This window comes from Aythya ferina (assembly GCF_964211825.1).
Source record: "Aythya ferina genome assembly, chromosome: 3".
Classification (NCBI taxonomy): domain Eukaryota; kingdom Metazoa; phylum Chordata; class Aves; order Anseriformes; family Anatidae; genus Aythya; species Aythya ferina.
In genome coordinates this window covers 93,254,264-94,407,696 of record NC_140298.1, presented here as the reverse complement: position 1 = coordinate 94,407,696, position 1,153,433 = coordinate 93,254,264, and the positions used below count along the sequence as shown (strand labels likewise).

The window sequence follows — 1,153,433 nt, the reverse complement described above, 5'->3', positions numbered from 1 at the left end:
TGTCTGTGAGTACGGAGTAGTGAAGGTCACTGCTGAGAACACAAGGATACACTACAGAAATGTTCAAGGTACAACCACTTTCATAGTTATAATGACATTGCTGAAGTATGTGAAGAGCCATGGGTCAAAGCCTGCCCAGATACCTCTCCTCTTTTGCTTTGTCAAAAATATAGACACAATCACAGAACAAACAACTAAAACTGTGTTCGAGCCATCCATGTTTTGTGAGGTTTGGTACCAATGCGTTGGTTTCATAGTAGTCTTCATATGATAACTGATTATACACAGTGATTGATATATATACATGTATATAACCTCTGTAACATATAGATAATAAATACGTATTTAATATTTATGTACTTGGCCTAGCAAAGTAGCAAAATGCCTCAGAATAAAGGGCACATTAATAAATAGGACTGGTTTTGCAGATGGTACCTCACTGGCCTCCAAAATTAAGAACAGAGCTTTCTTTGAGGTTTGCTTTAGCTAGTAATCAATTATATGAAATTATAGTTAGGAAACGTGTAATTAATTTTCTTTCAGTACGATGATGATGTAAGCATAAAGGGATGATCATCAGAAGAAAGGGTATAGAAAAGAAGAACCTGATGACAGACTTTTTCAAACATCTTTTTGTGTTGGGTTCTTTTTTTTTTTTTTTCATGTACATGATGCATATTCCCTGTATAGATGAGAAAGTAAAGATGATTCATAAAATGAAAGCAGCATGAATGAATGGATACTGCTGGCTGTACAAACCAGTTAATAATGTATTCATTACTTCCAGCTAATACTAGAGCGTACAGCTGCTACATCTAAATAACACTGAGGCAATTTCCATGCTGATTTACACCCAAGAGAGAGCAGTTCCAAGTCCTGATTTTCAGGATGGGCAATATGTTTAAATAAAGGACTGGACGAGTGCTTGCGAGATTAAGGCTCAGCAGTTCTTCCACGGGTTTCTTACATAACCAGTTAGGACTTGATTTCTAAACAGACCATGCAACCACATTTCTGTATCTTTCATTTGGCCTCTCAGCTAAAATAAAGAGGCAGAGCTAGATGCAAAACCCTGACTGAATGCCTTAAGACAACAGGCACCATTTTCTTATCTGGGTTTGCTACCTGATTGCTCAGATTCAGTAGTAATGCTCGACAGGGGAAAAATTCCGGAGGAGCTCCTGGTTCCCCCTCAGCTTGGTGTGAACCTTCTGCATCAACAAGGGATGCACACAGACCATGTGTACATTGACCAGGTACTTCAAGTACAATAAATGGAGGAAAGCCTAGGTGAGAAACTTTAAAAGCACAGATGTAAGAGATATGATGATTTTCTCTCTGCCAGCAAGATCTAAGTATGCCTTAAAGAACATTTTAATGGTCAAAAGAATAAAATGACAACTGACTGGTGTCCATTGTTTTTCCAGATAGGCTGGAACTAGGAAGCAATTTGAGGCTTGAAATCAAAGAATCATAAAATATCCAGAGTTGGAAGGGACCCACAAGCATCATTGAGCCCAACTGCTGGCTCTACACAGGAACACCCAAAAATCAGACCACATGTCTGAGAGTGTTGTCCTAATGCTTCTTGAACTCCTGCAGGCTTAGTGCCATGACCTGGAGTCAGGGAAGTGATCTAATCTAATAGATCAATGTGATCCAGAAAAGTTTGTATCAAGGTGAATAAAATGAGTATTGTGCAGGTGGCTCTTTTGCTGATATAGTTTTTGGTCCATGTTTGCTCTTTCCAGCACATAGTAACCCCAAGGAAATAAAATTAATTAATTAATTAATTTTAAAAAACAAACAAACAAACAAACAAACAGAAAACTCTTCCATTTACTTATCTTCATCTTGGCAGGAACAAGTTACAATATTTTCCCTGTACCCATGGCAACTAGCTACTGCTAGATGGTAAAAATTCCTAAACCACCCCTGGTATCCACCTTTAATTTTCTCAGTTGTATGCATCAGGGAAGTGGTGGAGTCACCATCTCTGGGGGTGTTTAAGGAAAGGTTGGATGTGATGCTTAGAGACATGGTTTAGTGGGTGACATTGGTGGTAGGGGGATGGTTGGACCAGATGATCTTAGACGGCTTTTCCAACCTTAATAATTCTATTAGAACCTTTGAAACAGAGTGGTGAATATGTTCCCTCTGCTTCATCATTTTGCTAAATTACTTCTATAACTTACAACTAGGCTTCTTTGTATAGGCTGGATCTAACTTTTTAGGTTCAAGAAAGAGATGGGAACAACTGTGCTGTGTAAATCTCTTTTAACATTAGTCACCATGATTTACAATACTAGCAGAAGCTAGTCTGCATATCTTTGTCCTTTTGAAATTTTAACTAAGAAGGCTTGCACATGACTCATTCCTCAAGCATTGTACTAGTTTCAATGGTGCTTTTAAATTACTGTTTGAATTTGCTTTAGGAAATCTACCATGGCAATAAAACGCTAATTCTGTTTGTTTTTCAAGAAACATTGCTTAACATTTGTAGAATTAAATGCACTTTGGTATCTGACTTTTTCCGCATGATTTTTTTCCAAGATGGGAAAATGGATGAACAATAAGGATGAATGTGTCTTCTCCTTGTGGGGCTGAGAGTAAAGCAAACACAACACTGCAGGAAGGAGGCAAGCTGCTAGTGAGCAGGATGATGGAGGTTGTCTGGGTTTCAGCTGGGATAATTTATATATAGCTTAATATTTATATATATATTTATATATATATATATTATATTTATATATATATTTATATATATATAAGCTATATTTATATATAGCTTAATATTAATTTATAAATAGCTTAATTTATAAAGATATGCACACCTTCTGCAGAGTCAGGAAAAAAGTTTCACTTTACTCTTTGTCAAAAGTATTGTTTTGCTGGCCACATACAGAAGCAGATGGCTCTACGAAATGGCTCCAAGGTGAGCCCAAATTTAAGGAGCCCTTGTTAACATGAGGAGGCTGAAAGCTGAGCAGTAAGGAGGGCTGAGGTGTGCCTGGATGGAGAACCCACACTGAGGAAATGGCATGGGGTCTGGGGCTGGTAACCTCTTCCCAGGACCTTGGGTTGACCCCTTGGCACATGTGGAAACACTCATCCATTGAAAGCCTCAGCTCATCTCCTCACTGACATTGCACAAAAGACATAAAATCAACCACCAAGACTCTGCCAGCAGTTCCCAAACCTTAAATGCTTTAAGGAGCTTTTTGTTAAGCCCTGCTGAGGGAGTGGCTGCACTAATTGAAGAAATTACTGAAATACCTGCTGTAAGCCAGAGGCTAAGTTTGACTACATAACGATGTGCTACACACCCTTACTGGGCACTGTGCTAGCACAGATAAATCCCACCATCAGTTGGCAGCTTATTTCAAAAATCAGAAACTTCATTTTCTTGTTACATTCTCAGTTTCCTTTTGTTTGTAGACCTGGATTTTGGACTCAACATTCTCTGAAGCCACAAAAGTCTGTGTAAGTATTTTAAGAAAACCAGCAATAAATCCTTTGGAAGAGAGAGATTTTCATGAAGCACTGAGCACCTCTCTGATAGTAATACTCTTTGAAAAGTGCTTTGAACACAGCATCTACATGGGACCAGAAATACTCAAAATCAAACTGTTTTTTGAGTTCTTATAGATTTTCCTATTTGACAATGTTCATCATTTATTATGCCAGCAACCTACTCCCATGCAACTAGTATCTTTAGCAATACATCATTGCATAAGAGGATCATTTAAACTTGTATCTTGGTAATTTAAAAAAATAAAAAATAAAAAAATAATAAAAATAAAATCTAATCGCTCCTTAAAGAAAATGAAAGAGCATAAGTAGACTGAATATAAATTTTGAATATAAATTTCACAGACTGTAGCTGGTGAGGGATTTTTAGCTGAAAGCTTTTTGGAGGGAGATACTAATGCTCTGAAATGAAGGCACTTCCATTTTGATTCTCATTTTCATTTTGCCCCTCTAAGGTAAGCTATTTCAGTGAATTTGATAAGATTTATAAAAGTTTTCCAGAACAAGCTGACCACTTAATTCAGTCATTGTGGAAGCAGAAATTCCAGCCCATCCAGTTCAGAATGAACACCGGCTTTCAAATAAGAGTGTGCATACAAAATTGAAAGGATGAACAGTCAAACATGATTCACTAGAAACTCTTTTTAAATATTATTCTGCAACTTATTTTGCTATAAATATTTCACTTTTATCTTTGATTTTGAACTCTGTTCTCTATTGTTCATCTGTGGGGCAGATTAAACACACATAACACACATAGTTACTAACCTTTCAGATTAGTGAAGATTTGGGGTGAGCATTACTACAAAACCTTCCTCATGTTGCTTTGCAAAGGAGATCAACGTCACTGCTAGTTAATATATAGGAAGGTGTGAACTGAGGAGGATGGACAAGGGAATAAACTGAAACAAAAGATGTTCAGACTAAACCCAAGAAGAAACTTTTCCTTCATGAGTGCAGTCCAGAAGTGGAGGAGGTTGCCCAGAGACGTTGTTCCATCTATGTCCTCAGAGGTTTCCAAGACCCTATTAGATAAAGCCTGGAGCAACCTGGCCTGACATCACAGCTGGCTCAGCTTTCAGTAGGAGGTCGGATGGGGGACATCCTGAGGTCTCTTCCAGCCTGCATTATACTGTGGTCCTAATTAATCTGGAAAGTTGGAGGAGTTGCTTTTCTACTTTCTCGCCGGCACTTGGTCCTGTTTCTCATGATCCCATCTCTCTGCTTTTCCACTGTAATTTTGGGTACTTGCAAAGAAATGGCTGCTGTGTGGCCCTCCAGCATCCATGTAGTCCTTCTGAAGCTTGAGGAGCTGCACTTCTGGACAGCAGCCTGGTGTGGTGTGTGTCCCATTCCTGCACCCGATAGCCACCCTCAGCTTTGGGCATGTCTCCAGCATGTGACACAGGAGGCAGAAAGTCCTGAGAGGGGAAACCCTTAGTTCTCCCATTCCTGCAAGAAGTCTGAAGCCGTACCTGCTGCTGAGCACAGAGACATCTCTATTCTTCTCATATGGCAATCTGCCTTCTCTGAGAAAACATCCTCAAGGGAGGTAGACTATTTATTTATGTTAACCTTTGGGTTTAATATGCAAGTTACACTGTGCATTTTATAACTTTATCTTCTGCAGAATATGCCTATGCAAGGCATCTTTGTGGGCACTAGGTTTGCACTGCATTCTTATTTGGACAGCTTTAATGTTTCCTGATTTAGTTTAATGTTATTCAGCCCATGATCTGTGAACTGCTGTTACTTCACAGAGCATCACTTTCCACAAAATGATTGTGGACTCCCCCCCGCCAAAAAAAAAAAAAAAAAGAAGAAGAACCTCTCATGCAGCCAAGCATAAAATAATGTAAACTATGGAAATCAAATAACAAACGACTATTTAAAATCTGCACTGTTGTTCTGGCTTGAAAATGATTACCATTGTACTGGCACTGCATAAGTAGCCTTTTATTTTTCTCCCTAAATAGTAGATCGGGAGAAATTTTAATTAGTTAAGTTAGTTTACACTTGAGTTAAAATAAGTGTATTTAGATTTATGTTTAGATGCTCTGGAAGTGTTTTTGCACCTTACTGATATTCTAACATCAACAGAGTACCAATTTGGGCAGTTAACATTTCCAGAAGTATAGCTTGCTAATGCCAACTATGCTAATAAAAAGATTTTTCATGAGTTTGTAAAATAATGGATAAAACCTACACAATATTCTTTTAATTGTCTCTGTAATATTTATGTAATTACCAACTGCGATACTGCAGATGCAGTAAACTCTTTTCTGAAAGAGGAGGAAATGATAGCTTGTGTTCCACTCTGTGTTAAGAATATTCTGTAGAAAGTTGTCTGAATAAGCTTAAGAGAATGTGAAGGGTATGTTGTGGACTTATCCACGAGAATATTTTCACTCTCAGGTGGAGTTTTATCAATATCCCCTCAAGACAATACCACAATTAGTCCCAGATGCAGTTCCTGTAGATGGGCAATTTCTCCTAAGCTAGATTCACTCTGCAGCTGCTCCCAAGAGCCTCAGAACCTGTCCTTCACCCCATGGCCTCACAGCAGGTCAAGTGTGAGCATACTGCTTTCATGGGGTGAAGGCCATCAGCAGTAAAGAACATTGTTCTCTATGAAACAAATTAGTGCAGATTGAATACCTGAAAACACTTAATAACAGAGTCCTTGAATAAGGCTGTTGTACTGACCCTCAGCATCAGCTGGAGAGTAGATTGGCTGGCCAGGCTCCTGTCTGCAACCCCCAGAACATCCTTCCATCTCTCCCAGCTTCTCCCATTCCACAGGGTCAGCCTCTCTTTGCTTCCTCAATATGTTTTAATCACCTGGTATCTTCAAAGTCACTTCAGAGATCTGTTGTTAAAAAATAATGTCCAGTAGATAATGTTTCCTATGGTTTTAGGCAGAGAAACTGCCTCAGCTAGTGGTCTTGCTCACGTCTTGATGCTTCATTCAACAGCTGGTACTTTTCCTGCATCTCCTTGCCTTCTAACTGTAAAAAGGTAACTCTTCATAGCCTTATAAAGAGCATGTGGGAAAGAAGACAAATACTGAACAAAAGTATTTTATTATACTTAAATGTACAGCTATTGTGTAAAGTTTGCAAGGCATTGAGAATCTAGGCATACTGCATATTAATGATGATCACAGAATCAGGAGGTATCTGCTTCTTGTCCCACTAGTTTAACATTTAAACAAATATTTCAAGAAGATATTCTTTCACTGAGGTGTTATCACACAGAGATCACACAGAAGAGTTGTGTATTCGTCTGATATATAAGATTTGTTTTACTGTTGGATAAGTTGGGAGGACCTGCACTGAAATCGTTAGTCAAAGTCACAATCTGTACAGATCCTTTCATTGCTGTTAATGTTACTTTGTGTGAAATTGGATGTGTAGTCATTTCATATTTGTAATTAAAATCTTACTCAGTATTTTCTAGGTATAACTGTCAAATGTGCAGTAGTGAGATGGTTTTATAGGTGTAAAGCTGAGAAGCCTTCGATCTGACAGCTGGTGAGTCTGACCAGCACCTCAAAGGACCCTGTATGGCCAAAGGGAAAATTTTAGGCTTCAGATACATCTGTTTTGTCCCAGATAAGTGTCTACAAATGGCCAGACAAAGATTCCCTCAGTATTCCTTTCACTCACAGCAGTACCCACTTCTGTTTCAATGTGAGCACCTTCCAGCATGGATGTCTTAGGAGGGAGCAGAGACTGGAGCTCCACTGACCTAACTTTTAGTTCATAAATTCCTCTTTTAGCTACAGCTAATGTAGTTATTTTCTTGCTTTATTCTCAATTATGCATATCTCAGCCCTATAGAAACATGACTCACTGTGCTGGGAGTCTTCATTTTACTTTTGCTTGGGAACCACATTGCCTTTGAGCTCTATAAGGCGCACCTTCATGTTTCTGAATCCAGATTCAGTAAAAGCTGCTAACGTTTTGGCTTTGATCTTATCTCATAAAGCACTGTGCTGATTTATATTGAATCACAGTATTCCTCTTAAGATAGCCTCATTCAGATCTCAAATGCAAATGTCAGTAAAGTCTAATAAATAGATAATCTGCAATATAGACAGTTAAGAGAAGGAAAACTATCAAAGTAGAATTGACAAATTCTTCTCTAAAATTTCTTCTGTGAATCTACCCTTAAATGACCAGAATGATAGGATATTTCTTTATTCATGTCAGAAAGTGTGACCTGGAGACCTCCTTACTGCAAAATATTTCAATCTAATGGGGATAAAAATTAAGAACAAGTTCATACTAATGACACCAGCATAACTACAGAGGTTTAGCTTTCAGAACAAAAGAATCATTAAAAAGGGCTTTCAATAGAGTTACTTTTTAAAAAAAAAAAAAAAAAAAAATCTACCCTGAAATTTCTTAGACTGCCTTCACAGATGGCACACCCCAAATGGACTATGAAGCCTACAAGTCAAGCCTCTTGTTTATGAGCATGGCTACCCATTTAAGGCTACTCCCTGTTGACTCATCTGAAAGTGCAGCTTACAAAACATCAAGAAAGGCTCGTATTCATTGGAGCAATGTGAACGTGTAGAATTTCTCTGAGGTGGTTGTGTTTCATGCTGCACACCTGCCTAATAACAAAGGAGTGGAAGTCATTCAGGGATGAATGTGTTCAAAACCTGCATCACCATGGAAATAAATGTAAGATTAGGATGGAATGAAGAACAGACCTTCAATTAAGTCATGTGGCATGAAAGTTGACATTAGTTATCTCTTTGCAATGCTTCTCAGGCATGGTTACTACTATAGATGGAGGAAGTGTAATTCATGATCATATGTGCACCTCTTCCCACCTGCAGGCCTGCTCTGCTAAAGAAGAGAGTTTATATTCTGACATCACAGGAAAACACTTAAATTCTTTCAAGAATATGAAAAGTGTTAGTTCCTACTAGAGTTTTTGAACTTAACAGACAGGTTTTTTGAATGTGTTCATCCTGAGTTTTACCTCCAGAAGAAAAGTGTATACATAGATCATCCTTAATCAGCATGAAACAATTTCCAAACTGTATTATTCAGGGAAGCTGTATTTGAAGTAGTGAACAAAATCTGAAACAGGTATGCCCTATATGATGTGATTCAAGCTCTGAATGAGAAGAGAGAGAGAGCATATAGAAGCAACATAGCTAAACATGGAACAGTTCTCCATTTTTATTTATTGTTGCAGCCCTCTTACAACTCAGTGAAAGTCAAGCAAAGGTGTGTCATGAGAACAACACAAAGAGAGCAGCCATAGTATTTATCTCACTGATAACTGAATCACATGCGACTTTTAAAGTAAAATGTCTCAAATGGTGAATGCTGTAGACTAATGAAGACTATTCACCATTACACAACTTGTTTGTTAAGCCATGTGTTAGATAATTTAAACAATGAGCAAGCTAACATGAAAAACTCCTAAATTCAAAAAGCTGACTTTGAAGTGCAGGTGACCTTGCCTGTGCTTGATCCATGTATTTTCTATATCAGGTATGTGTTGGGGTGGGAAATGTTCACAGTTTCTCACTTTCCAGAGACCTCTGGATTTGAGTCAATCTGTCTACCCACGTATAAGCTTGTGTGCAAAAAGCTGTGGGAGATCAAGAAATGCTAACTAGAAAATGTTTGAATCCTGGTTTATCTGTGTGTTTAGTCATATCCTTCATCTCTGTGTCTCTTTGTCTACAGCCTAACTCTGCTTGACTCCCTCGATAGTAACAAAGTCAAAAGAGAAAATTGGAGTCTTTTACAGCAGACTGAAGTCCTAGGGTTCTTTATTTTTTTATGATTATTATACTATATTTGTCTTCGAGAAGCTCCTCTTTTATCTATTCTTGAACGCTTCCTTTCTTCCAGAGAGACAGTTAGAAGATTAATCAAAATATCCTTTCAAAAGAAAATAGCTAGAGTTTAATTTGATTACCACCTCAAACAAGGTCAACTTACTATAAAATAATAAATTAGCAGATATATTCATGTAATATTCCATTAACTTTAGGAAAGTTCTAGGTAAAAGTAAGAGATACTTTAATAACTGTTTTTATTAGATTGCTTAGTCTTTTACAGATAGAATAAAGAAATTGCTAGTCCTGGGAAGTATACTTTAAATCGATATCTAATTTTCAGGCCAGAGTTCTTAATGGAGATTAAGTACACATTTTGCATAGCAAAATCATAAGCAAAATGGTAAACTGTGAAGACTGATGTGAAAAGGATGTTTATGTGATCATAAAATAAAACAAGTGAATAAATTAAGTGCAAAGTCATGCTAATATGGACTAAGAAGGCACTGTAAATTTGGAAAAAGAATTCCTGCAGCATTGGAAGGATCCTTTCTCACAAAGGCTGGAGCCAGAGTAATAGGTAACATGTATCGAACACTTGCCCTTCTATGGGTTTGTGTCCTATGGTACCCTTAAACACATGTTTTGTACAACCAGTATTTTCAGACACATCAGAAATGTTTCCCTTTTCCTCCTCCTGAAGGAGAGGATTTTTTTTTTAAAAGAAAGATTTAGGAAGAGGGTTTTTTTAGAAAAATAAAAAACTAAAATATAATAAGCATCTTACCACTGTAATATTTATACTCACTATAAAGTTTATAATGCTCCAGCATTATAAGGGTAGTGTTTAGAGTCCCAGGTCAATATCCTCAGGAGTCAAATCTTTGCTTATAGCAACAGTATTTAAAAGTTCTTAAGCTGTTATTCTCTTATTCTAAAGAATCTTAATTTCTAAAGAAGTCTTTAAAAATAACAATTAATTGTACAGAACAGCAGAGGAAGCTCTGTTCAGATATGAACTATTAATGACTTCATCTTAATTCTTTTTATTATACTGTTGCCATAATTTTCCTATGAAAAAGCTCCTGCCATGTGACAATTGTATATAATGTTGTAGATTATAATATATGACTTTCTATGGTAGATGAAAATAAATTAACTGAGGTGCCATGTTGTTGTTTTTATTCTGAATTTCTGTTGTCTGAAGTTAAATCAAGATGTATATATATGTATATATATTCATATATATGCATTTATAGAGTGGGTAGGAATAAAGGAAACATTGATTGTTAACAGAAACTCAAAAAAAAAAAAAAAAAAAAAAAAAAGGATACACTGAAGTAACAAGTTGTCTTCTGCTCTACTCTAGGGATCAGTTTTCAGAACCAGGACAATGCATAAATATCTAACAGACTTATGGGTTTCAATTGGTTTCATGCCTTCCTTAGAAAAATTTCATTGCCACAAAAGAAAATGTATGTCAATTCTGTTCAAACCAGTAATTTGAATTTGTCAGTTTCCACTAAAACTGAAGAATCTGAAAATTTGAATTTTGCAAAGGCAGATGCTTGCTGATGTAGAAAAGACATATCCCAATGTGGTGAGTGTCTCTTACATGAATTACTTACCTATTTTCTCTGAATGTCAATGCAGTAATGAGAAAAGCTCTTTAAGCCAATACTCATCAGTGAAATTCATCAAAAGTTATTTGAATTCCTATGATATACCAGAGGAAAATTTTAGGACAGAATACAAAATAATCTGTCTTTAATAGTACCAAGATGTTCAATCTTGATTGTGACTACTTATCTCTCTTTTAGCATCTTGACAATCTGAGTTATGTTGCAACATATGCCATTCGGGTCTGCTGTTGGAATGTGTATCATTTCTATGGCGTAACATTGCCCTGTCCTTCAATTTGCCTAGCGATGAAGGGCTTTTGTTGTTGTTGTTGATTCCTGAAGGTTTTGCTCAATTAGTCTCATGTTAAGTTGGTGTTTTGTGGTCTTGAGATTAGAGATGGCTTGCGAATCCTTTTCTGAGATTGTAATCATTGTGATCACTGTAGTCTACTATTATATTTTCCATTAAATATGTTCCAAAATCTACTGGGTACATTGGGCAATATGTAGCATTCAGACACAGGTTGCTACATTGGGCAATTTATAGGGATCAACATGGGAGAACGACATCAACATTCATGTTAACAGAATATCGTTCTCTTGTGAAAGAAGCATATATTTACTAGGTCACTTGTATATAATTTTTGCAGTGTCCTATGTCACATAGTTATTAGAAATCCTGTCCTGGCAATTCTCAATGGAAAAAAAATACAACTATTTTAAACATGGAAATTTTGTCCTGAACATGATTTAGGAGTCAGCTTGTGTTAGCACAGTGTAGTGTTCAAGTTAGCAATGCCTGAACCAGCTCTAGAACTAGAAGAATGATAGATGCATGAAGGCAATATGCTCCAGCCTTACTGAAACAATATTTATTAGCTTGGGTGCAGTGTGGAGCAAAAGTGACTATAGCAGTTTTGGCGTGTCCCCACTGGCCTACATACGTAATTGACATAGCAACCAGTTAAAGGTAATATGGGATATTTTTGTCTAGCACTCCATTGCATTTAGGCACTTGTGATAACATTATAGGCACTTGTGATAACATTCAATCCGGATCTCCACTTTATATATTGTGTAGCCAGCCATCAGCTTATCTCATATCTGTACCTCTGAAACCATTGTCTTCCATCACAGTGAAGAAGATGAGCTTTTGTCTGCAACCAGTGGGTGTGCACCTGTGACCTATGAGGGTCAGGTCTCAGATCTATATATCCTATTTGGACTTCCTTGTCATTTTTCTCTGTCTGTTTGTGGGTGGTGTGGTTCCTGTTTTGTGTACTACATAGAGAATAATGTTTGAGGAGTCAGTGCTTGTAAAACTAAATTAAGTAAGGTGGTGCAGCTGCAGATAGGTTCCCATCAGCTCTGTCTACATAAATTGGTGTCAGAGTGGCACCTCCAACCTCTTCCTTCCTGCAATCCGATTCCACCAGGATCCAGTATTTCTACATCCTTCCCTTCCTTTATTTGATTGCACTCTCTATCATTTTCTTACTTCCTGGGGTCAAAGTTTACTAGAATTAGTCACACCATAAGAACCTGAGAGTAGGTGATAAGTTTCATACACCTTTCATTATGTTGTTCTAGAGCATGGCTTGGGCTGCTGATGCTGCTAGTGAGACTGCTCCTGCCGCTATTACTAACAGTGCCTCAGGAGGATTAGGCCTTCTGTTTTGCTCATTTGTGCCTCTCTTGTGACCTGCACATTTTGTGTTTTCTTCCTGCCTTGATCTGAACAGTTTGTTAGTATTCTGCAGTTTTCTTCAATTTTGCTTTTGTTGCTATCATCCATCTGTGGTTATAAATCTAATACTATCCTGCAGGTTGACTTGTGCTTACTAGGATTTTGTTTCCAAACTGCTGTGTGCAGAAACCTCAGGTCCTTCACTTTTGCATTGGAGCTTCACCCGGTGTTCTCTCTGACAGACTTTCAGATCAGATAAACCCACACCTGTTCTGATAGGATACTGCAGATTGCCTTTTACATCACAAGGGGGGTTATCTAGTACATTAGTCTCTGCAGTGGACTATTATCTATTTCACTGGATGATGTTTTATAATGTTTCAGCACTGTCAGCATCTTTTCCTGTCTCTTGATATTTGCCATCAGCTTCTGGGATGGAACTAATGCCAATTGTACTTTTCCATTGCTTTATAACTTCCCATGGGAATCATAATTTATTTTTGTATCTTGTTTTGTGCTAACAAGTTTGAATTAATCTGACATGTACTATGGCCATAGTAAACTTAATATGCTATACCTTGTAAAATCTGCCAGCAATACCTTATCACAGTTCTTGCTGGCATGATTTAGCCATTTTTTAGCTAAAAATTTTCAGTCTGATTTCATAGGCAGACAACTGTGACCATGCTGTTCTCGACCTTACAACTATAGAAGCCTGTCCACAAGTTTTCTAAAAAAACTAGGCTGTGATTTCTCAAGCCTAAAGTTTCCTTCTGTGGGTGATCAAAGACACACACCTTCATACACCTTGCAAGTTTCCCTGTGTGCTTTCAGCTAGGTGTCCATGTCAAAATGTAAGGTTGTTCTCTTTTCAGGTATAGTGTTTTCTCTAGGTGTGAAATATGCAGCTATTAAACCTTGTTAGCTCTTAATTCTGTTAATACTACTGCCTGGATCCTCTTAAAGATTCCCTCTTCCACCCACAATGCACCAATTTGCTAATAGAAAAAAGCAACTGTGAGATACATATCTTGGGTTCTGGCCAATGCTGGATTTTGAATTTTTTGCTGTTTGGAGTAACCCATTTTTGCTGAGTTGACTGGAACTGCTCCTCAGCGATGAAAATGCAATCCAGTATATTAATATGTCTTGCATATTAGTGTCCCATATGGGACTCAGTGTCCCATAGTGCCCCGATGTTTTGTTGTGCTCAGAATTTATACTGCTTATAATAACTTTCCTTATTATGGATATTGTAGCAATGCAGCCTTAAAAATAGGCACTACATTAACTTCATTGTCATCAGCAAAGTTTGTCAGAGACTTCTTCTTTTCTTCTTTAGCAGTTTGTGACAAGATTGTCTGCCTTCTCTGTGAACTGGCCGAAATATCCCATTCCAAAAACCACAGACCTGAATGCTTCTTCTGTCAGTATAACTCCATTCTGGGACTGTCACAGTTAGGAAATCCTTTAATTAAAAAAAAAAAAAAAAAAAAAAAAAAAAAAAAAGGTTGGGAAATGTTGGGGGCAAAAAATTCAGGAAATATTTCAGGTTGACTTGAAGCATTTATTTTTCCCCTGTTGTATACAGCATATTTTTTTCTCCTAATCCTGATTTTTGTTTTCACTTTTGACATTATGATTTTGTTTCTGCATTGTATCAGCATCGTAGTTTTAACCATTGCTATGATCTTTCCCTGCCAGTTCCCTTTGATACTTGGAGGCATAGTCCTCTTTCTGTCAACAGCCTCTCCTAGAGGTACTTATTTACCTCACAAATGACCATGCTTCCCATTGTCAAGTTTTTGTCCTTGATTTTCAATGTGGACAGCAGAATGCCAGACTCTGTAGCCTATCTATTCTTTCCTGCTTCTTCACATCAGTTTTAAAAGATAAGACAAAACAACAACACATTTATCTCTTTGTAGTCTCTCTCATTAAACATTTCTAACACTGTTGCAGTGTTCTCCATACCCTTCTTAAGACAGTAAAGCCATTCTTTACTTTTTTAAAACTTTATTGTCTGATCTTTATCCTCCATGGGCATATCTGTGTTACAAAGAGAGTGTTTGCTCTTACAATTGTGCAGCATTTTGATCTTCAATACCAGCATTCCCAGCAGTCTCAGTCCCTGCATGCTGGCTATTTGCTCTGCTTCTCATACTTGTTTTTTTCCCCATGAATCACACCACCTTTCTTCTTTGCAGTTCTTACAAAACTGAGTGGCACCTAACAGCTAGCTTACAGCACAGGATTTAATTTTATTATTATTTTTTTTTTTATAAAATTGGTATTTCATTTAAATGATGATTTGCTACAGCTTTAATTCAAGTAACAGTCATGCAGAAAAAGACTTTGAACACCTTCTTACTTTTCCCTCCATTAGGACTTGTCATGACCTTCACAGATGCAGAGTCCCAGAGCTGGTCAGCTCTATACCCATAGGCCAACTCTGCAATTTGCTTTATGGCTGGATAGTCCTGTGATTCCAGACATCAGTTCAGTGTTTGTTTCCTGCTATGATCAACCGACATGCAAATCTTGTCGTAAAGTAATTGCAGTTTAATTAACGTTTTATTTCAGCTTTGCTTAGCTATAGATGGGCTTGTTTTCATAGCTAAGCCTTCCACCTTCCCTGACACTCCCTCTTCAGAGAGCAAACTGGTTCCATGACAGCACTGCCAAGGCACAGGGGCAAATTCTTTGTTTATTTAAAATACTTGAATTCCAATGAATGCAATGCATTGATGTGATTCATGCATCCTTCAGGTGCATGTTTTTCTCAAAACATATTTAAATTCAATTAAAATTAAAATAACAAAGAAAACATCTGGGCATGCATAAGCATAGACATGTTGAAGGGTAGCTGGTGCAGACATTAGGGTACAGTTTTAGAGGTGTTTTTCTGTGTGTAACCAGGTCTATCAAATGGTATGAACTGCAGTTGCTGTATTTGAAAATCTGTCCAAGACTTCAGCAGTGATTTTGCCAGAGCAAAGATGGTAAGATCACAGAATCACAGAATCACAGAATTTTCTAGGTTGGAAGAGACCTCAGGGTCATCGAGTCCAACCTCCAACCTAACGCTAACAGCCCTCCACTAAACCATATCCCTAAGCTCTACATCTAAGCGTCTTTTGAAGACTTCCAGGGATGGTGACTCCACCACTTCCCTGGGCAGCCTGTTCCAGTGCCTCACAACCCTTTCAGTGAAGAAGTTCTTCCTAACATCTAACCTAAAACTCCCCTGGCTCAACTTAAGCCCATTCCCCCTCGTCCTGTCACCAGGCACGTGGGAGAACAGGCCAACCCCCACCTCGCTACAGCCTCCCTTGAGGTACCTAAAAAGAGCGATAAGGTCACCCCTGAGCCTCCTCTTCTCCAGGCTGAACAAGCCCAGCTCCCTCAGCCGCTCCTCGTAGGACTTGTTCTCCAGGCCCCTCACCAGCTTCGTCGCCCTTCTCTGCACCCGCTCAAGCACCTCGATGTCCTTCTTGTAGCGAGGGGCCCAAAACTGAACACAGTACTCGAGGTGCGGCCTCACCAGAGCTGAGTACAGGGGGACGATCACCTCCCTAGCCCTGCTGGTCACGCTGTTCCTGATACAAGCCAGGATGCCGTTGGCCTTCTTGGCCACCTGAGCACACTGCTGGCTCATATTCGGCCGACTATCCACCATCACTCCCAGGTCCTTCTCTGCCTGGCAGCTTTCCAACCATTCCTCTCCCAGCCTGTAGCTCTGCTTGGGGTTATTGCGCCCCAGGTGCAGGACCCGGCACTTGGCCTTGTTAAACTTCATGCAGTTGACCTCAGCCCATCGGTGCAGCCTATCCAGATCCTCCTGCAGAGCTTTCCTACCCTCAAGCAGATCGACACACGCACCTAACTTGGTGTCATCTGCGAACTTACTGAGGGTGCACTCGATGCCCTCGTCCAGATCATCGATGAAGATATTAAAGAGGACCGGCCCCAGCACCGAGTCCTGGGGGACGCCACTAGTGACTGGCCTCCAACTGGACTTGGCTCCATTCACCACGACTCTTTGGGCCCGGCTATCCAGCCAGTTTCTAACCCAAAATCTGTGTAGATATTCTTTAAAGACTAATTTAATGCTGCTTATTTCAGTATACGGTGCTCCAAAAGGCTTTATACTCTGCCTCATGCCAAAACATACAATACACAATTAAAGATCACTAACATATTTTATAGGGCATGGGGTGTTTTCATGTTTGATTAGTAACTTTTAAGAGGATTGCCCAGTGTATATGCTAGAGATATTTTATAGAATTTGGCTGTTAATCAGGATTGTATATTTGCAGTACTTGGTATGCTTGGAGGAGAAAATATTTTGAAATAGTGAAAGGGAGCCTAAATTTTACTTGCTCTTGTTTTGTGGCATACTCAGCTAGAAGCTTTGGATTTGAGGGAGGACTCATTGTTTGTGGAATCAATTGTTTGTGGCCTCAAGTTCCAGATAATTACCTAGTTTGGATTTAAAACAGATACATTAATTTATAAAATATACTGGTGACCATTGCTCCAAAAGAGCAGGTCAGGATATGTACACCTGTAGAAAAAGCTTTACCATTACAAAACATAATGTCACATAGTCACTCCAACTTCTCACAAGGAAATTCAAAGTAAAATTTTATTCTGAGCTACAAATCTCAGTTTAATACCCATATAAAGGCATGGACCAAATTCTACAGACAGTTAGGGCTCAAAACACATTAAAATAATGTTCTTCACTGGTTTCATATTTATAATTCAGTGTTATGCAGAACAAAAATACAAGGCAGCCCAGAATTTTAGAATTTCACGCCAAGATTGGAAGATTTTCTCTTATGAAATCTTGGTATAGGCATGTACATAGCAAAAAAATGATTATGTCTATCCATTTTTAAAGATGAAACTTGACTTCCAAATACTTCAGTTTCCATAACACATGATCAATGTTGTAATATAAATACCTGATTTTCTTTATCAAGTCATAATTTAAAAGACTTACTTCCTGTCCTGCATATGGCTTCTGTTACAGCTAAAAAAAAAAAAAAAAAAAAAAAAAGAGAGAGAGGAAAAAGGATGGGGCAAAATAAATATCCTTGAATTTAAGTGATTAAAGGATAAGGATTAAAACATATATATATATAAATATATTTCAGTGCAGCATTTTATAGATAATTACTGCTTAATTCAAAGAAGTGGGGAAAGTCCTCATTGTATGTATAGACTATACAGATCCACTGTGGAAAAGAGAATGTCCAATAAGGAAGTCATTGTAGGATCTGTGCCATTGATTACTACATGCAAAAACATATGGGGAAAAAACGTGAACTAAATCATTAAAAACAATTTTAAGGAGCAAATTAAATAATTAAAAATAATTGTAAGACATTATAATAAATTAATTAAATTAAAATCACAAGCAAGGCAGACAGGCCAGATGCCAGACGTAAAGATCCATCAGCGCCTTCTTAGCTGTTAAAATCTGTTTGTTTTGTGAGTCCAAAAACGTAGACAGAAGCACAGTAAACCAGAGGAAAGGATCTGACCTTCTCTTCTGCAGTGAATATGACACTTGGTGTGGCTGTTTCACGTAGGAGGTTATCTTCCAGGTAGCCACCATCTTATCCCACGTGCTAGTTGGCATTGGTGTGCAGCTGGTTCACTGACCACTAGTCACCTCTTGATTCTCTTTTTATTCTTAGACTGTGAAAAAAAATACTTTGAGTATAATGTTATTATGTTATCATTATGTTTCATATTTTTTATAGTGCTATTATTATGGTTTTTATGTTCTTAGACTCTGGTAATATCTGTTTTAAGTCTTTTGTCTTTCTGTTCAGCATAAATTTAGCTTTTGCCTCTTCCTTTCCCACTTTCACCCTGTGGCTTTTTGATAGGTCTCCTCCATTTGTTTGGTCTATTCACCTAAACTGTGGGCATGCAGACGGCACTGAATACCACAAAGGAGGTTGTGAAAATTGCATTAATTAGAATACTGATTGGTAGTAAGTTGTGCAGACAGGTACAGACCTATATACATGCTTGTGACTTAATTTAAATTTCACCAGAGCTCTGAAAGAGGAGTGTGATTTTCCCAATATTTTTAGAGTATCCCAGAAATAGAATATATACATGTATGTGAATGGTACTGTTGAATTTGTTCTTGTGTTTTTTTTGTTTGTTTGTTTTGTGTGTGTGTGTGTATGTGTGCATATTTTTTTTTATTTGTTATTTTATTTATTTATTTATTAGTCTATGTTTATTTAAAAGTAAATAAAACTGCAAGGTTTGCCTTGATTTTGTGTCTACACTCAATATATGATGTCCTCTTGTTGGTTTCTTTTCAGAATCATGACTTTCTAGACTGTGACATTCCTTCCTTTATAAATACCTAAGAGATCTCATCTAGACAATATGTTCAGTCTCTATCCTGAGGCCAGAAATTCTTTATCTATCCTTTATGAGGACTAAGGGAAAGAAGATTGAACATTAATGTTCCAGGAATCCAAACAGGTACCTGGTAGTGCCTGCTGAAGCGTACAGCTAGTGAGCAGCACTGCCTGGCTGCAGAGAAGTAAAAAAAGGCTCTCTAAATTCTGCACTGATTTAAGCTTCATCTCATGAAAGACAGTCCCATGCAGAATGGAGACTCATTTTTCTTTTCTTTTTCTTTCTTTAGAATGCATTCCGAGGAATGTATGAAATTGCAAGTAATACTAATCATGAAATGCAAGCAAAGGTAATGGTGTTTGTTCTATTACTTGCTTTCCTCCATCCCACAAGCCAAAGTACTGCAGACAAGTGCTTTAGCTCCATCTAGGAGGCAAAGAGACTGTTACTGCATCTACCTAAAACCAGATTCCACAGATGTTGTTCTCATTTGTAACCTGCATTTTAAAGGCTCTATTGAATTAGTATTGCTGCATATCCCTGAGTCAGATTGACGTTCCTAACATAATTTCTGTGGATGAAGTTCTGCAAGGCAAAGGGCCTGATTTTGCCCAGTATAGCAGCAGCTAAGTTTAGAGCTAACAGAAAATAAAACATTATTTGGATGGAATGAATTCACCACTGAAAAGCCCGAAAAGCAGAAAATTAATTCTAATTACATTCATGAAGGGGAAAGACACATCTTAATGGAAGAAATAAGAAAGAATAAGAAGTAAATTTGGCCCTGAATGGTTCATTCAAGGTCACACAAAGTTAAAGAGGTCACACAAAGGTAAAGAGATTGGGTCAGTTCCCACTCCCCACTGGACTTCCACCACTTCACCCAGCAGGCAAGCCACTCCTTCCCAGTCAATAGGAGTCTGCCATGCCAAAGGCGGAGATGAAGAAAAACCTAGAGCAAATTCTGTCCTACAAAGAGATGAGATTTTCCATTCTTGATTTTAGCTCTGAACTGCCAGAATTCCAACACACACACACAAAGCCCTTGCACACTTCTCTTTCAACACTTGTACCAGACTGATGTTGAATTGCTATTTTGCAAAGGAGTAGTAGGGCTTTACCCATCTGTTGTAGCAGTTATTTGGGAACATAAACATCTTCTAGGCACCAGTATCCTGTTTTCACTCTTGTCAAGACAGTTTATCAATTTAGTTAGTGAATCATGAAATCCGGGTTGATCTGCTTCTATGGTTTTCCTGCTAGCTTCATTGTATGTATTTTCCTCTTTAGAGATTGTCCATTCCTTACACAACTAACAAATTGTTCATGTTTCATCCTTTCCTCTGCTTAAGAAAGCCTTCATTTTGTACCTTTTTTTCTAAGCCTTAAAAGAGACTGTAGAACATCTCCAACCTCTTTATATATCAGTGGACCGACCCAAATTACAGAATGTTTTTCTGCAAGCCCAGGAGTGTATCTTCAGTTCTCCACTGTCTTAATAAACTGTAATACATGACTTCTGACTTTAAACTCAGACAGAGGCAGAAATAAGAATGTTACCACCTGCTACCTACTGCTTTTCTTGTCGTTCAGTTAAGCTTACCATTTTTTCATACCATTCCTTCTATATACACACGCACCATCAAAATATAATTTCAAAATTAAGAGGGTTTTTAAGGACCTGATGATTTGAAGAACTTTTGCTTTTCCTTTCCTTTTCTTATGCTTACAATTATACTCTAAGCATCTCATTGACCTGAAGCCACAATATTGTGGAAGCCCTGAAGAAACTTTTCTGGTTGGTTGGTTGGTTGGTTGGTCGTTTTTTTTGTTGTTGTTGTTTGTTTGTTTGTTTTATGTCATGCAACACTTTTTTTTTAGATCATGCAACAGCATTATCTACTGCATCTGAGCATTCTTACTCAGTAGCTTCATTCTGCTACCAATTACTTTACTAAATTTTATGGAACCATTTATAACTAGTAAAGATATCAGTGTCACCAGAACTATCTCTCAATTTCTGATCTCTGTTTCATTCCTAGCCTCCCTGTCATTATCACATTCTGATAATGGCTTCTTTTCACCACTGTGTAGAAATAAGAACATGTAAGAAAGTTGAATGTCATACATGACTAAAAGCAACATTTGGATATAAGCAATAAGATCACTAATCTGGAGTAACTGTACTGATTTTCTTGAAGCTCTTCCAAATTTTACAACACAGCTGAGATAACAGTATAAATACCACCCAGGGAGCAAAAGAACATTGGATAATGGAGCTTTAATGACATTCTTATACATAAAATTCAGAAGATAAAATAAGATTAAATAATATGCATTTGGGGAACAATGAGTGCAGTTACAGAAATTTATATTCCAGACACTATGGTTGCTGTGAAAGCAATATACCTAGTACATAGCTGACAGTGCCTCTACACTGCCTAAATAAAATGTAAATGGATTCCTCAGGCCTCAGTGCTATACTTAGCAGCAGCCAAAGTGAGCATGTTTAGAAACATTTCGGAGGACTCTAATGGCTGCATTTATGTGGAGTTTGAAAGTTAAAAGATCCTGTAGGGTTTAGGTCAAAGCTCTGTTCTAACTCTCTGCATGAGACTTATTTAATCTATATATGATGGATGCCTGCAGATTAAACTCTTCATTCTAAAACATGTACAAATAACATTTTATTATCACTGATTTTTAACAAGAACCCTGCCTCTTTGCAGAATGAACGCACCCAGCTAAAATCTATGGTTAAGTTTTGTTTTCAGTCACGAATATGCAAACTCTATATACCCTCATACTGCTTACCACAGTCTTCTCACTGTGACCATTAAAGTTTGCATCATTGTTTGCACAATAAAACCTCTTCACAGCAATTTGTAGCAAAGGTTGGAAGTACTTCTCTAGTACACTATTTATTACAAAATATGCAATTATAAAATGCGTAGGAAGGCTTTAACTAACTCCCTTGCTTTGCACGGCAAATATTTGATTTCTTCATGAAGAAGAGTAAGTAGGGGCCTTTCTTTAAAACTTTCAGCTCACTAGTATTTGGAGAATAAAAGTGGCATGTTATTAAAACTGTGACAATATAAGTTTCTTGTCTATCCCATTCGCTTTTTTTTCCAAGACCAACACAAATATCATTTGTTGTTGTTGTTGTTGTTTTGTCTTACATGCTACAGAGGTTGACATTTTTACAAGTTATATTTTGCACTTTAAGTATCAGTATCCTTACAAATACAGGTACACAAGAGATTAAGATGCTTTTATATCTTGAGTAAATATCTACTTTTTATTTTTTCCCTCTTCAAAACTGCCATTTCATGTGTTTGTTCAGTCAATTAGACCTGCCTATATATAAATACATCTTTTATACTTTTCTATGAAGGGCAGAGTCACAAATGGTCAAACGAAATAGCCATATTAATACCTATATAGCCATATTAAGACTACAGTTAGATATGGGCAGACACAATTAGAGAGTAAAAGACAGAGAACAGTTAATTAGCATTTAGAGATATTTTTTTCTGTCAACTACATAATCTTTCAAACTTTCAGATTTACATTTCTAATGAATAATTTTTTGATTTTTAGTGTTTGCTCTAAAAAAATATATGATGCAGCTAGCAAGAAAACCAAACTGATAAACAGCAATGTTAAGAAAGAACAAATCAGAATAAAGTCAGGACTCATTGCAGGGAAATCACTTTTCCAATGATGTCATGACCTTTAAATTTATGCAGTAGAAGGTCACATCTAATTTTCTATATGCTCCAAATGATCCAGTTTACTAGAACAGAATTACCAAGTATAAAGAATTCTTCAGTGGACTACAGTAATTTTAAAACCATAGTTATATCTGTTCTATTTATGCAAAATCATTTAATTTTGGAACATTTGCATAAATATATATTTTGCCATCTGTGATTTTCTGTATATGTCAAATTTAAATGACTTTGCAGAATACATTTCAATCATTGTTTGACACAGTGTGTCAAACTTTCAGTGTTTTGTAAACACACAGTGTTTAACTTACTCCACCATATGACTGCAAACTTTATTGAAAATGCTCAGCAAAATATTTGAAGAAACAGATTACATGCAAAGAGATTTTGAGGGTGCTTTGCAGATGTTTAAATTTCCCCAAATGCAATTGTTTTCACTTAGTTGTGTGCAGTTATGATATCCATGATGTCTTTGTTTTCCCTATCATATAAGATCCCAGGATACTTTTCACAGGGAAAGGCAGCTGAAACCAATTTCAGGGATCAGCAGTATTCATGCAAGCACTGAATAGGGCTGCTTCCAGGAGAATTTATCTGGTCAAAGTATTCATTTCTTCATTTCCATTTTCTTACTGAAGAAATGTTGAGCCATATTCTCTCTCCTCCGTGGTAGTTATAGTAGATTTTTATTTTTTTTTTTAAAGAATTTTATTTACTCTTCAACTTCTGCTACTTACTAGGGATCAATCTGAGCACAAAAGAAGGAGCCAGAAGCCTGACAGCAATATTCAACATGAAGGGAATACAGACAGGGAGAAGAGAAAGGGTGGCCACACCAGTCCATCTGGCTCTGCATCATGTCCCCCTATGGCCATGGGGAGATGCCCAGTATACAAGTGCAAGTGCATATTTCCTTGGGATGCTCTCCAAAATTTCAGTGCTCTGAAGCTCAAGAGTTTCTTTATCAAGAATTGGATTTATATTTAATAAATCCTTAGTGAAATCCTAGTGAACCTTTCTTCCTTGCAGATATCCAGTTCCATTTTTGATTTATATAAAATTTATCATTCACATTTTTTAATCATGTGCACACAGGGACATTCTCAGTTTACACCTGCATTGACAAGAACTACTTTTTTTTTTCTAATTATTATTTTTTAACCAGCCACCCTTTAGTTTTATTTGATAATCCTTGCTCTTTTGTTGGAAGACACAGTGAATATTTTTTAAAGCTCTCACATGAGTTGGCTTCTTCCATTTCTGTTGGCTGTTAAGACTTGATCAAGATGAGTTAAAGAGCTGTCTGAAGACAAATCAAGGGAAGCAGTGAAGAGGAGGTACACATCACTGGCGTTGTATGAGTGCACAAACTTTTATAATGCCAAAAGAGTTGAAGGGAAAGGAAGTAAACTGCAGTACACCACTGTTCCAGCTGGTAGTTCAGAGTAGATGATAAGAAAAGGGTTGCTGCCCCTTTTGCAAGTGCATTTTCCCATTTTTTACTCATTATAAGTTAATAATAGCTAGCTAATAGTATTTTTCAGTTACTCTTTTAATATAATAACAGTCAACTTTAAAAGATGCCATTTATGACATTATTAGTATCATTAGCTCTTATCTCCATTTTGTCTCTTTACTCTTCCTCTTTTATTTCAGCTAAAAAGCTATCTAGTCAAGAACTAATCTGTAAAATCAATGCTTGCTTGTATCTCAGTTGTATGTTTTCTCTGCTCTGAAAATTGACAGCTTTAAAGAATCTCCAGTGTACTGAATCAGTACTACCTGCAGCAAAGTACTGTATAACTTCATGTAAAAATTAACTTAAAATCTCCTGATCCCAAATGGTAAACAGCAACAATATTCTGCCTGGAGGGAATTTTAGTATGAACGTTAATTACTACTCTAAGAATTAGTAGCTGCCAGTTCCACAATGATCCAAACATACTGTGGCTCACTTTGCAAGTGGCAGCATCCTAGAATCATAGCATAACAGAGTCATAGAATAACCCAAGTTGGAAGGGATCCACAAGGATCACCAAGTCCAATTCCTGGGTTCCCAAAGGACTACCCAAAAAATCTTACCATGTGTTATTTGTGCTAATGAATCTAATTTGTGCTAATGATCTAATGAACTGAAATGGGCACAAACTAAAGCACAGGATGTTCCACCTGAATATGAGGAGGCACTTTGCTGTGAAAGTGACAGAGCACTGGAACATACTGCCCAGAGAGGCTGTGGAGTCTCCTTCTCTGGAGACATTCAAAACATACATGCCATCCTGCACAATGTGCTCTTAGTGATCCTGCTCAGCAGGGGGGCTGGACTTCAGGGGTCCCTCCAACTTCAGCCATTCTGTGATTTTAAGAATTTAAGAAGAAATCTATTTTTTAAGAATGTTATTTTTTTCCACTCTTTATGCAAATGTTTCCCCATCTTTTCAAGAAAAAATGCTTTATCTTTAAGGTGCTGTTGTACAAGAACAAAGAACATGGCCTAGAGGTATTTTTTTTTATATTTAAAATGTTTATATTTAAAATGTGGCACATAGCCATTAGTGAAGCAAAGGTGACAGTGTCTGTGCTTCTGTGTCTACAGCTGAAGTGGGAACAAAAGTTTCCATATTTCACAGACAGAGTGTAATCTGCCCCCATAAAAGAAAGGTTTTATAACAGCCCGAGCTAAATTAGGGTCAGAAAATACAAAGATTTGTCACATTTCATAATTTTTAATTAATTTTTCTATTATATAATAGTGCACTGTGCCAAAAATCAACTTGTTTCTCAATCTGACTGCATTATTTCTAAAGTTCCTGGTTATTCAGTCATGAACCCTTCTCCAAAATACAATATCTGGAAACACTGTAATGATTTCTCTGATGTATCTAGCTATAGTTTCTCATAGTTTCTCAGTACTAGGTACATTTTTCCATATATTTTTCTGAACTTATAAATGAAAAAAAAATTAAACATGACATGTATATGGTGAGATAGGAACTTGGGGATATCTGTTCTTCTAACCAAAAGACCTTAAATACTGGTTAAATGTCATTGTCCTTGAGATGAAGTCACATCTCAAATATCTCTAATAACATCTAGCATAAACAAAAAAAGATCTAACACATCTGCAGATTACTAAATGTTACCATGGAAGTATTAATAAACAAATAAAATATGGAAATATGGAATTCTGGTAGTATTTCTTTCTCAAATTTTAGACTGTTTTCCTTAGTTAAGAATAGAAGGTGACATATAATAGTTTTCCATTATGGACAACTTTATTGTAAGCCCACATATGTTACCCAATTACATTATGGCTTTGCTAAATAGATTAGTTCTAGTCCATAACCTAGTTTGTGTTTGATTTAGTGTGTTTTTGTTTGGTAGGTTGGTTGGTTTGCTTTGGTTCTGAACTGGGACTGGACACATGACAGTCTTGACTGTGAGGCAAGAATGGATTCAGGCCTCATGTACTGCTTGCTATACATAGCTGTTGTGAAGTCTCAACTCCTGTCCTGAAACAGGAACTTAGTATCCAAACTAATCTTATGAATAAAACATTGCAAATCTCCTCAGTTTTGCTATTGTCTACAAGTGTAGATACTTTATGAAATCTTTTCCTTCTTCCTACTCAAACTTTTCTAGACTAGGAGCAATGTCCAAATTTTTCTAAAAATTAAACTCTTAATTGATGTTGTTAAAGTTACATGCAAAGTGTATGATAAGGGTGACACTGAACACAGCAAGTTTTGGACAGTTTTCCAAGCATAAGTCTAGAGAAAAAACTATTGCATTCCTAAGTGTCTGTATCTCTGTGTTTATGCTATTATTAGGTATGTGTTTTTTTTAATCTTAAATATATATGTATATATTGATTAGTTACAATTTTTGCCTCAGTTTTGCTGTTAAAAGGATGCAAAAACATCTTCTATCCAGAGTTTGATCATCTCTTATTTTTTCACTATTTCAGAAACATTTATTGGAAAACCATCACAAGTGTGAGTGCTTGAGTTTTGAGGAGAATTCAGAGTTCCAAGTGAAATTGGAATTGAACTGAAGAATTGGAGTTCCAAATGAAACATTTGGAACAGGTTGCCCAAAGAGGTCATGTAGTCTCTGTCTAGGGAGGTATTCAAGACCTGACTGGAAGAAGTCCTTGAGCAACATGGTCAGATCACACAGCTAACCCTGCAGTGGATTGGAATAGAGACCTCCTGAGAACTCTCCAGACTGAGTTATTCAATTCTGTTCCACTCTGTCTAATCATTCTATAGGCTTCTGAAACTTTCTGTCACCTAAAATAAAATATAAGATAAATCCCAACTAAGACATATTTAGTTGCATCTTATTCTTAACAGCAAATGGTCTGCTGTATAGCATGTGCTTCTTACCAGCTACAGAGTTTTCATAATGTCTTTTGGGGGCAAGATTCTCACTTCAAGATTCAAGACTCTCATTTAGATATCTAGTTATGCCATATGATTTGAAATTCCCATTACTGCTAATGGAGTGAGTTACCTGACCAAGCATTATGGGCAGGATTCATCTGCCTCTGTGCAGTCCCCTAGTGCTGGTCCAGACACACTGGGATGTGCAAGACACTTGCTGAGAGAGACAGAATCTATGGGAGATTTGCATCCTTCTGGAAAGACAACTGAACACCAGACATTAGTTGCAATGGTACTTGACAACAACATCTAGGCAACTGAGTTTCATCATAGGTCTCTAATGAAGGCTGAGATGAACTGCTTACCCAGGGCCAATGACAGCAATAAGTCTATTGACTTAATGGGAAATGGGACACTTTAGGTGCCAATAGATACCTATAAATTTATTTATCTTCATCTAAAACTGAATCCCTGCATACAAAAATTCATCTCAAACTCAATCCCACTTTTAGTATAGCTAATGAAATGTATCCTCATTTGGGATAAATATGTGTAGTGTTATAGGCTGACTAGTCTTTAGGAAGGCAGATAATAATAGTGGCAGAGAAGTGTTAATATGTTCTGGTTTTATTTTGTGATTTCTGATCCACAATAAATTTGTTTCCTGTAACGAGTTTAGAAAGATTAAAAGGGAATTTAAAAGACTGGGAGTTGGAGGATTCTGAAAAAAAATAATAATATTTATTTGTATGAGAAAATGTATTTACATTCATTTATGTTTTAATTCTTTTGCTGCTATGCAAGCTTAACAGGAAAGATGTAGAGCTTAGGGATATGGTTTAGTGGGGACTGTTAGTGTTAGGTCAGAGGTTGGACTCAATGATCTTGAGGTCTCTTCCAACCTAGAAATTCTGTGATTCTGTGATTCTGTGAAATTTCTGTATACTTTCACTATGTTCTGGAGTCATACAATGAGGTTCACTCTTTCTCTACTGAGAGTTTAGGCTAGTTACAGTTGTCAAATCCCTCCCACTACAACCACGCTCCATTTAAGAAAGGTTTCTTTTGTAGAAATTAAAAATAGTGTTGAAGCACAGTACATTTGAATTTGACATCTTTGGTGATTTCTTTAATTAGTGCAGATTGTCAAATAATAAATGGATATGATGTAGTCATCATTTCCTTTGATAACCTCGGGATCAGACTGGGTCAGATGCTTGGCTAGCTTTGTTCCCAGCCATACATCTAAAATCCCCAAGCCCACACCACATATTCCCCTCCTAGTAAACCTGCTCTCCAGAGTAGCACTTTAAGTTTGGGCCCACTCCCTTCAAACAGACAAGTCCAAAAACACAATGGATTTTATTACAGCACTGTAATATAGTAGAGCTCTGTTAATGCTGCTAGTGTGCTGCTGAAATGCTCTGCCTTCCTCTTCTTTGTGTGTATTCAGATCTTTGAAAGGGCTGGTGCATGGGCCCAAACACCAAGCTGTTATAGTGCTATTATCCTCATCTTTATTTTCTTTGCACTGACCCTGGCAGGGCTGGGTATAATAGCAGTGTCCCAGCTTAGGAGTTAACATGTGCTATATGGAGACCACTCCCAGCATAGTTTGGATGTGCACACCTCCTGGTTTTATGGAGAAAAGAACTGAGCTGTATGTATCAGCAGTGGTGTCCCAGCTGGCCTTCGGATGATGCAATGTCAGTCAATCCATCCACATTATTTACTATGATAGGAAAAACTGCAGCATTTGCCAAAACCCCTTCATTAGGATCCTTAACTAACAGACTGCTAATGGTGTTAGCAATTCCCTAGCACAGCCACAGCATACTGGGGGCTAGTGGAAAGCTTAGGTTTAGACAACTAGAAAACATTTACTAGTTCATAAGAGAAGAGAGGATTTTGGAACTATATTTTTTTACAACAGGTTGCTCCTTAAACTAAAAAAAAAAAAAAAAAGAGCTAAATACAAAATAAAAGAACTAATACAACTGTTTTTAATGATGTCACCTCTTAGCAATCACTAATGTGTTAATTCTATGATGAAATTTTCTCATTTTCACAGCCACAATAGGTCTATTTTCAGTTGCCAGCCAACAGTCAGCCATTTCTAACTGAAGAAGTATTTAGTTAGTGTTGGCAAGAAGGGATTGTTTGTTTTCAACGTGTAACCTGAGCAGTTATATTTTGGCCATGTACACAGTGGGACATAAATTGGAACTTCTCAAGCTGAAAAGTCCTCTTGTCCAAAGACTGATGTGGATGGCAGTGACAGGATGAAATGTAAAAGAATCCTACAGTGCCCCAAAATCAAGAATGTTTAACACAAGCTAGAATTAGCCCCCTTTATGTTCACTAGCAGTGTGTGTAGCTCCAAGGATGGGACTTGTCTTGCTGTGGTGGCTCCAGAGAGACTGGCTGGTATTAGGCTCTTGGGCAAGATCTGGGCAAAGGACATGACAGGACACATTCTGAGGACACTGACCCAGGCTAAAGTGCCCTGTCATTGTACTGGGGAAGCTCAGCACAGATGAGCTCAAGTATTGCCATGGGATGACATGATGTTCTGCTCAGGCTCACTTTGTATGCTAGCTACAGAATTGCACCCAGGAGATGGATCAATGACTGGCTTCTAAAATGAAATTCAATATCTTTGTGAGAGCTTAGCATTCCCCCATCTCCTTTGATGAACTGTTCTAATGTTTAATTTTCATCCTCAGGGAAGTGGCCTGGCTTCAACTTCTAGCAGCATGCTCCTGTCTGTTGGATTGAAAAACTTCTCTATTTTCCACTCTGTTTGAGTACCTGCTATCTGTGGCAAGTGACTTCCATAGTTTCTTTCTGACTAGATGGATAGAGTGTGTTTTTCAATCACCACATCACAGATCTCTTTTTTTTCTCTTTATTTTTTTTTCTTGAATCTGTCCTCTTTTAAGATTCTCCTTTGAGCTTCTTGCAAGGGTTGAAGTGTGATTGTATACTATCAGTCACTCTGTGCTGGTCAGATAATGTGCTAATTCCTTGTTGCTAGCCCTGAATTAGCTATTATGTTGCTTAGAAGTGATGCTCTGATTCACCCTTTTTTACCATATCTAAATGTTAGATATGATAACTGTAATAACTATGTGAAATATGTGAGCAGCTGTCTTCTGGATTTCTTGCCATTTTCAAAGATTAATTCCTAATTTATCATTCATTAGACTATATGATGATCCATTGAGCTCTCTTGGCTACTTTCTATAAAACCATTAGTTGTAATTTGTGTGTGTCACATGATGTTATGACCTGAAACTGCTTCTCTGACAGATCTCTTTTGCTATTTGTAAAACATAAATAGATTTAAAAAATGAAAATAAAAATCAACATATAAGTGTGAATTATTTTGCATTTCTGATGTAGCTCTGGGCTACAGACTTTTTATTTATCCTACATTTTAAACTTCTCTTTTGCTGTGTTGCCTGCTGGGATTTGTTTACTTTACTGGACCTTCTCAGACTCCGCATATTCTATATTAGAAAATAAAGTAGCACAGTAAAAGGAGTAGACTTGGTAACTCAACTGTCTAAACTACTTAATTGTTACAACAGCACCTGGCAGTCTTGACCAGCTAGCACTGTCCCAGCCAATTCCGGAGCACAATTCAGAATTTAGTCCAGTCCAGGGAAAGTTCCTGAAAGACAGTCGAATGCAATGGCCCTCTTCAGAGGTGTGAGAGTTTTAATAAATAATATGCATATTATCATTCTTTGTTGGCCTTTGACAAAACTGTTCAGTTTGCTAGTTTACAAGTGAGTTTTATTTTGAAAAATAAATTTGTAAAATAAAAAAAAAAAACTTGTAAATTAAATATTTGTAAATTAATTTGTAAATTAGTTTGTAAATTAAATGTGATTATTCAAGTTGTGTGACATACTTAAGAAATATCACAACTTCAAGCATGATCTGAGCTAATGTTCTCAAGATGCACCAGGTGAGGTTTAAATTGGATATTAGGAAGAATTTCTTCATGGAAGAAGGTTGTCAAGCTTCTTCAAGGTTAGTAAACATGCTGCCCAGGGAAGTGGTAAAGTTGCTGGCCCTGGAGGTATTTAAGAGATGTGGATGTAGCACCAAGAGACATGGTTTACTAATGGGACTCAGTAGGTCAAGTTAATGGTTGGACTTGAAGGTCTTTTCCAGCTTCTAATGTTTATTTTAGCTTCATAACTGTTATATTTAACTGGAGCTATAGAAAGTCTGTTCTTCTGGATTTAGAGGTGTGTGTTTTTTTTGTTTGTGTGTGTGAGCGAATGTCATTAGATAGACAGAGAAAATGAATTTCAAAAAGTATAATGTTCTGTTGTTAGTACCTCTGCAAATTAGTTTGGTGAAAGAAGAACAGCAAGTTCTGCACAAATTAATTTATAGTCAGTGGAAGTGGAATTGCCATCAGTACTTCCACACAAGGCCAACATAATTTTAAGTGCTATGGCAGTCACATACCTTAATGTTGTTCATAAAATATTACAGTTGACCATGGCACTCAACAAACCTTGAATGAAAATCACACATTTGTGTTTGTAGTGTGTTTTGTTGTATGTGTGTGTTTTGTTTTTATTTCATTTTCCCATTCTCTGTGAATTCATCCCAATTTATAGAGAAAAAGCCTCAGTTATAGTTACCTTCACAATGGGCTCTTTGACTCAGCACTCAATTTTATAAAAATGTTTCACATAAGGTCATCAAAATTATTTTCATCTTTTCTTACCAAAACAATACTTCCCGCCTTGTGAAGACCAATAAAAGAAGTCCAGCCCCTGACCCACTTTCAGTGGTCCAATCCCCTGCAGACATTTTCCAGAAAAGCAAACAAAAATAAAGTTAAATCCATGGTGATGGTGATAATACAAGCAGTCTTCCTTTGAACAGCCAAGTAGTTGTTATAGGACTAGTCCAGTATGTGTGACATCTGTATTTCATTCCATCTTCACAATGATGGTGAGCTGAACTCAGATTCTGAGCTCCCATCAGAATAATCTACCAGGATAAGTATTCAGTAGGTTATCCTCAATCATCCCTTGTGGATACTTACTTATGAAAAAAACTTTCCAGAATGGGAAAAGGAACTTGGTTACAGAACTCCACTTTTCTTATGACTATCCTAATGACAAAGTCATTTCAATATTGTTTATAAGTTTAAGCACAACCTGAAAATGAAAGAGTTCCAGCAATAGAATGTCAGAGCAATACATCTCAGAATCAAGCTTAAGATATGAGGACATTTTCATGGGAACATTTTGGTAGGTTTGTTATGGTAGGCTCAAACAAGACCTACGCAGAGGTGGATACTGAACAGAGGCCTCCCTCCTCACAGAAGAATGTTCCAAACACTGAGCTGTTGCATTAAAAAGCCCTTGCTACCTCATCCTCTGATGAGTTTTTCCATGTCTAGAAAAAAAAAAAAAAAAAAAAAAAAAAAAAAAAAAAACACATATAGCACAATCAACCAAACTTTCCAAATGCTCTCAGAATGACAGAAACAACCTTTTTGATGACTTAGACAATCACCAAATTACAGAATCTCTGAGCTGGGAAAAGACCTCTGAAGATCATCTTGTCCAACATCCTTGCTCAAAGCAGAGTCAATTAGAGTAGGTCACCCAGGACCATGTCCAGTCAAGTTTTTGGAATCTCCAAGCATGGTAACTCTCTGAGCAACATGTTTTAGTGTTTCACCACAGACAGTGAAAAAGTTCTCTTCTATATTTAAGTGGAATTTCCTGTTCTTCAATTTGTGTTTGTTGCTTCTTGTCCTTTCATTAAATATCACTGTGAACCTGTCTCTCTCTTCTTTACATTCTCTCATCAGGTATTTATATGCATTGATAAGATTCTTCTCAACCTTCTCTTCTTCAAGCTAAACAGAACCATTTCTCTCAGCCCTTCTTCATATGCCAAGTCCCTTAAAAATCTTCATTCCACTATGGAACTGGCCTGTTCCAGTATGCCCATGTCTATCTTGTTCTGGAAAGCCCAGTGGCTGACACTCCAGATCTCACCAGAACTGACCACAGGGGAAGGATCACTTCCCATAACCTGCTGTCAACACTTCTTATAATGTATCCCAGAATGCTATTGGTCTTTGTCTCAAAAGATCATTGCTGGCTTGTGGTCAATTTGTTGTCCACCAGGACACCCAGCACCTTCTCTACAAAGGTGCTTTCCAGATGGCTGCACTGTAAATCTGGTATCTCTCCTTCTGTAGCAAGCCTCTTTCTCTGGCATCTGTTTTGTATCTCCCAGTGGTCACTGCCTTTTCTTAAATATGTTTTTGCAGAGGCACAATAAAATTATCTGATTTGTTTGATTTTTGGCACACAATGGGTCTACTTTATCTGTTCTTAAGCCAACTGGAACCAGCTGTGACTAGCACAGGATGGTCCTTGACTTCTTCCTACACAGGTCACTCCTGAAGTTCCCACACACTACCTGCCAGTTATGCTCAGTACACTCCCCAAGGGCAGGACTCTGCCTTTAGTCATGTTGAATTTCATAAACTTCTTGTCAGCCTATTTCTGCAGCCTGACCAGGTCCCTCTGAATGGCAGCACTACTCTCCAATGTATCAGCTGTTTCTCCCAGTTTTGTAACATCTGCAAACTTGCTGAGGGCACATTCTGTCTCATCATCCAGATCCTTAATGACAGCATCGAACAGTATTGGTACCCTGGGGGATTCCAGTAGTGACTGGACATAGTGTTGCTGGATCACAACCCTCTGAGCCCAGCAGTTCACCTCACTTATGTAGTCCAAACTGCATCAGTTTGTCAGGAAGAATAGCATGGGAGGTAGCATCAAGAATCTTCTTAAAACCAAAATAAATAAAACCCATTGCTATTTCCTCATATTCTGAGCTAGCCATTTCACTGAAGGCTATCACATTTGTCAGGCATGATCTGCCCTTAGCAAATCCATGCTGACTAGATCCAATCAGCTTCTTGTCCTTTATATGTTTGAAAACACTTGCTCCAATCACTTTCTCATGGAGTCAAGATGGGGCAAACCATTGTGACTGTAGTTCACTAGATCCTCTTTCTTGTCCTCCTTGAAGATAGGACTGATACTTGCTTTCTTCCAGGTTTCAGAATATTCTCCTAATGGCTGTGACCTTTCAAAGATAATCAACAGTGGTCTTGCAGTGACATTGGCCAGCTTCCAAGTACTCATGCCTGCATCACATCAGGTGCTGTAGACTTGTGTATGATTTGTTTGTTTAAATATTCGCTAACATGGCCTTTCTCTTCCAAGGGTAAGTCTTCTCCAGATTTCCAAACTGGTCTTAGGGGCTTGGAATTCTTGATGGCTAGTCTTGCCAATAGAGACAGACACGTTCACTAGCCCCATTTAGATTCAGTAAGCCAGTTTCATAAGCTTCCAGCTTGATTTTCTAGAGCGCTAAGATCTGGCAGCTTCACAAGCTTTAAACCAAATTTTAAATACTTGTATGTTCTCTAATTCAGCAGGTAGGCAGCCAGCATTCAATAACGCTTCCTGCAAGTTTTGGTATTCCTATCATTCTCAATTAAAAAATATCTCAAATGCTTCCAGTATTCTGGTGCTTTGCAACCCACCCATCCTGAAGTGCTAAAGAGCTCTTCTGACAAAACACCAGCCATCAGAGAACATCTTTACACGCACACACATCCTCTCTATTTTGCATGGAACAGCCCTTGCGTATCAAAAAGGTGTATTCTGTACACCTGTACATCTATAATTAATGATACATTATTGAATTTCATTTTAAAAAGAAAAAGCAATGAAAGACAGAGAGGATTAATGTATTTATTCCAAGATAAGTCTTACAGGCCTTTTTCAAGACAGTAGGCTGAATGCGGTCTCGAGGTACTTGCCATATTCTGTACACCTCCTGTCATGTGGGTTGTATTTGAAGATTAGATATCGATAGAGAAAATCTAGAATGTGTTCATAAATACTGTGTTCGGTGTTTGGTAGTATGATCATGGGACTTCCTTTTTTTAAAAAAAAAATTATTGTTTGTTTGTTTGTTTGTTTTAAACACAGTAACATCAGGTACTCTAGGACACTAAGAATAGTAACCATCCCAACGTCTGGATGATATTTTTTCCCTGACTGTTGTGCTGATCTGGACAACTGTAAACTAGTTATCTTAAAGCAAATTAGAATCAAACACTGAAGAGAATAAAGCCTGTGTCCAAGTAATCAAATAATTTATGTAATAACTTATTGCAGCAAAATATTAATAAAACCAGAAACAATAGTGAATGAATCTTAAAGTGTAGAATTGTTCCTTTTCCTAGTCTGTTTAGCTGGTAACTTGTACTATAACTCCCCAATATACACTGAATTGAAGGAATATTTACTTTTTATTAAACAGGCATTTTTTAATTTTAGTCCAACATAATCTTAATTAAAGGTTGACATTTCCATTTTCTATAAAACCTTTTTTATGAATTAGATCTATTGTAAAAATAATTACTTTTTCCTTTTTACTTATATATATGATACTCTATAATTATTTCTAAAAATAAAAGCTATGTAGACTAATGTTTCTTGGAAAGGTTAAGGACTTTATTCCACAAGCAATTCTGAAAACACACGATTTATAGAGTACCTTAATACTCATTTCTCAAACAACTTCCAAAAGGAAGGGCAATTATTTCTCATACATTTACAGAGTATTTAATGATCAAAAATTTGTCTTACCAAATTGACTGTGGTTACAGTGAAGGGATGTTAGGCTTCCTCCAGCAGCCCCAGCACAGGACTCCTCCTGCTCAGCCACAACAGCAGCTGCAGCTTCCTTTTTTGCAGGTTCAGGTTCATCTGTTAGTGAAGCTGAACAGCTACCAAAGACATCCAGAACACCCACAGGACATGGACACAGATGGTCACACAGACAGGGCACTAGCAGCAACAGCACTTACATATAGGATTGACAGAATTCATAAGCCCTTCTCCTCTAGGGCTGACAAAAGCAAAATGTCATTGGTGCAGGGGTACACTCAATACTCTCTAGGTTCACAAGCACACATGCATCTTCACGGATCCCTTGAGTACTGGCATGGCCCCTCTGTCTGTCCAATAGCCCCAGTCAGACCCCAGAGCCTCTTACTCACCGCACAGGTCTCCTCCTTGCCAGATGGTCCAGTTTGGTGCTTACTGCAGACACACAAACACACACTCCTCTCTCAGGCACCCCATGTCCACAGGTCCCCCAGATACCAGTGTGGACACTCCACCCACCTGGCACCCCTGACCAAACACAGACCCAAACACAAAAGACAGAGAGTGAAATAGTTAAGGAAAGGTTTCACACACAAAAAAAAAAAAAACAGACTGTGATGATCAGATGTAGGACTCAGTCAGAGAAGTGTACTGATCTGCTCCATTTTACACATAACTGCCCCTTTTTATACCCCTTTCTCTCCATTCCCTCCTCCTTACTCTCCCTTCCCCTTCATATTTCCTCATCAGCTTGCATATTTCTACCAACCTCCTTCATCACACTCAACCCTCAGGTTTGCAAAGCCCAGATTTGCTTGCAGCTCCTTGATAGCCTACCAATTATGGTGTCTGATGAGGTTTGTTTCTTATCTGTGTCTGTGCTATGTTTGTCTGTCAGATTTGTGCCTCTGTTCTTGTTTACAGCCTCCCTCTTCTCTTATTATCCACTTTTTGCACTGAAAAGGTCCTTGACCGAACACTCTTAGAGGAGCAGAGGCTCTCTCCTTCCACACAGATGGAAAGTTATTGCAATGGGTTGGCTGGACAACATCTTTATTCCTTGTAAACTTCAAAGGGAAAGAGTCCAGAACAGTGAGATGGAGTTTAACTCTACCACAAGGAATGATATTAATTATTAAAGCTAAGTATGTAATTTAATAGTACCAAGTATTTTAGGTGCTTACATACATGAAAGGAAGTCCCTGGCTTGAAGATCTTACTATATTTAAATAAAAAGTAATTAGAATAAAGTCTTACTTCACTAAAGTGGGGTTAATCTTTCTAGGGATGTTCTTTCCTCTATGAATAAAGTACTGCCAGGAGGCTGTTCAGATTTACTCTTAACTCCCCTAGAAGAACATCTCCCTCTTGCTGGAGAAGGAATCTTCTAAACTAATCCCGTTAGGCTACTACCCAATACCAGATCAATGTCAGTCAACTTTGGCAAAAAGAAATACCCTTTTTCTTTTTCCCCATGCTCTCCATTTGTATGTCATACCACATTTGCCAGTGCAGAGGTCTTTGAGTCTGGATATGAAGGGGCAAAATAAGCACTGCAAAGCAGGTGAAAAAGATAAAAATTGTGGGAAGAGATAAAAGGGAAATGAGAAAGTATACCTTTCTGTCTTTTTTCTTAGAGGATTTTTTCCTTTCTCTCTTACCAAAAGAGAGAACTAAACAGTAGCAGGGACCTAACCCTGGTTCTGGAAGTGTCTTTGTACACTGATCTTGTGTTTATCATCACTTAGATCTAGTTGGAGCCTTCATCAGAAGAGACACCATGTCTGTCCATCTGTATGGCATGGTTTCTCTCCTGAGGGAGGCAAGATTAGAGCACACTGGTGCATGTTTCAATTCTGTTCAGCAGAGACAATTTGGAAGTAGTCTCAGGCTTCCCCATTCACTCATACCCTGACTCAATCTCAGAAGAAACCTCCCTCCACTAGGTGGGAAATTAATGTGACTAATCTACTAATGTAGTTTCCTAACCCATGGTCAGTATGAAAGTTACCCTTCATTGTGTAATTAAGAAAGGCTTTCTATTTGCCACCTTTTTAAGCGGGTCCTGTTATTGTGATTATGTGTTCAGATTCAACATGATGATAATTCTGAAGTATTTGCTCTCAGTTAGTCCTGGGGTTTTGAAATAATTCACACCTCTGATGAAATTTCTTGGATTAGACTACAGGTTAAGGTGACCTGCTGGTTGAGCTACAGAAGTTATACTTGACTACTTCTGTTTTCTGCTAAGAAATCCTACTAAGAAAAAAAAAAAAGAAAAAAAAAAAAAAAAAAGTTGTACCTCCCTGCTATATTTCGGAATAAAAGTTCTAATACCAATTCTAATTCAATTCTAATTCCAATTCTAATACTAGTCATTCATTCTCACAAGGTATAACCCATAAACATTTAAACTGAACACCTCTTTTAGAAGAAGCATTTAAATGTATGTCTTTTTCAGTCCAAAACATTGCTTGCTTGGAGTAGCAAAACCTGATAGTGCTTGAACTAACTAGGAGCCTTTCTTACTTTGGCTATGAATTTTTCAGTGTGCATTAATTTTGGTTAGGGGCATGCTGCAATTTTTCTCAATCTCAGAAACTCAGTGCCATCTTTCCATGAGGATCCATCCAGAAATCCAGTACATGAAAGCTTAAATCCAACAAGGGAACCTATATGGCAGGCAAATGAAAAATGCTCTTTTAGCACATGTCCATAGAATCTGGCTCCTTGATGAATACATTTCTTGTAATTTTCTCTTACATTGGGAGAGAAGAAATGTTAGGCACCAAGGAATGGGGACATACTGCCTTCTTCAGCATGAGAATTTTAACATTGAGCTTCTATTTGGCAGGATATTGGAAGGATTTTCCTCTCCCCAGGTAAACCTGGGCTAGTGCAGCAAAATAACTTGTACTGGAGTGTATCAGAGAACAGATGATCAGATGGGCAGTTAAGATGAGCAGAGGAGAATGATGATGTAGCCTACTGCTTCAGGTCACCTAAGAAATGAAAACTGTGCCCTCTAATCTGATAGCAGGCACAATCAGCACCACTTGTACTTTTAAGAATGCTTGTTAGAATTTTCTTTTTAAGAATTATTATAGACTTCTCATCTGAAGAGTTTGGAAAATGGGAAACTACATTGGTGTTTGAGCTTGTATTAAGGATGTATTTTACAAAATGATCCATGAATCTTCCTCACTATATTTTGATTCATATCAGGAACACACAGACTCAATTCATTTTGTGTGAACTAGAAGGTCTGCTACTGATACAATTCAGGCACTAGTAAGCATTCAGCCACAGGGACCAAGTTGGCCTCTTGGCCAGAAAAGCCCTCTGAAACATTTATAGCGTGGATGTCCAATCCTGAGCATTGTTTTGCTTGATGCATTGGCTCTTACTGGACTGCCCTACTTGCTAACAGATACACAGTAATTTCTGGCTTAGTTGTCAAAATTCCAGAATGTACAGATTTTAAGACCATTTCACTTTGATGATTTCCTTCTCAGGTAGCTTTAAGCATCTTCTCAATTTGAATGCAGCTTTTGATTAGCTCTTTTGAGGTATTGGGGTAGAGAAGAAATGTTGAATTTCAGTAATTATGTGATGGGCTTAACTTGTACAGACTTAAGTTGGCAGTTTTGTCTTGGCCAAATAATAGGCTCAAGACCTCTGTTCATAACTCTTTAGAATGTATTTCTTCATTTGTTTAACAGCTAAGGATTTTGGCTTTTTTATTATTGTTATTATTTTCATTATTTATTTTGTTTGTTTGTTTGTTTGTTTGTTTTCCCTTGGTTGAACTCATTAGCACTGGAGGACTCACTTAAATGTTATTCTAAATAAATTCTGAATACAATGCCTGTGTACAAAAACTTGTATATATCATAACCTGTGAGTAAATATGTGAATAGATAAGATGAGAAATCCATTGACCAGAAATGTTAACAACCCCATATGAAATGCAACCTACAAATTTTATTTGTTTGCTTGTTTGTTTGTTTTAATTACCTTATTTATGTTCATACAAACAACTAAAGATTGATGTTTTAATTAAATGTCAGAGTGAGGTCGGTGTATTTTTGTCAGAGCCTCTGCAATGATTCATCCAGCTGCTGGCTTGTTACATTTTTGTCCATCATTTGGTACCAGATGTGTTGTTTCTCCCTTGTATTTATTTTGCTATCAAACCAAAAGCAGTGATAAAAATGCCCATTTGATTTATTTTCCCAAGCACATTTTGTGAATGCAGGATGATTTCAGTAAGTCTAATTCCTAAATATTTTAAATTTGACATAGATTTCTATTTATATTGTTTACAGTGAAAAAAACAAGGGGGGGAGGGGTGAAACACTATGTCAATTTACATTCCTTAGTAATGGACCAGTTTTGAGTCAAAATTTAGATGTTACTTTTTAAACAAGGGGATTGTATTCTGTTCTAATTGCATATATCTGTTCTATAAAACTCACACAAATAAAATGACTGCTTTCCTCTCCTGTCTGCTAGTTGGATTAGTGAACCTTAAGAAAATAGGAATTGTGCCCTAAGAAGTGCTCTTTCAATGAAGTAAATTCTTTCAATATTTTTTATATGTTCCTTCTGTATTTTAATTATAAATTTCTATCTGGGAAATCTATTCCTAGCTATATGTATGTGTGTGCATGTGTGTGAATAAATATGTATAAAATAAATATGTTTGTGCATCATCTGCACATACTGTACAAGCACTTATTCAATCTCCAAGCAACTGGAATTTAAAGCTATTTTACCACTTCAGACACAAGGTCCAATCTCATTAAGACTGTAACTTTCTTAACTTATGTAGATCTTTAGAATTATGCTGGATTTTTTGTAAAAACAATATCTGAAAAGACAGATTTAACCAACAGTTTACAAGATTTGGTAGCTGTAATGGAACACATTTCTCTTGTTCAAGTATTGAAAAAAAAAAAAAAAGGAGCCAGTCATGGGCTGGAAGTAAACTTGCAAAATTTAGAAGTGGATGTTTCTGAGTACTCTATTACATCCTCCCTTAAGCCACTACTAATAACATTCTTGCTGATGTTGCAAACTCTACCTGCAAGTAGTAGCTGTAACTTCAGCTCTTAGAAACTTCAATGTGGTTTCTTTCAGTAAAAATACCTGAAGCCTCTATTAACCAACATTTCTGACTTCTTATTTAAAATTTGAAAAATATAAACATATTTTTACATTTTCATGAGATTTGTCATTTGTGATATTGATTTTTTTTTCCTTTTTCATTATATATATTGTGAAAGTACATCTTTTTCTTTTTCTTTTTCTTTTTCTTTTTCTTTTTCTTTTTCTTTTTCTTTTTCTTTTTCTTTTTCTTTTTCTTTTTCTTTTTCTTTTTCTTTTTCTTTTTCTTTTTCTTTTTCTTTTTCTTTTTTTCTTTTTCTTTCTCTTTTTCTTTCTCTTTCTTTTTTTCTCTTTGTTTTTGTTTTTGTTTTTGTTTTTGTTTTTGTTTTTCTTTTTCTTTTTCTTTTTCTTTTTTTCTTTTTCTTTCTCTTTTTCTTTCTCTTTCTTTTTTTCTCTTTGTTTTTGTTTTTGTTTTTGTTTTTCTTTTTACTTTTATCATTAGGTACTGTTTGTTAATATATAAGCATGTGGTGGTTGTTTTCTACCAAGCAAAATTTTGATGTTACTTGTATTTATGCAACTCCATATGCATTAAACTGAGGTCTGAGCTTTAGTCTCTGAATTAATTAATCTACCTAGTAATTTGAAAAATCTGAATAATAAAATATTTTAAATGGCAAATGTGTTCTTTGATTGCTTAGTATTATAGTATGAGGTGACAGTTCCCTAATTTACATTAAAAATTTGAAAAGAAAAAAAAACACTATATGTTGCTGATAGAATTTCTACATATTAATGCAATTCTCCTTCAACATGTACATAAACAATTTATTTATTTATTTATTTATTTATTTATTTATTTTTAGGAAAAATTGTGGATAACTGATTTGCTAGTATGTAACAGCTACTGTCTAAATTATTAGCCCATAAGGGTAAGAGTTAAAAATAGCTCCATGATGAAAGCAAAAGACCCAGAGCATCAGCCCACAGCAATGGATGAAAAAATTACTATTCAAACACCATAATTATAGAGGTTACTTAGAACATAAATTTCAAAAACATCATACCATTAAGCTATTTGAAGTGATGTATGAAAAGGTACAATTATTAAAGGAAAGAAGACAAATATTATGCAGTTAAACTAAATTTTGAGATCAGACTCATTTTAAAACTCTGATAGATAATACTGGTTGAAAGAAGCAAACAAAGTCTAAACCACAAAATATTGTTTATTAACTTTTACAAGGAAATATCATTTTCAGGTCTTCCTAGAAACTCATCAAAAAATAAAGAAGATAGTGTAAACATTAGTAACATGATAAGCTTTAAAGGAATAAAAATATTAAAATTAAAAATGTAGAATCTGTTTAGATCCAAATCAATCTGGAGATGAAAAGCACAGTTTATGGAGAAACGTTTGGAGTCCAGTGATCAGTTACAAGTGAAAAAAAAATCTACTTTTTTTTTTTTTTTGTAGACAAAGTTCCTGTAGTATTTGGATTCTTTATGGGATTTTCTAATCTGGACAATATGGAGAGCATCAGATCTTCATGATAAAATGAGGTACTCAAGAGAAAAGGTCCTCTTTCATACTTTGTTCTAGAAAGCAGTGAGAGCTTTAGTGACGACTTGATGGACACTAACAAATTGAATAATCACAAGCTGGTTCAACTGAATGGAAAATAAATAAACACTGAAAAACAGTAAGGTAAATCTAAAGTGCTTGTGGTTTTTGTTTTTGTTTTTTTTTTTTCTGTTTTGGTTTGATTTTTTTTTCTGTTTGTTTGTTTTTATAAGCAGGAAACTAGCTAAGGTTTTGTGTTCATGTTATAAAGCTTTAAATACTGAAGATTTACTTTAAGACCAATCCTTCCTTTGTCTACTAGCAATCACAGATTCCTATCCCTCCTCTCTTCACCTTTTCATAGAAGTTGGAGATGCCATTCCTTGTGCCTCATAAGCTGGTAATTTACTTTTTTCTAAATTTGATCTGTAAAATGACATGATTAGGAAAAATAAATAAATAAATAAAGTCAGTTTGTTGTTGTTAGAAGACTCACTGAAGTCAGCTGGGGTCAAATTCCTCAGAGACTTAGCCATAACATATAGAATTTCTTTCAAGTTGAATATAAAACATCATGATTCTTGTAGATCATATGAAAAGGAAAAGACATTAAGGTTCTACTTCTCCATAAATGAAAAGGCACTTCATGCACAATATTAGGAAAAAAAAAAAAAAAAAAAAAGACCCTAAAAGAATTAAGGAGAAAATACAGGTTAATGAAGTAAGATGAAGTAAGATGAGTAGTATCTTGCAAACTGCAAAGAATCGCAAAATGGAAATTCAAAAACCATAAAACAAACAAAAATTGGAAAGAAGTAGAATCAGTGCTGCAATGAGGAAGAAAATTATCTAGGCATAATGCCCAAATAATTTTTTGACAAATCAAGACAATATTTTGTCTTAATTTTCAGTGAAACTTGTAACCATTACAACAGTAATTCCTGTTACCAGGAATAAGGCTACTGAAATAGAAATACTGAACTTAAGGAACATACACAGGTAAAAGTCACCCTGTGCAACACTGATGAAATATGTTCTGAAGTACCATTTGGGAAGAATGGAAATAAAAGCAAAAAATGTAATGTAAAACATTAGTAATGTGATATACTGTAAAGGAATAGAAATGATAAAATGTAAAATGTTGAATACGTTTGGATCCAAATCTATATTTAATCTCTTTAATCTCTGAACCCTGAAAGAAGTAGCAAGTAAAGTTTGTAGTCCAACAGTTACAATTTTCATAAATCTATCAGTTTTGGATCTATGCTCCATAAGGCAGTATAATGCCCATCAGTCTAATGTCAAATATTTACAAGTTATAAAGGAAAAACAGGCTTCAGTGGATATGGTTAGAGATAAGCATTTGTCTGAACCAGAAACCTGAGCACAGACTGCCCAAGACTAACCTAATCAAAAGCCTAATCAGAATTTTATGACACAACCCATCTTTGATTGAAATTGACCTCAACAATGATTTCAGAGGAAGGGAGCAACTAGGACTAGGGCGTCTAATTAAGAAACGTGAATAAGATCAATAAGATCAAATGCTCTCTCACTAAAAACTGTTCAGTAGAGAAAGAAGACAGTGTGACCACAATGAAGATAGAAATAATATTAGGAATAGTCAGAGAAGGAAAGAATAATATTTTAAAGGGACATGAAAAATATTTCAGAACTTATAAAAACGTGTTGACTATGATTAGTGTCCTTCAGGACAATGGTTTAGAGTCCATTACACTGTTTTCATTAGAAATTAAAAGAACAGCTTCTTAAAGCATTCTGAGATGCATCTTTTTTTCCTGCCTGTTTTTTTTTTGGTATTTTATCATTCATGAGAGGTTTCTGTATCTACTAAGGTCCTTTTGTTAACACTCTTCCGCTACATCACAGAATTATGCTAGGTTAAAAATGGAATGAATAGCTAGCTCTCCACACTTCTGAGTGTGCACGATGCCTGATTGAATCCTGTAGGAAAATCTTCGACTGACCAGGAATGCGCCTAGCTAGGAAGTTCTGGATTTCAAGATTTCTAGATTGGTTTTCTGAAGATAAATTTCTACTTTCTGCACTTAAGTTACCCAGCAAGGATACAAAATGTCATCCAAGGATGTCAAATGTCATTAGTAGCATTTTATGTATAGTCTGTTTTTAAAATAGCAAGCATCAAATGCTCACTGTGAGCTGGTCAGGATTTGTAGCAAATCTTAAAACTAACAAAAATATTAAAATATGTAAAATAATGAGTAATATCAATGTCTTCAGAGGTTGCATACATTACTGTATCTTTGTTAAAAATTTAAATTTATCAGAAACTCCTATAATCTCTCAGATTATTCATTCATTGACAAACCCTTGTCAATGGTTTCTCCAGCCTACATAAGGCACTAGAAAGTAACTAATCCTTTATTTATTAAAGGATGCAAATGTATGCATATATATATGTATGTATAATTGATGTTGCTTTTATTCATTTATTTATTTTTAACATGATTCCATACAAGCTACTTCTCAATGTCATCTTTAACTCACTGTGCTGATGACACACTTTTGGGAAGCACACTCAGAAGCAAACACTGTGGTCAACACAGAGTGGATTATTTGTCCCCCTGTACTTCGTCTGAACAGCAGCTCTTTCTTGATATGAAAATGTGTATGGCTAAGCACAGAGCATTGCCTCTAACGATAAGCCAAGAAGGAATCCTGCTATGCTAATGAATAAAAATAATCAAAGTTATGCAGGCATATTGGAAGTATTTCTAATATTTTCCCCACGTTTTATTTTGTTACTATTTTATTTTTAATTCCCTGCCCTTCATTTTTATTAAGAAAGATTTTTTTCAGTGTTTTACCTTCAGGGAACTAACAGATGATAGGTTCTTTCAAATGCATTATCAATCATGGATATGTTTAAATTTATGCAAAACATCCAAATTACTGAATATTTTCTCCACCTGTTTAGATTGAGATGATCCTATAACTCCAGAGTAGAACAAGTTGAGTGCAGCAGTCAAAAAGAATAATGGAAACCTCCCAGACATGACTGCAGTTCTGTTCTTCTGTTCTTATTCTGGGTGTATCTGCACTTATTTCACTCAGCTGTCATATTTTTTCCTAAGAAATTAATTAATTGTCAAGAATATTTCCTAAAAAAAATCTAGGGCAAATATTGAGAAAAGGAGATTGCTAATCATTTCGTGATATTAGAAATATCAGTAAAACGACCAAGAAGTAAGAAAATACATTTATCTGTCAATCAAAACATGTTTTAGCATCCTTAGTTGAGGAATAAATTACCAGCTAGGAATATTCTGTACAGATTATTTTGCATTCTAAAGAATTAATCTATTTTAAATAATCATGGTATTTGGAATCTGTTTATGAGTAATAAGCCATACATTTATCATGATAGTAATTTGTCTTATATGACAATTAAAATTGTCTGAAGTAGTAGACTTCACCCACTTTTAAAAAACAGAATATGCTTACAATGAATAAGTATGCCTAATGTCACATTATCAACTGCAAGTGGCCAATTTCAAAATGTAATTAGTAATAATTAATATATATATTTTAATAATTAGTAAAAATTACATTTTTTTTCTTCCTAAAAAAAAAAGTTAGGAGGGAAAGACACGTACCAGATGTACTTTAGAATCTTAGTTTAAAATATAGAAAAAAATATATTTAATATCAAAGATGAAATTTGTGTTCAGTTACATATGAAGTGCAGTTTGTAGCTCTGACTTAAAGATTTATATTTTACAAGATGCAAAAATAGAGTTATATAAATAGTAAATCTTTTAAACCTAAGTGTAAAGAATTAACAAAAGAAAAAAAAAATATCTCACATTGCTGTCTCTGGATTAATCTGAAAAGAATACAGCTTTCATGCATACAATGAAAAGCAGAAATTTCTAAACTGGATTCTGAGTTCCATTCTCTTCTCTGCTGTAGTCAGAAAATTACTATCTGAACAGAATTTCCTAAACAAAGAACTCGCTTGGTAACAGTAATAAATTCTACCCTTATTTTTGAGAAGGATCTGAGTTACATGTGTCCAATCCAGGCTGGGATCTAGTGACTACAGTTCACAAAGTTAAATATATCAGGAACTTAATAAACCTTTGCATTTATCAGGCACCCATTCATGCCTCATGCTAGGGTAAAACCTTTTCTCTGTACATCTTAAAGCAATAAATAAATACACTTGAGTTCAAAGCACAGGTCCTGTAAGTTAATTCAGTGGTAAGGAAAGGCTTCCAGGCAAGCCTGTCTAAGTTTTTGGTTCTCTGGAAACTTTTCTGATGTGTTCTCTCTCACTTCCAACCCTAGGAAGATGATCATCCTGTATTGGATGTCTCAGTTCAGCATCTAAGGTATTGTAGATAAAAGTGAGCATTATGCCACAGATAATAAAACACATGCTTAAGAGGGGGCATCTACTAAATATGATCTAGCATCACTATTCTATCTTTAGAGGTACATAGGATAAACAATTCTACTACACATCCAAGGCCATTCTGCAGGTATCCTGCTCTCAGTGTGGAGCTGAAGGACTTGCTGACTCACTTGTCCAAAGGTCTTTTACTAATCCTTACAAAGCTGGTACCACCTAAGCAATGAGACAGGGTTTGTGTTGCATTAAATACTTGATTACCGGGGATGTTGGTATTATTAACTTTTGAGATAGACACAAATACACAAATGAGGAGAGTAGTCTTACTAGACACCTAGCATGCTCCATAAATCATTCTTATTCTTATTATCCCACTGACATGTGCCTAAGTGGCCTTCAAGGACAAAGAGGTTTACTATGGTTTGTGTGCTGACACCTTGTGAAGCTGGTTTGTAGTTAGTGTGGCTACCATGTGAATGGTACAGTTAGTATTTTCCTCCTGGCTTAGGCTCTGAGACAGAAGTACAATTCAGAACATGATTTTTCAGTTGATATCCACAAGTGAAATCCTCAAGTTACTGAGGATGCAATCCAAGCTGTCAATAATCACCATCAGGTCTTTTCAAAGTGTTAATTGGCTGATCCACCAGGAAAACAGTGTTCTACAGAAGAATTTCGAATGGTCAGACAGTGAAATTTTGATTGAATTTAGCTAGCCTCAAACTTGCAACAGCTTTCTTGCATCACAGCTAAGGATAGAAAATAATGAGAGGTACATGGATATTTCATGTCCTGGAAGGTATTAGTCATTCCTGTGAAAGGGTCTTTGATCAAGCAACAAGCCCAGTTTAAACAGAACAATGTCTAGTTCAGCCTTCTTCTATCTTAAAGAGATGCAACAACTAAAACTCTTTCATATAATGACATCAAGCTATAAAAATTAAGATGCCAACTCCTAGAGAATGTAGCCAAATACCAGAGCCAGGGTGGAGATGAGCTGTACTGTGTGAGAGGTCTCCCTTTGACAGGTTGTGAATGAGGATACTGTCTGAAAAGAGTGTATATATACAAGGAGAAAAGACAGGATGAAAAGCAGTCATGCACCTCGTCCCAAGAAGGGAACCCTATGGCTAAAAAAAAATGACTGAGAGGATGACTGAAGGAAACTAAAAACCTGTCCTGTTCCTCCTCTGCTCAGGGAAATTGTATTTTGTGTGTAGGATTTAAAAGAATCTAATTTTTATAATTCATTCCTTCTCAAAATGGAGACAGTGATGGGAGTTCCCATCTATGGACTAACAGCTCAAAAGAGAATGAATAATGGAAGACAAAGAACTCTCACTTGCTTGTCTAGAAAATCAGTTCTATAAAAATATGTGATTGTCAGTTGGTGGATAAAGGAAATGGTTTAGCAGACATAGCATACATGCTACTGCTTGATTCTTCTTTCTGAAATATAATTCTGCTGCAGGTGGGAGAATTACAAGGGTTGTTTTTTATCAGACTTAAATGACATTAGTTTAATGATGAAGTTAGATCCCCTGAGATCAGGCAATCTTTTTTCCGCCAGCGCTAGCATCTTAGCTATCAACTGTCTTGGCTATTATTCTCAGATACTGCTTGCATATTCAAAGGGAATCAGAAAGCTAATCTTTCTCTATGCCAGTACAAATGGGAGATAAGGCTGTTTTTAGACAGGATACTTAAAAATAAATCTACATTCATGACATGTTCTAAATGTTGTCAAGTTACATCTATGTTAGTAAAGTAACAATGTCCAGGTTCATTTTCCAGTCCTGAACTGCCTCCAAGACAGGAGGATTCATTATTCTCTTACTCTATTGGGAATATTCCCTTGTCTGTGCTACCACCTGAACTATTCCCAGGAACTGTTTGGCAGAGGAATTATTTAGTATGGTTGAAAACCAGGTCAAGAACAATTTTATCAACTTTGTATTGTGGACATGCAAGTTCCAGTGCCTGGACCAAGAAGGCAAGCAGGGAGAGCAGGAAACTGAGACGGCTGAGCAAGGACCTGCTGATCAAATTGTGGCACAAGAGGGGAATTCAGAGGCAGCAGAAGCAGGGACATGTGGCCTGGGAATAGTGCAGGGATGCTGTCCAGATGTACAGAGAAATGAGCTTGGCAAGGGATGCAAAAAAATAGCAAGGGAGTGGCCAATTTTCTGGCCACATTGGCCAGAAAAGAAAGGCCAAGGAGAATATACACCCTCTGATAAACAAGAATGGAGAACTGGTAACAACAGACAAGGAGGTCTCAATAACCTCTTTGCCTCAATCTTCACTACCAGTCTTACTTCCCATGTCTCTTGTTTCCCTAAACCTCTAAATGAGGGGTGGGGGAGCTAAGGCCCTCCTACTGTAAGCGAAGAGCAAGTTCAAGACCACTTGATGAAACTGAATAAGTACAAATCTATGGGGCCTGATGACATGCATCCTGGCGTCCTGAAGGAACTGGCTGATGGAGTTGCCAAGCGTCTCTACATCATATTTGAAATGTCTTGGCAGTCAGATGAAGTTCCTGGTGACAAGAAAAAGGGAAACGTCACTCTCATTTTCAGAAAGGTTAGAAAGGTGAACTACTGACCAGTGAGCTTCACCTCTGTGACTGGGAAGATCATGGAGCAGATCCCCCTGGAAGCAATGTCAAGTCTCATGCAAGACAAGGAGGTGATCTGAGACAGCCAACATGGCTTCACCAAGGACAACACGTGCCTGACAATCCAGTGGCCTGTATTCGGTTTATGTGGCAAAGGTTAGGTAGCAGGGGGCTGCAGGGGTGGCCTCTGTTAGAAGAGTCCAGAAGCTGCCCCATGTTAGATAAGTGCCAGTTTCGGATGGCTCCAAAGGGACCCAACACTGGCCAAGACAATACGCAATGTTGTTTGCACCTCTGTAAGAGGAGACTTAAGGAAGGGAAAAAACTGCTGTGCAAATGCAGCTGGGAAAGCAAGGAGTGAGAAGCAGCCCTGTAGCCCCCAGTGTCAGTGCAGAAGGAGGGCAGGAGGTGCTCCATGCACACAGCAGAAGCTCCCCTGTGGCCTGTGGAGAGGCCCCTGGTGAAGCAGGCTGTCCCCCTGCAGCCCATGGGTTCCACATGGAGCAGATCTCCACGCTGCTGCAGCTTACAGAGAGGAGCCCCCAGTGGAGCAGGTGGATGTGGCCTGGAGGAGGCTGCAGCCCATGGAGAGCCCCCACAGGAGCAGGCCCAGAGCCAGAGCTGTAGCCTGTGGAGAGGAGCCCACGCAGGAGCGGGGGGTCTGGGGAGAGCTGCCGCCCACCCGTGGGGGATCCGTGCTGGAGCAGTTTGCTCCTGGGGGATGGATCCCGTGGGACGGAACTGTGTGGGAGCAGTTCTTGAAGAGCTGCTGCCTGTGGGCAGTTCAGGAAGGACAGGTTCAGTTCAGGAAGGATGGCATCCCGTGGGAGAGACCCCACATGGAGCAGGGGCAGAGAGTGACCGTGAAGGAGCAGTGGAGACGAAGTAGTAGGGACTGACTACCACCCTCATTCCCTGTTCCTCTGCACTGGTAAGGGGAAGAGGGTGGATGGGGGGAAGGTGTTTTGAGTTTTGTTTTTTTGTTTGTTTGTTTTAGTTTCTCACTTCTGTAGCTTGTTAGTAATAGGTAATAAATTACATTAATCTCTCTATGCTGAGTCTGCTTTGTCTGCAACAATAATAGTTGAGTGATCTTGTCTTTACCCCAACCCTTGATCCCTTTTCATCATATTTTCTCCCCCTTTCCCTTTAAGGAGAGGGAGAGTGAGAGCAGTTGAAATCCCATGGGTTCTAATAAATCCCATGGGTTCTAATTTTTTGCTGTCCACCCACCTAAAATATAGTTCCCTTGGGTTCCTTCTTTTTTTTTTTTTTAATCCTTTGTTCACTTTTATAAATAATCATTCAGAAAATAACAAGAAAGATAGAGGTTTTATTTTCTTATTTAGTTCAGGTACTGTAAGCCTGCCACTTGCACCCATGCAAGCACACTTGTTTTTCAGGTTCTGTAGAATGTTGCTTGAGAGTGAGGTGAGGTGAGGTAGAATAACTCAAAATGTGCTAAATATAGTATGTATACCTTCCAGTGCCTGGAGCCGTCTGTTTTAGGTTGAAAATGTGTCTGTTAACAGAACTTCACCTTTGTTGTCTTTTGGAAATTAAGATATAGAGCAATCTTAATGAAGAATCAAAAAAAAAAAAAAAAAAAAAGTATAAATAGTACTAAAATTGAGCTTTTTTTTTTCTTTTTTTTCTTTTTGCTGGTGTTGTTTCCTCCCTCCCTCCCTCCCTCCCTTCCTTCCTTTCTTCCTTCCTTCCTTCCTTCCTTCCTTCCTTTCTTTCAATTTATTTTTTCCCTTAAGATTTTCCCTAGCAATTTTATCATCTATAGTTTTATAGCCCAGAAGAACATGACTGGAACCAGCACCATCTCCAACTATGCCAGTGCTTGATAAGGTGAGACCTCCCATGACTGGGTTTCTTAGCCCACATCTTCATAAGACATAAACTAGAATCCTTCAACTAATTTAATAACAGTCCTTTGTTTCATGTGAGCAATTTAAATAAAAGAAATAAATGGATTATAACACAGATTACAGTACTCCTTCCTTATAATTGAAACTACTGCCAAACTAATTTTCTCAAGTGGCTCCCTAGAAACTTCATATGTCATCTATTCTGTCACCTAAGAAAATTTTCTGGAATGCTTGGACAGGATCCAAAACCAAGTGTTTTTAAGTCAAGACATTTAAAAGGCTTCCTGATTTTTTTTATTTTTTTTTCTTTTAAGAAGCATTTTATGGGCACTACTGGGAAATAAGGCAATTCCTTGAACTTAACTAGACCCACTGGCATACTTCTGCAATTCTAGCTTCTGGCTTTGAATAGGCCTTGAGGATGTGAACAAGTGGAATAATTTAGAATTGCACTGATCCATCTCTTTCTCCAAGAACATTACTGGGCTGCTCCAAAATAGAAATTCTGTAATGACAGTAGCTGATCTGTCTAATCATGCTCATGCATGCAAGGAAATATTCATATGATGCTGTGTCACATGCCTTACTTCAGTCAAACACAAATAATTAGTGAAGAATATGATCAATAAACTTGAAATACTTATGCTGAAGTGTGACAGTAAATGTATCTAATTATTTGGGATTCATTGAGAATGACATCAGTCTTGTAGGACAGGAGCTGCACTCATTCAGAATATGCCTATGCTTAACACTAGTGAACTGCAATACAGTGTGGACATGGGAGCCCTGATTAGAAGAGTAAAAGAGTTAAATAGTATGGATGCAATTGCTACAGAACTGTGTCTTGAATACTAATTTATTAATATAGACATAGCCTCACTTTCATGATAAATACCACTTATTTACCCAGATGGAAGCTCCTAAGGGGGGCTGTGAGCTGTTGGCAATGGTAGTTGGCTGCCTGCCTTGAAGCACAGTGGTTTTCTGTACCAGTGCTTATGATGTGTTACATTTAAACATCACCCCTGCAAGAACACGACCTGGGCATGGTTAAGTGACTCCCCCATGTTCCAGGGAGGCAAAGTGAGTTTGGGAGAAGCCTTAATAGGTGCTGATTAAAAGCAGTGTTTTTACAAGCTTTTTCAGCAACCTCCCATGTGCATTACCCTCAATAGGTACCCAGTACAGGGGATGCAGGCTTTGATTAACAGCTGAAACAACAGGACACACAGTCACAGCTCTGCTGTTATCCACTGCTTCGAGAGAAGACTAACTTCAGATATAAGGAATATATTAAAGCACTCAGACTTGTGGATGCTTCATGTTTTAACAGGCCACATTGGTCACAGTCCCATAGTTTGAGGTGCAAATGTGTGTTGTATAAGATGCAAGATTTAGAATCAGGAGCCATGAGTTTTATTTCCAGATGTGTGAATGATTTTCTTTGGGTTCTTAGAAAGTTCTGCACATCTATTTTTTTTTTCTTTTTTTCTTTTTTTTTTTTTTTCTTCTGTTTGCCCTCCTATATTTTTCTTTCTTTTCTGCTCCCACAATAAGTCTTCAAGGACAGCCTTTTTTTTTTTTTTTTTTTTTTTTTTTAATCTGTATTCTTATTTTTTCTAGACTATTGTCATTTTCTCTTAAATTCAGACTTTTAGAATAAGAACAAGGCAGTTTGTCCTAACTTTCACAGGGTTTTATTGATTTATAGCTGCTATGATTTATTACTTGTACTGCCTGATTTCATTTAACTAAAAACTCAGCCCAAACATAATGCATATCGCGCTTGTCATAGAAAACATCAAAGACACTTCTCTTCCTAGGAAAATCCATCTTAACTAAGTAAATAAAGTGTGTTTCAAATAGAAAAAAATATCTAAAAGTAGCCTATGCCATGGATTACAGGATCTGTAGCTGGATTCTCCGGGAGAGGTAACCAACTGTTCCTATGTTCAGCTCCATCAGCCAGACATACACAATACTTCAACCACAATCAACCCAAATTCTGGGCACTACTGGGTCACCTGGCAATACCTGCTGCAACCAGATGAAAACTAAGGGCATTAATATAGTTCTGATGCTTCAGAGAGGATTTATGTGTTGTTTATTAAAGATTTATGCTATCTGTGCAGAATCGATGACTCCTGACTCTTCAAAAAATTATGAACACATTTGTACCAGCAGTTTGTAGTGGTTAAGCATTTCACATCAGGTGACTATGACCACTTTTATTTTGTCCAGTCCTAAAAGCAGACTTACCATTGTGTTGAGTCAAATGAAAAGGAAATACAGAGAAGGTGTTGATGAGGATGGGCTACTTGGGGAATGTAGAGACATTGCCTAAGCATGTACGGGCGGAGTTAGGGGAGCCAGAGTTTAGTTGGGGCTGCAATTACCAACATACATGAACATTAACGAAAGTTTCTTAATGGATGTCAGCAAAAGAAGTGAAACTGAGGAAAATGTGGGTTCATTGCCCACTTAGCTAGTGACAACAGTCGCAGGAAAGACAAAATTATTTGGTAGTATTTTCCTCTCCACCTTTACCAGTAAGATTTGATCTCATGCCTCTTGGATCTAGTAACAGAGGGTGTGATAATGAACACTGTTCATAGTAGAGGAAGACGCGGTTAAGGAACTCTTAAGCAAATTCAACATACACAAGACTATGGAATCAAGTGGGATGGGATGAATCCATTGATGCAGGAGCTGGATAATTTCTTTGAGAGGCCTTTCTCTGTCATCTTTAAAATGTCATGATAGGGTTTCTGTAAAATGTCATGATAAGATTTCTGCTGACTGCAAAAACAAAAATGTCGCATCCATCTTCATGAAGGGAAAGAAGGAGGACCCAAGGTACCCTAAAACAAGCCAGGATACTTCTTCTGATGACACTAGTTGTCATGGAATGTCTCATGTCAGCACAGATAAACTCTTTTGTTAGGAAATGGGTGACATTCTGAGACCTGTGTGTTGGAAGTGCTTCCTGCCCTATTTTAACCTCCAAATCATACTCAAATATTGCTTAGGCTTTGTTTAGTGTACTGCATAGAAGTAGCCAGTAGCAGCAGAGTTGTAGTCAAAGAGGCTCAAAGCCAAGCGCAAAGTAATGTAGTTGTAGCTAGCCAGTGGCATGTTGACTCAGGACCAGAGACCATGCCATACATCTTTAGATGTATACACTACACCAAATATCAGTTAAACACATGCACAAGCACCTCAAGTGACAAGCAAGTAGACAAGTGAATACTTTGCTCATCTGAAGTTCACTTCCTCTCTAAATAGTAGATCTTTTCTGAAACTGGTCAATGTTAGCAGAACATGTGGTAGAGCAGAAGTGAGCAACTGAAAGGGTGCTACTGATTGCTTTCTGGTAGCATCTTTAAATGTGTGATACTTTTTCCAGATATCTGTTCAGACAGAAATTTATGCAAGAAACAAAATGATGTGGGGAGTATTGCAGTTTTGAGTACGTTGTTAATCCTCAGTGATTCGTGCTTTTTTATTTATTTATTTATCATTTATTTTATTTACTAAGGTTATATCTATATTTTTGTGTTACAGTAAAAATACACACAGAAGTCAATAGAGATAACTGTTATTTTGAAACAATATTATAAATTCTGATACAAAGTGAAAGTTTCTCAGCATTCAATTTCAACATTGTTACTTAAATGAAAATAATTTAATTTTCTTTCTTCTTTTAATTGCCTATGAATGAAAGCACAGAAAAAAAATATTCACAGAGCAAATCTAAAGCCTAGGTTTAAAACTAGGAGGGTGTTAAAATAATAATATGGTATATAATAATAGGAAATGCTACAGCTCAACAAAGAAGCTGTGTTTCTTTGGGTACATGGGATGACAAGGTTTGAAGAAAGTGAGTGAGCAGCAAAGTATTTATGTAGGATATACCCGTCTTCCACTACAGGATACAACAAAAGAAAAGTTTTGAAAATGACCAGATAATACAGTACAGTATTGCAGCAAAACACTACAACACAGTCCAAGGTATAATCGACACTGTGCTATAATGTTACTTGGAAAAGTATCGATAGCTAAAGGTAGGATTCAGATGCAAGATACAGTGCATTCCCTCTTAACTGTATTCCACCTAAGTGCAAAAACATGATCTAAGTTGTCTCTAGTAGAGGGAGGGCATCATATTTGGATAATTAATTAAATACTAGTTGCCTAGGAGACAGATTGATGCACAGGAGGCAGCATCAGTCCTCTACTCTGGAGCATTGCTTGCTATCCAGTGTGCTCTCAATCTACTGTATTAAGTTCTGTTAATGGATTTGGGAGTATGAAACCTGTATGTGTGTAAATGTCTTGAATTACTCAAGAGTAATTTAGACAGTTTCCTGGTTATTTATGCTAACCTCTTATTTTCTCTATAGCAGCGAGGAACAAGCAAAGCATTTATGAACAACTGTGTTACTAGATCTTGCCTACACACATCACACAGGTACAATTTTTTGTGGCTTGATCTGCATACCTGAGCTATAATTTCTATGTTCTGAGATGTACACCTCTGCAGCTTTTGCACTGATACCTCAACAGAGGGTGAAACCTAATTCTTTTCTTAATTATCCAAGAAGAATGTTACAGTGCTATATTCAAGAAGTGACATAATATTCTTGATTTTTTTTCCTTTAAATAATTTTATTTTGGACTGAATGTAATTTGGAAAACATATTTGGTTCAGCAACAATCATCTATCTTTCCTGTTACTTTGTGACAACAGTAGGCATATCATTTATCTGTGGCTGTTTTGTGCACTACAGTAAGTAGGTTTTGTGGAGATGAGAAATTTAGCTGGTTTTAAGATGCAGCTCAGCACATCTATTGAATAGATTTCACAGTGCATTAACCCATGAGAAAGAGGATCCCAGGTATCTTAATTGTTAATGGGAATCTTCAGAAACTTCACCTAATTTCTAACACAAGAATGTCTGAAAAACTAAAGATTAGGGCTAAGTCAAAGCTTTTCTTATGTATATATATGTACATATATAGTTTTATATATGAATAAAATATATATACTATATATATTTTGGGACTCTCAATACAAGAAGGCCATTGAGGTACTGGAACATATCCAAGAAGGGCAATGAAGTTGGTGAAGGGTCTAGAAAATAAGTCTTATGAGGAGCACCTGAAGGAGATGGGGTTTTTTAGTCTAGGGAAAAGAAAGCTCAGGGGAGGCCTTATCACACTTTACAATTGCCTTAAAGAAGTTGTAGCAAGGTGGTTGTCTCTCAAGTACCAAGTGATAAGACAAGGGGAAATGGCCTCAAGTTGTGCCAGTGGAGGTTTAGGTTGGATATTAAGAGAAATTTCTTTACTTGTTTAGCAGCATTTAGCATTTATCAGGGTTGTGGAGCATTGGAATAGTCTGCCCAGGGAAGTGGTTGAGTCACCATCCCTGGAAGTCTTCAAGAAACACGTAGATGTAAAACTTAATAACATGGTTTAATGGTGGACTTTAGTACTAGATTAAAGGTTGGATTATACGATTTTAGAGGTCTTTTCCAACCTGAATGTTTCTATGATTCTATATGGTAGCAACATTTTTAGCCTTAATGAGTTCTGTGGTATTACCTTATTGAAAGGAAAGGTGTTGGATCTATGCTGTATTTTCTACTACTAATTTAATTCAGTTTTTCCTTCTTCTGCCATGACTTAAAAAGGACAAAAATACACAGTCTGCTTTCCTCTTGCTCTTCATTATTTCTCATGCATTCACTGATATCCTTTCTGATTTTTTTTGTCCTGTGGTAAAGCAGCCCCATTAATCAACATATTTTCAAAGACATTCTCATTGTCTTTATCACTCTCACTACCCTTTTACAAAGATCTTCAAAATCTGCAGTGTGCTATTTGAATGGTAGATTGACTAGCATATCCAACAGTATTACTGATGAGACAACACCACTGGTTTATTTAATGATATCGTATTCTTGTAAAATGCTCTACACTGTCCTTTCTCACTGTGGATGCATACTAATTAAAGACCTTCAGTGAACTGTAACAATGCTACTAATAATTTGGGGCACATACATAAGAGCTCTTTATTCAGTGTAGATTCTCCATCTTATGATCCAGCTCACTCTTATTATCTGTCAAGGGGAATGGAAATAAAAAAGCAATTTATATGTCCTGTAACAGAATACATATATCCTTACAAAGGTTATGAACCAATTCCATTTATGTATTTGTAGATATTCTGAAGCCAGACTCATTTGTGATTATTTTGATGCAAAATTAATTATTTAAGCAACTTACAGAAGAAAAAAAATCTTAAAGGAAGAAACAGTCTTTTAAAATCACAGAATTTAGTTTGTATTTAGTGGACTTAGTCTGAACTTCAGTCAGTGCACTAGTGCCAGGAGTTCTGCAATTCATGCAAATTTAGGTGTTCAGCTTGCCATCCTTCACCTCCTTCACATACAGCACTTTGTTTTTATATTTTCAGAGACATTCATGGTAAGGAAGTTCTGTGAACTCAATTTCCAGATGAAGAACGGGGGTTAGGTGATGACAGTTTTCTATAAGTGGTTGGAACCAACTTACTATGACTTATATAAACATACAGAATCCTCATGAAATTAATTAAATATATAAATATATGTAAATATCTTGTTTGCAGTGAAAATGTGAGGAGCTCAGCTGCATATCCCAATAAATATCTTTTACACCTAGAGCGCACAGAGTTATGAAATCCAGAAGAAAAAGCCACTGAAAGAATTCTGAGGAACATCGGACAAGGGTGAATAATTTTAAAACCAGAAAACTGAAGTGAATAATGCTTTCTTAAATAATACTTTCCCAAGCTCTGCTCATGTTCCACCATGAGTTCTTTAGATCTTTCATTGTAGATCTTGGCTACTCATGATCCAACTGATCTTAAACTGAGACATGGATGCCTTGTTTGCAAGCTGTTCTGTAACAGCAAATGAAAAATAAGCAGCCAACATAATTACATTCTTCAAAGCAAAATGCTCAGTAAATTAAATGTTTACATTGCTAACACTGAAATGCATCTGACTAACTCTCGGTATTTTGTCTAAAATTTGGTTTATTTACAATAAACATGACCTTGATTTTATAAAAACATTGGTATCACTATTGTCTTTGTTATGTGGCTCTTTGACTCCCTAGTATTTATGCTTCTTTGTATGGCTAATTTTACCACCCTTTAAAAGCAACTAGAGAGAAATACCTAAACATACCAAGCTTTTGGAAACAGGTATGCTTGCAATATGTTCTTCAGGGCCCTATATGTATCACTGTACATTTAGATACCAGGTAATAATCTATAAAGACTATGCTTCGTGCACAGATTAGAAGAAAGGTTGCCTGTGAACATGAAATTATGCATACAAGAAATGAATGCCACAAACAAGCAATATCTAATTGCTCCTTTAATTATCTTAAATGAAATGCTTATAGGTCCTAAATGTGAAAATAATTCAAAGGACAATTATACACAACCAACATGTTTATTGATAGTGTGTTGTTTTAGTTCCCAATATAACAAAGCAATCTAGAGGTCATTTTTATAAGACTATATATGTATCTTCAATTACTTTTGAAAACCCTAGTCTGTTTTCTTTAGAAGAGGAAAGAATTAAAACTACCATGAAGTGAAAGTGTTTTCTAGCCAGGAGCCAAAGATCCTAATAATAATAATAATAATAATAATAATAAAGTGGATTATTTGTCTTCAAGAATCACTGGAAGTATTGTACAGATCTGGATATTTCCCCAAAAGTGTTCCTGGAACACTCTTGAGGTTTTAAGTCTGCTATGGGCTCCAGTTTTGTACTGATCACTCAATGCATGCTAAGTGATGCATCTCAGTTTCAACTTCACAAAAAATATGTTTGTCCTTTTCAGTATTGGTGCCCAAAAATGTAACAATGATGTGAGACATTATATTGTTTTTTCTACACAGATTACTCTGACAGCTTGCAGCTTACTTATAAATACAGGAAAAGGCAAGGTTCCTATGCTGAAGAGTTTCCAGTCCCTTGGTCCAAATCAGCAGTCATCTCTGTATTTGCACATAGTTGAGCCCACTCAGGTTCCTGCCAGCCCCACTGGGGCACTGCACAGTAGGTGGGTAAATTTTCATAAGCCAGGTCACAGGACTGATCCTTTCGCAATTTCCTTTGCTGGTTGCAGAGACAGTCGTTAAATGACATCCTCCTCCTCCACTCTCTAATAGGCTCATTCTGCAAAGTACATACATATCTTTCCTTTAAATCATAGATACAAAAAGATTTTAATAATAGAGAGAAATATAATTATCTGAGGCTCAAAAGCTGTCAAGTGGTAAAGGGGAAAGAGAAAAATCTGTCACTAATCATAAGGTCTGGTATTCAGGCATGAGAACTGAAGCTAGATTTGACTCATAAAATGCAAGGTGACTTGACTAATAGAAAAATATGGGTTTAATTCACTAAAAGACACATCTGATATTCAAGCTGGGCTAAATTCTGCAGTACAAGATTAATCTGTATTTAGGCTTTTTAACATTTGGACTTCTTTTCATCAACCTGGCATAGGTGTGTGTTTTTTTCTCTTTTTTATTTTGTTTATGCTTTCTTTTTTTGCAGAGTAACTTCTTAGTTACTCTGTATTTAGCATAATAAATATCTGAGCCAGCAGCTGTCTGATAGGAAATTGGATAATGAATAATAATGACAGTATTCTTTGATGCACAGCCAGGCAAGGTAAAACTTAGTGAAACATGTAACCAACAGTAACAGATGAATACAGAATGACATATTCAATACTTGGGGAGCTGAAGAAGACCACTAAAGTCTCTAGTTTTGATGATTCTATAACAGAAGAAGGGTTGAGGTTTTTTTGTTTTGTTTTTTGTGGTTTTTTTTGGGTGGGGTTGTGTTTTTTTTGAGTCCCTCTTTTCTTTTTGGCCCAGCGTCACCCAGGGCGGAGAGGAGAGGAGAGGAGAGGAGAGGAGAGGAGAGGAGAGGAGAGGAGAGGAGAGGAGAGGAGAGGAGAGGAGAGGAGAGGAGAGGAGAGGAGAGGAGAGGAGAGGAGAGGAGAGGAGAGGAGAGGAGAGGAGAGGAGAGGAGAGGAGAGGAGAGGAGAGGAGAGGAGAGGAGAGGAGAGGAGAGGAGAGGAGAGGAGAGGAGAGGAGAGGAGAGGAGAGGAGAGGAGAGGAGAGGAGAGGAGAGGAGAGGAGAGGAGAGGAGAGGAGAGGAGAGGAGAGGAGAGGAGAGGAGAGGAGGGGAGGGGAGGGGAGGGGAGGGGAGGGGAGGGGAGGGGAGGGGAGGGGAGGGGAGGGGAGGGGAGGGGAGGGGAGGGGAGGGGAGGGGAGGGGAGGGGAGGGGAGGGGAGGGGAGGGGAGGGGAGGGGAGGGGAGGGGAGGGGAGGGGAGGGGAGGGGAGGGGAGGGGAGGGGAGGGGAGGGGAGGGGAGGGGAGGGGAGGGGAGGGGAGGGGAGGGGAGGGGAGGGGAGGGGAGGGGAGGGCAGGGGAGGGGAGGGCAGGGGAGGGGAGGGGAGGGCAGGGGAGGGCAGGGGAGGGGAGGGCAGGGGAGGGGAGGGCAGGGGAGGGGAGGGGAGGGCAGGGGAGGGGAGGGGAGGGGAGGGGAGGGGAGGGGAGGGGAGGGGAGGGGAGGGGAGGGGAGGGGAGGGGAGGGGAGGGGAGGGGAGGGGAGGGGAGGGGAGGGGAGGGGAGGGGAGGGGAGGGGAGAAAGAAATGGAAGGAAGGAAGGAAGGAAGGAAGGAAGGAAGGAAGGAAGGAAGGAAGGAAGGAAGGAAGGAAGGAAGGAAGGAAGGAAGGAAGGAAGGAAGGAAGGAAGGAAGGAAGGAAGGAAGGAAGGAAGGAAGGAAGGAAGGAAGGAAGGAAGGAAGGAAGGAAGGAAGGAAGGAAGGAAGGAAGGAAGGAAGGAAGGAAGGAAGGAAGGAAGGAAGGAAGGAAAACAACTCCTACTGGCCCCACAGTGTACTTTCACCTTTCACCCCATACATTGACATGTTAGCATCCTGTCCAAGAGAGGTCATATCAAAACCTGTAACAAATTCTATTTTTAGTTGGTTTTTTTTTGGTATGACTTGTACTTAATTACATCTTCAATTGTTAATGCAGAAAACACTCTCTTAAATCACAAAAGCCTTAGATCAATGTCGTGGTTTAACCTGGCCGGCAGCTAAACACCACACAGCCGTTCGCTCACCCTCCCCCCTCCCTCTCTGGGAGAGAAACGGAAAGTGAGGCCCGTAAGTTGAGATAAAGACAGTTTGATACGACAGGAAAAATAATAATAACAATAACAATAACAACAACAACAACAATAATAATAATAACAATGATGATAATAGTACTACTACTGATAATGTGCACAAACAAGTGATGCACAATGCAATTGCTCACCACCCGCTGACCAATGCCCAGCCTAACCCCAAGCAGTCCGTCCCCGCTCCCCCGGCTAGCCACCCCTATATATTGTTTAGCATGACATCAGATGGTATGGAATACCCCTTTGGCTAGTTTGGGAACCTGTCCTGGGTCTGTCCCCTCCCAGCTCTTGCTGCACCCCCAGCCTGCCCGTTGCAGGACAGAGCAAGAAGCTGAGACGTTCTTGGCTTGATGTAAGCACTGCTCTGCAACAATTAAAACATCGGGGTGTTATCAGCACTCTTCTCATCCTAAGCCAAAACATAGCATTCTACCAGCTACTAGGAAGAAAATTAACTCTGTTCTAACTGAAACCAGGACAATCAATTACAGAAATTAGTGCAAAGTTCTGCATGTTTCTGTGCTATGTAGTATATAGCCACTTAAAACTCTTGTTAGTATTTTTTTGAATGATTAAGAAAAATATTAATGCAGTGTTTCATTAAAAACAGAAGGAAAATAAGTTTCGTTACATACCTGAAATATTTTATTTAATTTTATTTTATTTTATATAATCACTTCTTAGGAAGCAAAATAGCAAGAACAAAGATATGGATACACATGGTTGTGATGCTTTGTGTACTATTCTAATGCCCAAATACTTCTGTCTTGTTTTCTGATGACTTATTGGATAACTGGAAATCTCAAGAGGTCATATTAGAGTATATTAGCAGCAGATGATATACACAGTTCGGGAAAAGATGTACTGAGAAATGTTCTCAGTACCATGAACAGGGATAGACAAAGTGCAATGTCAATTTATGACTGAGAAGTGGCCTAAAGAAGAGCAGTCAATCAATGAGGAACTGGTGAAATAAAAATAAATAAGTAAATAAATAATAATAATGGAATGTACACATGATGGAGGTAGTCCACCCAAGGCCAGTGGAATCTATTGATGAGACTTGAAACAGAAATAATTATGGGGAAGTGTTTAAACTAATGATCTGAAAACCAATGTACTAAAAAGTACACAGTTTGAGATGATTCATCTGGTAGTGAAGTTACAGAACACTGTACTCAGATGAAGCAGATGGCAAAAGTCAACAAAATTCAAATAAGTGACAACAAATAAAGAGTAAATGTGTATTTTCATTTTAACAGGTCACCAAGAAAAACATGAAAAAAAAAATGAAAATAATAAAATAAAATGAAAAAGGAAGAAGAAAAAGAACAAGATCACATGCATGAAACAGTGCAAAGGCTGGAAAACTAAAATATAAGCTAGATAACCTGAAATAGGTGTTTTAAATGAAGTTATGAACAGACAAACATTCAAAAGGAAGGAGAATATTCAGTAGGGTGCAAAAATGTCTACATTATATGTGACACTGACACAGGATTCAACACTAGCTCAGGTAGTTCACTGGAGCAATTTGGAGCTAGCAGAAGCTGGAGATCACTCCAGATCCAACATGACCAACCAACATGATCGTGATGTTCTGGGGGAAAGAAGGAAAAAGGTTAAAACCAGAGACATAAGCCAGGTCATACCTAGCCTGTCCCATAGACAGTAGTTCCTAAGTAAATATGATATAGGAATGACTATTCCAGTATTTGTCGTCTTAGAAAAAACAAACGGTCCTGAAAGATTTTTTCACTTCTTATGATCCGATGACAATCAGAATGAGTACTAAAGGAATTCAAGCATTAAATTTTTAGCCTGGGAACTATAATAAGTAATGTCTAGTTGAAAACAATATAGGAGCCAGATACATGTATGTAACCAGACTTTTACAAGGACTGCCAAGGATTCTGAAACACTGGATTGGTGAGTCTGATTTCTATATTCTGCAGTTTCATGTTATAGAAGTAGTAGTCATGAATATACATGATAGGAAAGAATCATCATGCTTTTTGAAGAGGGAAAGTATACATTACATATCTTACATTTCCCTTAAAAAGTCATCACTCATGAATTTCATGAAGTATACTTGTGTTGTTTTTTTCAAAAATCTACTTTGGGGATCTTTTAAATGACCTTCATGAAGCTCCATTACCATCTGATTGGTTCCTTTGTTCTCTTGATGTGCTCAAGACTGGAGGAGAAAAAAAAAAAAAAAAAAAAAAAAAAGTCAACAGTAGAAACAAAGAACTATTTATGAAAATGGGAAAATTTGCCTATAGAAATTTGATACTAGATCCATGGACCTACACTGGACCTGTACCGATCACCATGGTCATGCAGTATTCAGGAAAGGACATGAATATAGAAAGTAATAAAATTTTCTGGTAATACTAAGTTGAGTAACAAAAATAAAATGATTGCTGAAAGTGAGATCCATTCAAGGAGTGACTAAACATATTAGAACTCCTTAAGATTTTACTGAGGAAAATAATATTGCAAGTGGTAGGGAAAAAAGTGGAAAGGGAAATATACTCTTTTATATGAACAACCCAAACAGAATTATCCAACAATAGTTTTAAAGGTAGCAAAGAAAGAACACTGCAAAAAAAACTGTGGGAAGCATTGCTTCTAGCTACTGTGGAAGCCAGAGGTTTAGATGGCTTCAGAAGAGAATTAAGCAAAATTATCAGAATAAAAACATGTGAAGACCTATTAACCAGACTGCTAATGGTTTACCTCGGGAATCTGCTAACATGCAGATTGATCAAAGATGGGAAGTAGTAATGGTGGAAAGTATCATTACAAACTTGCCTTATCCTTGTTTTCTCCTTTAAACGCCTGTTACCTGGCCATTGTCAGAGATATGACACTGATTAGAGGGATCTTTGACCCCCTGGAATATGATCTGTTTTTCTGAGGGATCAGAGATCAAAGAAAAAAGCCTAATAATGCTCATAAAAGGATAAGGACAATGTAGTACTTTTGGTCTGATGTTATGTCACTGTGGGCTAGTAGCCCATTGAACCCGAGTACAGAAAATACAGGTCATAGCCTATAATGCTACTGTCAATTAGTCTTCATATGACTGTAAGTGATACATCACTTAAAAAATTCTTTTGTCACTGGTTTGATTCCTGCTGTTAATCTACAATGTCTACTTAAAATTTTCATTCTGAAGAATATTGTCCCTTCCTGCATTTTGTAAAGGGTAGATCCAGGGTTCTAACTGTCATTAAAACCTTTACTATAAGTAATTTTATAAATAAATGGTAGATTCATTTGAAAAGTTATTTCCTTTAAAATCACCAAAATCACCAAACGCTTTATCTCAAAACAGCTTTGAGCCTCTACCTTCTAATTCCTCAAAACACTCAGTATGAATATGTCCATCTTTTCTCAGATCACACTGAAGACACTGTGCTGTATTCAAGTGGGATAGGAGTAGATGTTAGGGAAATGAATTTTAAGAAACAGTTTAAATTTAGAGTTTTGTTTTGTTTTGTGTTTTTTTGTTGTCGGTTTTTTTTTTTTTTTTTTTTGGTTTCAGAGCTCTCAAGTGCAATGTTACATCCAAACTGCTTCATGTAACAGCTTCTGATAGACTTGAAGCAACTTTGCCTTGGCCTCTGCAATGAGTTTCAGTGTTTACATAAACATGAAGTGAAAAAGAGCTTTTTCTTTTTTGCTTATTTAAAGTTGCTGACTGAAATTATAATTGGGCATGTCTTATGAAAAAGGTTAAATAGTCATCCCTCTTCCAGCTTCTGAATACAGTTCAGAGACCTATTTAGGAAAGGTGTATTGTAATTTGCTCTGTCAAGGTTGGATCTGTGCCCTCATCATTAAATGTGTTTGTTTTTAGATATTTGTAGACTTCATGAAGAAGTGAATATTGCAGATGGAACACGTTCATTTTCCTAATCAAAATAAATGTTTTTGTGAACTCTTCTTAGTGCTTAGCTGTAAGAAAGAAGCCCAAGAAAAGCACGGAGGAATAGTGTGCTTGCACTGATTTATTTTTTTTTATATGAATTGCACCAAGTTGGAAAACTAAAATAAGACCTTTTCACTTCAAATGTTCTACATTGGTGAATATTAATAATGATGATGGCATGATTTAACCAACTGCTGAACTTTCTTATCTGATTGTTGCTATAAATAGAGCAAATCACCCTGGCTTTGCTTCATTGTAATGGTGTTAGTGAGCTAATTAATCAATGGAGTTTAGCTGATAGTCTAACTATAGTACATTTAGGTACTATAGTTAGTAAAGGTAACAGTACCTTTGCTCACTGTTGTATTGCTTAAAACAGGATCCTATTCTGCTTTAGAATAAAGATAAAAATGCCTGAGGTTAGCTAAAAAAGGTTAATTGCTGGAGGCTTCTTATATCACCAGTGGTTCCAAAAAATCAGCAGAAGGCAATATCTGTTATGTTATCAGCAATATCTGTTATGTTAAAACTAGTTTTGTTTTTTCAGCCTACAGTTTATGAGTGAATTAATTCTAAGACAAGAGGGGGGGCCTAAAGAAAATGTGGTGCTGCAGAAGTTTTGTGTGATGGAGCATCATTACATTCATTTATAAGGTTTGCTGATTAATTCATTCTTTTCACAAACAATACAGTATTCATTTTCCTTTTGTGGCTCTTTGCACCTCACCACTTCGTAGATATTACCTTTATAATCCAACTAAATTTTATGGCTGTAGAGATATCCAAATCTTGTCTTCTCGATCAGTCTTTCTCTCTTGCTCTCAGCTTCTCTCTACTTACACATTTAACGTCCTCCCTTCTTCACAATCTATTTAGCTGATGATAGCCCAAGTGCTCCTCAGAAACTACTTAGTGCTGCTGCCAGGGAAGCAGCAGTTCCACCTTGAAATACCATTATAGGAGGAAAGATACCAGAGGGGCTTCGCAGACAAAAGCTGGTACATGACTGAGCAGGATTGCTCAAGCAAATAAGCAGTAATGCTGTTTTTCTATTGAACCATCATGTGACATATTTCATAACAGAGAAAGGGAACAGAGAAAAGCTGTTAAATCAAAACAGTGAAAGGAAAATGGGAAAGAAGGACATATTCAAACAATTCATTTCTACTGCCAATACAACAATCTATTTCTCTTTAAAAGCCGTATTTATGCAGTTTGCTTCCCAAGAATGAAAGCACGTGTCAAATGTTCAGCCAAGGCTGAACAGAAACCCTAAGGCTCAGCTACCTCTTACCCCAAGTTTGCAAAAACTTTATAATTCATTCTGCTTTGATAAAAGGTTCTGAATTTAATATACTATTAGACATGTATAGACCTAATCCTCTGAATCAAATAGTTTTTAAAATTAAAGTGCTAGACTCTAACATGAAAAACTGCTGTCTATATGTGTGATTTATAAAAATGTGAGTCTGAATCAAAGAATGGTTTGGGTTGGAAGGGACCTTAAAGATCATCTAATTCCAGTCTGCAATAGAACAATTATTATGGAGGGGGAAAATGTGCTTGACAAAGCAATAAACTTGGATGCTGAAGTAGGGTTGGTTTGTTCCCTATGAATGTCAGTTCCTTTGAGCTATCAGATGCAATAAAGCATAAATTTGTGTTTGATTTATATTCACATGGTTTAATATCATAAAATAAGTGACACTGAAAGCCACAAGGCATATTTTTTATGACTGAAATTTAGTTTCAGTATTTTGGGATTAGTGATAGAAAGTTGCGAATTAGAAAGATATCAATGTATGTGAACTCTTTAGCTAAATAAAGTACTAGGTGGTATTCTTGTGAGATGAAAATGTTAATAGATATAACCCTGAATTTATCCTCCTTTTAAGTGTTGTGTAGCCAGTGTATTCTTTGTAGGAGTTTCTAAAACCACATGTTAAACAGGTTTTAAATTGAAAAATAAAAAAAAAAGGGGGGGGGGGAGAGGGGAGGAAGGTTAATAAAATGAGAATTACATACATTTGAGCATTTACTGTTCACTTGCATATGGAAGAACACATTTAGACTCTTGCACTAGTCTTGATGTAAATTGTATAATTAAGACATAAATCAGCAGTAAAATTCATCAAATTAATCTATTTTTCTAACATGCTTTCACAAATTAGAAAGCAGATGGGGCTCCTGTAATCATCTAGTTTGACCTCTTGCATGCTACAGGTCAGATGACTTTTCTGAATTAATTCCCATTACAGATAGCACTTATCTTTTAAGAAAGCATCTGATCTTGATTTTAAAATATACAGCTAAAATGACTCTATTTGAAAAGTATTTCCTCAATAGCAGATATTTATGCATGATGCCTATTTTAGCTCAGCCAAGTTTCTCATACTTAATGTGTTTTCACAGGTATACTTATTTGTACTGGCAATTATCACATGAAGCTCTCTGGCTACAGATTCATGATGGGAGTTAGTGTGTAGCTGATTATCTCTGATTTTTGGATCACCTGCCAGCTTCTTCAAGGTCATGGAATGATGAGTGCAACAGAACCAAGATCTGACAGTAGAAAGACATGAGCTCAGTGACAAGTCTTTTTTTGTTTGTTTGTTTGTTTTTTTTACCATTTTATTCTGAGATCTGTTAGTTAGACAATTGCTAATCATTATAATGTGTGCCACATTGATTTTCTACTATACAGTCTACCTAATAAGAATGTGCTGTACCAATAAAAGCAAATGTATTACAGCACTCTAGGAATAGAAAAATCATGCATTTTATCAATCTGCATGATCAATCATTTATGCCTTTATCAATCAAATTTATTATCTGTTTGAAAGGAAAAAAAAAAAAAAAAGAAAAAAAGAACAAAAAAAAAAGAGCTCTAAGATCTATTTTTCATAAAACCACATCGTTTCTTAATACTTACATGTATGTCTTTTTAATTCAATTCCTTACTACTGGGGAGGGAGGAAGAAAGGAGTATTCTATGTCAAAAAAAAAAGTGTTACCTGTTTCAGATTTTATGGCAACTTGGAAGCAGATGTGGCATTTATGGATCAACATTTTAACATATGAAACAAACTGGAGAATGATCGTTGTCTGATACTGACCACCAAATGGTCATGCTCTACATCTACACTAGTGAGGACCATGACAAACTCCTTAAACACGTCTCTTTTTGTGTACTAAGTACATCAGTATTCTAAGGTCCTCAGGAGAGCTTAAATCACTTCCCCAAACTCATACCTTTACTAACAGAATCTTAGCTGTTTTCCTTAGTTGAGGAGTATCTAATCTTTATTTATGAGGTTTGTGACGTCTACCTTTCTAATTTATGTAAGGTGCTGACCTTACCTGTATATCCAAGTATATCTCACTCTTTGATGTCTTTATCCTGAAAGGTCTATTCAACTTTCCAGTAGAATATGAATGTTTTTTATTATTATTATTATTTATTTTATTTATTTATTTTTATTTTACAGAAACAAAACTAAAACAAAGAGAGCAGGTCTATAAAAACAGGTGCCTAAAGGCAACACCAGGTTGGGTGGTTAGGTGGAGATGCTGGACCGGACTTTGAAGGCATGAGGGAATGCTCCATGCTTATGAAGAACAATTCAGGAAGCTAAGCACTACAGTGTTCATGAGTATCTGCCTCTCTGCTAAAGTTATGTGTTGGAAGTAGAGTCACATAATAGTTTCTCCACTCTGTGGTGGTGTAGACCTTGCACATAACTGCTTAAATGAGCAAGGTGTACCCTTTCACAATGGAAGTGGTGCTTATAATTCTCATTAAACTCATTAAGTTATTCAGCAAGTAAATGAAGAGATTACCTGAAAAACGGGACTTTTTTTCAGTCAGGGAAGGACAAGTCCAGCCCTGTCCCTTCTCTCTCAGGAACTGAACATTGGGCAGAGTATGAAAACAATTCAGGAAGCAATGACTAGAATCTGGGAATCCTATCACGCTGTTTAACTAGCACTTCTGGGCTTTCTTGAATTGCTTTCTGCCAGCTCAGCTCAATCCAGAGTAGCCAAGGGGCAGCTGAGATCCCAAACTGGAGGTTTGTAACTACACTCAAGCCTACAGTGAGCCTTCATGGTCCTAAAATGCGATGAAACCACTCGCTTGTCTGTTCACTGTGCTTATAGATTTGTTCTGAGGTTTGTTCTGTTTTAGCCAGCGCTGTCTAGAGCTAAGCACCACACTGTTTATGAATATTTGGCTGTGTATTAAGCCCGTGCGTTGGAGGTAGAGCCACACACCAATAACACACAGCCGAACTTTTCAAAGGGGCCCCCGGAAGACACATCGACCGCTCAGTTTTAATTACTCCCTTCATCCTCTGCCTCCTCCGCAAGAGCCATCCGTCGAACCCCCATCCTTCAACCATCGATTCCCCCGACAGATGTCCCCACACACACACCGGGCAGGGCAGGGCGTGCATCCTCCGCTCCCGCGGAGAGGAAAAAGGGTCGGGGGAAGGCTGCCGGGCGGCTGGGGCCGGCTCGAAGCCCCAGCCCGGTCCCGCATTGGCTCCCGAAGTTTCCGCGTCATTTTCTCCCCACACCCAGCTCGGCACCGGCGATCGCAAGTCTCAATGGAGGGGCGTGAGAGAGTGCTGGAGCGCTGAGAGGATTCAGCCAGCCCCCGGACCACCGCCAGGGATGTCCGGGACGCAGCCCGAGGATGCTTCTCATCCGCGCAGGAACTGGACATCCTCCCCGGAGCTGAACGAGACCCGGGAGCCTTTTTTAAGCCCGTCCGCCGACTACGACGACGACGAGTTCCTGCGCTACCTCTGGAAGGAGTATTTGCACCCCAAGGAGTACGAATGGGCGCTGATCGCCGGCTACATCGTCGTCTTCATCGTGGCGCTCGTCGGGAACGTCCTGGGTGAGTGTGGCGCCCCGAAGTTGCTTCCCAGCCCCTTTTTTTTTTGACCCGCGGGTGGGTTTCGCCTCTCCCCCCGGCTGGACACGCTGCATCCCCAGTAGCCGGGCTACGGGAAGGGAAGGGACCGCCGGACACCGGGGGATCGGGGACAGCCGAGCCAGGCTCCCGTCCCCATCCACCGGGCACAGGTGCCGAAACCGCCCGCCCTGCCCTCCACGGGCAGCGGCCCCGCCTCTCCGCCCGCCCGGAGGGATGCTGCTCCCTCCTGCGCCCCGCTGAGCTGGGAACCCCAAAACGGGCGTCTTATCGGGCTGGCAGAGATAACGGGGGACAAGGAGAGAGGGACGGGGCGAGGGGGACAGGGGTGACCTCGCCCCGGCCGTGAGGGCGCCCACCTCTCTTCGCCCCCTCGCCTCATCTCCCCGTCGTCTCCCCATCTCCCCCTTGCCCCCTTTCCCCGTCTCCCCATCTCCCCTTTTCCCTCTCGCCCCATCATCTCCCCGTCTCCTCATCTTCCAATCTCTCCATCTCCCCCTCTCCCCATTATCTCCCCCTCGCCGCCTTTCCCCATCTCTCCCCCGCGCACGCCGCCGTGGAGCAGCCTCTCCCCCGGAGCCCCGGCCATTTGCGTCCCGTATTTACAGCACTGACATTTTCATGAACGGAGCGGCTCACTAGCGCCCAGCCCAGCCATACGGGGCTTCCATTCATGATTTTCTGCAGGATTTATGCACACCAGCGCTGCCATCGGCGAGCGCTCAAGGCTTCCCTAGACGCGTTGCAAATACGACTGCAGCTACAGGCAACGTTTTGCGAGGCTTTTTTTTTTTTTTTCTTTCGACGGACTGATGATGCTGTTTTTGTCTGGAATGGCACGCAAGCTGCCGGTAAACACCGAGTACGCACGTTGGCGAAACCAGTGAGCCTTCAGCCAAAGAGGCTACGAGAGGGCTATTCACAAGCCCGGGTGTGCTTGCTCGGTCCATGGCTCGGCAGCCAGCTTCTCAGGGTAAAGATAGTAGCCTTCCCAAAGAGCCTGTGCTTTAAACCACGACGAAAAGTGTCTTTTCTTCTGATCCTGAGAGAAGACAGCTTCAGGAGAACTGTCTGTGTTTGCCTATTCACCTCCACCCGTTTTGTAAGCAGGCTGTCCTCTCACCTTTAAAGATTCAAGGTCAAACCTTCGGTTACAGCAGCTCTCACCCTGCTTACACTTTTTTTTTTTTTTCCTTTTTCTTTTTTTCCCTCCCTGAAGCCACCAGATGAAAAGGTTTCCTGGCTTTGCACTCGAAGACAGAGACTATATCAGTGCTGATGCGCAGCTGCTCCTCCCTGATGTGCCTGTACCGTATCTTGGGATGGAGGCTGGCATTTAGCTATCCGCCCACCTGTCCTTTTACTGGGCTGCTTCTGCCCGAGCCTTTTGCTTTTTTAAACTGCCTTTGTGCGTTGTACAGACCTCACCCACCCAAACTGCTGCTCCTGTTGATGGGCAAGTTGTTTGTGGGATCGGCAGGTGCAGGTGCTCGTTAGCTGAACACTGTCTCATCTTTATGCAAGAAAGCTCACACTGCACTGATTGCAGGCTCAAGTGATTTTAAGGGGAGAGATTGATGTGGTCTTTCCAAAGACATCTTTTGTGAAACCTTGTTTATTTGGCTGGCAGTGAAAATCTGACACATAAGAGTGTACATTTTGAAATCCCCAGAAAGTTAAGTTTCCTGCTCACAGTCAATCTGTAAAAACCCTTACTCACAGTCAATCTGCAATTTAGTCTTGTACCTTCTCAAAGCAAAGCAGAAGCAGTTCTAAAGAGAGTTTTAGTGGCTCACAGCGCTTTATAGTTTCACCCTTAATGATGCAGTGTGTTCCTCTGCTTACGTTTGAGCAGTGCTGCTGGACTAGTGTGGGAAGTCAATGCTCTAGTTCTGTTTTTTCCATGTCTTATTAAGTTAGCACTTAAGAAACCATGAAATACCTTTCCCTTCCCTATGTTGTCTCAAAAAAAAAAAAAAAAAAAAAAAAAAAAAACTAATTTCTGTCTATTTTCAATTATGCATTCACACGGAATGAGGCAACTCACTGTGTTCCCATAATAACATCTGTGCAAGTGGAGGGCACAGCACATCCCTCACATATTAGTAATAAACGAGATTAAAGCATTCTGACAGTTAATTAACAGCCAAGGGTAGAAAGCTTGAACTTTGATTGACATCTACTGGGCTTTTGGCTGATCTGCACTGCAGGAATTGTCCTGCTAATAGTAGTGTATAACAAGGTCTGCATTGCTATTTAGCTTTTAGTTCAATTAGGAGGGTTGACATACCCTGTCCAAACCGCTGCACAAACCAGCTACAATGAAAACATTTGCAAGCCTCTGCATCTGAATGCAGGTTTGATTATTGCATTCAGGTTCTTCATAGCAACGATTCTCGTGTGTGCCCACACTAGCTGCTCACCAGAGGTTTCATTGCTTCTTCACTGAGAAGAAGCAGGTCTTAAGAAGGTTTTAAGACATAGTTACATGAACATTTAGAGAATCTGAAATTAGGGTGATATCATCAGTATATTTTGTCCTATTTTCTCTTTCGTTTAGTCACTATTTATCGCTAGAGGCAGAATAGATACTGAGGGTAAGGACTTTCTGTTTTTCACACAAGACCAAATCATTCCATTACCACTGCACAGAAGTAGAGCCCCTTCAACTTCATGAAACTAGAGCAAAACTTCTTAACAGGGTATGTACTTTGACTTTGGACTAATTATCTGTTTTTTCTTTATTTAAAAAGTGCTTGAAATAGAAATGAAGAAAAATAAAAGAAGGAAAGATACATTTAGGATGCATGGAGTCCTCTAGTTACTGACACAATGATTGCACACTAATCAGTTTCAGCTGTTAAACCCTAGGTTAAGGTTAAACCCTAAGGTAAGGATAAGACCATAAGGGATTAACAATTCCACACAGTTAACACTTCAGAATGGGGATGGTTCTTGTTTAAGTTATTCATTCGAAGGGGTCAGAACTTTCCTATTGAAATGTTTTCCCTCAGAAAACATGCAGTCTTGAAAATCAAATGGTACAGGGAAGACCTTGATAGGGTCAAAGACTGACCACAGAGCAAGCAGCCTTCTGGTGTCCCATTAGCCAAGATGCTGGGACTCTGGCAGCACTCCACAGAGCTGGCAGGAGCTGGGAGAAGGAGCACACTGATCCTGCCAGTGCCCAGCTTGAAGCTCATGCTGGATGCCATGGTTTGGAGACCATGCAGAATGTCTGCAAGAGATCTCAGAGACTTTTTTTACTCACAGAATTTGGTGATGTTTCTCTTTCCAGCTTAGAATGAAATCAAGCCTAATTGACAGAGAATTAGTCTTCTCTGGATAATTCTATTATTTGCTATCTATTTTATGGTGACCCAGGATGTGAGGCGATGGGCACAATCTGAAGCATAGAAAGTTCTGGCTCAATGTGAGGGGGCACTTCTTTGCTGTGAGGGTGGCAGAGCACTGGAACAGGTGGCCCAGAGAAGTTGTGCAGTCTCCTCTGGAGATATTCAAAACCCACCTGGATGCCATCCTGCTCAACATGCTGTAAGGGTTCCTACTCAGCAGGTGGGTTGGACTGGATGATCTTCAGAGGTCCCTTCCAAGCCCACCCATTCTGTAATTCTGTTAGCACCATGTTATGCTGAGATCTGTACAGCACCCATCTGTAGTCCTTTCTTCAAGGAGTTCACAGTCTCACTCATACAACACAACAGCATTCATCTGATTTTCGCTTCCTATAGCTTGATTTTTAGGGCTTCTTTCTTTATGGGTGTACAATGAAAGTTTTGGGTATAATTCTAACACCAGAGCTCTAGTCAATGATGATCAATAGGCAACTGTAATGTCTCAAATATATCTATGCCATCATTTTAAAAGCAACCGGTGAATATTGAGGTCTATGCATGCATGTATATGTTGGTAGAATTGGATTGTTATCCGCAGGTTAATATAAACACAGAGTTGGAATCTACATGAAGGTCATGTATTCTCTTATATGGGTCTCTTCTCTAATCTACACAAATCCTTCTGATTGCCTTAGATGAGGCATATTTCACCTACCTCTATTTTAAGGTAATGCATTTTATTTTGTCCAGATTATCTGGGGACTCTGGCACTGAATATAGAATCATAGAATCATCTAGGTTGGAAACAACCTCTAAGATTTTCTAGTCCAACCTTTAACCTAGCACTGACAAGTCCACCATTAAACCATGTCACTAAGCTCTAAATCTACATGTTTTTTGAAGACCTACAGGGATGGTGACTCAACTACTTGCCTGAACAATCTGTTTCAATACATTTCAACCCTTGAAGAATTTCAACCCAGTTAAGATTTTTTTCATAATATCCAACCTAAACCTTTCCTTGCACAATTTAAGGTCTTCTTGTCTTATCACTTGGTGTGTGGGAGAAGAGACCAATCCCCACTTCACTATAGCCTCCTTTAAGGTAATTGTAGAGCATGATAAGGTGTCTGCTGAGCTTCCTTTTCTCCAGGCTAAACATCCCCAGCTCCCTCAGCCACTCTTCATACAACTTGTGCTCTAGACCCTTCACCAGCTTCATTATCTATCTTTGGACCTGCTCCAGCACCTTGGTCACAGAATCAAGCACTTTATGTTTGTAGCACCAGCTACATGTAAGTCACCTTTATATCTTGAATTAATATTAACAAGAGTTGCTTAATCATTTTTTGAAAAGATACAATGCAGGATGTGATGTAATATTTATACATTTCATCTACCTAAGGTAGATAATATATGAGCTCAGTTTATAGAAGGGTTAGGGTATCAGCTGCAATACATTGGTATTTGCATAATATAGTGATCACTGGCAAGAAGGAGACATGCACACCCTTGTGAGATACCCAAACAGTAGAAATACATTGAAAGATGAAGCTGAATTGTCATTATGTCTTCTTCTTTATAGGCTGTTACATCCAGAAGCATAACTTGTTCCACTGCATATGCTTTCTGATCAAAGTCCAGAGGGCAGACAACTCTCTTTCCTTTTAGCATTTCTCATGTCAAAAGGCAAGTCTGTCTCCTATGAATAGTGCAGTTGAGCTCTGAAAAAGGGCAATGCCCAGGACTGAAGGAAGACAAGCTGCAAGAGATACCTAATGCCTTGAATGTTAATACAAATTTTGTTGACTTTCATTTGAGTTCTGCTAACAGTTGCATCTGTCTGGAAGATGCCTTTATATTTGGATACAAAGGACTGTCCTTTTTTAGTGTTTTGTTTTGTTTTGTGTTTTTTTTTTTTTTTTCAGTCAGAATGAAAGAATAAGCAGTTTGGCTACTTGTATTCCAACCTCATTCCAAAAGACAACAGTCTTGCTTTAAACTGATTTGGTGACAAAGGAGGACGGCTGGAATCTGAACAAGTGCAAAAATGCCCAATCTCAAGGGTCAAAAACCATTATAAGGTACTGAAAGAGAAACAAGCATATTCCTTTATCATACATTATCATATGGACTCCCATGCCGTGTTTAATTCATAGCTGTTTTTCATAATGTTATTGTTCTTACTTCTGGAACTCCACGCATGTTTTGGAAACAGAAAATTTAGGACTGATCTTCCATCCAGTTTTCTTCCTTTCTGTTCTCCGCAGCACTATTGATGAGATATCTCTTATCTGATGTATCATAAACCATGACTTAAGTGCTAGCTATTCAGCAGTTCTTACAGAAGAACAAACTTTTATGAAGCCTTCTTAAGAAACAAGTGAAACTCTTTTTAAATACTTATCCGATTTAATTTTGTACATTCTCGAAGCTGTTGGAATGATAGTTCTGAAGACTAGCTTGGCTATTTACTCCCAAAACAGGTGCAGCCTTGGGTGTGGTAGTTTGGTGAGGACTCATTTGATTTTGTATTATAAGTGATGTTTTGAAAGAACCATCTTTGTATGGGAGAAGGAAAATAACTCATCCTGACTCTTCAGCTGCTGCCCAAGTCTAGCAAGACCACTGAAAACAGTAAAGACCAGTCTACCCGGAGCTGAACAGGGACTAACATGCCTTTCCCTTAAGTCAGTGAAGTATTCTTCAGACTGATGTGCCTTTGGGGCATTATAAAAGCTGTTGCCACTTTCCACCTTAGCTCATCATCTTTCAAAAAAAAAAAAAAAAAAAAAAAAAAGTTTTGGAATGCTTCTTTTTTTTTGAAACATTTTTTATTGCTTACTTTCTGTGCTACGTATCTGGTAAAACTTTTTTTTTTTTTTTTTTTTTTTTTTTTTTATGTGGGGTGGGTATTAGCTACCATCTGATTTATGCTTTCAGTACAGTACATCTCCCAGCTGAAATTTGTCAGAGAAGAGCTAGAACACACTGGTCCCCAGTGGAAGAAGACAGGAGCTGAGGGCAGCAGCAAGACCAGCAGCCCAGTTCCACTGTGCCCAAGCAAGGGGAGCTGGACAGGTCTGGTGATGGTCAGACAGTTACCAGAAAACCCAGCAGTTACCAAAAAAATTCATAGGGATGAAGCTTGTCCGAGGTTAGGCCAGGAAGTCAAGTCTATAGGTCAGGGCCACAATCAATATTGGACAGACACATGGCCAAGCACATGCACACTTAGAACATTTGTCTTGCCTGAGCTAAATGTGAGAGCCTGGGCTTGAATGCAGCTCCCAAGCAAAGCAGAGACCCCAAGAAGAGGTATATCAGCTCAGAGGTCTTTACTCAGCAGCCTGCTCTCTGCTTACACAGCTGTGCCACGTCAGAGCTTATTTTTTTCATATAGTCTAAAGCAAAAGCATTCATACATCTTCATTAGAAATGGACGTGGAAATAGATGGGTTTTTCCTAATGCAATTCTATTTTATGTTGATATGCATTTTGAAGCATATGGTTTCAGATTTGCCCAGCATTTCAGCTATGAAGCTCACCTTGGTTTTAATGAGTCACACAGGTTTGAATTTGAGTCACAATGAAGTGTGAAATCTTTTTATTGTAGTGGCATGTGCAGTATGACAGCTACATTAAGTGTCCTTCCATCTCTAACATGAAATGTGCATAAGGATTTTGTAGGTTTTTTATTGTTACGATGGATAGACGAATAAGTATATGCAACTCTGTGTATGTAGTGGAATAATTTAAAACTGTCCAGTCTGTGTTAATCAGTATAGAAAGCTCAGAAAAATATGTGATGATATCTTTCACTTCATCCAGAACTGACCAAAACTGGCATTTTTGTTAGGCTGTATACCATAGCCAATCTTTTAGTAATAACTCCCATTCCCATTAGGTTGTTAATTGCCTAAGATTATGTAATGTGACTGAATTAGAAAATGAATCCTGTGCCAATTAGATGATTGTGCTGTTACTCTCAATTGTACTTTGTAGAGATAAGCTTTCAGAAAGCAGAATTTACTTCTTATGTTCTTCTCTAGCATCATAAGATAACACTTGGTAGCTATGAAGCTCCTCAGAAATTATATGGCTGCAAGCAAACTAGATGTTATATGTATGTTTTATTTATGTAGACTCTCATTGTCTTCTGTCGGAAACAGTTCCATAGTACATTTCAGGCTGATGAAAGAAAAAAATGTTTTAGATTTCATTTATTCTGTGTTATTCAGCTATATTTCTTACAGTTTCAGTGTTTCTTCTAGAGTCTTACACGAAAAAAGTGATGGAACCTGCACCATACAGATGTGTCTATGTGTTATACACAGGGAGCACGAACTAATGTCCCATTCCTTTTGTCATGCTTCCATGATTTTTGTTGACGTGTGTTTAGTGTGTCTTGGGAGGAGGAGGTGGCACTTCACTTCCAAGCTATGTAATTCCTTTGTATGTGCAGCCCAGAACATAATCCATCTTTTCAGCTGTTACTTTATATATTGAAGGACAGTTCTTATCTGCTGGGCATTATTACCAGATGTAGGATTTTTTCAATATTTTCATTGCAATAAACATTGTGTCAAAAGTGTCTGTTCTTTGTGTCAGTCTTTCTATTGCCTTTTCAATGTAAACTTGATCAACTGTTAGTTTCTTTTTTTTTTTAGTTAAGAGTAATGATGTAAAAAATGAAGTAATGTTTGAGTTTAGAGCTCAGTAGTGGGTAAAGTGGTAGAGCTCAGATGGACAGCCTAGGAAGCAGATATCATCTTTTTATTCACAGAAGAGATCTCTCTGTTTTAGATCTTTTGTTCTCACTGATGGTTTAAAAATTAAATTAAATTAAATTAAATTAAATTAAATATCCTCTACAATTTAGTTAAAGTGATAAAGATAATCAATAAAGTTATTGAAAACTCATAGAAAGCCTTCCTAAAATAAATAAAATAAGCCCAGGCTTAAACACCTAATTTTTAGATTGCTATGTTAAAGCAGAATTCTTAATCAGGAATAGAACATAAAATAATTTCAGTGATAGCATTTTTCTATCTAACACTATTCATTGCTTCAATGTTTCAACAGGAGATCTAGCAGAATCCCATTTGGTATTTTATCTATTCAGACTTCCTTTCAGCATTACAATGTTGATAGACTCCCCACCACTGAGGCTTTCATTCACAGTAGGCAATGTCAAAAAAGAACAACGGGGAGATTGCCATATAAAGGACCAAATCTTTGCCAGCTGGAAACATTTTTTTTAATTTTTTTTTTTACATTTGAGGGTGAGTGGATGGGCAATAATGTGTAACTCAAGTCTATTAAACAACTTTTTTTTTTTTTATCACTGTAAAACACTGTGAAGGAGGAAAGCTCTTTAGAAGCCTCCTGCCTTATGCATTTGAAGATGTTGATAAGTAGTGCTTATATTCACAGCATTACTTCCATATAATTTGTGTGGTCGTATTTTAGTCATACAATTTTGGTAATGAATTACTAAAGCAAAATAAAGGTATTGAAGCATAGCATAATGGAGAAAAAAATATATATATAATACTTTGTACCTATTTGGGATTTATTACCAAAAAATGAGGTAAGACATAGAGTAATTAATTTATTTAAGGAAATGTCATGTATTGCTTGTTATGGAAATTACATTTTTATTTTGGCCAAGAAGTCCAGTTGGAAGATGACCCATTAAATGAGAGGTTGGCAAGATTTCTGGAGTGTTAGGGAAATAATTTAGGACTGACGTAGGAAACAAATTGACAGCTGAACCAACTGTTCACCAACGGAAGGATTCCAGCACAATGTTTAATATGCTCAAGACAGCATAAATCTTCCAGGAGGCAAGCAGCTGCATTTATACCAGCTGGAGTCTTTGTATTGTTTTCATATTCATCTTTAGGTACAATGAGCTATGCTAATTGGATAGATGGCATTACAGTCTCTAATTAAAATGCCCCAGAACACTAAACCAACAGGGATTAGATTTGTACATGAAAAATACCAATCTAAAACCCTCACTGTATTGTTGTATTTAAGAGGGTTGCTTTCTTCAGGACTGCAATGAGATATATGAAGTTTTCTTGATGGAGTTCAAACAGTATCTTAAACTTGAATTCGGATTTGAATTTGTTCTTTTTAGTCCGGTGAGCTTTTTTGTGTTGGTTTGGCTTGACTTTTTGTTTGTTTGTTTGTTTGTTTTGGTATTTGGAAGGTGGGCGAGTTTCATTATAGCAGAACTGTCTTTGAGAAAAGCCTCCACAAGTTTTCCCAAACACTGTCGGTCTGACAACTCAAGCTAGTTTCCAAGCTTTCACTGACACCGTGTGGCAGAGTTAAGAATAGCAACAGTTTTCGTTAAAGTTCTCCTTTTGATTGTGGTGGAAGGAAACCGAAGCATCGGCAGTGAGAAACTTCAGTATCATGAAGGAATTAGATCAGTCTGATTAAATCATAACCACTACAAATAGCTGTTCTTTGTGTAAACTGGCCTGCATGTTTTTGTTTGCAGAAGTTATTAACTGGAATCATGAGGGTTTTTATAGAATAAAATCTGTAATACAGAACATAGTAAAAAAAAAAAAAAAAAAAAAAAAAAAAAAAAAAAAAGAATTGGCAGGTATTTTGGTTCCAGTACAGAGTTCTCACAGTTTGCCACAGTTTGGGAAGGTTATACACACATTTTTTCTTGAACTGGTGATCCTATCTTCACTGGCTGTGCTAATACAATTTCTCCCACTTTCTTCGTCACTCATGTTCAGCAGAGGTTGCATAAAATATTTGGTTTTGCTCAGAACTCTTTACTAGTTCATAGATCTTCTGAGGTCCGAAGAGCCGAAGAGCTCAGTTTGGGCCACCACAAGGTTCCATAACTAAACAGACATCCTCTTAGTCTGTGGTGTCTCCCTTTATATATATATATATATATATATATACACATATATATATATATACAGGAAGACTGCTGCTGGCCTTATCTCCTGTTTCATGATTTCAGAGTACTTCCAGTTGAGAATCTCTACTACTGTTTGCATCATTGCTTCTCTTCTCCAGGGTGAGCAGAAAGCTGCTGCTGTCTGTCTTTTCCTTTTGGGTAGGCAGACAGCATTTTGCAGTCCAGGGAGCTTCCTCCCTTACACATGTTTCTGGAGAGTTTACATGTGATCTGCATGCCTTCAGTTCTTTATAGAGCTGCCTCAAATGAAAATGCATGTTGAAAAGGGTGAGAGTGGAGAGTATGCAAAATTATTTTGTTAGTTCTAAAGTAGTCAGTGGCATAGTCAGATTGCTTTGCACTTTCATAAAATAGTGTTTGAATACCATAAGGAGAGCTTTTCTCACTGATCTGCTAGATCACTGGTGTGTCAACAAAGCTGATACCCAGGACTACTGAACAAGCTTGTTCTAAGCAGTAGGCAGTAGACTCAGAAAGACATCTGGTCTACATGGAATATATTGAAGTAACTTTCTGTCATTTATACCATTCTACCCTGCTTAAATAACTTGCAGCAAAGCTTCACAGCTCTGTTTATCCTTGCACTGAAATAAATTGTAAATGCGTGTGTTGAATGCAATACTTCAACCAGCAGAGGGCAACGGGGGGAGGAGAGGGGGAGTGGAAACTGACTCATTTTTAAAATAATTTCTTTTCAGAGGCTTTTGCAACAGTCTTTCTTATACATACTCACTTTTTTTGTATATAGTCAGAGAATAAATTTCTGGGAAACATTAATTATTAAGTTAGTATGTAAATATGTTAATTAAGATGCTTTTGTGCTATGTGTCATACAAAAAATGGAAAATGGTCTATGCTTCAAAGAATGCATGAGATCAAAAGGGGAACCACACAAGCATAAAGAAATCTAAAGTAACAAATTATCTTTTATTTCTATGCTTGCAAATAATCATTTTTCTACCTTTCAGGTGCCTCTTGCTCCTTTAGATTAGAATTCAGAGGAATTTAGAACTACTCTCTGTACATTGGCTTTGCCTTTTGCATTTGTCATTCCCTGAGTAGCAAGGGGCACAGTCTTTTTTATTTCTCTGAGGAACAGCAAGTATCAAAGTTCATCTAAATTCCATCCTTGTTAAGCCAGTGTGATCTGGAAGGCTTAGTACAGAGCTGGGAATTAGGAGTCCATGCTTCTTATTCTGAGTCTGATTTACTGTGTGGCCTTTGGCAACTTCTGTTCTGTGCTTCACTTCCCTTGTTTCAGAGATGAAAATGATATTTTCTTAGCTCTCTGAGGTATTGTGAGGTTTCATTTGCTGATACTTATAGAAGCCTTTGAACACAAAATGCAAAATGCTGTGAATTGATTTCTGGCACTCTCTGTTGCCAATGAGATTGAACTCATATTTTATAACTTTGTGGATTTGTTTTACAAGAAATAATGTTTGCATTCAGGTGTTTTTCCCAAACTTGTCAGCACAAGAGACCTCATCAAAGAGCATGTGCTCTTTGACATGTCTGCTTAAATCTGGCATCTTTGGGCACTGACATCCTTTGATGAAAAAGACGCATTTGCCTGAATCAGATAGAATGTAGGACTGATGAACCACAACACAAGAATGAAGTAGTTGAAATCTGAATTTTCAAAACAACTTTTTTTTTTTTTTTTTTTTTTAATCTGTTCATCAAAGAAGTAAACAGTACAGAAAAACATTGCCACTTCAATTAAATATGAATTATACTGAAGACAAAGAACAGGCCACAGCAGCCCAAAGTGTTAACATTACTGTGAATGAAGTGATGTTTGCAACTTTTCTTCCCAGCATTGCATTTCCAGCAGCAAACAGCATTCCAGTGGGGCAGCAATGTAGTATCTCCCCTGTTTTGTCCTGCCTCACATTGTTGTAATTTTAGTTACAACTGTAGTAATCCCATGCAGAAATTTGAAATGATAAAGATCTGGACAGTTATTATCTTGCAGTGCTAGATAAATAATTACTTGAGCATGTAAGTTTTATCACCCAAACAGACTGTAAATATAAATAATATGTTTCCTTTAAGCTTTTGATTTACAAGCCTTGCCTTTCAGATAGTTCACAGCTAAGAAAACGTGAAATTCTGTATTCAGGGTGAAAATAAAAGAAATGAATACCATGGGAGATGTTCTCCAAGGGCAGCAAAGAGCTTTGCAGAGGGAATTTAACTTGCATTTACAAGCTCCTGATAGATATCTACATATATAGAGAGAGGTTTATATGTATATATATATAAAAGATTAAATTTCTACAAGCTATAGTATTTACATTTGTGTCTGCATACATTAGAAGAACATCTATGTTGGTACAGCATGTGTTTTAGAATAAATTTGTAAGCCCATATCCGAAACAAGTTTGTTGATAAAATCACCTTCTCTTAGCGGAATTGAAGGCCACCTCACTCTTCCCTCTCCCTTTGCCCTAAATTGCCCCCAGATGTCTAAACCTAGCCCTCATGAAGCCGTCATGATCCAAACTTAGTTCCTACTAAAGCTTTAGGAAAGTCATGAGTGGGTATTGTGTTAATTTGGATCACTACAGTCTGACAACAAAGGTGTGATCCATTCTGAAGAGCATCCAGAGAACAGAAAGAAGGATGCTTACAGAAGTTCTAAAAATGACAGCAGAAGATACCGACCTGTGAAGTTCTACAGTCTGAAAAGAAAACAGAGTAGAGATGTAATAACAATCTTTACATATTTGAAGTATTTCCACTGGGAAAGCCTATTCTTCATTGTTGCCTGTGTTCCAGGAAAAAATAAATAAATAAATAAATAAATAAATAAATAGAGAGAAAATAGCAAAATGGAAGTAGATCAGACATTCAAATTCCCTTCCCTTCCTATCCCTTCCCTTCCCTTCCAAGATTATTCAACACTGTGGTATATTTAAGAGAAGCATGATGTTTTCACTAACAGATTTTAAAATGTAAACAATGACTTACTTATAGTTTTTCTGTAACTGGGTTGGTATAAAGACAAGCAAGACAAAATTTATGAAGTAATATTCTTTAACCGATGTAGCTGGGAGATGGACACAAACTTTCAAGCACACCATCCTTCTTAGGATCTGAAAAAACATCTGATCTCAAAAACTTATGTGCCAGAAATGTTAGTTTAATAAGAGAATGGCTTAACTCTAGGCAATTCCTTTTTAGATTTGGACAAAATCTTGAGGTCCTTTCTAATTCTTTTCTGCAGCATTTTGTGATCTATTTAATATATCTAAACTAAGCATAGTGCTATATTTTGGCATAGTAAGGAGACTTTGAATCTTCATCCAGATTGGTATCACGAATGAAATATTTTTTACAGCAAAAGAATCTTTGGTGTAAAATGAATTGTAGTGTTTTCTTACAGGAATTACTGTGCTATTTCAGGAAAGTATTGAGCATGATTTTTTAGAGTTTTTGGTGAAAGGCAATTGATTGCTACAATCTCTCTGGGTTTTACTTCCAAAGTTCTTTAAAAAAATGTTTTTAGTCTAGTTTCTCAGACTCAATTTTTGCATTTTTAACTTATGAATTTATTGCATCCATGTTAAAGAAGTAATTTGTCCATGGCAGGAGGGTTGGAACAAGAGGTTCCAACTCTAGGAGCTCTTAGAGGTCCCTTGCAACCCAAGCCATTCTATGATTCTATGATTTGCTTCATTTGTAAAAGCCTGTCAAATAATAAATACATAAATAAAGAGGGGGAAAGAAATTATATAAAAGCTTTAAGGTACATCCTTTAGAGTGCCTGCTACATACTGGTTTTGGTCACAACAATCATGGTCAAAAATACACTACATTTAAAATAGGTTGAGCTTAATACTGCAAAAATTACATTCATTTGCTTCCCTCAAATCACAGATACCTCTTTCCCAGGCAAATGTTACACATTCTCTGCAGATGCAATAGATATAGCATTCCCAGCAACATATTTTATAAAATGGTTGTTTTCTTGACACAGTTTACAAGACTCCACATGGTAGTAATTTGAATTAAGCATCACACTGTCATAATAAATTAATTAATTAATTAATTAATTAATTTAAATAAATAAATAAATAAAGCTTTCACAAATGTAGATGTGTATTTCCATAGAACAGAGCCAATGGGTTAAAATAGCAGAAAGATGTGTGAATAGTTAGTGAAGATAGTACTTGAAGTACTGTAAACTGCATAATATGTCAGATTATTTCCTATGTTGTGGTCTGCGGAAAACTACTCTTTGTTTACTGAGAATCTTTCTATATGTACCATTTTGTTTCCACTCTAAAAGAAAACACATGGTCTCTACAATAAACTGCATATTCAAATACTCTTTATTAAACAAAGGATGCAAACATTTCCTTATTTCTGCAAAGAGAAGTGGTTTTGTGTTGAAGCATCCCCTAAGTCATTTCCAGCTCACTAATTTTTCTTTCCAAATTCAGTTTGCATTGCAGTGTGGAAGAATCATCACATGCGGACAGTCACCAACTATTTCATAGTGAATCTATCTCTGGCTGACATTCTGGTCACAATTACTTGTCTTCCAGCAACCTTAGTAGTGGACATCACAGAAACTTGGTTCTTTGGGCAGCCCCTCTGCAAAGTGATTCCATACCTACAGGTATTATTTTATTGTGTTTGTGTATACACTATCCATGTTATGAAAAACAGAAAGAGCAATATCATCTTCCTAATGGTGATTATGTGACAAAAATTCATCACTGCTATACTTATGTAGATACCTCAGGTTACCTATAGAGGATTGAAGGACTGTTCCACTTATGAATATGCTTGTGCTTAAGAAATGTTATTCTTGTTAGACTTGGGCAATGCACTTTATAAGAAAAATTTGTCTTATGCCGTTCACGTTGTGTGATCTTTTTTAATAATTCAGAAGATACACAAAACAAGAAATATGTCTGGACATAGAATTACATACAGAAGTATTCTCTCTGTATGTGTACCTAAACAGCTACTCAGATGTCCAGGATGGAGAATCTGAACTTTTGAAGAACTCTGAGTGGAGTCCATGCCTTCATATGTGTTTAGTGACTTATTTTGCACTCTTTAAAAATAGTCATCTTGTCCTGGTATAATGGGAGCTGATCAGATTTTCTGCCTTATTATAATTGCCACCACTCCTTACCAGTGGACTTAATTAGTTATGAGATCATTTGCATAAAAAACATTTTACAGATACCTTTTGTAGGTATAGCAGTTCACTTGAACTCACTGGGCATACTATCATGACAATTTGCTTGGTCTTTCAGTCATTATAAATCAAAAGAATTAAGTGGAAAACTCTGAAAGTATGCAGGTGACCATCTTTGTGCACCCAGCACAACCCGTATTTTCAGCAGAGATCTATGCATTCAGGCTGAAAAGCTACATTGTCAAGAGCAACAGTCCTTCAGCACATGTCTTCGGTTGGATAGTATCAAAATCACAAAACTTGTTTCAAAGCCTCCATTCTAGTGCTAGAAATTCTGAAGAGAAATTGAAATGATAACCGAACAATAAAACAAAAGTGATGCTATTTCCTACAATGAATAAGACATTAAAATGACATAGTCTAATTTAAATTGATTGCTTTTTTTTTTTTTCCATGAGATTCTGATTTTCTGTTGTTCCTTTGAAAACTGAAAAGGCAAAATGTTGGTGCTGATATCCAAATATAATAGAGAAAAACTTTTTTTTTTTTTTAACTTGCTCTGCAAAGAAAAAAAAATCTGATTTGTTAACTGTTTTAGAAGTAATCTTTCAGATAAAGTTATGCAAATTCTAAGATGCATAAGTTTGTTCTTTAAGAATCTGATTCTGTTACTCCTACTCACATTCAGTAGCACCCTAGTCTGTGAATTGGTTCAGACTAGATATAAGGAAAAAAATTCTTCACCATGAGGGTGGTCAAACACTGGAAAGCTTTCTATAGAGGTTATTGTCGCCCCATGCCTGTCAATGTTCAAGAGATACTTGAATAATAATTATATACTTTGAATTTTTGTTAGCAAAGTTACCTGAAGTGGTCAGCAAGTCAGACCTGATGATCTTTGTAGGTCCCTTCCAACTGAACTATTTTATTCTATTATTTCATTCAATTCTACAACAGATGATATCTGTTGTAATTCCATAGGAAGCAATTAAAACTGAGACTTTTTCTGAAAATAATTTCTATTTCATAATTTCAAATAATAAACTATGCTGAAAATATAAAGAATTTTTAAATCTCAAAAATTACAAGAAATCACTTTTGAAACAGAAAAATTACATTTACATTGACATAATATTTCCTTCTCTTTAGACAGTTTCAGTCTCTGTGTCTGTACTAACACTTAGCTGCATTGCTTTGGATCGATGGTATGCAATTTGTCACCCTTTGATGTTTAAAAGCACAGCCAAGAGAGCAAGGAACAGCATTATAATTATCTGGATTGTGTCCTGCATCATAATGATTCCTCAGGCTATTGTTATGGAGTGCAGCAGTGTGTTCCCAGGATTAGCCAATAAAACCACCTTGTTCACAGTGTGTGATGAGCACTGGGGAGGTGAGTGTGTCATTGATCATAAAGACTGAATTTTTCCTGCTGTTATGTAATAAAAATATCAGGACATTTTAATATGCAGTCAAGTGTATAAACATATCAAGAATGTTCTTAATTACATAACCTTTCATAGAACTACTGTTTTTCAAACACTACGAATTTATATTTTCTTTTATACAGCTAAGACTAAAAGTGCATTTAAAACCAAGTTTAAAAGAATGAGCCTGACTTATGTCTTGGTCATGTTAATGTTTCCCAGAGGATGAAAATGTTCCCATCCTTAAATGCTTATGGTTATATAATTCTCAGTGATTGATGGATATTGCAGGTTTACAGTATTTAGTCTTCAGAAATAACTACACAGGAACAGAACTTCTATTTACCTGCTACACTGATTTTGCTAATTGGTGGTATTTGATTAGGTCCTTATTTGTATCTCCTGGGACTTCAGTGCAATTTGCATGTCATTACAGAATTTACAGAGGTGTCATGGATACAGGGTAGCAAGTTAGTCTACAATTTGAAATTTGTCATGGACGAGATCATTTAGATAACTTTAAAATTGTAATTGGTTACAAATGATTCTATCCAAGAAGTATAATTCTGCCTTTCCAGATTAACTCTGAATCTAACTTTTTCTGTATTTGAATTCCACTGTAAGAAGTCATAAGGGTTGCCATGAGTAACTGTTTCTATTTTGACTGAGTTCACACAGCAAGTCATGTTAGCCACTCACGTGAATGGTTAAGATTCAACTCTGGTGGGCCTTGGCATAACTCCAGTGCTAATAGAGCATATGAGTTACATGCTGTGACTCTGACACTGGATATAATGACCATCAGTAATACCATTATTCAAACACAGAAAAATAAAGCCAAGTTTGCCAAAACATATAACGAAAAGGTGGTTGTTTAATAGCCTCAAGTCATTCTAAAATACAATCAGATTCTCCATCAGTTCTGTGTCTGTAGAAGATTCTAGTGCTGTGAACAATTAAGATAAAATACAATTGGATCACCTGTACTTAATTATTATGATAAATTAGTTCAAGCAGCTTGAACTGCTGAGGGTTCTTCCATGTGCTGTTCTGGAAGTTCCTCCCTCTGCAGGGCCACTGAGGGATTAATGAGAAGATGTTGGCTATCATATTCCCTCATCCTGCTTAGTCCCCTGGGACAAGGCAATGAATGGGGGTAGAGATGTCCATTAGCTGGCTGGCACTGATTCCAGACAAAGATGTGCTGAAAATTTGTAGGTTTCAGGAACCCCCATTAAGCTGGAAGTATTGTAGTTGCTGTTTTGTTGGAGAGGACACATCTGTTCTTTACTTCTAGTGTTCTCTTTTCATCTGTGAACAATTTTGTATCCCATTCTGCTGCTGGATGCTGCAGTATTTATGTGACTATTTTCTTTCACAGCATTCACTCCGAGTACAATTTGTGTCCATTCACTTTGACTGCAGAGTTAATTATCCACGCCTTCATCACTTCAAGGTTAGATCTGAAGCAAAGATTGTTTTAATCAACCTAGGAAATGAAAATGATGCAAAACACTGCAGTTAATTAATTAGGGGGTCAGGAGAGTATTTCATCAGGGAACACAATCTCAAAACTTCCAGATCTCCATTGGTCATCTTGATCTTGAACAGGAAAATGTCACTTTCAGACTAGAGTCTGTAATAGCTGCAGAACTATTTTAAAGACCAGCTCATTCGATACTGGACTAGAATAGTTCCAGCCCACAGATATGCCTGAGCTGAAGCATCCATTGTATAAAAGAAGAGAAGCTCCCAGATTGTTTGCAAGACTCACATAGAGTGTATTTATCCAAAATGAAGTCTATTGATCTACAGGTTTTTCTGTGAGCCTTTATTCAGATGTTTGGAGAGGCAGAAAGGGGCATAATAAAGGCAAGTACTTGCGCATAAAATTAAGTTATTTTTGTGTTTGTTTTTTGTTGTTGTTGTTGTTTTTTCCAGAAATGGAACACCAACACTCCAAAATGATATATCTGCTTTTGTTTTTGTTTTTTTTTTTTCTATTTCTCTATTTTTAATTGATATTGAACATAAAATGAAAATAATTTTACATTAAATGTCTATGAAAGATTCCTGAAATGGGAAAGCTTTTCATTCTAATTAAAGATAACAATCTTTTTTTTATCTTGCTATCTTTTAAATAAATTATTCTTCTAATGGTAATGCACTATCATTGTTAGTTATTCTGCTAGTATGTTCCATCTGTCAATTAAAAATAATCCTCTCATTGCTTTGTAATAATAGCCTATCAAAGTAACTCAAGAGAGGAACCTTTCTGTGTATTAACATAGGTTAATAGGTTGCTCAAATTTTTGGATGTCTTAGTAAGTGTAGAGCTAACCATACATTATCCATGAGGACAAAATAAAACATATCCCTCTCAGGCCATGGAGAGTGGAGTGTCATTAGCCAGAAATCATGTTGTTTCAATTAGAATTGTCTAAGGACAATGAGTTGGGCTAAAGTATAGAAGATGCAGTTTTTCTACTGAGAACCTGGGTTTAAAATCACAGAGGCTCCCAAACAGAAAAACAAAAGAGTGCAGACAACAGTTTTAAAAGACTGATGAGCTTTAAAGCCAGATGAAGGACTAAAGAGCTAATATTTTCGAGGTTTTTTGTTTGTTTGTTTGTTTTTCTCCTTGTTTAGCTATTGTAATATCTGGTCAAAGAAAACCAACTAGGAGGATTTTGAAGGAGAAAGAAATTTGTTTTCCTGAGGAAAAAAAATGCATTCGCAAAGATAGTGGAGATGTTAGATACTGTACACGTTCAAGAGACGCTGAGCAAATCCTATAGGAGTGTCAATTTGTCTGAAGAGTAAAGGGATTATATTTGAGTGTTTACTGCTTTATTTAGAACTGCATATATTTTATATTGTCTAATGAAATCTTTGCAGAGTATCACATGCACCTTATGTCCCAAGGATGTTAAAGTGAGAATTGTCAAGTTTGGAACTTTAAGAGGGGGTGCTTACTGATATTTTCCAAAGTATTTCAGAAGTCTGTACTAATTCTGGGAACTCAGAGCCATCGAAAAGTGAGGTGCTATGGAGTACTAACAGACAGGAAGATGTCTGGAACAGTTTGGGAAAATGTCAGGGATGCCAAAGCAGGAGAGAGAACTGTACCCTACCCAGACTTAGGTCCAGCTGCTGAAATCCATACAAGTCTGGTGAGTGTCTGGAAGGAAGGTCTGATCAACACTGTGACACTTGGGATCCTAAACGGTGAACAAATAGTGGCCACCCTGACTAATAATAAGATTTCAAGCATGTGGTTGGAGAACTGCCAGGGACTGCAAATGGAGCAATAGTTCAGCCTAAAACAAGACTCAATTTCTTTTTAATTGCTTCTGGCATTACAGAATATAAAATTCATTGCCAATTCTAGGCTGAGGGTTTTTCATTTTGAGTACTGTCTAATAACAATATTTTATTTGGGAATGCAGAAGGATCCAGCATGTGACCTATGCAGACTCACTGAAGGAGCCAGTGTTGGCCACAGTTCTATAATAGTCTGTAATTGCTATGTGCTGAATTTGATGATAAAGTGCCAAAATAAAAGAAACATATATTAAAATGAGTTCACTATGTGTTCAAGCCAGCTAAATACATTCTCTTAGAGCTGTTCATGAAAAGGGTGTTAGCCAAAGTGCATTAGCCAACCCGTTTGCATATGATAAAAAAGAATATGGAGTTAATCCTTTCCCCATACTACATGGCTGAATGGAAACAACAGGAAGACTTTGTGTTCCATTTCCTCCTAGATTACTCATAAAATAGTACAAAAACATATTGTCTTAATTCTGGAAAATAACATAGCTGGAATTTGCATTGTTACATGAAGGTTTATACATCCCTTTTATCGGAGTGTTCAGCACTCAATTCCATAATGTTAATTGCTACCTGGAGTGTAGAAAACAACAGACTCTAAATGTTGATCCATGCTATAAGAGTACTGTACAGCTATTGAACAGACACAACTGTACTGCATAGCGTTAGAAGCTACATGTGTTCAGACATGACCTGGAACAGGCCAATCTTAGTAATAGAAATATATATATATATATATATTCTTATGTCCAAAATAAATGCAAGGAATGAAAATATTTGAACTATATTGTGATTTAAAATTCAGAAGTTAAGGCAAAATGTGTTGGACACTTTAATACAGAAGGAAGTTAAAATATTGTTAATACTAAAATCACACTTTATTATGAATTGATAGCACAAAGCATGATATATCATGTCTGAAAAATGTTATTCTACTATTTAACTAGTTGTAAGTACTCTGACATAGGAAAATATTTTGGAAGGGACTGTCTTGTGTAAAATAATTTTCTCTGCTATGGGCATGCACTATCTAACATCCCTACCTATTAAGGTTTATTCTAAAATATATTTTTTAAGCTGTTTTGCTTCTGCATATCGATAAGTCCAAAACCTCTTTCCCTATTCTTATAGAAGCTGTCAAGAGTACCAGTTTCATTGTGCTTAAGGGGATATCTTGTTTGCTAGACTTATCAAAAACTTCAGAGTCTGGGTTGTTTTCAGTTTGTATATATGTGTATATAAACATATATAGAAAAATTCTGGCAAAATCCAGAAGCTGTAATTTCAAACTTCTGCCTCCTTGTTTCACTGAACGACAGTCTGGGACTGCAACACAGTGCTGAGAAGGAAACTTTACAGCAGACAAAAGAAGGTTTATTTTAGCATACTGATAATTTATCAGGTGGAGTAATCTTACCGTATGGCTGGTACTGAGTTGGAACATCAATCCCACCCCACTCCAATCCTTGTGCCCGCTTGTTTTCTTTACTCACCTCCCCTCTTTTCAGCAAAACAGTAGCCAGTGTTGTGAGAAAATCTAAAAATGATCTTCCCCATCCCACAGCCCATTAAGTCACCCACTGATGGAAAGTACAGTTTTCACCTCTTCTGCTGGAGAGTAAGAGGATCATTGGTCCCAGTCATAGAATTGATATATCACCAAGTCCTATAGACTGACTGATGCTCTCATTCAAGGAGCCTGCAACTTGCCTGCTTGATAAATGAACAGTATCCCAAAACAGCCCTTTCTACTCCTCATTGTTGTGATTGCCAAACAGCTTTAAATCTTTTCTCTGCCTTGAGAAGCTAAACAGAGTCATGCTTCTTAGAGAAAAGTTCTACGAAAGGCTTTACCCTGGGTGGAGGAGGGACAGGTTTCCTTTGATGTTTAGCAGCTGGCACTTTCCAGGTGGCTAAACTTCAAAGGCAAGTCTTAGGATTTTTCTCCAACCTGGTTCATCAGTTCTTTGTAGATAGCTAGACTCATTTAATGTTTCACTTTACTTGGAATGATAAATTGGAAGCCATAAACTCCAGATGGCCTTTTAAACATGTACTGTCCTTCCACCTGAAAGGGGCCTGGCTGCCTGCAGAGCGTTGATGAGGCAGGTGGCACCTCCTTCTGAATAGAAGGAAAGTACTTTCAGCTCTGACCTCCCATGATCCCAGTAAGTTAACATTACGCCACGTGTGAAGCCTGAATGCCACTGTTTCCCTGTCTTACTGGACTGTTGTGATGCTGCGTTTTTGAAGTGTAAAACCAATTTTCAGATCATCAGTAACCATACAAACCCAAATCATTGCCAGTTATTAAAAAAAAAAAAAAAAAAAAAAAAAAAAAAAAAAGGCCTAAATAGCCTGCCTCTCCCAGGGATATTCACATGAGCCACTGGCTATGGTTGTTCAGTTAAGAGTTGATAACCTGATTTGCTACAGAATCTTAGGGCTCAATGCTGCTCATCTAAATTGTTTGAACTCTTATCCATCAAAGCTGTGAAATCAGTGTTTCTATTGCCTTTGCCAGCAGTGAACACGGGCTAGATGTTGCCTATTGTATGTATATGTGATGTACTTGGTAACATCTGTATAGCAAGTGTCTGTTTTCCCGACACTGAAGTTTTCCGACCAGCTCTTTCAGGATCAACATGGTGTGACATTATAGGAGTCAGTGTTTGAGGGTGAGCCTTGAGTTAACATGATGGTACAGTCCTCTCTACTATGAGAGTTATGGGCCAGGTCTGCGTATCTCCTTGATTGTTCAACCTCTTAGGGATTCTCCTGACATGCAATTGGACTTCTTGTTTGATATGGTGAAAAGTCTTACTCACTTTAAGAGGCAGAAAATACATTTTATTCACCAAAGATCTCATTTCATGTAACTCCGTTTTTCTTCCTTTCTTTTTATTAAAAGTACAGTCAGCACAGTGTTTCAGTTGTAGATCTCACCATCCTGAAACACTGAGAAATTTCAGAAATTAATGTAAATATTCCCTCTTTACTGTAGCCCAAAATGCAATGTTTAGATTTACCATGCAGTCTAACTGCTCATGTAGTGCAGTTTCTTTTCTGCTACATTTTGTCACTCTACATAATGTTAATTCCTTTTCTGAGGCTGTCCATGAATGTTAAGTTGTAATTAATACCAACATCTGGTAATACCAAACTACATTTGTTGTTACAAAGCGAAACTAAGTTTTCCAAGCACCAACTGCACATTTGTCCATAATCTAACGATGAAGCTTGTGATACAATATTCTTAAAAACACAGCACATTCACAACACTTATATTAGTCTCTAACATTCATAAATTGTCTTTTGTAAAGAGATACATAGGGCATTAGAGCACAGTAGTAGCAAACTCAATATTGTTAAAGCTGTGTCAAAATAACTTGTGAATATCCTGTTTAGCACATTTGACTGAATTAATTCTGGTTTTGTTCATGCGATCACAGTAATAAATTGAGTATAGCTAGAAGATACTTTTCTTCTGCCACCAAAAAGTGATTAAAAGAGATCCTGCCCTGCGCGCATGGGAGAAGAGTGTAGAGTATTTCTAATATGTAGTCTATATTTCTATGCTTATTCTATATCTATTCTATGTTTATAGATGAGAGACTGTACAAGATACACAGGCATACAATTCTGTCTTTGCAGAATTAAAACTAAAGACTTTTCTACAACCTCTTAAATGTGTCAAAGATGAGGTAGTTTAATTAACTGGTTAGCTACTGTTAGGTAATGCAGTGTTCTATCTTTCACTGATTTAATAAAAACAAAACTTCTTAAGACTTCTTAAGACTTAATACCTTAAAGCAAAAATGTTGTATGAAAGCAATAATGTAATAAAAGAGATAAAAGATGCATGAGATAAGAACATGTTTATAATAGGAACAAAATGTGTATGGAGGTGATTAAAAAATCAGTCCTGGACATGAGGTTACTAGATGCATCTTCCATTATTACTTATGTTTGAAATACTCATGCATATCTATATGAATAATGGCTTAAAGTGATTTTGAAATGTATGTATATTTAAATACTTTTTTTTTTTTAATTCTCTTTCCAGCTGAGGTTTACCCCAAAATGTACCACACGTGTTTTTTCCTGGTGACATACATGGCACCACTGTGTCTTATGGTGTTGGCTTATTTACAAATATTTCGAAAGTTGTGGTGTCGCCAGGTAAGTCACTTATACTAGCTCTCTTTGTTGTTCTGGCTAGGTGTTGATTCCCATATGCACCTTTACCTATATGCTCTATGTGATCACTTAAGATTGGATTTACATGAATTTTTACGTTCAGCCATGTCAACAGGTCTAGTGACACTGATGACTTACCATCACCTTGGATGGGAAGGGAGATGCATTCAGAAATGAAGGCAGCCAAGCTCAATGTAAAACTCCTTGCTCATATCTATGAAAGGCTTCTAACAGGGAGAGAAGGAGAGGAAAAGGCAACAGAAAAATTGATTGTAGAGAGAGGAAAGACATTACGTCTGAAATGCTTACTGAAAGACCTTAGGTGATCATATTTGGTGACTGTGTACTGCTCAAGTCTTCTGCAGCAATCAAAAGTTAAGATTGTCTTTCTCATTTTGTTAGTAGTTTGTACAATTGATTTTTTAAATTTATTTTTCATTCTGTAAAGTCTCTGTTTCATAACAGGTCCAGTCTGAACAAAAGTTGGAATAGAAAGTCCAACTATCAGAACTGAAAGATTGGAATTGTCTGATGGGAACCATGTGAACCTGGCTCTTTTCAGTAATGAGATCCCTTCCAACATCAACCATTCTGTGATTCTGTAATTTATAACATGAACATCTAGTTGTTCAAGTTTGACATTAACAATATATGAAAGAAAATGAAAATAGTAAACAATAGACAATCGAGCAAACACACAACATGAGAACTGAAGTGGCAAAAATGATTTGAAATTTTTTATGAATGTTTTACCCCTCCAACATATGAACTGGTGTCAGCTTGTTTGAGAATCATATTCGGGGTGTTAGCAGTGCCATAATCTACTGTGAATCTATGTCTATGTCTATGGTCCTCTCCGATGTCTTCCACTTTGTCTGGGTTTTATCTATAGCTGTAGGCCTCCACCATCCTGTCCTGTCATTCTATAAAGGACAATAAACTCATCCTGTTGAAGAGATTATGCAACATATTCCTTGTCATCTCAAATTTTATTCCTCTCAAATGGCTCTAACTGTGGCTGACATTTCTTTCAGGATATGGGCATGAATCATTTTTCTTCCGCCATTATGTCTCATATCATCTGAATTTGAGGCTGTCCTGGCCAGTGTATATTATCTGCCACATCAGGAACATGTTCTACATGGTTCAAATTAAACCACTGTGGAAGTCCCAACTATGTTAAAAAATAAAAATCAAACCTTATATTGACAAAAAATATCTCATGAATAATTAAAACACGTGGAAAAATGACTTTATGATATTTTGATATTTGATCTTCAGAGTAGCAATTATTCTCACTTCTAAAGTAAAAATCTATCATTTGAACTTCAAATTATCATTTTTGCTTTTATCTTCTTACATTTATAAGACCAAATAAGAAGACAGTTTCAAGACAAAATTTAACCTTTACAATTTGAGGGGACTCATCATGAGGAAAAAAAAAAAAAAAAAAAAAAAAAGGCTTTGCTGAGTTTCTTTTGAAATTAAGTTCAGTGTAACATAGCTCTAAGATCCTGTGTGTTGCTGAATAATTATCTGTGACTCTGTCCTGTAGTGGCCAATGCTCTTATCACTGTATTCCTTAACTTTCTGTTTTTTACTTTCTTTACAATCCTCCAGTTATCTCAAATTGCCCATTAATTTATTTAATGTGGGTAATTGTTCTTAACCTTTATGTAGCTTGAAAATGCTTGCTAAGGTTCAAAGCAGAAGTTGAGTGGCTAAAAATTAAACAGTTTTGGGTCTGGGTGTTTGTTTTCAGTTGTGTTTTCTGTTTCATCTTCACTATATTTCTTTTCCTTATATATTTTGTACACTAACAAGTTCAGGGTAATTTATTTTTATTTTTATTTTTATTTTTATTTTTATTTTTATTTTTATTTTTATTTTTATTTTTATTTTTTATGGAAAAAAAGACAAATACTTCTTAGTGCTGTCAGTGATATAAAAATACAGATGTCTTGTTTCCTAGCTTAGATGATAGCACTCTGTATAAGGGGCTGTAGTAAGTGAAATTAAAACCACATCTATTACAGAATCACAGAATTGTCTAGGTTGGAAAAGACCTCGAGATCATCGAGTCCAACATCTGACCTAACACTAACAAGTCCTCCACTAAACCATATCACTAAGTTCAACATCCAAACATCTTTTAAAGAACTCCAGGGATGGTGACTCCACCACTTCCCTGGGCAGCCTGTTCCAACGCCTCACAACCCTCTCAGTAAAGAAGTTCTTCCTAATATCCAACCTAAAACACCCCTGGTGTAACTGTAGCCTGTTCCCCCTCATCCTGTCACCAGGCACGTGGGAGAACAGACCAACCCCCACCTCTCTACAGCCTCCTATAATGTATTTATAAAGAGCAATAAGGTCGCCCCTGAGCCTCCTTTTCTTGAGGCTGAACAAACCCAGGTCTCTCAGTTGCTCCTCGTAGGACTTGTTCTCCAGACCCCTCACCAGTTTTGTCGCCCTTCTCTGTGCTCTTTCGAGCACCTCAATGTCCTTCTTGTAGCGAGGAGCCCAAAACTGAACACAGTACTCAAGGTGCAGCCTCATGAGAGCCAAGTACAGGGGGAGAGGGAGTACAGGGGGAGAATCACTTCCCTAGACCTGCTGGCCACACTGTTTCTTATATGAGCCAGGATGCTGCTGGCCTTCTTGGCCACCTGAGCACACTGCTGGCTCATATTCAGCAGACTATCCACCAGTACTCCCAGGTCCTTCTCCGCCTGGCAGCTTTCCAACCACTCATCTCCCAGTCTGTAGCTCTGCTTGGGGTTATTGCGCCCCAGGTGCAGGACCCAGCACTTGGCCTTGTTGAACTTCATGCAGTTGACCTCAGCCCATCGGTGCAGCCTATCCAGATCCTCCTGCAGAGCCTTCCTACCCTCGAGCAGATCAACATATGCACCTAACTTGGTGTCATCTGCGAACTTACTGAGGGTGCACTCAATCCCCTCATTCAGATCATCGATAAAGATATTAAAGAGGACCAGCCCCAGTACCAAGCCCTGGTGAACGCCACTAGTGACCAGCCTCCAACTGGATTTGATTCCATTCACCACAACTCTTTGGGCCTGGCTATCCAGCCAGTTTTTAACCCAACAAAGCGTATGCCAGTCCAAGCCACGAGCAGACAGTTTCTTGAGGAGAATGTTGTGGGAAATGGTGTCCAAAGCCTTGCTGAAGTCAAGGTAGACCACATCCACAGCCTTTCCCTCATCCACCCAGCGCGTCACTTTGTCATAGTAGAAGATCAGGTTCATCAAGCAGGACCTGCCTTTCATAAACCCATGCTGACTGGGCCTGATCACCTGGCTGCCCTGAAAGTGCCACCTGATGACACTCAAGATAATCTGCTCCATGAGTTTCCCTGGCACTGAGGTCAAACTGACAGGCGTATAGTTTCCCAGGTCTGCCCCCCAGCCCTCCTTGTAGATGGGCGTCACATTTGCCAGTTGACTGGGACCTCCCCCAATAGCCAGGACTGTTGATAAATGATGGTAAGAGGCTTGGCCAGCTCCACTGCCAGTTCTCTCAGTACCCTTGGGTGGATCCCATCCGGCCCCATTGACTTGCATACATCCAAGTGCCATAGCAGGTCGCCAAACATTTCCTCATGGATAGTGAGGGCCACATTCTGCTCTCCATCTCCTTCCACCAGTTCAGGGTACTGGGTATCCAGAGAGCAACTGATTTTGCTGCTAAAGACTGAGGCAAAGAAGGCATTAAGCACCTCCACCTTTTCCTCATCTTTTGTAACTAAGTTCCCCCCCTGCATCCAGTAAAGGATGGAAATTCTCCTTAGTCCTCCGTTTTGCACTGATGTATTTGTAAAAACATTTTTTGTTGTCTTTGATGGCAGTCGCCAGATTGAGCTCCAGATGAGCTTTGGCCTTTCTAATTTTGTCCCTGCACTGCCTCACAACATCCTTATAGTCCTCCCGAGTGGCCCGCCCTCTTTTCCAAAGAGTGTAAACCCTCTTTCTCCTGCTAAGCTCAAGCTACAACTCTCTGTTCATCCAGGCTGGTCTTCTTTCACTCTGGCTTGCCTTTGGGCGTGTGGGGACAGACTGCTCCTGCGCCATTAAGATTTCCTTCTTGAAGAGTGCCCAGCCTTCCTGGACTCCTCTGCCCTTCAGAACTGCCTCCCAAGGGACTCTACCAACCAGTGTCCTGAACAGTTCAAAGTTGGCCCTCCAGAAGTCCAATACAGAGGTTTTACTGGTCCCTTTCCTGGCTTCTCCAAGAATGGAGAACTCTACCATTTCATGGTCACTCTGCCCAAGACAGCTTCCGACCACCACATCTCCCACCAGTCCTTCTCTGTTTGTGAAGAGAAGGTCTAGCGTGGCACCTCCCCTGGTAGGCTCACTAACCAGCTGTGACAGGAAGCTGTTTTCCATGCTCTCCAGAAACCTCCTAGACTGCTTTTTCTGGGCTGTGTTGTGCTTCCAGGATATATCTGGGAAGTTGAAATACCCCACAAGAACAAGCGCTGACGATTTCGCAACTTTTGTCAGCTGCCTGTAGAACTCCTCATCCATCTCCTCATCCTGGTTCAGCATTCTATAACAGACCCCCACCAGGGTGCTTCCCTTGTTGGCCTTCCTGCTGATCCTAACCCATAGGGTCTCAACCTTATCATTCCCAGCCTCAAGTTCCACGACATCAAAACTCTCTCTGATATAGAGAGCCACACCACCACCCCCTCCATGCTGCCTGTCCCTTCTGAAGAGCCTATAGCCAGACATTGCAGCACTCCAGTCATGACAGTGGTCCCACCACGTTTCCGTGATAGCAATCAAGCTGTAGCCTGCCTGCCGCACGATGGCTTCCAGCTCCTCCTGTTTGTTACCCATGCTGCATGCATTAGTGTAGATGCACTTCAGTTGGGCCACTGCCTTCTGTCCCAGCCTTGCCATTGTTTCCCCGGCACAGCTCTAACAAGCCTTATTTCAGCCCCATCCCCCTTCTTACCTAGTTTAAAGCCCTCTCAATGAGCCCCGCCAGCTCCTGGCCTAGGATCCATTTTCCCCTTAGAGATAGGGACCCGTTTGCGGCCATCAGGCCGGGTGCCAAGTAAAGCACCCCATGGTAAAAAAAAAAAAAAAAATTCTGTGTTGGCACCAGCCTCTGAGCCATGTGTTTATCAGGTGGGCTTTCCGTGTCCTCTCTGTACCCCTCCCTGCCACTGTAGGCATGGACAAAAACACCACCTGTACTCCCGCTCCATCCACTAACTGTCCCAGTCCCCTAAAGTCCCGTTTGATGGTCTTCAGCTTTCTCTCTTCAACGTCATCACTGCCCACCTGGACTATTAAAAGGGGATAATAGTCAGAGGGGCAAACCAGGTTGGGAAGCTTTCTGGCACTGTCCCTGACCCTGGCCCCAGGGAGGCAGCAGACTTCCCTATGGGTAGGGTCAGGCTGACAAATAGGTCCCTCTGTTCCCCTGAGAAGGGAGTTGCCCACAATAATCACCCTTCTTTCTGTCCTGGTGGAGGCAGTCCTGAGGTGAGGAGTCAACTTCCTTGCCCTAGGCATCATCCTGGGTAGACTTTCTACCTCTTCCTCAGCTACCGGTCTCTCAAGCTCCAGGGCCTCAAACCTGTTGCGTAAGGGCACCTGGGAAACTGGGGCCGGAAGGTGGGGGCATCACTTGCAATGTTGAGCAGGGACCTGTCTCCATTCCTCCTCAACTCCTAGGTCCCCTCCCTCTGCCCCACAGCAACAGGGCAGGGGGTCCACTCCCATCTGGGGTGTCTCACCCCGGTACCTGTCCTTCAGAACCCACAGGGAGTTGTTCCACAAGTCTATCTCCCGCTCATACTCCCTGATACCCCTCAACTTCTCGACCTCCTCCTTGAGTTCTGCCGCAAGATGGACCAGGTCATCCACCTGGTCGCACCTCACGCACACAGTCTCTCTGCCACCCGCAGGTTGTAGCAACAGGCTCAGGCACTCCCTGCACCTGGAGATCTGAACTGCTGCAGTTTTGAGTGGGCAGTCGGTCTGGGTGTGTACAGGCTTCCTGGAGAGCACACCGTGCCTGGTGTACACCATTGCAGCTGAGCTAGTGGTAGACTGCTGTGTGGTGTTTTTACTCAGGTGGGCTGCCGAGCTCCACCACAACCGCTCTCTCACTCCCCCTCTCCTCCAAGAGGAGACCCAACAAACGCTGTTAGAGGAGGTGTTTGTATGGGCGGGGGGGGGGGAACGCTCTGCCCTTCCTGCTCGCCCTGCCTGCGCGAACTGCCGCGCCACTCCCTCCTGACGTGCCACACCCTGTTTGCCCGTCCTGGTCACTGCACTCCCTAGGGGCAGCTTTTGAACGGCCGGGGAGGAGGCGCTGCTGGCTCCACCTACACCTCGTTCTCGCCTCGTTCACCTCCCTCGTGAGGGCTGCCCTAGCTCCCTCGAGTGGGCTTGGTGATGGAAAAATTAACCCTGCCTGTCCGATCTCCCGCTCCACTGCAGAACAGAGCTATTAACAACTCTGACTTGGCTGCAGACATCAGGCATTTGTCTAAGTGCAGCAGGTGTGCCATAATCAGTCATGTAGAGCAAATGAACACAGTGCTGTAAGTATATTATTTGATAATGCCTTCAATTAAGAAACCATGTTGTTTATGAGAACTTCAGTTAAATGTAGTGATCCTATTGCAAGGTGCAAAGAGCCTTCCAGGTGTATGTGACCAAAAAAAAGCTCAAAACCTAAATGTTTTCTGTGTTACAGTTTTCTAAGAATTCTCTTTTTTTTTCTTTTTTTTTTTTTTTTAATGGAGTGTGCTGTGCGTGCTAAGTTTCAGATGACTAAAGAAAAATTTACAAGGTATCCACATGATACTTTGTGCAAGAGCTCTTAATATTACTGATTATGTCTTCAAGCACATCTTTACATACAAGATTTGCAATCTTTGATTTAGTGATTCTTCTGTGCAAAGGCAAACACAATCATGCCACAAACATTAAGATTTTGAGTAATTTAATTATTAGAAAGGAAATAGTGACTTAGAAGACAGCGTTCTCTTGTGGTTTTTGAGTGGATTAAAAATGCCATCTGAACAAATAAATAGGACTGAATGGACTTATGGTAAAAGTGTTGATACATAATTCATATTATCAAGTCTTGTATACTCATTTTTATTGATGTCCAAATGCATTGACACTAAAGTCTATTTATATTAATAACTAGGATCCCTGCCCATTTTTATTTTGGCAGCTGAAATATTCCCTTCTAATCTTTGTAAACAGTTTTTGCATTTGGAAAGATTTTGTCTGCTTATAATAATTGATAATAATAATTGATAATAATAATTGATAATAATTTTAGGAGGTAGAGGAAAGGTGCCTCAGAAAGTAACTCTGCAAATCTTAGTATTTGCTTCAACACAGCTAGAGGCCTCTTACTGAAATTGTGGGATTATACAAATTCTACATAACTATCTCTATAACTGATTCAACAACCAAAACAAATACATTCATTATGTATTATTACATATTTATTACATATTACATAATTATGTACTATGTATTGCATTTGTATACTTGTACATGCATAATGCGTGTTTGTTGGTTTACATAAATGCCTATTCGTAAATGTCTCTCTGTACACAAACACTTACAAAATGTTATGTCCCTTAGAAGGTACTCATTCAGCTATGCATCTGTGAGTATATAGCACTTTTTTTTTTTTTTTCCTGATAAAATTCTTACTGTATTATTGGTTAGTGTACTACCAGTAGCAAAGCCCAGTTATTTGCCAGGTAAAGGCAAAGGAAAAAATGTTCAGTAGAAAGTTTCTCAGAGTCCCTACCTTTGATCACCCGATTGATAAGCTATAGAATACTGCTGAAATAGCAGAAAAGACTCTTCTACCTACACAGACATGTAGAAGACATGTACACTGTCATGTCTAACATTTTTGTAGAAATAGCTGTTTTGAGAAACTTCACTGAAGTTGCATCTAGCTACTAAGCTGGTCACAGTATTCTTCTAGTGAATCTTTGGCATAATCAGGAGGGATAGGTCAGGAGAGATTTGGCTGAGTTTCTCTGCTTCCATTTCCATTATCTGAATGGTAAATCAGATAAATGGTAATCTGGTATCACAGAATCACAGAATTGTCTAGGTTGGAAAAGACCTCGAGATCATCGAGTCCAGCCTCTAAAGTCCTCCACTAAACCATATCACTAAGTTCAACATCCAAACATCTTTTAAAGAACTCCAGGGATGGTGACTCCACCACTTCCCTGGGCAGCCTGTTCCAATGTCTAACAACCCTTTCGGTAAAGAAGTTCTTCCTAATATCCAACCTAAAACACCCCTGGCGCAACTTTAGCTGATTCCCCCTCATCTTGTCACCAGGCACATGGGAGAGCAGACCAACCCCCACCTCGCTACAGCCTCCTTTAATGTACTTATAGAGTGATAAGGTCACCCCTGAGCCTCCTTTTCTTGAGGCTGAACAAACCCAGGTCCCTCAGCCGCTCCTCGTAAGACTTATTCTCCAGACCCCTCACCAGCCTGGTCGCCCTTCTCTGTGCTCTTTCAAGCACCTAAATGTCCTTCCTGTAGCAAGGGGCCCAAAACTGAACACAGTACTCGAGGTATGAGTGAAGAGGAGTAAAAAGTTTCCATTTCTAAGTTAGAACAGGAAAATAAAACACCACTGATAAGACAGAATCAGAATCTTAGCTTATGATCCCTGTAGAGCATGGCAAAGACACATTGCAGTGCTACAGCAAAGTATGTTAAATCCCTTGGAATAGGACAAAACATGTACGGGTATAAAACTGTCTTACTTATTTAGCTGAATGAGTGGGAATCCTCAGAAAACATGCACTTTTTGTTTGTTTGTTTGTTTGTTTTATTTTGTTTGGTTTGGTTTTGTTTTTTTTTCTTTTTTAAAAAATTAAAATTGAAAAGTTAAAATTAAATAAATAATAATAATAATTATAATAAAGTTAATATATCTTCCTGTTCTGCTTCATTGATTTACTGTTCATTATAAAACAACTTTGCCAAAGGATTCCAATAGTTGTAAATCAGATCTGATGGTGCACATAAATGCTAAATTAAGGGCTTGTCTGTGCAAGGAAACTATTCATGAAAAAATGCATAATAGCTATTATAGAACAATTCTGCATGTGCATACTTTAATTTTAGAGTAAATGTGTTTAAAAACAATGTGGTTAGAATAAATGTGTTTAAAAAGTGTTTAAAAACACTTTAACTTGTTTTTGTTTGTTTGCTTGTTTCTGAAAAAATAAAAAATATATCAAAAATCTCATTCTGTTCTGGGCACTTCTTGAGGATTAGCCCTACTTTTTGAAATTCTACAATAGAGGATGTGAATTTTGCAGATAATTTTAAATATGAACATTTTTGCACTCATGGGACTTGTCACCCTGCAGACAATTGCACTACTTATGAATAAAATGAAATTTCTACCCAAAAGGTTTTCACAATGTACAATGTTGAAAACATTATAAATGTCATTGATTTCTCTGAGAAAGTCCTTGCCATTTGTAGTCTTAAGAATGAGTCTGAAGGCAGGAAATAATTTTGATATAATGAAGCAAAATTCTTTATTTGGCCTGTCTTGTATGAGTGCACACAAAGCAAAGACTACGGTATTTATTTTTTTTAATAGCTTGGTGCTACATCTACCCATTGCATGGTGTCTTTGGCTAACTTAACTCTTCCTGTCTTGGAACTCTTTTGTGATGCTCCCATACCTCACTATGTATTCATTCAGTTTTGAAGAGCATTGCATGGAGATCCACATTTTAGCTGTGGCCTCTTTAGCTGTTGCATTGTCTTTCAGGTTGTATATTTGATATTTTTATAGCTCTTAAACTTATGTGGGCATTCAATCCTAGCTTTTCAATGTTGAGAAGTTGTTTAATATCTTAAAGTAGCAACAAAGTAATAGGATAATCCATTGTCATACAGCAAACATAGATAGATGGACTTTCACAGCAACATAACTATAGTAGTAGTAAGTATGTAGTCAAAAGATATTGGTAGGTATGATAGTCTGAAGATATAAGCAAGGCAAATTAAGTGGGAAGTGAGGATAATTTTAATGCAGCAGTTCGTATATTTGGACAAAACAATTTTTTGTGCACTCCTTCAAGTGTGTCTGAAATCTGGTTTGATTCTTCCATCTACATCAGTTAATTTATTTATCAAAAAACAAAAACAACAAACAAACAAACAAACAAAAAAAAACTTTTCCATACAAGCTTACCTTGTATATGTCAACATATGTCAATCATATACATGTCCGTATATACATGTCTATATATACATGTCTATATATACATGTCTATTTTCTTTGTTATAGATACCACAGTGCTATTTTTTCAAAGTGCTGATTTTGAGGATGTCCCTTGTTTTGTCTTTTTTAGATCCCAGGAACTTCTTCAGTAGTTCAGAAAAAATGGAAGTCTCTGCAGCCCTCAGCACAGCAGCGAGGGCTGGGACAGTCAACAAAGTCAAAGATCAGTGCAGTGGCAGCTGAAATAAAACAGATTCGTGCAAGAAGGAAAACAGCACGTATGTTAATGGTTGTCCTCCTGGTTTTTGCACTTTGCTATCTACCAATTAGCATCCTGAATGTCTTGAAAAGGTAAAGTTTATCCCAAAATGTAAACACTTCCTGTCTAAATACAACCCAATGTTATGAGATTCCACTTGTTCTGACAGATACTTTTGAAGAAACCTACCTATTTCATGATAATGAAACTGAAAATAAGCATACAGTTGCAAGAAAAAGATGTATCTAACTTATCTGCAGTATTGAAACTGTAGGCCAGACAGTACAAGCCTTATTAATAAGCTCTTCCTCATGAAAATTATCTAACCTACCTCCTCATTAAAACCTGTCATTTAGATGGGATTACAGCATGTTTGCTGTAAATGAACCCTGGAAGTTCATTTCCCTAAAGCAGAAGCTGAAGGTTATCAAGAAAGAATAGCGTTGTGGTTTGGCCCCAGGGACTGTACCCAAGCTTCATCATACACAGTTTTGAGATCCAATTCTCAGCCTAATTTTAGGCTAATTCTTTAGTTCTCCAGGAATCTCCTTTTCACTTTTTTACCCTTTTCTCTCCAGCTCATTTAAGATGTAATTGTCTACACTCTTCTTTTTGTACAGTGCTTGACAGGTTTTGATATAGTTACATCTCTTGAGACCTCTAACATGCCAATAAGTAATGACATATAGCAGATTTTATCTGGAAGCCATTAGCTGATTTCAAGAGGCAAAGCATCCTAAAAAAAGAAACACTTCTGTTGGTGCTTTAGGAATATTTAATTTTTTAAGGAGTAGTTTCAAGTTGTATACAAAAGCTACAATACATCCCACTCAATTCTGGCACTTTCCTGAGGTCTAATTTAAGTACTTTTCATCCTTGGGTCCCTTGGTAGATAATGCAGAGAGAAATAATTATTTCCATACGGCAGCTCAGGCTACCTCTGATCTGAACTCTATGTAGTTACACAGAGTAACAACAAAGACAGTTTCAACTACAGTAGCAGAGAAGGCCTAAAGTTAGATTTCTGTTTAAATAGCTAAATTAGGTGTAAGGAACCTGTGTAAAGCAGATTTCTCTAGGACAGAAGCTGTTATTGTAGCCTCAATACCTCAGTTCTGGACCAGTTCAGTGCTTTTCTAATTCCAGAGACCCTGTTTGTTGGAGAATGGGCCTAGAGCTGGAAACGTCAATGACATTAACTGGTCAAAAGCGACTTTTCCCATGTTTTTTTTGTTTTATCTAACAGCCACTAACTTTGTCTACTTATCAGACAAGTCCTATATCTGCACTGTTGCAAAGTAACGTACTTATGTGTCTATAGTCTCTCTATTGTGCAAAAACACCAAGAAAAAATTTTGAGGTATAGGGAGAAAAATTTGTTCTCTCAAGAGAACAAGAAGTGTTGAATCAGCTTTTCTGTGACAAATAAGTAATCAGAGAGAATATCAGGCTAGAACTTGTGATGACCTCTTTTTATATGATTTGGCATCTTTCAGATTTGCTTTTCTTTTTCTTTAGGGTTTTTGGGATGTTTAATCATGCTGATGACAGAGAAACTGTATATGCCTGGTTCACATTCTCACACTGGCTTGTATACGCAAACAGTGCAGCCAATCCTATTATTTATAACTTCCTCAGTGGTAAGTTACCTAGAACTCAAGTTTAATGTGTAGTTTATATGTAATGAGCCATAGCAAATAAAATTAATGACTGTGTAACATCAGTAGAGCTCCTCCAGTGGGAGCTAGATCCTCTTCTTGGAACAAGTTGCCTAATGTATCCCATTATCTTCAGACTATCTACCTATAACTAACCTAGTGTCAGGGCCTGAGTCCAAGTGCTTGAATTTGACTGCCCATGCCATTAATTTTTTAGAGAAGTCACTGACATTACTTTGATCTGAAACAATTACTGTTTCCCTAAATCTCTGGATACTCTCTGAGAGTTATCACAGGCCAAGAGCTGTCCCCAGTTGGCATTTTATATGCAGCTATCAGATTTTGGAAGCTGTGAGTGTTTAGTAACACCTGCATGGCCAGACTGTACCAACTAGATTCAAGGCCAAAGAACCAATCAGGATATTACTCACTGAATAGACTATCTTAGTTTGTATTTGCCTTATTTGGCTATGAATGGCAGAAACAGGACCTAAACTGGTAGTATTAGAGCCAAATGCAGGGAGGCAAAAGTTTTTTAATCCTCACTACACATTTGCCCTCTGTGTTTTTTGTGGTGTGTAATGTGAGGATGATTTGAACAATTTACCCTGAGCTCTGAAAGCAGACTAATGGGCTGTTGAACACTGAATTTTCTTTTAAAATGTATTGAAGTTTAAATATGGATTAACTATGCTTCTCATTTCACATGTCAAGCAATGATCCAGTTATTTAAGCCTACTATTGCTCAATTGGTTGTTTTTGTTAAATGGGTTGTGAATCAACAAACTATCAACACCATAATTTCATAAGTCATTCTACTTTGTCCGTCCTGTCTAGCCAAGAATAATTTAGGCTTCATACCACACCTAACATATCTTCTGACAAAGGTTATATTTTTTCTGTCATTCTCTAAGTTGTCGAAGTTGTAATTTCCTACTTTAGTGGCATTAGAAAAACATCTGAATGTTCTGGATTAAATTTGCATTAGATAGCTGTTTCTTTTTAATCTATAAAGTTGGTTGAAAAATGGTTTACAGTAAAAATTTTCATGAATCTTTCTTTTGTGTGTAACAGGGAAATTTAGAGAAGAATTTAAAGCAGCATTTTCTTGTTGCATCTTTGGCATTCACAGTCACCAAGATGAACAGCTTACCAGAGGTCGTGCCAGTACAGAGAGTCGGAAATCCTTGACCACCCAGATCAGCAATTTTGATAATGTTTCAAAACTTTCAGAACACGTTGTATTGACCAACATAAACACAATTCCAGCAAACGGTACTGCACCTATTACCCACTGGTAGTATACTTGTCCCTATGTTTTTTGATGCCGTGAAATTAAAATGTAATTGTCCATAGAACAATCTTTGAATCTAAGCAGAACACGATGAGAGAAAGGTGTTCACAATTAAGAACTGACAGTAAGAAAAGTAACTTATAAAGTATATTTTACGGAGTATGGTACACCTTATATTATTGATTATATTGTGAATCAAATTCTCATATAATTTCTTTAAAAAATTGAGTTGCAGTTGGGGAGAGAGTAGGGTAAAAGTATTTTATTTAAATATTTTCTTTGTATCTTTGCATTCTCTAGTCTCCTAGGTATATAAAGAACAGGTACCTAAAAGAGTGAAAATAATTTTCCACAGGGTTGCAATGTGTTTATGAAGAGGTATATTCTATTCAGAGCTAATTCTCTGAAGTTGTGGAATATTTTATAGCAGATATCTCTTTTAGCCAAAATTGGATGTGCAGACTGTACTACCTGAATATCCTTTACTTTTTCACCAGGCAAATATCTGCTCACCAGACATTCTGATGTGGATTGGGCTGATCCAATAAGAAAGTCACACGAATTTTTGTTCTCAAAGTTTTATTTTTATTTTTTAATCCTTTTCCTGTTGTTTAGATATTGTATGTATTGAGGATCAGCTGGGAGACCAGTCTTGATTTTTCTCTAATACAGATTGATAAACAGATGATTATAGTCTAAAATGAAAGGCAGACATTCTTCAAGTTTTCACAATTCCAGGTAGACATTGAAATTATTGTGCAATTCCGTAGCTTTGTGGAAAAAAAAAAATGGAAAATGACATGTAATTTATTATTTGATATTTCTCAGTACATTATACATTATATCTCGGTTGGACTTTACAAGGAATGGGATTCATCCTTCTTCTCCTAAGGGTGTGAACGTTAGCTGTCTAGAAATTATCTCAGGCTAGGACTATATAGCTATATATATACCAGAGAAAAGAAATTGGTATGTCCAAGGACAGCCAGTCTATTCCTGAAAGTAATATCTAAAAAGGAAGAAATAAATTACCTCTGAAGACATATGTTCCCTCCACTTACTGTAGAATATTCACAAGGTGACTCACTTAGACACTTCTGTTTCAAACTGTTAAGGTTACTTGCCCAAACAGAGGATTCTAGTAGGTACCTTTCTAGAGTAAAAACTGAAGTCTGGATTGGACACTCCACAATGTCTAAAGCAATAGATACTAACATGTTGGAAACCAAACCCAGATACAAATTTCTTCTGTATTAAGAAGAGGAGCTTTTTCCTTTAGGACTTCAGAGTGGGATTTAAATTCAAGATGAAAATACATAAATGTAGGTACAAATAGGTGCTTTATGTGTATAAGCATATATAGAGATATAGTATTGATTAGGTTACATAAACACAGGTATCTGAGACTCCTTATGGTACTCTTTTTACCCTACAGGTTTATGGTACTCTTTTTGTCCTACAGTTGCTGGTCCAGGAGCACATAGATCCTCTGTTACACTTGCCATCTCTAATGGGCAGATGGGCACACTCCTATGCCCAAGTGTTTAAAAAGGACACTAATGCTTTGCTAGCTGTACTGAGCCCCTATAAACACAGTCAACAATGGTAAAAAAGCCTTTTGACACACTCCAGAGTAGGTACCTGGCCATTAACCACTGTCTACTCTCCACGTTGTAACCATGTTGGCCAGCTTTCCACTGAGCACAAATTTAGACACCTAAATTGTCTTATGTGTTGATGCCTAAAATCAGGTTTCTTAATCTTGAACTGAATCTTATGTGCAGTCTTAATGGCAAGCATGGTATTCCTCTTTTTCTGGTGATCATATACTCTCCACTGGGTAGTGGAGAGACCCAGTCCTTTGAAAAACAGATTACAAAAAAAAAAAAAAAAGAAGTCTTGTTTTGGAATCAGGTACAGATTGTCGTCTGCTCCTGATCAGTGAAGACACTCCTGTAACCAGTGGAGCTTTCCTATAAACCTGTTCTTAACTGAAGTCCTTATGAAATGCTCCAACTATCCTAAGACTCTGTGATTGCTTTGATTAAAAGATGCCTTTCCCAGACTGAGAAATAAAGTTGCATATTTAAGAATAAATTTCAAATAAAGGAGACAAGGCTGGCAAGGAAAAGGGTTCTAGGCATGGAACTTCTGGCAGAGTGTTAGGAAGAGGTATACATCTTCTTCACCCTTGAGCTGTGTTTCAGCTATACAAGTATTAGACTTGCAAAGTCACAGTCTGTATGTGCAGTAAAGCTCTTCTAAATCTAGCAAAGACTAACCAACAATAGGATTGCAGTGATCTATACACTAATTCTCCTTTTCCTTCCTGTCCTGTATTGACAACTGAACCTGTAGTACTCCACTGATCACAATAGCACCTGGATAAGGAAGACAGGGCAATTTACCAAGTAGCACATGTTAAATAAGTAGTAGAACACATTTAAAATGTTTAAAAGTTTTTTAAAAATAAAGTTTATGCATCAGAAATGCCCTTAAGCTTCAGTCAAGAAGTATTTGCTCAAAATTTGAAGTGCAATTTAAATGATTTTTTTGGCAGGCCGTTTTGTTAATAGATCACCATCTCTCTATACTGTTCAGAGAAAGTACCAATCACAGGGTGAGCCAGTCAGCTGGTGAACAAGCTACAAGCAGTAAGTTCATCTTAAAATCTTTATCTTACAGGTATCACAGCTACACTCAGCCCGCTGAAGTCAGTGGAACTGCATCTCCACATACCAGGGATGAACATGACTTCAAATTTAGACGAAGCAGTGAGAATTTCTGCAGAATGCACTGGCAACACAGAGAATGCAGAGTGGGATAAATTTGTCCCTAGCATAACTAAATTTACCTCGATGGAATTACAGCAAGGATGACTTTGGCTTAATACATGTACTATCACCTGAGAATGCCACAGTTTTTTAGCTGTGTTACAGACTAGAACAACTGGACAAAGGGATTCCTGCAAAACGACTGCCTCTTCTATTTCTTCTCAGTCTTATGGAAACCTACTTACCTCAGTATGAGCTAAAAGAACATGTCTTTAGAAGTCTTTTTAAAGATTGGATTGTATCATACTTTGTAAATACTGTAGATATTTATTTTTATATATTTTAGATGCTGTGGAATGTTCCAAAACGTATCATATAAAGAACTCTAAGTATTTGAAAGAAGTCTCAAACATCATTTATTTATATCCTCTTTCTATTAATGAATTACTTATTTACAAGGAATGCTTACTTATGCACTGGTGGTATTCTGGAATTACTTTGCACTTTTAGTAAACCCCTTGTAGTAAATTCTATGTTCATTAAGGAATTTTCACTTCAGATTGATTTTGGGAGATTCCAGAGTGCTTTTCTAAGCACAGACATGCTTCTAAGATGTGAATGCAAAGTGCAAGTCACACTCATTTTCATAAAATTACACTAAATAGTCAGTCTTTTTTTTTTCTTTTTTCTTTTTTTTTCTTTTTTTTTTTTTTTTTCCTTCAGATGAGTGCCTAGAAAGCAACTACTTAAATAAAACTTACTTGGTGCTCAAAGGTGCTATAAGCTCAAAATTCCTACTCAGGCCAATAGGAATAACAACTGTCAGCACCCCTGAAGAACTGGACATTTTAACTTTGGTAGCTCATTTTAGTCCATAATGTCTGCAAGTGTTACTCCAGAAGATCTCTGAAGATACTTAAAATAGAAAACATTGGTTATCTTGCTTGTTTTCACAATTGTTTTCTCTCAACTGCTATTTAATACTAATGATACAAACAACAGATTTATGTGCCAAGAAAATGTCAAGTTTTGAAAAAATAAAATAAAGTATTTCTCTCTGGAAATTTAGAGGAGATATGTCATTGGTCTGGTAGATAAAGTATTCACACATCCATTTTCTATTTATGGGAGAAGCTCCCTGGCGTGGGGCTTCCTACCACACATTATATATATATGTATATATATATATATATATTTTTTTTTTTTTTTCCCTTTATGAATGAAGATAATGCATCCCTGGTGACTTAGTTTACGGGGGTTAAAGTTCACTGTCAGTTTTTGACTCCTGCAACTCTCTTTTAACATGCTGGATATGGAGTTTCTGACCTTAATTTTCCCTTTAGTGAGATAATTTTTTCTCTATTGTTTTCTTAGTTCTCTTTTCATTCAGATCTCCCAATTTAAAATATTACAACATTACTAGGGATTTTTGTTAGTCACAACTTAAATGTAACAATACCTTTTTCTTTTTTTTTTTTTAGAATATAAGTAAAAGATGAGACATAGCCACTTAAACATTTATTTATTTATTTATTTATTTCCTGGCCAGAGCAAATAGCAAATCTTCCAGACACAAATGATACGATTAGCGCTTATCTAAGTTTTTAATTATAAGGATGGGTACAAAGTGTTAATTAATTCTTGCCTGAGCATCAAATATGGTTATCCACGTAAAGATTTAGTTATTTTTATGAAAAATAAAATTGGGTTTTCTAAAATAAATGTTTCAAAACAAATATTCTTATTTATTTATTTATTTATGTTATTCATTCCTTTTATTTTACAAAATTTGAGAAAACCTGAGACATTATCTTCTGAAAGTTATCTGTAAAGATAAACCCAATAGTGAAGCTGGAACATACAGGAGAGGAGAGGAGAGGAGAGCAGATATAAATAAAGATAGAAACAACTGCAAGAAGACAGGGAAAGATTTTAAGAGCAATACAGAATTTTATGTCTTTTGTATGTGACTTCTGGGCTTCTTTTGACATATGAAGTAATACTTAAAATTAAGTTTGGGGTGAGTTAGAAGAGTGGTTGGCTGACTGTCATATCTACAAAACTTTACCAACACGGCTATTTTGATGTATAGCTGTTCCTGTCTTCAGTAAGAATAGGATGGCAAAACAGCTCTACTCCATCTTATCCATCAGAAAGATCACTTGAGGAAAGAGCATTTCTTCTCTAGCCTTTAAATATTGAAAAAGATCTGAAAGCCAAGCTTAAATTGGGTTTTGTTACCTCTAGCTGCTTTGGTTTTCCTATATTTTCACTAGCAATTTAGGAGAATAGAAATCGAGTTCTAGTGTTCTAGTGCCATTGTTCCTATTTAGTCATAGCATCATTAGACATGGAGTTTGAATCACAACATATTTGTTCCCGTGTATATAATTGGTGTTTGTGACACCATCTTTCTGGTACATTGTTTCTCAACATATTTCACAGTCTTGGAGAACTGATATCCTGACCTCCTGCTGCTTTTTGTTGTCACTGTACTGCTAAGCTGATGGCCTGCAGTCGCAATGACTGCAAAATAATTTATTTCTCCCTCCTCCTCCAAAAAGGTAATTTTTCCCTCCCTTTTCTTCTGGAGTGCATAGAGGGCACAATGTCGTTGTAGGATACAAGCAAAATTGATGCATGTCATTAAACTGGAGAGTGCATCATGGGAAGGAGCCCACATTAAACTTTACCTTAACTCAGCTCTCACTGTAAGATGCATCACAACCTACTGATGCAATCAGCCAAAGAAAGTTTAGCAAACTAAAATTTGTCTCACAGCTAAATAGCTGTCAGTCTATTCCTTTCACTTGAAAATAAGTCCTCTTTTTTTTTTTTTCTTGCTGTTGGATATGTTGAAGAAAAAGTATTTTATTTTATTGAATGCACTTTAAAAATAATAAATTTACTATGTTAAAATCAGTTATAAAAAAATAATAATAAAAAAAAAATTACATGCAAGATTGTATTTTCCTCAGCTAAACAGAGAAAAAGTAAAATCCAGACTCCTCTCAAGCTCTGGTTCTGCCAATAGAGATAGAATTTCACCTACCATATATATCTGCTTTTTATGCTGGATGTTTTATGGTTCCTTTTTGTTTAAATCTTTCAAAGACCAAATGCAATTAAAAATGTTCTCTATGGTATAAGCAACTTGCAAAAACAAGTCTCATGAGTGGAATGATGAGATCAATAAAGATCTGCTGCTGCTCCTCCTTCCAGTGCAAGAATCAAAGAGCATCCAGTCAAGCTAGAAGGTGATACCACTTAGTGTGTATGCTAAATTTTTGCATGAGCTCATTGCATGAGCTACAGGAGTTGTTTACAGGAGCAAAGGGCGTGGAATGGTCCTCCAGCTGAAAAAGTTCTTTACTGACAAATGATTGTTGTCTGAGTATTCAGCCACCTTATACTGGTTGTAGTCATGCTTTTTTCATTTTGTCTAGTAGGTGGACAGGTAGCTAGGTGAACAAGAGTTCAGATGGAAAGCCCATCTGAACTCTTAGAGCATGGCTAGTGTTATAGTCCATGCTATCTACTCTTGCTTCAGCTGTATCTGGGTTTTTAAGTACATGGCTTTACTCATATTCTGAGTTCTCAGGTTGTCTGAGGGTTGTTTAAGCAAATTATGCATCTATGTATACATCTGTTTCTCTTAGCTTATTCCTTGCAGAAATACATTTAAATTGGAAAAGGGAAAACATTTTTTTTTTTTTTAATAATAATTTCCTGCATCTATCTACAGAGAAACAAATTCAGCTGACATGTCACTGATTGTACAATTTAGGGTTGGCCAGTTTCTGACTCTAGTATGGCAAATTGTTTTTGTTTGTTTTTTGTTGATGGTGGTGGTTTTTTTGTTTGTTTGCTTGTTTGTTTTTTGATGTATCTTAATGAAATGCCTGAAGTTAGATGCCTAAATAAGTACTATGGAACTTGCAAGACTGTTCCTCTGTCTGACTGTTCCTCAAGTCTATACACTAAGTATTGTGGAAAAGTGTAAGGCTGTTCGTCTGGTCTGCTGTCCAACATGCTCCACAGCTATTGTTTCTACTTAATAGACCATGAGCCTGTCCCACATCTGAGATGAAAACAATCAAACTCACTTCTAAAACATTACAAAAAAGCGATCACACACAGCAACATTTAAACAAGACTGAGTGCTTGAAAGCACATTTTCCGGAGACATTATAAGCGTCAGCCAAAGCCTTACTCTGTTAGTTCTTCCTGAAATCAAATGGCAGCTGAAAAAGGAGGGAGTGCCAAATTGCATGAAAAATGAACCCAAGAACCACTTCTCTTCTAGATGTCGTGCAGTTGGAAAAAAAAAAAAAAAAGAAAAAAAGAAAAAAAAAAAAGAGAGAGAGAGAACGTAAGCACAGGGTATAACAACAGCATCAAAGGAAGCTCTGTGGGCGGAGGGATCGAGGGAGGGGCGGGCGGGGGGTCATTCCACCTGCTCCTGCCGAAGGAGGTGGAAGAAGCCCGGCGCTGGCACCGGGAGGGTGCCCGCTCGGGGCCGTCCGGGCGCTGTCCGCTCCGCAGGTGCTGAACGGGCGGCTCCGAGCCCCGGCGCCTAGCTGTAGCCATGGCCGCGCTCCTCCGCCGCGGTAAGTGCTGCTCATCCTCGCCGGGACCCCTCGCTTCCTCCCCACCGGTCCCTCTGACCCTTTTTCATCCAGGCTCGGCCCGGGTGGTGTGTCTGAACATGGGTAGCACAGCCGGCGGAACCAGAATGGATAAGTTGAGCAGGAGAGGAGACATGCAGATGGGATGCCTTGTCTGAATAAACAGCCACGTTTGCTAAGTGGAAAGCGTTCAGTGCTGCACGGAGGGTTATTGACATTTCCCCTTCTGTTTGAATCGAGGGGGAAAAAAATAAAAGTTGGGGGGGGAGGGAATGGAAGACAACAAAGCTGGTACAGAAATAATTAGTAGAAGTGAGCATGAAACAACCCATTCTTTATTTCTTCTCTCCTCTTTTTCCCCTCTCTACATTTTATATACGTGCTGCTTCTCTCTTTACCATCCCACTATTCTAAACTTCTACTCCACTGTTAAAAATATTCTGTAGGTAGTTCTGCTCCAGGTTTTCTTAGAATAAAGCTGTCTTTTATCACAATTGTAACCCCTGATATCAACTACTGTTTGCTTTTCTCCTTTGGAGCTAGCTATCTTGCTGCTCTTGTTGCACAGGAAACCACAGCATGAGAAATCAGAGTTTCCTATTATTCTTTATTATCTGCCAGATAATTTTTTATTCTTAGGTGAGACACTGTAATTCCTCTGTGTCTCAATTCCCAATCTGCAAAATGAAGGTGTTACAATGTCCTTTTTACCCCCTCATCATTTAGATACCAAATTCTTCCAAAAAATGAATTGACATCTGTACAAAAATAGACATATGGAATCTAAATGTATGTGTCCTCACATCAAACTAGATCCCTCTAAAAGTTTTAGTTACAAAGTAACTTTTAGATGCCCTGAACTTTCCTAAGTGCAAACAAGCCTCTGAGTATTCCAAACACTCCAAAATAACTAAAGTGAATGACTAAAATAATGGTTGTCAATTTAAGCAAGTGATTGCTAGATAACTAGATTGCATTTCATTCTAAAATCATATAGGCCAAACTGCTTTGTGTAGTCTTGCCAGAGTATGACCAGTGTACTACTGAGGAAACAAAAGACCTATCCATAATACATCATTAGATCTGGAGAAGCCCTTTCTTATGACTGAATTAGCTTCAATCACAGATTATGCTACTTACCTCTTCATTTTGCAAAAGCATTTCTTTCTTTTTGTGGCACAGTTTCCAGTCAGGTTTAAAATGCACACAGTCTGAAATAATCCTAACAAAGGAGCTGCTAATTGGGTTTTTAATTAGTCCCTAGTTTGACTATTCATTTTCAGCCAAAGGTAATGAAAAGCTTTCTTAAATGCAGGGACTCTTGACAGAGTCTTTGTGCTATGGATCCCAGTTGGAGGTATACATCTTCCACTGCATTAATACCTAAAGCATATTGAAATGGCCATCCAGCAAAATATACTTTAAAAAGTATAAACTTTAAAAGTTTCTGGATATGTAATATTGTACTGCCTTATGTATACAGGTCATTCTCACCTGTAAGGTATAAGCAATTTTTTCTCTGTAATTTAAGTAAATAGTAAGTAACTTTGCAGTTAGAACTTTTACAGGCAGTCCCAGGAATAACATTTTATGATAATGAGCCAAAATTATTCCTTTGGATGGGCCAGCTGGATATTCCTCACTGTTGACTGGCAGGAGTCATGTCTATCAATCAGTCTTCCAGACTGACTGGCAGAAGCAGACTAAAAGAGTGTCACAGGCTCAAGATGATTGCTTTCACAATTTACCCCTCATAGATCTGAGAAATAGAAGAGATATGCACAAATGGGAAAGGATTAGCAGCAACTTCACCCTCTTATGATAAGCACACGTGGCCTCTTATATGTCTCAGAAGCACACTAAATGCTATTGCACCTACCAGTTATAAAGTATTAAATGTTACTGCATCCTTATCAATGTGTCTCCAGAAAGAGTTCCCTACAGCAGCATTATTACATCATGTTAAGCATCATTTCCAGAAGGGATGGTATCTACTCTAAATAGTAGCAGTTCTTTGAGATCATTAAGAGACATATTTGGTATTTCATTTCTTGTTTCTCAAATGTATCATTCCTCTGGATAAGGTTTGGACAAGTACTGAGACAATATTTCACGCCTCGTATTCAGAGATCATATTTAAGGAATTAAATAGAGATGGAAACTCTTCAAATTTTGAATGAAGTTGCCTGAATATCATAAAAAATGAGCACTGGTAGGGAGATGTAGTGTCATTCAATATCCAAAGAAAATGCTCCCAGCAGGTGTTCAGCAGCTAGTTTGATAAAGCCTTAAATCTGTGTCTGAAGCTTGATTTTACAGCAAATTAAAATACATAGTTACATGGTTACAAATTAGAAGTTGTGTTACCGGGGGAATGTTGATGAAAAAGCTAAACCCCAACTGATTTGTCTTCCCTTAGCAAAGCAATCTAATTTTCTACACCTAAGCCAGAGGTGGTGCTGATTAAAAGTTCTTTGTCTTGAAAACTCTGCATCAATCTTCAGGTTTAGAACCTTTTTTTTTTTTTTTTTTTATGCAATTAACATGGCCCTTAGGTTCAGTGCATGCAGGGAAGACAGAGACATAAATGTGAAGATCGCTTTCAAGAAATGCAAAATAAAAATAAAGAGGGTGAATAGTACTGCATTATGAAATAAAATTCTATTTATTATCTAACAGCTGTATAGCTTTCAAATTTCTTTCATGTCTTCTATTCATAGGAACTCCTGTGTAGCCTCTAGCTTCATGAAATTGCAATCCAAATAAAATCATGTTTCCTCTGAATTGTATACTCAGTCTTCCCTCTATAATTTATTGGGGATCTCAGAACTACAGTCATTTCTATTCTATTTCTATTCTATTCTGTATCTATGAATGGACGGTATATGTAGCTATGGCTGATATCACAACTCTGGAGTAAAAACAATATAAAATTTACCACACTGAAACTTTAAAAACTTAAAAGTTTATGTTTTCAGGTGTAAAACAGGAAAAGTTTTATTCTATCAAAAAGTGAGTGGCTATATAGTTTTAATCTAAAAAACTATACTAAACTACACTAAATTATATTGTTATTGTCTAAATGTAAATTTTAAAGGTATCTGTTGTGTTAAATAGTCATTGTATTCCATTTTTACAGTGTTATTAATGTACTTCATAAATACAGCTACTGCCCAAACTACTGACTGTCTGCACTTCAGTAAGCAATGTATAAATATTGCAAATGGATGTGAGAGTGTCTGGAGTATTGTTGAAGATGTCTGCAATATTTCAGGTAATTCTTTTTGGTGTACACCGTGTTTTTGTTTGTTTGTTTGTTTTAATATATATTTTATTTGAACTGCTGAATTGTTGCACGTTCGTGTTATGTCATAATATTACAGTGGTAACTGAATGAAGTCAGTGAGATTTCAAAAAACAAAGGACAGTATTAGAAGCAAATGTCTGAAATCCTTGACTGTGGCCATTTCTATTCTCAGTAACAGTGACACTGTCCCTTAAATAAGGTGGTAAATGAAATTTCTGGACTATAAGCAAGGTCAGAGTTTGAACCAATTCAGCAAGCCTGAATTCAGCAGAAATTATGTTCTTGTGGGTTTATGTTAATCATTTTCCAGAATTTAACTGGAAAAAGGTTCCAACCTTGCTTTCTGTAATTCGGAGTTCATTTAATACAATAGCCCCCCCAAAAAAAAAAAGAAAAAAGAAAAAAGAAAAAAAAAAGAAAAATAGTATTTACTTAGAATTATTTCTTTTAATGCTATATTATGATAAGAAACAGATCAAATAAAGCATTCCTCAAAGAAAGTTGCGTTGTAGGGGGGCATACTGCATTTTTTCAGTGAATAGTACCTACATATCAGAGTCATTTCCAAGGAGTGATGATACAATAAACTGCAGGTTATGAATGTGACTAATCCTCCTTGAATTGTTAAACAGATCCTTAAAAAGAAAACGAAGCAGAAAAATAGTCTCTGTCTCTGTTTGTTGTACTTCCAATGACTGGTGCATCATTTCCAAGTAAAGTATAATTATGTTCTAAGTTGGGGAAGACCAGGTATTATGTTTGACCTGAAACTCATCTTAATCTTTGTTGTACTTCAGATGAAAATGTTCATTTCTCCAAAGGCCTAGAGTCTTCTTGAACAAACCACATAAAAGTCATTGGGTATCAGTCACAATGTCTTCCCTTCTTTAAATTTAGATTTAAATATAAAGTTCCAAAGACCGTGCAATTAAATGTTAAGTATTCATTTGTTAGATAATGTAAATATGGAAGAGAGAAAAAGAGTGGCAGTACAACATGGTAATGTCACTAGGATGACTTCTCTGTTAACTTATAAATGTCAAGGGCCTAGATCTGCCAAGGTTACATCAGTATAAGTAAATAAAATGGGTCAGGGACTATTTTCTGGCCTTAATTCCAACTGCCATGTGACAGCATGTGCACATATAGCTAATTTTCTTACCCCTAGGTTGGCTGCACAAAACTGCACCTTGGTAGCAATTCCAGGCCCATGCTATCTTCACAGACTGGACTTTACCATGCTAAAGTGCAGCAATCTATACACAGTCACTTGCCATTAGCCTAGTCAGTGCCTTGGCCCTATTCATAAATGCAACCAAAGAGATTTAGGTACGTAACTGCTATTTCTATCAACTTAATTCTGTAAGGCACATTCTCAGTCACTGGGAATTACTGAGGTATTTAAATCTCCATGGAAACCCTCCTTCTCCTTATATTGACATTGCTTGAACAAAACCTGCCATGTCCTGACACCATACTCTGTTCTGAATTTCAGCAGGATTCATGAAGTGAATGTCACCCTGTCAGGAGTTAAGAGCGCAGTCTCACATTTGGTCTGTGTGTGAAGCCAGGCAGCAGAAAGCACTGCCTGGCTTCACGCTCAACAGCCCATTGCTGGAATATTCACCTGCAGTAGGAGCTGCCTGAATGGCTCTGGCTGTCTGATATGTTGCAGAGATTTGAACCCAGGTGTCCCAGGTCACAAGGCAATATTTAAAATAATTAGAGCAGAAAATTATCTGAGGTTCCTTCTTAGTGTGTCCTGTTCCAGATATGTATCTGCTTTGCATAGAATGGCTTAATACTTTTAAGAACAGACAGAGTAAATGAAAAATACATGATATCCTAATGGTTACAACAGTTCCCAAAGGAACTGGGTTTCAGCTCATGCTCTATTGAGTTTTTAAATATTTTATATGAAGTGGAGCAGTTTCAAAAATTGGTATTTGAAGAAAAATATTGGAATATGCAGTACTTCCAGGCTCAACACAGTGAGCTAAAGATAAACTGTCTAGCCCCAAACCTCTCCACAAATTAGAAGCTGAATTTTTATCTCTCACATCATGCACAAAAGCATTAGTGCAAAGACTACTTGACATAAAGTTCAGGATTTCTACTGTAGCCTTCATCATACCCTGCCACCAGGTGAAGTGAGCCAGTATAATAAGTTCTGTGGATTCCCCTTTAGATTTGTTGCATTGTCCCATAGTATGCTATTTCTCTCACTAAAGCACATTTCTTATTCACTAATACTAATGACATATAACTGGATCACGGAAACCTTCTGAAAATAAACTCTCCTGTGATTCTTTGTTTGGTTTTGCATCTGTATATTTTGTTATGACAATAGCATTTAGCAAAGACTCTCCAGCATTGCAGAGCACTCAAATAGCCTGTTATGTCTAGGGCAAATTTTTCTAAATGTGGTTATTATGTACCAAAGGGTGTGGACCCACAGTCAGACAGCTGATGGTACCTCTATGAAAGTTCACTGGAACAATAATAGAAAACCTACCAGCAGCATTATTACTAAGAACAACATTATATTATCAGTCAAATGTACTCTACATATGCAAAATAAAAAATTTCATGGAGTGAGTTATGTGTGTGGAAAAGGCCCCGTTAGAGTTGAGCATAAACGTAGTATTTGGAGGTGACAAGATAAAAGTTCTTTTTTGCTAGTTTCTTTATCAAAATCTAACTACAAATGATAATAATGCTCCTGCTCTGTGGTACAAGTTCAATAGTTCAGACTCTCAGGCAGTAAACTCCAAGTTAAATGTGTGCATTATCATGGTCTACATCTTTTGCTCTTCAGAACAGGACAGGGGACACTCTCTAGACAATTGCCTAAGTGACTCCTTACTCAGTCAAACTGTCCATCACTGCTCCTCTACTACAGCAGCCTTTTCAGAATCTCAGTTTATGGCCTTCTGAGATCTGCCCTTCTGCCATTTCCTTTTCTATGCCATGATATACAGTGAAGAAAAAAAAAAAAAAAAAAGATCAAAATGTCTACAAGACAGTAGACATGTCAGATTGAAAAAGGTTAAAATATTTAATTTTTATGGAATCAATATTTTTTGCTTTGAAAATGTCAAAAATATTTCAGCATAGCAGAATGAAGATTTTTAAGGTTTGGAGTTTGTCGTGTTTGTGGTTTTTATTCTTTTATTTCACTGAACAAAAATATAAACTTTTGAGCCCTGATTTAACCAGTAGTTAATGTTTCAGAATTGGAAACATCTGGGTTCAAAAGAAAAAAATCAAGTAAGGTACCACATTTTGAATTAGATATGGAAGTAGGTTTACTGGTTTACTTTTCTTAGAGTAACAGAATTACAGAGGTTGGAAGGGACCACTGGAGATCTAGTCCTATCCCCCCTACTCAAGCAGGGTCAACTACAGGAGATCTTACAGGACTGTTTCCAGATGGATTTTGAATATCTCCAAAGATGTTGCTCCACTATCTTTCTGGGCAGCTTCTATGTACTTGTGTTTGTACCTCTTGTTCTGTCAGAGGACACCACTAAGGAGTCTGGTCCTTCCTTCTTTATTACCCTCCCATCAGGTATTTATACACATGAATATGTGTATCATTTTCTTTCCTTCAGGATGAATAATCCCAGCTCTCTCAGTCTCTGTGCATAAGGCAGGTGTTCCAGTCTCTTCATCATATTTGTGGCACTTCGTAGGGCCCGCTCCAGTATGCCCATGTCTGTCTGGTACTCAGGAGTCCAGTATTCCACACAGCACTCCAGATGCAGTCTCACCAGTGATAGAAGGGAAAACACTGTATTTTCCTTTGCACTCTTCAGATGCAGTTCCTACTGAGATGACTTCAGAGCTGACTGTGCAAGAAGAGACATTATCACTGTGGATGTGTCAGCTTCTACTCTGTGTACGCTTCTCTATGTGGTCACATGTACCTAAATTGTGTACATATAAATAAATCAAATAATGAAGAATAGCTGCTAAGCATTAGGTCAGAGAACATTTTTTGTAAATACCTTGGTAGCATATGTATAAGCTAAAATATATTACCTAGAACTAATGAATAACAAAGCAAAATAATTGAAAACCAGCAATAAAATATTTTCTACTCTTCATCACAGCTGAATCAACACAGTGTACAAACAGACCAATACTGATAATAGGTTATTTCTACACAGCTTTCAAGAGGCCAGGCAAGGGAACCCTATATATCTGACGAGCTTCCTGATTCTGTCTATGCCCTTTGTAAGTTCATAGTCCCACTACCTACATCCCACCCCCTGGTTGTCAGCTGCTGTAACTGATCAGTATGTTCATAGGACAATACACTGGTAGTGTGGTTGGTACCATAAAGGTAGATAAGCTAAGTAAGACTGGGGTACCTGCATAAAATATACTGGGATTTATGTTTCTTATTTTCTCATCTCTGCCCACCTCTAACCTTGAAGTGTCCCTAAGACCATGAAGAAGACAGTCATAAATTTTGTAAATTAGTTAATTTTTACACAAGCCCCTCCTCATCATCACTGTTTTTCCTACCCCTGAAACTTTTCCTCCTGAAATTGTTTCCTGAAATTCTCTTATTATTCTTTAGTCATTGGATAAAATACACAGTAGAATATTCCTCCACCTACATTCATGGGCATCCATAGTCTCCATGTCACCACATATTTTCCATCCTATCTTTACTGTCAGGGAGTGTCCTATGTCCATGACCTTCAATAGCTCTTATTAGACCTTCTGAGCTTCTTGGCTACTAGGAAGAGAAGGAAATGTGAGAGTAAAGGTGAGGGTCATATTCCTAAAAATTCAGAAGAAACAATGAGATGGGATGGACATATACAAGCAATCCCAGGCACTATGACTTCCTCCCTTACTGAAGCAGGAGGTGAAGTGGGAGCAGAGACTGGGAGTTGTGATTCCTTGCTGAACTGTGACATGCCCCTGGAGCAGTGCATATTTTCAAACCCAAAGTCTCCTTAGTCAGCAACACCAACTGGAAAAAGGGCAACAGAGGTACTGTTTGTAAAAGGATTTGGGAGTAGTAGGATGGGGATGTGCACTATGGCGTAGTTTATCCTCATTCCTTCAGGCACAGGCAAAGTGCACTCTTTCCTCTTGCAGGCCTTCATCTTGACTGCCTTCCACTGATATTCCTGTCAACGATATATAAATGACATTAAAGCTGTAATCCCATTAAAACTTGTCAGTGGCAGTGGTGACACATGGCTGTGAGTGTTGCAGTTTTCCTGGAGCGCTGGTACTCCACACTGCCCACCTGGGAAGCAGCAAGGCAGGAACCAAGGCATCACTGTTGACAGGGCAGAGACAGTAGCATATGCATTTAATAGATTAAAACAAATCCTTGTGCCACCCCATGACTTGCCTGAATACGTGCCTCTTGTGAGCCACGTATTTCTTATCTTCCATGTTGTGAGATGATTAATATTCATGAGAGGAAAATGTGTTGGTCTGGGGAACTGTGTACCTACTTTGACAAAGTAGACCATGACTTTCACATTATAAAACTTACTTAAATGGTAATAAACTGCTTCTTATGTAACTTTCTTAAGAAATGTGTAACAATCTTAAGCAATAATGAAAACCATTTAGTCCATAAACAGAGGGGTGATTGATATATTTTGTCTCACATGCTCTGTAGAAGTGGTCTCAGATCCCAACTATTCTGCTCCTCTATTCCCCTTCCTTGCAGGTATTGCTGTCATTGCAATCCAGCACAATGGTGTCTCCTGGCTTACCTCTCTGTGGACTCCGGTGAATATGGTCCCTTAAATGAACTCTCCTATAAGACAAAAGTACACTAATTCTGTTTAATTCCTGACAGAAGTAATCATTTTAACATTTTATGTGCTTTGGAAACATGAACATGAACAGATATTCTGGTAATAGGTCAGATTGAATACAAGGGAATATTGTACCCACAACTTTATTACATCACTCAGAATATTATTTAAAATTTGTAAATTATGATTGGTTTTCAAACAAAACTAGGCTCGAACCATCTTCTCTTGGCAAAACACATTATTTTTGTGCTTCAATTGAATTGTTTTATGTAACCACATCCCTTAAGCGTTCATAAACATTAACAACATTATAATTTTAAATGTGAGTTCTAGGTAATAGATGCAAGGCAGAAGACACTAGTGGCTGTAATAGAATCATCCAGGTCCTGGCTGATGAATACCCAGAATTTAAGAACTGTGTCTGCACTAGAGATGATTCCTGTAGCGTCACAGCTTTGCTTGGGAAGCAATGCAGTACTGACAAAGGTAACTAATTAAACATAAAGTTTTAATTATGAAAAAGAAAAATTTTCCATTAAATGAGGTTACATTTCTTACTGGTATAGCAAAAAACTTGAATGGAGTTACACTAGTATGGGTTTTACATACAAAGGACAGCTCATGGTGTTGGTAGATCCTTTCAGGAGTAATTCTTCCTGTCTTGAATAACTAGTTTAGGCAATGAATGAACCACGCTCTGGAACTGCTATTCTCTCCTCAGAGATTATGCAGTGAATTGAAATGATAATCCATTTTATGTCCAATCTTGGTGGCTAAAATTGTGTATATATACATACAGCTGAATTTAGTTATGTCATGACTAGGGACATTTAACTCATTTTCCTGCAGGTTTTTATGAGCTGACCAGCGATGAATTTCTAACTTCCTTATGATACCTGTCTCTCTCTCTTTTTTTTTTTTTTTTTCTATTTTTTTTTTCTATTTTTTTTTTTACCTATTTGGACAGAGTATTTGAAAACTTCCTCAAAATCTGATGCTGAGCTGAATTTTAGGCAAGACAGAAACCACCAAAACCAAAGATACGCAGATGAAATAGGGAATGACTGCAGCATTGCAAAACAACGCTGTCAAGAAGACCCATACTGTTTTTTAGTGTATAAGAGTTTCCAGCGAGCATGCCAGGCAGAGGCAGAAGAATGCAGGCTCCCAACAGGTGGCCAGGAATGCTTGTCGGCATGGAAAGAACTGAAGAAAACAGTGCTAGGAGAGTGCAAGTGCCCAGAGCCACTTCAAATAAGATGCCTTAAAATATGGAAGGGAATATTTAACAACCCTTGTTTACAATACTCTCAAGAGAACCAAGTTTCAGCAGTTAATGAAAATGATGTTGAAGATGATGATGATGATGATGATAAAAGTCAGGACACTGACACAGGTTAGTGCTATTCCAAGAATCTGAGTCCTTTCATATGTGCATTATTATGAGCACATCTGTGAAAAATAAATAAATAAATAAATAAATAAATCTCTTAGTTGTTTGCAGTTTAACCTTAGAAACAAGATAGTTTTAAGAGGTTATTTAGATGCAAATGAATAATCTGATAGCAAAACAATAGCCTAAGTGCAAATTCTATTTTCCTTCAATGTGTTAATCTTTCAAAACCTGATCTTAATCAGTCCCTTTCAGTACTTCACTATAACTAAAAACAAAAATAATAATAAAAAAGAACAGTTTTCTAATAATAAGAATTCTCTGCCTGCATTTACTTTAACACTTGACAAACCTTTTGAGTTTTAAAAACTGTATGTACTGATGAACATGTTAAGGCCTCTGGCCTTTATTTATTTACAGTAACCCTGATCTGATTTTACTCTGTGCTGAGCAGCTCTAAAACTCTTCTTCTGTTCACAAGATGTATAATTATGTAGAGAATGTTATCAACAGCAATTGAGAAACTGCGTTTTCACCCCAAAATCTGTGAATATATTTAACAGTGCTTTTAGAGTTTAACAAGCTGACAGTTCCTATTTGATCAAGCTGATTTGTTTTATCTTGTTTATTTTTACTACCAGCACTAGGCCAGCAACACAGTCAATAATTTAAAGTTGAGAACTAAGCTGAGACATGATTTATCATTGCACATGCTTATATCCACATATTTTTTGTTCTAGAAAATATTAGTATGGAAACAAAATTACAGTGGAGTTTATCTGCTCTCTCCAAAAAAGGTAATTCTGAATTTATTTATATATCCTAGTAACTAGTTTCAGTTCTCTTTTCACATAATATACACTGTATCTCCAGATTAAAATGAATAGTTTCATTTAAGCTACTGAACAGAAGGGAAACAATAGAACCCTACGTAGTTAAACTACTCTATAGAAAAAAATCCAAAAATTATAGGTAAAAATACCATTCCTGATATAGAGGGAAAACTTACTCCAAAAGGTAACCACATTTTAAGGTCAGAAATATCTAGATCTTTTTGGAAGGTGTATAGCATAGGCTGGGAGAAAAAAAAAAAAATCAAAAAAAAAAAAAAAAAAAAAAAAAAACTGAACTAGCTTTAAAAAACAGAGTATTCTCTTCTCCACTGGTTGTTTTGTAGCCCAGTGGGAGATGTCAGCAGTTTCAAGTAGTTCAAGTATCCACTAACCACTAGCTCCCAGAAACCTTACTTTCTATGAAGAAATTTCCATTTCTCCATTTCTCACTTTCTTCTTCCTCACCATCTGGCAAGGGCAGAAACTTGCAGGGGGGTTACCTATGAGGGCCAAGCAGTAGAAGAGAGGAATATGAAGGCTAAAGAATGGACTTAAAAGAGGCAGTGCTGGAAGAGCTGTCTCAGAGCTTTTGGGAGTCAAACTTGTTTTTAATAGGAATATAACAGGCAGGATAATCAATTCACTTGATCACCAGTTGTCACTTGAGAAAAGTTTTCTTGTGATTTCATTTTAAAAATCATTATTCTTTTTAGCACACACAGCAAACAGAACCTGTTTGGATGTGAACAAGGACTGTGTTGAAGATGAAGTATGTAACAAACAGTTGTCCCTGTACCTTAAGGTCTGCTCAGTAAGTAAGAAGTGCAACACGGAAGAATGTCAAGCAGCCATCAGGTTCTTCTATCACAACATGCCTTTGGAAGTTGCCCAAATGATGATATTTTGTGACTGTATCCAGCCTGATGAATCCTGCCACAGAGCCAAAGAACTTCTTCATGGCAAGCTCTGTGCAGTTACTGCAGTTCCTCACCCATCATGCCTAAATGTAATTCACATGTGTGAGGAAAATGAATTCTGCAGGTAAGTAGAAAAAATGTTACTTTTCCTAAGTTTTGCCTAGCCATACGACTGAGAATAATTTTTTGATCAAATATTTTTTTACATGTGCCATATTTCTCATCTATAGCAAAATTATTTTCTGCACTGTATCCATTCTATATCATCTTTTGTGTTTAACATTTCAAAAAGCCATATTTCATGGATAGAAACAGCAGAAAGTTTACCATCTTTAATCTTTGATCATGACATGTTAGTTAGATGTCAGTTTTAGAACACAATTTTTGGTGTGGTCATTTTTTTATTTATTTTTTGCACAAGATCTGATAATCACCTTATAGCACTACTCCAAACTATTCAGGTGCAAAAGGAATGTTGTAAGATAAGGGTTTGTTGCAAAGTCCCTTTTCTTTGATATGGGATAAAATTAAGAGGACAGAGGTCACAGTCAGTACTTCTTAGAACATCTTCTGTTCTTTATGCTGTTATTTTTGATTAACTCCAAATGTTATCAACAGCAGAAGGCATTTACACCACACATTCGTTTGTTCCCTCACAGAGTTTGTTCACACACTCACACCTTCCCTCATAGTGGTTAGTGCAACTTCAACTGTATGCTCATGGCCAACTTCAGCTGTAGGCTTATAAAAGTAATGTTGCACTGACTTATAAGCCAGTCTTTGGGTAGTACAGCAGAGACTCTTTGCCAGCATGCACTGCTGATTCTTGCAAGTTGAACAGCTCTCTAGAGCTTATCAGCACTTAGAAAACCTTCATACTCCACCTTTTCAGCAAGTGCTTTTTCTCCCTATGTCCATTCAAACACATGGGTATCTAGAGAACCTCTTCACACGAACTCACCCAGAAGGGGCCTTTAAAACATCTCATGAAAGAGATATAATCAAAGAATGGCTTAGGTTGGAAGGGACCTCAAAGATCATCTAGTTCCAACCCCCCTGCCCTGAGCAGGGATGCCACCCACTAGATCAGTCTGCTCAGGGCCTCATCAAGACCTAATCTGGTCTTGAACACCCCCTGGGATGGGACACCTACAACCTCTCTGGGCAAACAACCACATACAAAAACCACACAGAATATTTAAAATATGTAGATGAACCAAATGTGGGTAGAGAACATATTACTAGGTTTATATAACACATTATTAGGTTTTATTAGGTCATTTTACCCAATTTTCCCAGGCAGAAAGTTAGGTTATGATGCAGACAGCAATTCTTTGAAATCCGGTCTGAAAAGTGACTACAAGGTTCCACCTGGCTATCTATCATAGATGTCTGGTGCGTCAAATGCATTAATTCCACAAGTAAACTAAAACATTCATTTTCTGATAGGTCTGGGACCTAGTGCAGCCTTTTCTTCTGCCAGTTCCATGACTCTTAACATTTCATTTGTCCATTTCAACTGGACAAACTGTGCTGTGAGGTATTTTCATTAGCACTTTCTTCAGATAACACCTGCCAGTCTGCAGATTTGCCCTCTAGCTGTTTACACAAATTATGCAGCAGGCTAGGAGAAGTTTGTTTGGTTAAAGTAATTACCTCTTCCACCTTATCTTCTGACCCTTTGTATTGAAGCACTGTGCCACTTGCCCCTTCACAAAACTTTCATCTTATTCTTTTCTTCTCAGACATGCTGAAATGTGAAAAAAGCTGCCATGAAACATTCACAGACTACCAAAGTAATGAAGAGTAACACAGTTTCAGATTTTATTTTGTTTTAGAAAATATACGAAAGGATTAGCCTATGCTCACACTTCTTAATTGCCACCATTTGGGGATGGTCAATTGGCTCACTTTGATTTTCAGTGTAGTCCCTGGTTCCCTTGTGGTTTAGACCTGATTTTTACCTCAAAGCTGTGCTCAAATTAACTTTCAGTAAACAAAGCAGGAGACCAAGAGATGCTTTCAGTTCTGTGCAGGCTATTCAGATTGACGTCAGTGGGAATTGCCCCTTTTATGTCAAGAAGAATTGGGCTACAAATGTAAGTCTGTGCATGTGCATGTGTACACATGTAATATCATAATGGAAACTTGCTGAATTACCCATTATTTTCAGAGCATTAATGTTTCCTGGCATTGACAATAAGTGAACATAATTAGCAAAATTATTCTGTGAATTATGGCTAGACATATCTATAAATCAGGAGGTGAACAAAAATAATTCCATTAGTACAGAGGTGGCATCTGCTTTGAAGCCTTTCTTTGTATAATGAAAATATTTACAATAAGGTCCTATCTGGCATTGTAACACTCCACATTTTTCCATGTCACTTGCTTGTAAGAACTATACAATATGAACAATTGATTAGCAGCCTAATGCTAACCTATGATTAAGAAAAATTATCTTAATATATTACTGAACAATATGCAACAACAATTTATTACTCTTGTCCGCTAATCTTTAATGCAAGTGATAAACTGGTTTCCAATCAATATCTACAGATTTTTTAGTTAGCCTTTAATAGATCCTTTCTATTGTCATACCTAGTACATTAAAGGCTAATTTTATTCCACCTAATAGCAAACAAACTGAAATCATTTAAGATTATTGAGCTGGGAAACAAATTAATTCTTCACATAACTTATCTCCATTGTAAATTAATTTTTAAAGTTTAATATATGCAATGAAATTCTTCTACATCATTGGCCATATTTTGTTAGCATTCTGTCTGGGGTTTTTGTTTGGCTGGTAAGTTGTTTTTTAGCACTGGATGTGGATTTTTTTATTTTAATTACATTGAATATCCACTCTTCCTACCATGCTATCCAACAAGCTTACCCACTAGAAAGGTGCCTCTTTTTTTTTTCATGATGATGACTGGACTTATTCCTCTGTCCACATCTCTTCTCTGACAATCTGAGACTGTTGGTATTCACAATAATTTTTGCTGGACCCTGGGAAAGTGTATACAGGTGCTGATTTGGGGTACAGTTGTTTTTTCTCAAAAACTTTTTGACTAAAGCCAACTGTTTTCTCAAATTACAAATTTGCAGTTTCACTGAAACTGATTAGGTGCAAATCAGAGCCAAATTATGCCAGGTATTACCAAATATTGTGATTTTTAAGACTGAAATGATACCTTGAGAATAAACTGTCTTTTTATGATCATTTTTAACTGCCTTTTTGTGAAATCTTTTTTTTGTTTGTATACTTCCTTTTCTTCTGCCAGGAAAAAATATAAAACTTTTCAGTCAAAATGTTGGAGACATGTGACCAAAAAATGCTATGATGATGAAGCTTGTCTTGAAACTTTAATTAAGGATGACATGCCCTGTTCTGCAAATGCTGAGTGCAAAGCAGCCTACATTAGCAACTGGGGCACAATGCTGCATGTGGAGTGCACCTGCCAGAATTCACCTCCAGCAGAACAGCCACTGTGCAAGCTCTTCCATCATATGCTTCACAGCACAACCTGCTTCAGTGAGCTACGTGAGTAACACATGACACATTGAAGTATAATCAGTTTAAAAGTTTAAATTAAATTGCTGGTTTGCAGCAAATCTTTAGCATATATTTACTATAAGTCCATTGATATCACCAAGATTGATATCTGTGGGGTTTTAATCCAAACGGAAACACAAATTGCATGTGCAGTTTTTTCTCTGATTTTGAGAGATACTTTATACTAGCAGTAAATCAATAAATTGGCTACATATCTGACTACATTAATTTTCTGGCTGGAATAACAATAAAAGAATAATTTATGGGGTGTATAATATTATGCAGATCAGGCAAGTTTCAAGGCCTTTCTGCCATTTGCTTAATGTTGTACCTTTGTGTAGTGTCTGTATCAATAACATGGTACATATTGGTACATATGATATATATTATGTTATTTTCTCTTCCTTTTCTTCTCCTCTTGGAGTATAAATATTAGTATTTCTTAAACTGTAAGCTGGCTGACATATATTTAGGAAGCTATCTAATAAATGCTAACCTTAAAAATGATTGGCATTTTAGGCACAGGTTAGCTGTGTTGTGAAAAATCATAAAAATATTGAAATTAGTAGTCTTCTATTTTCACAGTTTCTTAACAGTAATGAGAAAGAATAAAAAATTGAACCAAGAGTTTTCTAGCTTTTACTTCTGAGCACAGGTCTTGCTTGTGTTAGAAAACAAGCCATGGAAGGCAATGCATTAATTTCCATTTTCCAGGAGAGGAATTCATTTGTTTTTCTTTGTATATGTTGGTAGAGGATCATGTAGACCTACACAGTTAAGAGGAAACAGTTTAAACTTCTTATATCCAAAATACTGTTGGAATCTTTTAATTTCATTCACCTTGAATTTAAATACATGTACATGTATATACTATCTCTAGCTGTATTCCCGGCACCACGGAAATAATTGCAAACTAGCTATCTGGGAAAGAACTGTGAGGCCACATCCACAACCAAGACTTGGACTCTCAAAGCTGCTAAGACTGTGAATGGAGGCTTCAGGATCTAGCCTTAAGTAAAAACACTAGGATTAACTCAATTGAACAGTGCACCCTATGCCAGTCACTTTCTTGTAATTATATATTTGCAAGCTACCTAGGGAGAAGTAATTATTCCCAAAGATTTCAATGAAAAGGATTAATTATTTCATAGTTCTGTCTGATGGGATGTCTTTTAAAAACATATTAATTGCATGCACGCATTTCATTGAATGAATTAGCTAATTCTTGAGTTTTAGTGGTCAAAAAATTGCCACTGATAATGGTATAATTTTTTCTTGTCACTCAAAGTCTACCCAGAAATTAAAATCATGTTGCAGAAACATTGCCCTTAAGGTTAGATAATCAGTACTAAAATTCAGCCTGAGAAAAAATTTAAAATTAAGTACTAGCTCCCCTGACAAAGCAATACCATAACACTGTTAGATTTGAGACTGTACTGGCAGTGAGTTTGCTGATGAATGTTATTTATTTGTTTGTTTGCTTTACAGCTGTATCTAATAGTCCAAATGACTGATCACATCACTCTGTTAGTTATTCTTTACCTATAAAGCAAAAAGATGACCCTCACATTATAATAATCAAATAATTGCTCATCAGCTTTTGCCATTCCCTGAAGCAGTCTCAGGATAAAAGGGTTTTTTGTGATGGAAACTTCCCTAACCTAATTGGGATTGAAGAACAGAAGCTTGCTTGCTCCTGTGGCGCAATGAAGTTCCTGCTAGTCAATCAAAAACAGACTGGGGATCCAGAGCCTTTGGCTAAATAAAAGATTGGCATCTACTATACAGAACAGTTGCACAGTGATTTGAAACTTGCTTGTTTTGGTCCTTTTTTTCTTTTTTAGATGCATAGTAGTAATGCAACTAAACTGAAGAGAGATATGATTACGGTTTTGATTGTAATTTGCTGTGTTAAATGTGGTTGTCTTTATGGTAGCTATGAGATATTGAGTCTATTCCAGACCTCATCCAACCCCTTCTACAAACCTATTTGTTTGGCCTGGAAATGAACTTTAGATACTTTTTACTGTTCTGGTGATAAGGATTTTTAACACTGAAATTTGAATGGGCAAATACCGAGAACTAGCAATAGGGATCTAGAACTGGTGAGAAATTTCTAAATTTGTTTCTGTGAAAGATAATTTAAGTTGGTTTGAGGCAAAGAATATGTTTCTTTGAAGTGCACTTCTCCCCCATAAAATAAACTACAGGGGAGATATACTTGAGATTAAAAAGGAAGAATTAACATTCATTCATTCACCTGGTTTACTGAGTATCAATAAGTAAATTTTTTACATAGCTGCCTTTATAAATTCTTATGAAAATGTCAAGCAATAATATTCACATAAATTATTTTTTAAAAATAATATTTAAAATGGATGTTTTGCCAATATTCAGGTCAAATTTCAATTAAGAAGAAAGGTTTTCATTGGGTGAATACAGAAGTACCAGGAGAAAAGCTTTCCAGAGCACAGCTACATTCTTCTTCAATGAATGGTGAGTCTGGGCAAATCACTTCATGATTTTAATAAAAGTACTCTTGAAATTTCCCACGTGTGTGATAGAGAAGACAAAAGGTTGGGTCTCTTGGGTGGGTTCAGGAAAGTGAGCCTTACCTGTTGTTCCCCCATTCAGCATAATGTGGAAAAACCTCTAGTTGCTTGCCTTAGCTTATGTAACCACAAAATAAAGATAATGAGACTGAACCAATTTCTATGATAAGTGGTTTTGAAATAGATGGCTCACAATCACTATATTATAATTGTGGAAAATTAAGCTATTAAGCCCGCCAGTGTCTGATTCTCCATACAGTCATTAGAGAGTAGTAGTCATAATGTGTAGTATAAATGATTATCTTTGATGTCACACCTACTTCTCTCGTGATTCTCTTGCCTATATGTGCCATACTAGTTAAAACAACAAAATTAGGGAGACACAGTAAGTGATCTGAGAAGCATCTTGTGTTACACTCCATCAGATATTACTTTCTCATGCAACAGAAGGGCATGCAATTGTGGATTGTGATATCCCAAGGGTTGAAGAGCTGCATCTGGTTTTATTTGCATGCATTTACAGTGAGCAAGTAAGTGACATAAAGTTGAAGGATATTGAATTAATATACAAATTGTCTCATGGTTGAAAGAATATGAGTTTTATATTTTCTTTTGAAGGACCTCATTACAGAGCGAGAACACTAAAAAGCTTAATGCACAAATATTGACTCTAATGAGAGTGACGTTCTCTACATTGTACAGGGCAGAGCACCGATACTTCAGATATTACCACAAAATAGTTCTGTAGTTCTCAGTAATGCTAATACTGAACACCTTCAACAGTTAAAAAGTAATTCAAGTTCTGCATGCAGTACAAAAAGAAGGATATTCTGTCACCATCCTTCAGCTATTGCTGAAGTAGGGAACATAGGACATATAAATATAGATTGGTAGGAATAGGATTCCTGAGACGTATATCATGAATAATTGAGCATTCAAATGTAATTTTAGCATTAATTTTAGCATCTTTGCTGTATGCTAGAAGTGTTGGAGTCTCTTTGCCAACTAAAGGGAAGCCTGAATTTGTAGTTGGAACTAGACTTTAGTGGTTAAATAATACAAGTTATAATGGAAGAAATTCTGCTCTAAGTGGGAAAAAGTAAAATGGGAGCTATTTCACCTCAGTGACTAGTTCTAACTGCAGAACCTTTCATTAGGTAAAATGCAGTATGCATTTCTCTCAAATATTTGGATAAATGCTTGCAAAAAGCAGGCTGCACCCAGTTAATTCTGCTCCCACTGAAATCTGAATGCTTTCCAAGAACCCATCCTTGAACTCTAACAGAATTTTGGATGGTCTTAGAAAAACACAAAGAATGCTGACCAGCCTAAACCATACAATAAAATATTCATCCTATTGGACCTGTCATGTACTCTAGCTGGGAACTCTCTAACCTATTAATGTCTCATAGGAAGTCAGGTCAAGGAGAAGAATCTGATTCAGGATATTTACCTGATGATAAAAACCATATTGCAAATTGTTTCATAAATACCACTGCCAAAAATCTAACCCAGAATCCTGGATTCGTATGCTAGCAAATGTGCATTACTCTGGCTGCAAAGGGAGTTATCATCTTCACAAAATATTTATTTTTACTGAAATCAAATCCCAAGAAGAATCCCATGGTGCAGAGGCAAAATGGTTAAGTTGTCAAATATGGCCTTTTGTGTGTCTGGAGATGTTTAAGGATATTTGCTGAACTTGGAAAGCTGGAGATAACATTTGCTGATGTGCTGTCCCTACCTTAAAATCTCAGAAGAATCCTTTGCTTAGTTTGCCTAAAATAAAAGTTTTTTTCACAAATTCGTATTAATGACCATCTACAGATGAGTCATCAGTCTCTAAATTTTTTAATTCAAAAAACAGGGTTCCTAAAAAGTTCAAAAACTTTGAAGAAAGTACTGCAAATCACTGAATAGGATTGTTTTTATAAAAGGAGTGTTTCATAATAAATAATAAATATAAACATATTCAAATATATATGCTAATAAATATAATCCTTTTCAGCAGGGAAATACTATTCCAGCTTCTGGTGTAAACACAGACATTTTGGTGTGAATGTAGTAGCCAAATACCTTGGGTCAAAAGTAGTTCAAATGCCCAACTCTGTACACAAGAGATAACCACTTGTTGTGGACTCATTGAGTATGCATAAAGTGTTGCTGCAGAGCATCTGATGCCTGCTAACTTTTTACATCATGGCATGATGTATCTCAAAGACCTTAGCCTCCTAAATACATTCAAATACAAGATTAGGTAACAAAAGCACTTAATTGCTTTGGGAAGCATTGGCGCAGCTGGCACATGGAGAGAGGAGAGGTATCATTTCTGCTTTACCATTGTAAAGGGGCTCCATTTGATTCAGTGAAATCAACCACACAAGTAACTGGTTCATGCCAGTAATATTGAACCACAGGCTATCCTGAAAAGAAGATGTAAAAGATAAAGTCCTCTGCCCTTGGCCTTTGGCTTGCAATATAAAAAGAGGGCTGATTAACAGTCTTAACTGGATTTATTCTTGTTCACATACCCAGGAGGGTACATAACAACACAACATAGATGTCTGTCAATTGATATGGCCTGGTTAACAAGGTGTGATGTGGGCAGAATCCTGATCATACAAAAGTTAATGAGACTTTTTCTGGAAGTTCAGATGGGGCCAGAATTTTATGTCATTTTATAAAATATAATAAATAATAATAATAATAATAATGTGATAAACTAAAAATGTTCTCCAAATTTCAGAAAATATTTTTATTGCCTACCTAGTTATGTACTTCCAGCCTAGTTTTGACTTCATTCTATGCAAATCATTGCTATGATTTTACAGATTCAAATAATTGAAAAGATTGCTTCTTACACTTTAATTTGAAAAATGAATCATGTGTGAAGATAAGCACTTACTTTCATCAGTGTAGAGCTTTGGAGCTAAAGTATTTTTTGGCTGGAAGAAGTTAGGTATACAGCACTCTTATCTGGTTCTTGTGAGATACAATAAAATTGGGCTTGACCCAAAACTCTTGGAATTCATGTTATTTTCCTCTTAAATTATAGAGTTATCATATATTTTCTACTGAGCAGTTTTGCTGTGCTGAGAATCTAGATAAACAAGTAATTGGCAATGTTTATCTATAATTATACCAGCTTCTGTGGGAACTGAGATTAGTTCAGCTCCAGCAACTTTAATTTGTAAAGTATGAAACATTGTCGATCTCATTGTTTTATAAATGTAGAAAAAGCCTGTGAGAAGCTGCAGGTAGCCAAGAAACTTTTGAGCACAATCCAAAATTCATCTATCTGATCAATATTCACAGCCATCTCACTACATATACAGGTAGATTTCCACAAGACTGATACCACTAATTGTTCCAGTTGCTGGGCGCACAGCTATCCTTTATCAAAACTTTGTCATTGGAAATGTTTGTATGTCTATATACACTGCTTCATCTAGTGTTTCACTGGTACCTACTGCTCCATTGGTTGTGTCCCTGAGGTTCACAGCCTATCCAAGAAAGGGTTAGACATTTGTCACACAGTCATGTTGGCTTTGCCATAGACTTGTCCCTAGGTTGGTCCCCTAGCTTCTCATGAGCATGAAACACCTCCACAGGACAGTACAGCCCAGTACAGCCTTGCACCTTTGCAATGGAAATGTCTGCTCTCCACTGGTGTCAATTCACTCTCTGGTATACGGAGATAGAAACATCTCGCATTTTATCTGGTTCTACTGGAAGTCTTTACACATTATTTGTGCCTTTCACTCCTCACAAGGCACACAGATATTTGTATCCTTTTCTCCACCTGGTCAGAGAACCCAAAAGAGGTTTGCTCATTGGCACCTCAGTGCAGAAAAGAACCAAAAAACAGAGACGGCTGCTTCTCAAGAGTAATGATATAAGTACCTAGGTACGCTTTTTTTTTTTTTTTTTAAACCAGTTCTGCTAAGAGTGGGAAAATATTCTAATTTTTAATCATGTATTCAATCATTGTGATGCCTGCTAAATGTGAATGGGAGCACAGTATGAGAGCTTAAGTTGTTTACAAACCCATAACTACAAATGTGCTTAATTTCAGTTTTTATTGCTTAAGGTACTGCTTTTTAAGCCTTAAAACATTCTTTTTTAGATCATACTCAGATGATCAATAACTTGTATACAGTGATCAAAATGGGGTCAGACATAAGAGACTGTTATGTCATATAAGAATTTACATGTGTATTCTGGTTTTCATGGTTGGGACTTGGGATGAACAGAGACAAAATTTTGTATTTATATTTATTAACATCACTATCAGTATTTCACATTTCAACAACTGGATGGATATAGATTAATAGTGAAAATTAATATAACTGTTTCTCGAATTTTTAAAAAAGGTCAGGATGAGCTCTTCTTTCTGGATGCGGCTCTGGGCAGCCTGTTCTAGTGGTTGGCAACCCTGCCCAGAGTAGGGGAGTTGAAACTAGATGATCTTTCAATCCAGGACATTCTATGATTCTATGATTCTATGATTCTATGATTCTATGATTCTATGATCAAGAAACAGACACCCCAACTTTTTAAGGAAACGTAAATAGGCACATTCAAGTACTTTAGCCACAAAGAATATATAAAATGAAAATATGAAATGAAGAATTAGCCCTTCAGTCACCAAACTGTGCCCTCTCACAGCCTTGCAAATTCTCTAATTTCTCAGAAGGCAGGAGAAAATATATGGCTTCTAGCATGATCTCATTATTAACAACTTTCACGTGTTCCCCACAGAACTGAAAATATAATCAACATCTCTTTTACAAGAAAGTAGTTCACCAAAAATATATCTTTTTTGTAAAAATTACACACAAAAAAGAACATTTGGGTTTCATTTGATCATTTTAGATTGTTTTATTTAATCAGAATGCAATATTTTTTCAAAATTCTTAAATAAAAAATATTTTGGTAAAATTTGATTATTCCATTTTTACCATCCATGACTGTTCTTCAGAATAATTTATCAATCCTCATGGTAAGGGAGGTACTGTGAAAACTTCTATTTGTCTGAAGTGTCATATATATATATATGCATGTATATATATATATACAGCCCCTGCAGTTATAGGAAGTTTTAAAAATTGACTTCAGTGCACAATGAAGATCAAAAATTGCAAAGAAATACTAAAAATTATTCTTTTCCTAAAAGTTATCACTTTAAAGAGCTGTCATAACTTGAGAGGAGGGACACCATCTTTGAACATATGGTATTAGCAGTCCTGCACTGGGACCAAAATACACCCTCTTCCATCAAATATTCACCACATTAAGTATTTTTCAATAGCTTGTGTGTGTGTATGCACAAACACACACGTACTACATAATAATCACAATTGATTCAGAGACCAGAATTTGACCTTCTCCCACCTCAGGTAAGTGATGGGGCTGAGAGTCTGCCTCTTCCTTGGTGGGTGTTTCCCTGACTAAGTAAGGTGGAAAACCTTACTTAGTAAGTAAAGTAAAAGTAAGTAAGTAAAAATTTTCATTCTTTATTCTTGTGGCTCTGATTTTGAGTCCTAATTTCTGTACCCTTTGATGCCAAGTTCTGGGCTGATGTTTTGTACCAAGACCATTTTTTTTTCTTCAGAATATTTGATCAAAACTCCTACATTTCTTCCACCAGCAAAAACAAGTTTCCCCTCATTTGGGAAACAAAAGTTGAAACAATTCCCAGTTGTTCAACAGCTGGAATTTTTAGCATGTAAACTGCCTAAGTGACTTCTTGGTGAGCAGCCTAAGAGAAAGAGGAAACTCCATGGGCACGAGGCCCAGAAACACAATGCTAGATCCCATTTCACATTAATTTGATTCTAGATTGACTATTGCTTCACACTGCAATTATGGTAATATGTGGAAAAGAAAAAGAAACCTAGCAGATATGTAAGAGCCAGATTTCTTTCAATACATCGAATAAAATTAACACCTCAAAATCAACAGGGAAAATACTCCAAAACATAAATCAGAGTAACAAGCTGTTGCAGTTTCCCTGGGGTACAGTAAAAGGTAGTGGTACACATATGAAGTGTATCACTACACATGGAGCTGGTATTTACTAAGAGGAGTCTGAAAATGATTTTGCACCAGCTGATGAAGGAAGAGTAATTCCTACCTTCGGCATACCACCCAGGCTTTTTTCCTCCTTTTAATTATTGGCATCAGAATTGATTGCTAATTTAGTGTGCATATGTACATGTATGTATTCCAATTCAGATCTCAAACCTGATTCTTGTCACAGAAGTAAATGTTTCTTGTCTGCTTTCTGGTTTTGGCTTATAGGTGAAACAGTCTACATTATTGCCTATTCCTCCTGCATAGTTCTCATCCTAGGAATAGTCCTGTTGACTCTCCTAAAGATCAGGTAATTTGATAGGAGTATTAATCTTTGGTTCTAGGAAACTGGAAAAGCAGAAAATAAAATGTTTTGATTTAGTTGAAAGGTTGGCACTGTGATTGTCTTTAAAAACAGTTCAGCATGTCCCAGTGATGGAAAGAACTGACATTGTGGGTGTCAGCAGGAAGAAGTGAAATATGATGCATATCTACAATGCCCTCCATTCATACAGAGATCCCAGGCTTTAGGAGGTTTCATTTCCTGTCCCAAGGCAGGAGAAGGTGAAATCTGAATTCAAAAATTCTGCAAGGCTACCTTTCTAGCTCTGTAGCAGGCAGAGGTAATGCAGAAAGGAAATGAGAATATTCAGTATTATAACATATTTAAAAACCAAACAGTGAATGCTGCTATTGAAGTTAATATTCTTGCCAAATACCATTTTTGCTGATAGGATTCTGTAAACATTCCCACACACAGTATAAAAAACTGCCCATATGCCAGTGCTCAGTAAGAAAACAGAAATGTGCATTCACTTAGTCAAATGAACGTGGCCTTTTCTTAAATGATACATTTTCTTGGACCAAATTAAATGGCCAGAATTCAAGAATTACACTGTCAGATGATAGGTAACAGAACATGATGTAGCAGGAGCCATATATAGTGGGAGGGATATTGAGTCGAATTTCATTATTAAATTTAGAGGCAGATCAAAGACGAATCATGCAGAAAAATGCAAAAGGCAAGTCAAGGATATATGGGCACAGAGGATTTCTCTTTAGGCTTGCAGTTACAGGAATATCAGCATATAAATAAAACTCAGATTTAAAGAATACAGGGGATGGAAGAAAGAACAGCACATTAATAATGGTGAAGGGAATTACTTTATACCACAGTGTTCATCATAAAAGGAGGGGAATTTTGCCACTGATTTCAATTAAACCACAGTTCAAAACAAAGCTGTATAGTTTATTGTTAAATACATGCACATTCTTTATTTTCAGACCCTGCAGAACAAAACATGAGTCAAGAAGTCCCTCGCCAGACCATTCTTCTGAAACATTTATGGTCCATTATAAAAGTCACAGATGAACTACTCCATTGCTCATGCTTTTTAAGGCTATTCTTGAAAGCCAGCCTGTTGTACATATGCGATAATAAAATATATATCAGAAAACCTACAATAAATTATGGAATTTTGTAGTTGAGCATACAAAAGATTTTTATATTTATTAACACATATTAAAACTTTCACAAGCATTAAAAAAAAAAAAAAAAAAAAAAAAAAAAAAGTACTCTCTACTCTCTTTCATTTGTGTAGATTCACAGATCTGTCCTGAGCTGCACATTTACTATATCTGTAGACTCACATGACGGGTATAAACGCTGTATTGGCATGATTCTGGCCTTTCAACATGCCTAGCAGTGGCAAACTTTGAAAGCCATCCTGGGGATCTGGATTCATCTGACAGAAAGGAAAAAAAGGAATCCACTTGGATACATTCAGAGAGTTGTGATGAAAGAAAGCACATATGTGGGAGTTTTGTACACAAGGTTGCTCTACAAGTACCTAATGGGGTATTTGTGAGGTAGTATGTACAGGTAGGCTGCCTGTAGTTTGATGTCAGAGCACTTTGTGGGGTAGAGGGAGAGTTTATGATTACAGCCACTCTCAGTATGTAGGGGAATTAAATTCTGACTACCCAGGCTTTTGTCTTGACCAGTATGTTGTTGTTGAAACTGGTTATTCTTTCTCCTCTGAGATGCTTCTGAAAGAAACGAGTGAGCCTTGTCAATGTGAAAACCACCATTTTAGACAATGTTCTGTGGTATGAATGCCCAGTGGAGAAAAAAAAAAATTGTTTGGGGCTGAAGCAAAGTTCTCAAGAGAGAACATACAACCCCTCTCATCATCTCTGTTTCCTATTCATTGTCTCTAGGCAATACCTGAAGTGCCCTATTCTCCCCATGCACTGTACTGGGAGTCACGGGCGCTAACCCACCACTCTGGATCCCACTTTGTGGCAATGAGTTCTGGATTTCTCCCTATAGCTGAGTTGCTTTTCTAGATTTAAGCTTCTATTTATTAGTGATTGGTTGTCTTTGTTCAATCTTTGTAATGATCAGATTCTGGTCAGCACAAAGTAATGGACTGGTATTTGTTGTACTACTATTACCATAAGCAGCGTATGTATTAACCAGTTATGATAGCATCTGATTAATTAATTTGATTTTGAATTTGATTAGTTTGATTTTTTTCTGACTTCCTGCTAAATGTAACTCACATAACAAATAGTATCAGGAATGAAATACTGGTTACACTGAACTCAGTTCCAGTTTTGACCACGATTGATTGAGAACAAAGGCACCAAATTTAGAAATTCAAATTTCTGACATGATCAGAAGAGCAAGAATCTTTGGTGTGCAGTTATATTGGATAGAGTTTTAGAGATTTTAAACAATTATTACACTAGACATTTTCTCTTTCTTTAGGATTTGCACAAAGCCAAAATAAAAATAAAAACAAAAACAAAAATAAAAATAAAAATAAATCCTTCTTATTTTGCAATTAAATGCTATTTCATTACTAAATCAGCCCTTGGACAAAATACAACAGAAACAAAAAGTGGAAATTTGGGTAGTTCGCTAATCAGAAGGATCTCCTGTATCAGTATAGCAATTTGAAGAGTTTAGTATATCTATGTAGGTATTTTGAGAGTAGTGTAAGTGTATTAATATTCTTAATCTTCAAACTGTTAAGAGGAAAAAGTTCAAATTTCTGAGATTAGCATTGAGAATCCGTTTATCAGTGTTGGATAAAATAATTTCTTTATACAGGAAATATGAAGTGAACCCTGTGTTGTTCAGTCTTATTTTAAAAACCAATGATGCACTGCTCAACCATCTGTGTCTCAAAATTTGAAGAAATCCATTTATATTCAGGTTTAACAAAAACGTCACAAAAACAGTCACAAAAACGTCTCCTGTAACTTTCAGTCACAAAAACGTCTCCTGTAACTTTCTGTCTTATAAACCTTTCATTTTCTAATTAGCTTGTATCTGGATGTTAGGAACTCTCTTCATACGTGTGCTTAAAAACACCCATTTAGACACACAAAAGATGTATTTGAAACTGGGGTTATGTATGTGAGTTATTTTAAAGACAGCAAAATATTTAGCTGAAATTGTATTACTTGTGCAACTTTACAGGCTCTTTTCATTAGGGCTAACTTTAGTGCTCAATGGAAAAGTAAAGTTCCTCCATTACATATGTAAAATGTACCTGTATCACAATTCTTTTGATTTATATTTCATAGTGTCACTGTATTCTGTCAATTGTATCCAGTCATTAATTATTAAATAAAGGAATCTCTGCTGTGATGATCTGTATTCAGGTGATCATGATTAGACTCTATTTCTGAAACAAAGAATAAGGAGTGCCATATTCCAACTACATGGACACAGAAAAAAATCAGTCAGTAGCATTTTAACAAAGAGCAGTATCCCCCTGTTTTGCAATTTCAGTCCTAGGCATGCTTAAGACCCAACAATATCATACATCCTGCAAAACGATTTCATGACAGATGAAGAACTAAAATCTTTTCCTCTGAAGTGAGGCATCTGCACCTAATTCCCAGCTGAGAAACACTGATGTCTCACTGATGACTTGGGATTCCCTGGTCATTTTGGGTAAGGACATGATTTGTCCTCCTTCTGTTCGGGAAAAAAAAAAAAAAAAAGAACAATTGTGCTAGAGGGAGGAAGCATAAATTTTAGTCTTATAACATTCTCATTTGAAACAAGAAATACCGGATTGCAGTGTTTGCTTTTAATATTGTTTATGCAGTTTATCTAAAGATTGTTTCAAATTAAATGTGTAGTTTTTGAGACATACACAGGACTATCTCTTCCTTATGCAGCACTGAAGATGCAAAGCTTTAAATTCAAGCCTACATGTATACTTCCCTTGTCTTGCCAGAGTGAGTCTTGAATTCTTCAAAAGGAAGATATTCCTTAGCCATGTCACCTTTTTGTGAGGTGAGAGAATGTGCTTCTTGGACAGACAGCTTTCTCAGGCTGTTGTGGGAATTATGATCTGTACTCTGGGCTAGGTGTCAGATCAAGCTAGTAACACAATAGATGGATGGAAGGCAGGACCATCACTATCCACAAGATATTGCCTTAAAAGAGTGAATATCGAGTTCTTGGGTGTCTTTCCATGAGGGAAAACTTTAACCATTTTATTCAAGCAGGTGAAGACAACTGTCTGCAGCTCAGTAGGATTATTGCTGCTGACTTTTCCAAGAAAGTTCTCCAGCTGACACACTGACATTTCAGACCACAGCTGAAACAGAGCTGTTCAGTCTCCCATGAACTGTGCAGGGGTTCTTGACATCATGTACAGGGCACAGATTTCTACTTTGAACATCTAAAGCTAGATGATGCCTCATTGAATTTTTCAACTCCTACCTCCATTACTGGCTGTAGCTTTAAATGTTTAGTTAATGGAGGGAATAAATGTTTTCCTAGTTACTTAGAAGAGATTTGTCAACTATAAAAGCACATGGGAACAAATGATAGAAAGGTAATTCTAAGAAAACGCACTCCAAACAGATTACGAGGTAACAAAGTCAACACAGGCGTACATGTCAGAGTGACACCTTATATTTACTAATGCCGTATGTGAGAGCTGGTTAGTCAGAGCCACTGAATCTGGTGTAATAGATGAGCATATCAGTTTCAATAAACACTGAGATAGATTTTGTTTCATCTTCAACATCACAAATTGCAAAATCACAAATAGATTTAACGAGGAGGGTACATGTCAATTCCTTAGCAAACATATCTTTTTGACATCAGTTTCAAAGGACTAAATTGACTTTGGCTGTGGTCCTTCTGCCTGCTGTTTATGGTAGCGCTGAAGATCAACACTGTGTTAGAGCAGGACCATAGAGAAAAATAATGCTCAAACCATAGCTTAATATCATCAACAACAACAAACCAACCAACCAACCAAAGAATTATCATGAAGAACTGGAATGGAAATGTGTTTTTCATTCAGTTCTCCAGACTAATTTTTACAGTTATGCAGTTCTCTAGACATTTCAGATCTAAAGAAATTTTTCAGTATCCTGTCATATTAACAGGACTTTATTTTTTTTAATTTTTAAAAAGAACTTAAGGCAGTCTGAGAAATCATACAAAAAATCTATGGCACAGAATACTAATTTTCAAATATTTAGTATAGCAACTGAACAGTATTTCTACCCTTTAAAAATACCTCTGTGAAAAAATAGGCAGATCTTATACATTCACATTAACCCTTTGGACAAACATTTTTTTCATTTCAACAGCACAGATCCTAAACATAGGAATTTTACCTCACAGGCTCATACTCTTCATTCTGTGACTCCTTTTTACTATAATAAAAGTTTTATGGACCCAAATGATGCTATTAAGAAAGGAAAATTAGCCAACGCTTCTCTGGACTTATTCACAAGACCAGAATATTCACTTCTTATTCCCATAAACTCTGGTTATAGATGAAAATGAAACATTAAAGTGCTGGTCCAGAGCCAAGTTGCCCTAATATATAAAAGCTTCAACTACAAAGCAAGCTGCTGCTGGAAGATATTAGCACTATGCATGTAAGGGATCCATGTCACTGCTGTCTTGTGAAAGGCACTAAAGAACAATTATGCCCATTACTAGTGGAACTGACCAATTTCTCCAGAAAAGCACACAAGCTATGCCTTTAGAATATAGTGCCTTGACCTGCCAAAGAAGAAAATATTTGAATTTCTAGCTATTGCCAACAGTACAAGAAGAAAAGCTACTATGAAAGTATTAAAGAGAATTCCGGCAACATGACATAGGTCATCTGTTGAAGCTTCACAGGTTCAGACACAGCCACAGACCAAAGACTGCCCTGGGCACTCCAGCTTACATACTCTCTGGCCATGGCACAAGTAAGATGATCTCCATGTTATTCCATGAGATCTTTACAGTGACTTCGAAACAGTGGAATTCAGAAGAGTCTTCAAAGCGTAGAAGTAAATCATAGAATCACAGAATCATTCAGGTTGAAAAATGCCCCTAAGATCATCTAGTCCAACCTTTTACCTAGCACTAACAAGTCTACCTCTAAACTATTCTGCTAAGTTCTACATCTATATGTTTCTTGAAAACCTCCAGGGATGGTGACTTAACCTCTTCCCTGGGCAGCCTATTCCAATGCCACACAACTCTTTCAGTAATTTCTCCTAATATCCAACCTAAACCTCCCCTGGTGCAACTTGAGGCCATTTCCTTTCATCTTTCACTTGGTGCTTGGAAGAAAAACCTGATCCCCTCCACTCTACAACCTCCTTTAAGGTAATTGTAAAGTACAATAAAGTCTCCCCTGAGCTTTCTTTTCTCCAAGCTAAACAACCCCAGCTCCTTCTGTACATCTAATTTGTCTCTGGTAGGAATCCCAGAGAGCATCACCAAAACAGACAGGGAGTCAGCGTGTCCTCACATTTTATCTGTGGGATCATGCACAGAACTCTGTTGTTTTTTTTTGATAGCTTTCAAAATATATATATAATTTTAATAATAATATAGTAATTGAGACACCTTCTCACGCAAATAAAACACCTGGATTTAAGTCTTCCATAGGCAGAGGCTTACTTCAGGGTGAACTAACAACAATGTACTCAATGGGGGACACAGAAAGGAACCAAAGAGCAAGCACCACTTATGGTAAGTTGCTCTGAATGTAAACTTAAAAATTTAGAAGATCAGAAGCACTGGAACAGTAGCACCATCATACCACATACTGTTCCTGCCATGTTTTTGGAGGGATGCAGCCTCAACTGCTTTACTATGTGGTGAACTCGGTGCTACCTATGTGAGTAATGCATGTGCACAGAATAACTATTGGATTAGCCCTTGATCTTAAGGGCAAAATATGCCTATTTTTTCTGAAGCTAAGGATTAGGCATTAAAATGCTCTGCACAGCCAAAACAATGCCATCTCAGGAAAGCAGAGCAGCAGAATATTATACGCTGAACAAATTGTAGTAGCACAAACATGAGACGTCTACCAATTCTCAGTCACACTACAAGTAAAGAAGCATTTTGAGGAGATTGCTCACCTGGATCCACATGCCTAAATAATTTATTCCAGGTGGCACTTTTGGCAAATAAACTTTTTTTTTTTTTTTTTGAATCTGGCTTTATGTTTCTTCCTCCTATAAACAATCCTGACAAACAATCTATATGTCTGTGACCTCCACCCTGGATTACTATAACTCACTATGTGGTTGAAGCTGAACGTGTGGGTAAAGTACCGGCTCCAGATGTGACTGCTCATCTCTTCCAATGCTTACATCATTATAGAATAACAGACCTGCATTTAAGACTCTTCATAAGCTCCCAAGTAGTTTCTAAAGCAGAATCAATAAAGAACTGAGGCAGTTTAGGTTGTTCATCCCCACAGACTAATAGGTACCCTATTTCTGGGCATAGTGAGAGTTAAGAGCTTTAGGACATCCCAGATGCTGAACAACCTCTGATGCACTACGTGCAGAGGCATATCTGACAACTTCTCCAGGGTTTAAGGGTCTTAGAGAAAAAGTCAGAAACCCTTCATGGTAGTTAGGATATAGGCATCTAGAACTCTCAAAGAGCTGAGCAGAGCTAGCTCTTTTATTCTGTAATCTACATAGGTATATTATTTAACATAGAAGTTGTGGTTGTAGTACAACTCACTTTTATCTAAGATGTAGTAGTTACTCTACTTACCAAAAAGTGGATAATATCAATGCAGTTCCTAAACTGGCCTACAATGAGGATGGAACATTTTCTTGTGGCAATCCAACTACATACCCAGAACAGATCACATAAATCAGGGTTTCCATGTCTTTAAGATTACCTGCAAGTCTTCTTACTGGACGCCACAGGAAAGGGTGCAATTTATTTTGGATTGATAGGCAATAAATTTCCTGCCTCACCTAAGCAGATTTCTTTGCTTATCCTTTGACTTTTACCATGAAAAGAGTAAAACAATGCTGCGTATATTGTTTTTGACTGTTACTGCAGCATAAACTGGATAGAAGGATTGTATTAAAATTCTATGTTTGAGTTTCATGGCATGCCAAGTTTGATTTTGTTAAGCTGTGCCAATTCCAGACTCCAGTACCGGCTCAAAGATCTCAGAAAAAATTCACTTTGGAATTTCAAAGGCAAGCTAAGACTCAGCTGTAACCTGGCAGATTTGAATTTCAGAAAAAAATGATCCACACTTTTCCTTATTTACATGTTATCTTCCACTTTGTTTCATCTCACCTTTTCCCAAGCTTCCATATTTTGCAGGAAAACAGAGAATATGGAAAAATAACATAGTCCAGGGATTTGGCTTACCACGTGAACAGGCTATTTGCAGAAAAAAAATACAGATCACAGAAAATTCTGGAAGTATGTTACTGACAAGGTCAGTAACAGTACTGATGTTTTAGACAGAAAAATTGACAGTATTTTCATGCAACATTTGAACAGTTTATAGACACAATAAGGCTTTTCTTTGCATTTGTTCATTATGTTCTAAAAATGACAATGCAGTTAATTAGCATCTTGCTGAACTAAGACATTTAAAAGTATAGTATAACTGTCTCAAGAGCACAGAGATAAATTGGAGGTGGTTCCGTCTGTGTAAGCTAGTACAACAGAGCATTACCATCCTCAAAAACTAATGAGAATGTCAAAATGTCAATTCATAGACTACAGAAGAAAAAGTCAAATTGTTTGATGAGACCTTGGACAAAAGTTTAGCCCCTTCTACACTACTACGACCCTGAACAATGGTTGCAAACCTTGCCAATTTTTAATTTCTTCATACAATTAGGTTTTAATACAGTTGAAAAAAAAAAAAAAAAAAAAAGCAACTAAAACAAATTTAACATATGTAACAAATAAGGAAATTTGCATTAGGTTTGGAGGATCTGGAAGGCTGCCATTCACCACAAAGTCTTGGAACAAGATAAAGTCATCCATATACTTAGCAGATGTTAAACAAAATAAAATAACAAAAGTGCTATAGATAAAAATTTCTTACAGTACATTCAGATTTGGCTCCATGGTCATTACACAACTGACTTGACAAATGAAAAATATAGATTCAGATAAATAAAACACATGATAGAATGGCCACACACAATGTGGGATCTCATAAACTACTACAAATATTTGTACTGTTCTAAAAGTAATCTTGATTAAAAATTAACTATGTATTCACTGCTTCTAACCAGTTTACCTAAAAAAATAAAATAAAATTCCAGTTAAAGAATGGTAAAATGGCCTGGTGTTTATACATTCTTCTCATCTGTAGAAGTACCAAGCATAGTGTTCTGTACGACAGTCATTTATTTCATCCTTACAAATCAGACAATTCTTGACAAGACACTACAGTACAGAAACTCTTCCCATAACAAAAAGTTATATCTAGGTTCTACTTTAGTTCTTTGCTGAAATGATTTTCTTATGCTTGTTTTCTTGATATAAATGTCCTTAGTCAAGGTGGATGATAAATGTAATTAATCTGCAAAGAAAATCCATTCAATTGATTGTTCCACTATTGAAGGAAGCTTGTGCAACCTTTGAGTTTGTTTTCTTGTTCAAAGCTGTACAGATGAAGTTTCCAGCCTCCATCACTCTATAAAGATTTACTCCCTAAAAAACAGAGGTGAAAAAATATTAAGAATAATAAATGCACACACTGAAAATGCTTAAATTTCATGTTATTTTGCTCCAATGTCTAATTTTTGAAGAGGACCTGATTCCTATCATAGGTGGATGATAGGAAGCAATGGAGCTCAGTAAAGTTATAGAGACACAACAATCACAGCTCCCAGGTGTTTGGAAGGTTCTACCACTCTAACGGTGATTTCATACCCTAACAGCAGTGCACCAAATACTCTAGTAATACATTTCAAAGTCAAAAAGATCTGGAATAAAGAACTGGAATAATAACTAGAAGAAGTTGTAATAAAATACAGTGTCTACTTATGTGTTGCACTTATCACCAAACTTCATGCTCATAAATATTCCATTTGTACCTCAGGAAAATGAAGGAAACATACTTTTATTGGCAACTGACATCATTGAGAAACAATATCTTGCATTCTCTTGAACAAATATAATCACCATCTTGAAAAAGTTCCCCTCAATGCAAAAGTACAGTTTGCATAGCTAGTACAACTGACTAAAAAATTGCAGCTGCTTGATAAGCTCTAGATAAAAAAATATTCCTTGAGCAATCAGCTGTTGTTTTTTTTTTGTTTTGTTTTTGTTGTTTTGTTTTGTTTTGTTTTTAACTAATATAAGACACATGACACATATAGATACTGCTTGATTGCTAAAATAGAATCAGATCAAAAAGGAAAAAATACTACAATATTGGTTTCTTGAATTACTCATTTAAAGTTAAAGTTTTAGACTTCAAATTGTCTAAGTGATGCAAGCACTTGCTCCAAAAACTGGGATTTAGAAGCCAGTAAAGCCAGTAGAAGGGATGAAAATGGGGACTTTGAAATGCAAATACACTTTGTAGATATGCAGAACTGGGAGAAGTGTGTTAGTTTAGTAAACATATTTGAATGCAAGATTTATTACACCTGAAGTACACTTTCATAACAATTACAGATTTATGTACTGAAGTACAGACCAAGACCTCATTGGGATGCTTTTTTTTTTGAAAGATCTAGCACTTACCATATTCTACAGTAAACTTTGTCTTTTTCATTCTTGGAGTTGACTCAGAATGTTAATGAGTATAGAAATTACTTCACAGAAATGAAACTAAAAACATTTTTAATTTTAAAAAAAGTTTCTGTTTCCAATCAGTTCTAGCATTCAGCACCATCTAAAACTTATTGTTCAAACACATCTTTTTATAACTCTCTCATTTTATAGAGTTATAACCAGGGTGATTTCAGCTCATTCTGTTTATCCTTTATTGGTCATTACTTCATTTTAGTTTGTAGAGAACTGTTGTACATAACACAATCTAAAAATTCTTACCGTATGCTTTTTTCTATGCTTTTTACTAGGAAGAAGTAAGGTACATGTCAGCATAGACATACTTGGTAGTTAGATTATGTAAGATGAAAAGTAAAAACACAAACTATGCAAAATTCACATTTTCAGCACTGTAACAATGCATAATGTGACACACGTTGATAAGAAACATGTTCACAATTCACATTCACTAAATGGAATACAAGCATCTCTGGCTTTTAAATTGTCTTTCTTATGTGTCATAATCCTAAGAGGATTGTCATGAGGACACAAAACCCAGCATTCACAAGTATGACTTACAGATAGATATGGGAAAAGAGTAGTGTCGTATGTTTGTAAGGTTGTTGAGTCAAAATAATAGGTTTTCAAATAGATGCTCAGACATGTACTTAAGTGCATTTAGTGTATTCCACATATTCAGAATTCCTCCTTGGTACCATGAAGCATAAAGACAAGTGATTCCAATAGTATCTATGAACTTGGATCAGTTAGTTAAGTTAGAAAAGCTTCTGCCAGAAGGCAAAGCTCTTTAACTCCCACTGACTTCAATTAATCACTTCTCATTCAGCAATCATAAATACCAAACCTATTACCTCTCTGAACTTTGGTTTCATTGTCAGTAATGTGAGGCTAAGAGTATTTAGTCACTTCTCAGAAAGGCTTGTTGTTTGCTACTTCAAAGACATCGTAAGCACAAGCTCTATTACTGTAATTACATAGGGACCATATAGAAATTGTCTTTGTACATGGCTGCCTACAAAGTTTCATGAGCATTAATGGTCTATGACATAATTTGTTATTTATTCACTGTGGTACAACCTTTCAACAATCAACCTTTTTGTAGATGGGCTCTACTACAAATTTATTTCACACTTAGCCTGCTAAAGATTCATTTCATGTGTCATTTCTTGGTTACACGGTATGAAGAAAAGTACATAACAAGTATTAATTGTTATTTTGACATATCTAGTCAATCTGAACACAATAATGTACACTTAAATACTGTCCATCCTTTGGTGGACACTTTAAGTGACTTTAGTCAACAAAATGAGAGCTTTAATGCATAGATGAAAGGAACAAGAGAAGAAGCTCCTTGCAAATGGGCACAACTATAATTGTAATTTCATTTTGTGCCATTATATAAAAAAGGACATATTAATAGATTTTTTTCAATAATGATTTTACAGAATTGGTCGTGGTATCAAAACCAACCAACACTGCAGAGACCAAAGCTCATGTATTAAGACAATAATTTTGAGACTCTGTGTCTACATCCAGGGATTTGTCTCTCATCCAGTAAACCACTTTGTTTTTAATGGGCCAGAAAAGGGTCAAGAAGTGAAGCCTTGTTTTGCTACTGCATAATCTAAAACGAAAAAATGGGGAGCACTAAATATTTGACGATAAGATATTTATCTTCATGTTATTTGGAATCAGCCTTTAGGATAAGCTAGATTCCTGCTTTGATACCAGATCATTCACAGACTAGTAAGTCTTATCAAGTAGCCTGGAGCAAAGCATGTTTCTTTTTATCAGGGCATTTTTATTCAATTGATTCCTTTTGCTGGATGTCTGTCATAAAAGTCAATGGGTATTTTGCCCAGAGAAAGGCTAACTCTAAAAGGCACCCACCAACATAAACTGAAATGCATGATTTCTCCTCCCCTTTCTAAAGAATGCTGTTATTTTAAAAGAATAAGCATCTGCTTCATGAAAATGACACCCCAAATCACCTATGCAGAGTTCAAAACAGTTCACTTGTCCAGTGGACACGTGATTAAACCTTTTCCAAACAGGTATCTGACATCTAACCAGAACTCCCTATGAAGCACATGAAAACAGAAAATCATTACAGTGAACTCTGTAAGGGACTAAATATGATTTAACTGGTCCAGGGATGTACAATTCAGATACAAATTCCACAGTTCTTTTATGTCAAGGAACTCTGTTAGCATGCATGCCACACTGAACTGCAATAGATAGGCAATAATTCCCCGTTAACTTAGGTCTTTGCATGGCAGACATTAGACTTTTCTGTCTCTGCAGTAACTTAAATAAAAGCTACACACATAGAAGTTTTGGCAGCTCTTAATATTTTCTCCTTTGAACCTGACTCTCAAAATCCAAGTTAAAGGTAAAGCCATTGTATTGCTTAAGTCAGTAAAAACTCATTATGCCACATTTCTAGAACAATCCTGACCAAAAGGAAGATTAAAGAACAGATCCTTTTGAGAAGGTTCTTGGTTCTCAGGATTACAGAATAATTAACATGCCAACCAAACATGGGATACTAAATGTGTGCTCATGAAATGAGGAGGCTCACTGGCAAGGTTAATTAAAGTGCAGCTCAGTGCAGGTAAGCTGCCTTGCCCTCTCCTTCAAGAACAGGGCTGGAAATAAACATGATTGTGAAGCCTGCAAAAGTCAGCAACTGTTCATAGAATCATAGAACAGCTCAGGTTGGAAGGAACCACCAGTTCCAACCCCCCTGCCATAGGCAGGGATGCCTCCTACTAGATCAGGCAGCCCAGAGCCTCATCTGAGCTTGTTTTGAACACCTCCAGGTATGCGGCATCCAAAACCGCTGTTCTAGCCAAGAACAGATTTTGCACAATTTTGAAATATATTAACTGAATAACTGACAAATATCTTTGTCCTATGCTTGTCCTATGTCCAAACACAATTCTTTATCTACCTTGAAGCCAGAAGAATTGACAGCATATTAATAAGCATTATGAAGCAAATTCAAAGCTTTCAAAAAAAAAGCTGAGGTTCACTCAATCTTTCCAGTGAAACACTGATTGGACTTCTGAGGCAATATCTACAGTAGTTATATTTTGAGGTTACTGAGGCAGAGCAATGACTCAAAGCCGTTGCTACTGAGCTCCTCATATCTCCCGTTAGGGAAGTGGGGTTATTCATATTCCTGTCAAATACTCAAACCCTTCCTGCTCTAGACTGCTAGAGAAGACAATATTGTTCATATTGTGTCAATGCATATTATAACACTGATTTGCCAAAAACTAGCACATGCCTCCAATATTTTTTGTACAGCACAACTGTCCATTATGCATCTCATGTTGTCTAGAAAAATGTTTTTCTTTACATTAAAGTAAAGATTATCTTAAGTAGAAAGTAAAGATTATCTTACTGTATTGATCCCCAGACCATTAAGCATGTATATCACATCCTCTGTGGCCACATTTCCAGTAGCACCCTTTGCATAGGGACAGCCACCCAGACCTGCGACGGATGAATCCACTACAGCAACTCCCATCTGGAAAATTACAACACAAAAATGCATCACCATCACCAAGTATTATTTATAATTATTCATAAATAGCAGGCTACACATATTATTTGCCATAGATAAGATACATATTTCTCCACAAATGGATGTGTTCATCCAAAAAAAATGTAACAGCCTCAGTCCTGACATCTTTATAAGGTAAGACTCTTCAAACACAGGATGTGGAACAGAGAACTAACAGTCAATTACATATAATTTTGGCAGATAAGATGATTGCTGTCTTAGAGCCAAACAGAGTTTTATGATTTCTCTCTCTTAATATCACTGTGTGATGTTTTTAAGTGCATCTACTCCTGGAAAGGTTTACACACAACCAAACACAATCAATGCGTTTACTCAAATGAGTAAGTTTAACACGCCTTTTCAAGTTGGAAGCCTTAATATTAGCATCTGAATTATGTGTTAACCAAAAGATTTTGCGACATATATACTCTAAAATGTGTTTTATATTAATGGCAATGTTTCCACAATGAATGCCAGTAGTAGCATTTTCTTTCCTCTGGTTTTATTTTCTTCCGTCTTTACTAGAGACAATGAAACCACCATGTTAATAATTCTATGGACATTTTTCTTGTTCTCGTTTTAGAGGAAGACTACAAGGTATTTTCACCCAAGTTGAACACTGCTATGTAAGGAAGAATTAAATTTTGACACATCTGTTAAAGAGTTTGAGTTCAAAACAACTGGAAATAAAAAGATTAAACTGTATCCTGGTGAGTCTGACCCTTTGTTTACAGTAGTCACAAGTCTAGAAGAAAAAACAGTTCCTGAAACAGTAAATTTCACACCCTAGCACAGTCTCGGAGCAGCTTTCAAAAGCCAAGTTGTTAAGCTGCTTCAAGTAACAGAATAGCTTGGGTATCACAGAAGGTCTCCATAGGTATAAGTTCTGATTGAAGTACAGTATTAAACTTTCTCTATTAAAGTAAGAAAACAGACAATTGTCTTTAATTAATAATTTTCTGATATAATTTTCTTCCTACTTTATCTGATCTCTTTCTTTCTCCTAATCCTCTCTCAGCATATTCATGATAAAAAATAGTAGAAAAATTACCAACTACGCCCAACAGATATTATTAAATTTCCTATGGGATAAAGACTAACCTGTGTGTTTGACTGGGCAAGGAAAGGGACTGACCCTGTGATTTCTACTGCTTTGTTCAGTGAGCTCTTGCACCCTCTTCTTTCTGTGACTGGTTTTTAAGATAATGCTGAAAGGGGGATGCATTTTTTTTCTGTTATGTTAGGTATGCGGTCCCAGCCACTTGAGTCTCCCTTGTCAGAGAAAGCTCTTCAGCCTTCTTCTTGAAGACTAGGTGCCTTTGGAAGCATTCAAGCTCTACAGATAATGAGAGGCATGTAATGGTATTATGCAGAGAGGTCATCAGGTCTTTAAAGACACCAGCAACTCTCTACCTTATTCACACTAGAGTATCCCCTTCCCCTATGGCTAACCACCTAAAATTTATGCAGATGAACACCAGAAGTTTAGAAGAAGTCAGACAGAGTGAATTACGGTTCACTGACAACTCAAATTCTGGACGGGAGTTCTTGAGCACAGACAAGTTTTCACTCCAGCTCTGATTTGGGGTTCTGAGAGATTCAGAGGTTAAATCATTCCTGTTGCTTACATTTGCAAGTCGGTAAGACCAGCTTGTCTGACTGCACTGCAAGCTGGTTTCTCTTGCTCTCATACATACAGGGATCTAACCATCTCCATAGGCTAGGAGCCTGAGTTTCTCCTTCACAGACAACTACCTGATAAGGCAGGCAAAAGATGGTGTTGCAGTTGCTAAATTCCGTTTCCCATTACACCCATCAGCCTCACTTTATATGTGGGTATTTTGGTTCTGAAATTAACTTCCCTAAGGTTTTGTTGCACTTTCTTCTAGCTTTCCATCATTTCCATCATTTCCATTTCCATCATTGACCTTACTGGCTTGCTGAAGTTCCAACAGTTCTAGAGTGTAAAACTAAAGAGTAATCCAATTAAGTGTTGTCCCAGGTCCTATTCTAAGACAAAAAGCTTTATCTTGAGCTAGGTAGTTGCTCAAAGCCTTTAACCTCAGAGGAGACAAGGTACATAATGGTGACAGATAAGACATTACTGTTTCATACTGCTCACACAATGAGACCTTCTGAGAAGGATATTGTATTTAAAAGTACACTAATCTGTGAGTTATGAAGTGAATCGCTAAAGTACATGTTTCACATTTCAGTCACTTGTCACACACTTTGTTTGTGTAACCCGCTGGTCAGAAAATGTGTTATACAACACATCTGTGCCCAATACACAGAGGGTATGTGTTTAAAATAGCTTTCAACAGGAAATTCTGTTTCTTTTGCATTAGCTGCTAAGATTCATACATTTATTCTAAAAGTCATTGCTTCAAGCTCCAAAGTGGCAGCTGTCAGGCTTGCAAGTGTCCCTGCAGAAAGACACCAAAAACCTCTTACTGGAAAGAATTAGGGTGGTGAACGTCTGGGAAATAGAAAAGGGAGACTAGAATGTAGGTATGTTGGTTTGATACAAGCATGCATCCTGTTATCATTACTGCTGTCTTAGTCTGATTTTAAGATTTTCATCAGAAATAAAGACTTCTATCAGGAATGACTGTTTTAGAGAGGAAAAGGTAGAAAAAAATGTCCTTCCTGGTGTTTCCCCCCAGCTGTCAGGTTATGTCATAGCTGCTAGAGAATCCTTCTTGATAATTTATTTTCACTAACTTTTATGGGAGGATAAAAGTTTTAGATAAATAATGTGCTAACATACATCACAGTTGTTAAACTCCTAGGAAGATCAATAGATTCAGGGAACAGCTTTATCATAAACAGTCACTTTTTAACTCCAGCAAAGTATCTCATGAAACACTTGTCAATATGCATAAATAGGAAAAATATCAACTAAATGGGTTTTGGTGGCAAGGTAGCATCCGAAATCATATGGAAAAGTACATCAATTGAAAGCTGGGGAGAACCTGCTCCTGTGGGTTCACCTATATTACTCTCAGTAGCCTGCTCCAGTGCTTCACAGAGCTTCAACTTCAAGAAAAATAAGAAACAATATACTTCCAACATAAAAAGAGAGTGTCTTCCTTTAAAGTTCTCTTTACAACCCTTCTGATGTCTGCTGCACTGTACTGCTATTTCAGCAGCAGGCTCAGCAGCACCCATCTGTTTTTGCATGTGCTACTTCTTTCAGTGACAGGCAAATATAACGTGCTGTCTGATTCATGTGCAGAATCACTGCAGTTCATCGCCCGTGTGGCCCCATTCAAAAAGTACTTAAATAATACGTACTGCGAGCTCCATTCTAATCATGCTAAAAACAGATGTTGGAAAACATCCTTCAGCAGCACTACTAACTAATTTGAAGGTTAATATTACAGCCCAGCCCGTCCAAGCTCAGAGTCTGATATAGCACCTAATAAATAATTTCTCTATGATTTTGAGCAGCTATGAAGATGTTTTGCTCTTGCAGCACTTGAAACCATAAGGGGCTTTAAAAGAAAAGCTAAAAATTGACATAAAGTGTAAAATAAGGCCTCATCCTTTATCAGATATACAATATTTGTCAGGTATTTAAAGGAGATAATGAGTTTCAAGCCTTTCAGCAAGCTGAGCTTGCAAAACATTCACTGTCAATATGAGATCTTTAAAAAGCCCACAGTCTCATTGTCACTTCCTGACAGGCACTAAATTGCGCTGAGATTCATGAAATATTGCACTGCTATTTCATAGGACACATCCAAGATGAGCACTCACTGAGCTGTTTACATATGGATATGTGTGTGGGTGAACAATGGCCTGGCTTCCAGGACCATTTAAATGCTCCAATCTTTTTAAACACTTGCAGAGGTTTGACAGTCACTAAATTCCTGATAGTGGTTCCTGAAGACCTTCCAAACTTTAGCTTTGGATAGCTTCAGTTACTCTCTAGAGAAGGCAGAAGACTTTTTGTTCCTGTCCCATGTTAACTTTCAAATTCCCCAAAGAGAGAGCAAGGAATTAAATTCATCACCTTTGTCAAATAGCCAGTTTTAACAGGAAACCATTATTGCCAATGAATAATAAATGCTTCATGTTTCTCGGTTTGCTTTTCTGCCTCCCCATAACTTCCTGTTGGGACAGTCAGTCTTCTTATTTACCTTCACTACTGATCTTTAATCCTGGCTTCATATGACAGAAATGTTTCTGTAAAAGAAACTTTGTTCCTTTCTTAAAAATGGCAAGGTCAGCATCAGTAACTCCACAGACGCATGAACTATAAATCTGAAGCTACAAACCAAGTCTGTCATAAATTATTAATCTTTTTTTTTTTTTTAATATAACATTTCAAAACCATATTATATGTTGGATTTTTCTGGCTTTTATCATTTTTTATCAGCTGCATTTATAAAGTACCTAAGTGATCTAGGGAAGAACCAGTATCCCAGGTATGCATAAAAAAGATATCCCTATTAAACTGGAAAAGATTTGTTAGCCCAGAAAGTTTATGGGCCACAGCACTGTGAAGTTCAGTACCACAGTGCTTTAAAGATAGGTGCATTTTGACCAAAGACCACTACATTATTTCAGCATTTGTTCAAGGAAGAAGGAAGGGAGGACCTACACTCTAGGTCAAAGATTGTCCACACAGAAGGCAGCATAAGACTGTTTAATGCTGCATCCCTGTCAGTGTGTAGCTGGCACAGGTGTGGTACTGTCATGCTACTGTATGTACTGGCATCAGTTACCATCACTACTTGGTATGCCATCAGGGAAACTCCTCCTGTAGAGAACCAGATAATCACAGAAATGTAAGTAACTACACCAATAATTCTTTGTAAGGTGGCTGTGCCCACAAAGACTCTTCTGTCTAAAGTCAAGGTTTGCCACCTTCTTTATTTCAATAAGACAAATGCATGTAAACAAATATTATTTTAGTTTTGGAAAAAATAGAAACATGCATTTCTACACACAAAGCAATAAAAAAGGATGACACATCTCTTTGTGGAAAATTCTGAAGGCTAACTTTTTTCCTTTCTGCTGCTGCTTCTCTCCTCTCTTGCTAAAAATTAATACATCACAAAATAAAACTTTTCAGAGGAAACTCCTCCACTACTCACCACAGGGTGTCACTGTTACATTAAAATCTATAATTTCCCATTTCATTTATTTAGAAAATTGGTACATTCAGCCAAAAAATAAAATAAAATCCTTTCCTCCTGAAACATACTGAGATGCAAGCAATTTGTGGGCAGACGTGCTGCATAAAATAGGTTAATACAGCATTCCTTTAACTTATTGCACACATCTTTTCATATTGCTACTGACACATTTATTATAAGCAAAGCTGGCAATGACATCTAGAGTTAAAGTTCCCTAACACTTTCCATCATAAGGCCCTACTTTCAGTTGTTTATTACTTTGTCAGCCTTTAACTGCTGGATCTTATATTTTCCATGCCTTGTCTCTGCCTCAGGCTGGATTGTTTTGGAAAGTTTTAGTGAAAAATGGGGTTGGCCACTTCCGAGAACAAGTTTTGGGGAAGAAAAATGCTTTGTTATGCTAATATTCAATAATTCTAACTCGAGCTTCTTGGAGACATTCTTACAGCTTTACACACATCTGGCACAGGAGTAGCACTGATTTTAAGGGCTCATACAGCCTGGGGTTAGGAAAATTCCACCTCATCATCAGGAACCTGGTCACTCTGGTAGCTAAAATGCCTGAAGGTCAAGCCAGCAGCAGTTGACCATGGTCTTTCCCTCAACCTCAACAAAGAACTATGGAGCAATTTTTCTCTGAAACTAAGAAAAACCTCTGGCCTGAAGTACATCAACTGCATGGGCAATCTCTCGCCTACTGGCTTTAACACTCAAGATCTGTGTTGTGGATCCAGTTCTTTGGAGAATTTCCATGGATGTTTTGGGGGGATAAATGTCATTAAATGTACGAGAGACTGCTTTCCTGTCTTTTTTTTTTTTTTTTTTTTTTTTTCTTTTTTTTTTTTGAGATTTTGAAAAGCTTAGAAAGGCCTAATCAAAATCCTACACCGTAATAAAATTAAGATTGGGAAACAGGAGTTCAGAAATCACTATCAGCATTGCCTTTGCGGGCATATTTTGCTCTCTTTTTGAGTATGTGCACTTACAAGAAACTACGTTTTGCTAATTCAGGACTGTACCCTATTAGAGCTATTCCCCTGCTAAGGATCACAAAACCTGCAGGGGGAGCAGGAGACACATTTTAAGGTCTTGTGGAGCCTCGTGAAGATGTGATGACCATGATGACACAGACCGACTTTCCATTCTCCCTGCCACCCTAAGCAACCCAGGGCATTGCCAGATTTTCCAAGCCAGCTGCTGATGATTTCAAGTAAGTAGTTATTGCCCCAGATGCTCTTCAGCAGAAGGCTCTGCTCTCAGGTAAACCTGTGATGGTTTCAGTTTGTTTGCCTGCTATATACTATGGATTAATCTGATTTAAAATTTGGGATATTCAGTTTATAGATTCAAGTTTGGACACAGTCATGAGACCAGTTAAACATGTATAACATAGAAGATAATTCGGGGATCAGGAAGGAAAGAGGAACTAGAGAGGAAAAGCTATGGGCAGCAATGGAGTGGACAGAACTGTTTAGTCCGCAGATACAACACTTATGCCAGATTGTTCCCTATATGCAGCCACAAGGTTCATCTCACATGCTACATCACAGTGCAAATTAACAAAAATATACTTGAAAACATACTGAGGGCTTTGAATGGACAGGAAGAAACATTTTTTTTAATAAAGTACATTTGTAGCAATAATAGTGTTTACAAGAAAGCTGGAAAAGCAGAACAGAACTATTTCATTCTATGGCAGTATTATGGTATGTCAGCATCAGGGTATCTTAAGGAGTGAAATGGTAACAGCATTTAAGTCCCATCTGACTTTCATTCAGCCTCACACAGCAGCACCTGACTCCCCTAGAGCCAGGAACATCACCCACCCACAAAAACCACTTTGTTTTGACTTTCATTCCCCACATTATCTCTGAAATCCCACCCATCTGCCACCCTGTCAGCAAAAACAGGGACCTCCCCCACATCCCTGGGGCTCATCTCCAGATGTCCTGTGGAGTCCTACAGAAGCATCATCTCCATGTCTACAGGCTGGTCACCCACACAGTATGTGTGGTCTTCACAGTCTGAAACCACCACTGGCTCACTGGAGTTGAAGCTTGGGAAGCTCAATGGATCAAAATTCATAAACCCATGGCAACACCTAAATAGAAGATCCTGCTGAAGCTAAAGTTTTCAGCTACTTCAGAAACACCAGGATGGTGGTGGGTTCTGTGCATGTTCCTTGAGAAGACTAGACCCTCTCCAATTTCGCCTTTACCCCTCCATTTCTCGACTACATTTTATTGCACTTTCAATTTCCTTAGGCAACAGCAACATTTAAAGCCCTGGCAGCACACTCCAACTGCTTACAAGGATCTATTTCATACAGACCTAGCTCTCTTGAAACTGCCCAGCCTTCCAGAGGTAAATTGGACTAATTCTTATTTTACTAAAAATAAGAATTTATTACTCTCTGGGAGCTTGCTTGAGCAAAGGCATGAACTTCAAGATTGTATCATTATTATTACAACCGCTAAAATAGTTCTAACCTGCAGTTGGAATTCCCAGATTTGACGCCTCTTGTAGATCCCAGTGACAATCAATGAAACATGATTCCCCAATAAGCAGGCAGAAAGAAAAGGAACTCATTGTATCAAAGAACAAAAATCTGTTTTCATCTTTTTAAATGTTACTGTATTAATTTCACTGCTTTCAGAAGAAGCAACAGTTCTCTTAATTCCTAAGGTGACTTATTTTGTAAAAGAAGATACCTAAAGGAAGTCACACATTTCCAACAGGGCACATATGTTATAATGATGTAGTCTGCTACTTTGATCAAGAAAGCCAGTTTAACTTTCATCAAATGTATGAATGCATTATTTTATTAATTGTTTTACTTGTTCAGATTAATTAAAAATGTACTAAAAGAATGTTCAGAATTTTGAATTCTAGTTTAGTTTTCCCCTGGTATCATCCCCATTTTATGTTAATACATACAATAAATGTTTCATATTTACAATGCATAGTATATGCTCATAGCAGTTACTTTTTAATTTGTTAAATAATTCTCTTTCTTCTCATTTCTAGTAATATACTTCATGGCAGAAACAAAGAATTGTACATTCTATCTCAAGTTGAATAAATGTCTATCTCCATCATTCACTATCACTCCATACTAGATTTAAAGTTCAGGTCAAAAAGGATTTTTACAGTTAATGCTGTTAAATAAAAACTTTTTATTCAGGTATAACTACTTTTTTTGAATCTCTCTGACTTTTATTTTCATAATCCCTTGAGTGAAACAATGCTTTATTTTGTTTTCATATGTAGGACATAAGGAAGTTTGGAGATTCTACTCCCTACTATTCATTGACAAAATACATTCACCATAAAGAAAAGTAAATTGCCAAGATGTATGGTAAACTACCCATAGAAAAAAGTTCCTGGCATTTATTACATCATCTGGATTACACAGGTGCATATTCATCTTCTCCCATATTTGGAAAGTAAGAACTGCATTCTCCATTCGAACGCTTTCAACTTATTTACAGCTCGACCTGGAGACTTAATATTTATCATCACAAAGTATAAAGCCAAATGTCCTTTTTCTTCAGGAGCACCAAAGATTAACAGATTAGAATGTTTTCCACATGTCCATTTTACTGTCAAGAGAATATTAAAGAAGTTTTCCAGCTTCCGCAGCTCAGCCAGATGTCAATGGATCCCACAGTGAAGCAAAATTGGCAGAGTAGCCTTCTCATGACCCCAGCATTGTTTTATCAAGGATCAGTTTAAAAGTATAAAGGGCCATTTCTTGCTGAGATCTGTAATGTTTTTCAGCCCTTTTCCCCTGCAATTACACAAAAGTGCTGACTTCGTTGAACTACTGATATGCAGTAGTATTCCTTATGACTTCTCTCACACTGTGCTGTAATTGCTGTTTGTGTTGGCACAAGAAAAGTACCACGTCTTGTTTCCACTGTACATTTCCGGACTCTGGTTTCAGTAACATCAGTGTAGGATATTGTACTGGGCATGTGTTTTGTTGTGTAAACATTAACTGGTAATTTACCCTGTCAATCTCCACAGTATGGCCTCTAATTAGCAGAGGTTGAGGGGCTTCAGATGGACATTTTATAAAATATTTACAAAGCTATACTGCTGCTTTTTTCTTCATTGGTATCAGGGTTCTGAAAATCATTGCATGGAAAAAAATTACAGCACCACCAAAAAAACATAAAGCAAAACCCAACAACAAAAACAAATGTATTCATTTTTACACACCTCATTCTCCAGAGGACGACCAGGTTCACAGTTAGTTAAGCCAAAGTTATAGCAAAATTTCAGTACATGTTATGGTATAATAAAGTACTAAATATTTGGTTTGTTTTTTATTATTTATATTTTTATTATTTCCTTCTACATCTTTTGCAATAAAAAATAGTCCTTCTACATCTTTTTCAACAAAAATAGTAGGTTATTTCCATCAGTACATTTGTCTTTTTAATTCACTCCCACTAAATAAACCCCAAATTTGCAAATAGCTATACACTTGCTTAATTTTATTCCAGATTCAGACAAATGTATTTAACAAATGGGACCAGTAAGGTTTTGTTGGAAAATATAGCTTCTACTGCAAAGATTCAGAACCAAGGAGTAACCTCCCTTTAAGAACTCTGGAATATATGTTTTATTCATTCATCTATGTAATTTCAAGGAAGTAGAACTTTCCATTTTCTGCTACAATATAATGTTCTGAGTAGAAATCCAGGAAGGGATTAAACAGTTAATAACTACAGTAAAGCAGTGACCAAAGAGCATGTAATCAAATAGGGCATCTTTTTGGACACTGTGTGTCAGAGTGCGTCTTTATTTAACATGAAGTTTTCACCATGAATTTCATCATAATGCAGTAAACTTTAAAAGAAAGTGTAACAGTTTCTCAGCTTCTACTATTCCATTACAACTGGATCAACTTTGTAATATCCATTACATTACATTACAATACCTTATTACATTATAGTACCTCCAAAAGAATCTTGCCTTCCAAGGTGGGCAGTCACAAAATATAATCTTACATTTTTTCCCCTTATGCTGCATAAAGTTCCTTTATATATATATATATATAAAAGTTGCAAATTGCTCATCTAAAATATCTTCTAACAGTAAAGCCAGATCACTGCCCTTGTTTTAAAAAACATTCAATTTAGCATCTTCTCTTTTGCTGCAAATGCACATTATATTGCCTTGCTACTTGCTGAGTCTACTTTTACTCTGTTCATACAGTTTATTCTTAAGAGGAAAATATACATCAAATACTGTTACAGGCTGGTACAACTCTTACTGTGAGTAACATCTAACTATAAGGAAAAAGATCAGAGAAAAATCTTTTTATAATTGCTTACTTTCTGCATTTGAAAGGACTTTAAGCAAATCACATCATTTGCCTCTGACAATCTGTCACTGTATAGTACTTGCAGTACGCAACAAAGGAGAAAAAAATAAATAAACATGAAAATATGCAAGCTGGCAAAAATTAAGGAGTGTATCGTTCATTTATCTTTACAATGACCAAAAAGGTTTTATTTTTGAAACCCTAGCTGTTTCAATTTATACCGTAATATTTCAAAAGAAAAAAAAATAGATAAATGACAAATGAATTACTTCAGAAGACTGGTTCAGTGTTGCTTTTGGACAGCACAGAAAGAAAAGATGATTGTCATATTTTAAGTATTGCATCGGCTTTGGTTTCTGTCTTGACTGAAGAGTCATCTTCGACTTATTCCAGTTATGCAAAATGTTCACTTGCTCTCATACAGCTACAAAGATCTACCCAACACACTCTGTTAGAGTGAACTCAGCAGCTTCACTATGTCTGATGATAGTACCTCTGCACTTTCTGCAGCGAATTTTTAAATGTTTTAGATGTTTAATTTACCCTAGGAAACATCCCGACAGCTTGTTTAAAGCCACCTGATATGTCTCAACAATAGGAAGTAAATCTCCCTCCTTCATTGTTTGCTGGATTGTAACAAAATTGGTTCTGAGGAGCCATAAATATGCAAGAACGGCCAGAGGTTTAGTTCCACCCCCTCAGCACAGCTGTCTGTAGAGCTGCCCAAAAAGGAAGTAAGCATCATCCTGTAAACACTGCACTTCCCTACTGGAGACACTGGGATTTGCGACCCAGTTGTAGCTATTTCCCAGGACTGTTCCTGCCATGGCAAGCTAGTCTGACCTCACCTGGGTCTAAAAGTCAGCTTCCATGCAATACCTTTTTTCCAGGCATAAACTAGAATAACCATGTTCACAATTAACATAAGGTCATGAAAAGAAACATCAGTCCCAAGTGGGAAGCACTGTTGCAATTCTGTCCTTACTTTACACTTACTGTTAAACTCAAAAATAATTACTTTAGGGAAAAAAGGGAGAGAGAGACGTTTTGACAGTGTGGAAAAATATACATGCTTAAAAGCTATTTATCTTCTTCTAACTGATGGATGCAGAGTCATAGCCTGATTGAAGTGCAATATAATTTTAGGGAGAATTTCTAAAAACAAGTAAAGCAACTCTTACAGAAATAAGTTCTTTTTAGAATACCATGAAAATATGTCCTTACATGTACTTAATATAATTGTATCCTCACCAAACTTTTATTATTTTTTTTTTAGAATTGTTTTAAAATTATGTTGAAGTACTATATGGTATTACTGTCAGTGCACCACACAGCTTTTCAGTGTACAGCATGTAAGCTCAAAACAAAAAGAAAGTGAAAAGAATAAGGCTATACCACAGTTAGTCCAGAAGGAGACTAGCTGAAAACACAAAGCTAGGTACACAACTATTGGCATACTAAGATATTGCAAAGTAGCAAGGACCTAAAACTAGATATCCTAGAATTACCATCATAAGGACATCTTAATCACAGGAACAAATAGGTAGTCTATTAACATGAACTAAGTATTAATCTAAAATATGTTTTAGATTATGATTTTTTAAAAACAGACATTACTTTTGTGGCATTTTTAAATTAGAAATTTAATTTAAAGTGACATGGTAGCAAAATCAGCTGCAAAGATTGGCCAGCATCTTCCATATTCAGATCCTATGGTACACTATGTTATAGCTTTGCCAATTTTTCATTAATCAAGCTGAAATCCTATGGGACAGATATCTGCCCTGAACTGATTGCTTTGGAAAAAAAAAATAGCCATAACAGTTCAGCTTTTCAAAACAACTTAAATGCGCTGCTTTTCTCATGGTGATTAATGATAGCCTCCTGAAGTGCTCATGACCCCATGCCTTGAACCAAGGACATGTAATCTGGGGAGTCCCACCTCAGCTGTACAGACAGACACAGAGTACAGCTGCATCATGAAGACTTGTATCAGAAGGGCAGTGAAAATCCTCTGGGACTCCAGCAGCACAGAACACAGCCAAGGCTGACCAGAACCTCTGAAACCTCAGCCATGGGGACAGCCTCCAAAAGCCACTAGGAATGACAGCACGAATTATTTTTTGTGTTGTTAATATACAGAAATGTGCATTCTTTTGTTGCTGTGTATATCACCAGTAGACTAAACTGTGTTGGGAAAGACTTCCAAGTACTGGAAGTCAATTGTCCACTGTGTGTAACTCTTGCCACAGTCTCTGGAATGGCTTTGGCCTGGGACAGGTAGGGTTCCAACAAACAATCTCAGGCACTTTTGGGAAACTAGCACCACTTAGAAATCATTCATAGATGGCAGTGACTTTGTTTTGTAGGGTAAGAATGACCTCTATTACATTGTTTTGTAGGGTAAGAATTTGATTTTATGGATGCAAGCTTTTTCATATCAATTGGCCTCAATGCCAGAGAAGCCCGGACACATTTAGTTTACATGCATAGATGTAGCCAGTTGACACTTCACTGGACCCAGGCAGCAGAAAGAAAGGTGACTGATTCAAATGGAGATATGACAAAAATAAATACATCAGGAAATTCAGTGGGGGAAAAAATAAAGGAAAGATATAACGAGAATTGGACAATATTTAGGAATGAGGAGGTAGTTCTAAGTCTATTCAGACAGGTAGTCTGATGAGACAGAAATTGGTGAAGAACATGGGAAGGAGGCTAAGAGGGGAGAATGGGACTAGCTTGCTAGGATGAAGCAGATCTGGGATGAGCCAGTGGGTAGGAAATATTTGTGTGTGGAAATACCAGTTCATTTGTTATAGGTGTGTAAGAAGCAAGTGAGATATCATAAAACCAAAGGGGACAGGTAATAGCTGTGGAGAACTAGACTGGATTAGAGAGTGCCTATGTGATGCTGAATGAGGCACAAAAACAAACTTCAAGCCAATGAAAATTCTTCATTTTCCAGTCATCTTGATAATCTAGATTTTCAGACAGTGAATCCAAAACTGTTGTAAAATAACAACTTCTGATCTTTACAGTCATCTTGTCAAACCTACAGCCTACATGTAGTCTCGTGAAAAAAAAAAATAAATAAAGTACTACCTTTTTATGCATGCAATCCAGTTGAGGTACAACAGAAAAGTGCAGGGGGAATTTGACACCAGTGTGTCCTCACTATATTTTTATGCATGCTACAGCTCAGTGATTTCAGTTTTCTAGTGCTATATTTTCACAACTCCTAAAAGTACTAAATATTTATTTTAAATTGGGCTTAGCATTTTGAAAACTATTTTATACTAATTTGTTCTATAAACACCTGAAAACCTTTTTTGAAAAGCCTTCTTACATTTCCAGCATTTGGAAGTAATTTGTTTCTATTCCAAAAAAATGAATGTCTGTCTCTAACAGAAAGACCTGGATTACTGCCCAGTCCACTTCAGAACTGGATGATGCTGACTCTTAGTCATTTAAATAGTCAAGTTAAACAAGACACAGTTGGGATGATAGAAGGAGGTCTGTAAAAAGACTATTGCTCTGGCTATGTGGACTTACATCTAAAAAACAATGGCTAGGAAAATAGTAAAAGAGAGGAGAAAATTAACATAAGTGCCAGGAAAATATTATGATTAGGTGATGTACATGTAAGAACACGGTATCTGTTCATATCATTCTCCTTTCTTGCCAGTGAGCTGCCAGCTCCACTTAGGAGCTCTATTTGCTCCACTTAGGCACTGAGGGAGACAAAGAATGGGAGAAAAAAAAAAAGAAAAAAGGAATTACACAGGAGAACAAAGGTGAGAGAAGTAGACAACAGCCTGTGCAAAGTACTGTCCTCAGACGAGCCTATAATCTGCTGGTTAAGTATCTAAATTACATCCTGTGCTATCTTGTATAAACCTTGTTTGCAAGCACAGTTTTCCAAACCTGTAATCAACTGGCAAAAGGTGAAATAAGACAGAACTCTCTACTCATATTCTATGAATTCTAATTTCTTTCCATTTTACAAACTATAGTTCCAGATATAATAACTAACAAATGATGCAGAACAGCATCTGATGAAGAGATAAGAATCATTTATAATAAATTATCTGAATCTGTTTATTTTTATATGCATAGAAGTGCACTCACAACAGGAGAAAGATGACCAGTAATGGAATAAATACTATGGTTCTGGATTTAATGAAACAAAAAAATACCAACGAAGCTGAAACGAGCATACCACCAACACTGCAGAATGAAATGTGCAACTGAACATCACTTACAGCATGGGAAACTCAGAAGTGAAAGCATTCAGGAGGTGATTAAGAAAGCTACAATAAAAAAGCATTCCAAGAAAAAAAAAAAGTATAAGTAGGTCGGTGCAGAAAAAGAGGAAAGAGCATAAAGCATTTGGGCCAAACACATTCCTTCTATAAATCCATAGCTTCAGTGCTATTAGTACAGAAATTATCTTTGGTTTTAAAATAGAAAATTGTTAAAACCACTTTAGAATTTATTTCTCTAGTTGCTACAGTGATTTCTCCGTTCATATTGCATTTAAATCTAGAGTGATAAATCCATATGAGCTTGCAGAGACATACAAAGACATACATGGGTTTGCATGAGAAATTCAGGGTTTAAGAATGTTTTAAAAGACAGTTGAGGCTTGATTTTAAGCCAAAGGGAAGTTGCATCTACTGCTCCAAGTTACCACTAGTGAGAGAATTTGGAGACGAGGATAATCTATAACTGATGAAGGATCTCTTTTTCTGATTAGGATCCTGAAACAGAGAGAGTTGAGGTTTGTTGGTTCAGTAACTAGGGTTGAAAGCTTCTGAAATTCAATCATCATATTAGAAGCAGCTAGAAGAATGAAGATTTCTATTATTTGTTAATTGTTTATAATAAGCTAAGATTATTTTTTTAAAGATCATACAGGCTACCTGTTGGTATACTGATGTAAATACTTCTTCATCTTAGCAACTCTGGTTGCTATTTCAGTATATAACAAAATACGTTATTACCTTTCCTATCCTAAAAAGAGTGAAAACTAAAAACTTCAAAAACTAAAAATCACGAAACAAAGTCCACTGTTCAAACTTTTTTTATTTTCCTAGCAATACTGTAACAGTTGTAATATTAGCAATGAGGAATTTATTTGTTAACTATCAGGCTATTAAGTTTTTCTGAAGCACAGAGAGAAAGATCAGAAACATTCAGCCCTTCAGAAACTGCATACTATGCACATCCCGCGAGAAACAACAGAAAGCAATAAAAACAGGGTTGCTCCTTCTTTTGTACTGATCTGAGAAAAGAGCAGGAGTGGTAGTGTCTGTTCATTTTCTTTCTTTCTTTTTTATTTTGTTGAAATTACAGGGAATAATATAAAACCAGTACTTATGAAAAAAGCCAAAAAAGAGAAAGAACAGAGAAAATACTGGAAAACATCTCTCGGATTTTCAGTATGAATGCTTATGTTTTCATTTTTTTCCCATATGTAGGTCTGATTTATTCATTTCTGCAGTATGCTTTTTCACTTACAGAAGTAACTAGCTGACTGCTTATAGTAGTAATATTATTTGATATAACACAAGTGTTTTTCTACTTTTCTAAAGTGCATACCCTCTCTTTAAGTTTTCTTAATAGAAACTTTGCAATCTGGTACCTTTTCACAGTTCACCTGCCATTTTCCCCCAACTTACCTGCTTTCAAATATAGTCTTACTCACTTCTGTTTTCATTCTTAAAGAGTTTTTCACTCTCTTCTTTCTTTTTTATGCAATGTATTTCTTCAGCTTAAACATCTAAACTTTTTAATTGCTAGTTTTACTGATGTTTTGTGTTGTTTCTATGAGGAAAAATGAATGAAAGGAAACAGAAATAAAGACACAAATTGGTGTTTGCTAAAGAATTTTTTGTCATTACTAATGGCTTTCTTAGTTTACTGACAAATAATTCAAAAGTATCATTTATACTTTAAACACAGAAAAGTAACACTGGTAACTGCTCTGAACAAACTAGCTCCTAGAGTAATAAAAAAGCTCTATGAAGACCTGTTTTTTAAACAACAGGCATGTTGTAACAAATAATATTTTACTTTACCTAAAATTAATGTATTCATATACTCCTAGTTTTGGTCCCAAACTTATTTCTTTTGCATGTCTTAGAGTATTAGACAGATTTACACTTAAAAAAATGTGCTAGCTATCCTGTTTCTCACACTGGAAGTCTAAAATTTCTAAATCTAAATCTAAAAAGTTTAATTTCTATACATTAGAGTGATTGCCCTTAACAGGAACACTATGGTACAGTAAATTACTCATATAAGCAGGAAAACCTGGGACCCACAGGCCAATACTTCCACAACCCTGCTGATGGGTGCTTTACAGCTTGAAGAAATTCCGTTTTATAACTCCATTTGTTTCCTGCCATTTTGCCAACTTTCCACTTATTACATGACTCCACGCCTTAATATTAACTTCCAGTACAGAACACTGTAAATTGTTTTCTGACAAATCAAAGCATATGATGGCCACTGTATATCCTTTGTCTTCTTTGGCAGCGACTGCCTCAAAGAATTCCAGCAAAATACTGAAGCATGACCAGCCCTTCCTGAATCCCATTCTCAGTCAAGCTGTACTTTTTCTAATGTTTCCCTATCTGAACCTTGAAAATAGTTTCTGTAGCTCTCTGTCAAGTCTTCTACAGTTTCTAATATATCTTGATTCATTTATAAACAGCAGAGGAAAATAAACCTGTGAAGTCTGCTGAAACCTCTCCTCTTCTATGCATTTCTCAAAACAAGAATGAAAAAAAAAAAAAAACATTTTTGAAGATCCCAAAATATGTAAGTGTTTCATATGGTAAGTCTTTCCCAATCCACATTGAACTGCATAAATTCTTCAGAGTGCCAGGCTGTGCAGGAGAAAGGAAATGGAGTATTACATGGATTTGAATTGGCATGTATATGTATTTTGATAACTTGCCCACTCATATACTTTTTTATACTTTTTTTTTAGTTCAAAATTATATTCTGTACCAGATTTGAAATCTGTTTATAAATTACAATTTCAAAAATAACTTTTAAATCTGGACTTCATAAAAATAATTTGTACTTGTCTGATATTCTTCCTCTGTGTATGTTTTTTAGCATTTCACAAAAAAAAAAAAAAAAAAAAAAAAAAAAAAAAAAAAAGAGAGATGAGCCTTATTTCTGTTTCATAAATGAAAAACTGAGAAAAAGTGATGTGCTCAGTGACATGTCAAGTCAGGAAAAGACAAGCCAAGATTTTATGTTTCCTGCCTCCTGTACCTCATTTATTCCATATAATACCACCCTGCTGGCTTAAAAAAAAAAAAATTAAATTAAAAAAAATGTCTTTACTATAATGTTGAAATGTTAACTAAACTATTAAAAATAAGTTTAGATGTAAATTATTTCAATGCTAGGCAATGGGCACCCCAGCACACAGAAGAAAATAAAACAATCCCAGTGGTAGTTAATGTATTATTCAAGCAAGAACTTTGGCAATATACAAGTTCATCTCCTCAATTACTATTTATTGGCCCAAAAAACAGTGTACTTCAGTTTGTTTAGCAACAGGCAAATATGGCTAGACTACCTTCCTCAACCATTAAGCTCATATTCACTGTTCCATGACAAATTCCTAGCTCAAGTCTGGTATGATGGCAATACACAAGGCTTCACACATTAGTACTTCTTAAGTATTAGCTATTAATTTTGAAATATTAATTATTAGTATTTCATAAGTATTTCTTACCAGAAAAAAAAAAAGATTTTTTTTTTCTTTCTAAATATCATTTTGAATGTCCAATATTAGGTTGCTAACGAGTTAGATACGAGTTGAGTGACATAGGTGTATAAACAAATTTCTAGTCCTACCACAACTGTAGCCTATGGTCGCTAGGAAGAAGCACAACTACAGGTGATGAACGTGATGAGAGTAGGAGTCAATGGTAGATAAAGGTGGGAGACCAGAGAGATTTTATGTCTTTATTCAAAGCTTGTGCATACTTCTCTGTTTTACAAGGAACAAGTGAAAGATGTGAAGTGGTTAAACCACTTTGGGCACAATTTTGATCATCCAACATGGTGACCATTTATATCAGCACATAAATAAATGTGCATACCTGAATTAATGACGCTTTGAGCTAATGCTCCTTTCTTTGTCCTCTTCTAACGTCTTTGTTTTGTTGCCCGGCATGCTGTGGATTTTTGATTGCCGTTTCATTAGAAAGGCAGAGAACTGATTTTTTTAGTTTTATTGTTGATGTTTTACTTACACCATGTCCTCATTACTCTCTGCTAATACAGCATTTTGCAACAGAGTTCAGCTAGTTTTTAAATCACCATTAATTTTGTGACCTTGTCCAAGCAGTCATACAAAAGATCACAACCTAGCTATGTTTTTTCATTATAATTATAAAAAAGGGGAATTTCAATGTAAATCCAGGAAAAACAGCTCGTTTTAACTTTCTGTCTTTTTGGAAATGAAATTGAAGCATGAAATGAGTACATAAAGCTCATGAAAACTAAACTATAGGAAAATATGCTTTTAAGTTCTTACAAAACAAAGTTTTGTAAAACTGTATTTCAAAAATTATCCTGTTGCTTCTTTTAAAATCTGTAATACTGTATGTATGTTTTAATGTATAAATTAGCAAAAACGTAACAAGTTATCAACAGAAACCCAAGAGCAATTGAATATTTATATGTGACTAGTATACAAACATAGCTGCTTTCTTCCCGCTCAGCCTCTTACCATTGCTATCCATACCATCATGCCATTTTACTATTATTTCTTTGTATTACTTCTCTATTTTATTCAGCTACTGTAATTTGTATGGCTTCTAGCTGTACATACAAGTCATTTACTGGGCTACACTAGCATGAGTACTGGATCCTTTAGTAGCCATCGAGGAAACTTATTTAGTAAATAAATTGGACAAAGCAAATGTGCAGGAATTGTCTTCAGGATACAAATGCAATGAATTTTCTAGAATAGAAATATTATTGCAGATGCTGTACTTAGTTGGAAATTCATCCTTATGAATATAGTCTTTAGTTCCCAATGCAGAACTGTTAGGGCTTTGTGTACAACCAGACCCAATGAAATGTATGATTTAAATGAATGTCAATAGCTTGCCTCTCTGAGAGACAAAGCCTCCAGCCAGGCTCCAAGATCAAACCACATGAGACCTGCTAACTTGCCCAGCCACTGTATCTCCCAGTTCAACACTATCACCTGCTACTCAGAGCCATCCTTAAATCAGAAGATACTGGTTGCTGGTCCCTCCTCTAAATATTCAACTATCTCAAGTAGCAAGGACAGGCTGCTCCATGAAGGCAGGCAAGCCAAGAGCCAAGAGTCACAGCTAGGCCAATGGCAGCAACAACCTCACCAAAAAGGAGCCAGGAAGCTGAGTCAGTGAGTCTAGGTCAAGACCAGGTCTGGAGACAGTAACCAGGATCAGTCACAGTCCAGTGATCACTCAACAAGATCCTAGTGATGAGCCAGGTCCAAGGTTAAGCCAGAAAGTCAAGCCAGTGAGCAGGGATGAGGGGGGGAAACAAGGTACAAGAGTGGGTGCAAGCACAGCAGCAACATTGCTGCAGGGTAGCTCAGGTGAAAACCAAGCACAAAGGGCTCCAGGTTTAAAGCCACCCCTAAGTGAAGGAGGGGGAGCTCCTATAGAAGCTTCTTAGCAGCAATTCCTTGGCAGGGATATCTTAGCAGTGAGCTGGCCTCTAACAGCTAGCTAAAGGGGCGGTCAGTGAGATGTTACTACAGGGAAACCAAACAACCACAAACAGCACATCCTGTATTTGAAGAAAGAGACAAGTCAGGTACTCACATCTTGGAGATGGTTTGGGGTGGAAATTTCATCTCACCTAAGGCTTCAAGTGTAAGTTTATAAGAACCATGGAAGAGGGGAATTTAAACCATAATCCCTTTTTCAGTTGCTTAACACAGGCTCTCCCATTTCAGGCTGCTGGCTGTTGTGAACTCTGTTCCCGTAACATAACAATCCTTGTTAATTAATATACCATGACCTTCTGCTACATGCAGATCCCTTTCCTGGTTCTGGCACTTCAAACTTAGCCATATCAACACCAACTGTATTGGTGTGAATCTAGTCCTTATTCCATATGTAAACTTGAGCCACAAAAATATGCAAGTTGGTTTGTCTGTCCAGCATGTACAGAAGGGGCTAGAATCTACTCGGTTAAGTTATAAACGGAAGAGTTCAGCAGCCAGCCATTCCAAGTTCTTAATAATAATTATAATAATAATATTTAAAATTTAAGGACCTTAAAGATATTAATGAACAATATATATTTTTTTCGTCTCTTTACAGGGATATATTATAATGTCTATGATGAAAAACACCCTATTCTCAGACATGAATTTTTCAGCTGTGAAAGCTTAATTATAGGCTCGTTAAATTCTGTTTCTGATACTAAAGTGTGCATTTCATTTCAAAGTCCCTATTTTCTGGAAAAGGAAAGCACTAATATAAGCAATATTATTGGAGAAATCATCAAGACAAATCATCTTGTAGTGCCTAGTAAGGTGGAAATGATTACACACAGCAATAAAAATCCTTGCTCCTCTTATGTCATTGGAACTCGTTTTCTGTAAGTTAGGATTTGATCCCAGTAGTGTAGGGATCAGTTCATATCAATGAATTAAGTTAGTAATTCAAATTTTATAAAATTCTGTGAGATTACCAGTCAATTGTTTCATTCATTCATTGAGGTATCACTGCAGGGCAAAACACCTCCTTACCTATTCTACATATGCTCTTCTCATGTTCAGGCATGTACTATGAAAACAGACAAAGCTATTTCTGGCAACTACACAAGCTATGCAAAAAACAAAAAAAGAGTTTTATATCACTTCCATTAAAAAACTTACTCTTTCTTTAAACGCTACAGGGGTCAATTGTCAAGGTAACTCAAATCTCCTGAGATAAATGGTCTACCTTATTGAGGCCTCTCCAGCACAGAAGTTTTCTGACCCATCTTTTTACTCTTCCTTGGAGGTCTGTAACAATTTCCTAGAGATGTTTTACAACTTCTTTTAGCTACATTTTGTATTTGTCACATTAGCTAACCCACATATGCAATTTTACTCAAAATACCACACAACCTTTAATTAGATCACCACATCACTTCCCATTCTGTTTGATCCTCTTCCCATTGTCTCTTCAGTAAATTTTACACTCTGATATTTTAATACTAAGCCAGTTAACCAGGAGCCAATCGTGTTTCTACTTAAACTGTTTAATGTTTTGTAATGAAACATGACTTCATGTTCTTCACATTCTTACATAGATTCTCTTCATAAAACAAAGTGAATCTCTCTTTTTTCTTTTTATTTAGGCAATGCTTTCTGCCTATATGACTCGCTTCAGCAACTTAAAAAATTACTTATCCTTTAAAAGTTGGCTAATCTCTCTCCCATCTTTCACTACCTATCCTTTTGCTAAAACAACACACATAAAACTGAATACTAAAATTACAAGGCTACTTCCCTGCTAATTTCTTATACAGATACGGCCTGTCAGTTCTAGATGACTTTGGATCAGCCCCAAACAAAAGAAAATATTCTGGGTAGTATAATCCTGCATGGAACAATGTGATCTGTATAAAAAATTACTTACTGAATCACCAGCACCTCTTTCCACTCCTAGGAGATCTCCCTTCGAAGCAATGCCTGAATTAGTGTAGAGTGATTTGTGGCTTTCCAGCTGTCATTCATTAATTCTTAGGAAATACAATATACAATACAACAGTACTCAGTCTGAGTTTGTAGTTTGCAGTGTCTTAGGAATAGTGTAATTTGCCTGACAAATATTCTTGAAAATGGTTTTCAAGCAATAATTGCAGACCATTATTTCGATAACCCCTCAATCACATTTCACTCCTGATGAAATATTGTGTCGGTCATACAAACCCATAAAGCAGGCAGGGTAAGGAATTCATCTATGGAAAATCTGGTTCACAAAACAGATTACTGAGTTGAAGACAAGGGTTTTCACTCCAGTACTTTAAACTACCCATTCATGTTTCTTTGGCAGAAAGGAAAACACAGGCAAGCCCGGCAGCAGGGACCTCGGTATTCTCATCTGGTTTTGGCATTTATAATCTAGCTGACCCGCAAAAGTTGCGCTGTTTTAGAAACAACACAACATAGCTATAATTCTCTGCTAGCTGCCCAGTTTCTCTGAACAAAGCAACAAAGCCACTACTTAGAGTCAGTGCATGACCACTGAGATAGTGATGTCCTGGACCTGTGTGAGGATCCAAGAGACTGAGGATCCAAGAGACCTTCAGACCAAGCCAAGGAACTGCTTGCATAAAGCCAGTCAGAGAGACTGTGTAATGCCTGCTTCATCAAGGAATTTTGGCAAGATCGTGACAAGTTCAGGTCAGCCAAAAACACAGCACCTTCAGACATGCACTGTAGCAGAACCTGAGCACATAAGGAGGTTTTCTGATGGAAGCTTAGGCACTCATGGCTTCCCAGTAATCAGAGAAGACTCCACGAGGGATATGTTTTAAGTTTATTGCTCTCTTGAGTTTACATGTTAATTAGCCTGAACTGCACATTAGGTAACTAAGAGCTTTTTTCCCTTTTACCAAGTTGATTTAAGAAGTAAATATAAAGATAGGACCATGAGGTAAACATGAAATGAGTATTGCAGCAAATACCAGGGCTAACAAAGCATAACTATTGTTCAGTGTTTAGTGGGCACCATGACAGCAATTATTTTAAGGAAGGATTTAAAAAACAATGCTTCGAGTATTTTTATGGGGAACTCCTCCCATGCTCAGGGGTTTTCATGCTTTCAGCTATTACATCTGCAACTGAAGCTAACTGTGAAATTAGCAATTGATTTATCCCATGGTACATACATGCACATTTGCAACAGTAAAAGTGAGTAGGGGTCAATAGTGAATAGTATGAGTAAACGTTAGAGCCCTTTTTATCAAGTTTTGTGATTCAGTATTTAATCAAATACCATACTGAAACATTTCCATGTTCCCTCTTGTTGCTTGTATCACTAGCACTGTTAACACATTGCTGTTATTTCCAAACAACATAATATGAGCAGTGCCAAAATAACAAGTCAGAACAAAGGAAAAGTTGACATAAGTGATGGTATAACTTGCAAGGAGCATAAGATGCCATTAAATATAAAATAGAACAATACAAGCCTAACATTTGTAAACAGTTTTTGGTTCTGTAAGATTTAATAAAAATAGATCTCCTTAGGAATGCACATACATATGAAAGTATTTTTCATTAACGTGATACCCTTACAAAAACTCCATTAGAATTTGTAGTCTATTTCTGGTATTGTGTCCTATTATAAAAAATATATGAACAGAAAGAGAAAAATATGGAAATTAACTATTTCTGATTATTTAGCCATGGATTTGAAATAAGATTAAATAGGATACAAATTGTTTCTCATCATATTTGGAAGATGTAATCCATAAACATAAAATTCATAAACATAAAAGCATACTATGTGTTAATAGTAGTAAAATTATCTAGACCACTCTGCGTACATGATCTCCAATAATTTAGGTTTATCAATATGAAATCAAGATGTAATTACACTATTTTACATTTAGCAACATTTGTAAAATAGACATTTTACTTTAGTGGAAAATGAATCGACTGATGTTCCTAGGAAAAGACATCAGAAAAAAATACTTTATCTCCCTTGTTCATGCAAAATATATGGGATATAATCATCATCACTGCTTCTTAGGGTTTTTGTATGGAATTGACATTAGTAAGTAGATAAAAATTCAGAACTGGATACTTTCAATTTCATGCAAGGTTGCAGAATATGTTTTGAAATTTTCTTGCAAAAACAATAGTTATAATATCTGTAGACAACTCAAAGTGTGAGCAACACTTGCTGAAAAGTTTAATGAGTGGCTCTTTCCTCTTCTACTGGCTTCTTTAAGGGTGGGATTTATTTTTTTTTTCAATTGTGCATTGTATTAAAATAAGACTATTGTTATCATATCTATAAAATAAGGACTTGCATTACCTGTATGGCTGTGAGTATATTGGCTAATGCCTGGCCATATGTGTCATGACAATGAACAGCAAGAGCACTCAGAGGAATTTCTTTCATAACAGCTTCCAGCATTCTTTTCATACTTCCAGGAGTCCCCACACCAATTGTGTCCCCCAGGGAGATTTCATAACAGCCCATACTGTACAGCCGTTTCGATACCTGGTTAAAAAAAGAAACACAAAGAGGACAAGATGAAAGAGTGAAAAACAGGGTCCAGAACATACATTAGAAAGGACATGTTTCTCTATAGGTTTCAGTTTTTGTCACACTGAGTTGGATCTACATATCAGAAATCCTCTCTATTCATTCTTGAAAACTGTAACCCAAGAAAAATTTCCCATAGATCCTCTTCTTTTTAACTTTGTAGGTCTGCTTCTGTACATGAAATAGCCAATGAAGCCAAATCTATCAACTTGCTTTTTGACTCTCCCACAGAATCTAAATAAGCAAGATTTTACATTATGAATTAAGTTTCTGTCAAGCCCTTTCCCAACATTTTCCTGTCTCTGGGGATTTCCCAGCTGTTTGTTTTTCTTCATGTACTTTTCAGCTTACGAACTGTGCAGGGTAAAGACCTGCCCTTTTGTTTGCTTATTACACAGAGCCAAGCACATGGCTTAGCTAAGACAATAAATAATTAACAAGAAGCCTGATTTAGATTTGTCTTGGCACTGAAAACATCAATGAAAACTGAAGTTTTAACGTACTGTAGTTAATATTAATTTTGCTTGCTTTTCACAAAGCCAAACATTAAAATACTAAAAAAAAAAGCAAAACTATAACACAATTAACATCCTAGTTTTTAAGTCTTAAAATTTTTCTTAATACCAAACATAGCCTTATGCTTACTTACAGAAATAGAGCCTTAAATGCTTCAAGAATTGTGTCTGCAAGTTCTTTGTGTGCGTATGAGATTTGAGGTCTGGCCCCATCATGTATGTATGGAGAGACATACACTAGGCAGCACAGAATTATGTTTGCACATTGCTTTAGAAACTGAATGTAAAAACTTCCTATTTTAGCTTTGTCAAATTTATTTGGAAAGGGTTTCAACTTATTTTCACTTGCTGAGTATGTTTGTCCCCTTTAGCACTCCCCACTGTGCATCGATGATCCCAACAGGCCATTCCATTGGAATGGAATCCCAGTCTGGAAACAACTGTTTAGAAATGAAAAAATACAACTCTTTTCCAAGACGACTTCAGTTGCAGTGCACTCTCCTGTTAAATCAATTCCAAGGCTTCATCAGTGGGATTGCTGTGAATATGTCTGAGGAAACTGACAAAGTACTGCACTAGCAGTCCCGGAAGTACTGGATTAATATCACTGTTCACTTAATTCAAAGAACAGCTGAAAAAGAGCTTCAAGTGGTCTGAATTGTTCTGCTTAAAGCCTGTAAGTGCTATGACTATTGTAAATGTTGTAAAACTCCTTGTGCTTTACAGTCAGAGCCCCTGGTTCATATCAACATAAATTCCATATACACTTAAGAAAGAGACATTCACCAGATTGCAGAAAGGGATTCCATCTTGCAGCACATTTTTATATCATCAGCACATGGCAGGTGTTTAAGCTGGACTACTGTTGTAAGACAAAATAGATCATCTGCAGTTAGAGGTGGATTACCTCTATTTAATACCCAAACTTTAGTTTTTGTTTAAGATCAGGGTGAAAGAAGTAGACTTCTTTTTTTCTTTTTCATGTTCTTTTCTACGCTTGATTCAAACATTTTATAGGTGAGCATTTTAGTGATGGCAAGGAGGCTACATAAACTGCTAGAAATCATACTGAATTCGCTTATTTCCAGTGTTCTTTGGTCTTCTAGCTTTCTGAAAATATAGCTGTGAAAGAACAACAGGACACTTTGCTAACAAGCTGAGCAACATCACTGACTTGTCATGATCTAACCTTAAACTGACCCTTAAAAAGAGATATACATTTAATTTCAAGAAGAATGTGCATGCTTAAAAACTGAATGGGAGTTTTTCATACTGGATTTTCTACCCTACTATGGTAGGAGGCAGATCATTAGTCATAGTTTTACAAGTTTTCAGTGTGGATTTTTGGGAGTAGGGCGGGGGAGAAGAGAACACACTGTTTTGTCAGTGTAATCAAAATGTGATTATGAGGTTGCAGCATTGTTAATTGAATAGGTCCATGTTCTGCATTATTGGGCAGTTTTACTTTGCATCAGTTTTTTGCTGCTTCAAGCTGGTCACCCAACACTGCAGCCCCTTAAGCATGTGAACAATCCTACTGCTGCAAAGCATATTTAAAACTATCCTCTTAAATCAAATACAAAAGGTCATAATGTAGTTACAGATGGTTTTAAGTGAACAACAACATAAAACATGCTGCAGCCCTTGTGATTTAAGAGAAAATTTGCAATAATATAACAATGTTGAAACAAGAATGGGTACATTTTCTATAGCTTGATCAGCAAGGGGAAATTACTGTATCATTAATATTTACATGAACTCACTGATCTAGGTTAAAAGGATGCTAAGAGAAGAAAGAAGCAGGCAGAAAGATAAAACCAAGTATACACCTGAAAGATAATGGACAACACAACTGGCTTCGAGGATGTTATCAACATCCTCGTTGCTTTCAACAACTTTCAAGCCTCATTTGCCTAAGGTAGAAAATAAAAAATCAGGGGAGGATAAACAGTTAAACAGTAACTCCACTTCAAGATGAAGATAAGTGATAAAAAGGGTTATGCAGTTTTATTTTAATTAATGATAAATGTTTGCTTTTTTTTTTTAAATAAAGAACCATATGCATGTACCAGATGGATCCTACAAGTCAGAAGGCATCTGAAGTCTGGACTCACGAGATAACTGTATAAAATAGTTATGTACCTAGTAAGCCTGAAATGCATACAGGTTAATGATCCATCTCTCCCAACTGCTTTTGCTTCAGTTAAAGTTTTTGCTTTAAAACAAACAAACAAAAAAAAACTGTTCACTGTCATTGACTGTGGAAAAAACAGTCTAAACCTGTAAACCTTTCAATCATAGCTGCTGATTACAATGCACAGTCACATGCTCTTGTCCCAAGAAAGATGATGACCCAAGAGGCAGCTCCCTGAAAGGGTTGAGCAACATGGCCAGTAATTTTGATAATTCTGATTCAGCAGAGGATGAGTGCAGATGTTCAAGTAAAACCCATTAACAGCTAATCAGATACTTCTATACAAACATCAGTGCTTGCTGAATCAGTGCCTGAATGAATAATTTACTGAGGTAGCTTTCATTCTTAAACACATACACAATGGTGTACAGGTAAAAGACATGCACTTGGATGAAGACATAAAATAAAATAGCTGCGTGAGTAAATGTATGCAGGTTTGGAACATTAGAGCACTCCCACTGTCAAACTGAAAAGGAACCTTTTCCTGCACAAGGAGAGTAGTCAGTTTTTAAAAAACGAGCAACACATGGAAAGAAGCCTGTTGGGGAACATGATATTGCAGTAAGCAATTTACCAACAGCACAGCTGAATCTGTCATCACTGCTCTAACTAAAGCTGTGTCACTTCTAACTTTCACTTCATATTAAAACCAATTAATTTAGAAATACTGAGTACCTTCCAATTTAGCTATTTTTTCAAAGAGTGTAAGTATATGTGGTCGCTGTGGGAGAAGCATTATCACAAGTTCCATCTGGAACGTATGCTAAAAGAAGATGCAGAAGAACAAAACCTGAAAGCCACACACAGAGAACACAATATATCAGGCAAATGTTGACGAGCTGCTAGTGCTACAAGAGAAAAAAATAAAAGTAAAAATTGGAGATTCTGCTAGATCACCAAAAATAGGTGAGTAAGTGTAACAAAGAAGACAAGTCTTTCTCCAGGAGTAAAGTTGGTGTGTTCTGCCTTGTGCTGCTTGAATTCTCTCCCCACTTTCATCTTTAACGTCCATTGCACCCTCAGTGCAATCTTTGTCTTCTTGGAAAATATAACACTGGTGATTCACTCTACAGTCTTTTTAATCTGTCATCTCTGCTGTGAAAAAAAATAGACTAAGATATCTTTTTCAATTTCCTTTATTCTAAATGGAAAAAAGGGTGTGCAGAGGGAAGGTGTAGCTTATTCTATCACAGAAATATAATGAGTCAAGTTGTAGGAAATCACATTGGTGATGAGCTTTGGTTCATGTGTTAGTCACATTACACTTGTATGTCGCATGCCAGAAGCACAATGTTTTAGCAGTGGCTCTACTGGCACAGTATGCTCATGCCAGTGTAAAGCAGATTTAATATCAGTTTCCCTTTGCAAGAGGTTGTTGTGTTGGAAATCATCTCATACAATGTGGTCCACTGACATATGTGCTTGAATCTATTTCCTTAAGTATTTCCTTGCATTCTTGTTGAAGGAAATACCACATAATATTTTTCTCATGACTGATAACAATCAAAAAACACTGTTTTCCTTAGATTTGACTGCAGATGGTTGAGAAAAACTGATGCTGTACACCCAGCCTTAGCATTAGCTGTGTTTTGTTTGCTTCCCTTAAATGTTATTCATTAAAGAACTTTTTAGGATTAAGTAGATAACATTACTTATAGACATTTTAAAATGTATATTTATTTCATTAAAAAAGCCAGAAGTTCACTCTTACTTCTGCCACTTTAGCTGGTATGATGTTTCCTTCATACGGGCATCCCAATGCACAAGACACATACCTACAGCAAAAAGAACAACACACAAAGATACTTCTCTTTTATATGTACATATCTATATCCATACATGTTACATTCAAAAAAAAAAAAAATTAAATATAATTTTGAATAGTTAAGCCAGTCAGTGCAGAATAAAGATCCCAATGAAAAGTTAAAATTACATCAGATGAAAATAACAGGTTTCCCAAAATTCTTTTTAAATCACAGAACAAAGTTTTATAGCTTTATTTATGCACAATGTATGTCACAATTTGTAAAGGGCTGACAATGCAGCCAAGTTAACTGTGCTGCAGGAAACTTTGATTTTTCTCAGTATTTCCTTTTAAGTTACAAGAGTCAGCTCAAATTTTGCCTTGCCTGGCCCACACAAGGAATTCAGAGGAAGTACGGTATCATTTTCCTCCTTGTGCCAGCTACCTGGATCATAAAGAGCAGCAGAAGGACACAAGCAACTTACAACCACTTTGTCATCTCATCAGTAGGTAGAACTGTGGTGAACAGGGTAGCTTTAGCCCTCTGTATCTCTGCTGGCATTTGTGTGCCAGTGCCTCAGGAGAATTACAGTTCCATTGCAAGGTATGCCTTGGGACATGAAGAATCTGTGAGAACCTGTGTCTCTCAGCAGCTATCTACTCCACAAAGCACAAAAACTGGGAGCCACAACTAAGCCTTCATTGTTCAGTCTTAATGCTGTGTTAATGTACAATTTGGTTTAAATTTCCTTTTTTTTAATGACAATTAAAAGCCATGAAATTCCAATTAAGCTTCTAATTGTTTATCTTAAATTGATTAGAAATAGGATTAAACTAACCAGAAACAGCCATTTGAAATCAAAATAAGTGTGGCTGTAGAGGGATTTACAACAGCTTCAAAGGCAGGCAGAGCCCCATTCCCAGTGGGAGGTTGCTCAACTGCTTAATAGGAGAACAAGAGCCTTCATCGATCCCTTGTCATTCCCCTTCCCTCAGCACTGAAGGATATAATGTAAAATTATACACTGTATAATGCAAACTGGATTGAACAGATGCCAGTTTGTATGTAGTCAAGGTCCACAGGGTAAAGAACGTATTGTTTCTTTGCAGCTGATGGAGAAACTGATTGATAGAATGTGAAATCAGGATGAGTAACAGGCAAAAACAAACTGTGAAAAAATGTCAGCATTTTAATGCATAGAACATACTCCATCCCTTATATGAAGGTATGCTGTTGGCACACTGGAACCAGCAGTGAGAATGAAGCAGACCCTGAACCTAAAAGGAACCTGATTAGCCCCAACAAAGAAATGGAAATTAATTTTATTTCCACAAAAGTGATTGGGTCCATTACATCCTGCTCATAATTTTAGCCCAGATGCCTACTAGGCATGATTTCAATTATCTGTATGTTATTATGAAAACCGGGTTTTTCAAACTTGGCCATACACTTCATTAAATATCCCCTGATTTACATGTCACCATTTAAGGTTTAAAATTCTCAATTTTCTTATCTACATAAAAGAGTAGCTACTTTTAACAACTAAGCACAGTCCTGCTTTTCAGTGACACAAGTCTGAAACAATTTAAGATAATTTCCTTAATTTTTTTTGCATACCCAGAGTTTTTCAAATGCTACCAAGCATGAAAAAAATTAGAGCCAAAGGATTGGTTTTTACATAATACCATGGTGCCTAGAGCTAGTGAACACAGACTTGTAATGAAATTATTTTGTAACATCAGCCACAGAACTCATTATGAAGTGAGCAAGAACAGTACTAAATACAAAGTAAATGCAAAACATACAGTATGTATGCACATGTTCCCTTTAATTACATATATCTGACATGTTCCTAACAGCTATATATATTAGATCAGGTAGAACTGAATTTGGTAATGATAATGTGGCATGAGTGACATCTGGAATGGGGTAGGGCAAACAGAAGTAAAAACAGGCCAAAAGGTATCTATAGAGCAAGGATATACTCCCTGTAGTTCACACCAGCTAGCAGAAACTCGCCTGAGCTCACATAATTCAGCTGCGCGTACTGAGGTATGAAAGTATGTGGTGACCGTAGGAATCTGCCTTCTACAACATACAAATCTGTTTGAGATTATGAACTCTCTGCATGCTTCTACCATTGTGCCTCGCCTGACATTTTAAACAAGGAAAATATGATAGATATAATCTAACTGGGCATCTGATACTACACTGGAGAAAACAGGGATTACTAAAAGAATTAGACAGGTAAAGGACTTCCTACCAGAGGGAACAAAGTCCTGTAGAGAATGAAAGAACTGTTTTTAGTAGAACTTGCCAAGGATGAGTTGTGCAGAATTTTGTTTAATATTTTCATTTAATGAACTATCATAAAAAGTGTGATGATAACAGTAAATTTTTTGATACTGTCATTACAAAAAAAGCACTGGGATTTGTTGAAGGACAGACAGGATCAACAGAAATGGGACTCGATAGCAGTGTCAAAGGAAGTGAAATGCCTAAGATGAGGCTGTAAAACTGTGAAATGCACTCCAAAAATATAACAGGATAAGCACTTTTAGTAGAGAACATAAAATATGAATTCCATTTGACAAGTTCTTGTTATGTTCTTATTGGAAATAGCAGATACAATTTGAGTCATTCCTAGAAAAAGTAATACAAGCTGGAACAGATGCCAGTAAGAGCCAGCACAGCTAACAGCAGTACAGAGAACCTATGATATGAAAAAAGAAAATGTGCATGCCAAGGTGAAAAAGGGAATATAATCATTTATCTGCTCTGAGCATTTGCCAAGACATCCAGACTTAAGGCAGCTCTGGGTGGGATGCTTTGTAATTGCATTTGTGTGGTTCCAAATTAATAAACTCAAGTAAGAGGAGGTTTTGAAGGAAAGTTATCTGCTATATGCAGATACATTTGGCAGCTACATTTTCTTTGTGGTGTATGAAATAACCCATAAGGCATAAAAAAGAATCCAGACAAAGCAGAGCCCCAAGACCTCCACCCACACCCCTCCAAAATAGGTTTTAGAGACTTTGAAGAACATGGTGAAGAACCACTTGGAAAGAAGAAAATGAACAAGACAGCCATAGAAAGCAACAAAGGACACAAGTTTAAAGAAGAGCCTGGTCAACTGCAGCAAACACTACTGACAAGTCGAGAAGAATAAGGATAGACTACTGTTTCTGAGATCTTGTCATCAGGGAGTTTGGTGAGAGCCGTTGCAGTTGCAAGCAAGGAACAGAAGCCAAAGTGTAGGAGTTATAGGAGGGAATCACAGAAGAGGGTCTCCAGACGGTAATTATAAACAGCGCCTTCAATGAGCTTAGGAATGAAGCAGAGATAGGCGATGAGATATGATATGAAGAACCAAGTGGGGTCAAAGGTGCAATTTTTAAGAGGCAAATGCTTGCTTCTATTGCAATGGAAAAGAGCCAGAGGACAGCAAGAGGTTAAGAAAGAGAGTAAGGGAGGGGAGAAATAAGAGGAAGAACAGAACATGGGGTCACTGGGGCAAGTAGAAGGGGTACAGATGGGAAGTAGACAAGAAACTCCTGCTGTTCTGACAGTGGAGAAGGAGAAAGCATTATGGGAGGTGAGGAAGAATAGTGACAGAAGGAAGGGCATACTGTATCTATTTTTCCTTAGGAGAAAAAGCAAGAACTTGTGTGAAGAAAAGCAGAGGGGAAAAAGAGGGAAGAATTTGAGCAATGAGTTGCAGAGGCAACTGGGATTTAATTTGGGATTTAATATTCTCCAATTAAGCTGGAGAATACAGCTGTTTTCTAAAAAGATGGCAGGACTGAAAGAAAAAAGGAATTTGTAATGAAAAAGACTGTCTTGGTCTCGGAATATTCACCAGAGACACTCCTTAGTATGAGAGCAGAAGCAAATATCTGGGAGTTCACAAACCAGACTTTGCAATGGAAGTGTTTAATTCTAAGTATGCACTTAAATCTTTGCTGAATCAAGGCCAGGCATTTTAGTAGCTTAACTATGTCTTTAGCATGCTGTCAAGAAATAGCCCAAGCAACCAGAGTAGAAAGAAGGGCTTGCAATATGTGGAGGTATCTATAAAGCTGCTTTAGGAACACATAGGTTGATGCTGTTTCTCTCACTCAGGTTGCGTGAAATCAGAATTACTCTCTTCAGTAAAAAAAAAAAAAAAAAAAAAAAAAAAAAAAGTGATAAAAAGATCTCTGCTTCCTTCACCTGGCAGGGGTTACCTAGTCTCTTGCCTGTTTTCCAGATTTCTCTGCAGGTGAGTATCATTTGATCTTAATGATTCTATGACTCAAAAGATCTTCTCCTAAATTGTTTTCTATGAATATAATAACAATTAAGAAATAAAACCCAACAACTTTAGTGTGTAATATTCTGGATAAAAATGCTGAACAGCCTCTGGGGATGGGGAGGGATAAGGAAGAGGAAGAGAGTTTTCAATTTCTTCCAATAAGCCAAAACCAAATTGCAGAGCTCCACACATGGAACGTAAGACAATATCAGGTCCCCAAGATCAAGGTCACTAGGAATGGTGATAATCACCACACCAGCCCAATGACTGTGAAGTGCAGGATATGAAACCACAAACAGGGTAAATGAGCAAACTTTTCATAACCAAAGTGTTAAAAGGAAAATGAATCCAAGCAGAAACTGAACTCCATGTTGTAATCAGCCCTTTGTCAGCTTGTTTCAGCAAGAGTTCCAGAGCCAGATCCACAGCTGCTACCACAGCTGGAAGCACGGAGCCTCCTGAGAAGCCAGTTGCAGACTCAGATGCTGCTGTTTCCTGTTTATTATTATAGTGTAAGTTCGCATATAATTTACCATGTTCACTGCAGATGTATTTATTTTTATTGGATGTTCGTGCTAAAATGTATATGCCTATCATTTGGTGAATTCATAATACGAAGGTTGATCTGTCTCTTTGCAAAGGAAGACATTTGTTAGAAACAGGCAACCTTTACCGCAAGGAGAGGGAAATACAAAGAAGAGAGGAGGTAAAGGAGATTGATTCTTCCAGAAACACAATCTCCAAGCCAACCCCAAAATGTGTAAATAAGTCCAGAATTTCTTTCTGCACCTGATTTAAAAAATAAAAATATCAAAAAATAGCTCTCACTTTATGTGCTTTTCAAAGTGAAAGCCTATAGTATTCATTAGTAATTTTAAGATGCCTAGAAAACACCACCAAATTCCAAAAGTGACTTCTCTAAAAACAGAAGAAAACAGTTACTATAATGAAGGGGTCACTTAACCACTTCAGGTTTGATACCTATATCCATGTGGCAATCAGTTACATACTAGCAAACACACTGTATTGTTACCTCATAATTTCATATTAACATTTCATATTTGAATTTCCACTAATACTTTCAAGAAAGAGGGACAATTTTTAATTACCGCAGGTATCCTTTTTTAAAAAATAAATAAATATATATTAAAGGAAAAGCTATTCTGGTCCAACAGTAGTATTTTTTTTTACAGGCACATAAAAATTGAGTAAAAATTGGTAAAAAGCTGTTCCTAAGAAAAATCTCTCCTTTTATATAGTGCAATCATCCAGTATGATAGAATTATTATAATGGCTCCTACATCATTTTCTTAACCTGTACCCAGTACAGCAAATGCACAAAATCCCACCATGCTAGCAATCTCTGAATTCTCAAACTTCTCCCGGGGACTGTGACCAGCTGGCTTAATACCGTGCAACCCTGTACTTGTTTACCATTCACACATTAAAATGTTCTGCTTCCAAGGAAGTCTATTAAATGTTCGTCTACATTTTGTTGTTCCCACAGTCTCAAGTATAAGCTCGCTTATAGTGACATGAAGGTGTTAAGCTGGTTTTACTAACTTTCTAAAGCAGCAATAATACAAATCACCCTGTTACTTATATAATTGTGACTATGCTACAGAACATAATGTAGTCTAACAACAGTGGTTTAAAGCACTGCAAAAAAATTAAAAAACATGTGTAGTCCAGCCCTATATATTCTAGAAAGTCAGAAAATATGAGGTTGAAGTTTCTGCCTGTATTTGTAAAATATACACAGCTTTAAATTGCATTGATTTGTGCAAAACTGCATTGTTAAGAGTTTATCTGATGGTACTTCTGAGTATCCAGCCAAATGACCTGAATTAAGGTATCTAAGATGAACTGTAAAAAAAGGAAAAATGGCATTATTGAACTGAATTTAGATCAAATTGTCTTGATAATCAGAAGTTTCGGATAATTAGAATGTTTCTTTATTAACAAAATAAACTTTGTTATTTCCAAAATTACTTGATATAAAGTATATTAAAAGAAAACTGATACATTCTTTCACATGTATTTTTTTTCAAAATAAATGCAAATATAAAAAGCAGAATGAAGATAAGTAAAATTGAATCTTTATTCTATAACTTCTACGATTTTGTCTTACCTTGTGTATTAGCATAGATGTAAAACAATAGTTATTTCCTATAATCAACAATTATAGTACTTTTAACCTGTAACCTTTATTATACTGTAACATAAAAGGTATCAGTTGTACTATTTTGATAATATTGCAATATAATTGTTTGTATGCTATCTATCTGTCATAGCAAAAAATATCGCTATATTTCAGCTGGTATTGAATTCTATAGACACATATCAATATATTCCAATATTCTTTTACATATTGTGAACTCAGCATACTGCTCATTCTTAAAAGTTACAAGACTATAAACTAAGGAATTATATACACCAGTTTAGAATTAATGTGTGATTACATGTGTTTTAATTTATGAAGCAGCAGCTTTGTAAGGAAATGCTTCTAGAGTTAAAAGTTATTTTACAGCAAACATTTCCATCTGTTTTTCTAACATTGAACCTCTAAACACTTGCATACACACTCACATTTGCACATGCAAATAGCCCAAATGGCCTCAAAAGGGCTCTTCACATGAATTTTTTTCAGGACTGGGACATAAATACAGCTTTTAATTGCTGGAGAGGTGCTTTTTTGATATATATAAAATATTACAACCTTTCAGCTTCATATTCCCTGTTAATTTTATTAGGATTAAGACAGTCGTATACAGAACTGAATGTTTCAGAGGGAGATAGATTATTTCACTGTCACGGGATATACAGTAGGTACTGAAGTGCCATTTCTGGAAAACAGGGACAGGAAAATCCCTATTTCCTTACTGCTCTTCTATTGTAGCAACTGTGATTTATTTCCATGTCTTTTTAAATTTTGGAATGCATTCACTTTGAAGAATCTCTTTTAACCAGATTTAACTTCACTTCTCCACATATACATTTACATTAAAATTGCATCTATGGTAAAACACAATCCAAGTGATTACTTGCAACTATCATTTGCCACAATTTTTTACCAATCCTGGATTGGTAAAAAATCCATTTTTAATCACTGAAAAAGATATGGTACTTTTAACAGTACCTGAATTATGTATTAATAAATGCAATCCTAAAACCAGCAGTATTTTGTGCCATGTCACATGCAAAATATGCATAGTAGTCATTAGCTGACCACAGTTTATAACACTGATTTGGCAGTGTCTTCACAGAATGTGTCCCAGATGTTATTGTAAAGTTTTTATGCACGTACAAAAAAATAAAAATTAAAACCCCTTTATGATGCTAATAAATAGTCTAACTGCTAAGACCATATGCAAGATTTCAATTCTTCATAAACATTTGAACTAATTTAGTAAACATTTAGAAAACTGTGTGCTGTGCTACAGATTTTAAATGTGACAGCTGACAACATAAATTTTCTGGATGATGATCGAGTCAATGTTAGTGCAGCTGTAGCAACAGTAAGACATGCAAAAGCTTAAAGTTTAGTTTCAACTGTTTGAGTGCATTTTTCATAAGATTCAAGGATTGCCAATGATTTACACTCACTACATAAATTCTAAAATGCCAGTAAAAATAGGAAATAAAATTTGAACCCCTTAAAATTATTTTTGGATGTATTTTTGAACTGCTCAAATAAGGTGTTAGGGCAAGGCACTAAATTATCCATTTCCTGCAAATAAATAACACTTTAAACAACAATAGTGCTTTAGAAAGGAAACAGTCTCTGTATTGAAATTAATATAAATACAATTTATGCATATTAATATTTTTATTACCTAAGTAATTCAAGCAAAATATTTAGCCTACAAAATTTACATTAGAAGCCAAAATGTGTAGCCCTGGGAGCTTGCTTGAGTAAAGGCTGCAGAGTTTGGCCACAGTTCTTTATAAGCAGCTATTCTCCAAAAGAGTGATTGAAAAAAATAAATAAATAATAATAATTCTCAGTGCACAAAGTGCAAATCTTTGCCCTAATACTCCACAGCTTCATTTCGTGCTACCTTGCACCATAAAGCCTATTAATACATTAATTGTATCTATTGCAATTTACATAAATTACAAGATTCTAATCCTTAGTATATGCACAGGTAGAATGGGGTTTAGCTGCTCTAACTTTGATATCAAAGATAATCACCTACAGCCCATGCCTTAGACAGGCCAATCTATAGTGTGACTAACATAGGATAGGACCCAAGCTCCTTTGCAGCCAAAAGGATCATCCAGAGAGTGATCCATCTTATTCTAAGGCAGGTACTTAAGAAAGCACACATGATAAATTATAGTCTGAAGGCTGCCTATTTCTCTCTGGTAACTAAAAACAAATTTAGGACAACAATCTCAGACTTGTCATATTTTCATGCTCAGCTTTGCCTCATGTTACAACAGTAGCTGTAATCAATATGTAATAATTATAAATAAATGCCACTTAACAAAATAAAACCTGAAATTAATCTTCTCCTTGAAATTAAGAAACAATCAGTGAAATAATGAGTACCAGTTCTAAATACTGAATATTGGCTGATAAATTAAGTAATATTCCATACTCTAGTTCCTAAAATGCTAGGTTTGACATCATTTAATGTAAACTCCCAAATTTCAAATACTGAAACTCAATTTCTGCCCCTGCTTGACTTGTGACACTTACAATATAGATCTGGGCATAACTGCGTAAAGAACAACTTGCTACAAAGTCCTAATCATCTCATCATTCAGACAATCTCGCAAAAAAAGTTTCATGGAAAATGCCATTTACTTCATCTGTCACTAAAAGTAATATTTATAGTAGCAGCTATATGGGATCATAAATCAAGATGGTAAATCACAGACTTCAATAGCTAACTCTTTTTTCATTGTTTTATCTTCAGGAAAAAGTCACTTTGATTGCACTGAATATTACTACCAGAGCTGTTTATTTGTTTGTTTGTTTGTTTTTAAGTTCCGCTTCCTGATTATCTTCTCCACACTTTTCATTAAGAAGGAGAAGCTCTCTGTTTTATATAATTAAATGCAATGTAAAACTCCACAAGTCTTCTAAATGTACTTCAGTATTTGCAAACTAATGAAGCACCTCCACTCAAGTCCTAAGGAATTCAGTGCAGGCTTTTGTTGAGTATTAGCACAAGACTTCCAGAATTGAGCTGGAATTGATGGGCTGCTTCCATAATCGTCCTATCATAAGCAGCTGAAATACTGTAAACAGACTTATTTACTTCCTGGATTTGGCATTCAGAACTGATGCTTCCTCTTTATGGGTATTTCTTTATTTTTTAACTAATTAGACGTTTCAAGTCCACCTTCTAGAACTTTGTTAAAGAGATCTGTCATTAGAGTCTTGTATTCTGCATGTTCATGCGCCTGATCTTTTTTTCTGGTTTTCAGAATTCTAGTCTATAAAAGACAGGATATTGAAGCTTAACAGAAGATACTGAGGTAGATGGACGCTAATCAATCCTTTTTATTTCTAAGCAATCATTCAGTCTCAGTGCTTCCTAGAGATTTCTGTAACTCATGAGGAGTGTGTCTAAATGAGTATGAACGTGCAGCTACGAGACTCAGTGTATCACAATAGCTGATAACTATTCTCTCAAAAACATTATTTGTTTGGACTCTGATCCCCAACAACATTTCATTTCTCATTAATTACTACTTTGCCTCTTCAAAATCTTCCTGGAAGGGATTTTTTAAATGTGCATTGAAAATCCAAATGGATTGTATTAACTGGTTCTGATTTATTTTCTAACTTACTAGCATGTTCAAAACTTTATTTTCAATATTTTCATATACTGAAAACAATATTCAGATGATGCTTTAGATACTTTGAATTATTACTTGAGGTTTTCTGGCTATGAAAGAAAGCTCCATTTTCTGCAATTTAGATTCTTGTCAGAGTTCTAGCAGATTAGCAACTTCACTATTGAATTAAGTTAGATCCCCTTGGACAAATACTAGCCAGTCTTCTAAAATTATTGACTTGTTGAAATATAACTTTAGTTTAATATCTTATATCTCAATGTCTCAATCTCCAATTTTCACTAGAAAAATTAGTTCCCAAGCTAATATTCTGTGCTGAAGATAGCTGTAATATAAACACACTTCAATGTACTTATCCCTTCTAATTGGATTCTTTACTCAGTTACAGTCCTACAAAGGCAATCATTCTGTCAGTGGCCTCCTGCTTCTCAATGATTCACTCTTCTTAGACTTGTAAGGCTGAGGAAGATAGCTATAGCTGGAATGGACTTACATCACAGCTTTCATTCACAGCTTCAACTTTGTTCTCTTTATAGCATATCTGATATTTAGCAGTCCACTGCTGAAGTGTTGTGTAACATGTTGCACCTGGCATGACAGATTCAATAAAATTGTCCTGCACATGCCATGTGAAGTTTGCTTAGGTTTGCACACTGAAGTGAAATTACAGATCTTTGCACTGGATGCACAAAGTAAGCACTTCTGATCTGATAGTAAGTAAGCACTTCATAATCTGATTATATTTTCTCTGGGTTAAATTATTTTTATTTTTTTTTTTCATCTCTGGATTGCTGTTCTTCACTGTTTGCTTTCTTACATGATTATTGATATCCCTTTCACTGTATCTTCTAAGCTTGTTTTCTTTCTTTTTATTCTTAATTATTTTAATATTATTATTGTCTTATTCTGTTTTGCTTCTCTCATTTTCTGCCTCTTAGTTCATCCTCTTTCTAAGTGTCTTCCCAACCTGGTGCTCTCTCAATCTTTTCTGCTGTGTGACCACATATGATTGATCAGGTAGTTAACAACAAATGTATGGGAATGTTGTAGAATCCCATTGTGGGAACAGCCATTTCCATCACGTGTCAGTGTATCAGAGCCAGAATAGCTTCTGCTGGCATAATACAAATGCCTTAGACACACATTTGTGGAAAAGAAGCAGCGGGGTTCCACTTTCTTAAGCATGTGCAAACTAGTGCAGAGAAGATTAGTTACCATTTTAAGCTCCAACATCAACTTAGAGTCCACCACAGGGAGTTTCTTCATCAGCTGTAGTTTACATCTCCTGGACCAGTTGCAAAGTCCATTTATTGACACCCATAGCTATCCAAAAATACATACAATGCACAAGTTTTGAGGATTCCCTTGATGGTTGGCTGGCTCTATTGTGCCATTTGTTTTGAGTTTTGGTAGTAAAATACAGGAACAATGAAAGAAAAAACTACTTGACATGCTTAGACATCTGAAGAAACTGGAACACAGAAATTTTGTGAACCAATGTTCACCAGTGCTAAAGGTTTGTTGCTATACAAATGCTGCCTTTTCTGATTTGACTGTGCCCTTTTATCTACACCTATCTGGGACCTACAATTCTGTCTGATTAATCCCTGATCTTAATCCTCCTGGAGAACTTCAGTTGCTAGTTATATTCTCAGCTCAGAGTTTACTTTCAGAAAAACACAGCAAATAGGTGTAGAGATCTGTTAGACAACAGACTTCTTATAAGATATGCTGCTCAGGAAGGCAAAACCTGACTCTGCTTGAGAGAATAGTAGCTAGGTAGAGTATTTAAACTGGTACAAATTCATGTTTCTTAATACACTGAAAGATATTACCTGTAAGTGATTGTCCACCTGAAATACATAACCAGGCTAGCCAAAAAGGATTGAACACTTACAAGCTGTGTGTCAAAACCCTTTGTTGGATGGATGTGTGTTAAAATCCTTGGGTTGGACAGGATGTCCTCCGAAGGTCCCTTTCAACCTCATCCATTCTGTTATTCTCTGATCCTCTGAGGCTGAGGTAGAACTAGAAGTCAGGTCTGCCCTTCTCAGGGCAAATACTCAAACTAACACAGTATTGTGCAAGAAGAGAGCAGTAGCATTACCTCTTCACTATTTCTGAAGCAAAGAGAAATCCCAGTATTTATTCCCGACAGGTTTCCGAGCACTAAGCCTGTAAAATATCTACCTCTATCACTTTTCAGCTCCAGGTACTTCCTTAGATTGAGTTTATATGTAGCTTGTATGACTAATAATTCTCAATGGACCTCACTGAGGAGTTTCATCTTGAAACTATATGAACGTTATTGTATTCACGAGGATGTTCACCAATAATCTTAGATATGAAGCTCTGCATAATACAACAGAAAAAGCAAATGAAAAAGACTGTCCAAGGGCCAGTAACACTCAGGAGTATTTCAACTTTAAAATAAAATACTCTAGATAAAGATAAATACTGGCAATTTCAGAGCTGCATGCACTAGATACTCCATACACTTCAGCTCCTGGAGATTTCAGGATAACCATCATGATTTTTTTTTTCTTTAGGAAAAAATTTGTTCCATCATTTTTATACCTTGATCCTACAGTGTATTAAGTGATACATTATCAATACTATTATTCTGTATGCAGGATACTTTTTAAGGTTCAGGATGTTATAAGATCTCAGCAACACAAAACAAATTTTATTCTGTCACCTATGATAATATAAAAATTTGCAGAGTAAATGGATATGTAGATACAGTTGTTATTTTTTTCAATTTCCAGAAAAACTAGTTGTCATTAGTATTTACAATATATAGAACAAAATTAATAAATATATGTTTTTTTTTAAAAAAAGTGTTTTCACAATAAAAACTGTTATTTTATTACATTAAGATGTAAAAATTTGGTAGTATCCTTTTCTACTGGTACAAAAATAATCCCTTTAACAGTGACTCCAATATCTCTGTAATTACTTAAGAATCTTTATATTTACCCACGCACTGGAATATTCATATTCCTTGCTGATTTAACAACTTCTTCAAATTTTTCTATGCTTTCTTCAATAGAACAATTAATATTCATTTTGCTAAAAGATTCAGATGCTGCACCAAATACTGAGACTTCTGTAGCTCCTGCTGCAATCTGGAAAATACATTTCAACAAAATAGAAGCATAACACTGTATTAGAAGTTTAGATTGTTCAATTCTGTATACGACTTTAAAGTACATTATAAATCTCATCTATATCTCAAATAATAGTTTAATTACATTATTTTTAATCTACTACATACAAACCAATTGAATTAAACTTTGAGTTCATTATGCTGTGGCAAATTTCCTTCCTCTTCTTATCAATTTGATACACATACATTTCTGAAGTGATAAAACAAGGTATTAAAATGCAGGAAATTATGTGAATATACTCCAAAAATAACAATGATTGATACTTACATTTCATTTTTCACAAAAAAGAAAAGATCAAATAACATCCCTGAAATATCCATCCTCTAAAAAAATCCTGTTTCTAGTGAACTCTAGGAAGTCATTCTTACACTTAGGACAGGGCTCTGTACCATGCTTGTTCCTACACCAGCAACAGTAACCAAAAGGAATTTCTTTGATACAGTCAACTGTAGGATCCAGAGCTCCACTGGTCTTGGTGTCATAGTTGATAGGGACAGTACGTAGAATGTGCATCTGGAGTCTGCTGAGAAAAAGTCTCTAAGCAAATACCAGCCTAGAGAATTTGTCAATGTTTTTACTTCACTGAAGGGGCACTTAGCCTGAGCTTGTACTCAGTACCTCAGTAAATCAAATAACATGAGGTAAATCAGAATGATGAAAGTCAAGTGATTGGAGAAAACATTTAAACTTAGGAGAATAGCTAATTAATTCTCACTTTCCAGTGACTCTTTTTCTATGATAAAATAAAATAAAATAAATAAAATAAAATAGTTTTAAAAAATCATTTTTTCTCATTTTTTCTCACTTTTTTCCCTTTACTTTCTGCTCCTGAGGGATAACTTCGAATCTTCAGCAACTGTTACAGGAACAAAAATGCTTTCAAATAGAGGGAAAAAATAACATAGCAGCAAGAAAGAACTCAGGAATCACCTGCAACTATTTATTTATTGTTTTCTCTTCACTGTATCTCTAAATAGAGTATGTAGAGATATAATTTAATTCATACAAGCTACCGCTGCAGACACAGTTGTGGCACTATAAATGGTCTGACTACCAATGGTTGACTCGCCTATGTACAGGATTCTGTTTTAACAGAGATTGCATGTGCAGTATAGAACCTGAAGGACAGACTATACACAAACGTCCATCAAGCAATACCTCTTTCAAATATGGCTTGTCCTATATCAAGGCAAGGCACAGAAGCCTAAAAACAATTTCAGAAAACACAGAAAAAATTTACTGTTTTTTGAAGACTGAAATGCTCCAAACACTTCAAGTCCTATCATTCTTAATATTGTCTAGTATGAACTGAAACAATTAATAATTTTGAACCCTACTGAAATGAAATGCGAAATTTAAGAAATCTAATACATTCCTATAAACCATTTCCATTTAATTCACTCACTACTTTCCAATAAGAAAACACTCTTCAGAACCTTTTCCAGGGCCAACAAGTCAAAGAAGTAAAAGGAATTCTCGTTCTCTTTACATGCAATCATCATCTATAGGAACTTGCGAAGACTGATTGAATGATACTTTCATTAAAGCTTGAACATATAGAACTTAACATCACTGTTAATTCAGTCATTTTTCACAATGAAGATGCAGAGTTTTTCATCAAAAGAGAAAAAAAAAGCATAGTTTAGCTCTAACAGGATAGGGTACGTTATAAATAGCTAGTTTATGGTACTAAGCTGGAAATGAAGGAAAACAAGAAAACGGGAAGGAGGTAATTGTGGATATCTTTTACAAATGCACTTACAGCATTATGAAAACCTTGAAGGTTAGGTGTGAGAACAGGATATCGGACTCCAGGATGTCGCTCGATACCTTTCATTACTTCCTTATGATCTGCCATCTAAAACATAAAAAAATATATATATAATAATGGTATTGATTGTCAATTATTTTTTGATTTTATGTATCTAAGCAAAAAATCACTTAGACTGTGCTATTGTCTAGATTATTGTCTAGATTGTATATAGTTCATACAGAAAGGATAACAGGAAAGGGATTAAATTGAGGTTGTACACTTGCCCTTTCTTGCATTTCTTAACTTTTGAATACTTGAGCTGCAAGCATTCAAATTCTACATGAATACAGAATTGGAGCTAAAATTATCAAAATGTTCTTTTTGTGTGTATCCGTAACAACATAAATTGCATCATAAGCTGAAAAACTTTTTATCATATTAATCATCAATTGTTATTGTAACTTTAAAACTACCTTAATGGATTCCACAGGTGGAAGCAACAAAATAACTAAATTTTAGAACTGTCCACATACTGAATTTTCAGAACTCTTACTAATGCGACTTCACAATCTTACTTGTGATTGAACCTATGCAACACTGTAACCAGCATATTTGAAAAGACTAATCATAAGTCTATTCATAAAACAATAAAGCAAAATATGGAACTCTGCATAGCGCAACATTTAATATACTCAGGATTTTCATTTAACAGAAGAACATACTGTTTATTACAAAAAGGTCAAAGAACAATACTTTATTGAAGCATTTGTTTTCCTTAGCCTCCTCTCACAAGAGAAACTCTACCTTTGTAAGACGTACTTAAGCTTTTCTCACTCAAGATTAAATATAGTTCCCTGTAGTAATCAGGAAGATGAATCAATGATTTATTCACGTAATAAACTGTAGATTATTTAGACAATTTATTTCTTGAAATAAGTGGAAGAAAAGCAAGTTTATTTTTAATGTTGTCTGCAAAAAACAATAAAGATAAAATAACACATATCCTTTGTATTTCATGTCTTACAGATTTTGAGTTTTAAAAAAATAATCTCAATAGTGTGTTTTAAATACTGTTTAAATCAGCACTCATATATGCAAATCTTCCAAGCAAATTATATTTATTCTGATATTGAGTTGGATTTCTTATTCTTTTCACACTCATGAAAAGTCAGTTTAGGAATACTGTATGAAAAAATAGATGAACTACAAAGGTTTAGTAACTTGTAATTTGGAATGCATAAGATATTGATGCAGTATGACAGTTCTAAGCACGTTGTATCAAATTATAATATTTGATATTATATCAAATTATATATATATAGCCAGTACTACCATCAACCTAGAATCTTCTTGTCATTGCTTTTCTCTTATGAATATGGATGAATTAAAAATGCCAGAAAAATGTGTGCATGTCCCTTGTATGCAAGCCCACCACACATCTATAAAAAAGAGGATACATGGTATAAAATGCGTCTTATAGCCAGGTACAACTTATTTTCCATTAGGAATCAAGTGATGGTATAATGCAACTTTTAGTAATTGCTTCTAACGTAAACTAAACCAGTGTGATCACCTAATATATCTGATAAACTCACAAAAGACATTCTATAATGCCTTATTGGTTTAAGAACAATCTTTCATTCCTTAATTTAAAAAAATTTCTCAGGGCAAGGGAGAATGTTTAAAAATAAATGATTAATTAAATAGCAAATGTTGGAACTAATTCCGTACTTTAAAATTATAGTCTGACTTAAAATATACTAGAAATCCAAAATGACACAGTTTCAAACAGTATAAAGCTGCCAGGTCCAAATAATATTTTATGTACTACATTTGTCCCATTAATATTTTTCCTGTAGGTAAAATCCCATTTTAACATATATTGCATGTTAGAAGATTTTAAATTGTAATAAAATATTTCTTTTCCAAATTTCTTTAAAAATAAGCTTTCTAATGGTAGTTATTTATAATTTTTGGCCATTTAGGTTATAGGTGTGGGATCCTGTTTTATATGGCACCTTGCTACTGTGGAACTTTTTCTTTTAGCTTTTTTCAGCAATAAAATCACTGCCAAAAAAAAACAGTGGATGGGAAACCATAAAAGAGCTTTAAAATATTAAAAAAAGAAATAAGTGAATGAGTGATCTAAACATAACCATGAATTCTATTCCCATGACCTATGAAAATAAAAAAGAAAGGAGCAAAGAAAAGACAAAGTCAGGACTGCACTTCATATCAGAGCAACACAATCTTATCTTTAAAATAAAAAAAAAAATAAATAAACACAAATAAAGCCATTAAAATAAAATATTCAGACATGAATTTAAGATAAGAAGGGATTGGTCATTTTTTTCTAAAACTGACAAACTTGTTCTAAATTTGGTATTCTTAATGGCCCATACTGTTACCACCAAAGTTTGATGACACTTGCAAAAACCTAGCATATACACTTTCAATCAACACAGTCTGAATGCATATTGTTCCTATGTTGTCACCAAAGAAATTCTGCATTGTCAGTGTTCTCTCCCTCTTTCCTATTATCCTTCCTTTGGGCCCTTCTCTAGTGATCCTAGGAACATTAAAATTAATCAGTATGTGCTGTACAGCCAGTTCACCCTGCTTGCTCATGATAAGAAAAAGTATGATCATACCATGTTTTTCCCAGAGGAAACCCTGGAACACAGCTCAGTTCCAGCATGCATTCTCAGCTTAAACTGGACAAACTTTTTTATACATTTTGACAGAAGATGTGCAAACAAAATTGTTTTTAAAAAATATTTTCTCATATTAATTACTTTCAAGTTTTACTTTGTAAATAACTTGCACAGTCCTTACTAAACATACAAATACTCAACTGTTCATGTGCATACAGTGGGATTTTAGTTTCAGACTCAGTGGAGTCTGCTGCCTTGGTTTGGTGCTAGGGAGCATTTCTGAGAAGTTTCTTCCATTTGTACAAGTTCTGGGTACCTGGATTTTCTTCACTTGATTCTACATCTCTAAATTGGAGTTGCTTCCACAAGAAGTCCCCTCTGCCATGAATGTTCCCCAGAGATCAGCTGCACTGCTCTTCATATGGATACTTGAATTTGTCACTCTGTAAATTGACTTCATGTTCTCAACTCTTTATCACTGCATAAGTGATGAAGCAACTCACTTTAAAGTAGCTCAGAATCCTATAACCCAGTTGGTCTTTACTCATGGTGTCAATCCATTTTTCCTACACCTTTTATCCCCACTCAGCATCCTGTAACTCAATTCTCCCATTCCTCACTTATTGCTGTTCCTTGCACACAACACACACAAGTTCCTGCCCTAGTGCTGCATGGAAGAAATTGGAAATCACCTGAATTTTTTTTTATGTTTGGAGGGTGATGACGATGTCTAATATTTCAGATTTGGAAAGAAAGCAGAAAGGCAGGAGAACAAAGCTAGAAGCAAGAAAAAGCTGGAATAAGGCTTTGCAGAGGCTCCCAAGAACAGCTCTGTTAAGAAGTCTTGACATGGCCTACACTGTCTTTTCACTCAGAGCAGCCAAGACCATGAGTGGCCATGTTATCACAGAACCACCTGGGTTGCAAAATACCTCCAAGATCATCAAGTCCAGTCATTAACAGTGGTAGACTGCCAAGTCTACCACTAAACCATGTCACCAAGCACCACAACTACACATCTTTTAAATACCTCCAGCGATGGTGACTCAACTGCTTCCCTGGGCAATCTGGTTCCAGTGTTTCACAACCCTTCCAGTGAATAAATTTTTCCCATTTTCCAGACTAAACCTCCCCTGGCACTACTTAAGGCCATTCCCTCCTGTCCTATTGCTTGTTGCTTGGTAGAAGAGACCAATGCCCACCTCACTACAACCTCCTCTAAAAAAACATTCAACCCTGTCATGACCATTATCAATCTCAAGACAATCCAAACACTCCCTAACATACAGGGCTACCCCCCCACCTCTCCTTCCTAGCCTACTCCTTCTGAAGAGTTTGTAGTCATCCACTGCAGTGCTCCAGTCATTTTCTTCAATTGTTGACACCAACTATGTCTGCACTCACCATAGGTAACCCCCGCTCCAAGGCAAGCAACTCATGGCTATGGATAACATTAGCTGGCAGAGCACTTTGTAATTAGAAGTTACAAACCTTTGTTTTCCAACAAGCCCTTCAATGGACACAGGTAAATATAATAAAAATTCTTCCAGATTCATGTTTTTCATTGGAATACAATTAGTAGGACAGACAGATAAAGGTATGTATAGTCCTAGCACATATAGTATGCATGTGCATTGGGACTACTTTTAATAATTAGCCCAAGTTCAGTGGACCTAAATCAAACCACAAAACTTGAAAATTGTGTAAACAGCACCTGACTACAGCATCTGATTTTACAAAAAAAAAAATAATAATGATGATAATTTACTCCTGTTCCATTGTCATCTATATTTATACAGACAATACGACTGGAAGACATCACTGCAATTACATGTAAATTGAAAGTAGAAATGGTGATGATTTTACATACCTGAGGCACCCATTTGGATGAAACGAAACTGGTCACTTCTATTGCAGAAAGGCCTGTTTTGGAAAGCCGGTTGATTAACTCAATTTTGATATCAGTTGGGACTATCACCTGTGAACATGGAGACATGCTATAGTAAAGTATTTCATGCCATAAGAAACTTTCATAAGTCTTTCGTACATAATCAATACATATATTTTAAAATCATGAATTACACTGGTACATTATACCATGACTACACTGTTTAATGAGAGTACGAAGCTACAATACAGGAAAAGCACTAGGAAGTATACAAGATCCTACTCCATTTCTTTGCCCACTACAAAAGAATAAAGAAACACTTCCATGTAACTGTTTATAGATCTGCCCTAATTGTTAGTAACCAAAGATCAGCCTAGCAAATAAGTGACAAAGGAAAATAATACAGAAGAGTCCACCCACAGAAAAATGGGATAAAAAAAAGCTCCAAGGCTGAGGCAGAGTAATTCTCCTATTCTGTTAATACCATTAACTCTACTAACACCTTTAATATCAGTATCAACATGTATAAGCTTAACCTCCCGTTTGCAGAAAGGGATGATTGTTTTGACACATGTACTGTATTTTATACAGTCTCTTTCAATCTTCTTCCATGCTTCCCAATCCCCCTTCAGGCAAATAATATTAAAAGAGTGATTTTGTTTCCTTTCTATGTTATTTCACCAGGAAATACGACAAAATCTATTGTACTATTCCTACTACAGTAGCATATGTAGCACAAACACATATTAAAAAAATAGCTAGCTAGTATTTTGTGGTGCTTACTAATTATGTCATGACATAATGCAATTAGTTGACAAAACAAATTCCAGAGAAAAAATGGTGGCTGAGTAACAGAAAGCCTAGTTAACCAAGTTTAGCAAGAAGTGATATGATTTAACATCTGGCTAAACAGTAATAATATCTTATTCTAACATGCAAGACAGTTATTAATATATGCAAATATACTTACTGTACAAAATGGAAAAAATGGTGATTAGCAGGATGTATGTATTTTACACAATGAAAATGACACTGATATCCATGTCAAAACACACACACACTAAAAGAGAAAAATTACCTTTTCATTTTGTAATCCATCCCTTGGCCCAACTTCTACAATCTTTATGTACTCAGGCAGTCCAGATGTTTGGGATTCCTGAAACACAAATCGATACTGAAACACTAAACAATGAAGATCTTTAAAATAAAAGGCACAGCTTGTACTTGTCCTCTTTCATGGTTCTTATATTATTCAGGGTATAAAGTCATACTGTCAACAGTAAGTTTGCTCGCTGCCTTTCAAACTCTGTGAGAATATAGTCCACACCTTGAATTAGGGAATATAAAGCAGAAGTTATCTGCACATACGTTCCACTGCTCCTCGGAGGCTACAAATGTTTATTATAAAAATGTACATAAAACCATAAATGAACACCGTGTTTTACAGAGTGAGAAATATTCCCATTTCAAAAAGCTTCCAAACAAATGATCCCATCCTCCAAGCTTCTACCTGAATGTTCTCAATTTAACTGAACAGTTACTTCTGTGTAAACGTTTGCAAGACTAGGCTATAAATCTGAAAGGAACAGGGCAGAGAAGACAAGAAATGTTGAAGAGGTTATTAATGAAAGATGAAAGTAATTCCTCCACTGGAAGATGAAGGTTTTAAAGAAAGATTTAAAGGAGAACAAGGAAGGCCCCTGGTAGACAAGAAAAATTTTCCAGGTTTAAGAGCAGATCTGAAAAGGCAGGAGGCTGATGGTGAAAGGAGAGAAAGAAGGCAGCAGTAAGGTCAATGGGCTAAGGAGAGCATGGGGAGCTGGAGGGGGAGGAACGAGAAACGAGATCAAAAAAGCAGGTGAAGGGAAATGAAACTTCCTTTTTTATTATTTAGCTGCTCTGTTATTCAATCAAATTGACAGGTGTGGTAGTTAACATAACCTGGGCCTGTAGGACCTGTAACAGTTCAGAGCAGTTGCTTAGGTTGACCCCCAAAAGCTGTGCGTCTTTAAAAACAAATTCGATGGCTAACTTTGGCCACAGAGCCAGCTCCCAGGTGAACAGACAGGATGAAGAACGCAGAAGCATTCTTCTCCATCAGGAGCTCTGGAGGTGCCCTGTTTTCTGTTTTGCACCGAATACAAAATCCAACCCAGCATCTTCATTCCAGTGTTAAAGCCCTTGATGGGATTAGTGCTAGCTACTTGTGAGACTGCTGCTCCCTCTACAACCTTTACCTTCCCTGGCAGCTAAATTCCACTGGAGCCATGAAACTGTCAGCTCCAGGGGACAACTCCTGCATGCAGCAGTCAGAGCTTGCACAGAGACCAGGCACGGCCTGCAGAAGTCGCTTCTGCCATGCGTAAATATGACCGCTAATCTCACAACTTTTAAAACATGTTTTTCATCCCTTCCTTATTAGTATCACCAGTGTAGTTTCTACCAAGTGACTGCTAATTTCTCCTCACAGCAATGGAAAGTGAGTCATCTACACCAAACTTCTAGAGCACCTTGTTTTTTCCCTGCATTCTCAGTGCCCGTGCATTAAAGGAAGCTCTCTCTCTACACTAACAGACAAAATACTGGCCAAAATACAATAAACATATTTCAGAGCATTTACTGTATATTTATCTGAGCGCAGTAAAAAGAATGGGAAACAGCTGCATAGTATCTATTTGATCACGTGGAACATCTGGTAAGTTAAAACTTTGTCAGGCTGTGCTAAGCCCACACTCACTGACAGTATAAACCTACTAAAATGTGAAGGTAAAACCTTCACATCTGCTGCATATTGTTTCTCTTTTTTTTTTTTTTTTTCTTTCCCAAGTTATTTTCGCAAATATGGCACAGCTTCAGATTTAAAGGCATAAATCTGGCTTATTTCATGATTATCAGATCCTTCTTGTTACAAGACAAATGCCACAGCCTTGCTATGAATAAAGCTGTGACTGGCAAAAAGAAGAAAAAAAAAAGGAGAAAAAAAAAAAAAAAAAGGAGCTAAAATAGATTATGTGAACCAAAGCTTAATTTAGAGCATGAAAAATATCCATAAAACTTCAGTGGCAAAATTGTTCGATTCTTAAGCCAAATCCTGTAAATCCTATTCAGTTCCTACTGTGGTAAAACTTCTTTTGAAATTGAAGAGCTGTACCTGTCTTCCCAGAACAGCACATACAGCTGTATCAAGTGTCATAGCCTTTCACATGGCCAGTTAAGGGGAGATCCGCAGTCCTTGGATTTCACAGAGAACAGTGTGAACAGGCATTGCAGAAAGGCAGTCAAGTATTGATTTTTATTTTCCATCTGTGATATTACACACGTTTAATCTCTTCCAGCCATGGGCTCTTATCCCCTGACTTTCTCTGTAGCCTTCCTGCTCACTAGTCAGTCCCAATTAAAATTCACTGTTGGTGACCATGACACTGACAAGGATGTACAGGATGACTCTCATAAGGGCCTGCGGCATAATGCAAATCCACTACAGACAAACCCTTACACTTTTCAAGCTGAAGAATTAATGGCTTAGAGTCTTGCCTCTTCATCCAGAAAAGCCTTGTTTTGCATTCAATTTAATCTGATTTAATCTACTGTACTCTACTGCTCCTTTCTTCAAGGTCACTCATTTCCTCCTGTGTGGCATCCAGTACATTACTGACAATGTCTCCCATCTTTCTGACATCAGTAGATCTACTCTGATATTTCACAATTAAAACATTTGGACTAACGCAATCACCTTATTTAAACACAAAGATGTATTGTTTCAATAAATTTGGTTTGGTTTTATTGAAGAAAAACTTTCAACAAAAAGATCGGAGGATCTCGGCCAGCAATGTCCCTTCAGTCTGATAAATCTGCTTTCAACATTCAAATTTATTTGCTCATCAGCCAGCTTCTTACTCAATTCACAATTCCTCTTCCCATCATCCTCCTCTGCTTAACTAATCATTTCTCTTGTGCTGTATTATTGAAGCTCAGAAAACAAGTGAGTAAAAGAGATGCAAATACTTCGAATAAATCCCCTGTGTCGTATTTATGCATTTTGCAGTACATAATCATTGGATAAAACTCAGAAATATATCAGGGACTAAATGACTACATGCTCCATCTTCTACTAAGTGACTCTAGCATTTTTCACGCTCTGTGGCCCAAGCTGAATCAGAGGAGGAAAGGAGTACCTCTTCACCTTTGTCTCACCTGTCCTGTGAGTACTCAGTAACCAAGTCTTTAGGACATTCTTCCAAGAAGCTGGAGTTACACACTTGTCAATGGTCTCAGGAAAGGAGACTCCTTGCTTTCTTTCTAAGTCTTCTGATCAGTGTCATAGAATGTTTGGACGTACCTTAAAACATAGCTGAAGAAGTGACAGGAGCCACCAATCACTTTCTGTGCCAGGCTCAATGCCATCTGCATTCACAAGGCAAACATCAAATCCACAGAACAGACTGAAGTCTTTAAGAGCTTATTCAGAGTTTAAACACTTTGGGTTTACTATCTGGATGACATTAGACCTTAACCAGGACTTGAGCTTCCTGAATTGAGGCACTGAGTCCCCTTAACTCTAACTGGAGGGCTTTAAATGTGCACCATCCCCACGGGTAGAAGAGAAGGATTTTCAGAACCAACAAGGAGACAGAAAACTTTGATACATTCAAGCAAGGCATTAAACAGTTTTTGTATATGAAAAGAATCCAAAAAAAAAAAAAAGTGAACCCTATAGAAATATACAAGTATTTGTTAAACACCAAACATGTCAGGCAACTCAGTTTGGTTTTAGAAAAATAATACTTAATTATATTAAATGAAGTATTCTCATGTAATGAAGTATAAAAAGTAGTTATGGCAGATACTTAGAGGTGACTGTTTATTGAATTATATACTGGCTCTGTTAAAAAGTAATGACTACCAAAGTACAATGTTTGAAATATCAAAAAGGAAATAGTTGACATAAAAGACTAAGAGCCTGGAAAATTTGTTTTTTCCATGTATCTAGCCTTGCCAAGGGAGAACAAAAAGCATATAAAACCACAAAAAATGCCTCCCTCAAAACAAAATGCAGCCAAAGAGTCTTAAAAAAAAAAAAAAAAAAAAAAAAAAGAGAGAGAGAAAAAAAAAAGAAATAGGAAAAGGAAAGCCATACTATTCAGCTTGGGACACTGTATGCCAAATTTCTGTATGGAAACATTTTCCCTGAGTTATAAATAGAAATCCTAGTAACCCTTAATTAGAGCAGTATAATCTTCTTTACATAACCATAAATGTAATCAAATTAAATAAACACACTTTTTTAAGCCCTGTAACTGCTTCAGAACTTCTAGTAAAGGCACTGAGGTTCGTTCAGCCTTCTGACTTTCATTCCACGCAGCTCATCTATATGGCAATTAATAGTACTGGCAGATATCATCCAGAGCTGATCAAAACCAAAACGACCCAAAAATAAGGGTGACTAATCTGGAGGTTTGGTTCTTTCCCGTCTTTCTAACCAAGCAAAGATAAAGCTCTGCTTTTCTTTTCCACAAGGTGGTGTTCTGCCACAGAGGACAACTGAGCAAAGGTAGGTCCGTTTTGGAGAAGAAAAAAATAAAAATAAAAAAAAAATGCCCAGGAGAGTGCTTTTAAACAAGAATCAGCAGGGAGGCGTCATCATAACTCCATCTATACATGTCATCATATGCAGAGACATGGAAAAATACCCCAAAACTGGGAAAAGGCTCTGAGATAAGAAGTACAATTGCTGGAAGAAGAACAAAGAAAACAATGGTCAATCTTCTAAACTTTACAAGACACTGAGGAAATAAACAGGAAGAAATAAAAATCTTACTACAAATCAAATAATGATTGAAGCGATATTACAGAAACTTATTTATATAGTTCACACTACAAGAAGACATATAAAAGATATTCATTCCTAAGTTAACTAGGGGAAAAGGGGAGGAGATTCACCCATGAGATATAAAGAATATATAGATATTCAGAAAACAGTGGGACACACCTGGTGAATAACCCTCAGCAAAGATAAACAGAGGATCCATCCTAGAACATCTACCCTACACTGCTGACTCAAGCACTGGAAGATCAGTAGCTTGAAGGAGGCTATAACTAGCAAAAATAATCATGAACCCGTGAGAAACTTACAGTAAGTAAACTGTTCTTTTGATATTATTGAGTACTCACAAATTGAATGACAGAACAGAGATATCAGGCAAAGCAGTTACAAATGGTTTAGACAACAAGACTAGAAGTCCAAATTCCATTCACATACTGGAGAAATAAATACAGAATCACAGAATTGTTGAGGTTGGAAGGGATCTCTGGATGTCACCCAGTCCAACCCTGCTGCTCAAATACAATGTACTAAAAGCAATACATGACATGACATTTTGGATATCATTATCATACCTAATATTGGCTAATTAAAAGAATCATTTTATGTCTGTCCTTTACAAATTCTATCATGTTTATTTCTCCAGTTTGACAATTTTGACCAAAAAATAAGTGATACTTAGGAAATATAGAAGATCAACGGAACCTGACTAAACCATTCCATAAAGAAATATTAGGATATTAAACTGGATAGCAAACTAAATGAGTCAATAACATGCTTTCAAAAAAAAAAAAAAAATGAAATGATATACCTAATCCTAGGGATGTTGGAGAAAAAACAGCAGTATGCCACTTAATGAATAGAAATAGTTCTGGGCTGCCTTCTTCAGTAAAGAATTCAATCAACTGAAGAGCAGCAAAATACAAAATCCAAGTAATTCATTACAGAATTTCATTCTGTTAAGCAGAGTTGTATGTAGAGTTAACTTATCTGGAGCAAATCAAAAAATTGTTGAGGACAGAGGGGTCCTCTATATATCGTGTAGTCCAATCCAACCAACAACACACACACCCTGCACCAATAAGAGCAGTGTCAACTGAAGCTGGTTGCCCATGACTATGTCCAGCCAGCTCTTGACTATCTCCAAGGATAGAGAGTCCACCACTTCCCGGGGCAACATGGCATTTGACCACCTTCATAGAATAGAACATTTTTCTGATTCTTAAATGGAATTCATTACACTTCAATTTGTGCCCACTGCCTCCTGTCCCATCACAGAGCAGAGCCTGACTTCACCCCATCGGGTAGTTAATACACATTGATAAGACCACCCTGAGCCTTCTTTTCTCCAGGCTAAACAATTGCAGCTCTTTCAACCTCTCCTCATATGACAGATGCTCCTATCTGTTAATTATCTCCATGGCCTTTTGCTGCACCCCATGCAGCATGTCCATGTCTGTCTTGTACTGGGTAGTAAGCTTACCTATGGCCTACATTAGCCCACCTCTTCAAATGTAATTTGAATGTGCTTATAACTTTTATTAGAGGGCTTGTGAGAGCTCATGAAAGAGCAGTGATTTAGATGTATCAGCAACTTATCTGAATTGACCGGGAATTCACTATTGCAAAGTAATAGCTTTAACATTTCGACTGCCATTTCCACTGATTATGAAATTCTAATATAATCTGCTAGTACACTTATTACATTGTTGCAAGGCTACTTACAACTAAATACAAGTCATTCATACAAGAACAAAAGAAATGTGATTTTAAACACAGGGGAATTCGGCCAAACTAGAAATGCTCATGCTGTCGGAGAGGCCAGTTCTTTGATTTAATCTGATTTATAAAGAGGACTGTAATAGTTAATAGAAGGTAATTAAATGCAGATAATATTAACTAACAAATAATAGTTTAAAAAAATCCTTTTGTTTAGATAATTAATCTTTCATAAAAATAATTCTATCAAGTGAGCAGAATTTTCAAGAACTGACAGTTCAAAAGATAACAAATGACATTAACAGGGAATGCTGTGGAGTTCATGAAAAATGTTGCACTGTTAAGAATACTATTCTCACAGAAAACTAGAAAGTTCAAGTCACACTAACTACACTACTCATGGACATATGGTCACAAATTTAAAAAAGAAAAACATAATCTATTTATTACTATCCTATTCTAAAGGATTTCTGAAAGGGATAGGATAGGATAGGATAGGATAGGATAGGATAGGATAGGATAGGATAGGATAGGATAGGATAGGATAGGATAGGATAGGATAGGATAGGATAGGAAGCTACGCAAGTCAAAGTTGAAGAGCAGTATTCATGTCAAGCTTAAGAAACCTCAGCTTACTCATGTTGTCTACATACATGTACCTAGAGTCATTCTTGACAACTTAAGTGTTCTGGCCTCCATATGCGGTTCAGAAAGGGCACATTTCACCCACTTAGTAAGGTCCCGTTCCAAACCTGTCAAGATGTCTATACACTGCAGAGCACCTGAAATGGCAATTGAACTGGGCTTCTGAATTGTTGCTTCCATGTGGATGTCTAAAGGCATGCCAGATGTCTAAATTCCCACTGTAGTTGAACAAGCTTTATTTAATACAGTTGATGGAGATAAAAAATGATTCAGTTCATCCTGTAGTTGACTTCTAGTGGCTGACAGTCTCTATTTCCAGGTTTCTATAACCACTCAGAGACTGAGTGCCATTCTAGAAGGAATACGTCTCCTGCACATTTTACTACAGATATCCAGGTCCCATAAGGATGTCCCACATACTCTAGGTGTAGAGTGGCACTAGGCAGCTGTTTATGCCGCTGAGTCCTGTCCCAGATCTCCACTGGCTGTCACAGGAACTCCAGCTGCTGTAGACACCAACATATGTCTTAATTCAGGTGTCTTAATTTCAAGCAGACATCTGCCTCAAATAACTATACATCATCTAATGAGTTATCAAGAAAACTTGGAGAAGCTTCTTTTGAACTCCTACAAGAGCTCAGCAGGCAATGTATTCTCTTCCTCACTGTAAATTAGGTTTTCACCCTTCTTTGCTGACATGGTTCCTAACCTAACCGGCTGCTGCATTTCATCTCTGCCTCTTAACTCTTCCTCACTGAAAATTCAGAATACAGTCAAAAACTTAGAAGAGAGGAAGTAACATTACTCCTTGTAACAGATCATTTCCATCCAAAATATTCTCAGCAAGTGAGATGTATATAAATACCTAAAGGAAGATGAAGATCATTCCAGCAGTGCCTATTGACAGGATGAGAAGCAATGCACATAAAGTTAACTGTCACATCTGAACATCACAAAACGCTTTTTTACTGTGACGGTGACCAAGCACTAGCACAGGTTGCCCAGAGAGGTTATAGTCTCCCACCTTGGAGATCTTCAGAAGCTGGACACAGTCCTCAGTACGCCGCTCTCCTTGAGTAGAGGGTCTGGACCAGATGACCTCCAAAGGTCCCTTCCAACCTCAACCACTCTCTATTTCTGTGAGACCTCACACACCACCAGTCTTCCAGGTATATGAAATGAAACATGTAGCATACAGATATTTAAGCATCATCAGTCCAAATGAGGATTCTAATTCCTGTTTCTGAGCATCTCTTTGGAGCAACTGGCATGGTTTCTATTCTTCTGCTGAAGTTACTCATTAGAAGCTGAGTTCAACTGAACTCTTGCCTCTTGTTTTGAAGTTAACTCTTCTGTAAACATACCATTCTCGCTGATCCAGACCTTGACCTACATGGACTAACTTTCCAGCTTTATCTTAGACTTCTGTCATCATTACTGACCTGCGCAGTGGTCACTGGGCTGTGTGGCTGACCCTGATTACCATCACGGGACCTAATCCTGACCCTGACTCACTGACTTGCGCCTGCAGCTGAAACTTGGGACTTCTCTCATCACCACAAACTTGCCCAATGATCTGGACTCCTGGTTGAACCTAGTTACCATCTGTAGTGGGTTTACGTGGCAAGGTTTTGGTAGCAGGGGGCCATAGGGGTGGTTTCTGTGAGAAAGATCTAGAAGCTGCCCCATGTTTGGGAAGGGCCCCATTGTTTTCCAGATCTGAGCCAATAAGCGATGTTGTTTTGCCCCTCTGTGAGAGCATATTTAAGACAGGGAAAAAACGCTGCGCCACACAGCAGCCGGGAGTGAGAAACAGCCTGCAGGTGCCAAGGTCAGTGTAGAGGGAGGGGGAGAGGTGCTCCAGGCGCCGGAGCAGAAGTCCCCTGTGGCCTGTGGTGAGGACCATGGTGAAGCAGGATGTCCCCCTGCAGCCCATGGAGTACCACGGTGGAGCAGGGTTCCACGCTGCAGCCCGTGGAGGAGTCCACGGTGGAGCAGGTGGCCCTGCACCGACGGAGGCTGCCACCTGTGGAAGACCCCTGCCGGAGCAGATTCCGGGCCGGACCCGTAGCCTGTGGAGAGGAGCCCACGCAGGAGCAGGTGACCTGGCAGGAGCTGCTGCCTGTAGGGGAGCCAGGTTGGAGCAGTTTTCTCCTGAGGGATGGACCCCGTGGTACGGACCCATATCTGGAGCAGTTCTGAAAGAGCTGCTGCCTGTGGGAAGCCCACGCCGGATCAGTTCATCAAGGACTGCATCCTGTGGGTGGGACCCCACAGCACAGGGGACGAGAGTGACTGAGAAGGAGCGGCAGAGAAGAAGTGCTGTAGACTGACCATAACCCCCATTCCCCCGTTCCCCTGCGCCGCTCGGGGGGAGGAGGTGGAAGAGGGTGGATGGGGGGAAGGTGCTTTTGTTTTTTTTTTCCTTTGTTTTCTCACTTCTCTCGCTTGTTAGTAATAGGCAATAAATCTTACTATCTCCTTATGCCGAGTCTGTTTTGCCCGTTACAATAATTATTGCGTGATTTTCTTGTCCTTATCTCAATCCTTGAGCCCTTTTCATTGTATTTTCTCCCCATTCCTCTTTGAGAAGGGGGAGTGAGAGAGCGGCTGTGGTGGAGCTCGGCTGCCCACTCAAGCGGAACCACGACACCATCTCAGGGTCTTCCCTGCTCATCTCACTTTGCTACTGTGGGGCTGGGCCCTGTCTGGTTGGTGACCCACTGCCTTGTCAGCACAATGGCCACCCTCAGCTCCCCTCCTTTAGTGAGCTGCTGGACCTCGCTGCTTTGAGAACTTTTTTTACTCCATGTGATCACATGCTGGGAGAAGAATGCGACGTGTTTCTTCCTCTCTTTGCCCCTTTCTCTCAATTGCACCTAAACAGAAAGGTTAGCAAGTGTTCATGACCGTCACTGCAAGAAGAAGCTCTACTTATGGAGGTCATATGCTCCAGATTAGGGTAGCAGCAGTTGTTAGCTATTCCTTTAAAGTAGTGTTTGTGCATTAACTCTCCCTGAGCCTGCTGCATCATCACCTTACCCACTGGAGACTACAGCTATCAGATGCTATGAGAGTCATCCCAAAGGACAGTGTTCTGTCCAAGCAACAAACTAGGCTCTATGTAAAAGCAGAGGCCTCTTACATGAAAAATACAGCAAACTTCCAACAGTAAAAGAGCTCCATGTGACACACAAAAACAACCACACTCACAGAAGAGAAAACTGAGGCACAATTATCAGTTGCATTAAAGAACTTTCTGCTAGGAGAATCACCAGAGTATTAATAAGAGTGCAAGCCGATTTCCCAGCATGCTATCTCCTAGCTCTTAGCAAAATGTAACAAGAGATCTCGCGTATTAGCAGATCAAATAAATAAGCAACTCCTTTCTGTATGAAAGGACATTTCTTTCAGGCCAAACACAAAATAGCATATTTTCCAAAAGAGCTACAGTGTTAATAAATCAAGATAATCTCTGTTTGCAGGAGTCAAACAGAGGGAATAAGAGAAGGGAATTCCTCACCTCTCAGACTATTTTCATTTGTGCTAGACCAGAAAAGGTCAACCCTCACATACTTTGTGCGAAACACCTGCTGTATATTGTTTTCCATGATTTGGAGTTGCCCTTTTGCTTTCACTGGATGTGTTTAGCCACTAAGAGATGCAAACTATACCTGCAGCTGCCTCCAACAAATACATTGCCTACTAATTCAAGTGAACTTGACTTGAACTATGAATACACAAATGAAAACCCTGACTCCTTCCTTCTTGTTTGATTGAAAGTCTTGTCATACATTTGGATACTATTTGGCAGTGTCTACTTACACATTTATTGTAAAAACGTAAGAATAAGTTCTAATTTATTAATGCATTTTTTAATACACAACAGGTGGAAAGTTCTTTTCTGTCATACTCTTCATACTACATCAAAGACTAAACTGACATTCTTTCTTAGGCTATTTCTCATTTTCCCCTCTTGTGAGGAAGTGCCAAGTTCAGAAGTAATAAACAGGCTTAAAGTCACCTCATTGTTTCTTCTGTCATATTGTGCATTTGGAATGTATTCTGAAACTACTTCTGTTAGTTAAAAAAATTGCATGGGCTACCACACTGATCTTGCAACAAAATTATCCTCTGTTGTGTTATGACCATCTCAGTTTCTTCAAAAACTGGATTTTCTTCTCATTATTTGAAGCAAACAGAGAATGTAACTGTATTCCTTCCAAATTTGAAGAGGTACGCTGAACTACTACACTGGGCTCATGTTTTTTGCAGTAGCAGTACATAAAAAAATGAATTGCTAAAATTATTTGGATTCAGGTCCGATGAAGTCGTTGCTTTAAAACTTTCCATATATTGCTTCCAACCCCCAAAACCATGCAAAGCCAGGTACAGCGAAATTAAAGAATACGATTTAACTGGTGGTTATGTCTCAGGTACATAGTAATGGCTGTGCTGGACAGAAAACTAATAAAAGCTACATTTGCTAACTTACATAATGGTAAAGAGCAAAACCTATTAAGACCACCTATTCAAAATGTAAACACTTATGAAGAAACATACTTAAAGATGATTACTACCTAAAATGCAACTGCTAGTATTACTTCAAATATAATAAATAAATATTAAGTGGACATATAGGCATATAAACATTCAAGATTTATTATCAATTTATGTATTTTACTGTTTTAGAATCTTACCTTTCTTCACATAATTTGATTTCTGAAGGAGTTTAAAAAAAGCCAGTGAAAGTATACTGGAAAATATGTATTAAAATGATCATGATGTGAAGACAGTTACAGATCCCTGGCTTGGTAAGAGAAGGTAAGAATGTGAACACTTGAACTGCATAAAGCTCCTTATTTTAAATTGTGATTAAATCATGACAGTAATGTTACTTTATTGCTGTTGTTCCAAGGATAGCCATTGACAACATGTCAGCAGAGGGGCACGCAAGTGTTTCTGGTGGTCGTGGCTTAAGGTTTGCTGAATGCAAGCTTCAGTGGATCATAAAATTCCACAGGGAGATGCAGCCTACTGAAGCTGCTGCTCTGACAGCCCTGAAAATATGAAATTTCAGAAACTATGTACTCTGTGTCTAGCATATGCAGCAGCTAGTTCTAAGAGCAACTGCAAACCACATCCCATTCCCTGCCATAACGCTGAATCATAGAATTTGGCTTAGTTTGGAAGGGACCTTAAAGATCACCAAATTCTACACACACACATACACACACACCACCATGGGCAGGGATGCCACCCACTAGATCTGGTTGCTCCGGGCCTCATCCAACCTGGTCTTGAACACCTCCAGGGATGGGGCATCCACAATGTTGGATGCTATGAAAAAAGTAGTAGCATTACAGGACAGATACTCAGGAGGATAAAAATCAAGCCCCAAACCTGTTCAAAGTCTTTGAAAACCCTTCTCTAATACTCATGATGCATGTATATTACATAAAATTCTTCATAACATGACACAACAAAAAAAATTAGACTGTGTCTGTCAAGTAACAGTCTCCCAGATGAGTTATCACTGCATTATCACTGACAACTTGGATTGTCATTTTATTAAAAAGAAAGAAAGAAAGAAAGAAAGAAAGAAAGAAAGAAAGAAAGAAAGAAAGAAAGAAAGAAAGAAAGAAAGAAAGAAAGAAAGAAAGAAAGAAAGAAAAAAGAAAAATGAATTGTTGCTGTTTTCTACAAATGGAGAGCATGTGTTATCACAGAGGTTTGAATATGTGTCAATCACAGCTAACAGTTCATGCAACCTAAAAGTAGACAGACATGCTGTAGTCACACAGATGCCTGACTTTGTATAACTTGCAAAATAATGATGGAGTGTTTTACTAGAGTCAGATAGTAGCAGAGGCATAGACAACAGATAAACTTGCATTACAATGGAATCATAAATAATAAATAATACTATCAGCCTCTGTTCTTAAAGATCCCAACACTGCTGGTCACTGCAGCAAAAAATTAAAAATGTATTTTCAGGGCATGGTGTATACATTACCTTTTTCTATTTCCCTAAATGCTTCCCTTGGCTAACAAGCAGCATTTCTCCATTAACCAAGTTGATTTGCAGCCAACTCACTTTCATCCACATCCCTATCTTGGTCAAAGTCTGGAAAAGCTATTATACTTTGCCATCTGGGTTGGATGAAAAGGATACAGAGAACTGAGATCAACAGCACACTGATGACACTGGAGCCAAAACCTCCCACACTTTCCTTTACTATTATTTATGGTAATAGTATTATGGTGTGTATGGTGTTTTACAGGCAAGACTGAAGACAGAATTCTAGAAGGCTGAAAGAGTGGTGTTTTTCCACACACATTGAAAAAGCAGAGGCATGATCATCCTTACAAGACTAACATGTGAAAGTAATTTGCCCTTATAATGCTTCGGGATATCAATGAAGAAAAAATGAGTACGGTGACAAGCCAGCCCATCCACCCTATCAGATATGCTCTTTGAATACCTCATTGTCAATAAAAGTGAATTATACATAGATCCTTAAGAACTCAAGTAAAAAGTTGGAAGCAAACCAACTATCCTCAATTATTATTGTCATCAAAATCACCTTCTGTGTCCAAAGCCAATGCCTAAAAGATCAAGGAAATTTTTAATTCAAGTACAGCTGGCCCACCACTACTTTTTCCGTAGCTTTCTCCCCAAAAGGCACTGATAAAAATGACAGTAGTTTAATGGTTATTTATTTAGCCATGGTTGGTAACTCGTACTTCAGGAGAATTTGAAATTTATAAAGCTCTTTAGAAAAATAACATCTGTTATATGTTATCTGTAAAGTGTTACCATAATAATTTCCCAATAGTAGGAAGGAAATTATAGTATCTTGAATGCTACACCATTCTGAATGTTATAAAAATGTTCCATTTTTGCAGCAGAATCAGTAAAATATAAGCATATTTTTAAAATATCGATTTCTGCCCATTTAACTGATAACAGTTAAAGGTACTGAAAAATTTCCTTATTTAAAAATCAGAAAAAGACAGACACTGCCTTACTTTTAAATAAATATTTTAATATTTTATCATTTTTATAAGCTTATTACAAAGTACACATATTATAATAGTATGTCACAGTAAAAATAGGCATATTTGAGGCTTTCTCTGAACTTGTTAAATTTCTGCTTTGTTTCATGAAATAATAATGCAGTAAGGTTTTAACATGTTCTAAATCATGTAAACCTGAAAATAGGGGAGCAGAAGAGACTGGACTGGTACAGGAGAAACTATGACAAAGAGAAAAACAGAATGGGATCATATCCCTTCAGACTATTTTGAAAGAATAATGGTTGTCATAGCTGTAAAACTGATAACAAGACCAGTAGGTTAGTGTTAAATAACTGTAAAAACTTTTACAAATATATTTTATCATCATTAGCTGTACTTTCTTTTTACTATGACACTACTAATCTTGACCAAAGGATTGTTCTAAACTCTGATGATAAGATAATAATAATTAGGGTAAAAATGGCAATCCAGCAGTACCACTGACTAAGCCCAAAATGTCCTCGCATGTCCTTAGTGGTATAAATGAATTGGAACTTAAGACATGTGAGCAAGATATCTACACACGGATAGAGGTACCTCATGCCTACAGGTGTGCTATGGATTTTAATAAATTTAACTAACATGTACTGTCTTAAGGTTCCTGAAACAAGGCATGTAGGACACCACCTGTGGCCTGTTTGAGGAGGTGGAGTACACATAAGATATTATGGAGCATCGAGGAAGCATGGCCAGCTGAGACAACCCATTTCTCAGTACTGTCAGCAATGGCCAAAAGAATATGACATAACAGCTGAGCCCAATTCAGTTGGTTAATTGCATTTACCAGTTGAGATGCATCCCACTTGACTTCCAGCTGCAACTACAGAGGGCATGGGTCTCCCCTAAACCCTGTCAATATCTGTCAAACCTCTGAGCTATCTCAGTTACCCCGAGGCAGCTCAAACAGCAGTAGACAACTATGCTTAGGCAACTAAATAAAAAAAAATGATAGGGAGACAATTCTCAGTCACCAGTATATTCCTCTCCATGTAGCCAACAGCCAGCTGGCTTAGTAGCTTTCATCTACTACTACTTTCAGTAGTTTCCATCTTCTTCATACCATTCAGGCGAAAGGGTCAAGCAGCTCGCCTATCCTCTCTCTTGTCTTTCCCAATAAATTCTTCATGTAAGCTGTTTTGCTTTATATGAAGCCAACATATAGTTCAACTCCAATTATGTTTCCAAGCTTTTAAAAATTCAGCTGTGATCAGCTATGGATTCAGTTAAATCTTTCTCTTAATCCCAGTGTTCCACATGATATACCTTCATCACTTAGCTTGCTCCCCCATTTCTCACATACTAACACCTCTATTTAATCTCATCTTAACTACTTGCATTAAAAGTAAACCCTAAAGCCACATACAGTTCCTTTCCAGATGCTGCTGTTGAATTATTTCCCTATGGGTTTCACCTAACATTCCACCAATGTCCTCTGGCGCTTCAGTCCACATCTCATGCATTCAGAGCCTTTAAACTTTTTTTTTTTCCAAGAAACTCATAAACTAACACCTTTATTCCCATACAAAACAGCTAACATCTGTGGACAAAAAAAAAAAAAAAAAAAAAAAAACAGGCAGAGAAGAAATGTCTACCCAGCACAGCTTTTCACCAATGCAACATTTAGCAAGTTTTGCTTGTAATAATTTTTTTTTTTTTTAGAAAGTATAATTTTCTTATCACCTGCAGCTTCTTCTTCACATTCTAGTTTTGTTCCAAATAATAATCAAAGTCTTCACTGTCTATTATGTTTAACCCAGTGAAAGTCTGGAAAGTTGGTTACTTGCAACTATAAAACCCTGTGTTTAAAGAAGCAACTCCTAAAATTATCCCTGAAAGCATTGTCCTGAAATATAAATCATTCATTTATCAGTTTTCTGACTTCTCTGGAGTGAGAGATTGATTAAACGATCAGAAAGTCAAAAAAATAAGTCTGTATCTGATTCATAAACTCAAATTTAAAAAACTCTTTGTTCATTACAACTTATATCCTTTTAAAAAAACATTTATCTCAACTCCACTGCTTAGTTTTCAAGTTTGCACACTGCTTTGACATTTCTGCCCCATGAGGTCTATACAAGTGTATACCACTAATACAGCAGCCATAAAATATTTCTCCTTTGCTGAAAAGCTAAAATGCTGCATTAGCTTTACTAGTATTTAGCACAGTTTGAAAGCCTGATTTTGATCATGGAGCTACAGGTTTCATATTACATGCTCTTATCTCAGAAATTCCAAATCAGGCAATAAAGCAACTTTTCTAAGAGTTCAATATCCTGCTGAGTTCTTCCATGTGATAGAAGATAGATGGCTTCGATAGCCAAAGGGAACCTTCCCCTATAAATTTGTGTCTGGCAGATTTTCTTTCTCATTCTTAAAAATAGTATCTTTCTGTTCCAGCATTTTCTGAAGATCAGTTAGTTGATGAGCCTTACTTTTCACAAATAATTGAGTGCGTGGGCCTTGATTGTGTAGTGAGTGCATCAAGGTCCACATATGCATTGTGATCTGTACTGGCACACATTGTGGTACATATTCCCCAGCAAGTTCACAATACCACACACCATCTTTAATACACATTTTCTTTTTCATACTTCATGTATCTTTTTAAATATACATGTGGGGGAAAAGAAGAATGTTAAAGAAAATAGTTCATCTTTGTTAAATGAATGAGGGAGCTAAACAATAGAAGAGAATTCAACACAGCCTGAAGTATTAAATAACTACTTCTCTGAAGTCCCCCGGAGTTTCTTTTAACATAACTCCTTCCACATTTGACACACATCAAAGGATATCAATAACCTTTAATTCCTAAAATTTCAGAGAATCATCACCTTGGTTAAATACCTCAAATATTTATGCTGTGAAAGTGCAGAGGGTGACAAAACTTATTTCAGCTTTGTCTCTGGACACTACCTCCACTGCACCAGTTTCTCACTGCATGATATTCACATGGAAACTTCAATTCAAGCACACACTTTCATAAACAAGTCAATCTTTCATTCCAGACGCTGCAACCTTCTTCCTCTGAAACATCAAAAAAGCATTAAAACTGAAAGCAAATAAATGTAACTGCATTCCACCTTTAAGCCAACTCTAAGGGAGAAAAAACAATTTGTTGATCCAAGCCACCAAAGAGACTACTGTTACTGATATTTATCAGTCACCTCATCAAACATTTCAAAGATTCAAAATCTGATTAGTTAGAAACAGTTAATATTTTGCTTTAGAAAAGCTTCTATGACCAACTGTTAGTTCTTATAAGTAGTCTGATAAGGCGGCTTGTGAGATTTTCTTACCCAAACTAGAGTAACTATGAAACGAGAAGAGTCACAGCTTGTAAATTAAAGTGTTACTAAGATTAAAACCTGAGCTAATGATTACATTCCCACTTATTTCAGTAGGAATTAAATTTGAATCTTCTTGAGCTTAGGCAAGTCACTTAGACTCATCCCCAGCCAAGGCAAGTAGAAAATGAATTAAGAAGAATGATCTCAAGTTGTATGAATTTTAGAATGATGACTTGACACATGGGGTGTCTGAAATTAATCTCTCTCCTTGAGCTGGCAAGTGAGGAAATGAACATCACTGTGCCCATATGTAGTCTTTGAAGGAGGTGGAGGTGGGACAAGTCAAAAACAGGATCTCACCAAAAAACAGATGTTGGGGCTGAGTAGAAATTTCCTGTGTATTTTTTTAATTCCCAAATTTGCAGAGCAAGATCTGTAAAATCCTTTACAACAATTCCAGCTGCATTATGAAGTTCTAAATCCACATAATAATCCCCATACAGCACAAATCTGTATCAACTAAAAGGTTTCTGTTATCTTTCCACTATTGACGATCCAATGGCACAAAGAAAAATAAAAGTCAGTGACCCTGCTTGGGTCAAACCTACCCTTTATTATCACCCTTTTAATGTCTAACATCCTGTTTGGCAAGTTTAGCTAACTGACTACTTAGCCTTTTCAGATTTTCCACTCTTCACCCACCAATATTCTTGAGCTGTTATACTGCAGCATGAAGAATATCTGAAAAAAAAAGAAATCGAGGTGAGTCTACCACCTTTGTCTTCTAAAGGGGAAATTCCTCTTGTCTTCAAAGGAAATTTTTGAAAGAATTCAGTACTGAACTCTCTCTACTCCTGTTAAATTCAGTGGGAATGTGTTGTGCTTTTTATTTACATGTAGTGTCAGCATGTGTCAGCATGTCAGATATTATTTACCATCTCAAAAGTCATCAACAAATGATATAGCATTCTGATATGTACTTTATAGTTGATAATTCAACTCCAAATTGTTCTCTATTTTTAGTAATCATTTTTACTTTATTCTTGTATTTATATTTATTGCTTGAACAGCATTGTATGCTTTGTATCTTAACAACACAAAGCTAGTAAATGATGCTTTGGATGCATGGGAATCTGCAACAAAGCAAAAAAGTCTCATTCTTGGGATGTATTACTCAAGAAAAAAGATCTGTCTATTGATAGATCTGTATTGACAAGGTCTCTACACGTGCAGGAATCTGCAGGGATGGAAATTTGGAATTTCCAAGTCTTTTAGTGATCAGTTATTTAAAGTACATGAAAGACAACATTAAGTGAGAATACCTTGGAAGTTCTGTATGAAAACACAGAAAGAGGTAAGAACAGTGGGTAAAAGCACAAAGAGAGAGAAGAACAAAAAAGAATGCAAGATATTTGCCCTTTGCAATTAATATGCCTTCTCTATACAGAATTCTTTAAGTATGTTTAAAAGATGTCATCCTTCTAAAAAATCAGGCAACAAGAATTCTGCAATATAAAGGTCAGGACCTCTAGTTTCTTTTTTCACACTTGAAAATACACTTACTATGCAATTTTCAACATATTGAAACAAACTGAAAGTAAATTATGATGAAATTATTGTATACTGTATTTGTCGTAATGTTTGCAATATCATTGACAGAAAATTTTTGTAATTCTTAAACTAAATAAGCTAAATAAAAAAAATTAAAATAACATAAGTAGTTATTTAAGAAGAACCTGCAAATGTGAATTTGTTCCTGGAATACATAATTGCATGGTGATAAAAAGAACACAAAATGTAGTATGTTTCAAATCAGTCGGTTGGAGGCGTAGCTTAAAGATTCCAGTAAAACAGACACGCCTTTTATGCAGGTAGCATAATACCAGACACCTCATTTTTTATGCTGTAATTTCAATCAAAAATCAACTGTTGAACACAAAAAGTAGTAAAGACAAATACACATCAGCTTGTTGAATGGCTTGTGGTTTTCATCACATTATTCTTGAATTACTTTAAAAGTAAATTTGAGAGGTTTTTACCATATGGTTAAAAACGTGATTGTATATTGCAAAATCCAAACTGCCACATTAAAACTGCAAAAGTAAGACAATTCCATCTACCTCTTGATCCAACATTGTGGGGCAGTGAGGAGATGAGAGAATGTTCCATTCCTGGAGGTATTCAAGGCCAGGCTGGATGAGGCTTTAAGCAACCTGGTGGGAGGTGTCCCCGTCCATGGCAGGGGGGTTGGAACTGAAGGATCTTTAAGGTCCCTTCCAACCCAAACCATTCTATGATTCTATAATCTGCATCATAGAATATTTTAGGTCTGGATCAATACAAATAATTTGGCAATTAAAAATAATTGTGACCTAGGCACTAAAACAGAAGATAGGTATCTAATTTAGAGGACCTCAGCTTTTGTCCATTGTTATACATATTTATATATGTTTGGTGCAAAGAGTTTATGATCCTCTGTAGTTACAAAAATTGACAGTAATGTACACTGTGCTTTCCAGTGATAACATACTGAACTATTAATAATTCTGTGTATTGCATCCTATATAACAGCCTAAATCTGTGACAAAAATCCTATGGAATCATGTAGTCCACATCAGCATCATTTAGATAGATCTATGCATCCTAGAGTCACAACCACATCCAGCAGAGCAACAGATCAGAAATTTATTTTTCAGTCATTTTTGCTTTGCATTTAGTAGATATAGGCAACTCTCACCAAAGCAGATAAATCCTAATACACTCCTAATACACCACACCTTTCAGTACACCTAGCCAGTGGCACATTAAAACAAACCTGTCCCATAGAAAGATGCCTATTATTTAGCTATATTTGGATATAGCTAATAATATAAGCTAATAATATAAGCTAATATAATTATATAATAATTATATTATAATATAAGCTAATAATATAAGCTATAATAGCTAATAATATAAGCTTTCAGAGTAGAGTAGGATGCACTGATTCAAAGTGACAGAAGATGAATATTCACACTGAAGTTGACATTGTGACCTTAACTAATCCTATTTTTCCAAAGTACTGTAAGCCATGTGATGCAATAAAAAAATGGACTTGTAATTGCTTCTATTTCAAAAATCATTTAAATGTTTATTCCTATAGTCCTTGTTATATAAGCTTTAAACTCTCTTGGGAATCCACACACTTTTGCTACTATGGACGTCACATCATTGCTGTCGTGGCTGTGATGTGTAAACCACACAGCTGTCCACACATTAACTTTACGGGCAGCACATGCGTGTAAGTATGACTTGGATGGCCTAAAAGAGGACTGTTGTTTTTTTTTTATATGTGTATAATTTTGTATAAATTGCAGTAGCACTGTATTAGAGACAGACTACCGAGAGGGTGGTCAGGCACTGGAATAGGCTCCTCAGGGCAGCTGCACGTCATTGAGCCAGAACAAGAAGCATTTGGACAACACTCTTAGACACATGGTCTGATTTTTTGGGTGATTCTCTGGGGACCAAGGAGCTGGACTTGATTCTTTCAGGTCCCTTCCAACTCAGATATTCTGTGACTCTATATAACCCTATTTCTATGCCTACATTATAAAGGTCTTTCACCCTGTTACTTTGGTAAGGAAGTTATTACAGTATGCCCCTACTTGATTCTTTAGCTTTTAAGAATTTCTTCAGAATTTTAACTGTGTTTAATATGCAAGCAAAGTATGCAGTTGTGTGCGTAGCAGCATATTCCTCTACTTTAAGCAGCTCTTCCCTCTTGTCTCCCTGCCTGCCCATCCCCTAGGTGTTAACAGTAGATATCAAACAAACCAAAGTCATTTAGCATTGCATCTCCATTTTCCTGACCATTCCATTGGTGCAAGACCTAAGCTGCTCCAGCTGGAAGTCAGTTTCTTCATCATGACTAACCAAAATTGAACAAGCCTCAGAAACAGTCTTCTGCAATGGCATTAACATTTCCCTGTTCGATTGGAAATACCTTATCTGATATATCCTAGGATTTCATTTGTTTTTTTAACAGCTGTATTGCATTGGCAGCTCACAGTCCTCCCATGATGTGTTAGTATTCCATGCTTCTTCTGTTCTTCAGTCACTTCTAACTGATAATCTCATGGTTTATAGCTAAAAGCAGAAGTTTGGGTTATTGGTCTCAAAATATCTAAACATTTTGTTGTCCTGAGTTTCATCCCAGTCTTTTACACCACTTCTTCAGCCATCCAGTTCTTCCCTGCTGTGTCCTTATGCTGTGTCTTCAGCATATTCCCAATGCATTAAAATTCCATTTTAAGCTATGCGAAAATAAAATATTACATCTGTGGGATGAGACCAACATTGGTTGCTCTCAGAGCATTTCTCCTTCTTGCCACAAGGCTTCCACTACGGTAGAGGGCAACCAGCAGCAGCAGATGAACAGCCACCAGCCTTCCTCCCCACTGTTCAGCCCAAGCTTTTTGTACAAATGAGAACACAAAGCACATTACAAATTCCATTCAAGTGCCATGAGTCACTGCCAGTAACAATCTTGATCACTGTGGAAATATCCATAATGTTGCAAAAAAATCCAACGCCACCTCATTTCTAAGTAGATCCTTGACCATTTTTGCAGTTCTGATATAAATCCAAGTGTTTAACAAACTCTCATGTAGCAGAGTATTCGAAGTTGCTTAAAAGCGTTCTCAACAGTGTTAGCAGCTATCACTGCTCTTAGTAAAACTTACCTATTAACAAAAACATTTACACCGTAACACTAAGAAAATGAATCAAAACTATGATTCTCTTGTATAAAATGTATGATAGCATTTTTTTTCTGAAGAAAACATGATTAAGAAATGAAAAACACGGAATAATGCACAGCAACAAGAATGTCGTGTCCCATTGACTAAGTCAAGTGTGTGATAGCTTATCTACACAATATGGAATATTTTAAATGTAAGTGAAATGGATGATAGTAAATTCCATTAACAGATATTGGTAAATTCTGCTTACTGTCTATTTAGCCTTTAGCCCAATTACCTTTTTATTTTTACTTCTTTTCAGTAACTTTGCTCTCCAAGCAACCCTATGTTTTAAAGTGAAATATTCATGGAATTGTAATAGCTGGAAGTTGTATGGAGCTTACCTACATGAAGTCCTGTGCTTACAACAGTATTTTTTATGCCTTGGCAAAGTTTCTAGCTACATCTCCCATAAGCATTGCTTTGGGTATTTCACATGAGTAGCTGTGAGATATCAACCCAGATCATCTGAAGCAAAATTATAATGGAGTGTTGCTAGCTTTCATGTCACTGAGAATACTGTATTTGGCATGATCTTCCCACCTCTAAAGTTATGTTGCTACCTAGTATTTTCATGTCAGTTCCAGATGGTGGAGAAAAATGGAAGGTGTGTTCCTGGTATATCTGAAGCATGTGGAAAACAGAAGAAAGATGCAATGAACAACAAATGCATTTTACACGATTCTTAACGCAATTTTGTTCTAGGTCTGCTTTTTATTGTTTGGATTAGTTACTGATTACTGGGGTTAGACTTGGAATGAATGATCAGGCACAATATGGTTTATCAATACATGGGTTGCCATAGCAAAGATAACATCATGTTCAAAATTTCCTACTTTGAGTACTTCATATTGACATCTTCCCTCAACATCTTTCTAGATTTATCCAGCCTCTTCCACTACAGCTGGCTTTCCCTTTCCTTCATTTCTTCCCTTCCAAAGCTATGATGAGCAGAGTCATACCCTATGGCGTTTGCTTGGCCATCTGCCTAGGTGCTTCCTCATCCCATGTCCTTTTCCACCCCCCAAGTACCTCCACCACTCCCCACACCTACTCAGAAGCGATGCAGGATGGCGAGCCCCCACCTCTACTCTCCCTCCACAAGCCCACCACTACCAGGAGCTCAGCAGGCCATGAGAGGGTAAAATTGTTCTGGAGGCGCTGGTGGCTCCGGCTCTGCCTTTTGGCAGCAGCCTTGCAGACCCCAAGGTCAGTGCAGAAGGAGGGCAGGAGGTGCTCCAGCAGAGGGGCTCCCCTTCACTATGGGACACACTTTAGGGGCCCCGGGGTGCTGGCAGCAGCTCGGGGGCTCTGCAGGATGCTCGACTTGACTCGAGCTTCAGAAACACGAGCTCGGGGCAGTGATGACCATAGCGCGGCTCGCCGACATTTTGCTCACCCCACAATGTCACAGCTGCTCACAGCCGCTTGTCCCACATGGGGTTATAAGGGGGGCAGAGGGGACACGCACACGAGTGGCTTTCCATTAACACCTCCTCACCCCTATCCCTGGCTCCCCCAGCGAGGGGCGGCGACCCCCGCCCGGCCGCGCGCTGCAGCCGCTCCCCTGCCTCCCCCTGGCGGCCGCCGCGCCGCCCCCGGCCGCCCCCCTCCCACCCCTTCACCCACCCCTAGGCTCGGGGCGGTACCTGCCCGGGCTGCGGCGGGGGGACCGGCTCCCCGATCCACGGCTGCTCCTTGAGGAGATGCTGGTAGCTGAGGCAGTGCTTCAGCGCCGACGGCACCGTGCCCATGGCGGGGCGGCCGGCCGCAAGGTCAACCGCAGCCGGCAGCCGCCCGGCCCCGAGCAGCGGCGCCTGCGAATGGCGGAGGGCGGGAGCCCGCACCCCCGCCGCGCCCCCACCCGCGGCCGCTGCGGCAACCGCCGCCTCTGCCGGCCGCCAGCCGCCACCGTCGGCCTCTCCTCACCTGAGGAGCTCGGCCGGGGCCGCGGCTGCCCGGCGTTGCGGGGAGGGAACCGCTGGGGAAACACGGGGACCCCGCGGGGGAGGCGGCGGGGAGCAAGCGTGGGGGCACCTGAACCCCCTTGGAAGTGAGTGCAGCCTGAGGAAATGGAGCCCAGCCTGGGCTCTGCGTGCTTTCCGCAGGGCCAAGGGAAGGGACAGGGCTGCTGGGAGGGATCGTGGGGCTGTGCAGGGTGTTTGGGATAAAACCTGGCCCGTTTGGGATGAAACCTGGCTCCTCGGTCGGTCGTGGGGCAGCAGGCCTTCGTCGAGGCTTTCTGTGCACGCCCGTGCTTGTGGTGGTTTGGGTGGCAGAAACTGGGGGCAAACGCAATACTGTTCATGCTTTAACATGTCTCAGAAGCAGCAGGTTGTATTTTGTCATCTTCAGCACTCAGTGTGTCAGCCAACTTTCCAGGCTACTCGCAAGTGAAACACCGTATGCACTGGAAATTGTTTCTGGATTGATTCCTTTTCCTGGGTATTAATGAGTATTTAATTTCACTAAACCTTTCCCTCTGTCATTTTCTGCAAGACTACCAGATTTACAGTTAAGTCTGTGTTTCCATCCTTTGCTGATAGGCATGATGCCCTTGAAGCACTGCCTTTTTTGCTGTATTGCAGTTCGAGCTTGCTCTTCTGCACATCAAAACCCTTCCCTGTTTCTGTTCCCATTGTAAACCAAACCTAGGTAGCATTTGAGGGGCTGGGAAATTTTGCTCTTCAAGCATCATCACAGCTCTAAAGAAATGAAATATTTAAAGTACAATTTTTAAATTTATTTTTAAATGGCACTAGTGGGCATCTCTAATATAAGTTCAAATCTGACCACAAGGAAGTGATGAGGTGTTGACTGTGATCTAAGGTAGTTACTATCTTTTCTCTCTTCTTTTGGAAAAAAAAAAATGTATCTTCAAAATTCTTACATTTTAACAGTTCAAAATTCCACTAATTACCTATTACATGATGACTCTAGCTTCATGATAATACCCATCATAAGCAAGTCATACTTAGCCATCAAACTGCTACCTTCTCCAAATTAAATCCCTCTCATATCCCTGCTCCTTAGCATAACCAAACATATTGCAAGATCTGAATGTTGTTCTTGTAGGGCTTAAACCTTCAATGTGCTCTGCCATGCTAAGTCCCCTGTCAACATTTTCTGACACAAATCTGCTGTAAGACTCAGATTGCCACCAAGTATGCTGAAAAGGAGCATCTCTAGCTGAAATCCTAGTGTTGTTGGGCAAAGAAGGAAAACACAATAATGATACATTAAAAGATTATACCAAATAAAATTTCTTTTTTTTTTTTCTATTGCACCTCTAATTCTCCCTGAAATCATTTAATCATTTCTTTTTTTCATCCTTGGCAATTCTTCACTGAATTTTTCAAGTGCTTCTAATTATATGTAGGCAGTTGCCTCAAAATCAGGAGACATACTTGTGTGAGTACAATACTCATCTGAAACTCTGTGTTTCTTAGGAGAAGGGCATGATGATTTATCTATTGAAAAAGCACTGTGTTAAAAGCTGTAGAACTACAGCAAATTGTTATTCCTGAACAAGAGTCACGTGGAACAGCACAATGTGAAAGTAGCTCTGAGCAGAGTGTGTCTTAAGCAAGCATAATCATGCTAATGCTGTTCTTTAGTTGCAGAGGCTAAAAAAAATTACTGAACCCTACTTTATGTGTCAACCTGAAGGTAGTTATGGTACCATATGCTGCTTAACCTCGTCTAGTTTCAGTGGTAGTACCAGCATTTTTTGCAAAATCATGTGAAGAATAATGGAGACTTCTGGCTGATCTGGCTGTGAGAGCACATGGGCCTCTCGTGGTCTGGACCTTTATATACCCTGTGCTGTTCCTTATTTTGATTCTGCATATTTTTTGTTCAATGGCATTTTGGAACAACTTCAGTTTACTAGAACACATGGAAGGACTCAGATGTGTTTAATGCTACATCAGGATAGTGAATAGAAATTGAACATGACTGGCTTTTGGATTTCCATCTGTCTCTTAAAACTATTTATCATTCTGATACTCCTCTGAATCTATCATTGTCATTGGCTCACTATATTTTGGTTAAAAGTTTTAAAATGTTTATTGAAAGGAATGCTTTTCACTAAAATAAATAATCTCTCAAAGAAATCATGCCACCAAGTCTACCAGATGGGAAGAACGGGCACATTTGTGTAAAACACAGAGAAACTTCAAATATTACCACAAGAGATGTTGCTGTACTGGTTATTGTTCCCATGCAATTACACAGGTAGCTGGCAGCCAGATCTTTAGAAGTGGAAACATCAAACTGTTGGATTTCCTGCAATGTGACACAAACCCTTGGCCAAGAGAGGCATGGTAAAAATAGGTCGATCATTTACAAGCATCTAAAAGAAAATAAGAAAGTTGTTTAAAGAGTGATTTGATGACAGCAAGAAGGACAGAATCAGAAGCAAGGGAGCTATTCATACCGCTGATAATCATAAGTGCCAAACTGGCAAGCAGCCAAGGTGCCTACTAGGCAGGGATCAAAGACACATATGGTGAGTCTCAAACAACAAATAAGCCATAGAGTTCTGGCAAGCATTGCAGGCATAATATGCTCCAGCCTTGACGGAGAAGATGAGGGCTAAAGAAAAAACAACTGAGCTACCAATATTGGATGATACCTCAGGGAAAGCAAAGCTTTCATCATTTCAGCTTTATTGGAGAAAAATGCAGATAACTTCTCACATATGGTAGGTCTGGTTGATCTAAATTGATGGGAAGTATAACACGATGTTAGAAAAGATTCTTTACAGTTGTGGCAGTAAATCAGTGTTCCATTAGCAGCGGCATCATTCAGAGACAGCATTCTTCAGAGAGGTAGTAATAGATTTACTTTGCCAAAGTAAGGCTGCACCCCAGGTGATAGACACCTGGCATTTGAAACAGACATAATCAGGAAGAAAGTCCAAGTTACATCTTGCCAGATGTTGAATGCTGTTCTTTTCTATCCTTTCCCTAATTCAATCAGATAGCAGTGTTTTTGCCAACTAGGTCACAGTGTAAAACACGCAAATGACAACAACAACAATATTAATTTTATTCTAGTACTACTAAGCAGTATTAAATAAAAGGGGAATTCTGTGACCTTAGACCTAGTTTCATAATCACAGAAGTTCTTCATCTATACACAGAATCACAAAAGAAAGGACTTGTACCATAAGCTATGTTATTTTGTATTTATGAAGGACACTGCTTTTGACATCGGTAAGAATGGTACTCTGCAGCCTTTTGGGTGCTCTCCAAAGTGTCAGCTCTACATAGGTAAATGTAATTGTTATGAAGCTTATCAAAAACAAACAAACAAACAAAAAACAGAGAATTATGGCAGGAACTATTTATGGGTTACATTTTCCATTTGAGATATTTCTGTAAATGAAAACCAAATATGCCTTTTGTCTGACTCCATCTCTTAGGCTGTAAGTTCTTCGTCTCAGTGGCTTGACCTACTACGCAGCATTATCAGGAGAAGCAACGAGCCAATTCCTGAATGGATTCTCAAGATGCTATTATAATATTTAAGAAAATATTTCCTTTTCAGAGCAAATATTTTGCCTACCATTATGTAGCCTATGTTTCCATCTCTGTTTTTCACATAAATGCAGCTGGTATCTCCCTCTCCACCCATTTTTTTCTGCCAATAAATACTGATTTTATTATTTTTTTTTATATGGCGTATAAGCTGGAATAGGCAGTAACCTCTGATTTCCTTCCTCCCTTTATGCTATTAAGAAACAAAAAAGCAGTATTGACTGTCTGTGCGGCCAGACTTCTTGTTCTTCCAGTAAGCATTCCCTTCACATCACTTGGTACAAAGAGAAGCTTTAAATCATCCTTAAGAACTATTCACTGAATGATGACAGAGATGCTGAGATGACTTTTATGCTAGATCCATTTCTTCACAAGTACAGAGCATTTATTAGAGTTGAGTCAAAGTATGGCAAAATAATCACCTAGCAAGTGTATCTGCACTGCTTTCTGGGGCCAGTGCTTTCCAACAAGGAAAAAAAAAATAAAGATGCGCCTTTTCTGTTTTCTCATAGGCAACAATTATATTTTAAATATTTATTTCAGGAACAAATTAACCATATTTTACTATATGCATATGTATCTACTCACTATCAAGACCCACGCGTAACTACTCAGATGTAGATAGCTGTATTAGCTACATTTAATTAAATAAATCCTAATCCAGATAACATTATTAAGTCCATTACATTGTCACTTCATTCAACTCTATACCTGGTTTCTACTTTTGCAGACAGGGAAAGTCTCAAACCAGCATACTTGGCAAACATGTTGCTGGCTTCAGAGAAAGGGTCACCATCGAAGATAGAAGTGGACTGAACTTACAGCAGGATGATATCTACAAAATGAAATTGTCTATGTCAGGTTTTGTGATTTTGGTAAGAGATGGATAGAGGGTTTTTTGTTTGTTTTGTTTTTTTACGTGTAGTAAATTTGATTTAAATAATAGAATGCTATGTTTATTTGGAAACAACATGTGTAAGTTTATCATCCTAGTTTTTGTCAACATCCTGTTACAGAAAGGTGCAAATGAAATGCAAATAGGAATGCAATCTGCATATAGGGGTATATAATCTCATCGTATACCGCAAAAGATATGGTGCCAAACTTGATTGGTTGAGTGGTAATAGCTTTGAGGCAGGTAGATAAAAGAGATAAGTAAACAGTGTGTCCCTCCTGCAGGCTATCAGAGCTGGGTGCAGTTTCAGCATTAAGGGGAGGGAAGACAAGATGGAATAGGACAGGAGTGTTTCTGAGAAGCCCAGATAGTCCAAGGAACCAGGTACTTAGGCAATGAAACACAAGACAAATAGAGATTGATGAGTTGCTAACTTGATGGTTATTTTATTACAAACTGTAGGATCTAATAAACTAATATCTAATATGCATCTTCTCTATTTCAAACTTTTCTAGCAAGTGACAATGAATTAGACACCATCGAATAACGCACAAATATACATTGGCAATAAGAATCAAAAGTCAGATTTTAGTATTCTTTTTAGTTTTATTCTTCTAATTGCTATGTTCATATAAAAAAAAAAATATTTTGTGAGCATACACAGTATAACTATATTTGATTTTTTTGTTTAGGCATTGGCCATATAACTGTCTTTAAAACTGTTTTGGTGTGCACTGTTTGCTATGTCCCCGGCATTACAGTGTCCCAGAGCAACAGTAAGTTTATATTCTGGTACAGTGACTTGTCTGTTACTAGAACTTTTCTATTTCTTCTCTTTCACCAACATTACTCAACCTAGGACCAAAAATACAGGGAAAAAAAAAATCCAGTGCAGTACAAACTTGCCTCCTAACTTGCCAACCAAAAAGCAGGTGCCTCTGTAGGCAGAGGTGTTACTGAACAGACAAACATTATCTTCAAAGACCAGAGTTTACTGTGGTAGCTATATAAAACAGGAATCATTGATTCCAAGAGGATTAACATAGCATATTTTCAAAAACTTGAAATGTTCTAAACAACAATTACTGAAAAACACAATAGAAGATGACAGCTAAGTGGATCAATTTTGCTTTTCTGAAATCTAATGTCCAAAGCACAGTTTTAGTTGCATATTTCATTAAAAACATATTCCAAAACCAGAGTAAGGAGAGTTACTCCATGGACCTTTATTTTTTCCCACCTTTACTCAGAACTCTAAGAATGTGTAAGAACTTAAGCCCTAGGTATTAAATGTTGGAGATACACTTTGTTATAACACAGACTAAAGGTGTACACTTAGCCTCAGGAACATTTTTGTTGTTGTTTAGAGTGCTTAAAGACATGAACTTTCATTTAAAAAGATCTACCATCTACTTCTACAGCTACCATCTACTGAATACATTTGTACATGTGTATAACAGGATATATTTTGATATAATTTACAATTTTTATTTTTTTTAACTTTATGTTAATTCTGAATTTGCTAGGGTTCCAAAGTCTTTGTATTCTCTGTAAATTTTCCAAGCATTCTCTGAAGATTTTTATTGCATTCTTAAGTTAGTAATACATACTCAGTTCTATTAACTCCACTTTAAATTACTTTCACTCCAATTAAAAATACAGTGGTGGAAAAGACAGAAATAACACATATTGTGTAGACATTTTCTGTTCCTTAGAGCAAAATTTTGCATGGTAAAAAACATGCTTGCCAAGGTAGTCTCCTCATGTTTAATATGGCAGTGGTATTTTTCAATTTACTTCATATCATTTTGCCTAAACAATGTGTAATTAAAAATGCATATCACGGTAACGAAGTGCAGTTGTTAAACTATCAACATAGCAAAAGCTTTTGGACAAAATATGACTAAATAATGAAAAATAAATTGAAATAGTGTGTAATGGGGAAGAAAAACAAATATCACATGCACCATAATACAAAGTAATCTGAGATCATCAAGTAAATGTGTGCATCATTTATTTCTTCCATTTCTGTTTGTATTTAACTTCAGAGTCAGATTGCAGTTTTCAGCTGTGTCCTGTGATCTTAAATCCTCTTTGGTAGCATGCATAAGTTAAGACAAAGGATTGTATTTTTTGGCTTCAATAGCAAAAACTGAATCAAGCAAATGAATGCTGTAACTCTAGAGGAAAGGATCACATAGGAAACACTGGAATGATATTTACATTCAGAGATTCCCCTTTCAGCATAATGGTAGCAACAACAAGTTAAAATAAAACACTTGGAAAAACTGTAGGGTTTTTTATGTCTACTTTTTCACTGCACCACTAATGTAAGATGTTATCACATAAAAACTCATGTGCACTATTTCATATTGCTGTTGCAGTAACAAACACTTTCTTGAGTCCAAAGCATCTGAAACAAATGCATATCTGTAAGGAAAATAATACCCTTAAATGAAAATATTGATGCCATGTTGTGAAAGAGAACAACATTCTTTTTCATAACAAGAATGTCATTTGCAGTATCAGCTACTCCACTCTATCCTTAATGATTTCTTTCCCCCAGTTAAAAGACAATTTGCCTCCAAAGCAGATATTTGTATTACCAATGACAAGGGGATTTGTTTCACATAGAAGGTCTGGAGGGGTTTAAGGTCTGTGTGTCAGTCGTCTTACGGCAACACAGAAATTAGCTTTCTTAAGAAAATTAGCAATTTTCTAATCTTTCTGATCATAAAGAATGGTTTTAAAATGTAATAGTGTGCTCCTAGTACAGCAGTGTGCTGATTTTGGCTGGGGTGGCATTCTCTTCATGGTAGTTTGTATGGTGCAGTGTTTCAGGTTTGTGATGCAGACAGCGTTGATAACACACCCATGTTTTACCTATTACTGTATATATGGCATCATGCTCAGCAGTAAAAGCTGGCTGAAAGGAGGAAAAAGGGCAGATGTTTGGAGAGATGGTGTTTGTCTTCCCAAGAAACCACTACGTGTGATAAGTCTTGCTTCTCTGGAAGTCGCTGAACACCTGCCTGCCAATGGGAAGTAGTGAATTAATCCCTTGTTTTGCTTTGCTTAGTTCTGCAACTTTTGCTTTGCCTATTAAGCTGTCTTTAGCTCAACCCACAAGTTTTCTCCCTTTTACCCTTGCGATTCTCTCCTCCATCCCACTGAGGGGGAGTGAGCGAGTGGCTGCATGGTGCTCAGGTGCCTACCAGGGACAACAGATACAGCAGTCTGTCTGCAGAAAATTAAAATAGGTATGGATAGCACTAGTCAATTCCTACTTTAGGCATTTAAATTAGGCATTGCAACATTTATAAGACTTTAGAGCAATTTAGACTGCCTATTAGCTGCATATTTCTGCAGAGTCAGTGGAGAGAGCGAGGGGTCCACAACACTCTCAGGGAGTTATTTGGAGCAGCTTAGTTTTAGACTTGCTTCTCCACTGTAACGAAGGAAGCTTAGGTGGATCTTCTAGGCAGTGCAGCATGTCCACATAGTGAACAGGTAGCCAGTAAGCTTTGGTCAGCAGGAAACATCAAGCACAGAACAGCCATGAAGTTCCTGGCTCAGGGTTTGAGAAGCCTTGAGACTACTGAGCCCACACTTCCCATTTCCTAGGAGAGAATCCTAAATGCCAAACCAAATGTTGACACTGGATCACTGTACAGCCAGGAATTTGAGTAATAAGGAATTAAAAACAATGCATAGAGTATTTCTTTAAGTTCTACAGTGATACATTAGTTCTGACTTTTTTTTGACCTTTAAGTATTGCTGGTCCTAGTATGGAGAGACGCTTAAAGATCTATAACTCCCCTTGAGGATGACAGGTAAATAGACCTTTGGACTTAAGGCTATTCTTTACTGTTTTTGTAAAAAGCTTTTTTCCTCACCTGCTCATACAGAATTTCCATTAAATTTTTTGAGGTGTTTCACATGATGTTAAGGATCATGATTTGACACAATGCCTTGATTATTATAAATCAGATTTGTAATTCAAAGCTCAAGGAGAGCTATCAAAGATGTGCAGTACTATAGTGTTAATGGAGGTGGTTTGAGTTCTTACACTCCTCTTTCAGTGGGACCTCTGAGGAACAAAAAGGAAGGTAGCCATGGAGCACCAGAAGACCTAACACAAACAGCAGAGGCAGTATTGTATCCACAGAGGCAGTAGCACAGTGCTTAACAGAAAGAAAGAGAAGATTTAACTTGCTTTTTCAATGGGTCACAGAGAGACTTTGCCTCTTCCAGCCTCATTAGCATCCATTTCCTGCTTTTTGCCATAGTGTTGTCACTGCACATGTTGTCGGGACAATGAACTTGTGTTCCCATTGTAAACACAGTGGCATTTACCCATGGTAAATCTGTGCCTGAAGTAGTGACCACTGTATTTAAGTTGCCAAAGCTTTCCCATGACAGAAGTATGTCCAACTATTTCTAAAAGCACAGACATCTCCATGTCTTATAGTGTGACTTTGGAGCTTAGCAGTAGGACAGCCTGGAGTCAGGAACATGCCTTCTGTTGTTCTGGCGAACATCGATTTAATTTCTAAACTGTTGAGAAATGTTTTTTGTTTTTGTTTTTGTTTTGTTTTTGCTATGTTTTGCTTCTTTATGTTTGCTAGGGGCTAACAGCTAAGCAGTTTAATTTTTTGTTTGAGCAGATTTTGTTCTTGCATGTTGCTCTGGCATGGGAAACTGCTGATCCTACATCTGGAGCCCACACAACACAATTCCTGCCATTGTTCCACAACAAACAAACTCTCAAAGAGTGAAACTTAGTAAGTAAGACACTGGAAAACTGTTCTGGAATGTACATAAAACTTCATTCTTTAGGACTTCAGACAATCTCTTATTAGGTCTTAGGATGAGACCTCCTTAATAGAGAAATAATCCAACATCTGCCTACTGTAAGGGTTTTTTGCACCTTTGTCTAAAACATCTGGTGCTGGCTACCATCACAGACAGGATGTGGTGCTTCATAGATTAAATGTCTGATTCTTGTTTTTTATAGTAAGGGTAGAAAGGCCATAGAATGCTAATTCTCAGAATACTAGCTCTGAAGGTATTTTGTTGTGCCTGTGGACTATTTATTTCTACTAAAATAATGATGTCCAGCAAGAGATCATCCTGCTAACACATTGGAGGTTAATTATGATGACACAAAAATATAACAATACTTGCTTGCTTGTCTTGAGCTTAGCTGTATCCAGGCATAACATAAAACATTGTCCCTATCCCAATTTATCAAAATTCCCAAAGAAAGCAAAATATAGAAAGGGAAAGGTAATCAGAAAATAATCCTCTTTAAAAGCCTTTCATTGACAAAAATGATACATGAAAAATGATGCTTCTTTTAGACACAAATACCTAGGAACAAGTTGTAAACAAGGAATAAAAAGTCTCATTGTTTTCTGTTATCTGTGTCATGACTAGATTTTATGAATGAACACATGAAAGGGTAGATGCATTGCTGAAAACCTTTTAAGAAAACCAAGAAATAATCTCTGTTTTCTCTAGTTAGATCTCAGAGTGAATCATTTTTATGGCGTTTCAACAGTGATACGCTAGGAAGAGAATAAGATGGGACCTTCTAAAATGGAAGGAGATCAAAGTCAAGCCCTAAGAGTAGGGAAATAGGTGGAGTCCCCAAATCATGAGGCAGAGTTTTAACCAGAGAGGACACTAATGATATGTGCTAGTCATGACTCAGAGCAAGAGTGAATGAAGTCAGCAATCAATGAGATAGACATAATCAAAATAAGTGGCCTATGATTTTAAGTATTACATAAGCAACTCTACCAAAAATGGAAAATTAGAAAAGAAGGTGTTTCAGAAGTATCTTTATGAAAAACATTAATATGTCTTGCTTAAAAAGATTGTGTAGCTGCTCTGAGAGAAAAAGAGGAGGGGAATATAATTGAAAACATATTTCCTGAGGAATTATATCTGAAAACAGTGATTCAGCTTTTAAAACAAACTGCAAATTATATTCCCATCCCATTAAGAAAGCAAATGATTCCTTTGATTCTTAACACATGTCATCATGACAAAACAGAGAAGTATGACTTTTTAACCAAGGTTAAAATTGAGTATGTCACGTTTTTCCCTTATAGCATAAAAACAAGAATGAATTTCGTGGCAGGCAGAACATTTCAAAATGACAGAAATATTTTAATTTCAATACATATTTTGGGAACTCTCAACTAGTAGGGATTATTATCTTTGCATATCACAAAAGCTAAGAGTTTACCAGAATTCTAAGGACTAGTGACAACATGCATGAGAGGATAGCTAAGAACAAAAGGCTAAAAAATATAACAAGTATTTGTACAGTTGATGCTTGGAAGGATAGTTTTCCTTAAAGGCAGATTTAATTTTTGATCACTGCCTGATTTTATACGATAACCAATGGATTGTAGATCCTGAGACAGGTTACTTAGCAGATAGATCTAAGACTTGATGTATTTGTATCTTAATGTGTATGTAGAAGTATCTCAATATGTATCTTTGATGTGAACAAAACACATCATCCACATCAATATACAATTCTATTTATTTATTTCGATTAGCCAGCACCAGAATATTGATTGGGCTGTAATTTCAAAGACTTGATTGCTCCCTTTTATAGTGCCATAACTTAGCCCTTCCATCTCTACCACCACAAAAGATAAGGCTAGATACAATAGCTGAAATGATAGTAAGCATGACAACTTGAGCAACACTTATTCAGCTCTGATTTCACAATAGGTAACATGTCACCTAGCAACAGCAATACAAGGGCAAGAGAGATGATGTCAGAAAACAATAAAGTTGATGGATTTGTGGCTATGATGAAACCAACTTTCTCCTAAAGGGCTACCCAGCAGTAACTATATAAAGAATATCTAGGCAACAAGGGAAAACTGACTTCATACAAGATATGACCCAAGACTTTGATAGCAGTTCATCTTTTACAGGGCGCTGTGGGATAAGTAAGAAGTACACCCTATTGCTAGTGTAGCTGTGCAGGAGGAGGATTGTTGGCTAGAAGCTGATCGTTGGCTTGGCTCTCCTTCGTAGCTATTGCTGGTACGCTGGTCTGTACAGAGATATACCATAAAAGTCAGTTGTCACGACTTTTGCTGCCAAAACACAATGTTAATGCCAAAGGACTCTTTTTTTGGCATCAGAATCAGAATTGGGATTTTCCCTATGGGGGAAAAAAAAAAAAAAAAAAAAAAAAAAAAACTTTATTTTCCCCATACAATGAGAAATGCTGAAGTCCCGTGTAATGACATATTATTTGGCCTTCGTGCAGGTGTTGCATGTAGGATCTGGAGGAAGACAAGTGGCCAGGTGTTCCTTACTCCTCGTAACCTGGCCTACCCCAACATGTCCCCACTGATACATCCATAATAGATGCAAAGCACACCTTTCTATAAAGCACAATACTCTGTCACCCATACTTCCTTACTCATCACTGTATTAAAACCAGTTATAGCATTAAACATGAGAACTTATATGAAATTTCTGCCACAAAAGGCTCAAATATATCTTACAATATCAGTGAATGATGATCTGTACAGTGAAAAATAAGTGAACCCCATCATATCTACCCTGGAATTTCATACTGCTGCCTCTTACTGCAGTGTCTGAATGCTTCCCACATAGAATCAGTAACAACAGCAATGTCTTTACTGTAATAACGATAATGATAATAATGATGATGATGATAATAATAATAATAATAATAATAATAATAATAATAATATGATGATGATGATGATGATGATGATGATGATGATGATGATAAGATAGTCCCTTTGAGTTGGATTTTTTTTTTTTTGAGATGCAAGATTCTAGTCATTAATTTATTTTTTTTTATGGATATATAAATGCTAATACTGTTAGTGCTACTGTGGCTGTGATGGTTTAAGGATATGCACAAGTCTGTAGGCAGCAGCTACGTGTATATTTTTATTGAGATTAGTCAGTATATTTGAAAAAAGATCATTCTTTGGGCACATGAATCCCTCCAAAAGTGCTTCAACTTTTTTGCTACAGGGACAGGGAGGACTAGTTGAGAGATTTGGTGTTTTTATGAGAGAAGGACAAATAATGGTTATGAATATTGTTCTCCAGCAGTAAAGTTTCTTCAGAGAAGGATTTTGTTAGTGGAATGAAAAGTTTAACATTAGGAAAAGAAAAAGAAATCTGTTTTGTCTAGTCATACCAGATTATCTGGTAAGACAAGCACAAACCTTGGTTCCTCTGGAATATGATCCTGTAGATTTCCATGTGTTCCTGTTAATTTAATGCCTTGTATGTACTTTTACAGCTGGATTCATGAGCTGAAGCTGTTAAATTTAATTTCTAGCAAGCTAAATAGCTTATGGTCTAGTTTTATTATTCATATTTCTGAACCTTAAGCAATAAGACATTGCCTGTAGGGATGTGTTAAACCAACACATGACTAATCTGCCCCATGAGAGCATGAGTAAAGGAGGGGCCATGTATCCACAGCTGATCCCCAATGACTTTTTCTCATTATTCTTGCAGACAAAATAGTATCATTTTAAAATTAGTGCAATAATAGAGAATAAAGCTTGGTGACTAACCTGATGAACTGTTTAAAAAATTTAATAAAGCAAAACAAGACTGAAAGATAAAGTGGGCTGGAACGACTCTTCTTGGTATCATTCTTCACATCTGACAGAGTCACCTGCTGTGAAAGGAGATAAAGGACATTTCCCACTGAGATGTAAACTTTTTAGACCCTGATCTGCAAGTCGCCAAATGTGACAATCAGTCTGAGGTAGGCCTTGCTCACCAACAGGAATCTATTTTAAATTATTGTGGAATTTTGCAGACACATGCTGTTTTGGATACCTATATTAATCTTAATGATAAAGTATATTTTCTCAAATAAAGCTCCAGTCATTCTTTAAAGCAAGCATTCTCTCTTACGTTTTAACTCCACTTATGTATTCCTCAGCAAAATACCTTTTATGCATGTTTTTCTCATGAAAAATGACAGGCAAACTATGGATATGTTATTTGATCTATGATTTATGCTCCAAATTACAACTGCTTTCAATTTGATACACTTTTTTTAAGGCAAAGGCCTCCTTACATATCAAGCCTCCATCAGATGAATCCTTCAGAGACTTGCCACTCAAGTTTGAAGGATTTCAGCAAATTTGGCAGCCTTCGCTGAAGAGAGGCTCTGGCTGGTGATAACCATGGTGTGGCAGATCAGAAACAAAGTGCAATGGGGAGGCAATCTGGGGGTGGCTGCTTAGCACATGTCTGCAATTTATTTACTCTTACCAAGGTGCAGCCTGTTCTCCTGCATTGTAAACTGGCCTCTTACTGTGAGGCAAAAGCAACAAACCTGAAAACAGCAAACCACCATAGCATGTGAACAGTATAAAATTGATACCAAGCCTGAAATGTGTGTGTTTAATGTTAGCTTAATAAAATGCAACTGTACAACTGTGCTGCTTCAGGACTCTGTTTTGTGAGGTGCTGAGCACTACTAACTTAAGACACATAATATTTTTAAATGTGGAGCTATACAGAGCAAAAAGAAAGGCATTTCATTATGTTTCTGGTCTGGATACCCAAAATAACAGTGCTTGAATGAACACCCCAGAATCCTTATATGCTAGTTTTATATGAATGCTAATGAAAATTAAAAGGTCAGAGTTAAAAGCCTTCAACACCTCAAATGCCTGTACAGATTCAGTGTTACTGCCATTTCATTCTGTAGAACAACGCTATGTCAACTAAAAATACATTAGCTATATTGCTTAACATAAATTTAGAAACCTAAATAAATGTAGCAGCTCCCACATAGAAAGGATACATATTTATTCCAATTGGATTTCATAAGCATGTAACTTGAGGGATTATGCGCAATGTATACTAAATTGGAAGAAATAGTTCCTTCTCTATACGTGTGAAAATGTGCTAGATTTGTATTTCCAATAATATAATTTCTAATGAGAAAATTTGCATAAATACACACACACACACGTTGAAGTGTACCTTTTATTATTAATACTGAGACATGAATTTGCACAACATTCATGTATATTTCCACCAGCCTTTAAATATTGACATATTTACATCTCCAACATCTAAATTACGCACAGCGAACTATTTGATTGATGAGCAAAGCACCAGAAAACCAGTGAACCCTCCTTTATAAATATTTGCAACAATAAGTCTCTTTTATGGCTTCTTCACAATTATGTATCTGGCAAATGATTCAAGTTCGTAAACATGGATGCCCGATATTTTTAAGCACTTTAGTGAATGAGACATTTGTATGGGGCTAACAATTATGAAATATAAGGTGATACATAGTTTGTAGAGGATTGGCAGATGAATGAGACTGTGACCCATGCCCATCTAGAATGGCTGTTTGCTATAATTACCTAACAAGTAGCATTGGTTTAAGGTTACCATAAAGATAAGCAGCTTAAGGCCCTCTGCAATTTAAGCTCTGCCCTGAGCTCTGTCGCAACAGCTTCTTTTTATTTTCTAATGAGCAAAACAGAAAGGAAAGAAAGAGCATCCATATATATCATCCCATCTTACTTGCTTAAGTATGTATGTTGCATCATGCAGCAAGGTGAAACAGCTGTTCTCTCTATTATCTCATGTTGTGCATGTGACCATGAAGAGTGTCAAAATTTATAAGGTCATGAAGATCTGGTCTCATTCTGGGGATCATCCCCAGTGCTTTTGTTTATCCAGCAATTAACAATATTGTTCTTTTGTAAAGCTATATTCTGGTCCTGAAGCTTCCTGTATTGCTACAGTGAGAACTGATTTTCTTGGCTCCCAGCAAGGTCAAAAAGGAACAAAATGAAGTCTTCCAAATGTAAAAAGACGAACCACAAAAGTATTAAACCGACATTTTTCTATTTTTCCTCTATTATTTGTATTTTGGAAGGGTATTTTATTTTGGTTATTATTTTTCACAACAAAGTAAAACTAAAATACTGAATCTAACCATAATTTCAAAAGCCTGAATTGGAATTACAACATATACAGCAGCAGGCAGTTCAGAAAACTGGCCTTTTTAAACATTTCAGAATGGCTGGAAATATCATCTGCCAAAAGCACATGGAACACCTCTTAAACAGACGCAGAACAGTATGCTACAAAGGACACTGAATTCAAGTGCCCTTTAAAACAGTTATCCAGCTTTAAATACAAGCTGAAGTGAAAGCCAAAAGACATTCATATGACTGAAACACCACAGCTTGGACTTCCTCATACTGTGTGCTAAGGAAAAAAATGGATTGTAAAAAGTCATGAGCTGAGCTTCCATTGACCTTTGCTCTGCCTTCTTAACTCTGAAGAGCGCAGTGCTTCAGGACTAAAGATAACCATAATCATGCTTCAGGAAGAGATAGTCCAGATTCATAATACCTGCTAGTATGCTAGCAGAGGGAAAAAAGAAAAAATCAAAACCTCAAAGGTATTTCTACTCTATAATTAACCACAACAAAGTGACTTAGGAATAACATTTCTTTTTGACAACAGATTTTTTTTTTTTTTCTAAGAGTATTGTTGCTTTATGCAGTAAAGCAGTTCTGCTCTGTTAGTTTCACTGAAAAAGTACAGGAGGCTCAAAGGTGGAAAATCATCCTTGTTTTGGCAGACCAGGCTCTTTACCGTGGGTTAAGAGCACAGTCCTGACAGCAAAGTCGTGTTTTTCCAGAGCTCATTTTGGAAGGAAACGGAATAGCATGCTCCATTTCTAACCCTTTCTATTTTTCCTTACTTCTTTGCCCTTTTCCAGCCTCCAGTTGCAAGAAATTTGGGTACAGCTCACGCAAGCTCTACTCGCTGTTGAATTAGTGTAACTCCTGCTGGCTCACAACAGCAGAAGCAAACATGGTATGATGATCTCCACTGAGGTCCCAAAGCACTGTTTTGAAGTTTCTTCTGTCATAACTGAAGTTTGCAGAAAATCCAGGAAAAAAAAAAATCACATCCTACTTTTTTTCTAGCTATATTGTTGATACCAACTTACCAAATAGGTTCATGCAAGATAGAGTCACGCATATGTGAAAGACTGCAGCTTAAACATATCCAAACATGTCCAATTCATGTGATCACTGCAGATAAAAAGGCAACTGTCTACTGCCTTTTTTGAGAAAAAACAGAATCTACTGTTTTTTTAAACACCTGACTTTGGGAGCTCTGGACGTTACCAACAGCTGGACCTAGCAATCCATTTCCAGCTATTGAGATCTCCACTGTGCCCACATCAATGAGTGTCCACAAAGCACTAGTGAGAAAGATGCGCTAGCAGGAGGCCACCTTTTCTGCTGAAGGAACACAGCCAGCCAGGGTAACCAGAAGAGAACTTTCTTGCCTTCACCAGGTAATAAATACAAGACAAAGAATAAGGAAACCAAATGCTTCTCACAAGGAGAGAGTCACAAAAGGCTTGAGTCTCTCCCAGTGGAGCCAAATGAAGGTAAGAGCTCATTTGAAAGCTGGGAATATGTGACTAGTACTTCAGAAGAGCTAGGAAGCAAGAATCCCACTGGAATGAATGTGAACCACAAATATGATTGTTACATTTATTTCTCGAGGAAGCAGAAAAAATCTTGTGAGACACCAGAGAATATGCTAGAGAGAAAACACAAGGAACAAGTTACATTCTGGAAAAGAGGGAGAAAGGATTGTTTTCTCTGTGTGGGACAAACACCTAAGTAGTGCTTGGTCCTGTAAATTCTCATCACATCTGAGTATCTCTGTTGAAGTGAATCTCCCAGTGGCCTCATTGCAGTCCTAGTGAATCCATAGATTTCAGTGAGTTTTTAGTCACCAGATAAGTGTGTTTGTAAGGCTGGTGGTGGGTGAGATTGGGACCAGTTCTTAATATTTATTTTGTAAGCAGAAGGGTCCTAAGGTTTTGTACTGTGGAAAGGCTTATCCTCAAAAAGAATCAATTCATGATACTCATCTTCTATCACAATATCAGGGAAATTGTGTTTGATTCCCTGCAAAGTGAGCAGGGGGAGAAGTTGCCAACACACAGCAGTCAAGAATGCAATGTATGTTTTCTAATTTTCCAAACATAGGAATTTACATGAAAGTATTCTAATCTTTTCCTAGGTCAGAATTTCTGATTATATTATATATATATGTTTCTCTTACAAAACAAGAGTTTTGTGTTTTGTTTTTTTTTTTTGATTGTTTGTTTGTTTTTTAATTGTTACTGGGACGGCAAATCTTTAAAGAGATTCATGTAATCCAGAGAGTTGCCTATATATTTCCTGTAGAAATACTACAAAGAAAAGATAGAGATACTCCCCTCCTGACCTCCCTCAGTCCTACACCTTCCTTAAATTATGTCACAATACTAGTGAAAGGCTTTCTTTAAGGTTAGAGAGGGCGAATCTGAAGCAACTGTATGTGAAGGTAAACTCAGCACTCAAAGAAAGTGATAACAGTATCTGCTTTTAACATTCCTCAGCATCCTCTTTCCTTGAACTGAGGCCCTGCCAGCACTTATTATAGCAAAGTTAGTCTCTTCCTGTAAGCTACATCTAAGTGTTTGATTGCTTCACCATATTGAAGGTGAAATACATACTTTGAAGAAACCACAGTTCCTATTTTAAGAGATTTCATCATTTAAGGCCACAGCTGGTCAGTACCAAACAAGCAATCAAGAGACTAAGGACTGTCAACAAAGAACAGTTCTTTACATCAGAGAATCAGACACATTTGCACTCAATTAATATATACAATATATAATACTTTAATATTTTTAATGCTTTAATACTTTAATATAAGACAATAATATAAATCCTTTGCTTAAAAATAGACAAAGATAAGTCGTAAAGAGTGTGGTACCCCACAACCCAATCATTATGTATACAATATCAGTGCACAGCAGTAGTTATCATCATGCCTAACCATTCCATTAGCTATAGCAACAAAAAAGATACTCTATCAATTCCTTATCATGTTTTGGATGTACCTGGAGATATTATTGTAAAGCTGTCTCCATGATACAGTCAAAGGGGTGATATTCTAGCATTTGTTTAAAAGTGAAATTTATATAATCCTGAAAATCCTTAATTAGGGTTGATTAAACATAATCCCCTGTCATGTATGGGTGGCACAGATGACTTTAGGTCATTTTCAGTGTTCTTGAGGTTCAGTAGAAACTAATTTGACTGTAGTAGAAGTTAGCTCTGCTTCAAAATGATACGAATCTGTTCGTAGCCTCAAAGAAGCAGGGATCACTGGAGTGCAGGAATGCTCTGGACTCTCACCTATTCAGGAAAACCTCATTCATTTTCATTTTCAAGGCTAAAAATCTGTTGGTACACAGCTTTCCAGTTCTTTTCTATCAATATTATATGGGCATTCATGCATGAAGGAGAATTTACATCTGCATAGATCTGCTATCCCAACAGCTGTTTTGCAGCACCTGGGTAGTGCAAAGCAGAAAGAATAAGGCTGAGAAGAAAACTCATGTTATAGCAGGTCACAATTCAGTAAACCTTTCAGCCTCACCTCAAACATTTCCATCTGCAAAGCTGTATCTGGAGAAGGCATACAGCATTTACAGAGCACTCAACAAAAGAGTAAACTCTTTGTCGTTTTCCATAGCAGCTTTCCAGTGAAGGAAAACACTTGTAGAACAACAGTAATAACTTTCTTTTTACATAAGTATAGTTCACTAGTGATGGTTCCCACATGGAGAAGAAATGCCTCTTTTTTTTTCTTTTTTTTTTTTTTCTTTTTTTTTTTTTTGTATTTACTTGGCACTTGGGACCTATTTATTACTTCATATACTTGGATGTAATGGCAGTTAACACACAGTTATGATGGGGAAGTGATGTAGGATTCTGAAAGATACAAATTGCAGTGCATATTAAACTTTAATTTGCTGCCAGTCGCAAGTTCTTCAGCCTTCCTAGGCCTGCATGACCCCTCCAGAAGAAGCATAGTGGACATGAGCTGTAAGGTGTCTTAGTTAAACCTAGTGCTGCAATCCTGCTCACTGGCAGAATGATATCACTATGTCTTATTCTTGCTGCATTTTCCTGATCCTATGCAGATGGACATAAGTAATTGCTGTTTATGCTGCAGTCGAACTGTACAATACTTGGCTTCCATGGTCACCTTAGAACAGGTGGTTTACAACATTTGCATTAGTTTCAAAATGTTCTCTAAATCCTTATACTTTTACTAATTGCAGTGGAAAATACCACAATTAAGTATAAGATTCAGTGCGTGATTAAGATACTTATATTTACATGTCTACATTTAATTGTCTCTGTGTATGCCAGACACACAAGCTCCAGTGAAGGCTTAACCAATACAGCCCGTGGAGCTGGAAGAGCCATTCCCAGATCCAGGCACAAAGTAAATTAAATCACTCTCTAGACTGTGCTGATTAGATAACGGCTGTCATGGGAACTTAAACACCCTTACTGGAATTCAACTGCCTACTTACAAAAACCCAGTGCCATTTGAGAAGCCTTAGTCCCCTAGCTGGCAGTCTGGAGGAACAGATATCTCCTGCAGGTCCTGCGATATCTGTCAGACCTGCTGCGCATATCTTGGACACCCTAGAGCTCCTCACATGGTCCTAGGTACAACCCCCCATGGTGTGTTTGCAGACACTGCAAGCATTTTTAAAGTCTCTTTGCAATGCCCAATGCTGGAACTGTCTTAAAAAAAAAAAAAAAAAAAAAGTAGTAATCAAGCACTGCAGTTGTAAACATCCAGCACTCAAATGCAGGTTTCAGGGAGATCTGCAGCCACGTGTTAGATTTTCTATTCAATAGTGGGGCAGAATCAGGGACCCCTGAATGGGATTCAGAAAGCAGAGGTCTAAAAAAGCAGCTAGTAGAAAATGCTCTAAGTAGCAGATTGTCACCCTATTTAAGACTTTCTATACCTAATTACAGGCTGAAGAGATAACTCCATCTGATGGTGTATCACCATCTAGAAACTGGGGACATTTTTTTCTTCCAAGAAAACCAAGACAACCACACACCTCCTGTTTAGCCAGTAGTCCAGTGGCAGTGGTCCAGATCCTGCCAGAGCAGAGCCAAATCCTTGTATTTCCCTGCAGGAGTACCCTAGTCATCACTGTATTTTTCCTTGGGTAATACCAGTAAGCAAGCCATGGAGTTGCTGACTTTTTTAATCACTGACTAAAAAGCATCTAATCAGTCAATGAAAAATTTTAAAGAACCAGAAGAAACTGACAGCTCAAATGCCCTAAAACCTCTGAAGTCTGGTGGTTTACAAACACTGTTAGACCCTTTCAGCCAAAGGATTGGCCCAAAAACATATTTCTCATAAGTGCTAGGGACACTTTATCTTCTGAAATTCAAAATAAAATCTCTACTGTCTTTAAGCATTAAGGCTGAGTTGTCTGTGGATATGCTGAGAAATAAAATTTGAGACATATGAGCAGCTTTGAAATCATAATCCTAAGTACATAGGAATTTTATATACTGCCAGTGCTCAGAGTTAGCTGAGTAAGGAGTGAGAAAATCTGTGCTTTAGATTTAGGCTTCTAAAGAGGTATTTAGGTATATAAATTCTGCTTTAATCTCAGCTATTCTAGCTCTTAAATAGCTAATTTGGCACAAAGTTCGTTGTTCAGTTATAGCAAAAAGTTGATTTAAAATGTTCAACATTTTAACAAACCTTTAACATGAAGTTAAAACTGAATTACCACACACAATATATATAAATCTGTTATGCATTAATATTCTATTTTTATGTCTTGTACCTTAAATCACCATACTGTATAATGAAAAAGATATATCAAACATAAAAGCAAGCATGTTTCTCAGCAGCTTACTGTAAGCTAAAGTAATTGTTATTTTTTGTTTCTAGAAATTAAATGAATGAACGTATCTTTTATCACACCATAATGAGATGCATTTTTATGTCTGCTAAATACATTATTTAATACCAAAATATAAAACTACAAGGAAATGTTAGTGGAGCTTGCTGGGATGAGGTCAACTTGCTGCTAGAAAAGTAAATATAGATCACAAATACAAAAGAATCTGGAAAATAACTCTGACTATTTTTAGCTAATGGCATGCTTCTGCTCCTTGAGTGATAATACTCCCTTCAAGCTGGAACTTACACTAAGTCTTATGCAGCAAGTGTAATCTCAGAAGAGGACAATATGCATCTGATTTTTTTATTTTCTCTTTTAATATTATCTACTGGGAAATATTATTATGATTTCTTTTTCCTCTTGGTTTCATTTTTTTCTTGCCTCTATATGTATAATTTCTTGCTATATGTGTAATTTCTTAGAAGCATGATAGGAATTAGGACTGCACTGGCCTAACAAAGCATACAGTCTAACAGTTGCATTTGCATTCATGAATACATTTACACTACTAAAGGAATCCTCAGTGTTCACAGAGTGCACACAATTAGTAAATTATTTTAATATTACAGATTTACAGTAAAAATATTTTGTGCTGAAGTGGAAAGACAGGGATACTGCTCACAGACTGAACTGTATGGTACTCAGATTCAAATGATGAGCATTATCTTTCAGAAAGAGAAAAAAAAAATCTGTTATTAGGCAAGAATGGATTAATTTTTATCTTAATCCAGTTTATATAAAAGCGTTTCCTCTTCTTTGATGTGGTATATACTAAGTGAAAACATCATACTCTACCCATCAAAATCATGCAAGTGGTCATTCTTTCTTTTGCACTGATGTTACAAAAGGAGATAGCCTGCATGGCTGGAAGGTATCCATGATATTAAACAGCTCATGGGGCTGTGAAGTGCTGAGAGCAATCATGCAGAGCAACAGGCCACAGGAATGCAAATCATCCACAAAGCCAAAAGTGGAGCTAGCAGGTGGCCTCTCCTATTCATCTGATGTCAACACACTGTTCACATCAAGCCCTTTTAACATCTGGGTAGGCCCACTATTGCTTTTAATTAAATATAATACCGCCATTCAATGTTCTCGCATACAAGAAAACCACACAGTAAAAAGCATATCTTCTACACACTGAGGGTCACTATAGTTATATAAATAAATAGTACCGTTTAACTTAGATTGTAAGGTAGTTTAGATTTCATATACTTTCCATATACTATGCAGTGTTCAACAGTTAGAGCCTCTCTAACATTTCAGTGACTGACCATATTTCCATGGAAAATGTTCTTGTTCCTTCAGAGGATTTAGAAGGGGAAAAAAGCCTTATAATTAACTTTTTCTACCTTTGAAACATTTCCACTGTAAAAGGTTTTGAACAGAAACATTTGTCCTCAAAATTAGTTTACAGAGAGAATTTAACTGTGTTAACGTATAAGCTATGGAAACTGTCATAATATCTAATTAAATTATTACTGACGTTCCAATCAGTAGCAAAAAAACATCTGTAACTGTAATTCTACTACAGAGAAAGCATAATTAAATCTATTCAGTAATGGGTAACAAGCTATTACAGAAGTATACTGCAAGGCTTTAGAAAGCTGGAATACTTCAAATATCTTTTTCAAGTATAATAAACCTTTATTTTAAGTGAGAACATGAATATATGCATTCTTCTGAAGACCCTTTATTAGTATTTAATTTCAATGCATTTATGATTACATTAGTTTTTATGTTTGAAAGACTGGAAAAAATAACTGCCATCGTTCAGAGCCCAAGACATAAGAAAAGCACATAAGTGTGTTTTCAGCCTATCTCTATGGAGAGCAAAAGGTAATGGCACACTACATTTTAATTTCACAAGATACATAAAATAAAGCACACAGTGGAGTGTTTTCTTGAACAGACACATTTTCCAGAAATGAAGCCAGAAACATGTGACAATGCTGAGATGCACTATAAAAATATTCAGAAAGTAGATGGCTCAGGAGGAAAGTAATGGGATGTGAAGCATTTAAACTAAGGTCACAAGGTCACCTGTTGGTAATGGACTGGGAGTTTTAATGTAAATGATGGCTGTGCAGTAGCTCTGCTTGAAGAGAGATAGATGTCCTAGTGGGCAGATCAACCCACAGCTACATCACAGTTGCTTTTTTTTTCTTCCTCCAGTCAGAAAAGACTGCATCTGACTGGCATTACATCCTGTGATACCCTCTCAAGTCTGAGCTGAGGAACACTACCAGACCAATGTTTGGAAAATAGCCTGCCTGAATGTGTCTGCACTGTAATTATAAATATAATGTGGATATTTGACCTCCCTCCTAGAAAGCTGAAATTATAACAAAGAAGTGTAAGAGACAACAAAACCAGCAATGTGCCAAAGCCACCTCAGCCACTCATAAATGTGTATGTCAAAGGTTGAATATTTCATTTCATTATTAATATTTTATTCTTCCTGAACATGCCATCCATGCAGAAACTGTTTTATTAATTCAGACAATAGCATATATCACAAATAAACAGTCCATTTTACATTCATTATTCTTATATAAAAAGCCCATATGTCTAACAACAGTCATAGCATATACAAGAAAATGGTACCTCCATAGCACTTCCAGAGTGAATGTCAGGTTTCAGCTGCATAACTTCTGCTGATTCACAGGGGTTTATGTGCCTAAAAGCCCTATTAAACGCCTTCAAAATTTATGGCTATGTAACTTTTCCCAGTGTTAAGCTAGTCTAACTGTAGGCAAAAATATGTGGTACAAATATGTGGCAGTCATGGTGCAGATAAGAAGTTTATTGGCCTGCTAGAAAAAAAGGAAGTTTAGAGAGTGTTGCTCCTACTGAGGTCATTGGCAAAACTTCCACTGACTCTAACTGCAGCAGAGCAAGGCCTGGGGGGAAGAGATTTTCTTTCTCTTTTGTGTAAATTCCACCATTTATTTGGTTTGAGTTTGGGGTGGTTGTCTTCATTAAAGAGAAGGCAAGAGAGAAACTGAATCCTTAATGCTGGTAACTATCATAACGATTCTGAAAAGCTTCAGGACTGTATTCATCCAATCAAGTAGAGATTTGTCTATTCAGCTCATGGCTGTTAAAGAAGAAATACATAAACATCATGCAAATTATTCTGTTCTGATTACCTGACAGCCAGTATTAGTAATCAGAGCCAACAGATTTACAAACTGCATAGTTAAGAAACAACTATAAGTGGTTAGGCAAATCAGACACCTAGCACTGAAGCATTTTGATACTGTGTAAATGGAAAAAAGACACTATACCATTCAATTTCACTAACTATATATAACTATAATGACTCTCCACAGTCATCCATTCTGAAAACATCTGTTTCTTATATTATTATATGTTTCTTTTTGCTCATAAGGGAATTTATGCGTATACTTAATGAGACATCTTATCAGACACATTTCTTTTTAACACATTCTTTGTACCTGAACATACTTTCCTTAATTTACAATCTCTTTGGTAAAGAAGGCAGAAACACCATCAAATGGAAATAAGTGTCTCTATAAGTACTGCTTTCCAAAATATTGAAATCTCAGAATGACAGTAGAAGCTCAAAAAGTTCCAGACTTATTTCAGTTCTTAAATCAGTTTGGCAACTGAGAACCTAATCAGCATTTTTCTATTATATCTTGTAATTAAGTGTGGAGTTTTTGAAAATAAATCATCAGAATCATTTTCATAGACTGTAGGAATTAATTTTAATTCTCCTACCAATCTATGTCTTAAATGTCCTACAGTCACAATAAAATAATTGGTATTTTGGAATCCATGTCTTGAGTGTAGATATTCCACCTCTGCTTTGTAATAAATTTCAGCTCTTTTCTTGGAAAGATCAACCTCTCTTTGGTACTTCAGTCAAATGTGTAGCATTTCAGACTTCTTTTATTGAAGACTCTACACTTTTATTCATTTTATTGTGGAAGCAATTATGTTTTCGAGGTGTTATCTCTGTTAAGTACTTCATGACCTATTGTACATCTGTCAAATCTATTTTTGAAAACATGATACTCTTTGGGGGAATTCTGAGGCACTCATACAGATTTCAGCTGCATTAAGTGCTGTAATGAAAATGCTGCCCAAGTGTATTTTATACTACAGTAAGTACTTATTTCAGAATTCAATTATACCTACAGGAATATATTCTGTGTCTGATTATTTCGGAATGCCAAAGATACACAGTGTTCTGGCAGAATGACTTCAGCTCTGCTAACTATTCTTTTGAACAGGAGATTGGGTGAAAATGTTACATGCAGGCTGAATTTCCTCCTCTGGTCTACCAAACAAGGGTATTTACTTCATGGAAGTGAGAACAAAAAGGCTGCTCATTTTGCTCCCTTTCACATGTGCTCTTAGCTCTTCCACTACAGCTACACCATTGGAAATGTAGTTGTTAGACTTTTCTTTTTTTTTTTTTTGAATTATGGCTCAAGGCAAAAAGGAAAAACACTAGCACTGTGGTCCAGGCTAGTGCAATACTTAGTAAGAGTTAGGCCAAGATCGTTCTGCAGTACAAACAGTAAACAATAAAAAGAAAAAAAAAAATGTTTGGCAAAAGGATGAGTTACCTTAATATTTCATTCTGACTTTATTTTGGGAAATAGCAATCTAAAATTCCTACTCTGTGTTTGATTAACATTGATTAAAAAATAAATAAATAAATAACATTTATGTTTGGATTTCTTGTGTTTTATATCATTCACTCTTATGTAAAAATCAGTGATAGTCTCTTCTACTTCTAGTTCCAGTGAGTTCTTTCGATGATGTCTTGATGTGCTTTCGATAGCTGGTTTCAATTTTGTAATTTCAATTTAGCTGGTTCATTGGCCTACTTGAAGGCATTTCATTCAAACAAATTCAATTTTGCCAGCAGTTTGAACTGAAGATTGTTATTTTGTTTAGATATTGGTTGTATGAGCAATTTATTGCTATATGTCTTTTTTTTACTCTCTCTAAAATGATGAATGATTCTTAAGATATAAATTTGTGAAAAAGTTTTTATAAAAAAAAAAAACAAAACTTTATTTTTAGTATCTAATATGTTATTGTTATTCACATAAAGAAAAAATATACAAAATCATTGGAACTGGTGATGTAATTACTGTTAAATATTATTGCCATTTTATTTAGCATTTTGCACCTTTTAATCCTTTAGTAGCTTTAGTATGCATTACTTACTGGCTCTTCCTTTTGTCATATTAAAAACAAGCTAACACATTCCTTTTCCCAAATACCCTATCTTTCTGACCTCTTGATACAGTGAAACTTTTTAAACTTTAAAAAGTTTTACAACGTGTTATATGACAGTTCCCACACAGAATGTTCCATGCCTTATCTTAACAAAGAGTTTAGAAAACTCTTTATATGTAGCAGATATCCAAAAAGAGCTTACAGACATGCTTAGAAAAATAGAGCTACAACAGATTCCTTTAGCCTGTGATTTTCAATAACACAGGGTGAGGATTTTAGAAGGATGGTACATATTGATTAGATCAATGTTGTTAGAAATAGCAGATAATGCTTTTAAAAACATGGGATGTTCTACAGATCTGAAATGCAGGCAGCAAACTTCAGTCTAAGTTCAGACTGATTAAGACTTTTCTGAATTACTTATTCAGAGATTATGAATAAAGGAGGATGACAGCAACAGTATAATCGATGAAGTTCTTAGTCCTTAAAGAGCAAAAAGACAACTTGTTAGTGAAGTATTTTCTCCAAGAGATTGTAGTTCAGGGGAATACATAAACCTTTTTTTTTTTTTTTTTTTTTTTTTTTTTTTTTTTTTTAATTTTCAACTCTCATATTTACACTATGAACACCAATTTATAAGGCAGTTATTAAAATTGAGATCCCATGGGTTTACAGCTGCTCTCTGTTGATTCCCCCAAAACCTCATTGCTAATATGAAACCAATCACTGTCAGACAGGAAGTTAAACAAACAAACAAACAAACAAACCTCTCTAATATAGCCAGGATACCAAAATATCATGCATAAAAAAAAAAAAAAAGAGAGAGAGAGAGAGAGAGAGTTTGTAAAGCAGTAAATCCATGTCTAAGTGCAGGCAGAGATGAACTGTTCTCCAGTCATTCCTCTGCACCAGCAGCTTGTGCAGTTCAAACTCCACTATAGCTTGATGTGTACTCACTAGTCACACTCACTAGTTCAGGCACATTCTAAGAGCACATTGATGTGGCCAGGATGATTGCAGGTGCCAGTGTTATGGAATAAAATTCATAACACTGAGTCAAGAATCTGCATTCCCTGTATTTCCCAATAAACTGAGAAAGTTAGCTGCCTTAGGAGGGTATGGGTAACTTCAGCCTACTTGAGTACAAGAGACACAGCCAAAGGAGAGTGTTCAGACTTCTGACCCTGCCACATATTTCAAATGCTGTCAAATGGATTTATATGCTTGAACTACTGTCAGTACCTAAAACATCACATTTGCTTTTTGATTGGCCTGTTCTTCAAGTAAGAAGTGACAGTAGTACTACCTCCATTCACATCGTGATCTACTGCCTTTGGCATATGGACAAGAAATGAAAGACAAGGTCCCACCTGAACCTCAGGTAATTCAAATCCTTATCTTTCTTCCAGAAGATGAAACTATTTATTGACTGTCCTGCTGAAGGTGCACTGCTGGGCTGTCAAGAACACAAACTATAGAATTAAAAGGACCTGTGACTGTTAGAACCCTCTGCATATAAGATCAAGAAAATGTTCATATTTTTGCATCCATATGCATTACAATTGGTAATCAGAATATAGAAACAATCTCGATAGCAAAAACTGAAATGAATGGTTTATTATTAGATTGTTGATGGATTTTGCCAGAAAAATGTTACTTAAAGCAATGGCCTGATTAGTTCCAATGATGTTAATTAGTTCTCCCATCTGACTGTGCCATGAATTTGACAAAATACAACCACCATCATGAAGAGCTGTGCTGTAAAACGGATTACAGGAATCATTGACAATACTCCAGTTAATACTATCAACATGACTAAAACCAGAAAATGTGAGATCACATCAGACAAAGTTTCGGTCATTTCCAGATTATTAATATAATTGGTTTTGTGACTGTCTATGTTAATTCTATGGAAAAGAGTTTTGTTTAATTAAAATTCTGTAAAGATTCAAATTTAAAAAAAAAAAAAAAAAGAAAAAAAAAAACATAAATTTGTAATACATTAAGATAAAAATATCAGTGCAGTTCAGAAGTGAATCTGGCAATAAAGTATTTATCTTTTGACTAAATAATTTAGTATTTGGCTTCATGATCTTCTTAACAGTTCCCTCATCCAGGCTCCTACGAAGTCCTCAAAATATGCAGAATGATATATTGTGTTCTGGTTAATCACTGAGCTAGTGAGTAGATACAAGATTTTAGGTGGGAAAAAGTGCTCTGAACTATATTTTTATGGTCTATGCTTCCTTACTCATGTCTAAGGAAACACAGATGATCCCAGCATTATATACTCTCTTAGTGAAAGACTATTATAATCAAGCTGATATTCTACTCATTTATATAAGCTGCTTTTTTTTTGTTGTTGTTGTTCCTGTTTTGGAATCTTCTTAACTAACATAACCCATCTGTGACAGCTGCTGTTGATAAAAGCTCTCTAAAAGCTGCTCTGCTTGAAAACAACATGCATTGTATTTTTTCTTTCACAACATTAAAAATTATTAGAAGCAATTATTAAAAACAATAGTCTGCTATTACTTTGTATTATGCATTTTTCTTCTTGTATGTAATTTATGATTGAAGGACTTCTATTTTTTTATTATTATTATTAAAATATGGGATACTTACATAAAGAAAATGTCAAATAAAGTAGGAAAATACCTCAGTGATTAGTCATTACTCATGACTAGCAATTTTAGAAAGAAGGGAGGATCAAACTGAGGATTTTTTTTAGCAGTTGATTGGGAAATATTATTAGGCATATATGAAAGAAGTAGTAAAAAATACCAGTTCAAGAATATTTTGTAAAGCAGACACAGTAATAAATTATATATATATTATATATTAGGAAACAGAATAATGTAGGTTGTGATTGAGACTTGTAAAAAAAAATAATCTGGTTGCATTTTATACCAATACATCTGATATGTATACTGATATAGCTGGAATTTTTCTATATTTATGTTTTATAGAATTACATTTTAATATAAACACTAACAGGATGAAATGTCTTTTATTCTGGAATTTCCTAAATTCTGAATATCAGAATATGTGATTAGATTACAATTATTTTATACCTGAAGTAGGTCGGGGAGGTCATTTAAAGAAAATTACAAATATAAGAAAGAAAATAAAACTGAAACTCTATGTAACTCCCTTTGATCTCCTAGTACATGAGACAAAAATTCTTCCACTTGAACAAATGAAGTAACTCAATAACACACTTAGAGTGGTCTTCTTTGTTCATTATCACTAGAAAGGGTAGGTCACGTTTTTAGCATCTGCTGATAGCAACGTGATAGCAGGGGAGAAGTGTTGTGTTCTGACTGGAGAAGAGTAAGCAGCCTTTGGTAAGTAAGATTTTCTTCTGTCTGCTGAGTTGGAGCCCACCTGGTCCTTCTAAGGTACCTTGGTATTTGCCTCTTCACCAGTCTGACTGAATATATGTTTACTGAACATCTGAGTTTCATCATAAATACCCTTACTTTTAAACTGCACAGAATCTTTGCATTTGAGGAATTTGAGTACTCTGGCCATTGAATGAGGGGCTATTGAATGATGAGAAATATCAAAGAAATGGCTTCACTTAATTCCCTCATGCTAACTTTTCCCTCCAATGCCACAACACTGCTAGGTGGGCCACACACACCAGGGACCATCCGTAATCAGCAGTACAGATCATAAACTGAACCAGTCCATTGCTCAGGCAATAAAGAACACTGCAATCAAATGCTTGAGCCCAGTTTGCCTTCCGCCGCTGTACACAGTCCTTCACTATCCAAATTGCCTTTGTGTCATAAAACATCCTCACATGCTTTTATGCCACACAGCTACCCTCAGGTATACACTATGAAAATACAACTTCAATTAACTGCAAGATATCCCTCAGATTATTTCAGAGAGATATGAATTTGTCAGCACACACACATGTACACACAAACTAATAACTATTCCTCAAAGGTAAGGGAATGATTTGGGGCACCCACAGGTAATGCTGGGCCAAGTGTTACATAGTATGGCTGCAGGCAAGCCACCTAGTTTTGAATCTAGAGGATGATCCCTGCACCTGGCCTTAGTAAGATCAATTGGGATCATTGGAAGGTGGCCACCAGCATAATGTCTTATCTGTATTTACTGGGTATATCTAGTGAATCCACGGTGCCTTGTAAGGCACGTCCTAAGGACTTGTAGGATACGTGTCAGGCTTGCACACGTGAGCACTGTAGTCTGGAGCTTAGTCAATCAAGAAACGCTAGTGAACAGCCTACAACCAGTTCACAGCCCTTTATGTGGTTGCAGCAACAGCAAGTGAAGCTGCAATTGTAGGGCAGGTTACAATTTCTGAGGTGGTGACTTTACTCTCATCTGGATTTGGACACATTTTCACTGAAACCATATCCCTGTACTCTAGAGGTCACCAGTGTGGCAGCTGAGCTGGCAGGCATCCCTGCCACTGTGAAGGCATGAGCGATTTTCAGAGAAAAACTCACCAAAGAGTTACCACTGGGGGAAAAGATATGCACTCCTTGTAAAGCCATATGTCGATGTCCCTAACTTTCAGAGGACCACTGAAGAGGTTTGCCTGAAAACTTCAAATAAAGAAGCTTATATCCCATACAATGACTGGGGTCTGATGTGGACCAGTTTTGGACCATTTCAGATCAGATGGTTACATTTCACCTATTGAAAATGAGATTTTATAGACAGAAGTGTCAGGCAACTTCAAATAAGCAGAGCTGCCAGCCCTGCCTGTGGGGGGGAAAAAAAAAAAAAAAAAAAAGTTGTACATGCACACACAGACATAGACTTCCTCAGAAACCTCATCTGTGCTCACATGTCTCCTTCTGGACAGAAACAGCAGAGCTGGCCAGACAGAGACGGGAGGAGTGCAGAACAAGCATGAACTGTCTGGAGTCAGCCAGAAATGAGGCTCCCACCACTGCAGACATTGCTTATAGGTCACAGTCATGCAGCATGCATGAGTGATAAACTCAAGAGTTATGAGTCATTAAAGCAACTTACAGGTCATATGTATGCAGACGTGACCGGAGGGCAACAGCACAGGCTGGAAGCCAGATCTGCTGTTGATGGTATGGCGGGTGGCACTCTTCCTTTCTAGTCAGCACTAAATCAACTCCACTCCCTGACCGAATGAATAGCTGTCAAACAGGGAAAGATCCTCCCTAAGATAGAAGTCAAGAAGTACACAGAGTGTTTCATTGCACCCCTTGACATCGTTCCCATTAGGCTAGCTGCCATGATGAGTAGATAGAAACACAGGACTTGTTAGGAAGGTGGGTGGCCCATTTAATGCCTATAGTAGTGTGTGGTTATTAATGTACCATCTCAAAACAGAGGAAAAACACCAAAGCTGCATGTTGAGGGAATTTAGGGGAGCTCCAAAAGACTGGCAGCTTCAAGGAATGCATTTTAATAAACACAGAGCCCTAAGAAACAAACCAAATAATAATATATTATTAAAATTAAAAACATATTATTAAAAGAAGGGCTTTATGATAGCGTTTGGACCATTTTTCTGGTTTCTTGGCTGACACTTTCCTCCCTGCTGTTCCAGACTTTCCCACAAGCATTGTCACAGCTATAGGCTTCAACAGCCCTTCATCTGCTCTTGAGGTTCTTACAACTTTTTTTACCCCATTAGAAACTGCACATAGAGCTCTTTAGTAGTGCCAGTTTTGTTTTCTTTTAATAAAAAAAGTAAGTTAAACTGGGCAAGCTCTTTTCTTGAACTGAATGAGGAATGACAGCAGCAAACTAACAGAAAAGACCAAATGTATTCTTTTGTTTCTATTTTGCAGATTTTTATTTTTTTTTCTGGCTTCCACTTATATTGCTTATTGTTTTTCTCTTTTTAGACCAGTGGACCACCTTTCCCACCATGTTGATCATCAGTGCCATCACTGATAGCTATGTAATGGAGCTATGTAATGTACTGTGAAAAAAAGAGGGGAAAAAAAATCTGGCTTAGAAAACAATGATTCTCTCCTTTGGATAGTGGGGAATTAAGGAGTGGATAAGTACTTGTTTCGACTGTCTGAGAACTGTGTAGGTTCTATATGCCAGAATGAGTAATCTATTTACTAGCACTTACATTTGACTATACCACAGTTGCTCTCCAAATCTTAATAAGCTAAGCAACAAATATGGTGGGAATACTACTTTAAACTTGTTCTGTAGCTGCAGCTTGGGAACGTAGAGCTTTGGAGCGCAAGTCAAAATGGAGACACACTAAATATCTAATCTCATACTGAGAAATTTTAACGTAATCTCTCTTTAAAATACTGTATTTTGTGTGATCAAAGAGGCTTCGCTTATTGAAACAATCACTTATTTTAGGTTTCCAAGTCATAAATAGTGCAGAAGACTGTTCTAGTACATTGGTAAATTGATAAGCAACAAAAGGGATGTTCTTGTAAGAAAATAGTTCTACTGCAATTGGTACTACATTTTAATATCAATGAGCAGAGCTGAAAAGAAGTATTTGCACATATTGTGCCCTAATTATAAAACAAGGTTTCTCCATTTGCTTTCATTCATTGCCTTCTAGGATCATGATGTGATCCTAGAAGATCCATTAACTTTTTCTCTCTTTGTAGAATAAACTATAAAGAAGCATTGTCAACTGATCCACTGAAACTATTTAAAACAGCAGCAAACATCTACACAATACCTAGGACATCATTCTCATGAGGGGAACAACTGTTTTCAGGTCTTATCTTTCCAGAAAAGAATGAAGATATTACATTCGCAGAGAACATGTCCAAGCATTAGAGTTAGCTTTGTATGTCTAAATGTATTAGCACTGTAATATAATAAAAAGTGCTATAAGAATGTCTTGACAACCTTTAACAGTGGTAAGGTCTTTCTTTTTTTTCCCCTGAAAGGTTCAGTTTCAGTCATCCTAACCCTACACATAAATTCTGCTGAATTCATACAATAGTTTCATTTGTTTTTCTTCAGGTTAAGTTTTACACAGAACTTCCTTTTCGTTTCATCCCGTATCTCATGAGTTAAAGTACTAATCCAGACAGTAGCTAATTAATTCTCTGTGTTTAAGAATTTTAACCCTCATCTTTAGGGAGAGTCTTAAAAGTTACAAAGCCTTCTGGGAGCAAGTGGGCAAACTCAGTGTCTGTTGAAACTATGCTATTTCATGTAAATACATTTCCACTAGATCAGGGACCAAAACACAGGCTTTACTCACTTGGGTGAGTAACTTACTGAGACCAGAATCACTGCCTATTTCTGACTCTGTTAACACTCTCTTAGAGCAATACCATCTTCGTGGTATTTATATTATATCAGGAAAACAAACTGGTCCTGTCCCATGCATTACTGGGTCTGACTCCATAGTCTCCTGCCTTCCCCATACCATTTCCGAGACTGGTGTTGATACTGCCCTGCAGACCTACAGCTTGCTTTGTAGCTTTGTAGTTCATTTCATTGTGTTCACACCTTGTCTTCTGATTTGGAATCCACTGGTCCAAGATTTACAGCATTTGGCTTGAAGGAAGATGACCACACTTGAATCTTGTTGATTCAAAGCTCACATGGTGGAAGATAGTTAGGATTATGTTGGAGAGGCAACTTACTTCCTCTGCTTCCCTTTTTATCTGAACGACATTTTTTCCTGAAGTGCAAAGCCCATAACTGGATGCAATAAGGCTCAATCAGAATGAAAGGATTATTTTTCATACCACAAAGTCTGTCAGTTTTGAGCTAGACAAGTTCTTTCTTGACACTTCAGAAACTTCTGAGTACTTCTTGCCCTGCTGTGACTTAAGCCTGGCTTATGGAGGCCTTAGAGCCTTCTCCCCACTCCTGCCACAGCTCCCTGCAAACCACAAGGGGATTAATGATTAATTGAAACCAGATTCTTTGACATTTTTCTACATCCGATAATTCATTCTGTCACAACAACCATGGAATTAAAACAAAATGAAACAGTCATTAAAGAAACAGGTTGAGTCACTAAGAAGTAAGCAGTCCTTAGGTCACTAACTCATCCAGCCAACTTTTCATAGACCTTCCCCCACCCAGGACATCAAATTGCTTTATTAATTCAATGTAATGCATCCAGGAATTCATCACCCAAAAATTTAGTGTGTGGGTAGTGGACTGTACAAATAATTACATTTTCTGTATGACCACAGAACCAAAATATACAATAAAATTCTTATTTCCTCTCCCACTAATCAAAATAGCATTTACTAATTTTGTTGTTGTTGTTGTTTGTTTTTGTTTTTCTTTAAAATAATAGGGGTTTAAACAGGAATTCATGGGGAGAGAAAGAGTGACAGAGAAAGCCACCACACTGTATTCTGCGGGAAAAGGCTGAAAACACTCCAAGAAGAAAAAAGGCAGAGAATTTGAGAAGGACATCTAAGCAAATATTCAAACTACTTCATTGTGTCCTACCTATGGATGCACTGACAGCAGCAAAACAGGGTTATGAAGGCATTTTAGATTTGCTATGAACTAAACCAGGCTTTAAAACATTTGGAAAATTTCTAATTTCCAAAATTTTTCTTTATTTTTCATTTGGTGAGAGCAGTTAAACAAACTTCAAGTCAAATTTGCAACTGTTTGTGAATGACTTCAAATTGTGTTTTAGAAAAAGATAGGAAGGGGCAAAGATAATTCTTACTGGAAGAAAAAAACAGCCCACTTCAGTAATTAGACAGTGTAAGCAGAGCACACATTTGAGTCTCTATTCAAAGCAAAACACTGAAAAAAGCCTGTAAATTCATCATGACAGTATAATAAAAATTTAGACAATATAAATCACTTAAACCTACTATAAATAGTAACTTTTATTTACACTCACATGCAGATGAATTTTTCTGAGTATGGAGGGCAGGAGATTAAAGATGTTCTGCCAAAAAAACAGGATTAAAAGATAGAGTTCAAATGTATATTTAGGGCTGGGAAAGATGAGGGATGGTAGTGATTATTTTAGAGCTCCACCAAGCACCTTTGTCCAATTAGCCAAATGCTTTCTTTTTCAGAACAGCTTGGAGGAGTCCAGAGCTGTTGGCTGGCCTATGGAGCAGACATAAGTACTGCTGCTGAAGACTGTTAATCTTTACTGTTTTAAATTTGGTCCTCTTTACAGTGAGAGACCAGTTCTACCTCTTATTCCAAAAAGCAGAGTGCAGGTACAAGGGCTGTATATGAACAAAGTCACTTTGCCTCATAGGAATTATGAAAATGTGTCCTTCTATTTCACAGTTTTTCCTTCTCCAACCTAAACACTAAGCTTGATATTCCTCATTCAGACAAAAGTTCGTGTCATCCCTCTCAGGGGTCCATTTCCCTGACTCAACAATCTCACTCCCAAAGTCTATTTTTCTTACATTCTCTATAAATTTGTACATGATAGTTTAAATGTACCAAAATATGGCAGTTCTCATGCAGGGATATACAGAATAAATATTTTAGCAAAGTACTTTTATAAAGCTGAGCATCTTCAAATCACAAAGCCAAAAATCAGAACTCATAAGAATGCTCTGCCCTAAGGTTGCTGCTAATATCATTTGGTTACAATAGGAAAGCCTTGAATCATTACTTAGACTAAAAAACAATGAAGATAACAATACTTGGCATAATTTTCCTTCCCCTTCTCAGCATACATGAGACTAATCAGATTAAAATGTGGGTAGGCCATTCCCTGACTTTCCCATTGACAGAAGACCATAGTTATTTGTATATCCAAGAAGGCTCAGAGAGTTACAGAGTCTTGTTGCTTTTCTTGATTACATCAATTTAAGAGTACAAAGCCTACTGCAGGGGATGTCTCTTTAGCACTGGAATAATTAACACAATAATAGCTGGACAGCTAGAGCAGTTAGTTTCAACATAATATATAATATAATAGCATTTGCTTTAACAAACAAAAGGTGTGGGTCAATATGAAATGTCTAGGTTCGTCCTTTATTTAACTTCTTTTCACTTCAGTAAATTTTTAAAGTCTTTTTCAAATGCAGGAATAGCTTTAGCTTTAAAAGCACCAAAACAAAAAGCTTTTCCACTTTTGGCTGAAACTACACTCTGAATTCATTGACATTTGCTGGTTATTTCAGTCCTCATAAAAGTCCTGTTTTGGATTAGTTCACAATGTCAAAATGTTTCACCAGATGTATTTAAACACAGTAATCAAATCACCACTCAGTCATCTTTTTGATAACCTAAACAGATTGAAGGTTTTTAGACCTTTTTTCCAGTTCTTAAGAAATGTTGCCATCATCTCTAATTTCTGAAGATCCTATGCAAAACGCAAACACCAGAGATCTCTATGATTTCTGTTAGTATTCTTGTCATGGATGTATTTGTAGGAGGATAACTAATAATAATGATAATAATAATTAATAATAATAATAATTTTAAAAATCAGCTAATAATTTTTAAAAATCAGCTCCCCTGTGTGTCAGGAGAAGAAAATAAGAAAAGATATTTGAAGAGAAATACAAAGGGAAAAAAAATCTATGATCACAGTGAAACTAGTCTTCCTTTTAAGCTAAATTTGAGTAGAGGTCATTATGTGATTTCTTAGAGCCTGAACAATTAAGTAAATTTTCTTGCAGAAGCTAAACTTAAAGAATTTTAACCATTTTTCAGTATTGATTTCAGAAAAGTGGTGCCTCAGTCACAGAGAGGAGCTGATACTGAGTAAGGAAGAAGAAGAGTTTCTCCAGGATCATGATGGTGCACATCCTGAGACTCACTGGTGAAAGATACAGAGAAAGATACAGAAATGTGAAGCTGCTCATTCTGCCTATTTGAGCAAGCATATCTACTGCAATCTCTGTTTCCCTGTGGATTTGATCAACACAAAGCACGTGCTGCCTCGAAGGCTCAGTGTGCACTCAGCAGGATTACTTAATGGAAATGAAGTAGATGGCCAGGAAATCACCATGGGATGAAACTAGTGACAGAGGAAGGGGGAAGGGTTTAGTTTTCAGGCACACACTCTTTTGACAAGACTGCCATCAATCCCATCTCCTGTGGCTCCTTCAGAGACCAGCTGTGTTACAGGCATGAAAAAAAAAAAAAAAAAAAAAAAGCAGAGACTATCACAAAAAGCACTCTAACATCAATATCGTAACTGTTCTGTCCCTCTAACTTCACTACATCGATCTTGCAGACAGTCTTCTGCTTGCCCCAGCCACCTTAGTGAGAAAGATTCCCACCACAGTTGTCAGTCTTATGTTGGTAATTTTTTATTGTTTTTGACTGCTTTACCTTATTTCTACAACCCTTTCTGCTTGTCTTCTGCAGCATTTTCTTCTGCTACAAGTTGCCAGAACACCCCATGAAGCACACTGGACAAATCAGTTGGCCTGGGATGCTGGGATGTTCTGGCAGATCAGAAAAGTCCAGTAGAGAAGAAGAAATGAAAATATGAACAAAAACATAGACACAAACACAAATACAATACAAATGCAAATACAGCTCACTTTTGGAATTGTATTAGGAATTGCTTATGTGTTAAAAATGGGGTACTTGTTCTTAGACCCTGACTCCCATTACTCTGTCAAGTTCGGTTTTCACACCCAGTTAAATCACACAAATTCATGGCACTCTGTTCTTTCTAGAAGACCATCTACATCAGAAATTTGCATCATATCACCTCCATCCCAGCAGCAAACATCTCAGGCAAGATTAAAAGGAGCATCAAAAAGAGTACTGGTCACTAGAGTGGAAACCTAACCCTGTTAAAGTCCATTAACTATAGTGGGGCCAGGATTTCACCCCAGCTTCTTTTTTTTCTTGCTTTAAGTGTGTGATTTGGCAGGGGAAAAGTTCAATTGAAGGCACACAGTTAGACTATACATACAACAAAGAGAAGGGAGGGGAAAAAAAGCAGCACAAAGGATTACTTTAAAGTTAGACCTCAGCTCCTTTAGTTTTACACAATGAAGCACATAGGTTTCAACAGGATGAAAGCAGACTTTATTTTGTAAAGAGATCTCAGGATGAAACAAAGGACTGTAATTGTACCTCCTATCTGCAAATCTGAGGTGGTGAAGGAAGAGAAAGTGGGTGGATGGTTAACAAGAATAGCTTGAAACCATGCTTTGTTAACAGAGTAAAATTAGCTTGCTGAGAACCTTTATTTTCCACATAACTTTTAACAAGAGCATTATTTTACATATCTCCATGGTAGAGAGCCCATTTACAAATTTGCAGCAAGTAACCACTGAACTTGAACTAATTTTTCTCCGTTTTCTGTTTCATCTACTTAATTAGCAGCAGTACATTTGAGTTGGGTTGCTTACAACTGTAGCTGAAGGTCTGTCAGCGTTTCCATTCTGCACACCTTTGTGTTTTTGCACTAGTCTATTGATGCTTTACGAAATACCCTCTAACCTGATCATGTCTGAGAAAGGTTTATAGGTAAAAAGTATAGGTTGCTTTTCAAAGAGTCATTCAGGTAGTTCTGCTGAAATGGTTTGAAGCAGCCAACTAAAATGAAAATGGAGGAGTACTCGATTTGCATGCCCCTTTTGTTTGTTCATTTTTAAAGCTTCAAAAAGCTACACAAGGTCCAAGCAGAAGTCCACCCAGCTTGGCACCTGTCTGCAGCAGGGGTTGCAGCAGATGCTGGAGAAAAAGCGATACCCCTGCCACACTTCCCAACCACTGACATAGCATTGCCCCACGTTTGCCATATAAATGGGTTGACATATGCAAGTTGTGCATGATTTTTTTATGGTTACATTTTAGCAGACATATACTGTACTTGGCATCATAAAACCTGCTTCGAAGTACAGTTATATTATTAAATGTCAGTTCATTCTGTGATTTCTACAAACCATCTGTTGTGGGGCACACAGGAATGTACTTTTACTCTTGTGTGTTTGTGTTTGCATGGAGCTTAACACCAATGAACTGGTGTGGCCTGTCAGTGCTGCCATCCAAAAACACCCTCAGAACTCACCATCCTGTTTTAAAAACCTGGCAACTCTTCTCATTTTCTTTTCTAGCCTTTCCTGTGAACTTGCAAATGCAGGATACAGATTGTCCCCATCATTTGTTTCAAAACCTGATCGTTTTTTGGCTGTTAGTGCCTTCTACAACTCCACACTGAAATTCAGAAATAGAGATTTTCCACTCATTTTTGTTAGGGCTTTTCTACCTTGCAGAGTGCATTTCATTATGACTTATGTCATGGCAGGTGTGCTTCTCCCCTCACCTTCTTAATGCAGGAAGCATATGGGGCATTACCCACAATAATAACCCCACTGAATATCTCTACCACTAAAGATGACTGTGAAGCCAACTGGCCAGTCTGGAGTTCCCTTTCATAAGGGAAATTCTGTGGGAGTTATGGAGCTTGTAGAATAATAGCCTTATTCTATAATATTTTCCTATATGAACTTCACATTCAGGTTATGGGCTTGGGGAAAGGGTTTTTAAAAGATATACGAAGGAGCTAACATTTCTGAACAGTAATTGAAAAGCATGTAGATTCAGATTTAATTTCAAATTGTTGTGTTTGTGGGATTATAGATTCAGACTCCTGATATTATCAGACCATTATTTTCATATATATATATTTTTTTACACGTTTAAGTTAATTCAAATTTATTTAGCAGATCCATCTTTGGAGGAGGAAATCCCTACCTTATTAAATTCAAGGAGTCAAAGACAGGAAGGTAGAAAAATATGTATTACTTGGAAAAATCTGTTGATTAATACTGAAGGGCTCTCTAACCAATTTAAAATTAAGATTAATCTCAATCCATATAATATATGGAAAATCATTTAAAAATTGCAACCTGAGATTTCAGTCTTGAAAAATTCTTCTGCTACACCAAAGTGAATGCATATTTGCACTCTGAATTATATACATATTTAACTCGTATCCTCCAAATATAAACTCCTTTTAGACTGTTCATTAAATCTACAGGAAAAGTTCTTTAACATTTTGTATCTAACATCTTTTTACAATACTTTGTGTGTTGCAACACACAAAGTACAACACAAAACCAATTAAATAAATAAATTTAGCTATAGAATAAATACATTTGAGCGGCTTTATAGAGCTGCTGCTATTCTTGGTAAATTCTCATAATTTTTTTTTTCATCTAATTTCCTTTTTGTCTATTTAGCATATCAATCATTTTTTTTTCTTTTCCTCTTTTATGGTTTCAGCCCAAACTGTGCTACCCAGTTCAGAAAGCATGGTGGTATTTATAGTGTTCTGGAATGTGGCAGCCAGTCTCTCCTGGTAGTGGGAAATGCAGAATTTCCACCACTTAAAGAAAGTGTTGTCCTAAAACAAGTTTCTTGCTCAGCCAGATAATGCCACTACATTGCACAGCTTCACAGATGAAGCTTGGCCCAAGTGCATAGATTTTACAAGATTTCTTTAAACTTGTATGGTAAATCCAATCTACCTACTGTTTTTCTTGCAAAGGTAGAAGTATTTGCCAAGCAATCACTAGGCTAGTGTGTAAAAATCAGGATGTGAAAACAATAATTTGTGTTCTCTTTTCTCAAGTGAAAGTAAAAAAAGCATAGAAAGTACAAAAAAAAAAAAAAAGCATAAAAGTAAATGATTGAACTGAAAATAAGTGTTGATATCTTCTCAAAGGTGATTTCTCCTAATACAGCTGAGGATTTTACAGTCAGAGACTAGGAGCTGGGGTAGATACATTGCATCAAAAATGGAGACTGGATGGGTAGCTGCCAACACCAAGTAATTGTGTGACAGGGAAGGCTGCACCAACAGCCCTCTGCAACAGCACCAAAGCTACAACTCATAAACTTGTGCAGAGATTACTTATGTAAGGCTGCCTAAAAATTTTGATAGTGCCAGATGTTGTGTTTTCAGTTGTGTCTAAGTTTTCCCCTATTATAAGTAATCACAGTTTTTAAGAAAGATTTAAGTGCTATACTTAAGGAGAGCTCAAAATTCTCTCTCTCTCTCTCTTTATTATTTTTTTTTTAATCTTTTGCCTTTTCCTATTCCAAAGAGTTCCCAAAGACAATGAGCAATGAGTCCAGGACAAGAGAGGACTCACAGCGCTGTATTTTAACATAGTGAATAGTGAATAGTTATATCCACAAAGACTGTAGGGTATCCTGGAGCTAAATCTTTTTTTTTTTTTTTTTTTTTTTTTTTAATTTATCATCAGATTTCTTTATTTTAATAGTTTAGCAATACACATCAAATATCTACAGGCCAGAAGCAATAGAAACTTGCTCAATCTACTTTAAACACCAAAAAGCTATGGATGCTATAAATTAATAACATTTTAGTTAAATGTAGAGCTCAGGAAGCAGCATCAACAGTGCACAGTGACAGTAAGGACTCTTCTTGACAGTTCTGCTCTCACAGAGACCAATAGCTCCATATGAATTATTCTCACTTGCATTACATTTTAAAATAATAGATTCTTATCCCTTTGACATTCCTGTATGTAATTAATGCAAGGTGAGGCAGGATACAAGTTCATCAAATAAAATCCTACCATTTCTAACATTCAGCAACCTTATTCCAGACACACGGAACAGGCAAAATTAGGTTATCAAGACCAAAGGTTCTGTGGCAGTGAGGAATAAAACTGCTTGTTCACTAAAGCTGGAAATGACTATGATTTCTTAGCTAAGCTTTGTTGCATAGAAACTAATGTTAGGACTCAGAAATGGTGGGATATATACAAAAAAATATAAACTCACTTTTGGTATAAATTGCTGAAGTTTTTGGTAAAGTCCAAAGCATAGCCTAAATTATAAGCAGCTGTCAAACTGTCACACTGTCAGTTATCTAACATAGTCCCATCACTATTTCTCAGCCACCTATGAAAACTGGTGAAATAAATGGGTAATACGTCAGAAAATTCTCCTGTAAACCATCTATTAGGAGTTGGTTCATTTACTGTTGTTATATATGGAGTGGTAATTCGTGTCGAGAAAATGGTTGATATTAATAAAGAAGGGGGAGATTTAGGAATGTGGCCATTGGGGTTGGAAAACCCCATGACTGAGATAACATTAGACTCTTAACGATGAGACCATCAAGAATATAAAAGAGTTTAGAGGGAACAAAGAAGGGTGATTCAGGAGACTCCATGCAGTCTCCGGTTTCTTGTTCTCCAGATGGTTCTCTTGTTCTCCAGCCGTTAAGGCATGGATGTTTCTGGGTGTTTGCTGTTGTTGTTACATTCAAAGTTGTTTGACCAATGAAAAAGTTGTTTTGAAAAGAACTGCTGTGGAGAGAAGGGTATAAGAGGGGAGCCTGCCCTCAAGATAAAAAAAAAAAAAAAAAAAAAAAAAAGCAGCACGATGAAGTTACATCAATAAAGAAGCAGGAAAAAGAAGTGAAGAGGAACAGGCTGGCAGAATGGAGACCAGGACGGGAACAGGCATTTTGATTGCCTCATGAAGATAGGTTCGGCCAAACTTAGCAAACTGCTCAGAGAAGCTCGTACAGAAAGTCGCTGGAAATAGGCGCCCTGGAGCTGGAGAGAAGCTCGAGCTGAGAGAAACGGACCTGTGCACATAACTGCCTCTCGCTGGTAAGCAGTTGCGCATTATGGGGAATCATATGTCCTTAGGAACGAAGACTGTCCTGGTAACCTTACAGCTTATTCTCCTTATTAACAATTGGACAGTTTATGAGCCTGAAATATGGGACCAAACTGAGGTCAAGGTGTGGGGCTCTGCAACTAAAAATGACAAGGTTGAAGTGGGATTGCTCGGCACCTGGCGAGCAATCTCTGAGGCCTTAAAGAGCCATGTGGAGCCACAATCACAAACGTGTGGTTTGCAGATAGTGAGGGAGCTGTGGGCTCCTTTACTGAGCCGAATGGTATGCCATCGGCCCCTCTGCTGCTACAGCCATCGAAGGCTTTTGCTGTTACGCCCCCTGTTGACCTGGACGTGCCTTTTGACCCAGGCCTATTGGCCTTGAAAAGGAGATGGATATGCTTTTCTTCTATCTGTGAAGAACGGGATACATAAGGCCCGAAGAATGGAAAATGGAGACTGTTAAGTCATGGAACTTAAAGGATTGTTTGTTACCTTCTATGTATAGGCGTATTCAATTTTAGTAAGTTATGGAATTAAAGGATTGTTTGTTACCTTTACTGATTGTACATATGTATAGGCATACTCGGGTTTAGTATGTAAAGCAATGTTCTGTATATTTAGAATGTTTGATGTTCTTGTGTGCCTGTTGGTGGAGCGTAGACTCCCTGCACACCCAGCGCTGTTTACTTGCCTTTTATACCTTTTAGAAATATTTGTTTTATAAATATTCTTTTATATTACTAAATTCAGAGTTGAGACTTCATTTATAACACTGTGGTGTGTGAAGTTTTATCTCCTAGCATTTTCATCTATATATTTAGGCTTTATAGGTGTAAATCTTGGGAGTTAGAAATAAAATGATAGATGTTCACTCTAGAGCCCGTCTCAATGTGCTCTTGCAGCAATGCGTTCCACCAGCTAACCACGACTGGTATGAAGAAACATTTCCATACGTCACTTCTAGATCTGCTGCCAGGAAATCGCTCTGTTTTTCCTGCTTTCTATCAGCCAGTTGATCATGCTACTGAACAAGGTGATCCACCCAAACCCAGCAGCTGCGATGGCCTGTGATTCACATGGTGAGGAATGTGGTATGACACCGAATTTTGCAGCCCCTTGGTTTTAGAAAGCTGATCCACACCATGCACCCTGGCTTCCCTTGCAGTCCAGCTCTGCAGCAACCTGTGGAACTAGTTTGAAAGCAGATGAGTTAAGTGCCGCTAAGGCATTTTTAAAGTGTCAGAGGTATTTTTTAAAGTAATTGTATTCCTTTGATGAACTTTGCCTGAAGGCTAATGACTGTAAACATTCCTACATAATAGGAGTCTTCATTACCACCAGATCCTCAGCAATTGTCTTTACAAAGAAAAAATGTATGAGAGCTGCACGGCTGGGAGGAAACACGAGCTTTTTTCTTTTTTTTTTTTTTGAATGAACTTCTGTTTAATAGCACTGTGTGCTTAATAATATCACTCCCCAGCGATATTGTGAAACAGCTATATTTCTGTGACACTAGGAAGTCATTAGGTTTTCATGACACTGCTAGAAAAGAACGTTTCTAAGTGTTGGATTCTTGTATTGCCACTGTCTTTTTTTTTTTTTTTTTTTTTTTTTTCTTTCAACAATTGAATTATCCTCTAAGGAGTTTATTCACATTCTACAGATTTGCTGTAAGTTATTGTGAAATCTGGCTTTGTCAGTAGCATGGACCATTTCAGTTGCTTTTCCCAGCACTGCACAGTTAATGTTATTAGTCTTTATTAAGTGACTAGCTGTGGATTTTTATGAGCTTCTACCACAAGATATGTAACATAGGTAAAATCGTAGAGAATTGATTCATCCTGGAAAACATGACACAAGTGGCAAATATCCATCTTGTACTTCAGAGGTTAACTGTATGCAATATAACTTTATTAAATATGCTTTTGTCCACATTGTGATCTTTTGAAAGCTAAAGGTTAGATTTTTTTTTTTCCAAAATATTTTCTGAAAGTTTTGTAGTTTTGTCATTATAGAACATTTTAGAAAGATTATTGTGGAGTTTCTTGTTTTTCTCTAGCAATAACTGTGGAATAGAAATTGATACAAAACAATTTTGTTTCAGACTTATTCAGGGGAAAAATTAAAAATAGTGTTAACAGAGTAGTAAGTGTAAAATGTAGCAAATGCATTAAAAATAAATGCATTAGAACATTCTGAACATGATAAAGGAAATGAAAAAGAGACCAGGAAAGAGTTGAGCTCCATTATAAACTTTCCATACTGTGTTATAGTCACAGATAATACAAGACATATTAGAGTTTTTGCTAGTTTTGCTTTGTTTGTTTTTGATGAATCATTTATAGCTACGTGGAGAAACATTTTTCTGTATACTAATCAGCTGGAGTACAGATAACCTGTTCCCAACATTTATTACCTTTATAGTAATTTTGATATGGTATCACAATTGTGAGAAGAGCACATACAGCTCTTTCTCTCCTGGTGATGGCACAGCAGTTGCTCTACCTGATATGACCTAGCTTTGCTCAGTAGAAACCATCTCTTCATGCCCACAAACAACTGCTATAGATTTCATGATGCTTCTTTCCTAGCAATTTGACACTATGGACTGCTGGCACCCAAATCTTTCAACATGGAAGCTCTTTATCACCAAGGTAAATAAGGAAGCTATAGTCTCAGTAGCTGAAGCTCCTATCAGGTCAGTTTTTAATTATCTCAGTCCAGTAATGACTGGTAATCTCATCACTTTAAGCTTTACTGTACCTGTTGTTCTCTGCTTACTACATACGAAAAAGCAGGTGTGGAGCCTCCTTTTCCAAGCCTTTCTTACTTCTTCTTTCTTCACCACTCCACCACCACTCCACTACCCCACTGGTTTAACTAAACCGAAATGCTGTCTAAATTCTTGAAGGATGCTACATTACATAATATATATATAAAAATATATAATATATAATAAGAAATCATATATAATATATTAATGTTTTATGTGTTAAATTAAGAGTAACCCCTCGCTTGGTTAGCCTATCTTTCATTGGTTGAAGCTGATTTTCCCTCAATGAATTCAAAGTTCATTTGCTATTTTAAGGGAATCCAGTAAAATTTTGTTCTGTGGGAGGGCAGTACAGTGGGGAAATAGTGAGGTTTGGCTTGCAGAAGAATTAGGTGGAGTATTTCTGGGTTTTGGCTGTACTTATTGTAATTGCAGATTAGTCTATGCTGAGAGATTTACTAGGGCCTGCACAAAATTAGAAAACCAAATTTTCTTATGGTGGAAACTTCTCTACAATGTGAAAGCCTGCTTGGATATTCTCTGCGCATTCTACCACTAGCTGCTTTCCTCAGACATCTGATGCCTGCATCATAGCAATGCCATCTGAGGAGAACATTTCTTTTGATCCCTTGGATGTGCTTTCTTGCACATTCAAAAATTGAAAGAAAGTTAGACAAGGGAAAAAGTCTAGAATTTCATTCCCTGCACTGTTTCTCCATAGCCTAGCAGTTATTCAGGAGATAAATGACTGGATTCTAATAGATATGGCAAAACAAGTTTCCATGAATATTGGTGAATGAACTACAGTTCTGAAATAGTTTGGCCACTGTTTTTGACTAAACTTCTGCCAAACAGGTAGTTGTTTATCATAAGAATCTGCAATGAGCATGTCATGTTTATTCAAAACTCATTTGTATTGATTTCATATCAGTAGAACTCATTCTGGCTCATAGCATTTTTCCTGATTTAAACCTGTACATATCTGAACAGAATCTAACAGTAAAGAGAACTAAGGTCCTACTGATACTGGAACTCTTGCTGTTGAACAGAAAAGCTTTTATGCGTGTGTCAGTGTTATTGAAAAACGTGCTATGTCACAATGCTTAGTGCATAAGTCTTAGTTCATTAGTCTTAGTCTTGGTTTTCTCTGAGATCCTGATGTTTTCTCCCACATAATTTCTTCAGCTTTTTTTTTTCCTCTTTGCTCAAGCACTTTGTATATTTGTGTTTAACACTGAATAACTTTTAACAGAGAAAAACTATTTGCACGTATAAATCGATTTTAGGAACCAAAAATATGCGAAAGCTACTTCATGGATTTCTGGCCTTGTATCAGGAAACTGTGGAGAAGTAAACATTACATCTCATCTACTGACCATGAGGTCATGGTACACTCAGTTATGAAAAGTCATTTATAAACTACTACCTTTGTGGTTTGGGGGAGGGGGGTGGTTTTTCATTTGTACCTTGAAAATCCTTAACCCTAATGATTCACTCTTACGGGAATAAATACGTAAGTTAGGTTAGTCTAGGACTGGATGCTGTTGTTAGAAGCAGGGGGTCATTATTAAAAAAGAAAGAAAAAAAAAAAAAAAAAGCAGCCACACTGGACAGGAGGAACAAGTTATTTGCACTGTAGCAAGAAATCCTGACCAAGCAGCCCCTTTCAAAGTGTGATTGTGGAATGTAGCAGCTGCTCAAGATTCTGCTAACTTGTGGGAGATTCATGACCAGTAGATTAATTTGCTTTTCACCAATTATAATTTATCTTACATCAGGACTGTTTACATTTTCTCTGTCATCTACATGCATTAGCACCAGGTTAATGTGCAAACCGTGTATTAAATTATGTCCTGTATAAATCTTTCCTGCTAAATAGCAGAGTCCTTGTCCTTACTTCCTGAGAATAACCTTTGATCTTCACATCAACAACGAAAATAATTACCATCTCTGCCCAACCCAGGACAAGTCATTTCACTCCTAAATAGCTGCACAGCTGGAGACAGATGTGTGCCTCTCCCTGGATAGACCCTGCAGGGTCTTCCACAAGGCTTTATATCATACTTGTCATTCGTTTATCAGTGTCCAAATGTTGTACACTGGAAATGTGTGTAAAACATTCTCAGAATTTCAAACAATAACAAATCAGAATGGGGGAGGGGGAAAAAAAGGCTGCAGGAAAAAATAGAAGTCTCCCAGCTGTGCAAACTTAAGTAGTTGTATTAACAGCAAATGAATTCTGAAAGTTGCCTTCTGCCATCTCCAGCAAAAGTTGATTCAGGGAATGCAGTATTGATTTTCAAATCCAGTGCCAGACTAATGAAAAAATGTTTAAAACCTACCTTAGCATGTACAAAGACATCCCAACTATAGTATTCTATTCAGAGAAATAATGCATTTTTTTTTTCTGATACTTCTGTGTGCTGTGGAGCACAGAGTATTTCTGATATCTTCCCTTTTTTTTTTTTTTTTTTTTTTTTTCCAGCTAAAGAAGATTTTTTTCTCAAGTGTATGTCTCATATTGGATTCTGTTTTCCCCTTAATTTTATGATCATGTCTCTTTTAAGCCAAAATAATTTTCTATCTTTATTTTTTTCTTAATCATATGAAAGATTGTATCATTTCTGCTACATTATAAAAAAGAATATTAAAGAATGATATGATTAAGGGAAATAATGTATTTCTAATAATTTTTATGATACAATAAACGAAAAGAATTTAAAGGAGAACAGAGATGGAAAGGATAAATTAAAAATATTTTTAACATTACCTCATGAAATTCAATATCACAAGCTTATCTCAATCAATTATATGGCTACTGATAAACAGGTTATTACAGTTAAGCTTAATTTAAAAAGTTTTTTGTCTTAGGAGGAATATAAAAACCTTCAAAGCCAATTTAATGAGACAACTCTTATTAAAGAAGAATTTTAAGAATCCTCTGAGATCAAACTTCATATGAGTTTGATCCAATATGGCAAATACAACTCAAAAGGAAAAAGATGACGTTAAGCAGTCTGAATAATAATCTTAAATATAGTTTATTTTTTGAGTTGGGAAATCGATAGGATTCAAGCGGAAAGTATCAATCATATCTAAATAAGAGAATAATTGTCTAATTAGGTTTATATTTTTCCCGCCTTTGCTGACACTTACTTTGTTATCAGTCATCCCTGGTCTCTGCAGGAAGCAGGGACAGCCCTGGATGACTGCTCCGTTGCTCACTACCACAACCCTTTTCACCTGAGAGCAGCACCTCTTCCAGCTCTCTTAGTTCAAAACATCAAGGTGAAGTCAAGTGGGAGAACAGTCTTGAGGGAAAAAATAGGAAACTGCCTGTTGTCTAATGGCCGTGTTCATTTGATCAGTCTTGTACTTTGCTATTCGAGAATTCAGGACAGCCCCTCTGGCTGAAGAAAAGCTCTCATCCTTGCTGAATGCTATTTTTGGTCCTGTGGCTCTATTTATCTTCTACTGTCAGTGGAAACACACTGACATATTGATAAACAAAATGGGCCATGGCTCATCTCGTGCCTCAAAGGACAAATGGTATGGCATAGTACACATCTGTAGAGCCAAGTTGCTCTCCAGTCTTCCTATGAAGACAGCCTCATCCATATCACCTCTTGGGAGCAGTCTCCCAGCCCACAACATCCCTGAATTGAGGTGAAGCATAAGAGAGTGCCAACTAGCCACTAGACAAAACTATGTCCAGAGTGAAAAACAGCCATTATCAACCAGCAGTTCAAAGACGGACAACAGGATGGACATGGAAACAGGACTGACCCATGCACTGGCCTTGTTTAATTTAAGTGGAGATGTTTGCTAAAATTGCCATCCTGACTCATGAGGTGTGTTTCAAATGCACAGAGGAAGCAAATGGTCAAAATTTTTGTAGGCATTTGTGTGTCTGCTCTGCATGGTCTTACTGTTGTATTAGTTATACACAATTCTTTAGTAGTGGAATCACAAAATAAATAAATAAATTCTTTTCTTCATTCACATGAAAAACAAGTTTTTAACTGCCAATCGTAGAACAGAGCTAAAGCTAACAATGCAAGACAAGGAGAAAAAGCTACTGTACTTCAAAGCTATTTGCTGAAATTCAGTTGTATAAGCAATTACATTCTTTTCTGCATTGAGATCGCCCAAAATAGTGAGCTGTGTCTGATGAAAATTAGATCAGCTACTATGTGAAGATCTCATATTACATTCACCAGAGAAATGCAGTAAGCTTTCTTGGTCTACATCTCTTTAACATTTCTGTGAATGGGAGGCTTCACAGTGACCACAGGGTTCAGAGTCCAGATAACATATCCTGAAGCAACTGGGGAGTATCACATTCTATATAAAATATTTTTCAGCTAATACGGCAAGCAGTGATACTTTCAAAAGCTTCTAAGTGACTTAAAAGCATAAGCTCCCTTTTCAGCCGGGACCCTGCTTTGTATCAGGTACAGTCATCGAAAAGCTGAGCACCATGACCCCAGTGCTTTACATACCTCGCCATCCCCAGGAGTGCTCTGCAGGAGTTAAGTCTCTCTCTCAGGGGTCCAGAAGCTGAATGGAGAACTCACTAAGCTAATGAGCACATGGTGCTAAAGCAATTTTGGAAGATTTGCTGAAGCCTGTAGTGCATGAAGAAGGCCCCATGTAGCTGGAATTCGTGCCATGAATTCCTTTGCAAGCTAATATTTCTGCAGTCTTAGGCATAAAACTCAATATCAGTGGTAAAAGGTAATCATGTCAGCATTCCCTTTACCTAAAAAACTGAGTGTTGGAGACCAAGTTGCGGTAATTTGGGGTTCAGAGCAGCGTGAGGGGATTAGATCCCACATTTCCCTCATGAATTCTTCAATCGTTAAGGTAATATCCCTTATAATTATAAGCATATTTTTAGTCCTGCAATGAGATTTAATGCTCTCCCTAAAGAAGAACAATTATGTCAGGCAATATTAGGGCTACTTTATTCCAAAATAGTGATCAGAATTGAAAGCCACCCTGCAGATACCCAGATAAGGTATATGTAACTGAGAATGGCAGTTGCATACCACATACCTGGGAGGGTAGAGAAGATGAGGAGGACCTGCAGGAATAGTCCATGCGTGGAGAATGACAACAGCTGCCTGGGTTCCCATGGGATGGAGTGGACTGGGCTGGGTGCTAGATCCAGGAAGATCTAGCAGTGTTGGCTTCAGATCTTGAGTCACCTGCTACCACAGAGACAATTCTGGATGTGCAGCAGCTCACGTGATAAAGTCAGGTGATTTGGCCTCCAAATGAACTTAAATTGCTCATTAAAGAAGTAGGGACGGATTAAAAAATAAAGGTGGAAATCTCTCAAAGTTGAAGTAACCAGAATCGGAACCTTCACAAATACTGTGTTACTGAAGGGTGGGGAACCCATCTTCACTCCCGTGGTATTTTTGTGTGGCTTAATCCAGCATGCTCTGAAACTGTTTCCACATCAGCTGAGCCAGCCAACAGTCCCTCTCACTCATGCTCCCACCCTTTCTACTACACTTTCATCAGCATTTGACAAGCATTGCGCTGAACCCAGTCAATGTGCCGGGAAAACAACAGCCTTTTTTCACATTAATTTTCTGTTGGATTTTCCTGCTGAAATGACTCAGCTGGAGATGCCCAAACAAACTGAAGGGAGAGGTCACAACTCTGGCATCCAGCATTTAAATCAGGTTAGGCTTGCACAGCAGCCCAGTGAGCCTGCCAATCAAACAGGTAGGGATTACCTGGGCTTTGTTGTAAGTGTAAGGTGTCTAGCTACTAATCAAGTATAGCCAGCCCCAGAACTCTCAAAGGGAAATATTCAAGCATTTTTAGAGGACTTCACTGGAAGAAATTTGAGTTTAGGCAATTTGACAATCTGATGATGCTTAAGTTGGCTTTTTTTTCTTTTATTTTAATTTTCATTTCAGTGAAAATGTTTATTCTAGCAGTAAAATAGCATTTGGATTCCTAGATCAGTTTAACATTTTTAACTCCTGGTATCAAAGCTACTTTTAAAAATGTGCTGGGAGTCCCTAATTCGTGGAAGTGTCTTTGAGAATTTTAACCATTATGATCCCAAACTATTCAAGGATAATTGTAAATGCTGTAATAACTTCTGCGTTTTACAAATCTGCACTAGGCTTTTCTAGCAAACATTACATATGATAAGTAACACATTACTGTATTAACACATTTATAACACAACTCCATCAAAGGCAAACAAGAGTTGGACATAGAGAGAATCTGCATGTAAAAAACAATTGATTAATTGAAGTAGTGCTTGACAACAAGATATGAAGGAAGTTGCTGATGACTTAAAGAGATTCTCTATTTTTTTTCCCATCAGTCAGACTCCTGACTCCAATTGCAGTATGTACTAAGTAAGCAAAAGTACCGTATGAAGTAGTACTCAGCTTGAGCTTCCTTGGAAGATTGATTATCATTATGATTGTCACAGTTTCTCTCAGAACGGTCTCTATGAATATCTATTGTTAGTTATGTGTTTGAAAATGATGTTTCTGTGAATAATCAATTTTGATTTATATTCATTATAGTGCTTAATTTATTACCTTTCTTTTACACAAACTTGTTTCCTGCTGCTTAAGAAAGAATTTATAAAAAAACAATCCATAACATCTTACTATCCATGAGGGACTTTAATCCAAATCTTGAAAATTCTTTCACTTCCTGAGATTCTCCTCAGGAACAGGCCCCTAGAAGAATCCAGCAATCCCAGCAGAATCTGCCATTCTCACATTTCTACTCATTCTTCATACTTTCATGAATAAATTTAAAATGAAAGTACAGCAGTCATAGCACAAATGTGGTAACTGAAAGGACAGTAGATGATCATCTCTTTATGCATTTTCACACACTGTAATTCATTATCAATCATATTTTCCTGTGGCTGTCTCAGCTCTTATTGACAAATACTCTAAATAGCAGGTAAAAAACAAACATAAGAGGCATGATTTTACCTACTTTACCTACTCAAAATCTATTTCAATGGCAGTAAAACAGAAAAAAAAAAAAATATCATAGGAGCCAGAAAGGGAAAAGAGTTTATACTGGGATTTAAATCAGATTTTCACCAGCTAGTAAAATTGATACAAATGCTTTTTATCAAACAAGAGTAAGTTTAGAAATTATAGAAATTCAAGCTTTTCAATTGTATGTAGAACCCATGGGACTAAAATCTGGGCTTTTTGTATCTTTCCAGTATTTGTCACTGAGATATATGGTGGTTGTTGGGTGAATTCCAGATCCAGGTTTCCTTTCTTTGTGCATAGTGCTGTCACAGAGTGCCGTGACATGGGAAAGTTCCATTTCTCATTGCTGCAGATGAGTGTCAACTCTCCAGGTGATATCAATCAAATATAATAAAGCTACTCCAAAAAACACCAGCTGCAGATCTAGCCCAAGGACTGAAGCTTTGAGCCTTATGCACGACATCCCAAAGCAAAGTCATATGTGATGGTAACAAAATACAGCCCAAGCAGTATTGTTTTCATGCAAAAAAACACTGCTGCTCTTTGACAATGTGAATTGGGATTAATCCATGCAGACCAAACACCCGTGCTCAGCAACTGCAAAGTAAGAACAAAACATGTCTGAAGGAGGATGTGAGAGGACTAAGCCATGCTCTACTTTCTGTGCCATCCTTCATGGAGCAGTCTATGCACACACTGTCTGGAAGAAGCCACAAATCAGCCAAGCATAGGTTCATACTCCAGAGAGACACAGCTCTTTGCAACTGACTTTTACCTGTCATCCAGGGAACTCAGAAAGTCAACTGCATAGTGTAGAGCTTGGGATTTTCACATTGTGTTCTGGCCTTTCCAGTGGCATCCATAAACCAATTCATTGTACTCAACAGCATGTCACTTTTTTGAAATAGATTGAATGAAAAAAAAAAAAGCTAAAATTCCATTCAAAGGCCAACCTGTATTCCAAGAGGAGATATTTTCTTTATTTTTACATGCAAATAAAGCACTTAAACCATAAACATCACATTGAAAGACACACATATATGCAAATACTCAGAGAATGTGCAAACAAATAGAGAACTAAAACCATTTTCACAGCAATAGCAAGTGAAGAGGAAAATGAAAAGTGGCAGATGAGGTAGCAATGCTCAGAAGGTTAAAATTAGTAAAGGGAGAATTATAACTTTTAAGAACTTGTCATATATCTCATGGCTTGAAACAATACAAATATAGAAATAGGTTTTCATAGAGATTCCATGGCATTTTATGAAGTGCTGATCTAGAAGAACAGATGGTGCTATAGAGAAATGGAAATCTGCATTACCACTCCTCATACAATGAGAAGAGATGTGGAATTTCCTCAACTTCATACTCTTGACCTTTGCACTGTACCCAAAATGCCTTTTATGCCTTACCTTTTATTTTTACAAAGCTTAGCTAGAATGGCCATTTGAAGGAAATGGGAGACAGATTTGTGGACTGGGTAATGGAGGACAGTGATTATAGAAAAGGCACAGAGAGATTGATATGAAAAGCAGGCAGGCAGCCAAGATTGCCTTCAAGATTTGCATCTTAATGGGTAGCATGAAGAGAGAGATGTGGTAAGGAACAAGAAACTGGTTAGGCAAATAATTGGTCAAACAGGCCAATGTATGGATGCTGGTAATTTGTGATCATCGGGTCAACAAGGATTGATGTGTACTAGTGCAGTGGATGGAGGAGCCAATTGGAGAACTTGATGATGGTTTTCACTTGGTTTCCAAGTGGTTTCACTTGGAAGCACTTAGGTATGGAGGGGGGGTTGCATGATAGATTTCTGAATGTAGAGACATTAAATATACATTACAGTTCACCAGTGTAAATAGGGTTAGAGACTGAAAAGTTAAGAAGAGAAATAAGGGAAAAAAATGTTTCTTGGAGTGTCTGTGTTGTTCCTGAAGGGCTCTTGGTCCCTTGGGATGTTCAGGGATGTTCAGCATCTACCATATGTTCAGGAGATGAAACAAAAATGTATAGCCAGAAATCAAAACAATATCTAAACCCATCTGGGGATATCACCTCACCAGTATTTTAACTGAATGCACAGTCTTCTTGCTCCAAGCTATTTTGAGATAGTTCTCCACTTTCTCATGACCTTTGAGATGAGATCTAGATGAGGTCTATAGCTCCACCTACTTTTTTTTTTTTTTTTTTTAAATCTGAAAATAAATATAGGGTTGGGAGTAGCAAGTATTCTGATCCAGCAAGTTCACTATGATTTTGGACATATGCTTCCAAAGTTAAAAAATGGAGATGACACTGAGTGTGCTAAAACTGAATCATAAAACCTGAACCTTTTGGTTTCTAGTGACATCAATAAATGTCCTAAAGGAGCTAGCTATACAGTAAAGAATGTTACCAAAACCACCTGTACTTCTCTCTGGCTTATTCACTCATAGATAATGTCATCAGGGAAATAAAAATCAACACAACTGACAAGTATATTTAAGCACTGATTTCAGTTCTCTCTTGCCCCACTTGTAGATGGCAGTAGAGAACTGTGTACACCTTGCTTGAGCATGTATGCCCCTGGAAAGATTTCTGTAATGCAATGAATCATCCCATGAGGGATGTCACTAATTACAGAAACCTCCTCTCAGTTCCAGTGAGCCATCAGCTCTATACATTATGTTTCTCAGTCTTTTTCACAATATGTCAAATATTCAGAGAACAAGAACATCAGTGTTTTAGAGACTGGAGAAAGTCACTTCAAAGGAAGTGATAGAAATATAGAAATAAATAGACAGATAGATAGCCTGAGCAAATAACCGGCTTTGATAGTCACTAAAGAAGTTCTTTAGGGTGGAACAAACTATAACATTGAAGTCAAGTGAGCACATCAGAATAAATATAGGGAAGGAAGAGCCCAAATAAATAAGGTATAGTTTTCTAATAAAGTACTATATCACATGGTGTGTATATGCAAATAACTTACATGACTACTGATATATCAGAGTCCTTCATTATCACTAAAGAATTTATCCTCTTAATTCACCTGTGATATTAATAAATGTTTCTATTATTGTATTACAAATGAGAACAGAATAAGGTGCATAAGTCCTACCAAGGCAAACCTATCTTTGAAAATTTTCACATATCACAAAAAGAAGCATATGGTAGACTAGAATTAGGAAACAAACTAACATTCAATGCCCAAAGCAGCACTATTTCTGTTCTGCTCTACAAATTTCAATCTCAGAATGTTTCACAAAAACTAATTTATTTCTTTTGTCTTTTATAAATGCATCATCAAGACATGCAAATATGCAATTTTTGATTTCCAAAGTTTCATAGTGAATCAGTGACAGAAGCAAGGAAACAATCCAGAGATTAAGAACCCTTCTCTTTTTCTCATATAAATGAAGCACAAGACTCTGGGCTTATAATCTTGAAACTGTATCTTAAGTTTTAATAATAATAATTTATGTGACATGAACTAGACGTGACCTCAAACATCAGTCCTCAGTCTTTCAAAAATTAATTGACTACATAGTTTTTATAGACAGTCACTGTTGTTTGTTTTTTATTTGTTTGTTTGTTTGTTTGTTTCTTTACCAGACAGACAAAAATGGGGAGAAAGTATCCTTATGTACTAGAACACAGCCAAGGGTTAAATAAAGTAGGTACAATATGAAAACTGTACAAATGAAGGGACACATTTAGGAAAATATCTCCATTAGTATTGATTTGAATATTTACAAAGATTTACATCTTTGTGCTTAACAAGGCAAAGGTTAAATAAGGCTACCTTGAGTTATATTAAAACTTTAGTAAATGGACTGCATTTATACTGTAATAGACCTTTTAAAAAATAAATAAATATATATCCACCATACAATCTTGACCTTGGAAGAGGTTGAGAAGGCAAGTGCTGTCAGTGGCTCCTATTCCTACAGATCTTCGCCAGCATCAAAAATATCAGCAGAACATTTTCTATTTTCATTTAATTCTCTCTGCGTTTTCATTGGAATTGTGCGTACATTTCAATATCAGGCTGCCAAAGCGAAGAAATTCTCAGCTCTGTGCAGATGAGTGTATGGCTAAGTGTCTAATGCAGTTAACCACTTCACTGCATCTTCGAAGCAATGCATGAGGCAGGGGAGCTATCAGCTTTTTGCAAAAGTAGGACCCTCAGAGATGCAAAGAATCAAAGATAAAAGTACTCCTGACAGGACAATAGTCAGAAGATGGTGCTGTTATAACAGAACTTCTAAGACAGCTGGGGTTCTACATGAAACCAAAGACTGCAAAACAGGCTCAAGAGAAAAGAAGCCATAAGTGAAAAATAGCAACTTGATTTCAAAGCAAGTTGATGCTTAACATCTCAACACGCTTTACAGGAAGGTACTCACTGAATTAGAGATCCTTCGATTTTTTGGCTTGGCTTGCTTACACTGTTCACATCAAAGAGGAAACACATACACATACCAAAGAGGAAAAACATACACATTAAATTGCCATTCACAAGCTTTTGCAAAACTGAGAGCTGATCTTATCAGCTCTCTTCAGAGACCCACATATTATTAGGAACATTTTCATATATTTCTACACCATGTAGTGTACCTTCATGTCAAGATGTAGGTTCTGACTGACATGCTGCAAGTATTGCAAAAAAATTTGGAAATGTACAATAACACAACTGCATGGCTTCTGGAATAGGGTTAGCTCAAGTATCTGCATAAAACTGCTGGATTGTGTCAAATAAAAATAGCCTTAGAAACACTTCCTTTTCTCTTTTTAAGGGAAAAAAATGGAAGTTACCCAAATTTTCATTGACAGAATACCAACTTTTCTGCAGTGTGAAAAAACTGAAGCATGACTGTGAAAGAGAAGAGGCTGATATTGGTGGGAAAATGAGCAAACAAGAATGTAATTACCAAAGCATCAGTTTGCTTGCAAATGAGTGTGGTAATTACACAGATAGAAAATGGATCTTTAGAAATGCATGAAATTAGAGTAGTCCACAGGAAGTTAGTTGCAGCATCATATGATGAGTGAGAGGGATTCTGCAGGCTTTGGGCAATCATGAAAACGAGATTATAGAGAAAAATATTGAACCATTAAGAAAAAAAAAAAAAAAAAAAAAAAAACTATAAATGTGATTTGCAATCTGATGAAGTTCTGATTCTTGGTAGAAAACTACTGTGTCATTTTTAATGTCTAGAATGCAAAGAGCATATATTTATATCAAGAAAATCTACCTGAGCACAAGTGTCCTCCTCATGACCCAGCTATGTCAATGGAAATACCATTCCTGGCTGCCCTTCTGGAGGTATTGGTATTAGTATATTTAGTAACCTTCTAGTGAAACAGTCTGTTCAACAACAACAACAACAAGGCAAAACAAACAAACAAACAAAATCAGCAGAAGCAAAGATCCCATTTGTGATCTAAAATAGCATGACTAGCTTCACAGGATAGGGCAGAAGCCAGGGCAGAAGCCGTCTGCACAGCCATTGTTGCACTCAGACAAGAATATTAGTGCTGATCTTAGTTATAGCCTCATTTTAGAAGACAGAGCTACAATGAAGGTTTTCAGGGAACCTACACACCTGCAATCAGCTATGAACATATGCAGAACTGTTCCTCCTGCCTTGTAACCAATGATTTTAAGGAGAGGGATATCATAGCTGTGTATTATATTTAGTTACTTAACTAAAAAGAAAAAAAAAAGTATATGCATGTAATATGATTCTTTCCTTGACAGTTATTACTTGTCTTATTGGCTTATTTCTTATAGGTTTTTCAACAGCAGAGGTCAGTTTAGGGGTAAGATATAGAGGAGTGAAAGGAAAACATGGTAAGAAGCATTTGGCAATACTACTCAGTTATCCTACAGTAAATCCAGAGGAACACAATCTCTTCTACTGTAGTTTGTATTTACATCATGGGAAAAGCTAAGAGAATGGCAAAAGACTTAGAGACACTTGGTGGAAATGGGGTGTAACATGCTGGAAGAGAGGGGTCAAATTCTTTCCTGCGAAAAATGAGCAAACCTCTGTGAAAATGTCAGTGAAGCTTCACTCAGTAACACTAGTAGAGCTTTTAGCCAGTATGGGAATTTTACAATGAGTATTTTTCTGTTGTTGAAATAGAGGCATATCTTTAAGCACTTTTCCAATAAAATGCCAACATTTTCAGTGTGCTTGACCATGCACAGTTCTGCCAGACACCTCTCCTGTTTGCCTGCAGTGGACATGAAGATGCAGATCTCCTGGACAGCCCCCACATCTGGACTGTGTCAGAGAAGGGAACCCTGCAGCTTCCAGGCTACTTTCCATGAACCTGGGAACCCGCAGTCCCCGGCAGTCCTGGCTCCTCATCAGGGTACATCGGCACCCCGCCACCCCAGCCCTTGCCAAGCTGTCAGGGCTTCTGCAAATGTGGACATAGCCCTGGGTCCCCTGCTCCCACCAACCTGGGTTTGGATGCTTTTGATCTTAAATGTTGTCGTGACTTTTTTTTTTTTTTTTTAATTTTCTTTTTCTTTTATTATCTTCTAATGCAAGTTTAGGAATTTCAGTTAAATTCTGAAATTAGTGCTTTTTTTTCCCCCCAGAATTGTATGTTATGACTTTCAGACAGTTTTTGTTGTGGATAAATGAAAGAGCAAAAGCATAGTGGCTTGGTTATAATGAGAAAAAAAAAAAAAACACCTGAGAATTAAGCAGTTAAATTGTATTCTGGCACAAGTAAAGTTCTCATTACCTCACTGTCCAATACAGATAAACAGCAAAAATCAGAAATATGTTCATGAGGATTTCAAGGCCACTGCTAATTTTTGTGGATTTACATCAGTGTATCTGAGAGTAACTATCTGGTCCTTGGATATATGACTGAGGTAAGCAATGTAGATCCTGCTAATTAACTCTTTAATTTTGTCTGAATTAATAGATTTCAAAACATGAAATTTGACCAGGGTCAGTAGTTTGCTTCCTTAATTCAAGTTTTTTACTAGCTATATTAACATACTTAAATTTTCTTGCTAAATGCACAAATACTTTTCAAAGGAAGGTTTCATGGAACTCTATGTACTTACCTACACATCTTTATCCACAAGAATTTATAACATTATATCAAATCAAGCAAATCCCAAATATGTGTGAAAAGGGAAAAGAAAAGTGAGCAAAAAGGTTTCTCAAAGTTTTACATCCCAATTAAACAAGTAACTGGCTTGGAAGGTCTTGTCTTTGTTCCATCCCTGCAGTACAGTGTAGGAAAGAGCATTCCCTGTGGGAGCTGTTAGTCTTGAATAACAAAACAGATAACATGTGGAGAAGGCTGAAAAGAGCTGTTTCAGAGCTTAAGGAAGAAACACTCATTTTGAAAAGGAATCCCGGTGGTGGGTATACTATTGGCCCAAATAAAAGGGAACACACTTTCCTGTGACAAGTAATTCAAGTAATTCAAGACAGCTCAGCAACCAAGAAAATAATCAGACATGAAAAGCATTGTTTTTCAATTAGATCAATTTAGGGAGTTTACATGTGCCATGTTTCTCCACCTTGTCTTGTCCAGCTTTTGGTCTCTGAGCAGTTGGCTTGAGTTTAGATTTCTCCTTTGTGGAAGAACTTCTCGGGGGCAGAGAAAAAGCCCTCTCCAAGTTTTCTCCTTACAGCTTAGTTGAAGACCTTTCTCATTTTTACAAATGTTTCTATTCACAAGTCAGTTGGAGACACAGAAGAGACCAGAACAAGTTAGACAGAGTTCCCACATTTCTGCTTCAATTCCACTCTCTCATAGAACTGTTCCCTGGAAAAAAATGTTGCTTTCCAGCCAACATCTGCCCTGAGATCCTCTGCTACAGCGGTTTTAACATAGTCTTAACTCATTGATGAACATCTCACTGAGCAGAAGTGTGTAAGGAGGAAAAGAGAGGGAGGGAGGCATCACTGGCTTCAACTCTACTGGTGCAGGTTTACAACTTTGTTGAAAAGGTGCTCCAAGATCTGATTCAAAGAGATCTTGGTTAATTCCATAGAAATAATTTCAAAATATAACCACCCACACACAGGAAGGTAGAGTCTGCACCCTGCACATGCTCAGATTTTACCAGTCACTGCCTGGATTTTCACAAAAAAATAAATAAATAAATAATTATGAAACTATGAAACTGGAAAAGTACTTGGTAAATGCAATTATAGGTCCAGGTAAAGCCCTAAGATTGCCAATGATCAGTGAAAGATATGAGCTGCAGTGTACTGTGACTCTGAAGTGTATCTGTCACTCCAACAAACGGTGTGGGATAAGTGTTAGAGCATGGGATGCTGTAAATCTCATCTCCCCTATACTGCTTCTCCCCTGTTCTTATCTTAGGAAAATGTCTCCACCTTTCTGTACCTGTAAGGTGGCAATAATAATAACACATACTTCTTTTATAAAGCATTAACATCTGCTAAAGCAATGAAAGTATCTTCATTCCTATTAATAATAATAATTGATGGTGCCCATCTGGCAGCAAAAACATGGAGGAACAGAACACAAAGCATTCAGCTGGAAATGTAGCAGTCAGGAGAAATGGCTGTGTCATGTGTTGTAAATATGGAAAACAGAATGCAAAAGGCCCATTTAATTCACATGAGATTCCTGATCCTTCATGTACCACGTTTGGTGATGATTTATTTGAATTAAGATGGCAAGAAAACCTCCTCTTGCTGGTTTTTGTTGGATTTTTAGTTTAGTTTTCTTTTGTTTTTAATCAAGCTCTTGCTCAAGCCATGTGAGTAAGTATCCAGTAACACATTGTAAATCACAGTTTGCAAGTTTTCTGACTGCAGATGAGATAGTAAAAGATAATGCTGTATAATTCACATGTGGCTTGCTCGTCATTCAAGCACCACATGTCAGATTCTCCCAATGCACAGCCGAATGTGCAAGTAGAAAAGTTGGTAGAGATTGCAAAGAACATAATTTAAGTCTTGGTTATTAGAATCCTCTGCTTATTCCTGAAACAATTCAGAATCTTATGAGTACAGGCCTAATAGCTTTTTAAAACTACCTTAAGAGTCATCTTTGAGTCAAAGACAATTTTCCATGCAGTTGTTTCAGAAGACAAGGCAGTAAAAAAAAAAAAAAAAAAAAAAAGAATAAATGGAACAGAAAAAATATGCAGTCAGCAATTGAGACAACATTTTCCAGGTAAAATGGATGAGAAAAATTTGATTCCAAAATGGTAGTGTCTGACTTTCCAGCATGATAAAAAATAGGAATTTTAAAACAATATAATGATATTTGAAAAGTGTCATGGGTTGCCATTTCCTGCAGTTGCTCAGAAAAGGTCTATAGTGCAGCCACTGTTGTAAACTCAGTTTGTAGTCTTTGCTCAGAAATTTGTGAATTGTAACCCAGAAGTGTAATTCCTCTATGTTGTCCCTAATGAAAGCCTCAGTTCCAGTGTCTACAGTATAGATGTAACAAACAGCACTCAGGTATGCAGCATTTAATACAATGAGGTCCTGAATTGTCTAACATTTGGCTCCTATCATAATATAAATGCTAACTACTGTTTTACAGTCCTGCAGGTTCCAACATGCAAAATAAACAGCTGCGCAGTCCTGTGCAGCTATGAAGGACTGGTTTCTTAGTCCTGAAGATAGCTGAAATTCTCAAAAGGCTCTTTTTATATTAACTACCCAGTCACTCAACACAAATGCAAATGTATCTAAAAACCTAAACAGGCCACTGCAGAAGGAAGAGTCACAGGGTTGGAAAGGACATGTTAGTCAGGATAAACTTTCAACAAGAACAACGAATGATCATCCTTTTTGCTTGAAGACATCCATGCCAACGTTTGTCTGAGAAACCTCTAGTTGTTTCATAGTGATTGGATGCACTGCTATGTTGTCAGCTACCAGCCAGCTTTATATGAATTTATTTTTTGGCTAAAAAAAAAGGGGGGCTAATGCAAACTGAAAGAAGCATGTTATTGACTATCAGTAAACCTCTCCCACCTGTTTCCTAATTAATGATTTAAGATTTAAACCTTTTGGCCAACATCAGGAAAATTTGACCCTATAAATACTTTGTGGAAATGGACTTCCAGAAAAAGGAGAGATGCCCATCAAGTTCCAAACTAGAGAAAGCCTATTAATGTGGGTCCACAGCATAGCACATCAGAGAATTTGCAAATGCTCTACACTTCAGTCAGTCAGAGCTCACCTTGCCATCATTGCACTCACAGGACTTCATCAACATCACAATCACAGGACTATGTGCTTTTAAAGGAAGATTAAATAATTCTTGCTGGAATTAGTCAGCACGTTTCAGTGCTGACTACCACAGGGTGAATACTTCTAAGCCATAGAAATGGTCACTGGTAGCATACTGCAAACATGATTTTGGCCAAGAATGTATAGTAATAATGTTAACATTATGAGTAAATTGAAGATTTAGAAACTCTGACTCATAACGAAACAATAATTTTCAGAGTCATAGAATCATTTCGGTTGGAAAAGACCTCAAAGATCATCAAGTCCAACCATTAACCACGGACTGCCAAGTCTACCACTAAACCATGTCCCTAAGTACCACATCTACACATTTTTTAAATACCTCCAGGGATGGTGACTCAACCACTTCCCTAGGCAGACTGTTCCAATGCTTCACAACCCTTTCAGTGAATAATTTTTTCCTAACATCCAACATAAACCTCCCCTGATGCAACTTGAGGCCATTTCCTCTTGTCCATTTCCTTGTTCCTTGGGAGACCAACTCCCACCCCACTACAACCTCTTTTGAGGTAGATGTAAAGAGTGATAAAGCCTCCACTGAGCCTCCTTTTCTCCAAGCTTAACAACCTGAGTTCCTGCAGCCACTCCTCATAAGTCTTGTTCTCTAGACCATTCACCAGCTTCATTGGACTCCAGTACTTCGATGTCCTTCTTGTAGTGAGGGGCCCAAAACTGAACACGGTACTCGAGGTGCAGCCTCATGAGAGCTGAGTACAGGGGGACGATCACTTCCCTAATCCTGCTGGCCACACTCTTTCTTATATGAGCCAGGATGCTGCTGGCCTTCTTGGCCACCTGTACACACTGCTGGCTTGTTTTCCTTTTTTTTATAAGAGACTAGATGAAGCTGGTGTAATTTTGTCATGTGTCAGAAGCAAAATCACAGTAGAACAAGATAGTGTTAGAGGTTTATTATGTCTCAAAATATAGAAATATATTCCAACAGCATATTTTAAAGAATAATATAACAATAATCTTCAGTTTCTTATTCTCAAAATGGTACACCATTATTTAAAAATATATTACTTAATGTACCCCAGACTTAGTTTCCATCAAATTCTATTTAGAATAAATCAAGTTCTAAAAAGCATATCCACCTACCCACTTTATACAGAAACAATTACATTTTTTTGAAGATAACTGAGGAATTTAAATTGTTTTATTTAGCTGTTCCAAAATGGTAATTCAACTGGGGACATAGTATTTTGACATAAACCCTTGTGCATGAACTGCAACTAAACATAGATATGTAGGTAAAGTAAGCATAAAATAGAAATTGAAGTGTAAAATGGAACTGTTGTATCAAGGGGAAAGAACTCCCAAGACTGAAATTAGAACTGTTAATTTTTTAGAAAAATGATTGTATGCATAAAAAGATGTATGTAATATTCCAATAGCAAGATAAATCAGTTTCTGCAAAAAAAGGCAGTTGCACATTTGCATGCATACACAGTCACACACACACTGATTTTATCAGTGTCATAATCTGAGTTTTCTGAAATATGTCTTAAATAACCACTGAAGTCAGAGTTTACATGAATAGATTGTCTAAAGAGAAACTGAAATGTCCTATTCATTTTTTAACAACTCTCTGAGAACTGTTTAAATGAAGTATTTTTAATCAAGGCAATTCATGATAAAAGCATATTATACTTAGCCATTTAATAAAGAGAAAACAGAGTTACTATTTTCCCATTTTGATAACGCAAAAACAAAGGGATGTCCAAATATTTTTAATGTGGTAAATTCAAAATAAGCATATGGGTGGTAGTGGTGGGAATGATGATCTGTAATAAATTGTTCAATTTATAACCCCAGGATTTTATTTGAGGCTGAAAATTTAGGGAGGTTAAAAATTATTTGTATGGATTTAAGAATTTTCAAAGTTGTAATAACTGATGTTAAAAGGAAAGATACCCCATCTTGCATGTTATTATTGAAACCAAACCTGTTAGAAAGAAAGATGGGACCAAAAGTAGGCTGCAAATTACCCAGCAGCTCCTTATGAAAGGTGTTTTTCATCTTTCCTTGTGAACAATCACCATCAGGGTCAAGTATATAGTAACTTGTCTTTGTAATGGTAGCGCTTGTGTGGTTTTTGTTTGATTTGACCTTGTGTTATTATAAGAATATTTGCCATGGTAGTGTGATGTGATAGGTAATAGACTGATGTGATTTGAGGTAAGAATGTTGTAGTTCAATTTTTAGTGTTAACTTGGAAAGTCAGAGAGAGATGATAGAGTCTGTCTCCACAGAATTCCTGAAGCTTTGGGCTTTTTGCAAGCCCTGTGACCCACAAGCCAAGAAGTAACACACTCATCTTGTTAAAGAAAATAGTTACAACAATTATGTGCAATCTCTTCACTTCTATTTTCTATCTACTATTTATTTACTTAAACACTGTTCAACATTTCACTTTTTCTAATGGAGCAGAACTTCTAAAAGAAAAAATACATTTAGCCAAGCAGTTTTGTTTATTTTTTTTTTCTGTGCCTTTTTCTAAATAAATACCCCTCCACAGTTTTCATTGGCACAATATGACCAAATGTATTTTAGTTCCTTTAACAATATAAAAAAATTAATACAAAGGTTTTGCTTTAAAGTATTGAAATGGAATGAAATATGTTCCAGTATGTTCAATTGAAAAAATTAGTTTTTGAAGTTCTACTGCATAGTAAGGTGACCCATAATATAAATGGTTTTGAAATTTTGCTCATACAAAAGAAACTATATACTTTTAAATAAATAAAAGCTACTATATACATTATATTGTACATTTAAATGAGAGATGACATGAAATTGAATAAATTTAGGACTGCCTTTTCATCAGCAAGGCTCATATCTTGACTTTATTACAATACTGAATAAACCCCTCTGCTTTAGATTATTATTTTTTTCCTCCTAGTGGCAGCCACATGAACGCACTACCATATTTCTGTATTTTTTTAAAATAACATTGGAACTGTCATCAAAGTAGAGCACGGAGATTGCATTCAGTTTTGTTGGTGCACAGCATGGCTTTGGTACATGATCAGGGAACATCAAATGAACCTGAAAGACAGATAAATAAATAGCTCATATATCAAACGGAGAGGTACAAGGACAACGTCAGTGCAAGATATGTCTTTGCAATTCAGAGAGTTCTGTGGTTGCAGATTTTCCTCACTTAGCAACTTTAAAGCACAGCTTACCTCCAGAATGTTGCTCTGATTTCAATCATGCAGACAGAGTTATACAATAATAGCAGATGGAGAGATAAATGAGGAGGAGCAGCCAAGACACAAAGTTGGTTTTCAGATGAAATTTAGAAAAGAGTTGAAGCTAGGCTGTAGTTCAGGAAAACACATATGTTAGTGCCATCTCTGCTGAGGATGATGCTTAACATGAAGCACATGCTCATGTCCTTGGTCTCGCTGAGACTCCAGCATATGCTAAAATGCTTTCTCTCAGAGTCTCAGCATGGAGGAAAGTTTGTTACAGGCAGCAAAGGCTATGCAGGCAAAGACTCATACTGAAACACTGTTTTCAGTCTACGAAAAAGTAAGATGTAGGTTTTCAGACAGCATGAGTGTATTTTAAGGTTTTATCTAGGTATTTGTGGATCCAATTCTACTTCCACTGAAGTCAAAATCAATTCATAATGTGTGTGCCAGCTGGATAGAAGGTATGGGGAAAGGACGGAGACAGAGAAGGCTTTCTGTACACTAGGCTGAAATATATCAATGAAAGGTTAAAGAGAAGGAAAACAGTTTTGAACAGCATCCCAGAATGAACAAGATCTAGTGGAAATATCTGAAAATGGGGGAAATACAAGTTCTTTGTACTTGAAAGAAGGTTGGATGTAATATTCTACACATGCTGAAGACTTGGAAACTGGGGAGGCCAGAAAAGAGGGAGTTGTAATAGAGAGGGTAAGAGATTATTAAGGCATGGATGAAGTCTTCAGCAGTAATAGGTTTCATTTGTATGTTAAATCTTTGTAAATCTGTTAGAGCCATCTGTCTTGCAGTGATATAAGCCCAGAGACTCTGCCAGACAACAGAGAACAGTCTATCAGGAAAAGATTTTTACATAACTGTTACCATGAGAAGGTCTTTTGAAATGAGCAATAATAAATCCTGAAGTAGCAATTTAGAAAGGGTTTAGACACACATTTAAAAACAGTTTAACAAATGAATAGCAAAGCGCTGGAGAAAAGAATGATTGTGCCTTGTCTAAGCAGATGTTTGCCCCACCATCAGTGCTGGTTCTGCCAGCCCCTGCTACCCCAGAAAGGAGCCCCTTGGCCCTGCTAGCCCTTCACGACAGTGATGCTCACAGCCTTTTAAAGAGTGAGCATCGTTATTAAGGCAGTAATTCCAAAAGCCTAGAAATCAGTGGGTCTACCTGCTGACCCTCTGACTTGAGTGACCATGAGGTCGGTTCTATGCCAGCACCTTTTCAGTGGCTGATGGGAGGAGAAGAAAGCTAATGTAATTTATTAAGTGCAGTCTATCTTGTATTCATATGCATCTGCGTCTTCTGTCTGCCTTAGCTCAGCCTCAGAAAAAGAAGAGAGAGAGGTACTGGCCCAGCATTTCTCCTATGCTTGTTACAAAAGAAAAGAAAATAAAAATGAGTCAGTAATGTTTGGAGGGGTACCAAGGAACAATCACTCCCCAAACCAAAGAGTGGGCTTTTTTAGAATGGTGTAATCAGTATGGCTGGGAGATGATTACATTTGGATTAGGGTGGGGTGTATGAATAATTGTTTCCCAAGCCATCCCCATGTGCACACCTTGTGTAAATCTGAATTGTGCATAATTTAAACCAGAAAGCATACAACTACTGTTATCTCATCTAATTTATGTGCAGTTAAAATTTAATTAGCCTCATGATTTTTTGGCTGCACAACTGAATGCATATACAGTACATGCAGTGGGAGACACACAATTCCAAAAAGGCCATAAAAAGGAGGGAAAATCTAAGTATCCAATTTAAAAATAAAATAAAATAAAATAAAATAAAATAAAATAAAATAAAATAAAATAAAATAAAATAAAATAAAATAAAATAAAATAAAATAAAATAAAATAAAATAAAATAAAATAAATAAAAAGTGGAGGATCTACACAAATTTCTTAACCATAGTAAATTAAGCATTTTTGGAAAGATTAGACATACAAGAGAAAATAGCACTGGTCCACTTCTTATTTAAAAGCCCATAATTATAGAAGTGAACTCTAACCTGGGGATTGCACTGATATTGGCAAATTTTCTGGGAAATGTTTACATAACACTAAACTTCTGCTTTGCTGACCTATTTCTTTGCAGTTTGGGACTGCATGTATTCTGTTCTTCATCATCTCCTAGGCACATTACTATATTCCTTGCCAAATAGCATTTGATGTTCCACTTCACCTGAAACTCTTACCACGATTCTTCTGTATATTTCCAGACTCTGACTTTTTCCCTTCTTTTTGTGAATCTTGCTGACTTTAGTTCTGGGATAAAGGAATAATGTCACACTGGTGGTTGGACTTGTAGAAGATGCATAAATGAGATGTTGAATGGAAAGGAAAAGGTCTCAGCACATGCTGAGTTTCTAAGAATGTCCATTTCACTTAAGATAGCAACATTCACAAGAAAAAAAAAATACAGAAACAAGCAGGGAAAACCAAACTTTCTTTGCTTGGGGGTTTTGTTTTGTTTTCTTGACTTTTGGTTTTGTTCAGGAGGGTAAAGCTGCACACTTTTCTGAAGAGGAAAAGGCTTTTGAAAAGCAAGTGGTTTTTTTTTTGTTGTTGTTTGTTTGTTTTTCAAAATCAAAGATCACCAACAAGCAACACAGACTCACCAGGATAGTCAGGTGGTCAAGACACTTTTCTATCATCACTTTAAATCAGAGTGAAGCTTAAACCTGTGTTTCTCTATTTGCAGTCAAGTGCCTTGATGTTTCCAGAAACTCATTAATGATGGAAATCTTCTTTCCTGATTTCATCCCCCCACTGCTTTCTTGTGTATCTAATTTCTCTGTTGCATAATCAGTCTGCTAATAGCAATGATGTTCAGAGACTGTTCTTCAGCTGGCACAAGTGAAAAATCATAACCAGACATCAGACCCATAGCATTGCATTCTAAAGGTCTTGATTTCTGGAGGTGCTGTGTTTTCGAAAACATAGCTGAGCACTTCTGGGCTGGAAGAGGAATGGCCAGCTGCTCCAACTAAGATCATCCTTTTGGCTGCTCTGGCTGGTGCACAGGACTAACTGGCAGAGGCAAAAGGCTGGCTGCAAATCTTTTACATGTACCAGGCAGAGCAACAAATCCAAACACACTTATAAATAAGTTGTATTTGTCAGCCAGGCATAACTGAAGACAATTTCCTACATGCAAATGCATCTGTTTGCAAAGAATCACATTAAATTACATTTTAAAGCTCTCTGCCAACAGTTGACAATAGAGGTCCACAGAGTGGCCAAATGTCAACAATTCTGGAAGGTATATTATGTAGATGTTAACATGGAGCTTCAATAACCTACAAAAAACTCAGGGGGAGCAGGGGCCCCATTTGGTTCCTGTCTACACAATTCTCCAATAATAAGACATGGTCTTTTGATGTATTATTGCTTTTGAAATGCAATGGAAACCTATCGCACAGACCATTCTGGACAGTTCATCTGCTCTCCACTGTAATCATCAAATCATGTTTTTGAAGTGGGTAATTATTTATAGAAATAATCAAGGTTCAATAGTAGTAAGCAGAGGAAGAGACAGGCCCTGTCCCAAGACATGAGTGCAAAATAGACAAGTATAACATAGGCAGAGGCATACCAGTGTCTGAACGATGGCGTGGTTTGTTGCGTTCATGTGGGCATTGAGGGGAAAGGAACACTCTCCATCGCAGTAAAATGCAGCATAGCCCTCTGGTGCAATAATCCAGTCCTAAAACAAGAACAAATAAACCCACTCCTTTTTTCTTGTTGTTTTTTCCTCACTCAGAAAATATAAAACTATATCAAGCTAACTAAGACCTGTCCAAGGACAAAATGAACTTCAGAATGTGGCATGTTAAAATATTTTTTTGCCAAAAAGGAAAAAAGAAAAAAAGAAAAGAAAAAAAGAAAAGCATTTGCTTTGTTCCTGCGAAACTCCAATGACAATTAGATTAAACAGAAATCTGTGCTGAATACCAACTAGTGAGGCTGTAACAGGAATTAAAGGCCCAAACATGTTTATTAAAATAATTTTCCTCCTAGAGTGAAAATCTTGGATGCTTTTTTGTGTAACAAAATTAATTAAAATTTATCCTCTTTCTTCATCATATTCAATACCATTAATAGTATAATTTCATGAGACTAATGGTTACTACAGATTACCCAGTTGAATGGCACTGAATCATGTATTTTGAGAATGTCTAGCAACACAAACAGCATAGGGAAAAGATAACATGAGGGAAAATATTTTAAAATGTTAATGAAATCTATAAGTTTAATTTGCTGAATTCTTTTGTTAGGCAAAGATAATGGAGTTGCTGTGGGAAAAAGGGAGAGAAGTAAGTACCTATTTCATGTTTTTTTTTTCTTTTTCTACCTTGAGATTCCACCCTGAATCTCACAGATCAACTATTATACAGCGTAACTTTGGCTCTCCAACAGAAACTCTGAATTTTTCAAGTGCTTTTTGTGGAAGAAAAAAAAAAAAAAAAAAAATTTCTTTCTTGACTGACAGATTTAAGAGCCTTGTGCATTGGGGTGCATATCAGAATTTCACATTTCAAAAGTGAAAGAACTTGTGATACCTGACAAAAATAGAGGGACAATGGCTCACTTGTTCAGTAGCCTGACCCCAAGTCAATATGACAAACCTGCTCTGTCACCATGGACAGGGTACTTATACTCTGCAAACCTGGGAAAAGACTATCTGCCTACTTCTTCAGGCTGCTGTGAGAATACTCATACAACAAAATTCAGACAGGGCCTTGAGAACATATGAGAATCTGAGCTAGATGTCTTAAGGATGAGCTTTAATTAAAAAGCACACTTTTTCTTCTCAAGACTATATAGTCTGTTTTGCTCATGGAGATGCCTTTTGAAATAATTCAGAGAAATGTGAAAGCAGATACCTCTGATTTCTTAGCAGCATATGCAACATTTCTAGGTTATAGGCTTCTGGTGCCCTTCTTGTTCTCTCTTTATAGACTGCTTATTATCTTAAAGAAAACAAACAAACAAAAAACTAGACTGATCTCTGTTTTCTTTTCCTCATCATGCCCTATCTCTGTCTTTGTGACATTTTACTACAAGCACCTTCTTTTTCTTGTTACTATACAACAGGGAGAGTTTGTCCCAGGAATTACATCAATTTAGCATCAGTGTAGGGGCCATTGAGCAGTGATCCAAGCTCTCCTTGCCTATGAACCCCAAAGAAGTGAAATCTCTCTGAGTTTTACACTAGAGAAAGGAGAATTTGGGTGCAAATTTCAGAAGTTTCTTTGCTTGCTGTGGGAATTTTGGTTTTATCTACTGCAGATCTACTCAGATCTTGAGTAATGCTCCAGATTTATCTTTTAGTGAATAAATCCAGATCGTAAAGTCAGTCATCTGCAAAATGTTTGAGAGAATAGCAGCCAAAAAAAAGTAAAGAGATAGTGATAGGGTTGTATTGCAGAATGCATTTAAAGAATTTGTCTCTCATCAGTGAAATACCAATTACCATGAGAAAAACAGACTGTAAATACTGGGAGACAGTAAAATAGATTGTGCCATTTAGTGCTAATAGGAAACAGAATTTATAACCATACCTGCCATCCCAAGTCTCGGAAACTCACATAAAGTTCATGTTTCTTACATGCTTGCTTTTGCTCACTTGTGTTATAATCTATAGGAAGAGAATAAAAATTAATAACTTTAAAAAAAAAAAGAAAAACAAAAAACAAAATACATTGCTAGAACTGACAAGATTTAGCTCCTGACCAAATTGTAAAAAGGTACAAGCATACTGTCATTTATCCTCCTAGAGTTGGTAATATTGTCAGTATAAACTAGGAAATTCAGAATCACCAGTATCAGTCTGATGCAATTGTTGTACACAGAAGAAATGACACACTCAGCATTAGGGAAAACAGGTTCACACGATCTGTTTGCTCTCTAGCTATGTAACAAATCCTATAATATTCACATAGGTAATTAAAGGAGGACACTGACAGCCTAAGGTAAACTGAAGTCTCCTGCTTGTTGGCACAAGTTTAATCATCAGGTAAAGAAAGTAGCCCAGTTCAAAAGATAAATTAACAAAGACAAAAATTGTCCTGAAACAACAAAACTTCCAAAATTCTATTATTAGCATGTTTTGCACTCATTTTTAAATCATATTTTCTGGAAACATTTACCAGTCAATGATCGTTAGTTTTAAATCTACTAATACACACAAGTAGAATAGCAGCTGCTCTTTCAAGGTTTGAATGTTTCTGTAGTGTCAGAAATATGTCAGGATCAAAGGACATGCAGAACCTTCCATATGTGCTTCTCCAGAACAATCTTAAGCCTTGAGAAAATGTAGTATTTGTTCCCCACTGCCCCTGAGGAACAGGAAAAGAAGGAGGTGTAGACATGCCTTCACCCCATTAGCAGCCCAGAATTGGTTTAGAGAGCTATTTGAGTGATGCAATCAGTGCCGCATGTGATGGAGCAGGGTTCTGTTTAGAGAATGCTTAAATGTGGTTTTTTTTGACCAAAATAACTATTCTGACAGAAAATAAATAAATAAATAAATAAATAAAATAAAATAAATGAAAAACAAACAAAATCTTCATTTTCAGGAACAGATTTTTTTAAAATAAAGTTTCTTAACACTAAAAAAAAAAAATGAAGCTGAAATGGGGTGGTCTCTGTTTAAAAGTTCCAGGAAAATTGAAAGAGTGTTCTTTTTCATTTAAAATGAAAAAGAAAAACACCACACAATTTTCATTGCACCCTGTTATAACATGGAAGAGCTTTCTGTTGACTGAACTTCATGACTTGCCATAGAAACTGTAGAAGAGAGTAGAAGGTTCTTCTAGAATTTGTACTTTGATCTTGCAAGGCTTCTTACAGCTTGATTGAATTAAAAGCTTGCATATATGTTTAGAAATATTAATATTCTCATTAATTAAAGCTCACAATTAAGTACAGTGAAATCATAGAATTTGTAGGCTGCGAAAAGTCTCAGTGATGATTTAGTTCATCTTTCTGCTGTAACATGGAATTGTATATATAGAATATTGCTGACAATTGTTTGCCTAATGTATAGTCCAAAACTTCCAAGGCAGTGAAATATATAGCATTTGAGATAACCTGTTGCAGTGCTTCTCTATCTTTGTAGAAAACTCTTCCAAATAACTGTCCTAAATGATCTTTTCTGTGAATTTACCAATGGCTTCTTGTCAACTGTACCATTGCTTCTCTGAGTTCTTCTCACTTTCTCTGTGACTTTCTGAAGATGTGATAGCCAAAACTGAATACAGTGTGATGTAAAGTAAAACAATTATTTCCTATGACTTCTGGATGATTTTCCAGCTGTAGACCACAGAATGGGAATTTTAAAGCAAAATCACACTGCTGAATGATCAACTTCAGATTCCCTTTGTGATGTAATGCTGCCTAGTCATTTTAGGATTGTTTTGTATTTATATAAATCACCAGCACCATTGCAGAGTCACTATCTGACATTTTGAGTGTTCTGGAGTAGTGACTGGAGAATATTTCTCATGATTCAGAAATGGGAAATGTCACACCCATCTTCAAGAAGGGCAATCAGCCTAACCTCAGTTTCTGGGAAGGCTGTGTATCAAACCCTCCTGGAAGTCACATCAAGGCATATGAAGAACAAGAAGGTGTTTGGGAACAGTCAGCTTGGATTTACGAAGGCCAAACTGTGCCTAAACAACCTGACGGTTTTCTGTGATGAGTTGGCTAACTTTGTGGGCTGGTCAGAACTGGGTGTTCACATTGCTTTTTGGAAGGTTTTTGATATGGTCTCCCATAGTATTCTTATAGCCAAATCGATCAGATATGGTTTGAATGGGTAAAGAATATAACGAGTGGAAACTTGGCTGGACTGCTGGGCTCAGAGGGTTGTGATCAGTGGTACGAAGTCCAGCTGGCAGCTGGCTGCTACGGATGTCCCTCAAGGACCAGTACCAGTGCCAGTACTGTTTAATGTCTTTGTTAGCAACCTGGACAATGGGACAGAGTGTGCTCTCAGCAAGTTCACAGAGGACACCAGACCTGGGGAGAGTCATCCATCATTCAAATTACCAATAAAATGTTGGACCAAATCAGATCCAGAATGGACTCAATGAGATATCATTAAAAATACCCATCCAAATTTTCCTTTTATTGGTAACATGCTATTTGAATATCTTTTTCTTTTCTTTTCTTTTCTTTTCTTTTCTTTTCTTTTCTTTTCTTTTCTTTTCTTTTCTTTTCTTTTCTTTTCTTTTCTTTTCTTTTCTTTTCTTTTCTTTTCTTTTCTTTTCTTTTCTTTTCTTTTCTTTTCTTTTCTTTTCTTTTCTTTTCTTTTCTTTTCCTTTCTTTCCTTTCCTTTCCTTTCCTTTCCTTTCCTTTCCTTTCCTTTCCTTTCCTTTCCTTTCCTTTCCTTTCCTTTCCTTTCCTTTCCTTTCCTTTCCTTTCCTTTCCTTTCCTTTCCTTTCCTTTCCTTTCCTTTCCTTTCCTTTCCTTTCCTTTCCTTTCCTTTCCTTTCCTTTCCTTTCCTTTCCTTTCCTTTCCTTTCCTTTCCTTTCCTTTCCTTTCCTTTTCTTTTCTTTTCTATCAAGCTATGTATATATCTTCTGTTGAAAACACCTGGGCCCCAAAATGTCTCCTGAGATGGTGTCAAAAACTGTGCACAGGTTGAGATATATCCATTTGCAGTTTTAAATAACTTGTTGTAATATTGTCATGAGTGTTAAGTTAGGCTACCTTATACCTATAGTATCCCAAACCCCATTTCTTTTTAAAGATGAGTACTACTTTCTTTCCTAGCCTTAGCATTTTCCTAGCATTCTCTTAGAATGAGCTATTTGTCAATGACAGTCATTAAAGATTCAGCTCAGTTCTCCACAGGTAACTAGTTACCTGCTGCCACGTCAGATACCCTCTGTTGCCCGGGGCAGGTAGGGCCAAAGTATATGCCCACATCCTATAGAACTCCTGTATCTTTCTGGAGCAGCCACCGAAAGCAAGGCAGGATACTCTAAGACATGATGAGTTTCCGAAAATCTATATGCTTTCAATAAAACCAAGACCCCTTACTTATCCCTTGTGCTGAATTGCCTGTGTCAGGTATGTTCTGCACTTACATTACAAGTAAGGGAAGTGCAAAGGAAATTTAAGTTCAAAAAAATTTGAACTGTCTTACTCTTTCTTTACAAAGATCTGTATACTGTTTTTCACTAATATCAGCATTTGTAGGAGGTAAATATTGAGCTTTTATGTTTCAGTCATTAATAAGAATTTTAAATTCAGTATATACAATGCAAGTCACATTGAAAAAAACAATCTATGACTGAAAAATGTGGGAAAGATATGCATATGAGACAGTTAGGGAAATCAAAATCTGTTTTTAGACTGCACCAAAGCAGTCAAACTAATGTAAGCTGAAGGTTGTGCTTTTGTAAGTTCTCTCAGTCATGACATTTCCATATTTAAGAATATGTACAGAAGTTTTTGTACCAGAATACAGCAGAAGTGTCTACAGTTAAAGGAGAAAGACTACATAATAAATATGTGCATCACTGCTGAGACATGTTGTCTTGATATTCTGAATTACTTGAACATAGGTTAACCAGGGGTGGATGCACAGTCACACCACGTTACCTGATATGGTGGTCTGCATTTTATATGAAGACGTGAATCGGTAAACCATCTAATCCACACACCTATGAAGAAGGCTAAACTCAGGCAAATGTGTATTCCTTCCTTGAATTCTATCTTTCATACAAGACAAACATTGTGTCTATTGTAACATTGCATGTAAGTATCAAATGTGACATTTATAACAAGGTTTGGTGCCAAGCATCCAATTTCATATAATGCAGCTTCAAGGCCCATATGCTTATTCTGTCAAGAAGCAAAACTATAGGCCATTATGGGTAATTAAATGTTGTTCCCAACATTATCAGGGACGGCAGTTAGGGTCCAAACCCCTAGGTAGCAGAAGGAGTTGTGGAAGGAGGGCAAGAAAATGTAATATTTTTTAAAAAGGATTATTATTATTATTTATTTATTTTGGCAGGGAAAATAAAGACATTGAGATATGACTACATCACATGTTCTTCATTAATAAGTGTGACATCAACCAATGAAATACAGGAAATGCACAGTTAAGCACTGCTTTTTTTTTAATCTCATTGCATTATGACCAAAATTTATGTAATTCAGATGTGGTTATCCTCTAGTGCCTGATTATATATGTATCAATATATACTTTTTAGTAATGTTCAAAAAGAAAAAATAAAGTCAGACTTTGTTTCGAGGCAGTTATATGAGGTACTTCGGGAACAAATTGTCTTGTTTTGATTTTATTTTTTTTCATTTTATCTTCAGTTTGACTGCGATAGACTGGATAAGTAATAAACACTTCAATCCTCTGTGCAGGCAGGTGAGGTCTGAATGCTAAGTTTAATTTCTGTGTCTTTGCACTACACTGAGGTCATGTTCTTTTGAAGATTTTAGGAACATAGGGATGCTGGCACCAAATATGCTAACATTTACCCAGCTGGTATAATAATAACTGGTGCATATAGATTTTATTTTCTCTATTTTGTGTTTGTCTATGTCCTCATGAATAATTAAAAAATGTGTGTAATTCAGTGGAAGAACTGAGTTGCCCAGCAGGGTTGTCCTTTTTGATGTCCTGAGAATACAGTAAAGCTAATCAGTGGGGTCCAAAAACATAGAAAAGAAATTAGACAAAAAGCAAAAGACAAAAGGCAACAGGAAGGAAGAAGAAAAAGAAGAAAAAAAAAGGGAAAAAGAAACAGAAAAAGATTAAGAGGGAAAAAAAAAAAAAAAAAAAAGAGAGAGAGAAATTCAAACTAAAAGGAAGTAAGGACTGGAGTACATTTGGGGAAAATATAACTGAACACTGTGACTTATAAGTGGCAACACACCTACCTGGCTCTGGCTACCTAGATGAGCATTTGTCACTGTCAAAGTCTGAGTTGGATGCTGTAGAACAAGCTTAGAAACAAGCACCTACATCACACAGTGACTTTTGCCCACCACTGTGTCATTTACTTCCACAGGGCCTTGCATCAGGGAGTAAATGATAATTGAATGTGGCATCACAGACCATTGTGAGGAGGAGGATGGGCAGTAATCTTTGGGATTTTCTTTGATGAAAAATGAGGAGAAGGATTGGAAACCTCTGGAAGCTGTGCAAAACTACGAGACTCAGCCTCCTCCCAGAAGCCTGCTGCAATGCAATGCATGCAATGCACTTGTCCAGTTCCGGAAGTTGGAATATAGGAGGAAAAGGGCATAGCTTTTCCCTCATAGCAGGCTGTGCTTGTTTGCTGTGAAGATGCAAAGATATGGGAAATAAGAATGTGTTCTCTCATTCACATCATTTTTTCACATTGCAACATCTGGATAGAATCTGCACATATTACCTTTGCAGTCATCAATGTCCTCATTCACAGATTTTAATTATTTTTTTTTTCACTTACAGCATGAAAATTCCCATCACTGATCTTTAAGGGCCCACAAACAAAAGGAGTTTGTTTATGTGTGATATGGGGACTGCTGGTGCAAACTGCAAGGCAACAGCATGAAAGTCAGTTTACTGTGGTGCAGAAGCTAGTCCTACAAGCAGTTTTGTTAAGGAGGACATTGCTATGTGAGGCTGTGGTTACTCATCTACATGTAGCTTTGCCACCTATTCCAGCCTGCCCACATCTTGCCACCCCCATCTCCAGTCACAGGTTGCTGCCTCTGCCTTGATGCAACTGCACATGCAATTGCTTCTTAATCTAATTTTGTTCTAACACTAAGGTTTTCTGAAGCTAACAAGCTTTTGGACAGAAATATGGCATGGATCAACATATACAGTGATGCATATCTATGGTTATGCAGGCTGGGGCCCTAAAGAGGTTAGGAGAAAATTTGTTTCATAATGCACATTTCACTAGAGATATTCTGATTTTTCTTGTTTTACAGCAGTTCTGGAGCAAGACTGGATGCATAAATGAGGCTGACCAGTGTTTTGAGACATACATACAACTCTTCATGAGGCAATTCTCATTCTGATGCAACTTGCTGGCATGTGTTAAGGCTGATTTTTTTTCCCAAGTTAAGCCAGCAGGGAGCTTGTGTTCATCTTCCCTGTTATAATCAAGCAGGCTTAACAAACCTGTTCAGTTTTCATTTCCTCATGGACTAGAAAGAAGGGATTCAATTTGAAGTATGATACTTATATTTAGGTACCTTAAAAGTACTGTGCACTTAGATTAGTTTTTCAATACATATATATACATATAATTCTCAAAATTAGTAGAAATGTTTTCCAAAAAATGTTAGAAGACTTTAACTTTTTTTTTTTCTGTTTTTGTTCAGAGAGAATATTATTTACCCTGGAGCTAACAGAGAGTATTTTAGATTTAATGCAGTTACAAAGAGCATGTTTAACTGTATTTGAAGAAAACAAAACCAAAAACAACACAAGAAAACCTCACGTTGTACTATTCAGTCCTGAGCCCTTTTATGAAAATAGCAGAAGTGCATTGTATGGTAGCAGGAAAATAGAAGGAACGGTTTCTGCAGAACCAAAGCTGATCAAAATAGTATCATCCAAAAGGCAAATTCATTTCTTTTTCTGAAGTGAATGGATCTAGGGCTAGCATAAGCTAGCAAATTTAACTGATGTGCGTGCTTAAATCACATCTGAGTTACAAGACTTCTGAAGAAGTTTAAATAGATAATAAGGAGAGAATGCTTAGTCAGTATCACTTTATAAGTAATGGATAATAATACCTTTTTGATATAGGGCATGTTTTGTTTTGTTTTGTTTACTAATAAGAAGTTAAAATTGCCTAGTTGGCAACATTTTTGTTATTTATTTCTAATTGCTCTCCTACAATATTGACTGATGGGATTTAAAAGTTAGTTGTGCAGATGTTATAGTTGTTTGTGTTATAGTTACACAGAACACTAGAAAACCTTTCAATATTCAAAAACAAACAAACAAACAAAGCAATTATAAACAGAGATCCATAGTGCCTTTATAAATGTTAGGAGCTTTACAAAACCTAGGATCTTCAGAAGGAACACGTGCATCCCTCTAAGTCACCTACCTCAGAAATAACTATGTTCCAGATCTGCAAATGAAACTAGAGAAACAGTGGTACATTTTTTTCTACCTACACCTCAAATACAAATAAAATTAAGTCATACATGTAAGTGAACCAACTCACAGAAGGTAAATCATGCTCAGAGCCAGCATAACAAAAGAGGTTTAACCAAAGCTATGGGGGCAGGCAGAAACAGGGCAGGAACACAGTTTCTGACAGCTCAGCCAATGAGCAATGTCTTGTTAAGCTACTGAGACACCACTGCATTTGAGCAGGTGCCCATAACTCCTGTAAACATGGACTAGTAAATCATAGCTTCATCTTACCCCCAACACTTGGCATCCTAGAAGACTCCTGATGACTACTAGATTTGTTGCGGTTCTGATTTTTCCTTTTATTGTTGGCTGCTCGGACAGAACGGAAAAGTACTTCGCTCGCCTTGAAGAATGCAACCATGAATGGCTGTTTTGACTGAGGCCCTTGTCTTCCAACCAGGCCAGCAGATTTAACATTGATACTTCGACCTATAAAGCAATGGAAATCACAAGTTATATACATTATGTGAAGTTCTGCCCCTCCTGAAGCCACACTGAGATTTCCACCAGTGACTGAAGGAAGGCAAGGATTTTGCCCATAACCTTGAAGTTACATGAATAGAAATCCTAACCTTCTTTTGTTTAAGAGAACTTAAAGGACAAAAAATTCAACAGTTTACAAAAGTTTCAACAGCTTTACAGGTAGTTTGTCATTGCATGAAAGTACAGTCTCCATACACTGTATATATTATTCAATACATGGATATTTTAATTCAGTCTCATGTATACAATTATAGAAATGAAAAAATAAATGAGTCCCATTAAGATCTATAGGCTATCAAAAGGATAATGTAATGCAGTCATCTAGTTTTTGCATCGCTTGGGTGTCAGATGTGGAAACTTATATCCCCAAAGCAAATACATGGCAAAGAGAAGCGTGGATAATAAATATACCTCTGCTTTAAAAACAAATATTGTACAGTGTTACTCAAACTGATGTCCATTCACTAGTAAAAGTAGGAAGGTGTTCAGTTGCTCAAGAGAACAGGGTTTGAAATATGGACTTTATTGATTTTGGTTCGGTACCCAAGGGATGTGCATATTTCTCTAAAATATTTGTTCAGCCAGGACCATGTGGTAGCCTCACTATACTATAGGATCTAAACCTCAGTAAAAGAAAAGAAAGCAAAACAAGTCACTGAAACTGCATCAGTGACATTTTAGCAAATAAACCCTTGCTCTTAACAGAATTTATTTTGGCAGCATAAACACTTTTGTGCATACGTGTATTATGCAGAGCCCTTCAACCGTCAGAAAACGAGACAGTGTCATGTGAAGCTGTGCAGCTGTGCTGGGTGGGGGACACAGAGGTCCTTTAAATGGGGAGGCGCAGGCACAAGCATCGCCCGCGCTGCGGCATCAGGGCATCAGAGGACTCCTCTAAACTGGCTGGAAGCGTTTGTTGCGTAGACAACAAAGGAGCATCTGCCTCGCTAACCTGCAATACTGTTAGCTTAATCACCCTGAAAGAGAACTTACAAATAAGCCTAGGAATCAACCTTATAGAAATAAGCATATAGGTTTCCTTTTCAAACACAAACGTACAGTGGCTGTACGCCAGAGTCTATATTTCTTAGAAAAACTCTATCACTGGCGTAAATGAAAGAGGCAGTTTGATTTGTGGTTAAAGTAGTTTCCATTCTACTTCCACTGTAACAAATGTATTAATTCAGCTCAGACTTCCTCCTTCTGGCAGCCCTTTTGCAGTAAAAAGAGAAATTAGAAGTTCCAGCCAAATACCATACCTTGAACTGACCCACTTCAATACATAAACACTTTTACAACATGTTTATTCAGGTGTAGCACTTTAAATTGGTTTAAGATGTTTCCAGTGACAGAGAGCCCAGCAAAGGCAGGAGAAGAACTGAGAAAGTTAGCAGTTATGGAGCAGAGTAATTGGCAACATATTCTGAACAATTTTGATAATTACTTTTTTGACTGCAAGGGAAAAATATATTTGTTGAAGCTTCTGATTTCATTTTAAATGACTTTTTAGTCTTGTGTTTCTTTAATTCTTCTTTTCATGTATTTATGTATGTAACTATTAAATAATTCAGTAACATTAATTTCTGTATGTTCAAATATTCTGTTGCAAGTCAGATATGAAAAACTGTACAGACTATTCTCTATTCATTGAACATGGACAAACCAACCTCTTACCACAAAGTTCCAAGTTTCCCCTCATTTCTAGAGGGAATATTTTTTATTATTTTTCTTTATTTTTTGTTCCAATGACTTTCAGAATTTTAATTTTATCTGTAAAAGATTAATACCTTACTGGTGGACATTTTAAGAATACTTTTAGATTTATATACTGAGTGCTGTAAAGATGTGTGTAGGTTTTCTGAATTTAAATCTAGGTTCTCTGAATTTACAATGGTGGATATTGTGTGCGAAGCAAAATATCCTTCAAACCAATGTGAACTCCCTTTAAAATAACTTTTAATATTATTAAGTTTCCTCTGGGTTTCCTTTAGACTTCAGCAATGAGATGACTATTAAGATTCCACAAGTTAGGGCTTACTTACTTATTCAGGGTATAGAGATATACCATAAAAATTAAGCCTGTAACCCACAGCCTTTTTACACACAGAAACAGTTTATGTGACTTTATTCCTTTATTTGTTTGATCTTTTAAGCAGCCAGCCTGAGTTTTTAGGACCCGTTTTTTCAGTTCATGAATAGTATATGCACTGAATCTGCTCCTAGTGAAGTTAAGACAAAAATGTTTATTGGCTTCAATGGGTTCATCATTAAATTTCTCTCTCTTGGTTTATCATATACCTTAGCTTAACTCTGACCTTCAGACGACGAAGCAATCAAAATATACACTGCCCTTGAGACACTAAATTTCTTCTGAGGAGGCTCTCTGAACTGTTTGGTTTTGAAGTTCAAACTATTTTGAAATTCAAACTACATATGTCTCCATTTTAGGTTGCTTCTGTGCAAAAGAAAGTTTGTATTTACAGAACTTCTATTGTCCTTTAGTGAAAACCGCTGAAAAACATCAAGCATTTTGCTATAGCAGGAGCTCAGTCAAAGTCTTGTCATAGTCTTGCAGACCACACCTTTTTCTGTAGCATGGATTTCAGGACACAGTAAGAAAAATCTTACCCTAACCTGAACTGGTCTTTGTAGCAAGAAGCATCCATGGGCTTCACTTTTAGTAAGTGGTTGTAGTTTATCATTTATAGTAACCATTTATAAAACCTTTCTCTTGGCCTCAGTGGCAACTGGAAATTCAGGTCTCTCTACCACAGTTGTTCCCTACTGTGATACTTGAGCAGCATTTCCTAAAGTCACCTGAGTGGCTCAGGTTGACCCCATATCTTCCCTGACAGCTTCACCCAACTGGAAAACCAAAAGAGCAAGGTGTATCTCTACCTCTCTTGAGAATGTCTGAAGAAGAATCAAATATGGTCAAGCATTCTGAAACCGGCTTTATTTTTATACTTCTATCATATCTTTAATCCTAAGGATTTCAAAGATTTATTTTTTTCTTCAGACTGTATAGATGCACACAATGTAAGAAACCAGCAGTTGGTGATGCCCACTTCACTGAACCTAGCCACTGCATTTGAGATACACCTAGCAAAAATAAATAAGTGCAATAGATGGACTTTGTGCAGGGACAATCTAGAGCCGTTGTATTCCTCTTATTCTGGCATGTGCTTTTCAATCCTGCTATGATAATTTATTGTCTCTTTTCCATATTGACAGGTATATTCAGGGACTTAAAACTTGTTTAAAGCATTATGTCCCAAATCTGCTCAACTCCTTACTTCTTATTCATATGATTCTGAGTCCTTGGCAAGATGTGTTTGTTTAACTTGGCATTTAAACTTATTTTTGGCTTTTCTTCTATTTGATAGTAAAGTGCCCTTAGCAGTTTGCATAAAAGGTTGTGTGGAAGTGCTGGTCTGAGTGACTGAACTGAATTAATATTATTTCCTTTTTAACATTCTCTTATAATAAAGGAGCATCTGTTTCAAAAATAGCTGTGACATTCAGCTTAAAAGGTACTACCTCAACAATGCTATTAATTTCTTTTTTTTTTCTTCTTTTTTTTTTCTTTTTTTTTTTTTCTTTTTTTCTTTTTCTTTTTTAAACCTACAGAATAAGAACAGCACTCAGGATAAACACTCTGGAGCTATTTGTTGTGTCACTCCTTTGAATGGTTTTCTGCTGTCACATGCAGTAACAGCATACACCTCCTTTCATAAACTGATTGAGTCCCATCTTAAAAATTCATTTTCTTCCCCAGCTACTCCAAATGGAAATGCAAGAGCGTTTCAAGCTTTCAATAATAATCTGTCTCACAGTCCTGACTTGGAGAGATCACCTCATTTTTCATGGCATTCTGAATCCTGACTTTTTCTGAGATCGCCAGCATGGATGCCAGTGACAGTGGTAAGATTTGTGACCTGGCTCTCTCTCCTCATGCAATATATATTTTATGTAAGGCATTGAGCAGACACTAATTTTGCAAGAGCTTTCAGCCATTATGTGTCTTGGCCAGATTTACACTGGCAACACAGGACAACGAGTGATTCCAAGATCCATTATTTTGTCCTGAGTCATCGAACTGCAGCAAACCACTCATTTTGTTATGAAAAACAAGCACTTATTTACTTTCAAAAGTGTTCAACAAGCCACAAAACACATTTTACAGATTAACCACTACTTCTAGGTCACAGTAGTTATTTTGGTAATAATTTTACATATTTGTAGATAGAATTATGAAATTCAGTGATGTTGGGAATTCATTTCTGGTCTGTTGAAAAAAATACCAAAACATTCCAATGACACATCTATGGTTTTCTTCTTGTGGGGAGTGATCCCCATGAAGACTGGGGAAGTCCTTTTGGAGAAAGACCCTGAGTATACAAGGTCCAATAATGTCTAACTTGAGCAAACACACTTCTAAGGTTCTGAGTCTGAAAGCTCACTAGGTAGTTTCAAAATTAGATAGAAATTTGCTTGATTTCTCATGCTTGAACAGTGTTCTTGTGAGCAATGGGACTTCATGGAAACAACAGAATTGAGGGAGAGTTTGGCTATCAAAGCTTAAATAAAGATTTATTTAAAAAATGAAAAAAGAAAAGCTAACAACACAAATATGATGGTCCATATATAAGGCATCCACAATCTTCCAACTCTGAAGTATTTTATACTCTCTCTACTGGATTACCTCCATAAACTGTTGCACAAACTTTTCCTTTGGTGGACACATTTATCTACATGGACATAAAATACAGCTTTTGAAACAAGCTTCATGTATTTTATTGACTTGTCTGCTCCCTGGAGGCTTTAAGGAATTCTGAAAAATGGGTGGTCTTGGATGGTCTGCTGTGTCATTTTCCGAGGCTTCGCAGCTTTAGTCAAAACTGAAGTTCCAGCCTTTGTTATTAAAATCTTACATTCTGTTGTTTTTATTCTGTTCAGTTAAATGAATTTTGCATATCTTTTTTTTTTTTTTTTTTTTTTTGTGTGTTGATTTTGGTATTCATAAAGCTCTTGAAGAAATCACTTGGGATAATTTGTGAACACGTTAGGAACCATGGCATGTTGTATAATGCAGCACGACCATGTATGCTTACACAAAAAAATCAGATGTAATCATACACAAAAACTCTTAAGTGCTTGATTTATCCTTTGTATTTAGTGTATTTAAACTGTGAATTGTCTATGGGAGCCCTAAGGCTTTTCTGAACAGTTAAGAATTTGTTCAGGAAGACCATAAAACAAGGAAAGATTAGATTAATTGGTCATCCACGAAAGTATAAAATGGATAAAAGTACAAAATGGATAAAAAAGTTCTGAATGAAACTAAGCAAAAACTCTTACTATTATTATTCCTAAACTACTGGTTTAGAAACTACTGGTTTAGCTTAGATGCTGATGTATTCTTCATCTGCCTGGGAAGCAGGGCAGGGGGGGAGATGCACAGCCAAACAGCCAGGACCAGTATGCTCCAGTGTGCACTGGTGGCAGGGGCAGGAGCCTCTCTCAAGTAAGTGTGCCCGTACTAACACAGAATGTGTTCACGTTGCTGGCTACAAGCAGATGCATGAAAATGCTGGTGGTATTTCTGACCCAGCTGGAAACAGGTTACACCTATTTGCAAAAAGTAAGGGGTGCCCTGGAGCGCTCCCAGGTGCTGGAGCTGGACCATCCGCACTTCTTGGGGCCACCCAAGGTGCTGTTACCATGCTCACGGCCAGTGCCAGCTGTCCCCAGGCTCTCCTGTGGTGGCTGCCATGTGGCCACCCTTTTTCTGGATGCTGAGAGAGTCGTCCCTCTGGCTTGTTTCACACCAGCAGAGCTCAGTGCCCCACAGTATTCCCAAGCATGTTTAATTTACTCATATAACTTTGGCCAAAGTCAGCTCTGAACCAGAACTCATGTAGCTGTACTTAGGCAGTGCTTGAGCCCAAGCTAATAAAACCTGCTGAGGGGCAGGATATATTAGCTTGGGTTCAGTGCTGTGCTAACATGGCTATATGGCTTCCAGATGGCTCAGAATTTAGGCAGAGCTATTGCCTGCCAAAGTCCATATATATATCAATATATATATATATCCTAAATTCCCCCACTGTAAGGACGCTAATGAAGGTGAAATCACTCCTGATGATTTTGCCTTGTAAATACCAGCTCCACCAAAGAACTTAAATGTGACAACCCAGCATCATCCTCTGGTCTACCTGCCAGATACTGTGGTCACATAGGGTAGGTGCCAAGGTTGACTGGGGCAACCTCGGAATGAGATTAGTAACACTGAGTGTTGTAAAGGAGAGGTCAAGGCCAACGTGAAAGTGTGCAGCCAACTGCCTGTAAGAGCCAGGGTGTTGCCACAGTTTGTTATGGGTTAAAAGCAATTTGGCCACCTCCTGCAGTGCATTCCCCAGAAGAGAAGGTGGACATGCTGCCTCTAAAAGCTTCATAGGAGAAAAGGAAAGGACCTTGAAAGTCCCAGGCTGAGATGAGGAGAAGGTAAAAAAAAAAAAAAAACAACCAAACAACCAACCAAACAAAAAAAAACAGGGATATAGGGTCTCCTAGTGTCTCCCCCATGACACCGAAGAAGCAGCTCCCCAGTCTTTCTTGCAGCATGTAGGAGTAGGAGCCAACGTCCCCTTCCAGGGGACACATGTAGTAGTGTACCCAAGTACGTGCTGGAGAAAGACTTGGCCTTCCCCAGCCTTCACTTGGATCAGGGAACCTATTTTTGTTCAAGTTTCCCTTTGCTCTGAGGAAAAGAATAAAATACCTGAAGTAAGAGTCAGTCAGGGAACTGAAGATTGTTGTTGTCTGCCTACCTCAAACAGCAAGGAAGTCTAAGAAAACCTGCCTTAGGACTACATGATAACAGAAATCACCTTAATCAGCTTGGGTTTTTCAAAGTACCAACTCTGTGATGCACAGGCTGATGGAAAATAAGCTGAGAGCCATGGCAGCAGTCCATGGCAGGAAAACACACAGAAGTACAGGCTACGAAGGCTACCCAGGATGTTATATTGAGGTGTGTATATTTGGGATCTGTTTCTTTTTTTTTTTTTTTTTTTTTTTTCTTATGAATCAACAGTAATCATAGTTACACGCTTTCTCGCTCTCCCATTTTCTGTAGACAACATTAGGTTCTCCTCAGCACTGACATAAACAGCAAAAAGAAGGCTCTTGCAGATTTGTACTTCTCCATTAGAAGTGATGTGCAAATTGTTGCTAACTTCTAATTATAAAAATGTTAAGTGTTAATACAAAGGTGCTGACTCACTGGAACATGTTTTAAGTCATAGGACACATATGGTATATATACAGGAAAAGCATCACATGGAACATTTCAAATTGTTTCTGCATCTGCATTGATTTTATGCTGCAATTCATCTAACACCCGCACTTCCATCAGTGTGAAAATGATCACCTCTCATTTTAAACACCATGGAGAGTTTTGGTGTCAAAAGGAGGGAAATGGCCAAAAGGAGATGCTGTAGAATGCTGAGGAGACTTTAAAAAAGAGAATCAAAAAAAAAAAAAAAAAAAAAAAAAAGAACCTTAATTTACCACAGCCCCAGGGAAACAGTGCATTATATGTTGACAGCTTCCATATGTGTCATGCAAACCTTTATTCTTACTGTTCAAAATAAAATGTCCCATTAAGAGAAAAAGTCTACATTTCATGCGAAAATGATGCGTATGATACCAAATACTGTCTTAAAGAGAAAAGAAAACACATTCCAATGTCATGTGGCTTTTTGTATTTTTTCAGCATTTTCAAAGGGGGGAAAATATGAATTACAGCAACCAGACATTGTTCCAGAGTTGTTTTTATCACACTGTTATATTAAATAGCTACTTTTTTTTTTTTTTATTCCTCACATAGACATTATTATTTTATATGTATCTTCTTCAGGGATCACTAGAGAATTTTATCTCCACAAGTAATTGCTTAAAAAGTCACTGAAAGACAACCATAAGAAAGATTACTATTAATGATAATGATAACAACACAGTAGCACCCTGAAGTCTCAGAAATTACCAGGGTCTTATCACAAATATCTCTCCAGTTATGGGGGCAGACCTCCTATACTTCCCATAAACATAATGGGCAGCTGAAGGCATGTGGAAAGGTACTTCAGACCTGCATGGCCTGAAGTTTCCTTGAGCCAATGGCAGGTTTTTCTATTGCTTTGAATGAGTCCCTGGGTTTTGGTAGGGAAGTGGTTGGAGGAAAGGTGGGTGGGGTTCTCTGGGTTGCAAACAGAGTCCACTACAAACTGAGTCATGTACAAAAATTCATGTTTCATCTGTACACAAACATGTCATTCGACTGCTGGTGTTTCTAATAGCTTCCAGAAGTAACAGCAACCCAATAAAAATAATCAAAGCCTTAAGAGCAAAATTGTAAGAGCATGAAAGGATGATTTTCCTTATGCTAAAATGAAGCGGTATAGCACAGGTCTTCCCAATAGTTTTGAGAATTCTAAATTTTGAGAATTCTCTGGAAGGGCATTCTTCTTGCATGAATAAACTGAAAAGGGAACAGAAAGTGAGGAAAGAGGAGAATTCCCTCCTCACTTGAGCAGCTGTGTTGAGAAATTAAAATAAGTGAGGTGCAGAAGGTAAAGCTGCCTGTGGCTTTGGAATTTAAAATAGAAAATTATCTATCACCTTTCTGATCTTGGGAGTAAGACAGAGGAAATATTTATATAAACTGTTCTTTTACAATTTCTTCAGTGTATTAATCTAAAGGTTTCCTTTTATCCATACAAACTTTCCTGCTGTTTCCTGCTGTTTACTGAATGAATATAAGGTTGAGGCTAGAACCAACAAATTGCTAGTTCCAGGATTTCTTAATGAGTGCCTTTCATGGGTATTTCATTTTCAAGAATTTCTTTTTTTGAACCTCCGGTGGGGGGGGTGTGCGTGGGGGGCTAGGACTGTTAAGGATGGAGTTTATTCTGGAACAGCAAAACTGGCTGGGAGCCAGTCCACCTCAGTGGATGACTGACAGAGGTGTCACCTCTCCAAAATGTTAAGGTCTTAAAACTGGCCTTAACAAAACCATGCCCATGCACAGCTCATGCTCAGGTGTAGGCCATTTGAAGAGTCGAATGCAGCAGCAATGTGGTCAACTTAGTATCCGTGCCTTCCTTTTCTGCTGACTGTATCTGAACTTTGTGGGCAATGTTAGGTGAAATTGTGCACCCCAGTTCAAGGCTTTTCACAGCACTGTGCCTAAAGGAGGACATCAGAGCCCATGGCAGCCTTTTCCATAACTCTCCAGCAGCCAGAGCACTTGCCAGAAAAGTATGAGGGGCTTTGTTCACAGCCCAGCTGAGCCTGAGGGAGAATGCAGATCAAAAACAATGAGAAAATATAGCCAGAACAAAGAAGAAAAAAAATATATATTAATCCTTACACCAGGGTTTCTTCTGCTACTCATTAACATTATGTCAGCTAAGGTTTAGATTAACTGGCATCATAGATCCCCTGACCTCTGACACAGAAAGCTTTTTGACAAGAAAGAGCCAAATCTGAAAGTTTGCTTGTAAAGTAATACAGATTAAGTGAACCATCACAGAAAAAAAGGTATATAATTCTCTTTGTATTAGTTTCTAAATAAGTCTAAGAAAGAACACCTCTAAAAACCGTGTTTTGCACTGAGATGCATTTTCACTTTTTAATAAACTGTATAACTGTGAATAATGTAGTAGTCGAGTAAATTTGTCCTATAAAAACCCACAGTTATTACTTCAGATTTGTTAGAATTCTTTCTAATTTTCAGCAAATAAATTTTTTCAAGATTTCAAAGTTTTGACCCATTTCAAGGTAAAAAAGTTTTGAGGTTAATGTTTTTTTTGAAGGATAGAAAAACAATTTCCAAATTACCCTATTCTTAACCTCTCTACAGCATTAGTATCAGGGTCTAGGAGGTCATTTCTGAAATATTCAGAGGTTGTTTTATACCTTTCTCCATGCTTCAGCCCAGAAAGATATTTAGAAACTTTATAAACTAAAAATTCCACAAATCTGCTAGAATGTCCTAACTGCATGTAGGTAATCATCAGTGGAAGAACATTAAAATGGAACTTGATTTTTCATGTAAGAACTTTTATCCCAAACTTCATTTAATTTAGCTTGATTCAGTTAGCCTTATAATTGTTATATTCTACAGAATTAAGAACAATAAACAGTTTCCAGACCGTAGCTGCAGCAGGACAAGCCTATGTTCTTCATTTATAAACCCTCCATGGATTGCCACCCAGCAGAGTTAAAAAACACCCATCCAGAAAAGGTTCACGGCAACAGGATGACAAGAGCATATACGGACTTATGATCTATAGTAAATCTCTTACCGTCCCCAGTTTCAGCGCAGAGCTGCAAGCCCAGATTGTTCTGTGGATTAATCACCCAGTGATTGCTGGTCACAGTAATGTCAAACACAAACCAGCCCACATCAGAAGCTTGAGCCTTTCTTGTGTCTAACAGGAACAAGTCTGCATCCCTAAATTAAAGAAAATAGAAAGTTACAACATCCAAATATTATTACTTTTTGCCCTTAACTTCCTTGCTGACAATAACTTCCTCCAGCCCAAATGAATAATCCTTTGACACATCCTCATCATAACGCAGCATAGCATGTGCTGTAGCCAGCATATAATTGTTAAGTATAATACAGGTATTTCCCCTTACAAGCCTATCTGAAATGACTCTCATCATATGAAAGCTGCAGTTCTGGAAAATCTGAAAAATCTAGCTTCCTGATATAAATACACAAAATATGCAATTGAGACTGTGTATAAAGGATTCATCTTTCAGCACCAGAACGTCTCAGGAATATTAAATTTTATAAACCGTCCAGTGCAAAAGACAAAAAATGTCAAAATCACGTTCCAATTTCAACTAAATTCAAAGGAATAGCATTGCTAAAAAAGTCTGTTATTAATAACATATGACAGCAGTTATATCATATAACGAAACATGAATATATGACAGTTTCATATTAGTACAGATGTTTAGAAAATAAGTCTATATATCAAAGTAGAAATTATATATCGATTCAATAACGTAATTATTACATTTTAACCCTTGATTCCCTGGTATATTCTCAGATTTGTTCCCATGAAATTTTCCAGTAATTCAGAAGGGCTGCTCAGGGGAGTTAGTATAATTGTGTTACTAAATGTTTAGCATGGGTCGTTTATTTGTTCTGTTTTCACATATCTCCTGACACAATTGGTTCCAGAACCACATCTGTATCACAAATAATTTACTGCAATGAACATACTAAAAACAAGATATTTAACTCTCATCAGTTTCATTTTACATGCTTCTACAAAGCAGCACGCATTATTAGAAACTGTTTTCACCATTTAAGCCTTTTAAACTTAAATCTATTGTTAGAGAAACCTATTCCTTTTCTGCCATAAATAGTAATCAAAACAACAATACCAAGAAAAAAGTGTTTTACTTTACATTTTGACTGTCCAAAACAACTAAAGACAGACTTGGCTTGCACGGACCTTAAAGCTGAATTGTTACCTTACAGACAGCATGAATATATGCTTAAAGAAGTAGGAGAGATGGAAACAGTCTTTGTGTATAATAAGTAAATTTAAAATTATGACGTTCCTGTCACTGTATTCTTATGCTGCTTAATCACAATGACATGGTAGGAATTTACTGTTTTATCTTGACTAACCACTTTACACGTACTACAAGCCTTTTACACTGAAAAAACATCTTGCTTAGCTCTTGAAACAGTGCTTGTTCAACGCTTAGAAAAATAAGACAAAATGCACTCAGACAAGCATACAACATTTGCTTACATGTGAGAAATATCTACATAATCAGGTCAAAGAGCTCAGCAACAATGAAGGATTTTTTTTTTTTTTTTTTTTTTTTTTTAGGTAAAGGAAATTGAAAGAGCTTTCTTTAAATTTGTCTTTTTGCCTTCCTTTAAGGGATAATCTTTTGCTGGGCTCGTACCGTTTGTGTTCTAATAGAACACTGTGAATGACCACACAAGGAGAAAACATACCTTCTCCCTCTGGAGCTAACATGAAAACAGTCTTACGATTTAAAAGAGCCTGACTCGCTACACTAGCACTGAACAAATTAACAACGTACCACAAGCTCATAAATAGTACTCTCTGGAGTCTTAAATGCCCATTTTTTCTCTAATAAGCAGTTTTATCAGAACTTTAAAACTGAATGGTATAATTCTGAATGCGACAGGCTTTGACATGGTTATTTGTAAATATATTGTGTATCATTCAATAAATTTAATAGAAAACTGTAAAACTGTTTAGAATATAAAGTATTGCAATATTACAGTGCCATAATTTCACATTTGTATTGTCTCCTCCTGGAATACATAATCATTTTCCCATATAGATTCTGTCAGCTCCAAACTTTGCTGTGAATAATATAAAAAGTCCTCAAAAGTCAGTGTGTGCAATATCTAAGTGCCAACTCAGAATAGGGGACTACTAATGGTGCAGCCCAGAAATCTGTATAAAAGATAGATTTTCTCCTGCAGTGTGGCTTTATTATTCTGTACAGCAGCAGAAATTCACACCACTTTGTCTTGGCATTGATATGTCAATCTTCTTGCCCACCTTCCTGCAAGCAGGATCTAGCTATGGTAATAGCCAGCAGACTGTTCTTACCCATTTACTCAGAAAACAAACTAAAAATAAGTTGTGAGCACCTAGAGAAAAATAGAACTGATTCTTAAGAACAGATGGTGAAATAGAGAAAAAGTCTCCAGATCAGTGCAAATGATTTGGTCCACACAATAGTCATTTACTACAGAAATTCAAAATATTACTCAGGACAATAAGTGTTTTTTCGTTTGTTTGTTGGTTTGTTTGTTTTGTTTTGTTTTGTTTTGTTTTGTTTTCCAGAATTCGTATAACATCAGGTGAAAACCAGACCCTTCAAAAGTCAGTGACAGCTCAGGGTTCAGTTTTCCACCATTATTTGAAATTTCTCATCACATTTTGTGACATTTTTAATTTTAAAAGTCTCTTTTATTCTGTGAAGAGAAATAAAGCAAACAAACAAACAAAAATCACACTTAAAATGAAAAACAGCTGCAAATTTTGGCTCTAGTGTTTTTTTTTTTTAAATCTATTTAAAATTACAACATATGATAAAAAAAGCAAGGCATTATGTTGTAAATAGCATGAAATGCAACAATGAACACATTCAGACAGAATACAGCTGATTGTCTTTACCTTTATGGAGGCTGTTTAAGCTTAGTTGGACCCAAACAGCCCATTGTCTACAACAGAAATGCTACCATAGTCAAGAATCTCAGCAAAGAGGCTACGGTCAGAACGTCTAAGAAGCTCCAGATCTCCTGGGTCATTTAAGCAAGGAAAGGTGGAATAAACCATCTATACGTTCCTTGACAGCCAGCAAAGTTTTTGACTAGATCAAATCATGACTACTATTACTATGTAATTGGCCATCCCCATAACGCTGCTTCACCTCTCGCCTCATTCCAGAAAGCTGCTCTAGTATCTTAATGCCACTTGAGGATTCCCTAATGCAGGAAGAATCCTTCGGGTTTAGTTAAATTAGTGGCTAGCTGCCACCAGATCATGAACAAGGATTTGGCCTGTTGGAGCACATTACTTTCGTCATGAGAAAAGATCAGGGCAGGAGTACATTGGCAGGGCCAAGTAGGAAAGTTTGCTTTGCCATTGGCTGTGCTTTACACTTTTCCTTAGAACAAATAGAAAACTTCAATCTCAAAGACTGTCATTTCAGCAAACTCTGAGTGAATTCAATAAGTATGCTTCAGCAGCCATGCTGCCATAGAGACAGAAAAATGTCTGCAACTATAAAGTCAGCAACACAGAAGCAATAAACCATGACCACGTCTTGCCTAAAGGCATAGCAAAATCTGTAGCAGGTTGTAGGACTCCATCGGATACCCACATTTCCCATTCAGAGAAAAGAAAGGTGGATGGCCAGGGTCAAACTGAGCAGCTCTGTTGTGGTATGACACTAGCAGGGAGTGTGGAGCATGGCAGTTGCACAAAAATTTGCAGCTAAATCTGAAAATTTTGCACCTAAAATCTCATGTACACATGTAGGACAAACTCTTGAAGTCTGAGCCCCAAAGCAAAAACTGAAACTTTATTGCAGAAACCAATAATACAATATTTTTGGGAGCTCTTCTGTCTGGAGTTATAAAGAAGCAAGTAGGAAAAGTTCCTAATTTCTAATATGAGCACTAGAGAGGCTGTGATCTTCTCCTACCTCAACACATTTACCTCCATATACCTCCATATATTCCATGTATAAGTACAGACCAGCAAAATCAGCAATAGGAGGGAAACACTTGACGATTAGACTAAGTCTGAAGTTTCCTTAGTTATACTAGTGAAAAGCAAATATTGCACATGCACCTTTCTGGCATCGTGATTCCATCAGAAGACAAGGGGCTTTTATACTTATAAATGGAAATATATATGTTTATAAAATTATGTTTATAAATAGAAATGGTGCTTTTAGAAATGTGAAGAATTAGAAATGCTTAGAAATGTGAAGATGAGATATTGAAAGAAAGTGCTAGTATTCTGCAATGGTTTAATAGAGACAATTGTCATTTTAACAAGCCAGATGCTATTTAAGTTTCATCTTGCTTCAAAGGATTAAGCTGTTTTCCCTTTTGTGAAATAGAACGGAAATCACTCACTGAGAAAACATAAAAACAAAAAAACAAAACCCATTAAAATGGATTAGAAAATCAACTTTTCCCATTAGTTCTTAAAAATAAAATTAATTCTGTTGAGCTTGAAGGTAAAGAGCTTTCATCACCCTAGCCTTGACCTATACTCTTCAAATGGATATATTTTTTTCCCTTCCTGTTTCATTCCTTCCTCCAAGAAGCTTCTTTGGGGACCTATATCAACCGAAATTTTGTAAGCTGGACACAGAGGAAAAAAATCCTGCACTAATCTAGTAAGAAAGCAGAAGATACTCTGGAAGGATAAGTGCTTTCCCACCTGTTGGTTCTGCTCCATTGACACAAAATAACTCCCTGTTTATAACCATAACGATTTTATAACTTGGTGTTCAGAGATCTCACCTGGAAGGTACAAGCTCAATGTTCTACTTACAGGGTTCTTACTTAAACTACTAAATAGTTTAGCTACTTTGCCTCAACAAATCTGGTAATTTACTAATTTTTGTAGGTTTTGCACAGTCTTGGAAATATGTCACTTGCACTGTTCTACATACTCAGAATCGGAGATTTGCTCATGTGTGACATATTTGCTCTAATTTTAGTGTTATTGTAAGCACCATGTGTCATCTTAAAGACAGTGCATGACTCCATCTTTTAATCATGTTCTGCAGAACATTAAAAGACATACAAAAAAAGCCACACTCCTTCAAAAGTCAGCAAAGTTGAACACTCTATCTGTCTTTAAGGAGCTAGCTGAGTCTTGGCTTATAGTATGTCAGTGTTGGCAAATGGTGTATTTCCCAAATCCAGACACTTCAACTGAGTTTACAAATCCACCATTTGCTCACCAAGAACATGAACCTTCACCTCCCCTGTCCATGGGCAGACTGTTTGATGAGATTGGATATGCAACTCTCCATAAACCTGGAATAAATTACATTTAAGATAAGTTTTATTCTTGCTCAGTATTTGTTGTCGTTGCCTAGGACTTAATGCAACACAAGCCACAGCGATAGCAATAATGCCTTGCCAAGGGTACATTTATGGTCAGTTATCACCTCTCTAATTCAGATAGAAACCTGGGACATTGTTTCAGGCATAACACACTCATGCTGGCAAGGTACCTGTTGGGATACTCCTTGATGATCTGGTATATGCTAATCTGAATTGTTTCATTCTCAAAGCGGCTGTTGCTTCGATCTTTGTATATCCTGAATTCAGCTGCTGTCACTGCTTCTCCATGTGGGATTTGAGTAAGGTCAAACCGAAATTCCTTGTAGTGCCTTCGCTGGTGGGAGAAGTCCTTGTCTCTTTCAACTGTTAGAAAAAGAGTTGAATGCAAATTAAAGAGACAAAGTGAGAGACAACACCCATTTCCCATGCTTAATAGAGTGTTCCCCATGCTTAGGAGTAAACAAACAGGACAATATAAAACTGTGCAAATAATAAAACCACAAGCCCAGACATACTTCCAGTTAAAGGAAATTCCACAAGCTAAGTGTCTTCAGTTCAAAAGGAAAAACCCTCAGTGGCTTTTATAAAAATTCCAGAAGCCAGAGTGGAAAGAATATAAAAAATAATAATAATTAAAAAAAAAAAAAAAGAAAGAAAAAGAAAGAAGGCATGTTGTAAAGTAACTAGAAATATGGACAAACTTAAAGCTGCAGAAGGATTTAGGACTTCCGTTTAGTTGTAAGCCCAGCAGCAGTAATGCCAGATGTAGGTGACTTTGGAAAACACTAATAGCCACTAATATCCAGGCAGCTGAGAGGAAAGTTGATCATTCCCTCTCAATGTAATAAATCCTGAAGTAGTGCTAAAGTGCACTACAACCACTATATATTCAAGAAGTGGTCGCGTATAAATTAACACATGCTGTAGTCTAATGGCATCAGTGTCATCTTGCTAGTGGTCAGAAGGAGCCGTGAATCAGGGCTGAGAGGTTCTGGCACCCCAACAGCAAAGGCAGGGGTGTTCCTGGCTTGAGGCGCCCCCTCAAACAGGAAGGGTGTGCAGGGCAGCTGCCAGAGTTTCTGACACCACAATTTAAAGAACAAAACAAAACAACTAAACTCATTACTGCTTAATTCAGGATCACACGGAATTTTAAAGTGGAGTGGACAAAGCATTTTAGCTGATTTCACTGTACAACTGATTTTGGGCTAATTCAGATGTTTGCTGCGGTTCTGGCCCTGAGCTGGGAGCCACTCCTGCAAAGAAGTATCTGTTTTGATGTGGCAAGTGAACATACAGGCCATAGTTCAGACATAGATTGTCTGAACATATCAGACAATAGAGAATTGTCTGATAACCATTCTCCAGGACAAATAGTTCGATTTAAGAGATGTGGAAAGGAAAATCATCCATGGTTTTCCCTTCTATGGAGTGTAACATTGACCTGTGAAGAAGCTGTGCCTAGTGCCCCGTGGCAGTGGAGAAATTCTACCTTCCTCTTGAGGTGCATTGCCGGACTGATGGTGGACAAAGCCAAACACTCAGAGCTGGGATTCAATTCAGATAACCAGATAAAGATTTGTGACTGCACCCAGCTGCACTAAACGCTCCATCCTACAACCCTTGCTCTCTTACTGAGTTTTGGCATTAACAGTCCTGAGATCTGAGAGAGGAACAACCTCAGTTCCGAAAATGTGTAGGTATAGATTACTTCATTACATGTATAAACAATAAAATATATGTATTATTACAATAGATGTATATTTATACTTATATATTCATGTTTATGTTTACATCTGCATAAATTTACATACATACACAATGCATTTGTACACAATGTGTTTGTACATATATTTAAGTAGTATGCATGTTATAATGCATATGTAGTCTTACAAAACAGAAATCTGCCAAAAGAAAAACCTGTTTTGGTGTTGCCATATAAAGTTATGGTTATGGACATATTAAAATGAAAGCAACTGAAGCAAAAGTATTTACATTATTTTCAGAGCAGTAGTTAGCAGCTAAGTCACCTGTGGCCACAGAGCTATCCCTTACAGTACACTTCCCTTTCATCCCTGCAAAAATGTAAACTATTCTTGTTTTTATAAGCACAGTTTTTGAAAACATACAAAACTGTGTTGCCTTAAGAATCACCAAAAATAAAATATATAGGCTATAAGAACACTTTATCTTCAGTGAAAATAACTTTCTCTTGGCTGACAAAAGGAAAATTGTCTGCTAACTGCAAGGTTTACTTGGCTCAAGTGTGTATTTGGCTTACGTGGGTTTGCCATCTTACACTACGTAGAAAAAGTAAAGCAGAAAAGAGGCAGAAGCATGTAAACGGGCTGCTCTGTACCTGGAGATGAATGGGCTGCTACTGAAGAGAAACAGGATACGGTCTATTTAGCAGCTCCGCTGCTTGGCTCTAAGCTGTGAGATATATACAGAGATCTAACTTGAGGTTTGGGGTCTGTTTGCCTTTTTTTTTTTTTTTTTAAATGTACATTTCTGAAAGGACTTGGCAGAGATTAGCATATGCAAATGCTCTGAACCAGGGAGGATTTTTCTAGTATGAAGAGTCTGCCACAAGTTTCTAATGTTATAGCTGAGGATTGCTGGGCTAACGTGGGACAGATATGTCAATAATCTGCAAATGAAAGATATATTAAAGCCAGAATTAATGTAGCAGTAATATATTGGGTTTGTGTTTATTCAACAAGTATTTACCAGCATTCATGGGTAACTAAGCACAACTCACTGTGAGTAAGCACTGGAGAATTAGACTGAGTAAAAGTATTAAATGCCAGTACTCCTGGCCTGAGCTGTTTTTATTTGGGTTTGAGGTTTCTTTTTGTCTACTTTCTTACAAGTACATTCTAATTAATAACATTAGTTTGGAAACAGCAGTTGTCTCCATATACACTGCAGTTTGGACACAAACCTCTACAACACACTGCAATAACACCGACGGGATTCTCTCAGGACCACTCACAACTGCTGGAAGAATACTGATAGCCCTTGTCTGTAGAGCCCCAAATTAATTATTACAGCTAACACAGATATTACTTATCCACATATAACCCAGGAAGAGACAGCACTGCCATCTGAAAGGGACAGAATTTCAGATTTTCCTTAGGCCTAGATTTGCCAGGACAGAATTGGCAGGCAAGGCAGGTCTAGAAGTAGCAAGAGACTCCACAAATAAAGGGTTGTATAAAACAGGCACTAAAATTCATGAAAAACTCTGATTCCAGGGAAGTCCCACCCTCTGCATCGGAGCCAGATTCTCAACCCGTAAATTTCTGTAAGCCAAAGCACAAAACATAAAAACAATTTTTATGAATTTAGACAAGTCAAGATCTTGCATTATATAGCAGACTGGAAAAAAACAAACAAACAAACAAAAACAAAACAAACAATGTTGTGGTATTGTCTAGCGACTTGAATTACAAAATATAAAAGATAAATGTTATTTAATGATACTGAGTATTTTAATACAGAAAATAATATACAAACCTAAATCTCTTCTACATCTAAAAAGTGTCTTGTTAGGAAAGACTTTGAATGCACAGTAAGGTGTCTTATCGGGTCCATTGCACTGCTGAAATGACATGGAGTGCAGAGGAGCACCATGTCTCAAGTATTTTTATTTCAGTGCATTAGCACTGGCAGCCCAAAAAATACAGGTTAAGATTTTTTTAAATATTCTGTTCTTTCAGATCATTCTCATGTCATTCCAGCTCTGCTCAGTTCATCTGCCAAAAAGCTTCTCTGTGGGACAGATCACGGCATCTAAAAAATAGTTGACCAGAATATCAGGAAGTCCTTTTTTAACCATCAGAGGCATATCATTTTTGTAATTAAAAAGAACTAGTATATAGTCAGTTCTGATTACAACAAAACCCTTCATTTGCTGTCATTGATCAGGATTCCTAGCACCAGGTTTTTGAACTGGTATTTTTACACCACCTGAAACTAATATATTCAGCACTACGGTTACATCAGACAAATCATAGCTCAGGGGAATATCACAAACACCTGTGTGTGTAAGATAGGAAAGAATGATATTTTCCACCCATGTGGCTCACTGATGAAATACTCACACTGTACTAACACTCAGCCCAATCACAAAAAGACTGAAGGCAAATCTACACCACAGAGATACTTTGGAAAAATTAGTCATCTTTAATATGAAGAGAAAGTATTATTCACAAATTTTCATTAACACAAGTATAAATCACACAGATGGATGTGCAATAAGTAATCAGTATATTATCAATTCAGCTATAAATGTCTGACTGAGCTTAAAAAAATGTAAAAAGTGCTGGCAAGAAGTTTATATCACAGTGTATGAGGGACTATTATACGTGTTCCTTCATTAGCAGTTAGCTCCCCACTGACATGTGTTTTGCTTTTCCTGAAGAGGCTGGTATGTGGTGACATGTATGGAAAGTGAAAGCTTCTTTAGCAAGTGGGGAGCAAACCAAAGCCAGGTTGAAACAGGCTGATTTTACAACATAAGGTCTTAGGATCCCAACTGCATTCACAAATAGTGAAGCTTCCCTAATCAACTTATGTAACTGTTTAACTACTACTTATACATGCCAAAGCATGGTCTTACAGACCATGTAATTATAAGGGGCCATTTACACTAATCTCACTGAATTTCACTGTTTGACTCTGGATTCTTTGTATAAGCACTAAGTAAACCAGTCAGTTTTAATCACTTCAAGGTGATAAAGGTTACAGTAAGCCGATACACTACAAACGACACTCGTTTACATCTTGAATATAATGAAATGATAGTTTATCTACAGTGAACACTTGTGCTTATCTGACAGAAACAGGTCAAAGGTTCCAGGCATTTTCTCCTGAAATTACTCAGTGCTGCCTCTAATGACTGATAATTGAAAGCAGAGGCTGGAAATATCAAATGTGGTAGGTGACAGATAAGCAACAGATTAATGCAAGTACTCTGTTACAGGACACTAAAAGGTCAGAGGCCCTAGGAATTAGCTATTGTGCTACTGTGAAAAGACAGACATCAAATAGCTATCTACCTCATTCTTGCTCTGTTCTCCAGCATTCAAATCCTGGAAACCCATTCTCTCTTCTACAATTAGACTACGAGAAATGACAACACTTTTTACAAAATATGGCAAAAAGGTTTTATAGGGTGTATTGACAAAAGAAAAGGTCCGATCCCAGAGCAGAATGAAAGATGCTTTGCTATTATAGATGTCAATATGTTAATGAAATGCATTACAGAGAACTTAAGAACATTCAGTAGAACGTGATTCTCAGTTGAGGAAGGCCAGACTTTTAAAAATATACATTTTAAAGCTTTTTAACTTTGTGTAGGCTTTCAGGCTGTAGAATACAAACATTAAGAAAGTTAAATTAAGCTTATCTCAGGAAGTATATCTTTCATATTTTTATTCCTCAGAACACAAATTCTAATTCAAAGTTTGTTGAAGTAAATGGAAGTCTTTTCTTTCTGTCTGTTGGCTTTTGTATAAGAATTAGTCTTCTAAAAAAGTCTTCAATTGAGTGTACTGTTAAAGATCAAGTATGATGAAAAATACTCTCCAAAAGTGATCATTTAAAAAAATGTGCAGACAAAGGAAATACTTGTCTAAGCAAAGCTACTTTAATTGTAAAAGGTTATAATGCTTTTATAAAATTAAAAGAATCCTGATCAGACTCGGGAAATTTATTTTGAGTTAGATATCAAAATTCACAAAAATAGTCACCTGCGCTCACAGGAATGTTTTGGACACCAGAGCCTGACACAGTCACTGGAGAGCCACTTCTGTTTTTTAAGGGTCAGCTGCCTTGCATCAGTCCATAATAAGAAAAGACGAGTTTATCTACCTTTCTCTTTTGGTCAACTGCAGCTGCAGTCCATAGGAGTAAGAAACAGTCCTTTCTCAACAAACACTTCAACCCATACCAGCTACTTTCAATGACTACATCTTAACTGCCAGGATATGGAGTAGCTCAGTGGTGGGACATCCTGGGCCACTGCACAAAAACAGGAGTTGGTGGTCAAAATGAAAAAAAAAATAAAATGTATATACATATATATCTCAAATTTTGTTCCTGTATTTGTTTTGCTTTTTTTCTTTTTAATCCATTTATTGATATTAGGCATCTACTGGATAATCATTCATCTGAATTTTTTAACTACAAAGCTTTGCAGTCATATGACCACTTGCTTGTTCTTCTTTTAGTACCAAATCTACTGCATTTCTTTCCAAATTGAGATCCATTTTCATCAGCAGAGCAAGTGAGGGCTAGGGCCCCCACTTCTATTCTGAAGCCTGTAGTAAGGGAAAGTGGGTGATTTAGACTTAATATGTCATTTCCCTTCCCATCTCCCTCTCCATGTTGAAGTGGGAACCAAGACCGCATCCTCTGTTTCCTTGGTGAATGGTCTATTAGGCAAATAAAAGGTGAATGAAGATGTGTGAATACTCATCTGTGTGAAGATCAGTGAATACTCAAAGCCCAAGACCAGTCTTATTGGGATACCTTATATCATAAATGTAGGCATTTGAAGATGGGTGTTCCCAGAATTACCTGTATTCTTGAGCTACATTCCACTCATATCCTATCCTAAGCATCAAACTCATCATCGGAGTCTTAGTCCAAATTCTGATTCTCATCCTCTTCCAAATGAAGCAAAATGATTTCTGCAATCAGTGAGAATTTTGTTTAATTAAGGAGGATAAGTCTTCAAATATCTTACATTTCTCATTGTAGCAGTTCATTTAAAAAAAACAAAAAAACAAAAAAACAAAAAAACAAAAAAAAACACAAAAACCCTGCTTCATTGCAGTGCTGTATATTTGACTTTCTCTGTATTTATTATTATTAGGCTGGTTGTATTTAAAGTAATTACAGATTTACAGATGTGGTTTTGAAAGAGTGATGTAAATTGGTTTTACAAAATATATACTTTCTTATTAAAACACAAAGGCGAAGGCTTGGTAGGTCATACTCTGAGGCAAGTTTCACTACTGTAAATTTAAAGTTATTTCACTAAAGTCTTTATTTTCAAGCAGTTACTGACATCAATGAGCAACATTTAGCTATTTTGGTTAACTAAATTAGGGATAGTTAGAAAATTATTTGATGAAATACTATGCAGTTAGTGGCAGTTTCAATAAATGAAAAATCATCTATTGTTTATTGAATCCAGACTTCTAATGGTAGAATATCCCTTCCATATTTGCACAGAACTACTGAAATGCATGAATTGCGAAGTAGTTCAAGGCAAGATAAGGTCAATGAGAAAACCTTCAGTGACTGCAGCTGAATCTAGAGCAAGAGTGAAAAGGAGAAAAAAAAAAGTGCTTTAATATCCCATGCTAAAATGATAATAAAAAATCTAAATAAATAAATAAATAAATAAATAAAATAAGTTAGGATATTCATGGATCTTAGCCAACTATTTAGTATTACATCTTTTGAGAATGACCAGTAAAGCACTCTTCTATTATTGAATTTTAAGTTCTTAATTTTTTTGTTGTAGTTAATAAGATCTGATAGATTTTTACCAATTAACAACAACAGTAAAAAATTGAAAAAGTAAAAACAGGAAAATAGTTTGAAACCCTGAGTTCTTTTTAAGGTAGACTTTCAAATTATATGATTTTTACATTCTAGAGAGTGGTAGGCAGAGACTAGGCAAATAATGGAAAAATTTACAAAGGCATTGTAAAATATAGGAGAATATGTAAAAACAATAAAATTCTTTTTCATTTTTTCTGGAATTATTTTGAGAATTAGAACTCAGTAGCTAAAAGCTTTCAGCATTTCCCGTGAGCAGGAAAAGATTTCCCAGGAACTATAGCGCAGTGCCTGCCAGCAGCTTTTATAAGCACAGACCTAAACAGACGCCTAGACCAAAGAGGCATAACCGAGCTGCTCTTTCTCAGGCACAATCTCCCAGATGTTCTATACACCATGAGATTACCTATGATGCCTTTCTGTTACTTCACACTATTCAAAATATGGGACAAAATATTTGTTTTAATGAAATTGCTGTTTTTCATTCAATAGCCGTTGTTCTGCTGAAAATTTCACTGGTAAACATGTGGTATTCATTCAATTTACTGTTTTCAGTGTCTTCCAAGTCAAATGCACTTGCTCAACAAGTCAAAACAAGTGCTACACTGCAGCTGCTCCAATGATAATTAAATGCTGGAAAGCTTGCAGTTGTTGATACAGAACAAGTGAAAAAGCAGCACCCTGCTTTTCTTATGCTGGCCTGATCCTGGCCAATGCAACAGTAGGAACAAATAACCTGAATAAGAGATTGGGTGATTCCTGCTGTAACACAGTTTGTGGAAGTGAACAGTACTGTGAGAGCCTACATCTGCATATTACCACAAACCAAATTTAAAGGGTAGTTGATAAAGCCATTCTTCAAAATCTATTTTTTTCTTAGTTGCTACAGTATAATGTGCTGCATCTCTTCAACCTCTGGAATGCAAAACTTTGACTTCAGACATTCAGATGCAGCACAAAGCACAACAAATGATACACTACATATATGCCCTTTTTAATTCCAGCAATAGCGGTAGAATGTATCTCAGTTGAATCTTCCATAAATTTAGTGGCTGAAAGTCCAGATGAACACAGCTTCTAGCAATAACATAAGAGGTCTTACTGGGTCTAATTTTGGGCAGTCAACAGTGTGCCAAGAGAGGGAAACATCACAACCAAATGTCTGGGGGAGGCGATGAAGAAAGGATCGTGTGCAGTTTGCTGTTTTGAATGGAACAAGTAGAAGCCTGTGGTTCATCATTGTTTTAAGTCACCCTGTATTGCAAAGACATTTTGATCATAAATACCTATGTTAAAAATGCATGTCCACTAGATTTTTGGTTGTGTTCAGTTTCATCAGGGAAAAACAGATTCTTACTTCCAAAAAATAAATAAATAATAGAACAGATAGAGAAAAGATCACTGCATTATGCAGTTCTGAGCTAATGCATAGATAAATTAACTAATCCTTACTCTACCATGACTGAGATTGTTAATTACTTCTGTATTTTCAAGGATGTCTATTTCTCATGGGCTTTAGCAAAACCAGTATATTTTGATACCTTCTGTCAATAGACTTCTACTTTATCTTGTATGTGATTTTGTTTTTCTCTAATCACAAATTGTCGCAAAGAAAACTAACAATTATTCCCAGGTTTCTGACTGTGTGAGAAAGTCAGGATGTCAGATCAACACAACCTCGAGGTTAACAAATGACATTAAAAAAAATCCCTCTTGGGTTCCGCTGCAACTGAATAGGAACCAAACTTACACCTCTGGGATCCAATGGTCAGAAAATAGGTGTAAGTTATAACTGTTTTGACACTGTAAAAGTATACAGATGGAACATAACTTCTAAGAAGGGTGAAAGGGCATATATCATCATAGGGCAACTGGCAGGGGAGTAAAAGCTAAACACTAAAGCACATTCTATCTTCCCACATCTTCTTAGTTCCTGTTCACGTTAACCCTCTACTCACTTCCAACCCAACAGTTCCAAGCTACTCCACCATTTACCATTCAAACAGGTTGTCTAATAAGCTCCAGCCACTCCCCACAGTGGAATTTGTCATAAGAGCACCCATGGAAGTTGTTTCTGTGTGTCAAACTGGGTATGACCAGACAGGCTCTGTTTTCTGCTTAGCCTGTACTCACATCTGAGTATTTTAATACTACCCATTCCCATTCAATAATAATAAAAAAATAATCAATAAAAATAGGTCCAGCTGTAATAATGGCAAGGAAGGAAACACTCATGATCATCTCACTCAGAGTCAAGGAATGCCTATTACACATAATAATTTGAAATTCATTTTTATGTGCTGTATTTTATATAGGATACACACTTTTGCAAAAAAAATAGCTGATCTCAGGCCATGTTTCTTGCTAGTTTAGCTCTACTTAAATCAGATTTATACTTCGTGCATATTGGGTTAATCCCTGTATTGAATGAACCATCACATTAAAAGTTAGAAATGTGAAGAGATTGGAATTTCATCTTATGTAAGTCATTAGCCTTGTTTTGGAGGTTTGCACTGTGCCTGCTTGCTCTTGGCTAACCGCATACCCTGCCTAGGAGACCCTAAACTCTGGTAAACAGAACTACGGGACCAGAAGCACAGTCCCCAGAAGGTGGGGAGGAAGGGGAAGGGGAAGAGGAAGGGGAAGGGGAAGAAGAGCCAGGAGAGTGGGCAGAGGTGGTGAGCTCTGTCAATTTCATAGGACAGGTTTTAACTGCCACTTTGGGAGCTAGCTGTGATTATAACAGCTCGTTACACTGATTCAGGCTGCACCCTCTCCTCTACAGTTCTGGTGGTCTAATCAGATTATGATTCATTCATTGCAAGGAGAGAACATTTCACCTACAAATAATTCCCCATAATGAATAAGTGCCCTCACTGGGAAGGAAAAAGCACCTGCTTTTTTTTTTTCTTTTTTTTTTTTTTTCCCTGAAAGAAGCTTAAATTAAATCTTAAGTTAATGATTATTTCAACCCTCTTTCAGCACAGAAACTCTCTGGCTGTTAGTGAACAACTAAAAGATCTCTGGGCTGGCCATCCAGCATTATACCTACACTGCCAGAGGAAAGGGTAAAAAAGCTCAGATTCGCTATATGTAACATAAGAACACGTGGTGATCCCTCGCAGTAGGTTATTTTGGACAAATGCAGAAAGAAAGATACAGGAGTGTCAAAATTACTTAAAACCAACCAAGCAACCAACCAACCGCAAGACAATTTCCGAAGGAGAAAGAAATAGCACAAAACTTTGAACACATAGAAGTGTTAACTCAGCAATTGTCCATGTAAGATTATAACCCCACTTCCAAAATTACAATGAAATAACAACAACAACAACAACAATAACAACAATAAACCAATTAATAATAATAATAAAGCAGAAACAATTAGTGTCAATGTAGAAGACAAGACTAAGAACCTTTGTGATGACAGAATCCCAGAAAGGCTGAGGTTGGCAGGGACTTCTGGAGGTGACCTGGTCCACCTCTCTTTTCAAGCAGCAACACTCAGGGCAGGCTGCCCAGGCCCATGTCTAGATGGACATACTTGAATACTTGCATTCTCACTGTTATTCCACCTGGGGCTGAATTTCTGATATATATATAGACATAATGTTTTATGGTATATCTACTTATTTCCTGACAAACTACTTACAAAAGCAGTATCCTGGGTGATCGCAGAGTTCTAGGACTACTGCCCTAATCTTTGGTAATAGGCCTAGTTTTTTATAAAGTAATTCAGAACTGTCTGTTGCCTATCTACAAAACTGGAAGCGTTATGGCATCTTCTTTTCAGTTTTGTTTTGATGAGACCACACTCCCTGCCTGAAGACAAGCTGAACCAGCAGATTTTAATGGAGCCTAGTAAATCTCACTGACCAAGGTGACATAACATTAATAAAAGAAGCTTCATTCCTGTATGGCAGCAAATGGTAATGCAAATGTGAGATGAGCAAGTCTGGATTTTTTCTCATAACTTATTCAGGAGCTGTCCCCATTGAGCCCAGCTTTCAGCTCATGTGTGTGCCTGTTTCACTCATTTGATGAACATCAGGTTTCTTCTGTACATACACATTTGCTAGTATCTTTGCCTTTCTAATGAATGCGTGTAAATATAGACTAAGTAGAACACAACAGCTGGGAAACCAAAATGGGGGGAAAATATTGTTAATCCTAATGGCATCAGTCCCTCCATTCTGACCCAGTGAATTGCAGTATGAACTTAAAATACTTGGTATTCACTCCTTAGCATAAACTGTCTCTGGATATTTCATTGTTGGAATATATGGCAATATACATATGTATATATATATTATAAAATATTATTTAGACTGTACTTAATATATATATATAAATCTATCTCCTTGTAAAATGTGGTCTATATACAGCCTCACTAACCATGATTAATAATTTAATGTCTTAAGAAGTGATAAAAAGTACCACTTTTTGAAGAGTCACGTGGTTAAATTAGAAACTGATCTCAAAAACTATAAAATGACATGTATAAAGCAACATGCCAAGGAATCAAAGAAATTTATTCTGAAAAAAATACATAATATTAAATTACTTTAATAAAGAATATTATATTGTGTTACAATGCACGTACCTCCAAAAATTCTGAAGAAAATATATCAAGTATTCTTGAAGTTCATCATATTTAATAGTATGATTTCAGTTATACCTACTACAGGATAACACCAAAAAGAATTTAAACGTTATGATCTTTTGGTTGCCTTACTATGATATTCAGCAAAGTCAGTGTTTTCTTTTTAGTCATATAAGCTTGTAATTTAAATCAAGATATAAAAACATCAATCTGTGTAAATGCTACTGGGTATAGCTGAACTGCGGGTTTAGCCTTTGCCCCCCTGAAAGTCTTGGTACAGATTTTGAGCTTTCGCAATAATTCCGTTTACTTTGTGTTGTGAGAGTCATGGGCAGTACTGTATCAGCCTACAGCTTCTCAGCACAGCACCAAGTAGCTTGTTCTTTTTTTTTTTTATCTAGAATGTGACACATGCTGCATGATAAACCTTTTACAATAAATCCATAATTATGTGTAGTTCACAGACAATTAATTCTTCATGACACTTCATTCTCCAGTAAGTCTAATTATCAGTGTTTTAATAAAATAAGAATGAAGGTACATTCCTTTGCCTTGTGTTTTTTAAAGTCTTGGGTCTAAACTTGTACTTGGTATTCATCAGCACTGTTCTACTGACATTAATAGAGTTGAAATATTAAATCAGTTAAGGATATGTATGTGTATGTATGCTTATATACATCATAGACACCACCTGTGTTTTTATTTTATAGCTTCCACTCTTTTTTGTCTTCATTCATTTTAGGAAATGAATTTAATACAATCTGTTTGTGAAAAGTGAGCTATGAAACAACAACAATAGAGAGAGCATTTTTATCTCATTTTTATATATCATTTTTACTGAGAAGACAAGCAATATGGTAAACCCCAAGTGTTTCAAAAGACATCAACTATAATGACAAGCATTATAAAATATGAAGTGTTTGAAGATGCTTTCTGAATCTTTAGAATACCCATTTTCTAGAACTGCATCTGTTTCTGGGTGTTGATTTGTTTTTATTTTTATTTTTCTGCAACAACAGGAGATAATTGCTGCTTTTTAATGAACCCTTAGACGTTCCCATAAATCATCAACTCACAGAAAATCTTGTACCAAATATTATACAACTCTCAAGCTCATGGGAACTAGCAATTCTAGGGAAGCATAAGGAACTCTGAAGTTTTGGAAAACCACAGGGAGATTGCTTGTGGTGACAGAGGCTCATCTCTTTTATCTCATCATATGTGAACTTCAGCCCTTGCAGTGCTGTTGATAGGTTTCTCACTCCTTCCCTGATCTCTTTAGAAAAAGATCCAAGCTGAGATTTAGAGAGGAGAAGCCCTTCTCAGAATAATGAAAATTGAGGAACTTATTCTGAGAAGTACTAAGGATCAAAATGGAGCAGTTTAATGATCAAATTTTGCAATCAATTGGACAAAGCACAGCACTTATTGACCTAACTAGGAGATTACTCAGCACCTCATACCACTGAATTCTTCTGCTGTTTTAGTCTTCAGCTCTTTGGAGCAGATCCATAAACTCTCCTCCTTATTTCAAAATGTTACGACAGGATGTAATTAAGTACAATTAACAAGGAGGTCAAACGGTCATCTGATAAACACTGGCCCAAACAGGCAGCTTGAAAGGTCAGGGCTGCTAAAACCACACAGTACTGATGGGAAAGAATATTATGATTTAAAGGGGAAAAAATCCCAGTGACTAAAACTGAAGAGATTTACATGCTTGCTATATTACATACACACACTCATGCACACACACTGATATGCATGCACACGTGCCTCAGAGAGGCACCAATCTATGATATGGGAACAAGAGCAAAACTAATCACATGCTCGCTGTTCTTTACACCAGGTCTGAAAAGTCAGATTTGGTGCTTTATTTCTAGTATTTGTTTTTCTCTTTCGTTATTTTGCAAAACCGTCTCTTTTAAGAACAGTAAAAAGTCTTCTTGTCCAGGGCTTATAGAAGCCCTAAGATCCTTACAGAAGGACCTTCCCAAAGCAATGTCCCTGCTGTCTCATCATAAATCACCACAAAGACTACAGCTGTCACCTTGTTGTATACTAGGCTTGCTTATGCTCCATGGTCTTTATTACCCACACTACCACTTACTCCTCTTTAAATCATATTCTTTCACATCAATACTATATGTTTTTATCCACACCCATGCTTTTGATTTCTCTGCTAACTTTTTTTGCAAAGCATGCCACTAGAATCCCATGGCTCCAGACACCAGTGCCATCTGGTACCACCCACCTTCTGCTCCAAAATCAGACTCACAAAACATTTAGCAGCCCTGCTCTTTCATCTCCTGCAGACCAGGTTTGCCTGGACTGAACTTAAAATCTCTACCTCCAAAACTGATGCTATCCATATTGTAAAAGTCCAACACAACACTTTTTTGGGAACTTATTTTGAGGTACCTTACAACTGAATATTTCATCTCTACTTCCCTCTCCTTTTTTAAAACATGGGATATTTTAAATGGGTATACCTAGACAAATTATTATTAATTTATCACTGTGCTGGATCATGGCTAGAGATTTTCAAGAGAAAATGAATTAAGTTTCATAAATTTAACTATAGTCAAATTTATGAGAATTAGAACAACAATAATTTAATTCAATAGGCACAGACTACAAGAGGGATTTTACAAACCAGGTTCTCGTGGGGTCTGAATGGATAATATTGCTAAGCCAGTAGAAAACAAACCTAATAGAAATTTCAGCTGTTCAAGTTCCTGCCACCCCCTGATCCTTCTCCAAAAACAAATTTAGGTGAAATTTTGCTTCTGTAGAGCTACCAGTTGTCAGCTATGGGTATATATCATTTGCCATCACTAGCTGTCTGGTTTAGCTTTCTAGGCTGTGACTCATTAACTGTTGTCTCGATTTGCCCTGCATTACAATGGGAACAAAGAGAAGCTGTAGTCTGGCAAGGTACCACACATGCCATTGAATTATATAATTATATAATAGTGGCTGACCTCAATCTATTGCACGCGAGCAGTTGCTCAAAAAAGAGTTGGAAACTAGAAGTTTAGATTCACCTTTTGGAGCACCTCTTAATAATCATAGGAAGTTTCTGAGTGGGGAGACACACTGTAAAACCTCTCCTTTCTGGTTAGTTTACAGTCATTTTTTTATATTGAAACAAGTTCATAATCCAGTCCCAAACAAAGCAGCTCCTGCAAGGTGTACCCCACCCACCAACTCAAATAATGTAGTTGTCAGGGTTGACAAGTTCTGCCTGCTGTAGCACTTCTGTGTTTTATAGGAAATTTTAACCAGGGGTGTTATTTTAAGAGATGAGCAAATGGGGAAACCCCATGGCCTAACCAATAAAATATGAACTTTAGGTGCAATGGAGCACTCATAAATATGACTCAGAACAAGGGGATTCATTGTTTCTCCCGACCCCTTTTAGCTGCTCCTCTGATCTCAACCTCTCTGTGTGCGTCATGGCAGCCCTCATCCTTTAACCTGCGGTTTTTAAAAGCTAGCTTCTACGTTATTTATGGCTGCCAACCTTAGTAGCCCGTCTGTGTACTCCCTGCACACAGGATGGAGGTGGGGAGGGCTGCGTTTTATTTTGCAGGAATGAAAAGTTTTGCCTGGGGAGGTTGAGGTAGTTGCTCTGCCACGAGGGATCATGAAGAAAAGTGTTCCCTTCACCTGCAAAGCTTGCTGGAAAAGGAGACCCAAACCCCAACTCATTTTCTCTTTGATTTACTCATCATCCATATTTATCATGTTCTCTCTCATTTTCTCCGCTGTGTGTGTCTCGCTGTCTGTTTTCACCTTCTCCCTACCATTAAACTCCCCTCTTCTGTCCCCCCAAATTCTCTAGCATTATTGGCCTGCACAATGCCCTCAGTGCTGCAATACCGTGCCCCATGTGGGGCTCCCCAGTAACACCAGTGTCTCCCAGCCCATGCCATGTCTGTCCCAAAACTTTCTCAGGCCCACTGGCCGCTGCCTGCTGAGAAGAGGCCTCTACTCCCTCTGTGGCCTGTACTGTGCTCTGCCATTTTCTTCTCATTCCTCCATCTCCCACGCCATCGCCTGGTCTCACCACTTCTCTTCCTTTAATCCCTTCTCCAGCCAAACGCCACTGACATAAAATTAAAGTTCAGTGACCCTGCCCAGACGGAGGGGGCTAAAGACAAGGGAAAGGACAAGCAGGAGAGGATGGGGGAAAGTGTGGGAAATAATTATTAAGTCTGGTAGCAGCCAGAGCTCTCCTGAAGCCCTGGGGAGCCTTTCTTTAGCTGGAGGCTGCAATTGGCACTTCATAAACTGTTCATTCTCAGCTATGTGGAAACACCAGACGACACCTAGCATGATCAGACTATAATCAATCAATTTTCTGCAAAACTCTATTAGCCTGTGGGCCTGTGAAAGCAAGCTGAAAGGAACTGCCATGGCTAAAAAGAGAAGAGAAAGGAACTGCCCATCTCGTAATTACCCCCATAACTCAGGCAGTAAGCAGGCAGGTAGCCATGGCGAAATTCCTCGCATAATTTAACATCCAGAGAAAAAAATAACAGAAGCAGTAAGTGTTGGAGACCACATATGTGCCAAAGTTGTCCCGTTATCTAAGCATATAAACTGGGGTTTAGGAGGAGAACCAAGAGGATTTCCATCCAGTCCATGGCAGGCCAATTCCTCCCCTAACATCCTCCACACAGAGGCGTCTCTGCAAGCCGCCCTCCTTCTCTTTCATGGCTAGCCAGAGTCACTCCAAGATTGTGTTTTCCTGGGAAAATATGTACTGTACAATACATACAATCCCCACAACCCCACCCAAAGTCTGTGTTTAGTCTGGAAAGCAGTGCTTTCTAAAGAAGCAGCGGAACTGGGTCAGCCATTCTTCCCAATGGGAAAAATATTATTAACAATATATATTTATACATATGCATGCATATATATAGCTTTTCACCATGCACGTCTAACCATCTGCTAAATCAGTTTCTCTTCAGTTATCTGCAATTTCTTTCAAATCTGTCGGCAAGGAAAGTCAGACAGTTTTATGCCCCAGTTAATGGAGAGCTTGACATTTTTTTGGCTGGGTAAATAGAATAATTTACTTGGATTTAAAGTGTTAACTTTGGCAAAAAAAAAATTAATTGACAGTTATAAAAACATTATTTGGTAAATGATATTCATGGATAGCACACAAATCTATTTTGAGGTAGAACTATATAGTTCATAAAGTTCATGTAACATGAGAGATTTCAAAGGAAATATAAAATATTTCAATAGAAAACAACAAATGTAGTATAATTCCAAAAATGAATATGGAGAAGAATATTTCTTGCTTGAAATAAAAAAAAAATCCTAACAATGTGTATCATTACACAAATACTGGTTAAATCTGCCTAATGAATTGTAAGAATTGGGTGAGGATTTTTAGGGAATAAAATGAGTAAAGTCTGTGAGTAAAGCCCTTTTGTTCTATAAATGAATAAATAAATAAATAAAAACATGTTCTGTAAAAAGTTATCTTAATATTTAATTTCAGCATAGAGAATGCTTCCATATTAAAAGTTATTTCTAATGACTGATTGGGTACCAATGTGACAACAAATTATTTCATCTCACTGATTGAGTGACTAGAATTTTATCAAGGGAGGGAAAAATCAGGATTTCAAGATACCAGTGAAGTTAAATCAGACCCACTGGATCTAATTTCCTTTAAATTTTAAATAAAAGAGTGAAAAATACTCTCTTACTGATTTTGGGTTGCCTTTAAATAGCTTCAAGAACACACTCTCATTTTTTCTTGGTATTAATCCAACTCCACAAATAAAGACATGGGGTCTACTTTTTATTTAACAAGTTTTATCTCTGTAATAGCATCTCTCTGTCCACAGCAAGATAATAGCACTATTTCTGTCACTTCACTTAAGGCTGTGTCAATATTTTCATTAGAAGTCTGCATTTTACAGACTAAAACTGTACCATAGCCAAGGAAATTCATGTAAGGTTAAAATTAAGACAGCAAGATACGAAATTGAGTGGAAAAGAAAAAAAAAAAAAAAAGAATAAGAAAAAGAAAGAAAGAAAGAAAGAAAGAAAGAAAGAAAGAAAGAAAGAAAGAAAGAAAGAAAGAAAGAAAGAAAGAAAGAAAGAAAGAAAGAAAGAAAGAAAAAGAAAGAAAGAACTCATGAGAGAATTCATTCTTAAGCTTTGAGGGGAGAAGTTAATGATCCTGTGGCCTTTTTGCAAGTATCCTTCAAACCCAACTCCCCTTCCACAATTCCTGACATTTTATGGCTTAGCACTCCATATCCCTCACTGGTGATATGTTAGCTGTGAGGGGAAGCTTGTAGAAACTGAATTAGTTTAATTTAGGAAACTAGCTACTATATACGCTCCAGATCTGATTGCAGTTAGCAATCCTTTCTTTCTCAGATGTAATGCAAATATGTTTGTACAGGTATTCAGTGTGGATTGATATACTGTAGGTTTCTTAAAGCACTTCTATAAAAGTTGTGCTCTACCATGTTAGCATTCTCAGCTGAACACAATGGGTTGTAAATCTTGTGAATTTATGTATTTGCTCAGTGTTTTAAAGAAGAACATAATCTTCAAGGCAGTGTATGACCTTGGGGTAGAGAAACTAAAGAAATATGAACGGCTTTCTGTGCCTTTAATAGGCAACGTTCCCCTGGATTTCCCTGTCTGATTTAAGAACTGATCACAGTGGGTGCGATTTTAAATTATTAATTATATTAATTAAGATTGCGGGATCACACTGAGTGTGAAGAAGATAAGGTGTCGTTTGATGGTGCATTAATTACTTTAAAAATCTCCATAATATTGGCATTGTTATCTAAATTAGCATGGGTAGGTCAAAGGCACACATTTTATAGTGATCTTCACATTTGAGTCTCTGGGATTAATTTTAGATGCTAAGAACAAAAAGCTTGACAGAAAAACACAAAAATTTTATATATTTATCCCCTATCATATAGAGTACAGATCAATTCACAGGAAAATATGCAGAAAGAAGTTGAGCTGCTTAGCAAATGCAATATGTTTTGAGAAAAATTTACAGATGTGTTGTAAACAAATGAAACTACAGAACATTTGAATTGAATGAGAAGGAACACTTAAGTCCAGTGGATTTAATGATCACTATGATGCTGATGGAAAATTCAGTCCTTGAAATGCTTGAATGTAGTTTTTTAAAAAGTGCTGCTGTTTCTCCAAGTCTCAGGCATATGTATGTTTTTCATACAATCCCTCTCTTTTGGTGAGAGGTGAGGAGTGGGAATGCTAACATTTATCTTAACAAAGTCCTTCCCCAACTAAATTTTGAGTGAGCAGAAAAGTGAGTAGAGCTACATGAGCATTATTCGTCTGTTCTCTGAGGAAAAGGGTATCCTATATATGTCATTTTGGGAGATCAGCCAAAAAGAAGATGCCAGAACTCTAAACAGTCAGGGATTTGCAACAATATAACAAAATATAACAGGATAAAAAACACCCAGTGAGGAAAACAAAGTCCTGAACTTGTAGGTGATATAATCAGATCTTTGAAAACCCCAGTGTATTTAGTGGAGGATTTATTCTTTGACTGCTGGACCAACCCCAGTTAACTCTTCTGCTACAATCATCAATATTTATGGAGAGCTGCCAATGCACACAGTCTTATACAAAATACAGGACAAGGCATAGTCTCTGTCTTGTCGTATCTTTCAAGAAAGAAAGAGATGGAAATTCTGCTATAAATTCCAGTATAAAGAGCAGGTGTTTACAATTTCAACTTCAGGAGAAGTAAATGCAGTCTTGTTTTTCTCCCTGGTTGCTTGACAGTCTTATAATTGCAGTTCCCTTGATGATTATTTTTTAAATTTGCTTTGGAAAGTGAGGTATTTGCAACTCTGACAGGTTGATTTTTATCAAAATTAGCATGTAAGTTCCTATTTTTAATCTTTAATAGAAAAATATTTTTAAACTTCATTTTTAATCTTACTCAGTCTTTTCAATCTAATGCTTCATTATTCTTATCAAACATCTCAGCTACATATTTCTTGTTTAAATAGATTTGTCTTAAATTATTATAACTGGCTGCAATTATATACAAAAGTTTCAATTAAAAATATCAAGAAGATTAATAAAGCTTTATAATTACACCTTATGTAATTAATGGTGTGCAAGTATGAACATGGTGAATACTATTTCCAGAGCAGATTAATTTGATGCAAGTTGACTGAGGCTTCTAATCTAAAACCAGTTGAGTTATTACTGCACTGCACCAGCATTTATTGATTTTAAGGTACAGTGTTAGTATTTGCTTATCACTGCATATTTTCCCCATTCTACATTAAAAGAGCATGCCCTCATCTGTCACAATCTTATATGGCATAAATCATATTAAATGGTTACCTGTTTCCATGATTTATTTTGTTATTATGTTAATTATACTGAAACATAGGATTGTTTAATAAAAATGTTGAAGCTAATCTATGTCAGTCGTCAATATTTCTTATGCAAGCTACATGGTGGAATATGTGATAAACCACAATAACCAATGTGTATGGAAGGGAATTTGTAGTGAATTAAAGTTTAGCCTCACTAAAAGCTGAGGTATATTTTAATTTTACAGAGGTCAAACAAAAACTGATATTTACTTTTTTTTTTTTTTTTTTTTTTGGTAAGTTAAATGAGTCTATTAATCACAACCACTAGAAAAAAATAACACATCTCACCCCCAGTTTTCACAGCTTAGAAACATAAGATGAAAGATAGACTTCAACTTCTCCAAATGACTTTCTCAAGGCAACACTGCCTTCCAAACCAATTGAGACAAAATATTAGAAACTTCCCAGTCAAAGTAAAGCAGTGGAAACTTGTAATCCTACAGTGAGGAGTTTTATCTGGGAAAATGCAGCGGATTCAGGCCAGTAGATATCTGACACTGACCCTTCAGAGACTTATACTCGTGCAGTGCAAGAAGTCCTCCTGCAATCAAAGATGTTTCTTGAAATCAAAGGCTAGTTCCCATGTAAATAGCCATCAGTGCCATTGATGAAATGGTCTGAGACATATTTACAGAGGGTTTTTCTCAGGACACTTGAGGAAAATTTTTACAGGATCAGGGCCTTGTCTAATGCTTAAGAGATCAGAGCATTTATCATTTTTCTTTACAACATTGCCAATTCAAATTCAATGGACTCCAGCTATTCTGAGTGAATCAAGTCGTGCAATGATAACTTAAAAGAAATATACAGATAAGGAGTAACTCTTTCTTAAGGATGAGGCACATATTTTCCAAAAACAGGAATTTCTTTTTCTTCTAGTCTGCTATTTCGGAGCAAGAGCAAAAAGCAAATGAATTTAGAGTTTGGACAAATGTTACTCTTAAGGAAAAAAGATCTCAGAATTAAACACCACCTAATCTGCCAAATAATTAATGAAAAGTAATTTTATTGTTATGCCAACTAACTCTAGGGTATCATTTTCCTAGAGTTTCGAGTTGTTGAGGAATTTAGTGTTTGGAAACATTTTTAATCCTTTTGCAGGGATTAAAGACCTGGTAGACATAAAAGATACAGAGTGTGTGTGATAATCTGAAGGTATTTCAGAACATGTGCCATTGTTTAAAAAGTTTCTACAGAATGTATTATCCTGGAAAGCAAGGTTTTATCAGATTTTGTATGAGCTTACTGAGTAACTTCAAGCTTTCAATTAAATCTCCTGCTATTCAGATCAAACAAGAGGTTTTTAGATAGCTTTATGAGTCCTGCAGCATTTAAAATACTTATAAAAATAGTAAATACATTTCATGAATTATTAGCAGCTTTCTTAATGAGATTTAAGTTGCCTTCTATTAAAGAAATCTGTAACTGCTTTTTTAACCACAACATAACTGGTGAGCATGTTTAGTATACTCAGAAGCCAATATAATTTAGTTTTATCAGTTTTTTTGTCTGATTTGAAATAATTTTCAAAAGCATTCCTTGCTTGCATGTTTCTGGTGTTTAATACTCTATTTGTTATTTAATTTATTAATGACAAAAATTGAGAACCATTGCAGACTCTGAGCACCATGGCAGTGTAATAAAACACAGCCTGTGGTTATTAAATAGAAATAACAAAGAAACAGCAACAGATTATTTAAAATCCGGCCATCCAACTGAAAAGATAATAAAAATATGACTCTTACAAACAGAAAAAAAAAAAAAAAAAAAAAGCCCTAAATAACCTAAGAAAGTTTTGTTGTTTTTCTTTTTTTTTTTTTTCCCTAGAAATGGAGTAACTTTTCCCTCTTCATAACATTCCGGGCTTTAAAATATTAACAACTGATGTTTGTTCATGTCTGAGCTTTAAACAAAACAGTAAGGGAAATAACCGAGCAATAGGCATAAGTGTTTGAGTTTTTGAGATTTAAAAAAAAAAGGAGTTAGTTGGCCTAAGGCTAGAATTTTCATTACATCAATGAAAGAAAGAAAACAGAAGCCAGCAGAGGGGAGTTATAGAAACTGACTTTATATAAACAGTGAGAAAAATCTTTTTCCATGGCCACCTACAACGTAGCTACTTTACCATTAGTACAACTTTTCTTTTGCTAGTGGTGCAGCAGCCAGGGCCCAATCCTGCTCTTTTAGAACAGGTTATGCTCCGGCTGAGAGATTTGCCCCTCTGAGCCCTCCAAGATCAGGCTAACAGTTAGTCAAACAGAGCAGAAACAACAAATAAAAAAATTCGACCTACCTAAATTGACAAAGCTCATGACCATGTCAGCATCATTCAGAAAGTTGGTGTCGTGCAGGCTGGCTAAGGGAGGATTCTGTGTGGTCAGGGGGGTCATGCGAGATAATTGTATTCTCCGCGAATATCCATTTGGAGAGGCAGGGTATCCTTTCCGTATCCCTCTGCTCTCCCCTGCCATGGATCCCTTTAGTGAATACTCCAGCTCCTCAGTATCCTCTTCATTTGTCATGGCATTATACAGGTCCAGCATGAAGAGGGGTGCAGATGAAGCCTGCTTTCCTGGTGAAAATGGTCTGGGTCTGTGAGGTAGACCCAGGATAGAGAGAATCTCTCTCTGAATCTCCCTTCTCTCATGGTTCCGCAGCCTCCTGTAAATAAAACTCGAATGGACATGATTGTCTCCTAAACCTCCCTGTGCGTGACCCACCAGAACCCAGCAATTCCAGAGCAAGCCCACGAAAGCTTTGAGCGCAGTTAGGTTCATCTTTGAAAAGAAAAAGAACAAGGAAAAAAAAAATCTTTTCTCCTACTTGTTTTGAGTTCCTATGAGGTCTGCTTTCCCAGAGGCTGAAAAACAAAATTTACCTATTCTTCATGTCAATGTCATCTCTAAACGTAACATCTTTGGTGCTTTCTCTCCCCCCACCCTGTTTAAATATTATGGAATGTGTCAGGTTGCAGTTATTTCTAAGAAAGCTGAAATTCAGACTTCCAATTTTCCACTGTTGTTATCGTTTTTTCTGCATTTATGGAGCAGAAGACCAGTATTTTGTCAGCTGACCTAGGCATTCCTATATAAACCTTAGATAACCAGGTCTTGGGTGGGGAGCTGTATTAGCAAGAGCTGTTCTTCTGACACATTGTAGTTCCCAGAGTTATCTTCCCTTCTTATTCTGAGTTCTTCGTACACCTTGCGCTCTTCCCAAGATAAAATCCTGAGTCACAGATTTGTCTTGATCTGTACCTTGGTGGTGTAACACATATTTGTCCAGCAGCCTGGTGATAACTTTAACATCTTTTGAAGCGCTTGAGTGTTAAGTAATTCTAAAGCATGTACTAATCAAATTAATGTGGTGCCATGAATTTACTTGAAAAAAAAACCTTCTGTAAATCCATTCAACCCTTTTCAGCTTCTCAACTGTTATTTCCAACTCTAGCAGGCACAAATATAACAGCTCTCTTCAAGAGAGATCTAAAGACTAATGTAAGCACAACCCTGCTGGGAAAGAAGAGGCTTCTCATTGTAATTTGAAACGGGTATAGCAAAAAAGTCCTTAACCCTTCTGTTGCCAGACAAAGCTTTAACCCCCCCCCCCATAGTCCCCCCCCAGCTTACAGTAATATACCTAACTTGCCTATCGACTGCTTCTTTTCCTGCCAGCTTGCAGAATATCCCAACAAACAATTTTAATTTTAGCAATTTTAGGATATGTAGATAGCTGAAGGCATGGCGTAACGTGGAAGCTCCTGCGAGCCTACTTATGAGTATATAGTTTCATAACCTTGAATATGAAACCCTTATAACAGACAAAAATAGCATCCTATTAATTCAAGAAATGTTTATATTTTAGGTAGGTTTAGCAAACGAAGGTGACCTTTTTAATAAACTCTGCAGGAAATTTTGTCGGTTAGGCTTGATTCACTCTTCTCTAAAAATGACGGGAATGCACTCCGAATGAAAACAAATTTATTCAGCAAGTGAGATTTCAAGTTGTGCATAGCCAACAGTGTAATTAAGGGTTATAGTCACAACTTTCATAAGCTGTAATTTGCAATGATAATTTATTCAAAGTAGATTTTGACTCATAAACTGTTAGACTACATTTCCCAGTAAATATCAAAAGCTGAGATTTAATCCCACAACCTGTTATTAACTGGAGAAAGAAACAGCTTGACTGAAAGAAAAAAGAAATATTAAACAGATTTAAAAACTGCTACACATGCAGTTAAGATTTAGCTTAGGATTTTATGACAGCCAGCAACTTGTATTTTCCTCTCTCTAAAACAAAATCACAGTGTTAAATTTCATACTGCTCAGATTGTTTGTGGTCACATTTTCTCACTCCTAAAATTGCCTCAAGTCTCGGGGAGATTTTCCTTTGAAGGGGGTGGGGGGTGGGAGGAGGACAAAAAAAAGTTAATAAAACACACGACGCTGAGGAAAAAAACAGGTATATAAAATGCATCCTGTCGGGTTTTCCCTTACATGACTCGCACCTACTCAGCAAATCACACAGTCCTTGAGTAAACTTGGGAGTGTGACAGCAGTACAGTCACACCCTAAGAAGCCAGGAACAATTTATCTAGTATATTAAGTACAAATGAGCTTTTCTCATATATTGTGAGTCCTGGTCTACATTTGCAGTCCAGTGCAGCTATCGTTAACATATAGCTGATTCTCTCCCATAAATCAGCACATATAAGACATAGACAATGCTTCTACCAAGGAAGGATTTATCTCATACTAGACCTGCTGAATTAACACTGAAATTAATTAAGCTATTTAGCAAAAGTCCTATTATACTTAGTAGAAAATCAAAATATGCTTTCTATCCTCCTCATTAAGGTTTTTCCTCAAAATCCATTTGTTACAAGAAAACTGTTATTTCAAGTTTTGTTTTGCTTTTACTTGTTCTGCACAGACAGTTGTAATGATACATGGGACTTTACCATACATATGTCTTTTTTGAATCAGCCCATCATGTATTTTGCAACAAGGTTTATTTCTCTTTTCCAGCAATGTATTTCCTTTTTTTCCCTAAGCATTCATAAAAGCCAGTGGATTGATTGCTCAGAGGATTTAAGTCCTCAGCCCATCAGTACGTCCAGCAATAGAAACTTCCTATATTATCCCACTAGAGTGTCTGGCGTTCCACATTTAGTTAATCTTTTCGTATTTAAAAAGCCAAAAATGCCCTCAAGTTTGAGGATGCTTTTATGTTGTAAACATATTTCTACACAGAAACTGAGGAGGAAAACATACAACCAAGTAATCATCTGTTTGATGAAAACAGCTCCTGCTATTCTCAGACAGAGCCACAACCAAAGATGCAAACTAAATACAAAGGATTTATTTTACAGCAACCTCCCCTACACCAAACATCGTTGCCTAGAACGTAAAGATAAAAATATTTTTATTAGTATAAACACAATGTCCTTTTGTAATAAACCTGTGTTCCACAAACAATCATTGTTAATGTGGATATCTCATATATGGGAGATATAGCCAGGTCTAAAACTGAAAGCCTTTGCTAGAGAAATGAAAGGACTTTGTAATAGCTGATAGGTCCCATTTCATATTTCCAGTATGAGTCAATTTACTTCTAAAGAAAAACACCACATACAATTTCAGCATGTCAAGATATTTTATTTGATAATACATAAAAACAGATTGGCACAGATATCTGGATTCAGTTTAGGTTGGGGTTCAGTTTCAAAGTCACCTTAGATCTAGGTTTCAAGTTTTACAACAAAAAATTATTTGAAGTTGTTTGCATAATATTAAAACTTTAAAAAAAATATCATGTTCATGCCATTTTCAGATGCACTCAAATCTAAATAATAGTAGAGGTCAGTATAAAGAATTGACCCAGAATCAAACCCATGGATTTGAATAAGATGCCCCAGAGATTTCGGGGTCTAAAACTGAAGTTCTGGAATACAAAACACACAAATGGATCAACTTCCTTTTTTTCCCCCAGATGCTCAATCTGGAAGCATCATAAGAAATTAAATGACCAGTGCTCATCCAGTCCTTACAAAAGCAAGAAAATAAACAGGAAAAACAGGACGACTGCACAAGTGAGCTCACATTAGGGACAAACCTTTTTGGTAGAGGAGCGTGCAACCTTCAGAGCACCTAGAGGCCAGGGGCTCGGAGTCAAGGAAGCAGCAGAGCACCATGCAGGCAATGCAGGCAGCATGAGGCCGAAAGCAGTTGCACCAATTTCTTAAATAATTTAGCATATATGTACAGAATGAGTGAATTCAGAGCTTATAGCATCTGTACCAACCTAAACACTGTTAGAAAAAATATTATAATGAAAGTCGTGAAACCTGGGGTTACAGATCTCACCGGTCTTGGATTGCAATGGATCATAACACTGCAACAGTGAAAAAAAAATAATAAAATTATCCATCAGGCTACTGCAGTCATTAAGGGTGCAGTTGTTTGTATAGGCAGTGCCTACCACTCAAAAATAAAATCAGCAGACCAAAGGCGGCATCCCACTAGATTCTCGCTGTCACATCAACTGTGAGTGATTCAACCCAACAGTAGGTCTCTGTAACTGCCTGCCACATGCAGAACAGAATAGAAGGCTGACCCTCTCAGAGAAATCTGCAGCCTGACTCTGAAGCCTACACATGCAAGTTGAGTGATTGTGCTGGCTCTTTCCCCCTTAAAGACCAGCTAAATTTGGCATTTGTACTGTGCATAAACAGATGACCCGGTGTTAAAAATGTGTAAATCTGTCATTGCTGTCTCTCTGGAAGGTTATTTCTGAAAAAGGTATACAGAGAAAGACGTTTATGAAAAAGTTTAATGAAAGCAGGAAAATTATCAGGAGCTCAAATTACAGATTCCCCAGCAAAAAAGCAAACAAGTCTTCTGTACTCTTCCAGGGACAGAAACATTATACAGACATCCTAGTCAGGCATACCTGTTATACTAGTTGCATCTAAACTGGATTTACAATATTATGGACTGCGTGAGCTATACCTGTGAGACTTTGAACATAAATATGCAGATGTTTGTGTGCTCTAAATGTCCAATCCACAAAACATATACAACATCTTTCACTTTTTCATGTTTAATTTATTGAGTAGAATGTTCTACGGAAGCTGTATTCATACCCTGGAAGCATATCACAGAAAAACAAAGATATTTTTCTGTCAATGAAAGATACATCTCCTAATGCAAAGGGAGTTCCACTTATAATTGACAAAGTGTGAAAATTGGCAGAATTAGCTGCAGAAATTGGCAGTTGGAACATAAATTGATTACGATGCTTGTAAATGTAGTTTATCTATATAAAAGCCTTTATATTTATATATATTTATTTATATTATATATATTTATATATAACTTGGGATGATCTTGCCTTGTTTGCTAATTGATAAACAGGAATAATTTCATGTGCAAAAATACTACTGCTTCTGGAACAGAATTTTTGTTCAATGTAATTACTTTATTAAACTTTGTATCGGGACAGAAAGATAGCTGTTCTGTGCTCTTCAACCACACGGCAATTTCAGGGTAATCACTGGGGCTTTACCTGACATCTGAAATCTTTACATGTATTCCTGAGGACTGTTAAGCATTATATAAAGAGAGGGCTTCTATTTTATGCTGCAGGCAGAATGCATTGCAAAATAAAGCTTGCTACGTACAAGTGTTCAATACTCAGATTATAGAGCAATTTATCCAGTTACCAATCAGCTTCCTGTAGCAAAAGAGTTTTTCATTCAGGATTTCAAAAGCTCAGGCAAAATCACAAATCATCCCAAGAGGTAAGTCATCAAGCATTTTATAGATGGCATTTAATAGAACACTGTTTAAAGTTTACAGAAAGACCTCCAGCTTTAAAGTATAATCATCTGGGAAGTTTGTTCTATTCATAGTACACACACAATGTTGTAAAGCTATCCTCAAGAATAGTCTGTAGAGCTAACAATATACTCTTTAAGGTAAAAAAAAAAGAAAAAAAAAGAAAAAAGTAGAAAAATCATTTTGTTTGAAGACTTACTGTGTTCAAGGACTGGGAAAAAAAAAAAAAAAAAAAAGAACTTGTTTCACACATACTCTTTGGAATACATGAACCACAAAATATACAATTAATAATATGATCCAACATCAGAGTGCTGTCATTTGCATAATTTACAAACCCAAAGAGCTCCCAGAAATCCCCTCTGGTTTACAATAAGCCTCTAATTAGTTAAAGGGAAAGAAAAAAAAAAAAGGAAAAAAAAGAAAAAAGGAACTGCACTGAGGCAAACACAAAACACTTGGACAAGAGCAACATTTATAAGTAGCAAAGCGTAGCACTTTTAAAGTAGATTATTCTTGGCTCAGCTTGCAGACTGGTTTTATTGTGCCCCACCTGCACACTGGTACTTTCTAGTCTCATTGTTCTCTGGCTAAAGCATTTCCATTGGCATTTTTTGTTGTTCACATGCTGTCCCCAGCACTTTTTCGGGGAACCTCTTCTGCCTCTTGCTGGCTGCCTTTTTGTTTTCAGCTACAAAGAAGTATAAAAATTCATTCCAAAACTGAGTTCCCTCAAGTAGCTGCAATGCACTATTGTTCATTTCTTGAAACACTTTACCTATCTAAATTTAGGATTTATTTCTTCCCTCGAGCATTTTGCCACTAAGCTCTATAGCTGTGGCTTTAGCACCTCTACTGGCAACTGTGTGATGCAGCAGTCTTGCAATCTTTTTGTAACTGCAGTTTTGTTTTTATACCTTTTTTCTGTGCCTTGTTTTACACATGCTACCTCTCTCTTTCCTGTATTTTCTCACGTTATGTCTCCTTACTTTTGGACGTGCTGCTTCTGATGCCACATGGCCTTTCTTTACAGCTTTTAAACTGTAAACCTTTTTCATCTCCATTGCCTTACTCCTTCCCTTCTCTTTACATTTCTTCTCTCCCTCCCCACATATCTGTAGACAGATGTTATTTTCTTCTTTTAAAATGACTTCCTTTGTTTAGCAATATGCTTCCCCTTTTGTAAGAGATCATCTGGCCTCTCAGGCAGTACAAGAGGAGCTGCTACTCCAGTACTTTCAATTAAGTGAGCGCCACCATGAATCATGCGGTCCTTGAGATAGCAGTCATCTCTTTCTGTTTGAAGAGGATTACGAAAGAAGAAGATATGCATGGGACCACTGCAAGACTACATGCACCCTAAAGTCTGTGGTGTATGCCTGCTGGTCTTTCCATGTGGACTTCTTCAGAAATGGCGATGCATCAGGGAGATAGCCCAGACCCAGCTAAGGAATTGGCAACAGCCCAGCTACAAAATGTCTTCACACGAACTGTGTTTTCAGGAAAACTGACAATGTCAGAATTAACCAGGAATCAGCAATACAATACCTGAGATTTTGAGAACAGTCCAGTACATTAGAAAACGAGTGTTCTGCTGGCAGTACTTTCATACCAGCTCAGTCAGAAAGGACATTATTTATATCCTTTGTGTTTGTACTGAACCACAAGAACACGAAACAAGTTAGTAACCAAGCTCAACTGTGACAGTCAAGCCTGTGAACACATCAGGGAAAAATTTGAACTCTCCAGGGTTGGGTCTATTCAAATAGACAACGTGCAGAAGCAGCGTGGTGGCAATGGCCACGACACAAGTTTTTAAAATAAAATATTGCCTTCCTGAATTTCTCTCATTAGACCATACTCCCTTCTAGCACATAATGCCTTTATCTTTCAAAATGATTACAATTTGCCACAGCTGATGCATTTTTTTTAAACCCACAGTGGGTAATGGTTGCCAAAATTTACTACTATAAACAGCCTGTTCAAGCCAGCATGTGGTAAGCTGGCAAAGCAAAGGAATAAAGTGAAAAGATAGTCCCTGCTGCTGGCATAGAAAACTCACTTGTTTTCCTTAGTGATTTGTTACAGTGGTTGAGAAAAACTGAAATATTGGACAAAGTATTTACCTACCTTACACTAAAATCTGTATATTGGAGTTGAAAGATCTCTTTAGCTGCTAACCTTTCCTTCACGGACCTGGAGGTTTGAAAACAGGATTTGCATGATGTTAAATAGAATAATGCATGTATCTCATGAGACAGGGTTAGGCAAGAAAAGCATAATTTACATCACAACCTTTGCATCCAAAACTGCAAGATAATCTAAACAGGGAAGAGATATACAAGTGGTCCTTCATTTCTGCTTCCTTAGCTTTGCTACCTTCAGTGCCTCTTAGCATTCAGACCTTTAATTTGGAACAAATGGTATTTCCTGGAGGAATTCTAGTTAAGCCATGTAAATTATAAGACAGCTACAGATGCAGACTGGGACTGCAGAACAGTCTTTTCCTTTGGGGAATAGTTTCACAATGATATTTTCATGTTTTTTTACTATTTGTTGTTCAGTGCTACTCATCAAAAACGTATCTGCCTCTCTAGAAACTCAGCCCTGGATCATAAAAATAAACTGGTTTTTATTTATAGCTCAGATTAGGATGATAAACAGGGAACTTCTGCAGTTTACTCAGTTGTTATATTAATAATGCTCAACAGGTATAGCTTACTTCATCATAGCCCAAGTACACAGGTATACGATCTCATTGTCATTTTTCAGAGCAGATGTCCAATATACTGCCTGCTCATTTTTTCTTTCTTTTTTTTTTTTTTTTTTTTTTTTTTTTTTTTTAATCTTTGGTGATAAAATGTGTACTGGGACAAGTTAATGAGAATTTTCTCTGACTTCCTGACAGGTATTTTCCTCATCATCCTGTGAGCACTTCTAGAAAAAGAACAGGCTGCTAAGAAAGCTTCAGCCTTGGTCTTGTCCACCCAAGACCCATGAGAGGCTGTTGCTTCTGGCTCCAACCATGTCTTCCTCTGGCATAAGAAGGTGCTTCAGGTCTCTGCTGGGAGCTGGAACGCTGAGGTCAGTCTCACGGCTGAAACATTGTCCAACAATTTATTCTGAGGCCCACGGTTAGCTCATTTATGTTTGTTCTCATTTCTTCATTGTAATTCAATGTTAATCGGTTCTCACTATTTCTGTAAAGAATGCTGAAGTTTGTTTTCCTGTATTTATGGATCTTTGAAGAACTAAAATCCTCTGCTTCCAAGCAATGAAGGATACTCTTGATACTGATGAAAAAAAAATATATATATATATATGTTTATACTTCAGGATGGCCTGAAAGCTTCAAAACCGTAAAACTTCTGGCTCATTTACTGCTCTCCTAAAAAAGCAAAAAGATGACCAAACAGATTATTTATATTAAATAAAAAATAAGTAAGTAAAAAACAAAAGCAAAACTTTTTGGTCTAAGAACTTCTTTGCCAAGTTTCAATCTAAAATTATTTTTATGGCTAAGTTATAAATTGCTTAAAAATGGGGTTTATAATGGAAATGGTGACAGACTTAACTATGGCGGCACTAGCAGGCGCCAGCATAATTACAGTCTTCTCAAGACATAACTTATTACAGGCTACGCAGCAGAGCCAGTATTTTGTATTTTAATTAAGAAACCTGGATTTTGTTTGTAGTAATTGACTGTTACGCCGCCCCTCTTGCCAGGACACCCTTGTAAAAGAGACTCTTGCATGTAGTAGTCTTTCTTTGTTAAATATTTTAAATAAATTTTATACTGTTGACTAGAAGATCGCATGCATTTTATAGGTCATTACTAACTGTCTTTTGGTGACTTCAGATGCTCTATATTTTTTAACGGAGACTTTTGTCCCTCTCATCTGTGACCAAAAAAGGTTTACAGGACCAGAAAACATTTGCAAGCTTAAGTCTCCGACGGCCGCAGTGCTGCGGGACCCGCGCTATCTGCCTCGACCTGCAGCGCTCAGGGTGCAGCTAAGATGGCGGCCACGCCGCCCTGTAGCCCCCGCAGCCTCGCAGCGCAGCGCGGCATGGCGCCGCCTCAGGGGGCGACTTCCGGGGCCCTGCCGCTGCCTGTACTGCGTGTACTGCTTATAGTGCTTGCGCTGCTTGCACTCTCTGCAGTGCCTGCACTGCCCGCACCCGGCGACTTCCGGTTGGGATGGGGCAGGAGGCGCCCGCTCCCTGCTGCCACCTGCTGGGGGCACTGACACGAACACGCCCCGGCTCCCTTCCCTTCCCCTACGGCTGGTGGCACGAACGGGCTCCTCCGTGTCTCACAGAGGGGCTTCACGTTCGGTATATGCTCGGCTGGAGCGGGTATCGCTCCGTGGCAAACGGCAGCAGCTCTGTACGTGCGCGCTGCCGAGTTGTGACAGGAAAACCGCGCTGGCAGTGAGCTGCTCAGCGACCAAAATTAAGCAGGTCACACCACCACTTACGGCATTTAACCACTTGTGCGATTTAACGTACTGCAGTATTAAAGCCCCCCCCTTTCTCCCCCCCCCTTCCCCCCGGACACAAATGAGATAGATGGAACTGTGTAACATTTTTACCTGAAAAACAACACACAAACTGAAGCAGTTCTAAATATATTTCTCAACAACTTTTTGCAATGCCTGAATTGCAGTAGGTGCAGTGAAGGCTCGGCTAGAAGCACTGCTCATAGCTCCTTTATTTCTCTCCTTTTGGCCTCAGAACGAGACTATTCCAACAAATGCTATTCAGTCATTTTCCCCCAGGGTCCATCTACCAACTGGAGAGATTATCAAAGTTAATTATGTCACTTCCTTGCTTCTCTCCAACACACTCCCAGGCTAAGAAGAAGAGATAAAGGAGTTACCAGCAGATCTCTCCCTTCTTCCTCCTACAGGAGTTTTGCCTCCTGCCAAGAGGACCTTCAACGAGTCTTTGCTGCCTTTGTATCTTGCAAGTGGAGCATGGGGAGAAAAGCACAGGAGATAATCTACCAGTACAAGCTTTGGAAAAAAAATAAATAAATAAAATTAAAATTAACAAGAAAACAATTGCACTGTCTTGTGATTTTCTTTCAGGTCCTGATACAGCTATTGGTATTACATTACCAAAGAGCTGTAATTATGTCCAAACAGCTGAATGAAAATGGAAATACACTGTTTGTTTTTATTTTGTGTCCTTGGAGAACAAATGCAAAGTGGAGAGAAATTTAAGGGAGAAAAACAGCAAGAAAGTCCATAGAAAATGCACAGAAATTATACCATGGGCCTTCCTCCAATATCTATATTTGAGGTTTCAAATATCTCAAGTATCACTCTTCACTAGCTATTTATTAGGTGACATTGATTTCAACTGCGTGAGGAAAAAAGGCTGGAAAGTATGCTTCAGTGATAAAGCTCAGGCTGAAAAACTGGTGAACAAGCAATAATCTAAGGGATGACTGGAAAGATTGGAGGGTCTGAGCCTCGGATGCCTGCAACCAGCCAGGGTCCAGTGAGGTCTCAAAGAACAGAAAAATACAATTGATGCAGTGCTATCACTGTCTGGATGCCGACTCCCACTCTGCATTTAAACATGGGAAAGAGAGAGGAGCTTTTAAGGTGAGATTTCAAACATGGCAGTGAGTCACCTCGCAGACAGTTCCAGTCAGGGGTGTAGTGGGAGGGCAGCAACAGCCACAGCCAAGGTGTCCTGGGAGGATGCACCCAGCGCTGCCTGAGCAGGACTGGAGGTGAGACCAAGGAAGGAGGGTGGGGTACAAACATGGGGATTTGGAAAAGACAGTAGATTTGAGGACTGATGATGAAGAACGTCATGAACTGCTACTGTAGGTTCAGTTCTATAATATTTTTTTTCCCCTTGGGTGTATGCTAAAACACCTCTTGATCCTCGCGTATATTGCACCACGCACAAAATGAGAGGGGCGAACAGGCTGTGTGTGACAATGAGAAAGAAAGAAAACACCAGCCCCATCATCTGACTCCTTTATCCAAACTGACTAGACTGATTGCCTTGACATCATGTTTATCAGTTCCACATGTTTTTGGTTTGAGGGCCTTTTTTTAATTCCCAGCAAAGGATACCTACAAAGGTGAAAGCAGAAACCAGTAGAGTCCATCTCCTTGGAGGGTGTATTTGACCTCAGCAGCTTGTTATTTTCTGCTATAGAAGGGAAGTGAATAAGGCCTCTTTAAAACAGCAAAAAAAATGTGAAAAAGAAGATGCATTTCAGAAATAAAATTACAAAAGAAGGTGTAGCAGGAAAATCAAATTAAAAAGGATAATTCTGTCTTCTATGGTCAAGAGAAGGGCTGTATACACAGGAGTCCTTGAAAACCAAAAGCTTTTCCTCTTCAGGTGTCTGGTAATTTGAACTTGAGTTATTGTCAAGATTTAGTCTATTCAAGAACAGAAGAGAGATAATGAAAAATACCATAGGGAGTGTTTGGTAGAAACCAGAATTACATGTAGGTATCAGTTTCTCAATAATTATATGCAAACAGGAAACTAATGAAACTAAATCTCTGCCACCAGATATTAACAACAAATAACAAATATATATATATATCAAGTGGAATAAAAGATTAAGGTTCCTATTGGAAATAAAATACTATTTTTTTGGATTTGTTGGACAGAATTTTCTATACAACATATACAAGAGCTAAGAGCAAAAGCTTCACTTTGTTTGCCTAACAGGAAACCTTTTCTTTCTCATGTCATTGTGTAAATAAAAGGGTCATTAAGTCTGAGGGCTCCCCAGGAGCTGAGCAACAGGATTATGTAGTATCATTAGCAATTGTAAATCAGTGTGCAGGTTCTGCTGCAGCCCTCCATTTGTTCTCCAAACGAAACGTGGAGCATGATTACTCCTCAGCTGGAATTATTCTGGTGACTTCTGTCATAACAGTGGAATGATAGAAAACGTTGGCCAAATCATGCAGTCAGGCAGTGCACCTAATTAAGTCAGTGGGAGACTTTTACTTCATGCTAACTGTGGAAATTGGCCTGGTTTCTTTATCCACTCACAGATCAGGATCCCTGTCTTTGTATGGCACTGGCAGATGGTTTGAACACTGTCCGGCTGTTGAATGTGATAATAGTCCAGTCGACGGTGTACTAACTCTATCCTGCATAGGGATGGCTAGTCCCAACTAGGATTTAAAGGTGTGTATTACAGTGTGAAAGCAAACTCATTCTAGTAAGCAGTAAAATGTACTCTGGCAGAGTTCCAGGAGAACACTTAATCATATGCTTATCAGTTAAAAGGATGACTCAAATACTTCAGATTATGAACACGCTTTTATGCCTTGTTGCATCACACCCAGAATGTCTGCACCATTAGCCTGTATTAATATTAACCAGAGACTGAAAACAGATGAAATGGGAAAGTGGGGTTTATAGTGAACTGAAATTCCAAACACTACAGCACACAACTGCGATATTTTGATCCTACTAATATTTTTCAAATGGTTTGTACAACCACCTGTATAACAGATGAGATCTCTGATTAGAAACTTAAGTCTCTGGTCTTCAGAGGAGTATTAATATATATATGTATTTAACAACTTTGCTTTTAAGTCATCCTAAACCATCCCACTTATATTTAAATTGGTGTAATCAGCATTTCAGCTTCCCAAGATGGATAAGAAAATCCTAAGGTCTTTCCTTTTTTTGAAACTATTTCTTTTCTTGCTATGGATGACAGAGTATTAAAAAACAATCAGAAACCCTTGTAGTTGCATAACATATTCCCAGCTGTGAATGGGTGATGACCAAGTGAGGTTATCAACAGTGCTACTGATCAGGCTTGAGTCTGGCACATTTTCTTTTTTTCCAACCACATGCACATTTTGCCTTCTGAACCACAGGCATGCCCTGCTTTTACATACTGACCTGCTTCTAATGAATTAATGCAAAAGCCTGAGTTTGTTTTACACAATGCAGTAATAAAGAACGAAATACTTGCTATGAATTAAATAAAATAAATTGATTTTCACTTACTGTGTTATTTGATGAAAGATAATAAAGGGAATGCATCAGTTCCAGATAACTTCAGGGATTAAGTCTCAAAAGACAATGATTGCACTCATTTCATTGTATATGCAGAAATGCATACACAAACTAGAAATAATGATAAATATTTGGAAAAATGCTTCAAATGAGAGAGAATCAGAAGTCTGGTAAAGCAGAAGTAGGACAACAAAAAAGGGAAGGACTTCAAGGACTTCTAAATGAGAAGATGATATTGCATAGAAAGTTTTTCATTGCAGCTCAAGAAAATACAAGGGAAGTCTGGTCATCTAAAGAATTGCTCAGTGTAAGCTTCTCAGGAAAAAAAAAAAAAAGTGATATTTTGACCCAAATCTTTGCAGTTGCTATCACTCTGTTATTACATAATCTTTAGGTTAAAAGTGGATATTTTTTACATCCCTGAAAAAAAGGAAAGTAAGCAATAACTTGTAAAAGCAAGTCCCCATCATCATTCTTAATGGTAGTATGAGGCAGATACTAATGAGAGTGAGTTCGCTCTCATGCCCAGCAGACTTATTTATCAAAAGAGCCGAGTAAAAGCAAAGACACCCCCACACAATCTTAATTAGCCCAATAAATGACAAGTGAAAAAATACCAGTTGGTTTTTACATGACATTCATACTTCTGAATAAAGTTTGCACATACACCATCATTTGCATTGCCTATTTTACCTCCCTTTTACAGCAATATGAAATACCTGCCATTTCATTTAGATGATTACTAGCTAACTAGAACAGTTGACACACATTGCCCATTACTTACGTCTCTTCTTATTTCACAGAGGTGACTTCAACTTGAAACTGATCTCTGTTTCCTCCTGACTTCACCATTACAATGTCAAATACAGTTTGACAGAAACAATCCAGTTCCCTGCTGGTGACTAAGGTGGAACTTCATATCATTCTGCCTAATGACAAGCTCTGCATGAGTCTCAAAACTACTAATTGTGTAAGCTTAAGATCTGTATAGTCAAAAGAGAGAAATGGGTATGGCCAACACACATTTCATGTCCTAGGCACCGTCACCATTCTCAGGTAGGTACAAGGCACTAGCATTCAGTGACGTACAATTCTGCTAAAAGGACAGCAGTGCTCCCCAAATGCTCTTCAGCTTTTCTGTTTAGCAGGAGGTAGGTGTGGGAATGACTATGTAAAAAGTTGTGGGTGGATTTGCAGTATGCGATTCTTCCTTAAGTATGGAGGAGAGGGAACAACTGAAATACACTGTGACAGCAATCTGCAGTAGCAGAAAGCATCCATCTGACTGAGTTTAACTGATACATCTAGAGGTTGTTTTCAACACAGGTGCAGCATTTATTGGTCACACTACAAATATCTATGTGTACACAATGCATCACTTCTCACTAAAATAACTGTGGTACGATTACAAACTGAATATATATATATATATATATTTATATTTATATATATATAATATATATATATTTATATATATATATATATATATATATATTTTTTTTTTTTTCTAGGTTGGAAGAGACCTCAAGATCATCGAGTCCAACCTCTGACCTAACACTAACAGTCCCCACTAAACCATATCCCTAAGCTCTACATCTAAATGTCTTTTAAAGACTTCCAGGGATGGTGACTCCACCACTTCCCTGGGCAGCCTGTTCCAATGTCTAACAACCCTTTCAGTAAAGAAGTTCTTCCTAAGATCCAACCTAAAACTCCCCTGGCGCAACTTAAGCCCATTCCCCCTTGTCCTGTCACCAGGCACATGGGAGAACAGACCAACCCCCACCTCGCTACAGCCTCCTTTAAGGTACCTGTAGAGAGCGATAAGGTCGCCCCTGAGCCTCCTCTTCTCCAGGCTGAACAAGCCCAGCTCCCTCAGCCGCTCCTCGTAGGACTTGTTCTCCAGGCCCCTCACCAGCTTCGTCACCCTTCTCTGGACCCGCTCAAGCACCTCGATGTCCTTCTTGTAGCGAGGGGCCCAAAACTGAACACAGTACTCGAGGTGCGGCCTCACCAGAGCTGAGTACAGGGGGATGATCACCTCCCTAGCCCTGCTGGTCACACTGTTTCTTATGCAAGCCAGGATGCCGTTGGCCTTCTTGGCCACCTGAGCACACTGCTGGCTCATATTCAGCCGACTATCCACCATCACTCCCAGGTCCTTCTCTGCCTGGCAGCTCTCCAACCACTCATCTCCCAGCCTGTAGCTCTGCTTGGGGTTATTGCATCCCAGGTGGAGGACCCGGCACTTGGCCTTGTTAAACTTCATGCAGTTGACCTCAGCCCATCGGTGCAGCCTATCTAGATCCTCCTGCAGAGCCTTCCTATCCTCAAGCAGATCGACACACGCGCATAGCTTGGTGTCATCTGCAAATTTACTGAGGTTGCACTCAATATCTAGAAGACAGGATAATACTGAATATTATCAATTGCTCATAAAAGTCACTGACAGTTTGATTAAATTCATTGATCAAACTATTTACCAAATATCTCAGTAATAACACAAATAATAAACGAAATACACATTTCAAATATCTAATATCTATAAATAATGATTTTTAAATCTGTCAGAATGTGGGTTAAATATATTATATGATAAATTTTATTCAGCTCCATTAATAAATTTTCTTAAACAATCTTAATCCTACTTGATGGTCATGCTAGAGTAATATATGGCAGGCAGTGGGGCTTCCCTTAGAGTTTGGTTTTGTATAATAACAGAATTCACCTTTGTGGAGACATACAGATTTACTATAAGGAGACAGCTATATGACAATCTTGATAGAAATGTTGGTCATACTGTGGGCAAATTTAATAAAGAAATAAATCAAATATTAAAATAATTCTCTGAGGAAACTTACTTCATTTGAGGGGAGAAATAAAGGTTCACCGGTAACCATAGTGAGCTCATATTATTGCCATTGTTTTTATAAGTTGTTGCCATGACTTTTTTGACTTTTGGGCTAGATTGGACTTAAAACACAACAGATGGCTACAATTATGTGTCTGTAACTTTTTTTTATTTTTTTTTTTAAGAATAACTAAACAGAGCACAATAAAATAAACAGTGTTATATTCCAAAGTGACTCTCACAGTTTAAGACAACTATACACGGTTATTAAAAAATAAAATAAAAATAAAAATAAATTAAAAACAACAACAACAAACACTAGCTCTCTAAACCCTAAACAATAGGAATAAAGCCTAAATGAAAAAACAGTTTCACAAATACGCTGTACGTATAAGGGACATGATCATGCCTGTAATCTAATTTCTTCAATTAGCAATTTCAGGAGTACTAAAATGAAAGCACATTATAATTTTGTGAATATTTGGGCCAAGGGTGTATTCCTTTCAACAACAAAGCTTCCACTGATTTTTTTCTCAACCAGAAGCGCTAGCTTGGGCTCTTAATAAGATTTTTTTAAATGAGTACAGTTTAATTGCAATATTTATTATCTAGAATTAATGCTAAAGAAGACTTTGAATCAAATGCTTTTTACAAAAATAAATTTATTTAATTACCTCATGCTACTTCAATTTCTTTATCAGTGGACTTAGTAAATGAGAAAAAGAGTTTAACAAGCCAAAGGAAAAAGACTTGTGGAAAGGAAGAGCATACTGGCTAAACAACAGACCACTAAAACAGCAAAACAGTGTGATGTGAGCATCCGTACGTATTTAAGGCTTTGTTATGTAACATGGATTACTTTAACAAAAAGCACATTGAAAATCATAAATGGTTTCTGCTACTAAAAAAGTATATCTGGCATGGAAAGTCAGCTAAAACATTGAGCTTTCTAGCTATTTTTCCCCCTCTTTGTTAATTTTTACTTTTAAATGTGACTGTTTATTTAATTCTTCTCTACAACTTTTCAAGCTAAGTCATTTATAATCATGTATTTTAGAGACATGGAAAATCTCCTTGAGACTTCAAGTCTTATTGACAATGCCTTGGTCACGCTCTGCCTGGGTAGGTCAGCAAGGAAACGTCAATGGCATGGGAATGAGCCTTTCAGCTTCTTTCACTGCTAAATTCAACCCATACAGCAGAATTCCACAGTTTAGCTACCTATCTCTGACTAAAGCATAAACTGCTTTTTTCAGAATTCACTACCGTCCATTCAGTGACTACATGACTGTATCTGCAAAATTCATGTGTCAGGCTGAAGATGGGCAACCTGAAATTAATAGCATTGCTCTCATTAACAACATAGTCCAGCTAAACTTCACAGCCTGTGGATCCTGTGGACACATGAAGAGTAGCAGCAACTTAAACCAGTCTGAAGTCCCCATTCTACGTGCATGTAGAATGAAAAGTAGGAGGGATAACTTGCCTAAGAATAGTCCTTTCAGAGATTGGAGACCTAATGGTCTGACTTTCTAAAAGTTAGAAATTATCTAAGATGTGAAAGCGAAGGTGGACAAGCATGAGAAACTTAGAAAGCATAATAAAAGCACAATAAATAATGCACAGGCGAGATGTCCAGTTCAGCAAAGCCTTCCAGCATACACTGCCCTTTAAACACATGCTGAAATTCACTGAGGCCTGTTCCTTTAAGTAATCTATTGAATCTAGTTGTAGAATAGAGTAAGTAGCAAAAAAAAGCCAACAGACATAATATTTTTCAAGATTTATTTCCATGCATTTACCAAATCTCTGCATACCAAACGAGGTAAATTTGCCTTCATGGTGTCCACAACTTTCAAAGCATGATGATATCAAACTCAATTTGCTGTAGCACTCTAATTTTAGCTAGAGCAAAATCCTTAGTAAGTCTAAACATAGACAATTTATTCAGTCTGGCTATATATGCGTATTCAGAATGCCAGGGAAAATTGGAAAACACATTTTCTGTATCACTGAGAGTTGTTTCAGAAGTGTCATGGAAAACTACAAAGAGTGAAGGGAAACAGTGCTGTTTAATGCTGGCTAGACAAAGACTGGGATGGACACTGATTAAGTTTAATCACCAATAAAACCTGGAATTTCTAATTTGACTGACATGTTGTGAGCATTGTTTGTAGAAAAAGCTTTGCTGAAGGATTACACTGTACAAAGTAATTTTCTGTGTTCAGAATTACAAAGAAGTATAGCATTTGCTTAATTTGGTTTATTTTCAGTGCGATACTGATTTGTAATGTATGGAATATGTTCTGTTCCCTACTTCAATAGTTCCTTTAAAGTCATCTCTTCATTTTAACTCTGGCTAGTTAAATGTTTCCTAAGAATCTTTATAAGCAGTTGAGGACTACATGAAAAAACACAGAGGATGCCACATGAAAAGGAAAACTCTACTGCAGTTCCTTCAAACCAAATTCCATCAGCTTCTGTTGAAATCATGAACTCACCACTTTCTTTACGAGAGTGAAGCTGACACTCTTGAACCCAAACACTCTCCAGACGTTTGATTTAATAAGATCTGCTGAAGGATGAAACAGTGAGGTCTTAGATTTACCTAACAGGTGGAGAGATATGACCACACCAAAGTGTAAAAGGCAATTGCCAGGATGGTGCAAAGAGTTTGAGTTAGTCGTGCGGAGCTATTTATATGAGATTTCTCTCTCCTACAAGAATCCTGATGGGGGAGTTTTCTACAACTTGCTCAAACACTTCATGGAAAGGAGATTAGTTTGGCTTTAATTTAACCAACTAAATTGAGTGTTATTACTGGAAACAGCTCTAAGCTTTTCAATTCCCCTAATGAGGTCCAAACTTCTATGGATGCTATCACCTGAGACTACTGTAATATTTTATTTGGATTTAAATCTTTAACTTGGCAGCACTGCTGCGTCTCCGTGGACACCTCTCATTTTAGTTTTATATTCTCCCAGGTGGTTGATTACTTATCCCCGTAACAGGATTCCTTTTCATATCGAGGAAGCTCTGACCTCCATTCCAGCACCGTACTGAAATTTTAGCAGACATGGGGTGTTGTTTTTGTTTGTTTTGTTTTGCTGTCAGGACCTAACAATCCATTATATTGGATTTATGTGACAGATTTTTCAAGGCACCTTAATTTGCTGAGCTTCTTTGATTCTTAATGTCATTTGGAACTAATCTCTTCTGCTAACATGAAAGCAAACTAAGAGCCAAGATTTTTATGGGAGACAGGAAACGTATATTTAAAGGAGTGTTGTGTTATCTTTTACAGCAACAACAAAGGGAATATAGACCCAAATTTACCCCCAAATGACATAGTTGATTTTTTAAACTGGTTTCAATTGTAAGTCTTCTTGGAATATTTATATGGTATCCATGAGAGCATTAAAACCTTAGAACCACAACCACAAAGCAGAATTACTGGCTACCCTTGCCTTCTGTCAGAGAAGACCTAACCTGCATTGCATGGAGCTCTAGCAGGTCTCAGATCAGTTGGAAATGGCATCAGGAGAAGCCAGTTCACAGAAGGAACTATTAACACTTCCTTTGTCTAACATTTTCCCTCTGTTTCTATTTAGCAATAGAAAAAAAAAAAAAAGAGAGAGAGAGAGAGAGAGAGAGAAATAATATTGGCAGTAATTTCAACCAAATTGTTCTTTTTTATGTATAAAAAAAATAAAATAATTAAAAAAAAAAAAAAAAAAAAGAACTTTTCATACCTAAGAAAGGATATTTTTAGACTTTGATTAGACTACAATACCATTCTGTGTTACAAATACCTCTGGAAAAAGTTCCCTAAAGCAGTGTGGAGAGAAGAAGCATTATACAGTTCAGAGAACCTTCTTCCAATTCTGGAATAAAATGTTTATTCAGCTTAACTGGTCTCTATTAACTGTTAAGGACAAGCTGATTTCTACAGTGCTCTTAAGATATTGATATAGTAATTGTTTCTTGAGATATACAATTTATGAAAGAGTAGACCCGAAAATGCTAGCTGAGAAGACAAGGATGATGTCATTTAAGAAATAGAGTTAACATAAAGCATTGCTTGTACAAAAGAGAAGAGACATCAGTTAAAATAAGGGAAACAAGTTTGACAATGTTTATATTGCCTGCTTAATAAAAGGATGAAGAAAGGAGTGCAAAGAAGCCAACATCCAAAATAAAGGGAGATCTCTAGTAAGTTAAAAAATAACTTGCTTATATCAGCACTCATATCAGTAAAGTAATACAATGGCCTTGCTCAAACTACACTATAGACACAAAGGTACCGCTTGAAAAAACATTTGTGATCTGTTCATGCTTATACAAGTTAATAATTTAGAATTTTGGGGGTAGCATTAAAGTATTTTCACTCTGGGAACATTTTGTGATGCCAAAGTTGTGGAGGTGACTTCACGTACTGTTAGGAGGTCTCCTTTGTCAAGCAAGAAAGGGTATCTGAAATTAATTTATGCTGAGAATATTCACCCTGTTGACATCCAGCCAGCCCCAGTTGCCTTCTCCAGAACTGCGTATCCTATTCTCTTACTTGAGTCAACAGATCAGATACATCTAGCTTAGAAATATATATGTATATCTGAGATAAGTTACCCCACCACACCCACTGGCAACAGCTCATTTTATCTTCAGGGTTTAAAATAGATTAATATGTATTGTGCCTAGGAAAGCTTATACTGGTAGCAGCACACAGCAGCTAAAATAGATGCAGGCATCTGAAATAGAGAGTGATGAGTCCAGCCTGCTTCTCTTTGCCTCTGGCCATAGTCCCGTACGTGCCCTCTCTGGCTAGCAGATGCAGTGCCTAACTAAGCTCTCTGGTCATGTTATCTGCTAAAACCAAGTGAGGTTATGTTGCCTATGTGCAAGGAGTGATTTTGCAAAAGCCTGTAACAGATTTTCCCATGACTAGCAAAGGTCATACTCTGACTCTAAATTGCCTTTTCATACCCATTCCTAACAGCATAATTTCAAACCCTAACTTCAACGTATCAGACAGCAAGAGTCATTCACAGAAAAGATCCCAGATTTTTTTTAAACATGGAATAACTAACTCATTTTCCCTAGGCTTTCTTGGAAGTGACTGAACCTTCTCAGCCAAAAATTTCCACAAAGTTCAGCCTGAGGCAGAGCCAGGATATAAAGCACTGCCCTGAAGAAGTGTTACAGTTCAGAAAATCATAAGGAGCTGGAAAATGGGGTATAGGACTGGCAATATGAAAAGCATGGGTGATTCTATTAGTCTCTGTAATGCACGGTTTACATAACATCAAGAAAACATTTAAAGTCACCAGAACAAGTTCAGTGAATATAAGCTAATTAAGGCAAACTAACTGAACTCCAAGTGTTTTGTTTGGAAACTTTCTACTGATGCTCAGTAGCTGTTCTGTAGATATAAAACAACAGGGTAAATTAAAGGAGTTAAAGTCTTTGACACCTTTTTGCTTTCCACTGAATGTTTCAGAACGTATTATATCACCCTCCACCTGAGAGGTAGCTGTGTTTCTCCAATGTTTCCAGCCAGCAGATGTTATTGACGCCAAACTTGTATGGAAAACATCCACAGTAAACAATGGCATTAGCAACTGCAGTGTTTGTCTGACAGTCAGAGAAGCGCTTTGGGAAAAATAAATCAAAGCATAGATACATATTTACATACATGTGTGTACACTAGAGGGAGGGGGATTTCTATGTATATGTGCAGTGCATATTTGCTGCATTATTCAGTGAAGATTCCAGCTGCTGGAACTGCATATGCTCTAGGAAGAGCTGGCAAAACAAGAACTACTGCTCTGTCACAGTATTGTTCTATAGCCACATTGAATTGAATATCCATGAAGATGTTAGTGAAAACAATTATTTGGTAAAAAGTTTGCCATACAACAACTTAGTATGCTGCCTAATATAAAGGATTTAAAATACATATAGTATACTATACTATATATACAGTATCAAAACAAGATACACTTTATAATGGAAACACTCTAGTGATAGTACTTGCTTCAAATTATTTGCACTTTTTCAACTTGTTTTGGTTCAGTCTTCTATGTATTTATTTCATATTGAAATTTCTATGACCCATGTGTGGTTTTGATGCCGCATCAAAGGGAATTTTGTAGTCGAACTTTTATGATTAAATTTTAACATTTATTTGCAATAATTCAGAGACAGTGGGCCTACATATTCAAAGGTACCTGGCTAGTATATGATTATGTGTATTTGTAAAAAACTCTGCAATGTTTGGTCAAAAAGAGGATTTAAATCCAGTAATTTTTTTATGAGTTGCTGGATATTCTGGCCCAAAGTATCTTCTGCCATCTAGTGGGCAAAATGTCTCACAAACCACTTTCACATAATGATGAGTGCTTTCAAATACCTGCTTGTAGATTATTACAATCAGAACACCCAATTTAAAATGCATTTACTCCAGTATATAATGCGGGGAATATCTTACAGTATTTAGTCCAAATAAAACCATAAGGCATCAAAGACCATTACTTTTCCTCTTGGGCTTCAAAGTAATTCAATACCTCACGTAAATACATTGGAACTGTCTAACCTAAGAAGCAATATATTACTGTATTTACAGATACAGTCACAATCCTGACATTGAAGCATACCTCTAAAGCCTGAAAAGCTGTATTGAGTACTTTCATTGGAGGAAAGTGGCAGGACTACAGCGAGCTCCAGTAGTGTTTGTCCATGTTTCCACAGTTGCAGTAAGTGAAATTATGTCTTAAATCCAAACAGACACAGCACAGAAGTGTCTGTGCCTTCTTTGAGGCAATGGGTGGTTGGTGGGTCAGGGTCAATGCACAGCAGTTTCTCTCTGTGACTCCCTCCTCTAATTCTTCCTCTTCTTCAGCAAGGGTCCTACAGTGCCTCTGGGGATGTGCCTGGTCCACCATAGAGCATGTCCTACTCTTCTGACCTTCCTGTTCCCTCTTGTTCCCACTCAGTTTTCTCATCCTCTCTCTCCCCTTGTGCCTCACTCTGTGTTTTTACCCTTCCTTAAATACATTCCCCCAATGCACCGCTGTCTCGGCTGCTGGGCCTAGCCATGCCCTGTGGTAGGGCCCTTGGAGCTGGCTGTGACTAGCACAGGGCAGTCCCAGCCTCACAGAGGCTGCCTCACAGTCCCTGCTGACAAATTCTGGACACCCACATACAACACACCGTGGGGCACAGAGGAGTTGATTAAAATGCATCTGGGTTCTAATTAGTCATTACTTAATGTAAGGTTAACTATGAATTGTTATTTTGCTTTCCCTCCACTAGGATCCCTAGTAAATATAAGCACTGGGGGAAGATTTATTGTTCCTGTCTCAAGCCCACTGTTTTTCAAGGGCCATAACGGTCTAAGCATTTATACTAAATCTAGGCAAAGTAATGTAGGAAAAAAAAAAAAAAGGTAAAACCAAAAAATAAGAAAAACAAATACTCTCATTGAACTCAGTTCTACTGGGTGATAAAATATTTCTGTCTTGGGTATGAAAGGAGTGATCCAACCCTCTCTTCTGACCATCTGGTGAACTCTAATAATGAAAGAGAATGAAAACACCTGAAACTGTCATTTCTGATCTTTTGTCTTTACATCCCTATATGCACCACAGGTGATCCTTCCAGGAACAATCCTGTTTCAGGTGACCAGGTACAGCTGAGGGCAGGCAGGCACTGGTAGCACACCAGAAGATGGCTTTGGTTGTCATCAAAAGCTAGCAGTTGACATTCAGATGAGTATTATCTGCCCTGCATGTCAAATCTCCAAATGGAAAGAAGAGATGAAACAAACTGTTCTGTGTTTACATCTGAACCTCACATTGTGTAGTTCTCCTAACAGAAGACGAAGGGGAGAGGAAGGAAGGGATAGCCAAAGTTGCATTAGCTCTGGTCTCAAAGCTGCTGTCCTGTTGAGTCACCCAGGAAGGTACACTTTCCACTAGGGAGCTTCTCATGCAATTTACACTTACTGTCATTTACAGATGTAACGTTATAGAAAACACCCAATTTGTTAGTGAAGCTCAAACCTACAGGCTTGTTCAGAGCATACTTACAGCCAAAGGTCAGCACAGAAATATTTGGGAGATTCATCTGGCATGTGAATACCTGCTACAGCTGGTACAACTCATGCTTGATTTAGAGCAGAAACTGAACCACCGATCTTCCACATCCACAGTGAGTGTTTATTACTATTTGCTATTTTTCACTGGCTGAAAAAAAAAAAAAAAAAAAAAAAAAAAAAAAAAAAAAAAGCTAGACTTTAGCTACCTAAGCAGCTGGCCTGAATTAGGATTTTAACTCCAGAAAAAGAAATATAGATGAGGAGAGATCTAGATCTGGCACAAGCAAAGCAGATTGGGACCAGAGCTGCAATATTAAAGTTCTTAAAAATATAGACCAAGATGAATTTATAGCTAACTCTACTAGCAAAGCACAAAAGGGAATTAAAGTTTAGCACTAAGCCAACAGGAAAAAAATAATCAGTATTCTTTACTTTTTTTTTATTATTATCATGAAGAATTTTATTTGCTTGAAAATCCAAACACAAATAAGCTGAACTACCTTGCCATTCAAAACTGATTACAAATCTTTGCCAGACAAGCACAAATAGCCACTACACACAGATAACATAATGAGGTGACTAGATAAGAAGCTTCTTTCCCCCTGAAAACTATGCAGGATAACATTACAGTACCTTTTTCTTTTATTTTTAAATAATAAAACAATATATATTCCATGATCTTGAAGTTATTTCCATTTGTGCAACAAGATTCTTTATGGACATGTCTTTTCAATTTTCTATGCCTCCAAGATTATTTTAAAATGTAGATGTTGAAACCACTTCTCATGCTGTGAAGCTTCATAATATTTTGAAAATGGATTAAAATTGACCAACAAGAAAAGGGTGGTAACAGAAATCAAAACTTCATGACTTCCTGTCTTAGATTCTGTTCCAGATGAAAAAGCAGTTCAGTGAAAAAACAAAATGCATCAATTTATCCCTTGATTAGGTCACTATGATTACACAGTTATGTTGGAAAAACACAGATTGCCATTTTATTTAAAAATTATAATGTGAATCACAAAATTAGAGATAATGTTGCAAACCATCCTGATTAGGAAGCAGAAATAAAGTTCTATACAAAAACATAAAATTGACATTGTTTCTTGATTCTCTTGACTAAGCAGACAGTTTTAGTTTTTTGTTTGTTTGTTTTGTTTTGTTTTAACTTAAACTTATAATTAAACAACTCTAACTTATATCATGTTTTCTTTTTTTGAGTTTTCCTGACTCACCACCAATAGGGTACAAAATTTAGTTTAATAGAGAAAAGTTGTCTTGGAGAGATGGGGACCTAGGGAGTCTTCCCTCTTTCATTGCTTTCTTTCATTAGGAGGTGCAAACACTCACTGTCTTCCCACACTTGTGCAATTGTATCTTTATATCTTCGTACACAGCAGTGACAAACTTCCCTTGAAACACTAATCATCCCCAAGCACAATTTAGAAAAATCAAAGCAGCTCTAGTTTTCTGAGATATGTGCTAACATATTTCTTTTTGTTGAAAATTACTGGCTTCTTAGCGGTCACCTTTCTACTGCAAGTTTCAACCTGCCTGCAGTGAGCAACTTCAGGATGAAAAATGGGAAGAGGCTTAAAATGCAATTCACTATAACTGTATTTGAGACAATAAATTTTTTGAAAGGGAAAACAAGAGCCATTTTGTAGTTTTTTAGTTGTGTAGTGCTTAGTCTAGCATACATGTAATAAATACTAATAACCACTATAAGCAATAGCATAGACTGACCTTTAAGTTCCACAGGAGTCATAGTGAACAAGAGCTAGGCATAACTGTATTTTTAATTACATTCTCTCTTTAATTACCATTTAATCAAACAAATGTCTTTTATAATACAGCCCACATCCTCTTAAGCAATCAGTGATTTTTTTTTATATATAACCTTACCAAAAAGGTCACTACAAAAGTAAGCCATTAAGTTATCACAGATAAGCCTGGAAGTAATTATGTAAAGCCAAACAAATCCTGACAGATAAATTAAACAAATCAAAGTTCATTGTTAGAAGGACTAGAGCCTGACCCAGTAACCTCATGTGTTTGTTCCTCAGATTCCATGAGAAGAGAAAAGGAGGTCTTCAAAAACCTAAGATAAGATTAGTATTAAACATGTTTATTAGCATGGCAGTCTTTCATGACCAAGGATAGCTGAATCCCATTGTGCTAGACTCTGTAAAGGCACAGGGTAGCAAGTCTACTGTGATAATCAGAAAATCACTCTATCAATTTCCTTAAAATTTACTAAAAATAGAATTGGGAAAAAAAAAGAAAAAAAAAAAAAAGAAACACAACTTTTTCAAACCTCTCTAGTTGTTGGTTTTTTTTGTTTGTTTATTTGCTTTTTACATAAAAGTTCCAAACTGATCCCACAATTAAATATGAAACAGGGACTGTTTCATCTCTCATCAGACTCAGTGTAATTATTTGGGGGTAAGTCATAGACTGGGCTTGGGGTTGTTGTTTCTCTTTATATGTAAGGAACTCACAATTTATTTTTTTTTTAATTAATTAATTTTTTTTTTTGTACTTTACAGTAAAGACAGACACCATGAAAAATATATATATATTTTTGTTTTTCTGGTTGCCTGTATTTCTAGTAGAAAAATTGCTGTATGATGCCTACCTTGTCATAAATATAATATCTGAGGAGCCAGTTTTACCAGCTTTCATAATAAGATGGATTAACCTTGATCAACCTTTTATGCAACAGGCAAATATGTATTCTAAAGAGCTACCAAAAACTCAGAGATGATTTTGTGAGATATGAGACCAAATGAAACTACTCAAAGACTGCTGTTAACCACACCACTTTTGGACATGGATGCAACTTAATCAAACTATAAATTAAGAATCAAACTCTTAATCAATGGAGAATCAATGAAAAATTATCTAAAATCTGTAAAACATGGGCTGAAGATCTGTCCCTCTGTTTTCAAACTTCCCTTTCCACAAGATACCACCAGTAACAACACTGCAACTCAGTGCAATGCATATCCTATTGATATGAGCACAGTTTATTTTTGTAGGATTATGATTACTTTCCTCTCTTAAATCCTAGATAAAATAGGAGAGAAATTTAAGTCATATGGGAACTAATAGTCCCGACATATAACTAGTCTCTATAACAATTTAAATTTATTATTTCTGCTGCATAAATTCGCAAAGGTTCAGAAATCATTTATGACACAGTTGGCATTGAAAGGTACAATAGGTTTTAATTCATTGAGGTCAGTATGTTGATTCCAGGAAGTAAGTTTCAAATGATGGGAGATTTTTCTGCTCAAGGACATTATATTTCAAATAGTAAAGGCAAAGGAATTCAAAAATTTGTACACCAGATGGCAATGTATTCTTAAAAATGGCTGAGATAACTGTTTCATAGGGATTGTTAGATCACTGCTGCTTATGAGTAGTTTACCTGTAAGACTGTACTGATTAACCTATTACTGGAAATGAGACGAACCAGAAAATCCAATTGCTCCTGTCTGCAGGCCTGACCCTTCATCTGACATTCTCAGCAGAGACCTTCTTTTCAACAGGGTAGAATTTTAATTTCATCTTGACTTTTTAAAGAGCATTTTTCGGTAGTACTTAATCTACTCACTTAAGTTGAGATTTCAGATTTATATGAGCAATTATCTTGTGGACACTTCATATGAGAATTTCTAGAACAGTCAAATGGAAAAGGATTCTTAAAGCAAAGGCCTGTACTAAAAGAGCACTAATGTTCAGCTGCAAGTCAGGAAGTCAATAGGGGTTCACCTGAATATATTCAATCTTGTACTAACCCTTGTCATCTCTAAAAACTGTCAAAGAAAGATGTCTAGCAGTGTTCAACAGAAAACAAGGCATATGTGAAACCCTAACAATCTCCTTATATATATATATACCTGAACACATTTCTTAGATCATACTCTAAGATATATAGATCTAATATAGCTAACTGCTACATAGATCTCATACAGCTAACAGCTAAGCTACACTGACACAAGCTTTGCATGGTGGTAGTATGTTTCACAGTCCTATAAATAGAGGTTTAAGCCTAAAAATCTTTTGAGTCTTTACCACACCTCCGTAATATTTAAAACTGTTTCTCACAGAAATTCCTTTCTTCATCTCTGTGCAGTGAACTGGTTTTAGCCTTGGTCTTTCAGTGTGAAAGAAAACTGAAATGAGTCTTTGGACTTAGGAATGAGAATGACACCCTTCCCCATGAAGAAAAATCCAAACAAATGCTTGTTCCAGGAACTGTAGTTTCATCATCATCAGACATAAACACCCTGTTATATATCCTGCGATCTTTATCTATAAGTAGCACGGACTTGTTTGTCATCAGATATTCAGTGTGGATCCAAAATCTCTTCCAGTTTGCTTTCTACAGTGATGGCTGGAAAACTTCCTGATTGTCTCATCCAATGGTCCCATCTTAGTCACCAGCTTGATGCTGCTTTAAATAAATTTTATTTAATCCAGAATTAATCCTCCTTATCATATCTCTGTTTTGGTGCAATTTCAGATTCATGACTCTCACCAACTTTTATCAGCTTCACTCACCTACACTACAGCTGTGCTTGGCACAAATTTTCACCTTGTCCTGTATCAGTGTTCTATTCAAGGTTAAAACAGAATTCTTGCTCTTTCTTTTGGGGATCACTTATCCTCAGTATGTTATCCTGAGTTATAGCATATTCCACAAGCACAGGTTGTATTGATCTTTCTGAGATTGTGTTACTTTCTGGTTATTTCAGGTCCACCTAAAATATACCTTTTCTACCAAAAAAAAAAAAAAAAAAAAAAAAAAAAAAAGTCAAAAAACTCTTCATCCACTTAAGAATGCAATGGAAAATTGTAGCCCACATTTATTGGTCTTAGCTTTTGAAACTAAAATCATGAATGTGTACTTAAATTTAGGAGTGGACATCACTCTAATTCTTATGGAACAAGATAGGCACAGCCATCTGAGAATCTCTAAAGAACTGAGACAAGCCTCCTTCTGAAACTGCTTTAATGGTAAATGTTGGCCTTCTTATTTCGAAAGTGTATACATACCTGTTTTCCAAAATCTCTGAAAAATAGGTGTAACCTGAAAGTAGACGGTCATGGCTATAGGAAGAAAAAAAATATTTCAGGTACTTAAATCTACTTCAGCTGTGAAATGTTCTTGTGGTTGGAAGAGAATACAGTGCACCCCAAAAAGTAAACAGTTCAGAAGATTAAAATCTCACCATCAGCTGAAGTGCTCAGCCACTAGCAGCAAGTTTGAAAATGTTTAAATACGTAAAGGAGAAGCTATATGAGTAATGGATGTTTTTGATACAGTGGCTGACCTCCTCCCCACAGCAGTACATACAGAGCTGTGTACACCATTTGTTTTGGGTCACTCACAGTTTTGTTGTGGATTTTTATTCTCCAGGTTACCCATGTGGTTTACAAACTGTCTCGCTCCTGACATGCCTTCAGTGCTGACCAACCAAGTGCCCTTGCTCCTTGGGAGTTATTTGACGGAGTCAGTCTAGAGATGCTTCAAGAGACCCCATGGATGAGGCCTCAGCAGAGACAGAAAGAATATCTCTGCTTGAAATAGTTCTAGGTCATGTGAAAAAACTCTTCCCTTCAGAGGTAGTCCATTCCAGTAGTAATATACCAAGAACCATTGTTAAGGTTGTGATGAAACCTAATGTTACAAAAAATTAACATATACCTTTAAAAAGAAATCTACACAATCTACGCAGAAAGATCTCCACTATATAAAAATAATTAATAATAATAATAATAATAAAACTGGAAATTTCAAAACACATGTTCATTGTTGTTTTCATCAAATATTAACAAACTTTTTTTTTTTTTTTTCTTACTGTGTTTCTCCCTCACATCATTCAATTATTAAAAAAGTGGGCTCAGAAAGTGAGTCATATGGGATACCATCTCAAGTTTTGCTACTGGAAGTACTGATTTTACCTGCTTAGTTTAGTTAATAAATAAATGTGTTTCATCAACATGAAGAAATTTGTCATACAACTGTCAATATAAAATGCATTTAATGAGTACATTCTATGTGCCTGAACAGTGGAAAATACATCTTGTTTTCAGCTAGTGTATACATATGTTGCCCATATGGTTAGAAGTTTTAAGTCTGTCCTTAGCACTTACGAATATTTTCCAATAAATTCTGTTTTTCTCCTTTCTAATGTAAGGTCTTCTTGATTATTTAAAAAATAAAAAAACAATAAATAAAGAAATAAAGAAATAAATATTTGTAAAGTTTCAGTTATACATGCTGTTCTTTCTATGCTACAATATTTTCAAGGGGTTTTGAATACACTTTTGCCTTCAGACATGCAATCAGAAATCTACCAAGCCTCAAGGGAAGCCTGGCTTCTGTTTTCATACAAGAAGGAGATAAATTGTTCATAGATTTGGTTTTAAAGGGATAATGTGCATTGTAATATTTATTTTTCACCTAGGTTATTTTCCAAACAGGGAAATAAGCATCTGTTAACAGAGCTTGAAAAAGCAAGGTGCATGTAGCAAGCATTGTGTGGAAATTCAATGCAATTCCACTGATTGTGAAGAACATATGAGGAGCCCAGGTCAAAGAAACAAAAGCTGGGAATATTATTAACCCAGTCCTAAATCCAGTCCCAGCTCCCAAATGGAGATTCTGGAAAAGAGGTAGGTACCCTTGAGATTCTGCCTAAAGCTTCATTTTATAGTAGACAGCTGCATTGTTAATTAGGGCTTATACCAAAGTAATTGCCAACATCTTCACTAGCAAGCAGTGCTGGTTCTAGAGAACAATATTCAGCAATTTCCATTTAGATCAACCAATGTAACATTTCCAAACTAATGTAAAAAGTCTTTATTTAATACTTATTTCATAAATCAGATATTCAAGAGAGGACACAATATAACACTAAAAAAGACTGTTACTTTTCCATTAAATTTTAAACTATTTAAGGATTACAATGTGATGAGTTCTTGTTTATCTACCTGATACCTCTGACCAGTGCAATTTAAAGGAAAAGATTTGTAAGCATGTTTCTAGGGCCCCTAATGCTTGTCACTTGTAAACAGATGACTTTATTGATGAATGCCTTCCAGCAATAAAACTACTATTCTCCTATGAAGCTGAAAAGGAGAACATTTCACTAGAAATGATTTTACATGTGAAATTTAAGTTAACTGGTATGGACTGAAACTATTACACTCTGACTTCCCAAGTTTGCATAAATCATGGCAGTTGGATTAAGTGCTTGAAAAACATCTAGAATGAAGTGAAATTCCTTGTTGACTGATTCCAACAGTCCACATGAATGCTGTAATTTCCCTTGTTTTCACTTCTACACTATTCTGAATTCCCTTACCACCTGCAAAAGAGTTCACAACACTTCCTTGAAGGGAGGCATGCAGGGAGGAAATTCACATCACCAAACTTCAAGCAAGTACCTTTGTCTTAACTAATATCTGTATACAGCTAATAGAGAGACACAGGCACCTCCAAAGGGCAATTCTGAATTAGAGCCATGAATTCCCTCTGTTGTGGTTTAACCCGGCTGGCAGCTAAACACCACACAGCCGTTCACTCATCCTCCCCCCTCCCTCTCTGGGATGGGTGAGAGAAATGGAAAGTGAAGCCGTGAGTTGAGATAAAGACAGTTTAATAAGACAGGAAAATAATAATAACAATAATAATAATAATAATAGTACAATGATGATAATAGTACTACTACTAATAATGTGTACAAACAAGTGATGCACAATGCAATTGCTCACCACCCGCTGACCGATGCCCAGCCTAACCCCGAGCAGTCCGGCCCCCCTCCCCCGGCTAGCCACCCCTATATATTGTTTAGCATGATGTCAGATGGTATGGAATACCCCTTTGGCTAGTTTGGGTCACCTGTCCTGGGTCTGTCCCCTCCCAGCTCTTGCTGCACCCCCAGCCTGCCCATTGGCAGGACAGAGCAAGAAGCTGAGACGCCCTTGGCTTAGTATAAGCACTGCTCTGCAACAATTAAAACATTGGGGTGTTATCAGCACTCTTCTCATCCTAAGCCAAAACATAGCATTCTACCAGCTACTAGGAAGAAAATTAACTCTGTTCTAACTGAAACCAGGACACCCTCCTGTATCAGTGTCTTTATTTGATGAAAGAATCAAATTTAAGCTACTCTTTAAATACCCTTCTTTCTCTTTCTGTCTCACAGAGATTGCTGTTCAACTTAGGTACTTGAGTCAGGCATTTATAATTTGACAACACAGAAGGAGCCACATGTCCACCCAATTAGATAATGTATTGATATAGACTACATATTGCCTTTTCATGGCTTTATTTCAATAAACTTTCATACGTTAGTGACACCATCTTTGTCACCAACATGTAAAGCATAAGCTAGTTTTTCTTTTACAGGTAAGTAGGATGTTTCTGTTGTCACATTTTGGCTGTATTCATTGGTAAAATAAGTGTTCAATATAGTGAAAAATGAAAGAGGAGAGCACATCACACTGCAATCAGTTATGACCCTGTAACAATTTTGATCTGGTCTTCTAGTCAAAACCCAGGTGAAATGAATGACCTTCTTCTACTTCTGCAATGACAACAGTTCTTGAATCTTTCTCTAAAAGATTCTAGGATTGCCCTGTAAATATAAGCCCAAAGAACAAACAACATAATGTAATTCAAAATTAACTCACTATGTTACAGGAAAAACAACAACAACAACATCAACAACAAACACAAAAGCCTTTATTTGTCCTAGTCTTCTTTTGGAATATTGCTGCAAGAACAAGAGGATCTAGCTGCTTTTTTTTTTTCCTACTCTTCAGGCACTAATTTCTTTATTAATATGGGGTTATTATTCCCTATATCCTTGTTTTGCTGAATAAGTAAAAAGCCTAAGTTCGAAGCAATCAACAATTCTAATTAAATTAGCATATCTTTGGGGGGGGGCAAGGCTTTTTTTACTAAATGAAACCTTGTTAATAACAAAAGTATCAATCCTAGTGCTCAGGAACACAGCCTGATGCAGCTGCTAGTTCTGAGCTCTTCACTAGAAAAAAATGACCACCAAGTTTGTGACAGGTGAAGTACTTTATGTGGGTTACACAGCAACATTACTGTGTTGCAAACATTAGTGTTTAGTGTACGATATATTAACTGTACATTGTTAAATACAGAGCAATGGAAACTTGCATTTAACCATGCATGGTAAATTTCAGTTTATATTTTAGTTCATTTGCAAAGTAAGGGAAGAGGAAGAGCCTACCATAAACACTTGTCCACTTTGTTAAACATCATCAATAAATGACTCAGCAGTGCAGTTCCTATTTAAGTGCATAATGTTCTTACATATAGACTCATGACAGAACAAAGTCAAATAAACTTGGGGCCACTGCACACTTCTCTTTCCTCCTGTCTCTCTTCTTACTTATGTCCACGTATTACCACATTGGCCTACTGCTGGGAACACCTATTGTCCCGGGCGTGATTGCTTCCCAGAGCAGTAGAGAAATGTGTTATATCACTCAGTGGAGAACGCACTTTGCCCATAACAAGTATTTAAGAACCAACAAAAGGAAGTACTTTTTCACACAACACATAATTACATCTTGGAACTCATTGCCACAGGATGTTGCTAAGGCCAAGAGCGTAAATGGAGTTAAAAAAGAGACTAGACAAATTCATTGAGGAAGGGTCCACCAGTGGCTATTAAAATATGATGGTCCAGATGCTGCCTCTAGCTCAGGAAATCCCCAAGCCATTGATTGCCAAAAGCTGAGTAAAGAGGAAGGGACGTATAATTCAGAAGATAAGGTTCAGTATTGGTCTGTTATTCTTTGGCCTGGATATTTACAAAAAATTATCAGTACTGTATGACATAGTGACAGTCTTACCCACAAACTTTTGATCTCAAGTTAACCAAAAGATAAGCAGATTTGGCAAAGATCTCATGGAGTTGGTATAGGCAGAGCAAGAGATGACAGATTTTTTAATGCCCCAAAGCTGTAGCATCAGCTCAGTTTCTCTTAAATATATACCCAAGACACAAATATGCAAGACATCCAACTGCATTGTAATAGCTACTTGATATTATAATCTATAAATATTACATAACCTATGAAGAATACTTGCAACAGAATGAGTACTGTAGTGAAGCATATAATCAATGTAAAAGTCATCATAGATTTAAGGTCACATGAAAAGCTAAATAATCCAAAGACTAGAGTTAATCCAGCTGCTGAAATGCAGACAATATGTGCCATGAAATAAATCAAGGAGAAAAAAAAAGAAAAAAGAAAAAAACACCCTTAAAAACAGTAAGAAACAAAGCTGTTTACATTTGATAATCAAAATATACATTTTGCATTACCATTCATTTCCAGTCACATGTCATAAAGTCACATCTGCACCAAATGTTCTACTCCCTCTCTTTGAACTCCTTTGAAATGTTCCCTTGGTCTTTTTAAAGGGGTGTAAAAATGGACTCAGAAAACTAATTCAAGATCTGTTTTGTTTCTTGCCAAGATTTCCTTCCAGATTATTAAAAGCGCCTCAAAATTTAGCTAAACAAAATAATCGTGTTGGAAAAAAATAAAAATAAAAATTAGTGATTCATGTGAAAAAAACATGGTTCTTGGCAAAAAGGAAAGGGAACTAATAGGAGACAAAAGCAATAACTAAAGCACTTCCTTATAGAAATAAGCATGCACAAATGTCAACACTGATTCCTTACAGTCAGCACACATGATATGATATTGTATTTACTCTGTGCTCTATACAATGTACTTATATATGGCAGACAACTATGGGCAAAACCATTTGAATAAGCCAATGCTGGTTCATGACTTAACCTTTTATCCGGTAAAGCATCTTCATAGCATTCCTCAGAGAACTAGAGAGTCTATAAAAGATAGAAATAAAAATCTGTCTTACTAGAAATTATTGTCCATTGGGGAAACTCTAAATGTGAACACAAAGCTTGAGTATAGAAAGACTACAATGCTTGGCCAGAAAACAGATGTTCCTATGGGATTACTTTTTGGATTGACTGTGACTTCAGTATATTTATTTCTGAATCTGAAAATTTCTAGCCAGTAAGAGTCCAAAACCACAATTTCTTCTTTTAGTATTACATCAGAAGTGTTTTACATACTACCCAACTTACAGTACGTTATAAACGGAAATAAATCAATGAGAAAGCCCCGAAGGCCAAATTTATTACAAATGGCTCAATCCTAAAGCTTTTGCTTGTAGACTCACTGAGTTCAACAAGGCAGTTCATACATTGAAGTGCAAAGGCTCAGAACACCGCAGGGAAAATGAAGAGTGGATAATTGTTTCTAACATATCATTTACATGTTGTGAGCTATTCCCAACTGTCCGTGGGGAAGTCTGCACTGATTCATGGCTTCAGACACAGAGAGGTGAGGAATCTGGATACTAACACAGCATTCATGGAGGAGAGAACACTGAGACTTGCTTTGGGATTGTAATTTTTTCATGTTTACAAAGTAATAGAAGTGGCTGACATCTACATTTGTCTGTTATAAAATCAATTTGTCAATACAAAGAAAATTGTTTGTGAAATGTAATACCAAGAAATGGTGATTTTAATTAAAATAATCGTTCTAGTCCATTGAAGAGTCAATGAGTGTATCACTGTGCACAGACTGCTGCATTCCTGTGCTCATACCAGCTCCCCAGCACCTCTGCACAGCAAAACTTCTAAGGCCACACAATTAGAATGAAATATTTAATTAAACCTTGAGTACATCACTCCTTAACATTCAGCAATGGTAGTACTTAGAGGAAAGCACACATATGTCACTAAGATGAATATCTTCTAAGATTCCTCCATATCATTTTACATTGATTTCAAAAGAACTTTTACTTAAGGCAAAAGCCCATCAATTTCCAGTCCTCTAGCAATCTTATAATTACCTAATGTAAGCCCATTGGAGTCTACTGGAGTCTATCCAACCCCTTTAATATGTCTGGGGATAAAATACATCAACTGAACTGACTAGGTAGTACTGCTAGGGCAGGTTTCTGAGGATTCCAGATGAGTTCCCATCAGTTTCCCACATATCTTCTCCCCAGGCAGTTCTCTGATTAGGGAATAGCAACAGCTATAAGTCTGCTTGCTGACTTTGGATGAGGCAATAAGGCTGTGACTACTGTGCATGTAACATCTGAGTCTAAGGCTTCCTTTTGATGTATTTAAAGGGTAAGAGCTTAATTATTTTCCAGGGGCTTATGTTAAGAGTATAAATGAAGACTAAATATGAATAAGAAGAATAGAAAAAAAAAACAACTATGGAGAATAAAAGAATAATAAGAATAAAATATGTAAGTCAGAAATTAACTATGTTTTACCTGATTTTGTTTCTTGTATATTTCTCTAAAATAAAAGAAAGCATCTTTATTTTTTTTCATTAATCCAAATGTTTCAATTCACCTGTCTTTACATAGGCAGCTAGTGCCATTTGGGAACTACAGAAATCTCAAATTTAACAGTCTCAACTTGTGCATGAGGAGGTTTAGGTTGGACATTTGGAAGAATTTCTTCATGGAGAGGATGGTCAAGCATTGGAATGGGCTGCCCAGGGCAGTGGTGAAGTCCCCAGTCCCGGAGTTATTTAAGAGACCTGCGGATGTGGCACTAAGGGACAGGGATTAGTGATGGGACTCAGTAGGTCAGATTAATGGTTGGATTTGGTGATCTTGAAGGTCCTCTCTAGCCTAGATGAAGTTATGTCTAAAGTCATTGTGTAGTTTTGGAAGCAAAGGAGTATTCTTCATTTTGCAATAAATAATGCATTTCAGATAATCAAATTCTGAATTACAATAAAAATAATAATAATAAAATTTTATAGTAAAATTTAAGTAAAATTATCATAAATAGGCAAATCTCATCATATGTACCATTACTTTAAAGACTGACATTGCTGAGAAATATGCTGGGGAAAACCTGAAGTACAGGCCACTTGTACTTTCCAGCATATTAGTACTCAACCTGAAAGCTAATGTCTGTTTCCCACAGCAGAGATGATTTTGGAAACTATTCCACCCTCAGGAAATCTTTCAGTTAATTACCCAGGCCCCAGTTGAGGTAAAGACTTGCAATGTATATAATGGGTGTGAACATGTGAATAGCAGGGTAAAGTCTTCACTACTAATTGGGAAAAAATATAAATTACACTTTTTTTTTTTTAGCCTGATGGGATTCCATACAAATATTCAAGTGTCTGTATATTTCTGTGTGCATCTATAAAACTCTCTCAAAATTTGTCCTAACGAGATTAAATGTCACTGAATTTTAGCCTCCTAAAATGTTATGTCCTTTTGAAAGGAAATGCCTACTTTATGATGACCATTCATTTCCACTATGTTTGCATTCATTTTCAGTTTGCATCCCAAAGAGCAACTCAAATAAACATTACAGAATATTGATTGAAAGCATATATGAATTACAATTCCAAATCCTTTAAATCTTTTTATATAAGATATTTTGAAAGAAACAGACTTGTCATTATCTCAGTATAAACTGAAGAAACTGCTGTTATCACATACTGTAATCATCTCTGCAAAAGCCAACATTAATTTTACAAAATTACTAAATAAATATTGCATATACATCTGAGAAGATAATATCTTGCAGGCAAATCACAAAGTAAACAAAGATAAAATTTGCATTAAATACATATATAGCGAGAGAGAGAGATCTGTTTTCTGTTTCTGAATTTAACTGTGCCAAGTCGAAGAGCCCTGATCTTGCAGACTTGCTTGGCAGACAATAATTAAGTTATTATGTATGCATGTACTATCTTTATGATCTTTTATGCATTCTTTGGACCATTGGTGTCTTCCATCTGCACTAGTAGCACCCTCTGGAGTGTACTGGACCCCGCTCTACAGGTCCTTGTGCCTGCTCATACCCAAGCCTGCCCGTCTTACTTACACGAGGCACATCACAGACTTTTACACAAGCTACCTTTTAGACTTCTGGTGTTTGTTCTTTTATTTCAGGAACTCTTCACAGGCTCCACTAAGAAGTCACCCAGTAAAGTACCCACAGGCAACAATACTGTGCAATTGCAAAGTCTCAAATTGTCCATCTCTTTTACTTGTCCATGAGAGCTCTCTCTGAGATGGAAACATTTTAACATACAAAAGGTAAACCATTCCAAATGCCGTGTGTGAGAGAACTACATGATCCTCTTCAAAATAGGTCTCAGACTAACCTGTGTTATGTTATTTCTGGATAATATAGGAGCATCATGAAGAGATTCACATTGACATAGTAGGTATACGATATGTTTGCCCCTTCCTACACGGACAAACAGAGCAATTTAAGATCATAGTATGATCTTATTAGAACATCATCTTTGCCAGAAGACTGACTATTATGTTTCAATGGATCACTGAACTTTGTTAATTTTTTAATGTAGAATGGAAGAAAATTATTCATCTCACTCCTTATTTCATGAAAACTGATAGTATTTTTGTTAATATTTTTTCCTTTTTATTCCCCATTAACTTATGTACTCAGATTCCAGTTATATAAAAACATAAATATATAAATATATACAAATGAATACCTATCTATAAATATATATATGTAATCTTTCTTTATAAAACCAGAAATAAAACTCAGAAATAAATCCACTAAATTTTGGCTGAATCAAAGTAAATTTTATATTAATATTGTCCTAAACTATAAATTACTCTAAGGTTTGAACAAAGTCGTTTCCAGAGTACTTAAAACTTGGCCCTAACTTGATGGAACATGACCAAGAATCACCAAAAGACTGACAAAACCTAGGGAACCTGGCCTGGGAATACAACAAAAGCCAAAGCCCGGAGAGGTTCACACTGACAAGCAGTCGGTTTATTTTAATGTCACTGAGACACTGACTGCCCCCTCACACAGTCATTTTCTTTCACAGACTATAACTTGCATACACGATAGAAACATTAATGGAAAAGGATCATTGAATGCTATCATAAAATAAAAAGTTTAATCAAAATAAGGTAAAAGCATTAATGTGATAAAAATAAGGTTTGTTGCAGTTATGATTATTTTGATTAAGAATGAGACATCTTTGGAAATATAAGCAATCTCAGAACATCTGGAATCTGAATTACTTTTCCATGCACAGCACTTTTAATAGAAGTTCTGGTTCTGTCAGTTCCCAAAACTCTTTGTGCACATGCCTGCAACTGACACAGGCACTGATGGTGACACCCAAAGTAGCTGCCAGCTGCAGATCAGGCTACTTAGGCATCTTCATTGTGTGACACAAAGCAGCTGGACACAGAAGTCTTATTTTCTATGGGCATGAGTTCTGTTAATTGGGTTCTTGTATTACTAACCTCTTAATAACTAAGCAGGTGTCGTGGTTCCGCTCGAGTGGGTAGCCAAGCTCCACCACAGCCGCTCTCTCACTCCTCCTCCTCAAAGAGGAATGGGGAGAAAATATGTGAAAAGGGGCTTAAGGGTTGAGACAAGGACGAGAAAATCACGCAATAATTATTGTAACGGGCAAAACAGACTCGGCATAAGGAGATAGTAAGATTTATTGCCTATTACTAACAAGTGAGAGAAGTGAGAAAACAAAGGAAAAAGCAAACCAAAAGCACCTTCCCCCCCATCCACCCTCTTCCACCTCCTCCCCCCGAGCGGCGCAGGGGAACGGGGGAATGGGGGTTATGGTCAGTCTACAGCACTTCTTCTCTGCTGCTCCTTCTCGGTCACTCTCGTCCCCTGTGCTGTGGGGTCCCACCCACGGGATGCAGTCCTTGATGAAATGATCCGGCGTGGGCTTCCCACAGGCAGCAGCTCATCCAGAACTGCTCCAGATATGGGTCCGTACCACAGGGTCCATCCCTCAGGAGAAAACTGCTCCAACCTGGCTCCCCTACGGGCAGCAGCTCCTGCCAGGTCACCTGCTCCTGCGTGGGCTCCTCTCCACGGCCTACAGGTCCGGCCCGGAATCTGCTCCGGCAGGGGTCTTCCACAGGCGGCAGCCTCCGTCGGTGCAGGGCCACCTGCTCCACCGTGGTCTCCTCCATGGGCTGCAGCGTGGAACCCTGCTCTACCGTGGTACTCCATGGGCTGCAGGGGGACATCCTGCTTCACCATGGTCCTCACCACAGGCCGCAGGGGACTTCTGCTCCGGCGCCTGGAGCACCTCTCCCCCTCCCTCTACACTGACCTTGGCACCTGCAGGCTGTTTCTCACTCCCGGCTGCTGTCTGGCCCAGCGTTTTTTCCCTGTCTTAAATATGCTCTCACAGAGGCGCAAAACAACATCGCTTATTGGCTCAGATCTGGAAAACAATGGGGCCCTTCCCAAACATGGGGCAGCTTCTAGATCTTTCTCACAGAAACCACCCCTATGGCTCCCTGCTACCAAAACCTTGCCACGTAAACCCACTACAGAGGTCATGAAGACACGGTGTAGATTTGGTGACTGGGTCAGACTGTCAACACCTAGCAGTTAAATCACCCTTTGTAATTCTTACATACAAACATAATCATAGACAAGTATATTGATATTAGACTGAGGCAAGGAAATTTTAGGTCATGGAGTAATTCCAGAATGGAAATTTAACCAGACTCTCTGAAGTTAAAGCCATGCACTTGACATAGAATTTCTTTAGGGATACTGAGAAAAGTATACATATAAGGAGTATATGCATATAAGGAGTATACATTTTAGGATAGTTCAGTAGTTGGAAGGATGGGAATGGTCAGAAGTTCCACTAGTTTGGAAAAAGAATGAAGTCATTTTATTATGAGTTATTATCACCAAGTGTATCATCACCTTCACCTTTTCTGCTTTTTAAACAAAGCAGAGCAAATATGTGAAATAATTTTAATGCACAAAGAGATGACAGTGTCTCCTCAGTTTGGACAGAGATTAAAAAAAAAGAAGATATGATAGAGGTCTATAAAAATATGAAATATGTGGAGAAATTGAATAGAGAAGCACTATTTACTGTTTTTCTTAGTAAGAGAATCAGGGAGTACCCAATTTACTCACCAGGCAGAAAGTTTAAAACAAACAAAGGAAGTCATTTTTCACACATAATTAAAACTCATGCAAAATTAAATTGTGGAATTCATTATCATAGGATGTTGTAGAGGTCAAAAGTCCAAAAGGTTCAAAAAGGCATAAAAGGGCATTCTCATGGAGAATAGATCTATCAGAGACTACTTAATATAATATTCCAGATGAAGTGCAGTTTCATCTTTGGTTTCCTAAAATGCAGGAAAGCTTACAAGCTGTTATAAACTTATTCCAGGGAAATGAGCAAGTTAAGCATATTCTATTTCCATGGAATTTATAGTAAGTGTCTGCTACTGGTCGTTGCAAGGCACAAAATAAAAGGCATAATGGACAATTGCCCTGATTCAATGTGACAGTTCTTATGTTCTTTTTTGCTAGGTATTTATACAAATGAAAAGTAAATACTGAGTGTTTGCCATTTTGACTTGGTAGAACCTTAAAAATAAATTGGATAAAAGGCAATACAGGGTGCACAGTTATAGTCATATGCTCCCTAGAGCACCACGACTAGAAGTCTGAAGAGTTCCAGTTCTTCTTTTGGTTAGACTTCCTTTTTGCTTAAGAATAAATGAGGGGAAAACTATATTACTTTTGTATTTCTGAAAAGCAACCTGCACAAGGCACACTTTTATTAACCTATTTTTCTGCCTAATTCCACATTATCAGCCTCTGAGCATATTTTGTAACCTAGTAGTATGATTTGACAAGTTATCTCTATCACTATGAATTGTATCATCCAAATAATTTTCTTGAAAATCAAGTTTTCCTCAAAGATCCTGATGACATTTATGAAATACTGAAGCATGTAGGAGAGAGCCAAAAAACTGAAGACAGCCACATATTGTTACTACTGAAGAGAATGTTTGCATATATTTATAATTACATGTTTAAGAAAGACGGTATAAGTGAACTTAGAGCACATCATCTTAAAATATGGCTGGAGACTATAATAATGTGTCTTAGTAAGGAAGTTTCCAACTCTTACCATGTTTACAGAAAGAAGTGCCATGTTTTAACATTAGGCAGAAAAGTAAGTTTCCATAGGCAATGACCATAGCAATGAGTAACAAGATGCACTTTGGTAGCCAACACATGTGGTAGTTCTATTAGCTCAGTGTTTTCGAGTAAGAATCCCCAAAGATCAGCTGCACACAGGAGCTGCTTAATTTTGTGTCAGCTACATGTACTTTTTTCCAAGTCAGCAAACTGTGCAAATAATTTGGCTAGATATTAGATGGTTCCTGGCTATTTAGAAAGCTTGGAAGAACATAAACTAAGTAGCTTTTTAGTCTGTTTTGCCATCAATGTATTTGAAAAATTAAAGAAAAAAAAGTTAAGAGGAAAAGTAGCAAAGAATCAAATATATCAAAATAAAATCATCTTCAGTGTGGTAAGTAATAACCAATTATGATGAATAAGATTATTTCCAAGTTTAGAGGACTTGGATGACTACCAGTGTTCAGAGATCCCTTTTGATTCTAACAGACTTAAGACATTCTGTCTTGATCTTTCATGATTAATTTGGAGTATTCTATTCCCAAACTACACTACTGTGTAAATTCTTGCAAACTTGGTAGAATTTGCTTTGGTTAATAATTAGAGATATCAAAAGAAAACCAAAGCTTTTTGCTGCCATGTCTCCAGCAGATAGTTTCCCTGGAAGCATACTAGGTATTTGTTTGGACCACCGTAGTTATTAGTTTCAGAAGTAGGTCTGAGTACCCACCATATTTTAATTTGATGCCATGATGTGATGACAGCACAGCAAAAGTAGATGGGAAATAGCTGTACAGAATTCAATGCAACCCAAAGCACAACTATTTCAACCAGCATTAAACATGGGCATGCCCCAAATTAGTTTGTACAAACTTATAAAATACAGATGTTCGTAACAGATCACATACCCCCAAGGCTGTTTTGATGCACATTTTGTACAGGAATGTGTGGAGTATATTGAACCCTTCTCATTTATTTATTACTTGCCCAAAACTAGGCTCAGTCTAGCCCTTCTTATTTTCTTCTTCCTTTCCCCTCCCTCAAGAATACCACAACTAGAAAATCAGATTTGTGTGAAGGCGCTGTGCCCTCCAATAACTCAAAAGGTCCATAAAAAGAGGCTTTACCAATCTATCAGCTCCATTACTTCTGCCTCGATTGGTGCTCTTGATTGGTGCCACTGATGAGTAATTTTTATAATAGTAACTCACCTTTTCTGTTCCTATGTTTTCCTGTTGCTCCTGGGTATCTTTCCTGCATTCATTTCTCTTCCCTTCTACATCATGCCTTTAACATATCCAGTACAGCAGCCTCTTCAGCAAACAAAAGGACTCTATAAAAAAATCTATTAAAATGTACTTTTTGGTTCCAGAAAATTAATAGAAAACAATAGTTTCTGTGATTACAGAAATAGGAAGCACTGTCAACAACTAACAGGGCTTAATAAAAGTGCTGATCTTATAGATCAGTAACTTGATATAATTTCAAAGTTGGATATAAGTTCTAAGTTGGCTCTGCTTTCAGCAAGGGGTCAGACCAGATGACTTCCAGAGGTCCCATCCAATCTAAGTTATTCTGTTTCTATGCCCTGCAAAGAGATTCTGGTTGCTAATATTTGTCAAAACTCCCAAATGAGAGACCCATTTATAATAAACACTAATTTGTATGCATTTCCACAGTCATCATGTAGGAACATACCCCAGGCTTCAATGAGCATTTACCTTTCTGCAACCACCTAAATAAACACATGGAAAAGAGGAAAGTGAAGAGGGAGCTGCAAAGGAAGTTCCTGTCAGAGATACAGAAAGGATAATGAAGATCACAAAAATATGCAAGGACAAAAATGATGCAGTCTTCATGTTTCATTGCAAGAATCTCCTTGGCAGATTTTCCACTTCTTCCATGAAAGATCTATGCAAACAGGAATTCCAATAAATATAAATATATACTGGTCAGGATTTTTTAAGGACTGGATCTTACATCCACTGAAAGTCATGAAGGAAAAGAAAATAAAAAAATACATTACAAAAGTTGCTATTAGTGGAACCTCTCAAGAACAGTAGAAAAGTTTGAGAAGGAAGTGGGCAGACTGAAACTTGAGGAATATACATTTGTATGAAGCAAATTATAACCTGTCAAAACATAATGCAGGTGTCTTTAGGCCGGCTTAAGGAGGATAGAAACCTCCTATGAAGCAGAAGGGCAAAATCATGCTTGATCTTGATTTTCAGTATGAATACAGACTCTGAAAGTGGGGCCTCACTATCCTTCTGACTTTTTCAATCTGGAAGTATGAAGGCTCTATGGCTTCTCAAGCAGCAAGGAATAAAGTGTGTTTTTGGAGATACCCAAAACAGTATGGGGTGGAAAAGCCTTTTTCTGGGCAACAAATGTAAAAATATTCAAAACATAAGAGCTGGTACTAATGTGAGTCCTAAAACAGAGAGGAGTATACTTCTATACTCCTGTGATTTAGTAACATTCCCAGGCAACTGAGTTAGTGACTTTCCCAGGTAACACAGTCAATTGGTATGGAGTTGACTATGTCCAAGCTGTCTAAAACATGGTGTCTCCATGCAAATGACTTGGAAAGAAAAGTCTGTGGAGTGTTTTCATTTCTGAACTGTACCTGGAAATTATTTGGAAGAACATTAATCATCAAGCCAAGGAGTCTTCCTTTTCTGTGTTCACTAACACAGAAACATTCACTGGCAGCGCTTCACTCTCTAGTAAAGATTCAGCCATATCTTGCCTATTTTTAATACACTTCTGATGTAGATGCTACTTCCAACATAATAATCTTTAGTATTCAGTAGATGGAAACAGGTATTTTTAGAAAGGATTAAATTTAACCTAATTTGTGCATTTAGTGCAAGATGAGAAAAATCACATTCTATTTTTGATTATGGGTTACAAGTTCAGATACAAAAGTCTGCAATGTTTTTGTCTATATAGGCACAGAAGAATTCCACACAAAGGAGAAACTATCAATGTGTAGTGAGCAATCCTTGTCTACAAAGGAGAATGACTGTCCTTTTATACTGGATTTTTAAAACAGGCAGAAATGAGTCAAGGATAAGAAGCTGGAAACCAAATCTTGTTAGGGTGACCATTCACTGTATTGATTTCAGACTATTCCTGCAGTCTAAAAATATCATTTTGAATTGCACTCATGTTTTCCCTAACCTCTTCCAGTCAGCTGTCCTCTGCAAACATCTTATTGTTCTCCAAAGCTACATATGGGCCGCACATGAGAATTTAGAATGGCAGTAGCCCCAGGGGAGACTGGCTTCACCTCACTGATGTCTCCTTGGGAGCCAGCTACCAACAACATCTTTTTGCCTACAGGTCTCCACACAGTTTTATAGCCACCTCACAGTCCACCATACTTCCTAACTTGTTCATGACAGTTCCATGTGGGGCAGACCTAAAGGCTAAAAGTCAAGTTGTATTAAAAATGATACTTCCCTTTGTACATTAGACTACTTGCTCTGTCAAAGAAGGATATTAAATTAGTTTGAGAAGACATTTTATTGACAAGTAAAGTTCTGCATTTTTTTTGTCGGTTCAGTTTTCTCAGTAAATGGGTCCCATGCAAAACTACTTTTTCTTCTATGTTTAATTTCTATATCTCTTGCCAGTTCTAAGGGATTCACTTACCATCTGTGAGTTCCCTGAGATCACAATGATTCAGAAATTTCTTCATCTAGTTTTCACCTTAAGTAAACTCTATAGTCTCATGTCATGCTTTACTTATTTATCTAAGCATTCACTTACTGACCTTTCTCCTTTCATGTCCCATATTCTTATTAACATTAATAAGAAGAATTGTGATAAACCATTTAATTTTAGTCAAATGTTATATCAATCTGAGTTTTCTTTTATTGTATCTGGAAAATTTTTTTTGAAACTTCACCTTTATATTTCTACACCTGCACACTTATGCCTCATGCTTATGCCCCTTTTAGAGGACAGAGATATGCCTGTTCCTGCTTTCAGTAGTATTTCTTCAATTTTTCAGTCACTGAAAGTACTTTTTATTCTTTTATCTTACTATGTTTCTACTTTTCCTCTGCATCAGAATAATGTTAAGAATATCTTCAAAGCACAGAAAAAACTTCTTATATTTAGAGTTAAATTTGACATCCCTTAAATATATCATTCAAAGTATTTTAAGCTGCACATTGAAATTGAAAAGAAATATGAAGGTTTTATTGTTTAAAGATGTTCTCTGAGACACTCATAATACGTTTCACTTGGATGATAACATTAATACTTTATGTGGACTGTGTAAACACAGAAGCCTTAAAGTACCCCATGAAGAAAATCTTGTTTACTATTTTCATGCTTTCAAGAAGTTTATATAACTTAAAGCATGTTTCTGTGAAGAAATAGAGGGAAAAAAAAAAAAAAAAAAAGGCAACATGAAATTTCGAACAAACAAACAAGCAAACACAAAACACGATATGGTATGTGACCACCAAAGCCTAGGCAGAAAATTTGCAGAAGGAAAAGTAACTATGGAATTTTCTGAGAAATTCATAGAACAAAAATGAAAACACAGCTACAAGCACAGTGTATATATTCAGCATCCTTGTAGAATGGAAAAATACCTTTCCTCTTCCCCCAGATGTACTTTAACTTTAATTTTATTGAGGGAAATGATTAAACAGGAAGACTTCCTTAAATAAATAAATAAATAAATGTCTAAAAGAATTTGCAAGCATGACTTAAAACAGGAAGTTAGGATCCCAGAAAACGTGAAAAAATATGTGTAGATAAATAGCATAAAAGGGGAAAATAAAAATATTTGAAGTAAGAGAATACAGTTTAAATAATTAAATCAACATCCTATTGGAGGGCAAATGTGTTAAAATTGTAAATTTAAAACCATAGCAAGACAACAAAAAATCATTAATAAGTATACAGATAAGCATGATCATTGGAATATAGAATGCCCAATTTTTCAAAGCTTTTCAAGCAAAACTACACTAAAGCAAAGAAGCCATCATTCATTCAGAAAAAAAAAAAAAAAAAAAAAAAAAAAAAAAAAAAAAAAACCTTCCAGGAGATTAATAACTGGTAATAACTGGTTAAGAGACAGAAAGCTAGGCAGAAATAAATAAATATGCTGAGATGGGAAGAACCTATTCTCAGGTCTTTTAGCTACTCCACATTTTCAAAAGTTTCAGAAGTTTTCAGCAAGTTCTCTGAAAAATGGACTAAATGATGAGTTCACAGATGCTGACATGTTCACAGATGACACATGATAATCAAATCTAAAAAATGACTGAAAAGAGCAATAAAAAATTATCATTAGAATGAGTTACCAGGCAATTAAATTGCCTAAAGATGAAAGCCATTATCCAGCAAATGAAAAGCAAGGGTTGTATGGTGGGGATAATTCTTAAGCATAGATATATGAATTTATCACTCCTCAAAGATCCCATAGTCACTTTGAATACAATTTTGAAAACATTAACTCAAAGCTCAGCTACAGCCAAAAAGTCAAATGATTTGAAATTATTAAAATAGAAAAAAAAATATATCAGAAAACATATTATGGAAAAATACTGTGTCATGCCAAGACATATCACAGAATCACTGAATGGATGAGATCAGAAGGGACCTCTGGAGCAGGCCACCTAAAGGGTGTTATCTAGGACCATGTCCAGACATCATGATTTTCAGGACATAACACAACTAGGAAAAGCTCAGGAAAGGTAGGCAATGAGGATAATATGGAAAGGCTCCTGTATAAGGAACCATTAAGATGATCATGAGCTGAAACACAGATATTTCAGGAAGGATGTGAGAGAAATCTACAAAATTATTAAGGGTACAGAAAAGTTGAGCAGTTTAACTTAAAGATTTTAGAAAACGTAAGTTCTATGAGGAATCCACATCCACCTTGGAGAAAATTGGGAAGCTGGACAAGGGAATGAAATAACTGGGTGAGAAATCAGACACAACTCTTTGCAGTTTCCATCAAAGAAATAATGCATTTTATATTCACACATTTCTCATTTTACCAGAGAGAGAGAATTAAAAAAAAAAAAAAAAAGGAAAAGAATCTACCCAAACCAACTGTTTTTGATTCCATGTGTATTCTCTCTCTTAATTAAATTCTAACATATTTGTCTATATAATTTCTCAGCTAGTTTTTGTGGTCCATTATTTAACAGAAGTTTTGGCTGAAGCAACAAATAAGGCTTTGGGCCTTCTGCCCGCCTTTTTAAATATGTCCCATTTGTATAAACATTAGCATTTTGTTTGATTGTAGTGGTTTTATCTGTCTTGCCTTTTTTTTCTCTTTACTTTTTTTTTTTTCTTTTCATTCGTATCTTTTTCTCCAAAAGCTTTGTTTGATTTGTCATGAATGAATAAACATACCAGGTTGTCAAACAAAGGAAACATAATGACTTAATAGTTCTTATGGATGGAATTGCAGACAAGAAGAATTTTATAGCAGGATAATTATAAACCTCGGAGTGGAGGGTTTTGTCTTTTATGTGTAGAGTAATTTAGCTCATTTGGGCCTGGGCCCGGGCCCAGGACTGGAACCAGCCAAACCCACAAAACAACTAATTGAATGTTTCAGTCAAATCCTGCTATCCCCAAACCCCCTGTCCCCAGCCAGCCACTGCTGGATTCAGAAAGCAGCTCAGCCCCACCAGTGTCTCACCTTCTCCTTCAAAGTTAACCCAAGCATTTATTGCACTGCTTCTTAAAAGCCAACATGAAGTTGATCTGGTGCCTGATTTCAGCCCTGTCTTCACCATCCATGCATGAGCATACCAAGAATAACTTTGGGTCACAAAACAGCCTCACTGGCAGCATGGTCAAGTATTGGCATCCTTGAGCCTGGCCCAGACACCTCCAAACACCTCAGGTGTCTCTGGGGGCACACCAGCCTTTTAAGGTTCCCCACTCTGCCCCAGGAGAGAGGAAGAACATACACATACACCCCTTGACCACATGCACAGTCAGTATGAATTGTCCTGGACTAGGTTGTCCTCTAAGTCCTGCTGGAGCCAGGCCTGCCCCTCACAAGCTCCTTCTGACAGCAGGGTCCCATCTGCAAGACCACCACAGCAGCATCTGTTGCAACCCAGCCACTAGGCTAAACAGCTAGGAATCGAGAAGGAGTTTCAACTCTCTCCTAGGCTTGAAGACACCCAAATTCCCAGCCAAAACACTAAAACACAAGACTACCCTAGAGTGCTGCCACTCTTGTTTAACTGTGAAGTATGGGAGCACAACACCATGATTTAATTGCAAGTACTGCAGTCACCTCTTATTTCAAAGCCAGCTTCTGCAGACAACGAGCATTCAAATACCTGTAAGCTTCACTGGGAGAGGGGGTAGGATGCCTGTTTTCTAACTCTTCAGTCTAGACCAGGAACCAAATGGTCTCATCAAAGTTTTGGATGAACAGTTTCACAATTAGCTTACTTTATAGGAAAAGGCAATTACTATTGTCTTGGTATATATTAAGAGAAAATATTCACCTGGCTAACTTCAGATATGGCTGACAGGATGGCTTTACTTCTCTCATCAGCACTGAGCAAGGTCCCTTCAGGGCAGAACCCAGGGCCATTCAATTCCCTCTCAGCTCACTCCCAACAGCTATTTATTGGCTCAGGAAATCCAGGTACCTCATCCAGGGCTCTGAAGTCAGCTCTGGAAGCCAATGGTTATATGGAACCTGGCTTAATTCCCTTCCACCCAGTCTTCCAAAAAAACAACCCCTGGTTTCCTTTAGTTGTAGCATCTGATTCATTTAATTATGGACTGAGGTTTATACATGTGCTCAAAGATTCATTCTTATTCCAAAGAATTAGGAAATATTTTGTAATAAATTTGCATCCTCCTCTATTATGAAGTAAAATCAGTTAGAAAACCAGTGTAACTGCTTCATTCAGAAAAGCAAGTATCTCTTCAGACCTGGAATTTACCTTTTTCTCACAGAACAGATACTTGCTGAACTGAGGAACCCAGAAATTACGCGTGCAATATTCCTTCAACTATAATTCAGGGAACACTGTCAGTTCTGTTGTTTCTGAATAGCTTTTAGAACATGCTTTTCCTCTCCAAATTCTGTGTTAATTTTTAGTACGGAAGACTATGCTCCATCATAAACATTGTATTGCTTCCCCCTAATTAGAATTATATCTAAAGGGCACAGAATATGATTAGCCCTTGGAATTGTAAAGTACCGTCTTTTAGCCAACAGGACTTCACACAACTCGACTCAAATGGCCTCTTGTGTTGTTAGCTTTCAAATGAGAAAGATCACAAACCTGATCATGCATATTATCACTGAATATATCTTCTTTAGAACCAAATGACTATTTCCAAATTAGTCAGAAATGTCTGCACTTTAATGAGGTGAACATGTTTTCTCTTATGAACAAAAAGAACACTTGGATGAAGCACAAACACAAGACACTATCTTAGACTTCTGTGCATGACTGAACTTAAAACTTCTTAAAGAGCTTGAGGAATGAGTTTCATGACAGAATATATCATTCTGTATGAATATTCACAGCAAGGTGAACTTTTAGTAAAGTTGAAGCTGAGCTATTTATTCACTGCCTAGAGCACAGCATAGAGTAGACATAGAGATGATGTCCAGCTTTATAGCTAAAAATAGAATTTGTAGGCAACATGTACATGTACTCCTCATGGTACCAAAGTCTCTGGGATGAGAGGTATATTTTCTCTGAGCATATTTTTATACAGAATATCATGTTTCGATCATGGAGGAATTTCTCCCACAACCAGATAGGTTGTGACCACTGCTGGAAGTACGAGAAAGAACTTGGTTTTCTCCCTATTGCATGGAAAATAGCTAGAAAGTTGTTCCTGGCTTTATCTAGGAATGTCATCAAACAAATTTGTGGCTTCTTCAGAGACGTAAATCACTGATGACATTTTTGTTTATCCATCCCATTTTTTTCACTGTGACTGTTGGCTTGTAACAGGAAGGCAGATAGAGACAGCCAAAAAGACAGCATTAAAATATGGTACTAACAGCTGCCTTGGGATGTTTCTCTTTGTCTTAGAAATGTTCCGTTAAAGGAAATTCACTCCTTTAGCTTTCAAGTGACTTGTTAAAGGATGATACCAGTAATTTATGGACTGAATTTTACACTCTTACACACACACACGTGCACAAAGAATAAAAACCAGTGCCGCAAGGCAGCAGCCAATGCACTTCCAAACTGTTTCTCCTAACCTTTTTGATTCTCAGTTGTATCACACAGGCTGTTAGTTTTCTTTAAAAACTAGCGGGTCATATGGTAATAAGTAAAAGTTGGTTGAAGATGAGCACGTTCCTAAAATTAATTGTTTTTTCTGTATTCTTCAATTTCAACACTTGTTTCAGAAACCTTACCCAGAGCCCACTGAATTTCTTCCATCTGTCTGATGAACTTAAAGATGTTTTCTTTGCCAATGAGATCATGTTTCTCAGAACTAAATGATTTGGTTCACCAGGAATCATAGCGACTTCTCTTTCCTCATAAAAGTTTGATTAACTTTGTCTTAGTAGCAATTTCTAAACAAAATATGAAGCAAACAGTAAATGTTTACATTAATGGTTAACATATGAGATCTGCACCTCACGTTCCAGGTCACAGTTATTATATCTGTAACAGCTTGAAGCATTTGGATATATTCTTTTCAGTTCCAGCATTATTATTATTATTATTAATTTCTCTTACTTCTCTGAGTAATCTTTATATTGCCTAGAAGTTCAGGGTTTGTGTTTGTTTGTTTGTTTTTCCTTTAGAAAAGAGTCTGGGACTTAGCTGCACTATCTAAATTGATATTTTCAAAGAAAAGTCTTTTTGTACAAAATACTATGTCCCAGAAGTACCTACAATTAAACATTTTCACATAGAGCAAGGCCTATCCTTGGGAAGAAAATAATTTGCTTGTGATGAGCCCATGATAATTTTGTCCCAGCACAGAAGTTTATAAGTTTGATAAAGTTGTTGTTAAACACTGCTTCCTGTGTACAGCTTTGGGCAATATTTATTCCATTATTTAGAAAGCCACAAATGAGTAAAGCACTTATACATGACTAGTTTGAAGCCTGAATGAAAACACTTCAAGTTCTAACAGCCCTGAGGACTTTACTAATCTGCTTGCATGTACACGTGTGCTTCAAAAATTCAGTGATGCAATGAAAAAGCAATAAAGAAAACAAGAAAAGGAAGCAAATTCTGAGGGCTCACCTTTCTGATAGGTCAACTGCTACACCCTACCTTTAATGCAACCTTTTCAGTTTTCCTCCATAATCATTGCACATGAAGTTTTTATCAATGGATATATTATTTTAAAGTTTTTCATTCATTTACCATTGTTAGTGCAAATTTCCCTTTTCTCTGCTCATAAGTCAATAGCTACCAGACTCCAGCAATTCAAATGCAGCTCTTTTCTGTGGTTTTCTTTTATTAATACACTTAAATATGCTGCAGAAATTTTCAAGTCCTTAATTTTCTTTAAACAACAACAATAAAAACAAACCCACATAGTTATTTATGTCCTTTTATATTATTTCTCATTTTAACATGATTGTATGTCATTTAAAATCCCAACCTGGCTAGGACTCTTTTTACACATATATTTACATTTCTTGATTACGTTTTTAGCAGTGACTTATATGTCGTGCTTATTTTCCATTTTAAAAAAGGAATTATAAAGAATATGTATACTCTGATGGACAAAATTTAACCTAGATACTTGAACATTTGATAAAAACAAAGCTTTTTAAAAATAAATAAATAAATAAAGTGCTCCAGCATTGAAATATGGCCTACAATAGTTGAGAGAACAGAACAAACACACTGCCTCTTGCAAGTAATGTGGCACTAATTGGAAGAAACTTAATTACCTGAGCAAAATACAAAAATGCAGTCAGTTTTACAATGAAAAACAAGTTTTTGTTTTCTGGTTTTTAGTATGCTTTTGTTTTGTTCCAACAGTAACTTAAACAGCACAGAAGGCAATTTTGGAAGTGTTTGGAAGTTTTTTTTAATGCCCAGATACAGCTTATTTCCATCTTCCTGGGGGAAAAATAAATAAATAAATAAATAAATAAATTTACATTAAAATAACTCTATCTGTGCTCCTCTTGGTGAGATGTGCTTGATACCCAAACTTCTTAAATGTCTCAGATCAAATTCAACAATGGTTTGAATCCATGCAAACTACAGCTCCCAAGCAGTTCCACTGCTACAAGAGACCTCATTCCAGCTCCTCAGACAGACTGCACACCAGATGAGGTTCAGGCACCCATCAACTAATCTTATACAATACACATAGATATTGTACGTGGGCAACCACGTACAGATACCTTAAAGGAGGCTGTAGCGAGGTGGGGGTTGGTCTATTCTTCCACGTGCCTGGTGACAGGACGAGGGGGAATGGGCTTAAGTTGCGCCAGGGGAGTTTTAGGTTGGATCTTAGGAAGAACTTCTTTACTGAAAGGGTTGTTAGACATTGGAACAGGCTGCCCAGGGAAGTGGTGGAGTCATCATCCCTGTAAGTCTTCAAAAGACGTTTAGATGTAGAGCTTAGGGATATGGTTTAGTGGGGACTGTTAGCATTAGGTCAGAGGTTGGACTTGATGATCTTGAGGTCTCTTCCAACCTAGAAATTCTGTGAACCCTAGGTGGTCACAGCCTGTGTGGCTTTCTGAACCTGAACGGATGTGGAAGGCCTCCCAAAGGCCAGGCTGGGGCACTCTGCATGCAAGGTAAAGATTGACTGTGGAAGACTGAGAGAACACCTGACCCTGTTTGTAATGCGGATCTGAAAGCAGAGAAATCATTCACTGGACTTGGAATTTCTCCCTCAGTCCTAAGTGACTCAAGAAAGACCCTGAAGAACCTATGTGGAGGAGAAAAATAAAATAAAATAAAATAAAATAAAATAAAATAAAATAAAATAAAATAAAATAAAATAAAAATAATCTCCTTGCTTTTATATGTTCAAGGAAAATAAGTAGATGAGCTTGTCTGAAACCAAAGCACACAAGCACACATCTTTCTTTTGATGATCCAGCATGGCAAATGAACTTGCTGACTGTCAGGGGTATGCTGGAACACCTCCCATAACCATAAAAGAATTCCCATTAGTACACTCACTGTCAAAATGAATTTCCATTTGTCAACACCCAGTGCCCAGGGCTCTCGGGGCACTTTAACAGATGACAATTTGTTTAAACATTTGTTTAAAGCATTTAGGTGGAGGAACATTTTGTTATGTATGCATAAAGTTCTGCAGAATCCAAATATTTTTACTGGAAATTGAAATTTCACTTCTTCCAAGCACAGTATTTCTTTACTTGGCATATGGGCACAACAGATGGAGTAAGTATGACAAATTGCTATAATGCTGGGAAAAAGTTCCTCTCAATTTTGAAGAGTTTGGAACTGGTGTTAAGATTTTCCTGTTTGACCACCTTGGAATCAGTGGTACTTTATACCATTAATGCATACATTGCATAAGCTTGCAAGGAATTAACATTCACAGCATCTTTGTTGAGGTATAACAGAGCACTCTTCAGCAGATAGTGAAAGTTTTCTCCTTTCCAGGCATTTTAGTATTACACTTATTTCTGAGCTTGCCCAACAGAGATCTCTAACCTGGGGTGTCCACCAAGGTTATCAATTGTTCCCAGAGTAATAACCTCTGGTTTTGAGGTTAAACTGACTGTTTAATCAGGAGGATAAGAAAAGGAACACATGTCTCAAATAATCTGTATTATATGAAAGGAACTTACATTACCAGAAATGAAAGCATTTCAGGACTAGATTCCTAAAGATTAGCTTATAACCAGTAGAACTTAAAAACAGACTTGTGGAGGAAATGTTCTTAATTTCACAGAAATGTAATATTATAAGTTGATTTAAAAATTGAAAGCACCATCCTTTGCCTACCTCATCAGTACTTCAGGAACTGCAGGAACTGGCACAGAAAAGCAGGGAAGACCCTGCACTGGCTGATGTGATCAGTGACCCCAACAGCCCAGAGGAGAATTCAGTTCCCAGGTGGCCAAGAGTTCGTGCCTCTCTCTCACACACACATACAAACGTAGGAACAACACCATTCTTCATCCAGCTGGCGAATACCTTCCCACTCAGTTTCCACTTTGACAGGAGATCTTTTTTTGAACAAACAAACAAAAACCTTTCACTTGAGAATATTTGCACATCCCTGCTTAGGAGTTTACTTTGGTACAGCTCAGCTAACAAATATTAGTAGAAGGAATTCTACACATATAAAGTAAAACATCTGAGTACTGGAGACAACAGGTGGAAGTATTGGTATACATAAGCATAAGATTTATTCAAAGAGGCACTGGGAATTGCTGGAAGCATGACATACAGTGCTGGGTTTGTTCCAGAACCTTGTGGATCTGTAGGCAGTGTTTATCACAAGAACAGCTATACACAAGGAGCTAACAACTACTAGAGGCTCTTCTCCCAAACAGAGGCAAAGCTTCTGTAATTCTCCACCTGCTCTCCATTGCAGCTCACCTGTTGTTAGGTTACACCCATCTACATCTTATACCTAAAGAACAGTAATACTGTCTTTTGACGTAAGTAGCTCTTTTTCCTCCCTACCATTTACCCTGTTATATTTGTAGATTTGCACCATCTGTTTTGTTACACCAGGTAGGCAAGCCAAAGTCTTTAGATTTGAAGGGTGAAAGAGACTGTCAGGTGTCATAAACTGCACCTAGCTATGTCCCCAGTCATCTTTAATTTAATTAGAAAGACAAACATCAAGGCTCAATTTTCAAGCTGTAGCAGGAGGGATACACAGTAAGCTTTTTTGAACCTCACATGTGCTGCATGCACAGCGTAGGAAGCTGAGTCCAAACAGGCAGGAAGTCTTTTACAGAGAGTAACTAAACTAGTGTTGCTGCCAGGATCTTCCAGCTCTCTTCCAGACCTGTTAACAGCTGCATAGTAAAAAAAAAAAAAAAAAAAGCAATGCTTCTAGGAAGATTTTCACTGTAAGATTTCCACTTTCTCAGAGTTTCTTCCTATTCTTCCTACAATGCAGCTAAAGCTCTTCTGCCATGTAGCACAGGTGAGTCCTGCTAGCAGATCCCTTCAGCACCTGCTACCCCTCCTAGGCTCCCTTCCCTCTCACGCAACTCAGCAATCAGGAGAGTCAGAGAGGGGAACAGAGTGGGTAATGATATATGGACACAACTCTCAACAGACAGGTTATGATTCCTGTGAGTCTTCCAGTATTTCACTTTATATTTCAGGAACCAAGGCAATACTTGGCTTCTATACCTTCTACTTACAGGCACACTGGAGAGACTGAAGTAGAAGCAAGACATGGACAGACACAGACAGTAGAGTTTCTTTTAAGAAGAAAACAAAGGTGAGACTATAAAAAGCACTTTTCAGGTAGAGGGGGAAAAAATAAAAAATAATAATAAAAAAAAAAAAGAAAAAGAAAAAAGAAAACAAAAGTGAGCAAACAAATTCTTTATCAAATGAAAGAAGTGAAAGAATGTATTGTAGATCCCCTGTGAATGGACAAGTTGCAAGTGAGTGCAAAAGCAGATAGGCCATGGGTATGAGTTACTGAGGGGAGAGAACGAAAGAGAGAAAAAGGCAGTAAAATACATGAAACCTCCATGGATTGCACTTTGCAGGACTTCACCATACGCATACCATATGGCCTTTTGTAGTGGGTTTACGTGGCAAGGTTTTGGTAGCAGGGAGCCATAGGGGTGGTTTCTGTGAGAAAGATCTAGAAGCTGCCCCATGTTTGGGAAGGGCCCCATTGTTTTCCAGATCTGAGCCAATAAGCGATGTTGTTTTGCGCCTCTGTGAGAGCATATTTAAGACAGGGAAAAAACGCTGGGCCAGACAGCAGCCGGGAGTGAGAAACAGCCTGCAGGTGCCAAGGTCAGTGTAGAGGGAGGGGGAGAGGTGCTCCAGGCGCCGGAGCAGAAGTCCCCTGCGGCCTGTGGTGAGGACCATGGTGAAGCAGGATGTCCCCCTGCAGCCCATGGAGTACCACGGTAGAGCAGGGTTCCACGCTGCAGCCCGTGGAGGAGACCACGGTGGAGCAGGTGGCCCTGCACCGATGGAGGCTGCCGCCTGTGGAAGACCCCTGCCGGAGCAGATTCCGGGCCGGACCTGTAGGCCGTGGAGAGGAGCCCACGCAGGAGCAGGTGACCTGGCAGGAGCTGCTGCCCGTAGGGGAGCCAGGTTGGAGCAGTTTTCTCCTGAGGGATGGACCCCGTGGTACGGACCCATATCTGGAGCAGTTCTGGATGAGCTGCTGCCTGTGGGAAGCCCACGCCGGATCATTTCATCAAGGACTGCATCCCGTGGGTGGGACCCCACAGCACAGGGGACGAGAGTGACCGAGAAGGAGCGGCAGAGAAGAAGTGCTGTAGACTGACCATAACCCCCATTCCCCCGTTCCCCTGTGCCGCTCGGGGGGAGGAGGTGGAAGAGGGTGGATGGGGGGGAAGGTGCTTTTGGTTTGCTTTTTCCTTTGTTTTCTCACTTCTCTCACTTGTTAGTAATAGGCAATAAATCTTACTATCTCCTTATGCCGAGTCTGTTTTGCCCGTTACAATAATTATTGCGTGATTTTCTCGTCCTTATCTCAACCCTTAAGCCCCTTTTCACATATTTTCTCCCCATTCCTCTTTGAGGAGGAGGAGTGAGAGAGCGGCTGTGGTGGAGCTCGGCTGCCCACTCGAGCGGAACCACGACACCTTTAAATCTTACAAAGAAAAAAAAAATCCCAACCCAAAATGTAAATAGTATCTCCATTTTCTCAGACTTCACACTGTAACAGTATTGACAGCATAACATTTTTAATTTTAAGTGCAATTTATCTCTCTGATTTTAACAGCATTACTGCCTTCTACTCTGCCTAAAAGCTTAATCTCTGAAAGAGGTGGCCTAGGTAACCAAGTGGTCTTTTAGCATTTGCTTTTATTCTAACTATATTCCTATGCCACTGTACTACACAGGAACATGTAACAAGGAGAGGAGACAAGAAGGCTTTGGTTATTCTTTCTTCATTTGTCTCTGGTCAACAGGACATGCATTTTTATGCCAAGTATTCTGTTCCTGGACAGATGTCTGCACAGCATTCCCACAGATATAGAGTCTCTATCTATTCCAGATACCTATATATTTATAATAGTCATACAAAATCCACAGACAGTAAGATAGGCGCTAGTTACCTTTTAGCTATTTCTGTGATTGCTCTATATTCTCTAGAGTGCTCTATAAGGTCAACTAGTTTGCTAATAATCCAGAGTTAAAACTAGATGTTTCTCTCCCAGAGAGTATATTGTTGAAGGCAAACCTTCAACTTAAATACAAAGGCAAGCCTCGTATAATATACATAAAATACACATAAAAATTCTCCAGGTGCGGGCATGTCACAAAGATACTCTTTGTTGTGAAAAACACTTTTAGTATCCCCAGATGCTTAGCTCTGACATTCATTATCTAGATTACTGCTTTCTGCTTTTTCCCATTCTAGCTCGGAACTGAGTTTGGCTGCAATTAGCAGCAACACTCAGCCTGCTAGGGATAGATCTCTCACAGGTCTAGTCATCTGCCGGCTGCTGGAGTCCATTCACAGAGTCTCTACAATACATTCTTTCACTTGTTTCATTTGATAAATAATTTGTTTGCTTGCTTTTTTTTTTTTTTTTCTCTCTTTCTTTTTTTTTTTCTCTACCCGCAAAGTGCTTTTTATAGTCTCACTTTTGTTTTCTTCTTAAAAATATTTTTGGATGTTCTTCCATCTTTGTTACACTCTACTGTCTGTGTGTCTCTGTCCATGTATTGCTTCTACTTCAGTCTCTCCTCCAGTGCTCCTGTAAGCAGGAGGTGCAGAAGCCAGTCAGTGGCTCCTGGAGTCACGAGAATGTTCACAGCTGTACTACAAGCTCCCTCATCACATACAGCTCCAAGTTAGTTCTTGTCAGCTTCTGATCATAAAATATACATTAAATTTGGGCTTTCTCACTCTGCCCTGTTTGTAAGAAAGTGATGTTAAAGTGGTCAGGGCTAAGCTGTCAACTTCTCAACCAGTAAAACATATCATAATGATTCACTAGTGAGTTATTATTAGTGTATTATTTTAAGGTTTATCAAGGTTCTGCCAGTGTACATAATGTGAAGGCATCCTCAAGGCAGTTATGTAATTGTGGGGAAATATGATTAAAAAGAAAAAAAAAAGCTATGCCAAGCATTATAAAATCTACCTTCTTGTGGCAGACCCAGATATTTGTTTTATACATCAAATAAGTTTTTTTTTTTTTTTTTTTTTTTTTCTTTTTTCCTTTGCTTTATTATCTACTATGCCAAGCCACTAAAGGAGCATTTTAATAGCTGTTTACTTTTGCAGACAGGTACTTTGCAGATACCTCTCGTGGCTGCCTTCCTAGCAGCTCACAGGCATATATGCTTGGTGGTATATGGCAGCTGTGCCCAACAAAGAGCAGTGCGCACAAAGGGGTTATTTATTTGATTTATAATTTAGCAGTGATTTGCTCACAATGCAGATTGTAAATGAATACTGAATTTTGTGTCTCTATAGCTTGGTTAAGAAGAAACTGCCCTTGAGAAAGCTGCCGCCTGCTGGGTGCCTGTGTGTGACAGAAGCTGTGGTACAGAGAGGAGGGAAAAGATTTTCTGAAGTTCAGACCCTTCCTCATGAAGGCGAACTAACCCAGTTCCCCAGTTCAGATGGCTTTGCGTATTCAGTACAAGACCTGTCATAACCCACAAAGCCAGGAGTCTTTCATCAGTTCTAGGCTTAGGATCTTATTTCTAAGAAACATTATAAAAGGACTTATTGCGTAGATAAAAAATCTTTTTAAAGTTTCATAACACAGACACTATTGAGTGCTAGTATTCGCTTGCCAATTTCCAGAGTAGAAGTTAGATAATATTAGGGTGGGACAAGTCTTACGATCTCTTGAAGTCTCATCCAGAACTTAGGTGCCGGCTGCCAGAGATTCCTGATGCTCAGCATTGGCAGAGTCTTCCTGAGCTCTCACCTCTGGGAGGTCTGTCACTTCATATCCAGAAGTGTTATTTTCACAACATATTTCCTCTCTGTCTCTCACTCTCTCTCTCTCTCTCTCTTTTTTTTTTTTTTTTTTTTTTTTTTAAGGGGACAGGGAGAAGCACCATTCATTCAAAATATATTATGCTAGTATGGAGGAATAAAGTGAATAACCTTTTTCTTCTCCTTCATCTGATATCCAGGCTACTATACTGCTTATGCCACTATTTTTTCTTCAAGATCTTGTCCATATAAAAGGCAGCATTCACTTGCATATCAGTAAGAGCTTTGTACACCTTGAAGAATCATGAGCTAATTACAAGACAGCTTCTATTTTCCTTCAACTCTCAGGTATTATTGTATTTTTCAGCACTTCAAGAAAGTTATTTCTTTGAAACAGTTTCTAAGCATTATTTCCTTTTTTTTTTTTCCCTTTTCATATTTAATAAGTGATTTCAATGTGTCACAGAGATACCATGAGTTTTTTTCATGCTTTACAAAAGGAAAAACTGAAAACAACAAATGGAACACACTCTGGAATTTACGAGGTTCCAGCACAAGAAAGATACTTTTTGCAGACGATATGGACATACGATGCCATAACAGTCACACAGCTAAGTCTTCTGATGAATTCACACCTACCTCTTCTTTAAGTGGAAGAATGCTGTGTACTTTTATCAGCGGCAAGAGGAAACTGTCAAAAAGTGTCAGATGACCAACATGGAGCACTTACATAGTTCTATAAGCCTATGGCAGACAACCAAGGAGTCTCCAACCTGCCAATATACCTTCTGGAGAGCTAGCCTAGTGGCCAGACACCGCTGGAAAAACAGCTTCTAATGCTTCCATCTTTTGCCAAAAAAAGGAAAGAATAACACAATACAATACACTGGGCCATCACCAGAATATTTCTTTGTTACCAAAAAGTACGTTATGCAAATACCGTGACTACTAGGAGTGGGAAAATGCTTATAAAGAAAATCTCATGAATCTCATAGTAATGATTTCCCCACTGTAAATTGGACTTAGATCCTCCAGGATACATAGACAACATCCTCTATGAGAAAATCTTGCCTATCAACAGCAAAAAATAGCCCATAAGTATTTTTTTGTATCAATGCAAGTTTTAAACATTTCAAGAGCATCCCAAATAGCAGTGGTCTACAATGGTTTACAGTCACTACTGAATATGGATTCCTCAGATGTGCTTTATCATCTATGTTTTCTCTGCAAAGGAAAATATTACTCTCTTTCCACAAGGGTTTGATTCAATCTGTGTGAACTATAAAAGAGAGATCCGGATAGTGTTCATTGCCAGGCCAGTCAGATGCACTGATAGGAAATTTCATTTTATTGCAACTTGATTTTTCTGAGAAATGTGATTCTGTAGTTCTGAAAGATGCATGTCTAACAATTTTCAGCTCCTCCTCTAAGATACCAATCAACCTTGAAATATGCAGCCTACAACTGAAGCTGACAATGACATCTTGGCTCTGAAGCAGCAGTGACTGTGAGAGTTCAGCTGTTACACCAATTAGACTTTTTTTGTTGTTGTTGTTCCCTAATTGGAAGACTATAATACCTTTCAATTAAATGAGGAACTGAGAACCATACATACATACAAAATACACCATACAAAAACACATACACATATGCACTCACCAAATAAATATGCACATGGAAGCCATCTGTGACATCTGGTATTTTACTAAATTATGTGTATGTATACAGGGACACGTCACTGCATGTGTGCTTACTGCAGACTTCCCTAAGAAGTTTGTGATTCTCAGAGGTGAAAATTTTTGAGCTCCACACACCACTAGGCTTTCATGAAGAAATCCAGATCCGACACTAATACTTCGCTATTCTGCATCTTTACATCCAGGGACATACCACAATATATAAGGGTTAATAGCAACTAATAACTGTAATAAAGTGGTAAATGTTAAATCCATTTTACACACACAGAGATATGATGAGTTGAAGCCACACTCATATTACTGCAGTGAATTGTAGTTAGGCATTAGACCAACAAGGAGTATATATTTTTAACTCCATATCACAGAGTAAGATGCTACAAAAAAAAAAAGAAGTCCAAAAATTCTTCTTGCATCTTGCCTTCAGCTTAAAAACTAGCCCAAGCTTCAGTTTTAAAGACTATCATCAGGACAGTAAATGTCAGTTCTGAGTATTTCTCATAACTGTTTCCAGGTATCTGGTTGTTAGGTGGTGACATGTTTCACAGCAAATTTTTTATTCACAGCTTCTGGTTGCAGATCAACACCCTCATGAACCTCATACAGTTTGCATGAACAGTATTTAAGACTCTCCTGTGGATCACTAATCTGATACTACTCAAATTTATACCACTTGTTTAACTTCTTACTTCAGGATTAGTTGAAGACCTGGGAAAAATATTCATATTCTTAGATAAAGAAGATATTCAATCAAGATATGATCTTGAATACATCTACATTTTATTCTATAATCCCTGTACACCAAATGAAGTCAGAAAATTAAAGGATTGTGGATTATCAAGCCAGACAAATTTTGTAAGAATTGTAAGAGGCAATAGTCCAAATCACGTGTTCCTAGGCCTCTCTTTGGGATGCAGGATGCTCGGTAATAGTTTCTGGTTATTAGATTGTATTAGAATTAGAATTAGGTTTTCAAAGTGTTTGTCTTCATTTAAATAACCTACATTGTTACTGGCTTTGAAAAAGGCACCTGAACAGGTTAGATAGTTAGCATTTCCTTTGGAAAATGAAAACTTGTCAAAGCCAAACCCTTTTTGAATATATTTAAGAGGTTCAGCAAACTCAAATTTAGAGCTAAATACCAAAGACACAGCGATACTGAAGCTCAAAGCTAAACAGCTCAACAGGTAAAGCAATCAAATAGATTCAGTTTCAAATCTCCTTTTGCAGATCAAGGGATTTAAGCTGGCTTTTATTTACATTCGGTGAAGCCTCTTAATTACTAAGTTTTGAAAGTCAGTCTTTCTTGTCAAGCATCTTATTATACAGAGTGAAATACCTCCAAATGAGATTTTGCCTTGAAGATGTAACAAAGGCAAGAGATTGTACTCTTCATGCAGCAATGTATAGAAATACTCATGCTAGGTCAGAATGAGCTTTCTTAGATACTAGGAAGAGTAGAAAAATAGTAAACGTCATTCTTTTATTAGTATAGACACAAAATTAAAATATACAGGCTTCCAATTAAAGGAACAATGGAGATAAAGTAAACAACAAGGAACAAGGAGATAAAGTAAATGGGAGGAAATACTGTATGATTTTTATTTATTTCCCAGTATTTCACAGGGAAATACTGGGAAAGGTAAATACTGGATTGCTTCAAGAATGTTGTTGTTGTTGTGATTTTTTTTTTTTTGATTGATAGTACTGTTTTCCGTATTGACGTTTACTCGAGTAGAAGCATATTAATGAAGACCAGAACAAAAGAAAGGAGGATCAGAACAGAGGAGGGATTAGCTTGGAATTAGGACAGTCATAAAGCTCTGAAATGCAGTGCTACACTGCATTTCATACACTGAAAAACTAATAAGTACAGCTACTCTAAGCTGAGGTCCCCTCCAATGAGAAATACCTTATCCCATATCCACTGGCTTTCTAAAAGATGCCAACAAAAAAAAAAAAAAAAGTTCCTCCAGCCAAAGATAATACTAGCATAAGAATAAAGTTATATAAAATTGCTATTAATAGATGCAGCCTGGAAAGTACAAAAAGATCTTCAGTCAGAATAGTTTGGGAATAGCCTTCCAATAGAACTAATGGGGTGACAAAACCACCAGCTTTTGAAATCAGGTATGTATTTGATAAATAACCTAGATTACCAAAAAATCAGACTGGTTGAACAAATCAAGGCATTTTTACTGGTCAAATGCATTGTGTTAATTTTTTTCTTACACTTGATAAAACTGAAGTGCTAACATATAGAAGGAAATGTTTTGTGTAGATGAATGGGGAAAAAAAAAAAAGTGAAATATTCCAAAAATTCTTTTTTTTTCATGATTTTTCTGAGGTAGAAGAACATATGGGTGGTGTTTTACATTATAATAGAAGCAAACACTAGGATTTCCTACAAGCAAGGAATTCTGTTTTTCTGCTTCACTGCAGTCAGAGGTCCTTTGGACTTGCTCTTTTGTTGTTTTTACTTCATCCCAGGACACCTCCCAAAAGGCTCAGTAATCACAAAACCATACATTTTATTAGAAAAAGGTTTCTTAAACATAGACTTAAATTAACACACAGATTGGACAGCTCAGAAGGGTTCTAAAAAGCATGCTGTGGTCCTGATTCCTTCCTGACCTTGCAATGTGTTTTGCTTCCAGCTCTCAAAAAATAAAAAGCATAAGATTGAATGCAACTGAAAAAGAGGTTTCTAGATTCTTTCTTCCACAAATTCAGTCAATGCTTGTTCACATGAGCAAAGCTCCACAGCGTGTGCCAAGGAACACTTGTTTGGGGAGCAGATTTTATGCACTGCTTCATTTCTCAAGTTGGTATCTTTCAAGGATCATCTTAGAGGTTTTAAAACTATGTTTATGAGAGACTAATGCTTGGACTCCACTATGGCCAAGGCCATGGCTTGGCTAAGCTACTCGCTGCAGCTCTCGCAGGCACCCTTCACAGGCTGAAGCCCTGGGCAGGCAGCAGCCACTGGGCACCATGCAGAAAGACATTGGCAGAGAGGTTCTCCTCCTGGGGATGGTGTTTTATCCAGAGAAAATGGAAGGACACCAAACAAAACAGCATAACTGTGTGGTGGAAATATCCCTACCTGTGATGTAGGCATCACTCTTCTGTGACAGAGGACAAATCTTGCAATCGCTCACCAAACCACCACTAGTTCTATACAAAATTTTATTTGACCTTGAATTTCAAGCATATTACCAATCTGATAGTAGGACAACAGAAAAACAACACATTGGAAAAAGCCACTTATAAAGCATTGGATAAGCTCAGTACAACTTTGCCTTAATTTAAAAAAAGGATTTCAAATTCTCATGGAACTGTGCGTTTGCTGTTTATGTAAAAGCAAGCAATACACCTTATTAGCAAAGCATACAATGAAAGCTACACATAGCTTGCTTAAAATGAAAAAGAATACAGCATAGCAAACATTGCAGCTAGTTAGCCAGCAGTTAGACCTTTCTCCTTGTAAACCTACTTCTTCAATTTGGCAGCTGCAGTCCTTGGGGAGAAACAGCAAAGGGTACCTAACTTAACCCATAATTATGCAGAACTGTTACAATGGGGTTGTGCAAACTTTTTTATTAATTATTTTTTGTCAAAATACAGCTATAAGACAGCTATACCAATATTCCATTTGTTTTATTTTATTTTTAAATATTTTCATATAAACTGAATCACCCGCATGGGACCTTTTTGACCTTCTGTAGCTGAAAGTACCATCTTCAGTAAAACCTTGGTCCTTCTTCAATCAGTAGGAGTTCTACCCTTGCATTTCACCTTGGTTTTAGAAAGGGAGTTACATGGCAAAATACTATACTATTTCTATAACCAGTCCAGATATTTCTCTTAATTTATAAAAATCAAATACATGCTTTTGCTCACACAACACTTGGAGCTATGACAAATGAAAGGTACACAAGCCAATGAAATTCACACACACATGAAGTTAAAGCCAGACACATTCTTTCAAAATCAAATACTGTATCTGTTGGCTGCATGTGAAAATTTTCACAGTAATTTACACCTCACCAATACCATTTAAGGCCTAATCCTGCTGCCAGTGGAGTCTGCAGCTCTTTTGCAAAGGACTTCAGTGGCAGCAGGACTATGGCAGGACACTTAAATACTAAATACCAAATATTATAGTTAATTTTATTCCTATTAAAACTGACGATCTCTTTAAAAACACTCGAGACTCAATTTATGCAAGTTATAAAAAAAAATTATTGGAGTTCCTTTTGTAAAGGATTGCATAACCTTTGGGATCCTTATTTGTAATGTTTGTAATGTCAGAGGTCCTTTTGTTCCTGGGATTATTGCTGGTCACCTTCCTGAGACTTGAAAGACCATTAAAGACAAGCACCATTCCTATTCCTCTAAATTATTATATCACAAATTAGTAGTTTGGCCCCTTTCTAAAGGGATCTCTCCCCACAATTACACTAAAACACAGTGATGGGTCACAAATTCCAGGGGGACCAACTGGTCCTGGCATTCCCGGTGTGCCACGGTCTCCATCTTTACCAGGCTGCCCACGCTCTCCAGGACGTCCTTCCTTACTCATACCCGGGGGACCTTCCGGACCTTAGTGACACACATGCAAAAAATAAATATATTACAGAGTATTTTCATTAAAATGGAAACTAGTATAGACACACAGAAGCCGTGCTCTTTGCTGAAATACCAAGACAAAGAAAGTTTTATTTTCTGAAAAGGATACTTCTTGTCACAAACTACTTATATATATGTATAGCAAAACTGTTATCTTATTAAGATTTAAAATAAAAATAAAAAAGCATGGAGAGCACTAAATAAAATAGTTCTTATAAGGAAATATAAAAATCTGCTTTGGTATGCTTATACTTTATGATATAATCTGGAATTACTGGGGCATGAATCAGAGTCCTCTGATTTTTATTTATTTCCCTAGCTTTGGATCAGGCTCTAAACTCTCTTCCAAATACTCAACTTTGCATGTTGGAAGAATACTTTCCTTCTCTAAGCAATGGTTACAAGTCACATGATTATATAAGGGTTCAGTTTTCAGATAATGTCTGATTTCAAGAGCTGTTTGTTTAGAAAAGGGAATCTCAAGTACCAATCTCTACAAGACATGCCTTATATTAAATAATGTGTTCTATGACAATTTAAAAGGCATGTGTGAGATAGGCTCCAGCCATGGAAGATACATGATAATTAAGGTGTAGAAAAAATGTTCACATTTTCTTAACTATACTGATATTTGTATAAACTTTATTAAAAAAAAAAAAAATAGCATGCACTGAATCTGCACAAATAAGCCAACTCTTACCTGGAGGTCCCGGGGGGCCTTGGATTCCAGGAACCCCAATTCCTTGATTGCCTTTTGCACCATTTTTCCCTGGCAGCCCTGTGGAGTAGCAAACTCATGTATATCTTTGCACACTAAGAATATTTTTATTAGAACAATCAGAAAGTCAACATTCGATAATATTTATTAAATAAATAAATAAATAAAAAGGATGTAAATATTCATTTCCTTGTAACTTGCATGGTGTACCTGAGTTCTTGATTATCCTCGCTTCCACTAAATTAAGAGCCAATTTAGCAACTAATAAGCAGGTGGCCACTGTGAATTGAGTGAATAGATGATGAGGATTTAAGAAATTCGTTAACTGTATTGCCTTTCCATTGGCAAAGCTTTTAAGTTGCATGAAAACGTGTGAAGTATTCACCACAGTCTCTGTGGGATACACACTATATAGGCAATCTTCTGCAATGTAGCACAGAATTAAATTTTTACCAAAGAAGTACTCTCTGAGAGGGGCAAAATGCTCTCTTACACCCCTACAGCCCAATGAATTCAACTGCTTCATAAACATAGATATCTATTTTTTCCCTTATTTAACTTTATATTTAACTTTAAGTCTGTAAATAAACCCACAGAAATCAGTTGGACTGCTTGTATGGCTGAGATACCTAAAAGTATAATCATTAGCTTCACTAATATTATTAAAAAGAAACAAAAAAAATTTTTTTTAAAAAAAAAAAAAAAAGGAAGAAAGAAAGGAATAAAAATCCTTATGAGATGAAAAGAAAAAAGGAGAAAAAAAAAAAAAAACAGGAAGTAAGAGGGGTATAAAGGTGTCATATACCAAAAATCTGTCTACAGGTAGCAGACAGTAAATGATCAGCAAATAAACACAGATATTAAAATAGCTGAAATAAAGAAATTTGGAAGAAAACAAACTAGAAAGCATGGAAAATACACTGAAGTTCATATCTAAACATAGCTGATTAAAAATATTTATATATATATTTATGCAGTTTAAAATATCTACAGGGGACTGCGAAGGAAACAAAGATCTCTGTAAAAAGATCAAAGGAAAGTATAGCAGAACTGAACACCAGTTATCTAGTTGTATTCTTGTGTTTTCTCTTCTTCTGATATGCATACTTCAAAAGCAAAGAAACCTTTGAACCGCGTCCTCAGTGTATCAGCTTTGTGATACAGACCCAGCTATTCCCTTTCTGCACTGTTTTCTGCTTCCAGTTTTGAATGGGGCTGGTGCGAAGTCATAAAGGCCATTAGCATGGTGACATGTTGTTCTGGTTTCAGTTAGGATAGAGTTAATTTTCCTTCTAGTAGATGGTATGGTGCTGTGCTTTGGATTTAGTCTGGGAATAATGTTGATAGCACACCGATGCTTTAGTTGTTGCAGAGCAGTGCTCACACAGAGGACTTTCCAGCTCTTGGTGCTGCCCTGCCAGCGAGGAGGCTGGGGGTGCACCAGGAGCTGGAAGGAGACACATTCAGTACAGCTGGCTCAGGCTGGCCAAAGGGATGTCCCGCACCATGCGGAACAATTAAAATGGGGTGGCTAGTGGGGGTGGGAGGAACTGCTGCTCAAGAATGGTTGGGCATTAGTCAGTGGGTGGTGAGCATTGTGCATCACTTGCTTTGTACATTCTATTATCATCATCACCATGATTATTATTTCTCTTCCTTTTCTGTCCTATTAAACTGTCTTTATCTCAAGCCACAGGCTTTTATATTTTTTTTTCCCCTCCCAATTATCTCTGCCATCCCACTGCAGGGGGGAGGGAGAGCGAATGGCTGTATGAAAATACAACACATGCACACATTACCTCTTGTCCCACGAGCCCCAGGGCGACCTGGGACACCTGTCAGACCTGGAATACCATCATTTCCTGGCAAACCAGGAAATCCTCTTGGACCTTCAGGGCCTCTCGGACCTGGTGGCCCTGGAAGTCCCGGGGAAGCACTTTGGGACTGACAGTGGTTGCAGTTTTGTAGCCTTCCACTCTGAAGGATAGCAGGCAACTGGGCTAGGAGAATTCAAACAAAAAATTACTTAAAGTGTTGTAACAGTTAAATATAAAAATGTTTCCATACACCCACTAAAACAAAAGCAGGTTCCTTTCTTTAGGCAATATGGTACCTTTAGGAAACAAGATGCTAAAGTATGGAGTCTGTGGCATGGAAATGTGTTTCTACAGCAGTATGAAAACCAGTGATAAATCAGAACATACTGATTTTGCTTTTAAGAAAGCATCTTTATAATTACAAGGAAACTTCTTCAGTACTTTAAACAAAGAAAGAGCAGTAAAGAGCCTTTCAAACTTACTTCTCAGTACATCTGAACACACCTGTCGAATAAATTCTTCTGAAAATTCTCGTGCCTAAATTGAACAGAAAAGAGTTATAAAAATGGAGAGCATGCATGTTTGGGGTTCTAAGGTACTCAAAATGACAAGTATGAGGTCCCATACATACAGGTTTTCCATCTGATCCAGGTGGTCCTGGGGGCCCTCTGTCTCCTGGCTGACCTCTGACACCAGGAGGTCCAACCAAACCCTGGACACCGGTTTCTCCCTTTTGTCCATTGATGCCTCGAATGCCTGGATCTCCTTTTTCACCTTTCTGGAACGAGAACCAATGAAAAGCCAATCATATCTTTACATGTCATTTGGAAGCTTTGTAGCACCAAGCAAGCACATTCTGAAAAAAATCTTCACTGACAATCTTCATGAAATTAATATAATCAAGTTGTCATTGAAAATTAATTTGATACTGATTAGATCCATTTCACTAAAATGTATTTTTCACTAAAATGTATTAAGTTTTCAGATTCTTTAACATCTGTTTCAGATACAATAATTTACCAAGGACTTAAATTTCCATCTTAAAGAGACTTATTTGACTTACTAATTGATATAAAACAAAAATCTCTTCTTTATTAACATATAGAAGAAAATACTTAGTTAATTTCTCATGAAAAAGTGAGTAATTCATTACAATACATTAACATCCTTCTCAGAAGGCTGGAAAAATTACAAGTGAAATTTTGGCACCACTGAAGTTCTTGGCAAACCTCCCATGTACTGTAGCAATCAAGACTTTTACCCTACCTTAGTGTATAAGACAGAAGAAAAAATTGTTTGATTTCATTTAGGGTCTTTTGTTTTGTTGGTGGTGCTTTTTATTTTTTTAAACTTCACTTACTCTCTTTATGATTAATAGCTGTAGTCCATTTGCTTCACTGGAAAATGTTAAAATAATACTGTATATCTCTTTATCACAGCAATGGTTCTGTGTATGGGATTACCTACTGCAATAGCTCCCGTGGAGCTCTTTTCCTATGCTGAAGCCAACAAACCTTCAGTAGAATGTAATTTGGTACATGCCCAAGATTAAAGTTAGTAAACTGTCTTTACTCCCTGATGAGTATTTTCCTTCCATTTTTTCACAGCTTCTGCATAGTGTTATCAGTAGCTTTAACATTTTCTTTCTCATTTTCCAACTATTTTGATGGAATTATGGAAACAAGGCAACAGGATCACTATATATGACAAACAAAACTTACTGGAGCAAACAATGCAAGTCTAAGAAGTACTTTGGCATACACATGTAATCTTCACAGACTTACGCTGATTTTTAAATTATGCTTTTAAATTACTTTATATCCTTCTGTACAGTTCTTATCAAAACATTTTACATCAGAAAAGTATATGGTTCACTCAAAGCTTTATGGATTGTTCTGAATTAGTAACAATGCCCAGAGTTTTCCAAATAAATTACTACAGGTAGCTCAGTTCAGATTTGGTGTCTGCTTACTCATTTTTATGCAGGGAGCTAACAGACAGGAATTTCACCGTGCTATGTTTAGATGGTTTATATCTCAATACCATGATATGGTTACTGATACCTAGCTGAGGAAAACAAGTCAATGAAAAAGAAAGTACTCAGAACTGCATACCTGGCATCACAAAAGGACCACAGTCTGTTCAGGTTAACTAAGTTCTTCCACTGAAGTCATTTAGCTTTGCTGTAAACAAAATTTGATGCCAGTGGGGCAGTGAAACCCTACTATGAAAAGCCATCACAGAAAAATATACTCAAGTGACTGGTTATCTGTGCATTTTAAATATTCTTAGGTTTTTTTGTGTGTGTGTGTGTGGTTTTTTTGGTGTGTTTTGGTGTGTTTTTTTTTTTTGGGAGCGTGGATTTTTTTTGCTTCCACTATTTTTACAAGACCCACTCAAAAAATAAAAGGCATTAAAAGAAAGGGGGCAGTTTTTCCTCATAACAACCAGACAAGTGAGAAAAAAAACATGACATATGTCAAAAAAATGCCTAAGAGACGGCTAGAAAGATGCTCCACCACTAAGGTACCAAGCATGAATTGAACAGCAGTCTATATCCTCCTCCCTTTATAGAAGTTATATGCTAATTCAGAACTGATTTGTTACAGGGTAACTGTATTTTACTTTCTTGTTACTGTCAACTTGAATACTATAGTCAAAGATATTTGATATTCTAGTTACCACCAGATAGATTTGTACTTGTTCATTTCTATGACATGACTGCAAATGTTTTTACACTTCACAGCTATTTTTAAAATACCCTCACAGGGCCAGCAAGGCTCATATGGAGCACATGTAGCTAGCTGCCTGTGGCTATACCAGAAGCTGTACGTGTTGGGATCTGAAAATAATGTCGTTCATGTAGCCAGTTGTTTGTTTTAATTTCAATTACTTTTACAGCTATGGGTTATGTTTACACAGCAACATCTGACTTGCAAGTTGATTTATTTGGAATTAAATGTTAAAAGGGCTAGAAAGCATTAAGAACCAGTGAACTATTGTGAAAATCGCATCTATTGTAGAAAAAACATCACAGGAAAAAATGCTGCCAAAAAAGCAAATGAAACTGCTGAGGGAACATTTTCTGCAGTGCATCACGGTTTTGTAATGTTCAGCCACATTTCATGTGTGGCCTTGTTTATCGACCCTTGCTATTGGCAAAGAAAATCAATAAAAAGGAAAAAAAAGCTCAGTAAATGCTGAGAATTACAGCCTGAAGAAACTTTTTATTAAATCAGGCTGTAACAAATGACAAAATATTTTATAAAAACAGAAAATAAACTAGTTTTATAGGTCTGATAAGTAAACACCATGACACCACTGTATCTTAATGTACAGTAAGAATATTATTGAAAGGATTTTTCAGAATTTTACCATGATTTAAAACATTTAAAGAGGCTACTGCCTCTTTAAGGTGTTACACAAGTAACACCTTAGCAATTTTGGCTACAATTCAGAAAGCACCTATAAGCAAAACTGCAATTTTAAGTATTTCGTAGAACCACTGTAGCATATAGGACAATTTAAATATTTGATGGCACACGATCTTTGAGGAATATATACAATTATTGATATGCAACACTACTTTAATGAAAAAGGGTTGAACAAAGACAACTCTAGGTATAGCTGGAGCAGGATGATATTAATGAGACAGCATGCAACCTGATTTCACTAAGTATGAATCAAAAATAACTAACAAAATTAATATTTTAAATACCAACACTCAAAACAATGTGCAAAACAAAGACTGAAAGGTCTGACCATAAATATATCTACAGTAGTCAAAAAAAAAAAAAAAAAAAAAAAGATAAGAAAAAGAGATGGGACTTCTAAAAATAACCCAGAGACCAAGAGATTTAGTTTCTGCCAGACAAGTTCAAGTGGGCTTCCATTTATGCCCCTCAAGTTTCAGGCTGAGTTGGAAATCATTCCTGTGTAAACATGGTAGCAGAGAGAAAGAAGTCTGCCTTGCATTTTCTGAGTCAGTCTTAAAGACAGAATCCTCTAATAAATAAATAAAATCTTTTTATATGCTTCACCATTCCTTTTCATTACTTTTATTGAAATAAAGGCACACAAAGAAATCTCACTGGTCAAGTTCAAAATTAAGATAAATAGTTCAGATGTGGAAGCCCTTGTCACAGACTTTTAAGGAAGCTAAAAAATACAGTCTGGGTATCATCACAGTTCAAAAGGTTTTAGACAGATTTCTGATTGACATTAAATGCAACAGTTTGGATCTATAGCTTAAATGCCCCTAATTTGTTGACTGCCAAAATCAGTGAAGGTACATAAGAAGGATCTTCTTTATGTATTGTGCTCCATATTTTTGCATTGGCTGCTGCTGAAGGTAAAATATTGAAAAAGAAGGATCATTTTGATCCAGTATTTTGTAACTTCTGATTTTCCAAAAGTTAGATTTTTTTTTCCTCCTACTACTTGCCTTCTTCAGCCAGCTCCTTTTCTGACTTTTTTATTCTCTTAAATGTATATTTGGCTTTACTTTTTTAAATTTTGCATTTCATGAAATATGCATTTTGCTGTCTGGTGTCTTTTAACTAATACTTTTTTCTGTTCTATTTTCTGATATTTTCAAATAATTTCTGTTGCTTATGTATGTGAGTATGGAAATAAGACTTTAAACATATGTTTTACAGAACACAATTTGCAGAAACAAATATAATAATTTTATAATACTCTTTCATTACAAAATACATACCTCTCCTTGTTCTCCACTCAATCCTTCTATTCCCTTCAGGGATTAATTAAAAAAAAAAAAAAAAAAAAAAAAAAAGGAAGAAGCAAATTGAGCCAAGTTTTCCTTTGCTTTCAATAATTAATCACAAAAGTTAACTTTTAAAGATTCAGTGATTTTTATTTGTATAAAAAAGCAAATTGTATATAAGAATTAAAAATGTATATCATGGTGAATCAACATTTTAGTAATACCCTTTTGGTATACGGTATTAAAGGAACTTGGAATTGTATCATACATATCATATACCATGTATTTTATTAGTGTAGAAGTAGCATACATAGACTAAACCTTATTTACTCTACAAAAGACAAAAGGAATAAAGTTTTTTGCGCTAGCAAAAGGAAACTATTTTGTGCGTGCTTCATACTGTCTTACAAGAGAGAAATCAAGCTCAGAGCCTTTGAATACCAACTGAGTTTAGAAGCCAGATTTTGCATGTTGGCATGTTTGCATGGTTGTGGTGCCTTTTCTGCCAAATGGTTCAATGGTGTTATTGATCATTAAATGCCATACAAGCTGGCAGCTTAGTGCAGGTTTTTTCACTTTGCTGATGGACTCTTATGGACAAGAGAATCTGTATTATATCTTGGAGAAGCCCTGAGGGCTTTAGAAACCTTGGAAGGACCTAATACTGTCTAACAAAATATTTGAATGACTGATTTTTTGGTTGCTGGCCAAACTAGATAAGCATGGGAAACAATTTTAGACTAGCCCTGTATTATTTTTTCAGTTTTCTCCACATAAAACAAAATAAAATAAAATAAAGCAAGAAACAGCTACTCAGCTGTATTGTTCTATCTGAAAAGTAAGTGGCTTTTTTTGTTTGTTTTTTTTTTTTGTTTGTTTTGCCTTATAACTAAAATAATAAGTGACCCATGGAAATGGGTCTATTATTTGTAAAGGTATAGACCAGAAAGTTTAATTTGTAGAATGTCAGAATATGACATTGCTTTTTGTTAAAAACAGACACTGGCCTTTTAGTTTAAACTATTTCATTTAAAAAATTTTTGCTCAGCTTTATTACCAGACTCCTGTCAAGCTACATACCCCTGAGAGTGATAAAACCAAGCTAACATACAATCTAGACCTCCTGCCCATGCTCCACTGGAATCAGCTCCTTCTGGCTAGACAGACAGCTGTATCAATATCGTAATTCTGAAAAAACAGCTGTGACTTCCTTCCAAGTCTAGTTTTAGATACGTACCTCTGACAAATACTTTTCTGTTTAGACATGACATAGATTATGCAGTTAACAAGCATTTATAAATACTAACAGTTATTTTCTGTGGAATAACAAGATAGCCAACTATGACACAATCAGAATACATTGGCTCAGAATTGAAAGAAAAGAGAAATAACTGGGTCTCACTGATTTGCAGCTGAAACTGGAAACATCTGTAATTTATGTGCACAGAACATGTCAATAATGACTCTCATTATTGAGAGTCATTAGTATTGGGGGTAATAAACTACATGAAAGTGTAGCATGGTACACACAATCTTAACACTTCAAGCATCACTCTTACAACTTTTCACAAAGGCCACTTTGTGCTGTTATCTGTTTTATATTACTTGTAACTGTTTGATGAAAATTTTCCATAACGAACATTTTCATAAAATAATACAGGAAAATGAACTTCCAGTTCCTGAGCCACAGAAACATAGGCTCCAGGATTTCAACCTCCTTTTCAGAGTGGATCTAGCTAGAGCAGGCTGCCCAATGCTGTGTCCAGCCAGGTTCTGCCACAACCTCTGTAAGCAGCCTGTTCCAGTGTTTGACCCACCCTTGCAGCAAAATGTTTTCCCATTGATCAAATTGGAATTTCCTGAACTGCAATTCAAGTCCATTTCCTCTTGTCCTTCCCTATGCGCATCTTTTCTACTTGCATTGTATTTGTTATATTTAAAATACTTAAGGTGTTTAAGAGGTAACTAACACAACTACGTAATCATGTTCTACATAAATATATTTTACACAATAAAAAAATAAATACTTATGCTGATGAAAATAATCTTAAGAAACAAACATGTATAGCTGTCGTGAACTAGGATTATCATTTTGACAGTACCTGTAAGCCTGGATTTCCTTGTCTTCCTTTCTCTCCTTTTCGTCCCTTCAGAAAAGAAGCATGTTTTCTTAAAATATATATTTATTTGGGAGAAATAATTAAACTATCAAAAATATCACAAAGACAAAAGAACTGGGCCCAATCAATCTAAAATTTACTCTTCAAGAACTCAGAGCAGAACCAGTACAGATAGATAGATACAATATCTGTTCTGAAAACACAGAAGTTAGGATATGAGTAGTGATAGTATCATCACCTTTTCTTGTAGATATTTCCATGAATTTTAGATAAGGAGATAAGATTTTAGATTTTAGATAAGGAGGAGGAAAATGCCACTGCCTATAATAGTAGTATAATATAATAGTAGGCAGAGGCCAGGTGGCATTAGTGATTACAAGGATTTATGTGGTGCCATGGTGACTGGAGAAGGCAGGGACAGAGCCTGTCCCAGGATGGTGGGCCCTGTCCCTGTGCTCCAGATCAACAATACAACCAATACGCCCAAGCCTGCGTCATCTCTGGAGCCACACAAGGTCTGCACCAAATACCATCACAGCCTGCTCAGCCCAAAAAACGCATCTGGAGAGTCATACAGGGCATACCAGGTAGTTTTGATTGAAGAAGATTTAGGGCTAACTGCTTCTACTCTTCTTCAATCAAAATTCTTGTAGAGCTTAATTAAAAAAATAATCCTAATTAACTACTAGCACTTTTATTAAGTGTTATCAGATTATTTTGGCAAAAAAAAAAATGTTGATGTACCTGGATACCACTTTCACCCTGGCTTCCTTTGTCCCCCTGTAAAATATTAGAAGATAAGTCTCCATTTAACATGATTCATCTCCAAGAACTGTTGTCTGTTTTAATTTAATGCAGTAAATACAAGGGAAGCATCTAATAGCCTCTATTTGTATTGAATGAAAACAAATGTATCCCCATGTACACAAACACTGAAAAAAAAATACAGAAAGTTATAATAAGAAGAGAATCTGCCATAGAAAGAGCTGTCACAAGGAAAATTAGATGCTCATATAACAAGTTAAATGGCAAACCCAGAAGGAGCTCATCTACTGAGTGTATGGGAGGGGAAAGGACACAGAGGGGAAGGAGGGGCAGTACTTCTGAAGGGTTAAATTTCATTTGGATGCTAACCACTAAGTGTGCTTGCCTTTGCCCACAGAGAATAGAGTATAAACAATTTCTGTAAAGTACTATAAACCCATTGATTGCAGAAGTTATATATGACACGGCAAAAAAATTGTTTTTCTTTCTAATCAGAAAAAAAATATTATATTTGAATTTAACCAAAACTTTGTAGAGACTAAGTTCCACCCACTTCTTTTGTCTTTGATTGAAATGTTTATAGTAAGTTAACATTTATGTGGGTAACTGGTAACCAGATGGTGCAAATGACACTATCAAAGGCAGGTACCTAGGTTTATCAAGTTGTCTGACCACCATCTAATTGTCAATGGAGAGAATCAGTCAGCTCTTGAAAACAATGCCAATTAATGATAGAGGTATGTAATCCCAGAATGTGCCTCTCTCTCATCAATGACTGAAAAGAAAAAAGTTATGGGAGACCTCTTAAATCAGAGTGCCTATTTAAATAGACACAAAATAAAATGGTGGGCTGAGAATGCAGCATTTCATAAAACAAAAGACAGATCAGGGGAGAGGGGAGGGAGGCAAAACTGCATTAAAAAAAAAAAAAAAAAAAAAAAGAGAGAGAGAGAATGTTTAGTTAAATGGTAAACAGTAGCATAAAGGAGATTTTGGCCAGGGTAAGTATTTTCCTAATTGAAAATCCCACAAGAATGTATTTATGCCAGTTGTTGTATTGTACTTGAATGTAAAGTATTTGGTTTCGCTTCAAGTTTTAAAATGAGCTATAGCTGAAGGGCTTCACTTTTATTGTTGAATGCCCAAACTGCACTGGATAATTCAAGACTGTCATACTTCCAACTTGTTACTCCAGTTAACAAGCAAAACATTTTTCTGACTTCCATCTTCATAAAAAATGGGTAAGAGTTACCCATTGCAAGAACTACCATCTTCACTCTAAAATTTAGAGACTTTCCATAAATTTTAACAAAATCTCCCTTCTTAAAATCAGTGTTAACGTCTTGATCCATGATCCTGAGATACTGAAACCGAGCATATATTGATAATGAAATTAATTAAACTTAATTAAATTATGACACTAGCTCAACACCAGTCACTCTTGGGCTTCAGTGCATTCAGAAAGACTGTATTAAGCCAGGAAGTCTTTGCCCTTAAGTGTTCTGGAAAATCATCCTTCAAAAGGGGCTCCTTGACATTGCCAGTACTGCTATACACACGTTATCATTTTTATTTTTGACTAACTGCTTACTTCTATCTGACACCCTACCTGAACTTCCTTTGATTTTAAAGGACCTCCTGTTTATTCTGAAATCTGTAATTCAGATATGTAATGGAGAAATCTTTAATCTTTAAGTTGAGTCTTCAGCATTTCCTGGGGAATAGTACTAGGCTTCCAAAACACGTGTCAGATACATCACTTAGACATACTTCATTTATTTTTATTTAAAAAAACCTTGATACATAAAAATGTAAAGCTATTGTTAAATCTGTTCAAATATAATTTTAATTTAATTTATTAATTTAAATTAATTTTAAAACTTTAAATTTGGACTGCTAGCAAATATGGAAGCATTTTTAGCCTTGACAACTTGTTGCTTAAATAAATACCTAGTCTGAAAGGTTTCATGCAAAGCTTGTTAGTCATAATAAGCTATACCTTAAGGAAACAAGCCTGTTACATATCAGATAACTTACATTGCTCCAAAAAAAACAAAACAAAACAAAAAAAAAAAAACAACAACACAACAGCATAACATTAAAAGAAGCCTTATATTTGTATATGCCAATTAAGAATTTAAAAAAACTAATAAATCTTTAGCTGACCTGCCATGTTCTCCCTTAAAAATAGAACAAAATACTGAAAGCAATAGCAGTACTTACTATCTTGCAAAGCAATGAAACATTTATTTTTCAGGACACACATTGTTGCTTTTAAAGTGTCCAGAATAAAGAAATCCTAATCAAAATTTAAACTATAAATATAATGGATACAAATAAGAACTTCAGTTACAATTTGAATTAATTGATTTGCAGCAATAAAGTCAGTAATTTGACTTCAATCAATTTTAAACCACAAGAAAGATCTTTAACCCTGAAATCTCCCAAAATCATGCTTTGAAGATCACAAGAACAGCTGTTCCCAGCTGTTTCAAATATACATCAAGTATTTCCTTCACATCTATTTGCTTAATAGCATATGTAAAGGGTAAATTCTTGGTATTTCTCTCCTTGGCTGAGTTACATAGAAGAAAGGTGCCATCCTGAAAAAAAGAACATCATTTAGAAAACACAACTTTAAGTTCTTTGTTATCCACAGGGCATGAAAACTGATTTTCAGTTACTACTAATGTTCAGGTTCTTAAATCCAATTCCACAGACAATGCATAGCTGATTTTTCCTCAAGAGATTCATTTCCCACTCCAGTACATTCTAAGAGTTACAACAAGAGATTCTATAGGTATTTTAAAACTGGAAATATTCTGTAGGCTTTCCAGCTTCCAGTCAAATAAAAAGTTTTGTGTTAATGGCTACGATGAAACTGAGAAGTTTCAAAAACACATAAGATTTTTAGAATAACATCTTATAGAACAAAATCTCAAGGAAAGGACTTATTGTAATGTTAATTACAGGTTTTAACATGCAAAAAAATGTATACTTGAATTTCCAAATGTATCAAAGAACAACATTGCCTATAATCTTTTCAACCAGGGACTCCTTAAAGACTCCTTAGTATGTTTGTCAGAAAATCCTATACAGCTACACTTTAAAAATAAAGGTTAATATTCAGAAATTCAAACATAAATAACTAAATTTTATGATGTGTTCACAAAGCAGTTCTTTAGCAATGAAGAATATTAGCAAGAACCATGTCTATAACAGTGTTTGATTGATGGAAGGTTGCGCCAAGCAATGGTGAGATCCTGAAGGCATGATCTACCTGAGAACTCAGTATGCAAGAGGAAAAAATACAGATTCCTGCCTGAAAAGAAGAAATAATTTTCAGCCAGGACAGCAGAAGTAGGATTCATCTAACGTTTGCCATCAAAAATTTAGCTAAGCTAAAGCCTTATCCAGGCTTCAGATATAGGCAATGGTAATAGACAAGTACTTCCAGATTTACCCATTCCCCATACCCATACCCCAGGGAGTTTAGACTCTCTCAGTTAAACATGGAGAAAACCTGGACAAGTTGGCTAGATCAAATAGCTCTTAAGGGCTAAGTGTAATTGAGCTGAATCTGTCCCAGCTGCCTGGGATTAATTGCTCCAGTTCTTAGGAGAGATCCACAAAAGACTTTGCACAATAGAATTTGCAGATATAATGATGTAAGACAATATATTATGAAGTAAATATGGAATCACAGATCATACTATTATGTATTATAATTCATAATGAAAATTTCATTAATATACCTATATCACAGCACTTTATGTTAACAGTTTCTCCCTTTTGGTCATTCTCTCCTCCCTAAAAAATGCTGATGGTTTTTCTAGCAAATGGACCTTCCAATATATACTAAATAGTCTCTAATAATAATTACATATTTAAAGAAAAGGAAAATCATTTTCCTTGATTATGACCACTTATAGAAGAAGCACTTCCAATAGAAGATGGAAGCAATATAAAACCAGAAAAGAACTGCTTACCTTTACACCCTGGGTACCAGGAATGCCTGGGTAGCCTGGTTCACCTGGGGCACCAGGTCCTCCTAGATCTCCCTGAGTAACATAACAGCCCCGTAAGTATCAGTGATATGCCGTGAGTAAAAACATACTGCATGTTTTTTCAAGGTAATGTGATATATTTTGGCTATGATATTTTGAAATTTTATAATTTAGGATGATTGAAATGTTTGGAGTTTTTGTAATGGGATGTTGAACACCCACAAGCCACAAAAGACACTCCTAGTTCTTAGTATTCCAGTACCTATCTTTTGTTGCCTTTTAATACATCTGATGTTGATTTTTCAAAGTTACACAAATAAAACTATCTGAAGTTTGCAATGTTTGCAGGTTTGAATTTCATTAAGAGGCTGGAAATTATATAACATTTCAGAACATATTGGTCTTATTTTCATCTCAGTGTAATTTAACCCAACTTTGTTGCCTCTTCAGCTTTAGAAGACTGTAATAGAAGCCAGTGTCATTGTGTACATATGAAGCCCAGAAACAGTAAAAGACTGAAGAAAAGATGAAAGGAAGAAAAAGAACCAATTCCTTTCTGCTCTTCCCCACAAAGTGTTCCCAGCACTATTTTTTTGACTAAAGACAGTTTCTCTTTTTTGATCACTGCCTTCTGTTTTAAATGGCTGCTCTTCTGGTGGGGGCTGAGCTGACCACTTAGAGTCCATCCCAGTCCCATCCTGTTTGTGAATCACGGAGTCTTTTTTGGATTGAGAAGATAAACTCCTTGTAGTGCTGCTTCCCCACCCAAACACATGTTTTAGAGCATCTCTCTGGCATCAAGATTGCTGGTTCTCCTGAGTCCTGGCTCCAACACAGTACCATAAATTCTCTCATATGTGACCCCTGGCCACAAAGCATTACCAGCACTATAGACAGCAAGCCAGAACTGACAGACCAGTCAAACAGCTGTACCTGCCACAGGGGTCAGCAGATCTGACACTGTAAGTGTTGGTTTAACCCCAAATGCATATGAATTTGAAGGAGACAACCACATGATCTAGCTCAACACAGAATACTGTAAAGCAGGTTTCAATAAGACTGCTGCCTTGTATCCCATAGTCTAATACAAAGTCAATAAGAATAACCTATCAAATGGATTTTGATGTGATTTTATGTTCACTGCTATTCTATTTTGAAACAAAACTGCCTTAATCTTAAGAATTTTATCATGGAAAAGTAAATTAATCTCTGCTTTAACTAAATACTTCCAGATTCATATTTACCTTGGCTCCTGGTGATCCTGTTTTCCCCTGTAGTCCAGGTTCACCTTTATCACCCTATAAAACACAGGAACATGACTGATACATCAATATTTTTTATCAAATATGGTATTACTAGCTAATACAAACAGACACTAATGGATAGCCAGCTTTTAAAAATAAGGTGTGTGATCAAAAGGCTACACTACTGCTCCTTTACAGGAAACTGGCATGTTCTCAGGAAGATGAAATACGCGTGACAAAATGGGATCCACCTGCCTGTTCTCAACTGTTCCTTCCCCACCTCCCTCATTTTCCTTGCCTAGTCATACCAGGTTTGTGTATACTGACTTCACATTTCCACCATACTATTTAATAAAATTCTGAAACTCCTTGGACCTGTCTGAGCAAATATGTATATATACTGTAACCAATAGAATTAGGCGTATATTCAGCATAAGGATTTTCATTTAAATCTAAGAACTACAGATTCCTTTATAATGCTTTTCTGTAAGCATGAAGTTTTCCTCTGGAAATGCAACTTATATTCTGAATGAGAGATAAATAAATAATAAAATAATAATAATAATAATAAAAAAACACACACACACATTTTTCACAAATGGAAATAAGACTTTTTTTTTTTTGGATCAATCTTCTTGACCATGGCAAACATTAATGACTATAAAGAATGTTGCCTTCAGTACACAACTTTAAATAAATACATATGTAGTTTTAGATATAAATAATGTATGGGTGGAAGTGAAACTAAATGTAAATACAAAGTTCAGGAAATGGATTCTATATTAATACATTTTCTCTAGGATACACAATTCAATGCTTACTAGCCAAAACTCATTTTGGATTAAACTAAAAGGTTACACTAAAAGATCTAGATTTATAGTATCTATTTTGGTTTCTGAGAGCATGGGTCAAATTAATTCTTGCTGTAGTGCAATCAGTAAAGTTACATCTGAAATAAATTTGGCTCCTCGGGTGGAAAAAGCAGCACGTAACTTTATTTAACACAATTAAAATATAAATAAATGTAACATGGGCAGAGAGTTCTGATGTATACCGAGAATTATCTGGCTCCAAGCATTGCAGAACATTTTCCAGGACAGCAAAGCTGAAACAAAGTCTCATGACCATTTCTGCAGCAGTTCCAAACCTCATGGGATGACAGGCACCATTTACTAAACTATATTAAGCTCTCTTGAGACCAAACTATCATATAAGGTAATATATGGAAAATCATATAGGTATTCACCAGTATTCAGTATACCAGAAATTTAGCTGCAAAATCTGGGCCTTTTGATAAAGCAGCCACTTATCAAAGTCACAGGTAAATTAACACAAATGCTCACCTTAGGCCCAGGAGCTCCAGGTAGACCAAATGAGCCTTCCGGTCCCATCATGCCCTATTTATTTTTGAAAAAGGCAGAGACATTTCTATAGTAAGCTAGAGGAATAATGTCTTAAATGCAGTGTAAATTAGTATTACTATTATATTTCTACAGCAAAATAAATGGATAGGTGCTATGATGTTTTTTATCATAATACTACACAGACTATAGCTCTGGGTTATTTAGGCCTCTTACTGCCTAAGGAAGGGCCACTGTGCAATGGAAAAAAACATTCAGGAAAAAAAAGAACGGTGCTGTCATAAAATATTCCTGAGAGAAAAACTTCTGCAAATTAAAACTCCATCTGTATCATCTAATTTTTAACATAACTTTAAAATGTCCTTAGCTATAATTGAAAGTGACACAAGTTTTAGTTTCCACTTAGGGTTCCCAAAACTTAAGAAAGTATCTGTGGTATTTCAGAATTCTCTCTCTTCTTTCTGACTATGTAACCCTCCAAGGTTGCCATGCCTTGTCTCCTCTTCCAAGCCTTGAGGAGATTTATCTGGATCAGTTAACTTGGGGCCTAACCTTTGCTTTTTAACAGTCTTTGAGACTGAACCATTCATTCAAGACCCCAACAGTCCCTTGGACTCCTCAGGGAAATGTGTTGATGAAGCCATATTTAACTGTCTTTATTCCACACATAAGCTAATAACAAAAGGGTATTAAACCATTAAATTTCTGCATTTCCCCCTTTCACTTTAAAGCTACTCTCAAGTATAATTTAGAAAGGAAATCTTATTTTCAAATCATACTTTCCAAGAAGGAATTCCCATTTATAGTGTTTTCTAAATCTGGTGTCAATATATGTCTTTCTCACCACTTTATCTCACTTCTTTTTTACTCTAGAACTGTGTCAATAAAAAAAAAACACAATATATTATTATTGTTTTATTTGGACTTCCATCTATTCTCTGAAATATGATCTGATGTAAGAATGTACTTAACAAGACACAGCATAAAATACAAGAAATAACACAAAGTCAAACAATTAAATAAGGTCACGTAATCTAATTTACTAGTGATTAAATGTTATCAATTCTTCCAATTGTTATTATTTTCAAGAACTACTCTTATTATTGTTATTTAAATTAATCTTTGCTTTCACATTGCTTTGCAACCACTGTCCATTTAGTACTAAATGTTAGGAACAATTCAGTTCAGTGATAATATCCCAGTCCTTCTTCAGAAGTTGCACGTGATCAAAAATAAATGTGTCTACAGTAATTTGTTACACAGACAGTAATCCAGTTGTGACAAAAAAAAAAATAAAAAATTACTTTACTAAGACTAAAAGGATGGCTTTGTTTTTGAAAATACAAGAGAAATTTCAAAATATTTAGAATGGGAAGTAATTTTTGTATGCAGGGTTTTCACCATTCCATCACTTTTCTGTTATTTTGCATGTGCTCCTAACTGAGGCAACAGAGGTTAACTCAGATTTATATCATGCTGTGTTGTAATAAATTATTGGGCACCAAATTAAAATATTAACATCAATAAGCACAACAACTTGCTTTTTGGGCCACAGATACAGGGCTGTGAATACAGAACACAAATGGTATCTATCATGAGCTAGGGAGCTATTGGGCTAGGGAGGTGATCGTACCCCTGTACTCAGCTCTGGTGAGGCCGCACCTCGAGTACTGTGTTCAGTTTTGGGCCCCTCGCTACAAGAAGGACATTGAGGTGCATGAGTGGGTGCAGAGAAAGGCGACAAAGCTGGTGAGGGGCCTGGAGAACAAGTCCTACGAGGAGCGGCTGAGGGAGCTGGGCTTGTTCAGCCTGGAGAAAAGGAGGCTCAGGGGAGACCTTATCGCTCTCTATAGGTACCTCAAGGGAGGCTGTAGCGAGGTGGGGGTTGGTCTGTTCTCCCACGTGCCTGGTGACAGGATGAGGGGGAATGGGCTTAAGTTGAGCCAGGGGAGTTTTAGGTTAGATGTTAGGAAGAACTTCTTTACTGAAAGGGTTGTGAGGCATTGGAACAGGCTGCCCAGGGAAGTGGTGGAGTCACCATCCCTGGAAGTCTTCAAAAGACGTTTAGATGTAGAGCTTAGGGATATGGTTTAGTGGGGACTGCTAGCGTTAGGTCAGAGGTTGGACTCGATGATCTTGAGGTCTCTTCCAACCTAGAAATTCTGTGATTCTGTGATTCTATGAGTAAAACTCGAGTAATTATATAATTATTGAGTAACTATTACATTTCTATTTCTCTAATATAAATAATACTATATATAGTATAGTAATAATAACACTATATATATACACCACATATATACTATAGACATCACATAATTTCCAACACTATCCTAACTTTGAAGATTAAATCTGCTTGTGCTTACTTAAAAATCAGAGATGATTCAGTTAATCTAGAATAAGCTATTTTTTGGGTGAATGAAGGTTTACTATAGCCTGTGCCTTTTCTTTCATAATTTTGGAATATAAATTACCATTTCCTCTTTATTTGGAGTGAAGCTTCCACAGTCTGCTTCCACTTACAGCCTAAGAGACAGTGTATTCCCATTAACCTTTTGCTTAGGGCATATGTTTAGAATCAGCTTTGTTATGGACAGTGTAATAAAATATCCATTTCATTTTAGAACTGAACATTGATTACATCAAGGCTGTCTTAATTTACTTGCATATCAGTCCTGCTTCTTCACATTTTCTCTATTTCCATTTATATAGCAAAATAAGCTTTTATACATTTTCATTTCACTGAATTCAGTTCAGCTTTTTAAAAACAAATTTCATATTATCTACTGACCTTCTGAAATAGAGCTATGTAATGTTTTTTGCATTCCTTGATGGCCACTTTCCTTCTCTGAAAACCCTTGTGAAATTATTTTCTCCCCCTTGGATTCCTATTCTGTGCTCATTTCTAGCACATTAATTAGTAGAGAAAAGGAAACACAAGTTGAGGAGCACAAGTGGGAAAGGATGAGAAATGGAACTTGGGGATTTCTGGTTCCTCTCACATTGCCTGCTCAGTGTGGCCTTGTGATACAGTTCATGTAACATGCTGTTGAGAACCTACCCCCTGCCAACTCCACGCCAGATTTCTTCTAGTCCACACTTGGATTAGTAGTAGTTAAATGTTCATCACAAATGTCTCACATTCATTTTATATTATAAGGGAAAAATAAAACCTAGTGCAAGACTTCCTTTCTTGCACTTTCTTGCACTTGAACTACAGGAGGGTAACTACATGAAATCGGTACTCTGCAAGAAGAAAACTTTCTGATGCAATATAAGAAAGGCTTGAGAACATAATCTGAAAACTGGGGCATGTAAAATTACAAGAGAAAAATATGTCCTGAATAAACAATAATTCAATAACATAAAATGTAGTGTTACTTCCCCGTTTTCCAGATCTGACACTATTTATGTGGCAGATAAATTAATAAATTACTGATGTTGGCAATGTAATAGGGATAGTTATTACTGAAGAAGAACTTGTTACTTAAGAATTTTCCCAAGTTATTAATAGCCCATCCACAAGCTTTCCATCTGTTTTTTTCTGGAACAAACATATTCAGTGTGAGTAATACAAGGAAAATCCCACTATCTTTTCTGGCTAGAATTCCCTAATGCCACATAACATATTCAAATATTCCATGCATCAATTTTCTACTTATTTTATCAGGTGACAAAAGATACATTAAATTGAGTTGTCAGGAAATATTAATATATTATTTTCAAGTCTATCACAGAACCAGATGTTATTTATGTAAAGACAATTTGAAGAAAAAAATAGTGAGTTACTTGAATAAATATGTACATTTTGGAATCCCACATGGTTTTATTACAGCTGCTGATATAGCCTCCCCTCCAGCATTTTGTTCAGCTTCATTTAGAAAGAACTGGAGAAAAAATTTCCAGTGATAGCTAATAAAAATGATTAGAGGAAAAGGTGAGACCAAATGAGCACGTATTACCTAGAAGTATTTGAACTTCCCAGTTCAATGCTTCTTCCAAATGTGAACCAAACAACTCCAACAACAGGTTATTAAGGAAGTTTATTCTTTCAAAGAATATCTTCAGGGAGCTGAAAGAGTCTTTTAAGTTCATAAAAAGAAAATTAACCAGTGTACTCATGTTATTCTAAGGGGCTTTTGACAGCTATGATGTAGTGGTCACACCTATGGTGGAGTAGGGAAAAAATCCTGCTGGCTGGATGCAGGGTAGCTGTACATTGCGCAGGAAATTCTGAAGTTATTGGATGACAGAGTACTCCAGAATTTGTAAAACACAAAACTAGATTCAGTCTTCCTCTCCATCTTGGAGTGCATTGGTTTCAACTGATCCTATATTCTATTAAGGAACTTAATCATGACAGAAGAGGTGAGATCATCAATACATTTACAGACATCCATGTCTGTATATGATCTATGTAACATAAACTATAATCTATATTATCTGGAAACCAGAGTCAAGTTTTTCTACACCTAGCATTATTCAGAGGGCAAGTTCAGGGTGCTCTTCTCTGTCTTAATTCTTCCAAATCTTCTTTGATGAAAAACAATAAAGCAAAGTGAGAAGAAGAAAAGAAACACAAAGGAAGATGAGATTTGTGGACCATAGGACCATACTAGGTTGAAAAGTCAATTTACAGCTTAATAGCTTCCTCAGCTTCTTCAAGTGATAGTCTGCATATCCCTTTGAATTCCACATGGCTGCAAGTAATTTTCAGCACAATCACAGCATCCTAAAGGAAAGAGTCCTTTATAGAATCAGTGATCTCCGCATCATTCTGACAAATGCAAAATGAAAACTAAAAGACTACCTCAAAAACAGTGACAGATGAGGTGTCCTTATGTTGGAATAGAGATACACTACTGGACAGACACACAGCAAGCGCTGACGTACAGTGAATAATGATTCCTGTTTTGGATGTGCTCTTGATCAACCCACCCAATTATAAATGAAGTTTAGCACATAATTCAAGTACAATTCAGATACAAGATAAAATATAAATTTTGGATGGATCTGAAAATATTTTCTCTCTGAAAAGTAAAGTTAGAATACTATTTAGGTTTACACATCTGAAGTCCATCTACCTTCTGAGTGGACATACAGGCAAACTTCACAGAAAAATAAATAGAAAACAAATATCCAGTAAAAAATAATTTTCCAACAATGGACATAACATATTTTAAATCAAAGACCCTCTCACCAAATAATCATCTAAACAATTCTGTATAAAACAATTACATCCTAAGAAATTTAGAGCAGAAAAAAAATATAGACTTGCTTTCAGGAAGAGAGCAGTGGGAATTACAGATACTGAAAGGACTAACTGATGTACATAATCAAAAAGATTAAAACACTAAGATATAATCAAAAATAGTAAGGATTGAAAGGAATTGGATTTAGATACACAAAGTACACACTTCATTTAGCCCAATAGGTATATACTGCTCAGCAATAATTGCAGAAGAACAGGATATTGTTAGAAACAACAATGATCCAGCATCCACGCATGTTGTTGGAGTGTATGGTCTTACCTAAACCACAGCATGAAGAGCTTTTAGAGAGCCACTGTTTGATTTTGCAGACATAAGCAGGGTTTTCTTTAAGTTCAGAATGCGCCCTCTCCTTTCTTCTATTTTTTTTTAATGCTGCATAGTGGCCACTGAAACCCCTTCCTCTTTGGGAATGGATAAAATCAAAACTGATAACTCATGGGGTAAGAGCAAATTCATTACTGATGAAGCCTTTTCATAAGGAAAGATCTTGCAAAGAGATGTAATAGACAAATTAAGAGATAGAAAAATTATGAAACAGAATGACACAATCTGTTAATGATTGCCAAAATCCAAGAATCTATAGCAGTGTACTCTCACCTGTTGCTAAAATATCAAGAGGCAATGTGATGGCAAGGGCAGCAGAGAGAACAGTTCACAGCTTTCACCCCCAGTTTCAAAACTTCAAATATGCCACTGGACTAACAAATTTGCCATAACCTTGTCTTGTGACATTGATATTGTGACTTCTATGCATAGCTTCCCTATTTAGGGATAAATAGATCTGTGCCATCTATACTTACAGACATCACTCAAAACTGCTCAGTCTTCTGTTTGCTAAATGCCATCCAGTTAATTCCAGTGATTTTTCTGAAGCTCTATCCAGAGCATTTTCCTCTTGCTACTATTCAAATCCCTCAGCTTTGTCCAGTTAATTTTAATCTACTGCTTCCTTTTTCACTCAGATAGACTGAACCATCAAGAGAACTATTGTTCTGAAATTATTTTTTGTAAAAAGTGTTTACATGTTAGTCTTGTGTATTAAAGCAATGTTGTCGAGGTATTCATAAGAATCTGATATTTCTTCTTGGTTCTGATATTGGAAACTTTCGCTGTCACCACAATGAAAATCACAGATTTGGACTCTGTGATGATTTATCTTCAAACATATTTTCTAAGCTAAGTAAGTTAAACTGTATCTTATTGTTTCCCATATAATCATATTTATCTCACTAGTAGCGCTATAGAAATGCTGAAAATTCCTGATTAAATATTTTCACTGAAATGCTTTCTTGCCTTTCTAAGAAAGGGAGGCTGTGTATTCTATTTGGATTGAGTATCAACAAGCTCATTACATGCAAAACAAGTAACAAATCTCAAGATAAAGCAACAAGGTGAGAGAAATGCAAATTTTCTTCTTCCCATTGCTGACACATTAAATGACACATCAAACACACAAAATAGACCATTAACACATTAAAATAACTGCACATCTTTCAGGAAAGTCAGAAGCATTTTAGTCAGCAAAGAGGATAAAATATATAAAGAACAAAAATATTGAGGTATATTAAGGATGATTAAAAATGGAACCACATAAATATTGTTGAACATTAGTGATGTGGTGATCAGGCTCTTCTCCCTAGCACCAAGTGATGAGTGGAAATGGCCTGAAGTTGTTCCAGGGGAGATATACTTTGGATATTAGGCGAAATTTCTTTACTGAAAGGGTTGTGTGGCATTGGAATTGGCTGCCCAGGGAAGTGGTTGAGTCACCATCCCTGGAGGTCTTCAAGAAACATGTAGATGTAGAACTTAAAAGTATTGTTTAGTGGTGGACTTGTCAGTACTAGGTTAAACGTTGGACTAGATGAGGGGTCTTTTCGAACCTGAATGATTCTATGATTTCAATATAAAAAGATAATTATTTTTAAAGCAGCGTATGTTCAACTAACAAAGAAGATCCTATTAATTAATGAAAGAATTCTGTGATTTCTAAATGATTATAAAGAACACAGAAATCACTCTACTTAAGCAGTAACTAAGATGTGTTAAGCTGGACTGTCCAAAAAGACTAAATTATTTTCAATTTCCTACATTACAAAATAAAAAATTCTTTTTAAGCATTTTGGGAATTTTGTGACCTCAGCTATTCTCACAGTCCTTGTTGAAACTGAATATTATTAGAAAAACATCCCAATATTCACATTCAAAAATCCACTGCACACTATGACAACATATAATCTAGTCTATAATTTCATAATAAATTGACTTGAGTACCTTCAGAGTTAAATCAAAGTTAAAGTAACTCAGAAAGCAAATTCACACTAATGATAATGTGTTTGATGGATTTGTTTATCAAATGTGCAGTCTGGAAATTATCAATTTGAAAATAAAAGTGTGTGTATATTTTGGGGGATAATTTATAAATTAGACATGATCTGATCCTATTTGCAAATGTGAAAATGCTAGGTTGCTACTATATGTGCTTGTTGGCTCATCAGAGGTAGCAAACAACAGTGTAAGAATTATTGGTACTACCTGTTCATAATAACATGATTCTGCAAACTCACAGTTTCCCCTGGTGACCCTTTTGCTCCTGGTTGACCCGGTGGTCCAATTTCACCCTATATTTTTTGCATAAAGAGAATAGTTGTGTAATTAATATATGTACAATTAACAGTTGTGTTAAATTCCCTTTAATTATGCACATCTGTTTGAGTAGGATTCAAAATATTATGACATTAACTTTGTTACTTTTAAACTATGCATTCCTTCTGGAATAGTAGAAATAAGACCTAATAAAAGATGCCAAACATGCCCTAAGCATTTTGGAATATGCCTCATTTCATTTGCAGCATGATTTGTTGTCCTAAATATCCCCTGTGAAAACCCTCCTCTCAGTACAGGTTGAACCTTTAGCACAGAAACAGTATATATATGCATAGTTTTTAACTGTGTTTTGATTTATTAACAATACCTTTTGTCCTTTTGCTCCTTGATTTCCAGGGATTCCAGGAATTCCCTGAGGGGAGAGGAGGGAAAGAAAGAGTAAAAAAAAAATGTTTTAATTAAATGGAATATCTTACCGAAATTTATGAATATCTTACCGAAAAAATGCTATATAAAAAAAAATAATTAAGAAAAAAAAAATATATCCTCATAAATTTAACATTTGTTATATAATTAGGGTTCCAAATATGGGCAGAAAATGGAAAATTAAAAAAAAAAAAAAAAAGGTATAAGAAAAGAGCTTCAGCTGGATACATGCAAACTATTTCATCTGGGGGTACAGCGAAACAGCAAAGTTCAGCCCCTCCCGGGTGCTTTCTTGCCAGAACTCCACATCTGCCCTGGACAGGCTCATGTACTCCTGGTTGCCCACCAAAGGTTGTAATACTGTACTGAAAACCCTGACATGGGGAAAGAAACCACTACCCATTATTCATAAGATTCCCATATAAAATAGAGCATGCCTTCCTTCTTCCAGCAAAAGTCCTGGCCAACAGGACATCAGGTTTGAGTACCACAAATCCTATTTTTCTATTTAAATTACAGTGATTGTAATTTAACACAAGAGAGAGCTATTATCATATGTGATGTATGCAAGCTTCCACTTTCATAAATACTTGAAGATCTCTATCATTTCCTCACCATCGTTGTTCATTTAACTCTACAGTGTATCTCATACTGGTTTCTTACAGCAATAATTTATGTGAATATAGTTTAGCTTTAAAACAAAACTCAATATATACTTAAAACTGTAATCTATATTCAGTTAATCTATTTTTCCTCTTAGTTAAATCCATTCAAGTTTTTTGTACAGATACTGTTCTTACTTGTACCATTATCAAGCTGCAGCAAGGATTTGGTATATAGACTTTGTGATTTAATCACGTTGAAATTAATATGCTATAGTGAAAACAAGTAGACTGGTCTAGACAACACCAAACAAACACATTCTATGGAAAAAAAAAATCAACATGAGTGTAACAACCAGAATAACTTAATAGTTTCCATATGGACTACATTTGTACAATGCTGGCTTGGAAAAGATAGCTCCATTGCTTTGCAGATTATACCCAGCTTCTCGTTAATAATGAGCCCATCAAGCAGAAGCAGTTCATTAGTCTGTTCGCTTGAGTTAACTATGGTATCCTCAGCATCTTGTAAGTCACCTAAATTCCAATGTATGTATCATTAAAAGAAGAGATCAAAGAATATAATACAAATAACTGGAAAACAAAGCCTCATTCTAAAAATTCTACTCACCTCGCATAATATAAGTCTTCTGGCTAAAATTTTGTCCAAAACCATCTTTTGCGCAAATAAACTGATAGGAAATGGAGTGCATTTATCACCATATTAAGAACCTCTAGACCTGTCTGTGACTTCTCAGTATATTTATTTAACAGTTTATTTCTGTAGCTGTAAAACGTAAAACTAAGCTATAAATATCCATACCAGAATTTCACACAATGATGAAAAAAAAATCTCCCAGTAGGCAGGAATCTTCTTTTACTGAAAGGATGCACCAAAGCTTTCCATGTTTACATTTCTAAGGTACTTGCAGGGCTGAGAGAAGACCATTCCACATACTTATCCAACACAGGGAATGATTTACCATTATATAAGCATGCCTAAGAGAAGAAACAGAATGTTCTGCTGAGCTCTGTTGCACTTTCAGGGCTAAAAGAAATCACTGATACAAGACATTTAACTTTACCTTTATGTCAGTGGCAAAGAAGGACAAAACTCAAAGAACAACTGTAAAACTAAGTCACTGGGCCATTTTTTTATTTTCTCATTGATTTTGCACTACTGAAATGCAAGGAATTTAAGCTCTTATTTCAGTGGGAGACTATCCGGATTCTCAAAATTCTCTTAGGGCTCATTGACATTCACTCAGCTAAGAATGAACCTATCACTTATTTTAATCTGAGTGATTCCCAGATTACATGGGGTGGAGATTTTCACAGTTATTCACCACAAGTCAGTTGGCACAGGAGAAGGAGAATGAAGTGGCTAATTTGTCCTTAAAGAATGAGTTTTTCCTGTAAGGATTATTTTTCTCTATATCTCTGATGGTTCAGCAATTTCAAGGACTAGTTTCTGTAGGTTCAGTTCCAGGATGCTTAAAACAGTAAATTTTGTTTCCTTCTCATTGTCTGCTCCAAATCTATTACCTCCTTTTACATGGATAATCCCTGGTCATGCCAACTAGCACTTTCCCAAAGGGCAAAGTTAAAAAGTAGCTTAGATATCCGGAGTTGCTTCCCTAACTTCTCAGTCAAAAGCCAAACCAAGTTTTGGAAATGTATTAGCATCCTTGTTCCTAAACAGAGATTTCATCCACAGTACAAATCCTCAAAATCTGAGCTTTCTTTTTCTTTCCATCCACCATAAGTAATAAGGCACTTTTAACAGGAAGTTATGCTTAATAGGGTGACATAACTACCAAAGAAACTTTACCGCAACTATCAAAAGATGCATTCTTCTGAGCATGAGGTGAAACAATAAGTTTCACTCCATTTGTTAGATGAAAATGTAATTTTTGTGAAGTGCAGATTGTAACTAAAATTATCACAAATGCCTGTGTTTAATCAAAACTTAATATGAAACAGATTCATCATGCAATTTTTCTGCCATTAAGGGAAACACAATGTTTGGAACTACTACAAATGGGAAAATTGCCACCCACAGGGAGTAAGAGAATCAATGCTATGGAATAATTCATGATTCACTGAGCTAGGGAAAAAAATGCCTTCAGGGATTTTTTTTTTTTTTTTTTACAAAGCTTCTAAGCAACATTTTGAAATATGAAATACAGAAAAGGTTGTAATTCTAGATTTTCTTTTCTTCCTCTTTCCAGAAAACTTATTTTAAATGGTTTGTATTTATCATATATACAGTTACAATACCAATAAACATAGCATTACATTTCTAACCAGAATAACTACAAATCAAAGCATCTACTGAGCTTTTATGCTTTCTATCCTTACACACATTGGACCATCTTATCCTTCAGAGTCAGTTCATTTCTTGAGGTTCTTTTGCCTCAAATTTCATGTAAGGCTTAGTCAATTTGGTATTTAAAAAATAAGCTTATTGCAAGTCTTATCACTGCCTTAGTCAGCTCTTTCAGCATCAGCTGTCTGACTTTCTTAACCATCTTAATTTCCTTCAAATGTCTTAATCTTTCCTCTAAATTTTTCCCTTAAATGGGAAGTGTTCCCCTACCCCTTTATAAGCCTATATAAATAATTTTAGCAAGTGCTATAGACACATGAAATGTAAAGCCAGCAAGATATCCTAGTAAGCCAAACTCATAGGTTTAAAACTTTGGCTTCTCTACTGCAGCCTTATCATGCACTACTAAGTTTGTGCCTAAAAGCTAACACGATCAATCACATATCAGTCTGACAGCTAACTATTTTTTTTTTTAATTTGAGATACATCTGTGTTTCCCTTTTATTCATCCTCCTTTGCCTGATGATAAGTTTCTACAGACACAGCTAGCAAAGCCTCCTGAAAGTCTTCACTAAGATTTTTGACTAAGAATCACAATAAAAGTAACTGTAAACTAGGATATCCAAGGGTAAAATGAGTTCTGGGTGTCCTTTCCATGTGGGAAATACCACTGCTTAGCCATTGGTCTCCCTGCTTTACCGCAGAGTGAAGTTTGCCCGGACATGGAACTAAATCCCTTGATGCAGTCTTCCTCAGTAGCAGCCTCCACAGCTGGGAATTCCGGATGCGTAAAAGCAAGAATTTGTTTCAATTATGATGATGAGCTTAAACAATTCTGTATAAATACTCTATGCTACCCCAGTTTTAGCAATTTAAATAAATCTTCCATTATTTGATAATATCTGGCAGATATAACGGATTTAACTGTAAAAGGAACATAGTTTCACAATCCCTGGAAAATCTGTCTTGCAGCTTTCCTTAATCATGAAGTGTCTATTTTTGTTTTTGGATGATATTAAACAGCTGGATTTTTTTCCATGCAATCCAACTAAAAATCCACTACGTTGGCCAAGGCTTTATATACAAATCAACTAGGTGTAAGCATTTTTACTTAAGGTACAAGCTACACTTCTCAAAATATTTCACCCCCTTTTACTAGTGAGCATCATGGGTTATTTATCTCCCTCATGCTTATGAATTGCAGAAGAAACAATGCATAAAAGCTTTTGCAAGAAGAAAGAAAAAAATTATTTTACTCCTAAAATGAGCATTTATCACCTTATTCTATTATTTTCTGCTACTATCTTTAATATTTCCTGTCTCTTCAGTGCCTGGTAGAACATCACCCTTTGGCACTGGTCAACAGCTTGTGTAAGGAAAGTTTATAGACTTCAGAAAACATATGCATTATCATAAAACATTCTCTCTAGAAGATACAAGATTATAGAATATTTTCAAATGATTCTCTCTTATGAGCAAACTGTTTTGTGGTCAATTCACCAAGAAGATAGAAAAAGCATTAGTGCAATCACCTTATTTTCTAAAGGTAGGTATACAAAACCATTATATCTGAAGTAGTATCATTTTTTTCTATTAAAAATTATCATGATTGTAAAAGATGGGATTAAAAAAATCAGTTTAAACTGAGACCTTTTGAAAAACAATATATATATATATATATATAAAGATGTTTAAGCATACAACTTTTATTTCTGAAGTCATTCTTTGGGAGAAGAAATCTCTCAGCTTCTTTACTACTGTTGTTGAACATTATGGTTTATTTTATGACATAACATAGTATCTGCTTTAATTTCTTACTTTCATATAAGGATTGTCAGTGAAGTTATTTTGTCGTGACTACACGTTATTTAATTTGTATTAATGTTCAAAAATAGATCCATGAATAACATTTAGAAACTTTTGTTAAAAGATGGTCACGTTCTAGTCTGCTGCCCATTTACACCATGAAAATTCAAGCTGTATCCCTAATAATCATTCATAATTCAGGTAGTGGCACAAGCCTCACAAAATACTCCCAGCAAGGCAGTGGGGTACTTTACTCAGAGTTTCAGTCGCACAAAATCCATAGGCTTTTTATGAAGGTTGCCAGATTGGTGCTAATTTTGACTATGTTCTTTTTTCAACAGTGTAATTGTTAATGAAGGACAGCTGAAGTATCATGTTTAAAAAAGATAAAAATCATAACTACTGATAAAAAGATGGGTGTTTTAGCATATTTGAGCTCACTGAAGCATGTTTTAATTATAATATTCCTTCCATTCTGAAAAATCTGTAATTGATTCTGGAAACGCATTAAAGTACATTGCATAAATTATAGCAGTGGCACAAGATTCACAAAAGATATCTATCTACACAGATATTCCCATGATCCCTCCTAGAACCTGAAGAATTCAACTGTTCATGTGTTACTCATCTTTACTTGAACAAGCATACTTCATGATACTTGAGAGATTTAGTGGAGGTATGTAAAAAAAGTACAAGTCAAGACAAAATTTGAATAGAAGTACAGTAACAGTCCAGATACTTTTTAAAAGATTAGAGCAAATCCTTGATAATCCTAAAAGAATGAAATACACAAAACCAACTTGGATAATGGATAAAACTCTTCTGCTGTGGGAAGTAGCAAAATATGTGTAAAAGAAACTCAAAAGTCGCATGTTACTACTGACTACCTGGAACTGACAACAAATAAAAATGGGCTAAATACAAAGAAGGGTTCTCACATACATAATGAGTATTCACTAGACTAACATTGCAGCTTTAAACTAAATGCAGGAAAGGAGAAAGCATTACCAAGATCCTTAGAGTTATAAGACCAGAGTTTGCAAGCATTTTTTTTTTTTTTTTGGCAAGTTGCTTATTAAAAATGAAACACACATATGTTACATGTGGAACATAGTGACCCCCTGTTGCAATGCCAATAACACAGAACTTGGAAAACTATAATTGGAAAACTGGAAAATCTAATAAAAATGAGAACTGTGCATATTCTCTCACAGGGTGAAACTGATGTTACTGTTTATTGCAAATACACTTCAAAATAATATGAATAACAGACTCATCAAATCTTTGTGGATCCAAAGCTAGCCAGACAAAATCCAAGTCCCCAGCCTCACAGGTGACACTGCAATGTCCTCCCTCTGCCACTCATGCCATGCATTATGGACGGAGCAATCCAAGCATGTCAACAGTGGCTAAAAAGCTCAGACTTCTAACAGGTGACAAACCAAGCCACGTTTCATACCTACATTCAAATACACTAATATTCAAGAAGTTACATGTCTTCGAAATGTTATAAAATTTCTCCACTACTTATAATTTATGCAGAAAAGCTTGTGATTGATCATACAGTCTTGAGCACCTTGCACATCAGAGCATGAGGTCAGGCTGAGGGACACTGATTGTTGCTCTGCTCCTTGCACCCAACCCTCCTGGCTGGCTAACACTACAAGAATTGCAGTTCTTCTCACACAGATCACACTGGTGTGGAAGAATGTAGTTTTGGGCCATCCCCCTCTCCTGTAGTAAGGGGCCACGTGTTTAAATTAGCAAGGGGTAGGTTTAACAACAAATCACACTTTTTTCCATATGGTGCATACTGTGACACAGGAAGTAGCAAAAGAAAACAATAAAACTGTGTTCCAAAAAGGACCATAAAATTACTAGAGAATTGGTCCATTGCTGGCTATTAAGTAGGGTGGGCCAGCATGCACTCTTGGCTAAGGAAGTCCCTAAAGACAGTCAGAATCTGGCAGTAAATGACATGGGGGGGAATTCTACATACTGCTATTAGGTGTCAGAGAAAAAGTTCCGTGAAAATTCTTTTGGTCTGTTTGGCAGTTCTTACCTGTGTTTAAGAAACAGCTAAACAAGATTTGGTGTGGAGAATGGGATGAAACCCTTCCAGAGCACAAAGTAGGAAAATCATAACCTGATTCAATTAGTAATTGCTAAGACTATATTTAATTACTAAAACTAAAGCACAATCAAACTTTTGCAATGTGAGTCAAAATTCCTTCTTAAACGGTCTAATATTTCTGCAGCGTATCACTTCATGCTTTGTCTTACTGGATCCAAAAGCCTTGTTTTTGCTGGTCCTGTAGTAATTTATTCCACATTGGTCCAGTATGAGTAAAAGGTGTAAAAATCATCAAGACAATTTGTTTTGTAGCTTGACCTAAGAACAGGATCACATAACACTGTTCCACATGCTTTGTTAGCCCAGAGTACTACTTGATTCTGGTATGTCATCATTTTTACAGCAATGGCTAAGAATGGCAGTATTTTTAAGTTATCTGTCTGAAAGGAAATAGTTACTGGCCATTACATACCTAAAAATGAAGCTTTGATACAACAAATGAAAAACGATGTATTTTTACGGTATGTTTTTCCAGTGTGGGAAGGACAGGCCTTATGCCATCACAATATTATCATCTTAGCAGAAGCATTAGTTAAAACCTACAAAAGGATTTAAATTCATTCTGATTAAAGATTGTTTAGGTTTTCATTTCACAGAATCACAAAATCTAGGTTGGAAGAGACCTCCAAGATCACCAAGTCCAACCTCTGACCTAACACTAACCAGTCTTCCACTAAACCGTATCACTAAGCACTACATCTAAATGTCTTTTAAAGACCTCCAGAGATGGTGACTCAACCACTTCCCTGGGCAGCCCATTCCAATGCTTAACAATTATGTATGGAAAGCCAGCCTATATTCAGACAAGGCTTTCCAGGGTTTCAATTCACTGTAATTTTAATACATATATCTGACATACAAGAAAACACAAATTGAAACACATTTCTCCAAATTTGCTAACGCTGTACCTACTCAAGTTGAGACTTAAGTATCAACTTCTCAATTTCACATTTAAAGCTCTTTGTGGACAGTGATTGTCTTCATTTTTTCTTCAGTAGGGGTGAACCAACTGGTCTCACAAAACAATGGTTAAATCCTCTTTATAGCAGTAACATTGAGTAGAATAGTAACATCATTTCTCTGATGAAAGGAGTTTTTAGGTTCACAAATACTGCAGATCTGACTTTTTTAACTTCCCAATATCTTTCACTATTCCTACATTACATAATATGTGATGATTTATCTTGAACAATTGGCAGGACTCCAACTAAATATATAGAGTAAGGCAATGCTGCTCATTCTGAAGGGCACCTGGAAAAAGTATAAGAAACTACTTAACTTTAACATCCCAGCTAACACTTGAACACAGAATAAAACATAAAAATGTTTGTTTGCTCTTCTCTTCCACACTTTCTGGAAGGGTTCAGTTCAACAAACTTGAGCCAATCTAAAAACCATACTTTTATTCTAAGCCAATCTTCCAAACTTGGCTTCCTTTACAGTTAATTAAAAAAATAGGCAACTTCAGAAGTGATGATACCTTCTATCTGAGACCACTTTCATGACGGGATGAATAACCCTATATAGATAGAGAAGAGTACAGGGAACCAAAACACAGAGGTGGACTAAATTATGTCTGCTTGACTATATTAGGTGAAATGAAACCTGAACAGGGTAATTATCAGAGCACAGACTGTAGATTAGCTGCCCACAATCAGCATTTAGAACATCGAAGGAGTCATAGCTAGATTGCTTCATATTACCACCTTCTCAAGGAGGCTGTAACTCAGGTCTTCTCAGGACATATGTGCAAGAAATCTTTTCTCTAGCTTGTCCCATATCTTGAAGAAGGCTGAGCCCTAGGAAAAATGCTCGCTACCTTGTTACTACCCTGTTGCCTGCTGAAATTAAATCAGAAGAAGGAAGGTAAAACATCCTTTGGATCCCCCTGTTTCTATTTGTGGTTAAGTAACTCACCATAACCATGCTGAGAAGTAGAGAATACAGCAGCAATGAGAAAAGCAAATGAACTGAAATAATAAATATTTATGACTGCTACATACTAACTGAGTGTCTTCTTCATTCATTGCCTCCTGTACTTACTGCCTGTTTGGTTTCTATGTTTAGGAATCAACTGAGGAAAGACTCTGTTCAGTTAAATGTCTCCAGAGTCACTGGAAATGCCAACAGATACGTACCTTAATTATAAATCTAAATCCTAATTCCTAGTGTTCAAAATGTATTAAGAAAGGATTTAAGGAAATATTCTGGGGATGTGTTAAAGATTCAGGTCTCTCTTCTTTTGATTATTCTCTAGCACGAACATTAACAGAGACAAAATTCACACCAAGACAGAGTTTTCCCTAGAAACCTGAAACACCATGTCCCAGTGCTCTACAGAACATTTAAATACTGATAGGAATTTGCTTATGAGCTACACTACTGAGATTCAAATCGCACTATTACTGTTATGCCAAAATGCAATGATACAAACCACTGACAATGGATAATTGGTGTGCATAAAAGTGAAATACTTTGAAATTGCACACACAAACAGAAATTGCATTATGAAGCATTAGTTCCTATAGCACTGTCTGTGACTAGGTGGAATTACCAACACACAGTTTAAAAAGCCTGGTCTGTTTACACACCATAAATGGTGAAAAAAAATACATATACATTTTCCTTTTATTCACTATAAGTGATAATCTAAGTTTAAAAAGACTTTATTGTCTGACAAGTATTTAGAAATTTAAAACAGTTTTAACAATACATGTTAAAACAATGCCAAAAAAAACAAATGCATCTCAATTTTCCACAGCTTGTTTCTGTGACCTGACATGATGAAAGACCACAGTAAGCACAGTGTTTAGTGACTCACCACTTAGGGTAAGCACATTATTACTTACATATTCATGCAGCTCACAATCTAACATAGTCTAACAAATATTACCCTTTCTTTCTGTGTGATTGAACACAGCTGCTGAGCAATAGTCATGAACACAAGTGCTGTGTTTACAGATGAAAGCATTAAAAAAATGGCATTGTCATTAATTTAATTTATACGATTGCAAATATGTCCTATGTCTTGCATTTTTGCATAAAATGTACTAACTAAATGATTATTTATTGTTACTAAAAATATTTTTGATTCTATCAGCATAGACACTAAACACTGACATACTTTATATCTTAATTCTATAATATGTTTGAGAGTGGGAGCTTAGCATAGACAAAAACACAAATAACAAAGTTTTCATTGCTACACAATATTTAAACACAAAGAGAAAAAAAAAATCTGCCATTTTACTTACTTGCAACTTCTTAGCCACAATTCACAAATGGGATATTTGTTTCACTGGTTGACAAATATTTTTTTCTTTACAAAAGATTTTTTTTTTCTTTTTTTGTTCTTTTCTTTCCCACTAAATGGCAAAAATGTTTCTTCAATGATTTCAAATACTTTATCATACCATATTTTGGCTAAGAGGTTGATGTGTATATGACTAAATAAGGCCAAAATCATGTGATGGCACTGCCACCAAGTAGGGACTGTTGGGTGGTTTGAGTTGTCATAAGTTCGTTAAGCATTCCTCTATGCACATTCTTATTTTTATGATCCTAAGCATAATGTTTCGGTTGAGGAACATAGAAAATCCATTTTGATAATTGTCGTTTCCAATGTGCTATCTAGATTACAGATTTTACAGGGTCTTGAAGTATTCCTTGAAACATGTGGGCATTGAGAAAACTGTAAGGTGAGAATAATGGGGAGATGTTGCTGTTAGAAGATTAATCAGCAAGTATGAAATATTGTGCACTGGAAGTACAACTTTCCTGGCATTAAAATGGCAGATGTCAGCCCAATACACAACATGGCAAATACCAGTCCAAATATTCTCTGCACGCACCCTGTACTTCAGCAAAGCCTTTCATGGGATGAAAATACCACACAAGTTCAGGAATGTCGTAAATATTATTACTGACATCAGCTGGACCAAAAAGAATGCAAATTAGTCTTCTTTTAAATATCACATGTCAAAATAAGTGAATATTAATCACTTGAGGTATACCTATTTTGCACCAGTTATATGATATAACTTTCAAGGTCTGGAGTGGTTATTCTTTCCTTATTTGGGTAAATTAATGCATTTGCCTAGGATAGATCATTACTAGGATTGCCTAGTATTAGATCAGATCAAATCAAATTAAACAAGTAAACAAGTTCATAATTTAGTAATCCTACTGAGAAAATAAAGAACATTTAAAGAACTTCTGAACTTTCTAACTTGAATCAGAGATACCCAGACAGAGCTGAGCTGGATTGACACACAAAGATTACATATGTATCATTCTTCAATCCAAACCAATTTAGTAAGCAAACACATATTTAACTGATATTTAGAAGTTAAGTAATTCCTGATTAAGAATATAGGATCTATTTACAGTTGTGTGGATTCTTCCATTCAACAAAAATCTCTACTTAAGTCCAGTAATTTGTTAGAATGCCTTTTTTATTTTTCAGTCCAAGCAGTTGTATGTTAGCTAATATATGTATCCATTCATCATTTGTTCAAAATAACATAAAACATCAAAAATATTTTTTACTTATAATCAATTGCAGAAAACTGACTTTTGGCTCCCCCCCCCAAAATCATTAAAAATCAAATTGTATAGCAATAATGTTTAAATACTGAAAAACTCTCTGCAGGAAGGTACATTGCAATACTAATACTAAGAAAATCTTGTTTCTGATACTTAGAAAAAAAGTAGTGACTGCAGTATATATATGCTTACAAACATCACTGTAACTAATATGAAAGACTCCTGTCTCCTAAAAGCAGAAACATTTAAATGGGCAAACATTTATATGGATTTTTAAGTCGTATTACCACAAGAGAGGATATGCGATGTATACTGTCTACATCCATACTGCCAAGCTGATTCACTTTTGTTTTCATACCGGATCTCTGCACTCTATCTCACACAAGCTGAGAACACAACAGCTGAAGCTGCAGTATGAGGTAAATATGAGCATTGCCTCAGTGGGAAAAGGCACATATGGAACAATGTGTATCACAGCTCTAACTCTGCAGACTTATGGTCTACACTATAAGCGTATGTCAGGCAAACACTTCCTCTGAGAATTCAGTTCAGTTTCTGTATTAAGTACAATTTTAAGTTTAAAGTCTCGAAATGAAAATTTCCAATAAACACTCAAAATTACTTTAATAAGTAGAAGAGATTATGCTCTTCAGATCTATGGGTTTATGGCTTTGTGTATAAAAAGGACTAGTTCATCTGAATCACTGAATTCAAATAAATAAGCACTACCAATAATTCTGAAGATACTGAAATTAAAAAAAAAAAAAAGTGCACTTAAACTGTTTGCTGGAGGACAATTCTTACAGAATCATGCTTTTTAAATAAATTTCTTAATTTATAAAAGATTAACAAGCTTTTAAGAGAGATTTTAACAAAAGAAAAATATCTATTTATTGTAATGCAGTTCAGCAAGTCAGTAGGGAGATTTTGAATGATACAATGTATTGGTCAGAGGTATTTCTACCAGTAGGCTTACAAACCAGCTGCAATGGATGGGGAATGCTTGCACGTAAATTTTATCAGCACATGAATTAATAAGAAAAATGCCAGCATAGCTATAAAAAGGTCACTGCATTATACGAGCATAAAACAGAATACTCCTGAGTACTGTTTATAATTATTTGTTTATAATTATTTATAGTACATGCCGTTCTTGTCCATAATAGGCATACAACTACAGCTCCTTTAGTACTCCCTTACATGTTTTAAGAAATTGCCTTTGTTAACATTGCATCTATAAAACAATTCTAAAGAAATGTCAGCCGGGTATGCCATCCCTTCTCTGTTTGATTTCCCAGAGTAAGTTATCTGATTTGAAATGTTGATAACTGAAAAATTCCAAAAACAATACTTTCTTTAGTCTTTGTAGACATAACAAAAATAAAAAGATACCACATAATTACAGAAAATGAATATAATTAATCTAATTGCTTGGTGTGCACAGCCAGAAATTTCAAAATTAGAAATCCCAAAGAACAGAAAGAAAGTGAGAATTAGATGGGAGAGAACTGTTGTGTTTTACAACTTAGAAATGCAGGAATTATTTTCCAAGTTGCATTAGGTCAGTGGGTCCAAGTCTATTACAACATTTATTGTGGCTCTGGTCCAGACTGAATTCAATGAGAATCCTTCCATTGACTTCAATACACTTCAGATCAGCAAATATGTTGTCATGTCTTACATCATTTTTGTCACCTGGGAATAATAGAGCCATTGAGACTAGTCTGCCTTGAGTTCCAGAAGTCTTTACTCGACTGTTTCTTTACAGCACCATTCTCACATTTATCTTCTTAATAGCAATTAGCTCTGCTGAAAATGCAGGATGGAATGTATGTAATTAACATAATTTGTCAAATGGAATGATGAAGATAAGCTATACTGCAAATAATGTCTGTTAAAAATATATACACCTTTTAAGTGGACTTAAAAGTTATAATTGACAGGAAAACCTCCATTCAGTCTAAAAAATGTGGTTGAGCTTACAGCAAGCACTGTATAATTAAAGCAAGATTATTGAAATTATTGTGTTGTCAAAGCTGTCATCTTTCCCTTCCTCATGTAGGAACAAGAATAACATCTGTTATAGTAGCTCCTGCAATCAGAAAGTCATCAGAAGACTCTGTCTGCCCTGACTACTCTCACAGTTCAGCAGAACCTCTTGAGGAAAAATTAGTACACTTATCTTTTACTTTTTTTTTTTTTTCTTTTTGGCTGTGGGAAGAAGCAGGAAAGGAGAATTTTTATGATTAGAAAAGCACTTCTGCTTCTAAAGACTTAACTTAGAGGAAGAAGAAATTAATAAACAATCATTACAAAATTAATCTGACTAGCTAAATCTGCTTGTAAAGAAATAATGATGTACGGCATAGAGCCTACCAAAGTCTTACTGCATCAGCTGTTTATGTCAAAAAAATTTATCCCACCTGAACAGCAATTTCACTTTATATGTAAAGGTCAAAGTCAATTTTTTCGAGAAAAAAAGCAGGTATTCTTCTGAAGCCCACAGGACAGGACATCATTTCCAGATAAAACACTGTCCTTACTTCCCTTACGATGATAATGTTGGAAAAGGAAGCCAACAGTGTTCAGCCGCCACTACTGAGGTTTCTCAGGCTAGTATAAAAGCACTGATGTTTGATTTGAAGATAAGAATTTTGATGGACTCACACCAACCAGGCTGCTAAGTCTCCTGTGCATGCTGATCACTTTTTTCGTAATGACTGATTAAAGAATCATTTATTCTAAATACATCAATTTTATAGCAGTGCCTACTTCGAGGCAACATAGAACTTGAATAACCATTTAGTACTCAATGAAGCATTGAGTACTAAAGCACACTGTGCTGCTCCTTCTGTTTCTGAAATACAATGATAGGAATGACAATGTATTCACACGTGATGCTGCATCCTCAATTATGTTTGGTATCAAAAACATTTCTGTAAATAATACTGATAAAAATGACTACTAAAAGTACAAAATTTAAGCTATCTTATCAAAGGCAAAATAAATGGTATCTTTCTTCCAAAGAGACTAGCATAGTTCTTGCACTCATCTATCTTCTGCAAAGGTTTTGATTGTGAATTTTAAGTTTTCTTTCACTAATAGTTTGAAGTAATTACCGTTTTTTCCATCATTAACACTCCAACCCCATTACATGGGTAATTGCTTTCCCTCTCATATTGTCTACCTAATCAAGCCAAGTTAAATGAACAGAAATCACGTTCAAGTTATTTTCTGTTCTATCTTAGACATGAAGAAGGATTTGAACTCTTTAAAATGTGCACATTTCATCCAACTATATCAGTTAATCTCAAAAAGAAAATTTTACACTTCATTTATTTCAGATTTTTCACTCAAATGCCATGGTTGGACTATTAATACTCCCTCCTCAGTGATGCTTCCTCCTCAGAACATGCACAAGACTAGAAGCATAAAAGGGTGCAATTAAAGTGAAAGAAAATTTGTTGCAGCAGGTAAATATATGATGAAATATAAATTTCCTCCATATTGAAAATATTTTCTCACTTATATATGTCAGTTTCTGAAATGACAGTGATGCAATAACTGTACAGCTGAACTAGAGAAGAATAAAGTTCAGTAGAATCCGAGATATTTACTTTTTAATAAATAAATGTTATTTCCTGTTATGACTGTCAGCTGCCTGAAACATGCGATCTGTAAGGAATACAATCAGCATACACTTAAAACAATTGGTACTATTTTTGTGTTTTTTTTTTTTTTTTTTTTTTTTTTGTTTGTTTGTTTGTTTTGTTTTTTGTTTTTTCACAGTTTGAGAAGAAACTGCAAAGAAAGATGAGAGAGGCAATGCTGAACATAATAAAGACTTTTTAACAAGGCATCTTGCCTCAAGGAGGTGTTGCACTCTACGGGTTCCACCACAATTTATTGGTAGGGAGGAAATGTGGAAAACTGTATAGTAAGGGACTGGTAGTAGTACTACATGACAAAGAAGAAAGAAGCAACAAAAATATATTTTGTCTTGCATTCTACCATATCACTAAGTCAGGAATTTTCTCTCCTTGGACCCTGTTTCTATAAATCTCACCATGGCTACAGATGCAGCAGAATTACACTAACCTTATGTCTGCTTTTGAGATAAACAGGCTACCTAGTTATACCATTTTCTGTGCCATATTTTAAAGATTCCTGCTTTATGAAGGAAAATACAGTAAATTCTGTAGTCTGTAGATTTATCTTTAGTTTATCTTGAAAATAATTCTGCTACCATACTCCAGCATAAAACACACATTTTGTGAATATTAGCGACCAAGTTTCAGAGAATCTCACTGATCTAGATCTGACATTCCTGGTGCAGTTATAGGAGTACAATAGACAAACTAGCAGTGTAGGTATAACAGTGGGAGTCAGGTCATAAACTGCCAGCCATGCTGTACTTCTACCCCTGTCACAGACAAAAGACAACATGTTGATCTATTAGAAGAGGTCCAGAGGAGGGCAACAAAGATTACCATAGGGCTGGAGCACCTCTCCTATGAAGACAAGCTGAGGGAGCTGGGGCTGTTCAGCCTACAGAAGAGAAGTCTTTGGGGTGACCTTATTGTAACTTTTCAGTACTTAAAGGAGGCTTACAAAAAAAGGAGAGCAACTCCAAGGGATAGTGGCATCCATGCCCACAGCAGGGGGGTTGGAACTAGGTGATCTTTAAGGTTCTTTCCAAACCAAGCCATTCTGTGATTCTATGACCACATCTGAGGTCTGATGATGTGGCTTAAATATTAAGGGCAAGCTCTATCCTTTTAAGTATTTGCAGCTGTATTTCTGAAAAATATGATTTCTGGAGAATAAACATCAGCAGTTGCAATTGTTCAGACATATTACTTGTGGCAAGACAGCATATGCTAGGCATAGAAGAGTGCTATAAATGTCCTGCCAGCTTCACCCACAGACACTCACTTCAGAGTTCCCATCTGCAGAATTGTAAACACAAGTCTAACTTTGTTTTCTCTGAAACCGAACTCTGACAACACTACCTACATTAGAAAGGAGAACCGGGCTGAAATTAAGCTCAAATACGTATTGATTTATTCTACCCTCTAGACAGCTGGCCCCTCAAAAAACTGTATTTATCAAAACAGCCTGTCATCAGAAAGATGCATGACTAGCCATTAAAGTGTCACTCAAGTGACAGCATGACTGCACTTGGAGCATGGCCTATTTGTCATTAGTAAGCTGAGCTTGATTACTAGCTTTACTAAACGCTTTGTCAAGTATTCTGTCCATAATGTCAAATGTTTTCTTACACAGTGTAGGCAGGACAGGAGGGATGGCCTGGATAACTTCATCTCCATCTAGTACTGCTGAGGAAAAACAACCACATCACTTGGAATTAATTACTTTAACAACCTACTTTTTCCTGCTCATACATCTGCGGATTAATAAGAGCAATAATATACCAGAAAGAATGCTGTCCAGAAAATAATAATCTCTCTCAGATGCTGGAGGCAATGGGAGTTCAGTTCAGCTGTGCTCTCCATTCTAGACAGTTGCTTCCTGGATGTTGTCTAAAGATGCATTTGTTTTGCAACCATGTTCTTTTTATTTGCTAAAGCAAAAAGGGATCATAAGATCGCTATTTTTAAATAGACCAACTTCACAAATTTGCCACTAATTTGGCTGAATGGAAGAAATAAAGATTGTTTGCATGTATGCTTGTGTGGGTGGGGTATCCATGCAACCTACTGAGCTGCTCTAGGGCCACAGCTGCAGCTGGCTGGTCAATACACACTCATACACTTTCAACAGTATCATCCATGGCCTGTCTTGAGTTTAGGCTGCCTATTTCGCTATCTCACCACGTACACAGCAGAGTTTGGTGCCTCTCTCCTACATCAGTGCCCTTACTACTAGGGTACCTCACTACAGAAGACCACACTTAATTGCACAGTGCAAAGTCATGGTGCCAGCAAAACAGCAGAAAGGAGGTGCATTATGCATCAAATAAATACTGTAAGAACAACAGAAACAACAAAAGTAGTAGACTGCACAAGGCATCTACCACAAACCCTACAAACTGTCTCACGTTCCATGAGACAAAAGCCTACTACATCCTACTTGAATGGGGGAGCCCACTTATGGCCGAGTGAGGATAGCTTTCCTTTCCCACAGCCCAAGCACACGTCTGCCTTGAAGTGGCTGCACAGAGATCTCCTTTGCTCCCCCTCCAACGTTTAAATAGACAGGGACACAACATTTGCATATACACTCTGGTGCTACACTAGCAAAAGAGACAGGCAATCAATGTATATAATATGACTAGGTGTCTTAGATTTCTTAATGGTTACCTTGAGGCAATTTCCTAATCAGCATGTAGACCTTCTGCTCTTCAGAACCTCCAATGATTAAAATTGAAGCATATAGTACAATCTGGCTTGCCACTGTTAGGACTGTGTATATCTTTGGTAGTTGTTTATAATTAATTTTTAAAATTAACTAAAAAAAATGACTATGACAAACTAACATACTCTCTAAAAATGAAAGAAGACAAAACAAGGCTAGGAAAATAATGGAATTCTTGTTATTATCTTAACGATTTTTTTTACAGTGTACTATAACAATATACTAAAAAACTTCACTTGGATTTTATGTTTCTTAATAAACATTCACTTTCAGTTTTTCTTACATCTGAAGATAGCATAGATTGTAAAAGATTAATACATCTCACAGTTACTTGGGGCAGAAAAAAAAGTAAAAAATAAAGCCAGGGGAGGAATTGCATGTGTTCTTCACTTAAACCAGCAAAATGAAAGGAAGACTTTTTGGAATGATTGCCTTGTATGTTGCCATTTACTTTCAGTGTGTTTATGAGTTTTTGGTGAATATATAAAAAATCTACAGAAAAGAGCTTGACAATATTTCATCTGAGATCGTCACCTCTACCTTGTAGCTAGCAAATCTCTACTGGATTTCAGAATTATATTGCCTCTCATAGTGTTATATTCAGTAAAAGGTTTGTGAATGTAAATAACTGCATCTTCTTATCTTACAATTCAAAATGTAACACATCTGAAAGGCAGTGGTTCAACAGCTGAGCACTATTTACTGCTCTTGGCCTACAGAATGATCACTGATTGTTTCCAAGCAGCTGGCTTACTCTCAGCACTGAAAACCTTCAGCTATTTCTTCAGATGTCATAGCTCCTCTGCTTCAAGCAAAGACCAGAGGCCTTAAAGAAACCAGGAGGACAGAGACTACCTATCACGTAAAAATAGGAGGAACAAATGAGCTTCCCAAACACCAGCAGAGAAAAAAATGTCTTGGGAAACAAGCAAAACAAAAAAGCAGCAACATGCTCCTCAGGTAAGCCAGAAGACCTGAGATTTAGATAACATGGACAATATAACAAGATGCAAGAAAGTGATTGAACAAAGGAGAGGGAAGGTAGAAAAGGAAAAAATAAATGTAAGTACAATCAACTAATATAAAAGAACATATTCCATTTTGCAAAAGCAAGAGTTAAAGACACACAGAATGTAAGTAACACCTCATGTAAGTAACCACCAGTATTTAGCAAAACCATCTTATCAATGGAAAAACATCAGTAATGAGACTTTATATTATCTACAAATATTGATGTATAACAGTAGCATACTTAAAAATATTTTCTTTTAACAAATCTTGCACTTTACAAGCTTGTTTATTTCTTTTACTAAGCCCAAATTTAAAGATAAACACCAGAAAATAAAGAGTCTTTTACAAAAAAATGACATAGTAACCAATTCAAATCAAAATGGGTGGAACATAAAGTGCAATTTCCACTAACTAAAAAATAAGTGGAAAGAAAAGACTGTATGTAAAAATATGCCAGCAATTGAAACACTTACGGGCTCTCCACGATGTCCTTCTTGTCCAGGAGATCCAGGCTGTCCAACTTCCCCCTTTAAAATGAAAAATATTGTTAGGTACCATATTCACAAGGGGCTTTCTTTTGCATAAAAAATAATGATTTTAAACAGTAAGTTATCTTTTTTTTTTTTTATAAGTAAAATGTAAAGCAAGCTCAAAGCTTCAGCAAACAAATGTCTTAAAACAGTTTCAAACACACAAGATATGTTCTCAATCCAGAATTCTCCCATGCTGTGTCCAACAGTTAAACAGTTTGCAAAAAGAGATGAGAGCGAGAGAACTGTCTTTTGAAATTTGAGAAGAGTTGAATCAGAACAGCAGTTACTCGTTCAAGGTCATTTAACAATAATAAATTATTCTTGCCTAATTGCAAATACAACTAATAGTCTGAAAACAATTTCAAAACACTTCAGAACTACAGTAGTACCAGATATGATCAAATCTTTATGTTCTTACTCAAAATATGTATGATCCCTCTAAATATTCTGAAAATTGAAAAAATAATTCAAAAAATAAAAGTATATAAAACAAATGCACAGATCAATTATATATATAAAAACAATCTAGTAATAATTGACATTGAATTACAAAGATATGGTCTTGAAGTCACAATGAGTAGCATCTGAGTAGTCAGCTATGCTTTTTTTCTAAATTCTTTCCCAGAATGAATATTGTAAAACAAAAAGAAAGCTCTAGCAGAAATTTCCTTCAAAGTCAGCCTGTTTGTTACTGCTCTGAGTTTGATTACGGACCCAGAATGAAGCAATGTTTTATAGCAAGCAGATGTTGAAGTCAAACTGACAAGATACTTGAATGAAGAACATAACTTCTGTTAACTATTATATTCTAAAACAAAAACTAATGAGTTGTCATATTTTTGTACTACAGTAATTAGATCAAGAAAATAGTCAAGAAAATGTCTTTTAGTTTAAATGTACACAGGTTCATGAAACTAATATACTGCATTATCTCTACATTGTTTAGAAGCATAAAAACATATCAATACACTCTCCAAATTCATGCTTTATCAACATAATACTCCACTCTAAAGGATGTTAAAGTGTGTGACAGTTAAAATTTTATGTTAAACAACCTTAAGTATTACCTGTCCATGTTATCAAAAACCAGAGAGGAAAACATCAAATTGTTTTTCTATTTCCTATAATAACAGACAAGGAATTTCTCCACCAGCTGAGCAGAGATATCTGCACATATATAGTGAAAATACGGAAGAATTCATTTGAAATAAAGATGTGAATTGCTATCACAACCAGCAGAAGTATAGTCAAAGCAATTGACAGCCTTGATTCAGTTGATCAGTCACCAAGAGATCAATTTCATTGCCCACACACGGACATTTGGTCATATTTGAGATACTCAAGCTTGTCTTGTATAGACATCCTGGGCTTCTACTCCCACTCCAGAAAGCCATTGGCTTTCCATAGGATTTAAGTCATATTTGTCAGCTCCCTTATGATGCTTTGGACACTCTAATGCATCTCAAATAGCACTAGATGCTTTTATGTAGGCTACTAAGCTGGTCTTTCTTTGAGCTGAAATGCTCACCAGACTCCACTGGCATAACTGATTAGGCCTCCAATGGCTTTAATGAAAACACGGTATGTCCATAGAGCCAAATTTAGTGAAATGTTTTAAGAACATCTGTTAAATTGTCTTGGGATGACATATATGCCACTGTGACAGTCATACTGTTGTAGATATACATTAATAATGACAATTTGTATGCAAGTATAAATGGGATTCAAAGACTAAAACGAAATGAATGCAGGAGTTTACCTACTGTAAAATTTAAACTTTATATGTACATATTAAAGGCTGTTATTTTAGATATGTTCTCCTAACAAATTTTTGAATTGCAGAATGCTTAATTGTACATTGAAGTTGGGCAACTTTTAGACTAACAGTGCTGTATTGTTGTATACAGGTGTTAATTTTAAACTGACTCTCCTCTTTAACTTCCAATTAAGACATCTACATGCATTTTTCTACCAGAATATGTTAGGCACCTAAGATCTCATTACAGCCAAGAGGGGCTTGATTCAGTTACCTTGTGCCATTTGAGGTGCTGTAAGGCAGCCAAGGCTTCCACCTTAGACTGGCAGCTACCACCTACAGAAGACCTGCATCGTTCTGAAATGGCACTTACAGGTCTCCCGGGATATTCAAAAGCAGCAAAGAACACTGCAGACTTATGAGTGGTCTCAGCAGTTAAAAGTCAGCAGCTGAATCACTCTAAACAATCAATTAGAGCTTGATTCAATTGTAACATATAGGCAATGTAGTGCCATTTCCTGCTGCAATAAGAGTGACATTTTTTTCACCATAAAGACAGTCCATGACAGAACAATCTGCTCAGGGTAGTTGTGTTGTCTCCATCCTTGGCTGAGGATGGAGATGCCCCAAGGATAAGCAAATCTCTGATTATCACTAATACACTCTCAAAACTACTGCCCCGGTTCACAAGCCAACTGAAATCAACGAAGTATGCCCGGTCACTACAGTAAACTTTAGCATTTCCAGCAACATGTATTGTTTCAATTCCCAGTTATTCTCCACAGAATAAGCTGTACATACTGGGACAAATAGGAATGCTATTTAAAACTTCATCAAGATACATATGAATATGTATTTGTATTTACCTTGAAACCAGGAATTCCTGGTAATCCATCTTTCCCACTTCTGCCAGGGTCTCCCTGTGGCAACAGTTAACAGTCATCAGTAAGTAAATTAACAAACAGAAGTTAAAGGTAAATTGTCTTGGCACAACTTACAGATCGCCCAGGCATTCCTGGAAACCCGGTATCACCTTTCTCTCCCTTGGAGCCCTGAGAAATGCAACAAGTGAGAATTAAGTAGTACTAAATGTCTGTGTTAAAAATTCAGCATATTTAATCAGCATATTCATATACATTATTTTTTATGTTGAAAAATTTTGGAAGATGTTTTTCTTCCTTAAAACAAACAGTAGTTGATTAATAATTATGACCCATCACACAAGTGCAAATATGCTGTAAAAAGCCTTTGCAATATTATTATTACTTATCAACCATATTAAAGGCACGGGCATATTTGCAAAAATATTTATTTAAAGGTATTTGGTGTTATATTAAAATGTATTACATAAATACAGAATGACAGAAGTATGAAAAGGGTTCTCACGATATCTAAATAAGCAGAACGGGAGTCTAATATTACTAGACAAAAGTGTATCTTCAGTAGAAGGATTTCTGAATTAGTTAATTAACTCTGAATTTACGGAATTAAATTCTGTATTCTTATAAGACATAAATGATATTGTATTGGTGTCCAGGAGTTGGTAGCAGGGAGCTGCAGAGCAGCGTTTGTGAAGAGAAGCTGGGGCTGCCCCATGCAGGACACAGCTGATTCCAACAGCCCCACCACTGGGCCCAGCTGGGCCCAGCAGCCAAAGTGGTGGTGCCTCTTGGAAACGTATTTAAGAATGGGTAAAAATGCTTCGCAGAAGTGAGAAAAAAATGTGAGGAAAAAAACCTGTAGACATAAAGGTCAGTGAAGAGGAAGGGAAGGAAGTGCTCTAGGCACCAGAGCAGAGATTACGCTGCAGACCATGGAGACGGCCAAGGTACAGCAGATATCTGCACTAAAGCCACGGAGCACCCCATCCAGAGAAGGTGGGTATTTCCTGACATGAACAGCAGCCCATGGGGAACCCTCTTCCCATGGAGAACCCCTGGGGCAGGGCAAAAGTCTGAGGAGGAAGGAGTGTGAAACAGAAACTGACCACAAGCCTTCATTCACCACCACCCTTGTGCTGCTCAGGGAGGTGGGGAAGGAGGTTGAGGGATTGGCAATGAAGGAATGAAGTTGAACCTAGTAAAAAGGTTGATGAGGGAAAGGTGTTTTAATTTTTGTCTCTGTTTCTCACTATCCCAATCTATTTTAACTGGCAATAAATTAAATTAATTTTCCCCATGTTGAGTCTGTTTTGCCTGTGAAAGTAACTGCTAGGTGATCTCCCTGTTTTTATCTTGACCTAAAAGCCTTTTCATCTTATTTTCTTATCCAGTCTTGTTGAAGAAGAATAACAGAGCAGCTGAGGGGGTCCTCTAGCAGCCTGCCATGGTAACTCCACCACAAATATCACCCATGTTGTTGTTTTAATTTATAATTTTACTTGCCTTTTTTCCATATATTCCTGGCACTCCTTGATCTCCTTTAGGACCCCTTTCTCCCTACACAAAATGAATGCGTATAAGTTATTTTTTTTTAAATCAAAGTAGTTACAAACAGATATATATACAAAGAAATGTAGATAACAGACATAAAATGAAGGAGGCAAAGAGCTCCTTCTGATATAAAGAAAGAAAACTATCAAGACAGTGAATGCAAATCTTGAATTTTCCAAGCTTTCCTAGGAGCCCAGGCTGTCCAACACCAATGATGAGACAATCCACAGATATCAGGCATAGTGCTTCTGCTTTCAATGGAAGCTGAGCAGAAGGCATTCTGTTTCCAGTCATTTTGTATAGGTAGGTACCTAAGAGAAAATCAGCTCTTTGAAAATTCCTGCATTTTTGTGGAGACCTTATCTGAAAAGTCTGAAACACAAATTTGGAAAAACTAAGAAGTAAACTGAGCTGAATACTAACAAAGAAGAGCAAAAATATGTTTGATGATGTTGTGGGGAATGTACATGTGAAAAAATAAGCTCTGGTCAGATTGAAACTACTCTGCAAAATACTGCCCCTCAAATTGAAAAACTTAAAGAAAATTAAATAATTATTTTTAAGGTCCTGGTACACTACTTGTGATGTAGAAGAGTACTATTAAAATCAAATTTTAAAGTAATTCACATAAAATCCAACAGAACAGAACAAAAATGAAAAAAGTCAGTTTCCATTGATTGATAATCAATGCCTACAGCATGTTTCACCCTTCAATTTCAACATCTTATCTATTCATTTTATGTATTTCATTAAGTACATCAGTATTGTATATATAAACATTCATTTTTTAAAAACTAAACTACAGAACGAGTGGAGATATATGAATATTGGAACAAGTATTTAATTTCAACCTTTGGTGCAGGCATGCCATGTAATCCAGGAAAACCAGGTAGTCCACGATCACCCTGAAAGAACAAACATATTTGAAATCATTATGTCCAAAATAATAGTAATATATACTATAACAGCACTCATAATCTAAACAATCAACAAAATAGAGGAAAAATGTTACATATCATGATACCTACTACATAATATTGGTATGCTGACTGATTAGTTTGTTGATCTTTAGACAAGATTTAAGACAGAAAAGAAAAAAGTAACCAATCACTAAACTTTTTAAAATGAATTTTACTGTAATCTCTTGATAAGGGTTGCTGAGGTTCCAAAGCAGCAACTAAGCTCTTTGACAAGTGGGGGAAAAAAAAAAAAAAAAAAAAAAAAAAAAAAAAAAAGGCATGCAAAAAGAATGCACTTTGCTAGAAGCAGTTGCAAGTGAAAACACAAGCCAAAATAACAGTTTTATCTATTGTCCTCTGCTGTCAAATGTCAGAAGTTCCCAAATTTTTGGTATTGGTACTAAGGATCTTTATCTAACAATTTATCTGCAAGTTCTCTTGAACTATTACAACAAAAGGCTTAATTCTAACTTGGCAGAACCTAACTTGAAACAATAAAAACAAAATAAGTTGCTTATTTTATATAAGTAGACCAGACCTAATTCTCTCAGGACAGAGCCAATCACCAAATTGTTTTTGAACAATAACAGTGTTATCTCTCTGTTAATATAGAACTTTAAATGGAGCAATGTATTTCAATTTGTTTAACATACTTCAGTCACAAGAGAAGAATAGTAAATTATGCTCAGGAAGTTATTTTATATAATGTTTCAAGTTCCGAGCCAAAATACCAAAAATATGGTGGCATTTATCAAAACCATCCATGTCTACAGGGATTTGTAGAGGTCTATCACATTCACAGAAGACAGGGACGTGACCACAGGAATGACAGAATGTGGGTTAATGCAATCAAAGTATCTTTCAACAAGTAAGTATTGAAAGAAGGCAACAGAAATGGAATGCAGTTCAAAAAAAAAAAATCAGCAAAACTTACAAAATAAACCTTTCATGCATACATTGCTTCTTAATGAAAAAAAATGGAGCCCCAATTTCTGCTCAGAAGTGGTGACTCAATTATTAGATAAAATAACATATTTGGCAATGGATATAGTTTTAAATTAGTTGCTGTAGAAACCTCACAAGTAATGGGATGAAATTAAGAGATGAAAATTTGGGCTGAATCATCAGGAAAAAAAAACTAATGGCAAAACATACTTTACAGTGGAAGAAGTTTTCTAAAACATTGGTGGAAGCCCTATTTCTTGGCACATTTTAAACAGGGCTGGACTGAGCATTAGGAAATATTCTATCTGTCACAACTCTACACTGCCAGGAGAATGTTGCTTTTTGTCAGCAGTACATTTCTTTCTGCATATGGCCCAATACTGACTTATCAATTAGATTAACATAAGATGCCTGAAGCAACAGAATACATAAGTACATTTTTCAGCTTTAATAATGCATTTGAGAATTCTGCTGAACAGTTGTGAATTCAAGGACTTCTAGGATGCTTTTAGGATTGGGAACACTAGAAGAAGGAAATTCTTCAGTAAAATCTGTTTGGAAAACAAGATTTCATTTTACAAAAAAAAAAAAAAAAAAAAAAGTTTGAAGTTTAAACAAACCAAAAAGAAAATAAGTTATATAAGTTTGTATCACAATGGACTTTAAACTTTTCTAAACGTATTTCTCATAGGGCAAAAGTGTGACAGAAGGTTGGACACAAATATTCACATATCAAGGAGACTTGCCAATAGTCAGAGGTTGTGCATATGGGAGATCCAGATTCGAGTTTATCCTGATTACCAGAAGGGACTTTATATATAAGCTTCCACATCTGTCTGCAGTTCCAAGCTACTGGCTACACCTCAGCTAGAATTTTTCCCCAAAAAGTTTTAGTTTCAATTAGCCAGTGTTTTCTGGTTAAAAAGTGTCACCCAAAAATTCTTATCTAGCTCATCTGGATGCTCACTCAAAGAGGGATAGGGTGAAAAGAGACAAAAAGAAACCATTCTGACAGATGTCTGTATCATGCTTCCAGGTACACATATTTAGATGTTTTCTAAATATAAAATATTAAGTGCAATAAAGGTATTACTAGCAGTGCTAATAGCTATATAATTTTTATTAAATAAAGCAGACCAGATTCAAAATTGAGGTAACATTTTAAATTTTGGATTCTCGTTACCTTAGCCCCATCTTTCCCTGGCTCTCCCTTGATACCTGGTAAGCCACGTGGTCCCTAAGAGAAGAAAAGAAATGAAAAAACAGCTCAAATATTAATGCACAGTCCTACAGAATGAGACTCAGAAATGTAATGCAATGTGACCCAGGGAACTATCCCTGAATTGGCTGATCACAGCATTTTGGTAACTGGATACCAAAGCAGAAACAACACGAAATGTATCCAGTGTGAGACTATGCCTCACTGTCATAACCCATGACTGGGGAATACCAAAACAATTCTTTGCTCTGAGAAGCACGCCAGGCAGATACGATTGTCACACAGACTGTACCAATGTCCTCTTCCTTTCAAGTGTCCATCAGAAAGCCTTCACATATGCCATGATGCAGCCTGGCTCTTGGCCCTGGCATGCTTTCAGATGCTTAATTCAATAAATTAACATGTACTCAAGTATTCAGCCAGAACGGATTATGATACATATACATGTAAAATACAGCACTGGTTTGCAGTAACTGTCCTAGTCAGTGCTCCTAAATTTCTACTCTGAAGAAGAAAAAGAAGTCTCTTCAGTCAGTCTTGACTTTATTTGAAATTTTTATTTGGATGTGTGAATTGTGGGGAATCAGAGAATCACAGAATGGTTGAGGATGGAAGGGACCTCTGGAGTCCATTTGGTCCAAACCCCCTGCTGAAGCAGAGACACCTAGAGCAAATCAATCCTCATGACATGGCTTAAGATGACTGTTACTGATCCAAAGAAAAATAGATAGAACCACTGTTTGGCTTCTAGATCAGGATGAAAATGTCCACACCCCAGCTCCTGCTGCTACAGACCTTGACAAGCAATGATTAGATTTGCAGTCTAACTGATAGCCTAACTACAAACCCCAAGGCCATGTGAGTATCAAAGCAATTCGCCCAAAGATTGCCCCTGACTTCATGTAACCCCTTGAGCTTTATCACTCTTCATACTGCAACTCTCATTGATAAACAATGAATACTGAGAGAGTTGGCAGCATTTGGAATCAAAGAACAGCTGCCAACCAGCACCCCCAGGTCCTTGCCTGCTGGGCAGCTTTCCAGCCACTCTTCCCCAAGCCTGTAAGGCTGCATGAGGTTGTTATGAACCAAGTGCAGGACTTGGCACTTAGCCTTGTTGAATGTCCTGTGACTGGACGTGGCCCATCGATCCAGCCTATCCAGATCCCTCTGTAGAGACTTCTTATCCTCAAGCAGATAATGTATCTCAGATTTCCAAACTGCAGGAATGAAATAGGAACTTACTTGAACCCCTGGAGTTCCTGGGATACCTGGAGTTCCTGCTGATCCTTGATATCCCTAAGGAAAAGGAATCAAGACTTGTGACTTTTCAAAAGTTATATTCACAAATTTTCAAACGCTTACTTAAGGAAAACAAACAAACACCACACACACACACGAAAAAAAAAAAAAAAAAAAAAAAAAAAAAAAAAAAGCAATCCTCCTAGTTACTGGAGAACTGTAATCACAATTGTGTCATTTTAGATCACAAAAAAAATCAGTAAGTGCTATCACAATCTTACTTTTGAGATTTAGATTTAAGAAGTTTTAATATCTGCACCTGAAATTTGCAGCCTCCAAACTTTATGCCAAGTGATTTTTTTCAGGCAAGAAGGAAAATCCATTATTTTAAAATTGTTACATGGGAATGTAACAAACATATTGTTTTATTCACCATTGTTAAAAAAAAAAAAAAAAAAAAAAAAAAAAAAAGGAACAAATTAACCCACATATGCAGACACTTTTTCCTCTCTCTCTTCACAAAAGTAGGTGAAGAATGCCAGGACTCTTAAAGGCTTATTTCTAGTTACAGGAAAAAGCTTTAACAAATAAGGCATGTTCTAATACATTATGCAGCTAGTTTTATAATGTCTCTAAATAATCATAGAATGGTTTGTGTTGGAAGGGAACTTTAAAGATCATCTAGTCCAACCTCCAAATAAAAATAAAAAATCCAATAACGATAAAAATTCCATTCTCAATACTAAGCATTTAGCTATTAGCTTAAAGGTACATAACAATGTATACGAGTGAAAAAAAAAAGCAGTCTGAATGACTGGGACTAGGAAAAGAAATACTAAATAATTCATGAGTCAAAAGGAGAACTTCAGGAATGCTTTACTAGAAATCAGCATTTGCAGAACCTTGACAGAACCCCAAATATATGCCTGAGGTGTACTGGTAAATTGCAGTCAGTATGTACTGCAAGAATAGCCAGTTTTCTATGCAAAACTAGCCAGTGCTTCAAAAGAATGCTTTAACAGAGGAAGTAAGTGAAGAATGGGGAATTCTAGCTAATTGCATTAAGAACATGTCATTCCAATAGACAAAATGAACTACAAGGAGAGGGTTTTTTTGTTTGTTTTTGTGCATATGCATGTGTTTTGAGAAAATATAGTAAATGAGAAGATAAATTGTCCTATAAAATTCTGAGGCTGAGACCTTTCAACAGACAGCCCAAACTAAATGGAAACATTATTGCGTTTGATAAATCCCAGAAAGCAGACTATCCAATTTCAGCGACCCAGAATTTGATCCTGGTTTGACCTGAAAGAACTAATAATCCCATTTCTAGTGAGTGAGCTTCAGTTTTAAGAACCTAGGACAAAATGTAATGGCGGGATTCCCACACTGGTACAGAGGAGCTAATAGAATCTTTTCAATACAAGGAGGGCAACCTGTACGTCTGATTTCTTCTTTAAATCAGTTAGAGCAGCCTGGAAATAATAATCAGAGCTAAAATTATTTCCTGGGTTAGATACAAGAGAGTACTTGCTGTGCCCTCTTCCCAAAAGATGTTTGAGCAGATGCCTAAAGAACCAGCTGGTAATGGTTAGTATAGAAGTAAACAGAATTCTAGGTCTCTGTCCTACATGGATTCTTTATCAAGCAATTCACTTTTACTGCTCAAGGCAGTTCTAGCAAAATCAGCTTTAACTGTAAATGGTGTAGCATTCCATGATTGCTTATAAGCCTCCTGGGTAGCTGAAACAATTCACCAAGCCAAAAATGCCTTTAAAAGTTCATCCTTTTATTTCTGCTCCAAAAAAAGCAAAAAGTTTGGATTTCTTCCTGTAGGATATAGTCCTATATAAATAAAACTTTATTTCACATTTTAGATCTCTGAAATGCAATTTCCCTTCCTTCTTCTAACTGAGTAGGAGAAGAAATAGAGGAGGATAATTTCCTGGCTGAACTGAATTTCAAGATTCGCGAGATGAATGGAGGATGGCAGAAGAGTTTGCAGCTTACAAAACCACATCTTTAGCTCAGAGCTAGATCTTGTAATATGATCTCAGAGCAAATCAAGCACGTGTTCAGTGTGTTTGTTCAATGGAATCGGAATCTGCAACAGAGAAGATTCGAAAGGAAATTCGTAGAAAGATACAAAACTGAGAATCAATGTCTGATAAAAATAACCTAGCAATTGTTTGGACAAGTTAAAAACACCTTCTATAATTTATGGCAAACAATTTTCATAAAAACTGATTGTCCTTTTGCATTACTACTTCTTTTTCCAGTTATCAGAGAGAAGGAGTTCCTATATCACTGACAATTTGCATAGCCTCCTTTTGTTCCCTTTCATTAACCTAATTGCACACTTATTTGTCACTCACAACACTCTGATTTAAAAACACATATTCTAAATGGCAAATGTAGTACGGGTCATCAAACTATATGCTAAGACCTACATTTTTCTGCTGTAAAGTCAGATTAAGCCTTCCTTCCTCACAAAGCTCTCAACAGAAGAATGTATACATATGTATGCTCCAAGACCAGCTGTGCCATAGCTGACATTTTGTTAGATGGTCAGAGGTGGAAGTTCACTTTTCATTTGACTGCAGAGATAGTTCAGAACTGCAGACTCACCTTCAGATAAGGTGAAAACACCACATTTGCCACTAAATAGAATTCTTTTTGTCTGGGCTTGGTTTTCTCTCATAAACTCCTCGGAAGTTCAAAAAGTGGTGTGGAAAGCTATTGTTGCTACCCCTGAACTTAATACTAAGTTCTGAATTCTGTGGCCTAAACATAGGCATCTCCTGGCTTTTGATATTCCCTAGACACCTACACAGTGCTAGAAGAAAGAGGCACAAAATACTTGGAAGGCATTCACTCTTTTGAAGTAGCGGCTGTAAGCAAGACAGCCCTATGACACGAGAACCCCATACCTCCTAGGGTATAGTAGTTAAAAATCTGTCCATTAATAGAGGAGTTTAGACACCGAGTGTCCCTGCACACACGTAAACACTACATGTAGGTGTGTTAAACTGAATTCGACCTGTAATGTTTCATCAGTGCTGTGCAACAGCACTAATTCACAGCACTTTATGTTCTCATTATTTTTCACCAGTGCAACTGATCACATGAAATCTCCCTCTCAAGCTGTTGTGAACGGGAACAGAACTGATAAATTAAATGTGCCTGAAAACTTGTAAAGGCAAAATGATAAACAGCAAGATACCAAGATCCTTAGGTACCAGATGGTTGGGTATTAAAAAAATACATAAATTCATTTTAGTACTTTAATAGCATGACAGCAATTTATAAATAATTCTAAGGGGAAAAGCTGAGCAGATTACTTAGGCCAAAGAACTTAATAAAGGACACAGACAAATTTGCAATACCAACACTGTCAGTGAAATAAGAGTCTTGCTGGGAAAATCAAGGTGGCTTATTTGTAAGGGAAAAAAATGACCTAGAAGGGCATATGACAAAATTAGGCATTATTTCCAAAGATGTTTTAAATGCAATAGAAGAGTAAATGTCTGAAGTACATCTTCAATGCACTTGGCTGCCTAAGGACAGAAGTTTAGACAGTATGGGTGTATCACATTAGAAAAATAAAATAAAATAAAATAAAATAAAATAAAATAAAATAAAATAAAATAAAATAAAATAAAATAAAATAAAATAAAATAAAATAAAATAACTGATAAGGCAATGCAATTTGCACTGTGCACTTCCTTACTGAAAAGCTTTTGGAGTTATGGAACAACATAAGTTATAACGGGATTACAACAGGACTACTTGGGAAAGACATGGAAGAAGTAAACAAGCTCCATTTGGCTAGGAAATAAGGAAGGATCAACCAAGGATCAAGTAATGGTCTAAAGATATTTAAGGACTGTAAACACTAAGTAAACAGAACTATTTAGGGTGATGTAACTAATCATAATGGAATTCATTTGTGAAAGAAAATTTTGACTTCATGTTCAGAAAACATCCCAGCAGAGAGGTCTGCAGACCCCTTGTGAAAGTCTCTGCAGAAAATCTTTACTACTTTTAAAACAGGTATCTAAAGTGTTACAAGAAAAGCTTTCAAACCTTATTAATTAAATAGATTACATGTTAAAGGAGAGAAAGTCCTACAGCTATTCAAACGCAACCATGCCAACACTCAAATTAGCAGCCATGGTATGACCTTATTCCTCATTGGCAATATCCCTTCAGCAACTGAAATCCTGTGAGGTTACAGAAATGTTAGAAAGAACTTGATGTATTTGAATGAAATGTTTCATCCTTTCTCTGAGAAATCTCTGTCTATCATCTAAACTTTTTGCCTTAGGTCCTTCATCCTTCTTTTCTCAAGGAGCTTTTTTCCTTTCCTCCCCCCAAACAACCTACTCTAACACTCCTCTTTGCCTGTACTCATCTGCCTACTGCTGCTCTTTTCCTTCCCCTCTGGACATGTTGAATCATAAAGGTTGAAAAAGACCTCCAAGATCACCTGGTCCACCCATCCACCTACCACCAATGTCACCCATGGTCACCAACCATATCACTAAGCACCACGTCCAACCTTTCCTTGAACACCCCCAGAGATGGTGACTCCACCACTTCCCTGGGCTACCTGTTCCTCTGAGGGACCCAAAACTGAACACAGTATTCAAGGTGTGGCCTCACCAGAGCAGAGTACAGCCAGACGATCACCTCCCTGGTCCTACTGGCTACACTATTCCTGATACAAGCCAGGATGCTGTTGGCCTTCTTGGCCACCTGGGCACACTGCCAGTTCATGTTCAGGTGAACATCAATCAGCAGCCCCAGATCCTTTTCCTCTGCACAGCTTTTGAGCCACTCTCCCCCAGGCCTGTAGCATTGCATGGGGTTGTTGTGGCCTAAGTGCAGGACCCGGCACTTAGCCATGTTGAACCTCATCCCATTGGCCTCTGCCCATCTGTTCAGGTTCCCCTGCAGGGCCTTCCTACCCTCCGGCAGATTGACACTTCCCCCCAGCTTGGTGTCATCTGCAAACTTACTGAGGGTGCACTCAATTCCCTCATCCAAATCATCAATAAAGATATTAAAGAGGCCCCAACACTGCCCCCTGGGGAGCACCACTGGTGACCGGTCACCAGCTGGATTTCACTCTGTTCACTACCACTATCTGGGCTCAGCATCCAGCCAGTTTTTAACCCACCAAAGAGTGCACTTGTCCAAGCCATGAGCTGCCACCTTCTCCAGAATACTCTGGGAGACCATGTCAAAGACTCTTCTGAAGTCTAGGTAGACTACATCAACAGCCTTTCCCTCATCCACCAGGCAGGTCACCCTGTCATAGAAGGAAATGAGGTTGGTCAGGCCATTCATGAACCCATGCTGGCTGCGCCTAATCCCCAGGTTGTCCCACACACATCAGTTGGTCATCTCTAGCAGACCTGTTTGGATCAAAACAAGTGTCGTCTTGTCTCTATCAAAGCATGAAAATGAAGGGCAGATCTAGCATTAGATCACAAAGGTAACTAAATGCTGCTTTTACTTTCCAACATAAATTTTTTGGTGACTCCTGATCAAAGATCTGTCATCACGTGAACATTATTATGGGAAAAGAGTTTTCATTGCCTCATTCATTGTCTTTTTAATTTTGCTTTGTTTTGTCCTGTTTAGTTCTTTCTCCACATTATTACACTTCCTTCAACTGGCTACTCTGCTATCTGCCACAGCTTTCATAACTCTGAGTCAGTAGCAATGTATTTTAACTGAGCATGATGTTGTGCAATAAATATCTGTTTGGGCTCGAACTCCATAGAGAAAAAAAATTTCATCTAGATTATTAGAAACAAGATCTTAAATTCTGACTTGGAAAGTTCCCGAGCTTTAGACTGCTGGAAAATGGGATGATGTACTAAGTATAACTTCCTGCTTGCCACTTAGGTGTTTGTCCCCATCATCTGTGTTTGGCCACTGCTGAACATAGTCAGATCGACTTTTGTCTGTACAAACGCACAGAGCTGTTTGATTCATAGCTGTAACACAAGTCAGCAGCAGGCATCACTCTGATTTCAAAGTCGTAGATGTCCATAAAGCCATTACATGACTGTATTAGTCAGAATAGAGCAAACATATTTCCTCCAACAGTAACAAGGTCACAGTATTACTAAGGAATATGTATTTCTCTGGAATTGAGAGCAGCATTTTACAGCAGACTAATCAACTATGTTTGGGAAAGTTTCCTGAGAAAAGTAGCTGTAGAATTTATATCAATTTAAATCTCTAGACAAACCATCCAACAGCACAGGTAATCCTATGCATTGATGAAACTATTACCCACTTTTCTTCCAAGGGTTCTGTAGAAATAGATGGACATTATACTAAATTCATTGTAAAAGATTCAGTCCTTGGTTGATCACCACATACTATTGAACTCTACACATTACAGCTGTAACAATCTTCTAGAGGTTTTTAAAAAGAAATATTGGAATGATCAGAAATCACTTATTATGTGACAATTTTGATACCGTATGAACACTGCATCTAGATAAATCAGTAAAGTCAGTCTCACCAGATTATTTTTGAACTGCTTCTTGCTTATGGACACTGTAATATGGATACATGGTAATGGATACATGGTAAACAATTCCAAACTTTCATGAATGAAACTAGATGGAATACTAGAAAATCGTCCAGATTTGTCAGCCATGAGGTTCAAAGTTCAAAATTGACAGATAAGTGTATTTTTTCATTTCTTTCAGCAGGCTGATAACCTATCACCTCTATTAACCACAAGTGATTGCTGCATATACTCTGTTCATTTATTTTCCCTCTTAACTTGAGTTTTTCTCCAGGATGTATAACATACCCTTTGGAATAAAAAATGGCTTTGTGATTGCAGTCAGACTGCTGAGCATTTTCAGAGCCAGCAACTACTCCAGCTGCTTCTTTCTGACAAATAATGCCCATTAAAATGAGTTCCAATTGAGATTCAAACACTATTTTTACACTTATGCTTATTTATCAATGCAATTTCTCTTGTTGAGGCAATTTAATGATTTCAGGTTGTGAATAAAATTTTTAATTAAAATGTGTTTTTATTACATATTAGGCTTCTCACTGCTATGCTTTTCTCCATTTACTTTGATCTTTTCTATATGTATCAGAGTATGGAAAATAAACAGAGGTGGTGATTAAAGAAAAAAAAACCCTACACACAAAGAGCTTTTAGACAAAACTATTTAAAAAAAAAAAAAAAAAAAAAAAAAAAAAAAAAAAAGAATGCTTGAAATTGAGTCATGTTTATGTTCACCTCCCCCAAATATTACAGCAAACAATTTCAAACAATTTTACTTGGTAATACCATGTGAACAATTATTTTCTGGTAATATTGCAGATTTTCATGGGAATTGTTCTGAATTTTTCCAGACTAAAACTAACTGTAAGTGTTACAACCATCTAGCCAGCCCACGAAAAATAAACTAAATTTTCTTTGATGTTTGGCTTTAAAAATCAGTTACATATAGTAATACAAATGCATGCCTAAAACCTTTCTCACAGGAAGAAACATTTTGTTGACCAGTTATACTGTTCCAAGAAAATGAATACCAGATAGGCAAACTGGAATAACTTTAGAGAAGAACATAAAAATGTGCTTTGGGAACAAAAAAGATTGACTTTCCAGGAAAAGCTTTTCATGCAAAAGCCATTTGATTAAACAACACTGACTACGCAACTACCTGTAAGCCTATTGTGCTGTGTGAATTAAGAGCTCGCTTTTCAGTTCTCCAAGAAGATTCACCAAAAAAAAGATTGATACAAGCAAAGTTATCTCAAACAAGGAAAATCTATGACAGCACAGATAAACTAATAGTAGTATTAGCAAATAAAGCTAGTAGTATTAGCAAATAAATAAATAAAACAGAGAAAAAAAAAGACAGAGGGAGAGATCTGGTTTTCTACACAGTGTATCTAAAGGGTCTTCTTTCGTTCATAGCTAAAAGCTAGCCTGGAAAGCACTCAAGAATGTACTGTAAGGAACAATAATGTACTGGCCAGAGCTGCAGATGACCTAATAGGCTTGCAATTATGTCCTTACAAAGAACAAGTGCAAAAAGCTACAGCTGATTTTTCAAAAAAATAGTAAATTAATAAAGCTATAGGATTTAACTATAAGCACTTCATATAACGTATGAACTTCAATGCAGCAAAAGGGTAAAATTTCTCCCATTAGCATAGCTTTTAGCTTTTGTCTGAGATACTTTCGTACTTTTGTTAAACTTTTCTATGTTCAGAGAATGCCCATCTATGCATGTTATGACGCACTTGCAGGAAAAAAAAAAAAAAAAAAAAAAGAAAAAAGAACACATAACTGCCAGATTACAACGTTACAGAAAGACTACAGCATCAATTTATTTCTCCTTTGTGATTCACACAGTTACAAATTTTACTGCTTATGGGAAGATATATAGCACTGAATTGAAAACCGGTTAATAAAACTATGAAAAAGTCCTAGAATCTTGTTTCTAAAGCAATGCTGTTGGCATCTGCCTGGATGCTTAAGAAATAAAATCAATCTATTTTTTAAAAGAGAGAATGGAAACTGACAGTTCCCTACCAATATCCAGTCCATTCTGGCTTCACTAACACTTACACAATATCATTTTATTTTTCAAAACATCAGAGTTAGCTGGATTAAAGACAGTTCTGCTACGCTTATCCATATTGCAACTCTACTTCTAGCAGTCACTATGACTGTGATGCACGCTCTCTCTCCCCATGTAACTCTGGGCTCATGCAGTTTGTATACCTGTTTTTGAATGGGAATGGGAATGGGAATGGGAATGGGAATGCTCTTCAGAAACTGAAGCACTGTCAATAATCAACTGAATAAAAAGGTTATTCTGATGAGATCATAACTACCCTGCTCAGTTTCCATCTGTTCCCATTTTAAAACCTATATTTTCATGATTGTCTGAAAAAGTAGTATTTTATAGCACTAACAATTTCAATTCAGAATGTGCTCTGTATTTTTAGTTAAACTCTGAAGACGATAATTTAACTTTTTTTAAGTTCTAGTTTAACTTTGAAGGTAATTGTTATCAAAATCTGTTTAAGACAAAAGCACAAGGAAAAATTTTGCAGCAGGAAAAATGAGGATCTTTACTCGTGGAACTATTGAAAAATTCATGTTCTCTCTGCTTTCCTAGACCATTAGGTCTACCATTCCCAGGTCTCAATATATGAAGTCTGATACTTTAAAATAGAAAAACTTTCAATTTTTAGAATTGCATTTTTTTTGTTGTTGTTGTTTTCAGTGGCTATTTTTTTCCTCCCAAATTAACTATACTTCCAAAAGGAATCACTACCGCTAAGTCAACCATCTGCTGTTCCTAAGAAAAGGCCAAGATGTAACTAAGCAACAAAATAGGAGAAATATGAACTTTTTATAATGTGTACCATGGAGCTTTCTCTTTGTAACTTTGTAAATTCATTGCCCTTAAAACATACACACTTCCAAGTACCCATCTCACTGTTTCCACCTCTAGTTGACATAGAAATGAAATACATGACAAGTACTAAAAATTAACAAAAATAGAACCTTAGGTGTTTTTATTAAGCCACTGAAGTTGGCAGGTAGTGCCTATTGAGACAAAACAGGTGCTGGAATTGAAAAGCAAGGCCGGATTTGGAAAGGACTTGGGTTTAGTTAAAATATCATAATCAATCTTTCCACAGGCCAGAACAATTACTAAAAAAGAGCTAAGTTTAAAGGTCCAATATAGCCATTTGTTGTCCTTCCCTGAAGTCTCTCTGGTTTGTCAAGCATGTATTAAAATGGCTCAGGATAATGTAACATCCCTTCTAAATCTCAACCAAAACCACAGACTATTAATCCAAGCCCATCCATAATGCAATGTTTCTTTCATAATGATTTTGTCTTCTCAATTCATAAATGATTTTGTCTGCTTTTGTCTGTTCAACCATTTATATTTTTTAATTTTGGGGGTACATTTTTCTGTATTTTTTTCCTGATAGCAGTTGGGACCGCTCCATAATTGTGTTTTCTGATTTCAAGACATGATGCTTACCTTTCCTTCTACTTCACCAGGCAGATTTCAAAATAACACTACAAACTAAAGACTCAACCATAAAATTTAGTCCTCACGATAAGAATGAAATGCTACAATTAATTAATAATCTGTAGTTATGGGCTACTTTTCTTTTCCTGCTTTTGGTACCCAAGTATCCAGCAGAGAAATTATACTCTTTTTAGAAGTAAATTATTCATAATGTCTTTTATCTTTTTCTTGATTTATTTTTTTTAATGACTACCTTCTAATTAATACTAATTAATATCAAAGGCCACATTCTGAGAAAAGAAACATGACTGGTTGAGTCTCCCAGCTTTTAGCCTGCCTTCTCTCAACACACCAGAGCACATACACACTACTGCTTTGAGTAGTAGAATCATAGAATCATAGAATATCCTGAGTTGGAAGGGACCTTTAAGGATCATCAAGACCAACTCTTGACACCGCACAGGTCTACCCAAAAGTTCAGACCATGTGACTAAGTGCACAGTCCAATCTCTTCTTAAATTCAGACAGGCTCGGTGCAGTGACCACTTCCCTGGGGAGCCTGTTCCAGTGTGCAACCACCCTCTCTGTGAAGAACCCCCTCCTGATGTCAAGCCTAAATTTCCCCTGCCTCAGCTTAACCCCGTTCACGTGGGTCCTGTCACTGGTGTTAATGGAGAAAAGGTCTCCTGCCTCTCGACACCCCCTTACGAGGAAGTTGTAGACTGCGATGAGGTCTCCCCTCAGCCTCCTCTTCTCCAGGCTGAACAGGCCCAGTGACCTCAGCCGTTCTTCGTACGTCTTCCCCTCCAGGCCTTTCACCATCTTTGTAGCCCTCCTCTGGACACTCTCCAACAGTTTCATGTCTTTTTTATACTGTGGTGCCCAGAACTGCACACAGTACTCGAGGTGAGGCCGCACCAGCGCAGAGTAGAGCGCGACAATCACCTCCCTTGACCTACTAGCGATGCCGTGCTTGATGCACCCCAGGACACGGTTGGCCCTCCTGGCTGCCAGGGCACACTGCTGGCTCATATTCAACTTGCTGTCTACCACGACCCCCAGATCCCTCTCTTCTAGGCTGCTCTCCAGCGTCTCATCACCCAGTCTGTACATGCAGCCAGGGTTTCCCCGTCCCAGGTGCAGGACCCGGCACTTGCTCTTATTGAACTTCATGCGGTTGGTGATCACCCAGCTCTCCAACCTATCCAGATCCCTCTGCAAGGCCAGTAGCAGTACTACTGTTTTTGAGTACTACTGCAGAGACTGCCAGCTGTTAACAGAATCTTGCTCAACAAAGCAGGTCAGCTGTCACTATATGAGAGGCTTCCAATTAGATTCAAAGATCTAATGTATTTTTTCATGGAACCTTAGAAAATCTTTATTTATTAATTTTTATATGATTTGATTGCAATAAGAATGCTAATCATGAAGACCAGACCAGCCACTGCAAAACCTGGCATTTTTGTTTTAACTACATGTGTTATTCATCTATTTTCTTCCATTCTTTACTATCCATACTAATGGAATGACAGCTTATAAAGTAAAAATAGGGCAAGAGAAAAATATCAATATTTTTTGTTAGGTGTGTTTTAACACATAATGTGTAGAACTGCAAATGGTATTTTTACGTTGTATGCATACATCTGCATATTTTGATTGACTACTTCTGTAGGAGGCACACTAAAAGAAATTAAATGAACAAACCTTAAACATGAGAAGCAATCTCTAAAACAAAATCAACAGGATTTTAGCTGCCCTAAAAACTGCTTTCTCATGCAAAAAATCTAAGCAGTAAAGTTTGAAGGTCAGAAGGTGTTAACTGTTGCAAACTGATACAAAGACCAACAGGAACTGACATCCTGTTCTCTGTTTTATAACAGTGCTTACCTCACACCATCATATTTATATTTTAGCTTGAAACAACAATACTGCAATTCATAGAATTGTATTCATAGATTTGTTACATTCAGAGTTTCATAGAATGGAGACAAAAGCATCTAAATTTCAGAATCTGGTATTAGTGGTACATGTATTTTCTCCTGCTAGTTTTGCATTTGCAATATATGACTAAGTTTTTAGTACTCACAGGCTTACCATCTGGACCAGGCTGACCAGGATAACCATGATTCCCAGGCTGCCCAGGATCACCCTACAGAGAAGTAGTATGTTGACACAAACAAGACATGAAAAAGCATTTTAAAATTAGCAGAGAGAAACCTTAACACTAACACATCCCATAAAACAGTGGCTGCAAGTCCAGATACCTGCTATTGAGGAGTAATTCCTACAGCAAAAGGGAACTGATCTTGTAAGCCCTCCCTGGGAAAATTCTTCCTAACTTCTGGTTCACAACTTGTAGAAGAAAGCCCACACTCACTATTACAGTGTAGGTTTGACCCGTAACCTCATATGACTTCAAGCTTTTCAAAATTGCCAGCAACAGGCAAAGAAAAAAAGAAAAAAGTTTTCATCTAATCTCTATTAAAACCTTGTTATTCCGGCATTTCTACTGGGAGGAAAACTCTCCCCTGTACCACAAAGATTTGGCTGAGCCTAGTTCTTAAAGCAAAAGCATGGAAAGGCATGAGCCAAGATTAAAACCTGGTAAATAACAAACTCTTCTCCACACAATTACTGCTGTCTATAAATATATATATATATTTAGATTTCTTCTTATAAGGCCTTTGCAATTATTTTGATAACCTCTGCCATGACCATAGTAAGGGAAAAGAAAACAGTTTCTCAGGGACCAAGTTGACTGTAGAAGAGCAAAAGCATATCTCCCTACTCAGTATATCCTCTTAGTATATTTCAGTTCTCTATTTATTTTACTAACAGACTTGATCTTGACTTAATTTGGAACCAGAAAAATATGCTAAGACTTCAGCCATAAAAATATTTTATTTCTGCAGAAGCTTTAAGCATGCACTTTAAGCATTTCTTCAGTCTGATCCACCAACAGACCAGGTCAGCTACCACTGCAGAACTGTTATAAACAGGGAATAAATAGGAAAATTTCCTATAAATAGGAAATTGGTTTTCAGTGTGATTGTGAAAAAACATCTTTTCACAAATAAACCACAGAAATGTAATGCTCAACTAAATGGGAAAGGACATAGAACAATGTCTATTTAGAAAAACCACAAACAGTAACAGTTATCATTTTATAAATTAATAGTAGGTTCTTTGCAGTTATTATTGTCCAAATTAAAGAGTCCATGTTTGAGATCTAAGAGAAAATAAATCGCTTTCAAATATACTTTCTAAACTATGCAATGTTATGCCCTTAGCTTAAAAAATTTAAAATGTTATTTGTATTTTATTTTTTTAATTAATTTTATTGTACTCTGTTAAAATCACAAACACATAAATTAAGTTTAAATTTATAAGATTTCAAAGTCCAATATTCAAAAGTTGATATGTACTGTAACTGAGATATCCTATAGATTTTAAACTGGCTGTCTTTTCACTCTTTCTGCAGTCTTTTGGGTTAGGCACCATCATGTTAACTGTATTATCCTAAAACAAATATCATACTGCAATGCAATTGGAAGATTGCATGTCACCTTAGTTCTGACATATCATACTCTTTCATGCTTTACAGGATGTACAGGATGATAAGTACTTCCTTCTATCTCTTTTTTCTTTAATATGCTAAAGAAGAAGGAAAGGGTAAAAAAACACAAAAAATCTATTACATTAAAAAATAATCATCTCCATCACATGGTTTCCAATTCCCTGATCAGAAACCTTTGTCATTATAGGAAAATGCCCTTTAACTGGAGGTAGCTGCAACAGACTATTGTCCCTTATGTGATGAGAGTATTTTCTTTCAATCATTTGCTTAATGAAAGATATGCATTTCAGGGACTTCTTGTCTAACCTTTAAGCAAAGCTAGGAACTGGGAACAGCACTATTTAGCACAGTAACTGGGGAAGGTACTACAGCAAAATACTAGTGATCTGAGTCTGACACATTAGGCATCTGAAACGCAAGTCTATTTTGCATTTTAATCCTTCACCAATACTGATGAGAGGTCATAAAAATCAGAACAATTAAGGTAGAACTCTCCTTACTCTCCCAGTAAGCATTTAGTCTATTCTTAAAGAAAGACGAAAATTCTCCATTAAAGACTATCCTATTAGCAAACTATTTCATTCTCAAACAATTGACAGTGCAAGATCATGCAAGTGATCAAGTGCAAGATTTCTTGCCAATGCTGAAGATTGGCAAGAAAATACAACTTGCAAGCATTTTATTCAAAAGTAAAAGACATATTTGTGTTATCAGGAGCTAGGGCACCCAAACCTGGCCCTGCAGATCCTAATCAATATATTCATCCAGTGGAAACCAGAACTAGCAGAACTAGTCCCCTACTTTTTTAACCTGATTGACCATGGATAGTCAACATAAAACGTCAAGAAATAAAATAAAGTAGGGTATACTCAAGAAGAAAGAATGGAAACTTACTTTGGGGCCTGGAGGTCCTTGTTTCCCTGGAGGGCATATGCAGGGGGCAGGCGTGGAGCCTACATCACTAGGGCCATTCATGCACTACCAAGAGTGAAACCAACCATCAAAACACATGCCAAAAGCGTTGAACAAACATATCATAACATTATAGGAGGCTGGTTTTCCTTAGGTTGCATAGGTCCTAACTTTCACTCCTTTGTTCACCTGGAACTTCTGCTCACCTGAACACTACCTTACAACCACTTTGCATGCATGAATTCACCATTTAACAGAGAAGAAAAATAAATAAAAAAGTAAGTACTCATACAGAGTTGGTACCTGAAATTCTATTTGCTCCTCCACAAATCTTTTGTCAAATAGCTTGGTAATTTTCAATCTGGCAACATGCAAATCTGTTCTCCTCAACTAACCAATAACCATCCTTTGAACTGTGAACAATTATTAAATGTAACTATTTAATAAAAGTTTTTAAAAAATAATTAATAAATAATATGTAGAGCATAGTGACCACATCTTACTGCGTGTTATCGTGTAACAAGCCTGAAAAGAGTATAAAGCCCATGTCTCCCACCTCGTGGGCATATGCCCCAGCCATTATGGTACTTGAGGAGAGGTGAGGTCTGTCTGCTGCCACTGATTCCAACCAGTAACCCCACAGGTATCTATCATCTAGTTTGGAGAGTTCAGTGAACTCCTTCAAACCACGCTCCCTATACAAACAGCAGTAAACACTAAACCTGGACAGATCATTTGAGGTATCTACTTCCCACCACTGAGTTCACATGAAACCCCAGTGTTTTACTAAGGCAGGCAAAGGGAGAGTTACTAGATCAAATTCATTTGACCAGGGCTAGGCACCCAAAATTTAGGTGCATCTGTACTCAATTTATAAGATTAGATTCAGGTTAGATTCAGTGAATTCTCTTTGACCTAGTTCTTAGAGATGTGGAAAGGCATAAATATGGGAATCCAAGCTATGAAAGAACAGATTTTGTATTTATTATCTAACACATGTTCTAGAACATCTTTTTTCAGATTTTCTACAGTAATGCAGACTTTTTTAAATGGTCTCTGAATAGAATTCTCTCTTAGGGTCAAATGATTGTTTAAAATGCAAATTCATATTTCCTTCATAATGGTACCAAGCAGGAATGGTGTAACCAGGGTGGCTAGCGGACCTATCATACTAAGCCTTCAAACCAGCTCCCTTTCAGGGAGCTCCCATTCGCATCATCCAGGAACCTGACTGTTCACTTTGCAACGGCATCCAGCCCTGAAAATAAGAGCAATTCAATTGAACTGGGAAAAAAAAAAATCAGGCCATTTATTCTAATAAATGTGGGCTTCTACACAAAACTGATTTTGAATTTGCCATTGAGAGCTCAATTAATGGAAATCCAGCATTTTTAAGCTTAGCAAACCTCTGTCCATTTTTCAAAACAAACAGTATATTCCCTAGTATAGTAAGTTATATAAAGTCATATACTACCTTAAACTTAGTTTGAGCAGTTTAGGATTGAGCCTACCTCTCCATTCTGAAACAAGAAGAAACACAGTTTAAGAATAAAGCAATATTTGCAATAAACAAAATCAATTCATCTGTAAACATTACCAAAAACAATCATAAATATGAGGCTGTAAATACCAAGCAACTACAGTTCAATATTTCAGACTTTCTCAGGTGTGTGTACAGCTGCTATCAACATATATGAATTTTAGTATCATTTACGGGTCTTTCAAAAGGAGCTGCCAGTAGCAGTTTTTCAAAGGCAATGACAAAGCTTAAAGTAAAACTGGACCATGTAAATATTTATACACTGAATGTTTAGATTTGGCTCAAAACAGGAGCAAATTCTCATTTAAAAAAAAAAAAAAAAAGTAATCCTCTACTTATTCATTGATGTACAAGAATGTACCAAAACATTTCTAAAATCTCTGATTTCTGCCTGAATCCAGCATCTGGTAAAATATATAGCAGCACAGAGGCAAGGCTGGCTTTCTGTTACTTGCTTTCCTGTGTGACTGCATAGTATGTGCAGTATCATAGAACAAACCATCGCCAAATATTTCAGCACATCAAACATGTAACTGACTTAATAATTTAGTAGCCAGCATTACCTGCACTACATGCAGGACTTTTATGATGCACACTGTCACCACAGACTTTACACACAATCAGTGGAGAGAGGTGGCTTCCTCTGTATTCAATTTTCATCTCAGGCAAAGTCTAGAGAAAGTTGTCTTTCCCCAGTGATCATAGTGGGAGCTTAAAATTACGATGCAGCCAGTCGTCTCAGGAAATTTAGGCTGTAATTAGTACATACAGCCCCTGCTTAGTTCAGGAGCTCTGACACAACCACACTCTGATGGAGTACAACCACAAACCACATATGCCTCCAACTTTCATTACCTCCTTGGAGATCATCCAACATTTTTATTTCCTGAAGGAGTCCAGAATTTCACGAGTGAAGCCCAAATTTAATTTACAACAACAGTAAGTGAAACTAAACTGGCAAAATGTGATCTCTCAGACTGCTTGCCGAGTTGTAGAGGATGCAAAATATGATAGAGTTTTTAGCGTTTGCTTTCTTTAGCCACATTTTTTTTTTTTTCATTTATTCATTTTTCATATCCTACCTACTCATTGCAAAGAGCAAGAAGATATGTGTTACAGGTAAATAGCTAAATATCAAGTTTACAACAGATTTAAAGCTAACTTTACAATAGTGTTCCTGAACCCATTAGTCACCTACACATACAGTCAGATTTCAGAACAGCTAATAATCCAGACACCTACTTGTTGATTAAATTAAAGGTGTGAGTTTTAAATAAGACTCATATTGAGTGCTGATTATAATAGAAATACTGGCCCTAACTAAATAGCAGCCAAACAGACTAGCTGTAGGTCTACGCAAGTTTGGCAAAAAATGAAATATCTGGATGTTGAAGATTCATGGGCGCTGTTGTCAAATTGGCAAGATGGTCCTAAGTCCTAATATACCAAATTAAAACATGCCGAATATGTTTTTGCAGACTAACACACTGGTGTCTGATTATCTTAGACACCAAACAAAGGATGAAATTCTGAAGGAAACTAAATATAAACCTATCTCTTTTGAGATGTGAGTTGAATGCTTTTGAAAATCTAACCCCAACTGTGTATCATGAATGATTTCCAAGTTTGTTTACATATGTTTTACATTTCATTGTATAATTATGTAAGAGGGCTAAGAATGTAAGAGGGCTATGTAAGAGGGCTAAGAAAGGATCAAAGCCCCATAAGCTTTGTAATTGTGTACGAGAATCCTAAAACCCTGAACTGCATTTTATTTTCATCTTATCCATAACATACTTTGTAAAATCTTGACTTCATTTTAGTCAATGGGATTTTTAAATCAGACTTCAGCATAGATACTTCTGATATGAAAAGGTGATTTAAAAATATAGTTTTTTTGGGTAAATATAGAAATTTCAGATATTAAATGACCTGGCAAGTATCAAGTATAGAAGTATAGCAGATAAGTTAAAAAAAATATTTAAAGTATTTTTTGCACTGCTGTAACCTATCTGTTTTATTTATTTATAATGTTTAAAATCTTTAATTTCTAACAGATGATTCTGAGATTCTTCTATACTGCTGTCAAATTTGCACCATCAAATATCTAAACTTAAAAAAAAAAAAAAAGCTTTTAAGATATGTTCATGCAAAACTAAGTTTGAAGGCAGACAAACTCTGGGTCATCTGATATTGCAAAAGCAACAAGCATTCATTTGCACCAGCTGAATCTATGTAATATTATTCATTTTAGGAACTCACTATTAAGTCAGCAGTAAACAGTGATTTGTAAGAATGCCAAGTAGTCTGCAAAAGTTTATCTATCATACTCACAAATCCCGGGATCTCACAGACTGTTTCTCGATTATTTTGCTCTGGGTCACAGTAGATTCGCAGCTTTTGTATATCAAACTATAATTCAAAACATAAAAGACTTTTTTAGAAAAAGTGTTAATAGTTTGACATTAGTTTAAACTAGACCCTTCTTAAATTATATCATCCACAGTTTTTTAAAAAAGAACAAAATATTAAAAAGCAATAGAAACAGGAAAGTCTGTATGTCTACTATAGTTAAAAATCAATTAAAGCTGTAGAAACATCAGGCTTCTCACAATGATTCATACATGCAACCAATTCAAAATTCTGTCGCATAATTATTTAAAGAAAAATAATCAATCCAAGGTTTTGTTTTCTAAAGTAATAGAAATCACCACCCTTAATCCTTGGCAATAAATCCAAACATGCACAGCACGAATTACACCCGCTGCCAACACCATTTGGAAACAGTTACAACTGCATAAGCAAAGCGTACATTTTCCTTTTTACCTTAACAGTGCTGCTGGTTCAATCTTTCTACACTGTCTTGTCTCTACTAGATGTAAGATTACTAAAGTTTGGCAAGGCATCAGAAAGCATCCATGACACTTGAAATAATTTGTTTTAGTTTAGATTTGTAATGCAAAACTGTAAAAAGCAGCTGATAGAAACATTGGCACCAGGAAAGCAAAAGTTTGCACCATTCTGCTCTGTTACTATACTACAAAAGAATGAAATTTCTGAAGTTAGTTTTTCTCTCGTGAACCTACCATGACTACAGAGAGAAAAATGCCCTGTTACACTTACAAGAAATCACAGATCATGAGTTTTACTAGCAGGGAGAACACAGCACAGAATAGTGAATCTGGCATACATAGTAATATATATTTTCAAATTTAATATGTCTTAGCTACAACTTTCAACACTTAAGTATGTACACAGGTTTATCATCACTGTACTGGAAAGCATGTAAGCCAGTAAGACCTTAATTAAATTGAGAAGCCTTGCAAAACATCACTAGAAAACTTCTGAATCAGAGAAAAGAAAGAGAATGAAAATTCACCAAAGAGCTTCTGAAGGATCTTCTATCATACTTTGTCTTTCAAAAACATTTCAAAGGATTCAAAGGAAAAAGGATTCAAAGGAAAAAAGATTCAAAGGAAAAAATATTTCAAAATACATTTTCAGTGAAAGTTGGCACACAGACTCATTAAAATGTTTATAATCATAGTTTAAATAGAAATATTCTGGCAAAGGTTGACTGCTAATGCTTTACAGAATGTGTTGCAGTCTGTGAAACTGAACAAACAGTAAATACCTTTTTTAGATTTTAGAAATCAGCTGGAAATGAGGAAGATTTTCCACTTTTCTTCTAGTCCACTGTCAGGAGAGGATCTTATACAGTTCTACCCTCCTAAAATGCTTTCATTTCTATTTTAGACAACATGTTTGGCTAATAACATTCTTTAATTGAGAAACTGTATTACTGGAAATCTATAGAAGTCCTATTTCTGCAGCAACTTAAGAAAAAAAAAAAAAAAAGGCACTAAAATCCTAGAACACACAAAACTATGAAAACTGGATAATCCCTCGCTGAAAGGGAAAGTGTATGAGATGATTGGTTACACTTCCAAAATCTCTTTCCTTGACGTAAGTGCCTGAAGTCTTACCAGAAATCTGTGAGAAGCATTCATTATTTTTCACAAAGAAGTATTTTAGTATACAAATTACATTTCCACCAGAAATGCTGAGTCACGCACACAGTATGTCACCCAAGTTTCTGTGTACATTTTTAGAATATGGTAATAATAGAAATGAAGCCTGGCTACAAATGCACACAATTGAGAGTAATGATTAACAACATCTGAAGAGAGTTAATGAAGATGATGCAAAACACATTAATATATTTTAATAGGAGTAGTAAGGATCATGAAATTAAACAGTAGAGTACAAAAAAGCACAGCTTTCAAAATGACTAAAAAAAACCACCTGCTCAGGTAGTTCAGTATTTCTTAATATTGCTTCTTTATTCTCAGTCTAATTTGTACTGCTATTACCACATTGTTATAAATATAAGGAAACAATCTATTTAGCAAACATCTGGAACACTGTCAGTGTTGTAGTCCTCACCACTGCTCTATACATCCTTTACCTACAGAGCCTGACGTTGTTACCAGCTTTTTGGTGTCTCCGTACAGCTGTAGACAAGAGGAGTACACCTTCCTCAGAACAGAGGAGTTTCAGGGCTTCTTTCCATCACAGCAAAATCAAACAGTGCTAGTTTGTGCACCAAATATCTGCAGTACAACATATCTAGAGTTGACATGCTTCATACTTTCTCGACAGCTAGCGATGAGAAGGAAATTTCCTCAAAATTGTGTTCTCTCTCTATTGTGCCAACAGAACCCATATACTGGAAATTACATGCAACTGTCAAGCACAGAGGATATCCCCTGCTCTGAGATGTTGTTCCCCAGATTTGAGCAACTGCACTGCAACAAATCAGTGCTTTGGCAAAAACAAACACCTGTTGAAGTCAGTGAGACCAAGTAAGTCCTCATCACACAGGATACACCAGTTGTGCTGGGTCCTTCTGACAGTTCATGTTCCCTCTTAACTACTAAAATTTAATATATTACATTTTAACCTAGAGTATATTAGAGGAGTAGGTTCAGGAAAAGAGAAAGCACCAATGAAATGTTAACCTATAGCAGAACTTCTAAATTAGCCTGATATTTAAATTACTGTGTTTTTAACATAAGCATACCTGTACAGTTTCCTCCTTTCCAGAATACTTTCCTATTTGGGTTAGTCCACTGATGTAAATACCTAAAACAGGATGTAATGGCTTCGTTTCAATTTCTTGGTCATCTATATACAAAGTTACAAACTCTTCTGTTACTAAGAGACGAACTTGATGCCAGCCTTCATCAAACAATGTCTAAGAAAAGTGAAAAAAAAAAAGAAAAGGAAATGTTTAAAACAAAGTGTCTTTAATTTACATTACAGTAAAACTTATTTTCAACACTGAAACTACCTGTCAATGGTTGAGATGATCAATGTTCCAGGTTTTGTCACAAACACAAAAATTATAACTGTACAGGCAAAACAATAGTAGTCAAGTAATAATATAATTGCAAAAATGGTATTTGCTAATGAGTAAGTTTATACTTCAGAATTACTTTTTAACCCACATAGATTTTTTCAGTCTGCCCCAGAACATGCTGAAACATATTTCTTATAAATATGAAATCAGAGACCTTTTTTCAGCAGCATAACAGGTATAACATCTCAAACATTTCAGATCTTAAATCACGGTAAAAACAAATCGGTACTTAAAAACATATACACACTTAAACAGTATCTCTGTTTCTGTTGTATTTTCATTTGTAGATTGGGATTTTACTTATAATGGCTCTCATTACAAACTAAAATAAACAACAAATCACAAAAAGGGTTGTTAATAATGCAGTGTATTTATTTATGTTTATTTATGTTTATAGATGTGCAGATCTAAAAAAAACATATAAAATTATTGTCCTCCATAATAGCAAATATAAGCATAGAGAAACACAGAAGAAATAAAAAAGTTGTCTTTGTGGTTCATGGATACCTGGGACTGCAGGAATAAAATTGATTTTTCATTGTAGATCCCCAAAACACTTAAAATATTTCAGATTGACTTAAAAATAAAATTTCCAGCAATTTCCAGTAAAACAAATTTAACACTTTGCTCCTTTAAAATGCATATATTTTACCTACAAATAATTATAAAAAGGCAAGGGAAATTTAGAAAGAAAAAAGCTAAATTCTCCATTTAATAAAAGAATAAAATACTCCTCACCAATAAAAGCCTGGTAGTTAAGACCTTCTCTTGGAAAGTAGACCTTTCTTCTCCAAGTACTTATACATCAAATTCCTTTAGCCTCAGCCTCATTTGGAGGAAGGTTTCAAATTCAGGCCAACACTTCCCAGAAAATTAGAACCACCTTGGCCACTAAGTGTTCCATCCTTTCCCATTTTTTTTGCTTAAGTGTCACTATCTTTCAAATTAATAAACACTCCCCGAGACAGGTATGGGAATCTCCAGGCTGTGTATTCCAATACTGGTACAAACACACATACAGAGACATTCAATGTCTTTCACAGGAACTTAGATCATCTTTCTTACAGAGTTGAGTACTTCGCTGGAAATTGAAAAAGACTGAAAAGGCAATCTTCAGGTTACACTAGGAGACAGTTTTCACAAAGAGAGGAATCCATTTAGTAAGAAAAACAAGCAGCTGAAAGGAATTTTTACTCAACAGAGAACTAGACAAATCTAGGCTGAACTTATTTCTTCTGGAGAAGAAAATAGCTACTTTCATTATGCATTTTCAAGGGAATTTAGATACTTAACAAAAACTCTCTCTAAAAACTGACTATTCTTGTTCCAATTTTCTAGCCTCTACATCAAACACAGAAAATACTTTTCAGTGTATGTTAGGCAAAGTGCTGTGCGCAAAACTTTCTCTGTTATTTCCACAATTACCTGCTGGAAACTGCTGAGTAGAAAGCACCTGTAAAGCATTTTCACTGATGACCACTGTGGACTCTCAGGAAACATGGATGAAGTACTCACCATCTATTTTTAAACATCTAAGCAGCCAAGAATAAGATCATGCATTGTTAAAAAACACAAAGGGCAAAGGAAAGATGTGTATTTAAATGAGTATTCCAACATGATGCCTACCTATTTCTTACCTTTACACGAGGTGCAGCAAAAGTAATAACCTGTGTGCCATTTATTAAACTCGTTGTAGTGAATGATAATGTTTTCTCCTCTCCATTGATAGTGACTGCTATCTGTGGTCTCTTATCCAGGCTTAGAATTCTCCACAAATCCCATGTCTTTTTCACTTTAAATCTTTGAGTGGAAACAAACACATAGGATGGAGGCAGACCTTCTGGAAACACATTCCTAAATAAGGGGGAAGTCGGAAAAAAAAGGACAATGTTTGAACATTTAATATAAATCTTAGAACAAGTCTCTCTTACTTTAAACAATCAATCAAACAAAATCTTTTTAACTTTAGACCTATAAATATATATACCTTGTCAATTCTGACAGATCAACACGGGAGGTTACTTCATAAGCTTTGGCATTAGTAGTTGGTATTTGAATTCTCTTTTTAACCTTTTTCTTCACACCTAGTCCTAGAAGAATGTCAAATCCTTTTTCATCTCGAGCTGCCACTGGAATTCTTGTTGGACAAACAGATTCTGCAAAGTAATAAATGAACATATAGATAAAAATAGGATTTAAAAATTTCAAAAGGTACTCTCTCACTTACCTAATGTTTTTTGTAGCTGCCTTTCAAGAAATAAAAAAGAATTGAGAACCGCCGGTTAAGTACAACAAGAGAGAAGTGATATGCAGTATCCTCTGAGACATCAAGTGTGAATACTGAGATGCCATATTTTGCTGCAACTACATACTTCTATTTTGATTTGTGACTAATTGTAGTAAAAGGTATTACAATATTTGACTAAAAATAATACTAGATTTAATTTCTAAAAATACATGGTTTCAGGATGTTACAAAATTATAAATGTTAATTTCTATGGTACACTAACAGTTTAGATTAATTCAGCATCCCTCTTTATTAACAACTATTTTTTTCACTTTTCAATCAAAATTTCCCCAATCTATTTTGTTACACTCGAATCTGCTTGAAGCTATTCTCACTAGAGAAATATTGTGTGGAAACAAAATTCTGTGGAAACAAAAGTTGGCTGGATGTCATCTTTGTTTAATTCTTTTTACAAAAAAAATAATCTTAGGCAGTGGACTAAAATGTTTTAAAAAAACCTGCAAGATAGCAAAGTGAAATGTAATGCTAAGGCCAATATTTTTACTAAATTAAATCAATTAAAAGAAAGTAAATATTTCATTATATTAAAATTATGCTAAATTATTTAAGTTTTCATCATTTTCCATTGTTTCTTCAGAAAAGCATCCATTCATAGAAAGAAAAAAACTTAGAAATGCATTCCAAAAAATGGGTGGAGAGTTGTCTCAGCTCCTTCTGGACCAGCCATGGGCTGAAAAAGTCATGTTTCAGTGCCAGGGAATTATCATTTCAAAGGTTCGCTGGCTTCACTTTATAATATGAGCAACAGTGCATGTCTTCTCCTTTTAGCCAGTTTAAGGGCAGTCAGAAGCTACCCTGTTCACGGGAAAGGACAATTCACATTAAGGGGAAATGGCACAAGTACTTGGGGCAGCAGCAAGAAGCTGCATAAGTTTCCCTTGGTTTTCTTTTCCTCCTCAAAGCAAAATGTCACCTGACTCCCTAATTAAAAATATATTACAAGTTAATTGTTTGGTTCTAGGAGAAGAATTGAAAGAACTTGCTTGCCTACATTAAGGAAACTAAAATGTCTACCTTCTGAGTGCTACAAGGAAAAAATATACACAACTTTCCTTCTTACTCATCTCAAAACACAAGCCTCCTCTTCTCCAGGCTAAACAGACCCAACTCCCTCAAACTTTCCTCATGTGAGACGTTGCACTCCCTTAATCATCTTAGTAGCACTTTGCTGGACTCACTCCAGGAGCTCCACATTTCTCTCGTACCGGGGAGCCCAGAACTGGACGCAGTACTCCCAGTGAAGCCTCACCTGAGTAGACAGGGAGGATCACCTCCCTCAACCTGCTGGCAGTGCTCTTTCTAATGCAGCACAGGATACCATTGGCCTTCCTGGCTACAAGGGTACATTGCTGGCTCATGGTCAACTTGTTATCCACCCTGACTTCCAGGTCCTTCTCCACAGAGCTACTTTCCAGCAGGTCAGGCCCAGCCTTTAGTGATGTGTGGGGTTATTCCTCCCCAGGTACAGGACCTGGCACTTGCTTTTGTTGAATTTCAAGATGTTCCTCTTTGCCTATCTCTTCAGCCTATCTGAATGGCAGCCCTTCTGAATGGCAGCAGAGCACTCTGGGGTGTCAGCCACTCCTTCCAGTTTTGTATCACCAGCAAACTTGGTGAGGAGGCACTCTATCCCTTCATCCAAGTCACTGATGAATTAGTTAAACAATACTGGACCTACTGACCCAGAGGGGACACCAATAGCTACAGATCTCCAACTAGACTCTGTGCCACTACACACCACCCTCTCAGTCCTGCCATTCATCCAGTTCTCAATCCACCTCACTTTCCACTCATCCAGCCCACACTTCCAGAGCTTGCCTGTGAGATCACAGGAAACATGATCATGGAAAGACAGGATTAAAAGCCTTGGTGAAGTCCAGGCAAACAACATCCCACTGCTTTCCCTTCATTTATCCAGTCAGTCATTCCACCATAGCAATTGAGTTGGTTAAGCATGACTTGCCTTTGGTGAATCTATGTTGACTACTCCTGATCACCTTCTTGTCTTCCACATGTTTAGAGATGGCCTCCAGGATGAGCTATTCTATCATGTCTCCAGGGACTGAGGTAAGACTGACTGGCAAGTACTTCCCTGTGTCCTCCCTCTTGCCGTTTTCGAAGACTGTAGTTGCATTTACTTTCTTCCAGCCCTCTGGTACCTCTCCTGATTAGCCATGACATTTCAAAGATGATCAAGAGTGGCCTAGCAATGATACCACCAGCTCCCTCAGCACTCAAGGATGCATCCCATCAGGACCCCTGGATTTGTGAATGTCAAGTTTGCCTAAATGATCTCTAATCTGATTCTCCTCAACCAAGGGAAAGTCCTCCTCTGTCCAGACCTTCTCCCTGGTCTCCTGGGTTAGGTATTCTGGAGGGCTGGCCTCCACAGTAAAGAAGGCATTCAGCACCTCTAGCTTCTCTGCATCCTCTGTTGACAGGGTCCCTTCTCCATTCAGTAGAGGGGCCACATTTTCCTGTTTTTTTTGTTGATGTATTTGAAGAAGTCCTTCTTGTTGTCCTTGACATCCCTAGCCAGATTTAATTCCAAATTGGCCTTGGCCTTCCTTGTTGCATTTCTGCACGTTCTGACAGATATTCCCATATTCATCCCAAGTGGCTTGTCCCTGCTTCCACCTCCTGTACACCTCCTGTTTATGTTTCCGTTTTGTCAGGAGTTCCTTGTTCATCTTTCTGGAAGATGTATTCAGCAGCTGTTTTCACACTGCCTACTCTAAAACAAACACTGAAGTTCCCAAAAGATGCACAACAGCCTTCCATCTGCAAGGCTCATATCAGCACTACTTGCTAGTAAGCCACAAAGCTTCATCCTTCTTTTTCCAAAAAGTAAACACTGCCCCTATGGTCTTATATCTACGTTCATTAAATAACAAACCTAAAAACTCCGAAGAGTAAAGGCTAGCATTTTTTTCAACATTACAATACAGATGATTAAGTCAGAATTTAACTTTGAGGAAGTTTCATGTGGTTGATCACAGTCAAATAATTGCTGCTTTACCCTTATGGAGTAAGGGGTAAACTTCCTCTCCCAGAATCAAAACGGATCTTAACAACATGAATAAAATAATCTACCACTCAGATATAAAATCTCCGGTTTGCTAGTCTTTGAGTTCACCTGTTAAAAATACTGCAGTTAGAAACAAAGCTGCCAGCTGGCACTGATCACTATTCTTATGAGGCATCTCTGAATGTGAGGGAAGAGTATGACGTAAGGGCATAGAAAGAAAGGGGCACTTGAAATAAAACAGTAAAACACTTAAAACAAGTTAAAGTATTTTGCATGTAAGAGTTGAGTCAAATGTCTTGCTTGAATTTTAAAGGATACTAGTAAACATAAAATAATACAATAATTTAGGTTGGAAAAGATCTTTAAGATCATCAAGTCAAACCATCCACCTAACTTGCAAGCCCACCACTAAACCATGTCCCTAAACTTAGTTCTGAAAGCAGGAAATACATCTTGATAAAATGTCACTTTATCTGAAGTCTATTAAAGGAAAATATTGTGTTTATTTTGGGAAATTTGTCCCTGTATGAAGTTTTATTAAAGAATTTAGCTGCGCTTAGCTGATTAAACTTTTTGACAGACTTTACCTTACTTTACATCAGCCACATGGAATTATTATGATTTTCATGTTATCAAGAAATAAACACTATTAACCTCAACATAAATATTGCCATATTTCTTTCAGTGAAGTCAGTACTCAAAGAGAGAACAAATGAAAGCTATTTTTCACTTAATTAAGTACAGGAATATGGTACAACTGAAATACGACTTCCATCAATTATTAGTAATAAAATGTACAACACAGCATTGATGCATACTCGCTGTATAATACAGTCCTTCTGAATGATATAGTTTAGAAGACATTTGCAAGCTTTTTTTTTTAATATATTCAGGAAAGCCATTGTTTTACAAAGTTATCAGAAAACTCAATGCAATAACACTGCTAGCATTCTAAAACTGAAAAGTTATTTTACAGTGTTGGTCTTGGCTAATTCTTCTATAAAATCCTTTTTAAAAAGATCGTAACAGCTTGTTACAATTCCAAGCACTTTTGCCAAGTGTCTCTCTTCTGGGTTTTTCAACACATGCTAGAGGAAGAACTCCTGTTTGTAATAATAGGCTATCCTCTCAACTGTCAGGAAGAAATGCTGAATTGCAGATTAGCATCAGCTGAACCTAGGAAAAGGAATAAAGAAAGCTCTACGGTCTCAGCACTCTGAGAATTGCTCAACTATTTTAGGGTTTCCAAAGTCTATCAATGCAAAAATTTTGGTGCTTAGGGCAAAATCCCACAGAGTAAAATTAAGCACACACTGGGCTAACATACTGCATCTTTCTGAAGTATATCTCTTTGTTTAATGCAGAAAATAACATTTTGGGAGGGATTTCAGCAAACAATATCAAAATAAAGGAGGATCATAGTATAGTTTATCAAGTGCCTTACACTACACTAATCATGAATTCTGCTTGTGAACTAAAGGAAGATGGGTACAGAAGACCATTCTGCACACCTTCTAAAACATTTTATGATCACTCACCTTCACAGAGTTTCTGCTTTATAACTTCTTTAATTCTTGATATTGCAATATAATCTTCAACATAAAATACATAAGTTGATGAAGGCTTGTTAGCAATAGCTTTAAGTTCTTCCTCCTCAATCTCTGAACCAACACCAATTGCAAACAGAGTGATTTTATTTTTCCTTGCTTCTGCTGCTATATCTTTGACTTCATCTTGGGACTTCCCATCAGTGAGAACAACGGCTATTTTTGTTAAAAATCTTGAAGATTTCGCAAAAAGATGGTCATAGGCAAACTGAATAGCTCTTCCTGTTCTTGTATTTCCTCCCAGGTAGTGTATGGATTCCATTTCCCTGATGAGGTTTTCAGTGGATTCATGTGTTCCTAGGGGGATTTCAAGTACAGGGTAATCACTGTACTGGACAACTCCAACTTGGATAAACTTTGGTCCAATGTCAAAATTTCTTGTAATATTGACAAGCCATCTTTTGATTATTTCAAAGTTTTCTGGGCCAACACTGTAAGAGCCATCTAAGATGAAGACTAAATCAGCCGGAGCAGTTCTGCAACCTAAAAAGAACACATATCAAACAAATATTTTAGTGAACGCATCCACTCTTCTCTTCCACAGGATTTTTTTTTTCATTTCAATAGTGTTTGTATTAGAATCTATATCAATAAATACATTCCATTAAAAATAAAATAAAAGAACACAAAACCAATCAGCTGACTTTGTTAGAGAAAACAAGATTGTTTCTGTAAATCACACGGATCCAACTTCATATCTGAAAACCATACCATTTTCTGTTTTTTACATTATCACCAGAAACGACTATGAAATATTCTGGAATTCAGTTCCTTAGCTGCCAATTGTATTTCATGCAATCAGCAGAGAGGAATACATTTTTTTTTCTCCGTATCTCTTTGTCTGCAGAGATTGGTCAACATAAGAACTCGTTTTTGTTAGCAAAATGTTATGGTTTTGGCTGGGATAAAGTTAATTTTCTTCATAGAAGCTCACACGGTGCTGTGTTTTGGATTTTTGATGAAAATAGTGGTGATAAAACACCAATGCTTTTAGTTGTTGCAGAGCAGTGTTCACACAGAGCCAAGGACTTTCCATCTCCTAGTGCTGCCCTGCCAGCAAGGAGGCTGGAGGTGCACCAGGAGCTGGGAGGGGACACAGCCAGGACAGCTGGCCCGTGCTGGCCAAAGGGATGTCCCACACCATGTGGTGTCATGCTCAGCAATAACAGCTGGGGGAAAGAAGGAGGGGTGGACGTTTGGAGTGATGATGTTTGTCTTCCCAAGGAACTATGACATGTGATAGACCCTGCTCTCCTGGAAGTGGCTCAACACCTGCATGCCGATGGAAGTAGCAAATGAATTCCTTGGTTTGCTTTGCTTAGGTGCACAGCTTTTGCTTTACCTAGTGAACTGCCTTTGTCTCAACCCTTGAGTTCTCACACTTTTACTTTTCCAATTCTCTCCCCCATCCCACCTTGGGAGACTGAGCGAGCATCTGTATGGGGCTGAGCTGCCTGCTGGGGCTAAGCCACAACACAAGTCAAACACACTGAAGAGGAAGGCTATAGCCTGCATGCTGCAGAATTCGGTAGTAATATCCACTCCTTCTACAAATATGTTCTAATGCACATCTGAAACTATTACTTGCCACTTACAAAATTAGTTATTATAAAGTCCCGAGTCTCAACTGAACATTGCTAATATTGTATTCTGATTTTATTAGAATAAAAATGATCAGTGAAGAAATCAAGCTCCAGAATACAAATCACCTATTCATTTAGCAAATACAATGCACTCTTCTTAGAAATGTCATCATAACTGCATGATGATGTGGCATGGATTCAGCACCTCTAGCTGTAGCCACTCATAAACAGAGCTTTTAGATCAAATTGCCAACTACAGGCCACAGACAAGTGTTTCTGTGTGTCAGTATTTTACATGCACATCCTCAGATGGAGGGAATAACTGTCTGGAGGGGAGAGCTACCTCCCATCCACTGTGAAAGGATCTGAGATAATGGATACACAAGGTGCCAAAGAGGTGGCCCAAAGCAGGAGAAATTAATCTGATCCCATGGTATGTGGAGTCATGGGAGTTGCTGTGTATAATTGTGCCTTCTGTTTCATGAAAGGCTGGAGCTCCACACTATGAAGAAGAGTTTTGCCTTGTCCTGACTTATGTCTACAGAAACTTCTCATCAAGTCAAGACTTCACCTTTCTTGAAAGCAAGTGGCCACAGCCAGATGCTTTTGCAGCATAAGTGATGGCAAAGAGAAAAGACACTGGGAGAAGGTTCAAGTGGTGAGCACAGCGTCACTTTTCAGAGTACAAGAGAGAAGATAAATAGCCAGGTCCAGGGACACGAATCACTGTGTAGTTTAGGCTGGAAGGGACTTTGGATAGCACTGGACTCAGTGCTTTGCTGAAATCTCCACCATATATTATTTTGTATTTTGTGCATGTGGATCTGAACATGCATATTAGAAATATAAGGCATGCTTTGAAATTGCCTTTACCTGAAATACAAAAATTAAGACTTACTTGCTCTTGTTTCTCCATCTTCAGCTGAGATGTAAACATGAAGTATCAGAATTAACAGTGTCTGAAAAAGTTTTATGATCTGTGCCATGTGTATTGTATTTTCAAAATCTTGAGATTAAACTGGAAAGGGAAGAAATAAAGAGAAATACAGTGCCATTATATTACAAACCTAAATAAATCCAAATTTATTTGTTTTAAAACCTGTGCATGAGGAACAGCTTTGAATCAAATCTGCAGACTCAGTCATGAAGCCAGCCTGCAATGGACCTCAGACCCAAAAAGCATCAGGCACGCAAGCCCAAAATGGAGTTCCGTGGAAGCTCAGTTTTCACAGAAGGCAGATACATATATATATTGTATGTATATTCCTCCTTCAAGATACATACATGAGGAGGTTATGTTATCAATAACAGCTACACTTGCCCACCTGCTATCGCCCTCTGATGACATTATCCATTATGTCCCATAAACCCCAGGGTTATATAAATTATATGCATCTTCAATTTTATATTGTTTTAATTCTGTTTATATCATCTCCTTTGGTATCATGGTCTGTAAACAACACCTCCAAAAGGACATAATTCAAAAAAGCAAACCTGCAATTTTAGTCTCATGTTGCTGTCATAAGTATTATTTAACATATTTACCTAAATTAAGTCACATTTTTAACTTATTATTTATTGTATAAAAAAATCATAATGGGAAAAGATACATTTCTGGAATACTGTGTTAGTGATATATTATCTCAGAGAAAGAAAAAAAAAAGAACTTTCATATCATCTTCTCATCCTTCAGTGCAAAATGATTTTTTTCTAAATACATTCCCTTTCCTTTTCACATCTTTTTCTTCTAGTCATAAGCATTTACTTATGCCTACATCAAACTGACCTACGCTTTCACCTAAGCAGTCAAATATATGTGAAAATATTTATTACATAACAAAATTAAACATCTTTATATTGGAGGGAGGATGAAAGTTGCTCGCATTTGCACTTTTTGTATAGCCCATCTTTAATTTTGAACTCTTCAGGGTAGGCAAGGTGTGTTCTGAAACTTCTGTATGCTGGAAAATACTGTTCTCTAAATATGCACCAAAACAAGATTCAGCATACCTAATGCAAGTGCCTCTTAGGAGAAGAAATAAGTAAATGGAAGTAAGTAATCATCTGGATTTTTGGTCAGCTTCTTTGCTTTTCCCACTGCTTATAAAGCATTCATTCCATTAAGATAAAAAAATATCGACAATCTCAGGGAATGTACAAAAATCAGTTTCCAGGAGATGCAACCGATACCTAGTATAACCCCCCCAAAAAATAATAATGCAAAAAACATGATTATACTATTAAATATCACATTCAGATCATGGATAATTGCAATGTAACACCATACTTTGTTTTCCATATTACCTTACAATAGAACGAGTGAGAAACCAGATGTACTTTGGGATCTATGGGATAGGATATACGATGCGCTGTTCCAATGATGCTATACAAATACTGGGATGTCAACTTCATTTAAATAGATTAAGTAGCAAGTTCTTGTCCCAAATATTGGAAAAAGGATCTGTTTAAACTATGAATTGCATGTATAAATACTAAGATTTTCTCATGTATTACATGCCTCCTATAGTATAAGTGGACAATTTATATTTTTCAGACTTGATGATTCGTAAATTTCATAATTTTAAAATCACTTTCAGCCTTTTCAGCAGCACACATTTACCGAAGGGTAAAATGCACCAAATTGAGCAATACCAAAAAAGAACATATGAAATGAAATCTATGTGGGAATTTGACTAGCAGGTCACCAAGAAGCACAACTGCACTCTTTATCAGAAAAATATTAGCCTATAACTGAAATTTAAAAAATCAACAAAAAACAGACTACTTTACTGTGCATTGATACGTATCAAAACAACACAGTGTTGGCCCCAAAGAACTACAGAATCCCACAAATTCCTCCCACTGATACCCCAACAGAAAAATGTCTAAAAAAAATACTATGGAACAGCTTTGAAAAAGAAGAATGAGTATCACAACAACAGTATCCCAACAGCACAATAGCAAATCTCTGTTATTTATCATCTTTGTGGTTGTTTAAATGGTTACTTACATAAAATACACAAAATTTATGCAAAAGGAAGATGATACTACAGCAATAAAAAAGAAGGAACTTCAATGTATCAGTCTTGACCAAAAACAGTACAATGATTGCTAATATTTCACCTCTTTGAAAATAAAACAGCACACTCAATCTACAAAATGATTTTAACAAGACACTCCCCGTAATACATGACTTGTATGTGCTCCCTGCCGCAAGTGAAGGCATTTCGGATCACATAGGAATGCCAGGATGCTGCTTGTTTCCACAAACCCCTGAAGAAGCCATTAATGCCTTCCTTAAACTGCAACACCCCCTTTCATCTCTGCTCATCTCTCCCCAAACATTTACCCACTGATCCCCTGGGAGATGAAGAGCCCGGTTCAGCAGGAACAAGAGAAGCTACAGGAAGGAGGAAGATGCTCAGAGCATGAGAAGAGTTGGCCTGGTGGGAGAGAAAAGAACAGCTCTGAAACCCTGCTCACAGCTCCTGTACCCCTGATGAAGGACCTTCAGACTCTCTAGCATTTCACCACAGAAGAGGTATGTGTGAAAGCAGTAATTACTGGCTGTCCTAGTGTACAGGGATGGTCAGGGAGTCTGGTTTAGGAGCAGAGGGAAAGCTTTTGTCAAAATCCCTGCAGATAGATGAGGGATGTTACGGGGGAACTAGACATAAGAAAAGGAAAATTATTGGAGATGTGCTGTGGTGTGTCCCAGTCACACACCAAACAGAAATATGTTGTCCCCTGATTTTTTTCAGTTCTGTGTTCTCCTTGCTCCTTTCATTCATTTCATATATTTTAAACAACAGGCAGAAATTAACAGCACAGCCCTCGTACAATCCTGATGGTCAGCTCTCATCAAGTTGTCCTAAAACTATGCAAAACAAAAGTCCCAGAAGAAAAAAAAAAAAAAAAAGCAGAACAAGAAAGCAAAAAACATTAATAAGGTCCTCCTGGCCTCAGCCCCACCTACACAAACAGCAAGAAGTTTTGTTCATCATGTGTCCACAGCCTCTCAAAGTGGGGCATAATCAAACTCCTCACTCCACTGGTGAAAAAAACAATGCTGCAAATGCTTCATGAGCTATCAGGCATCAGTGTGGGAAGCATGGGAGAGAATTATATGGCATGCATAATATACATCTCAATTCTCACAGTGAAGAAATTTCCTTTCTTCACTACTGAATGCTACAGCAGCCTTCAGGTTAAGTCTTTAACCTTGAAAGACATTAAAGTAATTAAACTATTACATTAGAACAAGATTTCTCTTGGTGAAACCATGCTCCAATTCATGATATTTCTTAAAAAGAGTCATTAAAATACTTTGCAAAACAGGCTTATCTGATTTGCAGAATTAAATTGTATTCCCTTAGTGGATCAAATTTTCCATCTATTTGTGACAATCCTGTATTTCATTTACAACAAAACCTGAAAAATATGAGATACTGAACTTGAGAAGTTCATTGTAAGTACAAAGCCAAATAAGTACATGGTAGTCCAAAAGAGACTTACTAATAGAAACCAAAATTAAAAGGATAAATCCGAGCCTTAAGCAACCACCCAATGAGGAATCCAGGAAGTATCCAGCATTCAATTTGTTGAAAGAAAATAATAATATAGCACTGCACTTTTAATAGTCAAAAGAGATGCCAAACCAATAACTCTAGAGACCAAACTTCTGTGTCTTGTCAAAACAGTAATTATAACACAGGCAACGGAATTGTACTTGAAATCCCTTAAAGAAAATTCTTGCCAAAGTGCCTCACCACTACCATGGAGAGGCCACCATTAATATTAGCCTAGGACCTCTCCACTGACATTGCCAAAAGACAAAATTAATCCCTGCTGATCCTGTCCTTTCCATCTTTCTTCTTTGGAAGAGAAACAGCAAATTGCCTTTCTGAAAGGTGGTCCATGGAAGTGCTCCCTGCTTTCTTCTCTGCCCCAAAAGAGCTGCTGGGAGAAGTCAGGGTCCTTGTGCCAACTTGCTGCTGCTGGAGCTTAGAAGCTGCCTCAAACTGTGTGGGAAAGCACTGAGGGGTGCTAAACATGCCCCAGCCCCGCACAGGCAGAGGGACAAGGGATTTATTCTCGTTTGCTCCTATCTTCTTTGCATCTGCATGGAGCCAAATAGTAAGCAGGCATAGCTCAGCGTATTACAGTAAGCTAAGTGAAAAAATAAGACAAAAAATAAGCAAACAAAAAAAGTATTTAAAATAAAACTTTTAGCCTCTGTCTTTCTACAAATTATCTGTTCATGTGTAAATTTGTGGTTTTGCCAAAGGTAACCAGGAAAACATATTTATCAAGTTTTCTTCCTACCTCTTTATTATACCAAACCAGTTTTAGTATACAGATCATGAAACAGAATTCTATACAGGGCTGCTAAATAAATACAAAGAAATTGCATCCAGCTGAGGTAAAGTTTTGGCCCTAGGAGAGCATTAGTAGAGAAGTATCATATACGTTATCCTCCTTTCCAGAGCATCCCCCCATGTCTCTTTCATTTTCCCACCATAAGAGGGACAGTGTACCACACCCAGAAGCTTTGCAATTCTGGCGATACACAGGGCAGCACAAGCAAGCCCTTGGCTATCTCCCAGCTCCACAAACCTGTTTAATTTAAAGCCACGAGGGCCTATCAGACATTAACTGAGAGACGATACTGGGCTGAGTGAACGTTCAGTGTGACTCAGTATGACCATTCTGTTCTTCACTGTAAGCTTTTCATCTTGTGGTTGTTTTGTTGTTGGTGGTGGTGGTGTTTTTTTTTGTTTGTTTGTTTGTTTGTATGTTGTTTTCCCTTGCCTCTTTGATAGTAAAAGGATGTTTAGAGTGAGTGAAAACAAGTCCCCTGGGGTAAAATGGACTGTCTCACACAGAGCAATCCCAAACATCTCATATAAAGGCATCTGCACTGTGATAGAGACGGCAAAAGCATGCAACTCTCAAAACACCTTTGCTACTGAAAAGTGCATAGAGAGCAGCTCAGACAACAGCATCTTCTGTATGCATACACAGCAGAAGAATTTCGCATCCAAAATAAGTTTTCAGCAGGAAATTTAGGTGGCTAAGCAGGTTAGGCACAATTTCCATTCTGCATTTAAGGTGCCTAAAAGCAACACCTTCTGTGTCTTGAAAGGCAGCCTATGGATGCAGTCTTTCCACAGTAGCTTTCCAGCACCCAGATAAGTATATCACTTTACTCTAGGAATACTTTCTGAAGAAACTTTCCATTTAGAGAAACTTGGAAGCTTCCAGAATCAAAAATATTTGCTCTTCAGTGCAGCTCTGTCACTATTCAAACTGGGGAATGGAGAGGGAGATTTCCTTTCTCTGAAACCCTCGCTTCCCTGCCACATAAAGATTTCTTGCTCGAGAACTGTTACAGAGGAGTAATTCCTTTCTTCACTTCTTCCCCTTGCTAGTAACTGCCTAAGAAAGAAGCCGTGAATGGTATGATTTTAACCTTTTCCAGCATTCCAGGAAAATAATCAGACTAAAGGTTATGTATATTATCTCATCTTCCAAGTATAAATTAACACTTCTCTCATATTACATCACTGCACAAACATCTCTTAATTCAACTAGGGATCATTAGGTTTGGCCTACAAAGGTACAAAGATTAAAACATTACAATAACAATGATTACAAGGACATACTGGAGATTTTTTGTATTTCCAAAACTTATGTAATACCATAGAAATTGTACAGCGAGAGAAAAGCCCTGAAAATCCTGATTTATACGCATTAAATAATGTGGCAAAGTAATGCAGTATTATATCACCTTCTTTTTCTACACAGTCTGTGTTTTCAAAATTCATGGGTCTTACAAATAAAATGCTGGGGCAATTTCTATTTAACTGTTCATTCTTATTCCTAATATTACTAGTCCTAGGCATTCAAAAAGTTAATGAGGTTGTTCCAAGTCACTTGATACTTTTTAACAAATAATACATCTGAATCTCTATGTATTTCCACTTGGATTTTTGTCACACTCTACATTCAAGTTTTCCACATTTTCCATATTGCTCCTCTTCATTTATTTCTCTTGCAGGAAACAACTGATGAGGTTATTGTATTTACGATCATTTAAAAGAAAAACAGCATTGCCTGGGAAGGATGAGGCTGTGAACATAATTTAGGTTCAGTTTACACATAAATAGATATACGTAAATGCAAGACTGTACATCAATAGATAAAATCTCCTACAGTAAAGAGTACATTAGTACTCCCATACCATTTCTATTTCTACGTTGAAATGAACAATTTTGGTACAATCACCGGTACAATTACATTTATACTAGGACTGTTCTACATCACTGAATACATGATTACAGAGTAGTTCAGATGAGTTTTTACTAAGAGGGGTCAAGAAAGAGTATTATGTGTGTAAGTTACATATACTGTGAGTTTTCTATATTGTTATTATAGTTAATTCCAGTGCAACAAAAATGAAAAGTAGTTGTATAATGGCTTTTTTCTGGCTAAGCAGTATTTATACTTATTTATATTATGGCTGTTATACAGACACATGCAGTTATAGTACACAGAAACATATTATTTCCTAATCCTGAAATCAAGCAGAAAGCATTGATAAACTCCCTCAAAACACACAGACAAATGGAAATTTTATTTGGACCCTTCCCCAAGTTCCTATCTCCTTTGCCATCTTTCTTTTTACAACAGTGACAAGGGTAGGCAGTGATTGCTTTGTTCCCCCTCTGGAGAAAAGCCTGCCTGATAAATAAATTAAAGAACAGAGACAGAGCTGAAGAAACACATGAAAGAAGCAAAGAGAGATGCAGGCAAAAAAAGCCTGTTGCAGCTGAGTACAGCAGGTCCACAGGTGAAACAGAAGAAGCTGTGCAGTGATGATGGCAAAGCGACCTGGTTAGATGAAGGTGAATGTCCAAGCACCTGTGGAAAGTGAACAAATATTGGAGAGTTTGGATAAACTGCAGCAGACCATTCAGAAAGGTGAGTGAAGTGGGTGTGCACCCACATCAGCAAGCACTGCTGCAGGGCTTCTGCAAGCCTTAAGGTGACTGCTGAGGCTCACAAACACACAAGCTCCACAGCGTAAAATTTATTCCATTTTTTTTCGCCCAAATGGGATATCGCATGAAATAGCAAATCATAGAATCATAGAATCATAGAATATCCTGAGTTGGAAGGGACCCTTAAGGATCATCAAGTCCAACTCTCGACACCGCACAGGTCTACCCAAAAGTTCAGACCATGTGCCTAAGTTCACAGTCCAATCTCTTCTTAAATTCAGACAGGCTCGGTGCAGTGACCACTTCCCTGGGGAGCCTGTTCCAGTGTGCAACCACCCTCTCTGTGAAGAACCCCCTCCTGACGTCCAGCCTAAATTTCCCCTGCCTCAGCTTAACCCCGTTCCCGCGGGTCCTGTCACTAGTGTTAATGGAGAAAAGGTCTCCTGCCTCTTGACACCCCCTTACGAGGAAGTTGTAGACTGCGATGAGGTCTCCCCTCAGCCTCCTCTTCTTCAGGCTGAACAGGCCCAGTGACCTCAGCCGTTCCTCGTACGTCTTCCCCTCCAGGCCTTTCACCATCTTCGTAGCCCTCCTCTGGACACTCTCCAACAGTTTCATGTCCTTTTTATACTGTGGTGCCCAGAACTGCACACAGTACTCGAGGTGAGGCCGCACCAGCGCAGAGTAGAGCGGGACAATCACCTCCCTTGACCTACTAGTGATGCCGTTCTTGATGCACCCCAGGATACGATTGGCCCTCCTGGCTGCCAGGGCACACTGCTGGCTCATATTCAACTTGCTGTCTACCACGACCCCCAGATCCCTCTCTTCTAGGCTGCTCTCCAGCGTCTCATCGCCCAGTCTGTACATGCAGCCAGGGTTTCCCCGTCCCAGGTGCAGGACCCGGCACTTGCTCTTATTGAACTTCATGCGGTTGGTGATCGCCCAGCTCTCCAACCTGTCCAGATCCCTCTGCAAGGCCTTTACGCCCTCATTTGAGTCCACAACTCCTCCAAGTTTGGTGTCATCAGCAAACCTGCTCAAAATACCCTCTATTCCTACATCCAGATCATTTATAAAAATATTGAAAAGTACCGGCCCTAAAATGGAGCCTTGAGGGACCCCACTGGTGACCGCCCGCCAGCCTGACGCAGCTCCATTTACCATAACCCTTTGGGCCCTGCCCGTTAGCCAATTGCTCACCCATCGTATGATGTTTTTATTTAGCTGTATGGTGGACATTTTGTCCAGTAGGATCCTATGGGAAACCGTGTCAAAAGCCTTGCTGAAGTCCAAAAAAATCACATCAGCTGGTTTCCCTTGGTCCACCATACGGGTGATCTTATCATAAAAGGAAATCAGGTTAGTTAGGCAGGACCTACCCTTCACAAACCCATGCTGGCTGGGACCAATGACTGCTTTGTCCCCCAGGTGCGCCTCAATAAGTCCGAGAACCAACTTCTCTATGATTTTACCAGGCACTGACGTGAGACTGACAGGCCTGTAATTGCTAGGGTCTTCTTTCTGACCCTTCTTGAAAATTGGCACAACATTTGCCAGCTTCCAGTCTACTGGGACCTCTCCAAATTCCCAGGATCGTTGAAAAATAATTGATAGAGGTTCCGCGATGACATCCGCCAGCTCTTTCAGCACCCGGGGATGAATCCCATCTGGACCCATGGACTTGTAGGGATCCAGGTGGAGTAGCAAATCCCGCACACGTTCAGGGTCAGTTGGGAGTTTGTCATCCCCACCGTCCCGGTCCTCCAGCTCAGGGCACCCTGGGTCCCGAAGCCCATCATCGGCATTGAAGACAGAGGCAAAGAAGGCGTTAAGCGTCTCTGCTTTGCCTACGTCATCGTCTGTGAGGAGACCTTCCCTATCAAGGAGCGGCCCTATGTTTTCTTTAGTTCTCCTTTTTCCATTTACATATCTAAAAAAACCCTTTTTATTTTCTCTCACAGACACAGCCAGCTTCAACTCTAGCTGTGCTTTGGCCACTCGAACTTTCTCCCTACAAACACGAACAGCATCCCTGTATTCTTTCCATGACGCCTGGCCCTCCTTCCAGTAGCGAAACACTCTCTGTTTCCGCCTAATCTCCATTACAATGTTCCTGGTCAGCCACGCCGGCCTCCTGCCCCGCCTGCCTGACTTGCGATATTTAGGAATTGCCTGATCTTGTGCTTCTAGGAGGCATCGCTTAAAGAGTGACCAGCACTGGTGGACATCGAGGCCTTCAAGAGCAGTTTCCCAGGGGACCTTACTGACTAGTTCCCTGAGCAGCCTGAAGTCCGCTTTCCCCATATCTAGGGATGAGGTTTTGGTGGCACTTTTCCTTCTGTCACCATAAATTTTGAACTCAACCACTTCATGGTCGCTATGACCGAGGCGGCCACCAATCACCACATCTCCCACCAGACCCTCTCTGTTTTCTAGCAACAGGTCTAGGAGGGCACCTTTCCTAGTTGGCTCCGTTAGCACCTGTACCAAGAAGTTATCATCTAGGTGCTTCATGAACCTCCTGGACTTGCTTGTGTCAGCCGTGTGGCACTCCCAATTAACGTCCGGCAAGTTGAAGTCCCCCATAAGGACAAGGGGAGTTAATCTCGAGGCCTCTCTTAGTTCTGTAAAGAATAATTTATCGGTGCTATCATCCTGGCCAGGCGGTCTGTAATAGACTCCCACAACGACATCCCCTTTATTCGTTCGTCCCTTGATCCTTACCCAGAGGCTCTCAACTTTGCCATCGCCGACCTGAAGTTCCACACAGTCCAGCCCCTGCTTCACATACATTGCCACCCCACCACCTCGCCTACCCTTCCTGTCCCTCCTGAAGAGCCTGTAACCATCTATCGCAACACCCCAGTCACAGGACTCATCCCACCAGGTTTCGCTTATGCCGATGATGTCGTAGTTGCGGGACTGGGCCAGGACTTCTAGCTCATCTATTTTATTCCTCATACTGCGTGCGTTTGTGTAAAAGCACTTCAGGTGCGTCTCCTTACACTCAGCACCTTGTGGATCTGACCAAAGGACCCCACTGGCACACAGCCCCTCTGATTCTAGCGTACCATCCCTTAGGTCTTCACCGGCGCGCCTGGTTTTAGCCCCTTCCCCCTTCGACTCTAGTTTAAAGCCCTATCTATCAGCCCTGCCAACTCCTGACCTAAGATCCTTACCCCTCTCCGAGAGAGGCGCATCCCATCCGGTGCCATCAGGCCCGGTGTAGCATAGACCTTCCCATGATCAAAGAAACCAAAATTCTGCCGGTCACACCAGTCTCGAAGCCACGAGTTTATGTGAACAGTACGTCTTTCAGCTTCGATCCCCCCTATCGGAAGGACAGAGGCAAACACCACCTGCGCCCCTGATCCTCTAAGTAGTCGCCCCAAATCCCTAAAGTCTCTTTTGATCGCCTTCGGACTTCTCGTTGCTACTTCATCGCTACCAGCCTGAAAGACCAGTAGCGGGTAGTAGTCAGTGGGCCGTACCAGGCGCTTGACTTTCTTGGCAAAGTCTCTCACCCGAGCCCCAGGGAGGCAACAGACTTCTCTGCGGGTTGGGTCTGGTCGGCATATCGGTCCCTCTGTCCCTTTCAGGAGGGAGCCCCCCATAACAATAGCCCTTCTTTCTTTTTTGAAGGATGATGTGGCAATGCGACGTGTAGGTTGCATTGTCTTAGGCGCCCCCTCCAACTGGGACGGGTGTTTGTCTACTTTGTCATTTAGATTGTCTTGCTCTAGTCCTTCGTATCGATTATTTAAGGGTAGATGAGAAGGTGAGGTGGGCAGAGAGAGGGCTCGCCTACCACCCCGAATAGGCACCTGCCTCCATTCCCCCCCTTGATCTAGGTCTCCTCCCGCTGCCTGGCTGGAGGAATGAACCTCCGTCTTCTGCGTAACAGGAGACGCCTGTGCCGTGGCAGTCTCGTGAGCCTGCCTCAGAGAGGGTAGAGCGCACCTCCACCAGTCAATTTCCCTCTCTGATTCCCTGATGCTCCTGAGCCTGTTCACCTCCTCCCGGAGCTCCGCTACCTGGCTGAGCAGTTCTTCAACCTGGGCACACCTCCCACAGGCATACCCACCACTGCTGTCAGAGACCGACAGAAGGCTGGGGCACACTCTGCAGCCCAGGACCTGGACGGCTGCGTGTTTCCCCGAGCCCTCCGTCTGAGTAGCCACACTGGCGACCGTGGCTGGAGATGCCTCACGAGATGCGGAGGCCACGGTTTTCTGCCTGGTCGATACCATGGTCAGGTTCTACGCAAGCAGGTTACAAGCACCGAAGGGAGAGGCAGCTGCAAAAGAGCGACGATGAGCCCCCCGCTCGCCCTGCCCGCGCGAACTGCCGCGCAAACTGCCACGCCCTTCGACGTGCCACGCCCTGTTTGCCCGTCCTGTTCGCCGCGCTCCTGGTCGCTCGCGCTCCCTAGGGGCAGCTTTTAAACAGCCTGGGAGGGGGCGCTGAACACGTCTGCCCCGGAGCCGATCGCCTCAGCAAATGGCTCTAAAACGGTGGCAACGCCTGATTTAAATAGCCCGCCACTGACGTTGCTAGGCTCCGCCCTCGCCTCGTCAGCCTCCCTCGCGAGGACAGCCGGGTCCCGGCGGCTCCCCCGAGTGGCCTCGATGCCGGACAAAAAGCCCTGCCCGCCTCGGTCCCCTGCTCCGCTGCAGAACACGTCTGCCCCGGAGCCGATCGCCTCAGCAAAATCACATCTCATCTGCATTCTCACACATCATATGCTTCTGTGGTCTCTCGAGCACACGCTAGCATGATCTATCTGTTCAACATTTGCTGCTGCTCAAATGTTATTTTGGATTTCTTGCCCATGGTTCAAAAAAGGCACTAACAACTACTTCACATTTATGTTTGATGTTTCATTCACCTATGCCAACTTAAATTTCTCATTAAGAGCATAACACAGACTACTGACAAAACAAACCTTTTAAGTCTTCAATCAAAAAGACATTCCAGGGATAGGTAAGAAAAGAAAACCAAAATAAATAGAATGATGAACCAGTAGTTTAAATTAAAATATTCTGCAAGATAGTTACAATTTTCACTATTAGGAATATTGAACGTACACAAAAGAAACTCATACAAGTTAACACTCCATGGTAAGTTTATACTCCGTATTTATAGCTTTGATAATATAATGCTGCATAGAGTGTTATGAAGAGATAATTATGAAGAGCAGAGAGGATTAAAGAAATGATCATATTTGGGGCGGGGGCAGATTTTGGAAAGTATGCTTTATAACAACAGGCTCTTCAGGAACAAAAAAATTATTTCTCATTGAGTTGGGTTTTAGTACCACAGCTGTACACTACAAGATAAGAGGTGATCCAACCAATTTCATTATAGACTAATGCTGTACATCAAAGACAAAGGTATGTTACTGATACATATTTTAATCCAAGCAAAAACAAGTATTTCTGAAAGCTAAACCGTCCTCTTAAGTAGGATGGGCTGACTGTTCTTTTTCATGTGCTTCAGCAAAGCACAGCAATCACACAGTCTCCTCCAGTTTGTATTCATGTTCCAACATCAGAAATCACAGAAGGGTTTCATTTTTAAATCCAATTTTTTTCTGGCATTTTGCACTTTGCTGGATCTGCTCCCACTCCAAGATGACGCTGTGCCATGTTACAGCAATTAGTTATTATGGGTTAAAGAAAAAAGAAGTTTCACCACAGCACTTGAGCTGCTGGATTGATACACAACTGATTGAAAACAATATAGGATGGGCAACTTATGTAAGCAACCACCACTGGCAGCTCAGCATCCTGGCTGCAACAAATGAATTTGAGGTCTCCCTGGAAATCATGATGTCATCCTGCCTGTGAAAGCCTGTGCTGTTTTCTCTCTCTTTATCAAGCAATTTGAGATTCCACAGAATTTTCCCTCCCTGGACAGATCCAAAGGAAACAAAACAGCTAATCAATAGGATAAAATCTGACACTCAAACCGTACAGTTGAAACTAAAGTCGGATATGATAATAAGACTGTGTAAGAAATGGTTAAACTTACTCCTACTGGAAATCCAAAATTTCTGATTTTAAGTGTACATAAGTATGTGCATGTTTAAAATAAATAAATAAATAAATAATCCAAGTGACAATTTAATCCTGGAGCAATAGCCTGGGAGACAACTCTGTCTGCACTGAGGAATGCAGAACTTAATTGGGCCAACAACAAGTGTTGATAAAGGAAGGGAAATAGTCATTGGGACACACAGGGCAATAACTCAAAATTATAAATAGCTTGGTAATGAAACCACTAGATAAATTGGCTCAAGTCTGACAGAAAGGTACAACAATCTCTAACAAACGTTGATAGAAAGAGACATAATGGTAACATAAAAACTGAACCAATACAAGTAAGAACTTCTAATGCAATTTAAACACTAATTTTAGGATTATACCCAGTGGACTAGAGATACACAGAACTTTTCATCCACTACTGCCACGTTCTCAAAGTCTGCATAAAGCAAGCAAGCAAAGGATTCAGAAACATTGCCATTGCTGCCAAATTCAGCTGGGTCTTGATATGTCAGAGAAACATTTCTGCCTCACTCTTTCCTTTTCCCCATACTTTTTTTTTTCTCCATCTTTTTGTTTTTGTTCTCTACTTTCTATAAAGAGAGCTTAGGGTTGGCTTAGTTAAGACCCATTATTTGCAATGTGATGACTGTAACATTTTCAGTGAAATCAAGAAAGCAACAGTAGGAAATACACAACAGATGATTTAAAACAAGTCTGCTATGCAAGAAAAAGATTAAGTCTATGAACTCTCTCTGTCTCTTTCAAGTAAGAGCATCCAAGCAGGAGTTACATTTTCTGTCATCCTGTCTTTTCCTTGTCCTATTCATTTGTTTTGTTATTCCCTCAAGAAGGCTTGGATTCCAACATCAAGCACAACAGATCCAACCCATTACAGTTATTTGTCATCTTCTAGTTAACACCGTTCTGTGTCATGTAAAGTACAGTCAAATGTTGGAGGGGTAAAAATGACAACACAGAACTCTGCTTTAGCTGTAGGTTTCAAAACTTGATTTGAAATCTTAGCCCTTTCCGATTCTTTCACAGTCTTCCCTCTTTTCCCTCATTTCTGGCAGCATTCCATTAAAGGTAAAACAAATTGCTGTTTTTTGTTGTTTTTTTTTTTTTTTTTATTTTTTTATTAGTAACAGTCCATAGCCTAGAGAAAAGCTGGCTAAAGTCTCAAGCTTCAGAACCTGTTTTTTTTTTGTTTTATTAAGTGAAATCCCCCTCGTTAACATCTTTTTCTTTTCGGGACTTTTCATTCCACTGAACTTAGTACAACAGCCTTTAGACTACACAGAAAGGTATCATAAAGTAGATTGGCCTTTAAAACATTTTATTATATCTTAATATTTTGCCAATAATATGTAAACTCACAAACATCAAAGCAAGAAGAATCATATGAGCTAAACAGACAAAAAAAGAATTCTAGCTTTTCTAGTTCTTTTTTTTAAACTACACTAGGTTTTTGTTTATTTGTTTTAGCCTAGCCTTTTTCATACCGAAAATAATGACAAGTTATTCAAAGGAGGCTGTGATTGCTGAAGGAATGGAAATAGTAGCAATTCTAGAACTAGCAAAAAAACTTGAAATAACTCCAGTTCTCTTCAGTGGAGCTAAGTCAGACCCTCTACATTTTAAACAGTTTTTTGAGGAAGAAAACAAATTTAGCACATTCATGCTCAAAGAGGAAAACATCTTTGTAACAAAAATATTTATTCTTTCAAGTATATCCAAAATTTGGTGCTTTAATAAACTCTTGCAGGTCCAAATACACTATGACCCCAGGCAAATCTTAAAACACACAAGATTTTCATGCTTAGCTACCTTCCACCTGCAAAAAGACTAAAGATACTCCAAGAAGTATTTAAGCTCTCTTTCTTTAAAATGTGATGACTTTTACAGCTTGTTACGTGAAGATAATACTTTGATTATCTTCATATAAAGATATTATCTTCATATCTTTATATAAAGTTTAAGACTCCTTCCTGGTCCTTACCATACGTCTTTCTTTCAGTCCACCAGACAACTGAGGACACAGAAGCTGTGGAGTTGGATAAATAATGAATGGAAAATGCACACCAAGAAGGTTTTGAGAAGGTGCAGGGTAAGGGGAAGGAAGGCCAGTGCCATCCAGTCCTATATAAACAGTGACTCTGGGTAGCCCCTTCCCGGGAAATTCTTGTGTATCCCCCTCTGCTCTCAGCTTTGTTTCGTGTAGGTAAATAGCATTATGAAAAAAAAAACATTCAGTGCAAACCATACAAACCTCATCCTAGATGTCATAAATCACTCTGACAACACAAAAAAAAAGTGTTTCCCAACAGCCCGAATGGGTGCCTGAGCAAGAAGCTGTTTTAAGTTGCACAAAACACACACATTTAGTAGAGAAATTCTGTTTTAACACTCATACAGCTAAATGAAAGTCCATCTTCTTTCTCAAAGTCATTGTGCGATCTTGGGAATGGAAAGGATCATCCAGGATATTTTTGTCACCTCGTTTGACCCCTACATGCATAAAGCTGTAGAAACTTTACAATAAACTGGATTAAAATGAGCTTTTTAGAAAATATATATAATCTTCGTTTTAATGACTGAAGAGTGCGTCCCCCCTTTCCCCACTCCCCACTTTTCTACTGTTGAACTACCCTCAATTTTAAGGCATGGCACCGCATTTTGAACACTTCTAAGAAACTGCACCATATTTCAACACTGAATTTGTCTGAACCCCCATCTGCTAGTGCTGTTTGTGACTTTCTTAGCAAAACTAAAAGGTCCCCCTGCTTCTTTCTATCTACGTGTATACACAATCCAAGCCACCACTCAGTCCTGTCCTTCATATACTTGACTCTCATAAGATTCATACTTATGCAATGCTTGTTTTCCAAATGGCTCCGCCTTTCTATTATTTTCCTTTGAGCTCTGTTTTTGACATCATATTTTTGAGGTGTTGACATTGAACAGGGCACAGTATTCTAACATACTTGCTATGGTAAGATCCCGTAATTCCCTGTTTCCATTCAAGTCTTGTACTTCACACGCCCAAACATACTGGTTTATTTTGCCCCAGCACTGTAGCAACAGCACACATTGAGGCAATTATCTACTGAAGAGTAACCAAAAAATAATCTCTGAAGTAACCTACAAAGAGTACACCTCTGACAAAGAATGATTATTAGGGATCATCTCAGAAGCATTATGAGGTATACACTGCTCATGTGTATCCCTCACTGTCTGCTAATCAACCTGTTTCTAATTATTTAAAGGACCTTATTTAAATGTCCTTTGCTGAACAAATGTAGGCAGTGTAGATGCAGCAGGGGAGAATGCTGCATAGCCGCAAGTCTTTAGGAGTGAAATGATAGGAAAACAAGATCTCTGGGGCACTCCGTTGGAGTCTTGGGGCATGGAAGCAGGGATGGGGAAGTTGTGTACAGTCCTGGTAAATACTGTTGTGGGGCTGTAAGGGGCTAAATGAGAGACAGGAATAAAACTGGGGTATCTTTCTCCAGTCTGAAGACAGAGAATGAGAAGGGGAGATCGTTGTGCAGTCTGCAACTACCTAAAGGGAAGGCATGGTGGAGATGGAGAGAGGCTCTTCCTGGAGCCAAGCAGTGGAAACGGGATCATGCTGGAACAAATGAAATGCCAACTGGATGCAAAGGAAACATTGGAAGAGGTGGCAAACTCTCCATCCTTGGGGTCATTCAAACCTGAACTGAATAAGGCCCAAATCAGCCTACACCAAGTCTGCTTTAAGCAGGGCTAGGCTGGACAATCTCAGCAGGCTCAACCTCCATGTTCCTGTGTCTCTGCAATCTCTTTCCAAGGTCTCTCCTTTTCACTCTTGAGTACAATAAGCTGCATGACCCTCCATCTCTAAGGCACACTGCTCTTCTCCAAGTCATTTGCTTTCCTGAGCTATTCAGTTTTAGGGCCTGTGAAGGTAAGAGAACAGTGAGATGAAGAGCAGACAAGAGGAAGAAATGAAACAGGGTAAGGAAAGCAGGCCCAGACAGCCCTGTTTCCATGACGCCCCAGAGGACAGAATGGGGCTTTAAGAGCAGCCACTGCCACCCCTCATATCTGAGTGCTCAGTAACCAGAAGACAGTTTGGCTATTAACTGAACACCATGCCACAACACCTACACTGTACCTCCCCCACCACATGCACAGAACATGCAGCCATAATCCTGAACATGAGGCGTTTAAAAAAGGTCTTCCAGTTTCACATCAGAAATGTTAAAAAAAAAAAAAATTAAAAACTATTATTATAATCACAGAATGGTTGAGGGTTGTGATTCCAATCCACAGCACCAGTCACAGCAACTCTAGCCTATACTTAGATCTTGTTCCCTTCTAATGGTTTCATGTAGACTTCTGACACTTTATTTTCCCTTCCTGAAACATGAAATATTTTTTTTAATGTTAAATCCCATTATACATGCCCAGCTCCCTCAGCCTTTCCTCATGTAAGAGATGCTCCACTCCCTTAATCATTTTAGTTGTCCTTCACTGGACTCACTCCAGGAGCTCCACATTTCTCTTGTACAGGGGAGCCCAAAACTGGACACCAGTGAGGCCTCACCAGGGCTGAGTAAAGGGGGAGGATCACCTCCCTCCACCTGCTGGCAATGCTATTCCTAATGCAGCACAGGATGCCATTGGCTTTCTTGGCTACAAGGGCATATTGCTGGCTCATGAACCATTACAGTTTCTCAGAGATGCTCAAGAAGGAATTCATGTGCTCAAAGGCAACATGGGCAGCAGTTGCCTTTTAGTTTTAGCAGACTTCCACCAGCTTTAAACTTTCAAAGTGGCTTTTCATTGCCTATGTTTTTTTAACAAGTAGTGGTGGCCTTCCTCCTTTCACTCATCTTTTGCTTTTGAAGGGTCAGTGTTTGTATTCATGTATGTTAAAGTCATTTCACAGAATAACAGAATCACAGAAACTCAGAATCGTCTAGGTTGGAAGAGACCTCCAAGATCACCAAGTCCAACCTCTGACCTAATACTAACCAGTCCTCCACTAAACCGTATTCCTAAGCTCTACATCTAAACGTCTTTTAAAGACCTCCAGGGATGGTAACTCCACCACTTCCCTGGGCAGCCTGTTCCTATGTCTAACAACCCTTTTGGTAAAGAAGTTCTTCCTAAGATCTAACCTAAAACTCCCCTGGCGCAACTTTATCCCATTCCCCCTCGTCCTGTTGCCAGGCACGTGGGAGAATAGACCAACCCCCACTTCGCTTCAGTCTCCTTTAAGGTACCTATAGAGTGCGATAAGGTCACCCCTGAGCCTGCTCTTCTCCAGGCTGAACGAACCCAGCTCTCTCAGACGCTCTTTGTAAGACGAATACAAATGTCTTTGTGCGGGATTTTTCTCATGTGATACCTCCTAGTTGGATACATAGTTCCACACTCTTGTTGTAATGAGCTGTACCTTGGGGATACTGGGAAGTGATTGCCCACTTCCAATCTATGAGAACCACAAATATCACCTCTCTCTGTGAAAAAGTCCCTGCACCCTGATATATCCATTTACCTCCAACAACTCTGCTTTCCCTTTTCTCTCACTCCAGACCATTCATGCTACTGGCCATCTGTTTAATCTTCAGACATTCACTAATGAGGATTTAATAGTACAATAGGAGCATATTTCCAAATCACCAGGATACTGAGAAGAGACCTACCCTCATGTCAGAGGTGTTTATCATTACAACAATGACAACAGTCAGGGCCACACAGGTTTGTTATGCACTTGGAAATTCTCAGAAATCTCAATGTCCAAAACTCTGGAAAATTTTTCCTCGGCTGTTGCAGACAATTCCCCACAAGCTGGCACTGCAAGGATGGAGCGGGGGTGGAAGGCAGCATCCTGTTCCATCTTGCCAGGTTGCAGCACATGGGAAGAAGGCAAATTCCTTCCTCCCACTCTTTGTCTATGAAGCAATCTTCAACATATGGGTCAGAGTCATCTAGGACCCAGAGATGATATTTCCTACCATACTCAGCAGTGATCCCAAACAGTCAGGAGCACTCATCATCTGCATAGGTTTCAGCCAGGGACTTTTTTCTTTTTTTGAGCAATAACTGAATATGTTAAGCATCCTACGTCAAGCTACTCTGAAAGATATTATCTAGTACAATATTATAGCCCATACAGTAACTAGCTGAAGAATTTCCTATTCTATCTCCTTCATACCTTTCCACTTGCACCTTTTCTGTTCAAAAGATCAGCACAAACAATTCTACCCACTGTCTCCCTTTGGCATTATGCAGCTTAGAATTTTTTAATAATAAAGTTGTACTTCATACAGGAGCATCATATTTCTGAATCAGCCAACTTGATTTAAATTAGCAATTAGCTAGAGCAATGTAGACAACTTTTTATTTCAAAAGCATTCTCTAGAAATACTTTAGGAGTTCCTGTGCTTTTTTGAGAAGAGCTTGGTAAAATTATTAAAAGAAGGAGAATATAAAGAAACTAATGGCTTTCTCTGTCAGAACCATAGAAAGAAACTCTTTTATTTACCCCCAGAGCTCTCAACAGTACTTCTGAGCAACACTGAGAGGAACAGATTGTACCAAGGGACAAGGAATTTAACAAATTCTTTTAGGAAGATATCTCTTTGCTTTCCAGAAGAATGTTCACCCCTCCACTTCATATCACATAAAATTAACCCATTTGTACTACCAAGATCCTTTCAACAACAAAATATAAGTACTCCCAGAAAAGTATAACACTCTGAGTTTCTGCCACACAGTCTCAGAAATGAGCACAACATCCATCTTCAAACAATTTTTTGTTCATACCATACAGCTAATCACACAATAAACCTGGCTAAATAAGATGACATTTCATAGTACCAATATAGAATCATAGAATGGTTTCTATTGGGAAGGACTCAAAAGATCATCAAGCTCCAATTCCCTGCTGTGGCTAGGGACACCTCCCACTAGACGAGGTTGCTCAAAGCCTTGGCCTTAAAGCAATTCCAGGGACGGGGGGCATCCACAGCCTCTCTGGACAATTGGTTACAGTGCTTCACTACCCTCTGAATAAATAATTTCTTCTGTATAAATAATCTAAATCTTTCAGTTTAAAACTATTTCTCTTTGTCCTATCACTACACGCCCAGACAAAGAGTCTCTTCCCATGTTTCCTGTAGGCCCGCTTTAGGAAGGCCACTCCTGAGGCTTCTAGTCTAGGCTTTTAGTAAGGTCACTCTTGAGCCTTCTCTTCTCCAGACTGAAACACCCCAACTCCCTCAGCCTGTCTTCACAGGAGTGGTGCTCCAGCCCTCTGGTCATCCTTGTGGACCTTTTCTGGATCCACTCTAACAGGTCCATGTCCTTCTTGTGCTGGGGTCCCCAGACTGGGTACTCCAGGTGGGGTCCCACAAGAGCACAGTAGAGGAGGACAATCACCTTCTTTGATCTGCTTCTTTTGATGATAAAATGCTTCTTTTGATGATAAAATTTTATACTTAACTGATTCACAAACTGATGTGATCGATCTTTATTTTAACAATATTAAATTTTAATTAATTAATTTATTTTTTTTATTAAAAAATTTTAACAATCTCATCTGAGAAGAAAAGAAAGGAGGAAAGAAAACGGTCTCTAGGCTATTTCTACAGTATCTTGTATTGTGTTATACAGTATCTACAATATTCTACAATAAATACCACATCCATATTTCCACCTACTTTAGGCAACTAGCTCTGATGACTTCATATACAAAGCAGTCGACAATAGAAGCCATTAGAATACAGTTGCAAAGTCAATTCTTTTAGATTTTAAATAGTGACCTAAATCAAGCAGTTTGTGAGAGACTATATTAGATAAGAGTCTTACTATAGTGAATGAGTTAACTATATATCCTTCCCACAACACTGCATTTAGCAGCGCTAACAGCACACTCTTCATACTCTAGATTTAGACATTTTTCAAAACACTCTACTGCAGATTAATTTTCCCAAATCATTCACATACCTCAAATCATACAAAACACATGTAACATTTTCTGAAGAGTCCACATCACCAAAGAAGGTTCCAAAAAAAGGATAAAACAACATAGCCTACTTGCTAGGACCTATGACAAGTTGGTTACATTGCACATTGATGACACTGAAGAGATTACAGGTCATGCTTTCTTGTATAAGCAGTTATACAAGCAGGTATACAATACATTTCCCAGATTAAAAGAGCAGGCTTTGTATCTTCATAGATTCTAATATATAGTTTTAAAAAAAAAAAGTGAAAGGAATTAAACATGCTATTATGCATGCCAGAAATTTGACATTTCTAAATATGCCAGATGGATTTTCAGACATATTCCAGAGTTCATTCAAGTTCAGAAGGGCTCCCTCTTTTTTTTTTTTTTTTTGTTTTGTTTTGTTTAATGTTATACTGGTGCTCTTAGAAAAAATGGTAAGGAAAAAAAACAAAAACACACAAAATACTGAACACATATATAAAGGAGAATCCTAATATATTGTGTTCTCACTGCTGTCCAAGAACAGAAACTCCTGAGCATCACTTAGAGTGTTTCAGAGCAAAAAGTGTTTCCAAGGTTGATTCTGGCACTGGAAACTAAGGATTATACAGCTGGACAAAAACACTGAGCATGCAGTCTTAGTGACTTCATTTAAAGAAGACTTGTGGAGATAGTCATCTGTTAAATGTCAGTTCCAATTTTTATTTTTTACAGTAAATGGAAAGTCATGGCTTAAATGCATTACTAGCACAGATTCTTCAGACCATGGTGTTCCGCAGTCTCCCTTTTGGGAGTGATCCATTTTAATTATATCCAATTCTTAGCCTCCTGCAAGCATTTCTAAACAGTTTGGCCATTTATCACCAGAACACTACAGATGGTGGAGGTAACAATAGCAGGATGGTTTTGGTTTTTGTTGTTATCTTGGTAGTTTTGTTTTTGGTTTTGTTTTGTTTTGTTTTACGTTTTTTTGGCCCCAGTTAATATTTAAATACTTGGTATAAAGGAGTTAGTTACAAGAGGAAATGCTGCTTTTCACAGCAGAAAACAAAAGCCAGACTCAGAGTTCAGTGCCTACATTTATGTCCTGAAATATTAACACAAAATTATGTTTTTGATTTGCTCTCCATGCTGAACAAGATTTCTATTAATTTCTGTAGTATATTAGAATACATCTATTAGGATTTTAATTGTTGGATTAATAAACTGTTATAACTATAGCAATCCAGCAGCATGAACACACAGTGTTAAACACAGAACATGATAAAGAAGCAAAGAAAGAATGTTCTATACCCAACAGAAAACAATAAATAGTTTATTTTAGCCAACATACACAAATACAGATCAAAACAGATCCAGGTAAAGAATTTCAAAACATATTCCATGTTATATCAAGTTCCCCATCCATAACACTCACTTCATAGTGAAAGTTTTAGTAGGTTTAATTAATATGAATTAAAAAGACAGTTTAAAAATACATTAAAGCTTTGTTTCTACATTACAGTCCTCTAACACTGTCCTGGTAAGAATGGGATACTACTAATAGGTGTTGAAGCCTCTAACAGAAGGCAATCTTCTGATTGTGAAAGGCAGTGTGGAGTCAGGCACAGCCTTTGCTGGCTAAGTCTTGTCCAGCAGTGCTGCAGAGCATCACTGAGTATGTATCAGAGACATTTATTCAGTTCTGCTAGAGGTATCTTGAATAGGAAAATTCTAAAGAAGAAGCTACCAAGCGTGCTATTGTTTGTAGCAGTAGGAACAATGCATTCATGTGTTTTACTTTTGCAAGTTTGTTCCTAATACAGCCACCCCCGCCCCATGTCTGCCATTATCCTCAACAGAATCCTTAACTTTTCACATAGCTCTCATCTTTGCCTAGTAAGAAGCATAATCTCTACCACACATATATACACAGTCCATTTGTACCAGCGTAAATGCAAATGCTTACTGAGTGATGTGGCCTGCTTTCAGAGGTCTAACACCTAAAATGAATTGAAGTTCTCTGGTGTTGGCACATATCTGTTATGCCACAAGAAACACTTTAGAAACTGAGAATGCTGACACCTGTATTTATGGCTCTCCACAGTACTGGCAAAAAAAAAGGTCTTGAAACATGCAACACCACCCATAATTAAACCAGCCCTCACACCTCTCTCCTCCCGTGCCACCTCTGACCAGAAATTCGCCATTTAAACATTTACTAGAAATGTTGAGGTAAATGGTTCAATCTTCTCCAGATTAAGGAAGAACTAAATACAGGTCTTCAAGTCTTCTTTATTCTGTTTAATGCTCTAGCTACACAGCATAAAGAATTAAAAAAAAAAAAAAACAAAAAAACAAAAAAACAAACACACCTTTCTATTCATGGAACTTGTTCTAAAACAGGTTGTAAAAAATCTTGCTGGATCAGAATTCATAGGTGAGACAGGAAATTTCTGCCTTGTAAATCTTTCTAGGAACAGGCTTGTGTTATGTACCTACCCTGCTACATAGTCTGGGCATGCCTACCATCAGACGTGTAGGTGTGCAGGAATTTTTACTGACAGAAACTTACACATCATGACTTCATTTACCTCTTGGGTTGAGTAGAAGCAAGAGTCTCTCTGTCATTTAAATGCTTGACCTAGGCACCTAAAGTCAAAGTTACACATCTAAGTCCTTAGGTCTTTGGGGAATGATATAATTTAGACTCATTTCTGTACCTGAGGGCAATCCACAGGTAAGCCAGAACATCCAAGTGATGCAAAATGCAGATGGTTTGCATTAGTTCTGTGCTTTGAAACAGAGAAGCAAAATTTAACTCAAGTGCTGCTTGCTGAAGGTGCATTCCCAGAAATACTCATTTCATGGAATAAACCTCCTCAGGTTCATTCTTACAATTATTTCTAGGTTCTAACATGTCCCACTAACACCTGAAAAATCAAGTTTTTAACACTGTGACTTGGCAAACATTCATTCAATTTCAAATCCACCACTATGGCCCTCACTGTCCACCCACCCTTAAGACTTGTTTTAAGAAGCTCAAGCTCATTCACCCAAAGCACATGACTTGTTTTAATTCTGTACAGATTTTGATGGTTCACTCATCAATGCTTCACTTATTACAAGAAGCTACTAGTAGTATTACCCCATCTGCATCAAAACTTATAGAAAGTTTTGTACAGAAATTAATATTAAGGGAAAGGTGGACAAACTCGTTTTCAGTAAAGTTCAATGCATTTTTATACAGTAAATTATGTTATAGTATAAATTCTATGTTTAAATATTTTAAAAATATAAAATAAATAAGGCATTTACCCACAAGCTGCAAAACTATCACCTACTGGTTTAGACCAATACAGTCATTATACACAGACTGCTGTTCCCACTCAAAAAGAATCCAGAATAAATTAATGACGATCTCATAAAATCAGCACCTGAACTGTAATTTGTTGTATTCAGACATAAACTATTCCAATGGATTCAATGGGATTACCTACCTAAATAAACAGCACTGCCTGTACAACAGGACTTCTAAATGAAACAATTGAGGAAGTCATCAAAATAAGTGCACAAATTCATCGGGGGTCAGTATTGGGACCAACCCTGCTTAACATCTTTGTCAGTAACATAGACAGTGAAATTGAGTGCACCCTCTGCAAGTTTGCCAATGACACCAAGCTGTGTGGTGCGTTCCACACGCTGGAAGGAAGGGATGCCATCCAGAGGGACCTGGACAGGCTGGAGAGGTGGGTCTGTGCAAACCTCATGAGGTTCAACAAGGCCAAGTGCAAGGTCCTGCATCTGGGCCGGGGCAATCCCAAGCACAAACACAGGCTGGGGGGAGAAGAGATTGAGAGCAGCCCTGAGGAGAAGAACCCAGGGGTTCTGGTTGATGAGAAACTCGACATGAGCCGGCAATGTGCGCTTGCAGCCCAGGAAACCACCTCAGTCCTGGAGTGCATCAAAACAAGTGTGGCCAGCAGGGTGAGGGAGGTGATTCTTCCCCTCTACTCTGTTCTTGTGAGACCCCATTTGAAGTGCTGCATTCAACTTTGGGGCCCTCAGCACAATAAGTACGTGGATGTATTGGAACAAGCCCAGAGGAGGAACATGAAGATAATCAAAGGGCTGGAGCACCTCTGCTATGAAGACAAGCTGAGAGCTGGGGTTCACCCTGGAGAAGAGAAGGCTCCGGGGAGACCTCGTTGCAGCCTTCCAGCACCTAAGGGGGGCCTACAAGGAAGCAGAAGATGGACTCTTCGTCAGGGCATGTAGTGATAGGACAAAGAGAAATGGTTTTAAACTGAGAGTAGGTTTACATTAAGGAAGAAATCATTTATTCTGAGGGTGGTAAGGCACTGAAACAGGTTGCCCAGAGAAGCTGTGGATGCCCCATCCCTGGAAATGTTCAAGGCCAGCTAGATGGGGCCCTGAGCAACCTGATTTAGTGGGAGGGGGGGATCTTTAAGATCCATTTCAACCTAAACCACTTCATGATTCTATGATTACATTCTATAAATTGAAATTTTAAATAATGGCTATTCTATTTCCAGTTACAGAATGATATGCCATGGCCTACCTTCCAGCTAATGCTCCTTTCCACAAAGGATGCAATCACAATTCAAGAGGTATTCTTTGATGTTCTATTCGCCCCAGTTTTGCTGCTACATTTACAAAATACAAAACTACTGACACATTCAATACTATGAGAATACTGACTTAGTACATCTAGGCATATTTTTAGAAGCTATATTTGCCAGTGCAAAAGGAATGGTATTTAGAGGTACACAAGACTTTAACAGTTACATAATTAGTTTGTGAATTCCAGATATTCTACACTATAAGCTAATTCATAAGTTTCTTCATCACTTCAGAATCACTTTGCATAAAAATGTCTTCTCCCTAAAAAGAATCAGATTTGAGGAATCTCTGATTAATAGTATCGACATCCAAATAAGCATGTAGAGTACCATACACTGCTCACTTAATTAATAAATTGATCCACTGTTTGACTAAAATGTATATTTCATCTGAACTTTATTTCAAGATGTGCAATTACATTCTCTGCACAGGCTGTGTAATGATTCACAATTACTTTACAAGTAACAGAGTTTAGCTATAATAACTATATTGTAATCCATAAGCCCTCAGCTTGATGTCAGCCGCAAACTTATTGAGGGTGCACTCAGTTCCCCTGTCCATTTCACCAACAAAGATGGTATCATCCACATTTGAGTTCTGTTTTGTTGTTAGTGCAATGGAGTTTCCAGGGTGAAACCACCATGTAACAACATTTTCAAATCACTTTGAATTTTGAGCAAGATTTCATAGTATGCAGTTGCTTATGAGGGCAGCCCAACTTTTCAAAGACACCCTGTAAATACAGGAAACAAAAAAAGTGCATGTGGTCCACTCTTGAGGAGCAGAGAGAACCATGTCTCCTGCAAAGTACAGAGACGTTTGCAAGTGAAATGCTCGGGACTGGACAGCTCCCAGGACGGTTTTGTCAGATGTCTTTTTCTTGCTATTGCCAGGTAGCATAAAAGCACAAACTACTCAGTAACAGTAGTGATTACTTAGCATAAAGTACCTGTGCATTCACAAAATTAAAGTTCTCCTTTGCTGGCAATACCTCCTTTGATAGTAAATACTCTATTTAAACCCAGGCCAGAAAAGAGAAAAATTGAATGCTTTTACTCTTTAGGAACTCAAAATTAAGCTATTTTCTTTGTACTGTTTGATTTCCTCAAAGACAACTATGCGCTTCTGAAAAATTAGGTGCAGCTGTCCTCTCTTTTGAGATCCTAAATGAAATCCTCTGCCTCTTAGCTTCCCTCCCCTTTTTGGCAAAATTTGTCCATGTTCATTTCAGCTGAGTCATGAGCACACCACGGCCATGTGGGCCTCTTTGCACAGCAAATGGACTTAATCACAGGGGCATACAATTACATTCCTTCCTCCTCGTTTCAAATTCATCGGGGAATAAGAAACATAAAACTCTATTGTCTAGGACCTTAAAAAAAAAAAAAATCAATGCTATTCCTATTCATCAAGTCTTCCTCCCCTTCCCCACCCCTCATTCTTTTTCACAGTAGTAAAAAACAAAAACAAAACAAAACAAAACAAAAAACTCCTTTATTGCTTTATCTTCTATTGTATTTCAGTTTATTTTTCAGCTTAATAGATTGCCAGCATTTTGATATATTATATCAACAACGATTTGTCATGATTTGTGTAAGTCTACATAGAATGTGGAGGATTCTCAATTTTACTTCTCAGGGATAGGAGGAATCTCCTCCAAGTCTCTTGTTGCCATTATTTCCCCATTGTTTTACTGTCAACTTCCAGCCAGAGCTATTTAAAATGTCATTTTATTTATTTGGCTGGTTTCCTTAGGGTTGCCATTTGATCCTCACTTTTCTCTGGATGTTCCTGAAGTACAAAAAGGACTCCATTTCAGTAGGTGAAACTTTTAGTTTCCTTTCAGTAAAGAAACATAATTCGCCACTATGTAACACCTTTTAATTCTCGTATTTCCACCTAGTGGTTCTTTTGTTTTCAATTGCTATAAAATAAGGAGGATCCACTCTTTACATAGCTCCATTTTCTTGGCTGCACTTTTCCACATTGTTTTGCTTCATGAGTTGACAGCTATGGTTTATCTCAAAACTCCTCTCACTTTTGCCTGCCTAGGTCTGCTCCCTCTGAATGGGAGGCCTTTTAAACAAAATGTGGAAACTCTGTAGAAACATTCTTCAGTAAGTAAGGAACTTCTCCCAATGTGCTGACACGCACTTCAACTTCAAGAGTGATCTGCTTTATCTTGCAATCATGTGCTATCAAGGCTAAGATTTTAAGAACTGGAGACTCCTGTGTCTGTCTCCCATAAGCAACCAATGCCTGGATTAAATGGAAGTGCAGTATTATATAACTTTCCCAAGGGTTTTTGCCTTGGACATAAATTCAACTCTCAGAGAGCCACTCCCCACAGAGTGCTTTTTTGTTTTGAAACACTTCCCACAGCTGAGAAAGGAATGAATCCATGACCCTAACAATCCAACAATGGTCCACACTCATTTCTTCCAACTTCAAGCCATGTTTTACAAAATTCACCCACCCTGTAAGTTATTGCACAGATGTGCATTCCTCCTCTTCTCCACATATTACACTGTAGCTACACTTACTATTTCCTCCTCTGCCTTTTTTTTTTTTTTTAACTGGGAATCTGATTCCATCTTCTTTACTTGCAACGCAAAGAAGGGAAACAGTAGAAAAACAGGGTCAGATTCCAAGTGCAAGAGGTAGGAACACGCTGAACTGGTCAAAGGGAGCCGCAACTAAAGGAAGAGATGTTCACTTTTGACAGCTGTGCTTAGATCACTGTTTAATGGAGTCTATCTGGGCCAGAGCCACACAGGACATCCCAGGTGGTTAAAAGACTAAGAAAAAGAAATTATTACACTTGCAGACACTAAAGGCAGCAGGTTCTTTTCTAATTGCACCTATATTTGAACATTTTCAGTGTCTGGTATCACAAAAGGAATTAAAGTACCACTTTGTACATCTGCCTTCAAATGTACTCTTTACACTGATGGTCTAGAAGGCTCACTGCAGGATCGTGTAGTCCCTTCCTGGCATTCTGTGAGTTTCACCAAAGTTCACACAATTTTGCACACCTGAGCAAAGCAAGGGTTATGCCACAACATTTTACACTGAAATCAATAATCTGGTATTTTAATAAATCATGTTTTTACAACTATGTAGTGTTATCTTGACCTCTCCAAAAAACATACCACGGGCTGTTGTGGAATTAGGGAAGCAATATTCAAAGGTGATGGGAACTGCAGCTACCTACTGAGATGAACAGAAGCACAAGGTATTCTTGATAATAGGCAGCTGGTAAGTCTTCATGAAAGAATGAACCCATGGATAATTCATTATTGCAGCAACTACAGCACCCTTCTCTTACATGGTTTCAAATCACCTTAAGTGGGCTCAGCAAATACAAAATAAAAATGCTGCAACAGCTTTGGCTAAAAATAAAACTTTTGGAAATCGTTAACTCTGCTTAATGAAGAAAGTACAGATTGTTATAAAATAATTTGGAAAATACAAGCTGGCATGCTTTAAAAAATGTTGGCTTACTCTCAATCTAGAGCTTGTTTTTTTTTTTTCAAATTTTCTGTTGATGTAGGATATAAATCATTTCAGGCAAGTTAAAACATGTTTTATCATCAACATGGCTCTAAAGATTTACACAAAAGAAAGGGGAAAGTAATCAAGACATTGAATAACGCAACTCAATATTGTAAATTTGATAAATTGGAATAAACACCAAAAAAAAAAAAAAAAAAAAAAAAAAGACAGAGCTTTGGTTATTTTAAACGCTCTTTAAACTATACAAAAATGTTCTGAGCTAACCAAATATCAGTGTTAATGTACGCTTTAACCGCAGAAGTTGGAACACTCTTCATACCAGCAACTCAATTTCTTCCCTTCAAAGGCAGCTTGGGTACATACGCATTTCTAGCATGTTTCAAAGATAAAATCTTTTAAAAAATCCCCCAAGTTCTGTCACACCAGCAGATGTGCAGCATTTTACAGCCATCACGTTCCATGTTCAGACAGACACATTCAGAGCTATCCTAGAAAATCTTAACTTTCAAATTAAAACATACAAAAACCCAACATTCACTTTTTTGTTCAGGGCATTTCATAGCCATACATAAACCTGCACATATATTAGCAACTAGAACAGTACAACTGGTAGAATTTACCTATACTGAAGAAGATGGGGATGGCAGAGATACATCCCACATCACTGACGATGATCACACAGTCCCTAAGTACTTCTGCCACCACTGCTAAGGATGGTAACACATGAAGCATCAGCAGGAACTACCCTACACCTCTCCCATATATCTCTCTCATGTTAAGCAGGATCACAAGAGAAGCAAGCCTTGCTCTTCAAAGTCACTGAAGTGCATCATCTCTGCACAGTCCCCATATCCTACCTCCTTTCGTTGCCATCCCAACAGGCAGAACAAGTGGTGCTAAGACCTTAAACATCTTCCCAAAGTCTGGGAGGGGGAAAAGAATTGCAGGGGCCAGTGAAGAGAGAAAGGAAAACTGTTAGCTTCAGGAAAAAAAATGTATGGCTGCAAAGGCACTGAGAGGTACCCACACCATTGGACAGTGGAGAAGACTTGGCATTAAAAGACTTGACATTAAAAGCTTGACATGAGCCAGCAATGTGTGCCCAGAAGTTCAACTGCATCCTGGGCTGCATCAAAAGAGGATTGGCCAGCAGGTCAAGAGAGGTGATTGTCCCCCTCTGCTCTGCCCTTGTGAGGTCCCACCTGGAGTGCTGCGTCCAGGTCTGGGGCTCCCGGCACAAGGATGTGGGGCTGTTGGAGCAGGTCAAGAGGAGGACCGCAAAGATGATCAGAGGGCTGGAGCACCTCTCCTGTGAAGAAAGGCTGAGAGAGCTGGGGCTGTTCAGCCTGAAGAGAAGGCTCTGGAGTGACCTTTCTGCAGCTTTTCAGTACTTAAAGGGGCTTATAAAAAAGATGGAGAGCAACTTTTTGCTCAATCTGACAATGACAGGACAAAGGGAAATGGTTTTAAACAAAAAGAGGGGAGATTTAGGTTAGATATTAGAAGGAAATTCTTCACTCAGAGGGTGGTGAGGCACTGGCACAGGTTGCCCAGGGAAGCTGTGGATGCCCCATCCCTGGAGGTGTTCAAGACCAGGTTGGCCAAGGCCTTGACCAACCTGATCTAGTGGGTGGCATCCCTGCCTATGGCAGTGGGGTTGGAACTAGATGATCTTTAATCACAGAATCACAGAATTGTCTAGGTTGGAAGAGACCTCAAGATCATTGAGTCCAACCTCTGACCTAACGCTAACAGTCCCCACTAAACCATATCCCTAAGCTCTACATCTAAACGTCTTTTAAAGACGTTCCTTCCAACCTGAGCCATTCTATGATTCTATGAAGTCAATGAGAAAGACTAGTCTGGATGAAAAGCATAAGGGAACAAGAGCTCCTGCTGTCACAATGCTCCTACAAACCCTTCCTAAAAACATCCCAAACCCTTCTCAAATCTCTGTCCCTTTGTCAGAACCCAGAACACTCCTGCTCTCCAGTCCCACACCCAAAGCCAGGTGGTTCTTCCAGCCTCTTCTCAACCCCTCCTGCCCCAAAGAGTGGCAATTCTTTCCAGCCCCTCCTCCTCTTCCCTCACAATCTCCAGAACCCACTCATTTTGCCACATCACTATTTATTTCTGTTTATATTGCTATGAAGCTTCCAGCTTGTCTTTGTTATTAGTGCAGTGTCTCATGCCTCTAACCAAAGCTTCAGACCAAGCTACTGGAACTAATCATGGGAGAGAGAAAAATCTTGGAATATAAAAGTCTGAATTATGAAGAGGCCTTAAAGTACTAACATACAAGGAGGAAATTTAGATTTCCTATGTGCTAATGCAGCACTCTTTAAAGGCTTACTTTGAACTGAAAGAGAATTCAAGGAAAAATGTAAATCTCTTGCTGGCATGAAAGGTAGTTTTATTCTTCACCACACCAAGTTCAAACAAACTTCCCTGCAATTTTTGCGTGTTCTTTGTTAGAGAGAACGTACCTCATTCCAGTGCCTGTGTGTTTTACTTAGAGCAACTATTAACTTCTCACTATTTAAACCCTGTTTTATTACAGCGTAAAACACGCTGATAAAAAGACCAATTATTCAATCCAACTTTGAAACGAAATAAATCACATAAAATTCCAAAAACGTTGACATATATTTACTTTGTACTCCTATTTCCATTCATAATATTATTCAGTGTGATCAACACTGCTCATCTCCCTGGTTTCTATCTCCTTTAATCACCACTAGCATGCCTGACATCTCCCCTGGAAAGCTAAATCAATCAGCACTGCTTTACAACAATGTCTGTGCAGATCAAGGGCAACTTAGAACTAAGTTGGTTTTATAAATCTCACAGTACCCTACTACCACAGAAACTAGAGAGAGGAAAAAAAGCCTCTCAAGTCATTTTGTGTGCCCATACTGGTTAAGTTTTCTCCTACCATATACCGCTTTTTTCCACAGTCCAGTTCTACATGAAGCAACGTGGAGCAAGGCTCACCCTATTTTCCCACGCATGGGCAGAAAAGAAATGCCAAGCCTTGATTATTTTTTTTTTAACAAGGCAGTACACATGGTAACAATCCAATAATCTCCTCAATTTTCTGCTTGTCCCTAAATTGCACCAGTAGAGCTGGCCACTCACCAGCCACAAAGCATGGCCACCACTGATGCTTGAAGAGCTGCACTGGATCCTCTCTGGCAGGGGATGCACGGGGAGCGTAACATCCCACACACTACAACATGAGCAAGCAAGGGACGTGCTTAACCCCAGGTCTAGACCATATGAAACACTTGTAGAGGGTTTGTGTAATGTGGGGAGATAAACTCTCTGGCATTCTCCTTGTTACTCTCACCCTGGGATGGATGGCAACATTGCCTTCCAGTCTCTGTAGGCTCCCTAAAGACCACAAATTCAGATAGTGTGCTAATGGGTAAATTTCATATGTTTCCAACATAAAACTTGGATCAGTGAAGCTTTGAAACACATCAGGGCCTTCACAGGACTTTACCGGCCCCTTCCCATAGCCTAGGGCCCCATGTCTGGGGCTGTCAGCCTCTGCCTCAGCAAGGCTGGGCTCCAGCTCCCCACAGCCTGGCCCTACCTGGCCACAGGCCCTGATGGTCCAGGCCCCCAGAAAGATCCAAATACCTTGGGCTGTCCCCATCCCCAGCGAGGTGCCTGGGGCTTCCCAGGTGCCCCCAGCTGCCTGGGATGGGGCTGGCCCTGCCACTGCCCTGATAGCCCCAGGGAGTCCCTGCTGCTCCCAGCCCTGACAAAAGGTGTGATTCAGAGAAACTCAGACAACGCACACAATAGCAAACTGGAATTGGGAAAGCTAAAAGCAAGACAATGTATCTTATAAGCCATATTTTGATCTCTTCCAGCATTTTGAACTAATTCTACCCAGTGTCACTGGCTGCTCCCTCAGTGCGGATATGATGGAAAGCAAAGGGAACAGCAAAACAGGAAACAGTAGAAAACCCTGCATAAATAGTGGCTCTTCTACGGGATTACCGGTTCAACTCTGGTCATGCCAGCTCAAAGAAGATAAAACATACATCTTGAAAATACAGATGACTAAGAGCATAAAAAGTCCTGTGTTATAAAGAGGCACTGGGCAGATTAGTTTTATTCAATGCTTCTCTAAAGCAGCAAGGGCAAAACACAGATGCATAAAGTAATGAATAGCCTAGAAAGACGGATTAGGCCTTGTCTGCTCTCATTCTCTTTCAAGAAAATAAAATGTTATCCTTTTTTTGGCCCGTGAAGCTAATTTCACAGGCCACCAGTAGAAGCAAAGAATGCAGCAGAATTTTAACCAAAACTAATATGTAAGCTGATAACAACAACACAGTAAAAAAACAAACAAACAAACAAACAAACAAACAAAAAAAAAAACCCTTGAGCAAAATAGCAGAAACCTCAAGGTAAAGGAGGTAAGGCAAGAAAAGCACAGAGAAATCCCTTTTCAGCTAGCTATTTCCATAATTAGTGGGGCTAAATTAATTGGACTGGGCAAAAAATCTTGTTGGATTCAGTAGGACAAACTACACTTTTCAAGTACGTTTAAGAACTGAATTATAACGCAAGCAATTTCAGATTGAGATAAATTGAACCAAAGTACTTCAGTTTTGCCGTGTAGACTTGCCAGAAACATGCTTGTGTTACCAAGGACCTGAAGGGAGCAATGCAATACAGTTTACAGAACTATACTCTGGAATTGAGCTCAAATTTCCTAAACATTTACCAATAAGCCAATTTACTGGTTGATGGTGCCAAACCAAGATGTTCTTTAGCAGATCATTCACCACTGTTCTTAGACCTCAGCTGGAAATGTGGTTTGAGCTGAAGGAAAAAGGATCACAAAACCTAGTATAATAGTTAGGCATGTGGGTGAAATACAATAAGCGGATTACTGAGCAGTGTTTACCTTATTAAGCTGCCTCTTAGAAATGCATGATTGTCACCAGAAGTGTGAGTTCACGGGCTGGCCTTCTGGTAGCCTCTGCCACCCCAGGAGCCTGTAAGGCTCCTGTAGAGGTCATGTGTGTCACTCAACCTTTGCCATGGTCACCCTTGCATTCATCCTTTCTAGTAAATGTTTATTAGATGAGATCTTAAAAACCTCCAGTGACAAAGATTCCACACCCTACCAGGACAATCCAATGCTCAATCACCTGTGCAATTAGAGAGGACTTTCCCTGCCATTTACCTAATCTCTCTTGCTACCATTTAGCATGCTGGTTCTTGTCACAACTTCATTACGTGTGAAGAGCAGTTTATTTCTCTCCACTCTGCAGTAACCAATTACACACCCGAAGATTTTTATCACATCTCTCATCAGTCTTTGAGAGAGTGACTATAAAAATCCAGTTCTTTTGCTATTTTCTCATAGGTTGTTTTCTAGATCTCCTGACTAAACTGCCTGCTGGAGCTGTGGTGTCCAAAATCACATACCGTGCAGACACCAGACACTGAAGCTGTAACTACCATAAGATGACATCATATGTCTACAACACTCCAGTTAAGCATCCCAGAACGATGCTTGTCTTGATTTTTGTTTAAATATAAACGCCTATACAATTTGTAGGTTTCTTACTGACTGCTGTTCAGTTTCTGATCAGCAGCAACTCCTCAATCCTTCTGCAGAAACTCCGCTCTGCCAGTCTCTGTCACCTCATGCTCAGACATCATGTTTTGCATGTATCTGTAATATACTGTATCCTATCAGTCTTCCTGGTTGAAAACTACATTTCTTGAAGAACATACTTAGCACAATTTTCACAATTCTTCAAATGCATACCTTGTTCCCATTCTTTAGATCAGTACTACCTATTTGAGAGACATAAAATAAGCATCCCCACAATCAGTAAGGTTTGCGGAAAACTTTTAGGTAAGTTTATTAAGCAAGTCTAATAAACCCGCAATGTTTTCTCAGGTGCCTGGAAGTTGGAAGACTTTCAGAATCAACCAGTGACTAGTTTTCCAGCCTGTGACATCCTTGAATCAGAGACCAGATCCTTTCAGCACTGTAAGTACCATGTACATCTAAGCATTACACAACTGTACAGGAGTAATCGGAAGTGGCCCACGGAGCAGATTTCTCTTTCTAGGTATGGAAACAAATATAATTGCAGTTATTATGAACACCTCTACCCTGCTCATTATTGTAATGCCTGAACTCCAATGCCACAAACTATCAAAGGAGCTTAAATACATATATGTAAAGCCAGCGATCCATCTCACCCCTGTATCAGGATAAGGCAGATTTCTGTATGACACAGAACGATATAAGGTAACATAAATGATTTCATCTTGTCCCAGCTAGATGAGCGAGGGTATCAAGCCAGCACAACCTGCCCACAAGCACTGAAATTACCCTGCGAGCAAGCCCACAAACACCACACCAGCGACACATTCCGCTCGCAGCTCCCTGTCAAAAAGAAGGCACGACACTTCATTATCTCAGCCCCACGGCTCCGCTGCCTCCCACCAGCCCGCACTGCAGCGGGGGCAGCTGCCTCGCATCCCATCCCATCCCATCCTCATCCCTATTCCCATCCCCATCCCCATCCCCATCCCCATCCCACCCTGTCTCCCCCCAACTCCACCGCGACCCCCGAGCCGAGGCAGCCCCGCGGGGGCTGCGGGCTCGCCCCTGCCTCCCATAAGGGGATCCCTTCGGCTTCCCCCCCGGCCCCAGCCGGCCGGTGCCGGCGGCGCTGCCCCACCTGCGGCGGGCTCGGCTCGCTGCGGCGCGGCTCTGCCCCACGCCAGCTCGGCGGCAGCACCAGCCCCAGCCCCAGCCCCAGCCCCGCGCCGCCGCCGCAGCCGGCCCGGGCCGCCCCGCCCGCTGCACCGCCCCTGCCCGCCTCCTGCCCGCCCGCCCCGGGGGCTGCGGGGCCCGGCACGGCCCGGAGAGCAGCCGCGGAGCTGCTCCGTGCCACCGGGGCGCTCCGGTTGCTTGAGGCAGCCCGGTGATGGCGCACCTGCCGTGTCAGCAAGTTGGGGGGTGGGCTGGGTGGCCAGGGGCACGCAGCGCTTCAGGTCTCTGCAGCGCCGCTGTCCCATAGACCGCCTGTGATCGCCACGCTGCCCTTTCCTCAGCCTGTGGTACTGCCAGAGCTCAGATGAGACGCCTTTTTGCTGTTCATGCAAAACTATTGGTGTTTGTTACCCAAACGCTTCCTTCCCCCTTGGCCTCCTGCCCAACACACAGAACCACAGAATGGCCGAGGTGGTTAGGGACCTCTGGAGCCCGTCAGCTCCAACCTGTGCCCAAGCAGGGCCACCTGGGCAGGCTGCCAGGGACCATGTCCAGGTGGCTTTTGAAGATCTCCTCGAAGGAGGAGACTCCACAGCCCCTCTGGGCTGCCTGTGGCACTGCTCAGTCACCTGCACAGTAAAGACGTGCTTCCTGATGTGCAGATGGCACCACCTGTGCCCCAATTTATGCTCTTCCCCCAGATCTTTCAGGCTTGCCTAAAACCCATGCTTGTGTACAAGTTCGTGTTCGCACAGTTCAGCCAGGAGACAAATCTAGGTTCAAACACATCTCAGGTGTGCTCTGAGATGTAGCCTGTTTTGAGGATCACTGAACAGCAGCATTTTTTTGTGGATGAACAAGGCACTAAGTGTCCGTGTTATACACACTCATACACAGAGACACAGTCCACAAAAGCATCCCACATTTGGTAGAAAGAGTTATCACCTTGCAGTTAACTGCAAATAGAAAATAAACTAAAAAAAAATAAAAATAACAAATAAAAATCAACACAGTTGTTGTCTGGCTATCCAGACACAACAAAGAAGCAAAAGATGGGTTTCGTTCTAAAAAGATGGGTTTTCGTTTCTGTGATTCTGTGATTCTAAATCTTATTCCAGAAATGCACTATTTAGGCACCTGAGAGGTACATCTTTGGCAGCAGCTCCTTGTTTCTTATTCTTACTCTGACCACACATTCAGAAAACTGATATGCTCAGCAGTGAAGCGGTGTATATCTCAATTTGTGATCATGCAGTTTGATTGCTGTCAATGAACTCATTCAGTTATGTGCGTGTGTATATTTACATAAACACACACACGTCTTTTGTGTACATGTTTTTTTTGTATTGAAAAGAAGAGCCCATAGAAGATAGATGTTGAAGGAATTCTGCATGTGAACTATCATAGAGTAGACAATACCTATTTTTGCCAAAAATGTTAAAAAAAAAAAAAAAAAAAAGGGTAACTTTTAACTATACCACTGACGGCAGACATAACAGCAAATGCAATCTCTAAGAGGGCTTAAATCTAACCAAATAAATATTTTTCAATATGTTGCACCTCCGGGCTGTTGTTTGTAGTAAGAGACCATCTCTACTGATATCATTAACATTTTCCACCCTGCCTTCAAGACTAATATACTGTGAACCCTTAAATGTGAATCATTTGCAATTTTTTTGGTGTTCTGTTTAACAAATATGTTTCCTGGGAATTTATTTCGAAACATTATAGCACTACATGCATAAACATGGCCTTTAAGAGAATCTACAATGAAGCCTGAAAAATTATAGCAGTGGTCCCAACTGCAATTAGCCACCATATGACTTAAATCCAGCAGTGATAACCCAGATTTCACTAATGATTTTGTTTTTAACTTAAAACAGTGAGATACAAATGTAAGTTATGCACAAAAGTGGATGTGAACATAGACCCCAGTAGATCACTGTTGTGCCATTACAATGTTTTTTCACCCATTAAGACTCTCCTACTGTTAAATTATGAAAATGGTGAGTTTTGGCTGATTATTTGTCAATAATATTTGATATTTAAGAGGGAAAAGAATAACATTGTCATGTAAAGCATAAAAAAGATATGGTGCCCAATGGGATCATATGAAATAGAAATGAAATGAAAATCCAGTCTGAAATCTAAGCATGAACTATGCAGAAATTAGTCATTTTGAGGTCCCTGCTACATTTCCCATCTTGCTTCAGGCAATCAGAAATTGTGTCATCCTCCTCCCACACTGTGAAAGTTCTCCATGTCTTTCCTTGTGTCAGGATTCTGTGGTTTCAAATTAAGTTTCTGGTTATTCTACAAACAAGTTACAGTAGCCAAGTCTATGTCAACAGAAAACTTTCCTTGTGGAAATTCTCAAGAGTTATACTAAACCCATAATACCTAAATACATTTAAGATTCAAGTTTTACTCACTGAAATTAAGACAACTACATTTAAAAACCTATTCTCACATGTCTGTGTATCTCCTCCTGAAAAACAAATCACATTCTGCAGCCCTTATTCTTCTTTGCTAAAGCAAAATTTTAATTTTGCTACTTTTTTCTCAATGAAGTTTGAAAGGACAGGATATTACAAGTGAAACAGAAACAAACAGAAACATAGCTTTGTGGTTTTAACTGAAAAGCTTGGAAAAGATAAAATACACATTAATGTACAGTTCTTTCACAGGTCTGCCTCTGTAACAGCTTGTACAGGAGTATCTTTACTCAAAAGAATGGCACGGTGTATTGGTTTGCATATTAGTGTTTGCAGGGAATAGTCCTAAGGATGTGAGTAATGGGGGGTAAGCATGACTCATTCATGTAGAAATCTTATGAAGGTCAATCCTCCCAAGACCCATCTCACCAACCACAAGTTCTCCACCTCCTTTTCTCACAGCAGCAACACAGGGTCTTCTCCCATGCCCTTTGGTTTGGGACAAACTGTTTGCATGACATGATCGGGCAGGAAAGACTGGTTCATGAAATAGTATCTTTTAAATTTATCGACTGTCCTGTTCAATAGTTTAAAACATGTATCCATTTAGATTATTTCCAAAGTAATACAGTGTTCAGGTAATTTGAGAGATTTACATAAACTTCTGCGTTTGTTACTAGTAAGTACGTGTAAAACAGTAACATTTCAGTGTATTACAGAATGGCTGGTATCAATTTTACATTCAAGCATAAGGATCTACTGGTTTCAAATGTAATTTCTAGTTTTCAGATTTAGCCAGCACAAACTTTCTGTGTCAATGATTTCTTAACTTTTGGCCAGACTTAAAACCAGCCAATAAATAGTAGGAAGCCAGCCAGGAACCAGTAGGCCCAGAGATAAGTGTTGATGCTGAACCAGCCAAATTTACAATTGCATATGATAATTTCCATGGGACCAATACTTCTGTTGACCTCAGCAGATACCTAATGAATAAAGAGCACTACACTCCTCATAAACATACACTTGCCTGTGAATGGCAATATTTAGTAAGAGTTTAGGCTGTACAGGATCACACCTTCCACCCAAATGATGCATTTTAGACAGATGTAACTTTAAGCTGTATATGAAATCACAGTACATGTAAATTCACAAGTTTCAGTAATCACACTGCTTAGAATTTACACTATAGAAAACTAGCAATGCAAGACATTTACTTAACTCTGCTGTCAGCAACCACACCACATTCTTTAAATCATCTCTGCAAGATCAGATTATTTTTTAAGGGACAGAAGCTTGACAACTTGATTGCATACCAGTGGTTCTGTATTTTGCATTACCTCTCCAATAAATATACTTTGGTTTACTATATAGGCACAGCCAAGACTCTGAAATGAATTCTGCATTATCATGATGAGAGCAGGGGCTAGGGCTGGGAAAAGAAAAAATAGAGCTAATGCATGAGAAATAAACAACTGGAAAATAGTAGTTGGAGATGAGGATTTGCAAAACAGAAGTTTCCACAATCTCTGTCATTTAAGCCATTGCTTAAAAAAGCTTAATGTTTGGAAATTTGTTTTTCCATTTTTAAGGCTTCACAGTTTAATGATGGTAACGTAGGCAATATGGGCAATAGATACAAACACTTGAATTCGGTGCCCGCTTTAAGAGCCCTGGCTCTCTACAAAACCACAGACTTCTGCAGTACATGACAAAGAACATTTGCATTAAGTCTTTATCCTTCATTAGCACTACAAATTTAAGATGAAATTACGTAAGGTGAGTAACCCTCCTGAATTAAATAGGTGTTTCCAAAAAACAAAAACAAAAACAAACAAACAAACAAACAAAAAACAAACAAACAAACAAAAAAGAGGTAATACAAGAAGATGAGTATTTAAAATGCACAGAAACTTTAAGCTAGAAAAAAAAATAATTAGTCTTTACCCTTAAGGCCTTGGCACATTTTACAAAAATCTTAGAGATTTCCTTTCACAAAGGAAAAAAAAAAAAAAAAAAAAAAAAAGAGCTAGGCTCCCTTCTCCTCACTGCATAATATTATATTAAATCAGTATCACCATGTAAATCTTTAAAGCTTTTCAGAGTACAACTCTCAGCACGATTTAGGATACAGATGCTGGTTCCATGCATATAATTTTTATATAGCTGTGATGTATAGAAAGTTTCCCCAGATAAAATCACTCTAATTTTCCAAATAAATAAATAAGTAAATAAATAAGATTTATCACAGATAGAAGGCGACACGTAGTATACTCCACTGTTCTACATAGAGTAGGGAACTTCCAGCTTCAAAATCTTCCCGTAACTTAGGCATCTTGTAAACCACACCATGAACTATTTTCTTGTCTTCTGAATTAATGTAATCCATATTGACCAGCTGAAGCTCAGGCCTGAATTTAGACCTGCTGTAGGCAAAGAGTGTTTCCGATATATTTGCGCTGGCTAAAACACAAAATTTTGCCTGTGATGTGATCATTAACTTAGCAGCTCAATAGCATGCTGGCCCCAAATCTGATTTTGATGTAAGAAGAATCATTCTAGGAAGCACCTCCACAGGGAAGTGCTTTGTTTTAGCAGTGGATTTCTATGTTGATGCTTTGGATATAAGGGGAAGAAAGCTCAGTCCTGCCTCAGAATGCTAAGCCTACCATTCACAGTAGTTCTGGCTGGTGATTTCTGTACAAAAAAAGCAATCACCAGCAAGTCAGACAAACCCAGGATTTCAGACCTAGCATATTCCAGAACTGAAGAACAGGGTAGAATTTAGAAAGTACTGTATACAAAGAGTATGTTTAAAAATTTGTCCTTTTCATTGTTATTTCATAGATGGTTCTCAATATGAAAAGCCTGTACGTTTAAAAAATGCCCTGGCTTGCTGTTATTATTTTAAACAGAAGAAAGGATGAGCAATCCCTGTATCATTCTGCTCAAGAGATGACCTGAGTGTGGTTGAAACTGCTGCGTAGCCTGTGGCACCAGTAATTCAGGGGGCAACCTGTGCCCGGGGACTCCGAAGCCTGAGTGAAAATTAACTTGGTAAATGTCTTGGCAGGAATTTTACGGTGAACAAAGAGAACAAATGTGATGTTAGCTCCAAGAAACAAACAGAAACTTCACAGATTTTTGTTTGTTTCCTTAGGGATAAAACAAAAAAAGATTGCTAATGAAATTGGAAAATACTGAAGGACTTCAAGGTGCACGGACTGGAAGAGTGAGAAAATTTGTTTTCTTAGCTGGCCCCAATCTACATGATGTTTACAGATAAAGTAGACTTCCAAGGCATTAAATGGAAGAACAGCCAATACTGAGGGGAGCCAGCTTACAGGAGAAGAAAATCTGGTGTTACTGTAAGACTGGTGACAGCTTCTTTCTGGGTTTCCTGTAGCACTGGAGACATCCATGGTTGGGAAGTGGCAGAGATGTTGCACAGGTTGCTGACATGGCAGAAAGAAAGAGCACCCAGGGGGTTGGGCTGAAGAAACTGTGCTTAATACTAACTCTCTGCCACAGCAGATGAGAAGAGAAATGCAGCTTGCTTTGCATGCTTCCTTTCACAACTGATTTGTGTGTGTGTGTTGTTACGGTACTAACATTTCTAATCAAGATGTTTGGGTAAGGGATTTCATCCAAGTCATAAGATTCCCCAGAGCACTAATGAAATGAGCTTGCTTCTGGATAATATTTGAGCGCTCAAAGTCAATAAAAAGAAGTGTGACCTCCTGAAGCAATGGTCTTGCCTGCAGGGTGAAGAGAAAAATTCTCCCATTACTCTTGTTCTGAGGAATGGGTCAGAATAGAATGTGAAAGACAATACCTCATCATGCAAATACATCTGTAAGGTTAAGAACCGCTCTTTGAAATTGGGGCTGCTCTTTTTCAGAACTTTCATTCAAGCTAGATGAAGAATTTGAGACCTGAGAGAAAGGAATGACCAGGAGCTAAAGGAAGATCCAGCCACGGGGAGAGTACACAACAGAGCTGGTGGTTCAGAGCCACTTAGAAAGACTGAACTCAAAACTGGTGGGGAAACCCAGGAGTGAAAAAAAGTCTGGGAACAGACCCAGCAGAAATGTCCATAGAATGTAATGAAAGGAAGTGAACAGAGCAATTATTTTGTACTTTGTCTTCTCCAAGTATAATGAAGAGCTGGACAGATATGACGAGAATAGCAGTGAAGCATAATTCACATAACAGGACCCTTCCCCCCCCCCCCCCCCCCCCGAATTTTCTAGCATATCACATAGTGGTTAAAAGGAAAATAAATCTCATGCTAGAGGATAGCTAGAAGCAACAATCACCATGATCTTCCATGGTCGCAATTGTATCAAACATCTGATACAGGCATGAAGGGACATAAAGATTTCTGTTTACAGAAGTCTTCATTCACAGAGACACAGAGATCACCCATTTTATTATACAAGAGACACTTTGGATAAAAGATAAGGACCAAAATATAGTTTTCATTTACCCAATACACAGATATCCTTCAAAGAGGGGGGAGGAGAGGGGATAAAAACAGTTGATATAGATAACCTATGGATCGTTTCAGTGATGCAAACTGCCTTTTAGACTCTTGAAAGCACTAGGGATATTTCAGATGTTTGTAAAGAGTACAACTCAAGTCCTGAGGATCAAAAAACATCCTCACATCCTCAAATGACTTCATTTGTTCCCATAAAACATGGGTGGAACATCTGGTAGGAGTGGAAAGTACTCCACAACTTTTTAAAAGCCAGGGTTTAAATTTGTAAGAAATAATGCTCATTTACAAAAGATCTCTCAATTTTCCTCAGACAAAAAGTCACCAATGGTGGGTTGGAGCCTTGTGTCCGAAAATATGGAAGAGTAAAATAATGGAAAGTTCCTACAGATGTGAGGAGGGTGCAGAGACTTTTACGGGAGCTTCACATGAAAGTTTTACAGAGCAGAAAATACAAGCTACTCTTTTGGACTGGGAAACAGTCAGAAGATTAATCTGAAGGATGAAGGGACTTCAGAAGTATGCCGTGCCAGAACCATTCTAACTACTTGACATAAACCTGTGATAATTATGATAAGGTTTTTGTCACGTTTCTACTAAAAAAAAAAAAAGTTCAACAGGCACAAAACAGAAACTGTGAAAGCCAAAAATTAAAAAGAGCCATGAAAGTTCATTTATTTAGTGACTATGGAGATCTCTCATTTTTGTTATGAACTTACTGGATACAGAACTGACAGGTACATAGAGCTAGGATTCTTGCAGTGCCTCTTAGGATGCCTTTGAATTCACAAGCTGTCTAAATATGCATTCAAATAATACCAGAATGCTAGAAAGTGAAAAGTAGTTATATATTCAGCTGCAAACCTAGTGAGAATAACTTCATCATGAACATGGGATGACTTCTAAGAATTTTGTGAAGTTACTTTGCAAAGTAGATTTTCAGTGACACCAGAGAAGGCTTTTAGCTGACCTAGACAGAGGTACTACCCGAGCAGTCGTACTCTGTCTCCTCTAAGGAAAAGTCCACGAAGTAGATGGAAACATTCAAAGAATTTCAAGCTAGATCACATCAGTCTCAGTCCCACTAAAGGTTAAACCTATAATTAAATAGTGAGCCCAACTCAGCAGATGAATGTGGCTGCTTTTGCCAGGTGGAAGACTGTGTAGATTACTAAGGGTTACAGAAAAGAAAAGAAAAAAAAAAGTACGAAAAATAATTTTACATCATTTATTAAAATGGTTAGTGAAAGTCAATAGAAGTCATTTGTTACTATTAATTCTTTAAAAATGGTAGGTTAGGGCAAGATGAGGACATGTAAATCAATGAATTATAAACGGGGGGAAAAAAAGAAAAAATTTAAAAAAAAAAACTGTCAAGGAACCTCAGAAAATCATAGTTCAAGTCCTAAATAATTTCTACAAAGTGTTTGCTTAATTTATTCTTAAAGATGCCCAACAATAAAGAATTCCCACAGTGCCCAGGCAATCTCTTACCAGTTTTATTTATCAGTTAATAGCTTTTCTTCTTATCTAGCATTATTTATTTATTTATTATTGCATGTTATGCCCACAACTCTTATTTTATCCACTTTGGACTTGAAGAGCAAATCACCTTTTTTTTTTTTTTTTTTTTATTTCCCAATTTTAAGAGCAATAAAGTAGCCCCGTTTACTACATGCCTTCAGAAATACCAAGTCAAAAGTCCATTTAACTCTTTAAGAACAATATGTTTTTCATATTAATTATGAATTAATAATATTTAAGTTCTTATAACTTATGCACCACTGTCCTTAAAACCAAAAAAAAAAAAAAAAAAAAGAAGCCAGTGTGAGTAACTCTGACATGAAAATCAGACATGAAAAACACAGCATCTGTGCTACAGAAAAAACTTGTAAGAGTGAGATCTGGTCCTGTTGAAAATCTGTGACGGAACTGCCATAAGTTTCCTTAGGGCTAGCACTTGAGACTGAGATACATCTGTGTCAGTGACTTGATTTAAATATAGGATCATATAGGTCCACTTTCTTTTCTACTTCCCTCTCTCTCTTTTTTGTTTGTTTGTTTTTTTAAGATTCAGAATCATAAAATATCCCAAGTTGGAAAGGACCCATAAGAATCATCAAATCCAACTCCTGACACCACACAGGTCTACCCAAAAATTCAGACCATATGACTAAGAGCACCAGCCAAATGCTTCTTAAACTCTGACAGGCTTGTTGCCATAACTATGTCCCTGGGGAGCCTGTTCAAGTGCACAACCATCCTCTCAGGGAAGAGCTTCTTCCCAATGTTTAGCCTGAACCTCCCCTGTCACAGCTTGACACCATTCCTGCAGGTCCTATTGCTGGTCACTAAAGAGAATAGATCGGTGCCTGCTCCTCCACTCCCCCTCGTGAGGAAGCTGTAGGCTGCAATAACGTCTCCCCTCAGCCTCCTCTTCTTCAGGCTGAACAGGCCCAGTAACCTCAGCTGCTCCTCATACATCTTCCCCTCTAGGCCCTTCACCATCTTTGTAGCCCTTCTCTAGACACTCTCCAACAGTTTAATGTCCTTCTTGTACTGTGATGCCCAGAACTGCACACAGTACTCGAGGTGAGGCCACACCAGTGCAGATTAGAGTGGGACAATCACCTCCCTTGACCGACTAGCAATGCCATGCTGGATGCACCCCAGGACACGGTTGGCCCTCCTGGCTGCCAGGGCACACTGCTGGCTCATATTCAACTTGCAATTGACCACAACCCTCAGATCCCTCTCTGCAGGGCTGCTCTTCAGCGTCTCATCGCCCAGTCTGTACATATAGCCAGGTGCAGGACCTGGCACTTGCTCATGTTGAACTTCATGCAATTAATGATTGGCCAGCTCTCCAATCCATTCAGGTCTCTATGCGAGGTCTTTCCACCCTCAACAAGAGTCAACAACTCCTCCAAGTTTAGCGTCATCAACAAATTTGCTCAAAACATCTACATCCAAATAGTTTATGAAAACAGTGAAGAGAACTGGCCCTAAAATGGAGCCCTGGGGGACCCCACCAGCGATCGGCCACCAGCCTGATGCAGACCCATTTACCACAACCCTTTGAGCCCTACCCATTCACCCATCGTGTGATGTTTTTTTCTAGCTGTATGCTGGACAGTTTGTCCAATAGGATCCTATGGGAATCGGTGTCAAAACCTTTGCTAAAGCCCAAAAGATTACATCAGCTGGTTTCCCTGGATCGACTAGATGGGTGATCTTATCATAAAAGGAAATCAAATTTGTTAAGCAGTTAAGGCGTTCCGTTGGTTTTTGTAGGTTGTAAGTGAATGGATATATAAAATTAAGGAGCACATTGCTAACTAAGTAAACTGCTTAATTCATGTTCTAGCCTCCCACATAGAAGTCCTGTGTTTACTGAAGTATAACAGAAGTTTGTGAGAAGTACTCCCATTGCATTGTACTTTCTGTCAGATTGTTCAAGATATTATATATTTACTTTCTAATGAAAATCCATTTATATCCATAAGTGTATATAAAATAAAAATCATTATTTCCAGTATTATAAATGACAGTGCTGGGAATTATTCAAGGTTTGCAATGTTTTTTCCAGGAGCATATTTTACAACTAACACACACGCTTTTTATTTTTATTCCATTATTTTATAAGCACCCAGATTTTATTATGCTCTTCCTGACAGCTCCAAGAAGCAGCCACCATAAGTTAATTTTATACTGAATACTTCTAATCCTAACAATTTGACAACCATTTACTTACTTAATTACCTGAGCATAAAGACAGCTGTCAAAGTGTGATAAACAAAAGAATAACTTTATTACAGAAATTAGATAACAGAGATTTTTTGTCAAAGGCTGTTAACATTTAAGTTAATCAGAAACACTCAAGAGGGGTCTAAGATTTAATGAGTACTTTCAACACAGATACAATTCCATGGTAGCATACTTATGGAATCTCCAGAACTGTTAATTTTTCCCTCTTAGGCTGCCTAACACAAACAAGTTCCCAGTAAGTAAATGGATTATTCCTCTACTTCTCTTTCAAAAGAGAAAATATCAACATAGAGCCAGGAAAACATGGAAAGTGTGGAAAAAGGTAGGGGGAAAAATCAGGATAAAGTAAATAAAACTGAATTGCATTTGAGGAAATATACACTCCTGAAATGACACGCTGACTCAGTGCTGGAAGGCTTCTCTGGCTCCCTGGTGGCTTGCTGCGATGTCTCAATGATTTTCTGACTTCTTTTCAAGTCTTCTGGACCCTGGGTATTCCAGAGAACAGGCATGAATTTTCTCTCCAATTCTGTAATTTTAAGTGCTACTGCTCTAAGTATAATTGAGTCCATCCTGTTATTACTCAAGGTTAGGCAATAAACTGCTGCAATAAAATTGTGACTGTAGCATAAAAGCTGATCCCAGTGTCTTTAGGGACTTGATTTCTGGAAACTTAGCAAGTGAAAGGACTATTTTCCTTAAAGATCAGCAGATATTAACATTCTTCTCATCATTGCTGGGTACTGCCTTTGGCATACAGGAAAAAGATGACAGAGTATGTTTTGTGTGGCACTGAGCTGGTTTTGCCTGGTAGTTTTGGTTTTGTTTACAAGTATCATGGTAAACTGGAATCAAATGATTAAAAGGATGACAGCTGAGAAATAAAAAGTCATTTAAAGAAACTTCAAAAAATATATATGTTAGAATGGACCTTAGAGAAGAAAAGAAATGACTATGAGCTTCTTTTTATAAGGGTATAATTTTACATACAATGAATTATACAAATGAAAGAATACAATGAATTCTAACAAGAGCCAAGAAAAGGGAAGGGATGGTTTTGCATATGAGCTAGGAAAGAAATAAAAGCAAAACAAAATAAACTAAGGAAAGAAATAAACAAAACATAAAATGTTGTTATGAATAAGCCAAATGAAGACAACTGTCATTACAACCTCTCAGCAGCCCCAAAGGGAGGGAGGAAACACAAGGTGGTGAGGTGGGACTGCAGAATGAGTCATTCCAGGGTTGGTTTCTGAAAGGTCAGTGGGGAATGGGACAGGGACCAACCAGCATTAGTCAATTGCTCTGTGAGTTAACATTTCCCCCACCCTGGCTTTTTTCTCAGATTCTAGCATGTCCTTCCACTCAACATTTTTTATTTGGAAAATTTGGACTATTTCATTGGAAAATGTATATGCTTAGATTGGATAGAAGCAGTTTTGTAAACCACCGCACTTCCAAAGCCCATGTCAGCATCATGCAATGTCACTAACGCAGTAACTTCTCCTGGACTAACAGCATTAGCCCATGAGTATTCTTTTGATTTTTTGTATAAGTTAATGATGTGCCTGTTTAGTTATACTTTGTGTTAAGATATTGTTTATTTAGATAGACAAAGGAACAAGAACAACAAAATAGCACAAGCAAAAGATAATAATTCTGTGTTTTATCTAAATAAATAAAAAAAATTCCATCTCAATAGCTGAGTGTAGTGTGTCTTAGATTCTATTTTTCCTTAATACAGAAAGCAAGGATGAAAAATAAACATACTTGACAATGTGACAGCATTTGAATATATTAGAGCACTCCAAGTGTCCCTGGAAATATGTTCAGAATTCAACCCCCACTAGGGTTTGAAACTTCTGACCACCAGCCCTGCAGAGCTCAATGGAATATGAAGATGCATTCCCAGATCAAATTCTGATGAAATCAAATATTTGATAAAATGAAACTAACATCAATCTATCTAACATGTCTATACTCCCCACTCCCCCCCTCTTCAAAACAAAACAAAACAAAACAAAAAAAACCTGGATCCTCTATCCTCTCTCAAAGGGAGGTCATGGCAAAATGGCAAGGCAACGGGACACATCTGACAAATACACCCTATTCAGTATCTTTTCTTCAGAAGAGGAATCAAAAATCCGTGTGAACTCATATGGAGTTTTACATTTCTTCATTTCTTCTTCCTCGGCCTCAGTTTTGGAAATTTGCTTCTTGTCCTACACATAATTATTTTTTTTTTTTAGATATTATCATTCACATGTTCAGCTTTTCCTTGCTAAAAATACAAATTGTGGATCCAGTAGAGATGCTGGCTTGGATGAAGGCTGACGTGAAAACACACACTGGAAAACAGACTCAGTGGGACCCTGCTCTAACAGGGCTGAACACTGCTGTGGTCCCTCCATGCCACCACCCCCAGAACTGATGCTGACTGGGAGAATTAAGTCTGTCCAGTACATTTGGACCAGATTAATGCACAAGCCTTCATTGAATGTGCCCAGAAAACTACCTTTCTTATTTTATATCTTGCATAAAAGTACATATGCAATTGGAAAATATCCTTTTCCAACCCCTACCGTTCTTATCTGTTAGTACTAGTTAGCACATAGTGTTTATGATTACTGTTCATTTCTTAGAAAATAAAAAGCAACACTATTTGCAGCTATCACAGCTGTGTGCAGAGAGCTTATTTTATTTACCAACTTCTACAGATCATCAAATATGGATAAATCAAGTTGAGCATAAAATTGTATATAGAATAAAAAATTATGTGTATTCTTCCATGCAGGTTGAACAGTATCACACCTTCAGATTTTAACTTGAAGATTAGGTAAAATTTAGCTATAAATTGTTTTGCCTAAAAGTATATGCCAATGTGGTATACAACTTAAGACAGTTAAAAAATAGTCACATTTTCATAATGTTGTGTATATTTAGCAGTGGTGTTCAAAGTAGAATGATACAGCTAGAAGAAATTAGTTTAAAAAAGGGAGTAGGAGTCATGCCAGTGCAAGATTCAACAGTTTGTTTCTTTCATCCAATTCTTCGCAGAGATTTCAGTGTGCTGCCGAATAGCTTGGGCCTGATATAGATGACCTCATTTTAGGTATTATGATTTGGCATTTGTTGTCCTCTAAAGAAAGAATTCTAGAAAAATGCTATTGAGAACTATCCTCACATTCTGAGGGGGTAAAATAAAGGCATTCCAGATCAGTCACCCCACGTACAGTTAAAGGCAATCCTTCAGATACTGAGTACGACCCGTTCCACCACATACTATGCCCACCTGCAAGGTGTTTTTTTCAAAAGGCCACAATCCTCACAGCCTCAGAATAATAAAACACATAATAAATAAGTTCTTGGACACTGATTTTAATAGGACAAAAACATTTGTGGGGACTAACCGTACTGGTTACTGCATCTTATGCTGGCCAGGCAGTGGAAGAAATCAGGAGTGCCAGAGAGAGTAGAGAAGGAACAGAGGGAGATTTGAAGCAGGGTTATTTGGACAGCAGATATAAAGGACAAATTTTGGCAACAAGGCTAAATCCACTATAAAAAAATAAAAATGAAGTAGTGACAACAGTGGTTCTATTTCTTCCTTGCATATTTTATAGAGAAAGTATTTAAAAACAAAACAAATTAACAAGAACAAAAAATAAAATAAAAAAGAACACAGGAGGTAAACCAAAATATTATATTCTTTTAAACCCCCTGAATCTTTTGGGTGAGCCCTAAGCTTTCTGGGATTTACAGCAGATGGATTAGTTATTCCAAGTTATTTTCCAAAGAGGAATTATGTTCAGTTGCCATAACAGGAGGTGTACAGACATGAGAAGCATACTGGATCACAATCTTATCTTAGGCTAGTCTGCTTCTGGCAGAATTACACATACACTGGGAACCACATAGACTGAAACATATTCCTAGCAGAAAAAAAAAAAATAATAAAAAATAAAATAAAATAAAAAAAGATGAAAACTTACCTTTTAGGTCTTGGTCACCTTCAAAGCCAACTAGGCCATACAAGCTCTCTCCCCTCTATCTCCATTTTCACTATGCTCACCTAAAGTGCAATGGATACAGTTGTGGAGACTAACCATACCAGGTGGTTTTAATTACTGTGAAAATCATCACCTGCCCTCTAAGTCTCTTAACTACTCACCCACTGTACTATCAGTGGTGTGACTCCTCCATTGAGGCATCAAACCTGCCCTGAGTTACAAAGCCAGGCAAAAAAAAGGGACAGCTTTGGCTGATAAGAGCAACCAACCTAAAGACCTGGATTACCTGGGAATATGTACCTTGGAAAAGGATCTGCATATCCTCAATACTGACAGTCAAGTTTTTTTGTTTGTTTGTTTTTAACTATAGCAACACTGAGAAGGTAGAAGACATATACATTCTCATCACATCTCTCCTGTGCAAAGGAGCAAGACAACAGCAGCTGAGGCAGTGAGCACAATGAAGTCCCCAGTTTCAGCACCAGTGCTCATCCTCCAAAAGGTGCAGGAAGAAATGCATGAGATGACAAGGCAGCCCAGGTCCTTTCCCCCTCTGAAAATCTCAGAGGGGGAGAATAAAAAGAAAAGGGACAAGAATATGAGCATGCAGAATCTTACTTCTGCTTACATATGGAAAGGAAAAAAAGTTGTGTTTTTTTTTTTTTTTTTATTATTATTATTAAAAAAAAAAAAGTCTTTCCTGTTTATTATCTCTTGAGGTATGTTATTTTCAAATGCATTCAGCTCAGGTGGAAAATTCATGTAGTGTTGCTACACAATAGTTTAAATGGTGGCTAAACTTATATGTCCATACGTTTCTATGCTATTTATGTTTAAGCAAGTTTTTTTCTGATGTACTTCTGCCACCCAGTGGATTACTCATATGAAAACTCCCATTAGAGTTTATTTCAAAAGATTTCCTAGAAAACCTATTTCTTTGTGTGCTTTTGAGCAGGTGGCTAACTTGAAGTCTTCAGTGAGCAGCCACTATGTGCAAGCTTCCTAGTGTGAGCAGCAGATTGAAGGGCTGATTGACAGAGCAGGGAAAACAGATTGTATTGTTAAGTACTCTCAACATAAATTTCAGAGTTTTGTTTCTTTTTTCTTTCTCCCCACCATAGTTCCCTTGTTCCTCAGCTTCACATCTAAGAAGGAGACATGAAAGTATTTCTTTGCCATACAATGCACCATCAAAACAAACTGTCTCATCTTTGTGAAACATAAAAGCTACTCCAGCAACACCTGTCTGACAAAGGCCCTTCAGAAAGTAAATGTGTTTGTTGTTTGTTTTTTTTTCTAGTAGCAGATCAAATATCATGAATTAAGAAAACCTATACCCACCAACTGAAGTTAGCAGAAGATTGAAAAGGTGTTCCTAAGGGAGCATCATCTATTCTGTGCTCTGAGCAATTAACTGAAACAAAGCTGTGTTATAAGAAATGTAATCAGGCTTGAACTGAGCTTTTCCTAACATTGGAAAATTTGATATTCCAACACTGAAAATAAAGGAAATTTTGCTGTAAAATAGCAATTAAATTAATTTTCCACTAAAAGGCTTCCTAAAGCTTGTTAAAACTCATATAAATAAAAAGAATGGAAGAATCCTAGCCTTTGCTTTATCTTCAACAACAAATACCAGATGTAAAAAGGGAAATCTTTACAGAAGACTCTGAACAAGGTCATGCTCTGAAAACATCACCTAACTCTGCAAAGCCTTACATATAACTAGCCATAACAGTTGTGCACACAACTTGGTGTTTACAGGAGTAGAACTCACAAGAGAGTTTGTTACAAGTCTCTCACATATTCACCCTTTACACAGGGATAGAGGCCAATCTGTGGGCTGAATTTTTCCTCACTGAAATAGAGAAACTGGAAATGTTAAAAACTAATATTAAATTAAAGTATAAATACTTGTCTCTCTCACTCCAGTTCCCCTAAATGATTAATAGAGGACAGCACTTCTAGGAGAAATCATTGATAAACCTTATTGCATATTGTCATTTTGTTTTTGTACATACAGATTCCTACAAAAGCTGAACCACACACCACACAATCTCTGACAGATTTCAGCTCACATCTCCTAAGAAATCGTCCTGAAGAACCAGTTCAAAGTGAGGGGGCAAGGATAAATTTCACCCGTGGAATGTGTTACAGGGAATTTTCTGACAAGAATCTCAGTACCAAAACCACTACCAGCATTCACAGGCATACTTACTCTGGAAACAGATATTGAGCATTGCTGACCAACCCCTCGTCTCTCAACCCACATCAAGACTTCCTCACTACAGAGAACTGGAACAGCTGGCAATGATGACTAAAGCATCTGCCACATTTCCAGCATGTTAAAAGTCAAATTAGTCTTGTTTATTGCACCAGTAGCTAAATTAATGCAACTTCAGTTTCACTGGGTGTTCATCATTGGTTAGTTGAACAGGTTGTGATACCTTTGCAGAAAACAATAGTTACGCTGCACACCTTGAAGTGTGTTATGCATCCATGTTCACAAGTAATTTTCTTCTGCGAACAATTACATCAGTCAGTTAACTCATTTGTAACTTTTGCCTTCAAAGTGAAAGGAATTGTTTCTGCAGTATTGCTGAGGGCAGGTTAAAACCATGAAATACACTATTTCTGGGGTAATAATAATAACATTAATAATAATAAGTCTTAAGGAGTGTTAGCACAGACCGTGGTTCAGATAAGCTTTTATTAGTTGCTTCTCTGACTTCTGCTTGACCCAGAAATACATATATAATATACAATATTATATTGTATATTTGTATATAATATATATGTATCCTGACCTGCCTCATTAGAGCAGCTCACCACCAGCCTGTCCCCTCTGTACCTCCCTACCTCCCTGAACCAGCCCATTGCCCATTTGCTCCTGTCCTCATAACTCAGTCACACATCACATGCAGAAATGTGTCTCTGATTTGCCTTACAGACCTCAGGGGGAAGGTTGGGCATGGTTGTTATGCTCAGCTTCCTCTCTCCCTTTTCTGTCTTTCTGAGAAGAGGGATGTTAATAAGACCAGAACAGAGGGTTGTCTGCTGGCAGCTAAAAGGGATTAAAGCCCCAATTTCCCTTCGTCCAGTAGCTTTAAGTTTATGGTTCATCCGGGAAAACCTTAACTCAAAGGGGGAGAGAGATGTAGAAAATGAAATATCTCAGCAATCATTTTCACAGTAACATGTCTAGCAGACAAAGTAGTGAATGGAGGCTGGAGATCAGCCCCTTGGAAAGGAATCTGGGGGTTCTGACTGACAGCAAGTTGAATGTGAGCCAGCAGTGTTCCTGGGCAGTCCAAAGGGCAGACATGTCCTGGGGTACATCATATTGTACTGTGTGCAGTTTGGGGCACTACAACATAAGGACATAAAACTATTAGAGAGTGTCCAAAGGAGGGCTACAAAAATGGTGAAGGGTCTAGAGGGCAAGATGTATGAGGAGCAGCTGAGGTCCCTTGGTTTGCTCAGCCCCGAGCAGAGCAGGCTGAGGGGAGGCCTCATGGCAGCCTGCAGCTCCCTCACAAGGGGAGCGAAGGGGCAGGCGCTGAGCTCTGCTCTCTGGGGACAGCAACAGGACCCGAGGGAACGGCATGGAGCTGGGACAGGGCAGGGTCAGGCTGGGTGTGAGGAAAAGGTTCTGCACCCAGAGGGTGGTATGGCACTGGAGCAGGCTCCCCAGGGCCTGCTGGAGCTCAAGAAGTGTTTGAACAACACTCTTAGACACACGGTCTGATTTTTGGGTGGTCCCATGGAGTCAGGAGTTGGACTCAGTTATCCTTGTAGATCCCTGCCAACTAAGAATGTTCTATGATTCTATTTGATAAAGTAGCTTCAGCTATATGAACTTAACCCTTCCTGAGGTCTGTGAACGCAATGGCCCTGTTTCTTCAGATCAATCCGTATTACATTAACAAGCAGAAAGTGTGTCTTGTTCTGCTTTTACCTAGCAGGAGATGTTGTGGAGAGAGGAGGAAATTTGTTGCACCTTGCAATGAAGCAATGACCTTTTCTTTTGCGTTTGCTTTGTTCCACACCAGGATCCTGGCAAGTAGGCTGCTCATGTTTTCAAAGACCAATGGGAAGAGCAGCTTTGGTATTTTAACAGTGGTAAAGGGTAAGAAAGGGAAAAAAAAAAAAGAAAAGAAAAAAAAAAAGAGGAAAAAGGGAAAAAGAAAGAGAAAAAGAAAAGAAAGAAAAAGAAAGATAGGAGGAGAAAGAGAGAGAGAGAAAGAAATAAAGAGAGAAAGAGGGAAAGAAAGAGAAAATTCCAATATGAAAGACCTCTAGCCAATGAATACAAAGTGGAGACAGGGATAGAGTGGTCTTTCTAGAGAAGCATGAACATTACAGTGAATATGTACATATACTCCTGAATATGTGTACTTTCCTCATAGCTGTAACTGAGAGAGAAAAGATTACAGAAGCGTTGAGGGAAAACAATTATTACACATTTTTATATTCTTTTTCCTTTGAAGATTTGTAGAAATGTAGCTCATAAACTTCATCTTATAGATAAGAAAATGGAGACCACGATCTGGTAACAGCTTGCCTAATGCTGTAATTTGCTGTATCATATCTGGTAAATTTTAACCAGGAACGTTAACAGATCTTCTGCATTCCAGTCCCACATTACAGTATAAAACTTCCCCACGATGCCTCCTTCCTGCTTCAATACATAGGTTGTTGCTCTCCTAGGTACACATCACCAGGGGGGACTTCTGGGGCCAGAGTCCTGTGAATAGCTTTGTGACCATTCCCAGGATTTGCAGGAGGAGCTGGGGGCTTGCAGCTGCTGTGGAGAACCAAAAACTGATTGGGGCTGAAAACAGTAAACCATTTTATTCAATGATGCAAGGGTACAAAAATTGCACTACATAAGCAGTGGAATTAACTGTTCATATATATATGTCCCGTTACTCATCTAAATGCTCCAACCCAGTGCATAAGCTTTTTATTTTGTTGTGACTGGAATTCATCAGAGAGAAAATATATTCTTGTAGAAAATAAATGATCCAGCAAACAAATGCAAGTAGTCTTGTGAGATGAAATTGCTGTAAAAGTTAGAATAAGCCCGTTGCAGAGCAATCTCCTGGAGTTTCTCTGGGCCATGTTTGCATGGAAAGCAGCACTTGGCTCTAGTTGCCCATATAGACCCATGAAAATAAGTATTACAAGCAAGAAAGAAAATCTCTGTCCTAGGACATCATGAAGTAAATAGTGTAAATGGTCACCTGAATGGTCAATATTGCTGTTGATTCCACCCCAGTATCCCAGGCAAAGAAATACTAAGGATCATCTGGGAAGCTAAGAACAAAGAAGAGCAAAGAATACCAGAAGTACATATACTTACCATGGTGTCTTCATATTTATACTTAATGGCAGTTCTGTGTTATGGTTTATTTGGGGGGGGGGGGGGGGAGAAAAAAGAGAAAAAGAAAAATCATTGTTTTTATGAACCCACTTGTTATTATTACCCTTAAATGTAAATGTCTTTTGTTCTTTGCATGTGCATGTATGTATTCTGATGTTATTTTCATGTCATCTTAGAAAATATTTTGCAAAGCAAAAAAAAAAATTTCTTTTTGTTAGCCACTTAATCATCGAATTTCAAGAACAAAACTCTTGGACCTTGCTTGTCTTCAAAACCAACTAGTCCAAAACCTCTGATGCCTTTATTTCAATTTTCACCATGCTCATCTAAAAGTTAATGAGTAAAACAATTTACACTCAAGTGGAAAACAGTCCATTGATCATAAACTTTGAACATTGAATTAATTGAGCAAAAGACAATGTTAAAAAAGCCTTTGAAAATATTCCATCCTTTAGTCCCTGTTTTCCAGGATCATCAAAACCATCATAAAATCCTTCTGGTCTACATTCCCCACCTCAGATACCTGTAAAACTTTATAAGGAAACTTTCTAGTATGGTTCAATATGTGCATTGAAGCCAGAGCACCAACAGATGCCTGCTTTACTAGGAGCAGTGCTTAAACTGTAGCAGTTGAGAGTTGGCTGACCATGGTCTATTGTGTTGTGGATGAGGACAAGTCCCACAGGCAGCAATGGTCTGCATCCCCTCCAACAACTGTGTGTGAGCACATTATTTAACAGTTTTATTTCTGAACAGAGATGACGTGAAGCCAGTAGGGAAGCTGTTAAAGGATTCCCTGTTGTACTTGTAACTCAAAGTCAAAAAGGGAAGTTAGGAGGAGGTTGGAGATATAGGGAGAGACTTCTCCCTGCAGAGGAATGAAGCAGAAAATGCACAGCAGCAAAAGGTGGTGAGACAACACTAAAAACAGTTAAGGAGAAATGAAGGGATTAGGAAGACAAAGACTGTCTAGAGCAAGGAAATAACATAGAATAAAGCCATTCAACATTTGTTCACAAGGGCAAAGCCAGTACAACCGAATGAACAATAACAAAATCCCAGATGTTTGACTGTGTGGCAAGAAAACTGAGATAACATTGTTTGCTTTCAGTTTGGCATTGTGGTCTGCACGCACCAAAATGTGTCAGTGGGAGTCACTGCCATGAGGGAAGAAGTGCTAAAGGTAGATGAGCTCTTCAAGCCTTAAAAAACTACTTTTTATACAGTTAGGTCATTAACACATTATGTCTCTATATGAGGTGGTGTATGTCTATGAGGTGGTAACCCAAAATTTTCAAAGTGAAACAAGCTGATTTTTACCTATTTTCCAAATCTGCCATGCAGTCCCTTACAATTTCATTCTACTCTTAGAAGAGTATTTTGTTTATTCTTGAACAGCATCACTAAGAATACCTCATAGCAGCCATGGTATTTAACTTCTGATTCGTAAAATAAATCTTTTTCGTCTAAAGTTCATGGCACAGTAGGTAGTGGTCATCAGCAGAATAACAAAGATGTACAAAGAACTGTGAAAACAAGGAGAAATAGTCCAGACATTTTTGCTGCTGACTTTTTAAAATCTCCCTCTTCTTTTAGATAATGCAATAAGGTTTTTGGCAGCAGCACAGCAACAAACATAACTCCAGTAAAAGAATTGCTTTGGAACTTACTCTTCTCTGGTATTCTTTGTTGTAGGTACCAGAAAATACCAATCAACTATACCTAATGAAATTATGATCCCTCACAGGTCCCTCAAGTAAGGGAAAGGCAAATTATGGTCCCTCAAGACCTTTTAGAGCAGTGGGAGATGAATGCTGTGGTTATGAGTCACAGTTTGCTTTCAGAGTTGTTGAAAATAATGATACAATTAAAGTTTTAAAACTGTTTCATATCATTTGGGGGTAGTTTTTTAGAAAAAAATGTTTATTAAATTATTGCTCAGTTTGTAATAGCATTAAAAGGGATTTATCTAATCTTTTACCGTAACTTCATTGCATGTTTCTCTAAGCTAAAATTAACACAGTAAAAATCTCAAGTTCTTGGTTTGGGCATTTTATTTTGTTTTGCAGCCTTCTAATTTCTTCCATAGCTATTCTCTATTTGTTTTCCCTGCAGGAAAGCAAATTCCCCTGGTTCCTATTGAAGTCAGTGGAAAACTCACTTTGGCTTTGGTTCAGTGAGAACAAAATCAAGTATAATACTACATTAAAGAAAGTCTTTTTTGTTCCTTGTATTTCATGTTTCATGTCATTCAGTGCTCAGCTACACTTGGATTTGCAAAGTGGGCCTATATTTCTCTCCCACTGCACTTACCTCTTGCCAAAGGTATCCAGGAATACCCTGACGTCCTGGAGAACCAGGGGATACGTTTCCACAGAGAGGATATGTGCTGGCACATTTCTTCCTCAGACTGTCTGCAAAAGGTAAGATTTGCTCTAAGAATATTCTTTTACATAGTCCTTTCACATGAGTTGCTGGAAAAGGTAGTCCCTGTAGTTTAAGAGCATTAGAAACATTAGGAAAATGAAGTAGAAGCAGTGGAAAGAACACTTCCATTAATAGCAAATCCCACCAAAACGCCTCCCAAATTTCCTGTGATTATCTGGTTAACAATGTTTGGCTGTACTGCCCTCTTCTAGCATCCAGCTAAGGCAAAAAATGGTATTTGTAGACCAAATATTCAAGCACAATTATTTTTAAACATGGCACTTCCAAAAATAAGGAAAAAATAGAAGAAAATGTCTGCACTTTTATCAGTTTAGATTAATTTCCTTGTAAAGTTAAATTCAGATTCTGTGAGCCAGAAATCTTCCTTCATGCATTTTCACTGACCTGAGGAATAACTATTTGTCTATTTTGTTCCCATTCTGATCCTTCCGTTGTGTTCATTACAATGATTTCCTTCTGTGTCAGATCAGTTCTGTGTATCTTCTCCTTACCCTAAATATCTGGTGTCTTTGATGATATTTTATCTCCAAAAGAACAGTACATCTCACAGACTGCCAGCTCCAGCAGTGCCTTTCTCCCCCGTCTGGCCTTGGCATCCAGTCCTCCCTTTTCCATTTCACCAATAGCATCTTCAAGCCCTTGCAGTCCTTTGCCTCCTTTCCTAAACAAATAACTCACTTTTAGTAGCACTTTGTAAACTATGGCTTGCTGTAACACCAGTGGAACAGTTATTTCCTGGCTTTATTCAATTGTTTTTTGCAAGGAGTTCAGACAGAAGATGAGTGCAACAGAAGGAGGGAGAAAGGAACAAGTGAATCAAAAGTATTTATTTACAGTTCCTTCCAGTTCTTTAACAACCTTATATCCTTTTAAAGTAAAACATAAATGCTGATATTGCATCTAATTTCATGAACTAATTGCTTCCGTCTGGTTTACATAGCAGCTTTCAGTATGCATAGTCAATATTTTACAGATTATTAGCATCTTCATTTACACCCAACCAACCTAAAAATTATCCATCCTGATGATGAAGGTGGGGGAGCTATGATGGTTCCAGAATAATATAGGAAAATGATGAAAAATTAGTAAAAATCATGAACATGCAAAGAGTTAAACAATATTTTGTGAGTTGCATGTCTTTACAAACACATAAAACTATCATTTCATCTCTTTTACCATGTGTACCTGTAAGGCTAAATTCTCCCTTAAAGCAGGAAGAAAAATTCTTGCATATAAAACATTTAGAAATCTCCACAAATGCCCAATTATTTATTTCTGATATTAGTAAAATTTTAATTATTCCAGTCATTTCCACATCCAATGATAACATTTCTTCATCCTTTTTCTAATAATAACTATCCTGATGGCATTTATTCAGTAGGATTCTTGAAAACAATATTTTCTTAACAGTTTACAAACAAGAAATCTAGCTCTTAATAGACAACTTTAATTTGATAAAGCCATAACCCTTTAAGCTGTGCTATATTTACATATTTATATTATTCAATATATCCTATTATATTTGATACCTTTATTCCTATTACATACATATATAACTGATACAGATATAGATACAGAATAACAGATCACAAAATGTTTTGTGTTTCAGATTTTTTCTTAATTAGTAGCCAGAGATCTGTGTGCCAGAGATGAAGAATTCTTTAGATTTGGCCCACATTTGTTAGGCTACAGACTTATTTCAATCATTCGTTTTCAAAGGGCAGGTGTTGAGAATGGGTGTTAGTGTCTATTAGTTGGTCTATTAGTTAGACTACTACTAGATTTAAACAGGCTCTTAAGTATTCACAATTATATTACTCAAAACCAAGAGGTATCATTCAGACTCAGGCAGAAGATTCACACACTAAATGGAGGTGTTACAAGTGTGTCTCAGTCACCAATCCAATAATTATCTCTACAGTATTTTGACTTTTTTCAACTTATTCTCAAGTCTTGCCTTCATGCACTGACAAAAATATCAGAAGCTGGCTGTCTGCATGTGTGCATGCTAACAGCAAGGCACAGGTGTCTCTTGCTTGTTACTCATGCAATTACCAGATTTTCTGGAGAGGAAAAAAATAAAAAATAAAAAAATAAATGGACATTGCAAATGCACAGAGAACTGGGCCTCTCTGAACTTCTGTTTCACTTCTTGGTAAATAATAAAGTTTTCCAATGATTTACAGCCAGTTTCTACATGATGCCCACACATCTCTGTCCAGCAATTGAAGTCAGGTTTCCTCTCAACTGGCCCACAGAAGAGCCAGGAAAACACAGCCTTGGTGTGCATGTATCCTTTCTGCTCCACAGAAGCACTTAACACCATAAAGGCAGTGAAGTACCTCAGCAGGACCTCAGACCATCACCTCTGCTGACCCCTCATTGCCAGGCACCATCAGAAGACGTGGCAGTGAGCACACCCACCTTTTCTGCACATCAGGGAGCACCGTGTTTGCAGAATATATGCCAGAACACTTTGGTATGGCTTGCTCATAAACAGTGCAAAATAATCACAGCAGCACTGAAAGATTTTTTTTTTTCTCTAAAGGGGTGAAATAAAGAAAAATATATTTGTTGCTATCTTGGGTATTTTATGATTGTTGGCTTTGTTTGTTTGTTTTTGCCACATTCACACATATTTACACTTAGAATTTGGACTGGTTTCCAGCTAGCTGCTGATTTGTTTTCCATATCTGTTTACCTCTGAAATATATTTCCTCTCTGCTTTAACCCTAATTGCCCTGAGCTGACTAAGTGGTAATAAAAATAAAGAAATTACTAATCATCAATTTAAAGGAAAGCCTCATGACTAACTACATCCCTCGGTACCTTATTTTGGTGACTTCCCGGTAGCTCTGCATAACATTGTAGAAAGCAGGAAAAGAAAGTGATGATCATTATATTACTCAGCTACTTGATGGCTATCCGTGTTAAGCTAAATCCCAGTGTTAAGCTAAATCCCAAATCTCACAGCATATTTGTGTTGATTACAAAACTGACTGACTTCTGTTGCAGTAATTAGTGACGATTCAAACTCCAGCAGCCCCAGGGAGATCAGCCAGGCCTGGGCTTCCAGGAATTGCTGCAGTTCCTTTAGGGCCACTTGCTCCCTGTTCAGATTTCGTATTTGTGAATCTCTCTCACTCCTGTGACCATCAGCTACCAAAGGAAGAAAACGGGGAAGTTTTGCTTAAGCAATATTTCCTGTGACTCCCCCAGCGTATTTGTTTCATGTGGACTTTGTGGTATATCTCACAGTGCCAGCCAGTGTGCAAAGAAGAGGTAGCATTTGGTTTTCTCCACTCTTCTCCCTATTTCTCATAGAGCACATTCAGCTCTAAGAACTGCCCCAAGAGTTCTGTCTGAAGCCAGTGGCCATCTCCCCATCCAGAGAATGATTTTAGCCTGGTCTACAAATATCCCAGCCAGACAGCTCATCACTCTGTAGGCACATATATAAAAATTGCAACATTCGCAATCATATCATGCACATTTAATCCCTATTTCATGTGTTATACATGTATGTTACACAGCCTACCAGTTAGAATGATTTCAGGTAAAAAAAAAAAAAAATAAAATCAAGTAGTCTTGCATAGATTTTTGGATAAGGAAGTTAAGATTCACTGAAAAGTCAAATCTACACTAAAAGAAAAAGCATACATCAATTCATGACTTCTGTGAAAATGAGACAGACTTCATTCCAGAAGAGACAATCCAGACCAGATCACAGAAGAAAATGTCCCAAGAATCTTTTACTTCTGTCACCTTTGAAAAATAATATGTAAAAACTGTGACCATCTGCTCAAGAAAAATGAGCAATAAACAGATGGCAAGTGAAAATTACTTCTTCCTCAGCCCAAGGAGCTGATTCAGCCCAAGGAGCTGAATCTATCCAGAGTATTTGCAGACCTGCAGCCCTCTGCCATCAGCAACAAGTAAGGGCCCCCCACTGCAATGCCCAGTGGGAATTTTCAGCTTGTAGGGTAAAAGTAACCAGGACTTGTTTACTAATGGGAAGGATGCATAGCTTATTTATGACCCTGAAAAGCTGGGTGGAAGTAAAGATGCAGTTATGGCTGGATTTTCCATCCGTGTGAATCAGAGCTCCATAGGGCTGCTTTTCTTCTGCCATTGTGTTTGTAGACTCCAAACTGAAATGATAAACACGTTCTGAACTGCTTTCCAATATACGTTAGTGATGGAGAATGCTTTGGCTCTTTCACAAGCTATCAGAATAAATTTTAAGAGAAGAATTTAACTCATAATCAAATATGGAAAACTTGACTCAGAGAAAAACCCCTACAACTGGGTAATCTAGGCTTAGTCACTGAAAGCTGTTTCTGGGCTTCTTTAGCATTTGCACATCCTTAGCATGGATGTGCACATCCATGGATGTGGAAATAGGTTTGCACATCCTAGAGAGCTACACTCTTTCCTCGTCACTCAGAGCTCTGTGAGTCAGCACATACTGAACTCTATTTTGTGAGTAATTTTCAGCCATACTTGCGTATTTTCATCCTGCCAGCAGGCTACTGAAGCCTTTCTCCTTTCTGCCTTTCTGCTTGTGGCATGCAAGCAACCTTCTTTCCAGTGGCACAGCTCCATCCTCAGACACAGAAAACAATGAGCTGTGTTGCCCTCCAGAAAGGAGAAAGGGAGCAGCAATGCCCTTGTAGCAGTTTTTCTTCTTTGCGGGACCACAAGATTGTGAAATGAGCAAGTCCCAAATAATCCATAGGATGGTGTAACATCTGCAGCTGTGATAGCCAGATCCCTGATTTCAAATCCATTCTCTGCTTTGAGGTCTATAACAATGATGACTACTAAGGGAAAAGCCAAGCCAGGAGGCATGCATCCATCCAATGGTTTTCTTCCCTCATGAATCAATGTCTTCCTCTCAGGACCTTCCAGCACAACCCTAAATCCACCACCTTTTGCCTCATTATCCCTCCCTCAGATCTAATCCTTGCTTACAAGCTGTAATAACCCCTGAACTGCTGGACTCACCAGCCAGGTCAGCAGCAGCATTGGCTCCTGCCTTTGCTGTGCAGGACATTATACCCTGGCACATCCTGAAGCATCCATCCAAAGGTGAGCACTCCTTGCACTCCTCTCTGCCCTTTCCAGCCCCACTGCCTCCCAGAGAAGCCAACTTTGTGTCAGGCTTACACAAAGCATTAAAAAGGTGGATGCCCTACAGATATAAACAGAGTTAACTTCATCACACATCACACTTTTATCAACTACAGTAAATAAAATTGCAAGTATGATACAGAGCATGTCAGACCACAGCAGAAGCAGCAGTCACGTGCTGCACGTTAATACTGCCAGGAACAATGTCCCTCAGAGAAGACACAAACTCAGGCCCTGGTCTTTAACTCCTACCCCACCAAGAGTATCATGGCCCCTTGCAATGGAGAACACCACAATGCATTTTGAGCCACAAACTCTTGAATGAGGACATATCCAAGCTGGTAAATCCTCCTGTCATAGCGTTGGCCTGTATAGATTTAACAACTCAGGTTCACAACCAAAAATCTGAGCCATACAGTGCTGCGTGCAACCCAACAGATGCTTTTGCCTGCAAGCCCATCAATCACTTTGCATGCAGCCAGCTCACCTGTCAGTTTTAATTCCAGAATGAACATGAATGAATGAACTTCCAATAGCTCTGTGCTGTTCCGTAGCTACATCCACACTCTTCATTCCCTCAGTGCTGTAATTGTGAAAGTTTGCTTCCACTGTTAGACACGGGGGCCATATATTAGCAACTAGAATTGGATTATCTGAGAGTATACTGGATTTTGAGCTGTCCTATTTCTGTCTAGGATTTTCCTGATGGAAACACACTTGCATATGTATATATGTGATGTGCATATGTATATTTATATATACATGTGTATATACATCTGCACAAAGAAATGAGATATGCATGCACATACATGTATGCTGTCTGCATGGGTAAACCCTGAATTTGTGGGCAGCATGAATGTAGTAGTGCAGACAGACTCTGATCTGTGCCTTCTCTGCTCATGCAGTCCAGTTCTGATGCTTCTTACATGCACAGTGCAAAGTGACCTGGCCTCACAACAGAGGAGATGCAATGACTTTGCAGAAGGTTTGACTGAGCTGCAGGAGTCAAAAAATCCAAGAAAAAAATGTTTTTAAAAAAATAAATCTTAATTCTGGGTACACTGAGAGTGGTGTTTAAAAAGGAAACTATGTCTAAATGAACCTGGATATTATTTGCTCTGCTTGAGAGTTATTCTTTGTGTATGGATTTAATGATACCTATGATACATATTAAAATATTTATAGTACTGCTGGAAGGATGTCATCAACTTTTAGTATATCTTATTGCTTTGTAGTGAACATTGTACATTTTAGTATAAAGCTTTAGTACCTTTATAGCTTGGAATCCCCAAACTCCCATAAACCCAAATTCCCCTTGATCTCCCTTACAGATTGAATAACAACTATCAATATTAGACACAGATGTGTTAACCTTCCCTGGAAATCTACACCAGTAGTGTAGCACACTGCTCTAAAGACCTCAATGCAACTCACATGTCTTTACCTTCCTATACCGCTTCCCATGTTACTTGTCTGGCATCTGCAGGTTCATATACATGCACAAAATGCAGCTGTGGTTGGAATGAACCAGCAATATGGCTTTGGGGAAGGAATGAAAAAATGCTTCTATATCTAAAGAAAGAGAAAATTTTGGTCAGAATAAGGTGATTCAAGCCTCAATTGAGACATAAAAGCAAATAGTTAAAAACAATGACAACAAAGATGACTAAATTTCTATGACTAAAAATGCAAGTAGCCACAGAGAGGTTTCTGAAATTCATCTGAAAAAGGGCAACACCAGTAAGATATCATTCTGTAAAATCCTGTAACACTAGTTCAGTATTAACTCAACAAGAAGAGAGCTGTCCTGATCCATTGGTATCACCATGTGCACACTGGGGCTTTTCCTACCATAGTATTAGAATGCTGAAATTCATTCCTCACTTTTGAAATCACAACTAGCGCCCCTTGCATTAGCAGGGAGAGCTGTGTTTTACTTTCTAACAGTTCGATTACAAATGAGCTGCAAAATTAAGGATTGTTCATTATTTTGTGACCTCTGATCATCACACATCCTCACTTTAAAGAACTATCCGGCCCTTATTTTCCTTCCATGTCTTCTACCAACATTTTCATGGTTTGGTGCACAGCAAAAAGCAGCACAAGCAGCTGGCCCAGACCCCTGAAGTGGTATATTGGGCATCTGCTGCCTGACCAGCAGAACAGAGGATGAATTCTCCTCGTTTTTCCCAAAACATGGAGTGCAAACTACAGCCCTCTTCTGTATTTAGCCATCACTTTTCACAGAGCTTGTAAGAGCTTGTTAACTCTGAGATGTGTAGCTCTTTTCACATTTTGTTGGAACAGGCCAATGGGACATGGAAAGATGACAAGAGTGACACAAAAGCCTGATGTAGGAGACAAGTTGTACAATCAACCTTCTCTTCTTTCACTTCAGTTTGTCATTGTCCTCTGTTTCCAGGTACGCCAGATACTCCCTAAAGGGAAAGAAAGTCATTTATATTAACAGCTGCTTTCATTGATAACAACTTTATAGCTCCATTGTAACTGAAGACGATGACATTATGTTACATGCATTTCAACTCTGGACTCTAATAATACCCTTAAACTACAGGAGACACACAAAGGTATTGCTGGGAGAATTTACGACAGTAAAAGAGCTCAACCCCTTTGAAAGAGAAACGTATTCATAACACAGAAAATGCTGGAGCATTAATCAGCCTGTCAGCCAAATTGCCATTTTTTATTTTGCTGATTTTGTATCATTTTCCATCCAATTATGTAACTTCAAGCCATAAGGAAATCATGCAGACTGAGTTCCTTATGCTAAAATGCATTATAAAATGTATATTTTAAAGTAGCTGGGCGAGGGAATTGTCTAAGGATGTAGCTTTATATTATTGACAAAAGAAGTTTATGCATCTCTCTCAAGCTTTCATATTTACCATTTACAGATAAAATATCCTCATAAAGATTTAGGTGAAATAATGACCTAGGTCCTTCTCAAGGTACTCATTTTTTTCTCTGAAAGTTAACATAAAAATATACCAGATGAATATTTAGCATGCTTGTTTTTCCCACTTGTCAGGTCCTTAAAATACACAGAATAGAAAGCAAAAACTACTCCAACCATCATGCAACCTTCTCAGACCTTTCTCACCTTCAACAACTACTTTTCCCTAAGGAAAAAATGTTGTCCTCATTAAGGAAATCAAAACAAAACTTAGGCAGAGAGCACTTGAAAACAAAAACCTATTAAAATTGTACAATTGTGCCAGGCCTATGACATTTCCACAGCCTCCTGGGTCACCCAGAACTCTGCAAACAATTGTATTGTTTCACACTAAGTGAATTTACTATTGCTGAATATTTTTCAGTGACTGCCCCTGAATGCAACGTTTTCCATTCACCTTCTAGTTGCACCTAGAACATCTTCCTGGTCTACTCCTTTGCTCAATGCAGACATGAGGTGCTGTGCAAACAGGAATCACAGCACTCACTTTGTTTTTAACCCCTGCAGTGGCTCCAGCAATAGCAAATATCCAAGCTAATAGTAAGGACTGAAACTAGAGAATCTGGCAAGCATGACAGCAAAGCATGAGAAATCTCCACATCACACGTGTGCAAACTGTAACAGCACAGATAAGGTCACGTAATGAGGCAGAGCCTACCATGACAGCAATGATTAAAACCTCTCAGCTTCCTCCATGTGCTTTTGGATTTGGCTGCTAGGATGACAGCTCACACATAGTGACACCAAGAAGATTCAGATTGGGATTTATTTCTTTCCCTCAGAGAATGAAAGCATGTATCTTTATAATGAATGGTTAAAATCTCAAACCCCACAAGAGCAGTCCTCAACAGGCCATGGTGTTTGCTTCCTCCCCACCAAGAGGTGCCAAGCAAGGCCTAAACAGGGCCACGTCTCTAGAGCCCTGGTGCTTTTCCACAGCCGGAGGGCAGAGGTGTGGGAAACTGTTTATAGTTTAATGTGGAACCACAGTGCGCAGGCAATACAAAAATTGTGCTGACCGACAGATTTTTACTTTTAAAGGGAGCAGAAAACCTGCACTGGAGCCCAACACAGATGGACAGAGGAGCCTAAGCCCTGGTGTTACTACTGTCTGCCCACCGTACTCTCCTCAAACCTGGCTTGGTAGCAGAGAGCTGGTCACTCAGACCATGTGAATGCCAGTATCTTGTTTTAATATCAGAATCAAAGCATATGGCTATAGTATTTTTAATTCTGCCATACCTGTACTTTCTGCCCTTGGTAGTTGTATTAACAAGAAAAACAATTTGGAGGGGAAATCAGCAGCAGTTCCACACAGACATGAAAAGCTCCTCAAGGACAGCAAGTCGTGTTTGCCAGGCTACCTGGTGGCCTGGTGCTCCATGTCCACCCAGTCTCCCACCAACACACTCACACGATGGGTTTCCAGCAACACTGAGCCCAGAGCTTCCTTCAGGCTGGCCACAGACACATTATTTATTTTCTGAATCATAAAAGGGAAATCCAAAGGCAGAGCTTTGCTGGCAAACGAGTTTCTGCAACTCTGAAGGCAGGAAAAGGAGAAGCAGAGAACTGGCAGGTCTTCACTCCTCAGCATCTGGGAAGAAGATTTCCAGGACAAAGGGTGGGCAGGCAGAGAGGAGGCAGTGGAGGAGAGAAGAGCAGCCCCCAGCTGTGCCAAGCGCAGGCAGACAGCTGGGGTTCAGCAGCCAGTTCTCAGGAACTGGGGTGGGTCCTGGTTTTGATTTGGATTTCTCTGTGTGAGGAATTGTGAAGCCTCTTTCTCCCAGAGGGTGTTAGAAAGGCTGGAAAGTCATACGGCAGAGCTGCCTCTTGGCAAACACAGGGAGTGCAATCACACAAACATCTCAGGGCTCTGATAACTTCCACATCAAGCAGGACCTCCTCCGTTACCGCGGGCTGGGCACCCACACAGCCCTCAGGAGGTGACCTACATAGCACCAGGATGGCCCATGGGCCCAGAAGTTCTGCTCCATTCCCTCCAGGCAATCCCCTTCTGAACCCTGCCCAAAGGCAGCATGCACTTTGAACACCAGCCTCCTCTCAAAACATTGAGGAAAAGAAAACATCTTAGTTTCCAAATGCCCTCACCTCAGATGCTGTGTGAGTGGAGCCTGGAGCTCGCTCTTTCTGTATGTAATCTCATTTCAGCTGTGCAGTCGATAAGGAAGCTGGATGTTCTCAGACAGTGCAGAAAATTAAGAGGACCTGGAAAGCTAATATTAAGTAATCAGTGAAAGCAGTCATAGTGCTGGGAAGAGAGTGCAGATGTGCTGTGTGGGGAAGCACACAGCATCCTTCCAAGCAGGCTTTATCTGCATTACAGTGTATTTCAAGTTGCTTTAAGAGTATCTGGAGACACATAAAAGAATTCCTTTTACTAGGAACAGGATGGCACCAATTAATAAACAAATACAGGAATCAAGGACAAAACAGATTGCTAGCCCTGTTCTGATACTGTGCATGCAATTTTTCAGCTCCTGTGGAGACGTTGCAAAATCTTCTAATCAAATACTGAATATGAGGCAATTACATCTCTGCTAATCTAATTTTTTCAGCAATAAATACAAATCTCAATTGTAAAAGGAAATTGCAGTCAAACACTCCCCGTCTGCTGCTTTGTCAGGAATGACACTGTTAAAAGTCCAGCACCTAAGTTTCATCTAACTAGTTTCTCTCCCTCTTAATTTCTTACATTCTAGGAAGAAAAACATTAAAATTAGCACAGTAAAATAATTCAGAAGTGCTGGTTTTGGTTAGTAGTCACAGTATTGCATTTAGATACAGAAAGTCTGTCAGCGCTGCACAGAGCTATGTGATCTGGTAGGGAAAAGCGCTCAAGCAGGAAATCCTCGGTCCTTTTTGAGCCCTGTGGTTACCACTAGAGGGAGATGTTGATTAAATAATACTGTTAATTGTCCTTAGGAGGAAAAAAAAACACCAACACGAGATATAATTACATAACAAGAAAGAGGAAAAACAAGTTTCCTACAATTAAAAAGCTCTATTATTCTGCCTCTAAAATAAAAACTTTTTTTTTTATCTGATACCTGAAAGGTCAGTAAATAAGGAAAAAATAATAATTACCTAGAGAGTAAAGGAGAAAAGCATAAAGAGTTTTTAACACACAAATGAAAAACAGAGCACTGAATGTAACAAAAAAGCGTGCATGCTTTAAGACATCACATGATAAACAGTTAACATCAGAGATGATGGGAATATCTACGTTTGTAAAAAAAACTTACTTTAGTAAGTAGTCCACTTGTGAGTGTCACCAGTGAGGCTTGCTGGTCAAGCCAGTCAGCATCATCCAACATGGGACATGGAGAGGAAGCCGCCTGGCTGAGCTGCTTGCCAAACCAGAAGACTCATCAACCAATGGTTTCAGTTGCAAAACATATTAATTTCTGTAAGCACTGATTGCCTTATGCACTGAGATAAAACTGACCTCCTGGCACGCAAGCAATAACTTTGCATTAGTTTCTCTCACGCTCAGTGCTGTCTTGTGCCAAGTACCATCAAAAACTTTGTTCCCACTGATGATGGCCCTGAGCATGAGAGTTTTATCTGGAGTGGCATAGAAGAGACACAGAAATTGCCTGTCTGTCAGGATACAAATGACGATGTGGTCTTTGCCATCAAGAATCACTAACCAGCCATAAATTTGTGGATGGCCATTCACAACCTCAAATGTCGCAACGATGGAGTACTCTGGTGGAAAGCCATTTGGGTGAGCCACACTGCACGAAAAATACGTGCAAGGCCTGTCAGAGTCTGCCTGCTGGCAAATACAGAAAGGATCCATTCTGTAAATCACATTTCTAATGATTTTCACATAGCTATTTTGATGGTACTGTAATGCAGCAGAGAGACCCACATCAAGAGATGCTGAGGAATAAATTTTAAGATCAGTATTTAAAGGTTTTGGCTCCATGAAGCTTCCTGATTCTAATTAGCCATGTGTCTGGGGACTTCAAAGAAGAAAAGGTCACTATCTGTGTTTTTATCTCAGGCAAACTTCTGCTGAAAACACCAGGGCAGCTCTTCCTGTGGGTCTGCAGAGCATTCAGCAGCGTTCTGCTAGCCACAAAGGTGACCAGGGTGAGGCCTCTAAGAGCAGATTGTACATCTCCATGATCCTTTGAGGTGGGCTGCCTTCCAGCACAACCGGAGGAGTGATCCTGAGGTGCTTTTATGTGTATTGACTGCACTTAACACTCTACCACCCACCCAGGATGTAGGCAGTGGAAAGCACTTGGCACTATATCATTGTCTACCAAGACATTTTAATTAATACCAATACTGTTTAAACCTCACCTTCTCTTTTTAACAGTGATTTATTTATTTAGCATTATCTCAACTCTCAATAATAATAATAAAAACAATGGCAACAACAAAAAACACAGAGATCTTAATTTATAGCTTACCCAGAGCTTCTCCTACACTGCATGGTACGATTTTGGGGGTGGACTTACGTTCCTGAGTTTGATTCTTCAGCTATCTTATCTTATTTCCTTCAGACTATCTGAATTCCTGAAGAAGCTCAAACACTGCAATTTAGAAATACTTCTATTACTTTCATTTGTTTGATATGGATCCACAAAAATTAGGACTCAGTAGAATTTTTGGCTCTTCTTTTTGACCTCAGTGGCCGAGTTGCTCTCTGGAGGAAGTTGCTATCTAGAAATGCTGCCAACAGAAAATGTATTTGCTGTGGTTATTTCCAGGCCCGTATCTTAAAATTATCAGGTTTGGCAACTCAAAGGGGTGAAGATACTGCCCTTCTTTCAAAGCGGGCCTGGATGCCAAGGGCATGCTGAGCACTGGCATTGCCCGCAGGGGTGTTAGCTGCCCCAGAGGAAGTCCAACAAAGACACTGTTATCGACCTATTTCCTGATCACCTACTAAATCTGGAAGTTTACGATGGTTTGGAATGGAGAAGGCAATCCCAGCTCCCCACAAGTTCTGAAGCTGCACCTAAATCATGTCTGATTTCTCCTTTGAGAAAGCTCAGTGAGATCTTTATAAATCCCCTTGTTTTGGCTACCTGATGCACTCTGTAGTAAATGTGCTCTCAAAACGAAAGTCTAGTTGGAAGGTATGAGACATTTCCTTCCCCAGCTCTAACAATGAATTCTCGCCCTGGGAAAAAAATAATCTGCTCTTCACAATTGCTTATTTCATAGGTAATTAAAAGTAAAAAGGGAATGTTTTGTCAGGAAATGTGTTTCTTACCCAGCCATGTGAAATACAATTGCAACCACTTGGTTACTTTACAAGCAGGTTTAGTTTTGTAAGCTTGGCTGGAGTGCCTCACTGCTGTTAGCTTTCAGACTATGGGCTGTGACAGCACTGGATGTGCTGCAGACCCAGTCAAAGATGGACAAATGTATTTAGTGGGTTGCTTTATAAAATAGCGTAATCTTTAGATGCAGAACTCATATTTTTTTCTGTTCATTTTCATCAGACAGAAAAGTAATTTAAGCTAAACTGTATCCCAAACGAAGGTGTTGTTCAGGTGTTCTTTCAATTCTGTATATGCACAAATGAAATAAATACACAGAATCACATTCGTAACTTAAAAAAAAAAAAAAAAAAAGACCTATTATAACAAAAGTTTCTGTCAAGAATAAAGGAAAAAAAAAAAAAAAAGAGAAAGAAAAAAATTGTCCTTTAGATCTATTTTAGGTGTTCATTAACAGCTTTAATGTTATTAATTCATTGCACTATTTCCATTTCAAAACATCACATTTAAGTAATGAAGAAAAAGCATTGTTACTCCTCTTCATTCTTCATTGTAACGTATCCGTGTAACAAGCAAAAGTATTTGCAATCAACTCCAAATTAGAATTTATCAGCTATGAGGAGAAAAGGATTCAGAGAGAATACAATTATACTCACATATTGGCTAAATGCAGGCACAATGAAATACTGAAGAGAATCACCAGGAGCACTGAAACAACCTGAAATTGCATTGTATGACCTTCAGTACATGTATCTATGAAATAAACCTTTAATAGTTAATTCTGATCACTCTTGATGATAGTCCACTGCTAACAGTCTTGTAATCATTAGAGATTGCAGTGATTTCTACACAAAACAGAATACATAAAAACAATAGCTGGTATCCTTATAGGTGCTCTTATTTAATGTGCACTGAATCTCGCTTTAAAGATGCTCTATTTCTACACTGAACAACAAATACATAAGTGCTAGAAATGTAAATAACCCTTCACTACATAAGTTCACAGTCTAGAAATACACTCAGCAATTATTTTGAAAATTGGATTGAAGAATCATCCACAGTAAGAAAGTAGTAAGTCGTGTCTTCCATAGCTAGATTTTTAATGTTGTTAAACTCCTTGTAATTGTAGGAGAAGTAACAGAATTTCAATTAACTTGTACTTAGAACATTGCAGACGTAGAACAGGAAATACCCTGTGCTATTTAACTTTATTTAAGTACAATTCAACCCTCCTTTGGTTGAAACAAAGTTAAATATTGAAGGTGCCACTTAGAGTTTCCTCTAGAAGTCTGTTTTAAGAATTTAGCTTTCAACTTTTCTATAGACCCTTGCTGGATGATCAATGTTGCTCTTTATTTATTTATTTCACATTGATGGTTTTCTCTTCCCCATATCCTGAATTTAATTATACAAACATTAATCATAATTTTACATGGAAAGGTATGGTATTAAACAGATTCGCTGTTTATCATTCTCACCATAAGATCCAGCCCTAAAGCTACTGATGTCAGAGGAATTTTGTTCTTAACTTCATTTTAAAGATATTTTTAAAGATAAGCCTCAAAATTACTCACAGAAAAGCACATCTTGATTTATTACCCAGGCCTGATACTTGCAAAGCAAACTTTTGCTTCCTTTAGGACTGTAGGGAGGTAGGGATCAGACCTCTGGCAAGAACATACAAGGTTCAATGAGTAACCCAGACTCAGGCTCTCAAACTCAACATGGACGTGGTGCTTAGGGTGCTTAGGTGCTTTAGTGGGTGACATTGGTGATAGGGGGATGGTTGGACCAGATGATCTTGGAGGTCTTTTCCAACCTTAATGATTCTGTGATTCTGTGATGTTTCCCTGAACCTCCCGATCAATTCCTTCTATTTCTGAGCTCTGTTAATGACAGTCTGCAACCGTCCATTGACAGACTGTCAGGTTTGTTTTTTTTTTTAATGATGATATCCCCACCACAAAAGGCTACTGCTTCTATATATGTACATGAAGTTTGTATATGGACATAGCAGTTGAAGAGCAAAAGAAAGACTACTCAATGAGCTTTACAAACCCACTCCAAAGCCTGTCAATAGAAACAGATCCTTCTTCTGACGCTGAGACGTGTTGGAGTGCTTCCAACTGGGTGATGCAAACTCTGCATCTGAGCCCAGCTGTAACCTGTTTAGCATCAAGCCTGCAATTGCTGGGTCTGGCAGCAGCCAACCTGCATTATCATCTTCCCTCATAAGCCCATCCCTGGCCGTGAACAGAAAAAGAAGGCAGAATAAGGGGATATGTGTGTACTGACATACACAAATACTTACCAAGGACAAGGACAGGAATATTAATATACTGGTAGGATGTTGCAACACTAATAACAATATCCACAGTGCTTTAAATAATGATATTCAAATAAATAACACCACTGCAGCCATAAAAATCAGGATAAGGATCCTTAAATAAGGATCAAAGGACTGTGTCTCAAATGCCATCTTTCAAAACCTTGCTGTAAATGTTCTATTAGTATATTCACATACTTTTATGTATCTATATACTTAATACAGGGAGGAGTTTATTGCATCACTTCATGGCTACTAAAAAAAGTCACTGTTAAATTATATGTATATTTACATTAAAATAGAGCCCATTGCAGTACCTACAAACTCTGCTCTCTTGCAGGAACGTGGAACTCCTAGGTTTTTGCTTCTCTTTGGAAGGTTCTTCTCCAAATGGAGTTGCCTGGAAAGTTTTATCAAGGTTGAAGGATATTTCTGGATTGCTTTTCTCCCATCTGCCCAATAGCTTTCAGATATATGAATATTTACTGGGAGGGCAGTGTAACTTAGCTTTGGTTAGTTGGTAAAAACTGCTCAACCATCCTCAAGGCTCCAGATTTCACACTTACTGTGTCTTCCTTAGAAGATTTTCATCTCCTCATTTTACCTGTATGTAGTTTTGTAATGTTTCAACCAGTCACTTACGGTCCAGTAGTAAAAAGTATCTGTTGAACTAAAATCAAACAAAATATTTCTATCTACTACTTATATCTGCTATAGAATTTATGGCTGTCTATGTTTATTACTTAACACAAGAGTTAATAACAGTCTTAAGTCATTACAGTAAAACAGATTGTTGCTGATACTTTTAAGGCATAAGTAAACACAACAACTATTTTCCATATTAGAGGCAATTCTGTTCACACATGTAAGATTCTGCTGGACCCAATGAGACATTTTATAGTAACAAAGATGCAATGTTTTAGAAGGACTTGGTAGATCTGAGACAAATACATCAGCTGCAGATAGAATGGATTTTGGAGGTGTTTTTTTTGTTTGTTTGTTTTTTGTTTGTTTGTTTGTTTTTTTTTTCCCCAGCTGGTTCTCTTTGACTTCTACAGATACCAAAAAAAAAAAAAAACAAAAAAAAAAACAATCAGTGTCATAGCTGAGCAACCATTTTTCTATTTCTCCCTCTTATCACACCTTAAGGAGTCTCCAGGGTGACATTCATATTAGGCTATCCTGGGACATCAGGACAGAGGAATGGGAGACTCTATGTCTGACACCAGAAAGAACTCCAAAACAGGCTGTTTGTGTCCCTCTCGGTGCCCCAGAAACCCCAACAAATTATGTTTGGTATTTTATTTACATGAGTATATGAAAACTGAACAGTTGCCAGCAACCCAAAACATTTTTTGAGTGTTTCTTGGGTTATATTGTGTCCGCTTGGGTAACTAACTGCAGCACCAGGGGACCAGGTAACTCTCACCAGTACCTGGCTGTATCTCCTCACTCAACACTATAATAATTTTCAGGGAATACATGTGGTAGTAGTTACTGTCAGCTCCCATCAAGACGTAAACTGCTCAAAAATTCCTTTCTTCCTTGTAGACCAGATACTTTAGCATGTGATGTCCAAGCCTGTGCTTTCAGCTATGATAGCTGCCCATCCCTCCCATAGGAAGCAACAGCATATGATCGTGTGGTTCATCAGAAGCTCCCCATTCTCTCATCCAGAACAGAAATCTCCCTCTTACCTTAACCAAATTTAGTGGTAATTAACTTTTACTATATACCACCTACATCCAAACATAAAATCATGAGAGAAACCAGAGAATTATTATGTTTTAAAAAAAAATTAATACCCCCCTTGATACTCCTGATTTACAGGCTTGAACTGAGTGTGCATGTTGCAGTAACTTCTTGACTTAAAACACTACAATTAGTGACCTTTTTTTTTTTCATAGCGTATTTGTCCATAGGTTTGAGGACTGTTACTTTGTCTCCTGTACCTCTTTAATGAAGAGAGATAGATCTACATGTATTCTTCTTAAAATTACCAGTAAAGAGTACAACATATTTCCAACAGATTATTTGTTATCTCAGGGAGAACTTGCAAAAAAAAAGTTAGCAAAAGATATCATTTGGAGAAGCAGTGAACTAAAAAATGAATCAGACTATTGGCATGCCTTGGTCTAATTGTCAACTGAGATCAATCAAATCCAACACGGCAGCTATTAAGCAGCCTTAAAGCTAAAACTTCAGCTGAAACCTGTTCAGTAGTAACCCTTCCAGTTACAATACTGAGATAACAAATGCAAATCACATGAACATTTGAAAAAAACCTTGGGACATCCACACATGAATAACTACCACCAGGTTCCAGGCTCTTCAGGCTTTGATCATCATGTGGTCAGTTTTTGTTGCCTGGTAAGAACCACGCCTCGTTTCTTTGGCTTTAAACAAATAGATTAATGTTTCCCAGTCTTGCTTCCACATCCTCTGTTTCATACTGAAATGTCAGAATAAAATCAGCAGTGAAAATATTCACACATTCAACCTAACTTCTTCAGGTAAAACACAGTACCTCAAATGTGTCTGAAGTAAAAGGATCTCACTTCTCTGTGGCACATGTACTAGCAGGGGATTTTCTCTTAGTGGTCCAGTGGAGGGCAGCAAAATATTTACTAAAGAGATTCCTCATTTAATAGCTTCATCACTGAGTTGTCCCAACAAAAGCTTTCACGAAAACCTTGGAAAAGTTCGGTACTTCTTTGTTTGACTTATAATATATTGCATATTTGTTTATTTTAGTTGGAAGTTAAGTTTTTAGACTGTTTGAGACTATTTTTCACATCAGAGATCGTGCCTTAAAACAAACAATGCTTCCTGTATAAATAACTCTGTGGTGCTCCCATTCTTTCCAGAGCTAATGACATCCGCACTGGGAGGAGGAGGGTAGCAATGCTCTGCCTCGCAGCCGGCTAGTCCGCTCTCCTCTGGAAAGCTTGCATAAATTTACCAGTGGTTTAAATCCAACTTCATATCTCCAGCGCAGCAGTATTGGCACACTGATCATCTTGCATCATTCATTTGCTATGAGCGCACGTTATCTCAGCTCTTAGTTTAATATAAAGGGGAGTCAGCAGTACTAATGGAATAGCTTGGAGTCTGTGTCCTAAGCTGGAAGCCAGATTCAAAAAGGAAAATATTTTAATGTGCCTCTTAATGGACTTTATACAGTTCTCTTTAGTAAAATCTGAATATCAAATATATGAATTTTACAGTGATGTCTCATGAAAAGTTACTAATAATAGTTTTCCATGTAGGAACAGATTGACTGTGGAAAGATTGCTGATAAGAAAATACAGAATGTCTAAAAGTCTTCAGTCTAAATCACAGGAGCTGTAAAAGATCTTTAACTAAAGAGTGCACAAGTGTTTTATAGGCCATAAAATATTCACTCTCTTTACCAAATGTTTGGGGCATTCTCCTGGAAATGAGATTTCCTACTGACTTTTACAATGACAATAAGGCAGAAGGCAGAACAAAGAAGCACAACATACTGATATGGAGCCAGGAAGGGAGCAAAGGAGGCTGTGTTACACCTCCCGCATCTGCTCAGTCCCTACATGGAGCTGGTGATACCTTTGCCACAGACCGTCTCTGGCTCTGGAAGAGCAGGGAGCAGATGCCGGTGTCCAAAGGGTGACAACTGTTGTGCTTCTGGTGCTGTGTGCTCAGCAGTCAGCTCAAGAGCTCGTGCTGCAGCACTGAGGAGCACAAAGGAGCACAGGTTGGGAATGGTGCAATCATTATGGTGAGAAATTTGAATCCCGCAGGTGATTTTTTCCTGGCAAAATCCAGTGTACGACTTTAAAAGTTACAACCAAAGGTAAGAGCTATCAGGTAGCTAGGTGCAGGTATGTATTGAATGCTTAGATAACAGAGTGAGTGCACTGGAGAATCCCAGAAAATGGGCTTTAGGGAAAACAAGATGAAATTATTTCCAATTATACCACAGGAAACTCAGAACAGGGTAGCCTATGCAAATCTAGCAACTGTCAGAAACAGAAGGGGTTTTGCTGTGTTTCTCACAAAGGTATCATCAGCTCCTGGTAAAGGCAGACAGACACTTGACTGCAGCCAGTGAAAGCAAAGAAGATCATCACACAGCAGAAGTGCAGTTTGAATTGCAAGAGCAAGGACAGCAGCTGAGGGATGCAGCAAGCTAGCAAGGCTGTCCTGTAGGGTTATCATGCACTGAATTCCAGATTATTTGCAGCAGGTTCTTTGGGGCAGGTAAAATTCTTTATGGCTCAGGGAAAATAGAAATTAGACAGGAGATCTCTTACTGAGATGCAATTTCAAACAGGAAAAGGGAAAGCACTGATGGAGAGCAGAATTTTATGCAGCATTATTCCTAAATTAATAAACTTCTGAGGTAGGATATTTCAATATAAAGCCAATTTGCAACTTCCTCTTGGAGCTGGATGACCTAGCCGTAATAAATACTTATTGGATAGGATGTAACTGTACATAGTAAATCATGACTAGTAACTATGCACAAAGTACCTGCATGTACATATAAATTCTACTTTATGCTCACACTCAGCTTGTTAAGCTATTTTCATTGATACATGCTGTAGCAGATGTAATTACAGAAAACACAGTGCTCATAAAGCAAACCTTGGCACCAGAATGGAAATCTTGCAAAAGATAACTGCTCTGCTTTACTGTATGCAAAGACTGACCGAATAACTGACACAGGTCATGCCGCTTTCAGAAGACCGCAAAGGTCTGCTGAAGACCAAGAGTACAATCAGTGCAGGTTTCATCCAATGTAGTTGTTCTAAACTGGAAAACATTGATATTATTTCTAAAGCATATGGAGCTGTCTCAAGTGGTTGTTTACAGTAGTATTAATTGTTGTGGAGCCTGATCAGATGGAGATGTTGAAAGGAACAAAGCCGGAAAAGTGAAACAATAGCAAAGAGGAGGAGTGGTCCCATGCACACAATAAGCAGGTTCACAGCTGCTAAAAAAGCCTCCAATGGAGCCTGCTCCCTGGGACTGAACTGTTTGGCCAAGGTTGTCCAAGAGACACCAATGCAAACACTTGAGATGGTCTTTCCTTTCCAGGTTTGTTGGCTTCCCATCAGGTCTGGAGGAAACGCCCTGTCCTGCTCTCGGCATGCATGTTCACTCTGGCTTCTGTAGTGAGGTTCTTCCGAGCTTCCAGCGTTAGCTTCCAGGTGGCCCATCTCTGCTTGCTTACATCTAGTGCCTTTGTAGCACCACACTCCACTAAAGGGTCAGCAGCTCCTTCCCATCCCTGACAAAACACAAAGCATTTGTACTGCAAGGATGACAGTCAGCACAAGGTTTCTTCACAGCTGGAAGCCTGGCTGTTGTATATTGTGGTGTCTCTTGTGTTGGTTACTGCCTGGATTGGTTCCCTAACACCTTCCCTGCCTTAAAAAACTTTACTTTTACTTCCCTGCTCCACCTCTGCAACTGACTGACACTCATGGCTTTCTTCTTATACGTACCATTTTTTGTCCATTATTTTTGCCAGGGCACCATGTAGCACATTTAGAGCAATGGTTCTGACCTGGGATATAGCAAACTGATTATGTATGTGCTTTAAAGCTCATCAGGGATCACACAAGCAGGTCTGGCAGGCCCAACACATAAAGCAAATTCTAAAAGCATTAGCTGCTGTGTATGATCAACCTCACATCACAAACTCACCTATATTTCTACCTGGGAATTTCAAAGCACTAACACAGAATATCTGCTAAGAGTCTCTCAGATGTAGTTATCCCTCTAACTGTGGTTGTAGACAACAGAACAAGAAATATTGTCAAAAGTAATGCAAAGGTGATTTATACTCTTTTCCTGCAATGAGAGATTAATACCACTGGGGAGAAAATACACCAGGTACTATTGTATTTTAATAAGCACCTCATGGAGAGCCCAGAGACAAGCAGTAAATAAGGGACAAATAAGATGCTTCTTGCAATTGTTGGATGCTTGGGCAACGTAACACAGTCCTTTTTAGAGAAATTGCTTGTATGGCAAGGGAGGGTCCAGCAGGGTCAAAACCAGCAAGGTCTAACCAGGAGGTGAGGGAGACAGAGCTACTGCCCTGGTAGAACAACACCTTCCTGTTACGGGCTCCATTTCCTGAATTATAAGCAGGAGTGGCAAAAGCTGCAGCTGGGGAAAAGAAAAGCAGCTTGCCAAGGAAGGGAGTGAATGATAGCAGGACAGGAGGCACCTTGCAGCTGGGACAAATAATGCGCGTATGTGCAGGAAAGCAAGAAGCACCGCAGAATGGTGAGCAGAGAAGCAGCAGACAATGCCAGTTCCGCAGGGGGTACGCATGCTAAATTATTGCCCCAGCCTCAAGGAGGGAGGGAGATAGAGATGCCTATCTAACCGCTTTTGTATAGGCTTGCAATCCGAACTGCAGAATGGCTCCTTTGTCTAGCCCTCTGGCTGAGGCTAAAAGCCATGAGGCATGCAGCCAGATGGCCAGGGCGGACTCTCAAGAAAAGGAGGAAAGCTTCATTCCTTAAATTTGTACTGATCCCTGAGGCTTAGAGAACAAAACTCCATGGAGCACACAGCCTCAGGAGATGATTTACAGTCTGAGGTTCTCAGACAGCTAGAAGGTATTTGCAAGGAAGAAGCAGAGATGAGGATGTACCTACCTGATGTGACATACATAGTCTTAGCTGCTAAGATTTGTCTTAGAGATGTGCGTGTTTTCATAGTGCAGCTGGTGAATGGGATCTCCACTCGCTTAACATGCCATGTTCATACCAGCAACAAATCTAGTTGTAAAGGAAAGTCCAATATCCTTACAGTCCCCAGAGAGGACTCACTCAGGGAAAATCCCAAAATAGAAACTATATAGTGGGTGCCAGAGGCAGTGAGGCAGCGTAACTAAGAAAATGGATGAAAAACAAGTGCTGAGCAACAAAGAGGTATTTTTGTATTAACCCTGCCAAATGGATTATTTATACCCTAATCATCTGCTGTAGGTATGACTGAGCTTTTTAAGGAGAGCTGCAGCCAGCTTCTCTGGTTTATTCAATGAAGCAGATAAGCTCACACCTTCAAGCAGTTCTGCCAGCCTTTCACTGCCTTCTTGCACATATGGATTTCAGGATAATTCTTAAGGAAAGCAGAAGGTGGCAGTTCACAAAGAGATATTCTGGGTATGACGGGACATGAAGAGTGTCTAGACTATAAAGAGATGTTACGTAGCAAAACTACATCAAGCACTGCAAGCATGCACCTTCAAGAAAGATGTCCATGTTATGAAATGTTAATTGGAGGACCTGGGGCCTGAAAGCAGGTGGAGATTGCCCAAAGGATTGCCCCTGGCTGCCCAAGGGGTGTCCGTGAAAGCTGAAAGGTGGGCAAGGAAATACATGTAACCAGGAAAAGGCGTTCCAAAAATAAGCAATAAGACCACTACTACAATGCTTCTTGTTACAGCCTTTTCCCAGTTGCTTTCATATATTTGGAGAACAAAAGAAAAGAGAAAGAAGCTGGACTCAAGAAGTCACCTTGTTCGCATCAAGGTAAGGTCATTTCTACCTTGAGCAGCAGCATCTGGCCTGCTGCACCCACAGAGCGGACACCTACCTGTGGCCCAAGGCCTGCCTCCTTTCACAAAGGCCTAGCGCTCTTCTTCTGCATTACCACAAGGCAGGTGTTGCTCCCCCAGTGACTGAGAAGCATCTGGCATGGGACAAGGCCCTGCTTTTCCCTCGTTAGCTCTGTATTTGTCATGGTGGAAGAACAGTCGTCCTCGAGTGTCTCCTTAAGAGACTATGCAGCTCACCACAGACATTTATTTTACAGAATTCTAATGAGGGGATCCTACCACCTCCCAATACTCCTCACAAGAACCTCCAGTACTTTGCTATCCTTACCATTGGAACATTTTATTTTTCCCTGAAATTTAAGAGAAATCTCCCTTTCTGCTAGTTAAGACCATTGCTCTTCTTGTGCTTTCCCCACTGAAACAAAGAATTTATTCCCTTCCTCCTTGAAGCATCCTTTAAAACATTTTAACAAACACTGTTATCACACCTCCCCTCAGTCTTCTTTTCTCTAGTCTAAACAGCCCTGGTGCCTCCAGCTCATAAGGCATGATTTTTCATACCCCTGTCAGTCATGTTTGCTTATGCACTCTGTCCAATTGGCCACATCCTTCTTGAAAGTGCAGTGTCTGCAAAACCATGTCTGAAACTTCACCAGTATGTTAAATACCAAAGTAGTTACTCCCAAGATCTCATTATTCGGCACTCCTGACTTTGCATCTCATTGCTGAACCTATGCTTTTAAACTTTATTTTCAGGTCTTCCCCAGGAAAAATATAACTGGGGATGCTACTGAGGTAGTTGGGGACTGTAGCACAGATGCCCAAAGAAAAAAATCAATGGTCCTGTGTAGGAAAACGGGATAGTCACCCACATAGACTCAGGAAAAGAGATGCCACCTCTTATTAGATGATACAGACTTGACAGCAAATTTAAGTTTACTTAGAGTAATGTACATTGCTGTACAGAAACTATTTCACTACATTACAAGTGGCAAATTAGACTATTTCTGTTCCCATTACAATGCTTTGAGGGTTGGGTTTTACTTCTTCCAATCTTGCCACTATACCATTTCCTGTTGTCTTGTTATAAATTATGCCAAATGAAAATCTAAGGAGGAAGAAATACAAATAAAATTACTTATACACATACAAGTGTGTGCTGAAACAGATGCCTCACAGTTAGTTCATGAGGAAAATCTCAAGACTATTAAAAAACTATCATCATAACTGTAACAGAGAATTAAATAATATAATAGATGGTTTAAGATTGAAGCTTTGTTATTCACTTTGACCAATTATCTAGCGAACTCTGGCAAAATCCACAGAGTCTTCACTGACTGACATTTCAGATACCTTTCTTTAGTACTGAGAACTGCCAAATTCCTTCACAGCTTGCAATTTTTCTATTTCTTCCAGTTTGTCATGAAATTTAGCATCCAATTGCACTTTTTAAGTTTGGCTTATGATTGCCTACAAAACCTTTTATTTTTTTCTTTTTTTTTTCCAGGGCAGTGTTTGATTCATACAACCTGGCATCATAGTCCCTCCAAAACTGCATGCTTGTCTCAACCAGCTCATCTCCATGATAAAAGCTTTTAAGCTTTCTCCCTTTCTTGGTTCCTCCCCTTTCTCTGACCCATCTCCAAAACTTCATTTTCTAGGGTGGCAAGAGTGTTCTGAATCTACGTAGTAACACCTAATAACCAACCTCACATTACATAGACTCAAAAATATCCTCTGCTACCAATTCAGCAACACTAAGAAAATTACCTATGTTTTCTTCCTATATTATCTTCATTTGCCCTTTTGAAAAGGCAGATCTCCCACTTGAACTACTTCCACTTGTCAGTAAAATGTTTAGAGTATTTGCACCAGAACTGTAAGCTTTTTTTTTCTTTTTTTTTTTTTTTTCCTTCCAATCACCATTTGTTTCTTTCAATTTCAGTTCCTTCAATGTCTACACTGCTTTCTTTCTGGTCTTGTTCACACTTATGCTGGTCTTGATCACATTTCTTAAGTGGAGATTAATGAGGAGCCCAAGTCGGTGTTTAGAATTAGCAAACAGGTGGGTTAACCACGGCTGAGGGAAGATCCTTGTGGGAGGGAGAGGTATGTACCTGCATTAGTCATGCCATTAACATCAACAATCTTTAACAACTAATTTGTACCAGACTACTCCAGGAGCGGGTTAGATTTCTGCTTTTAAATGATTGCATACCTTTGCACTCCAGATTTAGATCCTGGCACAGTTACAGACTTTACAATCTCTCTTTCTAATATTAGCTGTTTCTTCCACATTTTAGAGAAATATGTGAAGTTCACACAAAGCATACAAAGATCTTTCAAAATCAGAGCACACATTAGCCTGAAGGGAACACTGTAGTGGGAAAACCCACCTATGTCTTGACTTAATTCAAGAGACTTGCAATAATCCAGAAGTAGACACAAAGACTAGTGTTTTAAATTCTCAGACATAACCAATCCTACTAGATTCTAGCTAGTACCAAAATAAAAAGAAAATAAAACCAATTAAGCAAACAAAAAGCCCTCTTTTCCTCCAAATTTTAAATTGAATGTATACCACACAGAGAAATAAGCATCTATGTTGAACAGGCTGGAGATTAAACTTTCCATAGCCAGCACACAGTATCAAGTCTCCTCTGAGATTTTACATAATTAAAATAAACTTCACCTAAGGAAATGAGGGACTACTCAAAAGAATGAAAAACCTAAATAGTATACGTCTAGGTAGAAGGAAGAAGGAAAAGGAACGTGCTGCGCAGACACCGAAATGGCTTGTGGAGCTGGCTCCAGCACTGGCTGTGATGAGCCCTGCCAGCTCCTCCAGCAGCACACGTGTGTGTGGCCAGCTCAAGGCTGGCAGTGCACCAAGGCTAACACACCCAGAGTGCTAGAAGTGTGCTACCACAACACCTACCTGGCTCTGAGGGAAGCAGCTGAGGTATGGATGGAGTGATGAGTACTGCTTACAGAGGTATGCGTGTTTGGTGCAAGCCTCAGCAGCCTTTACACCTGTCCTGGTTTGGCTGGGATGGAGTTAATTTTCTTCATAGTAGCTTGTATGGTGCTATGTTTTGGATTTGTAATGAAAATAGTGCTGATATACCAGTGTTTTAGTTGTTGCTGAGCAGTGCTTACACAAAGTCAAGCTCTCTTTTGTTTCTCAAGCTGCCAGGGAGTGAGTGAATGGTTGTGTGGTGTGTACGTGCCAACTGGGTGAAACCACACCACACCATCCCATCCAAAGCAGTGCCCAGGAAGCTCTGGCCTGCAGCCAGCATAGGGGTTGTTATCTTGTGTGGGCACAACATAGAGAACTGACCTGTTTCTGGGCCAACAGAGATCCTGAAAGAAGCTGTTCATGCCACTGCACCAGTACCAGTAAGCTTCTTCAAAGGTAGCAAGTGTATCAATAGCAAAAATTGAAACCCAGAACTGTGTGGACCACAGAGGGTGCCAACAGCACCGTAGGATGTACAGTCAGGTCATGCCCCAGCTTGTAATTTAACATTTCTACCCAACTTGTCAAGTGTAGGGCAGCCAGCGTAAGTACTGCTTCACAAGAATTTTCAGTGGTTTAACATAAAGCAGTATTGCACTCAATCCTGTGATCCAAATTCTTCGTTGTTCTTGGAAAACACAGCAGCATACCGTGGGAGCAGCTGTTCTAATTGCTTCCTTTTATTACCATCTATGGATTCTTCTGTCAAGCTAACCTCCTTTACTGACTGGGCTTCTTTAGAGCTCTTGACCTTCAGCTTTGTGAGAGAGTTTGAGACACCAGCTACATTGTCCACTTCTGCCACAGTCTATTTTTTTTTATCCCTTTTCCAGAGCTCACCATGTCACACAGCCTAAACTGCCATTTTCCTGAAGAATGGTCCACACAGGACCATTATTTTTGGCTTCAAACAGGCTAGTAGCCATTATTTTTATTTGGCTTTCCATGGTTGTTTGTGGTTTTTGTTTGTTTACTTGTTTTAATTTCTACAGGGAAGAACACACCTTTGGTGTGGTAGATATGGCAGAGAAATCTCCAAGGTCGTAAGAGATTGACACCTCCTCCCTCATTCCCAGTACTCCAACTTGGTTTTACCAGTAGCCTGTACCTGAATAATGTTTAGCAGCAGATCTGTAATACTTGTGGTGGAAAATCACTCCTCGTGAAACACCATTAAAAAAAGTAGCAGCATTAATGCAGAAGCAGTGCGGCATTACCTCATTTACGGAACTCAGAGCTGAGTTCAACAGGTACTGTTTTTCTAGACTTTGCAGTGGCCAATGGTTAATAATCAGCCATTGAAATTCGTATAGTATAAATTTTCTTTCCCTTTAGCTCTATTTTATTTTTTTGACCCTAGAGAGGAGACTTGTTTCAGATCCTCAGTCCAACATCATGACCTGATTCCAGCAGAGAGGAAACAGCAGTCCCATCAGTGAGTGGTGGTGACCCTTCAGTTTCACAGGACTATTTTCTTGATGCACCACCCCTCAGCTTCAGCAATTTTATCTTTGTCCTTTGGATGCCAAGAGAGAAATGGCCAAGCCTTTCAAAGAGGTAAATTTATCAGGTTCATCTGCAATACCAGTGAATTTGGGCACCGCAGATGCTTCTGACAGAAAAGCTGTCCTCCAGCTGCAACATCCACATATACAAACGTGGCATGGGGACAGGGGCAGCCCACAAGGCCTGCGCAGAAGCACCATGGTCTCACACCACCCCAAACTCCACACACTGCTGTGTGGTCCCCTCCCCTCTGTGCCAGATGCCCCTGCCAGAGGCACAGGGGCCAAGCAGTGGGGATGGAGCAGGGATGGAGCCAGGTTTCTGTCATAACTGACAAGGTAAGTGGTGCCTGCAACATCGTACAGCTGCTGTGTGCCTCCAGCACTCTGGTTCCTTAGGAGTCCATGTGCCCATGGGCATAGTTTGTGTGCCAGGACTTTCCTGGAAGTGTCTTTGTTGTCTTCCTTGAGGTTTTGCAGAGATGATGGCAGGGAAAGTGCTTGCTTTTTTCACTTCAGAAATGGAAATAAGTCACAGAATCACAGAATCACAGAATTTCTAGGTTGGAAGAGACCTCAAGATCATCGAGTCCAACCTCTGACCTAATGCTAGCAGTCCCCACTAAACCATATCCCTAAGCTCTACATCTAAACGTCTTTTGAAGACTTCCAGGGATGGTGACTCCACCACTTCCCTGGGCAGCCTGTTCCAATGCCTCACAATCCTTTCAGTAAAGAAGTTCTTCCTAACATCTAACCTAAAACTCCCCTGGCTCAACTTAAGCCCATTCCCCCTCGTCCTGTCACCAGGCACGTGGGAGAACAGACCAACCCCCACCTCGCTACAGCCTCCCTTGAGGTACCTATAGAGAGCGATAAGGTCACCCCTGAGCCTCCTCTTCTCCAGGCTGAACAAGCCCAGCTCCCTCAGCCGCTCCTCGTAGGACTTGTTCTCCAGGCCCCTCACCAGCTTTGTCGCCCTTCTCTGGACCCGCTCAAGCACCTCGATGTCCTTCTTGTAGCGAGGGGCCCAAAACTGAACACAGTACTCGAGGTGCGGCCTCACCAGAGCTGAGTACAGGGGGACTATCACCTCCCTAGCCCTGCTGGTCACACTGTTCCTGATACAAGCCAGGATGCCGTTGGCCTTCTTGGCCTCCTGAGCACACTGCTGGCTCATATTCAGCCGACTATCCACCATCACTCCCAGGTCCTTCTCTGCCTGGCAGCTCTCCAACCATGCCTCTCCCAGCCTGTAGCTCTGCTTGGGGTTATTGCGCCCCAGGTGCAGGACCCGGCACTTGGCCTTGTTGAACTTCATGCAGTTGACCTCAGCCCATCGGTGCAGCCTATCCAGATCCTCCTGCAGAGCCTTCCTACCCTCAAGCAGATCGACACACGCACCTAACTTGGTGTCATCTGCAAACTTACTGAGGGTGCACTCGATGCCCTCGTCCAGATCATCGATGAAGATATTAAAGAGGACCGGCCCCAGCACCGAGCCCTGGGGAACGCCACTAGTGACTGGCCTCCAACTGGACTTGACTCCATTCACCATGACTCTTTGGGCCCGGCTATCCAGCCAGTTTCTAACCCAACGAAGCGTGCGCCAGTCCAAGCCAAGAGCAGTCAGTTTCTTGAGGAGAATGCTGTGGGAGACGGTGTCAAAAGCCTTGCTGAAGTCAAGGTAGACCACATCCACAGCCTTTCCCTCGTCCACCCAGCGCATCACTTTGTCATAGGAGATCAGGTTCGTCAAGCAGGATCTGCCTTTCATAAACCCATGCTGACTGGGCCTAATCACCTGCTTGCCCTGCAAGTGCTGCGTGATGACTCTCAGGAGGATCTGCTCCATGAGCTTCCCTGGCACTGAGGTCAAACTGACAGGCCTGTAGTTTCCCGGGTCTGCCCTCCGGCCCTTCTTGTAGATGGGCGTCACATTTGCTAGCCGCCAGGACAGAGCACACCTGGGGCAGCACAGTGTTAGAGAGGCATCTGCAGTAAAGGTGTCTTAATGGTAGCCAGGCTCCCTAAGGGAAGGAGACATGCACGATTCTCGAGGCTGTTGATACCAGCTGCATCTGGTGAAAGAGCTGGGGTCTCAAGGGCATGAAATTCCCGCAAGTTTTGTAGGAAAGAGTGAGTGTATTGGGAAATCAGTGGACAGATCTGGTCAGCTTGGCAGTGAACAAGGAGACAACAGGCACTGCGGGTGACTGCTGCTCAGCAAGGGCAGCTCCAGGTTGGTCTGAGGGCAGCAGCTCTTCCCTTGTGCAGGCAGGCAGGTCCAGGCTGTCCAGCTGGCTCCCAATTAACACAGACTGACCATGTACACCACTGCTCACAAGCAGTTCTGGGACATGAAGCTATTGCCTTTGTTGTAATCCATCTGCTGTCTTTCCAGTCCACCAGAACATGCTGGACTTCTCCCAGCACATCTCTTTGCAAACATCTGTGTGGTGAACACCAAGGCTGACAAGAAGCTCTTGGTGGTTGATGTGGATATTAGCCTCCACAGGGACCCACCTGCGTTTGCCTGCTGGGATTTAATGAGCTTCTCCAGCAGGTCATCAGGGACCAAGCTTCCAGTTTTGCAGTGCCTGGACATGCGCAGCAGTGGCTCCTTCCCCCACACCCAGCTCTCCAGCATCTTTGATGGTGCCTCAGCAAAGTCGTGCTCCACTTGTGTCCTGCTGAACTTGGCAAACTCTGCCTAGGAAAGATCCAGACCATCAACACAGCCATCTCAGAGCAAGGAATCATTTAACCCTACATGGAGCACAGTAGATACATGACCCGGGCACATGGTAGGCTCTGATCCCACTGCCACAACCCTTCTCCTTCATTTTGGCTTGCTCAAGTCCTCACCACGGCTACAGGTCCAGGTATAACTTGCTAACGGTCCCCCCACAGGAGGTGTCCTTCACTGTGTAAAGCTGGACATCCTCATGCCAGACTTGAGCCTTCTCTTCCAGATAGGAGGTGAGCCCCAGCAGCTCATGGTAGTTGGCCAGCAGGCCCATGGTGACCACCTGCATGGGAAGTACTCCTTCAGCAGATTGTTGTCCACACTGTACTTAATCTCCTCCACCTGATCCACGTGGTAGCACACATCCTAGGCATTGATCCAGTTGTTGAACTCCAGGCCTCTCTTCTCACACACTTTCTTTTTCAGGTCAAGGATCTTATCCTGTTCCTTCTCCCTGAGGGGTTTTAGATTCTGAGCTAGCTCACCCTGGAAAGCCATGGGAGGCAGGTTAGTGCCCAGGGGAGAGAGAAGCACACCCAGCTCTGCCCCTGTTCCAAGGACTTGCATTTGCACTTAGGACATGGAAAGCAATAGCATGGCATTTTTGAAAGGCTGGAGCTTTTCCAGTTTAGATAGGAGACACACCAGAACAAAGCAAGATACAGCAGAGAGAAGGCCTGAACTTAAAAAAATAGATACAATAACAACAACAACAAAAATCTATGTTTGTGAAGAAGTCCTGATCAGAAATACAGTTTGTTAGAAATCTCATTAAACTCTATTTTCACATTTTTCACATATTCAGCTAGACAGCAGGTTGCAAACAAACAGAGAAATCCTCTCAAGAGGCAAACCAGAAAAAATGAACTAAAAGGCAAAAGTTGAATTTGAATCATGAGCCAATAACCCCCAAAAGCAAAACCATAAGATTCCTACAGTCAAGTATTTCCATTGCTAAGCTTGTGGAAAACTGCTCTATAATTAGAAAAAGAAAAAAAAAAAAAAAAAAAGGCCTTTTTTTTACTATTTATGTTGTAATACATCATTTTTCTGATAAGAGCATTGAGGAGACCTAAGAAGTTTTCATTTTATTTATAGATTTGCAGAGTAAAGTAGCCTAACCAACAAAAAGGAATTATAAAACCAGAATATTTTAAAACACTAAAAAAAAAAAAATACACACAAAGCTGAAAAGCTGGTCTGCCTTGCAGGGTTTACACTCCAGCTGACAGCCTGAGGTGAAAGGTGACTGAGAAATCCATGAAAAGGACTCTGTGGGCACTACATTATTTTTGGGGAAAAAAAAATCATTTGCAATAAATAGTCTGGCAGGTTGAAATCATTTTTATTATAGCAGTACCCAGAGGGTCTCTTACACTATCTGATGTGTAATGTATTACATAGTGGGTTTTTTCCATGGATCTTAAGTTATGTGCTGAACAGTAAACTGTCATTTTAGCAACACCAAATAACTCAGCAAGATGGTCAGGATATAAACATCATTAGCCAAAGCATCTGCTGTTGGCCAGTGGCAGAGACAGGATATGAAAACAGACAAGTTTTGATTTTATATTGTAAGGCCAATGGCCTGCATAGAGATATTAGGTTGGGTCTCAGGGGTAGTTTAGTGTTTCCAGATTGTCAATTAATCTTCCTTTTGGGCTGTACACACTGGCCAGGCACAGCCACACAGCTGCTCTTCTTCCCCTCTGGAGCCAGCGCAAAATGTCCCTGCTCCTCTGGTGGGGGTCCAGCCCTTGGTGTGCTCCCACTGCAGCTATCCCTCATACTGCAGCATCAGCATGTGACGGAGGACAGTTCAGGTGTATTAGCTGCCCAAGAAGGAAAGAAAAGATGCTTTGGGATACCTCTCTGGAGTTTAAATCTTGCTAAATTTAGGCAAGTGGTCTAGGTGAGAAGGACCTGCCTGTGGGTGCCTACACAGGTAGCTGCTGCTTTCTGTATGAAGGAATTGTTGAGACCCCCTTGTCCTTTTAGGAAAAACAGATTTGGTAGGTGAGCTCACTCACTGGGTGACTGGGCAAAGATTGCTGCAGGGAAAAAGACATGGGGAAAGAGAGAGAGAAAGTATCAGCACAGCTCAAAGACTTTTGTCTATTTTAAACATGTGAAAATCAGATGAAACTAAGGAGTCTTCTGAAGAAAAAAAAAGGCTCTCTAAAACTATTAGAAATATAAATCAGTCAATGCATTGTATTGGATCTATAAAATATTATGAACGTGAGTAGCAGTCAGAAAAATGAGATGAGCACAATAATGAACACAATCACTGTGTACGAGCACAGCGTGAGGATGGGAGTGTTTATCCCAGTGCATCAGGGCAGAACTAAGGACTCTGTAATCAGACTGAACAACAGGGAAAAATCAACTGAAGAGACCAAGTACCAAATCCAAAACACATGTGGCCCCCAGCTGAGAACCACACGCATGCAGCTGGCGCTGCCGGAGGAGAGCGAGGCACCTTACGTGGAGCAAGGAAACGGCGCCGATGAGCAAGGCGAGCAGCTACACGTGCAGACGAGCACTGCGCAGTGGCAGCTTTCAGGAGAAATCACCGTACAGAGATGGGGGAGAGCACAAGAGCCAAATGACCTCTAACTAAGACTCTGAAGTATAAATAAGACTGCAAATAAACCACAGTGCACTCGGCTGTTCGTGGGAGAAGTGCTGGGATTTGCTGAAATGTTCTTTGGAAGAAAAATGAACAACCCATCACCCATCAGCTGTTGTAGGCTGCTGCCTAGCAGAGTCCCCTGCATGACACGCTGAGCACTGGGCCTATGGCTGTATACTGACCACAACTGGGACTGTTCCCCACACAGCTGCCATGGAGCAGCTCCCAACCCTGCCACTAAAACAGCTCTCCAAAATAGGAGGCTGTATCCAAATCAGCTGTTAGCATAGGATGAAGACTGCCCCCAGCTCCCAATCTGTGACCAAGAATTGTTTACAAGGATAAAAGTTATCTGAGGCCAAAACCACACCAGAGACCTTCCCAACAGCTTAACACTATGGATGTGACTGGCTATTTGTTCTCAGGCACTGCATAACTCTGGTGTAAACACAGAGGGTGACTCTCAGCAGAAGTCTAATTCCTGCCGTGCACTGTATATGCTATAGATCACTTATATACTAAGCTATATGCAAAGATCATATAAATCTTTCTTGGGAACTGCTATATAGGGACTAAAACTCTTCCTTAGTGGTAACAACCAATTTCAGCTACTGTATGGAACAGTTACATTAGCAGAAAAATGTGAACTGGCAAATTCAGGGTTAATTTTTCAGAGGTCTGTGTGGCTTGAAGAATTTCTAACCAGTAAATTTGACCCCTGGATTTGAGAAATTGGTAGAAACTGAAGCAAGAAATAGAATCAGCGGACACACTGCCAAATACGATAGCCTGAGGAAGAGCGTTCCTAGAAAAGAGGGAAGTCATGCCTCAACAAACTCCTAGAGTTACTGCTGGAGCAAGGTACTTGAAGCAGTTCTCTTGGATTTCCAGGCTGCTTTTAACAAGGTCCTTCACAAAGAGTCCTAATAAACCCAGATTGGCATTAAGGAAGAATGGAGATCCTTTATGAATTATTATTATTATTTTTAGGGGATGGAGGTGGAAAGGTAGAAATGAAAAAAAAAAAGCTTTTGCAGTGGAGTTATTAACCTGTAGGGACATGTGCCTTTCAATGCACTTGTAAATGGTATAGGAAAAGAGGCAGCTGAGCACAAACAAAAGCAAAGAGTTGTGAGGATATCACATAACCCAGTGATGAGGCAAAACAATAAAAGCTGAGGTTCAACACTGAACAGCCAGAGGATGTCAGGGACACAGTTTCCCATGCGGCTAAAAGCTTACAATCAGCAAGTCATGTTAAGCAGCATTGTCAGGGTGGTAAATGACTACTGAAAACCTGGATAAATCTTGTTATTTCTGTCATTTCTGAGGGTACCATAGAAGACGGTAACAGCACAAGGCAATAGAGCAGACGATCGCCATGCCCTCAAATCTGTGACTTTTCTGGGCAACTCTGTAAGGGTACAGCTGGAAAAAATAAAGCACTTATAAATCTGGCACCATAAATAATTCTATTTTTAGACTGTTGTCAAAATACAATGCTTAAAAACATTCGTAGTAATGGAAAGTTCTTTATGAAACCCACCTCTGCCCTTACTCATTAGCTATGTCATTGGCAGCAACACGATCATTTTTCATGGTTTTATTAGATTGAATTGATGTAGGATGGTAAGATTTTAATCCTCTTCCTCTCTACTCTTCTCTGGTAAGATCTATGACACATCACATGCTCTCATCTCCTTATCTCCCCTTATGTTTCTGATCCTACTTTTCCAAACGTCAGTTTTCTTTCCCCAGTCTCCGTGCCCTGCTAATGACCAGTGCTACTTTTCCTTCTGTTACATCTCTACAAGAAGGGATGGATTTCATATTCACAGGAAACATGACTTCCTAGTGGAAAATGTTTTTCCCAGTCACACTTAAGTAACAAAGGTACACCACCTAGTCAGGCAAATACGTTCTCTTGCATTTAAAATGTCTACCATATAACATTTTCAGGCTAAGTGGATTTTGCAGATACATGGAAATACTAATCATAGCATCCAAATGCAGAACAATTTCTGTAGCTATTATTTCTGTACTTGGTGAAATGCAGAACTTCATTGCCAGAAATTACCGTTGCTCACATTGTAACTGTGGAATCAGAGCTGACCCAGTCTTGAATAATTTGCAACGGGATCCCCTTGTTTTTACAAACAGCTGAATCCTTGTACCCACTGAACTCTGCAGACTTAAACTATATCTAAGAAATGTGCATAACATAAAGACAGCAGAAACGTAAAGTGTCTCCTGTGGCATTTACCCAATTTATTTGCTTTTATCCCATATTACTCAGTGCAAGGAGAGATGTGCTAGTTATCCAAGATTCACTTTGGTATCAGAAAGCATAGGAGTGTACGTAAGGCAAATCGGAGTGGAAAAAGAATATTTTCCATTAGCAAATCTGAAAACAAGTGCATCTTTTGTTTTCTGTTGGAATAGGATCCAGATCAGGCTAGTTTATGTTACATTCCTGGAGGGAGCACGCTGTTGCAGCATGTCATATATCAGATCTAGGCATGAACCCATGAAAACTAACACTTGCCACAGGTGTTATAAATTCTGCATCTTCTGTGTTCCAAGGGATTCTTTTTCCAGCTTTTCTGGTAAATATTATCTGACAAAGCCTGAAATCTAAAATCCCTTGCTTGCAGAGGAATGACACCAAGGGTGGCTACATAAGCACCAGCAATGTGAAGCTCTCCTCACCTCCAGCACTGCGTGCCATACCCAGCTGGCTCCTGTCCTGGCAGCTGACCAGGCTGCCAAACAGTGCTAATTGGCATTTTGGGTTTTGTCCTGCAGAACTCTGTAGCAAAACCATTTGGCACAGAAGCACTGCCCCAGTAACCACCCTAACTAGTCTGTACTCACGCCTTTCCACCCAGGCTGAGGGGCACTTTAACCAGCACTCACTTCCTGAGCAATCCAGTTAGCTCAGGTAAGCCTTCAGCATCCCAGGAAGACAAAACAAAATAAAACAAAGCAAAATAAAGAAACAAAACAAACCCCACCATACAGAAGAAGAGCAATCCTGCATGCTGGAGAAAGTACCATCTTCCCCTACTCTGTGCCTCCAGAAGAACCAATCTAGGATTACAGAATGCCTCTGCATGTAGCAGCAAGACATGAGATGTGTGTCAAGCACATGAAAAATCATCACCAAAATTTGACATGACAGATAAACATAGGAGGCATTAACAATAGCCAGTTTTTTCACGGCCTGCTTAGATCCCTTGGATAAGAGCAGGCACAAGATTAACCTAAAATTCTAGCCAATGGCTGATGTTATTTCAGCATTTTTCAAATGCTTCAACCAGAACCTTGTCAAAATAAATGGTGGATTTGTGCTCTATGTGCTTATATGGCAAGGTTGATCCACGCTGATACTATTACAGTGTTGTAAAGCATAAAATCTAGTTAATGGTTTCTGCCAAACCATGAATCAGTTACAAAATAATGACCTGAAGTATGTTCTTTTTTCCATTCTCTAATATTTCTTCACAGCACAACCCAAACAATTGCTCATAATTAAACTGATTGGAGGAGCAGACACTGGCAGGAAATACAGTGCTGGCAGTGGTCCGATAGCACTTCATTGTACTGAATTTAGAACAATTACATCAGTTCCTTTCATTTTGCAGAAAAAGAGGAGGGGGGCTGCTTTTTTATCTTCTACTCTTCACAAGCAAAATCAATGTTTATCAAATCTCCTGAAGCAGATTTGTACATTTTTAATGAACAGCGGAAGTGCATCCTTTGGTACCCTGATGCCTTTGACCATCCCGTTTCGTCTTCTGTATGATTGCTTTGCATTATCAGTCATAATCCATCAGGGTGGGGATTTTTTGTTTTTGTTTTCTAGAAAAGCATGAGTAGATCAGCTTTTAATAGTGGGAGAAGAGAAAATGAAAGGTGTATAGTAAACAAGCAAAAATATTGAGTGAAACCAAAGTTCATATTTAAAAATACATGGTGACTTGTGAATTCCTCTACATCTAAGGATCAAAAGTCATACATATATATTATAAATTAGCATAATTTCCCACAGAAGTAAAGGGGAACTAAAGCCAAATTTTCTTCAAGTGGACATGTCAATTTCCAATGAAATTCAGAGACCAAAGAGTACATTGTCAGTCTACAGCACTTCATCTCTGCCGCTTTTTCATGGTCACTCTCTGCCCCTGCTCCACATGGAGTCCCTCCCACGGGATGCCATCCTTCCTGAACTGATCTTGCGGAGGCTGCCCACAGGCAGCAGCTCTTCGGGAACTGCTCCCACACGGCTCCGGATCAAGGGGTCCATCCCCCAGGAGCAAACTGCTCCAGCATGGCCCCCACGTGTGGGCGGCAGCTCTCCCCAGATCCCCTGCTCCTGCGTGGGCTCCTCCTCTCCACGGGCTGCAGCTCCAGCCCAGGGCCTGCTCCTGCAGGGGCTCTCCATGGGCCGCAGCCTCCTCCAGGCCACATCCACCTGCTCCACTGGGGGCTCCTCCATGGGCTGCAGCGTGGAGATCTGCTCCATGTGGGACCCATGGGCTGCAGGGGGACAGCCTGCTCCACCAGGGGCCTCTCCACGGGCCGCAGGGGAACTGCTGCTGCATGCCTGGAGCACCTCTCTCCCTCCTGCTGCACTGACCTTGGCGTCTGTAGGGATGCTTCTCACTCCTTTTGCTCTCTCCCAGCTGCTGTTCCCCAGCATTTTATTTTATTTATTTTTTCCTTTCTTAAATATGCTCTCACAATTTGCAAACAATACCACTTATTGGCCCGGCTCTGGCCAGCAGTAGGGCCCTTACCTAACACGGGGCAGCTTCTAGAGTCTTCTCATAGAATCCACCCCTATGGCTTCCTGCTACCAGAACCTTGCCACATAAAACCACTACATACCTAGAGAGACAAATAGTCAAAAGAACTCAGTAAATGAATCTGACACTTGCCTTTCGCAGCAGTTTGGTGCCCCAGACTAGCCTTAAACCCCAGTGCTTTAGAAACTTTTCTTTCTTAGACAAATGTTAAGATATGCAACTCTATTTGAGTACCTACAGCTCTGCATATATGTAGAAACTGTATTTAGGAAGTGCTTTAGCAGAATAAATGCTCTCTATTACATGGAGTCCTGTTTTCAGTTCTCATGGCTACTCGCAGAGAGCAAGAGGACCAGATGGCCCAGCAATGTCTTCTTGCTCCCAGCAGAACATGTCCAACTTTGGGCTTGAACAGAGGTCGGTCACAATCCGGCAGTCAGTTAGTTACTCATGCATTCAATTAGAGTGATTTTCTCTCACACATTCTTGGAGATGTAGCACTTCCCATGAGTGGCTGTGAATAGATCTTTGAAGAGGTTCTTGCAGAATGAATGTACCTCTGTTTCTGCAAGCGCTGAATAGGGGGCAAATTTGGTTCAGAAATATAATCTCTATTAGTATATTTATAACAAGTGAGATCTGTGCATTCATATCTCATTCGTTACCCATACAGACCTTGAAACAAAATCCAGAGCATACTTTGAGGGGAAAAAAAAATGTGTTGTGAATGGAGCACTGTGCAAGGAATAGGGAAGATAGGGCTTGCAGCTTACCTTCAGTAATTTTTTTATTATTATTATTTTTTATAGTCCTAAGCTATGTCTATCTGTATTGATAGCTCATTGGAATCCATGACTGTAGCTGGTGCTCCTAGCTTTGGTAGCATGATGAATATCGAATATTATTAGGAATATGCTATTGTATGTTCTAAAGTTGATGGTAAAATTCACAGAACCTCTGAGGTTGGAAGAGATCTGTGAAGATCATCTGTCCCAACCATCCCTGCTCAGAGCATGGCCAGCTACAGCACTATGTCCAGTCAGATTTTGAACATGTCCAAGGATGGCGACTGCACAGCTCCTCTTGGCAACCTGCTCCTGTGTTCAGTCACCTTCACAGCAAAAAAGTTTCTTCTAAGTATTCTTGTTTCAGATTCATGTTTCAGATTTTGCCCCTTGTCCTTTCCTAGGATACCACTGAGGCAAATCTGCCTCCATCTTCTTTATCCCCATCATCTCTCAATCAGGTATTTATACACACTGACAAAATCCCTCACGAGCCTTCTCTTATCAAATCTAACAGCCCCTTCTCTCTCAGGCTTTCCATGTATACCGCAGTCCCTACATCATTGCAGTTCTTGGCTGCACTGTTACATCCATGTCTTGTACTGGGGAACCAGCGCCTGGACACAGCACTCCAAGCGTGACCACACCAGAACTGAGCAGAGCAGAAGGATCACCTCGTTGACCTGCTACAGTTCAGGAGGTTGTTGGCTTTCTTTTCCAGGAGGGCACATCACTGGCTTACTGTCAACCTGCTGTCCAGCAGGACACACAGGTCTTTTTCTACAAAGCTACTTCCCAACTGATCAGTACCCAGCCCATCCTAGTGCCTTGGGTTATTCCTCTGCAAGTGCAGGATTCTGCCCTTCCCTTTGTTGAAAGAATCCTATCAGCCCATTTCCCCAACCTGTCAAGGTCCCCGTGAATGGCAGCACAGTCAATGGCTAATGCAGGTGCATTAGCCATTCCTTCCAGTTTTGTATCATGCGCAGAGCAAGTCCAGGAACCAAAGAGACATAATGTGGATTGTAACACAGGAGCAGAAGTAAATGTTGACCTTACTAGTAGATTCTGCTTGTATGGTTTGCAGCCACAAAGCTGCTCAGGCCACCTAGACTTTAAGATGAACCCATTTCTGTGGGTTCACCATCAGCTCACCCATCAGAAGCACAATGGGGCCACTGCGCAGAAAGGCCATTTGTCTTGTTCATGCTGCACCATGCTGTTCTCAGTCATGAAAATAAATCAATTACACGGGAAAACGAAGGAGAAACAACAGCTGGTTTTGAGCAGAAGTGTGGCAGCTCTGAGATACAAGTAAATGTCAGCATTTTTAATTGGATTTTTTCCATTTTGTGAACAATCTCCTTTTGGAGTCTATCTTTCTGTATAACAAGGAGTGTGCCTACTTTCTATTTATAACTTTGCTGGGAAAGATTCAGTGTTTTGATTTTATTAGAACGCTATTAAAACAGAAACATTCCAGAGTCCCAAACTGAAAGATAAATTCATATTCATGTTTGTGTTCCCTTCTAGCCTGCGTTCCCTAACAGAAACACTTGATGGGCACAGTGTAGTGTTACTGCTTGACTCGTCCACTTGTACCTAACACATCCAATGTCTTCTCTATCAGCTAGTGATAAGCAAACAGTGACACTTAACTTTTTTTTTAAATTAAGCATAATTTAGTTTTTAGGTAACTGAGGATGTGTTTCCAGACATGGAAGACATAATTTAGGTTTCTAAACAGACATATCAATTAACATTGTGTTGGAAAGAGAGGGATGGTCTTTACAGATTGAAGACTCAATGAGGATTAGTGTACTGAACCAGTTTCCTGATCTGCCAGCAAGTTTCCTGAATATTCCCAGGCAAATTGCTTAATCTGTTTCTCCATTTCCTATCCGCAAAACCAGCATATTCCTACTTCCCTTCTTTCTAGTCTTAAGCTATCTATCTTGGTTTTAAAATGGTAAGAGCATACCAGTACTCTGCAGAGGTTAGAATTACCAAAATAAGAGACCAGCAGTGCCACAATGACACATATTTACAACACTTCTCATAAGGACTGAACACTTCTACCCTGTAGACAGTTTTGGTACATGCTAGCTTTTGCAAATGCTCAAAGATGATTTTGTTTCTCTTTGGGCCACATTTTTCAGATAGGTATTTTCCCCTTCTCATCTTCTTAATTTTAATTTTAAATATAACTTTGGAGCAAAACTTAGATAACATGATATCTGTAGCGTAAAAGACAACTTGGAAATGCACTGAGTATTTATCCCTTTCCAGATCAACCACCAATTGGTCTCACCAGACAAAAAATAAAAAGTGCTTCAGTACAATTTAAATTCCATTCTCAAGTTGAACTTTGTTTGTGATGTACTGGGAAGACATATATATGAACATGAAAAAATAACCTGAGGCATACTATTGAAGATTAAAATTAGATCTCCATTTATCTGTTGTGTTTTTTTTTTTTTGTTTTGTTTTGTTTTGTTTTTTTTTCCAAAGCACTTACATATATTGACTCATATTCTTACACAGAATTTCATCTCTTGGTTTCACTCATTACAGGGAGCAGAAGTACTAAATACTCACTACAATTTTTCCACCCAGAACCATGAAATCCAAGAACAAGAATAACAGTCCCCTATGAGCAAGAAATGTCCTTTCTATTCTTGCCAACTCTGCTAGTCACCACTGTAGATACAGTCTTCAGTTTAGAGAGAGAGAGGAACAGTGCTGGCAAAGTGCCGTAACCACTTCACCAGAGGAGACAACAAAGAGCTAGAGATTTGAGAGAACAGTCACCATCAGAAGCACTGCACACAGAGTGTGTTTTATTATATTAATGTTTGTTGGAAGTATAGCATCACCAAAGCATTTTTGAGGCAAACCAGTACTAGCCAGGAAACTATCACATAACATATTTTTCAGATTTCCAGTAATTTGCCATTTATTTTACTAGAGAATTATCACCAATATAAGTACTTTATATTAGTGCCTTACTGCACATAAGAGCTGCATCAAGAAATACCAGCTCAAGAAATGTCCTGAGAACTTTCAGCCTGAAACATTAGCTTGTGTCTTTACGCCATTCTGCAACATCACTGAGCAAACAATCTCCTGATGCTGTATCAGCCTGAAGAAGCGCTGTTCATCTTCTTTACTGCCAGAATAGATCCCTGCCAAGTAAGAGCTATTGCAAGATATGACATTAAATCTGAGACTCCTTGTTTTCTTCTGGCCGTTGTCTCCTCACAGTCAGAAAAAAGATCTTGACAGAAAACACAACTAAACACTGACTTAAAAAAAATATAAATGAGACTTGATTTTTAGCCATCTTTCTCCAGGCCTGATGAAGTCAATCCCAAACTCACCCCCAACACACCCAAAACCTCAAAGTCAAGAAAAAAGCTTTGTGCTACAGTACTAGCAGCTCATGCTTTGACAGGTTTCGTCAGTTATTTCTACCTGAATTGCACGCTTATTTCAGTTGTGAATTAGGATTTATGCTTTAATATACTTCTTCTTTATCATCCTTCACAAGAGCCTTTTCTCACTGTGATATAGCATCCTTGGACAGGATACAAACTAGGACAAAACCTTTTGTCTACAGGCACATGGATTTCAGCTTTACTTCTGCTATTCTAAGAGGTATAAATAAATTATACTATAATTTTGTCTGACATGCATTGTTCACTAAATCTCTTCAACGATAGACACAGCTGGTGTTTCAGTCTGGGACTACATATGTGAGTTTACACAGTATAATTTACAGCAAAAATTTTTCCTTGCAAGTTAATATCACAACAACAAAACTGTGTTCTCCTCTTGGATTTTAATCCAACTGATTTTTATCTCTAACTCTACCTTCCAAACCATGTACACAGCCGGGTGCTGGACTGCAAATGACCTCACTCTGGTAATCATACACACATGCACTTAACCTGAAAAAACCAACAACAACCCCCAAAACAGAACTCGACAAATCAAGGCTGCATTAATGCAGCTGCCCTAAAATACTGCCCATTCAACAGGTGTTTCTAAATGTTTTCAGTACTTTAGAAATTGTGCCTATATAATTATCGCACAGTGATGTATTTTTTCAGAGTTTGTTTATTTTTTAAAAAAACAGTTGAATGACATCACTCTGCCTGGACTCAGACTCTCTGGAAAACATTTAATTACTCCACTCAGTTGAAAATGTTTGCCTTTATTTATGTAGATTTGGAGGCCACATCTTATACCCTAGAGTTTAATAACAGAACATAGCATTCAGGGCCAGAGGCTGACTACTAATATATAAAGACATAATATAAAAATACACTTTTATATAGAACAAGCCATGTATCTAGGACAAGGAAAAGATTCCCATCTCTGACATTTTGATAGCAAAAAAAACACAACTCTAGGCTGGTAATCCACCTTATTATTTTGCATTGCTATTTAGGAAATTCCTGGATAATATTATAGTACTACCAGTGTTTCACTAGACAAGCTTAAAATAAAACAGAGGAAAACTTAGGAAAACAAAAGCATAGGTCTGCATTATGTATGTGTCTTCTCTGCCGAAACTAGTTTAATTCAAATCATGGTTAATAAAATTACAGCAGACTGTTCTGCTCTTTCCCATACAATGGCATTTTCTGCAAAAAGGAAATTTTATCTTTTTCAAAGACAGCTTTTAGAGGAATTCCTTCTAAATTTGGGGCAGATACTAAGAAGAAAGGAAATGAATCAAAGAACATATTACCTTCCATTTGGAGAAAAAAAAAAAAAAAAGAATGCATCTTCAATAGTCCTTTCAGTATAAAAATTAAGAAGCTTTGTGTATAAATAAACACTACTAAATCAGAAATCTTTACCACACATACAGTCTTGCCTTTGATGAAAGATTAAAAAAGAACAAGCCATATCCTACAGGGCTGAGTCCCATTACTCAGTCACTCCTACAAGGTAAGGTACACCTGGGTGCTTTGATTAACAGCAAGCTGAATGTGAGCTGGCAGCATGCCCTGCCAGCAAAAAGGTCCAACCATGTCCTAGAGTGCTTTAGGCACATGACTGCTGGCTGGTTGAGGGAAGTGACTGTCCCACCCTGCTCTGGGGTGGCTCCACATCCAGTATGGTATGCAGTTTGGGGCACCACAGTATAAAAAGGACATAAAACTATTAGACAGTGTCCAAAGGAGGGCTACAAAAATGGTGTAGGGTCTAGAGGGCAAGATGTATGAGGAGCAGCTGAGGTCCCTTGGTTTGCTCAGCCCCGAGCAGAGCAGGCTGAGGGGAGGCCTCATGGTGGCCTGCAGCTCCCTCACGAGGGGAGCGGAGGGGCAGGCGCTGAGCTCTGCTCTCTGGGGACAGCGACAGGACCCGAGGGAACGGCATGGAGCTGGGACAGGGGAGGGTCAGGCTGGGTGTGAGGGAAAGGTTCTGCACCCAGAGGGTGGTCAGGCACTGGGACAGGCTCCCCAGGGCAGTGGTCATGGCACTGAGCCTGTCAGAGCTCAAGAAGCATTTGGACAATGCTCTCAGACACGTGGCTTGATTTCTGGGTGTTTCTGTGTGTGGAGCCAGGAGTTGGAGTCAGTGATCCTTGTTGGTCCCTTCCAACTCTGGATATTCTGTGATTCTACAAAGTAGCACAAACCCTACTTCCATAAAACAGCAGGACACATGAGGTGATTGGATGGTCCTACTTTCATCTCTTCCGAGAGTACCCAGAGCTAAGGACTCACTGCACAGTCATACATGTGCACCTTCAGGAGACAAATTCTCACCTACCATGCTCTTTCAGAAAGTCTCTGTGGAGGACACAAAGAGAAGATGCTCAGAGGAAGCAGAAGAGCAGCCAAGAGCCTATGTCATTACTGACATCTAATCCTAACTAATTAATAGCTCATTATTTGCAGACTTTGGTAGTTACTTGCTCTAGAGATTGCAATCACTTAGTGATACTGCAACTAACTGAAGGAAGAAGCCAGTCCTGAGCCCAACAAATATGACTCAGGGCATTAAAAAACCAAAAGAGAGGATGCAAGGATCCAACATGTGCAGAAACTTCCCAAGTTCTGCCCAGGGGAAGTAGGACCTCTTATTGCTGGGGGTGAGAATGCCTAAATATCTCAGAAGTCTTGCCCCAATGAAAGCTGCCTGGACTCACACTTCCCTGCAGAGCCACCAGGTCTACCCACACTACCACATTTCATCATCCTCTACCCCTGGGAGGACAAAGTTTCCACTTGGGCTGGCCTATTGGCATGGCTTCTGCAACAGAGAGCGTGTTTGCTGGCCATAGCCTCCTGCCCCTGTAGCTGATACAGCCTGAGGATTTGGCCCAACACTGACCAGGGTTATTTTATGGGATGAGATCACAGCAATATTGTTGGAGAGTTATACGCACATCGCTGGAAACAGAGTGGAAACTCAGAGGTGAAGAGGAGCTCTCTTGTGTGGAAAGTTTTAAAGGTACCAAATACTAAGTGCTCATATGGGGCTGAATTTTTCACCAGTAATTAAGAGCTTTACCATTAACGAGAGCTGCATTAAAATTCTTTTGCGTCATTAAGAACAGTCCCCTCCCCTAAAAACTGGAAAGATTTAATAAGGCCCCATAAGCCAGAAAAAAAATAAAAAAATAAAAAAGAGGGGAAAAAAAGAGGAGGAGAACAGAATAAAGATTATTTCTTCACAATTTCATCTCCCTAGCCCCCGTAATTAAAGAGCAGGTAAATGCAGCATAAATGCAGATAAAAAATGCTGAAGAAAAAGAAAAAAAAAGAAAAAAAAAAATCACACAGAAAAGCCTGTTCTGGTTAAGTGACCACATCAGCTGACTTTTCAGACTGAGAAGTGCTGTGGTCAAGCTAATGATCTTCCCCAGTATCAGCAGAAATAATGAGCAATCTCCTCCCGACCGGCCGCTGCTTTCCACGCACCCAGGCCTCCCGGGCTAGGAGGCAGCTGTGCCGGCAGCCTACGCAGGGACTATAATAGCATCATTCTGCGCTGCGAGGTTCAGCCCGAGTTCAGGAGCCGCAGCTCACACACCCTCGTTGCCATCTGGCTGGGGAAAGCATCACTTAGGCTTTTGTTGCAGAGCGACGCACACGGGCTGGAAAATTCAGTTTGCTCATTTTAATAGGAAATGCTACAGGGTTGCCGTACGGTTCAAAACAACTCGAGCAAGTATTTGCAAATATACTCTGTGAGGAAAAAACACTAACACAATGAGTGGAAACAGAACTCACTGCTAGCATTTTGCCTTCCTTTTGAAAAATAAAGGCACTGGATGACTAATTTATTTGTGGTTTGTTTACTGCATCTCATTGTGTTTTTACAGAACAAATTAAATCTGCTTTAAAATGAATGCCTATGCTATGCCCCTAAGTTCAAACATACTAAACTGCACCCTGAATTCATTTCTAACTGAATGGAAAGCTATTCAAATAGTTTTAAGTAAATATTCATTACACCCAGAACTTAACAATTATTTTTATTTTTTCTTCCTTCCAGAGAGAGAGAAATTTATGAATGGCCACATTCAGTTGTGCTTATTCAAGATGCAAATAAAGAAAACAAAACACACCAGAGTAATGAATAGCTCATGGCTTTTTTGGGAAAATCCCATTCCGTTATCTTCCTCCAATGCATAGGACACTTAAAAGGAAGAGAAACATGCCACTGTGGTATTCTCATCGACAAATTTTTAAGTGGCTTGGATCTTAAGGACATGCGTGGCCTGCCAGCATCCCTTGAATGATGTGTTTGTTTACTGTGATGCGCATGGATCTAAGAGCTCCTGGTATGGTGATTTATCAGGGAACCCAAAGGGAATAGGATTTGCCTGTGCCTTGCAGAGGATGTGTGACTGGCAGCAACACAGCGGGGAGTATAATTGCTCATACCTGAGTTTGCTGCTGAAGGACCAAAAGAACGCTCCAACGTACCTAACATACTTCAGAGTAATAATGTGAGTGGATTCTCTGCCCCTCTTACACGTTTGCATTTCCTAAACATGACTAGAAATAGTGCTAGATTTTGGGATGCTTCATGATTTGCATATCCCTAGAACACACGTAGTTCACCCAAAGGGTGTGTAAGCGATAAAAGCCAGCAGCAGACCTTCCAAACCACTTGTGAAAATCCCATCCCCTGTTACTCTTGGCTAGAAATAAACTCATTAATTTGGGGTGGGATTCATTCTACCAAAAGTTAGTTGGCGAGGGCTGAGCTAGTCACTGTGGGACCCTGGTAGTCAGCGGAAAGCAATGCACGCCTCCCAGGAGGCGAGATGAATCACAGAAAGGCAGCGATGCTTTTTTCCAGAGCACCCTTCCAACAATGTGTGCTTCGGGAACTTCTGAGCCAGCGCCTGTAGCTGTGTGTTAAAACCTGTCAAGGGCTCCACAGCAGGCCCCCTTTTTTTTTTTTTTTTCCTGTTAAAACTATTAAAATCACTGTCTCCTACATGGTCTTTCCTAGCTTTTAGCATGCTATTTACCCTCATTAAGACCTTTCTTCTGATCCCATAACTGCTTGCTTCAAGAACTCGTGGTGAACAACCTTGCTGAATTTTTCGGGAAGCCATGTGGTCTATCTCAACCTTTGTCCACACTAACTGAGCCTTTCAAAGGCTTCCCAGGCAGTTTGTAAGGCGTGACTTCTCTCTAGAAGTTGAACCAATTCTTCCACAGCATATTTATTCAAGTTTCCACCAATACATCATTTATTATTGCTTCTATGATTTTTTTTTTTTTCAAGCCCAGACTCTTTAGCAGGTCCCCAGGTCTTAGCAGTACCTTTTAAGAGCTGGTACTGCGTGCGAGAAACTTTCCAACCCTCTCCTACCAAGTCTGTGCAAAATGAGGACTCCAGACAGTAGCTCACTACTCCACCTTTCAGTTCCTTGTAGCAGCCTTTGGTGACTACTATCTATCCCTGATTACCTTGTTTCACTGTTTTATTCTATTACACTTCTACCAACTCAGGTCTTAAACTCTTCTGATCAGCAAATGTGGAGTTCCTTACAATAAGTACAAGCCTATTTTTTTCCTCCTCATTTTGAGCTCACTTGTTTCCTGTCTCATCCTTGGATCATCAGCTTTTAAATGTAAGGTTATTACTTTATCCTATAAACTCATTGCCTTTAAAAACAGCCCAGACAATGCAAACTCTTCCATGGGTCCCTAGATAACCATTACTGTGCCAATAAAAAAAAGGATTTGGAAGTACCATGATCAAGCCCCAGAAAGAGAGGGGAAAAAAAGAAAAAGTGTTGGAGTTTTTTCTAACTATTGGAAAGTTTGTAATGACCCCCACAAAAAGCTTCAAGTCAGCTTTTCCTGCCAGGACAGAGCTATCACCACTCGGGTTGCCTCTTCCCAGAGGAAAAAAAGCACCGTGGATGTTGACAGGGCCTGATTTATGGTTTGGGGTTCTTACTCATATTCGATCATCCAAGTGTTAAGAACACATCTATTAACTTGCTCGTACTTACTCATCCAGGATGCCAGCTGAGTTACACAATTCACCTTCATCACTCTTTCCTTAAACCTTCAAATAGAAAAATGCAGATTTAGCACCACAAGCTGCAATTCAGACTATTTAAACTATCTCACTTCAGAAGAAATACTTAATTACAAAACTACATCCCCCAAGACTCTTTTAGCTTCAGGTCAGATACTGCTTCATCTGCAGCAGCCAAGCTCTGAACAAGTCTTAACAGAAGGCTTTACATCTGCATAAAAAAAATACCTCAACAGTATCAGCTACCAAGCGTTTCTGTGCAAGTTATGTGTCGCTTAAGCTGCTGCCTCATCCATTATTTCTGAAGAGCTCCTTTTTCCTCTGCAATATTCCCCTTCTTAAAAAATATGACTTCCTTCTTTTTCTACGGAGATGACTAACCCATGGGCCCTTAACCTCCTAACACTATTGTCTTCCAAGAACACTACTACCAGGGAAAAAAACAAAACAAAACAAGCAAGCAAACAACCCAACCATCCCTCCCACCTCTGTGCCTGCAAACAGGTTATTCAAATTCAGCAGAGAGAGCAATTTTCGTTAGGAAAGCACCTTTTCTTTGTTCTGCAAAATCCCACTCAGCTTTTGTTGAGCTATAAACCTCCTAACACCACCACTCCCCACTCCAGCCCACAGTAAGAGCAAACATCCAGCTAAATACCACTGGCCTAGCATGAGACCAGGTGCTAACACACAGCTTAAGAGCTGGAAACACCTGGGAGTTGTTGGGGCAGCTGTGCTGAGATGAGGCAGGCCAGGTTTGTATTCCCCAAATGCTTGTTTTCCGTCCCCATGGTTATTTGTGCAACAGCACAGAGGGTGCTCAGCTGCATGTCCTCTTGCCATGTGCTGTGACCAACCCCTGCAAGTGCTGTGTCTTGGCTGTGGGTCGTGTTGCTGTTCCTTCAGGGTGGATCACAGAATTGTAGGGGTTGGAAGGGGCCTCAAGAGGTCATCGGGTCCAACCCCCCTGCCAAAGCAGGTTCCCTAGGGTAGGCTGCCCAGGTAGGCATCCAGACGGGCCTTGAATATCTCCAGAGAAGGAGAGTCCACAACCTCCCTGGGCAGCCTGTCCCAGTGCTCCGTCACCCTCACCGTGAAGAAGTTTTGCATGTTTGTGTGGAACTTCCTGTGCTCCGTTTTGTGGCCATTGCCCCGTGTCCTGTCCCCACAAACCACTGAAAAGGGGTTGGCCAAGTCCCTCTGTCTCCCACACTTAAAATACTTGTAAACATTGATAAGCTCCAACATAAAGATGTTGGCAGAAGCAGATGCTGGTTCAGACGCTGCTGCTGAGCACGGCAGAGTTTATTTTTAAGAAATGCATTAATTTTTAATTTAAGATCACACATAACCTCATCGCTGTGCTTTTGTAAAATGATGTGCTGCAGGCAAAGCCTGAATTACTGTCATCCAGCACATTAGCATGTCATTAAGAGGCTCACTTTTCATCAACACTGAGTGAGCTGAAGCTGCCGAGGCCACAAGGCGTGCCTAGTTCTTCCACAGGTGCATTTCTTACAGGTTTCGTCTGTACGTTTTACAGTATCCTGTAGACACCCTCCCACTTTGAGGGCAGCAAAACAGAAATGCAGACAGATAACAGTGACTGGAAAAGTAAAGGGGCCAAGAACCGAGCCAGCTTTTGAAAGCACTAAATATGCCTCATTCGGCCAACAACATGGATCTCACAGCCACTGGTCTGCCAACCCGTCTTTCCTCCCCATTACCTCCGTGCCATCACTGCACTAAGAATCACAGAACTTATGGACACAAGAACCTAGGCCGTGCTAGAAGGTTGACTTTATGATCGCCTTCTGGTATGGTTGTGGGGCTGATCCTGTCTCATTTATGTTGGGAACACAGAAATAACATTTTTGAACTTCTGGAAACAGAACAGCACTGCTTTCTTTACACAGTGAGTTCAATAAAACTCTGTTACTTATCTCTTACTGTGGTTTGACAGCCCTAAAATCCTGCTGGTAGTGTCTCCTACCACGGAGAATTTGCCTGTTAGCTGAGACCTTGCCGATTCCGTTTTCTTCTTTCCATGCTGGGACCCTGGCCACTAGGACAATGTTCAGATAACCCACGTTCCCATGCATTTAATTCATAGTGAAAGACCAACAATTAAGCACGTTCCCAGAACACAGTGGTACCAAATCCTAGAGCAGGGCTTGTTACCCACAGCCATTTGCAATAGGAGCCCCACTTCAGCCTACTGCGGATGCAGAGCCCCACGCTAACGGGGGCTCAATCAAATCCTGAAGTTTGTCTTTGTGCCACGAAAGTGCAGAGGATCTGATATTTATTTTCAGACTTCTGTCAGTGTAATTTTTATAACACAGGAAACACAGTTTTAGAAAGCCTCAAAGTTTGGGGAATTCTTACTATCAATTTAAAGCATTTAAATCTTTTTTTTTTTTTTTTTTTTTTTTGGAAGGTAATTATGTAAAGTACCAGATCTCAAGACAGATTTGGGCTTTTAACAGGAGAATTCCTAGTCCCATTTAATTTACTATTAATCAGGTTTCCAAAATGGAGTGATTCTCAGAAAGCCATAAAGTAGCTCCTCCACTTTCCCATCCCCAACCTCCGTGGTTTTGCAGTAGACAAGTTACAGAAAGCGAGTTGGTTCTTTTAGTCTGTGCTGAGATTCCCAAAATCTGGTCACAGCTTTACTATTGCTGTGAAGTTACAACATAGCAACAAGTAAATTCCAGTTAGCTGCTTATTTCATGAAGCATTATAAATACGTTTAAAGCTAAGACCACAATATAGATGGAGGGTGCTTCAGGTATATGCGGATGCCACCCCATGAAGGCTGAGCTCAAGGAATCATACAACACCATAATATCCCAAGTTGGAAGGGACCCACAAGGATCATCAAGTCCAGCTCCTGGCTCCACACAGCACCACTCAAAACTCAGACTGTGTCTGAGAGCGTTGTCCAAGCACTTCTTGATCTCCAGCAGGCTCAGTGCCATGACCTCATCCCTGCTTAGGGACCTGCTGTGTCCCTTTGGGATACAACTACACACCTATTCTTGCAAGGCAGCGATTCAGAGCTGCCATCCCAACCCTTTTCTCCAGTGGTTATAAAATGCACAAGGAACATCACGTTGGGCACCACCCTTCCTCCAGCCAAGGCAGCCACGCAAGTGCCTGCATCGACTCTTTTCCCTTCTTTCTTACAGCGGCAAGCAGAGCTGCTTCAATGAGCACCTGGAAGATGCAGATTGCTTCTGGGTGACTTCAGATTACCCAGGGGTGTTGCAGGGTTCCAAAATGCTCTCAAGTCACCCTCATTTACTTCAATGCTGGGGGAGAGCAATTGCTGGATGAACAGCAGCCGGAGGAGAGATGAAACACCGAAAGGTTACAGCAGAGACCGATGCTAACATGGGCTAAATTCAGCCTGTGATAGAAGCCACCCGTCCCTTCACTGCTGCCTGTCCCAGGCCAGGTGCTGCTGGCAGGCAGGAGGTGCAAACGGCTTCAGGAGGTGACGGGCTCAATCTGAACTGTGCAGCAACATCTGGCCTTCACACACCCAGCAGCGGCTAAGGAAGAGGTGAAGAGCAGGGCGATTTCTTTCCGAACCCCACCAGCTGCAATCTCACTCAGGGCCCCATCAAACCTCACTTTTCCTTTTAGTTCTCAGTGGAATTTCCTGCCTGTTTTCCACAAGTACTTGTACAGCTCCTGCGTGCACGTTGGAGGAAATCCTGACACAAGTGGATTTTGATTGACTGATCTGACTTTGGAGACTTACTTTGTTTTTCAGTTTCTCACAAACCAACTCTGGGTTCAACGTCTGTGCCTGCAGAAAGCTCTTGTGAAAACTTGGTAAAAAATCATCTTAGTAATACTTGTGATGAGCGTTAGCAGAGAATGTGGATGTCACTGCTACCTACATGCAACCAGCTGAACTTCTGCTTCATTTTTAGCACACTAAGGGACCAATCTTAAACCAGACTTCCCCTAAAATTCCTGTGCTAAAGGTACATTTTCTGGTATCTCGACAGTCAGATCTAGATTATTTAGTCTGGTGTATTGGACAAATTTTAAGTGATTTTTCTGGTATTATCAAACATTTTGCATTTCTAGGGATTCTGTTACTACAGCATCTTCCTAACTGTTCTGTAGCACTCCTGTTTGAAGCCACATCCTGATCAGATATAAAGGATCATTAATCCTTTCCAAAGAATCCCTGAATGGCAAAAATACTTCACTGACAAAAAAGTAGCCAAATTACTCTTTATGCCTTTCATACATGGTATATAAATGTCACAGTTTAATACGGAGAAAATAATTGTCACCACACAATAATTACAGATAATTTCATATGATCTGATATGTGCAATTTAGTGTTTTATTAAACAAATACAGTAGCTAACCAAAATCTGACTGCAGATAATTGGAAATTACATTAAAGCCTATGTTCCTATGGCAATTATTGGTCATTTGAAATAATATATGCCCTAAATCATAACGCAGAAAATGATCTTCCTGTGAAATAAGAAATACGATAGAAATAAAGTTAAGGGACATGTTTATTTCAGAGCTTTCTGCAAGCAAAATTGCTTTGATACAAAATGAGTTCAATGATACAGTGCTACCATCCACTCAAGCAAAAGAAAACCTCACATTTACATGAATGCACTTGATATTGATATTCTCACAGAATAACAGTTCGAATATCCAGAATGTGTCTGGCCTCGTTGAAAGCAATGGCACAGAAATGCTGCAAGGTATTGGAGTATCATATCACTGGCGAGTGCTTAATTAACTCTGTGAGTTCTCCGAGAGATGCTGTATAAATAAGGGTACTGTGACGGTGGTTTTGTATTCCTTAGTAGTTTGGACATAGATCCTTTAGCGTTTGTTTCGTTAGCTCAGAATGTGTAATTGTGTCTTTTGGCTTTTTAGTTATTCTTTTTTTTTTTTCTTTTTTAAAGAAAAATCTTGAGGTATCCTTTACTGTTAGCTAATGACATAGTGATAGGCCTATTTTATTCAGGTTGCAGAGACTTACACTGTACATTCAGTACACTGTACATTCGGTAATTATTTTTAGTGTACTTTCTACACATTACTGTGTACAACTGTTAGTTTACATTAGAACTCTTCCCCCTTCTCATGGGATATGGGATAAACAAAAACAAATCTGACAAAAATTATACACATAAAATAAGAAGACAAATACACAAATAAGGCCATCTGCAGAATTAAAAATCCACCTCTTGCAATATTTCACAATAATTTCTACATAATATTTTACATCTTACGAACTTAAATACTTAATGCAAAAGAAAAAAAAAAAAACCTTTACGTAGCCAATCTTATTATCTCTTCAAGGACTTGTCCAATTTGCTGGCTAGTGGCCTTCTCTGGGGGGTTGGAATTTTGGAAGGCTTGGCTGATCCTGGCCGAGAACCTGCTCGGGGTGTCGGTCTGCTTGTAGGTGGAACAGTCTCTGACATATCTGAGCATACAGACTGGATTTCTGAAATATCAAAGTCAGATGCATCACTGCCTCGGCGGCTACTTGACCTGCTGCCAGCCTTGCTTCCTGCTCGGCTCCCAGGTCTGCTTGGAGTTCTTCTGGTTTCTAGAAAGAGAAAAGATACCCAGCAGCATTAGGCACAAGGATGCAAAAGGTGTGCAGGCCTTTCCTAGGTCTTTGGCAATCCCAGACAATTCTCGCTGCACAAACTAAACCTCAGACCCCTGTTAGATAAGCTAGACAACAATCGAAATTCCTCTTGATATTAAAAAACAGCATAAAACAATACCTCCCACTGTATCACAGAATCACAAAATCACAGAATTTCTAGGTTGGAAGAGACCTCAAGATCATCGAGTCCAACCTCTGACCTAACGCTAGCAGTCCCCACTAAACCATATCCCTAAGATATGGTTTACCATATCTCCCCTAAAAAGAATACCATATCTCCCCCTAAAAAGAAAGAAAAGTGTTCACTAAACAGCAAGCTCTTTTCTTCCCTATGTCATTTTCTCTACAAACTCCACGAATTAAATATCTCCTATGAACTCCAAGAATTCAGTATCTGGCATCTTCACGTATTCAGGATTTCTGAACATATAACTTGGAGATGCAGAAGAAGACAACCCTAAATGTGTGCTTCCTTTCTTCCCCCTCCCCTCCCCCCACTTTTTTTTTTCCCCCCATCAAATCATAAAGTTCAAAGCTGCAAGTAAACAAGGGAAGAGTATACATGTATACATTCTCCCAAACAAAGGACTGAGTAAATGAGCTCTCAGCAAGCCTGCTAACGTGAAAGCTTGCCCAGGCAATGTGCTATGAAGAAAAAACCACAACAAAGGATCTTACACAGAAAAATATTAATGTGGTTTTCCATAATTTTTCCAATTCTTATGGGATCTTTTTTGATCTTGACAAATCTGGATCCCTGTATGTGCAAAGAGCACCAAGCTGAAACTGAAATCTTAGGTAGCTCATTTTTTCCAATCACCCGTAACTTAACAGACCTGTACTATTTGAACAGGATTTTCCAGTACTGCTCAGTCAGCTCTGAGGAGCTAAGACCTGAGGGAAAGCCAGTGGTGCTATCTTCTGCTCCAAACACCCAGCCCTCCCCCTCACACGGAGCTGCTCTGAGGATCCTGGAAGAGCGCAGCGTCACCACTTTCTATTTTTATGTGCTGTTTTAAATTTTTTTATGGGATATTCCATTAATAAGGTCATCTACAAATGCTCGCTGCAGTTCTTCTTTCAAAAGAAATGGACGGGTCATGATGAAATGACCCCTCCGCTCTACCACAGTTGAGCATAACTTGGATGCTGTGAAGAAGTGAACCTTTTCTTTTTAACCAATACTTCTTCCCTACTTTGTTAGTCAGACACACTGGAGACAGATACATTGTCAAGAAGTTTTCAGTCATGAATTTGTAAATCCAGGGCTGAATGTTCCTGCTGTGCAACCATGTGAGCGGAGGACAATTATCCTGATTACCTGCATCCTTGGCAATACTTACGTGGAGACAGCAGGACTCATCACTCCTTCCCACTCATCTTCCTCACATCCTACCATGACTCATAAGTATTCAGATAGAAACCAAAGCTTGATAGATCAAGCTCTAAGGCTGAGACACTCACCTGCAAACTGAGCTCTGACTCTGGTAGCTGCAGTGGACAGGATGCCACTGTCTTCTCCAGAGTGGAAACTCTTCCCTGATAGGTACCCTGGCAGTCTGAGTTTACTTCCTTGAATGGGTGTTCCCTATTGGGAAAAAAGGAAAAAAAAAAGAAAAAGGTTGTTTCAATTGTCACAACTGAAGGTAAGGTCTGGTATCAAGTACGTAGCTTGGGATGTCATCATCTTAACAACATTCACTGTGAATCTGAAATACTGGTTGGAGTCAGTACGAGCATTATTCATGATGTGCGGTTTTGAACATTCCTTTAGCAGTTAGTTTCTGAAATAGTCTAAACGTAAAAAAAAAAGAACTAGCAAGCTGATTGACAGTAACTTTTTTGCCTTCTCTCTGTGTATTTCAATGCATATATAGGAAGAAAAATACTACCCTCTTACAGTTAGTCAAACACGTAAGATTAGTTGATGGTACATGACTTCAATTAACAAAGACAAGTAGCTGAAGCTTTGTATCTACACTGCTTGGCATTCCACCATTCTGACTCTTGCTATAGGTGGTGAATGCATTTGTTTCAGTTTCATAAATACTTGATGGCAAAACAAAACTACCTGATTTCAAAACTTTTTGCCACAATACAAAAGAAAAATATAGGACTAATTCAAGAAGTCCCTGTTGTCAATACATTGCCTGAGATGTCTCTACTCCGTAGCTTTACCTCGCCTTTTTCATTTCTGAAATAAAATGAGACTTGATTTACAGCCAGCCCCAAACAAGAAGATTTTTCAGTGCCACAATAATTAAATCCTCAACTCTCAAATCTCCAAGTGCATGTAACACACTCGATAGGAGGTGGAAGAAAACCACAGTATTCGTATTAATTTAATCAGCAGTAAGTATCCTAAAAGGAGACACAGTGCAGTGACAAATCTGGCCCTTCAGGTGGCCCAGACCCCAGGACGTGTGCTCCGTGACTTTGATCCCCAGACAAAGGTGGGGTACAGAAAACCAGGCCCCAGCAGTGAGCTGGGAGCTGCCTCGGGCTAAGCACCGAGCAGGGGCCCAGCAGGGGCTGCCTGGCAGCTGCTTCTGGCCCTCTGCCAGCGAGGACCACTTCTGGCACGTCTGAAAAGAAAGAGCATATGGAGACTACAGAGCAGACAATCTGCTGGCTCTGACAGCGATGGTCACAATATTAAACTCTCTTTAAAGCCAAGGATAAATGCTTAGCAGGCTGCAAGTGTCCAGCCAGCCACACCTTGGAAACCTCTGCTACACGGAGATTACTTGGGATGATTAACAGAAAGGGAAATCTTATTATCCTGCTGAAGCTGCTGCACTTTGGGAAAGGCCTTAGGATAGAATCTCTTGAGGCAGGAAGAAAAAGAGATCAACCTTGTTCTTCAGCTTAGCCCTGAGCCCAAAGCCAGTCTACGTGTAAAACACACAACTGCTCTCTTGGTCAGAAAACATTGCAGAATGCCTCAGAAATTCTCTACAACCTACCCCAACCCCACCCATTCCACGTATAATCTTAAACCACAGTGTTTTACATAAATGAAACTCACTGAAACTACTGACAGTTAAAAGAGCACGTGAGAAGTATGGTGCTCCCATCTGAAATCAGTGCCATCCGCTTTCGCTTCCTGCTAATTCAAAGGAAACAAGACACTTTTCCGTGTCTGTGAACACTGAATATTTCTCATGAATCTTCGAAGTACCATCAATTAATCTTACAATTTAGTTACCAGCTAAGAGATGAAAATACAAGAATGTATTAGAAGCTGACAACTGATTCAATTTTGTGCTGTTGTTAATCATTCTAAGCAGCAGTCTTGTGCACTGGAAGTGATGTATACATCCAGATGCCTGCAGTGTGCACAAATAATGCACCCAGTCGCACAGGAGGAAGTGAAAAGTTCATTATGCATCTTTGAGCAAAGCCACGCAGAGAGCATGTCAACTTAGCACTGGGAGGTGTCAGATGAGTACCAATAGCCATCAAAGTGCAGACTTGTGAAAAGCAGATACAGCAGAAATGAGGGCAGTGCGAGCTTCTCCACGTTAAGCCCTCTGTCTAAACCAGGGCAAGAATAACTCCTACAAGTGAAAAGTCAGTTTGCAGCCTGCTCCAGCTGCAGCTTTTTCACTGGCTGTAATGACACGAGAGAAGACACTCTGGCTCCAAGCCCATTCAAATTTTTGGTCATTCAGCTTGACTGCCAGCACAACCCTAATTGCTATACTAGCAGTCTCTATGTAAGTCATGGGCTGGAAATAAGACCAAAGCTCATTTCCTGTAAGTCATCAAATAGCTATCTTATTAGAGCAATGACTGCACATTGCCCCCCTAAACAAAACTTTCAGCTGTTGGGAAGATTTATATACTGCCATCAGTCTTTTGTGCAGTCTTGTTCACAGAGCTTGGGTAGTTCTCTATTCAGTGGTTTTTGCACAGGAGGTAATTTATTAATCCAATTCCTGAAGTTCATGAATATTATAGTACATTACACACTCAAAGTAAACAATTTAAGGAAAGACAACCTGTGAAGTATAAGAACATCTATATAAAAGAAAGGGAAACCACATTTACTCATCCATTTTATTGCATACTGTTACGATTTATTAATCATTTGCACTTTAAAAATAAATTCATTGAGGCTGAGCTTTTCTAGAATTCAACAAAGCGAACAACAAAAAAAGGAAATAATTTGAAAAGGTCTAAAATGTAAATGCATTAATGTGCAAGGGATGTTGCAGCACTGAAGCACTGAAACTAGTGGTTGTTAGTGAAGTGACAGTTTTAGTGAAAGATCATTAGACTAGAATCTCTGTCCTTACTGTACCTCTGCAGATGACCCTTGATAGTCTGAGGATTCAGCTGGCTTAGAAGGAGTTGACGTTTTGCTGTTTGTCAACCATGGCTTACCATAGTTGCGTGTTAAATGATGGGGTGTCTGTATGAAACAATGGTAAATCAAAATATGAAGGACAGTAGATGGAAAACAATGTCATGGAGAAGGATACCCAGGCTTTCACAAGCAGATCAAATTTCATAGTAGAAATACAAACTGAGCAGAAAGTGTTGATGAGAAATGTTCCAAAACAAAGAGATGGCAGAGCTTATTTTTCATATGAAATAGTTTTCTTCTTCTCTTTCAGACCTTAATCCAGAATTGCCAGTTAGCTCATGCAGCACCTTAAATGTAAAGAAACCTTCTGTTCCCGTGTCGCAAACAAACAACAGAGGAAGGACACTGAAAAGTCTTCTCAGATGCTCCCAGAATATGAAATAAAACTGAGATACTTCTTCACCTATCACTATCACCTAGGGAAAGTGCCAATACTGTTGGAGCAATGAAAAATCTACACCCCGTTTGTTAACCCATGCATTTTTGTATGTTTCTTCTTACCTTCGGTGTACTTGTAGCTACTGCCTGTGGGACAGCTGCCTGGCCAGCCTGACTCGACAGAGAAGTAGATCTGTTGGGAGAAGCTCCCCTTGAAGAGGGTCGCGACCGACGGCCTCGTGGTCGGAAAGCTGCCATGCTCTGACTGGCACCGTCTGCCAAAATGAACTTCTCGCGCAGCTCCACGTTTGTCCTCCCTTTAGCTGCAGCAAAGAAAGATGTCGATGTAGTCAGATAGGAAAACAGTAACAAGGTTGCCGATTGTCATGTTTGCCATGCCAATTCCAACACATTTTTACAATAAATAAAATGCATTACTGCGCAATGCATTTATTTTGGACACAGAAGAGTTATGTGCAGAACTCGCTTATTCTAATACTTTATGCCAGAAGGAATGAACCACTGTCAAAGGAAGTCAGCGTGATAATGGAATGCTCAACGTGCTAAGTCACTGTTAATCAATCAGCTATCGATACAGAGACACAACCTGATGAGCAGTTTTGCTAACTCTACAGCTATTCATAATAAATAATACTTGCTTGGATGTCCAGGAGAAATCGCTAAATTCAAGTTACAGGAAAGCAGCAAATATATTTATTCAAAACTATGAAGTTATGTACTTTGGCAACATGCAATGATGAACACAAAATCCAAACTATGAGGTAATTGGTGGCTAAGCACTCACACACACACACAAACAGAAATGAGAGAATGTTCTGCAAGAATAGATGCAGGAAATGTTAGCATTTAACTGCGTCAACGTGAATGACAATTGTTTTTGAAACACTCTTCAAGCGTGTCAAAAAAAATTAGCTCGCAAAGCACCAGCCCATGTGGAAACACATTAAGCTAAAAATGATAGGTGAGGCTTATTGTTAAAAGTATATATATTAAAAAAGTGGGAAGGAAATGAAGAGAAAGGAGAAGAGGAGGAGACAAAGAGAGGGATTTGCCAACCTATAGTAGGCTGAGTGGTAATTGAAGAGTTTGATTCCGAACGTAACATTTTACTCCCGTGATGATGAACTAGAAAAAATGACACAGGACATGGGTCACATTAAAGAAAATCGTTAGCAGGAGAAGAAATCAAGTATAGCAGCTGCATATGCAAGAGACTCAGAGCACCAGGCCAAAGGACAGGACTCAGAGCAAAAGCTGTCTCTCTAAGTGCTCTGAGGGGAGCTCTCAACGTTCTCCTAGGGAAAGGGAACAGCGCTTGGATAGACTCAACTGCACTCCCCAGTGTACTCGTGTAACAAAGGTATTTATCTGCTGACATAAAGAAGTAATATAAGCTAAAACTCTTCTACATAACTAGACCCAATACATTTTGAGCTCTTTATGACAACAGTTCTTTGAAATGGGATTTATTTGAACACACAAGAAGCTCTTGGTGGAAATGCAGGTGTGTTAGGCTAAGTGCTGAAGGAAAAGCCTGAACCTGCACCACCAAGATCAACGTCCACTTCACATCACTGACTTCAGCTCAGTCAGAATGATGCACCAATGTACAACTTCCAGCATCTGACTGATTTTACAGAGATCACTATTCTTTTAGACTCACTGTGTTGACTTACACATCTGCTCACACTCTTCCTGTGAAACAGAGGCAAAGTACAATAGCAAATACTATAGAGGTACGTAAAATACAAGGTCTGTTAAACAAGAGGGGAAGGAAGGGCCAGGGACTGAAGTACCAAAGGACTCTTTATCTGATGATAGAGTAATAAAGTAATCCAATAAACTAACTAGATACTAATTACTGTAGCTTTCAGCATCAACCCAAGTAGGAATTACAACGGTCTTACTGTTGTAATATAGTTGTCTATTACAGAAGACGTGAGAAAAATGTTTGGTATACATCAAAACTGACCAAGTTAACCCCATCATGGAGTCTGATACTTTGAGACACACTCATTTTCCACAGCCTTGCATTTTTGATCTAAGAAGCCATAAAGTAAGGATGGCTCTGCAGGCATAAATGACTGTAATAGTAGCAGATGCAGAATCAGGTGCTAAATTTCAGTTAGGCATGTGGTCTAACACTAATAAATGTAATACAACTGCTTCATGCTTTAACAAACAATATATGCAGTATGTTGGTAAGCATAAGAACTATTCTTAATACCACTGAAAAGCTCGCAGGTGTCACCAGCCAGTTACAACAGCTCTGTGACAATGCTATGACCAGAAGTCTGATGGGTACCTTTTAAGCCTGTGGACAAAGGTTTCTAGGCCAGAGTGGCATACAGTCAGCTCTCATGGCATTGTGGTAGCTTCTTTTTTGTTTTTACATCCTTGTCTTAGCATGGCAATTGATACAAACACAAGCTGCACACCCTCTTAGGGTCTATGTTGAACTGTTCAGAAATCTCAGCTTCCAAACAGAATTTGTGTCAGACAGCTGGCACTTTATCAAAGTCTACAGGACAGTTAATCTCTGTCTTTACTACTTTGCTCTTCTCCCCCTCGAACTCATCTGTGCTGTTTTCATGCTGTTACAACATTGATTGCAATTCTACAGACCCCCTGAGAGGTAAATTGGAATAAATTTAATGCTGCTACTTAAGAGGATAGAATTACCTAGTTACACAAAGTTAGTTCAGTCTGAATGCAGTAATTACAATATTCTCTGCAATTTTACCATTTTGGCTATTATTTAACTTACATCCGTTCCATTACCTTCAGAAATGGCTTCTTTCTTCTCTCCCCTTATTCCTCCAAGAATGGTGCCAGACAGAGCCTACTTTCCCACTAAAGAAGTAGGTTTTCCGACAAACTAAGACACCGTTAAGTTTCTGAGGGATAGTACAACTATCCCTTTGGTACAATGCCCTGGAGTGTGTATGGTGATAGAGCACTCCCTGCTTCCTCAGAACACAAGGTTCTCCTGATCAGAGCAACTTCCACTTGCTTTGTAGAAGGCTCAGGGCTCTGCGAAGTGGTGCTGGGGAGAACACCAACGAGAAGAGAGAACTACAAAGGCAGAGCCTAAAAGCGTGGGTGCAGCCACCAGCCAGAGCCGTTTTTTGTTGTTGTATTCTTTTTGATTCAACTGCCTTATTTTGATTTATGGCCTTAACATTTCTGCCTTGCTGAGAAGCTTTAATTGGATGTTTCTGTGTGTTATTTCTGCCAAGTCATACAAGCAGCTTACAAGCATAAACTCTACTTGGGCTAGGTTCAATTCTTAATTACACCACTCTAACACTGGAGGAACTGTGCCGAAGACACCACAGTTATTCTAGACACACATCAGTGTAAGTGAAGAGATCTTAACCATGGGATTTAAAGTTTACAAAAACAGATCATTATGGAACATTTAGCGAGATGTTGTTTACAGAACTGGCATTTTATACAATTCAATCTCCTACTTGAGACAATGACTGGTGGCTGTATCCAAATAATTATCTGCATGTCCATTTCAACAGTTCTGTTACGTACCCCTGCAAGGATCATTTTTCACTAAGAACTCATCAAGTGCCATCCAGCCACCTCCAACACGCACCATGACCGTACTTCTCAGGATACGAACAAGGCGTAGTTGTTGAGAGTCACCAAACTGCAAGAAAACCAAACAACAATCTGAGCATCTCGGTCATTCAGATACAGTTCAACGCTGATAGGTTAAAAATCAGACACTTTAAGAAGTTTATTTTGATATTTGATTATTAGTAAATGCCAAAAATTCAAGGTTTATTTATGCAGATTATTAAAGCTGTTAAGGTTTCAAATCAGATGCTGCTGCGTTAATCCAAAGGAGATGGCAAGGTGGTAAGAAAAGAATCACTGGTTTAATTTTATGCTTGATTCTCAAACGTCTGATCTCATACAGGCAGCACAATTAGTAATATATTATTTAATTGGTTACAATCTGCATTTGTGCAAACTAACGAAGACCTATTTGTGTTATTTTATTGTTAAAATCTTAAGCACACTCTCTTCTGCAACAGTCTAATTTTAAATGATGTCAGCTGAAAGGAAGGCAGTATCACTTGAAATGATCAGTACACGGGCTGGGAATCCAATGCATTATGAGCGTTGCACTGTTCCATCAATTGACTCGTTATAGGGATTTTTTCAGGTATAGCATCAACACTGCTCACCCATAGCTAGTACATGTGAGGAAGGGAACATTAAAGGAGCATTGAGTCATCTTTGGGTATCACAGCTGTCCTTGGCTGTAAACTCTCCCTCCTCTGTCTACACATCAAGGTTGTTCACAGTTCAGGGATGTACAAAAAGCCCATTCCATACTATCTCTGGTACTAGTTGATTCTTCCTTTGGGCTGATGGCCAGGCCTAAGGTATGTCCTGCTCTTTAAACCCGTATACCAAACCTGTATGCAGCATCTCAGTTCGAATCTGAATCAAAGAAAGTGTCCAAAATGTTGCCCCCACAATCTCATGAAAATTAACCAGAAGAATTCAGTATTTTTTAGCCAACGCCACTAAAACATTTCTTTTGGTATCAGATCATCAGGCCAAGTGTACGGCTCTCACACGCAAACATGCAGCGGACTCACTGAAACCAACAGGAGATAACTACGCATTTTTGGGACAACCTTTGACCCTTGGAGAAGGCTGCCACATAGTTCAACTGTACCTGCTTGCTCCAACAAGGAGACTGAAATTCTTTGAAATGTAAATCACACAGATGTATTCCCTACTTGTTAAATGACTTTAGTTGTTTGGTACTACTGAAGCCAAGGAGAAGGATAAGTTTAAAGGAATATTACTTTTAGGAACCAAACAAAAGCAAACTTGCTGTTTAGTTTGATAACAAAAAAAAATTTGTTATAAATAAGAACATTCAAACGATAATTATCTGTAAGGGCTTTTAAATAATTAATTCAATATTTGCATAACAAAGAATTGTTTTAAAAATAATGATTAAAGAAGAAATGTCATCCAAATTGATGATGTTTACTTTCATTGGCCTGTTTCTAAAGAGAGTATTTTCAAGTGGTTCTAAAAATCCTTTTTCTTTTCCATTCTCTTTTTCCCTTTTCAACTTAATTCTTCATTTAGTCCCCATCAGGCAACTGTAACAAGGGTCGGATGCCACATCCCTTGGAAACTGCCTAGGCTGTTAATTCCTACAGTGGGACTTCTGGAGAATACCAGAGATGTCTCTCAAGGCATTTTTCCTAATAGTAACTTAGTCTATATTCTTCTCAAAACAGCCTGGACACCAACTTTCCTTGAACACTATTTAGTGTCATTTCACGTAACTGAAAATCAGAGGTAAAAAAACACGAGGATAAAAACTTAAAGAAAGCCAAGTTTAAGCTACAAAACCCCCTACTCTTGGCAGTAGCCATATAACATCACTGCCACTAGAGAAACCTTGGCCAACTTGCTGTAGGTGCTTTTCACTGTCACACTGCTTTGCATCAGTAAGAGTTAGATGCTCTCAAAAAATGCTGTATTTTTCTCAGTTCTGAGAGTACAGATGGCAGATAAGAGGATTAACATAATTTCAAATAATCTTTTCAAATCAAGGCATGTTCTGTATGTGGAAAACAGTTTAAAGAATTACTTAGACATATCGCTTGAGGCACGTGGTAAGATTATCCACTGCTTTCTTCCATACTTCAACAAGCTTTGTCAATAAATAAGAATGCAACCAAGTTTTCAACATCTCTAGATTTTAAATGGCTAATGCTTTTAACACTAGGATATCCAGAATGGATTCCACACAGTATTGCCTTAATAAAAACATGAAGAAGAGTCTAATGAGAGTAGATACTGAGTGCCTGAGGTTTTTCCATTATTACCAGGCAAACACGATTTAACAGTTTAAGAAGCTGTGTGTCTGTATGTGCCACAGGAGTAAACACCAGTGTGCTCCCCCACACCCTGTATAGTGCCACTGTGACCTGACACACTGATCACCCAGCTGACAAGTATTCTTAAAAATAGGCCCAATCATTATAGATTTGCTCTTTGAAAACACTTTGGAAAAGGGAATAGCAAGCTTATTTTGCCAATCTCCAAAATATGTATTTAATAATTCACTTGCATTAGTTTACAATATACCAGCAATCAATTAGGTTCTTAATCAGTCTGCTTGATTGCACAGGGGTTTTATTAAAAATGAAAGCACTTTTCACCTTGAGTTGCAATAAATAACTGGTATCATAGTGGCATATGTGCTTACTGTGAATGGCTGTTAATCTGATAGCCTAAAAAAACAAAACAGAGAATTTTGAAGCATTCCACTATAAAACTGGAAACTGATAAAATAATGTTATTCTAAACTTGCAGTTTAAAAGCCCAAGATTTTTAATACGTGAATTACTGGTAAGGATCATTATCTGGTTCCTTTAAAAGTAATCTCCTTAAAAAGGAAAATGGCCAAGGAAAGCAGGTGGGGGGTGCTGAACAGAAGAGATCCTGAGACAAGAAATGATCCATAGCATTTAAAGAAATATCACAGCTGACCAGCAATGAAGTAGCTGAAGATGAAAGGATGAGAAGACTGACCATTGCAAGCTTAAATCACTATGCATTAGAGGAAGGGGAAAAAAAAGAAAAAAAAAAAAAAGAAACTTCACACATTCCACTGGTTTATACCTGATTTCCCAGGAAGAACTGATAAGAAATGAAAAATGGAAGAAAGACACGATTAGTTTACAGGAAATTCTCTACATGACTCTAGAACACATGCAAACTAACACATTAGACATCCTAAATAAAGTTGCTAGTTCAGAGATGAGCAGGTAGCTAGCTATCCGGAGACTGAATACTGAAGAATATTCAAGGCCTTTGTTTCCTTCCCACTGCTGTTTCTGTGATCTTTTAAAAAACACTTGCAAGCATTTTAGTATTTCTTAGCCAAATATCGAGTCTTTCATCTGAAATTGTTCTGGTTATTGAATCTAGGGGTAGCAGATCTTTCTCTACAATGTGATACTTTTTTACTGTGATCTAAAATTGTTCAGCGGATATCCAACACATTTCTTGTACTTCTTCAGAAGTACAGTGTGCTCCGGTAAAACGACAAGTGAGGGTAGAAGTGATCAAACACGCTTCTGTTAAAGATTTTTGAAGTACAACACAATACCACAGGAAAATATCAGTCATTACTTTTATGATAATGATAGAAAACCAGCTACAGCATAAACACTGGGTATCCAGACAAAAAGTTTGCACTTCAAGGAGCTGTTATATGTATGTACACATGTATGCAGTTAGCTTTTAAAAATTCCCATACATTGAAAATGATTTCCGTAGTTTCAGTGAAAAATACATATATGCAGCAGCATTTTCCATATTTTTAGCCTGTATGTTCTAATAAGAAAAAAATCACATGAAACTGAGACAAACTTACAGTAAGAAAACATATAATTGTCATACAAAATTCCTGTATATGAATATAGTCTATATCCTTGCAGAACCATATCAGAGGAAGAATCTTTAAGCTGAAAAAACTAAGAAGGTCCTTATGAGACTTACCCTGTACTTGTTATCCCCAATCTGTTCCACTTGAAACCGCTTTGCACATTTACATTTAGCTACCTGCCTTGTAACCTGCAAAAGAACACCACTGGATGATTACTTTCCCACTAATATCACATTTTAAAATAATTTATATAACTGGCAAACTTCAAATTATAGGTGGGGGAGGGAGAGGGAAGAAATCAAATTAATTCTTAATGAATGTGACTCCAGTAGAATAGACTGCAATCTAAGAAAACAGAGAATGTACCTCATCTTCAATTTTATCAGCATCTGTGAGAGGCTTGTAAGCATCCTTGTTTGGATGAAGAGCTGCTACAAATTCATAATAGTCAATATACCCATCACCATCTCTATCAAAAATATCTGCAACAGCACTCATTTCAAGTCGGCTTGTTGGGAATTCTGTAATACAAAAACAACAACATAGATAAATTGGCTTTTCTATTCCATTACAATGAATGTCTTTATCAAAAATCTTAATATGTTTTCAGGTATTAGGTGACTTTCAAAAGAATAAAGGATTTTTTTCTGAAAAAAAAAGCAGGATCTCCAGTTGATTTTGGCTAAAAATGAATAGCAGTCTGCCTTGAAGACAGAAACAGAAGAGAGTACACAGATTAAACTACGCATTTCAACATTTCGACCTTCGAAGCGCATATAATACCCACAGATTAACAAGATAAACTGTTAGTGAGGAAAGGTCAAGTGAGAATTTCAATGATAATTAAATTTGGGATGCAAGGCCTTCCCACTTCAGAAACTGCATAGCGTGTTGTGAAATCCTTCTTTAGATCAAGTTCACAGCAAAAGATCATTAATCCATACAGAGATTCTCTACAAAATGGTCAAGAAAAATTTTAAGTTGGTAAACAGGAATTAAATCATGAGTATTTAGCAGAAACAGGAATTAAATCACAAGTATTTAGCAGAAACAAGATTATATCAACCGAGTTAAGTAAGTAAACTGTTTAACCTCTTGGTTGTATCGGGTTTTTCCCCTCAGCTTCTGGCAATCCATGCAAAACATCAAAAAACACATATCATGACAGTATTAGCACATTTACCAAAGCAGGGGAAAAATGCATCTACTGCTGTATTCTCCTACCAAATAACTTTAACGTGAGGTGCTAAAAGCAACCCAATTCTGAATCTTCACTGCTCAAAGCAAAAAGTCACCATGATTTGAAGATAAAGGATAATGTTGAGTAGTAGGTCCTTATCTGTTATGAGTCAATGTCAGGCATATGAACATGGCCATGGTTCATGGAAACACTAGTTTCAGAAATTACACAGCTTCCTTCCATAATTGAAACTATTCTATGTTGGCAAGTACTTGACTAAAAGTCATAAAATTGCATGAACTGGTTTTGAAGTTATCTGTAGGTTTTATGAGGTATGTTTTACTATTCTGAATAATCAATGAAAAGTAACTATCTGTTCACGACAGTTCAAGTAATCTGTTCAAGTAGCTAGTGCTTTGTGGAAACGATTGTCAGAGTCCAATAAACCAGTAAATATTAATTAACCAATAGTATAAATGTGCCATTTATAATCTTATTAAGAGAGAAGATTCCCTAGAACTTGAAAGAGTTTCTACAATCTAAAAATATTTTCAAGTACAATAATTATAGTTTGAATTAATCATATCTAATGACTTCAAAAAGGAATTCTGACCTTCTGAGATGATCAACCCCATTGTGTACACCATACAGACAGTAAGTTTTAATTAGATGTTTCTTCTAAGTTCATCGTTAAATTAATTTCAAAACTTACTTGAAGAAAGAATTCCATCAATAAATTCCTGTCTCGTTATTTTTCCATCCTGATCTTTATCAATCCTTCTAAAGAAGTCCATCACACGAGACTTCTTATGGTTCATCCATCGCATGTACTTTTTCCTCCATATATCAAAATCAAAGTTGGCGAATTCTCTCAGCTTCATTAAAACAAAAAAAAGAGAGAGAGAGAAAGAGAAAACTTCTTACAGTTGAAGTCAATTAATTCAGAAAAACAAGGAGAGACCGTCTGCGTTCTTTTAAATAGTTAATTATTTAAAATGTTAATGTAGGTCCTCAAAAATCTTGCCTCCCCACATTTAAAATGAGAACGACAATTTTTAAAGCATGTGGCAATGTTTTCAGTTATCTGTATCATGCAACAAATATGGATGGCTTAAAGTATTGCCAATGTAACCCAGGTTAAACAAAATTATACAAAGAATATGTGCATTCTGTGTAGTCCATTGCTGACCTCTTCAAGTCTGTCCAAAGCATCATTAAGTTTTCTTCTTCTTTCCAAGGCTAGAAGCCAGACTTGCTGCCATTTGCTGACTAAAAGGTTTACCCGTGGATTTTTGGTTTCAATTTGTGCCTGGGCTGCTGACGGATATATGCCTGGTGTGGGGGAACGCTTTCCTGTTGAAACACGATAAAAAGTGTAAGCCTTACCCAGTTAAAACAAAACAAACATTCACACAAAGGGTACTTGACCCTCCTAAAACCACTCCTCCTTGCCACAAATAAGGAGACCAAATCCTGATATGATTCCAACTAATGAGGTTTTCTTTAACATTGCAGGGGAAGGACCAGAGCGGTTTAAGTATTCAACTTCTGCCTAGCCCATAGCAACTAATAGTTGCTGCATTACTGAAACTGCACAGACTAAATAAAATTTTTGCAAATCCCTTACAGAGATCTGTAAAGTAATCAAGCTAATTTTTGAAGTAGGTTCCATGCAGATACAGGCAAATATGAAATGCAAAGGGTAAGTATATCTACTAAAAATATGAAAAGCAATTTCCTCATTTGAAGATTTGCTTTCCATTCAACTTCACTGAACAGAAGACTTTCTGCTTAGTTCCATATAATTTCACAGACATTAAAAGCAAAATTTTGTCTCTCTCTCTTTACGTAAAATAATCTGTTTGCACTTTTAAATAATGGTAGGCTGGCAAAGACTCACTGTGTGCCCTCTTGGAAGTTTAATAGCACAGTAAAGTTTGAACACTATAAAAATAAATACTCAAGAAATATAGAGCAAAATTTAAAAACAGAAGTGAGAAGTCCCCTCACAATGAAAAATACGAGATAATTAGAAAAATCCACCCTATATCATTAAAATGTTCTGCTGCTAATCAAACTTGTTAGGTTATTAGTAATCAGTTATCTTTGTAGACAGAACGATGGTGTATATGACCTGCCCCAAAACACTTCATTACTTACTTCCTGCTCTCCCCTTATCAAGGACAGGAATATGAGATTGTACAGGAGTGGGTTCAAGTGCCTTTCTTTTATAGGTCTTTGTAACTTTATCCACATCAGGTTGTTTTCTGGTCATTTCCTCCATGAATGTCTGCAATCAGATAGAGGTGGTTTTAATTAACAATACACAGAAGTGACCACAAGAATGTAAAACACACACAATAGCAGAACACCAAAGTTACAAGAACAGCACGGAAAGATTAATAATGCCAACCTAACAAGAAAGACAGATAAAATAGAGGTTTTGCAGGTAAAAAATAATAATAACATAATCAGCAGCGTTAGAACCTCTATGCCCTGTCTGTTAAAGGAAGTCTAAATCTATAAACAGTTTGTCAAACTGTGTATTGTGCATGGTGAGATGGTGTACAACACTTTTAACTCAGGAGTACTCCTCTACTGTCCAGACTGCAGCTCACATAAGTGAGATACTGCTGTGCCTAAGCTGGGCTAAGCTTACAAGTATTCACTGCACTAGCAGCATCCTCTTCATAAATGTATTTTAGATAACCAATCAGTAAAGCCACACAGCAACACTACTCCTAAGCCAGCAGCACTATCACATATTTCACATGGTTACTACTATCCTTGTTCTTAAAAGGAGTTATAAGTTTGCTTTTGGAACAATATGGCACTAAAGTTTTTATTGGTTGTTTTCTCACATCTGTGTTGAATAAGCTCCAAGCATATAGTGTACGTAGTAAAGACTCAACTGAGCGTTTGAAAAATGATTCAGTGATTAAGAGAGAAAACAGCTAAGGAGATTTACACTTAATTATGAAGCCTAGCTGAACGAGAGCATCTGTTTGAACGTGTAGGACGAAAATGTAGGACATACACATCACTTAACATGCCTTACCTGATGTTCAGCTATAAGTGCTTTAACTTCCTCGATCTCCTGGGGGATAACCTCTTTATCTTTTTCAGTGAGCGTAGTCTCTGCCCACTGCAACCAGGACAGCAAAGCTTCCAGCAGTTCCTGGTTAGCAATAAGTCCAGCCAGAGCTCCTGCCAGTCTTTGCTGATGTTGTTTAGCCCATGCTAATACCTTGATACAAGAACCAACACATCAATACCTGCACATCTGAAATTCTTCAAAATGTATTTAAAATTGCCCTGCTAACTGTAAACCCAAAGCTTCCTCCCAGTGCTACTGATATTTCAATATCAAAGGTGCTAGGTGTAGTGGCTGACCACTAAATGTGCTAGGCAACTAGAATTTCCAGTTCAGCCACATTTTTGCACAAATACTCAGGTCTATGTACTACTACATGCAGAAAATAGCACATTCTGGTAACACGCTAAGAACTTGATCAAACCATACTTATAAGCTGGTAAATCATATAGGATCTGGGGTCTTTCTTCCTCGTGAACACTCCTGAAGCCATACTTTGCTAACAGCAGGATTTATGAAGTTTTTCTTTAAACTTAATGAACACACAAAAATGCACTTTAGCAACTAAGAGTTTGGTGCACCCTCTGAGACTTACTTGTAGCCACTTGAATGATTTGGAAATCTCCTAGATTAAGAACATGTTGTATTCAAAGCCTCCTTAACGCAATTAGAAAATGCTTCAAGTTTGCCTTGATTTTTTTTTTTTTCCTTTGTAACTTTTAGATTTCTCTTCCTAGAAACTATTGGCTTTTCTCAGATAGGAAGTGTCAGGCACTATTTCCTTTAATACATACAAACAAAGAAGCTTGACCATCTGCTTTAATTCTTAAAGGCCTATAAGTTTTAAAATAAAACCTGGGGAAGTATGGTATTCACATTCATCACTGTGGGTATTTTAAATGTTTAGTTCTTAACAGCTGGATCATTTCCTCCCAGTACAACTACCATGTTAGTAGTCAGCTATGTTCCAGTCAAAGGCGAACTGTTGCAAAGAAGATGGTTTGAGATAGTACTGACCTCTTCAAACCTGGCTCTGATGATTGTTATCCAGTGCTTAATGGTGGTGATGGAGTCTGGGTGGCAGATAGCCAGGATAGCTTCTCCCATACCTGTTGCTTTATTCAGTTCTGCCTTTTTCTCTTCCAGTTTCTTCATAAACTCCTAAATCAGAAGCAACAGTTTCAATTAGGTGCTGGCAAAAGTTGAAAGAGAAATCTGAATAAATTCTGCATAATCTGAAAGGCTCTGGATCAATCGAAGCCTGAACAGATTCACCAGACAAGAGGAAGAAGAAAAATATATATTTTTTTTTTTTAAAAAGGAAAGTTTTGTTTCTTTGAGAAAAGTTAAAAAATGCTCGAAAAGCTTATTCCACACAAAGTATTAAATGAAGCTTTAAAATCTTTACCCTATCTTGCCACTCCACCATACTGTAAGTACTTGAAATACAGATGCCCTTATTAAAAAAGAAAGAAAATCACAGCACTTCAGAAGCGCTGTAAATCAGCCATGCAATGGTTAGAATCATTACTGGCAACATTTCAGAAGACTTAGTTTGTCTGTCAGTTACAGTAATTCTTCATAATAAACTATCAGGCTCCTAACAGAGGCTGGAAATGTCCAACTATAATTACATGCTCAGACAAGATGACAGAGGACTTCAGGAGCAGCTATACTAACACAAATATGAAAAACTCAGCAGCCAAAGAGGAGAGACAGAGAGAACAGAGACAGGGGCTGTTAATTAACCAGCTGTTTTCAGAGGTTCTGCCATGTGGGAAAAATCTTGTAAAAGCAAAAGGATGTTTACAGCTCTGACCATCCAAGTTCATAGCCACTGATGTTCCTACGGAGTCTGGCAGAAGAAAGGGTGGCAAGATCAGAACTGAAGTGAGGGGGGAAAACCCAAAAAACTAAAATGTTTTCCATCCTTTCTATAGTTCACTTTTTTTCTTATTATTACTACAGTGGTTTTGCAATTCTGCCTACTATGTTATGTCTAAATGTTGCGTAAGTTTGCATTGAAACTGCTAACTACTCTTAGTGCTTGGTGGAATTGCTTTTATTTATATTTTAAGATCTTTAATTGGGCTACAGAACAGAAGTATGTCTCTGGAAGTTTAACTTAACTGTCTTTCTCTCCCCCACTATGGGTTATTTTAGATTCCAGAAATTAATGATCAGCCAAGTCAGATATTATAAAATTCAGTCACCAGAACATTGTAAAAAGAGATTCTACAACTCATAATTACATTATCCTGTGCCACTACAAATTAACTGTGAAAATATCATGAAATAAAAGTGTAAAAAAAGTCTCTTGTACCTTGTTCTAAATGCCTGGAATAGGGAGGCTGTGTATCCAGGGTTTCATTATTAATTAATTTTGATCTAAGTTTCATGTCAGAGTTTAAGACTCAATCATAGCACTCCTCTCATAAGACCCCATGAGATCTTACAATATTTCAGCTCAGAATGGTGTTGAAAAAGTTGAGGTGAGCTGTAGTGACAGATTACCAAAAGAAGCAAGGGCCAGGAAGAAAACAGGCAACAGCAACAACTGTTTTCCCTGAACAAATCAATCTCACACTCTTCAACACACGTTAAGCTTTCCCTTGATATTAAGCTGTCCCTTGGTAAAGGATACCAATTGTATCGAACACTGTGGCAGTCCAGTGATACAGACATATTTACGGGAGAGGAGATGGGATGCTCCTTATTAATTAATGCAGGGCATTCATTATCTTGCTACACCGTTCAGTCCCTGAGACAATGGTGAGTGACTTATCTTACTGGCTAAGTAGAAATCATTAAATCTTTTGCAGTGTTCAAGGAAAAAAACAAACAATACCAAGTAATGGGCATAAAGATAGACCATTTGGATAAAATATGTTAATGAAGAAACCTTTCAACAGGTACCTGGATACAAACACATTAAAACTATTCTACAAGAATCAGAGTAATAAAAATAAGTTACATTTCATATTTAGGCAAATAGTTTCACAGTAATCTAGTCTATTTTTTAGATTAATATTACAGCATAATAACGTAGACATGTAGTATATGATACTAGTTTTAAACACCATTTTTCTTTTTGTCTTCTCCTTAAAAGCTAACATTAATAAAGTTTAAGAACAGAGACCACACATTCAATGACCTTTCACATACATGCTTACTAAGTGGCAAAGAAGCAGTGCCACAGTCTTTGTTAGATAGAAATACAGCAATTGTCAATTATTTGCCCTTTAAAAAAGAAAATGTGGATGGCAGAACATCTTCTAAAGTCTACTAGAAAATTTTAAGTATTGTGCGGTCACATCTGACGCTGAGCTTGGTTGCGTTGTTCTGGTGATTGTTCTCCCCAGCTGGACAGGGTTTCTCAGAGACAAACGGCTTTGGTTTGAGGCTCAAAGTTCTGGCTTCAGTTTTGGCAGCACGATTTCAAACTTTTGTACAGAAATGTTTTGTTAATTAGTCTACATTGCAAAGGGAGAAATTTAACACTCCATTACCACCAATGTGTTCGTTTTTTTCTTCTAATGTTTCAGTTTTCTAAGTAAGATTTCACTCAGCTTTTTCCTCTGTACTAAGACAACTAAAAAATGTAGCAATAGAGGAAATGCAGCTAAAAGACCAATTTAATTGTATCAGAGAGTGCGTTGCTACTGTGAACATCCCCACATGGGCATTCACTGACATCTACATGTGTTTGCCAGCTAAAGAATAACACCCAGTTTTCAGAGCCCTAAATTAAATCTGAAAACTTCTTCAAAATGTATGCTGCTGCAATCTGAATACCTTCAAAATTACCTATTAAGAACAGTTAGGCAGTCATATTCTGTGTGTGCTCAGTGTACTACTGTTCCCTAACTCAGTTTAAACAGGATGCTTTTCCACTTTTCATCCTGTAAGCTTGTAACGGTTATAACTTTCTTTGTGGCAATAACAACCATTCGTTATTATTATAATCTGGTCTGTAACATCACATGCAATTTTATGTTTACTTTATATTTTTTGTATTATTACTACTGCACTTAAAAAGGAAAAGTTCTGCATGAAAAATGCCTGCGTGTATGAGAGGGAAAATATGAACCCAAATTTCTTTAGTTAGGCTCCTGACTTAGCCACTTTCCCATTTCATTACTGCAAAATCAGTTTGGTGACCTGCAATCTAGTATCTGCAGTACCTAATGCACTGCAGTATTTCAGTACCTAATGTACATGAGGCATGACAGCATGCTGTTTCACCGTGACAGGAGGTTAATGGATGACAACATCATTCTGCTGACATTTACAAATGACCTTGAAAGTATACGGTCTTCTTAGCTCAATGGTGCTGAGAAGATGGATATACTTTTGCTGTTCTAACAGCCTGTGTTAGAATTGTCAGGCAGCATATATTCCAGAGGGTTTTGAATTTATCTCTAAATGATTACAGCAACTTCCTAAATGCCCATTACTTTCATATAATAAGCTAATATGACTCAAACAACAGCCCAACACAAGAATGGGCACCAAAATTCATTCAATTTCTAATTTTCTCAATAGAAAGAGTTGCAAAAACAAACCTTGGATGCTAGATGTGATTACATGAGATAAACTCTGCCTCCTTTCCTTTACATTCTAGTAGATTATTAGAACAAAGAGACCCTCTTCACTTTCTTACTTACCCTGTGCTGGTCTATTAGGGTACGCAAGGCCTCCTCATCATCTGGAAGGACCCCGTGGAAGCGAAGAGCCTGCTCAGCCTCTGCCAGCCACTCCAGGAGGACGTGAACAACAGAGTGGAATTCCTCTGCCTGTTAAACACAAGAAGTCACGGTCACTGATGAGGGGACCTGACAGACACGCTGCAGCTTACACAAGGAGACTGAGCCCAGATTTGGAGCCATTAATCACGCAGCAGTACTGGCACATTAACTTTCCATTAAAAAGTCAGTGATATACAGTACTACATTTTCATAACCGTAAAAATATCTCATGCTTCCCAAAAAATTATAGGAAGCCTAAAAGCCTGCTCATGCTTTTAGCTATCTGATTTATAGTGTATTTGCAGCTCAGTTGAGAATGTCATGCCTTTGTGCTGACAAATTACATGGGACGTGCTTTCATGGACCAGCTGGAGAGATGAGAACTGTATTTTCTGCATAGCCTAAATCACTGGTTAAGCAAAATTAACCGACAGCCTGTTAGTGACTGACCCTTTCAAGACTGGAAAGAACAAGAAAGTCGCACCTTTGGGCACAGCCACAATCAGACACAATCAGTGTTTGAGGTAGCTCAGAGTTGTTCCTGCTGAGATACCAGGTAGACGGGCAAACACAATACCCTGGGAAAAGCAGGGCAGGAATCCTGTACGCAGTGGATACATCACTGTTACTGGAACCTCAAGCTAGCATCAACCCAAGCTGTATGTCTGCGTGAGCAGTGCAGACATCTCAGGTCTGCAACCAATACAGATGGGCCTATTCATCTGGGACTGGTACCTGCCAATACTGACATGGATAGACTGTTCTGGTTCTTGAGTGCACTCAGCACAGCTCAATTTCTTCTGTAATTGTGCCAATGTAAACAAGTTTTTAGTACATAAATTTACTTCTTTCTAATAAGGCACAAAGGGCATAAGCATGACTGCAATCTCCAGCTTCCTGTGAGGGGGTCATAGTTCTTAATCAAACTTCATGCTTGTCTGTAACTTCAGTGATTTCCTTAGATGGTAAGGCTTTTGAAACATTTGGTTTTCATTTGTGGTATAGACTACTACTAATAGTAATAATAAGTACTAACAGGTATTATTTTTGTGTTGTGGTAAGGGGGCAAAGACAAGGTAAACAACACATGAACAAGAAAATGAATGTTTTCAAATGAAATTGAACGAAATGGAATGACATGAAGTGAAAATGAAATGATTTTTTTTCAACTACACTGTGCAGTATTTTCTCTGCTTCTCCTATAGAAGATGTGGAATTAGCAGCACTCTTTTACCTGTCGGAGAGCCTGTTCCAGTCGCGTTTGCTTGGATACTGACAGGGCACAAACTGTCTCCCAGCGGGTGCTTAGCTCCTGCATTTGGACTTTGACCCAGGAGGAGTCATCTCGACTGCCTTCTATCAGCTCTCTGGCAGAGCGCTTCAGAGCCTGGACACTGCTTGTTCTTTTTCCCAGCTCCTTCTGGAAAACCTAGGACCACCAAATATGTTTGGAATGTTTAATTCAATAATGTAATTATAACACATAATGATAACAATTACAGAAAATGACAAAAAGCCTACTGGTTATAAGAATATATCAAAATATTAAATGCATAGTTCAGTCCATGGTAAGTGCAAGTGACACAAAATGCACAAGTTCTGCTCACTAGATTTCATATGAAGCTATTTACACTCTATCCTAATGAAACTGGAATCTAGTAGGGAAATGTCAGGCAGATCCTGGGAACAACGCATCCTGATGCAATGCATGGGAAATCCAGCCTTCTTACCACACTGGCTTTAAGCTCTTTATCAAAGCAATTGATCTGACACAGTGATGAATGTGCAAGACTGCCACAGCACAAAAAAAGATCAGATAAACTGCAAACAATCAAGGAGAAGGTTGAAAAATCATAAAAACAGAAATAAAACTTCATCTGGGGGTCAGGCTGTAGGGCTGTAAATCTGTACGTATTCATATATTTATGTGAGAGTATGTTCACATTCATGGCTGGAACAAGCTCCATTTTCACAAAGGAACCTCTTAGAAGGAAGTAAGACAAAATATACATTGCAAATCTTGTGCCACTGACTATGATGTAGTTATGCTATGCACTTGGACTTCGGAAGCAATTCTAGTACATTTCAGGGTAATTTTTATAGATAACCTGCATTTCTAGATACTTTTTTCCTCACAAGAGACAAACCTGTCTTCTCACCAAGCAGTGTTTGGATACTGGAAGTCACTGGTGGAAGAAGAGGGAGACCTTCATCCTGTAAGCCTCCCAGACTCCAGTGCTCTGACCCTGTCACTAGTAGTAACTTCAACAGCCATTTCTTCTGACATACTGAACTAAACTCCAGAACTGCGATTCAGAGGTGCAGCCCTAGATCCCCTACATGCTCCCTTCTTCAAAGACACTTCACTGACAAAATACTGCAGCCAGTGTAGGTTTCCTGGGTCGTCGTCGTCTAGTTGTGTACTCCCATGCACGACTTAAGCACTGCAACTGCTTTTCTCTGTGAATATGCAGCAGCTCTGCAGGTTTGAAATGCTCACTGCTGCCTTTTCTGAAAGGCTGCCGGAGTCACAACAACTGCACTGGACATTTGGTTAGCAGATGTACTGAATAAAACCCTTTCTCTTCTTCCCCAAAAGATTTCCAGTAAAATCAATTTTGACACTTCTTTCCATATACACACATTCATAAATGCACAGTTGTGCTTCTTGACATATTTATAAATACACAAGATAGCAGCATTAAATTGAGTATCTCGATGCTAATTGGTGCCAACGAGTTATTAACAAGTTCCTTGCTTCCAAGTCTGTTTTATAGCATTTTCCATTGTCAACATGTTTATGTCATAAAAATATTCCGCGTTTCTAAAATTACAGAATAGCCAAAAAATGAATTAGCATTAAAAGACTACACTTATGAGCAGTCTAAAAATTAAAAAAGGAGGATCTATTTGGAATTACCTTGTGATTGTCAATCAGGTTCATCACTAAATCAATGTCTCCATGTACTGGCTGATCTTCTGCTAGCTGGGGTTCAATTTTGTATAACCAATCAATGAGAGCTTGCAGAGCATCAGTAAATTGTCCTGAGAATAACAGGGCTTCCTCTAGTTTATTTTGTCTGGGGGGAAAAAATGAACACAACAGAAAGGATAAACTTCATTAAAAATCATAAGGAAAAAATTTTCAGCATAAAATGCTAACAAACAAGAGCTCTAAATTAGTGTTTCTTTCCCCTTTTAAATAGTGGGGAAAAAAACAAAAGCATAGGTCTGCAGTGGGATGAACACAATGCTTCTTGGGGCTCTGAACAGTCCCAGGCAATGCACACGTTCTGCTGTCTCCGAAAGAGGCAACATTCTCCTGGCTTCCCCATGCTACCCTCAGACACAGTGGCTCCTGAGGCAGACACGTAGGAGACACCGCTCAAGTGGGAATTTACCAATTAGGTTAATGGGGCTTTATCCAGTCTGTACTGACCAGCACAAAGCAGGTTCCTCAAACAGATGAGGAACGCTCATCTGTTCCTCTCCCCCTCCCTCCCACTCTTAATTATGAGACACGCTAGCCACTCTGGTTTTACTTCTGTGCAACAGAAGCCAAAACAGAAGCCTGAAGAATTCTTGTAAGCCTTATTCTTATCTGCTCAATAATTAGATTGGCTTTCATTTACCTTTCTACTGATTTTCCACAAATTGTGTCCCATTTATCCCTTAGCTCACTCAGCATATCATCAAGTTTCAGATTGTCATCGGCCAAAGTAGTCTTCTCTTTCAAGGAGCGTCCAGTCCTGTTTGTGGTATCATACACAGAGTGTTTGGCACCAAGAGATTTCTGGAATTCCTATAAACATGGAAGAAAAAGAAAACACCCATATAGCATCAACTACTTACAGTCCACAGTTAATCAATTTTTGCCATATCATTTGCAATGTAAATAATCAATGTTGCTGCAAGAAAATGTTAAGCTTAATGCTAAGTTTTTAGTTTGCTAGTGCCACACAGTGTAGCTGAAATTCTACAAAGCTTGATGCTAGCAGAGGCCATGCCTTTCATCCCTCTCTGCGAAAAGAAACAGCTCTACACCTACAGGAACAACTCTAGGAAACTCCTCCCTCAATGAGGGATGGTTCCTGTCTTACCATAATTCCTACAACCTAACTTTCAGTAAGAGGCTGCCTTGGCTGTTCAGAAGAATGCGAAAGGACTTCTAGTTTGGGAACTATGAACTGAGCACTCTTCACACTACATTTATGTATTTTAAGATTTCAAAGTAGCGCAGAGCACCCTGGAGGCGACAAACATTACTCTGTTTTATCTCAGTGTGAACAAAATGGGGAACTTCTTCCATCCATGAGCATTTAACCTTCCTAAGACTGAAGCCTACTACAATTGGGAAGAACTGTATGCCAAAAATATACAGATTTAGGTACAAGAAGCAGCCAGATGGCTTCCCAAACAACACAGTTTGGGTTGGAAGTCATGATCATAAACAGGTTACTGTAATCCAGGAACTCTGGAAGAGTGATGGTGACACAGCAGCTGCATTTGCCAGCCTGCTCTGACTGCTCCTGCTGCACAGAGCTTCCAGAAGCTTTGCACAGGCGCAGAGGAACATACAGAAACTTCTGATATCAGCAGAGAAGTCAACAGAATGACAGAGTAAATAATGAAGTAACTGAACACTACCAAAGGATAAAACCAACTTTACACAGTAGCTCATGAATGGTAGTAATGCTTGAAGTGCTTTAATTCACACCTTCATGAACTGCTAGTAGGAAAACAGTATAAAAAAATCCAAACGTTGCGTTAGAAACTTCATATATAGACATTTTTTTTTTTTTAATTTTTTAATTAAAAAAATAATAAAAAATACCAGGCCGAAAGAGTTATTGCTCAATGTTTGCTAAAATGGTTTTCCACCTGATTCTCAGAGCGATGCTTAATATCATAAAATCCAGCATGGAAATGATTACCAGTTAAAATTCTTAATAATTCCTGAGGGCACATAAAGATTGCAAAGACTTCACATGGTCACAGCAAGCACATGCACGACTGCTCATCTCCAACTTGCAAGCTGTTCCCAGCTGCTCTGCACTAGCCAGTGCCGTGGTAGCTCATGCCTCTTTCACCAGCTTTCCTATCCGTTCACACAGCCATCTGCTCATTTTAGATGTGAATTCACACCAGGGAAAGCTCAGGTGCAGTGGAGGTGTGTGAAGTATGAGGCATTGGGCTGTGACATGGGGATGGTACGCTAACTTTACCTAGGGTGATTCAAGGTTCCTTATTTAAATCTTACTCAATACTGCCCTGTCCTGATTTTATGGTTATTTCAGGGTCCAGAGGGAACTGAGGTTTAGAATCTATTAAAAAAAATCAGCAATTGTTTTGTAATCGAGTATCTCCCTATTGTCCTTTCATTTTCCTCAAATAAAACAAGGAATCTTGTTTTAAGAAAGAATACAAACACCATTGTCAACCTCGAACTGTTACAGAAATAAAAAGCCTTTTCAAAATTAAAATAACCAGATCCTTATAAGAGTTTCTTCAAAACAAATGACGCACACATTAGTGCTCCCGTTGTTTGATGGGGTTCATTAACTACTTAAAGCTACATGCACAACGTTTCTTGATTTGCACAAAGAAACACAATGAAATTGTTGTCAGGGGAGGAGCATATATTAAAAACAGATTTAAAGGTGAACAAAGGGTTGCAGTCAATTCACTCTTTGAGGCACTGCACACACTGTACCAAATCTACTTGAATTCGATTTCACAGAGGTATAGCTGAGAGTAGATTTTGGTTTAAGACATTTTAGCTGCCAAGAGATGAATGAAATCTCAATAATTAATTATTTATCTTCTTCTAATGAAGACAGGCAAGACCATACAGATAGAATCAGTTAGGTTCACATAAATGTACTGTAAGGAACATTCAGCATTAGTGCGGGACTGGATTGGCTAAGCTAGTAAGGGATTTTCCACTCCTGACTTCTAAAAATGAGGAAAAATTTCAGATAAACAGACCATGAATAACCCCCCAAAAGTCCCTGGCAGTGCACTAGATATGAGTGAGAAAGAAAACATATCTTGGCTTTTCTCTTTCGGGGCATTTTTTTTTTTTTTGGCAGTAACAACTGGCAAAGAGTGAGTCCAAATCATTGCTTACAGCACACACACAGCACACACTCGGTTTAGATAGTAAAATCACTAGCTAAATGGAGCAAGGAAACCTTCAAGGCTGGACAGAAAAGACAAAGACAGACAAAAGAGGGTCTATGTGGGAGTGGAAGGAAAAGATTCAAAATACAAGGAAGGACATTGCAGTGTTGGGAGGTTTGACAGCTCGTTAAAAAACAATTGAGTTGATTTCTTGGGGGGGGGTTGTTTGAAGTTTAAAGTCACAGAGTTCAGCAAACTCCCTCTCTCGTATACATTCATCTTTTTCCTCCGAATAACCAGTTTCAATCCTAATGCCCCCGTGCTATGTTCCAGCCCATTCCTTATACTAAAGGAGATTCAAGCAATTTAACCAGCTATTCTCTGCAGGTATGCTATACGAAAAGAACCTGGAGAAAATCTGTCACTGGGGGAACTGATGAATCTGACAGCCTGTTTGAGGAAGTTTGGGCTCATAAAATGTACTGCTGTAGGTACAGAGAACAAGTAGGCTATCAAGTTTAAAACTTCAGAAGAGAGGAGGAGAATTAAGACAGTGTGTCAATCCCCAGGGCCAAAAAGGACCTCAAAGCTAAGTCACAATGTGTTCACCATACTTGTGAGGAGTTTGAACTTTTTATATAAAGAAGAAAGAAAAAAAAAAAAGGAGTGGAAGGATTAAAAGATTGATAGAGTCAGACAATACAAGAAAGAAGATCTTAATAGAGGTTTTTCTAAATCCTCAGAGCTGACTTCAAGTTCTGGCAACACCACCTAGCCCAGAACAAACTGAAATTGCAGAGTTAGCATAACAGAATGTTAATGCAGGTTTTATCTAAAAGTTTTAACACCAAACGTAGGTAAAACTATTTTTGTTTGACCTGCAGCCAACTTCCCCATATAAAGTAGAATATTATTATCCTGTTTGATAAAAAATACTTATATCATCATGGAAGCTGAGAGACGATAAAAATGTGCAGCAGACTGATGCAGTAACCAATCATTAATGCTCAGGGTAAAAACTTATCAGAGGTAAAAGCAATTATCAGAAACTACACACAGAGGGTGTAGAGAGCTGAGATGCAAAACCTTAGGTATTGTGCAGAATGAAATAACAGAAATAAATGCAGTACTCTAAAGTCAACATGAAAAGTAAAAGTAAATATATGCCAAAATCCAGAAAAATAAGTGATATTTCAATACTTGTCTCTGATGAAACTGCTCCAAGATAAATCTTTAGACACAGCCTGTCCCTGAAGATTCTATGTCACCCACTTGAATCTTCCCTAATACATTATTTTAGGCTGTTTACAAAAGTAAAAATGAAGCTTTGTCTGTCCTTCATTTTTTTCTGTCTGCTATAACTGTAGAGCTTCCTTCATTTTTACATCAACTTTTTTTTGTTTGAAAAGCCATGTCAATGGCAGAGATTTTTACACTTTCTCCTCCGTAGCTGCATTTGTGGAAAGGTGGTCCTGGAATTTTTAATCCTATACAGAGAAACTACCTTTTCTACTAACAGTGTCACTGTACTTTATGGAGGACTTCATTATTACTTCTACTTGACTTAAAAAGCAGCTGTCGATAAAAATGCAAGATTGTTTTTTATTTTTGAGGTAGTCCTGTAACATTAAAAGGAAAATACCAAACAAAGTAACTGGATGGTAAGTTTGTGTTGTAAGGACTGAAAAAAAAAGCCTATAAGCTCTTCAGAGATTCCTCTTTTAAAGTTTCCCTGGTGCTGTATTTTTATGTCTTTCCTCTTCGTCATTAACCATTCTACCACAGACCAGGTTCTGTTAAGAGCTCTGTTGACTCCCCACCTGTAACACGCCACCATTTAATTCAATGCTAACAAACTCTTCATTGTAGCGAGGCCATAAGTTTACTTCCTTTGCTGACTGAACAGTACAAGGTTGAGACTTACATCTCCGTGGGCATCTTGCATTTCATCAGTCACGACTTACCTTATGCTGCGCAAGCTGCATCTTTATTTTGTCAGGATCGTTTGCAATTTCAAGATCAGAGTCCAGAGATTTCTCAGATTCTTCCAGCCACTCCATAAGTTTGTGCCAGGCTTCATGGAACTGCAGGAAAGTGAGATTTGCATAGATGTAAAAATGCACTGGTGCATAAAACAGTTCATAAACATTAAACCCTGACTAGTTCTTTACAGGCCAAACAAGTACCAAAACCCTGGGAAAGGTTTGGTGCGATTTTTCTCCCAGGCTTCTCAAAGAGGGACTGGCCCAACCATGGGTTCCACTGAACTTAGCCTCCTTTTTAGCAATTTTTAATGTACATAATCTGTATGCCTAGTGTGCATGTTTCACAGACACACTGGTAACTTCTGTTGATGTGTTGGTCACTTAGATTCCTACCTTCTTAGTAATGAATACAAAATACATCAAGAATGGGATTTAGCTATTGCCTGCATGGGATGACAGCTGTAAATCACTGGGGAAAACTGCCTGGATGATTGCCCAAGATTTTCCCTGAGACGTTCATAAATGCTCTCATTATATCAAGTACTATCTTGACGGGCACAGAACAGATTCTTGATCTTCCTTCCTTTCTCAACAACAACAGTGCTTCAGGGAAGGAAGCAGGGAAAGAGTCGAGATTCAACCAGCTTTCACAAAGTGGCAGCCCTTTGGGACAGGATTTTTCCAAGCCTGTCATTTCTCTCTCCATGCCTCTTGAAAATTTTTCTTGCCTGGGCTGCCTACACATGAAAGTACAAGAAACCAGTTCAGAAAACTGTTAAGTCTCTAGGACCCTGGTGTTCAGGGCTGTGGATCAGGCATAAGTATTCCTCCCCTGCTCTGCACAGATAGTTGTTATCCTAAATGAATAAAACTCATTGTATTCAGCTCTGTAAATGGATGCAGGGATGTAATTTTCTCTACTGTCCATCTCATTGCAGAACGGCCACGTGTGTGAATGCACAACAGAAACTGCCGGAAAATGAATAATGTTTGATTGGTTTATGGCCTAATTTATTGCTCAGAAGAGTTCTTACTCTATGAGCTGCGTGGCAGTAACAGCGAACATGAGAATGTGGTTTGGCTGTGAACGTAACCAAAGCTCTATGTGATTAAAAAAAGCTCGAACTTCCTATTGATGTTTCAATATATTACATTCCTCTCACACATTTTGCATCTTATCATTTATGTTCTTCAGTGAGGGAAACATGAGTCTAAGGAAAAAAATTAATGCTCCCTGGTGAGAAGTCTGTAAAAACCTCTCTGGGTTTGTAAGGATATAAACGCAGAAATCTTACCACACGGGAGATAATGGTCTAGTAACTACCAAAAGAAATCGAAGAAATCATGTGTATTAACTAGGGCAAAATGTAAACCCAAGAAGAAAATGCAAAGCAATATTCTCACAGACTACTAATAGGGGTTTGACATGTTCTTTAATAGCTAAGGGATCGATTGTGTAACTTCTTTTTGAGGACAGATGGCACTACTAATCTACATCTGGAAGCCACACTAACTTTCTTCTTTCAAACCATCCCGTACTGCAGACAGAAGTCACTGCTCAAGTTGAAAATGAAGCTTGCACCTTCCAAATGAAGTGCACCATGATTGAATCACTGAAATTGCTCCACTAACCGAGAGCCTGTTACACTAACCCAGACTTACATGAAAGTGTGCTTTAAAGCACCATATACTTCAAGAGTCTGGTTGTAATTTCAGCTAAGTTCAAAGAATTGTACAACAGCTGTTGTTCGATTACCTGTTTGGCTCGTTTCCTTGCATCATCCAAAGCTCTTCCCCTTTCAACTAAGCGTTGGACTACTTTTTCCCATCTACTCTGTACGCTAATCAGCAGATTCTTAATAAGGACAACATCCTGTTTCTGGCTGAAGTATTTCAAATGGGTTCCAGTTTTGTCCAGTTCTATGATCTGATCACGATGAGAATTCACCTCTGTGGCAAAAACCTTGGGAAAAAAAGTAGAAAATTACTCTAAACACTATGTTGCTCATATGCTGGATAAACACCGAAAAAAACAGTCTGATAAGGAATGATGTAGCAAGACTATAAAATGCAATTTTAAACAAAATAAATGTTTCTAAGTGCTAGTGTTACAGGGTTTGTTTGAACATTGTTAAAGTATCTCTGCAGAACTGGAGAAAAACATTACACATCTGTTTCTTTACATACCTTGTGTTCATCAATTTGAAACAAGACAGTGTCCAAGATAAGACTTGGCCGAGAAGCTGCAGTTAGAGTTTGCTCTGCCTGAGTAAGCCAGTTGATGAAATCTTGAAGTGAGTTGTGGAACTCCATTGCTAAATTAAGAGCTTCTTCCAGTTTGGTCTGTAAAGATAGGTCATATTTTAATAGAATTTGATATTGTGCAGGGGCTTCAGCCAAGTAAACTATTTTAGTTTAGCATTTTGGAGTAAACTGTTTTAATTTAGCATTTAGTTTAACATTTTTAAGCATTTTCCCAACTCCAAGTTTCTGAGTTTTGTATTTTAAAATAATAGCCCGCATTTGAGCATGTTAAAGGAGATAGATAGAAAAGTAACAGTGACACTATGTATGATAGTGTAAAATACAGCACGTAGTAGTAGGATACATTTTCTATTTTAGATCATTTCATCTTCTGGTAGTTAATCATAATGGGACATAGGGATTTAAGATTTTGTATGCAAAACCTGTAGAATATCAGAAATCTAAGGTGGCAATAGACTTGGAAGAGCCTCAAAGAGGTCATCTTATTTGTTCTCTTGCACTAAAGAAAGAACAAGTTTGCCTAGACACTTCTCTTTAACAACGCACAATTGTCATTGTGGTTGCCTGAACTGAGACAACTTTTGGATACAGGGTTTTTTGTTGACTATGAAAGAGCAGTCAGATTTTCAGTTGTACTGCTGGCTCAGCTGAGCACTCCAACCTTACATCTTCCTGCAAGAAGGCACTCATGTTATGTATTAATTAGTCTGACACTCTTTCATTATGCAGTTACCTTAGTATGCATCAGAATTCTCACTTTAAAATACGACTAAGTTGTGAGTTAAATATTTGTGCTTTACACACATAAGGGCTGTACAGAGAGGTCAAGTTCCTCTGTTCGTAATTACTGACTTTCTTCATTGTTTGACTGAGGTAGAACAAATGCACTACACTTCGTGAAGGAATGAAAGCAAAATGAAGTTAATAATAAGAAAAAGTATGCTGCACATCAGTGAAATCATGGTATTGATCTACAGTAGAGCAGAAGGCAGTCACTTGAACTAAGTGGCAGACGGCCAAGTGTTTGGGATTTTTAACCAAAAAAAAAATGGATAAAAGCTAGAAAAATTAATGCAGCAATTCCATACAGAGAAGGAAATAAACTTGAATGATCAAATAATTTAATTCCTTCTCTCATGTCTACAATCACTGTAGTAAAAACCAGAAAAGCCCTCACCCTGTAAAGTGAGTATCATCAGTATCAGTTAACATATTTCTATGGAACAACCTTCTGCCCTTCTCACCTGCCCTCACCCCCAGATAAGGATAATAAACTCCTAGAATCCCATTTTTTCCCAGTACTTGCTAAATATACCAATGAATTCTCCAAAATTTCTCTACAACTTTAGATCTAAAAGACCAAGGAAGTATGCATGTGTAAAAGGACAAAACACTAGCAGTCCTAAATACATTATTTACACTACTATTTTTATGTAAAAAACGTACTTTTCTTTCACTGAGCTTTGTTTGTACTGATTCCCATTTTTCTTTTAAGTTATTTATGTCCTGCTCAACATTTGTTTCGGCAGACTCTGGGCATCTTGCAAGCATCTGCTGGCCTTTCTGCATTAGACACTTATATGTCTCTTCTTTGGCTTCAAAGGCAGCACAAAGTTCCTAAATAAAGAAACCAACAAAATATAAGTCAGGTAGAAATTCAATACTCTTTACAAATGTTAGCATAGTATTTATTCCTCCCCCAACATTTTGCGGGTATGATTAAGACTAATAGAGGAAACATATGTAATTCATAAAAAGCCAAATGAGCAAAGAAAGGGCCCAATTCTTCAGGAAATGAGAACTTGTATTGTCTGTCAGATGTTTTTTTCTGAGATCCAAAGCTTGGCAAAGAAAGTACTATGCACTTATCTCATTGCACAAGATTTGCTATAACTCTTTTTTTTTTTTTTTTTTGCAGTCCATCTGTAGCTGCAACACAAAAAGTGTCAGCATTCACTGAAAGCCAACCTACCCACACACCTTTGAAAGCAGGTGGGACAACTTGGGAGGGCTGCTTTAATGTACATCATCTCTTTTGTTTTGTCTGTATCTTCCCTCGCTCACTAGGCAAGAGCGCTGCAGACATTTTACACATATACAGAGAGCTGGAAAAATAATGGTAATAACTGTTTTACTTGCTAACTATTGGACTCACTGTTCTCTTTTAACCATGTTGAAGATGAGGTGGCAAGAGAATTGGAGCTCATATATGTCCCTCTGACTCAAAGGGGCAACAGACCTTTCAAAATGCACCAACAAAGTTGGTACAGGCTCCAAAGTGAGGAATGTCTTCCCGGAGATGAGCAATAATTGATTTGCTGACGGGAGGAAAATAACTTTTTCCTCTTATCCCCAAGAAAAGAGCATAAAACCAACATTTTCTCTGGGGTAAGAGGTTTTGGACAGAGGGTTATTTATATCTGATTACAGAGGAGGGCAAAGTAGAAATTCAGTTGAATCACGAGCTAAGGCCAGAAAGCTTCCTTTCTTTCTTCCTGAGGTCCATGAAAAACTGTTGTGACCTAGCCCGATTCTTCCTATGTTCCCAAACTCCTAAAAATATTTCTGGTTTCCCTAACTCCCCAGAGCACCTTATTCTACTGCAGTGTGGGAACCCCTCAGAAGTCAACATAGGGAGTGCATCACAAGTGGGGCACAACATGGCAAGAGTGGCCTCAAACACTGGGGTAGGCTCAGTCTGAGATAGGAGGCCTCTTTCTAAGCCCCGTTTCCGTTGGTGTCCTTTAACATTGCTTCGTTTCTCTTGTATTCCTGGAGCTGCCCTAGCTGGAAATGCTACCCAATCGCAACTCCATTTGGGAACTGATTGCAGTTGAGTCCTTATTCAGAACTGTAGAAACAGACCTTATGCTCAAGATGATGATTCGTAATGTTATTTCCAATGAGAAACACAACAAAATATAGTAAAATTTCCTTTTCAGTTTCAGGTCACAAATGAACATGGTTTGTATCCCGTAAGAGCAGTTTGAATTTGGAAGTTATGAGAAATTGTTCTCAACCGGACAACTGGCCTCAGCATTTCAGCTGCCAAAAAGCTAGAGAATTCACACAGAACTGCACAGATGCATTGAGTTTAACTAAACTGAAAGCAAATCCTGTTTTTTAAAAGTTAAATACATTAAAAAATAACAAGACGATGTTTGCAGCTGTAAAAACGTACAGTTAGGAAACAATTGTACATATAGATTACTATTACTGGGGACACATTCATGCTTGTTCTAACAATATTACATTCAGTTTTAAGATTCCTTAACTACTCAACCTGTAAATGCAAGAAATATAGAAAATGGCTTATTGATTTGCATAGTAGAAGAATATACCCTAAACACCCTGAACTTTTTCAGTGAATTTTTTTGGGGGCTTGATCTGATAGCCCGGAGACATTGTGGAGACTCTTTCTCTGCAGATATCCAAAACCTGCCTGGACGCCATCCCATGCAATGTGCAGGGGGGATTGGACTAGGTGATCCTCAGAGGTCCCTTCCAACATCAACTGCAATTCTGTGTGTGATTCCAGGCCCAGGATGAAAAATGGAAAGAATTCCACTGACTCCCACAGGTTCTTGATTAGACAGCCCCCACCCTTGCAGGAACAAAAAGGTCGTTTCTTTACTTTTTTGATTCTGTGTTTTTGTTTTTTTTTTTTTTTTTTCAAAACACAAAATTAGAAAGATTTGAGGGGAGGGGGATGTCAAAGAATCAATGTTATTTCTGTGTTTTGTGCTTGTTTCCTGTCATAACTGATTCAAAAACTATAAATAATGTCCCTTCTCAAAAATAGTTGCCGTTAAATTTTGAAAAAAATGCCCCACATTTGTGGGCAATGGCCTTTAGCATCAATCCAAAATAAAACCTGATTTATGAAGCTGTGACAATGCAGTGTTTTAATGGAAACTGTGTCAGGCATGTTAGAGCTCAAGGACAGTTCAGAAAATATCACTATTACATCTGAGCCAGGAGGTCAGGAGTTCAGATCCCTGGGTTTGGGCTTATATCCAGGCCTAGCAGCACAGCATGATTTTCTAAAAGTGGAGCACCAGGAGCCACATTCCCCTGAGTTACCTCAAGACTTCAAGTCAAGGCATCCTTTATCAAGCTCTATAGTTCTACAGGGGAAAAATCCATAGGGTTTTTCTTTTAAAGGAAGGAAGTGAAGGAAGGGAATAATTCAGACATCCTGATCAGATTTCCATTTCTAATTAAAGCAGAGTTTATATGACCCATTACTCCTTATTACATCTGTGCTAATGATGATTTCAATGTCAGCTTTGGTTAAATAAAGAATAAAGGATTGAACCCCTTAATTCAAGGTCCAAATGAACGTGGATCACTTTTAGATTCATCTTTGTATCTGAGAAAGAACATCAATTCTAGTTATGGGAACAGAAGGGAAAAGAAGCATACAAATTACCAAAAAATCTGTAAACACTTTCTGTTTTTGTTTCTGAAACTACGGATGAAAAAGCTTATTTTATAGTCTCAACACTATTAATGGCTCTGCTTTGGGCACATCCCAAGTTACTACTTCACTACACTGAAAATAACAGTGTTGTTTTGAAGGCCATTAAATTTTTTTTAAGATACTGTACAGACATTGTGATATATAGAACATGCTCTGTATTTACCATAAACACTTGTGAAAGATAGTTAGCCCTGAAATGCAATTTGCAAAGCATTCTAATACTGATACTTACCATATGGGTATTAAGCTGTTCTCTTGCTGTTTCTGGTAAGCCTCCAACAGGTTTTGATGCCAACAGCTGACGTTCAGTGTCTGTCAGCCATTGCTGCATATCTTCAACTTCACCATGGAAACCTTGGGCCTAAATTACACCGTATCATTTTAGAGCTTACTTAAATGTTTTCCATTCTAAATACTAACTCAGATGCAAAAGTATACTGGCAACAGATTCAATCAGGTATTTGCAATAATTGGAGGAAATGAAAGAAAAAAAAAGCAAAGGAAAAACAAAATTTAAGCTAACTGCATTTATCATAAATGATAAAAACAAAAATTATGGAAATCCTGAAAGAAAGTTAAACGAGCAACTGTGAGATCAATGTTTTCCCTGATTAATATACCTACACAGAAATTTCACCTTTTAAAAACACATAGGTCAAAACTAAAGTCTTGATGCAGCACTACAAAAGACAATGGCCAGCTGTGGAAGATACAGTTGGTTCCAAACTTTCTCCAAATTTAGGAGCATCTATTTTTTTATTTAGGCCAACTTCTAATACATGCATCTATGTATTTCATGTAAAAAGACATTTTTTCTGAGTTATCTCTATCTGATCATTTCCTGTTCACCTGGATCAAGGCACTGTCCAGCTGCTGTTTCCTTTGTTCTGTTTTTTCCAACACATTCTGCCAGCGCTGATTCAGAAGTTCCAACTTGCTCCGTAAATTACTTGCTTCTTCAACAGCACTTGATTCAATCAGGTCACTTCCAGCTTTCTTAACTGCTTCCACTGTAGATTGGTGAGCTAAAACATCGTTTTGTAGCACCTACAATTGTAACACGCAGCACCTGTGACTGGCCATGCTGATAAGTTATGGAAGGAAGGCAAACATAGCAACCAAACTAGTTCTAACCCAGTTACAAGGCAATAGTTTAAAATCAGCACAAGTACTAGTGATTAAAGCTAATAACTAATCTTACTTCACTCAAAAGCGGTAACAGACTAATCTGCCAAAATGCTGTATTTTATTGTTATATATTGGAAAAAAAAAAGTATTCTTTATGAATAAATAACTTCCTGAAATTATGAAAGCTTTCCGGCACTGCTAGTGAAGAATCACTTCTGAGGCATCCAGTATTACACCTCACTTTCCTTCGTTTACTACATCCTTTTCTTTAATAACACTCTTCTTTGGTTTTGAGGGTAAGGTATGAAACCAATGTTACACATACTATTGCTGATTACTCTTGGAGCAGTAGGCTAAGAAGAGAAGAGAGAGGGGAGCAACAATCTTCTGACTGCCACAATGTCTTTTCTGGCATTTCAGGTCTACAACCAACTTTGTGTTATGACAGGCTAGCAGGACACTTCAACTGTCCTAAGAGCTGGGGAACGACTGTAATACTAACACGATAAAATCTCCATCTGTTTTAAAACCTGTTACCACCACCCACAGTAAAACCACCAAGGACAAAAAAGTACAATTGGGAAAAAGACACTGTTTTCAGAAAGATTTCATTAAGATTAATGGAAGCCTTTGAAATACCAGGAATAAAGAACAGAAAAAGATGTGTGAAATGGTTAAGAAGGGAATGAAAAACACTACTTAAAAAGTCAAACTTTATGACTGCTCTCTTCCACTGAAAAAAAAAAAAAAGAAGCTAAAAACAGAAGAACTTTCAAATAAAACATACAAAGCACCTGATAAAAAAGCAAGTTACAGGTAGTCCTGGTATCACAAGGTGCACATATGTGTATCACACTTGCATTAATTCTTCTAGGCTACACACTGGAAGGTATTTGTTGTTTTATTTTCCTGACAGGAAAAAAAAGGGGATATTCACACAAGCAGATGAATCTTATCCCTTCCTTCCTACTGAGGCTCACTAGGAACAAGGTTTATTCTGTCCAAAGTTATTCAGGAGATGGATGTTTTTCCAGACTACCACAGGATGCACTACCGTGTGAACTTCCTAACCTATAAACTCTGTTTTACGAAACGGAAGTAGATTGGTTCATGTGTTTGCTGAACTCCTTCAGTACTAAAGGCAGATGAAGTCATAACTGATGTCTGGATGCTTCTTCAGTAGTAAAACACATATAAAAGGTTCATGGAGTGGAAGCTAGGTTTGTAATTATTATTATTTTTAAAGGCCTTGTTTCTATCAGTAGTCACACAGGGCATGCATATATTTCACTCTGCCCAAGTTCCAACTGACTACCCAAAAGGCTTCAGAAGCTGCACAGTGGCATATAATGAAAATGCCTTAATTATCTGTGTATTGTCAATTTCAATCTATACTCTCTAAGCCAAAAATTAACTCTGAATGAGAATGTTTTTCACATCATATGCAAGCCAAAAACTAAATGGCAGGAGAGGATTTATGAGGTTAGCATGAAATCTTCAGGCCTACAAAAAATACATCGTGAACAGCACTGAGCCACACAAACAAGTAGAGAAGATAGCTTGCTCTTTAGAGATACTCTTCAAAATAAATGAATAATGGAAATATTCTTCCATGGGCTCCAATGCCAATTTAGCTACTAACTATCCTGAAACAAACAAACACACAAACAAACAAACAAACAAAACACCGCCATCACAAAAAAAACCCTTATGTTGTATGTAGCAAGGAGAATAAGATGAAGATATGGATACCCCGAAAAATTGCTAAGAGAATCAGAGCAGCATTCTGTGTTCTAGTTAGACCCAACTAAGATACAATTTTGCAGACTTCAGAGCTAAAAATCAAAATATTTTTTTCTGATAAGAAAGAACAAAGCTGTATAAAGGTGAAGTATGTTTTGTAAGATGTGGCCTTAACAACTAATCAAGAGTGTATTGCTTCAGGAAGAGTAACAGGTTTGATGACTTTTGATCTCCCTGGATCAAACAAAGGCGAATAAAGGGGGAGGCCAGGGTGAGCTGCTGTTTTTGGCTAAAACCTATGCCACTTGTGTGGTACATGCAAGGAAGAAGGAATACAGAGAAGCAAACAAAAAGATGTTAGTTCTTCTAAGCCTGAATTTCAGCATCTTGAAAAATCTCTATAGGGAATTATTTATCAAGTGCAAAGTTTTACTACAAGACTCATCTCTAAGATAAACCTCAGAAAACATTTCAGTTCATATTCATTATAATTACATACATGATGTTTGGCAAGTTCAATTTCAATAGCCTTGGGGTCTCCACCCACGGGTTTCTGTTCATTCAGCAAGTCTTCTGTATGCGTCAGCCACGTCAGTAACTCATCCAGGGCATGTTGGAACTGCCCCAAGGCTAACAAGGCACCTTCCAGCTTGTGCTATAGTAAAAATAAAATAAATTAACAATAAAACGGTTTCATGATGCTGTTGAATCAGCTTAAATTACCATTAGTCACCATACTCCAGAGTGGAGTCCATGCATATGATAGCATAAAAAACAGAGACAAACAGTTATCCAACTGCATCATAGTTAGAGCTGAGCTAGCAATTCCCTTGTAAAGCCTGACATCCTAGGCTTAAATTCCTGACCTCTGAAGATGCCATGTAACCAGAGCAGAGTTAAGATTGAAGGTCCTCTCATCAGAGATATGACAGAAGTTTTCATCGTTTAAAATGTAATTTAAATATAAATGCATCTTGCTGCACGGACTTCTTTAAACTTTTTCTTCGCAGCTAAATGATTCAATTTAGAGAAAAAAAACACACTTCAAAGCACTGCATCTTCAACTCTTTTTGACAATTTAATGTTGTGTAGAGTAGTGAAACAGTACTAAAGTTTTAAGAAAAAGTGCTTGGTTCAGCAGCTTTTTTTTTAAATTCACATATAAACATGTTTTCAACTGCTACTTAAGATGTCATTAAATAGCCAAAATGAAATAATAATGATTTGACATGACACTGCCAACAGAAGAAGTGACAAAAAATACTAAGGGTTGAAAAAAAAAAATAAAAGCAACTCAGTGGATTATGAAATTCAAATTCCATTAAACATAGTTCTGTAATTTTCAAACCAAAAAGACTAAATATGTAAATTGATACAAACATTATGCATAAGGAAAAGCTTTTCTCACAAATCCAAGTCATGAATGAAGCCCCCACCTTCAGGTTTATTTACCTGTCTATTTATAATTTTTTCTTCTAGGCTATCCCACATTAGTTTGAGCTCTGAGAGAGGGTCTTGAACAGTGTGCTTGTCACTTTCCTGTGTTACTTTCTTCAGCAATAGTTCTGCTTGATGGTTCAGTCTTTCCATTTCTATCTGCTGCTGATAAGCTTCTGTTTTAAATTGCTATGGTAAATAGAAAGCAATACAAATAAACATATCATAAGTAATGATCTTGAGTATAGCACAGTACAGCAATATTTACAGTAATAATGCATCACTGTCAACTTTCATAGACCTAGGGCTTTGTTTTCCTGGATCAAAATGCATATAGGATACTGATAATCCACTCAGGTCCAGCTAAGTGAAAATATGCAACGTCTTACTATCCCACCAGATACTGCTAACTGTGAGCAGAGGATGGCAAAGATTTCCAATAGGAAAGTCCTCTCCAATGATCTCTCTGGTTTCTATATAAAAAATATGGTACAATTCAGGAACAAAACCAAAAACATCCCCCAGTTATTATACATCCCTGCTTTTTATCTAAAATTTGTACAGCAGTCTACCCAACATCAAGAGTTTGCTTAGTCATAGATCAATACAGTCAGGATTCTAAGTCTGAAATTTTGATTTACAGCTTACTGGATGTATTGGGAATGATGTGATACGGTTAAACATTTAGAGAAAGTCAGCAATGGCAGAAGTGAAGCTCTGGAGGTGTGCCTCTCAGAACATGTTTATGGTTGTCGTGGTTTAACCCGGCCGGCAGCTAAACACCACACAGCCGTTCACTCATCCTCCCCCCTCCCTCTCTGGGATGGGGGAGAGAAATGGAAAGTGAAGCCCGTGAGTTGAGATAAAGACAGTTTAATAAGACAGGAAAATAATAATAATAATAATAATAATACAATGGTGATAATAGTACTACTACTAATAATGTGTACAAACAAGTAATGCACAATGCAATTGCTCACCACCCGCTGACCGATGCCCGGCCTAACCCCGAGCAGTCCGGCCCCCTCCCCCGGCTAGCCACCCCTATATATTGTTTAGCATGACGTCAGATGGTATGGAATACCCCTTTGGCTAGTTTGGGTCACCTGTCCTGGGTCTGTCCCCTCCCAGCTCTTACTGCACCCCCAGCCTGCCCGTTGGCAGGACAGAGCAAGAAGCTGAGACGTCCTTGGCTTAGTATAAGCACTGCTCTGCAACAATTAAAACATCGGGGTGTTATCAGCACTCTTCTCATCCTAAGCCAAAACATAGCATTCTATCAGCTACTAGGAAGAAAATTAACTCTGTTCTAAGCAGGACATTGGTGGAAGCCAGAAAATTTAAATGTCATAGCAAAAGAACTCTCTTCATAACCTTACAGCCTTTGAAAGAGAACTAATGCTATTAAAAGTATTTTTCGAGTATCTGAACATAGTCACAGAATAAAACAGTCTCATCAAAATCTATTCCAAAGCCTTAAGCCACGTATTTTAAAATGCAAACTTTGCAATGAAACATTATTTGAAATTTTCATACAGATACATTTTTTTAAAAAACTAAAAATTGAAAATGAAAATTGCTTCTCAGTCTGGAGAATGCAGAAAAGCACTAAATGCAGGAAAATTCAGACGGATGGAAATACAAATGAAATAAATAGCTAGTTCATACCTTCAGTTCCTCAGTTTGCTGCTTCACTGTCTCCAGATCTGTTCCAACTGGGGACATAGACGCTAACTTGATGCCAGCAATGTCTACCCAGTCAAATATTGCCTGAAAATCATAGCATGAAATTCAAGCGTGAGCAGAGAGAAATAGTATCATGGTTAAAAGCTGTAGTTAGTAAAATACCAGAATTTGTTTTACTTCAGAACAATATTGGTATGCTCTTTGAAATAAAATAGTTTTCTTCAATGAAACCTCCAATATTGACAAGGCAAGGGATCAAACAGTACTCCAGGTAGTGGTTACAAGAATGTATGTACTGCCAAACTGAGCTTCTGTGAGCAGCAATTGTCCACCAGTACTCATGCTAAGTAGCACTTTACTCCTTGAGCAAGATCAGCAATTTTTATGCACACTCTGAGAAGTAAGTACAAGATCACCTCTCAGTTCCATAGTCTCTTGGCACGAAGATGGCAAGTTGTGGCTGAACAGTATCACATTTTCAACTGTGATTATTAAACATCATTAAGAATCAAACATTAATTGGAACTACTTGCACATTACCAACAGCTATATACATCTGGGTATTTTTACAGGGAAAAAACTCCTCTGCTAGGCCCCTTTTCCCTGCCTGTTAACCATGATTCATGATGGAGAAAGGCTTGGCAGTGCTTGTCAGAGCTGCCTACAGTTGACTGAGAAAATGAGAACTGCCCTCACTCAACAAGCTCAATAAGATAAGGCAACTGCAGTACCGCTAACAATCTGTCCACAACACTTTTCAGACTGTCTACTGCAATGAGCACCAAAAGGCATTTAAATACAGTTCTTTCACAAAGTACCAAGCCTGTACGATGTTCAGCCACAGAAAACACAGAACACTTCAACCAACGGCAATGTTCCTAAGATAACCCTACATGTCAGCCTCTGCACAGCATGAATGTAAGAGCACTGGGAGAAAAATACATAATGAGGTGCACTGGAAAACAGGCACATTGCATTATTATTAAGGAGTGTTCTGCTGCCAGATCTGCACTGAACACACAAACAACTTGCTCAGTGTCATGTGAAACTGTAATTTTATATTTCAAGGATTCAATGAACCAAGACAGATGTTAATTCCATTGAGAAAAAATAGTTTTGCAAAATCCAGTTATGTTTGGAATCTTTTAAAATGTTTCAATCTTCTAGCCATCCACTGACAAAAGATGAGAGATGTCGCTAAGCCAAAACCTACGAAGAAACCTGCAACCAAATATACAACACATACAGACAAAAGATATCTTTACCTACAGATTTAAAAAGTGAATGTCTTCTGAAGAATTGTGATTAGATACATTATACTATGAATTACTATTATAGTCCAGCAACTTATTTTTTCTTCCTATATTCAAACTTATGTATTTAATTGACTAACAGTAAAGATTAAATTTAATTGAAGTTTTTTTAACTGTCCTCTATTCAAGAAGAATAGCCACAGTGAGTTTATAGACCTATATTCTATTCCTTTCAGATCATGTAAATGTGTCACAGCTTGCCTATCATGTGAATGGCCTATCACAAGAAAATATGAGCAGGATTGCTATGAATTTGTGTGGTATCAGCAAAACTCTGGTCTCGTCAATAAACAAGGAAATTTTATTTTGGAATCTAAATATCGTGCAAACATGAACAATGCAAAAAAATCAATACATTTCATGTCTAATTAAAACAAAAAAAAAAAGATACCTGCCTGCTGAAGAAAATAGTCACTATAATCAGAGCGATACATTACATATAACCTACAAAATCCCATTGCATTTTTAATACAACCACATTAAATCCTATTAACTCAAGATTGGGTTAATCACACCAACCTACCTGCAGTCCATCTTGGTATTGAACAGCTGCCTGCATGGCTTCAGCAAGTTTGTCCACCCGTTCTTTCCATGTTTTGTTTAAGGCATCCCAGGCAGAATTCAACTGCAAATAAGTGCAATTTGCTCCAATGAACAAAAATAATTTTACTGCCATGTAATTTGCATTCACTAAATAAAAAGTCACTGCCCAGTAGCACCAATAAATTAACCATAAACATTTCATATTCATTCCATATTAAAACTCTTGTTCTACCTATCACTGCATAGCTAGTTTCCTTCAGAATACACTACAGGTTCTGTATTACAGAAGCTTTGTAATTCAATACTGACTATATTTTTATTGATATAGGGATTATAGTGAATATGGGAAATATTAAGAAGTCATTTGGAGTTGCATCATTACAATGAAGGTAGCTTAAAGGAAACTTACATTACTTAACGTGAGAGAAATCAAAAGTCCTTTGTAGTCATGTGAATAGAATTGCCTCAGTTAAGATGTCTTACTTGGCATAAAGGAAATACAAATGAAACTTATTCTAGCATTACTTTTGCAAGAAATAGTCATCTATTGTATTAATCAGTATTTTTACCAAAAAAAAAGTCTTCTACAAAAAAAAAAGATCAATGAAACAATAAAAGGAATTTATTTTCAGAATTTGTTGGGAGACAAGGAATACTACTTTCAGCTGCACAAGCTAACGCAACAGATTTAAGCATCTGCATTTCCCATACCTCATCTATACTCTTGTTGACAATAGGTTTGTCAGGCTCCCCACAAGCAGCTCTAAGTTCAGAACCAAGGCTCACAACTGTTTCTAGTTCTTCTTGCAATCCGTCAATTTCCTCTTTAACAGCCTACAAAGGAAAAAAAATAATCCAACACTGCTAATACTATATTTAATAATCTATGTAGAGCTTGCTTTTAAGGTAGACACACCAGGATGTGACTTTTGTTTCTTTAAAGTTGCCCGGACTTACAATTGGATGCTTGTATTTTAAGCATCCTTAACCATCCACTGACCTTTGCAGTGTCAGAGTGAAATCAACTGACATCAGTCTAAATTACAACAATGGATAATGATGTCATTTTGTATGAGATGGAAGAAATAAACAGGAAGTGTTAAATTAGATTTCTTTAATCAGAATGTTTTCTTTTTCGGAGGTTATCATTCAACTTTCAAATTTTTAGCTATCAGCATAAATAATTACAGACTTGCAGCATAATACACACGTCTGTATCCCTTTCATTTAGATGTTAGGTATTACTCGGAATCTGAAGTATGTGTAACTTTTAAAAGTCTCAGTGACATGCGTATTATATATGCTTATACACAGATATGTAAATATAATGACAAGCACAAGTTGTATGCTCATTGCAATTAAGCACTGATACGTATTATTTGCCACAGACTCTTGAGATATCATTATAGTAAATTTCTATGTAATTACCCCTCTTTGTCTCTAAAAAAAACCTTCCGTGGTATTTCGTAGTAATTCCATCTTTCCCCTGCATACCGTGAATAGAACGTTTTAAATCAACAGAATACTTTGTACTGACCTCAGCAGCTTCTTGCTGTTGCTTGACTACAGATGGGTCAACTCCAGGTCCCTCCAGTTCTCGAATGAAGTCCTGAGTATCTTTAATAGTAGCTACAAGAGCCATATGATCACACCAAAACTTTTCAGCTAGTTCCATTACGTCCAACAATTTGGCCTCCCTTTCCTCAGTCAAGGTCTGGATGTCTTGCCAAATGAGGACCATTTGGTCTAGTTTATCTTGAACAGCTAAACAACAAAGGAACTAAATTACTACCTTGGCAAACAATTCTTGTCCATAAATATCTCTACAGTTCTACAGCAGAAACATATGTGAACATTTTAAAATTTAGACTTTAAAACTGTTTCTTTACAGGACTTTTAAAGATGTTAAGTGGAAACAACCAACAAGGCATTTAAAATTAAAACAAAGGTCAGAGCCACAGTTATTAAAACAATGCCTTGCTTTTTTTATATCTTTCACAGCTTCTTCAGAAGAACACAATCCCCAGATTAGTGATCATCAGAACTGAAGAGCTTTATGTGATGCAGCTTGCTGCCTTTCTACTACATGAACCTTTCCTCAGTCTACTACCTTTTGCAGATATATCCTTGTCTGCTCCTTCTGAGCGAGCAATCATTTCCTCCCCTCGCTGCTTAAGCGTCTCATAGACCGGCTGAAGTTTTTCCAGATCCATTGACACATTCTTATTTTCACTGATTTGCTCTTTAATCTTCTCAACCTCTGCTGAGATTGAAGGCGGCTGCCTCAGACGTTCAACTATGCGTTTCAGACTCTCAAGAGTTGGATCTATCTTGTCATGAAACTGAGAGGGTGGTGAAGAACAGAAAGAAAGGGTAGAAGAGAAAAACATTTGAAAAACTGCATCAGAAAATTCTCTTGGAATAAGATACTTCAAAGTTGACATATTTAATATCTCTAGTTATATACATGCAACTCTGAATACCCCCTGGTGGTTCTCTCCCTCTTTTAATATCTAAATTAAAAACATGACCTTGCAAAATGGTACTTCCTCTCAGATTTAAGAGACTCTGAATTCTAGTATGAAGTCTGGGTTTAGTTCTGAGACACTCCATCTGAAAATACTTCACATATGGCAGCATCTACCTGCATGCAGTCCCGCAGAGTTTGTGCATTACTTTCTATCTTATTTTGGAGAGTCATGGCTTTCTGATCTCATCAGTTCAGAAATATATTCACCTTAGTATTAAATACACGTATTTTCATATCAGGACCAACATATCTCATATAACCACTGATTAAAATTTGGTATTTGAGGTCATTCAATAAGACATTTGCCTGGTGCCCAGGTGGTGCTCATTAGCGAAGCAAATGTGCATTTCTTTCTGCAACTAAAAGCACACAACAGCATTTATTGCCTTCACCCAGATTTGACTCAGAGCCCAGGTGCCCAGAAACTCAGCTACATCTTAGTTAATTAGCATGGTTCATCCGTACAGGTCCAAAGTTAAGTTCTAATAATGTTACAGACTCAGACTAATGCTACCTGTTTTCGGCAGAAGTGTGAATGTCACACAAGCTCTCAAAATGCAGTAACACATAAAGGTAAGCAGATTCCTTCAAGATTTCTGTAAAACTGATTGTGGCAACAAAACCTTACAGAAGTGATTCAACCTGAAATTAAACTGGCAATATCCAGGTCTAATTCTAGGGCATGTATATTGCATTTTTAAATTGGCATTGCACTCAATGGGCCTCACTTTACTCTTCAATGACTGAGGCAAGGTGTTTCAGAACTTAAAAGGAAGAAAGGGAAGTCATTATAACCTCTCATTCTGGCTCCATAGGTCACATGCTGCCTTTGATACATAAGGCAATTTAACATAATTTGAAACCTGAAGATTTAACTAATTATTCTTCCAGTACTGTCTAGACAAACACTGACATACCCACCATGCTACGGAGTATGGTGATACATACTTAATAAAAAAGAGATTATATAAAATTACATTCTGGACATTCCAATGTTTTGCTTTCTCATCTGTGGATACATTTACATGTATGTACACAAAATACTTTAAGGTCATTTTGTAAGTAATTAAGTGTTTTTTTCAACATCTGATTATATTTTAGCTGTTACCAAAGAATGCATTTTTATTCTTGCTTTCTGTACCTGGCCTTCTGCACTTCTCTGTACTTTAGCTCTTCATGTTAACGTCTGTCACATACAAAGCAAGAAATCAAATACTAAATAAACACCTTAGTTTTCAAATGTGCAGCTGCAAATGGGGGGAGGCCTGAGCATATATGATAACGAAAAACACTGAATCTAAAAAATCAGGCTTCTTTCAGAGGTGTGAATCAGGAGGCTGTTCAGAATGACTGAAAGCACAACATAATAATGTCTGCAACCAGGTTGAAAATAGGATGACAGCTGATGTCACCTTTTTCCCTTATCTTCTTAGATTTTGCCTATAGTGGTTAGGAATACAGTGTAAAGTACCATGACCTATGAAGACAATTATTTGGAATGCAGACTTGATGAGAACTTTAAGGTCTATTTCTTGATTTAGTATTTTAGACCTAAGCAGAAAAAGAGCACTTAATTTCCAGCCAACAAGATAAAAGGGGAACTTATCATAAAAACAGCAGTACAGAACACAGTATTTTTATTCAGGTTTTTGTGTTCATGTACACAGTTTAATGAGGTTGTTGTTTTTATCTGAATTTGTGGTCAAATAAAAGCATTTCAGTTAGGATATAATGACAATCCAATATCTAGTAGTCTCTAGGATCTGATACCTAACATTACTCTATCAAGGTTCATTCCACAGAGTGATGAACCTAAGATACACAGCTGTCAGGGACTTGATCTGAATTTTCTGCTTACAATGACACTTTGTGAAGTCTAACTTTGCTCACAACACTTTTCTGTAACAGTTCAAGCATATATTACATTAAGTTCCTGTTGGGTCTACAATAAAGAGCAAATGTTATTACCACTGAAGTGAAGTACCCTCTACTTCCATCGATCAAGGACTGTAACTAAAGCTGCCAAGTCCTAGATATAACTTTATGTAAGCTAACTGATTAATAGTGACATCAATATCAACTAACAAAGCATCAGCTAGTAACAGACCAGTAAGAAGAAACAGAACAAACTGAAAATCCCACATTTTTAGACTAAATGTTCCTTTTTAAAAGGGACTTTGAAATTGAGAAGCTGTAACATTTTTAACTGCAACAGAATCATCGTAACAGTGACCAATATATAAAATCATAACCCCCCAAAAAAAGAGAATCAGTGCCATGAGCAGCGATTTGAACATTCACAGGCCATTCAGTTGAAAAATCCAGATAAAACAGCAGTTTAGTCTTGATATATACATACAAGATGATAATGTCTGTGTAACTTTCCATTTGAATGAATCCAATTATACTTTAAACTTAAACTGATACCTGGGTACACTGAGAAATGGCTTCGTCCAGCGCCAAAGCTCGCTTTTTGACATCTTCCTTAATTTTACTGTAAAGGGTGTCAGCTGCCACATATTTCTCTTGGATAGAAAAACCTTCTCCTGGGCTCAGCTCCAGCAATTGAGGCCCGGTTTTGTTCATCTTATCTATATGAGGCTTGTGTTCAGCAATCAGCTCACGCAGTTGCTATAACAAACGAAACAACTTATCAGTTTCTTAGGCTTACACCACCACATTACAGCTGTCCGCACTTCTAACACATCCAGCTGGCAAGGAATTCCAAACAAATACCCGTCATCTTAATGTAAAGCACAAATAACATCAAATAAAGTTAATGACTGCTCTGCCAGGGATGGCACCCTTTCCAACACCGAGCTAGCCAGCCGTGAAACATCACAATTACAGATACACTGGCAAGGCCCAGCAGGGCATATCCCTCCTCCTGTAGGGCTATCATTAGGTGTAGGATGCAAGGTGCCAGCTATGCACATGATGCTGGCAACAGACACTCCTCGTCATTTTTTAGGAGCTGTAATGACAGAAATGGCAACCATATTCCAAACATTTGCATAACACCACTATGTTTATACATTTTCATGTTGGTATTTGCTACTTATCACGAAGCCTTCCATTGAAGAACGTCAGAGAAAGAGGTATTGACATTACAAGGATATTCATGCAAATTGTCCTCGACTTAAGGACAGGAAACCAGCACAAAGAGGGGGTCAAAGAAAGCAGTGAAAAGGACAGAGGACAACGAAGACAGATCAGCAGAGAACAGTCAACCAGGTTTAGCAGTCTCCCCTCTGGCCACCAGACCACTCCATCTACCCAACAGTGCTGTTACTTAGAGGACACAAAGTTTAATAGGTAATTAATACGTACATTACATTTGATCTCATCTACCACCCCCAAAATAAGTCAAAACTGCAGAAAACTGGGTAGAGACTGGTGGACCTGGAAGATCACAAGGCCTGTCTTCTGACTTATTCTGTCTTCTGACTTGACTACGTATTTCGGTTTTGTTTACTTGCACCCACAGATGTGACAAAAGGGAAAGATCTGGGTTAGCCCAACCCTTCCCTCTGGTTTTATTTATTTGCTTAGTTCATCCTTTCCTTTTCAGAAAAATCCCTCTGTCTTTTGAGGCACCGTCCCTCTCAGTGCTGTGAGATCCACGCATTTCTAGCCCAGAGCCACTGTGCAGGAACATGAAAGGCTGGAGCAGGCACATGCTCTGCTCCTCCTAGCTTAGGGTTTGTTTAAATTAATGAAGACACAGAAAAGGGCTTGTATCAGTCTCAGTGTAAATAAATCCTCTTCTCTTCAACTGAGGTCCTTCCCTTAAAAAGGAATCCTGTTACTGGCTTGCCTCCTTGCTCCTCCCTAGAAGAGGAGAGGTTGGGAAGATTGAACAGACATTGACCATGACAAACCACTGTCTGCTGATGAAGAAATAGCAATGAAAATACAAAAAAAAAAAATAATAAATCTGACCCCAGATACTTACTGAGAACGGAATTCTACTTGTATGCCTTGCACCAAGAAAAACAGTACTGCTTAGCACAGAAAAGGAAAAAGCTGAACTAAGAATAGTTGGAAAGTTTTTAGAAAATCATCTTATGTATTTTATTTTTGTGCACAAATAGATCCCCAGAGTCCCCATTTCTAGGTGCAAACCTTATGATGCTGGTACTCTCCCTCTGCCAAAAGCTAAATTCAAACCGATTAACTGCATGATAATATAAATATAAGTGAATATATATAAGGGAATATAGAAAAATATTTGCATTCAGAGCCTTTTTTTTTTTCTTTTCAGTATTACTACAAATGATCTGGTCTTTGCCATGATCTATGATTGGGTAAACAATTTCAGTAAATAAGCATTTCAGATCAGATTACGTGTTAAAATTGCCAGACATTAATCTTCTGCTTAAACAAATCTCTGCTAATGGCATAGCCCAGGGAAAATGCAAAAATACAAGCCCAGATGAAGGGCCTCTCAAGCAAGCAGAATGATTAAAGTAGATGGGGACCAAACCTATAAGTAAAGCAGTGTGATTTGGTTCATGGTGACTAATCAAGATAGTTTGACAAGCTCCTATTACATACCTAGTCTTTGCAGAGAATGTTTGTTCTTTGTGGACACAAACGAGTGAAGCCCATGTTTACCAATGTATCAAAGTGGCACATCTTCATTCACTGGTCTCAGAGTAAACAGGAATTTGAAGCCAGGCTTCACCCTATCTACCTTGAGTCACTTAATTGAAACAGCTAAAATTAAAAAAGCCCACAAGTAGTCACTCTGTGCTCTGTAAGGAGAGCCAGGTACCTCCAGTAGGAATATGGGCTTTGCATGTGCAGGCTTTTAACACTGGTGGGATAAATCTGATGCCATGTAATACTAGTAGCCATCTATGAAGCATACAGATTTTTATCCCAGCTGATTATTTCTCTCTGTAAGAAAGCCCATATGGAGGCCAGCCTACAACAACATTCCCTCTGTTTTGCAATGTTATGTTAAACAATTATTATTTTTTAAATTATTACATAACAAGTATACTTTATGTGAGAAATGGTTATGGGGTTGGCTGGAGCCAAAGCACTGAAATCTTGGGCCTAGAATTATCAGTCTTCAGTTCCCAAGATATCAACAAAATAAATGCCATTTTTTATAATACATACATGAGGTCGTATACATGCTTACTTATATACAGGCTGTACACATAGAACATTTCAGTTTCAGGAGGCTGACAGCAGGTACTCTAGCTCTTTCTACAGTCTCGTCTTACCTTTTTTTGGTTCTTACTTCATCATCCGATTTCTGTTCTGTTTACGGGTTCGGTTTGTTCCAATACTGCTTACTTTTAAATACACTTCTAAGCTATCAGCTTTTGTATGCTCAGATCTGTCACTATAATGGCATTTTTTCCCCTTTAGCCCTCTTCTATAGTTTTACATTGTTTGCTGCCTTCCCCAGATAATCTTGTTTGTGTGCAGAGTTTAGGAAACAGTAGAGACATTCACTATTATTAGTTTAAATAACTTTTTTCAATAGAAGTATAACTATCTGGGTTTTAAGTACTCACTAGAGTATTCCACAGTTCTCTAAGCAGAATACAGCTTAGCTTTTCACATTTTGTTTTATTTTTTTTTAAACAACAAAATTCTTACCCGATGTTCTTCTTGTTGTTGCTTTAAAGTTTCATATTCAAGGGCTGGTGCAGGAAGCTGAGAGATGATCATTTCTGTTTCAGTTAACCATGGCCAAAGCTCTTCATAAGTCTCCCAGAACTGATTAACCAGAGACTGAGCCCGTTCCAGCTGGAGGTTTCTCTCAGAGTTCATTTGACAGACTGTATCGTATTTCTGTAACAGGCTTTCCAGTTTTTTCTGTAAAATAATATTAACAAAAAAATAGCAATGTCTGTCTTTCCACACGTCTATTACCCTGATTTCTAAAGAGTCTTTGATAATTATAACACCAAACCATGGCAAACCAAATCTTAGTTTTGATTGTATTTCTACAGTACCAGAGTGTTTAGAGGAAAGAATCAATATCGTGGGAGATCTGAATTTGGCAGGGTGCTTTCTAATTGATTAAATTACATTTAACAATGTCCAATATTTACAAACAACACCATTCACAGGATTTCCAGTCAAGCTGCAGATTATTTGACTGCACGTTGTAGCCCCAGTTCCTTACAGAAAGCACCCATCTTCAGCAGCCCTCGGCAGAAGCCAAGTTTTCCACAGCATTTCTGAATCAAAGGATCATGAACAGCGCACAAAAATCTTGTTTTTGAAAATCTGACAAGAGAATAGGGTATACTGTCCTGCTTGTAGCTTACAAACTTTCCACAGAAAGCACATTATTTTCCAGGTTATCATACGTTAATTAATAAGGATGTGTTGCCATTAATATGATGGAACTACAAGGTTTAAATGTTACAAACCTGCTCTGTTTGGGGATATGATAACAAAAGTATCAACGAACTACACATTCTTCCTGTGGAGGACTGCCCATGTTATCATTTCCATGAAATATAACATGCAACAATGCATGTAAATACTGGCCTTGGAAAAACTAAACATATAAAAAAGCCATTGAATGTGAAGCAAAAAATATTTCTGGCAGAACAAACTATCGTTTCATTTGTTATGTCTTGCATGTAAATTATGTATAGAGATGCTATCCAAAGGACAAAACAGCCTAACACACAGATGCACAGTATTTTTGACTAATGCATATATTCAATAGAGGCCCACCTAAAATTGCTCTCCCTTATGGCTACATTTTAATAGACTGAACAGCTCATCTATTTTAAATTCACTTAAGAGCAAATCAAATTTATTCAGAGATGCTGCAGCAGAGCACAATTAGTGAAGTACTGCTGGTCACTGGAAGGACTCGATTCACATAACGTATCCAGGCACATCATTCACATAACATATCCACAAGTTAGCACAAAAAAATCCATTACAAAATACCAGTAAGAAAGATCTGCATGTGTGTATGCACATGTATAGATATGTTTATATGTCGTGTCAGCCCCCCACCTCAGGCTCTGTGTGTACACATGAACAAATGCATAAGAACGCCTTTCAGAGGCTGTGTTAGTCAACAGGATGGAACCTTCTTGGTAAACAAGAACAAGGCTCACACTGAAATCATCAGAAATGAAAGTAAAGATTCACACTGAGGTGCCTGCCACTGAATGGGGCGCAGAAATGCACACACCCAGCCAGAGCTTCACAGACCCAAGAGAAGCGAGTAAGATCAACAGCCAGATTCCACACGCATCACCCCAGCTGACTAATACCTAGTCACTCAATCATCTCATTGGCTAAAATGCTATTTACCACACCAGAGGCAAATGGGGCTACAAAGTAGTGTCAGACAATGAAGTAAGTACACAGTGCTTGCTCTTTGAACATCCTGAAGGAAGAATAGAGATACACGACAGCATTTCTTCCAGTGTTACAAACCTCAGACTGGAAGTGGATGTAATTAAAGCTTTTTCATCAGTTTTTTGAAAGATACATAATAGGAATCTTCCTACTTATGTATTATCTTCACACCCACTGTAGCTGCAAACTTACAGAACTTTACCTTTATGGTCTGTTTCTCTTCTTCAGTGCATGTGTTCATTATCTTATCCCCAGATTTAACAAGTTCATCTATAGTATCCTTGTGTCGCAAAATCTCCATGGTAAAAGCCTTAAAACACAATAAGAACTGGTCAGCAATAAAAAATAAGAGTACATGGAGCAAAAACTATTTTTGAAATGCATTATGATAGACATAAAATTAAATCACACTAGTATATTTTCTAGATGGAGAGCGTGCTGGCCAATAATTAACATGACAGTTGGAAATGCATTTCTTTTACCTTTTGAACTTGTAGCTGAGCTGCAGTCTGGTCTTGCTCAAGCCTAATATCACCCAGAGACATCAGTTTCTTTTCTGTTTCTCCAATCCAGGCGAGTTCAGCATCAGCTGCTTGATCAAACTAAATGAGGGAGACATGAATTAGTTCAGTGATTCTGTATACGTGAAATTAGAATGACTGTTGCAAAATTTTTAAAGGAGATTAAAAAGCATACTTTTAAAAAGCATACTTTTAAATTGGTAGAAAGATGGCAGTTCACTTTCCATATGAGTTTTTTTTTATATAAATTAAATACAAAGCCCAAAATGGTTCTGAGGAATTGTAATAAAATCAGCTTAATTCATAAGCATGACAAAGAATGGAAGTGTATTTTTCCAAAGCCTACAGCTCTCTTAACAGACATATGAAAATTAAAAGGGTTATGATTTCATAATTTTAACTGAATTGTTTCTTTTTATTCAACTTTCATGTCTTTACCATCTCTATATTTATTATTACTGCTCCTGTTGTAATTACAGTAAGAAATAGCTGTTTGATGTTACATTTTTAATCTTAAAAGCCACCTTGATATTAAATGATTAAGGTGAAACAATCACAATTCAACTAAGTCAATGAAAAAAAAACACCACACTGAATTCAGAGAAGACAGGATTTCATCTAAATCTAGACCGTGGATTAAATTTGAAAATACTTTGGGGCATTTGGGTGCAGCCAGCCCTTTCACTAAAAGATTAACTTCTGAATCCTGTTAGTCAACACTTTAATGTTTCAAAAATTACCTTGAAGCACTAAGGTAATTAGAGGATTTAGAGGATCTTTTTCTTACTAATTTGAAAAGGAGAGTAAGAGATCCTGAAAAGAAGTACCTGGGGATCCAATTCTGCTGAAGAGTCTACTGAGAAAATTAATAAAAATCATGTATTATATCTTATGCTCAAGTTTATATGCATGCATCTCAGCACATACATATTGTAGTACTCAAGAGAGGCAGCTCTGAGCTTCAGCCATGCTGTGCAGGATGGTCAGATACACAAAACAGTCATCACATCTACTAAGAGCTAACTACTTTTTTTCTAAAACACTGATCCCTGCTGCAATTAGATGAAGATTAATGTGGCTCTGAGCTATTCTGAAAGTCTGTTAGGACATTTTAGGTCAGAACTCGTTACTTGTGTTGTTGACTACCACACTTTCTTCAGAAGTCTCTTTCTGACCACACTCGGTCCCTCTTGTCTTTTAAATCTGATGGTCTGTGCATTTGTGGCTATAGAACCATGACAGCGTTGCTCCTGGAACAGAGCTGCAGTTCGCTTTAGCCACTAAATCACTCTTGTCTTAGTGGTTAATTATGAGTCACGCAAAAACAAAAGAAGCAGTTCTGAGATTTCTTTCTTTATGAGTCAATCTTTTTCAGCCTTATTTAATCCATTTGTTACATGAAAGAGAGCACAAACATTCTTTTTCACCATACGTCATTTCTCATTTAAAGTAAAAGAAAGTAAAATTTTGTCCTAAATATTGTGACTTCCCAATAGAAAGGTATGCTCGAAACAATTAGCACTGTAAACATCAGCACAAAGCACATGCACCAACAGTGTTTAACCCTGACTTTAGAAACTGCATTTCACAACCAAGCTCTTTGGAAGCCCATCTATTTATGACCCAACTAAAGGAAATGAACGTGACGTCAAATGTGTTAGAGGTACAAACTAACTGCAGCGTGATTTGCTGAAACCAAAGATTGATGGGCATGTTAGTAATATTGATCGGATATCGAATGGAAATAATAAAATCAAGGTGTGGCACTGAAATGTCCAGATTCCAGAGAAGTGAGGAAGGACTGGACTCTAAACTCCATTTGATGAAGGTACAGGATTTCCAATTTGCAACGTGCACATATAAATAACATTAACGAACAAAAAGCGCAAAATCGGTGCTCACTGCATCCAAAATTCAAAGAGATTTTTTCCATTATGCCTGACAGAGTTATTTTTTGAGCCATAGCTTCACTTAAGTCACTATAAAATCACCTATTTCAACCCTACCCAGTTTAACCAACCATCGTTCATGATGGTACTTCTTCTTCTAATCGAGAAAGACTGACTTGTGAATATGGTAACATTGTGGTTTGCTCTCTGAATGCTTTGTAAAGCATTCTTTGTGGCTGCTTTAGAACAAAAAACAAGTAAGTCAACTGCAGAATACGATCTGTTTCCTTGTGGCACCCTTTGCGCTGGGGTAAGATACTGACCAGTACCTTCACTATTGAGAAATAGGGATGAAAACATGCAGCAGAATTTCTCTCAGATAATTTTATCCACTTGGGAGAAATTGCATTAATTTATTAAGCTTTCAAGCCTCTGTTTACAGAATGAACCAATATGCTTACTCATTCGTATTGCTTACTGTGTTTGTCACCATAGCCCAGTAACGTCTATCAGAAAAAATGCTCCAGTTCCACTGAACCCTCATGTCCTCAGTGTCTTTGCCCTCCACCCAGAAATTTTTAATAGTATTGGTACTTAAGTAAGTTCAGGGTAAGCTCACAAAGCATCAGCTTCTCCAAAAATATTTTTTATTATCTATCTGTGAGCAAAATGGAAAGCAGCTTGTCCTTCACTGGAAACACACTAAGCCACTTCATCATGGGATATAGTACCTGGGAGTATAGTGGCGTGGTGTGAGATGGGCTGAAGTGGAGGTTGGGGGGATGCAGCAGTAGGGTGCAAGATGCCCTCGCAATATCACCTAGTGGAGCAGCAGCTCTGGACCTTTCTTGCCTGGACTTGAATCTGCTGAACTGGTGCTAGGGGATGCAACATACTCACACAATTCCGTCAGGTTGAAGGAGAGCCAACATCCACTCTTCTATCTCACCTTATCACTCACCAGAAAAACACCCTTCATTTTTGAGGATTTAGTTTAATGAGATGAGATAATATTCATAGCATACCCCTTAAAAGGTTAAGCATGAAGTTATTTTTAACCTCAAAATAAGGAGATCTGAGTTACTGCCAGCCTCTTTCAGTCGGCTTTCAACAAACTTTGGAAGTGTCACACATGCTTTCTCCTTGTCCCATTATAACCATTTACAGGAACTGTTAGGAGAAAGACAAACCTCCACCGATATTTTTATGCCTGAACTGTAGGCAGACACTGGGAAATTGTGTCTCCACAATGCTTTTATAAGCACAGAGCTTAAATATGGGACTATTTAGCGATGAAATTAGAATGGCAGTTCTCGAAGTGTACCATATATACACATCTGTGTGTGTTTAGAAACTTTCATGTATTTAAAAAGTCAGTTTTTGTGTCCCACGAAGAAAAGTGTTCTGGATATGAGTAAAAGCAATTGTTATTTAAATTTTCCTGTGCAGCTTGGAATAGGATGATCCAGCTTTGTCAAAAGTACAGAGGAGCAAGACAATCAACTGATGCTTGAAGGTATGGCTACATTAGTGATCTCAGTGTTGCATCCAGGAAGATTTGCTGGGGAACTGGGCTCTATTTTCCTTAACACAACCTGATCTGTGAAAGCTATGAGCCATTCAGTTCTTACCCAAGCAAACTCCTACTTAAGAAGCCACAGGATAGTTAGAGCAATATTAGCTGCAGGACTGAGGTTTGTGTCAACAAGAAGTCAGATGATTACACCAGCGTACATTCTGGCATGCATACCTTTACAGTGGAGTCACATTCCATTCAAACAGGCCTTTTGCTGCTCGAGCACAACAAACGTTTGGCAACGCTATTAAAGGACATCTTCAGTTCAGGTACACGTTGCCAGAGACAACTTAGTATGGCCCATAACCCAGTTTTCTGTACCTGCTGGGATCTCAGGATGGCAGCGTCAATCTCATCCACCTTCTGCGAGATCGTGTCGCTCACCAATCTGTATCGCTCGTTGTCCTCTGTTATCATCTTGTCGAGCCCCTCTCTGGCCCTCCATGGCACCAGCTCCAGGAAGGCACTGCCGACTTCATTCAGGGTGTCCACTAAGGCTTTGTTGTTCTTTGCTTCCTTTTTCAGCTCCTGCAAAAAGCCATTTAAAGTAAATGTGCCAACACATGAGCTGAACACACACACAGCTTGCACATGGTTTTTATTCTCTCAACTACCGTGTTGAGAACTGAAATGTGTTCCAGGCACACCAAAGGGATAAATTAGCACAATTATTTTCAGCTCCGTTTTATGAGCTTTTTGATACTTGTCAGTTGTTTGACAGAAAAGTGAGTGATGCTTGAAAGTTTCTATAGAATAATCCTAAAAACATTTCTCCAGTCAATGTGATACTCTGAAATTCTCTGGAATTTATTAGAGTTGTTAGTAGTTAACGAAGCAAGCCGATAAAATAAAACTAACACATATTCTTTGCACCCTGCAACTCCATAAAGAACTAAATCACCACCAAAAGTATGAAATGAAGCAAAATATGATGAATTCAAGCGATTCCTGAAATGAGCAATGACTGGATTACATCCCAGTCAAATCATCATACAGTCCTTCAGGAATGACATTTTTCTTTACAGGGAACCCTATTGCTGATTCTTTTTTTTTTTCTTTATATAAATATATATATATATATCAGAAAACTAATGTATTTTTTTAGCTTTTTTCTTTCAAAACTATCCAACTTGTGCTACATTAAAAAAAAAACAAACTTATTGATGAACGAAATTAGTAATATATTTGAATGCTGTCTTTTTTATACTTTTTAGGATTTTATCCATGTCATAACTAAAGAACCAAAATAACTTTGTTTGACAATTTAGGAGTTTTCCCAGGATTAGGTAATTGCTCGAACAAAAAGGAAATGTTGTGCTTCTGTGCTAAAAATAAACCTCAGCCCAGTTTCGTAAGTGATTATAACAGATGACTCTGGAAAGTGAGTTCAATTCTTAACTACTGCTACATTTAGTCAGATGAGATCCGATGCCAAATTAGTTATTCACAAAACAACTTCCTGCCAAACAGAAGTTAACACAAAACCTAGTTGAATCATTCAGCAATAAGTAATTCACAGGTTCTAAAACCTACTTTTTGTCTTTCTTGTGCTTGGCTTAATTCTTCACCCTTTGGTATTTGAGTTTCGTGTGACAGTAACTCCACTTCCACTTTATCAAGCCATTTGCAGAGCTCCTCATGGGTTGAGTGTAGTTGACCTGCAAGCTGCAGAGCCTGCTCTAAGGTCTTGGACACGTCAGAGCTCAATTTTGTAATGTCTTTGTACCTCGCTTTAATGCCTTCCAGTTTATCTTGAATTATTACAACTTCATCACCTAAAATATCAGAAGGATGTTATTTCCTGTGAACACAAATTCTTAAAAGAAAAAAAAAATCCCAAACATCAACCCACACCTATTAGAGCAATCTCAATAATTTAATTTATAAAATGACCCAAACAAGGTGACAGGGCAAATCCTCACCTCTTGTAAATTATTCTACTTCACTGAAAGTCTACAGAGCTACAAAGTTTACCTCAATTCAGGATCTAACCTTCTGTGGTTTTTTGCTTTACTAAAGTTTCAGAAAGTAAGGCATGTGACCCAAAATTTAATGCAGATGTTCTTTAGAAAATCACGATACTTCTTATAAAGCCCCCCCCAAATCTAACAACAACAACAAAAAAACAGATTATAAAAGTCACTGAAAATACTAAGAAAAAAAAAAATCAACCAAATATTAACTACAGTAATATTTTATATCATTCTTTAACACGTACACGCTTTACCATCTGTTCAGAATAACTCAAAAGGCTAAAATAAAAGCAACCTCCTGAAATGTATTAGTATATATTCAGTTTTCATTACAGAATATGCATAATGTTTAAGTGTGGAATAGAAAAAGGATTCCCCTCCTTCGGCCATGTGTGTCTTACAGAGTTCAAGAACTATAAAAGTACTGGAAAATCTGGACAGATGTTGATCTACAGAACAGACGTTGTGTACAACTGGAATGCAACTTTTCCCACAATATTAGCTCCAGTGGTCAAAGCTTTCCTCTTGCAGTTAAAGGTAGTCTAATATCTCATTCATCTGTGAATGGCTCCAGGGAATTGACTGTGTCCACTGCCAAACAGCCCTCCATTCTGAGTAATGCTCATAACTTCCTATTAGGAATGGAATGCAGGTTCACTAAAATAATTTGCCACTAAAAATAATAAGGAATTCAAGGGCCAAATTCCCTACGAGCATAAATGGACTTTTGCTCACACACATTTGGTCCAAAACGTAACCTACCTTGACCTCAAACCTTTATTAAAATAGACAACTGCAACCGCTTTAAGCAGCAAGTATGGACTAATATTTACAAGTTTGACTTCAATCTTCTCATAAGCACTTTCAAGTACAAGAAAAAAAGCCCAGTGAATTGTAATTTTCTAAAAACTCTCACCTGTTGTCTGCTTGAGAAGCTCTAAGCCATTTTGTATAGCCAAATCAACATTTTGTTTTCTAAGAAGAATCTCCTCCTGAAGATCCTAAGAGGAAATGCCATTTGTGTAAGCATGGACATAATAAATGACACTACTTTTATTTGGAGTAAGCATGTTTCCATTTTAAATAAAATATATTAATGAAAAATAAATAAAACATGGATATGTAAACCATATACAAAACCGAATGAAATAATAAATGAACAGAAATCAAAATACCAGTAGTTCAGAGTGCTGTTTCTCAATCAATTCTGCGTTGCAATCTTGGACTGACAATTTGCTCAGTTTATCATGGACTTCATTCAGCCAGTTCATCAATTCAACTTCGTCCTCCCCAAAAATCTGAGCATTGCAGTAGGCTTGCTGGAGAAGTTCAGACCTGCTGTTGCTCTTCTCTTGAATCTCAATGTATCGGGCCTGAGAAGAATCTAGCTTTTCCTGCACCATATCTTTATCTTCCCTGGAGCTCATAGTCTTTAGAGACTGACCAATACTAATGGCCTGATGTAAACTCTTATTGTGAGCTAGAACATCATCTTCTAGAGCCTATATATTTTTTGAATAATGAAGAATAATGGAAAAGAAAATGAGAAAAACATAAAAGAAACGTAAGTGGAACTAAATAAAAACTGAATAAAAAAATGACATATTGCCAACATAAACACATAGAACTCAAATAACAGAAAAAAATCAGTATGGTAAAACAATGGTACAGCACAACAGCTCTCCCATTTGTGCTATACTTTACAGATGAGTTTAGAAAGAATGGCACAAGCAAATTTGTGGTTTGTATCTTACCTTATGCTGAGCAATCTGCTGTTGCAGTTTGGAGGCCTGCGTTCCAATGGGTTCAGCATTTGCAAGCCTCTTCTCTGTGGCGGTCAGCCACTCCACCAGTGGCTCCAGAGCTTCATGAAACTGCTGTGCTACCACTGAGATGCCTTCCAACTGGCGGTTCCTACAAACAAGGTGTTTTTTTTGTGTGAGGAAGTATATATTAAATATATATTTTTTAAAAAAGACCCTTGAATCTTGAATCTTTGGAAACAAACAAACAAAAACCACAATTCTGTCTTATTCTAGGAACTACAATATGAAATAGAAATATATGAAAATGAAACAGAAACACATCCACAATATCCAATAAATAAGCAAGGTGAACAAAACCCAAACAAAACCTACCTCCAAAGCTGTTTGAAGTTCTTATAGCTGATAGGTAAGTTTTATAAGTAAAAGGATTAGTGCTGTATTCATATACTTTTTTTCTAGCACTCCATTCAGCAAAATATTGTTCGATACCCAATTAAGGTAGTTCTCAACTTGTAGCTGTCTTTAAGCATTAAGTTACATCTCCCTATTACAAGTTTTAAAGTTACTCAAAGGCTTTATTGAACCAGAACACATTATCATGCTTACTCAGCGTTGTAAAATACCTTTTAACATTTGTTCAGTGATGTGAGCAGAACTACTTGGCTCTACTCTGTATCTCTTGTTCTGGATAAAAGCTCTCAATGAAACTAATGAGACAATGTTAATAAAGCACAGAGACTTGACCTCAAAAAAAAAAAAGCAGTATCTAAAACATTTCTGTTCCAGATTATTACTTTTCAGAGAAGATTCTTGATCACAGGAATAGTCTACTCTACCACCACTGGTAGTAGAAAGAAATCTCCCTCAAGCATGCTTTTAAGAGAGATTTTTCCTACATGAAAAACATCACAATATTGTCTTTCAATAGGGGATCTTATTCCAGGTAAAAGCTATGTTCACACATGCTTCCCAAGGTTTATAAGCAAGGGAGACCTGACAGGCCTGGCACAGTTAGCTACAGAATGCTCACAGAAATACTCTACTTAGTTTTCAAAATCATTGTCAGATCTCCTTTTCATTTCGAGAGACCAGCCAAAGAAAAATGGAGACAATCTTCCAACTAATAGATAGCTTAGAAAAAATGCAATTTCATTTTTAATTATACATCACCAGACTGGGAGAAGAATATTAAATTAAACATAACATTACCCAGCTAATGAGTCAGATACTTTCAATAAATTAAAGAAAAAAAAAAAAAGGAAATAATTGTCTATTAGTGGTTGACTCTACTAATTAAATAATTGTATTATTAGTACAAGGCAACTAAAGAGGTTTGGAGTAAAGGAACTACAGAGGGAGTAGAAGACAATATAGGTGAATTTAGAATCACAGACAAATCATAAAGTATCTAAGTGTCTGTATATGTGGATATTGTGTCTTTTTTTTAAAATTGGAACTTGAATTGGACTGCAATCTCTTTAAGAGTGTTTCTGCATTGCTAGAATTTATCTGCATACCTCAATGGTCCTTTTTTTCTTGAGAACTAAGGCAGCTCAGCACCTTGCGTAAGTACATCAGAAACTGACAGCATGAGGGTTACTAAATGCTAGAAACTGATGACACAGATGACATCAAACAGCAAAAGAGAGGAAGAGTTGAGTGCCCCCTCTTTGTAGCAGCATGTCAGGATTTTTAAGTTTTGAGGTAAGATCATTAGTAAGTGTCAAGAATGCACTTGATTCTATGCAAAATAGATGTGCTTTTTCTTCATCAAGAAACTTCAATTAAATGAACCAACAGAGATAAAATGTTCAGAGGATACACATGCCGTCAATCCTAGCAGATTGTCACACCTTAGGCTAAAACGTTATTAAAACAAATTAAACATTTGTTTAAAGCTTTTACTCTGTTCAAGGCACATCTCTCCACTTTTTCTTCAGAGGACCTATTATATCAACATCGAGACACAACGATGTAATGTACGAACAAGTATGATAGTAGTTAAAAAGATTTCACATTAGAGTTCCACTTGCTGCTTCTAACCATCTATCACGTGCTACGTCTATATTTTGCAAAGCTATGAAAGAATTTCAAATACCTTGTTTCAGCTTTACTGAGCAATGCATCCCATCGACTGTCCAGGAAACTCAGCTGTTTCAAGATTTTCGCTTTATCAGCAGGTTCTGCTGACTCTGCAATTTTCTCCCCTTCACGCTTGATTACCTCAACAGTAGGCTTGCGGTCATCCAGCAACCTCTGGAGAAGCTAGAGAGAAAGCAATCCGACAGCAGGTTATTAAGGAACATTGTAATATCACAAGTGTAAAAACAGAAGGAGCTGGACTTCTTGAAAACCTCTTAAGCAAAAAAAATATCAATGCTATTTTGATGGAAGTGTGATGCTATATTGTGATGGTGTGAATAATGCTAATCAAAAAAGAGAGATGCTCCCCTCCTCCCCACCCCCAGATGCTCATTTTATTCTCTGAACCACTTTGAGACATAGAATGGAATTCACTGATCTAGTCTAATAAATTATTTTCTTCCTCAAGAATAAATTCCACTTCTCCCTCAAATCCTCTGTGCCACTTCTCTCCCCATTCTCTAGTAACCTTTGGTAATGTGACCATTCCCTCCTCTGCAGGGATCCCAAAATGACAACCTGTTTTGGCCACAGATTTACATTAAATATCTGCATGGGAGCCGGCCACACAGTCCAACTGCATGGACAATGTTTCATGAGCTACAGTGTGCTTCTTTTTTCTGTGACCATTTTGAAAATTCACAGGTGATAACACTGCTAGTGTCTTTATATTAACCCAGGCCATTCCCCAAGAGCACTCCAAATAATTACCAACAATGATCAGATCACAACAGGATCAAGATCCAAGTGTTTCTGTCCGTAGCCTGCAATATTACCTTGGAGTTATTACAATGAAAAACTTTCTATGTTTTATTTCCTACTTTCGAAATTGCCAAAAACTGGATTTTACGTCATCCCTTTTTCCAGTGGACCTTTAACATTTCTTTCCAGAGGGTGTTAATTATTCTAACTAGAGCTCAGATTGCAGTGTCATACGCTGTCCTGTGCTCCCAGAAGACGAGCCCTTCTCCCAGCCCTTGGCAGACCCTGGAGTACCAAACGGATGGCTGTCTTAACCACCTCAATACACCTGAAAAGATTTCATGCTTTGACAAAGACTGGGAATTTATTCTCATTGCTCCAGGGAAAAGAGAGATACTCTGAACGGATTTTACTTACTTTCTGTTCTTGTATTTGGGCCTTCACGACTTTGAACTCAGCAGATGGTGGCTTCTGATTAGCCACAAGTTCTTCTGTATCAATGAGCCAGCTAAGCAGAGATTCAAGGGCATCCTGAAACCTCCCACAGTGAAGGAGAGCTTCCTGCAATTGTGCAGCACGCTGGGCAACCTGACGAAAAATAGAACATCTGACTGTACTCACCTTTTTTCTTATTTCTGTGAAACAAGCGGCCAAAATTTGCTCAACACCTGGCAATATCATTAACTTGTGCTCTCATTTTCATAGCTATTTGTAGCAGCACTATGGCACAACGTACCATTAATCTCCACAGTCATCCAGTGAAGAGAGGTTGACTCTCAGTGAACTAGACTGCTCTAGTAGTCCATTACAAGAGATGCTCCTGTTTTATATAGCTACAGTATTATGAAGCACACTGACAGGATGTTTGTGTTTCAGATGGTCTATAATTTCCTTATAAAAAGACTGAGCCAGGCACCCAAAGCAGCAGTTAAGGGGCAATAAGCCCTTCAAAGGAAAGAAGAAATAGGAAAGGAGAGGACAAATAGGTGCATTATAAGTGTCTGTGGTCCTACTGCATCATCCCTTCAGGCAGACAGAGAGCAGAGGAAACCAAATGCAGTTTCCACTTCCCACCCTTGACATTTTCAACAGCAGCTACTTCAGGAAGAGAAGTCTTCAAAGCATCAGAAAAAAAAGAAAATCTACAGCAAGTTTTCCAAAGCAGTGGTACCTTCCAATGGCTCAGGCAACCCTTAAGGTACTACAAAGGAATTGTGCCACGAGTCACACAAAGCTGGGCTGTATCAGTGCTGCTCTCCACAGGTATGACCAGTGCACACAAATACAACAGAGGGAAAAAAAAAATGTGAACAAAGACTGAAGAGGAACTACTCAAAAGCAGCTATCTACAAATGACACTGCTGCTTTTCCCATATAGGCATCACAGTTCCTGCCTCTTTGACTGGGTTATCAACCTTCTCTGCTTTGCTTAAGCAGAAAGGAACACGCAGCCCTGGAGGAATCTTTCCTCAATGAAAAACCATGATGGACCTACAGAAAGCTTGACAAAACCTTATAAATGACAGCAATACCTCTAGCAACAAGCGATACAAATCTTATCCTTAGAATTACTGGTGAAGGTATTGTGTAAAGCAACACAATTCATAGTCTCACTGAATATTTAATTTCCTGTGTTTTGAAAGACGTCAGTAAATAAGTAATCAAAATATAGGACACGACAAAAGCAGAATAGTATACAAAATATTAACCTTCTTATTAAGAGTCTTCCACCGGGTGTTAACGTCTTCAAGGTCATGTTCAAGGTTCTCTGTGTTGGTACTTTTAGCAGCACTTTGAATAAGGCCTTGACCCAACCAATTTACCTCCTGTTGCTTAACTTGCAGGGGTTCAATTTCTTCTTTCTGGAATACCTGCAGTTGGAAAAACAAGACACACATGAAACATTATGACTGCTAACATAAAACACATCTAGTGCTTCCATCACATTACGCAACTCAAACATGCTGAATTTGCTGAGTTGGTATCTAAAAGAAAGGAAACCATTCCTCACCAGCACCCTCCTAAAAAAATAAATCAATAAATCTAAACATAACAGACTTAATCTAAACAGAATAAATGTAATACACCATTGAGGTAAGATGACGTACATTTCCATGAGCAGCTCTCGACAGGAAGGAAAGGGAGAAAGAATCAAGGAAAGCATCTGAAGACAAGGAATGCATTTATCTGTTTCATTATCTGTCTATAAACCCTACCAAAACATGGTGCAGAAGGACCGTAAATTGTCCTTAAATAAACAAACAAACACCAAGACAGACTATTGGGCATTTTTTTCCAAATTAGGGCAAAGACAAAACTTTCAAGTTAAAGGAGCAGTGAATGGAGAATGATTTCAAGGCAGGTTTTATAAGAATATAAAGGTAAAAAGTGAGGAGGCGGTACGGATGCTGCTGAAACAGCATCACAGTGGAGACCCATGAGAATGGTTTTTAATTCTGAGAGATACTCTTGCAAATTGCCAGGGCTTTGACCGGACCCAAAGAGCAATTTGAACAGTTTTCTGTTTGCTTTATTTTACTCTCTCAGGTATTTAAGGCTTTTCAGAGTCAGATTATTACCATTAGCAACAGCAATGTAAATCTCCACTTGTATTCAACTGAATGAGGCTGAGCTGACACCAGTGTCAATGAGATCAGAAAATGGCCTGAAGCCCCTGAATTAATTACACAGGCCAGTGAAAAATAACCAATGAATAAACAATGCTAAAGAATGCTCAACTTTTGACCCGAAATCCTTCTATTTCTATAGCAGCATTCAGTAACAGTTTTGGTGTACATTTAGAGCATTCAAAGCAACCTTTCTCAGCATCCTGAAAAGCAGAAATCACTTCAAACATACCAATGACTCCTCTTTAGCACCAAACACAGTATGGCAAGTGATTTCTTTTAAAGAGGCAGCCCCCAGGTGGCTGAGCACACTTCCAGGAGCTTGACAAGTCAATCTAGAAGCCAGAGCAAATATACTGAGCGGGACGGGTAAAAGCAATTAAGCATCCGTAAGAGTTTTGCTACTGTGGACCAAAAAAAATAAATGAAAACTGTGGTTTCACAAAAACTCACAGGGCACAACCAGCTGGCTGCTCCCAGAAAAGGGAAAATGCTCTTCTTTTTCTTCACTTCAGGGTAGGGAGGAGCAGAATAATCTTTTTACACAGAATCAATAACAAATTCTTCTTCATAAAGCCTCATCTTTTGAAAGCAATGCCCTGCCACAGAGGGGACTGATCTCCGTAATCTGCCCTTTACAAACACAAGCGTTCTTTGCAAGGAGAAGCTTAAAATAAATTACAATTATTGCTGAGGCCAAAGTTTACCAGAACAACTTAGCAACAAAGTCTGAAATATCTCAGATTTCAACCGGAGTGGGAAGAAAAAAATTACAGAGCTGACAAAACACCCTTTACTTATTACCAAGCTTCGCTTTTTACTTTCTTACCTCACCCACCACTCACAAAACATTGTGAGAGCCGGTGCTTGTAAAACACTGCCATGCCGTCAGATCGACTTTCTGGCACGCAAATGCAAAAGAAGGCTTTCAGAACATGCGGTGAGCCTTTAATCTACATGCCTTGGAAACCACAACAATCTGATACTGTTGCTTATACCTTTATGAGTAAGGCGGCTCAGCCGGAATAAATGGGCTGTAGCTGCCCTTGAATGGCATTGCCTTTAACCACAGCCTGTGTAAAAACTGAACACGAACATCGGCGCGCGGTGGAGGCTCTCCAAATCAAGGGTAACAGACACCATCTGGACAATAAATAACCGTACACCCAACAGCTGGAAGTAATCAGCCCTGTCAGCGATTGCCCCTCGTGCATTTTCGGAGCTGACCATCTCACCTAGTTTGGACGTCTTGGGTGCGCTACGCCACTGACACTGCCTGCTACATCTGCTGAACTAATAAAACGTACAATGTCTCCAGCCACAGCCAAACTGAAAGACTTCTGTAAACAGCTACGCTTAAGGTTGCATTACAACTATTTCACAAATGGATTTTTTTTTTAATTACCTTGTTAGACAACAGGCCATTGCAGACCGTATCCAAGGTTTCTTGGATGCCTGTAGTCCAGATATTGCCTCTACTTCTCCCTGGGATAGCTTTTGGACAGTTTACAGTGCTATCTAATTCAAGCTGTTGAACAGAAAATGCATTTTCACTTGAGCCTGTATGTGCTGTACTTGATTCCTCTGGATCTGATAAAACCTCGTATTTTGCTAAATCCACATCACCAGTATTCACAGCACCATTCGTATAATACACATCTAACTGAGGAGGTGCATCATCCACATAATCCCTCTCCACTGTTGTGGCTCGCGTTTTATTCTTTTCATGAACTTCATATGCATTTTCCTCTTCGTTTTGGTTGAGGGAAACACTTGGTCCATCACCTTGAAGAGGATCTCCATGTGTCAGAGTTCTCTCTTTGAAACTTTGTAAATAAGAGTATTTCTCCCCCATCTCTTCCTGATTGCTCTCACATTTTTGTGGACTGCTTTGTTTTACTCTTCCAGAGGGCAAAATGTCACATGAAGTCAATCTGCAGCTTTCCTTGACAGGGATACTGCTGCTTGCAAGCACTGGGGCTTGCTGCTCTCTGCAAAGAGCAGGGAGAAATGGTCTGAGCTGACCGACTGCCTGGATTTCTTCTGCAGAAGATAAACTCTGTATTAGAGCTTGCTCCCCTGCTAGGAGTGTATCCTGTCTTTCTTCCCTTTCTGTTGGAGGGCTGCACAAACCAGAATCATCCTCTTCCGAGGTAAGTGAATTCGTACCCCATTTGCATTTGCCTGATTTAGCTGTATCTGACGTATCAGCAGGCTCACTAAACGAGCATTCGCTCTTATTCGTGTAATCTGAAAAGTTGGGCGGAACGAACATCCTCCACGAACGCCGATGCTCCTTCTTTTCCGTGTGAGACTTGGCTTTGGGCAGCCCCCCTGTTCGAATGATGTCGCTGTTCAGCTTGAGAGCGTCGAAGATCATTTTTTCATCCAACTTGTTGGCCTCGCGACTCCTGAGCTCAAACACGCTGGAAGACGTCAGGGCGCCGTTGGAGCACAGGGTGCTGATATCCAGCGTCCTGTGGCTGTAGGGCAAGGTCCGGTCCGTGAAGTGCCTCGAGGAGAGGCTGCCCTTGGAGCCCGAATCGATCTGCTCATTGAGCCGCACCGTGTCGTAGATGGACCTCTGGGGAACGTAACAGTCTTCGATGTTCAGGTCTTCATCTTCCTCCCCTTTGCCTACACACGGAGGATTCTGACGCAAACAGTCCGGCCTGCTCAGTGGCTTCCCCATTTCGAAACTGTCCACACAGGGGTACCACCACGCCTCCGCTTTCAGAGATATGAGGGAAACATGTAAAAACCCACTACCAGTCCGAAGAGCTACAGTAAACTTGCCCTTAGCACAGGATGCATAGATAGAAAATACACAGCATAACTTATGAGGTGGTTAAGGTCAGAATCAGTGCACCGGTTTAAATGCAATTTTACCTGGATATGAGTTACTTTTTTTTTTTTTTTTTTTTCTCTAAAATATAAAGTGCTTCAGTAAGAAAGGAACAGAAATCTTCCGATATCAGAGGCAAACCAAGTATAGCAAACCCCAGCAGCGGCTCAACCACTTAAAGCCCTCCGTGGAACATCCCACTTCTTTTTTCAGGTCAGAATTTGTCTCTTAAATCTCCAGATTAAGCCTTCCGAACGAGCCAGCATTACAGCAGGCAGCACATTATCTCCTGTAGGTGCCTGCTGAACTGTAATCCATTTACGCGGCGCGCAGAAACCCATCTCCTGTATAAATAAACCATGGCACGGCAGCCCCAGAGCGCAGCCTCCGCAGCGGCTGCGGCCGGTTCAGACCGAAGGCACGGAGGAAATTTCGGAGGAAAAAAAATAAAAAATAAGTTAAATCCGGCACGGCCAGAAGCATCGGAGAGCCCTTGACTTTGTTTTTGGCAGCGGCTGGGGATGAGCCCGCTCTGAGGGGCGGCTCATTCTCCCCTCGTCCCGAGCTCTTCGGCGGCGCTCGCAGGGGCGAGCATCGCGTCCCTGAGGCACGGCCAAAAAAAAAAGATAAAAAAAAAAAAAAAAAAAACAACCGGGGGCTGCTGAGCCCCCCGACCCCGTCCCGGGGAGCTGCTCCCCTTCCAAGGCAGCGGCGGAGGGGAGCAGAGCCCCACTCGCAGGCTCCCCCCGGCAAGGCACCAGCAGCTCGCCCGCCCCGCTACGGCCCCTTCGCCCTGAGGCGCGGCGGTGAGGCGGTGGCGGTGGCGGGCCGGGACGAGGGAGCCGGGCAGGGCAGGACGAGGGCCGCCGCCATCCAGCGGAGCGGAGCGGAGCCCGGCAGCTCCCCGGCGGCTGCAGGGCGGCCTCCCGCAGCAACGCCCCTCCGCCTGCCTCTCAGGCACCGTCTGCCCCCGCCGCCCGCCCCGCCCGGCCTCCCCGCGCCCGGCGGATGGGAGGCGGTGCCCGGCCACCTCCTCCCCGGCCCCCCGCCGCCTGCTGCCCCCCGACGGCGACGCCGGGGCCGGCACGGTGACAGGGAGGGCGGCAGGGAGGGTGACAGGGCTCGGCTGGCTCCCCCCGGGCGGTGCGTGCCCCCCCAGGGCCGGGCATCCCGCCCCTGCCCGGCGAACGCCTCAGGGCGTCCCTCAGCTGAGGGCTGCCGGCGCCGTCGTTTGGCTGTGGGAGTTAAGCTGGACATCTTGACGGATCCGCCCCCAATTTCACTCTTGACGGATCCCCACCACCACCGACACCAATTTCGCTTTAATGCTTTTGAGTTCTGTTGAATGTTTCACACGGTTTTGTTCCCGTTCACCTCCGGTGTGTGGCTCACAGGCACCAGCCTACAGGCTCGGGGCAAGGGGCAGCAGGGGTCCAGCTGCCCCTCTGCCCCGGCTTTCAGCAGGATAAAAGCAAAAATGAACGAATAAAACTGCTTATACGTGGAAGATGATTTTTACCAGACTGGGAGCAGCACGAAAGCAGTGACACAGGACAGAGGATCAGGTCTTGGACATGTCCATCTCCTCAGCGCTTTGCACGTAGCTCATAATAATGTATGGGCTGGGCTGGGAGACCCACAGGTTAATTCGCCACTGGTACCTGAGAAGCAGCCTGCTGGGCAAGCACCAACCATCCCTTCGTGGCCAGAGGCCTCCCTTCCTCAGGAGAGGAGCTCTGGGTGTAGCTGGAGTTCGGAGCTCAGTTTAAGGACAGCATATGGCACTGGGTGCTAAAACTTGCGGCAGGGCATTAGCAACAATCAGCCGAGGCTTGCTGAGTTAAGCAGCGAGCAGGATGCTTTTTATGCAAGGCACACAGACACACCACACCTTTTGTTTATTTATTTCTTTGATATCGCCAGCTACACATCAGAATATTTAAGTCACATGCGGCAAATTCTCTCTAGCCCTGTCTCACATATCCTGCCTGCTTCATGAGCAGCCAAAATGTACCAAAATGAGTCAAACAAACTCACCTCTGGGCTCTCCAGCTAAGAATCCATACTACAATGGTAAGGATGAGTAAAGCATTGCGAGGACCTGTCATCTGTGCTTATTCTCACCCCAGTCACAAACAGATCCTTACTCAATGCAAAGGGTGCTGTGTTGTTTTACAGGGGCAGTATGTAACTGAAATCCATAATTTTTGCATTGCAAAATTGTTTTATTAACATTTAAAAATATTTTACCATTTTCCACCATATTCACATTGAGGACATGCATGAGATGCACCAGTCACCTTCAAAAGCAATTAGAACAGCTTTCTTTGGCTTTGCTTTTTAACACAGACCCTAAAAGTAGTAAATTCTGTGCAAAGTCAGTAGCTTATTATGGCGTTTGTAAACCAGCTCACGGGAAATGCAACACTTCCAGTTTCTTATTTGAGCATACAGAGAAACCTCAGAGTATTTTTTCAACATTATCTGCCTTCAAAGTGAAAATCAGAGGACAGACACTCTCCACACAACTACCATAAGCCAATTAAACTCTTAGCTCAAGCTCATTGGCAGGAATACTCAGGCTAGCTAAAAATTCCTATAAAGTCAAATTAGAAGGTAACCTCTTTAACAGCTACATCTACATTTCTTCTGAAAATAAAAGCAAAAATCAAATGAACAGATGAAAGCTGCAAGAGCTCTGTGTAGTTTTTTTACTAAGAAGAATACCTCTTTATGGCAGTACAAGGAATTGTGCAAAGGTTTCAAGAAGTAAAGTAATTCAGCTTCTGGGGTTCTTCTGTCTCTCTTTTGGAAAACCAAGCTGCAATACTGCTCCAAGCGCCAACATCCCAGCACTATGTAGCTGCCCCAACACAGGGCTCTCCGTTCAGCCCCATTTGTACAATTCTTTTGTATTTAACTTTTCAAGAAGGGAGGCAGACCCAGTGTAACTGAGCAGACCTCATTTACTGAAATGTTCTTTACTACCAGTATCTGCTTTACACAAAGACTGGGGGAGGGAACATCTAATAAAGCTGAATTAATCTGTAATTAATTTTGTCTGTTTTACATTAATTGAGACAAATTCTTTGATTATACTCTTCCTGGTGTAGTTTGTGAAGTAACAGTCTAATGAAGTCTACTTTCAAATGAACTCCACGGGGGATTTTCATTTACAGAAAGCAAGTTTTATATCTGCATTGTAAATAAATGCAGTTTAACACTGACAATAACTACTTTCAATTTAACATTCCATCCTGGCTGGAATAAGTGGATTACAAAGAAGGAATATAAATAAAACAAATATGGATGTGTGTATATAACAATATATATATAAAATACTACTCCAAGTCTGTTTGTTTTTTTAAATAACTATGCATTTTAATGTCATGCCAAGAAGACGCACAAAGCTCTGCTCTTATGCATAAAAACTAGTCAAACCACAAAAACCACCTCTGGCCCATTACACCAGATCCTTCCCTGAAGAGACTGCAGACATCATGTGGATAAATCTATCTACCAAAGAGCATTTTGCTTTGCTCCTGAGGAATAGAAGTTGCTTGTGCTTGACCACAGGAGCTAAAGACATAAGGAGCTACACTGGGGTTTCGTGGCCAGAGCCACATTTTCAGGTTGTGTGTGTCTGCCTACGTGCACAAACGCGTGAGCAAGAGCACCACGAGTGGAGCAAGACTGATGGGAGCCTACAGTTTGCTGCCTCGGGTAAAACTGCTCTCTGGAAGGACAAGGAGTATGAAGAGGTACAACAGCTACTGTCATTTTGCTGCCATGCATGCCAGTAGTGCTCACAGATTAGGAGAGGGATCATTGACCCCACACCCCCCATATCAGCATGCCTTTGGTACTTACAGTCACCCAGTAGCACTCCCTGTTCTGTTCTCCCTATTTCCACTCGTCAGACACTTTGATTTTATTACTGCACTTGCTCTTCCCTTCTTTGAACAACCTCTTCATCTCGTTTACCTCCTGTTTAATGGCATCGTGTTTTCACTAAGAAACAACTGCATGGCCTGAAACAGTTGTTCCAAACAAAGTACACTTCTAAGCTTACAAATATCTAATATAAATACAATCCTGGAGCACACAAACAAACACGCTGCTATCGCTACTTTCCTTTCCCTTCTTCATTTTTTTTTTTTGGTCTTTTTACCACTCTTTGGTTACAGGGACACTCTTCCTGCACAGGCCAGACAAGGATCTCATTCCTGAATTTTGCAACAGCTGAGCATCTTTTCCATTGACCTTACAAAGCACAACACCAAGGCAATGCCAAGAAACCGCACCGACTATGTTACGTTCCAATTTCCCAAGTGTTTTACTAACCATATACAAAGATAAGCCATTTGCTTCCCTTTTAGCTTGAGATAGGTTAGCATACAAATTTAACAGGCACAATCTAATGGAATCTCTTAAAAACGTAACCGTTTGTTCCAGATTTCTGTCTCTATGCACTCTAAAAGATCACTGCAACCGATAGGGACTTTCAGCTGCAACTCCCAGCCTGAACCTTCAGCCTTCGGTTTGCCTCTCCAACACGATTTAGTCTGCACAAGCAAAAGGCCCCCTCTGTTGGGCCAAGCATGTCATTACTTTTTCTCCAAGGCTGTCTCTCCGCCGGCATGGTTTATCAAATCACGTTGTGCAGGCTTGTTTTAGGATTAACTGCGTACTAATTTACAAGTCACACAAACATTTGAACCAACACTAGATCGGAATGAATCCAAAGCAGCACATGAGATTGAGTGCTACTACACAGCCAGTGGGAGATTTAGGAGCTTTTTCAAGTACTGCTTACACCTGCGTAACTTATAAACCTTCCCAGTGAGCACTGCAAATTCATTTCTTGTAGCCTAAAATCTGCAAAGATCTGCACTTCGCTTCAGCACTTAAGCACCCTTACACTTTACACCCAGTATTGCTGCAATGTATTTTTCTGAGCTGGACAACAATTGCCAACTGGCATATTAAAAAAGCTACGCACAGAGGCTCCCAAGTGCATTTTGGATAAGGATGCTACAACGAACTCCTTCTGTAAAAGGAGTTTCATTTAACCTGAATTCTTCTTATCAGTATATTTCTAGGTAAGGATTGGATTCGATGCGGTAAAACTGGACAGTGGTAAGGTGTTAAACACTCAGACACTGCTGCCTATAACCGTGTGAAAAAAAAAAAAAAAAAAAAAAAGAAAGAAAAAGAAAAAGAAAAAAGAAAGCTAGTCACGTAAATGAAGCGAGTATGGACTGTGGTATGTGAACACCAGAGTCTAAACTCACACCACGTGGAAAAGGAAGTTTGTGTGATACATGGACAGTGGAACAGAAACAATATGGAGTTCTCAAAAACTGGTAAGGCAGACAGATTGCACAAAGAAGTAGGATTGGGAAGAGAGGAAGAGAGAGAGACCTGGGTCAAAGGAACTGCAAAAATTGGGTTGCAAAGACACCAATGTCTAGCAATCGATAGCAGAAGAAAGCTCTGGAGCAAGAGAAGATATACTATTTAAAATAGATAAAATGCATACAAGTAGAACTGACTGATGTGAGAGAAGACTTGTCCAAGGTCTCAGATGATTTTACCAATCATTTCCACACTGATATTGAATAAAAAATTGCATTGTGTTAAAACACACGATAGCAGTTAAGAAAGAAACGTTCCTACCTTGAACGTATCCAGCTGCTGATTGATGGTTTCTGTTTCCATTCCAACAGGACCTTGTGATTCTTCGTGCTCTTCAGCTCTCCCAAGCAGACTGGAAAATTCTTTTAACTTACTGTAAAATTCCTCAACACGGCTAATTGTACCTTCCACTTGATCTTCCCTGGCTTTTGCTCTGTCTAGGAGCTTGTTGCACTGTTTATTTAATGCTTCCAAGTCCCGCTTTATACCAACAAGATCAGGAGAAGCTTCAGCTTCTGTGGCTAGCATCATTTTACAGTTTTTATTAGCATTTTCATTATTCATTATGAGATCTTCCAATTTTTTCAGGAAACGTTTTATATCCTCTCTCTGGGATTGCAGTACATCAAGATCTCTCCCCACTGGAGCCATGCTATCAAGTTCGTCATCAAACTCTGCAAATTGAGAGAACATCTCTCTGATGCTGTTTTGGAAATGGCCAATTCCCTGAAGTTTTGTCTCCAAGAACGAGCACCTATCTTCAACCTGCTGGTTCACTGCATTGTACTCCTGCTCCAAAGATTCAGCTTGGAGCAAAAGGTCAGAAACACCAGCTGAATCAGAAGCTTCTACCACCAGGTCTTGGGCAAGCTTTTTTACTAAATCAACATGAGGCTTTAAGGTCTGTAAAGCCTTCTGCTGGGCCTGCATCATTGTCAGGTGTTTGTTACTGAATGACTGAGGTCCAAGCGAATCGTGAGCTTCCAGATGCTCTTTGGCACTTTTAAGCTGTTTTTCTGTTTCCTTGGATGATTCCTGAAACTCTTTCAGCCTTTGTGCCATATTTTCCAAGCACTCTCTCTTCTTATGTAATTGTTCTGTGACCGTATTCACTTTCTGATTCAGTGCCTTGGTTTCTTCTCTAACAATTTCTTTATCTGTTTCACTTGCACTGAGCAAACTTTCAGCAGTGTTATTTAATAGCTCCACCATCCCGTGATGTTTATCCAGGTCCTTCTGCCAAGCCCTCACCTGAACAACAGAATTCTCTATTTCTGCAGGGTTGATGCCAACTTTTAATTCAGACAGGTTGCTTTGGCATTTCTCTATCCATGGCTGCAAATTTTCTACATGCTGCTTGTATTTGAGGGCTTTCTCCAGACAGTCTGTTAATTTATCTTGCCTTTCTTTTACCTGCTTATCCATTTCATCCCAGTTACTCCTGAGTGTGGCAATTTGGGACTGTAAGGCTGCTTTGTCAGCTCCTTGAGTCTTCTGTAAGATGCTTTCTCCTTCTGCAACAATTTTTTCATACGAACCAATTTCATTGGTCAGAGTCTTCTTAAAATCTTTCTGTTCTTCAATTAAGGACTGCAAGGTTTCAAGTTTGGCTGACACAGGACGAGCCTGGTTCAGCTCTTCTTTCTTTTTGTCTAGCCAGGCCTGGAAGTCCTTAGACATTTGCTGGAACTGATGAGAAGTGGCATACGCTGACTGAAGCTGCTGAACATGGTTATCTACAGAGAAGAGAAGATAGCACAGAAGCCCATTATCAGAATCTCCTAGTATTCAGTGAAAAAATAATATTGATTTTATTATGAATTATTTTTAATGTGAAGAAAGCAGGTCCTTAGTATGTAGTGCTTAACTTGCTGACAACCAAGCCTCTGGCAAGGGATAGTCTTGTATCTGCACCCCAGCAGAGCAGCGAAGGCATTTGGACATGAACCAAACCAGCTGAGCTCAGCCAGTTTGTGTCTACATGAATCCCATTCAGGCAGATTTGGAGGGTAAAAAGCACACAGTCACGTTTAATGGTATTACGAAGTATAAGCACAGAGAATATCAAGTAATCTAGCCCAGCAGCATCTAACTGAGCCTGCAGGCGATATGTGTGTTTAGGGAAATCGTTTGAAGTTCCTTGTGACCAGAGGAAATGAACAAACTAAACCTGAGGCTGTCAGGAAGAGAAATGTATGATATTGCTTGCACTGCATTACTTGCTGAGCTCCGTTGTTCACAGGATAGAAAAGGCTACCAGCTCAGTCTTCTCACAGGCAGCTGTATCTCACTTTTATACCACAGTTGTGTATTACCACTACTTTTGGCAGGCCATTCGCTGGTGCGTGCCTAAAAGTAACAATTTTAGCTCCCTCTCTGCATCTACACAGTTAAGTAGTTCAATGAACTGCACCCTCTGTTTTGGTATCCAAATTCAGTAAGGATGCACCTGAAGGCAGGGAGATGAGAAGATCAGCACTTTTATCTTGTTTCAAATTCTTTTCCAGACTGCTCGCTAGAGATCTAAGTATTGTTTTTGCCTTTTCAAGGTACAGAGACTCTCTCCTAAGTTTCAACATGCAATTGCTTAGGGTTTGGACTGAGTAAAGAGCTGGCATTAGGCTCAGCGTACTCAACATATCACTACTGACTATAAAGACAAATGTGAAAATGATGCTTAATTTCATGCCTTTATTACTGTTTCTTTTTAAATAAATACTGACCTGATTTTTGCTCAATATCCTTGAACGATTTTAGGATGCCATCTAACTGTCTCGTAAGTTCTGCTTTCAAATACTCTTCTCCAACCAGTGCTGACAGCTCTTCACAAAGAGCTCGAGCTGCGTTTATATTCTTCATTTCCCGTTCTATTTCCTCCTTCATTTCTTTAGCAATTTCCAGTTGTTGTTTCACAGCGTCAGGTTGTGTGCTCACAGCCAGGCTGCTGCTCAGTTTGCTATCCAAGGCACTCAGCTTGTCAGACAGACTTCTGAGGAGGCTTTGGTACTCTGTGCTTTTCACAATGGCTTGGTCAATTCGGTCACATCTGTTACTCAGCTGGCCAGTGAGGTTGTCCCATTTTTGTGCCACAGCTGCCAGTTGCTCTTTCACAGCCTCATGAGAGGGAGGATGTTCACCAGGTCTCTTCAGGATCCCTTCGCCAGCCATAGTTAACTGCTCGTATTGTGGCTTTCTGGTGTCAAATTCTTTGAGCAGAATCTGGGAAGAAAGAACATTGTTAGAAGCATTTACCTCATGAAAAAGGAAGCAAAATGCTTCTGACAAAAACTATGTTGAATTTGGTGTAGTTAAGCTCCCTTACTGAGTAATCAATCTCTGGGTTTAAAAAGCCAGTGAAATAATTGCATCTTCTGCACATAAATTGAGTGTTGTTTCTCAGCGTTTACATCAAAGAACAACAACAAAAGAAGTTAGTTTACAGATCATCTAATGGAAATTCAAACAGTAGACACAAGTAAACAATGAATGTTGTTAATATTACAGCAATTAAGTAACTGTACCAAGAAAAATAATCACTATTTAGTTTCAAGCAGTGTCTTCTTTCCTAGACAGTTTTGAAGTTTGTCTTAAGATAGGACTTCAAAGAAGGTGTGCAGTGACATAATATTGCAATGTATTATTACGGCACAGAGAATATATTTGGATGATTCACAAAATGACTGAATGTATACTGTAAAACCTTTAAAGTTTATATCACTGGTTCCCAGTACTTTGTTTTTTGACAATAACTCAAACGTGCCTGTAGAAAAAGGGACAAATATCATGGTTTTACTTTACAGAGCATTCCAAACCCTTTCTTCTTAAGTCAACAAGGTTTAACTTCTAAGGACTGCTAAGTGATACATGATAGTCTTAGGCCAGCTGTCTACATTTCTGAAGCATTTACAGACCAATTTTAAGTCATTTTCACATAGCGTTAGAAAATAGTTCACGTCTTAAACACTTTATTTTAATCAATATGGATATGCCAGCTTTAATATTACTTTTTCAAAATAAGAATGTTATTTTTTGTCACAGCTCAAATTAACTGGCAGCAACAGAAATGTTTGAAATTAGAATTTATAGTTTCTTCAACTTTGTCTGATTCAACTTTAATTTCTTTTGTCTGTGGTTTGCTTCATTTCTGTAGGCAAACTACACTTTTTCTTTATATTTTTCATCTATCCTTCATTCTCTTGGCTCCATACGTACTCACAATACTACGTTTCACTTGCTTTCTTATTTTTATTAGCTATTGGCACAGTCAAATGAACAAAATCTCAAACTACAGCATAGACTGTATGTGAGAACTGACCACAAAATGTTACCTACACACACTCAAATTAATAAAACTTCAAAGGACTGCTTTCATTAGACTACAGACAAATCGCAGGACAGTTAAAACAAAAAATACATCTGAGGATAAGTATCTCCTCAAGGGTAAGTCCCGACCATTTTTTCCTTCAGCTGTTCTGATCTCTCTTCATTCTCATGGTAATTTTTTCTTCTAATTGCTGTAGCCAACTATACCTTAAGCTGATATTTGCTGATAAATAACATAGCTTCTATTAACTGGGCTGTACTCACTCTAAATGCAAGATACTGCTTTGCTAATAGCAAAAAACAACATCAAACAATGCACAAAACAACCAACAACCACCACCAACAAAAAACAAATCATTAATGCATGTTGGCAGTTCTTACTCACCTGAACCTGTTGTTTTTGTGTATTCAGCATATTTGGATCGATTGACAGGGGTCCCAACACACTGACCATTAGCTCCTTTTCTACGAGCCAGTGCTTTAGCTGAGCTTCTGCTGTCTGGAACTGGGTCAGGTAATTTGAAGACTCTTCCAGTTTTTGTTGTCTCTCAGATGTAACTTGATTGAGCTCTTTCCACTTGGAATCTAACAACGATAACGTTAACATATTGCATGCATGCTCTAGCAGATGGGCTGTCAGACAGCAGACTATATACGAAATGTAAACAGAGCACTCTAATAAGGCTTCTTGCTGATTAACTCCAGATGCCTTGTTGCAGTGACTCGGCAAATAGATCTTTTAACAGGCAGATCCATATACACTTGGATAAGGGTCTGCAGTTTAGCACTGCCACATGCAGCATTTTTAGAACAATGAATGTACAACATGCAATAAAATTAGATTAGAATATTACTCCGTGAAATACCACCACATTTGGGCTTTGATTCCGAATGACATAAAAGCCGAAGGGCTGTACTCACTTATAAATTAGGGGCCTGACTTAGGTCAACTAGCCTTCCTTTTTCGTAAGTAGACACAAATAGATACCTTTCCAAGGGTGAAGCTAAGCCATAATTTAGGTTTCTGCTCTGAAATGCCTCCTGAAGGAGCACACCTCTTTCAAATGTCTGTATTGGGAGCCTGTGGAGATTAACTGCTTTATTTAGACTTCAAAGCCAGGCACCTATGACAGGCAATGAGAATACTTCTTTACACAGGTATTTCAAAAGCGCTGTGTGAACTTAGGTTCGCCTAGGCCAAACTATGAAAACCACTTGTAGCAAGTGGCTTTCAAGGTAGCCATTGAGCCTCACGGTCTTTTAACTTTCCTCTTCCCTCTGTGATACTGTCAGTGCTTGGTGACTCAGCTTTGGCGTTTTGCTAACGCTCCCTGTCCTTGAATTCATGTCTGTTTTTTCATTTTCTTGTGCCACTTCACTGACTTTGATCCCTGTTCATTCTGAATTAATTCTCTTTCAGCACTACTCAGATTTTCTTTGAGAAGAAATGTGCTACCTAAACTGCTACCTGCTACCTAAATTTTTGGAAGTACACTTATTAAAAAGACAGATTTACCTTTACAATTGCTATCGGTGCAGCTATTATTATTTATTCACATATGCCTATTAGTACGAAACACTGACTGATCTATGATTTATTTAAAATATGACAAACCTAAGAAGAGCTTTTAAAAGCTCACAACAACTACACACCGCATTATCTCAAAATCTAATGTACAAGCATGGCAATTTCCAATTTTTATGGCAAAATTTATGAAGTCAGCTTTAGAAAATGGCAGAAAGACATCAAAACCACAAAATGACGAAAGCCATCAGTGCAAGGGAAAGGCATTACCAACAACTCAAAGTGTTATTTATATGAAAATAGTATTAACTTGACTTGTTTGTAGCACTTTTTGTAAGAACAACTACATATGTATCTGGAGCAATAGCTGACCTCTCAAGTCTTAGCCACACACTGTCTGAAAAAGGTAAAGCTTTCTAAAACATGGAGTCAAGCTATAGCCTCTCTTAATTGCACTGATATAAATTCAAAGTCCACCAACTTCAGTGGAATTACTCCAGATTCACCCTCTTGTAAAGGGATTTATTTCCACAGAATTTAAGGGATAGGAGGGAGCAAGTGTGATTGTTAATATGTTTTTAAAAATGTAATAAAACAACTTCTAAATCAGTCTGAGTTATAATACAGCTTTACTGAAGTACCTATTTTATCCAATGTTTGTCTCCATTTGGGTGCCTCAGGAGAGTCTGGGTTCTTCTCCAACAGCTCTGTCACTTTGTCCTTTAGCTCCTGTACTTTATTTGCGCTTTGCTTTAATTCAGTTTCAAATAGCTATAAAATCAAATGGTAAAAAAATAAATGTAAGACTAAAGATAAACTGTAAAGCATTTTTGAAGTCCATAATTCTGAGATAGCAACCATGAAAGTAAACCATAAATACCTAGCACTTATATACTGCTTTTCTGCTATGAGCCTCAAAACCCTTTCTAATGGCATGTATTGGCTGGTCATATTTTTCTGGAGTGACCTCATCTATGTAAGCAACGTTAATATTAACAATTACTGTTTAATTTGAACAAACGAAAGGATTAGAATAATTCGGATAAATCGGATCCGCTAAATCTTATCATACTTGCACATAACTGGAATCTGTTCTTGTACATAAGGCCAACTGACTAGTGCACAGTGAGGTTCAAAGCAGAAATTACCCAGCTAAGCAGCAATGTATAAGAGCTCTGTGTGGACTCATTTACCTCGTTGAAAGTTCTGCTGTCACAGACTGACTGCTTCTTGTAGATGATCTAGAACTGTCATTTAGAGAGCACAGTAGCTTAAGTGCAGACTTAAACTCAGGGGATTAAGATGCCCAAGCAGTTCCTTGAGAACACCTCACGCAGCTCTTACAGATGGAAGCGGACAGTCTTATGCCCAGGAAAGGTCTCTTACGTCAACATTCTGAAGTCACAGAATTTGCACTGAGGAGTTGCATTTTAACTATCCCCCCAAAAAACAACACTACACTAAAATAAGCACTGAACAGATCTGTGCTTGGTTTAGAACTTTTAGTAAAAGGTCCGTTTGTATCAAAAGGACTTGCTTGAGTAATCATGCAGTTTTCCATCTGGCTAGGAACACTCTTCTGTTATTACACTGAGAGTAAGATGGTCTTGTCAGCTTTGAATGGTCTTTGTTACAAATGAAGGAAGAAGAGTTTTCCACATACACTCTGAGTTCTGGGACTGAATATTACCTGAGTCTGAAGAAAGTCAAACTTAAGGAAAATCAGTAGCTGTTCAGTTTAATTTTTAAGGGTGAACCCCAAAATGTGTAAGTAATAAATAAATAAATAAGTACTTCAGCAGGATCAAATTCTGCCCTTGTTTATCCTGTCACAGACAAGGGAAGAATTTTCTCTTCAATAGCTTAGCTACACATTACATTTCACTTTACAGATAAACCCTTACATGTGTAAATATCGTCCTTCATTGCGAGTAGCATATCTCCCCAGAGCTTAAGCAGGACAGAAGCTTATTCCTGATTCAGTGATTTTCTTATACCAATTAAAAAGAGGGGAGGAGACGTTTGTGCAGCTATACGACTAAACAAGCATGACATGGCTGCTGAAGGGAAACACCGCCTTGGAATAGACATAAGCCTCTGCAGCTGCAGAGCTGGGGAGGTCTGTGGAGTGTCAGTGAACCAGCAGCTGCAGAAACAGCTTTTGGATAGATACAGATGCACAGATCTTATGAGCAATCCAGTAAATATGCTTAAACAACTAAAGATATCAAAAAAGTACACTGCATAATCAATATACTCTTACCTGTATAAATTGGACATCAGAATTATTATTTTTTGACATGCAAAATTCATTCTCTCTGACCCAGTGCTCCTTTTACTGCACTGACACAGTTCGCCAGATTTGCTCTAAGCCTGACTGGCATGTTTCTGTTTACTGGATCATTTAAATACTCTCTGCAACATTAAGCTATGCTGAGACGCAATTGTTCAGATAGAATTCCCTCAATAATTGTAATGGAGTATTTTTTTTTCTGAAGACATGAAGTACCTTATGTTGCTCAACTTGAGCTTTAACCGCTTCACTATCAGTTGGAGCAGCTTCCCAGTCTGATGCAGTTTTGTCCATTTTTTGTAACCACTGCATCATTGAGGCTGATTCTTCCTGAATATTTTGCATTTTTGAAAGCATACTTTCTAGTTCTGAAATCTTTTCCTTCAGTAAAACTCCCAAATCTTCATAACTATGATTTACATCAGACATGGCTTGTTGAACAGTTGTCAGTTCTGTAAAAGGAAAGATGAACAAAGACTACATTAGAGATCACATATACTTCAAGCAATACTTAGACTTCAAGAAATTCTAAACAGTACTTCAAGTGACCATGGCTAATAGTTCCCCAAACCAGAAGCTGCTGAACATGTTAAGAATTATTTCTTAACTTGTTACTATTATTTCTATTATTTTATATTATTTTTATTATTATTATTTCTTAACAGTTACTAGTTTGACTGCCTAACCTTACTGCATTAGTATCTCACTCACAGTCATGTACCATTATAAAGGTGTGTTATCAGCGAGAGAGCTTAGGAGGCAGTCAGTGTACTGAGCAGGCTGTAATTTAGAAGAACGAACACTGCAGACTTGAAACCTAGTACATGGCTATCCCAAAGCATGTATGAGTGCCTACATAAGGTCCTTTTTTTTCTAAAAAGGAACTGGTCACATACAACAATACAGATGTATGTAAAATGTGTCTTTGCATCATGTATACATACAAGTGTGTTCATGTTGTGTATGTTGGCTGGTGTTAAAAAGTTTCAAATCACATAAATCCTAATAATTTTCTCAAAATCCATATGTTATGCTAAAATAGCTCTTCCTATTTATTTATATTTTTATTTGTATTTATAAAAGTACATATTGATTCAGAAAGCAAAGACTTGATCTGTTTTCAAAGGACGTATCGAAGGCAGATATTTTTTGATTTTAGTATCATCATAATAGCATAGTTTCCGTATGCAACAGTGACATGAAGTCTGTCTAGTAAAGATCGTTGCAATCAGATCTGCACACAATATTTTAAAAATATCAACATATTTAACAGTTGCACAAGCACGTTTCTTTTCCTGAATTTTTTACCTAGTGATTACTGACCTTTATTTTTCAGAAAATCCTGAGTTCCTGGAGCTCCTCCTTCACCATTTAACACTGCGCCACCTACAGACCAAGAAAGACCAAGTCACATGCTTAGCTGGGCCTTTTCCCACCAAAACACCAGCATTACACTTCCTCTTCAATACAACATGACGAATAGTTCTCATTATAACATTCAAAGAAAAATGTGCATGCTAACCATGTAAAAACAAACATTTTATTTAGATGGTTTTATATATTTGAAGGTTGTTTTATGTTTTAACCTGCTCCAGCCAGCTAATGCCATAAGTGGGATCACATATGCATAGCATATGCACAGTGTGTGGGGGTGAACACATGCACTTATAGCATGCACATACACAGGATGCATGAGCAGTCTTACAACATACAATACTATGCTAAATAAATGAAAATAGTGGACAAAGGTCTATGCTCTAGCTGTGAGGCCTACTCATACCATCTGGCTAATGTCACTTCTTCCTCCTGAAAAGCAATCTGTTCCCTACTGCTCACTGAGAACATTTTTACCCAAGTGCGTCCGGGCATTGCCCTGGAGAGTGGCAAACACTGAAAATCATGAGGAAAGCACTGAACACTGAGCAGAAAAGAAACCCAAAGCAGTCATTGCAGACAACACAACTAACGACACAGCTTGCTTAAGATACCTTTACCCACTTAAACAGGAGTGTACCTCTGAGCAAAAAACCTCTTGATATCAACAGGACAAATCCCTTCCTATCTTATCTTTAGCGAGACTTGACAATATGTTCCATGCTGTTCCAGAGTCTGCAATGTGGAATCCTTACTGTCACTCATAAAGTCCTGTCACTGTCACTCGGAGGTAGCCAAAAAGCTCTGCTCATTAAACAGCATTTCAAAGCCTCTGGACTCAGGGCTACACAAACTTTGTGAAACACCATCAGAGCACAGAGCTGGGACACACAGAACAGGCAGGAGAACCACTTCCCACTCTCCTGCACATTTGTATTCCCAGGTGAGCAGTTAACAGGGAAAGATTAACAGTTGCCTTGGAGAAGGCCGTGCATCCAGCCCTGGATGGGTAGGGCCACCTTAGTGGCAGCTGGAGGATGGCAAGAGAAAATAAACAGATAAGAGAACCAGAGAACCCCCAACCAGAGCCTTGTAAATCTTCATGCTCTATTAGCCAGGCTATGTTTTTTTTAAACCGTGATTACTGATACACAGTACAGCTCTTGTCTAGGAGGGTGAATACTCCAGTCTGGAGGACTGTGATTGCTCTTATATGCTATTTATTTAATTATTTTTTTAACCTGGATGCATTGAAGTAGAGAAAGGAGCAGAGGCAGGAGCACAAATATCCTATGTTAAGTTCCAAAATGTTCTTTGAAGATTTTTATTTAAAATTCAAACACAAATGAAACCAGAAGTAGCTACTACCAAGAGATGTGAAAAAGAAAGTAATCTACTCTTGCCAGATAGGTATCCTCTGGCAGTCTCCATCCTTCCACTGTCCTTTGCAAATGACCACTGAAGGCCAATATTTGAACTAACAAGGTCAGGAAATAAATTAAAGAACTGACTGAAAATGTGCTTGTGGCCACTGAAATGCCCCAGGTACCACATGCTTTAAGTTATGGCTTCAGTGATACTTAGCAGAATTAGTAGATTCTGTAAAACAAATTTATGTTTAAACACTACAGTACAGAAAATCATGGGAATATATTTGCTTTTCTTTAAAATCAGATTACACATAAAAATAAGTTAGTCAAAGCTTCAGGCTGGAAGCACATTTTGGACCAGGAAATTCATACTGGGATACAAAGTTGACTCCCTTTCATGTCGTTTTAACTAAAATACTGACTAGCATTAATTACGCTATCTTCATTGGGATGAGCTAGTTAGTCTAGGCTCACTTTTTAGATAAGTGATGTCCTCATCATCTTTCTAACAAAACCTTTGTGATTCTGCAATTATGTGCTTGTTTGAAGTCACACAGAACAGCCATGAAAAAGGCTCTCTGTGAGCAAAGATGTGCAGGTGCAGCAGTGTTTGCAAAAACAGGGTTTCTATTTGCAAGTCCTACTTGCAGACTTGGCAGATACATGAAACACTGAACACCAACCACATTAAGTCAGTTTCTCATTATCAGAACTTTCCTGGGATGAAGTGAAAAAGACTGTGATACTGTTCATTTTATTGATTCGCTGGGAATTATGGACAGAAGTAACAGGTTTTAGGACTTGTCAATCATTTACAAAGTTCTTTTACACTATTTTGGCAATGTAAAGCAGTAAGAATTTGTTAGATTTACCTGATTATATGAACGCATACCTGATTTTGCAACTGCTCTCAGTTTTGCAGGAGAAGTCACAGCAGTAATCAGATTACACAACAACGTTCCTCTGCTATTCATTTTCTGCACTTCAGTTGCTTTTAACGTCCATTCATCTTTTAAATTCTGGTTAAGAAAAAGAGACAGTTGTTCATTGCAAAACTGAGTCCAGACTTAAAATATTTACTGTTGAGAGCAGAACAACCTTGTTACTTGGGAATCCCTTGTAGTACTGTATTGGGTTTATGTGGCAGTTTTGGTAGGCTGGGAGCTGCAGGGGTGGTTTCTGGGAGAACAGAGCAGGGGCTGCCCCATGTCAGACACAGCCAGTTCCAGCCAGCTCCAAAATGGCCTCGACTGAGCCCATCAGCGATGCTGATGGTACCTCAGTTATAACATACTTAAGAAAGGGCAAAAACTGTTGTGCAGATATCCAGAGTACAGCCCATGCCACAACAGGTGGATGTGCCCTGAAGGACGCTGCAGACCAGGGAGAGCCATGCAGGAGCTGGGGCCTGTGGAGAGGAGACCACGCAGGAGCAGGTTTCCAGGCAGGAACTGCCATGGGAAGGACCCCACTCTGGAGCCAGGGAAGAGTGTGAGGAGGAAGAAGTGGCAGAGACAAAGTGTTACGAAGAACCACCACTCCCCATACCCCTGTGCCGCTTGGGGCAGGGGAGTGAGAACAGTCTTATGTCAAAGACTGAAGTTGAGCCTGGGAAGAAAGGAGGGGTGGAAGGACAGTGTTTTAATTTATTTTTGTTTGTTTCTCAGTATCCTACACTGCTTTTGATTAGCAATCTTTTAATCTTTCCCAAGTTAAGCCTGTTTTGCCCATGACACTAAATGGTGAGCAATCTCCCTGCCCTTCTCTCAACCCAAGTCCTATATTTTCTCCCCCTGTCCTGCTGAGGAGAGGGAGTGAGAGAGTGGCTGGGTGGGTGCTTGGCAGCCAGCTAAGGTTAATCCACCACATATATCCAAACATACCAAGGAAATGGGAACATAAATGCAGACTGCAAGCTCCTTAGTCCCCATCACTGTGGCTGCCTATGCCTTATGTTTGTTCTTTTATGTCACTAACAAATGCCCTATTTCCTTTAGCTGAGTTTAGCTGCTTGTATCGCAGTATCTTACCAAGGTATCTTCCAAAGGCTTCTTTAACTCCTCTGTATTCAGAGAGGGTTGTGCTGCTGGAATACGTTCTGTTGTCTCTTTTATCCATTTCTTTAAAGATTCCACAAGTAGCTCAAAAGCATCCATCTCTTTCTGACAAGATGATACGTCCTCTTCTCTAGATAATTGAAAACAAAAGAAGTTCAGGACTGGATGTCCATATTCCTTCTGACAATTAAACCAATAGATGTTATCAACCTAATAATGCCATTCCTGAATTCAAAAACAGCCTCAATGCTGGTTTCAAAGACTACAGACACAGATTTGTGAGTTTTCTGTATGAACAGAAAACATCCGTCTTTGGGGCATTTTGATGGAAGATGCATAGATGATTACAAAGTAGGTAGAAAACGAAGCTGTCCTGTGCTTATCCATCTAACTGGAGATGATAAAGTTACAGTGGTACCATGGAGAGGCAAACTCTTGTCAGAGCACTTGTAACTTGCTTGTCTTCTGACTGAACATGAATTGAACCTAAAGTGAGATGTTGGTAGGGTTGGTGAACTAAGTCTACTCAGTCTTGTGCAATAAAAGCAAAGACAGTATTTCAAATACCATCAGATCAACCCTAACTCAAGGAATTGCATGACTAGAACAAGTAGCAAACTAAATACAAAGAATGCTTAAGTGATGAAAGCAAAACAGGCAGATAGACCAGCTACAGATGTATTTCCAAACAGTTGTGGTTTTGTTGTTGTTGTTTTTGTTTGTTTGTTTGTTTGTTTTTTGTTTGTTTGTTTGTTTTTGTTGTTGTTTTTTGTTTGTTTGTTTGTTTTTTTTAAATGAAAAAGCCTCTCTACTCTGAAGTTAGCTGTACTCTCTTGAGGTAGCACACAAGTGGATAGCAGTCGTCACAACATTCACACAGTATTATTAGCCTAGGAGGTGGAAGCACTTCAGTAATTGTTTGACTTACTTTTCTTTTACGGTCTCCTCTACCTCTCTGAATTTTTTTGACAAAGCATTTACTTTTTCTACTACCAGTGCTTTATCCCCAGGAAGAGCGTGGAATGAAAGTTCTTCAAGAAGCTGCTGCAAAACTTCCAGATCTTTCTTATGCTGTGCCAACTCTACACTAGCCTCCTGCAAGACAGAATTAAAACAGAATTATATTCTTTATATTAGACTCGGCAATCCAACTGAAGCTGTGAAACAAGTATGTCTTATTTATAGCTCAATCACTTAGATACACGCGTTGTATACAAATGGACTGGTCAAGTACCTGCATATACTGAGATACTTCACTAACATCCTTTCTTGGAGCCTCGGTCTCACTGAGAGCCTTGTTTTTCTCATCTAGGAACGACTGGAGTTTTTCTGTCAGACCTTCAAATAACTCCACTTTAGTCTTCAACTCCTCCATTTTCATCAGCTTTTCTTTATGCTTCTTACTTGCTGCAGAAAACCGTCCTGCAAGTTCACTCATTTTAGCTTGCAGTGAGGATGCAGTAGATGGATCTGCTGTTTCCATGAACTTCTTCACTTTCTCATTCATCGTGTTTATACTGCTTTGGCGACCTGCAATGTCTTGTTCTAGCATCTGAAACAAGCAAAAGCCAATCTGTATTGCTTATAAGTAAAATTTAAGAAGTGGAGCTGGTCCACCATGTGAAGTAATACAATAAATCAGTACAGCAGGACCATCAGTGTAGATCTATTTCAGCTACAGAAATCCTGATGAGGTTTCAGTTCATGTAACAGTCTTCCTTACTAAGTATTCTGAGACCATTAAAGTAAGATTTTAATTCTTTCTGAAACCTTAGCTTCAAACAAATATTTCTTTCAGAGTGTGATACTTACAATGCTTTTACTAATGATATCCTGAATAGCAGCAGAATTCAAAGGCACTTGATCTTTTTCTTCAAGGCTCTTTTCAACGCCTTCCATCCAATCCAGCATTTCATCCAAACCATCCTGCACACTTAGGGATCGTGTCAGAGTTATTTGGAGCTTCTCATTCCTTTCATTCACAGACTTTGATAAATTGTCATATCTCTCCACAATATCATCTGATAAAGAGAAAATACATTTCAAAGTTTCCTTTAGCCAAACTAAACTTTTAACTCACTTTATTATTTGTCACCAGGTTAAGTGTGAGTCAAAAATTGCCTGTATCAGAAGTAAGCAAAAGCATCAGCTGTATTCAGTAAAAACATACAACACAACAAAAGAATGGAATCAGACAAAGCCAAGAAGCCCATACGACAAGTGAAATGAGGGAGCAGCTTACAGCTGTGCTCCCAAATCTTTAGAAGTTGGTTCCCATGCAGCTCTAGCTTCTGGCAGCTGTTGACTGTTCCCAAGAAATAAAATAGCAGGGTATTAAGAGAGCTACTCTACAGCTATGTCTCTTATGTTATTGTTAGAGCTGAATGGCTTTCTAGATGGTTCATCAACACTTTTGGGATAACCCTCTGAAAGTTATAAGTTCCACATACCTCCTATGGAGTTTCATCACCAAGTGCAAAGATGCAAGTTGTTTTATGTTGTTGCTGAAAGTTACTTATGGGATTCCAGTAAGAGATAGAAATGTGATATACACACCCAGTTTTCAAGTCTCAAACTGTGCTGAATGCCATGCTGTACTAATTCGCACAACTGACAGGAAAGAGTATTCAGTGTGGGTGGCAAGGCTGGGTAGCAGCAAGGTTTTGGGGGACTGGCCCAAGCTGGATACAGCCAGTTCCAGCCAACCCCACAATGGACCTGCCACAGGACACAGCTGAGCAGGCTCCACACTGGAGCCGGCTTATCCTGAAGGACTAGAGTCTGTGGAGAGGTTGGAGCAGGGGAAAAATGGGAGAACAGAGCAGCAGAGATGGAAGTGTACAGACTGACCTCCCATTCCCTATCCCACCGCATGGCTTGGTGTCAGGATGGAGGAATTGGAAATGAAGGGGTGAAACTGAGACTGGAGACAAGGTGGGTGGTGGGAAGGTGTTCCAGTTTTTTCACTTTGTCTCTCATTATCAAAATCTATTGCCTGTTTGGCAATAAATTTAATCCACTTTTCCCCAAACTGAGTGTATTTTGCCTGTGACAGTAATTGGTAAGTGATCTCCTTCTCTTTATCTCAACCCACGACCTTTCCATAATAATTTTCCCCATCGTGTTGAGGAAGGAGAATAACAGAGAGGCTGTGGGGGCATCATGAAGCTGGCCAAGGACAACCTGCCACGGAAAGTTACTTGAAATCAGAAGAAATTAAGTTCAGCTAAGCAAATTTCAAATAATTGGTTGGAAACAGATAGCTGGAGTCACATTCCTTGAACCAGAACGTGTCCTTTCCCAATAGTAAACTTATGATCCCTAACTCTTAAATCCCTAACTCTGGCACGCTCATCTGTAACACGGGAATTAAACATAATCCCTCCCTCTGAAAAAAACAAGTTAAAAATAAAATGACAGGTTTTAAGTGAAAAGTACATGATCAAACACAGAAGACAGCACAACAAAGAATTTACCGTGTTGTAATAGCTTATATCTCAACAAAACACAGACGTGAGCAGTGACACAGAGATGTGGAAACTCTGTATTTTGTCTCTTCTGCTATCTGCATGCCACAAGTGATAAAAACGGGTATTAAGAAAAGCAAGCATTTTACCCAGTGTTTTCTGAATCTCATCTTTGTCTGGTGTCAACTCTCCTCTTGTATCCAAAAGCACTTCAGCAGCTTTTTTCAGTTTTTCTACAGCAATTTGGTGGTTAGACACTTGTCCTTGAAGAACCTGTAAAATTCCACAATTGTCAATTACACAGTTCAGTATAGCTAAAAGGTACACATGTAATGCCAGAAATATGCCACACAACCTAAACTTAGTGCTGGGAATAAACTAACTTAATTTGTGGCCTCTCCACAAATCTTCACCACTGGCTTTGACTAGTCTTGGCCTTCTGGCCCTTGTTTTAGTTTATTTGCCATCTTTATTATCTTCTGTCCTATAGTACGTCTCTGACTCAACTGGCTGTCTTACATGTAACTTCAAAATGTGTCTTTTGGTTAATTGTTTTTTAAAGACCATTTGTACTGACTCAAGTGTTATCCAAAAGAAAAAATTAAAATATTTTTCAATTCAGCATCAGAGAACAGAGGAAAGAACATATAGACAGCAGCAGTTACACACTAACCATCAGTTGTATCAACAAAGGCTCAGGCTGATATTGTAGCACCAACATGAATACCTTGAAACAATGTCATCATCTTTATAGTTTTTAAAACCTCCTGGAGCCAGCAACACGGATTTTTTCCTAGGTTTCTCCCTCTAACCAAGGACCACAGTTTTAGAGACTACCCCAGCTATGACTTGTTCCAGAATCAGCAGAGACCGAATCAACTTCTGAAAGCGGCTTTCTCTCTCCAGTGTATAAAACCTCTTTAGGGTGAACAGTCTCTAAACTACTTCAGGTCTCTGTGCTAGTGCATATGACATATCTTTGTCTTGATTCTCTTGAACTTTGCAGAAGTCCAAACTGAAGGGCCCTCTCATTTTTTTCAGATACACACTAATGCTATGGACATACAATTCAGTCCCATCTGCCATGCTGGGACAAAGAAGTCATGTCAGTGCATTCAGCACTGGTAGCCAGAGCACAACATTATGCTAGAACATATCATATCTTGCTACCCTGTTGACAAAATAAAATTCAGACAGACCTGGAGAGAACTCTTCCTTACACCAGTGAAATATACTGTACTTGTACAAAAGAAAGAGAAAAGAGAAAAAAAATAAAGAAGACATACCAAAAACTTTGCAATGCTGGCAGAAAGCAAGCAAACTTATGCCAGAGGCACTGAAGATTATTCTGAAGAACAGTTAATCCCCATAAAAAGATTAGACTCCACCATACTGCCAAGGCCTGTGTCTAGCTGGATTATCAGCTGCATGTGTTGGCTAGAAGGGACAGCTTTAACTTGCAACACCTGACTTCTTCATAAATTCTCTTTGTTTTGCTTTCATTAATTGTCTTTCTTTCTTCAGGCTCCTGTTTTTTCTCTTCCTTTGAATCTTTTGAATCCTTGCATCTTTGTAGTCTCTCCCTTCTTCCCTGCTCATATTCATTGAGTGCTCTTTTGTGTGGCAAGTAATCCATGTAGGCATTTCATAAAAGAGCCCTAATACTCACTCCTTTTATACTACTTGCATGAAAATTGGCATTATACAGGACATAATTCATTTTGGCATAAGAAACAGAAGTTTAAATGGGGCTTCAAATTGTAATTGGTGTTATTTCTACCTTTCTAGTGCTTGGAAGCACAAATGCACCTCAATTGTTCCAATGTTTTGGCGTCCAAAATTTACACTTTTATTTATGAAAGAACAGCTAATTTTCTTAAATCTTACATAATTACTATATTTTTTATAATTCCTGTGGCAGATTTGAAAGATACCATGTAGTAAATGTATGACTTTCAGACTGTTCTAAGGGAAGTAGTTAAAGCATTCACTTTCCAAGAGATATTGATTACTGTTTGTCAACAGCAAACATACCAGACCAGCATAAAAACTCCACACAGCACAGCTCAAACAGCAATGAGATGTCTGAACAGTAACCTTGCTTACTGAGAAATAAAGAATTTGCATTTTAATTATAGTAGATAAAAGAATGTGTTTATGAAAATACAAGTCAGTTCTAAGATAACAGATTGTATGAAACTTTAAACAAGCCACTTTATATTTGGGTTCCTAAAGCCTCCTGTAAGCCTACTGTTTATGAGCCTAACTAGTGGTTTACCTTCACAAGCTCCATCACCATCCTGTCTTGCCTATACTAGGATTGACATAAAGTTGTGAGTTACTTCCTCAGTGGAAAAACAAAAAACCAACAAACACCTCTTTTTCTGTGCAGTGCAAATTATTTTATATCTGCTTTTAGTGGGGCCTGTAGTATTGGTTACAACTGGAGAAAGTAAACAGACTAGAAAAACTGTGTACTGCTGATCCAGTATGATCCCTTACTGGAGATAATGCAGTAAAACAAAAATGTGAATAGAAAAAAGTAAGAGTCACAGACAAAAAACAACATATGGTCGTCTCCATCAGGAACCTGGTCACAAGCCCTACTGTGACAACAAACTGGAATCACTTAATCCTTTGTTAGTTCAAAAATTTTCCAGATTTCACCTACTATTTGCTAAGTGACATGAAACACATCTAGTTTTCATCGCTGCTGATGGCATCTTGGTCCCCCATTTTATTTTCACTCTAGTTCTTTTCAGATAACACACTAGGCAGCTGAATTTGAGAACTATAAAAGTTGCATGCAGACTTGCAAGGCAAGAATTTGGCCTGCAGCCACTTGGATTATATTAGATTATCCAGTTTTTCTGACAGAAAGCAGTTCCTTTTAGGACAGAAGAACTTCAGCTTTTTAAAGCTTTTTAAAGCTTTTTACCTTTGTTTCTTCCAGTTGTCTTTGGAGATTTTTGGGATCCACTGCAATTGGCTCTGACAGTTGTTTGTTAACAGCTATTTCAGAGGCCTGAAGACCTGACAAAAGTCCAGATGAGGCATCTTCATAATGCTGGTATTTATCTGCCAGGTCTTTAAGGTTATTTCCAAGGATGCTACACTAAAAGAGTAGAAAACAAAAAAAAAGGAAATACATTAAACTGTGTGTTGTGTTTCATAACAATCTCACTGTCTTATTTTCATTTCCTGAAATACTTAATTCATATTTCCTGTCGTCGTTCCACTAACTAATTGATTTTTGAACTCAGGCTAGACAGTTCTTCCTAGTTTGTGCTTCTCAAGCATAATTTATGATCAGTTCAACAATACAATCAGCAAACCAGAATTTAACCCATTGTACCAGAACAGGATAAATTTTAGGAAGACTTTTTGATCCACCAACCTAAATATTCGTTATCAGCACTCTGACACCAAAAATCTAGCCAGTAGAAGCTAGAAATTTTCCAAAAAACAGAAGGTATGTGCATATTCTTTAAAATACAGAGAACAGATAATTGTTTCCATAAATATCTTATCTGCCTAACAAATCCAAAGCAATATTGCTCCATAAGGCATATACGCTTTGTTTTGGTAACTTAAGGATGTCATCTATCCAAGTTCCTATTAGATCTATATGTTAGTATTCTCCCAAAATGTACACAGTGAATCATCGCATAAAGAGATCAGTGAAACTCTGTTTCAGTCTTTTCAGAGACAGTTAGACAATCTGACTGTACACAGTCCTAATATTTATAAACAACTGTGTTAAATAATATTTATAAAGTCTCTTTAAATATTTATATTTTGAACCTTAGATCCACTATATTTTAATATTTACATTTGGTACTTCAGCTCCACCTGGTGGGCAAATATAGAATGCACTCAGTTACACAGCCAAGTAACTAAGAACTGACTAGATTCTTTTGATATACAAGTCTATAAACTTGTGTGTGCGCACAAATGCATAAATATATATGTCACTATTAAATACATGATATATATGCAGTGTAAGTATATAATACATTAAATATTTTATTACAGACAACAAGCCTTTACAAAAGGCAAAAAAGTTCCTGCAAGCCCATCTACAACCCAGAAGATCTCACTTTTTAAAAGTCTGCTCTTCAAGTTCTTGATTTAGTAAGACAAGTCTACTTTGTGCTGGTTTTTCTCTTCATAGTTAGAGTCAGACATTTAAGGTACTTCTATTACATCTGTGCTAAATGTATATATGTAAAGGGTAGATTCTGACAAGTTGACCAAAGTGAGATCACAAATAAAGCTGATGGGATAGAATTTTTATACGGATAAAAGTAAGTTCTTTGAAATTTTTTCAATTAAATCTTTACATTCACACTCAAACTAAACACAAAGTAGAAAATGTCAACCATTCAGACCTTAGATATTCTGGCACTCAACTAATGCAGATATTCTAGTAAAGCTTCTTGTTCTGTTATCTAAACTTAACAAACAAAGAATTTACAACTTCCCACAGTAATTTGCTTCACCAATTAACCCCTCTTTATACTAATTTACAAAATCATAGCAGTCTTTCCTATTTGGTATAAATAAAACTTACCTTAGTATAGAGAGATTTAAAACGATCTGAAGCACTATCCAGTTTATTTTGCACTTCAGCATAAGTAGCCGAAGTATCAATGCCATCTTTGTCAACCTTGACACCATCTCTTTTGCTACATGACCTTGCTGCATCCAAAACTCTTTGTCCAGAAATTGTAATATACCGTAAATCACCTTTGTGAGATATAACATCTTCTGAAAAACTCTTCTGCCTTTTCAATTTGACCATAATACCGCTGAAGTCAGAAGCACCAGCCTCCAAATTGTCCAGTTCTTGTTCTGCCTGCTGCAGCCAGGTTTCAAATTCACTATAGTCTGTATCAAACTTCTCCAGTTCTTCCCTCAGAGAATGAGTCATCTTCATTTTCCGTTCAGATTCAGCTAAGGCAGTCTCATACTGAGCCTTCAGCTCTTTCATGTTCCTTTGCATCTTCTCTTTTTCTTCAGGGGAAAGGTAGTGGCCTTGCTTCTCAAGTAGTGCCTGAGCAGACTGAGTTGCTATTATGACAGCCTGCTGCTGTGAAATAATTTTCTCATGTTGAGCCTGCAAGAAAAAATAAAATAATTATGACCAGCATCTTCTCAGATGATTCCATTAGACAAGTACTGTCTTGAAATCTCTGCTGAATTCTGCTTAGAAATGACAAGTAAAAAAAAGTCCATCAAAATGATGAAGAGCTTTTAAAATTTTCCTGTTATTTATTTAAAACATTTTCTGACTAATTTAGGGGAAAGCTTGACTCCTGGTCAGCATATTTCTTTGCTGTTTCAAAATTTTAAGAAATATTTGATGGTAAACTTAACTAGATTTACAGTCCATGACCAAATGGAGTAAATACCACTGGATATATAACTACACAAACACTTCCTCCTATACCTCTAAAAGACAACTCTGTGTAGTTAAACTACACGTTATCGATCTTTTTAGTTTTGTTTTGTTTTTTCCTAATAGAATTTATTTGCTTCTTACTTAATACTTAGGGTGGTGTGCTTAATGTAATCAATTTTTTTCTGGTTCTCTGTCTCAAAATAAAATTTAGTTAATTAACAATCTGAAGGTAGGCAACTTCCAAAATCAGAAATGTTCTACTTTCTGTAACTTATACTGTAGCTAGCATTTCAAACCAAGAAGCCAAAAGGAGTGAAAACATCAAACTTTAATAAGAATTAAGATATTTCCTTCTTATTTTCTTAGTGAACAAACATGCTTATAATCTGATTGAACAAACACATCCAAAGATTTTTTGGTTTGTTTTTCAATTTCAAAAGCAGTGATTCTTATCTAACATATCCTTAAAACAGGGGCTTTTGACATTAAAGATCAAGCCATATTTTGTGCATGTAAACTGTTTCAATACCATCAGAAAATAGTAAAACACATACGATAGAACTGTATACTAAATCAAATCTATATTTTAGATTATGTCTTTCAAAAAAAAAAAAAAAAATTGCCATTCTTGAAGGTCCTCAATTCCCATGTAAAATGGTTACATAAAATAGACTGGTATGCTTTTCTTCTGTATCTATACCGGATAATTATCCTATTGGCATTACATAAAGAAGAGAATTGTGAAAAAAAGTGAAAGTAAATTCATTATGAAAACAAAACCAAGTTATTTCATTTCCTTCATTTTTTTAATAAGAAAGGAAATCCAAAATAGTATCAGCTATCAGCATTACCAGTTTCAGCTTTACTCCCATCAAACCATATACGAAAGTTTTTGGTTCCTCAACTGTAAGTAAACAAAGGCCATAAAATTGAGCTCAATTATTTTAAATGCCTCCAATTAACTTACCTGGAAAATCTGTTTTTAAAATGCTGCACTGTGGTTTTATGTAACTCATTCCTCTGAAGCCCTTAAATAGTGCTTTCCAATGTGTGAAAGGGATAAGAAGTGAAGAGTACAATTTCAGCAAACTATTATCTATAGCTGTTTGTAATCAGTATTCACAGGGAACTGCAGGGGATTAAATTTGGCTACTACAAAGATTTTTGAAAAAAATCTCATAAAGAATATGAATTTATAGTGCTGCTTCTTGCATTTTATTACCTGTAGTACTGATCAAAATGTGAGTACACTGCATTAATTTCTCATTATAAAACTTAAAAATAATAGACTCACCATCAGAATTCTCAGAATTTGCCTTTGAAAATATGCTCTTTCTTATTTTGCAGTAATCAACCACAGTAACATTGAAGAACTGATAAATTTGCAATACATTCTAACTACCGAAATTCCTATCACTGCACATCACTAACTTCCTAGTGCCCTTTCCAAAATCTGTTTCAGAAAGGATGTGATTGAATTCACTCAAGTTGAATGAAGACTGACATGTTTAGCACACAAATGTAAATAAGGTAACAGTACCTTGACTTTCTGATACTGCTGGTTCAGATTATCTTCTGTGCTTTTTACTAGTCCATCCACTTGACTTTCAATGTCTTGCTCTATTTCCAACAGATTACCATTGACATCATCCTCTTCTCCTTCCAAAGCCTTCATATCTCCCTCTTCAAAGTGCGTTCCATTCTGTTCTATTGCCTGCTTGAATTTCCTACCATGCTCTGCTTCTTTATCCACATTTGATAACCAATCCAAGAGATTTTCTATTGTATTTTTACTTTCTTCCAGCTGTTCTATGGCTGCGACCTACAATGAAATTATTTTAGTTCAGAAATCTTCTTAAGGCACTACGTAGTATCATATGCAAACAGTCAATTTAAAATACATTAACCTTAAAAAGTGGCATATATATTGCTGTTTATTTTATAAAGAAAACAGAAAGCATTTTATTAGTCACCCAAATTAAATACTTAATCTGTCCTCAGTATGCCAATAACAAATTGCAAGACTAATCCCATAAAACATATAAAAAGTTTGAATAAAAGTATGAAATGGTTGCCTAAGAACCTTTTCTGTTTCCTGTTTAATTGCTGTTGTCATAGCCTTATCCAGTTCTTTTTTGGACTCTTCTGCCTTCTGGCTAAGGAGCAAACACTTTGTCTTAGCTTCATTCAGTTTCTGTTCAAGAATAGTCTTGTCTTCTTGTGACAACTTCTCTCCGTTTTCTTTCAAGAAGGTTTCAGTATTTTTCACAATCTCTGCCAATGTCTGGGCACTTGCTCTCATGTCTTTTTGTATCTCCTTTTGAGAAAAAAAAAAAAAAAGATTGCAAATAGAAGTAAGCACATTATTCACCAGGTCTTTCTGATTAACCTTATTATAACTTCCTCTGCTCTGGGAGCAAGCACTTTTTTTTTTTTTCAGCAGCTCAATTATTTCTTCCCATATACACAGTAAAAAATGTGCAGAAGATGATGCTAAAAGGCAAGGTCTCAGCAGGAAAGCAAACAAACTGTAAGGACTCTGTTACATAAAGACATCAAGGAAAGTGCAAGTATCACTAGAAAAAAAAAATAATAAAAAAAAAAAAAAAATGTAACCAACGCCTTGTGAAAAAATTCTTCAAATTTTTAAGCAGGTAAAAGCACTCCAGTCTTTATTCAACAAGGTAGTCTAGTCACTCTCCTCTGCACTTCGTCTTTTTTACTTTATGAAACTAGAATTGTACGTACCTCTTGTCTGGTCTGGTATTGTTCTAGCTCAGCCTTGCTGTCTCCAATAACAAGAGACTCTTGCTGTCCAATGAGTCGATTTTCGGTCTGTCTAAGCAAATCACATATTTCCTGCAGTTTCTCTTTGCATTCCTGCTGCCTTTCAGCCACATCCTATATTAGAGCCAAATAGAATTGAACGATAAAACAAAAACTTCCCCACTATAAGAACTAACAGATACTCTAAGACGAATTAACCTTTGAACACCAATATTGCAAAGCAATTTTTTTAAAAGTATGCTGTAAACATGATAGCAGTGGTACAAAGAGCAAGATGAACATATAGAAGGTATGGATAAACCTCAAATATGTTGTAAGTAAGAGAGACCATGTTTGATGGAATTGCCCAATAGGAGTCTGGCCATGCACATATGGGAAAGATGAAATCTCCGAACGACAGGAGTGAAAATCCAGTCTCTTAACCGCTTGAAACCTGTGATAACCACTATTAATTCTGCAAAAAGGATATCAAAACAGAGGTTAGTTGTGATTGTGAGTTAGCTCTTGTATGCATAATATGTTACCTGAATAGAAAATGCTGACTTCTTAAGCAATAGAAAAGAACAAAACATGCAAGAAACATTACTGTTACTACATCCTATAAAAGTATGTACGTTTCTCCTCTATTCTACATTTCTTTGGAAAAGTATGATGGAAACAAACGTTCTTAGAATGGTAAAGCAATTCAAAGCCCTCAGAACACTGAAACGCCTTTCAGTGTGCATAAACTGGGGGATGAGGTGGCAACTCTGAATTTTCACTGTGCTTCTGTGACAGAAGAGGAGATGTAGTTACGCAGCAGCATCTGTCAGCCTTTGACTATGAAGCTGGCCTATGCTTGCCAGCTGCAGCTACGTCAGCTGAAGAGGTAACTGTACCAGTTTGACTCAGGGTGCTTCTCAATGCCCATACCTGGAATTACAGATCTGATTTAATCATATTTCTGTCTCTCTAGCCTGTCTCAGTCAAAATGAGCTATGGTAGCAAAGATTTAAACAAATCTGGTACTCGCCTATAAAGACCTAAAAAAAAAGATCACACAAGCAGATGACATGGCAAATCAAAGGAAAAGAAAATCGTCAGCAAGACAGAAGAGAGAAGCAGTGGTGGAATAGTAAACTTCTCCATCAGTATAGCTGCAGCCAGAAGAGGACATGAGTTCACTGCTTCATTTAAACAATATTTAAAAGAACTGATTATAATGCCTGAAACTGCACCTGTCCATAATCTAATATGCTGTTTCTGTGACCTGTGATTGTACTAATGAAAGGCAAAAATGACAACTCATCAAACTTCAGAGGATCATAGAATATGCTGAGTTGGAAGGGACCCACAAGGATCACTGACTCCAACTCCTGGCTCCTCACAGGAACACCCCAAAATCAAACCTAGAGAGCACTGTCCAAATGCTTCTTGAACTCTGGCAGGCTCAGTGCAGCAACCACTGCCCTGGTCACCATGTTCCAGTGCCCGGCCAGTGAAGAACCTCTCCCTAACCCCCAGCCTGACCCTGCCCTGTCCCAGCTCCATGCCGTTCCCTCGGGTCCTGTCGCTGTCCCCAGAGAGCAGAGCTCAGCGCCTGCCCCTCCGCTCCCCTCGTGAGGGAGCTGCAGGCCGCCATGAGGCCTCCCCTCAGCCTGCTCTGCTCTGGGCTGAACAAACCAAGGGACCTCGGCTGCTCCTCATGTGTCTTCCTTTCTAGACCCTTCACCATCTTTGTCTTCTGGATACATTCTAATGGTTTTATATGCGTCTTATATTGTGGACTTCAAAACTGCACACAGTACTGGAGGTGAAGCCTCACCAGATCAATCTTAGCAGAACTATGAATGTATCTGTAGTGAAATCAGGAAGATAAGAATACACTTAATAGTGCATACTGGTATTAAAATTCCTCATCCATAGACAAAAACACTCAGCACGCATTTACACAGAAAGGCAAACCTTCTGATCACCCAGCTCTTGCGCTGCCTTTAACTGAGTCTCTAAACTTTCCACTTGAGATGTTATTGCTTCCTGTACTTCCTGAAAAGATTTCTGGGTGGTATTTAAGAGCCTCAGAAGCTGTTTGCTCTGATTAGGAGAAAGATCTTGGGCATGTTCAGAAATGAAGAACTGAACATCAAACGCAGTGGACTCCAGTTGCATTTTTGTACAGCCAAGCTCTGCAGCAGCGTTCTGTAAATAAAGACAAAGGAAATGGCTAGCAAGGAAGACAAATTCAGTACAAATAAAACATAAATACCACTATCTTCTGTACTTAGCCCTTGTTCCAAAATGCTTTTGAGAGACATTGTAGCCACAGTTGATCAAAAATGTGTAAGGATCATTCTGACACATTCCACTAAGGGTTTCTGAATTTGTGTATGGTTTGCCTCTGGCACAGTCCATGTGCAAGTAATAAAGAGGATGATCTTGAAAATCTCTGTGTTTTCTCATGGATGTCTGTGAACATGCTGACCTTCAACACTGAAGAATTTAAGGCGAGCATGCACTGACTGAAATGGCAGCTTTGGTTTAAGTTTTCTAGACTCTAGATCTGAAGACATAGAAATGGTAAAATTTTTACTTTAAAGTGTTTCCATTCTTCACTCCACAATGAGAAGCCCTGTCTCCAGCAGTGTGGCAAGTTCTGCCCACAGCTACATCCTGTTCAGCCTTCACAACAATATAACACATACTGGAACACCATTAAAGCACAGTAAAATAATGTCATTTTTAACATTCATACATACAGAAGTAATATATACATACAGTATAATACTGTATGAACACCACTAAAAACTTGATCTGATTTGTTTTTCATAACTCATTTCAACAAAGTGGGAAACAAAGGGGCTTTTTATTTTTCCCCATCTTCTCGTACAAGTAATTCATTTGGAAGGTAGCTAAGCTTCAGTATAGAATCCAGATCTTTTTTTTTTTAAAAAAAGATTTAATTGTAATAATTAAAATATCTGTAACATAAACTAGATTTTCAAAAAAGGGTGAGATTTATTACAACAAATATAAGGAGAACCAAATAATCTTCTCACAAAGACAAACTACAAAAAAAATTAAGGAGAAGAAGCAAATCAACAATACTTTACTAATGGATCATTGAGTAATTGTATTCTTAAGTAATGAGCTCTAAATGTGTGATTAAGCAATAGAAGTTAATGAGCAGCTATACAAAAACTAGCTAAAAGTTCATAACAAGAAGTAACATTTGCCAGAAGCACCAACATCTGCTATAAAGAATACATACTTTGAGTAGCTGTAAACTTTGCTTCATATCTTCAATGTCATTAGTATTCACTGTGAAGTCATTCACGATTTTACTGTGTTCTGAGATCCAGTCCGAAAATCTCTGGAGTTTGCTTAAAAGTTGCTGATGTGATTCTGCAAGCTTAGACTAGAAAGGGAAATTGTGTATTTATTTATGCCCCCAGAGTCCAGTCACATTTTCATTCACATGTTAAATGGAATCATACATGTACTTTATGTTCAGATAAAACAAAGCCCTTATTTTTTTAGCTGAACTACCTTAAGAAAAGCAAGACAAAATATACAGATGTACAGTGATAAAAACATACCATTTCTGAGTCAATAGCACAGACTATTTGTTTTGCTCGTTTTGAAGATGCATCACAGATCACCAAAAATGCTTCCTGCAGATAGTCATAGCTTATCTTTAGCTCTTGAAGTTTCTCTTGTGGAACATCCTTGTGATTAAACTTTAAAAACTCTTCTGTCAACTTTGTATCTTTCTTTAGGATAATTGCAAAGGTAGCCAATCCAGATTCAAATGACTACAAAGAGAATATATATAAAATGTATTAAGTTACTATGCAAGAAAGAAATTTAAATCTGAATTATTTTAATTATATTTGAAATCTCACATTTTTTTCCCCTCGTCTGAGGTCTTTTTCTAGCTCCCATCACTAAGTGCTAGCATAAAGAACACTTTACTGACCTCTAGTTGTTCTAATTGTTCTTTTAGTATTTCCAGGTTGCTACTGATAGGTTTCTGGTTATCTAGGTGGCTTTTCATTTCTTGAAGCACCGTCAAATGTTCTCTCATTTTCTCTGTTAACTTGAAACATTTCTGTACTCCATCGACCTAAAAATGGGTTTTAACAATAAGAAAAGTTTTTCCACATTGGCAGACCAAAAATAAGCAATAAAAGTCCTTTTAATTTGTTTTAAATTTATTTATTTATTTTTGTAACCATTATTCCAGTTTAATTATTCTCTCCAGCAATTAGAAGGATTCATGCAATTCCTTTAACACAGGAAACGTAACACATACCAGCTGCTGTTACCTACCATGCTAGTGAGGTTGTCAGCCAGGACTGCTTCTTTGCTTTTGTAAGCAGGTTCAGTAACACCTTTGGAAAGGCTGTCTGTCTTCTCATGCTCCTGGTCAATTTTCCAAGCAACAGCTATGTCATCTGCCAATGTTTTCTCTTTAGGAATTTCAGACCCAAACTCTGGTTGTTCTGTGGAGAAAAGAGTACAAAGCCCATCTACTTTGCCTTTACCTTCATGTCCTGTGGTGATGCCAGCAACCTGTGAGCTCATAAGCAAACCACTTATCAGCTCCTCTAACTTGCTTGTACATTCATCTCCAGATGACATTTGAAAAATCTCCGTAAGTTCAGAAGTCCTAAGTTTTGGAACAGGACCTTTCACCTCTTGGTCTATTTCACTCTTCATTTCTTTTGGATCATCCATCTTTTGCTTACAGGATTCCTGCTTCAGGATATCACGAAGAAGATCAGGACTTCTGCAATCAGGCCAGAGCAAGGAAAGAGCATCGCTGTCCTTCGGCTCTGTGCGTGGTGCAGTAACCATTAATGCTGTTCTAACAGTACTGCTTGTTTGACTAAGATTTGACTCACAAGACATGCTGCTTCCAGGCTGGGTGCTTCTAACCATTGCAAGTAAATTTTGCATCAGAGTTTTGGTATCAGAGTAACTTAGGGGTTCACCCTCTTCCTTGCAGTAAATATGTCCCACCTTCAATTTCCTTTGTAATATATTCTTTAAGTCTTCCATTAGTGTGTCAGGCACTTCTGGTGACCTTTTTTTTCCCTTCTTTACTTGGAAATCTTTGCAAGGTCCTATTTCCGTTTGTAATGATTCCATGGACATTTGTTTTTTGAAACCACTTTCAAAGGAAGAAGTCTCACTAGCTAGGAACTCACCCTTTGTGTTTTTCAGCTCTTCATATTCTTTCTGGTCAACATTAATCAAGTCAGCCCCTATGCTGCTCAGAATTGCAGAAGAAGCATCAGTGGTATGTGTATGATTCCCAGAAGGTAGCACAACAATCCCATCCCCTGATTCTTTGGCATCCTCAGTGCTTCCTAAAGCACCTGCTTTTGTAAGGGTAAGTTCATTATCACTGCTGCTCCTGTTTTCTGAGATGTCTTTATGAACACTGTCAGTACTTTGACAGACAACTGTCTCTCCAATATTGGGCAAAATCTGACCAATATTTACTTTTTCTTTACTTGAATTAGGATTTTCTCTATCAGCCTTAGTTGCTGATGCATCAAATATTTCCCCAAGACTTTCCATATGTATGGGACTTTTACTTAGCTCCGTAATATCACATTCCTTTATAATATTTACTCTATCTTTATTTTCTGCAAGAATTTCAAAACCTTCTCCTATTTGATCATGCTTCCTGTTGGTAATTGGATCTACCTGGTCACGAAGTGAGCTATCCTTACTTGGATAAGGCACATCTGTGAGGAATTCAGTGTCCTTTTGGGATGAACTTGCCTTTAGTTGTTCCATACCAGCCATGTCATTTAATATTTTTTTCTCTGCAAATACTGCTTCTTTTTGTCTTTGTCCATGACTTGAGTGTAATATTGGCATAGTATTATTGGTTTTGTTCATGCTATCAGTAAAGCATTCGGAGAGAAGCATATTCGTCTGAGTACTTTCATCATCACCATTAGGTTGCTTTGTAATTAGGAATGGTGTTACATTAATGTCAGATGTCATAGTATCATCAAGAATCTGTGTTCTGTTGCTTTCTTCACTCATACAGGACATCCATTTAGCGTCAAAGGTATTTTCAGACCGAATATGCTCTGTAGGATCTTGTGACATGTGTTTACTTTCGACATAAATCCCATATTCGTTTTCTGTTTTCTGTTGTCTTTCTTCTTTGCTTGTACATGTGACATCAACACATCTTTCCTCACAAACATCCGATGAAGTTTCACATTTTCCCAAGGACAGTTTTCTATTGCCATGGTTGGACTGGAATTGCAAACTGTACCCTGTCTGGTGGCCTAGAGAATAGCAAAAGTCATCAATATCCTGTTTATTTTCGTCACTATTTTCTATGTCTCCTACAGAAATTAACAGCTGGTCATCTTTGTTTTTACATTGATGGTGTGAGTAAAAAGTATCCATTTCTTCATCACTGTCAGAATCAGTATCAGAGTCGTCGTAACTATCATAATCAATACAGTCATAATCATAATCTTCCTCCTCCTGTGTTCCTTCAGAGTCATCCTCACTGGAGGTGCTTTCTGCTTTCATTTCATCCTCCTCATTTCTGTCTCGCTGTACATTTGTTTCATACAAATTCAATAAAGAAGTGAGGCATTCCTCCTTTCTTCCTTCACTCTCCAGAGTAACTGGTAATCTTTGCTTCTCTCCAAAGCCCCCTGTTCTTTCCCTTTCCTCCTGAAGGACTGTTTCCAACGTTTCAGCACTTGCAGAAGCTGTATTTATGCTGTCAGGTAGACCTATCAGATTTACATCCCTTAAGTAATGGCCACTCTCTCCAGCACTAATTGGAAGTTCTTGAAAAGAGCTGTTCTCTTCTCTCAAACCTATCAGACCACCACCCTCCTCTGTTCCTAATGGAACATTCTCTGGCTCCGGTGTATCAACATCCCTTAACTGCAAGGTATCGAAATCATCATCACCTTGAGGGGTGTCATAGGACTCATCATCATCCATTTGTGGAGAACCATAGACTTCACTGTCATCATCATCAACCTGAGGAGTTTCGTAGGCGTCGTCATCGTCATCATCAAACAGCGAGCTGTCCCCTTCAGAGGCTACCTCACCACATTCATGCTCCAAGTGGTTACTTTCAAACTGGGGGATGCTATCACTGCCTTCCAGTGATGAGTCAGAACTACTACCCGGTAATAACCTGACAAATGGCAGATTGCTTTCTTCTATTGCTAGACTTTGTGCTGTGCTGTTACTGTCCCCCACAGAAGGTCCGTCGTGTGTAACAGTATTGCTTTCCAACAAAGGCGTCCACTGTATGTCTCTACCATCTTCTAGACAAAGCTTATGTGGCAAATCAGTACAACCCTCCAGAGATGGCCTGCCATGTCTGTAGGGATGGTCCTCTAGGGATGCCCTGTTATGCACATCAGTGGAGCCCAGCAGAGGTTGCTCACTATATCCATTATCTTCTAACTGTAGCGTGTGACCACATTGGCTCTCTGATTCTTCTGGAAGCCTATATTCTGTATCTGCACTGATAGATGAACCAAAACTCCTCTGAAAGTCGTCCTTCTTTGCATTATCCAGCACCATTCTAAAACTGTCAGCTTCTAGTATGTGAGGCTCATATTGCATGCACCTTTCCATGTCTCTCCAGATTTTATTATCTGACAAGTCAGTCACACTCGAGGCCTTTTGTAAGGTTTTATCATTAATGTTTTCCTTACACAGACTGTCTGCCAAAAGAATATCCTCTTTCCCTGTTTCTGAAAAAATATTTGGATTTGAGTCATTTAGAATAAATCCTTCTATGTTTCCTGAATTTGCTTTCTGATCGTTATGCTTACACAGCTCTACCTGCGTCCACTCAGAATCCTCCAGAAGACCTTTGAGCACATTTCTGTCTGTGGAATTTTGAGTGCTACTTTCTACATTTCTAAGTTCTGGAGACTTAGTTACCAACATCTCCTGTGCATATTCTGATTGCTCAGTACCACTAGTATTGCAAACATCTGATCTACAAACATGGACATCTTTTTCCTGTAAACATTTATCATTCCCTAAATCACCAAACTGAATTAACTTTCTGGCATTAGAAGTGCTTTCAACACCTGAAAGATCACCTTGAACATTGCCTGCAACATTACTAAAATGGACATTGTCAGCTGACTTTTGATTAATTCCTTTCGGGCTTATGTATTTGTTGCTAAACTCATTTTCATCAATATTGTACGTAGAACTATCCCCTTCCAGCAACATACTGATGGCTTCTTGCAGTTGTCCATCATACAATAAAAGTCTTCTTCCAGTGTTTGCATCCATGTAACTATTTACCATCAGATAAGATATGAATAACTTCTTAGCTTGATCTGTATTATGACAGACAGGGTCTTGTGTGCCAGAATCTTCGTGTTCTTCCTCACGGTCATGAAACACAGATGGTAAGAGCTCATATGTTGATAACCATTTTGCAGCATTTTTACAAGGGGATTCTAATTCTTCTACACTGGGCATTTTATCTGGTAAAATCACACTGTTCAGAACACACACAGTATTGATATCTATTAACCCTGACTGTGCAGCCTGATCTAGACCGAGTACTTCACAAGTTTCTGGAATATAAAGTGCAGCTATTTTCTGCCTATCATTTAGTATTTTGAATGCCAGCTCATTTGTTATCATCTCTTGGTGCAAAGAAGTTGATATTGGGAATATTTCACCCGTGTGAGGCCATATAAGTCCAACAAAGCCTCTTTGTGCTTCTAACACCAGCAGTGCACTGGTTGATGATATTAAATTGCATTGTACAGCTTCATCAACAGTCAAGCGTTGGCCTGAATTTGGACAAAGGATTCCACCAGCCTGAACCTGATGTGTGAGGATCCCACAAGCGGTGTCCTGATCTATCATCCCTTGTTTCATTGCCTCTTCCACAGTCAGTCGTTTCCCTGAGTCAGGGTCAATTATACCTCCAGACATCATCTGAGCCCCCAGCAGCCTGAACATTGTTTCCCGGTCGATGAGTCCTTCATGGGCTGCCCTCAAAATAGTTATCTTCCTTCCACATTTGAATGTGATTCTACCTTTTTCTTGTGGTTTCACAGGTAGGAGTCTTAACCCTGTTTCTTCATGTAATATGCTTCTATGAACCATCTCTTCAAGGGAAATCTTTTCAGCACAGTTAGGGTCTATGAGATCTTTACAAGTGTCTTTTTCCAGAAGCTTTGCATATAATGTTGGAGAAATCAGGTTTCTCTGGAAAGCACTCTGCAAAGTCAGTTGCTCTCCAGTAGATGGCAAAATCAAGTGCCCACTTGAAAGCTGATTCTCAAGAATCTTAATAGCTAAAGGTTCTGAAATTAGACCTTGTTCTAAAGCTGACACAACTGGAAGGTTTGCTAATGATGATTCTGAAATAAGTTTCTTTGCATTATTTAATTCCTGCAACTGCAACACAGTCTGCTCATCAATTAAGGCATGAGCTTTAGCTTCTTCCAAATCATAACATACTCCTGATTCTGGAGAAATGATTCCAGTGAGGATCAGCTGATTTTCGAGCAATCTAACTCCAGTGTCATAGTCAATAAAACCTTTTAGAACAGACTGAAAAACTGAAAGGACTTCTCCAGTTGTTTGGTCAATGATACCAGCAATGACATTATTCACCTATAAAGGAATATAAAAGAACAGCTATCACTATTTTTAGACAAATCTTAATATTTTTAAAATTTTTATTTTTTTTTCTTTTGAATGCATGATAAGCATAAAAACGTGTACTTACCAGCACTGGATGAATGCTGTGAATGTTAGCAGCTCAAACGCGCAAGTGATCTATGTCAGTCATTGAACAGCACACGATGTGATAAAAGGTTTAAAATCAACATGCATCTGTGAATTGAAAACCTATGCTTTGCACACATAAATAGGGTTAGTGAAAGACAATAGAAGAGATGATTGCAGAGTGAGCAAACAGAACATGTACCTGAAAGGCAAATTTTCATGCTCTAAATGTCTGTGAAAGGTTAGAATATTCAGAAACAGTACGTGATTCAAAACAACCATGCTATTCATGTTTACAGCATACAGCACTTCTGTATATACGCTCAACAATATGGAACCAGATATTCTAGCACCAAATACTGCATTTAGTTTGCATGGAAAGTATGAAGTCAGTTTGGCAACACTATTTAAACTAATTACACAGACGCTGCCCATAAATGTATATGAGAATACTCATTTGCAACATTTTTTTGAGAATCCCATATTTATGATTGAGATCCATTAACACATGTATTTGTAGATCCATTAAGAAATGTATTTGCAGTGTCTCAGAGTTATTAACATTATGTACTCCCATATTTACGTCCAGATAAATTTTAAGAAAAACTGAAAGTAGATCCCTTCTGGGACACTTCTGAGTGATATCTTGGAAAGATTAACATGTTATTTTATGGTGTCCTTTTTGCAGCACAAACGCAGATTTATGTAGCAGTCAAAGAATGGCTTTTAAGAGAAGAGTTAAGAGATGAATGATATGTTTATCTTTCTTCATGCAAGGCACACATTATTAAGACTCTTCACAAAAAAAAAAACACCCTGATGAGCAGAATATCCATATGCACAGGTAAGGTAACACACAGTATTTTATACCAAATACACAAAACCATCAGTCAGTTAAATCTCAAGTTCCTTTACACACAGGCTGTTAATTACAGCTTCATCTTTTACTCATCATGTATGGTTCCACAACCATGCAGTAACACTCAAGAAAGCTTGAAATGTGAGTTTCCATCTTGTTACCTTTTCTTCCATCTTTTCATCATCCAAATACTGTGCTTCCTGCAGCTGCTTCAAAGCTTCATTGGATAACAAGCTGTAGCTCTCCTGAAGGGATCTGACTTGTTTTTCCATTTCATTCCTCTCTTCATCTGTCATTCTATTAAAACAGAAACAAAAAAGGGGAAAGGAGATCTCTTGATAACTTGTGACAGAATCACAGGATGGTTGAGGTTGGAAGGTATCTCTGGAGATCATCTAGTCCAACCTCCCTCCTCAAGCAGGGTCCCCTAGAGCACATTAATCAAGCTGAACAGGCTTTTCCTCATACATACATACTCCCACTCCCTTAATCATTTTAGTAGCCTTTCGCTGGACTTGCTCCAGGGGCTCCATATTTCTCTTGTACTGGGGTGTCCAGAACTGGACACAGTACTCCAGGTGAAGCCTCAACAGGGCTGAGCAGAGGGGGAGGATCACCTCCCTTGACCTGCTGGCAACGCTCTTCCTAATGCAGCACAGGATGCCATTGGCCTTAGCTGCAGGGAGCGATCAGGTTACCTTTAACTTAAAAAAAAAAAAGGGGGGGGGGAGGGGGCAGTGAGAGGCTGGGGAGAGGTAGAAGGAGAAGATTTATAAAAGTAGTCTGAAAAAATATAGTTTAATTAAGAGGATGTTCAAGATATATAGCTACTCGGGACAAGAGGTTAAAATCATCTACAATTTACTTTAAATGCCTTTGCTAAGGCATTTACCATTTGCATGTGCCTTTGTCTACTTATTACCAGTGAAGACATGAATTATCCCAGCAATTTATCTTAAATAATATGATTTTATATGCAAATGAAACAAACTTGTGATATATAGTATGTAGTACTGTTTTGTTAATTATTTTGACTTCAAATGAAAATTACAATCTAACATTTTTAAGCCGACCAGAGGTGCATAAACATAATAGAATTATTGAAATAAATAAAACCAAATCAAAGTTTTACCAGAATGAGAAGTCAAAAATTATAAAACAAACAGAGAAGAAGAACAAGAAGAACATCAAGCACGGCATCGCTAGTAGGTCAAGGGAGGTGATTGTCCCGCTCTACTCTGCGCTGGTGCAGCCTCACCTCGAGTACTGTGTGCAGTTCTGGGCACCACAGTATAAAAAGGACATGAAACTGTTGGAAAGTGTCCAGAGGAGGGCTACGAAGATGGTGAAAGGCCTGGAGGGGAAGACATACGAAGAACGGCTGAGGTCACTGGGCCTGTTCAGCCTGGAGAAGAGGAGGCTGAGGGGAGACCTCATCGCAGTCTACAACTTCCTCGTAAGGGGGTGTCGAGAGGCAGGAGACCTTTTCTCCATTAACACTAGTGACAGGACCCGCGGGAACGGGGTTAAGCTGAGGCAGGGGAAATTTAGGCTGGACGTCAGGAGGGGGTTCTTCAGAGAGAGGGTGGTTGCACACTGGAACAGGCTCCCCAGGGAAGTGGTCACTGCACCGAGCCTGTCTGAATTTAAGAAGAGATTGGACTGTGCACTTAGGCACATGGTCTGAACTTTTGGGTAGACCTGTGCGGTGTCAAGAGTTGGACTTGATGATCCTTAAGGGTCCCTTCCAACTCAGGATATTCTATGATTCTATGATTCTAACAATAACCACCTGTATGTCTACATATAGCACAATTGGAACTGTCACATGAGAATATGGTTTCTTTTTAAGCAAACAGTATATGCTGATTACAGTAATTTATGTTATTTGAAAAATAAAAGCATAGAAATGGCATACTTGTCACTGTGCTTAGCTAAAAATGCTTGAATAGTCTGCAGAGCTTCAGCTATTTGTTCCTTCTTGGTTGACATTTCATCAAGGGAAATCTGAAAAATAAACAACCTCTGTTTAAGACTTCACTATGCATCTGTATAAAAAGAGAAACAAACAAACAACATAATATTTCCATGTACAACAAAACTCAACAGCAAAGGAACTGGAAATTTTTATTAAAAATAGGGGCTATTCTTAGAACTAATAGGGACTGTTCTTAGAATTAAGTTGTATCATGTACGTATGGATAAGTCATTACACTAAGTCTCTTGGTAAAATAACCTGAGATGGAAAACTATTTGGTGAGACAAACAAAATTTATTTTAGAATGTTGTTGTTTGAAACTTAATCACTTAAAAACACTTAGTATTTGGTACAGTTTAAGGCAAATTTACAAAGATATGCATACAATGGTCATGATCAAGAAGTTGCACATTACCGTAAGAGTAATAAAAAATAAATAAAAATAGGAGAAGGGCACAGACTTTCATGAAATTCAATCACAGAGACAAATGCAGTGTTACTTAAAAAAAATGAATTATTGAAATTTTAATAAATATAAAATATTTATTAATATTCTCCTATTATTTCTGTGTCATCCCCACTCACGTACTAGTTCTGACAGAGGAACTTGCAATAATTTCATCTTTTAAGTTTTCTGAGAAACTGCCTGCAGTTCTTCAGACAAAAGCACTACCTTTGATTTTGGTTAAGCAGAGACAGTACTGAGGGGTGTCCAGGGTTTCATTAGCAAGCTGGGATTAAGTTCAATGCAGGTGTTAGTGAATGCTAGTAAGGGGCTTGGGTCCTGTTTTCACATGGGTTGGGACACAACTCATCTTCAACATAGTCTCCCTTTACATTCAGTACCAGTGACCTACAATGCCACTATTCATGATGCTTGAACAAAAACACAGACAGCAAGCACAGTATGCGTAATATGAGATGATATGAGCAGGATGAGGTGGGATCATGGGCTCTGCTTTCCTTAGGGCACTGGCATCATGACGGCTCCTACTTGCGCTGTGCCACTACTGGCAGCAGCTTCCCCTCCCACTAGGGCTACACCCTATAGCCCCCAGGCATCTGTTAGAAACATTTTTCAGCTAACATTAGCTATCAAACCAAACCAAACAAACAAAAAATATCAAAAATTAGTTATCAAGTTTTTACAAAACTTGTCTAGGCAACTGTACTAGGCATGGAGACAAAACCAGGCACCTTTGGAAGGTGCCTTCTACCTCGCAGGCCGTAATGGAAACACCCTCAGGAAATGGCTGCTGCCCACAGGCAGGAGGAAGCCAAGACTGCTAACTCATAGGTTATTTTCCAAACAGCTAAATAATACATAAATTAAAAAAATAAATAAATAGCTAAAGCTGGACAGGGAAGATGCCACCTGTAGTCACCATGGCAGACTGAGATGCTCAAAGTTGCTGGACGCTGGCCCAATGCTGACAAGTGGTTCTCATCAAAGCCATCAAGAGTATAAGAAAACCAGAACTGAATGTTTTCTGTCGCTAACAGAACTAGCACTGGTGCCTCAAACAGGCCTGCACTTTGGTAGTAGAGTGCACACAGCCTGTATGAACAAGCAGCACACTGGGACTGGTGGCAGGTGGGGGCTGCAGAGCTGCCATCCTGCCTGATGGCACAATTTGGCTCCTGTACACGCTGCCCCCCTAACTGGCACCAGTGCCCATGACCAAAATAAAAACACAGGAACAGGCAGCTTAAAAGATGGGCAAAAATCATGTTTGCATGGCTACATATCCAGCCTACATCCGAGGGATGTGTAAAAGACAGTGCTTCATTTCTCTGCTGTGAAGTGGGCAGGTGGGCCTTCACTTATGGAAATCTCTTCAGGTGTCACTAAGCTATTTTGTGTGACAAACCTGGCCGGTGAGCTGCTAGAAATGACGTGAAACTTCACAGATGTAAATGCACGGTCAGAGTAACAACTGTGCACACCAACAGACCTACCAAATACAAAGAAGGCATGATGGGCCCCTCCAGCAGCCTGTGGACTACTAGCGTGGTAGCAAAGAGGGCCCAGCTGACACCCTCTGGATTCCCTAAGGCAGCAGATTTGAAGAGGAGCTTGCATCTGTTCAAAGACTTTCAACTACCATCTCATAACCAACCCATAAGAGGACCCATCAAGATAACTTTTTAATAACAAATAAAAACAAACCCGGCCCACAGGCCCCTCCTGCCAACTTTCTCCCTGGTGCTAGGGTAGAATTCACCAGGCTCATTCACTGAACTATGTCAGGACCAGGCAGCAGACCTACAAAGTGCCACCTTGCCAGGACACATTGTCCCTCTACAACGGCTAGATTATGGTATGCAGGGTATAGGTTCTCTGAATTGAGATTTTGTACTGTCAGAATATATCACACTCCAGGAGTATGAAAGGCAGCTTGCAATTGGTCTTAAGTAACGTGTTTGTGTGAACATTTATCCAATCCTCCACTCACAACAAAATGTGAAAGTACATCCTTAGTAAAGTGTGGATGGTGATTTGGAGAAAAAAAAATATTTATGGAATATTTTATCATTTTAATCAACACAAAAAAAAAATAAAAAGGGGAAGTGCTATTTTACCAAAACACATCTATGTACCTGCTGCTTAGGCAAATCTGTCTTTTCAGCCTTTTCTCCTCCTTCTTTGCTGAGTGTCTTGCTGAGGTTTGACACCCATTTCAGCAAATCCCCAGCTTTCTCAACATGTTCCTTCTTTTCTTCTTCCATTGACTTCTGACAAGCACCACGAATTGTAAAAAAAACATGTAAATGCAAATTGTTGGAATATTTAACATTCACATCCATAGAAACACAATTCTACCACAATGGCAGTATCATCACATAACCGTAAAGCAATTTCTTTTTATTTATCACCATATGCATTATGCAACACTTTGATGTAAGAACAAAAATGACACATAATTATACACATTAAGAGAATAATTCCTCAAAAGATTTGTAATTATGATTATGGTGCTTAATCACATACATGTACATTCATTATAAAATGATTGATATGTAAAAAAGAAGTATAGCTTTCCAGCCATTACTCAGCAGATAAAATCTAAACAACATTTGCACATAAACTATCTTTGAATTGCTGCCTTTGCATTACCCTCAGGTATGGATATCTAAAGCCAACACAGGATACCAGTATTTTATAATCTATGAACACGGATTACTAAATTACAGTTAGGAAGAATACATTGCTTCTATGTCTACAGAAACAAGGACAATAAAAGTAAAATGCTGACACATTTCATCTTTTTCTGCATGGAAAAATACATATATCTTTTAATAGTAACATGACCTGTTAGTAGTTTTAAATTTAGCAGTACTTAGAAAACACATCTAAGCACTTTCATGTAAAAATGAAGTGCTACCACAAATAAAATGAAGACCTTGAAGAAGTAAAAATGAAGACATTCTATTTCAATGGTATTTTTATTAATCAGATATATAATAGTAATTAATTTCCCTAATAAAGTTTTGAAAAAACGTATCAAAAAAGTTACCTTAAGTGTGAAAAAAACTGTATATGCAATTTTGTGATGTGAGTAGCCTTTTAAAATGTATGAAATACTATCATGGGAAAAGCTACTTATGCATTAAGTGCTTACTCTACTGCAGATTTAGCCCTTCTATAGTATTTTTTCACCTTTGTACAATAAATTATATTTGGAAAGTGATTTTTAATATTAAATGAAGTAAGTGCATTGTATGAAATACTGCACTGTCTTCATTCACAAAATGGGAAATCTCTTTCAGTTTTTAATATAAAAATCTGATTCTCGTCTCACTTAAATGTACGTATTTCACACTCATGTTAACTCCACCAACCTCAGTATAACTTCTGTTTTATAATACCTACATGTACGTTATGTCAGATATGGCCTTTAGGTAAACACTGAACACAGTCTGCAATTCAAAATTATGAGTTTACCTAAATTTACCTAAAAAAATAAACTTTATGAAAAGTAATAGCTACTTACAGGTTACTGGTTTATACTAATTAGTGGCTTATACTAATTAGTTTTAAAGCAACTCATGACTACATTAGACAATACCATCTATAACTTTTCATAAAAGTAGTCATAGATCTTTTCCTTGACTTGAATTGACTTTAAGTCAGACCCCAAACGACTACTAACATCTTGTTCCATTACGAAGCATAATATAGACTAGAAATGCCTGTTTTCATGGGTTGAGCAGCTTCTAATAATCGTAGTCCAGTGTGGCAATCAAAAACAGCTCTCTCCAGAGCTTCTTTGTAGGTTAACTTCTTCTTTGTTTTGGGGCATGTTATAACTTTAACATACAATTTTTCATCTTTCATCTTCGTAGCTGTGACAGCATCAATAACACCACTCTTAATTGCATCTTCCATTGTTAATCTGGAGTGAGATTTTGGATCTATCAACCCACCAGTCAGGTACTGATACTCCAGGCAGCGCATACCCATTTCCTTGTCTAGGGCATTTACACTCATAGCTTCCACACCTGACATAACTGTATTCCTTACGGGGTGAATGATCCCAGTAAAGATTAGTTCACATTGCTGAATTTGCTTGGCACAACCATCATCAATTAACTCCCTTTGCAAAGCTTCTGAAACACTGTACTTTTTCCCAGTAAATGGATCGATTATGCCTCCTGTACTAACCTGAGCCTCAAGACACCGGAGGGCAGTAACTCTATCTACCAGGTTTTTGCGCGAGGCTTTTAAAACTGGAATTCTTTCATTGGTTTCAGAAAGCCAAAATCCTGCAATAGGACTCTTTAAATCTTTATTTGGTTGTGAACTGGTAAGTAAAATATCTCCAAACTCATTAATTGTGATTAAACCTTCCTTATATTTATTGACTACTGCTCTGTCAATTCTACCCTGATTTAAGGTCTCCTCGATATTAAACTGTACACCAGTTTTAAGATCAGTAAGCAAAAGAAAAGAATTCCCATCTGAGTCAAAACATGTAGACTCCTTCCAATCAAATTCCTGTTTTGAAAGCTCAAGATATGTAGCTTTATCAACACATTTTTTCTGATAAGCCTCATAAGAAGTCATTTCAGCTCCTGTTTTGAGGTCTATTACAGAAATTTTATGACTTTTCTCTGCAGATGGGCTGCTTATTTTCCTTTCACCAACTGGAAGCAGAAAACATTTACTGCTTACACTGAACAAACACATTTTCAGCAAATCACAGTAGTATATAGCTTTCCTGTTATTTGGATTGTGAAAGCATTTTGCATTACTAGAGGGCTCATGCAAAAACTTTAAAATTGTGTTACTAAGCAAGCCAAGCTGCACCGCAGTTTCTGGAGGTACACGAACACTTCTTATGGGATCAATGACACCCCCACTTGCAATTTGAGCTTCAAGGATATTTTTACCTTTTTGTCTGTCTAGAAGTCGAGCTTCCATAGCCTGATACACAGATAGCACTTTACCAGAACAGCAATAACCCAGAACAGCTTTCTCTGCCTCATGCAATCTACTCTTGAATTCATTATCTGCCAGCCCCATACCAACTGAATCATCAACAGAGAATTTCTGACCTGTCGTAGGATCAATGATGAAACCAGTAGCTGCTTGGGCCTCTAAAAATGCTAATGCCAACACTTTCCCTATGATTCTTTTCTTTACCGCTGAAGCAAAAGAGATTATTTCTTTGCTGGATTCAAGGTACAGCCCAGCTATAGCTGTAGGTTTAGTTAAAAATTTTTCAAGACTTTTCTGAACCTCACTAATAGTTTTCTGCCCAGAACGGAGCTCCTCAATTGTAAGCCTGTCTAAAAGTTTAACTTCGGCCAACTGTCTGGCAGTCACATCATGTCGGAGACCTTGAAATTTAATATCATCGTATTCCTCTGTAAAATATTCCAACTGAGTATCATCAGCAGTTCTCAAAATCTCTTCCCCTAAGAAAGAATTCATCTTTGCAAAGTCGTCTCTCCTAAACCCTTCAGATGTTTTGTATCCCTCAAACATTCTGTCTTCATTACCAAAAGTCTTGTCATTTTCTTGTTTTAATGTTGTAACTTCAACATGCATGTCATACTGCTTGTTCTTCACTATCTGTAAATAGGAATTTTGCACAGTGAGAAACAGATCTGCAGAACTATGCTGTACATAATTCACTCCTAAATCCACCACCAGAGCAACAAAAGGGAGAGCTTGAGCATGTTGGAAAGGGGAGCTGCTATTAGCATTGGACAGCACAGAAATATAGGTAGCTGGAGTTTTAAAATGCATTCACCATTTCAAATATTTATTCAACAACAAGAATAGGAGTAGACTAAGCAACACTTGTTACTATGTGACCTTACCACAATTAATCAAAGCTCATTTTGACCAGTAATGATAGAACGGTGTATGTGAATTTCTATTTCCAACAAGACATGAAAAATAAAGTGTTTCATAGATATCAACGAGCCTGCCACAAAGATTTAATGAAAAGCTTGTGTAATGTGAAAATGAAGGGGTCCCCTTCACCAAGGTAAGAACATATGAAACATGAAAGAGAATACAGAACAGTGTAAAGCGTAACTAAAAAAATGAAATAGAGTAGTAAAAAACAGTATTAGGAAGGCAAACCCTCACAAAATGTAGTGTATACCTCCAAGGGATGCAGTTTTACTAATCCTAATTCATGTTTCATGTCTTCTCCAGGCCTAATAGTTTGTCTGGAACTGTGTAGGTTCCTGTTTCTTAATTTGTCTCTTTCAGATGTTCCACTGATTTCGCTTGCTTTATCAAAAGTTATCTGGAACTGCGTACTCGTCTGAGAAACAAACTCTGTAAAAGACTGTGGGTTTCCATCTTCTAGTGATTGGTTTATTCTCGACATCTGGAACTGCACCTCCTTTGGTATCGTATCATCAGCACTCACATACAGTGTATTTTCTTCTATTTGACCAGTCGTAAAGCCTGACCTCTCCTGTTTCTGCCTGAACAAAGGTGAGTGAGGTTTTGCATGTGGAAGAAGTTGTTCAAATTCTCTAGCTGAGGTGTCATTCAAATAATTCCCTCTTCTCTCACAGCTCAAGTTAAATCCACAATCTTTGAATTTATTATTTTGCTGAACTTCATTCTGAAACAAAAGAAATCTGTGTTCACTCTCCTTGACCTGCAAGTCCATTTTCTGTTTCAAGCCCTCAACCAAGCGCTTCTGCACTTCCAACTCTTCCTCAAGTTTCCTGCACTTCTGGTGATAGTCCATTTCAGCATGCTTCCCTTGCTGCAGTTGCTCATGACATTTTTTAAGCCTTTCTTGCAGATCTTCAATCTGTTTTTTGTACAACATGATGTTTTCCTCAGCCATATGCTTTTCCTGCTGAAGAGCAACACACTCTAGTTTTATGCCAGAAATATCCTTTTCTGTGTTGCTATGAGATTCCAGTAATTTTTCCACTTTTTTCCTAAATTCCTCTGCAGAGTGTTTAAACTTGATTGATTCTTCCTGAAACAGAATCATTTTCTTGCGTGCCATTTGTTCATCCAGAGTCTTCTGGTGGAGTTCATCCTGTAATTTTTTTAATTTACTACTTAGTTCTTGTATATGAACTTCCTGTAGTTGTATTTTCTGTTCACTCATTTTCTTTTCTGTAGTTAGAGCACACATTTGGGCATTCAGATTTTTAATCTCCAGGTCAATGGTTAGGGTGGAAGCACTTTGTTTATCACATTTTTGTTTATACTCACTAGCTAAATCTTTTGTTTTTGCTAGATCATCTTCTAGACTTTTGATTTTACATAGGAATTCTTGCTCCATTATTGTTTGCTTGTGCAATTGTTCATTTGTTGTACGCAGTTGCTCTTTGAAACCATCTGCTAGGCTTTTTAATGCCTCATTTTTCCTCTGAATACTTTGTTTTTCCAAAGTCATCTTCTCCGACTCAGACTGAATTTGCTTCATTAGTAGTTTTGTTTCAGTGTTCCATTTATTAAGGTCCTCTATCTTTCGTTTCAATGTTTCTGACACATGATTACTTTTGGCTAATTCATTCTTCAGCATCTGGATTTCATGCTGGTACTCTTTTTCTACTTTTGTTTTTTGAAGCAATTCTTCCTGTATTTTCTTATATTTGTCCTGAAGATTACTTGCTTCTCCTTTGCACGACTGTGTTCTGTGCTCAGCTGCCAGCTTCTCTTTTTGAAGAGAACTGATTTGTGAATTTAAATGTTTGATAGTGATTTCAGTTTTTGCCTGTGATCTAGTTAATTCCTCTACTTCTCTTTTTAGATGTGCCTTTTCCTGATGAACAGATTTCAGCTCCTCCTGATAATTCATCTTAATTTTCTTAAGATCTATAGCTTCCTGCATCACCTCTTCAGCTTTACCTGTAGTTCTATGTAATTGTTTGTCCAGTTCTTTCAACTGTTGCAAATATCCCTGCTCTACTTGGTCTTTTTCCTCCAACTTAATTTTTAGGCATTTAAGTTCACTATTGACTTCATCTAATTTTTCTTTTAATAAACGAGACTTTTCTTCTGTTGATGATTTTTGAAGCTCAATTTCATTCAGTTCATATTTGAGGTCTTTAATAGTTTTATCAGCTTTCTTGTTAGCAAGATTTAGTTCATCCACCTTCTGCTTTAGTTCTTCTACAATTTTTGCTTCTTGTTTCCTCTGGAAACTTGTAATTTCGGAATCAGCCTTACACTGGCTGCTTTGCCCAGCTGTGTAAGTTGCCAGGGAAGTTTCTCTCGTTACAGAGTACCTGCCTTCAACAACCTTCCTTCTGGCTTCAGTTTTCTCTTTTTCTTTCAGCTTTATTTCTGATAGATTCCCTTTACACTCAAGATCTTGCTCCATTTGCTTTATCAGTTTCATAAGTTTCTCTTCTCCTTCTGTTTTTTTCTTCAGCTCCTGCATAAGGGATTTTTTTTGTTGCTCTAAATCATGAAGATTAGTATCCTTTCTTCTCAGATGTTCTTCAAGGTTTCTTCTGGTAAAGGTGCTTTCTTCTATTTGGTTTCGAAAAGCTCGGAGGTTTTCTTCCAGTATACTTCTTTGAGTCTCTGCCTGAAAAACAAGCTGCCTTACACACTCCAACTCCTGCTTTGCATCTGCTTTCTCTTTCTCAGTGCTCTCTAGATCTAAACGACACTGCTTTGCCTCTTGCTCAGCCTTGGTCTTCTGAAGACAGATCTCTTCCATATCCCTTTGCTGCTTTTTCCGCTCATTTTCTGCAGCTTCCCTCAATCTGGGGAGCTCCTGCTCCACTTGGAATTTTTGTTTCTTCAGATCCTCCAACATCTCCTCAAGTGCTTTTACCTTTCCCATGAGTTTTCTGTTCTCATTAGTTGTGCTATTTTGCTGTGCCATTAGATCTGAATAAGCCTCACGCACTGATGCCTCCTCCTTCCTTAATATCTGTAGAAAAATACAACAAGTTATAATGTAGTTTTTCTAATACGGCGTGTGAAACATTAGGCTCTTTTAAATGCAAAGTGGAAAATACTTACTCATATTACATGGTACATCCAGAAAGTAGAACGAGCAGTTCCCACCACCATCACCTTCTCTTGAAACAGTAAGCTTCAGGAAGTTACCATTAGCCAAATATGAAACCCTTCATAAAGACATCCACATAACGAAGAAGTCCTGAAGCCTCTCACTTCAGTCAGATGCCTCTTAGTGATTAGCAGAGTCAAACAGCTTGCATACGCTTTTTCTCCAAACAAATATGTAGAGCAAACAGTGAGCCAAACACTATGCACAAGAATTCCCAAGCAGAAAGTACAGCTTTTGGATCAGTACAGCAGGAAACGGAGGAAGCTTTTTATGCTCACAAGCAAAAGTAACTCACAAGAAGTTTGGATATCTCCAAGAAAAGAAACAGCATTTAGAGCTAGAGTCAAGATGCGTCAAGACCACGAAGGGAACTATCCCCCAATACATCTCTGTTCTGTACTGTGCTCCACAGTCTCAACACATCCACTGTCTCAGCTGTTAGGAGCACAGCTGCTCTGCGGTGTAGACAGTTAGAACATAAACATAGTAATTACAAAAACCCTAGTGAAAACCAGATAGTAGTCTCCACATGTTGGCAGCAATGCATAAGAATATAGTTGAAACCATACATACCTCACCTTCATTAGCACAATTAGCACATTAGGTACCTAGTGTGAGCTAACATGAGGTAAGAACACACCCATATTCCTATGATCATACAGACATGGCACGGAAGGAAATTATAGTAACATTTTCAAATAAACTAAATGTTGTAGTTCAAATTTAGCAGATTTACCTTTTTCTTCACATGACACATGAAACTAATTTCCTAAAAGGCTAATGCAAAGGCAGCTTCTTCAATTTCACTCTGTATTTTCCCTGACCCTCCACACGGACAATTTTGAATAAATCCTAGCCAACACAAAATATTTACAGTGATTTCTTATCTGATCTCCTTTTATGCTCTTGTAGGCACTAAACCTAATGCATTATGCTTGAAATGAACTGAAAATATAGATCAGTCCCAAATTAAATCTTGTTAGCTTCCATTATTTCTAACTGGCATGGCTGAGCATCAGCTGGGTGGAGAAGAGGATGACAATTAAATAGTAATATAAAACATGGATAAATTTATGAAAACTAAAAAAAAAAAAAAATCAAAATGCACAGTAATTAGTATATCATTAGTATATTCATTGTTTAAATTATATTGAATCAACTTTAAATCACTTGACCTTGACTTATTTTGAAATTCAAATGTTGATTTGGATTGGTTTAGAATCATTCTTGATTTAACTTCTCTGTTTGCATTGCATAACAACTCTGGTACCTCAGTTATAGTTGTGCTCCTTTTATCTTCATTACCACTGTCTTTTATCTTTGTCTCCTTTCTTCTTTCAAGTGAGTCTTTGTTTCCTGTGTTTTCACAGAATGTTTTCTGTAGTTCAGTGGTTTTTCCAAGTACCTTTGTGCTATGACCTTTATCCTTACTGTCCAATTCTGCTACTAGCAATAAATCTTCACCTTTCTGATCCTGTTCTAACTTGTCCTCTCCACTCAGTTTCTTCCTGCTTATATTTATATTGTCCAAATGACAAATTTTACCCTGTGATATTTTTCTCTCACTTACTTCCTCCTCGTGACTCAAAACCTTTTTTGCTAATCCATGTTCTGAAAATGGAAAATGATTATCTCCTCCAGAAATCGTTTCTGAGAGGAAATTTAAATCACCTGCATTTCTCAACAATTCTGTACTGAATCTTGGATCACTCTCCACTGGTTTATTAGATTGAGAGACTTCTGTTGAATGCTGATCCTCCAAAATATTTCCTGAAGAAAAAGGCAAAATTTCTTGTGTTGTACTCCTGGCTTCATTTTGATTTAGATTTGATTTTTCTAGAGTTTCGTTTTGGTTTATGAAGTAACTTTTACCCAGAGATGTTCTGTGCAGTTCCTTTGCGTCCCTTTCAACACTACCAGAAATACCTGGATTACTCACAGACTGCAGACTTAATTTCATTTTTTCACTTCCATTGCGCACTCCCAGTTCTCTGAAAGTAGATGCAACTTTCTCTAAAGGTACTGCATCCCCTAGACCTGATAAAGAGTCACCTTCTTCACCACATACTTGAAACTCTTTACCTTCAGAGTTCATGGTATTGTTGCTACTACTTTCTGTAAAGCAATGTTCTTTAGTCTGACATTCAGAAAATGTTTCTGCTGAAAAATGTTGCTGTTTGTGAGGGCTGATACTCTGGGCATGCTCTCCATTTTTTGTAATAACTTCATCTTTCTTCATTGTTAGCTCAAAATTAGTTTCTGATTGCATCTCATATCCTTCCTTTGCTGGAACACTGCTCCCCGCCTTTCTTGAATAACTTTTTTCTTTATTTTCATGTATTATTTCCACTTTAGATAATTTTTTTGACACTCCCTCTATTTTTTGTCTCTCTCCATTAACAACTTGCTGACTTAACCTTTCACCAGGATAATTATTCGCACTCACAGAGATCTCAGCTGAAACAAAGGAATCTTTTCTATCATTTTTGTCTTCTTTACTTTGATTATCAAAAAACATTACATTATCTTGCTCTGTACGTGGCTTATTTTCCCTGTTGCCACTACTGCTACTTTCTTGATCATTGAGATTTACAACTTTTTTTAACGTTCTATCACCTTCGGTTTTGTCATCTCTGTGTAATTTTCTTCTGTGAATTTCCAGTGTATTTTCTGTTTGCTTAGCTTTATCCGAAGAGTTATCTTTTTGCATATGTTCCACATCCATCATGCTTTCATTAGGTGCATTTTCCTCTCTGAATTCAACTGCTTCATTACATGCCAACCGTTCAAAGACTTCAGTTGACTTCACAGGCTGCTGGAGTTCACTGTCATCTGGTAAGCTCTGAGCATGACAGTAACATGGATTAAACAGAGATATCATGGAAAGGATCTTAGTTTTCTTTATTCTGTGCATTCTTAATGCCATTACCGAGAGTTAAGAAGAAAGACTGTCATGAAAGAAAATCTTGCAACAACCACAGATTTCAGAGGTCTGATCCAAGCAAAACATACTATTATTCCTCTTTTGAAACTGATTTAGGTTATCTTCGAAGAAGCTATCAGAAATTTAGAAGAATTCAGGAGCAGGACAGGGTTTGGATGGAGAGTGTTTGATTTCCAAAAGAAAAAAAAAAAAAGCAGTCCTGGGGATTCAGAGCAGATGGAGACTCAGAAGGGTTTAAAAGATTCCATTTGTTCTTGAGGAACATGAAGCCTTTCAGCATTCACAGGATTCTTGGTCCCCATTTCAATTCTTGTTCTTTGTTTCAGTTTTTATCCATTATAAAGTTAGTAGTGTTAGTTAGACTAAATAGTCAGTTATAGTGGCTGCCTATCAAGAAGCTTATCTATTTCCATTTGCATGCGCCACCACTTTAATGATGTACAAAGATGCATTCTCTTAGCATTAACAGTTTGTTCAAAGGTATCCAAAAGCCAGAAAGGCAATAAAAACAAAGCCAGCACTAGAATTACATAAAATTCCTTTAAGAACTCTGTGTTTTTTTTTCTGTAACAACATTAAAATTTATACTTTTGAATGTTTTCCAATTTTATGTAAGTTACACAGGACCGAATTTAATAAGGGCACAATTAAGTATAGGAGTATAACTTGGGCTTCTTTTTCAGAGATCTGTAGTGTATAGATTATATTAAAACACTGTAGTCCTTAAGGGAGTAAATTACTTTCCGAGAGAAACATGTTTGTGAAGAAAGTGAAAATACTGATTTTTTTTCTCAGTTATTTGGAATGGTATTTCTGCAGCAAGAATGTATTCTGAGTAACTTAGCTGTTTAATTTCAGTAACCTACACTTGCTAATAAGATTCAACACTAAACAAGAATAAAATTCTATTTGACCCTAAGGAATCAATACGGTAGAAAGGAAGAAGGAAAAAAATCTAAACATGTCAAAAATAATTAAGAAATCTGAGAGGACACGGCATCTCCCTGTTTAATGGGCTCCTTTATATATTGTAAGTGGATTGCATACTCAGCTTAATGTCTGCATATATCCCAAAGATCGAGCCCTAAAATACTGCAGTATTAAAATGTACTGTATGTAACTGCATCTCCAGCAAAAATTAGTAAGCCATATGATCCTTCCAGCTGGAAGAACTGGTAAAATGTATGGATGATACGGTTTTGCTTATCTGAATGTTGTAATCTGATACTCCTACATTACTGTATAGAACACAGTATATAAGGAATTTGGTCTTTTGTATCTGCTGCTAACTTTGTGAATATTTCCAGCAGATAGATTGCTCTTCATTTGCTTAGCTGTTCTTTTTGTTTGGTTGTCTTTTAGCAGATGACCTACCTCTTCCTCTTCCAGTCTTTTCAGAGAATCACCTGCAAACTTTATGTACTGCGTCATCAGGGTCACTAAGGCAGTGTAACGAGTCCGTAAATCCATGAACTGCAGAGAAACAAAACGGAAGGGCGGCAAAAGTGAAACATTAACACTGAATGCCACATAATGTAAAAAGATAACTGCCTAGAATTTACCTTCTAAGAAGTGATAAATACTTTTCTAGAACCTATCCTGACTTTGATTCCAATTTCATTTTACTCATTAACAAATCCTAAATTCCATTCTTTTGTTTACTCAGTTTAAAGCAAAGATGCGTAAAGTTTTCCTATCATAAGAAATTTGTTTACTTCTTGAATAATGAAGTCTGATGAGCTTTGCATTCTTCGACGTTTCACTGGAGATTTTTGTTGGGAGTCAACCATAGCCCTGTATGTCATAGTCTGCAACTCGTAGTCCTATAAAAAACATAAAACACACAAAATGGTCAGCATTCCATATGATACTGACACTAATAAAAGGATTTTAAGTATACCAGTATTTATTACCTTCACAGCAGCTGAGTACTGTTCTGCATATTTCTGGCATTCATCTATTTTGCTTTGTTTCATCTCAATCTCAGAAACCAGCATCTGTAAAATATGAATATACATCTTCATCTTAAAAAGTGATTCTTTTCTTATGGCTGCTGTTATTAGCATTTCTATTTTATCTAACAACATCAAATTACATAATACACACATTTCCACATGTGTACAAGCAATTGTAAGCTCAAGCCCATTTCCTAGTTTTGTTTGGTTTACAGTACAAAATAAGTGGAAAAAATCCTGCCAGGCTTAATACCTGGTGATCAAAGCTCTAAAAGAAATTAGGGTTATACCACTTTACCCATATAATGTGTTACATGAAAATATTTTGTTATATAAATGCATTATTGTTATAAATACATTTCTGTGTCCATAATTACCAAGAGTAGCACTAAATAAAAAAATGAGGTGGTAAGTCAAAAATTTTAGGCACTCTCTAAGGTTTTATGTTTGCAAATCTGAGGACCAAAACTGGTCTATACAATAGTAATAAATACTGAGTGATATATTAAAAATGTTAGCTGCACCGTGAACATAAAAATATAAAAGCTGATGATGATTTGGATTTTTACAATAAAGGCTGAGAATTTCAAGCACCTCATTTCAAGAAATAAGACTGACATCATTGGGTTCAACTGATACCTTAATCTCCAGTCATCAAAGCAGAAAATTCCTACAATGAGATCCCTTCCATACCTTATGTTGGTTCAGCTGTTTAGCCAGTGCTTTGCTATTTTCAGGATGAATTTCTTGAATCTTTCGCTGAGTATCTTCCACTTGTTGAATCCAAGTGTCCAATGAATTGTAAGTATCTTTGTAGTACTTCAGAGATTTATTAATACTTTCTAAGTCACGCAACCTGATTTTATGTTAGAAAATATGCCAAAGGAGTAAAAGTGAATATAATGATAAAAAGTACAACACTAAACTAAATACAACTTTCAAGGTTTTGGATGTCTTAGTTCTGCTAAGCTAAGTATATTACAGCATACTAGCATACTATAAACATCGTAAAATAGCATTAACTGAACAGTAAATTAGCTTCTCAAACACTAAGATCCCCAGCTTGATGAAGCCTTTTCATTTGTCATAAACAACACCCAAGAGAGATCCTACTACAGAAAAAAAACTGTGCATATATCCCTCATTAGTGAGCTAAATTGCTTCAAACTCTGTGAGCACAGGAATCCCCAGGCACGCTGTAAGACGAAGGTCTCTGCAACAGTAATTAATTCTATGGAGTCACAGAATTTCAGATGTGACTTATGTGAATTAATAAGGCAAAAAGCAGAGCTGCAGTTATGTAGCAGTTCACCATACCCCATGCCTCCCACAAAACAACAGCAGTTACACTTGCTATGCTAAAGCAAGTGATTCTGTTGACCATTAAAAAGTCCCTTTTAAAATTATGTTTTTAACCTGAAAAAAAGTACTATGTATTTCTTGAAAGTGGTTTCCATACTGATGAGAATAGTTTCATGGCTCTTATACCGTTACTTCAAGTATCATATGAATACGACTCATCCAAAACACTGCATAATTACAGATAAGCTTACTCAATCGTGAATAAATACTGTGAATTGTGAATTGTCTGATTGTGAATAAATACTTTGAATTGCACTAGTGTTGTTCTCAAGATGCCAAAAGGAGAGTAAAAAAGAGCAAGCAAAGGATATACAAGTTGTCAGGTTTCATACTTGAGCATAGTTTTACGCCAATAACTATGAAAGTAAGAAGGGATCGTGGTAACTGCAGCCAATATTTGTATATGCTTTCCATATAATGATCATCAGTGTCAAGCTGTTAGGAAGCAGCAGAGTGAACATTTGCAGAAAGCAGTTTGTTTACAGCTACATGCTGCAACCACCACAATCTGTCCTATTTACTCCAGAAGTCACTTTGTATTAACAGCAACTTTTCAGTGTGTTCTATTCAGAACACAGAGCTGTAAGGAGATCATTTGGTTCGTGTTTGCCCTATGAGGAAATAAGGACACTTCCATACCTCATAAAACTATTGTTTTATCATTTAAATTCTGCCACACTATCAGATGATGAATCATCCGAGTTGATTTAAAGCTAGCCATTCTCCAGTCAGCTCTAAATTAGCCAGCTTTTGCCCATCTGCCTTTTACTTCTGGTGATGTTAAACAGAGCCAACTAAGTTAGTTAATTGCAAGCAAATAACTTCGATATTACACCTGAGTGGATACTCATCCCTTAGAAAAGGAGAAAAAAATGTGAAAGGTTGTTGTGTGAAACCTTACATAAACAGCACTGTATTTGATGTATTTGAAGTAGATTTTAGGAAATAAATTCGGACTCTGTATTAGAGACTTCCTTAACTTCTCCATACTACAAAGGAAACAACACTAAATAGATGTATGGACATCTCCTTCAAAATTATTGACAGCTGTGTTCTGTGATATCTGTAAATCTGTAAAGGCATGTGCATTTGAGTAACACTCTCCAATATAGTCACAACAATAATGCTGAAAGGCTTAAATTAGAGCAACATTGCAATTGCATATGGAGACGGCATGAAACCAGTTGCACACCAAAAGAAAATACTGGCACTTCACCAGAAGTTTTTAATCTGGTAGCTACTGCAACAAAATTATCACATAAGTCAGTAGAAGCTAAGGACTTCCAGACTTAGCATGTCAGCCATTAAAAGCAAGCAAACACAAAGCCAGTCGTAACTGATCAACCAGCTCATGAGTTTTGCCTGTCAGAACAAATTATGTGCAGAAACAGATGGCATTTCCATAGGACAGCAAGCCATTTCTGTAGGCTCTTTTTGGAAAGTAAAAGGACAGTTTCTCTCTACTGTCTCAGTAAGTTGTTAGAAACAAAATAAAGCTTCTCTATTTTGTTAATCTTTTGGTGCACAACAGGCAGAGACAGTCCCTGGGGAAATGACAGGCAACAATGTCAGCAGCACAGAAAAGATAAGAATCCCTGATCTTAGCGCATTTAGGAAATAGCTCATTAACATTCATTCTTGATTATGTTTCTCAGAAACAACAAGAACATCAAAAAACGCAAACAGATTATAAGAAAAAGTTATACAAACCTATTCTCAATTTGAGAATGAATGTTTTGCCACCTCTCAGCTAACTGATCAACTTTTTCTTTATGCCAGTCGAAGTCAAGATCACGCTCCTTGTGCATTTTGAACATCTGATCACTGATCATCTTTGCCTTCTGCAGCTCATCCTCTAAGGCATGGAACACTTCTCTTTTCTCATCTACTTCAGATCTCCATTGCTAGTGTATGATAAATTAAATATTTTAAATAATTCCTCAATTATGACACTACTTATAAATGAATATTTTACATAAGCAATTACTTCTGGTTGCTCAAACACCAGAATGGCACCAAAATGAGTTTGAAGCAACTAATTAGCTGTGAACTGCAAAATAGTTCTGAGTTACAGCATCCCCCCCAACACAAGCATCAAACACAGCCAGCAAATCAACATCTTTATCTGATAAACTACAGCTTTCAAAAAATTAGGTAGGTGCCAATCACTAACAAAAAAGCATTACTTATCATTTGAGATATTGAAATAAGCTGTATGCAGAGTATTTAAAATGCTGAACTTCAGTTTTAGCCTCTCTGAAAGATAAATGCCAAACCTCCTAGGAAACCCCTGTTAGTATACCACAGCAGTAAGAGGAATCATACTGTGGACATGTTTATATAAGAATGTATTTATGTTACCTTAAGCATGCATTATGTTTGCAAAGACAGAAAAATAAGTCTTATTGAAGCATTAACGAGTGGCATTCCTGAGAGTTCAGGAACTGCAAAGCATTACCTAATTGCAATAATACACATGCAAACTATCCAATTCTCAGTGTTTCAAAGTCTATTTTTGTTGAGGTATAGGTCCTAATGCACTTTCCTCCAAACACATAAGCCAACTTTTGATAAACTATACAGTAAAGCATAACCAGAACAAATGTTACAAGATGGATCATTTCCCTTTTATTTATTTTTTTATTTCCCCAGGCATCTGCTGACTTACCTTTAATGTACCCATAAGATTTTCAATGTTATTTTTGTCAGCAGTTACTGCCTCTTCTTCACACAGCTTAGTTTCATAAAGTTTTACTAATGATTCCGCTCCTTGGGTGTTCTTCAACACCAAATTTACAGTTTTTAATCTGAAAAACAGTAATCTCCTGTTAACTGAACAAGCAATAAAAATACTCAACACACTTGTTGTGTATTTCAGTCTTTTCATGTCATAGATACCCCTTTGTACAGTGTTAAAATATCTTTAACTCCCTCTTCCTCGATCATTATTATTCATACTAATATTTTTAATTTATTTTGAAGAGAAAACTGTAAACTACAGTGTGTATGACGGGAGATGGCCTATTACATACTTATCTATGTAAATGGAAGACATAGAATAAACTTGGTTCATATTCTGAATAACAATGTTTAGTTCAGAGCGCAGAGTAGGAACTGAAGGCGAACCAGCAGCTTGACTGAAAAACTCTTCGCATTTATCTGTGATGCCTCCCAAGTCATCTTTCAGTCTATCCAACTCCTTCTTCAGTTTCTGTAAAAATGAAGTGATTGACAGTGTTTTTATGCTATATCAATTTGATGTATACTCTAGGTAAAAGAGCCTTTCCCAAAGGCTTACCTCTTGCTCTGAAATCCTAAACACACTTTCATGTAGGTCATCCCTTTCCATTGGGGTTCGGATCTGTCGAATTAACCGCTCCTCACAACTCTCCAGCCGAAGTCTGATATTTCTGACTTCTGAGATGTATAGGTTGTAAATAGATTCTTCCTGCTCCTCTGTTGAAAGAAACAAACATTTTAGCAAACAAAGCCATTGTGTCACTTTCACCATGTCTTCTGACAAAAAACTTTTATAAAGTCACCATTCAACGGGTTTTTTCATGAATGGCTGAAATCCCATCAATTTCCATAATTTTTACTACAAAACAAATTTTAGGAACCTTTAAATTTTAGTTATATTTAGATCAACTCCTCACATTTTGAAAATTAGCATATATCATTGATCGTCCATCCCAGACACAGGCATCATACCTTATGCAGACACTGCTAAATTCAGTAGCTGAACATTTCAGCCAGATGATGTCAGGCATGATACTCTAGGAAATCTCAAGGCATTTTTTTTTTTTTAATTCTCCTTCAGAGGCAGAAGGCAACACATCTTTCCTTAAGTATAGTGAACTATGCTAATGCAGTAATCAGCTTTGCACTACTGTATTCCTGTAAGTGATTAGCTACTTGACAGTGTATCAGAACAGTTATTTTAAGCTTTTTCTGCTTGTTGAATTTAAAAACAGAGGTAAGAGAACTGTAACTACAGGTACTCCGTGGAGCTACAGAAGTATCTAGGACATTTCTCTTGCATTAACAGTGTTAAAAAATTTAATACTGTTATGAAATCAACAAAGTACTGAAGCTGAATTCAAACATTCAGAAACAGCAAGGAAACACTGACTAAACATTAATCTGCAGTGTACAGAAATTTTTTTGGAGGGGCTAATTTTTTTCTACCACTTTGTGATAGATATAAATTTTTTACATAGATTAATACGTGCAAAGTTAAAAAAGCTTTGATTTTTCATATAATTTAATTGTGCAAAATGTTAAAATGATGGTTTATGATATCCATTATTTCCATTACATCCATTATCCATAAAATGATATCCATTCAGAGGAAATATAACATTAACCATATCAATATGATAAAATAGTAATTCGCTAGAGCTTGAATTTATACAGAGAATATGTATTGAGAATTACAATCTCTCTTGTGAGGGCAGCTTTCTACTTTTCTTAGCAAAGTTTTACCTCTTTCTGCAGATTTCAGAAGCTCTTGATAGTATTGCTTGCAAATATTAACTTCCCTTTCCAGCTGTGCTGTATCAGAGCTTGTAAAGATTTTGGACTCCTGGCTATCTTCCACAAAATCGTCAAAGCGGGATTGCAAATTGCTTAGAACCTGCTGATGTTCACCCGGCAGCATGGTTTTTATCTGCAACAGATCATAAACCCAAGGTGTGGTCAGCAATGATGCATCACTCATGCAGTTACCTCTAAAAAACAGTACTGACCAATTAGTAAGATGGCAAAGTCAAAGAACTGACTTGCTCTTCCTGGGCTGGGGTTCACTTGAAAGGTATCAGAGTAACACCAGATAGATTATATTCAAAATAAAACCCTTCTCCAACTTTAACACCAGTAATGGGCTGTGTTAAGCCAACCCCACATCAGACACCATTTCTCCGTTTCCATCTATGCCTTGTAGCAACAAACAGGCATGCAGCAAGAGTCACAGGAGGAAGAACGTCTCAGTATTATCTCAGATTCCTTCTTTCCAGTAACAACAGTGGGAAATTAGGACTTAATATGTCATTTTGGGTATTACAAAAAATTCTGCAACAGTTTGAAGCCAAAGACACTCTGATGCTGTATAATAAACTCCTATACTATATATCATTATGCTGTACATCCAACACCGGATAATTCAGTGATCTCATACATTGTTTTAGCTAGACAGAATAGTATTTTGATCTGTATCTCTATTTAATTTCTGACAAATTTATCCTAATTACCTACTTAACTTTTCAAATTACAGACATGCATGAGAAGAGGAATCAGCATTCATCTGCCTTCAGCTTGAAAAACTAAATGTAACTTTCACAGTTGTCCAACTGTTAGTAAGAAGTTGCAGCATAAGGAAATAATGAGGAGTTTCACCAACATTAACCTTAGCCTAGAGAAGCTAATCTCCTCATACAACTTGCAAGACAAATCCAAACCAAAATTCAGATTTAGTCACTGTTCAACTGCTTTCAAGAGATCCTGTCACTCTGCTGACAATAAGAGACTAGAGAAATTAGCCCAAAAAGAGTACTGGTAGTTTTCATGGTACAATCTCTCTGCTCTTTCCCCATGTACATCCGTGTAAGTTGCTCAGATAAAGGCAGAATATTGCACAGTTGTGCACTGCCAGCTATTTCCAGAAAATGAGGACAGCTGCAAAATGATTAATTATGCACTACCTCCGGGAAGCGTAGCCTATGCCTCTTAGCCTTACTTCCTAGGAAGTGGCTAGGAGGCCCTTGTTAGACATAGTACATACCGAGGCAACATTGCCAGCTCGAACGGCTTCAATTTCATTTGTAAGGTAATGCCAGGAAACCACGCTCTTCATGTTTACATGTGACTCGTGCCAAAGGGCCAGTACATTCTGAAATTGCTGTTCAATCCTGAAACACAAAAAGAATCCAATTTAAAATAAGAGAACCTGTTTTACATGGGAGCAACATATGAAAAAAAAAACAAAAAAACAACATTTTAACCTGAGTTCCACATTAATGAATTTAAAAAAAAAAAATTCTGCTTCTTTGTCTCTAACCCAAAGGAAATGTTGTTTCTCTGTGTTAGAAAACAAAAATATTTATATCAAAAACATATTTTAAAGCTGTTTTTGTTTTGTCCCTACCTGTTGGCTGTATCTATTGCTTCTTTGTTTGGTGGAGGAACTGTAAAGCATACAGATGGAACCATGGCCTCATTACCACTTGGGCTAATGACTTTCCACTTAGCACGATGGGAGTTGTTTGCTAAAACACACTCATCATCCTTGTAAATAGTTATCTAGTATTAACAGAAAAGCAGAATAATTTAATGAGCTAAGCATTACAAAATAGTTTTACAAAGCTCTTTTGTAAATGGCGTCACCAAATAAGCAACAGAACAACAAAAACAATGTTCAACACAAGGATTTGCTCTTGTTTACTAGGGTGGAAGACATTTAGAGCCCAGCATTCTCCAGGAACATGGTAATTAATGAAACTTTAGCTGAATTCTCACGTCTGTAATTGATTTGAAGAAATTCAAGTTTCTAACCTCAATTTGTCTATAGTCACAGATGGCTTTAATTGGGATGGATGTTTTCAGTATACAGTCAGGGTTCCTTGGCTTCAGCTGAATTATTGCCTTTGCTCTCCCTACAAGGCCTGCTACTGTGCTCTTATACTGCAAGAGTTGTTCCTTTTCTTCCTAAAACAGTAAAGAAAAGAACAAAGAACACATCACGAGAAGTGGCCAGAATACAGTTCTGCTTCTTTGATCCTGTTAAGCTTTTCTTTTTCTGACTTCTTTTGCTGCGTTTCTTAAAAGTAACACATTTTACAAGAACGATTTATCTTTCTGAAGTCACTGGTTTCCCACAACATCTGCTATTGTAAAGGTAAAGAAATAAATAATACTGTATTTTAAGGGTATGAAAAACAGTCATTGCAGGTGGACAAATAAAAATAATTATAAATTCTAAAATATCTAAAAATATTTATTTATAAATTCTAAAATATCCATCTTATTTTCTTGTTTGCCTTTAAAAAACCAATTTTATAACATGGCTTTTATATCCAACTATCATCTACACTTATCTCGTGTAATTGTAGCTCACAGTAACAGGAATTCTTACCATAGACTCCTGGACAAGGTCTTCCAGCCTATGAAGGCTGCTTGTTCTATCACAACTGTATTTTCGGTATATGGCGTCTTTCAAATTCTTTAAATATTCCATGGCCTCTTTGGCATCACTGAAAAACTAGGAGGAGACGAATATCTGTGTTACTATTAAACACCCTATAAAACATATCAATAACTACAACACGAATTTTTTTTTAAAGCACTATCTCCTTAAAGATCACCTTTCCTAGCAGTTTGAAGTGACCACTCTAGCACACAACAATATTCATGATCTCATGTTTGAACGTATGCTTAAGGGAGGCACATGTTGTAATGTCTTGGAACAGCAGTTCGTTTGGGTACTATCTAAATGCAAAACTGATTCAGCAGTTATTGAACCTTAGTTAATTATGGTTTCCATTAACAAAAAAAAATCTGAATTCATTCTTGCTTCATAATTATGAAGAATTATTCTTGGATTCATAATTACTTTCACATATAAAGAACAGATAGAGCTTATAAACTGTAGGAAACTAGCTGCAGATTTAGCAAGCACACTGGAGTGAACATTTTGGGAAGAAGAGGAAGTGAGCAACCACACTTGGCAACTCTGCTTCAATCTGGGGTGCTGGTTAAGCATGACTGGGAAGGGAAATGTCCTGTGATAACTGGCAACACATTCCTCATTCCCCAAATCCAGAGATCCCCTTTTCTTACTGTAACCAGTAGGAGCCCAAACCACTCAACTATTTCTTCTTCAGCATCCATTCCCTAACTTTGGGCTCTCATTCTTCTCAGTGAAAAGACATTTAATCCCCAAAGTCTTCTTATTCAACCATAAAACCCAGGAGACACTAAGGACTGCTATTTATAATTTAAATACAAAATAAGAGTAGAAAATGTTTCTTCTACAAAACAAAAATCCTTCAATCTTCAATCCTCATGCATATTTGATGGGTAAGTAAAAGGGTGATAATCAGAAAGATGTTTTGTTGGACGTATCTGCTGGCAGGGTGCTCTCTGCTCTGTTCTTTATTAATGGTGTACATCCCGTTTCTGTTTGTGTTCTCCTGGAACAACAACCTGGAATATGTTCTGCCTTGGCCATCATTAACCTCTACATCCAGCCACAAGAGCTTTATTGACTGCAGTTCTGTATGACATGAAGAGAACACAGCTTCTTTCTCAGATTCTCTGCTTGTAGTTACGGCCTTGTTTTAAAACATCAGACCAGATTTTCATCTCTTCTGAACTGATACAGCTACAGGGAAGTCAATGCAGATGTGGCAACACTGTGGGAGTACAGCTCATCATCTAATAATTGTACATGATACATTCCAATTCTACTGTGAGAGAGCAACTAGCATTTTCAGTCATAATGGAACTTTTTGACTGTGGTCACAGCTTAAAACATTTCACACTTATATTGACTTATTTCCTTACCTCAAAATATGCAGCATTTTCTTTCAAATGTTGTTCAACACAGTGACAGAGCTGAAGAATCCAGCTCCATTGTGTCTGCATTGCAGCTCTATAGGCCTTTAATGGAGACAGATTTTTCAAAAGGAAATGAAAATGAAAACATAGATACATTTACAGAATTTAAACAACAGAAAAGTAATGTTGCAAACACAAGCATCTAAACTTGAACGCCCTACCCATGAAAAGCAAGCTGCAACAAAGAAAATTCCTAATAAATGTGAGAAAAACCCTGCCATTACAGCATGGTCAAATATCAGAAAACCTTCCCTGAGGGACTGGGGAATCACCATCCTCGCGTGCATTCAGGATTCAGCCCTGATACTGCTTTCAGCAGGGACTGGATTAGATTTCCTGAGGTTCCCCTAGCCTAAACCAGTTTATGATTCCATTGCTGTATTTACTTGTTTGAATAGCTGGACACCTGCCTCCATACAAATCAGATATTAAAGCAATACTGAGTACACAATAAAAATAATAATTCACGACATGCTGCAATATGTAATTTTGTGTACGTGTTGTAAAGATTTTCAAGAATGCAGCCCTATTTGAACGATGCCTCCTATGCTGACTGCAGTGCTGTCACTAGAGATGCACTCTTCTAATATTCACCAGCAGAGGGGACTCTTGACTTGATAAAAGCAGCCAAAAGTCTCAGTTTGGGAATTCTGTGTGATTCTCAGGGAATTCAAAGATTTTCCGTTGGCTTCAATGAATCTCAAGCTGATCCATTAACGCATAAATTTTTCTGCACAGAAGGCATCAATTTAAGAATTGTTTTTTTCATTTCCCAATATAGCATTATTGCAGACATCATAACCTACATACGCATCTTCACTGTGATGGCCTAGTTTCATAGCATGCATCTTTAATATATTACGTATATTTTTATATTTCTATGTATATACTGATTATCCATTAGTAGCAGCATGTACTTTTAAGGAATGTAATTCTACAGATCAAATAAAAAATCATGTATTATAATAAAAGTATATGTAGTGAGAAGGAAGAAAGGAAGGATTTTTCTTCATCTGTTTACAGTTTATATTGACATAAACTCACTGAGGTGAAGAACCACAAAAATCCATCCTCTCTGCCTTTTTCATTCGTATATAATAAAACTGGTTTTTATTCTTTCCATTTTTACTACCTACTGTCTGTATTTATTCTTTTATTGAAAATCTATAGGGAAAAGTATTCAACATTTCCCTGTGGAAACTTGTTATGTCCCTACAACAGCTACAATAATTTTTCTGTAAACAGTTTACCCATCATCTAGAGCTTAGTTCAAAGCCGCAGTAATTCACATCACCTGATCTGATTTTTAAAATACAAACACATTTCATAACTTACTGACAAAAAGGCTATGAAACCAACCCTAAACCATTGTCAGGAAGCAATATATACAGTAAGTGACTGGAAATGCACTACTGAAACTCCTTTCAATCCAACAGGAGAGAAACCACGTAAGGACTGTTCTGTGACCTCAGCATACCAGTGCAAGCTGCATCAATAACTACAGAAGCTGCATGCATGCCCACAGGAGAAATGTCTGTACAGATCAACTTCTGAAATGTTAATTTTAGACTTCAGTGGGATTTTATCTAAGCAGTCCGATACATAACCATAATTTTACAGAAGTGTTAATACTTTTTGGAAACTGGAAGATGGAGTTACAACAGAGATACTGAAGAGGAAATAAAGGCCCCATTATTCAGACTTTTGTTGCTTAATTTCCTATGAGGAAGCACTTTCCTTCTTTTCCTCCATAATCTATGGTCTATTAAATCACAAAATTGTTTTCTTGTTTGTGTGCTGTTTTACTGACTTACCTCAATGGTTAGCCTAGCTGGGTGATTTTCAAGAAGCAATTGCTCTGCTATTTCTTGTACTGATTTAATTACTTCTTCTTTCTGATCAAGTTCTCTCATTAATTCCTTTTTCCAGACAAAAATAAAAAATAAAAACAGAAACATTTTAGAAACCTGTTGAATTATTAAAGAGGACTAATTTTTTCCCTCCGGATTATACTAGCAATACATACTGCGTGGTATTCCTTTTTTCTCGTTATATTGGGGTTTCTTTCACTCCAGTCATAGGCAACCTCTTCCTCTTCTTTTTCGTTCAGCCATATCAGCTCTCTAGTAGCACGAGACACAAAATTGTGAAGAGTATCTAGATGTCTTTCCTGATTTCTTGATGTGTTCTTTATTAAAAAGGAAAAAAAAATAAGATTAGGAAAAAGCAGAATTTAAAACTCATCCCTTTTCATAGATGATGTATACGGAAAAACTGAACCTCAAAAACATACTGAGAAACTTACCAAGAGTTTTGAATACTGACTCTCCAGTTTGTGCAATTTTTCTGCATAACTGAGTTTAAGAGGGGCAGTCATTTGGATCTGTATTTGGTATATGAGGTCAAAAGACAAGAAAACAGACATGATAAGTTACTCTCAACCACTAGATCTCCTGATTTCATGATACGTCATTTAGAGATCAGAAGTAGAAATAAGTAAGACTGTGAAACCCAAACACAATTCTGTAACTCCACAGCACTTTATGGGTCATTTGGCAAGAAAGTAACTGAAGAGATAAAGAATATGGTGCTGTACCTCACTCATTTTAGCTTCTTTAAGGCTGGATTCAAATTCTTCAATAGCTTTGTGGACATTTTTGTGATTTTCTAAATGGCTTTCAACACTTGGTAAATCTGATCCCCATTCTGCCCGATCAAGTTGCACCTTACCAAGAAGAAGGAAAAGTTAGCCATGATCTACAAGCAGTAAATGTAACAATTAGAAGCAGACTATTTCTGTGCAGATTGCTACCTGCATTTCTTCCACCCAGTTCAATAGGTCCTGGACAAATTTCATGTTCACCTCTTCTTCTGTTAAATTCTGATCCACAAAAGCTGATTTCATAAGAGGCTTTCTGATTTGCATCAGTTTGAGTGTTTGAAGAGTCCCACTGTCTACTCCTGTAACATAGCTTTGGATTAACCGTGGTGGGATGCCAGGTGTGTAAGCAGGAGTGATGGCTGGTGTCAGCCTGGAAGTAAGACCTGATGAGAGGCCAGATGTCAAGCTGGAAGAAGTCAAAGAAGGTGTTAAACCTTGGGTCATTGCAGCATTTAATTCAGGGGTTAGGTTTGTTGTAAATCCTGAGTTTAAGCTTTCAGTTATTCCTGATATCATCAGCTTTGTCTGCTCTGTTGTCAGTGCATGTCCCTTGCTGTACACGGAAGAACATTCGGTACGTATGGCCATCAGTTCATCACGAAGTTTTGCAACCCTATTAAAATAAAAGAATAGAATTAAATAAAAGAAAATGATTTAATTGAATGCTTATTATAGCTTCATCATGCTGAACTGAACAGCAATATGAATTCACATGATCTCCTACACTTCAGTTCTACTTAAATATTTATAAATAAGCATTTGCATCAGAAAGTATAGGCTATGTCAGCTTTGACTTCTATGAATAGAGATAGCAGATGCAGAAGTCAGGCAATGACACACAAAATCAGCATGGTATGGGCATTAGGGCGTACCATACACAATACCAGGGAACAATCACCAGAGCAGAAATTATACAAGATACTACATGTTGTGGTAGATAAAATTACTTGCAGTTTGCTGCTAAGTAGCTGCTATGTACTTGATCTTACCCAGTCCAGAATGAATCCTGACAAACTTTAGAGCTACTTCTTCGTAAAATTGAATTATGCTGTTTAAACACATCTTTCTCCTAAGACTGTACACACTGACACACATAAGCTAATGCTACTCCTCTTACTACCTGCTAAGATACCTACAGCTATCATGAGAAATCTCACCTCCATTTTTAAAACCGAAGGTAGTGAATCTAAAACCATTTTATCTGCAATAAAACCAGCTAACATCTTTATACTCAGATATCAAGAAACTTTAACATTTAAGTCATCTTTTTGTGAATTACTTCGTTTTCACAGATGATCACAAACACTTCCTCATCTTCATTAAAGTTTGTGGGCAATGTAACCACCTGGAACCTTTATTTGGGTACTAAGTGACAGACTGAAGCTTATCCATAGACATGAAGATTTAAAAATGATGTCCATAATGGATATCCTTATTTGGGAGATTAATTTATTGATATAAATATATTGTAAAGTACCTCTGCACGAGCTGGTCTGCCTGATAGTATTTTCCATCAATAAGAATTTGGGCATCAATCACTTGCTGGCGGAGAAGGTTCTCAGATTCAAGAAGATACCCAGCTATCTCTGCTTCATGTTGGAACTGAAGCCCTGACTCTAATCGCTTGGTGTCCTGAATGAACAGAAGAAAGCCATTAAGCCCTGCAGCTAAATCAAAGAGAAATAAACTGTAAGAAACCAATTTTTTAAACTTTTTTTCTATACTTAAAACAACTGTAAAGAACTTTATCTAACAATCCAACAAAAAATTCAACAGAACCCATTCAAGGTAATTTTTGATATTTTCTTGTAGAAATAATAAACTAATGATAACAGTACAGCAAAAATAAAAGTATCAGTTATTAAGTATGCACTTAAAAATGCTACAGATTATTTTTTTTTGAAGCAAGTTCATGAAGACAGACAAGTAAAATCAGTGACTGACTTACAGACTGCAGAGCATTCCGGGCAAGTATCAGTTTGTCCTCACAGCTCCGGCTGTCCCGCTGAATTCTGTTTGCAATCTGTTGCAGCATTTCCAACCTAGGTGATGCCAGGAATTTTGGAAAAAGAAGTATTAATGCTATTTATATCTACTGTACATATATAACTTCAAACAAACGAAGAATAGCAAAAACCAGCAACCACAGAGCACAGATACAAATGCCAAGTTACCTGTTTCCTTCTAAGGTGGCATTACCAAAGCTTATACAAGATTTAATCAATGTAGGACCACAATTAACAGAAAGAAAATTCTCGTTAGAGTCAACGCTGGTTCGAGCACTAGTACTGTTGCTAAACAGCGAATCGCTGCTATGATAGCTGTAACTAGTGCTGTTCATTTTTACATCCAGACCACGGTCCTTCTGGCTGTTTACATTTGCTGAAAAATGGAAAAAATAAAACTCCTGCAAAATGTACAGCTTCTAGGGATGAAATTTCACTACTGGTTTTGAAACACCTAGCACTCCTTCTTTAAATAGGCTCCAGTAATGCATATTCAAAACCCAGTAATTAATATTCTGCCAGCTCTTCAAAGTATTTTACCCGGGGCTATGTACACTGCCTCACTTTTGGCTTCCCTAACCTTGCATTAAAGCTTTGCAAGTACAGACTAGGCAGTAACACTAGGGCGTCTCTAGGAAACAGACGCACCAAATATTTTATTTAAGTGTCACAAAATGTCTATAAGCCAAATAAGAATTTAAAGAAGTCTTTAAAGTGTTTCTCAGACTCTTGAATGAAAAGTTTCAAGAAGGACCGAAGTTAGAACTCCACGCTCCACTGCATGGTGTAGAAACTTCAGGCTGGGCTGATTCCTTTTCTTTCAAATGGAACTGCACAGTAAAACTGCAGGAATATCACAGTTAATCAGCTCTTACCAAGTTAATTTTAGACACCTGTACACCATCCAACCCACCATCATTACTCCACTGTCCAAGTATGCATGTTTACTAACTGCCCTGTTCCACTAATCTGTCCTCCTGCAAATTTCCCTTTAACGTCTTCCATACACAGAGCTAATTGCTTCTTGCTGTCTTGACCACAAAACAAATAAGAAAACTCTGATCACTGCCCTTAAGTTAATATTTTAACCTGGACTTGAGGGTTTGGGTAATTTCTTCAGTAATTCACCTCCTGCTTTTAGCACCTCCTAAAAACCTCTCCCACAACATCAGATGACTGTGTTCAAGTAGAGGAGCATGGCAAAGGCACAGACACACCCCTGTGGCAATTTCAAACCCTGCTAGTTTTGCAAACTGGAACTCAGTCTGGCACTCTCCTCACTGACATCGTATTAACTTCGATCCCACCCACCAGTCTGGCCACATGCTGTTTGTCTGTGTTGATACTTTCAGATGTATTCACCAGACATAGAGGTAAAGTTTTAGTTGCACACCAAATCTCTGTATTAGCTAAGGTCACATTTTTGCCATGACTATCACCTTACAATCTGTCACTTTTAAGTGTGTCCACCAATCCTGAAATATGGGAAGAAGTTTATGCACATTTATATTTATCTGTCTTCCATCCATCTGACTAGAAAAGAAATAAGCTAATGTCATTTATATACACTCCCAACTAAGATAATCCAGCTTTCTGCAATTATGAATAGAATTCCTTCTGGTGAAGGCAGGCGCTAACTTTGCCGTTGGCAGGTTAGAACAGATTAGCCTACAAGATCTGGCAGGCTGTATTTCCACCACTGCTTTCCAGTGTTCTGCTCTACATGGTGGGGACAACTTTGAATTCCTCTGTAGGAATTTATTTCACAGCAGTTACCACAGGGATACTGTAAAGCAGTACCTCCCATTGAATCTGCCATTTCAGTCATGCTCATGCTTTTGTAAGGAAGACACATATTTTGTGAGCATGATCCATATCTAATCAACTCCAACTGTCTTTGAGATCTTCTCTTAAAATATGTCTTTCTGAGGACTTAGTACACAGCGGTCTGGATTCTTCACACCTAACATCAGGTGCCCAAACCCTATTGTCACTAGAAAGTCAGTGCCAGATTTCTCTAGAAAGTGATTTAGATCTTAGGTGCCTCCTTTGGATGCTTGAATTTAAGCAGAATGAACACAGAGCCAGGTAGGAGCCCAAAGAATCATTTAATTTAGGGTTAAATAACATGATTTTTTGAATTAATGGATGGTAGCTTCTGTTTCTGCCACAGAACTCAAAAGAGGTACCATTAAAAAGCAGAAATGCTCTAAGGCTGCATTAAGATTTAAACATGCTTGGTATGTTATTAATGATGTACAAAACAGCGTCACACATTCCTCTGCCATGGAAGACTACTATGCACTTTGCATGTCTGAACACTTTGTGTGTTTTTGAGTACAATCAACTTTTAGATAATTCCAGAATAGGACTTGTGCAAGTGAATTACACATTTTGTGTAAAGAATGAGGGTGTTGCTTATATGGAATAGAGTCCAAGCGAGACAATGAAGTGGTATCAACCTGGCCCTGACCAATTGTACAAAGAGGACATTATATTTGTGTTTAAGTGCTTTGATGATCCGAGACACATATACTATTCAATATGACCCTCTGAGATCATCCAAGTCTATCTGGACCTGCTTCTACAAAACACATAGAGAAGTTCAGGCTTGAACAAATCAGAATTATTCAACAGGAATAGAAATAGAAAAATAACGTGGATATTACAATGGAATAAAACATTCATGGTTTTCAATACTGGGTAAAATAACAGAAGATATATTAACCAATCCTGTCAGATGTTCACTAGCATACCTCTCTACTTCAGGCCGAAGGGTCTTCTCTCTTTCCAGCATGGCAATAATAAGTTTTCCCCATTCTTTTTCTATATCATTTGGATGATAGCCTTGAGGAAGTTTTATGCGTCCAAATTCTATCCAGACCTTAAAAATTCATACATATTTGTTATTTTAAGCCTCCAAAAGGGAACTTATATGTATTTCAATGCATGTTAAACCTTACCTCCAGCAGTTTATATAGACGTTTTATTTTTGATTTATCTATCTCCTTTGGTGGAATTTCTGTTTCTTTAAACTGTAAATATTGATTATAAAGTGCCTACAGAAACAAAAAAAATCATCATTTTTTACTTACAGTGAATATAACCTTACTTCCAAACCCTCTTCTAAGATTCTTTATAAACTTACGTTCTAATACTGTTCTACTTAAGTTCTATGAAAATGATCTGTGACAAGCTAAAGATTTGCTTTTGATCGTTCATATCTTAGCAATGCTTTTTTTTTGTCCTAGACAAGTTTAGGGAGTAGATTTTCAAGTGAGCTTCAGACAAGTGAGCTTCAACATGATACCATTTTTCTTCTCTTATTCAAAAAAAAAAATAAATCTAGCTTACAAAGCTATCCAAGGAGATCTTAAGAAGGGTTATAAAATCTATCTATAGACCCAACCTATCCCATCTCTAACATTTTTAACACTGCATGTCAGAAATCCTGCAAAGGTCACCTAAAACTACTTAATAAAAAACTATATTGCTATGATGATACTGTTCTTCAGCTGCTTTGACTGTATAAATCAACAAGCCCTTCATTTGTTCAAGCATGCTTTGAGTAAGTATGATAAAGTGCCATTCCAATAAGGAGTTTAAGATGTCATATCTTACCTTTAACTCCACAGGATTGTTGGGAAACGTTCTGTCAGACATTATTGTAACATGGTGTCTGATCCACTGCATGAGGTAGTTCACCATATTCTGATACTCAACCCATTTGACTTCAACATCCTACCAAAGCACAACACAGATTACAGATCAAAAGAAAATCATCCAAGAACTCGGCTTTGTTTAACCTTTGAAGAGGACTTCAAACACATAGAAAAGAGATTTCTAAACTCCGTAATTCTGAAAAATGTATTTGCTCATTACAACTCACCTAAAGTTTCCAAATATCTCATTTGTACTATTCCATGTTAGTCCAAATATTTCCACTGAAAACATTTTTTTGTTTTTCGTTTTCAGATTTATAAGAATCAAAGAGGCACAACTTAGCTGTAGGACTGGAAAAGTAAGAACTTGGACTATGTAAGATCCAGCTATCATTCTAGAGCTGAACCAAGAATCATTTATGATGCTGGCACACTGCACAAGCATTTTTCTCCTACTTACATTTGCACCAATGCCTTCACCACCTTCTGGTACTTTGGGAAATGCATCATAAAGTGATGACACATAAGTTATTACTGATTTCTCATCAGGTGAGGAAACATCAACATCTAGAAGAGCAAGACAGAACAGTGCTTTACAACATAGTTGTAAAGATGCCCACAGATGTGCAACAACCAGAAGTTTGGACTTGATTTTACTGCTACGGTTTTAGCAACGAAGTCCTTTGCAGTGATCTTACCTTCAGGATCCAGAAGTCTGGCAACACCGAGTTTTTCTGCTACAAAAAAAGCATGTTCTAAATTTGCAAGGTTGCTTTGAACAGCAACGGTATTCATGTCTATCAGGTCCGGCCTGCCAAATAAAAACAGTAATACTTGATTACAACTCTTTTCCAGTTTTAAATCAGCGCAGTGTTAGTAATTCAATACGTAACCATGGAAAGATACAGTAACACAGTTTTAATCAAAAAAAAAGATTTCATTAAAAATACGTGAATGAGCTGAGGTCAGAGCTAAGTGATAAACACAAGCAGCAGACAACCACAATACTGTCAGTTCTTCCTTCCATCTACCAGCTGACCTTTCTAACCACCCTTTTTATGCATCCCTATGTTCTTATTTATTCATATGCATTGTACTATCTTGCCTTGAGTCCTTTCCACTGCTCTTGAGGAGGTTAAGCTCACTTTTCTCTTAGGACCCCTCTATACGAGGAAGTTCATTTCTACTGCCTTTACAAGATTACAGCACTCTGCACCAAACCCTTCAGCGCACATTTTTGGTGATAATCCATACGGAAATCAGCTCAGTCACAGTAACATCACTTTAACCTGGAGGCAAGTATTCTCACGGGGCTTTGATGAAGTCCTGCTTTCAGATAAATGTTGCTGCCAGTTCTCCTGTGGACAACCCTCAGCCCTACACACTAGCACCTTCCGCCTTCCTTCTGAACTCTACTGCCAGCCACAACACTTTTGTTTTAATGGGATACTTGTACTAAGCAAAACCCACCTATACACAGTTTTAAGGTCTGTAACTATTATCCTGTACCAACACCAGTACTTTAATATTTTAAAGTGATGCAAAATTCAAACTAAATTAATTAAATATTAATACTATCCTTCAGGTTTGCTATGTGATGCCAGGTTTTTAGATCTTGCAGTTCTCAGTGCAGACGGTGTTACTGTCTGCCTTCCGCACTAGCTGCAGTCCTGTTAGCCATAACAAGTAAAATGAAGAAGGGATTTCTAAAGGATATTGAGCACAAAACTCATCCCACTTAAGCCAACCCGTCACAAGGCCCTGAAAACTTTGCTACTGAAATTCTAAGCTATTGAAAACCAGACCCACATTGGGGGAAAATAAAATCAACAACAAAACCCTAAAACAAAATAAAACAAAACAAATATATATATATATATATATATATATATAAATATATAAACTTTAGTAATAAATAACTACTTTCTTAGTTTTACCTATCAGAACCTTTAAATAATTGCAAAACAAGAGAGAGAAATAATCCTGTTAAAATAATTACATTTTTCAAGACTAACAGTCACATTTCATTTGTCAATACCCCAGATTGCCTTGATCCCCAAATGGCATTAGCTTTAGAAAAATCGATACAAGCTTGTCTTTAAACTAACTATAAGGGTACTGTAAATAGAAATTCCTTTCCAGACATTTAGATTCACTGCTGTCCTCACTTGTGTTCTGTAGAAGACAGGTTTGTAAGACAGATACTAAAACTGCACCTACTCTTTTTTGAAAGAAAGTTTAATTAATAATAAAACTTAAGGGGTGTAAAAAGAAACATAATCCTCGTAAACCTGCGGGAGTTTCTGCTTCCAATATGCTTAGTGGGAGCGTGATCAAGCTCATTATTCTCTGAATTTCATTGCAGTGAAAACAATGCCATGAAAACATTATTGTCTGTTAAACTTAGCAGTACCGAGAAGACAGGAGAAATTAAAGACAACAGTAGAAAAGGAAACGGAGCAGCCCAGTCTCCTATTTCAGCAACATTAACAGAGGTGTTATGAATAATAAAAGTTGCTTTCACACCATAATTTTTATGAGATAAGCAGGTTTCTGTAGGCATACACCGTTGCCTTCATTATTTTTTTCACCTGCTTTCTTTACATTGGTTTCACGCTTGGTAGCAATGGCCCAGCATCATTTGTGCTGCCTGTTCAACTGCCAACTCTCAGAACAAGAAGGGACAAGTTCCTGAAAAAGCCCTGTCTGTTCCCAGAAAACAAACTGCAAACTGCAAGCGCTCTGACATCAGAATCTCCTTTAGAATAAAGCTTTAAATTAGATGAATAAGAGGTAAGGCTCTTCTCACAGTGACACAGGTTAAAAAGAAATCAAGGAAAAACCAACTGTCATTGTTGGCATGAAGACATCTTTCTGCGTAGCTGCTGGGGCTTCGCCCCAAACTTAACAACAGCATCCTCTGTGAGATGCCTCCCGTTTTAAACACTTTCCCATCCCTGCAACTCGCACCAGCCAGAGTTGTTCAAGTTCTCCTTAAGAAACAATGGGAACTTGCACTGGATACCACACCATTTCCAATTAATTATGCACTTACTGCAGAGCATTCTGACCTAATTTACTAGTCTATATTGTCTGAAGTCTTGATCTATCAGAAAATACTACACAAGACAGCGTTTCTCTATGTCTTAGCAGCGTTTGTCTTTGAGTTTTGTGAAGCAGAAACAAGGCTCAACAGCTGGTTGGGACCAAGCCCACTGATGGCACACAAAAGGGAAAGGACAGGTATGACTTATATGCAAAAGCACCTGGTACTTGCCAAAGGAAGTACAAAGCACAGAGAAAAAGAGGAGAGTACCTCTTTTTTGGTTTGTTTTGACCTCTCGGTAAAAGACTTTTTCTTAACCACCACAAATTCATCCAAAATCATGGCTTATGAAATCAAGAACTGTTCATTTTGTTTAAGAGCGCTTTCTCATGATTTTAAAAATCAACAACTGGTGGTTTTTTTTCTGCTGGGAGCCTGCAGAGAGATGTGCCCACTACCTCAGTGCCTGGGAATTTGCATTTGAGCATGCTCACAGGGATCTCTGCTCCGATCGCTGATGCCCACCCTCCTCTGAAGGATCAGTGTCACCGAGCACAGGTTGTGCACAGCAGTGCTGTGCTCTCTGGTGCTGCGTTAGGAAGCCTCACAAATACTTCCCAATATCTTCAGTACTTCATTTCTCAGGTGAATTCTGAAATACTGCTTTAATCGCAGGTATGGTGAATAACCCGATACAATTTAATTGTACTGATTTAGGTGTCTTAATCGAGGTAAACACTAGTTTTAACAGCATCACCCATCATGGAAAACATTTCAATTTTTAAGGCAAAAGAGAAAACACGCAAGGTTTGTAGATGACTGTTATTTGTCATTTACTATAATTGAACTTTATATTAATTTGCATAGCCCTATTAGATGGTTTTATACACAGTTATGAACAAAGTAAATCATTTTCAAGTAAAAGACGGTGACTCTAACTTCTGTCATAATATTGTGAGTCATCTTCCAGCACATTTTTCAGCAGGCTGGGCCCTTGCCATCCAAAAGCACACATAAACATCCCAAACACAAGGAGACTTGGAACATTCCATGCAAAAGAGATGCTCCTGCTACGGCCCCACCTAAGTCAAGGTGTTTGCTTTCCACGCAGTGAGTCACTAATCGTTTAACTCAGAACAGGTTTGGTGCCTGCCATCCCAGGTCTTAGAGTAGGTGTTAGAAATTAGACATAACTTGTATTAGAACTGAGGAAAAAAATGTGTGATTAATGCCTCTTCAACTAGGAAACTGACCAAATTCCAAACAATTCCAGAAAACATTATATGGTACCACAACGAGAAGCAAGTGATCACTATTTGCATAAGTGCCTAAAAAAACAAGGTTTGTTTTTTAACGAAAGAGCTACATCTATCATGTGTAAGCTTTCTACTCTGCAAATGCTCCTTGAAATGAAAGAGTCATGCATCATAAAGGAAGTTGGGCACACAGATTTTCCAATAGTCAGAGCTTAGTACCAAGTAAAACAGTTCAAGATCCAAACCTGAAACTACAAAATTTGTCCATTAATACGAAAGGTCAGATTTGAATGAGATTTGATATTTCAAACTGGAAAAATATTTCCAGTTTGGCTGAAGTTTTATTTTCCCAGCCACTGATGAAAAAACTACATCCTTCTCTTCACTGTTCCCTGATGACATTTTCCCAATTACAGCCATGTTTAACGTTACTGAAATATATATACATCTGAGCAATATTCTACACGAAAATATGGTTAATGAGTTTAAAGGGATTCCTGACAATCCTGGAGTTATTTATATGATCAATCTAAACTGTTCAATCCACACAACTTTGCTTCGTTCAAAAATTTGGACGGTGTCTGAGTAATGCTCAGTGTTAAAGGATGTTTCTTTCCTGCCTTACTGAGCATAAAAATTAACACAGTGAGTTCCAGGCTGAGCTCACAGAGAGAACAGGACTGAAGATGCAGAGTACAGACGTATGTGTTTCTGTAGCCTAGTTAGCTTCTCCATTGCTATAATTAGAAAATGCCTATAAAAGTAAACAGATTCTTTGTTTCATTGTTCACAGACAGTTGAAAGGGACACAAAAAGACCTCACCAGAATACATAGCCATTTAAAAAAGCCCTTAAGAATAGAGAGACTTCTCAATCAGACAGGATTCACCACATTTCAGAAGGAACCAATAAGAAATACATAATCCAGAGATTTTGATTCATAGCAGAAAGAAAGCAAAGGAATTGGAAGATAAGTAATGTCTATGTAAAACAACTGAAATTTCAACTCTTTCTCTCTTAACACAGAATCACAGAATCACAGAATTTCTAGGTTGGAAGAGACCTCAAGGTCATCGAGTCCAACCTCCAACCTAACGCTAACAGCCCTCCACTAAACCATATCCCTAAGCTCTACATCTAAGCGTCTTTTGAAGACTTCCAGGGATGGTGACTCCACCACTTCCCTGGGCAGCCTGTTCCAATGCCTCACAACCCTTTCTGTAAAGAAGTTCTTCCTAACATCTAACCTAAAACTCCCCTGGCTCAACTTAAGCCCATTCCCCCTCGTCCTGTCACCAGGCACGTGGGAGAACAGGCCAACCCCCACCTCTCTACAGCCTCCTTTAAGGTATCTGTAAAGAGCAATAAGGTCACCCCTGAGCCTCCTCTTCTCCAGGCTGAACAAGCCCAGCTCCCTCAGCCGCTCCTCGTAGGACTTGTTCTCCAGGCCCCTCACCAGCTTCGTCGCCCTTCTCTGCACCCGCTCAAGCACCTCGATGTCCTTCTTGTAGCGAGGGGCCCAAAACTGAACACAGTACTCGAGGTGCGGCCTCACCAGAGCTGAGTACAGGGGGACGATCACCTCCCTAGCCCTGCTGGTCACGCTGTTCCTAATACAAGCCAGGATGCCGTTGGCCTTCTTGGCCACCTGAGCACACTGCTGGCTCATATTCAGCCGACTGTCCACCATCACTCCCAGGTCCTTCTCTGCCTGGCAGCTTTCCAACCATTCCTCTCCCAGCCTGTAGCTCTGCTTGGGGTTATTGTGCCCCAGGTGCAGGACCCGGCACTTGGCCTTGTTAAACTTCATGCAGTTGACCTCAGCCCATCGGTGCAGCCTATCCAGATCCTCCTGCAGAGCTTTCCTACCCTCAAGCAGATCGACACACGCACCTAACTTGGTGTCATCTGCGAACTTACTGAGGGTGCACTCGATGCCCTCGTCCAGATCATCGATGAAGATATTAAAGAGGACCGGCCCCAGCACCGAGCCCTGGGGGACGCCACTAGTGACTGGCCTCCAACTGGACTTGGCTCCATTCACCACGACTCTTTGGGCCCGGCTATCCAGCCAGTTTCTAACCCAACGAAGCGTGCGCCAGTCCAAGCCAAGAGCAGCCAGTTTCTTGAGGAGAATGCTGTGGGAGACGGTGTCAAAAGCCTTGCTGAAGTCAAGGTAGACCACATCTCCTGTTACTTTCCCAGGTAACTCCACAGATGAGATGATGAAGCAAAATGCATTTATGATTTAGTCTATACTAACTCCTTCCTATTCCTTAGGTTAGCTAGAAAACAGAACTTGAGAGATACAGGGAGCCGAGTGTGATGGAGTATCTAAACAAAGAACTGGCTGCATCTGTCCCTCAGAGCGAATCCCTCAGGTCAGAGGACAGGCAGGGCTTGTAATCTCTAGTTACAACACCATGGGGTGGAGCTGCCCAGAAAGAAAGGCTTGTGCACAGTAATGTACAGCCAGGTCTTATCATCAGTAATCAGCTTCGAACATTCACAAGATAAGTAATTGTAGAACATAATGTTTATGGGGACGGGTTTTGGTTCTTCTTAAATTTAACAGATTCACCCAGACATGACAAAAAAGAGAAAGATTTGAAGGCACACAGCTTTTATGCTTCCCTAAGAGACCCCAAGATCTCTCTTATACATACATGCAGATGAGGAAGGTGACAAGGAGTGGGATTCAGCTCCAGATCCAGACACCTAAATTCAGGTGTCCATCTGCCAGTGTACACACATTTCGTTACAGTCAGCGATCAACACATCCAGTACAACCTACCAAGCAAGCTATCCAGAATCCGAGTACTACTTCAGAGGGATCCAAACCCATCTGTATATTCCACCAACTGTACTGAGTAGAAGTTTAGGTAGTTGCAGAGCTGTCATGAGATGTTAAGCCTCACTAAGCATGCACGTTTTGAGACTGACACATCTCAGAAACATAAGGAATAAAAAGCACGGCTGTACATTTGAAATGCAGAGACCAGCTCTCAGAGACTTGATAACAATGACTATTGAAGATTTGCTTAGGACTTCTTGAAGAATTTCTCATTCAATTAATGAAACAAGGTCAAAAAGGCTACGAAACATTTACCACCAAAATTAGAGGCATGATACATGTATGTCTTATCTAGTAGCTCATCTTTTTAGCACTTTACTGGAAGTTTAAAGGTGAAAGCAGGTGAAAAGTACTCCATAAAATCCTTTAATATTGGTCAATTCACACAGATAGATTGAAGTGATTTACATAAATATTTTATTACTTGTCAGAAATATCATGTTTTGGGGAGAAATATAGACAATATTTCATGTAATCTCAAATGTAAAACTAACAAATGTGTGTTCAACCATAGACTTTACATCTTCAACTAACGCAGGACATGGAGACACAAAAATTTCCCCACCCACTGGGTCAGGTTGAGCAGAGTCACTACTAAGGTTAGGCAACACTTCAGAATTAGAATTAATCAGAATTATACAAGTTTTTCCTTACAACTATGACATACCAAAAAGCACGCTGTTGTGCAGGGGTCTGCACAGCGTTCTCAAGTATGTGGCAAATTTTTTTCTCAAGCTCAGCAGATCCCTAGGACTCAATGACATACTGTGCTAACGTATTTCACATGATCGTTATGACTTGTACACTTTTTTTTATTATTTTTGTCTTCTCTTCTGGTATGGGAGGAATGCCTGTACCATTCATTATTTTATGTGCCCCTATAGATTTCATTCAATGCCTCTAAAGATGAACAAGCCTGTCTTTTTATGCCCTCAAGAGTTGTAAAATTCTCATGTGATCTGGACTGTTCCATTCTCATTTGTGTATCTTTTTCTTAATTTTTGCTCTAAATTTTCAGGTATGTTGAATAATTAAAAAAAATAAATAAATAAATTCAACTGATGGTGACCTGCAAATACTGTAATAAAGAGACACCACTGGTACATCTCCTGTCTATTCCACAGACACCCTAGCGTGCTCTATTAAAACTTCTAATTGGAAAAGAATGTTTTAACTGCACCAAAAAGAAAGGGCATGTGAGGGCTGTTTTTCCTTATTTATTAACTTAGTCTCCCTAACAATACATACAGATAATTCAGATTATTCCTTCTATTGTGTATGTCCTTAATTTGACAAGCATTGAGTTTAAAAAAAGTTTTAAAAAGTGAAAAAAATATGAAGCCTCATGCCCCACCTTTGTTAGCACAGCAAAACGTTACCTGTAACTTGTCACATCAATTGGTCTAGATAAAGACACAACTGAGGCATTGTAAGATCAAAGTCCTATTAGTTAAATGTGGAGCTTAGCTTTAGAAAACTGCCTAACAAAACCTAATCATAACTTGGCACTAGGGTTGTGATGAAGGTTTCAAGATTGCTATATGCATGAATGAAACTAGAAACGATCTTTTTCCTTCATTTCACCATCTTCAAAGCCAGATTTTACCTTCTCTTTGTAATACGAGATAAACATCATTACAGAAACCATACTGGTATAGCAAGTTTGCCAATTTTTTGCCTATGATAAAATTTAAATAGGAAAAAGCTCATAGCTGTTAACCTCAACCCACACTGTACAATCTACAGAACTAACCATAAATCACATACTTTTCCTTGGAGTGTCTGAATACCAAAAAGACAATGAAGAAACCCAACCAAATGATTTTTCTCTTCTGCTTGGTGAGAAAACTCCTTGCAGACCCTGACGGTGGCTCTCTGACACATCAGCTTGCCAATGGGATTAATACAGTTATCAACACGGAAGAAGGGTGAGTTACCACAGTGATTTACCACAAAGCCAAGATTTCCCAAAGACTCCTTGTGCTATCCTGCCTTGGAAGCAACCATTTCTCCATGTGCCACAAGTTTGTCGAAAACCACAAGTTTGTCAAAAGCATTGCCAGAAGACCAAGACCTCTCCTGATTTATTGTCAGCACATCCACCATCACAGCTCAGATGCCATGCCCTTTTGAACAAAGGCTTCTGGCACCCTAAGCTGTCCTGGTCTTTACTGATCAAAGAGTAAGAGACATGAAACCTGAACCAGATATTGTCTTTTCAATCCAAAAGCTTATTTTTCACTTTACTTCCATTTTGCCAAAATAAGAAAAAAGCTTTGACTTCATGACTTTTTATCAGTTGCTGCAAAAATTAAACTGTTATCTTTCTTTCAGCTGCTGCTTTGCAGTAGGATCTAGCACAACATACAGAGGGATCATTTTAAGTGTCATTCTTAGTTAATCAACCCAACTGCCTGGAAGTCTTCCATCTAGCACCCATGAAGGCTAAACATCACCACAACACCAGATGTTAAATTTGCAGGCCAGTTTCCAGTCCTGTTTTAATACAACTTCTACCTGTAGCCATCACAATTTTTCTGAGTGCCTTCAATTAAATTGTAGCTGAGATTACTTGATATTTCTAAAACCATTAGCTATGTGCACATGAATACTCAGGAATATAACATTAAGCAAGCATCTCTTTGTCCATATCTTTAATTATCCTAAATGCTGCTCATCTTTTCCGAAATTGCCAAGTCTTAATGCCAACTTAGTTTCTCCTATGTAACAAAAACCCTTGAAAACAGTAACATGCACATTTCTGAACAATGGTAGAGGGGAAAACACAACCAAACTGACATTTTCTTTTTGTTAAAGGTGGGTAACAATAAATTACACTTTACAAAATGGCAAGCCAAAACTAGCAGAAGCAACTAATCTCTTTATTTAAAACATATCCCCTAGCATTTTAAGCCTTGATACTGTGTAATATTTGGTTTCTTTCACATTTATTCCCCCAGGGTGCTCAACATGTTACTGCAAATTGAGGTAGCACTATCCCTCCCCTTAAGGAATGCATTCATGTCAGTACCTGATCTGCTGCAACATGTTTTAACATCAGAGGGATGCCATACGCGCTGCCGTCCAGGAGCTTAGTGTTCACCTAGCTATACGTACACGTCATATCGTCCCGTGTAAGGCTGAAAACAGCTTGTCCTAAACCAGAACAGTTGTTTCACACACAGGAATCTAGCTCACTCTGTGCTATGTCCCAGAATGATAAACATCCACGTTGTAATTTTCAAAGTATAGAGTTATTATTGTACTATTTCCAAAGAAAATTGCTGTGATCATGCCAAATTAGCCTCTTACTTTATTTAGCATTTATGGAGCAGTCACACTGCTACTTCTTTTTGTGACACGCTGTTCAGTGCAGCTTGCATTCCTCCTTCCACTACTGCTTCTTCCACAAGAAGCATCTGTTGCACACTCTGTCTGTGCAGCAATCATTGTTAGGCTCTGTTCCTTTTTTCATTTTGGGATAATAACCATTTTATCTTCACTCTCTCTAAATCATATGCAACTCAAAAGCATAGGCACAGGGTGGGTTTTTTTGGGTGGACCTCTGAGGATGCATGACTTGGACTTGATGATCCTTGTGGGTCCCTTCCAACTTGGATATTCTATGATTCTACGATTCAGTTAAGATCTTGCATAAAGTTTACCATTGCCAAAGGTCCCTTTCAATCAGATCCCTGTGTTTCTCTAAAAAAGGAGTAAAAAACATTTTTCTTCTAACTTGTGCTCAAACTGCATCTCTTATCACTGCTTATCTCTCAACACTTATCACTGCTTTCCTTCTCTTGGAGCTTCTCTAATACTTAGCTGTTATGTTGTGGCAAAATTCGTGCACAACTATATGCATGAGGTCTTTGTATAGAATTATATGAAATAGCCTTGCTTTTTTATTGTCTCAAACCTTTTACATGTGTGCTGCAGTCCTGTTCATCAGACTTGCTGCCTGCTCTAATCAACAAGTGTTAAGAATTCAGTTTATCCGTATCTTTTTCCTAATCAGTATCTTTTCATTTTGTATGGTTGTTGAAACTCATTTAAGAGCAAAAATGCAGATATAACTGGACATGTCTGCACTAAGAGCATAAAGAAAGCCAGATCAAGGGCCTGTGATTCTTGAATTCCTGGTCCTTCCTGTAGCATGACCCTGGCCTGTGCCAACATGCATTCTCCCAGGCAATACTTGGGCACTCTTCAAAGGACAACACTGACCCAGGACTCCAGTTTAGGACCAGTTCTCTTTAATACCTCCATAAATGACTTGGTTGTAGGATTTGAAGGTATACTGAGTAAGTCTGTGGATGACACCAAACTGGGAGGAGGGGTTGACCTTATCAAGGGTAGAGAGGCCTTGCAGAGAGATCTTGACAAATTAGAGAGCTGGGCAATCATCAGCAATATTAAGTTCGACAAGAGCAAGCACCAGATTCTGGACCCGGAATGGGGCAACCCTGACTACACATACAGTTCGGGGGACAAGAGGCTGGAGAGCAGTCCTGCAGAAAGGGATCTGTGGGTTCTGGTCAACAGCAAGTCAAATATGAGCCAGCAGTGTGCCCTGGCAGCCGAAAGGGCCAGCCATGTCCTGGTGTGTATCAAGCACAGCACTGCTAGCTGGTCAAGTGAAGTGACTGTCCCACACTGCTCTGGTGCAGCCTCACCTCCAGTACTGTCTGCAGTTTTGTGTGTCACAATATAAGAAGGACATAAAACTATTAGAGATTGTCCAAATAAAGACTACAAAGGTGGGGAAGAGTCTAGAAAGGAAGACATATGAGGAGCAGCTGAGGTCCCTTGGTTTGCTCAGCCCCGAGCAGAGCAGGCTGAGGGGAGGCCTCATGGCGGCCTGCAGCTCCCTCACGAGGGGAGTGGAGGGGCAGGCGCTGAGCTCTGCTCTCTGGGGACAGCGACAGGACCCGAGGGAACGGCATGGAGCTGGGACAGGGCAGGGTCAGGCTGGGGGTTAGGGAAAGGTTCTGCACCCAGGGGGTTGTCAGGTACTGGGACAGGCTCCCCAGGGCAGTGGGCACAGCATCAAACCTCTCAGAGCTCAAGAAGCATTTGGACAACGCTCTCAGACACAGGGTTCAATTTTTAAGTGGTCCTTTGTGGAGCCAGGAGCTGGACTCACTGATTCTTGAATCCCTTCCAACTCAGGATATTCTGTGATCCTATGATTCTAGGACTGCTCTCAGGAGGTTGCTCCCTGTGTGGGTGTTGGGGGGAGAATTTAGCTATGCAGGCACAAGCCATGTTGTACCATGCACCATTGGGTCAGACAGCATGGATTGGACCCAATTTATTTGCTAGAACAAACCCAACACCTGAGACTAGAACTTAAGAACATAAAATAAAGAAAGGAATGCATGCACTTTTACAAATATGGTGTGTGCCTGACGTTAAATCTTTTTTTCCAACCCCTGTGCTTCATTTTAACAAAGTGTCTATAGGTGCAATGGAATATAAATTTTATATAATTCAGCTATTATTTTTGCTGTTTCTTAACTTCTTCCATTTTCAGATACTTTATAACAGAAATTGCCTGCAGGTTCTGTGCACCAGTGGCTCAGGTCTGTCTGAGGTCAAAACAAGCAGCTTGGTACTTTGATGTTACTCATGGTAACTTTTCCTTAGAATTTCCTTTGCTTTATAACACACATATCTTCAAAGTATAATGTAGATCTATAATTTAGATGATTAGCTCCAATCTGATATACAACTCCTAATGAAATAGGAATATAGTTCATTCTCTATAGACACCAACTGTTTCTATATACCTTAACAAGAAGTTACAGTTCTACAAAATGAGCATTTCTTCCTGGGAAACAGGCACGTACACAAGAAAATGAAAACACAAATCAAGAGCATTTACCTAAAGCACAGTCTAGTGCCTAGATATGCAAGATGAAGATCCAAGTGTATATACAGCGGTATCTTTGGGAAAATCTGGGCAGTATGTGCTGATTAAAGTCAGTCTTCAACTTTGAAGTCTGGCTTACAGGTTTTTGCTACATATGATGAGATGGTATGAAAGAAACATCACGTACTTTTTAAACTGCCTGAAGTCAGATTTCTTCCAACACAATACACTGAAGCAAATAACACACGTCTTCAATGAAAAATTAAGCTATAAAAGGCCAATTATATAACAGATGAGACATACAGAATTTTCTTGAGTCTTTTGGACTTATGCGTAACTTTTCCTAATGGACGTGATCACATTCAAAGAAAGCTGCGGAGGTTCAAAAAACAGCCTGAAAGCTGATGCAGTTAAATAAAAGCATGTAATCAACAAACATCATGTAGTTCAGTATTAAAACTGACTATTTAGGGTGATAATTATGTTTGGTCTTTCTTTGTAGAAACAAATATTCACACAGAAGAACAACATGAAAAGCAAAACCTGGACCTGCGGTGGAGCTCTGAGGCAGTTCTTGAAGTCAGCCAGGAGCCCCATTAATTTCCCAGGGTTTTAATCACATACAGGATGTTTTAAAATGGAAGCTTTATATATTCTTCCAAAGTATAACAAACTAACTCATGTGTGCATGATCTGGCACACGCACGCTGCCCACGTCCGCAGGCTCCTCATGGGAAGAAGAGCACTGCCAGCATGGCTGTGGGTGCGCGCCGGGCAGGGAGGAAGAAGAGGAATCCAGCTTGCCCAGCTGCAGCACATCAGCCTGCTAAACTCATCTGAGATGCTGCAGAGGGAAGTTAGTCATGCCAGGGAAATGTCAGGCTTACCCTGCTTTTCCCATGCACTCTGTGGTGGAAGCAGGGAGCCATGGTAAATCCATGCACCATTTCCTGCATTTCTGCGACATGAATCTTAAATGATTTCTACCAAAAGGTGCTGGGATCCTCAGCTGGGAGGAAAAAAATGTAGACTGCTATCAGCAGCCCAAACAAAACACTTCTCACTTGCTGTGAAGTGCTCTAAGCCTCACGGAGGGGAGACTCCCTGCCTGCTGGCAACTGATTCACAGCTCAGCTCCCTGCCCAGCCCTTGGCAGCGTTGGGAAGTACTGAAGCTGGTGCACACCTGAAATTTAAAAATTCACTTATGCCTAGACAGGAAATAATTCTAACCTGCCACTCCAGTCCCCTGTCGCCTAGAACCAGACAGCAACATCTAACCTCATGGGTGACCAACTGCAGTGGTAATGTTGGAGCCATCTGGTTCAGGCTCTCAAAAGCACATCCAGGAAAGGCCTCTCAGTGACGGCAGCAGGGCTCTGAGCACAATCCCGGCCATATTCCTGCAGTCATATTCCTGCTGAGGAGCCCCATTCATCGAGCTGATTCATCTAGCGCCTGCTGTAAGCTGACATTCCTCCTGGCGCAGGGTGGGGCAGCTGCATAAGGCAGAGGTATCTCCGGTGAGCACAGCATACCTGGCACAGGAGGAGCTGCCACGTTGTACTGTGGCTGATGCACGTGCTCTCCAGGAGCACCCCATGCCCACAGGGAGCTCTGAGGTGTCAGCACCACAGCCTCACCCCACTGTCTGGGGCACAGAATCACAGAAGGGTTGAGGTTGGAAGGGACCTCTGGAGGTCATCTGGTCCAACCCCCCTGCACAAGCAGAGACATCTACAGGAGGTTGCCCAGGACCATTTCCGTGTGGCCTTTGAGTATCTCCAAAGAAAGAGACTCCATAACCTCCCTGGGCAACCTGTTCCAGAGCTCCATCACCCACACAGTGCAGAAGGGCTTCCCGATGTTCAGCCTGCACCTCTTGTGTTCCAGTTTACGCCCGCTGCCTCTTGTCTTGGCACTGGCCACCACAGAAAAGAGCCTGGCACCTTCCCTTCAGGTACTTATAGACATTCGTAAGATCTCCCCCTTGAGCCTCCCCTAGACCGAACAGTCCCAGCTCTCTCAGCCTTTCCTCAAAGGAGAGGTGCTCCAAGCCCTCCATCATCTTAGGGGACCTTCACTGGACTCTCTCCAAGAGCTCCATGTTTCTCCTGCACCAGGGAACCCAGAATTGGACACAGGGCTCCAGGCGTTGCTGGGTAGAAGGAAAGCATCGCCTCCCTCAAAACTGCTGGCAACACTTTGCCTAACGCAGTCAAGGAGAAGCAAGGGCCTACTGCTGGCTCTTGTTCAACTTGGTGTCCACCAGGATCCCCAGGTCCTTTCTGCAAAGCTGCTTTCCAGCCAGCAGCATCTGCAAAACACACAGCCCAACTCCTGAAACCACCTGTGATCTGCAAAACAGAGCCTGGGAGGTACCAAAACAGACAAAAAGAGCATATGGACAACCACAGCTAGAAATATGTGCATTTGTTAGCATTTAACCTACTTATCAATCTGAACATAAGCTAAGTTTATTTTTATTCTCTGGAATAAAACACTGCAGTTAAAAATACCAGGCGACTGTTTGGGAAGACCATTCCTATCTTGTGAGCAATAGCTGGAAATTATTATCTCTATTTTAATGACACAAAACTGCAAAGGAAAGAAACGTAGAAGCTCAATGAAATCAGTGGAAGAATCTCACTGATTTCATCAAGGAGAGGACTGAGTCCAAGGACTATAGCCTCTTAGAGCAAAAAGACATCAGATAAGGACTGTAAACATTCCTGTGAAGGACACAGTATCCTTAGGTACAGAAGATATGTTTACAGGAACAGGAGAAACTAAAAGGACACTGACATAGATGGATGCAAAATGGGGACTCCGCGCTTGCTCAGGAGACACTGGCCCTCAGCCACTAAAATGTGTGCTTCATGCAAAGCACTTCTGTCAAAGGTGCCTGTTTTTCTCAGCTGAAAAGCTGTGAATGAAGCTCTCAGAGCACTGCCAAAAACAGTATGCCAGCAGAGCAACTGCAGGTAGTCAGTAATACCCTGAAGCATTAACATTTCTGCAGCTGGAGGGAAGAATTCAAGTTTTTAATTCTTTGCTAATTGATCTGTACCACAGCTACTAGTTGCTAAGCTATAGGAGCTGTGCTGCTCTGCATACAAAGCCCTGGTACAAGTCTCTGAAGATCTGGGAAATATTTTTTTCTTGTCTCATCTTATTATGCTCTTTCCTTTTTCTTTTCCTCCCCTCTCTCTGCATCTTTCAAACTGTTTATTTTTTCAAGCAGTTGCCTGTGCTATGTTCATGCTTTTGGCTGCTCTGTCCTGAAGTAAAACAGCCCAGTCCTTTGCCAGTTATTTTTCTTTGTCTTGCCAGTGTTACTAAAAGAAGACTTTCTTGTTGGCATGCATCTCCTCCCTCACTGGCCACCCAGAACAGAAGCATTGCTCAGAAAAGCAATTAACTGATTCAGATGCAATTTCATGTTGCCTAACAGTTATGCACTGCCACAGCTACCTTCCCCAGGACTCAGAGCAAGGCGCTATGCTTACAGCCCTTCCACACAGTGCTTGGGGAATAGGATCGATCTGCTTGACTCATTTGTCTCCCGTTTTACTTTAGTCTCTTAGTCCCGACACCGCATGCATGCATGCTGGCTCTTCCTAGGCTTCTTCTGTGGTGAGCCAAGTGGTCCCACAACAGGAAATCCGAGAAACAAATAAATCTACACTAGAGAGAGCCAAATTTGATGTGTTTTATTTCGGACACTCCTTCAGCATTATACCAAGGAAATCACGTACTCTCAAGCTTAAGATATACCCAGTCACATACTGCACAAACTCTTTACACATGCTGTAATAAAACCCAGAAGCTGGAAGCCTTACTAGTGAGGGACGAGTCTGTTCATGTTAATTAGCCCAGTGGCCAGAAGACTCTCCCCTGTGTGGTCCTATAACGCACAAACCTCCTTGTTCAAGTCAGGAGCAAACAAATACACAAATACAGCAAGGTGCCACCAAGAGCGAAGGAACGCTGAGCAAAGTTGCTTAAATCTCGTTCCTCTGCTGAGCTCTGATGCCAAAGCCAGCTTTAAAAAGAGACACCTGTTCTGACTTAGAGTCCAGATGACACCTTCTCTTATTAGTAGACATTTTCAACTGGATTTTAAGTAAGTTGACCTAGTGTTTAATTAAGTTGACCTAGCTTCTACCTGCTGCCATTGGTTTTACCAATGCCTGTTTATAAGAGCGGGGTCACAAACGTATAGAAAAGGACAGCAAGTAGCAGCACAATGCCCTTCTCAGACCAGGAGCATTCAAGCCAACTGGTCCCATTTTCCAGGAGACTCATCTTAGAGTTACCTGGGCTCCGAACAGAAACAGTGCACTTGGCTCCACAGGGACAGTAGAGTCAATGGAGAAGACCATGAGGAATTAAGACATAGCTCACGTCGTAAGGCTTATCTCAGTAGTTGAGGGCCTTCATTAGCAGTGCAATTTTGGCCTCTCGTGTTTAGCTCTGCCTTGACCGTGCCTGTACTTTGATGTTACAGTATGACCAAAGGGACACTGCTCAGTTGGAGGCGCCCCATGTAAGATGTGTAGGATTTGTGGGGACTCACATCTGAAGAATGAGGGACACCAAAGGGCTAATGAGGCATCTTTTGGCTGCTAAAGCAAGAGAGGGACGTTGCCATTTCCACAGCCACAGTGCTATTACGGGCAGAAACCACAGAGCTCTCTATGTAATACTGTAATTAATACTTCTCAAGAGAACAAATGAAGCACTTACCTGTATTTATGAATGATGGCATTAAATAATCTTCCATCACGCCAGCAGGTAGTGAAATTTTCACAACGGATTCCAGCATAGCCCTCAGTTGTCTGCTGTGACCACAGGAGCAATCTCTCTTTAGCAGACATGTCCTCTGACTCTCCAGTAACATGGATATCAGATATCTAAAACACAATTAATGTAAGTATTAAAATTACACAAAATACTCAATAGTATTTAAAGGATTGTGGAAAAACACTCTTCAGTAATGAATATTTTTCTTTCTTTGGTATCTGCATATATCATCATAAATGAATATAATTATTCACGCACTAAATTAATATTATTCCTTGTCATATCCCTATACACTCTCGGTGTCTTCATTATGAAATGCAAAGGGTGTAATATTACAATTCGTCAGCCAACTCTCAGCCTCAATTTCTGGGGACACTGTAATACTCTTACACAATGAGAAATACTTAAATATGTCTACTTTATGCTGATAATATGATTAATAATCTCTTTTTATATATTATACTCATTATACATAAATGTTATATAATTATATAATACAATATGTGCTATATGTAGATAATCACGCCTACATAATACCCATATTTATACCATACATATTATATATATTTTATTTAGCTGTAATAACCAACTGTTTCCCTCTTAATACAGGTTAAATTATATTCAGCAGTTCAGTGACAAAACAGTCATTAATATTAAAAATGGCACGAATGCTTTTAGGAAAACATTTTAGGAATGATTGAAAGATTATAACTGAAAAGTTCACCCCAGATATAGAGGATTTGGCTTTATATTCTCTAAGCATTACCATCTTTGTGTCAGACAAAGCAGGAAAGCTGGAAAGTACTGGTAATTTTACATACAAATACTATTTTCTAGCAGATGGTCATAATGATGCTTCCTGGCCTTGAAATCTCTGAATTCAAAGGTTTCTTCCATCTGGGATCTTCCTGGGGGAATTCAGACAGGCCAGGCTGCAAATTACAGTTTCTTTCTCCCATTAGAGCCACACAGGACCCAGTGGCAGGAACAAAGAGATGCAGCTTTCCTAGTGGGGCTACACAACACCTACCAGGAGGTGTCAGGGCAATGGAGCTACTGTGCTTGAACCACATTTCACATTTGCAGGGGATGATGAGCATTTACAGCCACCTGGTAAATTTTAAGTTTAATGCAGGGAACAAATTAACGTCAATTATTTTTAACTAAGTATCAACAAAATCACAAGTTATGAAACCAGTTCTTCAGATACTTATCAAAGGCCATCATTTCTGCTGGCTCAAGGTAAGGGAAGGATACAGATAACCACTGCTAGAAAGCAAAAAGTTTAACTGTGGCTAGTCCATAAACAGCCTCCAAATAAACAAGAGCAGTTTTGCTTCCTAATGTCCACAGCTTCAACACTGACCATTTTTAAGAAAAATCAAAGGAAAAAAATCCTTTCTTTGTTTAAAACACTGAAGAGAAACACTTGCAGCTGTGATTGTTCATAAATCTTTAGGTGTCAAAGTGCTACATGGAATATTTACTACATGAAATCACAGGAAGTATAGGATGTATGAGTCTTAAATCTGAAATCAACAGGGAAAGCAATGTGGCAAAAGACCAACTTAAAATCTCTCTGAAAAGTTTCTTCTAAAACTCTGTGAAATTCATCCTCAATGTAAGAGTTCCTTTCTGTTGGCTACCTTTATTCCATGGTACTTCAAAGCAAGAAAGCAAAACAAATATTTTTTCAGTAGCTTTAGTTTCTATTCATGACAAAACAACCAGACCACAATGTAAATGAAGTCAACCATTTACCAGTTATCCAGCCAATGCTTCTGAAAGAGATGATGTCATCTGGAAGTGCCAGATGTCTAACAAAAAACTAAAAGCGATATTTTTTCCCTCTTTTTTTCAGAAATCCTTCTGTGTGTAACCCTTAAGAATCACATTTTTCAATACATCTTAACATAAGCAAGTGAGCAGTGTAATTTGCTAATGGCCATTCCTTGCCGCTAGGTTGAAACCTTTGGCCTCCTTCACGGTTAATTGAACTGTGTTGGCTATGTACATTTCCAACTGCAGAGAGTGCAAACACAGCATATTTGAGTGCATGTCAGATTCCTCCAGCAGAAAGTGATTTCAGATATCAAGGCAATTTCTGAAGGTCATGCTTGTATCTGTTATTACACGTAAACAGCATTTGTAGCTATGGTCACAGACCGAGGAGAGAAGTTCTCCTGAAAGATACCCACTAAGCAAGTTTTCAGTCCAAGTTCAGGATGGCTAAAGTATGAATTTAGCTCATTACCCTCAGATCAATAGGATTTTGATCAAATATCCTCTGAACACCATTTCACAGCCTAGCTGGCCAGCTGAAGAAAAAGGAACAGACTACACTGGCTTCAGAAACTAAAGTTGCTTTATGGTCATGGAAGTAGCCCCTCTTAATACAGGTTAAGGAACACTAACATTATTAGCTTTAGATCTGTAGCAACCTAAGAACTTCTGTTTCTTAATTACAATATTTCAGATTTTAAGGCTAAGATTTCAGACTGTCATAAACACTGAATTCATATTTAAAAAGTATAAAAATACAAAGGAGGGAAATGGTGAGTCAAAGAGCTGTATTTTCTTATGCTTACATATAGGAGCTGTAGTTTGCAGGACATCCTGTTAACTCTTAGCGCTTAACAAATAAAATATTACTCCCAGAAAATAAGGTGTCAGAGAGAGCACATCTTCCCTTTCATATTTTATATTTACAATATTTTATATTTACAATATCATTTGTCATAGGAAGGAAAAGAACTATTAAATTAAGGAATACTGGAACTGAAAATAGTTAGGGGCAGTCAAATCTTCTATTGTAGAAATTTCATTCAAATATCCCACAAACCTAGCAAACCAACCCACTACAATCCATGAGTAGAAGACATTTGTTCCTTGAGCCTGGAACAAATCACTGAGTTTGCGTCGGCTTAAGCAGTTGTTTGCTGGAGATACAGCTCTCCAAATTATCTCATAAAGCCTGTGAATTACAAGTTATACAAGAAAGCAGTCAGACATAACTCCCTGGACAGCCCTAGTATCTCATGATAAGTCTTAAATGGCACTACACACCTGATTTTTTGTTGATTTTTTGTTTCTAACTAACTAGTTCACCTCTACCACTGCAAGTGTTTGTAGCTCTGCCTGTAAATTCTCTCTGCATCACACAGTACACAAAATCTGTGCACCAAAAAGCCTCAAGCTCTGAAGTTGCATTGATTTCAGTCATGCAGTTTTGAGTCCAAAGAAAAGAGTCAACTAGAATAAATTTCAAGGAGGATTTCCTCTGATTCCACGCTATTCCAAACATTTTGCGGTCTAAACTGAACATAATGGACTTAACTATACAAAAGTATGGAATCAGCTACAGATGATGCACAGATGTGTGATGTAAAATGATTAAAATGTATTTGGATGTTAGCTAGCCCTAAAAGAGAAAAGTCTGAAGAATACAAAGATATGAAAAAAAAAAAAAAAAGAAAAAAAAAAGAAAAAGAAAAAAAAAGAAAAAAAAACACATTGATTATGAAGACATTTCAGACTTTCAAGGCCAGGCTGGATGGGGCTTTGAGCAACCTGATCTAGTGGGTGGCATCCATGCCCACGGCAGGGGGTTGGAACTGGGTGATCTTTAGGGTCCCTTCCAACCCAAACCACTCTGTGATTCTATCATTTTAAAAAGCTTACTCGAACCAAAACATTCCTGGCTATCGAACAGAAGGCAGCAATATTTATGCCCTATTTTCCATCTAAGTAGCTAAGTAGTTAGTTATGCGTTGTGTTTGAAAAGGATTGTTTGACAGCATGTTGAGGGAAGTGCAGTTATACGAATGGAATTTGAACTTGCATGTGATCACAAGAACTCATCTCCCCTGACGTTACTGTTGGACTTTGTGAATTTCCATTTGGCCATAAATGTAAATGCTTCTATTCAGCTCCATGCAAGTCTCTCTGGAGCCATGCGTCCAGCTTTGGACAACACCCTCAACATTTTTTGGATCAGTTGGAAAAGATTGGAAGAGAAAAACAAGGAAGACCGAAATCTAAAAATGCATGGCCTGTAAGGAAAGATTGAAAAAATGCGTTTACTTTATCTAAAGTAGGGAAAACTGAGGAGAAACATGACAACAGTCTTCAAATATGTAAAATACTGTGTAAAAAAAACAAAACAGTAATAAATCAAGTCTTCTGGGAATAGGAAAAAACTGATGAGTTTAAAATGGGCATAGGTGTTTTCAGCTAAAAAGCTTTTACAATACAAAAGACAGATAAGCACTAGAATTAATTACTCAGGAAGGATGTGAAACGAGCAGCATGGCAGACACAGAAGAACAAGCCATGCGTAACAGTCAGGAATGGTTTTCATGAAGTTGTCTTGCCTTCAGGTACAGAGATGACACAGATGACCTCTCCAGAACCTTTTCAGTGCTAGTTTTGTAGTTCCATCAATTATAAATCTCCGTCATTCACCAGCACTAAAGGGGGATTGCATCTGCTTCGTGTTTTAAGAGCAAGCAAACAATGCCAATACAGCAGAACTTGTGACTTTTGCACCACTGCTCTGCAAATCACATTGCAGAACAACTGACAGCTCCCCCTCCCTTAGCTGCACGACATGACAGCACCAGATGACATGATGGTGGGACACAGTTGGGAGGTTTCTTGCTGTATTACAACTATTTGAAATGATAACTGAAATAATAAACAGATGGCTACTTAACAAGAAGTATTTTACTGAATAGGCTGGTTACAAATAAACCATTTTTAAAATTCCAAAGTGAAGTATATCGCCTCTAACCTGGTCCAAATACATTTCTCTTCTTGCAGATTGTAATTAGTACCATAGAAAAGACATTCACTCTATTAGACACTACGTAGGTAGCAAAAAGTTGTCTTGGCTGTAATCTCCTCAGCTAGTTGACTAGTGGAAGCAGGTGAGTTATTCTGTTTATATATTAGTTTAACCGTATCCTTCCTAGAAAAAAAAAAATCACATTCATGAACTGTAACTGAACCTACCACAGATTAAGCTGGAAGAATAGCAGTGATGGCTGATGCTGTGATGATACAGAGAAGCCATTGGTTTCTACACAAGTTGACAACCATAAAAACTGGTGCTAACACCAGCTGGGAGCTATCTTTTGCTGGTACTATTGAAAGTCATGTTTCAACATGACTTGTTTCAACTTGTTTCAACACAGTGACTGCATCCTCCATGGAGAAGCCAAAACTAGAGACTTGTTTTCCTACTCTGCCTGCACTTTGCTAAAACATCACTGAGAAGGGGGCTGTGATAGGAAGCCTGTTTCAGTCTTGAGTGGCAATTTCTTGACCTTAGTGCAAGCTGCCATCGGCTCTAGAACAGCCCCAAGTTAGAACAGGATCAGAGAATATCTTGCACGTGGAAGTACTAGAAAAAAAAGCTGTAGAAACGAGGCCCAGGCAGAGTGTAAAAAATCTTGTATCTCCATGTTCTCAGTGAACGGTCAAGAAGGAACAGAATATCCCAGTTACTTGAGTTTTGCAAACAGGAAAACGGAGCTAATGCAATAGAACATGTGTGACCACAAAATCCTAACTGTGTCACATGCATAATGAGGAAAGACATAGTAAGGTGTCACAGAAAGAGGCTCTAAGGACAAGGACATAGTCAACATATTCCGGTAGTGGTTATCATGCTGTTTCAGCAGATAAAATGTCAGACCTCTGCAACAGTGCAAATCAGCTCACTGCACTAATCAGTTTCCTCTAGTATATGCCTCCTGGTATGGCAAGCCAACGTGCTTCCAGACATCAGGCACAGCTGTGGCACTGTGTGAGCTGAGCACACATCACAGCCTGAATAAGCTGACAAGGCGAGTGTGTGCCGCTGACCCCTGCAATTATGGCAAAACAAATGGTAAAACCAGTGAGACCAGTAACTGCAAACCTTGCGTATCAGCTCAGGCTGCTACCAGGAACTTTGTGGATTTGTATAAACGACAGCTTTACTGTTTTATACTAATACACAAGATATGCAAATACCTGTTCAATTCTCAAAAGCAATCAAAGAGAAAATGGTCATGACTTTGTAAACTAAGCTCAGGTCTGAAATGTATTCTTCCTGGGTTTGTTTTCAGGTCAAAGCTAGGTGCTTTTACAATTATTTATATTCAGAATCCTGGACGGAGAAAGGGAATTAAACTGAAAACCAGATATTTCAGCAACTCAGGTGTTTAGCCTGATCTGTCAGTAGTTTTCATATTCATATAACTAGGCAGTGTTATACCAGTATCACCAGCACAAGCCTCAGTGTTGATGTAGGGCTCAGAAGGTCTTTTTTTCCCCTTTTACTTTGGTATCAAGGGGTATATGCTTGGCTGGAGTGATACTAGAAGTTGTGTTACTCTGATTATACTGGAAAAAGCTGTCATGCTTGGCTGAACGGACACGGCCCCATACTCCTCTGCTCAGTAGTGACGCTTTGGTCAAATCAAGGAACGTCCCTAAGCTGTTCCTGAATTCCAGTTAAGATTAAGAGGGCAAAGACCTCCATTAGAAGTCTGTATTAGAAGGTTATTTGTACTAGCATGCACGCTGTATTGTAATTGAGGGCATTATCTGTATTTAAATCCTAAGCCTGGAAAAAGTATGATTTGTGGCATGTTACAAAAGTAAATTATGTAAGCAACACAGTTGCCCTTTGCTTTTTGCTGGGAAGAGCACCTTTGGCATATGCCCTCTCTGTTGACCCAACTCAAAGCTCAGATGTCCCTGTTCAGGAAGGGGAATCAGTTTGGGACCAGATCCTGGTACTGGCATTTGACCCACACTTAAAGAGATTTCAGCTGTACTGAAGCTGAGTGGGGCAGGATTGATATGGATTCCGACAAACAAAACTTTGCTTTCCCTCAGATATTGGGCAACTAAGCTTGCAGTTCTGATATACAGTATTGATAGACTGTAAAGCAAAATTAATCCTACCCTCAGAGGAAGATGGAATTTGAGTAATTAATATTAATAGAGCACATAACTTTGGAGGAAAGATCTTTTAAAAGTGCAGAGCATTATTAACATGATTTATGTCCACTTTTTCTATTTCAAGCTTCCTACATTTTTCTATCATTCTTCAGTTCCTCTTGGTCATAACTAAAGAGAATTAGAAATATTCCCTTTATCTGATGCAAGACTAAAAAGTATCACATGACTGTTAAGTGTTGATAAGAAAATCTACCACAGATATTAAAGGTGATCTAAAGCAACTCTCCAGAATTCACTCCACCTCCTAGATTTTTAACATCAAAATCTTTTTTTTTTTTTTTTAAATAGGAAAGAAATTGAACTATAGGCAGCAGAACAGCACAAGGATAAATCAATACTCCTGAAGGACAGAGGTACTGCTTAACCTATGAAAAAGATCAAGTATACATCCTGTCCTGTGATTACCTGTAGCATCACAGCATGTGTTAACAGTTTAAATACAGCAGAGTGGAAGACATTTCCCTAACACAACAAAAATACTGTTCCAGTACTTATTTCAAGCTAAGTTGCAATGTTAATGTACAGTGCCAAAGTATTTACCTTGCTCCTGCTTGGTGAAATGCTATATAACGCTTTTTCTTTTGGCAATTGGGAAAACACATCATCAGAAGAATAAAACCTCTTTTGTTCAAGCAGCGGATCACTTTTGCTTTCAGGAAGAAAGCGACGCAACTTTTCAGATTTATTGCTTTCTGGGACATCTTCAACAGTTCTGTGAGAAGTTTTGTTAAACCCATTTTCTTCGTGCTGTCTGCCTAAAAGGTGGAGAGCAGAATTCAAGCTAGCAGCTCTTTTGTAACAAAGACCACTTGCTTTCTTCTGAAATGCTAATTCTCTCTTGTTGTCACAGGCTGAATATTTCCTCTTCCGAGCACATCGGTCCTCTGAACTCCTCTTGTCTCCTTCATTTAACCATGCCTCTGTTTCATCAGACTTGGTGAGCCTCTGATTATCACCATGAAAACTGCCCCGACAGGGAGAATCACTGTTTGTTTCCCTCAGTAAAACTTCTGCTTTAGTAAGTTCAGCCGAGAGGTCTGTACTCACGGGCAGAGCACTACCATCCGCTGTCAGTCTCTGTGGGAAGGAATCAGCCAATCCCATACCCTTTGGAAGAATCTCGATGTTTTCTGAAATCCCCACTTCATATTGACTTTCTTCTTCATTTTCTTTAGTCGGTACGGAATCTGGTCTCCCGTCCACTGATTTCTTTCTCGATTTTCTTCTGAAGTATTTTCTTCCAGGGGAATGTTTAGCTGGACTTAAGGGAGCTTTGGCAGGATCCAAGTACTGTTCTTCCTTTTCAGCCCTTACGCACCCACAGACATTCCCCATTTGGTGTTCAGGAACTCACGGACACACAGCCTCATTCATCCCAGTATATTTACATACACTTCAATCCTCCTCAGGACGCTCAGAACCGCAGTTTGCACCGTAATTCCTTCCAGGCTTCCCCTCCATCCTCCTCAGTACGTAGCCATTTTGCTTATGAGAAACGCACACGCAATAAATGTTGTGGCAGGGTGCCCAGGCAGGGCCTGTGTCTGATTAGACACTGTGGCTTATTTCTGGCCACCAATCCTCTTAAATAAACATTACCGCGGCAGCATTAGGCTGGAAAGCTGATGGCCTTTCACAGAGATGACATAGCATTTATGAGCAAAAGAAAAATTCTTGAATACATTTAACTTCCCGTTTCGTTTGGTAACTCAAACAAGATAAAGTAGGAAAATATGCAGCAACCTTTGAAACTATCAGCTCCACTCCGGATCCAAAGCAAGCAGGACAATAAATAGCTACAGCGATTTCGTTGGCAAATTTGTTTCTCCCTGCCTGTGCTCTTATTATGTACCCAATGATCCACGGAAAGGAAGATTAAAGTAAACGATCAGAGATTGCTTTGGCAGCATGTTGGGGGTCAAGCTCTTATTTGTATGCGGAGATTTCATAGCAGCTTACGTGATTTTTACTGATCTGTCAGCTATAAATAACCTGCTGCTTCCCCATTATCACAAGAGCTCAGGACAGTGGTGCTGTGTACTTGGGGCTGGAACCTTGCTGCCAATTTAAAACTGCTGGCAGAGAAAGGTGAAGCAAAATTGCAAGAGCCAGTCTGTCTAGAAAATTGTCTACAGTTACCGTAAAAAAAATATATATATAGCTATAATACGTCCAAATTAAACTCTACTGGTATTTTTGAAGTTAAGTTTTTTCCTCCTCCCATGCTCCTGTTCTGTAGCTCTGAAAATAATAGCCAAACAATATGAGCAGACCTCTGAAAACTAGATGGAAACGTAAACCATTAAAATGCAAGCATGTCTAATCACCAACATATTTTGTTTGGAAAATATCTGTACCTATAAATTAAATAAAAATGCAAGCTTCTGCTTCATTTTTGCTACCAATATACAAAACCTACTGAAACAACACACATTGGCAGGGGTCATGTGGATGGTGTCTCACAAAGAGAGAGCTACCAAGTAGCTTGCAAAGCATCACCAGCTGTTGTCACCGAGTTTCCCTCGCTTGTTTTAAAAGGGACTGCACTAATGAAACCCGGGGGACTTTATCCCCAGGGACCAGTTCCACCAAAATATTCTACAACATTTTACAGATGGGATCGAGAAGGAGCGTGTTAAAAAAGTGCTGTCAGCATGTAAAGAAATTACAAGAATAGGGATGCTCATTTCTGACTATTCTCTAGGCACTGGGGTAAAATTTGCTCAGAAAATGTTATGCTATAGCACTACCAGAGTATAGGGCTGTTAAAGAATGGTATGTGCCAATGCTAGATAAGCAGCTATATATTGGCACATTTCTTCTCCAAGCAGATGTTTATGCTATGACCACATCCTATTCCACGGCCTTGATTTCTATTTGCATTTGTAGTGTGCTCAACATAAAGGTGCGGCCGTGACATTTGCTCCCTATACTCACAGTAAAAAGCTGTGCTCTAGCCAGCTCCGAAACCTGCCTTCCTGCCACGGCCCCGAGGACTCCATGATTTAAAACACTCCTCCCCACGGGACTGAGTTGGGTCCTGACTTGGTCCTCCCCAACCAATAGGAAAGCAAACGAGAAAAATAAAAATAAAGTCCTTGGAAAGGGCACTGCTGTGTTTGTATAAAGAATCAGCTTTTACACTTGAAAATATACCTTTCTTTCTCCTCTCTCATCAGAAAAGAAGGACTTTGCAATGAAACTGACCAAGACTGACTTCATTTCACACACATACAGTTTATAGTTTAATAGTAATATGTATAATAATAATAATTTATTATACAATATATCATAGTATAATAATGAAATATTTAATTATGGACTCATTAAAAATGACTTATTATGACTATCTTGCTAAACCAGAAATTATGCAAAAGATTAAAGATAAGAGTCCATCATTTGTATGAACACTTACATGTTTTCATGCCATATTAACTGTCTCATCAAAAGTGTACTTCAGATAGCCTACCACGAACACACTGTCCATGTTCTTCCTCCACAAACTTTGCAAGAGTTAAGACACTGCTTAGAAAAATTGCATATTTAAATTTTCCAATGCAAATACGTATTTAAATGAAGGCATAAGAGGTTTCTAAACAGTAACTGTATTAGCTAACTGATTTCTAACAAACTGATTTACTGCATGTTTATTTTAGACTGATTCAATTTGTTTAACAAGCAGCATGACACCACCTTCTTCCAAACAAAAACCATCCCTAAAGCATTATTCACTACTTCAAAACCCTCATTAGAATTGGTGGCACGCTGACTGACATAAAAATGTCAGCAGAAATTGATTTCAAGATAGGTCAGAAGAAACACATGGTTATTTTACAGCTGACAGTCTGTGCTTTATAATGTCAACAGTATTTTAGAAAGTTCCTGATTTAGCATATCCCCATATATATCTTAATTTTTTTATTTTTCTTAGTAGTTCATTGGCTTTTTCAGAAAATTAGATGCCTCTGAAGTGCAACTAAAACTTGAAGCAGCAAAACTACAAGAATCAGTTCTGAAACGCTGGTTACAAGCCCATTGCTTCCAACAGCCCTGGCTTACCTCTGCGTGTTCCAGGCCAGTTTAGATGGATGCAGATGGCTGATCTGCAGCTATTCACAGATTTTATCTATTTCTCAATATTAGCTAGGAATAAATTAATTCCAAATATATCTGTACAGATTATTAGCAGTATTTGCACACTTCTATCTCCCAAAAAAAGATAAGAAACATGTATTTTTGATACTTAGCCAATTTAACAATACTTACCAGCTGTTCCTAGGTGAGAAGGCTATCACCTCTCTTAATAATTCTTTCTACTATTCCTTGCATTTTCTGAAGCAAAAAGTAAACTTTATGATCCCTTACTTATGTCCTCAAACCAAATAAAAGATCAAGGACAAAAAGAATTGAAAAATTGCATCTATGTCAGTGGGATTTTTAAAAAATATATTTTATGTAAAATCATATGTAGTGTTAAGGGAAGATGTTAAGCAGAAGTGCAAGCAACTAAGGACAAAATGACCACTTTTATCTAACAGAAATTCTGTAAAGTCGTTAGTTTTTCTCAGTGGGAAAGAGACAGAGACAACAGGGTTGAACTGGAGTCTTGGAAAAGGGAAATTGAAATTTCTTCTAAAACGTATCTGCTAGACCAAAGAAATATATCATCCAAGTGTAGTAAGATGCTGACCGGGCCAGGGGCTTTGTCCCAGACATCTTACTAGACCCCAGTGGAAGCTCAGCCTTGGCTGAAGCCAAAGAAACAGGTAGTCAAAGCTGTTCAAATACTTACATGGATTGCTCTGGCATTAGGATTTTTTTGGTTTTGTTTGTTTATTTTATTAAAGAAACACCCAAAGATCCAAATACATACTCGCCAATACCAGAAAGTTTTAAAGGGAGATTGGTGAAAGACTTTTTCTAGCACATAAACCCTTAAGAAGAATAACATGAATAAAGGATTAGACCAACACTTGTCTGCCATTTGATCTGTCTTACAGGCTGCTTAATCACAAACAAGAGGTTAACATTAAGACATAGCAAACAAACGATTAACACCAAGGCATGAAATAGCTTGTGAAGAGGTATATATTTGTTTTGTGTGCATTTAACCATAGATTTCTGGGAACTAATCAAATGTGAGGCTGTGAAATGTTCTCAACATTGAACAGCTGTATCACACGTTAAGGTGACAACGCTGTCGAAATAAACTAGAATCCACTGTAGGTAGTTTCAGATCTATGTTGCCTCCCCTCTTTTTTTTTTTTTTTTTTAAATGCAACACAGGAAAAGCCATAGAGCATTTAGCATAAAGGTTACGTGTCATTTCTTGGTACTAAAGCAGCATACCAGATAACCAGAAAGCGTTTTATTGCACAGCCCAAAGGTCACAGGCAGAATGACAGAAAGACAAACTTAAGTCAAAGAGAAAGTGAAAATTAAAACATGGCAAAAGATGGAGAACAAAGCAAGAAATAAAAGCTTTCCAGCACAAACAAAAGGTTATATGCAGTTCTGTTTGAGCTGTACAGACACTGCCCAAAATGTGAACGAGCTGTTCAGCCACCAGGTACCACTGAGGTACCAGCAGTACCACCTGAACAGCAGATCTGGCAGGGGAAAGGTTTTATGTCCAGTGAGATGACTCTTAGCAAAGTGAGGAAAGAAGAATTTGTTCTTTGGTGGTGGTTTTATGGCATTCAGCATGAACAGAATGAGCTAACTGCTCCTAACTCTCATCCAGCTACAGATATCCCACTATTATAAGGTGTAAAGTACAAATATGATTCTGCAATGAGATTTAATGCCTCTCATCTTTGCGAGTCAGATGAATCCCAGAAATTCCTAGAATTTCATGCTCATTTTCCTAACTGAGATTCAGCAATTTTCTTCAATTGCTGAAGAGTTCTGGAAGAGATAATTGGGAACTCAGCTGAGGAATAAAATACAGGAAAAGCATCAAGTATGATAGGTCTGCCACTGGGAATCTCAAGTCCCAAGTGGAACAGGGTTTATGACCACTGACAGTCGGAGATTACACAATTAGCCTCATAGCTCCATCTTTAAATCTTTGAGAAGATCAGACCTGGAACTGTTCTAGCTATTTTAAAGCAGGGGCAGATTAAATGCCCATCTTTGGGATCCAAGCCCCAGAGCTTGGACAGGGCCCAGAGGCCAGCTCCAGATCCAGCTGCTCCTGATGGACTAGAAATAGGTGGCACAAGAACGGCAACTGAAGGTCAGACCCAACTCTCAATTCCATGTTGCCATCTCAGGAACAGAAAAATAGGCAACATGCCTCCTATATGATGACTCTTGCCATGGATTTAGCATCAGAGCAACTGAAAGAGAGGAAGGTACTGAGATCCCAGAATATCTCATTATTCCTCTGCTTTTTACAAGTCATCTGCTGGAGTGGGCCACCACCTCTGACTTGTCTCCTTCTCTGGCCACCTCTCAGACCCCAAATGAAGGCCAAAGCCTTCATGACCAATGCAAGAGTGCTTCAAAATAATATTAATTGCACTGCAGCCTCCAAACACCTCACTGTGGTAAGAGGTACCAGGAACTTGAGAAAAGGCTGGGTAGTTATGTATCTCCGCCAAGTAACCTACAAAGAAATCCATGCTTCTTGCCTTTTTCCCTAACACAGACAAATGTTTAACTGCTGACCCGCTAGCCCGAATGAACAGTCCCAGGACTGCTTTGTGGCAGACTGCTAAAGAATGAATTTGGCTTGAAGGCTTACAGGGAACCAACAGCAAAAAAAAATAATTGCTGGCTGACAAGAGAAATGTTAAGAGGTAACACGTGCCCTAAGGAGGCCTGGGAAAAAGAGCCCATCTTCTCTAGGGGGGGCTGGACGGCAACGTAATGTCTGGACAAAAGCCTTACAGACTGGGGCCTCACAAGCAGCCTTTTGTAAAAAAGGCCTGATTGCAGGGAGATGGGGAGAGAGGAAGAAAGAGTGTTTCACAGGAGTTACTGAGCTGCAAAATGATGATGAAACAGTAATAAATAAATAAACAAACCTACTGAGTCAGGACTTGGAAGTTCCGGAAAATTGTGAAGGCCTGAATTCACAGAGGCCTTGAATTTAAGATGCTTAAAAGTTTCAGGTTTCAGTTTTTGCTTTGTTTTGTTTTTAAACAGTTACAGATTACTCTAAAAGAGTGTGAAATTGAAGAATGTTTGCAGTGGTTTGAAAATAAATGATCACTGATTTTCACAGAAATTATCCTTCTAAAACTGCAGTTACTTTCTTAGGTCCAGAATCTTCCTTTATTTATAGTTGCTCATCTCTAATGTCATCAGTGAAAATGTACTGGGTTTTGAAGACAAAGTCTATTCAACTATTAATTTGGACATTTATAGATGCAGCATATAATCATAAGAACAGTGCAATCTGATTTAGCAGGTTATAAAGATGCCACAACTAATAGTAACTATTGCATTATGAAACTGAAATAAAAAACCAAACATATTACTAAAAGCATGCGAAATGCATAACTGTAAGCTTGCCTAAATCCTAACAACACATCTCAGGGATTTTCCATATCTACAGGACAAATTATTTTCTAAAATACTTAACTCAGTAAACTACTGGATTTCCTATTCTATCATTTCTGTATCTTATATACAATTACTTGGGCCACAGAAGAATGTACTTTTCTTGGACTTGTGCAGCTGCAAAAGCCAGTGGTATAATGTAGAATAAAGCTTACATTTATCTAAGTGTGGGTACTGAGTCAGAAAGCCATAAACATCTCTAGATGTAACTCAGATGCAAGAGAAACTTAATCCTTAAATGCATATCATCTCCTTTTTGTTCATCATGGCCTTCCCCTAAATCATTTCTAAATTCATTCCAATACTCAGAAGGATTTTCGGTTCTGAGGAAATATTATCCCCCAGATAAGTGCCATGACTCAGAGAAACAAGAAACCACAAACAATAGGCAAAATAATCCCTCACCTTTTGACTACATCCCAGGTTGCAATGGTGTTACGATTACCAACGATGAAACAGAGGCAATAACATCACACAGCAAACAGACCCTTAGGCTCGCTGAGAAATAACTACTGCAAATGACCAGAAAAATTAAGGGGCAGTTCAAATTAAGACACCTCAATGTAAGTGTCTTTGTATAGGTGTTTATATGCTGGCTTGGTCTTTATGAGCCCGTTTTACTCAGTTGAGGCCGTTTCCTAAACACAGGCTTCTAGAGCCCTGAGAGATACCTTGCTATGCCCCTGCTGGCCTCCAGCTGCAAGTGTAGAAGACCACAGGTCTCTCATAGATCTGGTGTCTCATCAGAGAACTCCACAAGCATGTCCTGGATACTCTCACGAACCTCAAATGACACCTGCCTTCATGCAACTGAATCAAGCCTGGCAGATCTAGTTAGTACAGTCAGCAGGCCTCTAACAACAAGGTATCATACCCTGAAGTAAAGACAAAAGGAGTAAGTCAACTGCCCACTTAGAACATCTGAGATGCTTAAAACCATCTGGGATATCTACATGGGGATTACAGACGCAACAAAGGACCTAAGGAAACTCTCCTCCTAACTGCATCTGCACCTCCAGGTGAGGCAGGGTACGATGCATCATCTCAGATCACAGCAGGAGCCTATGCTGGGCAACGAAATTGCTCAGTAGGTACTCTAAGCACCTACTGCAGTAGTCATCTCAATTGCTTCACCAAGTTCCACCCGCTGTATCGACCGCCCCCCAGGTCTCAGATCCGTTGCTAAACGTGTTTACTTCCATTTAAGATGTATCTTATCCTGCCTGATCTCAGTCTCTCCCCGGCTGACAGTGTGCTTCCCATAAAACCTGTCATGCTTCTCATACTTCTGTGGGCGTCTCATAAATCTCCAACGAGAACAGATGTTTATGTTTAGTCAAATGGAGAGAGGCTTCAGAAGGTGGTTAGCTGAATCACTCTCCAGGCTATACCAGCTGTACAGACCAAACCTCTATCCCTCAGATTATCAGATTACATGGAGAATTTAGAATTGAGCCTCACCACAACTTTCCCAATATATATATAGGATTACTCCATGCATAAACACTCTTATTGTCACGAAGCTTCATCTCTTTCATTAAGGCTCTGCTGTTAGACATTTCAATTCAGATTTTTCCCTCATTCAAAATCTGAGTGAAGACAAAAAAACTGGTAAGTGTAAGTACGCACATTCTTCTGAATTTCCTTATGTATTCTGAACCTGAATCTGCCATATACAGGTGACAACAACACCAAATTTCCAGATGCCTCAAAAGAAGTGGCACACAGGCAAATGCTAAGGTTGCACAGATTAACACAGAGCATCCATCACTTTACTAATCCCTTCTTCATTCAGTATAGGTACTGCAGTTGTTATTACTAAAAAGACAAAATTAATTTTATAAAATCCTTTTCTTTGGTTACTTCGTATGTACTGATGTGGTTTAATATTCAATCTAAGAACTATTCATTCTTAAAAATATTTTAACACAGATTTTTTAACAAATTAGTTTGAAAAAATGAAATGTGACAGATTTACAAGACCTGAATTACACTGGTAGAGATTTACGCTATTTAGTTATTGAGGGTCAGGACAGAGTGAAGTAAGTGTTTCGGCTACAATTTAAATGGTCCTACATATTTCACACAGAGCTGGCTACCTTACAGCGGAAAATCTTTGTCACCCCAGCTCGCCTAAATTAGACACTTCATGTTTTTCTTTCTTGACTTTTTTTTTTTTTTTTTTTACAGGTGGAAATAGTAATGCTAGCTTTCATCGCTTTCTATAAGCATCCAAAACCGCACCAGATGTCCCATGCTTCAGTTAGCAAGAAAAAATAAAAATTTCTTCCTGCAAAAAACTATTCGTGAGGTTCAGAAAGATAAAACATACATCAATTAAAAGTTTCATTACCGTTATCTGCTTCTATCCATGTTTTTAATAATCTTTATTTCTTAAAACACAGCAACATTCAACCATTGCTTATTCTGTGGGTCATGATCAAATATACTTACTCCCAGACTTCTTTCTCCATATACCATGTAGAAGTTAAGTTAAAGACTGAGATAGCTGGGAGGTTGAGGGAACTTCAGATCCTCGCTGATGGTGAGCAGTTAGATTTTCCTTCACCCTGTGCATTGGCCTTGGCTGAGCTGCCCACTATGGTTAGACCATTGCCACATTGGTCCTATTTGTGTCTTTTGTTCCTCCTTACAATTCACAAGACCCTAGCAGCTGTTTGTGGTTTTGTGTGTTTGTTTAAAAGGTGTTCTTTTCCGATCATAAATCCAGTACAGGATATTCTTAAGCGAACCACGCATTTTCCTTACAATCGTGTCATGTTTCGACCATTTCAAATGACTGCACAGTACCAAGTCTATGGCTAACAATGCTGCAGTCAGTAAATGGGAATTATCTGTCATCTGAATTACATCATCTACAGCCACAGCCATTGTGAGGGCCCCATTCTGAGGAGCAATTTAACACCACAGACTGTAAGGCTGCATTATACTGTACACAATCTGCCCAGTGTACAACAATCAGAGTGCCACCTAGTGTGACCCCGTGTTACCATCACGTTTATTATACTAAAAACAAATGCTGAACTGTTACCAACTGCTTGAAAATGCTGAAAGTAGTGCTTGCTACAAGACTCGTATCAGGAAAGAAATTTAGATGATCCAAAACGAAACAAGATTTAAAACTTTTTTTTTTTATTATTTTATTTCAATATTCAACAAAACCAGCCTGTAGAATAAAACAAGCCCTATTAATCCGAATGCTGAAAGAAAAACACCAATCTCTGTCTTTAATAATGTTCAAAAAACAAGGTATTTTCTATGACTGCAGAGACAAGAAATTAGAAAGTAAACTACACCTTAAGATCACCAAAACAGAATTATCAAAACCTTCCAATACACATTAGAAGCATAATGTGTATTTTTGCACAGGCTATCTGGAGGTCCTAACTTGACCCACTCATCATAAAGGTATGCAGGAATCTGAGTGAAAACATATTGCCAAGCAAAACTAGACTTACCTGAAAGTGCAAAATTATGGTCCATATCAACCCCAAAGTCAACTTGGGATTCCCATCTGTTATGTCATCATTTCTAATGTTAACCAGTTTCACCTGCCAAAGAGGGAAGAAAATACACAGAATTGAAATAAATATGCCAAAAATACATACTGCACTGCACAGGCGCGACTTTAAAGGAAGCATTACTCACTTCCTGAGCCTACTTGGTTATTTTCTTTAGTTTTCAAAAGCTGAAAGGAATTAAATTCTGGCTGCCTGTGGCCTGCCAGGAATCACCCTCTCCCACCCACGCTGACTTGAGGAGATCCCTCCGCTGTCACTAAGCCGGCAAATCTGGTCCTGTGCCAAATGCCCTTCATCTCAGCCTGTGTCAAAGGGAGGAAGGTGTGATAGATGGGGAGAGGATAACAAGGACGTGCTGATCTGTAACTGTGGTACATCGGTCTCAGGGCAATGCTGAATCTCAGGAAGTGAGCACTGGCTTTCCCCATGCTCTCCCGTATCAAAGACAGAATCCAGCAACAAGAGAACTGGCCTGTTAAAGCACAACAACCTGTCTTGATAAAACCAAGAATTTATTATGCCCAAAATGCCATAATAATGACAAAGGGTATTATCACCTCTGCTCTTTTACTCATTCACAATGCTGTGAACATGAAAAGGTTAACAGGGTTAAAACAAAGGTTGGTATTTTTGCCATTCCAATAAACTCATGTTCAGAGTAGATTTAATAATTCTATTTTCTTTGTTGTATTTTATTATTCCATTCAATTTCTCTCTCTGTCTTATTTATCCAGGTAGCCTAGCAATTAATGATGACTCAAATAAAAGGTATTTTATGCTTATGCTAGTAAAGTTACATGCATATGCTTTTTAACATATGCCCTGTTATCAACACTAAACAAGCAAAGGCATGCTCTCCTTTTGCTCTGCAGACATAATCTCAACTATTAGAAGAAAAAAAAGAAAAAAAAGGAAAAAAGAAAGAAAAAAGAAAAAGAAAAAAAAAGCACTCTCTCTGGAAAAAAGTGTATTCCCCAGTTCAAAAAAAGAAATGAAAGACATCCAAATGTTTTCCTCTCACTGCATATGAAAGCTGTTTGTGTTTGGCAAAGCTCTACATGATAGTCAAATATGCTTCCTCTTTATTTTTTTCTTTGTATTTTATTTTTTTCCCCCAAGTCAGGCTCCAGAATTATCCATATATAGACTCTTTCTAACCTAAGGAACAATAAAGCATTGTGTCTGGAGGTTATACATCCACCCTGAGCAAGTTACCTCCTAAATATGGTTTAGAAAGAAGTAACAAGAGCGCCACACCTCTTTAACTCTGCCTTTCCTTCCTGAGCTGAACCCCAGTCTCTGGAAAAGTCCCTTTGCCTTCAAAACCTTTCATAGCCCTCACTCCAGGCTAGGACCCCCTCTATAAGAAGGGGAGGGGGAGCTGAAACTTTTACCCAAGAACGCCAACAGCATACAATTATTTTGTAAACTAGGGTACAGCCACCTTCATGAAACTGCAAGGCTGAAGAAAGCACAAAAATTCTCAGATCACAATCAAGAGCCACATGACGGAGGCCTGCGGTTCCCAGGGAGAGAGGATGATCTGATTTTACATGCCCTGTGACATGTACCTCAGGTCTGGCATACAGATATAAGGCATGGTGCAGCACAAACCCAAAGGTCTCGCTGCATAAAAATGCCATTGTGATCATCAGTTCAAGTAGCCTTTCGTTTACGTTGTAGCGTTTTTGTTGAATAGCTCACAGAAGCTTCCCTTGAACTCAGGGAAGCAGGATTGAGTTCTTGGTTCTCTCACCCCACAACCTGAAGTCTGTAACTACACTCACAATATGGAAAAGGCAATCTGCTTTAAAAACAAACAAACAAACAAAGTATCTGCTTATGTTTTGCTACCTTGCATTTTTTCACACTTTTCAAGTAGCAAAAAAAAAACAAAAAATCACACAAACCAAACCAATCAAAATCACCCCAGCAACTCATTTCCAGTGTCAATTCATAAGGATGGGTTATACAGAGATGCAGTTTTAATTTCCAAAACTTTTTTTGACATTTTTGAATGTTGCCATGTTGCAAAAGGAGAAAGCGAGAATCCTAAGTTTCTAAAAGAAATGTAAAAGCGGAAAGAAACTCATTCCACTGCAGTAAAAAGCCACCAGGGAGTGCAGTTTTCAAGTGTTTGGTCCAAAGGTGGAACTAAACTTCTACAGCCCAGATGACTACTGACTTTCTAGGGCATGAGTTCTAGTTCTATCAGGAACAAGGCTTGAAAAGGGTTTTCCTAAAGAAGCATCATCAAAACAAGTGACTCCCATACAAAGTTCTAATTTCTCCCAATCTGCATTTTGCACTAAAAAAAGATTTGGTGAAAAAATAATACATACCAGCTGGTGTTTGAACACCATGCGAGATTTTGAATCTATTATAAGCAATTCCTGTGGATCTTCCCCATAATTTTCTCCTCTTTAATATCGTATACCACATGTGTTGATGCTATTGCTCAGAAAAGGCTGGTGTAAAGCTACTTCTGACACATCCCTTTTTACTGTCTCAAGTACAAGATCAAGCCAGCCCTATACCAGCAGCTCTTACACAGTGTGCATGAATGACCAAGGAGGACTTTCTTTTTTATTACTGATGTTATTTACTGGTTATGCAATTTTTGTTAACATCTTTTATTAAAATGTTCACCGTACCTGGCGTTTTTTCAAATAGTCAAGTGCAATTTGGACGTTCTGGAGTCTGTGAAAACGCATCCGACCTTTTTCTCGGGGCTAAAATTGGAAAACAAGAGTCGTGAGATTTCCCTTTCAGACAAAAGAACAAACAGTCTGGCTCAAAAAAATACCACATAAAATGTTCTAGCCTCTACAGTTTTAAATGAAGCCAATAGCCAATGTCTTTGGTGGAAAAGTGTGCTTTAGTGACTTTTATTGTTTTAAGTTGTAGTTGAAATTTTTTACAACAATGGGTGGAAGGGGAGATCAGTGTCCCAAGGTGCAACTTTGCTCCGTGCTGGCAGATAGCTGTTTCCCTGTAAAGTACTACTTAGGCCAAAAGAGCTAAAAAAAGGCCCCACGTGAATCTACAGAAACCAAACTGCAGTATGTAATTATAAAAGACTTACAGTGTATCAAGCAAAGCAAAATATAAGTAATGTCATGGACGTTCATGTTGCTCTGGTAAACTGTAATGGAAAGCTTATCTCTGTATGCACTTTTATGATTTTAACACCATTTATTTATGATATGACCGCATAACCATTGTAACAACAATACATATTGATTTAAAGGCATCTAATAAAGATAATACCTTCCTCCAAAAAGACATAATACAACATATACAGCCCTAGAGTGTAAATTTAAACTCTTGCCTTGGGTAAACATTATAAAGCGTGAAAAAAACCTCATCACTCTTCTCAAATCAAAAACATATGAGCAAGAATCTGTGAAATGAGCGGTGTGTTAATGGAAACATGGCAAAACTGCATGCAGTTAGTGTAAAATCACCAAGAAGAAGAATCACACAGAAAAAGAATACTTTACTTAGCTGCCACAGATCAACAATGGGAAAGCAGTTAATTTTTTATCATCATAATATCCAAATCCTTATGTTCTTCTTCCTTATTTCAGATTTTTCACAAACTTTCACAGCACTAAATTGAAGCAAACTCTAATTGCTAGGGCTCAGCCATGAATATGAGTATTTCCTCAGAAAATCGCTGTGAAACGCAAAGATAAACCCAAGCCTTCCTCATTAGACTTTTTTCCCCCTGTGGAGTATCAGACGCTTGCCAAAACAAAACATGGGAAAATGGAGTTGAATAAGAAGCATAAACTGAAACACAAAAAAACTTTAATTTCCATAGTAGAACCTTTGATTTAGCTCCTTCTTTTTCACACTGAGAGCCCAGGATCAGTCCCTGCAGCCCTTGCTACTGAATAACATCCATGGATGCCATGAAGGACTGCAGACCTGGAACTTTGTTTTCCAAAACAGAGAGAGTAAAATAAATCCCAAACCATCACAAAATAAAGGTCGAGGATCTCAGAGGGGAAATATTTTTTTTCTAAAGTATAGCTAAAATGCAGCATTTTAAGGTATGTTATGCCTCTAGAAAAAAGCACACATATTCCACTGAAATCACAACTGCAGCACGACACACACGGAGCCAAGAACATAATTAGGCCCTATGACAACAAGCTGCTGGAGCAAACACTGACAATGCAGGTTCTACAAAGGCATGGAAGAGCTTCTTGGACTAACAAGCACTCGGCATTTTACACTTCATAGGTAGATATTTCCCTTCTGGATGGTTGAAACACAGTAAAACAGTAATTCAACATCTGTTGCCAGAAAGATAAATCCTGCAAACCATCCATATATTTGGTAGCCCTACACAGTTGTCACATAACTTCTACTTTGACTATCTGCTTTGAAAAAGTTACTGTTACATTTGATTAATTCTAAGAAATAGATCTGCACTTCTAAATTACCTTATTTCAAAATATTATCCAATATTACAGCAAATACACTGTGGGTGAGTGGATTCTAACTAAGACGAACTAATTTTCTGCCACCGTTTTGAAGCCTCCAAGGCTTTGTCTGAATTAATTGTTAACTGGCAATAGAGATTGCATGTATAAATGCTTGCTTTAATGGAATTGTTGGAATTACTGGAATTCCCTAATTGAAAAAAAGAAAAGTCCTATAGGATTTTGATAATGTTGCACCTTGGTTTTGTACAGCTCAGTGAAAGTAAACAAACAGATACGTTAAATCTTAGCATTTTAGCTGTTCATAAAATAGGCTAAAAAAACCTTTGTCCTTACCATACCTCCATTTTTAACATACATATCCTGGTTTACCCACACAAGTTCTTTTGTCCTTTCTATGGAGCTACTGCACGACACTGAACTAAGAATCGACTTTTACATTAGCAGACACCACACTTCAAACACTATGTTAGTACAGTTACGGGGGTCGGCACCTACCCCCTTATCCTCATCCTCCACATCCTCATGCTGTTCATACGCGCATGCTTCTGTTGAACTCACCAACCGTAAGGTCTTCAAAAAATCTCGCTCTCTTGGCTAATGAATATAACAGACAGGAGACAGGACAGCAAAGACACAAGACAGACCACAAATGAAAAGAAGAGCATGAAAAGAAGAACATAACGAAGAGAACAAATACCAAGCAAAGGAAGTAATGCTCACAAAGAAAGGAAATGACATCTGAGGAGTGTGTTAGACAATTTCAGGGACATTTTACCCTTGCTATTTGTAAGTTACTCCCTCTAATGGGAAGGGATATTAAGCATCCAGTACTTGTTAAAAGAAAAATTATAAAGAAAAGGGAAGAGCAGAAAAACTAGTATTTTACCCTATTAAGAAAAGTCTCACTGACCACAAGAAACGAAGAAAACAGATTGCATTCCCCTACAGGATTCATGGTGCAATATTTTACCAACTGAAATATAACTTGTGTCTTTGGTATCAAGTCACAGGTTATGGGAAATATCAAAGAAGTTTCCAGCAGTCAACATCCTAAGAGTTAACAGAGTGTATGTATATACAACAAACTGCAACTCCTGCATTCTGATTTAAAAGCTTACCAAGGTGTCACCAGAAAGGACTTCTAGAAGCGAGATTAAGTTATGTCCATCTCTTAGGTCTTCATATAGGTCATTCACATGTTTTCGAACCTGCACACATAAATGCAAAAGTAAAATTTAAGTTCCCCATTTATACCAAAGAATTCAGTCATATAAGCAGTTATCGTTTAACATCCATGCGTACACCTACCTCAACTTTCACTTTCATGACAGATTTACAAATCGAAATTCATTATAATAGGCGAAATTCACATCCTTGTCTGCACTCATACTGTTCCATTGCGTTTTGTTTCATTTTATTGAAAAAGTGTCAAGTTATATTCAATGAATGCATATAGCAACCTGTAGTGGGTTTACGTGGCAAGGTTTTGGTAGCAGGGAGCCATAGGGGTGGTTTCTGTGAGAAAGATCTAGAAGCTGCCCCATGTTTGGGAAGGGCCCCATTGTTTTCCAGATCCGAGCCAATAAGCGATGTTGTTTTGCGCCTCTGTGAGAGCATATTTAAGACAGGGAAAAAACGCTGCGCCACACAGCAGCCGGGAGAGTCAAGGGAGTGGGAGAACAGCCTTGCACCAAGGTCAGTGTGGAAGGAGGGGGAGAGGTGCTCCAGGCGCCGGAGCAGAAGTCCCCTGCGGCCTGTGGTGAGGACCATGGTGAAGCAGGATGTCCCCCTGCAGCCCATGGAGTACCACGGTGGAGCAGGGTTCCACGCTGCAGCCCGTGGAGGAGACCACGGTGGAGCAGGTGGCCCTGCACCGATGGAGGCTGCCGCCTGTGGAAGACCCCTGCCGGAGCAGATTCCGGGCCGGACCTGTAGCCCGTGGAGAGGAGACCACGCAGGAGCAGGTGATCTGGCAGGAGCTGCTGCCCGTAGGGGAGCCAGGTTGGAGCAGTTTTCTCCTGAGGGATGGACCCCGTGGTACGGACCCATATCTGGAGCAGTTCTGGAAGAGCTGCTGCCTGTGGGAAGCCCACGCCGGATCAGTTCATCAAGGACTGCATCCCGTGGGTGGGACCCCACAGCACAGGGGACGAGAGTGACCGAGAAGGAGCGGCAGAGAAGAAGTGCTGTAGACTGACCATAACCCCCATTCCCCGTTCCCCTGCGCCGCTCGGGGGGAGGAGGTGGAAAAGGGTGGATGGGGGGAAGGTGCTTTTGTTTTTTTTTCCTTTGTTTTCTCACTTCTCTCGCTTGTTAGTTGTAGACAATAAATCTTACTATCTCCTTATGCCGAGTCTGTTTTGCCCGTTACAATAATTATTGCGTGATTTTCTCATCCTTATCTCAATCCTTGAGCCCTTTTCACATATTTTCTCCCCATTCCTCTTTGAGGAGGGGGAGTGAGAGAGCGGCTGTGGTGGAGCTCGGCTGCCCACTCGAGCGGAACCACGACAGTCTTTTTTGGCGCCCAACGTGGGGCTCAAGGAATTTGAGATAAGGATGATAGTTAGTAGAAGTAACGGGCAAAAATATGTGCAGGATGATTGTTAGGAATGTACAAGTTGTGAAGAATTTAAGAAAGCAGTAACTGTGAGATGTTAGTGTGGTGAAGGGACGAGGGGTGGTGTGTGTGTAAAATGTCCACATTGTCGGTGCTGTGATGATGTTATGTTTATTTTGGTGTGGTGAATTCTTTTTCGTTTTGATTTAAGTGAATTTTGTGAAGGTTGTTGTGATAATTGTAAAGTGAGAGTATGTTGTGAGTAGTCTTGAATATGCTTTTAACAGAGGCGAGGGGTGGAATGTAGTGGGTTTACGTGGCAAGGTTTTGGTAGCAGGGAGCCATAGGGGTGGTTTCTGTGAGAAAGATCTAGAAGCTGCCCCATGTTTGGGAAGGGCCCCATTGTTTTCCAGATCCGAGCCAATAAGCGATGTTGTTTTGCGCCTCTGTGAGAGCATATTTAAGACAGGGAAAAAACGCTGCGCCACACAGCAGCCGGGAGAGTCAAGGGAGTGGGAGAACAGCCTTGCACCAAGGTCAGTGTGGAAGGAGGGGGAGAGGTGCTCCAGGCGCCGGAGCAGAAGTCCCCTGCGGCCTGTGGTGAGGACCATGGTGAAGCAGGATGTCCCCCTGCAGCCCATGGAGTACCACGGTGGAGCAGGGTTCCACGCTGCAGCCCGTGGAGGAGACCACGGTGGAGCAGGTGGCCCTGCACCGATGGAGGCTGCCGCCTGTGGAAGACCCCTGCCGGAGCAGATTCCGGGCCGGACCTGTAGCCCGTGGAGAGGAGACCACGCAGGAGCAGGTGATCTGGCAGGAGCTGCTGCCCGTAGGGGAGCCAGGTTGGAGCAGTTTTCTCCTGAGGGATGGACCCCGTGGTACGGACCCATATCTGGAGCAGTTCTGGAAGAGCTGCTGCCTGTGGGAAGCCCACGCCGGATCAGTTCATCAAGGACTGCATCCCGTGGGTGGGACCCCACAGCACAGGGGACGAGAGTGACCGAGAAGGAGCGGCAGAGAAGAAGTGCTGTAGACTGACCATAACCCCCATTCCCCGTTCCCCTGCGCCGCTCGGGGGGAGGAGGTGGAAAAGGGTGGATGGGGGGAAGGTGCTTTTGTTTTTTTTTCCTTTGTTTTCTCACTTCTCTCGCTTGTTAGTTGTAGACAATAAATCTTACTATCTCCTTATGCCGAGTCTGTTTTGCCCGTTACAATAATTATTGCGTGATTTTCTCATCCTTATCTCAATCCTTGAGCCCTTTTCACATATTTTCTCCCCATTCCTCTTTGAGGAGGGGGAGTGAGAGAGCGGCTGTGGTGGAGCTCGGCTGCCCACTCGAGCGGAACCACGACACAACCAAAAATCAGTATCTGACAGTTTAAACGATACCAGATATTCACCTATTCTGACCTAAAGCTTGATCGCTTACAGATGCCGCTAGCTAGACTCAGTGAACTGTGAAAAAATGCACAGAGCAAAACCCTGTCTTGGCACGTGTATTATCCTCAGCACGCACGTTCACTGTTGTCAGGCCAGCAGTCAGTGCACATTCTGCCTTTAAACATATTGCTAATCGAGCCATATGGCCTGCCAATTAACAACATGTTTCCCAGTTCTGAGTGAGTTTTCCCAACAGCTCACACATCCTTACACATCGCTCCAAAGAAATACGATGTTTAGTTGATCTGGGGAAGCCAAGGGCACGCACAGCCCTGCCACCAGCTGCAGAGGTTAACACTCCTGACGGCTCTGCAGTGCTCTTCTTTCTGCCCGTGGTCACCGACCCGTTGGATCCACTTCCCCAGTGCCCCCTAAGAGACAGCCAGCCTTTGCCACTTGACCTTTTTTGACTGAAATGGGTTGAGAAGAGCTGATAACCAGCAGATCCTGGGAGGCCAACCATGGGTGAGGGAGCAGAGGTAATAAGAAGAGAGACAGCCAAAAACCTTAACTTTTCTGATGGGTACAGCAAAGCTGAAAGATACGGCTCATATAGGCCAACTTCTTGGTTTTCAGTGTTAGTATAGCTAGCTCAAGTATAACCTTATTTGAAATTGTTAAAAATTTCAGCCACCTGCTCCTTAAAAGTGAAACAAAGGGCCTCACTTCTCAGGTGCAGAGATTCTTGACGCTGTCAGTCAGGGCAGAGGCTGAGGGCTTTTTGGCTACAATTTAATGTTGATTCACTGATATTCCCAGTAAGGCACCAGGTCAGAAACTTCCTAAGCTTCCAGAAGATAAAATACAACATCAGAAGGTTCTTCTAACGTTTTCCCATCTACTAGAGACAAACTGTGCTTCCAATACAAGATCTGTAAGACTATCCCCTGACTGCCAGCATTTCTGTGTGCATGACGAGGATAGCAGGAATCAATCCAGATCTTTGGCCTTATGCAATAGTTCTGTTTACCCGACTTTCAGGGGGACTTCTAGATCCATCTTACTGAATAAATCACTGCCTCCATACTGGTGATCAGCTTGACAAATATTTTTTAACTCAGGGTTTCTTACTCCAACTTCTAAACATGAAATTACCATGACCTGTTTTTACAAAGACCATCTTCTTAATTGGGAATAGCATCAGAGTATATTTACGCTCATGCTGAAGACTAGCCAGAACAAGTCATCTAGAAGATTGTTCCATAAGGAATTACAACAGATAATATTTTCCAAACTGTTTATAAAGATTCTGCAGATGCAATCAAGGTACATGCACAACATCACTCTTATGCATATACATAGCTTTATACGCTCACATGCATATACAATGTAATTTAATTTTAATCCCAACTGCGATTAAAAATCCAGTGTGCAATTAATTTAAAAAAAATGACACAGGAAAAATCTCTGGGAATATGAACTGCTGTTAAGCTAAACAAAGAAACAAATGTTCTCCTGGTATATATGTGGCAGAAAAAAAAAAAAAAAAAAAAAAAAAGACAACATTAAAACCCCTGATACTAGATTTCATTATGCTAAATGCTGAAAAAATTAAAAGCACAACGGTCTTCATTTTTTAACCCAAAACAACTGTGCCTTTTTATGTTTCCATTCAAAGAACCACGGAAAACTGTGTGCTAAATGCTTTCCCACAAAAGCAGGCAATTTTTCTACAATAAAACCCTGTGAGAGGATCCCCCTCCTCCCTGCCCCTCTGGCCAGGACGTGTCACTCTCCAGCTCCCTTAGGAGAACTGAATCCCAAGCCAGACTGGAGCCACAGTGCAGGCTGGTGACTAAAGACAAGGGAGGACATCAGGTTAAGGACAGAGGAAAGGGACATACATCTAAAAGACACCAGACCAGCACTGCTGAAGAGTCACGGGCATGCAAGTCAGCATCTCCATTCTTTTCAACACAAAATTCCTGACAATAGCAATGTGCAGAATTGTGAGATAACAAAATTTAATAGTTTCTAATCTATCCATTTTGTTTCCTCATTAGATGCAGTTTAATTTTGTGCCTTAAAGATGATTTATCCTCTGGCCTGTCTCTCACAACGTACATTTGTTTACTTTCTGTTTGTTTCTTATACTCTGAGGTTTCCAAAGTATTTCAGAACCAAACATTTTCCCCAATTCATCTTTCTAGAAATCACAGATGTTTCAGAGACGAATCCACACTGTTTATGAAGAAAGTGCCATAGAGGTCTCACAACAGGAAAACCAGCAATATATGCCTTAGACTTCTTTCTTAGTTCTGCCATTGACTGAGTTATTGAGAAGATTAATTAATTAGGACATACGACTGTGACATGCTAGCACAGGATAACATAATAAGGAATTTGTTCCAATGCCCTGAGCAGCAGATGTGCACCTATAAAGATGTATTTGGGCAACTGATGTATAGCAAGTGTGTTCACTCAACGCAGGAGGCCACATCTCGAAGGAACACCTTGTGCTTCTCAAGAGCTCCTACATTGCCACTTGAGGAAAAGCTCAAAAAACCTCTCTCTCAATCATCACTCAGGCAGGTTTTGCCTCTCAACACATATAATGAATTCTTAGATCTTTAAACACACAAAACTAAGTATTGTTTCACTGCTGTTTTCCTAACACATCCAGACTCCTTCAAATCGTATCATACCACAGTATTCAGGTGGGAGCTCCTGGATGGACCCACAGGATTTGCAGACCCCCCCGTGCATTTCATTAAGACTTCTTGTGGCTTTTCAATAAAACAGCAGAATTGTCAGCCCTACATTCTGCAAGGTCCACGTGCAAAGTAGGTTACATGCTGCCTCAGGCAGCTTTTTGCAATATACCCATGTGAGTGTGGGAGACTGGATAATTTGGGCATGACAAGAGATTCTTTAAGGAAGATGTGGGAGGTATTTAGTGGCTATGGGGCATATGACAAACGAGAAGCAAAATGGCTTCATCAGTCAAAAGAAGACAGGGAAGATTTAAGGTACTGTTTCAGAGATGATTCATCTTCTGATCTTCTTCTTCTGGCATGCATACTACAATATTTGTGTCAAGTAAAGCTCCACCCCCCTCGATATGAGCATGAGATATTTTTCATATCATACATTCCCAGTAAACTTAAGCCCTGCATTGAGGAACCTGTGCTGCCACTAATAAAAACTGCTTTTAAAATTATAGCAGACATGGAGCTGTAATCCTGCCCCGGATCCCAGCACTTTAGGCACTCTACAAATGGAGACTGTAAAGATGGTCTCTGCCTCTGAAATCTAGCGAATTAATACTCCGCATAACTTGCATAGCTTCATCATACTGTTCAGCTGACGCATTTGGTTGACCCTGTAATCGAGTTGTTATCAGTTACAACCTCGTGTACAGTTCCCCTTCTGCAGTTAAAGGCCCTGAGCCACAGGGCTTGATTTCCTTTTCTGTAGGCTGGTGTCACAACAAACCTGACACCATCGCCTTCAGTCTGCCTGGGTCTCATTTCCAGTGACAGAAAACAAAGACGTGATTCAGCTGCATGGGCACACACCTAAGATCATTTCATGTGCTGAGGGTTATGCCACTTGTCCCAAAGCTTCTTCTCCAGGAGGATGAAGGTTTGCTGAAGTCCGTCCTGTCAGTCTCTCACAAACCTGTCCTGAATTCCCTAACACATCTCAACGGCCCTAGATAACTACACACCTGAACTGAATCTGCACAGAGTGACCTCTGGTTTTGCCATAGGCCGTGGCAAAGAACAAGCTATCTTCCACATGAATCACACGCGCTACAGGCAGTGAAGTCACCTAAAACCTCTTTCACTGATGCACTTCACAGAGCCACAGCCAGGTAGACGAATCTGACCATAACTCTACAAAAGAAAAGTGAGATGAAACTAACCCACTTATTTTTTTCTTGACATTTTAGTTGTGTTGTGCTGATATCGGACAAAATCTGGTTGTGTATGCCGGTATGGATGAAATGGGAAAATCTGTCCCTGCTGCATCTGAAAGCAAAAACTGCTTGGTGTTGAAAGGAAGGAAAGAACATGCCCTGCTATAACTCTGTGAAAACAATCTCGCCCCTTTTTCTGCTTCAGAAGAAAATCTGGCAGGAAAATAGTGTTGTGGCCCTTTCTGTGCATACAGTGGGTGCACACCCGGCACGGAGACACCTCACAGACACTGGAGCTACGGCACAGCATGCTCCAGCCCAGTGCCTAAAATGCAAGGGGTTGCATTCTCAACTGAAACAGCGTAGGAAGGAAAGGAAATAATGTGTTGCAGAATACTGAGGAGAAGGCAAAAGAGGCCAGAGCGAGCATATGATCAGATAAGGCAGGAACAGCCAGCAGCTACTCCCATGTGCCAGAGGCAGCCAGGAACTCCCTCAAGGAAGTGAGGCAACTGCGCGACCCTGGGGCCGCAGGCCTTGGAGCCAAGGCAAGCTTTGTGCTCACACTCTTGCAACCGTTCCAGTTTGTACAGGCTGAAGAAAGCAGACGATCTTAATCATGTATCTTTCTTCAAATATTGGGATTTTTCTTATCTATGGTACAGGTAAGCTGAAGTGATCATGGAGAGAACAAGCCAAACCAGGCCTCTCCTTACAGTTTTCAGAACTGGCAGCAGTCGAATCAAATCTGATTCCTGTTTTTGAGGAACTGAAGTTTTGCTGACAAGCCTTTATTAAAAAACAGCGTTATCCCCAGGCATCATCAAGAATTACAATACGACAGAGCCAACAGAGGCCTTTCAGGCTACACAGCCTGGGAAAGGCTTTTCAAGTACTACTTTGTTCGCTCGGGGAAGTGAAGTTAATTAAATGCACAGCTCAGATACAAAGCGCTACCAGCTCCTCGGAAGGAAAATGGGACAGGACTCAAAAGTTAGGGCTGCAGTGGGTGTGTTTGGAAAAGAAAAAGGTCAGGCCTTAATTACCGCTGAGGTCACTGATAAATCCAAGTGACAACTGGCACAAGGCCACCGCTGGTTTAACAATAAACTCCAAATTTTAAGAATCTGACTCAACGCCTGTAGAAAGATCATGTAAGACTCCCATTCACTTCAGTACATTTTGGATCACGCAAAGGGCTTCAGATTTTCAGCTACAGTAAAGACTTTTTCTGAGATAACAGACACGGATGGTTAAAAGCTGCTGTAATTGCACCGCTCCACAGAAAACGTCACCGGCACTCAGACCACTGAAACACTGCTCTGGCCACTGCCTAAGGTCCTGACATCCTCATGAGCTCCCCTAATTTTTCAGCTTTTTAAAAACATATTGAAGATTGTTTCTGGAAGACAAATTGTACAACAAGCACTAGTGAGGAATGAAGAAACAGCTTTCTCGAAGTTTGGAAAATTTGTATCTTTCAGTCTTGTCACAATACAAAGGAAGCACACTGCCAGTTCTAACCGCATGGCAAATAAATGTAAGATACGAATAACGAACAAAAAGACCTTATACAAAGAGTTTTATTTTGTTTTCATGCAAAAATAAAGATTTACCATGCCAACACACACAAAGCATGATTTATGCCGTTCTTCCTAAAAGCTCTGAACAGGCTGCAACAAGATCCTTGTGAAAATGCAGCGTGTAATTGTCAGAATATCGGATTTGTCAAAATTTTCCCATGTGACTGATTTGCCAAGCAAGGCTGCTTCCTTCAATGTCTTCAGTACTACTTATTTTGCTCTGCAGACTTCTTAAATTGCCCCACATAGCATACATGAGTGTTGCTTGATACACCCCAAGGCCACTCCACCACGGGTAATTCAGATCCCACCAGCCTGCTTGGCACAGCCAGGCTCTGAGCTGTGGCCCGTCGCCAACCCAATGGCACCCCCACAGATCAGGGAGCAGAAGCTGTTCTGTGCAGATCAACATCCTCTCCCTGACTCTGTCTTATGTTCTTTAATCTCCTTATTTTTAACCAAAATTTTACCTGATAGAAATTCTGGGGAAACAACAAACTCCAAATATATATCCTGGTCATGACCTTTGTTTTATACTGAAGCCTATAATAAGCTGTACCCATTCTATTGAAAATAAGCAAATGCAAATTCTGGCATAATTTAATCCCTGGAGAGCCCTGCAACGGTGACCTTCAGGCACAGCTTTTCCTCAGGGGACAGCAGTGGGTGCAGCCAGCACAAGCACTCAGCTGCAGATGGTGCTGTTCCTCCGTCTCTGTGTGAATGCACTCGTGCTGGACATGCACGGCCAAGCAGACGCTGACTTGCTTCCCTCCCTGGCCCGACTGCAAGTGGGTGGCGAGATGGCACAAAGGGAAAACTTGTGCTCAGTCTCTTCTGCATGCCTGTTCACTGGCAAGCAAAGCCTGGTCAATCCACGTTTAGGTCCAGCTGTCAAAAACTCCCTTTCACTTGTTTCATTTGCTCACCAGTCTGATAATCCATCGTATTGAAAACTTCTCTTGTAGCTACTCTGAAAATAAATTATTCTTTATTTCATACTCATAGTTTTCTAGCCATTTGTTTTTGTTCTGGATATTAATTTTCCCAAGCAGCAGTCTCGGCAATGGTACTCCATTTCGTAAAACCCCTTTATGATTTCAAATATACTAAGTTACCTTTAAACAAGTCTCCCATACAAAGCTAGTTCAACATCCCTGATCTTTATAACAGATATTTTAGAACAGAAGATTCATCCTTGGCTGCGTTCTTGGACTGATCCTTCACTTATTCATCCAGCCAACACTGTACATACTACTAGCATTGGTTCTTTGTGATTTGAACACACTTAGTGTGTTCCACCCCTCTGAAACCCTGTCCTTGTACTTGAATTTGTATCAAAATTTTTTTACATTAACCTTCATAACTCTTCCAGACATCTAGATTGACAGATTAACCCACTGCCCTCCATTGCTTCTCTGGATAACTCTTAATAAAGTAAAATCATTAAAAAACACTTGTTTGACTATAAGGTAAATATACTATTGTTCACATTAAAAAAAAAAAAAAAAAAGAAAAAAAGAAAGAAACTCAGGACATTGCTAAACCTTGTCCTTACATTTATTATGTTCCTACATTTGGTTTCATGAAATGCATTCCAATATTCTCCTAATCTCCAAATCAGCAAGTATGCAAGCAGGTGTATAATCTTATGTATGTAATAAGCAAGAAGTAGGACACAAATATACACATTTATGAGTTCTTTTCTGGATTTCAGTAGTTGTGTGATATCTCAAACAATTATTATACAGAACAAGTTTACCCGAAAGTCTTAAGTCTTTTTTTTTTTTCCCAAAAAAATCCATATTTCTGCCTATTACAGAAAAATAAATCTTTTTACATACTGAGGACATGTCATCATGCCTCTGTTCAGTCTTGTGTTTCAGACTAAGTAAATATAGTTCCTCACAACCTGTCCTTGATTTTCCAAGAAAACTTATCTTCTTAATGCATTACTACAGATGCAAACTTCTTGCCATCATGAAGATGTGGCGTAGCTCAGCCACATGGAGTTTCACAACCTCATGCCCACAAACACCAGGGAGAGCCACACGTGTCTACAAGAAGGCAGGGTTATGAGCTGTCTCCTTGTCTCCTAAGCACTGTGCTGGCCCACAGAGATGGTGAGGAGTTAATCTGCAGCTACTGGAGCTTCCTAGGCATGAGCAAATTCAGCCCAGCAGAGGAGACGGACCCTGTAAGAAGCGTGGCGGGGTGAAGGCCATGCTTCCTATTGCCAATATGACACCAGGCCTGAGCCACAGAAAGCTGCAGCCACAGCTTTACAGAAACAGGGTAAAACCGCAAGGATGAAGCGACAGAGCTTGAGTCCTCACTTGAGGATGCAGCACAGAAAGGTGTCCAGACCCATCTCTTGATGGAAAGGACAGCGGGTCCTTGCTCACTTGTATGGCCCCTGCAGCAGCCATGACAGCAGCCACGATGGAGGCCGCGGCTCTCGCGAGTGCCAGGTTTGGCTGCAGTCACAGCTGTTACTGATGACAACACCCAAGCAAACTATATCCCAGATCCTTTCATTTGAGCTTTCTGATAGTAACCTGCTAGTGAGACTACATGTGGGAGAACGCCAAAAACTTCAGGTACACCATGCACACAGCATCCCCTGGTTCTGCTTGCTTTCAAAGATCAGTCGTCCAGCCCAAGGTTGGATAGATGATAGTTCAATAATTTGCCTCACCGCCTTGACAAGGAGTGAATTACTCTGTGAGGTCTGTAATTCCCCGTTCTTTTCTTCCATTTGGGAGAGAGGTATTGTGCTTGCTATACTCTGGACTCCTACGAGTCCCCAGTCTTTTGTGAATTCTTAAATAAAGTGATAAAATGCCTTCAATTAGTTTCTAACTGTTGGGTGAATAAAACTGTGCAACTAGAAAGCACATAACTTCCCTAAATATTCTTTAAACTGACCTTTCCTTATCTTAATTCTACTCAAATCTTATTAAAATGTGTTTCATCAAGTCAATATTATGCAGCCTAAAGAGGATGGAGTACTTCAGCCTTCTTTACACCATTCAATAATGCATTTCATTTTTCTCCTTTGATAATGCATCTGTATTTCCCCTTTCTTCTTCATATTCTGGCATAATTACAGAACTCTTCTCTCATGGACTTGTCACTCTCTTACCGTAGCTCATTTTGGACCTTTGCTTGTCTGACTGTATCCCATCATGCTTTACTAACTCTTTTATACAAATCTTTAGTCCTATTACCTTTATTTCCATTTTTTTGTATGGCTCCTTTTCATTCGACGCATCTCTTACCAGCAGCAATATATTCTATACCGTGCCTCCTATCTGCGTTCCCCTCTGCAGCCTGCCTTTGTGTCTTCAACACAAGCGCGTTCAGTGACTGCCAGAGCTCCTGCATTCCTTCCTCTCTTAGATTACCTCCCCAGGAGACCCTACCTAGTGGTTTCCCGAGTTTGCTGAGTTTGGCTGCTTAGAAGCTTGCTGTCGTTTTTTTTTCTTCTCACTTCTCTCTTTTCTTTGAAAGGTGAGCCTGCGGTTTTGCAATCACTTGCTGTTAAGTGACATTCCCCTTTTATATTTTGAAGCAGTGCTTCCCCACCAGTGGAGATCTAACTAACCAGCAGTTTTGCTAGCAACTTTCTTAACCTGCTAAAACAAGCATTATTTCCAGCATGCTCTGACAGGCTGAAGGTCTGTCTCTGGGTGGCACTTATCCCACAACACCAGGGATAAGGGTAGCCCTTCTCATTCCCGCAACAGGCCAGCAAAGAGCACACAGTGAGCCCCGACCTGTCGGGCACACCTAGATGAGGATGAGCTGAGTTGTGCCACAGAAATAACTCTTTTTTGCATAGGCCACAAAGGGCATGCAGACAACCAGTTTAAATGCAGACCTCTATACCTGTTTTTTCTGTCCATTATGAGGATAAATGATTGTCACAAAGTCCTGTGCTTTGAATGCTAGATGGTGACCAAAAAACTAATGGTGACCTCCTTGTTCTAATTCAACACCTCGAATCAACAGCAGCCACGACCACCTTTCATTTGATTTTATCTTTGGCCGGAGATGTGCGTCTGTTTCACAGTGCGAGCAATCTTCTTCGACCTCCATCCTTCCAGTTTGCCCTCTCCCTTCCAGCCTTGGACCACATGCCATCAAATATACCTCATCATGGATGAATTTTTTAAAGTATTGAAATATATTGTTAATAGCACGTATCAAACCCAACCAATAAATCTGGCTTTCATAGCTTAAAACTACAAGGATGCATTAACTCAGACCAAAGGCAATATGCTCTACACCTGCCTAAAGCAGGTAAGAGATAAGGTTTGCATACTGAACAATATTCTGATTAAAATCCAGATGCTGTATCTCAGTAGGTAGATGAGGATTTTAAACATTACATTACTACTACCTTTAAATCTCACTGTTCAAAGCACCAAAAACATCTCTAACAGACAATACGTGCTTCTTTACAGGAAAAAACTTGTTTACTCAGATGTATTCCCACGTCCCCATGCAGGCACACACCTGTATTACCTCAGATCAAGCCTGGCATCCGAAAGTATATAAAATATTGTTGCAGAACAAAATACTTTGGCATGTTTATGACTGAATGTTTGCGGTTGCTTACTGTCTGGAGTCCAGCTAGAGGGACAAACACTACTCCCACAGGAGTCAATGGCACAGTTACATTGGCCCCATGGGGGCAAGATCAAGCCAGAGTATTTCTAACTTGGTATATAAATGATTATTAAATGTGGACACATCAAAAGTATATAGATAAAATATAATTCTATGCATAATTTAACAATTAATTAAAAAGCCAACATTTAATTGCAAATGGTAGAATTTTATCTCTTCTGATCTCTAAGGATAAATAATTAAATATTGAATAAAATCTGTGCTGAGAGCTAATTGCAAACAATGAACCCACAAAAAGAGAATGAATTAATATATTAGTCTATTATAGGAAACATTGGTTCTAGTGTTCTATTCCACCATAGAGTAATCTCACAGTAGACTTAATTCTCCCTGTATTCATCCTTTCTCATATAAGAACCTACATAAAACAATTTTAAAAAACAGTAAAAAGGATCACAAAAACATACACTCAGCTGTTCCAAAAGTGCTGCATGCCATAAAAATATCAATGCACTTAAGCTATATTTCATGCATATTTAATTTACTGTTTTCAATTATTCTCTTTCCTACTCCCAATTAGTCATCAAGTCTGCATGCATTAAAGAGGATCAAATAAACTTGAAGTCTGTGGCACAGTTTTTATTGACTTGATTTATTTATTTGCTAGCAGAGAGATTCTGTGATGTGGTTTATCATCAGCCTCTAAAACGTTCACATTTTGTCACTGCCTCATCATCCTCAACAACCCCTGGTTACCTTCCTCCCTTGTCTAAACTTCTAATAAACACCTAAAAAGTCCTGAGTTTGCTTGCTGATCTGCTTTGCAACACCTATAGATTACACTAAGCAGATCACAGATGCTGTGTGGCTTACTTTTGAGAGGAAGATTTTTGAAAAATTTGTATACATCGTGTGATATGAGTAAATTATAATCATACATATTTCCAGAGATAATAGTGAAATCAAGTATTTCTTTACAACATTAAATGCTGAATACTTCTGCTTCAGAAAGATGTTTGAGTATAGTCGTGAACATGAAATGGTCAAAAAATTTTAGGAGAAAAAATGAAAGAGTCTGTCTACCTAGACACAAATAGGTCCTGCTGAACACTGAAAAAAATGGAATAGAGGAGGAAATCCTCATACCTCAGCCACACCCAAAGACTAAGGCAGTGAGCGCAGCAAGCTGCATGCAGTGTTTGAAGTGGGGCTGTACAGTTTACAACAGCTGTCAGAAATAACCAGGAGGAACACGCAGAAGATTCATTTGTATGCGCTTGCACAGCAAGCAATCTTCTTACTATTTTTATTAACACAGAAAAAAAAAAAAAAAAAGGATTTTTCAAAGTATATTTCAGATATGAAAGGCAGTAAAGGTCTTAAAAAAAAAAAAAAGCACAGTTAGACTAACACCAAGGATTTAACACCTTAAAACAAATAAAAATGTAGACCTAAAGAGCGTTCATTCCTAAAAGAAGAGGTGGGGAATGTTAAATAACAGATTAACTGCATGGCTAAGAAGAAGATATCGTAGAGTAGTGCTATCTCTAACGATAAGCACTAGTGTCAGTGAAGTGCCAGCTTTCAGCAAGGGAATGACCGCATCGTACCAGAATGGTTCCTCCGCCATTAAATGCATACCTGAACGTTTCATGAAGGTATTGATGCAAGATGCCATTTGCAAACCATGAGCTGTCTGAAGGACTCACAGGAATCAATAGCACTGGGTTTCTATTATGAATTATGCATTTAGTCTTTGCACAACAAAAAGCACTTCTTTCTACACTGTACTACCAATGTATCACTGCAACACAGCATGCAATTTTGAACACAGAGTTTTAAAACAGTAGGTCTAAAAGCATTTTGTCCAGCTACTTCTAAAAGCCTTCTTGCCCATAACACCTTTACAAGTGACTTCTGGGGCAACTAATGAATGTGCAGGGATGCTGCCCACTGCTCCTATTGCCAGCACGCTTCTTCCTAGGTCCCACTGGTTGAGGGTCCCAAGGCAACCCATGCTGCTGGGGGCAGCAGGTGGCGGTGCCCTCTGCAGTGCCATGGGCAGGACAGGCTCCCTCTCAAGGCAGCTGCTCAGGGCGCCCCAGGGTCCCATACTGCTGCTGGAAGGTCAGTTAAGAGGTGCTCTACAACCTTTCCTTCAACTAAAAAGGAAACCACTTTTGCCCAGGGAAGTGGCGGCGTCACCATCCTTGGGGGTGTTGAAGGAAACGTTGGACCTGGCACTTTGGGACTTGGTTTAGTGGATGACATTGGTGGCAGGGTGATGGTTGGACCAGGTGATCTTGGAGGTTTCTTCCAACCTTAATGATTCTGTGATTCTGTGACAACAGAAAAATCATTTTCCCTTTCCACCTTTCCCTAGATGTCCATTACATACCTCTATTTCCCATCAGAGCACTGATCTAACCCGTCTCTGCTCACCTTGCCATTAATCCCATTTTTCTGTACATGATAATTTCTGATAAAAAAACTAAGTACTTCAAAACATCTTGTTTAACCTGCCAAGACTAAGCTGTAGTGCTACAAAAATATTTTTCAAACTGATTTGAAAAACTAATTGAACGACAAAGACAAATTTGTCTGCTTTTACTCATTTTTCATCATCATCTTATTTCTTTTCCCTCTTTTATCTCATTTCTACTTATATTTCACACATTTTTCATTCCTTCCTCAGGCTTCAGGGGATTCAAAGGCATTTAAAGAAAAATTTTTGTGCTTTAAGGGAAATCAGATTTCATTTCAGACTCTTTAACCATGTGTGAATGATACACCACAATGAAAATCTTTTTCTTTCATTAATTTAGCCAATTTTGTTATGTCAGGTGCTACTTACTGCTATAGCAAGCACTAGAATTTAACATACTATTTTGACAGCAGAGAAGTGAAACGCTAGAAGCAGAGGCACATTGTGAGAAGTTAAAAGATGAGATCCCCATTGCCACCCTACACTGGAATGTGAGTTCCTCTCTGGAAGCTCGTACCACAGCAGCAGGTAAGGCCAGTATCTCAGCTCTCCATCAGACATTAAACAGTAGCCTCCATGAGTGCAATACTCTTACCATCCCAACGAAAAAGTATTAAAAATTATAAAGAAAATATCAGCATTAAAAAAAAAGTGGTGGCAGTCCATGTGATCATGAACTGTGGTATACAAAGAACAGCTGAATTTTCTAAATAACGATTACTTATCTATCTCTAAAGCTACGTATCTAGAGATTGTTTGCAGGAAATATTTCTGCAATGACTGTGGCTCTAGTTTAGCAAAGTACACAAACACATGCTTAACTGGTCAGCTGAACTGCCAAGGGATTAATCTCACACGCTGCGGTTCAGTCTGCGCTTCTGTGCTTTGAATCCAGTGCAACTACAGATGGACAGCAGAGGGCAGAAGGGTAAATATTTCTCAGCCATGTTGTTTGTGGTTACTCAGCAAGTCCCTTAAAAGCAGAATTTAATTAAAAGAAGGACAGTAGGCTTCCATGCCATCCGCCCAACAAGTGATGGTACCCCATAAAAGCATCATGCTGTTGAAATAGAAAAAACTCTTTTGAATATACTGCTATAGAGGAATAAAAGTCCGGTACTTTCCCAAGGACATTAGGTTGCAAGAGAATAGAAGATTAATTACAATGGGCAAGGAAAGAACTGAAACAGGGAAAAAGTAAAAAGAGGCAAGAGGAAGAAAGAAAAAGGGGAAAAACAGAAAAGAAAAACAAAAAGGAAACGGGAGAGAGAAAAGGAAGCAGGGGAGATAAAACGAACGTACATAGGATGGAAAAAAAATAAAGTGCAGTCCATCCCCATGTCTGTAGTAGGGGTTCTGTCCACACACATATTAAGGTCAAGCTTTCCACAGTCTCTCCTAATTTCTGTTATCACCTTTAACCTTTCCACAGTCTCTCCTAACTTCTGTGACCATTTTTATCCTTCCCATTTCTTGTTGAACCATAGTACAGTGACAGATAAAGCACACTGACCTAAAGTGCTTAGGTTACCTACAGATAAGGTGATCCAAGACACACAGAGGGGTCTCTTCTCACTATAACCCAAATTCAATGTAATGTATAGACCAGGAGAGCTTTAGTGACTGCCCAAAGTGCGTTCATTTATGGTGCTACTTTCCCTGCATTCCATCCATTATCATGTATTTTCTAAATATGCCCTTGTGTCTTAAGAGAGAGCATCTGAAGGATTCATTTAATTTCTGTGCAAGTCATGGTCCTAGAAATAATGCTGTAAGAACAGAAAATTGACAACTGTATCATCAACTGCTTTCAGACTGAGAATTTCCCAAAGATAAAGTTGAGTTGCTACATAAATTCCCAGCTAATGGAAGAACCAGTGTCAATTATCGATTTTTTTTGTCAAAAAGTGCTAAACCACTATCCATCATTTTGGCAGTTTAACATCTTTATCGGTGAGATGGACAGCAGGATTGAGTGCGCCCTCAGCAAGGTTGCCGATGACACCAAGCTGTGTGGTGCATTCCACACGCTGGAAGGAAGGGATGCCATCCAGAGGGACCTGGACAGGCTGGAGAGGTGGGCCTGTGCGAACTTCACGAGGTTCAACAAGGCCAAGTGCAAGGTCCTGCATCTGGGCCGGGGCAATCCCAAGCACAAACACAGGCTGGGTGGAGAAAGGATTGAGAGCAGCCCTGAGGAGAAGGACTTGGGGGTCTTAATTGATGAGAAGCTCGACATGAGCCAGCAGTGTGAGCTTGCAGCCCAGGAAACCAAACGTATTCCAGACTGCATCAAAAGAAGTGTGGCCAGCAGGGTGAGGGAGGGGATTGTCTCCCTCTACTGGGCTCTTGTGAGACCCCACCTGGAGTCCTGTGTTCAGCTCTGAGGCCCCCAGCACAAGAAGGACATGGGATGTATTAGAATGAGTCCAGAGGATGATCGAAGGGCTGGAGCACCTCTCCTATGAGGACAGGCTGAGGGAGTTGGGGTTGTTCAGCCTGGAGAAGAGAAGGCTCCATGGAAACCTTATAATGGCCTTCTTGTACCTAAAGAGGGCCTACAGGAAAGCTGGAGAATGACTCTTTGTCAGGGAGGGAAGTGATAGGAGAAGGAGTCATGGATTTAAATTTAAAAAGGGTAGATTTAGATTAGATATTACGAAATCATTTACTTTAAGGGTGGGTGGTGAGGCCCTGGCACAGGCTGCCCAGAGAAGCTGTGGATGCCCCATCCCTGGAGGTGTTCAAGGCCAGGCTGGGTGGGGCTTTGGGCAACCTGGTCTGGTGGGAGGTGTCCCTGCCCATGGCAGGGGGTGTGGAAATGGATCTTTAAAGTCCTTTGCAACCCAAACCATTCTGTGATTCTATGAAATTGTATTTGTGTAAGTTAACAATCCTTTACTTGAATTCTAAAGTGAGCAATCTGAGATGAATATCAAGGCCAGCAATACACATACACACATGTATATATTTACCTCTAAAATCACACCAAAAACTATTTGAAGATGAAGGCCTAATGCCACTGACCTTGTCAAGCAAGTCAAAAGGATTTAGTCTGAACTCCTCACCCGATTGCCTTACAGGTTTAGAGCCTAAATCCTTTCTAAGCTACTCCCAAGAGGCAAAATGTATGTCAACGATGACTGTGCATGTTTTAAAATTGTTGAAAATAATGGTATGTATAAACGTAATTTTTGGTACACTGCTCATCTGTTAAAACAGGCATTGTTTTAAACTGGTATTAAAGGATTGTTCTCCAAAAAAGCTTCCAATGGGGTTTTTCACATCCCACAGAAAATCAAACCTGCATCTTTAAAAGGTATCTTTAATAGAGAAAATAGCCCCTACAAACACAGTCACAATTATCTTCAGTTATAAGGAGAAATGCATGATGGTTAATTTGGAGAATGTATTTTGCTGCCAGACTAATGATAATCTTCCTCTGTTTTGTTTTGTTTTTGTTTTTGTTTTTTTCTCTTTAAATCTAATTTGCCTGAAGTACTGTACAACAGATAAATTTCTTACGCTGTAAATCTGGAGTAAAATCCAGAGAACTCCCAGAAGGGGACAGAGCAGGTCGGCAGCCTCTTTGTCTCTTCTCATTAGCAGGCAGACTTGCACAAGAGCATGGGACCACTTGGGTATCCCAGGACCAGGACAAGGAGGTGTCTAAATAAATGAGGTACTGGGAGCAGCTGTTTCTACACAGCACAATTCCTTTGGGTCTAGGAAACCCGTAAAGGAAAACCTATTGGTATGAGCAGTATTTAGTGCCATTCTGAGGCTCCGGACTCTCCCTTCTCACAGAGAGGTTATGCAGAGCAGCTGCTCGGAGGCTGATGTCAGGAGCAATCCTGATGGTTCAGTCATGGCAGCAAGAACTGAAACTGCACTTAGCAAGAGAAAGTTCTCTTTCTATTGCTAAGAAAAATGGGGAGCAACTTAATGTCTGGGCTCTGTTAGCCCACAGAGTCATGCCATTTCCAAGAGGTACCCTGATTTCAAATGTTTAAAAGATGCAAAATTAGAATTCTGCATCCTCTCAAGATTTAAGGAACCATAAAAGTTGATTTAAAACATCCCTGAAGAAATTCTGGTATGCTTCAGCATCCAGTGTTTATCAAGTAGCTATAAGCGCAGCCACAAGAAACAAAGAGATAATTAAGCCACCCCCCCCTTAAAAAATGCATTTTTCTCTAAATATGAACACAAGCAAATCTTTCCAACAGTGTCTGAACATTATACTCATTAATTAAATCTCAACTCTGACAGCTTGCAGATACGTTTTTATTTAATGGGACTTCTACGTGAATTCAACCTCTGAAAAGAAATCAAAGCCAGTTATGTTAAGTAATTATACAATCTGTTTCTCCAGAGAAATGTCTGGGCTCGACAGTTGGCACTGAACAGCAGATTAAATTTAGAACTGAAGGACCATGCAGTGAAGGTGAACTCGCAGCCTTTAGTTCTGTGTTGACTAAAAGCTGTACATGTTGTTAAACTGATGTGCTCTGTCCCTGAGACCAAGTTCACTACTTATTCGAAAGAAAGATGTTGAAAAAGGACTTCCATCCCTAGACGGTCTCTGTTTCTAATCCATGAGCAACACACTGATGTCACTGGCTGATCTAGAGTTATCCTTCTCAAGGTCACTTCCCTCGCCTCAACACAGTGCTTAAAAATTATTTTAATCTTTTTTTTTTTTTCTTTTTTTTTTTTTTAATTTGCCTTAGCTGTGTTGCTACAGCCATGGCAGTCTAATGCTAGAAAAAAAAGCCAAACATTGTAGAAAGAAATAGTGTCCCTTAAACTTTGTCCCATTTTAACTTCAAGTGCAAGTATTCAAACAGATCACTCAGGGTTATCAGACAGCAGTATTTCAACTCCCCCATGACTCCTCGAAGACAGAAACCTTGAGATTTACATCTTGCTAGTTTGACTTCCTTACTATATGCAATACAACTGCTTACCAAAATCAAACCTTTTGTAAAATGCATTATCACTGCTGCAATAATCAATCATCCAGACATCACAGAAATATCAACTGACCTTCATAAGATGTTGATTTATCCATTTTGTGAAGGTCTTCTTCTGTACTTTGTCCCGTTCATCTGGAAGTAAAAAGGAAAAAGAAAAGGGTTTTCAACAGCTCTACAAATGATGCTGAAGATTTTTTTATAACAGCTTTAAAAAATAGCATTCTAATAAGGTTTAAAAAGAGAATAGCTTGTAAAAGCTCTGAAATATCTAATTAAAATAATAGCATACAAATGTTTTTGGCGGGACAGCACAGAATGTTATTGAGCAGAAGTTCCAGGTGAGCACCTCCAAGGCTACAGCCCTGCTGTTGGAATAGGAGCACTATTAACAGAAATACAACTTCCTAAGAAAAGTTGACCATTCATAAAATGAACTAAAAAGATGAAAGCGCGCTTTTAAGAGCTACAAATACCACTTCCAACCTCTATAAATGATTCCAGCTTCTGTTAAATGATCACAGTATTTACCAATAGAAAATCCCTCCCTGTATGAAAGCTGGCTTTCTGGTCACTGTGCTTTTTGACTGGAACATCACCTTTGTTCCGACATGCTTTATAGTCAGAGAAAGCACCTTGTTTCTTTTAAACCTCTACAATATAAACAGCTCTGAGGCCCAGCTACTGCCGACAGCTTGCTCCGTGGTGTGGCAGCTAGCATCAGTGATTGCCCACAACATGCCAAGCAGAAGTAACAGGAGCAGTAGGGTAAGGAAGCATCCCACCACGGACGGGATGTATGCACACGTACTGTACACAGCCATGCTAAAGAGACAGTGATGATCCCCCAGCCCAAAAGCCTGGTGTGGTCATTAGGTGGTACAACTGCTACGGAGCCACCCGGTCCCAGAGCTCCCCAGAGCAGGAGCTGCTGTGCATTAGGACCGGGACCATCTGTGCAAGCCTAAAATAGCCAGATCCCTTAAGACCCCCTACAACAAAACTGCAGCTGTTTCATTGACTTGGGCTATTTGTAGCGCGGCTGAGGAGGAGCAAGAAGCTCAGGTAGCCAAACAAGACCCTTTTGTCAGCTGCAGCCATCACTAGAAGACTGAATCACATCCTGGATTTTACATTAAAATATTGTTTTCGTATTGGTCAAAGGTAACAGAAGTAAAATTGGTAGCTAAAAAATTATGGGAGGTGCACATCCATGGACATTCAAGTCACTGGTGTGGTATTGAAGCCTTTCCAAGTGGCCTGCGATCACACACTGGGCCATGAAGAGCATTGCTTGCTGCTCCTCACACTCGTGAGGAAGGAGTTCTCAGGAACTAACACAAAAACGAGGCAAGCAAAAGCCTGTGAAGCTTCCTACAAGCTTGTACACATCTTTCCATGTGAGATCCACAGATGATTTTTTGGGCCTTTTTTTTTTTTTTAATCCTTTTATAACACCTCTAATTCCTGCATTCACTGCGGTGATGAGTCCTGCAGTTAGTCTGTGCAATGCACTCATACATTTGGCTCTGTACAGAGTAGGAACTGTTCCCAAAACACCTTTTCCATACCACTCATGATCTCTAAGTTTCTGGCATATTCTGTTTCCCTCTTCACAGCTCCACACAGACCTAGACTAGTCAGTGACCCAAAAAGAGAATTAGGAGACCACCTAAGAGCAAATACACAGTGTGTGAGGGAAAAATCGGACAGAGTAAAAAACCTTTTTGCTATGTAGACATTTTCCTATAGCCTTTATCCAGGAAGGCAGCATTTCCAGCACCAGTAATTTCTCCGAGGAAGGTAGAAGCCCTGGCTTGGCAGATGTAGAGAGTGGAAAAACAGAGAAATTAAAGATCCAGAACTAATTTCCCTTAGAGCAGTGCCATTACGGGTAGCTGTTGTAAAAGGAACCCAACTTTTCTGAACTGCAGGTACCAGCCCACAAGCATACAACGTGCCTTTTTTCCTAAGGTAACCTTCAGCTGGTTTTGACTAACCACCACAAACGTTTACAGCTGGGAAAATGTTACTGGGACAACAGGAAAAAAAAAATAATCCCCCAAATTCCCTTCCATGTATCTTGTTAGAACATGTAGTGACTATTAATTTCAACCCTACCTTCAATTAAAATGCCAATAGAAGTAAAAAGTGATGCTTGCTCCCCATATTCCTTTTATATATGAATATCAATTACTCTTTTATACGCTTGTAGAGAAATTGTATAGCTCTGACATATACAAATGTGTAACAAGGAAGAAAACTGCCGCCTGTAATGCCGAGAAAAACGCCAGAATAAAAAACACTTGTGGTTTTTAATCAAAAAACAAACAGACAAGAAAACGCCAGTTAGGATGAAGGTGCAGTGCGACAGTATTTCATGTGCTTGACCTCCAGGTAGAGCACAGCGAAGCCAAGTGAAGGAACTAGCAGACAGGCAGCCTACTGCCAGAGTAAGGCACAGCTAAGAAGCAAAAGCCATTCAAAGCCTCTGGTGAGAAGTTTTCCCCACGGAGAGCCCTGCTAGCTAGCAGACGTAGCTCTAATGCCCTTCCACTGCAAAGCAAACCTGCTGCCGCGCCACTGACCCATGCAGCACATGAGCTCCACCAGCTTTGCGCTCCGGTCCTTTTCATCTTTAGCGAACGGTCGCATTCTTCCCTTCAAAACCTCACAGTTCCCTTCCAGGGAAAAGCAAGCCGAGCCCAGGGCTTCTCCTAGCTGTCAGAAAGTAGGAACTCCCCTTTTAAAAAAAAAAAAAAAAACACGAGCAAACAGCCCATCGGCTGTTACAGCACGGAAAAACGGCGAACCCTCTGGATTTAACTCGCTATAGGCATTAAATGAAGCATGTATGCTTGTTTGTTCTGAACTTTGGGTGCAGTAAGGCACATTTGAGTACAAACGTTGAGCTTTTCGAACCAGGAAGTCTGTTTTGCCTCTGTCAACAGCGAGTGGCAAGGCCAGCACGTCATCACGAAATGCGCGGCGGCGGTGCCGCCCCAGCCGAGGCAGGGTGCAGGTGAGGCGGCTGGAGAAAGACAGCACATCTCGGATCATCTGATCCATAGATCATAATACGAAGCCCTCAGTGGTTAAGTAATCAACTGGAGCTTTACCTGTTGACATGTCTGACATGTATCAGACATACAAATTAAGTCTCCTGTATTTTATATACCTCTGAAATTACCCAGACAAAACATCCACGGTCTTAGTAGGCTGACACCTACTTTACGGATCTATACCACAGCACAGGTCCAGGTTTGCACTTCTGTGGGTAAAAAGCAGTTGTCAGAACTAAGGCATCTCATTGCGTGTTCCCAGCCAACGCCCTTGGATATAACCCTTGGATATGACAACGCCCTTGGCTTAACCCTTAGGTAGCTCTGTGTGAAGCCAGGAGTCGACGATCCTCACCGTCCCCTCCAACTGGGGTTACGCTATGCCTGTGATCGATCCAGATGACAAATTCAGGGGCCAGATCCTTCCGACACTGATGCCCCCTTCACAAATCCTCCCTGTCTGCATGGACTGCTGCACCTGCGCATTACAGCAGCTTCTCAGGACAGTTTTCCTACTGGAATTACGCCAAAGTCAACACCTGACATTGACCACCCTTGCGATGCCTTCCTGGAGAGCAGCAGCCAAGCATTCCTCCGTGCCGAAATGCAACCCAAAACCATCTTTATCTCTCTAAATCCCCGGTTTTCTAGATGTGCTGCAAATTTCTGTACTTCTTTCCTCTTTCCAGTGGTGACAATATCAAAGTTGGGAGTTTCTCCACTACTGACAGACTTGAAAAACATTATCTCCTTTGCTTAGGCAGCTTTTTGCATTGATAAGTTAAGTTTGCTTCTCTGCTGACATTTTGTTTGCCTACATGAATGGCCAGATATGCAACAGGTTTGTCTACATTTATCCAGGCATTTACAAAAGCCCTGACATGAGTTATTTCTTACTTATGTATTAACACACTTTTTTTTTTTGCACATATTGCTTCTATTTGTAGGACTTACTTACATTAAAACTCAAGAAAAACTTTGTTGAAAGAACATTGAACATTACTAAGGTTGCAAAATGAAGTACTCAAAAGCAGAGTGAAAACTGGAATTAAAACTGGCTGTGAAACCTTAGTAAAACCCTCTTGGGAATATGCACTATAACATTTAATTAAATGACCACTTACTTTTCACTAGACTACCGTCTAGTACATAGAAGGGATGCTATACATTTAAGGAGCAGTTATTCAATAATGTATTTCACGTCACTGTTGCATACAGAGCACCAAACCTTTTCACTGTTCACTTTTCAAGCTGGGAAGACAAAATTCACTTTGTTACAGGCTTTCTTCTGGTATTCCTAAGTATACTGATTGAATGCATAGTACGGAATAATTTCTTGTCCAAAATTTCTAGGAAAGGAGGGGGATATTATTTCCATTTTGTAGAGAAAAGAAAAGAAAGAGATATAAAAGCTGAGTACTGAGACACTGAAAATATAATTTTTCAGAAGTCTGTTCAGAGGTTAGTTCTCCTCAAGTTCTGTTGCTCAGCACGTCCACAAACTAGACCCTGCTATCTCAAATATTGCACTCAGAGCACAATTAATGAATCACCTCTTGAGAAAACATCTGCTTTATGATACTCCCCCAGGATTAGAGAGCTACAGAAGACACAAATCCAGCTCTCCAGGCAGTGTTGAAATGCTGTACCTACGAGGCCTTCTTCTCTGCTCCTGCAAACTCAGTGTTACTTTCTCACATGCCTCCCAAGGCCTGTACCAATTAGTCATGCTCCCTCAGGAATTAAGAGCCAGAGGGCACCCAACAAACCTATCAGAGTCTGGAGCAGTCTCCAGAAGGTAAAAGTCTCAATTCAAGCATGTCGAGTTTGGATAGTTAGAAACAAAAGATTTTTTATAGGGAAGTGCTGAATAACCTTATGAACATGTAATCTACCAGCTTTCATATCATTTGTGGGTATTCTTAATTATAGCAGGTTTTTAAAGCACACACATCATCTGTAGGCTGTGTGTATCAACTTGGACTATCTGAAATAGTAACTCTGCAGAACCAGCCCCTGTTAGAAAACCTGGAATTATCTTTGATCCTGTACAGTATCCTGACCTAGATAAATTTAGGAATTAATGAATTAGAGCTACAATATATAATACAGTAAAGTGTATGGCTACGTACCTAATGCTATGAATTGTGTTATTGCATGAAATTTTCATCGAGATATGCAGCATATAAAATCCTACCATACTTTGACAATGATTTCCAATGATTAAAATATATACCCCTTCTGCTACAAAAAATACCAAGACTGAATTAGCATTCACTTCTTGAATAGCTAACAAACTGGCAGCTATGGTGAAGTCTTGCTAAATTGCTAACAAGTTTCTGAAGCAGTATTAGGGGTCTTGTACGGGGATCTCTGCATATCCAGCCTGAGACCAGAAGCACTGAGTGTGGAGGTGTCACAGTTTCAGGGCCTGTTGTAATGGGGGCGACATCTACTTATATGGAAAGGACTATTGGAAATCAGGGAACTCCCACATTATTTTGAACAGTTTCTGTCTTCGAAAAAACAGACCTCTGCAAAATACTTAACAATTTAGTCACTCAGAACTGGAGCGGTAATAAAAAATCAGTGTTTGTCCTGACAGAGTAGCTCCTCACCTAAAGGATCCCCAAGAAGTTCTTGGTATTTACCCAGGATTTGGGGAGGGGGTAGATATGACAGTTTGCTCAGAGTAATCAGCTCAGTTGGTGACCCAGCCTCCTATGAGTTGTTTGCTTCCTTCACAAAGTGTATTTCACTTCACATAGTGTTTCAATTTCTGTATTTCAAAAGGACTACTTCATGAATTTTAATACAGAACGGTGCTGTTCTAAAATCAGCTCATCCCGAAGTGCAGGAGATGTTTGTCAAGCCTTAGAAGTAACATTTCATATTTAATCACCTTGATATTTTTTTCTTTTTTAACAGCTCCCCGTTGGGTGTATAAAATCAGCACTTACAACACTCCTTGGTTACGTCTCTGCTGGTGTTCCCGTAGCAGGACAGCTTGGGGAGCAGCACTGGCTGTTTGCAGGAGTTTGCCTTGGCGACAGCATCACGTTACTGCTTTTTTTAGAAAGACTGAATGGAGGCCTTGTCAGCCAAATACAAAATACGAGGATAAATGCGGACGGACTGGTAAGGTACGGAGTTTAGATACTACAGAGGAAGCCAGAGAGTAAGGGCATGGAGCAAGGGAGAGACACAGTAAGCATGTGAGAAAAAGAAATTTCAAAACTACATTTCATGAGTCAAGGCAATGAAGCTTGGATAGGAGAGTTCAAGACAGACATAAGGATGGGGTTTCACTCTGTTGGAAGAACAGTCAAAACAAATCAAGTGGCTGTAGGTCAGACAAAGATTCTTACACAAAGGATATATCCTACAATTTAAGAAATACAAGCAGAACTGAATCTGCTAGACATTCATAAGGCACGAACTGCAGAAATGCATAGCCTACTTGAGACTCACTTCTTAAAAATGATGAAAATCTACAACCCTCTTTTAAAGGCTCATTTCATTCAGACAAAGTAACCTCATTTCTCTCTCCCACTTACTGCTCGCTGCCATCACTTCCTCCTCCGTGACAAGTTTACATTCCAACTCGCCTGGCTCGCAGATGCGAAGTTTCAGCTACTGAAGTGTCCCACACATGCACAAAGGTGCTTGAATAGTGCTGCCATTGCTTATAAACAAATGAAACTTTACAGAGGGAAGGACAAGGCACAAGGTGCTTCTGTCTCACTGTGTTACTTCCAGATGGCTAAAATCTGGAACCGACGTAATGGCACACAGAAAGTGAGGTTATGCAAAAAAATACCTATCAAATATCAAATATTTATGTTTAAACCCTAAGAGAAAAGCCTATGTTATGTGCTTTCCATTGCTGTTCTTCTCTAGCAGCCCCAAGCCACCTGAGGAAGGGAAAGGAACCACTGGCTCTTTCTCCTCCTTTTCCAAAGCATCCACTGCCAGCTGCTGCCAGCGAAGGGCGCAGGAGGATGAAATCCTGGGCTGCCCCAGTGGGACTCACCATCAACTGCTCCCCACACAGAGAGATGCACTTGGCAATTGTCATCATCTGACCTGGGGGGTTTTGTGCATTTTTTTCCCCTCCAGAAAATGTCTCCCACTCAGCTACCACCCACTCTGCCAAGGTGTGCACCCATGCAGCAGGATTCTTGCAAAAGTGGCTTCTCCTCCGCACCTTCCTGTCAGGCAAGGCAGTAACGAGGCTCGTTTTGTATGCCACGTCAGATCATCCATGCACGTAGTTATGGAAGTGATTCCAATTAACTTCTATCCTGAGGTTTTCATTGTTAATTTAAGTAGCAATAAAATACGAACCTCAACTTAGATCTTATCCTAAAGCTTCTGGTTGCTCCGATTACTGCGTTACGAATTTATGCATCTCTCCACTTCAGTTTCTTCTCCTTGGAAAATCAATCAATGTTCTTATACCATAAGGGCAAAGGTCACATATATAAATTGATCTGATTACAAGGATGGATCGGGATAAAAGTTTTGCCTGATTATTCTAAAACCTGATGCTCTACTTCATGCTCCGCTTCTACTAAACTGCACGGTCACTGCACTCAGGAGCTGAAGATGAGCTAGGAATTGTGTGTTGTTCCTGGAGTTACAGCCAAACAAAACCAAACCCTGACCTCACTGAAGCTAACAGTTAACCTTTCCTGAAATAAAAGCCCCCGTTGACTTCTACATGATTAGTGTTCAGCCTTCACAACATAAAAGCAATCATGTTTAGGATCTATGACATATTCTTCAAAATGAATATTTTTGTTCCTCTACCTTTCAAGAAAAACCATTATTTCAAATTAAATTTGTCAAATAAATTTTCTGGATATGCATTTAGCTATAAAAACGCATATGCTCTCTGAAAAGATGTTCTTTATGAAAAAATGAGGCATGTAATTTGCAGACACAAAGTGAACTCAATTTGCTGACAGACATAAATGCACCAAAGCCCAGGAAGTGCTCAAATACTATAAAAGTTGCAAGAAAAACCATATGAGAAAGCCTGCAGACTGAAAATAAACTGGAGAGCTTCAGTATTTGATTTTGCATTACACTCAGTCATCCCTTAAGAGGGATTCCCAATGAAGTTATGTTGATTGCAACAGCTGCAAATAGCATCCAAAGATACCAGCCTTTCATCTGCGCTCTGCTTAATGCATGTTTGCTCACTGAACTCCAGTGACCCACTTCAGCAGCTTCCCAGCCTTACAAGTGAAGCAATGAAACGTTAATACAGATTAATTGCTGGAGAGAAGACTAACACACATAGTACAGAAGTTCAAATGTTGGGGTTTGGAACAACGATACCAGTCCTTGGAACTCTGCAATTCTTCGTAACTCAGTACCAGTTCAAATGTACTTTATTAGTATGTCTGTTTATTAAAATTGACAGAACAAACCACAAAGTTGGAAATTAATACCTTGGATATAGCAATATATAGAATATATAATATATATATACTATATATAGCAATATACTGCCAATGAAATTAAAGGACTTGTAAAAAATGAAATAAAAAAGTCTTTAGTCACATGGAAGCTGTTGTAATTTGCTTTGTCATCGGCTCTTGTGTGGGCTCTGAAAGACACAGCCCTCTGTCTGGGAGGTAGGTTGCTCCCCTGCTATAAAATGAAATTTAACACTTGGACATTTACATCCCCACGGCCATCTGTTAATGATTAGATGGGCTTATCAGGACTCAAACAGAGAGTCAACAGCAAAACCGTAACTCCAGTTGCACCTTCCCCTCCAGCTGTACACACACGGGCTGTTCAGGTATTGTTTCTCCCACAAAAGACCCAATTCCATATGCAAACAAATAAGCATGGTCTGCCTGAATCCAGGCAAGACAAAGCTCCAGCACAGCTCCATGAAAGGAAGCAGGGCTGGAAGGGAGCCTGGGGAGCCCAGGCTGCTCAGGGCACACCTGCCTCCCGGCCACGTGTTGAACACACTTGGGGCACCCTTAAATGGGCTACTCTGGGTAACCACAGGCAAATGGCAATGCCTGGGAGCACCACTGCACACCCTGGGCCAAGGACACATTTGTCAGCTCAGGAAGATGTGCGCTGCTGTGGCTAAACTCTTACCAGCCTCCAAACTCCCAAATGCATCAGATTGTGCATGACAGCACGCGTTTCGACGTGTTTAACTGTGCTGTCAACGTTCATAATCCAGATTGATAGAGATTAAGAAATAGATTTGCTGAAACAGAAAGGCATAAGGCATAAAATATAACATTCTTCTCTGTTATCACTACAGTGCGATAGAAACTAAGACTTTTGGATGATTTTGGAGGGCTGAGTTTAATCCTCCTTGCAGATGGAGGAGCAATAGTCAAACTCCCACTGACTTGGCAGAGCTATCTGTGACCATCTCGACAAGCAAAATAAAAACCGCATGCAGACAAAAACGCACACACAAAATTCTTGAAACGATGGCTCATCATTTGGGCTTGTGATATCCTGTAATGCACAGTACCCCAACCCTACAAACTCAGGAGAATGTGAAATCACAACAGACCACATATGAACGCTTCGTGTCCTGAAAATATTCAAAAATTTGTTAATTGCACACCCATCTGGCTCAAAAAGAAACTGCACTCACAAAAATCTCAAATGAACCTGTTTTCTGCTGCTGCTTCCCATTTATCCTTGAAGCAGAATAAAGAATTCACCTGGTCTGCCCCTGATCCATGCAGGGATAACTGAATGCGTAAAGCTGTGCGGGTGTGCCTGTGTTCACCGTCCTACATGGAAAACGCTACGTTGAACCCCAACGAGTGGAATGCAAACTGCTTCTGATATGAACTACAGGTATGTAAATTAAGAATAATCACACCTGCATGGAAGAAATACTGTCCTTTGAGTGTGTGCAGCCATCAAAGTGAAGAGGAACCCCAAGGAATCACTTGGTAATTTTATGGTAGTCAGTAGCTAACTTGGGTCTCATCATTGACACCTGAAATAAACTCAAAAAAAATGTTATTCTGGTGTCTTCTAATCCCAGCAATGCCTGGTATAAAGGGGTCAGAATCACAAACAAAATCCAGGTCCCAGCACCTGAAAGTTTACAGCTGAAGTATAGAGCAAGAAATCAGCAATGGGTACGAACAGCCCACAGAAGAAATACAAGAAAGCAATGAAATAACAGCAGTAGCTTGTAAGCCTGGTCCATTCAAGGGGGGAAAAAAGCCAATAAAGCACACTGCTTTCTTATTCAGTAGCTAATTTGGTTCTTACTGTTCTCCTTTGTCTGCAATCCCCATGCACTCCTACTTACATTATATAAATTCTCATCCAACTACACACCACACACGCTGTCAAGCCTTGCGTCAGCAATGAATTCAGAATATCTTCTCTACTATTCCAAGTAGTATTTCTCTTTTTATTCAATTTCCAGCTTAAAAACCAGAAAACATGTGGAGGAGAAAACTAAACTAGCAGTTGACCCACATAACCAAGATCCTCTTGAAACTTAAACGTTAGTGTATTTACCCATTGCAAACACTTGCTTTGCGCAGCCCTCTCCCCCAAGCCCTGTAGTGAGACAGATGCTGAATTTTAATTCAAAGAGCACAGCAAAGCAGAACTCTGCGGATGGCAGTGAGCATCGCTGAAAAATTGACAAAAATACCATTTTCCAATTTGCTTCAGTTTTGGGTATTACTTGATTCCTGACTTTTATAGGAAAAAAAAAAAAAAACATGTCAAAACACCACATCCAGCTGTCAGGACACACAAAAGCTGTACACAGCCCAAAGAACATCTCAGTAGATGTCACGCTGCCCTGCAAGCCGGATCATAGCACTTCTGGGCTTCTGGCTCTATCACTTTTTTATATCACCACCTCAACAGGAATTTAAATTCATTTAAAAGAGGAATGTTTTATGTATTTATTTTAGTGAGATATCAGGAAGCGTTGATACAAATTAAAATCTGTTTTCTAGGTTGCCAGTTCATGTTTTAAAATGCCAAACTGAGTTTTAACTGAAATCCAATATTGGAAAGGTCTGACGACTGCCCATTTCACTGATGGTAAATAATAAGCAGCATTGCACTAAGAAAATCGCTACCACCTTCCTCAGCCCTCCACAAGCCGGTGGAGATGTGCGCCAGCTCTGGTTTGCCTTTCACTCCAGCACACATCACATCCTGCTCTGCTCACTGTGCTCTCCCTTGGAGAAAGAAACAGAGGAAACAGTCCAAAAGATCCACAGAAAGGTCTCGAGAGAAGACATTTATGGAGGGAGAAGAGCAATGTTTGCATGTGACACAACAGAGCCCGTAAGCATCACGATTTGCATTTCCTCGGGACAAGCTAAGGCCACAAAACTGACTGCAGTGTACGCAGCGCACATCAACACACTCACAAGCAGAGTATGATGGTCACACACAACAATACACATAAAAAGGAGATTAATTCTGTCTGCACACTGCGTCAAGATAACCAGAACAAGAATCAGATTCGCCTGACACTAAAAAAAACAATCTCATCTGCTGATGTTTACAGCACAGACATCTACGACGCTGCCCCTGCCTTCATCGGCACACTCACCCCTTGTTCTCCCTCTGCTCTCCCGAACAATAACAGATTCTGCTCCACAACAAAGAAACATAAAAAGAAATACTTGGATGCTTTCTGTGGCACAGGAAGGCGAAGGACATGGGCACTCTGAAACTCCTATCAGCCTCCTGTTCCAGCCAATTTCAGCTGAAGACTTGGCTTGAAAGATACATTTATTTTTTTAAATATGCCTACGAGGATTTGGAAATTTCCTCGACCTTTTTTCTTGACTGCTACGCAAAACCAAAATAAACTCTAAGATGAACCAGTTCAATTGTATTTGGTATTTCACCAGGAGTACTTATACTCTTAATCCACTTCACAGAGACTTATTAGCAAAGCCATTTTTACAATAAGAACACATCTCTGCCTTTAATGTTCACAAAGAGGTATAAAAGCTTTGTATGAGGTTTTGTAGAAACATAAAACTCCTGGTCTTTAAGAAACACTCACTCTACCTGTGCTAATAAAAGAAGTAAACCACCCAACTTCTTTCTGTGGCTATGCTGGTGCTATGATATGTTAAATTTAAGAGCTGTGATCTCATGATGCAGAGGAAGGCATAACAGTGCTAATTTAATCACGTTTAAAATTATCCCAAAATAATTGTCACACTTTCTGAAAGTGAATTTCCACACCTAAACAATCAATTAAAGTGGCATATTTTCTTCCACAATCTGTTTCCTTCCCATACCCACAGCTGCACGTATAAAGCAAATACAGCACCATTTGAATCATCCACGATAATGATAGAAAAATGATCTATCAGGTCCTGCAGTAGTCCTAAAAAGCTTATTGAACAGGGGGTCAGAGGTGGCTGGGGGTGATGTGGGTAAGGGCAGAAATGCCCCCTCCTGTCTGATCCCACTGCACAGCCAGATCCAGCCTATATGGGATTTTACTTTGTGGTGTGGGTACCCAGGTAGGACTGGAGGATCTGGGGCTCTGCTCTCCTGATCCCCTGGAGTTTGGGACTGCTAAACCCACCCCAGCACATGTCCTCTACCCTTCCTCATGGGTCCGTGGACCTCCAACGGCTTCATATGCACAGCAAGTATGCCAAGTACATGAGAGAAGGGGCACCTTGGAAGGAGATTTTAAGGTCACTTCTGCAAAGGCATTGCCATGTACAATGAGCAGCTGAAAAACAGGCAAAGGCGGTTTAGAAAATGGCACTGTTAGAAAAAAAAAAAAAAAAAACAAGGTTTAAGGAATGAAAACTGATAGGGCAGAGAGGGCTGTGTGTGGTAGTGAAGACAAAGACAACAGGCTTGTACATATTACAGCTGGGTGAGGAGGATTGCAGTACAGCAACATAGAAAGATGATCATTTTAGTGAAAACGCATGTTGAAATGACGGGTTAAGCGTGGCATCTGGAACAGCAGAAGGATGGATCCTACAGCAGTCAGTGCAATACTCAGACCCCCGGAGGACAGCTTACACTGTAGGGACAGAAAAAAAAAAAAAGTGTTTCAAAGAAAGAGAAAAAACGGGAGGAAAAGGAGTGCAGTCAATTGCCTGAAAGTAGTCACAGAGGTCAAACAAGGTGAGGAAGGATTTAAAAAAGGAAAGTGGATACAAAGCCAAAACATTCCCTGGCATTAAACAAAACAGTCACACATACAGTCACTGCTGAATGCTGGATTTTCTGCAGGTGTTATTTAAATATAATATTGGGAAGTTTTAATTTTTTTAAACAAAAAAGCTAATGAGTAGGAGCACGCTGTGCAGTTGTTCTAATTTTCTTCCATTTAAAGATGGAAGGATTGCCACCTTTATGTGTTATAGTCACACCAGGCATATAAGCAGAAAGCCGAAGCCTGGCATGTTCCAGTTGCAGCCGAAAGGTTTGTAATGACGAAGTTTTGCTTCACTAAAGCTCTTGGAATTGAACGATTTCTACTGCCAGTAAGGCAGCCAAAGCCGCCTGTCCCAAGAACAAGCAATCCAAGGATTACCGCTGAGAGCACAGCTGGGTGCTGGTGAATGTGAGAGGTGTCACCACCACCGACGCTTCTGTCCTGGCACTTTGCAACTTCCCTCCAGGAAAAACTCTGGATCAGTAATACCATTCACTGCTAACCCTGGTGTAAGGCACAGACAACCCAGTACTATCACAACAACAAAAAAAAAAAAAAAAAAAGGAAAAAGGAAAAAGGAAAAGAGGGAGAAAGATGTCATGACTGTTAGTAGAAGCTGATAATCTGTAAGTCATTTCAAATGCTATTTTACCTTCATGAATTGTGTAATGCCTATATCCAATAGTTACCTCAGATTTAATACAAATTATTCAACAACAGTTTACCTTAAGGCAGTGCATTTATTCCTGAAATACATGCTGACACTCCATAAATGAAACTGTCGGAGCTCCCCCCCACCATAACCAGCTACCGCAGAACTCAGGTGTGTCAGCGCTCTGAAGGTGTGAATCCAGCACCTACACCTCCTCTGCCTGTGCTGCATTTTACTAGGCCTGTCGACATCATTTTCACAAATACCTCCCTTCAGCTATTTTATTTACCTTTTTTTTTTTTTCTATCATTTTGCAACTTTGAGCTGCACCACGAACAGGAGCATTTTCACACGTCCAGAAATAAAGCCAGTGGCATCTCCCAGCAACCGTGCAAAAATGTCATCTCTGTTACAAAGTTTGTTGGGGAAAAAAAAAAATAAAACAGCACATGTAGAAATCTTAGCCCACCTGTTAGCAACAACACTCAGCTTGACTACTGGGAGGTCACAATTTTCTTCTTTCTTTAAGTAATTCTTAAAAAGCAAGGAGGAAGTTGTCAAAATGGTAGTCATGTTGCTGATGCAACTAAAGAAGAAACATGGGGAGCTCGGGAACCTGAGGCAACCTACTTAACAGAAGAACTATCAATAAAAGACATAAAACACATTTTAAAATAATGGTATTATATGAATAATAACTGCAGGGCTCTCCTGGTTTTCTGAAAGATTCAGAGTTTCAACCAAAGAGCAGAAATGAAAAAGTATTAGCAAAAGGTGCAACTGTATACTTGAGATATCCTTTTACACGTGGCCGTGATCTTCCTGCCAGCTTAGTCTGTGTCCTCATATGTGACCATGCAAGCCTGCAAAAATGAAGTGCCAGGCTGACATTTTGCACTTTGAAATTTAATAAGGGAATTCTGGATCTCATTGGAGGTACTGTACCTTACAGCAATAAATGAATACATCTAAAATCATCTTCAAAGTTATATTAGTTTAATATTATACTAATATTAAATTAATTATATTATTATATTAAAATTATCCTCACCTCCAGTAGGCAAAGAAAAATAAAATAATTAAAAAAAATAAAACAAATACAAAAGCCACGATTTTTCCCCCCTAAGACTATTCCTTAACACCTCTGCTAAAATTTTCCATTGTAAAAATGGAAGCAATAGGACCACGATTCATCTCGCTTAACCGTAGATGTCTACAGTGTGGCTGTGTCCAACCGAGCAACTCACAACTAGATTTCTTTATAAGCAATGGAGGAAAAAGGAGCCTTTTCAGGACCTTCTCCCCAGTATGTGTACAGATACTGCATTTTTCAGCTGTGAAGAAGCTTCAGACATCTGAAATGCTTGTGCACATAGGCTGGGCATCCATTAAGCCAGAGCTGGAAGGAGCTTCCAGCATCCTTCCAATCTGGAGACCTGAAAGTGCATAAAAGGTCTGTCAATCTTGTCATACCTTTTTTCTGACAAATTCTGTTACAAATATTACTGACATACCACCTAACACCAGCTTGCTTCCCAAAAAGCACTGTACAAAAACAAAACAAAACTAGCACACTTGTGTAGTTCCTCTTTTCTGGAGGTGACTGCATTCATTTATGAGCTCCACCTCCTCTTGCTCTGAAATAATTAAGCCTTTTGAGCCTTTCATCCCCAGAGGCTTCAAAGGATTTCTGTAGCCCATTTTCCAGCTACAGTCTTATTCCCATGTTTTAAAAGCCATCCTCTATATTCTCAACTCAGCAGAACATAAATTATTCACCAAAACCTTGACGGCCGATTTCTGCTCTCATAGAGCTAAAAATGCACATACGCTGACTTCAGCGGTAGCTGAAGATTTTCTTTACCCCCCCCCCAATTCCAATTTCTGTTATATTTATCTCATGGGAGGAGGATGGAACAAAGAAGAGGGGAGAGCACTGACAATTAGCATTTTCTCTTGGAGCTCTGAAATATATGAAGCTGTACTTGAAGCTCACAGATAAAAATAACCTTGCAGGTAGAGAAAAATGGTGAAAAACTTGACTAAAACTGTAGTATTTCAGGAAATGCTATGTATTGGCAAGAACATGAGATGAGAAGAGAGGCTAACCGGTAACTTGGTAACAAAAATCACCAGAAAATTAGTCACTATGACGATGCGATTTCCTATATGCCTGTCTCTCTCTCCATCTTTAAATATTGGTAATCAATAGGACGTTTGTGCTGTAAGGGAACATGAAATCCAACCTCAAGAAGCCCACGTCCTCCGAGCCAGGGCGAGCCAGCGCCGCAGACAGGGTGACAGCAGCAGGGCCGGCCGGACTGACGGACGTGCCACCTGTCTGCTGCAGACCGAGGGATTGATTACTGCCCCTGGGGCTGCCAGGCCAAAACTTGCATCTCCGTCCAAGTTCGGATATATTTTTAGTCTTTGCAAATATTACTGAACTATATATGGATTTTGTTCTGATAGCTTTTATAATAACACTTTATTATATGCCATGTAGCCTACAGAGAGGCTTAAAATCCTAAGAACTGGGATTTTACGCTGACTAAAAAGCATCAGCACGTGTCACGGGCCTGGGCAGAACTACCACTACAGGGGCACAGGGCAGCTGTTGGGCCGTGACCTGAAGAGCTGGCGTACCTGGACACATGAGCCCAGGCAGGTCAGTAGCTCACAGACAGAATGAAGACCATGAAGCAGGGAAGTTGTGGGAGCTCAGTATTTTGGGTGCTGGCCGAGGCTGTTTGGCTGAACCGATTGCGTGAAAGCAGAGGACAGAAACGAACAAGGGGCTCCCAGAAGAAGGAGCTGAGAACCTGCCGCAAGAAACAATAAGAAACTGAACCAAACATCCACCAACAGTGCACATTCACCTTTTCATTTCAGCTGTTGTCATGCACTGTTATTCCAACACCTAGGAAGGAAATGTGGTCCTACGACAGCAGGATGGAAAAGCCACCCACAGAGGAAGGGCCAGGTCTGCCCCCGAAATGAAGCACGAACTTCTGTGACAGTGAAGAGCAAGAGGCCTGGGTTGGGTTAGGCCTGTTGTAGCTCCCTTCATTATTTCCTCACAGTATTGAGGGACAAATCAAAGTCTTGTCCAGCACATGGTGTATAAGGAACACTACAGCCCCATGGTCTGACGGGCTAAATTGTCTGTTTTGCAGCTCGCAGACATGGCCAGGGACAACCCAGCCGTGGGAGTAAGGGAGGTCGGGTGGTGGCACCCAGCCACACGTCCACCACCGAGCCCCATGCCCCCCAGCTGAGCTGTCACGTTGCCCAAACCACCTCACAAAATACGAGCTCCGGTGTCACCTAAGGGAATGCCTGCTAAAAGGAGGAAATATTTTTTTTTTAATAAACTAAGGGCCCAAAGCTTGGCTTGTAAGCCTCAAATAGTTACAGTCTGAGATAAAAGGATCAAATGAATTACTGCCTGAAATGACTGTAACGAAATAAGATACAGTCTGCCCAGTCACAAGACGCTGACAAGCTGTGAACTACTCAATTTTACAGTATTGCAGAAGCAGTGAGACTACAACTTTGGGGGAGCATGAAAGAACACATTTATTTTCAGCTGAGTGGGATTTTGTTAACAACTGACTTGTCTAACAAATCAGATTTGTCCTGCACTCACTGCAGCAAATTCACCCTCATAAAATCCATGTTCTTTCTTGCAAGGTAAAAGCTATACTAAAAACAATAGCCCTGATTCATATCCGCTAGGAAATCAGCAAGATGTTCTGCTAATGAAAACTAAGACGGTATGAATGAACCTCAACTTTGACAAAGACGCTCCATCAGCCACACACAGACATGATCCAGCAAAGCCCAAACACACAGATCTGCAACTGGCCTGGTGCCAGAATAAGACTATACTGCTTCTTCCACATAGATTACCACAAGTAATATCAATTTCTATGAGCCTCATGGAGAAATACTAGATCCTCAGTTCCACGGACCATAAACCTTGTAAAACAAGGAGTAATTGGGGTAAGAGCTGCAGCAGTGGTCCATGACTGACAAGTCGGTGAGCAGGACAGGATTTTTCAAGCAAAAGTCTAGGGCACTTGTGCTAGAAGAGATTTTTGAAACTCTGCACTTTATGACTAGAGGAGTAAAGACTTCTAGATATTAACAACTGACAGGAAAAGAATAAAACTGAAGAAAAGGCAGGCCTGGCACCGTTACTCTGCAGAGGCCGATGTTTTATAGGCTAATGGCTTAGTGAGGTGGTTATACCATCACAAAAATACAGTATTTATTAACATAAGGAAGTTTAAAGGCGGGATCAGAGCCCAATCTCCCAGGCGTATCAGCAGTTCAGTCTGCCCAGTGAACATCCAGGGCAAGTCAGCAGGACACTGGCTGTGTTTAAAAGCAGGATTTTGTCAAGTTGCAAGGATTTTTTTTTTTCGTTTATTCACACAGCCCATAGCAGGGATGCACAGACACCGTAGGTGTGATGGATTTTGCCTCCCCAAATCCCACCCAGAACAGCTGCACAAAGCCAACTGACTACTAAAGGGCAAGAATGTCACCCGACATCAGCAGCTCCGATTACAACACGATAACAGTGATTGTTAAAATATTCAATTTTAGGCAGCTTGCTGGGTTATACATGTAGATATACCACCTAGATTTCCAGGGTGATGGTAAATAAATTAAAAAAAAATTTAACTGTAGGAAATAATAATAACAACTTAAAAAAAAATAAGAATGTAGGAGAAGAATACATTCACATTTGCAATGTTAAAAATAACACAGCTGAGTCATGGTTACCAACAGCAAACAGGAGCTCATGCCCCGTTGTTCTGTACAAGGTGGCTAGTTCACACATCGTTCAGCAAGAAAAAAAATAAGAGTATACAAACACACCCACACTCAAAATATAAATAAAACGAAATCTGAAATTTAAATCAGAAATAAAGTGACGATAATGAAAACCAGTAGCATCCCCATTGGTCCTTCGCTGTAAATATTTAGGAAACTACCAGTACAACCATACTGGCTTGTGGCCACATGAAATGTGTTATGGTATTTTGTGAATACGCTGCAAAATATCTAACTTGCATTGAAAACAGCTAAATAAACAGGTAGTTAAAACAAAGTATTTTTATATGAAAGGGAACAATAACAGACACCAAAACTATTCACACAGTTCCCTGCAATGTGTCCTCCATTCACGCCTGTGTTATGAGGGCTTGGCTGCATCTGTCCTGTTAGCTCACTGCAGCCTGTGCTTACGCTACAGCACGAGCAGTGTTTCACTCTTCTGTCTTCCCATAACCAAGTGGGGAGAGGGAAAGTTAGGAGAAAGACGGGAAGGGGATAATCATGTATTGGACTGTATTTGTTTGTTTATACTGTGATAGTCACTGATTGTTCTCTGTTGTGCTATGGGCTGCATAAACACAGCGATAGACAGCTATTGCAAATGTGCATGGGGCGACTGTTGTCATTATTTATTTATTTGTTTGTTTGTTTGTTTTTGCCTTTAGGCCACCCTTCCAAACAAACTGTTTTAAATCAAAGCCCCCATAAAAGAAATGTTAGAGGAAGCAAATGATCTTCCACCTCCAGTTGTCCATCTTGCATTACCCAATCCATCAGCAATGAACATCAAAAGCAAAGCAAGGTGAAGTAACACAACGTCTCCACAAGAGCAGATCATAGAATGTGTTAAGTTGGAAGAGATCCACAAGGATCATCAAGTCCAACTCCTGGCTCCACATACAAACACCCAAATCTCAGACCCTATGTCTGAGAGTGTTGTCCAAGTGCCTCTTGAACTCCGGCAGGCTCGGTGCTGTGCCCGCTGCCCTGGGGAGCCTGTCCCAGTGCCCAACCACCCTCTGGGTGCAGAACCTTTCCCTAACCCCCAGCCTGACCCTCCCCTGTCCCAGCTCCATGCCGTTCCCTCGGGTCCTGTTGCTGTCCCCAGAGAGCAGAGCTCAGCGCCTGCCCCTCCGCTCCCCTCGTGAGGGAGCTGCAGGCCGCCATGAGGCCTCCCCTCAGCCTGCTCTGCTCGGGGCTGAGCAAACAGAGAGACCTCTGCTTCTACTCATACTTCATACTTCACCATCTTCACAGCCCTCCTTTGGATATTCTCTAATAGTTTTATGTCCTTCTTCTAAGAAGGTAGTGCCCAAAACTGAACACAGTGCTTGAGGTGAGAGCCATGCCAGCGCAGAACAGAGTGGGACAATGGCTTCCTTTAACTAGCTAGCAATGCTGTGCTTGATGCATAGATATATAGATATAACTAAATATATACATACTTTTACACACACAAAAGCACACGCACTTGTAAGTATAGTACAACAATTATAATCCCACATTTTTATGCAATGGCATCACATAGGATAAATGTAAATTCAGAATGAAATAGCTAAAGCCATACTCCATAAAAAAAAAAAATCACAAAGAACCTTTCTCTCCAACATTTATTTTAGCATAGGATTTTATAATTATGGTAACAATAGTGCAAGGCTCATCAACAGGAAAAAAAATGACTTAGGGAAGAACTGAGACAGAAAGCTCTGGGTCAGCCATATAACTACACACTCTCATTCAGAAGGCACCTATATTATCCATGCTGCGCAAGAGTCAGCTAAAAATTCCTCTGAACTAACTCTTAAGTCTGATTTCCATACTACTGGCAGCTTTGCTGTAACTTTTTAAATGTGAAATTTAAGAAATGAGATTTTTTTTTTTTTTTCAAATTATATGCCTAATTCTCACAGTTACAAAAGAGGGAGCACTGGTTCCTGAAGTAGTCAATAAACAAAACAAATTTATATTTATATATCTATATATTTAACCAAATCTCACCTAAACTGATGAATACCATCACCTTACATTACTCCAGCTGAAAGTGAACTAGATTGCAATGGATGAAGATCAACAGAAATATAAACATTCTTCTGGAAGCAGCCCCTCCACCCAAGGAATCCTAGAGCTGCATGTATAGATAAATCCTTTAAATCCTGCAGTTAAATTTTAAAGGCTGCTATTAACACCTAGTTAGTCTGTTTAAAGGCTTACTTATGTACTATTTTGGCCAGACCTAACTGTAAAAATCTTATCTTGGATTTGCAACTTCAATATTACCATTTCCCATTCCAACTCAGAGTGCTCAATTTTGTAATAATATAGTCTTTTAGCACAGCCTTTTAAAAAATGAAATAAATTTAAAAAGAGGAAAAAAGCTCTTTACAGACTGGGTTCTGTCTTTCCTACCACTTGATTTATTAACCCAAATAATGAGAATAAGAAGACCCTTATCTTCTATACAGAACAGCCACTAAAGGAGGATGACACACTCTGTCTGCAGTTTCTGTGTATTTTTGGACAGAAAACTCATGTACAGACCAAGTATTCTTAGATTCAAGCTTTCAGTGTGTTCTCCAAGATCCCTTCTTCACCTGCTACTCCTCTCATTCCTCTTCTGCAACTGTCTAGCCCTTTATGGCTCTCCTTCCTTCCTTTCCCCTGCCACACCCCATCTCCTCCTCCTAAATATCCTATTCTTTGTCTCCTGTTCTCCTCCACCCCACTATTTCCTATTTTAAGTTTTTGCCAGTCAACATCCATTCCTTCTTTTTGTTTCCACCCTGTCCATACACTCTCAATTTCATCTTCCTCTCATTACTATATTAATCTCTCCATCCACTGCTCTGCTCAGCCTTCATCCATTTTCCTCTGTGTTGCATGGAAGTTAGCAGAAGGGATTGATCCACAAGAGGCAACCTTGTTAGTGTAATGCAATCGAGCAGCATCTAAGCATCATGGCTCCACCTATAAAATATATCTAACTGCATCTTCCAAGGGGGGGTATGAGAATAGTCTCTCTCTGTCAAAGCCAACAGGGAAGCTCTCAGTGATAGACATCTAAGCTACTGATTTTAGTTCACTGTAACTGAACATTATCTGGCTGTTCATCACATGCTGTTATTAAAAATGACAGCAGCAGTGTTTGCTACTAGCAAAGAAAATGAATTGTTTACATTCCTTTTTTGTCACAAAAGCTTTAGTATAAATTATCATCAGTCAAGTCCTTCAAGTTCTCCAAACCCAGGTCTCCTACTTGCAGAACTGTCTAACACGGTTTTCTTTGCCTCTTTCAACAGCTTTGGTTTAGTGAGTCCATTTGTGAATCCAAGTTACAGCTCTTGCACTTTTCTAGCAGTGAAAACAGCCTTCGTCAAGGGAAGGGAAGGCTTCTGATATTGTTCCCAATAGCCCTTACTACCAGGGAACTGGCCCTGTACTGATACATGGCAGCCACTGCATGGTTCACCTCACTGCCAGCTACCATCTCCATTAAAAATCCAAATAAAAAGACAAATCAAACTAAGTCAAGGCAATTTTCTTGCCAACGTCACTTGATCTCATCAGTTTTCGTTAAAGTACAGCATTCAGAATGAGACAATACAGGTAATAGTATAATTAATAGAGATAGAGTAAGATAATATAAGCAGCTGTTATTCAATGAATAACTGCACAGGCAGCTGATGCGAAATTAGCTTTAGTTATGCTAATAGGAAGCTGTAAGACAAGGAGCAGCAGGGACAAAGGAGCAGAACTGAGCTGATGGGATTTGCATGGACGGGAAAACCAGAACAAGCCCTGGTGCAGAGCAGGCAGCAGATATCCCTGTGATATATGGCCTGTTCCTGCCCTGCGTTAATAGCCAGGCTTTGCAGTGGCAGCGAATCTGTGCAAGCATCTGTGCATACTCCAATATCCTCCCTGAGCCTCAGACTCCCAAAGCAAGATTTACGTTCATCTCTGCATCAAATCTATTGAGAGACTGACAACATCCTAAGCGTAGTAAGGGTAGAATAATCCATCAATGAAACATACCCCTTGAGTAACAGCGGGATGCAAATGTGCAGGCAGAATTACTTTCAAATTTGTACTCGAAGAGTAAAGTATTATCATGTATCCTGTTTCCCATTCATGATAAGCCAGTGAGTAAGTATCAAGGGTTCACCTGTATTCTTATGGATATATTTCAGGAAGTTGTTTTGCTGGGATTTATGGAATCGTAGCGCTCAGAAAAAAAAAAAGCACATACTCTAGAAACTGGAAATCATTGACAGTTACAGCAGAGATTACTTTTGCATAGATACATGTACTGTTGACATCATTTACTACTCCTCTTAATCAAATCACATGGTGTTCAGTCAGAAAAGAAAAAAAAAAGTGTGACAACTGCATTAACTGAGGACATCGAACATTCAAAACAACTAGGATTAAACAGGTCCCACTTAGCAACCAAACACCTGTAGCAAAATTGAATTTAGCAAATACTACTTACAGGTTTGCCCTGGACAGGCATGCTCAAAACATCGTGTTTTTTGTTGTTGTTGTCCTTTTTTGGGTGTTTTTTGTTTGTTTGCTTGTGCGGGGGGGGGGACATTTTTTCCCCCTATTGATGCTTATGGCCTAGTTAAAAGTTCACTCTGCTGTTTACTTTTTTTTTTTTTTCCCCTAAGTGCAACAATTGGCCAAAATTGACGGTTACTTAAAAACGTAAGATTAACTTTCAGGTTCTGCACGTACATTAACAAAAAACTGAAAACAAAAAGGAGATTCTCACAAAGCTGAGATAACGCAAAGACAAACTGTGCGTTTTCTGTAAAAAATCAAAAATAAAGAGCCATCCTTATGAACAGGCCCAATGTTGGATGTCGTGCTGCAAACCCTTGGGTTCAATTCCTTTCCCCGAAACAGCATGCTGACCTTTCCATGTTGCCTAGCAGGAAGACTGAAACTTCCTCAGCTGACCTTCAATCAGGCATGGAAGAATCTGAACGTATGGCTGGAGACCAGCCAGGGAGAGGAAAAGTACCCACATTGTACAAAGATTGCCTTTGCACAATCATAAAGACTGTGTTAAAGAAAAAGAGTTACCAGAAGAGCTGCACTGAGAAAAATGAATGTTCTCCCCCTCCAGATAATTTTATTACATTTTCTAAGGCTTTCTGCTAGAGTTGGACAAGTGGTATTGAAACTTGGTATGAATGAACAATAAAAAGGCAAGAAAGCTATCTAAGAAACGGTGCCTACATTTTCCCTGTATCTCAGTCTGAAAGTCTTCTGTTCACACATTTGAAATTTTAAGAAGTCACATATCATGAATGAAAAAAGGCTGAGAATTAATGTCTTCAGAGAAATAAAGAGCATGAGAAAACAGCTTTATATTATTATATTTATGTAATTTTTGTGTGTGTAATCTTCTGGTCAACAAATCTTTTAATTTAGTTGTTATCAGGCTGATATCAGAACAGGCACTCATCGTAACAAATATGCAGAATTACAAGTAACAGTGGACACCAGAATGATATTGTGAATGTTTTTTGTTCTTGCTTTGGTTTTAAAAGAGATCTTATTTTGCAATTACTACTCAAATTTCTCTCTCCACTAAATATTCTGAATGAATTTGAAACACTACCAAAAAAAAAATTAGTTATACTGAAAAGTTCATTTAATAACAAATGGAAAACAAAAACTGCCAGCTGGTTTGTGATTTATTACGTATTAATATTAAACACTTTTTTTTAAGAAAAAAAAATCTTTCTTGAATTTTACATTAATTCCCATGCGCAAAGATGTTGTCTGTGGCTTCTGAGCTTTGTGGTTATTAAATACAAAACACAGGATGGTGGAGAAATAATGTAGCCAGTGTATGAATAAATAAAAAGAAAAATTAACTTCAACTTATAATGCATGTGACCAGAAGATTTTACTTGATGAGGTAGGTCTTGTTCATTAGCAATATGACTCCTGTACGAGGGATTTTAAAGTAACAGATGAAACACATGATGACCTACCACATCGTGTGGATATGAATTTTTGTATTAACAGTACGTATTCATCTTCCGTAACAATTAATCCCTATAGTAAAGAATATTAATTTTTTCCTCAACAGAGCTTACAGAAAATAGAACATTTTCATGTTGAAATGTACAGAGAAAGTAGAGTTTAAGCCTGTTGGAACAATGTTTTTACTTTGTTTCCATTACAGAAAGGTGTCTTTGTTCAAAAACTGTATAAACAATATTTGCATATGCTGTCTGTGTGACTTACAGGACTAGCTTGCCAGCTCTGCCCAGATCTCTTCTCACATTGTCCTTTTATCCCATCACTCCACCCATTTCTACACCCTTTGTTTCCTTCGTACAGGACACAGATGCATCCTCACCTCCTGCCTCTCCAAGTGGCACTGAAATGTAAAAACTTCTGGGATAATGATGGGCGAGTCTTGCATCCACACAGCTCTCATGTGGCAAAGTTAAGTCACCGCTGAAACCGAGGGACTTGCATTGCTGCTGATCAGAGGTAAAACAACAACCAGCCACGCCAAAAATGATGAAAAGAAATGGGCATGTTCCAAGCACAACAGCTGCATTTCCCTCCGAGCTCTCACATAAAATATTAGGAAGATTCATACATTTTTAAAGAATTTTCTGCTTTCAGTTGCACTTCTTCAGCTCTTTGATAAAGGCAGGTCCTGCATAGATCAGGTTCCCTCTCCCCACGTAATACACTCAGCATTGTGTAAGGAACACGCTGCATAGCCAACCGTGTTCTCCCCCTTCTGTGGCAGGTCGCAGCAACAACTCTACATGATGGATGTAATATGCCCATCATGTAGAGTAAGATGAAGCCATGTTGTCACAATGACTTCTGAACCTCTCTTCCCTAAGTCGCTGAGCAGTAAGAGGCCTGCCCAGCACAAAGGATGGATCTTTGCAGGCCATCACACTCGGTGCAGCATTGTTACAGTCTGGGAATGGTCTGAGACATGCAGGAGACTGAGAGCACACATCCCTGTAAGATGTTCCAGATGTAAAAGCAGAACAGACATTTCTTCCAGGCGGCTGCTGCCAACTCCATTAAGTGAGGTGTAACAGCGAGCATTACTTCAGGGCAGGGTTAGGACTGACTGGAGCTGCAGTCTGTTGGGCTGGTCAGGAGTCTGACAGCATCCTCTGCTGCTGCAGCAAGTACACCAAAAGGCTTCTCTTCCTTTAAGTGAAAATGTAAACTATGATTGTTAATTTCCTTTCATTTTTCAGCAACATCTTTAAAATATTACACTACAGCTTAGAAATTCAGAACACAGGTCATAAGACTGGTCCAGAGATCAGCAAGAGTTTCATCTCTTAATCTCTTTCCAATCATCTGTAATAACAGTATGAAAAGCACCTCCAACAATCTGTTTTTTCCATCAGCTTCCTAATAACAAATGCCCTGAGTCTATCCCACAGTGCAGGCTATATAAAACCTCAGGCATCCCGTTATTCAAACTGTCTGCATAGTAAGAAGTCCACGTGTTAGATAAGATTAATAATAATAATAAAAAGAATCAAATTATCTTTCTGACTGTCTCTCATCTTTTCCAGCACTACTGGTTTTAGTTATCTGCTACAAATGGGAAATGTAGCAAGTCCCCAAGTATGGTCCTCAAGTTATTGAAACAACACCTACCACTGCAAGTATTTTTGGTCTTACTTATCACCAACAATAAACACGGGTTGTGCCAAGCCTCCCCAGTACATCTAGCCTTAGCTTTGAATTGTCATTTCACAAAGACTCCATAGATACTGAGGGCAATCTCTCTTTTTGCAATTCAACCCGAACTTGCCTGTGATCTGCAGCTCATCTAGCTTTTGACTTTCCAAGTCTTTCTAGATTTTTAAGCTTTACCAGTACCCAACAATAAAAAAATCCAGTTTAAAATTCAGAAGGTTCCCCTCCCCGCACCCTCTTCCCTTGGTTTCAGTTTTTGAATCTTTAAGATTCATATTATCAAAAATTTCTCTCACCCAAGTCAAAATCTTATTTGTACATATAAACTGGGATTCCTCTCTCCTATGAAGACAGGCTGAGGGATTTGGGGTTGTTCAGCCTGGAGAAGAGCAGGCTCTGGGGAGGCCTTATAGCGGCCTTCAGTACCTAAAGGGAGCCTACAGGAAAGTGCAGAGGGACTCTGTCACGGAGCACAGAGATAGGGCAAGGGGGAATGGCTTTAGACTCAAAGAAGGTAGGTTTAAGTTAGATATTAGGCAGAAATCCTTTACTCTGAGGACTGTGAGGCACTGGCACAGGCTGCCCAGAGAAGCTGTGGGTGCCCCTTCCCTGGAGGCGCTCAAGGCCAGGCTGGATGGGGCTTTGGGCAACCTGGGCTGGTGGGAGGTGTCCCTGCCCAGGGCACAGGGGTGGAATTAGATGGTCCTTAAGGTCCCCTCCAACCCAAACCGTTCTGTGATTGTGTGATTGTCATGAAACTATACAAATCCAGAAAGGCAAGCTTTGACAGCAGTCAGTGTTCAAGGGCACACAGTAAGGTGACCAGTCATAGCAACTTTTTATTTTATGTGAAGACGCAGTAGGAAAACCCCTAGAATTCTGATCTCAAAGGATGAACCAAGGAAGCATCACTTATTGTATTTATGTGACAAGTGCGATACAAACTGAACAATGGGATTCAAATCATCTCAATTAATACTATCATTAATATAACAATGAAATCCCTGTACGTGTCTATCTCCTTAAAAGCCTGAAGTCCAAACAAAACCTCCTGCAATTAAATGCAAATACTTTGCATTAAGTTCAGCGACTGGGATTTTACGGTGCTATTTACAAAAATACCGCTGCCTGGGAGCTGGCTGTGACTCAGGAGGGAAGCAGCACCACCCGTGTCACAACAGCTGTGTAGCCACCAAGGCTGAAATGCCCAGGGGCAAAACCCCACTGCCATGACCACAGTATGATGGGCATCCGAAAATGCTCTGGCATTTTCAAAAGGGCCACCAGCCCTACAGATCTTATCCTGATCAAAGAGAGAGAGTGACCAAAGGGGACAGAGTGCGAGTCCAAACGCCCAGCATCTGGCTTCAGTTGAATAAAACTGGGAAAACTGGCAGGTATGTTTTCAATTACAGCCACTGGAAAAGGCAGACTGTGAACAAGCCGTAATGCTTCAGAACTAGAGTCAGGTCTAAAGTGAAAAATAATAGCATCAATTTTTAGTGGTGCCCTTTTCAAGCAGCTAAGAAATGGAATGATGACTAAGACGAGAAAAAGCAGTGACAAGTTTAAATCCACCACGGCTTTCAATACTATATTTAAATTATATTTTTATGGCAGTGGAGTAATACAGATAAAAATGAAAATATTTTACATTGACAGCTGAGGAGCATGGAAAGTTTGTCTCTCTGATAATGAAAGTTAGCACCTAAGTCAGAAACCTGAAAGCTTCAAGTCCTTCAGCTACCACTTCTCAAAAACGTGTCACATACACACCTGGCATCTCAGGAGAAGAATGGTGAAGAGACCAAAGTGACAAAATGACTCTGACAAAGAGGTTTCCCTGCACAAGTATACTTCAGCAGTAGACCTAGCAGAGAGAGATTTTCCAACTTAATTATTTCTCAGAAGTTCATTTCTTTCTTTCTCTTTGTTTGTGAATTGTTTTTTAAATCATATTATTCCAAAGTGCATTTTTGCATCAAAGCAGACCATTATCTTTATGTACTATTACAAAGTTGTATTTGTCTGAATATACAGTTTTCACAGGCATTTATTAGAATGACAATGAAGATCAAGTGAAAATGAGAATAATCTACATTACCACTGTTTTCTTGGTGACAATTTCCCTTTAGAGAAAACAAGGATTCCGAATTATGCAGGGAACCACTGTGACCCCTGGGTACAGAGTTGGCTACCTTTAAGGTACATCAAAGCTTAAAGACAGATACTATACAAGCAAGGGAGAAGAGGCTTGGGAACACACTGCTCAGTTGTGGTTGAGTTTCATCTGAAAATTATACATGTTTTTATCTCCAATTAGGTAAAATGGAGGCGTTCCAGTTTGATATAAAGAAGCAGAGTAGACATCAGCAAGAAGACATAAGCTACAGAGTCACCCATCCTCTGAAATAAAGCACATTTGATTTCTGAAATGAAATGACAACAGATAAGCAATATAATTGTGTAGTCACCTGGTTCAGATCAACTACTAGCTCACACGCAGCTACCTTCTGGGATTCGAAGACAGGGAGCAAAAGCACCACGTGATCCAATACAAGACTGTGTCCCACTGCCACACAATTCCTACACGTGCTTCTGAGCACGTAAACAGTTAACAGGCAGACACAGTTAATAAATGTAGAGGAGACACATTTGGAATCTGCTGCGGCAGCCAAGAAGGAAATGGGATTTGAAAGCAATTTTGGAAGATTTAATCTTCAATATCTTAAAGCTTCTCTTTGGAGTATCTAAAATCTGGGTGCCAAAGTAAGCACAATTAATTCAGCTTTTTTTTTCATTTTTCCCTAAAGCAAAAAAATAAAGCAGCTACACTTGAATGTATCTTGTGTATCACCTTAATGCTTACATTTTAGAAAAGAAGCCCTAAAATACTTCTGTGATGTGATGACAACACATTTCAGCAGAATACATTCACTTTCTCTTCTATCAATCTCAACACTGTTCACCTACTAGATATTTCAAATTACTAGATATTGACTAACAAAATCCTAAAGTTTTCCTGTGAGGACAATTCAGTACACAGAGTGATATTGCAGGAATTACTTTGCAAGAAAATAAATTTTAAAAATCCGCTTTAAAAAACAAAAACAAACACCTGAGCCTTCTGACAACCATTAACTATTACCATCCAATAGCATGTTACACCACTCAGAGTCTCTCATTTTCTGGAAGTGGTTTCAAAAAATACTGCTCAACATTTTTAATGCAGAAAGCTGAGAAGTAGGGTTAATATTATTAGACTCCTCTATGTTTTAATCCAGCGGAAACCTGGCATTGATCTGATACAGTTCAGGATGATGGAAGGGATGCAGAAATAGCCGGAGAATGAGATTAATTCCATGTTCAGGAACCTGATCTGAGCTTCCTGAGCCATATGTGAAGTAGCAATGCCAGAAGGCAATAAGCACTCCCACCTAGAAAATGGATTCCGCATATTTAAAAAAAAAATCAGCAAAGAGGTTAAAATGGCCAACTTCAACTTTTCCAAGGATGAGAAACTGGAAAGTGCTGCGGGATTTTGTCTCATTACCTAACCACTTTTAGGAGGCATCCCGTTCCAGAGCTTCCAGAACCAGAATTGGCATTGGGAGAGCAGTCTGCACAGGAGCCACAGAGCTAGCAGCAGAAATCTTCCAGCTGTGCAGGACGAACAACGGGGTTGTGTTTTCCCAAGCTGTCCACCTTCCTAATTCACATTTCCTCAAGCTTCACCCCTGGACCTTGACGAGCACTATCCTAAAGAGTAGGGCAGGTGAAAGCAGGGACCGCAGCTGAGTGGTCCCTGCTTTCACCTCTATCCCTTGTAGAGCTTAGGGATATGGTTTAGTGGAGGGCTGTTAGCGTTAGGTTGGAGGTTGGACTCGATGACCTTGAGGTCTCTTCCAACCTAGGAAATTCTGTGATTCTGTGATTCTGTGAAAGTATAAGCTTTTTCTCTTTTGTTTTTATTAGCATTCATATTGCTTTCAAACAGCATTCAAATTAGTGTCCTAATTCAAATTGCCTAAAAGACCACCAGAGAGAAAGAACGTCAATGTTAGTGATTTAGTATTTCTACTGCTTCTCCCTAAGAAGGAGGGTAGCACTAAGCACCTGTGATAGGTTCAAGTGGTCTTCAATGAAAGTATGTTTCTAGGGACAAAACAAAAACAGGGAAAAAAGGCAGGCCTTCACAATCACCACAGATGATGAAATAAATAGAACATTAAAGGTTCCATCGTTGGTGTAACGATGTTATTTTAGTTTTAAGATTATCTTCCATAGAAGTTGATTCCTTCAGCTATCTGGCTATCTGATCCCAGATCTGCCAAAGCAGGGAAGAAGCAAGCTCCAACATTCTGCAAAGCGAATGCCTGCTTGCAGCCTCCAGACATTTAAAATCCAAGCCTATTACCACACCTTGACCAGCCGATCTCAACTACCACGCTGGCTCCTGCAGACAAGGAAGTTGCTCAAATAGATGGTAGATGTAATCTGAATCACTGAGGTTTAAATTCTGCACTCTAAAAGATACCTGGAAGGGAACATCAAGTCTATCCACCCTTTGCAGAATTAGGATGCTCTCCAAATGTCAGCTGATAGCTTGGCTATCCTAAGTAGAGAATTAAGTATTTCTTAAGCTGGAAAGAGAGAAAGGCAGGCAAAAGACCATTTCTGCACCATACCTGAACCACAAATTAAAACAGACAAGCAACCACACACAGAGACAATCATACACACAAACTTTTTCCTGTTTTTGAGGAGTAAGATTTGGTCTGTTGTTTGTTTTTTTCCCTCCTGTATTAATCAATTATATTTGTATAGTCAGAAATAATTGTATCACCTGGTAAAAATTATAGACAATACAAAAAGAATCTCTGCCAAGGACTAACATTCATCTGCACTAACTGCTCTGTACTAGATAAGCAGATTGCTGGCACTATCTATTCAGAAATGCACAAGCACATTAATAAATGTAGTTAAAAACCAGATGAAACTGTAAGAATGTAGAAGTGCCACAACATTTTTTTCCTATTTACTGCACTTCTACATTGGCTCACAGTGCACTACTATTCTGCTTAATAAAGAAAAAAAATAAAATAAAAAAAAAATCATGGTGTTTTTTACCCCTTAAAACTCCTGTCTACAGAATGACAGAGGAGTATCTTGCCTCCTCCAGCCAATTTAGTCTCCCTGTTTTGTGCCCCTCCAAATAAACTGGAACAAATCTGATAGATAATAGCAATTACTTCATCAGTCATGCGATCACGCTGTACTTGCACTACAGCAATAGATACCAGGCTCTGCAAAAAGATTTTAAAAATATAGTGATGAGATTAATAACAGTATTTTATTTATAAGCCTAAAATGAACAAAACAGAACAAGCTCAAGATACTGGTTTTGAACTTTCTGAAACTATGCTGCAATTGAGTTTGTGCTACTGCCACAAGGGCTAAGAAGACCTCTTACAAGGTGTTCATCCAGAGCCAAATGCAAGGTGAGGAGCCAAGATTCATATGGCACACGTAGGTACCAAGGAAATGGAAAGCAATAATTAAAATAAGGAAAAAGATTGAACTATAAAAAGACAAAATCCACTTTAAGCCTATATAACCATCAGACTTAGAACACAAAAGGATGTCTATTGCTGATGGCTTGCTGTATCAATCTTATTTATTGAGCCTTGGCCCAGGGTGTAAATCAGTCTCAGAGACAGGAACATTCCAGTCTCCAGACTGATGCTAACAGGCTGTAAACGATTTCCCAGATGCAACGAGGACGAAGTTTGTATCCCATCTAGACACACAGAGTGCTTTTTCCGAAGGTATGGGATAGGTCAATGCTCCTTGCCAGGAAGCTGTGTCTGGCAGCCTCTCTTTTCCAGCCCTCCTCTAGCCAACAGAAAGGCCAAAACAAATTTGTCATATTTACCTGCCAGCTTCTGCCTTCCAATTTTCCTAGACTTTTCATTAGCAGATTGAAAATTCATTACTGCAGGCAGCATAATGGGAAATCAGAACGCCGGGCTCGTCCTCTTTACCCAGAAATGCTTAGTCTCAGTGTGCACCAGCAGGAAGCAGCGATCTTTGCCATTCTGCACTGCCACAATACCATGGTGTCTAATATTTAACATGCTGACTTCCAAAGTTACTCTGCCAATCAAAAATTATAGAAAATATAAATGCATAAAATGTACTTTTTTTTTTTCTTAACCTGGGAATCAGAAGCACAGGGAATTATTTGCAGAAAATTGGAAGAAATTTTTTTCATGGGCATGAATGAATTGAAAAACATTTCTATTTGATATTAATGAAATATTAAAATACTTTCCTATGAGCAAAACCTTTTCCTCACTAAGGCGAAAGAGAGAGCAGTCACAGATGCGAATCAAACATCTCACGTGACAAGGGGGGCTACCATGCTTATAAAAGTTAAAGGTGCTTATTCCAAAAGAAGAAAATATCACAGGTGGCCTGTGAGCCCCGATACTCCAGCCTAGACAATACAACCATTGTTTCACCTTCTTCCAGTTTCAAAAAGCCAGTCATTTTGTCAATCGTTACTATTTTTCAACCTCCTGACTATCAAATACCATTAAAATGGTATTACTTTCCATCCATTTAAAAGAGTAAAAAAAGAGCACAGCTTCTTGTAAATAGTCTTAGCAGAATTAAAGAGTATCATCCAGGATTATCACAGTCAGATGAAATACAGACTATATCGGACTATATAGGTCAGTGCAGCGTATTTGCTCTCTCTGCTCTACTGTACTCTATTTTTCACTACGAAGTTATCCTTCAAAACATAACCAATAATCTTGCAAAGTTTTCCCATTTCTTTTTCTCTAGAAAAAAATTAAATAAAATCCTATTTTACTCTTTGGTGCCAGGTTGATGGCTCTCTGTTAAACCACTAGGAAAAAAAAAAAAACTCAATCAATGTGTTGAAAAAATCATCTTTCACAGTGAAACCCAAGTATTTAGAAGGTCAAATTTCAACGTCAAAGAAGGAAAATCATAACAGACATTTTTAGCAGAGAATAACCCCATCGATGTTTTTCCCCAGGACAACAGAGTTGCATGAGAAAACAAGTGAGGTGCAAAAAAGTAGGCTGCAAAAAATGCCTAGTAGAAAATAACACTCTTTGGTAGAGTTTGAAATTGAAATGATTTGTTCGTGTTTCACTAAGAAGGTTTCTCTCTATTTATCAGTTTTCTTCTCTGCTCAGGACATTTGAGGTTGTTGTATATATTTTGTTTGTTTGTTTTTAATAAAATTTATTTGAGGAAAATCAAATTCGGAATTAGATGACTAAGCCATTAGTCTCCCCATGAAACAGAAGTGAAAATAGTTAAAGAAATAGACAATTAGGAGCATACTTTGTCCTGAGTCTGCTGAACACGCAACCATGAAAGGTCACAAATATTATTGATGTAAAGGATCTTTGCCACTGATGTGTGTTTCTGAAACAGAATGCCATGGGACCCCACTGGGTAAGTTTAAATGGAAATAGCACATATGAAAATGGCTTTAAAAAAAAAACACTATATAAACACATGAGTACAAAAAATGTAAACTCTGTGGTAACAGAGATGTATAAATTAAGACAGCAAAATTCCAGATTGTAATTAGCAAGAAGCACCTGCTAGTGTTTTGGAGAAGCCGGGAACTTCCCAGCTTTGGTCCACTGGCCCTGAGGAGCTCAGGGAAACAATTCCTGTCTACTTGCCCTGTCTAATGCCAAGCCTCCACTTAAACCATGCAAACATTTTTTGCATTTGGATGCTAAAATACATAACCTTTCAATTCGAAGTATTTGTGAACTCATATCGCCTGCCAGATAAGAGTCAAAAAAGTAGGCAGCAAGTGGTTTCAATGCAGACTAGCCTAAGTGACGCGTACATAAGGTCTCAAGAGGCCCTCCTCACCTGTGCAACTTGCAGTAAAATAAAACAAGGCTGTTTTCTGCAAGGTAATCCATTCCAGTATATCTTACTATTTGTATTAGTTATATTTTCTTCCATTTCAGAGTTGCCTATTTTAAAGTTTTACATGACTGAAATCCTCCTGGGGCTTCATTCTGCACCCTCCAGGAACACCGAGCCCTCCGTGATGGGGCACAGGCACTCCAAAGGAAAATCTGGAAGTTCTTAGTGGTATTCTAGATGTGCAAGTGGAAAACCCCAAGCATACAGCTCCTTCCTTTGGAACTAGATTTTCCCAAATCGCAAAAAAAAATATCTGGTTGTTAAAATTCTTTCTGAGTTTGGTTATTGAATAACTTTGCCTTGCTTCAAGATGGAAAAATCCAGTATTTTTGGATGTTAACTGAAGCAAGAGTTTTGTTCACAAAAAACATCTCTTCTACTAAGACACAAACACTTGTAAAAAATGAAAATATTATGTGCAACTCCAATCCTCACATCTTGTTTTCTCCCTCTTTGAGTTTTCAGACAAACCTGATCTGTCATTACACTATTGAGTTTTTGCTGTTGTTGCTTTTTACACAGATTGACATTTTTACCCCCTTAAAAATATATTATTGATATTTTTGGGCCTATTTACACGTTGTAAGGCATAGTCATATAATTTCTGTAACGGCATCCTACATTTTCTGTACTTGACATCACAGTGATGATGCTGGACTAAATAAAGACAGGCCAGATCCCCTCCAGCAGTAACTTCTGTGCAAGTGCCCTGACTTCCATTGTGCTGAAGACAAAATGTAAACTCACCGGTTCTCCAATTCTCATCTTGCTTTTATTCCAAAGGGACTAATCAGAAATTTAGGGAAGAGACTGATGAACTTTCAAATTTTAGCTAATAGTCTGCAAGAATATTTGACAACTACAAGTTAAATTGTAGCACTCAAAATTGCTATTGGTACTTAAAAATGCAAAGGTTTTTAATAATATGAAATGCAAACCTTACAGAGACCTCTGGAAATATAATACTTCCTCATATAAAGGGAATACAAGGATGAAAAAACATATGTGCAAGTAAGAATGTCAGCCTGCAGAGAGATGTCATTCATAAGGACTAGCGGCAAAATTAGCACTTCTAGGTATTCAAATACTCTTCTCCCACATGTATCTGCCACGATTATTAAAGCTACCAGAGGAAAAATTTCCAAGAGTAGGCAGAGAAGTCAGTTCACAGTTACAGGCAGACATTTCTCAGGACGGAAGCAAAACCCAAACTGTTTAGGTTAGCAGAGAAACACCAGGTTTTCAGGACTGAAACCTTCCATGCTGTGGACTTGCTTCTTCATATTATGTTTCTATAATAAACACCCTGATGGCCTTTGAACATCAGCTGCTTCCTGTGCTTAAAATTCACCATCACCACCTACTTCCACAGTCCTCCTCTTTATGTTCATCAGCCTCATGAAATATGTTTGGTAGACATCTGGTCTTGACCATCCTCACTGAAGCACAACCATGCTCTTATATTACCTCAAAAATAGCACGTGAGATCACTTCCTCAAAATAAAGATTTTGTTCTTCCTTACTGATACCAGCAGACTAATAGCAAGTGCTGTTCAGCAGCCATTTCAAGGCTGAATCCACTGGGTCTATGAAGGAAATGCACCCTAAAAAATTAGGCACCACACATTCTGCAAGTGAAATAAAAATTATTTTTATATACATTTCACAAACAGTGAAATAGAAATTTTTTTTTCCTCTGCCAAACTGATTGTATTTACCTGTTATACCATCTTAATCACCATCATTCTCCATTTTCAGTGGAAATATGATGCATGAGAAGAGAATCAGCAGACATCCCTGGTTTTTAGGCTGTACCTGTGCTGCACAGTGCCCATGTTCTGTGATGGGCTGTGAGATCATTCAGACTGAGGGCCTGATCTGAGCACAGCATGGCTTTCTTCTACCTACATGCCCATACTGACTTCCACTGGAAAGCAGGGTTCAGGTTGAAGGGAGAAGAAAACAAAGAGGAAAAGAGCAGTGCTTGCCCAGGGCTCACCCCAACACTAAACGAGGACATGAACATGCCGACAGGCAGGGCCTGGGAAGTGCTCCTGAGTCCCAAAGTTCAAATATTGCCAAAACAGGAGAACAGGCAGAAAGCAGAGAGAAAGGGGCACATCCAAAGAGTGGCTGAGAGTGTAGGTCCCACACTCTGCATGCTGACAGCTCAGTGAGGTGGGATTACTCTTGTAATCCTATCCCTCTGTATGGCTCTTGGTATCACCATAAATGGGAGAGTGGAAGGGGATGTTTACAACAGCAAACTCAAGAAGAAGCCCAAACACATCCATTTACCCAAGTGAAAGACAAAGCTATCAGCAGAATGGAACATTTGAGAGATGAATATTTCAGAAAAGTCACAAACGCTGACATCAGACATCACAGGGTCTTTAATTCTGGCTACCTACACCGCTCGGAGTGCCGTTCCCTAGCATTCTGCCAGCATCACGGAGTAGCAGAAATATAAATATCCAAGCAACTTTTAAATACATTAAAACATGAATTAAATATGTTAAGGAAAAAATAATCTGCAATGAAGTGATTTAATATCAGTTCTTCTGTAACGAGTATCACAGATGTTTTTAAAATCCCATGTCTGAAACAGTGCTTATGTGTTTTTTTTTCATTATTAATAAATACCTTCAAAAATATACCTCTCAGCAGCACTACTTAACATACCTTCCTCTCAAAAGGATTTATACAAAAAGGTTAGTTACATTCTTCTACCAAAGAAAGTGTACATTATAGAGTATTCTTATCACTACTAGATACAGACAAAAAGAATTATTTGTTATCTGATAGAGCAAGAGCACTTTGGGGCACCTCAGACTTAAACTATGTATCATAATAAGTTATTGAAAAGAGACTTCAAAGGCAAACAACAATTTTAACTTGAGTTCGAATACCAACTATGTACACTGACTCCAAAACACTTCTCCAGAATGACTTCTCCTATGGTACCTACAGGAAATCAGCCAACATTCAATGACTAGACAAGGGAAGTGAAGCAGTGTTATTGAAAGTCTTGAAATTTTCCTGAAATTCCTCACTTATTTATATAATTGCAAAGCATTTTTAAAGTATCTACCAGAAACAGATCTATTTTTGCAGGCAGAAATGCACATTGTCATGGTATAACTCAGGAGAGAAGCAAGCAGCTACCTTTCTGTACCAGCAGTCCCTGGGCAGCCCTTTCTAGGACAGCCAAAGCAGCCCAAATTCTCAACCCAGATGAACTCGGTTCTACAGAAAAACTCCTTTTCCAAACCTAGGAGAGGAGGAGGAAGAGGGAAACACCTCCCTTTCCTCACCAGAGGAAAAGCAAAGCAAAATAGCTACTTTTACTAACCTTCCACATAATCTCCTCCCTCATTTGTACAGCTGAACACTCGCGTTCTAGCCTTGCTTCACCACTTCAACCATCAGGACAACAAAAGCCTCTCTCTATACATACCCATATGCAGAATTTCATCCTCCCCATCATTTAATTCTTGGTCAGTTGCAAACTCTTCGTGCAAGGATTATAATTTTTACCTTGACAAGGCTCGCAGTAGCAGTACTATGACATTTCTCAAGGTCTCCAAGTGCTGACTGAATTTAAACACCTCACTACAACAGGGATCTGTTCAGCCCGCAGTGTGGGAGCTACTTACACCACTTGATGATTACATATATCAGGAAGAAATATTTAAGGAAGACATTCTTTTCTATGAGGGTGGTGAGGCCCTGGACCAGGTTGTCCAGAGAAGCTGTGGATGCCCCATCCCTGGAGGTGTTCAAGGCCAGGCTGGATGGGGCTTTGGGCAACCTGCTCTGGTGGGAGGTGTCCCTGCCCATGACAAGGAATTGGAACTAGGTGATCTTTAAGGTCCCTTCCAACCCAAACCCTTCTTTAATTCTATGATATATGTTTATAGCGCATCTTTCACACCTTCTGTTAAAGCAAAGTCCCAGATGAACAGAAAAATCCAAGCCTAAACTTAGACAGAAACACTCTCCTTCTGAAAGCACTCTCTCAGTTGATCACATAGGGAGCACAAGTGCCTAAAGAAATTCACAACTAGAATTTAGGTGGGCTATATTCCTGTTCCAGTTTCAAAATTGAACCTCGTGTGCTTATTCCTTTCAAGATTTTAAAATCTTTTTATTTGACAAACTACTGTGTTCCTCTTTTACAGCTTTCCTTCCCACGCACTCCTAGTTGCACAGTTATTTACCTTCTTTTTAAAAGGTCTTGATGAATCAAAGAATTGATGCTCAACTGATTTTTCCATTCCTTCTACAAGCTTAATTCTGTGCAGTGAACATGCCATAAGGATTTTTCAATTATGCAATGCAATTGTACATCCAACATGGCAGAAGAGTCACAAAGAAAAGATGATTGTTTTAACAGATTTCTCCTACCCACTATAGAGATAAGCTTTCCTAGAAGTGCCTGTAAATCACTTTGCCACAAGTATCATGTCAACAGCCAACACTTGGTTGCATGAGGTCTTAGTCTTTTAGGGCTCGCTTACACAAACTCACATGCTTTCAGAGTATTCCACCTTAGGAAGAGATTAATTGATCCTCCTGCTTCAAAAGGATAACCTAACCCACTAAATACAGCGGGGTATAAAAGGAAAGCATTGTGACTTGTGTAAAGCAAGCACTGCCTTTGGTCCTACCTGCTACAAATTCAGCTACCCAGCATAACTTCTGGGAGCCTGTTTTGTGTTGTGGAGCAGAAACAAGGTGTTCGTGTGAGGTCCACGTTTCAGCTAGCAGGTGATGTCTGCTGCTTGGCTCACACAGGCATTTAATGCTCTTTCAGCTTGCAGAGAACTACTCAGGAAAAAAAAAATGATTAAAAAGATAAACAAGCAAAACTCTACAAATTTAAGATGAATGTTACTTCCTATTATGGTTAGATTTTCCTAATCTGCCACGTTTCCAGTACGATTTCAAATGGCTGCATTCTTTTACTGCTACTACATACAGCTCTATAAGCGTAACAAATACTTCAGAGTAAATATTAAGCTTTCCAGCATAGCATGATATTCTGAGCTCAGATCTATTCACTCACGATAGCTTTCAGATCTTTGTTCTTCTGGTGTTTTTAAATGGATCCTATTTTGCTGAAAAAGCAGTTGTATTTGTGTATTCAGTACCACTTATCTACGTTTTCATTTCCTGCTGATTTTGCTCCATCTTTAAATTGCTCACACAGTGCTGGCAATTCCAGCTAATTTAGGGCTTTCACTGCCTTGGAGTAGATTAGTGTAAAATTTTCCCCAAAGCCAGTAAATCCACCAGCAGCATCTAGAGCTGAAGAAATGGCTGGTTCTGCATTTGATCAGATAGCACAGAGGTAACCAAAACCTGGATACATGCATTTGATGTACTCATAGCCAATATGCTCTCTGGTCATCTTTCTTATTGTCTCCATGACAGAATTAACTCATGTTGAAACCAGAGTTAACTCCATCTGGCATCCTGTGCATTGAAACCTTTTCTTCTAAGGGCCTGATGCTTACTGTTCAACTTGTCTAATCCATGAGAAGATACAGCACAAACCAGTGCAACCCACTGGCTCCTGACTCAACACCTTCATATGACAGTAAAAACAATACCTCTGAGCAGTAATCCCATTTCACCCTTCATCTCCTATACTATGGTTTCCTTTGGCTGCTCTCATTTGAGCTAGGCTAAGTTCTTACAAAGTAATACAATCAATTTAAGCCTTCTCTCAAGTTACAACTGGGGTCCAACGTATAACCTGATTAGGACAAATTATACATGGCCAAATGATTGGGTCAGAACATAAAATTAGGTAATCAGAACTAAATTAATGTAAAGAAAGTCTCTATTTCCTACAGCTGAATGGCAAGGATGTTACAAAGTGCCATGCCACAGACCAGCTGCAAAGCAATGGCACCAAACAAGTAAATGTAATAGCTGAAATTCACGCCCAAATAGTTACTATTCACAACTAAAATAAGAAATGCAATCAATCAGGCCAGACATACACACCTCACACACCAAGTTATGCTAAGCAGGTACAAAACCAACAACCATGGCAAAGGAAGCAAACTCCTGTCTTAATGTATGCACAGAGTACAATAAAAAAAAAAATAATCTATCTAAACATGAGAAGGGTCCTTCCAGATCCTTTTTGAGCTATGCCTAGAGAGCAACATTGGCTGCATTTCAGGTGTGCCCGTGCTCCCTACCATTCCTTGCAATCCACGGCACGTTCCCAGCTCCCTCTTCATGTCCCACCCAGTGACTGCTAATCCCCAAGTACCAGTGACATCCTGGTTGGTATTTCTCTAACAATTTTATTATTGGAGGTTTTTTCAGCCTACAAATGCCATCTCAGGTATTGCAGCACAAACAAGCGCTCTCTGAAGGACCACTGAAGAAGCCTTAAATCACGCTTATTCAGCTTTAAGCAGATAAAAGATTTTTAGGAAAAAAATGGTTTTCCGTTTTCTTCAATTTTGAGAAAACAAGATTCACTTCTTCCATGTGAAAAAAGGCTACAAAAATCCTTCTTCCATACAAATCACTGTTCTTTTAGGAAGTAATAAGCCTCTCAAAAAAAAACACTTTGCAAACTCTGATTTGGAAAAACAAACGAGGAAGACAACGCTCTGTCAACACGACCAAGACAAAATTACTCCTGGAGTTTTCATACCCAACCTTGTGAAAGGCAAGGGTCAGACCACAAGAGACCTGCTGGTAACAATTTCACATCCTACCATTTTTTTTGCCACAATTATGCAAATATTCCTCATCTGCAAGGCTTCAACTTTTACCTCCAGTACAGACTTAAGTATTCTCTTCTCCCCTCTAAGCTACTAGGCACCTTTCCACTCTGCTAAGCTCACTCCAGTGTGTACTTCCCATACTTCAACATTAAAGTAACTTTTCTAATTACTAGATACATCAAATCATATAGATGTAGGCACAAACACTTGGTGCACACCCCTTTCCCACCAAACCTAAGGCCAGCACCTCTGTGCTCTACATTTAATGACTGCATGACAGTTTCTCCAGCACGTCCCCAGCTTCTTCAATGCTCATTTGTGACTTTCTTGACTACTGAAGCATTGCTTAGAAACTAACACTTATCTGACAAATTACTCACTTATAAAGCATCTATTTTTGCTCTGATTTTTTTCAGTCCTACCATCAGGAGTTCTCCTAAAAATATGACATCAGAATTTAGATTGCTTGCTTAACGTGAGTAGAAGCCAATGTTCAATAATGACACTAATTACAGTCTAATATTTCGGAAGAACTAAATTTGTAAAAATATTGATAGGACAGCTCTCAGACTACATCTATCCTAGCAAACCTGCTTAAAATGTTCCTGGGCACTGGAATTAAATCCCCAACTCTAGTAATTTTTTGCCAGCTTGCTTTCAGCCTCTGCTGGCTGTTCGTGCCCCAGACAATCCTCAGGCCGTGTTCAGGCAGAGTGTGGGCCATGCATCATTCCCAAGAGAGCTTGCCTGCAGCCCAGACTACAGAAAAATTGGATTTCAGAGAATGGATGCAGACTCTTCAGTGTCAGTGGGCATTTGTAGCACAGATTTAGCCTCATCCCGTTAGTTTACTAGTGTGGATGTAACCACAGGATAAGTAACTTTTGCCGCAACTTTTTAATCCAGGTGTCAAAATACCTCAGCGCCTGTCCTCAAATGCTTACCTCTAATCCTTGCAAGTATCAATCATATTCCTGCTGGATTTTGAAAAAATAAAACATGCCTTCCCAAGGCAAGGAGGTTACTCTGATGTCAGGCAACAAAGGGACACTGAGCATAACACCTCCGTCAGGGTTACCTTGAGGCAGATGTCAGCCCATGCCTTAAAACACAGTCCTCACTGAGGGAAGAGTAAATTAACCACATTTCACCACTGTGCATGCCCAACACACACACAAGGCCGTTAATACAGAATAGCTCACATGCTGTAAGCACTCATTTTATCTCACTTTAGAGCAACTCGCCCATTTTCCAACACTGTAGAGTAACTACGGTCCCTTCAGACGTGGCCAATAGGTGCCTAAACCTGGGGTGCTTGCGGTGCTGGTACTTCTGAACAGCTTGCACACAGCAGAGGCAGACAACTATCACTTGGTCTTCTCAGAGCTTGAAGCCTGATCACTGTACGCAGGGCCGGCCAGGTTCCCTACAGCAGGTAAATGCAGCAGCCGCTCTCCTGGAGCGAGCCCTGATGTTCAGCTGGGGGAAAAGGTTACCAGACAGCTGCTATCTTGGCAAGATTAACCAGGTTGTCCATTTTAATATGCATCTGTGAAGACACAGCTGTGCCTTCTTAACTTCCAGACATCGTAATAAATAGATGAGGCAATAGGCGGTAAAAGAAATCAAAATCTTGGGAATGTTAAACCTGTTTCTCTTTATTCTGCACTGAATGTGGCTCTAAAAAGAAGGGAAGTTTTACAGGAAAATCTATCATTCAGAGATGAACCATGAGGGAACTTCATGGTCCTGCTACTTGGGAATTCAGGTAGAAATTTGCGGCTGAGACGACAGCTACCAAAATAGCTCCAGTGGTATTTGACTCGGCGTAAGGTCACAAAGACAACATTCAGAGACACATGAGGGAAGACTCACAAATTTCATGATCACTGGATCCCAATCTGACCTCACATTAAAGGACTTTTTGATGGTTAAGAGAAGCTTTGGTGTCATGAGATGACCTTGAAAGAATCTCTCAGTTCAATTGCACATCTCACCTGCAAAGCATCTTGTCTAGCAGATAATCCCTTCTCTGAAGTGAAGCACCCTGTGCCTACACGCAGCGCTGTCTGTCTGGGGTATTTAACCAGCCAACAACCAATGCCAACTGCTCCAACAGTTGCTGCATCTACTGCAGGTCTGGCTGGAGTACCTCCCACAGAATCACAGAATTTCTAGGTTGGAAGAGACCTCAAGATCATCGAGTCCAACCTCTGACCTAACGCTAACAGTCCCCACTAAACCATATCCCTAAGCTCTACATCTAAACGTCTTTTGAAGACTTCCAGGGATGGTGACTCCACCACTTCCCTGGGCAGCCTGTTCCAATGTCTAACAACCCTTTCGGTGGGACACCTGGTCACGACAGTCAAGGAGGTGTATCAGGAGCCAGAGAGACAGAATGAAAGAATCTTCTGTTCACTTCTGTCAGCCCTGATCAACTTGAGCCAACTTAACTTTTCCCCTCCAAGCTGACTGGAAGCTGCAAAATGGTCTCAGGTCCTCTGTCCAAGGAACCTGTGATGAGCAACCAGTTATGCCCTGTGGCTTGGACCACCGAGCTAAGTAAGCAGCAAGCAGGGGGAATGATTTTTTTTCCTCAGTTCGTAGTTCAAGTGAGGAACTCGTGGTTCCAGGGTCTGGTCACAGGACAAGGGGGAACAGGCTAAAGTTGCACCAGGGGAGATTTAGGTTGGATGTTAGGAAGAACTTCTTTACCAAAAGGGTTGTTAGACATTGGAACAGGCTGCCCAGTGAAGTGGTGGAGTCACCATCCCTGGAGGTCTTTAAAAGACGTTTAGATGTAGAGCTTAGGGATATGGTTTAGTGGAGGACTGGTTAGTGTTAGGTCAGAGGTTGAACTCAGTGATCTTGAAGGTCTCTTCCAACCTAGATGATTCTGTGAAAATTGGAAATAACCACTCCATGGAGGGGAAAAAACAAACAATGACTTGGTATAGGGCAAGGAGGGATGACACACAGTCAGATTGTGAGGCCTGTGCTGAAGGGAAGCCAGCAATGGCACTACTCGAGACTGCTCAGCCACGATAGCTCTCTAAGGGCCCTGGGCACATCCCCAGCAAACCAGGGGATCTGAACTGTCAGCTGAAGCTGGCTGTTGTCCCCCAGCCCTCCCAGCCCACCGTGCCTGGAGGCTGTGGGGCCAGGCCCCAGTGGGCAGGGTCTGTGCCTCTGCCAGCCTTGTTATCACAGCCGGCTCCCAGCCCTCTGCAGGGCGGTCAGCGCTTGCTGCTCCCTGACAAGCTGCTCAGAGTTTCCATCCTCTGATCTGGATGACAGATTAGAAGGTATTACAGAGAAGAAAAAACACAGTTATCTTCCAAATCCTCACTATTGTTTTTCTAGAAGTTCTCCAGCAGCCTGCCACAGCCTGACTCTGCTGGAATTTGCAGAGAGTTTCCCACCACAGGTCACTATGTGATGCCCCTGCTCTCAAAGGAGCCCAGGACATTGTCAGAGCTTTTGCTGAAGATCTCTACCTGTTTGAAAGGGAGCTCCATAAACCTCTGTTGGTATTCCTGATGTTCACAGCAATGTTTTCTGTGAGAGGCCAGTGTTGAAGGCATCAGTATAATTTTCTCGCTTTAGTTCTTTGTGGAAGTGTTAACATACACTAGAGTTCAGTTCAGTGTTTCATCCTATTCTTTGAATTATGTATACATATAAACATCTATGAACAAAAAGCACTAACAACCCTAGAAGCAAAGACCAGAACTGACACTTTCCTCTCTTCCATGCCCATCTAGAACTTTCTTTCACCCTTCGTACTCCTACATGTTTGCCCAGCTACTCAGTTTTAATAGAAAAACTGTTTATTCCTACCCAAGCATCACAAAACTTGCAGCATTTTGGCTTAGATATAATCAAAACTCTTCAAGCTCCAAGAGGCCTGAAATTAGTTCCAACTGAGGAAAATGCTCAAACTGCAGTTATTCTTATGCAAATGTACACAGAAATGTCACTGCAGCATTCAGTTTTGGCTCAGGTTTTCCTGGTTAGTAAACCAAAGAAAACATACAGGCAGCTTTCATCTGACCCTTGGCATACAGTAAACTTTAGGCAGATGAGAGCATGAACCCCTGAGAATTCAATCCTTTTGAGAAGTCACAGATAGCCAAGGGCCTTTTAAGCCACTGTGATGATCACAGCAAACTCAGATCCCTACAAAATTTGGCAGCAATGGAAAGCAGTTAACCTGGACAGGTTAACCTGGAACATCCCAATTTAGGCAGGATGTAGGACCAGATTGTGCTCTTTGTCTTGTGTATGGTCAGGTTACACCAGCCCTTACTGTTCAACTTCGCTCCGTTTGCACTAGGGCTTTAATACCTCTCAGCCCTCATTTCTCAGCTTCACTGGACAAAGGAGTTTTCTGCAGAGTGGGTGGTCTGAGGCCTGGGTGTCAAATTAGCATAACAACACACTGCAGCGCATTTCTTCCAAGGATCATTGCATTTTCCAAACATTAACTAATTATTTTGCCAACTAGTGATACATATTCATGAAGAACGAGGCTCTCCTAGCTCCTGGGAGAGGTCTCGTCCTAGCTCCTGAGTGCCTGCGAGAGTTTCTTTCTTCTCAGTAACTTTTAATTGGCGCAATGAACTTGCTCTACAACCCTTCCATCTCCATCACCGGTTGCTCAGGCTGAAGGCCGAAGTAATTAAGCTCTGCTAATAACAATGAAGGCATTATCTACAAGCACATGTTTGACTGATCTTCCTGTCAAGCCCTCACATAAAAGACAGTGCCCTTGTCTCAATTGTTCACACTCCCTTCGGAGACTCTCATTGCTTCACATTTTCCTAACCGGTTCTGAGATCCTGAGTGAAATATTTTACTGGTGTTACCACTTAGTCTACTCAGAAATTGAAAGAAAAAATAATATAAAAAATTAAACACCAAAAAATATTTAGCCTAATTTACTTCATGCATAATCCAAGAGTCACTACGGACACTTCATAACTATTCCTAGAGTACCAAAGACCAACAAGAGCCCCTCACTGTGGCCATGCCCCCCTGCACATCGCCCAGGAGAGCCATGAGAGCTGCTGACCACGGGGCCTGTCTGTGCACAGCAAACACTGAGATCATGGATCAGGCCTCAAGCTGGACTTCTCCTAGTCTTTTGTGACCAAAAACTCAAAAGAGCAATGAGAAGGTAGAGGTCTATTTTTCTTCTTTTTTTCCCAAAACATCCATAGTTCACAAAGTGCTATGTAGAAAAATTGACCCAAGCTTTACCAGGGCTGTATACAGAAAATAATTTGATATTCACAGAAACTGCATCACCACTGCTGTCCCGCCATCCCTCAAACGGCCTGTTTTCACAGAGCAGTTCTTCAGCCACACCATTTTTCCAGCTCCCAAATCCTCTGCAGAATGGCAGGCACTAGGCAGGCCACGGTATCACATAACTGCATCCAGCTGGCCAGGAGCGTGCAGAAAGCCAAGCATCAACCACTCTCTTCATATGAAAAGTTGCCATGAACGTATCATGAGGCCAGAAGAGAAAAACACATTATGAAGAAGGGAATTAGGAATGAAAAGCCAAGAAGAGAAGCCAGGTGAAGCAAGCAGCGGGCCCACACCGAGCCATCACAGTGTGCCGGGGCTGTGAGGCAGGACCCAGCAGCAGGGTCCGTCCCAGTCCCACCAGGAGCAGGGCAGTGGGGGCAGTGGGGCAGCCCCAGTCCCAGACACCCCTCTGGGGCCAGGCTGAGGGTCCCCGGGTCGGCTTGGGCTGTAGGGAGCTGGAGCCTGGCCCTGCTGAGGTGTAACTGGGGCTGGCAGCCCTGGGCAAGCAGGCATCCTTAATGCAGTTAAGGTTTCACAGGGTAAAACAGCTGGATTTCAAAGAGGCAAATATTAGTGTCTCTAAACTGCTTACATTAAAATTAACTGAGATTTTTTAGTAGAAAACAGAACAAAGCATGTAAGATAAACTATGTGCAAAGTTGATCCTTTTACACACGAACACTATGGACTACAATTTACTTTGGTAGCAATAAGCTAGTAATCGAAAAGCCCAATCCCAGCAAGGGAATGGGCACATGCTATAAATTTTACTATGCCAAAAGTATTAGCAGCTTAGCAAGACAGAAACCCTGCCCAAGCAACGCCTGGAAAAATCAGGATAACAAAAAAAAAAAAAAAACCATAAAACAAACAATATGTTTTTAAAACAAATACGACCATAACGCACATGCTCGTGGATCATCAAATCCAGTGACACAGAACCACAGCAACAACTAGGCTGGAAAAGACCTTCAAGATCACCACATCCAGCCATCAACCTGACCTACCAAGCCCCATCATTAACCATGTCCCTTAGTGCCACATCCGGGTGTGGGGTGCTACCCACTGCCCTGGGTAGCAAGTTTTAACCATCAACCATCCCCTCCATGAAAAAAAACCTCCTAATATCCATTCTAAACCTGTTCATTTAGTCCATTAAGCAAGCTATAACATTGGCTAAATATCTGAGTAAACACTTCAGTTAGCAAGGAGCCAGTTTTAAAGAAGATAATTTGCTCTTCCTTTTTCTCCGCAGCATCCTTCACGGAAATTTTTCCATGTTCCATCACAAGAAGGAATCTCAAAGAAGAAATGCTGGAGCAACACAAAAACCTAAGCACAGCCAGCATTAAGCAGCTTACACAGACTGCCACCATCCCCTTTACAAATTCAGAAAGAACCAAGATATCAAAATGAAAGGCTGTTTATAAAAACAAACCCTAAAATACCTCACTATTCTCCAGATTATTTTCAAGAAATAAATGAAAAAAGAAATCACTGATGTAGCTCATTCATTCCACAGCAAGTAACAGGAAAGCACAGCTTAAACCAAACCAAACCACCACCAACAAAATATTGGGAAAGATATTCAGAATATAACACCAAACTCCCATAATTTCTGCAATGACAAATCAAATTCCTCTATAATTGTTCAGCTTTTTTTGAGTTAAAAACAGAAGGGTGTGTGTATAACATATACACACGAGCACACACACATGTACAATTTTATATTGAGAGAACAGACCAAAGGTTTACCCAAAGGTTTTGGCAAGAGTTTTATGAAATAGCTAAAAACAACTAAAAGCAACCCAGATATAGTGCGTGTGAATGACTTACAGAATAACTAAGGTCTTGAATCTTGGCTGCCTCCCAGTTAAAGAGTGGTGTGGTTTTCCAAAAATCATCAACGCATTCTGTATTTATTAAAGATTTGGAGAAGGAAGCAAACAAAAAATGGGATATTCTGTATGGGATGATACAAATGTTTTCTGACAGGATGAAGTCAAGAATTTAAAGTTTTAAAAACAGCCTATCAAATCTGAGAAGATCATTAAGACAGAATGACAGGAAATGAAATATAATTTGACCAGAAAGTAAAAAAGTATTGGGGATAAAAAACAGAAGCTGAGCATTACTGAACTACCAAGGCCATCAGTGGAAAACTGTCCACTAAATGCAAAAAGCTCAGTAAAACACTACCTGCAATACAGAACTATCTCAAAGAAACAAAAAAAAATATACCAGAGGAAATTCTTGCATACATATCAAAGACATTTAACATAAAACAGTAATGCAGCAATGCACTACATACAATTGTGCTGTTTCATCTCACAAGGTACCTCAGTAGGAGGATCATTAAAGTGCACGTACAGTTACTAAATGCTTGGCACTGTGGCATGGAGAGAATTTGCAACTGTAAAGAGATTGCAGTAGATGAGATTTTTTTTTTTTAATCATGATGTACTGAACTAAAAGCCCTTTGATTGAAATACAGAAAATAAAAAGACCAAAAATGTTAATTAGCCTCTCTTTCTCTTATTTGCTAGCCTGACAAAACCAAATTGCAAAAATCATCCAGTATTTCACATACCATCTAAGCCATTTGTCAACACTAAGTGCCAAAACAATTTGGATAAATATTGTAACAGACTGTTTATTTGCTACGGAAAAAGAATAAGCAAATAAATAATCTCACAATTATTTATCTGCTGAGTCATTACACTAATACATGGAAAACAAGTCCTGGGCATTTAAAATGCAGATACAGACGACCTTTTAGTGCCCTGCATAATCAGTCGGTGTGGCTGCACACAGCAGGAAGGGAGCACTTGCTTTCACTGGCACTGAGGTACAAGCACAGGAACAGCAACTCTCATCCTAAAGAGCGATGCTCGGACATCCAGGTGTGGGTTGGAGTACTGAAAGCAAGAGCAAAAGAAATATAATAACGTCAGAAGAAGTGGTGATGCTAACAGCATTCCCAATCGTGTCTGTTGCCTGGATATTCCTCTCTCAGCACTTTCACTGCAAGGGATTAAACTCAAGACTTGAAATGCTCTCGCAGTAGGACACCAGCACGTCAGCACACAACCTAAGACACAAGTCCCAGCCAGGCTTTATCCTGGCTCTAGAAACTCAAATTCATGGCAGGAACTGGAACACGGGCACATAACCTGAGAAGGCTTGTCCCACATACATACATTTTTTACATTAGATTAATGGAAGTGAAAAACAATTCAGGGAGAGGGCAGACTTCCAGCAGGAGCAAAGCCCGTGCTGCTCAGTCTCTTGGACTAGGGCTAGCACTACTGATCCCTGCTCCAGCAGCAGGCAGGAGGGGGCTAGAACAGACATTTCCTCTTTTTCCACCACAAATAGGTAAAAAAAGTCTGAGGCACAGGTTCAGAAGGTGAAAGAGAAGATCAGAGGTAGGTGAAGTCAACAGAGCATACTGGGTGGAGAAACACAAAGAAAAATTCCCACATCCAGCAGAAGCTATAGGAAGACCTATCAATATTTTAGTCATGCATCTAAACCTCCAACAGACTACAAGAGCCCATTCACAATGCTGCTCGCTGAAACGACTACGTGAATTCCAGACATCGACTTGGAGCACCAATTGCAGAATACATTTCATGCTCAGAATAAAGATGATCCTCCATGATCAGAGATGATTCTAACGCTGTTTAATCAAATCCATACATTTGGTATTAAATTGCAAATTATTGTGGACACGCACATGCTCTCAAAGTGTAAACTCAATTCTTTCAATTCTCTTGAGGATTACATGGTTTACAAAGCCAAGAAATGCTTCAGTGTGATAGCCAAAATATCAAGACACAAACATGTATTGTTCTTCAGACACGAATGTAATCTTTATTAACTAGACTAATGTAGATTAAAAGTCTTTAATGCTGCTCAGTGCTAACGTAAACCCACTTTGAACAGTATGATGGACTGGTTCAGTGACAAGACACTGAAGGAAAGGCATATCCGTGAGAAAGCACAAATAAATGCCCAATGTAAGTAAAAACACATACACTGCTACGAACCAACTTGATTTCATTTAACACACGTTGCAACAGAAAGCAGCAGCAAACGAGGCTTTGGGTTGATATTCTCAGAGCCTGGCTAGATCTGGCCTCCTAAGGAGGGTATGGATCCCATTAACCAGGGCTTTATTCTAACAAATGGAAATAGAACAACGCAAAAGTATCCTGTTAAGCATGATAAAATTATAAGGTAATTTCATCAAGGGACCTAATCAACTTTGGCTTTCTTCCTGTAACTCATCTGCGTCTCTTCTTCTCTCCTTTAAAGAGATACTGAGCCAAATTCCAATTCGGCTCTACTGTAAATTGGAAGTCAACAAAAATTATCTGCAAAGAAGGAAAAAATCTTTGCAATTGTTTTGTTAAAAATTGAATCAAGAGATAGAAGTCACAGACTGGGAAAAATGTTTGCTCTACAATACAAAGGCAACATCAGCAGTAGTTTTGAAAATGTCATTTTATTTCTGAAATGAACTTTCTGAAAATTATGGTAAATTTTCCTCTAGATTAAGATTTTGTATTAAAATCCTTCCCAAAACTGAGTTTTAGATGCAGAACTAATCTGTAATACAGGGTATTATTATTTGGTTTCAGGCACTAGGCTATAATCTGAACAATGCACAGTCACTGGGAGAGAATTTCAAAGGCACAGACAGCAGCGAAGTGCCTAATTCCTATTAAAAGTCAGGGGGCTAGCAGTCTAACTGCGAGGTCTGCTTTTTAGAATATGCTACACTGAAACCAGTTCTTAGCAAAAATACCTTATTCCCAGAAGCTATGGACAACTACACAGTTGCAGCTTCTCCAGACAAATGCTTGAGTCATTTCCTAATTTCTAGGACATAATGTAAATCCTTTATCTCTAGATTAAAAATTTATCTAAAGGCGAGGTAATTTAAGGCATTAAATATTTATAAATGTCGATAGCTAAGTTCCTGACTCCTACCAAAATTAACAGAAGTTTTGTTTGAGTAAAAACCACAGCATCACAAGCGCTGTTTAGCTCTCAAAAAAAGGCTCTTCTGCAAGAACTGCTCAGGATGTATTATTATATTATTGCTGTAAAACGTCTGTCCAAATTCCTACAGGCATTTTCTAATGCTGCTTCTGCTGCTCCTGAGAGACCGTGTCACATGAGGAACGCAGGGACTGTAACCTGAGCAGGCACAGCACAAGGCCGCGAGCAGAACCAAAGGATACCCTGCTCAGCTCCCTGCAAAAGACTTTCGGGGGCTTCTCTGTTCACCTATATTCCCAGCTGCACCTCCTCTGAAACATCACTCCGGAAGATGTGCAAAGAGTCAGACTCCTACTCGTTTTGTGCCCTAAAACATGTATGCTTCTCTCTAATCCCAGTATAGCAGGGCTCTACTAATTTTAGATCCAAGTGGTGTAAAGCGTCATAGCTGTCAGATAGCTGGATACCTGAATCTCAGTCCAAAGTAACTTGGTTTTCCAACGCCATTTGACTTTTACCCCCCCTTCACTGCTGACCTGTATTTATAAGAAGTTTAAATACATGAAATATAAATCTGTATTTATATTTCTCTGCAGTAATTATGAAAGCAAACTATTGAAATATATGTACGAGCAACCAAGTTCAGAAGGGCCATGTGGCTATAATCAACAGCAGATTTTGGCCTGTGCTACTGAAAAGCCCATCAGAGGCCTAATCCTCCTTGTCTTACAGAAATAGTCACACTAATTGTGTAATTGCAATGTGCAGAATTTAACCCCGAATACAGTTGCTCAGAATCTTTGTCCTTTCCCGGATTTCTTTGCAGATACTGGTGGTGTTAACCTGTACTTGCTTAAAATGTAAACCCTAAAAAATAAAAAGGATGGAAAAGCTGATAGATTGCATTCTGCAGCAAAATGACGCATACACAAGCATAATGACATTAAATCCGGAAACACGCTAACTTACTTTCATTGCAGCTAAAGTCTAATGTCCTAGGGGATAACTGATCTCAGCAAGACTACGACCTGTTAAAGACGGAGCTTTTACCCGGGCCCCGATCTTAGGAAAGGGGCTTGTGTGGGTGGATCACCAGAAACCCCAAAAGCACCGGCGTCTGCCTCCACGTATCGACTTGTAAGATCTGGCTGTTACCGTGCCCTTCAGGATCCGACCCGCGGACTGACTTGCCTTTGTGAGCATTGTTTCACCTGTTTGCAGGCTGGGTTGACTACCAGCATTCAGCACATGAATATTTTCACCCACCACAGAAAAAATCACGGCTTTGTTGAATTAAATGGCTTTAATGATGTTTTGCAGAAAACATTTCAGGCATGCAGCAAGAAGCCGCATTCATATTTGACATTTACAAAACTTTATTCTTTTAAGCCTCAACATATAAAATACTTGCACTTAACTCGAAGCATGTGAATAAGCCCATTTTTATTCAGTACAAAGCACTGAATTCTGAATACATGTTGAAGTTCTAGCAAGAAGGTGGAATGAACTCTTCAAAACAGGCACTTTTTAAACAGCATAGAGGGGAAAAAAAGAATGCATAATCTGGTTTTCATGCAAAAGATCACTAGAGATTAGTGAACTAGATCACAGCAAATAATTAACCCCCCCTTATCCAAAGCCATAAGCTGGGCCAAAGCAAGCCTTTTAACACAGTGATGACTGAAATTTATTTTTTCCATGCTTCACCATCTGCTGGTTTGGGCCAAAAGAAAAGCATAATGAAATATTCCTGTGATTGCCATTTAAAAAGTGTTTCTGACTCAGTGGAAGTTGGGAAGTACCAGAGAAGCAATACAACAGACCTTTACTGATCCCTGCCCCAGTGCACATAGCAAAGATACTTGAACCGATGGCCAAATTCTGCCCACCTTAGTCATCCGAGCAGGTATCTTTTAAACCACAGCTTACACATACCATCCAACTCAACTCCAGAAACCACTGTCCAAACTTTGAGACCTCTACACAGCCAAAGCCTGGCTGAATTGGCTAGCGTTCAAGTTCTCAGTATTTTATCCCCCCAAAATCAAGACCCCTTCAACTTAATTCAAGTGAACACAACTCCAATCAGCAGGATCCTCTCCATATTTAGGATGAGATGCACCGAATAAAATCCTGGCTCTAACCAGTATGAACCAAAACGTCAGTGAGAACTTGTTGCTTAAAGAAGGAATGTTGAAACGGAGGAAAAGTGCATTTGTACATTTTTTACAAGGAGCCCATTAATTTTGTCTGACTTCATCACACAAGTGCCATTACATTTCCACCCTTAACTGGACACACTTTCTGTTGGCTCACATTTGTTCTCAGGAGGCTGAACTGCTGTAGGACACGTGCGAGGAGCAGGTGAAACTACGTCATCATGATGAAGACCTGGGTGATGGCAAAGACAGGATTAGGTGATGTGCAGCCAGATAATCCACACGTACCCTGCACTGTGCAACAAAAGACCAATCCTATTTGTCCAAAGAAATAGGGGATCGGTTCCAAGGCTAGAAGCTAGCAGCACCTGAAATGAGGTGTGACAAAACCACCAGAGATAGAAATTCCTCATAAACCCTACAAAACTAACACCTATATGCCACCAGTTTTTGTTAATGCCAAAGAAGAAAGAAAATAAATTAAAAGCATCGAGGCAATTATTCACTCGAGTATTTCTGAATTCAAAATCAGAAGCCCAGGAGCAGAAGGTTTGATTAGTTCAGAGCCTGGAGCACAGAGCAAGATTTCTGCTGGCTGTTGCTTAAGGCCCTTGAGTTCCCAGTATAAATAAGGAGTCTCAGCAGTTCACAGATTTCAGAATCAGGACTAAATCTGATACTGAACACATTTAGGAGCCTCCAAATTCCTAAAACTCTGCAGCTTCTTCATTTTCAGATGTACAAAAAACTATTCTGAGTCAACGGTCCCTTCCTGAATCCAGGTTTAATCCTGGTTAATTCAGGTTTTAATCCTAGTTCAGGGAGCTGGATGACAAGCGCCCCATTTTCAATCTGAATTCAAAAAACATCCCCACACAACGTCAGAACAGCTTTTCTTGAAGCTACCCTCCATCGAGCACTACAAGAGGCAGATTGTGTTACCTCTGAACCCCTCACAGGCAACAAAGCACAGCAGATGACTTGCCAGCTCTTGCCCATCTCTGACTCGTTTCTCAGAGCACAGAAAACAGAGCCGCTTGCTATGCATCAGCTGAGCTCGTGGCATGACAGATTTCTTCAAACCAAGAGAAAAACACCAACACTGAAACAGAAAACAAATCTTAACCCAACCTGAGTTGTGCCCAGTCCCAGGCCTGCAGCAAGCACTCTAAGGAAGCAGCGGTCAGGCATCCAACCTAAGGAAAATATTTATGTGGTACCTTTCCTGTCATCAACAACTATTTAGGCCAGTCCAATGGAGCCAAAATTCACAGCTGTAATAGGTCTGCATGGACCAGAAAACCTTATATATTTTAAATATATAAATATTTAAAATATATTTCTATAGTTCATACAGTTGAAGAATAGCTGTGATTTCTTTAGTACTTATCACTATGAATTAGCTCTTTTTCAGAGACAGCAATCACAGGGTCATTATCAGATGTTCCTATTTCAACAATGATGTCAAAGGGAGGCAACTTGATTGCATGATTGTTCAAAATTTTGCAGAAAAAGAGGGCTGTTCCAACTATTTAAATATTTGATACCTGCACTGAAAAATACAGTTTTGGAGGGGTCATGATCAGATAAATCTTGATTCTTGCTGCATTACTTAAGATTTATGCCAGAGTAAATCTAATGAACGCAGTGTATTTAAAGACACTGATCTTTAAGCTAGTGATCTTCAAACCTTTAATGCTCAAATCATGTTGGAATGCAACAAGGCATACATACCCCATCTGACTGAGATGGCATCTAGTATTTTTTAAATTAAATGTATACAAAATACTACTGGACATTTGCTTATTCAAAAGTCAAAGGGAGAAACAATTTTACCAGGAGCAGCTAACAATAATTTTATCAATTTTTGTTCCCAGGCAATGGTGATATGACGTACAAAGCACCAAGACTGATTTTCGAAGTTCATTACAACCTCCTGAGCAATAAAATGTAGTTATTTGAGCCAAAGCTAACCTGTTAGTTATATTTGTATTGCTTCTCATCTTCCTATCACAAACAAGATGTGAAATGTGTCAAATATTTTGGATTAAATGTACCAGACATATTACTGCTCCTATTGCAATAGAAGCTTTGCCTCTCAATTTCTATAGAGGCTACTGACAAAGCAGTGATTTTTGCCCTAAATATGTAGCTTGATTCAACATGATTTCTGAATCATCTGAGATAACATGACTTCTTTTTTTTTTGCCTCTCCATCAAAACGCTTTGAAATACTGCCAGTGAGTTGCTGTGTGAATCACGAAGAAAAATATGATGGGCAGTGACTGAAGTGACCAGCAATCACACAACGTTTTCTCCCATAGCAAACAGCTCCTCTGCGCTATCGCAGCCCCAGCGAACAGTTGCCTGATTATTTACTGTCACAGCCAGGGACGTGGTCAGCAGCCAGAATTTGGAGCCATACAAATATCCTGGTTTCGACAGTTAAAGCAGCAACGTCCTTTGTTTTGCACAGCCTGCCTGACCTGCAGCCTACTTGGGCTGTAAAAAAGATGAGGAGTGAAATCGGACTTCTCTACATTTGAACAGGGCTGTTATTTTTTTCCCTAAATCAAAAGGCCCGAATGTCTTAATGATGAGGCATCATATGATTCCAAGCCTGAGACAGGCGATGAATTTTGTACAGCTGACTCTGCTAGTTACAGTACTCAACAGCTGGGGCATAGATAATTTGGCACCCTGATAATGCCCCAGATGAATACAAGAGCATTCTGCAGACTGCAAAAAGGAAAAGGGAAAGAAAAAAAAAAAAAAGAAACATTAGCATTAATATTATTCATCGAAGCTCACCTTAAAACCCTAAAATTGACACATTTTGCATTTGATTAAGAAAACAAATACAGGCAGTGTTTACAAAACTGGGAAATTCAGAGAAATGGCACTCCCTCTTCAAAGCATATATTGTAGCAATTCTTTTCTGATTAGATCAGCTCCCATAGCAGGTCGTCAGAACAACAATCACTGTAGTGAAGTCATACTACTGGGACTCGGATGGGAAATCATGAGCGGCTTGGAAACACATTGTGAAAAATAATGCATTTTCCAGGCTTCCAATATATCATAATTAAAACAAGTCCAAACCTTTACCTTTGCTCCCAATGGCTGAATAAAGCATACCTCAAACAGCAAAATAAAGCACACTGATGCACTCAATATGACACTAAAAATTAAGACAGCTGAAACTGGATCCTTCTGAACAATTTCAGGATTTAGCTGTCACCAAAACCAGCATGTTGACGGACCTGACATGGCCCCCACAATATAAAAAAGTCAGGTATTTCCAGAATTTATTTCTAACAAAAATGTGAATTTGTTTTAGGAGTTTAATTTAACTAAAATCCATTTCTCCACTAATACTTGAAAAATAAATGTTTCACTCTCTACACAGACAAAACTCCCACTGAAATTGGGAAAATTAGGCCTAATATCTTTCCCAGATTTTTAAGCAAGTCGACAAACTGGTATGAGACCAAACCTTATTAAACCTGAGTACAGCAGCAAATCAAAAGTAATCTAAAGCAGAACAGCAGTGTTTTAAATTAGAACCAGGATAGAAAAACAAGTTGTTTTTTTTCTCAGTGTTTGTTTGTTTTTTTAATTTACAATGTGAAGTCTACTTGCTTTTTTTTTGGAAGAAAATATTTCAGCTACATATGAAGTAATTGATAAAAAATAGGGAGAGCATAGAATAAAGATGTCCTTTTGAAGACAATCTGTTCCAAACCATAATTATTCTTCATCTAAAATGCACTAATGCATTTCAGTACTGAAACAGTGCACATGCTCCAGAGCTGCATTGACACAATGGGCAACAGACACAAAGAAGTCATTAGTCAATACTGTTAATGACACGCGAGATTGCAAGTGGCACAGGTATAAAGTACTCTCAGAGCTGACAAGTTCCCATTTCATGACAACCATCTGTAGGTGGGTTTCGTTGTTTTTTTTTTCCTCAAAATCTTACCAGTGACAACCAGGATTAAATAACATCCACTATCGATATCTTCGAATCAAGCTGTCTTAAGCTGTGCCACTCCCATTCCCATCAGTGGGAACCATTTAACTAAAACCTTCAGAACTGCCTGGAAGCACACAGCTGAAAACCTTCAAAATACATGCTTCAGATATAAAATCCAACCGATCTTTTCCCCAAATATCACAGAAGAACTCAGCACAGCAACCGTCAGCCCTGACATGCTGTGAAAACTATTTCTGGGACACAGATCCAATCTGAACGGTAACCCCATACCTTTTCACTTTAATTAAAATCAGACCCGTAACACTTTTGAAAAAACGCTTTCAGATTCAGTGTTGGCGAACGTACTGCAAAACAGTCAGCCATCACGTCTCCTAAACCGCCTCCTCCATCCCAGTTAATTAAAAAAGCAATGCAATTTACATGTCTAATAGGATAGATTTAGTCGCACACATCGATGCTGTGACAAACGTTTCTATTTTCCCCGATTTTTTCCCCGCATTCAACGATAACAGAAACCACCTCAGGTGCCATATAAACCGAGATCCTCCTTCGCCCGGCTACCAACGCAAGGTGAAAGATAAGCTCCACGGATAAATGGCCACGGAGACGTAAAACACTGTCCGCGTTTCACTCGGGGGAAAAACCATCATCATCATCATCACCATCGCTGCGTCTCGAGGCGAGGAGTCGCACACGGGTCGCCCACCAGTCATGGTTTGCTGTGGGACCCGCAGGGCACCTGCCGGTGTCCGTGTGTCCGTGTCCGTGTCCCTGGGGGTGTCCGTGGGGCCGCCCTACCTTTGTATCTCTCCAAGACATCCTCGTAGGCTTGCAGGTACTCCTGCTCCTCGGCGTAGAAGTAGGCGCCGGGGGAGAGGTAGCCGGCCATGGCTGGGGGCTAGCGCGCACTGCCCGCTGCCCAGCTCGGCTCCAGACAGCGAGAAGGGAAAAAAAAAAAATAGGGAAAAAAAAAAAAAAAAAAAAAAAAGAAGAAGAAGAAGAGTGGGGGGGGACCGCTAGCGGCAGGAGGAGGAGGAGGAGGCCGAGGAAACGCCCATGCCCCCGCCCGGCCGCGGCGCTCGGGTTTCAGCAGGGGGCGGCCGGGCTGGGGCTGGGGCTGGGGCTGGGGCTGGGGCTGAGGCCGCCCCCTGCTGCTTCCCCCGGGGCCGCTCCTCGGTCCTGGCCCCGGCCCCTTCCCCTCTCGGCCCTCCCCGGCCCCCGAGTGCCAACCCCGAGGCTCGGCGCCTCCTCCCCGCGGCCGCCGCCGCTCTCGCCATGCCCTGAGGGGGGACGCGCCCCGCCGCCAGGAAATGGCCGCCCCCGGGGCTGCCCGGGGGGCACGGGGGAGACGCGGAGAAGGGGGCTCGGGGCTCGCCCCACGCACCTGCGGGCAGCCTCCCCCGTCCCTAAAAGCCGGGTAAAGAGCTTCGTCACCCCGCCTGGCTCCCCCCCGAGCCCCGCCGCCCCTTACCGGCGATGCGCAGCACGGCTCTCTCGGCGGGGTCCAGCACGGAGCCGCCCTGGATCTTGCGCTTGGACCGCTCGTGTTTGGGCAGGTTCCAGGGCAGGGTGTCCCCCGGAGCCGGCGACACCGTGCCGGATTTGTGGCTCGAGTCCTCCTCGTCGGAGAAATCGGCGGACGACGACATGGAGCAGCGGTGGGACGCGGGGCCGGAGCTCTGCGCGGGGACAAGCACACACAGGGGGTGAGGGGACGATGAGGGGCAGCCCCCATGGTCCCCCCATCGCCGGGGTAAGGAGGCAAATGGCGATAATAATTACAACGAGGGCAGGGGACCGCCGCTCACCATGGCTGGGAAGGCGGTGGGTTGATGGAGGGGTGCGCGGGAGGGGTGCGCCCCCACCCCAAAAAAATAAAAGCAGCCTCTAGGGGAAGCGCACTGGGGAGGGGGGATGCGGGAGCATCGTGGCTGCCCGGCGGTCCTCCGGCTTCCCCCACAATGAAGCCAGCAGCGGCAGCGGCAGCAGCAGCAGCAGCAGAGACAACAACAACAACAAAAAACCCTCCCGGGCTGCCAATCGGCAGCGTCTGGCTCCCCCGGCAGGACGAGGCCGGGCTGCGCACCCCAGCAGCTCCGCGGGCCCTCAGCGCCCCCCGGGTGCTGCCCGCAGGGGCACACGCCTCACAGCACTCGTTTATTTCCAGTTTTTACCCTCCTCCAACCCATCTAGGCTCCTTTTTCTTTTTTTTTTTTTAGTACTGAAGGTGCTAGGATTTTAGGCTTCTCTTGTAGCGTAGCCCTCTTTTTGGGGGGGCACCTTAAAATTACAGAGGAAATTGCGTTGTGACTAGGATCTGGTAAAATTTGCTGCTGCAGTCTGGACAGAGCCACTGCTGCTTTTCATGGGATGGACAAACAAACCTTTATACCTTTAAACCTACACTAGGGGTATTTCAGTCTTATAAAAGCAGAAAAATTGCATAAGCCAGAGTAGCACTGTGGTGCATGACATGCTGCACAGAAAACCACCCGTGATATACTGGCAAATAATCTGCTGAATAAGGGGGTCTCCCTTCTCACTGGGTGCTCCTCCCTACGTCACTCATCTCCATGCTAATCCCTTTTTCTCTTTTTACGGTGCTTGATGGTAAAGTTCAGAGGGGATGGAGAGAGGGAAGGGATGCATAAAGACAACAACTAAATTTCTCCTTCTGTATGGTGACAGAGGGAGAGCACCGGGTAGCACAGATAAACAGGAACACGAGATGTATGACCCCAGCCCCAACTATCTCTGCAATTAGTCGAATAGCCAGGAACATTCTGCTGCCAGTTTATCCAGGAAGGTAAAACTCTCCATCTAATCTCATAAACTGGGAGGGTCACAGGCCGGTGTCTTGCCGGCAGCCCGCTGCAGGGCAGGGAGGGCAGCTGGCTGTGCCGCTGGGGTAACGGGGCCTGCGATGTGCTTTGGCACAGATGAGGTTTCCTGGGGCCTGGCCGTAGCTCCAGATTTTGCAATGAAAGAGAAAGCGTTCCCTTTAATCCCAGCGCTGAGCATCCTTCTCTTGGCTGCTCGGTAATCCTCTGTATTTTTGGGTCACGCATGGAGATGGAGGCAGATTTTGCCCTGCGATGTCTTCACGTTCTGCATTTCTACCATTTAACATGACAACTTACAAAGAAACCAGACATGGTGTTGTGAGGGTGCTGCAGTGATACTTTGTTAGGATTTAGCTAGCAGCTGGACACATACAAGGACAAAGTAAAATAGCAATTGTTACTGAAGCTTCATAGAAAGAAACCTCAACCCTATGTTTACCTTTAAAAGAACATGTTAATTTTTATCCAGCAAGTATCCCTTTTCTCAAAAGAGACCTTAATAGCCATTCATATTTGTTTAAATAACCGATTTTAAAGCTCCTTCTACCCTTAGAAACCAAAAGCACTGTCAAGGGATGGTTCCATATGTACCACTGGACATGCCACACCCTCTATTGAGAGGTCAATTTTAGGGAAAAGGAGACTGTTCTGGTCAGCTGTGCTGTGATACTGGGAGATGAGCTCTGTGACAAGACCCAGCTCCCACATTTTTGAGAAATTAAACTCAGCGGGCAAAGGTAGAACAGTCCTTGGCACCTATGTGCATTCTAATTAGCTCTGCTCTTTTACGTTGTTCCTCGTCCTTACTTCATGCATGCTCTAACAAAACTAATGAACAAAACCCACTTTAGCTTACTAACTCTTCAGGAATCACGTTACCTCATTTTCTGAAAAAAAGGTAGGATTCTTGGAAAGAAATTTTTCATAATAGGGAGATCTGGCAAACTCACATCTAAGAAGTCATGGTAATGCCAACTTTTAACTTAATTACAGTCTACATTTTTTACTCAGCATGGAGATACTTCTGAGTAATGCATACACAGAGCTATTGAACACCTGAGTATTTTTAAGAATTTGGACTTTGCTATTGCAAAGACGTTTATAATGAAGTTGAACAACTGCTTAGCTTTGCTTGGGTAAATTAATAGCTTTGATAAGAAGTCTGTAATTATTCTCTTTTGCACAGCCACTGTTCAAAACATGCTTAGCAGTCCTTCTGCTGGATTGTTTGTTTCTAGCAAACACATTTTCCATGCCATAGCAGTAAGACCCGAGTAACCATTCCATGATTACAGCAACATGTTCACCAATTTTAAAAAACAAAACCAGAAAATCTGTGATATCCTGAAAAGGGTTCCGGGCTGATTAGTATCGAACAAGAAAAAAATTGGTCATATTGTGTTAAAATCCAACTATGTAAGGCACTTCTGCTATTTTTCTTTAAAGCACATCGCTGTATGCAAGTGAAAAACATCTGTTAGTAATACACGACGCATTTTTTGGTCACGGGTGAAGTGTCTTTTATAACCACTAAAATATTGATCAGGCACATCCTTACTTAGCCTACCCTGAGACTTAACAAGGGTCAGGGCTTGACCCTGCTTAGCTGGAAGGCCCGTAGGGTCACTCTCCAGCTGCTATAGCTGCTTATTCTATGCCTCCGATTATGCATTCCTTCTGCTCATTAGACTAAAGATTGATCTGTAGCCTCTGTTGTTGGTCAGGGGGAACCAGTGAATTTGCATAATATTCATGCATCTAACAGCTTGTGCATTGAAGCCTGTTGGTCATACATAAGCAAATCTAAGACGAGTTTTGTCCGCATTAGAAGTACAGGATTAAATTTAATGCATCGCCTCACCGTCAGGGCCACAAGGGGGTGCAAACTGCACGCAGAGTCCCTGCTGCTGTGTTTCAGGAGGCAGAGTGCCTGGGGCCAGCCAGCATTCAGGAGAGCAGCATTCGTTGCTGCCAGTATCTCGGTTTTTCTCTGAAATCAGGTGACTTGCAGCAGCTGAGAGTCAGGCCTGTTACTGTGCTATAAAAGCAAGGCAGTTTCCAGTAATGGGATGACTCCAAAGAAACGTTAGTGCGCTTCTTGTAAAAGGGAGTTGGCGAAGCATCAAGCCGTGATTTTCCTTTGAGGAGGGAAAGAAGGATCGTTCGTTGTAGGTAAGGCACTGCAGATGATCAAGTGGAAATCAGGTGGAAGATGGTGCAGCTGGGAAGCAGTGTACGCTAACGCACAGCACCACATACCCAAGGAGCCACACCTACAGGATCTGATACCCCCCGGAACGCCAGTGGGATTTGCACTGTCATTCCTCAAGGGGGAAACAGCAGCAGAGATTTACTGTAGCAGTTTTTGAATTCTGTCAAGCAATCGAGCTGGCAAAAGCAGCTAAGAGGCTGATACCGAATCGTATTGGAAATGTTCTCCATCTTTATGACGCTGGAGATTGCGCTGCCTGCTGAATTCTGATAAAGCAGTAGGAGTTATAGGTATGCTGTACTTTCCCATCTTATTTTTAAGAAGGATTTCCACTGCAGTGGGTCCTTTCACACTGTTTTTTTGGAAGCTGCTGCGAAGTATGGCTCAACATTGCCCTGTGCTTCTGACTGAGATTAAATTCTCAGTTCAGTTAAGAGTTATTTGTACATCACTCATACTGAACTATTCTCAGAATTCCAGGAATACATTCTCTTTTCCTTCATCATACTCATTGTGGACAATGAACAAACATGAACAGATATAAAGGAGCCTGGTTTTGCTGCGTGTGTTTCAACAAAATCCTTCCTAATTTAGAATAACTTAGATATCAGTTGAATATAACATACTATTTTTGTCTTTTAACATCCCAGATTGAATGATATTAAAGTGGATCAACTTTTAAAGTGAAGTTACTTAGTAAATTTGAGACAAAATCTAGGGCAACTGAATGTTCCCATTAGTAAATCTTTACCAGTTTAACCTGATTAAATGATAATGCCATGCAGAATACAAAACATGCAATGTATGTAATCAGGCTATGCGAGCCCCTTGGGACTGCATGTTGTCAGAAATTACCAAAATTCAAAACAGACACAGAAATGAAAGTACAAACAAGGGCAATGTAAAAAGCAACTATGCTGACAGAGAAAGAAAGGAAGAGAGAAAGAAAAAGAAAATCCACCAGTGGGGACTCAGTTGTATTTAATAAGTATTTTCTCTCTGGTTCTGTGCCAGTCCTTTAAGAGGACATCCATGTTTGAAAGTGCCTATGCTACCGGGATATGCAAACATAACTAGTTTCTGGCTTTGTATATAAAGTTATAAAGCAGAAAACCGGAGGGCAAATACTCTAAATATCAACCTCCAAAGCATCAAAGGTCTGATTCTCTGTTAAACTACCTTAGTGAACAGTTAAGTTTTTCTTGAAGATAAATTATTGCTTTGTAGAGATAATTTACATTGTCTGTCTATCTTACAGGCAAGAGAAGACGGAAATAAGCATTTAGTGTTTATTCTATCACATGCAGAACATGTATTTTGAGCCTGTGATTGTATTTACAAAAGGAAATCCTGATAATTTCATAGGCTTTCAAAAGGAGATGGGTTCTTTTCAAGATGCTTGTAAGTCAATTCCTACCATTTCCCCACTTTGGGAAAAAAAAAAAAAAAAAAAAAAAACTTAAAGAGGCAAGAAGACAAGAAACATGTTATTAAGGACATGAAATTCCACAGCACATAAAGGACTACACCTACATATGTACTTGGCTATTGCAACCCATTTTTCTAACTTCAAGCTACGTTTATTGGATAACCACCTAAAACTCAAGTGATGGAAAACTGAGTTTTCTGGTCAGAACTAAGTAGTCAGAAAAATGTGGTCACCCGGGACAACACAGTCCCTCGTTCAAGAGTTCAAGACTTCTTGGCGCAGAAAGAGAAAGTGAAGAGTGCAGCGATCTGCATCAAAGCCATCAAGGCTCTCTGCGGGAAGAGGAAAGTGCTGGGTTATGATCCCTGCTCCCATGACTGCTTATGCAGTCTGCTATAAGTAATAATTGGATAAAATACTGCAGTAGTTGCTGGATGAGACATGTGCAGTGGAGGCAAAACAAACCACAATGCAGCTTGTGTACTGTTTCTCTCTACTGCAGGGATACAATAGATACCAAGTACTTACTGGTCTGAAGTGATACTGTCTTCTGTAACTTAACAAAATAACAATAAATCAGTGAATATTATGCCACAGAGCGCAGAGTTTCTGTTCCATTTACTTCAGGTATTGGTGATCTTCTTCAGGAGCAACAAGTTGAGAGATGCTCCACGTTTGCAATTCCCTGCTAACACTGCGATGAGCTGCCACAGTAATCTTCACAGGTCTCAATTTCTACCACTGACAATGGGCTAAGAGAAAAGTAAAGCAGAAACTTTTATCTGAGGAAACTTTCTGGAGTTTAAAGTATGTTGCTGTGCAGGGAAAAGCTGCTTGTTGTTTTTTTGTTTGCTTGTTTCTTTTCTTTTTCAAATTAATAAGATTGGAAAGCAAGGCATACTTCACTCTGTGTAAGTAAGAAGATCTGTACACAAGTGGAGCCAAATATGTTCAGCCGAAAGTGGCCACTTTGTGCCAAAGCCCAGTTCTTTTGAAGCACTGTTTAGTAAAACCGTGCTAATGAAAGTCTGGATTCATTCTGAATGTAGCTTGAAAATGAATAATATCATCAGCAAGACAGCCTTGATGTATTCCATATTTAATCCATTCCCCTATTTCTCATCCACTTCTCTATTCAGTTTTTCAATATGAATTGCAGGATTTAATCTCAAAATAGTGTATGTACATTATAGAATTAGACAGAAAGGTATTGAAAATTTTGCAGATGGGAAAGAAATATTTGGAGCTCTGAGCATCTGGGAAGCATGTGGAATAGGTATTCTAGTCAAGTTTTCTGCTAAAACCATCAGCAAGATAGAAGTGTTACTCCCATTAAAACTATCTTTTCAAAATCAATGCTTCCTAGATATTAATATGGGAAGTACCTACAATGTCGCAATTTCACAGCCTCGGAATCCACAGTCTCATGTGAATTATTTTGTGGAAGGAATGCATATACCTTAGATGACTGCTGTACATAGCTGTTGCAAAAAAAAATCTCATTTACTAAAAATAAACTTTGTATTAACTTTAAATTATATCTATCTTGCATTCACTCAGATCCTCCTAGTCTGCCAGGCACAGAAGAGAATAAAGCGACAGATAAGCTTATGGTCTGAGGAGGGCACGCGTAATTTTATCTGCTTACTAAGCCCACAAGACCGATCATGCAACAGACAAAGAGTCTGGAATAAGAAATCGCCTAGCCTCAAATGCTTTTCTCAGCCTCCTATACTTCTCACTGTAGATTACATATAATGTTTTAGTAAAAAAAAAAAACAAAACAAATTACCCCAACTGTAAAAGGTAGATCAGAGTATGAAAGCACTATGGACAGAAAAAAAAAAAAAAAAAAAAAAAAGGAAATTAAAGTTTTAAATTATTTTTTAATCTCTGATGGGCACAGGTTGTTTCAAGGAGAAAAAAAAAAGGAAGACAAGGAAGACTTAGAAAATATTTTTTTTTTAATGACATAATGGAAATCTAAAATATTAGTATTGATATTCTGCTTTGAGTCATGAATGTTAACATTCCTGACTGACAGGTTACCCTCCTTTTAGGCTTAAACATTCACTTGTTCTTTTTAAGCTGTTTTAAAAGTTGCATAACAGCATTCAATCAATATTTAACCATTTGAAAATGTAAGTTCTTGTATTACACAACAGCAGTAATACCATTAATAATTATCAAATTGTTTTCTCTTGTAAAATCAATTTCAGTTGCCTCATCTTATGTTTGGTTGAAAACATACCCTGCCCAAAGCTGGATTTTCCCCAAATTTTTCAAAGGCTGACTCAGAAGCCTGAGAGCAGGACTGATGAAAATATCCAGTAGGTTTTCTGAGGACTCTGGGCTTCAGAACAGATTTCAGTTCTCAATATTCTTCATGCTAGACACAGACCTTTTGTCCTCTTTCTTAAAGGCTTGTCTAAATTTGCCAGTGCTAAGTCTTTAAAATATAAATATCATCTGCTAGCCTTGGCATCAGGGAGTATAAAGTAAAGCTCTTGAAAGCTTGGGTTAGATCTCACTTCTCTGACTAGAAAGCTGCTCCAGAACTTACTGTTCTCTTGATTAGAAGTAATTTTCCTTTAGTTGCCACCTGAAATTCATACCTGCTCTTTAGTTTTTGTGACAACATTCATTTCCTTAAATATGTTTTTTGCTTCGCTGATGCGTTCATAGCCTGCACTGTACCTCCTCTCAGCGTTTTTTGGTTTTGCTGAGCAAGCCAACTTCTTTTAATCTCTTATCTGCTTGTCCCTGTCATCTCGTAAACCTCTGCAATGTTAAGTTTCACTATTCCTAGGGCTCAGGTGACTACCAGTGCGATTTTACCAGAACTTAAAAAATAAAAAGAGAAAAAAAAAAGTAAACCAAGGCCAAATGTAACATTTAAATTTATCTACATGTTTATAGCTAAGATCTCTTCAGGTTGGCACTCACTAAACAAAGCCTCTGAGGACTCCTACAGCTGCCAGGCCACCATCACGGTCTGACCACCAAGCCAAATCTGCCCTCGCAGCCCTTCCCTCCGATGTCAGGACACCTACCATCCTCGCTGAGGAGCCGAGCGGGATCCTTCCAGCCTGCAGATACGGAGGCAGCATTGATCTCTCCATCTAACAGCTGCTTGCTGAGGTTGCAGGCTGATGGCAGTGTGAGCAAGAAGCATGGAGAGACAGGGAGGGCAGGCAGCAGACCTGCCAGGCGGGAGGCTGTTTCTTTTATGCTCCTGGTGATTTGGCCGGCCGTGCTCAGCCAGCAAGAGGAAGAAGCCGTACGATCTGAGCACAGGGAGGACAAACACCGGAACCAGCACGCGGGAGGAAAGGGCTGGAGAAATACGCCAGGAGTGACAGCCTGAGGGACAAACACGGAGACTGGCTGACTCCAGAAATGAAGTCTGGGAGCTGGAGCTGAGGAGAAAACGTGTTCAAGGGCAAACAGGCTGGATAAAGACTAGAGGAGAAATGGAGACGCGAGGCAACAGCTGGGACCAGTAACCAACAGTGCTGGAGAGAGGGGACCAGGGAGAGCTAAGGATCTGATGTGCTGGCGTGAAGCTGGTATTGCCTCAGCAAAAGGCTCTGAACGAGGTTCTCTGAGGAACGAGGATGGTAGCACCTGAGGAGAGGCAAACAAGAGCCAAGGAAGCTAACGAGGAGCACTCAGCCAGAAGCCACAGGGAGACACAGAAATCAAAGAGCTGGCTGAACAAGTGCCTCTGAGCATCGCGCTGACTGAGCAGGTGAGCCTGGGGATGTCACACGCAGAGGGTGTGACACAGAGGAGCGATTCAAGGGCTGACAAGGCGAGAGACAAGGGCTGAGGTCACCAGAGTAAGGACGAAGGAGCAAGACTGAGCAGGTGGGAGAAAGGAGCCAGTGGTGGGACAGACGCAGGTCAGGAGCAGGCTGGAGGGGACAGGATAGAAAAATGGAAGCTTGGGAAGAATGAGCAGAAAAAAAGCACGTTCCCCTAAGGGGCCTGTAGGAAAACTGGGATTTCACCTAACTCAGAGCTCCTCTAGGAACATTACCTCCGTCCCTTTGGTACGGATTCACAAGGAGGAATACAAACATTGTCCAGTCTCTGCCTGAGCTCCAACAGCAGAAATTTCTGTGGTGTGGTTCAAATGTCAAAACCTGCTGATGAGCCACACAACAGAGCTTTCTTTTTAAGTTTACTTTTTTTTTTTTTTTTCTTCAACAGTAAGGAATTAGACACAAAGTTTATGTTAAAGTACTGTTTTTAAGGTCAAGCACTAAAATGTTACCACATTCCAGACTCAAGGTTCACCACACAAGCTTCATTCAGCCTTTTTTTTTTCCTATCATGGCACAGTTGTAATGATGTGGTCATATGCTATTGTGTCCACAGTCTTTTGCTCCTATTTAGTACAAACAATGAGTAATATTCACTCCATAAACAGGTGTTCAATATTTTATCATCCTGATTTCAAAGGGCAGCCCCTAAACTTATTTCATACTATTCAAATAATACAAAAAAAAAATATATTTCTGTTTAAACCATTTTGTTGTGCTCATTACTACAGTAGTATCTCACTGCTCTGTAAGTATGAATGATCTTCCGCATCACACAGGGCATTAAAAATGAAAGGAAGAAGACAGTTTTGATACCTAGGTCAAAATGAGATACCAGGGGCCTCATTTTTAGGAGTTATTACAATTATGTATCAGCAACACGCAGACCACAGCACACGGGGAGTTCAGTGGTGAATGGCAGTTTGAGAACTTCAGGAAACCCAACTACATGCTTTAAATCATGCCCTTAGAAAATGGAGGATAAAAAAAATGTTTCAAGCCAGTTGTTTGGCAAGTTCACAGTGACCTTGCGCCCATCCTTCACTCTTCAAGGCAGCACTCGCTGCTTTTTATAGAAATAAAAGATCCTTTCTCTTCTCGCAATCTCCTGTTTTATTCATTTACACACTCTACAACTTCTGCAGTAGAACTCCTACACATAAGAGTCATCCTAAGAGCACTTCCATCCTGCAATGGATACAGAGTACATCCTGTGAGAAAACAGTATGCCATCATACATTTAAAGTCTGTATGACAATGCAGATGCACAGTCAACCGAAGTGAAGCTGCACGGGTAGCCTTAATTCCAGCATTTCCTAACGTTTGAATACTTGCCTTTGCCAAACTATTCTTTCAGCATAATACCCATGTGCAACGTTATATATAAATACTAATGGAAAAGGGAGTCCCTTGCTATATAAAGATGCAGTGTTTATGTGCCACAGTAGGATGTTATACAATAGAACTCTGAAGACTGGCTCCTGAGGCAGCGAAGGAAGAGGAAACATCTGCATTTAGCCTTCATAATTACTAGGCATCTGAGAGACAATTACTGGTCATTTTTAGTCGTGCAAACAACACCATCATAACAAAATCATAGCTGATTAATGATTTATTTTTTTTTTTAACCTGCCTCCTGCTACCGTACAGAATTTAGTATTTGTGATCATTTACATAAAACTCATTTTGGTACCACTAAAACCACTAGCATAGTTTAGCAGCTTGGGTTTACATTACCATCTTGCAAGGAAAGACATCGGTATTTTAAAAAAAATCTGAACAGTTAAAAATTTAATTTCTCAGTGAGGCTACGCTGCATACACATAGTGTAATCTCACCATTGAACACAAAGTCCCAGTTGCTATAAATCATGGCCAAAAAAAAGTATTAGATGTTTTTCAAGCAAAAAATTTTCAGCTCTATTTCTTTGATACAACAGTTGAAGAATATTTTATCTCATTCACTTCTAATTTAGTAGAAAGTTAACTTCAGCTCCAAGGACCAATTCTGAAAGCAATATAGTGCAAAGCCAGGTTTATCATGAAGCTATTGCAATTTCAACAAAAATATAATCTGCATTATAGAAAGGGCAAACCACCATACTGGTGAGTGATGTCTGATAGGTGTTAATCTGACTGTAAGCACTATATTCTATTTTTACATCAAAAGAACGTAATTGGCTATGCTGCTTTTTTCTTTTTTCCCCATCTCCTCCAAGACTGGCTATGCTGCTTTCATTTTAATACAATTGTAAAAAGGAGAACAGAACACAAAGTCACGTCCTACAACAAAGATTGCTTCATGTTGATGGTGCACTTTGACCCCCTTTCAACACCTCAGACCAAGCAGAGACTTGGTTTAAATTCTCATCCCATTTTCACTAAGTAAGAATTTGCCTTGGAAATGAAAATTGATACAGATGAAATGAAAATTGTATGGAACCAATTCAGCTATCAAGAAAAAAAAACTGTCATAATACAGGACTTTGCCCACTAATGCAGGATGATTTGAAGCTGTGTGTAGAAAATTAATATAGATTTGATGTTATTTTCAACTGCAGAAGAATAAATTTAAGTAAATATACTCCAGACAAGTATGATCATGCCACCATAGTGAACAATTAATTCAAATGACCTTAACTTTCTGGGTAAGAGCTAGCACTAGAGAGTCAATTCAGGTACTCTAAATGTGGAACTGCACAGTTACTGCTACCACTGCACTTATTTCCACGCATTTTTACATACATGTATCATCAATAATTATTGCACTACTGCAGGTAAGTACTGCTTTTGCACTATGTTTAATAGATGTAGTAACTCATGCATTGAAGAAAATCACTAGAAAAGGAATAATCATTTCAAAACTCACATCTAATTCTTAACACTTTACCATTGTGTTTTAACAAAAAATATTTTTCGATTTGTCAAGATAAAACGTTCCTGGCATACAGAAATCCATGGCAGCATGCCTTTAAGAAATCCCTTCAAAACCCTAAAGTACCTAGGAACTGGGCAAAAGGAATGGAAGAAACAGGCAATTGCTATCATGCAACAGATGAGCTGCAGGGTGGAGATGGAAAAGCAGCCAAGAGGAAATCAGGAGCAAGCAACAAGAGAGGAGATCACAGAAACGAGCAGAACAGTGGGGAAATAAAGGCCTTGCACAGAAGTGTTTCAAGAGAAGAATTTATCAGTGTGGATATTTATTTGCTGTAAGAAAAGCAATAAAACGCAACAGTCCAAGAAACAGATGCGAACACTCTCTTGGTAGGCATGTATATGTTTGGAACAAGGAGAGGGACCTTTAAAGTCAACCTAATGCCCACTGAAGGCTTTTGATTGATTTCAGAGATGACTGGACTTAACATTTACAGTCATATGTGCAAAGATCCTATGCACTTAAAATAGGGGCCCAGAGGTATGTTTAAAGATGCTTAAGACGACCAGATGCTTAAGTCTCGTCAAAATCTTTCCCAATGAATCTCCCAATAAACCCTCTCAGGTGCTTCTCAAAATTAACATCAGTGTTCTTTAGGTCAATACCTAAAAGCAAAAAATAAATTTAAAAAAAAGCAAAAAATAGTCATGGCTTCATCTTCACACATTCCGTGCATTTCTTCATTGTGGCTCAATTTGTCACTCAAATTACTCAGTCACTCCTGAGAGAGGACATGTGTGTGTGCACTGTGTAACTCAGATTTGTCATACGTTCTGAGAACATTAATATAATGTTAATACAAATGCCGAAGGTGAAAGATGATATGATTATGCTCTGCCATATTTGCTTCTAAATGTGATTCACAAGAGACACAATCCAACACAAGCAGATGTCTGCAAAAGAAAGCCATGAATGTAATCTACAGATTAAATAGCTAATACTTGGAATTAGCAAATCTTGTGCAGGGTAATGAGTAATTTTTGTTTGATGTCTGTGTTAGGTCATTCAAAATAACAAGTGAAGTACATCGTGATATTGGAAAAACAGTAAATAACATCAGATTAAGAACAAATGGAAACTAGCAAAGTCAGATGGAAATTATTCCATGATACTTAAAAAAAACACCATGTGAAAAGCCCTTCAGAACAATTTTACCCACATGAAACATTTCATCTCAAGTAACCCAAGTGTCAACTAATATCAAGACTTCTATGAATGATTTTGTATCAGACGTTTAAAAAAAAAAATCCTGTTTTTCTTAGAAGATTTTAAAACCGTTTTTTTTTTCTCCTCATAAATTTGAAGGCTTAAACACATAAAAGCAAAGACCAGGATAGCTGAATAAGACTGGATATGATAGCTCACAGTTTCAGATACATTATAAACTGATTAACTTTGCTTTCAAGTTTGTATAGTCAGACTTTTTACAGTGTAAGCTTCACTTCAGTCACGGGAGTCTCAGTGGAGCCACATGAGGCTGCTTACATCAGTAGACTTTTTATATGTGCATCTGAAAGTGGAGGCACCGGCTTATTTACGCCCCAGGCTCCATAGTCTCGTCTGCCACTTGTAGCAATACTGTTATGACATATGCAAGTGCAAATTTTGGTACTACATCTCATCATCTTAAATAATCTGGGTGGCTGCATGAGTCAGGCAATTTAGAAGCCCTTCAAACTGTTTAACAATGAAGATGTCAAAAGACACTGCTTTGACAGCATCTCATTTCAGCTATGTGCTTAGAAACACAGGTGAGATTAGAACTGGCAGAAGTGTATGTCTGACTGACCCCACAGCACAGAAGCCAGATATCTTTACACAAACTCAGGGTCATCTTTTGGTTCCAGGCCATCACAGGCAAAAAAAAAAAAAAAAAATATTAACAATTTATAGAGTTTTACACTCTTGCTTCAGATTGGGCCACTATGTAAAATACAGATAATATTTGCAAAACATAATAAAACCTCACAATTTTAACAGTTTAAAATTTGCCCTGGAGAAGTATTGCTACACAGCAGTGAACTCATAACAGGATCTTTCTTGCACATCCTTCTGCACCTTCAGAAAATTTAGCTGCCATACAGAATCAGCTACCTGTACGTATGGCTCCTTTGACTTTCCTGAAGTCACGCTAATTTAAAGATCACAGTCCTGCTTCTCGAGAGTCCTCTACTGTGTTCAAAAATTCAAAGCACACATCAGTAATAGATATCTGTACTCTTCTTGGTGTGAAGTTGACAAAAAAGTGTCACCTATACAGATTGTCAGCACGAATAACACAGGTACCAATGAGAAGACCTACAGGGCATGAAATTTAACACCATGTCATAAAAGAGGTAAGCTACACAACATTATGCTGATGTTGCACTGCAGTAAGATGAATGAAATGAACTTGAAAGGGCATGAACTCTGTCTGGTAAGGATCATTTTCAGGCCAAAATGTATTTAACAGCTTCATTAATGACCTGGAAAGTACAAAAAAATAATACAAATTTCCGAAAAAACTGATGTTCTCTTTCTGCAAGCATCCGCTCATGGAGATTTTCAAAGAGAAAATTGTATTCAGTGGGGATTACTCCCATACACAATTACACCTAGTTTAGTTCTGACACGATACTGGAAAGATCTCAGATTACTATGGAGGAAGTGAGAAAAAATCCAGGCAAATTGAGATAATTATAGTCCTGGGTAGGAAACTGCAAAAACACGATTTAGATACAATAATATCAAGTAAATACAAAACAGTCTGAAATAGCAGGAATACCTAGAATCTAAATATCCAACAAAAATTTTAAAGAAATATCTGAAAAATGTTTAAGTCTGTATTTTAAAACAGCAGCAAAACAGGCTAACATACTTTAAGGCTGATTAAGCAAAAATTTCCTGGACTAAAGAAACATCTTCCCATAAGGCTGTTTCATAATTGCTTTGGAAATACCCTTCTCTCTCTGCAAAATGTAGGAATGAAAAAGCAGAATTAGACAAAAAGCAACACACATAATCAGAAAGATAAATACTTTTCTGAGGAGAAATTATATCTTCTGATTAGCAGACATCATACATCATTTTTTCAAGCAATGACTAAGCAGGATATAGCCCTATCTGCCTACAAATAGTTCCATAGTGTAAACATCAAGGCAACAGATGATTTATTTAAAGTGGCTCAAGTGGGTAGAGCTAGGAATAACAGGAAAAAATAATGGGGAAAAAATATGCAGACTAACAAGAGCATTTCTGGCATTGAGTCACGTAAAATTGTGCAAAGGCAAGGGCCAAAAGTCTCATATTCGAGACGTCAAGACAAAGCTGAACGAAGCCGTGCCGAACTGAGCGATGGGTGACACTGTGATTCTGAGAAACTTTGCAACGCTGCAGTGATTTGTCATGGCATGAACCTCACTCACACTATCACCATGACGTTAATAATACATTGAGAATAACTTAAAACGTCCATAAGGAATGAAATCGGTAACTTTTGTTTTCTGAATCATAATCTAATAAAGGTAATGATACATTCTTTTTAGTATGATGTCCGTTCATCAAGGCTTTAGAATGAAAGGCTATCAGAAGAACTGCATAACACTGCGTAAGAGATGTACTGCAAAAGCAATTTCAAGATAGTGACATAACGCTGACAGCTCTGAAAGAAGTTTTCTCTAAACCTAGGATTTATTATTGTTTCGGTGCTAGATCTTGTCAAACACAGCACAGACCCATGAATCAATATGAAAATGAAGTTACACAGTAACTTTGCAGGCTTTCTGTTCTTTATCTTTGCTGGTCCTGAAATCTCTGATGTGTTTCTGATTTAGGGGAAAAGCAGGGCTTTGTTAGCCTCACTAAGCCACTCTTCAGAGCCTGTTCTGAAGCCTAAACAATTTCCACAGTTTTAGCTCTTTAATTCAGCACCACTTGTTGCTCTTTTTCCCCATGCTGGTAGTCAGCAGCAGTTGGAAATAACCTCAGCAGGTACAGGTGAGCCTACCTTCAACACAAGCCTACCATGGAAGAAAATTAAGAACAATCACACAAAAAAGGGAATGCAAAAAAACAGGGGTGGAGTGGAAAATAGTAGAGGAGATGGAAGAGAGGAAAGAAGAACAACAAAGAAAAGGATGATAAGCAAGTAATGAACAGACAAGAGCATGGCTAGAGGCTGGAGACCTAACAAGAACAACGGAGTCAGACAAAGCAGTCTGGAGAGCAAGGTCGGACGGGAGTGCAAGAACACAATAGAGAGGCAAAGAAAAATGTTTTAAGAAGAAAAGACAAATCAGGCAGATCAAATGGCACAACAGGAACGGCAGCAGAATAAAACAAGTAACGGAGAAGCAGAAGCATGAGAGAACAGAGGAAGAGGAGCAGCGAAATGAAAGCAGAGAAACTGAGTGCATTGGCCAATGGGTAACAATTCTGGCTGATGTCTGCAGTTCTGGCTTTCTTTTCTATGCAGAAGTTTCTTGCTCTCGCAGACAACATACTTACACCAGGGAATGCTCTTTTTCAAATCAACTTCAGATCTTACTGATAACTCCTGGTGCTGAGTTAACAGAAATCCAGGAAGGTTCAGTTAGGCTGGCGCAACCTTGAGACAATCTTTATTATGGTATGCTCAATGGTTACCTTTTTAATAATACTGGCTTAATGTAGTAGTAGTTGTTCTTGAAGCAGTACTTGAAGTAGTTCAAGCCCCTTAACTTTGGTACAGATAGGTTAGTCAGCAAATGCATCAAAGCAGTGAACTCTCATTAAAAAGAGAAATGCATTAGGTCTGCAGGAAGTAACTCTACATGCGTTCACGTTAGGAACTGTACAAGTGTTTCAATGAATAGTCATGTTTCGTCACCAAAAGTAGGACGTCAATATTAAAAGAACTGTGTATATATAGATCTAGCTGAAGAGCAAAGAGCAATTATGATTCAATTCATTTTTTGTTGAGTAGAAAGATTGTAAAGACTGTATAAAGCAGAAGAGACCTCAAGAATTGTACGCAGCAGTGAGATTTAATATAAATTGGGTTCAGTACATAGAATCTCTGATAAATCTGGGTGAGGAATTTCAATAACGTGTGCTATAAAAATCTGTTAAATAGTATCAGTGTAAAACTATCAAATGAAATATATGAATATTGACTATTGACTGAACATTAAATCAAAATCAAAGTTTAAAAAAAAAAAACCTCTTCAAAATTGGATTTTTTAGAGTTATAAATCAATGTTAAATATAGCCTAACCCACTTACATCTAGATTCACTGAATATGAGAACTGAAAAGCTTTTTAAAACTGAGGAACAGCATATGGATGGCCCAAAAATCAGAATTATATTACATGCCCCTATAATATACATTCAGTGCTATTTATGCCTAAAGGTAGAATACTTACAGGTTTTCGAGTTGGGGTAACTTGAACAGAATGATAGAATTCCGGTTGTACTCGGCTGCTTTTCTTGATTTTCCTTTTTCTCACAGAGGTTTCCTGCTCGCTTAGGTGGTGAGCTTCCACTAGAGGTTGTGTTTCCTCAAGGCGAGGTGCTACGCGCCTTCTGGCATGACGAGGACTTGATCTAAAGCCCTGTAACCAAAAAATCAATCATCATGTTTGACATGGCCCAGAATGGAGCAGTATAACAACAGAGAAATCACACAGGATCTTAACGATTACAAGAACTTGAGGAACAAGCATGCTCATCTTAAATTAGTATAATGCCCATATATACTGCATGTAACAATAAAGAGATGGTGTCAAGTGCTGCAAATGACACAAATTTTTTTAGATTTCTCAGTTATGTATATTATTGACACAGCTAGTAGCAGTAACTCCTGTGGCTTTTCTTTATAAGCCCACACTTTTAGTTAGTTGTAACTGAATAGTTATAATCTAAAATTTATAATTAAAAATTTCCAGGTTCATTCATTGCCTCAGGAAAAATTGTTTTACGGAGTGTGAACAGAAAATACCCATTTTCTTTTCTGAGAATTAAAGTGAAGAAAAATTGGTAGCTAGCAACACAACAATGACTAACTGTTCCTGTTAAGAGTCCTGATGCTGCTAGATCTGGGGGGAGACCTTGCCATTTGGAATAAAATAATTAAGAGAGACATCTGTCTTTTGCTATTGTCTGGGAAATGCATGCATAGTTGGCCAAAATAACAATCTCAGGAAAAGCTGCCCTTCACAAATGCTTTATAGAGGCTGTGAAAACCTCTGAACATCATCCAGAACCTCTCAGCCTTAGAGAATTTCATTTACTTAATGGCAACAAGTACAATGCACGCCCTGTGCTGCTACCTGCAGAGCATTTACACAGAGCATTTTTGCATTTCACTAGGTTCCCTCGGCCCCAGTCACCACGAGCAGGCAGGAGCCTGCCGTGCGTCATCTGTACTGAACGCAATGTTGGTTGATATTAAATCTGACCAGGTTGTAAATAAGATTTTTGTTTTCTTGGTCCTATCAGCTTTCAGAATAAATGGGCCAAATCTATGTCCTTGGTGACAGTCTGCAGTTCAAGGGCTCCATTCACTTTCAAAATCAGGAATAGATGCAACAGTTCCTATTTTTCTACTTTCTTTTTCCTTCCACTAAAATATTTCCACCGAAGTCAACTTCTACAAATAGAGATTTTAGCTAAAACTGAAGCCATCTGTGCTCTGAACCTCAATGTCCTGAGCTCCAGCCAGTTGAAAACCAGGGGAAGCAATACATTTCCTTGTAAACCTGATGTTCTTTTTTTTCTCCTTCCTTTTTTATTTTTTAATTAGGAAATCGGCATAGGAAAACTATGCTCAAATGTTGCTATGGTCATAGATTGAAATAATCAGAAGTCAGCTGGGTAGCTCCCCGTGCAAATTGGATTTATTCATCCAGTGTTCATGCCACTGCAAGGGGAGAGAGATGCAGTCTATGCTGGGCACTACAAGAGACGGGCAGCTTTAGTTCATTAAAGGTATGCTCCACGAAGTAACAGCCAAAACACAAACACATTTCACATTTACACACACATGCCAGTAGCTACTACAGACGTATATAGCATGCAACACGATGTGAAAAGGCTGAAGTGCCAAGACGAAGCATCGGAGCTTGGATGCTGATCTAACTTCTTGTAGCAACCTGCTGTTCCTGGACAGGAATCGAGGCCAGCTCTACTTAGTCCATGCAGGTTAGGTTCATACATGTGCCAAATCAAGGCTATCAAACACACATGATGAAAAGACACAACCAAAATTGAATCCTGATATACAACCCCTCCTGACTTTGATTCCCAGTATCCTTAATGGAAGCAGGACCCTGCCCATATCAACCAAGATAAGCTGCAGGGAAGCTCCTGCAGCCAACAGACCTAAGCAAGATCTCTAAACACTCAAAGATGTAAACCTGTGAGATGCTCCATCATACTATTGCAATGGGAAAAGCTTTTGCACCTTGTTTTTTTCTGCACACTGGGAACAGCTACTCACAGTGCATCATCTATATGATGTATGAAGGCATTCAGGATAACAGGGAAAAACACAACTACTCTTACAGAGCTCACGTGTTGCAGAAAAAAAAAATCTGAAAAAATGTTAGCGTGCATTAGGGATTATTCCATAGTAAAAGAAAATCCTCTTTAAGGGACCAAAATACCCAGCAAATCTATTTTGATTTTCTAAATGTTAAACAGATTGTGATTCATTCACAGACGATGGCTACTGGGTGAAGCCTGGTTACGTACCCGGCACTTCAGACATTCCCCTACCACGCTCCCATCCCCATTAGCTAGATAAAACTCTTTGGGAAAGTACATTTACGTAACAGAAGAATTTGGTAGGAGCTAAGCAGCTCTAAACGTGCTTAGAGACACATGCCAAATAGGGATTTAAGTATGTGGGTCTCTCACTGAATGACTTCACTTCAAAATACTGGGGGGTTACTAACTGAGGCTTGTGCTTCGGTTCTAAAAAGTCACTTGTGACTTCCAGAGAAGTCTGTTTACGGTCAGCACTCCTCCGTTGTATTTTCCATGTTTTTTTCTGTTTTGCTGTTTATTACTAGCAAGAAAATGGGATATTTATCTCTTTAAGAGCTCATCTGCTTCTACTGCTGCAGCTTACTCTTTACTTGAAGTCATAATCTGTCTGCAGTATCGCAAATGGTCGCTCTGGAGAGGATTATAATGTGATAAAGGCCGAGGATCATGATTTCAGGTGGAAAATTAATTCCTTATCAACAAAGATAATGTTACGAGGGCAGAGCCCTTAGGCCAAAACCTGAAATGCTTACTCATTTCTGCAACGAGACTTTGCCAGAGCAAAAACCCAAATCCTGAAGATTTCAAAATCTGGCAATCAAAAATGCAGAAATGACTCAGAAGTGATGCAATGCATGGGAGCCGCTGCTCCCAGGCTCGGTGCAAAACCAGAGCAGCGAGTGATGCCTTCAACAGCTAAATGAACAGATGCTCAGTGTGTCACCTGCGTTTCTTACCCTTTAGTTGAACCCGAAGTCGGAAAAAGTTGAAAACTTGTCATAATAACAGAGCAATCAAATTTAAAAAAAATAAAGTGAAAATAACAAAAGTGTCTGTGCAGTGAGACAGAGCTCCCACAGGAAAACAGAAAAGCCATGCAAAATAGTCAGGGGGGGCACACAGTACACCATCTGACACCAAATCACCGAGGAAATGCTGGAGATCTTAAGATCAACCAGGCAATCCGAGGCTGCTGTAACACCGATAAGCAACTGGTAGCTTCTGGTGTCGTGTGAATGCTGTGTCACTGGACAGTGCCAAAATCTCCTCTTGTTCTTTGCATTGAGAGTGAGCTGTTCCTAGACCCTGCTGCCTGCCTCATTTTTTATCCCTATAAAATTACACCATGACAAACCAAACAAGTACGACTTCAAATGCATATTTTTTTTAAAACTCTCTTTTCTTCTAAATACTAAACCACACAAAAGGCATGGATTTACACCACAGGATATTCTTCCTTAAAGAACTCGGATGACCACCAGAACCAGTTTTAGGTATCACAGAGGAAGACAACAAACAAAACAATTTGGGATTATCTTCTCTCTAAAAGCACTCATGCTCATCCTTCTGGTTAACTCCCTCAAGGCAGCATTTCTGCCTCTGGAAGGAGGCTAGGAGGATCTGCCTTTTAGCTGAACATTGTGAATTAATCCTTTTATGTCTTCTCTGCAAGTTGTTTTATTTTTTTTTTTTCTGGAATGAAGTGTGGTAATATTGAATAGACCTTTTGTGCCCGTCTTTTCATCCAACCCCATGATGAATGCTCCAAATCTGGGCACCGTGTTCCAGCGTGCACGACCGACTGGTTGTGTAAAATGAATTCCACAGCAAGATGCTCAGTTGAAAAATAAATAAATAAATAAATCTTCTTATCCTGCCAAATTTTAGCTTCACACCTCTGATTCAGTGCCTGATTTGTGTACAGAAACACAGCGTGGGATCCCTCTCAGCAGAGCTCCCCGGGCTCCCTTTGGAGCCAGCAGGGTCAGAAGAATTGGGACTGCTCCCCTCGGCTGGCCATAAAGGCAGGCCGGGCTGACTGCTTCACCCTCAGACAATCGATGCTGCAAGTGTCCAAAATTAGACAGGATGGATCTGACCCATGATGACCACACGGAGGCTGAAGTCTGCCTTCTGCACAGTATTCATCTTTCTTTATATTTTTCCTCTCTCTACATGAAATAATTCCTGTCCCTTGCAGTGCTTTTTTTGTCTGGGAATTTTAGATGTCCTTATTGACAGGCATAACCTGTGCCAGATCCCCATTCAGCACCATATTCTTATAAATTTGCATTATTGATAAATATATTTAATAGCATTGTGTTCTATTGTGCTTAAATATTTCCCATCCCACCTGCTTTTTTTGATGGAGCTATTCATCCAACAAAGCTCATCACTGAATTATCAAGAGTAATTCAAAAGGCTCTTTCTGGAGACCATAAACTTAAAAATTAATCAAGTGTATACCTCACTTTTCCCTGGAATATGCCCAGCATTCCACTTATTAACATTGAACAGCACATGTATTCGTCTGTCCTGTTCTTCAGAACTTCTTTGGTGTGGTCTGGTGTTTGATAACCACGTATGTGACACACTGCAGGCTTTGTCAAGTCATTGCCTATCCCCCCTACTTCCATTACAAGACCATTAGTACAGAAAAAAAAATATGAAACTTTCTAAATAACTTGTTTAATTTTTGCTTTTATTTATATTTATTTACAGATGGGAACATTTTGGATAATGTGGCAAACCTTTTTCTTTTTCTTTCTCATTCTTTATTTTTCTGTATCTCTTTTTAGTTCTTCAGCTGGTACTTCAAGAGAGCATATGAACAGAGCAGTGCTATCTCATGAGTGCATTATTGCTTTGGTGACTTGAATCTCTGGCTGCTCCTTTCCTTTGATGTGCTATTCTGTAATTCACCAGATCTTTTTTTCCCTCTACTCTATTTTTTTTACTATCCCTACTGCTTTCATCATGCTATCTATTATTTTTATGCTTGATTAAAAAAAAATTACCGATTCTTCATTTTTTCCCAATCTGTACTTTATGAAAAATATATCAAGAGTCTGACTTCTTGTAGCCTAATCTTTGCAGCAGGTATGTATTTTCAGAGTCACCAGGCATTAAGGGAAATCTGAGTGCTTTAGAGGAAGTCCAGCTGCGTTAACTTCAGCAGGCACTGGACTGTGACCCAGTTTACCTTCTGGAAGAGCTTCGGTAAACTGCAGAAAAACTGCTAGTCAGCAGCAAGCAGCTTGTCATGGCAGGAATGACAACACCACTCAACTGCATTGGCAAATGCCTTTACAGATTTTTGAGTGAGTTCCTTAGATAAATGCACTGTAGCAAGTACACTAATGAACACCAAAACCAAAGGAAGCTCGGATAGGACATCCAACCCTGAGCGCTTGCTTTTTTTTTTTTCTGACAGCGGCTGTGTGTGCATGAGAGTTGTCATCTATTACCCTTGTCAATTAATGGCCTCGGGAAACAGTCTTTGAATTGTCAGTTACCGTCTGCTTAAAGCTTGGAAACTTTCATGTATATGCAACCTCCAACATCTCATGGCCTGGAGACATCAGCATGCACAGCACCAGAGCCCCTCGCAAGACGCCAGAGTTTTGAGCTCTTTGCAGACAGGCTAAAACAGAACCCAACCCTACAGCTGACCTGGCTACTAGAACTCAAAAAGCAAGTTTAATTAAACATTAAATCAATTTATTGTATTAAATTCCCCTGCAGGCTAAAAGAGAGAGCTTCGGAGAGGATTTCTGCCTCATGTACATATGCATGTTTATATGCATCTGTGTTGTAAGACCAGCTTTAACTTTGAAAGTGACCGAGACCCTGTTATTTGCCTTCTCCCATGGTGACTTCCATGCCAAATATCCTCAGTTTACAAACTAAGAAAGAAACAAAACAAAACAACAACAACAAAAAGGGTAACTATTTAATTGCCAGTCCTAAAAATTCAACTCAAAATCCAGGATTCAAACTAAGTCCTCCAAACTAGTAACAATAGAGATTGCTAATTAAGGTTGGGTCTTAGTTTTCTGTAGCAGGAAGACTGCCTGCACTCACTCAGTGTACTATCTCACATACACACATAGAGGGAGCAACAGTATTTGCTCCTTCTTGATTCTAACAGCTCTCAAAAAATAGAATGTATATTTTTTTATAATTATTATTTTTGGTGCTTCTATTGACCTTTTTCTTTAATCTTAGCTCAGGGTTACCCCTATAGAGACCTGAATCAAGAGTTAAAACATTAAATGCAAGATTTCACATTCAGTTTCCACTCCCTGATTAACAAGTTTTCACTGATGCTTCTTTGCATGTATTCAATTTATTTTAGGAGATATTATTCTTTTCCTCAAAAGCCTAAATTCCAAACACCGCAGGAACTATTTCTCCAATATTGAAGACTATGATTTGGCATGTGTCATATAATATTAAATTTTCCAAGATAAACCCAAACATTCAAAGGGGATTACGAGCTATTGTCTTTTACATAACCTGAGCAAGATTACTTCTCAAACGGGGTTCATGAAATACAATACCAATAACCTCCTTTCCAGCTCCTAAATGGGCCCCCAAGTGTATACACAAAAACCCTTGTTTGATCCCAGGGTTTAAATGTGAATTGAGAATATAACTTTTAATAACGCATGCTGTATTACACTGCTGTTTCACATGTCTTGTTGTTGTTGTTTGTTTAATCACGGGGTGAGGATTCCTATCAGAGCAAGTAAAATATGACAAAAAAACCTTGATGTTGTGTAAGCAAATAACCAGTGTCCCCAGTCATGCCTCAAGATACCCTTTAAATACTCTTTTCTGTCTAAATCTATAAACCACAGAAGCTGGCCTGTTCTCTCGGTGCTGCCGTGAGCCCCTAACAAGAAGGCTTGCAGCCCTCCACTGCCATCTTGCCTTTGTGATAGCTTGTCCCAGTTCCTTCCCTATTACCTCGGGGCACCACAAGCCTACAGGAGGAACAGAACAATTCTCTAAGAACAAAAATAAATCAGAGTACTGCTTGATCAGTGGTCTGCAAGGGCCAGTGGCATTTAGAATATACCAGCACATTTCCCAAGCATGTCCCTTTTCCGCTTCTGCTTCTCTCTTTTCCACCTCATCCTTTCTCCTCAGCTTGGATGGTATATATCCTGAGCCTACCAGGAGCAATTAACTAGGAAAATGACCTTTTAAATATTAAAAATACAGTGAGAAGGAGAATAAGAAGTAACACAGATGGCTAAATCACACAATGGCTGCCCAGCATCTAATAGAAAGAAATCACTCGCATCTGTCCAGCGTACTTGTTCGGAGAGCAAACTGGAGAGAGAATTTATGCCACCTCAGCACATGAAGGCAGGTGTCAAGTGTAAAACAGATGCATGACGAATGAGAGATTTAATAGGCATACATATATATGTATGGAAATAAAGATAGCTGGGGAGGAATTCAGGTATCTATTAAGATACCTGGATGCAGATACCAACATTTTCTCCTGGAGCTAGTCTCAGCTCCTACTACAGCCAATGAAAAATTCAGTCAACAGAGTTAGTGAGGCTTGAAGACCTATTCAGCTCCTCCTAAAGCAGGCACCTACACCGGGTCAGCTGAACAGCTCTGCAGACTGTAAGCTGTAAATGCTTACGGGGAGCTTATCCTGCTGTGTAAGAGGATGCTGTTCTTGCAAAGTCACTTGCCGACTCCAGCTGCACTTTACACGCATGAAGGTGGCAGCAGCAGATCAGAAGGGAACGTTGCCTTGACCTAGTTGTATCATTTTGCTCTCTCTAGAACAAAGGAGGAGGATAAATATAACACCTCAATCTGACATAATCATGCATTTCAGTGTAGTTTAGATATCCATAAATTAAGCTCTGCAAGACCTGTGCTTTGCTTCCCGTTTGCTCTCCTGAAGCTGCGCGCTGTCGTTCAAACCGCTGAGTGGACAGGGACGATGAGGACGTTGGCACGAGCTGTGAGACGTGTCTTTGCCCAAATGCCAGCTGCAGTTAGTTCCTACAGCTGACACGGTATTTTCACCCTTCAGCTGTAACTCGTGTTTCGTGGCTGCTGACGAGTCAGAAGAGTCAGCCACTGCCTCTCCTGGATGCAGGGCTGGAGGGCACAAGGGAGCACAGCTGGGGCTCGGGGCTTTGGGCAGAAGAAGCTGGGGCCCGACATGCCCTCCAGACCCCACAGCATGGGGGCAGGTTGGAAAGCCACGGCTCTGGATCTGTTCATTTTCATAACATGTTCATAATTCGTAACATGGCTGAGCCAAACAAGCCAAGACCAACTGAACCTGCTTCTGTACGAGAAGAGCAAAGTGACCTTACCCTCATCATGGTCTTCCATTGCACATCCAAGGGGCCTCTATCTAAAAGCCCACAAGTGGCATTTCCATGCCCTAGGAAAACACATACAATAGTGCAGGAGCCGAAACAGCCCTGAGGGTAGTGCCACCATGTCCATGCACTGCCTTCTTTCATCAGACAGCCTCAGCCTCAGCTCAGTACTGAGCTATTTCTGAAAATGCATCCACAACCTGATCTGTCGCTCTTACAATCTAACCACAGTAACCGAAAATCAGTGTAGATGGTTAGGCTTTTCTGAGCTGCATGTGGTCTGTGGACCCCTGCACGATCCTTTCTGTCTGTACAAGAAGAGTCGTTTCTCCAGCTGATGTGGTAATACGCGTGGTCACCACAGGTATGGCCTCAGTTATTTTAATTCACGGTTTCAGCATGAACTTAGCTTCAGCCAGAATTTGACAGTTCCCATCCAGCACACGGGTACAGACACAGACAAGCCGTGCTCCACCTGCAGCCCCTTAAAACCAGGGCTCCGCTTGCTTGCAAGCGGCTGCTTGTGTGCACCAGGATTGTCAACTGCAAACTGGCATACAACATACCTGAGGCTGCAACCACCACTAAAACCTACATTTCCAGATGGAGCAGGGGACGCTGAGAAGCCTTTATGTATGTGAATACCTACGTGACAGCTAGGAGGCTGTTGATACAACTGTATTAATGGGAAATTAAATAAGAAGAACTTTGATTACGCAGCAGATCTTTATGCAGTGGTTATCCCTGTCCTGTCAGAGCTGTGAGGATGTGCTCATTTTAATGCAGGTCCCAATACGCAGCGCGCTGAGACCATGTCTTACCCACGGATGCAGACTGTGACACGGTGTCAGTACTCTATCAAGTGATTGATGGAGCTGAGAAGAGATCCCCTCAGCATTTCAATGCTCTGCCTACCGTCAGAAGCTTCAATAGAGCTGCAGGAAACCAGGTGGCTGTAGAAACATACAGGGCATTTCTATACTACGCTGTAATGCAGAGTAAAGGCACCTGAGTTACCTCATACGGAGTTAGTTTGGGAACCCAGGTGACCTTGCTGCAGCAGCGGGGGAGTTGCCATCTAATTTGTGATAGGACTGCCAAGCAGGCTGCTTCTCAGCACAGCCCAGCATCGGCCCAAGTACAGTTCTGCCGTGAATAAAACCAACAAACAGTAATGGACAGACAACATACAATAACAGCAGCTCAGTGGTACCTAACCTGCAATGTGACAGCACAGTGTGATATATTCTGTCTGGGGCATGTTATGAAAAACGGATAGGAGGACTTGTCCTTATACACTATAACCTGCATTTACAGACCTCCATTCATTCCTACATCTGAGAAAACCATTTCTTTTTGTCTCCAATTTATTCTCCCTTGAACTTGTTCCTTAACTCTTAAGAGAACTAATGGAAAAACAGTTCAGATATCCTGGGGATAAAACATGTCAAACACAAAGGTAAAACATTTTCAGACTGATGCAGCTCTGCAAAGACAAAGAGACAGCCTTTGAATAGGTGAATTAATGTATTTTTCTGGACAGCCTTGTACATTTCTGTAGCTCTTTGAATGTACTTCCTCCAAACAGAAGAGGAAAATTCAGCTTAGAGGGTCTGCTGATTTCTCTTTTCAGTGGAGCAGTGCATATCTGGAGCAGTTTATAAATAACTCTACAACTCTCACAATGGATTATAGTGCAAGTCTTCAAAGACTACTCATTATTGTTTTGTAAGATATCAAGAACTGTATTTTTAGGCAATTGTCTCAAAATCAGCCTGAGAAGAGGGGACAATTATGACAAAGCTATGCTTAAAGATAAATACACGAACACCTTTTCTGGGCATCCATTGTTGGCAAAGTCAATACATGCATTTACTGGAAATTGCGCTGTACCTTATTCATTGTATGACAATAGATGAGTTAGCAAATTTGTTTGCTCTTAAAAACCATCATCGGACTTGGCTGACCTATGTAATCTTGTAGCGACTGTTCAGTAGTCTGCATGGAAAACAAGAGGTCTGCAAAACCCAAATGACAAAGTGTTATTCCTTTGCTACTGCTGGGGTTAATATACGCTGCCATCCCTCCCCAGAGCCTTTTCATAAAGGGTCAACTCCTGTTTGGCTTCCTCATATGACTAGTCCCACCTGGCACGCACCTGTTTTAAGCCAAGTCAGGATTTACAGCGGACTGTAAAACTTGTATGAATTTGCTTCCTAGCAGGATTATACCTGCAGGGCTCAGAGGAGCCATTCACATAAAGCTCACCCAAAATATACGAGTCAAAATAAAATAAATAGAAAAAGATACCACAGTATTCCTGACTGCCCACAGACACTGAGACCTTCTGGTCCTGACATCGTCGTATTTCTAATTTAAAAGGTGAGATAAGGGAAAACTGTAAAGCTGAGAGAGAATTTCAGACTACAGATTTCTACATCTACTGGATGTTTTCCCAATAATATGATAACCATCAGCAACTGGTTTAGTAATTAGCACAATTATCCCTTAAAAATCCCATAAAAAGCCAACTACTTAAAAATCCTGAATGAGAACCTATCCATTCATGAATTCTTGCCCTTGAATAATGAAGCTTTAAGAATTGTACCATTTGTATTAATTCTATTAGCCAGACATTTGCAGCAGGCTAGTCTTCTAAAAGCTTGTGAGAAGCCTCTGACCTGCATATGTTGAAGATCTCTCTGCACGCAAAAGAGCTAGAAGCTTACTTTTTTTTTTTTTTTTTTTAATTGAAAGGTAGAAATCTTACATAATCCCATGACTTCAGAGGCTTAGAAAATAAGGAAAACTCATTCAGGAAGGAACTGAAATCACAAGAAGTGGCAACACAAGCACATTAAACAATGCCTTTAAATTGTAAAGCACAGAAAACATTCAAACCTCTGTGTAAAGTAGAAGCTGCTAAACACTTAAACCTATCGAGCCCCCGAAGTACTCAGAGAAAATTCCTATACTGCATGAAGAAACAAACTCCTACGGAAAGAAAGGGAAGCACAAAGGAACTGGATCACTAATATCAAATTTTTGAACATGCAAGGAATTAAAAAAAGGATTGTAGTCCTTATTTTGGCTACACCCTCACTGAGTTACGTTTTTATTTTGGTGTGGTTTTGGTACAGCACAGACATTACATTCTGCAACTGATTCTCAAAATAAAGAAGGGAGAGAATAGTTCAAATAGCTACATCAAAGTCTGATTTGTCATGTAAGCAATGAATATTTCTGCTGGAAATTTACTTGTTTTCTTCTTCACAGCTCTGGCATATCTAGGTCTACCTCAGATAAGAAACATTAACTATTCTGGGTGCGATTCTTGTCTTAGTTCAGGGAATATCTCTAATGTCTGAGGAATGGAGGGGAATCCTAAGAGCAGTTACAGTCATGAAGAACTTAAAGGACTTCAACAAAGAATACATAAAAAACAGGTCTGACAAACCTCAGATGGTAGGAAGTGAATGTTCGTGGGGAGGTGGAGACACAACTGTGCTATCTCATAAACACTTGCATCCTCTTGCTAGTTAATTCCTCTGTTATGAAGTACCTCTAACAAAGCCAGACTTTAACCTACTTGATATTCATAACAACTCAATGCAAATTTACCTCCTTTTGAGGCAAGGGGTCAAGTGTTTCAAGTTCCTTCTACAGTAAGGAATCTCTGCATAGACTTCTGCGGTATAATGATGAGACAGGTTTCGCAGAGACACTCAAAGCCAAGAGTCACAAAAATGGGCAAAGTAATGGTGGATTAAATGCCCAGTGGCGTATAAAACTCTAAACAGGATCTGATAAGGATCACACATGCATTTTCAAATTTAGTATTTACTCTTCCATGGTCTTTTTACTATTTTTATTTTTTTTTTTATGTGGGGTTCAGGACTAACGCGATTAAATACTTCTCTGCTGTAGACAGACAAAGACAACGTATGCATGCACCATGATGGCTATGGCTCTGGCAAGGAACTTGAACATAATTCTGCTACACATCTATTTTTCCAAATATAAGGCTTTCCTGGCTTGCAGCCAATCATGCAGGAATTGCCAACCGCTCTGGAGATAGCGCAATTATAATTCTCTGTGCAGTGCCACTAGACCACCTGCACGTTCATGTGCGATGCAAGTCGTATTTGAACACAGCTCTCAGGAGATGAATGCCAACCCATTGCTATTTACTATCAAACTCTTTTTCATCACCTTTTATCATCATCAAGGAACACCATTTGCAATTGCACCTGACAAACAGCTAAGCGTAGTGGAAGCTAGCAGCTGGACCTTGTGCTATAAAATTTGGACTTGGGATGCTATGTTTATTTTTGGAGGAAAAATAAAAAACCTAAGCAAAGCTCGCATTTTCATGTATCATGAGCTGCCTTCCTTAACATCCTGTTGGAGTTGGAAGCGCATAATGTTTTATGCTGATATAGAACGAGAATGTCAAATTCTGTTTCAAATAATGTTGCCAATATTTTCATGAGAGCATGCCTGTAATTTGTTATTAATCAATTCAATTAGATTCATTAAAATAAGGTTTTACTTGAAAAAAAAAACAACTGGAAAATGAAAATTTAATGATGTCAAATGAGTCATCGTTTTCTCTTAAGAATAAAAAGCTTATGATCAGATAATGATTGGGAAAACAGCTCCACCACTTACTTAAACGGGCAGCTCAGACCATTAGCAGTGGCGCTACTCTGTTTAAAGACAATGTAGAAAATTATGAAGGAATCCAATAGCTCTTTTTGGTCTGCATGGTCTAGTATGGTTCAGTAAATGGAAATATCTAGGAAATATTTTGAATGCATCTGCTTTTTACTGGGCGACAGACAAGTAACCGCACACCGGATTACTAAAAATGAATTAGTCACTTTGCAAACTTCCTTTTTAAGAGTCAGCATTCACATATCTCAAAACAGAGCACGTATCTCAAAACAGAGCAGCACGTCAACCTTAATCTCTGTCCAGGCTCAATGGCAAAATAATCTTACATGGAAACCAAGTATTTCCTATTGGAAGTACTAAACCATGAAAAAATTATTGACTTCTGGAAGGACATGCTTGTTAGATTTGTCTTACTGCAGCACTAATTGTTCAGTCATAGAACCAACAAAAACAGACTTCTCAAGGTTTAAAGACATGAGGCCTCTCCACTGACTACGCTCCATGCATCGTCTTGCCACGGTAACACATCCAAATTTCAAAAGAGTTAAAGAGTCACGACTGATTTCCATTAGGAACCACATCACCAAAACATACCACATGCACACTTTTGAAAACGTTACTCATGATCAGGTAATTTTCTCATCCACAACTGGGTAAGGAAAAATGCAAATAATTTAAAACAAAAGATCATTTTAGTGGCAAAACTCTCTAAATGCTTCAAGGATTGCAGTCAGCAGCATGAAGACATGCCTTAAATGAATAGCAGGAAGCCAGGCAGGAGAAACATCTAGGCAGGAGCTCCACAGAGCAGCATGGAAGCAGAGCAGGGGCTAAGACAAATATTATTTTCCATGTTTTTATTGTTTTGTTTTCCATTATTTTCCATGTTTTTCCCAGCAATTATGCTCCTCATTCAAAATGCTTGGGAGGCGGCTGGGTTTTGTGTTGCTCTTCCACCTCTGGCATGCAAGACCTTTGACTCCCCTGACCTCTGAGGCCAGAGTCATGCAGTGAGGCGTCTGCCAAGCGATTTGGGGCTCTGCATCCCTCCGGGATCTCCCGCAGCAGCGCTCGTGTGAGGCGGGCAACTTTCCTTCCTGACACAGCCAGGCAGGTGAGGGCTGAGGGCACAGCAACCGCGAGCTCTGCAGCTGCACAAGGCACCAGCTCTGCACATCCTTGCAGTGCGGTGAGGAACGGGGCTGGGGGATGCTTTTTGGGTTCCTTGCGGTGAGGTGAGGTGAGGTGAGGAATGGGGCTGAGGGGTGGTTTTTGGGCAGGTCTGGCACGCCGAGTGGGCGCAGCTCCTGTGGAAGTGGCCGATCGCTTTGGGAGCAGCACGGCTCAGCAGGCCGGCCGGGATGGTGCAGGTGAAGAGCTCGCGTTTGGCGTGGAGGGTTTTATTTTGAGACGCAGACGTGAAATAAAAAGCACAAGACGAGGGCTTTGTGTCGCCCGTGCACAACGCCGAGCGTGCTGCGCGCTTCAAAAATCACACGGAACACAACGACGGCAACGGTTAAGTACGCGGGGAAAAAGAACAACTTCTGACCTTGAAATTGCGTGCTAAATAAATTACCTCAGAGCGAAAGTGGTGGGTTCTCATGACAGCATCTGGAAGGGAAGCAGAAAGAGGAAGGGGGCTGCACCCGGCTGCACCTCGGGCTGGCCCCGGGGCTGCGCCGCCACCGGGCTGGGGCTGCCCCCGGGGATTTTATTCATATTTAATTCCCCGGCACGAAGTTGAGCATAAAGTTGCGCTGTAGCGGAGGCACCGGGGGGGTTTCCCGACCCCCTCGCTCCCCTCCCGGCAGCCGGAGCCCCTCCTGTCAGCCTCTCCCCCCCCCCCCCTCCCCGGTCCCTCACCTCGGCTCCTGGAGCGCCCCGAGAAGACGGATTTGATGGGGTGCCTCCCCTTGTGCAGCCGGCGGTGCCAGCAGCAGAAGAACACAATGGTCGCGATGGTCCCCAGCAGGAGCAGGAGCAAGAAGAGGGCGCACTGGATGCTGTAGGGTCTCAGCAGCACCAGGAAAGCGGCGGCGATCATGGCTCAGGCGTGCGGCTGCCCCTCTGCCAGCCAGGCGCTGCGGCGAGCCGCGGGGGGCCGGGCAGCGTCTCCCCCCGGCAGCGGAGCGGGCATCGCCGCCGGCAGCCGGGCGGGAGGAGGAGGAGGAGGATGAAGGAGGAGGAGGAGATGGAGGAGGAGGAGGAGGTGGAGGATGGAGGAGGGGCCCGAAATTCGGGCCGTGACTCAGCAGCCGCCCGTTGCGGCGGGGTTCCCCCTGCGCGGCTCGGCGCAGCGGGATGGGCGCCCGCGGGCACCGGCGGGGCGGGGCGCGGCGCCGCATGGCAGCCGGCGGCAGCGGCAGCAGCAGGAGGAGGAGGAGGAGGAGGAGGAGGAAGAGGAGGAGGAGGGTGCCTGCAGGGAGGGAGGAGGAGGAGGAGGAGGAGGAGGAGGAAGGAAAGGGGCACCTCACAGCCCCGCCGGCGCGGCTGGGACTCGGGGCCGGCCGCTGACATCACGCGCTGGAGCCGCTGCAGAGGGAGGCGGAAAATGGCCGCGGCGAGGTACCGGGGGTGGAGGGGTGGGGGGGAGGCTTCACACCGGCTCGGTGTCACCTCGGCTTCGGCCCGGCTTCAGCCCGGCCCTCGGTGGGGAGAGGGGAGCCCCCCGGCCCTCCTCCGTGAGGGGAAGGAGCCGTCGCGAACAGGTGATGGCGTGCTGAGGGCTAACTGCGCCGGGTCCCCCCGCGGGCTGGCTGCGAGGTGCCCCCCGTGAGGCGCTGGGGTCTCTCGGTGTCCCTCTGCTTGGGGCTGGGGTTTCGGCAGCGAGCCCCTCGGTGTCCCCCTAACCCCCCTCCAGCCCCGGGGGGACCCCCCGAGGTCGCCCCCCTCCCGCCCCCCGCCGGCTTTCAGGAGGAGATGGGGCCCCCGCGTCCCGCTGCTCCCTGCAAAAAAAGATGAAAAAATTAAAATTTTTTACCCTCTGAAAGCACCTCCGGGGTGCTCCACACTACAGCAGTGTACAAAATAATAATAATAAAAAGTTAAGGTCGATTTGTGGCAAGATTCGTGCACCTTTCGTGCCTCTTGGATGGGAGCGCGGGAGGAGCGGATCTGAAGCTGGACAGAAATAATGAAAATCTCTGTGCAAACATTGGGATAACATTGGGGTGTTTCTGCTTATCGGACGGCCATAAAGCATACATGGAAGCATACGGGATAACATTGGGATGTTTCTGCTTTATAGGATGGCCGTAAAAGATGTATGGAAGCATATATCCGAATTTAAATGGCAAAATACGCAAGCAGGAAGGGCAGGGAGAGAGGGATGCGCGTCTGTGGTAGCTTAAATAAGAATGGGAAAAAGATGATCCGTGTATTGCTAAATTTCCCGTATCGCTGAAGGAATGTCACTGTGACTCCTTATCCTAAATGTCAGGGAAAGCCTCTTTGGGGGGAGATTCCCCGTGATGCCAGCTCTGGTGGCTACTTTAAGAAAGAAACAAAACAGCCTTGTTTTTGGGTCTGCAGTGCTTTATTCCAGGAATCTTGTCCCATTTTATAGCATCCACCGACATATTGAGACGGAACAGGCTGTCATCTGACTTGGTAGCATGGGAAGTTGCTGTATGGCAGCTTTTGATTTAAAGCTTTCTTTCCTTCACAAATGCTGTGAGGTTGTGTTGTGTCATGTGACGCGATACCGAGCTCTCCTAATACCGCAGTACACTGCAGTAAAATGGTTTTAATGCAGATTACCTGGAGATTATTAAACCGCTTCGTGTCACCTCGCTGGAACATGAAGCGAATCGGAGTGATCTTCCCAGCGGCGCGGAGCCTTGCTGCAGTGTCTCGCTGCAGTCTATTGCAGGGACAAGAAACTTTTCAGCACCTCTCGCTCTGCACTGGTTTATATTTCATAAGGAGGTATTCCAAAAAACATAACATAGAGGTGGCTGCACAGTAAACTGCAGAGAACTCAGGGAATTATCTGCAGAATTCACCTTTTCTATGCAGTTATCCAAGAACAACATTTAGAGTAGTGACAGATCTGTAATTAGTCACCCTGCTTGTTGAAGGTTTACAGCTTTTCCTTTCTAAGACTTAAGGTGCACTGGTGTCCAGAGGGTAACAATTTGCCAAAAGGCTATGATAAATTACTTGACAACAGCTTAATTTTTTTTCAGATTCTGAAGAGAATACCGTTTAGTACAAGAAATGCTGACGTGTGATTTTTTTCAGCAAGCTACTGCTCTAGGCTTCTGAGTCAATGGTCTCATGCATATGAAACTGCTGCTATGGCTTTCTTTATGCTCATTACTATTCTTTTCTTTTTTTTTTTTATAAATGCTGTGGGTATGGGGAGTGTGGTTAAAATGTTACTTCCGTGGTGAATACAGTTTAAGTAGATGAAGTGATTTCATGTTAAAAATAAGCAAACAATATGCAGCTAGGCTATTCCAAATAGTAAAAAAGAGTAATTATAATAAGTTTTATATGTATGGTGGTTTTTTTTTTAATATAAGCTCCTTTATAGAATGTTTTTCAGGAAATTTTTCATAAATCTTAAGAATGAGAAACAGAGAAGAGAAAAGGAATGAAGAGAGAAGGTTAAAAGAAAGCTGTTGGCTCTCAGCTGAGATTTGACCTCAGAAGGAGAATCCCGGAGGTGAATAGGAAGCTGTTTCAGAGAAGAGGAAGTGAAATAAGGTAACCAAGTTTTTAAGACTATTTGTGGCAAGAATATGTGGTGAGGGAAGGCAGGTCAGAAAAGAGATCTGAGTTGTTGAGAGGCTGAAGCGAGTTTGGAGGGATCTTACAGACTTTGACCCTGAAATCAATCAGTAAGGGGTACTACTCCTGCTATTTCAGGGTGTGCATGATGTGGCTGCGCTTTTGCAGAGATGTGAGAAGGTGGGAGGTAGCATCCTGTGGATGCTTGTTTTGGTAGGGCTGATAGAGCAGCGGAGCAGCCAGCCACAAAGTCACAGACAGAGCTGCAGTTTGCAGCAGGCAGCTTGGAAGAAACCTTTCCTTTGAGCAGCATTGAGGGAGGAAGCAGCGATACCTGCTTGGGCAGCAGAGGCTCCACAAAGAGGTGACCCACAAACATTTGCAGTGAGAGGGGACAGGGCAGGACAGGAGGACATTCCTCAGGTTGCAGTCACTCCACAGTGCAGCTTCTTACCTTATTTTACAATGTTGTAGGAAGCAAGGGAGCAGCAACCTGTACATCAAAATTCTCCAGTATAATGGAAGAGCTGAGCAGGGAATGTGATACAGCAACGGCAGCCTTCCTGCAGGGAAACAAGTCAGTATTGACCTGAAGTATTCTCTCACCCAGTCTCATGATAGCCTGACCTGACTTAACAGTCTTGCTAATGCTGACAGCAGGGATATTTTCTTCCCTCACCGTTGCCCAGTATGCAGAATTGCAATGCAATCTGTGGACTAGTAGATATACCTCAATAATTTACATGAGGTGCAGCAGCTCTTAGAAACGAAAAGAAACTAAAAACCGTAGCTGAGTACAGTGGGTTGGGCTGAAAGGACGAAAAAAATGAAAATATCACAGCATTTTGAATGGAGAACCCACATCAACAAAGATCTGACCTCCTGCGATGTGAGCTGTGGAGTTCAAGGGCACTTAACATCTCTGAGAAGGCACCTCTCTGATCCTGCAGGTTCAGGCTGTGTGCACCTCATTTTACAATTACAAGACTCCCTGTATCAGTGGGCCAAAGGAAAGTCACATGTGAGATCTGGTGGTATGGACATAAGAACAGGAGTTTATACAAGATACGATTTTGGAAGAGTAGCAAAAAAGTAAAATTTTTAGCTGAGTAAGTCAGTGAAAGAGTAAGGTCGTTCCTTTCACCAGTATGTAGATGTGCTTTAAAGACTGTGTTTCTACTACTTAATTATAATTAAGTAAAATGTTCTGCTTAAATGACTACTTAACTGGTTAGAAGGATTCTCTAATCATGTAATACTTCTTAACAAAATATTTATTTTTTTTCCTAATCAAGCAGGAACCTAGAAGCAACCTAAGTAAATAAAGTACTGTAGTGTCTGGGTGTTAGCAACTTAATTCAAAGACATAATTGACATTTCCTCTCAGCATTGTAGTTCACGGGTCACATACTGTCCTCAGTGTGCTCTCTATCAGTTTTAGTATGATGTATGAGAATATGTTTTGGGAGCTCCTGGTAGATGATTAAATCTAATAAAATACATTTTTCAGCTGAAAGAGTAATAATCTCCAGCTTGATAAAAGCATCAGGTTTCAAAAATCCGTTATATGAAATGGTATGCTCTAAGTTTATCAAGGTTATTGCAAATCTTTGTTCTGCCAAACGAGTTAAATTGTTTGCTCCATGCAATGCGTCATATATTTCAATGGCACATCAGTTAATTCTTGCAATATCCTCAAAAGTTAGGTAAATACATATTATTGCTTCAAATCCTTTGGAAAGAGAAACTAAACTGCAAGTGATATAGTGTCCACACAAGACCAAGCTGTTTGATTCAAGTGCTGCAGACCAGACCCCAGACACAACTGGAAAATTTTGCAGTTTTAGGTGTTTCAGGTGACGATGGAAAACCAAATACCTGTCTCCTTTATGTATGCTGAGGTAATTGTTCTTCTTTCGTAGGTTCATTAGCTCACACAACTTGGATATTTTGATCCCCTCTGTTTATTGGACTGACTGTAAATCACGTGGTGTAGGAGCTATGCAGTTGTGAACTCACAGCATAGAGCATTGCTGGAAAAATGCTGGCAGAAATTCTCTGGGCATAAATTGACTTTGCAGACAGACAAGCTGATCTTGAGCCTAGATGGAAATATACTGCTAAAGCTCCTATGGCTTTTCTTTTTTTTTCATTACAGCAGTGGTTTGCCCGTTTGTCCTTGGTTAAAATTTGTTCTCTGTTCATTTTTGGCAGTGTCTAATGTAGCAGTTGTCAATCTGAATATGGCCTTGCATCCCAGAGGGAATTGCACCTCATTAGTATTATGTATATAATTGGAAGTTGCTTAAGGATTCCTTCAGACCAATATACAGTATTGGTCTTTCCACTGTTGCCTTAATTTCTAAAGGTAGGTTGAACTGCGAGTGCCAAAACGACGTTTAATTTTACAGGAGGGGAAAAATAGATACAATAAGGTCTAAGGTTTTTATCCTCGCAGGGAAAATACCTTCCCATAAATTCTCCTAAGTGCATTCAGAACTAATCTTGGTTGCAGTAATATTCCCTGGAGTAAGAGGACAACATAGGTGTCTCTTGTTCTAGCTCATGACCTTTAATAGCAATAAGGATTTATATTTTAACAGGAGATTATCAATTTAATTCCCTCCTACTAGTACGTAGCAAAACCAGAGAGACTGAGTAAGAGCTTTGGAGTAAAATAGCAAGTATTTTGAGTATTATTAGGCATGACTTCTAATCTATCACCACTCACCTATGATAGCCAATAAAGACGTTTGACTAGGGAGAGTTAAGATGCCACTGGAGTATTAAATACTGACCCAAGATCAGGCTTGGAATTTCCAGATGTTTTTTCACTTCTGTGCTGTTATAGTTGAAGTTTGATAGTTGAAGTTGATCGTTGATAGTACCGCTTTGGGGCAGCACAGTTTATCAAGAGATACAAGATATCTTATGCCACCAAAAAAAAATCAGATGCCTTCTCTTACAGACTCTCACATTGGATCACCAGTGGGTTTCTTTGAACAAATCCCATTTGAAACTGCATTAGTTGCATATGAAAAGTACTTCTGATTTTTTTTTTCAGCCTTTTACACATCTCTTCAGAATACATTAAGAAAATAGTATTTGCCTGCTTGGCTGACACACAGAGCAAGTGCACAGTTTTTGTACCTCTGCACAGATCTGCGTGTGGTCAGATTTCCCCCGATGACATCAGCTTCCCATAAATGTATTTAGACAAAATAAGTAAATACATTGCTCCTCTTTAACCTTCATCATTTGGGAGCTGTTAAGATGCATTACGTTGAATTACCCAAGCCAAATCACGAGAAAGGCCAGCTGTTGAACTCTATAGATCCGTGCTGATTTGTTTCTCCTCCCAGACTAATTACTACATCTAAGAGTTTGGATATATTAACTTGCATGGAGAGAGCTTTCACGTGACTATTCAAATTCCAGTAGCTTAGGTATCTCCTGCAGTTCAATAAATAGGCTATTTTTGTTGGTCTGTATATGAGTACATTTTGCTGTGCATGGTGTCTGTGAAGAAGCAAGTGAAAGTGGGTGCTAGTTTTCCAACTGTCAGCTGTGAAATAGCTATCTAATAAAGATACTAATCCATGATGGAGAATTAAGGCAACTCCCTGCATCTTATTTGGCATCTTGCTATTTTTATGTGGATCTTTCATGGATGGGGTGATTCAGTTCATGAAGCAGGTTACAAGCAGGTGAGGTATCTAAGCTCCTATTTAAGCTTGGCTCAATCACTGAAGCCCAGAGCATAATTATTTTCCCTAAATTTTTACATTTAATGCCATTTAAGATACCTGGAGTTAGTAACTGTCCTCATGAGCCTGGAACAGGGTCCTGGCCCTATGTGAGGTATGCCCCCATAAGAAGGGGCACTCAGAGGACAGGCATAACAGTTTGTGATACTTAGCACCATTAATTTATTTTTAGGCAACTGGCTTGGGCCTTTAGAGCATCTGAAATGAGCTGAATTGCCCTCCACATAGCTTTGATTGTATTCAATAGGGTCTTGACTCTTCTGACTGATGGAGGTTCTCTGCACTGAGGTATCCACAAAGGGATGGCAGTTGTGAGGAGAGACCTATGGGAGATTAGCACAGCCGGAGTAGCTGCTGAAGGCCAAGCAGAACAGCTCAGGACACTGGCACTAGACACCTATGTTTAGGCAGCCAAATTGGTCTCTAAATTTCCTCTGATTACAATGAAAACTTAGATACCCAGTGCACCCATAACTGCACATGTCAGCAACTGATTCCTGTCCTAAAAGCCCAATAATGATCTCAGGTTGCTGTCCTGAAACTTAGTAAAATCAACACCATGTTTCAGTGTTAGCTGAGGAAATTATCAGTTAGAACTAAAGTTAGGTATTCCTAGAGATATTAAATATATCTGTTCACTAAATTCATAATTCTTCTTTTACTGTCACTCAGTATTACACAAGAAGAGTACATGATTTGATGTGGAAATTAGAACATTTCCAATCAACTTCTTCAAACTTGTAATTTAAGCTACAGTCCTATGAAGATCTTTGGCATATTTGGGTGTTGATATTATTTTAAAGAACTTGCAGGTTGCTAAAGCTCACAGCATGAAGGATGCTACTATGAAAAATAATAATTGCTTTATGAATTCTGTGGACCAAACCTATGGATTTTAGCTTTTGGGACAAGATACACGCCAAATTCTGCATGTAATCATGTGGATTGCAAGTGCTGATGAGGCTTTGAAGTCAAGGAGACAAGCTATGTAAATAAGGCCAGATGTTGCTGAACTACAAATCCCATCGCTTCTTAGAAAAGTATCTGAGGTTATTCCTTGGCTTGGTTTGTGAGGGTAATGATCTACAGGCAGGAAGTGAGCTGTTAGTACTAAGAATCATGTAGCTTTATCCTTCCTGGTAGTGGAAGACAAGTGGGGTCATTTCCGTGCACTTACAAACTTGACAGCTACAGCAGTGATCCTACAGATGCTCCCCAAGATTTCCAGCTGAATTTGGAACAGAGTCGTATTGATGACAAGAAAATCTGTACTCTGCATTTGTGCTTTTAAGTCATACTTTCCCCTGAAATGACTAAGATACCACAGTTGAAATATTTTGAGCAATAAAAACACTTCTGCATTTTTCTGACGCTGTCTGTTTCCACTGAAATCTTCCATCGGTTTCAGGGGAATAAGATCTGAACCTACAAAAGGGCGTATAATGTATTTAAATAAGGTAATATTTTCCCTCATAAATTTGTTGTGGAGAACCAGGAATTCTGACACATTAGTGTAGCCCAAGAGTTTTGTATCAGCATTGTGTTTAATGTCCTGGCAAGTTCAGCATGAAATGCAGTAATCCAAGTAACTCAGCCCAAATTTGATACTGCTACTAATCGTGCAGAAGTAAAATAAATAATTTTGTGTGACAGGGATGATTTTCTAGTCCAGTAAAGAGTTGTGATGTTCTTTTTTTTTATTCTCTAAGAAAAACTGGGATTGTCAAAGTGTGGACTTAGAGGGTAGGTGATATAAAATGTCAGTACTTTATTATGGAACCGTGTTTGCACAGTTGTGGTACAGTTCCTTGTTTTGCTAAAATTAGTGGCAAAGCTTTTATTTTAAGCCCCAGCAGAATCAGACCCATCGAGTAGGCCTACAATCTCATGGTGTAAATTTGTAATACTTTACACTGCGTTTGCTGAAAGGGAAGAGAAATAATGATCTCAGCATGCCATCTGCCAACTCTCAAGCTGAATGGAACAGACTATGTCAGTCAAAGGGTGAGATATGTCTTTAAATGACTCTTGTGGGTATTTTTGTTGTTGTTCTGGCTTTTTGGGTTGCTTAGCAACAATATCCTGTCTGCAAATTTGTGGCATCTGCGCTGAGTGTGAGCTATTAACATGTTTGTAAAAATTAAGTCCAATTAATGTTTCATCTGCAGAGCTCTAAAATTAAATGGCTTCCTCCTTTTCCTTTTTTTTCTTCTACACATTCCTTGGTTTTAGAAAAAGTGAGGTCAGATTTACGTCTTAGAACAGCGATAAATCATAAGTTGGTATTTCAGTACTTCTCAAATAAAGAGCTGGCGTTTTCAAATGGAGAACACAGCAGAACTGGGCAACTTAAACACAAGTGGCTTTCAAAGGTCATGTAATTCTATCTCTGTGGTTAGTGGCTTAATGCGCTGGGCGAACAATTGTCTGCGAACGATTAAGTATCTTCCAATTAAACCGCTGAACAAAGCGCCCAGTGTCAGAAATCTTACTTGATGACTGGTAGAACTGTGTAAGAAGGATTTAAAAGAGAGAACCAGATACACTTCCGCAGACTTCATTCTTCGTCCTCGTAGCTCCGTATATCAGGAGTTCTACCGGAATCTATCCTGCAGCTTCAAAAGTAGGAAAAGTGAATATAGGAGGGGCTGGGCCCAAGCAGCTTCTGTAAGGAGACATGGTATGGTCACTGAGTAGTCAGCGGAGAGGAATGGGCTCCCACAGACAGTAAGTCATCGGCTCTCTGAGATGTGTCTTGGGGCAAGATGAATCACCTCTCTTTCTGCAGTGACAGAAGAGAGCCAAGCGTGGCTAGACAGCCTCTCATTTTCAAGGTAGTAAAAGTTCAGTGAGATTAATCCCACTCCACAGATTTTTTTTATTTTTTTCCCTGTGGTGATACAGTATATTTTGCCTTTAATCTGTTCTGGTAAAGGACGTGTTTTAGAGGGAGGAATCTGCGGCAGTCCTTACTCAAGCAAGGTTCACATTGACTCCAGTGAGAGGACAGGGTGAGAAAACACTGCCGGACTTCTCCAGTAAGTGATGTATTTTACTGTTCCTTTCCTTCATTAGAGACATTTTGTTCTACCTTTCCATTCCCTTTAATCACAGGCTGGAGATGATGCCAGCAGACGGCTAGATATTATCCCTAGGGCCCATGAGTTGTCACAATAAATTCTGGGAAAAGATATAGTTTGATTAATGTATATTGAGGGAGCTGAAGCCATGCTTCATCATAGAAAAGTACTAACAACCAAATATTGCAACAACAGGTCTGAGCAGAAGCCTCATAAAGGTGCCGGGAAGTTTTCTGACTCCTTTCAGGAGCTGCAGGGATGGATTGGTCCCATCCCTCCTCCCATGACTCTGTGAAATCCTTTCCTAATTTCTCTCAGCATCGTATGTAGCTTATATTTTAACTTGGCAGCTGTTAAGACTCCCAGTGAAATCAGTTTAGCTGTTTACTAGTACACCCTCCCACCACAGGCAAGAATCTTGACAGCTCAGAAGAGCTTTATAGATCATGCAGACAAATCGCTGAGCTCTGCATCCTGCAAGGACCGAGGTAAAACTTCTCCCTAGCTTTGACTAGCGGGCTGGATTTGTCAGCTCTTCCTCTTTGTCTTGCCATCGTGCCCTGGAGCTCTTTTCATGGATCCAGATGCTTCAGGGACATGCACACCTCTCTTTTCCTCCACCTTGGATAGCTTATCTGGTGTAAAGACTGAGAGGGATTTCACTGGCCATATGCCTCGCAGCATCTACCAGCCACCCCATGCTGCTGTTGTGGGCTCTGAACATCCAGAAGTCGACATATCCATTGACCTTACTAAGCTGTATAACTTACGTGAGTCCAATACCTCCTGAAAACTGTTAAGACTTCCTACCAACGTGCTCAGTGGTCACCGTGTGCATGTGAATAGCTCCAGGGCTTTGGGGAATCATCACTGCTCTTCCATGCTTTGAATCCCTTGTGTGTTTGGTGCTTATCTGGCTGACTTGGTAACCTGCACATGCACAGACCACAAACATCAGAGTATTGGGCTGAGTACAAAATGAGGGACACCACAGAGACACAGCCTGACAGCAGGGAAATGTTAAAAAATACAGGTTAGCAGATTAATATCAGCTGTTAATCTTGGCACACTGGCAGCTCTAACTTTGCTACAACTCTGTGAGCATTATGTGGGCTTCTAGGAGAGCAATGAAATAGCTCAGGATTGTCAAGGGCCAAACAGGAAAGCTCGAAGTATTTCATTTGAAAATTGAAAAGTTGGGTGATGGGGATTGTTGTGCTGGCTTGATCAGGGGTAAAGGGCTATCAGCTGTGTCTGCCCTCTGATTCTAGATGTCAACATCTTTGTGCTGCATGAGCAGTTTGAAAAAGAAGGAAAAATACTGATGTTCAATGTGATTGCATGTATGGGTTATTTTAAATCTGGTATGTTGCTGTTTGAACAAACATGCCATTTCGTTTTGGATCTTACCTATTGAAGTCAGTGCTGGAACTTCTCTTCCTTTGGCTCGTGCTGCATCTGTGCATTTATTCATTTGAATGACTCCTTTCTGTGGGGCGAGGATCCACCCAGCATGGATAAGTGGCAGAATTAGGCCTCCAGTGATTCATGTTAGGCATAGATATTCAGGCTGTCTCCCCTCCAGGATTTACATGGCATGGATTTTTTCTTTAAAGAAAATTAACGTGAATTCCTGCGAACAGTCTCCTTTTTTTTAGCAGTTCAGTACTTAACAATCCTACTGCAATCGTACTCTACACGTTCTGCAGAAAAGTGAGATTTAATATTCTCCTTTTTAAGGGCGATTTCTTATGCTGCTTACCTCATTGTATCGGTAAACATGGTGACAAGAGCACGGTTGTCTTGTGCAAATTAACAAGTTCACCTGTGTGAAAAGCCAGCTTTTTGGAGGCTTAGCACAGACATGGCGAATAGTGGTAAGCTGGGCTTCTGCAGATGAATTGACATTGCTTCCTCCAGCACTGCAGCCAGATTTTCTCACTTTGACACGACAGCCCCATGTAATTCTCCTCTCCTAGCTCCGAGTTACCTTTTTGACAGCCTCTGCGTGAGGCGCTAGATTTGCTTCCGACTGATTGAGGCCAAGTAAATCACGAATCCCACTGTCACATCTGGGAATTCATGAGTTTGCAGCTCTACAAAATTATTTCACCCCTGTGAACTGACAGGCCAAATCATATGTTTGTCGGAAAGAAGGCCAAGGCTTGACAAAATCTGTTTTTCTATTTATTGGTTTTATCCGTTTTAAGAATTTTCAAGTAGCAAATATCTTCTCCGAGCATAATGGAAGCACTTACATGAACTGATCACATTTTCAGTAGAGTTTAAGAACGTATATTACATTTCACACTTTCATGTAAGGCGTATCAGCTTAATTAGAAAAATAAAACACACAGTATTACTTGTTTCCTTCTCTCTGTGTACAACTTCGGTGCTTTAAAAGGTATTAAAGTGGTCCTTTGCTTTACAATATTATCTCACATAAGCGAAGGATTTATCTGTGTATTTGGGTCTGGGTTTTCTTTGTTGCTGTTCCTCTTCATGAAGCAGCCCGGCTCACTTCCAGTCCTCAGCCTGTCATTTCTTCTGTTCATCAAGTTTTCCACTGCCAGAATGTGTCATCCCTCATCCAGTCTGTTGTCCTGGGTTGTTCTAGGCTGTTTTTTATGGGGCCACAATTGTAGATCTCAGTGCCCTCAGGATGATTAATGCAGTCCTGGAAGTCACGCATCCCTTTTAATAGCACGTAGAGTGAGTGCTTTCCCTCACCCTAGGTGAAGTTTTTATCATACCTGTATCTTTTAGTCTGATGCTGAGGGTTCACTGACACTGAAAGCTTGTTGGGGCAAATGTGGTAATAGAGATCATGGGCAGGAGATGGATTAGACATGGTAGTATTATAGAAACGATTGTTCTGTGAGAAAAAGATGTTTTCTGTGCATATTTTGGGAGATAATTATTTCACTTATGTTAATGTACAGAGCAGACCATCTCCCATCTTTCAGGGGAGATAAAACATGACGTTTGGCTAGTTTTCACTTCCTTACCCAAGATGTTTTCATACAAGATAAATATCAAAATCCAGGAATAAATGGTTTTGGGGAGACTTTTTAAAGTATTCTTCTAACATTCCTGTGGGATGACACAGTAACAGCTGTTTTTCCTATGATGTCCTGCAGGTTGTGTCTGTGTGACAAGAAAACCATTTAACAATGAAAAAATTCACGCTGTTTGATTTTGTAAATGACAACTCGCTCCAAATTGGAGAGACTTCGTGGATTCAGGATCTTCCCAGTGATGACAGTGAACTAGAAAGACTCCTGAAACCAAATGAGCACGTGCTAGTAAACTGGCCTGTGGGAGAAAGAAAGACAGAAAAGCACCTAGTGAAGGTTGTGTACATGAGTGGTAAGTGCAGTTGCAGAGTATTTGACTGATAGGAGATTTTAATCTAGTTGTAAAGTATTGCTACATCATTTGCTTTGCTTTGGCCTTTTTTATCTTTGCTTCAGATGACCCCCAAGAGTTGGTGGAAATGATGCAAAAGATATTACAAGCAGATGAAATTACAAAAATACAAGTTGTTGGAAAAGGCAAGAGGAAGAGAATAGAAATGATTTTCTCAGAAAGTGAAGACAGTGACCTGGATAAAGAACAGGTGAGTTTCTGCTTTTGTGTGCCTGAGATTGGTATGCTCGTCGTGTAATGAAATAGACCGTAAATATTGATTCTTCATAGTATAATGCACTAAATGCCAATAGTAATGGTAGGAATAAAGGCAGTCTTCATGTGATACCTCAGCATGATAACCTGTCAGATTAATCAGGCCAATGGATTTTCTTCTTTGCTGTTCAGCGAGAAAAGTATTATTCAAGTCTTCGGGTGCTGTATAGCCCCACTACGTTTTCTCCCAGGGGATGGATGTCTGACCACTGTGTAAGCAAAGTAGGGACCAGGTTTTGTGTTATCCTGAGATCTACAGTGACAAAATGCGGGAAAAGAAAGCACGTATTATTAACTTTTCATTGGGATTTATTTTTCCGTAAATACTAACTGTGAGTGTTACATGCAGAGTGAATAGAAGTTTATAGCATGCCTTGAGATATTACAATGAAAGTCTCCATGCGAATGCAAAGATGCTATTATACTCTTGTTTACAGGAGAAGATGATGAAGCATATAAAAAGAAAGAAATCATTTCAGGCATCTGCCCCTGCCAACATCCTCAGTCAACTTGAAACATCTTTAATTAACAAACAGGTAAACATCTCATCTTCAGCAATTTTAATCTATTAAGGAAAAGCAAACGGAAATGTTTTAGTAAAGTTAATAGTTCTAAAACCACATTAGAAAATGGGTGAATAGAGAACATGGAAGTACATAACAGTTATGTATTGCTTTGACATTTCGTTTTGAAATTTAATAGGAATGGTAATGTTTATGTTCAGTAACAATTATTATTACAGTGCACCAAGTCTGTTTATACATTCTGTGTACAAATGGAATACTCTCTTTTAGGTAGATATTTTAATGGTGGGTTCAATGCTTTATTTTTATGTTGTTGTTGCTGTAGATAGCATGTTCTGTTTCTTTCAGAGAGAACCATATTCAGGAAGCAACTTTCTGTACAGTGAAAGCAGCAGTGATGATGAAGAGCCTTTATTTCAACTATCCAAGGTAGAACTGTGTGCCAAAATAAAAAGTCTCAAGAGAAAGCTGACAGACACCATGAGAGAAAACTGCCGCCTAAGGCAGTCCCTGGTAATGCTTCAAGGTAAAGTCAGGGGATTTTTTTTTTTTTTTTAAGAGGAAAGCCTGAAGGTCATGAAAAGCTTGATTTATAGGAGGCTATTTGGGTGGGAATTATGGATGCTCAAGCTCCTGACATGATCAAGGCCTACGATTATCACCACAGTCTTTGATACATAGCAGCCTTCAGTTCCAGCAGCACTTAGAAAAAACTAGCCTGCGTGGAGGCCATGCAATCATAGAGTTAGAAATGGAAAAATGTAACTCCTGTCAGTTGTTGCCAAGAGAACCTTTCTGTGTGCCATGTATAGCCATCATCTAAACTCAAATACTCCATTGACCACTCCAACTAACATCATTTATTAAGGATTTTTTATTGCTCTCCTGAGATTTTCTGTGTTCTGGAATAATACATTTCCAACTACATTGGAAATTCCTCATTATTGATAAACTGAGTTCATTCTAGGTACAAAAAATTGTGTCCTATCCCAGAGTCGAGACATTTTGTCTTTCTATAAATGAAACTTTAATCACTTGGTGATCATATTTGAAGCACCTCTTACTTGTTCTTGTCCCTTACTCTGGGACAGCAAAGACAGACTCTGAAGTTTCAAACCGTTAGTGGATGAATAAGGTTTAAAGAGGGCTTTCTGCTTCCTATGTCAATGCATTATAGCATCCTTAGACTGCCTAATATCTCTTTTTTTTTATTTGTCATACAATTTTGTGAGTGCTTATCAGTTTCATTGCCCACCTGAATGTGTTGCATGTGTTATTCACCTTGACTTGAATCATTCTTCTCCACTTTTCTGAATATTAAATATTCTATTAACATCTGACAACTTTCCTTCTATATTTATACCATTTCCTTTGCATCTTAAGCAGTTTTGTTAGTCTTTTACAGTCTTAAAATAATTTAGTGATTCTGTATCTTGCTGATTCTTTATCCCTTGCATCCTTTTTTGCTCTGCTGAATTGATTCTTCTTAATGAACTAAATAAAAGTTTCTATTTAAAAACAAATATTTTTTCAGAGAAAGGGCTTTAGAAAATATGTTTTCTGTAGAATAAAAGAGGGGGAAAAAATCTATGCAGTCTACATGACTCCTTTGAAACAAGCATGCAAATATTAGACATACCATTTTGTGGCCTATATTCAGTAGCTTTACAGACTTGTAGAGATTGCAAACAAAAAGAGAAAAAAAATAGCAAGCTTAGTGCCCTGATGGAAATAAATGAATGGTTCCTCTCAGCCTTGCAGAGAACCGGTCGATCATATTCTAAAAGCAGAGGCCAGATCTTCATGGGTGGGGACTGAAAGCTTTAATTACTATTTTACCCATCACTTTCCATTTGATTTCAGTGTTGCCACAGGCAGTCACTCATTTTGAGGAACTGGTAGGAATGGCTGAAGCACTGCTCAAAGGGGGAGTGACAACATCTACATCTAGTCTTCATTCACATGCTGTTTGGAAAGCGTCTAACAGTTCTTTAGCAGATACATACGCAGCTATGCATAGTAACTCCAGCTCACCAATAACTTTGAATGGAGAAGATGAGGAGCAACAGACTGAAAAACAGGTCAGTTTAAAGATAATTTCAGGCATAAAAAGTAAATCTCAATATAGTACAAATTTTACTGTTACAGTATAATGAAAATAAGCATCAATAAAAGTCATTTTTATCATGATCCAGTTGTTAACGTGATTAACGAGCTCCTGTTGTACAGAAGGCTCTTAGCAAGAGAACCACTAGGCTTAATTCAGCATGCTGGTACACTCTCAAACTGATTTCAGTGGCTTTGCACATCTGTGGATTCATGAGTTAAATACTGAGATCCAGGGGTAACTTCCAGACTAATGTTTTGGATTCCAAAAGGGAGCGGTAGTGTTTTAGAGGTAATCTAAGAAAAATGGCAGCAATCTGCTTAAACTGTTAATAGGCAAGTGGAGAATTGTATGTTTCTGTTCTTGTTCCTGAAGCTGGCCAACAATTAAGCAGAAATACACATATACATAGTTTCTGAATGAAGATGACCTCTTGTTCTCCATAATTATAGCAGAGCATAAATGAGAAATCCGAGGTCAGAGGCTGTACAGGAAAAATATGAAGACCTAATCAAAAGTATAGTTACTGGGGTCTCAGAAAACCAAAGTATTCTATTAAGAATTATCAAGGTACGATGCTTTGACTAGATATTGCAATACACAAAATCTGACCTAGCCAAAGAAATATAAAGACCAAAATTTCTAAGCAATCTAGCCTTACTTTGATAGAGGTGACTCAAAATTGCACATTAGGAGAGTTCAAATATTTTGGATGTAGAACCGTGGTGTGCTGAAATCACTCTCAAAGCCTAGGACCAGATGTCACAGTTCTTAGGGCATGTCTGTTCAGAGGCAGAAATATTAGTTTAGGCATATTGCTGTGCTCCTGAGGCTACACAGATTCCAGGACAGAACTGGACCACATCCAGCCTGCATGGAGTGCAAGCAGAAGGATTTAGGTATGTCTGAAAATGGCCTGTCTCTACTAGGGAGTAGTAAGGACTGCTTAGGGGTGATCAGGGGTCCTTAGGCTGCTCCATTCTGAAAAAAAAAAACTAAAAATCAATATATGTGTACAGCTCCAAACAATGAATGGTATGCAAGTTTAAAAATTGATCGCAAGTGCACAGCTGCAGGGATTGCTTCTGAAATTGTTATGAAAGAAAATATGCTTTTAAAATATTTCAGAGATAATACTATCTAATATTTCTAGTGAACTGCAATAGTTATGTCTATGACCAATTTTGTTTTCCAGTTCAAGATCGAAAAGTGGCAGATTGCACTTTGTAACAAGAGCAAACCTCAAAAGTTTATAAATGACTTGATGCAAGCACTTTACACACATGAGTACATGGCTACGCACAGCCTAACAGGTGCAAAATCCTCCTCTTCAAAGGATAAAGCAGCGAAACCAGCTATGAATCAGAATGAAGTTCAGGAAATCATAGGTGATAACTTATTAACATTACTTAATATGGCACTGATTTGGCAGAGGGCTTTCTCTGAGGGAGGGGCACTGATACTTAACAGCTGGTCTACTCAGGTTGTGTGCTGTTTTATATTTCCTTCTTTGTCTCCATGTTTGTTTTTTAACCCATCAGTTACAAATCCTGACAGTGAAATACTAAGTTCCGGTGTTTCTGTTGTGTGAGTTTTGTATTTTAAGTGACCATTCAGGAACAGTAATAAACTTTTTAGATATTGAAGAGCTAATCTGCAATGGTCTAATGTGGAGCATGGTGATAACAGATAGAGAAGAGGGAAGGCACAGAGAGGACACACTTGGATCAGATTTAAAACAGTGTTTGCTATATTCTGAAGTTATCGAACATTATAAATTTTGACATTTTAAATAGTGCTTGAGGCAAAATGAGACACTAAGTATAGGAGACAGGAACGGCGATCAGAGAAGCAAACAAAATTTGTTTTATGCTGAGGTTTAAGGCAGATGATGTTTGGTGAATAGGAAAGAATCATCTCAGATGCAAGTAGCAGCTTTAAAGAAAACTCTTTTGTGAACACGAAGCCTGATCTCTATTGGATTCACGCCCGTAGCTTAATACCTTAACAACATAGCCCAAGCTCTTGCACCAGAATCTCTTCCCCATGGTAATTCCCTTGGACTACTACCCCTGTTCTCTGTTTTCTCCCCAACTTGTTTTCAGTTCATCAACCTGTGTGTAGTTGTGTTAAAGCTGGCCAGCTATCAGTAGGGTTATCAATAGGGTATTGATGTTACAGTTGTGTAAACCTCTTTTCCTTAAGAACTTACCTAGAGAAAAAGTCCCAAAGGCAAAATAGAAAAGGAAAGAATGTGTAAGGTGATGAAAATATTGAGGAGTTAAGATGAGACAATTTCAGAATAAAATATGAGAAAAATAAAAAAGATTTATTGGGATGAGAAGATCTACTAGTGACTTCTCTGAAGGTGGATTCTGGGGAGGGGTCTAGGCAAAACTGAGGAGAGAAACAGGGAATATAATCAGACCATGGAATATGGCATACTGCAAGAGAGTTCAGTGAAGAAGGGGAGCTTAACAGAGAAGTCAAAGAAATTTGCTAGGTTCCCCTAACAAATTCCCCTAATGAGAACCCTCTTGAGTTCAAACAGGGAAGTGCCAACATTATAGGGGAGAAGAAGAAAAACAAGGAATGTCTGGGAATTCTAGGACTGTAGAAAAAGACTTAGCTGATGAGATCGGTTAAAGAAGATAGAAACTGTAAAACTTCAAAATTAAATGAAAGGGAAAAAAATCAAGGGAAGTGAGGGTAATGGAGAAGAGCAGAAATTTCATTCCTGATGTTAAACCCTGTTAGCATTGCATTCAAAAAAAGTTAACCGTGCAGCTAGAGGAAAAACAGAAGGGAAATTTTAGGGGAAGGAGGCATTATCTGCAAATACAAAATTAATGAACAAAGCCTGTAAGATTCAGAAGCAGGGGAACACACAAGAATAGGCTTCTCTGATCAAAAACAGAACAACAGAGAGAAGATAAACACACTTATTGCAGAAATCTCTCCTGGGGTTCTCCTTGAGTATGCCAAGAACAGGCTTAACATACAGAAGGCAGAGAAAAAAGGCAAGGGCTGACAAAATTGATGAAGTAGTGAGTAAAGACAGAAAAGTAACAAGCTAAGGCAGAAATAGCTGGAAATTTCAAAGATGCGATAACTGCATTTTAGATCATGCCTCTGTGGTCTCCCTGGTTTGGAGGCCTCATATATGTCATCTCTTTGTTTTGCAGGCATCACGAAACAGTTGTTTCCAAACACAGATGATGCTTTAATTAGGCGAATGATGGGACAAAAACTGAACAATTGCACCAAGAAGCCAATTTTAGGCAAAGATCTTAACTCAGGTGCTTTTCAGAAGCATGGCTTTTGGTAAGTCTTAAAATATATCTACTAAAGTTGTAGCCTGCAATGTGGAATTCGATATGCTACCTGGTAATAACAAAACCTAAAAGCACTCTTAAAATTATCATGAAGATGCGTGTTCACATATGCATTGCCAAATAAGTATTTTCATAGCCTTGTACAAAGAGTACGTGATAAAGAAGCAGTGCAGCTTGGCATTACAGCACAAAAAAGTTGTTCATTCTGTGCAAAGAAGCACAGGGCTAGTAAATTACAGGAGGAGAAGACAGAAGTAAATGTATGGATTTACTTTGATCAATATGTCCATTTCAGATTTGACATTATCTACTTTTTTACTATTTGCTGTAGTCTCTCCAGAGACCAGGCAATTCCATTTTCTTGTCAGCTGTTGTGCCTCAATTAGCCCACAAGTAAAGATAAAGAAAATCATACCTCTTTAGTTCGTACTGATAAAATTACTGTAGGAGAGCTGGATTAGCATTCTTTTACCAACAGAAGAGTCTAAATTATTGGGGTAAGGAATTATTTAATAACCTCTCTTTTATTCTGGGCATACATGTACTTCACCATGCAAACAAGACTAGTCTAAAACTGCTCAATTCATTCATCCCTACTGCCAGTGAAGTCAGCTATTAGCATAGTTCTGTTTCCATGTATGTGAAACATGCATACAATAATTGGAGTTTGAAGGGACCTCTGGAGATTTTTCTAGTCAAACCCCTGCTCCTCAATGCAGGGTTGCCTAGGACAGGTTGTTAGGAGCTGTCTGCAGTTGGGCTGTGAATATATACCCAAGGATGGATGCTCCACCACCACTCTGGGCAACCTCTGCCAGTGCTCAGTCACCCCTCACAGTGAAAAACTGTTCAGCCAGAACCTCCTCTGATTCAGTTTGTGCCCATTGCCTCTTGTTCTGTCACTGGGCACCACTGAGAAGAGGCTCCATCTTCTCTACACCCTCCCATGAGGTACAGAGAGAGCTCAGGGTGATCCTGTCCGTCTAGGCTGAGCAATCCCAGCTATCTCAACCTCTCCTTGCATGAGAGATGCTCCAGCCCCTTAAGGAAATATTCACTAGTTTAAAAACTTCATACTGAAATATGATGGTGCACGTCTTAAGCCACTACAGAGAAGAATATCCTGTATATGTTATATTGTATATATATATGTCTCCATGTGTGTATGTGTATGTATAATGTGTATATATACAACAGAGTGGAGAGAGTTCTAGGAATGCTGTGAAGAACAGAACAAGAGAATAAAATCAGTGAGACATCAGGGAGAACAGATTTGTTCTTACTTAGACTTCCCATGCCAAACTAATACATTGCTTCTTCCTAGTTTAGTTATAACAAGTGTTTCAAATATATACTATACTGTAATACACTGCATAACAAAACACAAGATATTTGACTGTTACAAGCACCATTGCTTGATAAGTAGCAGTGCTTCACTATTAGAATTCCTCTCTACGCCACCTGGAAGTGCTCCATGGACTTAAATTACTACTGTGGTCTGGTTTTTTTAATTACTACTGTGGTCTATGAATTACTACTAGAGAAATACTCGGATCATATCTATAGGAAGAATCTACACACACGGGTTTTCTTAGCTGGTAACAATAAACAAACACACCAGCCTGGCTAGAATAAGTTGAGTGTGTTAATGTTTTTCTTCTAGACCTTACAAAACAAAGGCCCTCTGCATTTGTAGCATACAGTGTGCATTGATTCACTGTAGTGCTCTTCCCTGTCCTTGACACGGGTGGTAAAAATAACAGCATAGAAAGACAGACCTGATCTTCTCTGATAATATTAAATGTTAAATATATATATGATCTTTCTCCTCATCAGATGAATCCATGATTTTTGCTAATTTCTGAGTCTTATGCTGTACAGGCACAGTATTCCTTAGTCATGGCAGGAGGATCTTGAGCTAGCACAAATACAGTTCTGGGTTGCTGTTTCATACTGCCTGAAGACCTTTTCAGCTTAAACATAATATCTTAAAATAGAAATGTCTTTGTCATTGATACGTGCTTATGTAAAATTCAGCCCAATATCCACTGAAACCAATGTGAATATTGTTTGCATAGTCTCTCTTCAATGGACTTTTATTAGAATGCATTTATAATAGAGCAGTTTTATACGTGTTCAGAATTTCCTCACTGTAAAAGCATTTAAACACTATCGTCCCCAAGGTAATGGTGGTTTTTCCTTTCACTCAGATGACACAGGTTTCCTCTGCAAGAAAATTAGGAAAATTTAAAAGTGCTCACAGTGTCACAGTTCCACCTTTGCTTCACCTCAAGAAAAAAATCCTGTTGTGCAGGACCTTAGTAACAACTTAGAAGTTAATAACAAATTGATTATAAACTATCAAAGCCTGGTGATGCTGCAGTTATGATCTCTGTTGTGGGTTCACCTCTTCTACCTTTCCCCAGAACACAGGTGTGATTTGAGAGAAGGAATTAGGATTAAAATCTGAGACAGACAAATCATCATCTCAGTTTCATGAGGCTGAGGTAAAACAAAGAAAAGGGAATGTGTAAATGAAGCAAACTGGTTAACTAGCTAATAAACTGTGCTGCTTGGAAACTAAGACCAGTAGTCACTGCACGTTGAATGGTAACATTGCAAGCTTAGTTGTGAACTGTCTCAACAGTGGTTCAACAGCTGCTCCTCAGGGCATCATCCCTTCAGCTGTTCCTCCCAGCACTCAAGACCAGCAGGATGATGATTCACCAGCTGCTGCTGCACAAATTCAGCAGAGCCACAGCCGTCTGACTCCTCCACCTCCCAGCACAGAAGGTCAGCAGGAGCGTTTCAAACCCACTTCTTCTAAGGTGGAGCCTCATCTCTCCAGCAGTTCACCAGCGCCCTCTGCCAACCAGGGTTGCAGACAGGACCTCAGGAATTCGGATAAGGAGTAACAGGATGTGCTTCGTACCAATTCTTCGATGGAGACGAAGGAGTAGTATGAAATTAAAATGAAATAGTATTTATGGGGCCTAGCAACAGAGAACAGAGGTACTGCAAGCAGAGTAGAAGCCTGGGAACCTTTTTCTCAAATGAGTGAAAATCCCACAGCATAGAAAAAAAATGAAGGCATATTAATATCTTTAAGATATTATTAAATATATGCATGTTATACTGTATTTCAGAAAATATAAACTTGATCCAAAGAATACAAGAAGAGTTCCCCTTAGTTAGAAAAACACTATATTATTTAAAGTAACACCAAAAGAATTTGTAAGAGGAACCTTAATTCCCTTGCTTTCACCTTGACAGCTGATGGAAAACTGCTTTACCAATTAGAGAAAGCTATTGCATACTAATACAAAAGAGATACAGAGGTATAAAAACAGAGCAGAAAAAAATCCTAGTGAATGAAAACTATGACCAGCACAGGGCTGGAAAACACAGGGCCACATGAACAGAAAAGAAGTAGTACTCTAGGTATTTAAGGATGCTGTTAATTTAGAAAGAATAAAATGTTATCAGGGCAATGAAACTGCACTTCCCAAGATGTCTGCAAGAAAGAAGCTCCTTTTTAACCTCCAGAAGACAATGAAAGAAGGCATGTTTCTTCTTAGCTCAGGGAAGAGTCCTCCAGGATAGCCTGTGGAGGCCATGGCTTCTCTCCCAGCCCTTTTGCTGCTGCTACTCTGGTTTGGCAGCTGTGGCTTTCTTCCCTGAACATCAGGTTCTGAGGGTAAGGGTGACAGATCCCTCCAGTCAAGGGATGGAGGATTATCTCTTGGAAGCAACTAGTAAAGGACAGATATGCCAGCTTCTGCTCCCTCTGTCTAGATTTTGGTATGCTGCTCTTTGGTTAGGGGGTGGGTGGAGAGGCAGAGCATTCCTTATGGGGTTGGTACCAGAAATCCCCCAGCAGCTGGGCAATTCCTCTTGAGCTCTCTAATACCACTTGTCCCAGGGGCACAACTGGCGGTCATGCACCCTGTAATTGCCTGTGGAGGAGGAGTGGTACTTTTTTTCCTCCTTGTTGACTGATTCCAGTTTTACAGCGTCCTGCTAGAGAGAACACTTGGGTTATAGGGGTTATAGCTTTCACGCTTGAGGATATTTCTCCCAGAACAGAGAGTACTAACAGGTAAATCTATATGGCAAATATACTTGGCAAACAAGCAACTAATGAATCAAGATGGAGGGGGAAAAAAAGGGAAAAAAAATTTAAAAAAAAGAAAAAAAAAAAAACTAGCTTTATTTGAGGAAGATTTCTAGAATTAGAAATGGGGTTAATGCCAGGAAAAAAAGAATCTGAAGGCAAGTTTTGCAGCTGAATACCTCTGAAGGGAAGTGCTGCAAACTACCTTCATTAGAACAAGGCAATAATCAAATGCACTGTAGAGAAGACTTCTGGATGGGATGGGGTATGACTGAAGCGATCTGCTAGCCTTTTTCATCTCTCATGTCCATCAATTCCTTGTAGATAGGGTTAAGATGAAAGCAGGTATGACAATGTGATGTAAGTTCTATCTCACATTATTAACTACCATCCATAAAATGTAACGGGAGGATGTTTGCTATTATGTATATTTTGTATATGTACCTGTATGTACAGCATATAAGGATGTATATACTTAATCATATTTTTGAAGCAACTTTCTATCAAATAAAATGAAATATTACTATCTCTTTGTTTTGTTTTTAACTAAAGGGTAAAGAGGGAGCAAGCAAGCTTTTAATTACAGGTAAGAAAATACAGAAGTAAGAGAATGAGAGAGAAAGCAGAACAGTCTAATACTCCTTCTCCCAAATTTTGCAGTAAAATCAAAATTAATTGGTGATGTGTAAGTGTGTCACGCTGCAAATTTTTTTCTGATATGTGTGATAGAGGACATCTGCATCAGAGAAGGCTGACAGCTAGTGCAGAAAAGCGTAATGGCAATATGACTGCACAGCATATAGAGACTATGGGAGATTCAGTACTGAAAACAAAGCAATACTAAAGCCAGTCATTTGAACAATTTGCTTTTATTGCTGCATTTTAGATTGAAATTGAAGATTATAGCAGCAAAGAATTTGGACGTTGTTATGAACTGCTCATTAAAAACACCTGCTGTCTAAGGAGGGAAGATATTAAGATATGTGAAGAATGAGATAAACTGAAAAAATACACTATTGAATTCAGTGTTTTTCATGCATGTCAAGTTCAATTACAGTATATAGATAAGAGTCAAAAAATACATCTACATTTTCTAGATCAAGAGTAGGTGGCAGTATGCAATGCTAATACAAGAAGGAAATCAGCGGTAAAAAAGGCAATGTTTCACTTTAAGGAGCGAGGATCTTTTTTAATTCTATAAAAGAAAATAATTGTTTTAAAGGCATATAATGAGTATGTGGAGTTGGGTGACAATAATACTGCTGAGCCTGTGTGAGAAGATGAGATCTGCTCAGAAAAAAAGCTTCCACATCCTGTTTAATCCTCAGACTTCACTTGGAGGTTTGGACTTGCAGATTTTAACTCACCAGCAGAACATGGGTACCCCCTGCTCTCCTAGGTTTGTCTGCTGCTACCTTTGGGAAAAAAAAAAAATCATGAAAAGTGAGATGGTGAATCTGCATTGCAGTTGGTCCACCAGCCAAGAAGGCTGCAGGCTGCATTTTTTCTCTTCTGCATGAAACTAAGTCTGCATAAGAACTGTCTAAAACTTGTCCTAAGCCTGTGCTTTCTCAGGCATTACCTAAAATACTGTTATTTTGGAGTTCAGAGTTTCATTAGCATACTGTCAATGCTGACATGATTACATGTATCAATCCTCTTGCTATTCTTTTTTTTTTTTTTTTTTTTTTTTGGCTGTAATTGCTTGCATAGCTGGAGGATGTTTGGATGGATCACTGCAATAGCAAACACCCTTCACTTACTTGAGTTACTGCTGAAAATTTTCTGTTCAATTGAGTGTCATTTTCACAGAGGAGCAGTTTCAAAAAGCAATGCCACCTTGTTCTATTAACCCAATATTATTGCACATCATATTATCTACATTCAAGAATAAAAAGTAACTAAGTGCAAATACAAGCTACAAACAGAACAGCCACTATCAACGTTCTGTTAGCACATATAAGTTAAAATGCAAAATATGAAATTTTAGGCATCGACAAGGACTTGGTTTTTCTAAGCAGTAGTTTAGTTTTGTTTATACACCTCAACAATAGTGATGAAGTTGTACAAATGTGTTACCTAGTCTATTTTAATTAGTAGTCAAACAGTAAAAAAGAAACAAGAATTACATCTCACTGAAGGGGCTAATTCTGAGTTCACACAACAGAAAATCTATATAAAAATATTTCAGTCATTGTGGTGTTTGGGTGGTTGGTTGTTTTTTGCCATTCAGCATCTCAGTATGTCTACCAGAGAGCTGTTTTCATTCACACATGAAATGGGGCTTAAAACTTACAGTACAGTAACTTGCTTACAAGAAATGTGCATTAAATTAATGCTGACATTAAGTGCCCTGTGATGCGTTATTTCTTTCACAAAGCTTCCAATCACCAAAACTTAACATACTGTCCTCAAATCTTTCTCAGGTATACAAAATTTAGTAAGGAGGAATAGTGACATGCTTTGTGTGCATTTAGGTCTTTCCTGTAGGCACACAACTGTGCCATTACATGTTCCTATTTACCCAGCGTTAATGCGTTGAGCAAAGGCAATTCATGTGTACTTGGGGTGGCTCAAGGTAACTGTGGGATGAAGGGAGGAGAGCAGTAGTAGATAAAAGGCATGAAAACAAGTCAACAAAATAAATAAATAAATAGATGAATTTATCTTAGCTGTGTCATTTTATTTCAGGATCTCATCATTTTCAGTTACAGGTCTCCAAGATATCAACATTTCATCCATTAACATTCACAAGCCCATTTATTTTCCCTCAGCGTTTCGTAGCAGCAGAACCCACCACAGACACCCCTGTCGCCCACCCCGCTCCCCCACTGAGCCTGGCTGCCGCAGCGCACTCCCCAGCCAGGAAACTCAAATTATAATGGAAAAGGGGTCGCAGATCCCCAGAGTAATGTTTCTTTTAAATCTTCAGAGCTTGCCCACGCTGCATGAAGCCACCAGAGCCGAGGCCCGGTGGTTACCACACAGCTTCCACCCCTGAGACATGGTGCGGGCGGGGCAGGGGGCATGAGGAGGGAGCCCCGAGGCGGGGGGGGGGAGGACACGTTTTTCCCCCACCCCTCCCTCAGAACCGAAGCCTCTTTCAAACAGGGCGGCCACAACGTTCCCCGCCCGGCTACCGGCGCCGGGACAACGGTGCCCGGGGGGCGAGCAGGGAGCAGGGCACGGGCGCCATCGCCCCACAGCCTCCTCCTGCTGCTCCCGCTCCCGCCTCCGCGCCCTGGCCGCCGCCCGCCGCCATGGCCGGCCCCGGCCCCGGTCCTGGTCCCGGCACCACCGCGTGGGTCCCCGGGCTCCGCGCACCGCCAGCGGGGAGGGGATGGAGAAGGGGAAGGGGAAAGGGGTGAAGCCGGGCGGCGACTACAAGTCCCGGCAAGCCGCGCTGCCGCCACGCCTCTCCCCCTTCCCCGCCGCCCCCGGGGGAAGAGGAAGCGGCGCTGCGGCGGGCAGCGGCCCCAGGGTGGGTTTTGGGGGCAGCGGGGTGGTGCCGAGCCCCCCGGGGCCATGCCGAGCCCCTCGGGGTGGTGCCGAGCCCCCACGGGTGCTTCTCCCCCTGGGGACGCCGGCACCGGGGCGCTGCCTGGGTTAGGCCGCGGTTTGGGGATTGGGGGGCGGGGGGGCTGGCAAATTGAAATCCGCGGTGGTGAGGGGATTTGGGGTTTGTGTCTCCCTAGGTGATGGAGCCCTACGGCTCGGCCGCCGGTTCCGAGAGGAGGTCGTCGGCTTCCGAAAGCGAGGACGAGATTGAGTTTGTTGGAGTAAGTAGGACCCCGCGCCTGCACACGGGGGCTTGGGGCAGAAAACTTAACGCGTGCCTTTCAAACGGGACCAAAATCAGCAAAATCTGTGCCATCTGGAAGTCGTCGGCGTCATCTTTAAGATAACAAGTTTGTATTAAACAGATAACAAGCTTATATCAAAAGCATTTTTGACCCCTTCGTTGGGAAGGTGCTGGGTGATGCCAGTGGGTCCTACAGGGCGAGCCTAGAGCCGAGCAGCCCAGCGGGTGAGTGTGGGGTGCGAGGGGGCCGGGGGTACACGGCAAGGTCAGGCGCTGCTGGTCCTGTGGCGGGGTGCTTAATGAGCAGCCTCATCAAAGGTAACGAGGTAAGAGGCCTTAAGCAGTCTTCTCAAATTGTGAAGCAGTGTCCTGTACCTACACTACAGCACCAGTTACCCGTTCACCTTACACACACCTAACCTTAAGATACTTATATCTGTCAGATACCCAAGGAAAACAGGGTGTTTTTCATGCTGCCAGTGCTCTAGCCTCAATCCAGCATCAGTCAATTGGTGCTGGATGGCAGGCGCATGTGCAAGAACAGAAAGATGGTTTCTCCTAAAGCAGAAGTCGCACAAATAAGAAAGATTCTGTTAATTGATGCTAGGACTGAAAATGGGTGGCTTCCTATGGATTTCTCATATTTTTAATGCTAAAAAGTAACTGGCAGTAAATTTCTTCCTGCTTTTCATGGTGTTTGATAAAGTCTAAATTCATTGTACACCTTTCTGCACAGGTATTTAGGTGCTGAGGTATAAGGGGCATACACATGTTTTTGCTAAACCTATAAATACTTGATCATCTCTGAGACTTCTTGATATTTTGGTTGAATATTACCAGAATTGACTAATGAGTTCAGAGTTCTTTAAATAAACGGGCAAGCGCTCACGTGTAGAATGATTGTATAAGCCTCACTTTCTTAAAACGCTGGGCGAAGAATGAGGAAGGTAACATAGCTTTGGGCGTGCAATGATTGAAGGGCTGCGGTAGAGCTGAGAACACCAACTGAAAGAAAAGAAACGTGTAAAATCAGCGGTTCTGCTACCTTTTTTTTTCTTGTTTTTGCACGTGCAAAGCACAGATGCTTTGTGGTCCTGTGATGACTGGTTTGAGACAGGCTGGCCTGTCTGGGAGGAAGGCTGCTTAGCCTTGTTTGTGCAGGGTTGGTGTCCCGGGAGGTTGCTGTGGTCACTGATGAACACAAGGGGACAGGTGTCTGACACTGGCTGCATCCCCATGTTGGATCACTACCACACGTACCTGTAGTAAACGTGCACCTTTCAGAAGGATTTCTAATTTATTTTTATAGCTTTTAGATCAGTGTTTCCATATAATAATGTGTATGGCTAGATGTGCAGGGGCTTCGTAAACACTGTGTATGAATGCTACCTGATCTTTCAGGTACTGCATGCCTCAAGGACCCAGTGCACCAAGTGGTACTACATAAATTGGGTTGGAGAAGCCCGCTGAATATCTCAACGTGTTCATTTTTTCATGAAAGATTGTTGTGTGTGTGCTCGTGTACATGATGTATTTTATTTACTTATTTTCATTTCATAGATCTATAGGAAGCTGCCCAGACACAGCCCCTGCCAACCTCAACCTGTCTGATTCTGTGATTTAGGAAAACTAATACTTTTTGTGGAGATCTAGAGAAGGGGTGTGGTATAACTGCATGACACTATCTTGCCTAAAACACTTGGGGGCGACCTACACATTTCCAGTTATTGCTTGAACTTAATTCACAGTCATTATTAGTCATAATTAAGTGGTATAGACACAGAAAAGTGTCTTAGGGAGCAAAAGAGTTGGGAATGTGTGACATGAAACGTACCGAGGGAAGTGAGCAGGAACTGCTAGGAACCAGCGATACTAGAAAAATTGATAGATCAAAAACAATTGGAATTCTTTGAATCCCTACAGAGGTTTTAAGGAGCCCATAAATCTCTTGCAGTGCTGGAGTCCTCAGGGTTGGCACTGTCTTTGCACTGTGCTACTATTTAGTTTAACCAGTTGGGGAACCGAAGGAACACAGCTGTAGGGATGAGCCTGGGCTACTCATCCCTACTGGTACTCTCAGAGAAGTGTTGGAGTCTCTTCTGAGAGAGAGGCTCTGACATTTGATGACAGCTGATAATGATGATAACCCAGGCTCTGACGTTTGATGACAGCTTTCAGTCAAGGGTCCTCATGTGTCGACCTCAGCAGTTGCCAGGTAGATATGCTCGGGATAGAATTTCACTGTTTTCCCTGATTTTTCCACTTTCTCAAGGTATCTGTTGTAGCCCAGATGAGTTGTCGATCTGACCCAGGACTGTAGTTCTTTTCAGTATTTATTTTTAATTTTGGTGGCTTAACCTTTAGACTACTGCAGCACAAACTAGCCTAAGTGCTGCATTTGAGATTTGCATTATTATTCAAGAGTGTATACAGGTGGATAGATTTTTTTTTTCTTATTTTTCCCTTTTCCAGAAAAAAGGGGAGGGAGGGAAATAAGGATGTATATCTTTGAGAAGTAATTTTTAAAAATTGCCATATTGTATTTGTATTCAAGTTGGAATGCAAACTAACAAATGCATAAAAAATGTTTAGTAAAAAGTATAAAATGCAGAAGGAAAATAATGTTTTGTGCATGCAAACAACACTAAGCAAGTGAAATACTACTTACAATTAATTGAATTTACTGTTGTGATCATTAGGCTTGAAAGCATGTCATTATTCTGCTTTTCAGTTGTCAGTTTCCGAACTTTGGAGTAGTTGCTTGCTGAGCTGAACCAAGGGAATCGAATAAAGAGAAATAAGGAAAATCTTTTCATTTGAGGGAGCCACAGCTGTCAGAACCAGACTTGAACATCTCAAACCCCCCTGCTGAACTGATGAGACGGTTGGATGCTCTGATGGCATCTTTGAGCTGTGACGTGCAAGCACCTGTTGTTTCTTCTGAGGATTTAATTTCTTACGGATTTATAGAGGCTGTCGTTTTCTACAAAAGCTAATCCATTGTGGATTCTTCAGATTTAGTTTAGAAAATCATATTCTCCTTAATTCTTAGAATTTAAGCACTCTTTAGGGATAATGTGAGTCCTGCAGCTGAATTCGTATAAATTTTGTCCTTTGTCCAAGGTCTCATCCCTGCTCCTTCCCAGTGAGAGACAGTGAGGGCTGTTTATGCCTGCTCAGCTCAGCAAGTTTACGGCCTTGAAAGGTGGAAGAATGGAAAGAATGAGATGCAGTAAACACAGTGGAGAGAATTGCATGCTGCTGCAGTTCTCTGCTACTTCTCATGAGGCAGTATATCCTCGTAACCGGCCCTCCTTGGTTGATTTTTAAGATGTTCAGGACACTGCCAAAGATATGGCAGAGGTAATGGGTACAGCACTGTGCCTCCTCAAGAAATCAGTGAATTGTTGACTGCCTGGAGTCCTTCATCTGCCTGGAAAGTTTAGCTTCCAAGAATAAGGAACACCTCTGGAGTTATTAATGGTTGGGTGGCATCTGCCAGCAGCATTGACAGACAAAAGGGTAATACTACATGGTGTGGATGGAATTGCCTGTACAAAACTAAAAGAAAAAACAAAAACTATCTTTGATTTTGTTCATTGACTTTGAGGTTAGGTAATAGCTTTCAGAATCTAGCAGGATTGGGATGAAATAAATTTGGATGGGAAGCTGTTTACAGCATGTGGAGATTTTTAGTTATCTTTGCCTCTCTTCTGTGCATAATTGCCACAAAAATGAGGCCAACGTAATTACCGGGGAAGTTGTCTATGTTCCTAGGCAGCGATCAGGGGTGTGAGTTAGAGTAGCTAGGCATATTTTCGTTTGGTGTATGCAGGCTTACTTTTCCTATTGCATTTTCCTGATTATCTAGGTGAGATGTGATAATGATATAGCATGATACGTTGCTAATTGCTGTTGTTTTTTTATGTGTGTGACATCAGACTGTGGACATAGTGCTTCTTTTTGCCTTTAAAACTGGAAGACTCATCACAATGGGTGTGCATGGAGCTCGAGATATATTGTGTGTCTTCTCCAAAAATATAGGACCTGATTGCTTATTAGAGTCTCATTAGTTAAAGCATAAAAGTATGATTTCTTTTTTGTTTGCTTTTTTATGTTTGTCACAATGTTCTGCTATCTACCCAATAGCACCGGACAGAATGTAAAAATGGAGGGATTTGAGGGCGTGTAAATCATCAGGTGTTGATAATATCTAGACTAGCAGGTCATTGAGGTCGCATACAATCGGTGTGAAGTTTCTCAAGATGCCTATATCAGGAAACATTCAAGGACAACATCCTTAGAAAGGCATAGACTTCAGGTTATAAATGTGTGTGAAGCTATTTCTCACTTTCATAATATCTGAAGTCCTTCAGGAGTTTAATTTACTTGGCAGTTGGAGTTTAATTTAATTTGTGTCTTCTTAAAAACAAAACAAAAGTAATTCTGTGAAAAAACTACCACCTCTTAGTTGTGTTTAGTAAAATCTAAAACTATTCCTTTCTTGGTGATAGTCTGATACCCTAGTACCATTGAAGTAATGGCACAAGTTGAACGTTTCTAATTAAAAATGTAGATTTTAAGTTGATTGAGAAGGTGAAGAGTGTAAGGCTCTTAAGCAGGCCAAGATTGTTCATTCTGGTTTTGGGAGTTGATATTCATATGTTAAGTTGATAGTTGAATTATTTGTAAATATCTCCTATATGTGCATATTTTACCAATTTTGTGCCTAAGTCTGTTAAGTTGTCTTTCAGGAATTTCGTTAATACACTCTCTTGGAACCTTGGTGAAATTCCCCTTAAAATATTCGTAGTGCTACCAATGTTCTCTAATGAGAGCAATACTTTACCTTCAGGGAACACAATGTAATGCTTTTGTACGTGTGTATTTTTAACGCTTTTTCAGGAAGGACCCTTAAGACCTGTACTTGAATGCATCGATCTGGTCAGTAGTGAAGATGAAGAACCGAACAGCAGTTCCTACGATCATGTGAGTATGTTGGAACGTATCTTGGGACTTCTCAGTTAGAAGAATAAATAAATAAATAAACTAGTCTCTTGTATTTTTCCCGTCACCTACTCTCCATGGAAAAAACTTGTTAGAGGTAGTTTAACAAGTAATTAATAAATAAGCTAGCATTTAAGTCTTCTTTTTTTTTTTTTTTTTTTCACCTTATGTTGAGTAATTAGGAAAAGTAGGCTAACAATTCATTTTTTTTCCAGACGGATTTTCTGCCTTCTTATGATGAATTTAGAGCTTTTACTTGTCTTTCACTGTTTTTGACAACTGTAATGAAGAAAAGGGAAGGAAAATGTCACTTTAAAAGCGACTTTAGAAGTCAATTTTCATTCTGAAGCCTGTGAATGTATCTGCCTAATCTGAGGCATTTTCCTTCTACAAGGACTTTTTAGGAGGAGTGCTTAGGCTGTAGGATCTTACTCTGCTCTCAGTCTGGTCCTAACTTCATTCTTTGTAAGCTGTCCTAATGATTTGAGTCAGAAGCAAGCTGGTCAATTCATGTATCCCCCAAGCTTCTTGTGTCCACTCTGTGGTACTTTTGAGAGGGACAGTGACTGAGAACAAGCTACTGCAGTTGATTTTGTCAGCAGTGGCTGTCTCTTGACCTGTGTGCAATAAACCTGGGTTGTAAGGGAAGGCAGATCTTCTGTACATGCATTGTCTCACTCCCTTGTGATGATTGTGGAACTTAAGATCAGACTATTTGTACTGAATTACATCCTGATTGCTTGGGCTTTGCTTTTTACAGTATTAAGGTCTGTTACTAATGTAATAATTACCAAATAAAAGTTTTAACTTTTTAATTGTAGAGAAATGCTAGGCGTAAAGATCACATTGACTATCAGAAAGAACGAGTTGCATCAACGCTGGATCGTCTGGCACGCCACGTTGAAGTAGAGAAACAGCAAAAGGAAGAGAAAAACAAAGCCTTTAAGGTACTGGATGTGTTCTTGTTTCAGTAGAAGTGCATAGTACAGTAGTCACAACTGTGTTTTCACTATGAAGTGAATAAAAAGATTGGTGAGCCCAGCCTGGAACTAACACCTAGATTTTTGTTTCTGGGGCATTGTTTGAAATATGATACGGACTTCTGATCTTCAGTGGCCTTTAACTGGTAGTCTTATTGCAGTTCTTAAGAGGAAAAGGTAGTAACTTCATGCAAAAGGCAAAAACCAGTTCACTTGTTAGTGTGTGTGGCACAGGGAGCTTTGTATCAGTTATTCTGGTTAAATAATCAAAGAATATCAGTTATCACAAAACCATGTGGCAAATCTAGTGAAATAATTACTTTTGTATGAGATTTTTAGAATGCTGTTTGCTACATTAAATGTCCATATCAGGTATTATTTTGTAATGAGACAATATTTTGTAAGTTAAAGGTATAACTGCAGAGCCAAATCCTATGAATTGTATGGTGCAGTCATTTGGAAGGCATGGATTTTTGGTTGTAGTACCAACTAGGAGGTGCAGTCAGCAAGCTGACTGCAGAGGCAACTCTGCAGTCAGCAAGCTGACTCAGGCAGAGGCAACTGGAAGAAATGGACTGACAAGAACCTCGTGAAATTCAACAAGGACATGTACGGAAGTGCTGCACCTGGGACAGAGCAACGCCCTCCACTGATACAGGCTGAGACTGACTGGCTGAGGAGCAGCTGTGGACAAACACCCAAGCGTCCTTGTGGGTGGGAGGCTCAAAGTGCAGGCAGCATGCCCTGGTAGCAGAGGGTTACAACAGGATCGTGAGCTATATGATCGGGATTGGATGGAGGGGAAGGGATTGATTATTGCCCTTGGCACTCATTTGACCACATGTGGGTGGAATGCTATAACTGGATTTGGGCCCTGTGGAACAAGAAAAAGATTAAATAAGGCAAGTCTATCAGATGGTCAGAGGCTGGAGCACTTCCCTGTCAGGAGAGGCCGAGGGAGCTGGACTTGGTCAGCAAGGAGAAGAGGCAGCTTCAGGGGGACCTAACAGCAACGCCCAGTGCCTCCAGGCAGATTGTCAAGGACACAAAGCCAGGCTTTTTATTTACGTGTGTGGCAGAGGAACATAAGACAGTGGTCGTAAATTCAAAAAGGAAAAGTTCTGTCTGGGTACATGGTAGAGAGGAAAAGAATTGAATATGAGGATAAGGAGGCATTGGAATAGGTTGCCCAGGGGAGTTGTGTAGATGGTGCTTGGAGGTGTTCAAGACCCAAGTGGATAAAGCCCTGAGCAACCTGTCTTGAACCCATAGCTGATCTGCAATTTCAGCACAAGGTTGGACTAATTTCTCTTGATATCCCTTCCAACCTGAAGGAGTTGATAACTTAATGAAATATTATGGAATAATTTCACGAACCAAAAGTTTTTTTAATTGCTTTCCCTAAAGGTGCTGGCTTTCTAGCCCAGTTTTCTGAACCACTGTTACTGACCTTTAAAGCCACCCAATTACACTACAGTTACAAGGGCTGTTACAGTCCACTACAGTCTCTGCAACTGTAATGCAACCCAGTAAAAGTCTGTTGGATGTAGTCTAAGGTAGCTTTGAGCAGAGGCCTACATCCCTCTCCTGCCTCCTCCACGTAGAATTTGGCAATTTGTTAATGTCTCCACATAGTTTTTGAGCTGTAAAGTGGAGTCAGCAATAGCTGTGTAGCTTTAGAAATAGTCTGAGAGTGAAGGATAGGAAATCCTTTGATGATGATGAATGTTTTCCTACTGGGTGGCAACAGGTAATGCAGTCTGCAAAGTTATAATTACTTTTCACAGTGAAACTTGTCCCACCCCCCTCTTTTTTTTTTTTTGGCTTGGTAGTGGAGCAAGCTGACTGGTTTCAGTGACCGTTTTCTGTTCCGTTTTTATTTATTTTTTAATTCTTTTTTTTAATCAAACTTTTTGGCTGCTTTGGTGACACAAGGAATTACCAGGATCCTGAGTCTCTGTTAATTTGCTGTTTCTAGCACAGAACATCTTGTATGCCCCTCCTCTGCGTCATGGTCAAAGCTGCAGAAAGTGCTGTGCATAAATCTTGGGGCACCTTTGAGCTGAGCCTTGAGTCTGAGCTCAGGGCATTCCCACTGCCCCAGAGCTTTGTTAGCAGCACTGTGCCTCTTACCTCTGGCAGGGAGATTGAGCTGATTTTGTGGGGGTTTTCCACAGAAAGAAGGATCCTTTATTGCTATCTGCTGATGATTTTGCCAGACCTGTGCTGACTTTGGTTCTCCAACAGACGTTTGTATCTTCAGGCTTCGGAAAACACAGTCACTTGTATTACAGAGCTCTAGTAGAGGATTCTTTTCCTTCTCTGTCCCTTCTCTTGAAAGCAAATCTGTTGCTAAATCTGGCCATGGAAGCAGAACATCTCACTGTCAAGATGCATATAAGGAAGAAATCTTCAGAATCATCAGAAATGTCAGCACGTTTTTTTTCGTTTTGCATGTATTTTTATATATGAAGAAAAAAATATAGGAAACAAGAATAAATCTAAAATTTACTTATATTAAAAAAAAAAACAAAACAAACAAACAAAAAAAAAAAACAAAAACCAAAAAGCAACCTTTTATTTACTGGAAGCACTGTTTCCTTAAAACATTGTTTTCAGGATATTTTAAAAAAATCGCTTCTTATTAGTCATGAAATATACTACGAAATGGGAAACACTGTTGCAGTCCCAGTCTGGCATTCATTTAATGCTGTGTCAGGCTGCACTATAATGGGAATTACCTGTTTGCAAGCTTGTGAGCCAGGTTTAGCTGGGGGGCTAAGGTTATCTCGCTTTAGGAGATGAGGGGAATTATGTGTGTCCAACCACGGATCTGTCTCCTTCAAAGAGAGAACTGTATGGCCCTCACAGATACACCGGTGTGTGGTTTGTGGGAGATAAGGCATCCTTTTCATGCTCACAGCTGATATGGTATTTGATCAGTGATCAAATTTGATCATTTGATTTGATCGCTGTGCAGATAGCTGCAGGGAAAAGAAGGGAGTCCATTTGGGAGCTCCTTTTGAGTCCACTTGAGTCCACTCCTGGAGCCGTGGAGCAGGTTCTTCCCTCCATATACCAGAACATTTTCTGTGAAAAGGTTGCCATCCCAGTCGTGGTAACTTTGATTTCTGTCTGTAAGAGAGGTTTTCTATGCTTAACCACAGAAAAACCACAGTCCAAACCAGAAATAACAAAAGCTATCTCTTGAGGTAGGTTGCCTTTAGCCACCTTGCGTGTGCATGTTTTTTGGTTCTTGTTTGCTTTGGTTGTTGAACCTCAAAGCAAGCTAGCAGTTTTTCTAAAGATGAAGAATAAATTTCCTTTGAGAGGAACACATGCATTAGCTGCTAATGGTATGCTGTACAGCAATGTAGTTTGTTCAAGCTATTAATGTAATATCTGTAATGGCTTTTTGATTTGACTTAGAGATATTTATATATTTGTTTTTGTGAAAGTGAACTTGACCGAAGTTAGTAGTAAAAGAAGTTCACCCTAACACTGACAATCAATTGCTAGAGGGGTGTAGTTGTTGAAGGGATTGAAAAACCGTTTTTGAGGGATGTGCTGGCTGGGCAGAATTTATTCTTGATCTGACCAGCTGAAGCTGCCTTGAAGGTGGTGGTCACACTGTGGGACAGATTCACCGTATTCAATAGGGAGAGATGCTGTTAACAGAAGATTGGGTTGAGTAAGAATTTTAATCATTAGGATAGATTTTCCAGTGTAAGATTATTTATTCCAAACTGTTATTTCCAAATGTTCTGTCTGGTCTAGATGAGGTTTCCATAGCTCTAGGCTTTACTAAATAACTTGAGAAGATGTACTGACAGAATTAAGCTGACACTACTGTGAAGTATTCTTTCTGTGTAAGAGATATCTAAACAGTAAATATTTGAAGGCTGCAGAGCATTGGATATTTTCAGAGTTCCTTCTAATATGCTTGGGGGATCTTTACTGTCATTTTGAAGAATTCTTGTCATCTGGGATTGGAAGTGATGATAGAAAAATCTTATGTGATCTGCAAATCCTTGCCATGCCTTTTTGAAAGCTGAAGGGTAGCAGAACTCGGGGAGTTGAGAGCAGCCAATCTTGTGAAAATGAGCAAGCCTAAAAGACAGCACACTGATGTAGTCATTGCCTTGAGATGCTTTTGTATGAGAATGCTCAGGCTGCATGCCTCGAATTTTTTCAAACATAGGATGGCTCTTTGTAAAGAAACTGTCGTGTCTTGTAATATTTGGCACAAACACTCTTTCTTCTTGAAAAAAAGAGTCAAAACTGGTATCACATCAGAGGAGGCCTGTTCTTAAAATATATGTGAGGAAACAGGACTGTCTACTCTGTCATGTGGCTGTTGCCTAAAATCAGTGAGGAGAAAAGGAAGTTGTGCTCTTGCTTGCTAAGAGGTAGTAGGGTTTCTCTCTTCTTTTTCAGAGTGAAAGATTGCACGTAACACCCTCATCATTAACTGTGGCGTTTAATTCTTGTCTTTAAAAATCTATACTTTTTGTGCTTTATTGGGAAAGTGGTCCTTCAATAATCTCTGTCAAGGAGTACTGGGTGGACTACTCCTCATCCTCTTGCACCCTCCAAACAGCATTCATCAACCTCTCCTTTTCTGAATGACCACATTCTTTACAAGAATTTCCCCAATCTCCTTTTACTTGCAGAGCACCCAGGTGTTCAGCACCTTACCTGGAACCAGCAAATGAAGCCCTTAGCATACTGAAGTTGATGTGTTTGTGTTGTGGGCATATCACAGAGGCAACTTCTATTTTTTTTCAGCATGTAAAGTCCTCTTTTCCTACATTTTGAAATGTGTCTCTGATTCTCTGTGTAAAATAAGAAGTAGATCTTCCAGCCAATTGCTGTACTATGAGGTAACGTTGTCTTCATTTATACTGTTGTTGAAGAAGGTGTGAAGGTTAGAATTTGAGATGTAAACACCATCTTTGCAAAGGAGCAGGTGATCACTTTTACTAGTCATCAAATTCTGGAAGAAGATGCACTGATACAAATGGCCCAAAAAGCAGAAAGTGCTCTCCTCAGTCTGATGATTTGCTGTTATCTGGTATGGTACCAGCCAGGAGATCACTAGAACGGAGGGTGAATAATGTGATGTGCACATTGCTATGGGAAGGGACTTAATATGCTGCAGCCTGCATGCTAGGCTGAGCACTGGAAGCATGAGCTGCCATCTGCAAAATGCACCATTAAGTTTTCATCTCAGAGACAGGAAGCTGCTGGCAGTGGAGCCCCGTGCGGCAACCAAATGTTTGTAAGTGCAGTGCTTGAAATTTGAGATGTTTACAGATGTTGCTGTTGTGTACTTTCAGGTGTTCTTTCTGATGTCTTTTCAGGAACAGCAGTGTAATAAGCCCTATAATTCTGTGATTGTTAAGGTCGTGGGTTGTGGCTCTGTACCTTGCCATAGCCTGATGGTCCTATAATGGTATGCCACCAGATAGCTGGTATCTGGAAAACACACACACACCTCTGTAGAAACAAGACCAGTGGATAAAATGGGATGTAGCTGAGTCAGGTTGGCATTTTTTGTTCAGTATCTGGAATTATTTCAGGATAATGAGCTGTCATAGTTAGCTTTGACCCATCTAAGGAGCTAAGTTTTAGTAACTAGTAGAACTTAAGAAATTTTTCTGTTTGTGGCTTTCAACGCAGTTTCTTTTTTCAAATAGATACATAAAATCTTGTGTCACCAAGGATGGTGTTAGGAAAATGCTAAGGAAAGCTTTTTCTTATTTATTTTTCATTCTATTGTTATTTGTTCATACAGTCTTGGTTATGGATATGCTTCACAAACTTAAGTAAGTGTGGGAGAAGTAAGTTAATTGACTTTTTTCTCCTACAAAGGAATTATATATTGTGAATAGTTGCTCTATAAAACTATCTAGTTAGCAGGTGGTGTTCCTGTGGGCCATATGAAAACCTGAGCTGTGTTTGTTAGTATTCTTGAATTTATTTGAGAAGAAAACTATTTCTATAACTTCTCATTTGGCCAGTCTGGTCAAGTTTTATTAGCTGTATTTCTCCGAAGATACTCAGTACACAGATATGTTTTAGTTGATTGTGATATTAGTGGAGATTTTCTGTATTGTCAGGATTCATATTCTCAGAGGGAATGAAGAGGGAAAAGATCAATATTTGAACTTTTTCACTTATTATTTTCAGCAAGCATATTTCAAGAGCTGAAGCCTTTATTTAGGGCACAAAACTTAACACTCTTCTCTTGTTATTTTATTGCTCTGATATTCCTCCTTTGTGTTATATAGAAGTCAGTCCAATCATTCTAAATTTTTTCTTTATTTTTTTAAATTGTAGAGAGCCACATGTAAATTTTGAAAGTCCAACTTGATATACATGTTTAATTTTGAATTAAAAAAAAAAAAAAAGTTTAACACCTTGCTTTACATATTTTCACCTTCAGGAGAAAGTTGATTCCCAGTATGCTCACGGGTTGCAGGAACTAGAATTTATTCGGGAACACAGTGACACAGAAGCCGCAAGACTATGCGTGGACCAGTGGTTAAAAATGCCAGGTAAGTATAGGAATGACGGGGTTTCAAATACTTAATAAGGAACCAAAGATTAATAGTGAATGCATTATAGGAGCAATCAGCTTTTATTTGCGTACGCTGAAACTAGGTTTTGGTGATGTGTTTTCTGAGTCACTGCTAATTCACTTAGTAGTGATGATTTCTAAGTGCTGCATTGCAGAATAGAACAGCTGATAATTGCGTTAAGCAATACTGCCAGGGAGCTTGCAGGTGCCTCTTACTCATAACCAAATCTTAGAGTCTGAACTTTGTACTAGTTTCCACAAAAACTATTCTTCAAATGTTTTGTTGCTTAGAAAAATAAATATAAGAAGTATAAAAGCCATTAAGGCAGCGCTAACAACTTTTACTGCAAAGTTGTCAGAAGGAACATATTTATTGAACTGTTGCTCAGGAAAGTATGCCTACATAAGTAAGTATAACTTGAGTTTGAAATATATATTTTTTTTTAATTTCAATTTTAAAATGTTTCCTGCAAGACCTGGAGGAAGTGTGTCAAAGTATTAGAGAAGTAATCTAACTGGGGATTGAAGAGAGAGATTCTTCAGCTGAAACGGGAGACTTTTTGTAATAGGATTACATTACAGTGCACTGCTAGCATACTTCTAGAATCAATGTAACCTGATTTCTAAATGCTTTAGGTTTTGTGGGTTTGGTTATGTTGGTTTTGTGTTGCTTTTTCTTTTTTTTTTTTTTTTTTTTTTTAAGCCTCTATATGTGAGATTCTGGTTAAGTGTTTTGTTTTCTAACACAGGTCTCAAACCGGGCACCGTTAACAGTGGAAGAAGGGGTGCTTATCAGAGGGGAGGTCAGACACAAGTCAACAGCAGTCCCATTTCTTGTCCTGTGATGCGTTGCAACAGAAATTTTGATAATGGGCATCTTCTCCTAGGTCACCTGAAAAGGTAAGGACATACTGCAAGAAATAGTAGTAAACTATGTTCAAGCTTACGACGTATACATCAAATCTACTTTAAACTGCCTATAGTGACAAAAAACTCATTTGGAGGGTAGGTTAATGTGTTGCAGATTTTATACAGGTGTTATGATTAAACTTCCTGGTTAGTTGTTCTTTTGTAGTTGTTTTTGTTTTGTTTTTCATTCCAAATTTATTTCTTCCACTTGCTAAGCATTTCTAATACCTGGTTTTCTGAGAAACAACATTTCTGTGCTCCAGTTATGTTACTTCTTCATCCAAACTTGTGAAAGAGCAAAAGGTTAAGATGCTCCTAATGAAAAGAAAGATGAGCAAAGAGTAGCTATAGGACAGATGTGTGTTCATAGCCGGAAGCTGGTAAGGGGAAAAACTAAGGGGGAGTGTTGTGGGTTAACCCCAGTAGGCAGCTAAGCACCTCACAGCCACTTGCTTACCCTCTTCTCCACACTGGGAAGGGGAATAAAATCGGAAAGGTAAAAGATTTCATAGATTCAGATAAAGGCAGCTTAGTAGGTAAAGCAAAAGCTGTACCCACACACAAAGCAAAACAAGGAATTAATTCGCTATGTCCCATCAGCAGGCAGATGTTCAGCCTTTCTGGGAGAGCAGTGCTCCATCACGCATAATGGTTACTTAGGGACACAAATACCATAACTCTGAGCATCCCCCTGCCTGCTTCCTTTTTTCCCCCAGCTGTTATTGCTGAGCTTGACACCACATGGTGTGGGACATCCCTTTGGCCAGCCTGGGCCAGCTGTCCTGGCTGTGCCCCCTCCCATCTCCTGGTGCACCCCCAGCCTCCTCGCTGGCAGGGCAGCACCAGGAGCTGAAAGTCCTTGGCTCTGTGTGAGCACTGCTCTGCAACAAGTAAAACATCAGTGTGTTATCACCACTGTTTTGGTCACGGGTCCAAACCACAGCACCATGCCAGTTACTGTATGGAAAATTAACTCTGTTCCAGCCAAAAACAATATAGGGAGGTTAAAAAAAAATCTTTAGGAAACGCAGATTTGATTAGTTCTCTCACTTTTAAGAACAGTGTAAGTCCTCTACAAATAGTTCATTATAACTGATAAGCTGCAGAGAGAATTGGCTCTGCATGGGATACTTCAGCTGATACAGCTAATGACAGGTGAGGAATTTTGCAAGTTAGGTTGGTTTGATACTGGTTGTTGTCCAGTAGCTTCAAAAGACCCAAATTTTCCTATTATTAAAAAAAAAAAAAAAGAAAAACAATTTTTGCTGTTGAGAGGGGCCTAGTTTGTTAATTATTTCTTCCTCTCTAGGTTTGATCACTCTCCTTGTGACCCAACAGTCACATTGCATGGACCCCCAAATAATGCTGTTGCCTGTGTGATATGCTGCAAAAGATTTTCAACCTTACAGCAGTACACTGATCATCTTTTATCTAAGGCAAGATCAAAAGGATAAGTAACTCACCTGACTGAACATAATAGAGGGTTGTCAAGATATATAACTATACGTTGTTGGTTTTTGTCCTCTAAACCCTCTTCCACCCCACCTCCATTGATGTAGGTCCAAATAGTTTTTCTTATTGTGCTGTGTTTCAAACACTTGGTGTATCCGGACAGCATTGCCATTAAATCTGACCATTACGTTGTACTCTGCGGTGTGCTTCCAAGGGGACTGCAGGCCTGCCTTGAACCTTTTGTCCTTGTTGGTGCTGTCAAAAGGTGTTCCCTTTTTTTGTGTCTCCAGAACTACAAAAGATGAAGGCATTGAGGTTAGGGTGAAGCAAGGGGACGTAAAGAGGAACAGCAGAAAAGAAATCAGAAAAAGAGGCAACAGGATGAAAAAAGAAACTTGATTGACTCTTCCCTGTGTTTGGTCTCTCCATTGATACGTGTGTCTACCATTACTTAGTTAATTTATGGAAGGGAACAGGATAATCTAGCATTTGAGTTTTGATTCGAATATAAGCTAAGAGTACTTGCTTTTTTTGTTGTTGTTCCTTGCCTCCTTTCTTTTCCCTTCTGTCTTTTCTGATGTCCTCTGATTTTCCCTTCAGTTCAGTGACAGATGCTCAGCTGTTACCTTCAGGGTACCTGGTTTTATTTAAGCAGCTTGGTGTTGAATTGGATACCAGATAGCATCTTCAAAGTTTAGTGATTTAATAACCAATATTGTTATGTCCAGGGGCATTAGCAGGAGTTAGAGACAAGTTTGGTGAAAGGAAGTGACTCTTGCAGCGTGTAAGGATAGGATTACTCTGGTATGAAAGGAAGGGGAGATAACAAAGTGAGTTATCTCTTCCTAAACAAAGTTTTGGAAGAAAGCATGAACATGGCATGCAGATTCTTCAGGGAGACAGAAGAAAAGACTAAGCAAAAACATCATAAAAGAATGAAAGGACCTTTGCCCTAAAAGCAGAGACTTGAAGTTGTGTAGAATACAAAGAGTGGAAAGAGTTGATTTTAAGAGTCACAGGTTGGTCGGGAGCTTTTTTGGTGAGAGCCTGATAAAGGGACTTGTGAAGAATTGACAGAAAGCAGTTGCCAGCAGTGGTGCAAGAAGGGAACGGAAAAGTTACCAGTGCAGTCAGGATGAGTTTAATACGATGGGAGTTGGGCCTTGTGCCTCACAAGCTGAAGCACATAGCCTGTAGATAAATAGGGGGAGGGAGGGATGGGGAATGGATGGACATGGGGAGAAATGGGACCACATTGTTGGCTTAGTGTTTTTCCTCATCGGATGATTTTATTTTCCAGCTAAACGAAAATGACGGACATAAAAAAGATCTCCCTCCACAGCATATTCAGTGTTTTGCATGCCCGCAGTGCTTCCTCCTCTTCACCAAAAGAGATGAGTGCTTGCAGCATATGTCAGGAAAGAAGCACTTCCTCCAGGTTTATAAATTGCTTGGTATGTTGCTTCTAAGTGTACTGTGTGTGCTCTTCATTCCTCCTGATAATTTCTCTTTACAATGTGAAATGATTTAAGCTTTTTACCCAGCAGAAAAATTTAAGGCCTTTAATTTTGTTTTGAATAAGTTCTTATTTTTACTTTAAGACCTTACACATTCTGTAAGGTGTTACAAGCTCTGTAAGAGGAGATGCTTTGAAGTTTACATTTTTTGCGTAGAAGTGATTCCTCAGTCCTCTCATACAAGCTTCACATCTTCCAGTAACCCTGTATTAAATTGACACTGTCTTAAGTAGTTTTACTTTTAACGTGTTGATAGAAACCTGGACCAAAACACATATGTGTCTTTTTCAGTCCAGTCAGGCTGTGATGTTCCTGCCCCCTACTGTGTTGTCTGAAATCTGCTGGAGATGATTTTTCTTGTCTGTGTCCTTGGCACACCTGTTGAGAAAAAAAATAAATAAGTGAAAGTTCCTTCTCCATATAACTGCAGATTTCATCAGCTTAGCTAGAACAATGCAGCAGGGCTGGTGCCTTGCACTGGTAGTGTTGCTGCTGAAGGCTAAGCTCCTGGTTACGTTGTCAGCTGGTAACATCCTGAGCCCTGCTTTCTAGATTCCACAGATGTCTGAATAATCATGCTCTTTAAAATAGGGTCGGTGACCTGTCAGACTGTGCTGACAAAGCTGACTTCTCAGCTTTGCCGTATGCAATAGGCATTAAAGCATTTACTCTAACATTAGGTAAGTGGCTGAGGTAGATGACGGATAGATGGAGCTGGCTTCTTACTCAAGAAGCTGCCACGTTTTAGATAGAGTAGCTTTCAGGATAAGCCTGCATGGTCAAAAGGACCAATACAATTTCTCATCCTGGTAAACATATTTACCTTTGTGGCCTCCCCCAGTGCGGCTGCAGGATTTATGTAGTGAAGAGAAGCTTTGAAGGAACCTTCCTGCGGGCTGCATCAGTTCTTCCATCTGCATGGAAGTGTCTGTCAGCTGCACTCTTCGGAGTTCTCTTACATTTTCCAAATCTAACGTATTTTATTCTCAGATAAATTATTAATCATGAACGTGCTGACTTGTGTTGAAAATCAGGTTGTAGGTTTAAAATAAAATTTATTGGTAACCTGTTGCTTTGGGAAGATGAATAGCACAGAATAGAGAGATAGGTAGCACTTAGCTCAAACCAGCAACAAAAATGCTCCTTTTTTTCCTTTGCATTGGTAGGTCTTTGATTATTATTGTCAACGTGGTCTGTGAGATCTGTTGAGTTCAAAGGCCCAAACTCAAATTACTTCCTACTGTTCATTACGTCTTACTAAGCAGAAAATTAAAATAGTTTGCCTCATAAGATGCAGAACATTGGCAGCAGTGTACAGCTTGTAAGCCATTTACCATTCTCTTTTCAACAGAATATTTTTTTTTATTTGGCTAGTACCTGGAGTTATCCATGGAGTATGCTCAGAACAGCAAAAAATTCTAAAAATACAAGGAAAAGTCCCACTAAGAATGGGAAAGAGAGAGGTGATCAAACTTGTTATTGAGTTGCATTTTTTTCTTTTTTAAACACACCATGACTTTAAGCAAAACTATATGTAGTAAGAGCAGACAGGTGGTGATAGATTAAGGTGAAGCGAGTCAGTAAGAACCTTCCTGAGAGAGAGAGCTGACCTGAACTCATAGAAGGATGAAAAGGGAAACAGTCACTGAATATGAAAAAAAACAAGATGCTAAAGATGCAGATATGAGATTGTTACAGAAGTTTAACATATTAATGCAGTTTAAACTTTTAAAACTTTTATTTCACAAATACTGGGGATCAGCTGACACACGGTAACTCAATTTCTGAACCCTGTGACAAATGAACACAGCTGTAGTAACTTTGTCTGAAAGCTGAAATGTTATGAAAGAATTCCTTAATGTATGGTTGCACTTTCTGCCATTCTGCATTACAGAGGAAAAGAAGGATGGCTTTCCTCTGCCTTTCCCGTCATATGCAAAGAAACTGCTGATATCTCTCTGCAAAGAGGTCCCCTTCCAAGTGAAGTGCATATCCTGCTCCCAGATACTGCGCTCACACATGGAATTAACAGCTCATTTCAGGTTGGTGGGGGGTGGCTGTCTTTATAACGCTAATACCCATGTACTGATAAGCGATGTGCTTGTATAACCTGCACAGATGTATCTTGTACTGGTGCTAGTGGATTTCAGGGCATCTAGGACCATCTGAATGTTGACTTAATGGGTAAACTATCACAAAAAAATACCTTCTTTCCATGTCTTTTACCCTTCAATCCATGCAGTCCACTGCAGAATGCTGATCTTATCCTTTTTGTTTATATTCTTCTTGTAACAGAGAACAGGGCTTTATTGGTCTCTGTTCCCCTATTTCTAAGTTGTCAACATTTGATTTCTAAAATGTACTTTGTCAAAAACATAAGTGCTAGTGTTGGAAATTAGCACCTAATTCTCTTTAAGGTGCAAAGAGCACCTTAATTCTCTTTAAGGTGCAACTAAGCATTGCATAGTTCTGTTGACAAGCCAGTAAGTCAGTTGAAGTGGACAGAGGACACTGCTTTCACACGCTAATTGCTTAGCTACTAGGAAAAATTTTAAAGTAGATTTGAAAGTTTAAAAAAAAAAAGTTTCAGGTTGTGATACAATGGCTTTATTGTGCTTTTTTAATCCATTCTAGAACACGTTGTCGTAATTCTGGCCCTGTGGCGCTGTCCAAGAAGAGCATCTCCCAGATCGCAGGGGTGTTCAAGACAAAAGGTCACTGTGAGGGCTGTGATAAGCTGCTTGCTGACGAGAAGGAGATCACCCAGCATAAGCAGAGCACTCAGCACAACGTTAAAGTTCATGCTACAATGGAAGAGTCCATCTTGATGTTCTGTCACATCAATGAAAAAAATAAAGACTCATCTCATTTGAGCCACACTATGGATCGATCAAGAACATTGCTCAAGAGACATTTGACGTCGAATGAATCAATCAATGAAGGTGGTTCTCCTTCAAAACGGAAGAGTGAACTGCCAGATAAGAACGAAGATCACATAGGAAACCAAAGTCAAAGCAATGCTAGCAAGGTAAAAGCCTGGTTTTGTGAATGCCTTCAGAAGTTTTTTACCGAAGAGGCAGTAGAAAACCACATTTTGTCAGCAAATAGGATCTGTCACAAGTGTGCCGTGTGCGGAAAGCTTGCTGAAAATTCAAGCATTATCCACCTGCACATGAGCCGATTCCATGGGGGAGCACACTTGACCAACTTCCTCTTCTGGTGCAGAGCATGCTCTGTAGATCTCCTCAAAGAAAAGGATATTATGAGGCACGTGACTGAACGTCATGGTGGACATAGTTACTATTACGAGCAAGAAGCTCTAGCAGATGAGCCTATGCCATCAGTTTCTGACACCGCATGCATTTACACCAGTGAGAGGAAAGACCGCACTCCCAGTCCTATGGAGCTGTCCCCTGAAAAAAGCCCTGTTCTGGGAAAATGGCAATGCCGCATTTGCGAGGAGATGTTTGAGTCTGAAGACAGTGTTAAACAGCACTGCATGTCCCTAGAAAGCCACGCGTTTCACAGGTATTGCTGTGGGTTGTGCAAAAGCCACTTTCGGAAAGTAGGAACACTGCAGCGACACTTCCAAGAGCATCATAACGAAGAGATACAAATTAAATTCTTCTGTGGCCTTTGCGGTAATCTCTTCTTTGACAAAGAGGAAGAATTCCTAATCCATTATAAAGAGCTTCATAGCATGGACTATGCGTTTGTGCCTGAACAGATGGAAGTATCGATAAAGGAAGACGATGACTTCCTCCCAGTAGAAAAGGGAGAGCGTTTAACCTGTGGCTGCCGGACCAGTTACATCTCCAAAATAAACAGGAGGAACGACTACGTGAATTGTCAGAAAGCCATGCTGCAAAAAGGAAACTTATGGTTTCGCTGTTGCTTCTGCTCCAAAACTGCACAGAACGTCGCCGACCTGAACAGCCATCTCAACTGCCACGCGTCAGTGAAAAGTAAGCAAGAGATGTATGTTGTCAGGTGTGCTGCGTGCAACAAAAACTTTGACGATCTTCAGAGCGCGCATCAACACTATCACACGAAACACTGCTTCTTGCAGAAACCTGATATATCAGATCTAACGCCGGAATTGGAAAATACAGTGTTCAAGTTCACAGCAAGCGGGGCTTGCGTGGACAAAAAGCCCCACGAATCAAAATTGCATGCATACCCATCCAAGACTCAGGAAAAACCACAGTCTCCTCCTCTGCAGGGACCATTCCCTGTAAAGAAAGAAAAAAAAGAAAACTCTGCACACTGTGAAGAGCCCAGTGAAGGTATGTAGAAACTGGGAGGTTTTTACATTAGAAGAATATTGCTAATTTTAACACACTCTGTTTGAATGTCGGTGTGAGTATGTAACAAATCATTTTCCTATATCCAGTCTATAAATCGGTTCAGAATTTAATCTGTTATTTCTCAAAGTAGCACACTGAATTCTTGAGATTCAAGTTGCCAGAACTTGAACTCTACATTTTATTGATATATACCTTATGCATGAAGTCCTGAAAAACAAAAAGGCAGAGAAATGTTTCAGTCCAAAGGTGCTCTCATTAATTTTTCAAATTGCTTGGGAGCCTAATTTGGTGATAAAAGGAGGACAATTAATGACTCCAGGTGGAGATCTTATGCCTAGAAATGCAAAATGGACTGGAAATATACACACACCCTCGAAGGAAACTTTACTCCTTTTTATGTATATGTATTTGTGAGGATGATAGTGCTTTCTGTGTGGGCAGTTCTATTGTAACACCATCTTCTCAGTTGTGCTTAACTTGCCAAAAAAAAAATGTGGCTGAGAATTTCTCTTCGCACTATGTGTTGGGTTGGCTTTGCCTAAAAATCCAATTGTGTTTGTGTTTTTTGTTTTTTTAATTCTTGTTACTTCTAAGAATGACATCAAGAATGCCAAAGGTGTGTTTTACAAGTTCAAAAATCAGGAGTATTTTTTAATTACTCATGATGTCATTTTTTGATGTAAAGGTTGACATTTATGACAGATATACAGCAAAAAGTATGTCTCTAAACATTTTATGTGCTTTTATGTGTGTAATTAAATGTAATGGACATGCCATAGTAGGGGTGTGTGTAGTTGAACGTGCTGTTAAAAGCATCAGTATCACAGTGAATGACAAGGGCTCTCTGTGCCTACCACATCTATCCAGCTCTTCACCATCATGCTGCTAGATGCTGCTCTTTTATCTAATTTTTGCATTACTGAATGCTACTTCAGTTGATGTAAAAATACTGCTGAAACAGTGCAGCCCCCAAATAGCATCATGTTGTGTTACTGTCAGCTTCTGGAATGATTGAATACTTGAATTTTAAAAGCGTGTCTGAGTTGATGTATGTTGGTTGACCAGGCAGTCAGGTGACCTTAAAATGCCTTCTTTTTATCCCCTTGAAGACAGCGAACTTCCTGACCTTGACTACCTGAGTACCATGACTCACATTGTGTTGGTGGATCTGGACAACTGGGGAAACTTATTCACGCAGCTGCCAGCCAACCTGAACCAAGGGACATTTATCTGGGGCTTTCAAGGTAAGAAGTGGTCGAGGGAAACAGGAAGAGAAGATGAATGAGTCCACGTACATACTCAAGCAGCAATTCTTTGAGACAACAAGCAGCCACTAGGGCCTCAAGCCACAATATCACAGGCACCATGAGTAGAAATGTTCTTGAACTTTTCTAACTTGGTGTTCAGGTCTGCTGCTCCTACTGTTCCTTGTAGACTATCCTGTAGGCAGAGTTCCTAAATGGTTTAGGGGTCTTTATAGCTTCCGTGCTCAAGCTGCTTTGGCAGTATCATACTAGTTTTTCATAGTTATCAGGGCACCCATAATACTCACAGATTCTTTTCTTTCTAGCTAGCTTCTAGCTCCCAAGTCCTTGTCATAATGTTTTTTGGTTTTAGTTCCAGAAGACATGATTTTACATTCTTGAACTTGAGTTTTGTTCGGTCTCTGGCTTGCCTCTTGGGGAGGTTCCTGGTCATCCTGCACATCACTAGGGGTCTCGCATCTGGAAGACATTAGCAGGGGTACCAGGTGATTGGCAGAACTCACATTGCTATGGGTTTGTAAGAAAACTTCTTGAGAAGTCTACCAATAGCATCCCATTAACTTGATACAGTTTGTGGCTTTTCTACTGATTTTCTTTGTTTCTGCCTTCAGTTATTACCCTTGCAGTACATTGAATACTTCAGTAAAGTCCAAATAAGTTGTGGTTTCAAAATGGGAAAGGCCTGAAACACCACTGAAAGGCCTTGATGCAGTTGCTGAAGGTTGTTTGCTGATTTCTACAGTTATTCAATAGGCTTGGAACAACATTTTATTTTTCTGCAGATTAAAATAAGAAATTATTGGGCATCTGACTTGAAGAAACACGATGCCTGGCTCACATCTAAAATCAGAGTTACTCTGTCTGGGTTTTATAAAGAATTCCTTAGTAAATAATATTTTTTCACAGTTAAGTGAAATTTTACCCCCTTGATTTCTGACCTTTGCTTTCAGTCATACTTTGCTCGCTACTCTGCTCAAACTGGTTTGTCACTGATTGACCCAAGATTCTTTCTTATGGCAAGGTCTTCTGTGCTGTTATCTCTTTCCAAGGTCAAACACCCTGTTTCAATTCAGTAAGGAAAGGATTGATTGAGCCTGTCTGAACTGTATTCTTGTCAGAAATGTTCTTCTCTGACCTGAGAAATAATCCACAGGACAGTCTTAGTGCTACTAATCTGTTGTTAGGAACCTCTATTGATAGGGTAAGCCAGTTAAGACAACGTGCCCAGGGATGTTTTGAATCCTCAGGCCTGGTGGCACTGAACAGTCCGTGCCAGTGCTGCTAAATTTCTTGTTTTCCAAATGGATTGCTGCATCCAGGCTGCGTGGTGGGAATGGTTGCTGGAGGATGTGAACTGAAAAACCTTGCTAAAGAGTTAGTGGTCATTAAAACGGGCCTGATTTGTATCAGAGAACATTTTAACAATTTCTTACTGTCAGAAGGATTGTTACAGTAAGGTTCCCAGGCATATGTGGAGATGTTGTAGATGCTCTCAAAGAAATAGTTTACAGAGTTATTTAATGCATGCTATTGTATTTGTTTAGCCCTCAAAAATAGCAACATCCCTGTCTCTTTTTCTTTTCCTTTTTACACTTCCAAACAGCACCTCTGACTTTTTTTTAATGATACCTACTGCATTATGTCTACTATTCCTGTTGTTAATACATCCCTAGCTTTTCTTTGAGTTCCTCTATTATATGTTGTTTCTGTTTTTATATATTCAGTATTTCTCCACCTGTTTTGTAGTCCAGCTCCACTAGAGTAAATACAGCTCTGCCAGCTGTTACGGTCAAAAATCTGTGTTGTACATTTATGCTACCCAAAACCAGGGTTGATTATAAGTCTTTCCCAAATGGCAGTGGCCAAGGCTGTCACAGCAGATGAGAACAACTCAAAGATCATTTTGCTCATGGGCAGGTACCTCTAAATCTTTTCTGTATAGTTTGTTACTAGATCCTTGAGCTTTCTGATTGTTTTTGGTAGCCTTTTATAGACATTAGGGTGAAAAGAAAACAAAATCAGGAGAAATCTGCTGAAGACTGCTGCTGTTTTTTCATCAGATTCAAGGAGAATGTGAGGTCCTCCATGGCCTGTTGATGCGAGTCTTAGTTTCACAAGTCCTCATGTGCAGTACAGTCAATGACTGGTTTCACTTTCCAGTCAAAATCCTTCCTTACACCCAGCCATTATATCACCCAGCAGATCAAGCAGCATTTGTTTTCCTCCCTGTTGCCGACCCATTATTTCTTAGCAATTGGGAATGTCGTGAAATTCTTACTCACTCCCTTCACATTGTCCTTCCATTTGTTTTTCTTTTTATGTTGTCATAGTAACTGAAACCTCCTCTGGTTTTCCCTTTCTTCTTGAGACAGTTGCTACTCCTTTCTTTTCCCTTGCAACCTGTTTCAGCTTTTCTTTTTTATCTGCAGCAATCTATTTACTCAGCTTTTTCCTATTATCCAATTGTTTTCTAAGCTAGTAACTACATGTTTTAGGTTGTGAAGGTTCCTGCATGTTGTGTGCTGGTGTTTTTTGTTCTTGTTGTTTAGTTTTTGTTTTTAAATGTAGCCTCATTTTACTTATCCTTGACTGCATCCAAGGTTTTGTCAGGCCTCCAGCTGCTGCTCCAGTTCTTGGAACTTCTCTTTAAAGAGTTCTGACATGCAACGTGTCAGGAAGCTACGGTTTCTGCTGGAAATAATCTCTGGAACTGTATCAGTGTAGGGTTCCCTATGAAAAGCATTTCTGGTATTGTACTACTTTCCCAGAGCACCTCTGTTTCTGTAGATTGGCCACGAACTATGTATAAAGCTGGAAAGACACGTTGCTGTATGCAAACACACATCATTTCTGGAAAATATTTTTTTCAGAATTAATAAAAAAAATGCATACAAAATTGAATGAGAGGCTTTGTGCAGGATCAGGCTAGCTCCTTTCAATTTTTTTTTTGCTTTCTAACCCACAAACAAGGGCTGTGGAGGGTTTAGTAATGTATTATTATTTTTGTTTTTAGCTTTTACATTGGTCAAAGTAAATTTTGTCTTTAAAGCCAGTTGTACTTTTACTTTTGCCTTGCATCCCTAACTCATGGTGACAATGCTAATGCTATGCATTTCTTTTCTTTGACTGCTTAGGAGGACACAGCAACTGGAAACCTCCAGTGCAGTGCAGAATTTATAATTATCTTAAGAGGATTGGATGCTTCTTCCTTCATCCACGTTGTGGTACCAGAAGAGAGGCAGCAGACTTTGCTCTCTGTGTTCATGTAAGTTAGTGCACACTGTCCTTGCTGTTGTTTCAGGACCTAGAGGAGGGTGGCCAGGTGATGTCTGACACTGATAACTTTTAATTACATGCAAGACTCTTAGATTCTCTTCACACAACATCTATGTCCACTAAAAAGAACAACAAACCTGTCATTGAATTGGGTGGAGACAGCCTGTTGAGAAGTGATTTTGAAGCACTCCCCCTACACATTTGGACAAACTTAGATATCATACATTTTCTTTTTGTCCCTGTGAATTAAATTATGGATTGCATGAAGATTATACAGCATAAATGGGTAAATATAGTACATCGTTATCACTTTGCCCTATGCTTTGCTTCTTTTTCTTTTTTCTTTCTTTCTTTTGGAATGAAAATGTTATCCCATGTAGGATATCAGTCTGTTGTGAAGGGATGGGAGGCTGGTTAGGGAATGAAGACTTTTTTTTTTTTTTTTTAAAGAGTTCTTAGAGTTTGTGCTTCAGAATGAAATGTAACTTTTGCCTCTCCCTTCAAGTAGCCCAAATCTGGAGCTAGCTGTAAAATGGAGTTGAATGGGTTTCAGTTTCAGACACCCTGCTTAGCTGACAAAGAGCAGGGCCCATGGTCACGTTGAGTTTTGGGTTGGGAGAAGTGAAGGTGAAGGACAGGAATCTGAGGTGTTAAGGGGACTCATATTATTAATACAGTGTTTTATCAGTTAGATAAAACCTACCTGCTGTTCTAATTGTAAGTTATAAATGTGTTTTGCAACAGTGTTTATACGTTGCCTTATTTTTTTTTAACGTTTCTTAAAATGCTCTGCACATTCAGCTTGTTTGTAGCAGAGATAGTTCTGAAATGATGCTTTTAAAGAATTTTTGCATACTGTATCTGTGCTGTTCTGGTAGCCATTCCCTGTATCTATTATCATATGTACAGAATAAATGCAGTATCAAAATAACACCTTTTGCAGTTGTATAACTTGCTGATAAATTTGATGATACAGCTGGAGGTAAGCTGCTGTAGAAGGCTTTCCTATGAAGAGCTGCCTTACAGAAAGGTAGCCAAACCCCACAAGATAAAACTACGATCTCGGTTCAACATCTGTCCTTTGTTTCCGTGCAGGCTGGTCGTCTGGATGAGCACTTGCCCAAGCAAATTCCTTTCACTATACTTTCCGGAGACAAAAGCTTCCTGGAACTGGAAACTCAGTTTAAGATGACTCAGCGGTCAGCTCGCATCCTAAATCCCCACCACATTGAAGGAGACATGATGTGTGCCTTGCTAAACAGCATTTCAGATACCACAAAAGGTAGAAAGCATTAAGCCCGATCTTTCCAGTAGACTAGTAGTCTTCTCAATAAAAGAACTGAACGCTTTTGCTGATAAAACAAGTTGGTACTTGGTGCTTCTTGTATTGTACTTGCATTTCAATGAGATACGGCTCAGAAGATCAGTTTGCTTGGGACAAGTTTTGAAACCAGACTTAACTGCATGTTTTTGTTCTACCTAACAAATCCTGTTTTATGTTACAGCATGCGAAAAACAGTTATTTCAGTCCTTTCTGGTAAAAGAAAAGGTGTTTTGAGCACTCTAGCATGCATATTTATTGACTTGTGTTCAAATCTGCTTTGTCTGATTTGTGTTGGGTCTGAAACAGATATGACCCTGCTAAATTCGTTGTTATTTCCCAAAATATCTCTGTCTATTTTAACTCCAGCTGTCCTGGTCGCTTCCAGTCACTTGGTATTTGTGTTTACTGACACATGACTCACACCTCTGTTAGGAGGAAAAATGTCAATGAAACTTTTAATGCCATCTTCTTATTAATGGCATGCTGAAATTATTACACTTTTTTATAGAGAATAATCAGAGGTTTGAGTAGTCTTATTTTCATACAAAGGATTTTGGAGCTGAGCTGAGTTTAAATACTTTCAGTATTTTAAAAGATCTTGAGGTAAAGTTTTCATAGAAGATAATGCATTTCCAGTTGTTTTGTTGTGGCTTTGGGGCGTGTAAGTTGAGTGGATGTTACAGAAAGCTGTTTCTGAAGTAGCCATAAACAATTTTGAGAAAAATACCCTACTAGTATGCAGGAATAGGAGAACTGTCCTGTGTTTCTCTTGTACTATCAGGAAGATCGAAGTGGAGGGCTAGCACTGAATAGCAATTTGGCATTGATCGATTAAAGTAGGGAAAAATAAATGGGATAATGAAATGGTTGGGTCTGTGGTGAGCTGGAATTGATCCGTGTGTTTCTGACACGGAAAAGGTGCTTATAGATTTTTCTGGCCATGCTGGTCTACATTTGTCAGCTCGATTATTCCATGCATTCAGTTTAAGTTGTTTTATATGTAGAGACTTCCTTTCACGTGTAGTTTGTTGTGTGACTTACCAGTACCTGATGGTGAGAAGAGGGGAATGACCGTGTTGCTCCATAAGGGTATTCTAACTCCTTTTTGGGTGATTTTGCTGGTATATCTTCATTTACCTGGGTATTCTGGCTAAGAATGATGAGTTTGAGCTAACCAAAACCTTAATTTGTTGGCTGCTTGGTCATTGTGCATCACACTAAAGCTATGCATGTGGTCATTACCAAAAATGTGTGTGTGGATATATGTGTTTTAAGCAGGAAGTTGCTGGAATCATGCTCGTGTCCTGTTCTCAGGCAAACTCATAATGAACAGAATCATCTTGAAAACTCGCTTTTGATGACAGGACTCTGTGCTCTGGGTAGTGGGTTGATGTTGATGCCAAGGATCTGTCAAGGTCTTTTTAAAAGATGTAGCCGTCTCAGAAGACGTGCTTCACTGGTCAGCAACATCAGCAAGCATTCAAAAATCTTCCTGGAGCAAGGCCAGTATTGGAGGGCTGAGGTGGAAAGTCGTGCTGTGTATTGTAGGCCTGTAGAACCTGTTGTCCTGTTACAGAAACACAGTTGAATATAAGGAAATAGAAATGAGATTTTCTTCATTTCCAGCAGTCTCAAACCTGGGGCAGTATTCTGGAGGGAAAAAGAGGTGAAAAACAACAACAACAACAAAAGTTGTGTTGAAAAATATAAGACAGTTTTTGGGACTGGATGGGCTTCAGAATGAAGAAGCAGTGTCTCTGACGAACAGACAGAGCTATCATTAGCTTGTGAGCACGTGGTGGCAATCTCTGACTGTTGCATCTTGTGAACTGTTTTACTGTTTCAGCAGAACTGCTGTGGCAGGTAGTCATTAAACAAAAAAAAAAAAAAAAAAAAAAAGGGAAAGAAGTTCCTGCATATATTGGAGCAGGCTATTGACTATATCTTACATTAGGAGTCCACGAATTTTCTCTGAGGTATGAAAAGAGTAGGCAAGACATTATTATTTCTTCTGCTGCTTTTAAACCTGAGTTCATTAATACAAGAGTTTTAATTTCATGCTGAAGGCAGAACACATGATGGGAGACTTGTGCATGTTGATAGAGTGGTTTCAGAAGGGTAAAACGAGTTTTTCCTTTACAAAGAAAGGTTTGTAGCATGCAGAAAAACAGCACAATCTCTTGTCTGCATCTCGACACCTGATATCTCAGAATGCCAGCACTGCTACAAATTACACTTCTAATGGACACCAGACAATGTTGGGGGCATGCTGGCACCGATATGAATGCCAGCACTTCTCAGGTGACTGAGGTGATTCTTGTATAAAAGGAGGGCTTTAGCTTAACTGTATTTGTCAGAAACTCATGTTGTAATGAGATCCTTAATTGACTGAGCTCTTAAGTAGAAGAGTTTTTTTGATAAGAAGACAACCAAAACGTTCAGACTTTCTTCTCTTTTCTTTAAAGAGCCAGGCTGCCTCATGAGAGTGTCAAAATCAATGGCATAGTGATGCACGATGCTTCTTCTAATCTTTCAGTTAACACAAATGTCAGACAGCAAGCGACTAAAGACAGGTCACAGCCTCCAGCCCCTCACGTCCAGAGACTGAACACGAAGGGCATAAGCATCAGTGGCATGATGCACACTGGCTGCACCATGAATGAACTACGGGAAGCATTTATCCCTTTACATGCACAGGTCTTACAAAGGCCACGGTCAGCTGCAGGAGGGAGTAGTAAGAAAGTCAGCCTTGAGTTTAGCTACAACAGGAAGTTATTAGCTTTGGTATGTCGGTGACATGTCTTGTGTGTACATTTGGGTAGATGTTTATATGCCCTAGGCAGAAAGCCCTTAGGTATATTAAGACCTCAGATAATGAGCCTGAACAAAAATTGTAGCCAAGTGGATGAACTGGGAAGACCTCACTACCCAGATCATGAAAAAAAAAAAATCTTCAAGGTTTAATTTAACCTGGTTGTGATTTTTTTTTTTTTTTAATTTTTTTTAGAGAGATATCTAAGATGAAGGTTAAATGAAAGTCTGAGTGAGCATCATGGTATTATCCATGTTACCCAGTTTCCAAAAAAATGCAGTTGGAGCAGAGTCAGGGATTAAGAACTTTATTTGCGTTCATGCTACACTTGAATGAACAGATCAGGGAACATCTGCAGGGAGAGATAATATATAATGAAGCTTTGGTTTGCATGGAGGAAGAGATGGTCTTCTGTATTTGTGAAACCTTGACAGGGAGTAGCTGCACATGCATTTACAGGTGATATTGCCTAATGAAGAAGTAGACATCAGAGCAGTAAGTACTGGGGAGGAGTGTATGGGGAGGAACCTCCAGGGACTTAGTGAAGAAGGAATAAAGGAAAGGATTGTGGAAGCCAAGGAAGAGTATTTTAAAGGCAGCACGGCCACACGCACTGAACAGGATTGATAAGAATGGGGTGCTGATCTTAAATTTTTGGCTAAGTGGTCATTAGGATCCTGAATGAGGTAATTTCAACAGTATCCTCAAGGTGAGGTAGCACTAAAACTTCAGACGTCAACTGTAAAAAGGGAAAGGGGCTGGAGAGAGGGAGTTAAGTGTGATACTTCTGCGATTGTGCTTCAGGATAGTAAAAAGGCAGATGAACCTGGGAGTCACTGAGACTACGAGTGTTGTAGGAGAGGGAAGTGAAGGTAGGGTGCAAGACTGCTCAACGTGTGAAGCAGTCCAGGGGTGCAGTAAGAAGTTTTACAACAAGGCAAAGGAGGAGAACTAAGGCCAAGAGAGGGCAATCATCAAGTCTTCAGTGTGACAGAGCAGCCAGACACCTGACAGGAGCTATTAAGGGGATGGTAGTAACTGGGGAGGTTGCAGAAGAGGAAGAGTGTCAGGTAGGAGAAGGGAATTGATTATTCTGAGACGTGTGGATCGCTAATCCAAATCCCATCTGACACTGGGATGTCAGGACAGTGGGTGGCGCTTGCATCCTGTGGAAGCTTAACAGTTTCCAGAGCTCGTTTCTGAGACTGAGGAAATACTGCTCTACTACATCTCTGAAGGAAAGTTACTGCATTCACTCCCATCTCTAGGGTTAACCTTCCTAATCACTGAGCCCTGTTCTCATACAGAATTTGCATTCCTGTTTCATTCCTTCCAGCAGGAGCTTGGCAATATGTGAGGACAACAGAGAGCAGCAGGATTTCTTTGAGAGAATAGGTACAAACAGAGTTTCTTAGCTGTTGTTTATCTAACAAACTGTACTAGAGAAGAGGCTGTATCTTAAGATTCTCTGGCTGAGAAATTGGGTGATTGCTGCTTCTCTGTGACCCCAGAGGAGCTGGGAGCTACAGAGTGTGCTAAGCATTTTTAACAAGAGAAGCGAGACGTGCCTGATTTCTCTGTCATGTGTTTTCATTTACCCTACATCTTCAGATGATGCCAGCAGCACCAAAAGTGCTGATGAAGTAAGTACAGGCTGAGGAAGTGTGGGCTGGGTGAGTGGACAGCAGGCTGGATTGAAAATCCTCTGAATGGCCGAACCTAGGTGATGGGTGGCATGACGGCCAGTAACTACTGGTGTGCCCTGTGGGTCAGTACTGGGCCTAATCCTGTTTAACACTTTAATTAATGATCGTGATGAGGAGGCAGAGTGTGCCCTCAGTGGGTTTGCTGATAGCATGAAGCTAGGAGGAGTGGCTGATACGCCAGAGGGTCATGCCGCCATCCAGAGGAACAATCCACCTCCTGGGCAGGCTGGAGAAACGGGCTGACAGGAACTTCATGAAATTCAGCAAGGAAGTGTGATGTCCTGCGCCTGGGGAGGAGTGATCCCAGGCCCCAATAAAAGCTGGGGGTCAACCAGCTGGAAAGCAGCTTTCCAGAAGAGGACCTAGAGGTCCTTGTGGACAACCAATGGACCGTGAGCCAGCAATGGCCTCCTGAAGCAAAGAAGGCCAACAGTCTCCTGGGCTGCGACCTGTGGGCTGAGGACTGACAGGCTGAGGGAGGAGATACATCCTCTTTACTCAGCATTAGTGAGGCTACACCCGTCCAGTTCTGGGCTCCCCAGTACAATATCTGGAGATACTCCAGAGCCATCTGGGAAGCTGTGGCTCTAGGTGACCCTGCTTGGGCAGGGGGATGGACGAGATGACTTCCAGAGGCCTCTCCCAACCTCAGCCATTTTGTAGCTCTGTGGTACTGGCATGGGGCACGTTAACTAGAATCCAAAATCTGCTTCAAAGTGGAGTTCAGCCACAGGATGCAGGCACACCACAAGCAATGTTAGGTCAAGCACAGTGGCCTGTCCAGTGTGGGAAGTCAGCCTGGTCTCTTCTGACTTAAAAATGCTGCTGTTCAATCCATTGGCCCTTCCTTCTCCTTGGTTGACAAGTGATGATTTCCATGCTTAATTGCTGCTCCCAGAAGGCAAGCTGAGTTCCTGCTCCTCACCCCTTTATTTGTTGAAACATTTCTATTAATTTTTTTGCCTACAGACAGTCTTTATTCTGATTGTTAGTCTTACTCCTGATTCCCACAGAGCCATATCAGAATATCTTACAATCTTCTGATCCAGAAACTCTACTCCTCCTCCTGTGCCTGCCTCACCAGACACTCAATGTGACACCTTTAATCTGCTCTGTGTAGGCTTAGGGGCAGAGGGCGGTATTGTGGACAAGTGTGATCATGCTTTTGGTTTTGCATGGGGAAAGTCAGTACAGTTTGAGATACTGACAAGCCTTGAAACAAAAGTATATAATAATAAAAAAAAAAATCTAGATTAGATTTCCTGCCTTCTTAATAGGTTAGCTTTTACCAACTCAAAGATTTACAAGAATCCAGCAACTGCTCGTGTGGGAAGTTGAACATTATTGATGTAGGTTGGTAGAGGGGGGAGAAGCATTGCAAACAATGAGCAAAGTTGAGACCACTGGAGGCAGACTGTAGCTTGTGAGACTTCTCATGTGATTTGGAACAATGTTTGACTCTGAGGTGATGTTTTCCTCTCCAACCAGGCAGAATATGATCCTTACCAATTGTTTTCAAGTTTCGTAGTTTCTCTCAGCAATTCTGGCTCAATTTATCGTAGTCATTGCTGACTTGGTATCAGTGTATTGTATTAGTTGAGATACTATACGTGGAATTCCCAGTCTGTAGGACACGATTGGATACCTACCACTTACTGTGTATGAACCATGCTTTCATTTCCAGAGGCTTGCAAACTACATGCCCTAATAAAATAGGCTTGCTTACAGGTGTAGGTAGTGGAATGGTGTTTCTTCAACTGTGCTTGAGGCAAACCTGCTCTCTGCGATGTAACTACTGAGCAACATTCTGCTATTGCATAGAAGTAGTATGATAAATCATGAGACAGGCAACTTGTTTTTAAAACATTTAAATGTTTTGCATGCCAGTTTGCACATACCTCTGGTCCAATATGGACGTGTATCCCGTGTTATTACAGTGGGGTAATTAAAGAGGTGTGACTGGTAAAACATTTTGGTAAGATGAGGCCTGAATTAATACCTAAGACGAATCCTAAATTTTCTTAATGAACTAAAATAGTAACTCGTGTACAAATTCTGTTCAAATATTCATAACTATCCCAGTTAACAGTAAAATCCACTTTAGCTGAGGATCTGTATTCTGAAAAACTGAATCTCAGGCAAGCTGATTGCCTGGGCTAGAGAATCCAGGAGGAAGCAGAACAGTGCTGTGCATGTCATACAAGGGGGTTGCCATCGTGGTTCCTTGTGTGGTAAATACTGCCTGATTATCTAACCAGTTCCAGGAGAGCTGACTCCTTTAGCTAATATCTGAAAGAAGCTGCTGAACTTCTGACTGCTCCTGTCCTCTGCTGTTTAGCTGTCTGTGCAGGTTGCAATCTGAAGAATTTTGCCTTTCCCATTTGCCAACATCTTCTGTCAAGTTGCCTGGAAAAAAAAAACACCTCCAGGAAAGTGCTCTTGATGCATTTTTATTTGAAATGGCAGCAAACCAGAGAATCTCTTGTACTTTGCCTTGCTACTTATTGGTCTCGAGATCTCAATTCTTCCATTATACTTCTGCCAAGAAATGAGTTAGGGAGTGATTGCTTCAGCTCTTACATCTCTAACAGGTACAACACCTCAGAGCAGTCAGATACATCTTCCAGGCTGGAAGGTTAAAACAGTCATTAGCATGGGGGAGGCCACTTGTGCAAAGCCTTTTCTTTGCACTTTTTCTCTCATAAGTGATTTAACTGACATTTATTTGGGGTTTGTCTGGGGTTTTGTTTCTTATATTTTGTTTGCTTTGGATGGTGGTGTACAGGGAGGTGTATCTTCTACCCAGAGGTCATAGGCAGCTCCAAAAAGGATGCACAGGCAATCAGCTAAGTGGCTGGAGAAAGACCTTTCTAACTGTAGTATATATTCAGAAGTTTCTGGCATCTTTGTGGGCTCCTGACTTCTACTTGATGCCAGCTGTTGGTGTTTGTATTCCTGGAGTCAGGAGAGTCAGTAATGCTGCTGTTCAAAGTGTGGGTGTCAGAGGCTTGAAGACAAATTTTATAAAGCATATTTTTCACTTTGAATGCTTAGCTTAGATCATCTAAAATGCCTAAAGTCACACAGTTAGTAATTTAGATGTCCATATCAGAATCTTCTTTGCCTCTAAACATAATCAGAATTGCGTTTATGTACTGGTAAATGGACTGGTTTTAGAGGGAAGTTGTTGCTGTGACCGTAGGAGACCTAGTTCATGGTGAATATTATACAACCTCATTGCAGAGATCATCTCCCAAAACAGCAACAGCCTCTAGCAGGAGAGCGAATACATGATGTGACTAATCGACTTCTTTGGGTTTTAACCTGTAATTTTCTGAGTCTCCATTTAAAAAAAGTGGGGGGGGGGAAAAAGTTCAGATATACCAATCCCTACTAGACATTTCAAAACACAGCTGTTGTTCTGGAGCTGGAAACCAGCCTTGTGAAGAGCATTACTTAGAAAGGAAGCGGTGGTAGGATTTTGGCTGGGCTTGGCTATGACAAATTAACAGATTAAGCTAAGCATTTCTGCTGTTTTCTGTGAGTTTTGAACAGCATCTGCTGAATTGTATTGTTCAATTGATGCATTGCACTGCTGAGATTAGCTGTAGCAGTCAGTTGCTCAGATGGAGTATTTAGGCAAGAAAACATAGCTACGACCACGTGTAGTTCTTAAAATCCAACCTACAATGTTGTTATAGTAAGTTAGATGTAGGAGATGACTGACTTATTTGTTAGGATCAATGTGTAATTTACATTTAATCTGTGCAATTATTTTTCAGATAGCGAAGAGGATGACGATATGGAACTGACAGTGAAAAGGAGCTTAGAAGAAAAAAAGAAACAGGAAGGTCTGTTTTAATTTTTACTTCTCTATTTTCAGGATTGCTATTAGTTACAGAAGATAACAGAAACTCAACTTAAAATCATTTTTCTGGCAAGTGACCTCTTAAGAATACTCTAAAATATTCTGGGGAATAATGAGTAGTCAAGAATACTGTGAGTTAAAAAGAAAAAAGAACGTCCTAGCCTGAAAAGTATGCCAGCAGACTTGAAATCTATTTTTATTGGTGCACCACTGGGCATTGTGCTATTTAAGATGTGACTGAGCTCACTTCATACCAGTTTAGTATGACTCTGACTGCAAGTAGAACTACTGAATAAATAGTTGAACTTCTAAATAAATGGTTCAGAATTAGGTATTATATCTCAACAAAGCCCTCTTTGTCTCCTAAAAGTGAACTGTAGATTTATGCACAAGTATGAAGCAGCAGCACAACTAATCTGCTCATATCATATCTTACCTTATTTGAAATTGTTTTCAACCTTTTGCTGCTGTGCTTAGGGGTGACGTCCGTACAATGTAGTTACTTAATTTTAGGGGCAGATTGCGATGCGTTTGAAATCATGTTCTGTTTAAAGACGTGACTCTCCCCTTCCACATGATGGAAATAAAAAGAACAAAAATATTAATAAATACTTTGTACAAATGTGGTGATAAAACTAAGGTAACGATCTTCCCAGAATGTATTCAGTGATACATCTAACAACTGTTGCTAAATAGCTATGAAAAATGCAAGATATTAATCTACAGTCCTGAAAGTTTGCCATGCTCAGGTGCTGCTAAGCACTGGATATTGCCATTAATGATAGCAGTGTCATTTGGTGCATGCAAGATGTCCTGGGTCAGGTGTCTTCTGTACTAAGGCATCAGAACCAGCCCTAGGAAGCAACCTGAGCTAGCTGTGTGTGTGGCTAACAATAGCCCTTGAAGGGGGTAAGAGGGAATGAGGAAGCAAAACCAACTCTAGAAATGGATAAATGAAATAGCACCAGCAACTGCTGAAAGAGGACAAAGCAAAAGCAAATGTTGGAGGCAGAAAAGGCTGGTTCAGCAGCTCCAGAGAATATGAGCCAATCTGAGCATCGCTTTGGACAGAGCTGTGTGCCATGAGCGGCAGAGCTGTGGTTTGGAGCTTATTCTTGGTAGCTATGCAGACTTAGTGGTTTACTGACAGCTTACCTTAACGTAAGCAATTGTCTATAAATGTGCCTTTCTGCTTTGTTTTAGCTTCAAAAATCCATCTCTGCTTCTGTGACCATGTAATGTTTCCCTTTCACAAATTAACTTACCTCTTTGTCAGTAGTATCGGCTGTTGCAACAAAGTCCAGCTGAATGGAAATGGCTTAGCAGACACCAGAGAACATTCAGTGGTGCCATTTCTTTACAAAGCTAGGCCTGGCAGAAATCTCCAGTGTGAACTTCAAATACAGCAATAGCCCAACAGTAATCAGTTTCAAAATCTGTTATGTTAATGTGTTAATGTAGCTATTCACTTTCCTTTTTCGTAAGAGTAGACCTAAACCAGTTGGCTTTTGTTGTAGACCGTGCTCCTGTCCTCCTCAAGCAGAAGATGAACTGCTTAGGAATGATAGTGTGCCTGAAGGCTTTTATAATTTTTCTAATCATGCCAATAGTACTAATACTGACCTTGTTTATCTTCAGGATGTTTAATTCACTAATCCCAAACAATTAGTGCCTAAGACAACCCAAAGGTAAGGCTGAAGCAGAGCTGCTGTTCTGAGAATTACGAGGGGTGTTTACGAGACATCGTTAACAAATCAGATGAGCACAGTGCAGCCTTGCTCCCACCATCAAAAATGCTGCTGCCCTTACGGTTCATATGACTTTATCTATACTTAATGTCTTCCTAGTGGGAGTGACAACAGTGGTGCCAAGTCACAATTTGGATAGGGAGTATCTATTGACGAGGAACTGGAGTGAAAACACTGCTTGTTTTGTGTGTCTGTCTTTTTTAAAACTTTACTTATTTATTCTTGATGCATAGCTGTGGGTGCTAATCGTGGTTATTCGTTTGACTAATAAACTTGCAGTTGCATTATAATCTTACACGAATCACCGGGCTGCCCCTAGTTAACACAGGGAAGGGTTGCAGAGGTTGTTTCTGTTTTGGAGTGTTTAAAAGGTGGCATAAGATGTAAGAAGGGAAATAACTTTCATTTTGGTTTTGTAACTTATTTTCAGTCTACTGGCATTGCCCACAGAAGTAATTTGTCACTTTACGCGGTAATAATAATGCAATTGTCTGTGACTAGTTATCAACCACAGTTTGAGATTATCATTTTTTTTGAATTCATACAGAGGAAGATGCAGAATTGGAAGAAGCTATCAAGAGAAGCCTTGAGGAGATGTAAATGAAGATACTTCCATACACTAACACCGTGTCATCAAAGCTGCTCACAAAAATGGAAGCTTGTTCATCTATTTACAGAGATTAAGAAATACTGCTTCAAAAACATGTCTGTATCTTGAATTGTTAGATTTATAACCTTATGTTCTCTGTCGTGCTGATGAATAGCTGGAGTTTATGGATATCTGCTGCAATATATTGTGTATGATAAGAGTAAATTTTTAAGTCTTTTCATTTTCTGTTTCTGGTGGGTGATGACTAAGTCTCACCAGTCCAGCTGTATAAGTTGTTGCCTAATTAGTAGGCTGGTCTTACTATGTGTTTTGGTTTCTGTTTTGTTTGTTTTTCTAATTATTAATGGGTTCTGCTATTTAATTCTTCTGTCACAAAACGTCATCATCTTCATTTACTTTTCCATGTGGTCTTTGCAACAGATACAAGTAGTAAACTCCAATTATCTCAGGCTGACTTGCCTAGCTGATCTTGTTATAAAGAGAAGCTTAGTCCCCAGATTATGAACTGAACATACGGTCTGACTCTTGTCTGTGGACAGTCTTGCCTTGATCACAATTTTGTCTATAGACTGTTTGCTGTAAATGGCAAAATCAGGACCATGGACTGTACAGTTAGTTTCCGTTAGCTTTATTTTTTATAAACGTGTGTATTTTTCAATGACAGCATGGTAGAGTGCTGGATTTGATGGCTTAAAGTTTGACAGGTTTGATACCTCTCCCTGATTTAAGGAAGGAACAGATCTCAGTGGACAGAAGCTAAATAAAACTTCCAGTTCCTGTTTGAAATAGATGTGAAAGAATTTAAGACGAGTCAATCCTATACACTGGTTCTCTTTTCTCCTTTCTGCTCATGAAGAGGTGGCCTTGGATAAAGTAATTGTGTTCATTATTTTTGTACTGTCCTTATTTTTAGGTGAATAATTCTTTCTGTGTCTAAAATTAAGCTGTCTGTGCCACCTTTCTCATTTCCTTCTTTAAAAATACCTATGCAAGATGTCCAGCTTTATGAGCTTATTCTACTCTAAGGAATGATTGTTGTCAATCAGTAAGAAACCTTGATGTAATAAAATGCCGGCTTTTTTTTAATCATGAGCTTGTGAGTTTGCTTGCAACTGCTATGAATCTGAATGCTTATTATGCAAAAGAATACTTATTTTTGGAGAGTGAAAAAAGGGGAAAGCTGGATTTTACTTGCTGCCAGCTCCAAAGAGTCAAACTAGCTAAAGCTGTGTGCCATCATGGCTAGAAAAGTTGGAAAGTGGATGTTCTTTTATTTCTGCTGCTTGCTGGCTCTCAGGCAAATAACTCACCAGATTCATTAATTTTATCTCAGAACTTGTTAGCAATCACACAGCTTGAAGAAACCATTCAGACCCCAGAAAATTGCTTGAATGCTTCCAGTCCATTGGCTCTGACACCGAAGTGCTACAGATCGAACAGAACCTTGTGAAGTTTTTCCACTGTGCCTGCTGCTTGCTTTTCTACTATAAAGCTTGAATTATTAACGCTCCTGTTCAAATTTGGGGGTGTGGTACCATACTGCTGCCGAGGAAGCCCTATTCTGGAAGGCTTTGAGTTGCCTTTAGCTAATGACTCAAGCTAAATCAATTTCTCAAATTTTCACACCAAGTTCTTCTTATATAAGGTGGAATGAGGCAGAAAGCTTTCATCCTCAAAATCTTCATAGCCCAAATTAGAGGCTTGTGGAAGTTTTGTTTGTTTGTTTGTTTTTCAGCACAGACAGTGAAGTTGCAAATTCTTTTCACAGAAAGAGATGCTTCAGCTTGAGAAAGTTCTCTGCTTGACTCAACAAATGTTTACAACCTTGGTGGACAGTCTTCTCCTGAGTATGCTACGATTGGTTTTGAGCATAAACTTTATTCTTCATAATATTTTATTCTGCCATAAAATTTAAGGTTGGTTGTGCCTGATAGGCATTGGCTTAATCATATGCATTAAAAAAAAAAAAAAAGCCATGTGTGCACATCGATTCTCTGTCCTTGGAGCTCTAGTTATTAAAGCTAGGCATGTTGTGTTGGCCTCCTCATCTGCTTACCAAAATAAGTAGCAAATCCCAACTGCTGCATCTGTGGCTGTTACAAACCAGCTAGAGTTCTGGACTCTGTATTCTTGCAGTAAAAGTGCTCTACAGAATTACCAGTGTCTTGAAATTTGTCCTTTTTTTTTTTTTTTTTAGTCTCTTTGATGTTGTTACACTCTCTGAAAGTTTTCTTTGTGAAGTTTTCTGCCATCACAGGCCTCTAATCCCTCTGTTTCTAGAAGAGCAGAGAAAATGTGGATTCTTAAAACTCTGCGTGTACAGACAAGTGACTTGTTACTCACCAGCTTCTCATGGTACTGCACTTTGTTCCTCAGCTGAAAAAGATGCCTTGTAAACGGCTGCGTTTCTGAATCTAATGTTTCTGGCTGGGGAATCTTGTTTAACTGGCTGAAATCTTTGAGGTTTGCCCTGGATATTCAGAGATCTGTCTGCATTTACAAGCACAACTCAGCTGTTAAAGGAAGTTTGCCCAGCATCCCTTTGCCTCAGAAGTCATTTGTCTTGGCTGTTTTAAAGATAGCTTGCTGCTGTGGTGATCTTTGAGTTCACCCTTTGTTATAATAAACTAACCAAATGGTGTTTTCTTGCGTTTATCTATAATGAGGAAGAAGTCTTATCTCTCCCTGGCTTTCCACCAGCAGTTTATTCTAATGCTCTTAATTTCAATGTGTGTGGTGCATGCCCAAATTTAACAGAACTTAAATTGTGGCAAGCCAAGATTAGCACAAGGTTCTTGAGCCTTTGGTGCTGTGTGCGCTGGTTTCTTTCAGATCAAAGAAACCTTCTGTGTTGGTCATGTTCAGAGATGAGATGAGATACCAGATAAGTTGGTGCAGCTGTTATGAAAGACATTGTAGCCTTGAACTTCGTGCCTGCCTGGTTGCTTCTGTAGAGTTTAACAACAAAAACAAGAATAAGAAGGAATGAGATTAGCTTACTATAAACTTCTTGCTTTGTATAGATAGCAGGGGCATGGATTGGGGTGATGGCTTGATTTTCTTAGCTCTTGGAGATGTACAGGCATGACCACTGCTGTTCCTGTAGCAGCCGTGGATTGCAAACCTTTACAGAATCCTGACCAAATAAGGTGAAGTTTGCAGAGGTATGAAGTTACGCCGTCCTCTTTCTTAAAAGGAAAGTGCTCTGCCTGCGTGTGCTGTCCAAGCCGTGTTTACAGCGAGTGCTGGAAATTGGGAGGAGGTGAAGAGGACGGATGATGAACTGCTTCAAAATTAATTTAGAAGAAATGGTTGACGTTAACAGCAAGATACATTCTGACAATTCTTTCCAGCTAAGTAGCCTTAATAAAGGCTGCAGATGCGTGTTTCTTTGTCACTTCTAAACTTCTTCACATTTCCTCTAGAAATTTCAATTCAACAGGTTAGAGTTCAGTTGCAATGTTCTGGGTCAAATGATGTGGTCCAAGTTGTGACTAAAGTGGGTGTAAACAAGCCAGGAAACTTATGGTAAGCAGTGAGTATGCACCAAGTGTGCACTCAGATGGCACGCATGGAAATGTCGATGTTAAATTCCCTGTGTAAATCTGCGGAGGTTTATTTTCGCTGACTGCAGTATCCTGTTTTCTGGGAGTCCGTCGGTTTGCTTTGTGCTCAGGGCTCCATTGAAAACTTTCTTGGTATCTGTGGCTGTGCAGAATTTTCTGGCTCATTGGCTAAGCATTTTGCTAAGTATTGCTCCTCTCCATGAGAACGAAGCGCTGCATGCCCTGAAATGGTCATACCAGCTCGGAGATCGATTCCCAGATAGAGGGCCTCAATCAGACTGCTGACAGCCTGGGGACCTCAGGGCTTGCCTACACAGTGAAATGACTGCGACGTGTGTAGGCAAACATGGGGCTAGCTTTAATTAGCATCGGCAGCAATAGCAGTAGACACGGTAGCACAGGTTCAGCCAGTGCTAAGTGAGGGGCCAGCCTCCTGTAATAGCCAGCATGCATTTTGGCTGAAAACATACCCTAAAAAACCCTAAAAGTTGGCCCATTTTTACTGCTGCTGTTAGTGTGCTCAACGCTGCCAAAGCCGTGGTTGCACCCGCATGGGAAGCAGTGAGTTTCCATCACACCTGTGGATAAAGAAACTTCTTCAGATGAAGGGCCTGTAGGAGAAGGGAGGAAAAGAATCTGGCATTTCCATGGGTGTGGACTTTTTCTTTGATCCTCTTCCATGACAGCTCATAGGTAAGCGTTAGGGTATGTGACAAGGTATATATCAGGGTTTGGAATAAGGCAACGTTGGAATGGGACACTTTGTGCTGCTTTTGGGGTGGATCGTCTCCCTGGCTCTGGACTTCAACAGATACCTCAGGTGTCTGAGTCCTGGGAAAGCTGCTTTCTGCTGCCTGAACAGATCCTGTGCGTGTGAATGAGAATCCTCTGCACATTGCTCTGGTTTGCAAGTGGCATGCATGTTTTATGGTGCTGCAGTTTACACAAACGACGGCTGGCTGCTTCACAGTCAGATACACACCTGCTCACAGGCTTCTCCCTGGTGACTGCAGCATGTACAGAGCCGTGTGGTCCGGTCACACAAACACAGCTGTGGATGAGATAAGGAGAGAGGGACAGTGGCATGGCAGCAGTCCTGACCCGGCCATCACCTTTCTTCACCACAGGCCATAAGGAGTGTGAAATTTGTGCTTTGTTTCAGACACGAGGAACCTTCCTCGGCCATTGTCTGTGGCCCTGAGGGACCTAATTGCTTGCTTCCTTCCTTGTGCCCTGACTTCTTGTCCCAGTTCAGCCATGAGCCACTTCCCTTCCTCCAGAGATGCTCCTACTTCTTCAGCCCACCTATTATTTTGGAAAAGTAGCGACAACATTCCCTTTATATATTTCATAGAAGTGTAGAACAGCTTGGGTAGGAAGGGACCTTAAATATCACCCAGTTCCAACCCCCAGCCATGGCAGGGACACCTTCCACTAGACCAGGTTCCCTAGGGCCCCATCCAACCTGGTCCTGAACACTTCCAGGGATGGGGCAGCTTCTCAGAAGCTTCCACAGCTTCTATGGGCAACCTGCGCCAGTGCCTCACTGCCCTCTGAGTGAAGAATTTCCTTCTGACATCTAATCTAAATCTCTTTTAGTTTAAAGCCATTCTCCCTTATCACTATCTGCCTGTGTAAAAAGTTGCTCTCCATCTTTTTTTAGGTCCCCTGAAAAGTTGCAATGAGGTCTCCCTGGAGCCTTCTCCAGGCTGAACAGCCCCAGCTCTCTCAGCTTTTCTTCACAGGAGAAGTGCTCCAGCCTTCTGATCCTCTTTGTGGCCCTCCTCTGGACCTGTTCTGACAGCCCCAAATCCTTCTTGTGCTGGGGCCCCAGACCTGGATGCAGCACTCCAGGTGGGGCCTCAGAAGGGCAGAGCAGAGGGGGACAATCACCTCCCTCAACCTGCTGGTCACGCTTCATTTGATGCAGCCCAGGATGCTGTTGGCCTTCTGGGCTAATCTCACCAAGAAATAGAGCACCTGAGGTGAAAAGGGGCCATCTACCCCTCTAGAGAGCAGGAGGAGCAATTTCCATGGTCCTCCCAGGTTTCTAAATGGGAAAACACTCTAGGCTGCCCAGATGGTAATGATGCAGTCTGTCTGGAAGACCATTTTTGCTTTTAACATGCATTTTGGTTCCACTGTTTGTGTCACTCTCACTTCTAGGGCAGAACATTTTGCCATCAGAGGATAAGGTTATATGGGTTACATTTGTACACGACTAACAGCTGTTCCGTACCTGCATAGCCTTAAACCCCTGTGCAAGGAAAAAAAAAAAAAAAAAAAAAAGTCCATTATAATTCAGCCACTGCCTATTTGATTTCTGCTTTTTAAACACAACCTGACTGATATGTAATGAATTGGCATGGAAACAATGGCAGGATCCTAGGAAAAAATGGTTACAGAGTGTGCCATGGCTACAAAGGCTTTCTGTTTGTATATGTTTGGGGTGGGAAGTGGTATTTAATCACCTACAAAGGCTGTAGTGAGATGGATGGAACAGTTGTTCAAATGAAGTTATTTCCATGAGCTCACAGGCAATGAGCCTTACTCACCCATCTACGTAAAACAAAGGAAACTCAGGCAATTAATTTAACGAGAGGGCTTGGGACATGATATCATTCCGAATGGACAAGCCTGAGAAAAACAGCTATTTTGAACCGCGGCCGGGGAAGCCTACAAAACAGTATCCCATGCAACAAAATCCCTCTCAACTGGGTGCCAGAAATCGGTCTGCTGGAGCCACGCAGTATTTGCCCAAACCTGGAATTAGGGATAAGCAAATTCCTTTTCAAAGAGTCACAGAAATGGCAAGTAAAGCCAAAGTACGGCTTGAGTTGCTGGAAGCCACGCAGGTTTCTGCAGGAGCCGCTGCCTCGGCCCGATGGGCTCCCACGGGATGGGCACCGCTGGCCCGGGCAGGAAAGCTCTGAACACAGCGCTGCCAGCCGTGGTTCCCCTGGCTTCTTGCCCTTGAGGCATTTTAACTAGCACGGGCTGGCCTGCTAGGGTGTTCCCCTGGCTTAACATCTGCTTTTGGTACCATAGGTGTGGCAGAAGCGCAAAAAGCTTTAATCTTCGGAGATCATCCCCACTCCATCTATCGTGTAATTGATGGATGGCATTAGGCAGTCAGAGATGCCACCAAGAACCATTGGTTTTAGCAAATTGCTTGACCAACCCTTTGTGCACTCAGCAGTACAAGGAGTTAGCGTCCTTTCCTCACGAGGGGAGCGGAGGGGCAGGCGCTGAGCTCTGCTCTCTGGGGACAGCGACAGGACCCGAGGGGACGGCATGGAGCTGGGACAGGGCAGGGTCAGGATGGGGGTTAGGGAAAGGGTCTGCACCCAGAGGGTGGTTGGGCACTGGGACAGGCTGCCCAGGGCAGTGGGCATGGCACTGAGCCTGTTGAAGAAGTGTTTGGACAACGCTCTCAGACACAGGGTCTGATTTCTTGGGTGGTCCTGTGAGGAGCCAGGAGCTGGACTTGATGATCCTTGTGGGATTCCAGCTGTGGGTATCGTATGGTTCTGTGATTGAACGATTTCCTCTCCATTAAATAAAACTTTGGGGCCTTATCAGCTTGGACCCAGCCCCCAGCAGGGGCTGCCCCTGAGGGGCTGTCCCTGAGGCACCGCCATGGCGGCGGCGGCGGGGGGCTGCGGGGCGCCCCGGGACCACCCTTCGGGCTCCCGGCCGGGGTCGAGCCCAGCCCGGCGCGGCTCCGAGCCCAGCGCCCCGACCCCCCCGGCGGCCCCGCTCCGTGAGGCGGGGCACGGAGGAGGCGGAGTGGCCTTGGGGGCAGGCGGCGGGCGGGCTCCATCTTTGGCCATGAGCGGGGCGCCGGCAGTCGGGTGCCGCCGCCGCCTGCGGGACGCGGGGAGGGAGCCGCCGCCCGCCCGCCGCCGGCGACTGCCATGGCCCAGGCCAAGATCAGCGCCAAGGCGAGCGAGGGGCAGCAGCAGCAGCAGCAGCAGCAGCAGCAGCAGCAGCAGCAGTCGGCAGGGCAGCTCCGGGGCCGCTTCTACCGCTCCACCTCCATGGCCGACCGCTCCAGCCGCCTGCTGGAGAACCTGGACCAGCTGGAGCTGAGGTGCGCGGCGGGGGGCTGAGGGGAGGCTGGGGAGCCTGAAAACGGGCTGTTTGCGGGGAAAGGGCCGCCGCCTGGATGGGGTTTTCCAGGCAGGAAGGGTCAGGAGGGGGACCTGAGGGTGCCCAGGCGCTTTGGGGTGGCGCTGGGTGTGGGGGGTGAGGGGACCAGCCTCCCAAACCTGCCCCTGCTCCTGTGGGCGCAGGTGTGAGGGGCACCGTGAAGGCTCCCACCTCAGAAATCAAACAATCTGTGGGCTGCGATGCTGACAGCGCTGCCCTCTGCGGCTCAGTTATGGTTTTTCCTATGGTTTTTAGTTCTGGTTTCCCCTATGCGGCCAAACAGGGGCCGCATTTCATCGCCGCAGCGCGCCGTGCCTCGTCTCTTCTCACAGGACATTCCCCAAGCGACCCATTTCAGTTTATTTTTCTTCCCCCCCCTCAAGTTTGGCCGCATGAGGGATGACTCCGGGCCTTTAATCATCCTCCTCGTCCTCCCAGCTCTCCCTAATTACACCGTGTCCCTTTTGAGGTGGATTGCTGCCTCGGTAATGTGGGTGCACCCCTGATTCACCTCGTGGCGTTGCTGTTTCAACACACCCTGTCTTCATTACAGCTGCATATTGATCAGTGGCTTGCACACAGCCACCCAGGACGTTTCTAGGCCTTTCCTGTAATTAAAGGAGCTCTGGGAGATCTAGGAGCCGTGTTTTCCCCTTTCCGCCGGCATCGCTTTGCATTATTCAGGAGCGGACTCCGTGCAGCAGGACGTTCCCCTTTCACTTAGCTTCATTAAATCTCCTTGAAGTCCTTCACAGACTTCTCCGAATTTGCCTAAGCAAAGCGGCTGTCTGCAAACAAGCCTCGCATCCAGACCTGCTGCGTGACCATGTGATTGCAAAACGCCGAGCCAAATAAGCAGGAGGCTATGCAAAAACCTGGTTTAAATTTGCCGAGCGGCCCTGAAACAAAGCAGGCAGATGGGTTAACCAGAAACGAAGCCCGAAATTAAACTCTCCAGTTTGCTGCGGGTCTTCCAAACAGGCGTATTTCTAAGCGCGGAACGATGGCAAAAAAAGAGTCGAGCCGCTTTGATTAAAGTCACTCAGGTTTTATTTCTTTCCGTGTGTGTCTGATCAAGATGCCTAATCTGAAAGCTAATTTGAATGCTAGGAGGAAGCTTCCACGCTTCTTCCTTCTCCAGCTGGTTTAGGTTGGCTATAATCCCTTGAGATGTGACTTGTAAGTATAATAAGTGATTATTTTTTTTCGTAGTGTATCATCGAGGGGTTTAATTAAAAAGACCCAGCCATCGAGTTGCTTGATGTCGGCTGAACCCCTCGGCAGCCCTCACCCCTTCGGGAAGTGCCCAGCTTTGAGCAGCCTTTCCTTTCCTCCCCTCCCTCCCACCACGAGAGCCAGAAACCACGGCTAGAGAGGGACTGCAGCCCCTCGAACACCCCTTCTCCATAGATCAGCACTTGCTTCGTTTGCTCTGGGACAGAAGTGCAGTTTCACCGTTTTCTTCTTAATCCCCAGGCAGGTTTCTCCACCACAGGGATGGGCTGCCAGCGGTGGGAGCAGGAGCAGGAGAGGTGCTGCTGGGTGAAGCCCTGGCACCGTCAGGCAGCAGGAGCCCAGCAGCGGGGCCGGTCTGTTGTTTGTGAGGGCTGGGACCTTTCTGCTGTCCCCACTGCCCGTATTTGCCCTGCATTGCCGAGAAACCTCAGCAGCAGTTGGAAGCAGGACCAGAGTTTCTGTTCATGAGTCACCGTGCCCTGGTGGCCGTGTTGTGAACATGGAGTTCTAGGTATAATGACACATAAGGTAGAAACGCAGGCTCCTGCTCTTCTTTTCCTTTTATCCCCTTCTTAATTTTATTTTTCCCCTTCTGTTCCCCATTGGGACAACCCCTGTGTTCGTTCCCATGTTTATGGGACAGCTCAGCTCAAGCAGCAGAGGATGCCAGGGTGAAAAACCCTGCTGTGTCTTAGTACGATGTGCTTAGCTCTGTTTTGGGGGGAAAAAAGCTGCAATGTCTTAAGGCGTTTCTCATTTCCTTTGAAAATTTACCTTCACCTCCAGCACAGCAGCCTTAATAAGCCATTTAAGTGGGCCCGTGGCTTACCAGCCCGCGTTGTTGCAGCTGTCTCAAGAAAGCGGGTATTGGATTTCTCGCCTGGAAACAAAAGCACAGGCTGGTCCACCTGTTCCTCAGGGGAATGCTCTCCTCATCCAAATGGTATGTGGGGAGAAAAGGCCCTGCTCGTCTAATTGCTCGCAGGCCGAGGCAAATCAGTACAGAGTGGGTTGTTTTTTTTAGTCCCGGGCGATCGATGGCATACTGAGTTGATGTTCAGAGCAAGAAAAGCGCTCTGAGTGAAAATGCCACCGGGTGTTTCCCTCTGGTAGGAAAAAGACGGCGTGGGCCTGATGGCCGTGCGGTGTGTGAGGGGAGGAAGGCTGCTGCGCCGGGGTCTTCCTCGGATGTGGCGTGGGAGCCGGAGCGAGCCGCGATCCCTCAACCTGATACCTTCCCATGACCTTTGCTGGTCTCCACTCGGCGTGGCTAAAGGTTACGCATTGCCAGTTTGGGTTGTATGGATGTGTGGTGGCTTCTTCCTTATTTTTTTTAAAAGAAAGCTGTTCACCGAGACAACTAGCAGCAGGAATTCAAAATCTCACCTTGTTTCAAGCCTGCCCAGCATCATCTCTGCGTGTGGCACTGCCTAGGCTTTGGTTTCCTCATTTGTCCTAGAGCACAGGTTTCTGCAACCGTCCTGCCCTGCCCCAGACCAAGGTCCCCAGCAGCTACAGCAGCTCAGCTCCTCTGCTCTTGCCTTTCTCAGCCCGTTTCCCCCCATCTTCTGTCAGAGCGCAGCACTGGGACGCTGCCACGCTCAAGAAGTCATCCCTCTCTGTTTCTGAATGAATTTTCACAGGTTTTGACGACCCTACCGGCTGGTAAATCCATCAGAAATAGTGCTGGAAACCCAACGGAGTCGCACAGGGCCTTGAGGGTGAGCCCCCTGAGAGCTGCTGTGGGAACCCAAATCCTCCTCTGACCCCAAAAACCCACGAGCCAGGGTGTGCTGTGCTGCCACACGGTGCCTCCGTCTTGCCCTCCAGAGGCCTGCCAAAGCTCAGTTTATTTTTTAAGTTTTTTTATAGCCTGGCATGCTGCTACCAACTGGCCAAACTGGACATGTTTGGAAGGGATAATGTAGGATTGGGGGAGCCGTGAGGAGCTGCTCTCCTGTCCGTTTCCTCTGGCAGGAGCTGCTGCATCCCTTGCCAGGGTAAGCACTCATTTGGGCCGCTGTTTATGGAAGCAAATGCACCAGAAAAAAAAAAAATAATAAAATAAATCCCAGGGGCATCCTGTACTGCAGTTAAAGTGGTTAAAATAATTCCCAAGAAGTAATTGCTGCAAATAAAGCAGTTCTCAGGATTTGCTTGGGTGAGTTTTGTAAAGTAATGTCAATCAAAGCCCAAACTGCTTTTTATTTTTTTTTCCCATAGTGTGTTTGACTGTGCAGCTTCTCACCTTCTTCACAGGGCCCATTACAGCCCGTGGAAATCAGGGCTCGAGCCGTTCCCCGCAGGCAGACCTCTAGTTTTCAGTCAGGGCAGTGACACACCTGAGCTGGTGTAAAAGCTCTGTTAAAATTGAAATTCTGCCCTTTCAGATTTTAAGCTTTCTGGCGGCCGAAATGGATTTCCAAGTCGTGAAAACACCGTGCTTTTTTTTAAGGGCACGGCAAGGCCTTAATGAAAATATTGCCAGGCTTCTTAAATTATAAAGCGCAGACGTCTGAGGCACGGGGTGACTCCTCCTGCCTTATTCCTCATACTTACCCGTCCAAAATAATAATTACCAGTATTTCTTCTTGGCAAGGACTCGCTCGGCATTAACTTTTCCCACTGCTCCGTGGAGTTAACATGAAAGGAGAGGCGCCGAGCGTGCGCTTTCACTGCGTGGGTGGTAAAACAGAGCCCCGAATGCGGTGCCCGTGAGGCGCGACTCCGTGTGTCCGTGCTGTCAGTTCTGCCTGCCTCCGCCCTCTCTTCTGGCTGCTGGTGCTCCCCACCGTGAGCCCTGCTTTGAGGAGGTCACGCTGGCCCCATCCTGATCCTAATGGATCTGCTGGTGGCCTTAGAGGGGCCGTCTCCATCCCGCAGTGCCCGGGAAATGTGGGGCTGGAAGGAGCGAGGCGCCACGTGCCGGTGCTCGGTCGTCGTATTCCCAAGCGCCAGGATGAACGAGGAGCTTTGGTCGGTGCCGTGGCTCGGTGAAAGCACGCGGGATGGAGGAACCGAAGAGGATTTGTGATGTTTGGGGTCCCGGCCAGGCTTCACAAAGGTTTGGGGACAGGCGGGTTCCCCGGCTGGTTACAGCACCTGGGGCTGCGAGCCGTGGGGTCGCGCACGTGGCTTCCAGCACAGCGCTGTGGGCTGAGGAAGGAGCCCGATGTCCCGAGGGACACCCACGGCCCTGCCCGCCCAGAAATAGGAGCTGATCGCCGAGAGCTTCATCCCCTGTGAATCACCGCGCCGCCTCCTGCCAGCTCACCGCATCACTTCATGGAAAGAAAACCCCGCGCGGGCAGGCGGTCCCCCGTGCTCCCTAACAAAAAAGGCGAGCTGCTGAGCAGGGAGAGCCTTATAAAGTTAACCAGGGGTGGCAGCCACTGGGCCTCTCCCGTGCCCCTCACCATACAAAGGAGGTGCAGGGTCACAAGTCCTGCGGCTCTCCGTGCTTCGCAGGCGGGTGGCAGCCATCCCCGAGGCTCTGCCTGTCCAGGCACCCCGTGAAAATAAGAAGATTTAAGTCAGAGCAAATTAGTGTGCTGCTTTTTTAGTTTTATTTTTTGCTTGCTTCATTTTTTTTTAATTATTATTGTGTCTTGAAAACCAAAGATATGGGAGAAGGTAATGAAGTCAGACTGTACTTCTTGAACTTGGTTTGGGGTTTATTTTGTGTGTTTATTTTTTTTTCTATTTGATTTTTAAAAAGGACTTTGAATAATAAAACAGATGCTCACCTAAGATTTTGTTTGCTTTAACCACATTCAGGGTAGAGGCTTTCCGCGACGCGGCGTCTGCTATGGAACAAGAGAAGGAAACCCTGCTGGAAATGATCCACAACATACAGAACAGCCAGGACATGAGGCACATCAGCGAAGGTGAGCAGCTGCTTTGCCGTCCTTTTGCCATGAGGTATTTGTCACGGGGGTGTGATAGGCGGCTTTAGACGTAGCCCCTAAATCTTTCTCTCTTATCTTAGGTGCCTTAAGCTGTAGATTTATTGGTTCTGCAAGGACTTACATGTAAAATATGTCATTGTAATGTGTATTTTAGGAATCACAAAATAGAAATGCATTTTTCACTAACCCCTAATTGCACCTGGTAGCGGGGAACCAGTTTCCTCTTTGTGGCCTTTCAGGGTGCCGTGTAAATCTCTCGTGGCTTAGGTCCTTAATTTGCCGGGTTTGTTACTGGATAAAGTTTCCTGATGATATCGCGGGCTTGCCTCAGTGGGACAGGGCAGGCGTTCTAGCAGCAGTGCAAGAGGATTGCTCATATTTGTAGTGAAGCGTTCTGCCTCACCCCAAATCATAAGACATTGTGTTGTTTTGCTGTTTTTTTTTTTAGTTTATTGGCCTAAATCCTGTTTACTTCACAGAATTTAACCTCTGGCTCCTGGTAATCTCACGGGTTGTCACTTGTTATTAAAAACACACACTTTTTTGTTGCAAAATTGTAGTAGTTTTATTGTCTCGGTGTAATTTGCCCTGGTAAGCACCAGCCTGTAATGCAGACGGCTTTCTTTTTTTCACGTTAGGTGAGAGAGAAGAGCTGAACTTGACCGCCAATCGCCTGATGGGCCGCACCCTGACGGTGGAGGTGTCCGTGGAAACCATCCGCAACGCCCAGCAGCAGGAATCCCTGCTGCACGCCACCAAGATGATCGACGAAATTGTCAATAAACTTCTGGACGACTTGGAAGACGCCAAAATCCGCCTCATGTCGCTTTACGGCGCGTGCACGTCCGACGTGCCGGCGGGACCCATCGACCAGAAATTTCAGTCCGTCGTGATCGGGTGCGCCATCGAGGACCAGAAGAAGATCAAGCGAAGGCTAGAGACTCTGCTCCGGAACCTGGAGAATTCGGAGAAGTCCATCACGTTGTTAGAGCACCAGAAGTCCTCCGTGCGGCAGTCGTGCAACAACAAGCAGGATTGAGCTGCCCTCGGGGCCGCTTCTGGCAGACCGCAGCGTGGTGGAGGCCCCGCGAAGAGCCCACGGCAGCTGAGACCGACCCGTGGGACGAGTACACGCACAGCCACACGCCGCCACGCGCACCGACGTATCCTTGGTTGTGAGGTGCAGGCATTTAGGGGGTTTTGGTAGCATTGGCATTTTTAGTTCGGCAATAAAGAACGCGGTCAGGGTTTCCTCTGTAGAGTTGCCGTTGCTCTGTTGCAAGCTGTAACGTGCTTCTGCTGAACTGTCAGAAACCATCGAAGTCTCGCCTTTCCTTCATTCTCCTCTTATTTTTTAAAAAAAAAAAACAAACCTAAATTTGTTTTGTCATATGCTGAGATTTCAACTTTTCTCTGCTGTATACATGGCGCGTGAAATGGACTTTGGGGGAAAAAAGACGAATTATGGGCAATAAACCAAAAAAAAATGAATAAACTGTATATTGTATTTGCATAGACAGTGCAATGTCCTGCTCCTTACTCTGAGGAAGTTGAGAGCAACAAACCTATCTGGAGGTTGCAGGCAGGACTAGGACAAGGCTCCAGCTCTGTCTCTGTGCCACTCGGTGCCTGCCTAGCGAACCGTGCTGCCTCCCACCATGTGTGGCAGTTCGTGCTTTTGTTTTAAAGCTTACAGAAAGGGGACCTGTATTTTACCAGCTGCTGCTTATCATCGTCTGTGGATCAAGAGCCCAGCCTTTCATTTCTCAGCTGGCAGATGTTACTTGTTAAGTGCAGGAAGCTGTAACGCTTGACATAGCCTACTCCTTGAGGAAATGGGGTTTGTATGTTTGTTTTGGCCTCCCGCTCTCCCACTATTTCACCAAGGGGCACCGTTCCCTTGGGGGATGCAGGGACTCTGCTGCTTGCCCCTGACCCAGGGCTCCTGGGCTGCTGCTCGGAGACCTGGCCTCCGGGAGGATGCTGAGGGCCAGAGCTGTGCCCACAAGTGCGGCTCCCTCGGCGCGTGGAGCTTCTGCTGCTGCACAGGCGGTGTTTCTGCAGCTCATCCGCAGCACTGGCACTCTTCCAGGTGGGTGCTTCCAAAACAACCACGCTAGTTTCTGAGACTAATTAGTTTTATAATCGTATTTCAGAAATTACTTTTGTTTTCGATGCTTGCAGACTTTACCAAGAGAAGTAAAGCTGTTGACTTATAACAGCATTAAGGCCCTTAATAATAATACACGTGAAAGGCTCTCAGCAATCACACTGGAATAGTTAAGTTGGAAGTAGAGTTTTGACGCTTAAAATAGTTCTTCAATTATTTTTTTTTTTAGAGTCCATTACAAGGTTAGGCCAGGAGGGATTTTTTTTTTTCTTTTTTACCTGTTTCTGTTTCTCTTCACTATATCAAGAGCTGGAAGTATTTTTATAGCACTCACTAGGACAATTTTTTTTTTTTGTCTCAAGGACAGAGTGAAGTAAGCCATCACCATCTGCAGATCAACGGATGAGGTATTAGCGTAGGCTCATTTTGGCCTGTTAATGTTTAAGGTTTTTAATAATTTCTTTGCCACTTTTCTAAATCCTGCATCATCTGACCCACAGGAGGGCTGCAGTGCATCCGTTGTTACCATCTTCAGTGCTGGGTAAGAAGTCGCTGCATCCATTAGGGATCCCCTAGGTCAGAACACTAGTAAAAAGACTACTGGACTACTGAGCATTTTGCTGCAGTTTCATAGTGGCTCTTTAAAACCCCATTGTTAAAATAAAATGGCTAACCATAGTTTAGCATCCCACAGATGATCAAATCAAGAGCAGATTATAACAAAAGTGAAAGACTTCCAAGTGCCATCTGTTGTAAAAAAAAATATATATAAAAAAAAATCTGAACACAGCAGACAAGGCATCAGGCAGCTGGGACAAGGCACTGAGCTGTAGGTAACCACTTACCTGACCTAAAAGTTCTGACCATAAAAATGTGTTTGCTCACATTTCAAGTTCTCGCTTCCCTAAAACATCGCTAATTAATTCTTACTTCGGGTGTTAAGCAAGCAAAGTGTTCGTCTGTGTGCTAAATTGCATGGAAGAGGAAGGAGCAGCGCGTTACTTTCCAGATTCCTGAGACACTTGGGTAAGAGGAAAACCCAGATGCTGTGAGTTCTATTTTACCTTAGAGAAAAAATTAGAAAAATAAAAGAGAAATCAGCAGACTGGTTGCGTGTTTCTTTTCAGAAAACGCATCATGCCCATGCATTTTAGCCACGTTAATTGTGATTATTTTTGATTAAATGACCACAAAGGGTCATTTACCAAACAGTAATCAAAGAAATGCGCTTAAGTCGTGTGATACCAGCTTGTGGGTATTCTACAATACAAGGTAACTTGCAGGAGTTTTACAGGAACACCATACACACAACATTCATTTTTAAACATTTATTTGTCCACTTGAGGATTTACTGTACGTTATATCGACTTTTTCTAAAAATATAATACATTTACTTGAGTTCATGAAGGTGATAAAAACAGTTATGTGTATATATATATATAATCTGTTTTAACCATTCAGAGTCACGGGAACTTGCCAATAAGATTAAGTCAGTTCTTAGTAACAACACATCTTTAGCTTTGCAATGACAACGTTTTTTTTTTCCTTCTGGTCCTTTTTTTTTATTTTTTTGAGCAACTTTAGTTGGTTCTGCTGAACCACATCTGTGTCAGGAAGAGGAAACAAGAACACTCCCTCCACAAGTTATCAGCATTTGTATCAGCATCCCCCTTCTGCTGCAAACCTGAGAATGAGGCGAGCGCAGCACCAGGACTCACCTGGCTTTCAGGTGACTCGTCCAGAACCTCTCTTTGACATGAGACTGCTTCAAAGTTTCCCTTAGTTTACCATAGCACCTTTCATCTTAAATTTAGTAATTCCTGCATTTTTTCTTTTATGACTTTGACTACCTTTTAGGATGCCATATTTAAGTGAGAAATATTCTGTCAGATACCACTTGAGCATAAAGAAACAAAAAAAGAAGATTTGCCCAACTGTTGCTTTCTACAGAAGCACAGTGCGATGCTTTTGATGCAATCACACCTCTTGGGCTGTGGTTGCTCTGTCTGATGGACACCTCGTGCTCAGGAACGACAGCTGTAGCCAGAGGTTTATGATTAGATTTAGAAAAACAGGAGCAGCTTCAGTACCGCCGCTGGAATCCAAAGCATGCTTGTCAGCTTGGTGTGCAACTGAGCTCCCCCAAGAGGGTCCAGCAGTGCAAACAATTAATTGTATTGATCCGTTAACTAGTAGCTATACACTTGACTAATGAATTAACAGCATCAACGTGCACATTCACCAGGTGTGTCCACATACCCAGGCATAACCTCAAAGCAGTACACATCCAGCTGCTCAAGGCCCTCCAGTACAACGTACAGCTACAGAAGTGATGCAAAGAAAAACTACACCAGACGTGCTATAGCCCAACAATGAAAAAGAAAAAAGACAATTTTTACTGAAGTATAAAAAAAATTAACCAGGAAATCAGACTGACAGTATGGGAGTTTGTGCATTTTGATCAACAAAAGTAAGCGTTGCCTTAAGAAACACTGAAAATAAAAAAGCTCCAAAATTGTCTTAAGTGGAATGCTTTTTTTTAATTAACCACAGACACAAGCACACAAATCTCAGTGTGACCAGCCTTACAACCTTGAGGTCTGTTATTTCCAGTCGGAAACATATCCCTAGCATTACTGCTCTGCACCAAACGATGGCCCACTTGCTGTGAGAGCACCCGTTCACTGAACGGACACGATGCGGGACTGACAGATGCTTGAAAGCTTTAGTGTATGCTTACTTCACTAAGGCATTAAGTTACTGAAGTTTTCTACTAACTTTATCAACTTTATCAGCTGAAAGCAAAGAATTCTGGCAAAATTTAGGTCGTGTATTCAATGAGCTACTCAAGAGACATTAGTAGATGTCAGAGGAGTGCAGCTTGCTCAGTCTCACCGAAGAAATCTTTGCGGTAGGCGCAGAATTGCACCCTCTGCCAGCACGCAGTCAGCAGGAGCACGAGAAGGGTGACTGCAACGTGGTATTTTGGTGAGAACACTGAGCGGAGAATGGGGGCGATGTTTATAATAAAAAAAAAAAAATAGAGAGGACAGTGTGAGTGCTGGAAGTGCAGGCACCTCTCTTCATCCTACAGTCAAAGAGTTACTCCCACGGAGCAGTGATAGGAATACCTAAGGATTCCTGCAGCACGCAACTCAGCTGGTTCACGTCTAAAACCAGGAGGATAAAATTTACATTTTCAAGCAGAGCACATGCAGAGCGCTCTCCAGAAAAATGCCAATTTGGACAGTCTCCATCTTGGTCGTACTGGAGATTAAGCACTGCAAAGTCACCACAAAGAAATTTACCACCACTTCAGATTTAAGATGGGGATGAAATTAAAACTCACTGTTGCCTGGTCCTGCAAATGTATGTTCACAGATCACAGCACATACATACGACATTTCAGTGTATCCTAAATTTTGCAGGTCTGTCAAGTCTCCACCTATGAAAATTTCTATTGAGTTTTCCGTCCTTAACACAGTGGTTTATAGTGACAGACCTCAAAAGCCAACAGATTCTGTAACAATACAATGTCTGCTGTAAAATATCTAACAGTACAAATGGTTGTTACACATCAGAAAGATTTTTCAGCACTCTGTACAAAGTCAAGCAAGGCAAGAAAGATGTTTCAGACACTTTGTGGGCTTTCTGAGAAAAATTAATTAAAAAAACGTTAAACTGGCAGACAAACAATGAAATATAAAAGTTTCCACGTTAAAAACAGTTGTCAAAACTCTTCACGCATACCCTCTGCCCTACATCCTGACGCTGTCAGATGGCCCCATGGTGTACAATCATAGGTCTCTGTTACCAAATCCTAAGTACCTTCTTAAATAGTTAAGACAGGTGGGACTCGACTCCATTTATACATCCATCCATACATACGTGATTAAATGCACTTGTTAAAAAATAAAGGCATCTATCCAAGAGAGAATACAGGAAACATGGCAGCGGAGAACAGTTTTGCTGCAACAGCAACGGGGACCAAGCGCCTTCTTGCCACCACCAGGCGATGCTGTGACAGCTTGTCAAAGAAACAACGGGACTCAGTAGGAAGTCTAACACAGTAAACATCAAACGCAGAGTTCAGAGAGCTACACTGCTTGTGCATAACTTGCCACCCACTTCTCTCCCTGCAGACAGTGGGACAAGAGGACATTTCAGTTTCCATACGCATCGACTTAGAAACAAAATAAGTCAGGCTTCCTATAGGAATTCACACAGTGAAAAGTCCTTCCTCCAAAAATATACAGGATCAGTCGAGTCGCTTTCACTCTCATACACCGTTTAAAAAACTATTAAAATTCTACATTTTTTTTTTCAAGCAGCATATTTTGCATTTGTCACTGGCAGGTTTGTTGTAGAAATCCTAAAAAGTTAAAATTTTATCATACCATACAAAAACATGTAAACAAAATGGATATTTTTAAAAGGCATGCATGCTCTTGAAGAGGATTAAAAAGTGTTTATTTTTGGTAAATTAGATATCTTGCTTAGCAGTTTTTAAAGCACCTTAGTGATTTAGGAGCCTAAACCCAAATAACTGTAGATTTGGGCTCCTAAATGTCTAAATCAGTTCTGTAAAATTATTTATGTTCTTGATTTTTTTTTGCCATGTCTCTGATCTTGCAGAATTAGATTTTCTGTAACTCTCAGCTAATTTTGAGTACGTGACAACATCAAGGAACACCTCATCGATGTAATGCAGTTCTTAGCTGCGGTTTTTGGATCCTCCATAACCCAGTTTACAGTACCTACGAAAAATTTCTCCAAAGAAGGTAAATATTTTGTGACGCCACTTTGCAAGTTCCTTTTTGATAGGTAACACAGGACACAGCAATCAAACTTGGACAGGAACGTGATTATGTTATGTGTTCCATCTGGATATCTATTAGTGTTAAAGACTCACTTGTTCAACCTGTTAAGACTGAGGAAAAACAAACTTACAAAAACACCTGTAGCACAGCATTAGGTAAAAGAGGAACGTTTTTGGCACCATCCGTTTTTTAAATCTAAGCTTTTAGGCCCAAGTATAGCAAGTTAAACATACACAGCAGCAGCTGGGAAAGCCTCATCAGAAATGGAACGTTTTTAAAGGAACACCTTTTCTGCAGATGCTATTTCATAATCATCAGCTGATCTCCAAGTGACGCATACACTGGAATTTAGCCTAAATGTTCATACCAAATGTTGACATATATACCGTAACGACCATGTATAGAACACAAGTATATTGCACCAACAGAACTGCCAGAATCCACGTGAATACAGTCAGGTATAAAATGCGACATCTTCATTCTGCTCTTCGTTTAATCTCTTAGTGTCCTGGCTAATCAAGTCTAACATTTCCTTTGAAATTTAGTTGCGAGGTTGCTACTGTACCTTGGGCCATAAGGTTATGGTCTGTACCTTTACCTGTAAGGCATTATCCTTACGTTAAATGTGCTTCACAATGCAGCAAAACCTAGTTCAGAGCTCTGTAAATAATTCCTTCAAAAAGATGCTTATTTTTTTTTTAAGGAGTGCACAGGGACAGACATGGTTCTGTGTTTTGCCACCAGGTGTCTCACTCTACACACCAAAAACCACTGCATCAGCAATTTTAGACAAACCCATCATCTATCAAGGATCCCATAGGCACAAGATTTGCTAAAGCACTGGTAAAATACCTCTAAAGCTGGCTTTTTATTCTGTATTCAATTGCACAACTTCATCCAATTCACTGTTACTTTTTTTGTCCTCCAGAAGTGGTCTAAGGTATGCTGCAGTTGCTGAAAAGACTTCTGCTCTTCTTGGTCCTCTGTTTGTTTGGTTTAAGGTTGATGACATCTCCCCCGTTGAGAGTGCTAGAATTTTGGTTAGGGTGACTTCCAGCAGCTGTGTTAAAAACACCTACAGAATTTAAAGACAAGAAAAACATTTCTAATTCTTCAATTCCTGCAGTATAATCATTGACACTTAAGATGCAACAGTTACTAATTCACAGTACTGAAAAAACAAACAAAAAACCTTTTATCTACTTTGGGGACAATACTGCAGCTAAATTTGAAGCAGAACCTGCTGGAATTACTAGGCAGGCGGTATTTAAAGCCAGTATACAACATCTATCTAATTGAAGGGTATAAGATTCACTCCTCTGAGTATGTGTGTGCTACTAATTGCACAGTAAGAAAATTATGGTTTGTTGAGTAATGCAGTAAAAGAAAAACATGAAAATTTTAAAGTTAGAAGCTTTGCAGAGAGAAAGGTATGGAAGAAGAGTGAACAAAACCCGAGTGTTTTAAGGAAAATACAAAAACCAGACTCAGAATTGCTTTAAAGAAGGACTCCAAAAGTTCAGTGTTCCCTCACAAAAGGCAAAGTTTACGAAGACCTTATTGCGTGCCAGATTCTTTCACAGTGAGTCTCTTGTACATCTGTACTAAGATGAGTAACACTAATACTAATTACATTAAAACCACCACCAAGCATCCTTTCTCAAGCCCTTACACAATGTTTTAAAGAATTTAATAAAAGGGTACTTGGCAAACATTAGCCAGAAACTTCAGTATGTCAATTTGACAATCTTGTAACTTCAGATAGTCACCAAGTTATTTTACAGAAGGAAAGGACACCACATGCCACTACAGCAAGGTAACAATTACACCCCACTCACTATCTATTAACTCCATAAGGCGACAGATGGGACCAGAAGCTTTGATGGCACAAAATACTCTTTTCTGTTTTTATTATTATTATTATTTATTACAGCATACATACCAATCTTGTTACTGCTCGTATGTACTAGCTCTGGTTCTTCAGCTGTTTGTTGCTTGAGCCTTTGGAGGTATTTATCAGCCAAATACTTGAAAACTGGAATGTTAAAAAGAAAAGGAACATCAGGGTATGCTTAAAGATAATATTCAGATCAATAATAAAACCTTCGTAACAAGCTTTGCTTGATGACAAAAGCACATTTGACGTGATAGATTTAACATGGTCTAGCAAGTGATTCTCCCTTGGCAGGCCTGGCTGTGTACCCGACCAGAATCCAAATTAGTCCCGTGCCAACCAGATCTTACACGCTGCAGTGCTACTATGGTCTTGCAGGGCATACAAAAACATCTCAGTACTCCTGTAAGAAAGCTGGCATATCAATATTGCCAAATGTTCCAGTTCATGCAACCTGAAATTTTTAAAGTTATGTAGAAATTATTATAATATAAATATATTATTTTTTTGCAAGAAGTTTTAGAATAATAACCGTCATGTAGATCAAGGCTATTAATATAACTTGGAAAGAACACTTTTCTAATTAACTAATGCCACCCTCATTTGTATAAGGGTATAAAACGTCTATCTAAGACACTGAAAACCCTACAACTATCGGCAAACGTTCATTTGCAATTAATAACTCATTTCAAGATGATACAGAAAAAAATTACAGTTCTTATAATACAAATTTTATGTTCCAAGGTGAACGTTTGGAAAGTTGCTAATGGAGGAGAAACAATTAGTATAACTTTAAGTTTGCCTGATTAAACAAACAGAAGTTAGCAGACTTTGAATAACTCATGTTTATTCAAACTTAGCCCAGAAGAGACTGTGACTGAATTGTATAATGATATTCATATTAAATATATGCATTAAAGGTGCACTTGGGAACTACTAAGGTATCATCAGCAGACAAAAGGCTATAACAGATGTAATTTTTACGGTACTTTATTTAACTAAACTATGAAATAATTTATACCAATTATTTCTTAACTATTAACAATTATGAATTAATCTGTTCAACAGTTCTTATATTGTAATAATTGAACTTCTACATATACACTTTAAAAGCCCAGTGCTTACGGATGGTCAGTAGGACGAAGAAGTCCCCAAAATGCTGGCACCTGTAAATCCTGAAGCTACACACCATTTGTGGAAAAGAAAGGAAAGATGCATGCAAGTAAAAAACAGGCAGAACACACTGATACCGAGCAGTAATAGCTATGTTTAAAGTGTGCTGCTAAGAAATACAAGAAGGATTGCCAAGAAAATACAAAAGCAATGGTATATATATATGATATGCAACAGTGGTATCTATATGTGATATACAGCCACGGTGTGTGTCTATGATATACAGCAGAGGGCAGGGCGCACACCTACTGTGTTGTGTCTCGTACCTTCACTTACGTTTAGGTCTTCCTTCACCGATGCTCGGTAGAACCGTAGTTTTAGCTTTTTTGCCAGTGCTTCTGCCTCTTCACTGCACAGTAGAAAAAGACTTTTAAACATTAATTTCTATAGTTTGTCAGCACTTATCGATTCTTACAGATAAAATGCTTTGCGGTTAAGTTAAACCTAGCAAGATGGGCAGACAGTCAAAAACCACCCGATCCTTCATTTCTTTACATGATCCCTACTATGGCAACAAAGTATTTCACATGCAGTTTCTTTATGAACAAAAGTAGTTGCTTTTCAATATTTATTGACTTCATTAACTAAAATTTCCCAAGGGTTCTAAGACAGGTGTCAGTGAAACCAAAAGGAAGGAGGCTGTAATTAATGAAGCTGTAGAATCAGAACAATTACCACTGTAAAGTCAAAACAACCAAAAAATGTATTTCTTAACTATATTTTAATACAGCATTAGATGATGCAGTCAGATGTGTTCAAGAATTATTTTCTTTTTGGTGAAAGAGAATTCATCCTAAATGTTAAGGAAAAGCTAAGAAAACATGAGATTTTCACCAAGAGAAATCATGTCATTAGAAAGATGAAATTACTGAGGCAGATGGAGTATTCAGAGAACAAACCTAAGTGACATACCATAAATAAAGGAGGAGTTCAAATGCAATTTTGCTTTTCCTTTGAAGAATACTCAGTTTTCTTGGCAGAGGGAATACAAACTGATTTATGCCATCAGTGACAGCAAACATAGAACAAAGAAAGCCAGTGTAGGAAACAACAAAAAGAAGAAAACTCAAATCTCCCAGGAAGGTGGTAGAAATAAAGTAGTGGAGCATGATCAAACTAATTGTGCTGTACCTTCCACACTATGGTAAACAGGAGTTAAAATTTGTGAAGCTGATTTAATGGCAGGAACGAAAACAGGCATATACTCAAAGGCAGAATAAACTGACAGTAAAATCTGTAACGTAAAATATAACGAAGAAGGATCAGCAATGTGCAGATACAGGTTTCTATAGGGTTACAATGTTTTGATGAGAAGAAGAAATAAAAACAAATTGAAGAAAAGGGAAGCAAAGAATACAAAGACACTTTTTCAAACAATCCATTTACTATGTCCTGACCACTGTAGCAAGCCTTTGGTAACTAAACTGGGCAATGCCCAGCAGTTTAACAGTAAGTATAAATTTTTATCAGGAGAGCAAATTTACAGCTTTACAATCTCTGATTAAAAAGTAAAAATCGTATCATTGCAGAATCAAACTCTTGATGCTATTCCTCCATTTTTTAGGCTGATACTTCAGAAGAAGGCATGAAGCTAACAGAATTTTTAGCCTGGCAAACACATCTGCCCAAGCAGCTCCACACCTGCAGTAATGCCAGAAACCTGTGCTTCTAAAGCACGTTTTGATGCGCAGCCTAGGTTCGATAACCTAGATATCAGAATTCTTCCCCAAAACCTCCCATTTTTGTTTGTTTGCTTTTTTTTTTTAAGCATGTGTATAAAGGGGACATTAGGTCAGAAACATGAAGATAAAACTCTTACTTCTTTATACAAGAGTCATCAAGAAGATCAATCTTATTCTGCACCAGAACTGTGGGAATGTCTCCAACTTCAGTCACCACTTTTTCCTTCCACGTAGGGATTGCTTTGAAGGACTCTCTGTCAGTTGTAGAAAACACAAGAACACAAGCCTGGGCTCCTAAAAATACACAAAACAATTACAAATGCATACAAATCAACCAACAAACCAACATAGTAATAATAATAAAAAGAATAATATTGAATATATTTCAAGTGTGAGGGGGTTTTCCTGGTTTCTTCCATAAAAGCGTGCTTTTACCACCAGCTTGTGATAAACAAATGGGTAGAAAATTCCCCAAATGAAAAGGAATTGACTGCCATATTATTTTGACCATTATACCAATTCTTCCTGATGGCTGAGTCTGGTACTTTTCAAATCATCTCCAGCAAGGTGCATGTTTGCAAAGGAAGGAGTGAGGAAGAGACTGGAAAAAGGCAAGTGGAAGTTTGCTTATTGCTCACTGCTTTTTAGACAGCTTCACTGGAAGCCAAAAGGCAACTATTTTTCATGATCTGTAAAGCATAATTCACATTATTGTTTAAACTACAGTAATCAGGATTTTGAAAAGCAGAGAAATAGCCACAACTTTCTCTAAAAAAAATAAATTGTTTAGTAGCTCTTTAGAGAAAATTAATGCTCATTCGGTCTCAGCACTATGATATCCACACACACACACACACCCTGTTTTGTAATATTTTTATGGTTTTATGACAGCTTTAGCAAGTAACAGTAAATCCATAGTGAATAGTAAAAACCCAAGGATTCAGAAAGTACTTCAATAGTTAAAATATTAGTGAGTAGTCTTTTGACTGTCCAGTAGCCCTTTGTTATCCTCCAAAACCTACTTATCATTGCACATAAACACATGAAGAAACACTGCTATTTAGATGCCTTTAATATATTTGATGTTTAATAGTAGAATTATGCCTGCTTGTAAAAGACTAGATAGCTGTTTTTGAGAGTCTAGTGGTATCTTGTGGCACATATCCCACACATATAATATGAAAAAACTATTTCATTAGTATGATTTTTCTTCTATCTAGGAGTTTCATCAAGTATTGCCCGTTCCTGTATTGTTTGCCTTTATACTCCTCTGACACAAAGCACACAAGTACTTTTATTAAATTTCCTTTCATTTATCTTTTCAAAGCCAAGTTCAGTCTACCTTTACCAAAGTTTTCCTACGCTCTTTAAACATTCTTTCACCTGCCTTTAAGACTCCTCTGACACGGTTTTATACAGAGTAATAAGAACTGCCCTCAGAACTTCAAATTAAGCTCTACCAATAAAGCAGGAGCAATGCAGCCTTTCAATATCCTCCCTATCTTATTACTTGTGTACTAAAATTGTTTGTTTTCCCTAATGTCCACATCATATTTTAACCTGATGTACTAACAGCCTATGAGGTATGTGTAAATTTAATTATTCTTTCTAAGGCAGGTTACCTTGCATCTGTCAATGCTGAATTGAACCCATCATCTTGCCACCTAGCTTAATACAGCCTCTCTTAAGTTCTTTGATCTGCTGGAGTGGGAGCGTGTACAAGGCTCCCACCATCTGCAAACATCATCTCGCTCGGTTTTAAGACTAAGGAATTCATTGCAAAATTTCCACTCTAAGGAACTTTCACTTCATCTCTCTTTCCACCCCTTCCTTCTGAATGCTAAAACAGAGATAAGTTGGCAACAGTAAGCGCAGAGGGAAAAGTTCTAGCACGTTAGTAAGTAACAAGAGGGTGGCTTACAGCAGCAGATTTATTTATTCAGTTTAGGTGTAGTACTATAACACGGTGGACAGGGACAACAAAAATAATGGTCAGCCTGCCAATACTGCTTTTAAAGGAATTATATAACAGCCTAATCAAAGTGAGATATTTTTGAGGGCCTTCCAGATCCTTATATTTGAAGGTCCTGCCAGGAAGTTATTAAAACAAACAACAGTAAATGGAAGTGTCTTTCATCATCAACAATGTCTATCAATGACAAATTACACACACTTATGTGACTGCGTACTTCCAAGCTTCTGCTGAAGGTTTTGATCACTGGCTTGTAAGAAATACCTGAGAATACAAAAGGAATATTCTTCTCCAGCTGGATTCAAGACATCAAATGCAGTCTTTCTGAAAGGATGCTTCATCACAGCGCAAAAGTTAATGTGGCATCAGAGTGCGCTAAAAGATGCTGCAGGACAGGTATCTTACAAGGCAGGCTATTTTCATCTTCTAAGAACACTGCTAAATACTCAGTATTATTAGTGATAATATAGACAAGTTTAAGAAACCATAATATCCCTGGAGAAGTTCCAAAAAAGAAAAAAAAATCAGGATTTAGGCACATAAACACCTCTATATGTAGTATTTAGGAGAGTCTGTAACATCAGTAGCTCACTCACCCACTCCCGATGGAGTCCTACACTACCTGTCACATAACCGACTGTGTACAACCAGCAGCAAAGGCACAGGGCAGCACCAGACAGGAACACAACAACCAAAACCAACAGGCTCTCTATGAGTGTTTAAAATGAGACGTCCTTTCATAAGGACGCAATGCCTGTATATCAGAAATCAGGTAAAGAAATTCCTTGCCACTGGTTGACTCTCACGGGGCTTTGTACCTGACACCTATTCAATTCCCTCTTCTGTTCTTGTCCTCAGCTTTTTCAGGCTATGACAAAACCACATTCACTATAAAATTGGTGGTGGCCTGTTCGACCTTAAACTGAAATCAACATTTGAGGTCAAAGCATCATCCAGTTCTTGCTTAGTGTTGATGGTCTACTTGCTGTGGATCCTGGCTACCCTGAATACATTTATAACTTGAGAAACAGGGCATCGAGCTACTGGGCTACAAAATGAGGAGCCTGGGAATTCAATGTATCAGTGACTGAACAACAGACTAATGAGCAAGAGGCGTCTTTTCCTTCAAAAAACTAACAAGGGTCTACTCAAGACAACAGTGGTAGTGTTTGGAGGGAGATGCAAGCACTAAGAAGTGATCAAATCCTGCGTTGCAAGACCTGTAACATGAACAGAAGGCATGGGGCTGCTAATGACAGCCACTTGTGTATTTGCTTGGCTTACAAATGCAGTACCTAGCTGCGTAGAGAATGCATGACTTACAGGACAGCAAAGGAGATGCACAATACAACATAAAAAAAAGACACCAATATATAAAAAGCTTCCTTCAGTTCCTTGGATCTGGGCTGCTGGACATTTTGACTCACTGTATTGTATGATGATGGCTACGCAGCTACACTGGCTGCAAGTATTCACCTGGGCAGAGAAAAACACATGACAAGTCCACTGACAGCTCCCGTTGTGTTTCTCTGCAAGGCTGAATGAATTTGGTCCCCAGACAATGGCTCAGAAACAGACTCTGAAGCATTCCCTGTGCCACCACGGATGAGACCTGATCCCTGAAGAACTGACAATGCACAGTGTGCCAGGAGAGCACGCAATCCCCGGGGTTATGACAGTGGTCAGCACGACAGTGATCTGCAGGAGGTGTGGGCTTGGAAGACACAGCCCCTCCCTTGGAGGCATCTTTCCCTTAGCAGCAACAATTCACGTTGAAATCCTTACATTTACAAAGTAACCTTGACCTTTTGCTCTATAGAAATGTGCTTGCAGACCTGATGCTAAACCAAAATTGCATTCCAGCCTCCTAAAACTTCCCTCGTCCTTCGAAGTCTAGTGCAGAACAACCACTTGTGCTGTTAGGAGAACCATCGCGCTGTCCACACCGGGCACCCACAGGATGATGCCGTTCTGCTCCACATCCACCCCTTCAGTATAAAGATCTCGAGGGCAGAGCTCTAACTGTGCTACGTGGGGCATGAGTCACGAGCAAGATATCAAGATTCTCGTGCTGATCATTTTTTAAACCACCAGGTTTGATGGTAAGTGAGGACATAAAGTGTGCTGCAAAGTTCTGGATGCTCTGTACTTCGGCATAACAGTCCCAGTAATGAGGAGAAAAAGGCTTTGGCTTCAAACACCTAAGGACTGCAAGGCACACAAGAGAACTAAGGGCCAGAAGAGTAAAAAGGAAGCTCAGAGATAATCAAGAGCTACCTTCTGAAATTGATGTGCTCAACTTGTTAGCTGTAAAATAACAGAATGATCTATTTCCACATGAAGATAAGAAGAAATAGGAAAAGAAGTATCTTTTGCCAAAGAAATGGCAACCATCAATTACAAAGGACAACCAGAAATATTATTAAAAAAATACTAGTTATCAGAACTATCATGAAATATAAAAAGCTCGGAGAACTTAAACAGGTTGAAATATCAAGGCATAACTTATTTTGTCTCTAAATGAGATAATATTTCTAAGATTTTACATCATAGCAATATATTTTTTTCCTAGCCATCAGGTAATTTTGACTAGAAGTGAACAACATAATTTCTTAAGTCATTTGTATCTCTTGTTAAAAATAAAAAAAAGGGAGGGGGAATATTCATAACCACTGTTAGATTATATGGAAAGGAAGCCTAAGCATGCAGTTAATAACTGGCTAAATAAATAAGCTGCCTTTACGTGGCTGAATAATATAGTTTCTATTCTAGGAAGTAAATACAGTTTCCTTCTTACTCTATTATGTTAACATTTTCAAGGCAGTCTGTACTGGCATAAGAATTACTGTGCTTAATAAACTATCTTTCCAGGATAACTGGTGGATTTTTTCTCCCTTGGATTAACTTGTAAGTACCTCAGACATAGTTTTTGGAACATTTACAAAGGCACTTCTTACAGAAGTGCCTCCCTTGCCTTTTAGGGGTAAAACATAACTACAGAAAAGCTACAAATCAAAATTGAGAAACAAATTTCTGAACTCTAATTCCAGTTTTCCCAGACCTTTTCCTTATTTCTATGATTGCAGTATCACGATTAGAGTTCCCACCTGAAACTTTAGAACTGCCTTAAAATATATTAACAGTGTATATTGGATTATAAATACATCACTGACATAGAAAACAAAGTAAGTTTGATTTAGAGTTAGACTGTTTGTACAGCTCTGTAAGTTTCTGTGCAGATACGTGCCTTATGTTCCATTTTTTCAAAGGGCACTACTGAACATAACGCATAAAGTGGCACTTAATTAAGACAAAGACCTTACACAAAGGGAAAAACTTTCAAGAATTGAAAAAGGCGAGCTATACATGCTTTGCACACACATGAAATAACTAAGATTCTTAATCACACGATAGGAAAATATCTTAAAGACGTCCGAAGGCACCCAACCACCAAGTAACAAACATGGTATTTTCACCTCTATAGTAGGCCTTAGTTATGGCATCAAATTCTTCTTGACCTGCAGTGTCCCATAACATTAGCCTGACGTCTTCATCGTTAACCCTGAAATAAACAACACAGTTCTGCGATTAATACAGAACAACCAACACAGAAACATTTCAAGCTCTATAATGTAGTAATCCAATTCAAATTTAACTTGATTTAAATATAATGGAACTTAGTATTGATAATGGTTCACCCCTGTACCATACTGCGGCAGTAGAGCCTCAATTATATTAGTGCTCCTTCTTGACAACCTGTATTTTATTTTCCTTTTCTTTTCCTCTTCTTCCTCTATATTTCTCTCCATGAAGAGAAATAACGAGAAATCAAAACAAAACTTAGGTGCCTGAATAATGGGCCTTTTGCCTTTTTAATCAGCTTACAGAATTTATAGATTTTTCTTCTTATTACCATACTATTTTCCATTTTATCAAACATTATTGAGTATTACCAGCTTACATTACATAAAGACTAAACTTACAGTGTTATTTAATTATTTTTCCCAGTTATTTCATCTATGTTAGCTCCTAAACTTGTGCAATTGTTTAACTGTAAGTACTTCTACTTTAAAGAAGAAATCACAAAAAGTATCAGCAGGTGGTAGAATACATAGGAAGCTTGTCAAAAAAGCTTAGAATGACAGAGGTCTCAACTTTTAGAATTATAAATCAAAAGGAAAATAAATCTTGATTAGAGAATGGAGTGATATAATTTTAGCCCTCAGTCCAAAGGAGAAAACAACTCCCTTTACTTAGCTTCAGAGACTGCAGGCCTTGTGTTTCAAGTCTTTGCAAATCTTTAGATTACAACAGAACAAAGAAACAGAAGGAAAGGTAAAAATGGATAGCATGACATCTGTTCAATACATACTGGATTTGTCTTTCCAGGAAATCGACACCAATGGTTTTCTTGTAGTCTTTTGTAAAAATCCCCTTGCAATATCGCTGAATCATACTGGACTTCCCAACAGCTCCATTTCCCACTACTACCACCTTGATGGCCACCTCCATATCTTCTTCCAACATCTCTGCAGCTCAGGTGACTCTCTAGCTTATTCACAGGTCTACCAAATCTGTAAATAAAGTAAATAGCTATGTTCATAAAAACGCTGTGAACAGAAAGCAGAGGAAAGATGATTTCACATTAGGATTCACAAAGACTGTACCACCTATTCCCAGCTCTTCCACAGACTGCCTAGGTGACCTCGGGCAAGTTATTTCACCAGTCAGCGCTTCAATTTGCCACTTACTAATTGGACATGGACAGAACTGTTCACAACATTGTCCTTTCACTGTATGAACGTATCGTATGTCAGCTAAATGCCTGATGCTCTACTTTTGATGTGCAAAATGCCCAGGTGGTCAGTCCAACACGTACCACGGGTCTGAGGCACCCAAGGTTGCTCCTGGACCTGCCTCAGGTGCCGTCAGTGCCGCCAGCAGTGATGCTGCCTAGCCCGGTGACCACATCCTTGCTCCACTTCTTGAGAATTTGTCTGAATTTGTCCGAAGAAGTGGACAAAAATTCATCATCAAATAAATTTGTGTGTTATTATGACTAATTTAGGTTTTGGCACTTGAAGCAGATCATGCAAGGTACAAAGTACCACCGGGTAATTCAGGAGATGCTGCATTTTTCAAGGGTCTTTTTTTTAAAAAAATAAGAAACCGGATAACCCAACTGCCTTAAAACGTCATTCTTAACGTTTAAACCGTTAGATAGCTTCCTTATAGATGCTTAACGTGCAGGGTAGGCTAGGAAAGCCTGCACCACAGGAGCGAGGTGTGTGAGCGGAGCCTGCCAGGGCTCGGCGGGGGCAGCACCCGCCCTGCTCTCCGCGGCCGTGCCCAGGCGAGACTTTTACGCCCCAAAAATCCGGGGTGGAAAAGATAAAAACCAAAAACCAAAAACCAAAACCACCCCGCAACCCAGTGTCAGCCGCAGGTTTCTCCCTCCGGCTCTCCGGGCTGCCCGGCCCCGCGGGGCTGCCCGCCAGGAGCTCGCCTCACGGCGCCGCCGCCTCAGGGCGCGGAGACAGCCCCGGGGCAGGCGGGCAGGGCTCGGGGCCGCGCCGAGGAGGGACGAGGGAGGCGGGGGAGCCTCCCCCGGCCGCCCCCCGGCCCCTTTTTCCCCGCTGTCCCCCCCCCCCTCGGTCCCTTCTTCCCCGCCGCCTCCCTCCTCGGGTCGCCCCCGGCTCCCGCTCCCCTCTCACCGACCCCCCGCGGGCGGCGCTCCCTCGGAGGGCACGGCGGCGGCTCCGCCTCAGAGGCAGCGAGGGAGGGAGGGATGGAGGAGGGATGGAGGAGGGCAGGATGGAAGGAGGGAAGGAAAGAGGGAGGGAGGGAGGGAGGAAGCCGCTCGTTGGGGCCGACCCAACCCGGACGCACATCCCCGGCTCCCCCGCCCGGAAACGCCGTCAGGGCCGCGGGGGCCGCTCAGGGAGGCGCCCGCCCGCGGCTGCCGCCGCCCCCACAGCCCGGCAGGGGCTGGGGACCCTTGGGCAGGCTGTGGGGTCGGGGTTGGGGACCCCTCACCCGGCTTTGAGAGGGCTGAGGGGGACCCGCGGGGCTCCCCAGCCTCCGGCCCCTCGCTGCTCCGCCTCACTGCCCACGATGTCCCTGGACAGCATCCCTCAGGCTCTCACAGTTTTGGGTAGCCCTCATGGGAGGCAGCTGGTGCTCCTGTGGGTGGTGCGCTGGGTATCAGCCAGAATTTTGGATAAATCATTAGGAATGGTTTCCTAATTCCACCCCCTGCCATGAGCAGGGACACCTCCCACCAGCCCAGGTTGCCCAAAGCCCCATCTAGCCTGGCCTTGAGCACCTCCAGGGATGGGGCATCCACAGCTTCTCTGGGCAGCCTGCTCCAGGGCCTCACCACCCTCTGAGGGAACATTGTATAAATACATATGATATGCTTTAGCAGAATTATTTACCTGATAGTCTTAAGATCTGAAAATGTGCCATTTTAACAGCTAAGACTACTGAAGTTCCGTGACCTAAAATCCTTTTTTTTTTTTTTTTTTTTCTGTACTGCAAAGGTCATCGTGTTGACTGCAGAGGCTGCTCCCAGAGCCCAGCCAGCACCTCCACTTTTCAAGTATTTCCAAATGACACTCAGGTATTACCAGTTAAAAAGTTCCTTGTACAACTGAGGTCTCTTTATCCCTTCCTGGGGCTACATCTTCATTCTAGAGTGAGCCGATGTTGCGTATGCTCGAGTACATACCTTTTGGGTTAGCACATTTTGCAGCTGCACTTCAGAAGGACAGCTAAGTCATATGCATTGTATTTTTTGTGAAATTTATGCTTTTGTTTTGTTCACGCGGGTTCAGGCTGCTAGTCTCAGAGTCTTGTCTGATGCCAGAGCTTTTGTGTGCCAAAAGGCCTTGAATCAGAGAACCCTCCCGTTAACTCTTAGAGAAATCTGTTGCATGCCTAATATTAAAGTATTATGTGGCTATGCCACATTAGGAACCAAATTAATACTACTGTACTAGATGTGCAGAGGTAAGACAGCTTCCTACCTCTTACCTTGTATTCCCCTTTATAGACCTCCAAAAAGTCATGTTGCCATACCATTTCACCAAGGTCACCTATTCGGTTTTCTCCATGTCCTCCTGTGATTACTGATTTCCAAGGCAGTTTGTACATGAGCACATAACCCATAAACATTTTTTCCAGATGTATTATGTTGTAGTTAGCTACAATGAAATTATTTTGTTTGCAAGGCAAATCAGATCAATCTATAACAGAAAAATAATGCCACCCTTTAATAAAGTCATCTGTTTGTTAATAGCAAGCTTTACATGAATATCACTGCCTGGGTTTGCAATGAAAATGTTAAATAATCTTTCACTAAGAATCCTTGGGAGTCCCATTAGAGTCTTTAATTGCTGATATCCCTGTCATCACAACTATGTTTTGAAACCTCTTAGTGAGCCAGTTCAATGCATCTGCTGTGTGCTGTTTTTCCAACAGAATGTATGCACTCCAGCCAATGCAATCCTGAAAAAAAAAAAAACACTCAGCAACTTGATATAACTTGTTTTCTGTGAAAATGTAATGCAAGCTGTACTTTAAGCGCTGTATTTTTGTTAATGTGATGGGTATATTTCCATTTATCAACAAGATCAGATAAATTTAGATGTGTTGCATTAATTTTTGATGGCATTTTTTGTAATACTAAACATCCTTTTTTAAAAAACTGCAGGTATTAATGCATTGTTATGTAAATATTAAATATGCCCATCGAAACCAAATGTGATATGTGAGTGGAAGTTAACGAGTGTTGAGATGTCCACAGTGCTGAAAACATTTTTCATGCTGAAGGCAATCGTTTCTATGCTTAGTTACTGGGCTGTAAATAGGTTAAACAAAACAAGTTGCTGAAGGCAGTGCACTCAGAGGTGCGGCTGAATTATCAGCTGCAGGCAGCGTGTCATACGATGAGAAAGCAAAATTTATGAATACACTTGTTTCTGTTAACATCAAAGCCTGATAAAAGGAAAAATGCTTGATCTGTGTGCTGTATGTAAAGAAGAGAAAAAGTGGAAATAAATGGGGACAACATCAGGATTGAAACACTAAATGTTAGTTAATTTGGTTATTTGCATTGAACAATCATGTAGTTTGAATATTTTCTCTGGCTTACTTCATCTGGAAGTTAATTTGCCTGAAGAAAATGCTGGAAGTGTTTAAAGCTGCATATATCCAGAGTTTTTGATAGATCACTATTAGCAGTTTGTGCTAATGGACTCGCTTCTCTTTTCTGCTCTTGTTCCTGTAAGTATGTATCCAGGGAATGAAATGTAATAGCTCTCTGAGGAAGAGGGATCTGCCACCAAACAAGAAGGAAATGAAGACATTCCTTAATAGGGTAATAATTTGAAAATATTTCCCGGTAGTGTGGAAAATGCTGACAAACAACAGAGATATGAAGGCATAGATAGCAAAGGAGGAAGAGGCTGAGTCAGAATTACAAATAAAGAGCTTGAAATTAAATATTTTTTATGGCATTAACCATATTCCCATGGAAAAGCAGGCTCTGAATACTGCTCTCAATCTTTCATAAATGACAGATCTCCAACTGAAAATGTCAATGTCCAGGTGGAAAAAGGAGGTGCACTAAAGGTAGAAATCATATCGGAATAAGAAAACAAACTAAACATCCGTCTGATTAGTATTTACTGTTGAGATATACTAAAGATTCACAGCTAGCCTGGAAATCACTGGCACTGGATTCCAAGTAACCTACAGAACTGCTGTCTGTATACATCCATACACAGAAAATATAGGTACCTTACAGCACGTATGCAAATGCTGACTGAAATATCTTGTGAACATGCATTTGTCAGCTTTTGTGTATTTTGTGAAGAAACACTGACAGCATTTCTGGGGAGAATTAAGCAAGTAGAACAGAAATGCGAGGAAGGTGATAATGATCCTGTGAAATTAAATTTAAAAAAATCCAATTAACTGGTATTTTAACTCTGTGAAATATCTAATAGAAGTCATTTGAAATATTGGCAGCGATCATTTCTGTGGGGAAATTAGCTTGCTATTCAACAAGATAAAGTCAGAGGGCTAAGAAGGTCAGGGAAAGCAGACGCTTGCACTTCTCTAGTCCTGAGAGCTTGTTATGAAAATAAGTACAGTTAATTAAAAGAAAGCTACCCAGAGTCCTAAGCTGTAAAGATTTTTTCTTGTTAGTCACTGTCATTTGTGAGTCCAGTTGTGTTGTTCAGACTTTCTGTAGTGCCGTATTTCAATCCTCCTGAATTTATAGGAAAATGTTCCTGTGAAGCGTGAGACCCTCCTAGCGACAGACCAACACCACTCAAGGGCTGCAGTCACCAGAACGTAGCAACTTACAGGCGAGTGAGGCAGTTCTCACAGTAAGTAAAGGTTTTACAGAGGTTGTAGGATGCTTTTCTTCATAGAAAATTTGTCATTTGTGAACATTTAGTTCCTTTTTTTTTTTTTTTTTTTTTTTTTTTGAGTTCTCTTTTGAGTCCCTGAAGGCCGCATAAGAAATCCCTGATTTGAGAAATGGCTTGTGTGACCTTTTCTCTCTTTTATGGCCTGATCTTGGCAATCAGGAAGATGTACTTACCACTGCAATAGCATTTGAAACTTGCATGGAGAAGGTTAGAAAAAAAAAAAATTACACATGCAGATCCCTGTAGCTAGGCTTGTAATGCTCTTGCCTGGTTGCCAGAGTTTTATTAATGAGAAAATTTTCAAGGACTGGAGTAATTCACAGTTGTCACATTAGCACAAGCAGAAAAATTCAGCTTTGTCTACGGGTCATATGTGTGCAAACTTTTTTGAAATCAACACGCAGATAATCACCATCTGAATAAACCTTTGAAATATTTCACTACTGCTATCCAAAACAACCAAGGATTTGGGGGAAAAGTTTCCATGATCTACCACAGTCCAGAAGAGTGTATGTGGTTACCATATGTTACAAATTTGTCGACATGATATCTCATCTTGTTTATACTGTGGGATACCATCTGTTTGGTACTCAGGATCTATGGAAAAGTGACTGCTGAACTCTAACTGTGAGATTATGGGTAATTTTTTTTTTTGTTGGGGGGGGGGGATTTAGTGCAGATCTGAAGGTATTTTATATTATTAGCTTTATAGAGATACAAAGACATCCAATTCCCTTAGCAGAACATATAACAAAACGGAAGTAAAAATTATTAATGTGTTACCCTTTTAGTATTTACAGCTAAAAGACACCTGTAAGATACTCCTGATGCTGTGACCAGCTACGGGTAGGTTTGTGGGCAGCTGATATTTAATCAGGTATTCCATCTGTAGTTACCAATAGTGCTAGTTACTTCATAGTGCTATGAGATAAAGGTGTCCTACCATCCAGTTTTATAGACGGGAATGTTTTCCAATGGGACACTTTTGGCAGAGACAAAAATACTCTATTTACAATCTTACAGAAACGTGGATTTACTTTTTCCCATGGCTAAGCCAAAGAAATTGTCTGCAGTTGTGTAATGGTTTTGGTAATGGGAACTCCAGGAAGTTGTTTGCTGAAGTATTTCAGGACTGAGTTTAGATTGGTTTTTAGATACTTCTGTATGTATATTTACAAAAATTTAAAGAATATGTTTAAAAATACTGAACTCCACTTAGAGTCCTTTTCTTTCCATAAACACAGAGGAGACTGTTAAATAAAAAGGAAGATGCTAAAAAGGACACTCTACAGAGTGAAATGGGATATTTTGCATTAGAGCACTCAGAAAACTCTCAGGCAGAATTTCTGCGAAAACTGGTGCAAGGATTATAGACCAACTTGATATGACATTTATATAATTTTACTTTAATTCATATATACTGGCCTAAACTGAATATATCTGATACAAGTGAAATGAAACCTTGTATTTGATTAAGTGTACATACAAATGAGTGCCAAGTGTTTTTACTTTAGACCTCCTTGCATCTTTTCAATACCTCAAGGGGGCTCAGAAGAAAGGTGGAGAAACACTTTTTGGCAGACCCTGTAGTGACAAGACAAGGGGTTAGGGCTTTGAATTGAAGGAGGACAAATTTAGATTGGAGATAAGGAAGATATTTTTTGTGATAAATGTGGTGAGAAACTAGAACAGGTTGCCCGAAGAAGCTGTAGATGCTCCATCACTGGAAGTATTTAAAAGTTGGGTTGGATGAGGCTTTGAGCAACCTAATCTTGTAAAATATGTCCCCACTCATGGCAGGGGCATTGAACTAGATTATCTTTAAAGGTCCCTTCCAGCCCAAATCATCCTGTGAGTCTGTGATTCTGCAGCAGACTGGATCTATCCACTACTGCAATAGCCACTAATGTAATCACAGCATAATGTAGTCCTTGTTTTTCTGTGGATCCATGCAAAAAGTCATATTTTTTTTTTTCAGACTCACACAACCAAACAATGTGTGTTTACCAGCAACAGAAATAATATGTTTTTCATCAATGACATGTTAGAAGAAAATACATGACTAGAACAAGTGTTATCTTAGTAGGTCCTTTGAACCTCTTTCTTTCTACACATTTCTTGAGACATTGCCTATCAGGCAAATCTTTTCTTTCTCATCTCAACCAAAATTTGTTGTGAATACCTAATTACGTTCAAGTGAAGTAAATGCCAGTGAGGACAGCATTTCAAACTAAATAGAAAATTCCATATTAATCTAAACTTTGTTTCTAGAATGATATTGCAATTTTATTAGAAAGCATGTCTGAAAAATGCAAATGCTGATTTCATCAGAATTATTACCCATGTGCTCTTGCGATTAGGATTTTTATACATATATATTTTTTTTATTAAACTGAATTGCTTGGGACTAGAACTAAAGATTACAAGAACTGAAAAAATACAAAAACATTTAAAGCCATTAATTGTCCTATAAAAATAACATAGCATAACAACTTGTTTTCTGAGATTTTATTTTAGTGTTTTAACCAAGAATGGCTAAGATTTGCCTATTCTCTGGGCAGGAGTGAGATATTAAAACAAAATTATGTTCAAATATCGTAGAAATGGCATGAAATATAAATATGCGGTCTTGAGAGTGGTTATGATCCTTTCCATGCCTACATAATTATTTCTGTTGTTTCAAATGTACTGTATCTGAAATCTTAAAATGCCATAGGCATTTATTTTACTTTGTGAAAAAACAAATATTTTACTTTGTGAAAAAGTTTATTACTACATCCTGGATCCCAGCTGACCTCTCATTTGTGCCCTTTACATAATATTTTTTTTTCTTGTACATCTGCCATAAAGTAACCGTAGATTTCTTAGGATGTTTTGTGTTTAGGTGGAACTGACTGTTCTTGGGCAACCCTTGTGATTACACAACATGTTGAGCTTGGAGGGAAATTTATGTATATTAAAGTCGGTGGATGTGTTTCATCAAAAATGAATTTTCAGAAATGAATAATTTGTGTGGGAATGCATTAACTGAGAAAAAAATGTCATTCGGTCAAACTGTCCCTCTCTGACCAAGTAACTGAACGATGCATGCTGGAGGGACACGCTGGAGGGATAAACGATTTGAGTTCAATCAAGCACAAGAGGAATGTGAACTAGATTTCAGTTTTCCAAATGATAACACTTAGCACCAGGCAAGGAAGTGAAAAGGACTGCCAGAATGCTGCCTCATGCTTTTTGTGAGGTTGGAAGCTCACCAGATGATGACTCCTAGGGCAAATGGTGCATACTGTTCTTGTTTCGCTGACCTTGGGCGCAGGCTTTTTTGTCTGCTCCTTTCCCAGCCCCTTCTTGCTCATGGATATTCAAAAGGGGATATTAAAAACTCATGTGGATATAGTTACGAGATTTAGGTGCAGTTGCAATATGGCCCAGGGATTCTCGGGATCTGGATGAGTGCTCAAAGATTAGACCTTTATTTGAAAGACAATCTTTCCCAAAGGAAGCTGTTCTTTTGAAGCAAAGAAAACGCTTTGAAATGGCAATTAGTTTAGGTGTCTGAAACCACCAAAATCGGCCCACAGAGGAGAAAATGTTTAGGCACATTTCTTGGGCATGTGTTATTGCCTGGGTCAGTCATCTCACTGTGCTAATTGCTGTAAATCCTGGCCTGGGTGGGTTACTTTCTGTCTACCTCTCAACCATTTCACATGTAAGATTAGGCAGACACTGAAGTTAGTTTTGTGGTAAATCTACCTGGCTGGTTTCAGGAATAATAATCAGAATAATTCATAAAGTAGAATGATGAAAAAGGGTTGTGGTCTGTAAGTAGATTTTGGAAATACGTGTGCAATAAATCACAGTGGAGGAAAAAACAGCCTGAAACCCATGACGCCATAAGTACCTCCTGAGCATCAGATTGAAGACTGACTTCTCCTGTGTTCTCTTTCACAGTCATGCATTGATTATTTATACGGTGTGGCTGGTTACAGCTAAGACTGGGTGAGAGGTCTTACCTCGGTGTTCGTTTCAGGTGTTCATTCGCATTGCCAGTTTACTACAAATTCCAGGTAAACTCTCCAGTATTTTCCCAAAATGCCTGTAGGAGTCAGTTTTATAACTTACATTTCAATGCAAAATATACGTTGATAACATTTATGTCAACTAAAATGTCACTGAAAATGGAAGAAAATTACTGCCTGGCTTTTTACTGAGAGATGCAGTAACCTGGTACAGCGCTGCGGCTTGTCTTACAGCAGTAGGGTGTCTGTGGCACCTGTCAACAAAGGGATTGACTTTCTTTGCAGCTGGCTTTGTGGAAATGAATACTGCTCATGCTTAGCTTCCCAGAGACACAATGAGCCTCTGAACTTCTGCTAAATGAATAGATCGTACCCTCAGCGGGAGCTGTAAGGGATTAATGTGTGAAAATCCACCGCTGGCTGACACATCAAAATAATTTCACCTGATAAAACTATCCCCCCTGTGGTACCAGGTGGGTTAGAAAAAGTTTGTATTTAGCCAGGCATAACTATGTGGTTATTTTATTTTATTTTATTTTATTTTATTTTATTTTATTTTATTTTATTTTATTTTATTTTTTTACAGAATCACAGAATTGTAGGGGTTGGAAGGGACCTCAAGAGATCATCGGGTCCAACCCCCCTGCCAAAGCAGGTTCCTTAGAGCAGGCTGCCCAGGTAGGTGTCCAGACGGGCCTTGAATATCTCCAGAGAAGGAGACTCCACAACCTCCCTGGGCAGCCTGTCCCAGTGCTCTGTCACCCTCACTGTGAAGAAGTTCTTTTGCATGTTGGTGCGGAACTTCCTGTGCTCCATCTTGTGGCCATTGCCCCTTGTCTTGTCCCCACAAACCCCCTGAAAAGAGGTTGGCCAAATCCCTGTCTCCCACACCTCAGGTATTTGTAAACATTAATAAGATCCCCTCTCAGTCTTCTCTTCTCAAGGCTGAACAGACCCAGGTCTTACTAGACTAATCTTTTTGTTAGTCTATAGATGAGATTTCTTTGTCTTGAAAGTGTGAGGTTTTGTAAGCTAGGGTACCACCAGATCCAAATTCCAAATGTACCTCTTAGCAGTATGGTGCACTTCTTCTCTTGGGGACACATTGCCATTAACTTTTCCTACAAGCACAGGAACAGAGCACCCAGATCATATTGTGCACTACTGAGAAATTCACCTTGAAAAATAAATTCTTAGAAAATTGCAAGAACCAGTTCTTGGAGCCCCAGTAATATTTTTGAGGCCCCAGTACTATTCTAAAGACCTTTCTTCTGATATAGTGTCCATTACATGAGTTAATGTGGATCCAGCGATAAAATAAGAGGTTTGTATTTTTTTCCATCTCTGTTCCACACCCAGATGCTCCTGGAGTGTACCGAGGTTTTGTTTTTATTTCTGGGTTATTTTTAGGCTGCCCTCCCCCTCAAAAGGCTGGTGAAGCTCAGTAAGTGCCAGTGTGGGTCTGGCTAGTCTGAATGGTTGGGACAACTCATTTACTTACAGGTTTGTCTTTCATAAATTTGCTGCAGTACATTTCAGTAATAAAAGGAAAGATATATTAAACTCCTTAAATAAAATCTTTTTAAAAATCAGTAAAATATTCTTGAGGAAAAGACTTAAACAGACAACCCTAACAATGTTATACTGAATATCTCTGCCCCCCTGAAAGAAGAATAAAAGCAGAATGTACTAGCCAAATGGCCATGATAAAGAGCCCAATATGTCTCATTAGATGCTTTTTTAAAAGGTGACTGGGAGAGTAGGGAGTGCATTTTTATGGTAGAGTGGCAGCAGAAAATGAAAAAATGGCTCTATTCAATGTTCTCAGTAGCTTAATTAAGAGAGGTATGACGAAGCATTTCATCTGTCTGGCTTTTACAGCCAATAGTAATAGTAAGTCTTTTAAAAAGAGAATAAAGGAAATATTGCACCTTATATGTTCTGCGGGGAGAGGCTGTGGCATAAAGAGGGTTGATAACACTGGAATTTCAGGTGCAGAAAACTGGAAAGATTATTTTGCTGGCTACTTTAGACTTAGAACTTTGCTGTTTTATTTTGCAATCACATTAATTTTGTGCTGCTTGTTTTCACACCTAGGTTACTGGTATTTGACAACTTCAGGTAAACATCAAACTTCCTTTCTTGTGTTTGCAGAGTGCCAGCCACAATGGGGCTGTATTTTTGCTCATCACTTGGACACAACTCACTAAACACACTCAGTAACAGTACACTAGAAATAGTTCAAAGAAATTAGGGCAGGCTGTGGCACGTCTGTAAAGAAATAAATCAATAAATTGCTTTTACATGACAGATTAAAATGAAGGTGTTACTCTGCAAGAAGTGGGATTAGGAAGACAGTAAAATTAATCTGGATGGAAAGGTTCAAGTCAACTGGGAAAGTTTGTTTTCAGTGTCACAAGACAGAAGGAAAATATGGAATATAATAATAATAATAATAATAATAATAATAATATATTTCATTGACTCTTGCTCCTGGCAGTCAAATCCCAATTTAGACAAATTTACCAATTTGATTAAGTTATCCTTAAATTGGTTTTGGTTACTTATGATGCAGGAAGTATATTATCAAAAACTTACACATCGCTGAAAGGTATTAAGAGCTGAAAAGTAGCAAAGAGCGTTATAAACTACCAGTTTGATGCAATAACAATTTATTGAAATGGTTCATTCCTTAAAATGGCTTGTAATGGTTCTCATTTGATGATAAATCACTGTAATTTCTGGGTTGAGATAATCTGATCTGCCTTTTGCAAAGAGTAAGCACTTACACAGCCAGTTTTCAAATGGGAAAGTGTAGAGAGGGAAGTCATATCTATTGCTTATCATGATTATCTTGTTATTCCTTCTGTGTAGAGATAAAAGTCTGATCCAGCCAGTCACACTGTGTGATCTTGCCTGTAAAACATTTAATATTGTCATTTATATGGATCTGCTGGCTTTGTGGACTGGTCCTTTCCCTTTTTATTTAGATATTAGAAGTCTTGGATCACTCCAAACACTGCGATCATGTATCAACCTGTCAAGATTTTGATTTTAACTATATTTTTTTTATTCCATCTGTTATTTTTGCTTTAAATTTGAGTAATGGTGTTCGTATGTGAAAAAATGGATAGCACAGTTAACGTGTGTAAAAGAAGTTTTGACAACACTGAGCATTACACATCAGAAAGGACTGGTACTGGGCACAGCCTTCATTAGTGCTGAATTGCAGCAGGGCTAAAAGCTGGCTAAAGGAATCTGTTCAGGAAGCTCCACCAATGCCACAAGCCAGAAATTTGGGAGCTGAAAGCATTCATCACACACAGTAAATAAAGGAGACACAAATTCGGGTATCGTATGTCTGTGGGAGTGATTTGGGGCTTCCTATGTGAGAGGCTGGAGCAAGTCCCCTTGACTGTTACTACAAAACCTCCATTCCTTGAGGGGATTACGTGAAATGGAAGATGTGCACAAAATGCAGTCTGGTTTCTTTGCAGCTGATCAACTTGACTGCTTCCCATGTAGGGGACAGAGGATCTGCAAAGGAGTTTTCTGGCCTTGGCAGCATCTGCTAGCAGAAGATTTAGAAAAAAGGAGAACAGCTTCTCTTCTGTGGTTTCACTGTAATTGGTTGTGAAAAGGAGACAAACCAGAGCTAGGGAAGTTGTGCTGGAGCATCCCGAAGGGCTGAAGGAGTTTTTCAGTTATGCTCACTTTGTTAAAGAAAGGGAGCAGTGAATGTTTAAAGGAAATGGGAGAATGGTAAATTAAGAGCTAGTAGAGGGGCTGTGGGACTAGGAGAAAACGATAACAGCTCCCTGTAAGGACATGTGTTGTATTTTATCGTGATTTATGGCTAATTTATTTATTGTAGATAAATAAGGAAGAGATAAAGGATGCCCTTCACATTTTTTTCACCAACTTTCTTTATATCTTAACAAAATCATTCCCTAAGCCAGCTCTCTCCTGACAAGTCTTATGGCCAAAAAAAAAAAGAAAAAGAAAAAAGAAAAATGTACTCATTCATTTTATGCAGGTTGTCTTGCAAATTCTTTAATTCAGAGAGGGCAGTTAAGTTAAATCCTGTTAATTTACAAATACCACATCCGATTTTAAAAACAGTAAGAATAAGCTAATATGAAACTGCTTGTTTTCTTGAAGTCCCAGAACTCATCCTGGGAACTCCCAGGTCATCCTTTTTCCTTTTTTTCTGCTTGACTTTCTTTGTCTGTGTGGTATGTAACTTCTCTGCTCATAGGTACCTTAAATGTTTAGGTATGATGACATGTGTGATCATCTCCTAGTGATATCTCCTTCCCTGGAAAGTTCAGCATTTGCCTGCCCTCACCTGTGGACTTGTGCTCTGGGTTTTTGGTGATGTTGCCTGCTGAAATTCAGCTCCCTGCCCACCTCCAGAAAAGAGGCTGAACTATCTTGAGCTGAGTAGTCACACAAAAGACACGTTGTGCTCACCAAATTCAGTGAAACTTCATACAATTTTAATCATAGCACTGCAAAAGACAAACACCTGCTCTTTTTATTTGGTTTTGAGTAGAAAATATTAAGCTTGCGTCCCACATCTCTAAAATACTATGTGATTCACCTTGTGATAATATAAGTATGAAAAAGACATTGGAGATCTTCTGGTCTCTGAGATGTCTGTCTCTCTGCAGTAACCACTGAGGCAGCCAAGTCAAATAGCTTAAATTAGACACAACCTTTAGATGGCTAAATTAGGTGAGTGAAAGCAGTTACCAACAGCATTATGTTTCAGAAATTTTCATTTTTATTACTGCAAAATATGATCTCATGAAATATTATCCATCTGACCGCTTTGTCCAGTGTAACTGAACAAAAATGCTTGTAAAAACAACCTAGACACAGTTGTGGGCTATCTGCTCAATAAACTGCACATACGTGGTGCAGCTAATGGCCTGTGGTGAATCTGCTAAAAACGCCAAGGATTGAATCACTGCAGCGTGAGTACATCTGGTGGTAGGAACTGGCCGATTTTGCAGAGGTTGAAAAATAATATTACAAAAACATCATGTTGAAAAAGACTTGCTTCAATATGGCATCTGCAGCACAGCCTCAGAAATGTGCAGTCAGTCTCAACTCATACAATGTTTTATACAATATGTAATCCATGGACTGGATTGTTCAAAGAATCATTGAGATTAAGAGTCCACTAGATTTCAGGAATAAGTGCACATCAACTCTTCAATTCTTAAGGTCCTTAGTTTGATTTTTGTTTTGTTTTTGTTTTATTTCAGCCACTCCTGATGATCTTCCACAAGCAGGATATCCACAATTTACAAGTACTAAGCAAGTGCTCATTGACTCACACGAAAAATTGCTTGTATTTAATGGCCTCTTTGGTTAAGGATTAATAAACTCACTGCTCCAGATACGGCACGCAGTGTCTTTGCTCCCCAGCTGGGCACTGGTCACGAGGGGAAGGGCAGGCTGCCACCAGCCTGCCACCAACACTCACAACACTGGTCACTTGACCCCGTAATTTCTGCCTGGGCTGATGAGCCTCCTTTTCTTTTATTAACTAAAGATTTTACAGCTTTCCATGCTGGTGTTCTTGCTCTTGAGCTCCTTACAGTCCTGTCTCAACAGCTCTAGCTCTGCCTGGCATTTTTATTTTTCTTGCCTCTGTACAGACTCATAGCTGTTTTTCAGCAGCCTGAGCAAAGGTTGTTTTGCAGTGTCTGAGCTGGCCCCTGACCCCTTGGCACACAGCATGCTAAAACCCTGGTGGTGGAGAAAGCTTGCAGAAGGGCTACAGAAAGAAAAAGAGGGGATTCACTAAACAGAATGCATATTATTAAGGGCAGAGTGAATTTGGAAAGGCTGTGAGATGCCATCTTCCAGGGCATATGCAGCTCAACAGCAAAGTTAGGAAGAAACTGTAGTTATATATCAGGTTATATATCCGTGACTGAATCATAGAATCACAGAATTTCTAGGTTGGACGAGACCTCAAGATCATCGAGTCCAACCTCTGACCTAACGCTAGCAGTCCCCACTAAACCATATCCCTAAGCTCTACATCTAAACGTCTTTTGAAGACTTCCAGGGATGGTGACTCCACCACTTCCCTGGGCAGCCTGTTCCAGTGCCTCACAACCCTTTCAGTGAAGAAGTTCTTCCTAACATCTAACCTAAAACTCCCCTGGCTCAACTTAAGCCCATTCCCCCTCGTCCTGTCACCAGGCACGTGGGAGAACAGGCCAACCCCCACCTCGCTACAGCCTCCCTTGAGGTACCTATAGAGAGCGATAAGGTCGCCCCTGAGCCTCCTCTTCTCCAGGCTGAACAAGCCCAGCTCCCTCAGCCGCTCCTCGTAGGACTTGTTCTCCAGCCGCTTACCATGCTTACCATGTGGACTGCTTACCATGTGGATTCTGTGGAAATTTCCTCTGCAGCATCTGGTACTGATCACCATCAGAAGCACTGTTGTAAAGAGATGCTTGGGCTGCTCCTGCATATGCAGCTCCTGCATTTTCTATGGACATATTATGTACGCGTGCAAAGCATCCTATGTTCTGTATTGTCCTGATGTTAGTGAGTAGAAAGAAAAATCAGTTGATAGCTTTTGCTTACTCGATAATTCATCAGGCAAAGCATTAGTGCTAGCATATAGCATGGTAGGTTTGGGGTAGAATATTCCTGAGAGTTGTAGAAAGTGACTGGAAATGACACATCAGTTGTTACTGATCTTTCTCACCAAATAGTTCAGCATTTCATTTGTCAGCGTTACAGACGGAAAACAAGCCAGTTTTGCTTCATTTTTAGCCGTGTATCTGTCTGCTCACGTTTTCACATCACGTTTTTTATAACCGATGTCCTTGGTGATGGTTGCTATGAAGGGATATTGTCACTTCAATCCAGCGTCCCTCTTCCAGGGCTAGTGCACAGTGGCCCCCTGGCTTTAGATTTCGATTTTCTGCTTTGAAAGCTTTAGATGGCTTTAAGTACCAAGCCTCTTTGCCTAGGTTATTAGTCACCTTGACATTGGTAGGAGTTAATTGTTATCATTCCCATTTCTTATGTTGACTTTCCCTTTAGAGCTCGTCTCCTGCATTTGAAAAATAGATGGAAATGATTTTTCTCCTAAATCATCATGCAGCTCAAACTTTTGTTTTTTGAAAGGCATGTCAAGAGGACACGTATTTGTCACTCAGAAAAAGAGCTCATTCATTAAGTGTTTCCCTTGAAGTGTGAATTTGTGGGAACTAAAGCTAATGCTGCCTTCAAGGTAGAGTAATTATGGTGATGCAGAAATTATGCCCACGAGAAGACTGCTAAGGGTCACCCTGCGTGAGAGCGATCACCTGATGATCTGTTAACTGAGAACTGCCCTGTAAGTCTAGCCTGATCCCCTTGAAATTTAGAAAGGGACTCTCATGAGAGTTGTACTGTGCTGCTCTTATTAATTCTTTACTGTGCAGAAGGGCTCTGGATGGTAAAGGCTCTTGATTCGGGGTTTTTGTTGATGTGAACTGCTGATCTCACTTTTCCACCACTTCCGTGGTTATGTTGGTTTGGTACCTCTTCGTCTTTAAACCACTTAGCCCTTCTCTTTCCTGATGCCTTTTCCCCAGTAACTTTGGAAATTGCTGGCCAAATTAAACCAAATCATATAGATGGGTAAACACCTCAAAGGTGGCAATGTTCAACATGTTGTCTGCAAATTGGCAACTCAGTAGAAGAAAGACAGTAGAAGAAAGATAATGATTAGATATTAGGAGCACTTAGATAATTAGATAATAACACTTAGATAATGACACTTAGGTTATTAAGAACACTTAGATAATGATCTCACCAGGGGCAAGACAGCAGAGAGCTCTGTCACATTTGATCACCACTGCACAGTTCATCAGCCTTCAGGCGATGCTCAGCACATGTACTACTTTTTTTTTTTTTTTTTTTTTTTTTTTTTTTTTTTTTTTTCTGAAAGGAAGAAAAGAAAGACCTGGGAAAAAAGAATGGGGAAGGTGTGAGGTTATTGTGTGTAACATGGAGCACTGGGCAGAGGGTTGTAGGCACACCGGGGACAAAAAAGACAATGACCCATATGAAGCCAAGTTGTACGTCCTTCTAATCATAGACCAAGTGATTTATTTCTAATGCCATACAGAGCTCAGGAATTACTCCAGGTCCTACATGCTTTAAGGGAAAGGGAAGGGAAGGGAAGGGAAGGGAAGGGAAGGGAAGGGAAGGGAAGGGAAGGGAAGGGAAGGGAAGGGAAGGGAAGGGAAGGGAAGGGAAGGGAAGGGAAGGGAAGGGAAGGGAAGGGAAGGGAAGGGAAGGGAAGGGAAGGGAAGGGAAGGGAAGGGAAGGGAAGGGAAGGGAAGGGAAGGGAAGGGAAGGGAAGGGAAGGGAAGGGAAGGGAAGGGAAGGGAAGGGAAGGGAAGGGAAGGATCCTTAACCATTTTTTTAAACTTTCATGGATTGTTAAAACAGAAAGAAATGGAAAAATGTAAATGATTCACATTTTTTTTTTCTTTCAGTCTTGACAATAAAATCAGGTAAGATATATCCACTGTATCACTCTAAGGTTCTTGCTGTAATCTGTGAGAAATGTTTCCTTTAGAAGCAACTGTTTCTATCTGTATGGTGAAAGAGGTTAAAAGATAGATTTGTAAGAACTTAGTTTTATAAAATTTGGTTCAAATTCAGTATTTAATTTGACAACATTTAAAGACATTTAAATGTTTTCTTTTTCCTTAACATACTGTGTCGTTCAAAGGTTAGAACTTCCATCGCTGGCATGCCGATGCAGCAAGCCTTGTAATTCAACCTGCTAGTTAAAATAATGCCAGCTGGGAACTGATGCTGTGCTTCTTTAGCTCCTACCACAGTAAACGAGTGCAGTGAGAAATAACACTACTTCCCCTCCCAGGGTCAGGATGTAGGTGTTTCTATACTATTAGCTACAAAACTTACTACATATCCAGCTACCACTGCTGCATTTGAAGATGTTGATGCGACAGCAGCCTTCAGACGTGCTGGTGTGTAGAATGAATCGCTTCTCCCAGAGCATGGCTCCTGCAACCCACTGCAATATTAACAACAATGGGAAGGAAGAAAGACAATGTGCTGCCTTTGAACCAGTGTTCTTAGCCAAAAATGTAGCCAGCATACGTAAAGCCTATCCTTTTTTTTTTTAAAGATAGTTGAACAGGTCTGAGTAACAGCTCCAGTCAGGCTTGTGCAGCAAGCACAGCTGGACTCCAGACACTGACTCATTCTCCAATTACCACTACCCAGCTTTTCTTTCCAACACGCTCTCTTCTGCCAATAAATCTTCCAGCTTCCCATAACGTGCTGTCAGGCTGAGGTCATGTCAATGTAGGCATAAAAACTAAATATATGTCCACACCCGTAAAGAGGAAAACAAGGCAAGAAACTTGGCACAAATAAAAGAAAAAGAAAACCAACAAAAACAACTGGAAAACATACCAACAATTTTAGAACTTCTTTGTACAGACCACAGTGAAATATTCTGCAACTTTCTTCAGCAGGCCACCCTCTGCAAGTCTTTTGTATTTCTGTTGCATTTAGCTAAGATACCCTTAGTTAAAAGCAAAAAGACAGCAAAATTGGGCTTTGTAAGATGTTATGGCCAAACTATAAGGGAAAAGGACTAAATTTTGCTGTGTGGTAAATCTAAGAGAATAAACAGTGATCTATGCCAGCCCCAGTTTCACTGTAATGTGTAAATAAATAAACATCGACCTGAAGGACTGTTTGCAAAGTCTTGCTGCAAATTTCAGATAGGCAACATTGTTCCATGTTCTTGTGACCACGGTGTGTGGGCTTTACTAAGTTTTAGCACAACCTGATCTCCTTTTAATTCTATTTTACTCCAGAAAACTTGAATTTCAGTTTAACTGAAATGTTGTAAGACCAACTTTTTTCTAAAAGAGGTATCTTATCCCAACTTTAGCTTAGTTTCATTCATATAGAGGATGAAATTCTGTGGCCTCTCTTATGCAGGCAGTTTAAATCAGTTTCCTTCTGGCTCTAAAACCTGTTAAAATAAAAGAAAAACAAGGCAGAAAAAGTATATCGTAGAGCATATTTTATTTTTTGTAATTATGGGACCAGTCTATTTTGTAGGCTACCAGCAAGCTCCTTACAGTCAACCCATCATTGATAGACCACAATTAAAAACAGAAAATTGCCACTGATGGAAAATGATTTGGCAGTCATAAAAGCAATACAGAAATTGTGCTGTTGGATTTCCAAAGCCATCTCATCTGCTGAGGAGTTTTCATACAGGTATGTAGCTAACTGACTTCTTAGTCCTATGCAGCGTGGAAAAGATAAGATCCTGAAGTAAACGTGGTTGCAAAATGGCTAGTGGAGTCCTAACAGCAAAAAGAAATTGATATTAAAATTTGCTTGGTTTCACAGAATCTCTGCCAGGCAGTTTTTCAGTCGTTTTAAAGTTCAAAAATGTCTCACGGAATGACTTTCTGACATTTGCTTTGGCTGCTAACGAAAACTCATGTATATTCAGGCTATTACACTTGAACTTTGAAGTGTCTGTCATAGCAACCTTAAAAAAAAAAAGTGAATGAGTCCGACCTTAGCTTACTGCGGGTGACAGAAACCTTCTAACTGAAAGCAGGTATTTTTCTACCAGACCATGAGGAAAATGTTCAATAAAAATCACCAAATTACTGCTACCTACAAGTGAGGGATGCCCACATATCTGGAGCTGGGGGATCTCGGCGGGTGGTAACACAATGAATGCCTGTGGGGGAGGCAGAACAGGGGGAGGGTATAGTAGTGGGAAAGGGAAAATGAGCATCACCAAGTGGTTCCTTGGACCCAGAAACTGCCCAAGTGGGCTAGAAATGTTGTAGGTGAACTGGGAAGGCAGACGAGGAAGCTGAGGAGGTGGGGATGGCAGCATAAGCAGCGTATTTCTGAGGACTGCTGGGGCTGTCCCTCCCTTTTACAGACTACCTGCTGCGTACTGCTCTGCTGCAGCTTCTGCTTTCTCAGCTCCCCGTGTACAATTTGCAGGCTGTTGTAGACATACAAAGCAGAAATGAGAAGTTCCCGGACGTGTAAATAAATTCATGCTGTCGGCTCTGTTCCCTGAGAGCATCACCTGCTCCCTCCTGCAAGGGAGTGAGTTGAGTTCAGCCGAGCTGGGTAAGGAGGCGTACCACGGAGGGTGCTGCCTGCTCACTGCAAAGGGCTGCTGGAGGCTCTGCCACTACCAAGAAACTGCATTTTCTTGCAGAAAATACTCCGTTCACCTCTCTGCAAAAGGTCCTTAAATGATGATACTGTGAAATTTTAAACCCAAAGCATGATTTACTGTCACAGAAAACCATGTTTAAAATTGCTTGATTTTTCCCATTTTCCCATCTAATCTCATCAACCAGCTAGACATTTCAATCAACAACAAATATATTTTTTTCATTTATTACTCTTCTGGTGTATTTAATTTGTTCTACTAACACTATTACCCTATACAGTTTTGGTCTATGTAGTTTCTTGTACTAGCCTCACTTCTCTAATGTGTAAACAACTTTGAGTGATTCATCCAATATTATGAATTTGTTCCACGTGCTTGGTTCTTTCTCTCTTACCACAGGGAGAACTGTATGTGAAGTTTTAGCTTTGTTGCTATGTGCCATTGTTTTATTTTTAAAAAAGTATTTATATTTATATTAAAAATAAATATATTTAAAATACAGGAAGGCAAAAAAATTCTTATGCATGAAGGAACATATGGAAAACTGCCTCCCCAGTCCCCTATCTTTCTCTATCTTTTTAGAAAGATGCTTTATTCCTGAGGAACAGAAATATCAAGCTTAAACTTGGAATTTAAGTGATCCTTTGGCCATAGAAGTTTGTTTGTCCTCCAGAGTAAGAGAAAGACTTTGCATTCAAATTGAGACCTTGCACAAGAAACAAAGAGATTTTTTTTTTAATTAATAAAATATCAAATAAATCTGTTGGAATATAATAAGCACTTCAAACTAGGCACACAAACTAATCCACTTCGAGAGCTCTTTGTATGGTGTGACCCCTCAGCTGTGGAATTTGTAGAAAAAAAGTCCTCTGTTGCTTTGAGACATCCATCCTTTAGGACTGTTGAAAAAGATCTTTGAAATGGTAGGTGATTGTAGGCTGCGACGGCTATAACACGTGATTTTTCTGCTATTGTAAAATAGGACTCTCTGAAATTGAAAATTCAGTATTTTTGCTGTGCAGTTGACCAATGTTCTGCAGCTAAGCTATGCTACTTTTGTTTTATTTCCCTGCTCTCTAGAATCTGGCTATAGATGCCTGTTGCTTGGGAACTTTCCTTGCAAGATGAAGGCTGCAGTGTGTGCACTCTGTGCTAGGCAGCTGAGAGAGGAAGAGTTTTGCTTTGTGCTTGAGCTTTGCTTTGTGCTGCTTTCAAAGTCTACTTTTGCCTCAGTTTGGACTAGAAGACCTCGGAAGAACACTGGCATGGAGTGTCGGGCAGCATGGAGATCATTGTATTCATCGTAAATTGGTGAGGTGCTCAATACCTGCACAGGTCCTCAACACTCAATATGTAATTACATATCTGCCATCATTTGTGCCCATGTGTAACAGTAGTCATTTATTTCATTGAGAAGCCAAAACTACATGCACCAAAGCAGGTAACACCATTCAGATATCCATGTAAGCAGCGGGCTCATAAAAAATAAATAGAATAAATATGTATGAAGAGAACACATTTACTTCTGAAAGTATTTGGGATACCATCTTCTATTTTTTTATTTTTATTTTTTTTTTGGTGATGCATCCATACCACCTGAAATATAAGAATAAGGGATACCCACTGGATTCATTTAGATTCACTGTGATGTTTAACTGTTACTGGATTTGTTATAAAAATGTTAGGTCTTCCACATATTCTAATAACTTTGTGGTTTTGAAAGTTCTATGTTGTCAATTGTGCAACTAATATACTTGGTTTCTTCTTTCCGAGTGCAAACACAGTAATCTCCTCTACTTGCTATGGCTGTATTGTGGGCAATTTTACTGTTTATTTAAAAGCTGTTTATCATTATTATTTTTTTCTGCAAAACTACCATGTACTTTTCCAAACAATAATAGGTGCATAAGATCTCTACATATTCATGTAGGTGGTCTAAAGAAAGAGTACCAAGATGCTGGTGGCAATAGTTATTCTAGTTCTGCAGTCTGAAAATAAATCAACAGCTTCATCAGCAAGCCTGAATTTTAAGGAGAGCTACACTAGGAACTGATGTCAACAGTGCTGGAAGATGGACTTTGAGCCTTAAGTGCTGAGGCTATAATTTGCTTCCAGTGAAACCAATGCAGTTTTAGAGAGGACTTAATGGGAAGAGGGGTCTTTATTTGAACTTTTCACTGCTGCCTTTTAATAAACTAGATAGTGTGGCCTCTTTAACACGGTTTCTGCTTCTACTCTCAGCCAAATGTGATGCTATAACAAAATGAAAGTAATAAGAGGACAAAATATTAAGGATTAAGTCAAAGGAACGCAAGTATTTAGTTTCTAGTATGTGTATTTAATTTATGTGGCTAAATAATTAGTTAGTATGTTAATAGGCTTGATTTTGTATGTCTTCCTTAAGCAGCTTCCAATTAATTTGGGGTTTTGCTTTCATAAGGAATGTGGGATTTACGTCTAATTCCTTATGTTGGTGTTTTCATTACAGGGAACAGGACCTGCATTACATACAAGGGACGCTCTTTTCCCATAACTTGCAAAATTGCTGAAGTTTTCACTTCTGTGCACCATCTGCATTTGAAAACAAATCAAAAGAGAAAAACAAACAAACAATATTGAGGTAAACAAATGGAAAATAAAGTAGCCACCCAGGCACCTAAATTTACACAGAGTGGATGTCCTTTTGGAGGCCAGCAGGATACTTACCTCTTTCCAATAATCCCATAGGAAACTATTCCTTTTGAAAGAAGAGCTTAAAAGAGGTGCAGGTTTCGTGACTAGATTGTGCTCACTGGATACTCCTGAGTGCTTGTTTCTGGGTTTCCACTTGTAACAGTGAAAGTGCGCTGGGTAACCCTAACACAGCTGCCAATTACTTTTAGGTTGGAACCTGACAGACTGTTTTACACAACGGCTGGGTATGTGAAAACTCAGTGTGTGTCAGAACTGAATAGGACATTTTTTCATCATCAAGTCATAGGCTTAAAATGGGAAATCTGCCTGACCAAGTCTGTACTATTCAGTATCCCTAAATAAACACCGAAGAGGCTGAAGAAAATCCTTAAACTGCGGTGGGTTTCCTTTAATGCAGACAGAATCGCATTTTTAAAATTTCAGACAATAAGAGATTCTCCTTATAAAAAATATTTTAAATCATCTTTGCCTTACTCTGAATCTGAGAATTAATTCTTTTTGTGGTTCAAAAATAGATAAAAATCATAGATACATAGATTTGACAAGGTTTTATGTGGTTTCATTTTATTTTGCATAGCAACAATTTGGGGGTTAATGAAGATTTTTAATTACCTACAGATCACTTGATAAGAAAGGATCCTATTCTTTAATGCTACACAAGTATGAAATGGATTAATCTCAAAAGAGTATGAGAAATGCAGCAAATATGTTATATGTAACAAATTTTCTTCTTGTAAATTGGTTTAGTGGTAATAATTTCCAAGAAAAGAGAACATCAATATCTATACACGTAGACAGCCTGATAAACTGGTTTAGGTGTTTCTGAAGCTCAAAATTTAAATATGCTAAAGATAAACATTACACTAGGAAAAGGAAGAAGGGTTCCTTCTGCAGCAGAATACACTCAGTCTACAGATTAATTCTACTTTCTAAGCCCTGATGCTCAATTTTTCAAATCTTCCCGTCTCTTTGTTTGGAAACAATCAGGCAGTGGCTGAGCTGAAGCTATGTTTATGCTGATCAGCCAGGATGTTTGTGTTAACTGCTTGGTTGCTGCTGCTCTGCACACAAAACTGGCTGAGTTCTGCTTTTCTTTCCCAGCCTCTCTCTCTCCTCTTTTTTTCCAGGCTCTAATTTCTCAAATTTATGAGAACTTGTTAACAAAGAATCGTAGAATCACAGAATGGTTTGGGTTGGGAGGGACCTTAAAGATCCCTTAGTTCCAACCCCCCTGCCATGGGCAGGGACACCTCCCACCAGACCAGGTTGCTCAAAGCCCCATCCAGCCTGGCCTTGAGCACTTACAGAGATGGGACATGCACGGCTTCTCGGTCTAACACTGGTCAAATATTCAAAAATTACCAGTGTTAAAAAAAAAAAAAAAAAAAGTCAGAAAACTCCAGAGCCTGAGAATGTCAGGCACAATGTTTTAAAGCACCATCTTCTAACATGGTGTACGTGTGGCATCCTTTCAGAGAAGTCTAGCACAGGGACAGAGCAGATCCTTCCTTGATATGTAGCCTGAAAAATGATGGATGTTCAGGGACTGAAAATAAGATATACAATGGAAAAAGGAAGTAGCGAGCATGTTCTCTACTGCATCCTAAACGTACTGAAGAAGATGCATGCAGTGAGAGGCAGACCTGTCAAGATAAATTAAAGATGACTGTGAAGATGTATCTCTTGTGTACTAGAGATTTGGACAGGGAGGTTGGGAACTAAATCCAGTATCCAAAAGCACAAGTGGAGCCAGAGTGCCTTAGGATGTCACAAGGGATGTAACCTCGCTATTTAAATAAATTAACATCGAGAGACGGAGAATGTGTTCCAAAATAGCCCCCTGAACCTCTCTTCAGTGCATGAGTCATGCTTTACTCACTGTGGAGCCTGAAGGAATGTAAAGGCTAGCACAGAACACTTACCGTGCTATTTATAGTAAATACAGAGGTATCTGTGCATCACAGTCAGAAAAAAGTCTCAGCATAACCCGGCTGGCAAATATTTAATGAGCCAATATGGAGCAGAGAAAGTTTCTGCAAAACAGTCATCCAAAGAGAAGGTGGATGCAGTGACACAAGTGTAAACTAGTCAAGACTTCTGGGAAAAGGCAGGTCAGTAAAGGAACCGAGTTAAGTGATCTAAAAACTGCGTAAATTAAAGTTTTGAAAAATATTCAAGTAGAATTTTTTAAGAAACTGAAACATAAGAAAACAAGTTATGAAAATATATAGAAAGACTACATTATATGAGAATTCAATCAGACTGATGATGCAAGCAGTAAATAAGATTATGGATAAATTAAGTAAGAGCTGGGAGCAGAGAAGGGACATTTTGTGCTAATCCCTGCTATCCACCGAGGTCCAAGCATCCTAGACTTGAAGGATGAATGGGGCAGTTGGAAGGAGAGACAAGTTTACTTTACACCCCCGTTTACTTTCTTTGTAGGAGCCGTAGATGTGCAAGTAGAAAAGAGCTGGGCTCCAAAGGAGTAGCACTGGACACTGCTAGTTGGCATAACAACAGTGGGAGTAGAAAATGTGCAATCATACATATTTAATGCAAAATAAGAAATCTTTTTGTTTGTTTGTTAATTAGGTAGCACAACAGTAGGAGTTTGGGGTATGCTAGATGGGACTGTGCTTGGATGGGGTGATGGGGACAGTTTGACAGCTGGCCATATGGGTATTGTTGCAAAACATTTGTGAGGTGGGTTGTTTGGAACATCAGTGATTCTGTAATAAAATATCTTCTAAACCAGACCCTACTGGTCATGTTGCTGTGGAAATGATGAAAATATAACTGAAAAAAAGTAAGCAAAACACTATTGTGAGAACTATCACCATCTACAGCTTTTGATAAATAGGTCAGTAAGAATGTTTGGGTCATGACACTGAATTGTGGTTTGGGAATTTTTCCCCCAAGATGATATCTTTTCACTTCTTTGTCTGCTTTCTTTTCCCAATAAAAGTATTTTTGTGTGAAAGGGCTGGCAACCCCCTCATAAGGTTTTTATACTGTAAGATTTGAGTCTAGTAACATAGATGTTAATTTTGCTTCTAAATCATATGGCTTTTTTTTTTTTTTTTTTTTTTTTTTTTTTTTTTTTTTTCAGTTATGTCCATGTAAATAGTTAGTTTTAAAAAAGAAACAGATTAGGTCTTCACCTAATTTCAGACGATTTGAATATCAGTACTCAGCATTAGAAGGAAAAAAATTAGTAGTGCAACAAAGATAGAAAATGGCAGGCACTGACATAGCATCTGACTCGTGAAAAATCAGCAGGACGTGGTTCAACAGAAGAAATGGTGATAGCCAGCTAACTGCATACCATGGGTTCTAAATGTGTGGTACCACCGCTTTTGTGCCAAGCCCTAAAACATTACTTTAAATTAAAATTAAAAACATTGCTGGTTTCTGCAGAGGGTCCCTCAGCATTGTCAAACTTCTCCCCCTTCTGTCCAGATCATGTACAGCACTAAAAACAAATGTGCTGGCTCACCTTTCTCCTTGACCTGCCCTGGGCCATGTGCTGCCAGTCTGAGTAAGATCTCTTGGGTATTACACGACTCTTGGGAATCAAACATCACACTGCCAAAAGCAAAACTTCTGCCCCCATGCACTGAAGATGGATTTTGGCAAGTTCACTCCTACTCTAGAGCAACTTTTGTGGCACCCTCCTGGAAAAGTGAAAAAAAAAAGTATGCAGATATGAGCACTGGCTACACTGGCTATTTGAAGAAAGATAAGAAAGATGTTTTATATATATATATAAAAATATAAATATAAAATATTTTTAGTTTTTTTTTTTTTTTTTTTTAAAGTGGAAAATTAAAGAGCAGATCTAGACTGCTCTGTAGAATCTATTCTAATGGTCCCTGGCAGAGGTTTGGCCTGGGCCAAATGGCACACTTCACAGTTTGAGAAGTAGCATGGGCATGGGACTATTCTCAGTAGGCAATTTGGACGTGGCTGCCGTGTTTCAAAGATTAACTGGAGTGGGTTATCCCATGTCAGGAGAACTCAACACCATCTTTAATTGGTTGTTGCCCATGAGCATGAGAACAGTATGTGTCCTGGTCCATGGTAGGCAGCTTCACTATTCTTAAAAAAAAATTGCCAGCCTAAGCTATTGATTCTATTTCTTCATGTATTTATTCACTTTGTGGATATAAGCCACACGGTAGTTCTGATTTTCCATCCCTTTATACTCTGACGTTACTGCAAGATGATCAACCAGTATCTCTGGTTTGGAACCAGTTAGATGGTAGCATTCAAAGAGTTGTGATCAATGGCTCAGTGTCCAGGTGGAGATCAGTGATGAGTGGTGTCCCTCAGGGTTTGGTACTGGAACCAGAGCTATTTAACATCTTTGTTGGTGATGTGGACAGTGGGATTGAGTGCACCCTCAGCAAGCTTGCCAATGACACCAAGCTGAGTGGTGCAGTCAACATGCTTGAGGGAAGGGATGCCATCCAGAGGGACCTGGACAGGCTGGAGAGGTGGGCCTGTGCGAACCTCATGAGGTTCAACAAGGCCAAGTGCAAGGTCCTGCAGCTGGCCCAGGACAATCCTGGCAATAAAACAAAGAGGTTGGGAATCATGCTCACTTTCTACTATGAAGAGCATTGACCATTTTAAGTGCACCAGAGGACCCCTTGGGTGGATGCCTTAATTTTCAGAGATAACATCTCAGGTACCTGAGAGATGATAGATTTATGCACCATGCTTTTATGGCCAGGTCCCCCTGAATGGATATCCAGTGCTGGCTGTGGTCTGGTACTACTGAACAGCTGTACCTGGCTCAGTTACTGCTATCTGAAATTACAGGAACTACTCATGATTGCAGTTTGGCTTGTAGGGAATCACCTGATTATACTGATATTCAGCATACAGAACATTGAAAATGTCTCAGGACAGACAAGTTGTGGAAATTACTGCCATGGCATGGCATGACAAAGTCATCCATGAGATTTCCTGAAAATTCATTTTTTTTTTTTTTTAAAAAAGGAAGAATATTAAAAAAGTGGACGAATATTTTACATTTTATGGTTTTTATTTTTATGTTTTTCCCTCAGAAAAGTGTGTCGCTCTGGGTGAGGATGGGGCGGAGGGTGCCACCACGGGGCATTCACCTCCTGCCACCATCACCACCAGGGCCAGCTACACAGGGGACGAGGCAAAGCCGCCGTGCAGGACACACACACGACCAAAAATCCTGTCACGACTGCAAAAAAACCCGAGGCCACCGCAGTTAAACTCGTTAGCAACCCCTGTCGGTGCCAGCCTCCCCGCCACGCCTGCTGAGGCAGCCACCACACAGCTCCCTTAGCGCCTAGAGCGGCTGTAGCCGAGGCCGCCATCTTGAGTGCGGGCAGGGGCGGACGGGGCGGGACGGGACGGAAGCGGGCGGGGCGGGCGGTGCGCGGGAAGCCGGAGCGCGGCGGGGCCGGAGCGGGAGCAGGTGGGGGGGGGGTGCGAAATGGCGGCGGGAACTGGACCCGGGGGGGTGGGGGGGACACGGGACGGGACCCAGGACTTCGTCCTCTGTCCCCGTGAGGGCCTGGGGTCCCCTCCCCGGCCCCCATTTCCCCCCCTTCCCCGTCGCTGAGCGGCCGTGTGTGTCCCGCAGGCTTGCCGGCCGGCGGGGATGGAGTTCAGCAGCAGGGCTCGGCAGCGGCACACGCGGCTGGCCGGGGACCGGCGGGACCCGTACCCACACAGCCTGCAGTTCTACCAGGAGCCCCCCACCGAGAGCATCTCCCTCGCCGAGTTTGAGAGCTTCGCAGTCGACCGCCTGAGGCGTGAGTAGGGTCACCGGGCAAAGTCTGTCAGCCCCCGGGTGCCGGCCCAAACCTGCCTCACTTGTTTTTTTTTAAGCGTCTCTGTGGGGTTTTGGGTTCTTTTTGGTGTAATTATGTCCTCCTGACAGACCTGATGTACCCTGTCTGGCTGTTACTGACAGAAATTGGCAGCCCGCGCACGCTAAAGTGCACCCCTGTTAACGGGAGACGTGGTGCTGTAGATATTTTGAACTACAGTTGATTTCACAGTGAAAGTTCAGTATGTAACCAGTCAGGTTTTTTTTTGGGTTTGGACTGTTGGGTTGTGTTTTATAAGAATATTTCAGTTTCTGGGTTTCAAGATATCTTTACTGGATGTCTCTCAGTGCAGCGATTGAAATTGCTGTGGGAAAGGGTTCCCCTGAACTCCCCCAAACAGTTTAAGCCAAGTTTTTTTTAAGTCAATACCATGAAAACTGGTATTTTTAAGCTGATCCATCAATCAGGTGTTTCTACTTCTGTACTGACTGTATGGGTCTTGGAGTTGGGTGAGCTGCGCAGGTCTTATGGGTCATGCTCTGTCCTCCGTACTTTGTAATCTTTTGCTCGCCTTACCACAAAAAGCAATTTATGTGGCCTTACCTTTCTGTTCATTTCTCAAGTCATGATACAGTAAGATTTAATTTCAAGGTGTTGTCTCTAATATCGACTCTTTTTTCTTTCCCCCCAGTGCTTAAAGTAGTTGAAAACCTTGGTGTGAGCCATGTAAGAAGTAGCGATTTGTACAAAACGAAGCTGGAGGCCGAGTTCCGCAAACTTAAGTTTCCCTACAGAGTAAGTATAAATGAAAAAGAGGAACTCTTTTTTTGCACTATTTTCTGTATACCATTCAGAAATTCTGAATAAGGATACAGGTGATGAAATACTATTCCTAAAACTTAAATTCTGGTATTCTGTCAGAGTTCTAGGTTGTCTTCAAGGGTATGGGTATTTTTCTTTTGTCCATCCCCTTCTTTGATAGTCTTGTGTTTGTTGTCCTAAATGTGAGTGTAAGTATGTTAAACGGCCGTGATAGATTAATTGTGGATTTTTTAATCTGTAAGAGATCAGTTCTCTGAAATAGTGTTTTTTGTAGGCTTTGGCAGAGGATGATTATGATGCAAGAAGAAAGGACCATATCTCTCATTTCATACTACGCCTTGCTTATTGTCAGTCGTAAGTACTTTTTAGATTGCTCTGCAGTCTTATTAATAACTTTAGTTGGAGATGTTACATTACATTACTTTATCATAGGTTTTATAGATACTACAGAGCTGAGTGGGTACTAAACAGAGAGGTTCAATCATGCTTTTCTTCTAGAAGCACTATTTCAACTGCGATGAAAATGCGTATTCAGGGTGAAGATTAATGTCCAGACTTTGAAAGTAATTCTTATTTTTATTTTTTAGTTTTGTAATATATAAACTTCTGGGTTTTACACACTGAGCATTGATTTGAGCCTATTATTTTTGGCATCTCTTTTTGAGAATAAAGTGCAGCAGTTTATCAGTCATTGTTTCAATTATACACAATTTAATTTAACTTAACTGCTGCATATGCTTCAGCTGTTTCTTAGTGATCAAAGAGCTATGTAATAGATTTTCTAATATTGTCAAAAGAGAGCCTTATTTTAGGGAAGCTAAAAATACTGCTTTAGTTTGAGGCTTTCTCCACTGACTGTTCTTTCCTTCTAAAAGAAAGATGCTTTTTCTTGGATGCTTGCATATTGTATTTTTTTTTTTTGGCCACGTGTAATCTGAGGCATGTAGTTGGTCCTGTCAGGTACTTTTGTTCTGTTTCAGCTGCAGCCTTTGGATGATGGAGGTTGTTGGTGCTTCATGTCTATTAGCAGCTTTGTTATGCATCAGTATGAACTCCTAACTCCTTGCCGTTGCTGTCCTGTTTTATAATTAAAACCAGCAAATCCAAATGTGTTTGGCTTGAATTACTAATTCAATTGCACTTTAATGAAGTCTCATTTGTTTAAATTTGATGAGTATAACAGTATACTGTGTTACTGGGATAGCTGAGGTGACTGAATTGCTGCTGTGGATGCATACAGGCTGTAAGGGAGGACCAGGCCAGGAAAGCGAGGAGGGACTGAGCTCTAGGCAAAGAGATGGAGCTGAAATGGGTGGAGATTTGCCTTGGAATAGGTCCTGGGACAGGTGAGAGTTTTGATGTAGAGTGGTGGAGAACAGACCAGAGCAGACCAGGCACCTTGCACATAGTTGGCTACAGCCTGCCTGAGCAGAATGGGAGGGAGCAGAGGCCTCAGAAGCCTCCAGATGGAGAAAACCTCACCATGGCCCTTGGTGAGGCCCTTCTCTGGCGTAGTTCATAATCCTGAAAGAAGGAAATGACATGAATAACACAGTTACAAGTGAAATTCCTTCTACTGTTCTCTGTTATACACGTATGAGATTCTGAATAACTAGTTGTTCATTTATAGTATTTAAGTTCTTTTTTAATTTTCCCTTCATCTCTTAAAAATTGCTCTAGAATCTCCTGGAATTAACGCCAGATGCAGATATTTGGACTGTTTTCTCTTTCTCTGTGACTTTTTGAAAGAAGGTCCTCATCTGTTGTATGATAGCTCATTTGGTTGGGGTGTTTCCTTGGGAAATGGGAGACCTGGTTCAAACCCAGTGTTTAGAGGAAGTATCCTAAGAGCTGGGCTTGTAGGGCAGGTCAGAGGTGAGCAGCTTGTTGAGGGTGAAATGTGGTGCAGAAATGAATACGTATTTTGGTGGGCTGCAGAATCAGCAGGACAGAGCTTGGCTTGGTATGCTAGGGGGAAAAACCCCTTGGGAAGGGGAAGGCTTGGCTGGGGTCCAAGGCACTCTTTAAACTATTTGCAAATGTATTTTCGTGTTTGTATACGAGTAGCTTTGATACAGTGCTGCAGTAAAGAAGCTGGCTAAAGGTTTCTGCTTTAAGTAGCTTTTTTGTTCTTGAGAAGGTGGACTTAATGCTTCCTTAGAAAGTGGAAAATGGTATCATAAGCACTGAGGTGACGCTGCATCCTGTATATTCTGTCCTGAAAAGCGGGTATTGCAGGAATGAAATATTTCTACGCTCCAAAACTGTCACGTTCTCCAAAAGATAAATTTGGGAGGCGAGTAAAATCCTACAGAGTAAGGTATTCTACTGTATTAGGTCAGAAAAAAATGAGCTTGGCACAAATCATTAGATTAGATGGTGAAAGCTACTCATATAGCAAGTGGTGTCTGAAAAGTGTGCTTCAATAGGCATAACTGCAAACTAGCTTGATTCAATTCCCTGTGGCCTGGCAGAGGGTGTGTTGCCAGGCATGTGTTCTCTTGCTGCAGCCCCTTTCTAAGTTTCTAGTGGTCCAACAGTGCCACCCAGGGGTACAAGTTTGCATCAGCTTTTCCTGATAGGTGTGCATGTTCCTCCAGCTAGGGGATACCCCAAAAGTAATAGTTAAAAGGAGTAGGCTTTGTAATGCATCCTTAGATGAACTGTGAAGTTAATGGTGCTACCAAAAAATATTGTGCCATGGGGAAGAAGAAAAGCTATCCTTTAAGGAGAATGTTATCTGTGGGTGGCTATCCTTATCTAGAACAACTAAGAAATGATGAGACTAAAAGAGGTAAGAAATGGTTAATACCATTTAAAAGAGGCTAACAACTTCAATACCTGCAGAGCAGTTTTTTGTATTGAGATTGACTACCTCCATTCTTCTGAAATGTGCACAGTCATGCTTCGTTAGGTATTGTCCCTTCAAAAGTCTTTTCTTATTAAGTGCTCCTTCCTGAAGGCTTCTTGCCTTCTCTTACAAGCTCCTCAGTTTGCGGGGCCCATGACAAAGTCAGTCCTGCATTTAATGTTGTGTTCACTGGGCTTGACATCTGCTTTATGTTGAAAGAGAGAATGCACAATCAGAAAAGATACGCTGGTTTTGGTCATTTCTCTGCAGCGAGGAACTCAGGCGTTGGTTTCTTCAACAAGAAATGGATCTCTTTCGATACCGCTTCAATGAACTGACCGAAGGTTTAAGGCAGAAATTCCTGGAGCATGTTAACTTACAATTTGAAGCTGTAAGTATGTTACTTTCTGGATTTGTGTTATGTAGTGTGTGCCTGATGTTTTTAAAACTTTTCTTAAAGGTAGTTTCTGTATTTCTGTTTAAAAAATAAGTGTGAACTTGAGGCTTAAAAAAAAACATACGGAACTCCTTCTGAACTTGGAGAATAGTCTTGGCACAGAAATGAGGATTAAGTGGTGTAATTTTGTGCTGCAACCGAAGGAGCTCTGTCTGCTTTATCAAACAACATTTAACTGCAAACTGTGTAATTATGAAAACAAGTTAAACATTTTTTACTAAAGCTTATAGGAGGTATCTTTGAATCAAGATTGTAGATGGATTGCTGTGTTGTTCAGGTAAGGCATTTGTATATTTCAAGTGTAAGTCAGAGCAGCTCAGGTTGGAATCACCCTGCTTTCTTTTGCGTGTTACTGATGAATTGTGTGAAATGCGCTTCCCTCTTATTAAAGGTTTCAGTGACAATGTGATGGCTGTGTTTTATTGTAACCAGAAGTACGTACTGTGCAATCCATTCTCATCAGTTTACTTAAATTGGGAAATAGCCTTGGTCAGCATATGTCTTCTGTTAATAAACTTTGTTCTAGAACCTTTGCAGTCTACTAATCTTAAGACGTCAGCTTCTTGCTTTAGCAACCAAAACAAATTACACTGATCTGGAGATTTTGTAAATCTTGCCGTTTCATGAATACTGAAACCTGGAAAACTGAAAACTAAAAATAGATGCTTTCAAGGAATGCTTAAGAAAGCTGTTGAGGACATCATTAGAATATTATAATGAAATTAAGAAAATCCTGTATGGATTGCTCAAGAATGCAACTTGCTGCATAAGTGTCCACATAGGTGAAAAAAACAGGTTTCTGTTGTGCAAGTGGATTTGTAACACATGGTTGCACGTTTGTGCATGCTAAAATCAGTTTGACTCTGCTTATTTGTTGCTGCAAATTACTGGAATGCAGATGTGTAACCAAAGCTATTGTTTACTTTTTGTTTAAGCTATTAGATGCAGTTGTTGAAGAATTTATATACAGTTTTAAAACAAATGCTATTAATGTACAAATAAATAAGTTTTATACAAACTTTATACCCAGGCATAAATATGAATTATAGGGTATGAACGTACAGATATTTAAAATATTTTAGCAAGTGGGGAACCTTGGAAATCTGACTTGTATATAGTTATTCCTCTTGGTATTAGATACTTTGTAACCTGATATCTTGTTATGGGATGAAATTAATCTTTTGCTGTCTTTCTGTTCTTTTTATTCCTACTCTGAAATGGAAAATGGATATTGCAGTTTCTGGATTAATGATTTCAATAGAATTCTGCATGGCAGCCACAAACTATTTTGTTACAAAGCTCCAGGTTTGCTTGTAGTTCTCAGAATAAATAAAAAAGATGTATCATCGTCGCTACACTGAACAAAAATTCTCTTAAAATATTACTTAATCAAAAAGACAAAAACAACAACACCCTTAAATATTCTAAGATGTAGCTGACTTTATGTGTAATTGTGTTGCTGAGTTGAAAGATGTGGAACTGGTACATATTGATGATGAAAGATGACTTGTGTAGTATTGAGAATGAATTTGTTTAGCTAAAGAGTGGCTCGTGGGCTTTCCTGGGTCTTTCTGAGACTATGATAAATGTCATTCCTTGGTTCAGCAGACATTTCAGCAAACGCTGTGTTTGTGGAGCTGTATTTCTGCTACTTATTCCCCAGTCTCATATTGTCCTGTCACAGTTTCAGCACTCAGGTTTGTGAGAATAAATTAATGTTTACAGGCTGCTGGAAATAGCTAGGAGTATGGCTTCATTCTGTGCTATTGAATGTGCCTTCAGTTTATTGAAATGATGAAGAAGGTATTACTTTCTTACGCCTAGCAAGGCAACAAAGCATCATTTCATTGAAAATCCTCTTCTGTCATGTGTGAAAGATTGCCATACATATCTGAGAGAGGTCTAACCTCTGGTGGTATGTAGGAACCATTAAAAATAAAGCCACTGTAAAAACTGTATTCTCTTCATGTTGTCCTTGTAAAAGGCTTTAGAAGGGAATTAAAGATGAACTGTCCTGTTCATACTTTTCTGTTGGAAGTTACAATGTTTTCATGCCTTGCTGTGCATAGAGCAAGGTAAAGCTTTGTATTCCACCTGTTAGAAATAGGGGTCCTCTGTAGTGAAAGGAAATTCTGAAATTAATACTCAATTTCTGTCTTGGTACACAGATGGAAATTCTCCTGTTGGATTTTAATTGCTTAAGATACCCTGTGAAAGCTAGTTAAACTTTTCCAAAGAGAAGATGGCACGTTGCAACTTCTAGATAATGGCTCTGCATTTGAGAATTGTAATCTCAGATAAGCCAGAGCTCCTGAAGTTCAGACCTTGATCTAGCCTGGCATAGCAGTGTCTCTAGTTAAACTTCTAAAAACCACTGTAAGAAGCGGTTCCTCGGTATTAAATTGAAGAACCAGTTGTTTATTTATTTATTTTTTTTATGTGGTGGAGTGGGAATGATTGGATTGTCCTGTACAGTTTGGTCCCAGTTGTCTTCGTTTACAGCACAAAGTGAAGCTAAATATAAAGAACTCAGTAAGTGTCACTTCTCTCCTTTTCGTGTTTGCTTACGTGCATGAGAAAGCAAGACCTGTGTTCTTACAACTTCCTGCAGAGGTTCTGCAGACTGCTTCCTGAGGTTGTGTGAATTTTGGATCGGGAATTATTGCTTTACAGAATCAAGAAGTCTTCAGTCTCAGTCAGGAATAATATTTAAGCAGCTGTTAAGATCTTCTTTGAAGACAGACACTCTCTAGCTTTCTTTTTTTTTTTTTGAAAAATGAAGATGTTAATAGCTAGGAGAAAAAATACCAGGCTTTCTGAATTTTTTATGACAGCTGTGAAGAGTTTGAATTGATTGATTTCACGATTAAAGAGAATTTTAATCAAAGAGCAAGAACTTTCTGAAAATAAAAATGGAAATGAAATCCAATGAAAATGAATGTCTTCACTTTAGTAAGGTTTTTGTGCATTTTGATTGACACTTACATCGCTAATGGAGCTAAATAGCTGGGAAAAGGTTTATTTCAGTAAGTAAATATTTGCTCTGTGGAGTTTTACCTGACTATAAAAAAGCCCATTAGTTATAAATGGGAGACAATAAACTGTTCAAAGTATTCAGAGAAATATAATGACATTGGCATAATGAATTTGTATTTGAACATGCATAGGATTATGATCATTCAAAATTTATACCGTATTTGTGTAAAACAAAACAAACCACAAACATTAACAGTCTGTTATGGAAATTTGGAACTTAATATGTTCTTGAGATGTTTTTACAAAGCTGTCACTGGATTGAGTTAGTCCATTCATCCTCAGTGATTCCGTGAGAAACCTCTGAAACCTCTGGGCTTTCTCAAAAACTCTAAGCTTGCTTTGAGTGTATCTTTGAGACACTCTTTGTGAGCTACTAGAAGGTAGATTGCATTTTAATCACTTGTTGGTCAAAGCTATTCCCAATGTTTTCTGGCAGGTAAGTGTATGAGATTCCTGGACTTGCTGCTCAAGCAACTGGAACTGAGCTTTCAGTGCTCAACACTTTAAGCACGTAACATTTTGGAGCACCATATATAATCCTGCCTCCTTATGCCAGCATGGGCGAGAGGTAGTGCGTGTGGTCTTGAATAAAACATCAAGAAAGGAGAAGGGTAAAAGGAAGGCAAGAGTCAAAGTGGATGAGCAGGATTGATAGACCTCATTATTGTCTTTTTTCTTTTGGTTAGTGGTGAGCTGTTAACTGGAGTTGAACCATCACATGAAATGACAGCCTCATTTGGTTCCTTATTACAACATTTGCATGCTATTAGTTAATTGCTTACACTTTTATTTTAAACTCTGTAAATGTTTGTAGGCTTTTACTGTGATTGAGATCCTGCTGGAGCCTTGGACAACTAACACGGTTCCAGTTAGCTGTAAATGGTAGAGGGGGAAAGCATTACCTAGATGGCAGCAGTGGTTTACTTCTGTTTAAGCAGGAGGTTGTTAGGTAAAAAGAGATTGTTAGGACTGTGGTGGCAAGGACTGAGGTTGTGCTCAAGAACAGAGACTGATGAGGAGTATTTGAAACTTTACTATTGTTAAGATTTGTGTTTGAAAAACTCAAACTTACAGCCTCTCAGAAGCTGAGACCATTATTCTGTGTCTCTGACAATAACTGGCTTCAGCTTCTAGTTCTTGGCATTAGTTTGGGACAGTAATGAAATTGCTTTCTTGTTCTGTTTTGTCTAAAGCTTTCATAGAACCACAGAGTCACTTAGGTTGGAAAAGGCCTCTGAGATCATCAAGCACAACCTGTAACCTAGCACTGCCAAACCCCCCGTTAAACCATGTCACTAAGCTCTACATCTACATGTTTTTTGAATAGCTCTGGGGCTGATGACTCAATCACTTCCCTGGGCAGCCTGTTCCAATACTTTACAACCCTTTCAGTGAAGAATTTTTTCCTAATATCCAACCTAAACCTCCCCTGGTGCAACTTGAGGCCATTTCCCTTCACTTGGTGCTGTTTTGTGTAGTGTAACAAGTTTTTGGCTCTTAATCAGAATATAAAACAGCTTATTTGGCAGAAAAAAAGAAAGATTGCTTTAATAAAGTCCTGTTTTGACTGCAAATAGTACAAAAATAATAGAAACTAGTATGCTTTGTAGTATCTTGGAGCAGCTGTCTTAATTGGTTCATTTCCATTATTTATTATCTAATGTAATACCGACAGCTTTTAGAAAATAAATGATTTCAGATTTGTGCTGTTCAGACACATGAGCTTTCATAGCTGTATCTGCATTTTCGATTGCTTTTTAAAAATTAAAACTGATTAAATTTTGAAGAAGATTTCTATCTGAAAATCATTTGCATGCCTTTCATGAATAGCTTCACCCACAAAATTGTCTTGACAGCTATCGACTCAATTCAGAACTTAGCCTGTGTTTTCTCAGGAAGTAAGCTCGAGTTGAACCATGGTGTCAAAAGCAATGTTTACAACATAGCCTTCTTTACAGTGAAGAGAAAGACAAGGAAGAAATCTAGTTTTTGAACTTTAGAAAGTACTTAGAACTTTTGGGGGCAAATATAAATGATTTTATACACATACACTCACTCTGTGATATGTTGTTTGGTAGAAGTTTCATTTTCTTGTGTTCCTGAGAGTGGAAAACACATGAATACGCACTCAGCCTTTGAGTATGTTGAGATGTGAGAGCTTCTTGCTTGTGTTTTTGTCTACTGCATTTCTTGCCACTTTAGTAGGGGACATTCAATGAGAGAAGAGGATTCTGCAATGATAGTTTTCTCCCCCAGTGTACAAGAAATACCTGCTAACCAGTTCCATGTTTCTAAAGCTTGCTTATTTTTTGGCCTGTACTCTTTAAGTTTATTTTCCCCTGATATTTTGAATAGTTGCCACGATAGAAGAATCACGGAATGAATTGGGGTATTTCAGTGTGTTTCGAGTCTGTTCTGTAGACTCACAATGTACGTATATTTCATAAATAAAGAAAAAAGGTTTTGAAGGGATAGTGCTGTTACCATTATTTAAATAAATGTAGGAGCTTTTTACCTATAGCAGGTAATTTTCAGCTCTCAAGGCACGTTAGTCTGTGTGTAAAGTCAGTCACATAGGGAGCATGGGAAGCCCTTAAGCAGCACTCGGGATCTAAAGGCTGACACTGAAGGTGACAGAGCCCATCAAAGAGTATACACAAACACAGGTGTGCAGTTCAGATTTATATTAATTTAGGAGATTAAACCATTAGAATCTTACTAGAAATGAATAATTACAGCTGTGATGCCTGACAGTTTCAGGCAGCAAAAGCTATTAATACATTTTAAAGATATTTAAAGGGAAGTGTAGTGAATATTTTAAATACTATAGCCATGGAAGGAAGTATTTTAATCTCAAAGTTTATCAGTATATGAAATAATTATATAAAGTATGTGGTTTTGCAGGTAAATGACGCTTGGTTGTTAACTGGGATTTTTTTATTTCTTGTGACATCTGATGTTTTCCTTTATTTAATTTAGGGGTCCCCAATTGTGTTTCTGTCAGATTATGCTATATGACCACTTGGGAGTCAGTTGATGACGTTATGCCCAGGCCCTGCTTTGTCATGAGCCTTTATCACTGGGGTTTGCTGGCTCTGCTTTTTCACATGCCCCACTCTCTCTGTGCCCCTCATTCTTCCCCCTGCACCTGCATCAACTTTTTCATATCTTACTTGTAGATGGTTATATGTACCTGTATCAGAAGCCCTTGAGAAATGACTACTCTTAGACTTTTTTTTACTGTAATACTGCTTTTGGACCTTCATAGTGTGAGCTAAATCGTAGTTCATTGATTTGAACTTTTGATTGGCTTTTTGATATTATAAGAATATTTATGGCAATTGTTAAACCAAGTTGTTACTGAAGAGCTTTCAGTGTGTCTGTAAGTTTAAGGAAAGCCACAAGGTGGCTGCATCAGTGGTGTTCCTAGAAATTCCTGAATTAAGGTGTTGAGCTTGCTGTTGTTCATGTGTTTGCTGTTACAGGACCCACAACTGGCAAATTAATTAATCACATTGATGACAACCTGAAGCCATAAAAGTGGAATAAATTCATTTTTTCCTTCACTCTCTGCTGTTGATCTTTTTCTTTCCCTTCAAAGCTGTGTCTGTGCACGTCACATTGCATGGTAACTCCTAGATTTTGGGCTGGGTGTTTGCATGCTTCTGAAATAAAAATAGACCTCTAATATATTCAGCTTTCAGCCATTTAAAGGTGTTTTGTAAGTGATGAGAATACTCTAAAAGAGTATTCTTTGCTCTTTTTATATATGCCAACTTGTCATTTAAAGCATTAAAAGAGAAATTGGGTCAAAAAGTATCTAGCCATACTGGTATTTTGGGTTTGCTCAGTAGTTAGAAGTAGAGTCCCTTGGATTGGTGACTGACATGTCAGTTACTGTGCATTAGTATTCGAGTAATATTGCCTTAGAAGGAAATGTCACTAACAGAAGTCTAAATTGGCTTTCTCTTCAGTCCTTGTCCATTTAATTTATATGTTAATTCCTATAATCATTAACACTTCTTTCTTTCCATGCATTTGACTTTGTCCTCAGCTGTTGCTCGGTCCTTCTGTTTGCTAAAGTGACAACGAGCAGAACCTTCCTCTTTGCAGCCCTCTTCATAGAAGTGTCACTGTAGGGGCTGTCACTGAACTGTCTAATTTGTCTTTAGACAACTGCTGTGTTCTGGGGCTTTTAGCTTCTAGTTCCTGGAATGGCTCTGCCATGCTCATTTTATCATTCTCTTCTGTTTCTCTTTTTTTTCTGTTTCTTTAGTTGTAAAGTAACCCTCTGTAACTGACCCAGCTCATTTTTTTTGCATTCATCCTTCCTGTGTACAAAGCTCTGTAGCAGCAATGCCTGATTTTGCTCTTAAACTTCGGGAGATTCTCCTGCTCCTGCATGGACTCCACGGGCTGCAGTGTGGAGATCTGCTCTGTGTGGGACCCATGGGCTGCAGGGGGACAGCCCGCTCCACCAGGGGCCTCTCCACAGGCTGCAGGGGAACTGCTGCTGCATGCCTGGAGCACCTCCTGCCCTCCTGCTGCACTGACCCAGGGGGCTGCAGAGCTGCTTCTCTCTCATTTCTCACTCCTCTCTCCCTGCTACTCTAGCACAGCAGTTTTTTTTTCCTGTTTCTTAAATCTGCTCTCCCAGATCACAGTATTCCAGCTGAACCACTACTAATGCTAAAATGTTACAGAGACAAAATTCATGTATCGTCCTTATTTTTTTAAATCCTCAATATTATAATAGAGCAGCTCCCAACCTTGGAGAGGTGGAGTTTTCACTCAACTCCTTTTTTCAGAGCACCCAGTCGATCAGCTGTTCCTGTTTGTATGGAGCTGGCTTAGAGACAGAGCCCTGCAACTTCTGTAGTGAAATACAGCCTTCGTTTTTAGAGGAGATTCTCTCTTCTGATCCCGTTCTCTAGAGCTCTTGCAGTATCCCCGGTCTCATGGCAATTAAAGTGTACCCTGTTCCTGTTGTAATGACCGGGTTGGTAACTAAAATATCAAATAGCAAGTACTGGGATGGATGCTTGCAGAATTTGGCTTAATCCACCTTTTTGTTTTTGAGGTCAATTTTTCCATGCATGCTTTTTCCACTTGGTTTTGTGCCCAGGTTGTAGGAGATTCATTTGATCTGCTTTATTTGCTTGTGAAAAGTGTCAGATGAGAGTGACTTCAAGGGCTCTGGACACAATATAATGTTTGCATTTTTCCCATCCTGGAGGTTCTGCTGCACTCTCATGGAGGCAGCGAGATTGGCTCAGCACAGGTTGGTTTTGACACATCCAGGTGGGCCGATAATTGTCACCTGTGCTATCAGATGCTTTGTTTTATTGATGTATCTTTCCAAGAATTGAACTTGATATACTGGAATGCAGAATAAAATGTAAAGTTTGATCTCAGAATGTATTTTACTGACATTCTGGTGATTGCCTTGATTATTCTGATCTCCTGTGACCGTTCTTTCATCTTGTCTTCAGGCTGTTGGCTCCTCGAAACGTAGCTCCTTGTTGTTGCTTCCTCAGGAAAATGAAAATTAAGAATTACAATCATGTCCTTATCTGCTGTATAAGGATGATGTGTAATTGAATTTAGACTCCCTGTAATGTTTCTATTTTGTATTATTTGTTCTGCACAGTGCAGAAAGATAAACTTCAAAGCGTGCTTTCTTCTCTGATATGTTTTTCTCTGTTGCTGTTACCTCTCCATAGAGCATGAAAGATCCTGTTTAAATCATCTGAGAACTCCTTTACCTCTGAAAAGCCTCTTGAAATCTAAAGAAGGATTACGTCTTTTTTTATAACTTCTAGGATAGATGCTTTAATTTTACCACAACTGGCAGTTTCCTAGAAATAACTATTTTTTTTTTTATTGCTGTTATGAAATGCGCTGTTTTAACAAAATGCTTTGTATCCCAGTAATGGGGAAGGAACAGCAGGTGGGAGCAGGCAGCTGGGGGAGCCCATGCTCTGTATGCATCGCTGGCATTTGAGAGGAAAGAATAAGAACTGCGAAATAAAAGGAAAGAGCAAAATGCATTAGTGGAGCTATTTTTTTTTTTTTCCATTGTGCTTCTTTGATGTTGAAGTTGAAGTGCTTTTTTTAGCAGCTTTAATCGGCAGAAATTAAACTTCTTTAATTTCCATTTTTATGATCACAGCATTCCTGTGAGAGACTTTTTGATTATTACTGTTATGCTTTTTTCAGAAAGCATTTATCTCAGTAGTGGGGCAGATGGATAAATATTTGTGGTGTAGCTTCGTGGAAAGATGTTTAATGGCCGCCTTTTTAGAAGACAGGGAAGATCCTGAAGTCAGATTTGGATTAATGAGAATGGGACTAGTTTGTGTCCTCAAGTACAGATACAAGTGAAGAAAAATAGTCAATATTGTGTCTGTCCACTGAAAGGTCACGGCTGTAATTAGTCATTTTGATGCCAGGTGTATAAACCGTGATGTTCTTCTCTTTGGGTTTATAGCTTTGCATTTCAGAGGCTTCAAATAACATTTCTGCTGTTCCCGAACAGAATGGGGAGGAATGCTTAAAAGTAAAAACTGTCTAAAGCCTAAATTTATGGTATGGAAACATGTCAAGCTAAAGCAGTAGCTGTGTTCAAGTAGGCTGCAGTTTGTGCTTGTAAGGGAAATGGCTCAGAATTTTACCTTTGTTTCCTGCTACTTGGATCTTTTTTCCATTTGTGTGAAAGCCAGCAATATTTGTACAGGTGTTAGCAAAGGTCAGAAAAAATGCATGGCTGAGTGGGGAACAGTGTCTTATTGTTGTTGTAAGCTAAAAATATGTGTTCTGCCACGCTTAAAGTCGTAATAGAAACAAAATTGTACGTGGAAAAGCTTAAGGATGGTTGAAGTGCTGGAGTTTGCTAAGGCAGTGAAACCTACACCATGAGCACTTCAAAAAAATGTGACAGGTTACTTTTCATCCTCAAGTACCTCTTTGCAAAGGAAGTAATTTCTCTGTTTAATCATTCGAGGGTCAGAAGATGGATTCGACTTAAATCAAGTGAAAACAACCGGCTCCGTGGTCACAGACAAAAAAAAAATTGGTTCTTGGCCCTGATAGAGAGAGAAACGTGCTGATCTTTAAGCCTATGGCTACTTGTAGTTGACTGAAGTCATGTTTTAGGGGAAGAAGACCCCCAGGAGACCTCCTTCCCTCCTTCCTCAGCACTGTTAGCAGCGGGGGACGCAGCCAGTTCAGCCAGCAGGTGGTACTCTTGGGCTGCTCTGCTGCAGTCCCGGGTTTGGAAGTCCGACTGGCAGCTCTGTTCACAAAGTAATAGCACAGCAGTGTTTTTTCCAGAGCAGCCTTACTGACCGGCTGTATGCCGTATTCCCAGCTCATCTTAAAATAATTGGCTTGACTGCAAAGCAACTTGAGTTTTTTAGCGAGTTAATGTTATAAGGTTGGGGAAATGAGGTAAAAACATAGATCAAAAATGGCCATGTTTAGACTTAAAGCCAATTGTAGTATTCTCTTACAGACATTTTTAATAGAGCTTAATTCCCAGGTGAATATAAGCACATCTCGTAAATCTAAGAGGTGGAATTTTTGAATGGGAGGAGGGCAGAACATGCACTTGCCACTGTTTTTGTATTGACAGGATGAGTGAGGAGAGGTCTTTATTTACCCTTTTAATGATCCCTTGAACTATAAGCACGGCTTAGCTTCTCCACGACTAAACAAGCATTTTGCTGCAGTAATTCTAGTTGCATATATTTATTTGCACATATGGTGTTGGTGATGTACTATAAAATGGTGGAATTAAATAAGGAATAAATGTGATTGAGGAATATAGAGCTGCCGGGGATGTCCCTTTTCACCTTCGTAAACATACAAACAACAGTTTACGTAAATTATGCAAAATGCTAATTAAAAGTTTTAATTTGGTAATCATCGAAGTTTGATTGGAAACAGATGCTGATTATCTGCCGAAATCTAAACGGACCCTTGTAAGTTAGCTTTTATTGCTTAAAATTGACTCGTGAAACTAATTAAAGTCAAGCTAAAACACAAACCATACAGCTAAGTCACTTATGCCCCTTCTAGTGGACCGTGATTCTTATTAAACAGCTTCGTGCAGTTGATCATTTCGATTACAGTAGACTCCAAAGGCCTTGCTTAAGGTTGGGTTCTTCTGTACTGGATATGGTGCACACTCTTTTTGCTTTGCAATATGGATTTTTCCTGCTTTGAAAAAGTTATGTGCTTGGAAATAAAAATTGCAGAAAAGGCTGCTATAAAAATGAGACGATAAATACATTCTTCCACTTAATCTAGCTGAAAACAACTAGACAGCATTTGGAGTACAGTTGGAATCCAGAGCTGCCTCGTGTTCTGCTGCAAGCCTGGCTTCCCGAAGGGACGTGAAATGGCAGCTGTGCCAGAAATGCAGGGCAGGATGGGCGTCTTCTGCACCATGCTCTTCAGCTTATGGCAGGAGAGGTGGAAGGGGAACGGGCACCAGTTGTGTGCTGATGTGCTCTAACGCTCTGCGATTGACCAGGTGACACTAGACTGCCATTATCTGATGGCTTGGAAATGAAAAAACAGCGAGTCCTAACCTGATCCTTGGAGATCCTCAGTTCTTAGCAAGTGGCAATTTTGGATTTTATTGGAAGGAACCTACTGTAGACAAGGAGGAGGATCTCACAAAATGTCCTCTCTCTTTCTCTAAATATTTTGGTCATTCTGTTTGGCCATAAAGGAAAAGAAAACTGGGTAATCAATAGTGGCTGGTCTCCCCCTGCCCCCTAATGGTATCCGTATGTTACTCCAAAACCTTTACTTTCTTCTTAAGTGTCAAGTTGTCAAGTTTTTTTTGTAGTGGGTAAGAGGGATTCCAAAATGAATGTATTCTTCACGTAGCAGTGAGTGCAGTAAATTTGGAAATGTTTATTTTGTTCTTTGATACAGCTGTGTGAAAGCTGATAGGATAATTTGGGCAGTATGTAATTAAGCTGCAAGTATGACTTACTCACTGGTGTTTTGGATAAAAGCTTCATAAAAGCCTCTGCAAACACGGAAATGCTCTTCCCTGCTAATCCAGTGATTAAATCTAGATAAACATTTGTTAACAAGTTTCTGTAAAATTAGTCTGACGTTAGCTTTCTGATTTGTAAACAGCGGAAAATCTGTTGCCATATTTCTCATAAGTTTTCAACATAAGTTTTGTAACTAAAAGAGGGGAGATTTGCATTAGAGGTTAGAAGGAAATTTTTCACTCAGAGAAGGATTTTTGTAGTTGAGAAGGATCCTTAAAATGTCTTTCCATACCCACTGTAGTCTTTGAAATAAATACAACTGCATGAATGTATAAGAGCACATAAAGGCAAGTGCAGCCCTTTATACAGATGCCAGCAACTGAACTGGTTCGAGTACCATGGGAAATAGAAATTTCTTCTCACTTCATCTATGTCTGGCCAAAATGGACTTTCTCTCCTAATAAGCCTTGTGAGATTGGCCAACAGATTTGGGAGCCTCTGGAATGTTTTATTTCAGGCTTTTCATGCTCTAGGACATTTGGGCATGATTTCCTTCCATAGTCAAGTTATTATTAACTAACTACTTGAATACACTTTAAGTTTAAACTTTAAACAGTATCTAAGCTAGTGTGGTTGTATTCTAGTTGCAGCTTACTTTGTGCAGTGCTGTGTGCTAATGGAAAAGATTGACTAAAAAAGATAGTTTTGTCTCTTTGATACTTAAAATTGTAGTATAATACCGAGAGACTGACACTCTCACTTTTCGAGAAGGGCATTACACTATTTAAGCACTACCTGCTCAGTAACTAAAAGCAAGCTTTAAAACTTGCACTCTCCATAGACACCAGTGATGTGCCTGTAAATACCTGGGGCTGAGTCCTGGAAAAGGAAGAGAAGTTCTTGTTCTCTCCTGGGAGATGCAGTAACAGCACAGTTAGGAAGCGTGGTGCACAGTAGTATAATGGGTGAATGTGTCTTTATCTCTTCCTTAAAACAGTAGGGATATCACATTTATTTGAAGTTTTTTTTTTTTTTTTTTTTTTTTATAACCTCGCTGCTAAAGTTTGTCTAAGCAAGTTCTACATCTTGAATAATTCATCTTTCAATCTGAGTTTCTGTGTCTCTGTTTCCAGGATAATTCTGTGATCAAAATCAAAGAATAAACTGTATATAGTAAGCAAGAAAACTGGAAGCAATGCAGCTTGTCCTGGATCATTGTTTCCTTCCTTATTTCCTTCTCATGCTGCTGCCTTTTTTTGTTTTATGTCTTGGTTTTTCTCATTTTTCTAAGTCTCAGAGACCTGCGATGAATTGCTGAACCGTTTCAAGCTACGGTATGTGACCTGCTGTCACTGAAAAGGGAAAAGCCTTCTCCTGGCGTTATTGTTCTTGCTTTTGCCTTGGGCAGACTCGGTAATGAGCAGTTGCAGTTTAAGAAACTGGCAGTGAGCTCGGCAGGCAAAGCTGGTGAGTTGTTTTCTGTGGGTACACAGGTTGCATCAGGTCCATGCGGAGGGCGAGCTGGGTGCCGGAGGCAGAGCGAGGAGAGGGCAGAGCTGCGTGGCTATGGGGAGGAGAACAAGCCCTTGGTGCTTTGCTCTTGGGTTGGATTGGGTGCTTTGTGCAACTTAAAATTCAGAATTGCTCAGTAAAATCTGCCCAGTTCTGCTTGCTAATGCCTTTTTTTTTTTTTTTTTTTTTTTTTTTTTTCCTTTTTGTGCCACCCTCAGAAGGCTTCTGTTGATCTTCTTTTATCTCTGGAACATCACAGTATTTTGTCTGTGAACATCTTTGAGTGCTGTCGAAAGTTAAGCAGTCTGTTTATCTTTCTGATCTTGATTAGAGTCTTAAGAGCTGTATTTAAGTGTCTTAATTTTTTAATGATTACTGGAATGTATTAATGCAGGTGGCGTTTTAGATACAGAATTACTGAACGTACAAAGCATAGTGTTGCTTTAAAAGAAATAAAAGTTTTTCCAGCCTGCACGAACCAAGAAAAAATGGGATATATGTCTCATGATGCTCCATGTATAGATGTGTATGTATCACCTACATTTTAGATTATAATGTGGTAGTTACTTTCATGGCATTACACCTGTTAGAAATGGCTCAGTCTTCAAAATAGGATTAAATAAAAAAAATAGGATTTATTAAAAGAATATAAAAGAGTAGAGGTAAGCAAACAGCGCTGGGTGCACCGGGAGTCTCCGCTCCACCAGGACGCACACCAGTTACATCAAGTAGCTGTTTTTTATGCTCCTAGACTAATACATATTCATTACTACTTCTAAAAAAAACCAGGTTATTATAATTAGCTTCCGGGGTCCAGTCCCTCCTACTGGAGCATGCGCATCAGTCTCCGGTGGTCCCTCTAGGGGTCTTTCATGCTGACGGCTCGTAGTCTTCCTCTCCAAGTTTTTTTCTTGTCCTTCCCCTTTGTACTCCTTGGCACCGGGTCAAGTTTATACAGCATCCCCTGCAGGTCTTGTCTCCTAGCCGTCCTTCAGCTTCTTTTTTTCTTCTTCTTAATCTCTTGGCCACCTGGCCAGATATCAGAAGCCTGCATAGTATCCCATAACAGTCACTAGTTGTTATCAGTTGTTCTGAAACCCCCAGACATCAAAGACTTCATACAAACACAAACAGCTTTCTTATTGACACTTCATGAGTAATTAAAACATTCTTCACCAGCCATTCACAGGGACAGTTACACCTATAGCAGTGTTAAGTTAATCTCGAAGAAGACAAAAAAAAAAGACTGTAACTGTTAGAAACAGAAGTCCGGAATAACAAAAGCAAACAGGTTCATAAATTTGAGGAGTATTTTCTGAAGACTTGATAAATTGACTAGAACGAGGGGGAGACTGGGACACACTGCATCTGTGGTTCAAGAATTAAATTGCCAGTGCAGGGCCCAGAGGCAGACAGGACTGTTCTTTATGGACACGAATTGTTGAAACATTCCTAACACGCCTTCAATCAATTTTAAATTATTTTATGTTTAAAAAAATTGCAGTCCTTAATGCCTATGCAAGGTTATTTTTAATGTTCCACTCTTTAGGGAAGCAAGTTTTATTATTATGTGCTTTAACTGCCATTAATGTGTTCTGGAGTTTTCACCCAGCTTTAGTTAAGGGCGAAGGATATCCCTCTTTCCTCTTCTGCTCTCCATTAGCTGAAAAAAGGAGAGCAAGGGGAATTTGGTCAAAAAGGGAGGTGGTGTGTTCGTAGGGCTGCTGTAGGATACTGAAATGGTTTTCCTAACCTACAAGATATTGGAGGCTCTGAGAAGTAAATTATTTAACAGCTTCGTAAGTATTATTTACTATTAAAATAAATATGTTTAATAATAATATTTATTAGCGTTTAAAAAACTATTTTTTATGGTTGTATTTGTGGACAGGGCTGTGAATAAACTTATCCAAGACTTCAGTCCTGACCTATTAACCTGTTTTCTTCTGGAGTTTTCACCAGGATCACTCTTACCCAACAGTGTTATTTTTTTTTTTTGATGATGAGATGCAAGAAAAATGTGCAATCATTGGGATTTGCATCTGCACAAATTTTAGACAGTTGATTACAAATAAAGAAGGATCAGGACAACTCATGAGGTTTGGATGGAGTCAGTATAATTGTTTTAGGAGTATATTAAAAATTAAAATTGAAGGTAATATGGAGTAAGATGGCTTTGTGGATTAAAATCAACTAATTGATTGTTTCAAAAAGCAAAAGAAAGCAGTCTTTGCCTTTCCCTGTTTTCAGTCTTCCCCCAGTTTGCAGTCCTGTCTATAAAACAGTCAGTGCACCGTGTTTTAATGGCTTTCTATTTAAACAAACAAACAAAACCAAACCACCACTACCAAAAAAAAAAAAAAAAAAAAAAAAAAAAAAAAAAAAACCACCCAAAAAACCCAAACCAACCAGCCAAACACAACTTTCTTGGCTTGGCTGCCCCTCCCCTCCCATGAGACTACCCTAGAAGCAGCGATATATTGTCCTGCTTTTTTTCAAGGACTGTTTTGCTATGGGGTTGGAATGACATGGACATGGTAGACTGGGCTCTCAAGCTATTTCTATCTTCAAGTGTACCATATATTTAGAAATCACAGAACTGTTAGGTTTGAAAAATGGAAATCACTATTCTGGAACTTCGGTCTATAATGGGTGAAAGCTTGCAGGCCGATACAGTGACTTAGGCTGACACAAGATAATTAGATTTACCCAAGAAATACATCGTTTAAAAGTAGTAGAAATGTTTTGGTAGCACTCAGTGATGTTTGTGTAGGTTTTCAGAGTGTTGTGCTTTAAAAGCTGGAATTGTTCTTCTCAAAGACTAACAAAAATCAGATCATTAATGAGAGTGTTGGTGTAGACTGTTTTCCTTTATCATTTCTACAAACTCTATCAATTGTTTTGGTACAGCTACTTTGTTAAAGAAAAGTGATCTACTTACAGGCTCTTTTTTTCCTGACTATTAGACTTTCATATGCAGAAATATAATGCTACTGTGGATTTCCTCTGCCTTCCAAGTTACATTCTTCTATTTTGCTGACCACATTATGGATGGACAGAATCATTAAAATGTTCTAATTTTAAGTGTGGCTTTTCTCCTGTATTTGGTGCTATTCAAAACCTACGTTATTAAGTAGTTGAAGAGCATAATATGTATTTGTATGTGTATGTATTTGCATATTTGAATTCAATATATTGCTGTTAGGAAATGTATTTTTCATGATTTTTGTTTCAAGTTAGAAATTTTTTCTAATTACTTCAAGATGTTAAATTAGAGTATTGCTGCGTAATTCTCTAAAACTGTGAAAGCACTAACACATGGTGAACAATAAATGTCCCATTGTTCTCATTCTCGAAGAAAAAATCCATATGTCTGTGATCTTTTAAAACTCTGGTTTTAAAAATGAGCTGATACTGGTACTTAAAAAAATGTAAGATAATTGTTTAGGATTGTAAAACAACTTTGTCTTTCCAATTGTCATTCAGTTACCATGCTTTGTTTTAGTGAATGCAGTAAATCTAGATATATGCAGGGATCACCACAGAGGCTGATTTTGGAGAGGCCCATTTTTGAAAAGCATGCTTTTTTTATACTTGTGTTAATGTATAAAGTATTATTTTTGTGTTATACTTTGAAGTCTGCATTACTACTTTAAAAAGAATGTTATTTCACACTATTGACCACTAATGCTTTGCTGGTTTATGCCTAATTATTAGAGATCACTTTTTGAATATGTAATTGTTCATTTTCTCTTGCCAACTAAAAAAATGATATATTTACAGAACAAGTAATCTTTTAGCTCATTTAAAAAAAAATAATAAAAAAATAAAAAAGGTGTATTTGAAGTATTTCAGTGGTTTTAAAAGAAGCTTTTTATTTTAGATTAGTGAAGACCTGAAAAATGAATTGGCAAATGAACTGTCTGCATCAACCCCTGGCTTCACTATGACTAAAGTAAAAGAACAAATGTTCTATAAGGTAAGTAGATATAAATAAGTGCAACAAATTTACGTTCTCTTTAAAACTTGGAGTTACTAATTTTAAGGTTATACAGTACTATTATGACCAGCAAATCAAAATATCTAAATTATCTGAGACTAATGAGAGTTCTTTTTCACGTCAGTATAAGGGTAGAGGGAGAATGAAGGGAGCTTCAGACTACCATTAACATCTTCTGTCATCCCCTGTCTTTCTTGACAAAGAAGGTCTTCTGTTTTAACATGTCCCAGACACATCACTTGACTTAACTGGCTGACAGACTGTCACGACTGAGACATTCTCAAATATCCATTACTGAAACTAGGTTTAGTCTGGTATTAGTGTGAAATACTTTATGGAAGCGATCAAGAAGAGAAGAAAGAAGTGATGGAAAGTTACATGATCACAGAATTGTTTAGGTTGGAAAAGACTTCTAGGATCGTCAAGTCCAATCGTTAACCTAGCACCACCAAGTCAACCACTAAATCATGTCCATAAGCACCACATCTACACGTCTACACCCAGCCTATACTGACACTGGGGTTTTCCCCATCCCAGATGCAGGAATTTGCATTTGCCTTTGCTGAACTTCGTCTCAGGCTGGTCGTTGTAGATACAAATTCTAAGGTAGCTTGTATTGCCTAGTTGTATGACTTTCTGTAAGCAAATAATATTTTTCCATCAGAAATCAACATTTGCTTTCAGAAATCTTTGTGTTTTGCCTAGAGCTTTGTTAAAAGACACAGGATGACCTAAAGCTCTACTGGTCCATATTGAATCCTAGGGTTGTACTAATTGTTACTGCACTGTTTTTGCTATTCTACAGTGTTTTTTTTTTCTTCACTTTCCCAGGTTGGACTTTCAGATGCTGTTGATCTGTTCAGAGCCAGAAGAGTGTTTATTAAAGATGGCTTTGCATTTGTGCCTCTTAAGGACATTGATGCTATTGTTTTGAATAACTACAGACAAAAGTTATCTAAAGCACTGGCGGTAAGTCTGATTTTACAAATTTTGTTGCATTGTTTAATGACGATCTTGAACAGTAGCCATTTGGATTTAAAACATATCAATTCGTTTTTGTCAAACTCTATCAAAAGTGCTTACAGATCAAAACAAAACAAAAAAGCCTTTCAGTAATGTACTGAGAGAATAAGCTGAGTTTCTTAATTTTGGAATAAATAAATAAATATGATAAATGGAATTTATCATACCTACAATGTTAATTGTAGAGGATTTTAAAATTATTTCCTACATAAGGGTAATGTGATTCTTCACTCAAAATATTACCCCAGTAACAACTGTTTTCTTTTTGTATCAGTGTTTTCCATGAGATTTTGCAACTTTTTTTTCTTGAAACAAAAAATAGGAGATTTTTTTCCCTTCAGGTATTTGTCATCTCATCGATGCCTTTGATTTTTTTTTTTTTTTGTTGATTTGATTTGATTTGATTGATGCCTAATGAGATTTTCCAGGCTATTTTATATGGAATTCATTTAATCCAGATCCTAATTTTAATCCAGAGCCAGTAGCTGCTTTATAATAAAGAACTACTTCTTTCTTATCCCTCATAGTCATAGTTTAGAAACATTAACATTCTCATGGGTCTTTATCATTATCTTCTATAGAACTGGTATGTTTAAAGTTACTGCATTATTTCAGGCTTGCATTAATTTTTTTTGTTTTATGATGTAAGGTTTTTTTTTTTTTATTATTATTATAATTCCCCATATTTTCAGAGTAAGAAATAATAGATTAGTGATTCCTGTCCTATTTCAAAACTGAAGTCATGGGCTTCTGATTGCTAATTGAGTTTGTGAAAGCACATCGAATAAGCTGTTCCAGCAAATTTTTAACCTGTACAGTGCACCGGTGAGAGATGTTAGTGATACTATTAAATTTAGTCTTTTGGAAATGAAGGCCAAATATCCAACGTGTTCTACAGGTGTCAATCTAACGTTATTCTGTCATATCAAACAACTGAATATACAACTGGAGTATTACATTTGGTGGCTGGATAATTAGTGTAGTTTTCAATGGAACAAAACCATAACAGATCAATTACACCCACATAAAATTCTAAGTATTTCTGTTTCAGATTTTGGAGCTACACTATTTTCATGTAAGCATACATTTCTCTCTAACTTGTGATTGGAAGTTGTTTTCTGCAATATCATATGCTTTGGCAATGCTATGGTTTAAAAAAAAAAACAACACACAAACATTTCGGTGAAAATGTAAGAATATACTGTTAAAGAAAAGATTGTGCATAAAGGGTCTTTTTACATAAAAAGCGATAGTAGTTGCTGTTCCACAACAAAGGAATTAAGAGGATAACCTGTAGCAAAGCACCTTTCTTGCTCAGCATTACCTGAAGTGAAGAGATGCATTTCTATTGAAATTATAACAGTCACACGCTTTTGTGAAAAGTAGTTGTTGAAGTATTATTTGGGCTGGGCTGAAGTTCTTCCTATATAGCTGGTTTTGTATTGCTTAGCAATGCTCTTGTAGCACACGGGTGTTTGTGTGTCCGCTGCTGCAAAGAAAATCAAGAAACGTGCTGAATTCAGGCTCTGTGTTTGTGTGAAGCTCTTCATGACTTTGTACAGAAGTTGTGCATAAAGGCTAGACTTAGCTAAGAAGCATCACTAAACAGCATCACTGATTAGTCATTTAATCTGTCTGCTAATGAATGGATTTGACAATGGTACTACAGTGAGCGTATGTATGTATGCTTTTGGGAGTCTCTTTTAGTGTTTTTTGCATCATCTGGTTATTTATGCTTTGTTCTCAGAACTTTCTTATAGACGATCTTTCTTTGATTAGAATTTGATAATTAAAGACCTTAATGATGTGATAATCCAAATTAGACTCAGATGCTGTTTCTAAAGACGGGATTTGCCATCACTGCGTAACATCAAAAAATTAGGCTAAATGTTCTATTTTCTATGTGGTAGTTTGCCTCCTAGGCTTTTGGACTGTCTGTTACAAGCTTCTAAGAGAGAAAATGCCCTCAGTATAGGTAGTGGAAAGATGGTCTTTCTTTCAGATACGTAGTTTTGAGGAATCTTTCTGTGCTTATGGTTCTCATTAGCCATTCAGTTTTTAAATGCTAAAGAAGCATGATTTCTTAATTTTTGGTCGTTTGAATGGTGTCACTGATTATATGTACTCTGTATGTTTTGGAACCAGGAGGTTCTCTGGTGTTACCCTCAAGGAGTTACACGCATACTTTTTTGGAAGGAGATATATACAGCAATTATTTGATGATGAAGGCCTGCCCTGCCTTCTCTAAGATGCTCTGAAGCTGTTATACCCTAAGGCCTTGTAGTGTGAACACTACTATTCTCAGCTCACCAAAGCACTGAATGGTTGGAGTGGTGGCCTAGCCTTACTGTGGTGCCCGCTGAGGCCACTGCCCACCCGTGTGTTACGGAGTGGTTCTGGTCAGGCTTCTGAAGGAAGGGGAGTAGCATCTGGGTGACCAGAAGGAATAAATTGTTGGTACTGATGTCTGAGAGAATAGTAAATAACTCACAACATGTACTTTTAAAAAGGTTTTATGTTCACACAAATTCATTTTGTTTGGAGTTGTGCTTCAGTTGCTTACTAGTCACCTCCACGTAGCAGTCGTGTTGTTTCATCCTGTTCAAAATAAGTTTAACATCTTGAGTATGCCTCCGTTCTTTGAGGCTCGTTAATAGGGGGACTTCATACTATTCAAGCCTTTTTGATGGTTGCAAATGCAACTGAAGCTCATTATATGTGCAAAATCAATACTGCAAGGCCCATCTTTCTGTTTTTTCTGACCCATCCGTTGGTAAATGATTGCCTTTGTCCCATTAATGATGATTAAACAGTAGAAAGCCTAAATATTTTCTGTTGTTCCTCTAAGTTGTAATATTAGCTCTACATTTGTTTTATAACTTCAAGCAAACTTTTATTAATTCAAATTGCGTTATGTTTTATTCATGAAGACTTCACTGGGTTTACGCTGACACGCAAATGTTTCTGCAGTAATACTGTGCTGTGTTTTGATTTTAATTTCAGTTATGGTGACGCAGAGAACGTAGGCTCTGAAATTATTAGCAGTGCTGGATCTTTTTTGAGGATAGCAGCTCTAACTTCTGATTTCTTGAAGCAAACAACTTGGAATTTGACTTCATACTGCTTTAGCAGTTCTCTGGCTTGTTTCTACTGGAGTTGATGTTGGACAAGTTTGCCTCCACAATTGCAGTCTTGTGTGATTAACCAAAATGGCTGTACGGATGGACGTGTCTCCCACCTGATGAAAGCGTTGCGGTATTCAATATGAGCTCCCTTGTCCTTGTCATGTCTCATCCCCAGGACTGACATCATCTTTAAAGGTGCTTTTAGGTTTTTTGAACTACCTTTTTAATAGTACCACTTAGTGTCAGGTATAGCCTGTCTTCCTGTGTGATTGAACAGGATCCTTTATATAGATTATGGTGTTAGATTGAGCATGTAAAATGCTCTTTTCTTTGAAAAGAACAGGGGTAGTCTTGACTAAAGCTGTGAGTTGGGTGTGCGTGTCAGGGTGCTGCGGGGCAGCCTCTTTAATTAAGAGGTTTTTATTTATTTAATTTAAGGGTGAGGAGAGGCCGGGGCTGCCCCGTGCCGGCCCCAGCCGGTTCCAGCCGGCTCCAATGGCCCCACCGCAGGGCACGGCAGCCAAAATGGTGGTGCCTCTGGGGAATGTATTTAAGGAAGGGTAAAAGGGAACCAAAAGGCACGAGGGAGGGAATGCCAAGGTCAGAGGATGAGTTTTGTGACACTGCAGCAGATGTTCATGGCATCTATGGAGGACCGCACTGTGGAGCAGGGGGATATTCCCTGAAGGAACTACAGCTGGCGGAGCCCATGCTGTAATAATTACTTCTTAAAAATATTATTCCTGAAGAAACTGGCCAGTGGGAGAAAGCCCATGCCAGAGCAAGATTAAAATGTGACAGGGTGGGAGCAGCGGAGAGGAGCTGGTCTGTACTGACCATAGCCGCCCCTGCACTGCCTGGGGCAGGAGTCTGGACTGAAGGAGTGAAGTCCATCTCGAAAGAGAGGGAAGGAAAGGTTTAAGGCCTGTCTGTTTTTCTACGCGAGTCATTTTTCATTAGCAGTAAATTAAAGTAATTTTCCCCAAGTCAAGTCTGTTTGGCCTGTATTGCGATTTCCCTGTCTTTACCCTGACCCACGAGCCTTTTCACAGAATCACAGAGCAGCCGACGTTGGCAGGGACCTCTGAAGATCACCCAGTCCGACCCCCCTGCCGAGCAGGATCCCCTAGAGCATGTTGAGCAGGATGGCATCCAGGCAGGCTTTGAATATCTCCAGAGAAAGAGACCCCACAGCCTCTCTGGGCAACCTGTTCCAGGGCTGTTTCACCCTCATGGTAGAGCAGTGCCCTCTCATCCTGCTGTCTCCCCTGTCCTGGTGAGGAGGGGGAGTGAGGAGTGGCTGGGTGGGCAGCTGGCCTGTAGCTGAGGACAGCTCACCACAACCAAAGGTTTCAGTCCCTGGCCTTGTAGGCCTGCTGAAGTTGGCTACTAGAGAAAAGGAAGCTCGGCACTCTGGTTCCAGCACACACAGCAGTGTTAGTTCAGCTTCCCGGTGTTGTTGACTCCTCTGCTGAAGCAGTTCTTTGATAAATTCCAGAGATGGGGATAATAGATACTGTAAAACCTGATGTTGACTGGGATGCTTGTGCTCATGGCAGATGTTTGCCTGAACTAGAGTGAATCATAATGTAATTTTTATCATAACGAGTGTTACAGCTCTGAGAATGTTTAGTCTTTAAGTTTTAGTGCTTGTTAAATGTTACATTGTTAAGCTATAAGCAAATGCTTGAAAATGTAAATATTCCTGTTTAACATGAATGATTTCATTGTGGGTTTGAAGAGTTTACTTCACAAAGACTTGTAATTATCTTTGGTAGCAATAACTGAGCTTTACACTCATTGCCTGATAGCAGTTTTTCAGTGGAATGCCATACTCGTGTTTAAACCCAGGCCCTTTTCCCCCATCTCGAGCCTATCAGTTGAAGATATAGCTTGGGTGGTCTTTGTATTATAAGTCTACTGCAATAAGTTGCTTTTGTGAAAATACTTCGTCAGAACATGACATAGGATCTAACTTTATGCAAATTAAACTATTGACTAAAAATAAACTGTGAGAATTCAAGATTCCTGTTGTGATATGTATAATCTTGATAGCATGTTTTCCTCCTAACTCGATAAGAGCACGCTTTTTACCTTGCAGTGTGACCTTGTTAATCTGATCAAATGTCTACAAATCAATTTTTGAGGGCTTAGTGCAAAAGGAAGGCATCACTGGCTTTTTCCAATTTTTATCTATTTTTTTTTTGTTTATTCATTTCGCCGCTTAGGATGTGATCTTCAGAATTGTTAGAAATATTGATCAAGTAAGTTGCTTTTAGTTTTACTAATAATTCTGGTGATTTGTCCTTTAAAATTAAACATCAGTCAAATACACAATTTTGGTTGATGTACGCAGTGTGTTCAAAGAACCCGCTAATCTGGGACTTAGGAGGTTCTTTACACCACCATAACACCACCTGCAAAACATTTTCTTCCTAAAATGTGTACGTTTTCAAGCAGTGAAGCAGAAGGCTTTATGTAGTGGCATTAATGCTGAAAAGGTATGATTAATGATGGTCTTGTCACTTGAAATTCATTTCAGGTATTGTGTTCCCAGTGTTAACTTAAAGTAATTCACCGTAACATAAATGGATGATTTTTATAATATGCACATACAAGGTTAGTAAGGTAATAACTTTGGCACCATAGTGTAAAATGTGATTACAGTGACTTTGTCCTCTGAATCTCCCACGTGAAAGTTTTGCTGTGAGAGTTTTGCAGAGAAGAAGCTGGTCTTCGTTTCTTAATATTTTATTGTAAGGTTGTCTAAGGAACAGTTCTACTAAAGAAAACAGTGGCATTTGGGCTGAGAGAAAGACAATCAAGGGAAGCAACTTTGCTTGTGTGATTCTGTGTCAGAGACCTCATTCCTGTATGCAGAATAGATACCTGCAAGGTAGTGAAAACATTGCACTTTTCCTTGTGGACGGACATTTTGCTGAGTCCCCTTAATCGTTCCATTGTTGACTCTTTCTCTGAAATCATTATATGCCATTTTATCCCTTCTACTAATTGAAGGATGTGTTTCTTTTAGCAACGTATTGGTTTCTAGCCTAAAGTAACTATTAAAAACATCAGGAGGCTAAATGAAATTGACTTCATTCGGTGTTTTGGCTTCCTAATTCTCCTATCTGCTACTTGGGTTTACTACAAAGTATAAGATTTTTGGTAAATACTAAATGTGCCTTTGCTGTCTAAACCATTGCTGTGGTCTCTTTGCATGGGTCTTGTTTGGTTTGATTCAGATGGAACTAATCCCATCCTCAAATGAACTGAAGTATTTTTTGGTAGTAAAATAGCAAATCAAGGTGTACATGAATTGAAATGCGTGGAAGGTTTCCTTAACTTTTAGTTACTCCTTAAATTTCAGAAAAATATTTTTGGAATAGAATACACAAGCAGCAAATACAATTTATGTCTATTTTGTGTAATAGAGGTGATAACCAGGAAACACCTCAGTTAATATAGTACTTAATGTCACACGACAACAATTATCTAACAATTTATTAACATGCTGAAACAGTGATTTGAGAGTGATGCACTATAGTCAGTAAGAATGAACTGTAGAGGCATATGAGGTCAGTAAGTAAACCAAAGTGTCTGTTTTTAGTATGATTCTGTGTTAGAAATTGAAGTTTTCTCCTGACTTTTTTTTTTTTTCTTATGGCTGCCTGAGACCCATAGAGAGTATGTAAGTGATAGCAGAAGTGGTGTTTGTTTGGAGTTGGTTTACACCAGAGTTAATGACAAGTTATGTTGTGAACTGCCTTTTCCTTGGAGAAAACTGCTTAACTTTTCGGAAGGGAGCTGGCAAGTGATCTAGCTGATGTTTGCTTTGGACCACGAATGGAGCAGGACTCCAGTGACCAGGAGAGCCATCTAAACTGCCAGTGAAGATGTACCTCGTGTTTTCCTCAGCATCCTGGTGTTTCACTGTGGGCTGAGACTGATTTGCATATGCAGTTGTTTCCACTGGAAAACAATTTGTATGTCTCAACAATGCTAACTGAATCCCTTCCACTCTAGTTGAGCTTTGAATTGCCCATGAGCCCATACATCAATAGAGATGAGAAATCCCATTATTGAGATCCAAATTTCAACCACTTACCAGTTTTGTATATGATTCAAGAGGCACAATTTAGCTACCATTACCATGCGCAATTAATCATAAAACTCTCTCGGAATGAATATATCAAATCTTTGCATACAACTCTGCAGAATCCTGTAAAGGAGCATCAATCTTTGATACTCTCTGTCTGAACCAATTCTTTCAGGTGATGTAGTTGATAGGCTGCTTTTAGAAGAGAGCAGTTACTCACCGGGCTTAAAGAATGGATTCTTAAATTGGTGATTGTTGAGAAGCAATATTGCTACCTCACTGAAACATTTAAACAAACATGGTCAAGTCCTGACAGTTACTTTTTATGACGTTTCTGAAGTGTGTGCCGCTTTTGTCCTAAACTTTCAAATTGTTTATGGCTTAAACCTTCCAAGTACTTACGCTAGCTTACTTATTCTTTCCCATTTCAAGAGAATGTACGTAATGCTCTTATTCTTGCTTGCTTCTTTGTCTAGTTGCTCTACCAACTCATCTCATCACATGCCTATTTCTTAAAGCTGGAGTTCTTCCTCCTGCTTCAGCTCATCATCCATTCTGTTCTGCTAATCTCAGTAGTTCACGAGAATTTGTTTTGTGCTTCTGTTTTTCTTCATTATGTTTTGAAGTGCTCACCTTGTGTTTGCTTTTCAAAGCGATTCTTTTCCTGTTTTGCTTATTTGTTAAAAGCTACTCTGGAAAAAAAACTTTCTGAAAGCTTTGCAACGCAATCCTCAAAAAATCTATAATCACGGGAAAAACATAAAGAGTAGATGCACCTGTATTCATTCATTATTCATCGCCTCTGTTGTCTAACCCGTGTTTTTCATGTTCCTCGGTTAGATGTTACATTCTGGGTAGCATATCATGCATTTTTATAAGCCTACCATACAGGTATCCCCAAAGTTGCACCTTGTTTATAAACTGTTTTTAATATCCCACCAAATACAGATGCTCATAAGACTGGCTGTTGCAAATAGTCACAGCGAAATGACCAAGTCTTGTAGCTGTAGAAATCAACTTGTTCAGCAGTGCGTGTCAGACTGGGCACTGAAGAAAGAGCTGGAGTCCGGCAAGCTACCAGATTTAATATGCAAATTATTTTGAGACCTAAATTCAGCTGTAGTGTCTGCAGTTTTGGTTGCAGTCGTGTTTGTGTGAAGCCAAATTTTCTTGGGTTAAAAGCAAAAAAGGCTGCAATAAATGTAGAATAAATGCAGAAGGACAAGAAGAGGGCATGTTCTGAAGCATTTAAGTCTATGGATCAGGCAAAGAGAAATATGCTAAATCTCTAAGAATTGTAGTAACTACCTTTCAATTAAATATTTTTTGGCATATATTTCGCCTTGTATTATGGAGGCTTCCTTATGTAATGTTTTATGATATCCCTAACCAGTGAATGCACATTGTATTTGAGATGTTAACGTGTCTTTTTTTTGCCATTCCTCCTAATGATAAAGATCGTATGGCTGTGGGGGAAGGACTACAGCCTAAACACTTCCTTTTTAACCTGCAGGAAGAATGGGAAACTAATGTTAGTAGCTCAAAGTTAGATATGAAATTGAGCAGCTGGTTGTTGTATCAGATGACACTTTAATTAACAAAGTATGTAGGCTTTCCAGAGGTTGGAGCACTCCTTTAAGCAGCAAGTGAAAGAAAAAAAAATTAAGAGTCTTATCTCAGAAATGGCTATACCAAGATTTATTGAAAAGAAATTCTGCTGTAGGACTTTTGAAGAAAAACACTTTTTAAGGAAAACACTAATTTTACTGATTGCACGGTTCTAGTGTTTTGAACTTTTAAGAAAAACAATAGCTTTTCAAACTTGTTTTGTATTGTTTTAAACTTCTATGTATAGGTGAAATGACTTTTTTTTTTTAGAAGTGCTGGTCGCTGTCAGTGCTGCTGCACTGGGTGGTCTCGTTGTGTGGCTTTCCATTTTACTGCAGCTTCCCACAGGGAGGTTCATCTGTTAATGGATTTCTTCTGCAAATAATTGCTAATCTGCATAGTTAGGCTTGAGAGGAAATGGACCTTTTTTTGTGGTTCTTGTAAATGAATATTTGTCAGAATAATTTTGGCTGGTAATGGGAAAGTAGTGTTTCAAAGGCAGCATAATTAAACAGAAATTTTACAATAAAAAGGCAAAGCTTGCTGCTGCTGCTTCAAAACAAAGCAAACACAGACCTATTGATATACAGCACTTACCCAGAGTTTTTGCCCCAAGAATAGTTTTAAAAATTGAGCATGCTGTGGAAAAACACACCCCGATGCCTTACAGGCAGCCTGTACAGGCTGTTGTGGGGATCATGGTGTGCCATCCCCCTGTATTGGATCCATCTCATCCCTCTGGTGCTGCCTCATTGTTCTGAGGGAAGAGGTAAAAAAAAAAAAAAAGAATAAAATATTGTAATATACATGTTCTATAGTAAAAATGGATTTTGAAAGGTAATGAAGGATTATTCTGTATCCAGGGTTACAGGAAAGTTTCCGGATAGAAGTGAAAAATGTGCTCTGTAGATTTTGAAAGGACACTGAATTAGCTGCTCGGCATCTTGAGTTATGGAATAGCAGAAAATATGGGGAAATATCAGGGAAATGGATGAATGCAGATATACGGCTTCAATTTTACATTTTAGCTTGTGAAATATCTTTTTTATTATAATTTTCTGTATTTATGTAAAAAAAAAAAAAAATCAATTTTTATGTAAAAAAAAAAAAAAAAATCCATTGTATTTAAATAGTAGCATTACCCTAAGGATTGATGTTTAATTTAAATGCTCTTTTGTCTTGAACAAATATCAGAATGCAAAGGGTTTTTTTATTATAATCTGTCACGAGTTAAGCAAAATGACACGGTTTGTTACGGACCACAGCCTTTGTTTGTAAAGGTACATGTGAAAGAAAGGGAATAAATGTGGATATAGTGTTTAAAGCTTCTTAAATCATAGGAAAAAAAAAAAAACATGATTTTTTTTTCTCCTACTGATGCTGCCAAAATGAAGTGAAGGTTGTTTTGTTACCAGCTTTGTTAATCCCAAAGGTTTGGGTTTCTTTTTGCTTAAGTCTTTCAATGTGTGGACAATAAAAATACAATAAAAACCAATCTGAATGTTTGATCTGAAGCTATTTTGGGAGGAAGAAAGGGAAACATTGTGGGTTATCTGCTTATGGGCAGTTGCTTAAATTTAGACTTGGGTGTAAGGCACAATTCTTGTCATCCACTTGCTAGTGGAAAACTAGTGGGTAGCACTGCTGTTCATCTACATCTTTTTCTTATTGCAGGCTTTACCAGCATTATGCTATTGTCAGAAGAGCAGAGATGCTTGAAATAATAATTTGAGGGGCAATTAATGATGAGAAATCCTTCCAAGCTGCAGTGCTTGGAATCAGCACTGGTTACATCAGCGATTTTGGGTAACAACTCAACAGCTCAGAGGTGACAGTAATTCTTGGGAAGTGTAGTCCACAGCCTACCACCTTTAGTTACGCAGTTTGAGTATTACTTGGAAATGGTACAGTAATTATAATTCTTTGCATGATTGGGCTAAACTAAAAGCTTCTCTAAATTTGCAGGATCCAAAACGCAAAGGGTGGAAACTGCAAGCTACTTATAGGTAATTCTGTCAAATTTTCTGTTAGCTTTACTTTTTTTTTTTTATTAATGTTTTGTCTGCAGTCTTTATTCATTTCTCTGAAGTGAGCTCTGTGAAAGCATCATTTTCTGCGTTAGGCTTGCATTCAAGGAACCTTTCAGAAAAGCAGATGCAAACCCAGACAAAGACCTGAAAGTTAATGCTACATACCAGCTTTCTTTTGAGGTCACTGCAGCTCTGTTCTTATCTCTTGCAGTCTAATCAGATATTTTGCTTGCTGAGTGCGGAGTTTTGAACAACTTCATTGGTTTCATGTTTTACAAACTGACTCAAACTGCAGTAGCAAGATTCTGTCTTGCTGCTGCATCCAGTCTCACAGTCAAACTGCCAACGCGTTCTTCTTACTGTTTTCACCCCTTCCACGATGGTTATTTTGTATGTACGTGTCCAGATAACTGGCCCGAGAGGTTAGAGCTGCACCTTGTGCCTTGGCCATCAGAGGGCACCGTGAGAGTGCTGAACAAGGTTATACAGAAAACATGTGCCTGAAATGTAGCTTTTCTGTGTTGCAACTGCATTGCTACACACAGGGAGGAGGGAAGACATTGGACAAAGTTCCTAATTCTCAAGAAAAATGTGTTGTATTTGGTGTAATGCAGAATGTGTGCAAATGAGGTTGATTTTTATTTTTTTGCATCCACTAAATGCAAATAAACATTCCATGAAATGTCAGTAATTTGTTGTTCTGTGATTCATTTCTATGAATCTGTCAGTGTGAGCTAATAAGTAAAAGGATAAGTAAAAGCTTTTTAAAATCTGAATATGTTTTAACTGTATCATAATGAATCTGCTTGCCTATGTCATTCACAGTTATCAGACTTCTATGTTTTTGTAATGTGTAGCCATTCTATTTTTAAATCTGCTATATCAGATGTTACCTGGTACATTTGAAGTTTTCCATGTCAGTTAGGTACCACTGATTTTGTCCAGTTAATGTTATGACGACAGAGGTTAATCCTGGAGTCATGAGATTTCTTTTTATGAGGTTTAACATCAACTAAAATCTGACCATAAATGAGCAATTATGTTTTTCTCTTATTAATTGTCTAGGTTGCTTAGCATTTTATGTGGGCAATTCCCGTTCTTGTTTGTTCTGTTAGTGTCTTACTTAACTTTGTTCCTAGTCTTGTTGCACTCCTGCTAAATCGGCATTTCTTGTTCCTTTTTTAAGCATTTATATGAGAAGTGTTGTATCATCTTTAAGAAATCAGTGATTCTTTCTCTCAGATTTTTTTTTTCAAACCAGATAATGATTTTTTCCAAATAGCGTTAATTTCTTTATCCATAAAACAGGAAACTGTGTTACTTAATCAACTAGCAATTCATCTGTTTTGAAAACTCTCGTCTTCTGATTTTCTTGTCTGTTGGACTTTTTAAGGTTATTATGTGGACGTTTTCCTTCAGTGTCCTTCTGGGTTCCTTCAAGGCTTCTACAACCTGAGATATTCTGTGTTGCAGTGTTGTTATTGCTGATGCATCATCATCTGGACGTCAGGCTGCAAGGGACATCCTGTGTTTACAGCTTTGTTCTTGGTCTTGATGTTCTAGTCATCATACCTAAACTTAAACTAACTCGTAATCTAGACAATCTTCTGTAACTGGTTAAGGGTTTGTGTGTGTATGTTGTGATGCTCTTGCAAAAGTAGCATGTTGTATCTGTACAGATAGCATTTCACCAGTTGGATATTCAGAGATTTACTGCGTTTTATACTGCCTGAAGAACTCAGACTAGTGCTGATGCTCTGGCATCGTGGTGATTCTGCTCTCAGTGCCAGATCTTTTTATTCTTGTCAGCACAGTTATGAAATTGCCTTTTCTGCAGGAAACATAACATGCAGAAATATTACAGGTTTTAGCTAGAATCACAAGGTTGTGTCTCAGACTTCTCAAGGAGAGGATGTAGCATTCATTCATATCCCCAGTTCTAAGCTGTTCTGTGTTTTCACTGACCTGACCTCCACAGGTCCCCTGTCTTCAACCCATGAGGGGCAGGAGCCTTGCAAACAGAGTTTGCAAAAGGCCTTCAATTTCAACTGTGTCATACTGGGTCGTACTGGCAACTGGGGAGGTTTATTAGAGTTTGGGATAGTCTTTTTAAAAAGAGTTTAGTATTAAAACCGATCTGTTTGTGTGTTTCAGTGTTCAATATGGATGTGCATACCTGTATGCAACCCTATGTTTCCACATGCAGTATGACTGCATACTTGTACAGTCACTGTTCCTTGTTCTGATACCTTCACGCACATGAACGTTAGTAAGTTTTGCACAAGTTCTTTTAATTTTCTTGACTCTTCTATTAACCTTCCCTTATACAGTCGCTTCATGTGGCTTCTTCAGCAGTAGACATCTGACGTGCCAGATTATGTGTTTTAGTGGACTTCTCGTGCTCAGCTTTGCAAGCCGTTGCTGCAAAGTCCTGCATTTATTCCTCCAAATGTTTTATCACCTTCTCTTGATTGGTTAGTGAAACCAGGTCTTTTTTCTTTTGCTAGGCCAAGAAAAAGATTTCAGATCAGCTTACCAAGGCAGTTGACAAATAAAGTACTAGTATTAGAATCGTATTTCCCACACGCTCATATCCTGTTTGGAATAGTTCATCAGGTCTGTCCTTGTGTATTTCTCACCTGGCAACAAATCCAATTCTGTTGTAAGCTTTAAGAATTAAAAAAAAAATAGAAGTAGCTACGTAGGGAGCTGAAAGTAGTAGAGCCACATCTGTGTTATGTCACGGTCTGGCTGATGACTTTGAATAGTGAAGGGAAGTAGCAGCAGATAGAGTTCCATGCTAACATAACTTTGTCCTTCAGATTTATCTCTAATGGTATCCCTAGTGAGGCCTGTGCTTGTCTAGCATGGATGGAGGCAGCTGTGTTTCAAGCATGATTCCTTATATAATGGCTTTACTACGTGTAAGCTGAAACATGTGCAAACATAGCTCAGATTTGCCTTCAATTCAGCTCAGGCCCACCGGATTCAAAAGGCAGTGTAAGTTTAGGTTGTTTTACACATCGGGAGTGGGTTGGAAGCCTGTTACTGCCCATGTTCTAGCTGGTAAAGCCAGGAATTGGTAGGAGCTTGAGTAACAAAAATCCATCCGTTTGGAATGTGTTCAGCCGTTTGGGTTTATATATCTTTATCTGATTTTTCAGTTGTCTGCCCTTGTGGCAAGATAAAGCAATGAAATAGACTTGAAAACATATTTGACACATTTGCTGGCATAATTTGTCTGTAAGAAGCACTTCTTATATAGTTCAGTTCTGCAGTTTTCCTCCAGTAATGAAGTTTCCTCCTGCAGTTTGCCATGGTCTTTCTCAGAGTAATGGAAGTAATGAGAGAAATAGTACTTCCTCAGGAACAGAATCTGACTTTATAAATCATAACCAGAAGATCTTAGTGTTACAAGTTGGCTTTCCTTTGTTTTTTCAGTTAGTATCTTGTATTTATAAACCATGTTTGTGACCCTTGAGTCAGATATTAGCTCTGTTGCCTATACTTGTGTTCTGCATTGAACTGAAATACAGCCAGCCCTGTTATGATTCAGTTAAGCAGCATTAGATTAGAAGGACCCAGGTGGGTTCCAAAAACCGTGGTGTCTGGAGATGCTTCAAGCACTTGAAAAGGCTTTTTTTATGACCATTGCTGCCTACAGACCCATTAATCTGAAAGCCTTTGTTCTTGAAGAGCGGTGTCAGGTGTGATTACTTAATTGTTATTCAAAAGAGAAATTTCCTTTAGCTGTGGGATGAAGTGAAATGTCCTCTGCATACTGAGTGGCTCTAAACCAACCACACAACTGCACCTCACGAGCTGAAACCAGCTTGCAAGCTAGTTCTGGTGAAATGCTGTTTCTGCTTACAGAAAGAGTTAATCACCATTCATGATACACTTTACAGGGCATTTCAATGCTTGTAATATCAGTTGGAGATGTTTTCAACTTGTATGCTAAGGTTTTTTTTGTTTTAGTATTTAAAACTTCAATCAAAAGGAAATGCTAATTTAGGAAAATGAAATGTCTCTCGGTATAACCACTGAATTTGCTATTAAAGCTGCAGGTATGTCTCACTGCTGGATCAGGGGACAGTTGATGGGACAGTTTTTGTGCTTTATGTTTACCTACAGTTTATTTCATTGAAGTTAGTGCTAAAAGATGAGTTGATAAAATCAAACCCCTGCAAAATAGCATAACGATAATACGCCTTTTTGAACACATAGTTAAAAACATTGCAGTATGTTAAATTATTAATACTGCATGCTGACTTTTATTTTCTTCACTGTTTTCTGCAGAGGGTATTTGTTCAAACTAATGTGTACAGAGAAATGTTCAGCTGCAGTAAGCTGTCTCTTATGTACGTGAATTAGAGGCCTCGGGGTCCCTTTGTATGGTTATTAGAGAAATGGGAGGGTGATCTGGGACCCTGGGAGGGTCTCCGTTGATGTTTTGGCTTCTAGGTTGAAGAAACACACGAATCACCTCCGCACCCCAAAGTAAGTCAATCTCTTCCCACTTTGCAAAGCACTTTTCCCCTTAATTGAGGAAGGACCTTAATTGAGAATTGTATCCTAGGACTGAGGTAGTTGCAAATGCTGAACTGTACCATTCAGTTGCATAAATATTAAATTGTATTTATTATGTGGGAAGCTTATAGCAGGCAAATAATGATTTCTGTTTGCCCTGGGCGTAGGTGGCAAGGTTTTGGTCGTGGGGAGCTGCTTTCCTGCGAGAAGGGGCTGGGGCTGCCCCATGCCAGACACCGATGGTTCCAGCTGGCTCCAATGGCCCCGCCGCAGCCAGCACTTGCATGGGAGTTGAACATTAGATGAGGTCAACCCATCACATTGCTTTAGGATTTCTGTTTTGTGACCTTCTCTCACATTCTTTGAATAATACAGATTTGTATCAAACAAGGTGGGTTCTCCTCAAGTCAAGCTGTCACTGGCACCATGGGCTCCAAACAGGGCCCTGTAGCTGCTTAAGGCATCCAGGTCTTGGCTGGTGGCCTGGCTTCCGTGCATACTGCTTCCCCCATGGGTTCAGCCATTTGTGGTGTTGGAGCTGATGGTTATCACCTCCAGGGCTGTTCCTTTTCACTTAATTTGTTGTTTTATGATTTAGACACTTGGTGTAAGTTGTCAGTGGCCTGGTTGGGGTGTTACCTCTTTGCCCTTCTCCATAGCTAAAGCCCACTTGCTGGTTGTTACCTGAGGTGCTATCAGATGTGTTATAAGAACGTAAAGCTGGAAGAGTTCATTCATACTCCTTTGTTTTTGTTGTGTGAGCACCTAGACCATTAGAGCAAGGCAATGTAGTCCAGAGTTTATTTTTCCAAGCATACCCCATTGTAGTCATCTGTGCTCTCCTCGTTTTCCCAGCGTGTACTCGAATCATCTGATAAATTAGAGCTGGGCAGATGTTAGGCAAGGTCTCAGCTTCTCAGTGATGCTTCCAGGCAGGCTCAGGCAATGTACAGCTACTTGCATCTGTCACCCATTAAAGGCATGAGGTGCAGAAGGGTTGAAATAATAATAATAATAATAATAATAATAATAAATACAGTAGTGTTTGGTTGTGTGTGCCCTTCCATTTTGACTTACCGAGTTGCCCTCTAAGAGCAGAGATAAGCTTTTAGACAAATAATTTCCCATTAATCCTTGCTTCCTTAAACAGTGTCATATATGGACTGTGATTGGCATTTTGTCAGAGCTATTTTCTGTTTTCTCCTAATCTCTTCAATTCTCTCTTGTACAGATTTGAAAACAATTTTATTTTCCCAACCTCAGTAACCTTATTGCTCTTGTCCCAGATGTTTTTTCTCCTGCTTGCATATTCTGTACAGGCTTAGCCTTGAGGAGGTCATAAGTTAGCGTGAAAAGAAGCTACTTTTGTTATGCAGGATGGAGAGTAGGGCTTTTCACACGATTTTCAGTAACTCTTGGAGCAAAGTAGAAAGAGAAATTAAAGTCCAAGAACAGCGCTGATTTGGAGTCCAGATTTTTACGTTCATAGGGATGATGGAACAGAAAACAAAAGTTGGAAGGGATCTACGAAGATCATCAAATCCAACTGCAAGAATGTACTTAGCGCTATAGAAAGTATGTTTAGTAGAACTTGTCATCAGTGTATTTCAGGAAATAAGAAAATATTTGGGTATTTAAAAAAAAAACAAAAAAAAAAGAAACACATCTGACAGAATTTAGTGAGAAGTTCACCCGAGCCTTTTTGGTGTCTGCTTTTCTAATAACGGCTGTTCTGAAAAGGAAGGTGTTACCAAGTCTTGATGATGTCTCATTGTGGCAGCTGATGTATTTACAGCTTTTTGCTCTTAAAAAACAAAACCAAACTACTGCTAGATAAATCTTAAAAATGTATAATTTAAAAAAATAGTAAGCCAACTTTCATTGACAAGTGATTCTTTGTTACTACGGTGATGATAAACTACAGAGAAAATGACGGACCCATCAGGTCTAGTCACTTCCCAATTAATTGTATGCAGACATTATTTTGGATACTGTATTTAAAAACGACTTTGAACCATCTATAAATCAGTTTGTTTATTTCAGGTAGCCATCCTCTACCCAGGTTATTTTCACAGAGTCGCAGAATGGCTGAGGTGGGAAGGGACCTCTGGAGGCATCTGCTCCAACCCCTACTCAAGCAGGGACACCCAGAGCAGGGTGCCCAGACCATGTCCAGGCGGCTTCTGAAGATCTCCAAGGATTTTCTGTCACGAGAACTTGCTACGAGGAGTTGTGAGCAGCTTAGATCCTTTGGGGCTTTGTGATTGCTCAGCTGCCCGTGCCTCAGGGGCAGCGAACCGCTGCAATTCAGGAGGAACCAAACTTCCCCTGTCTGGTGCCATCAAACACTTGGCCAGTTCTCATGGGCTGTTCCCAATGGATCATAAGCTGCGGTTTGATGGGTGCTGGACTAAGAATACAAAAGATACTCGCAGATTTTGGCTCACTATATGTTGACCTTGCTTTTAAAAAGGTGCTGGTGCTGTTCAAAAAGGAATGTTTTGGGAATAGGAACAGAAATACCTCATAACTTTTTTTAATGCCACCTTTATTTGAGGACGTTTCTGTAATGTAGCTTCTGTCGCAAAGCACAGCAATAATAATACCCGGTTTGGCACTACTTTGAGCTGTGCATTCTTTTGCTCCAGTCCCTTGTATCTTTTCTATGCACTGTTGGTTTACGGGCTGGATAGTCTTTTTACAGCCCTTGTGCTGCAGTCACGATGCACCTGTATCCTTTTGGGGTCCAATTATTTCATCAGTCATCTTACAGTAAGGCAGATACGCTAAGGATGAGATTTCAGGCTTTCTTCTAGATAGCTGATAGTTGCAAAAAGTACAGGCTGGTGAGGGTCAGGGTCCTACACGTTGTTTGTAGTGCCCTCTGATGCTTTGCTGGGGTCCTGTTCTTGAAGTTCGTCCTTGGAAAGTGCGAGGTGCACCTCAGGTCCTGGTTAGTTATTCTATTTCTGTCTGCTGTTCTTTGCAGTTATGTGCTATCTGGGCAGGAGGCTGTTTCCTGGGATTGTTAAACTCTGAAGTATCAGCACAAAACCGAACTGTCAGCTCTGAAATTCTCGTCTGTTTGACATAGGATGCGTTTTCCTTTCAGAGTCTGCTGCTCTGTACAGTTTGTGTTTGGTTCTGAGACATGCCGGTGTCTCTCACCTAGTATTTTTCCCAAGAAACTTGTCAGGAGTTGGTCTCTTTTGGGTTCTTTTCTCTCTCAAATCTGGTGGGATTGGCTAAAATGGTCAGAAGTTATTAATTCTAACACTCATCTGTGAGTGTAAATAGCAAGACCACTCTAGCCTCATTTCTCTGGGAAAAACGTGCAGAACAGTTGTCATGGCATTTACTTCGTGATTTTTCTTGACTTAACTTGACTGTTAGCAATGTGTGCTTGTGGCAAAGAGGGCAGAGCATTTTCACTGCCAGCTTCCAGGGCTTTGAGGAGCATCTTTTGGGAAGATCACAGCCAGCTACAGCAGGCCACAGAGGTCAGCCACCACATGCCGATGGATCAGGCCGTTTGTATGGTTTGTATGCACACTGTCTGTGCGTGGTGCCTGCTCTGGGGTCTGTGGTGTTCTTCAGCCTTGCTGCTGCCTGGTCTGGGGTCAGGTGCTGGCAGCAGCCTGGCTCTGGTGGGCTGGGAAGAGTTCCCTGGGCTTTGGCTGCACTTGAACATCTTGTTCTCAGGGCGAGGGAGGTGATTGTGCCCCTCTGCTCTGCCCTTGGGAGGCCCCACCTGGAGTGCTGCATCCTGGTCTGGGGCCCCCAGCACAAGAAGGACATGGGGCTGTTGGAGCGGGTGCAGAGGAGGGCCACAAAGATCATCAGAGGGCTGGAGCACCTCTCCTGTGAAGAAAGGCTGAGAGAGCCGGGGCTGTTCAGCCTGGAGAAGAGAAGGCTCCGGGGTAATCTTATTGCAGCTCTTCAGTATTTAAAGGGGGCTTATAAAAAGTTGGAACGAGGTGATCTGTAAGGTCCCTTCCAACCCAGGCTGTTCTGTGATTCTATGCAGTGGAGGTCCTGCTACCTTACTTACGTTCTCAGGAAATGCTGTTGTGTTCCATAATATCAGTTAATTAGTTTTTATGAAGTCTGTTTTCTGCTTCATGCACTTGAAACCTGGGGGTAGTGTTTCTTACGGCAGCCTGTTTTTATTCAGAAGGAAAATACATGTAGTATTTGTAAACTTGGATGATTAACATTTTAAAAAGGATTTAAAAAAAAAAAAAAATACGTGTTTTGTTAGTGATTTCCTGTAATGTGAATGTCCTTCTTTGATTTGGAGAGAAAATATTTATACACTAAGTCTTACTCGTATCTGGGAAATGTCATTGCTGGCAACTGAGAGTTGAGATTAAGTAAAATAGTTAAAAATGCTGGTAAGTAGGCTCAAGTTTATGGTATTTTTTTTTAGGAGCATGAGATGGGAGTGCCTGTCATGTTTTCAGCTGCATTTACTATATGTGTAGTAGCTGATACTTGAACATATGGGGAGCTGGAGCTTAAAAACTCTTTGAAGGGTTGGCAACATTTGAAACTACCACAAAAAAAAAGTCAATATTGTAAAATATGCGCAACTAAGCAAAAATGTTCCGAATGCCTTTTTCCTTTTAGAAGATGGATGTTTTCTAAATCTTAGCAGTGCAGCAGTTATTTCCAAGCAGTACCCACGTGTGGAGAGGATGAAACACTGAAATTCAGAACCGCCTTCTTTTGAGGTTTGAAAGTAAGAGGCTGGCATTGCGCAGACTGTAAGAAAAAGTTTGTATTACAAAAGATTACTTTCATTTATCTGAAGTGGTGGAGTAACTTTCTCAAGGAAAAAAAGAGTAATTTATGAAGATTTGACCAGCTCATTAAACAGAAAACGATTGGTGGTGGAATCCTTTTTCCTTAGATATTAGGGTCTTCACTGTAATTTAAAGGCAGAATAGGAACACAGCCTCAGGCAGTGTAGACTGGGTAAATAATTCTGGTCCCTAAAAACAAGTATTTTTGTTTTTGTAAACTAATTATTTTTAGTTAATTATTTTTCTCTGAAACCAATCTAAGAGGAAGATGCTCTCTTGTTTCTAACAACTGGCTTTATTTTGTTTATAACTCCTGAGTAAGCATTTAACAGCCTTGCTGCAATTGCTGAACGTCGGTACCTGTGAAAATTCCTCTGCGTCACAGGTGAAAAATGCAGACTTCTGGGGATGCTCTGAGAATCTGAGATCTCGTAAGGAAAGCAGGGATGCTGCTAGCAGTTCAGAAATACCTGGTACTGGGCTAATTTATTACAAAGGGGGTTTTTGGCTTAAACAGCTGGGATTCTGTTTGACCATCTTTGACACGCGGGCAGCTGAGATCAGAGGATCAGCAAAACTTGTATGATCTCCTGTGCTTTTTGTCATCAAAAATACTGGACGCAGCTTTCAGTTCTGAGGCTGTTTCCGAAACGGCACAGGTTTCCTTACAGGCTGTAGCTACAAGAAGTCCACATGGTGTCGTAGAGCAAATCGCCGAGAATTCAGGCCAGCTCTGGCATGAGATAACCGGGACCACGTTTTGACACGTATTGAAAAACTTTTTTTGAGTGCAGTAATAAGACACAAGGACGGAGTAATTGGTTCCTAGTAGTAAAATCCTATTAAGAAAATGAAATCTCTGAAGATAATAAAACTGTGACTTTTATACAGTGCCTGACCTATTTATTTCCTGCGCTGCCTTCCAAACCACATAGGGCTTTAGTAACAGTTTGGCAAGATTAATGATAAATATGTAATACCTTTTCAACTCAGTTTTTTTTTTTTTTTTTTTTGGGATGGCTTCCTTTGCAGAGCAGTAGATGAAGCCACGTCGTAGTGCTAATGACTATGGAAAATGAGATCTTAATGGTGTGGATTGGGTGGGGCTATAGGTGCTAGTTTCTTCTCTTGGTGTTTGCCTTTGGAGAAGCTTTGTTGGCATGGTTTAGGGTTGTTCTCAAAACAGTTTTAGTGCTACTGAGCGTAGAATTAGTGCTAGACTAATGCAGTTTTTGGTTGAAAAACCTGTCGTGATTTCTGATGTGACTTAATGAGGGTGCTTAATGAAGCAATAATGAGTCTTTCGTGCTTTCTGGCTAATTGTTTCCTCTGTGATACTGGTTAGTAAATTTTTTTTTTTTTTACTGGGTTATGCAGGGATGTTATTTTTCTTAATTTTCTTCTCTTGAATGATGGGAAGAAGGTTCACAATGATAATGTTAAGACCTTGAGGAAATCACTGCCTTGTGAGAGAAACCACCCTCCTCCCCACTGCCACGAATGCTCTCTTGAAGGAGGTTAATTACAGCAGCAATGAACTGAAGAACAGATCCCAGTACTGGGAGCGCTGGGATATTCTGTCTGTGGAACTGGGATCAAGACAGCAAACAGTCAGAAGCTTCTCCTCAGAAATACTGCTAGAAAAAGAAACAAAATCTGCATGTAGCCAGAGAGCAGTAAGCAATATTTGAAGATGAGTGAAATGCTTGTGTCAAGCTGGTGGTGATCTAAAGCAAATGATGTTATTTTTCCAGTCTTGCTGTGAAGACCAATGCTTTAGTGCACTCAACTTAGTTTTAAAACCACTAGATATCTGGAACTAGATAGCAGAAAGACTGAGGGCTGAATTAAAAGTGGAGCAAGCTACTGGTAAAGGCCAAATCAGCGGTGAAACGGTTGCTGAAGTTCCCAAAAAATCGTCCTAGTTCTGGCAAGCAGCATTACCAGAAGGTTGGGATTTGCTGACAAGGTAGCTTTCTGAGTGGCTACCTCAATCTCCATATAATTAAAGCCTGAAAGACACTGTATTAATTCCATTTTTCCTGCAATATTGTAATCTGTTTTAGGGGAAAAAATATCTAATGAGAATCTCGGTATCTGTCAACTTTAGCTTTACATTAGAATGCAAAAAAATACAAGAGATGAGTTAATTTACATACTTGTGCCCAGACATGCAAGCGAAATGAGTATTTCCACAAGTAATGATGCAAAAACTAGCAACAGTTCACTTACCAATTAAACAAGGTTTAATTATTGAAAAAACTCTGCTTTAAAGGCTAAATATTAATCTTCAACCCAGATGTTATTTATACCACAATGTGAATATGAAAGCTAGACACTTGCAAATGGAAAAAAAAGAAATCAATTTCTTTCAGACACAAATGCCTCAGGAAAACATTAATTATTATTCTGAACGCATTCAGCAGCCGCTGAGCTGAAATTAGTCGAGTTCGGTCTCTTCAAAGTTCTTCAAGTATTCGGGAAGTATCTAGGACATGCTGGCAATCAAGGTCTTCACAACTGCTGGTTTGTTTCTTCTGCCATGGAGCCACCTGTCCTTTGGCAGCTTGAGTTGACTGCCTAAATAAATAGACATTAATTTTATTAGTATATAAACATGAATTTTAGGCTGTATTTTTTATTTACATAGAGCTTTTCAATTCTTAGGTACAGCATTTCAGCACTGTTCGTGGCAACAGTGTTCTCTCCTCCCTCCCCCTTTCAGAGTAAAATAAAAAAATGCTAAGGCCTAGGACCTGAATTTATTTTTTTAAAGTAAATCTTGAGCTGAATTTCCTTTTTTTAAAGTAAATCTTGAGTTAGCTGTTGCCTTTGCTTTGCTTTCCTCAAAACATCAAAGCCCACTCTACGTTCTGAGTTGCTTTGGGCTGGTTTGTGCTGCTGTGAAGGGGCGAGACAGAGGTGTTGGGAGATTCATTTAATTAAAAAAAACAAACAAACTTCAGCCTCATATTGATACCTATATCAATCACTGGAGATTCACGAGGAAAATCTTTTTCCCGTCCTTTGAAAATGTCACTGAGTTGTTACATTTCTGCTAAGAGCCCAGGAACTCCAATCTATATTATTTATTTCCTTTCTTCCGTGCGTTTGGTGGTGCTATATGAAAATAAATGCTTTACGTGCTAAATCCGATTGGCCCCCTGCAAAAACATTTTCTCATGTCAAAAACGTTTTTGTTAGTTTTGAAAAATGTTATCTCCTTCCATGCAGATTGTGCTACCGCTTCCAATGGGATAAATGTGGTATTAATTGTTTGCTTTGCTTTTTATTGAGCATATTTCAGTGGAAGTGCTGTTGAAATAACTTCTAATAGCTGAAAAAGCCTCGGCAAAATTACTTATTAATTTTGTACAACACTTGAGATTTGCAGCCTGTTGTGAAAGGTTAAACCTGAACTTTTTTTTCCGAAGAAAATTGATCAGTGCTAAAATGTCAACTGTCTAGGTGGAGCGGTATGCCAGCATGCAAACGCTGCTCTCCTGGTCCAGGTTCCCTTGCTGCATAGCATTTGCATTGTGACATTTTGTTACAGCATTAGCAGGATAGTTGATGTTTCAGAATCAATCAGGTCTTGTTGATACGAGGCAGCCTGCAACTTTTGTTGGATGTTACAGGGAAACGCAATGAAATGGAGTCCGTGGGTTTTGGCAATGTAAGAATCTCGTGGTTTTGTGGTGGTGGTGAAATGGTGTGGTTTTAGAAGACCACGTGAAGCTGTCGTTCTGAAATCTCGATTCAAAAGGCAATTCAAAATTTCAAAGCTTCCCCAGAAGTCTGAAGCTTTTCTAGAAATTATATGGCAACTTAAAGCAAGTATTTTGATGTCTGAGGCACTAACATACAGCATATAAGAATACTGGAGCGTTCATAAGCTTGAAAACTACTTGTTAAGGGAATCACTATCTAAAATACAGATTTGTTAAAAGTGAAGATACTTTAATGTTTATGAATTCCTATTCATTAACAATGTTTTTAATGAAAGATTTATTAAGAAGCCTTTTCATGACTATTAGTCATGAAACAGGGGACTGTTTAGGCTGTATTCTGGAATAAAAAAGGCACAACAAATAGTGTTTGTGTCTGAAAGTAGGTTTCAGGGAGAAAGATTTTCATCTGAGAGCTTTGTCTGAAGAAAAATGTCAATATATCATAGTTTCTTCCTTTTTAAACTAAAAGCTATGGTTTTGAATATATGCATTGAGAAACATACATAGGTAGATTCAGCATAAGGAAAACTGAGATTTAGAGGCCTGGTATTTACTGTAACCGTGCTGGGTATGTATGTCATGCATGTCGATCCTAAATACTATGAAATGCACAGAGTACTTTCATCTATAATGCATCAGTAATAATGCAGTGAATGGTATGACAGTCTCTAAAAACAACTTAGATGTTTCCATAGCATTATTTGGAAGCTATTCTGTATCTTAAGATTGAGGCGATGGAGGAAAGGCTCCCAAAAGTGTCTTTAGCATCTCCTTCATATTGTTTTTTCTCTTGGTCAACCTGAGACTCCAGAGGTAGGTCAGGGGTAAAGAAAAAGTTGCTAAGGTAAGTGACTTTCATGGGAAACATTTCAGTGCCCTCCCTCATTTTTCAGTTATCCCTGGTGAACGGGAAGAGCTGGGTTATGTTCCTACCTCTCTGCTGTACCGTGTTGTCAGTAACAAACTATGTAGTCTGCTTTTTTTTTTTTTTTTTTTAGATAAAAGCTGATATTCTGTAGGAATGATTACATCTGAAAAACAACTCAAATCAAACCATTTCCTGTGTTTTTCTTTGGAGATACATCTTTGAATAAAGCTTGTCTCGTATTAATTTAACCGGAACAAGCCATCTCTTTAGTGTGCCATGTAATGTTAAATAGGTATCTCTAAACATAATCTCTCTTTGAAAAATTCAAGAGAAAGATATAAATAAGTAAACCGGTGTTGAATTACCAGCCTATAACAGAACTGTTTGATTTCTTGAAAGGTAATTTCTAATTCTCTGCAGCAATGTTGCATGTGTTACTGCTGCAGGTACTACTATAGCGTTGTATTTTACTCATCTTTTTTTTTTTTTTTTTTTTTTTTAATCTTCTTTCTCTCTCTCTTCTTCACTTTACTATTCTCCAAGCTTGGACTCATCCGGAACAAATAGGTGTGGGAACAAATAGCTGAGAATCAAAGGTGTAGGAAGGAAGATTTTCTAATAGATGTTCAGGGTAATTAACTGTATTTTTGAGCCTGGCACTTGCAGCGACTTGCTGTCATTTCTTGCTATTGCTAATAGTATATCAACTTTGAGCCTACTTTTTTTTTTTAATATAAATTTATGTGGGTGGAGAACAAGACTTAGGGATCTTTGGGTGGTTTTCACCTAGGTTTAGAAGCTGTTATACTAATGGTACAAAACATTCAGTGGATAATACCAACCTGGTCTAGTGGAAGGTGTCGCTGCCCAGGGCAGGGGGATTGGAACTGGGTGGCCTTTAAGGTCCCTTCCAACCTGAGCAGCTTTATGATTCTGGGATTTACCTGGGAGAAAAGTAGGGTAATGATCCAGGGACTGAGCACTTGTTGAGATTCCTAATGCCTACCCTTTAAATAGGAGTCCTGTGCTTTATGGTCTTGCCTGTCTGGGTTTGAAAACATCTGAGGAGGCAAAAGGATGCAGAGCCTGCCTATACAACATTCATTTCAACATGAAGGAAACAGCACGAACAGCAGCACAGGGAGCTCTCAGGTTAAAGGGGGAAAGTTGGACTTGGCTAATTGTGTATGGGCAGATCACTGGTGGTGGATATGTGTACAAACAGCATGTCTTGAGATACCCCTTCTTGTTCTGGGATTACTTGCTAGCTGCTAAGACAATACTCTGGGTAATAATGTACGCTTCAGGGTCTCTGATGCATCCTCCCAACAGAACTTTATTTTTCTGGCTACTTGTAGAAGGAGCTTGGAGTAATTCAGTAGCTTCAGCTGAAAGTAACCTTTGTCAAAACCCTTCTTGCTGTGCTTTCCTTGTAAGCCTTCCATGTCATTTTGCAAAATAACATCCAATTTAATGTGATTTTTTAAAAAAATGTATTCATCAAATGGTCTGACAGCATATTAAAATCTTCTTGTGCAATGCAGCTAATTAGGACATCTTGCCTAGAGAGCAAACTCTTTGTGAAAATAAAAATTCTCTTATCTTTTTTGCACAGAAAATCACTTAGAGAGCGAATAGCTCTCACATCATAACCTCAAAATCAAGAAATTCACACTCATAAAAATGGAGACAAGTTAATTGAGTCATGGTAATCTTGTTCTTAATTGCTGTGTATAAAAACGCCTTCCTGATAGCGTGTGGAGCTGCTACTGAACAGGCTTTGTGTCAGTTTTCTTCTGAACTTTGTACGAAGTTTTCAGTAACTTGCTGGTTCAAGTTTGCATGGGGGCAAGAAGAAACTACAAATTCTTTCTTAGATGCCAGCCTATGAGTTGTCATCCTTTTGCCCTTATTATTGTCTGAAATACCCCAACCAAATCTGAACTAATTCTTACATTTATATAGTTTTCCAGTCCTTGCCTCCTTCCTACATTCTCAAACCATTCCCTTCTTGGAGCAGTATGGGAATGTCATTTTGTTCATTTGCCATGAACACAGCACTGTGCTCGCTGGAGAGGTGGCTGTTGCACAGAGCTCGATAGAAAATAAAAATCAGGTTCTTACTCTTGTGCTTTCACCAGGTCGTATAAAAAGATGACTGAATTTTGTCAAAATTGTAGAAAGCTGCCTCTTGGAAATTCAGGTTATTTCAAATGCCTGAAGATTGTGGTTTCTTTCCTCTCCCCTGAAGAGATGGGGGCAAGAATTATGGGAGGGTCCCATGAAGCTGGACCTAGGTTGTCTCAGCCTTCACTTTATTCATTCCTTTCCCTCATTGTTCAGTATTCTTCCTCCATTCCCCTTTTTAAATGTTGTGACACTGACAACGTGGTGCTTAGTTTGCCTTAATGATCTGCGTCTTTCCTGACAGCTTCCATGATTTTGGGTCAGTTATGAGATGCCCGCATGTCTGAGGCTTGCTCTGCCTGCTCTTCTCATCACCCTGGTCTCTCAGCTGGGAATATCTGAAGTCTGCAGTCTTTTATGTTCTCTTGAAATTAAACTGCTTCCACATGATTAGAGTGGGAGCTATGTTCCTAACCTGACAACGTCTTGATGTCTTTTATGTATCTCACATTGAATAGCATGTTTTTTCCTCCTCTTTAGATGATCTCTGTGCTCAATGCCTAATGTAGGTGAAGGCAGGGCTGTGCTTCCGAGAATTTGTCAGAATTTGGTTTCAGAGTGATGGAAAAAAAGCTGCAGAATCTGTTGGGATTCTGTCGTTGGGATTATGTTTTTCTTGTAGCAAATTGCTGTTGAAAAAGGACAGTTCTTAGCTGGTTATTTCTTGCTAGGTTAATGGTTGGACTTGATGATCTTGGAGGTCTTTTCCAACCTAAAAGGCTTTGCGATTCTACGATAATTCTCAGCTGTTCAAAACCACTGGTGTTCATTTGCCACCACCTTTGTAAAACCTAATTGTATTTCCAGTGTGGATCAGAAAAAAATTGCTTGTGGGGAAAGACCTTACACCTTACAAAATTTTCACTTTTTATTTTTATAATTCAGGTGAGTTAAGGAAAAATGTGCTGTTGATTTTTTGAAAATATTTTTATTTTAACAAAAAAGAACAAACCAAAAACTTTAGTGGGTTCTTCTGGCAGCTGCAATATAAAGAAATGTCTGTGCTGCTACGTTGACATGAATTACAGTGCTCTTCAGGGGAAAACAAAACAAAACACACAACACAACTAAACAAAACCACCCAGAACCGAGGATCAGGAAAAAGCCAGGTAACTTGGCCATCTACAAAAGCGTACTGCCATTTTTCAAAGATAGGGTGGAAAGAGCAACCTACACCCTAGCAGGGTGCTCAGATCTTAAGCCTTGGCCAGAAGGAGATGTTTTGCAAGCTAAAATACGTCTTCTGTAGTTTTAAAAGATGCTTTTGTGGTTAAATTAAACTACTGTTTCAAGAAAGGTGATGCTAACAAGATGATTTATTTCTGCAAAGGATGAAACACCTGTAAGCAAACCTGTAAGCGCTCATTTTCTGACACTCGGTATGTTTTCATACAGGCATTACCGAGTCATCTGCTCAAAGCAAAGGATGGATTGTTCTACATCAATCTCCTCCTTTTTCCTTCACAATATATTACTCCGATGTGTGAGAATGTTTTACTCAACACTTTAATGCTTTCATTTTCTGTTCTTCGTTTGTGTGATTGAGTAGCAGTTGGGAAATACCAATAGCAAGGGAAATACCTCGCTGTCCTGTAAGAGATACAGACAGGAGTGATGGCAGCGCTTCAGGCTGGTAATCTCTTTTAAGTTTCAGCTGAACAAATCAGCTTTGCCTGCAATGGTGTCTCATATGAGAATCCTCTAGTGGTTTTTCATTTCTTTTCTTCTTTTTTTTCCCCACCTTTTGTCCTTACACAGGATCCATGTGCGTATTCTTTTATTTACTAGAATAATGAATAAGAGGAAGGCTTGATATCTTGGGGTCTGTTCTCTTTGTCCATGCAGAATCATCCACAGAAACACCCCTGAGTGTAATTTTTTCCTCCTTTTTTCTCTTGAAGTGTTCCTGGTAAGGGTAGCATTTAGCACATCATATTTAGTTGGTCGTCCTGTCCTGAACCAAACCTGGCAAACCAAAACAGGCTCCTGATGGCTGCAGACTGTGTTGAGGAGATGATTTAGATGGAAATGTTGTGAGGATCCCACATCTTCCTGAAAATAAACACTTGAATGAACCTAACAAAGTGTGTGTTGTAATCGTGGAAAGATGGATGATCTCATTTTCACAGGGGCATATTCTGCAGAAATCTTTATCCTGATTTTCCAGGCAACATAAAGGAGGAAATCAGGATTTATTTTGCTGCTAACACTTGGGGATTCCATAATCACAGAGGGAAAAATAGACAAGGAAAAAAGAAGAAAACACTGTTGATGTGGATTTTCTTGTGACTCGAAGGGATTATACTTCACAGTGATAAAGGGATTATGCCCTTTGCAGTGGTTCCTGAAATGGGCTGCACAGGCCACTTCTGTATTCTTTCACTGCAACATCAAAGTAAAACTTGATTAAACCCAGAGATCGCCAGTCCTTGGTTCTACCTCAGTTCCTACAAGGCTCCCAAATGAATTTTAAGACAGCGTCTCTCTGTTCATCGATAACATTTGTATATGACTTAGTTTATGGTATACATAACTTTGACAATATCAATATTTTTTCAGCTTTTGAATTTCACTGTGCTTTGAAAGGTGTTTGCTTCTTACACTACTGTCCAGTGTGGCTTTCAAAAACATTGTCTGCTGTTTGTATAAACAAGAAAAAAATGTTTTTTTCCTCGTGTAGTATGAAGGATTAGTTGTCTAAACAATGATCTAAGCAAGCCATGCCAATACATTCGGTGATGTTTCAGATGAAAATTTGTTCTCCTGGTACAGTATAGAGAAAAACACTATGCGCTTGTCTCAGGTAAAAATCTGTGTGTGTGAGTGCGCACACAAATCTTGTTCTGTGTATCAGCTAAGTATTAATAGCAAGAGAAGCAGCTGGTGTTTCAGGCAATTCAGACTCTGTTCTGTTTTTAGCACAGTGTAATAACTTAACCAGCTTTTAGAGGGCTTCCAAGTTTTATTCAGAAATTTCTGGTTGTCTGGGTGTGTTTAAACCAAAACTAGATTGTTGTTATAGAGGGCATGAATATGGAATAACTAGTATTTCAGTTAGCACTTTATGGGCCTCTAGCACTCAACAGTAAGAAAATGAGGTTTTTATTCAAAATAAACTTCTGAATAAATAACATAAAGCTTAATGAATTTGTAGTATGCTCTGTGTATCTCAACCTAGTTTAAGAATAGTAAGGGAATACAGGTAATGCTTAAATTGCCAAGGTACCAGCCTGTTGTAAAGGTGAATGGATTGCTGAGACTCTTGATGACAACAGTTGGACCAGATGGGTGTGCTGGGGTTACCCGAGGCTTAGAGGAGCTGCATTTTGGAGAACTCCTACTTCAGTGCTTTGCTTTGTGTGCTGGAGCCAGCAAACACAAATAGAGCTGCATTGCTGGTGCTACAAGTCTGGGTTTGTTTCTAAGGATTTAAAAGATGTATGGATAACTGTATGTATGTTACTTTAGGTTACCTGTGAAATACTTAAAAGTTGATGGTGATTCATGTAATGTAAAATAAGTTGACATTTTACATTTGTATGAAGATAATTTTCAAAATATAACCCAACTGGGCAGCAATAGCATCACGAAAGGCATATTAATATTATGTTATGTAGACATCAGCATTATCAGAACTGTTGTCTCGTAGCCTTTACAGGTAAAGGTTGATACGCATGTAATATCAGGCAAATTTAATACATGTATTTTTTAATATGCCAATTAACTGATATTATTAAATACTGCAATGTGTATTTTATCTATATGCTACTAGATATATTTTTTTCAGAAAAAATTAATGTCTTAACTAGTTATTTGAAATATTTGGAAGAAAAAAAAAGCGTATTTGGATCTTATTGCAAAATACACGGTTCCCATAAAAAGCAATAACTGTGTGCACAGAGAAGCACATCTATATAAAAGTCATGAAGTGATAAATGTTAAGTAAATCTTTATACACATATGTAAACTGTATATAACACAGCTTAATGGACTATATTTATACTACATGATTGCTAGAAGGCTGTCTAGGTAAAATATGACTTTTAGTCCAAAAATGTTTGGAAAAAGAATTCAATTTTCAGTGATGTCTAGCTATTTAATTCAAATAACATTGTAATTTTAGTAAATAAAATAGTAACACTGTTTTTCATTGTTTAACTTGGTTAATTTATAAATATTTCTGCTAACTTCAGATTCTGGAAGGCTGTGCCAAATTTTTTTTAGTAGGAGAAAGTATGTTTTAGGAGTGATGTTTAAAGTGGTGGCTATAGAGGGTGATTTCTTGCATTATTCCTGCTTTGTGCTATACTTTTTAAAGTTCTGCTTTATTAACTGAACTTCTGGTTTCTTCTAGCTGACAGCACGATCACTGCCTTCCATACAGTCTGACGAGAGACTACAACCTCTGCTTAATCATCTCAGGTACCATAAACAGAAAGCACTGAGGCTTATTCTACTCATACAGTACAATAACCTACAGCTTTTTTCAGGTGCTTTATCTGTGTGATTGGTTTTGACTGGGGAAAAAAAAAAACAAAAACAAAAACCAAAACACAACCAAAACTAAGACAAACAAAAAAAGGAAAGGATAGAAGCATTCTAGTTTCTTTGAATGTGTTTGCAGACGAGTAAGAAAAAATACTTTTTTAGATATTCTTCAGGTTAAGCATAGATCTGTCTTATAAATGTGATTGCTTTTTACCATGTTACGCTGTTTGGGAGAGTTCTCTTACTATGGTAGTATGGAGGAAGACAAAAACCATACAACGAGAGGGAGTTGCGTTGTTTTAGAATCATCGAATTATTTCACTTGGAATGAACCTCAGGAGATCACGTTATCAAACCCCTGCTCAGAGCCAATCCAGTTAGATTGGGTTGCTCAGGTATTTCTGCAGTTCAATTTTTATAATCTCTAAGGGTAGAAATTTAAGGTAGAATATTGAACGTCAGTAATGAAAGCTCTGTTTTTAATGTTATACAGCTCTGCATTAAGGTCACTGAAATGATGCTAAATGAATTAGAAATGGAAGCAGCCAGGCTCCATCATGCCAGCACTGTACCTGAATTAGGATGCAGACCTAGTTAGTATGCTGTTTGTTTCCTGTGGTGCTCTGCTGCTTCAGGTATCTGTACCTAAAAAACACAAGCATTTTATTTTGATTCAATTTTTTTCATCGTTTTTATTACTTAAGAACAGCTTCATATTTTATCGCTTTAGTGTAAATGATAATAGGAAAAATAGCTTATTGACATATAACTGAACTTTGTTCAAGAGCAGTGAGTGAAAAAAGTGCAGTGTAACTGTTACTCTGCTGGTTAGGGACTACTTTTGAATGCTAATAACCTTTCATGGATTTATTACTATACATCTTGCTGGGATTTTCCAAAACAAGCCTCAGTGGCATACCTTTATCCATTTGAACCTGAAGAGCTATTAGGTTAACTTTTGATAAATTATGCTCTCTAGGAGTAATTACTGAGGAATCTGAAGTTTCATAGAACCTGAAATCCCATGTTTATGCAAAAAAGGCATTTTTTGCACATTTTAATGCTAACTTTAATATGAATGTTTCGTACCTGGTGATGTAATCTTATTTTACGTTTATGAAAACAGAGGAGCTATTCCCAGTACATTTTGTCCTCAGTTGAAAAAAAAAACCTACACAAATGTGTCCTCATTGTCTTCTGGCAAGTTCCTCTTAAATAAATAAGGTACATCAAGCCTTACAACTTGAAAAATAGGCTTTGGCAGTGAACAAACAGATGACCAAATAGGCATTTTCTGTTACTTATTTCCATGAATCCGTGATTAATTTTTTCTTTATCTTGCTCATAGAAAAGGAGAATATTAGTTAGTTGCAGGCTTTTGTTTTCCTTCAGTGTGTGAATTCTTAGAGCAGTATTTTACTTTCGGCATGTGCCAATTGTGCTTTATCAGGGGAGCAAAAGCTGAGATAGAAACATATGAAAAGAGCACACAATTGAAAGTTAGAGAGCATTGTTTGGTTATTAACGCACTGCACATTTGTTGGCAGCTGTTCGTATCTGCTCGTGACTTTTTAAATTAGCTACTCCTCAAAAGAGGTTACCTTACTGTGGATTAAGTCTATGTAGGCATTTTAATCCATGCTGCTTTTTTTTTTTTTTTTTAAATGGGCATAACGTTTTGTGATTGGACTAGTTTAGACTAAATACATATTTTATCTGCAACCTAGGTGTTGTTTTTGTCATATTCTCTTTCACTGGCGCTCTTTAATACTGATTGTACTAGACTGGGGCGGGTGGGTGGGGAAGAGAACATTGTAGTTAAAACACCTTTTAGTTAAAAAGTTAAATTATTTGATGTTTAGGGATTTCATGTGCTCACAGTAGGCTGTACGAAGAGATTTGAATTGCTAAAACTAGCTATTTTAATAGAAAGGGGAACTTTGACGAAATGCAGAAGAAGAACACTTTTGTAGCTCCTATATTCAAAGGAAGTTCTATGGTAAAATTACAGGGTCATGACGTTACTGTTTAAAACCTTCAGCAGGCATAGTTTCAAAGACAGACAAAAGTTGTGATATGTAATCCCATCAAACTACTGTAGGACTGTGCCTGTACATGAATTAAAAGGAGAGGCTGAATTGGCTTTGTTTAATCTGGTGGAAGGGAGGCTTAGCGATAATCACATAGCAGCCTACAGCTCTAAGGGCAAACTGCACAGTATGGAATTTTTGATGTTGTTATAGGTATAACAAATGTCAGTAGTCACTTGAAGCAGCTTGGGGAGTTCAGATCTGGCATGAGGAAGAATCTTTCTACTAGCATTATGATGCAGCACATTGCCCAGAGATGGGGAATCTTACTCTTGGAAATTCTTATGACCTAGCTAGAAAAAGCCAAGGCTGACCTGACTGGTGTTGGCCATAGTCCTGATTAAAGTTGGATGTGGAACTAAAAGGTCTTCCGACATCCTTTACAACCAACATTTATATGTTTCTATTAGTTCTGTTCTTAAATAATAGTTTTCAAAGGCAGTGCAGAAACCAATTATTTTGCAAGACTAGATTTTTTAAAAAAAAAAAAAAAAAAGAATAGCACAGTACTTATGTCCCCATGTCCACCCTCCTGCTCACTTCTACTTCTCATAAGTAGAGAAGGATGCACACTGTAAGAGACTGGTGTCATTTCCTATCATTAACATCTGCAGTGTGTCCTTCATATCCTCACTACATCCTGTGGTGTCATAAACACTGTACTTGCCAGAATGGTCCTACAGGTGTTTATTTGAAAGACAGAAATTCTACTATTGGAAATGTGGACACAATGGAGATTTCTGCTTGGTCAATAACAATACAAATGTACATGCATGTTTGAGCAGTCATTGAGAATTTAACTCCCAGCAAATGGAATGCTTAAATCATGAAATAAAGCAAGAAGTAAGCAAATGTAGCACTTCTCTTCCTTCACCTACAGCAGTGTCCTAAACTCCAGCCATTTCCAGCTCAGGGTCTTCACGTTCCCTCAAGTGTTCCCAGGCATCTTCAGAAATGTTTTCTGTCATTAGACTCCTCAGTGGGTCTCTTTCATGAACTGCACTTGACTTTGTCACAACAAAACTGGCATTGGGTAGTCTTGCAATTTTTTTAATGCTCACATATTTTATTTGGCTTAGTGGAACTTTAAATAGTTTGTCATGCAGTATTACAGGAAATGTAATTCAGTATTACAGGAGAATTTTACCCTACAACGGTAGCATTAGTTATCAGTTCTATTCTTCTCGGCTTACTTATCATAAATACATCTGTAACTATATGAATATTAAGCATTGCCACCTTATCTTTTATGACATTTTGGCTTTGTGTGTCTTACTGTTTTAAACATATTGGATATTAGTCAAGAATTATGAATAATTTTGATTTCCCCCCTATTTCTTGAATTCCTGAAGGCAGACACAAAGAATAATATGGATTACACAGATACAACCAGGTTTGTGTGAATTGCATAAATTAAAAAAATACTTATAAGCTTTTCTTCCTTTGTATTCTTAAAATTATTTTGCAGATGGTGTTGCATTAATGGCTTAAATGTTTCCTAGCATTGTTTGCCCAAACCAGCATCACTACTATTCTAATAATTCTGCAGGATGTGACCCGCTTCCCAAAGCCATTACAAAACTCAATATTTTTTGTTTCCTAAAATGCTTACAAAATATGTATCTGTAATTGCTTTCCTGTGTAAAATGAATTGAGAATGTATTTAGAGCTGGGTCTTGTGCAAGAACATAAATTTACAATGAAAGAATGTGTAAATGCTAATAGAAGCAGTTCTGTTCCTTGTAACTACTGAGTGTTTCTGCTTTTTGACCCCAAATTGCAATACTTTGTTCCTGTACAGGACTTTGCATTTTCTTTCCTTCTTTTTCAATCTGCCTGAAGGCAGGCTTTGAATCAGTTGTATTATTATCCTTATATTCTATACAAATTTAATAGAAAAGAATGCCCGTTTTTATTCTACATGTCCTGGGAGTACTTTTGAAAGAAAGTCTAAAAATAGATTACATCTAAAAACATCACATATGTTAATTAAAAAGAAAAAAAAAAAAGAACAACAAAACTTCACTGAAGAATTACAAAAAAACTCAAACCATTCAGAATTGTTATTTGAACTTGGTATTGATCTTTAGTTGCAAGGTAAGTTTAGAATTCTTTTGGTTACTAGGTTTTTGGATTTCAGACAGTTTTTGTGTGATTGAATCAGGCAGAATGGAGAGATGCAGGAATTTCTCTATGGAGGAAAAATAAAGCTATTTTAAAGTGAAAGGAGAAGACAGTGCCTGCTTATGTTCCAGCAAGCCACAAAAAGAAATTACGAAGAGCTATAAATATTTCTAGGTGAGTAAAATCTGATCAGAAAGTACCCATATAAACTATATGGAATTTAAAAAAAAGTTCAGAACAAGAGCTAAGAAAACTGGAAGGAAAAAAAAAAAGAAGAGAGGGTGATTGGAAGGCTGATTGGTTTGTGTTGCTTTTTCAAACCAGCTGTGGGAGGCTGTTTGGTGATGTTTAGTGGTGTGAAAAAATGATGACCATTATTCATAGGACAAAGGGTATTTTTAATTTTTTTTTTTTTTTGGAAGGTTGTTGAGGCTTTCAGTAGGATTGTAGAGAAAATAATGGCAATCAATGAAGACGGCAAAGCGTTGTTTTCTTGTGATGAAGTCAAGGGACCGACAGAAGTCCTACTGTAGACAATCAGACCTGTTACACAAAGCTGCAAATCCAAAAGCTCTGATGTGTTGTGCTTCCTCAAGACAGGTGTTTTTATCATGTAAAAACTTGGTGGTTTTACCATGGCTGGCCTTTGAGTCAGGAAGTTTCAAAGAATATTCACTCTTCAGTATTCTCTCTTCAGCAGTGACTTCTGAAGCCTCTCTTCCCGAGGCTGATCTCTTCTAGCTTGCTAGGAAGTGGTTATCTTTAGCTGGGTAATTTTTATGCCTCTACTGGTATGATCGTAGTAAGTACTGTAGGGTACACGCAGATAATCAAAAGGGATAATGGTAGAGCAGTTGAGGTTACCGGCACTCATGTGAGGATGTGAGAAGTGACTGAGTGGTCACTTTCCTAACTGGTTGTAATACAAAATAAAATGAGGTTGCCAAAGCGACAGCAGTTTTCTGTTGTTCCATGCTTAGATTGTAATATCTTTGGGACCGTGATTTTTGTTGTGTTTGTAGCTTGTCTAAGTAAAGTGATGCAGATGTGGTTCTACAAGGAAATGCAGCTACTGCATCAGTAACATCAGTAATAATAGGCATACACAGCTCAAGTTCTTTTTACATTATTTATCCGCTCTTGTGTAATGAAAAACAACAACTACTAAGGACAATAAGCTTGTCTAGTGCTCCAATTTATACCAAAACGAGATTAAAGAACCAATGAATACACATATAATTAAGCAAGCGATTTGCACTGTGGTAAAATCAACCCTCAGCTGTATGTTTTTCATGCATTACAATGTAGAAGGGTTGCAAAATAATCAGTAACACCTAGGAGCATCATTTAGCTGAATTCCTTTTTTCAGGAGGTAATCTCTTTCTGCCTCCAGAAAGTTTATGAAATGATCTTTGCAAATTATTTACAAAATCAAAGGAATGTGTTCTTATCCAGAGTTTGCACTGTTTTTTTTTTTTAGTCCAGTATACTGTATCTAAAGACACGTTGTGGTTGCTTTATTGCCTGCTGTATTGGCAGCTCAGGGTTCTGCTGTGGCCATCTCTCCTGGCCTGTTCTGCAGCACCGCACATCCTCGTTCAAGAAGTCTGTATAGTTAAAAGCAAAAGCTGGGCACCTAATGTGCTTGTGTTTGATTTGAAATGACTTCAGCGATGGTGTCTATGTGCCTGATATAATGTAGGGTTACTTGAGCTTAGCTCGGGTATCAGAAGCAGCTTTGCTAGAATATGATTGAAAGATGAGGCAGCTCGTACCACGTCCTGTGCTATCTTGGCCAGTGAGCTGCTATCAGAAGTTAACGTGGTTTTATGTCAGTACTGCAATAAAAGCCTTCTCAGCTTTTTATTGGTACACTTAAGAAGCAGATGCTTAGTTTTTATTTTTCCATCCCAGTAGATGATCATAGCAATAGATAAGTGTTTTTTAATGCTGCACAAGTAGCAAGGTAGCAGGCAGAAGAATTTCAGAGGAACTTGGACAGGCTGGGGAAATGATAGCAATCCCCTCAAGGTCAACGGTTCAACAAAAGGAAATGCCAAGCACTGCGTCTGGGGAGGAGTAACTCCATATAGACCAGTACAGGCAGCTGTGAAACAGGCTTGCAGAAGAGGATCTTGGGGTCATGATAGACATCTAGCTGACTGTAAACCAGCAATGTACCTTGAAGTGAGGAAAACTGTCTCCTGGTGGCATTGGGCAGAGCACTGCCAGCAGGTCAAGGGAGCAGGTCCTTCATTTTTGCTCAGCACTGTTCAGGCCAATTCTGGAGAGTTGAGTCCAATCCTGGGCTTCCCAATGTACATCAGGAAAGGCTGAGAGCGCTGGGATTGTTCAGCATGGATGAGAGAGGGTCCAGGGTGTGTGTGTGTGTCTTGCTGATACGTATAAATAGATGCTTTTTATGGAGGTGTAAAGAAGACAGAGCCAGATGCTTCTCAGTGATAGCCACTGATAGGCCAGGAGGCAAGAGGCACAAACTGAAATAAAGGAAATTCCCTTTAAACATAAGAAAACACTTTACATGAGAGGGTTGTCAAACACTGGAACAGGTTGCCCAAAAGGTTGGGGAGTCTGTCCTTGGAGCTGCACAAAACTCAGCTGGATGAGATGTTGAGCAACCAGCTCTAATTAATTCTGATTTGAGCAGGGGAGTTGCAGTAGATGATCCTCAGAAGTCTCAACTTCAACAACGGTGTGATTCTGTGATCTAAATTCTGAATGACCCCTCACCACTCCCTTCAGATAGAGGAAGGGACTGACTGATCGTACGGACTTTTAATTCTGATTCTGTAAATCCAAACTACTTACATAACTGTCTATTACTTTGTTCCTGTTTTTTGTAGGGGCCCTGTTTTTTGTAGGGGTCCTGTTTTTTACATAAAAAAAATATTTTAAAATATTTGTAGCCCTTAATTGGTAAAATAATTTCTTCCTAAATTTGTAAACTTTTTTTTTTGAACAGTGAAAGCTTTAAATGATGCTATACTGTTTGCTTTTTTTTTTTTTTTTTTCAGCCATTCTTACGTTGGCCCGGATTACAGTGCACAAAAAAACACTGGAAAAATCTCTCTAGAACACATCGATGCTGTAAGTCCTCTGTGCTTATTGAGTTATATAATAAGTTGAATAAGTTTTAAGGTCAAACTCCTTATGTACAGGTAATATAGCTCTTTTTTTTTTTTTTTAAATTCAGTATTTGTTGTGTAACTGTTGAGAATGGCTTAAATGAAGTCGAGATAAATTTTAAAAGGGAAGAGTTACCTGAAAGTGCATCTAATCAAAATTTAGACTGGAGCTATAGTGAATTTGCTTAATTTGCTGCTTAATTGTGTGTACTTTCACAAATGCCTAACATAATCACAGAGTTCAACAAAATTTTCATACTTAACAATATTGCAACTTAAATTTATTCCAAGTCTTTTTTTTTATCTGAACTTAGAAATAGTTTGTTTTCAGTATCCATGGCAAGGTTTCTTTGGTGGTGCAAAACCCCGGTAAACCTGGATATCACATTTTTTCATTTCTGAGGTCTTGCTTTATAAGAAATAATATTCTTCAGATAAAAAGTCTGTAGATGAGCTGCAATGGATTTTACTCTTGCTTGTAGTTTCTAAAAGATGTTTAAACAAATAAACACAGCACCAAAACAAACAAATAAAAACTAAACCAACCAAATAAACAAACAAACAAACAAAAAATCTCAAACACAAGTCACCTTGCCATTCCAGAAACTAAAATAAGGAAGAAGCAAGAAGCATTGAAGTAGAACTGTGGATGTATCTTTGCTGACAGCAATTATGCCTTTGTTACACTGGGCAGAAGATATTCTGGTATTACTACCAGTGCTACTGTCTTTTGGATTTTCTTCTCAAGAGGGTTGTTGTAGTTGATAGTTTAATGACACTTTTGTGTTATCATTAGTTCCTAGGCACCCTGCACATCCGTATCTTCTCAGCCATTGGCATTTTCAAGTGGAGCTAATGATTCATCACAATAAGCTTATATCCTAAAAATGATCGGTATGTCTTAAACCATTTTTTCTCTTGACAGCTTTCTGTGAAATCGTTCCCACTTTGCATGCGGCAGTTGCACAGAGCCCTGCGTGATAACCACCATCTCCGGCACGGAGGCCGTATGCAGTACGGGCTCTTCCTGAAAGGCATCGGTTTGACTCTGGAGCAGGCACTGGAGTTCTGGAAGAAGGAATTTATCAGGGGGAAAGTAGATGCAGACAAGGTAATTCAACAAATTAAAAACACATACGAATGTGAGGATGTAGTTATTGTGCATGTCTGCTAGGTATTTGTATAGGTGCTTATTAAAGAAGATAATTTTACAAAAGGTACAGTGTTGTCTTTTAAAATAGTTCTTCCCTTTTTTGTTACGGTTTTATTAAGTTTTTGGTCATTCTCGTGAAGCATGGCAAAAGCAGGCTAGCCACAAAGCCAGAGGCTTTTTTAGATGAGAACTAGAAAATCTTGTTTTTCCACTTAATCACTGGGAAACCAGTGTTGTGTATGAAATACAAGTACTGTGTGACTAAATTGATTCACTTCCCCATGCAGGTGAGTGACCAGAAACAGTACTGTCTGCAAGGAGAGGTTAGCCTCTTTTATTGGTTAATAAAAATAAAATCAGTTGGACAGTTGTGTGAGAGGTAAGATTACATCAGCGAATTTATAGTCTAAAAAGAAACTGTGGGTGAAATAAAGGTATGCTTAAAGAAATAGTGAGAAAACACCGTTCAGTGCCATAGGCTGTGTTGCTGAGAAATTAGGGGCCTAACCCTTGCCAATAATTCTGAGATTATCATGAAGGAGGAAAGTGTGACATATGCGTGCTTTGAGAGCATGATAAAAAAATGGTAATTTTTGGAGGTTTGTGACCTGCTCCTTGTTGTACTCAGTCTAGAGTTTACACAGGTAAAAGCAAGCAGGTGTCCTGACTTACCTGTATGCTTGGCCTGTGGCATGTGGCATTCAGGATTTGAGAGTGTGATTTTAGAGCAGGTGTTTTACACCTTATGTCAGTCTTGTTTGGACTATGTTACTTTGCATTTAATGTTGTGAGATCGTAGCTTTCCAGAATACTATGACGTATTTGGGAGTGTTTGTCAGATTATTTTTTGTTAGCTTAAGTTCTTGGAACTTGTCTCTTTAAAAAATGTACGGGGCAAACCAGGAGTGCTGGCTATAATGAATTCTGGTTTTCATCTTTTCTTTCAAGTCCCGGAAGATAGGTCAACTGGTCTGCAGAACTTTTCAGAAAGGGGAGGGGATGTGAAGACAGGATTTTAATAAGGACTTAAATCTCCATAAATCTGTCTCCCTTATTGGGACATGATTTAAGAGGAAATAGGTGTATTATTAAAAGAGAAGAAATCCAGGATGTAATCCTGTACAAAGGGTTCAAGAAAAGATTTCAAGATAGGTAATAACTAATTTTTCAGTTGAATGCCAATTAACTACTTGCTGAATTCAGGAAAATGCAGACTTCTCATTTGTAGTTTACTGTGTTTAAAGGAAATTGATAAAATCAAGGCATCAGCATCAGAAGCAAAAACAGTGGAAATACCTACATTTATTCTGACTTAAATACTGTGTGAACTGTGGAATGTCTGATTCCACCTGCATGTGCTTTGACACCAGACACATGCACATGTATGAAGACGTGCATGCATCTTGTGTCCTGTTTTCAGTCAAGTTTTATGGCCCTGTGTTTACCTGTGGAAGTTTGAAAGCATGTTATGAATGAAGCAAGGGGTTATAATTACTCAATTTTTCACAAGCAGGTTGCTATTTTATAATTCTGCTCATGTTCTAGGTACCAACTTCAGACTGGGGTGGAAAGAAAAAGCTGACTTTTCACATCCATAACTGAAGTCAGTGGTCTGAAATTTTCGTAGTAAAATGTTATATAATGTTTAATGTCCTAGAAAAAATGAAGATGAATGCCATTCTAATCAGTATTCTCTTCTTTTGACATTTTTATTTCCTGAATCATGGTATATTTCCTTTCCTGTTGAATAGAGGTAATTATACTGTTTTGTCCTACTGGAGCATTTTGAAGACATATGAATGGTATCCTGCTAGAGATTAAGGTCAATTATTCATAACTGGGTGGTGGATTGCAAAGAGGGGAATGTTCGATTCTCTGCAAATGGTTATGATTTCAAAATTGTATGTTCACATGAATCTTGAAGAGGCAGTAACACGCTGTTTTTCAATCCCGAGTTTCCTTTCTCACAGCTTGTAGAAACCACATTGCTGTACTTCTTGTAGAGACTACAAGGAATGAGCTGAAACAGGTAGTGATCCGCTGTGTGGGGAAAAGTGGTGGAGTACTAGCATGGTCACAATGGAGACAAATGCAGAGCACAAAATAAAATATGCTTTTGCTTTAGGCACTGTAATTAAAATTATTCTGCAAATTGCTAGGCTAAGAGTGCCTAAATGGTAAATTATTATTGTTCAGATGATCAGATCAGCTGTCAAATGGTGGTAGCTGTGTTACTTCTGACTGAATGGTTATACCATTTGGTTCCAGTCATCTGATTTTCCTGGCTCTTCCAGGTTTTTTTTCCAGGTGATCTTAGGAGGTCCTTGGATCTGGATTCCAGAATGAGGGCTTTACCTTGACAGCAGGCAGCTGGTGGGGAATGTTACCACCAGAGCCAACCAGAAATGCCATGAAGGGGTTCCTCAGGGTGGATTATGATATCTGATCCCCTTTAAATTCACTCCTCTTGCCTCTTTAAAAAGCCTGTTAAATACCTTTCATATACTCCTATTGTCAGAGGTTGCAGTCAAAATGAGGACTGTTTGTGGCATGCAGTCCCTATGCTTGGAAGTTTTGAAGACCCAACTGGACAAAGACTTGAGCAGCCTGGTCTGATCCCTTGGCTACCTTGCTGTGAGCAGGAGCTTGGACTAGAGATCTTCTGAGATCCCTTCCAGGCTGAAGTACCCTGTGATTCTGCACACATACACCTGATCAAAGGGAGAAGTAAATTTTGCGAGGGCCAGCCACTAGAGGGAGACAAGAGCATAAGGAATAAGCAAATAAAACATTCAGATCTAAGGTGTGTATGCTAGGATGCTTTGTAGGTCTGTACATTTTTAATATAAAAACAAAACCATATTTTTGCATGAAAATAGAAGTAGGCATCTGATAATGTGCTGAGCAGTGCTTTTTAAGCATGCACAACTCTTCACAGTGGAATTTGTAATGCACAGAATGACGTGGTGGGTCTTTAAAACAACCTCTGCCTTCTTAAATCCCCTGGAATATATTCTTTATCAGTAAGTTGATTGCATTTGATTTTGGTATTTTACTTTCTCATTTGCTTGAGATTTGAGGGTTGATTTGCAGCTAGATTCCTTTTTTTTTTTTTTTTTTTTTTTTACTTGTCCCTTTTATACTGGGTAATGGAGCCTACTATTTTGGGAACATGTTTTGATTCACAAATCTGAAAAGGATCTCTGTTCTGTCATGTTCAATTATAATTCTCTAATTGGATATCATTTGCTTTTATTCTTGAGTTATTTAAACTTTACAAATCTGCCAGAGCCCAGTGATATGTTTAACAGCAAGCCACAATATTGGGCATCTAAGAGAAAAACAAAAATCAGATTGAAATTCCTCTATACAGATTAAAATTTGAGCTTTTCTCTTTCCTTGTACATCAGTAGTACTGATGCAAATAGATGGCTAAGCTTGCGTTCCCCGGAGGTGTGTGAAGGCTACCACGGAACTTGAAGAGAATGTTTGCTGTCTTTTTGGATACCAAAAATGTAATAAGTGTTGCATATATTACCTGTAAAGTGTTACCCCTGTGAAATCTGTGGAAAATGCACGAGTTTATTGTGGTAACAAAGTATTGATGATATAGCTAAGTGTGGTGCTCTTGCCTGCATTGGCTATTGGAGGAGTAGATGGTCAAGCTCGTTATTGAACTATATTTTTGGGTTAAACTCCCACAAATTTCTACTAGTGACTGCAGAAATTATCTTCATTATAACCACTTACTATCTGTATTCCTCTCTCGTTATTTAGAAATGATCATTTAATATTCTAGCTGTAGTGAGACAGAGCATACGAGCTTTAAAGATTTTGGGTGAATCACTTTTATTCTGTATTGGCAAAAATGACATTGTAGTCATAGCACTATTATATGAACAGCTATGCTTACATGGTATAACTGAGCATAAAGAAAGTCAAAACACTCCTATATGCTTTCAGATGCTTTTTGTGTTCTACAAAGTTAGCTCTTGAAGCTGCTTTAATACTAGGCTAAGTGATTTAATTGCCAGAAGAAACATGAAAATGTATTTTCAGTTAAATGTCTCATTTTGATTCCCAAACTTAGTGTTGAATTCGCACTGTCTTTTCTTTCAAATCAAGTTTAAAGAAAAAAGAAGACAAAACATCCTACAGTAGCATACAACTGTTGGGGGGGTTGAGAAAGCAGATGCTCCAACTGCATCTTGTGCATTTAGGCTTAAAGTTTAATAAATAAATAAATAAACATTCAATTTAAATTTCAACCTCACAGGATGAAGAAAAGCACCTTCAGATTTCTCTATTTCTGAGTTCTTTTGCATATTTGTCTTTTTTTTTTTCTTTTTTTTTTTTTTTCCCCTTTTCTTTAGTATATCTCTTTGTGGCATTCTTCTGAACAGCCAGATCTACGAGATCAGAGAACTTTTGCAAAACTGGAGTGAACAAACAGACCAAGATTCCTGTTTAATGCTGCAAAGGCTGTTCAGCTTCTGATGTACTAAACACCAAGAGAGAGATGTCCGTAGTCTGAATGCTCAGGGATTGTTATTTTCTGGAAAACAGCTTCACGGCAGTGAATCAATCGAGATCTCCTTTCATATAGCTCACTTAATCTTTTCTGCATATTAGTTGAAGCCTGGAGGTTAACAGGTGCATTGTTCGAATGGGACCGTGCTAGCATTGAAGGTGATACTCAGGTGAAAAGAGATACAGCTGCTGGGATCGATTAGCTGGTGTGATCTCAGCTGAAGAAGAGAGTCTGGAGTTGGTTTTATAATAAACAATAAACAGGAGAGGTATTGTCTGTGAGTTTGTCTTATAGTCAGAATTTATACAGCTAGACATGAGAATGAAAAGCATGACTTGAAACCACAAATGCAGGGATTGCTGTTGTTGCATCTGAATCAAGGTGAATTAATACAACATCCCTGTTGGCTGTAGTTGGAAGAGGATTTTGTTTTCTTCCCTTTGTCTCTGGTTACTTTCTAATAAGAAGCACTGAGCAGTTCCACACAAATAATTGAAAATCCTCAAGTCAAACTAAGAATTTCTTGCAAAACCTCTGTTGTGTGGCCATGAAGTTTAGTCCAAAGAATCATAATACCCTCCTTCAGCTGAATGGAAGTGTTTCAATTGCCATTACTATGTGGTTATTTTTGGCGATAAGCATATCAAAATTAATATGTTAAATCTGTGCGGGATTCCTGCTGTTGTATATAATTTTTAGATAAAGTTGTGTTTTATCAGAGGGGATTTTTGCCCTTCCTGTCCTGTGAGCCTTCATTTATGCTGTCTGGCATTCTGCTCCCTTCAAACACTGGAGCAGTGTTTGAAACACTCAGATGAGTGCTGTTTGTGCATTTCTGACAGACCAGTCTGCATGGTTTGATTTCTTCATTTTGTTTTGTATACCTGTTGAAGAAAGTAGTCAGAAAAAGATCTGTTGTGGGCTCTGGAAGTAGGAGGATCAAGGAGGCATGCTCCTGGTGCTTGCTTTTGATTATTTCTCAGAAGCGTGGTCAAATGTGAATGACTTCTTGCAGATCCTGCTAAGTCATAGGAAGGAAAAGATTCCTTACTGACTGTATCAGATGTTGGAAAGCGTATTAGCAGTGGCTATAAACATAAATCACTGGCCTGTGGCTGGAAGGAAGTTACTGTCAGTGTTGTCTTTGTTATTTATTTCTCTTCAGTGTTGTGGACAGCGTTGTTCTGCAAAGACTCCAGAATACCAGCTCGTCTAGGTAGGGCCAGAGGTAGCTCTTTGCTTCCCATTTAATTAAACATTGTGAGATCGAATCAAAATAGTTTCAGGTTGTTTGCTTCGGATGGCAATTTTTATTAAAACTTTAGGAGTTAACAAGTAGAGAATTGCTGTTCTTTAAAGAACGTGCCTCGTTGCATTTATGGACATTACTGCATGCTTACTGAATGCATGAGTCATAATTCAGATAATGCAAAGCCATTAAAAAACAGTGTCTGTTTTTCTGACATATAAGAAATACTGACTTTGCTGCAAAGGAATTTAAGAGTAACATCTACATTATTCACAACCCTTGCACAAATATATGCAAGCTTGTAGGTATTGCTGCTCTGACCTTTTTATTAAACTAGTAATACAGATGGGTTCTGTGGCTGTCTCTCTCTTAGTCTTTTACTTTTTTTTTTTTTTTTTCCAAATTGAGCAACTAAACGAAGTACATCAGAGCTCTGGCTGACATATAAGAAGTCAGTTGATGAGAAATGAGACATGAATATAAAATGAGGTGTCTAAGCCCTGTATAGCTTTTGTGATACATGGTAGGAAAGTCCCACCGCTTATTTCAGCAAAGCAAGATGAAAGTAATCAATCTTTCACCGTTTCTGCCAGTATATAACGTATGTGCTCATCACTGAAGTGGTACTGTTAACCTACAACTAACACTATATATATGAATATATCTCTATATAATGACTTTTATATACATATATCGATATATATGAATGGTACATGATTCGATTACATTCAGAAGTTTTTTAAAATTCCAGTAAGAATGGCAATACATGGTAAGTGGTGCATGGTGGTGTACTATTAAATTGAACTAGTTAGCCTTGATGTTATTAAATTTGCTGTTGGGATATACACTGGTAATGGGACAGTCCCCCTAGTGAATTAATGGCTCATTTTCATATCAGCTAAAGGAGTTACTGGTGTTTCCAAAATTAGCCACCTTCAATTTCCTTTTTCCCAGTGGTAGCTGTTGTGTCAATTCCCTGTACTTTTGATGGGGAATAACCTGCAGCCTCACTTGGGGTCGTTTTTTTTTCAAGGTGCAGTAAACTTTTGTTTTGCCTACCGTGTGTTTGGACTTGTGAGCACTAAAAGGAATAGATCCAAACAAAAAGCTGACTTCTTTGGTTCTTTTGAACCCTTTTAAGGGTGTATTTTAAACATTATTGTGTGACCTTTTAAACCTAAGGACTTTCCTGGTTTAACAATAAAGTTACGGATACTAAAGGGAAGGTGTCTTTGGGACATAATTATGTAGATTTGAGAGAGAGATGTAGTTTTAATTATGCCCTGTAGCAAACGTAGAAGCATATTAAACTCAATCATGCTTCTGTGTGTTTTCCTCTGAAACTTGCTTTACTCAGGCCTTAAATTACCCATCAGCATATTGGTGTACCCTAAGGTTGTCTAAGCTAACTGAATATTGACAAGAATCTGATTCATTATTTGTCATTTTATATTTAACATGTCTTTTTTTATGGCAGTATTTTTTTTACAGAGACTTTGTTTAAAAAACCAACAACTTAAAAATAAGTAAATTTGTGTAATACATTAAAAATTTTTAGGCAATACTCTCAAGTGAAGTGGAGCTGGTACAAAAATACATTATTTTTCAGCATATTTTTGTTTCACGGATGGTATTCAAAAAGATCATGACTGATGAGGATATACTAGAAAACAAAATACTTTTTGGAGTTGCTACCAGATATCTTAATTTAATTCTTTTAAAACTAACATTTTTCAGTCTTTCTTGTGAGGCCAAAGGTATGGTGACATTTTCCTGTGGTTGCTCAATTTAAAGTATTTTTTTTTTTTAACCTGTTAAAAACGTATCTGCCTTACTTCTGCTTTTCAGTTTTCATCATTTAACTTGCATTGTAAGGGAAAACTTCAGATTGTCTTTCAGCCTGTAGCATGTCCTAGGGGCAGAGAAGAATGTAATTTCAGGATACTAATTATTCTACTGGTATAGTGTTTTTTTTAATTGGTCTTTCTACTGTAAAGAGGGATAGGGTTGGTTTTCTTTATTACCTATTAGGCACTGAAATTATTTGCTAGATTATTTGCTAATCTAGCATGTGAACAGGTTAGTGATACAGTTCTTGCACTGACAAGAATGAAAGCAACAAAAATCTTTCCTGTAGTAAAACTAATTTAGAACAGAATCCAGTCTTTTTGACACATTTCCAGGGAATAAACGTTTTGGGGCATTTCTGTCCCTACTATGTTATCTTTTCCGAATTGTGTGAATAGAAATGGATGTTAAAACCAGACTTTTAATTTTCTGAGATTTTGTAGCCTCAAACCGCTTCTCAGACTTGTGCTTTATTATCACTGTAGAAAGACTGTGTACTTGTTAGAAAAGGATTCCATCTGATTAGCCATTACAGCAGCAGCAAGTTAGTACGTTGGTGACATTTCAAGGAAAGTGATAGATCTGTCTGTCTGGTTGCCATAAGTTCAGTGATTGTGAAATATCTGAGTATCACTAAGTAAGTTCTTTGGCAGGCTGTCTTGAATACCTTCCTAACAGTACAGCTTTATCTTTAGAGCAATCTGCTGAAAAATACCTGCTGCATGTTTCCGTAATGCATTGAGCCTTTCTGGCTGTTTACCCCAATTTCTGAGACAGACGTTCATGTCTTTTGAGATGCAAATCTATTCACCTGTATCTTCTTATCTCTTCCAGTTGTGTTCCTGTGTTTTTTTGAACAGAAAAATACTGGTTTGGTAGAGTACTTTATTAATCTTGATATAATTGCTTGAAACTAATTTAAAATCATTTTATTAGATGTTCAGTTTTGCTGTAATTGTATATATTGACTTCCAAAACAAAAGCCAGAGTCCTGTGTACTGTCTCGTCTGATAATGTCCACGTCATTGCTGTAACATCACATAACTGTCATATTCCATACGTCTGTATTCAACCAGCAAATCGTGGCTGTGTTTCCTATTCAGTCATCTAGAAAAGCAGCATGTTGTACGTATCCGATGTGCAATCTGCTGATATACCACATAAGCTTAGATGTAAGGTATTTTTTACTTTCAGGATTGATTTAACAATTGTGCCTTGTGTCTTCTGAAATGTAATGAAGCTCATGAATAAAGACAAGACAGTTCCTTTAAATGTGACTTGTGCTGTGCACTATTTATGTTTCAGAAATTTTCTATATCAGTCTGAGAAAGGTAAATTACTAGGATCAGGATATTTCAAGATGAGAGAGGTTACTACTTCTTGAAAGTAAGACACTGATTTGATATTGTAATGTACAGTGCTGTTTAGCTGAAAAGCAAAATTCTGCATAATGTGTTATGCTCTTGCTTTTCCTGTTGTGTCCCTTCAGGGAAAACACAGTGTTTCTCTCGAATATATGTACTTTTTACCCCCCTGTACATAGGGGAACAGAAGCTAGTGGTCTTTCTATAGTCCATATTCCTTTGGATTTGGTGTAAATTTGGATTTAAATTCCTATTTTTTTTCTGATGGATTTTATTGGAGTTAGTCTTGAGGCTTGAGAACTGGGCCAATAACAGTGAGGAAATAGTTTTGTTTAAAAAGAAAGGCTGTTTTTTTAAGCTGTATTACAGTAATTAGGCTGTCTTTCCTGTACTTTAGTTATTTCCCAGAAATTGTATTCTCCTGTTTGTAGGACCTTGAAGCAGGCACTAAGGAATCAGATGTATGTTGCTTCTGAAACACTTCAGAGCAGTCTGTCAGTAGAGTTTCTTTACCTTCCTGTTTGCATTTTTCTCTGTAGTCAAGTCATCTTTTTAATGAATGATGAATTAACAAAATAAAAGGATGGAAAAATAGTCGTGAGTGGTTTAAAACAAGCTTTCTTCTGTCAGTCAATGCAGCAAATTGTCCCACAAAGTCGAGAGTTCAGCTCTTGGTTCCAATGCTCTGCACATCAGATAGAAGAGAGAGAGGTTTGTATATGTAAGCAGTTGTGCTGCTTATGACAATAAGGACTAACATCGGTGGTTTTGAACACTTCAGTCTCCTTTGATCACCATCTTATATGTGATTTTTGTCTTTTGGTGTCCTGCTAATAAAGGAACCTGTTTTCACAGGGAGAATGCCCGCATTGTTGAGCCAAACCGTGCTGTTCGGAGGGCTCTGATGGCTGCTTTACTCTGCTCAAAAGGGCTGGCAAATAACGAATCTCTAAGCCCCTTGTTTTTCTCAGTCTTTTATATCTCTATAAAAAAAAAAAAAGGTAAGCCTACATGTTGCAAGGGTAGACATAAGGCTTACATATCTATCTGAGGAAACACAATCGTTAGTTAGCTTCCTCATAGTTTTAAGAACTATTTGATTTTTTCCCCCATTTTTGTAATGTGTGCTTATACTAGGGATTTGCTGGTGTCTTGGGATGTTATGTGTTTGAGCATATGATGCCCTTCTGTTCTGACGCTATCATCCTTGTCTAAGAGGTATAACAGTAACTGCAAAGATGTGGGTTGTGTTTTTTTATTTATTTTTTTGCCACAGCTGTAGCACATTTTGATAACTTTGTTACTTGGGTTGACAGAAAGGATATTCTCCATCCCAAGGCACTGGATCCCCTTGCTGCTGCCTCTTTGGCAGATCTGAGGCTTACAGTAAAATTCAGTCTCCTAGGTTTTCTTGCATATCACTTGATTGGGTCACTCATAGATTTCTAATGAATGAGCACTGCTTTGCTGGCAGGCTTGTTTTTACTCGATGGTAGCAGCAACGTACCACTCAATCTCATGATCAATGAAGAGAGCACACTTTAATTTTGCATTGCTTCTTGTGTGTCTTTGTCAGCCAGTTCGGAAGTTGTCTTCTGATATCTTTCCAATCTGAGTATACATATGTAAAGGATTCCTAAAACATAAGACATAAAGAGCGTAGATATATAAAAGATATTTCCTGTACCGCAAGGATGCTTGCAAGGAAATCCGGTAATAATTTAATGAAGTAGTTCAGTAATATCTTATCCTGTCAATTTTGATTGACTGGAGTGGCTGAGCCAGCTTTTCCTCAGCTTCTCTCATTTGTGAGTTGTTTTTTGTTATCCTCAAACTCTGGGAGTCGTCATAACCTCGTAAAGTTCCAGTTTGTGGTCTGGCTGCTTGGGAGACTTTGCTTTCTGGTAGGCTCTTTCTCCTTCCTGAAATTATTATTAGAACAAAGGAGCTTGCCACACATTTTGAGTTAAATGCTAACTTTTTGTTTAGTATCCATGTTGGACTATTCTCTGTGAAGCAGAAGGAGACTCCAGGTATCTTGGGTGCTGGCTGGAGCTGAGAGTAGTGGCTCTCCTCTGAATCTCTCCTGAAGTCTGCTTGGCTGCCATGCTGGCATAGTGCAGTCTGCTCTGCCGAACGCCTTCTCATCCCCAGCTTTAAAATGTTCTGACAGGCTACTGGGAATATTCCCTCTGTCAGAGTGCAGTCTGAACCTGCTGTCCCAGTCCTGCATTTTACTTCTGGCCTGTCTTATAACCTGTTCAGAAAGAGAATCCATTTGGACACCTTTCAGGATTCCTCACAGAATGACAGTGTGACTCTGTGCTGACAGATCTACAAAAAAAAAAATAAAAATCTGTTCTCTTCACCATTTCTTCCCTAAATGTTCAAGTTTTTATTGTATGTGCTCATCGAGGTCACAGTATATGTTATAAGAAATCATGAGCTATATGAGACTAAATGCTTTATGTGTTTACTATGCTTAAGTAAAACATAAATAATAATAAAAATAAAAAGCCCCTGTTGATTATAGAGTACTGGTAGAGCTTGGATGAGCAGTAGGAATTTAGTTTTTAGACTTTGCGAGGGGCCCTGGCCTGTCTTCATCCATCGTCTTCTAAAACCTGTAATACGTGCTACAGCGGTATACGTGTAAGTATGGATTTCTCCTAGTTGTGATAGAAACTTGCTGAATTTATTTTTTCCTTGGTATAGGTATTCTTTACACTAGGATCCTAAGCTGCCATTATGATCAATAGGGATCTAGCCAATACGGTCAGTGGTGTCTGGAGATGATTCATTTAATGAGCCTCTGGGTGCCTAGGGTAGGGCGAATCGAATTGCTCCCCAGGCTCCTGATTGCATCGATCTCCATCGACAGCAGTGGGAGATGTCTGGATTTAGATGTCTGGAGCTGGATCTTATTCCTATAGATGCACACCAAGTCAGCTACTATTCTACTTCGCTTTAACTTGCTTCGTCCTTTTTACATGCCACACTTCTGCCCGCTTTGCAGTCTCTCAAGGCTTACATCTCTTCCAGTGATAATGCTTTCTCTGTTCTCTGCCATGGAGTGTTTTGGGGAAGATTATTCTCTGATGACCACTTCTGATAAAATTAACAATGCTCTTGGTTTACTGCTTACCTTCTGCTGAAAGAAACACTTAGAAATTCCGTCAGCTGACATCCCTGAACATCAAAATGCAAGAAACACTGATTGAAAGAACATCAGAAAAATCAGTGAATGGCATTGCTGTGCTTGGAAATCATGGAGTACTGGAAAAGTGTTTTTTCTTTTTCTTTAATTGAATGGATTCCCTTGATTTAGAAGCTTATTTTTGTATAAAAGATGAAACACAAAAATTTTCTTTTTCAGCTGCTCCCTTTTACCACCTTCACCCTCACAAACAAAGCATCCCTACTTACTCTGGCCTCCATTTAGCTACCAAAATGTGAAATTTCTGGTGGAACTACAGAGATGATCTCAGCCTCACGTGGTACGATGGATGTGGCTATGTGGGTGCTGCTGGCTTTGAGACATTCTGCTCCCCAGAAGGTCCCCAATACTTCAGTCAACTGTGAAGTTTGGCTATTATATAGCTCTGCTTTAACTACCAGTGATGTCACTTTAAGATTTGTTACCTTCTCATTTTTTTTCTGATATTCAGGAAGTATTTATATTTATCTATATGTTTATAAACACGTAATTATGTTCATATATTTCTCACGTCGTGACCAGTGGTTTCTCACATCCTTTCAGACAGCTCAGCCCTGCAGCTTGTACAGGACCTAGGAAAGAGAGACCTGTCATTGCTCTTTGTAGGTTGGAAAACCTTTGTGTTTTGAAACATGGTTAATATATAGCCACATAAAACATAAGTGTACACACAAAATGCTGTGGTAAATTCTGTCTGACAGAAAGATAAAATCCTTTCATAAAAAGAAGGGATTATTTTTCATCCCATTTTAAGCTTTCTTAAATAAGCCTTTTGTGGAGTAAATATTTGGTAACTGATTCAAGATTGTCCTCTAATATTAAAAGGACTTGAGAGTCCCTTTTAAAACACAGGGAACGGCCTACAGAAATCTGCTGATTTAAAAAATAATAATAATGAGGTTTATTGAGTGTTCATTTGTTTGAATGTATTGGTACTATACATTGTACTGATGCATTTTTTATAGATGCTTAAGAAAAGCATGTTATCTGTGGTGGTGCTGTCAGATACTGCCATTTTAATACAGCAGATTCATTCATGTTTAAAATAAGATTTATTTAATGTTTTCTACTTAAAAACAAAGCAACAAAACTTACCACTACCAAGTGGTAGTGGTAAACTTACTACTACTACTACCAAAACTTAGTACTTACCAAATGGTAATTATAAAATTACCATTTTATAATTTGATTTTTTTTTTTCTTATTTTGATTTTTCTGTTTTCTTAATTTTAATTCACAAAATACATTATTTCTTAATGTGGTTGTTTAATTTACATTAGCAAAGAGCTTACACCTCTATGTTCAGTAGCATATGTTTAGCTAAGTTGTTAAAGCAAACTTAGATTACTGCTAAAAAGACTGCATGGATGTATTTTTGCCTGAGTAGCCTGGGGTAGCCCAAAAACTAGTTCATGAGTCGTGCAGCTTACACTCGTAGGCACTACACAAGGAATTTAATTGATCGTAAACTTCTTGATTTCCTTCTAGCAGATGAAGGCACCTCCAGGGCAGAGCATTTCTTGCCTCATCAGATATGGAAAACCTGAAATGGGAGGGGAAGAGGGGTCTCGTACTTGATGTGAATCAATCTGTAATGACTGCCTCACAGCATATTCAAAATTTCCAGCTCAATTTTAGCTGAGGTTTCTGATCTGTACCTTAAAGCATAGAAATTGTGCTACAGGTTGAGAATTTAGCATAAATGGAACCTTTCTGTAGTTGGCAGATGGCGAAATACCTATTTATGTTCCTAAATGAAAGCCATGCCTGGGAAAAGATAACCTCAAATTGAGGTTATTTTAAGAATGAGCTTAAAGAAAAAAAAAAAAAAAAAAAAAGGACAAAGATGTGCCAGCTAAGCAGCGTCAACAGTAATGATTTGAGTGACTGCCTAGGGAATGGATGAAAAGTAAATCAATTATTTCACAAGATACACAAGTTTGTGCGATAAATTTATGAATTTGAAGCTGTTATCCATACGGGCTCAACAATTTTAGACAAGAAGTTACCCAACGGCTGCTTAACAAAATGGTTTAACAGCATTACTACTTCGAATTTTGCAGAGCTGGAACTAATCTGGTGGTCAGCCAAGAAGCCAGACAAAATTGCTGCGGTCGTTTTGCTTAGTTGTGAGATTTTTTAAATAAATAAATATCCAGGACTTTAAGGAATAAACTCATAAAGACTCACATGAGTATATAGAAGTAGTTAAACTGAAACATGAAAGTTTTGCTGAAGTGTGAACATGAGCATGCAGTGCTTGGAACACCTGTCAGCAAATTATTTCCCGTGTTAATATGCATGCTGAATACCTGAATTGGTAACCTAGTTTGCAAATGACAACATTTATGGAGGACTTTGTGCTATTTCTGGATATTCTTAATGCAAATATGACAAGTGACATAAGCCAAGTAACTCGCGGTTATGACATGATACTTACTCTGCAGTGGCTGAAATGCTTTGCAAGTGTTGTATGTAATTGTTCTGTTCTTTTGAAGTTGTCTTCAGTTGTATCTAATTGATAACTAAGGCACACACGAGCCATGCTTCTCTGCTTTGTTTTAACAAAGCTTTTCTTCAAAGGAAAGCGTGTACCTGCCATATGGTCTGTATGATGGACATTGCCATTCCACACCCTGGTATCTCATGTTTATGTGATCAAACCTAATGAAAATAACATTTCCATAAATTCTTACCTAGAACATAGGAATCTGATATTAGGCTTTACCAGTTGCAAACTTGTAGTTTGTGTGCATCTATCTATCTATCTATCTATCTATCTATCTATCTATCTATCTCAGGTTTTTATCCTCTTACATACACCTTACTTATACCTTAACTTAAAACATACACATCTTCTAGTGAAGGAAATCTAATACAGCATGGATGCCTTAACTAACAGTTTTAAGGCAAATTCATCTGCCTTAGTCTGATGCCTCTGTAAATATACCACATGAAAGCAGAATGTGAGTTCCTTGCTGTATTACACACATACTCCCAGTGAAATGTCCTCCAGCCTCCTGGATTCTGGCTTGTGGACCACTGGTTTAGCCTTGCCCATCAGCGCTAAGAGCTAACTTTCCTGTAGGAAGAAGTCTAAGAATGTTTCAGCGTCACTTGTGTTAGGATGCCTGGGATGATCATTAGTACATTCAGCACCATGCACTGGACACCACAGCTCATCACAACAAATACTGATGCATAAAAACACGCACTGCAGAACATAGGTGGGCAGCTTTATCTCAGACCAGACATCACATGCATCCTACAGCTATGTCTAGAGAGAAGAGCTGTCCCCGGAAATTTTTATATCTTAGGGAACAAGTTAAACATCAGGCAATTGATTTGCACTCTTCTGAAATTAAAAATAAATAAATAAAAAAAATGCATGCAGCTGTTAATCCAGAGATTTGTGCATGCCAGCACCAAAGTGACAAATCTGATAGAAGGTTGTCTTTGGTTCGTCTTCTTGGCTTTAGGGTGAAGCAGTTTGCTATTTAAATGAGACATACTTCTCGATCGCTTCCTCTGCCACTAAAACCATGACCCGTCGACCCAGCACTTGGAAATAAATTACAAATGCCTTGCACAGTTTGGAAAGCTCAGGGCTAAGTAAACTAAATAGAGGAAAAAATAGTTTAGGTAGTTGAATTGTGGGCCATACTGTAAAAAGTTGCAGAGAATCCCCATTCTAAAGTAATACCCAACAGTAGGTAGTGTAGTATATGTAGTTACTTGATAATATAACGGTGTTACTTCAGTGTTACTGCTCTGTTGTTTCTTTTGTCTCGGTGGAAGCTGTCACACAGTAGGAGGTGATGTACCCACTTGTGCAGCGTCATTATTGTCGAGCAACTTCATCTCAGGCTTCAATAAAAACCTTGAGCGTTTTTATAGGGCCGTCACTAAAAAAGTGGTTTTTCAAATCACTTTGAGTTTTCACCTTTCATAGTTTTCTGTCATAATGACCTTTTGGTAGATTGCGTAGTTGGTCTGTACCGTAATAGTAGCTTTACAATTTTGGCATGTTTATTTCTGAAATAGTTTAAAAATGAGTTATCTATAAGCAATTAGAATGACCCAGCAAACACTGACATGCATGGTGCATTCTGCAAGCACCCTGTTTTGTTGAAGGAACTGGGAGAATTGTACAACATCTGTTTGGGGATTTGGAATAAATAGGAAGGGACGATTCCTTTGCCTTCTCATTTCTTTCCTTCCCTGTGCTGCTGCAAAGGCTCTGAGGACAGGTGACAGTTATGAATGTGCATAAGCAAGTGCACAGTTGGGCGAGTGTTTGTCACTATCAATTGTCTTCTCTTACAGACAAGAAGTAGATTTGCCAGCCATTGCTATGGGACAGATTCCTTCTCCTTCAGAGAAACAACTGGTTTGCACGTGAAGGCTCTGTAGTGTGGGGGATGGATTTTGAAAGGGGCTGTTCAGGAGCACTGGGGTGCTTGTGGTTAATTCCAGAAGTGTTACGTAGTAAAGGTGGATCAAGAAGTACGATATTGGTGTTGGACAGCTTTACATCTGCCAAGTAGCCACAAAAATACTTTGCATTCTCTGAAATTAAAAAATAGTTTTAGAACAATACTTATTTTAAGCAGTTCGTAATGAATTCAAGAGATTGAGCATTGCTAGCAGTTGCCCGTTACCATTACAGCATTAATTTCAGAAGAATGGCCACTACTGAAAAAAAAGCAAGCAAAAATGTCTTTGCGCAATTTCTTTCTCTCTTTCTTATCACTAGTGTTTCCATTAAAAAAGTGGCACGATTACAATGGCAAAATAAAATGAGGTTTATAAAGTTGCCTTTTTTTAAAAGCATTTTATGCCTCTCTGTTCAGCACCGAGAGGATTCTCACCTGCATAAGTAAATGACTCAGTCTTCTGATATCTTAAACTCCACATGCTATGTGTATTTCTATACATTTTAATTTTCCAATTACTATTCTACTATAATATTACTAAAAAATAAAAGTAATCCTGGCCCAAAGCACATATAGGTGTAATGGAACTGATATCAAATGGCCTCAAAAGATCCGAACAGGGTTACAAGAAAGCAATGAGAAAATCCCCAACCTGTCCCAAGGCCATGTTGTGTTATTATGTAGTTGTTGTTTCTATTTACCGCAAAAGCCTCTTCTCAGCATAAAATAATGAGTTAGGTAGTAAAAGTAGTTTCTGTGGGCATTAAGACAAGTGATGTGAAAAGTATAGCTCGAGATTTTAGTATACAGCGCTGTTAGAGGGTTGTTAATTTTCTGGCAAACTAAGCAATACATCCGGAAGCAGGCAAGATTTGCTTTTGCCTTACAAAAACCTATCTGCTTTGCTTACTCAAATACCCTGTGTTAAGCAAATGAAACATGCATTCATCCAATCCTTTCCAAGAAAGCGGAAAGGTTCCAGAGTTTCTGGATGGAAGAATATATGTGGCTGTGTGATCACAAACTTGACATTTAGCTTAACAGATTCTCTCAGAGGTTGGGAATTAAAACGTGCACATCTTTGTGTCTGATATTTGCTGCTTTTCAGGAGTTTTGAAAGAGTAAGTATACCAAGTCCCAGCTCCCAATGAAGTTTCGTGCCTTGATACATATGTACTAGCATGTGTGTCTTTATATCTAAGTGTATATGCACATATGTAAGTGCTAACATCACATTTTCACCATCATAATGCTGTCTTTTGCTGTATTAGGCTTTCCTGAAGCTGCCAGCTGCAAAGGCTGTATTTTGCTTTTGCAGCTCCTGCAGGAGCAGCAGCACTCAGCCAGCAGCTGCTGCTTGCGCTGCTAAGGTGAGGGAGTCCTCCTGCACCTGCCCTTCCTGAGGGCATGCACATGCCTACAGCACATCCTCCTGCAGCCTTCCTCTTCTGCCTAAATAATTACTGTTGGTAAACCCAGCGCTTCACCGTAAGCAAAAATAGTGCTTGTTCAACCAAACGTTTCTTTTCTCCCCTGGATAGAAGGGTTGACTCGACAGGATATCCCTACGTGCTGCAGCCTGCCTTGGCTGTGCTGGAAAACACAACATTATGGATTTGATATATCTGTGGTTTTTGGTGCTCTTTTAAAATAAAGTCACTTTGTCAAATGTATAGTGAGGATTAATTAGTCACTGTTTGCTCAGTGGTTTGGATGCCTTAAGCCTGATTTGGAGTGAGTGCTGTATATTGTTGCACTGACTCGACTACAGCAATGTCTAGGTAAAGAAGTTTCTTTTTTTACCCACCCAAAATCAAGTGCAACTTAGGTTTTTATCCTCAAAGCTTCTGTATATGTTTCAACATATTTATTATATATTTTTGTATTACGTTATAGGTTTTCCATCATATATAGTTAGATTTTGTCAAAACCATTCAAATATTATATTAAGAAAAGCATACCTCCTCTTTTATATTTTTATGAGTTTTAGCAGGTCAAGAGAATTTCACAGATGTCTGAATATTCTGAATTACCACTGGAAATCCACAGACTAAGCAGGGAATTGCTCTTAAATAAACAGAGTTAACCAGCTATGTGCTTGAATAATTTTTGTCTGTATTGACCTATGTTGGTAAAATATTGGAGTTAAAATGGTTTTTAAGTTGTTTTTGACAAGAAAACAAGTTGTTACAGGAATTGTTTTTGTGAAATTCTCTGTCTGAATTAAATGTAAAGTTAATGCTGGAGCATTAAAGAGCACAGTTGTTCTTTTATGTATTGTAGCTTTTTTGAGGAGGCAGAAGGAGGCTTTTTTGAGAGGCAGAAGTGAATTCTGCACACAGAGCTTCATTATTTCATCCTATTTATTTTTTAAGAACTATTTTGTGATACTTTGGGCAAAATCCTGTAAAAAAAAAAAAATTGCTAATGAGAAGTCTCTAACTTGTACTTCAGTTCCTCTAGGAGTGTGTATTTGAACAGATGTTCCTTGATGGCTCACAGTAGCTAATAAAGCTTCATGGAAACCGTGTGTGAAATTATTCTGATTCTACCACAGATCTTACGTCAGCTACGGCCATATGTAAAATAGCATGAGCTTGTGTTATTCAGTCTTCACAGGACCTACCTAAAATGATATACTGAGAGCAAAGTACTTGGCTGTCGAGATAAATGTTTGTTTATTCCTATATTTCTTTAGAACTTTTAATTTTATTGCAGGAGTTGGTATGAGTTGGGAGTTGATTTTGGGACAAAAGAGATGTGCTAAAAATTGTGTTTTTTCCTCAAGCAAAGCACTCTTAATTTTAGACTCTAACAAACTGAACTTGAGTGCTGAAACAAAGTATAGGTGAAGCATTATGCTTTGGGGGAACAGGAATGCGAACCTGAGTAAGGAAATCTGAATTTCTATTATTTTTCCATGATAAAACAATTATGTTATGGACATTTATGAAAGGTTTTTAATTGCCATGTCTTCACCATTTACTAACATCTTGGGGTTCACAATTTTGATCTTTGAATCGTCTGTAATGATTACTGTGTCAGCTTGAAAGATCTTAATTCTTATTTCTCTTCTGATGAGTATGTAAGATGTGTATATGTGCATATACAACTTCATGTAATATAAAAATCAAAGATAGCAGCAAACAAATCTGTTTTAATTTTTCCCGATTTGAGTAGGTTTGGAGGATTGACTTCATAATCCAGCATTTCTGTTAGCAGAGTGAAGAACCTGGCACAGGATATAAGTATATATACTTTTTTTTTTTTTTAGTTTGACAAAGGATATGCTTACAGCATTCGCCACAGCTATGGGAAAGAAGGAAAGAGAACGGATTATACCCCATACAGCTGCATGAAGATTATCATGTCCAATCCTCCGAGTCAAGGCGATTATCATGGTGAGTTCTCAAAACAAAGAGAAAAGGAAATCTTTAGCCTTTTCTTTGGCTAAAGAAGAGAGTCAAATGGATTTCATTTTTTTCCAGCGGTAGTGAGTTTGGACTACTAACCAAGATAGTCACTGCTGTTCTCTGTTACTCTTGTGATTAGTCTTACTTGCTTAATAGTATCAGTCAACAGAAGTTCTGTTTTGTACTCTAGTTCTTTTTCCTTCGCTACCCTTCTTCCCGCTTTGTGTGTCAGAAAACAAAGGTAAATTCCTTTAAAGCTTTGATTTCAACCTGGCAACTTTGTTCTACTTATATTAATTCATTTGGTTTTCGGAAGTTTAGGACATTCAGGGCTCTTCTGGATTTGTCATTTCTAGTTGTAGGATAGTGTAAATTTATAAATGACCCGGTATTGATATTTGTAACTCTTAAGGACTGTCAGCATTGAAGTTATCACTGTAGAAGTGATGGCTTTTACACACATCCCAGGCAACATTAGATACTGCAAAGGGAAGCCTAACAAGGACTAAATTCACAATGTTTTCCAACATTTTGAAGAAATTAATACTTAAGCAATTTGTTTTGCTATCATTTGTAACGCTAAACTTCATTGCTTATCCTTTTACAAACAGAGGTCATAGTAGTGATTGTATAGGGTACGTAATATTAGGCTCAAATATCATTTATACAGAAGTAATTTGAAAAATCACTTTTGTAAAACTTGTGTCCTTACTCAAACAGAATTTACAGTTGGAATTTGCTTCTTGAAACTCTTGCTTCAGAGTAAGATCATGTTTTCCATAAACATTATAGTTTTCCATTGACAAATTATCTGGCAAAGTGTCTGACAAATTTGAGCATTGTGTCTGTCATGTTACTCCTGTAACCTCTTAAATTACGTATTTGTTTTCAAGATCAAGGTCTTCAAGTGTTCTCTTTAGATTGCATTTGATAGCTTTTGGCTCTATATGTATTGTGTTGCACAGTGCAAGGAGACTTTAAATATATAGATGTTATAAAAGGAAAGCAATTGGAGGGGTTCTGAGATATGAATTAAAGTGAACAGAAATTCCTAAGCTTGTTGGGGTACATTAAAACTTCCTATATTGATGTGAGTAAAGAAGGAAAAGCTGCAGCAGTGTTATTTCAGTTATTCTAGTGTTATTATTCTAGTTATTTCTTCAGTTGTCGCTCAGAACTAATTCTGGGACAAAACAAACAAACAAACAAACTGTTATTCAAGGTGGTGGAACTTTCTAAAGTAATATTTTAGAAGGAACTGTGCTTTAAAGACAAGTTAACTATCGTTGTCTTTTCTGTTTTTTTTTTTTTTTTTTTTTTTTTTCTTCACAGCTCTTAAATGTACCAGTGCTATCGTTGTCAGTAAAGAACTAAAAATCTCTTTTCCTGTCACAGAATGAGAACTGTGGCCTGTTTATGTTAAGATATTTTGTGTCACTTTTGAGAGTCTGGTGCCCTACTAAGTATGCAGTGGACTAATTAATTACAAAAATAAAAAAAAAAAAAAAAAAAAGAAGGAAAAAGTAAGCAATTGCACATATGGGCAATTAACTTTTTTATTAATAAGCTGTTAGACAATTAGAAACAGTTTAGTTGGTCTCTTGAGTGTGTTACTCTGCTAACTCCTGGGTAAACAACCTTGTTTGTGAGCTTCCTTGTTTTTACTGTCAGGGTGCCCATTCCGCCACAGTGAGCCCGAGCTACTGAAGCAGAAGCTGCAGTCATACAAGATCCCTCCCAGTGGAATAGCTCAGGTAAGGCATTTTTTGTTTGGAACTTCCTTTAATGAGGCCCTGTTTTTCCTTTGTACTTTATATCGGTGTAGAAACCCTGCATACAATTTGTCAGTATGTTTGTAAAATATCTCTTCTTAAAGAAGGCTTAAGCCAGAATCTTGTCTTTCTTGCTTCAGTGCTCCCATTGATGTGTTGACTGTTGTCATCACCTTTTTCTTTTGCTTAATATTATGAGTTGGTTTATTACTATAGTGGATGTTAGTCACAGTTTCCTATAATAAACATTAAAAAAAAAAACAACCCATGCATCCATTGTGCTGACTTCCCCTAGACAACAACAGCTTGTGAGATGCCTAGTGAAATTTAACACATTTTAGCAGCTTTTTAAAAGGTAACAGTAAACTGATAACCTGCCATGTATACAAAGGGCAATGCAGAAAATGGAACTTTTTCATGTGCGTACTGAAGGACCTTGACCTCCCATTCATTTTTTCTTGCAGGAGGTTTAAGGATATAATAGAATGCTGTCGTCTTCACTGGAGGGAGACATACAGGTTAGAGCTCAGCTGAGACAGTTCAGGAAAAAGTCATGTATATTAACTGCCTGAAATCTACATTAAGTCTGTAGAAAAATATCTTCTGTTCATGTGGATTTATCACCATTGCTGGTCAGGCACCAACACAGTGTTGAACTAGTTAGAAAAAAATGTGCAATTTCATTTAAAGTAATTTCCCTTGGAAGAAGTAATCAGGATATAGATTAAAAGAGAACACTTTAAAAGATTGTATTGTTCATGGGAAGTCATTCTTCAAATTCTAGAAATCCCCAGACTTTTTTTCTTGGATTTTTTTTCCTTTCTTTCTCTCCTGGACCGTATTAACTGTCATTCATATATCTGACAGGCGCTAGAGATACCTTTTGGCTTTTTCTCTCTTTTATATGCATCAAAAATCATGCTGCTCTGAGATTTTTATCCTGCTAATCATTGGAAAGATTGGTATGGATTTCCTGTTTTTGCTATGCATGGGTAGGATTCAGCTGAGGCTATTTCTTCAGTGCATTTGCACAATGAGGTGTAACATCTTTATATTTAACATGATTCCTTAGCTCATTTGTGAATTTTTTGTTTGTTTGTAAAGTATTATTGGGACTCATTACGAATCTTAAATTTTCTTATCAAAACTGAGTAAGAGAAACCATCTCTGTCAGTGGCTGGAAAAGGACACAGTGCTGTCTAGGAACTCTGTGAGGTGAGTTTAAGTGCATTGAGAGTACAGGGCTCTGCAGTGGCCACTCTTAGTAATAAAAACAAAACAAAATCCACTAATAAAGCTGGCTCTGCCTGGGTTTTTAGAAATTGATATTTTACATCAGTCAGTTTGAGATATTCAGGAGGAGGATGAGGATTGCTTCACATCTGTCTCCAAGAGCTTTTACCTATCTTAAAATTGCTACCCCCCATTGCATGTGACCAATAACTCAAAGTCCTTCAGTCCAGACTGCAACTTCATAGAGTCTTCTCCACTGCTGGTGGTCATTGCTGACCTTCCAGTGGAGTCAGAAATGATTTCTTCCTTTAGTGCAGTGAATGGTTAGGAGGGGTGAATGGTTTGTCGATCCTCTGAAACCTCTGATATAGTTGCTTTTCCAGTGTCTCAGCCTCAAAATTGACATTCACTCAAACTGTATGTACTCGTTGAGTCTGTTAGACATTCTGCTAGCTCCAGATCAGTCAGAGCTTTCTTAAAACTCAACAGATTTATGTTTTTAATGAATGATTCAGAGCTTGACCTTTCAGCTACATATTTTAATAAACAGTGTCTTTCCTGCGGCTCATCTCTTCTTACACTTGTTCCTTGCTTTGTTTCAGAATTTTTGGCTGTCTTTAAATGTCTTCATTCATTTTTTTCTGCTGCTTTGTGTGTTCTAGACAAGCAGGTTGTCACAATTTGAAAAATTCCCTTCAGTGATGTCAAAACCAGATCAATGCACGTATTGCGGTGCTCTTTCAGTTCTCTCTGCATGGTTTATGGTAGTACTCAATGCCTTATTCCGGGCTGAGAGGATACTAAAGTGGCCTCACACAGAGGACAGCAAAGTTGAGAGGAGTCAGAGTTGTACATCAGTGTTCCAGGACTCAGGTGCCTGCAGTGTACGAAGTCTCTCGCATCCATTTAATGACAGCGTGCACAGGAGTAGAGTCATCAGCTGATGTGTGTGCTGGTGCCACAGGTGAGACACGGTAAATAACCTGTAGTGGATCTGGAAACCTTTCAGAGTCAAGGAGATCAGAATTATACCCGTGCTTGATTATCTCATGTGAGCCCTCTTTTGCTCCCCACTCTGGTGTTGTATTTAGTCAGGTCAGGGAAATCACTGCTGGTCTGGGAGGATCAGGCAGAAAGCCACGTCAATACCGGTTTTGTAGCTGCTTGCATTTAAGAGTCTCAGGCACTACAAGCTGTGATCCCAGGGAATTATTTGGCATTTATCACCATGCATCTTTGATCTCTAGAATAATCCCCAATTTCCCAGGGTCTTCACCCTCTTCTTTCTGCATTCCCAAGTCCCTATTTTTCTTCATCATAATAGTCTGCCTGCAAAATATGCAATCAGCTTCCTAACTGGTGGTTCTGTGTCATGTCTCTTTATTAACTGGAAAATTGGAACATGTCACTTCTGTTTAGTTCAAATGTTATCAAAATTCACAACCGGCTCATACCAGTTGCAGCTAGCTAGGTTTGTGCTTGACAGTTTGGAAGTTCAGTTTTGGAGGTTTACCTCCCACCCCCTTATCCCTGCCCCTGCACATGCACACCATTGTCTGCCACCCCTCAGTTTTTACGGTTTCAGCTATTTTTTTTGCCTCCACACGTGGAAGGACATGATACCTGTTTTTGTTAGAAAACGACTGCACTTCATACAAGTCTGTTGCTCTTTTTATGTGGATGTGGCACCCATCTGTCAGCAATTCATTATTAGGTCTCTCGTTATTTAGCAGACAAATTAATGCAGTTGTCTTTCTCAGCCACTGATGGGTGATCCAATCCAGTGACCTCCTGGAGAGTTTTTGGGAATGGGATTATCCCATAACAGATTTTTTTTTTTTTTTTTTTTAATCTAACCCAGATCAATAGGATGTGTTAACAAAATTGTTTGAGGGCAAGTCAGCATGTCAATGAGAATTCATCCCCAAAGGCCTCATTGCTTGGTTGAAATGAGTAATGCAAATATGATATCCACCCGCTCCATTACCAAGGTCCTGCAGATCCCCACTTCCCCAGACAAGTCTAGTATTAAAATTTTCTCCCTTTCCCAAAACACCTATCTGTACTTCGTGTTCTCAATGTCAGAAGTAGCTCTTTCTTTTTATATTCAGAGTTTTACTGGTTCAACTAATAAGTAACCTTCCTACCATTTCTAGAAGGGGTTAGCAATGCAGTGGCTTAGCAGATCCCTGTGGAGGTCAAGGAATCGTTCTCCGCTGTGCTGTGTGTGAGGAGAATTAATTGGATTATCACAAGAACTAGTAGGATCTACAGCTATGAGCTCCTTACCCTATGCAAAAGAGAAGGTTTTCTGTTTGCAGCCTCCTCTGAGGAGTAGAGGGAAGGATGCATCACTACGAACCTGAAAAACAAGGTAGTAACTATCACCACTGCAGCAAGTGATACTCCCTCAGCATCACCATCAAGATGTAAGCTGGGAGAACACTTGAGTAAATAAGAGTTGGTTCAAGCTAACGTGAGATTAACCTTTTTTTTTTTTTTTCAGTTAATACATTTTTCACCTAAACAAAATGTTTCCAGAGCTAGATTCCTTACATGCTATCAGCATAAGACGTGCTTCTTTTTAAGAATGTGTCTGCTTATACCCAGGAGACCTCTTGGGTGGATGGTTTGTGCTGTAAAATGTTTCCTGTGTTTATCTGACAATGTGTGAATCTGTTATGCAGCCATTGTCATGGAAACAGATGAGATTTTCAAAAGGCATCTCCATGCTTGGTCTCAGGCAGCATCTCTGTGTACAGGGGCATGAGGTCTGCCGAGCTTGCCGCCTAGAGTTCTTCTCACATGCTCACCAAGCATTTTGTGACATACTGTCCTGTATTTCTTCTTGAACTTGACGCTCCGGGGCACTCCCTCTCCTGGGTAAATGGTGTTTGTGAGAGGAGTATGTCTCGGTAGGAGATGTTTCTCTCTTGAACGCAGAAGCTTGCTTTAAGGGGTTGACAGTTCGAGAGTTTCTGTTCCCTACTGAGATTAACTTCTCATTGTGAAACTAAGGTTGGTTGGAAACTCATCAGGCCTGCCTTAAATATGAGCTTCCCTCATCAGGAGGTGCCAGAGAAGCTGTGGCAGCCCAGGCCACGCACAAAGAATTTTCCATCAGTGGCTACTTTGTACCCAAAATGAAATAGAGCTGCTGTCTTAGCTTTAATTTGTTCAAGTATGAATATAGATATTAAAGTTTGAATTTCATGGAGACTTAGGTGACATCTTTGTCAGCAGTGCATGGAGGCTTGCAGTTCTTAGTTGGGGGACTCTTACTTTTTTATAGCTGTCTGCTGAACCCTTATTATCTCCAGTTCATGCACAGTGATCTGGATCAGAACTGTTGTTGTTTGGTGTGATTCCTTCCCATTTGTTCAAACATTTGTTAATGTTCATCGAGCTCCTGGTGACAAGCTAATCTTCAGTACATTTTTTGCTGATTAGGGTCCCAGGGGTTGTTACATCCCATGCTCTTTTGATGTTTGAAGTGTTTCTCTTCAATAATCTTTTGCCATCTGTCAACACAAAGAACTATGATTTATTCCTGAATATGCTGGGTTCAACAAGGGGATGTAGGCTCCTGGATGGTGGTGGTTTATCTTCCACAAAGTGAGTTAACAGTGCTTTAGACCATCAGATGTGGATTTGTAGTACACCAACAGCCACATCAGTGAGTTTTTTCCCCAGTTCTCCTGCAACTTTCACAGCTTATCTGAGGAGGTCATTGAATCATGAAATGAACACCAGGCTGCTGTCTTAGTTGATCCCAAGTTGCTCAGAGATGGCTGCAGGTGGGTGTTGTTTTTTCAGAAATAAATGCAAGCAGCAACCGTTTGGATGCATTTCCCATCCTGTATCTGGTTTATGCCTTCTGTTTTATAGGTTCTTTCCAAATCACCTGTGCTCCAACTTGAGTTTAGTTCTGGGATTTTAATCTGCTGTTTCAGAGTGTTCATCTGTTTTAACTTCAAGCCCATGAATTACTATCCATGTCTTTGTTTAAGAAGCTTGTTCCTTATGGCTATTGTACGAGCCAGAAGGTAAGCTGTTGTCATGCTTGTATGGCTGAGATTTTACTCAGAAGGTTGGTTTTCCTGTGCTGTTCTCAATCTTCTCTTTCTAGGGCTGTCTTTCATACTCTTGCGATAAGAAGTACCCTTTTTCCTAAAAGGTTCATAAGACCAGGAAATTCCTGAGGTTTTTCATATGAATAAAGCAATCAGCTGGTCTGTGGTGGGAACAAAAGCCATTCTCACAGTGCTTTCCTGAAGCACTGTGAGGCAAGGTGTGAAACAGAAAAGCTGGACTTTGGGACTGTGGTGCAGAGTAAATACTGCCAGACCTGACATGAGTCGGTGGTCAGTCTGAGCGTTGCTTCCATTGCAGTCCTTTTGTAGCAGAGCTGGTAGTGATGGAGACATTTGAACGTGTAAATCTGCTTGATGCGAGGTACCTTGGTCCAGCCAGCCATCTCAGGTTGGATTTTCTGAGGCTGTCTTCAGCAGAGACAATCTCAGAAAAAAATGATCTTTCTGAAGTAATACAGAAAGTGACTCCCAGGTCTTGCCTACTTATTATATACCCTGAAGCAGAAAGAATTAATCCTGATGTTTATTCCAAGAACCAAATTATTTGACTTGTATTTAGTTCACATTTTCCTTAGGATAAACTATTTCTGTATTTGTGAAATTAGATTTTTTGTTTGTTTAAAAATTGCTTCTTGGAGGAGTAATATGGTTAGCTGACAATCTAATGTGTGATTGCATAGTATTTGCATTATATTTTGGACTACATTTCATTTCTGTCTTTTGGTATACTGCTAATCAGGTAAAATCTTTATAAAACCGCTTCTGAGAAAAACTAATCAATTTGAAGAATACGAAGATTAAAGCATATGCAAGATAAACGCGTCTGTTTTGGTGCTATGTTAAATGCACTATAATACGTTGCTGACATATCTCAAATGGAAAAATAGTGGTGATAGGCTTTGATTTAGACTTGTTTTAAAAATATATATTCTTGAAGAAATTGCTCAGGTCTTTTTCCCAATTCACTGCTATCACAATAGCAAAAGGTGATAAAAACTTGTGGTTCTGCAGTAAGGAGAAACAGGAGACCTACACTCATTTTTGCTTTTGCTCCAATTACTACTTTTTTTTTTTTTTTTTTTTTTTTAGGAAAAAATGCTGATGTAAATGAACAGAAGATAGATAACTTTAAGAAGAAAGAATGTTCTTTCTAGTAGAATTATTCTCTTAATTTAAAAAGCCGCTTTTTTCCATAATTGGATTAAATTAAAGATTCTAAATGAGTCATTGAACTTTGGCCAATGTTTTCTGACAAGTTTGATGTTTTGGGGGATTGGGGAGTGTTAAAAGGGAGAGGTATAAATTAGTTAAGCCATGGCTGGGCAAATCACACTCCCCCTTCTGACAGTTTAATATTAGAAAAGTTTCAGATCATTCCTAGCTGTAAAAATGTTTTCCCGTGCAGCTGAAGAATTTTGCCCTAACCACAGTTAGTGCTGGCAGTGTTTCTGTGAGTTTTGAGGATATCATTCAAGTAAGAATTACTAATAGTTATTAACCTATTATTTATTGTGGAGATTTATAAAAACAGGAACAAAACCACAAGAACCATTGATACTCTTGACACAGACTAATCTCATGTGAGACTGGTTTTGCTATCACAGTGGAGTTTGGTGCATTAAAGTTCCTCAAAAATTCTCTTAGCAATTGCAATATTAAGTCTGTTTTGACTTGTGGCTATAATAAATATTTAATTAATGATGATATCATATGGGACTTTATTAATTTAACTCTTTTCAAATATTCACATTTTTACTTAGAGCACAGATATTGTGAGATTTTTTTTTTGTGGCAGGATTCTTCCCCAGTAAATTAACCAGTTAAAATTCAAGTCCTAAAATAGGGTATCCTTACATACTGGCTGCCAAGAAATTTTTAAAAAGCATTACACCTTTGATCTAGAAGTTGTACATCATTCACATCTCTCAAAAGATGAGTTAAGGCTGCTTGTTTGGTTTCCAGAATTGCTGGTTATTGTCTTTACTACATCTAAATTTGCAAATGTTTCGAAACGATTAAATCTTTCCAGGTGGACAGTTTAAGAGTCTGAGAATAAGATTATGTCAAGGAAACCTCGTTAGTGAAAATAAATCTTTGTGGCAATCTGGTCTAGATTTGTGTAAATATGAATGATGAAAGTTTCCATATATTTTCCATATACGGTGACCAGTTATTGATGGGAGACAGCATTCAGCCTTTCCATTATTTTGAAAATAAGAGCTTTATGTTAGGAGTATGTCTCCCGCATTTCATCTGAGATTATACTTTATCTGATTTACTCTGTAGTCATGGTATTTTGAAACTGTACTTTACTTGTGGTTCCTCAGCTAAACTATGTGCCTTGTCTTTATTTAGTTTTCAAGCATGAGCATGCTTATTGATTTCACTAGGACTACTTTGGCGTATAAGCTGAACAGATACAAATACAAATCTATCTAGGCAATACTACGTAAGTTTTGTTTTCCAATATTAAAACTCTCTTCTATTCTTATCATTCAGGTAAAATGTGTCTTGATCAACTTCCTTGGCTTTTCTTGTCTATGTTTGTTGGTGTTGTGGTGTTAGTATTACTGACACCATCAATGGAGAGTATTAGCATGACATAACCTAATGTCTTAAGTATTTCATGACATGGGTTAAAGCTATTCTAAACATTTCAGTTGACAGCATTTCAGACTTAGTTTTCCCAATCTTCATTTTTTTTTCTGCTAAGTTGAAACAAATGTTAGAAGTGAGAAGGTACATATGGCTATTGGCAGGTGAGGGTGAGATTTTTGTTGTTAAAAAGGGTGTATGTAATGAAATAAGAGTGGGTTGTTCTAAAATCTGGTTGAAGGACCGGTAACTGACAGTAACTGTCGAACTGATGGACTGATGAACTGGCTTGTGTGAGTGAAACAGCATAGAAAGAGAAAACTTAAGAGAATGCAAGAAAGGTACAGAAACACAGTGAGGAGCATAGCTAATCTGCTTGATATCAAAAAGCTTTAAGAATACAGCGTAGTCAGTATATGCATGGATTTCATTATATGTAGAACATGGTTTTAAGTACTTAAGACCGATGTTTTATTATATTGGAAACCAGTAAAGGTTGGATTAGAAAATACACTTTTTAAAACTTGGATTTGATGTTCCAACCACCAGAATAATGTAATAAAAACTCATGGTCAGTAGGTATGAGAGTGTCTATGACTGAATCACAGAATGGCTGAGGTTGGCTGGGACCTCTGGAGGCATCTGGTCCAACCCCTGCTCAAGCAGGGTGCCCAGTCCCATGTCCAGGTGGCTTCTGAAGATCTCCGGGAAGACTCCGCAGCCTTTCTGGGCAACCTCCACTAGCACACAATCAAATTTGTCTTTTAGAATAATAGAATTACGTGCTGGTTAGGGCGAATAATAATAAAATTAGAGTAAAAAGCACACTTTCTCCCACTGTTGGAGAAGAATGTCATTAGTTTCAGCAAGTTCAATTTAAAGTATTTAAATTCACTAGTCAAATCTTAGACTTCAGAACCACGTGCTTATTAGCCTAAATTAGTCCTGCTGCTATGGAAGGCAGTTTTACCCTCTGTTTGTCTGTGCTTCTTGAGTTTCCATTCCTTCCCTCATGCCGGCCTTATGACTACATGGTAAAATAGATGAAAAAAATATCCACCTGTAAATTATCCAACCTGGGCAAAAAATTATCCAACCTGGGCAAAGGGAAGAGGACTGAGATTCACTTTCAGCCTGTCATTAAAATGGAGATGGCAGGAATGAGGGGGCAGAATTAGGATCTGTCTTTACACTTCAGCAGCTTCAATTTATGGAGTATTAAACTGCTCATGACATTTTTATTTAGAACAGAAAGGAGGAACAAGGAATCGCACAGAAGATATCAAAGGTTTAAATGCAGTGTTCAGGATGAGAATACAGGTAGACATGAAAACACAACAATACGTATGAAGCAAGTTGTCTTAGGTCATTGTTCTTGAAACTGCTGCTTTGCAAGCTTAGAATGCACATGAAGTAAAAGTTTTATTTTGTAAGGTGTTTTGATTTTGAAGTATTTCAGATGCTTGCTTTCACACTAGATAACAGTCCAGGCTTTGACCGAGCTTTTCCTTGCTATACAGGAACATGGGTTATCTATCAAGTCTAAAAACAGGCAGCACTGGCTTTTAAAATAAGTGGCTGTGAACTCGTACAGGATTTGTCAAGTTAAATGAAAATGTGTCACAGAAACATAGTCCCAAATTTCCGATTACAAATGTACATTATACAACGTGCTCTTTCAAAACTTTTTGAAATCGGAGAAATGAAATACTCAAATGCAGAAGGGTTAATGCACCTGATGTTCACACCGTTATCTTTCAGCAGGAGGCTGTGTAAAACTTTGAGAAAGTAAGCAAGCAAACAAACACAACTGGCATTAGAGCTGTTTCCTTTTAAGATGATTAACTCGGTTTAAATTAATGTCTGTCTTCATTAAAGAAGCTGCCCAGGGATTGCTGCAACAAATATAGTCACATATTGATGTTTTCTTCTCATTCAGACATTCATTTATTCTTAAGTGTTTAATGAGTTCCCCACTGTCATACATAAAACAAGAACTTAAGGCTGGAAAGCCTGTACATTAAAAATGGAGGGGGGAAAACTACAGGTATTTTAAAAGAGGTGTTAATAAAATACCTCCATCAAGGTCATGACTGCCTTCTATTTTTACCTTTGCAAAACATACTGGATTAGGTTTTGTTGCTTCATGGTTGGGATGCAAGTGGCAGGGGAGAAGCCGAGCTGTTGTGTGGTGCTGAGTGCCATGAGATTAGGTATTTTGACTGCAAAAGGACAAGTGACAGAGTGTAAGAGGAACAGGAGCTCTAGCAAGGATGTAGCAATGGTCTTCCAGCCTGTGAGGGAGTCCTAGAGGGAAAACAGAACTTAAATGTGAGAAAATTTATGCTACATTACACATAAAAAACCTTCAAAAATTGCTGGCAGTCGGTTTAAAATATAAAAGAAGTATTAAAAAATGGAGAAGAGATTTTTCTGTGAAGTGCAGTGTGGAGTCTTGGGGCAGGACTGATGCTCAGGTGGTCACAAACTGACCTGAAACAGAAGAAAAAGTGAATGTGTTCAGATATGTTCCAGCAGTTGCCCCCCGTCATATCTTCAGTCACCTTGGAAATAAAATGAAGGTTAGAAATGAGTCACGCTTAACTGAATCTACAGCAGAAGGACTTCGGCTTTGGAAAATATAAGGTAATTCAGCCGTTTTCAGATAAAATAAACTAACTTTGAATAAGTGAAATTAACAATGGATAATTGCAGAGCTCAAACTACCCAGCTCTGCAGCATCTTAGCTGTAAAAGCTGAAGGTCCATAAAGCAGGTGGCTGCATGCAGCTGCCAAACATCATCTTAACCTCATTAGTAGTCAGTAAAGCACCATCACAAAAGCAAGTTGCAGATGGCGGGGAAAGAAAAGGCACATAAGAACTAACAAAAGGAGTCCTTGAGTATGTACCGTTACTTGCAAAATAAAGCAATTTAGTGTAAATGTCTGAATATATGTGGAGGCAAAAGATTGCTGCTGGTAATTAAGGTAGTTTTGAGTGGAGGTCTGTTTCTGGGTAGCACCAGCAAAAAGCAGCTGCAAGTTTGCTTTCATTACGAGCACAATCGTAGTAGGAACGATAATATTTATTATGAATGATAATTCTGTTTTATTTAAATAGAGCATTGCTTGTTCCTCTCCCACAGAGCACTCTTTCCTAGCTGGTTCTGCTGCTGCCATTATTAACTCTTTATTTCGTCTCAGAATACCCAGTTGATCTACTAAAGCTGTTCTTCTTCGGGTATGTTGATTGTAATCTTTACTTCTCAACCCCATCATATACAGAAAAAAAAAGTTAATCTGTTTTCATGTGATGTGACTGATGTAAAGCTATGTGCCAATTATCAGATTTATGCTTTGGCTGCCTTCTGTGTGCCTCTCAGAAGGGATGGGAGCTGAATTACAACTGCTGTTCCCTGACTGAGTCACAAATGTTTGTCTGGCTTTTCCACCCAGCCACAGTTTTTAATCACCACGTAGGAATTGTCTAGCTTTGTCATCTCTACCTGTCAAATTTGGCTGAAATTTGGCTAAACAGCCAAAGATGAGGAGGTGATGTGATGGAGAGGGGAAAGGAATAGGAATAATGCAAGGTGAGTGCACCTACTGGTGCAACCAGGTACATTGATTTGAGAGATTGCATGGAAGTCCCTGCTCTCTTCTGGCCTGCATGCTGATCTGTGGAGCACTGGCAGTGGTGAGAAGAGCTACGAAGGCCTAATTGCCAACTTCAACAGAGAGGTGAAGATAGGGGTTCCCCTAACAGCTGTACTCCAAGCTGCGTGTGTCTTTGTATTAGTGCAGCAAAAAAAAAAAAAGGAAAAAAAATGTGTGTGGTGACAGAATAGCAGCCTCTGGGAGGTTTGAGGAGGAGACTGGAGGGAGTGGGGACAGTAGGTCCTTGGTGAAAGTGCAGTGAAGGTGGGAAGTGATGATTGAAATTGCAAAATCGTTCCTTAAGAGTTTTAGGTTCCTCAGGGCCAACTCTGGTAACGCTACGTGTCAGCAGTATCGATTCGATGGAGTACTCTTCTCCACTCTAAAGACAGGTCAAGATTTTCCTGAGGATGGGTCAGGGCTTAAATGGGCCTGGTTTCAGAATAGTTTGTTCTGGATAATCTCTCCTGCAAAAGTGGAATTTATTTATAAGTGCCGCTTCATTCTCTCGTCATCCGTACCGTGTCAGTGATCCCTCTTCTGAGATCTGTCACTTGAAGTTACCATTTTTGCACTGAACCGTCGGAGACAACAACAGCAGCTTGATCTCACATCCTGTGAATCACCGAGTTAGTGAATCAAAAGCCAGCTTTGATAATTCTTGCCTTTTCTGCTTTTCAGGAGAGTTGGATAATGGTAGCATCGATGCAAAAAGCAGCTGTAGCTGTGGTCTGGAATTGCAAAGTTAAGCTGCAGTGTGACTACTAGCCTTGTAACCAATCAACTTTTCTTGAAAGTTCTCTTAAATTAGAAGATAACCTCGCTATCTTTAAACTTGGAGGTTTTATACTCAGAAGTTGCTGATACTTCAGACAGCTTCTGTAGGCTCACTCGGTTCGGAGTCTTACAATGCGTTTCCACCTGAGGTTTTGAACTGTTTACTTATATTGAGGTGTAATCTTGGGTAAATGAATAATTCTTAGGAGACCTTAAGGGCTCATGAGCTAGATTGAATTAGTTGACTTATTCCAGCCGGAAGGTTTAGTTGAGAAAAATCTGAATCCCAGGAAATAACTCGGGGCAAATGTTTCTTTCAGCTAGCCAGTGGGACCTGTAGGTCTTACGATCATGACTCTGAATCAGGAGGAAAATACAGTGGGGCACAATGGCTTTTTGGTATAATGAAAACTGCTCTAACCATTCTGTCCTGTTGGAATACACATAAATGTAAAAATCTGGGATTTTTACTTAAAAACCATTTTTTTCTTTTTTAAATACATGCATACATACGATGTCGTGAGCATTTACTTGAGGATAGAGAGAGCTCTTTTGCACAGTAGTGATTTCATTGTAAGGAACAGGCAGAGGAGGACGTAAGGCAAAATGGAATTGAAGGGTTTCGAATAGACAAATTTTCTTCAGCCCTTTGCTTAATGTGACACTAATTTTTTCAGTCCTTTTTAAAGGGAGGGATATATATATGTGTGTATATTTGTATGTGTATATGTGTGTGTGTATTAAGAGTGCCAAATTTCAGACTTCATTGCCTGGCTGGCCTTGGTCTTGATCTTTTACAGAAGATTTAACAGGAAGTGGCAAGAGGCATAGAAATGTAATCAGTTGAACTATAACAGAGAAACAATGCGGTTAAGTACTTTCTTGGCAGTGTGTTGCCATTTTTATCCATTCAGCAAATGTAATTTATTTATATATCTGTCAATAAATACAAGGCGGCATCCAATAATGAGTGCAGCAGGGATTTAAGCCGGAGTGTATTGCTGTGTTTGACACAAAGGTCAAACCTGGGAAAGGGCCTTGAAATTAACATTTCTTGAAAACTATTTTTCCTTCCAGTGAGGTTATCTCTTAATTCCAGCAATCTTCTCTGTTTGATAAGCAGAGCGCCCATACGTTTTGCTTCTATGAAGGAGGGAGGAGGTGATGAAACTTAAATAAATAAATAAAAATTCGGGCAGCATTGCGTGCTGCTGATAAGAATGGAACTTTATACAGCACAGAAGAGATTACATGCGGTAGAATTGGGAAGCAAATTGTATTTACAAAAGATGGCATGATTTTCCTAATAGGTGTTGAAAACAGGCTATTCACTCATGTATTCTGCTGAGCCTGGCTAGAAATAACTACATTTCAAAAAGGACAAATCTGATTGAAGGTAGAAGCATTCCCCTCTCACAGACACTTGTCTAAAGGGTTTGCATTAAATTTTCTTGATGGGAGCACAGTTGCGTTTCATTCTGCATCTGTACAAGCTGGTAATGTGGAAAATAAAAATACAAATAGTGTGCTCTTGATTGCTTCATGCTTCAACCACTTGAATTACTAGATTTATGTCTGCAATTATGGAAGAGATGTTGCAATATGATAGTTCGGCAATAACTGTCACAATTGTATTACCAAAATATACATACAACTCATTTTTGAAGTTAAGGGTATTAAAATTAAGTTTTAGGGACCAGACGTATCTTCCTAGGGTTTTATCTTGTTTTTAATGTGGCTGGGGTGTTTTTAAAGAACTATACAGCGTGTCTAAATGCTGTCACTTATTAATAGAATACACGAGTCAAAGATGTCATGTGCTGCAGCATCCTGCGAGGTATTATACATGTCTGCTGAGAAGAGTGATATTTACCTTGTCATGGTAACATCAACAAGATGCAGAATTCTCTGGTTCTATGTCTGTGCTACCTCTGAAGCTTTAAATTTTTTTTCTTCCTCTGTTTAGATCCTGGATTTGGTGAAGGGCATGCATTACCAGTTGGCCTGTCAGAAGTACTTTGAATTGACACACGATGTAAGTAGCTACTAATTTTTGTTATACTATAATCACCATTTTTGTCTCAAGGAAGGCCATGGAAATCATGCATGAAATCCAGAGGCTTTTTGCAGCTTTCACATCCATCAGCTGTCTTGCCTAGTTGGCTTTCATTTCAATAATTTCTCATATTCTTGTGTAATTTCCTACATTCACATATTGATGTTATTTGCTATCCTGAATGTTACGAGATACAGTAAAAGGTTATGATTTCTTCCTAAAAATGTCAAAAATGTTAAATTTTGTCTATTTTAAGCCCTTCAACTTTTTCAATACCCTGTTTTTAAACAAACTGTTCTTTTTAACCCATAATGCGTGTTTGGTATTTTGAGATACACCTTAAAAAATAAACAGAATCGATCTAACAAATGTAACTGAAACTCTAATCTTCCACCACTTACAGAGTTAATATTGTTTATTTTCGTTTGATATTTTATCATGTCTTTGGTCACATGTGATGATTTTTTAAAGCAAACTGAACATTCACAGACCTTTCCCACTTGCTTGATCATAAGCTTCTATAAAATATTAAAGCAAGATCCACAAAACTGTAAGACAGAGAATGGCAGTAACATACCTCCTGCATGATTTCTTGATTCAAAAAATAGTTTTCTCATTGGTTTGAGGTTCTTTGTTGTCAAGAAAAAACAACAGAGAGCAGTCCTTCTTATAAATTTGTCCTCTCCACAGCTTAAAAACATCCCTTTCAAATATCAGAATGTGGAATAGTCTTGTTCAAAATCTGGTTGAGGATTAGATGACCTACCCAGAGGCATTCGCTGTTGACTTCTTTTGTTCTTATTGGTTTTCACATTTGATTTAGATGGAACTGCTTGTTTCCTCAAATTCCCAGCAATCATTAGGATGAATATGTAGCATAAGTGTACTTTGAAGCCATATGCAGTATTGGCAGTTTGGCAGCTGTAATTTGAGAGGAACACTTTATCTTACCGTCAAAGATGATAAAATGGCTGTAATGATCTGAAAGGAAATTCAAAATTATGTATTATTTGAAATTTAGATAATATGTACCCTGTGTATGGCTAAGGCGGTAGAAATAATATTCCCAAGATGACTGTGAACCCAAGGTCGGTATTCACCGAAGAATAAATCAACACGGTGCTGAATATGTGTTGTGTTTTAGTAAAGCTGTCTTTCCGTTGTCCTATGGTAAATTCCCACAAAGCTTTATTTTTTTCAGTACTGGGTAATATGAATGTGTGTCTTCGCTGCTTGCGCTAAGGAAATCATCATTCTGCTTTGCTGTTGTTTCATACTTTAGCTGGAGATTCATCTTATTTGTTCTGTTTTCATTCATTTCATGTAGAAATGAAACTGTCATCTAACAACAGCTCCGTCCTGAAGGCTATCAAAATCTTCCCAAGAAACAATAGGAAGCATTATGATTGTTCTTTTTCATGCATTGAACTTTCCTGAGAATTTCTGCATAGGTTGGATGTAAATGTAGCCTCCAGGGAATAAGTATATTTTATGGACAGGTTTCAAGCCATAAGCACAATTTCTTTTAATATGTTTTTTTTTTTTTTTTTTTTTTTTTTTTTACCAAGAACTGTAGTTTTTTTGTCATGTTTTGTTTTTGGGGAAGAAGGAACTAGAATCTCTAAACGATGAGCTTTCTAAAAGTCCTGCCATCCCAAAGCCTGCATGCCATCATTTTCAGCCCAGGTGATCAACCTAGTGAAAAAGATTTTGTCCAGTTCTTTGTCCAGCTGGGTGCCCTAATAACCCTTATTCATTTCTACAAAATCATGTTTAATAGACATGGAATAACTTATTGCTTTCTAAATCCCCCTGTGAAGATCCTCTGACATGTAAAAGCTTATAAATGGAGATATTGGGAATGCTGTCCACATAAGTAAATGGAACAATTCAATGTGGAACAATATGGTGTGTTAGGTCCCCTTCTATTGTTTACTTCTTAAGGTGGCTTGAATGGGTTTGAGGTGATAGGTCTTTGAATTTTTAATCCTGCTAATTTTTCTATAGTCCACTAAGTAATTTTACTGAACTTGGGTAATTTTCTTGAAGTTCACTTAAGAGAATGCAGTGGCTTCAAAACAGGTAGAGGCAGAACATAGTCAGATGCTGTTGGGGTTCCTGCTGTTAGTTCCTGTCATTGTTGTTCCAGCACCAAAAGCTGAATGCACAGAAAGTCACTTTCAGCAGTTTGAATGTCACATGCTTATGTGGGCATATCTATCTATCTATTTATTTATTTATTTGGAAAATTTAACTGCTAAATTCATTAACAATATGCTGAGAATGATTTTTCTGTCCTGTAACTACATGTTTTAGTAACTTTATTTTCATGGGGAGGATAAAAAAAAAAGTGTCTCTGTAATCAATGATAGCTAATGAAGCAATATAACCTTTGCTTCCCTGTATATGAAGAGCAGAGCTTTTCAGTGGAAGAAACTTCTGAAGAATCAAGGGTATAAGGTTGATTGTTATCGTTTTGTCAAATAGGTGAACAGCCTTGAGTAAAACTTTTCCAGAAATAATGGACTGGTTTAGCTGGAGAATTCTCAGCTTCAGTTTTATAATCTGATCAGAATTTTATAAAGGAAGTTTTTGATACATTTTAGGCAAAGCTGTTGTGTTACCTATGATTCTCCAAAGAGATTATAGTGCTTATGTAGATTAGACTTATACCATAAATAGCTTTGTATTAGAGACTTGCATAATTAAGGTGATGTTTTTCTAAGTTCACAGAGTCAGTCACACACTGTCTACTTAAGAGCTCTCTGCATTTCTTCTCCGTCATCATTTATCAGGTTTATATTGCACTTTATTCTCATGCTGGCAGCAGTTTTGCTGTTGGCTTCAGTAGTGTAGTGCCTGACACTAAGTCAGTCTTAATAAGTCCAGCTGAACTAGAATGGGAATGTTTACAACTAATTGGGGAGGATGGGGGAGATGCTTTGCACCTCAACATTTGGTTATGGCATACCTAAATAAATGCTGCTTTTTTTACCCAAAGTAAATAGTCACAGTAATGAGGAGTGCCTTTCACAGTTACAAAAGCAGATAGATTTTATTTTAATTTAGTTGATAGAGTTGAATAACAATTCAAAATAGAGAAAAATATTTCCACAATGAACAATTTTGATCTGGACTACATACATATACTCAAGTAAGAGACTGAGGATATGAATCAGCTGTGAACTACTAGTGGGTTAAATTAATGTTCTTGTGTCAGCTTGCCTGTAGAAATAATTAGTGCTTTGAAATTTGATTGTAAATAACTCACAGTTGTACTGATCTGAGACTGACTATTATGAAAAAGAAAACCTACCTGGCTAGTGTCTGCGTTACTAAGTTGGATTCCAAATGAATTAGTTAAGCTCATTTGCATGAGTGTTGCTGTGCTAGTTACTTGCTGTACAGCTGATTATTTATATGTTAACATTCATCTTTCAACATTTTATTCCTGAGTACTGATGTTTTGCAGTCTTGCTGTATTTTTAAAGAGCAAATGAAATCTGGCACACTTAGCAACCTTTCTGGTGCCAAGGAATCACTTCTGAATAGTTTATTAAAAAAAAAAAAAGGGAAAAAATTGAAGTCAAAGACCATTTTTCTTAGTTTGTCATCAAATCAGAAGAACATTGGACTTTTTTTTTTTTTTTTTAAAGAAAGTATTTGGTTGATTGATATCACTTACAGTAAGACCATGATTGCTCCACGCTTTCTCTGTAATGTCAGCTATCGTTTTAAAAGTTCTTGGTTAAAAAAACAAAGATACCATAGCTACAAAGCAATTGCTTCAATTTCTTTCAAAACAACATTTGCTATAGCAGAACTGTAAAACTGGAATTTGGATGAAGGTCAGTATGTGCAAAATGTGTTGAATCCAAGAACAGTCTTGTGATAGCATCAGCTCCTGGATGGAATAAAGAGTTCTGTCTGAAGTGACAGGTCTTTTCACTTGGATCGATAGACTCTGCGAGCTTAAATTTCTGACTGCCCAGAAAATACATTTTTCTTTGGGCATAGTGGCTTCCAGATGGATTTACAGGTGTGAATGGATAAACTGATAGAGAAATCTAGTTTCTCTGCTTCTGGTAGCTGTAAGTTACCAGAAATTTACTAAGTTAGTGATGAAGGTTTTCAACTTGCTGTATTTTTTTTTAGTGTATGTTACCTAAAACACTAAAACCTGCATGAGCAAATCTAATGTAAAAAGTCAAGAAAATTTCTGTATGCTTCACCTCCATTTTTGTGGTCAAGATTTATTGTGTACTTCAGTCAGAGCAGAATATTTTTGTTTGGAGACGTATTCACTGAAACCTGCTGGAAATTACACAAAATTATTTTGCACTATCATAAAGGATAATGATGATTACGAACAAAGCTTTCTCTTTTCCATCTCAAGAAAAAAAAAAGGTGTCGGGCAGAATCCTTTTAATTAAAATAGCATTGTCTAAACTTCATCCACTAGAGCTTTATTTTAGCAGCAATTAGATTCAGAAAGGAGAAATGGTACGTGGGATCATACGACAATTTTAACTAACAGCCAGTAAGTAGCTTATAGACAAATGCCATCAGTCACCTCTGGAAACGTGGCTGTGGGTTTTATTTGTACAACGAGCTGCTTCTGCAGCTCCTTCTAATTTGTTGGGGAAAGTGCCACAGAACAGAATTAGAGCTACAAAATGAGCCTTAAATTGGTCTGAAGAAAACTGAGATTTTAAGGAAAAAAAAGATAATTAAGAGCTTTTCCTAAGAAAACCAGCTTTTTACTGTATTGCGTATTTTTAAGCCTTTTTGGTGTAAAGACGTAATTTAGTTCCCAGATAATGGAAATTGGGACGTGGATGAAAGCTGGCTGGATGAAACTCATCCAGATAAGATTGAAATGAAATCCAGTATTGGTCTGAGGTTTCTTTTTTGCTATGTGCCTTTTATTTTGAGTTCCAAATGAGTGTGCTAGGCCTGTCACTTATTTTTAGGGTTTTTCAACCAAGGTCACTTACTACAGTTGCTAATATCTTTTTTTTTTTTCATGCCTGAATTAGATTTTGTTGTACGTGCAGCCATTTTCTGATGGTGCTAAGATAGGCTGCAGTAATACGTTTAATCAGGAGCCCATTTAGGACGCACATTGATTCTCTGCTTTATGATTTTTCACAAGTGGCTGAAATTTAGGCTGATGGTTTTGCATATTAAATCAGCCACCGCACGTATCCTCATGCGGTGTGTGCGTGTGCACATGCAAAGTTGCTCGTTAACTTGCAATCGACTCCACCTTTCTGGGAAAATGGGAAGATTGTGGCAGCAGAAAATCCCTGGTCTCTGGCTTGTTGTGTCCTGTGATTGGGAATTTTTACAGATTTCCTCAGTCCTTGTCACTGGAAGGACTGTGGTGGTTTAACACCGGTAACTACTGTGGTGGGAGCTCAGCACTGCCACACCACCCTCTCACTACCCCTCTGCAACAGAGCCGGGGGGGAAGAAAATAGAATGAAAATCTCATGGATTGAGATAAGGACAGGGAGATCACTCGCTAATTATCATCACAGGTAAAACAGACTCATTGTAGAGAGATTAATGTAATTTATTACCTATTAGTAACGGACTAGAGCAGTGAGAAAATAAAAGCAAACCAAAAATATCTTACCCCCTTATCCCCTCTCTTCCGCCTCCTTCATGGTCACTCTCTGCCCCTGCTCCCTGTGGGGTCCCTCCCACGGGATGCCGTCCTTCCCAAACTGAGCCTGCAGGGGCTGCCCACAGGCAGCAGCTCATCAAGAACTGCTCCCACATGGCTCTGTACCATGGGGTCCATCCCCCAGGAGCAAACTGCTTCAGCACGGGTCCCCCACATGTGGGTGGCAGCTGCCCCCAGACCCCCTGCTCCTGCATGGGCTCCTCTCCAACAACTGCTCCAACACACAGGAACAGTCTTAATCTACTGCCTTGTAAATATTGCTTTTGTGGCTGCCGAGGGAAAAAAGGGGAAGAGGCAAAGCTACTGGTTTCTACTGAGAGTTTCACATTGATGCTCAAGCTCGACATTTCTGTTGTTCAGTAGTAACAAGTTCCATTTATATTCTCTACTGCTGTTTGCATTCTAGACTTCCTGTAGTCCATTTCTTAGCATAGGAAGATAAAGATTTAAGTATAGGTTTGGATGTCCTAGATTTGTAAAGGTATACTATTTTACCTGTATTGTTTTATGGGTTTGTTTGTTTTTAGTACAGGAAAGACTGTCTAAAATACTGTCTGATTATGTCAAAGCAGTAATTTTATCCCCGGTGTGAAGGAAGAAATTTTGTGATGAAAATAAATCTGTGGTATCCTAATATTTCTTGGACTAGTATTGACAAACGGATGCATTTTTCTTCAACAATATAGAAATTATAGAATATTAGTTTATTAATAATGAAACTTATTACTAAGTTGCTAATTAAATTATTCTTGAATATGAAAAAAACCTTTTTTTCAGAAATGTAATAATTTTTCCTTTCATTTTGTGCAGCTCGACGACATTGGATTTTCTTTGAATCATCCTAATCAGTATTTTGCAGAGAGTCAAAAGCTATTAACTGGTGGTAGAGAGCTGAAGAAGGAACCAAGTCATTTAGGCAACTCTCAACAAAAAAGCAATAGTCAGGAAAGCATGACCTCAGCTTCTACTCCCAGCTCTTCAAATACAACAGCTGATGCAGAACTGGAGGGACTGGAGGCATACTTCACTGAAGATTAAGCAGCTATGTTTTTTTTGTCTTCCTTTCTGTCTTTCTTCTTTAGCTGAATGTGTCCTTATACTAAGGAATATGCACTTCACTACCTAGAAAACGCAGGCATTTAGTGCTTTGAATGGGCTGATGAAAAGAAACTTACCCAGGCTGTAATCATATCCAGTGCTTATAGTTGCTGGTTTAGGATACTGGTGTATAGAGTGTGTCGAAGGATGGGAAATGAAAATTCATTCCTGATTCTTAAAGTGGTTTTTGCCTGACTTGCGTTTTTTGAGTTTGTTCAAAATGTTTAATTATTATATCCCATTTTCTGGTCACTTTTATATGATTCTTATTAATAAATAAATTGTAAAATACAAGGTTGTGGTATTTCCTTTTTAGCTGTCTGTGTATGGTAGTTAAGTTCTTGTGATTCAAGCTGTCCTCTGAAGGGGGTGAGCCAGTCTCTGTTTTCTACATGAGGAACCTGAGGGAAATCAATTCCCTTATTTGTGTACCTCATAATCAAATTTCGATGGCCTTTTTGGTGCTTGAAATAGAACCAAGCAGAGTTTAGACAACCGTATGAAGAAGGTAATCCAGAAAAAGTGACACCACCAGCTGACTAATCTTGCAGAAGCCAAAGACTTTCTCCCTTTTCTGGAGAGTGACCTAGCTGCTGGTAAGGCCCTGTAAGCAAATACAATGTTGTTGCTAGTGACAGGCCACAGGCTTTGTAGAAACTCCGCAAACCCTCAGTACCAAGATTTTCTGGGCTTGTTTTCTTTAGACTTGTCTTGGCCTACCTGGAGCTTTGTTTTAGCTCTAACAGCAACTGCCTAATAGCAGCCTTGCTTTGTACAATTGTCTGCTGTACTGCCTCCGTTTGTAACAGTTTGGGTGTGTTTCTGTAGCTAATGGCTAGTAATAAGCAGCTATTGCTCGCAGAATGATTGGATCTGTGACCTGAGGTGCTGGATAGGAACAACTCACCAGTGGCCAGGTGCTGATACTTGAAGAAATAGAACGTAAAGACTGGTGCAAAACAGGTTTTAGAGATAAGAGAATAAAATAGAAGAATGCAACATGAGTAAACCACGCTATATAGAATGTATTCGGGTGTAATTTGCTAAAATTGCTAGACCAATGAAGAAGTCTGCAGAGCATTTTGGGAAATGTGTAACGTTACCCCCAAGTGAAGGCTGAAGAGGAGAAGGACCAACCCCCACCATCAGCATCCTGCTGTTGCTGATGAACAACTTGGGACCCTGACCATTTGCTGCGTGCAGGAGGATGCTGCTGACCTTAGGACCCCAAGGGGCAATGGCAAGGTGCGTGTACCACTGAAAACAGGGAGAGATGCAAAGAAATACGTATGTAACCGATACAGTTGTCTTATGCTAGAGGTTTTATTTTCTCTGCAATGTTTGACTATTAATGGTGTGGCTGGACTAATGATTATTTGTTTTAATTTTGGACTAGCTGTCAATCTTTTTGCATCTTTTGCTGTTAGAAGACCATTCACAACCAGGATTCACTTTCTTGAATTACTCCTTTATTTAGTGTCTGCTTTGTGTAAACTACCAAAAAACCTTACTCCTTTTAATACATGGTATCCAAAGGAGTTACAGAAGTCCATCCTGAGAAAAGGCTCTGCTTGCTGGGTCCTGAAGGGCAGTTTTTGCTCTGGGCCCAAGCAGCAGGGAGTTACAGACACCTGTGGATGTTAATCTCTGTATGGAAGTGTTGGGCTCCACTGGTTGCATTAGATGGTTAAGAAACTGGACCTTAGGGATTTAAGTGTGCTCGTGAGTGCTAACTATCCTCTGAATTACTGAATATTGCAGTTGGAAGTGCCTTAATGAACATTGTGGATCCCTTTAATGGAACTGAAACCGTTTCAGCCCTCCAATGTGACTTGTGCTCCTCATGCTCCTGGTGGAACAGCTGATCGAGCAGGTCAAGGTGTACTGGATGCAGGCAGCGTGTCCGAGCCACGGCCCCCAAATTTTAATTTACAATTGAGTAACTCAATCAGAGTTACTCATCTCTGAGTAACCTTACTATTTATTTAGCGTAACCTTACTATTTATTAGCGTAACCTTACTATTTATTTATGTTTCAGGAGAGCATTACATTCTGCTCAGCATCAGAACATCTCTGTTCTGCCCTAACCCTGCTAATGATGACATCTGTCACCTGCTCAATGAGTAAAATTCTTAGTGCTTCGTTTGTGAGCTCCCTCTGTGCTTTGAAATCTGTTATGGTGGGAGTGGGCTTCTTGCTCACCTATCTACCTTGATTGTAACATTAGCAGCATAACATTATTTTTAGGAACTCAAACACAGAATTTAAAAGCAATTCTCTTGTTACAGGGAGGAGAATATAATCTCACAAATCCTCTGTTGAATGAAAATCTTCATCTGAATTGCAGCAAACAGCAATGATTTGACAAAGCCTTTGTCCTCCACTGGTTTACATCATTATTGCCAGTTTGCCTCTCTGGAGGTACTAGAAATTGCTTTGAACTGTATTTTCTTCCCTTTTATTAGCTGTCAGGGGGATTGTAATAAAAATATATAATAGAAAACATACAAATCAGTGCATACAGTTACAAGTAACTAGCAAAAGTTTGTAATTTTTTTTTTTTTTCTCTTTGAAAGCAGCTGAAGGTGATTTATTTTCATATTTCACACATTTTGACCGTCTTGACTTTGAAAGCAGAATATTTTGAGTTTGATCCTTTGTAAAAACCCAAAATGAGAATCTTCCTTCGTAGCAGCTGGACACTGAAGAATTATTTGTCTCCCAGAGCTTTAAACTCTTACTGCCTTGTAATTTGAATAAGAATCACTTGTTCCTTGATTACAGAGCTCTTTGAGACTGGAAAGGCAAAATCAGTAAGAATATGCAAATCAATCATTTGGAAAACTCATCCTGCATTGTCGTAACGCTATTTAAAAATTGCAGTTAGCCAGAAGATAAGGATTCTGAAAGCCATTGACTGATACGATTATGCAGTAGTCAAAAACAAAATAAAACAAACACCACCAACCAGAATACAAAAGAAACAAACCCTGCTCTTTTACAAATTGGAAATAATTTATTTCTAAAGTATTTCGGATGGATCTATTTACGAGCATCAGCTGTCTTAGCTCTCCTTCCGCGTGGCTCTTTCACCTTCCATTGTATTTTGTAGCTTTAAGGGAAGGGGAGACACACACACACCTCTGCATTTGGAAAATGTTCTGGACAAGAACACCTTTTTTACAAAATGTCATCCTAAATGTATAGCAATTACATTTAGAGGAGGGTGCTTCAAAAGGAACATAGTTTGTCCTTTAGTGCACTCATTTGCTGGGATTTGTTTGAATCTCTTAAATGCTGGAGGACCTGGGGCATGTGAATTGGACAAGGGTTACGAATGGTGGGTGCAAAAGGAACCTGAAGCATCTATGGAGGTAAATCGGTTGGAAAACTGGTTAAAAAAAAAAAAAAAAAAAGCTGGCATAATGTGAAGTGAATTATAGCTGGGAAACGAACAGGAATAGATACCTAAGCTGTAACTTGATAACAGAGAGGAAGCACTAGAAATCTTTAGAAGTGTTTTTGGATAGATGAAAAGTAGGTCAATAGCTGGAGCTAGGAAGGTGCTGCTGAGAGCTCTGTCACCTGTCAGGGGAGAGCAGGACTTGGTGATTGGGCTGCAACCAGCAGAAAGACAAATGATCTCTCGACATCTCTTGAAGCAGAAGTGGATGCCACAATGAGAGCATCGCAAGATGCTGTTCCTAGCTGACACAAAAGGACTCGGACGAACTGAAGCTGTTCTGTCATATAATTATACACCTTAATTAAGATGAAAATTTGATAACGACAAGGACATGAATACAGCGGAGTCAGATATGGCATAACTTTACTATTTATTTATTTATGTTTCAGGAGAGCATTACATTCTGCTCGGCGTCAGAATTGTACCGTGGGAGGTGTTACACAAAGGGAAGACAAGTCTGTGCCATGCTGAATGGCAGCACTTTAAATGTGAACCAGTAAAAATCAAGTAAGGTCAGTTCAGAAGAAATATCTTTGCTCAATCTTCGAGTCAACCTGATACTTGCACTACTGCATGAAATGCACTGGTCTGTCTTGTACTCTTCAAAGGGGACGATCCAAGTGGTCCTTTTGGCCTTTGAAGTCCATGACACTCGGTTTTATTTTTAATGTTTAATAAGAATTGAATCCTAGCAGCTGCAGAGCACCCTTGGTTCAGAGGCAGTGTGTTTGGGTAGAGTACAGAGGAAACCTAAATAGAAAGAAAAAGCTTCATGCAGCCACTCGGTCTTTGGGTCTTCAGGGTTTCAGTGCTTTGCCCAACTACAGTTTTCGGAGAAATGTTTGGCTGGGGAAAAATACCACAAAACCTGCTTAATGGCCTAAGTTCTGCTTTGATCTCTGCCACTAGAACGTAAATAGAAACACTTAAAGATCTCTTCATGTCCCGTAGGTAAGGGATGGTTGTAGTTGCTGTAGGGTTTTGAAGGGAAGAGGAGCCGTGTCACTGTGACTTGGAACGGGGGTTAGGGGATGCTTACACTCTCTCTGTTCTGTCAGGAGGCACTGTTGGGTAGAATAGTTTCACCTACAGCTGATTACATTTTTCTTTTTAGTTGATTGTGATGTCCCAAGCGGTAATTACATGACTGTGTTTTTCAGGATCTGGTGTTAACAGAAGTACAGTTTCTGACAGTCGAGGGAACTTCTCGTTTCAATTTACGTAGCTGTAACCTTGCTTCTTAAAATTTCATCATTATGATAACAAATCAAGAAGAACAAGTATAAATACCTGAATCAACATACAAATAGGAAAAGGAAATTGTATTAAGTCCATTTCAAATCAGTTGTAGGATTTGTAATATGAGTTTAATAATAATATAATATAGTAATACGGTTGAATGTGTTGGTATTGCACATATATATTCATTTGTTGAATGTAAGCATCTATGAGGATGTACAGTACTCCTCTCTCTGCTTGTTTCTACTCATGTTTAGAAGCAATCCTTGAAAAAATATTTCTCACCTTTTTAACATTCAGGTGAAGAAAATTAGACTTCTGTACTGTAAACATTTAAAATGTGTTATTCATTGGAAAATACATTTAAATGTCCTTTTAAACTAAATCACTTATTTTTGTGGACTTTCTATGCATTTCCATACTATTGCTTAAACTGAATTTTATGACAGATATAAGGTGCCCTCCCCCTTTAAATCTTAGGGTTTTGTGACTGTGGATTAAAAAATGCCATTTCATTCATTTGATCCCCAAGCACCAGTTAGAAAAAACCCTCACACAATAAAAATTTAAGGACCTCCAAAATTGTTCACACACCATATGAAATTAACTCCTCTCTTTGCTTACCTAACATCCTCCCCCAAGTAAAATGATGAGTGCATGCACATTAAAAAAGCATCGGAGTAAAATTTGATCTATTTTCTGCAGAAGTCTCCACCCAGGCAGCCCATGACAATGAGCTTATGCCAGTTCTAGACACAGGGTTCTGCTTTCGATCTCCAAATTGTTTTTGAGTATATGAAGATAAAATTTTGGAGCAAAAAACAAACAAACAAACCAAACTTGCTGTCCTTATCAGACATGCAGGTAGTACAATGCTCAGCTGCTTTAATTGCTTCCACAATGAGGGCCAAATTTAACCCAAAGCAGGGCCATGGAGCTGGTGTATCCAAACTGGTTATCAGGGAGACTTGATGGGACATTTACTCTTCTCTAGGGTCCTCCCCAGGCAAGTGTGAAGCCAGCTTGCTGAGCAGAGAAGAGCCACTCGCTTCCTACAGGTAGCTGATTTTTCTTCTAAAGCAGTTCACCTGCGTGATGCTTACAAGATCTAAACAGAGCTCCAAGAGGGCAAAATCATCCCTCTCTATAACATATGGATGTATGCCAGCTATAACTGGGTCTGATAACGTGCTTTTGATAAACAGTTTTCATGACTGAAAAAACAATAGTGGTGGTGGTAATGGGCCTTCGATATTTTTGCAGGCAATGTACTTGCCATGTGATTGTCTTATTCCACGCTAGGTTCAATACTTATTAAATTGCCTGTTGTGCAGAATTTAAAACATGCTAAATTTGTTCCTCAAGGATTGCTGCTCAAATCTTTGCAGTAAACCCGGCAGCCAGAACTCTTGGTTCACATCCAGGTTATCAAAGGGCTGGTAGTCGCTCTCATCTTTGAACGTGTAGCAAACTCCAGAGATGCTTTATTCCCTTACTAGAATTTAGTGCTGGTTCAAAAATTTTATTTACACCCTTTAGCTGTAGTGATCCAGTATTTCTAGGTAATGCTTTAAGATTAAAAAAAAAAAAAAAAAAAAGGAAAAAAAAAAAGCTTTGTGAAAGTAAAAGTGCCTTTAAGCACATATAAGTTACTTTAATGAACGCTGCATTTCTTAGTGACAGTTTCGTAGAATTTCTTAAAGCCATTTGGAGCCTGTTGCCAATGATGAAGGTTGTTCCCAAGAAGCTAATTATTTTCCCCTTGTATTAGTAGTCCTGGACCTGTCCAAGTCGCAATTTTCCTCATTGATAATGGCTCCAAGATTCCTTTTCTATACCAAAAATTAACCTGAGGGATATTTCTGTTATTTCTGTAGCCTGCAAGAACAGTAACTTAAAAAAAAAAGAAAAGGAAAGAAGTAGTACTCCTCTATCTAATGTTACTCATTCAGCTGTCACCTTCAGCCATTGTAACTAGAGGCTAATTGCTAAGACCTGAAGTAGTCCCTAAACCTGGAAGAAATGTCTAAATGCATTCCAAGTTTTAGTAAAGATGGGTTTTAACAAAAGTTATTAAGCTGATGTTATGAAGGAGTAAGTGGGCTCTTTCTACTTTGCCGAGCCTGAGCAGCCGACTGAAAAGCCTGTTCTTCATCATCCTCCACTGAGCCCTGTGCAGCCAGGTCAGGCAGGTGGGCCTGCCTTGACCGACTGCTTATGAAACTCAGAGATACTACAGGAAGCCACATGCTCAATATATAGCTACACCAGGAGCCTTCTTTGGGACTTATGTTAATATTTGTGTGAAGTAAAAGTAAGCGGTAGGAATACACCAGAAATATTTTACCACGTCTTCCTACCAGTAAGTTGAAAAATGATGTCATTTCTTCCAATTCCAGATGTCTATGTATTTTCATTAAAAACATCAGCACTGCACGGTTTTCCTGAGTTTTTTCAGAGCCTTGTATCTGTAGTTTTAATTTTCAGCTGTCGCTGACGGATTGCTTCATGAGTGAGGCGTTGGCTCTTTGCTCCCCAAATGAATAAATACATTCAGCAAATCTTTTCCACGTATCGTGGTGTTAACGTCTTTGTGGTTCGCTGTGGTGAGAATCTTGCATGCAAACATGGGGACGATACTTAACCTAAATCTCCTCTCTGGAAATCGTTTTTAGCTTGTGAGCATCCATCGCCGTGCTTCGCTGGGCAGAACCTGTGGCATAAATGAGCTGCATGGCAGGATGGTGTCTGCGGAGGAAAAACGACTAAACCAGGGGTTAACCTGTACCTGTCTGTTCTGCCAGGTGGAGGACTAATGCCTAATACATGTTGTGCTGTGCTCTCTTGGACATCTGTGACTGGTAAAGCCTTAACTTCCCGTGGGGGAAGAGAGAGAGGCGTGTAAGGTTTCTGTTGGTAATCGCTTCAGCTCTTGCTTATGATTTTGGGTATGTGGTAGCACTGAAAGGTGCCCGGCCTGGCCTTTGGGGTCATGGGACGGCTTTGGAATAGGGCAGGGAAGGATAGAAGCATCAATGTATTAATTGTATATGTGGAAGAACTGGTTGTGGGGTAGTGAGCTAAGAGGGTTGGATGTTGGCTGGTAGTTGCATGCATCAAAAACCTGTCGCAGCCCTAGGAAAACAGCAGTCCTCCTGGATGACTTCTTAGGGGTGTTTATACTTGCTAGCATACAGATACCTCAAAATAAATACATTTCCTGTGCAGGCTTTCATTTCTATGAACTCACAGAGTCACGCTATCAAAAGGATCGTGACGTTCAACCTGGCTGTTTAGTCTTCAAAACCCCAAATGATTACAGGCTGCTGTTACTACTCACAGCTACTAATGGATGTGCGGTGCGGCCCCGAGAGCTTTTTTCCTTTGGCAGGCAGCAAGCCTTTCCATTTGTGCACGCTCTCTGAGAGGGGTTTTGGTCGGAAAAGGTCCCCAGATGGGTTTTTGATGTCAGGTTTGCTCTTCAGAATAGGTCTGGCTTAATGGAAGCACTCCTACTTCATGCTGTCCCTGTCTAGTTTTGTGCGTTTTGCGTTCAGGGAATCTGGGAGAGGGAAAATGCGCCCCAGGAACGCGTGGAGGCCCATCTGCTTCCTTCATCAGTCTGTGGGAAGTCAAAGGCTGCTTAGATGACGACTGCTTAGCAGAGCTGCAGTGTTTTGGTCAACAGATACTGCCTGGAAGTCTCGTTATTCCCCAAGAGCAGCATTTCCATTGCCAATCTGCAGCGCCATACTGAGGTGCCGAGGGCTGGGAATTGCTTCGCTGTGGCTTCAGAGCACCGACAGTCTGGAGCGTGACAAAACCAAAGGATCTTTCTGGATCAAAAGGATCAAAACCATCTGGATTCATTTAATCTGCTGCTGCTGCACCACGCTTTTCTCTATAGAAAAGCGCATGCAGTAAGGAGCGCACGGTGCAAAGAGGTGCAGTGCTGGCATTTGGAAGTCGGCATTTGGACATGAATCAAAGCAGCTGCCATCACTGCTTAAAAAATAATAAGGAAAAAATATACTTGGAAATGATAAGGAAATGGTTGGAAGAATACAGCATTATTACCATGTATATTAATTTCTGGAGGCGCAGTTGTGACGGTGTCTCATTGGTCATGGTCTCATTGCAGAATATAGAGAGGCCTTTTTTTTTTTCCCTCAAAGCTTACAGTTTTAAATTATGCAATGTTGTGATGAGTGAATGTAACAGATACGAGGGGAAGAAGAGGAAAACAAACAAAGGACTGTGACTAGAAGATGTTTTTACATAGATGCATTGTATAAACTGAAGGTTTGAGGTGAATTGCTAAAATGGCCACGTTAATTATGTCCACAGTCTCAGCTGGCCACTTGCCTACCCAATAAAAGCTGGCAATTTACCATAGCTATTGTGGCAGAAATGGGTACTGAGGAAGGATTGCAAATCAATGAATACAAAGGAGGAAAACAGACGAAATCATATTAAATGCTAAATAACCCTGAGCTGACGTCTGCGCCTCCCGTACTGGAGGCAGTTCTCTTGCTGCCCACAGACTTTGCAGCATCTTTGACAACGCAGAAGCTCTTGTTTGAACACGGGCCCTCATGTTCCAGCTCTTCATTTGTTGTCACTGCAACATCGCATCAATAAGGCAAAAAACAGAAAGACACCGATTGCAGCCTGTCCTGTTCCTCGAAACCAGAACCAGCCGGGCCTTCCTGAATTTTAGGCAGCTGTACAGGCTGTGCTGCAAATTGTTTGCACCTTTCCAGCTGGTGATAACCTTAAGAACAGTCATTTTAAGGTGTCACTGGTGCATGGAAATGAAAATTCATCCACCATCTTGGGTCTGGCGTGCACTGTATTGCTTCGCAGACTTGATTTCAACTAGCAATGGCTGGAGAAGAATAATTGTTGTCTCTGCTGCTGCTCTGTCATACATTATGTTGAAAGTAGATGCCCGTGAGTTATAGCAAATCAAAAATCACTGCCTGGAAAGCGGAATGAAGTCTTAGGCATCTGAGAAAACAATGCAGATGTGGTGAGATCTGCCAGGGGAAAGGAGGAGTTTAAGATGATTAGCTGAGAAGGGGGCTCAGCCAGCAAAGGGCTGATTGCAGGTGGACCAAAAGGTAGAAAGAGACGAAAGGCTTCTTTTTTTTATTTTTATTTGTTTCCCCCAAGGATCATCTACCTCCTGAGCCTGCATGCGTATGTGAAAAGGATACGTTGGTGTCTGACAAGACCTTCATTCGTGATCTTGCCCTTTTTGGAATTAGTCTTTATATTTTGGTTTCTGAAGACACACTTCTGCCAGGTGAGCCTTGTGACAAACAACCACCCCGCTCCTATGTCCAACATTAATCACACAGGCAGATGATTTATGGATCGCTCCCTAATAAATGCTTTAGAGTCAGGTTTCTGTTTGCAGAGCTCTCAGCTGTACCTTGTCCAAGGAAAAATCCACAGTAGCTGGCAATTCTAATTTGATGTGGGTAAAAATACATTGGCTTTGAGTGACACTAGGCGAACGTGCGTAGAGAGATGACATTTCTAATTTGTCATTTCAGCTACGTCAGCTCTCAGGTTTTCAGTTCCTAATTATTTGTCAAGATTGTTTTAATGCGTCGGGTTTTGGTGTGCTTGGGGTTGCATTTATGACCAAGCAAGAGCATCTAGAGCCTGGATTTCTCTGGTGGTTTCAATCCAAGTAAAAATATGTAAATTTAATGCACACCAAATAGTCGTGACTCCTTCTGTTTTGAAAGACTTGCCTGAAAGAGGCTCTATGTTTCATGCGAGCAATACTGGAGGTGCATGCAACCACTCAATCCCAGCTCTAAGTCTCATAGCATAAAAAGGTAACAACAAGCTTGATGCGTACTTACTGCCTGTTCAGAATACTTTTTTATTTTGATAGACAAATCTTAAATTTTCACTGTGATTGCTTTGAACTTCCTGAGCGTTTTGAACTGAGATGAGTGCTTTCCACCTGATAAAGCTAAGCTTTGCCATTGTGTGTGAGCCCTATAACATCTCATCCCTGGCCGCTGCCCCTGGCTGGGTGCTTAGGAAAAGGAAGAGGGCAGCGATCCTGCTCCGGGCAGTCCCACCTGCCTCCTAGTGATCATTCCTGGGCTAAACCCTGGGATCCAGATTCATAGGGTGTAGTAGATGCCATAGATAGCCCTAGATTGCTATTCCTGGACCTGTCTTCCATTAATTGCTGCAACAGTTTTCAAAGTCGTTCATATTTTTGACCTTCAGACACTTCTGTAATAATAGTTTCCGAGATGTGATTAGGTATTAGGTGAGAAAACAAAACAAAACACCTTCTTTTTTGTTATTTTAAGCTTTGTGCCTGATTATATCATTACGTTATGTGACGAGAAGCAGCAGCTAATTGTTCTTTTCACCTTAACAACGTCACACGCCCCAGCTGTATCCTTCCTCAGTTATTGCTTTTCTAAACCAAAGCATCGTCCTGCATTTCTGCATGTGGTTGTTATTCCATGCCTCTGATATTCCTTCTTCCTGGGCCTTTTTTTAGGAGGTTCCTCTCTACTCCAGGTGGTGTCCTGGTGCTCCTGAGGCTCATCCAGTCTCTGTTGCAACGTGGCCAATGAGTCTCATTGCATATCCAGAGGCAGGGTTTCACATCTCACACTGGACCTGCATGAAAGCTGCTCCCAATTAGCTCACCTGTAATTGGGAACCCCGTAATTTCAATGGGGGGCATCCAAAGGTGTCTAGACATGATGTGGAGAAACGACTCTTGTGTTTTGTTGGCTCCAGAAACTGAGATGCCTCAAACACCTTTGCCTGGTAAGGGTCTGTATTTGTGACTGACCTGGCTGAATATTGATCAGGGTGTATAGATCAGTGAGTTATTGAGGCGATGCAGCAGAAACAAGTAATTCTCTAACTAAGAGTTCACAACAGCACACATTTTTTCTAATTTAATCTCTCATGTTGTTCTAATATTTACCAATAAAGAAAACAAACGTGCCTTGTAACTAGAAAACACATGCAGGAGATAGTAAATTAAACAGATGTAATGGGAAGGATTTTTCATAATACCTTTTTTCATAACAAATCTGAGGCATTTTAAACTTTGTCATACTTCATGATGAATGCTGAGATTAATATAACTTCATTTGTATGAAGTATAATTGAGGCCACTCCATGGAGCCCAGAGTGCTCTGCTTCAAACATCATCTGCCTCGGCTGAAGCTTCAGCTGCAGTGAGAAATCTACTGCTAAAAAAAAGTCTGGTCTATTAAAAAAGATGCTTATAAAAAAAAAGGTGCTGGTGGGAAGGTGGATTCTGTCTTCACATCTAGCAAAAGATAAATATAGAGCATCCAAGGGTCTGTAAATTGTTACATCTTTTGTTTTCAGAAAATTGGTTGTAGGTGTGACAAACACGATTTATTGTCCCTTTGGCCTGCATACAGATACTTGATTGATTTCAGTGTTGCAAGAGCTAAAGTAAGCCCCGTGTTTTATCATCATAGTCCTCCACGAGAGATCTTGAAGATGAGATGAAATGCCCCAAATATAAACTGTTCTTATAATTACTGATCGACCAAGGAATTGGATTGTGTATACTTTGTACCAGCCTTCTCTTGTTCCGAGCATCACACATCTCGTATTCTCTAAAAACAGGTATTTAGGCTTCATAAACGTGTTTGAATTTGGAAGGCTGCATTTTGTATTCCAGTCTTGTGAGTATACAGCCAGGGAAACTCCAGCTTCAGCAAATTTCATGCACTGGCTTATGTGCTGCAGCAAATGATTTTGAACTGATGCCATCAAACTGGCCTGTTTCATATTATAATTATTATTTTATAATCATAAGTAACTGTTTACATTTTTGATATGCAAATTATTATACGATCAAACAAAGCAACAAAAATATCTTTTGCTTGGCAGATTTGGTTGGAATAGGAAAACTTCCCCTGTTAGCTTATCAGTTTATAATGCAACCTGATTGTTTATGACAAATAATCTTTGGCTACTTGGATATCCAACAGGGACAACGGGATACTTGATTCCTTTTTGACATAATGGCTGAACTATTCATTATCTTCCTTCCTCTAGATATGGTCCTCCTAATAGGTTAAGGTTAAAGACATGCATGGAGCAAAGAGAAGCGTGTGCTGTCTCCTGTTAATAAAATTAAGTTATTATTTTACAAAGCTGTGGGTTGAATATGTTCAATATATTTCATAAGCACTGAAAAATGGTTCAAAGCTGTACTCCAGTTACTTTATTAATTTCTTTCTGCCATTCTAGGATTGCTGTAAAGGAGAAATGTATTTTTTTAATGGTATTTTCAGGAACAGGAGCTTGTCAGAGTAATGGAGTCACAGAAGGAAGTTTATGATCCTTTGAGCGGGCTCCCAGTTGTATGACTTTTACCTCGTGTTTCTGGTTTGCGGTGAGTGATTGAAATACTGCTTTGTGTTTCTCCACAGGTAGTTCGATAAACAAACGCTTTTCTTCCTGACAAAAGGCTGGAGGAAAACAAAAATTCTGAGTTTCCTGTAGCTGCTTTTTGAGCATTCAGTTCCAAGGACACGATATCAAAGAGCCGAAAAAGATACCAAACAAGGAACTAAGAGACAAAGTCTTTTTTTGACCTTCCTCCCTTCAGTAACACCTGAAGCCTACGCTGGAGGGAAGGCACTTTTCATTATCCATAAACCCAGCCTTTGAGAGAGTTTTCTTTGCCTGCTGAAGAGCATCCAGGCTCGGGAGCTTCCTTGCCTTTCACTGGGGCTGCTCCTGCA

The 1,153,433-nt window shown here is 38.7% G+C and overlaps 12 protein-coding genes and 3 long non-coding RNA genes across 85 annotated transcripts; 9 read left to right on the top strand and 6 right to left on the bottom strand.

Moving 5' to 3' along the window:
* The first annotated feature begins 70,364 nt into the window (after positions 1-70,364).
* Positions 70,365-111,751, top strand: HCRTR2 (hypocretin receptor 2). The gene is made up of 8 exons (XM_084515435.1): positions 70,365-70,603; positions 85,408-85,586; positions 87,267-87,510; positions 94,944-95,059; positions 105,498-105,718; positions 107,145-107,266; positions 108,359-108,559; positions 111,264-111,751. The coding sequence occupies exons 1-8, from the start codon at positions 70,375-70,377 to the stop codon at positions 111,455-111,457; spliced, it is 1,506 nt and encodes a 501-aa protein (XP_084371561.1). The 5' UTR covers positions 70,365-70,374; the 3' UTR covers positions 111,458-111,751.
* Positions 111,752-115,843: 4,092 nt separating this feature from the next.
* GFRAL (GDNF family receptor alpha like) lies at positions 115,844-155,748 on the top strand. Of its 5 annotated transcripts, none has more exons than XM_084515681.1 (10): positions 115,844-115,962; positions 119,120-119,254; positions 125,413-125,571; positions 126,053-126,481; positions 127,219-127,275; positions 128,025-128,352; positions 131,516-131,775; positions 134,185-134,283; positions 140,643-140,724; positions 142,635-143,246. In XM_084515681.1, exons 1-10 carry the CDS (start codon positions 115,941-115,943, stop codon positions 142,690-142,692), a joined length of 1,629 nt encoding a protein of 542 aa, XP_084371807.1. In that variant the 5' UTR covers positions 115,844-115,940; the 3' UTR covers positions 142,693-143,246. The 5 variants fall into 5 exon arrangements, with proteins under 5 accessions (XP_084371807.1, XP_084371806.1, XP_084371808.1 ...); XM_084515680.1 differs by lacking the exon at positions 142,635-143,246 and adding an exon at positions 141,699-141,969; XM_084515682.1 differs by lacking the exons at positions 140,643-140,724; positions 142,635-143,246 and adding an exon at positions 155,649-155,748.
* HMGCLL1 (3-hydroxy-3-methylglutaryl-CoA lyase like 1) lies at positions 145,338-380,158 on the bottom strand. Of its 10 annotated transcripts, XM_084515683.1 has the most exons (10): positions 228,866-230,030; positions 223,138-223,176; positions 204,962-205,039; positions 203,866-203,973; positions 199,351-199,446; positions 197,398-197,546; positions 184,280-184,343; positions 179,626-179,814; positions 154,904-155,029; positions 145,338-150,405 (listed from the first exon to the last, which is right to left on the bottom strand). In XM_084515683.1, exons 1-10 carry the CDS (start codon positions 228,968-228,970, stop codon positions 150,292-150,294), a joined length of 1,068 nt encoding a protein of 355 aa, XP_084371809.1. In that variant the 5' UTR covers positions 228,971-230,030; the 3' UTR covers positions 145,338-150,291. The 10 variants fall into 10 exon arrangements, with proteins under 10 accessions (XP_084371809.1, XP_084371810.1, XP_084371811.1 ...); XM_084515684.1 differs by lacking the exons at positions 223,138-223,176; positions 228,866-230,030 and adding an exon at positions 380,144-380,158; XM_084515685.1 differs by lacking the exon at positions 223,138-223,176.
* Positions 230,701-243,137, top strand: LOC311435039. Its single transcript, XR_014691882.1, has 4 exons — positions 230,701-233,634; positions 238,322-238,438; positions 242,356-242,454; positions 242,757-243,137. It is a non-coding gene; the product is annotated as an uncharacterized lncRNA (long non-coding RNA).
* BMP5 (bone morphogenetic protein 5) lies at positions 293,267-357,443 on the bottom strand. 7 transcript variants are annotated; one of them, XM_084515302.1, is made up of 10 exons: positions 357,225-357,443; positions 355,680-356,772; positions 355,515-355,580; positions 347,837-348,204; positions 325,104-325,296; positions 319,631-319,779; positions 309,006-309,203; positions 301,153-301,229; positions 299,184-299,294; positions 293,267-295,421 (listed from the first exon to the last, which is right to left on the bottom strand). In XM_084515302.1, exons 2-10 carry the CDS (start codon positions 355,685-355,687, stop codon positions 295,272-295,274), a joined length of 1,320 nt encoding a protein of 439 aa, XP_084371428.1. In that variant the 5' UTR covers positions 355,688-356,772; positions 357,225-357,443; the 3' UTR covers positions 293,267-295,271. The 7 variants fall into 7 exon arrangements, with proteins under 7 accessions (XP_084371428.1, XP_084371429.1, XP_084371426.1 ...); XM_084515303.1 differs by having other exon boundaries at positions 355,680-356,677; XM_084515300.1 differs by having other exon boundaries at positions 355,680-357,443.
* Positions 357,636-358,447, top strand: LOC311435073. Its single transcript, XR_014691908.1, has 2 exons — positions 357,636-357,848; positions 358,297-358,447. It is a non-coding gene; the product is annotated as an uncharacterized lncRNA (long non-coding RNA).
* Positions 380,159-413,400: 33,242 nt separating the features above from the next.
* Positions 413,401-606,265, bottom strand: COL21A1 (collagen type XXI alpha 1 chain). Its single transcript, XM_084514572.1, has 33 exons — positions 606,198-606,265; positions 605,620-605,675; positions 557,215-557,315; positions 554,881-554,914; positions 498,746-498,865; positions 496,196-496,747; positions 491,309-491,477; positions 490,959-491,175; positions 488,983-489,156; positions 486,234-486,311; positions 483,871-483,879; positions 482,342-482,425; positions 479,957-480,019; positions 467,819-467,872; positions 466,538-466,591; positions 464,302-464,355; positions 463,403-463,456; positions 462,017-462,070; positions 461,885-461,938; positions 459,203-459,256; positions 439,866-439,910; positions 439,459-439,512; positions 431,601-431,654; positions 430,258-430,311; positions 428,996-429,067; positions 424,986-425,021; positions 424,224-424,268; positions 422,116-422,148; positions 418,027-418,173; positions 417,878-417,932; positions 417,378-417,578; positions 415,561-415,638; positions 413,401-414,833 (listed from the first exon to the last, which is right to left on the bottom strand). The coding sequence occupies exons 5-33, from the start codon at positions 498,831-498,833 to the stop codon at positions 414,646-414,648; spliced, it is 2,874 nt and encodes a 957-aa protein (XP_084370698.1). The 5' UTR covers positions 498,834-498,865; positions 554,881-554,914; positions 557,215-557,315; positions 605,620-605,675; positions 606,198-606,265; the 3' UTR covers positions 413,401-414,645.
* A 3,732-nt stretch (positions 606,266-609,997) lies between these two features.
* DST (dystonin) lies at positions 609,998-910,232 on the bottom strand. Of its 40 annotated transcripts, XM_084516236.1 has the most exons (106): positions 909,845-910,231; positions 909,531-909,592; positions 894,812-895,000; positions 877,653-877,860; positions 818,565-818,626; positions 798,068-798,157; positions 795,147-795,224; positions 792,430-792,522; positions 774,311-774,477; positions 757,230-757,342; positions 756,992-757,098; positions 756,491-756,610; positions 755,833-755,928; positions 755,626-755,753; positions 752,812-752,905; positions 752,341-752,495; positions 751,014-751,476; positions 750,798-750,926; positions 750,507-750,584; positions 750,228-750,389; positions 750,016-750,120; positions 748,148-748,243; positions 746,718-746,843; positions 746,138-746,290; positions 745,731-745,885; positions 745,368-745,494; positions 744,074-744,257; positions 742,887-743,044; positions 742,621-742,799; positions 742,257-742,395; positions 741,299-741,492; positions 738,920-739,082; positions 738,185-738,268; positions 737,987-738,094; positions 737,646-737,744; positions 730,427-733,186; positions 726,408-726,542; positions 723,747-723,835; positions 721,990-722,125; positions 719,451-720,855; positions 715,525-718,955; positions 715,172-715,318; positions 714,792-715,007; positions 714,464-714,610; positions 713,161-713,394; positions 711,178-711,330; positions 710,513-710,746; positions 709,970-710,251; positions 707,599-708,144; positions 705,964-706,140; positions 703,175-703,298; positions 701,371-701,579; positions 700,793-701,110; positions 700,487-700,653; positions 699,532-699,688; positions 698,394-698,520; positions 696,081-696,143; positions 694,974-695,209; positions 693,106-693,235; positions 691,325-691,524; positions 689,340-689,835; positions 686,878-688,352; positions 677,436-677,597; positions 676,144-676,314; positions 674,981-675,147; positions 672,871-673,030; positions 672,292-672,618; positions 672,033-672,117; positions 670,677-670,918; positions 669,465-669,671; positions 665,640-665,759; positions 665,360-665,467; positions 663,421-663,639; positions 660,229-660,432; positions 657,382-657,613; positions 656,809-657,035; positions 655,983-656,105; positions 655,252-655,353; positions 653,398-653,499; positions 651,745-651,918; positions 650,792-650,947; positions 648,271-648,468; positions 647,654-647,782; positions 644,385-644,555; positions 642,861-643,016; positions 642,430-642,636; positions 640,653-640,772; positions 636,198-636,367; positions 635,486-635,645; positions 633,800-633,994; positions 632,485-632,613; positions 628,835-628,978; positions 627,782-627,970; positions 626,884-627,013; positions 625,913-626,076; positions 625,436-625,598; positions 624,636-624,668; positions 623,910-624,064; positions 623,657-623,731; positions 622,775-622,792; positions 619,640-619,757; positions 617,153-617,221; positions 616,199-616,398; positions 615,632-615,742; positions 612,790-612,913; positions 609,998-611,259 (listed from the first exon to the last, which is right to left on the bottom strand). In XM_084516236.1, the coding sequence occupies exons 1-106, from the start codon at positions 910,023-910,025 to the stop codon at positions 610,994-610,996; spliced, it is 25,521 nt and encodes an 8,506-aa protein (XP_084372362.1). In that variant the 5' UTR covers positions 910,026-910,231; the 3' UTR covers positions 609,998-610,993. The 40 variants fall into 40 exon arrangements, with proteins under 40 accessions (XP_084372362.1, XP_084372353.1, XP_084372375.1 ...); XM_084516227.1 differs by having other exon boundaries at positions 715,525-720,855; positions 909,845-910,232; XM_084516249.1 differs by having other exon boundaries at positions 715,525-720,855; positions 909,558-909,592; positions 909,845-910,232.
* Positions 726,520-730,419, bottom strand: LOC311435361 (desmoplakin-like). The gene has a single exon (XM_084516267.1). The coding sequence runs from the start codon at positions 730,060-730,062 to the stop codon at positions 727,972-727,974; it is 2,091 nt and encodes a 696-aa protein (XP_084372393.1). The 5' UTR covers positions 730,063-730,419; the 3' UTR covers positions 726,520-727,971.
* Positions 910,233-910,416: 184 nt separating the features above from the next.
* Positions 910,417-933,466, top strand: BEND6 (BEN domain containing 6). 5 transcript variants are annotated; one of them, XM_084515674.1, is made up of 11 exons: positions 910,417-910,546; positions 912,519-912,691; positions 919,418-919,520; positions 922,703-922,931; positions 923,036-923,181; positions 923,684-923,782; positions 924,119-924,296; positions 925,634-925,851; positions 927,073-927,265; positions 929,063-929,201; positions 931,860-933,466. In XM_084515674.1, the coding sequence occupies exons 4-11, from the start codon at positions 922,736-922,738 to the stop codon at positions 932,125-932,127; spliced, it is 1,437 nt and encodes a 478-aa protein (XP_084371800.1). In that variant the 5' UTR covers positions 910,417-910,546; positions 912,519-912,691; positions 919,418-919,520; positions 922,703-922,735; the 3' UTR covers positions 932,128-933,466. The 5 variants fall into 5 exon arrangements, with proteins under 5 accessions (XP_084371800.1, XP_084371801.1, XP_084371799.1 ...); XM_084515675.1 differs by lacking the exon at positions 919,418-919,520 and adding an exon at positions 914,930-915,083; XM_084515673.1 differs by lacking the exon at positions 919,418-919,520.
* A 2,978-nt stretch (positions 933,467-936,444) lies between these two features.
* On the top strand, positions 936,445-975,282 carry ZNF451 (zinc finger protein 451). 3 transcript variants are annotated; one of them, XM_084513372.1, is made up of 15 exons: positions 936,445-936,627; positions 937,022-937,105; positions 942,034-942,117; positions 942,957-943,082; positions 949,564-949,675; positions 950,448-950,598; positions 951,917-952,043; positions 953,360-953,513; positions 955,471-955,618; positions 956,211-957,862; positions 958,993-959,127; positions 962,283-962,413; positions 963,520-963,706; positions 972,049-972,117; positions 974,430-975,282. In XM_084513372.1, the coding sequence occupies exons 2-15, from the start codon at positions 937,025-937,027 to the stop codon at positions 974,480-974,482; spliced, it is 3,210 nt and encodes a 1,069-aa protein (XP_084369498.1). In that variant the 5' UTR covers positions 936,445-936,627; positions 937,022-937,024; the 3' UTR covers positions 974,483-975,282. The 3 variants fall into 3 exon arrangements, with proteins under 3 accessions (XP_084369498.1, XP_084369496.1, XP_084369497.1); XM_084513370.1 differs by lacking the exon at positions 936,445-936,627 and adding an exon at positions 936,707-936,807; XM_084513371.1 differs by lacking the exon at positions 936,445-936,627 and adding an exon at positions 936,829-936,931.
* A 6,602-nt stretch (positions 975,283-981,884) lies between these two features.
* Positions 981,885-988,867, top strand: BAG2 (BAG cochaperone 2). Its single transcript, XM_084512628.1, has 3 exons — positions 981,885-982,151; positions 987,224-987,333; positions 987,993-988,867. The coding sequence occupies exons 1-3, from the start codon at positions 981,976-981,978 to the stop codon at positions 988,391-988,393; spliced, it is 687 nt and encodes a 228-aa protein (XP_084368754.1). The 5' UTR covers positions 981,885-981,975; the 3' UTR covers positions 988,394-988,867.
* A 1,910-nt stretch (positions 988,868-990,777) lies between these two features.
* On the bottom strand, positions 990,778-1,006,877 carry RAB23 (RAB23, member RAS oncogene family). 3 transcript variants are annotated; one of them, XM_084512626.1, is made up of 7 exons: positions 1,006,720-1,006,877; positions 1,005,378-1,005,579; positions 1,004,482-1,004,567; positions 999,171-999,327; positions 997,618-997,700; positions 996,227-996,319; positions 990,778-995,359 (listed from the first exon to the last, which is right to left on the bottom strand). In XM_084512626.1, exons 2-7 carry the CDS (start codon positions 1,005,530-1,005,532, stop codon positions 995,220-995,222), a joined length of 714 nt encoding a protein of 237 aa, XP_084368752.1. In that variant the 5' UTR covers positions 1,005,533-1,005,579; positions 1,006,720-1,006,877; the 3' UTR covers positions 990,778-995,219. The 3 variants fall into 3 exon arrangements, with proteins under 3 accessions (XP_084368752.1, XP_084368751.1, XP_084368753.1); XM_084512625.1 differs by having other exon boundaries at positions 1,006,724-1,006,874; XM_084512627.1 differs by lacking the exon at positions 1,006,720-1,006,877 and adding an exon at positions 1,005,885-1,006,002.
* On the top strand, positions 1,001,618-1,020,118 carry LOC311433469. The gene is made up of 6 exons (XR_014690764.1): positions 1,001,618-1,003,107; positions 1,007,548-1,007,627; positions 1,009,297-1,009,385; positions 1,010,295-1,010,403; positions 1,014,400-1,014,515; positions 1,019,741-1,020,118. It is a non-coding gene; the product is annotated as an uncharacterized lncRNA (long non-coding RNA).
* Positions 1,020,119-1,033,431: 13,313 nt separating this feature from the next.
* Positions 1,033,432-1,140,235, top strand: PRIM2 (DNA primase subunit 2). Of its 5 annotated transcripts, none has more exons than XM_084515967.1 (14): positions 1,033,432-1,033,756; positions 1,034,021-1,034,192; positions 1,034,902-1,035,005; positions 1,035,307-1,035,386; positions 1,038,154-1,038,274; positions 1,055,786-1,055,881; positions 1,056,734-1,056,871; positions 1,088,263-1,088,330; positions 1,095,646-1,095,718; positions 1,096,682-1,096,867; positions 1,116,829-1,116,955; positions 1,118,639-1,118,721; positions 1,133,062-1,133,130; positions 1,139,654-1,140,235. In XM_084515967.1, the coding sequence occupies exons 2-14, from the start codon at positions 1,034,039-1,034,041 to the stop codon at positions 1,139,879-1,139,881; spliced, it is 1,527 nt and encodes a 508-aa protein (XP_084372093.1). In that variant the 5' UTR covers positions 1,033,432-1,033,756; positions 1,034,021-1,034,038; the 3' UTR covers positions 1,139,882-1,140,235. The 5 variants fall into 5 exon arrangements, 4 of the variants coding, with proteins under 4 accessions (XP_084372093.1, XP_084372092.1, XP_084372094.1 ...); XM_084515966.1 differs by lacking the exon at positions 1,033,432-1,033,756 and adding an exon at positions 1,033,793-1,033,852; XR_014691995.1 differs by lacking the exons at positions 1,033,432-1,033,756; positions 1,139,654-1,140,235 and adding exons at positions 1,123,861-1,124,018; positions 1,129,808-1,129,902 and having other exon boundaries at positions 1,033,919-1,034,192.
* Positions 1,140,236-1,153,433: the final 13,198 nt, after the last annotated feature.

Coding starts and splice junctions, on each gene's coding strand:
- HCRTR2 (XM_084515435.1), top strand. CDS start 70,375: ATGTCCGGGACGCAGCCCGAGGATGCTTCTCATCCGCGCAGGAACTGG. Junction 95,060..105,497: donor GAAAGTTGTGGTGTCGCCAG/GTAAGTCACTTA, acceptor TGTCTTTTTTAG/ATCCCAGGAACTTCTTCAGT. Junction 105,719..107,144: donor ATCCTGAATGTCTTGAAAAG/GTAAAGTTTATC, acceptor CTTTTTCTTTAG/GGTTTTTGGGATGTTTAATC.
- GFRAL (XM_084515678.1), top strand. CDS start 115,941: ATGGCCGCGCTCCTCCGCCGCG. Junction 125,572..126,052: donor GCAATGCAGTACTGACAAAG/GTAACTAATTAA, acceptor CTATTTGGACAG/AGTATTTGAAAACTTCCTCA. Junction 126,482..127,218: donor AAGTCAGGACACTGACACAG/GTTAGTGCTATT, acceptor TTTTTGTTCTAG/AAAATATTAGTATGGAAACA.
- HMGCLL1 (XM_084515683.1), bottom strand. CDS start 228,970: ATGGGCACGGTGCCGTCGGCGCTGAAGCACTGCCTCAGCTACCAGCAT. Junction 155,030..179,625: donor ATATACTCACAGCCATACAG/GTAATGCAAGTC, acceptor GTAATTTTCCAG/ATGGGAGTTGCTGTAGTGGA. Junction 150,406..154,903: donor ATGGTCTGGGGATCAATACA/GTAAGATAATCT, acceptor TCTGTTTTTTAG/GGAGTAAATCTTTATAGAGT.
- BMP5 (XM_084515299.1), bottom strand. CDS start 348,320: ATGAACCTAACTGCGCTCAAAGCTTTCGTGGGCTTGCTCTGGAATTGC. Junction 309,204..319,630: donor CTGCGCTGAAACTGGGGACG/GTAAGAGATTTA, acceptor ATTGCTTTATAG/GTCGAAGTATCAATGTTAAA. Junction 301,230..309,005: donor TAGGATGCCAAGTGTTGGGG/GTAAGATGAAGC, acceptor CTCTTCCTATAG/ATTATAACACAAGTGAGCAA.
- COL21A1 (XM_084514572.1), bottom strand. CDS start 498,833: ATGGCACAGATCATAAAACTTTTTCAGACACTGTTAATTCTGATACTT. Junction 464,356..466,537: donor CAGGGAAAGATGGGGCTAAG/GTAACGAGAATC, acceptor TTGTTCTTTCAG/GGTGATCGTGGACTACCTGG. Junction 439,513..439,865: donor AAGGAGCAAAAGGACAAAAG/GTATTGTTAATA, acceptor CAAAAAATATAG/GGTGAAATTGGACCACCGGG.
- LOC311435361 (XM_084516267.1), bottom strand. CDS start 730,062: ATGCATTTTAAAACTCCAGCTACCTATATTTCTGTGCTGTCCAATGCT.
- DST (XM_084516227.1), bottom strand. CDS start 910,025: ATGATCGCCGCCGCTTTCCTGGTGCTGCTGAGACCCTACAGCATCCAG. Junction 743,045..744,073: donor TCTGAAATCTGCAGAAAGAG/GTAAAACTTTGC, acceptor TTCTTTCAACAG/AGGAGCAGGAAGAATCTATT. Junction 643,017..644,384: donor CAAAGCTCAGTGAAAGAAAA/GTACGTTTTTTA, acceptor CTATCTTTACAG/ACCAAACTGGAAGAAGCTCT.
- BEND6 (XM_084515673.1), top strand. CDS start 922,736: ATGAAAAAATTCACGCTGTTTGATTTTGTAAATGACAACTCGCTCCAA. Junction 927,266..929,062: donor TGAAGTTCAGGAAATCATAG/GTGATAACTTAT, acceptor TTTGTTTTGCAG/GCATCACGAAACAGTTGTTT. Junction 929,202..931,859: donor TTTCAGAAGCATGGCTTTTG/GTAAGTCTTAAA, acceptor CTGTCTCAACAG/TGGTTCAACAGCTGCTCCTC.
- ZNF451 (XM_084513372.1), top strand. CDS start 937,025: ATGGAGCCCTACGGCTCGGCCGCCGGTTCCGAGAGGAGGTCGTCGGCT. Junction 942,118..942,956: donor ACAGCAGTTCCTACGATCAT/GTGAGTATGTTG, acceptor TTTTAATTGTAG/AGAAATGCTAGGCGTAAAGA. Junction 950,599..951,916: donor CTCCTAGGTCACCTGAAAAG/GTAAGGACATAC, acceptor CTTCCTCTCTAG/GTTTGATCACTCTCCTTGTG.
- BAG2 (XM_084512628.1), top strand. CDS start 981,976: ATGGCCCAGGCCAAGATCAGCGCCAAGGCGAGCGAGGGGCAGCAGCAG. Junction 982,152..987,223: donor CTGGACCAGCTGGAGCTGAG/GTGCGCGGCGGG, acceptor AACCACATTCAG/GGTAGAGGCTTTCCGCGACG. Junction 987,334..987,992: donor CATGAGGCACATCAGCGAAG/GTGAGCAGCTGC, acceptor TTTTCACGTTAG/GTGAGAGAGAAGAGCTGAAC.
- RAB23 (XM_084512626.1), bottom strand. CDS start 1,005,532: ATGTTGGAAGAAGATATGGAGGTGGCCATCAAGGTGGTAGTAGTGGGA. Junction 1,004,568..1,005,377: donor TTCCTGGAAAGACAAATCCA/GTATGTATTGAA, acceptor TGTTTATTTCAG/GGTTAACGATGAAGACGTCA. Junction 999,328..1,004,481: donor AACTAAGGCCTACTATAGAG/GTGAAAATACCA, acceptor GTGTATTTTTAG/GAGCCCAGGCTTGTGTTCTT.
- PRIM2 (XM_084515967.1), top strand. CDS start 1,034,039: ATGGAGTTCAGCAGCAGGGCTCGGCAGCGGCACACGCGGCTGGCCGGG. Junction 1,095,719..1,096,681: donor CTCTAGAACACATCGATGCT/GTAAGTCCTCTG, acceptor TTCTCTTGACAG/CTTTCTGTGAAATCGTTCCC. Junction 1,133,131..1,139,653: donor ACTTTGAATTGACACACGAT/GTAAGTAGCTAC, acceptor CATTTTGTGCAG/CTCGACGACATTGGATTTTC.